The sequence below is a fragment of the Mytilus edulis genome, chromosome 8, assembly GCF_963676685.1.
Source record: "Mytilus edulis chromosome 8, xbMytEdul2.2, whole genome shotgun sequence".
NCBI classification, from domain to species: Eukaryota; Metazoa; Mollusca; class Bivalvia; order Mytilida; family Mytilidae; genus Mytilus; species Mytilus edulis.
Window position 1 is genome coordinate 11,097,477 of NC_092351.1, and position 1,153,433 is coordinate 12,250,909.

Consider the following 1,153,433-nt stretch of genomic DNA (forward strand, 5'->3'; position numbering starts at 1 on the left):
CAATGTAAACATCACATGTCAAATACTGGATTTGTTCACAATTGCGTATAATTTCGACCATAAGCAGATTAAATGCGGGAAGTTTCAGTTTTATCAATGCACTATTGTATTACAGGAAATGATCAACGATATCAATACTAAAAAGCATTGACAAGTGATATATAAATCAATAGAGATGTATTGCTAAAGGACTTCTATTGAGTTTATTTAAACTAACAGTCGTTTAAAAAAATTCAATCCGTCTACAATTTCAACATGGATGCAACAGTGTGTCTTATACTTGTTCTGTATTTTATTTGTTTCCAGTTTTCTGTTAAAGGACAAACTGTTTACTTTAATGTAACGGAAGAGCAGGGAAGTTCCTTTTACATCGGAAATATTGCTGAATCGGCAAAACTTCAAGTTGCGGACACTGATTTAAAATTTACATTGCTGTCTAACGGTTATCCTCTAGCTTCACAGTTCAGCCTCGATGAAACAACCAGCGATCTAGTGACGGTCGAGTCGTTAGACCGAGATATGTTATGTGCGTTTGATGTAGTTTGTACACTCCAACTGGCCGTGGTTGCGAAGTCTGAAAGCACAAACGATTTATTCAGTATAAAAGTGTTCATTAATTTGAAAGACATAAACGACAATTCACCACTTTTTGCGGAAGAATTCGTTCGTTTTGAACTTATTGAGGGAACTCCTGTTAATACATCACTTCCACTGGAAGGGGCCACTGATAGAGATTCTGGGATGTTTGGTGTTATGAAATATGGGATATTAGACGACGTACCCTTTCAAGCAGTAATGGACACCTTTGCGGATGGTAGGTCCATGTTGAAATTAGTAATTATAGGAAAACTAGATCGGGAACAAGTAGCCTCTTATCAGTTTCAAGTGTTAGCATACGACGGAGGTGAGCCTACACCAAATATTGGCACTGCCATGTTCAGTATAACGGTAACCGACATAAACGATAATTACCCAAAGTTTACACAAGATTCGTACAATAAAACGATCTACGATGACAGTCTTGTAAACATGGTTATAACGCGTGTGTTTGCTACAGATTTAGATGAAGGACTGAACGGATTAGTGAGGTACAGGTTAAGCTCCTTACAGACAGACGAGATCATATCAACGTTTTCTATAAACGAAACTTCCGGTGAGGTGTACCTGAAAGAATCGCTAATCACACGTTCAAAGGAATATTACAGAGTAATCGTTGAAGCAAGCGATAGTGCAAAACAACCTTTGATTGCTCAATCTTTGGTGTTTGTCAGAGTGTTCGATCATCATAACAACTTCCCTGAAATCAATATTAACCTTTTATCTAACAAACCACACGCTGAAATATCAGAACAAGCAAGTCAGGGTGCTACTGTTGCTCACCTGGCCGTAGCTGATCCAGATACTGGGGACAATGGCCTCGTAACATGCATGCTAACGGAGGGTATGTTCAGGTTACAAAAGTTTGACACAAATGAGTACAAGATTGTGGTGTTTACCTCCCTTGACAGAGAAACAGAACCTCGTTACAATGTAACTGTTGTTTGCGAAGACACAGGAAATCCTTCAAAAAAAACAAATAAAACATTCATTGTTGTTGTATTAGACGAAAATGATAATGAACCTGAATTTATCCCGGTAACGTATCGGACACATTTGTTAGAAAATAACAAGATAGGTGTTAGTCTTCTTCAAGTTTCTGCTGTTGACCTAGATTTAGACCAGAACGCCAAAATTGAATACACATTGCAAGATGGTGCGAATAGTAAGTTCTCTATTGATAACGAAACAGGGGAAATATTTGCGAATCAAATGCTTGATAGAGAAATACAGGAACAATACATCTTCCAAGTCTTTGCTTCCGATCATGGTAACCCGTCTATGACTGGAACCGGAAGTGTCTCCATTTTAGTTGATGATGTTAATGATAATGCACCTGAATTTCGTAAAGATCTTTATTCTTTTTCTATATTAGAAAATTCAGTTCGAAATATAATTATTGGAAAAGTAGAGGCTTTTGATGTGGACGACAAGGAAAACGGAGAAATTTCATATAGTATTTCCACAACAAAGGGAAATGAAGTCCCGTTCATTGTTATGCAGAATGGGAGTATTTTAGTAAGAATTGAACTCGACAGAGAAAAAAGTGAAAGTTACAATTTCCAGATCGTTGCCTCCGATCAAGGAAATTCTTCTCTAAATACATCTGTCGAAGTATTAATAAAAGTAGAGGACGAAAACGATAATAGTCCTGTTTTTGTATTTCCTAATAAAGATAACAATACAATTATCATACCGTACAAGACTCCGTCTAACTCTGTGGTGGGGACATTCCGAGCGTATGATAACGATTCGGAAATGAATTCACGACTATCATTTTACTTGAACAATGAAAACATAAGTGATTATCTCTTGCTCAATAGCTATAATGGCGAACTATTCCTCGTTAAAGATTTATCAGAGGCGGACATCAGAAGTATGACGTTTGAAGTAGTAGTTCAAGACCATGGAGAAATACCTTCCAAAGCGCGCCAAAATCTGACAATAAATATAACACATCAAGTATCAGCTTTAACCGACGGTCTAGAGAAAAACTTCGTAGTCGCCATTGCTATTTCAAGCATCACGGTATTCTTAGCACTGCTTATCATATTTATGATTTTTCTTCTTCGAAGACAAGACATCAAAAATCGTACTAAACTTCACGAGAGCCAGGAATCACAATCTCAGAAGACCAACGAAGGTGAAGAAGCTGGTTTTATACAAATGGTCTCCCCTGTATATTACCCACCTACCTATATACTACCTCTTCCTATGACGTACTCCCGACCTCCTCCTCCGTCGTACACTCCACCAGTGCTGCCAAAGTCATTACCACAATCTACCAAGTTCAATACAATCCAGAGGTCCATATCAGTACAGGTAAATATTATTATAAATGAATTATCATTATTTCTATTAAATTTATTATTATTAATAATATTCTGATTATTATTATTATGAAATTTATTATTATTAATATTATTATTGATTAAGATACAAAATTGAAAGTAGATATATTTTGAAATACAAAACAATATTTCATGAACAAGGTTTTCTAAACCTAGATACAACCTCAACAATGTATAGTATAAATACTTCAATAATTACAATTAAAAAAAAAAAATATTTATAACAAAAAATATGTAAAGAAAGGTGCAGCATTGGAATATTAATAAAAAAAAATTTTTATGACATAGACATGTGAGTTTTATTTATGATATTTACCACACGAATCATTTTAATAAAAACACAACTATCAGTAATATTGTCAGACTTGAAAACGCACAGACTAGGAAGACAATATTCCACATAAAATAGCTGACAATTTTTACAATATTAATATAAATCTGTTAATATTTATAGATTGTTTTATTGGCTCTCGTCGTATTTTTCTAATGTATATAAATTAAGTGTAAAAGTCATAAAATTATTTCTTATCAACCTAACTTATTTAAACAGTAAGGGAATTTAGCAATGTTTATAACCTAAATAAAGTCAAGAAGATTTAACGAGGCGGCGGAGAGACGAGAAAGGTATAAATTACAATGGCTACTGATCAATGTCAAAAGAAAATAATGAGTCGAAGACCATTTGAGAGGAGATTTTTATGAACATTAAACATTTTACTTGTTAAGGTAAATTATAGGACTATGTCAATAGGACAAACATGGAGATAAAATCAGAAATATTTCTGTGATTCACTGACACTGTATTATTGTCTACAGCAAAGTTTAACATCTAATAAAACTGATATGGTCTTCGACTGATATAATACATTTGTAAATCTTGAATCTTATACTTTTTTTTTTATCTTGTATCTTTTGTAGCAAAAAAGATTTTATTTTTTTCTCTCTCTCTGTTCTGTTAACTTGTTTACGAACGAACACTAAATTAAAAAAAATTGACAATTTCATGACAGTGAGTTTAAATTGTGTTACTGCGAATAAAGTTGGTAAGTCCTTGATATTTAGTTAGCGTTTTAGGGTTTTTACAAGATTTAAGATTTTAACCTTTCAAAAGTAACAGGAGTTCTCTTGGCGGAACAAAAACAAGATAGTGTCTCAGAGTAAGGAACACGTACATCAGATTATTTTCAGGAATATTATTATTTTTATAGGGCATATTCCAGAATCTAGGTTATTTTTTTGACCTGCTAAGAACTGTTTCTCCCACTCCCTTCCAATAAAGGCAGGATACATATTTTTTGTTTAACACAATAATGATCACTTCGCGCCCGCCAACCTGTATATCTGTCAAACGGTTATTTCCTGAACCTTAATTGTTTTGTATCTTTTAAAAAAATAAATAAGACAGTTTTCTCATACACTTTCACTGAAATAATAATGTCACCAAATTTAACCATGAAAAACTGCCAAAATATTAATCATACTACGTTTATAAAATATCTCAAAGTCAACCAAATACGACATTGCCAATGAATATTTAGTCCAGCGTTAAATAAACAAAACAACTTTACAATGTGTCCATGAAATTTGTTTAATGTTTTAACAGATAAGATTTTAATTGCTCGTTTGGTTTAATTATAAAAGTCGTTCAGAGTGTGACACTTTCATTACAAGGACCAAAAATATCGTTAGTAGGTCCAACATGGATGACTCGTTTGAACTTTCTAAGGACAGTTTTACTACCAAATCTTTTTGTACGCTTTTAATCAGATTGAGAAGTGACTTTGTAAACAAGAAACGCGTTTAATGCCTTTTCCATTTTTGATCATATCAATATAATTGGTTCGACCGATAACGATATTTTTTCTCTCATGTGTGATTTGTATATAAATTAGGATGAAAACTAGTGAAATAAAACCTTTGAATAATGACTTCCCTGACAGCAATTATTAAAACCTTATTATGAGATGGAGTTACAACATTAAGTTATTCTCTACATTTATGTCGTAATTTTCTACATTTAAATATGTTTTAAGTTGATTTAAATTTGTTAAAGACGCCACAAAAACTGAGAACCTTTTGCACTGAAGCAATAAAGATGTAACGTGTTATAAATAACCTTTAAAAAACTCAACCGGTTGCGTTCACATTTAATTAATATGATATCTATATAATTGCTTGGTTACAAAATTAATGAATCATCTGAAGTAAAAAAAAAAAGTGTCGGCATTACAAACTGTTGGCACAAGCAGTTTGACTGAATCAATCGAATTATAAAAATAACAACATGAATCCTATTAGATGATATATTTTAAGAGTTAGATAATTTTGTCCAACCTGACTATGTGGTATGGGCTTTACTTAATGTTGAAGGCTGTATCGTTACCTATGAACAAAGTTGAAACTAATTTTAATCTCCCGTTTTAAAACTCAAAACCTTTTACAAGATCTTAAATTTTCCATTTATAGCAAGAAGTGAAGACACACGATGCCAGCCTATTAGATACGAGTTCAACTTTTACATCTCGATCCTGGGACCCGCCACTTTGGGAGAATGGTGAAGTCGATGACGTGGAACGACAACGAAATAAGCTAATTTCCATCGAATACCAAAGATCTCTACTCCGAATACAACACTGTAAACGTTCCAATTCTGTTCTGGTGAGTTTTCTATATCTGACTGTTGTAACTAGTATGAACGAAACCGTTCTCATAAAGCCATATGACGATTTTCTTCTGTTTGTGGCATGAAATATGAAACAAATCCTCTGCTTTAAAACCAATATTCTTGGCTTACAATGTATAATGTACGATGCAAATATGCATAAGCAAAATAAATACAATCATTGACATACATAATTTCCTGCATGTTTTTAATTACAAAACACTTGTGATTACAATTAATTTCTATATACTCCACAAAAGTGACAAATAAACTCATCATAGATACCGGTACCAGGATTGAATTTTTGTATTTGCGCCAACGCCGCATTTCGTCTACAAAAGTCAAGTACAAAGTTGAAGAGTGTCGAGAAGTTTTGCCAAATACAGCTAAGGTAATCTATTCCTTGGGTAGAACAGCCTTAGTATTTCAAATAATTTAAAGTTTTGTAAACAGATAATTCATTATAGTTATAAAATTAAATTAAATTAATTTAATTTCAGTACAATTTTATTTTTCAGACTATTTAGAGTTTTAACAGAAGTAGTAGTTACTCCAGTGCTGTGGCTAACACCCATTATGTACTAACATGCCTTAAATCTTGCCTGATGTTCCCGTACCAAGAAGGCAGTGTAATATAGGCCATTATAGTCTGTGTTATCGTTGAAAGTTGGGACAGATTTTGTCACGTGATAGGTTGGTATAAAGCATAAACAGTTTTGATATCAGCAGCTTAAGACTCCTGGAACTCATTTTGTCCGATGATAGTATTTCCTTAAAACTTCATATATACGACAGACGCAACCTTAAAATTTGAGTACTAAAGAAGTCATATCATAAATTCATTGGATAACATGTATATAAACTAAAAATAAAATAAAATGCAGGAATGTACGTATTACATATTTCAATTAATTCATATGGGACTTTATAATATGGTAAACAAGAAACTGACAATTTAAAAATTGTGCTTCTATTAACTAAGTTTATGTAAAAGGCACCAAATAAACAAGGCTTACACTTTGTTATGCAAGACGCAATAGCATGAATTGTTCTATATAATAAGAATGTTCTTATCCCGGGCATAAAAACAATGCCGTATTTGGCGAAACCTTTTCAACTTTTGATCTCCAGTGCTGTACAACTTTGTACTTTTTTCACTTTCGATCTTTTATATCTGGGCGTCACTTGTAAGTCCTGTGTGGACAAGGCGCGTTTTTGGCGTATTGTATTTTAAACCTGATGCTTTTTGTTATCTATTAATCATGTTTTTCTTTGTCTAATATGTTCTCCTATTTATTTGTATTGTAGTCCTGTAATATTATGTTGTCATTTCAATGTTATATTTAACTTGGCCATTAAAGTGCGAGGTTTGGCATGCCACAAAACCAGGTTCAACCCACCACTTTTATTCCCCTTTAAAAGTGTCCTGTACCAAGTCAGGAAGATGGCCATTGTTATATTATTGTTCGTTTCTGTGTGTGTTGCTTTTTAACGTTGAGTCGTTTGTGTTTTCTCTTATTTTTGAGATATTGAGATAAGACGTGGCACGGTACTTGTCTATCCCAAATTCATGTATTTTGTTTTCATGTTATATTTGTTATTCTCGTGGTGTTTTGTCTGATGCTTGGTCCGTTTCTGTGTGTGTTACGTTTCGGTGTTATGTCGTTGTTCTCTTATATTTAATGCGTTTCTCTCGGTTTTAGTTTGTTACCCCGATTTTGTTTTTTGTCCATGGATTTATGAGTTTTGAACAGCGGTATACTACTGTTGCCTTTATTCATCTAGTGATACACATAGTGCATGCAAAACACATCAACAAGACAAAACTAAAACGAAAACATAGCAAAAATTCTGTAAACAGGACCAAATTGTGTATTTTATGGTTCTGGGTTCTAAAGCTATCAGTATATGGCTGATTACACAGGGTCAAAATGGAACGGTTGTCACATTTCACCGGATAAAAGAAGGTCCTACTTTTTGGGTGTTCTCTCTTCTTGAGATTAAAAATCGGAAGATTCTGATACTCGTTAAAAAAAATACCATGCTTTCCGACAATGTACGCGTTTTGCATTTTATAATAAAAGTCGTATATACAAATGAATAATATCACGCATATCTTTTATTTTATACAATAATTTGAACTTTAAGCTTTCATTGCGCAATTCACAATAACTATATTAACAATGTTCTATCTGTTTTGTAGGTCCTCTTTATATCACAGATGGTTTGTTACCAGCAGAGATATCACGCAGACAAGTGGAAACATCAAAATATTCTCATTTGTTTTGTTATGTTGTTATGTACTATTTGTTAATAATCATTAAAAACAATTTATTTTTACAAACAAATTTTGTTTACAGCCTTCGTTGTTTATCAAAGAACAGTAATGTCGTCTAGTGCCTACATTTTATTTTTCAAAGAACCTTGAAAAGTTTTCCACTCGTCAGTGCATGCCTCGCATGATTTCGATATTCAAGACTATAAGAAACGACTGCAACTTTTACGGGAGAGGGACTTGTAAACATGTCCTATTTTGATTTTTGAACAGGTTAGCGCTATTTTTTGTTTATCAGGTCATCTTCATTTTTCATAAACGCTTCCACTCATCAATACCCCGAAAGGGTTCCTCAATTATACCAAAGCGTAATTTATGTCTCTGTTATAATACCCGGTTGTAATAATCACCAGGGTGAACAGATGTCAAACCTAAAATGAGGCTCGCATTTCGCAATTATTAGCTGAAGTAAGATAGTCTGATACGTACTTCCTGATGACAATATGATAACTAATAATTCGTTCATGGCCATTATGTGTAAGAATATATGAATATTCGGGTAACAGGAAGATGACGAGCGATGCTCTCATGAAGCTTGATGATTTGATATGTAGGACAGAAGGTTAGATTGCAATGTAGCCCATTCGATACGCAGTGGGTTTAATGATCTCAAATTGGAGTCTATTTATTTTTTGGATGGGAACTTATTATTTTCGGGATAATGTCTTCCACTTTTTATCAGTCTTTCTTCAACTTGGATGAAAGTTTCTTCTCACCATAAAAGAAAAGAATCATGCCTAAAAGTAAACAGATAAAATATATTCCTCTTTGTGTAAATGAGAAGATAAACTCATAGACGCCAGACTCGCGTATAGTCTACAAAAGACTCATAAGATGCCCTCAAATATATTTGTTTTAGAAGTCCAGAGTATGTGAGCTTGATCATTGAAGTTTTTAAATCATGATGTATGCCCTTTTAATAACATAAAACATACAAAATACTTTTAAAATAATCTAACATTGAAGAGCATTACAACATAACTTTATAATATAAACTAGTACTATAATAATTATGCTAAATTTAGATTTAAACAGGGTAACATATGATTGAAGAAGAGATATGGTAAAGTCGGTTTGCCTTTTGTGATGTTGTGATGTGTAACTTTGACATTATAAACTTGTCAAAATGTACAAGTTTGATATATAAGATAGAGATTTTCATTTTTTAGCATATATTTAATTGATTTGTGCATGCATCCTCAAAACTCGCATAAGAAAAACTGTTTTATCATCAGAATAATGAAACATCTATGGGTATTAAAATGGCGCCTCTCCATTTTTTTTTTATTTATTTACATGCAAGAGTGAAGGCATGGTCCAAATAAATGTATAAAACAAAATTCGAAGATATTATGTCAGACGAATATATATATATTAAGTTTTGCCTGGACATGATGCAATGTCCGTAAAGGAGCGGGATGTTGGTATGTATCTCAAAAAGAACTTTTACTGGTCCTTTGCAGATGTGGATCTATGATTTTGAAAGGGGAAACGTTAGGAATTTAACATATATAAGTCTATGCATTAACCATATAACCATAAGGGACAGCCCCTGCCTCCCTAATCCGCATCTCTTTTGTCAATATTGGTATTTAAGTCGAAGAAAAAGGAAACCTGATCACAAAAGAGTTTGAGCGTTCCAGATGAAGATTAATCCAGAAAAATTCTAACATAAAAAATAAAATGCAGTTTTACATTCATTCAGGTTTCATAATTCACGTGATTTACTACACAATTGAATAAAAGTATGTATGATCAGGTGTCCGAAAACTCGTACAAAAAAACTGTAGTATTACAAAATAGTCTGATTAAAAATAATATCATTGTTCGGGGACCTGCTTATTTGGAAGTCATCTGGCACAGGAACAGTGTTATAATAATCGTTTAAATGGTTAATGTATCTAATTGATTGATATTATAATGAAACTGGAACCCTTCGTATTACATTATCATATTAACATGGCTGTTTATATAATTGCATCATTAATAATTAATTTCATGGGATAGAATTTTTAATGATTACCATAAAAAATCTATTGATATTAATTTCGGCTCATTCTAAATGAGACAAAATCGTAAATGAAATGTATGACCTTATGAATTAGAATTAACCTGTTTTAAGTCAGGTCTAAATTTGTCGTGACAAGAAAAACAACTGATAGCGATCATTAAGTTTGGAAAACGCCCAGACATCCTTGTATTCCTAACAGCGCAAAACAGCTATATACAAGTACCTTTGGTAACCAAACTCAAGGAATTCATTCATTTTACTGTTTAAGCATTAGTGATGCATTGCACCCTATCATCCATGATGATGTATCGTGTAGTACTACCCTGTGTGTTTGTTATCTAAGAACGACAACTCCTATATTATGTGGGCGGACATTGTATAAAATTGATTTTCTGAGTGATTAACAACACATTTGCACATATATTTTGCACTATGTGACATACTACTAATACCATATGCTGCATTGAGTAATCAAACCAATATCTTACTTTACTATACACGCAATATTTGTTATTGTAAAATAGATATTTGTCCTTTCACCATGTTTTCTAAACATGTTTATAAACTACAAAACTTTAAATAGGTTAACATCAAAAGAAGTCTGTTTTATATTTTTTTTAAAATTCAGGTTCGAAATTAATAATATGTTAACTTCTGGTACAGTTACAAACTGAAATAAATGGCAAATATAAAGAAATTAAGAGTCAAATGCCCTAGAGGAACAATACCAAATTCACAGCATGTAAGAAAAAAATGTGTTTTTTCTTCATAATTGGAATTGAATGTAAGCTGTAAAAGGTAGATTTTCTTATGATTGGGATAAAACAGAAATTAGCCACTATTTATAGTAGATTCAGATTCAATAGTTTATTAAAGTCTCACCACATACAATATTTTTAAAACAAGATACAATTATAAAATTAATTATACAGTAAACATAGTTAAAACAATTAAATACATACATATATATGCATGTGCCATTCTTAAAAGAATTATGAGAGACTATTAAAATACATATAATACTTATTCATTTTATAAAATACTACAAATACAGTAGTTAATGATATAAAATACTGTGTCTCCTTGTTAAAATGTTGTTGCAGGTTTTGGCAACAATATTACAAATATTGGTATTTTTAAACATATATATAATTTTTTCTTCATCAGACAAGTTTAAAAACATATCATTATGACACAATATATCAATAAAAAGAGTATGAAGAACCTGAAAATTTCAATAAAACGGATACATAAGAATTGATTATATCCAACCAGTTGTAATCATCCCTTCTTAAATGTTAAGGACGCCATGATGGCGTCACAAGTTGCATATATAACCTTTATGGAATATCTGTTTCACAGATGACAACAGAGATATGTTCCAATTGTCGTAACTATAATCTCGTCCCCTTTTCACCGAATGTGACCTATGCGCAACACGATAGGTGCTACATGTGGAGCAGGATCTGATTACCCTTCCGGAGCACCTGGGATCACCGCTAGGTGTTGATGGGGTTCGTGTTGCTCAATCTTTAGTTTTATATGCTGTTTTCTTATGGCTGTCTGTTAATTTCGACTTAGAATATCCCTTTGAGAAATTTCGCCTCTTTTTTGTATGTCAGTGCTCTTTTTGAATGTATACATACATAAGTTTCGTTTGGTAGATATTTTTTTCAATATATTTTAAGACTGCTAACACTAAAAATTAGCAAATTGTATTTTATTTTAATCAAACATGTATTAAGATTGTGTTTTTTTTTTTCTCTCATTTCGAAGCCTTTTAAAGTTTACTATGCGGTATGCGGTTTGCTTATTGTTGAAGGCCTTACTTTGACTTATAGTTGTGAATTTGCCATTTTTTTCTGGTGGCAAGTTGTCTCAATGGAAATTTCTCTGCCTCTTCTATTTTTTTTATATAATGACTAAATCTGCATTCCGATTTGTCATAACATTTACATCGATATCTGTACACCAAAACACAACATCTGTATAACCTATTTGTAAACATGTACATAATAAATAATTATCATTTGGTAGAATCGATATTGCTACAAAATAGAGACTTGAATAGAATAATTATATGCCTGTTAGCACGCAGTATTTTATTTGGCACTTCGTTTGTGTTTGTCTGTCATCACTAACCAGAACTAAATGCAAAACCATTTACAACTTCATCATAACATCACAGGAAGTGTTTACGCCAAAGAAAATAGTGCTGATCAATGATACGTAGTAACTAGTGTCAAATACCTAATGTTTAAAAAGAACATGCCCTTGCTGTTTATTAACCACATGTACCTTATGGTATTGTCGTTTATATAACGACCTTGCAAGTACATTGGTATTGCTGACTTTATTCCAATGTATAGATTAAACGAAAACATTCAATTAGGTATCTATTGATACAAAAAAATACACAGCAGTGTTCAATATAAAAACGCAATCTCTGATTATCTGATTCCTGGCCTGATACAATATCATATGAGAGGGTTGACTTTCCATCCATTTACTCCTATGCCATTTGTGAACATCACATACTATATGACAAACAGCTGACTAAAAAGGGAAATATGCTTGACATTTTTATAAGAAACTGGATTGAGATGATTAAAACTGTAGATATATGTACGTTTCGGCAATAAAGCTTATCGACGGGTTGTAGGTACTTCAAATTCTATGGACACAAGTTTCAACCTTTGAAATAGCGAAAAAATCCTGTTCCCCTATAAGTATATTTTATAATCCCTATGCATGCCTAAACTCCGCCTAAATAATTTAGAATTGAAGAGCACTTACTGCTACATAAGTTATAATTTTGAATTAGACAATAAAAAATATTAACTATGCTGCGGAATTTTACCATGAGGGACCATACTTTATATTTTTTGTATAGGAACGTCAATAATTGTCCAATATTTTGATACTTCAGATTCACACATGAAACCTTATGGGGCAATTGTATTGCAAAAAAAGACAATTTTCCATTTCTTTTAATTATTTTCCATTGTTGGACGATGATGTCCTTTTTTGGTTCTTTCTTACAGTGTGGATATAACCAAACTCGTTTGCTGTGCCCTTGCTTGTCCGTTTTAAAAGATTCCAATGATGTATTGATGATTGGTATCATAAAATTCACAGTCTCATTGCTTTTATATTCAACCAGGAATAGCCTTTGCATACAGAGCAAAGAGTTTTTGTTATTCAAAATGGAAGGACTAGTTCTGATCCCGATTTGTGGTGAGGTTTCAAATTGACTTCGTAATATTTTCTGTGTATTGTTTTCTTTACTTTTAGTTATGATGTATTCCTTCAACTCATAGCTTTGGACATTTGCTTCGACTTCGGGGAATATTTATTTCTCACAAAATGTGTTAGTTTATTATTTATTTTACCCAACTGCGTTTCCCTTTCTTAAATGCTAGTAATCATGAAAAATGTCACGATTCGGAATTCATTTCAGACTAGGATATATATTTTGCATGCTTCTTAACTATATATGTTTACAAAGTTTTGTATCAATACAGCACAAATAATAATAATCAAACTGCATCTGGTTACAAAATCGACGTACAAGCATTGCGTAGAAGTCTTTATTTTGTAAGTAAGTTTTTTTTTAATATTGATGTCTTATATCAATAGTATATTTTCTTTGATTTTTACAACCACTACATCTGTTGAACATGTAAAGTTGTTTGATTTTCTGTGATCAATATTTTAAAAAACAAAAAGAACAATGATGTATGCTTAACAGAAAAATAAGATGTAAAACGTTATAAAGAGAAAAATGAAATTAACAGGGCTCCGAAATTCTTGATGAAATGTAGACTAAACACAAACACGTGTAAAATAATGTCCTACAAATAGATCCCATTACTTTACACGTGTAGTACATGATTTATTACTTAGTTTGTGATAAGTGACCTGTAAAACCCTTAATTGATGACCATCGCATTCATTAACATGCTAATAAGACAAACAAGAGGGTGATAATAAGTTAATATAAATCCCTTGTTATCAATTTAATATTGAAGTTGTGTCGACGAGACGATATAATCCGTACCGTAATAAGCTTCCATTTCATATAACCATTACCACTGAAAAAGAAGAACAATTAAGATATTTTGCATGGCAATTCAAATTATTAAAATATCTCTTCTTGGAAATACTATAAACCTATATATACATACAACATTCAGAAGATGTGGTCTGCGTGCCAATGAGACAACTATTCGCCAGACCAAATGACCTAGAAGCTGACTACTAAAGGTCACCGTACGACCTTCAACAACGAGCAATCCCCTATACTGCATATTAATCAGCTATAAACTGAAAAATGTTAAACAGTTCATACGCAAATACTAAGGTAATGTACAAAAAAATGAACGAAAAACAAATATTTTGTACATCAATATACCACATTAAACAGATAAGAGTGCACAACATTTAGAATGTATCCCACTTTTTTTAGTAAAATATCAAAGTAGGACTTGACATCGTGCAGGAAATATTGTTTTCATCGTGGTATGAAAAACAAATACAAACATTTACGCCATGATCTCACCAAACAGCACGTTAAATTTATTGATTGATTGGTTGGTTGGTTAGTGCATAGATGTAATACCCATGGTTAGTGAGTTCGTAGTTGAAGACATTTAACTATGTTGACATCTCTTTAATCTTGTCTTATGTTTGTTTTGTTAAATTATTGCTACCTTATTGACGTATATCTCATGTAAGCTTTTATTCATAGTTTTATACATTAAAAGAACGGTATCTTCTTCTGTCTTCAATTACTAAGAGATATATACTCATATTCCTTTATAAACCAGTTAATCAGCATTGTTATTTACTTCCCGTTTCAAAGCCACAACACGTTTCAAAGCCACAACACGTTTCAAAGCCACAACACGTTTCAAAGCCACAACACGTTTCAAAGCCACAACACGGCATTGAAACTGTACAAAGACACTATACTAAAACGTTTATTTTCCTAGAATATTTTATAAATACAGTACTAAAACTTAGATTTCGGTTAGAACGTTTTGTAAGTGTTTAGTTTGTAGCGATTATTTTATTCTTAGCTTTATTTATTTGCATAGAAATTTTCAAGTGACACAAACACACACTTGGTATCATTGGTTTCACGTATATCACAGTTAAAGTAAAGCCCAAAAGTTCTGTTCTCGGCGAATAAATTTACTACAGCTAAAGTAAAAGTAAAAGAATTCGAAAGAAATAGCAGGTACCCTGATTTGGTCAGGTATCATATTATATAACATGTCATCTTCATTAATATTACACTAACAGCAAAATCAATGAGATCTTAGCCAGTGGAACATGTCATCTACAGAATGTACTGTTGGCTGATGAAAAAATATCATCTACAGAATGTACTGTTGGCTGATGAAAAATATCATCTACAGAATGTACTGTTGGCTGATGAAAAATATCATCTACAGAATGTACTGTTAGCTGATGAAAAATATCATCTACAGAATGTACTGTTGGCTGATGAAAAATATCATCTACATGATGTACTGTTGGCTGATGAAAAATATCATCTACAGAATGTACTGTTGGCTGATGAAAAATATCATCTACAGAATGTACTGTTGGCTGATGAAAAATATCATCTACAGAATGTACTGTTGGCTGATGAAAAATATCATCTACAGAATGTACTGTTAGCTGATGAAAAATATCATCTACAGAATGTACTGTTGGCTGATGAAAAATATCATCTACATGATGTACTGTTGGCTGATGAAAAATATCATCTACAGAATGTACTGTTGGCTGATGAAAAATATCATCTACAGAATGTACTGTTGGCTGATGAAAAATATCATCTACAGAATGTACTGTTGGCTGATGAAAAATATCATCTACAGAATGTACTGTTGACTGATGAAAAATATCATCTACAGAATGTACTGTTGGCTGATGAAAAATATCATCTACAGAATGTACTGTTGGCTGATGAAAAATATCATCTACAGAATGTACTGTTGGCTGATGAAAAATATCATCTACAGGATGTACTGTTGGCTGATGAAAAATATCATCTACAGAATGTACTGTTGGCTGATGAAAAATATCATCTACAGAAATGTCATGTTAACTGATGGAACATGCCATCTACAGAAATATCATGCTAACAAATGGAGCATATCATCTGCATAAGTATCATGTTAACTGATGAAACATGTCGAGTAAAACATAAGCAGGATAACTTATGGAACATACAATATATCATCTATAGAAATATCACAGAACATGTCATCCGAGAATAAAAATCACAATAACTAATGGACCATATTATCTTCTTAAATATCTTGTTCAATGAATGAACATATCATCTACATAAATATTATGCTGACTGACAGAGCATAAAATCAATAGAAATAATCATATTAGGTGACAGAACGTGCCATCTTCATTAAAAGCACACCAACAGCAATACCAGTGAGATGCTAATTGATGAAACGTGTCTTGTGAAGCAATATTTTATAACTAATGAAACATGCCATCTACAACAATATTCTGTTAACGGATGGGACATGTCATCTACAGCAATACCAGAAATATCATTTCAATGGATGCAATATATCGTCCTCAGTAATATCATTGAACATGTCATCTACAAAAGAAAATCATATTAACTAAAGGAACATATAATGTACATAAATATCCTGTTAACTGGATGAACATGTTATGTACATAAATATCATGTTGACTGACAGAATATGAAATATACAGAAATATCATATCAAATGATTAAACATGCCATGTACATTAATATTCCACCAACAGCAATACTTTTGAGAAGGTAATTGATGAAACGTGTCTTGTGTAGCTTTAATCTGTGCACGGAGGGAATATGTCATCTATATCAATATCATGTTAACGGATGGACCACCATGTTAACTGATGGAGATGATATGTACAGACATGTCATATAAACGGATAAAACATGACATCAACAGAAATATAATTATAATGGGCATAACATGTAATCTACAGAAATATCATAGAACATTTCTTCTACAGAAATGTCATGTTAACAGACTGAACATGTCATCTACAGTAATACGGAACATGTTATGTACAGAAATATCATATTAGCTGATTGAACATGTCATCTACAGAAATGTCATGTTAACAGATTGAACATGTCATCTACAGTAATACGGAACATGTTATTTACAGAAATATCATATTAGCTGATTGAACATGTCATCTACAGAAATGTCATGTTAACAGATTGAACATGTAATCTACAGTTATAACTTCAAACTTCAGTGACGGAACATATCATCAACAGAAATATTATGTTAACAGATTGAACATAACCATCTTAAGTGACGGAACATATCATTTATAGAAATATCATGTTAACTGATTGAGCAAGTCATCTACAGAAATACCATCTTAACTGATTGAACATGACACCTATAGAACTGATTGAATATGTCATCTACAGAAATATCACGTGAACAGATTGAACATGTCATCTACAGAAATATCATGTTAACAGATTGAACATGGCATCTATAGAATATCATGTTAACAGATTGAACATGTCATCTATAGAAAATCATGTTAACAGATTGAACATGTCATCTATAGAAATATCATGTTAACTGATTGAACAAGTCATCTACAGAAATACCATGTTAACTGATTGAACATGTCATCTATAGAAATATCATGTTAACTGATTGAACAAGTCATCTACAGAAATACCATCTTAACTGATTGAACATGTCATCTATAGTAATACCCTCTTAACTGATTGAACATGTCATCTATAGAAATATCATGTTAACAGATTGAACATGTCATCTATAGAAATATCATATTAACTGATTTAACATGGTATCTACAGAAATATAATGTTAACAGATTGAACATGTCATCTACAGTAAAACCATCTTAAGTGACGGAACATATCATCTACAGAAATATCATTTTATCTAAATTAAATGTAACATAATTTACATGCATATCATGTCGGCTGATGGAACATGTTGTCTACAGAAATATCTTATCAATTGATAGAACATGACATTACAGAAGTATTATTTTACATGACGGAAAAATAATTAAACCTTTGACCTAAACAGCAAACGCCTTTTTCCGATGCTGCTTTGGATTGTTAACAACAACTTACATGTATATTCCTTTGTTCTATACTGGATAATCAAATTTCACAAGTGTCTTTTCACACGTGTTATTGCTTATTGGATATTTGTTCCCCGGAACATTGGGTTTGCATATGCCATAACCGCAGCTATGTCCTATTCATAATTCTGCCCAGACAATAAGCCGGTTATATTTTTGTTTTTAAAAAAATCAGTAAAAGAATAGGTAGATAAATATCGGCCCTGGTGTTATCCTTTGACTTGTATGAGTCCTCAAATAGCGCCTTTGGTTGATAAGGGAGTCTTAGAATAATACAAGGTCCGATATGGAAAAGGACATGTTATAATCATTAACTATTTTTGTGAATACCTATTTTAGCAAATTTTTGTCAAAAAGTGTGTTAAACTAGCCACGCACAGTTTTCAACAATGTGAACATGTTATATACAGTTGAGGGGAGGGGGGGAGGGGTTTCTTCGCGCGGTTTGCTCTATAGATATGCTTGAAACAGAAAACAAACATGAAATATCAAAATATTAAGTGAGTTAATTATTCATATACATAAGATGGTCCCAGGTGCGTGTGAATTAAAATTGTTAACAATATGTTTATTATCATTTAAAACGTAATATTGGTGTCATCTTTTTGTAATAGATATATTATCAACAAAAGCTGTCAAACATCTTATAAGAAGTTTAAGCATAAATTTAAAAGGTGTCTGTAATATCAAATTACAGTTTTAAGACCACGGCATATAGGACTCTTACACCGGGGGATGACTTGGCATATTGGACAAGTCGGAACAGCATATTGCAATGGTAGATGTGAATAAAAGAGCTGTGGGTTACATATATGCCAAAGAGAAAGCAACCGATGAAACTTAAAAATATATGTTTTGGGGTAAAAATAGTACTGTCCTGAACTATAGAAATCATGTCTGTATTATATTTTACCTGTCCGTCATCAGGGTGTCTTGTTGTAGGTCATTCGGGAATTAAGTCATATTATATCGAAGTATGAACTAAAAATCTATTTAATGTATACATATATATCTTTGAGAAAAACCGGTATTCTCAGCACCATGCAATAGATCTCAGAATGACACTACGAGCCAAATACACCATCAAGCTATCCAATTCACAGGATTGACACAGTATTTTAAATCATTCAATTATAATTCTATACAATATTTATTAGTGATATCAAAGGATCAGTGTAAAAGGGAATCACACACACAAACAATATGTTCAAACGAGAGTTACAGTAGAAAGTAAAATCACAAAAATACTGAACTTGGTGGAAAATCAAATAATAAAACACATCAAACGAATGGACAACAACTATCATATTCCTGACTTGGTACAGGCATTTTCAAATGTAGAAAATGGTGGATTGAACCTGGTCCTATAGCGCCAAACCTCTCGTTTGTATGACAGTTGCATCAAATTCCACTGCATCTACAACGATACGCGAACAATACAGACACAGCAGGCAAAATTGTCAAAATATGGGTACAGCAGTCATCATCACTGTGTCAGAATCTCAAAGCAAACAAGCACCCAACAAAGAAACACAAAGAAGCATTTATCAAATTCAACAACCACATGCATGCATTGCTTCGCGATTTTGACGTCAGAAAATGTAAACATCACACAGGAAGAAATATAAAATTTTGTCGTTCTAAGTGTATTCAAAAATATATAATTTCACATGGGGAATGGTGGTATACAGGGTTAAACAATCAAAAATTTTGTTAGAACTAATTTCAGAAAAAGACCGCGATCTAAAATTATCCAGAAGTTCTTTAGAACTTTTAAGAATCCACATATGGTTAATACTACTACACGAGTAAAATAATTGTGTCGTTCAAAGTATTTTCAAAATTATAATAGAACATTAACATAATTGCAGAATCTTTAAAAGTGTCATGTGTACCAAAGAAGCACAAAAAGTCACACGTACAATACACACTAGCAAAAATGAAAGATAATACAAACACATTGACGAGATGTATAAGTACCGAGCCACGTCAATTGGATATCACAGAAAACAGACCAAACAGTAAAAGTGATATAAATAATAGAAAAGACAAATAAAAGAACAATATATATAACACGTTATTAAGATGACAAACAACGTTAGTAAGCAGAATCTATACATCAAGACCATCATGTATTATTTGTGAAGTTGATCCGGAATATTATCAACAATGTCTTGTTACCTTCCGATGAAATTTTTAGAAAAAGGACGAGACGTTCATACATCTTACAAACAAAACACGAGTCAATATCAAAATTATTGACCCCGATCGTGCACGTCTAGCCATATTGTATCATCCTTTTCAACGTGGTCAATCATACAGTTTGTACTTATGTCCTGCTATCCCAAACCAATCGCGTTGTCTTAGTATAGAAGTGCGCGATATATTACTTTTTTTCTTTTTTGGTGAAGTCAGGTTTTCCGATGACTTGTTTCATATCTTGTCAACCCGATGTCTTATGAAAATAAGATTATTTTTGTATGATTACCAATGAGACAGCATTCCACATGATCAAATGCCACACAACTTAACACTTTTAGGTCACCGTACGGGCATCATCAATGAGTAAAACCAAGACCACATAACCTGCAATAAAAGTTCCCAAAGTGAAAAATGATTCAAATGATAAAATTTTTAACGGCCTGATTCATGTACAAAATAATGAACAAAAACAAATATGACATTCAGCAACAAACGACAACCACTGAACTACAGGCTTTTGACTTAGGACTTTGGAGGGGTTAAATTTGTTTGAAGTCACGCACACCCCCCCCCCCCTAACCTGGGACTGTGGTGTCACAGTACAACATAAGACAACACTTAAAAAAAAACCAGTTGAAAAGGTCTAAACTCATTAGATCGATACAAAGCAGAAATTTATCTAGCAAAAGCACAGAGTGAACGTGAACGGGTACTTATACATCCTCACAATAAAAAGACACCGGAAGTACAGATCTAAGATTGCTCTCAGTTTCTGACAGCTAGTTCAGAACCAATAACAACCAATAAAAAAATCATGCATCTAATCTTACACTTAAATATTTATAGCTTACTACATGGTATGGGGTTTTGATTATACATGTATTTGAAAAATAAATCATGAAGGACAGACCAACACATATATTTAACAGTATACTGCGCATTGAGGAAATAAGAATACTGAGTCGTATGCAAATAAAACAATCAAACAAAAAACATAAATGTATATATAAGGCAAACAGCTCACGCCAAATGTGTTTCTGCGATAGCTGTCATCGGGTACGTTCGTGTTCTTGATATACCAATTGTAAAAAAAACATGCAGATGTTCGTGGTCTTGATATATACTAATTGTAAAAAAAAACCATGCAGATATTCGTGTTCTTGATATACCAATTGTAAAAAAAACATGCAGATACAAATGGCAGACCAAAAGAGATTTTATTTCCACGTAAATAACTACTAAACCTACTAACCGATTTGTTAATTGTATAACACTTTCTAAGGGTGTGTCATGTGGTCAATGAACAAACAAAAGTAAATGTTTTTGTATTGTTCCAAATGTAAAACTTATTCCCTTTAATGGACTTCATCATTTTATATCTCGAAATTAATCACAAAGTTCTCACTACACCATTCTATGATGAACAACGATATTTCACCGCTAAAATCTATGGTTCAAAAGATATTGGATCGAAATGTCGCACCTCAGTGGAAAAACTTTTTGTCCATATTTGTAATTGGAAATGATAAGATGTTCCGTTGGGACTTCTTTATGTGTGTTATTTAATCACGGATTCCGGTTCGTTTCTATCTCCGTCATTGTTTATCTTTATCAAGTTCAGAAATCATGTCGGGCTGCTTTTGTTCGACATTCTGTAGGAAGATGTCCATCATGGACATGATAATTAATCATACAGAAATATAAAATGAAACATCATTTGTTGTTGGTTTTAATAATTATTTAATTAACAAATCAAACAATAAATGTGAGTGCCGTTGCAAGTGGGATGCATGGGTTTGCATGGACTTGGAATAAAGTCCCGTTAGAATAAAGCAATTGCATGCATGTCAATTGCATTTCTTTCAATTTCAATTTATTTGACTATTTTCATATGCATTTTTGACGTATATAAAAGAATAAAGGTATAAAAATGAGAATGGAAATGGTGAATATGTCAAAGAGAAACCCAACCAAAGAGCATTACATTCCTATAAATGTTATCTATAGACAAACACATATTTATAATGAAGCACATAGAAATATATAGCAAATGGAATCAAAAGCTGCGCGCAAACATATTCATGTGACCGTGCAAATGTAATCAAAAGCTGCGAGGATATGTAAGGGTAATGCGCACAAATGTAATGCATTGAAAAATACTATAGCGACAACCAATCACACGATTCTAAACTGGACTTATTAAAAGACTTTGATAATTGAACCTACTAGATAAAAAAAAGATACTAAAGACACAAAATCTCAAATTCATACTGTAATATTCTTTACTTATAACTAATATTCAGCAGCCTTGATAAATTTATTTTCACGACAGAAATGCTATGCCCCCTTTTCCTTTTCGATAACGATGTTGAACTAATGTTTAACGTGCTGTGGCAAATATTACTTGCAAATTAAGGCGAGAACATGTAAATGCGATATGAATAAGAGCTTCATTTAGATAAACACTTTCAATCGGAATTTTAACGCGCTAGATCACAGGTTCGCAAGAAGACAAGTCATTCTTATATTGACCTTATTTTTAGTCACCCGGCCGAGTCAATGAGCCGTTGCTCTTACTGATAAGTGCTGCTTCCTTATAGCTAAGAAGCAGGAAATATAAAAATAAATTCTATTCTATAGTTGACTTTGATAATGTTCCATTTAATTCGACAAGGTTTGTTTTGCTTGGGTACGTCTAGTTTGAAAAGTAAACATCTATTATTGGTCTCAATTGTTAAATTGAAAGGTCTCGAGTTCCTAAAGCTTAAATTTGTAAAGGCCGAAATATGGCTTCTTAAAATGCGATTTTTTTTTAAAATTATAATAAATTATCTTATTAAAATGCCACATTTTGATTAACAATTAAGCAATATATACAATTAAACATAATTGTGCAGTATTTAAAATAATCAATACACAGTCAAACAAATTGACTTATGAGACACTTGAAATAAAGAGTAATGCTGGTAAAAGGTAACAGTCTATATCTTCACTCTGAGTCTTAATGTCTTTAGAGACCTATTATTCCGCCTGTAAACAAAATGACACGATACAACACAAGTGAAGGATTAATGCCAGACTTAATTATTACCACAAGTTATCAATTGTTTAATTACTAGTTACATTAATTTGTATAATTATAATACGTGTCAAATTTTGCAGTATTATTATGAAAGCATTATTACTTCACTCGTAATCAAATTATAACGCTTTCTACCTCCTATCGAGGAAATGTGTATCGCATGTCCAGTAAACACGCCTGCAATAGGATCCTGTGAGAAACAGTCTGGATGATTTGTAATAAAATATATAACTATAGTTGTATCATACATGGAGGTTAACTTGGTTAAGATATCTATATATAAGTATCATATTCATTCGTATTGATATTTGTGTGAAAAATCTTTGGTTCTTTTTTTCTTAACTGTTTGTACGAAAGAAAAAAAATGGTTTCGTAGAGACCAATTTGACAATAGACACCCTTCAACTTTTTTTCGAAATAATATGTATTATAATGTCATAGAAGTCCTTCTCATAATAATGTTTTATCAGGGTAGTAAAACTTTCCTCTTTCGGTATTGATAAGTTATATTCCTTGAGGGTTATTGCATTATTACTGAAAGAAATAAGCCTTTATTTCTTTATAAAATATTTATTTTTGAAAACATCATCTCGTATATACAACAAATATCTTTTCGTGGCTTGAAATGCTATATTCAACAACACTTTGTTCAGGCATTTAACACATTAAACATTTACAAAAAAATCAAATATTGAATATTTTAAAATATTTTAATGCTTTATCTTCTATTCTTTATACGCATTAAATTTTCATCTATAATCAGAAACTTCTCAAATAGCTCGATGATTATGTATAACTTATTCAACACTATATCAGAACTATATCAAACTTACTGTACCCTGTCTTTGTTCATACTCAGCTAGAAGTGACTAAATGGTAACACTAACTACCACACTTCATCAAACGTGTAAAGCAAAACGGACCCAAACTCATGATAAAATTTAAACATCTCCTATTTTGTTATGAGAAAATTTAAATAAAATTTAGTTACTGAAATATTCCAAATATAATACTTGAACACACATGTTGTTTTAGAATTTGCTAATTTGTTCACCTGAAACTTACGAATGGCATATAACCCATTTGCATGCAAATCTATTAGACTAGTTGAAAAGACATAAACGGTGCCAGTATCAATTAATATGTAATAAGGTATTATATACTAGCCTTCATTAAAAAAAAAACCACCCAGATAAGGTGGATTCATTACCAACTTAAGACGAGATTTAGCATGTACCGACTTATGAATAAGTACTATACTATTCTTGCTTCTATCGACTGTCCTGGGTAGGTACTATTATTATAAACTTTGTTACCTTAAGCTTTGCAGATCATCGGGGTATTGTGGGTATAGGGTAGGAAGTATTCTTAAGCTTTACAGTTCATCGGGGTATTGTGGGTATAGGGTAGGCAGTATTCTTAAGCTTTGCAGATCATCGGGGTATTGTGGGTATAGGGTAGGAAGTATTCTTAAGCTTTGCAGATCATCGGGGTATTGTGGGTATAGTGTAGGAAGTATTCTTAAGCTTTACAGTTCATCGGGGTATTGTGGGTATAGGGTAGGAAGTATTCTTAAGCTTTGCAGATCATCGGGGTATTGTGGGTATAGGGTAGGAAGTATTCTTAAGCTTTGCAGATCATCGGGGTATTGTGCGTATAGGGTAGGAAGTATTCTTAAGCTTTACAGTTCATCGGGGTATTGTGGGTATAGGGTAGGAAGTATTCTTAAGCTTTACAGTTCATCGGGGTATTGTGGGTATAGGGTAGGAAGTATTCTTAAGCTTTACAGTTCATCGGGGTATTGTGGGTATAGGGTAGGAAGTATTCTTAAGCTTTACAGTTCATCGGGGTATTGTGGGTATAGGGTAGGAAGTATTCTTAAGCTTTGCAGATCATCGGGGTATTGTGGGTATAGGGTAGGAAGTATTCTTAAGCTTTGCAGATCATCGGGGTATTGTGCGTATAGGGTAGGAAGTATTCTTAAGCTTTACAGTTCATCGGGGTATTGTGGGTATAGGGTAGGAAGTATTCTTAAGCTTTACAGTTCATCGGGGTATTGTGGGTATAGGGTAGGAAGTATTCTTAAGCTTTACAGTTCATCGGGGTATTGTGGGTATAGGGTAGGAAGTATTCTTAAGCTTTACAGTTCATCGGGGTATTGTGGGTATAGGGTAGGAAGTATTCTTAAGCTTTACAGTTCATCGGGGTATTGTGGGTATAGGGTAGGAAGTATTCTTAAGCTTTACAGATCATCGGGGTATTGTGGGTATAGGGTAGGAAGTATTCTTAAGCTTTACAGTTCATCGGGGTATTGTGGGTATAGGGTAGGAAGTATTCTTAAGCTTTACAGTTCATCGGGGTATTGTGCGTTGCTTGCTATAGCCTTAAACCGACGAATACTGAAAGAGATTCATTTTGAATAACAGAGCATTGCTAAATCAAAATGTTTCTCCATAAAATGCGGAAATAATTACCTTTAATAGAGGTTTATACGCGATCAGCAGCATAAATTTGTCCTTGATATTTGCCTAATCACCTATTTGTGATAAGGCTACATATCGGAAGATTGAAAATACTATCTGCTGTCTTCAAGAATCTGACTAATTGGAAACATGCAATGTAAGTCATGAAAATGCAGACCTTTATGACCAGTTCATTCGATTTTACGTCTTAACGGAGATTTCACACTTAATTTGCCATTAATCGTTGGATGAACAAAATGAGCATCTAAAGTCGCGTGCAGAAGTGCATTCCGAACGGATGCTTCAGGCGGATAAGACATGAAGTGTCCGTCATGAATTATTTATAACCAATAAATTATCACCTCAGTTTCCAACTTTTTTTCACTCATTCATTGTATATATATCAATTTTGCAGGAAGAGTGGACCGAACTATTGAACAAAACACAGTTTAAAATATATATATTCTTTTTCTAAATAAATAATTTATAAAGGCAATGTAAGAATAATAGGGGGAAATTGAATGAACCTAAGAAATATACAGAAAATATGAATAATATCTCATGTGATCTAAAATGTATATTTTATGATATGATATATAAAAATTTAAAATCAATTTCCATTTGTTTTACTCCTCAGAGATGATTTAACCAACTTGAAAACTTTTAAATTATGCAGATTGCTGACGAGTTTCATTTATTTTAAAATTTTTAAAACAATTTTTAAGATAAAACTGGAAATAATAAATAGTAAATAGAAGTTATCCTTCATAATGCACTTGGTTTGCCTATTTATGATTATTAAATACTCATTTCAGTTCGACAGAATACTTTTTAATTTCCATGTTGAATTGTGAGTGAATCAATAGAATATTGAACGCCCCAGTGAAGGCAAAATTTAAAATTACAACAATTAGAACGTTTTAGAAAATTATTCAATGCACGCAAACATTTAAACAAAAATACTGCGAAAATCATACAAATGAAAAAACGGGCCAATAAACTGATATTTATAGACAAGTATTATAAGCAAATAATTTTAGTATAATAACGTGGTGAATATAAAAGAAAATAAGTGTAGTCAGTAAAAAACATACAAAACGACATTTCCTTGCTATTATTACTATAATGCACCTTTTAATGAATAGTGAATCGATAAATCTGATTGGATACCGGATGTATGATGGGCGGGGCTTAGTGATATGCATTGATTTTGATTGTAAATACAGGTAGAACATTCAATAGAGGTAGTATCATGCATCAATACAGAGGACAACAAGCGAAGATTTGATGAATACTGAGTTTATTTATTTTTCTACCGACAGTACATCGAGTTATACTTTTAAAGGGACCTGTGTGATTTTAAAGTTGAAAGCCGTTCTATAAACAAGTCATTGTCGGTATCAAATTCTACTAGAAGAAATGTGGGGAAAATCCTCGGATTAAAAAGTAAAAAGGATTATCTAGTATATAATATGATTAGAACTTTGGATTATCCGACTGTTGATTATTGACAAAGTGTTTTATCTGAAAAGTAAATATAATTTACAGAGAAAATGAGAATTGTCAGTCCGTACCTGTGAAACACATAAGTGGCGAAACGATAACATGGTATCATCTGAGGAAGCGATCATGTAATTTAACGATGTCTTCCAAGTGTTTATCAGTATTACTAACTGTGTTAATGATATCAAACTGTAACGGAGTACCTGTCAACTACGCTATTGATGAGGAGAAGGGAACAGATTACTATTTAGGAAGAATTTCGGACGGCGCTAAACTGAGAAATTTCACTGGAATATCAAGCGATGCCGAATTTGAATCATTAAGGTATAATTTACTTAGTAGTGGCAATCCTGATGCTCAGTTCTTCACAGTAAATGAAAGAACAAGTGATTTATACACAACAAAGACAATAGACCGAGACGAATTATGTAGATATTCAGATACTTGTATATTACAGTTTGAGGTAGCTGCCGATACCTCTGCTAGCGATTTCTTTACAAAAATTAACATCATCGTTAATATTCTTGACATTAATGACAATGCGCCATCTTTTCCGTCAGAGGTAGTGAATCTAGCACTATCGGAAGCCACAGTATTAGGTACTTCCGCTTGGAAAGGAGGCGCTGATGATAGAGATCATGGAACATTTTCAGTTCAGCAGTACCAATTGTTACCCACCGACACGCCTTTTGCAATTGAAACAGAATTTTACGCAGACGGAAGAACCCAGGTAACTCTTAAAGTTAATCAAAATCTCGACAGAGAAATAAACAATTCATTTACATTGACAATCACGGCAGTAGATGGCGGTGTTCCGCCTAAAACAGGCTCAGTTACTATAAATGTTCAAATAAACGATATTAATGACAACGCACCAAAATTCGCAAAATCTATTTATAATATTACTATCAACGAGGATCTTCCCGTAAACACCGTTATTCTCAAAGTACATGCTAACGACCCGGATGAAGGTTCAAATGGCGAAGTTACATACAAGTTGAGTACTTTGCAATCAGCAGACATTTTTAAATTGTTCAAGATTGACTTACAAACGGGTGATATACGTATTACGCAATCATTGACTCAGGAAGAAAGCAAACAGTTTAAAATCATCGTGGAAGCAACCGACAAGGCATCATCGCCATTAACATCGCAGACTCAGGTCATAATACACGTTCTTGATACTCACAATACAGCACCGGAAGTGACGGTTACAACAATATCGTCGAAAATCAACGGTGAATATATTGAATATTCCGAAAATGCTAACATTGGAATTACCATGGCAATAGTTTTAGTTACTGATCATGATAGTGGTTACAATGGTGCTGTGACGTGTACTCTTAACGACGACCATTTCTATTTAAAATCTGAAGGAGACAACGAATACAATATAGTATTAGGGAATAGTTTGGATCGAGAAATCAATGAATGGCATGAAATTGTAACAACGTGCAGTGACGCTGGATCGCCGAGACTTAGTTCGTCTGCCAGTTTTCGTCTGCACGTGCTTGATGTTAATGATGTCCCACCTGTATTTACACAAGTTTTGTATAAGATCAACGTTGAAGAAAATGGACCAAAAAGTGTAAGTGTAGTTCAGGTTCATGCAAACGACAATGACGTCACAGCAGACCAGAACGTTCGGTACAGCTTAGAGCTTGCAGAGGATTACAAAGATATATTCAGTATAGATAGTACGAATGGACTTATTTACGTAGAGCAATCTTTAGACCGGGAAACTTATCCAACTATTACTTTTAAAGTACTTGCTACAGATAGTCAACCGCAACCTTTAACAGGAAGTGCTATGGTGGAAGTAACTGTACTTGATGCCAATGACTATGACCCGGTGTTTACGCCATCGGAATTCCAGTTTACGGTACCAGAAAATCGTCCACCAGATATTTCTGTTGGTCGTGTTGTGGCTGTTGATGCAGACAGTGGTATAAACGCAGAACTACAATACACTTTATTGCCCATGAGCAGTGAAGCCCCTCCCTTCAGAGTACTGATGAATGGTACAATATTAACAACGATGTATTTTGACCGGGAAATGACAGCCCAGTACACATTTTCTGTAATGGCATCTGACAAAGGCTCGCCATCACGTAGTAGCACAGCAACAGTAATTGTCAACGTTCAGGATGAAAATGACAATCCTCCTATATTCATTTTTCCAGGACAGGAAACAGATGAAATTAGAGTATCGTATCAGTCCTTACCCAATACTGTCATAGCAACGATTCAAGCATACGACCCCGATAGCAGCTTTAATTCTCATATTTCATATATTATGAATGGTTCTAACATTTTAGAAAATTTCGAATTAAATACTCATACTGGACAGTTTTCAGTGACATCACAACTTGACCAGTCAGACATTGGGACCTATGATCTCATTTTAACTGCGGTAGACAACGGCGAACAAGAGCATCAACGAAGTGTAAAATTAGTTATAATTGATAAAGCAACCGTGGCGGCCAGTCAATCAGAAAGCGAGATAAAATATTTTGCCATTGCAGTTGCGATATCTTGTATAACTATTGTTTTATCAGTTTTAATTGTTTTGGCGATTTGTTTGATCAAGCGAAAAGAACGTCAACATCATGAAAAGATAGCAGAGAGTGTAACAACTTGTTCGTCACTGGAGACGGACAGCGAAGGTTCCGATATTCGCTTCGGTGATGTGTGTACCCGAGGCATCCTGCACAAATCAAGTACCAACTCCCTGAAGAGAAATGACCAGTCCAGTAAACCTAATCCTATAAAGAAACCATTCACAACAGTGGTGAGGATTAACTTTTATTTTTATTTCAAGTTTATAATCTTTATTAGAACTTACGTTTTTGTACGAGTTGTAACGTATTTGTTGATACAACAATAATCCTATGGAGTAAACTTGATCAAATTTATTGTGGGCTAGGACTTAACAACTTGTCACTTTTTATAATTCAGATAAATATTTTGAAATGAAACATAAAATGTTTTGGGAAAAGATTTAAGTTTTTGAATAACATGTTTTTATAATGATTAATAGACCCAACTTATTGTCGTCTGAAATTGAAAAAAACTTCATTTACAATAAAATTGATAATAATCAGATAATACATGTATGATTCATTATAAACTGAGTAATAAATAAAGGATCAATAAGTCATTAAATTTAGAATCCGACTTAAAAATTGAGGATTTTCGGAAGAAAAAAAAATTATCGAATGAGTGTGGCGCTATTTATTGCAATGAATAATGAATGTAATAATCGATTTTCGTTTAGAACATCTATTTTATGTTTTTAAAGATAAGTGAAGAAGCTCCGAGGTTTATGACATTTCATGCACTATGAAATTTTATTGATTACGAAAGGTTGTGTTTCTGTCTGTTGCTATCATCACTGGTACTGATTTTTTTTAAATACAGAACGGGAAAAAATAAAGGCAGACACTCAAATCTGTTTTTTTTTTAATTTTGTACAATTTTAGTTCAGTTAAAAATACAAGCTTCAGTAAAAATTATCTAGTCCTTTTTATTAAATATCAAGCTAAAGAGGAATATAATGATGGAAAAAAATATCTGACACAGCCACTACGGAAAATAAGAAGGAAAAGCTCTTATTGATTTCAACTCCATATCCATGACAAAATGTAGAAAAGACACACAATTTATCTCGATTTTTAGTCGTTACTGCAGTAGAAAAAAAAAGCTCATAATAAAAATTAGAAGGGCGTCAGTGATGGTTTTTAAAAAAGAAATAAAAAATACAATTTATAGTTTAATAAAAAAAAGCTAAGTGTATATTTTCAGGGTTGTTAAATGATTCAAACCCATTTCTCATAATTATTTATTGAAAAGTTATTGAATGAATTAGGACTGTAACAAGAGAATATGTAATGGGATAGGTAAAATATACCCTAATTATTGAATTAAATCTTGCCTTGTCAGCTTCTGTCAAAATTACTTGTATTTTACATATAACAAAGTGTTCAATCCCCCAATTTCTGATCATTATTATGTATATTAATTACATATTGTCGCCATACAAAACATTTTCTTGTTACAAGATAACAGTTTGACAACTTGACAAAATGATTTTAGATAATTACATTATTTTGCCAATTTCAACACATTTTTACGATAAACACAACCTGTACCTATGGATTTCCCATGTTATTAGTCCAACAAAATGTTTCATTATAGTTCATATAATTTTCTTTCAAAATATAACACTGGTGCAAATATTATAGTAATGCCTCCTGAAGCTTAATATTCTCATGGTTAAAATTAAAATATGTAATCCCTCATCTACAAACCAGTTACAAGTTCCAAAATTTTCGCATTCAGTCGTTGTTTCACAACGGTATACATATACATATTAATAAAAGGATTTAAAACAAGAGACTGCCAATACATAACTTCCAAATTAAAACAAATGGCAACAAAAGTCAGTTTTACAAAACAATAAGACCATTTGAACGATTTCAAATGAAAAGAAATAGTACACTATGAGTCATTCTAGATGGTTGCAAACAATCTGATGTGAATTGATAAAGATATCAAAATCTTTCATCATTCATCATTCATTATCATTATGCCACACTTTCCTTAGCACCTTTATGGCTTTACCCATATATATTGTAAACACGGTCTGCTGTTGGCCATTCACGAGCCAAGATTCACGTTATGTGGTCTTTTCTGATTATCCTACCTGTTCAGAAAAACCTATGCATCTTTAAAATTTTAGTAGAAAAGAACAGACCAAATACATTAAAGACATTTTCATTTTGACTATGAAGAATTTTAAATCAACTTAGCATATATACAACTTTTAGGTTTTGTATATTATTGAGTAGAAAGTCTTAGTATTCCACCATTTCAACAGACTATATTACAATTAAATAACATTTTTAGGTATCTGTTGATGAAGTGATACCGGAAGTTATATCAGATTCTGTTGAAATCTGGGACTGGGCAGATAGTGAATACAGCAGGAACACAGGACAGTCGTTACCACGTGACCTAGAACCCTTTTCCACATTTTCCAGTACAACAAAACAGAAGAATAAAGTTCATTGGCAGGCTAGTCAGTGCTAAGGTATGTATAAAATATAAAATCAGTTCAGGTGTTGTAAAATAATCTAGACCGTTCGTCTGTCAGGACGAGAATTCACCACTACGTTGTACTAGAGCCGGAGCTGTGCCGGATTTAAAGATATGCCACCTTGCCAGGACACATTATTTTGTCTCCGAGCCAAACAGATTTGCTCTTACTCCCTAATGCCGCGTATTTAGCGGAGAGGCAACAAATACCAATGTCAAAGTCTTTGTGGTTTGACTTTTCTGGGGTAAGAACCCCGACCTTCTACAGTCGAGCCAACACGCTACCACAAAACCACTGAGGCGGTGAATTATTCGATACCTATTCTGTTTTAGGTCAAATAATGTCTAGAAAATTATGAAAAAAAGATTTGACGCTGTAATTCTCAACCGTGGACAGATGCTTATTTTTAACAAAAAGTTCGTGAAACGTCATCAGGTGTGTTCTGCCTACTTTATTTTTTTATTTAACGATCTATATTTGAACAGTTTAATGTTTGAACAATTCATCCGTTTAAAAACTATACAAAAATGTGATAGTCGATAACTATACAAAAAAGAAGTAGCAAAAAAACTAAAAGCGCAAACAATATACCCATTATTGTTATAAACAGGCATCTCTTGAAACACAATACTAAAAAGGATTTGCTAAAGCTATGAATATAATGTCTCCGGTTTGTAAGTTTACTTTGAAGTTCCTTAACTATTATGGTATAAAGAGAAATTCTGTTGATAAATACATGATCGACAAACAAACCCGGTATTAAGCGGCCATTAGGCGCATTGATTTCTACTCTAATGGCCACTGTTCCAGGATTTGTTGCAGGGATTTGTCTATTGACGAGAAAGGATGAGATTTGTTTACATTACCATTCAGATATTTATGTTACAGTGTTAGTATTTACTCACATTCAATCTATGCAATCAGTTTTCAAGATCGATTTTAAAATTCATATAAATAAATGCATAATGCAAATGAATCGTGATATACAATGTATCAGGGATTATATCAAACAAGCCTATATGTCACAGGCACTTGTCTCAGAATGTTTTTTTCTGATATTATACCTTAATGTGTGATATTAAGGTATAAAGGAAATTTTTGTCTGAGACAATTACCTGCGCTATATGTGCATAGCGTATATATACTGATTGTTTTTTGCAGAACAATATTAATTTTAAACGATTTAGATAGGAATAAAATATCAATATTTAAAAGGATAAATAAAAAGTAAAAGAACTACAAGGAAAATTCAAAAGGGAAAGATATTAATCGAATGGCAAAATCAAAAGCTCAAACACATCAAACGAATGAAATACAACTGTCATATTCCTGACTAGTCCCAAATATAGATGTGAGTTGAACGCCACCGAGTCAAAACCCATTTTTTGCATGTTATATTTTTGTTAACTAAACGATTTTATTGACGAATGTCTATGTGGCACTGCAAGCAGTTAGAACCATCACATCACCTAAAACATATCATCTGATAGATGTAGCTGTACATCACAATTGCGTTTTGGCTAATTTCCGCAATGAGCTGCGACGTAGTTTTATCTTTGTAACGCCCAATCTAAACTCATTTTTTTTTAAACACAGAGCAAAAGCAAAAATACTAGTTCGGTTTTGAGCAATTACATTTTTGTTTTGATGTGCTTACATACGGAAGAATGGATGATTGTTTTACAATTCTTTCTCCTTGGATTTTTTGTTGTTGTGTCGGTTGGAAAATATATTATTGATATACTTTTGTCAGTTATGTAACTATGTTGTCTGGTCTTTTGATCATGTTTTACAAACTGTTATCAAGTTTGTTTGTTTTCTATAGTCACACTAACGAACAAAATGAAAACGAGGCAATTAATGAGAAACATAGCAATAAGATGTACCGTTGTAACACAATTAATTCATTAGTTTGAATAGATATTGCATCATCGTTATCAAGTTATTTGATAAAATATAATAATATGATAAAGTTTACCACAAGTATATTCTAGAACACCTGTGAAATAACAATAGTGATTTTCTGTCATTCATTAACTTGTTGTAAATCTTGTTATTTTTATTTGTTTGTTATAAATCTATACACTATTTGATTATTGAACTAAAAAACACGGGTTTTTGTCCTTGAGAGTCATTGTTCATTTGGGCTTTTAGTAAATGTTATCATAACCTCCTAGAAATCTATATAAAATCAATTAGCCCACATAAAAAATGTATTCTGCTCGATACAATGTGAAGCAGATTAATGTGAAACAGATTATAAAACTCGTTCCCTACGCTCAGCCGATATGTACCAGTATCAATATGACAAAAAGCTGATGATAGGTAAACTTATAGGTCATTTTCGATTAGAAGGAGTTGTTTTCATGACGAGTTTTAGCCTCCTGTATCATAATCTGTTATATGATACTATCCTTTTTTAGCATCAAATTCAACTACGACTTCTTAAAACTTTTCGATGACTGTACGTATTCCCATGGAGATATTTGAAAAAATGGGTTTATCTTTTTTCCCTCTTTAATTTTGCATCTTCGATTGGAAATGTATATATATTTGCCTCCCCTGAACAGATTTCCTCATATATAGATGAAACACACAGAACCTTTAGAAGACGTATCACTTAATATTATATAAAATAATTTCTACAGATTGTCCGATATCAAACTTTATTTGTTCTAAACTGCCGAACATTTGGCATTTTGATAAGCGAACCAATTTTGTGATTTTATGCTTTATAAATTGAGTATCGACCGTCGTATTTATGGAAACTTGATGATAGTAAAGATCCTGAGACCCAAGTTTTACTACAATATGTCTAATGATTTTAACACTGGGAGTTGGATAAACAGGAACGACCAGAAATAGCAACCATTCACTTTTCGCATGAAAAGAAAATTTTAATGGCATGGGTTGAAGTGATAATAACGATGTTTCATAGTCAAATCGATCTTAACGAGGTTTTATTTTATATTAATGATGGATAAATTTATAGAAAATGCACCGATCCTCATCATCTACAAAATAATGTTTCTTTTTTATCCATTTATGAACGGTGTTTTATCATTGTGTTTGATCTTTAACTTTATCCCAAAAGTTATTAATTGGCATAAAGATGAAGATTTAATATTGATAAATATAAAAAATACTTTGACCGACGCCAGACCTCTTTAACGATAGTAGACTGTAGGGTCACTATAGATATGAAAGAAAATTTATTTTTATTTTAAGGAATTGTACTTCGAATAGAATAAGACAAAATTCTCCATTTTTTGTTATACAAATAATATACCGGATTTTTATTCAGGTTTACGAAGGACTTTGTAATTAATAATCAAATAATTTTTCATGATGTATTTATATTAGGGATATACTTGTGTAGTTTATTTTCTTAACAAATATGGGGAAAACATTGACCAATCCCAATTTGACGCCAATATTCAAATTAAAATCTCGAAGGACAGTAATTTTTCATTTTGAAGTTTATTGACGCTAAACGTCAAAAGTTAATTCTGTAAAATTTGGTTTTGAATGTCTACAGAATTAATATTGCCTTGATCTTAGAGGCTCTGTTTGAACCTTATCGACACGCTATCTTAATGAAAGTGACTTTTTCAAGTCTTTACTAAATTTTCCTTTTATGTTTATCAAGGCGAACGAACGTAATTACACATTTTGACAATATCACTTTTAAATTTTACACAAATCAATACAAACATATTTCATATTTAGTTTTTCATTTAATTCTATTTCAGGTGATGAATAAGAAGATAAAAGATGACTTTTGATAGACCTATATTTTTGTATATGATATACCAGGTTTTTTTTCTGTATTTTCTTCGTCATTGAACTTTATTTATCAATAATAACTTTATAATGATAACATCATCTTTACTGACGTATGGTGGAATTATCACATGTAAAGAAGAACTACGACAATCCACTCTACATGAGACTAGCGAGACCAGCGAGATTCACAACCAATTCAAAGTATCTGCCAAAATCATTTTCATAGATAACATCTATGCAACTATGAAAGATTGCTTATGGTATGTTTATATGTATTTAATGCACTAATAACACACAAACAGCGTTCTGTCTCCATGAAATATTTCCATTGGACACTAATAATCAATCAATATAGACAATATACGAAACACGTGAAATACACCCTTTTATTAAAAATTGACTCACGGAAGTATGTTGCATATAATCTAAATCGGTTATATATTAGAATTATAACTTCCAGCAAACATTGGCTTTTTTAACCTGTTTAATTCTAAGTACTCCTGTAAACTGGAGCGATACTGAAAACATATATTGTTGAAATTTGCATCTGGTGCAGAAAAACTGGTACCAATAGTATTTTAAATGTAGCCAATCTTTTGGTGAAATTTATTTTTTGCTTCTGTTTACTTCATATTCATATAATAATAATACTAATAAAGTATTGTTTATTAATATAGGAGCAGCTGGCAGCCACTTTACAATGCCGTATACAGATCAACAGACGAATTCCGGTAAGCTATTATATTCTTCTTGCTTCGACTTCATATAAGCATATTTAAAGGCATCTTCGTTATACTTCAAATATCAAGAATACGTGCATACTAATCGAAATAAGTTTCTGAAAACTAAGGAAAATGATCTACAACACGCACGACAAAATATCTGAATCATTCCATGTCATTATAACATTTGAAAGGATGGGTATTAAATTCACAAATAATCGATGAAACTGATCTAATCAATGTTGGTTTTAAGAAATAGACAGTAAAGTTATTATTTTATGGTTAAGTTTAGTAAATTATATATAATTTAAAATCCGACACATGTGTATTGCTATAATGGACTGTATCATCCCAGAAGTCGTTTAGATTTTTCGCTTCTCTGATTCTATTTATCAAGAAATGAATCAAGAGACCAGATTGTCTTAGACGTTCATCGCTACACGTGACATCAAAAGGACATACTAGTTGGTGATGCATAATCATGTGTTTGACAAAGTATATTATAAGGCGTGGTAATACACATCTGTTCAATGCTAAAAGTAATGCATTCATATAATGAAAATGGCAGATAACACTAGTATGATCTTGTCTATAATAGTAAATGTTCGAATAAATCACGAGTTAATAGTCCCCGAGAAGAAATGTAAAAAAAAATAAACGTTAATCACTGAAAGTATCTTAGCACTGAATTGAGGTGTTTTCATTCTTAGTAGATGTGTAGATATCATGGATAAACTATACAACTGAGAGTTCAGAGCATATTAAGAAAATTTGTAATGTTCGGTAGCGCTTTTAAAACTCCCTCGTTCGAATGGCAAAACATGAGTAAGCTAGGTCGAGCGTTTGAAAAAACGACGAAACGTAAGGGTCTCTTGAATCGTCTCTATTTTGTCATCTTGCATTTGACATTTATATACATTATATTTGTCATACAAAATGCTATACAAGTTAACTGCCTACTATTTAGAAACATCAAACAACATCAACATAAAAAACATAAACATACTTATATGCATTTGCATCTGAGATTTTTCAGATTATAATGATAAATCAATATCCCCATTAGCACCTTAATTGTTTCCTGGCTAATTAAACACATGTAGTTGGTATTAAATTCAAATAGTAAGAGAAAATACAGCATATAAAGTGGTGTTTACGAGTCGGGATCAATGGTTGACGGGCATTGATTTCAAATAAACATAAATTGAAACTGATCATGTGTAATGCAACCTCTTTCTTTTGTTTCTTCATCTTAGTTTTTTTCTTTTATTCTTTTAGGTGATACACTCTAAAGAGACAGCGGAACAAAAGTTTCCAGTTTGTGCAATATTGTATTTGTTATTGTTTTATTTTATTGTTTATTATTAAAATTTTATTACGTTTTTAAAATGCCTTACAAATCCAGTATGATTATTGTAGCTAAACATTGATATGTATATTATATAGAAATAAGAAGATGTGGTATAAATACCAATGAGACATCTCTCCATCAAAGTCACAAAATGTAAACAAATAAACAATTATATTGAGACTTTCAGCATTCAGCACGGAGCCTCGGCTCTCACCGACAAGTTATAAAGGCCCCAATATGACTAGTGTAAAACAATTTAACCATGCAGGAAAAGCAACGGTATAATCTCTATAAAAAATTAGAAACCAGAAACAATTATTGACTACATGAACAAACGACAACCACTGAATAACATGTTCCTGACTTGTAGAGGTGAAAACAAATGCGACGGGTTTAAACCATTTTTAAAAAGGCGTCAAACATCACTCTCGCCCGAAATAGTAGTGTAACGTTACAACATAAAAAAGGAAATACCGGTATAATAAGTAATGATTAAGATTTCTTAGTAAGTTTGGTACCTTGAGCTTACATTCAGTGACTGTGTACACTCATTATTACGGTACAATTTGTTTTTTAGTGCTTTTACGTAGAAAAACCCCACCAAATATGGTATGATTGCCAATGAAACAACTATTCACCAGAGTTTAAAAGTGGATGTAAGCAATTGCCATTTTTCCACAATGAGATGCCGTATAGCCGGCAATCGAAGGCTCCGAAGCGAATAATGTGGAGTTCAAACAAGAAAACTGACGGCTTAAATAAAACAAAACTATTCTACTAAAACAAATATGACAGACATGAAGCAAACGAGCACGTCGAAGTCCATTGACGAAAGAGGGACGAGATACCACAGGAACAGAAAAACTCATAAATCGAAAATAAACTGACAACGTCATGGCTAAAAATGAAAAAGACCGCTTGAAACAGAAAAATAATGGAACACAAGAAACAACATAGACAACTTAAGACTGAGCAACACGAACCCTACAAAAAACTAGGTGGGATCTCAGGTGCTCCGGGAGAGTAGGCAGATCCTGCTTCACATGCATCACCCGTCGTTTTCTCATAAAAAAAACCACCAAACCAAAAATATTACAAAAGCAATTATCGGTCGTTCAGAGTAAACTATTTTGACCTGTTTTTTTTAGACAGTCAAACTTAGCAGGAACTATATACAAAACTGTTATTGTGAAACGATCTGAGGATCAAGGCTTTCAAAATTACTTGACTCTGGTTCTATAGTATAATGTTTTGCAACACTTCTATAACTAGGTACATACATTAAAGTAGTAGTATATGTATTCCCATTTATTATTGATAGGATGGCAAAACTATTGCAGCAGCGGATCATACTCATCATCGAAGCTATTGAATTCAACTATACGGCCAGTTCACGTTGATATCATTTTATAGATTAAAATCATGGGAATCTTCTGCCCATTACACTGATACAATGCTTGCTCGAAGTCTATCATGGAAGACCTAGATGCTATCAAATTCTCATATACTTTTCAATTCTGTACCCTTTGCGCTTAAAGCAAAGTAATATATTCGAAGGCTTTTTTATGAAAAGTCGTCGGTTTCATTTTACATGGATGAAGAATATCTACTATAGGATTTCAATGGTAAGCTCAAAAACAAATCTAATATATATCAACTTAGATATAACAAAAATGACCAAAACAAATCCAATATATCAACTAAGATACAAAATGAGATCAAATACCAATTCAAACTTGTGTTTTATCGTTCAATTCTGGTTAGCGATGTAGGCCCCCTTTCAGCCTCTGAGTTTGTTTAGTGTATTTTGATGAACTGGTGGCTATAGAATCTTTGCTTTTTATCTGGACCGAATTCAAACAATATAAAGTGAGGAGAAATGGTTTGGTCGCCAATGAGATATGATCTATAATATCCACCAGAGACAAAATGAAGTAGATGTTAGTAATATTACAACGCCGAAAACATCAACAATGAGACCAGAATACATATATAGATGTAGCTAGATATAAAATATCGTGCCATAACAAAATGTAAGCAATTCAAATTAGAAATCGAACGGTCTGATTTATGTAAAAAAACAAAAAAAAACAAATATGGTGTACAGTAAATAAAGTAATAAACGACAACCTCTGATTTACAGGAGGAACAAGAAATATAAGATAGAGATTGAAACTTATATGACAAATGACAGGGCAAGTAAAATGAATGTCAAGGAATGTTAAAACGAGAAAAGACGAATTCAGGTGTACGTAATTTATGTATCTTTCTTAAAGATGGGTATTAAGTATAAATTGACCTCCAGTGTGAACTGAATCTTATCTAAATCTGACATGACTATAGTAACCATGCAGCGCAGGGTAAGGTTGACAGGGATAAAGCGTCAGGTGTGGGACTATAAAATAATAGTTTATAAACGTGCATTCATAAATGAATAAGGGTCGAATGTGTCTCTAGCCAGCCAATTGACTACGAATATACATAACGATAGGATTTTACAACAATATTATCTACCTTAGGACTATCTTTTTTGAGCTACGTTTTTTTGTTGTTGTAAAAATGAACCTTCATGTAAAAGCCACAATATTTGTTAACATCAAAGAAAAAAATCGGAAACCAGAATGAACATAATGACGTTATGAAAACAGTATAGTCAACAAATCGCTATAATTGAAGATACAGAAAACATAAGATTGATCAACACGTATACAAACACAACTTATAAATAAAGGTAACAGTAGTATACCGCTAATAACCTTTGGTTTCCCGGGAAGGTTAGCTGTCCCTGGATGTCCCACTAGTCTGTATTGTTCTATTCAATGTTATTGTATTTTGATTAATGATACTTTTTCTGTAAACATGAAAGCAAATGTAAATCAATCAGATATTTCTTTTTGTTATTGGCATATGTTTTTCTCCATCAGAAACATTATTATAAAATATTCCTCAGTTCGTATACTGAGCACACGGTGTACCTTTTCGGTTGCCTCATTCATCATTAGTATAAACATATTTATTTATAGTTGATTGGGAAACAAGTTTTGCAACTTGTATTCATCCCTTTCCGCTTTGCGGGTACGAGTGCTGCCTTGAAGCGGCATTAGCCTGCTCTTTTTCGAAATCTACAAGGTGTCTTTAACGTGCAAGAGATATGGCTCTCTCTTAACACGGGTCAGCCATTTGTCTTCTCCTTCCGACGGACTATCATCGTTTCCCATCAATTTTTCGAACATAAGGACTAGAACATTAAAGCATGTAATCATTTCAAGAAAGCCTATTAAAACAAAATTTTAATTTAAAAAAAATACAAATAACAAAATAAAATAAAACTAAACAAGCAAACAAGTCATTTCTTCTTTGACTGTCCATTACCCAAGTCAGGAGCCTGTTGCTTAGTTATTGTCGTTTGTTGTTCATAAGTGTTTCTCTTTTCCCATTTTCATATTGATTAGACCGTTGGTTTTTGTGTTTGAATTGCTATAAGCTGTTCATTATGGGACATTTCATAGCTGGCTATTCGGTGTGAATCTGTGTTGAAGGCCGTACTTCTTATTATTGTAAACTTTTTAAACATTTTTATTTGGACGGCGAGTTGTTTCATCGGCACTCATACCACATCTTTTAATTTCATACTTTTAGCGGCAAAAGACAAAAAAGTCCCTCATTTAGTATTATTATAAATGACATAATTCTCGTCCTTCTAAAGAGAATAATGACAAGCCTTACCTCCCACATATCATACCCGCAGCTGGCAAATATGTAATAATGCATGAACTCTTTTCAAGAGTTTTGGGAGGAAAATTATCCCATCTTTTAAACAGGCACGCAATCATGAAAGAAATTATACATTTTATTGAAGAACACTTTTTATTTTGAACAATTTAAAGATTTAATCGAGCGATAAATACTGTCTGATATATTCACTTTTAATGTGAACTTTTCATGCAAACCTTTGTGTAAACGAATAAATGAAGTTATAAGATATGTGTTACGTAATGGATACTATGATTCGTCAATGAAAAACACACAATTATGAAAAGTAATATCCGACATCATTAAAATGTTGTCAGTATAGAAATTAAACTTAAAGAGGGTCAAAACGATATCTACGAAACACACCTTTAGGTGTCGTTATATTTAGTTTTATTGTCTTATCGGGTTGCTTTTTCAGGGTTTTATATCATACTTCTCACTTTATCGGTACTTAAAAATAAACCAGTGGCCAATAAATTGGTTTAAACATGATAGCCGTACCTGACAACAAGTCGACATTGCAAGGACATAACAGGCGTTTAATCTGAAGACAGACAGTGCAGGACAACATCCAGAAGAAAAGTCCTGCATGTATAAACATTGCCTTAAATTTTATTATGGAAAGTCTTAACTCTGGAAATGCAAATCCTTATCGTCAAAATCAAACGGAGCTTACATGTATTCATCACCCTTACTTCTATTGGTAAAATTGATTGAACAATTCAAAAGCTAATGCGTGCCATGTGAAAAATTGACTTAAATCTGACAGTTAAATAGATATAGGAAGATGTGGTATGAGTACCAATGAAAACTAGTGTCAAACCATTCAAACGGGAAAACCAAAGTCCATAAACTCTCGATCGAAAAATCTTATTTTCAAAATGAAAGGAAGCTTATTTTAATCAGTCCCAAGGTCAACGTAAAGTCTCCCAGGTATTCTTCATATTTTTATTTACATTGATGCAATCGTTAGAGTGACTTTACTCTGGATCGACAAACGGCCAACACGTGAATTTACCAATCAATCAATCAATCATTCGATCTAATCGATCAATCAATCTATCGCAATCATAAATCGATTATTGAATTGAATAATGTAATTGAAAAAATAGAGGAAAAGGCTATCAAAAATTAAATTATGCAAGTGTACGTAAATGAAAATCGAATTAAAATCTGGAGCCTCATTAAAAAAGTAAACCTCAAGATACGAATGACAGTGCAGTTTACATACATTGTGTATCCTATTGGTGCAGGCTTGATGCACATGAGTTGGTGTCGTGTATCCTATAGTATCGTTGGTAACATAATATTGTATATTTCAAGTATTTATCAAATCTATTCAAACTTATAATAGTAATTAAATTCTTTTCTGAAATCAAAAACCATCCACATGCAGACGCAAACACTCCGTTGTGATTGAAGCATTTGATGAAAATATTCGCAAAAAGTAAGTTGTCTGTTTATTCATATTGTTCATTTTATGTTGAATTGAATAAGATAGGAAACTCAACTATTATAACATCTGCTTTTCAAATATGATATAAATGATGTGTTTCAAGTGCTTTTAGGCCAAAGCTTGAGTTTCATTTCATCCAGAGTTTGTAGGAGGTGGTATTAGAATTATATGGGTAAAACATAATACCATTGTGAGAATATATACATTGAGTATAAGTTGATTACCATAGTGAGTAGTTGGTTTTAACTGTCCTGTTGTGTAGTTGACAGTCGTTTTTGGCTGCCTTGTTGAGTGGTTGACTAACGGTTTTGATGATCTTATTGAGAAGTGGACATCCGGTTTTGTCTATCCTAGCTAGTTAGTAGTTGGCTTTCATTGTCCTGTTGAATAGTTGACAATCAGATTTGACCGTCTTGTTGCGTGGTTGACAAACGTTTTGGCGGTCTTATTGAGCAGTTGGTAAACGGTTTTCACGGTCTTGTTGAGTAATTGACAGACGGTTTTGACTGTCATGCTGAATATAAGAGCGACGGTTTTGATTGTCCTTTTAGTTAGTTGACAGCCGTTTTGACTGCCTTGTTGAGAGGTTGACAAACGGGTTTGCCAGTCTTATTGAGTAGTGGACAGACGGTTTTGACTATCATAATGAGTAGTTGATTTTGACTGTCCTGTTGAATAGTTGACAGACGATTTTGACGGTATGGATGAGTGAGACGGTTTTAACTGTCCTGTTGAGTAAGTGACGGGCGGTTTTGATTGTCCTGTTGAGCAGCCGAGATACGGCTTTGACTGTTCTGTTGAGTGGTTGAGATACGGTTTTAACTGTCGTGTTGAGAAGTTGCCATTCGGTTTTGACTGTCGTGTTGAGAAGTTGACATTCGGTTTTGACTGTCGTGTTGAGAAGTTGACATTCGGTTTTGACTATCGTGTTGAGAAGTTAACATTCGGTTTCGATCATTGTGTTGAGAAGTGACATTCGGTTTTGACTGTCGTGAAATAAGATGACATTCGGTTTTGACTATAGTGTTGAGTAGGTGACGGACGGTTTTGACTGCTCTGTTGAGTAGGTGACGGATGGTTCTGACTGCTCTGTTGAGTAGGTGACGGACGGTTTTGACTGCTCTGTTGAGTAGGTGACGGACGGTTTTGACTACTCTGTTGAGTAGGTGACGGACGGTTTTGACTGCTCTGTTGAGTAGCTGACGGACGGGTTTGACTGCTCTGTTGAGTAGCTGACGGACGGTTTTGACTGCTCTGTTGAGTAGCTGACGGACGGTTTTGACTGCTCTGTTGAGTAGCTGACGGACGGTTTTGACTGCTCTGTTGAGTAGCTGACGGACGGTTTTTACTGCTCTGTTGAGTAGCTGACGGACGGTTTTGACTGCTCTGTTGAGTAGCTGACATACATGTTGATTGTTTTGTTGTGTAGTTCTCATACGGTTTTGAATGTTCTGTTGAATAATAGACTGCTCTTGACTGTCATGATGAGTATTTGACAGACGATTTTGACTGTCCTGATGAATAGCTGACAGACGGTCCCGTTGGGTTTCCGTTTAGTCTTGAGGCTATTGAATGCATCTTTTGCTTAATTCCTGTCTGCAACAACACGATATTTCGTCGCAGTGAAAATAAACCGTATCAAAATAGTTTCCAAGCAGTGAATTTGCTGTATCCTCTAGCTAAGCAGTTTATAATTAAAGTATTGTTAAATATCGATCAAAAAGACAAAATTAAACGAAAAAATATAAACAACAAAACTTCATCTATAAATAAAACCAAATAGACGGTAAACAAATATCACTTAACTTGCTATTGCAACATCCAATAGTCACCAACAAATCAACGGAGTAAATCTTTTGAGCTGTATACAGTAATTTTCATGGACAATAAAGAGATACCTGTTATGTGGTCCATATCGGAAACGTTAGAGATTGTGAGGCAATCATCAATCAATCAATTAAAGCAGTCGTCCCAAACCCATTTTATCTTTGTATACCCATAATTCTATTTTAGAACATTATGAAGATAATTAAATCCTATAAAATATGGCCTATAAGCTTTTGATCTGATTACGTTAAACTTATTGATATTCTACAATAAACACTTGATAATTTACTATTAAATAAATTCCCTTCCCGCCGAGAATTCAGAGGGACTTTCACACGTTAACTCCTCGTGAATTGTGGGATTAGACAAAAGACAGTCACCCGATTATAAATCAAAACTGCTCATAATCCCTTTCGATTTAAATCCTAATTGGCTTAATCAAAAGTCGCGATTATTTTGACTAAATAAGCTCAACGTCCTGAAGGTCGGATTTGCTATATTGTATAAAGAAACTTTAGGACATAATTTGGTCTGCATTTATAGTAAAACGTAATACTGAAAGTTTTAATCCATTAAACGTGAAATGTGTTTGCACATTCAAATCAAATTGGAGTAACATGATAACAGACTGTACATGTAAAGGACGGCAGCAAATTTACACTTTATGCAATAGGCATGTTCTGCAAGGAATAGATCTACAGGAATGATTGGCATACACTTCCATCTTCTGTTAAATAAGATTGCATTGAAGCATCGTCCATTTTTGTCTAACTTCATCGCCTACTTCCATTGAATCATCGTCTATTATTGTCTGCAAACATTGTCTTCTTGCATTGAAGCATCGTCCATTGGTGTCTAACTTCATCGCCCTCTTCGATTGAAGCATCGTCCATAATGGTATAAGAACATCATCCTCTTCCATTGAAGCATCGTCCATTATTGTCTAACTGCATCCCCTCTTCTATTAAAGCATCGTCCATTATTGTCTAACTTCACCGCCCTCTTCCATTGAAGCATCATTCATTATTGTCTTACTTCATCGCCCTCTTCTATTGAAGCATCGTCCATTATTGTCTAACTTCATCGCCCTCTTCTATTGAAGCATCGTCCATTATTGTCTAACTTTGACATCGCCCTCTTCTATTGAAGTATCGTCCATTATTGTCTAACTTCATCGCCCTCTTCTATTGAAGCATCGTCCATTATTGTCTAACTGCATCCCCTCTTCTATTAAAGCATCGTCCATTATTGTCTAACTTCATCGCCCTCTTCCATTGAAGCATCATTCATTATTGTCTTACTTCATCGCCCTCTTCTATTGAAGCATCGTCCATTATTGTCTAACTTCATCGCCCTCTTCTATTGAAGCATCGTCCATTATTGTCTAACTTTGACATCGCCCTCTTCTATTGAAGTATCGTCTATTATTGTCTAACTTCATCGCCCTCTTCTATTGAAGCATCGTCCATTATTGTCTTACTTCATCGCCCTCTTCTATTAAAGCATCGTTCATAATTGTCTAACTTTGACATCGCCCTCTTCTATTGAAGTATCGTCTATTATTGTCTAACTTCATCGCCCTCTTCTATTGAAGTATCGTCTATTATTGTCTAACTTCATCGCCCTCTTCCATTGAAGCATCGTCCATTATTGTCTTACTTCATCGTCCTCTTCTATTAAAGCATCGTTCATAATTGTCTAACTTCATCGCCCTCTTCCATTGAAGCATCATTCATTATTGTCTTACTTCATCATCCTCTTCCATTGAAGCATCGTCCATTATTGTTTAACTTCATCGCCCTCTTCTATTGAAGCATCGTTCATTATTGTCTAACTTCGTCGCCTCTTTTATTGAAGCAGCGTTCATTGTTGTCTTACAGAATCGTGCTCTTGTATTGAAGCATCGTCCATTATTGTTTAACTTCATCGCCCTCTTCTATCGAAGCATCGTCCATTATTGTCTAACTTCATCGCCCTCTTTTATTGAAGCATCGTCCATTATTGTCTAACTTCATCGCTATTTTCCATTATGCATCGCCCCTTATTGTCTAACTTGATCGCCCTCTTCCATTGAAGCAATGTTTATTGTTGTCTAACTTCATCGCCCTCTTTAATTGAAGCAATGTTTATTGTTGTATAACTTCATCGCCCTCTTCCATTGAAGCATCGTTCATTGTTGTCTTACTTCATCATCCTCTTCCATTGAAGCATCGTCCATTATTGTTTAACTTCATCGCCCTCTTCTATTGAAGCATCGTTCATTATTGTCTAACTTCGTCGCCTCTTTTATTGAAGCAGCGTTCATTGTTGTCTTACAGAATCGTGCTCTTGTATTGAAGCATCGTCCATTATTGTTTAACTTCATCGCCCTCTTCTATCGAAGCATCGTCCATTATTGTCTAACTTCATCGCCCTCTTTTATTGAAGCATCGTCCATTATTGTCTATCTTCATCGCCCTCTTCCATTGAAGAATCGTTCATTATTGTCTTACTTCATCGCTCTCTTCTATTGAAGCATCGTTTATTGTTGTCTAACATAATCGTGCTCTTCGATTGAAGCATCGTCCATTATTGTTTAACTTCATCGCTATTTTCCATTATGCATCGCCCCTTATTGTCTAACTTGATCGCCCTCTTCCATTGAAGCAATGTTTATTGTTGTCTAACTTCATCGCCCTCTTTAATTGAAGCAATGTTTATTGTTGTATAACTTCATCGCCCTCTTCCATTGAAGCATCGTTCATTATTGCCTAACTTCATCGCCCTCTTCCATTAAAGCATCGTTCATTATTGTCAATCTTCATCGCCCTCTTCCATTAAATCATCGTCCATTATTGTCTAACTTCATCGCCCTCTTCCATTGAAGCATCATTCATTATTGTCTTACTTCATCGCCCTCTTCTATTGAAGCATCGTCCATTATTGTCTAACTTCATCGCCCTCTTCTATTGAAGCATCGTCCATTATTGTCTAACTTTGACATCGCTCTCTTCTATTGAAGTATCGTCCATTATTGTCTAACTTTGACATCGCCCTCTTCCATTGAAGCATCGTCCATTATTGTCTTACTTCATCGTCCTCTTCTATTAAAGCATCGTCCATAATTGTCTAACTTCATCGCCCTCTTCCATTGAAGCATCATTCATTATTGTCTTACTTCATCATCCTCTTCCATTGAAGCATCGTCCATTATTGTTTAACTTCATCGCCCTCTTCTATTGAAGCATCGTTCATTATTGTCTAACTTCGTCGCCTCTTTTATTGAAGCAGCGTTCATTGTTGTCTTACAGAATCGTGCTCTTGTATTGAAGCATCGTCCATTATTGTTTAACTTCATCGCCCTCTTCTATCGAAGCATCGTCCATTATTGTCTAACTTCATCGCCCTCTTTTATTGAAGCATCGTCCATTATTGTCTATCTTCATCGCCCTCTTCCATTGAAGAATCGTTCATTATTGTCTTACTTCATCGCTCTCTTCTATTGAAGCATCGTTTATTGTTGTCTAACATAATCGTGCTCTTCAATTGAAGCATCGTCCATTATTGTCTAACTTCATCGCTATTTTCCATTATGCATCGCCCCTTATTGTCTAACTTGATCGCCCTCTTCCATTGAAGCAATGTTTATTGTTGTCTAACTTCATCGCCCTCTTTAATTGAAGCAATGTTTATTGTTGTATAACTTCATCGCCCTCTTCCATTGAAGCATCGTTCATTGTTGTCTAACAGAATCGTGCTCTTCCATTGAAGCATCGTCCATTATTGTCTTACGTCATCGCCCTTTTCCATTAAAGCATCGTCCATTATTGCCTAACTTCATCGCCCTCTTCCATTAAAGCATCGTTCATTATTGTCAAACTTCATCGCCCTCTTCCATTAAATCATCGTTCATTATTGTCTCACTTCATCGCCCTCTTCTATTGAAGCGTCGTTTATTGTTGTCTGACAGAATCGTGCTCTTCCATTGAAGCATCGTCCATTATTGTGTAACTTCATCGCTCTCTTGTATTGAAGCATCGTTCATAGTAGTCTAACTTAATCGCCCTCTCCTTTTGATGCATCGTCAATTTTTGTCTAACTTCATCGCCCTCTTCCATTGAAGCATCGTTCAGTATTGTTTAACGTCATCGCCCTCTTCCATTGACGCATCGTCTATTATTGTCTAACTTCATCGCCCTCTTCCATTTAAGCATCGTTCATTATTGTCTAACATCATCGCCCTCTTTTATTGAAGCATCGTCCATTATTGTCTAACTTCATCGCCTTCTTCTATTGAAGCATCGTTCATTGTTTTCTAATATAATCGTGCTCTTCCATTGAAGCATCGTTCATTATTGTCTTACTTCATAGCCCTCTTCTATTGAAGCATCGTCCATTATTGTCTAACTTCATCGCCCTCTACTATTGAAGCGTCGGTCATTGTTTTCTAACAGAATCGTGCTCTTCCATTGAAGCATCGTCCATTATTGTCTAACTGCATCGCTCACTTCCATTAAATAAAATTGAAAATGGAAATGGGGAATGTGCCAAAGAGACAACAACCCGACCATAGAAAAAACAACAGCAGAAGGTCACCAACAGGTCTTCAATGTAGCGAGAATTCCCGCAGCCGGAGGCGTCCTTCAGCTGGCCCCTAAACAAATATATACTAGTTCAGTGATAATGGACGCCATACTAATTTCCAAATTGTACACAAGAAACTAAAATTAAAATAATACAAGACTAACAAAGGCCAGAGGCTCCTGACTTGGGACAGGCGAAAAAATGCGGCGGGGTTAAACATGTTTGGGAGATCTCAACCCTCCCCCTATACCTCTAGCCAATGTAGAAAAGTAAACGCATACCAATACGCACATTAAAATTTAGTTCAAAAGAAGTCCGAGTCTAATGTCAGAAGATGTAACCAAAGAAAATAAACAAAATGACAATAATACATAAATAACAACAGACTACTAGCAGTTAACTGACATGCCAGCTCCAGACTTCAATTAAACTGACTGAAAGATTATGATTTCATCATATGAACATCAGGCACAATCCTTGCCGTTAGGGGTTTAGTATCATACCATCATAACATATATGAGAAGAACATAACCCGTGTCATGCCAACAACTGGTTTTTGAATAAATGTATTTAGTTCCGATGCAAAGACCCTATAAGTCAATCAATATTAACGCCAAAATATGCAATCTTTAATGACCTGACAACATTATCGTAACTATATCCCTTCTTAATAAGTCTATTCAAAGGTTTTGTTTGTTTTTGAGGTGAATACTGACACCTTTGTGCTTTATAAAGAATATTTCCATAAAAAATTGGATGTGAAATACCTGAACGTATGAGAAGTCTGCATGTTGAGCTATATTTACGAATGATGTCCTTATACCGATGATAAAATATAGTAAATGTTTTGACTAGTTTGTGATATCGAAATCCCTGGTGTAATAATTTTTCAGTAATGCATACATTTCTCTCGTTAAAATCTAAAACATTGTTACATACACGAGCGAATCGTACAAGTTGGGATATATAAACACTGTAAGATGGTGACAAAGGAACGTCACCATCTAAAAATGGATAATTAACGATAGGAAATGAAAAATCGTCTCTTTTATTATAAATTTTAGTATTCAGCTTTCCGTTAGTGATATAGATATCAAGATCGAGGAAAGGGCAGTGGTCATTGTTAGTATTAGCTTTATTTAAAGTAAGTTCAACAGGATAAATTTCTTTAATATACATACTGAAGTCGTCATTATTGAGAGCCAAAATATCATCCAAATATCTAAAAGTATTATTAAATTTGTTTATCAGATGTTGTTTCCATTATTGTCTAACTTCATCGCCCTCTTCCATTGAAGCAAGTTTTATTGTTGTATAACTTCATCGCCCTCTTCCATTAAAGCATCGTTCATTATTGTCTAACTTCATCGCCCTCTTTTATTGAAGCATCGTTCATTGTTGTCTAACAGAATCGTGCTCTTGTATTCAAACATCATTCCTGATTGTCTAGCAACATTTATAGTCTGTATTGCCTAGAAACATCACCATTTCTTGCGACCAAAAATGTCCTGTTTGTTGTCTAGCAGCATCGTTTCTGGTTATCCAAAAGCTTCCTATCGCCTTGTTATATAAGCATAATAGTATCATCCCGGCATATTCTTTATTGAATTAAAGGGTCTTTCTTTATACTCTTAGGGTATTGTAACTACCTTCACTGTTGTTTGTATTCGTCTAACTTACGTGTCCTTTGTTGTATAACATCTTGGGAAAAATCATCTTTCTTTGTTGTGTAACAGCATTGTCCGTTGTCTGATAGCACTGTCGCCTTTTCTCTAACAGCACCATCCCTTGTCATCTAACAGCATCGTCCCCTGTTTTCTAACAGCATCGACCCTTGTTCTCTAACAGCATCGTCCCTTGTTCTCTAACAGCATCCTCCCTTGTTCTCTAATATCATCGTCCCTTGTTCTCTAACAGAATCGTCCCTTGTTGTCTAACAGCATCGTCCCTGGTTCTCTAACAGCATCGTCCCTTGTCATCTAACAGCATCGTCCCTTGTTCTCTAACATCATCGTTCCTTGTTGTCTAACAGCATCGTCCCTTGTTGTCTAACAGCATTTTCCCTTGTTTATAACAGCTCCCCCCTTATAGTCTAACTGCAACGTCCCTTGTTATGTAACATACATCGTGCATTGTTGTTTAACAGTATCGTCCCTTGTTCTCTAACAGCATCGTCCCTTGTTCTCTTACATCATCGTCCATTGTCATCTAACAGCATCGTCCCTTGTTCTCTAACAGCATCGTCCGTTGTTCTCTAACAGCATCGTCCCTTGTTCTCTAATAGCATCGTCCCTTGTAGTCTGACAGCATCGTCCCTTGTTCTCTAACAGCATCGTCCCTTGTCATCTAACAGCATTGTCCTTTGATGTCTAGCATTGTCTCTTATTCATTTACAACATCGTGCCTTGTTTTCTAACAGCATCGTCCCTTGTTATCTAGTAGCATCGTCCATTGTAATCTTAGAAATGATTTAAACTAACTAAACGAGTAATTAAATAGAAATCATTTAAACGACACAATAAAGGATAGAATTCGAAGAAATTAAATAAAAAGTTAGTTTAGTCTAACGACATTCAACGGGAGGTAACTCTAATTCAACTGGCGACTGTAACACTTACAAGTGTCATTTGATACAATTACAAAAATGTACTGATACGGTTATTTATTTATAAAATATAAATCTATTTTCAAGCCCGAATTTGAACAGATATTCTCTTTTTCCAATTGTGAAATTAACATGTTTTCACTTGTATAGTTTTAACCTTTTAGTTTGTGTAAAACACCCTTTTTAAATTAAGAAAGGATGCATTTACCATTAAGTTCTCCTAAATCTTTATCAACGACAGACAAAATTTTTATAATAATTGAAAGGAAAACATTTCTTCTTCATGTAATTGTAGATCATTTCCATTAATACATTTATTCCTTGATAAATTTGTGTACTTTATCATCAAAAAGTAAAATCACAAAGATACTGAACTCAGAGGAAAATCAAATCGGAAAGTCCCTAATCATGGCAAAAATCAAATGACAAAACACATCAAATGACATATTTTCAGCATTCTAACAATGTATATCTTTCTTGTAAAACGGTATCATGACTGTAAGAACTACTGTGTGACTAATTTTTGATATGCCTATGAAAGAGCTGCATACATTATGCCACTCATATTTATGACACACTACTCATTATAGTCAACTGTTGTGAAAATTAACACGCTAATGTTTCAGTTCCGTTTCAATATCCGTAAAATGGATGCATTATTAAAAAAGTCTAGTTCGATCCCCGCAAACCTCAAATCTTTGTATCGCAAACACATTTTATTTGTCAATGAATAAGAAAAATAACATTACAAGTACATTCAAATGAATATAAATTTTCCAAAATTTACAGAAGAAAATATTTCTCTATGATGAACTGCTATTGTTAATTGATTTGAAATGTTTAAGAAAAGCAAATAAATGTATTTACCCTCTCAATGTATAAAACTCTCTTTAATGAGACATATGATAAATGTTCATTTTCAAACTTAAAGGACGTTATTAGTTCATTTGAAAAAAATCGGAAATCCAATATAATTTATTCAAATTGAAAAAGATCGTATCATATAAAATAACACTTAATTTAAATTACATAAATCAAAATGATGGCACATCAAAACATAATCGAGTAGATGAAAAAAATGTTATACACGTGGGAGCTTATATGAAGACGGCATAACGGGTGTCATTATATGTTAACTTTCAATTATAAACTAGGATTTAAGCAATCTTAAACACTATTGAAATAACCAGTCAGTGGGTTAACAAAGGCATACCAATTTACAAGAAACTCAAAGTAGGGTAAACATAGATCTAATAACATTTATCATTTACACTTGGGATCACAAAACATTTGGATCAGAAGGTTATGAAATTCGAACAATCACACTTTAGTATGATGTAAATAAAATACATCTGCTATTGATCACTGGCGTTTTAGTCATATCTTTTTTTTCGTTAATTTATCTTTTTTTTCGTTAATTTAGCTTTTTTTTTTTAAATCATATCCTAACGGAGAAGTTTTAATAATTCAACTGATAATGTATTCCCCTTACAATTCGACTGATGACAGGGTGGGAGGTCACCAAATCATATATAGAAAAAAACTTTACAGTATATCATTGCATATGCAAAACTTAAATTTATAGATCGTTTAAACGTTATAGAATTTTCACCCATTTCTATAAATATAATTAAATTCTGTTCTGTATCGCCCTCTTTAAAACAACAAACAAGGTCTTATATTATTCCATATCCCTTTCTGGTGGATGTGTTTAAAGCAGTGTTAATATCCTTTTTTTAGGACGGTGATCTTAACCATTCCTTTGGATTCCGTCTTACGGTTTTTATATTCGTTATATGCACGTGTATGTAGTGACGTTTATGATTTAAATGAGTGTGATATATAGATTCTCACACTGCAACAAGTGTATTACGATATTTCTCCACTCGAGACAGTTAAATTTTTTATTTAAAGCGCGAGGCTTGCCGAGCCCTTTAAATAATAAAATTTAACTGTCGAGAGTGGAGAAATATCGTAATACACGAGTTATAGTGTCGGAATCTGTTTCTCTAATGCTTTTTATCGTTCTTTTTCAAAGATTTTCAGAAAATTGTGCTCTTTATATGCGACGTCATCAGGCAAGGTCGCCTTTTTTCATGACGTCACAATAGGAAAATTGAGAAGAAAACAAAACATTTTGACGTCATAATCAAATTTCGACTAATCATTTGCCGAGAACAGATTTTTCACTAGTGAGGAGAAATATTTTTCTCACACCGGTCAGGAAATGTGAAAATAGCACAAAAATTAGAGAACTATGTATTCATATTAGTAAATTATAATTTTATAAAATCATGGATTTCTTTACCACAAAAAAATAAAAACATTTACTAAATTATTCTATACTGTGACTACGAAGATTTGGTATGCAAGCTTAGCTGTACTAGTAGAAAACTTATTTCAAACGGAATAGCACATCCTAAATTTAACGGTGATGTTGTTAACCGAGCCCGGAAATTTAGATACGATTCTGTTTCTAAAAGTTTATCAATTCAACACACTAAATACAAATCTTTGATTATTGTGTGTATTGGTATTAATATTGATTTTATTATCCGTAAATTAAAACCTTATAGTTTTGTTATACACATATATGTTAGTTCATGGAACTACAATGTGTCGATACCATTATTTTGGCATTGCACAAGGTCATGGTTTTTTTTTAACTGTTAATGACGTTTTTAAACTAAATCCATGCTTGGATGTTGGATGTTTATTGATTGAAATTTAGTCTTAGATACCTGTCAATAATTGCGAGTACTCTCAGATCTGTACTTAGTGTCTTGTGTGTTGTAAAGGATGAGGGATGGATAAATACCCTGCCACTTTCGGTTCGGTCTGTGCTTTTATTTGATGGTTTTTCTGTTTGCATTGATTTGATAGGTAAAGCCACTTTCTTCAACTAATTTTATAGTTTGTTCTTATGTTGTACTAGCACACCACTGTTCCAGGTTAACGCGCTCATTTTTTTTTAACCCTGCCATTCTATATGTTCCTGTCCCATACCATAAGCATGTAGTAGTTGTCGTTGTTTTATGTCTGTCATATTTGTTTCTCATAATTTTTTTTTTGTTATAAATTAGACCGTTAGTTTTTTCAATTGAATTGTTTCATATTATTCATTTCGGGTCCTTTTATAGTCGACTTAAAACGGCATGGGTTCTTCTCAGTGTTGACGGTCGTACGGTTGCCTATACCTGATTACATTCACTTCATTTGAATTTTGGTGGATGGTTGTCTCATTGGCAATCATATACCAACCTCCTTATATTTATATTATGTAAACATAAGAAGGTATGGTCTAATTGCAAACGAGACATGTAAAGTTTCCAATGAGTCATCTCTCCAAATGAAATGGAAATAATCAAGGGAAAACGGTAGTATTTAATTTTCCCAGCATTAGGTTGGCCTTTTGTGTACCCAAGGCAGATGAAGGAAGTCAAATTAGGAGCGCTGTGATTGGACGTAAGGGTACAATATATTTTTTATTTATCTATGAATAACTGCAGTGTGTATATTTACAATATAAATTTTAAAACCTATTGAAATATTTTCTAGAGAATTATTCGAAAAGACTTGCAAAATTTCATAAATTTGGTGCAAAATGACGGTGGGCATGGATAACATAAACAAGCTCCGTTGGAAGTTGGTCATGATACTATTTGGCTTTAATTTTTAAAACAGAGTAATAAAGTACTAACACAACATATAACTGTTTTATCCAGGTTTTTATCTTAAAAAGTGGTAAATTTAGAAAATGTTAACATTGTCGCCTATGGCAGAATAAATAGTACCGTTTTCCCTCAAGTACGGCTTTTGACAATGAGCGTGCTTTAAAAAGTGCCGACTTGACAAATGTAAAACAATGCATGATATCTTTTCTGTAGCCATCATAGAACTATATTCTAATCCTTCATCTTTCGTTCCCCGTGCTGGTCCTTATAGTGACATCGTAGTGGGTTTATGTTAAATTAATTTTTTTATATTCAATTTTATACACACAAAAACGCACAATGTTTGCATAAATTATTACATAATCTAAAAGATTCTTTTTTATAATAATTACATGCGAAAGATTTAAAATCCCTCTGCAGTGTTAAATTGGTATAAATTATTCACACAAGGTGTAAATTCGACAGACGTTTAAACTTCAAGGTAGTTAGTTTACCTATATATTGAATAGATCTATCAAGTTTAGGGACTATGTTTGCGAAAAAAAAACTAGTCGAGAGAAGGTGGGGTTTCCTTAGCTGTCAGAGTGCGCAAATTCCGCAGAAATTCAACAGAAAAAACATACACTATTAAGTCCTTCAAACTTATACCACAAACGAAAGCTTTGTTCTATATATATATATATTCTTGTCTCCTATATTATCAGCGACGCACTTTCGCTTTCTTTATATGATATTGGTATCTCACATCTCAAACGAGAACCTGAAATCATGAAAGTGTTCATTCGATTCGATTGATAGAACGGATTGGACTCAAAGAAACTCTTCTTAATATTTGAAGGTCACGGGTTACGGCATAAGCTCAGCGTCTAAGATATTTGCGCAAAATGAAATAACCTAGTGACGCGCCATCTTGTTGAATGTTGAAAGTGAAAGAATGATTCGAAAAATTGAGGGCTAGTGAGAATTAAGTTTTTGTTTGTGCTAACGTAAGGTTTATATATATGTATATGTGAACAAAGATAATATACTTATTGAGGAGTTTGTATAATGAAGCCCACACTTGTAAAGAATGTGATAGCAATATATTCCATCGTTCCCGTTTTGCTTGTAATTGGTCCTTCAGCTCAAAAAACAACCCATATATAAGACAGACATCAACGGACGATACATGGTCCAGCTAGTCAGAAATAATTTTCCTCAAAACTACAATTCTGAATTTGCTTACATGTGAACATTTTTCTCACTTCTCACTCTGTATATATTTTTAATTCTTGCATGCTTCCTTTTTTATTCTGTCTCTCCTATCTTTGAAACTTCTGGATGCAGATGCATTATTTTCTTATTTTATTAAATTCTAAGAATGAACTCATCCGTGAATCAAACTGTCCATTTAATTGTGCCAATGGTGGTTAATTTATGACAGCTTATTTGTGTAATTGGTACTTGAACTTTACACCCTTCCTTCCGTCCTTAAATTCTGCATTTTCTTGATGCTAATTGAAGAAATGAGATTATATGATTGAGAGAAATGTCTCTCCTGGTGACAATGAAATTGTGATCAATTAAATCAAACAGTAATCAAATTTGATGGATATTTTGCGCGCTAGATGATAAAACTAGGTGCAATTAGGCTGAATATAGTGTCTGGGTTTAATCAAATAATCGTTTGTCCTTTGTTTCACGGTTTCTTTGTCTAGTAGATATGCTTCGAGCCGCTCTATCACATTTGATAAAATAGAGTGGGCTAGTATATACATGCATGGGACGTGCACGTATTTAATAAGCTGATACTGGGTAAGGTGAAAGGCAAATAACGAAACGGATCTTACTTTTTTGTGAGTTCGTTTAAGTTGCATGTTATATATTATGTACATTACATTGTATATATTCAGTTTGCACTCTAATTAGTTAATTTAATTCGTTCGTTCGTTCGTTCGTTCGTATTCATTCATTCATTCAAGCTATATATGAATGGTCGAGGCATTGTTGTATTATGTTGTCATAATAATAGTTTTGGTGTAGTCAAGTTTTATCTTGCATGATCTGAATCTTACGAACTTATAACATCGACTGAATGAAACCACTAGTAAATAAATTTAAGTCTGACACGGTTGTTCTGATTTTAAAATCATTTGAAAAGTCTTAACAATATGTGTTAAAGGCCGTACATTGACCTATAATGGTTTAATTACAGAGGATGACCTTGAGGTCACTCCGATGTATTGTTATCGCTTAAATTTCCGTCATTCATAAATTATAGTCAAATTAGTTTTGGGTTTTCAACACCAGTGAAAAAAGTGCATTTTCATACCTGCGATTTCTGTTCTCCGGTTGTACGATGTTTCAACAAAATAAGGAATCATTTCAGTTGTTGATTTAGTGGTGAAAATTTGACTGAATTATATCTGAATAAATACGATTTTATATGTTCAATTGGTGTTTCAGAAAGAGGCCAAGTGCTCTTGTTCATTCATAAACTTATCGTTCATTCATAAATTTATCGTAAAATAAAAATCACTACACAGGTTATACGTGTAGTGTAAATGACCACCTGTAATCTAAAAATATCGGTCTCACTAATAACGACAAGAAGAATTTTAGCGACAAGAAGCGTCAAGAACGGACAAGAAGAATAAATTAAGCGACAAGAAGACTATTTAGCGACATGAATATTAACTTCTCGTATCGCATGAGGATGACACATATCAAATGAACAATTATGTGTGGGACTAAGTAACACTATGAAAATATTTTTAGTAAGCTGAAATATATATTTATTTTTTACATGTTTATGTCTTGTAAGTTATTTTATTTCTGTCCCATTTTTCAACATTAGCGTCTCGAAAGGTGAAATGTTTTAACTGAATGGTTAATTTAAATTAATTATGAAAATTGTTAAAATTAAATAAATAAAAGTAATTATTGCCCAGTTACAAACACTACCAGGGGATAATCCATAATTACCCCCAACTTTAGCCTGGTAAACTTGTTGTCTCCTTGTGAAATATAAAACATATTAAAAATGATTTCCTGCTTAAGTCTTTTATTGATATAAAGTCAAAACCTTCTTGCTTTTCACTAGACAACCATGTCCTGTCAGGTTTATTCTTATATATGTAGATGAAAAATAAAAGTCCCCAAAACATTAACATGGCAGCAATTGCTTTTACAGCCTTTAAGGCTTTGATTTTTTTTACAGAAGAGTGTCCACCATGCACTTGCACTGCACTATAATAATAGTAGAATAGAATTATCATATACAAATAGATGAAAATTATATATACATGCAATCGTAATATTAATAATATATATAACAACAAACCAGTGTATTCTCTACGACTATTATTATATAAGTATAATAGTCCAAGGTATACTGATTTCTTGCACTACAATATAATAGTTATTACGGTGAGGTTGAATTTCCTGTCATTTATTCATCATCCAAGCACGAACTTCTATCAGAAAAAAAATATCTCTGTAAATTAACCCAAGTTTCAGGTATATATAGAGATGCATGTGATCTGTTTCTGTGACATGCGCTTTTGACCATCCACAAGAACCTGCGGTCATCCGATGTTCAGTACTTCAGTACTTTGATTTTTTAAGTTATTTGAATGGAGAGTTCTCTCATTGGCACTCACACCACATCTTCCTATATCTATATGTTATGTCCTGTCTTTCAGTCCATTTTCAAACATATATCAACTGCGGTCAATACAGTACTGTTCAGACAATTCCCGTGCTGTTAACTCAGTAATGTTCAGACAATTCCCTTGCTGTTAACTCAGTACTGTTCAAACAATTCCCTTCTTTTTTAACTCGGTACTGTTCAGACAATTCCCTTCTTTTTTTTAACTCAGAACTGTTCAGACAATTCCCTTGCTGTTAACTCAGTACTGTTCAGACAATTCCCTTCTTTTTTTAACTCAGTACTGTTCGGACCATTCCCTTTTTTTTTTTTTTAACTTTTTAACTCAGAACTGTTCAGACAATTCCCTTCTTTTTTAACTCAGAACTATTCAGACAATTCCCTTCTTTTTTAACTCAGTACTGTTCAGACAATTCCCTTCTTTTTTTAACTCAGTACTGTTCAGACAATTCCCTTCTTTCTTAACCCAGTACTGTTCAGACAATTCCCTTGCTGTTAACTCACCATTCCCTTGTTGTTAACTCTTGACTGTTCAGACCATTCCCTTGCTGTTAACTCAGAACTGTTCAGACCATTCCCTTGCTGTTAACTCAGTACTGTTTAGACAATTCCCTTGGTGTTATCTCAGTACTGTTTAGACAATTCCCTTGCTGTTAACTCAGTACTGTTTAGAAAATTCTCTTGCTGTTAACTCAAGACTGTTCAGACCATTCCCTTGCTGTTAACTCAGAACTGTTCAGACGATTCCCTTGCTGTTAACTCAGTACTGTTTAGACAATTCCCTTGTTGTTAACTCAGGACTGTTCAGACAATTCCCTTGCTGTTAACTCAGTACTGTTCAGACAATTCCCTTGCTGTTAACTCATGACTGTTCAGACCATTCCCTTGCTGTTAACTCAGAACTGTTCAGACGATTCCCTTGCTGTTAACTCATTACTGTTTAGAAAATTCTCTTGCTGTTAACTCAGTACTGTTCAGACAATTCCCTATCTGTTAACTCAGAACTGTTCAGACAATTCCCTTGCTGTTAACTCAGGACTGTTCAGACAATTCCCTTGCTGTTAACTCAGGACTGTTCAGACAATTCCCTTGCTGTTAACTCAGTAGTATTGTTCAGACAATTCCCTTGCTGTTAACTCAGTACCCTTCAGACAATTCTCTTGCTGTTAACTCAGTCCTGTTCAGACAATTTGCATGAGTCAATTCAGTACTGTTAAGTATCTTTTCACACAATTCAATACGTTGTTGATGTGTACAGGTAAAAAACAACTACGGAGAGCCGTGGTGTAGTGGTAAGTGCACCCGTCTATTAATACAAAGGTTCCTGGTCTGGACCCCGCTCTGAGAAAAAAAAATTCAGGGACTGCATTTTCAGCTCTCCCTTGACACCATTTGCGAGTATGGTCGTGAGGAAAGAGGGACGAAAGAGTCAAACTCATAAATCGAAAATAAACTGACAACGCCATGGCTAAAAATGAAAAAAAAAAACCAGACAAACAATAGTACAAGAGGAAACGATGATAGTCAGTCGGAAGTGGATGATAAATGGCTGACCCATGTTAAGAGAGAGCCATATCTCTTGCACGTAACAGATACTCTTGTTGATTTCGAAAAAAAGAGCAGGCTAATGCCGCTACAAGGCAGAACTCACAACCGCAAAATATATGTAAACTAAGCAACTACTGAAAATAGACAGATCAGATCAAAATGGCCGTTTCAGATCATATTTGTTTTCTAGTGCTTACCAAAGAACATTGAACGAAAACAAAGTCATAGAAAATACTCAGGTAAAAATAGAGAATACAAAGAAATTCAAAATAGGAAGAAGGGACTGACTAATCCGGTTACTCGATCATTTTCCTTTTACGATAACAAAAATGTTCATGACTTGGAAGTTAGGACTTACACGACTTAACATGTATGTGACGAGGTTCAACTAATCTAATAACTACTAGGTCCTGCTCCCTTTACAAACAAGATTCACGACTTGGTAGTTAGGACTTTTACAACCCTATATGTGACGGGGTTTTCTAATGATTATTCGGTTCTCCAACTTTTAATCCCAATCATAACAATAACGTATACAAACGTTTATCAAGAAAAGTAAAGACAAAGTTTTTTGGTAAGTCTGTAGAGTTGAAAATTACGGAAATATTTGAAAGGCATAGACTTGCTTTTTGTCCTGTCTCTAAAGCAAACATATATCATGTCTTCTTTAATGTTCAAAATATCCTGTGCAATTGAAGAATTTCACTTTAACGCTTAGTTCACATTCAAAAACGTTAACATTGATTTTACAAAAACCGGTATGGCTTAAAAAGCGGACATCGGGGGACACGGAAGTAGACTGTGACGGAAACAGAAGTATATTTATTAAACATTCCAGTTCGCTCAACATTTCAGCAAGATAATAGCAGTACAAGTACAAATAAGGTATACGTTTATTTGTATACCTGTTATTTGATAAAGGTTGACTTATTGCAGGACAAACAGATTTCATTCGTATTATGTTCTATTCTAGATAATAAAAATAAATGATGAAAGCTTTGTATCTCTTGATCCTTTGATGGAAACACCTTCCTCGTAATTCAAGTATATGAAATTTACTGATATAAATCGTTGAGTATGCATCACAAAAGTAAAATTTCAATTGTGTTTAATGTCGCTTCGTATTTAACGGTTATTCTATGGGTGAGTTTACACATAGACAAAATTAAGAAGATGTGACATTCAATTAAGAAATCTTTTCATCTTAGCAACGGTATCTCGTGTCTATAAACAAAATTATAATACATCATGAATAATGATTCAGCTATTACAGTTCTGCAGTAAATATCACATTGCAGAACATTGCTAAATCACAAACTGTTGCCATGAAACCTAATTTACATAATTTAAACTAAACAAGGTTTTCTTTAATATTTGAAAGTCGATATATAAAAACATATGTCACATGATCTAATCAATTTTTCATTATGAACGGTGACTGAGGGAGAAAGGGGGACATAATGTTAAAAAAGCCTTGAAATGAATATCCATAGATGTTTTCTGTAAATTAAGCTGGAACGTGAATACATATAACAGATGATTTGTAACAATTTATATACTAAAAATTTGCAAATTCGTAATAATTGGAAATAAAGTAGGAGAATTTTAAGCAAGAAGCAAAGTTCTCACTTTTTAAAGCCCATTAAAAATAATAGGGGGCCCCACTTGTAAGCTAGAAGATATCACATGTGTAATGTTACTGAATACGTGAAAGAGGACTATTGCATATATATCACTGTAGAGACGTTTATTTTACCTTCTCTGAGAGTACGCACGTACAGCATTGTAATTGTACCGGCAGTGTTACATTCCAAGATAGAAATTCAAATAAAATAGTTATAAAATAAACGTGCCATTAACTGTTATAGTGGTAATTTTACAAAATAGTTTGCATATTCATGTAATTCAAGCATTATGCTATATAAAAGTATACCTTAAATATTTTTATTTTCAATTGTCACCTTATCTTATAAGGTGTTATCTGTAAGCTGCGCTTGTTTTCTCAACATTTGAATTATAAATAGATGAATGCTGTTGAAGGTAAGGAAGTTCTTAATTATTGATGAAATTTTGCATCACACTTTCTTATGTATGTTTTCATGTGTCCTTTGTGTTTTGCCAGTTTGGTTATATGTTCTAATTTGTGATTTTGTTCATTCGCCTTCTTGGCACTTCGAATCAGCTCAAAAGCTTTCTGCTTTGTTGAGCCTCTTCCAAGTTTTCCGTGACATGTGGAGCAGGAGCACCCTTCTTGGGCACCTGAAATCACCCTAGTTTTGGTGGAGTTCTTGTTGATCAGTCGTTAGTTTTCTGTTTTGTTGTTATTTGTCTTTGCGTCGTTTGTCTTCTTTCTTTCCATGCATTGTCAGTGTATTGTCAGTATATTGTCAGTGTATTGTCAGTGTATTGTCGGTGTATTGTCAGTGTATTGTCGGTGTATTATCAGTGTATTGTCGGTGTATTGTCAGTGTATTGTCGGTGTATTGCCAGTGTATTGTCGGTGTATTGTCGGTGTATTGTCGGTGTATTGTCGGTGTATTGTCAGTGTATTGTCGGTGTATTGTCAGTGTATTGTCGGTGTATTGTCGGTGTATTGCCGGTGTATTGCCGGTGTATTGTCGGTGTATTGTCGGTGTATTGTCGGTGTATTGTCGGTGTATTGTTGGTGTATTGTCGGTGTATTGTCGGTGTATTGTCGGTGTATTGCCAGTGTATTGTCGGTGTATTGCCAGTGTATTGTCGGTGTATTGTCGGTGTATTGTCGGTGTATTGTCGGTGTATTGTCGGTGTATTGTCAGTGTATTGTCAGTGTATTGGCGGTGTATTGTCGGTGTATTGTCAGTGTATTGTCGGTGTATTGTCAGTGTATTGTCAGTATATTGTCGGTGTATTGTCGGTGTATTGTCAGTGTATTGTCAGTTTGTTTTTGACTTATTTGTTTGAAAGTCCCTAATTTGGTATCTTTCGACTCCTTCCCTGTATACCATGTATATAGGAATTTTTTTTTTCTGAGACGAGTGCCTGTGATAACATTGTGCAAATGTGCATTATGCCAATTCAGGTGCTATAGTGTTGTAAGAAGCAATAATAATTTTAATAATAGTTTTCGGTATTCATGTATTGTGTTTTGTTGTCGTTTGCCTTTTCTTCGTTTTCGTTGGTTTTTTTTACCATGCATTGTCAGTGTATTGTCAGTTTGTTTCGACTTATTTGTGTGAATAAAACTTTATTATCTTTCGCCTCAGTCTCTTTTACTCAATATATTAACGTTGAAGGGGAAAAATCGAACCATCGACTTTGTTTAATGGGTTTACTTTTATAAATTGTTACTTGGATGGAGAGTTGTCTTATTGGCACTCATACCACATCTTCTTATATCTATTTCCAGAATTCTTCATAACATTGTTCAAATGTGCATTATGCCAATGCAGATGCTATTGTGTTGTAAGAATCAATAATATTACTGCTGACATCCTGGCTATAGTTATATAAACATTATGCCTAATGATGAAGACATTGTAATAACAATACCAGTATCATACCCCTGAGATTAATTACAATGTTTATACTGTACCAAAAACAGATCACATGGTTAATCATGTTTCTAAATACGAACTGACAACATTGGCATAGTTAACCTGTTGTTCAGAGCTTCCTAGAACTAGAGGAATAATAAATATGCAATTTCTAAATGACTAAATTGTAACCATGTATATATAAATTCTGTCTTTACTTATGAATCTATACCGTTTTACGAGTTTACTCAAGAGATGAATATCAAATGATCTCGTTTATTAAGCTTAATTTATCAAATTTATTTTCTTGTCATGTCATTTACTTAATCGGTTTAATAAATAAAGTCTCTCCAATAAAAAGGATGAAATGATACGTAATTCAAATAATTTCAGATATATGAGGAATGTCAAAAAGAGATATTCCGAATGGATGAACGTTATACGATGTATCAGAAATTCTCTTTATCTTGCTTAATTATGTTTAATAAATGAGAATACATTGTGGAATAATTTGATTAACGAAGACTTTTATCCATTTATTTGTACTTTGTGCAATTTCCTGTCGCCTTTCTTGATTAAAGGATGAAAAATGACATTAGACGACGCTTCCCGTGTCCAATTTGACAGGGAGAATCTATCTAATAACCAACGACATCAATTTGCTTTTAAATGGTATCACGTACTTATCTAAATGTTCATACATAGTTAAATGAATATTATAATTATATTTGAAAAAGATTTAACATAATATAAAGTAAAAATGGCGTGCGTCCGGCCAATTATCCACGTTACCTTCAAATTGTGCGATAATAGCATTCTTTCGTTATCAGTTAATTATAAATTTAAAAATTCGCCGTATTTTTAAACTTTCCTTGCCTTCGTCATTATCAAACTTGTAAAATAGGACAATTTTCTAATTTGATAATTATAATATTGAGTTGTTTTTTCAACCTTGATGGCGTGATTTTTCAATAATTATCTTATTAGTGAAGGACAATATTATAATAGTTATGAAGAACTATAATTTCCAATCTGAAAGCATGTTGTTTTTCAGATCACTGACATGTGACTGTGACGTGAAACAAAACGAGAGGAAGGATTTAAGAACTTTATTTTAATTCAACAATTTGTCTAACAGTAGAATGGTGAGTTTGTTTATATTTTCCTAAAAAATTATCACATTTTAACAAATCATGATGGAAGTATTAAAATATACATTATAACATTTGGCTAGATACAATATTCTAGATATATAGAAATCAAACATTGAAACTAAAAACGTCTTTAATAAAAATAGATTTTTAAAGCATGATTAAAACCTTTTAAAAGTTAACTTAAATAAGTTGGTGTTTTAACAAACAGTGGCAAATATCACATTTATTAATATTCAACTCATTGCGCAGGGTACATTTTTGAACAACTATGACTAGAATAGGAAAATGAAAGCATATTTGGTCGGGTTATTAACCGATACAATATAGGCTCCTTTTTGAATAGGTTTATTTTTGCCGCCAGATTAATTTTTCATCGGAAGATTTTGTTTTCTGCGACAAGCGTTTAAAACGACTGTCGTTAGTCGTGCAAAGTGAGGGAACTATAATGTACTGTATAGTATACTTCAAGTAAACGAAGTTGTGTTGAGCAAAAACAGATCAGTGAGGGAAAAAGAAAGAAACGGTATACATGTAGCATGAAAATAACGTCACAAGATGGAGTGATATTTCTTATTAAGAATTGTTGAATGGCATAAGGATCGTATACATTTGTACATATTGTTCGTGTGAAACTTTTATTTCGTCATCACAATATAAAAAGTAGAGTTTTATTTCAAAGAAAATAAGGCGTTCATTCATAAATATAGAATTATTTCAAATAAAAATAAATCTTTTACTAGTAATTCAAAGTTCCAAGCATACAAGCACGGCTGCCTGTCTGGTATTTGCCCCTGTTAATTATTTTGAGAAAGAACATATCAGATAGGATACGAGCATTGAACTATATATATACATTTCCTTTGTTTGGCATACACCAGAAACTAATTTATTTTGCATCCTAGTATTGAGACTAATGTCAGTTATAATGAAATATAGAGTTTTGCAAATTCTGACATATATTTCACTGGATTACTGTTGACAGCCACGGGTTACTGGTTGTTGTTTCTGTTGATGTACTTCTTGTTTTATTACATTGTAAAATGTCGATATGGAACATACGGTTCTTTTCGAAATTTTACTTGAAATATTTATCAATTTATATAGCAATTACACAAATAACTCTACATATATATCAATGTAAGCAAACAATTTCCCCTTCAATTATTCCACTTAAAACTACCAATAAAGATGGACGTTCGATAACATTTATTTGCCTTATCAGTATTTGGGGATATCATGGCGGGCGTTGTTTGGTCATCGATAAAACATTTTTATGACCCTGTTGATTAGTGGTCGACCATGAAAAGGGACAAAGGCTTCGTCAATATTGAACTTTCACACAAACAGTGTCACGAATGAAATAAAACTGATTATACTGATTAACATCTTTGATTTCGCGGTATTTTAAACTAGAGCCTTTCACCTTCATAATCTGTATCGTAAATCTAACTGTCTCCAAAAGCCTCAGAAAAGCTTACTTTGTTGTTTCCCCGAGTACATCCCTAGAGCTAACAACAAACCCTCAGAAAATAGTGTAATACTCGTGGATATGTTCTATAAATATTTAAAAGTAATATTAAGTATAAGTTAGTTAAGTATAAACAGAAAATATATGTCAGTCATTAAAGTCTCAGATTTCAGTTCTAAATCAAGCCGAGTGAGAGTCGTGCTTCCTGATACCGACCCGATTGTAAGATTTGATAATCTTTTAGGACATATGAACATGAAAATTTATAAAAGTTCTACTGAAGCTGGTTCTATAAATGCATGTCATTAAGGAATGACTGTAATATGTGTTCTGTCTATGAAGTAATAACATCAAAAATGTGGTTCACACTGTACACGGGTTATTTTAAAGTCTGCACCACATTTTTTTTATGTTATTTCGAATAGACAGATAAAATATTAGTTATTTTTCATAATTTAATTCTTAATTACACCTTATGTAAGAATCCGGGGTTTTGATTGGTTAATAGCCAGTGTATTTTTCACCAATTTACTGTTATCAAATGAATATCGTTCATTTTTAACGCCGCCGGGGTATTTGCTAAAAGGATATGCCTTTTTTACCCTCTCTGCCGTGGTATTTGCCAAAAAATACTCTATCCGACTGGACGCTTGTAACGTCACGGTCATCAATACGTTTTAGTACATTAACATTCGGTGTAATTAAACAGATATATCATGTTATTGAGGGGTATTTGCGAAAAATACCAGTCTTGAGAATGAATTTCCCTCGTCTTACGGCTCGTGAAATTTAACATTCTCTCGACTGGTATTTTTCGCAAATACCCCTCCTTAACATGTTATATCTGTTCAAAATTCCATTTTAAACCGGAGTAAACCATGAAAAAACGTTGATGACGTCACGGTTACATGACTAAATTATGTCTATATGCTGATAAACTAAACAACGTCAGCCAATCAGAAGACGCGTTACATCCAAAATTAAATTATTAATAAATAAACTCATCATAAATATCAGGATTGTAAAATATACACTTGACGGTGTATGCTATACAGACATCATAATTAATTAAAGCATTGTAAATCATCAATGCAGTTTTAAATGTTTTGTAGCTGCTAACAATTTATACATCCCTGGTTTTTAAATGTCAAGGTTTGGTCGTTACTGGTGAAGATTGTTCCAAAAAGGCGCTTTGGAAGAATGGAGTTTGTTTTTTAAGAAAATCGGAAGAAAAAAGAAGCGTCGGGATGAAAATTAATAAGAATCTGCCAATTTAAAGTTATACATGTATACGACTTGATACGACCTTGCAGGATATTAATAACCAACATGGTCAACCTCTGTGTGGTCAGTTTTCATGATTAATCAGCTTGTCATTAATGCCACCTTACATATACCGCAAATAAACACTTTACGGAACATGTCAACAATAGTCGAGACTTAAATTAACTTCGATTCACAACAATATATATATAATATATGATACGTTCCATCAAATTTGAAAATGCGCGAATTTGTAAAATATCGTGATATTTTAAGAATGTTTTGAAGCGAAACGTACAGGTAATTTTCCGAGTATCTTTCGTTTCTATTTTAGTTCAATCTTGAAACTGTGTTAGACCTTTTCTATTTTGGTAAACAGTAGCATTAAAGCGTACAGTTATACATACAATGTGTAATTTATGCATAGTTTCATCTATTGTTGAGCATGACTGTTTTGGAACGGCAAACTTTTATGATGACCATGCATGACTTTGTATTGAAGTAGAATACTTAAAATAGTCATGTGTTTCAGTTTTGAGCAGACCGTTGTTTCAGTGAGTTTAATTTTACAATAATTATAGTGTTAATGCAGATGCACTTACAATTAACCATTCAAATATAGAAATAGCTATGTTAGCATCATATTATGCCCAGTGCCCCTAGTCAAGCTTCAGTGACTGCTGATTGTGTTTGATTTGTAGTTTATTTTATGAAAAATGATTCGTTTTTATGATAGCTTTAGTAAGAGCATCTTGATGTGACTATGAGTTGGAGTTTTTATCTATAAAAATTGATGAAGCACACATTGCAGTAAAATGGCATTGTATATCTTGACCTGTAGAATAAGACTTGTCACTGGGTTTTAACTTAACATGATCAGCACGACGGTTGCCACATGTGGATCAGGATCTAATTACCCTTACGGAGCACCTGATATCACTCCCAGTTTTTGGTGTTTTATGTTTGTCTGTTTGTCTTTTTCGTTTTTTTTAGTCATGGTGTTGTCAGTTCATTTTCGACCTATAAGTTTGCATGTCCGTTTGGTATCTTTCGCCTATCTTTTACACTATATAGTGTCCAAGACAAGGGGAAGTTTTGTTGCCAGAAAACATTCTTAACCCCGGCTCATTCATTCTGGGTCCTTTTTTAGCTTACTATGTGGTATGGGTTTTATTATTAAAGTGTTGAAGGCCGTATAGTGACATATACATGTAGTTGTTAAAGTATCACATTATTTGGTTTCTGCGTGTGAAGTGTTGTCTCGTTGGCTGCACTGAATCAATCAATCAATCCCAATCTACTTATTTTTTTTTTTTTTTATAAAAGTCAGTATTGATCTGTTAATTATCTTATGTTGAAATTATTTTAAAAAATCAAAACTGTTTTACTCTCTTTTAAAAATAAATATTACGAACGCAGCCACAAATTACTGGCCAATAAGTGCAAACTCAATTTCTTTAACGTTGAACAGTTGGGGGCTCAATTATTTCTTGATTTTTATTTTCCTGATTTATGCAGTCCGCAGCACCTTTGGCAGTCTGCTGCATCTTGCACTCGATACTCTCTGTGGTCATCTTTAACGAGACGTTAATTCATTAGCGCTAATGATATTTGCATAAATTACGTTTTGTTTACCTCTGGTGTATTATCTGATAAGAAATAATACCGGAGTCAGAGACGGATGACAGCACAAGCTGTGTCCGGATCAGGTATAAAAGTGTCAGCTATCTTTTTTTCTGTTGTTGTAAATGGATTATTTTACAAGTTAAATGACAACATCCATTTTTTTAGGATTGAACGTAACATCAATAATTCGCTGACCTATTTTCCTTTAGTTTTAGTTTGGTGTTCGTCTCATTTAAGATTTTGGGTGGAAAACCGTTGTCACATAATATATATTTGTTTTGAGTTTCATTATTTTTTTTCAATTTTATTTGGAGATACTTTTATGTTTCGTATTCGAAAATTCTATCTGTCAAGATCATACATAGGTACAGGAAGAAATTTAAGATAAGACGTGTGGAGTTAATGATATATCTTGTAATTAATTGAATTAACTGCAGACTGCATGGTCATTAGTGTTTATAACTGAAGAACATCCAATGGTCTGGAGTATTGACCAATGGACAGTTCGGTGAGATGGATATAACACAGAAAGAAAACAAAAAGAAAAACATATTTCAATAGATGGTTCGTTAATGTGATATGAAGCGGACTGATAGGAATAAAGATTCATTGAAAGGGTGATATCAGATGGAAAAATTATGAAAATTTGATTTTGTGTCATTATAAACTGTAATAGAAATATTTGAAAAGAAACAGCACATCAAAGAATGAATGAATGAACGACAAAAGGTAAATAGTTTATGCTTGTCAGATTTCTTATTTAATTAGTTGGATTGTCACCATGCAGTTAACTATATCGTGTAATGAACGGTATTTTATAGTTTATCCGAAGTTCATCACAAAAGTCAATTAAACATATAATTGTGTTGAGGGGTTGGGCTAGCACCATGTAACACAAACTTCAAATGATGTCGTATACACGCTGCACGCGATGTCGTAGACTACATCATTCTAAAAAGTCTTCCCTTTTGTGACCGAGAATGCGTGAAAAATATCCAATATGCACAAATTCTATTTTGTGAAGTAAATGACTTCTGAAAATAAAATAAAAGACTTCTAAGACATAAATATACGAGAAAGAATAACTGTATATATACAATGACATTTAAAAAATCAATCAGAGCCCTCCAAACAAACCAAACAAACAAACAAACAAACAAACAAATGATTTACTTCTAAAATGCGCCCAATACAGGCGCGGATCCAGAGGGGGGTTCCGGGGGTTGGAACCCCCCTTTTTTTGGACGATCAATGCATTTGAATGGGGACATGTAATTGGAACCCCCCCCCCTTTTGTCCTGGGTTAGGAACCCCCCTTTTTAAAATGGTTGGATCCGCCCCTGCAATACGTGTTTTCTTCTAAACATTTTTGGGTTTCAGAGATATCTACATTTGATTGAGTTGATAATTTCAGTTTTGCAGATTAATTATGTGTAATTAAAACGAACACAGAGCACACATAAACATTTACATTCGGTTAGTAGTGAACTGAATGTCTTGAATATGTTTTTCTATTTCGACACTACATTAGATCATTCAATGGGTAACGTATGACAAAGTTTGTATTCAAACTGACCATCCTGATATGAAAAATTTTAGTGATTGCCGTACCATTTGTTAAAATTTATGGGGTAATAATTCAGTCGTTAAAGTCAATATTTATTTCAGGTACAAATGTATGGACTCCCCTGTCAGTCGATACAATTAGGGGTTTATTGCACGGTAGTCATGGCCGTGATTAATGGCCGAAAATTGACAAATAAATTGTTTTATGTGCTGTATTTCTGATTTGTAAATATCAATTATTTTACAAACTTTTACTTGTCCATTCATAGGCATTCATTAGAGTGTGTTACAATGACACTGTTGATAGCTGACTACAAGACAGAATAAAACCTTAGAGATCTTTCTCTTTTCTCAAAATATCTCAGAAGTATAATATGATTACAAATATAAGTTTCATGACTGTTAGTTGTATTTTATTCAAAATTTTAAACGATATAGATATCCAAAATCTGATATATGGTGTGAAGCTCTGGTTTTTTTAAAATGAATATGCAGCAATAGTTAGTCCCGTTCGAAGAATCTATACTTTCAGTTGCCGACACCTTCTTACTGGCTGTTATATATATGGTCTTTTTCGTTTTATTGTATCAAATTAACAGAGTGTACTTGATATCTTCTAATTTTTTATTTTTTACATTTAGTTCAATGTTGAGCTATTATATATAGTTCGCAGGTTTACTGTTTATGTTTGATTGATATAAATCACAATTTGTAAAAGTAAACCATTATCATATAGCACAGGCACTTGTCTCAGAATTCCCCCCCCCCCTATATACCTTAATATAACAAGGTATATAGGAATTTTTTTTCTGAGACAAGTGCCTGTGCATTATAGGTCAAAGTACGGTCTTCAACACGGAGCCTTGGCTCACACCAAACAGCAAGCTTTGTCCCCTTTCACGGGTTTTCTATGTATGGACCTTTTAAACTTTCTTGTTTAAAAATGTGGAAATAAGAAAGTACTGACAATGAGAGAACCATTCAGCATGTAAAACCCAAAGGAAAAGGATGTCAACAACTACAGCCAACCGTATACGGCATTTTCTGACTATAACGGTACCAGTATATGTACTCTTGTGTTGCGTTACCAGTATGTAATATATAACAAGCCAATGATGATGGGAGTTTTTAATGACCTTGACTGGCTATACAGCCCTCGCACGGTTGGATAAGAGACCAATAGTTTACCGTAGACCTTTTATGTAGCTTATACTTTAAGGGTTGACCTTGGACTTTATATGCGAACAAAAGGGAGATTTGGGATATGCATGTTAATGAGACTTATGCAGAAGCCAAATTAATGAAATAACCAAATGTTTTACACCTAGAGGTATCTTATATAATTGTAGAATAATCTGTGTTCATTGTTGAAGGCCGTATGGTAACTTATATAGTTGTTTATTTCTGTGTCATTTGGTCTCTTGTGTAGAGTTGTCTCATTGGCAATCACTGGTCACATCTCTTCTTTTTTATATTTATGTCTTTTCCATCTCAAAGTAGAATAGTGACACCGAACCGTCTTCATAGGACCATACTTACAAAGAACCGTCTTCATAGGACCATATTTACAAAGAACCGTCTTCATAGGACCATATTTACAAAGAATAGATTTCGAACTACGGTGGTCAGTTCAAGCTTTATTTAATTACAGATCATTTTATGCTGAAATGAGCATTCACAATTATAATCAGTTTAATTTCAATTAGTTTGGTTGCCTGCTGAGATTGACCAAATCATCAATTTAATAAATTCTATAATTGAATAGGAGTTAAAAGCAGCATAAAGACATCTTCTTGACGCACTGCTGGTACAGGGTCAACAACCAATTGTTATCCATTTTCATTGTCAATTGTGGTCTTGTTGTCGTACACGTTGCATGTGGAGACAAACATAATGTTCATTCTTTACTTTTCGCCATCTTGTCACAAACACTTAAAGTCAAATGAGAACTTTGCATGGTTCCTGTTTATATCATAGCACTTTTAAATTTTAATTCAGTAAACGAATAATAAAACAACTTTAATACAAGCGTTTGAAGTTACGATCTGTCGACAGTATACGAGATTTGATTGTTGAATCTCCCGGCGTATATATCGTGGGAGAAGACCGCCCCAAACTGCGACTTTTAGTCCAAACATATAGATACTTTTGTTTATTCATTATTACTTCAATTATGATATACCATGTATTTTTATTCGGGGAGGGATTATATGTAACTGTTAAGTTTATGCAGTTGCATCAGCAACAAAACGATTTTTATAGTCAAATATTTTATAATTCTGACATAAAATCTAAATGGATGTATATATATGAAAGTTGATTGGTTGCATGTTGTTGTTTACCGTCTGTCATATTTGTTTTTCATAAATTGTTTTGTCATAAATTCGGCCGTTAGTTTTCTCAATTGATTTTTTTCCTATTTTTCATGTCGGGGCCTTTTATAGCCGACCATACCGTATGGGTTTTTCTCATTGGTTCGGTCTTACGATTACCTATAATAGCTAACATATACTTCATTTGGACTTTGGTGGATATATGTCTCATCGGCATTGCCTCATACCAATTGTCATCAGAAAGGTCTATATATATATAAATATTTTCTGTGTACACGTTTACTTAAATTTAACAGACTGTCTATGTTTCAATAATATCCTTGTTGTTGAATTAAGGAAAAAAACAACAAACAAACAAATAAAATATTGCTCTTTAGTCCAAAACATTCCTTCAATACACGGCTAGGTGACCAGAAGATTTATTACATGCCTGGTTCCTTGTTCAGATGATAAATGAACGACACGGTTTACGAGATCTATGTCGAAATACATTTAACTTTGATGTTTGATTGAGATAAAACAAAACAATGTTAACTTTGTACTGAAAGTTATTTTATACTTTGGGATTTCAAAAATATTATGTTATGTCCTAACAAATTGAAGAGTCTAAGGCTGAACATGTGTCGATTGACTGGGGGAAAAAACGGCCTTACAAACAATAGTTTTCAAAAATATTATTTGAATTTTAATGTGTATATTATATTGTCCACAATTACACAATTAAATTTTCATATTCAGATATTGATGATTTCAAAATCGTTAATTTTCAAAATTTGCCATATTGTCAATCCCATAATTATAACCATTATATTTTTGACACGGAATGAAGACAACAAAGGGGTCATGCAAACATTTTCCACCCGATAGAACAGAAATGTAATAAACGGTTTTAGAGAGTTCAGTCCAGTGAAAGTGTCATATTTATAATCTCTATACTTTGTGGTTCAATAATATGTGGTTTTTAGGGTTGTTATAGTTGTTATATGGCAAAGCAGAATAACTTGCAATATTTACGGATGTTTCTGTCTCCTGTTTTCTTCCTTTTGTTTATACAAAATACATACTAAATTCGACTGTCATTTATATTTTTACATAGTGGCACAGTGTTTCCACCACACCGGTAATTCGGTCTTTCGTCTTTCTTGTTGGCCATTTTCTGTGGGTTTTTTTAGCCAATGGAGAACATCCTAAAAGGCAGATTCTTCCTTTTGCGCCACAACCCTTTTCGCCAGTAATATGTTTATGCCATTCGTTTTAAAACTAATTAGTATGTATCATTCATCCCTTGCGCCAAAAGTTGAAATACGACTGCACAACATTAAGTTAAAAACTAATTTTAATAATGAAAATTATGCCTTCCTCATACTCTTTTTAAATGGATATCGTAAGTATAACCGTCAGATCACATCCATTTTAATATTACATTGACAGCTATCAACAATATAAAGGTTTGTTATTCCAACTTTGAGGAATAATGTAATAAAATAACAGTTTTTACACGCTTTGAACACTGTCTTGCTTGGAATAACCAGATGTCTCTTGCAAAACACATACCCTCCTTGTAAGGCTTTATAGTTATGCATCGTTAATTAATTTTAGTAATTTTGGCCCAAAACCTGATGATTTTTATCCTTGTACTACTAGAGTACTCAAGAACTTTATATATAAACTTCAATCGGTTAAAAACTTGTGTTGCTTTTGCTAAACCCATTACAAATGTGACCCTTATTTCATGGTCACGAAGGCATTTTTTCCTCTGAATTTGTTCAGTCCCAGTTTGAACTCATATTTCTACAATACCTTGCAAATGTCATACAAAAGGAAATTATTTAGCATCTTTTCAATTTTTCAAGATTCCAATACTTAAAAGCCAAATTATTCCAAGTGGATGGTTCTCAATTCTAATAGTTAAATTATAAACCCAACCTTCGACTGAATCATCGACCAATTTATACAATTATTGATATTTTCAATTTTGGACCAAGAAACCAAAAATATCCATTATCAATCAAAGAAGAAGGAATGCAAAGTTTTCCCTTTCACTGAACGGAAACTAATTTGATGTGAATAGTAAAAGAGTAAATAGCTTAATTAATACCTTGTCAAAGGTTTCCCGCGGTTTAGTGTATGGCGGATTTGCATTCACCATCCGTTATGAAGTGACATTTATATCGAGATGTCCTTTTAGAGCTATTTAATTCAGTACGTGTTAAAATCTCCTGCTGATCTATTAAAAATTTATTGTGTGAATATATTGCATTATAATGAAGTCAACTAAAGAGAGACAACTCTGTCACATCATTGCATAACTAGTCATAGTACTACTTTTGAGGTGGCACGGTAGTATTTCCTGGCCCATAGGGATAATGATAGCCTTTTTAGAATTTTCACCACTTTCTAACACTGCAAAAAAATCTACATTCACACTTAACTGAAGTACTTTCATTTTACTATTCAGAAATGAATTTGAATATGTATCATGACCGTTTACTTTTTTTGCTATTTTTAGAAACCTAAGGCCACTAGTAATTTTAGGTCTTTTATGGTGCAGTGAATACAAAATTTAAAAAAATTCTCAAAAATTCATTTTCATCTGTATGTAAAATTATTTCATATTTTTCTACACCTGATTCATCCCTCGGTTTGGGAAAGTATGTTCAGTTGATACTGTATTTTTTGTCCAATCACACTGTTTAGATACATTTACCTAAGTAGGGTACACAAAAGAGCAACCTAAATTCTGGAATGCAAATACTACCGTGCCACCTTAACCAAGACCTAACAAACTTGAAACCAGTCATGACACCTATGAGGCATAGACTTCTTACTTTGGAACATATTACAATAAAGAATACTAGTCTGCACTCATTTCTTATAAAAAAAAAATGAAACATTACATCCCTACCCCATCTGGCAGATTTTCACTTTTTTTCATCTTACCATTTTGACTTAAGAAGTGAACAAAACCCAAATATATGATGTTTCAAATCAACACAGAAGTCAAACATGGTGATTTAGGAGGAATTATTGGATTGCCAACTCTGTTTATGGTTAATCTGAGTAAAAGAAACAGTTTAATCACCAAATCATGAAAACTGATATTAAAGTCCATTCCACATTTTACAGCATGCCTTACATTACTTTAAACATTTTCAGATTATGAGGGCAATACAACAAGAGTGTTTAGATTGCAGTTAACTATTATTCCGTAACCTTTTTGACAATACATGTACTAGAATACATCTCTAAGTTGACTGATTGTCTATTTCTCATGTATGCATTAAGTTAAATTATGTCCCCTTACATAATCAATTTGCATTTATTGTGCTTTTCACTGTCAGAAAATCTTAACAACTAATGGTATTTGCATGGAAAATGAATAAACCATTTAATCTTGCTGATATAGCATCATAAATACATTCTTTGTCAAAAATAATGTCTATTCAATGTACAGAAACCCCTATTTCTATCTCTATTTCATACCAATATGAGAGCTAAATGAATAAGTAAGGACCCCTTAACCACTTACTGGTTCCCCAAAAGCTCCTACTGGTGTCATGTAACATCAGAACTACTAATTAAACCTTAAGAAAGCTAGTATAGCTGTACTTACGTTGAAAAAAAATAAGAAATTATGCAATTTATTTATTTCGGTGAAAATAATAGGATGAACATGCAACCGTAGAATGTCGCGTCTCAAATTTCAGTGGTTGCACATGTGTCAGACACTGCGAAAAGTTAAAGCGAGCATTTATAATTAAAAATGTATTGCAAGTTACATAAATATAATGAAGTTCTACTTTCTATGAAAATTTTTACATTATTACCTACAGATCAGGCAAAATTTGCTGAATCAGCAATTTTTACTCTCAGGGGTGGAATTTAAGGCTTGTTTTATCATAGTTGCACTTAATCAACTTTTTATTGATAAACTTACAAATTGCATAGGTAAAAAAAGTTCCTTCATTGATTTAGTGTAAAAATATATATCCCCCTTAAGGTGGCACGGTAGTATTTCCTGGCCCATAGGGATAATGATAGCCTTTTTAGAATTTTCACCACTTTCTAACACTGCAAAAAAATCTACATTCACACTTAACTGAAGTACTTTCATTTTACTATTCAGAAATGAATTTGAATATGTATCATGACCGTTTACTTTTTTTGCTATTTTTAGAAACCTAAGGCCACTAGTAATTTTAGGTCTTTTATGGTGCAGTGAATACAAAATTTAAAAAAATTCTCAAAAATTCATTTTCATCTGTATGTAAAATTATTTCATATTTTTCTACACCTGATTCATCCCTCGGTTTGGGAAAGTATGTTCAGTTGATACTGTATTTTTTGTCCAATCACACTGTTTAGATACATTTACCTAAGTAGGGTACACAAAAGAGCAACCTAAATTCTGGAATGCAAATACTACCGTGCCACCTTAACCAAGACCTAACAAACTTGAAACCAGTCATGACACCTATGAGGCATAGACTTCTTACTTTGGAACATATTACAATAAAGAATACTAGTCTGCACTCATTTCTTATAAAAAAAAAATGAAACATTACATCCCTACCCCATCTGGCAGATTTTCACTTTTTTTCATCTTACCATTTTGACTTAAGAAGTGAACAAAACCCAAATATATGATGTTTCAAATCAACACAGAAGTCAAACATGGTGATTTAGGAGGAATTATTGGATTGCCAACTCTGTTTATGGTTAATCTGAGTAAAAGAAACAGTTTAATCACCAAATCATGAAAACTGATATTAAAGTCCATTCCACATTTTACAGCATGCCTTACATTACTTTAAACATTTTCAGATTATGAGGGCAATACAACAAGAGTGTTTAGATTGCAGTTAACTATTATTCCGTAACCTTTTTGACAATACATGTACTAGAATACATCTCTAAGTTGACTGATTGTCTATTTCTCATGTATGCATTAAGTTAAATTATGTCCCCTTACATAATCAATTTGCATTTATTGTGCTTTTCACTGTCAGAAAATCTTAACAACTAATGGTATTTGCATGGAAAATGAATAAACCATTTAATCTTGCTGATATAGCATCATAAATACATTCTTTGTCAAAAATAATGTCTATTCAATGTACAGAAACCCCTATTTCTATCTCTATTTCATACCAATATGAGAGCTAAATGAATAAGTAAGGACCCCTTAACCACTTACTGGTTCCCCAAAAGCTCCTACTGGTGTCATGTAACATCAGAACTACTAATTAAACCTTAAGAAAGCTAGTATAGCTGTACTTACGTTGAAAAAAAATAAGAAATTATGCAATTTATTTATTTCGGTGAAAATAATAGGATGAACATGCAACCGTAGAATGTCGCGTCTCAAATTTCAGTGGTTGCACATGTGTCAGACACTGCGAAAAGTTAAAGCGAGCATTTATAATTAAAAATGTATTGCAAGTTACATAAATATAATGAAGTTCTACTTTCTATGAAAATTTTTACATTATTACCTACAGATCAGGCAAAATTTGCTGAATCAGCAATTTTTACTCTCAGGGGTGGAATTTAAGGCTTGTTTTATCATAGTTGCACTTAATCAACTTTTTATTGATAAACTTACAAATTGCATAGGTAAAAAAAGTTCCTTCATTGATTTAGTGTAAAAATATATATCCCCCTTAAGGTGGCACGGTAGTATTTCCTGGCCCATAGGGATAATGATAGCCTTTTTAGAATTTTCACCACTTTCTAACACTGCAAAAAAATCTACATTCACACTTAACTGAAGTACTTTCATTTTACTATTCAGAAATGAATTTGAATATGTATCATGACCGTTTACTTTTTTTGCTATTTTTAGAAACCTAAGGCCACTAGTAATTTTAGGTCTTTTATGGTGCAGTGAATACAAAATTTAAAAAAATTCTCAAAAATTCATTTTCATCTGTATGTAAAATTATTTCATATTTTTCTACACCTGATTCATCCCTCGGTTTGGGAAAGTATGTTCAGTTGATACTGTATTTTTTGTCCAATCACACTGTTTAGATACATTTACCTAAGTAGGGTACACAAAAGAGCAACCTAAATTCTGGAATGCAAATACTACCGTGCCACCTTAACCAAGACCTAACAAACTTGAAACCAGTCATGACACCTATGAGGCATAGACTTCTTACTTTGGAACATATTACAATAAAGAATACTAGTCTGCACTCATTTCTTATAAAAAAAAAATGAAACATTACATCCCTACCCCATCTGGCAGATTTTCACTTTTTTTCATCTTACCATTTTGACTTAAGAAGTGAACAAAACCCAAATATATGATGTTTCAAATCAACACAGAAGTCAAACATGGTGATTTAGGAGGAATTATTGGATTGCCAACTCTGTTTATGGTTAATCTGAGTAAAAGAAACAGTTTAATCACCAAATCATGAAAACTGATATTAAAGTCCATTCCACATTTTACAGCATGCCTTACATTACTTTAAACATTTTCAGATTATGAGGGCAATACAACAAGAGTGTTTAGATTGCAGTTAACTATTATTCCGTAACCTTTTTGACAATACATGTACTAGAATACATCTCTAAGTTGACTGATTGTCTATTTCTCATGTATGCATTAAGTTAAATTATGTCCCCTTACATAATCAATTTGCATTTATTGTGCTTTTCACTGTCAGAAAATCTTAACAACTAATGGTATTTGCATGGAAAATGAATAAACCATTTAATCTTGCTGATATAGCATCATAAATACATTCTTTGTCAAAAATAATGTCTATTCAATGTACAGAAACCCCTATTTCTATCTCTATTTCATACCAATATGAGAGCTAAATGAATAAGTAAGGACCCCTTAACCACTTACTGGTTCCCCAAAAGCTCCTACTGGTGTCATGTAACATCAGAACTACTAATTAAACCTTAAGAAAGCTAGTATAGCTGTACTTACGTTGAAAAAAAATAAGAAATTATGCAATTTATTTATTTCGGTGAAAATAATAGGATGAACATGCAACCGTAGAATGTCGCGTCTCAAATTTCAGTGGTTGCACATGTGTCAGACACTGCGAAAAGTTAAAGCGAGCATTTATAATTAAAAATGTATTGCAAGTTACATAAATATAATGAAGTTCTACTTTCTATGAAAATTTTTACATTATTACCTACAGATCAGGCAAAATTTGCTGAATCAGCAATTTTTACTCTCAGGGGTGGAATTTAAGGCTTGTTTTATCATAGTTGCACTTAATCAACTTTTTATTGATAAACTTACAAATTGCATAGGTAAAAAAAGTTCCTTCATTGATTTAGTGTAAAAATATATATCCCCCTTAACCAAGACCTAACAAACTTGAAACCAGTCATGACACCTATGAGGCATAGACTTCTTACTTTGGAACATATTACAATAAAGAATACTAGTCTGCACTCATTTCTTATAAAAAAAAAATGAAACATTACATCCCTACCCCATCTGGCAGATTTTCACTTTTTTTCATCTTACCATTTTGACTTAAGAAGTGAACAAAACCCAAATATATGATGTTTCAAATCAACACAGAAGTCAAACATGGTGATTTAGGAGGAATTATTGGATTGCCAACTCTGTTTATGGTTAATCTGAGTAAAAGAAACAGTTTAATCACCAAATCATGAAAACTGATATTAAAGTCCATTCCACATTTTACAGCATGCCTTACATTACTTTAAACATTTTCAGATTATGAGGGCAATACAACAAGAGTGTTTAGATTGCAGTTAACTATTATTCCGTAACCTTTTTGACAATACATGTACTAGAATACATCTCTAAGTTGACTGATTGTCTATTTCTCATGTATGCATTAAGTTAAATTATGTCCCCTTACATAATCAATTTGCATTTATTGTGCTTTTCACTGTCAGAAAATCTTAACAACTAATGGTATTTGCATGGAAAATGAATAAACCATTTAATCTTGCTGATATAGCATCATAAATACATTCTTTGTCAAAAATAATGTCTATTCAATGTACAGAAACCCCTATTTCTATCTCTATTTCATACCAATATGAGAGCTAAATGAATAAGTAAGGACCCCTTAACCACTTACTGGTTCCCCAAAAGCTCCTACTGGTGTCATGTAACATCAGAACTACTAATTAAACCTTAAGAAAGCTAGTATAGCTGTACTTACGTTGAAAAAAAATAAGAAATTATGCAATTTATTTATTTCGGTGAAAATAATAGGATGAACATGCAACCGTAGAATGTCGCGTCTCAAATTTCAGTGGTTGCACATGTGTCAGACACTGCGAAAAGTTAAAGCGAGCATTTATAATTAAAAATGTATTGCAAGTTACATAAATATAATGAAGTTCTACTTTCTATGAAAATTTTTACATTATTACCTACAGATCAGGCAAAATTTGCTGAATCAGCAATTTTTACTCTCAGGGGTGGAATTTAAGGCTTGTTTTATCATAGTTGCACTTAATCAACTTTTTATTGATAAACTTACAAATTGCATAGGTAAAAAAAGTTCCTTCATTGATTTAGTGTAAAAATATATATCCCCCTTAAGGTGGCACGGTAGTATTTCCTGGCCCATAGGGATAATGATAGCCTTTTTAGAATTTTCACCACTTTCTAACACTGCAAAAAAATCTACATTCACACTTAACTGAAGTACTTTCATTTTACTATTCAGAAATGAATTTGAATATGTATCATGACCGTTTACTTTTTTTGCTATTTTTAGAAACCTAAGGCCACTAGTAATTTTAGGTCTTTTATGGTGCAGTGAATACAAAATTTAAAAAAATTCTCAAAAATTCATTTTCATCTGTATGTAAAATTATTTCATATTTTTCTACACCTGATTCATCCCTCGGTTTGGGAAAGTATGTTCAGTTGATACTGTATTTTTTGTCCAATCACACTGTTTAGATACATTTACCTAAGTAGGGTACACAAAAGAGCAACCTAAATTCTGGAATGCAAATACTACCGTGCCACCTTAACCAAGACCTAACAAACTTGAAACCAGTCATGACACCTATGAGGCATAGACTTCTTACTTTGGAACATATTACAATAAAGAATACTAGTCTGCACTCATTTCTTATAAAAAAAAAATGAAACATTACATCCCTACCCCATCTGGCAGATTTTCACTTTTTTTCATCTTACCATTTTGACTTAAGAAGTGAACAAAACCCAAATATATGATGTTTCAAATCAACACAGAAGTCAAACATGGTGATTTAGGAGGAATTATTGGATTGCCAACTCTGTTTATGGTTAATCTGAGTAAAAGAAACAGTTTAATCACCAAATCATGAAAACTGATATTAAAGTCCATTCCACATTTTACAGCATGCCTTACATTACTTTAAACATTTTCAGATTATGAGGGCAATACAACAAGAGTGTTTAGATTGCAGTTAACTATTATTCCGTAACCTTTTTGACAATACATGTACTAGAATACATCTCTAAGTTGACTGATTGTCTATTTCTCATGTATGCATTAAGTTAAATTATGTCCCCTTACATAATCAATTTGCATTTATTGTGCTTTTCACTGTCAGAAAATCTTAACAACTAATGGTATTTGCATGGAAAATGAATAAACCATTTAATCTTGCTGATATAGCATCATAAATACATTCTTTGTCAAAAATAATGTCTATTCAATGTACAGAAACCCCTATTTCTATCTCTATTTCATACCAATATGAGAGCTAAATGAATAAGTAAGGACCCCTTAACCACTTACTGGTTCCCCAAAAGCTCCTACTGGTGTCATGTAACATCAGAACTACTAATTAAACCTTAAGAAAGCTAGTATAGCTGTACTTACGTTGAAAAAAAATAAGAAATTATGCAATTTATTTATTTCGGTGAAAATAATAGGATGAACATGCAACCGTAGAATGTCGCGTCTCAAATTTCAGTGGTTGCACATGTGTCAGACACTGCGAAAAGTTAAAGCGAGCATTTATAATTAAAAATGTATTGCAAGTTACATAAATATAATGAAGTTCTACTTTCTATGAAAATTTTTACATTATTACCTACAGATCAGGCAAAATTTGCTGAATCAGCAATTTTTACTCTCAGGGGTGGAATTTAAGGCTTGTTTTATCATAGTTGCACTTAATCAACTTTTTATTGATAAACTTACAAATTGCATAGGTAAAAAAAGTTCCTTCATTGATTTAGTGTAAAAATATATATCCCCCTTAAGGTGGCACGGTAGTATTTCCTGGCCCATAGGGATAATGATAGCCTTTTTAGAATTTTCACCACTTTCTAACACTGCAAAAAAATCTACATTCACACTTAACTGAAGTACTTTCATTTTACTATTCAGAAATGAATTTGAATATGTATCATGACCGTTTACTTTTTTTGCTATTTTTAGAAACCTAAGGCCACTAGTAATTTTAGGTCTTTTATGGTGCAGTGAATACAAAATTTAAAAAAATTCTCAAAAATTCATTTTCATCTGTATGTAAAATTATTTCATATTTTTCTACACCTGATTCATCCCTCGGTTTGGGAAAGTATGTTCAGTTGATACTGTATTTTTTGTCCAATCACACTGTTTAGATACATTTACCTAAGTAGGGTACACAAAAGAGCAACCTAAATTCTGGAATGCAAATACTACCGTGCCACCTTAACCAAGACCTAACAAACTTGAAACCAGTCATGACACCTATGAGGCATAGACTTCTTACTTTGGAACATATTACAATAAAGAATACTAGTCTGCACTCATTTCTTATAAAAAAAAAATGAAACATTACATCCCTACCCCATCTGGCAGATTTTCACTTTTTTTCATCTTACCATTTTGACTTAAGAAGTGAACAAAACCCAAATATATGATGTTTCAAATCAACACAGAAGTCAAACATGGTGATTTAGGAGGAATTATTGGATTGCCAACTCTGTTTATGGTTAATCTGAGTAAAAGAAACAGTTTAATCACCAAATCATGAAAACTGATATTAAAGTCCATTCCACATTTTACAGCATGCCTTACATTACTTTAAACATTTTCAGATTATGAGGGCAATACAACAAGAGTGTTTAGATTGCAGTTAACTATTATTCCGTAACCTTTTTGACAATACATGTACTAGAATACATCTCTAAGTTGACTGATTGTCTATTTCTCATGTATGCATTAAGTTAAATTATGTCCCCTTACATAATCAATTTGCATTTATTGTGCTTTTCACTGTCAGAAAATCTTAACAACTAATGGTATTTGCATGGAAAATGAATAAACCATTTAATCTTGCTGATATAGCATCATAAATACATTCTTTGTCAAAAATAATGTCTATTCAATGTACAGAAACCCCTATTTCTATCTCTATTTCATACCAATATGAGAGCTAAATGAATAAGTAAGGACCCCTTAACCACTTACTGGTTCCCCAAAAGCTCCTACTGGTGTCATGTAACATCAGAACTACTAATTAAACCTTAAGAAAGCTAGTATAGCTGTACTTACGTTGAAAAAAAATAAGAAATTATGCAATTTATTTATTTCGGTGAAAATAATAGGATGAACATGCAACCGTAGAATGTCGCGTCTCAAATTTCAGTGGTTGCACATGTGTCAGACACTGCGAAAAGTTAAAGCGAGCATTTATAATTAAAAATGTATTGCAAGTTACATAAATATAATGAAGTTCTACTTTCTATGAAAATTTTTACATTATTACCTACAGATCAGGCAAAATTTGCTGAATCAGCAATTTTTACTCTCAGGGGTGGAATTTAAGGCTTGTTTTATCATAGTTGCACTTAATCAACTTTTTATTGATAAACTTACAAATTGCATAGGTAAAAAAAGTTCCTTCATTGATTTAGTGTAAAAATATATATCCCCCTTAAGGTGGCACGGTAGTATTTCCTGGCCCATAGGGATAATGATAGCCTTTTTAGAATTTTCACCACTTTCTAACACTGCAAAAAAATCTACATTCACACTTAACTGAAGTACTTTCATTTTACTATTCAGAAATGAATTTGAATATGTATCATGACCGTTTACTTTTTTTGCTATTTTTAGAAACCTAAGGCCACTAGTAATTTTAGGTCTTTTATGGTGCAGTGAATACAAAATTTAAAAAAATTCTCAAAAATTCATTTTCATCTGTATGTAAAATTATTTCATATTTTTCTACACCTGATTCATCCCTCGGTTTGGGAAAGTATGTTCAGTTGATACTGTATTTTTTGTCCAATCACACTGTTTAGATACATTTACCTAAGTAGGGTACACAAAAGAGCAACCTAAATTCTGGAATGCAAATACTACCGTGCCACCTTAACCAAGACCTAACAAACTTGAAACCAGTCATGACACCTATGAGGCATAGACTTCTTACTTTGGAACATATTACAATAAAGAATACTAGTCTGCACTCATTTCTTATAAAAAAAAAATGAAACATTACACCCCTACCCCATCTGGCAGATTTTCACTTTTTTTCATCTTACCATTTTGACTTAAGAAGTGAACAAAACCCAAATATATGATGTTTCAAATCAACACAGAAGTCAAACATGGTGATTTAGGAGGAATTATTGGATTGCCAACTCTGTTTATGGTTAATCTGAGTAAAAGAAACAGTTTAATCACCAAATCATGAAAACTGATATTAAAGTCCATTCCACATTTTACAGCATGCCTTACATTACTTTAAACATTTTCAGATTATGAGGGCAATACAACAAGAGTGTTTAGATTGCAGTTAACTATTATTCCGTAACCTTTTTGACAATACATGTACTAGAATACATCTCTAAGTTGACTGATTGTCTATTTCTCATGTATGCATTAAGTTAAATTATGTCCCCTTACATAATCAATTTGCATTTATTGTGCTTTTCACTGTCAGAAAATCTTAACAACTAATGGTATTTGCATGGAAAATGAATAAACCATTTAATCTTGCTGATATAGCATCATAAATACATTCTTTGTCAAAAATAATGTCTATTCAATGTACAGAAACCCCTATTTCTATCTCTATTTCATACCAATATGAGAGCTAAATGAATAAGTAAGGACCCCTTAACCACTTACTGGTTCCCCAAAAGCTCCTACTGGTGTCATGTAACATCAGAACTACTAATTAAACCTTAAGAAAGCTAGTATAGCTGTACTTACGTTGAAAAAAAATAAGAAATTATGCAATTTATTTATTTCGGTGAAAATAATAGGATGAACATGCAACCGTAGAATGTCGCGTCTCAAATTTCAGTGGTTGCACATGTGTCAGACACTGCGAAAAGTTAAAGCGAGCATTTATAATTAAAAATGTATTGCAAGTTACATAAATATAATGAAGTTCTACTTTCTATGAAAATTTTTACATTATTACCTACAGATCAGGCAAAATTTGCTGAATCAGCAATTTTTACTCTCAGGGGTGGAATTTAAGGCTTGTTTTATCATAGTTGCACTTAATCAACTTTTTATTGATAAACTTACAAATTGCATAGGTAAAAAAAGTTCCTTCATTGATTTAGTGTAAAAATATATATCCCCCTTAAGGTGGCACGGTAGTATTTCCTGGCCCATAGGGATAATGATAGCCTTTTTAGAATTTTCACCACTTTCTAACACTGCAAAAAAATCTACATTCACACTTAACTGAAGTACTTTCATTTTACTATTCAGAAATGAATTTGAATATGTATCATGACCGTTTACTTTTTTTGCTATTTTTAGAAACCTAAGGCCACTAGTAATTTTAGGTCTTTTATGGTGCAGTGAATACAAAATTTAAAAAAATTCTCAAAAATTCATTTTCATCTGTATGTAAAATTATTTCATATTTTTCTACACCTGATTCATCCCTCGGTTTGGGAAAGTATGTTCAGTTGATACTGTATTTTTTGTCCAATCACACTGTTTAGATACATTTACCTAAGTAGGGTACACAAAAGAGCAACCTAAATTCTGGAATGCAAATACTACCGTGCCACCTTAACCAAGACCTAACAAACTTGAAACCAGTCATGACACCTATGAGGCATAGACTTCTTACTTTGGAACATATTACAATAAAGAATACTAGTCTGCACTCATTTCTTATAAAAAAAAAATGAAACATTACACCCCTACCCCATCTGGCAGATTTTCACTTTTTTTCATCTTACCATTTTGACTTAAGAAGTGAACAAAACCCAAATATATGATGTTTCAAATCAACACAGAAGTCAAACATGGTGATTTAGGAGGAATTATTGGATTGCCAACTCTGTTTATGGTTAATCTGAGTAAAAGAAACAGTTTAATCACCAAATCATGAAAACTGATATTAAAGTCCATTCCACATTTTACAGCATGCCTTACATTACTTTAAACATTTTCAGATTATGAGGGCAATACAACAAGAGTGTTTAGATTGCAGTTAACTATTATTCCGTAACCTTTTTGACAATACATGTACTAGAATACATCTCTAAGTTGACTGATTGTCTATTTCTCATGTATGCATTAAGTTAAATTATGTCCCCTTACATAATCAATTTGCATTTATTGTGCTTTTCACTGTCAGAAAATCTTAACAACTAATGGTATTTGCATGGAAAATGAATAAACCATTTAATCTTGCTGATATAGCATCATAAATACATTCTTTGTCAAAAATAATGTCTATTCAATGTACAGAAACCCCTATTTCTATCTCTATTTCATACCAATATGAGAGCTAAATGAATAAGTAAGGACCCCTTAACCACTTACTGGTTCCCCAAAAGCTCCTACTGGTGTCATGTAACATCAGAACTACTAATTAAACCTTAAGAAAGCTAGTATAGCTGTACTTACGTTGAAAAAAAATAAGAAATTATGCAATTTATTTATTTCGGTGAAAATAATAGGATGAACATGCAACCGTAGAATGTCGCGTCTCAAATTTCAGTGGTTGCACATGTGTCAGACACTGCGAAAAGTTAAAGCGAGCATTTATAATTAAAAATGTATTGCAAGTTACATAAATATAATGAAGTTCTACTTTCTATGAAAATTTTTACATTATTACCTACAGATCAGGCAAAATTTGCTGAATCAGCAATTTTTACTCTCAGGGGTGGAATTTAAGGCTTGTTTTATCATAGTTGCACTTAATCAACTTTTTATTGATAAACTTACAAATTGCATAGGTAAAAAAAGTTCCTTCATTGATTTAGTGTAAAAATATATATCCCCCTTAAGGTGGCACGGTAGTATTTCCTGGCCCATAGGGATAATGATAGCCTTTTTAGAATTTTCACCACTTTCTAACACTGCAAAAAAATCTACATTCACACTTAACTGAAGTACTTTCATTTTACTATTCAGAAATGAATTTGAATATGTATCATGACCGTTTACTTTTTTTGCTATTTTTAGAAACCTAAGGCCACTAGTAATTTTAGGTCTTTTATGGTGCAGTGAATACAAAATTTAAAAAAATTCTCAAAAATTCATTTTCATCTGTATGTAAAATTATTTCATATTTTTCTACACCTGATTCATCCCTCGGTTTGGGAAAGTATGTTCAGTTGATACTGTATTTTTTGTCCAATCACACTGTTTAGATACATTTACCTAAGTAGGGTACACAAAAGAGCAACCTAAATTCTGGAATGCAAATACTACCGTGCCACCTTAACCAAGACCTAACAAACTTGAAACCAGTCATGACACCTATGAGGCATAGACTTCTTACTTTGGAACATATTACAATAAAGAATACTAGTCTGCACTCATTTCTTATAAAAAAAAAATGAAACATTACACCCCTACCCCATCTGGCAGATTTTCACTTTTTTTCATCTTACCATTTTGACTTAAGAAGTGAACAAAACCCAAATATATGATGTTTCAAATCAACACAGAAGTCAAACATGGTGATTTAGGAGGAATTATTGGATTGCCAACTCTGTTTATGGTTAATCTGAGTAAAAGAAACAGTTTAATCACCAAATCATGAAAACTGATATTAAAGTCCATTCCACATTTTACAGCATGCCTTACATTACTTTAAACATTTTCAGATTATGAGGGCAATACAACAAGAGTGTTTAGATTGCAGTTAACTATTATTCCGTAACCTTTTTGACAATACATGTACTAGAATACATCTCTAAGTTGACTGATTGTCTATTTCTCATGTATGCATTAAGTTAAATTATGTCCCCTTACATAATCAATTTGCATTTATTGTGCTTTTCACTGTCAGAAAATCTTAACAACTAATGGTATTTGCATGGAAAATGAATAAACCATTTAATCTTGCTGATATAGCATCATAAATACATTCTTTGTCAAAAATAATGTCTATTCAATGTACAGAAACCCCTATTTCTATCTCTATTTCATACCAATATGAGAGCTAAATGAATAAGTAAGGACCCCTTAACCACTTACTGGTTCCCCAAAAGCTCCTACTGGTGTCATGTAACATCAGAACTACTAATTAAACCTTAAGAAAGCTAGTATAGCTGTACTTACGTTGAAAAAAAATAAGAAATTATGCAATTTATTTATTTCGGTGAAAATAATAGGATGAACATGCAACCGTAGAATGTCGCGTCTCAAATTTCAGTGGTTGCACATGTGTCAGACACTGCGAAAAGTTAAAGCGAGCATTTATAATTAAAAATGTATTGCAAGTTACATAAATATAATGAAGTTCTACTTTCTATGAAAATTTTTACATTATTACCTACAGATCAGGCAAAATTTGCTGAATCAGCAATTTTTACTCTCAGGGGTGGAATTTAAGGCTTGTTTTATCATAGTTGCACTTAATCAACTTTTTATTGATAAACTTACAAATTGCATAGGTAAAAAAAGTTCCTTCATTGATTTAGTGTAAAAATATATATCCCCCTTAAGGTGGCACGGTAGTATTTCCTGGCCCATAGGGATAATGATAGCCTTTTTAGAATTTTCACCACTTTCTAACACTGCAAAAAAATCTACATTCACACTTAACTGAAGTACTTTCATTTTACTATTCAGAAATGAATTTGAATATGTATCATGACCGTTTACTTTTTTTGCTATTTTTAGAAACCTAAGGCCACTAGTAATTTTAGGTCTTTTATGGTGCAGTGAATACAAAATTTAAAAAAATTCTCAAAAATTCATTTTCATCTGTATGTAAAATTATTTCATATTTTTCTACACCTGATTCATCCCTCGGTTTGGGAAAGTATGTTCAGTTGATACTGTATTTTTTGTCCAATCACACTGTTTAGATACATTTACCTAAGTAGGGTACACAAAAGAGCAACCTAAATTCTGGAATGCAAATACTACCGTGCCACCTTAACCAAGACCTAACAAACTTGAAACCAGTCATGACACCTATGAGGCATAGACTTCTTACTTTGGAACATATTACAATAAAGAATACTAGTCTGCACTCATTTCTTATAAAAAAAAAATGAAACATTACACCCCTACCCCATCTGGCAGATTTTCACTTTTTTTCATCTTACCATTTTGACTTAAGAAGTGAACAAAACCCAAATATATGATGTTTCAAATCAACACAGAAGTCAAACATGGTGATTTAGGAGGAATTATTGGATTGCCAACTCTGTTTATGGTTAATCTGAGTAAAAGAAACAGTTTAATCACCAAATCATGAAAACTGATATTAAAGTCCATTCCACATTTTACAGCATGCCTTACATTACTTTAAACATTTTCAGATTATGAGGGCAATACAACAAGAGTGTTTAGATTGCAGTTAACTATTATTCCGTAACCTTTTTGACAATACATGTACTAGAATACATCTCTAAGTTGACTGATTGTCTATTTCTCATGTATGCATTAAGTTAAATTATGTCCCCTTACATAATCAATTTGCATTTATTGTGCTTTTCACTGTCAGAAAATCTTAACAACTAATGGTATTTGCATGGAAAATGAATAAACCATTTAATCTTGCTGATATAGCATCATAAATACATTCTTTGTCAAAAATAATGTCTATTCAATGTACAGAAACCCCTATTTCTATCTCTATTTCATACCAATATGAGAGCTAAATGAATAAGTAAGGACCCCTTAACCACTTACTGGTTCCCCAAAAGCTCCTACTGGTGTCATGTAACATCAGAACTACTAATTAAACCTTAAGAAAGCTAGTATAGCTGTACTTACGTTGAAAAAAAATAAGAAATTATGCAATTTATTTATTTCGGTGAAAATAATAGGATGAACATGCAACCGTAGAATGTCGCGTCTCAAATTTCAGTGGTTGCACATGTGTCAGACACTGCGAAAAGTTAAAGCGAGCATTTATAATTAAAAATGTATTGCAAGTTACATAAATATAATGAAGTTCTACTTTCTATGAAAATTTTTACATTATTACCTACAGATCAGGCAAAATTTGCTGAATCAGCAATTTTTACTCTCAGGGGTGGAATTTAAGGCTTGTTTTATCATAGTTGCACTTAATCAACTTTTTATTGATAAACTTACAAATTGCATAGGTAAAAAAAGTTCCTTCATTGATTTAGTGTAAAAATATATATCCCCCTTAAGGTGGCACGGTAGTATTTCCTGGCCCATAGGGATAATGATAGCCTTTTTAGAATTTTCACCACTTTCTAACACTGCAAAAAAATCTACATTCACACTTAACTGAAGTACTTTCATTTTACTATTCAGAAATGAATTTGAATATGTATCATGACCGTTTACTTTTTTTGCTATTTTTAGAAACCTAAGGCCACTAGTAATTTTAGGTCTTTTATGGTGCAGTGAATACAAAATTTAAAAAAATTCTCAAAAATTCATTTTCATCTGTATGTAAAATTATTTCATATTTTTCTACACCTGATTCATCCCTCGGTTTGGGAAAGTATGTTCAGTTGATACTGTATTTTTTGTCCAATCACACTGTTTAGATACATTTACCTAAGTAGGGTACACAAAAGAGCAACCTAAATTCTGGAATGCAAATACTACCGTGCCACCTTAACCAAGACCTAACAAACTTGAAACCAGTCATGACACCTATGAGGCATAGACTTCTTACTTTGGAACATATTACAATAAAGAATACTAGTCTGCACTCATTTCTTATAAAAAAAAAATGAAACATTACACCCCTACCCCATCTGGCAGATTTTCACTTTTTTTCATCTTACCATTTTGACTTAAGAAGTGAACAAAACCCAAATATATGATGTTTCAAATCAACACAGAAGTCAAACATGGTGATTTAGGAGGAATTATTGGATTGCCAACTCTGTTTATGGTTAATCTGAGTAAAAGAAACAGTTTAATCACCAAATCATGAAAACTGATATTAAAGTCCATTCCACATTTTACAGCATGCCTTACATTACTTTAAACATTTTCAGATTATGAGGGCAATACAACAAGAGTGTTTAGATTGCAGTTAACTATTATTCCGTAACCTTTTTGACAATACATGTACTAGAATACATCTCTAAGTTGACTGATTGTCTATTTCTCATGTATGCATTAAGTTAAATTATGTCCCCTTACATAATCAATTTGCATTTATTGTGCTTTTCACTGTCAGAAAATCTTAACAACTAATGGTATTTGCATGGAAAATGAATAAACCATTTAATCTTGCTGATATAGCATCATAAATACATTCTTTGTCAAAAATAATGTCTATTCAATGTACAGAAACCCCTATTTCTATCTCTATTTCATACCAATATGAGAGCTAAATGAATAAGTAAGGACCCCTTAACCACTTACTGGTTCCCCAAAAGCTCCTACTGGTGTCATGTAACATCAGAACTACTAATTAAACCTTAAGAAAGCTAGTATAGCTGTACTTACGTTGAAAAAAAATAAGAAATTATGCAATTTATTTATTTCGGTGAAAATAATAGGATGAACATGCAACCGTAGAATGTCGCGTCTCAAATTTCAGTGGTTGCACATGTGTCAGACACTGCGAAAAGTTAAAGCGAGCATTTATAATTAAAAATGTATTGCAAGTTACATAAATATAATGAAGTTCTACTTTCTATGAAAATTTTTACATTATTACCTACAGATCAGGCAAAATTTGCTGAATCAGCAATTTTTACTCTCAGGGGTGGAATTTAAGGCTTGTTTTATCATAGTTGCACTTAATCAACTTTTTATTGATAAACTTACAAATTGCATAGGTAAAAAAAGTTCCTTCATTGATTTAGTGTAAAAATATATATCCCCCTTAAGGTGGCACGGTAGTATTTCCTGGCCCATAGGGATAATGATAGCCTTTTTAGAATTTTCACCACTTTCTAACACTGCAAAAAAATCTACATTCACACTTAACTGAAGTACTTTCATTTTACTATTCAGAAATGAATTTGAATATGTATCATGACCGTTTACTTTTTTTGCTATTTTTAGAAACCTAAGGCCACTAGTAATTTTAGGTCTTTTATGGTGCAGTGAATACAAAATTTAAAAAAATTCTCAAAAATTCATTTTCATCTGTATGTAAAATTATTTCATATTTTTCTACACCTGATTCATCCCTCGGTTTGGGAAAGTATGTTCAGTTGATACTGTATTTTTTGTCCAATCACACTGTTTAGATACATTTACCTAAGTAGGGTACACAAAAGAGCAACCTAAATTCTGGAATGCAAATACTACCGTGCCACCTTAACCAAGACCTAACAAACTTGAAACCAGTCATGACACCTATGAGGCATAGACTTCTTACTTTGGAACATATTACAATAAAGAATACTAGTCTGCACTCATTTCTTATAAAAAAAAAATGAAACATTACACCCCTACCCCATCTGGCAGATTTTCACTTTTTTTCATCTTACCATTTTGACTTAAGAAGTGAACAAAACCCAAATATATGATGTTTCAAATCAACACAGAAGTCAAACATGGTGATTTAGGAGGAATTATTGGATTGCCAACTCTGTTTATGGTTAATCTGAGTAAAAGAAACAGTTTAATCACCAAATCATGAAAACTGATATTAAAGTCCATTCCACATTTTACAGCATGCCTTACATTACTTTAAACATTTTCAGATTATGAGGGCAATACAACAAGAGTGTTTAGATTGCAGTTAACTATTATTCCGTAACCTTTTTGACAATACATGTACTAGAATACATCTCTAAGTTGACTGATTGTCTATTTCTCATGTATGCATTAAGTTAAATTATGTCCCCTTACATAATCAATTTGCATTTATTGTGCTTTTCACTGTCAGAAAATCTTAACAACTAATGGTATTTGCATGGAAAATGAATAAACCATTTAATCTTGCTGATATAGCATCATAAATACATTCTTTGTCAAAAATAATGTCTATTCAATGTACAGAAACCCCTATTTCTATCTCTATTTCATACCAATATGAGAGCTAAATGAATAAGTAAGGACCCCTTAACCACTTACTGGTTCCCCAAAAGCTCCTACTGGTGTCATGTAACATCAGAACTACTAATTAAACCTTAAGAAAGCTAGTATAGCTGTACTTACGTTGAAAAAAAATAAGAAATTATGCAATTTATTTATTTCGGTGAAAATAATAGGATGAACATGCAACCGTAGAATGTCGCGTCTCAAATTTCAGTGGTTGCACATGTGTCAGACACTGCGAAAAGTTAAAGCGAGCATTTATAATTAAAAATGTATTGCAAGTTACATAAATATAATGAAGTTCTACTTTCTATGAAAATTTTTACATTATTACCTACAGATCAGGCAAAATTTGCTGAATCAGCAATTTTTACTCTCAGGGGTGGAATTTAAGGCTTGTTTTATCATAGTTGCACTTAATCAACTTTTTATTGATAAACTTACAAATTGCATAGGTAAAAAAAGTTCCTTCATTGATTTAGTGTAAAAATATATATCCCCCTTAAGGTGGCACGGTAGTATTTCCTGGCCCATAGGGATAATGATAGCCTTTTTAGAATTTTCACCACTTTCTAACACTGCAAAAAAATCTACATTCACACTTAACTGAAGTACTTTCATTTTACTATTCAGAAATGAATTTGAATATGTATCATGACCGTTTACTTTTTTTGCTATTTTTAGAAACCTAAGGCCACTAGTAATTTTAGGTCTTTTATGGTGCAGTGAATACAAAATTTAAAAAAATTCTCAAAAATTCATTTTCATCTGTATGTAAAATTATTTCATATTTTTCTACACCTGATTCATCCCTCGGTTTGGGAAAGTATGTTCAGTTGATACTGTATTTTTTGTCCAATCACACTGTTTAGATACATTTACCTAAGTAGGGTACACAAAAGAGCAACCTAAATTCTGGAATGCAAATACTACCGTGCCACCTTAACCAAGACCTAACAAACTTGAAACCAGTCATGACACCTATGAGGCATAGACTTCTTACTTTGGAACATATTACAATAAAGAATACTAGTCTGCACTCATTTCTTATAAAAAAAAAATGAAACATTACACCCCTACCCCATCTGGCAGATTTTCACTTTTTTTCATCTTACCATTTTGACTTAAGAAGTGAACAAAACCCAAATATATGATGTTTCAAATCAACACAGAAGTCAAACATGGTGATTTAGGAGGAATTATTGGATTGCCAACTCTGTTTATGGTTAATCTGAGTAAAAGAAACAGTTTAATCACCAAATCATGAAAACTGATATTAAAGTCCATTCCACATTTTACAGCATGCCTTACATTACTTTAAACATTTTCAGATTATGAGGGCAATACAACAAGAGTGTTTAGATTGCAGTTAACTATTATTCCGTAACCTTTTTGACAATACATGTACTAGAATACATCTCTAAGTTGACTGATTGTCTATTTCTCATGTATGCATTAAGTTAAATTATGTCCCCTTACATAATCAATTTGCATTTATTGTGCTTTTCACTGTCAGAAAATCTTAACAACTAATGGTATTTGCATGGAAAATGAATAAACCATTTAATCTTGCTGATATAGCATCATAAATACATTCTTTGTCAAAAATAATGTCTATTCAATGTACAGAAACCCCTATTTCTATCTCTATTTCATACCAATATGAGAGCTAAATGAATAAGTAAGGACCCCTTAACCACTTACTGGTTCCCCAAAAGCTCCTACTGGTGTCATGTAACATCAGAACTACTAATTAAACCTTAAGAAAGCTAGTATAGCTGTACTTACGTTGAAAAAAAATAAGAAATTATGCAATTTATTTATTTCGGTGAAAATAATAGGATGAACATGCAACCGTAGAATGTCGCGTCTCAAATTTCAGTGGTTGCACATGTGTCAGACACTGCGAAAAGTTAAAGCGAGCATTTATAATTAAAAATGTATTGCAAGTTACATAAATATAATGAAGTTCTACTTTCTATGAAAATTTTTACATTATTACCTACAGATCAGGCAAAATTTGCTGAATCAGCAATTTTTACTCTCAGGGGTGGAATTTAAGGCTTGTTTTATCATAGTTGCACTTAATCAACTTTTTATTGATAAACTTACAAATTGCATAGGTAAAAAAAGTTCCTTCATTGATTTAGTGTAAAAATATATATCCCCCTTAAGGTGGCACGGTAGTATTTCCTGGCCCATAGGGATAATGATAGCCTTTTTAGAATTTTCACCACTTTCTAACACTGCAAAAAAATCTACATTCACACTTAACTGAAGTACTTTCATTTTACTATTCAGAAATGAATTTGAATATGTATCATGACCGTTTACTTTTTTTGCTATTTTTAGAAACCTAAGGCCACTAGTAATTTTAGGTCTTTTATGGTGCAGTGAATACAAAATTTAAAAAAATTCTCAAAAATTCATTTTCATCTGTATGTAAAATTATTTCATATTTTTCTACACCTGATTCATCCCTCGGTTTGGGAAAGTATGTTCAGTTGATACTGTATTTTTTGTCCAATCACACTGTTTAGATACATTTACCTAAGTAGGGTACACAAAAGAGCAACCTAAATTCTGGAATGCAAATACTACCGTGCCACCTTAACCAAGACCTAACAAACTTGAAACCAGTCATGACACCTATGAGGCATAGACTTCTTACTTTGGAACATATTACAATAAAGAATACTAGTCTGCACTCATTTCTTATAAAAAAAAAATGAAACATTACACCCCTACCCCATCTGGCAGATTTTCACTTTTTTTCATCTTACCATTTTGACTTAAGAAGTGAACAAAACCCAAATATATGATGTTTCAAATCAACACAGAAGTCAAACATGGTGATTTAGGAGGAATTATTGGATTGCCAACTCTGTTTATGGTTAATCTGAGTAAAAGAAACAGTTTAATCACCAAATCATGAAAACTGATATTAAAGTCCATTCCACATTTTACAGCATGCCTTACATTACTTTAAACATTTTCAGATTATGAGGGCAATACAACAAGAGTGTTTAGATTGCAGTTAACTATTATTCCGTAACCTTTTTGACAATACATGTACTAGAATACATCTCTAAGTTGACTGATTGTCTATTTCTCATGTATGCATTAAGTTAAATTATGTCCCCTTACATAATCAATTTGCATTTATTGTGCTTTTCACTGTCAGAAAATCTTAACAACTAATGGTATTTGCATGGAAAATGAATAAACCATTTAATCTTGCTGATATAGCATCATAAATACATTCTTTGTCAAAAATAATGTCTATTCAATGTACAGAAACCCCTATTTCTATCTCTATTTCATACCAATATGAGAGCTAAATGAATAAGTAAGGACCCCTTAACCACTTACTGGTTCCCCAAAAGCTCCTACTGGTGTCATGTAACATCAGAACTACTAATTAAACCTTAAGAAAGCTAGTATAGCTGTACTTACGTTGAAAAAAAATAAGAAATTATGCAATTTATTTATTTCGGTGAAAATAATAGGATGAACATGCAACCGTAGAATGTCGCGTCTCAAATTTCAGTGGTTGCACATGTGTCAGACACTGCGAAAAGTTAAAGCGAGCATTTATAATTAAAAATGTATTGCAAGTTACATAAATATAATGAAGTTCTACTTTCTATGAAAATTTTTACATTATTACCTACAGATCAGGCAAAATTTGCTGAATCAGCAATTTTTACTCTCAGGGGTGGAATTTAAGGCTTGTTTTATCATAGTTGCACTTAATCAACTTTTTATTGATAAACTTACAAATTGCATAGGTAAAAAAAGTTCCTTCATTGATTTAGTGTAAAAATATATATCCCCCTTAAGGTGGCACGGTAGTATTTCCTGGCCCATAGGGATAATGATAGCCTTTTTAGAATTTTCACCACTTTCTAACACTGCAAAAAAATCTACATTCACACTTAACTGAAGTACTTTCATTTTACTATTCAGAAATGAATTTGAATATGTATCATGACCGTTTACTTTTTTTGCTATTTTTAGAAACCTAAGGCCACTAGTAATTTTAGGTCTTTTATGGTGCAGTGAATACAAAATTTAAAAAAATTCTCAAAAATTCATTTTCATCTGTATGTAAAATTATTTCATATTTTTCTACACCTGATTCATCCCTCGGTTTGGGAAAGTATGTTCAGTTGATACTGTATTTTTTGTCCAATCACACTGTTTAGATACATTTACCTAAGTAGGGTACACAAAAGAGCAACCTAAATTCTGGAATGCAAATACTACCGTGCCACCTTAACCAAGACCTAACAAACTTGAAACCAGTCATGACACCTATGAGGCATAGACTTCTTACTTTGGAACATATTACAATAAAGAATACTAGTCTGCACTCATTTCTTATAAAAAAAAAATGAAACATTACACCCCTACCCCATCTGGCAGATTTTCACTTTTTTTCATCTTACCATTTTGACTTAAGAAGTGAACAAAACCCAAATATATGATGTTTCAAATCAACACAGAAGTCAAACATGGTGATTTAGGAGGAATTATTGGATTGCCAACTCTGTTTATGGTTAATCTGAGTAAAAGAAACAGTTTAATCACCAAATCATGAAAACTGATATTAAAGTCCATTCCACATTTTACAGCATGCCTTACATTACTTTAAACATTTTCAGATTATGAGGGCAATACAACAAGAGTGTTTAGATTGCAGTTAACTATTATTCCGTAACCTTTTTGACAATACATGTACTAGAATACATCTCTAAGTTGACTGATTGTCTATTTCTCATGTATGCATTAAGTTAAATTATGTCCCCTTACATAATCAATTTGCATTTATTGTGCTTTTCACTGTCAGAAAATCTTAACAACTAATGGTATTTGCATGGAAAATGAATAAACCATTTAATCTTGCTGATATAGCATCATAAATACATTCTTTGTCAAAAATAATGTCTATTCAATGTACAGAAACCCCTATTTCTATCTCTATTTCATACCAATATGAGAGCTAAATGAATAAGTAAGGACCCCTTAACCACTTACTGGTTCCCCAAAAGCTCCTACTGGTGTCATGTAACATCAGAACTACTAATTAAACCTTAAGAAAGCTAGTATAGCTGTACTTACGTTGAAAAAAAATAAGAAATTATGCAATTTATTTATTTCGGTGAAAATAATAGGATGAACATGCAACCGTAGAATGTCGCGTCTCAAATTTCAGTGGTTGCACATGTGTCAGACACTGCGAAAAGTTAAAGCGAGCATTTATAATTAAAAATGTATTGCAAGTTACATAAATATAATGAAGTTCTACTTTCTATGAAAATTTTTACATTATTACCTACAGATCAGGCAAAATTTGCTGAATCAGCAATTTTTACTCTCAGGGGTGGAATTTAAGGCTTGTTTTATCATAGTTGCACTTAATCAACTTTTTATTGATAAACTTACAAATTGCATAGGTAAAAAAAGTTCCTTCATTGATTTAGTGTAAAAATATATATCCCCCTTAAGGTGGCACGGTAGTATTTCCTGGCCCATAGGGATAATGATAGCCTTTTTAGAATTTTCACCACTTTCTAACACTGCAAAAAAATCTACATTCACACTTAACTGAAGTACTTTCATTTTACTATTCAGAAATGAATTTGAATATGTATCATGACCGTTTACTTTTTTTGCTATTTTTAGAAACCTAAGGCCACTAGTAATTTTAGGTCTTTTATGGTGCAGTGAATACAAAATTTAAAAAAATTCTCAAAAATTCATTTTCATCTGTATGTAAAATTATTTCATATTTTTCTACACCTGATTCATCCCTCGGTTTGGGAAAGTATGTTCAGTTGATACTGTATTTTTTGTCCAATCACACTGTTTAGATACATTTACCTAAGTAGGGTACACAAAAGAGCAACCTAAATTCTGGAATGCAAATACTACCGTGCCACCTTGAACAATAGACCACTTTCGAGTTCATCCGTCACCGGAAAAAACTCGTCAATTATACGCGCCTTTATCATCGTCATTTGTGCGTTTAGGGGCGTCGTCACTTCCTTCCAATGTTGAGCGAGTGGTTGGAAAACTATAATTCTATATTGTACGAATTATTCGACAAATTGAATTCTCAAAATTGACAATCAACACTGCTGTCATTAGGGAAATGTCAGTAAGTACCTACAGAGCAACCATTATTTCTAGTTTATCCTGCACAAAGACGATCACTAAGACGCTTGATGAACGTAAATAGTGCAGGGATACAGGCGAGCCCCTCTATCTGGTAAATGACGTCATAAAGACGTGTATAATTGACGAGTTTTTGCCGGTGACGGATGAACTCGAAAGTGGTCTATTGAAATTGGTTATATGAATTCATTTTATTTTTTAAGAAATGGTCAATCTGTGTTTTGGGTACAATTTAACAGATTCAATAGGTAAAATTACGTCTTTCAAAGATTAATTCCGACAATGACTTATTCTATAGAAAGGATAATATATAAATACCCGTATGTGGTCTTTTCTGAATTTCATGTTTTATGCATTGGCACTTGTCTTATAGAAATTTAGTAAGGAGGGAGTTATCGCTACACAATTAATCTAAAACATACATAAAGAATACAAGAGATTAAAATATAAAAAATATTTATCAAAATTTTGAAAATCTTTTCAAGTTGATAATCCAGTTAAGATCTAGGTGATTTATCCGTATAATCCGCATTAATCATATTACGCCATATTTTACAACCGTGGTGTTAATCAATTAGTGTTCATTTAATGTCAGACAATAGCATCACATACCAGAGTAGATCTTCTTCTTAAATATTCTAACGTAACATTTAAACAGAATAAAAATGTCATAATCAGCTATTCAATATTTAAATGAAAGCAAAAACATCTATTAGAAGAGTTTAATCTAATTAATCCAAAGCCTTAAATAGAAAAGAAGGATTATGATATTTTCTATCTTTTCCTTGTCTTGTGTAAAATGAATTGTTCTCCATGATAATATTTTCATGTAAGTTGAGACACGTGAATAAACATATAGATCTCCTACGTAATGAGTTTACACTCCTCTCTCTACAGGAGCCTTAACTTGACACTACAAATGAAAGAATAATATTTATTTTGTGCAGCGTTTCACTTTTCTTTATAGTCTATTCAACTGACTGAGAAAACAGTGGTGAAATACCATGGTAATTGGCGCTGCATAAATGAGGAAAACATCCGCTTTTCTTTTGATGGCGGCAGTCCGTTCGGAACATCCCTGAAGCTACAAAACATAATGTCATGTCGCTTTTTTCTATTCATTTTGTCTAAATAATTGCAGTTTATCTTATATCTTGTACAAACACCTTGATTACCGGAAAACTAGTGGGTATAGAAAAAAATTGTGATACATGTCAAACTAGGACAAAAGAGTTACAAAGTTAAGGTGACATCCTTCTGAAGATAACGATCATAAAAACGTTTTTTCCTTTGAAATTTAACAGGTAAGTCTAAGTTTAAATTTGACACCTATAATTAGGTATACGCATACTATTAGCAGAAGTAACAGATAGGCTTTAATGATAGCAATATTTAGTGATATTGATGTTGCATAGAGAGATCTCATTTCTTTGTTCCTTATAATTCGAAAAAAAAGAGTGTAATTCTTTTAAATGCGGTGGTAGTCGCACAAACGTTCAGACAACAAACTTTATATATAACAGAAACTTTTGAGGATTAAGAATCTTTACCTCTGAAAATAATATTTAACCAGAAACTGTTTAGGATTTAGAATCTTTACTTCTGAAAATAATGTTTACGAACTAACCAGAAACTTTTTAGGATTTAGAATCTTTACCTTCTGAAAATAATATTTACGAACTAACCAGAATTTTTTGAGGATATGGAATCTTTACCCTCTGAAAATAATATTTACGAACTAACCAGAAACTTTTGAAGATATGGAATCTTTACCCTCTGAAAATAATATTTACGAACTAACCAGAATTTTTTGAGGATATGGAATCTTTACCCTCTGAAAATAATATTTACGAACTAACCAGAAACTTTTGAGGATATGGAATCTTTATCTTCTGAAAATAATATTTACGAACTAACCAGAAACTTTTGAGGACATGGAATCTTTACCCTCTGAAAATAATATTTACGAACTAACCAGAAACTTTTGAGGATATGGAATCTTTACCCTCTGAAAATAATATTTACGAACTAACCAGAAACTTTTGAGGATATGGAATCTTTACCCTCTGAAAATAATATTTACGAACTAACCAGAATTTTTTGAGGATATGGAATCTTTACCCTCTGAAAATAATATTTACGAACTAACCAGAAACTTTTGAGGATATGGAATCTTTACCCTCTGAAAATAATATTTACGAACTAACCAGAAACTTTTGAGGATATTGAATCTTTACCTTCTGAAAATAATATTTACGAACTACTAGTAACCAGAAACGTTTGAGGATATGGAATCTTTCCATTCTGAATATAATATTTCGCCCTAAAGGGGTAAAAGGGAAATTACAAACCAAAAACTAAGCTTTCAGAATACTAACTGATTAGACCTAAGCAGTTATTCTTTTTTCTTCGTATTTTGTTAGTCTGCTTGTTAAACTTGTTAAAGACGTCACTCAGAATATCAAAATAATTCATGAATGCGCCTGCGAAAACTAATATCTGCTTTCCCTTTTTCTATTCACCGGCATGGCCAAGTGTCAAAGAATTTATTTGACCACACGTTTCGTTTCAAGAGTTTCGTTTATTAATTTTCAATTTATAACAATTCAAATCTATGTGACAGACAACTGCCGTAACTCTGAAACATTGGGAAGTGTGTTTAAGTGTGTTTCATCAATCTGTAATTAGTCCACACAGGACAAGAGATATGTTAGTCAGATTTGAGTAGGGGACGGAGATAAGGGTTGAAGGTGTTAAACCCATTAATCATTTTCTGTCTAAATATTAGTCCCACTTAAATCTTGGACTGCCACAACACCGATCAAATACTGATAATTCAATTACACCAATAAAATTCTAATTAGGTGACAGATTGTACTAATTTTGGAGGGTTTTGAGGCAATATGTTTGACATATTTAGTTTTACAAACATTTCTGATTTTGACATCAGGTGGAGTTTGCACAAAACAAACCGAACACTTCTCGTAAATACTTGGAGTCCATGTGCAATAACTAGAAAAATAGAGAGATTTTGTATAAAACCGGCATTGAGAACAATCATTCGTGAAGATAGGTGATAGGCATGCAACTCAAAAGTTTTATTTTTAGTTACATTTATTATACGTGTCTTCATAGTGATATAAATACAATCGTTCGGCACTACAAGATATTTTATATCTAACAAGAAAAACTGATTTTTTGAAAAAAAAGTGTGACTTCGTTATAATCATATAGGACAATTGGTTCGAACAGAGACAGATATATTTGTCCCTGAAGACTTCAAGCCTTACCAGCAGTGATTCAATCTAAAATGTACTTTTCACAGAAAATTCTCATGTATATAGTCTTCATTATAAATTGGGTTTAGAAATATTGTTTCTTCTTACTTAAAATAGTTTGTATTGTTCAATGAGTTAATCCTTATACATGAGACATATTGTCTGGTTATCCCAAATATATGTATACATGCTTTCATATACAATTGTTTAATACGTACATTTATTATGAGGTTATGAGAATAGGGTTTACATGGATCATTTATTCAAAAGAAATTTTACAAACTTGAAAGCATTAGAAAAACAAATGTGTGTCCATCGGTTCTGAACAACATTAGTCGCCACGCTTTCATGAAACCATGTTTTGTTTTTAAAAGACATGGACAGTTAATTGTATGTTGAGTAGAGGGTTTTGTTGGTGACATAATAGATAATGGGATAGATTAGTTGTAATGACCACATACATAACTTGTTGTTCCGTAAATCAACCATGTCCAATCCAATGTTGAATCATATTTATAACTACAGGTTATTGCAAATTGTGGACTTTATTTATGAGACCACTTTGTTTATTGGCCCATTAAATCTGCGGTGAATTTTGATTCTTTTTTTTTCTTCTTCTTCAAAACTTCTTCTGTCTGACCGCTGATGGCGATGACCGGATTTTAAATATAAAGGAACGAAATCGTGCTCGGTCTTTTTTGGGACGTTAAAGCTAAAGCAAGTGCATGCATGTTATAGAAGATTAACGTACTTTATGTGCGTGTCTCACTTTGAAAAACAGGTGCTTATGACATTTTTTTTTTCATGATTCAAGTTCAGACCTAAGCAATACGGTCCACTTTTCAGTTACTGTCCTGACTACGTATCTTTCAGTTTGTCCGCTGCATCTTCTTTCTAATCTTAACAGCTTGATTATATGTTTTAACAATCTCGTATCCCGAAAATATATTCCATTGCTCAGAGTCAGAGTACTGTTTAACTAACAAATAAACAAGTCATCAGTATATTAAAAGAAAGCGTATTCCGTTCAAAAAGTTTTGACAAAAATCCTGATAAATAACACATACATCTGGGAACAATATATCTATCATTATATACGTTCCTGAGCACACGTATGTATCTGTTGAAGATGAGATGATATGTCATCCTTTATAAAAGGTCTCCTTGTTATTTGGGGTGGGGGTCTTTTGGTTTTATGATAGACCGTGTGCTGTCCTTTGTCAGTGTCTTCTTGGTTTTATTGTTTCTTAGGGTTGTTGTCGAAAGTGATATCCTTAATGTATATATGGTTCCATTTTGTTTAAACGTTGCTGTCTATGTTTGTATATCGTATATAACCCTTAACGTTTCAAGACCATATATATGTTACTCTTTAAATGCGTCTTTCTGGTTCTATTGTGTGTCAGGGTTGCTGCCCTAGTTTGGAGACCGTGTATGCTATACTTACAGTGTCCCTGTTATTGTGTTTTAGGGTTGTTATTATTGTTGGAGACCATGATAATGTTAATTAAAAGACATTTTTTTGTAGAGACACTGTCTATTGTTATGGCTGTATGCTAACCATTATATGCGTCAATGTGTTTTGTTGTCTTTAGAGTGACTGTCTATAATGTGTTTTATCAATTATATATGTCTTTCTGGTTTTACTGGTTTAGTTTTTTTTATATACCTTATTTTTGATTGAGTTAAGTCTGCCAATTGCATGATATTTTATCGTATGTTTTTCTTTGTTGTGATGTTATGCTATTGTTTCAGAAAAAGGGAGAAGGTTTGAATCCATTAAAACGTTTAATCCCGCTGCAAATGTTTGCACCTGTCCTAAGTCAGGAATCTGATGTACAGTAGTTGTCGTTTGTTTATGTAATATATACGTGTTTCTCGTTTCTCGTTTTGTTTATATAGATTAGACCGTTGGTTTTTCCGTTTGAATGGTTTTACACTAGTAATTTTGGGGCCCTTTATAGCTTGTTGTTCGGTGTGAGCCAAGGCTCCGTGTTGAAGGCCGTACTTTAACCTATAATGGTTTACTTTTTAAATTGTTATTTGTATGGAGAGTTGTCTCATTGGCACTCACACCACATCTTCCTATATCTACTTATGTTATACTGTATATGTGTTTATAATTGGTTTTGTTGTATATAAAGGGTTAATGGCTGTCGAATGTTCTATACCATATATGTTATCCTCTGGAGGTGTCTTTCTAGTTTAATTGTGTTGTAGAGTTGCTGTCGAATTTTGTTAGACCGAATGTTACCCTTTTTATGTGCTTTATGGTCTTAATCTATATTGTGTTTCTGAATAGCTGTTGAATGTTTGAGACCAAATGCTACCCTTCCAGTATAGGCGTCTCTCTTTTGCTAGGGTTGCTGTCTACTTTTAAAAACCAGTTACTATGCTTTCCTTTATACTAGTAAATGACTTTCTGGCTCTAGTGTAAATCGAGGTTTATTTTGGAGACCGTATATTTTCTCACATAAACATATTTTTAGTGTAATTGTTTTTTAGGATTGTTGTCTATTGTTGGAGAGTGTGTCTTGGAACCCATCTACTTAACGCAGCTCCACGTAGTTTTTTTTAAGTTCTATTTATCATTGATATCAAAAATATTAAACAAACAAAGATTCAGTTCAAAACTGAAAGAAAATAACATACCAATCTGAAAATAACATGTGGATATTTCAGTATGTTCCATGTTTTATAAAAAAATATTCCCAAACTTTAGAAATGAATTGATATTAATCATATCTTTATTATTCTAGTTAACCTTTATCTAAAAATGGGTGTATAATTTACCCAAGATGTACTCGACTCACCCTTAAAGTTCTATATTGAATTAATGAAACGAGAACCATTTTAAATAAATCACAAAAAAAATTATTGATTTCACTGGTAAAAAGACTTTGAATAGATTTTGTTTTCATTGAGTAGAGTTTCCTAATGATACATAATAAAAGTGTATAATTGAATCTGGTGTGAATAGCGAACTCGTATAAAAGATTGGAGTTTCTTATATTGCATGTATTGTGACCTTTAGTTCTGGTATAGTGCTGAGACATTGTTATAAATACAAACAATATTGAGAACATGTAGAATGCAAATGAATGCACCTTTCCTTTTATTTGTAAATTTGTAAATAGTTTATGAACGAGAGTAAGGAGTTCCATGTTAACATGTCAATAATGAGTTTTGTTTCAGAAGGTCATTTGACGGTCGTGCACTGACGAAAACATTAACAATTTGAAGCCCTGTGTTTCTTTTTAATTCCTACATTTTCCCTGATCAACGACATATACGGCTTTACATTAAAACAATTCGTGTTTAAAATGACTTCAACAATACTTTTTTTTTGTTCTTTGTCGAAAGTTTTTAGCTTTACTTGCAATTACAAGGAAATATATAACAAAAGTTTTAAATCAATGTTTTTTGTTATATATCTGGAGTAACTATCCATTAATGCTTTGGTCGCGTTCTTGGATATTGTTAGGTTTCTAGGATAATGTAAATACTCTGTTTTCTTTTTCATCAGATTAGGTTGGTTCGACAAGCTCTTTGTTTATTTATCTATCTTGATAAATTACTGAACATATTTGAAGAAAATGCAACAACGTACAGAAATTTAGAGCAATAAAATTAAATAATCGAATTCTTTATATTTAGCAATGTTATCCCAAAGTAAAGAGCGGCAAACTAACAGTTCTCATATCTTCCTTTGTAAATTAGTCCCTGTGTTTGCTATCTGTATACACATCATAAAAAGATCAGATGGTTTACAAAGAGATGATATAATGCATATCCTAGTTACCGTTTTAAATTTGTGCATACGCATTAAAATTTTGTTTTACAACATTTCTGTAAATCCCTTTATATTGTCATTCAATTAAGGACGTGTTGAAACGTAAATATATCAATTGAATTCTTCTGAAATAAAAATTAAACTAATGATGAAAAGTTTGTAAAATCGTCTCCAAAATCAGACTAAATTACAATGAAAACTATCATGATATATGCTAGAACAATATCAATTTGTTGACACCCTTTTCAATGTGTCTGATATTGTTAATTGTGACAGGTAATTAACAAGGTTTTGTGATTTAATTAACAGGTAGCTGACAGCGTGAAGTATTTTCACACCTGTGTATCAAGGTGTACTTCACATCAGATGTTTCCAAAGGTGATAAAATATTATGTTGGTCTTTAAGTGTGAATATATTGGCATTTATTGGTTAATAATGAAAATATGATCACATGATACAATGATATGACAGTTATTGCATTGTTCATATATAGTTAACAAACTTTTATTGAGAAATGCTGCATTGTAAAAATTACATAACTGTCAGAATTCTATGTGATTTTTCTGATCGCTACATACCATGACATGTATAAATTTGCATGCGAAAGTTTCTACGTCAAGATAGAAATGTTATGAGATTGACATTTAGTAAATATCCTACAGGGAGCATGTAACTTTTATCATGGTTGTTTGCATATATATATATATATATATATAGTTTGAATCAACTTAGCAGATACTACCATAGCAAATTGAAATGTTATCCATAAATGCTCATCGTTAAAACACCTAGAAATGACAACTTTGCTAAAGAGAACCGTAAAAGTAAGATACATATCTAGAATATTTTGCTACCAATTTCAATTCTTGATTGTGTGTAAATGTAAATCGAACCGTAAAATTATCTTTCACTTGCCAAAGAACTTCGAAAGTAATCATCGTTTGGTGTAGAGTTAAGACTATTCGTTATCCCCCAATTACTGAAAACAAGAAAACGATAACAAATATAACGGTAATGTTAAAAAATCACCATCAATATAAATAAACCATGAAAGTTTCATCACAAACGATATTAGGGGTAAATAAATTAGCATATGTGAGAGCTTGTAAAATGTAGAAGTAATAGTTACTAGTCTAAAGAAAATACAAGAGTAATTATTTAACCACACAAGATATGTTCTGTGTGTGGTAGTACGTTCTGATGATACCGTAAGTAAATGTTCTGGTAATATTCTCAGGGAACGTTCTGATAATATCGTCAGGGAACGTTCTGATAATACCATCAGGGAACGTTCTTGTAATATTCTCGGGGAACGTTCTGATAATAACGTCAGGGAACGTTCTGATAATACCGTCAGGGAACGTTCTGATAATACAGGTTAGGAAACGTTCTGATAATACCTGCAGAGAACTAAATATGTGTGTGCAAGAAAGTCAGAAACAGTTGGATTTACATCCTTGTTGGTAAAGTTAATTTAAGTATTAGCCTGACTGGTATTATATATCTCATTAAGATATTAAGAATTATAATGCAATTTAAAGAATGTCTTTCAATAGTTGCAGGAGGGGGTCTTTCAGATATTTGCCTTTCTGTTATTGAAAAGTGCGATAAATACACGATATTCGATTACTTAAACGACTTCTTTATGTCAAGTAGAAAAATATTTACTGCATTAAAATAGATTGCTGAAATTAACAGCATAGAATGAAATTAATAACTTAAAAGTGTGTACTGTAAGATCTAGCTATAACGTGAAAACTATAGAAGAAATAAATTCTAAGCAATGCACGCTGTCTGGTCTAAAATATCTAATGTTATTTGGTATTTTCTATTTAAAGTCATCACCAAGACCATAAGTTTATAAATTTTCCTGGTGAAGTGCCAGGGTGATTATGTGCTTCAGAATTTAGAGAAAATAAATATACTGACCACTTACAGATAGGGTATAATAAAACTGGGGAATGTCAACTAAGGCATATGGTAAAGTCACATTGATCAAGGTTTTATAGAAGCTTGATTTATTTCATTCCGAGATACAAACAAACGGCAAGTTGCATTCGCGCAAAGAGGTATGTAGAGAATTCATATACTAGTAGTAATTGTTGTTTTTATGTGTTTTTTTGCAGCAACAAGCATGTTCGGAGATGTTTAAGTAATCATAATAGGTATTTAACCAAAATAGAAAATTACTTAGTTGTTGCTTGTCAATTATCTCCGCAACTGGCACATAAAGCATATCAACACTACAATCGTATTCGGTTTATCTAGACATTATGTTACTATAGGAAACTGGTTCACCGAGTCTGACTTTAATATATAGTAAAAAGGAAATAACATTTATTTTATAAATATAAATTCAACATGAGTATTTTAAGTTCGAAAATACATCGCAGAAATTAGAGTTTTGAAGAAATAGATTTCTATACATCAAAAACTATTAACATTTGTTCATTTTGAGAGGCAAATATTTTCTTCTACATTTTTTTTATCTATAACGCATCAGATTTTAATAGGTAAAATATTGCTAAGCACTTATGCTAACTTTAAAACCAGTATTGTCCTCAAATACGCATGAAATATTTGCCATTGGACGATACGCAACCAACAATAAATCAATTAGTTGCATCTCTGTTGTAAGTGTTCTGAGTTCAGTGTTAGATACTAGTATTTAAGTTTGTACGCATGTGTATAAATTGACAGATGCACAATCGACATAGATCATTGCATTTTGCAATCGGGCATGTATCTGTTTCAAGTGAATGAGTTACTTAACATCATTTGTCGAAGTCTCAATTTCAAATTATTACAAATTTTAATTAGATTGAAAAGTTGTGTAAGTTTCATTTTAGATTGATTGAGAATTTGCTTTTCATTTGAAGCTTTGAATTTTATTTACTTTTATTTGCTTAGTTCATAAGAGCATGAATGCTTTTTCAAATGACAAGAAATCTCAAATCAACCCTTGAATCGTATAATAAGTGTAAGTGTCTTCGGGGAGGGGGTGATTACGAAATGGACAAATAATTGATGGACGGAGGTCCTGTATTTAATAATTATGGCTTGTTAAACACGTTAAAAACTAGCGTAATTTTGTTCTTCAATGAATTAGTCTCTCCTAGGTCGAGCTGGATAATAATAGAGCGTAGCTACAACTATTGATGAGAAATTGTATGGATATACGTTTAACATTAAAGAAAAATGGTAAAATTATAGAGATCAAGTTTCAAGTTAACACGATTCTTGGTTATATAATTGATTTTTAAAATCACTTAAAATCATGCACTTTTATTCAATTCACGTTTTTTAATGGTTAAGTATATCCATGGAAGTAGACTATGTTTGTCCAGTGTATTTTTTACATTTGTATTTGTTCCTGGCTCAAATATTTTTTTTATTTTATAAATTATTGGTTTTTACATTAAAACAGCGTTAGTGCGTACAAGGGTGAACTATTTAAATTATTTTATCATGCATGGAAATATTAGATTATTCTCTAAACTATATCAAAGAAAATAAGATAATTAGTGATTTCTTCATTAAATCGTATCTTCATTATAAAGTTTATAAAGATCAGAATCTGTCCTATTAATAATTTGGTAACACTTTTTGGAAGTGAATGCGTTTCAACACAAACATAAAATGTGTCCCAGGGTGTTAAAATAATTAAATTCAATGTTCTGGCCTGTCATATAAATTCTTTTACAAAATAGGAAGAAATACTCAAAAATCAATTAAATATATAACTGTCAGTTATTGATTTTCACTTGAATATCTTAATAACGATTGGTCAATAGCGTTAATTAGGGGCGGGACTTTTAACACAGATAGTAATTCCAGGTAAAAATATGAAAATGAAAATGTATGCAAACGGTATAATTTTTACCTGTTAAGAAGGAGGGGATTAGTTGGTACCACACATTAACACTGTAAACAAAACGACAAGGTAAAGCAATACAAGTGAAAGTTTATTATATAGTGAGGATTAACATGTTTTATACAAGATCGTCAACTATGTTAAATTGCTAAGTTTACATCAATATTTGTATATCTTTATTATTTCAGGCCTACATGGAAAGTTTAGTCAGAAAACTTGGATTAATTTTATGACAAAATTTAGACAACTGATGTGGAACTAAAGATAAGGAGAACACAAGAAAATGCATATTTATGTGAAATAAGTGAGATTCCTGAGAACTAAATTGAAAAATGGAGAAATTTATAATTACGTATACTGTTGTGTGCTGTTTCGTTTCCCATGTTTTATCATTGGATCTAAGTTATACCATCCCAGAGGAAGGAAATATAAGTTCTTATATCGGAAATGTAGCGAACGATTCTTCTTTAAACCAAAGTTTAAATGTTTCTGAACGGAATAATATGAAATATACGATATTAGATGGTACGTATGCATCTTATTTTAATGTTAACGAGCGGACGAGTTCTCTTTATATCAGTAAGAGACTAGACAGAGAATCTCTACAGGAATGTGAATTCTCAACGTCATGTGATTTACCTATAGATATAGTGGCTCAATCTATAATTGGAACTTTCTTCAAGAAAATTAAAGTCAAAATAACTATAACTGACATAAACGATCATGAACCAAAGTTTCCTGAAAGTAGTATGTCTTTAGAACTATCAGAAGCGTTTGTTGTCGGGTCGTCGTCTCCAATTGTCGGGGCTGTCGACATGGACAGTGGAGATAACTCTGTTCAGAAATATTCACTAAAACCTGAAGATACTCCATTTACGCTAAATTTTGTGAAATACGTTGATGGCAGTTCTTCTGTCAGTTTAGTTGTAAGCAAGAAATTAGACCGGGAAACAGTAGATGGGTACCAGTTGCAAATACTTGCCGAAGACGGCGGCAACCCTAAATTTACAGGCACTCTTGATTTAACCGTCATTATAACGGACATTAATGATAATCCACCGTTATTTAACCAATCGACGTATAGCATAAGCGTCAGAGAAGATACAGCAGTTAGTAGTACTGTTTTTAATGTCAAGGCCACTGACCCTGACCTTAACGAGAACGGCATGGTTACGTACAAGCTTAGTCCTCATCAATCAGACAATATCAAACAGATATTTGCCGTCAATAGATCTACTGGTAGTATATTTACGTTAAAACCCTTAGTATACACTCCAGGAGAACCATACAAAATCATTGTAGAAGCAAATGATGGCGCCACCATCCCCCTGATGTCACAAGCTACCATCTTTGTTACAGTTCTCGATTCTGGTAATGACGCTCCTGTTATTAATGTCAACCTACTTTCCAACACAGACATGGCAAAAATATCAGAAAACGCAAGCGTCGGCGCCGCTGTTGCGCATATTGCTGTATCTGATGATGATACTGACAAAAATGGCGATGTAACCTGTTCAATTCAACATGATGTTTTCAGACTAGAAAAAATAACTGGAGAGGAAAACGAATACAAAGTTGTAGTTTCAAAAACGTTAGATCGTGAAAAAACTGAAATCTACCAAGTGATAATAGTATGTGCAGATGCTGGGTCACCATCTAAAAATAGTACAGCTGAATTTAATGTGAAGGTTCTGGATGAAAATGACCATCGTCCAACCTTCCAAAGTTACAAGTATGAAGTCGTAATTTCAGAAAATGATTTCGTTGGTGCCTCTATAGTCCAAGTGTCGGCCCTTGACCTCGATTTAGGGAAAAATGCTGAGATTGTTTACTCCGTTGAACCATCAACTCATGACTTTAGAATTGATCCAGAAACTGGAAATATTCATGCAAATTTTGTTTTAGATCGTGAGAAGGTCCCATATATGGAGTTTCGTGTTCTTTCAAAAGATAAGGGTTCGCCTTCATTAACTGGAACTGCTGTAGTTACCGTTAACCTGACAGACGTGAATGACAACCCGCCAAAATTTAACAAATCTGTTTATGTTATGCACGCCAAAGAAAATGAAGGACCAGGATTGTATTTAGGGGAGGTAATTGCTCATGACTTTGATAGTGGCAAAAATGCAGTAGTAAATTTCGTAGCTGAACCTGAAATTGAAGCAATTAAAGTGTTAACAGATGGATCAATTTTTACAAGACTAACACTTGACAGAGAGTCACGACCACATGGATATAGCTTCAATGTAATTGCATATGATGGAGGAAATCCATCATTGAATTCCACAGCTCACGTGACAGTTTTTGTCGTTGATGAAAACGACAACGACCCGGTTATTAAATTTCCAACTGCGGAAAATGGAACCGTTCAAATAGTTTACGAAAAACCGACAAACTCTGTGATCACATACGTAGTAGCATTTGATAATGATACAGACAAAAACGCCGTTTTGACATTCTCCATACTGCAACATGATCAGCGGAACATTTTTAGAATCAATCCAAAATCAGGGGAAATAACTCTTGCAAAGGCACTTACTGCAAACGACATGAAATCATATACCTTTACAGTCGAAGTAGAAGACGGTGGTACTCCGAAAAGAACAGATAGACAAAACTTAACAATTATCATTTCATCGAACAAACCACTGGTCTTACCACATAAAGAGGCAGAAAAAGATAATGCCTTGATAGTTGTTGTTATTGTATGTGTGACTGTTATTCTGTCCGGTGCTATTATTATGGGAATATTCCTAATTCGCAGAATGGACAAAAAGAAGAAAAATAAGAAAAGAAACGCAGCAACTCCAAAAAATGACAAATTATATGATTCTATACATAAAAATGGTACTTTTCATCGAGATGACGTTGATAACGAAAAGAAAGTCAGTTTTTCAACACATGCTACGTCCAATGGTATTAAAGATAAATCACAAATGCAGCTATCCAATGGTCACCGTCAGGAAGAAGTCACCCAGGTAAGAGTCGTACTAGCTTTTATCTGTTTATCTTTAATGCAAGTTAACTTTCCGTTTCTTTCTTTGGAAAACCAGAGAACTTGATACAATTTTGGTAATTTTTATCCAGATATCTCAGGCGAATTAAGTTGGCAAAGTGTTGATAACAAATATATATACCAACAGGAGTTGCAACTGTGGCACAATGCTAGTTACTTAGAATAAATACACATACAACCTTGTCGGTTATTAGAAGGTCACGCCCTTGTTGTGCTTATGTTTGACTTGTACTCGTTAATATCTTATTAAAAATCAGATCGTTTTTAAGATTGTAGTGGGAAAACGGTTTCTAGTCTTGATTTTAAAACTACTGTCACTTTCAGCGCAAAAAAGTTTATCAGAAACCAATCAGATTTGAGATAATTAGTCATTTGTCTGATAAGGAGGAACGATTGTTTTCATGTCAGTCGACCGAAATAAACAAAGGTCAACTTTTTAAAATAGAAAAAAAAAACCAAATCAAAACAATTACGTTTTGTTTGATAAGAATTAAAACTATATGTAAAATGCAGCATTCCTTGTTTTTTGGTATCTTGTTGTTTTCTGGATGACATATGACACATGTGTGCAGATACGACATGTGTCACACATGTACATTTGACTATTATCGTCCAGATAACAATCTCTTCTACACCTTCCGGCATTTACTAACAGTTTATCTGATTTTAATGCAGGAAATAAGTGATTATGAACATTTCTTTCCATTAGCAATTAGACACAATTTTAAAATGCTTAAGATGCAATGTTAATTAAATGCACAGTTTTTTTTTAGGAAAAAGATATTTTATTGTAATTATAAATTGGTAAAATTATATAAAAGAAGTATAAGATTTGAACACAACTAGTTTGAATAGCGGTTTAAAATTTTGACTGGGTGAGGATTTCTCGTAGTAAACTATTGGTATATACGTAGTAATTAGATAAAAAAATGTTTTAGCACACCTACATTTTTGGTTAAACATTCAAATATTTCTATCCAATAATTATTTACTGATTTACATAACTTAATAAATCATACCATACAGTTATAGCGACCGATACGATATGAATTAAAATATTTTTAGATAATTTTGTTAAACGGTTTCAACTAGACCTTCTTAAGAGTCTTCACTAATATTCATTGACCCATGAGTTCATAAAAGACATACTTGAAAACGTCTTTATTTCTCAAAAGAGCTGAATAATTATAAAGAAACTAATTTTCTCTTATTATAATTTTCTGGTCTACTTTTTATCCTTGAGTGTCTAGGGCTAATAGAGGCTATTATCACCAATTACTTTTGGTCAATTATACCACATTTAAAAATTCAAATTTAGAATTTGAAATTCTTAATTTCAAAGCTGGTTTCGTGCTGGCAAATTTTTTGTTTTCAGAACCGACAAATATTGTTGAAATTCAATATAAAATAAAGCCAGTTTATAGTTTTAGTTCAAAGTTATGTCATTCAGAATAAAAAACAAATTAAAAAAAATAATTTAAATGATTTACAAAAAGTCTTTTATCCCAAATGGTTAATTATTAAAATTTTGTTAAGAATAAAAAATTCTATTGATATTATTGAACAATGTTTAAGCTAAGTAAATGGTGTCTATGGTTGATAGATGAATAAGCAGTGTCTCTCTCACGACCCTGTTTGTTTGAGCAAAGCTTAAAATACATGATTATTTATTGACAGATTTCTCTGGCTGAACTAAAATTTTAAATATAATTTAAATTTTTTATTTGTACAATTCTTTTGTTCGATATTGTTTAACAACTTGGACTATATTTGAAATATCTTCTTATTCTTTACATAGTATTTACACTAGATTCTTTGGGGTTCTGTTCAATATTTAACATGTAAACAAGTATGGATCAACAAGATTCAAACAATTTTCATTTTCTAATTCATTATTCAGTAGATCGCTTCCTTGAATCGTTAAACTATAACAACAATGAAAATTAGCAAGAGAATGGTTTAATATGAGCTAGAATTAGAAACCAGAGGTCACACATATCTGTCATGTTAAAACGGATATAATCAGTTCTTTATTTCGGGTTTTACTTATGTAATTTCCTGTTTCTCCAATATCCAAACCATTTTTATTTTATAAAAAGAAACCGGATTTTGTTTTCGAAAGTTAATCATAATAAAACTCTTTTTTTACCCTTCCCATTAATGTTTCCAATTTCAGGTGTAAGACTTTTGCTGCTTGTGAGAGGTACGTAGTGGGAGTGTGGTGCTAATAATGCTTATAACCACATATACACATATAACCACTAATACCCTTCACAACCAGTTTATACAATCCTTCACCGAGCCCCTGTAACGGTTTCTACTAAGCGTTTTCTGGATCAAAAATCAAACCCACAATTTCGAAAAGTTAAGAATATACACATTATTTTTTATGAAATAGTCAGCGAGTTCACAAAATGGCCAAAAGCACATTACTCTAGAAATGTACATCAAGTTGCTTTAATCTGGAGTTGTCTCATTGACAATCATACAGCATCTTTTTTTTAAAATTCTATACGGTGTGTATTATTTAAGCAAAACTAAAAGAAGGTCAATAAACTTTTTGAATTGTATTGGTTTAAATGAAAATCAGACTCTCATATAAGGTTTGGTATATGTTAAATGTGACCAGTCGGTCTTCCACTTGCTTTGCTGACTAACATTGTAGTAACAATAAGCTTAAACAGAGGCAGTGTAAATAAAACGGAGTTAAAAAAAAACAACACCATTTTAAACATAGCTCTTTTCAGTTCTGATTTGTGAAAGCAATTAATTCCATTTTTCATCTATAAATCAGATGACATTACCGGTTTGGCTTCATTTATACATATCTAGTTTTGAAATAACAATGTAATATCATAATCGGCAGACAGGTTTTTAACTGAACATTTACAGGTTTTCGTTCTGTATTCTGTTTTATTGTTTGTTTTTATTGTGTTCCACAACATAGAGATCCAATTATCACGAAAGCGATGGTCTAGTTTCTGAACGCTGATGAGTAATGCCTGCTCATCGATGACGTACAAAGTGTAGTATTGTTTTTCTTGCCAGCCAATGTTATTTTATTAGATATTTTCTTTAGGTGACTTCACGAGAATCTTGTAAGTTTTGATAATGCAGTGCATATGTTCATTGTATGTTGCCCTGTGTTTTGAGTTGCTGTCTGGTTGACCTTGACTCCCGTATCACTATGGTAATGAGTTGTTTTATGGCTGACCTTGACTCCTGACTGACCTTTAATTCCATATCACTTTTATCCACCACCACGTTTATTTTACATTTCCCTGCATGCACTAGAAATGTTCCGAATTCGGGTGGCATGACAATTTTCTGTTGCATCATTGTTTGAACAAATCCTTTTTTATGTTTGATTGTAAACGTGAAAAACATATCTTATTTAATTTTTATATATTGGTTTTTGATCTGGATATAATGTTAATAAATGGTGAGACAATAAACCATACAACACTTCCAAAAATCGCCAAACACATTTGATAGCCTAATAGGGATACTTCTTTGAAAGACTAGAGTTTAATAGTATTTATTTCTGTTATAGTGCTTTTCTCTTCAAACTATCAAATGTTTCTAGTTAATGAACATAATATACAATGATATATTTTCGTTACGCCCAACTTTTGAAACCCGAAAACTAAATCAAAAATAAATTTTGTCCTACTTTTCACACAGCCCGGTCAGTATGCTGTAATTTGCTGGGACCTATTTTTTTTTATAGACTCTTTCAAACTGATATGAAGTGTTCATTTAGGAAATTTATACAGGAAATATGAACAAGTTTGAAGTGAAGGAAATTACCATAATGTGTTGAACCTTTAGTGTCTTGTCAACAAACCAAACAAATTATACCATAAAACATTAAATTTAAAGTACTATACGTCCTTACTGCTTTATTGTTATTCGATTGGGTTTTGTTTGCCATCATGTCAGTTTAGATTAGAACAAATCGATAAAAAAGAAATCCAAGCAAATGTATTCTTTTTCTTCTGAAATAAAATTGATGAAAAAATCAAAGAAAATCAGCAAGATGAATAATGAATAGACATAATGATCCTACATCAAAGCCTAACATGGCAATATTAACATATAATTAGCGCCAAGTGTTTTATTATTAGTTAGAGATATTAATTTTATACCGGATCTTTCCTTTCCGGACACGAACTGCTTTTCCTTTATGGATATTGTTTGACGAATTGATACATCTGAAAACAAAATAACGGGGTAATTTCCCTTGTGTATGTTTGAAGAATTAGCACACGAAACAAGAAGTAAAATTTCAAACAGAAAGTTTGTTATGTCATATATTGAAAATTAGTCACCACAAAATTTGAGTTAGGTATGAAAATATATGCATCATTATAAACAAAAAAGCAAAAAAACAACAAAAAACAAAATGAACAGTTATATACATACAACACAAAGTTCAAAGAGATCTGTTCAATATTGAAGTCTTCATGAACGGAATTTTGCACAGAAAATTTGTTAATATCTCATCAATTAGAAGTCAATGTGACCGCATGAGAGAACATGATTTGTTAACGTTTTCTTTGACATTAAAGTCACTATTTAGTTTAATATAAATGAAGCTTTATAAGTTTTATGACTTTGACACAAAAGAAACCTGGTTTACAAAGCATAATATATTACGACTTTTATGGATGAATGCAAATATTCTATGATGAAAAATGGCGTGTTAGTAGAAGATGAAGTGTTAACTATCCTCAAACAAATTTATATTAAATAGTTGCACTGTCATATGGGAAATGTGTGACATTCTTTGATTACTACACCGTTCTTTATTAAACTAACATTAATAATGGATAGAACTGACTCCGTCTATTACAAAAATACATAAAGTTAGTGGTATGAAACAAGTATTTTTTAGTGACCGTATGATTTATCTCATGTAAGCAGATACAATTTAATCAAGTAAGAATTGGTGTACGACATATAACGTCCATCATACAGCAATCTAACGACACCAAGTCAGTATATAATGGAAACTTCAATTACAGAAATGCAGTCACTGCAATTATTTCGAATGTTTGTTTCTTTTCTCTAAAATGTTTTTATTTCAAGTAAAATTGACTTTAATTTCTATTTTGATATTATGCAATGCTGTACTTGCCAGCCGTGTTATTCAGAGATGGGACGACATTAATTTGTCTAAATCGACATGAAAAAAAGATGCAAGATTAAAAGGGAAAGCTAGCATATAATCTGCAGACAATCTAAGAGTGTCACTGCTTGTGACGGTATTAACTGTGATCCAAGCTGTTACGTCCATGTTACAATGGGGAATTGACAAAGTTACATGTGTCTGACCCGAGGACAAGGAAGATCTCACCGACTTATCTCCCTTTAAAGAAAACAGTCTTATCCCCCATTGTTGTGACATCTTTACTTATAAAAATATCCCGGAGTGGATCAATTCCGTGTTTTCTCAGTTTACATAATTACTTAATCAATATATTTCTGGTTTAAAAAGTAATGAAATTTGAAGGCTCGAAACTCGAATTAAATTTTGCTAATTAAAAGTGAAGAAATTTGAGTCATTTTTGTTAGTGTCGTCACTTCTTTCATACATGGTTTTAGTGCTATAATTGCAATCGGTGTCTTGTAGATGTAAACGAAAAGTATACTAAAAAAAACCTATTAATTTGAATCGAGGGACGCATTGCCATTCAACTAAACACAGCTTTGAAAAAATGGCTTGAGCTTTGTAGACATCGGAAACCTATAAAATCAATATTGTGTTTGATTTTAACAATACTAGTAGTCGATCACAAAATATCGGCGGTGTTTTTCATTCGTAATTTAAATGTGAAAAAACTGCAAATCCATAATTGTACGGTGATATGTGATGGTGTGCTGATGACACATATCGCAAAATTGGCATTTTTCTTTCTGAGCATTAATTTTTATCATAGAGAAAAGTTCTAGCATAAACTAGCATGCAATGGATTACCATATTCTGTTTTAAGAGTACTTCAGTTCACTTTCGTACCCATTATCCCCAACTTGAGGTTATAAATCAACATTTTTCTCTTAATCCTTGTCAGGTTCTCAATTAAAGGATTTTACCTGTCGATATCTTAAAAGAAAATGACACGGATAAATTGTTTACTCAATAAGATAAAACAAATATTGAATACCACCATCAAAATCCCATAAAAAGACTGCTATTTTCTCATTATAATAAATCAAACTTAAGACAATTCTGTTTAGAAAGAGATAGTGACAGTTAATCTGAATGATAATTTGTTTCATCTTAAGATTTCACAATTCTAGATTTATTTTTGTCAATATTTGGACAGTAATTTTACAAAGAAACGTCGAATGTTATAAATATGCGTTCCCCTACAAAGATAAAGAATTGCCCATGCATGTAGAGGTTTCTTTCATCTAAGTTATGAGTATATTTTACAATTTGTCACCATTTTTTCAAGGTCACATTAAGTTCTTAATTTCATATAACCACGTTTTGGTAGATGAAATACTTATTTCAGTAATTTTATGGTTTTCAGACTGTTGACCGAATGATGGCGCCATCTCCTTCATCTTCAAAGTATGGTCGATCTGCTTATTCTGGAAAGAGTAAAAGCCAATCAAGTCAGTCGTTACAGAATATGCAAATGAACAGACTGCAACTTCATCAAAGTAACCTTCAGACTTTGTCAATTCCACAGGTAATGTGATTTCAGGATAACTTCCCTCATCTTAATTTCAGATGTGCTACAGTCAGTGCTCTTACTAATTTAACCATAAACAGAAGTTTTTGTCAATCCATGTAAATGATTATAATTAAGATCTATCGTTACTCGCTTTAATTATAATCTTTTTAAATATTTAAACCTTTCAAGTTTACCTGTAGCTTCTTTTCGTTGCAAAGATCCAGTCGATATTATAAATTATGTGGTCCCAGCATCTTCATATATGTTGCGCAGTGAAAATTAGAAGACGACTGTCTGTCAGAACTGTTCCTTAAACACTTTCATTTTTTTTTAGAATCGACAGATTTTATAACCTATTTTTTTTATATAGAATATGGGTAGGAAACATGAAGATAACCATAGTGAAACGTCAGGAGAAACAAACGATAGTGGAAGAGGAGGGAGTGAGAGCGACATACACAGTAGTGCATTTAACCATAGTGCCGAGTTAGGTAGGTCTAATTGATACAGGAAGTACAACAAATAAACTTCAGAAAAATTTGTTATTTAAAATATTATGCAATAACCATATCGTTAGCTTAAAGTTATAAAGTGACCCAAGTCTTCCATGTTAATGAATGAAAGAAGATGTCGGTATACGCCAATGGGATAGCAATTGAATGAGACTTTCTTTTTCGTGTGATCATTTCGAGACGGGGGACTAGTCTAGTTGAAGACAAAAGCAACACATCTACAATGTTCATTATAAACTTCTCAAAACTAAAGTTATTTAGATTTTTGGATTTTGGCCATTTAAGAGAAATCTTTCAACTTGCATGGCAGAGATGAATAAAAACTATGCTTGTGTCTGCTATTGGAGACTTGGGTTTTTCTTGTAAAACTAATCCAACGTACTTTTCAAACAAATATACCAATAGTTATCTGAGATGGTAATTTGGAGTGGCAAAGGTTGAGCCCATGTAACTTTTATTATTTCATAGTTGTCGATGCATATCGTGCACGGAAAGTCATAACTCAATATTATCGAATGGCATTGTAGATAATACATAAACTTAATCCTAAATCTTATTGTACTGTAATACAGATGAAAAGTTCAGGTTGTATAATTGTTTCCTTTCACTCCAAAAATCATAATGGTGTTGATATTGATGTTTTAATCTTTTTTGGAAATAAGTTCTTAAGCATAACAATTATCTATAGAGACTGGTTAAGTAAAAAGAAAAACTATTCCGCTACTTTACGGTGGAATGACAAAATTACACTACTTCTAGTTCACTTTTATCGATTTTCCATTGAAGAACATTAAAATTTACAAGATTATATATCGGTATTAATGTAAACCTTTCCATTAGAAAATGACCATAATTTTTGCTTGATTTGACTTTATTTTTCTTACAGTTTTCATTCTAGTAGTATTATCCATTTTGGAATTTATTAATAACTTTTAAATTTGTAAACAAAGGCATTGAAATGAGTGGGAAACGGCCTATGATAAAACAGTATAATATAAATATATGTCGTGTCTATATTTCTCATTAGTTATCTAAAATCCATATTAAACTATAACAAGACAACTTAATTTCAGTCGAATATATTAAAGTATCTAATTAACTTTAATGGAATCCATAACTGTTAAAACTGCCCATTCATGTTAAATTCACTTTCATCAATATTATTTCAGAATTCAATTTTATCAATACTTTTTCAGATTATATGAAGAACAGATATTCACCAGTGAATTCACCAGGTCGGCCTTTATTAACAAAAGAAAATATGAACAAATATATGCATCCAAAAGACCGATATAGATCTCAAAATCAACAATATCTAGTTCAAAATAATTGCCATAGACAATATACACACGGTGGCAGTAGTGGGCCGCCATACAAAAACAATGTGCATTGGAATCCTATAAGTAACGTTTTAAACGGAAGCATGGCAACCATCGATGACTATGATGATGACACAACTACTTCCGGAAGTTACGTAGTGGATGATCAAGAGCTAGATTTAGATTTTAATCCACCACAAGATTGTGTAGTATAACAAATGTGTCTACTTATTAGGTATGTATTAAGCTACTTAAAAATATAAAGACCTTAAGATCACCGAAGAGGCATCAATGCATTGCTGAAATGCGCATCTTGTGCTGACACAGTGTTTCTCTAAATGCTACTGCAGACGGGAATTCCAGTATAAGTGGAGTTAAAAAACAATGGTTGATACTTTTTCAAAAATGTTTAAACATTTGGTCCCTATATGTCCGTTATCCAAAGCTAGAAGCAATGCACAATTTATTTATATTTTTAAGAATGATACATTAAACTACAAAAAATACTATTAAGAGGATATGACTCAAAGATAGTAAGCGATATTAGCAGAATTTTAAGAAAAAGTAGATTTTATGATATGCATATATACAGAAATAAGAAACCGAACCACCGTCCTAGTTTTCATCCGAAGAGTAAGTTACAAAACAATTACCGTGCATCCTTTTTATAAAAATAAATTATCTGATTGATCTCTCATTATATCATATGCAACACGTTCATTTAAATCGTGAACATATTTATTTTAATGTAAATGTAATAAACATATGAAAAAAACTGCATCCCCGCAAAGTGACAAATTTAGCACATGGGACATTGTATGACGTATCCATTTGGCAATATCTATCATGGTAACTAATTTTAATTGCATCTCTGCCGCCAGTAATCATATGTTGTTTTATTTTTTATAAAAAAAATATTTTAATCCGGTGCAAAACACCTATTTTGTCATGATTTAGAGACCTCTGTACAGATTAAAAGGAAAAAGACTGTAGATTTATCTACTTTATTAGCAGATAACAGTCTCCAAATACGTTTACAACGTTTAAACCTCCGTTTTATCTGATTTAAATTTACTCACCTTTTATGTGAAATATAGAACTATTTAATATTTAAACATTTTAAAATCTGAGATAAACAAATTTAATCATAGAAAGTTAAAGTTTTCATTACAAATGTGATAAAAGATGTGTTCCACATTAACAGTTGTCTGATCAAAAGAAACCAGTGAATTTCTCTCCTTTTTATGATGACTGATCAATCGTCCTTACTGATCCTATCCATACTTTGTTAAGTTTCACGCCATTACCTCCCCTTATTTAACTCACCAGTGAAGGAGTCGTTTGGTTTGGAATGTTTATGAACTTTTATGATTTATTCTTTTAAGTTTACATATTAAATTTTAACCTCCAACTTTAATAATGACTAAGGAATATTTACAACATTGATTAGATATTTATAATTGTTAAATTTCATATTAAATGAAATTAAAGTAGTTTTTGATATAAAAGATGGGAGTTTACGGTTAATGTTATATGTTGCTTATATAAAAAAAATATATTGAAGTCCTTAGAAAATATATTGCTTCGTGTCGTGTGGTATCGAAAAGATAAACCATGCAACCGACAGTTATATATCATATAGTAGTACAACCTATCTTTTTATGAAAGCTGACACTTTCTATGGTGTTCTCAATATTTGTCTATAAATAATTCAAAGTTTCCTTAATATGTATATTTATTAGTTCTTCAAAGTATAAACAATACGTATGGTATAAGTCTTGTTGGGACATCAATTTTGATAACTCAAGCTTAATAAACTTATATGGTTTATTAACACCAGTCTTAATTTTTCAAGTGATGGTGTAACTAAATATGCATTCATACGATAAAACATTTAAAGAAATGAAAAATGTTTAATTCTGTGACTTCAAATTCAACCAATGCATTGCTAGAGTTTCTCGCTGCATTGAAGACCCATTGGTTGCCTTCGGCTGTTGTCTGCTCTTTGGTCGGGATGTTGTCTCTTTGACACATTCCCCATTTCCATTCACAATTTTATTATTTATGAAAACGTACATTCAACACAGCAGCATAAGTGCAGATTAAAATAGTCACCTATTTGGGTTTTTCCATTAGGCATATCCTACAACTGGCCATCGGTACGGTATTTGCATTAGGCTCAGTATGCATCTTAAAGCAATTAGTTTGGCTATAACCTATAGTGTACATCATACTTTTGTTTGTTTTTCTGATCGAGTCTGTCGTACCGATATCCTGTAAATGTAATAGGGTGTGCTTCGTAAAACGGAGTATTACCATGAACGCAGGCAAAAAAAAAAAAATGGATAATAAAACTACATCAGATATTATATACTGCTGAGAATGACCCAATATAAAAATGGTGTTGTTCAATATTCTTAAATACTTACGGTATGGGAGAGGGCAATTCAATGTCCTCTGTCCCGCCGTCGACTACGCGAAAGAATGTTTTGCCCATTCCAAGGAGTTTCAAATATCTATTGTAAAATTTTATATACTGTTTTCAGATGAAAATGTGTGGTCTTCCATGTAAGTTGGAACGTGTTCCTATTGTCTATATATATATATATATGATTGATCGACAGACGTTCTATTAATATTTAGCTCTATCTGGAATCTGCCGATAATATTTGAAATTTATATATAAGTCTATATGTTTTCTACTGTGAAAGCGAGGAGATATTAATAGTAATAGTTAAAAATTTCAATAGAACTTTTAGACGTAGCGTATAACTCTTTATAATTAAACAAAATGTCATGACAATGTTTTGATAAAATGGTTTAGAAAGTGTTTTAATCAATTCTTCTTTCCTTCTTTCGCAGGTAGATAAAATTATCCAGTGCCAAACTGTCTCAAGTTATATCTCAGGAAATCCTCACAGAAGATATCGTGCCATATCATCATGCCATGCAGGAAACTACATGATGGAATCCGGAAATATCATCCGAATGACTTTATTCCGACTATAAGTTGTGCCATAGTATGCATTTGTATTGCGCCTTTCAGAAATCTACATTTTATGCATGGAACTGTTGTCAGAAGCTGCATCGGATGTTATTGAATATTCATCGTGAAAAAAAATATGTATAATATGTCAATTATAAGGAGTAGAGTGATATTGGACAATAAGACAAAAGACTACACACCCGCTTGCATTGACATAATTATAAACCTATGTTTATGGTGAAACAATCATAACCTGAACCAAGTGCAATTAAATATTTATTTTTCCATTTTATAATTATATAAAATTTGTCATTTGAAGTCTTTCATCTTTATTGTATAGAACTATTGGGACACACATTAGTTTGAATATTTGTTAAAAATACCATAAAAGTGCATCAAATGTGATAAAATATTCATCTTTTCCATTACTTATCATCTTATCTATTTGATCCTGAAAATCCTACAACGATAGAATTACAAGCAAATTTCACAGATGTAATATCTAACTTATTATTCATGATTCATGTGAAAATTGTAAATTTTTATTTGTTTGTCCTGATGTAATAAGTTTTTGATAACAATTAGAGAACATTAAAACATATTCATGCTTTTTAAAGTATTATCAAATCATACTCAGTTTAAAAGAGCATGTATTAAATCTAACACTTTTTTGTTAGTTTACGGTTCATAAAGTTTTGATATTTTGTACAAGTAAACTGCATTGTCATGCACCTTTATAATTGTAAAATAATCTTTTCATGGATTGTTGCTTAGCCAACAATATTTGTTTAGACTAAAATAACCAAGTTTATGTCATATTAATTTTCTTAAGGTTGTTTACAAGTTTACCTAGAACTTCTATTTGTTGGTTAAAATTCCTACTCGGAACTTTCTTTTATTAATTCATATTTTCTTAAATTACAATACCAATCAAATAATACATTGATCAATGAAAAAAGGGAGGTGGCGTTAATCAGTTCTTTTTAGAAGACAGTGGCGGATCCAGAATTTTCATAAGTGGGGCCCATTGACTGCCTAAGAGGGGGCCCACTCCAGTCACGCTTCAGTGCAACCAAATTTTTTCCCAAAAAGGGGGGCCCGGGCCCCCTGCCGATGGCCCCCCTAAATCCGCCTCTGGAATACTCAAAACGAAAGGGACAGTTTCTAATGATTATAAGGAGACACGAACCCACCAACACAAAATAATCAAGATTACTCGGTCAAATGTATCAATAAAGTATTTGTTTTGTCTTGTCGTATTGTCTCCAGACGAGGGATACTTGTGCGAATAAACTTACCATATATACCAGGATACACACACATTAGATGTCTTTGCATTGCACCTTTACATCTGATAATGTCTCGAAAGTTTGTACTAAAAGGGGTCATCTTAAGGAATATTATATAATAACTGAAGATCATTAACCGAAAAACTGAATGATTCTATGTTAAAAAGTATACTTATTGGAAACTTGTTGGCAGAGGAATCTGTTTTATCATAAATAGATCATAACACTCAAAATACAAATTAATCTTTTTCACAAGCCAAAGATTTGTGTTAACAAAAAATCAACATTTCTTCATGGTGCGAAAATGCATTAATTGAAAAGAAATGTATTTTCTCCCATATGGTCTAAGTTACCTTTGATGTTTGTAATTTCTATTATTAATGGTTGCCATGGCCAATTGGTTTCCAATAAGGTTACAGTCATTCCTTTCTGAATTATTGACAACATTGTGATTAGAATTATCCTAAATGCTTTTTTTAATTATAGTTGTTGCTTCTGATACAATGCATTAAGTAGTTAAACTTAACTACATGGCGCCTAACCCACATTTCTTTGTTTTGATGTTATAATTATTAAAAAAAAAATTGAAGAAAATAAGAAAATAATAAATTAATGTTTTAAATGAAGCTAGATAAAATAACATTGAAATAACCTGATAGTAGATGTCTTTGAGCAAATGACTTATTAAACCTTTTAATATTTCAACTCCCACTTCAAGTTTACGCTGTTGTTATTAACACACATAATAATTTGAAACAAAATCAAAACTATTTTAAACAGGGGCTGGTACATTTTTTTCATCCTTTAAGTGCCATTATGTAGTTCGGAATTATAAATAATTTGCTTCTGTAATAAAGACCCTTTATATAGACAATATATCAGGGTCACCTATCGAGAATAGATCTTTGAAGTGACATACTGAGACAACTTGTGTACTCACTAACATATGTTTGTAATGTCCGAGGTTTAAAGCCACAGAAAGAAGGGGAGGGATAGTAACGCCTATCATCTTTAGTGATGGTTGAACTCCATACTTAAATCAGTCATTTACAGGGATTTAAGAACCATAATGAGCAATTCTGTGTTAAAATGAACAAATAAATCAACTTTAATAAGGGTATGTGTCATGAATCACAATTAATAACATTTTGATAATTATATGGCAGTAGCTGAACATATTTCTAAAATGATTTTAATTCGAAAATAAAATGTCAACCAGCAACCGTGTAAAATTAAAATATTTTATCCGCTAAAAGTGTGAGATTTTTCTATATGTAATAACGTTAACATGCATATTTTAAAAAGTGAAAGCTTACAAATGAAGATGTTTTTGTTTCATTTTAAATAGAAGATATAAAATTTATGCACACAGACTATGAAACTTTTAAAGACTCCATTTTGACATATAACACACATGAATGTGTTTCTATGCTTTCCAGTATTAATTTCTGGTCTATATTACAATGTATTCTACAGTATTAAATATTTAAGAAGATGTTTGTAAGGCAATATCCAATTTGTGTAAGACATGTTATTCTATCGCAGGTTTGCTATCAAATACTTTATTTTTGATGTCATTCTTTGAAATCATTATCAATAAATTATCAAACAGACTATGATATACAACAAACACTCAAACATTTTAATGTCAACCAAAACCTATTGAAAAGCGAAGAAATGGTTTTATTATTTTTATGTTTTTTTTATCATTTGATATAAGCTCATAGCGGAAATGACAATTCTGGACCCTTAAATTGGGTCGGATTCAGTATCTATCAGGGGGTGGACGTTTCGGATTTACCTATGTCATTAATAAGGGGAGATAGTTTAATATTTTTTTGTTTGATTGATTTTCTGTGTTTACTTATTTTGCTAACTTTGATTCATTTTGTATAATTGGATATTGTTAATTTATTGAAAAAAAAACATATCAGTATAATTTCCATCTGCTTATGCAGGTTTTGAGCTCGTTTGGATTCCTTTTCGTAAATGCCAGAACTGATGACTCTTATAATTTTGTTGGATCTTTAACACATTTTATTCCATTTTATACATATTAAAAACTGTTTTGTATTACACTTTCCGATACAAGGGACCAAGTCATGTTTTTCATATCGTAAACCATAGATGTAATACCCATTGGTATTACATCTATGCGTAAACTAATACATTATTGCTGTTTCATTATCATTATACTAGAAAAATTTCTAGATACATACCAGAACAAAGCATTTGTAGAAATATTGTTAGAATCATTTGAAAAGAAATTCTATAAGATAATGTTCGAGAATATCGATTCAAAAACCGTCCAGGTCTGTATAAGTAAAACATACCATTGTATATCATTACATAACAGGAAACATATTATATCACATCGCTTCAATTTATGCATCAAAAATTAAAATGTCTGGATGATATGAATGTAATTTGAGCAACAGAGAGTATGAATGTGTTATTTATATTGAAAGATGATTATGTAAATTAATATTAATTTGATTTTTACCAAAATAAATTGTTTTGATTTTTTAAAATGTTTTTATAACTGCATTCTTTTTGTGAGAAAACGCTTAGTTGTACAATATTCCTCATCGGTATGGGCCTCGGTGGCCAAGTGGTGTAAGAAGGTCAACTATTGTATCACTTGTCTGTCAACGCTGACGTTGTGCATTTGAGTCACGCACGTGTCAAATATTTACCATACATTCTCTCAGCACTATTGCCTCCTCCATCAACAAAAAACTGACCGCCACGAAATAATCAACAAGTTAAAATTGGTGTTAAACAAAAAACGAACAACCAACTAATCCTTCATCGGTTATACAAGTATGAAACAATTGGAAAATGTTCCCTCCGAGCCAATTCGGGGAGTGCAATACAATGATCTACAATGGATCTACTTGTAAATTGTGGAACACGGAAAATGTCAAACGCTATATATGATATAGATATAGGCTATTTATAGTACATTGTATTAAGTGGCAGAATATGAACAGAATATATACACATAAAACAAGTCGACCTAACAAAATATTCACTGGTTCGATTTAAAAAAAATCCCATCATTCCAACAAAATCACAAAGTCAAAATGGCAGTACATGACCGAAAACTGATGATAATCGACAACCCTTTCTATAGCGAAATTTAAACTGTTGGGGAAAAAAAAAAAGATTCGGAATCTCATTATGCTCCATTCGACTCCTAAACAGTGTACTGGTTATTGCAACTTTGACAATAGATACTATACTAGTATTTATGGAAGTTATCGGGCAAAAACTTTCCATGGAGTATCGCAAATTATGTAGTCTTTTAAAAGGAACAACAATCCATTAATGGTGCAAGTCCCACAACTCCGACAATAAAAATGAAAATAGCATGGCGGTACGTTCTGATCTCACAAACACACATCTACAGTGTATCAAAAGGTAATATTACACAGACCTATGGCTGTTGAGAAAACAAAAATAATTAGTTTTTAAATTACAGATTCTTTGGATACCTCAATCATGTCAATCTATCGTTTAGTTAAGGATTATAACCTCATCCCCACGTCAGACAGAATATGTCGCTGATATAATATATAATGACACAAAAAGATATTCTTGTAATTGAATAGAACTTTAAACAATCTATTTATGTTTTGTGAAAGCTGCCGTCTCCTCTAATAAAAGCTGTTCAACTACAGGATGGTGCAAGTCATGTGGTAATAAACGATGTCTGACTTGCCAACAAATACTGAATACTCAATTTACTTGCCACTCCACTGGGTCTGTGTACACACTATTTTGTAATGTAACTTGCAAAACCCAGAATGTTGTATACATTCTTTAGTGTCGATGTGGCATGCAGTATGTTGGCGAGACAGAACAGCCACTCCCCGTAAGTCGTCATTTAAGATCACACGGGCACGCCTAAGCTGATCTAAAAAAACTTACCATCACCATCATAGATCACAACGAGGAATGGCCAAAGACCGACAGACTTGCTCGGGAAAGTTTTTGGATAAGAAAGCTCAGGACAGTTTCCCCCAGAGGGCATTAATGAAAAAAACATAGAAGAGTCACTCATTTTCCCTACCATCCCTAATTTCCTGCCATCACTTTTATCCAGTAACTCCGGCTTCCGTACTGTACACTTTTCAGGAATTTTTGAATTATACTAGTTTTAATCACAGTTTTAATCACAGTTGGCAGGGATGTGTAAATACGCAGCCACGTTCTATTACTTAACCGTAGTAAAAAAAAATATTACTCATTTTTCTTATCATCAAATTACTATATTTGTGGGATGTTTAAATACTCTCTGTTGCAATTGCTCTACCGTTGTCATATTTTAATTATTATACCAGCTTAGATCGGTCAGGACTGTTTATTGGGACTATTTCCACGCAGTTGTTTTACATCTCAACTGTCAACACCTTTGGGAATTTAGAGTTGTGCCAGTTCACATCGTAAATAACTTTTTATTTTGGGCATATCTTTGTAGTCTTTGCGCCGTGTTTGGAAATTGTTCCAGCGTTCGCTTAAATTGTATTAATTTCAAGATTTTGATAGAGTCTTAATTTGAATTGACATGATTCATTTGTCATCGTGCAATTACCGAGGAAGGATATCTGTTATCCGAAAAATCTAACATATTGTTCGTTTTATTGTGTTTTTGATGATGTACCCTTTTAGACAGCTGATGAATTTGAAAGCAATAAACAGAGACAAATAACATATTTGAATCATTAAAAATACTGTCATCAAAAACAACTATTACCAGATCTGTTCCTCAACTCCCCTGATCCTATGATAGAGCATGAACCTATTTAACCCAACCGAAAGACAATATCCTCAATATTAGCAAGAATAAAAGGTTACTAGTATGTTGGATATTAACTAAAAAGGTCACTTTAGTATTTGCTGATACTCTGGAGCAGTTCATATACAAGTAGAAAACAAGAACCCCGCCCATCCAGTTATAGGGCGGAAAATTTCCGGCTTGAAGTCGTAATAGGTTCATTTTCAAGTATATAAATAATACATCATCCTATTTCTCATTTCTTTTAATCCATGAATATGTTACTTTTATTTAAGCACAGTATGTAAAATAATATGGCCAAAGTCCCATAACTCAGGCAAATTGAATGCTAATAAAAACTACGACAATATTAATTTCACACACTTTTTGGTGCTTTAACGCCACATGTAAGCACCGCTTTGGGCTATTTCGTGGCGGCCAGTTATTATTGGTGGAGGAAACCGGAGAGTCCGGAGAAACCACCAACCTTTGATAGGAAAGCTGACAATCCTAGTTAATTAATATTAGAGTAGAGTGCAGCCGCACGAGCGGGGTTCGAACTCACAACCTCAGTGTTGACTGACTAGTGATGACAGTAGTAACTACATAGACCACTCGGCCACCGAGGACCCGGATATACATGTATAAACATGGTTTGATGAAGAAAATCACGAAAACGGATCTATGATTAAAATACAAAATAAAAGATGCAATATACAATTTCATTGCTAAGTTTGTGATAAAATGTTAAAAAGTAAAGTAACAAAACCAAAAACTCCAAGGAAAAATTCAAAACTGATAGTCATTTATAGAATAGCAAAATCAAAAGCTAGTAGGTGGTTTTTGATCGTTGGTATTTGATTTGAGGATTTATTTGGTTTGAATGAAGCACCACCGAGTAGCCTTGCAAAGATGATCATGCATGAGTATCTGTGATTCTAAATCATAAGACTTATTTCTTTGATAAGAAGATGCAATATATTCATTACTTGCATGTACTTTGATAAGTTTGTAAGCTTATCAAACATAATTTGCACTCTTTTCCAACAAATAATAGTTCGAGTGAATGAACGTTTCGTCCCAGACGGTATCACCAGTCCAGTAGTCAGCACTTAGGTGTTGATATGAATATCAATTTATGGTCATTTTTATATATTTCCTGTTATAAAACGTTAAATTTTTCGGAAACTAAGGATTGTCTTATGCCAGGAATAGATAACCTTAGCCTGTATTTGGCACAACTTTTTGAAATTTTGGGTCCTCAATGCTCTTCAACTTTGTACTTGTTTGGCTATTTAACTATTTCGATCGGAGCGTCACTGATGAGTCTTATGTAGACAAAACGCGCGTCTGGCGTATTAAATCATAATCCTGGTACCATTGACAATTATTCCTTCATAAATAATTATTGCGATGACTTTATTTTGTTTTTTTTCTACTGTCATTGTTGTAACTATTCTGTTATTTTGATACAGCATTATTTTCGTTTCTGCATTAAATATTTATACATTATTTCAATAGTGTTCAATACAATACTTTTGGCTGCTGGATCCCAATTATTATCGTCACATTTACCTATTATATCGGTTTGGGTTGTACAACCAATATTGACAATGTATAAACAACTGCAATACAAGTAAGAGGCTTAGCTAGCTATAACACTAGGGCTTACACACTGTTTTCTTAGGTAACTACCGGTTCCTAGTCTTAAATGTGACAATAGTATTTCACTCATTGATAACGTTTGATTTTGTTATGGACTATCCCTTTTTGCATTTACCCTGGATTTCGTTAATTTTTTGTGACCTTTCATTGATAACAAATGCACCAAGCTAATGGAATGATTTAACGAATGGAATCTTGAGATCTCGAAAGTAAAGTTCAAATTTAAACAAGAAATGCTAATTTGTTTAATTTCATTTGACTATTTGTTATTTGAAAGTTGTACATTTGTAAAAAGGTTGTTGAGTTCTTTTTGATATATATATCTGTTCATCCAAAATTTGATATCAGGTACCGCGATGATCGTCCCGGAAAATGTTGACACTGACTCCCTCCTATTACATAAACTCAACAACACAAATAACTCACCACATCTTACCATATATATATACAAATGTATAGAAGTTTCATGTATTTGAAACAAATTTGTCGAAGTCTATAGTATTTTAAGCATGACCTTGAAATTAACGCAGTGTTTAATGATAAAATATTTGTGGTGACTGACAATGGAGATTTCATTAACAAAAGTTAAAATAAGAAGTCGGAGATGTGTCAATTGGTAACGAGACAAAAATTCGGCCCAGAACAAGAAAACTAAAGTCACGTGTGCTGTTTGTAGATGAAAAGACACACACGACTTTACTTTCCCATTTGTGGCTATACTATTGTATGTATGCTTTTTGAGATGCCAAACAGAAAAAAAATCAAGAACATTTGTATTTTCAAAGACTTTGATGTTCATGACTTAAAAACGTTGCGCCAAAAACTTAGACCTAATTTAATCATTAAAAAAAGTTATATGCAATAAAATCTTTACTCCAAAGAAGCTAATAGAAGTGGTGCTTTTCTTTCGTTTTTGAGTATATAGATCACATGAGTATACTAGAGTTTAATGCGGTCGATTTGTAGTTAAGGAGGAATTTGACATTAAATCTGGTAAGATATCTTGCAAGCTATTAAAATAAAGGAATAATATCTTAAAAAATAGTTAACTACATCATATCTGACGTCTTAAAAATATAAATTAGTTGTTGAAAATTGAAAACAATCACAAAACATGCTTCTTCTTTTTATATATTCTTCGACATGAATGTCGGTCAATCAGTCTTTGTGATTTACGAACACAATATATCTTAGCTTTTGCCGTATAGAAATGTTTCATACTATTCATGATAATTAATTCATAGTCCTGATCCTATTATATACAAACATTTTATAATAATACCATAAATAATTTGATCATAAGTGACTCATGTGTATACAAACAATTGTCCCACGTGATACGTAGCGTAAATGTATGAGAATGAATGAATTCTTTTATTAATTATTCAAAACAGAGTTACTTGAATTTTTTTCTCAAACTTCTTTAACTTAAAATGTACATGTTCAAATTTATGTACAGAAAGACTCTGTTAAATCATTATTGGTGACTGTGAACGTGTTTAATGGAAAATTACTGGAATGTTAGGTAAATCGATACTATTTATTTAGGTCTGTACTTACTAGAGCATAACGTCTACGTTTACTATCAAACAGAGGCTTGCTGAAAAAAGAAATAAATAAAACGTTGATTACAGTTATGTTTTGGAATATGTCTTTGTGAAAACGGTCCGAAATCGAAAAATATTCGATGGAATAGAATCTCACTATTTTTTTTTAAACTCCCTGGATTTTGAATTAAAAAAAAATATAGAGAAACGTTAATGAATGAATCAACAAAAACTCAAGGCAGAAACGGCGGGAAAATATGATCTACATTATACATGTGACTTGGATACACAATGCCACTGCTTATCAGTCTTCTATAGACACACCCTTTCGAAGAATGGAATCTAGTATTCTAAACTAATATAAAAAAGAAGATCAAATAAAAAAAGTGATTTCTCAAATTGCTTTACATTAACTTTTTCAGATGCACTGATTGGATTTTGAATGGTATATCTATATATACTAGCAGTGATAACTGAGTATATACTGCTTTTGGCAGTGCCCGCTTTTTCCAAGGAGGCAAACATTACACCTTTTGTAAAAAGTGTAGGTTTCCCCATATGTATAAAGGGCGAACAATACTTTGACGTTGACCAGAACAAGTGCAGACGATGTCCGCGTTGTAGAAAAGCTTCCAATTATTTGCAATTTGTAAGTTATATATTTAATATGGTTATTTGGCTTAGCAATTTTCTAATGAACACATTCTAGTTATTCTGACACTAGAAATAAGGTGTTAATGTCCTTAATTTGTCGATGGTTTTCAGTATAACAGTCAAATAAAATCATATCAGTTGCCATTTCATCATCAATAATTTAGTTTGCTACGATCAAATAATAACATATATGAATTATAATAGTAAACAATATTATTTTTAATACGACCAATAAGGGAGCAAAAATGGTAAAAGGGTCGTTTTGTGTTTATATAATGTGACCTTGAAAAATTATCAATAATATGGCAACAATGGCGGGATTTTCATTTTTTTTTATCTGATACACAACAATAGTTCCGTCTACATAAGATTCATCAGTGACGCTAATATCAAATTATTTATAAAGCTAAACAAGTTCAAAGTTGAAGAGCATTTAGGGTTCAAAATTTCCAAAGCGTTGTGCCAAATACGGCTAAAGTGTCGTAAACAGGAAATTTGTAAATTGACCACATTACTGATATGCATGTCAACACCGAAATGTGGACTACTGGGCTGGTGATACCCTCGGGGACGAAACGTCCACCAGCAGCGGCATCGACCCAGTGGTGTAAATAGTTATCAAAGGTACCAGGATTATAATTGAGTGCGACAGACGCGCGTATCGTCTACATAAAACTCATCAGTGACGCTCATCAACATATTTATCAAAACAGCTTATGATTTCTCGCGTGTAACACTTATAATCTTCCAGACGCCCACCAGGTAACACATGCTTTATAAAAGACTTAGATAATTTAACAAACTAAATAACTATAAAAGTATTAGATAAACAGTGCATGGCGTGTTGAACATTGTTACTTTTTCAACGATGTAAAAAACATTTTATGGATAAGAATTTCGGAATCCTGAGAAAGTAGATAATTAATATCATGCACACTCAATTGGTGTATTACATACTCATACTATAGACTGATCATTTTGTAAATGTGAATAACTCTCCTTTCAGAAAATAAGGATCAGTCAACAGTTTGGAGCTTTAGACTGCTATCCTTGTTACTGCAAACCAGGTGAAAAATTCTATGACGAATATTCAGGAAAATGTAGTATATGCCCTGGCTGTAATATGTATGGTTACATAGATACTAGTCAGGTAAGAAGTACCAAGTAAACCCCATTTTTTAACAACTATGTAGTATACGAAAAGATAGTTAAACTGCATTATTTGTCATCTGTATAAAATTCAAAGCAATTTATCACAATTATCCGAGAGTAGATTTGCGTTATGGATATCTAATAACTTAAAGATACGTCCAAACTTGAGTGACATAACGTAACGTATACACAGTGTCTATATCGCTGACGAGATGCAATAGATACCATTAGGTCTTTCATAAGTCGAACATAAACTGACCACCATATCTAAAAAACGAAAAGAAGCAAGAGTTAAAAAACAGTAACCAAACACAACTTGAGAAATTAATGACTGAGACTGACTATCAGACATCTAATGCAATTGTTTGATGTACAAAACATACGAGTTTAAAAAAATGTCCCTAACGTTTATCTAAAAGAGAATATAAATTACAAAATAACTAAAAAGGAAAAAAAAACCATTGCAAAATAAATTCAACAGTAGTATACCGGTGTCCAAAAGTCATAAACGATTAACAAAAGAGAAACCCGGGTTACAAACTAAAACTGAGGGAAACAAATCAACCATTAGAGGGAAACAAAGGAACAACATGAAGACTGAAGTTATTATTGAGTTCCAGTTAGGTCACATACATAAGTAAACTGAAGGCATATCACTTCTCTTGACATCTTAAAATATGTGCATAAGAATATAATACTGATTAGACACGATTTGTTACAACAGGAAATCCATATTGATGAGTTTTATGGAGCACTCAATTGTAGCCAATGTGTATGTGATCAAGGATACTTTGCCAATGTTTTGACTCATCACCAGTGTGCAGAGTGTTATGACTGTCATGGACAGAATAGAGAGTTTATAACTCCCTGTACACAAGACACAGATTCAGAATGTGGTGACTGTCTTGTAGGGTAAGTTAACGGACAGAATAGAGAGTTTATAAATGCCTGTACAGAAGACACAGCTTCAGAATGTGGTGACTGTCTTGTAGAGTAAGTCATAAATTAAATAACCATCATCTATACAGTCGTAACAGACAAAAACGTATCATATGAATTTACATTGCTTTAATTATGAAAATTAGAAGATCTGGTATGATTGGCAACCAACTGTCCACAATAGACCATAATTCCACTAAACAAAACCGCTATAGGTCACCGAAAGCCTTTAACAATGAGTAAAACCCATCTACAGATATTTTTATGCGATTAGTGAGTTGATGTTTTTATTTGTAAACATTGCTGCAGTAACAACTATTGTGAGTTAAATTTTTATGCTTGATATGTCATTCATTATGATTCTTTTTAAACATAGGTATGAGAATCTTGGGATAGACAATGCTGCATGTGGTAAGTTCAAAATTCTTTTTGTTGTTGTGAAAATAGTACTTGATAAATGTTAGGCACCCGAAGCGCTTTTTCTAGATTTACTTTCATCATGAATGCTTAAAGTATAAATGAATTTAAAGTCCAGGATTATAACATTAGAAACTAGTGAAGCGCTTCATTACTAAATAGGGTAATAGAATAATATTAAAATCTGTCTAAGGTCAAGTTTGCCTCAGGGAGTGTAATAATTTATAAATTTAACAAATATACAACTTTTCATCATAGCAATTCAGAGCAAATATAAATAAACACAAATGCTTGGTAAAATAGCAAAAAAAAAAGAAGCTTAGTATCGTCTCCATATTAACGAAAGGAAACATAGGTTTACTTTGTTTACGTTGAAAGTTTGATGATTTGTGTAGTGTTTCAAACATTATCAATTAAATAATCAAGATTTTAAATTTTAGTACAAATCCAAAAAACGGTAGCATCAGAGCTCGCCTCATCTACAACAACAACGATCTCAAACAGTGGTCACATCGGAGTAATAAGATCCCATACTATACTGATAGTTATATTGGTCATGGTAACATTCTCTGCCGCCTGTATCATCTGCATAGTTTATCGTATTATAAACCATCCAGCATGTTGTAATTTCACTAATGATGTGACACCCCCTGTATCTGCTACAACACTCATATCAACAACATCTGCGATGAAGAACAGTTATCGACAGGGAGAGTTGAATGTGGGATCCACTGCGGCTGCCATTCCTTTACGTAAGTTCTTCAACGTTTGCTTCCTTTCGCATTTTATTATGGTATATTCTGTCATTCCTATGATCTACGAAAGTATTGAATTGTTTCAATTTTCAGATTTCTCGTTGGGAGTGAGGTTGCGAATTTTAACATAGAATGTAAATGGTAGAGTGCCAATTTGTGAGATTTGCTTGCATCATCACTAGTGTTATCAGGAATTACTTCTAAGACACCTCGTCTAAAAAAAAGATAAAGTTATATCCCTTTTGGATCTATTTGAACCATTGTATAATTTGGAGATTTATATAAAAATTATGCTTCCTTATATTTTTTTCTGTTTACTATGGAAGACTGACCATCAAATACTTAGATCATGTTATCTAAAAAGGACCGGTATTTTTCTATATAGTTTCAGGAAACACAGATATAGAACAAAATGATGATGTCGAAGAACAACTTGACTCTGATGGTAAATACTTTTGTTCTATAGTGTAAAATAAATATTTGAAATTCTATATCAATAAAGAGGTCAACTTTATTTGTGATTTGGAAGTGTCTAACGCAAAAAGTAATATGCAAATCGTAAAGCACGTTACTTCTATCATCAGTATGAATGAAGCCCGCTTACGTGAAAGATGGGAAACTCTGAATTTTGAGAAGCTCTTGGACTGGTTTCCGAACGCCTGCGTAACTGCCGAGATGAAGTGATCTCTTACCTATCCGAAATGTTTGTTTTTTATTCTATTGATTTTCCCTTTTTACCGCTTGTTAGTATTTCATATTTGTCTTAGTGTATATATGTAACATATATGTATATTATTGATAATCAAAAACGTTTGCCATGGCAACCTATCAAAAATAATATAAATATAAGAAACACATGAAATAAAATAATGTTACTGACAAATATTTCGATTAAACTAATGGCCTTCGTCAGTGTTGTTTCTTTTTCAAAATGTAGTTAAACACTATGAGTTCCTTGTATGTTTTGAAAGTCCTTTGTCAAACAAAAGAATATGTTTTGTTTTATAATCTTGTACTTTACCATACAACAAAATTCGATATGAAATAGACGTGAATGCCATGTCTATACACCAAGAAATCACGAATGTTTATTGTTAACAAGCTTGTCAAGGAAGTACCGTTTTCTTGTGGTCAAAAGTCGGGGACAGTATACTGATCTATACAATGAAAGCGGTTTGATCTGACGATACTTAAAAAACAGAAAAACAAAACTTTCAATTTGATGATTGCATTTCAGATCAATAATGTTTTAAAAGAAATATTTATTAATACTAAGCTTATTTTTAGGTTTGCTAAGTAGTAACCAGATAGAGAATGTTATGGAAACCTCAGATGAAAGAAATGTTGTCGTCATATACCAGAAAGGGGATAGCTGTTCAGTTCACATTAACAATCCACAAGAGTCACCATCTTGATATTTCGAACTAAAATAGTTTATCGTTTTAACTGAATACTGTTTATAAAGTTCAATGGTTCACACTGGTAGTGTTTGCCTGAGAGTAATCGTAGTCTTTTGTATTTCGTGTTTTGTTAACTTTTTAAAACATCATACTAGTAGTATACTCCAGTGATATACGACTATCAAAATGCAAATTAAAAAAATGCAAAAAAATTAAAGCATTAAATTAAGCAAGAGATTGCATGTTTTAAATTGAAACTGCGAACAACTTTTTCGTATTCTGCTGTTTAAATTTTGCGTTTTTCAATAACATTTCAATAGATTTTAATGAGGCAATTTACCATTTAATTTTTTTTTACAGTAAATCTTTCTGTCATTATTGAATATTTTATTTGGTAATATCGAGATTATATTTTAGTAGTTATCTTCATGTATGCGATTAAACAACGTTTAAACGTAACCGCCATTTCATACAGCTAATAAATTAAAGTGCGTCGTGTTTGTTTTAGTATTACTCTCTTTCAATATATTATACGTAAAACACATGTCTAAAATGTATTACATTTAAACAAATTTGTTTTGAAATATAGTTTAGATTTATGCTTTGGAATAATAATGATCAATTTAAAAGTATATATACGTTGTATGTTTTTACATATAGGTTTGCCATGTACACATTTTGGAGTTATATATGTACACATTTAAATATATATGGTATCATTATCACATTGTTAAACATGATTGTATATCTAAGTGATTTGAATGTAATTTTTATATCTTTTAGAAAAAAGCATAGCTTCCGGAATTATGTGGCTGATATGCATTGATTGGATGTGAAAGATTTCACAATATATTGTTTTAACTATTTAGAAATACGGTCATTCTTCTGAGGCATACCTTTTCAAGTGCCTTTGTCGTTGACAACGGATAAATAGTTTATTTATGTAAATCATCAACAATTTATTTATTTAAACATATAGTTTGTCTTTTAACGTTTTCAGTCCGAATTTTTAACAAAATCGTACGTTTCAAACGTGTTAACGATGAAATAACATAAACATCCATGAAACACAATATTTATTTATTTCGTAGTCCTCTATTAGTTATATATTTTCTTAAAGATTTTAGGAATTTTATTCAAGTGGTCACTCATCAATATATTCAGTGATATGCTAATTATCTGTGATATTTCATGTAAAGGCTATATTGGTTTATGTAAGTGGTGAAATTATGTTTTTGTTAGTGGAGTTAAAACTTCTCATTGACTACCATGAAGTTTCCTGCAATTGGATAAACTGTATGGACGAATAAGTGTGTGTGTGCGTGTGTATGTCTACTCTATATGTATTTTAAGTGAAATCGTACGCTGCTACATTATATATGTGCCTGTTCTTAGTTCGGAACCTGTAGTTCAGTGGTTGTCGTTTGTTGATGTCTGTCGTATTTGCTTAGATAAAAGAATATGTTATGAAAGGTTTCATGTGAGATATTTAATTGCATAATTCAGAATTAGAAAAAGTAGCATATCCTACAGATTGATTCTTTAAGATACAGATATTTAGATTCAGCATTTACAAATGGGACAGCTACTAGTATTACAAATGTGATAGCATAACGTTTGAAAACATGTGTTTTATTTTCTAATGAGATAGATAAAACTACCGATGTTTCTTAATTGTGCATTTCCATACATGTGATAATTGCGGTGTCCAATTGAAGTGGCACACTTGTTGTAAATCTGTGATGAATTATAGCTTGTTCATCAAAACTATTATTGAAAAATTTAAAACTTGTGATGTATGAGAAATTAATAATATCAGTATTTCTGTGCCATGAAATAGGAGTAGTGTTTTTAGTTTAGTTCGTACAACAAAATATTGTCCAATCATATTTTTGTTCATTTAAAATGTATATAAAAAGATATTTATATCTGAAGAATATTCTGTGAATGCATAATTGTTATGGTTCCTACTTCTTTTATTTTTATAAGGTTACAGTTAACGAGAAAAAGAAAATTTGAATAAATATACTTTTGTTTTGGTCATTATGTAAATATTTTGTGGTATTCTTTACAGAATGGGAAACCGACCACTATCCGTATTTGCCCGCAACATTTAGTACGTATACATTAAATAATGATCATTTTGACCCGAAGAGCAGCAATAACAGTGCTTTACTTTTTATTCTTTGTAATGATTTTATTTGTATATTGTAAATCATAACAATACAGAAACAGGTCAGCAATAAAAGAGAGAAGAAAGATACCAGAGGGACAGTCAAATTCATAAATCGAAAATAAACTGACAACGCCTGGCTAAAAATGAAAAAGACAAACAGACAAACAATAGAACACGTGACACAACAAAGAAAACTAAAGAATAAGCAACACGAACCCCACCACAAACTAGGGGTGATTTCAGGTGCTCCGGAAGGGCAAGCAGATCCTGCTCCACATGTGGCACCAGTCGTGTTGCTTATGTTATAACAAATCCAGTAAATAGTCTAATTCGGTAGGTCAAATTCATGAAATGGAAGGGGATTGTAGTAACGACGTAAGGAACATATCTGATATCATTGGTGACACGGTTTTTCCATAACGGTCAACCAACTCGTGATAGCGTTCGTAATATTTACAAAAGACTGATTTCAACTTCACAATTTGGAACTCTTGTTTTAATAGCTTCCTTGTGAGCAGCAGCCCTCTATCAAGAAAATCATGATAGGAAATGCAAGCATGGGTATATCGTATCGATTGGGAGATATATACCCGTATGCAGGTGCTGCTGGAATGTTGCTACTTAGAAATGGAAAGTTCACAATTGGAACGCTGAAATCATCTCTTTTGTCGTAAAGTTTTGTTTTCAACCAAGCCTTAATTTCCAGATGTAAGTCAAGATGTGAGGCCGACTTAATTGTATATGTTGTATCCTTTATCTCTAGTTCGATGGGATAGATGCGTTCAACAAAGTCACCAAATTTTGAATTATTAAGTGAAAGAACGTCATCTATATAGCGGAAAGTAGAGTTAAAGGATATTGCTAACTTCTTATCTTTCTTCCTAAAAGGTTCCTGTATGAAGTCAGCTTCGTAATGATAAAGAAACAAGTCGACAAGAAGAGGGGCACATTTAGTGCCTATTGGAATGCCGACAGTCTGTTGAAAAACATGTCCCTCGAACGTAAAAAATAAAGCATCTTGATAATGTCAGTTTCAGAGAATTTTTTGTTTGAATCAGAGTGATCCTTTACAAAGTATGATTTATCCCTGCCTACGACAAAATGCTCTTCGTTGGCCATTCTTTTTAATGAAACAAAGCAATACCAACTCTTTCAATTTGTCTTTTAGTTTGGAATGCGGAATACTTGTGTAAAGTGAAGAAAAGTTAAATGTTTTAATACTATTGCAAGATGAAAGAGAGTTGGATGGTATGTACTCTAAAAGATCTTTGGAATTTTTAAGTATCCATATCTGATTCACGCCACCTCTAGAATAGGCAGTTTCACAATAACTTTGAAGCCCGTCTTTGATTGCTGATACAATAGATGTTAATAATTCAGAATGATGTTTCGTGGAGCACTTGGAAAACCCAGCAATATACCGTTGTTTGTAAGGACACTTATGTAGTTTAGGTTTCCAATACAGTGATGGAAGGTCCAGTTCTTTATCTTTGGTTGAAATTCCAAAGGAACATAGAACAGACCTATGATTATTAAGGATTCCCTCTTTGGTAAGTGTTGCGAGGGTATATGTTGAGTTTCCAAGTGAATTGTCAATACCGAATTCGTTTATCAGGCAGTTAATGTAATATTAATGAGTTTTACACACAAATTTTTTTTACACGATGTTGTTTGGGGCTTTATCTGCGGGGATAACAACATATTTGTCATGGAGGTAGGATAAGGGTTTTTCGATATTTGGGTCTTTAAAGATTGATGTAGCATGGGCATAATGCCATTGATAGACCCCTTCAGTTTCTTAATTCTGATTTGTATCAACGACCACACCGCCTTAATCCATTCGGAAAAAGTGTCTACGTCTTCCCTCTCGCGGTTAGCCCATTGCATGGCATAATCCTCGACTAAATCCATCAAAATTTTAAAGTTGCTTATCTAATTGATGGATGTTGGCTCACGATATTTCGGACCTTTCGATAACACATTTCGCAGGGAAGTGTTATTTACAATACCTAATATTAAAGTCCCCGGTAATAACGTGGCCAGCCGGATTATATGTGAATTGGGAACTAGTACAAGTGCAATCGGGAGGTTTCGACTTGAAGTCGTCAATATTGAGATCCTGCAAAACGTGTTTGTAATTGAAAATTTTAGTTGCAATAGGTTTGGTATAGGTATAAAAAATAATTGGTACAGACTGGTCTTTGAAATAAGGAGGTATTTTAGATTGAACCAATTTATGATGAAGGATATTGCCTAAATTGACGCCATCGAGAGTTGATTTATAATGACGATGATCATGACTGCGTCTTCGTCGAGGAGTAAAGTTGAAAATATTCATCATATTTACCGAGCTACACGAAGGACTAGATAGAATACCTATACCATCAATTTTGTCATTGCAACCATATGGTGTAACAGTTCCCAATTGTCTAATCTAGTAGTCCTCTTTTTAAAACTTAGTATGTGGCTTTAATAAAGAAATGTAATGACTTAACCTCAAATTTTCCGATAAAATGTGTTCAGATGGAATCGTAGAATTTGAGAAATAAATTGTCTAGAGGCATATCTATCAAGTGTGTATGAGATGTCTTGTGATTGGTCGTTTTTTATGGATCATATCATGGAAGTTTTATATTGACATATAATACTTCCATGATCATATTAATATCTGAAACTTAAGCTTATAAAGTGTCGAGTCCACTATATTTATGGTAGAAACAAGTAGTTCCGTGTTTACTGTTAGTCACATCAAGTTTATATTTTCTAAAATTTGTCTTACAATAGTAAAAATTACGTTTGTCGGGGTAATACAAAATTCAACATTGCCAACTGAAGCTTTTAACTCGTTTAACCGATTAAAAGTTTGTATTTTTTGTGCCAACATCCGTTTTCTTAAGAGCAACCCAAGATGTTTAATTTCTGAACCATAAATGTTTAAGGCACAAGAAGTCATTTGTTGTTTCTTAAACAAAGTTACATTCATATAAATTCATGGATTAGTTTAACATATCAAGGTAAAAATTGGCAACACATACATGTATTTTGTGTATTAGAAGTTTGACTTATATTAGAAATGCGAGTGTATATACATCAATGCTGGTAGTGTGATACCTTGATATCTTTTCAACGAAAACGACTTATAATTCACGTATACTTTTACTGAGCGTGTCCTGCACAATTAGAACTCGACGTTTACACGACTGCACGATCAGTTTAACTTGTTCCCTTTTTTGTTTCGAGTTGATCCCCAATCTGTTTGTTTCTATGTAGTGTTAACAGAGTATAATTGTTTTTCGATATGTCTTATTTTCCCTCTACTTTTATCTTTTTCATGATGGATTACTTTTATTTCTCCTTGGTATCTTTCTTATATCAATGTTCCGAGTTAAATATTTTAAAACATAACATTTGATTTTCATCACTTACTGTAATGTCTTGATCGTATATTATGTACAACAGAGGATAATTGTTCGACTAACGGTATGTCAACAGTGACCAAACATTGGATCACATGCATGATGAATAAATGTGGTCGATGTTTTTAATTCAGGGGATATTCTTCATTTTAACTGGTAAGTTGTCTACATTACTATGAGTGAAAAAGAAGAACTGTTTCAGAATAATTAGATGTATTATTTCTGACAATTTGTTCATGTAAGGGTGACGACAATTTCCAAAAATTGCAAATCAGGCAGCTGGATAAACGTCAGGAATGTAGGTCATACATATATAAAAATTTATTTAGTGGGTTTTCTTAAAACTTGAATTTGATGTCAAAATAAAGATACATAGGGTGACTGCTGTCTGTTAGGTCATCGTTCATATATATATATGTTAGTTTAAACTTAACAAAAATAATATACACTCGAAAAACAAAATCCATGCGTGTATCATAAGTGACATTAGTTTGTTTATAAACAAACTATCCATGTGACATGTGACGCGTTAGTTGTATTTATGAATGAATGACGGAATGCTAGTTCTATTTATAATTTTCAGAATGTTTATTTTCATTCTTGAAAATCTTGTAATCTAATGTAATACTACTTTGTCTTTATCAAAAATTTCAACTATTTGCTTGAAAATCCTTCTATAGGTACTATCAAAACTGTTCAAACTGTAACAGAAAATGTCTGTACCATGTCAGAAATATTACAGTTGTTATCCATTTGTTTGATGTACGTGTTTAAGCTTTTAATTCGGTTATTTGATTTTAAAAAAGGGATGTTATATCCAAATTTTCATAATAGTTCGATATTTTTGTTATTTTTCTTTATACAATATTGCCCAACCTAACTGATCAATAAATTAAAAAGAGTTAAAATACTAGTAATCTTATTAAATTTGTATACGAATTTTAAATTTTTCCATTGACAGGTTTTAATTTGTTCACTTGTTGAACTACCAGTAAATGGAAACTTACAATGCTTACCTTTGCATTTTCTCAAAAAGTATTAGAGATAAAATCGATTTGAAAACGGCAACATGTACAGGAACAGATTATTAACAATTTTCAGGACTTTCGAGATAGAATTGTTAAAAAAATCAGATAAAGGTACTTTCAACAATGTGGTTACTGTGTAACTTTTGAAACAGGCAGTTTATGCTTCTCAACTTGATAGCAATATGTTTTTGTTTTGGGGTCTCGTATCTTTTAAAACAAAAAATCTTTATTTGTGTCTGTTTCAAAATTTCGACATTTTAACTTTGTTTGGATACCTATAGCAGGTATGCATGCTTTAAAAGATAAAGACATTGTACTTAAAAAGTAAAAAAATAAAAATACCGAACTTAGGGGAAAATTCAAACCTGTAAGTTCCTGATCAAATGGCAATATTGAACTATTAGAAAAGAAAAACTTTGGATTCAGTGAGATTGACTTTAAAATCACCCCTGGTGAACTCCAAAAAGCCCTGAGGCAATTAAAATCTGGGAAAAGTCCAGGTCTAGACACTATTACAAATGAAATGTTAAAAGTTTCACAGAGTTGTATGCAAGATTGCTTACTAAAACTTTTTAATGCCATTCTTCTATCTGGCATTTATCCCAGTAATTGGTCTGAGAGCTACATTACTCCTATATTCAAATCTGATAACCCGCAGAACCCTGAAAATTACAGAGGTATTGCCATCAATAATAGTCTTGGCAAACTTTTCAATACCATTCTGTATAACAGACTTGATAAATTTTTATCTGATAATAATATCATAAACAAAACTCAAATTGGTTTTTCTAAGAAAGCTCGCACTTCGGATCACATTTTTGTACTAAAATGTCTCATAGAAAAATATGTTAAAAGAGGCAAAGGTAAATTGTATGTATGTTTTGTAGATTTTCGCAAGGCCTTTGACAAGGTTATTCATATTGGTATATTATATACGTGGGTCACGTGATCAAGTATGAAGGTGGTGTGTTTTCCAACAGGGACAGGAAAACTCGATGTAATGACATAGTCTGTATTTATTACTGAGTGTTTGTGGAGTTAAACATATTCATAAGTTCCAGTAACGTTTGTAACATCAGTATTTTACACGGAAAGTTGACATAACACTGTAGTAATGGTTAGTTGTTAATAGTAATAGTAATAATCATTCGAGTACATCCAACAACGACAGTACCTAGTTAGTTTGTTTACATTGTGTTTCATTTGAAATAACTTTACACAGTCTTGTTAAAGATAAATACGATAGAGTGCCATATTGAACATTAAATGATGACTAGGAGAAAGACGAAACCAAGCACAAAACGCAAGCTTATGGATTCGTCACAGAATACTGATTCTTCGTTCGATTTAACTTCCAAACAGCCATACAAGAAATCAAATAAAAAACAAAATAAACAACAAACTGCAAGTAATTCAGTCGATTATAGTGAACAAGGAAATATTTCTGCTCAGATGACACCTGAGAATTTCATACAAAACCAAAAACAGCAAAGCAGCACATCATATCCGTATCTGTACCCTCCCCCTTTTTCTGGACCCCAACCTGTGCATTTTAGCCAATATACACCGCTCGTTGCGGATAGTAGTATTCTCAGTCATATTATGCACAGCATCAGTTCTATTGATTCTAGATTGAGCAAACTTGAAAGTATGGATAAAAAACTGGATAAATTTGACAGTCTTTGTGAGGCAGTTGATAGTTTATTCACCAGGGTAAAAACATCCGAATCTGATGTTAAAAAACTCACTACTCAAGTATCTGAATTAAATAATACGTGTGACAGTTTTAATATCAAACTTGACCAATTAAATGCAGAAAAGGATAATTTGTGGATTGCACAGGCATCTGGGGGTTCTGGTAGTCCAGGAAAGGGGTCGAAATTAAAGAAAGAAATAGCTGAAATACATAAACAAAACAGCGAGTTAAAGTCAACCGTGTCTGATTTGCTATATGAGGCTACAAAAAAACAATCTAATATTCTACGGTATTGTGGACATGCCAGGTGAGGATGTCCAAAATCTGCTTAGTGGTTTCGCTCGCGATGAAATAGAGGTTAAAACAAATATCAATTTCCGCAGCGTTCGACGTATGAATAGCAAATACAAGCCATTGGCAAGGCCAATAATTGCAACTTTTGAAAATTTTAAACAGCGTGAGGTAGTGAAGTCATCTGCTTACAAATTAAAGGGCTCTCCGTTCGGTCTCAGTGTACAGTATACACCAGATGTGCTCGCTAAAAGAAAACAATTGCTCCCAATTCAAAGAAAAGCTCGTGCTCAACAAGCTAAAGCAGTGATGATCAGAGATAAACTGTATATAAATAATGAGCTTTTCGATCAGATTAAGCACAAACAATTCTTACCCAAACTGGAAACTCAGATACCGAATGAGAAGATCGATGTAGATATATGCACTGACAAGACAACTCATCAAACTGACGAGAAGCAGGCTACTACCAAAGAAGACTAGGATAGCGTTGGAGGTTTTGTGTCTCATTCAAAAAACTGTGACAATTTGAAAGTAATTTCTTGGAACGTGAATGGTGGTATTCAAAATAAACTTGATAACATTTCATTTTTGAATTTTATTTGCACATATGATATAGTTTTTCTTACAGAATGTTGGTTTAAAAATGATTTTAGTTTTTCTATTCCTGGTTATGATTGTTTTTTGTATGCTAGACGAAAGTCTAAATCTACTCAAGGAGGAGGTATTGTAATTTTAATTAAAGAGTGTTTTTCTAATAAAAGGAGTAGGGGCTTTAATGGCCTAAAATGGCCCCATATTTACAAGATAATAAAAATTCTAACAGAGCAGATTTTTCTCCATAAATTATTAGAATATGAGTAAAGGATTTAAAAAAAATGTTTTTACTTAACTAAAAAAGGTTCAATGACGTCACAATGGTAGGTGTAAATGACGTCATTATTGGGAAAATAAGCAAAAATACCGAATAGCCCCTAGTCCTTTCTGTTGAAACATGTATTCATGATACAATTATATGGTTGAAAATTGAAAAGAATATTGTTACAAGTGATAAAAACTTATTTATTGCCTGCGTTTATATACCCCCTGTCAGATCGAATTTTTATAAACTTTATAATTGTGATTTATTTGCTGATTTAGAAAATAGTATTGCACTTTACTCTTCACTTGGTAATGTTATACTTTTGGGTGATACAAATAGTCGAACTGGGGCAATAGATGATTTTGTGAGTAACGATAGTATTCATACTACTATAAGGAATAGACTTGATGATATTTTTGATTATTCTGCTGATATAGAACTCAATGTAAGAAAAAATCCTGACAACAATACAAACTGCTATGGCCCAAAACTTATCTCGCTATGTAAAGCCTCGGGTTTGAGAATATTAAATGGCCGGCATAACAATGGTTTTGCAAATGATTTTACATTTTGTGGTGCGAATGGAATGAGCGTTATAGACTACCTATTAGTCCCAGTGTCACTTTTCCCGATAGTGCGTCAACTTATTGTGTCTAATTTTACAACTTTTTCCGACCACGCATTTCTACATATACAACTTTCATTACTGTGTAACAAACAAAATTCAACACCGTTTCCGGGTGATGAAAACGGAGAGAAACTGTCTCAGGACAAATTTAAATGGAATGATGAATTAAAAGAACAATGTAGAGATTGTTTAATGAATAATATGGAAAAGATAAATTTGTGTCGTGAACGGATTGACTTTGATCGGCAGCAATTACTCGACAATTCGTTGGCCGAATTCACTATTACGTTAAATGACATTATGGCACCATTTTTTAAAAAGAGGACAAACAATTATAAATCTTGCAGATCTAACATTTGTGATGATAAACCTTGGTTCAACGCCCTGTGTAAAGACCTTCATCGCCGCTATATAAACTGTTTAAATATATTTAATAGACTGAAATCGCAACTAAACCATAGTAATTTAATCCGAGCGAAAAAGGACTATAAAACACTAGAACGTCGCTTGAAACGAGAGTATATGCGCACTGAAGGAAACATGCTAGACATAATGAGACTTACAAACCCTAAATTATTTTACAAGAAATTTAAAAGGAAAGCGTCCTCTAAACATGATGTACCATTAAAGTTGTTCCACGAACATTTTAAGTCATTGTGCTCATCAGACACAGATGCTGTACTTGACGACAGCCAATTTTATAATACTGATGGTGAATGCGTCTATGAGGAACTTGATAGAGAAATTACAGAAAATGACATTTTGAAAGCTATTCGTAACCTTAAACGTAATAAAAGTCATGGAGTTGATGGAATTCTTAACGAATATTTTATTGAATACAAAGATGTGTTTATGCCTGTATTACTGTACATTTTTAATGGAATTTTACAGTCCGGAATTTTCCCTACAGATTGGGCTAAAGCCATACTTATACCTATATTCAAGAAGGGTAGTGTGCTTGATCCGAACAACTACAGAGGGATTAGTTTAGTCAGTAATTTTGGAAAGTTATTTACGACCGTTCTTAATCAACGTTTGATAGACTGGTCGGAAACGTTTGATATTGTGACCGATGCCCAGTTCGGCTTTCGTCCCGGTCTTGGTACAGTAGATGCTATTTTTGCTCTTACATCATTAATTTTCAAATCCTTATCAGCCAAAAATCGTTTTTATTGTTGTTTTGTAGACTACACGAAAGCTTTTGACACTGTTCAAAGATATATGTTATGGTATAAACTATCAAAAATTGGTATACAAGGTAAATTTTTAATGGTTATCAAAGCAATGTATTCTAATGTCACTTCTTGTGTAAGTGTTGATGGGTTCAACTCTGATTATTTTACTATTGAAGTAGGTTTGATGCAAGGTGAAGTATTATCACCGATATTTTTTTCTATGTATGTCAATGATTGTGAAATGGCTTTTATAAATAGTGACTCTATTCCTTATGAGATGAAGGAATTAAATTTATTTTTACTAATGTACGCTGACGATATGGTTATTTTTTCAGAAACTGTGTCTGGATTACAAACATTACTTGATACTTTGTATGATTATACCTCCAAATGGTCACTTAGTGTGAATATAGCAAAAACGAAAATTGTTGTTTTTAGAAAGGGTGGAAAAATACATGACAATGAAAAATGGTATTATAATAACCAGGAAATAGAAGTTGTAGATAAGTTTAGTTATCTTGGTATTTTGTTAAATTTAAATGGTAAATATAATGTGTTACAGCAGAAACTCTCAGAACAGGGTAGAAAAGCTGTGTTTGCCTTAAGGAGAAATGAAAAAGATATATATTTGAATTTTGTAACTTTACTTTCGCTTTTTGATACTTATATAAACGGTGTACTTTGTTATGGTTGTGAAATTTGGGGTGCTCACAAGGCACCAGCTATAGAAAGGATACATCTGGGCTATTGTAAAAATATTATGAAAGTAAAAAGCTCTACTAGTAATGTCATGGTGTACTACGAGCTAGGTAGATTACCATTATTGCACACCAGAAAATGTCGAATTTTTAAATACTGGTTTAAGCTGTTATGTACTACAAACTGTATTTTGAAAAACTGTTACTGTTTTTTATATGACGATTTACAAAAATGTCCAAATAATAAGACAAATTGGTTGTATTTTATTAAAAATGAGTTGCTCAGTATAGGTTTAGGTGATATTTGGTATAATCAAGGTTTATTTTTAGATAGTAAGCTCTCCAGTAGTTTATACTTGATAATTAAACGACGCCTGTTTGATTGTCTGAAGCAAGATTTTGACAGCCAAAGGAATAATTTAGTGAAATGTAAAAGTTATAGATATATGGTTCAAAATTTTTGTTTACAAAATTATTCATGTAAACCAATACCAGTTATTTATAAGACATGTATTACCAAAATAAGACTTAGTAGTCATGATTTAGCTATAGAATGTGGTCGCTATTCTGCAATTCCAAGAAGTAATAGACTATGTAGTTTTTGTAAAAATGACATTGAAGATGAGATGCATTTTATTTTAAAATGTCCTACTTATCAAGGTCTTAGATCTTATTTTATAAAACCATATTATTGGAGAAAACCTTCTATGTATAAATATATACAATTAATGAGTTCTAATAATCCTAGAGAATTATGTAATTTGGGTAAATTTATATTTCGTGCACAAAAATTAAGATCTAACATGATGTAATATGTGTAACACATTACCTTCTGCTATCTATGTATACTTTGTGTAGTTTATATGTTGTATGCCTATAGTTGTTATGACTTTGGTAAATAAAGATATAATATTATATATACAAATTATTACAGCATACAAATAATGGTATTTTTATAACATTTTGAAATCTATGTATAGTAACGACAAAGTGTGTGTTAAAGTAGAAGACAAAATAACTGATTTTTTTAGATATAATGTTGGTGTACGACAAGGTGACGTTTTGAGTCCCACATTGTTTAAACTGTTTATTAATGATTTGCCAGATATATTATCTAACAATTATGATGATGTCAATTTAAATGATGAAAAGATACCATGTCTACTTTATGCTGATGATCTTGTATTAATATCTGACTCAAAAGAAGGGCTTCAGAAGAGACTTGATACTTTGTGCACATTCTGCAAAGATTGGTGTATGGAAATAAATGTGAAGAAAACCAAGATTATAATATTCAATAGGAGTGGTAGACTCCTTAATGAAAATTTCAATGTAGGAAATAATTCTATTGAATGTTTTAAACAATACAAATATCTTGGCATAGTCATCCAAAATACTGGAAACTTTAATGAAGCCAGGAAACAATTATTCCAAAAAGGTCAAAAGGCAAGTTTTAAACTTTATAAAGATTTGAAATCATCTGATCCTCCTATTAAAACTCTTTTGCATTTATTTGATCACTGTATACAGCCAATTGTAACTTATGGTTGTGAAAATTGGGGTGTTATTAACATTACTTCTAAAAGGAAAAAAATTGTCCCTTTATGACATATTTAAAGATTGGGAGTTTGAGAAGCTAAATTTTAAATTTTGTAAGTATATTATTGGTGTTACAAAGATGTGCACAAATGTAGCAGTCCTGTCTGAATTGGGTAGATATCCTCTTTATATAAATTTGCTAACACATATGTTTATGTATTAGCATAGACTAGAGAATTCTCCATCTGATTTATTGAAAAATGCTTATGCTGAGTTAAAAATGATAGAAAGTAAAGGTCAAACCAGTTCCAATAATTCATGGCTCTCTAATATCATTTTCTACAGTGAAAAATTGGGTATTGACCTAAATATATGTAAAAATCTAGGAAAAAATAAATTTAAAAACTTATTGAAAAAACAGCTGAAATTAAATTTTCAAAATGATTGGGAGAAAATGCGAGATTTTTATTTACAGAATCAAGGCAAATTGGACACTTATTTTTCATTCAAAAAGTCATTTGACTATGAAAATTATTTAGATTTAAAGCACCCACAAAAACATTTGTTAACAAAATACAGACTTAGCAATCACTGTTTAAGAATAGAAACTGGCAGACATGAACGAATTACCAATGTATGTGGTAAATATGAAATATTACCTCGACATGAGAGGATATGTTTTTATCTTACCTCCTATACATTTCCAGGAATATGATTGGTTAAAAGCGTCCGCGTGCAAACCGTGTATATTTGATATTAGGTTAGTAGGGAGGCGGGGTTTATCTCATACACGGTTAGTAGTGGAGCTACGTCCCTTTATATTCCTTATTAGGTAAGAAGGGGGCGGGGCTTATTTAATACACGGTTAGTAATGGTGTTATGTCCCTTTGTAAAAAACAAAACGGTACTGAGAAAAAATCTTAAAAGTTCCAACAGACGAAGAAATTGATGATTCAGATTGAAACAAATTCATAAAACACATTTAAACCTTACAAGTCGTTATTGTTGGCATCTGTTTTTGTAGGATTAATGGAAGTATTTTCTTAGCGCTAACAGTATTGGAGACTTGCTCGTTTTGAGAATCACTAGTCTTAATTTCACACGTTAAGATAGTCGGTAAGATAAATTCGTTACATAGTGTGCTAGTGACGTAATACGGTATATATGGGGAATTTACTGACCCCATATATACCGTATTAGGTCACTAGCACACTATGTAACTAATAATATTGTAATACAAATTGTATTGAAAATGAAATGCACTTTCTTCTGGAATGCCCTATTTACAATAACCTCAGAAGAGATATATCACTGATTATATAAAAAAATACCCCAGTTTAGATAGTTTAAATATAAATGATCTTTTTTCATGGATCATGATTTATGAAGATAGCAGATTTTTATCTATTTTATGTGCATACCTGGATAAAGGCCTGCAACTGAGAAAATCAGAAAATTAGTTAGATACTCTAAAATATATCAAAATTATCTCCCCTTGACCACTGATCCTTTCTTCATGCATTTGAATTTCAATTATTATTTTATGTTTCTTTAATCACTCTGTAATGTTTATGTCATGTTGTAATTAATGTTATGCTCTTAATGGGCCCTTTAATTTGGAAAATAAAAAAAAAAAAAAAAAAAAAAAAAAAATAAAGGTCAAACACATCAAACGAATGCATAAAAAGTGTCATACTCCTAACTTGGTACAGACATTTTCTGATCTAGAAAGAGGTCGATTGAACAAATAATTTCCAAGTTAACAACGGGGCTTGATCCGTTTTTGAGTTTATAAAGTCCCCCAAATTTATCAAGATCAGGAACAGAAAAGATTTATTTACTGGGGAAATAAAAGTAGATACTTGAATTAACAGAATAAACTTTATAGAAAAACAATAAACACTAGATAGTTATCAGTATAAACACATGGGCAGTTGATCTAAGAAGTAGATCGGTAAGGTGGTGAAATGGGATAGGAAATCTCATAAGTTTAGGACTCAGGTTTGTGTGCATTAACATGGACTAAGAATATATTTTATAATGGTAAGTTTGTAAACAAATACGGCAACCGCTTGTATACGTTGCATGATTAATGGAGAAGGGCAAATAAATTTGGTGAAAATAGACTGTAAAGAGACTATGGTACAATTAGGTTAACATCATAGGCAAGAACAGATAATAACAACATAGTTACAGCTCAATTTTGTATATTTTCCAAGTTTCAAGCTGCGACTTTTGTTTCAATTAGCTCCAGCAATTAGTAAATCGGCGAAGAGAGTTTAAAAATAGTTTTCAAATAATGTTTAATTGATAAATCATATGACAACTTCCATAAAACGGTACCAGGGTCATTAACAAGGGAAGACTGTTTACAATCGTAATTATTGGACCGTGTTCACGTGTTCGTCGATTGTAGTATTTCAACGTAGTTTCGTTTTGTTAAAACGACATGAAAATTAAAATAATACTTATCTTTTATTTCTTAATTATTACAAGAAGAGTAGAAACAACTTTAGCAAAGATGAATTAAAAAGTGCACACGAATAAACATATTCAATACTGTAAAACTATGGGATTTCCCACATTCCAATACTTCACAGAGAACAGTAGTTCAATAGGGAAAACGATTTCGCACGACAATCCAATGGACTATTGTCTTTTAAAACACAGATAATTTTCCGACGAAACTGAGGTAAAAAGAAGATAAATTTTCATTTTTTAAATTTAGAAGTAACTTTTAAATTCAGTAAATAATTTGCCAAAATATCTGTTTATGAGAGAAATTACCCAAATCATTCGATAAGGAATTAACTTCAAGTCATGTACAAGCAATACGTACGGTTTCCACGGATTATTGAGTCTGTATATCTTTTGTTTATTATATTTTATGCATTTTTAAATTTAGATAATAGTTTTAATAAAACCGTTTGTTATTTGTTTTTTGTTGTCCTTCTGTTCAGGCCAATTTAGGGTTATTGGTCTTCAAGCATTTATGTATTTAACTCAGAAAATCTCGGATACACATAACGAGTTTGACTGTCGTCCGTAAAAAAGTATGATCAAGTTTACTAATCTAAAAAAGATAATTAATTAAGTAATGGGGTATTTCTTTGGAACAGTAAACTAGTCCAAAAAAAAAATGTACGGAACAGAAAATCCTGTTTTTTTTTAAAATAAATTACGCATTTCTGCTTAAATATAAATAAATGTGCCGGCATGTCTGTTGACTCTAGCATCCAAACGTGTTTTTAGGCAATCTGATTAAAATAAAGATTTTGCACCAAAGCTTGACAACATTTGCATTTAAAAGCAAACCGTGCCCACGTGATCTGTATTTCAATCAAAATGGATTTCAAGTTTCGACAGTGAAATGAGGGACAGAATCACTACTATATTGGCCTCATCCAATCAGTAACGATCTTAGCGTACCTGTATCTTAAACAGACGACCACCGCACACATGCATTTACAGAATTAGTTCGACTAGGTGACTAGGTCTTTTCAGAGTAAGAAATATTGAACTTCTGTAGACAATTGAAGACCACAACTTTCTACAGATTAAAGATTTGCGCGACATTTTTCTTGTTACAGGACCAACCCAATATTGTCAGTTTGATTATTATTTAAATATTTAAATATTTAGCGGCTATATTAATGGACCTAAGTAAAGCCTTTGACTGTCTCCCACATGATTTACTTCTTTTGAAATTGGAAAAATATGGCCTTAGTCCATCTGCTCTGGAATTACTCAAAAGCTATCTGACTGCAAGAAAACAGTGTGTAAAAATAGGCCAGAGTATCAGTCAAATGCAAGATATATATAAAGGTGTTCCTCAGGGATCTATCATACTAGGCCCTGTATTATTTAATGTTTGTATAAATGATATTTTTCTTTTTGTCAAACACTGTGATTTATACAACTATGCTGATGATAACACCCTCTCAAAAACAGGTACTACTTTGGAATCAGTTATTAAACCATTAGAGGAAGATAGTAATTCCCTAATCTCATGGTTCTCTTTCAACAAAATGCAGGAAAACCCAGAACAATTCCAGGCAATTTCCATAGGTAAAAAAACACACACTCAAAATATTACTTTCAACCTAAATGGATTCAACATAAAATGTGACGACGAAGTGAAACTTCTCGGTGTAACAATAGACTTTAAACTGGATTTCAACACTCACATCTCAAATATTTGCAAAAAAGCTGCACGACAACTAAACGTTCTAAAAAGAATTGGCACTCATCTCACCAGACTTTCAAAACTTACAATATACCACTCATTTATCATGTCAAACCTCAGCTACTGTCCTCTTACATGGCACTTCTGCAGTGAACAAAACACAAAGAAAATAGAAAAAATACAAGAAAGAGCACTCAGATTTATTTACGACGACTACACAAATTCTTACAATACACTTCTTGAACAATCTAAGCTACCAGCACTAAAAATCAGAAGATTGAGAACCATGGCATTAGAGACATATAAAATAATAAATAAATCAAGTCCAGAATTCCTACATAATTTAGTAAATATTAAAGAAAATTCATATAACTTCAGGTACAAAGGCATAGCAGATATACCAAGGCCAAAAACAACAAGGTATGGTAAGAAAAGCTTTAGTTATAAGGCAGCAAAACTCTGGAACTCCTTGCCAAATGAGGCAAGGAGCTTATCAACTTTTGGCCAGTTCAAAAATTTTATCTCCACCTGGTGTTTTTCAGAAAAATGTACATGCAGTTCTTGTAAATAATGTACTTACTTGCTGCCCCATAACTTGATCTCGAAGCCTGCTGTTTTTTTTTTTTTTTTATGTTTTATCTTTTTGCAGTTATTTTTATTTTTTATTTAGCCATTTATTTCTTTTGCTTATGCATTACCTTTGCTATAGCTGCATGCAGTCTTTTGTTTGTGCTTAAAGTGTTTAAGTTTGCATGTGCTACTCTTATATAAATACTATGTGCTACTATATATGTGCTGATATTAGACATTTGTTTTAATATATCTTGCTTAGCTTTTATTCTGCATATGCTATCTATGTATTAATATATATATGTGATGTCTGTATGTTTGTGTTGTATGTGTATCTGATGTTATTACATGTATGTTTTGTTTATTAATATCAGTCGGTTAAAGAGCTCTTAAGAGCTCATGTTCTTTGTTATTATGTATATATGCAACCCGACTTTAAATAAAGATTACTTTACTTTACTTAATCCATCATAAGTCTTCAGTTGTTGTATAAAACGTGAATAAAGATATCGATGATACAGCTTAGTCTGTTAAGGGCATATGATACAGGTACAGGGGAGGTAATGACGTTGCTAATTAAGAAATAATTCATGGAAGCCATATATTGTTGGAAATTTACACATGGCCTGGGCCGTGATATTCGAATTTTATCCTGAGCGTTAGCGAGGGATAAAATTAACGAATATCACGGCCCAGGCCATGTGTAAATTTCCAACAATATATGGCTTCCATGAATTATTTCGATTCTAATAGGACAAATACGGTCATTAAAAAACTGAAGCGAGGGTGGGTATGCTGTGAATGTGGCTGTTCTTTTTTACTCCCTGCTAGATAAAGCTCAAATATCTTTATAAATATGTAGCTTGCGTAGGTTAGTTCGTAAATAACTGCTAGAAAAAAACTTTTTAATTTTTTAAATTCTCAAATCCAACATATGCCAGTTTAATTTACATGTTTTTCTCGTAAGCTTCCGTTAAATCCAAAGTTGACATTTTGTAACTAAGGAGCCGCCATGTTGACTTGCTGAAACGAGTAAATATGCGAATAATGCAATTGAATAGAAAATAAAACAAAACCTACCTCAAAAATCAGTTTTAATACAATATCATACGAATTCCGATGGTTCACGCAACAGAGAACTTTCAACTTTAGCGGTTTCATTTGTATGACGTCATCTTTTGAAATGACTTAAATGCGCCAAAAAGATTAATAGATTTTCGCGGAATTTTAATTAATTTTTATTTTGTTGATTTTTCCGAGCTCTTGTGCATTACTTCTTTTTATTATGCATAAGAATAAGAAAAAAAGTTATTTTTTCTTTTTTTAATTGCACTTTTTAAAACAATAAAATCGGCAGAGGGTCTGTAAATAGGTTCCAATACATGTAGATTTACGTGGGAAGTATATTGTAGCAGCCATTATTATGTATATCTCTGAGTCTGCGCTAAGTATATTTTATCGAGAATTTTATCACAGTGTTGTTTACAAGGCTAAAGAAGCACGTCATATTAGAATGTAAATTATTATTTTTGCAACGTCAAACTACGATTTATCGGAAAAAGATTAATTTTTCGACTGATTTTTATCATTCAAACTTATCATGCAGGGTGCCACCAGTGCAGCACGAACTGTGACTGCATATGTGAGCCAAAATTTGTTCCCAGAAAATATGTTCTAGAAGAACTTTTTTCACAGACAATTTCTATACAATTTGTTCCATCTCTCTGAAATCAGTTCCACACTTTCCCTGGTGAAATAAGTTCTGGGTTGGTGAAATGTGTTCCTTACCTAGTGAAATGTGTTCCTTACTGGCCTAGTGAAATAAGTTCCATGTTTGTGACATTTGTTTCTTACCTGGTGCAATAAGTTCTTAATTTGTGAAATTTGTTCCTCACCTGGTGAAATACGTTCCTTGTCTGTGAAATATGCTCACTGGTTAAACAAGTTATCTTATATACTGAGCAATTGTCATCTTTCAGTTTAAAGTCATTAAAAAACATGAATTATATTGATAATGTAATAAATAGAAAGTGTAAACATCCAATTTGGATCATGTGGAGTAAAGCAAAAGATAAAAACATACTCAATTAATAATACTAAAAATGACACTTATGAGCCAGGAAAGAGTAGAATAAGAAATAATAATAAAAGTAATTCCGAAAAAAAGTATTAATATAACATTTGTACTTTTTTTTAAAAGGACAAAGTGACTGATCAATTATATTAAAAGACACACTCTTTAAAAACTGTGCAATGACCATAGCTAAGTACATTTATGATAAGAACACCCATGACAGATCAACAGGAAACAAGGACGTCGAATACCACATAAACGATAAAAGATAGATACAAATTATGATACATTATAATCGCTTTTATTTCTTATCTTCATCCTACAGTCATGCCTTCAATTGAAAATTTACCCCATGCAAGCACAGAACTTATTTTCTGTGATATAGGTTCGAACAGAACATTTTCATTGATTTCTATAAAATACCTTCGTTCAAAACTAATATCACAGGAACTTATTTCACTTTCTTTTTTAAATATTAATATTGGAACAAAAATCATGGTGCTGTGATTTTTGTTCCGGAACTTATATCACACTTGGTTAAAAAATTAGTTCCGGAACAAATCTTATATTGCTGCAACATATTTTCTGTGACGTAAGTTCTGGTGGAACATATTCCCTATGAAATTTGTTCCGGCGGAACAAATGTAACGCCGGAATAAAATTTTTGTTACACATACCCGACGGAGGCACCTAAAGGGTTTCATATTGCTCAGCCTTCGCGTATCCGAGTATAATTTAAATTATAATCCTGGTACCTTTGATAAGTATTGTCTTTCGTATTTTTGCCTGTTGGCTATTGATCAAGTCGAGTTACAATATTTATTTTTTATTTCTGCTTGGTATCTTTCTTGTTTTTATGTTCAACGTAGATCTAAATAAACGGAAAAAAACCCCAACGTATGCCTTTTAACACATGTACATGCATCAAATTATTAATAATATATATTTTTCGGTTGCTCATTGTGTATAACAATGGATACTTGTACGATTCACATTGTGCCTACAGTGATCACAAAGCCCGAGATCACATGAGAAAAGTTCACTGTCAAGTTGAATCATGAGGGTTGTCGTCTGTTCAGGAGATATTCTTCATTATATTCGGTAAGATGTGGTAATTTCTATGTATAAAAATGAATTATTTTCTTCTTAAAAATTAAATGTTTTTATGCTGACGATTTTAACATGTAAGGGTTAACTATTATATCACAAACTCGCATAACAAACTACCAGAAAAATATTATTAAAATAGGTCATTCACGTACGTAGTACTACATCTTGATAAATATAATAAAGAGCTACATGTATAGTTATTATGATTACGGTCTTAAATTGTTTATACGATGGTCACTTTATATATCTTTATAACAATACATTTTCGATATAAATGAATAGTATAAAAATACATTTCATGTGTGGACCATTATTCTTTTGTTTACAAACAAACTACCCACGTGACATGAGGCCCTTCTCGAATTTATTAATGAAATACTGAATGTTTTCTTTATCTATTTTTGCCGATGTTTTGTTTATTTTTGAACAAACACATGTTTATCGTAGTTCCTTAAAATCTTTTTAGTTTACCTTGATTAAAATCTGACATTTGCTATTTTATTGATAACGGGTGTCATAGTCATTTCCATAACAACTGACCCAATTTGTCCCAGTGTCAACTGACCACATTGCCTTACGACAGTAACGTTTCTAATAAGTAAATAAATAAAAAAAAAAACATGTTTTTTAGCTATCTTACATATTATTTTTCATGTTGAATTTTTCCATCGACTGAACTTCAACAACGTACTAGAGTAAAATGGAAAATTAAAAGTCACGTGATGTTTATAAATCGATACTACTTTATTTATGTCTGTGTTTACTAGAGCATGACGTCTACACTGAATTGTTGATTTACAACCGAAAAAAATGCTGAAGACGTGTATCAAATTGTAAAATATAGAACTAAGTTACAATTACATAAGTCATATAAGCATTTTGTTTATATTTAAACAGCGGTGGTCGCAGTGGAAATGAGAACTTATTCCCCAGTAGAAATGTATTATAAATAAAAATGTATTATAAATAGAAATGTATTATAAAGTGTTTAACTTAAAAGATTCCAATTCCTAATATCTTAAAACATAATTCCAGTAAATAGTTGTGCTGCACTGCTGTACTGATGACAGATGCGTTTTTTTTTTTAATTCAAAGTGTATTCCGTCTCCCGTTTAGATAAGACACCATGTGCCAAAAGCGTTCGAATGAAAATAGAATTAAGAAAACAACCAGATCGATACATGTTCAAAGGGCGGTTTATGCATGCTTAGCTAAAACATCTAATGGGTCTTGCTGAAATTCGGAGTTAATGTGATTCTTTTGGGTTTTTTTTTTATGTTTCCTTGATTTGTATCTTCTGAATTTAATAGATTTTAACATCGGTAATTTACTGTTGTCTCTTATATTTGATTTATATATTATAACTCAATTCAACATAGCTAAATGTGATGAGTATACGGGAATAACAGGGATAGAAATAAACACAAACAATCTTATGAGGAAGTTACTTATACCTACCAGGTTTGTATTTGTCAATTATCAACTCCGCGGCTTCAACTGATGGACCGGATAACACGTACTTTTACGGAACAGAAGTTTTCATCCCTCGCGCGTTTTGGTGGCATTTGTGTTGTATCTTCTTTCTTTTTTTCTCTTGTGATCGTTTCTTCTTTCATTATAAATTGTTCGTTACACAGTGTGCAATGGTCCGTATACGGAAATTTATCGGGTCAATACAATTCATTTCGAGTTTTATTGACCCGATAAATTCCGTATTAGGACCATTTAACACTGTGTAACGAATGTATTATGATTGTGTTATCACACCACTTATTTTTTGTTTAAAAAATAATATTCAAACAGAATTTAAATTATTAATTAGTATTAAGGACAAAATCAGCCAAATGAAAAATGAAAAATATTAGGACTTCTTTTATATAGTAGTAAATTCAGTAAAACATCTCCCATTGACTTTAATGCTAACTTCTATGTTTCGAATTAAATTTATACCTAGCTAACCATTAGAAATTAAAAGCTCTCATAAAAGTACAAACGTAGCCCTATTTTTTGCAACAATAGAAACATAGGATCATGCGGCATATTTGGGTGTTCACATGAACTTTTTTGCAAACACTGTAGATTCGCACTTAATTCCTTTTCTGACCCTATTACTTTTTAACCCTGTAGTAAACATTATTAGTACATTGAACACCTATTTTTTTTTTTATCTTTTTTAAACTCTGGTTTGATCCATCTATCCAAAAATATTAATTACAAACATTATCTACCACTCAGAGGAGCACAGAACTTTATACAGAAAGCTCTCCCCAAATGAGCGGTACTTGATGACGTATATTTATTTACTGAATTTACCCCTATAAAATTAATTAAAGTCAATGGCAAAAGGGAGATAATTCGAATTGACTTAAAAAAATTGCACTGAAATATATTAGGACAATATAAGCCAATCATATTGCAAGAAATTACTTTAAATCAGGATAAATCCATTTCTCCTCTTAAGAGTGTAAAATTTTGAAAAAAAATAAAATTAATAATCAGTTTATAAATTTCATGCGTTCAAAGCAATAAAAATCATTTGGTTGAAATTCCCCTACCTGTATATACTTGAATGCTTTCTTTATCTCATCTTTCTGTTTACATGAGAAGTACTCAATTGAGTTATGGAAAAAAACGGAATGATTCAAATTAAAACAAAAGACAATAAACAGTTGCGCCATGAGTGCATGATACGACCGTATTCAAAGAATAAATTTCGATAACTTCTAAATGTCATACATGTCATATCAGAAATATATATTAAAAAAAACCCAAAAGGAGGGTATTATAATACCTATAAACCAGTCACCAAAGCTTCATGAAAACTGGTGAAAGCGCTTTACGGATATTATCCGAAAACTGAAAAATCACCCCTGGAAACGTAACATCAAAAATTTATAGAAATAGAAAGGGAGCTCTTGTCAACAGACGGACGGTCAACAATAGCATGACAAAATACGTCCCGTAAACGTGCGTATAAAAAGTAGAACAAAATCATTATCCATTCAAGGAGAGGAATAATACAAACTACTTTTTATTATCAATTTCAGATACACACGATACAGTTAGATGGTAGAATTATATTTACTACCAGTATTTACACTGCACATACTGCACCAGCTTGTTGCGCCAACGACTTCTACAGAGGTAAACAGTACACTTATCGTTAATAGTGTAGGTTCCCCTGGATGTGTCAAGGGCAAACAGTACTACGACTTCGATCAAGAAATATGTCGAAGATGTCCACGTTGTAGAAAGGCTAACAACTATTTGCAGTTTGTAAGTTGTATGTTCATGTAAAGTTATAAGTTATAGGGTCAACAGGGTAATACTTAAAAGAAATATAAAATAAGTTTATAGAAATAAAGAGCTACTACGATTTATCTTTATAAAAAAAAATAAAGGACTTAGTGCCATTTTTGTTAATTCAAAACTATATAGATATGAAATACAACAATGTAAAGTACCATACACATACCGTTTAAAAAACACACTACTTCTTCGAGCTAAATAAATCAAAGAAGTAAATTATCCATATTAATGTTTAACACATTAAATAACACGAATCTTAAATCGAGTCTTAATCATATATATATATATGATGAGTTTTGCTCGGTTTTAGTTTGTAGCCCGGATTTATTTTTTTCTCAATCGATTTATGAATTTCGAATAGCGGTACACTACAGTTGCCTTTATTTATCATACTTCTTTAACACTTTTAGAATATCAGAATCAGTCCAGAATTCGGTGTATTAGACTGTTATCCTTGTTACTGCAAGCTGGGTGTAAAGTTCAAAAACGAATATTCTGACAGATGTAGTGAGTGTCCCATCTGTAATACACATGGCCATATGAATAAAAGCAAGGTACGTAGCAACAAAATTGACCATGTATACATGAGTTAAATGTAATATATTTCTTATCCCTTTAAAATAGACGGAGAAATCAATTATTAATTAGTACATATGTTGCAGAAACTTGTACATTGAGCATAAATATATACTCATACAGTTAACGAATTAACATTGTATAACAACATATGCAAGTTGTTTAACTTTGAACTGACTTTAGTGCATACGGGTACTAAATTCGTGATAACAAAAATTATTATTACAGGAAATACCTACCGATGAATTTCATGGAGCATTTGATTGTTATCCATGTATATGTGATCCTGGATACTTTGGGAATGCCTTGACACATTACCAGTGTACAGAATGTCTTGACTGTCATGGACAGAATAAACAATTCAAAACAAACTGTACACAGAACACAGATTCAGAATGTGGTGACTGTCTGAAAGGGTAAGGTTGTTTTCTTACCTAAAATCCTCTGTCTTTCATTTAACTTCAGATTATGAATTGAATCAGTATATTTATATTCATACAGTTTAAACCCTAATGCTTTCAACTGCGTTCATTGCTGGTTTTACCTCTCCTTGTGTTGCCTTTACTTTTCTCTTTAGCATGTACAACAAAAATGTAAAAGTATTATTTGATATCTTCATCAGTTTTTACTATTTTTTCTTGAAACCATTTAATACTAATAATTTTTCAATAGTATGGTACTAGATATTTATTTTTCCACTTCAGGTACACAAAATCCTGGATGGAACATGCTGCATGTGGTAAGAGATATATTGTTGTTCAAAAAACATTTAAGTTAGACTTTTTTCTATGTAATGCTATTTTGATTCAAGGCACTAAATTCAAATTTTATGAATTTAGCAGTTATGTAAATTTCTAAGGCAACCAAGAGAAAAGAATAGGTAATGGAAACGGGAAATGTGCAAAAGAGACAACAACCTGACTAATAAATCGGTGACTAATAAGCAGAAATAGCTGAAATGCCGTAATAGGTGTTCAATGAATGGTGAAAATCCCGCATCTGGAGACAAGCTTCGTTTGGTCCCTGAACAATAATATAAACTAGTTGAGCAAAATAAACGCCACACATAATTCTATAATTTACTTACAAGCTAGAATGTCATTTGAAAATAACAATCATTGCTCAAAAGCAAAACGTTGAAACTATAAAGAACACCTTTTGTCATATGGAATGCTGAGAATATTTCTGATGATTTGATCTCCATTGCTTGCATTAAACACATGCTATTTATATTCTAGTGAAAATTGAAAAAACGACAGTCACCCCAAAGCTCAGTTCAACTCCAGGAGACACATATTTGCCGCCAATAGTTGGTAATGGTCATGCCAAGAAATCTCAAACCATACTAGTTGTCATATTGGTTATTTCAACTTTCTCTGCATTTTGTATTATATTCTTGGGGTACTATGTCATCAAACATTCATCATGTTGTAGTAAAGACTACTATAACGTAACAGCGTCCACTTCTGCTGCCACACTCGCCCAGTCTAAGTCATCAGTGAACAAGAATGATAATCAAACAACACAACTGAATGGAGGTTCTACACAAACTATTGTTAATGCTTTACGTAAGTTGTAAAGTCGACATGTCGCAAATTTTAACTTTTGCATAAGTGAAACGAGTTGTCGTTCGTCTTGTGAAATAAAGAATAAAGCTATTTGTGTTTGCATGTATTTAATAAAGTTATGTTATGTATATTTATTACATTACGCATGTGAGATAATAGGAATTATCTAATAAAACATGATGTACATGTTATGCATTACAAAAAAAGTCAAAAATACTTTTATACTTGGGACTTGTATTTTTTTTCTTATCATTTCCAAATTTAACAGTCAAATATCAATAACAGTAATTTATTTTTATTACAATTCTATTTTTTCAGTTCCAGAAAGTACAGACTTTGAGCAATGTGAGGACCCACAACTTGAATGTGACGGTAAGTGACAAATACGTAACAAAAAGTAAAATTACAAAAATACTGAACTCAGAGGAGAATCCAATCGGAAAGTCCCTAATCACATGGCAAAATCAAATGACAAACACATCAAAAACGAATAGACAAGAACTGTCATATTCCTGACTTGATACAGGCATTTTCAAATGTAGAAAAATGGTGGATTAAACCTTGTTTTAAAGCGCCAAACCTCTTACTTTGACGACAGTCTCATCAAATTCCGCTATATTAACAATGATACGTGAACTAAACGGACATAATAAATAAAATAGTCAAAATATGGGTACAGAAATCATCATCGTGTAACAATTTTAAAAGTAACAATTTAACAAAAAACCTATCTACAAACACATTCATTGATTTGCGTGTCTGACGTCAGAAAATGTTATATCGTTCAATGTATATACAAACAATTTAAAAATTGCACATGGGCAATGTTAGCATACAGGGTTAAAAATCAAAGTATGTAAGAAATATGCTGTAATGCAGAACAAAGTAAAAATGTGTTATCATGCACAACTCATTACAGTTTTCATCTCTTCAGAGATATATACACTGTTTTGCATAATTTATTATCAGACAATTCTTAATTAATTAATCAAATCAATTTGTTTTAAACTGCTTAACCACAAGCAGTTTAGGTTTTAATGATAATTTATTAATCAGTAGTTTGCAGATAGCGATTCCATTTGTTCGAATGAGTTGTAGGCAATAACTTTACTGTTTTACAAATATGGTCTCAAGTCAGAAAAGAGGGACGAAAGATACCAAAGGGACAGTCAAACTCATAAATCTAAAACAAACTGACAACGCCATGGCTAAAAATGAAAAAGACAAACAGAAAAACAATAGTACACATGACACAACATAGAAAACTAAAGAATAAACAACACGAACCCCACCAAAAACTAGGGGTGATCTCAGGTGCTCCGGAAGGGTAAGCAGATCCTGCTCCACATGTGGCACCGTCCTGTTGCTTATGTGATTACAAATCCGGTAAATAGTCTAATTCGGTAGGTCACATTCATGAAAGGGAAGGGGATTGTAGTTACGACGTATTTTAGGGATATCTTTTTTCTTTTCTAATTGTAGGTTTACTGACTGGAGATCAACCACAGAATGTGCGAAGAATGTCAGATGATAAAAATGTGTACATCTTTTACCAGAAAGGTGATTGTAATTCTGTCCATATTGACGCACTGCCAAGTTTACAGTCTTGATGATTATTACAAAATAGGTTATTTTTGACAGTTAATGTATCGTTTGATATTCAATATATAAATAGATCTCAGAAAAATCTCAAGGCTATATAGTGAACTCCTGAATGCAATATTTTACTTTGTATGTCAATATCATGTTATTTTGCTCATCATCTCATATAAATTAATAAATATCCACGGTGACTGAAATGGCATAATCAATTTAAAATGGACGTAAAATTGATTTCGAACCAGGACAAACTGCTCTTAGATGAAAACTGTATTATCATTCAGGAGGACATAATTATCAGCATAGTAACTAGTATTTCACCTTATAATTTTCAAGTACGTTCTCAAACCACAAATAATTTAAATGTACTCAAGATATATTCGTTTAGGCAAAGTTTAGCCATCAATGGTTTTTGCTGTTCTGTTTAGTTCAAGTTGATTTCAATGCACAAATAACTTTTTTTTATTGCATCTGTCCTCCAAACATTTTGTTCCAATGGGTATACAGATACATATATCAATTACAGCTCCAAATGCGTTATCAAAGTTGAAATTATATAGGTTTTTTTTATCAAAGAACTAATCTGTCTTGAAATGATTTTGTCTTTATATTGTTTTATTTTTGTTGCTTATGGAAAAATATTGTTGTCATAACACTATACATGTACTTTTACGTTTGATTTTGTTGCTAATGAAATTAGTAATTGTCATTACACTATAACTGTCTTTTCTTGTTTTATTTTGTTACTAATGGAATAAGTAATTTTGTCATTACAATATAATTCATTTTCATTAATAGTATGTTAAATATATGCACATTGATTGTTCACATGTAGATATCTTAATTTTTCCAGTATTATTGATTCAAATCAAACCTCTGCTTTCTGTGATGTTTTGTTATAATAATGTATTCTTAGCTATATAAATACACTATTATCACATCATAACCATTAAATGTAATGAATAAAACATTTTTTTTTATAGTAGCTGTAAAATCGTATCAAATATTTGACTATTTTGTTCATGTGATTTTCATTTTCCCCCAAATGTGTTTTACGATTTTATGTATAATAGACGTACTTTAAGACTTTAAAAACTGTTCCACGTTCCTCGTCATAAAGAATTTGTTTAGGTTGGAAAAATATATGAAAATCTGTAATATTCACAATAAAACGGGTCAGTAAATTGTTACCGTCACAAAAAAAGGAAATATTGGATACCTATAGTTTCATGTACATTGTAGATATTTTGAATGGCAATAGCCCACTAACAGTCTGTGTAAAAAGAAACTACTGATGCAGAAGTCCTTATAGTATACAGGGAAAAGCTCGGATTATACACCACTTTTAATACTGCACCTTGGAAACTCATCTTTTGTTTTCTTAACTTTCAGTATTAAAAAATGTTTAAAGTGAAAAATAAACCTTCGTTTTTTCTTAAAATATCTTTTAAATAAAGAGATTGCAGAACTAGCAAGTTCATTAATTGATCAACTCAAAACAATTACAGCTTTTTTCAAAATAAAAAAATAGGTAATTTATGTTAGCTATATGAACTAATTACTGGGCCGATACAATTCATTTCTGTGTCCATAATTTGACTTGGAATTGTTCATAATAAACACAAATTTGTCGAAAAATTATCCTAAGCTCATGCATATGTTTCGTGTCTACATTAATTGTATAAATTGATTTTGAGACCAGAATCTCAAGAATTCAAGCAAGATTTGTAAACTAACAGTTATCGCAGATTAAATTGTATATAATATACATGTACCCATTAGTGTAAACATTGGCCTTGCTTGGTAAAATTTGTTTCCTTTAATTAGTCCTCTACTGACGAAGTCGAAGGGGACTTTATTGTTTTTGTTGTCCATTACGTATCTTAAACAATTTAGTATTAATGTTTTTTTTTAAATTTGTTTTTGTTTTCTATATGTGGTTCTTTCTTACGCTTAGAATTTAGTACCTGTTTGTTATACTGCCACTAAAAATATGGGTGATAAAATGTTAATTGATAGTTGAGAAAAATGCTAGGAATTAACAAATTAAGTAATAAGTATAAATAACATTGTTCAAAGCGTTTGTTTCCTGAACTTACTGTATAAGCATTTGCATTAAGTGGATTGAAAAGTGAGGTGCTCCTCTTGAATAATGATACTGTGTTACATAATTGTTTTAAAAAGAAATGTGAAATTAGTTTAGACTTCAAGTGAGCATTAATAATTTGAATTGTTGATGTGAGAATGTAAATGGTTGCTATTGTTTGGCCTTGTTTGATATTTAAATAAGTAAATTGAGTCTACTTTTTATCATAGGGTTTACTATAGCCATTTAAAATATGTTGCAGATATTTTAACGATCCATTCGTATTTTTTAACAATGTAGCACGTCTATTGATTCAGAAATATCTCAATACAAACTATAAAAACAAAAGACAGTTATCAAATATTGGGCCATGAACCATCAGGCTAACCAAACCAAGCAGTATAATGGTCAAGAAGACAAACAATGAAAGAGACGAACATAAGTCACACATTAAAGAGCTATCAAATGTCAATTCTGTGAATACTGTTTTCTCTTTTTTTTTACTGTATGGAATTTTCATACACCGTTTTCAATTATTTATTAAAAGATATCAACAAAAGAAATTATGTTAAGGGAGACAACTAATAATTTTGATTAAAATTGTTTGGCTAGCGCAGGTTAAATTTAAGTTGAGAATATATTTAAAAAACAGACATATAGATTAGACCGTTGGTTTTCCCATTTGAATGGTTTTACACTAGTAATTTTAGGGCCCTTTATAGCTTGTTGTTCGGTGTGAGTCAAGGCTCCGTGTTGAAGGTTGTACATTGACCTATAACGGTTTACTTTTTTTTAATTGTTATTTGGATGGAGAGTTGTCTCGTTGGCACTCACACCACATCTTCCTGTATCTATGATTAGAAAACTTGAAATTGTTTTTATGTGTGCATAATCAAATATTCATATTGACAAAATGTTTGTTCAATATTTTGTTTTCAAATCATTTATTTAGATGGCTTTGTCTGTAATTCTTGCTTCTATTTCTGTCATAGATAGACCATTATTCCTTTAACATTTTAACATGTTTAATGTCATTTTTGTTTATGAGATAAACTGTCTGTTTAATCTTATATGTTATCCTGATGAAAATATGTTATGAAGACATAAAAACTTTGTTTCCTTATTTTATTTTTATAATCTTACACACGATGAACAATATTACCGTTTGTAATAAAATTTATTAAATATTTTGTCTAAGTCGTTGATAAATTATTGAGTATAAGAGTTGAGAGAAAAATTAGAACCTTATTCAATGAGTTATAACAACTAATGATTGAAACGGTATTCCATACCTTAAAATTGAGAATGGAAATGGGGAATGTATCAGAGACACAACAATCCGACCAAAGAGCACAAAAACAGCAGGGGCCACCAATGAGTTATCAGTACTTTTACCGCTAATTGGCTAGCACATACTGGACTTACACTGTAACCGGATACTCCGTGATTATTCATTGCACCATAAGATTTGGCTAGGTCGGATACAAATGGTTTAATAAACACTGAAACAAACTACAAAAAATAAAAAAAAACAAAGTTAGATGTTATCATTTTGTCTTTCTATATGAAAATAAAGTGACATCAGTTAAAGGAGTGTTATGTAATACCACTTTTTACTGCACCAGATGTTGAGTTCTACTACAATGGTCTCTTATTTCCGCGGTCAAATTATCTGAATGTCTAGACCTTATAAACATATGAAGGACCAAATAAAACAAGTTAACAATGTTGTTATAAATTTAATTGATATTACAACATTTAAAAAAAGTATCTGAATATAAACTTTGTATATAATCTTCGATCGATACACAATATCTGGGACAAATTATATTTTGGAACCGTGAAAATTGACATAGTTTGTTTTTGATTTCGGTCAATTAAAATAGTTGGTTCATTAGGCGTGACGTATGTGAGAGTAAGCAATGATCTGCTTACGTTTAGTGACTCTTGCAGTCTTAAACTCTTGCAGTCTAAATGTACACGTCATTAGTAGTGTTCAAAAAAATATTTGACTGTAAGGAAACATATCTAAAATGTCCCCATGCATAAAAAATGTTTGAGGAATCTATGTGTTAAAGAATATGAAAACATCATTCATATATAAGGCCCTTTCTAACTGATTCGTATACCATTCTACGAACTGTTATCCTCCTAATTTTCTGAAAATATTTGTAAGACTTACAGACAGTTAAAACTACTTATTGATTTTTTTTGGTATTTAATTCTTATTATTTACGATGATGACGTCGTCATGTTTGACATAGTTAATTTGTCTATTTATATAATCAAATTTAATGGCGCAGATAGCAGCAAGGGAATGTAATATTTGTGAAGAAAACGAAGGGAAATATGTCTGCTACGAATGTAGTCACTTTTTTTGTGAAGGCTGTAAATTGTTGCATGCTAAGTTTCCAGCTAATAGACACCATACTGTAACGGACTCTGTAACGATCGATCTTCAAACTTTCAGTTTCAAACATAAATGCGAAAAACATAACCATGAGTTTTTGCATTTCTGTAGTACTTGCAGTTGTCTGACTTGCAACGAATGTGTTACATCTGAACATAACAGTCACGTGTTTAGATCTGTTGAAGATGTTGCTACTGATGCACGTGAAATCATTAAGGAAAATATCATCAACGTAAAATCAAAAATTTCAATATTGACACATTTAGCGGAAGAAATCAAATTAACTACAATGGCACAAATTCAAAAGGATTACGAGCAATTCACTTGTGACGTTAACAACTTATCGGAAACTTTGAAAAATGTTTTACATGAAGTTACAGATAAGAAAATAAATCATGCGTCTGACTTCCTTGTATTGGAAAACGTACACTGGAACCATAATCTTGCAAAAGTTGAAACATTATTACAGGAACATACCTTCATGTGCACGAAGTTGGAAAATATTTTGAATGAATCTCATAATGTAACGTTTTATCTTAACCATTCTGAATTAATACAAGAATTTACCGCAGCTGATGAGATACCTGTTTTTGAAGAACCAACGAGAATGATTGGATTAAACGTAGGAGAATTTATAGAAAATGTGTTGGAAATGATCAAATCGAAATACAGTATCAGGTAATAATTTGAATAATGACATTTTTTTATATAGGTTAAGAGACTTCAGTAATTGTTGATGACCGTAATACATTCGGGTGTGTTTTATCAAGTTTAATGAAAGGGTGTTTTTTTATTTTCATACATACATAGATCATTTTAATTGCTTATGGCAAGTACATTCCTACTAATATAAATATTATCATCTAACTTGTATTAGTCAATCAAAATCAAAATCGGGCATTTTAACGTAAAGTATATATAATAATTGTATCTTATAATCTAAATCAGTTGCTGATTTTGGTTAATATATATCAGCATTTCAAAATTCATCTACTTTGAAATTTTAAGATACGGACAAAGTGTTTTTGAAAGAGGGACGAAGGATACCAAAGGGACAGTCAAACTCATAAATCTAAAACAGACTGACAACGCCATGGCTAAAAATGAAAAAAGACAAACAAACAACAGCACACATGACACAACATAGAAAACTAAAGAATAAACAACACGAACCCCACCAAACTAGGGGTGATCTCAGGTGCTCCGGAAGGGTAAGCAGATCCTGCTCCACATGTGGCACTCGTCGTATTGCTTATGTGATAACAAATCCGGTAAATAGTCTAATTCGGTAGGTCACAGTCATGAAAGGGAAGGGGATTGTAGTTACGACGTAAGGAACATATCCGATATCATTTGTGAAACGGTTATTTTATAACGGTCAACCAACTCGTGATGGCGTTGAATTAGAACCCTTTTAATATAAAATTTAGCAGCTGTTGAAGTCTTTGTTATTATATCAAAATTTGTATTGATAGAGAGAAAACGGTTTAACTGGTCAGCAAAATAAAATGTACAAATAAATCAAACTGTAAATTGTGGCCCTTGAAGAAAAGAATGTTTCCAAGTTTTCCCAAAATGTAAAACAATATTACCGATAGAATTAATCTTTGAATTGAAATATATGGTCAGCAAATAATAATTTGCCAAAAAATTCAAATTACCGAAATCGTCAATTGATCCCCTTCAAAAGGTATTAAGCTGTTTCAATACTAGTACAATGTACCATTTTTACCCCTTATTTTTACTATTGGTAGAAGCTATCGTAGATAGAGAGAATCTTTGCATAGTAAATACTATGAGGTAGAAGAGCCTTAGTATTTCAAATATTCAAAATGTTTTGTAAACAGTTAATTTGTAAATATGACCATATCAATGATAATTCATGTCAGCACAGAAGTGCTGACTACTGGACTGGTGATACCCTCGGGGATTTAAAATTTCACAGCAGCCACGAGTTTGTTGTAAAACGTTATATCTTTTACAAATATCAAATAATTTTGTCCAATATTTTAACACTATGACTCGATTTATTTCACTACGGTACCATGTCGTGTTGTCTAAGTTTGTTTCTGTTTGGACAGTTTTTCAATGTAGTCTTGATAGCCGTAAAAGTCGTCATCTAATGTTATAGTTCAATTAGATACACAATGCCTTCATTTGAAAAGAATCTTGCATAAGAAAATGCCCGTAACAAGTCAGAAATATGTAACTTGTTATCCATTCGTTAAGTGTGTTTGGGCTTTCCATTCCATTTGATTAGGGACTTTCCAATTTGAATTTTCCTCTTAGTTCAGTATATTTTGTGATTTTAACTTTTTTGATTGCAATCGATCGTATGTTTTTGTTAACATAATTATCGCCAATTAATGTAGTACAAGAATAAGAATAAAAGAGGATAATTATAATTCCTGGGAAACCTCAGATTTACACCTCAATATCTGGATGATCTTCATGTACGACTACAACTTGTTTCCAATCTCCCATGAAGTTAAAGACCAATATGTTGGTGTTCTTTAAAAAATAATAGTGGTCAAGTGTGTGTGTTTTAATATGCGAGACATAGTCGAAAGCTCTGTTATAATTCAGTGAAAAATAGTTTTTAGACATGATGTATAACGTCTATTCGATTGGTGTTACATCCAAATCTGTTCCCGAAAACCAAGCTGTAGTGGAGTAAATAACTATATCCCTAAAGCTAGGTTCACACTGCCGACCAGACCAACTCGATCAAGACCGATCAAGACAAATTAAGCTATCGGGAGATAGGTCTGATTCAAAACTATATTGCAAAACTATATTGTCCCTATTTATTTCTTAACTATACACAAAGTCCTCAATGTACAGTACGCGACTGTACTTTTGCAAGGAGGTGTAAATTTAAAAGGAGAATAGCGAAAAACAAAAGCAGTCATAGAAAACTAAAGACTTAGCAACCCGAAACCCAATAAAACCTTGGATGATCTCAGTTGTTCCGGAAGGGATGCATTTTGGCCCAGAGGATTTTTTCAAACCTGAAAGTAATTGTGCATTAAAATTCATTATCAGACAACTGATGACTTATTTAGCATTCAAAGTTAGTGTTTAAGAACATCCATATTATATTTTACCTGTTGAATAAGCTTTTTTTTGTTTGACTGTCCGTATTTTCCGTTTGTCCAGAAATTTTTGTAGTCTGAGAAAAGAAAATGTGGTATAATTGCCAATGAGAAAACCAGGAGACCAAAAGAGACAAAAATTAACAACTATGTCACCTTACGGTCGAATGTTTACCAACACTTTTTTTTATACGCGTTTTGACGCAATATTATATAAAAAAAATGAGACGAAAGACAAATGATTTTTATTTGAATCCGTGATATATATATGTAAACAGTTTTATGAAAGGTATCCGTCAGGGGATTGGAATTCTATTCTTGACCAATTTTATGCAAAACATGTGACATCTTTACCCTCTTTAGCAATATTATTAGTAAAAACAAGCAGGTTGTTGCCATGAATAAAAAAAAAAGATCTTGAACCATTCATCTACTGGGTATCATATCTTTGCACATATATGACACAAACAGTGACTGTAGGCTTAATTTGTAAGAAATCGAAAAAATGGGGATGGTAAAATTTATGTATATTGCGATCTAACATTAATACTTATCTAGTGAAATATCTCATTTTGTTGTGCCTTTTTCAAGAAAAGAGCACTAAACTCCCATAAGAAATCAGCGTCCTACTTACTTTACTGTCAGGAAGTTTTCATAACCATTGGGGTCCTCTTTAATAAGCTCCGGCAATTTTCTCATACTTTTAATTTTGCCATTTGATTAGGGACTTTCAGTTTTAAATTTTCCTCGGAATTCAGTATTTTTGTGATTACAAGTTATACTTCCCACACAGTGGTCGCAGTGTCAGCTAGATCCTAGGCATCCTTTGCTGTGTACCCATTTTTTCGTCTTCTACGCTCTCTTCAAGCTCCGTCACAGTTATTTAACTGTCTATCTGAGCTCTAACCACCTTGCCAAATATTCCAACTGCTTTATTTCCATGTAGATACTTTAAATGAATTCTGTGAACTACTGAATCTAACCAAATAAACGGAGAATGTGACCATATGAGACACAGATAAATCCCCAGCTTGCATATAACGCTATAAAGAGTCATAACCCAAGAACGATAAACGTAACGCCACCCAAATTTGCACTTGACTTAACTCGACCATTCACGACTCATTCATGACCCAATCACGACTCCAACCAGACCACTAATTGAACACATATTCGATGATTCCGAATAATTCACGATCTCTACACGATCTTTTCGCGATTAGCTAGACCAAATCAACTATAATCGGTCTCAGCCTGATCTAGCCCAGACAAGATCGACATGATTGTATAGGCGTGGTAGGGATATGTACAATTTCAGTATAAACGTCTGAATTTTTTGTATCATGCAGCGGAAGGGGTATTAAGTGTTAAGTACGTGTACGTACGTCCCAACAATTAGTTGCCGTTCTCTTATTTTATTATGTCTCAATCAAATTCTATGAAATGTATGCACAATGCTTAATACCATAAAACATAATTCCGACCAATTAATTATCTCTACACGATCTTTACTCGACTAGCTAGACCAAATCAACTATACCAGATCTCAGTTTGATCTCGATCAGACCAGATAGACCTCATCGTATAGGAGTTGTAGGGATAGTCGGGAATTAGTCGGGTATGTACAATTTCAGTATAAAAACTCTGCGTTTTTATATGACTCGCTGCAGCTAAGGGGACATTAAGTATTACCCTTGTCCGTCCGTAAATACATATACATACGTCCCAACAAAAAGTTTCCGTTCTCTAATTTTTTTTTGCCTAAACCCCATTTGAAGAAACGTATACACCATGCTAACATGTACTACCATCAAACAAATATCAAGTGCAAATTTGGATGGCGTCACATTTACCGTTCTTTGGTAATAAAATTGAGAATGGAAATAGGGAATGTGTCAAAGAGACAACAACCCGACCATAGAACAGACAGCAGCAGCAGCAGACAATCAAAAGGTCTCTCGCACCCGGAGGCGTCCTTCAGCTGGGTGAGATTGCGTCAAAAAGTTTATGTGAAAAGAGTGTTTGTAAACATTCGACCGTACCGCGACATATAGTTGTTAATATATGTGTCATTTGGCGTCCTGTGTGGAGTTGTCTTATTGCCAATGATACCACATCTTCGTATTCCTTTACTACAAAAATTTCTGGACAGTCAAATAAAAAATAGCCTATAACAGGTTAAATATAATCGTGATGTTCTTAAAAACTAACTTTGAAGACTAAATTAGTCATCAGCTGTCTAATAATGGATTTAATGTATATATCTCAACTTGTACGATTCGCTCGTGTATGTAACAATGTTTTAGATTTTAACGAGAGAAATTTATGTATTACTGAAAAATTATTACACCAGGGTTTTCGATATCACAAACTAGTCAAAACATTTACTAAATTTTATCATCGGTATAAAGACATCATTCGTAAATATAGCTCAACATGCAGACTTCTAATACGTTCAGGTATTTCACATCCAATTTTTTATGGAAACATTCTTTATAAAGCACAAAGGTGTCAGTATTCACCTCAGAAACTTACAAAACCTTTGAATAGACTTATTAAGAAGGGATATAATTACGATATTGTTGTCAAGTCATTAAAGATTGCATATTTTGGCGTTAATATTGAGTCACTGATAAGGTCTTTGCATCGGAACTAAACACATTTATTCTAAAAACAGTGGCATGACACGGGTTGTGTTCTTCTCATATATGTTATGATGGTATGATACTAAACCCCTAACGGGAAGGATTGTGCCTGATGTTCATATGATGAAATCATAATCTTTCAGTCAGTTTAATTGAAGTCTGGAGCTGGCATGTCAGTTAACTGCTAGTAGTCTGTTGTTATTTATGTATTAATGTCATTTTGTTTATTTTCTTTGGTTACATCTTCTGACATCAGACTCGGACTTCTCTTGAACTGAATTTTAATGTGCGTATTGTTATGCGTTTACTTTTCTTCATTGGTTAGAGGTATAGGGGGAGGGTTGAGATCTCACAAACATGTTTAACCCCGCCGCATTTTTGCGCCTGTCCCAAGTCAGGAGCCTCTGGCCTTTGTTAGTCTTGTATTATTTTAATTTTAGTTTCTTGTGTACAATTTGGAAATTAGTATGGCGTTCATTATCATTGGACTAGTATATGTTTGTTTAGGGGCCAGCTGGAGGACGCCTCCGGGTGCGGGAATTTCTCGCTACATTGAAGACCTGTTGGTGACCCTCTGCTGTTGTTTTTATTTGGTCGGGTTGTTGTCTCTTTGACACATTCCACATTTCCATTCTCAATTTTATTTAATGCACAGTTACTTTCAAATATGAAAAATACTCTGTGGCCAAAATGCGGCATCTACCTCTAATCCCAGGTGTGGTTGACTTTCATGTTGATAAGTTTTAAAATTTTCTATGTTGTGTTATGTGGACTGCTGTTGTCTTCTCGTCGGTTTTCGTTTTTCGCTATGCATGTGTCTGGTGGTTTTCGACCTTTGAGTTTGATTGTTCCTTTGATATCTTTTGTCTTTCTTTTTAAATGTCTCCCCTCATTCCTCGGAGTTCAGTTTTGTGATTTTACTTTTCCCCTCCTTACAAAAGTACAGGCACTTATTGTACATTTAGGAATGTGTGTACAGTTAAAATGAATAGTAATACTATTGTTTGCGGAAGAAAAATTCTGAATTTATCAGATCTGCAAACACTTTAAGGAAATCACGTAGCATTCATGTGTACTAGTGTATGTCCGAGTAGAGATCAAAGAGTGGTCGAATGTAGTCGCCGGGAGATCGAGTATCGGATAAGTCGGTCTGGGTTAAAAAAAACATGGAAGTCGAAGTGATCATGAAAGGATTGGGCATTGACCGAGTTAATCGGAAAATGATCAGATATTAGTCGAGCAAAGAACAAGATGATCGAGTACTGATCGGTAAAATTTGCATATTCGGACCATACTCGATTTCTACTCGATCTTTTCCCGATCAATTCGACCGCTGCTCGACGAATTTTCGATCTTTTCTCGAGTGACTTGTTTCTCGATCCGTACTCTAATATTTTTGACATGTTAAAGACTCTCGGGAAGAAAGTCAGATCGATGACGACCAAGGTCGACTATCCCGAACATTCTTGTCAAATGAGCCAGACCAGTCTCCAGAACGCTTAATCTGTCTTGATCGTGATTGGTCGACATGGTCTAATCGGCAGTATGAACCTAGCTTAAATTATACTTTAGATAATCGTATTACAAACACACATATTTAGTTATTTTGGAGATCATCTTCATAATATCAATAAATACATTTTTTTCTATTTTGGATAGATTTAGTATAGAGTTTTTTTGTTGCCAAAGTCCCTCTATTATGTTGTTTTTTCAAACAATGGTAATGCTATTGTTTGTCAAATATCCCTGAAGGCAAATTTCTACATTGAATTCTTACTAATATTGTTTTGCTATATTTGATCGCGAACATCTGGTGACAAAACATTAATCTTCTAAATAAATACATTATGTTAAAATGCAAAACAGTGTGCGTTTTTTTTATTTTTATAATCTTTATGAGCAATTTCCACTAAAAGAAGGAAAAGAAAAATAATTCCACATGAAACCAAGTAAACTTTTTCTTTATATTTATTTTAAAACAAAGTTACATGACTGAGGAACTGACAAGATATGAAGTTGAAACAAAGACGTTAAACGAGCAAATATCGAATGACAATGAACGTTATCAGAAAGAAATAGACCAATTAAAAGACATATTAACAAAAGAACAAGCATCTAGGGATGAACTTGCAAAAGCGTAAGTTCCTGTAACATATATTCAGATATTCATAACAGAAAAACAAGTTATAAACACGTTTGTCATAGATGTGATATCATATGTATAGAGTGTAAATGAGGCCTAAAGATATACAAAAATTTTGTGGAAATATTTATTGAATGGTGTTTCTTTGGGTCCATACACAGTTAGGTCGTATACACCAAATTTCTTGCAACTATAATGCTACCGAAAGTGTTGAACCGAAGCATTCATATATACTGAACGTAGTCAGCGCGATATTTACTTTTTATTACGAACTAAAAATAGCGTACACTCGACAAATTTTATCTTATTCACTGGTCATTTATAGCTATAGTTTGTGTTTGGAACCGAATGTTAACCGGATAGTGCGATTTATAAAAGCAACACAGATCACATGTAACACGTAAAAAAATATTTAATATAAAGTTGTGATAGTTTTTCCCCATATTTTACATGCGTTGCCGTTTGTTAATCTAACGTTTCATTAACAGTTGTTTAATAATTTGGTTATTTATTTTGTTCCTTAAGAATCAGTTATTGTTGTTTATCTTAGACTTCTAGAGTCTGTATAATTTTACATAAAAAAGAATTGTGCATTTGGTATTCAAATCAGTGACGCAGATGGACATTTTGTATTATTTAGTTTATCTACAGATGTCATTGTCACTGACAACCAGGGAAAATAACCGCACCAAATAAACTTTTCTGTTTCATTTCAAAGTTTGTCAAATGAAAGGGACCTGTATGAAAAGGGTAAAAAACAATACCAAAAAGAAAAGAACAACTTACATGACGCATTAACAGGAAAGCAAGCAGAAATTGACCTAATGAACGCATCGTAAGTTTATCCAAAAATTTATGAAATATACAAACTGATTTATTTTAGATTAATTAGATATTGTGTGATAGCCAATTAGACAGCTATTCAGTATAACTAAAAAAGAAAAAATAGTTAATGAATAAAAGCAAATTGTCCTTTCCACAGATCTTAAATGATTTAAAAAAAAAAACATGAATAATTTATAGTAGCTCCATGTTTATTCAAACAATTTCGTGGTTTAAGTTCGTTTCTTTTTTTAGATATATCTTTTGTGACTTGAAATACTTTTCATTTTTACCGTTTGCTGGTTATCCAACAAATCCATTATGAACTAGAACAGGAAATTAAAGATAGAATCTACAAAATGAAAATAGGGATCAAACTTTCAGGTCAATTGTAATTTGTGATTGAAATTATGCATTCAGATGGACATCTATGATTATTTAGATAATCAATAGGTTTTATTTTCACTAACTGACAGATACAATGAAACCTATCAAATACAGTTTTCTGTTTCATACTTAAGTTGGACAATTGAAAGAAGATTATTTGAGAGGGAAAAAGAACAGTTCAATAGGCAAATAAGGAAAGATAAAGAGAAATACCAGAAAGATACAGAAAAATTAAATGCCACATTAACAAGAAAGCAAGCAGAAATGGACGAAATGAACGCATTGTAAGTTGTTATAAAATTTAATTACATAAATAAATGTACTGATGTGTGGTGTCAATGATACTACCTATGAATTAAAACACACAGAACGAAACAATAAAAATCATATTGTTCAAAGATGAAATGATAGTCTTTCATTCTTATTGGAAATTCTCTTTTGAAAACACCTTTTGTCCAATAGAAGCTCCTTATTTAACAATACAGTACTCCTCCGTGTTAAAATCCTTCATTTTTTTTCAATTCGATGTAACCATAATGTCTTTGAAGTTATCGAGTATATATCACCGTGAAGACGGCATTAAAGATACTATCTGAAGACAAAAAACAGAAAATCGGTATATTGGATGAGTTTGGTGATCTCCGATCTATATTTAAAAAACAATGGTTGGCATCAATCATTATGTAAACTGGGTCAAATACAAATAAATAAATTACATGGTATTTTTAAGGAGTGTAACACAATCCTGTTCTCCGTTTTTTTCACTATAGGCTGTTCCTGCGTATCGAAACATCTGACGATCGGAAGTGGCATTTTCTGAAAATCAAACATATTACTAGTAACATTATTACACATTGTTGAAGGCCGTACGATGATGTATAGTTGTTCGTGTTCTAGTTTTTATTGCTGTTTATCTTTAATCAGTGATGCAAATGAACATCTCGGCATATTTATAAAATCTACATGTGCAAATTCCATTGACACAGTAGAACAGTTGACATTAGCAAATACGCTTTTTTGTTTCATAATCAAGTTACAGAATGGAAAAGGAATTATATGAGACGGAAAATAAAAAGGTATTTGAACAAATGAAGAGTGATCAAGAAAGATTTCAGGAAGAAACAGAAAACTTACACGACACTTTAGATAGAAAACAAACAGAATTTGACGAGTGGAACACAAAGTAAGTTGTTCTAATATATCAGGCAATATACAAATGTTGGGTGATTATCAATGTTATATTTATTTATGGTGGCAAAGTCTTTCAACTTATCCCATTTTATTAACATAAACTGAATTCGATAAATAGTACATCCTTGTTTAAAAGAATTATTAGTCGTAAGAAGATAACGGTTGAATAAAAATCAAAAGTAAATTGTTTTATTTGAACAAAGTCGGAGATTATAAGCTACTTCTGGTTGACTAAAAGTAACTCTCGTGTCAAATTTCAGTAAATTTTACATAAATCAATATATATGGTTTCTATATACTTCTAAACAAATAAGTGAGATAATTGATTGCTTCCTGTTAATAAATCATTTATCTGGTAAGATATGAGTGGTACCTCACAGTGGCCTCAAAAATATACGGTGCTTGTGACTTGTACATAAAATGAGTGCAACATATGCTTCTTTAAGATTATACCAGGACTCGTCCGGTTGACGCTGATCATAGTCCTATGTCCTCATAACTAAATAAAAAGAAATTATGGCTTGACTGTGTATTACTTATATTAAGTTACATTATTAATTCGTATATTTTTACTAATTTGATTCGTTCAGGCCTAATGATAGTCACATTTTAAACTATACTATCAAAGGTAGATAGAAAACGTCGGATAGGAAAAAGCATATTGCACGGTTATGTGTAGAATATCTAAAACACGATATACTTTGTGACGTAGTGTAATGAATTTCATGACATTCTTAAAAGTTTTGAAAAAAGAGTATATATTTATGATCGAATATTAAAAGAAACAAAATCAAATACATAAGATGTACCCCCCCCCCCCCCCAAAAAAACAAACCAATAAAACATTAAATGAAATAACAAATAAATTGTGTTATTGTCTATGGTACAACATGATAGCTATAGAATTCCAACAAAATCAAATGATCGAATATATTACACCTACGATTTTGATACAAAAATGGACGGAAATTAATAGTATAAAAAATATAATCTTTGTATGAGGTCAATTCAGGATATATCGACCCAAAGAAGAATATCGACCTTGGACTTTAAATTGCCAGTCAATATACTTCTTTCAGGTCCATATACCCTTGTATCGACCTCATACAAAGACTATAATAGACCTTTTTACAAACTCTCGACTACGACTAATGACTCCTACAGTTTACAGGTAAAATGGAGGGGTCGTCTTAAAGACAAAAACGTCTGATTATCATTACGATATATAAATTCGGTACCTCAGTATTGCAATTTTCATTGTTTTCAAATGCAATATTAGTATTTAGTACAAATATAATATTAAATCAATCCTAATTCTTTCTTATTTTTGACAGATAGTTTTATTCATTCAAAAGTGACGTCATTTTTCATTTTTGGTGTGCTGTTTTACAAATTCAAATGTGACGTCATTTTTTTACCTTTTTTACAGTTTCAAATGTGACGTCACTTTGCGTTGAGGCCTTGACTAATTCGTGTAATTCGGTTGTGTCCCTTTTTTGTTGTTGTGTTGGATTGTGTTGGATTTTGCCGGGTTATGTAATGTATCCGGTTGTTTTCTGTAATTAGTTAATACTTCAGTTTTATCATGTATATCTTTTTTATAGTCATTTTATAAAATTTACTGATTGCAAAAGTATAAATTATTCTAAATAATAGAGATGTTCTGGTACCTAACAGAAAACCCTGGCCGTTTTTGGCACAACTTTTTGGAACTTTTAGTCGTCAAAGCTGTTCAACTTTGTACTTGTTTTGGCTTTCAAACTTTTTTTTATCTGGGCGTCACTAGTAAGTCTTGTGTGGAAAAAATGCACTTCTGGCGTATTAAATTTTAAACCTGGTGCCTTTTGTTAGCTATTATTCGTGTGTTTCTTTGTCAATTCTGTTCTCCTATTTATTTGTATTGTAGTCCTGTAATGTTGTGTTGTCATTTTAATGTTATATTTAACATGGTCATACAAGAAGGGAGGTTTGGCATGTCACAAAACCAGGTTCAACCCACCATTTGTTTCTTTAAAAAATGTCCTGTACCAAGTCAGGAATATGGCCATTGTTGTATTATAGTTCGTTTCTGTGTATGTTACAGTCTAACGTTGTGTTTCTTTTGTGTCGTTTGTTTCCTCTTATATTTGAGTGTGAATTCACATTATTATAAGACGTGTCACGGTACTTTTCTATCCCAAATTCATGTATTTAGTTTTGATGTTATATTTGTTACTCATCGGATTTTGTCTAATGCTTAGTTCGTTTCTGTGTCTGTCACATTTTAATGTTGTGTCGTCATTCTCTTATATTCAATGCGTTTCCTTCGGTCTTGGTTTGTTACCCGAATTTTGTTTTTTTTTCTATCGATTTATGAGTTTTGAACATCGGTATACTACTGTTGTCTTTATCTATAATCCTTTATTTTTTTTCGTACTAATGATTCTTTTTAAATTTCGTCTATGACCATGCATAAGGGATTTTTTTTGTATCTAATTAGAGTAGTAAAACCCCGTCGCATGTTTTGTGCGCCTGAATCAAGTCCTGAAAATGTTGATACTGTGTACGGCCATCACACGATAGAAATTGTGTTTCGCCTTCATACTTGATACTTCATACTTGTTCTGTTGCTTTTCTCTAATCGTTCTCTAGCTGATGTGTTTCTCTCAGTTTTTGTTTGAAACCTGGATTTATCAAGAGTCTTTATTAGATACCAGAAAGTACGATAGTCTATTCATAATTTGAACGACAAGGACTGGTTGTAATGTCTTATATAATGCACTTTAACAAAACAATTCAATGTAGTTAGTTCGATTCAAAATAATTGCTATCGACCTCGCCATTTAAACATCGTTGATTTTAATTCGTAGCCTAAATACCTCATTTAAGTCACGACAATAACTTACAATTCTACACTTCCTTTCTTCTCTTTTTCTGAGCAATACAAAATAAGTAAGTAATAAAGTTTAAAATGAAAATAAAATGTATATCTGCCTTCACAAAAACGTTTTCATGAAAATTGGTACACATAATCTTCTTACGTAATTAAACCAAATGGCATTTTAACAAATAAGGGTCCATGAACTCGTTTTCAAGTTAAATCAGTTTGAATGATAAATATCAGTCGAAAACTGCATCTTTTCCCGATCAGTCAGCGTTTGATGTCGCGAAAACCATTTACGTTAGCAACATCATTACCTCCCCTGTAACTGTATCGTATACCCTTAAATATCACCTTATGACTTAAGGTTTTCAGTTATCAAATGTTGCAGCTAACAATCTAAAAAAACAGATGTCGACTTCTCATATAGTTTCGTTCATAACCTTGACTTTCTGTGAACTCCACATCTATTTTTAATGGAACTTATTACAAATTGTAAGTCTTAATCATTGATTTACACTGTATTGATCGATTTGATAAAATTATTTCTGACATCTTGAGGATATAACAAGCAATTTTGGAAAATGGTGTTATCAATGTCTCGTTGAAAAGGAGTTATAAGAAGAAGAACAGATTTAGAGAAGAAACATGTACTAAACAAACATATGTGTTCGATTAAATGACTTTAAAAACAAGATTTTACTGTTCGATATCATATATCAATTAACAAACCAACATCTGGCAAAAACAAAAATAAATCATTTGGAAAATAATGATATGAACAAAATTAAAAGATCTTTCCACTGGAAAAGTGAAAAGAACCAGTGACGGGTTTGAGAACGGCATTTAAAATTATCAAAACACAAACCTGGTATACAAGTAATTACCAATAAACGTCCAAGAGATGTCAACGTGTGACACGATTCAAAGAGAGTTGACTGATTAATACAACAGCAATATACGAAAAACAATTACGGCAGATTGCAACCAACAATGATATGATTGCAGATTGTGGATTTGGATAGGCACACACATTATTTAAAAAGTTTGATATATATAGGAAGATGTAGTATGAGTGCCATTAATATTGAGACAACTCTCTATCCACGTCACAATTTGTAAAAGTAAACCCTTATTGACCAAAGTACGGTCTGAAACACGGAGCATTGGCACAAACGGACAACAAGTTATAAAGAGTAATTATGTCGGTTATACTTTGATTAAGAAATAATTGATGTAAGTTATACTTTGTTGTAGTTTTAACATGGGTAGGCATTATATTCGTGACAATTTTTGCCCGAGCGATAGTGAGGGCTAAAATAACTCGAATATAATGCTTACCCAGGTTGCAACTAGAATCAAGTATATCTTGCATTAATTATTTTGATTCTTTTTAGAACAATTAAGGTAATTTATATGGTCGATTATAGTTATCAAAGGTACCAGGATTATAATTTAGTACGCCAGACGCGCGTTTCGTCTACATAAGACTCATCAGTGACGCTCATATCAAAATATTTATAAAGCCAAACAAGTACAAAGTTGAAGAGCATTGAGGATCAAAAATTCCAAAAAGTTGTGCCAAATACGGCTATGGTAATCTATGCCTGGGATAAAAAAATCCTAAGTTTTTCGTACAATTCAAAGTTTTGTAACAGGAAATTTATTAAAATGACCACATTATTGATATTCATGTCAACACCGAAGTGTTGACTACTGGGCTGGTGATACCCTCGGGGACGAAACGTCCACCAGCAGTGGCATCGACCCAGTGGTGTAAATAGTTATCAAAAGTACCAGGATTATAATTTAGTACGCCAGACGCGCGTTTCGTCTACATAAGACTCATCAGTGACGCTCATATCAAAATATTTATAAAGCCAAACAAGTACAAAGTTGAAGAGCATTGAGGATCCAAAATGCCAAAAAGTTGTGCCAAATACGGCTAAGGTAATCTATGCCTGGGATAAAAAATCCTAAGTTTTTCGTACAATTCAAAGTTTTGTAACAGGAAATTTATTAAAATGACCACATTATTGATATTCATGTCAACACCGAAGTGTTGACTACTGGGCTGGTGATACCCTCGATAAGTATAAGTGTGAAAGCGTTTGTGAAGGCTCTTCGATGAACTTCCCTTTTTTTGTTTGTAAAGAGGCAAACGGCTGGCACTGTGTTTTTTTAGAGGAGGAGTTTGAACTGCCAGCATGAACGGTTGTCGTATCTAGGTCAAATATGTCAATTTCGGAATGCAACACATTACAGTCATAATCAAATGAATTAGTAACATCAAAGGCTCCATTTAAGAGTTTGAAAGGGTTTTGAAGTTTCGGAAATATATTAAGTACATGATAATTTGATAAAATTCATTATTCTGAAGAAGTCAATATACGCATGTGCAAACAAATTTTATTGGATTTAGAGCATGAGTTTGTTCACAAAGCTGAAGAAAGCACGTCATATTAGAATAATACTCAATACATAACATGCATACGTTGTGTGAATCGTCGTATTATTAGGCTCCAATATAGGTACATTAAAAGTACTTTAAAGATTACACAGACGTTTTTGTAACAACGTTTAAGCCAAAAAGGGAGAAGCACAAAGTAAACTAGAAAAGAATAAATGAAGAGATTCATCAATTACACCAAATTCTCTTTTCTTTTTAACAGTTGCAGTGATAAACAAATGTAAAAGGTTTCCTTTTAATTAAAATCAACATGTAATCAATGTACATTTATTTTTGATAAATCACAAATTAAATAATTGCGAAAAATTCAGCATGTAATTTGTTCGCCTCACAAAAAATATATTTATATGACCAAATGTTCAAAATAAAAAGATCGACGCTGACACTTACTTTTTAAAGTTTTAAAGTTCAAAAAAATAACATTTCTTAAGAAATAAACAAAAACATGTTTTTCAAATAATTTTAGAACTTAAAAAATTGCAATAAATACGTTTAACCCTTTCTCGTGGTTATCAATTTGAATTCACTGCAAGAATTATTACATTAGTAAATTTGGCAGCGTATTGTTTACGTTGCATATAAAAAAAAAATATACGCATACTAGGCTTTTGTGCAAGATATTATGAATTGTGTCGTAGTGTCATGTCCTACCTTACTTCGAATATACTGAAATGGTTTTGCTCTTATCAAATTTCGAAACCCTATAGATTAAGATAAATATCTTCCTCATTCATATCACATTTACTCAAAAGTATAATATCGAAGTCCATGCAGCAACTCTGAATGTCTGTTTTTGGTATTGCATTTTTGCGATTTTATGCTTTATTCGTGCCTAAAGTTTGTAAAATATTCGTTTTTTTTTGTCGTAACTGTCAACGTCTTTTTATATGCTTTGTGAAACCAAAAACAATTAATATAACCAAAATATGAAATAGAACATGCATGAACAATTTTTAAATATTTTGTAATTTTCAAAAAGCTGGCACTGAATATAGAAGTAACTTCTAAAGTACATCAAATTGGCAAACTATAAAGTGTAAAGTGTACTTAATATAGAGGTATCCAATGACACAAATAGGAAACATTGTAAAGACATATGCCATCCTTGTCAATAGACATAACACGTGTTTTTTTCAAGTTTAACCAAGGATACTAGATTCACAACTTTTTAGAATACAAAATACAATATATTAAAATTCTCTCTTTTATTCAAACATTTTTAAAAATCACCAAATACTATGTAACAAAAACCAAGAAGACCCCCCACCACCCACCAAATAAAAAAAAAGAAAAAAAAAAAGAAACTATCGTTTTGGTTTATACATATGAAAAATTTATTTCTACTTTTAAGGTTACCACTTGCATATTTCTTGTAGAAAATTTCAACTGTAAGTGACGATAGTTATTAAACAGATCTAGTATATAGACAATAAAAACCTTTTTCTGTTATTCAGGATTTCATTTATGGTTGCTATGTTTAAACAAGTTGATAATGATATGTTTTACCATATGCAAGTTTTATTTTTTGAAAACAGGCATGGAGAGACTAGGATAAATGAAATGGAACAAACAATTGATAGATTAAAAGCAGAATTAAGGAATTGTCTTAATTCAACTGAACCTGATTTAGATAGTCAACTGTTGGAAGAGTATGTAAAATAACTATGATTGTATATGTAAATTTACATTATAATGTGTATGATCACTTTTATGTTATCCGAAAAAGGTTTATTGGCGTAATGAACATATGTTGTAATCTGAAATATAGATTCGTGAAGAGATCAATGGAATATAACTTATCAATTGGTAGTTAGTTGTTTAAGAGTAATGTGGTATATGTTTTTGTTTTATTTGCTACATCTTAAGCCGTGTACATAGAGTGAAAGATAAACTCAAGTAATCAGTCCGAAACAAATTGTAAAAGCCAAACAGTTTTTAATGATAATCATACCTCACAGTATGACAACCGGAAGCAACCGAGTTGGGCTTTTATTGTCAAATATCCTGTTTAATATACATGAAGTGAAGATGATAACAGACGTGCAATCAATGAGCATATGAAGTTTTTTACACAGCATTAAGTTTTCATTTTACAAATCCATAAACACAATGACAGTAAATTACATATGCATCGTGTTCAGTTAAGACAATATCAGAGAAAAGAATAAATATGTTTACCTTGAGTTTTCTCTCACATTGAATGTATTTGCTTTTAACCAATCACTTAATTCCTCTTTACTCATTTCGTAGGCAGCACATCCGTGCTGACATGACTTATCATTGATGGTCATATTTATAAATTAACTGTTTAAACAACTTCTGAATTCTTGAAAACACTAAGGCTTTTCTACCTCAGGAATAGATTACCTTAGCTGTGTTTGGCCAAACTTTCAGGAATTTTAGAACTTAATTCTCGTACTTAATTTGGCCTTTTAACATTTTTGGATTCGAATGTCACTCATGAGTCTTTTGTGGACGAAACGCGCGTCTGGCGTAAATACTAAATTTAATCCTGGTATCTATGATGAGTTTATTTCCATAGACTACAAGAAAGTGGTACTGAGAAAACTTAGTTATACTTCAATTATCCTCATTTTAATAAGCATTGTCTTGTATTACATTAACTCCATGTTACATAGTTTTACAGATGCCACGGACTGATGAAGACTTAAATAAAACCACAACGGTATTATCAGCATTTAATATGAAAATCAATGTGTTAAAATAATATAATATAACATTGCTCAATTTAAATGTTATTGTAATGCATTTGATTGGATTTGTAAATATATACATTAAATAATGTATATTCAAACTCGTTGACACTTCTATCAATTGAAACAACAATTGTTATAAGCGTGACATTCATATTAAGTTAGAATGGTGCTTTTGTCAATAGTCAGACCTCTTAAGATATTCTTATCTGTCTAAAATGCTGTACATTTTAATTTAGTTTTATTATTGGCTGTCACGACGCCTGATAGACATGTTGCTTCCGATTCATATGATGTCCTGTTTGAACTACACCGAATGATTGTCTCATTCGCAATCATATTACATCGATATTTTTTTTTATGTTTTCGTACATGTAACTCCCCAAAAAAAATGTTCAAGTATTTTTTTCAAATCAACATGAAACCATCTGCATTTATATCTTAATTATTTAAGTTGAAATTTTTCATATCATCTTTGATGTTATTCTGTGTTCAAATTGAAAGATGCTGAACAATAAGTTTCTTGAATCCTTTCAGGGATGAGGACACAAAAGAAATATCGACACAAGCAGAAAAACTATACAGATGTCGATACTGCAAGTGAGTTTTAACATTGAATGTTATATTTTCACCACACAAAATTGAATGATATTCATCATATTTGTTTTTGTAAGTATGTGTACTTAAAGACATCTCATGCCGTCAATTTCTACAATTTTACTTAGATAAAGCGATACTTGTGTTTTAATTTCCGGTCAATAAAAAACTTCTGGTTCTGCGGTTCTGCTGTTATGTTCATACTTTTAACCCTTAAAACTTGTACGCAAAATATTCGGTCGATAATGCTTTATACAGGTCATTTTCAGTCAGGATTTGATCTTAGTTTTTAATGTTCAATTTCAAGATAGCATGTCGAGGGTTTCAATTAACAATCACGCGCCCTTTTTTGTTTCACACCATTTCTATGATTAGCTATCTGCTATTAGGTTGATTGGATACTATCCTAAGTAGATAACTACCACTTAAACTAATACATTTTTTTTAGTTATCTTTACAAATGTTTATTCATTCATTAATAGCTAGTTAAGCATCGCAGAACCTTGATTTAGAACAATACCATAAAATGTTCTCTGACATTTGACTGTTCCGATTCGCCTTAAATTTACAGTCCATCTGCCCATGTTATTACAGAGGATCTTAACATAATCTAACGTGGACATCTCCGACATGTGATATCTCATTGTTATAAGTTTATATAACCCTAATACATCAACTGGAACCATAACTCAAAAACAAACTCTGGATTAAATTGAGACTATGCATGAGCATAGGCTTAACGGGAAGAGATAGTCAATTTAGCAGAATATTTGTTACAAAACTATCAAGTGATTGACAAAATGTCGAATCAATAAGTCCGTCTTCAGAGACAAAGAGGCTGTGCAATGTTTCTCATGTCATCACTATAAGTATGTTGTTGTTCCTACGATTAAAGCTGCAATTACTATTGTCTTTATGGAAATTGTACTATAATGAATGTCTTGTACAAGAATAAGAATACATGAGCACCTAGTTAAACCCACATAAAACACAACGAAGTAATTGTACATTTGATTAAAAACAATCTTTCCGCAGTGGAAGAAGATCGTCAGAAAAACGGTAAAACTTTCTAAACAACTCATGAGAACTTCTAAAAAATATCAAATCTCGATCTTTTACTGTCGCTAGTTTTTCAATCTTGTATACCACTATTCCACATGTAAAATTGAAAAATCTTCTAAGAGAAATAATTCACAATAATTTTCAACATTACAATGGTAGTATTTGCTATACATTTATTACTTTGGGATACAAAGCTTTAAGTTCTATTGTATTTGTACTGAAATTGTAATTTTACTAGTGTCTTGTACAAGAATTAGGAATAAATGAGCACCTAGATACACCCACATATAAAAACATATTAAGTCCCCCAAGGTTAATAAAAAAATCACATCAAACACCCAATTGGAGGACTTATTGTATTGGATACCCAAGCTTCATAAAATTTTGTTAAAACAACAGTACATTAGCTGGTCATCTGCACGTTCGACGAAGTAATTGTCCATTTGATTACTAACAAATCTTTCCAAATGGGAGAGGGTCTTCAGAAAAACCATGAAACTTTCTAAACATGAAACGTGTTGTTTTCATTTTTTTACATCACTGGGTCGATACCTCTGCTGGTGGACTATCATTCCCCGAGGGTATCAGCAGCTCATTAGTCAGTACAACATACATGTGCATCACCGCGGGCGCATCTAGACTCAAGTGTTACAATAGGAAATAATAACCAAACAGCTAATTAATTCTATTGAACTATTCGGATGCATTCAAGTAAAGTCAGTTAAGGCACAGATAAAATGTATCGGTCATATAATTCGTTCTAGAAAACAAGAGTACTTCGTGTCAATTGTAGGTATTTTTCCTAGTCTGATGGAAGATAAATATCAGAAGATGTGTTATGAGTGTCATTGAGACAACTCTCCATCCAAGTCATAATTTATAAAAATAAACCAGAACAGGTGAAAGTACGGTCTTAAAACGGAGCATTGGCTCACATTGAACAGCAAGCTATAAAGGACCCCAAACAATTACTAGACTAAAAATATTCAAATGGGAAAACCAAAGGTCTAATCTATATAAAAAGCGAGAAACGAGAAACACTAATGAACCATATCAACAAGGGACGACAACTACTGGATATCAGATTCCTGACAATAGACAGGTTTAAACAATTGCAGCGTATTTAAAAGTTTTAATATTACCAAACCTTAACCCTTATATGGCACAATAGTATAACATCACAATATAGAAATACACACTATATAACATCAATTGAAATGGCTTAACTCAATCAGAAGACATATAAACACAAGTGAATATACACTGAACGAATAAGGTTGATCAATGATACAATGTAAATACAAAATCAATAAAATAGAATAAAATAAGGGATGAATAATTAAAGTAACAGTATAATACCGCTGTAAAATGTTAAATGTTTTCAGAAAAAAACCACCACCTTGAAAAAAATTCATCCATTTACAATAATATTATACACAGTTATATACCTATATGGAGTTATTTTCTTTCAGAACGACGGGTCATTCTTTTTCAGAATCAACCCGGACGATACCATGTTTCAATGATATATGCTCCAAGGCATACAATAATGACCTGTGTGAGGTCATTGTTTTTCTTGATAAACATGCAATCTATGACTTATTTCAAAACTTTATTCGTCTTATAGTTTTTTGTTGCCGATTTGGAAATTTATTTTTAAAAGTTCAATCGATGATAGGTGTAAAAGAAACCGTCATTGTAGTCCCGCATTTTAATTTTAGAAACAAATAACGTGAAGTACGTGAAGTTTTGTTAATTTATCGCTACAATAAAGAAACATTATCATATATGTCAGATGAATTTTAATGTAGACTTTCATAAAATAAATCCAGATTTTACATATTCGTGTGATTTTGAAAATCTTATTGAGTCAAACTGAATAGGTTGATTGATTTTTGGTTGCTTGCTTAACGTCCAGTGGCAAATTTTTCATGCATGTTCAGAACGATACACACTGAATAGGAAATCATACTGTGACCTACATGTATTTATATTCGTCTTCGTGCCAGTTCTTAACTTTTTAAAATTTATGTATACCTTTTACTCTATCAAATGATCAACTGATAAGATAATCTTACATTCTATTGAATAACATTAACGTAACTCACGAAAGGGTCGGGTGCGGAGGGTATATAATTATATCCTGATTATCTTTTAATAAAATGTATTGCTATTCAAAAGACAATATTTCTGAATTTTTCATTCGATTCAAGTAAAATTGTTAAAAAAAATAACCACTTTTCCGCGATAGACATTACATAACAAATAGAAAAAAAACATACCCCTCCCCCTTTTCCTTAAGCTAAGTGGTACAATAAACTACTTACAATGTGTCTTGTATTTGTCATACACCGTTATCGGATGGTAACAATACATTTGTGTCTTACTTCATGCAGTTACAGTAATATTTTTATTGTGTATGGATAATAATTTTTAAAAGGTTTATATTTAAATTATTTAGTGAGTTTTATTTCACATTCTAAATGAGCCGCATGGCGTATTAAAACCTAAACGCATTAGAAAGGAATATCCCACTTAAGTTTTGTCGGTAAAATAGGTTACTAAATTTTACAAATCTTTATAAAATTAATATTTTTTGACGGTATATAAGTCATATAATGCATATTTTAAGGTTTTCTTGTCGTAGAACACACCTCGGGGTGTTCTACACCATGAAAAACCTTAAAATATGCATTATCTATAACGTAATTGAAAATATTTTTTGTTGTTAGGTATACAGTTGAAATGGAGAAAGGTAACATTTTAAAGTTGAATATTTGTTTTTATATTTTTAGAGAGGAAAAAGTGCTACCAAAAGGGTAAGATTTGATACATTACTTTTTGGTCATAATTTAAGAAGACATATATAACAAGTCAATACTGTTTTTTTTAAATTTTATTTGCGATGTGAACTGGCACAACTCTTAATTTCCAAAGGTTGTGACAGTTGAGATGTTATAACTGCATGGTGGGCAGTCCACAAACCTTCGACCAACCCTCGTTGTGGTTTATGATTGTGATGGTAAGGTCTTTGAGATCAACTTGGGCGTGCCCAGGTGATCTCAAATGACGACTTACGAGTAGGTCGGGCTTGCAAGTGTAGTCACTTCGAGGACCATTCATGCGTTTGTTGAATGGCTGCTCTGTCTCGCCAACATACTGCATGCCACATCGACACTGAAGGAGGTAAATAACATTCTGGGTTTTGCAAGTTACATTGCAAAATATAGTGTACACAGACCCAGTCGAGTTGCAAGTAAATGTTTGAATATTTAGTTTTTGTTCAGACATCGTCTGTTACCACATGACTTGCACCATCCTGGAATTGAACAGCTTTTATTTGAGGAGACGTCAGCTCTTACAAATAAGTCTTTCAGACTTGCTGGTCTCCGAAAAGCTAAGACAGGAGGATTGGGAAAGATTTTGGATAATTCAGGATGATTGGCAATAATTTGCCAATTGGCCCGGATCAAACGTGAAAGGTTAGTAAAGGTTGGATTGTATGTTAGAACAAACGGGACTATTTTGCTGCGCCTCTTCCATTTGTACTGTAACAGGTCATTGCGGCTGTTGTTGCGCAAACCCCTTATCTATGTCCAATTTCTTATAGCCTCGTTTTGTCAAAAATCCGCGACGTTCCTGTAGCCGTTTCGTGACAGCCTCCTCAGAGAAGCAAATCCGCTTTACTCTGAGAGCTTGGCTGTACGGGATACGTTTTGTACAGTGTTTAAGGTGACAGCTTTGGGGAGAAAGATACTGATGTTTATCTGTGGGCTTACAGTAGAGGTCTGTTGATATATATATATATAAGAAAATTATTAAAAGATAATAACGGTTTCAATGCATCACTTTTTTACTAGTACTTTCACTGCTTCCGCAGATCTTCAGGTAATGTGACTTGTATATAAATAAAACACTTGATTGACGTTAACAATAGTATGACGTTAACAAATACAAGGGAGACTATTAATGTCATTTTAAGACTTTAAAATGTTACGTTAAAATTAGAATATCATTTATCATTTAATCCAGGGTTGAGAATGTTTATGAATAATTCTTCTTTCTTCCTCCGGAGAAAATCATTTTGACGATTGACCATATACAATGGAAATATTTTAAATCGTCCATTAGAACAACGATAGAAATGGTCGTTTGCCCTGATGAGTGTTAAATCTTCATGGTTGGTTTGCTGTCTATGTAAAGTCATTCTAGTCCGCAGTTCATTTTTTGTCTCTCCAACATAGAATTCCTCACAATTTGAACATCTGATAGAATAGATGACGTTTGAACTTTTATAAGACATATTTTGCTTAACATAAACAAATACTCAACTGACTGAATCGACAGTTTCTGCGTATACTAAACTGTAATATTATCATATTCCTTTTCAGTTAAGGAAACAAATCTAAGTCTTGGAAGGATTAAAAGAATACACGATAACAATATTGAGTTTCAGATCAGGTTTTGATGTTCTTAGTCCTCGTGCTCCGGTAGAATTTCTTTTATATAAAATGAATCAAATATGTTCACTTGTTATTAAATCAGAATTAAGAAACTGAATGGGTCTATCAATACCAATGCTATTTCAATCTTTAAAGATCCAAATGTTGCAAAACATTTGTCCTACCTCCATGCAAAATATGTTGTTGTCCAAACAACATCGTTTTTGTGTGAAAATGTCATTACACATGTTACATAAAACTGATTGATAAATGGATAAGGTATTGACATTTACTTGAAAACTCAACATATACCCCCACGGAACTTATCAAAGAAAAAATTCTGGATAATCATAGGTCTAATCTATTCCTTTGAAATTTCAACCAATGATGACGAACTAAATTTTCCATCATTGTATTGGATACCTTATTATAAACTTCATAAGAGTCCTTATAAACAATGGTATACTGCTGGGTCTTTCCAGTGCTCCACGAAACCTCTTTCTTATTTATTAACATCAATTATATCAGCAATCAAAGCCGTGCTTCAAAGTAATTGTAAATCTCCTATTCTAGAGGTGACGTTAATCAGATGTGAATACTAAAAACTCCTTAGATCTTTTAGAGAACATACAATCTAAAACTATTTCATCTTGCAATAGTATTAAAGCATTTGACATTTCTACACTTCATACAAGTATTGCCCATTCCAACCTAAAAGACCAATTGAACAAGTTGGTATTGCCTTGTTTCATGAAAACGAATGGCCAACGTAGTCACAACTATCTTGTCTTAGACAATATTAGAGAGGGGTGCATCCTACTTTGTAAAGAAGCACTCTGATTCAAACAAATAAATCTATGAAACTGAAACTGACAATATCAAGATGCTTGATTGTTTTATCGACAACATATTTGTTGACTATATTGAACGTTTCTATCACATCGAACTACTAGATATGGTGGGTTCATGTTGCTAAGTTCTTAGTTTTCCATGTTATGTACATGTCTTGTGTATTATTATTTGTGTGTTTGTCTTTTTCATTTAAGCCATGCCATTGTCAGTCTGATTTCGATCTCTGAGTTAGAATGTCCCTCTGGTATCTTTCGCCCCTCTTATATTAAGCATTTATCATATAAATAATTGTTGATTGTACTGATATTTGTTTTGTTTCAGAATGTAAGTAAGATGAACAGTTCAGATAAGTATTATACATATATATTCCTTTCACGCAGAGTATAACACACTAAACATACATAGTAATTGTCATTTTAAACTCTAGTACTGTTAAGCGCCTTATCTTTCAGGGGAACATATAAACTACCTTCCACATTGTGTTTAAAACTAGATGATCAAATTGTATACAGTTAACAATACAAAGATCTTCAATATCACAAACAAACTTGTCAAATATATCAGGCTCATAATCATGTACGTCGGGGCGTTTTTATGTAAAAAAGACCCATTAGTGACTTTGGAACGATAAAAGTCCAAATAAAGTACGAAGTTGACCAGCATTGAGGACAAGACATTCCGAAAGGTTTTTCGAACACTCTTCGTGTAATGATTGTTTTGTTTACGATCAATTTATAAATATTACCGTTTCAATGATAATATATGAGAACATACAATTTCTGACTACTTGAAAGATGACACCTTTGAGAAGGAATCATCTCGACCAACAATGGAATCGACACATTGGTGGCAAATAAAACTGAACAAACATCATTCAGTTTTTTCATTTTCGTTTTGTTTATTATGTACACTTCTGATGAGCCATAAAACGCAATACAAAAGCACCTACGCATTTAACATGAATAAAACATAAAATAGTGTAAAAGATTACTTAGGCTTATTAAAAATTAAAACTGTCACATTTTAGATTTGATTTTCTCTTGAACACTCCTTACCTACGTAGTTACAAACTAAATACACTGGTACTGGTAGTATGCATCTTTTTGTGAGCCTTAAATGATAAATCAAAATTTCGTAACCGGTACCAAGGTACAAATTTGTTTCAATTGGAATTGCTATGTATCGGGAACGAGTTTTTGGTCTATATATTTCTTAACCATTAACTATAAATATTTCCTTTAAATGTTATGGTTTGCCAATGTCGGTATCTCCATAGGTTTTCACGGTCTCATGCTAGGAATACAAGTACAGACGAATTGACCTATAATATGACCAATTGTGTCATAATACCGAGTGTGACAGAGTTTGGATTCGCTTATTTGGTGTTGCAAGGTTTCACTCATTTAGCAGTTCATGTGGTCCCCTCAGAAAGTGTATGCTGGCTTATTTTTACTCTTCTTATCTTAGTTACAAGATAAGCACATCGCTTAAATGATGTCCCCTTAATTAAGTCAATTTTTCAAATCGACCTGCAATAATAAAAAAAAAATCAACCTTATATTCCTACATTTACTCCATACATATTATACGATCTTCATAATGATTCAACAAGTATATGGCATTGATACTATTACTAATGATGATGATGACGTGGAGGAGGAGGTTGTTGATCATTAGTTAACTGCAGATTGTTTTATTTGGTTGAATTATACTAATTGGAAAATTCTTTGTTTTTTTACTTGTAGTAGATTTATTTAATTTTATTTTGCAGCCCGTACGTAAACGTATGAAGATAAGAGAATGTTTATTTTTGTAGTAGATAAGTTTAAATTAAGCAAATGATAAATCAGTAATGTTATTAATTACAAACCAGTATATATTAAAGTTATATTCTGGATTTTCAAATAAAAAGATTTAAATCTAAGGCACAAGTACAATTTACGCACTAGAAAAAAACCAATAAGCGTAGGGACAGGTTTGTAACGGATATCACGTCCCATTTAAGCCGTCATAAAATTAGACACATCTCACAGCAAGTTTGAGATAGCACGTAAAATTTATCAAGCAAATGTTGAACGTGCGACACGAACCTCATTAAAAACCATTAATAAATTAGGTGCTCACTCCTTCTACAAGAGTAAGCAGTTTCTACACCACAAGTGGAAACCGTTTCTTTTTATACAAAAACAATCTGGAGATCTCAAAAAGTCTCACCAATTTTACCAGGCTTGTAATTTGGTGCTATAACTAAGAAAGGTTTAAGCGATCATCATTACTTATTCAGCATACCAATCAGTGTTAACTAGAGACATACAAGTTCACTATTTATCATGATTCAGAAGCACATTGCTCAAAAGTTAATTGAACTTTAATCTTACTCTTATTATTGAACCCTTTAATTGAAGAGAATCATTGTGCTGTTTATGTAGATTTCAAATGCATATACCATAGTTTTATCCGTGTATCTTGATATCCTAAATGTAAGAATTAACTGTGACATAGACAGTAGATTCTTTGGGTTTTATCTAGTCTTATATTCTTGTAAGTCTTTTCAGACTTGTGCATGCATGGCTGGGAAGTATGTGTTCTCTGTGGGAATATATTTATAGTAGCGTAAATGTATATATGTCGTATTGAAATTCTTATATGAGTAAATTCGTCTTTATAACATGCAGCGCGTTTTGATTATTCCTCAAAGGATCCTTATGTTACCTAATTTATGCTTTAATTTATCTATGATTTTTTTACACCGCTAAACCACTGTTGCTTTTATTTGACAAGGAAAATTCTTTTGTGTACTCACACAACAATGAATCTTTATTTTTTAATTTTGTTTTGATTTTAATCAAAAATTATATTTAATGTAATTAATAGAAGACACTTTGAAAGATAGATGGGTTAGTTTTATAGATAATGCAATATTCATCCATGACCCAAAACTCGGTATAAACACAGCAGACAATAAGCAAAGGAACAACGCAGTTATTGTAGTACTGTGTCACAAAGTCACAGTCACTCGTTGAACTGATCTCAAAATTTTTAGACCTAAAACAATTCAAAACATACAATATGTAATATAACTCCATATTCATCTTGTATACGTAGACCATACCGAATTCAAAACTGAACTGAAAGTGTTTTTTTTTAATTTTCAGCTGGTTAGTATTACTTCCGAAAGGCAGCAGATAAGTATATCTCTGGGTTTTTCTTAAAGTACAATCATGAATTTTAAAATTTTAAATAATCACCTTCATCTATAGATGACATTACCATACTTTATAAAGTTTAGTATAAAAATAAGAAGATATGGTATGATTGCCAATGCGCCCACTATTTACCAAAGTTCAGATCGTGTTGATGTAGACAATTATAGGCAACCGTACCATCTTCAGCAATGAGACAAATCTATACCGTATGGTCAGCTATGTACGCAATCATCCCATCGAACATTCTCACCATGCAAGTTATATTTTCAACTGATTGATAATATACCTGCATGTGCTTCCTTCATTTAAAAAATTTACAAACAATTTAGAGTTTCTGACATTTGTGTCCTATTAAAACCTGCGATATTTTCAATAAACATTTGGAATATCTTCTTAAACATAATTTTGCTCTACATTTGTTGAAACTTTTCTTCATTATTTTGGAAATAAAAATACCGGCATTTTTTGGCTGTATTTGTATATAATTTAAAAAAATCATCGGTAATTTGGTCATAAAAAATCGTTACTATAGACGTAATCAACCCAGACCTTTTCCTGTACATGTATCGTATGCCCTTAAGCTTTCTATTGTGACCTTTTTATTTCTATGTATGATAATGTAAGCCTGCATATGGAGTTAATATCCCCCAAATGATAAGATATCTTAGACTTGTGTTTCCTATCGTGGTTTTTTTCGATAGAGGGTTGCTGGTTACAACAAAGCTATTATTAAAGAGAGCCATGGTGTAGTGGTTAGTGCATTGGACTACTAACACAAAGGTCCCTGTTTCGATCCCTGTTCCGATGATAAAATTCCAGGGACTGAAATATCGAATCTCCCACACCATTCGCGAGTATTGTCATACAAAACGATGATAGTCCTACGGAAGGTTACGGGAACGATAAATGGCTGACCCGTCTAACACGTAAATGCACACTTGAAGAATTCGAAATTAAGCAGGCGTATCCCGCTACAAGACAGCACTCGCACGAGCAAAGTGGAAAGGGATTTATATAAGTTACAATAACTTGTTTCTCAATCCTCTATATAATTAAATATGTTTAGATAAAAAGGTTTTTCGTAGCTCAAAATGAAATCATTCATTCGAAACTTTACGAACGTCATCATAACTTTGATGACATTTATAGAATATCTGTGTCTAGTGAAAAAATAAAATAAAAAATAATTCTGAACTCTGAGGAAAATTCAAAATGGAAAGTCCTAAACAAATGGCAAAATCAAAAGCTGAAACACATCAATCAAATAGATAACTACTGTCATATTCCCGACCTAAAACAGGCATATTCTCAAGTAGAAAATGGTGTACTTAAGGTCTAAATCATTTATATAGGATTTCTGTATATTATTCTATAAATGAACTTTATCTTATAGTTAATAGAAAAATAAAATAAAAAAGTGGGGTCACCGTTCATTTGCGCTCACAATCTGCCTTCGAAAGAAACATACATTTTTGTAAAGGTGGTTGTTTTCTGTTGAAGTAATAGGAGAAATAAAGGTTATATATAGTTTATATGGAAATTATATTAAAAAAGATAGGTCACCGATGAGTTGAAAAAATATTTCAATTTTAGAGCCAACAAATGGCATTTCTCCACCAAAGGGAGATAATTTGGAACTTTTTCAATGATGTATACATTTTGAAAGTCATCTGGGGCCAGCACGAATTGATTGTTTTGAATGATTTTTGTACCATATGATAAAGTAACAACTACAAAAGGAAATAAATAAAATTTGTAATGAAAAACAAATGTTTGATTTTTTTCTGAAATTTTTATACCCCCGAGCCTCCTTAACCTGGTTGTTTAGCTAGCTAAAGGTCTGATGTGTATGATTCCATTATATTTACAACGATGTGTGATGAATTTGATGAATACGCATTTCTGATTTTTTTCGATTTATTTATCCAGAAATTCTGGCCCACTTACAATTCAAAGAGTTTGGTTTGAACATTGGTTTTATACTCTTAGAAAGCGAAAAAATGTTTGATTATCTAGGAAACCATTTTAAAAACGAAGATGTTCATTGCACATCTTGGATGGAATTGTAAAAAATATGTCCTGAAGCTTCCTATATGGTGATAGGAAACTCAGGCTTATCATAAGATAACTTATTATTTGGGATATATCAACTTCATATACAGGCTGTCATGATAATAAATGGCAATAGAAAGGTCACTATAGGAAGCGTAAGGTCATACTGAAGATTGACGACAGAACAGGAAATAACCAACCCCATCATTATAATTAAAAGAAAGGTCACAAAAATTAGCTTAAGGGCATAGTGCAGACTGTAGACAAGAAAGGGAAAAACTTACTTCATCTTGATTTTTGGTATTCCTGTGTATATGTTGCACCAATAAACCATAAAAGTGGAATAAAAAAAGGAACTTCAAGGAAAATACAAAACGGAAAGTCCTTGAAATAATGACAAAAGCAAATGCTTTAACACATTTTACGAAAAGAAAACAACTGATCTTGGTACAGGTATTTCTTATGTAGAAAATGGTGAAATGTGTAATTATGAAAAATGTCTTGGTGCGTTAATGAAGAGCCCATCATAAATTCGGTCACGAAGTTGAGAGCAAAACTCTCTCCAACATACAAGAAAAAAAAAGAAAGAAAGAACCCCACTTATGACAAAAAGTAGTTAGCTGTCACTGCAAAAACTTTAATTAGCTTTTCAAGACATCATAATTATTTGGGCTCATTTCGACGTAGTTATTCGAATGATATATGTTTCTTTTGAAATTTTAATTCATGATGTTAAACAAAGTTGTCTTTTCGTACCTTCTACCTTTATGCATATTTCCCAATCAACTGATTTATTTTATTTGTTTCAGCCGTTGTGATCACTGTCGTATGTAAGTAATAATTCCTTGTAAAGCCGTTAATGTCAGCGTCTAAGCCGATATATGAATATGCCTTGCTGTTTGTTTTTATGAATACTTATTATTATATTAAACACCTTTTGTTTTGGTTTTGTGCGGTGAAAGTTATTGATAAAGATCATAATCAATTTTTTAATTATTTAAAGAGAGAACATCATCTATATAGCGGAAAATAAAGTTAAATGATATCGCTAACTTCTTGCCTTCCTTCTCCAGAAGTTCCTGTATACAGACTCATAATAAAAAGGAATAGGTCGGCAAGAGAAGCGCAATTTGTTCCCATTGGAATGCCGACAGTCTTTTTTAAAAACACGTCCTTAAAACGTAACAAATATGTTGTCGATCATGAAATCAAGCATGTTCATAATGTCAGTTTCAGATGTTTTTTGTGTGAATCAGAGTGCTTCTATCCCTCCCTAAGACAAGATAAGTGTGTCTACGTTTGTAATTCTTTTTATGAATCAAAGTAATACCAACCCTTTTAGTTTGTCTTTTAGTTTGGAATGGGGAATAGTTGTGTAAAGTGTAAAAAAGTCTAATGATTTAATACTATTACAAGATGAAAGAGTCTTAGAGTGTATGTACTCTAAACGATCTTTGGAATTTGGTGGTATCCATATCTGATTCACGCCACCTCAATAATGGGCAGTTTTTTTACAACAATGTTGAAGTCCGGCTTTGATTGCTGATACAATAGATGTTAATAATTTAGAAAGAGGTTTCGTGGAGCGCTTGAAAGACCTAGCAATAAACCTTCGTTTGTAAGGACACTTATGTAGTTACCAATACAGTGATAGAAGATCAAGTTCTTCAACTTTGGTTACAATTCCAAAGGAACATGTCATTTAAGTCATAAAGATTTATTAAAATATAGGATTTTTTTTCATTATAATGATCGTTTTTCTTTTTTTTTTCAATGATGGCTTGATGATTGTGCAAACTAAGATATAAATGGCTCATGATTATCATAATTCAAATTTATAAAAAGTTCAAAAAATCTTCATAGATTCACACATTAACCACCAAACATTTATGAACCACCAAAACCATTTCTGAATTTGACAAATAAAGTTGACACTTTATAAGATTAGATTTACACGCATACAGGTTTAGATAGTTTCAAGGTTCCATTTAGATTTGTTTTGGCGTAAATGAATCACATGAAAAATGATAAAAGTGGGACGAAAGATACCAGAGGGACAGTCAGTCATAAATCGGAAATAAACTAACACGCCATGGCTTAAAAAATGAGGAAGACAAACAGACAAACTATAGTACATATGACACATCATCAAAAACTAAAGATTAAATAACACGAACCCCACCAAAAACTTGGTTAAACGTTTACAATGTACATTTAGGTTAAACGATTCAAGAATTCTCTGTATTACAAAATACTGAATAAAACAGTTTTTCTTTTTATTTGTTTGTGTTGAATTAATAACTAAGAAATATATTTACGTTTCAGGACCATGGATTATGTTATAGAGGTTGTTACCAGTTGAAGTCTTTTGAGGCCACAACATCATCTCACAGCAAAATATATTAATGATTAAATACACATTAAATATGTTCAAAAATAAGAATATAATTTAAAAGCCTTTGATTAAATTGTTCTTAACAAAGTCAACTGGAACACACTACCTCAGGCATAGTTCCCTTAACTGGATTTGGCAAAACTTTTATGAATTTTGGTCCTTAATGCTCTTTAACTTTGTATGAGTCTTTTGTAGACGAAACGCGCGTCTGGCGTACTATATACAAAATTTAGACCTTGTATCTATGATGAGTTTATTTATGTTATATACTTTTAAAGCAATCGTTGAATTAGATAGTTTTCTTCTTCATTTTTTTTATAAATAATGGTGATTTTGAACCTTCTAATAAAGGTTCAATACTGTACTTGATATCCTGAAAGTGTTTTTCAAATGATTTAATGTGTACTTCCTTTTAAAAAGTTCAAGAGGTCGACATGACAAACATGAACTGAATTTTTGAAGAGGTGGATAGAATATGTCTATTACTAAAAATGTAGCTACTGATGTAGGGCCTAAGGTTTGGTTATTGATATCCAACTTAAAATGTTTGATACTATGTTTTCTCCAATTCTTCCTTATGGTTGTGAAGTGTGTGTATTTATATGCAGATATAGGTAGATATCCAACGGACATACTTAAAGAGCAGAATGATAGGTATGAGGAAAAGGCTCATATTGTTTCAACCATTAATATGTTCATTTGCAATTTATTGTCTTCCTTTAAACTTATTTATATATGTTAATTTTTGTTTGTAATTTTTACTGCATTACTTTGTTATTTTGTTAGATTATGAATACTTATATTGTAGTTCACATACCACTGTTGGGGTCTTTGAGAAAGTAAAAGGTTGAACTTTAAACTTGAGAAAATGGGGAGTACATGTATATATCATGTGTAAACAGTTATCAATAAAAGAAAATGGTATTATATAAAATATATAAACACAGCATATCGATTAACGGGATATATAACGATCTGGGTTTCCACTTTGTTCTTAAATTGTAGTATTACGCCACTTTGCTATGTTATGCCTGCAGAGTTTGGAATGTGTTGGTCACATTCCAGAAACCTATCATCCAGGGGTTGTGGTTGATTGCTGTCTACGACAACCGTTCTGGTTTATTATTGTAGTCTTGTTGTTGTGTTTTTTTTCTCATTTTCAATTGTTTCTAATTCTATCAAGCCGGGTCAGTTTGTCTTTTATCATACTGTGGTTATATGATTCAAGCTGTAGATGTTCTACTTGTCACATCAACTATGTACTTTGTAGAACTAATCGACAGGCTGTATGTAATACTATGGACACACATCGTGAAATGTATAGGGTAGTTATAATGATAGTGGAATAAATGAACTTAGTAAATTATTGTAAATAAAGAAATCTGCTAGGGTTATAGTAGACGCTGACATAATGCCGTCATCCAGTTTTATTGTGTAATAACAATTTAATCTCAAAAGGCAATACTTGTATTTAAATCATAAAAGGATATAGTTCCTAACTTTTTACAAGGAAACTTTCAATTTATTGATCACTGATAATCAGAATAATAATTTACGTTTAGCTGATGAAAAACTATGTAATCTAAAATCCAAAAACATTTTGTTTAAGAAAACATTTACAGATTCTGGTTCTCAAAATGCTAAAAAAAAGTTTAGATTGTCAGCACATATTTATTTCTACTACTGAACAGAAACATTTCATGTTTGGTCAGCAGCTCAATTTTGATGAAATGAAAGAGTGTTTGGTATCAGAATATGTCAGACACCTACTCTACTTTGAAATATGGGTCGGCTTAGGTTAAGAACGACATAGCGTGCATTCTTATTTTTATATTACGGCTATTTTAGTTTCGCACAGTGATCTGTAGTTGTTAACATATTTGTTCTTCAATGACTTTATCATGACTCATGAGAAAATATATGTAAAGTATGATTATATGATTTAAATTATTGTTCATTATAAATAGATAAATGTAGCACAAATGTGTCAGTATTCACCTCAAAAACTAACAAAACCTTTGAATAGACTTATTAAGAAGGGATATAGTTACAATACTGTTGTCAGGTCATTAAAGATTGCATATTTTGGCGTTGATTCACTTATAGGGTCTTTGCATCGGAACTAAACACATTTATTCAAAAACCAGTTGTTGGCATGACACGGGTTATGTTCTTATCATATATGTTATGATGATATGATACTAAACCCCTAACGGGAAGGATTGTGCCTGATGTTCATATGATGAAATCATAATCTTTCAGTCAATTTAATTGAAGTCTGGAGCTGGCATGTCAGTTAACTGCTAGCAGACTGTTGTTATTTATGTATTACTGTCATTTTGTTTATTTTCTTTGGTTACATCTTCTGACATCAGACTCTGACTTTTTACACGTTATCTATAGTATGAATTTTAATGTGCGTATTGTTATGCGTTTACTTTTCTACATTGGCTAGAGGTATAGGGGGAGGGTTGAGATCTCACAAAGTTTGTTTAACCCCGCCGCATGTTTGTGCCTGTCCCAAGTCAGGAGCCTCTAGTCTTTGTTAGTCTTGTATTATTTTAATTTTAGTTTCTTGTGTACAATTTGGAAATTAGTATGGCGTTCATTATCACTGAACTAGTATATATTTTTTTAGGGGACAGCTGAAGGACGCCTCCGGGTGCGGGAATTTTTCGCTACTTTGAAGACCTGTTTGTGACCTTCTGCTTTTGTTTTTTTTTCTATGGTCGGGTTGTTGTCTCTTTGGCACATTCACCATTTCCATTCTCAATTTTACCTATAAACACAGTCGTGAAATATTTATGTGGAATCAAAAGCATAATGAAAGGTGCAACTTGCTTCACAAAAGATTAATCTTAACAGACAGAAAAAAAGCCAAAACGCCACAAATTATAACTGTGGATTGAGTGCACGTGACATCCATAACACCATTGCTGTACAAATAAAATCTGATGTTTCAATAACTAAACAAACTATGTTTTATAGGTTCTGTTTGCTTTAAAACAAACAGAACCTATAAACAGCTAGACGAGAAAAAAAGTTGTATACGATCAAAAACAGTAAAACCTTAAAATAGTTGTACATAATGTGGACAATGTAAATGAGGCATACACTAATTTTCATACGAAATTAACGAGAAAAGTTGACAATCACATCACAGTAGGAAAAAAAATTGTATAGAAATAAGCATCATTTTGGAATAACATATAAAACTGAAATCTACAAGAAACAAATGTTTCACTACTAATTTTTGCATATGAGATAAAAAAAAAAAAAAAAAAAAAAAAAAAACTAAGACGTCATTTCTGGTCAACAATTAAACCCATTTTAACAAACCGAGGTATTCATTTTGATAACAATATTGTATTGTAAAATGATCACGACATCATAAATGATCAATCTAATGTTGCAATAATGTTCAATTATTTTGCAAATGTTGTCAAAGACATTGGCAATGATAGTTGTGAGGTAGACGATAATCATGCAAGCATTAAAACCATAAATGATTATAAAGAATTGTAATGTTGAAGGCAGATTTATCGTTTGATGAAATTGATGTTGACTTTGTAGAAAAACAAATCAATAAGATAAATGTAAACAAAGTTACTGGCTCTAATTTGACTAGAACACACACGCGAAATCGCGGACATTTAGAGCTTGGTTAAAAGTATTAAAACTGTCATATTATACTTTTTGAAAAACAAATCATTACTGGAGAATTTCAGGAAAGGTATCAAAAGTCAAAGGTACTGGTGGCAGATCAATTTATTTTAGCCCTCCCCTTTATTTTCCAAATCCGTTATTATTAAAAAAATCTATTAATTTATCATATACTGTTAACACACATATATTATAATCTCTGTGTAATAGAAGAATAAAAAGAAGATATTTTATTTTCCAATAATGGGCGCTATAGGGCATAATCATTACAACCTCATAATTGTCATTACAATACAAACAAAACAAAAGGTATTAATGAGAACTATTTAAGTTCTTAAAGAATATGTAGATAAAGAATCTATAATATTTTTTTCTATAAATATCTTATGCATTTTATTGCAAAACTTTGTGTGGTTGATATAGATACCAAACAAACAGCCCAAAAAGAGAATATAGATATCTATATATTTAAAGTACACAATTAGTTGGATCTAATAAACATATCATAAGTACAATGTATCTAAAAAGAACGTAAAAGTTAAGCATGTAATATATGACCGCCGTTGATGGTAAACTTGGAATTGATAGTAAATAGTAAATACAATTTACACGTTATCTATAGTATGTATGTTCTTAGTATACAGATACAAATATGTCATGTCCCCAAAGCAACTATGAAAGAGAATAGTAATGCCCTTTAACGTTAATTAACGTCATTTTGGGGAGAAAAAAGATAAACGTGACTTTTCAAAATCAGTAAATGTTTTTATCGTTTAAAAAGAAGTGTTCAAGTGTACATTTTATCGTCATTCACGAAAAATTGCCAATTCAGGAAGAAAGTTTACCGTTATTCGTCATGAAGGTAATCCCATTACGACCCTCATAAAAACTATGTGTAAAAGTAAAAACGTCCTTAACTATTCTATTACTTAAAAGTCCAACCGATGACGGAAACAATATTCGGACGTCTTTATCATCGTTTTTCTCCCAAAATAACCAAAACGGAATAATCATAATCGAGGATGACAAATGCAACTATGCATGGTTCCTATAGGACACAAAGGCATGATGATTAATTTATTGTGGAAGGATGAGGTCTTCTCGTTTAATAGTATAGATGGTGTGTGATCAGCCAAACATTTTAAAATATCAAATACCAATAATTGTAAAATCTTTTACAAAATTGATTAATACGTCAATAAAAAGTTAGGAATTTCCATTCACTAATAATAATGGAAGCACAGAATGTTCCATTGTATAAGAAGAAAAGTCAGTGAGAGGCAGGAAACTACATACCTGTTAGCATACTACCGGTGGTGTCAAAGTTCTTTGAAAGGGTCATATACCAACATCTTATATAATATTTCAGTCATATTTCGATATACTCATATGTCAGCTTTTAGACCTGGCTATGGCTGTAATACGACACTTCTAAAAGTCATTGAGGACTGGAAAAGCGGTCGATCAAAACTTAAATGTTGCTTTTATGGACCTTTCGAAGGCCTTTGGTTGCCTACCCCATAACTTACTGTTATTACAGTTGAAGGCATATGACTTATCGAATGAGGCAATAAAACTTATTGAAAACTATATGTCGAACAGAAAACAATGTTTAAAAGTTGGTGCATATCTTAGTACCCGGCAAATTAGTAACAAAGTTGTATCACAGGGCTCAGTTTGGGTCCATGATATGTTAAATATTTCACTACATGACTCCACTCCAACACTCAAGCACTCCACTCCACCACTCCACTCCATTCCATCTTTTAGCACATGCCAATAATTAGAAGGGAACAGTGTTAGAGACTTTTTAGTAACTCTTGCTTGTCGATTTTTCAAATGTTTAAAATGCTAAATAAACTTTTAGATATTCGGCACTTATCTCTCTTCTACTACAGAACAGAATCTTGTAGTATATGGACAGCAGCTCAACAGTGATGAAATGTAGGTGTGTAAAAGTTTATATGGGGATATATTTTACACTACTAGTATACTCGTCTGCCTTTCTTTCGATTCTTTGGATTATGGGTCGGGTTATGTTAACTACGACAAAACGTGACATGAAGTTCGTTATCTCTTTGCTTATTTTTTAAAACTTTTTTTTGTCTTTATGAATAGTTGTCTCAATGGCAATCATGTCAAGGTAATAAGAGAGAAATTGCGACCCCAAACCTGTATGCTAAATAGATGGTGAGGGAATGCCCTATGCTGCATATAGGAAACTAATATTATAGTTACATAGTGTGCTAGTGACCTAATACGGTATGTCAGTAAATTCCATATGGGGTTGAGAGCGAAGCTCGAATCCCCATATGGAATTTACTGACCCCATATATGCCGTATTACGTCACTAGCACACTATGTAACGAATTTATCTTACCGACTTAACGTGTGAAATTTATACTAGTGACCTATCAAAATGAGAAAGTCTTCAATTCTGTTAGCATTAAGAAACTACTACCATTGATCCTACAAAAACAGATGCCAACAATAATAATTTGTTAGGTTTAAATGTGTTTTATGAATTTATTTCAATCTTAATCATCAATTTCTTCTTCTGTTGAAACCTTTAAGATTTTTTCTCGGTACCGTTTTGTGTTTACAAAGGGACGTAACACCACGTATAAGCGTGTATGAAATAAGCCCCGCCTCCCTTCTAACCTACTATGGAATATAAAGGGACGTAACACCACTACTAACCGTGTAAGAAATAACCCCCGCCTCCCTACAAACCTAATATGAAATATACACGGTCTCCACGCGGACGCTTTTAACCAATCATATTTCACATATAATAACAATATAAATTTGATAAATATTATGATACAAATGTTCATGTGTGTATCATGAGTGACATTCGTTTGTTTATAAACAAGCTATCCACGTGATATATGACGTGTTATTTGGATAAATGAATGCATGAAGGAATGGTAGTTCTTTTATAAATTTCAAAATTTTGAACAATTTGCTTGACAAACCTTCTATAGGTAAAACTGTATCTGCTTAACAATTTTCTACATATGAAAATGTTTATACCAAGTCAAAAATATTACAGTTTTCATCCAATCATTTGATGTGTTTAAGCTTTTGATTTTGCAATTTGATTAATATGGATTTCATATCTAAATTTCATCGGAGGTCGATATTTTTGTTATTTTAACAAAGTTACGTAACTAATTAGCAAATTGAGGAATTATGATATTAAATTTGTATCCATATGCATTTAAAACTTTTCCATTGACAGGTATTAATTTGAAGTTTACTATTTGAACTACCAGTAAATGAAAAATTACAATGCTTGTGATATTTAAAAATCGATACGATATCTCTGCGGTAACTAGAGCATGACGTCGACACAGAATTGTTGATTGAATATGGATTAGGAACAACAGAATTTGGACGCGATTTCTGTAACATTTATCAAATTAAAACAATTATACATGTAAAGAAATAAACTTTAAGTATACTGGTCTAAACATGCATAATCAATGGAAAGATAAACTCATACATCAGTAAATTGTAAAACGATTCCAATTATGATTATCTTAATATATAATTACAGTAAGTAGCAAATGGTTGTGCAGCTGTGGCGATACCCAATACATATTTCTCAGAACGGTCTACGCAGTACCTTATAATTAGCTAAGGAACCGTAGGTTCTTATGATATTTTTGTCCATATATATGTGGTTCGCAAATAATCAAAATAAAAATATCACAAGGACCTAAGAGCTACGGTTCTGCAGCTACCTTATAACATAATAAGTCAATGGTTTAAAGAAGAAACCATATACCAAAATCGTTTGTTGTAAATCGTTCAAATCGAAATAGAAAAAAACTAGATATATGAAGTCGATAGCGTGGTTTATGTATAAGTTTTCAAACAGGTAGTATCTGTTTCCCAAACCTATAGCCATATTATCTTTTAATACCAGAAAAAGTCGTTTGTGTTCTTTTCCAAATTATGAAATGCATACTCAGTTTGGTATGCATGCTAAAAAGAATAAGGTACAAAAAAAGTAAAGTAACAAAGATACCAAAGTTCGAGGAAAATTCAAAACTGGAAGTTCTTAATCATATGCCAAAATAAAAAGCAAAAACACATCAAACGAATTGATAACTATGTCGTAATCCTGATTTGGTTATGACATTTTCTGATGTAGAAAATGGTAAAGTGAACAGTGGGAATTGATTCGTTTTGGAGTTTATATAATCCCTCACGTTTATCTAGATAAAGAACAGAAATGTTTTATTCACTTGATTAATAAGAATAGAAACTTGAATTTAAATTAGAACCCAAAAGAAATATTATCAGTAAACAATAAATAGCCTAAACACATGGGTAATCGATATAAGAAGTGTGTGTGTGTGTGTGTGTGTGTGTGTGTGTGTAGATTGGTAACGTGACGAAAATGGATAGGAAATGTCATAAATTAAGGACTCATGTTGGTATGCCTTACGATAGTTCTACGATATATTTTATTATTGTAAGTTTGTCAAAACCTTTAGGAACTTTAGTCCTCAATGCTCTTCAACTTGTTTATTACTCTTTTTGGCCTTTATACCTTTTTTTAGATTCGAGCGTCACTGGCGAGTCTTTCGTAGACGAAACGCTTGTCTGGCGTAAATACAAATTTTAATCCTGGTATCTGTGATGAGTTTATTTGTAAACAAATAAGGCCACCGCTTATATATACTTTATTTAAGAAGAAGGGCAAATACATTTGGTGAAAATAGCTTGTTAAGGAACTATGATTATTTGATTGAGTTAAGCCTGCGAATTGATATTTTATCGTGTGTTTTTCTATCTTGTGATGTTATGCTTTTGTTTCAGAAAAAGGGAGAAGGGTTGGTATCATTACAACGTTTAATCCCGCTGCAAATGTTTGCACCTGTCCTAAGTCAGGAATCTGATGTACAGTAGTTGTCGTTTATTTATGTAATTTTTTATATAGATTAGACCGTTGGTTTTCCCGTTTGAATGGTTTTACACTAGTAATTTTGGGGCCCTTTATAGCTTGTTGTTCGGTGTGAGCCAAGGCTCCGTGTTGAAGGCCGTACATTGACCTATAATATTTTACTTTATACATTGTTATTTGGATGGAGAGTTGTCTCATTGGCACTCACACCACATCTTCCTATATCTATGGAACAAATGGCTTACAAACTTTAACAAAGTAGTTGAAGTTCAGTTTTGTATTTTTGTATTTTTTAATTTCCGATTTTTTTTTTTGGTTAGTTATAGTATGACATTTTCGTTGTCGTCGTCTTCATCTACGTTCTCTGAATAAATCTAATTTCCAGATAGTAACTTTAATATAAGTGTGTGATTTCATAGCCAAAAAAGATTGTATGGATCGATTTTGTTTCTTTTTGTTCTAACCTTCATGAATTATTGTCCAAATTGTTTTTTTCTTGTTTTGGGACAATAACTTGTGTGTTAGTGTATGGATCGCTATGAACTTGTACCACAATGTTCTATACAATAAAAGGATGGCCGAGATTGATTTTGGAGGTTATGGCCCTCATTCCATTTTTGAAAAGTAGCCATATGTTGCATGTTGTGTCTATATTTGCCAAACCTGTTCAGGGTTCGATCTCTGTGGTCGTTTCAAGCTTCGCCTTTTATTTAAAGAGAGTTCAAAGATAGTTTTCAAATAATGATGTACTACAAATGTATCTGAGACATGTCTTCAATCGGTCTCAATATTCTATTTTATTCCTAAAATATGTCTATGGACAAATCATAGAACTACTTCCATAAACAAGTACCAGGGAAACAGACACTGTCATTAAGGGAAGACTGTTTACAATCGTAATTATTAGACCATGTCCACGTCTCTTCGGATTTAGTACTTAGTTTACTTGGTTTTGATAAAACTACATGATAATGAAAATGATATTTATCTTTATATTTCGCAGTATTGTATAGAGTAGATAGTTATCAAAAGTACCAGGATTATAATTTTATACGCCAGAACAACTTTAGCCACGATGTATTAATGTACAAACAAATAAAAATATTCAATACTGTAAAACTATGGGAATTCCCACATTCCAACAGTTCACAGAGAACAATAGTACAATCTGGAAAATAATTTCGCTCTAAAATCGAGTTGACTATCGCAGAGTTGTCCGACGATACTGAAGTAAAAAGAAGTTAGATTTACATTTTTGAAAAATGAAGTAGCTTTTAAAATCAGTACATTATTTGAAAAAAAATCTGTTTATTAAAGAAAGTACCCAAAGCATTCATTTAAAAATGAATTTAACTTCATGTCAAATACAAGCAATACGCACGATTTCCAATCATTGAGTATTTCTTTTGTTCATATTTTATGCATTTTAAATTTAGATGTTATATTTGATAAACAAGGTGGTGTAATCGTTTGTTTCTTTTTCATTTATAAGTAAATGTATGATCATAGATGCCTTTTAAAACAATTAAAAAATAGTTACTAAATTATAAGACATTTCTTTGGAACAATAACATATTCCTATAATAGTTATCAAAGGTACCAGGATTATAATTTAGTACGCCAGACGCGCGTTTCGTCTACATAAGTCTTATCAGTGACGCTCATATAAAATGTACTACATGTATAGAAATCTTGAAAAAAAATAGCAATTCATCAAATGACGCATTCCTGCTCAGAATTTTATGTAAATGTGTCTGCCATTTTTTTTTTTGTCTGTTCGCTATATCATCCACAAGTCTTTTAAGGCAATCTGATTGAAATATAAATCTTGTTCCAAAGCTCGGACACAAGATTTGTATTTGCTAAGTGAGGACAGAGGATCTGTATTCCAATCAGAATGGATTTCAAACCTGTCACTACAACCAACGACCGCCGCATTCATTGGTTGAATAAAACGTAAATAAAGATTGAAAAGTTAAACGTTATAACAGTTGTGACAATAAGATCATTGTTTTGTTACATAGGAGAGACTATTGTGAAGTTTTCAATATTCATTTGCTTTAACCCATAAACACGTTTATATATCCTTGAATGACCAGTGCAGCATGAACTGTTACTGAATACCCTACCGATGCATCGTTAGAGTCTCGTATTAAACCTTTTCAACAATTGTCTACACCTACAGTTGAGCACGACTACGACAGGTAAGATGTGAGGGGTCGTCTCAAAAATAAAAATTGAAAATAATACTATTGATCACTATTGAACTTATTGCTTGAAATTTATTTGATTGGCAATGATACAACTTTCTACTAAAGTTCAAATGACATGGATTTTTGTTTAAATTCAGAATAAAGAAGAGGATTAACTTAACGGAGAAAAAAAGAAGAGACCCCCCCCCAAAAAAAAAAACACAGAAAAAAACACGATCTATGCATGCGATGATCGACTAAAAGGGAATCATATATGAAGATGAAGCATAATGTTAAAATATCCCACCATTAACTAAAATTTCTACTATGTGAAGACCGTATAAATTACCAACATTTTCAGGACTTTGTTCAGGCGCACAAAACATGCGACGGGGTTTTACTAGTAAAGAAAAGATTATAAAACCGGCAAAGCTTTGTCAAGGAAAAGATAAACAGAGAAACAATTTCTGACCCGTTGACAAAAAAATAAAATATAGCAATGACAGTGTAACATATAAAACCAACGAGACTTGATCAACACGGACCCCATTAAACTACAGAATGCATTGCTATGTGATATCCGCTTCTTGTAAGAAACCCTGAGATCATTTTCGAAAACTGTAAAATTGCTCTACGATAAACATGATAAAGGGAACACGGGCAATAATATGGGCCAATCAGTTCGGGAGGACGCTTATACATTTAAATGAGGGATTACTTAAGTCATTGGGATCCCAACCCCTGCTTATCACTGTCCAAAAAGAATTTGCAATGACAAAGCTCTATAGTAAGTAGCGTGTTGAATAAATTCAATAGGCAGGGATGCGTATGTACTGCTTAAATGTTGATACATTGGAACGAGAAGTCAATTAAATCCCCCCTATTCATGAAAGAAATACATCAACTTTAAGAAGGTATCTTGAAGCGGCGTAGTCTTTCGTTGATAAAAATGGCGATGTGATATTTTCCTTCCACTTTTGAAATCAATATGTTTTCACCTCTCCCGAAATTCAATATGTACATCGGGTAAGGATAAGCTCGTTTGTAAAACAAAAACAGACAGTCCATTAATTATGCTTCATAAATTCTCAGATATTTTACAGAATTTTACAGATACACATTTATCGTTTATTGCCATGCGGCATAACCATAAAATGAAGAGAAAGCTGATCATGCAGGATACGGAATGATTGCAGTAATTTTAAAATCTATTCTACGTGAAATGTCATGTAATATCAATATTATATGATAGAAAATTAAATTTATTTACTTTTTTTATATATATCTTCTGTAGATATATATAACCGCCAAATCGAATTTATATACGTAATGATAATCAGACGTTTTTGTATTTGAAACGACCCCATCATTTTACCTGTAAACTGTAGGTGTCATTAGTCGGTGTCGATAGTTGTTGAAAAGGTCTAATACTCAGCCTTCGAGTACCCGAATATATTTATTTTTTTCTGCCAATTTTAAGGAATTGTGCTGTCTGTTGATTCATTAGAGTAACAATATTTATTGTTATTCCGCTTCGTATCTTTCATGTTAATATGTTTCAAGTAAATGGATTAGACAAAAACGCATGTTATTCAACAAATATCTATACATAATCTTATTAATAATATCTAATGTTTCGCTTGTCGATTGTGTACAGCAGTGGACACTTGTACGATTCCCATTGTATCTACAGTGATCACAGACCTGAGATCACATGAGTAAACAAATGGTAAAGTTCAATGTCAATTTGAATGTTGTTGACTGTTTTAATGCAGGAGACATTCTTCATTGTATTTGGTAAGATATCTTAATTACTATGTATGGAAATGAATTACGTTTTTCTAAATAATTAAATGTATCATTACTGACGATTTTAACACGTTAGTGTTAACAATATTATCGCAAACTCGCATAACAAGCTGCAAGAGAAATGTTATGAAAATAGGTCATTCACGTACTGTAATTTAAGTTCAATTTAGTAAAGAGCTACGGAAACTATGATTGCGGTTTGAATTGGACATATGATGGTTACTTTATATATCTTGATAACAACACATATTCGGTATAAATGAATAGTATGATAGCATAATTCATGACTTTTTTTGTGTGGAACATAAGTGAAATACTTTTGTTTACAAACAACCTACCCACGTGACATTAGGCGCTTCTCGGATTCATGAATGAAATACTGAATGTCTGTTTTATTTATTTTTTCAGATGTTTTGTTTATTTTTGAACAAACACAAGTTTTTCGTAGTTTCTTAACAATCTTTAAAGTTTACCTTGATTTAAATTTGACACATTTGTTATTTCATTGATAATAATGTCAGTCATTTCCATAGCAACTGATCCAATTTGTCCCAGTGGCCACTGGCCACATTGCCTACAACAGTAACGTTACTAATTAGTAAATAAATGAAAATGTTTTTTAGCTATATTATACATATTTATATTTTCATGTTAAATTTTTCCATCGACTTGTATTTGTTTTGGAGTTTACTATTTAAACATTTTAAATGGAAAATTACAAGTCATGTGATGTTTATAAATCGATACTACTTTATTTATGTCTGTGCTTACTAGAGCATGACGTCTACACTGAATTGTTGATTTATGCACGATAAAGTGGTGATGACATTTCAGAGATGTACATGTATCAAATTGTAAAATATAGAACTAAGTACAATTTACAAATTAATAAGCCATATGTGCATTTTTGATTATACAGCGGTGATCGCAGTGGAAATGAGAACTTATTCCTCAGTAGAAATGAGAACTTATTCCCCAGTAGATTTGAGAACTTATTCCCCAGTAGAAATGTATTATAAAGTGGAAATGAGAACTTATTCCCCAATAGAAATGTATTATAAAGTGGAAATGAGAACTTATTCCCCAGTAGAAATGTATTATGAAGTGGAAATGAGAACTTATTCCCCAGTAGAAATGTATTATGAAGTGGAAATGAGAACTTATTCCCCAGTAGAAATGTATTATAAAGTGGAAATGAGAACTTATTCCCCAATAGAAATGTATTATAAAGTGGAAATGAGAACTTATTCCCCAGTAGAAATGTATTATGAAGTGGAAATGAGAACTTATTCCCCAGTAGAAATGTATTATGAAGTGGAAATGAGAACTTATTCCCCAGTAGAAATGTATTATGAAGTGGAAATGAGAACTTATTCCCCAGTAGAAATGTATTGTAAAGTGTAAAAAGATTCCAATTCTTAATATCTTAAAACATAATTCCGGTAAATAGTTGTGCTGCACTGCTGTACTGATGACAGATACGGTTTTTTTTAAATTCAAAGTGTATTCCGTCTCCCGTTTAGATAAGACACCATGTGCTAAAGGCGTTCGTATGAAAAAAGAAAAAAAACCAGATACATGTTCAAAGTTTGGATGCACATGGCGGGTTATGCATGCTTAGTTAAAACATCTTATTGGTCTTGCTGAAATTTGGAGTTCATATGATTTTATTTTATGTTACCTTGATTTGTATTTTCTGAATTTACTAGATTTCAACATCGGTAATTTACTGTTGCCTCTTATATTTGATTTAGATATCATAACTCAATTCAACATAGCTAAATTTGACGACTATAGGGGAATAACGGGCACAGGACGTTTGCGCTTTTTTACCTGTTAATCGATAGGACATTTGCGCTTTAAAATTTGATTCACCTGTATTAAATTGACCGGACATTTGCGCTTTTTACCTATAGTCGTTTACCTGTAATTTTAGTGAGACGTAAGCATTACGTAAATAAAATCAACTTATATTTGGCATTAGTTAGTTCACATTAACAAAGCCTTCGACATAGAGTTTAAAGTTATAGAGACTTTTAATTTATTAAAGGTAAAAAATGTATATATGTCATGATGGATTTTCATATCGTTTTGATCAAACTCTCAAAAGTGAAAACCTTTCATGGAATTGCACCGTGAAAAAGTGTAATGCTTGAATTAAAACGGACAATGGGAATACTAATATTTTAAGTCAGAAAAATGAACATATTCACTCACAAACGGACGGAACATTTAATTGTTGCCTAAATTTGTTATACCAGCTTTATACCAGACAGAGTCATGGATTTAAAAATGGGAACTATATTCCCCTTGTATTTATTGTGTTGACTGTGAAGTCTGAGGAAATAACAATCCTGCCGGACCTAACCCCGGAAAAGAGGAGGGAAGTCATAACAACCAAAAAATTCAAAAGCGCAAATGTCATATGTAAAAAGCGCAAAAGTCCTTTTAAAAAAAGCGCAAATGTCCTATGTTTTGAAGCGCAAGTGTCCAAATAAAAAAGTGCAAATGTCCTATGAAAAAGCGCAAACGTCCCGTGCCGGGAATAAAAGGGATAGAAATAAACGCAAATAATTTTATAAAGAAGCAACAGACGTTTTCATCCCTCGCGCTTTTTTTGTGGTATTTGTATTGTACAACCTAAGGACCCTCTTAATTGTTCGAAGTTTCGTTTTTTTTTGGTTTGATTTTCTCTTGTAATCGTTCCTTCGTCAATTATAAATTGTTCGTTACACAGTGTGCAATGCTCCGTATACGGGAATTTATCGTGTCAATACAATTTATATTGGTTAAGACGAAGCAAAACCTGATAAATAAATTTTATTGACCCGATATATTCCCTATTAGGACCATTTCACACTGTATAACGAATTTATTATGATTGTGTTATCACACCACTTATGTGTTGTTTAAAAAAATATTATTAAAATAGAATTTAAATTATTAACTATTATTAAGGACAATATCAACCAAATGCAAAATAAAAAAATATTAGGACTTCTTTTAAATGAAGTCAATAGTAAAAGGGAGATAATTCGAATTGACTTCATAAAAAATTGCACTGAAATATATTAGGACAATATCAGCCAATCATATTGCAAGAAATTACTCGAAATCAGGATAAATCCATTTCCAATCTTCGGAGTTTAAACATTCGAAAAAAAATATATGAAAAGATCCGTTTATAAATTTCGTACGTCCAAAGCAATAAAAATCATTTGGTTGAACTTCCCCAACCTGTATATACTTTCTATATCTCGTCTTTCTGATCACACGAGAAGTATTGTCAGTATTCAATTGAGGTATGAAAAAAACTGAAATATTCAAAACAAAAGATACCAAACAGTTGCGCCATGATACGACCGTTGCTTTTTCAAAGAATTATTAAATTAAATTTCAATAATTTCTTAATATCATACATGTCATATCAGAAATAAATATAAAAAAACTAAAAGGAGGGTATTATAGTACCTTTAAACCAGTCACCAAAATGTCAGGAAATCTGGTGAAAGCGCTTTAAGGATATTGTCCGAAAACTAAAATCCCCCCTTTTTATGAATTAAATCCTATAACTTGGAAACGTAAAATCAAAAATTTAAAGATATCGAAAAGGACCTCCTGTCAACAGACGGACGGTCAACAGTATCATGTCAAAAATACGTTCCGTAAACGTGCGTATAAAAAGTAAAAAAATATTATTATCTATTCAAGAAGAGGAATTAAACAAAATGTTTTTTATTACTAATTTCAGATCCACTGGATAAAGTTAGATGGTAGAATTATTTCTACTACCAATATTTACTCTGCATATACTGCACCAGCTGGTAGCCTCAACGACTTCGACAGAGGTAAACAGTACACTGATCGTTAATAGTGTAGGTTCCTCTGGATGTGTCAAGGGCAAACAATACTACGACTTCGATCAAGAAAAATGTCGAAGATGTCCACGTTGTAGAAAGGCTACCAATCATTTGCAGTTTGTAAGTTGTAAACTTAGTTGTGAAAGGGTGAAAAGTAAAAATACTTTAACAAATAAAAAATAAGTTTATAAAAATAAAGAGCTACTAAGGCCGTGTTCACATTGACCTAAACTCGGTGTTGTGTTAGTGTAACTCACACATAAACTAAACGTAATTACGTTCCCATTGATAAAACTCAATGTTTACACGTAGTTTAAATCATGTTTTGTCTACATGCAGTCGGTAGTCGATGTAGGCCTTGTGTAGGTTAAGTGTACACAAAACTGGGCATTCAGAACTTTAATTTTGATATTAAAATTGATACTTATAACACTTATTAATAAAGTTCAGAAATATTTGCCTAAATTTGATATATTTATTTGTTATAAAAACACTTTTACATAGCCTTATTAACCTCTTATCAAGACCCATCCATCATCATTGCCGAACACATAATTCATTTTTTTCCCGAATCGACTGAACGTACACACTGACAGAAATATTTGCCACTGGTCTTTACTCAAACATCGCAATTCCTTTTCTTCGTCTGTAAGCACGCTGATGCAGCCTACGTTTTTAATGCGTAATCGAGACATCTTTAAACTACTGCAAACCATTCAAAATGACTTTCTTAAAGGAGCAACCACTTTACTTTTTAAAAAAAAAGGGAGGGGGGGGGGGGTTGGTCTGAGTCAGAATTTGTTTCTCGTACGAAAGTTTATATTTAGGTTTTTTTTTATAAAAGTACCAATTAAAAGTTCAACACTATAATGTATGGGGAAACTTTGGATTCAGAATATTTGTTTATTCTCATCATCTGTATGACCCGATTTTTTTTTTAATCAAATTGTCCCCCCCTTTTTTTTAAAGTCAAATAGTCGTTCCTTAACTGCTAGAAAGGTTGTTTGAAAATTTGAATTCGGTTCTACGTAATGAACATTTAAATGACATATAGTTTACAAGTGTGAACAAATCTTATGTACAGGTAGCTAAACAAGGTGTATAGATGTGAACAAATTTAATGTGAAACTAGTGTAAATTACATTAAACCAAATGTAAACATGTTTACTGTACACGGCGTTTGGTGTGAACACGGCCTAAGATTTACCTGTATTAAAAACAAATCTTACGGTGCCTTTTTCATTTTATAGCTTACACAGATATAAAATACAACAATACATAGTACTATGTATATAAGGTTAAAAATAATATTCCTACCTTTTCAATCATACAAATTATCAATCATAATAAAGTTTCTCTAAATTGAGTAAAAATCTACATCAATATTTAACACAATAAGTTATACGAATTTTAATCGACCTCTATTCAAGCTTTCTTTAACACTTTTAGAATATCAGAATCAGTCCAGAATTCGGTGCATTAGATTGTTATCCTTGTTACTGCAAGCTGGGTGTGAAGTTCAATAACGGATATGCTGGCAGATGTAGTGAGTGTCCCATCTGTAATACACATGGCCATATAAATAAAAGCAAGGTTAGTAGCAACAAAATTGATCATTTATACATGAGTTAAATGTAATATATTTCTAATACCTTTAAAATAGACGGAGAAATTAATTATGAGTACATATTTTGCAGAAATGTATACACAAACAATTAACGAATTACCATTTAATTACAACATATGCAAGTTGTTTAACTTTGAACTGACTTTAATGCAAACGTGTACTAAATTCGTGATAACAAAATAATATTATTACAGGAAATACCAACCGATGAACTTCATGGAGCATTTGATTGTTATCCATGTATATGTGATCCTGGATACTTTGGTAATGCCTTGACACATCACCAGTGTACAGAGTGTCTTGACTGTCACGGACAAAATAAACAGTTCAAAACTAATTGTACACAGACCACAGATTCAGAATGTGGTGACTGTCTGATAGGGTAAGGTTGTTTTCTTAAAAGAGGGACGAAAGATACCAAAGGGACAGTCAAACTCATAAATCTAAAACAAACTGACAACGCCATGGCTAAAAATAAAAAAGACAAACAGAAAAACAATAGTACACACGACACAACATAGAAAACTAAAGAATAAACAACACGAACCCCACCAAAAACTAGGGGTGATCTCAGGTGCTCCGGAAGGGTAAGCAGATCCTGCTCCACATGTGGCACCCGTCGTGTTGCTTAAGTGATTACAAATCCGGTAAATAGTCTAATTCGGTAGGTCATATTCATGAAAGGGGATTGTAGTTACGACGTAAGGAACATATCCGATATCATTTGTGAAACGGTTATTCCATAACGGTCAACCAACTCGTGATGGCGTCCGTAAAATTTACTTAAATTAACTTAAATCCTCTGTTTTTCATTTAACTTCAGATTATGAATTGAATCAGTATATTCTTATTCATAGTTTAAGCCCTTATGCTTTCAACTGCATTCATTGCTGGTTTAACCTCTCATTTTGTCTTTACTTTTCTATTTAGCATGTAAAAGTATGATTTGATATCTTTATCGGTTTTTACCGTTTTTTTCTTGAAACCATTTAATACTAATAATTTTTCAATAGTATGGTAATGTATATGTATTTTTCTCACTTCAGGTACACAAAATCATGGATGGAACATGCTGCATGTGGTAAGAGATTTATTGATAAAAATAAAATTTAAGTCAAATTTTGTTTATGTAATGATATTAAGATTCAATGCATCAAATTCAACTTTTATGTATTTAGCAATTACAAGTAGGTAGATTTCTAAGGCAATCATGAGAAAGAATAGAGAATGGAAACGGGTAATGTGTCAAATGGATAATAACCTGACTAATAAGCAGAAATAGCTGAAAGGCCACAATAGTTGTTCAATGAATGATGAAAATTCCGCATCTGGAGACGAGCTTCACCTGGGCCCTAAACAATAATATAAACTAGTTAAGCAAAATGAACGACACACTAAATTCTAAAATTTACTTACAAAAGAGGGACGAAAGATACCAGAGGGACAGTAAAACTCATAGTTTGAAACAAACTGACAACGCTATGGCTAAAAATAAAAAGACGCACAAACAAATAATGGTACAGAAGACAAAACATGGAAATCTAAAAAAAAAATAAGTCACACGAACCCCACCAAAAACTGGAGGTGGTCTCAGGTGAATTTCATTTGGGGATGACAATCATTATTAAAAAGCAAAACACGAAATTTTAAAGAACACCTTTTGTCATATGGAATGCCTAACATATTTCTGACTTTTTATGGCCATTGCTTGCATTAAATACATGCTATTTTATATTCTAGTGAAAATTGAAACAACGATAGTCACCCCAAAACTCAGTTCAACTCCAGGAACAAGAAATCTGCCGGCAAAAGAAGATAATGGACATGCTAAGAAATCTCAAACCATACTAGTTGTCATATTGATGATTTCAACTTTCTCTGCATTTGGTGTTATCTTCTTGGTGTACTATGTCATCAAACATTCATCATGTTGTAGTAAAGCCTATTATAACGTAACAGCCTCAACCTCTGCTGCCACGCTCACCTCTAGGTCATCCATGAACAAGAATAATAATTCACCCGGACAAATGGGTAGTGGATCCTCAAACTCTGCTGGTAATGTTTTACGTAAGCTTTTGAATTCAGTCGACATATCGCAAATTATAACTGTTGTATAAGGGACACGGGTTGAATGTCTACTTAAGAAATATAGAATAATAGTCTAACGATGATTTTGCTTGCATCTATCTTAAAACGTTAGATAATGTACAATTACAACAATACGCAAGTGAGATAGCAAGAGTCCCCTTATAAATTATACATGATGTGAATATACTACATGTACTACCAAAAAATATATTTTGATATACTTTAATAACTAAGCCTTGTATCTTTTATCTTAACATTTCAAAACTTAACATATAGTCTAATATTAAGGAAAGTAAATTATTGTTATTACAATTGTATTTTAATACAGTTTCAGAAAAAACAGACTTCGAGCAGAGTGAGGACCCACACCTTGAATGTGACGGTAAGTGACAAATATGTAACAAATATGCTGTAATGCAGAACAAGGTGAAAATGTGCTATCATGCACCATTATCATGATTATTACAATTTTCATTTCTGCAGAAGACATCATACATTGTTTTGCATTATTTATTGTAATACCATGCTTATATTTGTTGCTCATTTTAATTTATTTTAGTTAGACTGCTCAACTATAAAAACTATACTTGAAACTTTAAATGATAAATTATTAATTATTAGTATGCAGATAGTGATTCAGTTTATTAAAATGAGTTGTTTGCAACAATTTTTCTATTTGCCAGATGTGTTCTCAAGCCAGAACATTATTTAGGGATATCTGTTTTTATTGTAGGCTTGCTGACTGAAAATCATCCACAGAATGTGCGAAGAACCTCTGATGATAAAAATATTTATTATATTATCCAGAAAGGTGATTGTAATGATGTTCATATTAACTCACTACCAAGTACACCATCTTGATGTTTATTCAAGTAAATACTCCTTTCTCGTTCAATTAGATGATGGATCTCAGAAAAAAACCTGAACTGCAATATTTCATTTTGTATGTCAATATAAAGTTACCTCGCTCATCATGTGATCTGAATTGATAAAAAAAAAAATTACAGTGACTGAAATGGCACAAAGATTATAAATGGACATAATATGAATTTACAAAAGTGAAAACTGTATTTACATAAACATAGCTGGGCAATCAATCCAGTAACCAGTACTTTTGTTATTTAAACTACGATTTCAATATTCAATTAATATTTCTGTACTCAATTTAAGCTTCTTGTTAAGCTAATATCGATGAAGCTTTTCTTTTCTGTTTCTGTTTCTTACTGTTTGAATGCTCCCAACTTCTATCCCGGAGTGTATAAAGGTAGTAATTCCAGGAACTTATATCAATTACCGTTTTAATTATTGAACTTTTGCTAAACAAAGAACTAATATGTCTGGAAATGTTTTGTTTTATTGTGTTGCTTATGAAATAAATATTTTTGTTATAATATTAATTAATTTCATAACTATTTTTTGAAACATAAAAATCAATTGCGGTCTTGTTGAGATCTTAATTTTCAGTTTTATTGCTCCAAATCAAATCTGTGATTCCTGTAACATTTCATTATATTAATTACATATGCTTATAGCTATATCATATATATCACCTTTCAACCATTCAATATTAAGAAACATTATACAGTGTACTTGCATTTCATTTCTATTTATTTGTCCATAATTAGACTGCACATTATTTATAATGTTAAAAACAATAGATTTTTTTTATACATACACATACACTTGCAAACGTTTATATTTATAACAGAATCTCAAAAATACGAGCAAGATAATATTTTAAAATTAATATTTCTTGCAGTTTCGATAGTAAATGATATTTATGTATACATGTATTGGTGTCTCTTTGACACCATTTCCTTTCTCAATTTTATTCATTTATGTAATTACCTACTTGGTAATAATGTGTTTCCTTTACTTAACTTCTTAGTTGTTCATTATGTAGAAATTTATCAAACGTGGTCTGTTGAATAAGAAAGTTAAAGTTTACGCAAAAGAAAGTGATCTACAATACGAACATGCAAAGATGAAATCATTCTATAGATGTACCTCTTTAGAGTTCCGGGTATTTGCAACTTTTACTTTCCTACATAGCTTTACACTGTAGAACAACATAATAAACATTTAATTATTTTTTTTTATATCCAAAGAATTATAATGATGATGTTTAACCATGAACAACTGTTGCTAAGTAAGCAAATAAATATGTATCTTCGTCTGTTTTCTAATAGTTGTATATCCTTTCCGAAACTTCATTTTTTTTTTAGAGAAAAATTATAATTATTTGATATGTTTTTAAGCTATAATTTTAGTATCTGTATTTTATACTGCTACAGTCCCCACTCCAAACATTTGTGATAAAATTTTAACTGTGATATTTCTTTTTAATACTAGAACGTTTGTGACTGTCAAACATATAAAGCAATTAATATACATGTACATCTAAGTATCTTTCTAAGTTGTATTTCCTGAACTTGGTGTATTAACTTTGTACTAAGTGGAAGGATAAGTGTTCCTCTTTAATAATGATACTGTGTATCTAATTTGTTTAAAAAAATGTAAGATGAGTATAGACTGTTAGTGGATTAAATATACTCTTTACCATAGGGTATACAAGTAGAAGAGGATATACTGTATGTATAATTTTACACATAATCAAGATTTCAATAACGTAGCATACATCTGTTTATTCGCAAATATCTTACTAAAACTATACAAATGGAAGAAAACTATTAAATATTTGGGAAGAAAACCAAAAGGCCAACGAAAACTATAGTAATTTCTTGTTATCATTAAGTTTTGCAAATTGAAATTTCGTCTCATAAGATGACAGCTGTTTTTACCTATTAAGATGTGTGAGGAAATCAGGTATTTGATAGGTGATTTGCTGTTGTTGTGGCACACATACAGTTTCATTTCCATGAACACAAATATCTTTTTTTTTTTTACTTTCTTAAATCTTTCCTTACAAACAAAGTTACTCATCCATTTTTTAAAGAATTCAACAACAATGAATATTTAAAAAAAACTAACTATGAAGATTTCAATGTACAGTTGATGATGTATTACTTAGGCTGGTATCATTACATTCTTAATACTTTGTTTACAACAGCGGTATGCTACTGTTGCCTTTATTTAACATAATTCGACCACTTTGAAATGCAACTTTTATGTGCGATTTATCAAATATTCATATTTAAATAATGTTTGTTCATATAACTTTTCAAAATATTTCAGATACATGGCTTGATCTGTAAAATTGCTTTTCTATTTGTGAACTGCCATATTATTTATCAATGCATTAGTTTGTTGTATATGTATTAAATGAAGTGTTTGTGTTATTGTTATGTCATCTTAATCAAGATGTGTTATGAAGACATGATCATTTTGTTTACTTATTTTATTTTTATATTTTTTTACATGAAGAAAACATTGACATGTTAATAAAATTGAAATATAAAGTGTCTTATTTTTTCACTAAATATGCATTTAGAAGACTTGAGCAACACAATCGAACATTATAATATGTGTAAAAAAAACAGCATGGGTATACCATAATGTGAATTCAATTCGTGTGTACAGAATTTGGAGTGGCTAAACATATTTGTAAGTACTCAACCCTCCCCTAAACATTGGACAGTGGTGTAACAGCACTGCATAAGAACAAACGATAAAGATCTGTTGCAATCGACTTAACTCATCAGATCGATACAAATTGAAAGCAGAAATACATCTAACAAAAACAAAGAGTGGACTTGACAGGGTACCTATACACCTCCATAACAACAGGACACTAAGTACAGATTTGAGAGAACTAGTAGTTATTGACAGCTAGAACAAAGCAGATAACAACATGATCATGTCTCTAAAGCCTAACTTTCAGTCAGTACACATCTAACATCCGATTGGTAACCTTCTTGAAAATGTTAATTTGAAGGGTCGATAAATTTTCGGGCTCGGTAAACAACACCTTCGTTAACACTAGGATGTGCTTTCCCATAAAAAATTAAGTTAATGACGTCCCTTTAATTTACCCGTAATGCATTCATTGAAATCCAAAATTACGTAAAAGACACGGGCATATCGAACTAGTTGTGATACATAAACACCGCAAGGTGGTGCCAAAGCAACACCACCGTTAAAAAAAAGGAACATTAACAATAAGGGAAGGTACACAGACCATTTTGTTTTAATTCTATTGTAGAGTTTCCCCGAGTTAATCTAAAATATCTAATTCGAGGAAAGGACAGTTTCATTGTTTATTTTTTTATTTGAAAATTAAGTTCCTTTGAATAAATTTTGGAAGTATAATTAGAAAAAATCTTGATTATTTAACTAAAAATATCCTCAAGATAACTATAAGTGTTAACAAGTCTGCTATTTCAGGGGCGCATTTGGTGCCCATATGAATCCACACTTTCTGACGATAAACTTTACTGCCGAAATTGACATTCATATTATATTATCAAGAACATGAACAGCTTCAATAATTATCGCAGCACACCGAGAGTTAGTTTACCCAACATGTTTCTTTTTTTTTCAATAGAGAAGAAGGCTGTGAATGAGTTGCAGCTAATACATTTGCTTTTCGGATTTACTAAACGACCATTTGATAAAAACAAGAACACCTAAAAATAACTTATGAAAAAAATAAGAGGATTGGAATTTTATATTAACGCCAGACGCGCGTTTCGTCTACAAAAGACTCACCAGTGACGCTCGAATCAAAAAATGTTAGAAAGGCCAAATAAAGTACGAAGTTGAAGAGCATTAAGGACCCCAAATTCCTAAAATATTTGACAAATACAGCTAAGATAATCTATGCCTAGGGTAGAAAAGCTTGAGTTTTTCAAAAATTCAAAGTTTTGTTAACAGTTAATTTATAATTATGAACATATAAATGAGAATTTATTACACTTAAAAGATAGCCAATTCCACTGTGTTCCTATGTTTTATACTTAAAGTTAATGGTAAGTTCTTTTATAGTAGTTTAGGAACCCGTTAAAATTATTGAAATATTAGTCGTAGAACACTCACTAGAGGCCGAAATAAAGTTTTTTTTGTGTAGCGTAGGTAAGCAACAAAGCTGTAAATATTCTATATATGTGTTTTATGTACTAATGTTTACCGACAGGCTGTAGGTGTGCCTATTTACACCAATCGTATATATTTTAAAACAGACTTTACATGTAAAGTTATGAATCACAGTTATGGCCAAACTGTGTAAGTGAAAAATCGTCTCAATTCCATCTTATTGATGACGTATCGTTACCTCGTTGGTTTTTATTTTGGATCATGAAGAATTTTCTGCTCATTCTCCGAGTGTGGAAGGTCATGGGTTCGAACACCTACCGGGACAAATCAAAGTCTTGAAGTCTGTATTCGTGGTTCTCTGCTGAGTATGTGGCATTAGGAAGTAAATAAAAATATCTTTCGGCTCGGAGTCGGTATAACGTGTCCAGGTAGGGGGTAAAGTCATTTGTGTACAATTTTGGCTCTAACATTGTTTCACTTATAGGGGTTTTGCATTGGGGAAAAAACCATTTATTCTAAAACCAGTTGTTGGCATGGTACGGGTTAATTAATATAGGAAGATGTGGCATGAGTGCCAATGCAACAACTTTCCGTATAAGTCACAATTAATAAATTAATAAAAATAAACCATAATAGATCAAGTTACGGTCTTCAACACGGAGCATAGGCTCACACAAAACAGCAAGCTATAAAGGGCTCCCCAAAAGTGAAGAATTGGTAAGTTTATTGCATTTAAAGCTTAAAGCCGGGTTCGAATCAATCTAAGACTCCTAAATAAAACCATAATTGATGTTATACGAATTAAAGATGAATTGGAAGCATTGAAAAATCACCGGATGTTCAGCAACTGGTACAAAAGAATTTGAACACCGTGTTTCGATTGTGTCATTTATTATATTGATGTTTATACTTCGGACTTCAGATCAAGCGTATTTCAAACCAAGAGAACAATCTTAAAGACTTTAGACAAACTACATATTCCTCTTTATTTCATAATGATTTGTGTATTTTTGTCACTTGATTTAGGATAGTGTACTGTATTCATGTACATAATTTACTTTCGAATAGTTATAATATATGCATGGATAAGTTAGATAAATAAAGGTAAATGTTTGATCATGGTATATACTTGCCATACTATGTTATCTAGTACGCATTATCCATATTATCAGTTATAATGAGATATGACTCTGCATACACTAAATTAAACTTGACAAAGTACTTTGTAAATAGTCCCTTACCTTTACTAAATATTCTCAACTGATATTTTGTAGTTCGGCAACAGGTACATGTACATATAAAGATAATGACATAAGTGTTTACAATCTTTTTTGTGGATTTTTATTCTTTCTCAGGTGAGTTTTACATGGTATATGATGTTGAAAGTTACTAAAATTTATCAAGTGTACCTGTATTCATAACAGAACATATATCGCTGACCAGTAGATAAATAATGGTCGGGGGTCCCAATGTAAGCGAAATGTTCAGACAACTTTCTCAGCACACATATGTATATTTGGAAATTTATCTAAGTACACACTGATACTACCAACAGAATACATACGGATTTTTGTTTAAATGTTTATGAACGAGTATATTGGGGATAAATAACCGAATTGGCTACCGAGTAGCCTAAAAGTTTCGATGCGTCAGACCAAATATTCTAACATTTTATACAACTTTCTGATTTATAGTTATTTCCCTTTTGTCATAGCTCGACACAGCCCTAGATTTTTCTTCGTAGGATAACAAGACCAAGTGAAAATGAAACTTAAGAATTAAGAATGAAGCTACGCATTTGGACGTGATTATGTACATGTACATACATACTTTTAAATTAAAGCTGTAACTCCCGGGGTAAAGAGGTTCTAGGTGGGAAAACGGGCGGGGGTGGCGGCTTAGTTTTACCATTGTTTGAATATTTGAAGAAAACAAAGTTGTGCTGAGAATGGTTAAAACAAATATGTTAGGGATTATTAATCTGCAGTATGAACACACTATGCCATTAGAGAAAAAAAACTCAAACGTATTTCTGCTTGTTTGGTGATATAAAAAAAAAACAACATTTGGTACGATTACCAATGAGACAAATATTCACAAGAGACCATTAACATCTATAGGTCATAGTACGACCTTTAACAATGAGCGAAGTCATGCCACAAAGTCAGCTATTAAAGGCCCCTCCATGACGAATGTAAACAATTCAAATGAGAAAACTTACGGCCTAATTTTTGTACAAAATAATCAACGAAAAGCAAATAAATAACCAAACGACAACCACTGAATTACAGGCTGATGACTTCAAGTCTTGAGACAGGCACATACATAAAATGACAGGGTTAAACATGTTAGTGGGCGCCCACCCTTCCCCTAATCCTAGGACAGTGGTGCAACAGAACAATGTTTTTGTCTTTATCCTTTTGACAGATTACTAATATCATATACATGTATATGAATAAAAAAAAAAAACACGCGTGGAATATGTTGATTTGGTACCAACCAAACCATACAAAAAAAGGCAAAAGACATGTAGACGATATCTAGTTATCTGTTATAGTCGTCTACAATAGCCACATGTCTATACATTATGTTAACATCTGAATCGTCAAAAATCGTGAAAAGTTTTGAATTAAAAAAAAATCTTCAATTGACACAGAATTCCCAAAATACTGAGCAAGAAGAACATACAAATATACAACATTAAACAAATACTTTACTTTAGAAAAAGCAAAGTTATTTGAGTATAAAACAATCAGTTTAAATTCATTCAAGATTTGGAAATATAATCCTAGTTGTATTGATGGCTTGAAAAGTCGGAGAATAACATGCGTGTTTTTATACTATTTTGTTATCTTTATGTCGTTTGATTTGATGCCAATATCATTCACTTTCTTTTTTTATTATTTCAGCACAACGATGTCATTCAGTTCCTACCAAAGTGTACTTGCAGTCTGTATAATAATTTGTATAAATGCCAATGATATCAAAGAACCCTACTTTAAACAAGTCACTTTAGAATGCCAGGACAATGCTGTAAATGCTACAAAAATCGATCCGTCTAACATTCATAAAAGACAGTGGATTTTCCCTTCAGGAAAAACTTACGACAATGACAACAACGCTTCAATATGTAGGCGGGAAAAATGTTGGGAAATGGATGCTTCGGGTTTTAACGTAACTATCAAACGTATCAATGATGAAGACTTCGGTGTCTATTATTGTGTCATCTTGATGAACGATAACTCCATAAACGTGATACGTAAAGGACTAAATGTCGACGGACCTTACTATGGCGATCTCTTGGCGAAATATACAGAGAATGCGAAAATAGGTGGAATTGCAGCAGCTGTCTTGTTCGTTTTGCTTGGCGGTTCGTGTTTCCTCTGGACTTGTCGATACAACAAGAGAAAGAACATTAAAAGCGATAGTAATGGTGATTTTTCAGATATCAACATGGTTCATGCATACGATAACAAAGCTACAGAAATGAATGAAAAGTTGTGAACTGTATAAAAAGAAAGTATATATTAGTAATCAATCAGATAACATTGTTTATTCCATATTGATAAAACTTTAGTAGGTTTTTCTATATGAATGGGATTTTGAAAAAATAAGCATATTCACCTGCGGAAAAAGGATATTCACCGCGCATAACGTCGCGTGCTTTTACCTGCTCTATTTTGGTAAAAAAAACGATTGATGTACAATTGGTTTTGGTTAATAATTGCCATTACATACATTTCTCTCGGAATATGGAATAAAACAATTACTGTCTTTTGTTTCGGTAAATATGTGGTTTAATTGACTTTTGAAAAACTGATATTCACTTCGGCCGTTGGCCTCAGTGAATATCAGTTTTTCAAAAGTCAATAAAACTACACATTTACCTCATCAAAAGACAGTAATTGTATAATATTACATGTATAAACAGTTTCACGTGTTCAAGTGTTCTCGTTAATTTAAACTAATTTAACATAGAAAATCCTTGTATCTCAAGGTAAAATTCAGAGTTGCACCATATTTACTCTTGACATCTCAAATTCTCAGTTATTATATTTATGTGAATTAGTCCAATTTTGAGATAACGAGAGCCGACTGTATGATTTTAACAATCGTTTAAATTAATTGCTAAATAATAATTAAACGTTTTGCTTTTCAAAATAAAGAATTTTATCAACAAGCAAGGACTGTACTTAAGTTTGTCATGTTATCAAATGTTATAGTAAGAAACCATACTGTTACATTGTAACTATGTATTTTTTAAAAAAAGAGTTACACGAGGTTGTCATAATCAAACCACATTCCTGTGAACTTTTCATTTGTATGTAGCAACATCCTAGCAGGGCCTGTATATGTAATTTTACACTTATTTGGTGTTTATAGAAGGATAATTTCTGGTAAGTTTATTTTACAAGGTGTAACACAACTAATTACTTTAAGGCCTGGCCAGAAAGCACATACCAGAAAGTAGTACATATTTAACACAGAATAGTTCCTACGCATGAGTGTAACTTTCAAAATATGTAGAATATTTAGGTATTTTTGGTTTCAAATGAAAGGTGAAGGACTGGTGATCATTCTAGAACACTTTTTGACCTTTAATTTTGAATATTTTGAACTGCACCAAATTTAAAAAAGAGGGTACATTTTGTCTGTATCTGAAGCACCTGTTTTGGTACATGCAAACTTCCGGGAACCAGTTTGTTCTTATATGCCATTAAAGGTATGTTGATTTTTTTCAGTACAAGTCAGCATAAACTGTTGCTTTGACATGCAATGATTTTCACTTTATTTGAACTTAAAACAAAAGAGGTGTGCCTGCTTGAAATAGAGGTATTTGACATAGAAAGCAATGGGACCATGAATTAGTGGTGTACTTTCACAACGTGTTAGTATTCTGTGCAACTTGGAGCTGGAAATATTGTTTCTGACACTCATCGATTGATCAAACCCATATGGTGACGTTAAGATGTAATTTATTTTGTATTGATTCGTTGCTGTCTCATGGACGTATACCCTACACCTCAGTTGGTTTTTATTTATAGCCATATTTGAAGTTGAAGTAAAAATCTTACATTGATCGCTAAGCGCTAGACGACGAAAAATTACCCATGGATCGATGAATAAAGTTAGTTAAAATAAACATAAATGATTAAAGATTGACTTTCTTTCCTTACTTTCCCTACTTTACGTCCATGTGAGCAATATCTGTATACCGTGCTGTGATAAAACGACAGCACGCAAGAAAATAACGACGACGTATTATACGAATACAAGTCAATAAAACACCGCTATTCAAAGAAAAACAAACTATACGAAAACAAGTCACTAAAACACCGTTATTCAAAGAAAAACAAAAAAACTGGCCAAAATAATAGTTATAAAAAAGTAAACCTTCTTGTAGCGTCACACAACAAACCGGGGGAGAACACATGTGCTCTGTAAGGTTTAGTAGCTCCACATGTACATCTTGCGATAGGAGGAGATATAATCATTGATGCTGTAATGGAAGGATTATTAGCTTTTTTATTATAATTTATAAGACATTCAAAATGAAAGAAACAATTAATACCTGAAAATTTATAGTCCTAAAAGATGAACAAATGTGAAATGAACAAGTATATTGAAAAATTAAATTCATTTGTATGACAAAATTCCCAGAAATCGAAAGCAAAAGCAAAATCAAGCACGAAACTAACTGCAAAAAACTTGGTGAACTCGGTTGGTGCTTTATAAGACACAGCAGTTCCAGTTCTATTAGTAACGCCCATCATGCAGCCCAAGACAAATTAAAGTCAAAGATGCAAATGGCGATTAAAGGATTCGTGGTCATCTTTGAGAAACATACATCAATGACGAAATGTCTCGTAAAAGAAGCAGCATATGAGATCAAAGTAATGTTTTCTTTGTTCTGCCTGCCAGTGAGAATGCACGGAGGTTTTGGAGGCTTTGGCTAATAGTTGGGAAAAAAACCACAAGGATATTTGAAATGTTTAAGATTCAGTAAACGTAATAAACACGTTCTGTCTTAGTTACAAATATTATACAAAAATTATTATGATGTTAACAAATTGAGTCAAATTGTATGACATGTTAAGATTTTAAAGCGCCTTTATTTTATGAATTCATTCATTTGTTCTTTTTTTCATCTTTGTTTGAGCAGTTGAGAAGTAATCTGATAAAGTAATAGAAAAGTAGACACGCAGAAATTAAATGTAACTCGTGATCAATAGCAAATTAATAAGTTTTTTTTCAAGATACATGTAGTCGCATACAGTTTATTGTTTTCGTGACTTGTTATATATAGTATAGATACAATTTTGCACGATATGGTAAAATCAAAAGAACAAAATCAGTTTCCATGTAAAGATAACTTTTCAACATTGGTTATATAAATGGAAGTTGAATGGAAAAAAAGCATACCGATTATTCGACAGTGTGAATAAAGGGAAGGGGAAAACATCATAAACATTGTCTAAATTTTTGTGCCGTGAAGCTGTAGAGTTTCGAGTAAGGTCCGACGTTATGTCATCTCAACAGGCGTCCATATTTAAATCATTCATGATTGAATGTTTTGTCTTATTTTAGCTCATTTCGATATTATTGAATTATTTTAGAATGTAATCGTCACATGTAGGTTTATTTTGTCACATTGTCGTATACGTATTTAAATTATCTCTTTTTTATTATATCTCATATATCATAAATAAAAGATCATAGATTTTAAATGGAATAATAAGTTAAAACGCTGGCTAACTGCGCATCACGTGTTATTCCGTAAGCAGTTGCATTGCTCAATACAACTTTTCATTCATGATAACACGTGGTCCAACAATAAAGTGCACAGGTGAATTAAAAAAAAAATATATGTTTTCATGATCATAACTAAAAAATGTAATTATAAAATTATAAGTATTGAATGCTTCTTTTTGTAACGTTATAGGGTTGTAAAAGCGTTGACCGTGCGCACATTTTTAGAATAAAGCGCTTCCGCGCTTCATACAAAATGTACTTCGGTCAACGCTTTTACACCCCAATAAATTTACAAAAAGAAGCATTCAATTCTTAAATTGAAAACACACACACGAACAGTTATTTGGAGAGATATCTGTAATATATCATAGTTGATAATCGATCACTCCCATTCACGAATACGTTAAAACAATAAGAAAACAATCACAAAACAACACACACATACAAATCATGCGTTTCATCTTAGTAAGTTTTACAGGTGATCCGTTGATAGTGTTAGGTAATTTGTGATCCTATTGCCGGTGCACCATATCATATACTGCATCTGTACGGCACCTATCTTTAACAGATAAACATCAGATAAGGTTAATTAAGGTTATGTAATATACATTTTCTTTCTTTGTGACTCACATAACCTGGTGAGAAATAAGTCAGCTTGTTCCATCTGTTCTTTGTAACATGCTACAGACGTCTATGTTGAGTGATAATGTTAATGTTCCATAAAACCACAATGCATGAAACATACAGACTATATCGCTATGTGTAACCTGTCTGTGGTTTTTATGAGTGTGAAGGTGACTCTCTGTTATAGTTCGATCCTACATTCCTCGACGCTTTGTTATAGTTCGGGTTTACATATTAATTTCATTTGTTTTAGTTTGATCCTACATTTCTCGTGTATGTGACGCTTTGTTTATGGTTCGGTTTAACATTTCTCATTTGGATAGCTACTTTTCTGCACTAATAGTTAATCGAGTAGACGCATAGATATCATTGCAAACGAATTACTTGAAACCTTTGATTTGAATTTGACATCAGCGCAAGAAAGGCCGACGTATACCAAAGTGATATGCATAATATGAAGAAAAGACCAACAACAGTCTGCAACACACAACATAGAAAACTAAAGACTGAACAAAAATACTTTTGAATGATTTGAATATATATTCTAGCTTAAACTAATCTTAACATGTAGAAAGAGTAAACTTTTACATAAGATAGAAAACAAAATATGTATGAAGATGTTGGAAGCGTGATTGTTTATTCTTGTTTAATGATACCTATATTCAAAATTTGATCCTGTTCTACGTCTAAGTTTTTATATATGCTATTTCTGTTCCAAAGGCATGGGTTAAGGTTTTACAAAAAATTTGATCAACAGAGAAAAATTTGAAAACGCCGTTCAAGATAAAACACCAATAAAAGGAGTTGTGGTGTATACATACATTTTAATGCGACAGCAAACTAACGACAACAATCACAAATGATATTATCCACAGAGCAACACGTAATATTTCACAAAGGATAGGTGACAATTAAATCTTAAATCGTCCCGAGTATATATACAAGCTGGAAATAAATCTATAAGAGGCAATACAAGATTAGCCATTAATCCAATTCTCTAAATATCGTTAATCATTAAGTCTTATGTATGCATGACAACTACCGAATATCGACGACTGTTTTTGTTTGCTTTTACTCAAGTCAGAATTATACATTTTGTACTCTCAAATTTTATTACAAAATAGTGGATAATTGGTGCTATGCTTTTGTCTTGTATACTTTTCTACTATTGGATTCTGCCTGTCACATTTACAAGTTTTTCTAAGGACATGGTTACATAAATAGTTAACCCCTTTGGTCCTAGGATACATACACTACCTCTTTTTCTGTGTCGTTGTATAAACTGTTGTTAGTGAAGTTTTCATCTTGACCTTTATCCGTTCAAAGATTGACAGATTTTCTTGAAATATTCAAAGCACTGTAACGTTTGCCAGCCAGGTAGACAGTTCTTAAAATTCTATCGAGTAGGATACAACAACTGAGAACGTTCTTGTGAGTCTACCTGTTAAGCTGACGTAGAACATTTCAAGAAATACAGACAGAATCATAGAAGTTCTTAATAAACTGCTTGCATTGCAATTAGTTTCATTTCCAATTTGGATTATGCTAAGAAAAGTCTTAATTTATTGGTAGAAAAGTACTAAATCGGAACTATTGTTTTTACTGATTTAACTTTGCAAAATCTTACAATAAAGTTTAGTTGGCTAAATGGCTTTCTATATCCCTACACACTTTTGAAAAATCTTACACCTTTTGTATCACACAGTAATTCGAGAATTTCGCAACAAAATAAAAAAAAACTACAGATAACCACAAGCTGTGGATCAGTTTGATTCTTGGTACTATAGTATTATTTTTTTTACCATTTTTCTAGCAAAAATAATTACTATCATTATATTGATAAAATAAGCCATAAATCAACCATGATATACATTTGCGCTCTAATAACCAATTTCATCATTTTCTTTTCTTTTGGTAAGATAAATATCTGATTTTAGAAAATTACATACAAAGGAATCTATCCATAGTTCTTAAAGTCTGAATATAAAACAGAACGAGATCTCTCTTTTATCTTCTGGTATGTTATTTACAGACATGCGTCAGACATTGTGATCCGTCCTGAATCCATCCTATTACAGAAAAAGTTACATTCATAGAATTTGGGAAAGAACTAGTTTATATTAGTTTTTCCACCAAAACAAGATTCATGTCTGTGAGGATTGTCAGGCAGAATTGATGCAACAGACACCATTCATGTATTGTATTCCTGCTATATTCCCGATTTCCATTCTCATTTTTTTTTATTTAGAAAAAAGGCTCTTAACAACACTCTGTATCGATGTCTTGGCAAAAATAACATTCATGCAGCTTAATTTTTATGATAAAAATTTTAAAAAAAATCATTGCTTTATACAATTTTGAATATATTTTTCAAATAAATAGGGTATTTCAGAGGTGTTTATTGCAGTTGAAGACAATTTTGTTCGTAGAAGCCTTAGTTGCATCTACATAGCTTATTTTGCATCTTTGTAGACCACACCACCATAAAGTTTCTTTATTTTCTGTACAAAATTCGTCCTCTTTAATATAAGCGTTAGTTTGAATTCTATGATTTGTCTTTTTCTTCGTTCTTTATTTCCATGGTCTGTTTTATATACAGTATATATTTACAAAATACATGATTTCTCTCTTAAAGAAGGGCAACACACGTTTTCCTGTTAGTTTTTAAGTGTACGGAGATTTAATTATCAGTGGTCATAGTATAAAGGCAGTGGCTATTCGTCCGGCTAGCCGGACAAATAGTCAAAAATGTCTATTCATCCGGCAAGCCGGACAAATAGAATTTTTACGGTTTTTCGCTATTTGTCCGGCCAAATATATAATGATGAAGATATAACATCGTGTTTTAAAGGTTTTGAATGAAGCACGGGTTGTTTTAAAATATGTTGTCTAACCTCGTTTTATGAAAAAAACCTCATTCTAATAAAAAAAATAAACTATACATTTGATTCAGATTTTTTTTTATTCTAATATTCTATAGGAGCTTGGGTATTGAATTTCCTTTAAGGTAAATAGTCGGGCCAATCATTATTGGCTTCATCTATGATTTCAAAAGATCCTGAATTTATAGTTTCAGTGAAGTTTGGTTAAAGCAAGGTCCTCATATGATTATGCACGATTCTTTATTTAAATTGTTCGGGATTTTAATTCATATGAAATTTGAGAAGGGCAGGCACGTGTAACCTGTCCTCAAAAATAGGATTGTGTTTTCAATAAGATTTTTTTAGAAAAAAAATATATATGAGATACTCCTCTGTACACGAACGTCATAGAAAAAGATTGACTATTTATTGCATTACGCCCAGTGGCAAATATTACAGAACAATCAAGGAGAAAGACATGAGCTTTGAGCAAATTTGAGGAGGGTATATCAAATTTCAATTTGTATTTTGACTTTTACTTAGAAGTATCCTAGTATGGATACCCTGGTGTAGATTGTCAACATGTCAACATGTATGCATCTATACGTATCACATATAATCTTCTTTGTTTAAACAGAAAAACACGTATGTTACTCCCTTAGCAGTAATCTTGGAAGTGAATTCGACATCTTTATTGTTGGTATTTATGAATTCATTTCTTTGAAATCAGTTGCATGTTGTCTGTTCCATTCTACGATATGGATTTTTTCTTCACCATACAGTAGATAGTTAGAAGTTAAACTATCAATATTAGGGTAGAAATTTTCGTCTATTCATTTTTATTCTAAATGCGTTATAATACTCGAAATGATTAAAAAGAAGATTATTTGAGTAAAAGTGTCTTTTTTTCTATTTTAATATGTTTTAGATGAGTAGACGTAGGTTGTGGCACATAATCTCAAAATGTAACACTCTCATAACCAAGAATCAGAAGAAAAAAAAAGTAGTCACTGTAAAACACAATAGCGAGATTAAATATGAAATTGTCTAATAAAGTTTAGGAAGGCAATATTTTACAGCCAATTGCATTGAGTTTGTAGTCAAAGGTAATATATTTGGTCAGCTTGCTTGCTAGCTGAACCGTGAAGTCATTATAAGGTTAGGTAACTACCCTCCTCTAAGGGTGGACTAGTCCGACAGATAACCAATTTATCTGTCAGTAGGACTAGGCTACTTCAAAAGAAGGATAGTATACCTTACCTAATATTGAATTCACGGTTCGGCTAGCAAGCAAGCTAACCAAATATATTACCTTTACCTACACACTCAGTGCAATCGGCTTTAACATATAGAAAAGTGTAGGTCAATTATCAGGTAAGGCCACACCAATTTAATTCCTTGTTCGACGGACCCCTTTTTTTTGTAAATATTATAAACAGATATTTGCACTTGTTTTTATATTAAAGATTTGAATAATTATAGTGTCATTAGACCAATTCGGGAACGTGTTAGAGACCTCCCCGACATAAATAAACAATCATATAAATAAATATCAATATTTAACTATATCTTACTGAAAAATATATTCTTCTAGTTTTTCATTATATCTTGAACAGATTACTTCACGCCCTAGATTGTATAATATGAGTAACACGTTTAATAATGTATAATGATTGAATTAGGAAATTGTATTTGTTCAGAACTGGAATTTTCACATAAGTTTTTTTTACCAGCCCCGAGAGACGTTCTATACTGATACGTGACCTATAAGACTATACGATACCAGATTAAGATACATGGATATGAGAATCCGTAAGTTCCTTAGCGACAGGTGAGACAAAAAGAAAAACCAAAAGGAAAAAGTACATAGCGTTAAACATTAAGCTCCTAAATTCAGTCCGATACCTATATGTTGGCACTGTACAAGTTCATATTTCCCCCTGATAGTTTTATTATGCCTGTACGTGCACTTCATCCATTTCCTGTATATTAATTTGTTTGTTAGACTTAGATACAGGATTTGTTTTAGTTGTTATTTGGTATAAACTAGCTTGCAGTAACTGCTAGTATTCTCAGATCTGTATTTTATGTCTTGTGTTTTTGTTTGTTGTTTTTGCGCCTTTTATGTATCTTATGAGTTTAGCTCTTTACCACTGATTTTTAGAGTTTATTCTGATGTTGTCTACCACACCACTGCCCCAGTATAGAATACTGTAATAAGGTCGTTGTCTTTTATTCTTCATACCATTTTAATTTGTTTATTGTTTTGCCCATACTTATCGTTTGCATTGTTTTACATTTGTCCTGTCAGGTCCTCGAATAGCTTACTACTTGATGTTGGTCCGATGACCTATAGTTGCTTATACGTCATTTTGGTCGCTGGTGGAAATTTATTTCTCTTATTGGTAATTTACCTCATCTACTTATTTTTCAATATAAATAAAACTTTTTTTTAATCTGGACAAAAATCGGATATATATCCCAAAGTAGATCATCGGGTCTCTTTAACACATTTATAATTTCCATTCTTATTTTTATCATATCAAGTTTTCAAAGATTTTTCAAACATACTATACTGAATCGATTCTATCTGCTGCTGTGAATAACCCATGTCGTGATTACCTCTTTTGCAATTCAGATACACATATTTAATCTACTTTTGTATTGGAAATCCCTTCCCAAATAGCATGATGTTAAACATTTGCCGTTAGCCAGACTGAAAGCATATACATAATCCACCTATGATGGAAATATGCAAGGTAAATTGTTTTTCGATCCCGTGTTTGCCTTACAGTCATTGTATAACTCGAGATAATCTTATGATGGTTAACCACTAACTGAATTATTCATCATGTTTTGTAATGAATATGTTAACTTACAATCTACAAATACAACTTGGAATGGATGAAACTTATATAATTACAGAATGATATGGATACAAAAATATTTCTTACACTTGCAAAACATATCACAATTGTTTCACAGACCCTGACCGTATATCATAAAGTTGTCTCCATTGACGTGATATTTTGACAAGATCTGGACGTCCCTGTATAGTCTATCACTGGCACAAGAATATTATGTTTATCATTCGGAATATCCAAACTAAATTGCTTTAGTACTGGTATTTTACTTGTTGTTTCACAATAGGGACAAGTGTCGTCCCGTCTATCTACACTTTGTGAGCTGCACATCTTAAGCTGTTTATTTTTATTCCAGTTATCAGCTGTGATACGAAGGATTTGAGGATCGTCCGAGGAACTGCTGCTTACGGAATCTCGGTCCTCCCTTTTGTCAATTGTAGTTCGTTGTGATTTATCGTAATTCTGAATTTTTATAATGGGTGTCAGATGCACTGGCTGTTTGATATGAGAATGAGGCATAGGCGATTTAGGTTCTGAAGACATACTTTGGTGCTTTGTATTTTTCAGTCGAGTTTTTTTCGAAGGCTTTACGTCACTTTCCGACGAACGAATTGAATCTTGAGTTTTCAATGTAGGTAGACTTTGGTTTAATGCATTTGAATATTTACAATTATGAATATACTGTCTGTGTGTCCTTGCGTGTGACAAACAATGCTGAGACCTAGCACCAGGAATATTTGACGTCGTGTGTACTTTGGACGGATTAATTTCTTTTCCCTGAGGACATATTGTATCGGACTTGACTTTTAGTATAAAAGTTCCTGGTTCCAAAAAGTTATGTTGCTGTTGTACCCAGTCAGCCGTAGCAGATTTCATATCCATAACAACGATTGGAAGTTGTTTATCGTCGTCAGAAATAGAAAATGTTGGCAATAAACGATAAGTTTTATCATGATGTGTTTTTTCCACTTCATCGTAGAACACTTCGTCATTACCTTCGGCGGTATCACCAGCGTCGTTGTCATTATTATCCACATTGTCACGAACCTCGATATCAACCAATGATGCTTCCTCACGTGGCATACCACGGTGACGAAACTCGTAAAATTGACGCTTAACAAATGCAAGAAGCGGTTTTCTAATTTTTGTTCTATAAATAACGTATAGAAGTAAAGCACTCAACATAACTCCTAGCACTAGTGCTGTATTAAATCCCACGTTAGGATCATAAGTCTTGTAAAATTCCTTTTCAAGTAGATATCTCTGATCTGTTATGTCAGAATCATGTAAGTTCGTATTAATACTTGATGTATTGTTTATAATCTCAAGACTATTCGATAAAATTATTGAAGATGGAACTGTGCTTTTAGGCACAACATCTCTTCTCATTTCGTCATGAGGCTGAAAATAAAAGAATTCAAGTTATAAAATACGTTTCCATAGTAATGTTGATATTCTAAGTTATAAAAGACATGATTCACATTAAGACATTTAAATACCCACCGGCGAGAAAAGAATGTCACGATTTTTCCCGCTTCTAGTTTCTCGACTATTCGCATAAAGCATTTTTTTAATGAGGATTCGAAGAGAAAAAAAAATCCTGTCATAACGCATGCCAATTGTTATGACGAATGTATGTACTGATATCGGAATAATTGGTTTGTCCGTCGGTACAGCAAAAATATCATATTCAAACAATATATATATAATATATATATATGACGTTACACAAATATAACGAATTAATCATTCCAAATATTTTTGGATTTGTAAATCACAAAATTCATTATTATATCAAGTAAAGAGAATCCTCATCTAAATGGTAAATAATCAAAACAAGACCTCACAATTTCTTACAGGAAGAAAGGCCTTAACTTTGGTCAATGTAATATGGAAATAATTGCATTACTTTAATTGATTAGAACAAAAACAAGAATTTGAAAGATTTGCTATCCAATAATTATAACTACTGGCGATGAGTATTGGAGGAACAATTGATTTTTAGAACCGAATGACGGAGGAAACATGTGGTGAATTCCGGAGTGATTTGATAAGACTTTAATAAATAAGGAAAAGCAATAATTGACATATTAAACCAGAAATTGGATTAAATACAGCAATTAATGTAACTTAACTCATACTAATCTAAAGCTTATCAGATGGCAGTTCCCGGATGACATATATATATATAGCAGATTGGTTGGCAAAATACAATGTAAGGGGATGTGGTATGCGTGACAATGAAATAGCTTTTCGCCAAAAAAAAAAAAGAATTTGATCTGAACTACTGCATGCCACTATACGGATGTCAACAATGAACAAAACGAATCATGTGCGGTAGACTTTAAAAGGGCCCTGGGATAACAAATGAGACACCAAATTCTGATGCAGGCTTTCCAAAACAAAATAAAACGAACGGCAACACACAACATTCGTGTTTTTAACATTAAATTTATTTGATTTTGGGACCATTTTCCTATTTACAATTTACCCAAATAACTACAATAACTACATTAACAATATTCTATTATATTTTTTTATGATAGTGCTATTGTTGCACAGTCCTTAAGTTTTATAATGTTTTGTTGATACTATCATATACTGATATGTGTTTTTAGTTGTTTATTGTGATACGTGTCTTAGATGAAAGACAATGGGCCTTGTCCCGTCACTTTTGGTCGTACTTAGTCTTAGGAGTGTTGTTTGTTATAATGGTAGCAATTGTGTTCATATCATATTTGCTATAGGACAGAAAAAAAATAAAGCCTTTTTTATAAATCTGTTTTGTTATAAATCGCTGCGATATACTACAGTACCAGAGACAAACTCATTCAATTTGAACTTTGCATGGGTTTCCTTTCTGCCATTTAAGAATGGTTGATGGAAACAGTATTCTTTTATAGCCATTAATCTGCTGTTTTATATCACGATTGTATAATAGGGAGAGCTATAAACTGAACAAATATTGGGTAATGTAGTATCAGACTTCACAATAAATCACATAAATGGAGTTAAATAAAAAGTGCAATGTACGTATACAGTATTGATTATTTTTTGTCATTTTTCTTTAGAATTCCTTCTTTATATATATATTTAGCTTTACTAAACACAATTACATGTAGGTGTTTATAATGTGTATTCAAACCCGATACCTTCTTTCCATAATGAGAAAATCGTCATTATCATCTTCGTTGTCTCGTCGTTGTCGTGACGTTGTCGTGACGTTGTCGCACTGGTTTTATACATTGTTGAAAATGATATGCGTTTCACACGTGAGTTATAATGATCGTAATAACAGATTTTAATAATAGAAAGAAAAAAAGAACACAGTTGTAGAATAATTCTACCACGTACTTTCATCGGAAAATGAATGTCATTAATTTGAAATTATGCCTTTCAGGCTAAGACATGTAATATTTCGTATGACTCGTGTAGATTCTGGAAACACCAGACATAGATGAAAGCTATATCACGAGGCAGATTAGACACATGTACTTGATGTGCAATACTATTAACGGTGCCTATATTTACAACAACAGGTGCGATTTCGACAAGGAATGTATCTCCTTTAAAGTCGAAGTATAAACATATATTTCTTAATCAAAGGCAGAGAGCTGGTAAAACCTGAAAGAACCAAAGGTTTAGCAATATAACAGTTTTTGTATAATTAATTCTACTTATTAAAGAAAAGTACCGAACACCTCCTACAAATAACAACATTTAACGTCGACAAACTTTAGACTACTTATTGATTAAAAATGAGAATTTACAAAGACGGCATCTGGTGATATAAGTTAAACACCATCATAAAATGTGACTAACATATATGTAATCACCTAATCAGAAGTATTAGAAATTCTGCTTTTCAAGATAAGCAGTATTCGTTAATATGCCGCAAAACGAGGAACTTGTAATCATATAGTTTATGACAATTAACAATTCACAGACACATCGAAACCTATCGTTTAAAAGTACAAACAGGTTGAACCAATCTGTAAATTACCATTCCACCGAGACTTAAAATTCATGTTACAACCGCAGATAGTTATCTATTTGAGATAAAAAGCAGAAGTACAAAAAAAAAATTAAATAAGGCAAATATATTTAAGGTATTTACATGACAGGCGATAAAATGACATGTCACTATTAGAGCAACTAGGATCATTGAAGTTCATCACTGGTTTTGTTGCCGATTTGTTTTATTATTATTTGCATATAAAATGGGGATATGAGTCTGATTATTAATCTAATACCTGTTCACTCGATGCTAAAATAATAATAATAAAAAGGCATGTTTGGCACTGTTTGACCTTCACAACAAACAGTACCCAAGTATCCATTTCAAACTTTTCTATTTTTCGCCATGAATTTCTACATATTTTTATGGTGTTCTTCGTTCATGATAAGTAAGAAATGCTTAATCAATGTTTTTCAAGTTTATTTCTTGAATATGTTTGCGCAACACACTGTCCTATTTGTACATTTAACAGTTCTTTTTAGAAGGAAGTCGTTTCAACATTCAATATAGAATTATGAATTATGGTCGAGATGATATCAAAGTTAGAACAACTCTTAACGTTTCGTGCAATACCGGGCACGTATGATGTTACTTTATCGAATACTTTTAAAATAAAAGCGATTATACCCTTTCCTCGCAAAAATAAGTTATATCGGGATCTAAGTTGACGTAATATTATTTAACCAGCTTGAATTCTTTTCCATAATTTATAATGAAACATGTTACACTTTTTTCATTTTAAAAAATCTCTCCATTTCAAACGATTGTATTATATATTATTTTAGAAGTGATAAAAATGACAATATCGCACCTGCTTCATGAACATACCTGTTCAACTGTATATTCACTAACAAAACTCACAACTCGTTAATAGTTTTCTATTTTTATGATAATCAGACAAGTGTGAAATCAATTTCGAGCAAGAAACGATCGTTCAATTTACGATCCCAACGAGTAACTTAAAGAACTACATGTACGCATGGTATAACTTCGAGTATACAATGACAATGTATAAAAACTGTAATTACAGCGACAGAAAATGATGTCACCAAGCCTTGTCAGATTTCAATGCTTGCAGCTAGTCCAAATCACAGAATTGATATACGGTTTTGCTGTACATTTTCCTATACTCAAAGTTTAACACAGACTAATTACAATATACAATACAAATTACTGCAAATCAAATTAACATACGTTCAACGTAAAGATTAAGGAAATATAACAAATATAATAAACATGAAATGTTTTGTAAACATTAAGAGGCTAATCTAGTATATAAGATTGAATTAAGTAGAATGCTACTAACCTTGTTCTACATATTTTCATTTCACATGTTTGCCTTGACAGGTGCGTATCTGAAACACAGATAAACAATATTCTTTATGATGATAAATATAATTAATGCATTGTAAATCTATTATACTATTACTCAGCAGGTATGATGCCATAACCAAACAAACTATTCGTTAACAGATAATTATAGTGTTATATTGGTACAGTAACTTGTTAATGGACCAAAGATCAGATATGAACAATTTATACTATTGCAGTTATTTGATTAACACATACGTTTGTTGAGAGTCCAAGAGAAATACTAACATTTTACTTATTAAGTTAATGATTAGTTTTCAGTTTTGACATTTGTAACAAATAAGAAGAACACACAGCAAATGCACATACCAATACAAATCTGAATTCTATGGACTTCTTATCATTAATGGCACACTAACTTTCGCGGATTTCGAAGGTAAACCATAAATACAAATTCAATTTTTGTATATTTTTTTCTATACAAACGTAAGAAAAAAGTAAAATCACAAAAATACTGAACTTAGAGGAAAATCAATTCGGAAAGTCCATAATCACATGAAAGTATACTCAGACATGTTTCCTAAAACAACAAATATTTGATAGAATCGGCCAAAATAATAATGATGAATCTAATGTCATTAGTCCTGTAGATGTAGTTTAAGTAAGAAAATAGATTTTGTATAAACGGGCCTAGTCATTTTAGGGGCCTTCTATAGCTAGTTGTTCGGTGTGAGCAATGCTGAACTTTGACCTATAATGGTTTTACAAATTGGGTCTCGGATAAAGAGTTGTCTAGGTTGCACTCATACCACATCTTCCCATATCTATCTACAATATTTTTTAGATTAAGAACACAGACTGCGTGCATACTCGCAAACGTCTGATTGTTAAATCCTCAAAATATCAGATTTTTTTCCGCTAAGGGAAACTTTGTTTAAACACGTTTTCCATACTGAGAATTGAGACCTCAAAGCTTGGATTTCTTTTATTCATGACTGGCAAATCAAATGTATTAGATGTACGTTGTTACAATAGACGTGGAAGACACCGAAGGGACAATCAAAATTCATAATTAATGAGGTGTTATAGTCCAATATATTAATGAATGAAAATAAACACATAGATTGAAGTCATATGGGTATCAATAGTCACTGACAGACATAGTCCAACTGTATCATATTTAAACCTTGCATGACACTTTGCAAGAGGAAAACATATCAATAAAAATGTTATCATATAATTAATACCTTCTGATTACATAGTGAAATTATCTCAATCTTTCAGTTAAACGACGATTTAACAATATCAGATACATACTATCTCATCTTGATACCACAAAAACAATTACCGTGACGTTAATTATGTTAAGTCATTCACGCTATTTAATGTCAATGGTGGTTCTATGGTATTCTTTGAAAGTTTATGCTAAAAATACCATAAAGGCGATTTGATCTCTTGTACTTCTGTTTTATAAATCTTATATTAACGGTACCATTTTAGTACACAAGATGTGCATTTCGACAATGGACCTCTACACAATAATTGTAGAGGCCAAAATATAAGAAAAAACGTAAACTGAACATAAATGATGAAGAGTTGATAAAAGTAAAAAGGACTAAACGTAAAGACACATTTGGAAAAGACATGCTTGAAAGTACTTTTATATGTTGTAGAACTGATAAAACTAAATGAACCCGAATCGATTCAAAGCCGATCATGGACAAGAAATCAGAACTATCAACAAAAGAGATCAAATCCATATGATGATTTCAAAATTTCATGACATCATTAAAAAATACAACAATATCAAAATTTTCATGCCAACTATATACCGATGTACTGGCTACTGGGTTGGTGCTATCTTAAGGGACTAACAGCCTACCATCAGAGGAAGAGTTTTCATTAACGATACAACTTCTGCACTAGATGTTCATCATAAGAACGATTAACCGATAAACTAGCTGGGAACGCTACACATCGGGTGCAAAAAGAAGTTAACATGTAAGATGTATCATATGCTTCGAATAACTTGAGCTATGACACTTTCTTTTGTTCTATACGTTCCTTAATTGACAACATTCTCACAAAACAAAATGACTTGTAAACAACAAGAAAGTGAATCAGTTCCTAAACCATGTTTGAAACAAAATATGTATAGTGTATCTGAAATATCGACTTTCAGTGTGGAATATATTTTAAAAGAAACTTAGTTTGTCTGAGTATCGATCTAGGTCATTCAATTTAATTACTATCCATGATGTGTCCATCATTTGTCAGACTCTAACAAGATGAAATATCGTAAATAAATATGAAAATATCAGTGCTGTCAGCTGATAATCATCTGTAAATAATGACTATCTTCAATTTTTAGTAGAAAACAAACAGTTTATAATAATCAGGATTACCGTTTATGGTTTCGTTATTGATAAGTTTATAACAATTTTAATAAATTGACCAAATTCTGAATACTCCTGAAATTATTGAAATAAAATTATATGACAAAGATATTTATATACTCTGAAATATACAATCACATTTTAACATACGAAAATGCCTGTACCAAGACCGGAATATTACAGTTGTAATCAATTCGTTTGATGTGTTTGAGCTTTAGATTTTGCCATTTGATAAAGTACTTTACGTTTTGAATTTTCCTCGGAGTTCAGTTTTTTTGTGATTTAACTTTTTCCTTCTGCGACATAACCTCGAACAGATCATTAAAAGTACCTATAAGACTCTTATTGTGAAATCATCTATTAGTATCAATTTGAATTTATGATTTTCTCAAATGGATAACAAATTTCTTTAATCCGAAATAAAGTGCACACTTGACCTTTTACCTCTAAGCTAAAATAAAATTATTTATCTTGTATTACATGGACACAATAATATTTAAATTTCCTGAAGTTGTACCAATATATCTTAACATCTACACAATAACATTCTTCTTGAGGTTGTACCAATATAGTTGTTACTTTTTCAATAGTATCGCTGAATATATCTTTTCTAATTTTGCACTCAAATCACAACAGTATGTAAACATTAAATCGAAATGTGTGGGTAGAATTGAGAACTAAATGCGAGGAGTGGGGGATGTTGATGTATGTTTTTTTTTATGCAAATGCTGGTTTCGTATTCGTAATCTAACATTATTTAGAATCTTTCAGCACTGACTACGTTGTGAACTCCTCTCTAAGTGCTAGTTGTAATATCAACCATCCTCACCTGATATAGAAACGTGACTTTCGACGATGGGATTACATTTATCGTTATTGAGCTTCTTCCTTACAAAACAGTTGATCCAATGACATTACATACACCACAAATAGCTTTTACGCCTTGAAATAGTGAAGGCTTCGTCAGACAAACTATGATCTTCATAATTACCTTACAGTGACAAAGAATGAATGCGATTTTTAAAAGATGATTGGTATTGGACTGGGAAAAAAACGCGAAATTTCAATCAAAAGAAATTGAAGGAAGTGCTCTTTTCTTAATTGTTGTATCCCAATCAGTCATGTTTCAGTTTAGTACATGATAAATAAAAGTAACCGTAGTATACCAGTGATCAAAAGTCATAAATCGATTTAGAGAAAAAAAAAAACAAATCCGGGTTACAAACCAAAACCAAGGAAAACACATCAAATATAAAAGGAAAACATAGGAACAAAACGAACACCAAAGTGTACCAAAATGCAACATACATAGTAACAAAATATTTGATACCAACTGCTATTGTCCTGACTTGATACAGGACATATACGAAAAATTGTTGAACCTGGTTTATTGACATGCCAAACTGGCTGATTGTTAACCTAATTTGCTAATCAGCTTTTCTGTTACCTCATGTCGTAATTTGTTTTTTTTTCTATTTTGCAATTGGATTTTGGTATCAGTCCAAACGCTATTGATTTAGACTAGGTCCTGGGTCTTTTAGTTAATAAGGTTACAATCGATGAACACCGTCTGTAACCTTTATATGTCTGTTAAGTTAACTTATGATGTTGTTTGGGTACTGTTACGATAACGTATACATAAGTTTTAAACGGATTCATTGTTTTAAAGGGAAGCGCAATATTTATTCGTCTTCACTTTATATTTTTTGGTTATAAGTACGTGTTTTATATTATAAGTTATTATTCATTCTATTACTGTCTATACAAATTTTCAAAATCTACATTATTCCGAATCTAAACCGAATAGCATATTTGCAATAAAACCTTAAAAGTATTGTACAAATAGTCTACATTGCATACAAAAGGTTTGAATTGAATTTGACAATTAAGATAACTCGTTTCAAAAAGTATTTTTTAAATAGCTAGTTTCTGTTTGGAATAATTACGTCAAAACATAGCAGAATTAATCAAGTTTACATAATAGATAAAATACCCGTCTTGAAAACATAAAAACTGATACATTTCACAATATTCCTGAGGTCTATCTATGCTGTCGACATATCTAAATTGTCTAGAGGATAAAGCTGTAGCTGGCAGAAAAGGGAAATCATGGTACTCAAATGAATATCACTTTATCACTCTGTCTACTTGTTGAAGACATTCGTCAATCAAGAAATAAAATTGGAAGTCTAACCATTACTTTTTCTTAATAGTGCGTGTGACAATTAATATTGTCTTAAGAGATAAGTTATAACGTCGCATACAATTAACAAAATAAACCGAAAAGAGTTTTTTTTACATTAAAAAGACAATACAAAGGTAACGGTTTATGTTTTGAAAGAAAGTGGAATTTAAAATTAAAATTACAGAATTGTCTCCGTTGACGTAAACAAACACGTATCTCACTAAAAACTTCAACATAAGATGCTTATTTGTCAAAATGTTGATCGGGCTGTATTCTTTTGTCTATTTTGTTTTTGCTTATTATAGTTTTCTTGGTTACAAATCATTTGTTTAAATAAATCTATATCTGTCACATTGCGTTTTACCAATTTATTTACAGAAAAGACATCACCATTATACGCTCAATCTTACAATAGATTTAATCATTGATTCTATTTACGTACCGTGTACGCCAGACATAATATGTCAATTTGATATACCAATAGTGATTACTGACTATAAATGTTAAAAGTTTTATATTTTCGTCCACAACTTAACAAGTTTTACCCACTTAATCAAATTGTTTTTTATAGCCATTTGCCGAGAAAAACAAACAACTAGGCCAGAAAAGATTTACGCAGTAAACAATCCCTCAATGAAGATATATAATTCTTGTTCCATGTTAAGAGACTGACACGAGACGCATTGTAGTAGAGATTTACAAATAAAATAAATAAAGTTAACACGACATCAACTTATCCGGTGACCGTATGTATCTTCTGGTTTGTAGAATACAACCAATGATATATAGATAAATAGTTGCTTTCCTCTCGTTATTTCGAAGATTCGTTATTATAAAGGGAACGAATGACAATATATACGGTTTCAACTGTACAATAGGGATTAACACTGACAAAATGTTGACATAACAGAAAGACTCACAAGTATCGAGACGGCCATAACAAAAACAACAAAAGATATAAATATAGTTCGTATTAGACATGTTACGAAAAGGTATATTCACGACGCTGAGGTTGACAAATTACACTTTAAATGTGGGGACTGTGTCAAAACACAATAGAGATTACCTGTGTTTACATTGAATATTATTTAAAAACTGCATTGATCCTTTTGGAGGCAATTCCGTATGGAACGACTATTCAATAACATTTGTACCATAAGACATATAAGAAATAGATATTAATAAATTCCATAATATTTTTAAGAAACTCTAATGCAAAAAAAAATATAGGGGGGACGGTCATGTAAATGCAGTAGATGTGCGGGGCAACGGAGACACGGGGTACATACGTATGTGAATTCTTCGGCGAGCCCTTAATAGACCATGCAAATGATCTTGGGTATTATAATCTGTTTTATACCTACTAGTGAATATATATGAAACGGTCATGTTTATAATTATAGTTATGAAAAGCAAACAAGGAAGTGTATGTATTTTTACCCAGTTGTTTGCCACCTAAATTTTAATCTAACGGGGTCTGTTTTAAAACACCTAAAACACGATTTTTATACAATTTCAACTTGAAATATGTTGCATTATAGTTTAAGAAAACTTACTCCCGGTCATATAGCTTCGAAGGCATGTATTTTCTTCCTTTAGTTCCTTCCAACTTTGTCGTAATTTAAACAGTTTCAGCTCAATTTGTATTTTCTTTATAAGGTGTTTGTGATTGATTGATTGTTGGTTGATTAAACTCCAGTGGCAAATATTTCATATATGTTCAGAACGATAAGAGGTTTGTGTAAAATATGAGTCACTATTGACCGGTTGAACAACCCATGAAGAGTTTCAAAAACATTGCATAATGACTTTGCATTTACACACCACCTTATGCAGATATTTTGTATTTTATTAATTCCTGAAACGTTTTGTTGAAATTGGATTAAATTTGAAAAAGGCAGGACACGAGTTTTGAGTTAAAAAAAAGGGCAGAATTAGCCAAAAAAAAAACCACAATTTATGTAAAAAAAAAGCAGGATAAATTCTTAAAAAAAAAGTCCGGACAGAATAGGGCGATAAAAAGGCAGAAAATATATTACAAACATGTTTAAGCCCGCAGTACATTTTTCAGTTGCCTGTCCTAAGTCAAGGGCCTGTAGTTCAGTGGTTGTCGTTGGCTACTGTCTGTCATATGTGTTCCTCGTAAAGGGTTTTGTTTTAAATTATTTCACTTTTTCGGGATCTTTTATAGTCGACTACTAGTATACGGTATAGGTTTTTCTCATTGTCAAAGACCTTATGATTTCTAATAGATAGATGGATATATGTTTCATTGTCACTGATACCACATCTTATTGTTTTTGTAAACTACGCGGGGAAAATATGAAACCACGCTTTTATTTACCTGCTTTCACTATCAGAAGAGTCCAGAGTCATTCCCAGGTCTTTAAGAACTTTCGGCATAGTTTTTCTAATAAGCTTGTAATGCAGCAATTGATTTTCTTAAGCAAGATCAAAAATTGTGCGTTATGCGCGTTTTCTCTTTTTATAAATAAATGCCTTGATTCCAATTCTTTGGGAAATATATGCCCCCAATATTTCTTGGCCAACCGTAGAAAATTGGCGCCAACTACGCGGTGGGTGGCATACATTACCCACAGCGTTAGCTGCAATCGACGGAACCTCTCATGCCATTTACAGACCACAGACTGAGCCTCAAGAGCAATCTGACTCCGAACACAGACACAGACATTGCATTCATACACAGGTGATTGAAGACAACATAAATCATATAAGATTCATTCGAAGTGGTTTCCTAGGACACCAAAATGATGTCCAACAGTATAATCTTTTGCTTTTAATTGGACCAGGTTTGGAGTTATTAGATTTCCCCTAGAATTTATCATCTTAGCGGATAAAATTTATCTATGTCGATCGCCCGTCGTTACCCATTGCAGACGCCATCAGCTAAGAGCTAAACCACGAGCAGAAAGAAGAAAATGTTAAAAAAAGGAATTTGAGTATATTAGAGTGTCGGGTATATGTCGAACACGCTATAAGGCGCTTAAAACTTTCAGAGTCATTGGAAGATTACGGAGACACCCGAGAGAAAAAATCAACCAGACTGTAGAGCCTTGTGTGGGATTAGCGGAGCGACAGATTGAACTTTTTCAGGAACTGTAATACAACAATAAAACTAATATCTAACTGGCTTACTGTGTATATATTATCAATATAGAATCGAATTACTTGTATAACTCTCAGCCCTCCTTTTTCTAGCCCACCCCGCACTCCTGCACGCGTACACCTTTCATGTCTTATGAGAGCCAGTAATGATATCACTAAAGCAATTGTCATGTAGGATGTTAAATGATGATGTTCTAAATAATGTGATTTGAATTAACCAAGATGCACAGGATTTAAATTTTACCTGTTTAAATCTATAATCAGTGTTTTGACACCGTCCCCAAATTTAAAGTCTAATTTGTCAACCTCAGCGTCGAGAATATACCTTTTCGTAACATGTCTATTAGGGATAGATATATCTTTCGTCCCTCTTTTGATACGTAATGCTCGTGTATGTTCACAATAATACGGATTTCATTACCAGAGTCGTGCTACTGACACAAAGCTGCTCCATCAGAGTTATATAGAAACATGTCTGAAATCAATATTATGGTTACAATCACGAATTCGATGACTAGCGACATGATTTCGATGTTCTTGGGTCTTTTGATACAGGAAGAATCATCTGATCTGTAAATGTACCAATTGTTTATATACGTAATGGGGACATTCTGTCTTAGTTTATATAGTTTTGCAAGGTCGGTGCATGTATACTAGGAGACGCTTATCTTAATAACCCAATCGGTCCCCTATTGGATTCTATGCAAGTCTGTTTTTTTCCCGCTTGATTTGTATTTATTATTGACTTAAGGTGGTACCCAACACTTTCACTAATATTAATTTTGCTCGTTTTATTTTCATAAAATTTTGTCAAAGTATTAACTTTGAGACTTTAATAAAAATATATAAATTTAAAAAAATTTTAACCAACCGTTTTGTCAGAAAAAATACACTGGTTATATAGCAATTTGACAAACACCAATTTTGATCACTGAGAAGCTTAATATTCCTTTTACTACAGAACGTAATTAAAACGTTTAGCTGACTTTACAGAGTTATCTCACTGTAGTGTTAGGTACCACCTTAAAGTGGTTTTAATATTAATAAGCAGCTGTTTCATATTACTCGAGGAGCACTAGCATTGTATTAAACTGAAGCTTTGTCTCTTTTTAACCAATCGTGCCATAAGTCGTGTCATAACTGAGGTTAGACAATGAACCGATGTGATGGCCAAATTAAAATCTAGAATCTATCAACAACGTTCCTGCTTCACTATAGAAATATGTCTTGCAGGAAATGACAAGCTGACCCTATTGTTTCCGTTGAGTTCACCCTATGTTTATGTTTGGTTCAGGTTATGCAGTCTTTCTCTGTGTGTATTGTGGAGTGCTGTGTATGTCTTGTTGTTTTCTTCTGACCATGCTGTGTATGTGTTTTTTGTGGACATTTGGTTTCGATTGGCTTTTTCGGATTTTTACTTTTGATTATTTACAACGACTGAAAAAAGATCATGAAAAAGTTTAACTTCAAATCATGTATGTTCATGGTCATGAGTAGCAATTGAAAGTAATCAAGCAATGTATTAAGCAGATTCTTCAGAAATATTAAAACACATATTTTTAACGGTTAACCAATTCTTAATGGCCTCCGTACAATTTTCGGAGGAATTACTTCAACTTTACAACCTGGAACCTTTGGTTTAATAGCTTTCTTGTAAGATTTTTATTAAATCCATTTTTCATAGTTTTTTTTTCTTTTTCAGATATAAAATAATTTCAAACGTTTTTGTATGTTATGAAAATAGCTTAAAAATTAGTTCAACTTCTGATTTTTCAATATCTATAAAATGCTTCAAATGGTTTTGGATTATCACCCCATAAAATCAGATTCATACTTCGGTACTACTATGAACATACGGATATTGTTCTATTTATATTTGATTTAGTCGTAATCTTTTTTAATTAAATATTATATCTCCCTCATAAATAGCTCTGATTTATTGTCATGGTTTTTTTTGTAAATCAGGCTTGAACGTTTACATATGGTGTTTGGTATTCATATATCACTGAGGATGTATGAATTATTGAAATTTGTCTCTAGTATTATCCAACTGACACAGAATAGGAAGCTGAATCACTTCTTCTTCAAATTCCTGTGAGGGTTGCTTCCCTTTCCTTGTGCAGAGATAACTGAAAAGTGAAATCAAGGTACAGGTAAAACTAATGAAAAAAGTATTATCACAAAAATACTGAAATCCGAGGAAAATTCTAAACGTAATTTCCCTACTCAAATGCCAAAAGCAAAAGCTCAAACACATCAAACAAATTGATACAATAGTTACATTTCACAATTCATGAGTAACAAAAGACACGTCTTACGTTTTTAAACTACTGCCATCTAAAGCAGTAAAATTGGTACAGTTAATTTTGTTATTACCACTATTTCAATTTCTCTAAAGATAGACTGTGAGTCCCCATATGTCAGTACGTTTGTACTGATATGAAAACAAACATATTTTTATATTTAAATTTGCGGTTATAAAATTTCGAAATCATTATAGGATTAAACACATTTTTTCTAGAGGTTATTGATGTGTAAACCGGGGCGATTAACTCACAAACTTTCGGAATTTTATGTAAAGTTTGTGAGTAAGAGCCCCGGTTTACACATCAATAACCTCTAGAAAAAATGTGTTTAATCCTTATAATTCTGAAGCCAAATAGTCTTATTTTTTATTAACATTTTCTGTGTGAAAGTTACTATAATTGCCATCACATGCACAACTGACAGGTCGTAACTAAGGAGTTGGCCACCATATTGACTTTCTAAAATCCATAAATGTTCGATAAATGCAAAGCAATCTAAAATAAAATTACACCTATCTTCAAAACTTCATTTTAATGAGATATTATTCGAATTTGAAGCACACACGTAACGAAATAATCTTTCCCTTAGACGTTTTTATTCGTATGATGTCGTGTTTTGCCATGACTTAAATTCGCCAAATCCTTTATGAAATTTCGCGGAATTTATTTAAATTTTATTTTATACACTTTCAAAGCTATAGTGCATTTTTTATTTTATTTGTATTTTTTGTTTTATATGCATTAGAATAGAAACAACTGTTATGCATTTGTTTTTTTATTATCGATTTGCTGAAAATCAAGTATCCCTGCAAGGAAGTGTATTGAATAGATTACGAAAGTAGTTTAGGAAACATGGTTTATCGAAATGTAAACCAAGAGAAAAATTATAATTTTACCAATCCAATTCAAGTATTTATAAATATGCAAATCATATAAGAATTATTTTAAAGTATTGAATGTATCTCTCTCATGGTTACTTTTAAAAGATTTTATAATCTTTGATTAAACATATAGTTTTACTAATATTTGCTTATATCAATACCTATACAATATTCTCCCGAAATAGATTGAATATCTTTATCTTTATAGTAGCTAATTAGGCTTTAAGCCATGGTACGTCCTGGAACACTAATTTGTCGTACCACTTATGGAGAACAAATGTATCTTATAATAGTTTGTATCTGTAATAAGCAGGATTATTAATCAATTAAAAGGTACTCAGTATCAATACTCACGCAATGTCGAAAGCTGTTAAATTCCCAAAATAAACCAATCGTTTATGCAAAAACAGTTAAACTAATAAAAATGGGTGATTTTATGCATGGACATTGAAACAAGAAACGTTTTATAGATTAAGACTGTTTATAATGAATAAGACTATGTCACGAAATAGGAAACTTCAAATGTCTTGGACAACATATGGAAGAATTTAATCAAATTAGAAAGACAAGTGCACGCAGTAACAATGTATGATATATATATATGCACTGAGAACACGAACAGGGCTTACAAACTGCTAGCAACAATTGATTGACCAAAATAGTATAAGTGATCAAGAACAAAAACATGTTTAAGGTAGTCAGTTGTTTGGGTAGGTATCACTTTCATACTTAATTGTTCAATGTAGATTTATAGAAGAGACCTGTACATCATATCAGATAATATAGATGCATCCAATCTCGTATAATCTTATGAAGTTATTATAAACAAATACAGCAATTATCAAAATATGTATTGTACTTTTTGACAAATCCATAGCCAAAGATATGACCTCTTACAACTATCCTCTGTTATGGATATAAAACATAAAATATTTGCAATGTGTGCAAATCGTATTTATTTTGAGAACAATAATGGAAGGGAGATAATTTACTGTATAAAATAAAACAACGAAATAAGCATTTAGTTACTAAGCACGAATAGAATATAAAAATCGGTGACTTATAAATTATGAATATATTAGAAGTATATTTGTCATTGATTGTTATTGCTCGAATGTCATTTGTGACGTTTTGGATATTTAATTGATTAATTTTTAAATGTCACTTGAAGTTCAACTTAACATTCCTCAGACTAGTACTATGGAAGCTTATAATATCAGCAGGTTGTATAACTACTCGGTCAAATATGTAACAGGTAATATTGTAAATTCAGAAATTAATAAATGCGACAAGGTCAAAATCGCAATAATTTAAAATTCGCAATTTTAAATTTTGAATATATGGATTAAACATTATTTTTCTCAATATTGCAAAAATTAAAATCGCATTTTAGTCTTAAACGACAAGATAGCAATTAATAAATGCCCGCAAAAATTTCTAAATTACAGTATCTAACGCTAAGAAGATGTAGAATGAATACATACAAAACAGTCACAATAATTAAGCATATACCTATTAGTTTTGTTCTGTAAACGCTACATTCACAGGAATATCGAACACATTAGGAAATATACAATACACAACGAAAAACGGGAGTCCATAATAAAAAAAATACCAAAAGGGAAAAGTTTTACTTAAGTTTGTCCTTTGCGGTGAAGGATGTAAACAAGAAAGGAACATGTATAACTGTTCATAGTATTGTTTGGGTAACATCCGAAGAAACTCTCCGTAGACAAAAAGAAGACTACTGGATTAGACAATTGGGAACTGCAACACAGTATGGCTGCAATGACAAAATTGATGGTATAGGTATTCTATCTAGTCCTTCGTGTAACTCGGTGAATGTGATGAATATTTTCAACTCGACTCCTCGACGTAGACGCAGTCATGGTCATCGTCATTATACATCACCTTCTCTGCATGATGTCTGTATTAATGACTTGCTGTCATCCATACAAAAGCCGTTAGGTATTCATCACATTCGCACGAAACTTTATTCATTACCCCTTTCAAAACTTCATTCTCTGTTCAATTTATGTTTGGAATCCACTGTTACAAACCCTCATTCATACCAATACAAACTTCAAGCTATAATTTCGGATATTGCAAGTCACAGACTTTTCAAGCCAGTTCGCATTGGAAAAGATGAAAAAGAGAAAAGATCTTTTCTAAATCTTTCCTTTGCCAACAAAGGTCTCGATGGCGTCAACCTAGGCAATATCCTTCATCATAAATTAGTTCAATCGAAAATACCTCCTTATTTCAAAGACCAGTCTGTACCAATAATTTCTTATACCTATACCAAACCTATTGCAACTAAAATTTTCAATTACAAACGCGTTTTGCAGAATCTCGATATTGACGACTTCAAGTCTAAACCTCCTGATTGCACTTGTGTTAGTTCCCAATTCACATATAATCCCGCTGACCACGTTATTACCGGTGACCTAATTAACATTGTTAATAACACTTCTCTACGAAATGCGTTATCAAAAGGTCCGAAATATCGTGAGCCTAAAACCATCAATTGGAAATACAACTTTAAAATTTTGATGGACTCAGTCGAGGATTATGCCAGGCAATGGGCTAAACGTGAAAAGGAAGACGTAGACACTCTATCCGAATGGATTAAGGTAGTGAGGTCGTTACTACAAATCAGAATTAAGAAACTGAATGGGTCCATCAATGCTCATGCTACGTCAATCTTTAAAGACCCAAATGTTGCTAAACACTTATCCGACCTCCATGATAAATATGTTGTTGTCCCCGCAGACAAAGCCCCAAATAACATCGTTTTTGTCTGTAAAAGTCACTACATTAATTGCTTGATAAACGAATTAGGTATAGACAATTCACTTGGAAACTCAACATATACTCTCACGACACTTACCAAAGAGGAAATCCTGGATAATCATAGGTCTGTTCTTTGTTCCTTTGGTATTTCAACCAAAGATGAAGAACTGGATCTTCCATCACTGTATTGGATACCTAAGCTACATAAGTGTCCTTACAAACAACGGTATATTGCTGGGTCTTCCAAGTGCTCCACGAAACCTCTTTCTAAATTATTAACATCTATTTTATCAGCAATCAAAGACGGGCTTCAAAGTTATTGCGAAACTGCCTATTCTAGAGGTGGCGTGAAACAGATGTGGATACTTAAAAATTCCAAAGATCTTTTAGAGTACATACAATCTAACTCTCTTTCATCTTGTAGCAGTATTAAAACATTTGACTTTTCTACTCTTTATACAAGTATTCCACATTCCAAACTAAAAGACAAATTGAAAGAGTTGGTATTACTTTGCTTCATAAAAAAGAATGGCCAACGTAGATACAAGTATCTTGTCTTAGGGAGGGATAAATCATACTTTGTAAAGAATCACTCTGATTCAAACAAAAAATTCTCTGAAACCGATATTATCAAGATGCTTGATTTCTTGATTGACAACATATTTGTAACGTCGGAGGACGGGTTTTTCAACAGACTGTCGGCATCCCAATGGGAACAAACTGTGCCCCTCTACTTGCCGACTTGTTTCTTTATTATTATGAGGCTGACTTCATGCAGGAACTTCTTAGGAAGAAATATAAGAAGTTAGCAATATCCGTTAACTCTACTTTCCGCTATATAGATGACGTTCTTTCACTAAACAATTCAAAATTTGGTGACTATGTGGAACGCATCTATCCCATCGAATTGGAGATTAAGGATACTACAGATACAGTTAAGTCGGCTTCATATCTTGACTTACATCTAGAAATTGACAATGAGGGTCGGTTGAAAACAAAACTTTACGACAAAAGAGATGATTTCAGCTTTCCAATTGTGAACTTTCCATTTCTAAGTAGCAACATTCCAGCAGCACCTGCATACGGGGTATATATCTCCCAATTGATACGATATTCCCGTGCTTGCATTTCCTATCATGATTTTCTTGATAGAGGGTTACTGCTCACAAGGAAGCTATTAAACCAAGAGTTCCAAATGGTGAAGTTGAAATCATCCCTTCGTAAAATTTACGGACGCCATCACGAGTTGGTTGACCGTTATGGAATAACCGTTTCACAAATGATATCGGATATGTTCCTTACGTCGTAACTACAATCCCCTTCCCTTTCATTTATGACCTACCGAATTAGACTATTTACCGGATTTGTAATCACATAAGCAACACGACGGGTGCCACATGTGGAGCAGGATCTGCTTACCCTTCCGGAGCACCTGAGATCACCCCTAGTTTTTGGTGGGGTTCGTGTTGTTTATTCTATAGTTTTCTATGTTGTGTCATGTGTACTATTGTTTTTCTGTTTGTCTTTTTCATTTTTAGCCATAGCGTTGTCAGTTTGTTTTCGATTTATGAGTTTGACTGTCCCTTTGCTATCTTTCGTCCCTCTTTTAAGTACGTCAAAATTGGAAATTGACGAATATAAAGTTTGTACTTCAAAACAACTTTAATGGTACACAACATTAATTTGTCCATTGGTTACAACAATTTTCCATAATACAGTTTTGTTCTACAAAAACACAATTAGATACACATTTAAATTTATGATGGTTGTTGCGTAACATTAAACTAGAATAGATTGATTACAAACTTTTAAGTCTTCAGTAAATTGATTCCTGTTTAACGGAGACATTGTAGATTCAAAGTCAACAAATTAATTACGAATGGCATAAGGAAGTTATCCCGTCATATTGCATGCTCCTTCTGATATTATTAAACTACTTTCTAGTGATGTCTGGCTTCATACCGAAGACTATCACATCTATTCTTATATTAATGATCAATTGTACCGGAGGCATTGAAAATGGAAAATTAATAACATATGAAATCTTCATTTTGTTCTTAAGGGAATCATTTCAAAAGTCTGACGAACTGCTATCAAAATATTATTGACGCTTGAAATTGTTTCATTAATTATGGTTATATTGTTATAACATGAAATGCGTCAAAATGCCCGGAAATATAAGTTTCATTTGTAACATTTTAATATAACACCATCACATCACAATAGCCTCTACCTTCCTAAATGTAATAAAGTTGACAGTATAAACTTTATCGCTCTTGCTAGAACAGCAGATTCAAAAGGGTATTCATCTTATACTTTTCAATGTCCTGTCAAATCTGGTTTTACATACGTAGAACATGTCGTTTCGGCGCCAGGACCATAACAATACCGCGCATAATGTCATGTCAACAAAAGAAGACAAAATTATCAACCGTCGGAACAAATCGGAAAGAGTGTCGTAAGTTGTTAAAGGTTTTTGTTATCCAACTTTAAACGGGTGTCAGATGGAGAAATCAGTTAACTTAAGGTTCACAGGCTGTGGATTCATTTATGTTCGTCGATACCAATTGTTGTGGAATAATAGGAAATTGTTCTTTATAATCTATCAGTCATTTTATGTCTGTTTATGTTTGTTCACACATGGACTTTTATGCGACAACATACAAAGGAGAGGTTTAGCTAGCTATAAAACCAGGTTTAAACTACCATTCCCTATGTAACAAAATGCCTGTTCCAAATCAGGATATGTCTGTTGTTTTACAGTTCGTACTTTATTTGACCGTTTTAACATGTTTGATTCGGGCGTCACTGATAAGTCATATGTAGACAAAATTTGCGACTGTCGCAAATATAATATTATCATTCTGGTATCTATGATAAGTTTATTCTTATCAATTCGTTTGATGTGTATGAGTTTTTGCCTTCTGATAATGGACTTTCCGTTTTGAATTTTCCTCTGAATTTAGTATTTTTTTTATTTTATTTTTTAACTTTTTCCTTACTTGACAGTAATTTATAAGTTTAACACGTATTAACATTGCAATAATGTGACCATTCCGTGATATACTGAATCAGCATTGATACGTAAGCGTGATCGGTTCAAAAACTCAAAATGGGAAAACGGAAAGCTGAATAGTTTTAATGCAGATCAGTATCTTAACAAATGAAAACAACACGTTATAAATTCCATGCGTTCAACGCGCTTGTTTGATTTATCATCACCAGGAATGCTCAATGCTACATATTTGAAAGCTAAGAATGTATAAGAAGACAAACAGTTGAAGAGCTATCCTATTGAATAGGACCTATAAAGTAGCAAAATACATCAATGACCAACTTTGTCTGAGGGAGTTGAAACCTTAGTTTTAAAGATGCACAGTATGAGACTATAGAAACTAGAGAAGCATTGATCCCGCTCTTTTTGAATTCATGCGATTAGCTCAGTTTTTTGTTTGGTACCTTGATTTGTTTGTTTCTAATCGATTTGCAACACTTGAACATCGAAAACTACTGTCGCCTTAATATGTCAAGCAACTAATCGAACCAAGTCTAGGCACGTGATGATTTAAAATAGTAAAGAAGTTCAATTAGCATTTCGAGTATCCAGCCTTCGACCACTGCTTATTATTTCTCAGTTTCCTTTCCAATTTGATAGGATTTCGGAAATCCTTATCAAATCAACTTCCTTGTTTCTTTCATTGTCTAATTTTATAATAAAAAGCCTTTCAAAGAATTTTACAGCAATTATTTATCAAAACATGCCTTTGGCAAACATCCCGGTTGTTAGTGGTTTATGTGTATAAGGAATTAAAACAAATAACTGATAATTCAAAAGACAGTATATGTTATCATTGTGTCTGCAACACAGCGCGGAAATCCCGCAATGGAAGGCGAGCTAAGCTGGCCTACCATTTAAAAAGTCTTAGTTCGACCTGAGTAAAATATGTGTAAGATTACAAATGTGCAAGTGATACACAAGATCTGTTAGTTATTATAGAAGTACTAAGGATGTTGTACCACAGGAATTGATTATCTGTACTGTTTTTTGGAAAAAAGTTTTGGATTTTGGGTTCTCAGGGTTCTTCAACTTCGTAGTGTTTTGGCTTTTACAAAGATACTTGTAATTTGAAAGACAATGGTGAGTTTTTTGTATACGACAAGTGTGTTTAGCGATCACAATATTAATTCTAGATCTATTAGTACGTTTGTTAGCGTCAATATTTGTGAACGACGAAATCTTTAAAATCACATAATAAAATTGCATTTGAGACACTCGAACACAACAAACAATGCTACAATATATATGAGTCATTCAACACATTCGTATCGTTCCGATACCTAATAAGAAAACTTGAAAAATGTGCTTGTAATGTAGCAATAAAATTCAAAAACTGGAAGTTAAATCATGGGTTTATTCATACATATCTCAAATATAAATCGGGATATTTTCTATTATTTAATGCTATTTATATTTGCCTCTGTGAAATGAAATTAATATTTAAGAAGAAAATCATGTTACTATACTCCGTTCTACCAATGCAATAAATACAGAATATTAAACTTCTAGCAAACTTGTAAAAAAAGTATTGATAATCACTTAAGTCGGCAATTAACGGAAGTTATTAGGTTAGAAGATCGGCACGTTTTTCGAAGACAATTAGACATACGATCATTGTACAGGGCATCGAAGCAAACATATTTCAATTATATTGTCAGTTTATGGTGATTAAAAGACAAGCTGACGCATATTAAATTTCATGAATTAAAACAAATTGGTTTGCTGTTCGACTTTTAAAGATATCGACAGAGGACATTTTTACCGTATTAAGTTACTAGCACACTATGTAACGAATTTATCTTACCGACTATCTTAACGTGTGAAATTAAGACTAGTGATTCCCAAAATGAGCAAGTATGCAATACTGTTAGCAGTAAGAAAATACTTCCATTGATCCTACAAAATCAGATGTCAACAATAACGACTTGTAAGGTTTAAATGTGTTTTATGAATTAATTTCAATCTTAATCATAAATTTCTGCTTTTTTTGGAACTTTGTAGTTTTTTTCTCAGTACCGTTTTGGTTTTTTTAAAGGGACATAACACTATTACTAACCGTGTATGAAATCAGCCCCGCCCCTTCTTACCTTATATGGAATATAAAGGGACGTAACTCCACTACTAACCGTGTATGAGATAAGCCCCGCCTCCCTACTAACCTAATATTAAATGTACACGGTTTGCACGCGGACGCTTTTAACCAATCATATTCCTGGAAATGTATAGGAGGTAAGATAAAATATTATACATGTATAATACACCTTGAGATGCACAATTAACGAAGCTGAGTAATTGTAATGTATATTGACAATCAGATAGGAAGCATTTACCCGAATCTATATGATTGAAACTTTACGATTGCTTTTATTTGAGTGGAATGGTCGGTCAGAACATCAAGCAAATATATCGCTCCCTTTTGTTTTGTTGTTTTATCTACGTTTTTACTGGTCTTTTCGATGTATTTAGGAGAAGATGAGGGCATGTTCAAGCTGATTATTCATTTAGTTTACAATAAATACGGTTCTTCTACGTAGTGTATTGTCTTTATGTTAACCAAACATCTTTTGACTGTAACGTTTATTATCCTTTGATTGTTCATGTACTTCTCCAAACTTTAATGAATCGAAACAAGAATGAAGTTTTATCATATGCATTATACGAACTGTACTTAGCTTATCAAATTATATCAATAGTAAACTAAAGTGTGTAATGAAATGTACTGTAAAATCACTATTTCCATTAGTTTCATTTGTCTCTGTACTTTTTCACAATTATTGTATACTTATAACAGTATAGTATTAGGCTTAGCTGTATTAATCTGACATTGTCTCTATCCATCATTTGTAATTAGTGTTGCAAGGTCTTGTCCTTTGTCTAGACATACTTTACATTGATATGGTTTGCTTATTATAAGCCTATTCGCGCACTCTTTAGTAAATCCTTTCAATTAGTTACTTACAGTAATACTATTATTCTATTATAAATGATATTCCAATTTGTTCGTTAACTCCATGAAGAGTTCGAGTTAAATGACAAAGCAGGTGTAAGTGAGGCGGTTTAATTATTTTATCAGAACGCATGCATTCCCCTTATAACATAATAAATGCTTCAAAAATGCATATTGTACCCGCTAAGCACTTCAGAAAAGACAATGTATACATCGGTATATATTGTATTTGAAGTTATAACAAAAAAATGTTTTGCTATCAATTGAATAATATAGCTGAGTTGAACATTACAGTCAAAACAAATTCTTCCAATATATTTTCTAATGATATTCGTGTGACAGTCCTTATTATAAACTACAACCTATATATGTAATAATGATACATTTATTGTCAACTATTTGTTGTACAAAAATTCTAGGACATGGTACACTGTTTTTCGCTTTTGTCAAATATATGATCAACCATAACGTTAAAATTAGACAAACATATAATATTCGGACGTCATTATGTGTTTGTCGAGGGGAATTTAATTGACGTAGCCGAAGTATGCTTGTATTAGGTTAAATGATATTCAACTTAAAGATCTATATCTATAGACTATAAGCATGGACTCCGATAATGTTTTAACGCAAAAGCATTTTATAAATTTACAAAAAAATAAAATTTGATAAAGGACGGTATGATTTCATATCATCAAGTTATGTACTTTGATTTTGCTTTCAGTGTCCTTGGGCAATATTTGTTATCATTGTATTTAGTTAAACATGTGCTTTTGTATTTTACCTCAGAAACCATTCAATGTGTATTTTTGTAATAATGTCGATTTTTTTTTATCCCTTTCGACTAAAAACATTTCGACACTAATTTGTTTTTGATTGTGGCCATAATAAGGTTTTAATCTTATAGTCAATAAACTAATTTTCTACGCGCTAGAACGGAAATGACACAGACAATCTAAACTATATCTGATCCTGTAATTACTAAATTAAACCATCTTTAAAAGACTGCTAGTTATATTGCATATGAATGAGACTGACAATACACGCACTTGCTTTGAGATAAATGGTTTCCTCCTGAAAAGGTTTACGGATGTGCAATTACATCAAATCATAACCAATAATAGACCTTTATAATAGCCGTAGACCATTCCATTGTGGTAAAATAACTAATTTTGTATTTGGACAATGTGGTATCATCAATATATATAGTAACACTCTAGAATTATCGTATTTGGTCAGAATTGAAAACATTTTAGACGTTTGCAATTAATATCCCTAATGTCCATTTGTTCTTCATAAAGAATATACTAAAGCAGAGTCAGGTCAAAAGGTCGCAAGCCCTCACACAAAAAAGATTTCTAACAGTTGAGTTGGAATATAGGGTAAGACCAGATATATTGCTTTATATAACTAAAGGCAATTCAGAAATAATATTAAAATGAACGGTATGGATCATGACAAAACAATGTCGTATAAAGCATAGTCTTCAAGTATAACAAATCATGTCATAAAGTATGAAGAAGAAAAAAAGAGAAAATAAAAATCGTAGCTAGAAGAAAAGCAAATGACCTTAGTAGGTTGTGAGTAAATGACATTGCATCTCGGTTAGAAGTTAAAACTTATTTAAAGGTTAACCCAATGAAAGAGCATCTGAGGTCGGCTTATTTGTTTGAATAAGTTTTTTTTAAGAAAATAGTTAATTTTGAGGATTAGGTTTTATGAGTATTTTGTTGCTTGTTAATGGATTTTTCTCTATGTGACTTCGGCGTGTATATAGTAAACAAACGATTTGCCCTCGCCAAACGTCAATTACTTTCCATTTGTGACACTAATTTTAAAAGTAACTGTTAATTGCAAAACAGGAATACTTATCAATTAACCAGAAGTTTGCCTCGGATCTACATAACTGTTAATCTTTCGTTTCTGATCTAATGATGTCATGTAAAAACTTCATTGTCAGTATTGTGGATACTTGTCAATATTAAAGCAATAACTTCCAGTTTATGTGTTTGAATATGCAATTAGTCCCAATAACTGCCAATTTATGCCATGGTAAACATTGAAAATAAGATAATCGTTGCAATATAAAATAAAGGATCGGCTCCATCATGATATCAATTGTTAAGATCGTTCTATGAATAAAGTCACGACTTGTAAACAAATCAAAATTCAAAAAATTTATAATGACAACTACTTTAATAAAATTCACAGTAAATTTCAGATTAGATTGATAAGAAAATTCCGGGAATACCGGATGTATTAGTTTTCAGAAGTGATTACATAATAACAAGATCAGGACACGTAAATTGAAAATAAAATATAAGAAAAAAATGTTTGAGACACATCCGCAAACGATAAAATGAAATCAACAGAAAGAAAAACAATTGAATGAATTTATTATCCTGAAATAGTTATTCTATGTAACTGCAGTTTAAACAGGCATAATGTATTTTATGGAGTGGAGTGTTGGTGTGGAGTATTGGAGTGGAGTGTTGGAGTGAGATTTTGGAGTGAGATTTTGGAGTGAAATTTTTGGAGTGAGATTTTGGAGTGATTTTTTTTTTTTGGTGAAATTTAGTATATAGTATATTATGAGTAGAATGTCAGGGGGTTAAATGTTTTGTTTAATTTTGAACAAGTATTCATTAAAAATAAAGAAAGAAAAATTACAGTGCTAAATATTGATTAAAATTTTGATCACAGATAATCATGAATAATTATTTGGTCATGTTCATTTAAAAATATGAAATATGCTCCTCTCATTAACTCACCTTGTGGGAGTGTCATTTGACTTGTGGTGACAAAGTGCACATTGAATTGCACAGAATTATGAATTTTGACCCAATTGTGTATAGAAGCATAAAAGACGACCTTCTGAAACTGGAGCGGACCAATCGTAACGGTGGGACCAATCATTGCCCTTGGAATCTCAACGATTTTGGTGGTACCTTTAGTATATAAAGGGCTTTTCACGAGATGTCTGCAAGATTGTGGGCCCGAGACAAGGGCATATGAACCTTTCTAACCCTAATATCAGATACTGAATGCAACCAGCCCCCATTGACTCAACACCTTACCTAAAGATATATTTAACTTTATTAAACAAACAAATGCACAGTTATACCCCAATGGGGTTGAAGGCATGACATACAAATTAACAATTACTAAAACAGTACATCATAAAAAAACAAAGAAGAACAAATTATATACATATGTACATATCATGCAGCTGTCGAGTCCACCCTCCTCAGTGACCATGACTTTTTAACAAATGGAGCAGCATACTGCATAATTAACGAACACGAAGGACATAAAATCAATTTATTAAAAATTCTCCATATTATCTATATAAGAATAAGTATTTTTAACTTTCTGTAAAAATTCAAGTCTCAATTTTTCATTTTTTTTACATACAAACAGAAAGTGTTCTTCATCGTCTATTTTATTTATAAAAAACAATGTTGACATAAACGTTCCTCTTTTTTTATATTTCTGTATCTGCCCCTTTCGATTTCCAAAATATGGTCACTTACCCTTAATTTAGTAAAACATTTCCTGATTTCAGAGTTATTTTTTATTAAATAAGGCTCAGTTTATTTAACGCATCCATGTAAAAATATCGGAAATTGATGAGACTGTCATTACAAAAGTGAGAGGGTTAGCGCTATAGAACCAGGTTTAATCCACCATTTTCTACATTTGAAAATGCCTGTACCAAGTCAGGAATATGACAGTTCTTGTCCATTCGTTTTTGATGCGTTTTGTTATTTGATTTTGCCATGTGATTATGGACTTTCCCAATTGATCTTCCTCTAAGTTCAGTATTTTTGTGATTTTACTTTTTTCATATTTCTTTTTAACTTTACTATATATAAATAATTTATTATTTTCTGTTAACGAATTCAATTTTTTTAAAAACAGTTTTTTATAATTTTCTTGCATAATTTCTTTTATCTGTATATTAATTTTCTTTTTTTCTTTTCACATATTTTTAAATTATTTTCTATATTGGTACAACCCGCAAATGATTTGCATAATATATTATTACCTGAAACCTGTGATAACCCAGTTCACACGCAAAGAAATACTGCAACCGTTTAAAGAACATTATAGTAAAATCTGCTGAAACTATATTCTTGTGTGTCAATTGATTCTAATGAATTGATAACTGTTTCTTCTAAGTTATCAATGTTCATAGTTGTGTACATCGACGTTACATCATAGGCAATAAGGATGCATTCTTTTGTGACCTCGTGTGACTTTATTTTATTCATGAAGTCTTTTGTATCTTGAATGTAAAAGTTATGCCTCTTCAATAATGGTTTTAAGATTAGACCCAGTAATCTTTCAATGCGTCTCGTGGGAGAGTTACACTTATTGATGATTGGTCGGTAAGGAATGTTTATGTTTCCAACTATTTGACCAGTTTGGAATGCCTCATTAATTATTTCTAGATTTATTTTATGAACTTTTGGAAGAAGGTACATGTGTCCGTGTTTTGATTAATTATTATTCCTCAAGAAATTATAAGTTTGTGAATCTATTTCTTTTTTCCTATATAGATTTTCAACAATATCTTTTATAGATTTGACAACAAGGTTCATTTATTTTCAACTTTTATTATATGCGGTTCCTTCAACCAACATACGTAATGAATCTCAAGACTTATATATTTTATTGAGACCATAATTATTATATGCCTTATAACTACAACTAAATAGTTTTGTAAATATTGAAATTTGACCAATCTCTCTTATCCACATATTGGAGATTTATCATATATATATATGATATTATATTACTATTGATGTATCTATACCAGTGCCTGTATTAAAAATTACCATATTACCTATGTTGTATATTTATATTTATAGCTCAGCCTGCTACGAAGGTTTAACCACACACCCCAGGTGTAACAATATTTTCTCAATGTAAATTTAGGAAATAACACTGTAATTGCAGTTCATCTTTTATTATTGTGTTCTATCTAGTTCTATGTGTTATAGTAATCTCAGGTTCTATTAATACCGAAATGATAACTAGGTAATACCATTAATAACTTATTTTTTCATAAATCCAAATTTCATCTAAATTAAATTCAGAAAATGAAAATACTTTCATCATTGTTGAAAACATTTAAACATTCTTTTTTATTTAAACAGAAGCTCAAGTCAATTGATTTGTAAATCATTTAAAAAACTAAAAACAACAGTGCAAAAACAATAAATATGATACTGTTAAACATGATAATGTGAAGATTTTTTGTTCATTTTACAAAATAATATAATATAATAAAGAATGGAAATGGGGACTAAACCTAATACACGAGCATGTAAAATTCTCCTAATGAGGATGCTGCCAGATTCTTAAGAGATTGTGATATCACAATGCTAAATAATTATATAACTCTTAGTTATGCATCAGTAGATCAGGAGAATTTGAAATTGTTTATAAAGGACTGTTGATATGAGGTCGTTCACATTATTATTCGAATACTTCACTGCATGCATTTTTTTATTTCTATTTCAGTATAGTTTATTTTTAAATTATTCACTACAAAATTGTTCATCAAATTTCACTCCAAAATCTCACTCCAAAAATTTCACTCCAAAATCTCACTCCAAAAGTTCACTCCAACACTCCACTCCAATACTCCACTCCAACACTCCACTCCATACAATACATTATGCCGTTTAAACATTAAGTATTGTTTGTAAATATAAACATGTAATGTGAACATTATGTACTTCTATAAACATTGTGAACGATATATTGTCTGGATACTGGAATGCAATTTAACCGCTTGTTTATCGCGATGGCAAAACAAGAATCGCTATCCAGAATATCATAAAAATTGTTATCGTAATGTTATTACTGATCCGAAATAAAATGGGATGTTGTGGTATATGTCGGCGAGACAGGAATCCAGTGACACAAATATAAAAATGTCATATAGAGGTCAATAAGTATTATATACTTATTTCTAGTTAGCAAAAAATACATATTGATATTTATGTTTGATCTGGCATGCGACAACATAACTGATTACATAACGTTTTATTACAATAGGAAACAGCAGGGCGATCGACTGACATTACGGGTCAGTTGTATTGCTTTGGCGATGTTTTAATTAATAGCTGTCATTGATTTTTGGTATTCATTAATATCGTATAATGCAAATTTCTATTAATTCTCAGGTTAAATTTCCGTTGTGTTAAGTGAACGATAATTCATTAGATTAAGATTATGTAGCATGAATGAACTGATCAAATTTTCTCTGCTGATTTGAACTTCTTTCACTTAGATAGTATGTAGCACAATCAAATGCATTAACCATTAACTATCAATGTGGCAACGGTGTCTAATCCTTGAATGTATAAATATAGATGGGATGAACGTATTTTACCTTCGAATTACTGCTGTTCATCAAATGCAAGTAACTGGAATGTTGTGTTCAGGTTTTGGAGTTTCTATAAAGAAGGTAAATCAAGAAAAGCGATTTGGACGCTAGTTAATAAAATGTTACTAATATTTACTAGCACTAGGTCTATACCGCTGATAGTACAATGTTAAGGTACTTTCAAAGTTATTATAACATCATTGATAAACAAATGCAGAGAAATCCCAAAAAGTACTGCAAACGCATGAAATTTGTGAAGTGTTGTTGTCATTGTTTATCCATTACTCTAATAATAAATATATTTCTGATTGAACACTTATTAGTTATGAAAGGTACCAGGCTTTAAATTTAATACGCCAGACGGGCGTTTCGTTTATATTATATTCATCAGTGACGTTTGGATCAAAATAGTTATACAGTCAAACAAGTACAAAGTTGAAGAGCATTGAAAACCCAAAATTGCAAACAGTTGTGCCAAATACGGCTTAGATAGTCGATGACTTGGATAAAAAAAAATCCTTAGAATTTCGTAAAATTCATTCTTTTGTAAACAGGAAATTTATAAAAATGATCATATAATTGATATTCATGTCAACACCAAAGTGCTTACTGATGGGCTGGTGATACCCTCGGGGACAAAACTTCCACCAGCAGTGGCATCAACTCAGTTATCAAAGGTACCAGGCGTATAATTTAATACGCCAGACGCGTAAGTACAAAGTTAAAGAGCATTTGGGACCGAAAATTTCAAAACGTTGTGCCAAACACGGCTAAGGTAATCTAAAGCTTGAGACAAATAACAGGAACTACCACATTTATATGACATCAATAACAGATAAATCATAATGAACATGATGAACAAAGAAAACCTAAACATTAAAAAATTTAGACATGGACTAGATATTTTAAGGACATATATTATATTTAAATCTAAAGATAGTTATTTGGATTTAAAATTTAAAATATCTTTTATTATGCAGTTGATTTGTTTAGTCCTTTTGATAATTATATTAATAACAACAACATAGCGCGATGCTACTTTCTATTTATTATTCTAGCGTTTATTTTATACCTCCTCGTTTAATTCCTGTAAACATGGTAAACATGGTAAACAAACACTGTTGATCAAACATATCATTGTGTTGAAAAAATGTAAAACAGCAAATAGGTAAAAGATTTTTGCTTTATTTATCGATTTATTTGAAATGAAGGTTAACAAGTCTGTTATAATACTATCGCTTTCCGAAAAATGTTATCTCGCATTGTCAGTTATTCATTAATTCCTTTATATGTTATATAAATACATGTAGACACAAAGTCATTTGGTACATAAGTTGTGAAGTATAGTTAGACGCAAATACATATATATATATTACACAAAAAAATCACAGTATGATCAAAGCTACATGAGAAATACCTTTGTTTGGTAGCTGTATATGTTTCAGGAAGTGGCAGACACAACAAGAGGGAAGTTCCTATTTAAATGTCCCTTATGAATCAAAGGCGATGTCAATACCAATTAGACATCACGCAATGATGTAGCATTACAAATTGTTGTTGCATTAGTGATCCTCGAAACAAAGTATTTGAAAATCAAAGACATTTTACATATTCTGAAGAGTTGATTAAAACAAATAAACGCTAGTGAATGTGTGTGTCATTTTGGTCTCTTGTGGACAGTTGTCTCATTGGCAATCATACCACATCTTCTTTTTTATAATTTAGGTATACTCAAGATAATTAGGCATTCAAAACAATGCGTATGATACAGTAACTGTTTTATAGTTTAATTTTGAGATATCATCATTGATATGCTGATATGAATCAATGCGCCCTTACCCAAACAATATCTAGCTACAGGTGCATATCTTATAAAAGGACGGTAATATTTGTAAAATATCGTTTTTGTGTATTGCCTCTGATCCAACACTTTTGTAAAATATTTAACCCAAAACTATGACTGTGTGAAATAAGTATTTTATGGTAAATATATGATGCAAATTATGAAAAGCATTTCTAGACTAACCTCCAAGGAAACTGTACTATATGACAGCAACGCTTAATGCGTAAATGCCGATTATAATGCAATCTCATCTACAATGGTTTTTTGAGTCCTTGATTTATATAATGTTCATTATAGAACAGATTCAGACAGTTCCGACAATGTTATGCAATGTGTCTGAATATTTGATAAACAAATACATGCTTTTTCATTAAGATTGCATAAATATACAGTAGTATTTATCCCAAAGTGAGTGAACAAGAATACTCATCCAAAAACAGTCATTATCACTGTACTATTATGCATATTTTAGGGGCCAGCTGAAGGACACCTACGGGTGCGGGAATTCTCGCTACTTTGACGACCCATTGGTTGCCTTCGGCTGTTGTTTGCTCTATGGTCGGGTGGTTGTCGCTTTGACATATTCACCATTTCCTTTCTCAATTTTATTAATCCAATTTTGAAAGTTAACCGTTATATAGTCCTGTAGAGATAGATAATTTAACTATGGTTATATTTGTGTTTCTAAGAAAAAACAACAAAAAACTAAATAAAATCTTATAAATTGCGAGCAATATGTGGTGACATTCATTTATTTTATATGATTTCAATATTCAATTGGATGTTATCCATTGTCCCCAGTGACATTATGACTGAAACCCAAACATACATTTCAAATATAACAACGATACATGATATTGTATGACACATTTTGAAATCAAAGGAAAACATATTATTGAGTCCACAAACTGTGACGGAGTTACAATAAACAATCAAGCATCTGCTTTTGTTGGTACCATTGGGAGACCATATTTTTGCTGCTTAGATCTGTGTTAATTTTTGCTGCTTAGATCTGTGTTATACATTATTAACTTCAAGTTATAATATGTAACATCACTGCCGAAACATGTTATTCATTACAAAAAGTCTTGATACAGCATGGGTCATACGACCATTGCTCATTTTATCTACCTTATGTTATTATCATAATAGCTTATACAGTTAATCTGATTTACATAGGAGAATACAGAACATTGAACGATCTAATTCATTTGTAGCTACATGGCAAATATTAGTATAAGAGATTTTCACATTGTGTCTTACGTAATACCTGTGTCCCAGGGGAATCGTCTCTATTAATATTTGATTGGTTAATTCATAATCAAAAGGCAATTTACATTTTGATAAACCGCTGACTCATTTACCAGTTAATATAACTCGTAGTAAAAGTAGTATAATGAGAATGATATCATAATAGTGTAATGGAAAAATATATAAATTGAAAAACACCGTGCAATTATCATTGCTTTGATAAAGCATGCGTTTCATTTGATTCTAACATTATGTCCTAAAGGTTACTATGCTTAGGTGTGATAGACATTTTTCTATGCTTTGATAAAATGTAATGAGTATTCTTATTTGCACTTCACCAATTATCCATAATATAAAAATGGTATTCACAATTGATGACACTCCTTTAATTAATCAATCAAGTGGACACGCTATACTGTCATGACTGTTTTTACAGTTTTATACGTTGTTACCGCTTAACCTGTTAGTTTTAAAATACAAGAATCAATTTATTTGCGAACAATTAAAATTCACAATCAATGATAGGAAATAAATAGCTGACTTTGTTATTCCAGCTGTACCAAAACGTTCGTTTGAATTAATTGCCGAAAAAACCATAGTCATTGGGAATTACGAACAAGCCTTGTACAAGTAGCGTTACATGTATCTTCTGTTACATAGCTTGTTATTTGGATTACCTCTGCTGTTTTAACGTCTCTAAGATAATTACACAATCCGGCTTGGGAAAATTGCTTTTTTCATATTGCTTTTTATTATGTGGTACACATATTAGGCCAGTACCACTGATGTTTAATGGCAAGTTATCCATATTTTAAAACGAACAAGCTGGATAACAATTGCATCCTTTCACTATTCATTCACAATTATTTTATAAATTCTAGGTCGGTGCAGTTGGTGGTTTGACGAAATTACACAAATCAGCAATGCAGACAGCGCTTGCTCTAAATATCTTGATTTTTGTGTAACTAACTATGAATCAATGTCTGTGATTTTAAATTCCAAGTCATGTAACATAGGTAGTCAGTGATTTTTTTTAAACACTATTTTACTATTTCAAAAGATCCAGCTGACAGTATGCTTCTAGATATCGCAGGTTCTAATGCCAATTGTGCTAAACCTTTATCTCGATACGATTTGTTTTGATTCACAGATTGGTGACACAGTTATTAAAGTCTATATATAAATACCATTTATAATTTAAAATTTAAAATTTAAATGACGTTTATCTTACTTTTATGTATGTCTAAAAAAGAGGGATTTTTGAATTTGGTCGGTAGATACTTAGTAATTTGTAAGTCATTGACAATAGATTTAGTACTATAAATTTGGATGTTATTTCTTTCCGCTCCAAGATTGGTCGACAAGTTTTTTGTTAATGGACTAGACTTCAAGCTTACATCTTATTTCATTTCAGATCAGCGGACTTTGTACTACGTGAGCCTATTCACGGTTTGAAACATATGCGTGATTAAAACATATCAACTTTGGACTCAAATAAACATTTCTCACAGTTTGTTTTTCGAAATGATATTACTTTAGATGCACAGATTCATAATGCAAATGTAATTGTTTAGCACCGGAAATATGTACATGAAATTGAAATTTAATCAAAATCGCATGAACGATGGACTGTAATATTAGCACGAAAAATGTATTACTATATTTTATTGTTTAATTTTATATGAAACAAGTTTAGCGTAGTTTAGATTGTGAACAATCGCGTAGTTTGAAGGTAACATATTTGCTTCAATACTTGTGAAAGAAATGAAATAGCAACTTTAAATGCCACAAGAAATCAATAACTTAGACAAATGGTTTGACACGCGATTAATGCTTTCAAAACAGAAATATAACATGTGAATTCAATGATACCATAATTAAACATTAAGCAGCTAGGGATTGAATTTCTATAAAATGAATAGAACTATTTCAAACAGTTTACGATAGCATGGGTACTGTTTTCTGTATAAATTAACAAAATCAACAGATACAATTATTGATGAACAATTTACCACATCCATGTTGAATCAAACAACAAATTTATCGCCCGAGCTGGATTTCGGTTTGATTTTCGGTTTTCGTTATGATTTCATTGAACAAGAATATCTTCGGAGGAATAACTTGGATATAGATGTATGTCGCTGTACAACTTTCGTCAATAAGTAAAACAAAAAAAATTAGGGGGGGGGCATATATCAATTCAATAGTTGAAAACAAACTGATCAAGGCAATGGCACCCATCATGTTGCTATTGTAAGAACAAACCCGGTAACATGTCTAAAATGTTATCAAAGGTACCAGGATTATAATTAAATACGCCAGACGCGCGTTTCGTCTACACAAGACTCATCAGTGACTCTCAGATCAAAGCCAAACAAGTACGAACATGAAGAGCATTGAGGACCCAAAATTCAAAAATTGTGCCAATTCGGAAGGTCACAATCGGGGAAAAGAGGACGTGATTGTGATTACAACCACTGGGATATATTAGGAAACAAAAGTACCGAACTCATAGAAAAACTCAAAACAGAAAGTTCCTTATCAAATGGCAAAATCAAGAGCCAAAACACTTCAAAACGAAAGAAAAAAAAACTGTCATATTTCCGACTTGGTACAGGGATTTTCTTATGTAGAGAATGGTAAATTAAACCTGGTTTTATAGCTAACAACCTCAAAGATTTTTTTAATTGACAGAGATCGTCTTTAAAGTAACAAGCAACAATTTTGTAAAAATAATAATTGTATCAATGAAAGAAATTAGAGCATAAATACATATTGTGTAGTGGTTATTTGTTTATTTGTTTTGTTTTGTTATGTCCTTCTTTTGTTCCTGAAAACAATAATATAACGGTGCTAAAACAGATATTTCAATACATAAGCCTTCATTTATCAAAATTAGTTTTAAGACTAGGTGGTTGGCCGACTAAAAGATTGTTTTGAATTTTAAAACGCACAATAGAAAAACTTATTTTAAATTATGTAATTTTCACAAATATTTAGGAATTTCCTATCCGACAGTTCAAATGGATCCGCTATTTACTAAAATCAAACCACTCACAGACATAGAACAGACGCTTGCAACAACAAAACAAGTTATGTGCCAGTAATATAAGAAAAAGAATAAAGTTTAAACTTTATACCAAAAGGGCAAAACTCTCTGTACTTGTTTTAGGGTCCTGAACATTTCAACAAGTTTCTTTGTTATTCTACAGTTGTTAATTGAGGGTCTTTAATATGCTGTGCTGTATAGGTTGCACTTTGATAATACAGCTGTTTCTCAAACCACGCCTCTTTTGGTGAGATCTTGAATATACATAGAGCATTAATTTTGTTTACATACTGGTTCCCAGTTATGCTCTCTGTGTTTAATATCACAGAGACATAACTTGGGAATGTTACCAGTAAATATACATGTGCATATTGTTTTATATTGAAACCTATGGTAACTCTTTATTTGAGGTAGGGGTAGTTAAGAAAATTAGTGTTAATTTAAACTCTGAGAAGTGCAGGGCATATAAACGTTGATAATATGACGCTCAGCCCTATATTTTGACCTTTGAAAAAAATTGTAGTGCATATGAACTTTCAATTCTAGGATAAGATTTTTTTTCAAAACTTCATAGTAAAAGTGGTACAGTTTTAGCCGTAAAAGAAGTTCCTATGTTAAATTGCATTGTCAATATTTACAGAAATGCAACCTTTTTCTCATTGACAAAGGCCGTACGATGGCCTTTGGTTATCTACTTCTACGTCATTTAGTCTCTGGTAAAGATTTGTCTTTTTTACAATATACCACATCTTCTTATCTTTATATTTATATGTATGTCAACACAATGTTATGCTATAAATATACTTTAACCCATCTGAAGAGCCATTCATGTTCGAAAACATACCATATACAGTCATGAAGATCATGTCAACATAAAAGACATTTTTTATAAGTCATTAGCAGCTTATCAAAAAGTAAATCTTTATTAGTAATCAATAGACTATCTTTCTAGTATTGATTTTTGTGACAAGAATTACCTGATGTGAAAAATACGTGTATTGATCTGGTTTTGCAATTTACATTAATCTCATTTTTTTAATGTTTCGCTCCTCATGGACCCAAGCTGTTGAATTAATGCAATAAATTTTTCAGCAATTCAATAAACGTTTTATTAAAATGTCAGTTTCCCTAACGGTGCACTACATATATAATATGTCTTTTAAAACAGTCCGCTATATTTCCGTGACACAATGGTATCAATATACATGCTAATATTGTTGTTGTAGATTTTGACCATGAATGAGTTGTTGCTATTCTTATATATACAATATTAATGGAAACTTCTCAATTGTTGAAAGATTTCATTATAAAGGCGAAAATCGACATATTTCCTGGACAGAAACGAATGTGTCATTTAAGACATCATTGATGTTGTAAAAATAGAACAAAACAATACTAATTTTTACCCAAAACTTTATCACACAAATAATAATAATGATAATAATAATAGTAATACTAATAGTAATAATAATAGTAATAATAATAATAGCAATGATAATAATAATAAAAATAAAATTGATTACTCTAATAATAATACAAATAATAATGATAGAATTGATAAGAGAAATGAAAAAAAAGAACAGTAATTACCTTGAAATGTTCCAACTTTTTTGTGATCCGGTGCTGATCCGTTTTTTTTTTAGCAAAGTAGTATCCCTCAAAGAAAACAATACTTTTAATAATCCTCCTTTGATGAATATAAACAAATAAAATTTTAAATTTTCCTCACAGAAAATGTCCAGTAACTGAATGCATCATAACTTCCGTATTGTTCAATATGAATTATAGTTGATTGTTTGCAGTGTTAACTAATTCCTAAAGCACAAATAAAAACACGCGGGAATGAAACAAGCACCTGCTGAGAAGTTGTCGTCTGCAAACGCATCACTGAGCCATGTGTTCCGATTAAATAACAGACCTGATCATGATGCCGCTGTGCTGAGAATTTGTACACCTAGGACTGTAATCTGATTATCCTGAAAAACCAATTGATTCATTATAACGTTAGATCTGATGTATTAAGACGGAAAATATTAATGAAAAAGAACTTATAATCGACGTTAAGTTGTTAAAGCAATCAATATTAAAAGAACCTTGCCTTATCGGTTGGTAGTATGACATTACTACAGTAGAATATAAATAAGGTAGATTTTCTCTGTGGAATCAATATTACTGGCATGTCGTGACGTTGTCACTCAGTCGATCCCACCTTTGTTCAAGACAACTCAAAATAATACAATATATTGGAAAATAACGCTTCAAAATTTATGACATACTATTACATTGAAAAAAGATGTGTGTTTCTTCTGATTTTTTACATTTTGTAAAGGCATTTTCACGTTTTTTAATCAATTAATTTTTTGTTAATTAGAAATTTTAATTAAAAAGAATATGCTATAAGATTGTCGATGTAAACACACGGAGTTGTTAGGTATGCATTAAAAAGAGATCAGACACAAACACCTAGAATGCAACATACAGTCTTTGAAAATAGACATGTGACTATACAATATAGTAAAGCATTAAACGTCTCGATATAACAATTTCGTACAGTTGACTCTTCGATACAGTAGCCTTGTCAATTTGGTCAAGCTTAAGTTGTAATGATTGAGTTCCATATACCATTGTGTTATTTAATGTTTTAAGAGGTTTTATGTACAAAATGGGTTAAAGGTTGACATTTCTGAGAATCAACACCAAAACTACACAAAACACCACAATCAACAGTAAGCAAAGAGATCTTACACAATTAAGAACAATGTGAAAGATCCGAATCAGAATCGATTCAGACAATTTGTGAATTAAAGTCAACGGATAGTCAAAAACATGACCTATTTGTCTGCAGACAATATAATTTAAAAGATACTGAAAACCAGGGTATGGAATCGCTCTATTTAAAGGTTAAACATTCTGCAAAATAAAGAAGTTTCTATACAACCGGTTTAATTGTGCTACCCATGAAAAGAGGCCAAGTTTATATTGAACAAAACCATTTTAAAATGCAGATTCTTGATTTCATACATATACATACATTAAAAAAAGCTTTATATAATTTCAACATGATATTTTATGATATTGTGAAATCCTTATGACTTTTCCTTAGCAATTCATTAAAACCATTTGCCTATAGTCTCCTAAATGTCTGTATAAATACTACTTAAATTTCTTATTGACATTTTTCAGAAATTCTATTGATGCGTTCTGATTTTTGCATACATTTTTGAATTAATCTCTTTGTCTTCATTACATATGAAAATATCACACATCCCTTTCCTTGGAAATTAAATAGTTTCAGATTTTAATATCTTGTTTGAAGGCAACATTTGTTCGAAACAAAAATAGAAATTAATTTTGTTTTGATACAGTTAAACACACATTAAACTTAGAAATTTAAGAAACAGCATAAAAATCACTATTACTAATAGAAATGTTTTCGGCAAAAACAAAATCGCCATTTTTAATTCTTTATAATCTAGAAAATAAATTTTGTAGGTACAAATTCTTAGGCGTCTTTTAATTCATAATTTGGTAACAATTTGTTTGTTCTTTTATATAAAAAAAAAACAAACCAAAAGAAAACAAAAAGCAAGAAACGAATATATATCACGATACATTCAATAAACTCATCATATACCAGGATTTAAATTCCATATTTACGCCAGACGCGCGTTTCGTCTACAAAAGACTCACCAGTGACGCTCGAATTAAAAAATGTTTAAAAGGTCAAATACAGTACGAAGTTAAAACCCGTTCAGTAAAAACAAATCAATACCACCTATACGCCAAAATAAAAATCGATTGTTTATGTCAAATAAAAATGAAGATAATGACTTTAAAATTTTCATTATTTTAATTTCAAAGTTGAGTTTATTTAATATTTTATCTTAAAAACTCATAATTTATAGACGCTAAAACTATGAAGAAAAATGTATACTGAAAAGTAGTCCCATTTCGGCATGCATATAATTATTGCTGCAACGTTTCATAGTACGTTTCATAATGCATTTTTTGTTCATAAGCATTAAGACGTCTTTGGGTTCCTTTAGATAATAGGTATGCGTGTGTCATTAATGAAAGCCATAACGAATAAGCTATGTCCTTTTATAATGAGGTTTATTTAACTTTGTTCTCGATCGCTAATTTGTTATACAACAATGTATTATTTGCAATTTGTCTTTTCTCCTGAAAAAAGTAAATACCAAGGGAATATATGATACTTAGAAGCCGAGGACAACGCAATTGCAAAATATAAAACCGGAAAACGACAAAAGAAGAACTACTAGTAATCCACTTCATTCTACAGAGAAAACTAATAATTGAGCAACGCGAACTCCATAAAAAAACGGCAGTGAACTCAGGTGTTCAAAATGGTAAGCATTTCTTGCTCCATATGTGACTCCTGTCATGTTGTTCATAAAAGTACAAATCAAGACTGAGTTAAAAGTATCGGTGATGTCATAAGTAAAAAAAAAACGTGCTGTTATTTAGCTTTGACATTTGCTCTGTACGTGTTGTTATTGTGATTTGCCTATGTACATTTACATTCTATTTGTCACTGAAGTGAAAAGTTGATTGTTCTAGGCATTTAAGAATGAATTGTTTTATGTCGTTCATCTGAGATTATTATCACCCTTTTTATTGATTACGAATATACTTGATTGCTTATTGAAAACTCTAATGGATTAAACATGCATGACAATTTATTTATCCGTCGCTCGAACTTAATTTGTTTTTATAAATAGAAACAAACAGACCAGAATATCTTAATAAGTTCAAAGTTATCAGTCAATGACGTCATAGAATAAAGGATGACTTATTCATCTGTAATAAGTTTTATGTAAATATTTCAACGTACCATTGACTCGTACACAGACCGAGAACTGATTAAAATTTTATTACAAGACGACATGCAAATCATACAATATCCATTTGATAATGAAGGTACAAACGTATGAACAATTTTTCCTTTATTTGTTTTACTCACAGTGTCGAACATTAAGAGTTTTTCAAATTCTCGTAGTCTTTTTTCAATATCTCAAGCTATATAATATTAAAATCTTAAAACAATTTGAAAGTTTGACATTATTCCTTAAAATTTTAAATGTTAACCAACATTGTATTTTGCCATCACATTCAAAGTTAGGCTTTATGGTCATCTAATAACCGAAAAAAAACGCACTTTTATTAAAACCTCAAAGTATAAACATACTGTGTGGTACTTTGAATTTTTTTAAATGTAAGAGCATGGCTCTTGTGTGATATAAAATAACTTCAGGAGAAATTGGTTGTTTATCTTTAGTCACCAATTTGTATAAAAAAAAGTCTAACCATATTCATAACCTTGCACGGTCTTCGTGTTATCGCAATCAGTTTTTTGGTAAAAGCATAGATCTTGACCGTCGGGTAAGTTCGATATGCTTGGCTTTCTGTAATGTTGGATGTCTATCCTGATCAAATATACTCTCATTTATCATGAAAAAAAATGCCACTGAACGTTAAGTAAAAAACAGTCAATCAATCTAAATATAAAAAACAAACTTTCCATTATTCTATTGACATTGTCACAGGAAAATTGCGTAATCTTTTTATCAAAATTGAGACATACAATTATATCCATTTTCCGTTTACAAGACACCAAATGGCGTTTTGGAATTACAGCTCGGCCAATGGACCTTTTATACTTCAGCAATGAGCAAAACCTGAACCTAATAGAACGCTACGAAATTCCTCGACATGACAAATACAAAATAATGGCAAGATTAATGCTCGATATAATAAAAAAAAAAACCAACCAAATATGATATATAGCAACAGATAATAACTACTGAGTTAATGTGCACATGATAATTTTGTGCCATGGATGGATAACCTGATATCCTTTCTTTTCTATCATAAGGATACGCATCAAAATCTGTTTCAAAGTAAGCAAATCCCAAGTCAGGAGCCTCTGGCCTTTGTTAGTCTTGTATGATTTTAAATTTTAGTTTCTTGTGTATAATTCGGAGTTTAGTATGACGTCCATTATCACTGTACTATTATGCATATTTTAGGGGCCAGCTGAAGGACACCTACGGGTGCGGGAATTCTCGCTACATTGAAGACCCATTGGTTGCCTTCGGCTGTTGTTTGCTCTATGGTCGGGTGGTTGTCGCTTTGACATATTCACCATTTCCTTTCTCAATTTTAAATAAAAAACTAGCAAAACGACTTGAGACACAAAGTACAGATCTGGGATCTGAGAGAACTCGCTGTCAATATAAGCGACATCGAGGTCAATAACGACTAATTATGAAACAGTCATGCATCCAAGACCAAAATATGAATGTGTTTCTATATCACCTTCGAATGTTCTGTGTTTGACTCATCAAATTCAAACGCGTTCTTATCAAGTTACAATGTATTTACATTATTTAACAAACTTTACACAAAAGCGTTTTTGCTTTTTATAGTTCATGTGAGTAAATACATTGTACCAAGCTGTGAATACATGCTTACAGAAATGCTAATTTAACTGCCTGCCCAATATTTTAGCATGGGTTTTCCTAATTCAGAATTCAGAAGTTGATTGACCTATTTTGAAATCGGACTCGGACTTCTTTTAAACTGAGTATTACTGTACGTATTATTGTGTGTTTGTTGTTTTACATTGGCTAGAGGTATATGAAGAGGGGTGAAATTTCACAAAAACATGTTTCATCCCGCCGCTCTTCACAAGTCACTGAACTAATACACGGGTGCGAGTTTTTCTCGTGTTGAAGACCCATTGGTGGCCTTTGGTTGTATTTTGCTCTTTGGTCGGGAAATTGTTGTTTCTTTGACATTTTTCCCATTTCCATTCGCTATTTTGTTACATAAGAATACCATGTTGAAAATTAAAAAACAATATACTTATACTACGTGCTTACGTCCCAAAATAATGTTGCGTTTTTCAGGGAATTTATTCGTTTGTGTTTTCCATAATTGAGGAGTCAACAAATAGTCTAATATAACAAAAATCAAATGAACTAAAACCAATCAAGATCTGCCTGTTCTAAAAGCCATGTCATCCTCATTCAATAGCTGCTCCTTAGTTACACAATGGTTTATTATCACCTCGATGAACTTCTCGTTTGAAATTACTGTTTTCTTTTCGGGAATGCTATTTTCATATTTGAAACGGGAAGCTTGTTGTAAATTATTCTCTAAAAAAAGATTGACTGAAGAGGAAACATAGCAATTGCACTCTCAAATCAATAGAAAATTTGTTTTCATTACTGAAAGATTGTTTTCTGAAGTGGTAATTTATAAGGTAGATCAAATATTGGTTTTCTTTGTTATCGAGAAAGTGTAATTTCCGGATTTCAAAGGATAAATGGATTAGACTGATAGGAAGCAGCTACCGGAACATTACTAGAGAGACAATGTATATTAAAAGTAGGACACATTGTATCTCACATTGTATATCGGATCTGGTTGTTACAAGTCAGTCGCCCATTAGTGAATATGAGATCCACGATATATTATATTTATTATACTTAATAAGTATATTTGAACTATCAACATACAAAGGCATAGCACCTGCATTTCAAACGTGAAAGCACATCCTAATAATTACGGTGATGCTGTTTACTGAGCACTGATATTTTGATACGATCTAGGTTTTATCGAGCGTTTAAATAAACTTATTCTAAAATGTTACCAATTCAACACCTTAAAAAGATGTTTGAATATTGCTTTTATTGGTATAAATATTGCTTTTGTTATCAGTAAATTGAAATCAAACTAAACATGATTCTTATATTCATATGCACATTCATTGCTCTACGATACCTTTTATTTTGGCATAGCACAAGTTCATGTTGTTGTTTTTTTATCTCACAGCAAATAACCTTTATACTAAGATGTTGGATGTGTACTGATTGAAATTTTTGTATATTAAGATACACGATCATTTTCAAGGCCTTTTATGACTGAGTATGTTTTGTGCATTGCAGAAGGACGTTTGGTGACTAATAGTTGTTAACTTCTATTTCATTGGGTCTCTGTCGGAGAGTTGTCTCATTTGAAATCACACCACATCTTTTTGTTTCTATTGTAATTACTGACGGACGTGACTATGTCAGAAAGAAAGATCAATTGAAAATATTAAGATATACAAGATAACAAATTTGAATAAAGTAAGACTAATTTATAATGATATATTTACAACTGGTTGACACGCAAGCAGCAATCGGTACTGTTAATTGTTCAGCTTGTCACCAGCTTCTTAAATACATCATAATGCAAATAATATCATCTTTTCCTATCTTATTATGAACTATGAACTATCAAATTTGTATTTTCTGACAATGTCCAGTTTTACACGCTCTTTATTTGTTCGAAGAAGAAAATTTCAAAACTCATTTTAGACAACAGGGCAAACACACAATATAGATCAAAAGTGCCAACATCGCATTTCTTCAGAACTTGATGTTTTAAATTTAAGTTTCATTGATGAGATCAATTATTTTATCAGCTGACGTATGTAGACATCGATTGACTTACAAAATAACGTCTCACTGATTTACTACAGTAATTGCTGTATTATCATAGCTTTGGTTCTCCTGAAGGACATCTCTAGTGTCGTTCAAAGATACCAGAATAACCATTTAATTTCTGGCTTAAGACGGCGATGGTCATTACATAACCTGGGGTCATTTATTATTTTATAATCAAATTTTTTAATCTGCACGTACATGTATGAATGCAAACAGCAAACTATTTTTGGTACTTAACTTGACCAAAACAGTTCTTAAACATATGAAGTATAAAGAAGGATATTTAAAGACGAAACTCAACTTACTTTTCGTTACCGTTAAAACTGTCACATTTCTATGCATAAATACCCCACACCCTAACCCGCCGAAAATATTGTACATAACATATTAAAAGATTAAGCCAGGCAATTTTCACATACCACAAGTGGATCCCGCAAATTCGACCCTTCAAGAGCAGATGTATTCACATCCGTTTTGTGTGGTTTGTGATACATACTATGGAGTGTTCTGTGTAATGTTAAGTGGACTGTTGTGTGTCACTTCATCGTTTTTATCTCTTTATCAGTGGCATTGTGTGTCACTTCATCGTTGTTATCTCTTTATCAATGGCATTGTGCGTCTATTATTCGTTTTTTGATGTTTCGTAACGGCGCTGTGTGTTGTTATACAATTTGTACCTTTTTTTGTCCAATGTATACAACGGTAGCCGAAAATGCTTTTTAATAGGCAAATATATCAAAAGTAATTTGTTTTCCTTTTTATCTGAATTATTTATCTTGTTTGTTTGTTTTTGGTCAAAACCGCGCATATATTTGTCTTGCTCTATAACCCCGATGTGTATATTTTCTGTAAAAAGGGTAAGAACCTTAAAAACTTTGTGAATATACACTATGTTTTTACAGTTTAAAAAAACATATGGCATGTTCATCAACTGAATAGTATTTTAGTGACTGTTTGTTCGTGTCACGTGTCGATGTGAGGTAGCCAGCCCTGTCCCACAAATTTTTCGAGTTTTGTGTATGTTGCATTGATATACAATTAATTATCCTTGACTTACAGGGGTTTGAAAGATCAGAAAAATGTTTAATTCCGTCAAATTCCTCGTCTCATGCCACAAGCTCTAAATTTGTGGTTGTCTTTTGTTGCTCTCTGTCACATTTGGTCTTCTTAATATTTTGTTTATTCATAAGGTCACTGTTTTTCCTTTTTTTTAACTTCTCATATTCTCAGCCGGGCCTTTCAAAGTTACTCACGGAATAGGTTTTGCTCATTGTGAAATGCCTTGCGTGGACTTATTAATTTAGTTGTTCATTTTGGTTTCTGTTGGATAGTTGTCTAATCGACAATTATACCACATCTACTTATAAGTATATTCAGTAACAAACATTTGTCATCCTACATATGGACAATGAACCAACCACGAAGATCTTCCTTTAATTTTCACATTGATTGTAAAATATCATAATAGAAACGCTATATATCCATTTATCATATTTATAAAGCGATTTGTAACTCCAATTTACAATTACGAAAAGACAGACATATGAAGTGGAACTAGCTGGATTGTCGTAACGTATGGAATATCAGATTACTTCAATTTCTCAAAGTGTAGTTTAAATATCGATGATATAATAGAATCATATAAAGGAAACAATTCTAAGGATTACAATTTATTCATCCGAAAAAATGAATGAACATTTTGTTATCTTGACAACTTAGACGAATATATATGAACCAATACAAAAATCATACAACAGTTAAGGCAAAGAATTCCTTCAGAATTCGTAAAAGATGTCCCCCAAGAATGGCACAGCAATGTTATTTCTTCACATTTTCGGAAGGAAATTGTGTATCCTTTACTCAAACGCCGGTTTTCGTGGTAACTCTGCAAATAGCATATCAAACAATCTATGTTACAGTCTACATTTTAAATTGTCTGTACATCCATGTTCAATTTTTCGGTTATCTCGACAAAGACAACGATAAATTTACTACCATTTTAAATCTTCCAACGACTATGTTCCTGATATGTTAACCAATAAATCAAACTAGCTCCACATATATAATATCATTTTATGAATATTAACACAGATGATTATATTTAAATACGTCTATCATTTTCCATCAACAAGCCCATATTCTAATGCTGATACTTTAGTTTATGATAATTGCAAAGCACATGAAACGGTCAAACGGGAACATCGTCTTTTATAATGTAGAAAACTCACGCAAAGTCATTAATAATCATATGCAATCTTCGTTACTGTACAATTCAAGCAAAAATAGTTCATTAACATGGAGAATGAAAATGGGGAATGTGTCAAAGAGACAACAACCGGACCAAAGAGCAGATTTTAACATTTTTTTATGAGACTTGACGTAATTTTCTTCCGTTAAAAAAAAAACTGAAATAGGATTTTCATGTTCTTCACCAAATCACCATGGTATAATTGATAAAGCTAGTAATGTGTTCTTTATTACTGTTAATGTATACAACAACACACCGTCGCTGAAACCAGAACCCTTATGCATCTCAATTTTAGTAATCACGAAACCGAAGCTACCTACGCACACATAGTCATGCTAATTGAAAGACATTCAATGATTTTCACATGAAACAAACCCCATTATCATGCTAATAAGACTGTAATTACCATTTTAATTGAACTTACAGGCTTCTTTGCTTTCTTTTTTTTAAAAACATTTTATCGATGTTGTTAAAATTCTGGCATAAGGTAGGGCTTTCAGGCTTAACTTCAGTGCAATGCCTGTATGTATCCTGAGAAAATTAAAAGATCATTTGGCAATAATGAATACATATGTATAAGTATAATTGAAATTCGTTTCGATGTGTTAAACAAAAAGAGTGTTGTTATTATTCAAAACGAGCATAATCATCTCGAACCACATTACAAGCTTGTGAAATTTCTTTTTGTGTGCATTTCTAGACTATTTTAAATAGCTATCATTCATAAGATAATTAGAATACCTTAAATGTAAAATCACAAAAATACTGAACTCAGAGGAAAATCGAATCGGAAAGTCCATAATCACATGGCAAAATCAAATGAAAAAACATTCATGTAAATCTATACTATTAAACGAGAAGACCTCATTTTGTGTGTCGCTTCTCTTCCTTCCACAATAAATCAATCATCATGCCTCTGTGTCCTATAGGTAACATGCATAGTCGCATTTGTCATCCATTCTTATGATTATTCAGATTGAGTTATTTTGGGAGAAAAACGACAAAAAAGGAGTCCGGATATGATTCCGTCATCGGACTGACTTTTAGTCATAGATAAGACTTCCGGTTTTAAAGATGCACAAATACATCCAATCGTATGATAGATAACAAAAATGAAAAATAAATAAGCCAATACGAGCGTTCTCCATATCATGGTGTTTAGATCGCTAGAACCACAACTATTATACCTCCTTATAGAGGACAATTATTTTTCGCGTTTATCTACATGTAAACTACGTTTATACTACTTTAATATATAGAGACTCTCTGTCTACTGTTTTCTTTGAAATGTTTAGTATTTAAGGGGTCATACCAGTTGTATATATATATTAAAATAAGTAAAACATTTGACACAAGTACAACCAATCGTATGATGGATAACAAAAATGGAAAAAAATAAGCCATTCAGAGCGTTCTCAATATCATGGTGTTTAGATCGCAAGAATCACAACTATTATATCTCCTTAGAGAGGACAATTTTGTTTCGCGTTTCATATCATGGTGTTTAGATCGCAAGAACCAAAACTATTATACCTCCTTAGAGAAGACAATTATTTTTTGCGTTTATCTACATGTAAACTACAATTATACTACTTTAATATATAGAGACTGTCTGTATTCTCTCAGGGACTTTCTATGTAAGTATGTTAGTATGTTAGTATAGAAAGTCGGCCCTGATTCTGTTTTCTTTGAAATTTTTACTATTTAAGGGGTCATACCACTTGCATATATATTAAAATAAGTTAAACATGCTCAACTTCATCTAAAACTACCTCGATCAAAAACTTTAACCTGAAGCGGGACACACACGGACGGACGAACAAACGAACGAACGGATGTACAGACTAGAAAACATAATGCCCATAAATGGGGCATAACAATTTACTGTTGAAAGGGAAAATAGTGATTTGGCAAAAATGAAAGTAAGGTAGAGATTAGAAGTAGGCATGACCTTTTTCAGGGCATCGGGATCGGGTGTTTTTAAGCTCGGGATTTGGGGATTGATCCTTACGGGATCCGGGAACATTTTTTTCGATTTCGGGATATGCATTTCTTTAAATTCTGCATCTCGGGATTTCATGGTTTTAAGCCCGGGATTTCGGGATCAGGACCCGTCCGACCACCCCTCAAATTAGCCTTAAATGTTAGTCATTTATACATGATTCATATCCTACCATTGGCATGCTATTAAGGCTCTCAAAAGAAAAAGAAAACACTGATGGATTGTCCTAGAAGAATATTTTATTAGACTAATAATGGTCTATATATAAGCAGTTACATTTATTTCATGTTTGAAACGGTGCAAATTGTTAATTTGATTTGACTTCTACCAAAAGAAGCATTGTAGCAAAGGTCTGAGGCCAGACACACGAACATAATTGAATTTAAAAGAAAGGAAACAAATATTGGACTTTAGAAAAAGGGAGAGGGCTTTTGATACCTTTTATGAAATTCTCCATACATAATATCTTTTACAAAAAATCATCCTACAACAGTCTACAAGCTGTATATGCCCGCGATTTCGCGGGTTTGTTCTAGTTTTTAAAAAAGAGGGACGAAAGATACCAGAGGGACAGTCAAACTCATAAATCAAAAATAAACTGACAACCCCATGGCTAAAAATTACAATGAAAAACAGACAAACTATAGTGCACATGACACAACATAGAAAACTAAAGATTAAGCAAAACGAACCCCACCAATAGACATAGTTTATATCCAGTTTCCTTAACGACAATATGTGTTTACATCAAATGATATACTTTGTTTGTTATTATGTTAATTTTTGTCTCGCTAACTTATATATCGCTCGAATATGATCATATGTATTATGCTCACTGTATCATTTTATCCCGGAGTTGGATAAGTTATAATTATTGTGATAAAATATATTGGCAAAAAAATTATAGCAACATCTGTTGTATATAAAAAAAAATGAAAATGAAATAAGTAAGATTTATCTAAACAAACATTTACGGACCAACACGGACGTATCAATAGTAAGTACTTTGACCAATACACACTGCATTACAATGCGTACTTATACCTGATACTCGGGAAGATTAAGCATATCCTACAAGTGCTCTATGTCGGAACATGTATATAAGCAGTGTAAGAGTATGTTTGCGATCAATCATAACATGTTTACCGTATTTAAAAAGCGACCACCTTTAGGCACCCGTAAACCGAAACGTTTGAAATTTGTATAGTCATTTAAGCTAAAAAGAAGCAAAGCTGAGCAAATTAGTGACATACATTTAATTTCTGTTTTGTTAAAGTTGAACCAGCTGTCATATGGTTATCGAAACAACCATGAAAAGACAGGATAATTACAAATGGTGATAACACTAACATTGCAATAACTCTTACGTAGTTACAACATAAAATATATTCGTGGTCATTTGCGACACAGATCTTTTATAAATGTCAACCTACTCGCCACGAATTTAATATAAAGTCAAAGAGAAAATTTCACTTTTACCAACTATAACCATGGTATTGTAGCATCTTCAGTAGCAACATCTATGATACATTCTAAACTGGGAGGTACATATACCTACCATATTTGAAGGTGTATCTTGCTTGTTGCATGAAAACGGAAATTTTACAATTGAAAAACAATGCCAAGGCTAACTCTCAGTAACACTAGGCTTCTAGCGTCACTGGTGTTTCAATGTGAAAGTCAAGATAGGAAGTAAAGCTGCTTGTTTCTATGCGTACTATATCTATGGCATCATTAGAATCAAGTCAAAAGGGATATGAGTGGCCACCATGTCCACACGACCTAGCATTCTTCATTCACAGGACTGGAATTCATGTGATCTGCTTTATAGAGCATTTAGAAAAACGTTTCGTAGTCATTTTTGTCGACCAAATACTAGTAAACCAATGCGATCGCTTATAAGATAATGATTATTCCATTTCATTAATTTCAAAACCAATGGTTAAACAGCAAATAAATAAAATGATCATCAATTAAAGGTATTCCACTTGGTTGAAAGTAATTTCGCGCGACAAGTAGACGGATATTTCAGAATTTGAATTCATCGAACACCAAATTAAATCTTTTCGATGGGAATTCAAATTTCAATTGAATTTGTATATATGTACAATTTGAATTTTAATCTTATCTAAAGATATCAATGACAATTTCATTCTTAATGGAATAGACAATCACATGTACACATTGTATAAAGAAGTCTGATAACAACTATGAATTTGATATGCACTTACAAGAAATGATTTGATACATTGGATAAAATGTATAGCAATCTGAAAAATGCGCTTCCTTTTAAAGAAAAAAACTCTAACAAAAATACTTCAAGCTGTTATCGTTTATTTAAACAATCATAAAGTGGTATGACTTTTATAAATAAAGGTAATAATACAGCTGTTCCAAAGTCATAAATCAATCGATTGAGAGAAAACAAATCTGCGTTACAAACTTAAACTGAGGGAAACACATCAATTTTAAGAGCAACAAACCAACAGAACACTGAAGTGCAACAAAAAACAAAAGACAACGCAACATACATAGAAATGAACTATTGGATAGCAACTGCAATATTCCTCACTTGGTAAATCAAAAATGTAATGGCCATTGGGAAATCCTCGAATGGTTTGATCTTGTAAATCAATTCAGAAAGTTCAACTTAAAAATTGTGGCTAGTCTCATGAATTCCAAACGGAGAGTGAAAGGATGGATCGACCGAGTAAACGTCTCCCGTGCAAGACAATCTTTTATTTCATAAAGGTTTTATAAAGCCCAATGGCGAGACCGATAAAAACATAAGAAAACCAAATTTTCAAATACATTTCGATTGTTTGGTTGGTTGGTATAAGCCCAGTGTTCAGTCGCAAAGGTGTCGTGCATTTCTAAAACTAGAACTCATCTAAAATATATTCACTAGTAGGTAACTTCTGTAAAATTGGTCAAGATGGATGAAGACAGAAAATTAACACACCAAAAATAATAGACGACATATAAAAAAGGAGCACAGATCTTTCCAATACAACAGTCCACCTAAATGTCTTTCAAAGTGTTCCAGCAAAGATTTTTTACATGCAGTAAGTCTGGCAATAAAAATCTACCTTCACGAAACATACCACGCGTCTAAATTGACGTCCTCTCTTTCATATAGGATACACTTCCAGACGTTATATGTCTAAGTGACTATATTGATATACCTATCCATATTTGGATGAAACATGTTTTGTTGATATGAATACAAATAAACTCAACAATTTAAACACGGAAAGGAGAACTAATGCTTTGTCGATTAATATATTGAGTAGTCGTATTATTTACAGAAAATAAAAATTTTAGGATTAAAATATTCGCTGATGAAACCATCATCTTCATATATAGGCTTCGCAATTCAAATATAACCAATAGCATATTGAACATTGACGTTTTTATGTTGTTAACAAATATAGGTATTACAAAAATGTAATTAGAATGCTTACAATACATTTGCAGTAAGAGCAGTTGTCATAAAAGGGAGGCATTTAATATTTTTTTTATTTAAGTATTTCATGATAGGGAGAAGTAATAAGCAAAAAAGGTTTGACAAATAAATGCAACAGTAGTAGACCGCTGTTCAAAATTCATTAATCGATAAAGAAAAAACAAATCCGGGTTACAAACTAAAACTGAGGGAAATTTATCAAATATAAGAGAACTACGACACAACACCGAAATGTAAAACACACAGAAACAAACTATAATGTAACAATGGCCATTTTCCTGACTTGGTACAGTTGGTGGATTGAACCTGGTTTTGTGGCATGCCAAACCTCCTGCTTTAATGGCAGTGTTAATTATAACATTAAAATGACAACATTACATGACAGGGCTACAATAAATAAATGGGAGAAAATATAGGACAGAGAAACAAACGAATAATATCCAGCAAAAGGTAACAGGTTAAAAATATTTTTATACGTCAGATGCTCGCTACACCCACACAAAACTATGATCTGATGAAAAAAAGTTTGAAAGCCATAACAACTACAAAGTTGAAGATCGCCGAGGACCAAAAGTTCCAAAAAGATGTGAGGCCAGGGTTATCCGCCTGGGACAAAAACATCAATATTATCAAGAATAATACATAGTTTTGCAAACAGTAAATTTTATACAAGAGGCTGTCACAACGACAGCAAACCGGATTTATTAATATTTATTTGTGTCCTGGCAATATTACAAGAACCATTACTGGTGAATGGTGAAAGTGAAAATCGTCAATATCAAATTTGACCTCCATTTTGTCATCAGTATCAACATATTAAAATTTGAAAAGCATAGATTGAATGGTTCATGAGTAAATGCAACAACGTGAATTTTACAATCTGTCAAGAACTATAACGCCTGAACGGTAAAAGTCAAAATCGTCATTATTGAACTTGACCTCTTTTTTGTCATCAGTAACAACATATAAAAATTTCAAAAGCTTTGGTTGAATTGTTCATGAGAAAATGCACGGATACGACTGGAAACACCATTTTTCAATCTTTCAAGAACCATAACTCCTGAACGGTGAAAGTCAAAATCGTCATTATTGAACTTGACCTATATTTTGTCATCAGTTACAACATATTAAATTTTGGGAAGCTTTGGTAGAACAGGTCATGCGTAAATGCACAGACCCAACTGGAAACTCCATTTTTCAATCTTTCAAGAACCATAACTCCTGAACGGTAAAGGTCAAAATCGTCATTATTGAACTTGACCTCCATTTTGTCATCAGTAACAACATATTAAAATTTGGGAAGCTTTTGTAGAACAGTTCATGCGTAAATGCACGGACACGACTGAAAACTCCATTTTTCAATCTTTCAACAACCATAACTCCTGAACGGTAAAAGTCAAAATCGCCATTATTGAACTTGACCTTCATTTAGTTGTCAGTAACAACATATTAAAATGTTAAAAGCTTTGGCTGAACAGTTCGTGAATTAATGCACGGACAACATTTGATTGCCGCCCGCCCGGCCGCCCGACCGCCCGACTGCCCGACTGCCCGGCTGAACGACCGCCCGGCCGCCCGCCGTACATCCCCAAATCAATAACCGACATTTTTGTCACAAAAATCCGGTTAAAAATGACTACATAATAGATATACATGATTAAACTGAAGTGGTGACTAGCTAAAGAATAAAAATGAATACATGACAATCACAGCCGTGTAAGCCATAGTCATTGCACCGCCCCAAGTGACGTGACGTGACAAACTAAATGTCATATTCACAACATTTCCTAATTAATAGCAGTAGTTGTCTGAATGTGACAAAACAATTCAGAACAAAAATCAAAGAGAATACAGAACTTTGACATCAAATAGACAGTATGGTTCGCGATGAAAGATGACACCAAGGAAATCCGGGACTTTGACATTGCCACGACAATGATAGGTCTTACGCGATGAGTTAATACTGTGTAAATTAAAGATTTTTTTTACCGCCAAAAAAGAATGTACTTTTAACGATTAGTGTCCTTTACTAGTTAATGTAATTGTAGTTTCGTTTATCATCTAGGTCTTTTAAGGTGGCATATTTTCATATTCTACCACTAGCGTGTGTTTTGGTTAGCCAGTTATGTATTATTCATGATTTTGGCTTTCATTGTGACTAAAAATGATGGATGATACATGTTTTCCAAGACACACTTATACCAAATCGCTGTATTACACATAGAAAGTCATAACTGTTATTACTGTATTTAAACGATAATCACCCAAAATAGGCTACGATAGAGTCGTGTTCTTGTTAACATATATACAACTTCTTTTTTTATTAAGTCAATGTACAAGTTTCTTTTCAGAAAGACAAAGAAAGCAGTTATTATGGTTTTAATGTGTACTAATTACACAAAAAACATGTCATATAACTACGTCATATCGATATATATATATACAAGATAACAAGATGATAAACCACAAATCACGTTCATTTAAAATCTATGAGAACTATTTCTAGCCTATATAGAAATATCCATAGAACTGTTTGATTTATATATCCAAAAAGACAATAAATAATATAAATGTTTAATGAATGTCGTCAAGGAACAATCAATCTACAACTATAGGTATGTTGAGTGCCAGAGGATATCATCAGCTCAGTAGTCAATACTTTGGTTCTGACGTCATATTGCTTTATTTTTTTTACAGGAGTTCAATATTTTAACATTTTCGTTAAATGCTGACACAGCAAAGGTGAATCGAGTAGGACTAACAAGGCAAGAAAATCCGCAACTGGGACAAACGCAAACATGCGGGATGAAATATGTTGTGTGAGCTCTCAACCATATCCTATACCTCTAGCCAATGTAAAATAAACAAACACACAGAAATACGCACCATAAAACTCAGTTTAAAAGAAGACCGAGTCCAATGTCAGAACAGGTAACAAAAAAAACTAAGTAGAATTACAATAATGCATACATTAGCAAAAGACTACATGCAGTTACTGACGTGCCAGCGGAAGACCTCAATTGAACTGATTGAAAGATTTTGACTTCATACCATCATTAAATATATGAGAAGAACATAACCCTTACACATGCATCATGCCAACAATTAGTTTTCAGGATAAATGTGTTTATTTCCAAACATACACTTAAAAATTTTAACGTATTTTCGGGCCCACAATGCTTATCAAATTCGTACTTGATTTGGACTTTTTATGGTTTATTTGTACGAGCGGAACTGGTGAGTCTTTTTTGTACGAAATTATAAACACAGTATCTTTGATGAGTTTCCTTTTGCAAACAGTACTATAATTGTTCTGGATTTATCATTTATTTAAAATATGAACAATTAATATACAAATAAGTAAATACTCTGACACGATGGTATGTGTCCGAGTTGTTTTATCCCATTTCAGTACGTTCAGTACAAAATATATTGTTTCTAGTTATTGTTTTTTTTTTATATTACGAACAATTATTTCACTGATGCCCATTGTTAACTGCAAGAGATATTAAGGTGTCAAATGTCATTGTCCTGGACACAAACTTGATACACTACAGTGAAACCATGCGATAATATAAAGATCAACTTGAAGTGTAATAAATTATAACCTGAATTTTACAAATCCAGTTTGACTTGGAATCAATAGATATTCCCATCGTGGCTGTATTGATTTTATATAACCTGACTTGGAGAAAAATATACAATGAAGATGTAATTGAATTATATTAATCTAATAATAAAAAATGAATTCCTTCCTCAACGAGGGAAATTATCCATTATATGTTAGCATCGATTTTCCACACATTAAAAGTATGCTATGAAGACTCTGAAGTGTAAATAAAGCTCACATATTCAAGTTAGTAGTTTAACTTCATATGATAACGAGCTGATCAACTCCTTTTAGGTTAGAAAGTGGTGTTAATGATTATTAAACGTTTGCAGTGTGTTCATTTAATCTGGAAATAGAATCAGCTTATAATGGCATTATTTCCTGTTTGCTTTGCATGTGCATATTGACATTCAGTGGGCACAAATCTTTGGGAACTTAAAATGGCCCGTCTTTGGTCCAAAAAGTCAAGTTATGTAAATAATCCATCATAGATACCAGGATTGATTTTTTTGGTATTTGCAACAGACGCGCATTTCGTCTACAAAGGACTCATCTGTGACGGTTGAATCCAAAAAGGTCAAAAAGACCATATTAAGAACAAAGTTGAAGAGTAAACTTACCTTAAGAACAATAGTTGGATGAAATAATTAGATTCCTTCTTTCTGAAAGATTGTAGTCACTAAATATGTTTTTAAGATAAAATCCAAATTATACTGTTTACAATAAATCTTACATAACAAAATCAAATAGGTTTCCTCTCCTTCAGCTCAGCTCATTTATTTTATCAAAAATGTCAACACCTTGCCTTTTATTTACATGTATCAATTACTTAGAAGTTATTGTGTGAAATGAACATGCATGGATTCATGGGTACTTTCACATGGATAAATTGTCTGAAGAGCTTGTTAATTTCAGCATCTAGTTAAATTCATTAGTTAATGTAAATCAAGAATAATGGTACATTGAAACGATAAATTCAAGCGGTTTACTGATCAATATTGTCATTTCACTTGTTAGTGTGACTTTGTTATTGAATATAAATAAGGCAAACATTGTATATGGGATCGATATTAAGTCTTTCATGATGTTGTCACTTAACATTATCTTGCGGACTGACAATATTTCTTTAACACAGGTAATATCAGCAAATATCGCTTCGGCATATTAGAGTTAGAGTAACACTTTCAACACCGTTGATACAGTTTGGAACTCCTTAGTTTAAAAAAACCTATGCCTTCTATAATGACCAAAGTGTAACACCAGCCCAGTAGTCAGCACTTCTGTATTAACAGTATTATCATTGGTATAGTCATAATTATAAAACTAAATCTTTACAAATTTTGAATTTTCAAAATACTAAGCTTTCTTTTTCAGACCTAAGAAAGCTATTAGGTATATTGGTCCCAAAGGGGGAACGAAAGATACCAGAGTGACAGTCAAATTCATAGATTGAAAATATACTGACAAATGTCCTTTCAAACTGTTTTTCGAGCAATAATGATTACAAACGAATAACATTAAAGTAATAAGTATGTGCTTAAAATGCATATTAATTATTGAACTCGATATTGGTTTCCACAAGAATCAGAAGTCTTGCCATATACACAATGTGACAGTTAGATGTATATATTATATATTTAAGTGTATAGAAGTTATTTTGTAGATCTTCTAAAGTGTTTATAAATGGCATACTTTTAGAGAAGTAAAATATATCTAGGAATGGAATGAGACCTGGATCGATACATTTTGTTGGTTTTCAACTAACTGAAATACTCTCCAAACACCATTATATCTCTTTGAATAAAATGTCATGAAATAAAAAAAGTTAATCACAAAAATACTTAACTCCGATGAAAGTTCAAAACGGAAAGTCACTGAATAACAAAATCAAAAGCACAATCACACCAAACGAATGTCAACAACAGTCATATTCCTGACTTGGTACATGCATTTTCTTATGTAGAAAATGGTGGGTTCAACCTGATTTTAAAGCTAGCTAAACCTCTCATTGGTATGACAGTCGCATCAAATTCATTATATTGACACGATGCGTGATTAACACAAACAGACATAAATGGTAAAATGTCAAAAATAGGAGTACATTAGTCAACATTGTGTTATAATCTAAATCAATAATAAAACAAAAATATATGTAACAAAGAAGCATTAAACGGCATATAGATCTAGCTTGTAAGCAACAACAAAAAAAGAAAAGAATACACAAATTCATCATAGTACAATATCATAATGCAAGATGTATAAGTACCGAGCCACGTCATATATACACATGGAAAAAAGTATTGCAACACCAAATTGAAATTGAAATTAAAAAAAACACTTTTTAGTTTTTTGTGATATAATTTGGTAAAATAGAACTACTTAAACATTATTTAAGTATCACCTGAGTTTAATCAATAAATATCGACTCGGTAAGTTTTTATCTGCACATGCAGCTACTGTACCCGTAAACAGCAAAACAGGTGTTTTCATCCTCATTGTTTTCAACACTTTAAATAACCAAAATTTTAAAGTTATGTGATTGACACCTTGTAATGGGTCATCGACAACTCTTAACTGCAGCAAGATGACAGATTATCAGCATGAGTGAAGCAGGAGGTCGCTGTAATAACTGCACGTATTGTTGGTCATCACCATTCCACTAGAAGTCGTTTTGAGAATTAAAAATGGCACTAAACGATGTTAAAGACCTTCCGAAATAAAGAAGACCCTCTATACCATTTGCTAGGGAAAATCAAGCATAAAACAGGTTGGTCAGAAGGAAACCCCTTGCATACAATACAATCCAAAAAAGAGAGTGTTTGGCATACAGGGACCTCTTAACAAGAACTGTTCGAGATTGACTCATCGCTACTGGTTATCGTGCGATAAGACCATTTCGGAGACCTTTGTTCACGAACAGACACACAGTTTTCCGTATCCAATGTAGTGCAGAGCTCGCTAAAATTGAAAATTAGCATCATGGAGGAAGATTCATTGTTCCAATGGAATTCGGGTCATCTTCCGTGGACGGATCTTAGCCCAGATTTGAACCATATCGAGCATATATGGGACACTATTGGGCGGAAAGTGCGCGAAAGGACACCCCAGTTCAAACACATCATGAAATAAACAATGCCCTTCATCAGAAATGGTTGCTGCTACCTTAGCAACAAATTAGTCGATTTTTGGCAGGAATCAGAAGACGTTAAGATGCGGTTATCCGTTTGAATGGAGGCTGCGCACAAAGTACTAATTCTTTGGCGTGTAACGATCAACCATGATGTGAACAGTCATCTGAAGATTAATTTTGAAATGTCTGACATTGTAAAGTTCGACTACAGTCAAAGTTGTAAAATGCATTTTTTTGTACAAAAAACGCTTCATTTTGTTATTAAAATTGTGGTTATATAAATCATTTTTTTTTTAAACATTTTTTGTTCGTTTCAATGCCAATGTTATCATAAACTATGTTTCAATAATATTATACAAATATCTTATTATATATCATCCAAAAAAAGAAGGCTGATTTTTCAATTTTTGAAAAATCAAGGTGTTGCAATACTTTTTTCCATGTGTATATGTATCAAAAAACATGAAAAGGCAGAATTGGTAACTGGTACAATTATATAAAAGATGTTATTGAGGTTACATTCATTTTGATTAGATATTTATGAAGACGTTGTTGTCCCAGTAAAACGAGAAGAAGAAAAAGACACCGAAATAGATCCTTAAATTCTTTAGTTGATGAGATCTTGACAACGACGTGGCAAAAAACGAAGACAAACAAAAGAAAAACAACCTTATAAAACAAAACATAGAAATTTGAAGATTGAGCAACAATAGCCCCATCAAAACCAAGGGTGATTACGGGCGCTCTGGAAAGGAATACAGAACGTGCTCTACATGTGGCACTCGTCGTGTTTAATCTATACACAAAAGTGCAGCAATTAGTTAAGGCCCTGAAGTTAAACTTTAAGATACGTTGAATCCTTAATCTGAATTCCCTGAACTTGTTTGTTCAAATACCACGTTTGTTATCCCGGTAGACCCATTTTGTTCAAATACATTTTTTCTTTAAGAATAATCTTGTTCATGTTTTGGATATGCAGGAACCATTTAACACTAGATGGAACGCAAACCCTCAATCAATTTCAAACTATTGAGGTTGACAAGTAAAGTGATAAGTCATTATTGTATCACTTTTAAAATGGGTTTAAGATAAATAACGACCATTATACGTTACGTAACTATTCTCTAATGACCAATGTACCACTTATGAGACGGTTGTGTTACATGGTTTTTATTAACGATGCCTGTGCTAGTTTTATCAAGTTGCATCCCTTCTGACCACAGAAGATTTAGATTTTTCACTTTGAAAATAGCTTAGCTTTGATAATCATTTGTCTTCAACCTTTAAAGAATGTTGGTTGTTCGCATATCTCTTTAAATTATTCCAGAAACGTGTGTTGTCCACTCTTATATTGTATATGTTTAATGCATTAAGGTTAATGAGTTGAGAGGATTTATCAGAAAAGTGTAATGCTTTTCTTCATTGCGTAAATATTTCGTGTTTGACTTCCATAAACATAATACTTTCACATCAAATTTATATCATTCATGACAACAAACTAAGAACCATATCCTTTCTTTGATTCATCTTTGTTTTTGAAAATGTCAATAAGTATTCAAAACAATAGTTTATGGTAAAAAGGGATGGACAGCTTAGAGCAGATACATGTATATATATTTCTAGACATATTTTTTGTTTTTTCAATGACATGATTTAAAAGTGCATTTGCAGTATCCAATTAGCAAGTCTTCTGAAGAAAAATCGATATAGGAAATAATTGCTTCTGGGTTTTATTTTGTTGGTATCTCTTGCTGACGGTATCATGTAACGTCTCATGAGGTGAGAATCAAATTCATCATAGTGACTTGGGGTAATATTGTGTTGTCAGATTGAACATCATATGTCCCTGATTAATACGAATTATTTAATTACATTCTCGATGCTATGGTACAACATGGAAGGTATTGTGGGCTGTCGATTTCTTTACTTTAGTTATATATCAAAAGTCTAATTTTAACAACCTATAGTAATGATCTGCTTTATTTTTACAAATGCAATGAGATTATCTGTTCTTCTTTTACCATTGCAATTTGTCATCTTAATATACGCTTATTTATCAGTTCAAATTTGGTATATCAATTTATATTTAATTAAAACATCATCAATATTTGACTGTTAAAATGCAACGCAGTCGAAAATAAACGAAAGCATAATAACTTCCAAAAATACAGCGAGTTACTTTTAATCAGGCAAGTCGGAATTTTAGGTTCAGATTCCGAATATAATTTGTCTTATTGTATATTGAGGAAGAAGTTCCCTATAAAACGGAAACGTTACAGAGCTAATAAATCAACATCTATAATTCTTTCTTTGATTTTCTTCGACTTCGCGTATTGGGTGTGAGTAAATGACAAGGATAGAAATCAAAAAACAAAAACAACCAGAATGTGCTAATATTAAAGAGTGAATCCACATCACTTCCAAAAACGGAAAAAACACGTCAAAAACAAGATATCAAAGTCATAATCAACATTAACGAAGCGAGAACGACTAAAACAAAAGCTTCTATCTAACAAAACAAAAGTTTCATTTATAGTGATATAAAAGATAAACGAAAGATACCAAGTTAAAAAAAACGAGCTGACAAAAATACGAAAAATACAATAAGACAAATACCTATATACAAAATAGAAGACGAAAATAAAGAGTGAGCTCGAGATAACATATGACATAGCTTTCTGGTGATCATTTATCTCTCTAATGCATAATTGTTTAATGAGACTTATGAATTGCAATTTTTGTTGTAGTTTCTGATAACTTTACAAGACACCATTTATAAGATGTGTTCGATGTATGCAGATATGAGCTCTATATACAATCTAGATTTATATCTGTGAAATATAATAGTATGTAAAAAGAAAGTTATTGAACTCATCTTACACGGAACATTCTCATCTTTAAAAAATCGTTTCCCTTAATGGACAATGATATAAATATCTATCATGGTTATCTTCAAGGTTTATGACAACCTTATTTATTCCTATTGGGAATTTCTATTTCCTGGATGGTGATTGTGTATTTGTCACCTCTAATGGAGTGTACATTTCTCGATTTGTTTAATATTCGAATGCTGACAAAAACAATTACAAAATATACAAGGCTTGTAATGTGTGCGCTAGAAGACTCATCGGTGACGATTGTATAAAAAATATTGTTTTTTTGGCAGAATGAAGTATAAAAACTCATGAAAGATATAACATGATTGAAATTTTATATATCCACCATACGCGCGTTTCGTCTACCAAAGACTCATCAGTGACGTTGGAATAATAAAATGTAAAAAAGGCCAAAAAAGTATGAAGTCGAGGACCAAAATTTCCTAAGAATATTTCAAAATACAGCTAAGATAATCTATTCCTGATGTAGAAAAGCCGAAGTATTACAAAAATTAAAAGTCTTGTTCACATATAAAATATATTTATGACTGTATCAATGATAATTCATGTCTTCACAAAAGTGCTGATTACTGGGCTAGTGAGGTTGATGAGCACTGAGGACCCATCATTCCTTAATTACAAGAAAAATTATAACTTACATATATATATAATATTTGTAAGTAGTAACAACTTTTGCATGTTTTGAGGACTGTAGCTTGTGTGTTCATATTTAGCTGTTGGGCATGGTTGAGACTGTTTTCTGATCGCGACGTATGGTTGTTGTATGTTCTCTTGATATCAGCAGAAATGATACAGAAATTCATTTGAAAATCGTGTATACCGTATGACTCCCGTTCCATTCTCTAATAAAAAGAGACAATTTGATTCAGAATGTTATTCATGTATATTCACACTCTAATCAAACTATCAATTTCTGGAATAGGCAACACTTGTTAAATAACGGATCCGACGATTATACTAGTATGCAAACATCTCAGAGATTGACAAAATGTCGTATCAAACAACCGAATCGTTATGGTGACCTATATATACAGATAATGAAATTTCAGTAAGGTCTTTCTACCTCATATCAGTGTTTTCAAATGATATCATTATGATTCATTTCAGTTGTATTAAAGGTTGCTTTCGGTATGAGATTTTATCAACTTATCAACTTAAATGGAGTGAGTGGGCTTTATAACCGCATTCGCAAACTTTCACTTACCTCATATTATTTATTCACATATCTAAGACAATGTACAAGTGAGAGGTTTATATAGTTATTAAGCCAGGTTAAATCCACTATTTTCTACATACACAAATTTGCCAAGTCAGGGATATGACAGTTAGCATCCATTCGTATGCTGTGCTTGAGCTCATGTATTTGCCATTAAATTGTAGACTTTTTGGTTTGAATTTTTCCTCGGAGTTCGATATTTTTATTATTTTCCTTTTACCGTGATAAAGTAATTCAACTTTGTTAAACTTAAAAGTATTCCATCAAGTACATTCATCTTATATCCCTAATTCTAATTAACGTCGTTCCTGGTATTATCTCATAAAACCTCTTGGGTCGTCCCTAGTGTACTAACGAATCAGAGCATAGAAATGGAGTGCGATATCTGTATTACGGTAATATTTGGTTTGTATTCTAATTTGATTTAATAAAGTTGATGTCATGGGAATAATGTGCAACTGTATCAAACTAATGACATTAAACAAATAATGATATAAAAGTTTAGTTTTATAACAATGATTTGGTAATCATTGCAAGACATCTGAAGACCGATTTTTGACTAAATTGTAGTGCAAATGAAAATGACTTCCATTGACATTTAGAAAGATGCGCCTTAATCAACATTTTCATAAATCATTAATCATTTTACTGAAATTGATTACATACAATATTCTACTAGCATTTCTACTTGAATTAATGGAAGTACGCTAAAATATTCGTTATCAAGTTTGAATAATTGTTTTTAATTAAGCAAAAAAGAAAAAGAAATTTTCGTTATCAATGCAAAATGCCATATCTAGATTTTGTTCAGCGTTACGGTTATACGCCTTTATCAATGAGTGTCAATTAAATCCATCTTCATCGTTGTTGAGTTTTTAATAGCTGTAGCGTGATCGGGAATACAATGTCAGTATATGAAACATTGATGGTCGGTACAGATATGTCAAAATATATGACACGGTGCTAATACTTCCTTATGTTGACTAAATACCACAGATAAATCTCTTATATAATCAGGTCAGTACAAAAATGTACAACATATCTGTTCAAAATTAAAAATTTCGGAATTTTCTACCAGCAAATGATTATTTCCTGAAAAATTATTCTTGCTTTTTGAAGTCACAGATCACGAAATAGCATAGATCTCTTACATAATCACATCAATACATACAAGAATGTGCTACATATCTTTTCAAAATTAATGTGAATAAAATTTCTGAATTTTTTACCGGCAAAAGATTTTTCCAGAAAATTTATCCTTGCTGCCTTCTGAAGTCAGGGATCATGCACTCTTCAAAAGATGTTTTCATATACAAGGGCTGAAAAAAGTTTGTATTTTCTATTCACAGATTTTCGGCAAAGCCACTTACGGAATTATTTGAGTGAAAGGTTATTTTGGTGTAAGTTCTTTTAACAAAATCGGACACAAAATCAGTTAATAAACATTTTTTTAAACAAATATAAAACTGAATTTAAATTATTATCTATACTATGTATAAACAAACGCATGACGATAATAATTACTTTAGTGTTGCTTTATCATAAAACACGCGGAATTGATTTTCAAACATTGTCGCCTCGAACATTTCTGTAGAGACATAGATAGTCGATATGGGCATCTGGTCTGGCGCATTGAAATTGATATCGTTACTTGTATCAATATGACTGTAAAACAAATCATTTCCCATATCAGTGACACTTAAAAACCGTAAAATGTGACTGCAAGCATGGTGACCGTTTTTTTCTTTTGGTATATATTTATTTCAGTTAGTTGTTTGTTCGATCGAGAAATGTTACACACTTTTCACAATCAAGGACCGTAACGTTTTTGACATTCATTCGTATATCTGTTATCAGTAACTCCGCGTGTTTTATGATATGCGTTTGTAAAATGACAGTCAAAATACATGTTGGTTATATCAAACTAAAACACGTTTTAAAATAAAGTCCTTGACAACGTTTTATTCATAAAATGGTCTTATTCTAGATCCCACATTGTTAACTTTTCATTTCCATGTATTATTATTCCAGCAGAGCCTAGATATGGAGTATACGTCTCCCAGTTGATGCGATGTTCCAGGTCTTGTATATCCTATCATGATTTCCTTGAAAGAGTGTTGATGCTCACAAGGAAGCGATTAAACCATGAACTCAAAGTAGTGAAGTTGAAATCATTCCTTCGTTAGTACTGAGGACGCCATGACGAGTTGGTTAACCAGTATGGAATTTCCGTTTCACAGGTGATATGTTCATTATGTCGTCCAGGACTACAATTACGAACCCTTGTCCCGAATGTGACTTACCAAAAACTTATAACCGGGGTTGTACTAAAACGGGAAACATTACGGGTGCCACGTACGGATTAAGATGCTTACCCTCCCGGAGCACCTGGGATCGTGTTGTTCAATCTTTCCTTGCGTGGTGTGTTACGTGTACTTTTGGTTGTCTGTTGTCTTTTTCTTTTTTAGTCAAATCACATGGTGCTGTCAGTTGGTTTTCGACTAATGAGTTTAAATGTCCCTCTTGTATCTCCCGCCTGTCTTGTATGTATACTTCAATATGGCAACGAGTATTTTGTTGAAACAAACAACAAATGAAATTCAGTGGTTGTTTTCTGTTACTGACTGGCATAAAATATGAAATCAATGATTCTTATTACAATTTTGATAATACTCGCTAGACGTTTATAATATTTAGGATTAATGTTTCAATAATGGGTTTTAGTCGAAGTTCAAGGCAACATAAATGTCAACCAAAATATGCTTTTCATTCAGTTGTGTCAATACATTGGAACTTTACACAATTGTTATACCAGTGGGAGTTTAAGCTAGCTATACAAACTATTCTATCCCACTACATATGTTGTTTACCTTTTATTTTGGATTTTTTTAATGAATTTTCGTTTATCAAATCAACATTGGAGTTCGATATTTTTGTTATATTCTTTTTATGTATATGTCTTTAAACATTTCATGTTTTATGGCAAGACTGATGTGTATACCAATGGGGATGACTTTTGTAAATTGTTGCTGAGCTGTTTATTACTACTTTTTTAATGGAAATGTCTAGAACTAGATTATGTTTTCGTTTTCTTTTACAAAATGTCTTCGTTATACAAGTCTTGAATTATATTAATAAAATGGTTAATTCCTCTGGTTTAATTTCTTCGCAACCAGATACGAAAGACATGTCATTCAACTTTAAAGACATATCAAACTTTAAAGACATTTAAAGAGTGTATTCTCTTTTATAAAGTTAAAATGCTAAGTTTAACTATAAAACTTTTATACGTGAAGTTTCTTGCACAGAAAATCATGTTTTATTATCAAAACCTTCATAAAGGTACCGATATTGAAATATTGTCTTCCTATATGCAGTTACCAAACTACTAGACCTCTCGTTAGAAATTCGGCAATCAAACAGTGCGAGGAGACAATCCCGATGAAAGAAATATACAGACGTGCACTAGAAGGTAAATAGTATTAGTAATTACTAATTCTAAAAAAAATCAATTACGCTGATCATTTAATAAGAATAAAAGAAAAAAAATTGAATAAACAAAAAAACAAATGTGCCTGTCCCAAGTCAGGAGCCTGTAAAACAGTGGTTCGTTTGTTTATAAGTTCTTTTTTTAAAACTAAGGCTGAAATTAATTCGTATGAATTGTTTTACATTGTCATTTCGGGGCCTTTTATAACTGACTATGCGGTATGGGCTTTGCTCATTGTTGAAGCCCGTACGGTGACCTATAGGTGTTAATTTCTGTGTCATTTTAGTCTCTTGTGGAGAGTTGTCTCATTGGCAATCATACCACACCTTCTTTTTTATAAATGTTGGTGGGGGCATGGAAATCTAAAGAAAAACATAGTTATCATGACTCTATCAATTATTATGCATGTGCTTTAAGTGTTCTGTTGATTGTTAATCTATGTCACGATCCGGTGACAATCGGCAACAAAGATAATCAGCTCTCGATCAACAATCACTAAATAAAATAGTATTTGTCGATAAAACGTTATAGATTCGTATTATATATAAACCGACACGTGTATATCGGAATTATATATGCATGCATTGGTAGTTTCGATATATTATAACTTAAAAAAATAGTTTCATATGATTTTAAGTCGTGAGTCCGTTGTTTATTTCGTCATGGTTCTTTTGTATCAAGCTCATCGACATATTCGCGTTAAGCAATAACTATTAACGCTATATTTTGTATTTCAATTCAACGTATTCATGTCAATTGTATACGAATAAAAGTGATTGTGATAATTTGATATTTTTTTAAAATAGAACTGTTCAATTCCCAGCTTAGTATTAAAATTATCGTCCATAAATATCCGAAACAAATATGATTTACTTATGCTTCTAAGTCTTACATTGTTTAGCAAACCAAATCATATTGTGATTACTGTTTGTCAGCCTTTACGTAAGCAATAGACGCACACATCTATTAGTATTTATTATTGATGGCCAGAGAGATATAAGTTAATTATACCATGGATAATATGACTTAAATGAGATGTTCAGTAAAGGTTAATTAGATATTCTCAATGACAAAAGTAACATGAAGACATCTAGAGAGGAACAAGCAGTTTTCAACTTTAGTCAAGTCTATTAATGTGTGAAACATGTGACAGAAACAACTACATAATAATAGATCTACCATATATGATCCCTTATGTATCCATAGAGTCTTTCTATTAATTGTAACATTCGTTCATTTGTTTAGTGGATATATATTTGTCCTTTTATGTTGAATAACATATCAGCTATCTAACAATTGTTATTTCAATATTGTTTGTTAAAAAAAATTAAAAAATAAAAATATCAGGCTCATTATTATGACTGCTTAAAAAGTGTTTCGTTTACACAACAGTTCCGCTGGACCCAAAACAGTTCATGATCAAAGTCAAAAGTAGATATAGACATGGAAATACGTTTTATTGGAAAACCAAAAATCCTTACATCAACAATAAAATTGCAGCAGAAAATGACCATATCGATGATATGTAATGCCAGAACATAGGTGCTAACGTCAACCATCAGTACAAGAGGTATTGACCCAGTGAGTTAAATAAGTCATGCTAAAAAAAGTAAAATCACAAAAATACTGAACTTAGAGGAAGATCAATTGGGAAAGTCCATAATCACATGGCAAAATCAAATAACAAAACGCATCAAAAACGAATGGACAAAAACTGTCATATTCCTGACTTGGTACAGGCATTTTCAAATGTAGAAAATGGTGGATTAAACCTGGTTCTATAGCGCTAACCCTCTCACTTTAATGACAGTCTCATCAATTTTCGATATTTTTACATTGATGCGTTAAATACACTAAGCTAATAATTTAGATACCTACATATTTGTCTCTTACTTACGACTCACCAATAGCGCATTCAAATGTTATAATATCTTTCAATAAGATTGGTTGGTATGTCGAAAAAGTATAAAAATTAATGATTAAAAATAGAGGGAAACCTATAATTTAATATTTCATCGCATATACAGTCTTCATTTCAAGTCCTGTAGATTTTTATGTATTTTTTTCACGATGGGTTCATAATGATATTATATCAACTCATATGTTGCGGTGCTTTAAAGTGGCGTTAAAACAACAAAATTCGAACTCATATTCATTGTCTTAACAAAGTTCGTTTCAGTTGTTCGCTGTCTGTTAAAAGTAGTCATATGAGGTTTAATTCATACAGAAGGTTCCCATGAGGAATGAAAACAAGTCAGAATTGTCCTTTTACTAAGGTTCCGCTATATAGATGCTGTTCTCTCAATAAATAATTCAAAGTTTGGTGACTACATCGACCGCATCTATACCATCACACATGATATACACGATACTACAGATCTCATATCTTGACTTAAATCTAGAAATTGACAATGAGGTTCGTTTGAAAAAAAAAAAATTCAATAAATAAAAAGATAATTTTAACTCACAATTGTGAACTTTCTATTTTTATGTATTTACATTCTAGCACCGCCTGCATATGGAGTATGTGTTTTCCAGTTGATACGATACAGCTTTTATTCAATATCATGATTTCCTTGACAGAGGGTTGTTGCTAAAAAAGAATTTATTAGACCAAGAGTTCCAAGTTTTGAAGTTAAAATCAGCACTCTGTTAATTTTATATGGACGCCATCACGAGTTGGTTGACCAATATAAAATATTTGTTCCACTGATGACGAAAGCGTTCTCTTTCCCCGAACGTGGCCTTCTTAGTAAGACTTATCGATGGGTTTGTAATTAAACGAGCAGCATGACGGGTTGTACAAGTGGAGCTTGATCTGCATATTCTAATTTAACACCTGTGATCCCTTATTTACTTTTAAGAAGTGTGTGATATTTTCAACAAGTTCAAACATATGTTGCAATAGATATTAGTTTCTTTTTTAATCTTGTTTTAAGTTAAAAAAAAACTTTTTTATTTACTAATCCATTCAAATTTAGTCCAAACTCTACGGTTAAAAAACAGTATTGCATGCCATGTAGAATCCGTTTGTGCTAAGAAATATACAGTTTACGTTTACAAATGCCACGTAACCTGAAAATTTCCACCACGAATTCGATTATGCCATTTCTTAATATATTTTATAGAACCTAGCCAAATTTCAATACTTTCGGAGCCATGAAAATTTGTTATGCATAATTCGTCATAAATAAGAAGATGTGGTATGAGTGCCAACGACACAATTATCCATTCAAGTCAAAATGTTTAATAATTTAACAATTACAGTTCAAAGTACAGCCTTTAACAAGGAGCCTTAGCTCACACAGAACAGCAAGCTATAAAGAGCCCATAAATGACCAGTGTAAAACAATACAAACAGGAAAACTAAACATATATGTAGGAAAGACTTTCAGCTGTATATTTTCAAAGGAAATAAGTAATTTGGTTTGGAATGCAGGAAATTATCACAGCACTGAAAGACATTTGATTTCGTTACACACGTATTACGGTTATATACATTGGTTTTTTTTTTATATTTTCAATTACCCAAATATAACACTCTGTAAATAATATGCTCGTGATGTAAATTCATAAAAACAAGTAGAAGACTCCATTTTGATCCTATATTGTATGGTTATAAAAAGTCGGCATTGCAATTATATAAATCATAAACATATGTGGTATACATTGCTCTATCAAAATATATGATCAGCGCATCCCAGATCAATGACGACAACAACACTATTACATGTGCTGTTTGTATCAGTTACCATATGTTCTAGGTCTATATAGTTTTCGCGATACATTCCAATATCAATGTGTGACATGTTCAACTTTGATAATAATTATAAATTTATAATCATTACATATGTCCAAATACGTACTGAAAGACATACCGTCGATCCAATCCTATAGTTTCTGTTGTTTACGAACCACAGCATGACTTTCGTATCGACTTCTTTGATATACATTATTTGATGCGACACACTTTTTTTTTATTTCAATCAACTCTTTTGTCATGTTTTTATAACCTTGGGTATTATATTCCAAGTATTGTTTCATAAATAGATTGATTCATTTCAAGTAAAACAATATCCTACTCAAATACCATATAAGGTATGAAATGTAGGCCTTACGTTGACCTGTAGTTGTTTATATCCTTGTCTTTCAATGGAAAATTGTTTCACCTGTAATAATCCCACATCTTTTTTTTTTAAATATAATCCAACAATCGATTATTTTGCAAATGCATATAGGAAGTAAGATGTTCTGTCATTTTCTTCACTCGGCTTAATAGTTAAACGATACAAGAGGGAGTGGGTCACATACTATGATAACATTGTTAATAGAAACGGGGAATGTAAACGAGACAAATACCCGTCCAACAACCAAAATAGAGCTCAGGAACACCCATGGGTCTTCAATACAATAGTTAAATCCCGCACACGGAAGTTGCTTCGAAATGTCCCTTTAGATTAATACCGTCATTGTTACCTTTAATGTTCAGGTTTCTTTTTTCTCAAAGATTTAGCGTTAGATTATCCTTCTGACAAATGATGGTAAATGTTTATCAATTAAATCTAAAGAATCGTGTTCAATTTTTCTGAAACTGATTTATGTATTTCTTATAATTAGTATTGTAATTATCACACACATTATGAGTGACATGATGTGCCAATAGAATAGCATGATATTTTTGTTAATGTTTCATGATTGTTCATGTTGTTGTGTGTTTTATATTGAATCAAAACTCATGCAGTTTATTATTATGTAAATGTCCGTTACACGACAGGTGCCCCTATTGGTGGGTAATCGGATTACCCTTACGAAGCACATGATATCACCCCATGTTTTGCCGGGATTCTTGTTGCTCAGTCTTTGAAAGTGTTCTATGTTGTGTTATGTATTCTGTTGTTTGTCCTTTTTTTTTCACCATGACGTTGTCAATTTATTTTCAAAGTTTGAGTTTAAATGATTTTTTGGTATCATTTCGCTTATTGTCTATCCTATGTTTTAAATAATAAATGTCAAAAGTTAGCAACACAGTCCGTCTATTTTACTAAAGGGAGATTCAGAAACATAAATTCTATGTCTTTAGTTAAGCTTAAGACGACCACCACAGTATAAAGCAGCATATTGTCAAAATCATACTCAGAATAATCAAGTTTCTGACATATAACTAGATACTCCTTCGTTTCCGTCGGTTTTAAGTTCAAATACCAAATGGGGAAATCAAAGTAAGTCCAACAAAGAAAGAACACAAAAACCAATCGACACAAAGCAGAAAAAATATTCATATTTACACTACCCAGAAAATCAAACGTTAAGCAGAAATATTTCTAGCAAAGTAATCGAATTATCGAATAATAGATCTTATCATTGTGATAGTCTGAAAAGTTGAACTGAAAAATAAAATGATTTATGAGCAGATCAATCAATTTTAATCCTTTGAAGAATTCAGATTTATTTTCTTAATGCACAACGTCTTGATACTGGATTTTCCCCATTCACGGTTTGTCAATATTTACTTGATTAACGACGATAAATGTGAGTAAACGCCAGTAGGATCATATTTGAAATACGTAGAGTTTGTGTACAGACCGCCTGTTCTTTTCTTTTATATAGTTCAAAGTTCTACTCGGTATTGCTCTTACAGACAAAGCTTTAAAAGGAAGATCATGGTACAATTTATAAATGGATTTTTATTTCAAAAATCTAATTAGTTTTGATCTTAAAAAAGATTTTATCTATTCCCTGGATTGATACATAAGTTGTTCTGCAACTGGTATATGCTCTAGAGCTTTATCGTGCGACCATTCCTCTCATCGTTGACGTCAATTTTATTTTTATATTATCAATAGTTCGTGGGAGATTATATATTTATCAAATCTGTAAAAAAACAGTTGTGAAATAGTAATCTGTTAAATAAGTGTTATCAGATAACTCGTTATAGCATGATTACCAGTAGTTTATTTTATCACAATTCCTATTCGTTTGTAACAAGTTTGTTTTTATTCAATTGATATGTTTAATCTTTTTTCAAGCATTTGTAATATTGGTTAATGAATTACATTATGAGGTAAATTGTTATTAACGTGCGTTTATTAAAAGACCAATAAAAAAAGAGAGATCCTATTATTTAGTTCATTGCATAACTCTGACAAAATCTTCAATATTAGAAAAGCCTTCCAAGACTTTGATGAATCTCTCTATAAAAATCATATGTGAACATCTATAATTAAAGATTAAATTGATTAAATTGATTTATTATGATAAATCAAACAAGATGGAATTCAAATAAAAGATAAAACAAAATAATTAGATTAAGTGTAGAAGTTAATATAGTGAAGACAGTCGTCAGAATAAATGCAAATTGTCCTTCGACAGAAACCAAAATAATACCTTCTATATTCTCATCATTCAAACGATAATTGAACAAGCCTATGTTATATATGCCAGGATTATATTGAGACTGATATGCATCAAAAATGACTATTGAAGCCTTATTTCATTTATCTGTTCCTCATTTCGGGTAATGATTTATGTTTGGTCCTCTTTGGTTATACAAGATCTTCAACATTTGTACTACGTTTCGGATTGTCGACTATTTTTGCCATGATCATTACTGGCTACACATCAGATGTCGAAATACGAATTTGGTGCATGACAATTGATATTGTTAGTGATATTGTCATTGCGGTAGTATATTGAAAGTTAGACTGGTCCTCTCCCTTGCAACATACGGGTATCACAGATACCTTTGTTGTCAAGTATATCTGTCAAAGCCAAACAGGTAAAGGACAGAGAACCAGTCTAATTGAAAGTAAATCGAGAATGTAAAATTAATATAGAAATTGTCTCCTTCAGGAATATATGATTTAAGCTGTATTTGGTAAGCCTTTGGAAATGTTTGGTGTTCAACGTTCTTCTACTTCATATTTAATTTGGTATTTTAAGTTGTTCTGATAGTTTCATTACTCCTATCAAATGTCTATTGTTTAGCCGAAACGCGCAGAAAGCGTCAACTATCATAAGCCTGGTATTTCTAATGAATATTCTTATTTAAATCGGTATCAAAAGATTCATTAGTATGTAACTGATTAACTGGGTGATCCGATTGACTGGGTTTAGGTCAGTATACGATAACTACACGTAAATAACTGTTGGAGCATCAGTGTGAAGAGACTGAATTTAAAAGCGATTAGATAGTGATAGCTGTATTATTGAGAATTTTAAGATGGCTGTCCTACAAATTATGCTTTGATATGAAATAGAAAAAAAAAGAAAAGGTATTCCAGGTGGAAACTAACTAACTGGATTTTTCTATTCACTTAGTGGTCAAAAGTATGCATATGATGCATTTAAACATGTCGTAGCAATACATACCAATGAATCATTCTGCATAATTTTTACATGCCTACGTATATAAAACTATCAATACACCAAATCCGCGTTTATAGAAGTTTATTCAGATTGTGTTAATCATTCCATGCATATACCTTGGTGTTTCAAATGTGATAATTTCTTCAATTGTAATCTAGTATATACATATTCTGCTTTCCAAACATTCTTCTCATACGTTCCTAATGAAGGTTTAGACAAAAACCGGTTCAATATCAAACCTATTAGTACTTTAAACTAAGATTGACTACCACCGGATCAGTTCTAGTGTTACTGGAATGTTATTCATTGCGATATAATCCAACAAGAATAACTGATTTAATGGGAAACAAAAGTCGAAAATCCAGATAACATGACGGATGCCAAAACAAAACAAGGAAGACATGCACATAATAAATATACTTATTATTCTTCTGTTTTTTGTTAATAAGTGAAATGTGTTATATATTAACAAAACAATAAATAATATCTCACTGTAATTGTTTAACAATGCTTTCTAGTTTGAAAGTGTTGTTTTTATATTTACAACACTGGGTTGACACCGCTGTGCAAGTAGACTATCAGTCCATGAGGGTATAATCATGTTAGTAGTCGGTAACTCGGTACTGACATATTTTAAAACAAACATTTATTAAATAGTCCGTTTATACAATATCAATATACTAAGGTTTTAACTCCCAAATACAACGTTGACCTTATATGGATTTGGCTATCTTTTTGAAGTCCTTTATGATCATAAGGCTCTTTAACTGTGTCAGTTCTTATACCTTCTTGGCTTTCAAACATTCAGCTTTGTGCGTCCCTAGTGAACGTAAATCCATCAACTCGGAAGTGACCTGAGGATATCATCAACTCGGAAGTGAGTACTTCAGTACCTACATAGTTTTCAACAAACATTTCTTTAATTGTCGGTTTACAAGTTTATAAATTATAAAGAAGCTACTATGCCTTGATGTTTTAAAGTAGAAAAATGTTGAGTCAGTCGAAATGGATACACCGAGTCAATATCAACATGTTCAATTTTGTTCATGTCGTTGTCTTCCTCCATTTCTCTACAAAAAAACCTTCAATTTATTATCGTTTACAATTGTCTTAGTTTGTAACAACTGTTGCTTATAAATACCAGGTAGACACGTTTTCGTAGTCAAAGCCTCGAGTGCAAGGGGTTGGGTAATCGTGATAAGAGAAGTATGATGTAGTATAGGGTTATTTAAACATTTAGGTTTCAAATGTTGTGCTTTTAAAGTCATAGGAAACGAGTGAGTGGGGAAAAATAATGTTTATCCAATTCTTGAACCAATGCATGTATATATCATAAACTTGGTCCTCTGTCCACGATTTTATCATTATTTTCGCAAATATATCATATAATCGTCAATTTTGTTTGTCTCTGTTTGTTATGATTTAACAAATATGGCTGTTCATTAAATGCCGTGTTTTGAAGCCGAGTTTTACCGATTGTTACCTTATAGTAAACAAATCACAAAAAGCATGGGTATTGAGCACGTGTTTAACATGTCTAATCAGATATTTGGTTATCTCAATGACAGATCCATGCGTATTGCGATCACCGGATTTTTACGAGGAGGGTTACGCTCGGGTCACTATGCATACGGACAATATGTCGGCGAATTGCTTCCTGGAAGCAAGCACTTAAAAATAAGTAAACTTCTTCTAAATGTGGACAAATTAAAGAATTTTCCTCAGAAAACAGTAAATGTACATAAGTTGTATAATGAAAACTATCCATTTAGTTATAAAAAAACATATGCATTTTTTTTTTAATTTGAGGTTTCTTATGACTTTAAGGGAGACGGGTTTATATTAGTTTCCGAATCCCTATTGTTTCTATATTGTATCATTATCTTTTGCACTTTTTAAAATAAAATATTGTATAAACTAAATGTTGTGCTTTTCCCATGTCTTTTTTGTCTCTATCAAATATATATCCAATTTATGAAACATACAAATATTATTTATCAATCATACTGATTTCGAATTATTTCATATAACAGCAATTCTCGAGTTGCTCTATAATCCACAAATATAATAGCATTAGAGTTTTATCACATTATTATTAACTTTAACATCGATATCGTGAGTAGTGGGTGGAATATACATTGACTAATCTGATTTAATTGGTAACATTATTGGAAGCCGACAACAATGAAACAAAAACAGTCTACTAAGCGATATCATTGAGAAATTAACAGCTGTATAAATCTCCGTTTGTCAGTTATTGAGGTCTCTGCTGTATAAGCATACCTTTGAATAAAAGGCTATCTTAGGTATGCACCAATGAGATAACAACACAAACATGCAATTGAACTCTTTATGCTGTATTTTAGTGCATAAGTTAAGTCCTCAACAGTTCCAACCTTACCAATTTGGATGGTTGGACATGGGAGTAAGGTTATGTTTATTGATTTGAGATTTTTGGGCACTTCACCAAATGGTAATGCGGTTCAGGGAAATAGTTATTGACAACAATTACTCCATGTCGCTAGTAAAATGACATCTACGACCAACAAATTCCTTCTAACGTTGGCAACTCTTCAAATACAGTAATTTTATACTTAAATAGTAAACACATTCAAGATATAAAGATCATATTCAAAGTACACACCCGTGTCTACACTATAAGTGACATTTATGATTATAAATTGGTGTGAGAGACGGATATGTGCATTTTATTTTAAGTCTCAGATGAAATATTTCTTTATATCTATATAAGCCACATCGAGCACAGGCAAGAATAAAATGTTAAGACCTTAAAAAATTATTTCCAGGCATTTTAAAGCAATTGTCTAAAGTTCCACTTCTGTCAGTGGCACCAATCGTGTTACTTATAACTATAAGTTACATCAGGTTAAATTCACCATTTTCTACATACAGAAACGCCTATACCAAGTCCAACATGTGACAATTTTTTATTTGTTTGATCTGTTTGAGATTTTGATGTTGCCATTTGATAAAGGACTTTCCGTTTTGAAGCTACATAGGAGTTTGGTATCTTTTTTTTTTACTTTTAAAACCTTGTTAAGTCGCAATTGTTTCATACTACATGTCCTAATTTTTGCATATTAATGACAAATATCTTGTCAATAATCGTTCTGATGGTTTACATGAGAAATTTTACCCACAGCATCTAGTTAATTAATCATGTCATACATCAATTTTATCTTCCAGTTTTCAAATTCAATTTAACTAATATGTTTGAAACCTCGATGTAACTGAGTTACGGATTGTTTGATATCTTACATAACATTTACTATAGGACATGCTTTCATTTCACTGAAATTTAAAAATGATTCCGAATATCGATGCGACAAACTAAAATTAAAATCAATGGCATGATTTAGTGAGATAGAAATCTTTATGACTAACAAGGAGTACAATTAACCCAATACTATAATATTGAGATATCGTTGTCTATCTTAAGCAGACGCCTTGAAACTACACTGGTAACATTGCGTGGTAAATTGTTCTTTGTCAGTTTATTTCATTCTGTAGATTTCTATTATATTGGACAGATTGATCAAAGTATAGACGTTCTGTTAAACGTATTCTAATCAAAATTAATCAAACGCTCATATTAAGTTGCATTGCTATAGCATTGTCATTTGTTTGCCGTCGTGTAATGTTTTTAATGTTGGTGCTTCGATTATCATGATTATGATGCAGTCTATACATGCGATGTCTTTAAAGTTATTGATCACATTACCGTTACTATCTGTAACAATGTTTACCCAAATGCATTCTGGGTAGTAACGACAGACATCACCCCCATCTTTATATACATTATCAAAGAGAAAAAATTGTAATACCTTAATCGACCGATTTCACAAGCGCTGAATTCAACGACCATTACGTCATTATACTTGTGATATTTCATGATTCATACATAGCATTTACATCGCAGTGAAAAATATTTCGTCCTTAGTACACTAGTTTCACATTGAGAGTATATTAAAGAAGAGGGACGAAAGATACCAGAGGGACAGTCAAACTCATAAATCGACAATAAACTGACAACGCCATGGCTAAAAATGAAAAGGACAAACAGAAAAACAATAGTACACATAACACAACATAGAAATCTAAAGAATAAATAACACGAACCCCACTAAAATCTATATAGTTACAATAAAGGCAACAGTAGTATACCACTGTTCGAAAGTAATAAATAGATTGAGAGAAAAAAAATCCGGGTTACAAACTCAAACTGAGGGAAACATATCAAATGTAAGAGGAAAAATAACAAAACAACACAAACACTAAAGTGCCACAAAAAAAAAAAAACCCCAAAGACATTGCAACACTTAGAAACGAACTATAAGATAACAATTGCCATTTTCCTGAATTGGTACAGGACATTTGAAGACAAATGGTGGATTTTACTTGGTTGTGTGTTAATTTATATCAGTGAATATGTATGACTAAACCTATGGTCAATGCATTATCGTTGTATAAACAAACAAACGAAAAAAAAAAAATTAATTGCACAAGGTCATGTTTTTTTCTGATTGTTTATGACGTCTTTTCACTAAATCCATGCTTTTTTACTTAGTTTTAGTGGCTTTGAACTAGCTGTCATTTAACTGCGAGTACTCTCAGATCTGTTCCTAAGAGTGTTTTTGTTGTTGGGATGTACAAGTACCCGGCCACGTCCACTTGTATTTTTGTCCACCTGATGAGTTGAGCCTTTTGCAACTGATTTTTATAGTTCGTTATTATGTTGTACTGTTTTACCACTGTCCAAATTAAGTGGAGGGTTGGGATCCCGCTTACATGTTTAACCCCACTACATTATGTATGTTTGTGTCTGTCCCAAGTCACGAGCCTTTAAAATTCAGTGGTTGTCGTTTGTATGTGTTAAAAAATTGTTTTTCGTTCATTTCTTTTGAATAAATAAGGCCGTTAGTTTTTCTCTTTTGAATTGTTTTACATTGTCATTTCGGGGCTTTTTATAGCTGACTATGCGGTATGGGCTTTGCTCATTGCTGAAGGCCGTACGGTGACCTATATTTGTTAATTTCTGTGTCATTTCGGTCTTTTGTGAGAGTTGTCTCATTGGCAATCATATCACATCTTCTTTTTTTTTATATATTAAACTACATTGCGCAATAAAGAAGTGTAAATCGGGCAGTTGAATTCCCCTATATTACAGTATTGCTCATTTGATCGACGTCCATGTTACATCATCTTAAACATATTAATCATATCTGGACATATTATAGTAATATTATATATAAGAACAGACATTTTTGTTTTCCATCATATATTTAATGAATCTTCTTTGCCTACGAAACTTAGTTTACGCAGAATATATATTGTATATGCATGCTGAGGTATTTCAATATAAAAGATGTTAAATTTTGGTCAAGAATACTAGAATATCAATTGCATGAATCGGACTGCCTTCCACGGAATATATCATTACTTTATGGTATTTTTGTTCTTGCAGACGTCACTTGTTTGTGTTCCTGTCTGAAATTTATGTTTGCGACAGCAACATTTAGGATTTATTAGAGAAAATTATAAAATACATGTTTTTAATTCCAGTCGGCAGGCCTGCCATGCAACTTCAATGAGTTAGTACATAAAATACACGATTTTGACTTCTCGTCCCGATTACACGACCATGATCGTGAAACAAAAACATGTTGTGCGTCTGGCGCACTTTTCATGTTTTACATTCATTAGAAGCACTTAAATTGAAAAAAATCATATATAAGACACCACCGTGAACAGCAATTTGACCACAAGAGATTGCAAAATTAAGCCAAATACATCAAAGATCAACTTTGCCTTATGAGTAAAATTAAGTGATAAGTTATGTAGGAAACTATGCCTTTTACCGGACAAGAACTATAGACATCTATATTCTTATTTATTTTAGTGGTGACTATACACGTCCTACCATTGTTGATGGTGCTTCAGATCTTCCTACTATTTTCCCTAAAATTAAGGTAGCACAATACAAAGATTTTTCATCCCCAATCAGACATCTTAAAACTGGTGTAATTCCACTCATCCTTCTTTAAATTTTATAAATAAGGTACCAAAAGAAAGAAGAATGATTAATCTTTCAAATTGTGATAATTTCATTATGACATAATTATTACATAATTCATTGTTATGTAATTAGTTGCTAAATTGTGATGTCCATACTTGAATGAATTTAGCTTCCTTGTTATTCATAGCATCCCAAAATATTTTATAGATTCTTGCACAACACAGTTTGACCTCCAAAACTGTGTCTCAGATTTTTCCTATTGTATTTCATTCTCTCATAAATCTTCAATGAAGTTTGCAACATCAATTCATAAGAGATCACTAAATTCAATGTGGTATAAAATTTGTTCTATTGATGTTTTGGGAAATCTGAGACACAGTTTTGGAGGTCAAGCTGTGTTGTACAAGAATCTATAAAATATTTTGGGATGCTATGAAGAACAAAGAAGCTAAATTCATTCAAGTGTGGACATCACAATATAGCAACTAATTACATAACAATTGATTATATAATAATTATGTCATTATGAAATTATAACAATTTGAAAGATTAATCTTTCTTCTTTCTTTTGGTACCTCATTTATAAAATATAAAGAAGAATGAAATGAATTACATCAGTTTAAAGTTGTCTGATTGGGAGTGAACAAATCTTTGTATTGTGCTACCTTAAGTCCTATATAGAACTTATTAAAAGTATAAATTTTCAGGATTGATCATTTGAATTTATTGATTTTTTCCCATATTCGTATAATTAATATTGACAATATGTGTCGATGCTAAAGTTCCAAGCTAGTATTGCTAACTCGACATTTGGGCATAAAATTTGTGCCACATGCTTTAATTCTTTCTTGCTTATCAGTTTTTCTGTCTATCCATTTTAATTTTTAAATTTGTATAAAGACTTAAAATCATACAATATCATCATTGTAAGGGCAATAACACCTGTAAGTAAAAATCGACAATTAAGTTGTAGAATGTACTTTGTTGAAACTTGTTGCTGCAGACAGTGTCTCCTCAAGTTTCATCAGAATAGGTTAAACACTAGGGTTGGGCGCCCGCTAAGAATGTTTGGGATGAAATGATGAATATGTTAATTGATGTTCGAAATAAAAAAGATTAGACTGCAGCCGACACCTCGACTTTTAAAAATGTCAGGGAAGACCGTTGAAATTAGGTTAGGTCGATTTACCGGAAACAAGTCACAAATCTTAGTCCAATTATTCATTCATTATCTAAGTATACACCTGGTCATCTACAAAATGCTCTGGCAAGTGTCCAGACTTTTGCTAAGGACATTCATTGTCTTCGCATCAAACTTCAAACTCCTTACTGATACATATATTCTCCAATGTAATAGGGCAACCTTAACCAAGTTGACTTCTACCCAACATGTCTCATTTGTATGACAGTCGCATAAAATCTTATTATAATGACAATGTGTGAACAAAACAGATAGGAAATGGGCAAAAATGTCAAAAATTTAAGTACAGCTGTCAGCATTGTGATATAATCTTGATCACCATAAAAAACAAACAACTATGTCAACAAAGAAAAACAAAATGACAACTGGGTGGTTGTCGTTTAGGTGTTCATCATTCATTTTGTATTTGTCTTTCTGAAATAAAACCGGCAAAATAGCAAAATTGACTGTGTTGACTTATTTGTAAATCTTTCTTAGCTGACCATTTTAAGTTTTAAGTTTCTCTTTTGTAAGGAGTGAAAAAATCAACAAAACATTAGTCAAATTCCAAAGAGGATAGATATTTATTGGTTGGAATTTTTATGGAATTTAAAATATGTTCAGGTGTTGCATTTCTACTGGCACTCATCAGACAAGTGAATAACAAAGCACTGGATTTTCTAAATCTGGCAAAAGACAAGGCATATCTTTCAATATTTGATAAATTTTATTATAAACATAATCAACAAGGTGATAAACATAGGCTGAACACATGATTAACAATAAAAGAACTGTATGACAAACTAACTAAAATTATTAAAATGAGAAAGCAAATGTCTTCCTTTAAAAAACTAATACAAAGTGCAAAATGTGAACAATCAGCTGTAATGCTTTTTGATTTTTAACAGTTGCAAAAATGATTGAATAATATCGTGTAGTCAAAATATATCCTGCAATTTATAATGGTATCAATGAATAATGTATTTAACGACAAATTTTTTTAATGAAAACAAACTCCACATATTACATTTGGAAATAGAAAAACTGCAACTACTTAAATCCTAATCTACGTAAGAAATGTATTAAATATATATACTGATATGTATATTCCTGAATCTTAAAATTTGGTTTTGTTTTGAACAATTGAAAATATAAAAACAAGGAAAATGCTTTCACCAAAACATTAAAACAAGCTTCATAAATGGATTTTGTTTAAATTTAATCTTTCATCAACATATTTTCTAAGTTAAATGATTTTATCTTCATGTTAATAAGTAATAGTTTTTTTTAAATGTCTTAAAATATGACTTCTATTGTAAAAAAAAATTTCCATGAACCTAATATACTCTAGTAAAACACTAAATGTAAAGAAATAGAAAGACGAGCTTGCACATATATGTATATGTGTATATAGAGAAACTACTGTCAATAGTACATACAAACTATAGGTTATGCTTACTGCATTATCTACATAGTTTTACTCATTAGTGAAGTCCCAACACCATCTAATTGAAATAAAATGAAAACAAAAATAAACATAAGAAACATTAATATTTCAATACAAATTGTAATATAAGCTAAACTATAATTGGTATTTTATTACAAAAAGAGAAGGTGCAATAAGAGCTCATGTTTGTCTTATTTTGCTTAAAATTCAAACTTTAATTCAAAATTTGCATTTATTTTTGTATTATAATTAAAACACAAAACTCAACACAAATATGTTAGGAGCTAACTCATGAACACTATCATGAAATTATAGACGATGTTTAAGGGATTTTATATGATGCTTAAATTTTAAATTTTGAGCTTTCTTATTTTTGGCATACATAAGGCAATGTTATTCAAGCATTACATGCTTCCCTCATGGAAATTAAATAATTTATATGTTTTTTTAATCAACTTTTAACATCTATACAGCAAAGTTGTAATAAAATTTTATTCTTCATTTTTTGACTTGGCTAATTAGTAAAGCCTTTTTGTTACTGCCCTACATGACAATGACATAAACTGCAGTACATATATTGTAAAAGAGGGGCAAAAGATACCATAGGGACAGTCAAGCAAGTAAGAAAGTCCTTAATGCACCTCCTCCATTCTCTAAACTAATTCTAAACTAAAATGCTAATATAACAACTAAATTTATCAACTAATCCAACTAGCATGCATGCATATGAAACAAAGCAAACAAAGAAAAGGACTAAGAAATTAATAGACTTGTCACATTGGTGGAATAGAAAGACATAGTTTTAATCCAATAACCAACCTTTAATAGCCATCATAAATTATTTCAACATTATAATAATAGATGATAAAAGATCTAATGTAAAACATCATCTAATATTAATGATGTAAAATAACGAAAAATTGCCTGTAAACCCTATTAACCTATGCTTCAAATAATTTATATATAAACTGTAAATTTACTAAGCCTAGGTAAAGAACAAGACTAACTATTTGCCTTGTATTCATATAACTTAACTCAACACTAACTTATTAATCCAAAAATATTTCAGATAAGACACCTTTGTTATGAGCCATAAAAGTTTAAAAGCACAATAAATTGCAAAATCTGAAATAACCTGAGTGACAACAATATTTAAAATATGAGTGATATAATTTGTTTTAAATGCACGTTTTTCTTTCTTACTTCACATCTTCATAGCTTCTCAAAAATAACCTTTAATATTGTACAATATGAAGAATGTACCTAATGTGTTCGTTTCTTTTGGGTTCCATTGGTTCGCAGAGAAAATTGCATTATCTAACATAACAAATGCCTATTTACTAACAATTCCCCCAAAAAATTATAAACAACTCAGATCATCATATCTTGAAAATATAAACAATTCAGCAAGTCCTGATTTTACATCATTCCTATAACAATAAAGTGTTAAGCAAACAATAAAAGCACCATTTCACAAGCATCCTCCTATATCAATAAAAACAATTAAGTGAGCCCTGATTTTACATCCTCCTACATCAACTGTTAATTGACCTATGAAAGCAAAATATATCCCCTCTAAAACAATAAACTATATACATGTATATGATAAAGTGAAAGCAATAAAGCACAAGAGTATGTAATACATCAATAAAATGTACATCACATTAAACATGATCATTTCTATAAAAGAAACAAAATGTAAAGATAAAACACTTTTCACAATAAAACTTTTAAATGTGATTGTAAAACATGAACCATTCTCATTGGCCTTCTATCCTTTAACATAATAATTCAAATAGCCATACAAATTTGAATTACAAGCGCAAATCTGTTTTCTGAATGCATCTTTCTGATACTAACACAAGCCGACTTTTTATCCCAACGTTTACACATCAAACTTTTAGGCTTTTTAATGTTTCAAATAACAACCCTGATTGTGCTTCTTTACAATACTTAGTCTAAATCTCAAAAACATGATTACATTGACATATTCAGTTACATTTAAGACAAACTATATATCAATTGCTTCAATAATATTCATATCAGTGAAAAATACTGGACACACTATGTTTAATTTACTCCCAAAACAATCAACTGGTCAAACAGGGAAAAGAATAACATTGCAAACAGACAAATAAAATGAAAAATTAAGCTTTAAAATTTCGTAAATGGGAGGTACCAGATATCTAAGGTATCAACAACACTCCCATCTACTTAGAAACAGTTTCTTACAGGCAAAAAAAGATTTCAATCCGTGATCTGAAGGATAAAATATTGTTGATGAAAGACATGTGTCGCCATTTGTCTCAAAATATACTAGTCAACAAAAGAAACGATACACCACTTTGAACAAAAATAATGTTTCACCGTTTACTAGAAAAACAATTAAAAATAGATAGAATATGTTATTTTAATGTTCTATGGGACAAAGTAAAACAAAAAACGTTCCAGACAGTTCCTGGACAGAATATGGACAGATAAAAGTCAGTATCAGGCATTTCAGTTTACGGAATGAAATAGCGAGTATGACCACCTCTCTCAGCTACCACAGCTTCACACCTAAGAGGCACAGATTCAACCAAAGTCTTAATGTTGGATTGAGGGATAATAACTCCTGTTTGAAAGCTTTTTATCATTTCCAGTGCATTTTGCTTTATTGAAAAGGTCTGCCAATTTGATCCCATAAATGTTCTATAGGAGAGAGATTGGGAGACAATGCTGGCCAAGGGAGAACTCAAAAACGGTTTTGCTCAAGATAGTCCAAACAGGTCCATGCCACTTGACATCTAGCATTATCTTGTTGGAAAACGTGGTTGAAACCACGTTGTTGAATGGCATTCCTATCTCTCAGATCGTTCAAGTTAACATCAACAATGTTTAACTATGTACACCCGTTGTGACATATTCTCACACATACCACCGAGCTTCAGTCCTCCAAAATGGTTGCAGAAGTGTAAAAGATGTGACGTTGCATGGGGTCCGCTGCTACAGGGTCTATAATTTGTTGAGCAGGATTGCCTAAGACAAATCATCAAGTCTTGATATTGGTATTCCTGCCCCATGAAAATGTTTTGCGATGTCAGTATACATCTGACCATAACAACAGCTTGTTCATGCTAATTTTGGAGTAACCGTGACATCAAATTCTCTATGTTTTTCACCATTTTTTCAGATGGCAAATTGTTAACTTGATGCAGTAGCCTTATTATTGTCATCAAACAATTTAAATGCTTCATTAATTCACGGTTAAATCAATTAAATACAAAAAATAACATTCTGGATGTTTGTCATATTCGTTTCGGAAAATGACTAAACAGATGCTTTTTGATGTTGAATACAGAAATAAATTTATACAGAAAATTTAAATTGAAAAATAAAGAATTAGTGATTTAACTTTGTATCGTTTCTTTTGTTGACTAGTATAATATAAGCAGAAACAGAAGAGTTCATGTTTTGATACAGGATATCATAAAAATCACAAAAATCACAAAAATTTCCATTATCCAAATAGAAAGTGCACAGCTTAATTTACTGAAGAGTCTATGCAAGTTTGATTGAAATCTGTTGAACAATTTTGATTAGTTGTGGATTAACAAACTGAATTAAATTGTGAAGGAAAACAATATAAGTGATCCTTATGTGTCATCCAGCAGGATGCTATCAACACCACAACAATGGTTAATGGCTTTAAAAACAGTGCATAACTTCACAAAAAGAATATTATCTAATTGCCCTAAACATTAGAAAAATATTGTAGATTTAAAATATGAATTAATAAAAAATAAAGTTAATTAACCTGATCAATTTTCTTTTCAAATTTTAGAAGCTTAAATGAATAATATGCTTTGTTGGGTTAAGCAAGAAACTGGTTATATATGTCACTGTATTTACATCAATATATTGTCTTATAAAAATACAAATTCTACATGATTTTTAGAACATACTACTTTGCAAATAACAAAATTCTCTTATTCACTTTTTCATTCTTCCCTATGAAATTGCACATATTCTTCAAGTATCATTACATGATGCATTTAATCAATGAAAATGAACTTCGATATGATATAACAATCTTAAATGTATATGGTTAACTAAAATAACAATGTCAAATCATGAACTAGACATTTACCACTCTTATCTGATAACTTTTTTTCATAGGAATGTGTTTTAATAACAAGCACCATAATGAAACAATAGAACAGACATGGAATACAAACAAGGAAACAATGCAAGAGATATCAACATTCTGTAAAAACAAAAACTAACTTAAAAAGTCATCCCTGTATAGTTTATCAAGCTCACAATAAGTTGTTGTCAATTGATGTAATTTAAGAAAAAGTAATTATGTTCACTTTTGTTCCCAAGATACCTTTTATTACAAATCAAAAGGCTATTTAAAAAAAAAGAAGTTTTTATAACAAAATCATATCATTAAAATCATATAGTAATACTTTTATTACAGCACCATGTAATCTTTTAGTAATACTTTTATTACTACATTATAGTAATCATGTAGTAATATTTTTATTACAACAGTATTGTAATTATATAGCCATATTTTATTACAACAGTATTGTTAGCATATAGTAATATTTTAATTACAACAGTATTGTAATCATATAGCTGTGAAACTGTTGTGTTTTTGCTCACATGGACATATTGCATTTATGACTCAACTGTTTAACAAAATTATGTGAAAATTCAGTTGATACAATATATACTAATGTATCAAAGAAAATATAATTTCCCCAATAAGAGGGTAAGAAAAGGAAAAGACATCTGTCAAGCATTGCAAAACAAAAAGACACTAATATGCTGCTATTGATTTGTAAAGAGATGACTTAGCAACAATTTGCTCTTAATTATAATGATGGTAGATACAATAAAATGAAGAGAAAATGTTGCAAAAGCAACAAGATCATTGCTAAAACAAAATGCAACAGCATTGATAAATAATTTAAAATTAGAAGTATGGCATGTTAAGATATCTTACTAAAATAAGATAATTAGTAATTTTTTAAAAGTCGAAAACATTCTTTTTTTCTGTTTATAGATTATTATAATGGTAAATTAATATCAATAGTAAACTAGTATCAACCTTTCTAAAATGGGTAGTTTGTCAAACTTTAAAAGAAAACTTTGTTATCAGGTCTATTGTGATATTTAAATAGAACATTATATAATAGTTAGGTAAAGTTACATTTAACTTAGTTCTTCAAAGAGTAAAATCAAACCATACATAATGAAACAGTAAAACAATGTTTTAATATATATATAACTTCAGTATAAACAAAACTAACATCTGCAAATTAATCACAGAAAAATGGAAAAGGGAGGCAACTTTACAATCGCTTTACTATTTTCAATTTCTATGAATCATACACTTACTTATAACTCCCTTTGTGGTGCCCCATTTTACAGATGTGTAAAAGGTAAAATGCCACACTTGTAAATATAATCACTCATCTATTTCTTTTTAAAAACATTGTGTACATCAATGTCATTATCATAATTAAAAAGTAAAGGGTTGTAACAAATTAAGTATAACCATTCCTTTCCTCACATATAAAGAAATGGGTATAATATGACCGTATGACTAACATTTGTAATATTTTATATAAATTCAACCTAAAGTGACTCAAAATATTATTCTCTTTCTTTAGTAATTTGAAAGTCTTGTTCACAATTTATTCTTTTCTTTTTTTTAATTACAACATATGGAATTTACTCTTTACAACAAAAGACATAGATTCCTTCTGAAACATTTGCAAAAATCCACACATCCAAATAAGAAATTGATTTTCTCCTTACATGTAGATCTATAGAAACCATGGTTTACACATTGGCGTTATTGCTATATTATTTTAAATAATTAGTGCTCAAATTACATAAGTTTATATATATATAAACATTTTCTCTGAAGGAAGCACATATTAAAAAATGTGACAATAGTGATATTCAAACTTTAGAACTCTTGGAAGGTAGTCATGTTCACTGCCCTCTTTCCATGTAATATGATTAAAGAGGGATAACTCTGGAGTGGTTATTATTGTAAAGTTAAAATTAAACACCCTCAGCACTAGTACTGTTGCAAAATAAGAAGGTTCTCTTTCAAAGAATGCTTCTGTTTGGTCTTTAAAGTATTTAAACAATTATGAGGAACAGAAGGCTACACAGCTCTAGAATCATAAATGTGGCAAAAGAGGAAAATCAAACAGGGAAGCATATATTGTTTGTATCAAATTAGTAAAAGTTGATTCCAGACAATTTGTTGTAATAAAAAAATCAATAAGGACTATTTTCATCAAATTCAAGGGGCATAATACTCAGTACGGTAACTGCAGTAGCAGTGAAAATTAAATTAAACCAGCGATAAGGTCGTAATTTTATCTTCTTTATCATCAGCAAACCTTTGTTACCCTTGTTTCAGAAAAATGTGTTAAGAGACAGATGGGAAGTTCATTGATAACATGATTTAAAGAGATCAATATGATTTGAACTTGTTTTACTGGTGGGTTGTTGTTAATGGAGGAGAGATGATAACTATGAAGTATATTATACTTTTTTGTGATGTTCTGTGTGTCATTGCAATGGAAATGACAATGATCAATCTTCCAATTTCAATGGCATATTTCAAAATGGAAAACTTAACTTAATCAAGAATAAAATGATTCTGAATGTCAGAAATCACTTCTATATCATTTCTACATCTAAAAATAGATCTTATAAAACATTTAAAAATGTAAAATGGACATCTAACTTCTGTCTTGTATTAATTATTGCTGTACTATATCATTCTGTGAATCTGTATTTATTTTGACTATTTTCTTTCTGTTCTTCAAACCATCTTTTCATCTGTTTATTTGTTTTCTATCCTTCTTTTAGCTGTACTCTTTCATTTTTTATAAATTCCAAACACACCTGCAAATAAATAATCCAAAACATCCAAAACAATCTATTTGAAACCTTGTCACACACTATTCAACATTTACAGGAAACTGAAAGTGTATAAAAGGACAGAATTCATGTCCCAATATCCCCAGTGTTACAGATATTTTTTCCTGTCATTAGCAGTAAATACATTTTTTTAAATTTCTTTTTGATATAAACATCTTAGACATGTCTGGAATTGAAAAAAATGAGAGCGCAATTTTGAAATTGTCCAAGACATTGCTGAAACAAACCTATAATATAAGCTTCATCACATCTGGATTTGAACAAATAATAGCCATAACAATGCAATTTATACATATAACTTATGTTTCCAAGTCATTAATCTTAAAAAAAAAAAGTTGATCAGCAAACTTGTGCGAGACAATACCGAAATAAACCTACGATATAACATGTATAACTTTTTTCTAAATCTGGCAAAAAATGTACAAAAGCCAGAGCTCATTGACAGATGCCTTGTATTTCTATTCCATTACCCCAAACATGTTCACCAGGGGCAAGATGGACCATTATAATTTCAGTAATTAGGCAACATGACTTCTAGTACCGTAGATACTCGCCTATTAGTCGATCGGACTATAAGTCAGATGCCCTTTTCAGCTTCAAATTCTGAGGATTTAGTCTTGACCCTCGTATAAGTCGGACAAAATTTGGACATTTTTTTTTGCAGCTGACAGTTACTGAACGCCGATAAAACCAATGCAAATCCACAACTATAAAGATATTTGATTGATTTTATTTTCAAATTTACAACTAAATCTGCTAATTTTTTTATTTTACTACTTAAACATGTTAAAAGAACAATAACTATACTAATTTAAAAACACTAAAACAATTTACTTGGTGTTTTTTAATTTGTTTTGAATATTACCTCTGCCTATCCCTCTTCCTACAGAAACCGGACTTGAGTATTCTTTTCTGCTCTCTTCTTTGTTTTTCCTTACATCAATTGGCTGGCCATTTTGTTCACCATTCTTTCCAATCTTCAAAGCTATGAAAATAGAAATAAGCAGATAATTACTGGCAATACAAATCAAACCATTACCAAATTAGACTGCTGTAAACTATCAAAATAGGAAAAACAATTAATATTTGCAACATTGTCAAAATGTGGTTTCTGATGTCTCTTGTGTTTTCTGTGTTGTTGGGTTGATCTCTTGCTTTCATTGTTTCTGAATCAAAGGAATATATAAGATTAGAATAACAGCAAACATGTCATCTGCATCTCTACTTGAAATGAGCTTTGTCGAATAGAAATTGACCTTATGCAAATGAATATCTGCCATTTTCAATGCATCTGTTAACTTATTTGAAAAAAGTATTTATGCTAAGTCTTTAACTCTTTGGATATCATTGAAATTGAGTTGATATAAGCATGATAAGAACCTTACTTAACAGACCAAAATTTATCTTTTATCATATTTAAATGTTCCAAATGTACATGAGTACATTTTCAATGCATCTGTTAACTTATTTGAAAAAAGTATTTATGCTAAGTCTTTAACTCTTTAGATATCATTGAAATTGAGTTGATATAAGCATGATAAGAACCTTACTTAACAGACCAAAATTTATCTTTTATCATATTTAAATGTTCCAAATGTACATGAGTACAGCATGTACAGGGACTTGCATATGATGAATTTCTGTCCAACGCAGCTCCAATTAAAGTAATAAATCATGCACATATACTGTTGGTTTGTACAAACTGATAACTTTAATATTTGTTTATGAAATTGACAATTTCTGTATGCCCTTGTGACCTGAAAACCTGTTACATGCAAAGCTTCATAAATAAAGGTAACTTCAAACATTAAGTAGATTTCCATATATACATTTTATATCTAGAAAAACAATCATATGAGGCAGGCATTAACTGTGAATGGGTTCGAAGTCTGTATGTTTTTTTTTAAAATCAAACATGTTACAAAGAGAAACAGATATAACGGTAACGTTTCCGGTTTTGGATCTGTTGTTAGGGATTTAATTGTGACGTTATTTAAGTTATGACGTCATATTCAGTGTAACCAAAGAAACGCTGTCATTGGATAACGTCTTTTTTATAACTAACAATTTTTAAAAATGAATTCTAATATGACGTTCTTCTTTAGCTTTGGGTACAAAGCCATGTTCTAATTCGAATAGAACATGGGCTGCACGTGAGTGACGTCACAATTGAAATTGCAACGTCAGATGAATTTTGAACAACACCAGATATCAAAATGGACATTTTTGTTGGTGTTGTTCGCTAGGAAATTAAAAAAAAACATTCTAAGTACAATGAAAAATTTGGGAAATTTTCCTAATTCTTTTTTTTAATTCTTTTTTTTATTGAATTTTCTACTGTAATAGGGGACTTCGTCCCCATATTAGCTTTCTGCAAAAATGAAAAATGCCTAAGTTATACAATTTATATATCTGTTAACCTTACCATTCTGCAAGAATGACTCTATGATTGAACAATCATCAATCTTCTCAGATCCTCTTGATGATACCATCTCACATGTATCTGTTGTATTCTTTGCCTGTGCAATGCAATGAGATTGTCTGTCAAAACAATCTAAACTAGCAGCCCCTTTTGATGGTACTATCTCACTTGGGTCTGTTGAGTTTGTCTCCTGTGTAATATAATGTGATTGTCTAACAAAACCTGATAATACCATCTCACTTGTACCTGGTGTGTTTGTATCTTCATTAGATGTCTGTGTAATACAATGAGTTTGTCCGTCAAAACCATCTGAACTAGAAGCCCCTTCTGATGCCTTATGTTTTCTTGCTGTCAATGCATCAGATTCAATTCCTGAATCTCTAGAAGGCCCTTCATAATCTGAATCAGAATTACTGGTATCCTCAACCTCTTCACTGTTACTACCTTGCAAGACAGGCTGTGACAGGGGAGCAGGAATGCAGTCACCACCCACATCTCTACTGTTTTGTAAGACTGGTACTATTTGTATTAATTTCCTTAAGTTCAAATCCTTTTGTTCGATGTTTAAATCTACACTGTGAATAGTTTTAACACTAGCCTTACTGGCACTGGTTCCTGGTTCAAACTGATGATTACCTGACTGCAGACATTCTCCCCTGTTTTTCATTAGATCTATTTGTACATTTGGTTCCATTGTGACCTCCTGAAGGAATGAATTAACTGTTCCAACAACCCTTTGTAATGCCTTGATAAAACTGGCTGTCTTACTGATATCTACATTGCTGCTCTTTCTATCACTGTGGAAGAGAGATCTATATTAATTTTAAAGTATGGACTTATCACCAAAAATAAAATGAAATGTAAAATAATGTGTATATTTTGTTCCATTAATTGATGTTTTTTTTTAATGCAGTCAGACATTCAACCAAAATGAACTTTTTTTTACATATAATTAAAACTATCTGAATCTGAGGTTTTTCCTCATGTTATCTTTTTTGCTGTTTGTCTGCTCCAAATGCTTGTTTTTCTTCTTTACCCTTATTCTAATATGGTTAAAACCTCTCTAGATATGCAAAATCTTTTCCTCAAAATACATGAAATAATTCAACAAAATATGTATTCAATCTTCATATGTTTTTTCAACTAATTGCCCTCATCCATGATCTTTCAGATCAGATTTATAAGGGAATTTAATATGAAGATCAAACGGATGATTCTTTGAAAGCTTCATGAAATTGTGGTCTTGTACATAAAGATGGTTTTCTTTGCATGTTTAACTTAGATATACTAGTACTATTACTGTGAATTCATTTAATTTTCATGGGTACAAACTACATGGCTGGAGAAAATACTGCATTATTGAAAATATTTAATTATTTGGTTTTGCAGAAGTCTGCATATATTTCTATAGAATAGATGTAATTCATTGAACATTCAAATTTGTGGTCACCCTGTACCAAGGAATTCCACAAAAATCATGAAAATAGTATCTAACAAATAAAACTAAATCCACAGTATAAAGATATATGTATTGTTTTTAGTCTATTCATGTCTGATTGTTTGCTGCATTACTTATGCAGACCTGTCGACCCACCATGATGTCTCTCAGTAGAATTGTCAGTAGCTTTGCAATGTTGTCAGTAATACTCTCGCTGAGTGCCGCAAAGCGGCACGAACCATCTAGGGGGGTTTGGAAAAATTAGATGCAATTTCCTGCATTCTGACAGTATCTGCAGTCTTAAACAGATATTTTTTGCAACAAAGATGATAACCTAAAATTTGCATGATTTGAAAAAAAATTGAGATTAAGTTTGCAGGTCTGGAATATTTCATTTCAAAACACTACAGTTCAGGACCTCCTTCTACCTCCCTCCCCCACAAAAACTAAGTCCAACCCTAAAAAAAATTTGGCAGCACCCCTCCTAGGATTTTAACATTTCATTACCCCTCCCTATATGCCCAGGCCAATAAAGTTGGGTTTTATAAGAAAGAAAATAAGAGACATGTGGGACAGATCCATTTATAAGATATGGATCATTCACATCTCCTGCCTACACATAGAAAATAGAATAAAAACTGACCTCCTGCGATTTTAGAATCGGGAAACATTAGTTTAAATGCTTTATTGAATGTATCGGCAGATGACAGGGGTAGGTTTAGTTCTGCTATCAACTCGCACATCATAACCTCTACTTTAGTGGTGGAACGTTGCCGGTTCAGTTCAATAGTGTACAAGTCTTTGTACTTTTGAAGGCATTTCCTTTTCTTACGCACTTGGTCTTATTCAAAACTTTCATTGACTTTTTTACGTTTTTGGGAAACGCCGGCATCCTGAGGCTGATCCATGCCGAACATGAAATAAACTTGATTGCTATCATTTTGCCCTTAAAAGAGCGGCGATTCCCAGTCAGAAAAGCGCCTTTTAGATACCGATCGCCGTAAACGGAAGCAATTATGACTTTTTTCCGGGTTGGTAGAAAATCCGTACTTTTTCATGACAAATCCGTATTGAGTAATTTTATGAAAAAATCCGTGTAAAATACGGACAATCCGTACAAGTAAACACCTCTGCTTATGCCAAAAAAGTTGGTTGTTTGTCATACCTTTCTGATAATCTCTCACATATTTTCTCTGGGGTTAAATCTTCATTGAATTCTCCTCTGGCTGTTTTTATTCTCTCCAGTGGTTGTACTGCCATTTTGTCTAATAGTTTGTCCACGTTCAATGATTTTGTATTTTCATCTATAAAGACTAATTTCTGATTAAACACGTTAACTTCATACATGAAAAGCACATTTTCAGTATTACATCTAAGGAGAAGGTTCAGTAAGACCCCTTTTTGGCCCCAAAATATAGCAGTTTTACAAAGTTGTGAAACTGTAATCTTTAAGCTATTTATTGGAAAGTAGAATGCTTCTGCTACATAAATATAGGCTGTTTTTGACGATACCATGTACATATATTGTGTACTAGCATCATAAAGTCGTGCTAAATTACTGAAATCTTCACAATTTTAGCATTTTAGTTAAATTTGAGACGGTTTTCGACTTAAATGAAAGTGGCCGCATTCGTGTTCATCCATAATATTTAAATGTAAGTTGTATTTGATGATAATACATAACATATATAAAGGTTGAGGATGAACACGGATGCGGCCACTTTCATTTTTGACAAAAACCATCTCAAAAGTGACGTTTTTTGGCATATTTGATAGATTTTTCATATTAAAGCTTGAATCGGAGCGTTTTTAATGACAAAACCAGTTAAAATCTTTCACAAAAACTAATCAAATCAATTAAAATAGACATTTAAGTGTTTAAAAAGCGTCCAAAAAGTTTCGTTAGATGAACCTGAAATTTGAGGCCAAAATCAGTCCTTACCGGACCGTTTCTCATTTTCATATAGTTTTTTTTAAGGAAAAATCCAGTTATTTAAATTCTTCAGAAAAGAAAGGATCGTGTTTTGGTTAAGAAATTACTAATATTTTTTTCTGTCTATGAAGAAATTACATAAAATATGTGCACCACCTTAAAGAGATTATTTCAATTATGCTTAAAAAAATATTAGTCAAAATGTTATAATTTAATTCCAAATTCCCTTTTTAAGGAGCAAATCATGAAGAAAGTCAACAGTGTGAAGGTTATATGACCAAATTATGTCTTTGAGCTGACAGACAAAAAACTTTGTGCAAATCAGAAGACATGTTACATCCACAATAAAATTATTCGTCAATAAAGTGGAAAATGATTTGTTATGTTGTTTCCATGCAATAACTGATGAAAATATTCTACAAATGCATTTCAAATTTTAATATGTTGTTACTGATGACAAAATGAAGGTCAAGTTTGATATTCAGACTTTCATGTTTGCCATACAGGAGTAATGGTCCTTGATAAGTTGGTTGACAGGCACATAAGGTGGGTAGGTCAAACAATCCTACGAGTGCCATAAAAAACCCCAGAAAACCCAGTTTTTTGTGACAAGTATAAATTTTATCAATTCATTAGTTATACTTTTCCTAGTTTGTAATTTCTTTTGTATAGCATGCTGTTTGTTAACCTTTGAACTTTCATACATTACCTCCTAGTAACCCACTGTTAACTTTATAATTGAGACTTGCACAAGTTTCTTTGAGACGGCTGAGATACATGATATCTTGTACCAAGGTATTAGAATCCATCTCCTTATGACATACTGGAGGGGGGCGGGGACCAGTACACTTCACCATTCTATCATTGTTCAGTTTCTTCTCTGTATTAAATTAAAAAGAAAAGACATGATGAATATGTTTCTGAAAGAATTATAGAAATTACAATGCCTAAATAATTTATATGCATATCTCTTAGGATAAATCTGACCATGTTTATGTAGTAGTTGAACACAAATTATGACAAAAGCACAGGTATAAGCTGACTGAAAGCCTATTTTTCCTCATGTGAAAATGGTAAACCCCATTTGGTGTCTGTTTCAGTTGTACATTCATGACATTGTATGAAACATTTTAAAAGATGTTTCTTTGGCATACATATCATATGCAGGGAATTTTTCTTTCAGTAAAAGTTATACTTTTAAGCAAATAAAACCAAAAAATCTAATATACTGTATATCATTAATAGTTTATGTATTGAATAAACCTTGACTAACAATTTGTGACCAAAATACCTTCTCTTATTCTTTGAGCTGTATCCTTGGCTATGTCAACAATCATATGAGTTCCATGTATAGGCCAATTGTTTAATTCTTGGACAGCCTTGAGAGCTGGTTCGCTAGTTATATACCTAACAAAGCTGTAAAAAAGTAAACATACAAAAGTTGATAAAATTATATGATTTCTACATTTATTTACCCTATGATATTAAGTGGTTTCAATATTTACATGTATACAATGGCTAGAGGTATAGGGGGAGGGTTGAGATCTAAAAAAAAATGTTTAACCCAGTAGCATTTTCGCACATGTCCTAAGTCAGGAGCCTCTGGCCTTTGTTAAGGCAAAAAAAAATATATGTCTGTTTACGGGTCCCGTGTTAAAAGTGAAGATAGTGTTGACTGATACATCCCAATGTTCATAATCATGAATATGATAGCTGTTTTAAGGAAATTCGCGACTTGTGTGTGATGAAATAAACATCTTGCCGCCATTTTTTCCAATCAATAACAAAGGGAAATAATCAAATCAATAAAATTACGGGTAAACTCTGCCCATGATCAACTCAGACCACGACAAGACGAAACCCGAACTCAAAATCCTGTCACAAAAAATAAAATAAAATGAAAATACCGACCTACATACCCTATATTTTTAAAGCATGTAACCTTAAACAGACATATATTTTTTTTTGGCCTAATCTTGTTTGATTTTGAATTCAAGTTCATTCATACATTTTAGATTAGTATGACAGCCATTATCACTGAACTAGTACACAGTGTTTACAAATGGTTTAAGGGTCAGCTGAAGCATGCCCTTGAGTACAAGATATTTTTTGATTCTGTGTTGAAAAGGCATTGTACAATGTTGTAGGTGGCCTTCAGCTGTTTTCTGCTCTTTTGTCAGGTTGTTGTCTCTTTGACAAATTCCCTGTTTCAATTCTCAATTGTAGGGGCCAGTTGATGGACGCCTCTGGGTGCAGGAATTTCTCGCTACATTGAAGACCTGTTGGTGACCTTCTACTGTTGTTTTTTTCTATGGTCGGGTTGTTGTCTCTTTGGCACATTCCCCATTTCCATTCTCAATTTTATTCTACATGTGTGCATACATGTATGTCTATATGTACCAAGTTAAAATAAAATATTATCTGTTACCCCAATCCCCACCCACCCAGCAAAAACGGTGCGACTCATAAAATTTCTTGTCAAAGCTAAGGTCAAATAAAAATATATGTGTGGTTCCAGTTACATACTTTTGAAAAATAGGGTCGGTAGGTCGACAAATTTTATTTATTTTTTTCTAAATTTTATTTAGGATTGTCAAAATATTTGTAGGATGACCATTGGTCAATTAACATACCCAGAGTTATAGGATGACCATTGGTCAATTAACATACCCATAGTTATAGGATGATTTATTGCTGTCCTCACATATAAAAAGATCCTGTATTTCTCCACACCCAACAAACAAGTTGTACAGCTCTTCCTGTTAATAAATATATAAGACTGAATTAAATTATGACCATGACATTAATAAGTGGATCCATATTAGACAAATGTTGGCCCATTCAGATGATTAAACAACAAGAGGCTGTCACAACGACAGCAAACCGATTACTGATGAATGGTGAAAGTGAAAAGCGTCAATATCAAATTTGACCTCCATTTTGTCATCAGTATCAACATATTAAAATTTGAAAAGCTTAGGTTGAAAGGTTCATGAGTAAATGCAACAACGTGAATAGAAACGCCATTTTACGATCTTTCAAGAACCATAACTCCTGAACGGTGAAAGTCAAAATCGTCATTATTGAACTTAACCTCTATTTTGTCATCAGTAACATCATATTAAAATTTCAAAAGCTTTGGTTGAATGGTTCATGAGAAAATGCACGGACACGACGGGAAACACCATTTTTTCAATCTTTCAAGAACCATAACTCCTGAACTGTAAAAGTCAAAATCGTCATTATTGAACTTGACCTCCATTTTGTCATCAGTAACAGCATATTAAAATTTTGGAAGCTTTGGTAGAACAGTTCATGCATAAATGCACGGACACGACTGGAAACTCCATTTTTCAATCTTTCAAGAACCATAACTCCTGAACGGTAAAAGTCAAAATCGTCATTATTGAACTTGACCTCCATTCTGTCATCAGTAACAACATATTAAAATTTGGGAAGCTTTGGTAGAACAGTTCATGCGTAAATGCACAAACACGACTGGAAATTCCATTTTTCAATCTTTCAAGAACCATAACTCCTGAACGGTAAAAGTCAAAATCGCCATTATTGAACTTGACCTTCGTATAGTTGTCAGTAATAACATATTAAAATTTTAAAAGCTTTGGTTGAACGGTTCATTTGATTGCCGCCCGCCCGCCCGGCCGCCCGCCGTACATCCCCAAATCAATAACCGACATTTTTGTCACAAAAATCCGGTTAAAAATTGAGAATGGAAATGGGGAATGTGCCAAAGAGACAATAGAAAAAAAAACAACAGCAGAATGTCACCACCAGGTCTTCAATGTAGCGAGAAATTCCCACACCCGGAGGCGTCCTTCAGCTGGCCCCTAAACAAATATATACTAGTTCAGTGATAATGAACACCATACTAATTTCCAAATTGTACACAAGAAACTAAAATTAAAATAATACAAGACTAACAAAGGCAAGAGGCTCCTGACTTGGGACAGGCGCAAAAATGCGGCAGGGTTAAACATGTTTGTGAGATCTCAACCCTCCCCCTATACCTCTAGCCAATGTAGAAAGTAAACGCATAACAATACGCACATTAAAATTTAGTTCAAGAGAAGTCTGAGTCTGATGTCAGAAGATGTAACCAAAGGAAATAAACAAAATGACAATAACACATAAATAACAACAGACTACTAGCAGTTAACTGACATGCCAGCTCCAGACTTCAATTAAACTGACTGAAAGATTATGATTTCATCATATGAACATCAGACACAATCCTTCCCCTTAGGGGTTTAGTATCATACCATCATAACATATTTGAGAAGAACATAACCCGTGTCATGCCAACAACTGGTTTTTGAATAAATGTGTTCAGTTCCAATGCAAAGACCCTATAAGTGAATCAATATTAACGCCAAAATATGCAATCTTAAATAACCTGACAACAGTATCGTAACTATTATATCCCTTCTTAATAAGTCTGTTTAAAGGTTTTGTTAAGTTTTGTTAGTTCAATAGGCTTTACATATACATACACATGCTACCATACCATCAAGCTGATGAAATTTACTATCGGAGGATATCAGTATTGTTGGTCACAATTAAGAACTTTTTATTTTATTTTTGAATACAAATCGCAAAATTAAGTGAAAAGATAAGAAATTGATTCAAACTTTTGTGAGCTCTTTGGTTAATTTATAAATTTACTTTTCACTTTAACTTTTTCACTGTGAAGCCATTGACAATTGAACTCAAATAATATTTTACTTGTTACAACATCCTTGAAACCCAAATAGTTTGAACAGCAGAAAATAACGAATATCATATATATTGCCGTAATTACTCACCTTGGTTACCTGGGAAGGAAGATGTCCGATAAAACAAGAGTAGACCATGGTACCTGTCCGTGACCACCTTACTGTTGTAAATGTAGTGACTCAGTTCATTTCTAAAAAAAACAAAATAAAGAGATTTTACAAACATTTGATATAATGACAACTGATAGCATGAATATGATCTTCCTGTTTTATCAAACTTTTTAGAAAAGCATGTTTCAAAACATTTGTGTGACTATTGGGAAAGATTAGATCTTTTACACCAAGCACAGTCTAGGTTTTGACAAGAACACTCTTGCCAAACTACCCTTATCAATATCATCGATAAATGGATACAGGATATGAATGATGGTAAGATCAACTTAGGAGTCCTGTTGGATTTTAAGAAAGGTTTTGATGTAGTACATTTAGATCATGATATTCTCTGTAAAAAACTTGAAATTTATGGATTTGATAATGCTGCTGTTTCTTTTTTTAAATAGTATTTGAATGAAAGAACTCAACAAGTAAAAATTGATATAATTAATGCTCATTCTGAAAAACTTTATACATTTTTGTATCAAGTATAGTGTCCCAAGGCTCCATATTAGGACCCCTTCTGTTTATATTATACATAAACGACCTTCCTATAGATATGAAAATTTTTTGCACTGACTTACATGTGTATATGCTGATCATTACAACTTTACATCTTTCTGGTAATTGTTATCAAAATGTTCGTGGATAGAACAAAATCGCCAAAATAAATTCCGCCAACTTAAAAGTGTTCATGCAAAGGTATCGATAAAGGTTTAAATCCTCCAAAATAATAACCACCAAAATATTTCGTATACCTTATTCAATGAAGATTATTTGGACTAAAATACAAATAGAAGGAAGTAAAAACCTCTATATTGGATCCTTTTACAGAAATCAAATTTGCACACTAGAAGACCTTGAAAACCTTGGTCATCCTTGTTTTTATCCTGCACCGTCCACAATTTTAAACTCGTATATATATTTATTTATTTTTTTGGTTTTATTGATAACAACTAGTACAGCACCTGCACTTGATGACACAGCATCAGCGTGATGGTATTTTTCCATTGCTGATTAACGAAAGATGAAGAAGACAGTACTTTAAAATACTCCATTCAACATGTTCAATGTATATATATATAAAAAAGAGACTTCATCAAAACATTACCATGATTACAAACATCATTTTTTCATACAGCTTTAAAACAACGGGGAAAAAAAATACCGATATATAGATGGCTCTTCATAGTGTATACTTATTGACTGGGTATGAGTGAAATAGTAAGTTTATTGTCAATGAGATGCAACTACTGCCCTGAGGCATAGCCCAGGGCAATAGTTGTATCCGAGGGGACAATAAACTTACTATTGCATAAATATCCAGTCAGTAAGTGTTTCATTATACCTAAAGAGACAACAGACAATAAATGTCTGGGCTAAATCAACTATCGTCATATAAAAAACAGAAACACAACCATACTGTTTCATGTTTATTTCATGGATGTACTGAATGGTAAGGGCTAAGGCTTCGTTCTGCACTGACGTCAACCCTAGATATAATAGGTAAAACACGACGTTGTAACTCAGGCTGCAATATTCTCAACATTAGCCAACCCCGTAGCTGCATTTTAAATTCCGCAAAATAAAATGACGCTTACAGTAAAATAGTTTCACCGAGGTCCAATAGTTGGAAACTATTGACCAGTCCAATAGTTCAATGCTTGCATTTAATTTTGAAAAAAATAGTGAAAATATTGTGTACTTATTTTATATAGAAAACAAGAATGTGTCCAAAGTCAAAGTACACAGATGCCCCACTCGCACTATCATACTATCATTTTCCATGTTCAATGGACCGTGAAATTGGGTAAAAAATATAATTAGGCATTAAAATTAGAAAGATCATATCATAGGGAACATTTGTACTAAGTTTCAAGTTGATTGGACTTCAACTTCATCAAAAACTACCTTGACCAAAAACTTTAACCTGAAACTCGCACTTTCATTTTTTATGTTCAGTGGACCGTGAAATTGGGGTCAAAAGTTTAATTTGTCTTTAAAATTAGAAAGATCATATCATAAGGAACATATGTACTAAGTTTCATGTTGATTGGACCTCAGCTTCATCAAAAACTACCTTGACCAAAAACTTTAACCTGAAGCGGGACAGACGGACGGACGAACGGACGGACGAACGGACAGACGGAGGGACGCACAGACCAGAAAACATAATGCCCCTCTACTATCGTAGGTGGGGCATAATGATAACTGAGGTAAATGATAATTATCGTTATGTTATTTATATAAATCAGCTTCAAAACTTTTATCAGACGTCACACATACTTTTCCATCTTAAATCATTTATTTTGTCAAAAGTCTTAATTCATACTTAGTCTGAATTGTTATTATAGACAGTTCCAGTTGTCTTATTGACAGTTCGAGTTGTCTTCACAGACGGTTGGAGTTGTCTTCATAGACGGTCTGGGTAGGTTTTTTTGAGAAGGTGGAGTTGTCCTCATAGACAGTCTGTATATTTTTCTTGGTTGGGATCACGCTTTATGTGCTTGTCCCAAGTCGGGAGCCTGTAATTCAGTGGTTGTCGTTTGTTTGTGTGTTTACATATTTGTTTTTTCGTTCATTTTTTTATATAAATAAGGCCGTTATAGTTTTCTCGTTTGAATAGACGTATTTACACTTGTATGCAAATTTGTCCGCCATTACGTAAAATCACACAGGTTCCCGTAAACTTTGACATCATAATTTAAAATATTTGACGTCACAATTTAAAAGTGATTGTTGCTTGACGTCAAAAGGTGATTCGGAGTAGATCTAAGGTCATTCGGAGGCAAGATTCAGCTAAATACCAAAAGTGTAAATACGTTTATTGTTTTACATTGTCATTTCGGGTTTTTTATAGCTGACTGTGCGGTATGGGCTGTGCTCATTGTTGAAGGCCTTACGGTGACCTATAGTTGTTAATTTTAGTGTCATTTGTGGACAGATGTCTCATTGGCAATCGTACCACATCTTCTTTTTTATATTGTCTTGCACCAAATAAAGCAGTCTACTTTATAGGACTCTAGTCCCAGATTACTCTGACATCCAACGGCTGTTTAACCAGACAGGCTGGGGCCGTGGGACGCCCCAGCTTGTCGGCACAGGCACTTGTTTCTATCCATGCATGTGCTTGTCGGGCAATACCGCCGTTGGACGTCAGAGTCAGAGCAATCTCGGACTACTTGACTCAGGTTTATGAAAAAAGCCCACAGCCAGAGTCATACATTTTGTATAGCAAATGCATAATTATTGTGAAATTTCTTAAATCATTCAACACAAAAGCATCTTGCAACGTGTTTACAAACAATGCAAAATAAACAACAAACCAGTGTAAAATAAACCACGAGATTTCCATCTATGCAAGTGTTCTTGCTACTCGGTATGTCCAACTACCGCAATCTTTTTTCTATGTAACTTCCTCCAATACTTGGAGTACCCTTTCTCCAATAGTTGGAATACACTAAGGGAGCTATCATTTGATTTTTATGGGGGGGGGGGGGGGGGGGGGGGGGGGGCTAGGATGAAAAATTTTGTCCTGCCTTTTTTTTTTAGCTGTTATCTCTGTCCTGCCTGTTTATTTTTCACTCTGTTCGGTCCTGCCTTTTTTTTTTTAGTTTATCCTGACTTTTTTTTACCTAAATTGTCGTCCTGACTTTTTTTTTGCAAGTGTCTTATCCTGCTTTTTTTTTACTCAAAACTCCTGTCCTGCCTATTTTTTTCAAATTTCACCCTAGCCCCCCCCCCCCCCCCCCATAAAAATCAAATGGTAGCTCCCTAAGCTTTAGCCAGTGAAGATTGCATAATCAGGGACGGATCCAGCAATTTAAAAAAGGGGGGGGGGTCTTCTTCTTCTTCTTTCCTCTATAACTTCCTCCAATAGTTGGAGTACACCAACCTTACTAAATTAAGGTTGGTTAAACCCTTATAATAATTAATTATTCAGTGAAAACATAACTATTTAAAAATAACATTTAAATAAAAATATATACAGTTAAATCCCTGCAAAAATAATAATAGTAACTTCTATGTACATTAAAAATATGTCACAATTTAAAGGTTATTAATAGAGTTTTAAGAAAGTTTTGAATATTATTTACAGGGCATAAATTATAGTAAAAAATCTTTACATTCACTAAAACAATGTTACTAAAAGGTAAGAAGAAAATACAAAAATAACTAGTTTTCAGATTTCTGCCTGCTGCAGCTACTACATCTGTCTATGTGTACTACTAGGCGATATAAAATCAATAAAATCATGCATATAAGCTTATATGTCCTTAGAAGCGATCTAATTATGCATAGCCATTATAACATGTATAACTATCTGTTATATATATATTTATATATATATGTGTGTGTAGCTACTGGGTTTTAAAGCTAAACATGCATATTTATTCCCTTTATAGGTATAGCGCGGCACAACCACACTGACCAGTTATTCTACTATTTCATGGATTTTCTCAGCATTTAATTTTACAAACAGGATTGATAGGTTTAGCGCGGAACACCCACACTGACCTAGTTGTTCTGTCCAAAATCCTTAGCGATGACTTTACATTAAAGATAAACGTTGTTTCATATTACGGAGTTTAAGACAGCAAATGAAGGCATAGCGCGGGACAGCCATATTAATCTAATGAAGATTTAAAATTCTGTGTATAAGATTGATGTAATAAAGGTTTAGCGCGGAACGAACAACCACACTGACCTAGTTGTACTGTCGAAAAATCATTAATGATTATTCTTTAGATTGTCCAGAGAATAAGCCATATTTCATTTCATGAAATCGAAGACAGCTGATTAAGGTATAGCGCGGTACAACCACACTGACCTTATGGGAACTAGATATTAAGAAAGGACACTCTCTTTAGATGGAGTCTATAACATAGGTTCCTGCTTAGTTCTTCTATTGAATTAAGGAAAAGGTCATCCTGAGGAAGAATATTGTTTAGAGCCAGTTGCTGACAATCCAAGATTAGTTGAGCAATACAAGTTCTCTCGTGAAAGTTAGAATTCCAGTTTCCTAGCCCAATTTTATGGATGGTAATTCTTTTGATAACACTGAGAGATTCTCTGCGTATACCTTCCAAAACGGGACAGCGAGTGAGAAAATGGATGATATCGTCTTCTTCCAGTTGACAAATTGGGCAAGTTGCATCAAGATTCATATTTGAGAAACGAGCTTTCTGCGATTGAAATATATATGTCCCTGTGCATAACCTTGCTTTTATTGTTGCTTTCCTGAGTTCGCCGATGTTTGGTGGTAGACTGTTCCAGATAGTATGAGGTTTTCCTATGTCTAAATTAGGGATGCAGAGACATTTCAGTGTTGTTTTGCTATTGGCGTCCCTTTGAAGATTCACTTTCAAGTAGTTGTTTATTGCTTCTCTTGCCTTGCATTTCCATGATAACTTTGATGGTAATTGATCTTTCAGATCAGTCCATGGAGGAAGATTATACATGCATAAAATATCTGCTACTCTGTTAAGGAAAGTTAATTCATGTGTTTGCAGAACATATTGCCTCTCTAGAGCCTTTTTTAGATTCTCATTGTTAGATGAAAAGATGGAGTGGAACAGGCTAAGAACTCTTTTGTGAATTTCTGCCTCTATGGGGAGAGCACCCACGAGTAAATATACTGCTGAAATTGCTGTCCGTGAAGGAAGAGCTTGTATTTGTCTCCAAAAATTCACATGGAAATCTCTTAGCAACTTAATGTCCCCATTATTGAGTGGCAGAACTTCCAGGCTGTAAAGTAGCCTTGGTAGAACGTATACTCTATATATCATATAGGAAGTTTTAGGGTTTAGTCCATTTGTACCATGTACTCCAACGTTCATAAGAGAGTAGGCTGTTCTTCTGGCTAAGCTTATTCTGTCCTGGATGTTTGTTTTATTTTGGTCCTTAATTGCTCTGATGATACCCAGATGTGTACCTTGGTTAGCTGATGGCATGTTTTTATCATCGAGTTTGAATTGAACTTCACTTTTCGTTGTTTTTGAGTTACTATATTTATTAATTGTAACGCTTTTGGTTGGATGGATCTTGTATCTATGTTTGTCTGAGTATCTTTTAGATGTATCTAGCATAGATTGCATTTCTTCTTCAGTTGATGACAGTAGTATAATGTCATCTGCACAGGTTGGACATCCCGTAAAGTTTGTGCCGATGTACTGGCCCATACCATTCTCTTCAAGTTCTGTAAGTAGGTCGTTAATGTACAGTTTGTACAAATGGGTGGATAGAATTCCACCTTGGCGGACTCCTTGCCGTACAGGGAAGCTGTTACTAAATCCGTTTTTCCATTTAACATGTTTAACTTCAGAGGTAAGGTTGTTGTACATATCAAAAATGATTTCCCAAATATCTGGATCAATATTTTGGTCAAATAACTTGTCGAGAAGAAGATCATGATGAACAACATCAAATGCCTTTTGTGAATCCAGAAGTCCGAAAATTAATTTAGATTTTTGGTTTTTTGATATAAGTTCCGATTCGGAGACTAGCAGTGCTGCCATTGCTTGTGAGAGGCCACTTGTGAAGCCAAATTGTAGCTCTGATTGTTTATCTAATTTCAAAAGCACTCTCTTAAGGATAACATGTTCAAAATTTTTTCCTATAATTGATGATACGGTGATGCCTCTGTAGTTATCAAGTATTTTGTCATCTTTATTTTTCTTACATACTGCATTAAGAATACCGGTTTTAAATTGGATTGGTACCTTTTTCTCAGCCAATATTTGATTAAATAGAGAAACGAGATACGGAACAACAACCTCTTCAGCAGATTTGAATTGTTCAGCAGATAGCCCATATTCATCGCATGCCTTTCCATTGTTCAGATTTGATATTGCCTCAGAAATTTCGGTGGGGTTGAATTTGTCTGAACTAAAATCAGACAAGCTACAGATTTCTTTTATAATTTCACAGCGGAATTGGCAGTTATTTAGAAATTTTTCATCAAAATCAGGATCGTCCTTGGGTGTTGCTAAATTTTGAAAATACTTTGCCATTGCCTCTCTTTGTTCTTCATGGATCAGTGAGTTCATGATCATCATATAGTATGGTTGTAGCAAGTTCTTTAGTGCTGTTTGTATTTCTGCGTATTAATCTGTAGAAATTTTTAGAGTTGGGTTCACTTTCCTGTTTTTTATAAAATTTTTTACATTCAGTTGCTCTTTCTTGCCGTAATCTTTTTCTTACGTTTCTTTTTGCTTCCTTCAGTTCCAAAAAACAAGCGTCCTCACCTCTCTTTCTTCCATGAAGGTCCCATATCCTGTGTTTCTGTTTACTAATCCTAAGTAACTTTTTTGCATGTTGTGAAACTTTTAGTCTTGGGCCGCGGATTTTCAAAGTTTTTGTCGGAATTGTTTTCCTTGCAGCTTGTTTAATTGCATCTATTAGATTATTTGTTTGGTCTTCTGTTGTTACTTTTCGATTTTTACTTTGGTCTAAAGATTTTTTTACTGCTTCACTGTAAATTGCTGGTACACACTTTTCCCATTCTGTTTTATGCAGTACTTCGTTGCTGAAATTTGATGATTTTTTTTGTTTTTGTTTGTCGGCTTGAAGTGTTAAAAGAGCCTTGACTGGTACATGGGCTGATAAATTTATTGCATCTTGCGAGAAAGTCTGAATAGAGTGGATAAGGTTGCTATTTGATGACAGGATGTAGTCTATTTTAGATGTAGATTTTCCATTATGATGAAAGAAAGAGTGTAGGTGATCATCAGCATCTAGTTGGTGTAGATTATAGTCTTTGACAAACTCTTTTAATATTCTATCATGTTGATTATGACTTGAATTGAGTAAGGTTCCGTTTAGGTCCCCACAGATTATGAAATCCATATAGCAATATTTTTGTATAAGAAATTTGATAATATCTAATTAAATGTTCCCTATATTTTATTACTGAGTTTGTATTTGAAGTTGGTAGGTATGAGTTGATAATACAAACTTGGCGATCCTTGGTTTGAACAGAGATATCAATGACTCTTTCGTTGCCTTCTGGCAATTTTCTTATTAAATCGTTCCACTTTTTGGGCCATAAGATAGCTATACCCGCTTGTCCCCTTGGTGCTTGGAAATTTACAATAGGATCGAATGTATCATGACATCTTATGTAATTATTAAAATTCTAACCATATGTTCCCATTCAAATGCATTGATCGTCCAAAAAATAATGGGAGGTTCCAACTCCCGCCCCCCCCTTTTGGATCCGCCACTGATAAGGAAGTTCGCTAATCTGTTACAAAATAATAGCTTTTAAAAAAACTGTTATAAATATAAAGAAAAACAAATAAATAAATGAACTAAAAAAGTAGGAAGAAATTTTTTGTTTTTGTTTTTGAAATATAAGCTATTGAAATTTGGCGGGAAACAATTATCTCTAGATCATAGTTTTCATGAATTTAACATTGGCATCTTTTCTCTTTTAAAAACTCTGATTTTATAAGATTTTCAAAGATGGAATTTAAAACTATATGTAATTGAGTTTGAAAAGAAAAGTAGGGGCAATTTTTTAATGGTGGAACTTGAAAAATCCCACAGTATTCCAAATATTTGGCAAAAATTCAAAAACCAGGCTGGGACTATATATACATAGACATAAATAATATAATTATATATATGTCTCTGCTTGGACCATCAAATATTATGTCACCTTATAAAATGCAGATATAGTGTGACATATATTGAATTGGAGAAATTGATTTGTTTAAAAGTCACAGTAATTACATGTATGTAGAGTCAACTTGGCCGGCATTACACAAGGTCATGTTTTTCTCTGACCGTTTATGACGTCTTTACACTAAATCCATTGGATGTTGGATGTGTACGGACTGATAATTTAGTCTTAGATGCATGATTTTTTTATTAGTTGTTGAAGCTTTGAACTACAAATGTAGCTGTCAGATAATTGCGAATACTCTCAAATCTGTTCCTAGTGTCTTTTTGTTGTCGGGATGTGCAAGAACCCGGCCACGTCCACTTGTATTTTTGTCCATCTGATGAGTTAAGCCCTTTTCAACTGATTTTTATAAATCGTTCTTATGTTGTACTGTTATACCACTGTCCCTAGTTTAGGGGGGGGTCCCACTAACATGTTTAACCCCGCCACATCATGTATGTATGTGCCTGTCCAAAGTCAGGAGCATGTAGTTCAGTGGTTGTCGTTTGTTTATCATGTGTTACATATATATTTGTTTTTCGTTCATTTTTTTTTATATAAATAAGGCCGTTTGGTTTATCGTTTGAATGGTTTTACATTGTCATTTCGGGGCCTTTTATAGCTGACTATACGGTATGGGCTTTGCTCATTGTTGAAGGCCGTACGGTGACCTATATTTGTTAATTTCTGTGTCATTTTGGTATCTTGTGGACGGTTGTCTCATTGGCAATCATACCACATCTTCTTTTTATATATTGACCACTGCGGGGACTCGATAAGCATATTACAATTTTGTATATCAATATTTTTCACATCTTTTTCGTATTTCCTGTTTATTTCTATTACTTAAACAACGTTTTAAACGTTGGCATCAATATTTTTGTTTGTTTTTTTAACAATGTGCAGTTCTAGTATCCATATCCGTATATTGAACAACCCTATAACATCTCATATATGTGTTTTTTAAATCTTTATAGCAAATCGCCTGTGGCATTCTGTCTTTCTTTTATAGTTACTTGTACCTTTTAAACGGCGATATGCTTGAAGAATTCTATTAATGACCACTTAAGATTGATAGTTTAGTCTTAGATGCATGATTTTTTATTAGTTGTTAGTGGCTTTGAACTAGCTGTCAGATAACTGCGAGTACCCTCAGATCTGTTCATTGTGTCTTTTTGTGTCGGGATGTATAAGTACCGGGCCACGTCCACTTGTATTTTTGTCCATTTGATGAGTTAAGCCTTTTTCAACTGATTTTTATAGTTCGTTCTTATGTTGTACTATTATACCACTGTCCCAGGTTATGAGGAGGGTTGGGATCCCGCTAACATGTTTAACCCCGCCACATTATTTATGTATGTGCCTGTCCCAAGTCAGGAGCCTGTAATTCAGTGGTTGTCGTTTGTTTATGTGTTACATATTTGTTTTTCGTTCATTTTTTAACATAAATAAGGCCGTTAGTTTTCTCGTTTGAATTGTTTTACATTGTCTTATCGGGGCCTTTTATTGCTGACTATGCGGTATGGGCTTTGCTCATTGTTGAAGGCCGTACGGTGACCCATAGTTGTTAATGTCTGTGTCATTTTGGTCTTTTGTAAATAGTTGTCGCATTGGCAATAATACCACATCTTCTTTTTTATACTTAAGATAAATATCTAATTGAGTAATTGGTTCACAGTACTTACTGTCTTTAAAAGACAATATTCTAAAACATTGGTTCTTTTTATTCCAAAGTTGTATCAAAATGATCTACTAGTATTCCGTTTTTTTATGATGAAACTTTAAATCTTTTATCTAATTGTGTATAAAAGAAAGAAAAGGTAGTCTTGAATCAGTCTAATTTTGCTATTTTATGTTCGTTCTTTGTTGTCGTGAGATGTATGCACAACTGAACTAAAACGAATAGCACTGAAGTGCGGAGAGCTAATTACACATCCCCACGTTATAAAAAGTGAATGGGGTATATTGAATGTTTTAGCTGTGTCTATCTGTCTGTCCTTCCCATGAATGTTTTTTCTTCGCATCTTCTCTGGACTTCATCATAAGGATTTCAGAAATTTGGTTTCAGGGTTTCAATAATATAAGTCAGTTTTGTATCGTGTGACGCGTTTTCAGATTCATCACTCAACAACCTCCTGGACGGGAGGAGTATCATCAGTAAACAGTTGCTCAGATGCAGTTTCACTTGTTTTAATTAGAATGGTCAAGGACGAATAATTACATATTGTAAAAGTTACTTTGTTACGCGTTTTCACGGCTGACAGATTTTGATAGTACTGCAAGCTGGATTATATTTTATCAATTTGATTTAAAAATAAAGTCTTTCATCATTAAATCATTCATTTGTGTAATCATTTTGTTTGTTTCTCATATTGCTAACACAAACAAACAAACCAGCATAACGGAGAAACGTGAAAGAATGATATGATTTTGCGTTCAGAAATTTTGTTGATGTCCTGTCACTCATAACCAATATGTCAGTGAGCATCTACCAGTGTACTTTTGATTATGGATGTTACGAAAAATTCCACACTGCATAGATTTGTAATGGCCACATTTGGTTGCGCGATACGATATATGTCTGCGTCTAAACTTAACATTAGCATGTTTAATTCGGTAGTCATGGATCTTTAGATATAAGAATAGTAATCTAGTCTATTTAGTTTTCTCGATTGTGTTCTGTTCCCGACTGTAACATTTTTAGTCGGTGGGGATTCGCATGACACATGATGCAGGCATAACTGGAAACGCTTACTTGCCCTTCCGGAGCACCTGAGATCACCCCATTTTTTTGTGGAATTCGTGTTGCTTAGTCTTTAGTTTTTCTATGTTGTGTCAAGATCGTATAAACTAGTATTTGTCTGTGTGTCTTTTTTAACCATGGCGTTGTCAGTTTTTTTTCGATCTATGAGTTTGAATGCCCCTCTGCTATCTTTCGCACCTCCTTTATAACCACTGGGTCGATGTCCCTGCTGGTGGACAGTTTTTCCCCAGTCATTATCCGCCGAGAAGCAATATTGCATAAATTTACAAAGATCTAAAAGAATAGTGCCGCGGACGTCGAATATTATAAAAAGGTCCGAAACATACGTCCAAATAGACACGGTGTCTTCTAATGGGCGTTTTTCAATAAAAACGTACTTTCTTGTCCCAGCCACTTTAAAAAAAATGTGTTTGATCTTTGTAGTAATTTTTTGTGCAGTCAGTACATTGAATTAGATATAACATTTTTAAGCAAAGAAACAGTTTATTTTTTAGAGGGATTGATAAGATATTGATTCCTGAATAGTCCAAAACAACCAAAATGGCATGTCCCTAGACCGCCTGTTCAACATTCATACTCTCAAATATCGTAAAAAAATGTAGAAATAAATATTAATTTTACTTAATATAAGTTCTTTAATAATTCAAAAGTATGTTTAGAGCCAACATATTTTAATAAACAGCTTTTAACATAGGATTTTTTATTTTAGAAGGTGCGTCCCTAACACAATGTCCACTACGAAACGAAGTCATTAAAACTTGCTTATAAACAGTTTTATAAAATCAATGTAATTTTTTGTTTGCAAGAGATATAAACATTAGGGTCTTACAAAAGAAGTGATGCTTTTATAACGGCAATTAAACTGTTGGTATGAAAAATTGAGCACATCAAATGGACCAGAGTGATGCCGTATTTTTGTAAATGTCCACTACGAAACGGGTCAAATTTCCTTCAGTAACTGGTTTTAAAATTATGAAAAAAATATCAGTGTACAGCTTAATAACGCTTTGATGAATACAGTCAGTCTTGTTTCTATTGCAATATTGGGGTTGTGAGAAAAACAAATAACATGTGAATACGTCCCCTACGAAACGGTCCCCTACGAAACAAGTTTGGGAGAATAACGTTTCGTACTGGACACTACCACTACCATGCAGTCTTTTTTACTCTTTTTTCAATTATATTCGTGCAAAGCAAATAGCAAAGGTTAGTTTCATATAAGTTTTATTATGTTTTTATTAACATAGAATAGGGTTGATGTCAACTACGAAACTTTTCGTCCACTACGAAACGGTTTTGTTAACTACGAAACGCATCAAAATGTCCACTACGTAACATGAGTTGTACCTTCATATGTGAAGTCCTGTCTAATCTTTATCGATCAAAAATGGTTCTCCAATTTAGAAAAAAATGAGATTTTTCTAGTATATAAAGTAAACAAACTGGAATGTCTATAGGAAACATTTAAAATTGCAAAAATATGTGTGTTTAGAAGCAGTTTCGTAGGGGACAAAAGCCCCTTACGAAACAGTACACAACTTATGAAAATAATATCATTTTAAAGAGTATTTACGATTGCACTTTTTGTTTACAAACAGGTCTATAATAGGGGTATTCAAAATAACTCTTGAAAATAAATTTTAGACTAGTTGATTTTCCATTTTTTTTTTAGGTCTGAAAGGAACGCTTTTATTGAAAAACGCCCTAATACGACAGGTGTCACCCCATTACCATGCAGACATGACAAATATCCCAAACATGACACATTCAGACCAGCATACTAGTGACAATAGCAATGGTACACATACACAGACATGTTTTATTAAGATGACTCTGAACAGCACTGTCTCATTTCGAAATATAAAGCCAATGGCCTCAAAACTTTTGGAATTTTAATAACAGATGCGCAATTCACTAGTTATTTAACTAAATGACTAAAAAAAATGGTGAAGAAAAAAATCATATGGTGGTGCATTTCTTTTTTTGCTGTACCAATCATTTCTTATACCTATACCAAAGCAATTGCAACTAGAACTTTTAATAACAAACATGTTTTTTCATGGACTTCAAGTTTGAACCTCCTGATTGCACCTGTCCTAGTTCTAAAATAATCCAACTGGCCACGTTAGTACCGGGGACCTCAATATTGTCAATAACACTTCCCTGCGAAATGAGAAATTCAAAGGTCCTAAATATCATGAGCCTAAACCCATCAATGGGAAACGAAACTTCAAAATACTGAGTGATACAATCGATGATTATACCAGGCAATGGGCTAACACGAGAAACTCTTTCCGACTGGAATAAGGCCGTAAGGTCGTTGCATAAATAAGAATTAGGAAACGGAATGGGCATTCAATACCCATGCTACGTCAATCTTTATAGACCCAAATGTTGCAAAACACTTTTCCTACCTCCATGACATACATGGTGTTGTCCCCGCCGATAAAGTACACAAACTGCTTGATAAATGCATCAGGTATTGACAATTCACTTGGAAACTCAACATATACCCCAACGCCACTTACCAAAGAGAAAATCCTCGATAACCCTAGGTCTGTGAAGATGAAGAACTGGATCTTCCATAACTGTATTGGATACATAAACTGCATAAGTGTCTTTAAAAACAACGGCATATTGCTAGGCCTTTTAAGTGCTAAACGAAAACCGCTTTCTAAATTATAAACATAAATTTGATCAGCAATCAAAGCCGGGTTTTAAAGTTATTGTGGAACTGCCTATTATAAAGGTGGCATGCATCAGATGTGGATAAATAAAAAAAAAAAACAAAGATCTTTTAGAATTCACACAATCTAAGACTCTTTCTCCTTTCAATAGTGTTAACATATCTGACTTTTCTGCACTTTTCACAAGTATTCCCCATTTCAAACTAAAAGACAAATTGGAGGAATTGTTTTTCAACAAACTATCGACATTCCCATGGGAACCCAGTGTGTTCCCCTGTTTGCCAACATGTTCCTTTATTCCTATGAGACTGACCTCATAAAGGAACTTCTTAGGAAGAAAGAAAAGAAGTTAACAATTATATCCTTTAAGTTTACTTGACTTTCAACTATATAGATAATGTTCTCTCACTTAATAATTCAAAATTTGGTGACTATTTTGAACGCATAGATCTATCCTATTAAACTAGAGATGAAGTATGCTATAGACACAGTTAAGTCTGCCTCATATCATAAATTGTATCTAGAATTTGACAATGATGATCAATTGAAAACAAAACTTTACGACAAAAGAGATGATTTATCTTCCCAATTATAAACCTTCCATTTCTATGTAGCAACATTAAAGCAACGCCTGCATACAAAGTATAAATCTCCCAATTAATACGATATTCCCGGGCTTGTTTTTCCTATCATGATTTCCTTAATAGAGGGTTGAAACTCACAATGATGCTATTCAACCAAGAGTTCCAAATGTATAAGTAACAGCATCCATTCGTAAATTTTACGGAGGCAATCACGATTTGGTTGACCGTTATGGAATAACCGTTTCACATATGATATCGGATATTTTCCTTATGTCGTAACTACAATCCATTCCTTTTTCACGAGTGTGACCTACCGAATTATACTATTTACCGGGTTTGTGATACTAGTAAAACTAAGTAACATAAGCAACACGACGGGTGCCACATTCGGAGCATATTCTGCTTACCCTTTCGGTACACCGGAGATTTCCCCAGTTTTTGGTGGGGTTCGTGTTGTTTAGTCTTTAGTTTTTATGTTGTGTCTTGTATACTAGTATTTGTCTGTTTGTCATGTTTATCCATTGCGTTGTCAGTTTATTTTCGATCAATTAGTTTGAATGTCCCATTGGTATATGTCCCCCTCTTTTTCTCCACTTTTCAACTTCGTACTTTATTTGTTTTTTAACATTTTTTGTGCGAGCGTCACTGATTAGTCTTTTAGACGAAACGCGCGTCTGGCGTAAATTTAAAAATTTCAATCCTAGTATATATGATGAGTTTATTTACAACCACTGGGTCGGGTCGATGCCACTGCTGGTAGAGTTTTATTCCCCGAGGGAACATATATCACCAGCCCAGTAGTCAGCACTTCTGTGTTGACTTGAGTTATCATTGGTATGTTCATAATTATAAATTTAGTGTTAACAACACTTTGAATTTTTGAAAAACCAAGGCTTTTCTACCTCAGGAATAGATTACATTAGCTGTATTTGGCAAAATTTTTAGGCATTTATGGTCCTCAATGATCTTCAACTTCGTACTTTATTTGTTTTTTTAACATTTTTTTTATCTGAGCGTCACTGATGAGTCTTTTGTTTCAAGATTTTATTCATAAGATTTCAAGATTTTATTCATAACCTCAGACACATACTTGTGTACAAGAGGACAATATATACAACATATTAAGATAATATACAGCGAGACAGGACAAACGAAACACAAATACATAAAATTGAGAAAGGAAATGGTGAATATGTCAAAGCGACAACCACCCGACCATAGAGCAAACAACAGCCGAAGGCAACCAATGGGTCTTCAATGTAGCGAGAATTCCCGCACCCGTAGGTGTCCTTCAGCTGGCCCCTAAAATATGCATAACAGTACAGTGATAATGGACGTCATACTAAACTCCGAATTATACACAAGAAACTAAAATTTAAAATCATACAAGACTAACAAAGGCCAGAGGCTCCTGACTTGGGACAGGCGCAAAATTGCGGCGGGGTTAAACATGTTTATGAGATCTCAACCCTCCCCCTATACCTCTAGCCAATGTAGAAAAGTAAAAGAATAACAATACGCACATTAAAATTCAGTTCAAGAGAAGTCCAAGTCTGATGTCAAAAGATGTAACAAAAGAAAATAAATAAAATGACAATAATACATAAATAACAACAGACTACTAGCAGTTAACTGACATGCCAGCTCCAGACCTCAATTAAACTGATTGAAAGATTATGTCTTCATCATATGAATATCAGGTACAATCCCTCCCGTTAGGGGTTTAGTATCATACTATCATAAAATATATGAGAAGAACATAACCCGTGTCATGCCAACAACTGTTTTTTTAGAAATAAATGTGTTTAGTTCCGATGCAAAGACCCTATCAGTGAATCAATGTTAAAGCCAAAATATGCAATCTTTAATGACCTGACAACAGTATCGTAACTATATCCCCTTTTAATAAGTCTATTTAAAGGTTTTGTTAGTTTCTGAGGAGAATACTGACATTTTTGTGCTTTATAAAGAATATTTCCATAAAATTACATAGTATATTTTAAAAGACAATTGGTATAATTAGATTAAGTATTTTATGATTTTCTTCACGAAAATTGATAATTTCCTTTGAACTTGTACGTTACATATAGACAACAAGCCAGTGAATTTGTTCTTTGTAGACGAAACGCGCATCTGGCGTGAATACCAAAAAATCAACCCTGGTATAAGTTCATGGGATTCGGATGTGTTTCGGATGTGTTTCCATGTTAAGCGACAACTCTTTTGAATTAGTTACTTGTTAACTCTACCATATATTTAGTCGGGATTGCCAGAAAAAAACGGCGAACTGTGATATTTATCTATATATTATTAGTTAATTGGTGTACATGTGTTAGTGACCTAATGCGATATATATGGAATTTACTGACCCCATATATATATATCGTATTAGGTCACTAGCACACCGTGTAACGAATCTATCTTACCGACTATCTTCTCATGTGGTATTTTTTAAAGGGTTGTGGCATCTTTTTTGTTTTGAAAGGGAAGTAACTCCTTATCAACCCCATATGGTAGTTAACCATGTATGGTAACTAACCCTATATTTTTAGGACACCCTATATCAAATATACATAGACACCACGTGTAGTCCTTCAACCAATCATATCTCTATAAATCTATAGGAGGTAAGATAATATTAGTTACATGGTGTGTTAGTGACCTAGTAATACGATACATTGTATATATGGGGTCAGTAAATTCCATAGAGGGTGAGAGCGAAGCTCGAATACGTTATATATGGGGTCAGTAAATTCCATATGGGGTGAGAGCGAAGCTGGAATCCCCATATGGAATTTACTGACCCAATATATACCGTATTAGGTCACTAGCACACCGTGTAACGAATTCTTATATCTTCACATGTGGTATTTTGACTAGTAGCCTATCAAAGTGATAAGTCCTCAATACTTAGTATTTAGATCCTACTTCCATTTGTCTATAGATACAATAAACAAATGCCAACAATAACAACTTTCAGCTTTAAATTTGTTTTATAAATTTATTTCAATCGTTCATTACATGTACATGGATTTTTTTGGAAAAAAGTTTGTTTCCAGTTTTTGGAGAAAAAAAAAATTGTTTTTGACCCTCAGTTTCACCCTCAGCTGCCACTATATGTAATGCTTAAATTAAAAGATAAATATTGTTTTCAACTTGTCGCCAAAAAAAAAGATTGTTTTTCGCCAGAGGCGAAAAACAAAGTTCATCGGAAGGTACCAAGACCTTGTTGATAAATATTCCGTACCAACTTCACAAAAAATACAATATGATCTTGAAGAACAAATTTTGCGTACTTACGCTGTTTATCATCCTTATAACGTTTTATGATAGTATTCTTTTATCTTTTTTTATTTTTTTTGCTGTGAAGTCTCTTTTTGTGATTTCCGTTTGACGTGACTCTGTACTTATGCATCGCCTTATACATTGAACATCACAATTATTTTATTTCAACATGTGTGACATCAAACGCGCAATTCTACGTCAAGACATTTATTCTGTTTGAAGTTGTCCTTATTTCTTTAGTTATAAAGATTTTATGAAGCGGAAACTAACCGTTGTTGTGCCGTCGTTTAATGTTAATCAAACCACGTGTCTGTCAGGGTAGATATCTGGTCACAGTACCTAAAATTTGTCAAGTTGTTAAAAATCTTATTTTGCTTTTACTGCTTGAAATACAATTGTATAATAAAAAAGCAAAATGAGGTTGTTAAATTTTGATGTATGCCTTTTTACTTTTACTGTTAAAACTTTTTTGTGATATCCATGTATCGTGACTCTGTACCTATGTCTCCCGTCAGACATCATTATTTTATTTCTACCTGTGTGACGTCAAACGCGCAATTCTACGTCAAAGTTAATGTTGATCTAACATTATGGATGGCAGGGTAAGGATTTGGCCCCAGTACATTCAATCTTTCAAACTTTTATAGGTAGATTTTACATATATAAATTAAATCGCATAATAAGGAAGCAAGATGAGGTTGTTAACTTTGATGTATGCATTTTTGTTCTTTTTTTCTCCATTTTTTTGTTTTTTACTGTGATAAAGCTGATAACACTATGTTGACCGTTGTATCCCTATTTTTGACATTTCTACCTTTTTTGTCTGTTTGTTTTTTTAACGCATCGTTGTCAATATAACGGAATTTAATGCAGCTGTCATACAAGTGAGAGGTTTAGCTAGCAATAAAACCAGGTTCAATCCACCATTTTCTACATTGGAAAATGCCTATACCTAGTCAGGAATATGACAGGTGTTCTCTATTCTTTTCATGTGTTTTGATTTAGAGATCTGATTAGGGACTTTCCTTTTTAAATTTTTCTCGGTGTATTTTTGTGATTTCAGTTTTTACTTGCAAGAGGATATTTCCTTAGAAAAACATGCAATTAGGAAACCTACATTGGTACTTGTACAGCAACAAATATCAAGATACATGCAGTATTAGACACGATTGCTTAAAAAAAATCAAAAAGAATTATTGAAAAACAAATGATTTACCTAAAAAAAGGCTTGAGTAGTGTTCTGCTGTTTCAAAGTCATAAATCGACTGAGAAAAAACAAAACCGGGTTAGAAACTAAAACCAAGGGAAACACATCAACTTCGAGAGGAATTACGTTAATCATACACAGTTTACACAAAGCCGATTAAAGATTCATGAAAGTTGATATGTTAAAGTTTGACGATGCTGGAAATTTTCTTGTTTTTAACAAGCTTTAACGTCCGATACAACATTACTATAAATCTTATATATTTATCATATCACTTTACATATTTAAAAATCTTTTTTGTTTGCTGGAAATGTAGACAACTAGCAGTTCATCGAGTAAATTAACATTTACTTTTGATCAAGTGCAAGATTGATCTTCGAAGTGCAATTAAGTGTTTTAAGATGAAAGTAAGGTATATAAAACATTCATCTGCGACGGATAGTGAACAATCATTATAATGTATTTGTATGTAGTTTATTATAGGGGAATACAAGACATTAGAAATTATTCTATATCAATAAATAATCCATCGTAACGTTGTTCAAGTTAGAACATTTGGCCAGAGTCGTCACCCTATGGTGTAGTAGTACATGTGGACACAAGGTTATACTGTCGTGGACTCGTGCGGCCTAGACAACATCCTAGATATATAGAAAAAAAATAACAATCGTGGTAGGTTTAAACAGTGCCTATATACTGACTTTGTAGATGGGCATGACCATGGTTCTGTCCTCTTACCGTTGTTTTTAGATAAAAAAAAAAAAAGAACACAAAGAGTTGCAATATGACTGCCAATGACACAACTTTACCCCAAAGACCAACCTACGTTGATCTAAGCAACTAGAGGTCGTCGTACGGCTTTCAATTATGATCCAAACCCATACATCAGAGCCTGCTAATTAAGATGTCAAACCATTATGATCAATGGCTTTCTTACATGCCGTTGGACATGTCGTAAAAAAATCAGTGTTTTTCTTCTTAAATACAATAATTATTTGTTTTAAATTCAAATGATATTCTTTTGATTGATAGGATACAACCTATAATTTCAAAGACATTTTAAATTTAAATTGGAGGCATCCATGTATATGAATATTTATTTCTGATTTGTATAGATGAATAAAACAAAATAACAACACCACAAATTAACTGGTATAAGTATAACGAAATGTGAGATCTATATCTTATTTAGATTGTAACAAAGAGTCGGCTATAACTTCAGTCAATCCAAGTTTCAAATGTTTTAATGAATATTTCAGAAAAAAACGCTCTAATTTACAATTTTAAATAATTGCATATAAAGGCAAATTACATTGCGTCAGGATTTTATATGACTTTAAATATGACAGAATTAATGTTAAAACTATAAGTCTACTATAGTTATTATCATTATTTTATGTCAAAAATAATCAACAATATTTCAATGATATCATGCCTTGCTTTCTCTGGTAAAAAATGCTTTTTTTTTTGCAGTTGCTTATATTTAGATTTCGAATGGCGCCACATTTTCACCGTAATCAGGTCAGCATGGAGTACAACATGGTTGTTAAATGAAATCTTAACTAGGCGTAAATAGTTCATTGAGACTGCGAAAATTGTTAATTAGTAAGTTTTGTGTTCATTCTATTTACACATCTACATCTGTAATTTGATCAACACTCCTTGATGATTTTTTGCTTTTTAATTCAACGGAAATTTTACAATCAGGAAAAATGGAAATCTATTTGTATAAACTGCCATTAATAAAATAAGAATTACATAAAGGCTAGTTTCTTCAAATATAAGAATGAGAAGATGTGGTATGATTGTCAATGCGATCTTCAAATATAAGAATGAGAAGATGTGGTATGATTGTCAATGCGACAGCTCTCCATCAAATGACATAGAAGTTAAAAAATATAGGGTACTGTACGGACTTCAACAATGAGCAAAACCCACATAGCATGGTCGACTATAAACAACTTAAACAAGTAAACTAACGGTCTTATTAATGTAAAAAAATAATAATAAACAAAATACAAATATGATATTCAACAACAAACGACAACTGGTTTATAAGCTACTGACTTAGACAGGCACATACAAAATGTGGCTTTGTGAAACATGTAAGCGGGATCGCAACCATTCACCTTACATGGGACGGCGTTGTAAAAGTACAACATATAACAAACTATAAAATTAATTTATAAGGGCCAAAGGAGTAGGTTCAGTAAGACCCCTTTTTGGCCCTAAGATATAGCAGTTTAAAAAAATTGTTAAAATGTAAACTTTTAGCTATTTATTAGAAGGTAGAACAATTCTGTTACATGAATATGGACTGTTTTGACCATAAAATACACATCTATCGAGTACTAGCATCATTTAGTCCTGCTAAATTACGGAAATCTTCACAATTTTAGCATTTAAGGTAATTTTTTGACGGTTTCGTCTTAAATGGAAGTGACCGCATTCGTGTTCATTGTTAATATTAAAATGTAAGTTGTATTTGATGATATAACACATAATATATATATACAGGATGAGGATAAACACGGATGCGGCTTCTTCCATTGTTGACAAAAACATCTAAAAAATGACATTCTATGGCGTTTTGATAGATTGCTGATATTTAAGCTTGAATTTGAGCGCTTTATAAACTAAATCAGTCCAAGTCTTTTACATAAACTAATTGAATGTACTAAACTAGACAGTTCAGTGTTTAAAAAGTGTCCAAAATCTTTCACCAGATGAACCTGATGTTTTGGGCAAAATTCGGCCCTTATCGGACCTCTTCCAGCAGATTACAACAATGAAACTGGACCGGGCAGGGTATTTATACAGAAGGAAAAATACACTACACTATAGGTTCACATCTGATAGTACTCGCAGTTACTGACAGCTATTTCGAGGCCAATTACTAGTAATACAAACATGTTTTTAAGACTAAAGTATTAATCAGCACACATACAATGTCTTTAGTGTAATGACGCCATTAACAGTCAGAGAAAAACATGGCATTGTGCAATGCCAAAATAAAGGTATCAACAGATTGAGTATCATGACTGTGTATACGTGTATGTAAATAGAAAAACTATTAGTTTGGATTTAATTTACTGAAATCAAAATCAATATATATACCAATAAAAACAATATTCAACCATTTAATTACAATGCTGAAATGGAAACCTTTTAGAATAGGTTTATTTAATGGATCGATCAGTTTACCCGGATCGTATTTAGATATCTGGGCCCGGTAAACAGCATTTTGTAAAACTTAGAATGTTCTATCCCGTTTTGAATATGTTTTATACAGGTACAGTCACACTTTCAAGCTTATCTTTGTATCTTTGGAAGAATAATTAAGGTTTAAGTCATTTGATATACTGAAATCCTTCACTTTTAAATTACCAGTAGTACATTGATTACGTTCATTGCGATCTATAACAACACCATAGACACGGGCATAACATGTTAAAACCGTTAGATAGTGCCAAAAGATTATCATTATGCTAAGACGGAAAACCAACAATTAGGCAAGAAAACAGTCCCTTTTGACGAAATTTTAGTGTAGAGTTCCCAGTGTAAAATCAATATCTAGATCTAAAAAAGGACAGTTATTTCCGTTCACATGAGATTTACTTTAGATTAGGTTCCTTCGGGTGAAAGTCGGCCAGTATAATGATTTTACGAAAAATATCATAAACATGACGATAAGTGATTTTGAATTCATCAATTAGATTATACTTCGTTATTGTAGAAGTATACATATGTTTATGTGTTTTTACCCAGAACTCAAAATTGCTTTAGTCTTTAAACGCAAAGTTTTGCATAAAGTTAATTTGCAATATTTTCCTAAAATATCTTAAGTCGCTGTGGTACTGAATAGAATTTTTATCTCATCAATAAGATGCAGGCATGTTAAGCCTTATACATTGTATCAAGTTTTTAAGACTGACATTTTCATTCGGAGGGTGGACTTTGCTTACTAGATCTGTCCACGTTTTAATGATATATTATGATGCCTTATTGGTTTTCTTTGAATCATAGTTCTATTGAAAAACAACTTGATGAAAATTTCTTGAATTTTAAACGCATAATCAAAAAGTGTCAATTTGAAGTCGTGATGTCGAATTTTCTGTCATGACATTTGATTAGTTCAAATACTTCAAACGTTATATAAAAGAGAAGTAACGCATATAATTCTGCCTACATCTTGAAATGATATAGCATGATATAAGTATGAATAAAACATAAATGCACGACCTAACGACTGAAAAGTGCTATGGAGGGAATAAACATGTGCATTGTAGCCATATTAGTACAATTGGATTCACTATTTATTCTGGGTAAGTGTAATATTAAATATACTAGCTATTAGTAATGAAAAGTGATGATGGCAGTTAATAACTCAACTAGTTAATGTAACGTAACATATGCATAGTGTCCGTGCGTCTGTTACACGGATCTGTGGATCTTATTTTTTTTAGAGCGTCCTTATACTTTGTTATTATTGAATAATAAGAGCGTATGGTACAGACCAGGGTCATATCATGCTTCCTAAAATATTGAAATCGTTACTATGATATTCAGGAAAACCAACGATCTAATTTGGTTTCTTTGATGTTGTACGAAGTATTTCTGAATAAATATTACACTTTGAATTTTGGTACATTTTGAGTCACCAGTGCAAATATGAATTGTACGATATAACTAACCAAAAACCAAAATTAAGTTAAACTATTTTTTGTTTCTCTGAAACACATTTGTTCTAGTGGCTATGTTTATCAAAACTACAACAAAACATGTGCAGTTTGCTCTGCATTATTAAAGTTACACTTAATATTTGTAATTTGCTATGTTAACCAAAACTGACTTTCGTCAACAATATTTAGCAAAATTTACAGTTTCGCATGGTTAGATATATAGTTCTCCAAATTTTGTTATTTTTAAAAGAAAATATTAAAAAAACACAAATGTCCTATGAATTGAGGCGCCAATGACCATTCAAAACAGCGCAAATGTCTATGTCTATGTCCATAGCCGGTTCGAGGAATAATTGTAACAAGTGCATGCTAATAAAAACAATCATACTAATTAAAAAGATAGGTAACTTACAGGTAGCTTTATCTAGTTCATGTTTGTCAAGTTGTTAAAAATCTTATTTTGCTTTTACTGCTTGAACGAATACGGATTTTCGTAAAATTAAACTTTGAATGGTGTTGCATCTCAAAGTCAAAATGTCGGGAATTCCATTCTTGTCCCTGAATGGTAGTTTTTCTAATTGTGTATGTCTTTAAAGGAGACGTGACCCAATTTAAATTTTTTTTTTTTAAATTAATTAATAAATATTGGCCAAAAAACATATTGTAATAAATTTTTCTTGTCAAAACCTCATTTAACGGCCTTTTAATGGTCAAAGAATCCAGCGCTTGTCGTAATCTTTGATTTTTAATGAGATACCGGTCACGTGATCGTGATGACGTCAGTGGATACAAGCCGAAAAAAATGTCTCAATAAGGACGAAGTCGATCATATTTCTGCATAATTAAACAATGAACAGTGTTGACAGCAGTTTTCAAGGCAACTCTCAAACTTTAGATATATACCGTATCAGTTTAAGCCGTTACTTGTTGAAAATAATCAAGTAGAAGATATAAATTCGCCATCCGACATTAACGATTTTTCAAGCAATGACGATATAATATATCAATACTATATCAATAATTAATTTCACCAAAAATAAAGATATATTTCTTCAAAATGTTTGAGTTTAACAGGATTGAATTACATTTAATAAGACAAAAAAAAAAACAGGTCATAAAGAATGTAGGACAGAAAGTCACAGGACAAAAAGTCACGGACAAAAAGTCACAGGACAAAAAGTCACATTTTATTTTCGAAATTATTTTGAAAAATACAAAATTCTTGATCTATTATACATGTATATGAAGTATTTAACTTTGTTAATAAAAATTTTTCAATAGATATCAATAATGATCAAATAATTGTTATAAAAACAACATGTCAAAGTGGCTTGGTATCTATAAAATGGCTTCGTTGTAGAATGAATTATATCAAGACAAGACAAGTTTATTAATACACTCAGGCACATTGTGTGCAACAAGAGCAACAAAATGTAGTATACAAAATAATACGTTGGTCAATAAATGTTACAAATAAAAAATAACGCAACCCTTTTATCGAAAAATAGACTTTCAGTTTTTGTGAAGTAAGTTCAGGATAGAACTAGCGTAGAGTTAAATTTTTAAGATAGATTATTAATAGAGTTCATGCACTTCGGATTGATTTAATATTGGCCAGGCTTTACGAATAAGGTTCGTCAGAATCAATTCTGTTCCGCTTCTGATTTTTCCGTTGTTCGGACGATTCCATGGGTAGAAATCACTAGGTTGCGTTGAATTATTGAATGGACTTTTATCTGCATCGATATTTTGAGTGTTTCTGTTCTTCGTTTCTTTGTTATCCGTGTGTATTAGTTCAGTGTCATCGCTTGGTTCGTATAATTCCCCTTCTATGAACAGCTTATCTCTTATCAATATAGCTTTCTTTCGGTCTTTCTTTGCCTGCTTTAATATAAGATATAGTTTTTTCCTTTTCTTTTCGATTTTTACCGGAAATTGTTCTCTGACAGAAATATGTGTCCCCTTTAATTTGTGACAGTTCCTCATAACTAATTGTTTATCTTTCAAAGATACAAATTTAGTCATTACTCTTTGAATATTTTGTCTTTATTTTCCAAATCGATGTACAGAAACGAAATTGACATTTTCCCCTATTCCCAGATTTTTGCGGATAAAATTTCTTACAATGTTTTCTGTATTCTCATTTGGCTCCTGTTTTATTCCGGATATTACGATATTGTTAGTCATTGATCTCCATTGTAACTCATCGACATCGCTTTCAATATTTATCAATCGCTCATTGACGCATTTCATATCGAATGTGTTTTCTTTAACATTTTCTGCTTCCTCTAACAATGATATTTTAGACATATTTTCTTTGCAGCGATCTATAATTTTATGCACAACCGTACCCATTTGTTCTCCCTTTTCTTCGATCATTTTATTTCGGTTAAACACAATTTCGCACTTCTGTTCTACGTTTTCTATTCGTGTTACCATTAGATCTAATTTCCGCTCAAGTTGCGATATCCTAGTAACTACGCGCTCAAGCTTTCCGCATTGTGTCTGGAGGTCTGCCACGACAACAAGTACAGAGTTCAATATAGATATAGTTTTGGTATCGAATTCTTTGTAGTCCGACATTATGATTCAAAATACATATGATAAAAATATTGTTTTGCAATTGAATGCTGAAAGAACAATGGAGAACAATCAATCGCCACTAACAACCCGACGACGTTAGCAATGTAAGCAATGCTCTTGTAGTGATAAAAATATTCTTCATTTATGTTGAGAAATCTGTAAAGTTGTAGAGATATAAATTTTACCGTTCAAATAAAATCCTTGGAATCTGCGACTTTAGTCCATTTGATAAGTTTACATGCTAGCCTAGATCCTGATAATTTGAGTTTTTGCAGGAGCAAAAAAAGCATGACTGCCAGCTAGTACATCCGGGCAAGGTAACTCCTTTGCATGATTAAAATTTATTATTTTTTTCATTAATCAAGCTTCATGAAAAATTTCCTAAACTTGCAAATGAATAAATGTAATAAAATAAAATATTTCAAGACCATTCTCTTATAATTTAAAAACAATTATCAACTACCGTCATGAATTACCTATCACCTTACCAAGTATGTTGGGTGTAAATTTTGAATTACTAAAGCTGCCCCCAATAAATGTGTAATAAGTATGACATAACCAGGAAAGGGGGGGGGGGGGTATTAAAAGTAAGATTTCTCCTCCATAATAATCCCATTGAAAATACTCAATTAGTACTGACTTATTTTTGAAAACTAAAACGAGAAATAAAGAAGGTTCACGTTACATAAGTTATCAGCAACAGCAAATCTTCCTAATGAATAACCCCGACTGAAATGGTCAGACGACTCCTTATACATATATGCATGTAATAGTAATTGTCTTGTATTATGTTCATTAACATTCTTTTTGCTTTTGTCATGAACTTAAAGTCGATATGTATAACAGATAAGAACACGTTAAATAACAACAGTGATAAGTAATCTAAGATGTACAGTTAAAAATCATCCGTCAACTCCTTACATGAATTATTTTTTCTTTCATGACGATTTTTGTACTAATTTTACATTTTTAGCAGAAACAATAGTAACTGGAGTGATAATTATATGCAATTAAAAGTAAAAACATGAGTAAACAAGACTGCAGTCATCATTGGATTCAGTATAAGAGTTATTTCGCATTTGTTTGTGATTTTATCTTATAACTTTAAGACTTTAACCCTCAACTTATTAATTTAACACAAATATTCCAGTTGCACTGAAACAGTTTGATAGCTGGAGCACACCTTCAGGTGCGGGAGTTTCTCACTGCATTGAAGACCCATTGGTAGCCTTCGGCTGTTGTCTAGTCTTTGGTCGGGTTGTTGTCTCTTTGACACATTCAGCATTTTCATTCTCAATTTTGTTTGGCTTTATAAATATGCGCGTCAGTGATGAGACTTACGAAGACGAAACGCGCGTATATCGTACTTAATTATAATCCTGGTACCTTTGATAACTATTAACACCACTTGGTCGATGCCACTGCTGGTGGACGTTTCGTCCCCGAGGGTATCACCGGCCCAGTAGTCAACACTTCGGTGTTGACATGAATATCAATAATGTGGTCATTTTTATAAATTTCCTGTTTACAAAATTTTTCGATAAACTAAGGATTTTCTTATCCTAGACATTGATTAGCCGTATTTGGCACAACTTTTTGGATATTCAATGCTCTTCAACTTTGTACTTGTTTGGCCTTATAAATATTTTGATAGATAAATAAAGGCAACAGTAGTATACCGCTGTTCAAAACTCATAAATCCATGGACAAAAAACAAAATTGATAGGAGCGTCACTGATGAGTCTTATGAAGACAAAACGCGCGTCTGGCGTACTAAATTATAATCCTGGTACCTTTGGTAACTATTATTATGCAAACATGGGAAGGTGAATAATACAGGAACATTGGAGCCTTATGGTTTATATTTCCACTAACTTACGGTTTTAGATTAAATGTTTTAACTAAAAGTAGTATGAACGAATTATTGACAAATACGAGTTTTCCCGAAGTACGTTCTCAGCTAAGTTGGTAGTATAAGAGTAAGACTCGGATCGATAACGGTCTACGAATATGGATATTTTCTAAACAAATTGGCGTTATCTGCCGTTCAAACACAAATTGACGAAGTACAAACCACTACATTTTCACGTCATATCTCAAACAGTTCCGACTTTATATGGTTCAGAGGAGTTTTCGACTGAATTAAATGGTCTCTTCTTTTAGTAGTATATATACTGAAGAAATCACTCATTTGAATTAACACTGGGTGTTTTTTTTCTATTTAAGGACAGACCAATTTAGCACTAAACAAAGAATGCAGACAGAGTTCTACGCTCAATAACAAAACTATATTTTCAGCCGCAGTCGTTGTTGATGGCAATACAATACAACAATTGCAGGTTGCATATTCCTGTAGTCATACAGATCACTATGAACCATTTAACTGGTGGACAGTTGACCTAGGACAACTGTTTACAGTAGATACAATCATTATATACAACCGGGAGGATTCATGTTGTGGTAATCTTTTACGTTTTACATAGTAATATAAATTCCAGATAATGATATATTTATCATTGATACTGTCAGGCCAGTATATATTTTTATTTTCACAGATTGACATAACATTGCAACTTATCTAATATCGAAATAAAACACGCCCACTAACCTATTCACAAGATGAAATTTAATACAGGGTATCCACGTGGTCGCTTTTTAATTATCCAACCATATTGCTAGATTTGTATAACCGGAAAGATTATTTAAATAAACCAAAGCTACAAAATATATCTATGCCAAACAAGTTCAAACTATACATATGTTTTTATCTAAATGAACAAAATAATTGGATACAAGTTAGAAAACTTCACATTGTCCTCTCCCAATTAATGCAATATAAAAAATTTAAGATTAAATCTGTCATATAATTAAGTACATTATGAAAAAAAATATATACGATAAAAATGTTAAGTTTGAATAGTAACAATTGAAGACAAATACATTTTAAGATACAGGAATATTAATAAAAGAATCGTTTATGTATGGCGTAGATAACTATGTATATTTCTGAAGAAAAAAAAATTGTGTTTGTTCAACATTCACTTCGTCTGTTCTAAATAAAATGTGTGCTTTGGAAATATTAACTAAGTATTGAATATCTTCAAAGAGATGATTTCTAAAGATAATTCAGAGTGAATAAATCGAATCTTCTAATGGACACCAAAAATACTTCTTTGAGTAAATGCGCTCCATACAGAACCAAAAGAGTTAGATTCAATCTACATATATTAGTACATGTATTGTTTGTAATTAGATAAGTCGATAAAAAACGGTAAACAGAATTTATAAATCAAAATCAAAAGTTCAAAAAAGATTAGACAATACGATTTACTATGAATATAGGTTGTCCACTATTACTGTTGTAAAGTTCGTACCAAAGCCGGGCAAGGAATCAGAGTTTAGCACGAGAGAGATACATTGATTAACTTAACAATTTCCAACATTTTGTAAAAGCAAATCTTAATATAACAAAATGAATTTTGTAATTAATTTGGAAGTGTTATATCAAGGTAAAAATCAAATACTGAGCACATTAAAAATTATGCAAGCCACATGCACAGGCATGGTAGGCGTCTGCAATGCATAATACATAATACAATAATGTATATAACTTGAACTAATACCTTACATACCATCCTGAATCACTTGTTTCACTTGATGCTAAAGTTCAATTCTTAAAGCGACTACCATTGATAAGAATTTGAATGATTTTATTATTAAACCAGAATTAAACATTATTCAATCTTAATGGCTTAACCTTGATTGAATATTATAGTTTACCGGCTCGCTGATTATGATGTACTAGTTTACAGTCCAGTTATTTCTACTTGGGAGGACTACAACAGAAGTACACCTGACCTTTGCTATCATCATGATGGAGTATCTCCACTGGTGATAAACATAACTTGTCCAACTGGTACTATAGGAAGATATGTACAGATTTATAAACCAAATGGTGTTGATTTTAACATAACGCGACAACCATTGTCGTTATGTGAAGTGGAAGTGTATGGTAGAAGTATCTTGACGGATCCAAATGACACTGTGATTGAAACAACAACCGGAAATAGCCTTAGTACGGATGATAGTAAGTAGAATCAGAGAAAACTTCGAATTATTTACCAAACTTAGAATATACAGTAGTCCTAGTAAAATCGTGGTGATCCTGGCTATAATAGCATAGTAAGGACATGCCATAGTCATGACTGTAGAGATCTACGAACAACTTTGAACATGCATACAACATTTGTAGTGCAATTGTGACCATTACTAGTCGCAATAAAAGCATACGAAGGATATAGTAAGGACGTAGTAAGATCGGGTTTGGCATAGAAGCATCGTTTTATCCAGATTCCCGCCTTTAATCTCATTATCATAAGATCACGTTTAAACACCTAATCCTTACCTAACTAACAATCGATTTGAGTTATCTGTAAACGTAGTTTTTAGAATTACGATGCTTCCTTACCAGCGATTATTAGATAATATTTTGTTTTAGGGGAATGCTATCGAAGTCCAAGTACAAAGGACATTTCAAGGCATTATTTTATACCCCTTAAAGTAAATAAATTTCTATTTTATCTTTTTTTTTATGTAAACAACTAAGATGGATACTCACCGAATTCATTTTAATGGTAATAAATCATGTAAGGTTAGTATCATTGAACAACATAATAAAATAAAATTTCATTGACAGATACCGATCGAGGATTTTGGAAAAAGGAAATAGGCATATGCTCTTTATTTGCCGCCTCATTGATCCATATTTTATATATTTTCTGAAATTTAGATATAGACTCCTCACGTAAAACGACATCTCCCTCTCGCGCACCTAACACCACCCGGTTAATTGTCAATTGCTTTCTTGTGATATAAGTTATTATGATTTCAAAAAATCGTCCAAAACCTGAATTTGTCTTTGTTTTTCAAATACAGTCAACCTAAAATAACTGTATAAAGTATGCTTTGTTTTGCAACTTATTATACAATAATGCAAATACGACTTTTATGTTTTGTCAAGGTATCTGTCAGTGCCCATGTGATAGTTCAACATTTGCCTGGTCTTCTAACTATACAAAAGAGGAGTTACAGATTATCATGTCAGAAAAGTTGGAGAATCTGAAAAGAGAATTAAGAGTACAGAGATCAGTTCTCACTTCATCACTGAGAAAGTTAAACAGCGCTGGTGATAACAGAACATCATCCAAAAGTATCGGGATAGCGGCGGCCATTTTCCTGATTATTGTAGTGTGCCTAATTGTATTACTCGACCTTATAAAACTTGAAAATATAAAGGTCAAACGGAAGAAGTCGAAAAAAGAAATTCCAAAATAAAAGTACTTGCAAACAAATGTATCAACAAGAAAGTAGTTAAAAAAATTTAAATACTTTTTCTTATCATATAATATCTCAACGTAATTAAAGATTCTATAGACGTGCATGCTAATGGGAATTTAAAAAAAGAAGATGTGGTAAGGATGGACTCGAACAATATGAAACATTACAAATATAAATAAAGGCAACTGTAGTGTACCGCTGTTCAAAAGTCATAAATCGATTGAGAGAAAACAACTACGGGTTACAAATTTAAACCGAGGGAAACACATAAACTATAAGGAAACCAACGAAACACCAGAATACTTAAAAAATAAACGAAAATGTAAAACAATTTAAAAAAGAAACCCAATGGCCTTATGTATGTACAAAATATTAAACGAAAAAAAAAAACCCTGAAAAAACAACAAACGACAACCACTAAACAAAATATGATTCTGTCTTGGGACGGGCACATAGTGAGTGTTCTGGGAATAAACATGTTTGGCCGTTGCCAAACCCTCTTCTAACCTGGGACAGTTTTGCAAATGAACAGCATACCATATGTACAAACTTTACAAAACAATAAACGAATATTGAATAAAATATAATTTACAGAAACAAAATTTGTTTTTGAATCAAAATTATTGATTCAAATGAAATTAAGACTAGTACTTAAAACTTTATTTAGAAGTCTTCATCAGATTTTAACCTTATCTGAAAGCGTCTCACTGAATTTTTGTACATAGTGATTCAAAACGATTAATATCATCATTAGGAAAGGAAGAAAAAACAGATCAATTGTTATCAAAATACCCGTCACAGTCAGTAATTGGCCATCACCATATGCATTTTCAGGTGTGAAGCTGAAATATTGTCATCTCCTATTTAAAAAAAACAACACATTTTTTATGCATTATTTTTTTCAGTTTAACCAACTTTACATGACAGTCCCAGGATTCTTTGCAAGCGGTCCAACCTGTTTTCGACCATTTCTGTTATGTATTCGTTTGCTTTTATGCTTAACAAGCACAGAAAACTTGTAAACTAATTGACAAATCCTCAACGCATTGTTTCTGGTACGTAGTCAAACATTTCTAACCTGTGAATACCTTCAACAAACATTAAGAATGGAGACTTTACATATAGACATCCCTGGTCTTCTCCCGTCAGGCTTTATACAACTCGTCTAAACATCAACCCAACAATGTTAGATCTGTAAATTTGCTTTCGCAAATTTTTGGTTCTTCCCTCGCCGGGATTCGAACCCATGCTACTGTGATATCGTGACACCAAATCGCCTGCACTGCAGCCGTCCCGCTAGACCACACGACCACCTGGGCTCTCAAAAAAAGAGCTTTCGCTGGCCGTGTGTTACCTTTCCTCGTCAGTTTTAATCTAGCGGCGTACTACAGTACATGATATATAAGGCATGAAGATGTTATTGTTACAGATCAGCTAAATTATCTATAGTAAAGGATCCTACAAATTAATGTAATATACAGTCACAGAAAATAATTATATTTATAAGTACGTCTGAGTCAGTGACAACTCTACAACAGATGTATCCATCGGATCGCCATCAATGATGGTATATATGATCGATTGCTTTCTCAAATGCCGTGGAACATGTCATAAAAAATCAGTGCTTTTTTCTTAAATACAATATACAGTATTCTTTTGGTCATTTAAAAATTAAAGTTGGAGACATCATTGTAAAAAGTGCATATGAATATTCATTTCTGATTTTTGTTGATGAAAAAAAAAAAAACAAAACACAGATTAACACATAAGGAGGTCAAAGAGTCAATCTAATAAGAACCATATACTAGTATGAGTATAACGTAATAAGAGATCTGTATGTTGATCAGATTGTAAAGTAATCGGCTATAACTTTAGTCAAACCAAGTTTTAAAGATTGGAATGAATATTTAGATAAAGAGAAAGCGCTCTAATTTACAATCAAGTTATATGTATAAAAGCAAATTACATTGTTCATGCTTGATAAGATATGACTTATATCAATGTTTTTATTATAAGGTTATAAGTCTACCATCAAAAATAATTATTTGATGCCAAACGAAAACAAGAAACTGTCAATCATATTATGCTCTGCTTTCTCTGGTATGAAATGCAATTTTGAACAGTTGCTTATATTTAGATTTCGAATGGCACCGCATTTGCACCGTAGAAAATAATTCAGCATTGAGTACAACACGGTTGTTAAATCCTTATTTCCTTGAAGTTGCAATACGTTTAATATAAACTGCCATTAATGAGTATATAGTACATAAAGGTCGTTAGTTTTCCCGTTAGAATTGTTTCACTTTTCTGTCATTTCGGAGCATTTTATAGCTGACTATATGGTATGGGCTTTTCTCATTGTTGAAGGCCGTACGTTGACCTATAGTTGTAATGTCTGTGTCATTTGGTTTCTTGTGGAGAGTTGACTTATTGGCAATCATTCCACATCTTTTTTTTATATGTAGTTTCTACAAATATTAAAATGAGAAGGTGTATTGTAATTGTCAATGCGACAACTCTCCATCAAAGACCAAATGAACTATAATTCACCGTACGGCCTTCAACATGGAGAAAAACCCACATTACATTGGCAACTATAAAATATGTAAGACAATTAAAACGAGTAAACTAAACGGTCGTATTAATGTGAAAAATATCAAACGAAATACAAATATGATATTCAACAACAAACGGCAACAACTGAATATTAAGCTACTGACTTAGACAGGCACATACGTAATGCGGCTGGGTTAAACATGTTAGCAGGATCACAACCATTCACCTAACAGCAAACAAACTGGGTGTGGCCGGGTATTTTTACACACTTACTTAAAAAAAAATACACTAGATTGTAGGTTCAGATTCGATAGTACTTGCAGTTACTGACAGCTATTTCGAGGCCAATAACTAGTGATAAAACATGTTTCTAAGACTAAAGTATCAATTAGCAGATATACAATGACTTTAGTGTAAAGACGCCATTAATCGTCAAATAAAAATATTTCCTAGTGCAATGCCAAAATACAGATATCGACAGACTGTAAAACAGTGACTGCATATTTGTATGTATATACCAATACTTAAGTTTGGTTTTAATTAATAACAACAATATCAATATTTATACCAATTAAAATAACATTCAATCATTTAATAACATTGTTGAAATTGGGAGCCTTTTAGAATAAGTTTATTTAAATTATAATTCAGTTAAACCGGATCGTATCTAAATATATAGGCTCGGTAAACAGCATTTCCCTAAAAAGAAGAATATTTTATCTCGTTTGATTTGATTTGATTTGAACCGTTGTGTTTTAACGTCACTTTTAAGCACCGCATTTACGCTATTTCGTGGCGGCCAGTTTTTATTGGTGGAGGAAGCCGGAGTGCCCAGAGAAACCACCGACCTTCGTTCTATCCCGTTTGAAATATGTTATCTACAGTTACAGCCACTTTTACAAACCTAATCTTTGTATCGATGAAAGAATTTTTAAAAGTGTTAAGTAATTTGTAATAATGAAACCCCTGACTTTTAAATTACCAGTAATACATTGAGTACGTTAATTTCGATCTATAACAACACCAAAGACACGGGCATAGCAAACCAGTTGTGCAAAGTTAACACCGTTAGATAGTGCCAAATGAACATTACTATCCCCAAAAGGAAAACCATCAATAAGGTAAAAAGATTCGCCCCCGTTGTCGTAAATTTTAGTGTATAGTTTCCCTTAAAAAATCAATATCTACATCTAAGAAAGGACAATTATTTCCGTTCATATAAAATTTATTGAAATTAAGTTCCTTCGGTTGACAGTCGGCAGTATACGTATTTAACGCAACAATTATCATCAAGATAACGATAAGAAATTTTGAATTTATGAATTAAACGTTTAAAACGAGTCTTTACGAAGTTTGGTCACAAGCTGTGTTTCGTAGACAGTACTAGAACAGAAAAGTTTGCTATCAAAAGTGTGATATTGGTGCCGATAGGAATACCTAAATCTTATCGATACACTTTATTGCCGAAATTATTGTGGAATGGTGTATATACATTTGTAATTCTTAATCAACACCATTGTCCTTCATAAGTTATATATAAAATGAATTCATTGATTTGTTGTTTTCAAGTCATTCCGACTAACAAATTAGACCTCGTCATTTTAGAAGTATACATATGTTTATTTTCGTTAAGAAATCAAAATTGTTTAAGTTTTCCAAAGCAAAGTTTTGCATAAAGTTAATTTCCAATTTTTTCCTAAAATGTATTCAGTCGCTATACATGCTATTTATGTGGTATATGCAGGCATTTAAATTCTATCAAGTTTTTTAGACTGACATTTTCATTCGGAGTGGGGATCTTGCTTAATAGATCTGTTCACTTTTAATGATATATTTGTTTTTTTTGTATCATAGTTCTATTGAAAAACAACTTGATGAAAATGTCCTGTATTTTAAATGCATAATCAAAAAGTATGATTTTAAAGTCGTGATATTGATTTTCCTGTCATGAGATTGGACAGGTTTACGTTCTTCCAACTTTATATAAAATAGAAGCAACGGCTTGAATGCTGCCTACATCTTAAAATGATATAGCATGATATATGCAAAAAACAACCAAACGACTGTAAAGGGCTATGGAGGGCATATTTATGTGCATTGTAGCTATATTTATACAATTGGATACGCTATTAACGCAGGGTAAGTATTTTATCTAATATACTAGTTAATGAAAAGTGAGAATGGTAACAAATTGCTCTACTGGATAACGTTCTGTCGTCCACAGTTGTCAATGCATTTCAGCAATTTTTTGCAAAATTTTACAAGTTCTCATGGTTATTTAGTTCTCGGAATTTTGGTGGCGAAGAATTGACAGTGGGGCTCGTCTATGTTGTGCTCTGTCTCTTGTATGGTTCTATTCTTATTTTGCAGTTGCGTTGTCAGCTTATTTTAGTCGTATTAGTTTAAATATATATTTAGCATTTTTTGCATCTCATTTTTAATCACTACGAAGAAAATGTCTTCTAGATAATACAATTCATGAATATTGTTTCTCAAAAAGATAAATATATGCATCGAACCTATACTCGTTACCAAAAAAAACCAAACACAATACCTGTATATGAAATAGATTATCTTACAATGTGGAGAAAAAAAAATTATGATAAAAAACACAAAAACATACTGTTTAACAACTTCATGTTGATAGCTAGACAACTTGAAGTATCCAACACAAAAACTAATTTTAAATATGCACGCACAGGCATATTATATAACCAACTTAAAAAAACAGCCCTAACTGTAGAAAAATTTGATTTTTTAAAAAGAAAAATGCTTTGTCGGATGGAAGGGTTTGAACATTGGCTGCACCGGTTTATTCACTGAATGCCAACATCCTTTGATCTACTGACAATATACCTGTAAATTGATGTTGGAGTTCGAGAGGGCACAGGTCTTATGCGCTTTTTTGTACCTGTATCACGATAGAACATTTCGCTCTAAATGCTATGGATATTTGCGTTTAAATTTTGATACACCTGTAGGAAATGAATCGCAAAATTGCGCATTTCAACTTTATTCGTCAACCTGTGCTTTCATGCAAAGAAATTCAACGTATATTTGTCGTTTGTTAGTTCACATTGCAACAGTTTTAAATTAAAGGAGTTATAAAAACAAAAGTTCAACACAATCATACCAATAAAACAGATAAGGAAACAGGACAGTTGTTATCAATTCGTTTGATGTGTTTGAGCGTTTGATTTTGCCATTAGATTAGGGATTTTCCGTTTTGAATGTTCCTAGGATTTCAGTATTTTTATGATTTTACTTTTTACATGTAGCTTAACCTAGTTCATGTTAAAAATCTTTTTTTGCTGTTACTGCTTGAATCAATACGGATTACCCTAAAATGAAACTTTGAAAGGAGTTGCATCACAAAGCCAACATGTCAGGATTTCCGTTTTTGCACAAATTATTTGATGTTTCTTTTCAATATTTCTATAGTTGTGTGTGCCATACTATCCCCCCATATTACTTGACGGAATTTCCTGTTAGAATACTATGACTTTTTGGCAGTTGTTCAGGATATTTTTCTTGGTTATAACCTCCATCACCATAAAACAAACAAGTATGTCAAAAAGAAAAGACCGAGATACTCTCACTGTTGTACGGAAGTGAAAGAATATTGTTTTTTGTAATGAAGAAACTTTGCATTTAAAAGAGATTGTTTTACACATTTTTAATCTTTGATAAGATATATTTTTGTTTATAATTATACCAAACGCGTCATCTTAATAAACTGAAAAACAAAATGCCTTAACTGTAAAACAATAGTCACTCAACTTCCCTTACCACGATCTAATTATTTGTCACATTATCCAAATGAAAATAATCCATTCATTAATCGAAATTATAAAGGTATTATATTTTTCTCATTCTTAATACTTAATTGTTTATACCTAACTTGAAATGCTTAACTAAAAATGAAACTCAATTTACAAGACGTTTCTTGAACAGGCATTATAAAGACAAACTTTGACCTCAGTTATACAAACTGAAACAACAAATTCATCACACCGATTATTCTGAAGAGGAGATTTATCATGTTTCTTTTGAATATGTTCTAATGATTATTTACATTCAAACTTAACGGAACAACGTTAGATCTACAAAGTTGCGTTTGAAAATTTTTGTTCCTCCAACAGTGGGATTGTGACACTGTGACACTGTGACAGCACTGCTTCTACCTTAGACAACTGGACCACATAGACTTCATATTTGCTTGTAATACACATTGTTTAACGTTTCTTTAGTATAGAAATGATCATGCGTAGATTTTTTCATATTTCTTTTCAACCAGAAAAAGTTCCGTAAGGTACAAAATTGCAAATTTCTTAATAAACTAGGCAAACTCTCAAAAGTATAATTTAAAACAATAACAGTAATGTTTTACATGGATTGTCCACAGGGCTGATTGTGAGCAAACACAAATTCATTTATACTTCATTTGAATATCATATTAATACGGTATTACTAAAGCCTGATATTAAATAAAAAAGGGATATATCACGCCTCCGGGTGTGGGAATTTCTCTCTGCATTGAAGACCTGTTGGTGACCTTCTGCTGTTGTCTGCTCTATGGTCGGGTTGTTGTCTCTTTGACACATTCCTCCATTTCAATTTTCAACTTTATATCAAACAGTCTGGACTAAGACTTTATGACCTTACTATCAGTACTATTTGCGACTTACCAATTATAAGTTTATGTAACCTTCTTTTGCTTATAACAACGTTTAAGTTAAAGACATATGAAACGAGTGGCCAGTGACAAATACTATTTATCCAATTCTTGAACCAATGCATATATATTTATCATGAACTTAGTCTTCTGTGCACGATTTTGTATGTTTTTACGCCTCCATGTCGTTTAATCGTTAAACAAATATTTGAATCGGTCAGTGTTGTTGTGAAAATATGGCAGCTAATCAATGATCGTGTTTTGAAATCGAAGTTTACTGATTGTCCCCTTCGTATACAATCAACAAAGATGCATCGATATTCAGGTAAGCACTTGTATACCATAAACAGTGAGATATAGTTTAAGATGACGGAGCGATGTTTACGTTTTGTTTTCCCTTTCGAACTTGCGTATTGCGATCACTGGATTTTTACGAGAAAGGTCACGCTGCATGCGGAAAACGTACCGGGGAAATTGTTTGCTGGAGCAACTTCTTTTAAATTTGGACAAATTAAAGAATTTTCTGCAGAAAGTTTATGTACATTAGTTTTATAACAAAAACTAGACATTTAGTTATAAAAATACATGCATCAATTTTATTTTATATAACTTTAACATATTAACCTCTTTGGCAGTATTGAAATCAATAATACAACTACATGATTTGTACGGTTAAAAGTACATAGAGTTTCTCAGTATATACAATATATTTAGTAGTGTTTTGCACTTCTGGCCAAACCATGGTCTATCAGTTTATTTCATTGACAACAATTGTTTTTTGTTGGTAGTGAACACGGTTAAATACCCCCAAGAAACACCTAAATAAACATTGCTCAGTATTAGAGACTTTATTTAACATAAACGCCACGTCTGGGAAGAGCTAAACATAGTTCAAATTCTGGTTTAATAAAGTTATTAAATATAAATTGTTTTTAGTGTTTTATTACACTGCATCTTCATTAAGGATGTCACATTACCAAATCAAAATACCTTTATAGTAAAAAAAGTAAAATCACAAAAAAATTGAACTTCGAGGAAAATTCAAAACGGAAAGACCCTTATCAAATGGCAAAATCAAAAGCCCAAACACATCAAACGAATGGATATCATAACAACTGTCATATTCCTGACTTCCATTTTTCACTGATCTCAAAATATTTGACCTTTACTTTAACTGCACATAAAACCATGTAACATAAAATATGCATGCCAATTTTCAACTAACATATACAGTATTACAGTAGTGACACATGTCATAAAAGTCCCCTTCTACACATGTACTTACAACAGCATGCTGGTATTCTTGAAATTCTATTAGCATACTGTTTAGAACACCTACCCTAATAATGTGATAAAAATCAATTCGATCAAAAGTTAAAATAAAAATAAACATGATTATATGTACAGTGGATACGTTAAAATGCTGAACATCTAGTAGGATAGAAAGGTTCAGAATGTCAATATCTACCTACTATCTATTTATACCAAAACTGCTCGACGACTTTTTTGAAGGAGTCTCACTGAATTATATTTTACCAATTATTTATGCTTTACCTTTTATTTCGAAAACTAAAACGAGAAAAAGAGAAAGAACAAATGACATGAATTATCAGCAACAACAGATCTTCAAAAAGAATAAACCCGACTGAAATGGTCAGACGACTCCTTATACATGTATTACTAATAGTCTTGTATAATATTTATTACCAAATAAAGTCGATAGTATAACAGATAAGAACACGTTAAAAAGCCACAGGGATCAGTTATCAAAAATTTACAGTTAAGTCAGTACGACAATAATCATCCGTCAACTACATGAATTCTTATTATGTTCTTATTAAATACTTCAAACGAACATAAACCATTTATAAAGTAAAACTCAACACCGTTATGTGGTTATCAGCTCGACCCGACAGCACAGAAAGCTTATTTTATTATAAACAATAAACAAAGGTCCAATTTACTGTCATCGACCGCTGCCATCACATATAAACACAATCTACAATAGAAAAATGTTCTATAAAGTTGAGGAAACAAATTTTTACAGTAATACATACATGTACCTTATAAACTATTTACTACATAACGTATTACTATTTACATTCCTATGAAGTCTTTAAAAAAGGTGGGTGGGTGGGAAACGAACCTTTACTGTCGGATAGGCGAACCTCGAATGACAATTCTAGACTTTCTTACTATAATTTTAGCACTTAAATTCTAGCATGAAGTTATCATGACTGATATAACTTAAACCGGTAATAACTTACTGATTGTCCAATAAAAATTAAACATGAACATGTTTTGATTTAAACACATGTGCTACAAGTAAACAAATACACGTGTTCCCGAGTAACTTTTATAAATAAATTGTCTTTTATGACAATTTGTGTACTAATTTTACGTTTTTAGCAGAAACAATAGTAATTGAAGTCGCAACTGAATGCAATCAACAGTTTAAAGTTAAGTAAAGAAGGATTTAGTCATCATTAGACTCCGTTATTACCCTTAGATGAAGATCACTTGTAAACAGTGAATTGTAAATAGTAAAACTAAATCCAGTTCAGCAAATGATCAGTAGGGCAAGACTTTTACCAAAAAACTAATCATTCAACACAAATATTCCTGTTGCTCTGAAACATTTTCAATGCAAACTTTGCAAGTTGAGCTATACAGGAATCTTGGAGCCTTAAAGTTTATATTTCCACTATTTACGGTTTTAGTTTTTAGATGACATTTTATAACTAACATTAGTATGAACCACATGTTGACAAAAACGAGTTTTCTCCAAGCACTTTAAAATTTAATTATAACACAAAACAGACACACATTTGAATTAACAGCTATCGGTGTTTTTTTCTTTTTTTAGGACAGATCAACTTAGCACTTAACAAAGAATGCAGACATAGTTCTTAGATTGGCCCTGCTATTAGATTTTTACCCGGATGCGCTGTTGATGGCAACAGGGAACAACATATAGCGCAAGGAGCTGCCTGTAGTCACACTGCACTCTTTGAACCCTTTAAGGTAACACGATACCGAATGACGTTACGCCATGAGTTATCGTTCCTGACGTTATCGAATAACGTTCACACATATCAGATATCAGCCAATGCAGCGGGTTTTGTGTGACATTTTTTAACGGTAACTTTCCATAGATGCAGATTGCCGAGAGTTTTGATGCAATATGTAGTGGTTATTTGACATAGATTGTTTTATCGTTTTCCGGCAATCATTCTGCTCATTGTTAATCTTTAAAAAGTATTACTTTACTTTTTAAATATTCTGTTTCTTTAATATTTAAGCATCTGCACGCTTTATCTATATATGTTCTTATGCATAACAGACACAGTTTTATCACTTTATTTTTTATTCTTGGTATAGATATAGGAAGATGTGGTGTGAGTGCCAATGAGACAATTCTCCATCCAAATAACAATTTATAAAAGTAAAACTTGGTTTATTTTTGCAATAAGTACTTATTCATGATTCACGCCGTATCCCCATGAAATTTTGTTTTGAAAGTAGAAATCTAATTTATAGAAGCTTAGGATGATGTGTGAAAAAACGGGGAATTTTACAACTATTAATTCGTTTTAAAATGGTCATCAAAAACACCACTCGGACAAAATTGAAATTTATTTGGATGAGAATACGGATATAATTAGGGGGAAAAGCACAATACAAGCAGACGTTGAAAATCACACAGAAAATAGTTTGTTTGTATGGAATGTAAAAAAGTGGTTATTTAGCCGAATAACTTTTCCTGTGTTCCATGTGTAAACAGTCTCTGGAATTCATTGGTCTGTACAGAGTAAATTCGATATAGTTTTGGAAATATTTTAAAATACAGTGCAAGCTTTGTAATCGTATAAACCAGGTCTACTCAGGACGGACAGCAACATCGGAATGAAGCATTAGAAAGTTAACGAAGGCTGAGAAATACATGGGCACTTGATTCGGCAGAAATAAAATAACAAAATTCAGGTTCCGTTACAGTCTGAATAAAACCAGCCCCGAGTATCCACTTGCGTCTACAAACGCAAATTGATAGTTGGGGCTGGCTGTAGTCAGACCGGTTCCGTGTTCCCTGATTCCGTTATATTTTTTTTTTCGAAATTTACATGCAAACGACTGACTTTTTATTATTCAAACGGCAAGAGACTGTAAACAAACTAGATCTTGAAATCATTTAGATTTTATATTCGTGTTAATTTACGCTTGCATGGGTATTCGGTGTTTTTTTAGTTTTGAGTTAGAAATAATGTACATGTACAAGTTGGGAGACAAAACGACTGAAAGAAAATTAACAAAGTTACCTTTTAGGGCTCTGAGGGTCATATTGCTCGCATACTAGGCGTCGGAAAAGGCCCGGAAAGTTTCTTTCTTAAAAATTAGTTTTTAGAACAAGTAAACAAGTATATATATACATGTATAGCGTCAGTTAAAATTTTCCCGACCATCATCGCGGATGCCCTGTCTCTATTGCAAAACCTACCTATTGTATTTATTGTTAACTTGTTCTCATCCTGATTATGTATGAAATATTTTCCACTGGACGTTAACCAACCAATAATCAAAGCAATCAATCCTACAATTTACACCCGTCACTTGGAACTTTAGTTGTTAAAATTTAAATCATTGCCTCTAATTTTTTCAAAATATTCGACAAAGTTTAAACGCAGATCGCGAGGAAGACCAAAATTGAACAGTTACGCAAAACTAAATATCTACGTTACCGCTTGCTCATTATGGAAGTGAGGTAAAATGAGACTTTATTTGTAAAAGTACAAGTACAAATAAAAAAAATTGTGTACATGTACATGTTATTTGTACAAAAGTTGGCTGATAGGATGATAAATGGAGATATGTGATATGCAATTTATAAGATAGCAACAGCTGGGCATTAGTTAAACGACATCAACACCTTGAAGACATCAAGAAAATCGTGACTAATGCTAATTGGAATAGTATCTTTACACTTCTTATTTGTAGTTTTAGTAAACGTTGGAAAATTTTGAGTATGTGTAGTATAATTGTCACAGTAACATTTCAGTCTCTTGGTAAATATTAGTTTATGTCTTAAAACTTTTGCTCTTCTCTAGAAAATTCAAACCATAATGAAATATAAGGAGATGCGGTAACATTTCCAATTAATCAACTTTCCACCAAAGACGAAATGACGGAAATGCTAGCTTTCTTACATTGCTACTACATTTCAGATCTCCAAATTACCATTCCATTATATGAACTGCATATTCAAAAATATGCATTGTCACTTATAGAGCACGTATCATCATATTGTTTAACATTTGTCTGTTCGACCGTTAATCCCGCACTTAGATATATATATAGGGTTAATTCGGCTAATTATTTAGGACTACAGTCGTTTTGCTTCAGCTTTAAAACTATGTACCTGGTGTTACTACTCATATTATAGGTGCGCATATCGTCTGGATTTTCTTTTTTGTTTTATGACAGGTTGCTAGATTAGGCATTTTGATAAAATACAAAGGCACACAGAGTACAGACTCCGGCTTACATCTGATACAGGTTGAATTTCAAGCTGGAACTTTTAAATTTCGCAGTTGTTTTACTTATATAAAGAATGCATATATGATCTCAAGATTTGTTATGTAAATAATTTTTCGCAAATGACAGAATGTTGAAATTTGTGAAATTTTGCACACAGTTTGCTAACCCGAATAATTCAGTCCCTCCCCGTAATCGATCTCTCCTACTTACTTAATGTAGTAAGCGGAATATAACGACTGAATTATTCGGGTTAACAGTTTGCAAGGTTTGTCCGACTTGCTGAGCAAACAAGTAACACATTTACACCACGCAGAGTACACTATACTACATGTATTGTATGTACAAAGTCAAGAATATGACAGCTGTTTATCATTCTTTTGATGTTTTTCAGCTTTTGATTTCGTCATTTGATAAAGGATTTTTTCGTTTTGAATTTTTCTTGGAGTTTTGTTATTCTATTTTTTGGAATGTGTATTTTATCAGGATCATTATTTTTCCTCATAATTTTCACAAATAACAGAATGTTTAATCTTTTTTGACTGGTGCATCAAATGTATCTTTTATCAACAACTGTTTTCAAAATTGAATTGTATCGTCCCGAACATGCATGAACTATTTGCCACTGAACGTTAAACAACCATCAAACCGAGCAATTAAAAAACTGTTAAATGAATCAATTTTTTTTTTTAAATACTATATTTCTGCATCACGGGATGCAGTGATGATACCACCATTGTCTAATATGATGGAGTTAAAACTCAGTAATTCGGATGAATCTCACGTGAAATGTTTCATTTAATTTTCACGTAAACTTGACAAAAATCTGAAGGTATTTTTTATGGTTTTAATCAAATTTTAGAAGAAAGATATTATTTAAATAATTTAATTTCAAATATTTACGTGAATTTAACGTGTACAAAATTCCGGTGATTTATGCATGAACTATTATCATAAAATTCACATGGAACCTGTTCACGCAAGTTTCAAGTATATGCTCGTTTGATGTGAAAATCAGACGATATTAATATTAATTCATATGAGTGAAATTCCATGTGCAGGACGAAATAAAATTATATCTGATTCAGTAGAATTTTATATTTCATTACTAGGAACTTTACGACAGTCGACAGGGGAAATGAAAATGAAATATACTCATTCAGATCCTGACACATATTTTTTTCTCCATTTCTCTGAGAAGGAATAACGTTATATTCCGTACACCATAACGTCACACGTTTTTGGTCAAATTCTAGGCCTATCGATCAACTTTGAAGCCATTTATTTCAAAAACAAGGATGGTGACATATGAGTTTCTATACGTGTATGGATTCACTATGCAATCCTGAATATTATGTTAGTTTTTTGTTTTTCTCCGTATATAAGAAAATAGCCATCCATTCGAAAATCTAATAAGGTAAGCCGAAAAAAAGGCATTTCCCCTATATACCTAAGTAAATTTGTCGCCAAAATTGACGTTTTCCTATGAAAATTACAAAAAAACAAAAATGGTGACCCCCATTTTTTATTACATATTCCGATGTAACTCGATTCAAAGTACACGTATGCCAAAAATTTCGGAAATCGGGAGATATGCCATTCGGTATCGTGTTACCTTAACTGGTGGACAGTTGACCTAGGACAACAGTATACAGTTGATACAATCACTATATACAAACGGGCGGATTCATGTTGTCGTAATGTTTTGCGTTTTACAAAATATTATTTCCAGATAATGATATACATATTTAATTGATACTATCAGGCCAGTGAATATTTTTTTCCAAATTACATTGCTACGAATCCAGCATTGAAATAAGACACGCCCACTAACCAATTGGTTAAATAAAAAAAATACAATGTCTCCATCTGGTAGCTTTTAATTAACTAATTATATTGCTAGCTTTGTATAAGCGTTAAGACCATTATTGATAAAACCCCAAGCTTTAGCTGTCTGGGCCACACAAGTTAACTTTAAAGATATGATATCAATATTGTATTAATAAACCATATGATTGGAAACACTTCAAATAATCCTCTCCCAATTTATACAATATACAAAATCCATGATGACAGCAATTATATATTAATAACGTACATTATGAAACGTATAATTACATAAATCTGTTAAGTTTAAACAGTAATAATTAAAGACGAGTGCATTCTAAGATACAGCAATAATAATCAAAGAATCGTTTTCCATCGCGTATACAGCTATGTATATTTCTGAAAAAGATTTTTAATTTCGTCTCTTCCAAACAAAATATGCTCCATGAAAAAGTCACTAAGTACTGATTATATTAAAAGAGATGATTTTTAAAATTCACGCAAAGTGAATTAAGGAATCGAATATTCTAATGGACACTATTTTTTAAAAGACAACAACAAATGCTTCTTTGAGTCGATAACAACGGTAAATTGAATTTATAAATCAAAATCAATCATTGGAAAAGACTAGATTTCACATCATATATTAATCCATGTCTGTTTAAATAACAGAGATTATGTGACTTTTGGAAAACAAAGGGCATTTAGTTTTATCTAGTGCGCATGTATTCAATGAAGCATGCATATGAGTGTAGTATGTTCCAGATTGTGATTTGTTTTCAGTCTCCATCTTCAGCATTTTATCATTTCTTTACATTATTGCCAACTTACTGCCAGGAAAACAATACAATATACTATTGAAATAGCTTGTCTACTTTTACAGTGATAAAAGTTTGTACAAACTGAATGTATGCAACATGAAAATAGTTATAAATCAGTAATCTACCGGCGTCCACATCTTGTAACATACACTGTATCAGTTTTTATGTACCAGATGCTCATTTCGACAATCAACATCTTGATGCTCGTGCAAAAGTATTTGAAAATACAAAGCAGATTAAAAAATGAAGACCTATAAACCAAAATGGAAAAATAAGTAACAACAAGACAAGACATAGTTTTACATGAAGAAGACACAATGATTAAAACAACAACCGGAAATAGTCTTCGTACGGATGCAGAAGTCACAATGATTAAAACAACAACCGGAAATATTCTTCGTACGGATGCAGAAACCACAGTGATTAAAACAACAACCGGACATTATATTAGTACGGATGTAGAAGACACAGTGATTAAAACAACAACCGGAAATAGTCTTCGTACGGATGCACAAGACACAGTGGTTAAAACAACAACCAGAAATAGTAGTAGTACGGATGCAGAAGACACAGTGATTGAAACAACAACCGGAAATAGTCTTAGTACGGGTGCAGAAGTCACAGTGATTAAAACAACAACCGGACATAGTCTTAGTACGGATGCAGAAGACACAGTGATTAAAACAACAACCGGAAATAGTCTTAGTACGGATGCAGAAGACATAGTGATTGAAACAACAACCGGAAATAGTCTTAGTACGGATGCAGAAGACACATTGATTAAAACAACAACCGGAAATAGTCTTAGTACGGATGCAGAAGACACAGTGATTAAAACAACAACCGGAAATAGTATTAGTACGGATGCAGAAGACACAGTGATTGAAACAGCAACCAGAAATAGTCTTAGTACGGATGCTCTTAAGTTGAATCAGAGTAAGTGTCAAATTTTAACAACCTTAGAATTTTTGAGTCATATAAGCAAATAAATGTTAAAAACGCCCATCACAAAATGACCCCGTTACGAGCTCAGAAACTATGGAAAATTTAGAGTCGTAGTAAGTTCGTGTTGGTCGTGGTAAGGAGTCTAGGCAAACGTAAAATCACCAAAATACTGAACTCAGAGGACAATTAAAAACTAAAGACCGCAATCAAATGGCGAAATCAAAAGCTAAGACAAAACATGGATAACAACTGTCATATTCCTGGCCTGGTACAAGCATTTTCTTATGTTGAAAATGGTGGATTAAACCTAGTTTTATAGCTAGCTAAACCTCTCAATTGTATGCTTGTCAAATCAAATTACTTTATATTTACAATGTGGTGAAGACAACAAACAGCAGTAATAAGTATAAATATAAAAAGAGGGTACAGCACTGAAAATTGTGCTAGAATCTTTATAACTGCAAAAACAAACAAATCTGTAACAAAAAAAAACAACATAAAAAGGCATATACAAACAAACAAATCAATAGCACAATAACATAATGACGATATGTTTAGTACAGAGCCACCACATATATATAAATGAAACACAAAAAGGCAGATAGACAAAGTACATTATCAGAAATGAAAGGCAAGAATTCTAAAACTATCATAGAACATTCTATATAAGATGTCAATAAAACAGGAGAACATTAGATTAAATATTAATGTGCTTTACCTTTCGCCTTTTTCTGTGCAGTTGAAGGGATGATAAATCTTAAATACTCTCGTGCAACAATTACTTGCAACGGTTGGTTGAAAGCATATTTATTATAATTTCAATTTCATGCATTCGTTTTGTATTTTATTATACAATAATGCAAATATAACTTTTGTTTTGTCAAGGTATCTGTCAGTGTCCTTGTAAAAGTTCAACATTCGCCTGGTCTTCTAATTATACAAAAGAGGAGTTACAGATTATCATGTCAGAGGAGTTGGAAATTCTGAAAAGAGAACTAAGAGTGCGGAGGTCAATTCTTACTTCATCACTGAGAAAGTTAAACAGCGCTGGTGATAACAGAACATCATCCAAAAGTATCGGGATAACGGCGGCCATTTTCTTGATTTGTGTAGTGTGCTTTATTATATTACTCGACCTTATAAAACTTAAAGAAAATATAAAGGTCAAACGAAAAAAGTTTAAAACGAAATTCCTAAACAAAAGCAGCCAGCAAACAAATTTATGATCAGGACACTAGTGAAACTACAGGCTCTAAAGAGCCTGTGTCGCTCACCTTGGTCTATGTGGATCTTAAACAAAGGACACAAATGGATTCATGACAAAATTGTGTTTTGGTGATGGTGATGTGTTTGTACATCTTACTTTACTGAACATTCTTGCTGCTAACAATTATTTCTATCTATATTGAACTTGGCCCAGTAGTTTCAGTGGAAAATGTTAGTAAACATTTACAAATTTTATGAAAATTGTTAAAAATTGACTATAAAGGGCAATACCTCCTAAAGGGGTCAACTGACCATTTCGGTCATGTTATCTTATTTGTAAATCTTACTATGCTGAACATTATTGCAGTTTACAGTTTATCTCTATCTATAATAATATTCAAGGTAATAACCAAAAACAGCAAAATTTTCCTAAAGTTACCAATTCAGAGGCAGTAGTACGGCGGCTACACGCATATTTCAGAGAGTTGACTTATTGGCAAACATTCCACATCTTTTTTGATGTGTAGTTTCTACAAATATTAAAATGAGAAGGTGTATTATAATTGTAAATGCGACAACTCTCCATCAAAGACTAAATGAACTATAATTCACCGTACGGCCTTCAACAAGGAGAAAAACCCACATTGCATGGTCAACTATAAAAAGTGTAAGACAATTAAAACGAGAAAACTAAACGGTCGTATTGATGTGAAAAATATTAAACGAAATACAAATATGATATTCAAGAACAAACAGCAACAACTGAATAATAAGCTACAGGTTTAGATAGGCACATACGTAATGTGGCTAGGTTAAACATGTTAGCAGGATCACAACCATTCACCTAACAGCAAACAAACTGGGCGTGGCCGGGTATTTATACATACTTACATAAAAAAAAAATACACTAGATTGTAGGTTCAGATCTGATAGTACTCGCAGTTAATGACAACTATTTCGAGGCCTATAACTAGTGAGAAAACATGTTTAAAACTAAAGTATCAATTAGCAGATATACAATGACTTAAGTGTAAAGACGCCATTAATAGTCAAGTAAAAACATTTCCTAGTGCAATGCCAAAATACAGATATCGACAGATCGTAAATCCATAACTGTGCATATTTGTATTTATATACCAATAAGTAAGTTTGGTTTTAATTTACTAATAGCAAAATCAATATTTAAACCAATAAAAACAATATAACAACACCACAGACACGGGCATAGCAAACCAGTTGTGCAATGTTAACTACGTTAGATAGTGCCAAAGGAACATCACTATCCTAAATAGGAAAAACCATCAATTAGGTAAACAAAATCGCCCCCAAAAAAATCAATATCTACAGCTAAAAAAGGACAATTATATTAGTGCATATGAAATTTATTTGAATCAAGTTCCTCCGGGTAAAAGTCGACAGTATACTTATTTAACGAAACAAATATCACCAAGATATATGATTTTGAATTTATCAATTAAACGCTTAATATAAGTTTTTACGAAGTTTAGTCATAAGCTGTGATTCATAAACAGTACAAGAACAGAAAAGTCTGCTATCAAAAGGTTGATATTGGGCCTAATAGGAATACATTAATCTTGTCGATACATTTTATTACCGAAATTATTGTGGAATGTTGTATATATATTTGTAATTTTGAATCAACACCATTGTCCTATATAAGTTATATATAAAATGAATTATTTGATTCGTTGTTTTTACGTCATGCCAACTAACAAATTAGACCTCTTTGTTATAGAAGTATACATATGTTTATTATTTTTAAGAAATCAAAACTGTTTTAGTCCTTCAAAGCAATGTTTTGCATAAATTAATTTCAATTTTTCCCCTAAAATGTCTTCAGTCGCTATGTATGTGGTACTGAATAAATCTCAACAATTACATGCAGGCATTTAAATTATATCACGTTTGTTAGGTCGTGTTCACACCAAACACCATGTACAGTAAACATGTTTATATTTAGTTTAGTGTAGTGTACACTTGTTTCACATAAAATTTGTTCACATCTATACACCTTGTTTGATTACCTGTACATAAAATGTGTTCACACTTGTAAACTGTATGTCATTTAAATGTTCATTACGTAGAACAGAATGCAAATTTGTAAGACAACTTTTCTAACAGTTAAGGAACGACCATTTGACTTAAAAAAAGGGGGGGTTGGATTTTTCTGTGAAAATATTTTGATCCCCAATTTGATAAAAAAAAAATATATATTCTGGTCATACAGATGATTAAAAAAATATTCTGAATCCAGAGCTTCTCCATACATTATAGTGTTAATTGCTAGCAACGAATAAAACTGAATAAAAATGTTAGCTCAAAAACAATCTGACTCAGAAACCCCCCTTTTATTAGTTAAGTGGTTGCTCCTTTATGAAAGCCATTTTGATGATTTGCAGTAGTTTAAAGATTCTAAAGATGACTCGATTACGCAATAGAAAACGTACGCTGCATCATTGTGTTTTTGGGCAAATATTTCTGTGTACGTCCAGTCGATTCGGGAAGACCTTTTCAAATGAATTATTTGTTCGGACATGATGATGCTTTGAGTCTTGATAAGGGGTTAATAAGGCTTCGTTAAGTGTTTTTCATAAAAAAATAAATATATGAAGTTAATACAAATATTTCTGTAAAGAACTTTATTTATAATTGTTATAAATATCAATTGTAGTCAAACATCGTTTCGTCTTTAAATATGCATGGTAAAATTAATGTTCTAAATGCATAGTTTTGTGTACACTTAACCTACACAAGTCCTACATTGCCTATCCACTTCATGTGGACAAAACATGATTTAAACTACATGAAAACATCGAGTTTTATCAATGGGAACGTAATTTTGTTTAATGTACGTGTGAGTTACACTAACACAACACCGAGTTTAGGTCAATGTGAACACGGCCTTAGACTGACATTTTCATTTGGAGGCGGATCTTGCTTAATAGATCTGTTCACTTTTAATGGTACATTATTATGACGTATAGGTATTTTTTGTATGATAGTTCTATTGAAAAACAACTATATGAAATTTTCTTGAATTTTTAGTATCATTTTAAAGTTATCGATTTTCTTATCATGATATTTGACTGGTTCACACACTTCCAACTTTATATAAAAGAGAAGCAACGCATATAATGCTGCTTACATCTTAAAATGATATAGCATGATATAAGTAAATGCATGATCGAACGAATGCAAAGTGCTATAGAGGGCATATTCATGTTCATTGTAGCCATATTAATACAATTGAATACGCTATTAGCGCAGGGTAAGTGTTATATTTAATATACTAGTTAATAGAAAGTGATAATGGCAGTTAATTACTCTGCTTGGTAATGTTCTGTCGTCCACAGTTGTCAATGCATTTCAGCAATATTTAGCAAAGTTTATAACTTCTCACGGTTATGTAGTTCTCCAAATTTTTGTTCGCGGAGAATCGACAGTGAGGTTCGGGTTTCTTCGTCTTTAATGTTTCTATGTAGTGTTTTGTCTCGTGCATGGTTCTTTTTTTTTTGCAGTTGCCTTTTCAGTTTGTTTTAGTCTTACTAGTTTCAATATGTATTTGCATTTTGTGCCTCTCATTTTTAATCACTACGAAGAAAACGTCTTCTAGATTATACAAGTCATGAATATTGTTTCTAAAAAAGATACAAATATGCATCGAATTTTATGTTTGTTGATAACAAGATAAATACAATAAACATTTTACGCTATTTGATGTAGTCAAAATATTTGATAAAAGAATTGAACATGTAGACATTTTGATTGTTTCAACTAGTTGTTGGCATGATACGGGCTATGTTCTTTTTGTATATATGTTATAATGGTATCATAATAAACTCCTAAAGTGAGGAATTGTAATTGTTTGTCATATGACGACACATAATATTTCATCAGTATAAATATGGTCTGGAGATGGCATGTCAGTAACTGATAGTACACAGGCAAATTTTGCTTAAGTGAACTTCACATTAATTTCACGTAAATTTCACGAGAAATTCACGTTAAAATTTCACGTTAATTTCACGTAAAGTGATTTCACGTGAATTCACATTAAATTTTCATGTGATTTTCACACGAGTTTGATGTTAAAAAATTCACATGAATTTCACCTGAAAAAATATAAGTGGTGTCTTAAGTTATAACAAATTATCTGATAATCAAACATTTTGTCAACATCTCATGCCTTGTATTATATGTATCATATATTCCCTGGGACTCTTAATTTAATTTGAGAAATTCTATTTCACGTGAAATTCACGTGAAAATATTCATGTTTTATTCACGTGAAAAATGTCCCAATAAATTCACGTGAATTTCACATAAAATCTCAATTCACGTGAATTTCACGTAAAATCTCAATTCAATTTTATGTGAGTTTCATGTAAAAGCTCGTTTGAGGTGAATCTTAGTTGAAATTTACGTGAACAAAATTTGCCTGTGATAGTCCCTTGTTTATGTATGTACCATCCTATTTAGTTTAAAGGTAAATAGTATAAATGTCTACACTGAGCCGCTTTACATGCATGTATTATATAATCCGAACATATCGCATTCATACCACGACTGCAACAATTTTTTAAAAAATGTTCAAATGATAAATACCGACGAACCTATACCCTTTACCAAACAAAACCTAACAATACCTGTATATGAAACAAATTATCTGACAAAGAAACACAAAAACATACTGTTTAACAGCTTCATGTGTCTAGCTAGACAACTTGAAGTAACAAACACAAAACTAATTTTCAATATGCACGCACATGCATATTAGATTACCAACTTAAAAGAAACAGGCCATACTGTAGAAAAATGTAAAAATTGTTTTGTCGGACGGAAGGGTTTAAAAACTGGCCGCACCGGAATCAAACTTTAAATGGCAGTATCTCAGTACCATACATCCGCTAAAACTACAAAGCACGACAAATTGAATCCTTTTCGATTAACAAATATCAACATTTATACATTCAATTCGTTTCTGAAACTAATATACACATTATGGATTTTTTTTTAGAAATATGCTAGTCTTCCAATGTGAAAAGTGATGTAAATAAAAATAAAGGAGAAAATACTAGAATCACGGGGAAAATGTTAGTCGGTCCTGCAAGGTCTGTTTAACATCAATGTCATTTTCTATCGATGTTTGTTAACAAACTGTTATTTACACCAAATATTGCGTCTACATATGCCATCGCCGACAAGCCATTTCATATGTTTACTGCATGTGTAACCGATATTATAAAATCATGAAAGAAGTATGCATGGAGCTCTTGGATATATATGAGAACTGCACTGTACGTCTATGTTATTAAAAAATATAACAACAATCTTAATATTAATTTATATTAAATTCATGCAGATGGTATAACAGCTAATTTGAAACAAAATATTCATAAATACAAAACTCCAAGGACAAATCAAAATGGAAAGTCCTCCATCAAATTTGCACATTTAAAAGCTCAAACACATATACGTTAGGAAAACAACTGTCGGTCTATTTTACATGTACACAAAGTCTGGGACAAGCCAAATAAAATCAGATTAAGTAAAGAATGTAAATATCAATTGTTGTTTTCCCCACTGCATCTCCATTGAAGTCGTCACATACCAATTCAAAATCCATTTATATTCAACAACTTTTTTCAATTTTCTCAGATCTCTAAATATTTTACCTTTGCTTTAACTGCATGAAAACCATATGCATGTGACCTGAATTTTGCATACTAATTTTTAACTAATGCATAAGGTCGTATGATGACGCATGATGTCTCAGAAGTTCCCTTTTATACAAGTACTCACAACAGCATGCTGGTATTCTTGAAAATTTTATTATCATACTATTAATCACACCTTCCCCAAAAGTGTGATGCAAATCAGTGCACAAGTTGATTAAACTAAAAATAATCAAAAGTTGCTTCATATAATAAAAGTTTTATTTATACAAAATCAATTTCTACTTTAAGTAACCATCAACTTACTCTCTCAGCACACATAATTATATGGACGTACGTTACTTTTAGAAACCATCAAATAACTATCTCAGCACACATGACTATATGGACAGTGGCTATTCTATGAAGCTTAACATCTCGTAGGACAGAAAGGTTCAGTATGTCAAAATCTACCCACTACATATATCTATTTCGACCAAAACTGCTAGACGACTTTTTTTCAAGGAGTGTCCTAGATGGTAGTTTTACCTATTGTATATGTCTTTATGAAAACTAAAACGAGAAAATATAGAAGGTTCAAGTTACTTATAAAATTATCAGCAACAGCAAATCTTCTAAATGAATAAACCCGACTAAAATGGTCTGATGACTCCTTATACATGTAATAGTAATTGTCTTATATTATGTTTATTACCATTCTTTGTGCTTTTGTTATGAACTTAAAGTCGATATATATATAACAGATAAGAACACTTTGAACAGCAACATAATCAGTAATCAAAGATTTACAGTCAGTTTGATAAAATCATCCGTAAACTCCTTAATTGAACTATTTTGTCTTTTATGACAATTTGTGTAATGATTTTACGTTTTTACGAGAAACAATAGTAATTGAAGTCGCAACGGTATGCAATTAAAAGTTTTGAGTTTGTTTTTTCACCCCTTAGATGAGATTTTCCGCATCTGTTTGTGATTTTGTCTAATCACACGTAAACAGTGAATTGTAAATAGAAAAAAAATACTGTTCAGAAAATGATCAGTAAGGCAAGACTTTTACCAACAAACTATCCATTCAACACACATATTCCTGTTGCACTTAAATTTTGCAAGGTGAGCAATACCGGAATCTTTGAGCCTTAAAGTTTATATTTCTAATAATTTACGGTTTTAATAATTAGATAACATTTTCTAACTAAAATTAGTATAAACGAAATATTGACAAATACGAGTTTTCTCGAACATATCGAAGTACTTTAATTATTACACAAAAAAAGAAATACATTTGAATTAACAGCTATCTGTGTGGTTTTTGTTATATTCTAGGACATATCAATTTAGCACTGAACAAAGACTGCAGACATAGTTTTAAGATCGGTCCCGCTATTAAGTATTTACCCTGAGTCGCTTTTGGTGGTGACAGACAACAATATATAGCGCAAGAAGCTTCATGTAGTCTTACGGCACTCTATGAACAATTTAATTGGTGGACAGTTGACCTAAGACAACAGTATACAGTTGATACAATCACTATATATAAACGAGCGTATTTATGTTGTGGTATTTTTTTTTTTACGTTTTACATGATAATATAAATTCCAGATAATGATATACATATTATTTATACTGTCTGGCAACTGAATATTTTTTCCAAAAGTCATTTTATTGCTTCGAACCAAGTATTGAATGAAAACACGCCCACTAACCCATTGGTTAAATAAAAAAAATATAGGGTCTCAACGCGGTCGCTTTTAATTAACAAATTATATTGCTAGATTTGTATGACCTTTAAGATTATTATTGGTAAAACCTCAAGCTTTAGCTATCTGGTCCACACAAGTTAACTTTAAACATATAAAATTGTATTAATTAACCATATGATTGGAAACACTTCATATAATTCTCTCCCAATTTATACAATAAACAAAATTCCAAGATGACAGCAATTATATTACGTACATTATGAAAAGGATATACAATAAATCTGTTAAGTTTAAACAGTAACATTTGAAGGCGAGTACATTTAAAGCAATATTAAAGAGACAAGAATACAAAAAATTGCAATAGCACAATGACGGTATGTTTAAGTACAGAGCCATGTCATATGTATAAATGAAACACAAAAAGGCAGATAGACATAGTACATTATCAGAAACGAAAGACAAGAATACTTAAATTATCATAGAACATTAATACAATGAAGGTATGTATAAGTACGTCAAATGGGTATCACCAAAAACAGACAGAACAAGAAAAGTAACATTCGTAAAGATAAATTAAAGAATACTATAATACGTTATTAAGATGATAAACAACCCAAAATCTATACTTTATCTTTTTTTCTGTGCAGTTAAAGGTGAAATAAATCGTAAATATAAACTTTCGTGCAATAATTACTTGCAACGGTTGGTTGAAAGCATAAACTAGTAAACCCAATATCATTTGTAATGAAGAGAAAAAATATTCAAATGAAATTAATGCTAATTGTATTGAAGAAGGATCATAACAAAGACGTGGTATAAACTTTGAAAATCATGCCGACCATACCACAATCTCTCTGCGATCATACTTTTTCATAGATAGTAGTGAAAACCTTTTGGTCATGATCTAGAGTGTCAGGGGCTTACGTTGTTAAGTTTCAATGACTTTTTTTTAACCATTGCTATGTTGGAATAAAGTACAATATAACGTCAGGATAAGAATCTAAACATAAAATATGGCGTTAATTAATTCGATTTTAAATACACATCGCAATAATTTCTTTTGCACAGAGAAATGTTGCTATATATTCATTATGCATTAATTTTATTGATTTGTCACTCGAAACTATTGACTGACGGATAGAAACCATAGAGTCGTTGCTTCGTTATATTTGGTATATATATGATAATAAAACAGATACAGTCCCCTTTTGAAATAAAAAAAAATATGTCAATAGCCACAAAATATCGGATTTAGAGGCTAAAACAAAGAAGACTAATGGCATATTAAAGTTGTCATGCAATACTCCCGGGAATAAAGTGCTTTAACATTTCGATAGGTTTGGATAGTACCATTGAGGACAAATGTATGTGGTATTGAATTGATTATGAAACTGTAATGTAGACAGCACTTGCTTGATTGATATTTTTTAATCCCCTCTCTCCCACCAAGGAATTGTATATTTAAAAGGAATGGAAACGCGGCTCGAGATCAATCGGGATACCCGCAGAGCTATAATCCATGTCTGGCTCAGGCGGAAGTATGATGAATAATATAAAAAATCATGACGGTGGTCCATTTCCTGTCATATAGATCGGTCTTTAAATTCACGGGGTCATCTTGCTTGAGACTATATAAATGAGAGATAAAGCCGAAATCAAGAATAAACTTTTATTCCTTGAAAACGGAAAGGCCTTAGGTATCATTTTAATGCCTCATTAAACATCGGTTTGTAATATTGTATCAGTAAATTCTCATTAGAATAGATCTCTGTCTTGAAACTTGAGAGAGTTTCATCCGGATTACAAAACAAAAAATACGGTGTTTTGATTGTTTTTTAAAAACTCGACAAATACGAAACGCAAAATAAAACAGTTGATATCATTATGAAGCTGAAATCTTATTCTATCGTTAAGCTCTTTTTCTTGTAACTTTTCGGAGTTTTCTACAATTTTTCGAAATATCTGTTTTGAGTTTCATTATTCTGTCAAAATATGTATATCAATCTGGGAGTGCACTACGATTTCTTTATAATATTGAAAAGTAGAAAAAAAGTGAGAAAATGAGATATCACTTTAAAGAAGAAATATTTTCTTACAGTTTGGTCTAAATTATGAATGCTAAATATAATTGGTACTATGTAAATTATTTTAATTCGAAACATGTTGAAAATTTGAAGTTGTGCGTCAACAAATACATCGACACTTTGTATTTTGGTATGAGTTAAATAACTGCTTGAAATAGATGTGACATTGACATACAATTTTAAAGCTTAATCTTTTTTCTATCAAAGGGTGTTGGTTTTATGAAAATGGTGATAAAAATGAATTTGCTATGATTTTTCAAAACTCCATGTTTATAGTTCACATTGACGCCATTTTGTTCAGTCAAGTTCGACACCGACGAAGTTGGAAATAACAGACAAGAAATATATACAAAGACTTACGATTGGGATTGATTGTGCCTTTTTATATACGACATGTACGATGTTATTCATTAATTTTTTTGGAAATACTTTTTTTATATACTAAATCGTTGTTTGGTAATGCAGTTTGCCATTATTAAGCGTTGTCGCAAATTACCATACGCAACAGCAAAACTGTTCCTTCTTTTTTTCTCGCAGAGCAGTAGTCTATAGGTCGCAAAAGTATTCCTTTGGTGTTAAAATACATAAAATGCGAATGTGGGAAAGTTTTAACTGTTTCTAATTAAAAAATGTATTGCATTTCAGCATAATTTAGCATTAATTAACAGGTGATTTCGGCGTTATTAATTTTTAACATCTTAAGTAAGTAAGACACAAATTAGCTTATCATTGATACATGAAATGTTATACCTGCAAATTGGAACATCCCGCATGCCATGGTTTATCATAACACCTGTAATCTAAGTTCTTTTATCTAGATAATATACTGCAGTTGTTTACTTTTTTCTTCCCTTCATAATGATTTATTAACTTCTTTCTTTATCAGTCATATTTCACAATTGAAGTCATTTAGCTACATTTTTAAAATTTCCTTTATTTTGCATGAAAACTATTTAAAACTCGTAAAATGTCCGATATCATTTGATTGTGACATACCTTCATGAAAGATCAAGATAAAATGAAAATAGAATAAAAAGTTTTCTTTATAAGTAACTTTGCATGTGGTTGTATTGTTATATTTTTTTCTTGGATTCATTTATTTTTGGTTTCATAATTTATCACCTACTATACAACGTTCGTACTGCACAACGCAACTACCACTTCTACAATAAAATATGTATTTCGAATTATCTTCTCAAAAAAACCATTTATGATTTATTTTACACCAAGCAAATTGAATGCCCCTCAGAAGGATTTTAGTTCATTATTTTTTATTACAGAAACATGCCTAAGAAAAAAAAATATCATTGTCAAGTTAGATAACTAGTGTCAGATTAAATGACCACGTTCTATAACTTCTACCAGATAAGTAATGAGCCAGTTAGAGCGATGGGGTGTAATTAACACCCGGTCAAAGCAAGAGATGCATCATAATATTTTCTTTGAAGTCGGCCGCGTTTCCATTCCTTTTAAATATACAATTCCTTGCTCCCACACAGAACGAGGTGAATAAATTTTATAAAAAATACACCAGAAAATATAAATAAACTATGTAATTTAACAATTATAATAAATGAAATGATTTTAAATAGAACATCTATAATAACATTCCATGTCTCTACTAAATGTATCTAGTAATTTTTCAGACTCCAAGGAATCTTGTTACTTGTATGTGCCGTCTCAAATGATTTCCGTTATTAATATAAAGACTTAACATGTAAAGCAATATCACCCTCTCGTGCACATACCACCGACTGTTTAAATCTTTTGATATAAGTTATTCAATTTCAATTTCATGAATTCGTATAAAGCCTAAATTTGTTTTCGCTTTATAACTTATACAATAATGCAAATATTACTTTTATTTCTTTGTCAAGGTATCTGTCAGTGCCCTTGTGATAGTTTAACATTCACCTTGTCTTCTAATTATTCAAAAGAGGAGTTACAGATTATCATGTCAGAAGAGTTCGAGGATATTAAAAGAGAACTTAGAGTGCGGAGGTCAATTCTCACTTCATCACTGAGAAAGTTAAACAGCGCTGGTGATAACAGAACATCACCCAAAAAAATCGGAATAGCGGCGGCCATTTTCCTGATTATTGTAGTGTGCCTAATTGTATTACTCGACCTTATAAAACTTGAAATATACAGGTCAAACGGAAAAAGTTCTTAAACGAAATTCGAAAAAAACAGCAAACAAGATCAACAGGAAACTAGTGAAACAATGAGAATACTTTTGATATTATATAACCTCAATATAAAAAATGAATTATAGACGTGCATGCTGTTGGGATTAAAAAAAAAGTGTGATATAAATGCCAATGAGACAAATCTTCACCGGGGGCCAAATGACACTGAAATTAATATCAATTTGTCGCACAGACTCCAAAACTGAGCAAGGCCCATTCCGCGTACTAAGCCATAAAAGGCTCCTAAATGAAAAAGGAAAAAAAAAAACCAATTTAAACAATAAAACTAATAGTCTAACTTATGAATCCAAAAATGAAAGAGAAGCAAACATGTAACAAACAACAAACGACTACCACTGAATAACAGACTCCTGACTTAAGACATGCATATACAAAATGCTGCGGGGTTACACGCGTTTACCGCCACCTTATATAGGACAGCTGTGCAACAGCACATCACACAAACAAACTGTACAAAAAAAAACAAATACTAAATATGAAATACAGAAACGAAGTTTGTTTTCCAATCACATCTGTTTTATACAAATGAAATTATGACTAGTACGTGTATCTAAATTTTGAAATCTTCGTTAGATATGAATCACAGCTTAATGCGTCGAGCTGCATTTTATACATAGGAATTACGAACAACTAATATCATTATTAGGACAAATGAAAAAACAAAACAAAAAACACAACAGATCAATTGTTATAAAATATCCGCCACAGTCGGTAATTGGCCATTATATTACCATTTGCAGAAGTATAATATACAATTAAATACCATACTCCGAGTGCTGGTTTTCAAATCACATGTAATCATATGAGATATAGACCTGTTTAGTTTCCTAATTGTAAAAACGTTTGAATGCATGATGTGGTTCATTTTCTTTACGATCTTGTATTGGTTTAAAGCAGAAATCCCTCTTCATTGGATCCACCATTCATAACGTTTTTGTCCTTTTTAAATGTTCGATTTTACCAACTTTACATTACAGTCTAAGACTATTTTATTCAATCTTGTATATAAAAAAGAAGTTGTGGTATGACTGCCAATGAGACAACTGTCCACAAGAGACCAAAATGACACAGACATTCACAATTATATGTCACCGTACGACCTTCAACAATGAGCAAAGCCCATACCGCATAGTCAGCTATTAAAGGCCCCGATATGACAATGTAAAACAATTCAAACGAGAAAATTAATGGCCTTATTTATATAAAAAAATGAACGAAAAACAAATATGTAACACATAAACAAACGACAACCCCTGAAGTACAGGCTCCTGACTTGCATTTGTTTGCCTTAGTGCTATACTAGCACGTAACACCATTTAACTAATTAACAAATCAACCACGCATTGTTTCTGGTAAGCAGTCAAACATTTCTAACTTTTTTTCACCTTTAATCAAAATGAAGAATTGAGAATATAAGTATGGTCATCCCTCAATGCGAACTTCAACCGTCCAATAGTAAACACCTTCCTAACGTTCAGCGTCCACTTGGCTGTCTGTAATGTGTAAATACGCAGCAGTGATAATTCAGAGATTGTATTTTAATTTTTTTAATGTTCATATGCGCTAATTAATGTTCCTTGTATGAAAAACCTCCCTTTAGTATTGTATCTTAAGATATGGAACATATAGAACGTGTTATCTTTAGTACGATAGTCGTATTTACAGTTTTCATATATTTACAAATAATATGTTATGTTTGTCACTCTAACACGTTTTTGTGACTAGGAAACTATCATATTTTTTTCATTTTTTTACATTTTCTGAAATAAAGTATATTAAACTTATTTTTCTCTAATTGTAGATTAACTATCTTAATAAAAGAAATGTTTGATTCGTTTAGAGGTTTTGAACGTTTGTGTGTATAGATACAAAAAAAAAGATGCGTACCCATTATTTAAGTAACGTAACGACAATATTTCATGTTAGTTTACTCCAAATTTATTAGGCATCATAACATGTTTCAAATTTTATTAAATTTTTCAATTAATTTTTAATCTGGAAAAAGTTCGATAACTCAATTTGAACTTTTTCTCAAAACGTATGGCGTCCTTTTTCTGTGTGCGATGTATGAACTCGTAGCCACGATTTCTTAGAGTTTACATATTTATTTCACAAATGTTCTCTAAATCCAATATACTTGGTTTTTTTCAAATCTATTTTTGAATGACATAAAAAAAAATGCAATCAAGTTCAATCGATATCAATTTTTCTACCTTTTGTTTTGAAAGTCATAAACATGAAATTTGTTAAAATTGTGCTGACGAAAATAAAAGGGTTATCTATACTTTGACGCAAGTTCGATAATTTGAACAAAGGCAGTTTGATAGCTTTTGTGCACCAAAATAAAGTTAATAAATAATATATTCTCCTCCATATCAGATAAACTTATCAAATATAAATGTACTAGGATTAAAACTAAACACCGGACGTGCGTTTACAAGATCACAAGATCACAAGTGAAGATCGAATGAACAAGTTGAAGCGAACAAAATTGCAGAGCACTGATAAAACTCATTTAACTTTTGGGAAAATACAGCTCAGCTAATTTATTTTTTGGATACTTTTATTTTATTTCGAATAATTTAAATGTTCAGATGTACTAACATGTATAACCATATTGCTATTAACATTACACGTAAATATATTACAATATCATGAGTAAAAACATAAGATCGGAAAGAATATTTTAACTGAAAATGTAGCGTTTTATGAACAAAACCAAATTATGGTTGCCCGATACGATATGTCTAAGTATAAATTATTTTGTTACATGTTTTAACAGTCTTAGATCTTTATATATCAGAATAGTCACCCAGTTTCGATTGTGATACCTTGTCTTAGGAGGTATTCATATAACTAAAATGCTTACTCCTCTTGGACTGTCCATTGTTGAGTGTCATACGAATACTGAATTAAAAAAATTGCACCAAAGGAGATGAAATTCTAATGTTAAAGATTGATAGTATTTTGCTGGAGGAGCAGTTATCTGCAAGAGGAAAAATTTACAATTTTTAAGATCGAGATTGATGCAACGAAGATTGTTTTATAGAAAGCATACACGTTTATACATAACAAAAATCTGTCAAAGCGGCAATTTTCACTCCAGCTTTCCTCCCTTAATATTTGTAAAACAAATTAATCATGGTTGAAAAAATATGTAAAATGACATTCTTACTGAGATTCTGTTAAAGAAAATGAAAGTTGCCACTTGGATATGAAATTGGAATAAAAATCTATGTTGTTAGATGTGCTGATGGTTTTAACATTTCAAGCTACCACAAGTAATAATCAGGATCGACAAAAAGAACCGGCAAAATATGTCACTTGTGGATAAAGCTTCAGATTTAGGTATTTCACGCTCTTTACCATGCGCGAAATCATGCGATGACAGTGTCGGGAATAACATTACAAAATTCGGAAGAGCAGCTTATAATTCTCTGGTCTATATGGCAATAATATTAATCTCAATATATTTATTTAAAACTTTGAAATTTCTGGTCGTCTTTATAAACATGCATGAAATAATTTCCACTGAGTGTTAAGCAATCATCAATCAATCAATCAATCATTTTCCGAATTTAGCATATATGCAATAGTAGTTAAACGTTCAGTGTCATCAAATTCAGATAAGCTGCATGGAAAAGTTAAAAGATGTATCCACAGGTTCCTTGTAGAAAAAAAAAAATAATATTCCTATTTTCTTTTTAGAAACATGAACACGAAAATTTCTATAGAGAAGAGAAGTGCAATTTAGAAATCTACTAATATAGAAATAGACATGCCGTGCCAGACAATGTTGGTGTACAAACATTTTTACGTATTATTGAACTAAAAGTAGTAGCCTAGTAACCTCTTCCATTTATGACATAATCACACGTGGAGCAGGATATGCTTACTATTCCGGAGCACCTGAGATCAACCTCGTTTTTTTTGCCAGGCTCGTGTTGCTTGGTTTTCATTTTCCTCAGTTGTTGTTAGTGCACTGTTGTTGGTCTGTTTGTCTTTTCTTTATCAGCCATGGCGTTTGCAGTATATTTTCGATTGTTTAGTTAAAATGTCCCACTGGTATCTTTAGCCCTTCTTGTTAAAGAAAGAACAATGGTAAGAGACTATTATTAAGTAATAAGTAATTATTATAGGAAGAAAATTATTGAATTAGCTACAACATTAACCGTTACCCAGATTTCAAATCAATATCATTTTGAAATATGTTTAAGTTTTCAGTTCTCATATTTTGTAATCCATTCGAAGATTAATTTAAGAATATATGTTGTGATTGGACGATGTTGGTAATTCTTAAAAAAAATATTTCTATTGATTTAGATTTTAACAATCGATACAACTCTAATGCAACTCTTATGTTTTTATAACACTAAATGTATGTATGCTGGAAATGTCGTCAAGGATACATCGATAACAGTTCTTCGTGTTAGAATAATTCCTTCAATTTTGATCTTTAAAGAGTCAATTGAGTGCTTAACATGCAAATTTTTCTCCACCAGTTCGTGAATGATTATATTATATTTTGTGTCTTAATTGATTGGATGACACAATTTTACAAATGTATCTGTATAAATAATGAATTCATATTTGTTCAAATTCGAGAATTGGGATGAATTCGTTCTCGAACACAAGGTTGATATATATCATCGTGAGATCGAGTATTGCCATATAACAGCCTCGATAGGTCAATTCAGTCTGCAATCGAAGCAGTTTATTTGTCTATATAGTGACGGTATAGACTTACATAATCATTGTTTTGACCTCTCGACGTTGATTGACATACTAAAACATACAGTGTTGTTGAATGAATAACAAGTTTACTCCAAAGTCAAAATTATGTAGATTTTAGCAATTAAAGATCGTCGTTCGAACTACAATATTGAGCTCATCCTAAATATCATAGCACACTGTCGTTGCAAATGAATTCAAACGGGAAAAACAAAGACGCAAAGATCGCATTCTCTTAATTTTCTTTAAAATAATATTCCTATGAGTGATCAGGCACAACCATTAATTTCTTTGATTCTTATAAATATAAGATTTCAACTGTAGACATTTGAGTAAAAGTAAAAGATTAACATGGATATTTGTTATCAAGGCAAATACCATTTCTTCAGGATTATATATAACCTCAATATGATCGAGCGTAAAACAGATTTTATCAAGAACTCATAAGCATAATATTAATAATCACTATTTCTTGCTAGAAAATCACTTTTAATTATAGGGTAAAACATAGTTTTTCAAGAGGTAATTGGTACGTAGACCGGAGCGATTAAATCACAAACTGAATAAAATTCCGAGAATGCAATTTACAGACCATTATCCTCTTGTTATTTCTCAAGAGGTGAAGCAAATTTTCCATAAATTATTTTAAGTAAAGTGAATGTAAAAATAAATGATAGCCTTAGGATGTTTGCTTGTCATGTTTTGGTATTTTTGTCAAATTTTCGGAATCCTCTAGTTTTATCCATTTGAATGCCTTAAACAAATTGTCCCCATTTTTCTTTTTATACATCTTTTATATGTATGATTATAAGCTATCTGTAAAAGTCTTATACCATCGTTGTTATTTTTTAAGTTTTTGAGAGCTTTAACTTGTCAATCATAAAGCTTTGAAAAGTCAAGAGAGAACATTTTCCTGCAAAAGTTCAAAGGCTAATATCTAAACAAAAAAGCAGATGGACCAATATATTTTGTTTCGCTATTTTGGTTCCTTTATTATACCCCTATCAATATATACTAGTGTTATGAAAAGCTGGTTATTTTGAAACTGAAGATTATGTAAATGTTGCACGCTTATGCATTCTGAGATGTAGGTAGCTAATGATTATCAATGCATTGGTTCTCTTTCAATACAACGACAATAAATCGAAACCATTCTTAACATGACACGTGGGTTGCAGCTGTGCATTAAAAATTATATGTTTTCTATATAAAATGGTCATTCAATAGAGCTATGATACGAATAAAACAAATTCATATGTTTTTGGTTTCCACGTCATCGCGTGTAACTGTCCACTAAACCTTATAACAAATACCTACAAAGAAAGGTAAATTAAGTTGTTGTTTTAGATCTTGGCTTAAGTTTGATAATAAGCAAAATCGAAGAAAATGAACATTCTTGATGCAAAGTTAATTCTTAATAAAGTATATGCGTATTTCTTTAATTAGAAATCCGTACTTTTGTCCTTCAATGCAAAGTTTGGAAAAAGTTAACTTGCAATATCTGAAAAAAATATGTCTTGATTTACAATATACTTTTGAATTGCATTCCCGCATGTTATGAAGAACCTTTAGTTTTCAAAGTCTTTATGAATAATTCGTTCATTTTAAAGAGGAATTTTTCATTTGAAGGGGTATTTTGTCATTACCTTTACTTACCCCGTTAACAATAAATGGTATATAATTATGACTTATTTGTTCTATTCGTATCATAGCTCTATTGAATGACCATTTTATATAGAAAACATATAATTTTTAATGCACAGCTGCAACCCACGTGTCATGTTAAGAATGGTTTCGATTTATTGTCGTTGTATTGAAAGAGAACCAATGCATTGATAATCATTAGCTACCTACATCTCAGAATGCATAAGCGTGCAACATTTACATAAATTAAAACTTGAAAAAATAGACGAAGGACTAACGAAGGACTGCAAAGTGCTATGGAGGGCAAATTTATGTTCTTTGTGGCTATATTAATACAATTTGATATAGTATTAACGCTAGGTAAGAAAAACTTAATATAGTTTATGGAAAGTTGTATCGATAAAAATTATTAACTAATCTACCAGATTATGTTTTTTGTAATATATATTTTTATTATTTTCATATCAATCTCAAGTCTCATCTACAAGTAAAGACGTACAAATAATAATTTTGTAATAACTCATAAATATATGGTTAACCATAATTGTTATAAATTATACAATACTAAGTCAATTATACAGTACAGAATACATCTTCATTGAGCTCTATTTCTTTATAATATTATCAATATTTGACCATTTTTCTTTTAATTTTTTTGCTTTATTGACAGAGTACAAATTCATAGAGACCATGTCAATCCTATATTAATATCTTAGCCATTATATTGCTTCAGCAACAGATGGGACTGTAAATCTTATTCTACATAAGTAAACATATCTCTTCAATATGAGAATACATGTATTAAGAATATCTTTAAATACATGATATTTTACACCCAAGATAATACTTGATAAGGTTGGGTGAAAACTTATTTTACACACTTCTTCCAACTTTTGAAAAAAATTAAGCCAGGATTTTCGAACATATCTACATTAAAAAAAGAAATGTATATATGTTTCTTTAGTTTCTGTACAAAAAGTACACAATTCTGTTTCACTATATTTACATTTCATAAGTAAAGTATTTGTTCCTCGAATTCTATGGAGTAATCTGTATTGAAATACCCTTAATGTGGGATCTTCGGTAATCATTAAAGAAAGACTAAAAAAGAAACTTCATTCTTCGTTCACGATATCTATTCCCAATTCCATTTTCCATTGCTCTTGTATACGAGGTGGGGTTTCCTTTATTTAATCTAGAAATTTTTTATAAACATGTTTCGATACTTTATCCACTGTTTTAATGGCGGTTACAATTTTGTGACCGACAGCAGTTAGTTTGAAGAAAAAAACTTTTGAATGAATAACATGTTTCCATTCCTTTGGAAGTGCAAAGGTTAGTCCATAGAACTGTAGGAAAGTTGTTTTTATATTATAATTTCTAATAAATTCATCATAATTGTCAAATTCCCCATTTTCCTTACTGAGATAATTTATGCAAAATATATTATTCTTTATCCAACTATTATAAAAAGCTGTTCTTCCATCAATCATAATATTTTCATTTAAAAACAATGGTTGAGACAAGATGCCACTTGGGGCTGTGGTCAGAGGTTCACACAGTGAGGCCCATGACAAAATTACATTTTGCCAAAAAGTGTAATTTTTAATCTTATTGAGTACTGATTTTGTTAAATGCCAAATATTTTCGCCGCTATTCATTACAAGATGATTGGCCAATAACTCCTTCCACAATGAATAGTTTATGGGGTTTGAAACTTTTTTAACCCAGGATAGCTTAAGTGATTTTATAAAGGATACAATATCAGGCATGTTTACACCACCATCCTCGTAATTTGAGATAAGTATATAAATAAACTCATCATAGATACGAAAACTAAATTTTGTATATACGCCAGACGCGCGTTTCGTCTTCAAAAAACTCATCAGTGACGCTCGAATCCAAAACAGTTAAAAAGGCCAAATAAAGTACGAAGTTGAAGAGCATTGAGGACCAAAATTCCTAAAAAATTTGCTAAATCCAGCTAAGGTATATTTCTTTTAATTTTGTCCCCTTTACCATCCCAAACAAATCTGTATAGCATAGCTTGTATCTGTTTTTATATATCTGGGGATGGATAAGGTAAAACAGTAAAACATTGAATTAGAATTGGGAGGGCAAGAGTTTTCACAACTACAATCTATATATAGTAATATTTCTAAATGACCAATCACTTCAGAGATTTTTAACTTTTTGAATTTTTTCTGACTAATTATCAACACATATGCCATCGTTTGACAAACAATATTGTTACCAGTTAATGTTAGGTTGTATTCAATTGAATCAGCTTTTTGTGTTTGCTGTACATACATTTACACGTCAAAAGCTAGAAATGCATTTTTCATAAAGAGCACTTGATATTAAAAGTGTTTACCTGGGTAACCTTGTTTTTGTGATTATTGAACAAAAGGTTGTAAGGAAGGGACATGTTACATATTATCTTCTATTTCAATTCAAATATGGGTCATTTTCAGGTTTCAAAAAGTATGGCAATTGTTGCTAGCAATTGCGGTTAATTTGTAGTTGATACTTGTATTTCTGAATACATAATTCACTTTTAATTGTGATAAATTAAAAACTTCACGGGAACATGTGCTAGTTTTTAAAAGCGTAAGAACAAGAGCAATGACCAGGGCCGAAATATGTTTCATTTTCATTAATGGAGAATTGTGTTAATGTCAGATGTTTGATATCCACATTAAATTTATTTAAAACTTTCGTGAACATGTGGTTAACTGGAGAAAATTAAGACCAATATCTCGTTTTATGTGTTGAATTTGTTATTTGATTTCCCTCCCGATTCATGTATGCCTTTACAGATGTTTGAAACTGTTGATTTATCATTTTACAATCAGTTATTAAGTGTTCATTGACGATACAATTTCTTATTGTTATATAGTTCGTCAGTTTTGTTCACGGAAAATCGACAGTAGAGTTCGGGTTGCTCCATCTTTAGTTTTTCTATGTTGAGTTTTGTCTTTTATATGGTTCTTTCCTTTTTTTGGCCATGTTGTTGTCAGTTTATTCTCATCTTATAAGTTTGATTGACCGTTTGGCCTTTTTTGTAATCTGTATGAAGAAAACATCTTCTAGATTATACAAGTTTAGAATATTATTTTCCAAAACAATGCATTGTATTTTATATGTCTTGGTGAGGAGAGAAATGCAATTAACATGTTACACTATACATGATATATCCTGTAGTAAAAATATTTGTTTATTCATTGAATTTTGTCTTTAACAATAACTTTCAATAATTTATCTTTAAGTAATCAAATTAAAAAAATCTTTATCATTGAACCTTACGGTTCATCAAAGTATTAACAAATGGGATATAACAGACAGGTGCAGGACATTTTAGCGAATTTATTTACTACATGGGGACATTTTAGCGAATTTATTTACTACATGGGGACATTTTACAACAGACATTTCAGCCCATTTAAGCGCAGAATTAATCCGTTCCCCTGTATTTACTATATCCAACTGTATACAAAACATCCCTGGTTGAATAAAACTCACCTTACCAAAAGCATGAACAGTATCATATCTGCTGGCTTAAAGAGCTACTAGCTGTCAAATTTGATCACAGATTTGACTCGAATTCTCTTATTTGATTAAAACTATTCAAATTATAAAAAGTCTGAAATAAACAGTTAACAAAGCATGTACTCAATAATATATATATATCAATGTTCGTGTGTATTTTTTAAAAGTCTAGACGCGATCTCATAAACTATCGATAGGGCGACGGTAAAATAACCCAATATGAACATCATCTAAAAAACAAATAGATTGCGACCTCGTGCAATTGGATCTTTATAGATCTGTTAGATTTCATAATAATTGTTCAACAAAAAGATGGTTATTTTTTTTTACCTGTATAGGAATGATTATTTTGTGGATCGTATGTCAACGAAATGGTTCATCTTTTTTTCACGATTAATGTTGACAATGACTGAACACGACTTGTGCATGCGTTAACAATCTGTAGCTAATGGGTAAAGTGAGATGTCACATGAATACAGATTTAATGGGGTTGAATTATTCACTTGCGAGTGAATAATTCATCAGCGATATTTGTGTTTATATTGTCAAATTGGCTGCTAAAAACAAATTAGTATTTCATAACTTCACCTTAACTAATGATTGAACAAAAAAATCATATTCTATTTATGTTATATCTCGTAACTAATGCGCCTTTAGTATCCAAGTTGATTACATGCTCCCTTTGGTTCATTTTGTAAATTAATTATTGTTGAAACGAATTGAGGGAAGAAAAGTGTATTGTTTGAACTCATATTCTTCACCATTTATTCCGTTAGAAACACATACTGTAATATTTAATCAAGTGGAAATAATATACCAGAATTTGTTTTCCAATTTGGAACAGATTCCATTTTGTACGTTCTCTTGAATATAAATTCAAGGTCAAAACGGACTTTTAACACCTGAATTAACATTTTACAATATTATTGGTGTATTTTAATGGACATGTTATTTTTGTATTGTGCTTTCTCTTGATTGCAAAATTGCAAATTGTTTATTATGTATTGTTTATTATAAAATGGGTTAAAAATACAGGGCTAAAGGTGACATTAATTTTCTCAAAATAGGGTAAAAAATCTAGGCTTATACTTATCATATTCAATGTAAATCCTAGTTGAAAAAAAAGACAAATATAATGGTCCATTCTCTTACCGGACTTGACCTCCTGTTTTCTTTTTTTTACTTTAATGTTTTCCTTTCTCGTCTCTTTAATGATTCAATTATGGAATATGTGTAACTATAAATTGATTAACGGATCAAACGAATAACAATAGGTGGACATCTCCTCTTATCAACAATATAAAATAGTTACCAAAAGGTACCAAGATTATAATTAAATACGCGCGTTTGTCTACATTAAACTCATCAGTGACGTTCATATCAAAACAGTTAAAAAGGCAAACACTTACAAAGTTGAAGAGCATTGAGGACCCAAAATTCCAAAAACATGTGCCAAATACGGCTAAGCTAATTTACTCCTGGGATAAGAAAATTCTTCATTTTTCGAAAAATTCAAAGTTTTGTAAACAGAAAATTATAAAAATTCTGATCAGGATCTGTTAAGTTCTTGCATATTGCATGTAATTTTTAAACGCTGACATGAAACAGAATATGAGGATAAGAGTTATCTTTTCTAAGGTGTTTTTTTACGTATTTGATAGTGATTTTGCGTTTTAACTTATTACATATCCGGTAAATAGTCTAATTCGGTAGGTCATGTTTCTTTAAAAGGAAAAGGTATTGTAGTTACGACATAAGGAACATATCCGATATCATCTGTGAAACGGTTTTTCATAACGGTCAACCAACTCGTGATTTCCGAAGGGATGTTTTCAATTTCACCCTTTGGAACTCTTGGTTTAATAGCTTCCTAGCTTGTGAGTAGCAATCCTCTATCAATGAAATCATGATAGGAAATACAAGCCCGGGAATATCGTATCAATTGGGAGATATATACTCCGTATGCAATAGCTGCTAAATGTTGTCAAATACGAGTATAATTGAAGTACGTTAAAATCAAATAATAACTGAAAAATGCCCGCGAAATCGTGGTACAATTAGACAACTGTTGAAAGCGATTATTTTAAAATTTCGCGGGTTGTACTTCGACTGAGTATGCGAGAAAACATATAAGAGTAAGAAATGAGTTGATAACCGTCTGCGAATTAGGATATTGCTGACAGTAGATTGCTACTAAGACAAAACTATGCAGTACAAACACTACAGTTTTACATCATATCACAAATAGTTCCCACTTCATGTAGTTTTAGAGTAGTTGCGGCTCAATCAAATCGGTCGTCTCCTTTAGTGATATTGATACTGAAGAACAAATGCATTTTGAATTTAGAATTATCGTTTTTTTCTATTTTAGGACAAACCAATTTAGCACTAAACAAAGAATGCAGACAGAGTTCTCAACTCTTTTCCAATAGTAAATATTCACCGGGAGTCGCTGTTGATGGTGACACACAACAAAAAATGATGCAAGAAGCTTCATGTAGTCACACAGAGCACTATGAACCATTTAACTGGTGGACAGTTGACTTAGGACAACAGTATACAGTAGATACAATCACTATATACAACCGTGCGGATCCATGTTGTGGTAAAGTTTTACGTTTTACAAAGTCATGTATATTCCAGAAAATGATATACATATCATTGATACTGTCCGGCCAGATTAAGGACGTAGCATTGCTCTTTTAAGAAAAGAAAATAAAACACATCTACTAACACATTAGTAAAATTAAAATAATACAGGGTCGCCACGCAGTCGATTTTAATTAACCGATTTGATTGCTAGCAGGAAGATAATAATTGATATCAACCCAAGCTGCATGAATCTGTGTCAAACAAGTTTAGTTTAAACATATGTTATCATATAGATAAACAATATGATAAGATAAAAGTAATAACACCAGACATAATTCTCTCCAAAATCATTCAATATACAAAATTTAAAGATGACAGCAATTATATACAAATTAAGCACATTATGAAAACTATATACAATAAATATAAGTTTAAACAGTAACAGTTGAGGACGGCTTCAATTTAAGATGCAGCAATATTAATCAAAGAATCGTTTTGTATGATGTATATAACTATGTATATTTCTGAAAAAGATTGTGTTTTCTTCAACATTAATTCCGTCTGTTCTAAATAAAAATATTAACTGAGTGTTTTCAAAGATATGATTTCTAAAGTTAATGCAGAGTGAATAAATCCAATCCTCTAAACGACACTAACCTTTAAAGGACCACAACAAATGCTTTGAGTACAGGCGCTCTAGTCATAACCAAACGGGTTAGATGAAATGTACATATATTAGCATTTATTCATTTTTAATGCGATAAGTCGATAAAAACGGTAAACAGAATTTATAATTCAAAATCAATAATTAAAATAGACAAATATTATTCCATGTCTGTTTAAAAATGCCATTTGAGCTTAAGTGCCTTTAAGAAAACTTTGGCGATTTAGTTTTATCTAGAGGACATAGCGCATGTATTCAATGAAACAATTGTGTAGTTTGTTTTTGATTGTGTTATGTCTTATAAGAGGGAAAAAAGATACCAAAGGGACAATCAAACTCATAAAACGAAAAACAACTGACAACGCCATGGCTAAAAATGAAAATGAAAAACAGTCAAACAATAGTTCACATGACACAACATAGAACACTAAAGCATAAACAACACGAACCCCTCCAACAAACTATGGGTGATCTCATGTGCCCCGGAAGGGGAAGCAGATCCTTCTCCACATGTGGCACCCGTCGTGTTGTTTATAAGATAACAAATCCGGTAAATAGTATAATTCGGTAGGTCTCATTCATGAAAGGGAAGAGGATTGTAGTTACAACGTAAGGAACATATCCGATATCAATTGGGAAACAGCTATCTTATAACGTTCAACCAACTCGTGATAGCGTCCGTAAAATTTACGAAGAAATGATTTCAACTTCACCATTTGGAACTCTCGATTTAATAGCTTCCTTGTGAGCAAAAAACCTCTATCAAGAAAATCATGATAGGAAATGCAAGCACGGAAATATCGTATCAATTGGGAGATGCAGATGCTACTGGAATGTTGCTACTCATAAATGGAAAGTTCACAATAAGAAAGCTGAACTCATCTTTTTTGTCGTAATGTTTTGTTTTCAATCGACCCTCATTGTCATTTTCTAGATGTAAGTCAATATGTGAGGCCGATATCTGAATTCTGTCGCTTCAGCATATTCTTCCCCTTCACATTAGCCACCTTACTGCCCTTTAAACAATACAATTTACTATGGAAATAAGTTGTGTACTATAACTATTGTTAGTTTCATACATTCCCTAATTTTAGATTGTATTCAACACTTTCTTACAGCAAATCTGTTTTTTGCAAATCATTTAGAAGTGACAAATAAAGGTACAAAACAAATACTGAGAAACCTCCTAATGATGCAAGATCACGTGCACAGACATGGTAGTCGTCTTCTGAAATACATACATAATCAAATAATGTATATAACTTGAACGTACACATTACAGAACATTCTTCACCCCTTTTTTTCTTTATGTTTTTCTATTTATTTCTTAAAGCGCCTATCATAACATAGAATGGGGTCATTATTTAACCCGGATTAGAGATAAATCAATTCTAATAGAGTTAGCTTGATTCAACATTACAGATGACCGGCTCGCTGATTATGATGTATTAGTTTACAATCCAGTTATTTCTACTTGGGAGGACTACAACAAAAGTACACCTGACATTTGCTATCATCATGATGGAATATCTCCACTCGTCATAAACATAACTTGTCCAACTGGTACTATAGGAAGATTTGTTCAGATTTACAAACAAAACGGTGTAGATTTCAATATTACGGAACAACCATTGACGTTGTGTGAAGTGGAAGTGTATGGTCCAAGGAACTTGACGGATCCAGCAGACACAGTGATTGAAACAACAACCGTAAATATCCTTAGTACGGATGAAAGTAAGTAGAATCAGAGTAAATGTTTTTTGAGGCAAAAATGGCACACTCCTACAAAAAATATATCAAAGTTACCCCCCTTCCCCCGCGTGGATAAACTTGACCCAAAACTTAGACTATACAGTAGTCATAGTAAAATTATGTTGGTCGTGGTTATAATAACGTAAAACGGACGTGCCATATTCAAATTTCAAACTATTTACTTACATTAGAATAATAATATCAGCAAACAAATACTTAATACACCAATCAAAATAGGACCATGTTTCCGTTACGACCTCAGTAAATAGGAAAAAATAGGATAAGGTTTAATCGTAAACGTAAATCGTACGATTGTTTGTGAAACGCTAGTCAGAATATTAACTGGTCATTGAAGTTATCATACAATACTCCCGGAAATGTAGAGGCATGACATGTCCATAGGTTGAGTTAAAAATATTCAGGAAAAATGCGTTAATAAAGAAGCTGAAATGTTTTGATTAATTAATACATGTACGGTTTAACACCCTCTTCCCCCAGAACATTCGAAGTTTGTACTAATATTTTAGACTCGAAAGAATCAGGGCTTTTTTTTTGATATGTGCTGTTAATTTGCCGTCTCATCGACTCATATCTCACATATCCTTTAATGCATATAAGAACTCAACACGTAAAGCAATATCAGCCCCTCACGCTCCTCCGCCAAATTGATATAAGAAGATGTGGTATGAGTGCCATTTAGACACCGCTTCATCCAAGTCACAATTTGTACATTTAAACCACTGTAGGTCAAATTACGGTCTTCAACAGGTAACCTTGGCTCACACCGAACAGCAAGCTATAAAAAGCTAAAAATGACTAATGAAAAAAACATTCAAATGGGAAAACCAACGATCTTAATTATATAAAACAAGAAACGAGAAACACGTATGAACCATATCAACAAACGACAACTACTGAACATCAGATTTCTGACTTAAAACAGGTGCAAACAAATGCAGCGGGTAAGAACGTTTAAACAGGTACCAACCTTCACCCGTATCTGTAACAATAGTGTAAACTTGAATTTCTTTTTTTCAAAAACCGTCAAAGTCAAATAAATTTACTGTACAAAGTATGCTTTAATTTGTAACTTATCATACAATAATGCAAATACAACTTTTTATGTTTTGTCAAGGTATCTGTCAGTGCCCTTGTGTTAGTTCGGCATTTGCCTGGTCTTCTAATTATACAAAAGAGGAGTTACAGAGTATCATGTCAGAAGAGTTGGAGGATCTTAAAAGAGAACTAAGAGTGCGGAGGTCAATTCTCACCTCATCACTGAGAAAGTTAAACAGCGCTGGCGATAACAGAACATCATCCAAAAGTATCGGGATAGCGGCGGCAATTTTTCTGATTATTGTAGTCTGCCTTATTATATTACTCGACCTTATAAGACTTAAAAGTATAAAGGTCAAACGCAAAACGTTTTAAAACGAAATTCCACAACATATAAACTAGCAAACAAATTAATCAACAGGAAACAGGTCAATAAATGAGAATACGTTTTGTTTTAATATAATCTCAGCATAATACAAGAAACTATAGATTTGCATGCCTTGGGATTATAAAAAAGACGGTGTGGTATTGATACAAATGAGACAACCTTCACAGTAGATCAAATGCCACTGAAATTAACAACAAAAGTTTATCCCATGGACTTCAACAATGAGCATGGCCCATTCTGCATACTAAGCTTCAAAAAGCCCCCAAATGAAAGATGTAAAACAATTTAGAATAGAATAATAACGGCCTTACTGAATAATTAACGAGAGGCAAATATGTAACGTACAACAATAGCCAACTACGGAATTACAGGATCCTGACTTGGGACAGGCATATGCAGAATGTTTCGGGGTAAACATGTTTTGGCCCCCGAACACAAGACCAAACTCTACAAAACAATAAGCGAATAATAAATATTATATACAATTTGTGTTCCAGTCACATTTCTTTGAAAATTTTCGACAGATTTAAATCAAATTTGAAACCGTCCTGCTGCATATTGGTACAGAGTATTCAACAAAATTAATATCACTATTTTGAAGACAAAAACAAATTAAAGATCAATTGTTATCAAAATACCTGCCACAGTCAGTAATTGGACATTACCATTTGCAGAAATATAACATACAATAAAATGTCAGTTTTCAAAACACATGTAATCATATGAGACGTTCAAGTTTAGCAAGAAATGTTTGAACTCCCGGTTTCTTTCATTTTCATGACGATCTTGAATGGCTGTTAAGCTGAAACTATTCTTCATTGGATTAATTATATTCCCTCTCCATATACATGGTCTTCGTCTTTATCTGTTTAAAATGACAATCCCAGATTATTCCATTTAAACGCTCTAATCTGTTTCGACGTGGGTTTTTTTTTTACGAATTCCTTTAATTTTGTACTTTACAACGATGGTTATATTTACAGTTTGCGGATGATTATAAATAATACGTAGTGTATATTACTCTATCCTGTTTTTGTTGATAGGATGTTTTGATGTTTGTTTTATTGTGTTATGTTATCTGAAGTAGAATATATTAAACTTATCTTTCTCTATTTTCATGCTCACTTTTTTAATAAAAGAGAAGTCTGATTAGTGTTTAGTGTTTATTTCATGTTTGTTTGCGTCACACGAAAAGAGATGCATAAAAATCATTTACTTAACGTCAATATGTGTATTCAGTATACATGTATTTTATATCAAGACTGTTCAGTTGGTTTTAGTATGATAAAAATAGGATAACTCAGTTTGAACTTTTAACCATTTTAATGGCAATATATATCAAAGTAGCATATGTTGATTTCAATGTATGTATTGCGACTATCCAGTGTATATTTGCTCCTATTTGACAATACACCCTATACCTAACGTGCTTCGTCTGTTTGGTTGTGTTGGATGTATGAATATGCAGCAACGATTGATCAGTGTGTGCATATTACTTTCATTACTGTTCAAATGCACTATTGACGTTTTAAATTTATTTCTGAATGAAATATAAAAAAAGAGGCTACTGTTTATTGGACTCAACATCTATGTAGAAATCATCCTGGTGCTGAAAACTTCATCGATAACATTTTTTTGTATTTTTTGTTTTGAAGTCATTATGCAATTGAAATTTGGTGAACTTGTGCTGATAAAAATAAAAAAGGTTTATCTACTTTGAAACATGGTCGCTAGTTTGAGGAAACTATGTTCAATAAGTTCTTAAATAAAGTATTCTCCGCCATATTGGATAAACTCATCATAGTTACAAGGATAAAAATTAACCGCCACACATGCGTTTCTTTTACAATACTCTCTAGTGACGGTCGAATCAAAATGTTAAAGAGACCAAATAAGAAATTGAACAGCAGTGATAGAATATGGACGATTTAGTTCCCGAACACAAGGTTAATATATGATCGAGAGATCGAGGGTCTAGATAACATCTTAAATAGGTCGATTAAATTTGCAATCAAGGCAGTTTCAATTATTGCCTATAAGTGACGTTATAGACTGACATAATCATTGTATTGAGAATCTCGACGTTGAAAGACATAATATAACATACAGATGTGTGATAAATGTCAGGTTTACTAAAAAAACCAAACGTATGTAGATGTAAGCAACTAAAAGGTCGTTGTACGACCTTCAATAATTAGCTAATCCCAAACAGCATAACACGATATCAATTGTAATTTAATTCAAATGAGAAAACCAAAATTCTTTGAAAAAATAATCCTTTGAGTGATTAAGTACAACCAATAATTTCATTGACATTTATAAATTTACGATTGTATCTGAAGACATCTAAGTATAAGTTGGGTATGAATATCAAAGAGTATACATAAAGACAAAATACCGTTGCTTCCGGATTAGATAGGACTTCAATTTTTTTTCAGAAACGTATAAGCATAATATCATCAATCACTATTTCATGCTAGAAAAATCAATTTTTATATCAGACTGCTGTGTTTTACCAGGTACAAAATGTATTTTCGTAGAGTGGCTTATTTAGATTTCGAATGGCGGTACAGTTGCATCGTTAACAATTTGAAAACAAATTAAATGAAGTACAGCATGGTTGATAAATCAAATCTTATCTGGGCTTCAATTCTTTATTTGTTTCAGGCTGATAATATTTCAAAATAAAAGTTCGTTTGTTAAGGTCGTTTGCGTCCATTAATTTAAATCTATATCTATATTTGATAAACAGGTCTTGACAATTTATGATATGTGTATTCTTCTACAATTCAGTGGCAAATATTAAAAGCACAAAAAACGGTAATGTGTTTTGTACGAACTGTTACACTTACAATAGACATTAGAGGTTTTACACAAAGGCTGTTGTTGCAACCATTTAAGGTGGCACGGTAGTATTTGCATTCCAGAATTTAGGTTGCTCTTTTGTGTACCCTACTTAGGTTAATGTATCTAAACAGTGTGATTGGACAAAATATACAGTATCAACTGAACATACTTTCCCAAACTGAGGGATAAATCAGGTGTAGAAAAATATGAAATAATTTTACATACAGATGAAAATGAATTTTTGAGAATTTTTTTTAATTTTTTATTCACTGCACCATAAAAGATTTAAAAGTACTAGTATCCTTAGGTTTTCAAAAATAGCAAAAAAGGTAAACGGTCATGATACATATTCAAATTCATTTCTGAATAGTAAAATGAAAGTACTTCAGTTAACTGTGAATGTAGAATTTTTTGCAGTGTTAGAAAGTGTTGAAAATTCTAAAAAGGCTGTCATTATCCCTATGGGCCAGGAAATAATACCGTGCCACCTTAAGGCGGATATACATTTTTACACTAAATCAATAAAGGAATTTATTTTACCTATGCAATTTGTAAGTTTATCAATAAAAAGTTGATTAAGAGCAACTATGATAAAAACAAGCCTTAAATTCCACCCCTGAGAGTAAAAATTGCTGATTCAGCAAATTTTGCCTGATCTGTGGGTAATAATGTTAAAATTTACCTAGAAAGTAGAACTTCATTATTTTTATGTAACTTGCAATACATTTTCAATTACAAGTGCTCGCTTTAACTTTTCGCATTGTCTGACACATGTGCAACCACTGAAATTTGAGACGCGACATTCTTCGGTTGCATGTACATCATACTATTTTCATCGAAATAAATAAATTGCATAATTTCTTATTTTTTTCAACACAAGTACAGCTATACTAGTTTTCTTCATGTTTAATTTGTAGTTGTGATGTAACATGACACCAGTTGCAGCTTTTGGGGAACCAGTAAGTGGTTAAGGGGTCCTTACTTATTCATTTAGCTCTCATATTTGTCTGAAATAGAGATAGAAATAGGGGTTTCTTTACATTGACTAGACATTATTTTTGACAAAGAATGTTTTTATGATGTTATATCAGCAAGATTAAATGGTTTATTCATTTTCCATGCAAATATCATTAATTGTTCAGATTTTCTGACAGTGAAAAACACAATAAAGGCATATTGATTATGTAAGGGGACATAATTTAACTTAATGCATACATGAGAAATAGACAAACAGTCAACTTAGAGACGTATTCTAGTACATGTATTGTGAAAAAGATTTTAGAATAATAGTTAAGTGCAATCTAAAGACTCTTGTTGTATAGCCCTCATAATCTGAAATGTTTAAAGTAGTATAAGGCTGTAAAATATGGAATGGACTTTAATCTCATTTTTCATGATTTGGTGCTTAAACTGTTTCAGAATCTTTCAGTCAGATTAACCATAAATAGAGTTGGCAATCCAATATTTCCTCCTGAATCACCATGTTTGACTTCTGTGTTGATTTGAAACATCATATATTTGGGTTTTGTTCACTCCTTAAGTAAAAATGGTAAGATGAAAAAAAAGTGAAAATCTGCCAGATGGGGTAGGGATGTAATGTTTCATTTTTTTTGGTAAGAAATAAGTGCAGACTAGTATTCTTTATTGTAATATGTCCCAAAGTAAGAAGTCTATGTATCATAGGTGTCATGACTGGTTTCAAGTTTGTTATGTCTTGGTTAAGGTGGCACGGTAGTATTTGCATTCCAGAATTTAGGTTGCTCTTTTGTGTACCCTACTTAGGTTAATGTATCTAAACAGTGTGATTGGACAAAATATACAGTATCAACTGAACATACTTTCCCAAACTGAGGGATGAATCAGGTGTAGAAAAATATGAAACAATTTTACATACAGATGAAAATGAATTTTGAGAATTTTTTTTAATTTTTTATTCACTGCACCATAAAAGACCTAAAAGTACTAGTGGCCTTAGGTTTTCAAAAATAGCAAAAAAGTAAACGGTCATGATACATATTCAAATTCATTTCTGAATAGTAAAATGAAAGTACTTCAGTTAACTGTGAATGTAGATTTTTTTGCAGTGTTAGAAAGTGTTGAAAATTCTAAAAAGGCTGTCATTATCCCTATGGGCCAGGAAATACTACCGTGCCACCTAAAAATGTATACAGAACATTCATTATATAACTATATGAATATACGCAGGTAAGGTATGATTGCCAGTAATACAACTAGCAATTTGCCTTCGTCAGTTTCGGATTTTCTTGGTGAAATGATTAAGTATATTCTCAATGTAATATATATATATTGTAGTGACGATGTCAAGGTCAATTCATTTGTTTACTTTTTACCACTTTTACCCCTTTATCATGATAGGCAAACCAAAACTGGACACAATAATTAATTAGAAATAATAATCATGTTTGACTATATCTATATGTTGATGTAAACATCTATACATCTACACATAATTAATTCAATGTGAAATTGAATATATAATGTTAGTAAAAAGGCTATTATCGTTTTTGAAGATGGCTTAGTTATCAACATATACCTGGTAGAATGCAATTTACAGACTAGTATCTACTTATTTATCTCAAGGTATCAATCGAAGTTTAGATAAAGCGATATACCTCAGGCATAGATTACCTTAGCTGTATTTGGCAAAACTTTTAGGAATTTTGGTCCTCAATGCTCTTCAACTTCGTACTTTATTTGTCCTTTTTAACTTTTTTTAGATTCGAGCGTCACTGATGAGTCTTTTGTAGACGAAACGCGCGTCTGGCGTATATATAAAATTAAGTCCTGGTTTCTATGATGAGTTTATATACAACAATGTCAGCTTTTACCAGAATTAAATATATCCTTTTTTATATGTAAATGTTGTGATTTGAACCACATCCAAGTGTGCATTTGAGCTTCCGACCTACACACCTTCTCATATCTTCTAAGATACACTCACGCATGTTAATAAGACCCTTCAATACTAAAATGTCAATAAGTGTTTACGTCTGAATTTTTCATAATCTGTTCACTTTAAATGGTATATATTTATGATTTATTGGTTTTCTTCGTATCAAAGGTCTACTGAAACACCAATTTTATGAAAGAACAAACATAATTCTTAATGCACAGCTGTAATCAACGTGTCATTTCAAACAATTATATGTTATTTCTTGCCGAGATATTTCACTGGTTCCTTTTACTCAGGCTTTGTATTTAAAGAGAAGTAATGCGTAGATTAACATAAACTATCGACATCTTGAAAGACAAAAGCGTGCAACATTTAAATAAATAAAAAGATGAATGCACTGACGAAGAAGGACTGAAAAGTAATATAGAAGGCACATGCATGTGCGACGTAGCTATGTCAATAAATTCGACACACTAATAATGATAGGTAAGCTAATATAGTTATGGAAAATGTGATGATTGACTACTCTAGCAGTTAATGTTCGGTTGTATACAATTGAATCAGCTCTTTTGGTGTGCATTCAAATACACGTCATAAGCAATACATGAATATGTATCTGTAATTTGGAGTCAGTGATTTTTAAAGCAGACAGATGACTTTTCCTGCCAATATTGCTGAGACTTACTTGGCACACCGGGTTTCTCCACTAATGTGAACCTAATGCGAAGTTATAGCCAATATTAATAAAAGACCTCAAACAAGTATCAACTATATCTTTAAACTAGGGTCAATATGTTCATTTTAACATATTAAACGTAATATCTGTGTAATGATTTTTTTGATAAATGGAAATTCTATTTTGTATTTAATTAAAAAAAAAGTGTGTGGTATAAATGACAATGAGACCAGAGCCTGCTGAAGTACTAGCAGAGGATATAAAATAAATGTCACCGTACGGCCTTTGACAATGATAAAAATCTTTACTACTAAATAAGTTAAGTATATTTGTCTTCCTCTTTATTCATCTCAATTTTTTCCCATGTGTTAATAAATTCTATGGCGTTGCATAACATTACATTTCCATTTCTCTACTGCAAAAAGTTCGTCCTAAAGGATGCTGTGCACATATATTTTGCATTAAGAAGTACGAAAATACTGAGGAAAAATAAAAAATCAAACAACGGCAACCAAACTATTGTTCTGTTATATTTCCATGGCAGACCAGTTAGGATCCTACACATTTGTAACAAAATAACATAAAACTTGTAAAATATATCTTTATTTTGTGTATGTTTGTGTGCGCTTAAAAAGTCAAAAACGAAGATTCTGATTTTAACCACGCTTTCCAAATAGCGAACTCTGTGACAACGAATCGTATTCGGCTGCCGACATACTATCAAAGCAGATACCACAGTTATGATCACATGGCGGCTTAGCTAAATATTGATAAAGAAACATGATTATTAACATAAAGGCTGAAGAGATAAATATGTTTTATCAAAATATGGGTTGTTGCTTTAAAAAAATAAGCAGTTATCATAGTTCTACAACAATTCATCATAATAACTGAGGTCTAATATTACAAATGTGTATAAAACAAGCAATATACTGGATTTACCTGAGTCTTTGTTCTTTTTTTTTTAATTTGTTATTGGAACTAGAAGATCTAAGATCTGTGCGTTTTATTATTTATATTAATAATGGGTTAATCTGTCTAAATAATAGAAAATGAACACGACGGATGGCGCAGAATCTGCGTACTCTCCCTAATAACCTGTCACAGTCTCGGATTTTAGGAAGATTCATGTTACACGGACCTGTCTATGTAGTGTTTTGTGGAAATTTTGCGATGTCTTTGATGTGATGCATTCGATACATTAGTGTCAATCATATATCGTTTGATTTGTTTTAGGTTATTTATATTTACCTGAGTCTGAGTTTTTATTTCTCTTACTATTTTTAAGTTATGTTAGATGCATTAAATAAACTTTATAATCACTGCAAAAGGATGCAATTTTCTCCCCTGCCGTGTCTTCAACTTTTTCGGAGGTAACCAAATCCTCGTCTATTTTGGCTATATAATTTAGAGTCAAGTTCGTTTCCCCCTAGAAGAAAATTGCATTTTTAGTAATAAGAAGATGTGGTATGAGTGTCAATGAGACTAATTACATCTGCAATAAATTGCTTTTTTTTTTTAAATATCATTTATAATAATACACAGTAATAGTAATCAATGTTATAACGAACCAAAAATTACTCCATATATAGAGATTCTTACATTGATGCCAGTGGATTATCGGATTTATCCAATCGAGATAGTTAAAATTTATAATTTTAATATCGAGATTGGATAAATCTGATAATCCACGAGTTACTATGTAAGAATCTGTTTCTTTAATGATTAAAAAATAAATTTTCTTTTTTTGTTTAACGAAACTACCCTTCAAGTGCCTTTCACATTCCACGAAGTTGTCAATTTCATTAACACCTGTTTGACTCATCCACCTGGCTATAAAGATTATTACCCTTAAAATCATCCAATGATCTTTTGAGATCACCGGCCAACCACACGTCGATTAAATTTTTTTATACAATGGGTTCGGAAAGGGATATATTTCCATAGAATTAGAGAAATAAATGTATCTGTGATTGACCAAATCATTTAACTCTAGAATTGCCGCTCAATATTCGACCTAACTAATAAAATAAAAATAAAGTTGCTATTAGCATGAAATGATTCTTGATGTTATTAACAAGTAAACATGAAAATTAATTTTGAACAGATAAACCTATATAAAGCATTATATGTTTTTGATGGCTATTTGTATTATCTCAAATCCATGTTACTGAACAAGAACAATTACAGCTTCATGTCATTATATGCAATAACGGAAACTTTAAGTGAAAAAGCACTGTTCCGATAACTAAAGACATGTTTTGATAAGGTCTAGACTACATATAAAAAATGCCCAAATTCTGTACTATTTAATGTTTTTCTAATTAGGGAAAACAGTCAACTTTTTATGACTTGATATCAGAAATTGTAAAATTAAATAACATTTTCTGTCAAGACAATAACAAAAGAATAATGAAGGAATTAAGTACCTTTCCTGTGTTTTTAGTGAAGTAATACCTTCGAAAAGAATATAAATTTCTTTGCTTGCCAGGTGAACGTGGGATACTTAGTTACATAGTGAGTCACTGACTACATATATATCGTATTAGGTCACTAGCACTCTTTGTATCGAATTAATCTTATCGATTATCTTTATTTGTTATATTTAGACTAGATTTGTCTCATTTGCAATCATACCACATCTTCTCATTTTTATATTAAAGTGTTCAAGTGGTTAATTTTAAGAACCTACTTCCATTGGTCTGCAAACAAAATAATAATGTCAAAAATGACAATTTAACAACCTTGATATAACAATATCATACTAAACTTTCAATACATTTAAATACATGTAATAGAATAGTGCCAAAGTCGTAACACCACTACTGACTGTATATTGAAATAAGCCCCGCCTCCCTACTAACCTAATATAGAATATACACGGTCTCCATGCGGACGCTTTTAACCAATCATATTCCCAGAAATGTAAGGAGGTAAGATAAAATCCGGTATGAATCATGTTTCATCGCCGATAACAAATGCATTTTCTTAATTTGTTGATTTGTTTGTTTTGTATCAGTCATCTTGTATGGAATTTCAGTCTTTGAGATTGCCTCGGAGTTCAGTATTTTGTTATACGTTTTTATTCAGTCTTGATTGTGAAATGTTCATGTCTCATTTTCTGACCTTATGTTATGTATTTATTACTTACCAATTCGTAGATAAATGGTGTAGCATATTGAATGGGTGATAAGGACAGTAAACATAATTGTCGATGTATGTTCTTGAAAACAACATAATCCTAAAATTAGTATAGACATAGGATTGAGAAAATGTTGTGCTATTTAGATAATTATTACATTTTATTTCATATTCCTTCTGAAACCATATGTGCAATAGATCACATTTTATCAGTCATTAGGCAAAAAATAAGGTCCCGAACAGTAGTTTCTGTTCACATTTGTATTAGGTTGGTCAGTTTTCTGTATCAACATGCACGAAGGAAACAACTACGAAATGACAACCATAATTGTAACACATCAACGTGTTAAACTGTGCCTTTTTTATGTAAGAATGTATTTCAAAATCGAAATGACACGAGCGATCGCAATACTTATGTATGAAGTACACTTGATGCTTCAGTTTTAAGAGCCAGTCTGTGATAAAACCATGCAAAATGGTCCAAATCCAAAATATTCCAATCAGACTGATATTTTGGATTTTAGATACCTCATATGTAATAACTATTTGTGCAAAATATTTTCAAAAAATATTCAACCATTATTTGTGTATGCCGAACATTCGATAATTGTCCATTTCTCTACTGACAAAAGGCCATTTTAAGCCTATTTTAGGGTGCTTTGACCTGATTTTTCATTGTTTAATAGAAAAATTACAGCTTAATGATGAAAAATATCTTAACAAACAACTTAAAATGAAACAAAATTATGATAATTCAAAAAGTTGTGAGATTTCTCAATACCCCTACTGACAGGTTGAAATTGCATGGTTTTGAAAAAGTGCCGATTCAGCAAAATTTGTATATTTTTAAAGGGTTGAATCTTGTAAGATCATGTTTTATTTTCAATAAAATGTAATATTACATGAAGCTTATATATTTATCTACAAAATGCAAGAAAATGGTGCTCGGCAAATGATACCTTCTTACGAAAAAATAATAATTAAAGATAGGCATGATGGCAATTTTGTCGAATTTTTTATTTGTTTTATCTGTTTCAATAGAAACTTATCAAAAGTATGTGATAGTCAAAATATCAGAAAAATAATGACTGAACTAATGTTTACTGGTTATCTTAATTGAATAAACAAAGTTTAACTTAGTTTAAATTAGAAAATATACTAAAGAGTAAACCCGGTAAGACCCCTTGTTTGCCCCTAAACTGAGCATTTTTACAATATGTTTAAAATATAAACTTATTCAAAAGAAAATTACTTTAGTAACTTAAAAATTGGCTGTTTTATTTACAATACTATGCACACTAATCAGGTAATATCATCATGAGTTCTTCACAATTTTAGCATTTTATAATATTCTACTTTTTAGACACTTTTTGTCTAAATTCAAAGTGGCCACAATTGAGTTCAGTCTTAAATTTTTAATACATGTTGTATTTGATCATGATTCATAAAACTGTTTAACATATAAAAGATAGAGACTCAACATGAATGCAACCCTTGCAATTAAGACAATTTATCGTACAAGTACTAAATATTTTTACTACTCGTCCATCTTGTCTCTGTTCATTGATACATGTGTTTTCTTAATAATTTGGCGATAAAAAAAAATTAAAAAAAGAGTTAAATTCCTCTTGTTCGATTCGGACAAGAGGTAAACGATTGTGTGGTGGTTTTTTAAATGCCCTCTCAATTTTAGTTTTATGCAATTTCTAATACTTTGACTGTTGCACCAGATTTACCCCGAGGTAATTATTTTGTAGATAGACATTTTGCAGAGTAAATGCTTTGTGGCTGAAAGTAGGGCTGTTGTTTTATAATAATGAATTCATCAAGATATTTGGGTTGATGTGCTATTTTTTTTCTTCTAGTTTTACTCATATGTCCATTTGATTGACCACGATTGTCTTTATTTACGCAGATATACTTTGGAATTACGACTGTCAAACAAAGACATATTGTCCGTTAATTGTCAAAATTGACAGTTGTAAATTCAATTTTAAAGGATAATTTTCTGGAGATTAGTTTTATATGTGTGTAATGTAGTATTTTTATTTCATTTTAATGTGTATATATGCTTTTAATGTGTATATATGCTCTCTAAAAATCGTAGATGTTGAAATCTTCAGAATTGTCTTTGATGATTAAAGATCGTATTCTGTTGTGTTTTATCAAAAATATTATATAAGACAATGCCATCTGGACAAAAAAACGTGTACTGACATGACCGCACTAGTTTGAAAATCAAAAATGCTAAATCTTTCAAAATATACTTAATTCTTGAATTAGCCAACAGGTTTGTGGAAAAGAAATCTAGATTGTCACTCTAATTATTAAATGTCAAAAGATTGGGAAACAAACAACAACCTTGATATAAGATACAATAATATCCATGTATATTGCTAATCAGGTTAGCGCTTACATAAAAACACAAATAAGGTTAACGCTTCTATAAAATTTTAATGAGGTAAAATTACAATTTTTTCTTTTCTTTTTATCTCATTTTCTTATAACTTGGTTCCCATTGTTGGTCCAGACAAATTGATGCTGACTATTATTGATATAAATCACATTTATTTATCTTTGGTTGAAAAAAAAATAAACTGTTTTTTCGACCAGTTTATTGGGAGAGTGAAAGTTGTAAAAAAAAGATAATTAAACAAAAACAAAACACGACAAAGCTTTATCAACTGCTGTATCAATTTGAAAAATGAAAAATCATAATAAAAATGACTCCATTTTCATATTTTTTGTATCATTTAGATATGAGTACCAATCTTGCCATAAATGATCAATAATTATATCTGTCCAAGCGTCTTATTCATATTAAACTTTATTATCTTTTAAATGGCCATTTTAAGTCAAACAAGTGAATTTTGAAATCTGTGACATAGGGCTATCACAATTGACATCAACGAACCAGAACTTCGGTGAAATACTTTTGTCTTAATGATAAGGTAACTGAAGAGTCCAAATTAACTTAATCAGAGGCACTCGCATATTTCTTAAGCTTGTCGTCAAGTGTATAATCAGCATTCAGTTGTTTTTGCTTCGGTACCGACATGATCTAAAACATACAATTAAAACAATTCGCCGTAGTCAAGTTGGAGAGGGGACATTCAAGATAATTTTGGAAAAGCTTTCGATTTTTGAAAGAGTAGGGTCACCTCAACTGTCTTTTTTTATCTGGATTTAATCTGAGATATAAATCAAAAACTTTTATGTGGCACATTATATATGCACATATAAACATTTTCCGTAGATAAAAAAAAAGGGCCACAGTTTTTTTAATTACGCTTTAATAGACACAACTTTCTAATCTAGACACTCAATGTGTGATTGCGCCTATAATTTGTTTCGTTCCAATCAAAGTTTCAAAGAGGAAGATATTTTGAAGTACAAGTACGTTCACAACTCTGTTTCATATAAGCTTTTTAAAAGACTGTCATCAATTGAAAGTATGTGAAAACCAGGTGCTCCGCAGGGCGCAGCTTTATACAACCGCAGTGGTTTGACCCTGAACAGTTGGGGCAAACTAAATTTGGTCACAATGTTCAAGCTTGATGCTGGAATTTGTATTGTGAATGAAGATTTGACAAAATAAAGGTTTTTGTTACAAAGTAAATGTGGTCAAAAATCAAACAAATCTATTGCACAATACTGTGCAATTAAAGATTTCTTCTTTCAACTTTTCAAAATTTGAAATTTGAAAAAAGTTGAAAAAAAAAAGAAATCCCTTAAAATAATTGTAAACAACCCCCCCCCCCCATTTATTGAAACCCCCTTTAAGCAATAACCCTTAAACTCTATCCAATCCTTTCCTTTGTAGTATAGAACCTTGTAGTACAATTACAGAGAAATCCCTACACTTAAACCCAAGTTATTGTTTAGAAACTGGAAACATGCTTCTTTTTGGCCCTTTTTTGGCCCCTAATTTCTACATATTTTGGGCAGTTAATCCAAAACTAAATCCCAACCTCCCCTTTGTTATATGGGGCATTGTGGTACAATTGTAGAGAAATCCATACAATTACACACAAGTTATTGTCTTGAAACTAGAAAAATGCTTGTTTTTGGCCCCTTTTTGGCCCTTAATTTCTAACTTTGAACCCATGACCCATTAAATGAATCCAAACCTTCTACTTGTGGTTTAAAACATTGTGGTACAATATCAGAGCAATTGAAATACATATACACAAGTTATTATCCTTAAACTATAAAATGCTTGTTTTGGACCCCTTTTGGGCCCTTAATTCCTAAACAGTTGGGACCATCATCCCCAAAATCGATCCCAACCTTCCTTTTGTGGTATTGAATCTTCTGAAAAAAAATTCATAAAGATCTATACACTTAAACTTATTGTCCTGAATATAAGTCTACTTTGATAAGTTTTAGTTAAAATATTAAGGGGTAACAACTATTACAATTGGTGCACTTTATAGATATTTTGGGAGCATTTTTTACTAACTTCCCATTATTTGCCAGGCTTAATTTTTTTTCTTGTCTAAGAACTGATATGCACCTTTAAAAAAATCCTAAAAGTTAAAAAAAATAAATATGATCTTGAGAGAAAACACCTACTAAGTACATGTACTACATGCAAGTTATCTAATACATCTGTTGCACGAACCTCCTTTGCAACCTTCCAAAAGGTAAAAAAATTCTCAAAATGCATTTTTTTTTTTTTATGATGTTCTTTGTAAAATATCACAAGATAATGTTATATTTAAGAGATATATCAACTATCCAGACCTTTAACAAGTACCTAAATATAGTAATTTTTTTTGCATTTTTTTTTAATAATTCACAAATATGCAAATAAAACTGTTAAATGGAAAATAGTGTGAATTAAGAAAAAAAAATTAACTCCTAAATACCCAAAGATTTTGGAAATATATATAATGTTGCCAAGTTGTAACTACCAATTTGGACGAAACTTGAGATTTTGCATGGTTTTATGGCAGACTGGCTCTTAATAAAGAAGTTGGGAACCACATTCTACATAAATGGTTTATCATTGGTGTGTTTCATTTGTCGCTTTGTTGGATGAAACCCCTAAACGAAATTAACGTCATCTAGTTTATTTACCATTTGACCTATACATGAAAGTCAAGCGAATATCATAATGGAGACGAATTACCAGTATCTGGTTTTGAATTTACAGTTATAAATGTACAGTCAAAACAATCTAATGGTTAATAAGACATACAACGGCATATATATATACCGTAAAAAAAAATTAAAGTATCGTTCCATAGTTTGTTTATCTCTTTCTTTATAAGCACTTGTAGTTTATATTTGTTTCGATTGAAACAGAAACAGCAGAACGTTTGTATCCATATACATTTCAGTTTTTTTTAAGAACATTAAACCTTGATACAGTATCACTATACTACAACATAATGTATCGAACATGTCTAGGGTAGTGCAATTTCAATTTGAATTGGAAGGCTTGCGGTGCGTTTGTACTTTTTATCTAAATTTAATTGACAGCGTGTTTTCGTTTTTAATTTAATGCATCCTTTTATAATTTGATTTATTTTCTCTTTTTGAGGAACTTTAACAAACAAATCATTCACTGCAAATTTATGTGTATAAATAATGTACACTATAATTACAGTATGATTAAAATTTCTCGTCGATTGTGCTTGAACTCATATTTTAGCAACGCAACAAAATGGCTTATAAGACATGTAATGAAACATATATATCAATTGCATATTTAACTATAGCATAGACAAATATTTACCGTATCAAAATCATGAAGGTTGACAGTTGCTATTTTACCATTGTAACATCTCCTACTGTTATGGTAACTGTGTTACCTTCTTCTATATCGTGGACTACATCCTGGTGTATCTTTTTGTCTCCCTCTATTTTGACCAAATGGTAAGTCTTTAAAAGATAGTTGAAAGATTTAATAGAACACCACATACCTCAAATCAAGTCCTTTGGATGAGGAAACCTAAAAAACAATTATCAGTTTTTTTTATGATTTATAGATAGTTTGTTAAGTGTCCGTAGTTCAATACCAATGTTGACCAACTGACCATAATATTTCATACACTTTTGGGGTTCGTCTATTCATAAAAACTGATTTTCACCTGACAAATTTCTTTTAAGCTAATTTATTATCATGTGTAAGCTTACAAAAAACCGTTTGAGGCTGATGATTTATACTGTAAGTTTACAAATCCCGACACAATGATTAGATACAGAGAAAAAACAACGTTTTGCAGATTTTCTGTTTCATATGAATACTATTCCCCCATAAGAGAATTGCTATTATAATAGGTTTCATAATGAATGTTAATTGAATGTAACATGTATCTGTGTTTTTCCAGATTGTATACTAGTGTATATATAATAGGTTGTTTTCTGTATTAATTTTTGTGATACATTTATGTCTTAACACTGTCTCATCACAGTCTATTATTGAAAATTCATGAAGACTCGATATAAAAAATGTATGTACATTCTTCAATTGAAGACCGTATGATGACATAAAAACAATTTTTAACCGTGGATCTGTTGCAGTCATTGTAGTTTTGCAATAATGGTATTCGGTGTTTTATAATCTAATATAATTACCTTTTAAGTACAGTTTACAGCTGATATAATCATCCACAGGACACACAAGGTCAGATATTTGGACATCTTTTAAGTTTAATCGACGACAGTTCTAGTTGGTAAATATAAATTAGATATTTCTATCAGTTGTGAATCGACATATACTAAATATACATTCGTAAAATAACATAACACAACCGGTACCAATGTTATCAGAAAAGAAAGACGAAAGATACCAGAGGGACAGTCAAACTCATAAATGGAAAATAAACTGGCTAAAAATGAAAAAGACAAACAGACAAACAATAGTTCACATGACACAACATAGAAAACTATAAAATAAACAACACGGACCTCACAAAACGCTAGGGGTGATATTAAGTGCTCCGGAAGGGTAATCCAATCCTGCTCCACATGTGGCACCCGATGTGTTATTTATGAGATGACAAATCCGATAAATAGTCTAATTCGGTAGGTCAAATTCATGAAAGGGAAGGGGATTGTAGTTACGACGTCAGGAACATATCCGATAACATTTGGGAAACGGTTATTCCATAACAGTCAACCAACTTGTGATGGCGTCCGTAAAATTTACGAAGAGATGATTTCAACATCACCATTTGAAACTCCTGATTTAATAGCTTCCTTGTGAGTAACTACCCTCTATAAAAAAAATTATGATAGGAAATGCAAGCACGGAAATATCGTATCAATTGGGAGATATATAAACCGTATGCAGGTGCTACTTGAATGTTGCTACTTAGAAATGGAGAGTTCACAATTGGAAAGCTGGAATCATATCTTTTGTCGTAAAGTTTTGTTTTCAATCGACCCTCATTGTCAATTTCTAGATGTGGGTCAAGATACGAGGCCGACTTAACTGTATCTGTTGCATCCTTTATCTCTAGTTTAATGGGATAGATGCATTGTTTGAATCAGAGTGATCCTTTACAAGTAGAATTATCCCAGAAGTTGATTTGAAATTTTGAAATTACTTTAAATGAAGGATTATATCTCCCTCCTTTCAAATATCTCATTTTGGAATTACTCTGGTTATACATGTTGTCCTTTTTGGTTTAATACAGTATTTGTGTTATTAAAACTGATAGCTGCATTTTTTGTTGTTTTTAGTTTATTAGTTTCCAATAGTTGTTTTGATAAGCTTCGGTTTTAAATATTCTAGCATCGATCATTATTGACAAGACATTCATTGTCGAAGTGTGCATCTGTTATAGAGAATTTGTACCGGTAATGTTATTGGACTTATAAAGAATGAGTAACCTGACAAGTACAATTCAATTCTGTCAAAAGCAGACGTCTTCAGTATGCGCTACAAGTTGAAAAGTAGTGAATCAAACATTAATGGAGTTACAAATGACAGAAGCTATAAACCATTTATGATGTTCGAGGCCAAACTATTTGAAAATCCAAAGCTTATAAAAATGAAGAATTTTTAAACTTAAAAAGACACAAAAGTGTAGCTATCAAAATGAATAACATGGTTAATTTCCACATATTGGTTGCTGACAAAACTGACATAACTGGCAATAAACAAACAAGTTCAATTATTGTTATGATGTCATTAACCTTACTATGTAATGACTATATATATTTATCGGTGTTCCCTTAATTTACCAATTGAAGTAGGATATTACATATATTTATAATTATAAATGCATGCACTAGAAAATCCTAGAAATATGAATTTAAGTATTTTGTCCTTCAAACGCTATTTAAATTTGTTAACTTTATACAACAGAATCGATCTAAATTCGGAAAAACCAAAACATTGCTCTAAAAGATTTATCAATTAATAAATCGTTCACATGTCATAGTAGGTGGTTTATGAGGGAAATTGATGTTTGGCTGTACCTATATTAAACTTATTTCAAACAGAAATATAGATTCATACACTGCAACAAGTGTATAACGACAATTCTCCGCTCGAGAAAGTTAAATTCTATTATTTAAAGCGTAAGGCTTGTCGAACTGTTAAAAAAATAAAAAAATAAATTTTGAGAGTGCAGAAATATCGCAATACACGCGTACGATTTATAGTGTCGAAGCTGTTTCTCTTCTGATTTTTATCTTTCGTTTTCAAAGATTTTCAGAAATTTGTGTTCTTTATATGCAACAACACCAGGCATGATCGTTTTTTTTTCATGACGTCACACTAGAAATTTTTTTTTAAAAATCCATGAAATTTCTACTAATCATATGCCGAGAACAGATTTTTCAATAGAGAGGAAAAATACTGTTCTCATACTGATCAAGAAATGTAAAAACAATAAGCACAAAAGTTAGAGAAAAGTTCATTTTAAATTGTACGGTGATGAAGTAAACCGAGCCCGGATATTAAGATACGGTCCAAATTTAAATTTATATAATTATCAATCCTTTTCTAAAAGTATTCTTAAAGTATTGACAAAATTTGTAAAACAAATGAAGAAAAAATACTTTCTTACCAGTGTAAAGTATTTGTTAAGAATGCACTTGTGAATTGTTTTCTTCTTTTTATACTAGATTTTCCCCAGGATCATTACTATATAAGGACATGTGATAAGGTATGGTGTTTGTTCTGCGTAAATTTGTTTATTTAAATCTGTCGAAATTCATTGTTGTTTTAATACATTACTATTAAGGTACTAATGTCAAAGTATGTAGTATATAATAGATAGTGCAGGTCACAGAGGGAACGAGTGATCAGTTGACAAATAAGCAGTTCATCAATATTCAAATCGTATCAAAAAAGAAGATGTGGTTATAACTGTAAAAACCTAAACAACTAAGTCTAAATAGAAATTGCAATTATGTTTACAATTTTAACAAGTTTAAGCAAAGTGACAAAGTGGAGGCAACTGGCACTTCAAATATTTTATAAACATTTGAACACTGTCCAGGTCTTTAACATTACCCGTTTTTTTCGGGGTTCGTGTTGCTTAGTCTTTGGTTTTTATGTTGTGTTTTGTGCATTATTGTTTTTCTGGTTGTCCTTTTTTTCTTTTTTAGTCATGGCTTTGACAGTTTATATTTTGAGTTTGAATGTCCCTCTGGTATCTTTCACCCCTCTTTTAAGATTAACATAATGTGAGTAGCAATATGCTGTATCATGAACATTTGATTTGTGTGTTTGGGCATGTTACATGAACTGTTTACTTACCATGTGTTAGTTTATTATTAGGTTAACAATATATAATATATCAAATACATGACAATGTTTGTATTAAGTATTAGAATTAAAGAATTTTTTCAAGCATCGTTTTGCGTTTTTACTGTGTATTGAAGTTAAAGGTTCATCAGGCCTCTATTTGGATACAATACATGCAGATAATGGTGGTAAGGAGCAAATTACAAGGCCTCCAAACATAGATAAAACAGATAATTTTGTTACCAATATTTGAATAGATGTGTTTTCCGTTGGTTTATCATTTAACCTTCAATATTCATGCATTGGTGTAAAGGGATACTATTTCGAATTTAACGGTCTGACCTTTGACATGCACAGCTTAAAATACATCATAGTAATACTTTGTAGTAAGTTCGGTTTATAAGTGTCTACATAATCCACACTTCATCTGAATACTTTGCTATTTTCTCCGAACAAACACCCTACATTGCGAAATTCTGGTGTAAGGATTACAAAAAATTATTACAAAAAACCCTAAAAATTGTAAAAATAAACATGTGCGTATATCTTAAATGTACAACGTTGTTATAACGAAAAAACTAATTGACCTTAACATAAGTCATAACAATAATAAAGTTTTGCTCTTGAACTCCTCTCAAAATCAAAGACGGGTGTACTAAATGTCAAAGCATGTTTGTGAGATAAGAAAACTGTACTCAAGGACAATAATGAATTGTAGAGCTGAATTGCGACGTTGTTTTTGTAGAGTGATATGTTTGTGATAACAGAACATAATAATCATATCCTTGGATAGTGCACACTCTAACCAAATAACTTTAACGTATTTGAAGGTGAAAGCTAAGGTGAGGAATGGTATCGTTTAAGTATTATTTCAGGGGCGAACTTTTGTAATTGCTCGTTGAAGCATTCATTATTTCACAGATGAAGATTACTTATAACAATCGCGATTGAAGATTCATTTTACCAGTGCAAATTTGTAAAAACAGTGAGTACATGTAGTTCTTATTTGGTTGAGACCTGAATACAATGTCGGATACGTATATTGTAAAACACAACTTAGTACAATTTTCAAACACCCAACATGTCGAATTTGACAATCAAAATAATATAAAATTACATTTAAAGTGTAACATTCAATGTTTTGCAGCATCATGCGTACACTGTATTTATCATTGATGTTGATTATTAGTCAAGTAGCATCGTAAGTATTTTTAAACTTTCATTTAGGACACATACTTAATCAATAGTTGAATAAATCATTTGAAATTTCCCTTTTAATTGTGACATTGCCAGAGTATATTTTTCGTCTTTTTTCATGTATTATTAATATTTACGATATTTTCAATAAAATTTGCTTTGTAGTTTTCAAGCCTTGCTTACAAGGGCACACATATATTATATGTACATACAATCATGTTTGGAACTTTTTAAACATTTTTGTATATATTATAATTCAGTATTTGTCCATAGTTTGTATACTGCAATGCCAGTATCAGATATCTACCGTAACGTCATTCTTTGTATATAGATAGTTTTTCCCTTTTGACCTAGATACAAATTGGCTGTATGACCAAATGTTATTTTCATTTCTAGCACTGGGTCGTTACTGATGATTGCTGGTATGCTATGATACTATTAGCTTTGAAGTTTGTCCTTCGATACTTATATCATTTATAACAAACGTTTTCAAAATAACCTGTTACAGAATTTAGAAATTGTTCCGAATTTGTTTTTTCAATCCTTCAAGCAAAGTCGCCTTGTTTTGCATGAATTCAGAGATTCTGTTTAGTTTTCTGTTTAAACATAGAGCTCCCAAAGTATTGGATATTTATATTTGATAAGGTTACGGTCGAATAAATAAAAGATTACTTACATGTAAATTCTTTGCTTACACACAGTAAACTGGGGTACGTGTTGATTAATCTTAATTGTTTTATGTTGTGCTTTGTGGTCTTTTGTTTGTTTGTTTGTTTGTCTTTTTCCTTTTTAGCCCTGGCGTTGTCAACTTATTTTTGACTTGAGTTTGAATGTTTCTCTGGTATCTTTCGCCACTCTTTTAAAAAAGGTTGTCCCTTTTAAAAAAAAATGATACATGTAGCTGTTGTACTGTTGTTTATATCTAATATTACAATTTTTGTAAGAAAAGTCAGATTTCGAGAAAGTCTAAACACATCCAGTTAACATATCTATATTTCAAGGTTAAAGATATAAAGATATAGATAGTGAAAGCTTTTTGTAACATCCCTCCCTATTTTCCTTATTGGACATTTACATAAACATTCGTTGATTTGAAAAAAAAAGAAAAGAAAAGGTTTAAGAGTATTTACACTGAATTTAAAATAGTTTGATATAATGAAGATTTTTTTCAGGTGATGGCATAGTGAACAGACAGGAATTTGACAAGTTTACGTCGATAGGATATGGGTGTCCTGATTTCGATGCACATGCATATAAATGTAACTAATTACCCGCTTAAATGATAAGTATATCTTACAAAAATCTATCAATTAGTATGTTCTAAGATTTATTACACTATGATAAAATTGAGAATGAAAATGAGGAATTTGTCAAAGAGACAACAATATCTTACAAAAATCTATCAATTAGTATGTTCTAAGATTTATTACACTATGATAAAATTGAGAATGAAAATGAGGAATTTGTCAAAGAGACAACAACCCGACTATACAACAGACAACACCAGAAGGTCGCCAATAGGTCTTTAATGCAGCGAGAAACTACCGATAGCATGTCGGAATGTAAAATAAAGTTCTATGTGCACTTGATATACTTGTAATCAATCATAAGCAAGTAGTTAAAATAAACTACGTTTTGATTGCAGAATCTATCCAGACGATTTATTCATCTAAATAATTAGTGTTCATATGCTAGTTAATTGTTCAACGAAATGATTGATAAATATGGATATGGACAGTTTATTCCGATGTACTAGGCAAAACAAAGTACATGTGTTCAATATTTTTCATGTTCTAAATCAATAAAATGATTAGAGATACAAGGTTACTAAAGATATAAGTAATACTGTAAAAAAACATCAATGTATTGTGTTGTGTTTGCCTTGGTGTTTTCTGATTTAACTGGCCTTATTATTTTTCATTGTCACATAGACGTCTTCACACAAATGTCTAAAAGCTGCGATTTGTCTTTGCAGATTTTTCTTATCTCGGACACGACATTTTGTTAAACGTACCATTTGGAACCGAACCGCGTTAATTCAAATCATATCATTACAAAATAAAAGTGTTTATATTTTTTTACTTACTACTTGATTTTCATATGAAGTACTCGTTGCGCAAAAGTTATAAAATTGTATGATACAAATAAACCAGAATAATTCAGTCGTTATATTCCGCTTTTCGTCGATTGTTATGTATACTTGTATGTATATAACAAGTAAATGGGTGAAATATTTTGACGAGCCTTCCTTTTAATGTGTCCCGGGTAGATATTTACAACCCGAATAGACCAAAAATAAAAAAAAATGTGACAATTTTCATATTCGCTGGTTTAATCCTTATTTTGGATAATAATATTAAATCGCAGGGTTAATCCAAATCAAATACGTACAAAAAATTGCTTACTCGTAAATCTTCAAAAGAAAACCTAGTTCCATTCTAGTCATATTTGTTCAGGTTTGATTTATCACGAAAATGGTCAATAAATCATCATTGCTTGAAATTGTAAAACTTGAGCCATATTTGAGCCTTATCGAATCTATGCTTTCTGTTTTGTCAGGGCATTATAAATATTGATACATGTATATGCAGAATTATTTTTGCTCAATTTTGTAGTCACGACGGTATCCATAGACACTTACATAAATGTCAGGTAGTTTCGGATAGTTCTTTCATTTAAAATAATACCAGATCTGTTTAGTTTATATAAAAACGCTAAAATTTGTTAGAAATCATCAGTTTTTGACGTCCACTCTAAGGAGTCGTAGGTTTCAATTGTTAATGAGTTTTGCTAGAAATTGTATTGCTGATAGTGTTTGCTATTTCTGTGTTTCTTATATCTATTAGTTCTTCATTATGAGTTATTACATTTTATCAATAGGACTAGTATAACATTTAATAACCAGTAATTTGTTCGGTGTACTGTAAATTATTATATTTTTTTTATATAAAATGTTGAAATATTCAAAATACTTTTTTTTAAAGTTATTTTAACACAATATTAAGATTACCTAAGACGTATCTGGCTCAACTTTTGAGAACTTTCGGCTTTATTGCTCTCCAAATTAGTATTTGATTTGGCATGTAACTGAGTTTTTTTGGTCGCCATTGATGAGTCTTGTAGGTAAAACGGGCGTGTGGCGTAACCCTGTTATCTTTTATGATGTTTTTGAAAATTCATTATATTTAAATTTTTGGTTCGGTCAAAATGTTGGTGCTGCTTGTGGTGACTTTTTGTTCTATTAGGTCATACAGCTCTGTCGCTGTTTCAGTTCTAAAATATCCTTGGCTTTCAAATATTCTGCTTTGGGCGTTCTTGATGTAGATAAATCCTGATAAGTGCGTCAGACGCATAAAAGTATAACGTGGCGTTTTCATTTTTACAGTATTGGGTTTATACATCTGCTTAGTGAACCATCAGTCGCCAAATGTGTCATTAGCTCAGTAGTCAGTACGTTAGTACTGGTATGATAAATAACAAACCTTTATAAAAATGTCCGTTGATACATTTTGAAATTATAGGAAACTAAGATTTCAACTTCCGGAGATAAAGTTGACATATGATTCCTTCGGCTATTTGTTTATGTCCTTTTAGGTCATATAGCTCTTCACACTTTTCGATTCTTTTTCAATATAAAGCGTTGTCTTTATTTCCTTGACATATAACGAAAATATTAAATCACGTTCTCAACAATTTTATTGGTTTTGTGTTGTATAATTATTTAATCATGTTTTAGTTACTTAACAAGAATGTGTCCTCAGTACACGAATGCCCCACTCACACTTTAATTTTCTATGTTCAGTGGACCGTGACATTGGGATGAAAACTCTAATTTGGCATTAAAATTAGAAAAATCATATCATAGGGAACATGTGTACTAAGTTTGAAGTTGATTGGACTTCAACTTCATCAAAAACAACCTTGACCAATAACTTAAACCTGAACGAACGAACGAACGGACAGACGGAAGGACGGAAGGACGGACGGACGGACGCACTATCGTAGGTGGGGCATAAAAATATAATCACAAAAATACTGAATTACCAGTAAAATTCAAAACGGAAAGTCCCTAATCAAATGGCAAAATCAAATGATAAAACACATCAAACGAATGTACAACAACTGTCATATTCCTGACTTGGTGCAGGCGTTTTCAAATGTAGAAAATGGTGAATTGAACCTGGTTTAATAGCGCTAAACCTCTCACTAATATAACATTTGCATCAAATGCCATTTTATTTACAACAATGTGTGAACAAAACAGACTTAATAGGTAAAATAGTCACAATATGTGTATAGCAGTCATCATAGTGTCACAATCTCAATACAAACAAATGTTTAACAAAAAAAAGCACTATTAACATCTATCAAATTTAAAAATCACATAGGGAGAAATATAAAATAATTTTGTCGTTCAATGTTTTTTCAAAAACAACTATAATTTCACATGGGGAATGGTGGTATACAGGGTTAAAAAATCAGAAGTATGTTAAAACTAATTTCAGAAACAGACCAAGATTTCAAATTACCCAGAAGTTCTTTAAAATTTTAAAGAATCCACATATGGTTAATCGCGAGTAAACAATTTTGGCGTTTAAAGTATTTTCAATTTATAATAGAACAATAACATAATTGATGAATCTTTAAAAGTACAGAGTCACGTCATATGAACCAAAGAAACACAAAAAGTCGCATGTACAAAACACGCAAGCAAAAATAAAAGTTAATACAAACACATTGACGGGATGAATAAGTACCGAGCCACGTCAAATGGATATCACAGAAAACAGAGAAAACAGTAAATGCAATATCAATTATAGAACAAAGACAGATAAAAGAACAATAGAACACGTTGTTAAGATGATAAGCAACGTCAATACGCAGAATATATATACATCAAGACCATCATGTATTAATTGTGAATATTTATCAACAAGGTCTTGGTACCTTCCGATGAACTTTTTTAGAAAAAGAACGAGACGTTCTTTGATATACCTCTGGTTCATCAACTTTCTGCTCAGACACTAGTCAATGTTACTTGACTTATTATATATGTAAATAAGTTGCACAAAACATAAGAATTTTAATAATTTTGTACTTCCAGAAAAGGTTTAAATATTGTAAAACGTATTAGTAAGATATTGATTGTAGCGTCTTTTCAATGTTTTTCTTTTCTGAGCTGTTTGTATCAGGGAAATCCATTGATGGTGTAAATTAATGTCTTCAATTAAAGATAGAAAACAGAGAAAAGACAGCATAGCTTAATTTTCAATTTCAAGTCGATTTTCAATATTTAGAAATTTCTTGTACGTCTTATATTGTGGTTTAAAGAACACAAGTTAAGGAATCCCAATTCTATTTTGAAGTTTGTACATCCAACAGATTTCAGATGTCATAACGTTTAACATCCTATTTTGAATACATGAGCAGCTTCAAAAAGCATACCTAAGCATTCATCAATAGTCTGCAGAATTTTTAGATCATAGATATAATTGTTCCGCAGACCAACTAACAATCGCTGTCGTTAAGATACATAATTGTGATGACATAATTGTGATGTGTATGCAAATACTGATAAAAATGTACTTGGCATTTTTGCTGCTGTACTTTTTTTTTTACTAAAACTGTTCATTAATAATAATTTCAATCAAACGGTCTTCAATTTTACGTCATTAAATTAAGTCAATAAAAAAAAGAAGATGTGGTATGATTGCCAATGAGACAACTATCCACAAAAGACCAAAATGACACAGACATTAACAACTATAGGTCATCATACGGCCTTCAACAATGAGCAAAGCCCATACCGCAGTCAGCTATAAAAGACCCCGATAAGACAATGTTAAACAATTCAAACGAGAAAACTAACGGCCTTATTTATGTAAAAAAAAAATAAAAAAAAAATATGTTAGACATAAACAAACGACAACCACTGAATTACAGGCTCCTGACTTGGGGCAGGCACATACATAAATAATGTGGCGGGGTTAAACATGTTAGTGGGATCCCAACCCTCCCCTAACCTGGGACAGTGGTATAACAGTACAACATAAGAACGAACTATAAAAATCAATGTTTATTATTATACTAGTCTGTCAATACTTTCTTTCTTTCCTGATTAAACAAATATCTCAGGCGCTGGTGGTATGATCTGCTCGCTAGGTATAGCAAAAGGTGACGGTAGGAAAGGTGACGGCACTGGACAACTTGTCTGGTCGGTTGGTATAAAATCAAATGCATTGATACCTGATGCCAATAACTTACTATACAATTGAATTCTTACGGCAGCTGGTAAACCTACCCTTGCTCTTGTCAGAATAAAAGCACTTTCTGGAGAAAAAAAGATAAATTTGAACATGTATTTTGTAAATATTTCAACTAATTAAGATTTTAAAAGAAATAACATCTACGTCTCCTTTTTTCATATTTTGACATTGTTTTATTTATTTGTAGGTATCTATTACATGTATGCAGGATGTGTTTCGTATCAACTGAATGGGTCTATTCAAAAACTTGTATCGTAAAATGTTGTACAACGTGTTTGTATTAAAAACAGTACCACAAATAGTCATTTCAGCACTTTTTCTTCGCTGTCAGTTGAATTCAGTGTTAAATAGTACGACTTTAACTTGTCTGATAGACCTGTATGCTATTTCTTCTAATATAATGGATTTGTATAAAAATCATATGAACATTTGATATGCATTCGTATTTTTCTGATGTGGTTCTCATTCCTGTAAACCTGGGGTTACATTTATTTATTGAGATGGGAACTACCAGCAATTATTTTTGCAGTTTTTATATAAGCAGAAGCACTCATTATTATACATGCAAATATATGCATGTATATGTTTTTATATGACGAAAGACAGGGACCTCGACTGATTTGTTTAAGAAGTTACTACAATTTGTGCCGTGTCTATATAAGAAGAAACACTCTTTATTATATGTTTTTTATCTGACGAAAGACAGGGACCTCAGTCGGCAAATGGTCTTAGAAGTTTCTATAGTTGTAATCACATAGATCTGTCAATTTGTTTTACTACTTCTCTGCTTGGATCATGGTATCCAAAGTAAAATCAAGATATAATAAAGGAATAGTTGTGTGCGTATTCAGAATATCATGTTATGGTAGGATGAGATATCTTCTTGAGGACAGTTACATTTCATAAATATGTACTAGCAAAACTCATTGTGTCGGTTTAGTAATACAGAGTGATCATATTCAGAATATCTTGTTTTGGTATGATGATATGTCATCCTTTGGACGGTTATACTGTCATTGTGTCGGTCTAGTATAACAGAGTGATCATATTCACAATACTTAACACATGACATGGGCAAAATCTCTTTGTTCTTACTGTACTATAATCAGGATAATGCACAGCACAGGTGTGCATTAACTACCTCAGATATACTGCACAGTTCAAATCTATTTTTACCTTTAGAGACGGTTCCTATATGTTGACAGGGGCGTTATTCTATCAAATTAAAAAAAATATATCACCGAGTGTAGCGAGACTAAAACAATATTGACGATTTTAAGGCAAAACACGATACTTTGTCCAATCCTAGGGTGAACGACATGTTCGTCCCCACCCCCGAATCCGACTTCTGCCTTGAAATTGCGACAAAATTTAACTTTGTACAAACATTGTAGTTTCAAAATAGGAAAAAAGAAAGGTTTCTCATTCCTTTTTTTCTTATTATATTTTGCGTACAACATCAATCTTAAATCAGTGTTTTAAAGTCAGAAAGAGAGTTAAAACAATGTTTGGTCATTTCCGCCAAAAAAGAAATGTATCTAAGAATATCCGAATAAAAGAAATCTGATTTGGATTAGTTTTAGACTCAATGGAATTTAATATAACGACTTTTTCAATATCTATTCCCCATATTTTTGGATCGAATTTAAAGAGGTCATATTTAAGTTTGTTTTAAAACAAGGAGATTAGCTGGAGATCAATCAGACTTCATTTAGATGGACGTGTCTTGAAAATTAATACAGTAGATACAAAGAAATCTGGGGGAAGGGGAGGAAAAGATTTGAAAGAGAAACGTATTTTCTGTTTATTCAACATTTAAAATTTAGGTAATATAACATTTTCCTCGGTTTATCTGTCTCTATTAAAGCACATCATTGATGGAAAGATATTCAAAAGCAATTAATCTAAACTCAATAACCCTTTCAGTTATGATTTTTTTTTCATACAACGATTTGAAGGTACTCAAATTGTCAAAGTCTTAATCGTCACTTATTAAATAAAAAAAATGGGAATAGATTAAACAGAAACATAAAGAAAAAATCTACCATTAAATCGCAATTTTACAAAAAAGTCTAAACCCAAAAAAAGTTGTTAATTTAAAACTCACCAATGAAAGTCGTATTTTCCCCTTTCTTAGGATCCGTGGATTGCGGAAAATCGTTCACATCTAAAACGTTCACGTAAATTAATGACGTCATGTGTTAAAACAGTTATTGGCCAATCAAATCGGTATATAGAATTTAATCTGCACGCGCTCAGGATGACCCTATAACCCGAACTCCTACGTCGTTCGGGTTAATAAGGGTCACCTGAGCTGTGCAGATTAAATTCTATATACCGACTTGCTTGGTCAACAACTATAACATAATTTGTCCTCGTCATGATATGCATGATTTATTTGCCGCTGGAAGTTAACTACAATCAACATAATCAGCTATTTAGAATTTCTGAACTAATTGACGATGCTTGTCATTGTGACTTGTTCTGTGTTTTCTGAATATATTTACCTATCTTTTGAAAGTCATCTTGTCTGCATGAGTATACCACGGAATAGCTTTCGTAATCAGTGTCAATACTGTCCTGGCGGTGTAACTGAATGTGAAATAGTTGAATACAATATATGCAATAGAAACATAGAGATGTGTAATGTCCATCTTCACTAAAGTAGTACACAATTTTATTAAGGGCCAGCTGAGGAACACCTCCGGGCGCCGGATTTTCTCGCTGCGTTGAAGACCCATTGGTATCCTTCGGCTATTGTCTGCTCCTTGGTCGGGTGGTTATCTTTGAAATAGTCCCCATTTCCATTCTCAATTTTATAAAATGGTACCATTCTCATTGTTCATTATGTAATGGATAACACTTGACAAAACAAACTAAAACCAGACACGTCAAATACTGTGGAATATTAATGTCCTTTTACATGAAATACTTCATAAAAATGAGAGCCTATATTCATCAAATACGTAATTATACTCCGTAACTTGAAAAAAGTTAAATCACAAAAATACTGAACTCCAAGGAAAATTAAAAAAAGGAAGGTCCCTAATACATCAAATGAGATTAACTCTTAAATATGAAAGCCCGTATACATCAAATTTGTATACATGCACTCCGTGATATGAAAGCCCGTATATATCAAGTGCGTTAACATCGTAACATGAAAGCCCTTATACATCAAATTAGTCTACTCCTTAACATGAAAGCCCATATACATCATATACGTTTACCACATGTGGAGCAGGATTTGCTTACCCTTCCGGAGCACCTGAGATCACCCCTTGTTTTTGGTGGGGTTCGTGTTGTTTATTTTTTAGTTTTCTATGTTGTGTCATGTGTGCTATTATTTTTCTGTTTGTCGTTTTCATTTTTAGCCATGGCGTTGTCGGTTTGTTTTAGATTTGTGAGTTTGACTGTCCCCTTTGGTATCTTTCGTCCCTCTTTTACCCCGTAACATGAAAGCCAATATATGTAAATTCGTATACATGAACTCCGTAACATGAAAGCCCGTACACATCAGATGCGTTTAACCATTAGACATGAAAGCCCGTATATATCAAAATTTTATACATGTTCTCCATAACATGAAAAACCGTTTATATCAAATGCGATTATCCTGTAACATGAAAGTCCGTATAAATCAAATTAGTATACTCCATAACATGAAAGCCCGTATACATCAAATACGGATACTCCGTAACATGAAAGCCCGTATACATCAAATAATTATACTCCTTAACATGAAACCCCGTATAGTATAACATCATATACGTTTACCCCATAAAATGAAAGCCCGTATACATTAAATTAGTATACTCCGTAACATGAAAGCCCGTATACATCATATACGTATACTCCGTAGCATGAAAACCCGTATACATCCTATACTGTGAAAGTACTTTTGTTTGTGGGGAACCAATTTTCGTGATTTTCGTGAATGACTCCATGCACGAATTAAAGTGTCCAACGAAATAAAACAACCGTTGTCAAAATTAAGACATAGAAATAACCCCATGTAGGGTAGTCCAAATAATTATGACGTCTTGAAAGGCTATTATATTTTTTTCTTTGACTCCTTACATCGACAAAGAAAAATAATATAACAGCCTTTCAAGACGTCATAATTATTTGGACTGCATGTAGGTTTGACTTCTGATATGACGAAAGAACATATTGAACATCGCTAAATCTGAGAATTCTATTATAGTTGTCACAGGGCAAATGCACTATGAACTACAACGGCAGGCAAGATTAGACCCATTTAATCTTTAAAACCTTAACTATACAATTTTTTATCTTTTTAAATCAAATAAACAGTATTTTGATCGATGACAGACAGATTTTCGGTATTGATATGCTATGATAAAGTGTTCATATATCCTCATAACTCTCGTACATACAGGGAATAATTATTTCATGCTGGGATGGCTTTTGATAAAAAATATTTTACATTTCAAGATACGTTTATAGCATTTGTTTATTTAATTGTTTTCTTTAGCTGACATGTTTATGACCTAATCAACTTTAATCTGTTGATCACTCAATCTCGGGTTAATTATTGTGCCGGGTCGTTTAGACAGGTTAATGTTACTTTGCATTTCTTTCAATCCAGACAATTTGTAACCTTCGTTTCTAATGGCTTAAATTTAAAAAAAAAATTTGATAGAAAACTTAACTCCACGATTTTAAAAATCCACGAACAAGTAAATGTTGCTCAAACCACGAAAATTGATGCCCACGAATTAAAGTACTTTCACAGTTCGTATACTCCGTGTCATAAAATCCCGTAAATATATATATATATATTTAGACGAGTTGTATACACATTATGTACACAGCCATGTATCACTATCATTGATGGCGATCCGATGGATACATCTGTTGTAGAGTTGTCACTGACTCAGACGTACTTATAAATATAATTATTTTCTGTGACTGTATATTACATTAATTTGTAGGATCCTTTACTATAGATAATTTAGCTGATCTGTAACAATAACATCTTCATGCCTTATATATCATGTACTGTAGTACGCCGCTAGATTAAAACTGACGAGGAAAGGTAACATATGGCCACCGAAAGCTCTTTTTTTGAGAGCCAAGGTGGTCGTGTGGTCTAGCGGGACGGCTGCAGTGCAGGCGATTTGGTGTCACGATATCACAGTAGCATGGGTTCGAATCCCGGCGAGGGAAGAACCAAAAATTTGCGAAAGCAAATTTACAGATCTAACATTGTTGGGTTGATGTTTAGACGAGTTGTATATACATTATGTACACAGCCATGTATCACTATCATTGATGGCGATCCGATGGATACATCTGTTGTAGAGTTGTCACTGACTCAGACGTACTTATATATATATATATATATATATATATATATATATATATATATATAATTTAAAAGTAAAAAACACAAAAAATCACATCATAAATCGAACATTGTTTCTGTTAGCGGACAAAAAGTGAAGTTGAACTAGATAAATTTCATTCAATGCTGAATGCCTTAAATGAATCAATACAATTCACTTACGATTCCAGCTCTTCAAAACTCCCATTCCTAGACATCAATATTATCAAGGAAGAAGAAGAAATAATAACGGACTTATACTGTAAACCCACTGATACCCATCAGTATTTGGATTTTAGGTCATGTCACCCGTCACATACCAAACGAAATATTCCTTTTAATTTAGCCCGACGTATATGCACAATAGTAATAAATTTGGAGTTACGTGATAAGAGACTACAGGAATTGAAAAATTATCTAAAAAGACAAAACTACCCAGTCAGATTAATTGAAAATGGAATTAAAAATGCATTGAAAATTCCAATCGCTGAACTAAGAAAAACAGTATCAAGGGAAGACAAAAAAGATAAACAACAATCAATTCCTTTTGTTATAACTCATAATCCACGTAATCACCAGATCTTAAATTCTGCTAAAGGGTTTTTACCTATTCTTCACAAATCAGAGAAAATGAAAGATCTTGTCGACAAATCACAGCTTATTGGGAGCCGTCGACAAGCACCAAATCTGAAGAAACTTCTCACACGAGCACAATTCAGTACACAGAAGGTAGCAGAAATACAAAAATGCGGGGATCCCAGATGTGGAACGTGCGAAATGCTAGAAGTGGGACAAAGTAAAACTCTGAAATCCGGCACAGTAATCAAACCGAATAAAAGCATGAACTGCAAATCGGAAAATGTCATTTATTGTGCAACCTGTCCCACTTGTAATAAAAACTACATAGGTCAAACAAATAGACTAATTGATAGAGTGAGAGTTCATAAACAGCAGATAAAAGACCCGTCAATTCGAAATTCTCCCTGTTCTGAACACTTTGACCGATGTGGAAAGGGAAAATTTAAAATATATCCCTTTTTTAGGATGTGGACCGAAGATAAAATTCCGCGTGAAGCCAAGGAACAATATTTTATTGAACTTTATAAGCCCACACTAAATAGGAAGTGAAATTCGGTCCGTTAATAAAATTCCGTAAGATATATACAACTACCGCATGACGTTACTATAACGTAACGTCACAAGTCGTTACTATAACGTAACGTCACAAGTCGTTACTATTAACGATAACAATTCTGTCTGATGAACCGCTGGAGATGCGGTGATAGCGCTAACAGAAACAATGTTCGATTTATGATGTGATTTTTTGTGTTTTTTACTTTTAAATTATATTTTCTGTACCAAGGACTTTTTATTTATCAAAATATATATATATATATATACAACTCGTCTAAACATTAACCCAACAATGTTAGATCTGTAAATTTGCTTTCGCAAACATTTTGTTCTTCCTTCGCCGGGATTCGAACCCATGCTACCGATATATCGTGACACCAAATCGCCTGCACTGTAACCAGCGCGCTAGACCACACGGCCACCTGGGCTTCATAAAAACGAAGCTTTCGGTGGCCGGGTGCTACCTTTCCACGTCAGTTTTAGTCTAGCGTCGTACTACAGTACATGATATATAAGGCATGGAGATATTATTTTTACAGATCAGCTAAATTATCTATAGTAAAGGATCCTACAAATTAATGTTAGATACAGTCACAGAAATAATTATATTTATAAGTACGTCTAAACCAGTGACAACTCTACAACAGATTTATCCATCGGATCACCTGCAGTGATGGTGATACATGGCTGTGTACATTCTATATATTCAACTCGTCTACACATCAACCCAACAATGTTAGATCTGTAAATTTTATTTGTTCTTCCCTCGGCGGGATTCGAACCCTTGCTACTGAGATATCGTGACACCAAATCGCCTGCACTGTAACCGGCGCGCTAGACCACACGACCACCTTGGCTTCATAAAAACGAAGCTTTCGGTGGTCGGGTGTTACCTTTCCACGTCAGTTTTAATCTAGCGTCGTACTACAGTACATGATATATAAGGCATGGAGATGTTATTTTTACAGATCAGCTAAATTACTATTTATAATACATGGAAAAAATCTGTTTCGCATACTGTATCACACGGGAAACCAATATCAGCCCCGAGGGCCGATGTAAAAGGACAATCACTCGATGTATGTATGCACATCATATAAGTATATATGTTCATCATATAAAGGTGTTTGCACAACATATAATGACAAGTGCACATCATATATTTAAAATGGTCATGAAACGTTAGTTTGGCGTTCCATACGATTGCTATGTTTTCTAGTTGGCTTTGTCTTGGGTACTTTAAAAAACAGTGTATGTTTTTAATTTGCCTGTGGTGGTACAGCTGTATACATATTCAAATATAGTTAAAGTCGTACCGCAAAGGATAAAAATGTTACTAGTCACACAAGCGTGATATATAATAAATGTGTACTTCATTGATGCATTAAATGTTCATTTGAAAAGGTATCTTACTAACATCATATATTTTCAACTGTTTGAAGAAACTAAAGTTATAAATCTTTCGTCTTTATTATTCATACTTACACGGAGTAAACGTAACAACTAGTCTTCCTGGTTCTATGGCACTGGTACTTATAGCTGTTCCAGTAACCGAACGTACCATTCCAGTTCTGCAAAAAAAGAAAAGAAAAACAGTTACTGAATTGTAAGTTTACTTTGATTGCTATAAACAACTGGTAGACTCAAAAGTGGATTCATGTTTGTGCCCTGGACCCCCTATTTTTGCGGGAAAAATTTGGTTGATTATATAGGGAACCTCTAAAGCATGACTGGAGCGGAACCTCCCTCAGATTAATTAGCACCCTCCCCCTTATAAAAAACTTCTGGATCCGCGACTGGGATCGAAACGTGCGAGGCAGTATTGCACTTGTTTTACTATAGTTCACAACAGTTTAGATATCTTTAAGATTATCCTTCAAAATAACATTGTAATGTTATAGTATTGTTTTATATAATTTTCTATTTCATATCAGATACTCATTTAAAAATTTCATTTGTGAAAAGTGAAAATGTGGCTTTTTTGTTTTTGTTTTTTTTATAATGCAAAGTTTACAATTTTTTGTAATATTATGTTATAGTTATTGACCACACAAGATGGTATATTGGATTTAACTGCACGGCTTCGGTGACCCTGATAAACCCGAACGACGTAAGAGTTCATGATAAAGGGTCACACGAGCCGTGCAGAATAAATCCAATATACCGATTTGATTGGCCAATAACTGTTTTAACACATGACGCCATCAATTTACGTGAACGTTTTAGAAATACCCAAACGATATTCCGCAATCCACGGTTCCTAGTTGAGTTTCTTGTAGAGTAAAGAAGGGGGAAAAGACGCCTTTATGTAGTAAGAGGCTGGTAAGTTTTACTGTCCCTTTGGTATCTTTCGTCCCTCTTTTAAATATTTTTTTTATATTAAGGCTTCTTCCTAAATTGTTACTTTATTTGCGATTTAATTGCTAATTTTTTCTATCGTTTCTGTTAAAATTCATCTTTTTTTTTTTGCAATCAGTGACGAATGATACTTTGACATATTGTACTTTCAAATCGGTGTTATTGAGTAAAGATAAATTGCTTTTCTTTCGTTAATGATATGCTTAGAGGAAGATGAACCGAGGAGGATGTTAGTACATAAATTCAAAATGTTGAATAAACAGAAACAACGATTCTCTTTCCAATCATTGAGTCTAAAACTTATTCAAATCAGATTTCATGTATTTGAATATTCTTCAAAACATGATAACTGACTTAAGAATTACAGTGTATACACAAAATAAAATAAAATATGTTATGTCCCAGTTTAGATAAAAAAAGAGGAGGGAGAAATCTTTCTTTCATCAGGGGCCTCGTTTTCCAAAAATAAGTAGTTCTTCTACTGTAATCACTAGACAGTCAACACTGAGGGTTTGAAGGCGTACTCCGCCAATATTAATTGATTAAAAACTATCAGTTTTCCTAGAAAAGGTGTGTAGTTGTCCTCGGGCACTCCAGCTCCCTCTTCCAATAAAGACTGAGCGTCACGAACTAGCCAAAATGTGATGCTTAAAGGTGACGTGAAAATACCAACAATCGATCTATCAAGTTTTATTTTCTTATTATATATAACACTACGATGTTTGTACAAGGTATTTCATTAATCACCTTTTTTGTTACTTTGAGTCAGATGGCCAATTCGTTTTTATTTTGGGAGGGGTGGGGTGGGGGGGGGCGAATAGAATGTTCATCCTTGCATTGGACAACGTAACATTTTTAGTCTCGCTACAATCGTTGATATTTTATAGAATACATAGTGACACCCCTTTCAGAATCCAGGAAACGCCCCTAAATGTAAGAATATATTTGAACTATGCAGTATATCTGAGGTAGTTAATGTACACCTTAGCTGTGCATAATTCAGATTATAGCACAGTAAGAACAAACATATTTTACCCATGTCATGTATATATATAAATACTTTTGGCTATGAGAGCGTCAATCCGATTAAATTCACTAAAACCGACATATATGAAAGCCAAAGCAGGCAGAAATATTGGACTGAGCTAGATGAAAACAAATCTTAATCTATTCTAAGTTTAATTTACGTTATGATAAATTAATTGTATTTATAATTCAAATTTTTGCAATATATTTGAATCTTGAAAACAATATTTTCTAAAAATATTTCTGGTAATTAATTTACGGTTATGCATGCAAGGTAGGTTTCCTAATTTATTTTTTAATACCATGCTTCAATTCTTATTTCTGTGATTAACATCATGAGTTGAATGGTAAATACAAAGAGTTATCTTTATGCCTAAATTTACAAATAGTTACCTTGCTTCTATGCCTGAATTTACAACACTCACAGCACCATTTCTGTTCAGAGTGTATAGTGCAGAGTTGCATCTCAGTCCAACTGCCGGAATGAAGAAAAACTTCTCACTTTCGTACCACTGTCCGAGATACTAAAACAATAAATATGTCTGTTGTTTATAAGTTCTTTACAATTGGTTGTGTATATAGACAAAGTTTAACTGAGCTGTTTAAGTTTTTGTTCTTTCGTCTTCACTAACTTATTATTTTAAATTCAACCCGATCTTCTTATTATAGGTGTATACTGTTTATACGATTGTTCTTTTACGAACTATAAATAATACTTATTGACAAAAAGTGTCACTAATAGAATTCTAGATGAAAAATTAGATATGAGAACTGTGAATATTGTTCTTTTAACGGTATAACAATTTATTTTGTTATGAATAAATTAAAACTCAACTAGATGTTATTTCATGCACATAAATACACCTTTTCGATTATTCATTTATTTGTTTTTTGTACAGGCCGTTTGGTTTCATGCACGTGTGAATTATTTTACATTTGTCATATTTAGCTTACAATGCGGTATTGGTATTGCTGTCTGTGAAATTATGTCATTGAATCTTGAGGGAGTGTTGTCCAATTTGTATTGATACCACCTCTTCTAATTTCTATACTAATACCACATATTTTTGTTATACATGTATTTAGCTATGCAAACAAGCCGAAGAGAAAATATATTTGAAAAATTGACTTACCCTGTTTAAATCAAAGCCAGGTTGTGTACGAACATTCGGGCATACTCCTGGGCGTGTTACCTGTCCAAATATAGGTACCAGGAAACATAGAAGGCATAATATTTTAAAAATGAAATTAAAATCGACCATCTTTGAAAGAACTGCTTTGTTCACGTTTTTTTATATGTTAATGCATTGGGTTAGAGTTTACGTGAACTACGTTTACAAATATAACTTATTTAACAGTAATAAAGTGATCATGTACCGTTGAATGATACAATAAACGTCAATCATGCTCTGTAAAAATAAACATTTACAAGATTCATTTATAGCTTTTGTTGGTTCGATTAGTTTGGACTCATCTGTCAAATCTTTCTTTTTTCCCATTCAATTTCACACATAGAACATACAGAAGTTAAAGTACTACATGTTAAAATGCAGTTATATAAACCTTGTTTTTTTAAATTAAATGTGATGGATATTTGTCACATTATATAAGCTAAATTGGTTATCAAAGGTACCAGGATTATAATTTAGTACGCCAGACGCGCGCGTTTTGTCTACATAAGACTCATCAGTGACGCTCATATCAAAATTTTAATAAAGACAAAGGTGAGCATTGAAGGATCCAAAATTCCAAAAAATTGTGCTAAATACGGCTAAGGTATTAAGGCTTAAGGCTGTCCTTGAATTAACGAATAAAAATACAAAGTGGCGAAAATTTTGTTATGTCAACCTGTAAATCAAATATATGTGTCGGAAATTCTCAACAATCCAAATCGGACATATTTATCAACAAAACCTGTGTTTGGAAGCCTTTTAACAAAATTAGCAGCAAGATACTGTGTATGAAATTCCAAAAATTATTTTATGAAGTTTCTACATTATTGATTGGTTTGTACTTGAATATGATCACGTTTTTCAAGGTCGCCAGAATGATGGACCTTTAACTGCCACTGGAAAATAAGTTATGTTTGATAAGGGCTGATATTCTGTTAGACCACAGAAAACCTCCATCAGAGAGGTTTCATTTGCTCCTTGAATTCTTCGTGTGTTTTATTGTGCTTTTTTTTGTCTGACACATTTTATTATTTATGCTTCAAACTTCATGCATGTACTGTAAAACTGGAAATTAAATGTTTGAAAACACTAGTGAAGTTTTGCAAAAATATTTTGCGGTAATATTTATAATAATATCTTGCAATACAATACCGTTTTGGGTAACGCACGGTGTCATCTATTTTATCCACAAACTATAGGTTAAATGAACATATTTATGACATTGATGTGATAAAGCAAATGACCATTCTGCAGTTAAGTGTTCATAATATATCAATCTGTACATGTAGTGTCCATTTGGCAATATAATTAACATAATTTAGAATGTCTTGATCGAATAAGTTTACCCTTTTTGCATATCAGGGGTCTCATTAATGCTTTCTTTTGTGAGGTACAAGCATTATCTTTACAATAAATACCGAAATAATACAAAGCGTTCTTTTATCATTGTTATCAACGCGTGGACATAGCTATGTGTTTACGCTTTAATAGACTAAAGACATACCTGTACATATCATATATGAAAGCTAAGACACATATAGTTCTCATTCTAACATGACGTCCTTCAAACGCTTTGATTACACACCCGTGGTAAAATATGAATATATTGGTTGGGCTGTTCTGATTGTACTCCCACGTCATATGATTGTTTATGGATGGAGTACACGACGTCATAGAATGATAACGTAATAGTTTAAGCATTTTGCAGGAAAATACACGCTTCTGATACCGAAAATCATCACCAGAATGAAACGTAAACAAACAATACTAAAATGTGGTATAAGCCCTTTTTTATATACATAGAAGATATATAAGTAAATTATCATTAAAATTCATCCAAATCTATCTAAATATATTATTTTAAATAGTTTGAGCATGTCACTAAATCTGTTTGCTCCGTTCTTTACCGCCAATCTTAAAGTGGGTTAATTTATGGGAACGGCAAATATTTGCCTCCATCTAGTGCGCTTTGAACCAAAACAATTGCTATATTTGTCTTATCAGAATCGAAATAATTCATGGGGGCTTGAATATATCTAAATTTTACCACGGGTTGTCCCTTTATGCCGATATTTTACCCCTCGCTATCGCTCAGGGTAAAATATTTGTCATAAAGGGCCAACCCGTGGTAAAATAACGATATATTCAAGCCCCCATGAATTATTTCTTAAATAACCATATAGTGGTTCTGATAATGACCTTGAAATATTCTTAATTGCAACTTTTTTTTCTAAACCTATATAAATTGTAGCAGTGACAGTGTTATTCAGCTTTTTTTGGCAGAGATATCTTTCCTATTTGCTTTGTCTTTATGTTGTATCAACTAAGTTAATATGACGTCATAGGAAGTAAACCTCAGTTTTCTTCTGATGTAGAAATGAGATGATTGGCAAATACAAGTCCTTATTTCACAGATTATAACTGACTAGGAATATTGCAGTTGAATTATGTACATTAACCTGAAATACTTATTTCGTATTTACACATTATGTAACACTGTTAGTAACTCATTTCCAATTAAAGGTATACAATGACGTTGCTAACGTAAAATGTTATTTTCGCAACGCCAAACTGTGCCATACCAGGGAAAGATGCATTTTTTGTACTATTTTTTATCATTTAATTTTTTTTTAAACTTGAAAATGAGTTCACGAACACACTTTAGAAAATGATTACGTATGAAGATTATTTGTACTAATTTTCATAAAAAAAGTCAACAATGCATTTTCGTTTTCTTAATTTGATAAATTCATATACAACAAGAAATGACGCTTTTTTTCTTAATTTATGAACGTTTGACAAATAAGAATTATTTCGTACACAAAATACATAAATTGGACATAAACATTAACTGCAACCAGAATCTAGGAGTGTGGGACAAAGAACTTAAAGTTCATATACTCCAATAAGAAACTAGAAGGGTTGGACGATAAATTGAAGGTTCGCATGTTGCAAAGGGGTGGATGCATGGAAAAGAAGGTGTTTTTAAACTATCACTGTATTTGAATAGGGACATATGGTGGGAACCAATACCCTCCCCGGTCTTCTCCTGGGTTGGGAACCATCTTTTAACACTGACTGGATCCCCCTTATAAGTGGATTGTCCCATGGAAAGAAAACAATCCCTGTGCAAATAACTCTAAACAACAACTCGAACTTTAATTTGAACTTTACCTCAACGGATAGCGATATACTCATCAAGAGTACATTACACAAACGTCATATATGGAAATTGGTTTAAAAATAGAATATATTGTTTTCCGAAATGTTCACTTGTTTTTACCTCATTAAGTAATGTGAAAACCACATCAAAGAATGACAAGACTACATCAAATACTGTTAACAACACATCATGTAATGTAAATCGTCACATTTAGAAACATCATTATGTAATGTTAATGCCGAATAAAGAATTGGTTTGATCAATACGAAACCAAATCATGTAATGAAATAACTACATTAATGTAATGTTAAGGTGGTATGGGTGTCTTCCTCCATCTTGGATTGTAAAAAACAGAGAACCAAAGGTCCAGATTTTCTATCAAGTAAGCAAAATTTGATACAGGACTGCAGATATTTAATGTAAATTTTCATTTAAAAGAACCAATTTATAAGAATATAACTTATAAATATTAATATTTTTGCTAATATTGATTATTTTTGGTTGTTTTTTTTTTTGTTTTTTTTTTTAAATTGACATTTAAGGGGAGGTAACTCTAAAACAGTGCATTTTCTGAAGGATTCTACATGGAATTTTCCTACTTTGTATTTTAGGCGGAAAAAACGTACGGTGAACCTACCTTTTCTTTTAATATTCTCAAAGCATTGTATAAAAGCTATCTTTTCCTCAAGTATTTAACAATTCTATCATTTTGTTTAGTTTTTGTTTCGTTATAATCCATACAAAATGTGTCATTTTGTCACGTCCTGTAGCTTGAGAAAATGCGTGGTGACATATCATTTTTATTATATTTTTCAACATACATCAATAGATACTATGTTTTGGCAAAGTATGAACAAATTTTATCATTTTTATTTTAGACTCCCATACCACCTTAAAACCACATTGAATAATGACACAACCACAGTTAATAATGGTGAATCCTAGCTGAGTAATGACAAAACTAGAATAAGTAATGGTAAAACTGTATCAAGTCAATATGAAACTATATCGTTTAACATCGACATATCATTAAGTTATGACTATTGCATAGTTAGTTATATCGAAACATGAATACGTAATGTCAAAACCATAAATATGTAAGGACAAAATATCATTTAGTAATAATAAACAACATTACGTTATATCACATAAGACAACTGTAATGGTTATGTTTGGCAATAATATACACATGTATATATAATTTAGAAATATTGCTAAATAAAACCTTCAGATAAATTTATTGTTCTGACTTAACATATAAGTAATGCCTTAACCAAAGGATTCAAAACACTTATTTTTCCAAAATAGTCCGTATATTGTGTACGATAATAAATAACTGATTAATCATTTAGAAATAATAGTTTTCACATTCGTACAAATAAGTAACCTACTAAAATATAAAATCTGCAAATGACATTGACCTGAGTCTATAAGTGAGCGCCTAAAGTAAGATATATATGTAGGTTCTGGTAAAAAAAGAAAAAAAGTTATAGGTACATTTTTTACCTCGCTTATGATTTTCCCCAATGCGATTTCATGATTCCAAATGACTGAAAGTATCATGTTTTTCGGTCATGCATCGTCATCAAAAATAATTGAACATAAAACATTGAATTTGAAGAGTAAATCCCCTATTGAAAATCATTGTATATTTCTTTAGGGGATATATGAAAATGTGTCATTTGTGCACTTAGCCTAGTTTCTCCTATTGTAATGTTCACATGGTAACCGGAACACATTTGGGGCTCGAGGAAAGTTTTGTCTACTACATTTCACTCAGTAATGGGCAGAAAACGGAGCAAGAAAGACAATCCAATCTATTTAGTTTAATAGCTTACTTGTAAGATTAAAAGAGACATTTCAGGAGAATCTAACGAATAAGAAGAACATAACTGCTAATATACAGGGTAAACAGTTTACATATAAGTATGGCAGAAAATAACTGCAAAGTACATGTAGTTGAGCATAGTTGAAAACAACACCTCAAATGTGACATTAATCAGAAATCCTCTGACAATTTGGTCGTTATTATATTAAATGAAACTGTAAGGATAAAAGGAAATAAAACTAATACTTCTAAACCCATTAACTTGCTTGACATTAAAAAAGCAAGGGACAAATGTGATATGGGACCGAAACAGAGAAGGTTATAATACGGCTATAAGATAAAATTCCCAGACATAACGTAAAAAAAGAGACAGAAATATGAACCACATAAATACATGTATCATATAATCTTTATAAAAGCTAAGTTTTTAATGGATGATCAAGAACTGCAGCATACAGGTGCTTATAAACATGAAATCAAATCAATGCACGTACACGTGATAGTTAATGTATTTGAAGGTGGTACCAACACTTAACTAAAATTTGTTTAATTCTCACAAAATTGTGAAAAAAATATTTATAATGATTCTATGACAAAAATATCAAAATTTCTGAAAAAGAGAATTGAGCCAAACACTTTATTGAAAAAATTGAGGTGTCCTAACATTTTAGTATAAAATTATCATACGCAAGCGGCTTTGCAAAAGCAAAGTATTACCTAGTTTTCTGCTGAACAACTAGCAGCGTCGTTCAGATACATAATTGTGATCTATATTCAAATACTGCAGAAAATTAGAAAAACAAATTGACATGTTTGATACTGTATTATTTTTTTACAAAAACTGTTTATAAATAATAATTTCAATCAGACGATGTTCAATTTTACGTCTCCTATACTTAGAATGAGTAAATGTTATACTAGTATATATTTTACCAAAGAAGATTTATATACTATCTGTCAATACTTTCTTTCTTTCCCCTGCTTAACAGAGTGATTAAACAAATATCTCAGCAGCTGGTGGTATGATCTGCACGCCAGGTATAGCAAGAGGTGGTGGTAGGAAAGGTGACGGTGCTGGACAACTTGTCTGGTCGGTTGGTATTAAATCAAATGCATTGATACCTGATGCCAATAACTTACTGTACAATTGAATTCTTATGGCAGCTGGTAAACCTGTCCTGGCTCTAGTTAGAATAAAAGCACTTTCTGGAAAAAAAGAGATAACTTTAAACCTGTATTTTGTAAAGATTTCAACTGATAACGATTTAAAAAATAATAACATCCACGTCTCCTTTATTCATATTTTGACATTGTTTGTTATCTATTATACAGGATGTGTTGCGTTTTAACTGAATGGGTCTTTTCTAAAGCCTGTATCGTAAAAGTGTGTACCACTTTTTTTGTATCAATACAGAACCACACATAGTCATTTCAGCACAATACTCTGCTTTCGCTGTCAGTTGAATTCAGTTTTAATTAGTACGACTTGTACTTGTCTGATACACCTGTATGTTATTTCTTCTAATATAATGGATTTGTATAAAAAATCACATCAGCATTTTATATTCATTCGTATTTTTCTGATGTCTTTTTCATTTTTGTAAACCTAGGGTCTATCAAATTTATTGAGATGTCAACTTTCAGCAATTTCGCAGTGTCTATATAAGCAATAACACTCATTATTATGCATAATTAATATTTGATGAAAGACGGGGAACTTGGTGGCCGATTGGTCAAAGAATTCACTATTTTTAAATTTTAGTTCCTTGTGTATATTACGGAGTTTATTATGACGTCTATTATCACTGAACTAGTATACATTATTGTTAAGGGACCAGATGAAGTACGCCTGCGGGAGTTTCTCGCTGTTTTGAAGACCCATTGGTGATGTTCGTCTGTTGTTTGTGCTTTGGCTTTGGAGGATTATATTTCATAAACAACCAAAGCTTATTTTGCCGGTCTAGTACAACATACTATTCGTATTTATATTACATTACTTTGTTCTGTCATGATTTACATGATTTTCTTGCCGCTGGAAGCTTACTCAAATCAATATATATCTATCTATTAAGAATTTTTTTAAATAATTGACTACGCTCATATGATTGTGACTTGTTCTGTTTTTTCTAAATATATTTACCTATCTTTTGAAAGCCTTCTTGTCTGCATGAGTATACCACGGAATAGCCTTCGTAATCTGTATCTAATACCCAATACGGTTCTGGTGGGGCAACTTAATGTAGAACACACATAAATTAAAATGGTCAAATTCTGACGGGAATCCCGTACACATCAATTGTCTATTGAAAAGTTATCTAAATATACAAAGTTATTTTTAAAGTTGTATTAGCTGGATGTCAATTAAAACCGTTGAGTCATATATATTTAATCACTTTGCCAAGAGTCAGATATAACTCGGTCAAATTACCATAAAATGCATACGTGTACAGATAGTGTAAGTCGATTGCTATGGTACCTAGTCGGCTTTATCTTTGGTTCTATAAATACAGTGTATGGTGTATATTGTAAATGGCATGGGATGGAATAGTTGTATACTTTTTTAACTATAGTTCAAATTGTACCGCAAATGATAGAAACACAACTTAACAGCTACAAAATGAAGTGTGATATTAATAATATATAGTTGTACCTTTTCGACGAATGTGTTCCTTTAGACAAACAAGGTCACAGTAATATGTATTATCATATTAACGCCATATGTTTTTAGTAATTGACTAAAAATCATTTGAAAGAAAACTTAGTTAATAAACTTGCGTCTCTATGTAAACTTACCAGGAGAAAACTGAAAAACAAATCTTCCAGGATCTATGGGACTAGCACTTATACCTGTTCCAGAAACCGAACGTACCATTCCAGTACTGCAAAGTAAGCAAAAAGGTTATTCTAATATGACGTGCTTCTTTCGCTTTGTGAACAAACCCATGCTTTAAATCCAATAAAATTTATTTGCACATGCGTATATTTCATGTATTGACTACTGAGAATGATGAATTTTATTAAATTAACATGCACTTAATATTTTTTTTTTTTAACTTTAATACACTTTCAAACTTTTAAATGGTGCACATGATGTTACTAATTCATTTATTATGACTGTAATGTGTTGCATTCCGAAATTGACATATTTGACTAAGATACGACAACCGTTCATGCTGGCAGTTCTCCTCCCTTTGAACATTGCCAGCCGTTTGCTTCTTTACAAACAAAAAAGAGAGGTTCATGGAAGAGCCTACACAAACGCTTTTACACTTATATTTATCGGACATAGAAATTACCTTAATTGTCCTATTCAGAATCGAAATAATTGATGAAAGCTATACTTTATTGTAGTTTGAACATAGGAAGGCATTATATTCGTGTTATTTTAGCCCTCACTTTCGCTTTGGCAAATATAATCACGAACATGCATAACCATGTTAAAACTGCAATAAAGTATATCTTGCATCAATTATTTCTTTATTGAAGGTTCTAACTGTAGAAAATTTCCAATTCAGTTTTCAGATTGTAAGTTTAATTTAATTGTTATTAACAACGGGAAGTCCATTGAGTGGATCTAAACGTATGAGACACAATTGCACTTGTAAACATTAAGGAAAACTAGGATTACCTAAAAAAATATTTCAGATTAATAATGATTATGACTTAAAATTACATTGTAATGGTAGGGTATTGCTTTTATTATTTTATCATTTCATATTAGAAAATAATTTATAAATTGTATTTATAAAAATACGATAACGTGCTGGTTAATATATATATATATATATATATATATATATATATATATATATATATATATATATATATATATATATATATATATATATGTTACAGCCATTTTCTTAATTTTAGGCATTTTGTAAAATGCCTGAAAACTTTAGGCATTTTCTAAAATGCCTGCAAGATTCAGTCATTATACATAATGACTGAATTTTCTAGACATTTTACAAAATGCCTGGAAAAATTGAAAGGCATTTTATAAAATGCCTGCAATTATTTTATAGAATTAAATGTTAAGAAAAACAATTGAAAGCTTTGAACACCAGAGCATTTTTATTTATGATAATTACTAAATTAAAAAAATAAGAGCTTAAATAATCATGAATAAATTTAAGACAATTATTCCAATCCACACAAGCTCAGACCTCAACATGTTTTTCTTCTTCAAATTACTCAAAATAATGTGTGGATGAAAGAACATACAATGTATCAAGCATAATGCATTATTAACAGTTTTGTATAAATCATCTTGGTCCAGATAGCGACATACTAAATAAATCAAATTATACACCTAAACTTTGAGAGCCAAAATGGCCAGAAAACTATACATAAACTAGATGAACTGAATAAAAAATCCAAATCTACCGTCAGTTCAGATATGGTAGAACCATTGTATTTACCATTTACAATTCGCAAATATATTTGAATCTGGAAACCTATAGTTTCTAAAAATATTTCCGTTAATTTATTTTTCCGTATGTATATGCTTGTTAAGTTGCCCTTAAATTTTTAATAACATGTTTCATTTTGGAGCGATACACATATTGTAAAGAATAGTTGTACAAATAGTTACCTTGTTTCTATGCCTGAAATTACGAGACTCACAGCCCCATTTCCGGTCAAGGTGTATAGTGCAGAGTTGCATCTCAGTCCAATTTCCGGAATGAAGAAAAATTTCTCACTTTCGTACCACTGTCCGAGAAACTAAAAAGATAAATATGTCCCTTATTGTTATAAGTAGTTAACAACTTGTTGTGGATAAAGACAAAATTAAACTGAACTGTTTGAACGTTCGTTCGTTCGTCTTAACTTACTTATTGTATCAGTTGGATTCAACCCGATCTTCTAATGTTTATAATGTTTAACCGGTTATTCTTTTACAAACTACAAATAATACTTATTGACAAATAGTGTTATTGATAGAAAAACTAGAAGAATTATATTGTAATTATGTACAAACGTACAGAGTTGTTTTGAAATATATTCTAAAAATCTAAAAAAAAGTATTGTCTGGAAAAATATGGCGAGATAGGTGGAGTCCTTCTTATTGTATGTGTACATCTGTGATTCTTTTACTCTTTCTTACTTACTACATCGCATTATTTGTGATGTAAAGGCTACATGTTAAAAATTCAACAGCACATTTTGGTAATATTGAAATATGCATTAAAATATGCACTCAAAGAAATTTTAAAAAAGCTCTAGAGTGTAAAATACAAAGGCGAAGTTTACGTATACATTTTCAATCCTTCGTCTTAAAGCTTGTTATGTTTCAAAGACAGTTGACAGTTCTGAAGGAATTAAAGTCTTATTAAACGAGTGACTTGTGAAAACTAACGTTTATCCAACCCTTGAAACAATGCATGTATATACCATAAAATTAGTAATCTGTACACGATTTTATAATTTGTAACGCAAACAAATCGTATACTCGTCAATTTGTTTTTCTCTCTGTGTCAGTTATGATGTGAAAATATGGCAACTTATTGATTTTCGTGCTTAGAAGCCGTAGTTTCCCGATGATTGCCTTATAGTAAACAATCAACAAAAAAGCATGGCTATTGAGCACGTGTATAACATGTACAATCAGATGATAGTTCATTTCAGGAACATATCCATGCGTATTGTGATCACCGGATGATTACAAAAATAGTCACGCTAAGGTCACCTACGTACGAAAAATGTGTCGGCAACTTGCTTCCTGGAAGCAAGCAATACAAATTTTCTTAATGTGGACAAACTCCAGAAAAAAAGTTTATGTATAGTGATGTTCCTTTGGCACTATTTTGAGACTATCTTTGAGTATTGATATATGCCAACTCGAGAACGTTCACTATGTCTGTTGCTGTAGTGGCTCTTTAGATTTTTGATACACGTTATATATATATATAGTACCTGCAAATAAGTTAGTCAACCACAAAATACTTACACAATATTACTACATTATGTCATAGATATACAAATTTGGTTTAGTAGCATGACTTAACCTGTAAAAAACGTATAATCAAACAGGACAGCACAGTCAACCAATTTTTTTAAAGTGATATTGTTCACCAAGCCCATGAATTACGTTGTGCATGTTGGGTAAACTCATCAATCCTTTAAATAAACTTTTTCTAAAATATTACCAATTCAACACTGTAATTATATCTCAGAATAGTTTTTTCATCGGTATGAAAATGTATTTTGTTATCAATAAATCAAAACCTACATGCAACTGTATATTATTTTATATATAAATGCACTTTTTGATTTTTCATCTTTTAGTATTTGTACAGGCCGTTTGTTTTTTCGTTTGCATTATTTAATATTTGTCATTTCGAGGCCTTTTCAAGCTTATAATGTGGTATTTTTTTTCCTGATTGTTGACGTTTTGTAATTGAGTCATGATAATGAGGGAGGGTTGTCTCATTTGCAATGCTACCACATCTTCTAATCTTTATACTCATACTTCATGGTTTATTTTTATAGATGTGTGGTATCAGTGCCAATGACACAACTCTCTATTGAAGTCAAATTTGTAAAACTAAACCATAATTATAGTTCAAAGTATGGTCTTCATCACGAAGCCTGAAAGTAAATGTATTTAGCTATGCAAACAAGCTGAATAGAAAATATATTTTTAAAAATTGACTTACCCTGTTCAAATCAAAGCCAGGTTGTGGACGGACATTCGGGCATACTCCTGGTCGTGTTACCTGTCCAAATATAGGTACCAGTACGCATAGAAGGCATACAAGTTTACAAATGAAATTAAAATCGACCATCTTAGTAAGAACTGCCTTGTAAACCTTTTCGTATATGTTAATTCATTTGGTAAAGGTTAACGTGAACAACGTTACCACATATAACCTATCTTAGTAATAAAAGGATCATGCACGGCATAAACTGTTTAATAATACAATAAACGTCAATCATGCTCGGAATAAAATAAAATGACCGGATTCTGTTTTAGCTTTGTTTGGTTCGTTTAGTTTTAAGTCATCTGTCAAATCGTTCATCTTTTTCACTAAAATAGACACAAGATTAAGTAATATAAATCCTTTACACAATTTAGAGGATAATCGTCACGTTATATAAGTCTGTCCTTGAAACAACGAATACAAATACAAATTGTGTTATGTCAACGTCTTATCAAATATTTGTGTCAGAAATTCTCAAAACACCAAAATTGTATATGTTAATCCACAACACCATAAATCTGACATGTAAATTCTCAAAAACCTCAAATCGGACATATAAATCCTCAATACCCTCAAATTTAATATGTTAATTTTCAAAACCTGTGTTGGGAAGCCTTCATTTAGAGGGAAAACATTTGAATGATTGAATTTTTTTTTACCTGATTATCATTACTTGTCAAATATTTCATGCATGTTAAAGACGAGTAGGCTTTTAAAGTAAGGTCACCAGAATATAGGGCTTTGGGCTGCCACTGGAAAATAATTATGTTTGATAGTGTTTCTTTTTATATGAATCCAGCGGTGACCCTATCTGATATTTTTAGCGGGATATTTTAATTTTACTACACTGAGAGCATGAAACACTTCCTATACAAGACAATTTCTCGTCACTATTCAAGCATGACTTGGCTATGAAATCATACATCCTAACAGCGAACGAGTTTGTTCTACACTGATCAAACTGGTCAATCCCCTTTTTCCACCCGTGAGAAGAAGAACCACTAATGATGGATAGATTTTTTATATTGTATGGCTTGTTTGTAGACGATGAGCAACTTTTACTGGTACAAGCATGCTGACAAAAATACTGAACTCCAAGGTAAATTCAAAACGGAAAGTCCCAAATCAAATGGCTTAATCAAATGATAAAACACATCAAACGAATGGATATCTGTCTTATTCCTGACTTCGTAAAGGCATTATCAAAGGTAGACAATGGTGTATTAAACCTGGTTTTAAAAGCGCTAAACCTCTCATTTGTATGACAGTCGCATCAATTTCCATTACACTGACAACGATGTGTGAACAAAACAAAGACACACTAGGTTAAAGTGACACAAGTATCAACAGCAACACGAACCCCACCAAAAACTGGGAGTGATTTCAGGTGCCCAGGAAGGGTAGGCAGATCCTGCTTAACACGCGGCTCCCGTCGCGTTGCTCATGTTATTACAAAGCCGGTAAATAGTCTAACTCGGTAGGTCACATTCGTGAAAAGTGAACGAGATTGTAGTTATGACATAAGGGACATATCCGATATCATCTGTGAAACAGATATTCCACAACGGTAAACCCATGATGGCGTCCATAAAATTTACAAAGGGATGATTTTAACTTTACCATTTTGAACTTTTCGTCTAAATATGAAAATTCACAATTGGGAAGCCAAAATCATCTCTTTTGTCGTTTAGACCCTCATATCTATATATAATAAATCGTAATCAAATGGCAAAAATAAAAAGCTCAAACACATCAAACGAATGGATATCTGTCATATATGTTGAAAATGGTGGATTGAACCTGGTTTTATAGCGCTACACCTCTCACTTATATGACAGTAGCATCAAATTTCGTTATATTAACATCGATGCGTGAACAAAAAGACATAATAGGTAAAATTGTCAAAATAGGGGTGCAGCAGTCATCACTGTGTCACAATCTCAATTAGAAAAAAAAGCATCTATCAAATTTAACAATCACATGCATTGCTTACTTATATATGTATTTCAAATCAACTCATAAAAGACTGAAATATTTGAAGTCCTGTGACTGCATTCACATCAACTCTAGTGTAGAGTCGAGTGTTTGAACGCAGAATGTAAACGTCACACAGAAAGTAATGTAATGTTAATGTTTACCTGTTAGAAGGAATTAAGGTTATAGTATCTGGTCACTTATTGGCAAGTAAATGGCAGTTCTATGCTATTCGGATATTCCATGATGACTTGAACTGCATTTTGTAATTAAAACTTTAAAATATTTCTCGTTTCTTTCATCATTGGGTAAAGCACAGGGTCATAATAATATCTTGAAACAGAATGTCGTTTTTGGTAAAGCACGGGGTCATCGACTTAATCCACAAACTATAATAGTTAAAATGATCATTTTGGACATTTTTATGACATTGATGTGATAAAGCAAATGACCACTCTGCTGTTAAGTGTTCATAATATATCAATCTGGTGTCCATTTGGCAATAAAATTATCATAGTTTAGAATGTCTTGTAAGAATATTTTTTTCATTTTTTGATATCAAGGTCAAATTAAGGCCTTCTTATGTGAGGTACAAGCATTATCTTTACAACAAATACCGAAATAATACAAAAAAGCGTTATTTTATCACTGTTGTCAACGCGTGGACATAGGATTTATGTGATTACGCTTTAATAAACTGGAGACATCCATGTACATAATTTATATGAAAGCTAAGAATCATATAGTTCTCAAAAACCATACATTGGTTCTGATACTGACCTTGAAATATTCTTTAATTTAACTTTTCTTCTAAAACTTTATGAATTTAAGCAGTGGCATGGTTTTTTTTTTTAATCTTTATTCTGCTTTTTTTTAATCAGTGACAGCTTTCTTGTTTGCTTTGTTTTACTGCTGTATTAATTAAGTTAATATGACGTCATAGGAAGTAAAACTCTCATTTGTGTGTGTTATGTAGAAATGAAATGATGCGATCGGCAAATACAAGTCCCTATTTCACTGATTAAAACTGACCAGGAATATTGCAGTGAAATTATGTACATTTAACTGGAATACTTATTTGATAAAGTTACAGGGATGGTAATGACGTTGCTAACGTAAAATGTTATTTTCGCGACGTCAAAGTGTGCCATGTCGGGTATAGATGCATTTTTCGACTGATTTGTATCATTTAGACTGATTTAACTTAAAAATTAGTTCATGAATAACCTTTGTAAAATAACATTTGGGAAGATTATTTATATTAATTTTCATGCAAAAGTCAACAATGCAATTTTTTTTAATTTGATAAATTTATATACAATACGAAATGGCGTGTTTTCTTCTTCTATATTTATGAACATTTGATTGATAAAAGTTATTTGTAAAAGAAAATACATAAATCTATAAGATACTTATATAAAACAGAAATTACAAATAATCTTATAAAAAACAGATTGTGTTTATCTTTTAAAACAAAAAGTCATGTGTTTTTGTCGTAGCATATGAAAAACTTTGCGGTACTAGAACTTTTTTAATTTGCATAGCAGCCTTTTTGACAACAGACATCGCAATAATGACTGGACCAAATGACAGGACAATGACATGACCAAAATGAAAAATGCTAATAACTTTTTTGATTTCTCCTAAGATTTACCTGAAGTTTGAAATAAATCATTTGATACATAGTTTTAGCCCAAAAAAATATAGATTTATTTTTCAAAAGCTTTTGAAAACGTGACCTGATCAACGTTGACAATGACAGGACCACAAGAAAATGCTAATAACTTCTTTATTTCTCATAAAATATTTACGTCAAATTTGACATGTTTGAAATGTGATAAGATTAGATCATTAGAAACATAAAAATAAGAAAAAAATTCAAGAAAAATAAAAACGAAAAATCAGAAAACGTCACCCAAACGACCAAACTCGACAATGACAGTCCAAATGAAATGCCAATAACTTTTTTTGTTATTAAAAATCTTTCTATCAAATATGAAATATAAAAAGATCTCATCTCTAAATACATAATTTAAGAAAAAATATTGAAATTTTATTTTCAAAAGCTGGATAAAACGTGACATAACCATCGCTGACAATGACACTGTAAGAACCATCCTCGACAATGACGGGGCCAAATGAAAATGCTAAAATAACTTTTTTTTCAAAATTTCTTTTTGACAATGACAGGACCTATTAAATCATTTAAAACATAAATATAAGAAAAGAATATCGAAAAAAAAACATGAAAAACCGAAACGTGACCATACGAACGCTGGCAATGACAGGACCAACCTCGATACTGACAAGACCAAAATGAAAATGCTAATTACTTTTTTTATTTCTCAAAATATCATTTAGAAATAATAAAACAACATATTCTAATATGACGTGTTTCTTTCGCTTTATGAATAAACACATGCTCTAAATCCTATAATTATTTTTTGCACATGCGAATATTGACTACTGCAGAATAATGAATTTATCAAATTGGCATGCATTTAATATATTTCATTTAAGAATTGAATGCTCTTTTTTGTAAATTTATTGGGGTGTAAAAGCGTTGACCGAAGTACATTTTGTATGAAGCGCTTTTACGACCCTATAAAGTTACATAAAAAGCATTCAATACTTATAATCACATTTTTTTCCTGTAGGATCATGAAAACACGCCTTTTATCAAGTTTTTATTTCATTTACCTGTGCACTTTATTGTGGGGCCTCGTGTCATCATGAATGAAAAGTTGCACTGTATAATGCAATTGATTAAGGAATATCACGAGATTGCTAGTTAGCAAATCAAATAACATATTATAATGAAATATACATCTAATGTTATTATTAACTTAAAACATTTCCAAACTCTTAAATGATGCACATGTTATTAATAATTCATTTATAATGACTGCAATGTGTAGCATTCCGAAATTGACATATTTGACCTAGATACATGTACGACAACCGTTCATGTTGGCTATTCAAAAATTCCTCCCTCTAAAAAATGACAGTGCCAGCTGTTTGCTTCTCCACAAACAAAAAAGGGAGGTTCATTGAAGAGCCTACACAATCGCTTTACCCGTATACACATCGGACATAGAAATTACCTTAATTGTCCTAATCAGAATCGAAACAATTGATGCAAGCTACTTTATTGTAGTTTTAACATAGTTTGGCATTATATTCGTGTTATGTTAGCCCTCACCATCGCTCGGGCAAAAATAATAACGAATATAATGCCTACCCATGTTAAAACTACAATAAAGTATAGCTTGCTTCAAGTATTTCTTAAACGTAATATCAGAGTTCCACTTAAGACAGCTGTGGCGTTCCATAGATAATGGTTATGTTGGGTAATTCTATACACATGTATATTTAATTTAGAAACATTGCTAAATAAAACCTTCAGATACAGTTATTGTTCTGACTGAACGTATAATTAATGTCTTAGCCAAAGGATGACCCATGAATGCAAAACACTTATTTCCAAAATAGGCCTTATATTGGCACTCACACCACATCTTCCTATATCTACTTATATTGTGATTGTGTATGATATTAACAAATTGATTTTTAAAATCATTAGGAATTTCAATTATATATCAATACATATAGTATCAACATTCATACAAATACGTAACCTAATAAAATATAAAAATTTGCACTGATATTGACCTAATCCTATAAGTGAGTACATAAAGTAAGATATATATGTAGGCCTGGTTCTTGTACATAAAAGTGATTAGTTACAGGCCCATTTTTTTACTTCACTCATCATTTTCTCAAATGCGATTTCACGATTCCAAATGACAGATCATATCATGTTTGTCGGTCCTGCATCTTGGTCCAAAGTAATTTAACAACTTTGATAAGCTAATCCCCTAATAAAATCATTGGATTTTTCTTTTTTGTGATAAACGAAGAGATGTCTTATATGCAGTTTGTCTGGTTTCTCCCATTGTAATGTATACATGGAACCCGGGAAGCATTTGGGGCTCGAGGATAGTTTTTATTGCGTTTTCATTCCTGATCAGTAATGGACAGAATACGGAGGACGAAAGACAATCCAAATCGTGATGGCGTCCGTAAAATTTAAAAAGGATGACTTCAAATGCACATGTACAATTGAGTACCCTTTGTTCTATAGCTTACTTGTAAGCTTTAAATTGACATTTCAGGAGAATCTAATGAATTTGCTATTTGCTGAATAACACAAACCTTTAAAAAAACACCATGCTGTGACATTAGAAGAACCTTACTGCTAATATAAAGGGTTAACACTACATATTAGTGTGGCAAAAATTAACTGAAAAGTACATGTGGTTGAGCATTTTCCTCTGAAGTTTCTCTGACATAAAAGTTTATCTCCCTTTGGCTTCATGATTATCTTGTGTCATATAAACCGATATACATGGCATTGATCAGAAGTCCTTCCATAACAATTTGGTCGTTATATTATTAAATGAAACTGTGAGAATAGAAGGAAATAACACCAATACAAAATGAACTTCTACACCCATTAACGTACTAGAGATACAAATGCAAGGGACATACAATTATGTTATAAGGGGACCTAATCAAAGAAGCTTATAATATAGCCATTACGTGAAATTTCCAGACATAAAATTTTAAAAAGTGACAAAAATATAAACCGCATAGCATTCTCTGATTATTGGATGGTTTAAAGCTACCTCCAACATCAGGAACAAATGTAATTCGGTGGTTTAGGTCTTTATCAATTGTTTTCTTTTAGTGTCTTATTATAAATCAGCTTTATTGGTTGAATTATTTCAAATTTTGTCATATTGGATTCACTTTATAGCTGACTATACGGTTTGAATTTTGCTAATTATAAAAGACATGACGACATGTAGTCGCTTACATCGACGACATTTAGACTCTGGTTGTTACATGTCTCATTATAGTTACATTTATCATATTAGCACATCTCCTTTATATTTTGGTAGTAAAATAAATACATTTAAAGTTCCTCTACAGTTTTATTTCTAACAGAATAAAACACACTACTAACATTTGGACATATGTATTGTGCAATGTAAGGAAGAGAGACACTTACTTACTAGGTATTTCATTTACCGAACATTTAACACGCCGGAATAAAAGACAGTACATTCTTCCCAAAGGAATATATATTTACATTGAAGATCTGTGATTTTTATCCACTTAATCAACATATTTAGTTCTACTCCTATATGTAACCAATATTATTCGTCCTATGCTGAATTGATAGTCATTCCGATCAGCCAGAGATAAACTGATTTACACGACTAGATTGAATATTTCCTTACGATATCAGATGTAATTACTCATTCTAATGTGATCATTTGACAGTAATTTGTGTTCATGTCTATGTTTGGATGACCCTATGTGTATACGTTGTGGCATTTTTATTTGTAAGAGTCACAGATTTTCCTATTAATTATGGTACTAATAATTGAATTTAAAGAAATACTATTGATTTGTTCTTAAGGATTCTCGGAAGTGCTCTTACATCTTATGTGAGAGAAATACATGTAGGATAACATTAAATTGAATTAAGCTATTTTCTATTAAGCGAACTAGTTCTGTCATTCTTAATCTGGTGAACATACATTTCATTTGAAAAACAGAAGACTGCACAATATTGGGTCAAACATAACATTATATGGTCAATAATTTGTCGTCTATGTTTCGTTATTTTATTTCAGAAACCATAATTAATTCAACTTACTAAAGTTTTATGAAAATCTTCCCGGGGGGAGGGGGGTAGTTTTGAACTTACAGACCGTTATTTTAATCTCCTACAGTGGATCAGTGGATCAACGAGTAATGGACAAACTGTATCGGAATCTACATGTAACGCCACACACGCAGTTACTAGTCAAAATTTTTAAAGACTCATTAGTGATGCTCGAATCAAAAAGTTAAAAATGACTTTATAAAGTATAAAAAACTTTGAGGACCCAAAAGATTTTGACAAATAATGCTTTTTTTTATCACATATATAGTTACCATTCATATTTCTGAAGTCAAAATAAACAGTAAAGATTACATATTATAGTAGATAAAACCAGTACAAATGCATTTTTATAACAAATCGAACTTTCATGCATGTTAATATGTAATGCCAACACAAACAAAATGTGACAACAAATAGAAGTTTGTATTTGCTCTCTGTAAATGTAACATTGTACTTGGATAAAAAAAAAAGTCAGAATTTGTCGAGATGTTATTAGATGCAAAAGTTGCTAGCCCATGTTAAAATCTCATGAATCCATTCGAATATAAAAATCAAAAACAAAACCCGAGAGAATCGCATAAACTTCAAACGGATATAGACCGGGGTGTCGATAGGGGAGGCGTCTTTTGCAATTCATGCATCATCTTCCATGTTAAAATATAACAGCAGGGAATAGGACAACATTAGTAATAAAATTAACGGTACCAATGTTCTTGCACCAGATGCGCATTTCGACAATACATGTCTCTTCAGTGATGCTCGTGGCCAAAATATTTAATTGACACATCATATAACATAGAAATGAAGTTTGAATATAAAAAGTCACGTGATGTTCTTAAATAAATTCACACTTGAGTAAGATGCAGAATTATTTGATTTTATTCTAAATGGGAATAATAAAACAGAATGTTGCATGGCATCATGTATTAAAATGAACGAAAGGTTGAATCTTTATGTCCATGATGCATGTTTTATAATATTCAACCGATTACAAATCGTGCATAATTTGAAAGTTTATTGTCTTCTTTGCAAACGTTTGTGTTAACCTTTTAAATGTTATTAACATTTTAATAGTTCACAAAAGCAAGCATGCTTGGTGAGATTATTTCTAAGTATCGTGATTTTATATTTTATTGTTATGGGGATGACCTTCAATCTTAATTAACTTCCACCCACGAAATCTATGAGCATTAAGATACTACGTAAAAGTGTAAATTATGGGTTGCTTAGTATAAACATTGCATATTATAGCGAGCCGTGGTGTAGTCGTTAGTGCATCGGACTACTAACAATAAGGTTCCTGGTTCGATCCGCTACAAGAAAGCACTCGCACCCACAAAATGGAAAGGAATTAATATATGTTGAAATAACTTGTTTCTATGTTGAAATAACTTGTTTCCCAATCCACTATATATAAAAAAAAACAAACAAAGACATGGATAACGTATTATATTTTTATTGTTTCAACTCTAAAAACTGTCCTCTCAGCACAATATTAATAGATGGAGGTGCTGGACATACTTGATGAGCCAGAAACCTAACAATACAAAACTATCAATGGTTTTTCAGAGTTTACACAAGCGTCCATGTTTCTTATCATAATAGAAGTACTTTACAAATATTGTGTTGTCTTATTGGCTTTCAAAATGCAAGATAACAAAACAAAATGATACATCATCAAAATAATAGATTTATGATTTTGTTCGTCAGACATGAGTTTCGTCTAAATGATACTCGTAAGTGGCTCTTAGATAAAACAGTTGAAAGGCAAATACGAGAATGTATACTAAATTACAATTATCACCGGATTTTTATGTATATGAGCAACGAGACGGATGACACATGGTGACCCTTTCGGAGCACCTGGGTTCAATATTTTCTGTGTAATGTATAATGATATGAATCTTCTTCTTTTCGCGTTGTCAGTTTCTTTTTCGACTAAGATTTCTGGATGTCCTCTTGGTATCTTCTGGTTCCCTTTTATAACACATAAAACTAATAACAGGTCTACGTCAAATCATTCTGACAGCCTTAAAGAAAGGTTAGAAATTATCTCAGCTGTAGTAGTTATAATTTTACTTACATAATCCAATATTTATAGAAAAACCATCCGTTTGCTGTGCAATTACATTTTGCTCCTGTACAGCGTGGCTTACTCGTTTACTGGGCATATGGACTACGAGATCAATTTCAGACTAACGGATTAGTTATTTAGGAAGTAAAATGTTATCGTCAACGTTGTGATCCAAAGTACATAGCTTTCCCTCAAACTTAAACATAATATATTAGACGATGTAACAGCCTTGCAAGAAAATAACTTTTTGAAGCCTTATTTTTTTAAATATATACTGATAGAATATAAATAGAATATATCCTAATTGATTTAGCAGAAAATTGAAATAACTATACTCTTCCTAAATAAACGTAACTCTTCTCTTTTGATCCACAGATTATTTTTTAATATTCTGAAAACTAAACGTAAACATAGTTACGACGTGAGATCATTACAGATTACTCGAGCTCTGCATGAGAACATGATCATTTAACGTGAGTATTATAGGATGTTTTCGAAACAGGGTGCCTGGGTTATGACGAATGTTACAGTAGGGATCTCCTATGGCAAATTTGACCATAGAAAGAGGTGAATTAAACATGTTTTTATAGCTAGCTAAATCTGTCATGGCAGTCGCATACAATTCCATTATATTGAAAACAATGTGTGAACAAAACAACCGACACAGAGTCATGCATCAGTCAACACCAGGGAATCTGGTATGGATAATTTTATCTTCAAGATTAAAATCATATTAGGTGCTAATTTGAAACAGAATCAATTGTTTTGAACGGTGTGGGATGGCTCACAAATCTCTATCCAGAATATCACAATAAACCAGATGAATCGAATTTAATGGGACAGTTATACAGACAATCCAATATGTACGAAGAATGAGCACACACAATATGACCTACCGAATTAAAATGTAATTGACATTCTAATGACATTCTCAATAAGACCCATTACCAGGTGTGTATTTACATGAGTAACAGTACGGGTGCAAAATGTGGAGCTCGTCCTTCATGGTCACCATTATATCACCCCCAGTTCTTGGTGAAGTACGTGTTGCTAAGATTTTAGTATTCTACGTTGTGTTTAGAGTGTGTATGTTGAACCTGTTATTTTTCTAACATTAACGTTGGCAATTGATTTAGACATATAAGTTTGTATGTTCATTTTGTATATTTAGCCTCTTCGAGAAACAGCCCTAACAAAATGGGATGTAATATATTAAACGCTTCAGATATTCAAATCCTTATTTGCGTTAGACAGACGACGTATTGTCTAGCTTACCGACTATGATCACCCGGTCTCACTCTGCATGGTGATAGTAAAATCATAGACCTTTTGGTAGGATATTGATACAGGTTCGTATACGGCGTTTTGCTTAGCAGCATATTTTGTTTTCTAGAGTCATTTTACATAATTTTTTCATGATTTCGACATATTTTGGTTTATGTAAAAAGTCTCCTTTGCAATCATACCACATCTTCTTTTTTATAAATATAGAATTATTGAAATTAACGTTATAGATACTCTGGTAAAACCACACAATCATCTCAATACACTAACATACATCAGGTAACTTATTTTATCGCACATTTGTTTAATTTTATTATATGAGCTGAGACTGTGTCCAGGAAGGTGAGTACATATTGTACTTTATACTAATTCTTTCGAAAGTAATGTACTAAAATGTGTTCGGATTTATAATAAAGTCAATAAAGACAGGGATTAGAAAATTCTGTGAACTCAATAAATACAGTGAAAGTATCATTAGGAAAATTGAAGTTTGCAATACAGTTGGTGAAAAGCTTTCAATCTCTGTTTTTAAATTCGTTTTACTGTTCGTGTTTTGGAATCAAAGGTATGTCTCTTTAGTGTTATAGATATTTGCCTTTAGATAATAAATGTAATGAAAACCATAAAACGTTATACAGTTGTTGTTCTGGTAAATATAAATTGCATTTTCTTCAGAAATATACATGACTAGAACACACCCGTGATATCACGGGTCCGTGACTGAATTAAAGTATATAACTTTGCGCAAGTCTTATTTTAGTATTAGTATTGTCATCTGATAAAGCAAGGATTTGTATAGTAAGACTTACTATACAAATCCTTGGATAAAGTCATGCCGATTATAAGATACAGTTTTTCTCTGCTTTCAAGTCGATCTGTTTGAACCCGTCGAACTGAAACAATAATATTAATTATTTGGAAAACAAAAGGTCCTGGAATGGATTTTTAATCAACAGCATTGTCCTATATAAGTTATAAATAAAGTTGAATTCTTTGCTTCGCTGTTTTACGTCATGCCCACTAACAAATTGAAAACTACCTATACGCCTTATTTTTAGTCCAGATTTTTAGTATTTGTATTGTTATCTTAGAAAGTCTTACTGATTAAAATACTACAATAGGTAACAATTTGACAATTTAGTAGTGTCAACCCTGTGGTTATGACCCGTGTATATAGCATATTAATCCTGAATACAACGTTTGGTGGTGCGCCTGTCAGATGCGGAACGTACAGATAAGGTAATAGGTAACAGGTGAATATACTATTGGTATCGGTAGCGGACTCGACCCGGAACTTCTTTAAAATTATTGTCAATATTAATTACGTGGAAAACAAAAGGGTCTGGAGTAGTGTAATTTTTAATCTACACCTTTGTACTATATTAGTTATATATAAAGTTGAATTCTGTGATTCGTCGTTTTTACGTGATGACGGCTGACAAATTGGACCTCGTAATTTTAGTATTATAGATGATATATATATCTTTATTCTACAAACCTTCTGCAATACAATGGTAGACATAAGTTACATGTAATAAATAGCAGTTATAAATTAGAGAAAACATAATATGTACACTATTTACAAAATTATACAAGTAAAGTTTAGCCAGAAGAACACACACATGAATTTAATATGCCTTATAAATGTACATAGCTTTTTTAAATATAACTGTTTTGTCGTATTCATTACTTCCTTAAATTTAATTATGTTTGGATAATCAATATACTTTTTAGCAATATACTTTTGTCTTTCTATAGCCATCAAATTACACTTCATAACATCGTGGAATTCATCTCCAAGATCTTTAAAGTCACATAGTTCGCATATTCTTTTATCTCTCTGATTTTTTTTCCATCTTCCACTTTCTTTAGGTAATCTGTGGTTAATGAGTCTAAATTGACATAAAGTATAATAAAAATGATGATAAATAAAAAATAAAAACAATGTAAAAGAATGTATTTTACAACAATTAGACCGCAACCCAACGAAACAACTAACAGAACTTCGTCTCCAGATCAATAATCAGTCTTCACCAAGTGTTAATGCAGAGTGTCAAACTGTTCATTGTCGTCACCAGTCTATTGACGTTATCTATAAACTACCAAATATTGGCTGAATACCATATTCTACAAATTAGAATATAACAAATATCTGTGACAATCATGACTGGAAAGCATATGGTACAGGAAAATGAACATGGAGGAGTGAAACTAGTTGTAAACAATCTCCCATGTCTATTTTGACACTGTAAACAACATTTAAAGATGGTAACTATTAAGAATGAGGCTAATATGCCGAATGCATTTCAAGTATCAAGATGCAAACAAGCAAGGCTGGAAAAAAATCTGTTGCATTGGAATTGCATCACTGTAGATGACATTAATACCATTTCATATATTTCATATATCGCTGAAGAAAATTTTAGACCACTTTAATGTCGGTCTAATAAATTCAAAGTAAATATTAAAATTCTAAAGAAATATTTGCATTTGCTTCTTTTTGAACTCCCTGAAAATCAGTCATAATATCAATAATGTGCAGTAGTAAAGTTATATGCAAAAGGCTGCAACGAGGATAACATTTCGGATTCCGAAATTATTTTAGCTTTTGTGAATTTCATCGCTGAGAATTAAAATTTGTTTTCCGAAATCCGTTTGTTTGCTGTACAGTATTGTAATGGGTGAGATGTATCCTTGGTGAGACCATTGTTAGTATATTGTATGTCATCTGGGAATCTCGTGTCTGTTGAAAACAGCGAAACCATCAATACAACCTTATATGTCAATACAAAAAGTATAACATCATGTGTCTTAGGAATTTCTGGCATTTTGCCGGATGTTTATGCGAATTACCTTTTTTCAAATAAATAAAATACCTGTTATAACAATAGTGCTTGTCTTTTTTTCTTCTGCTAAAGTGTATGATGAAAAAGTCATTACGTGTCATTTTTTGTATATCAGACCCTTTATCATTTTTATTGACCCTCTATCATGATATCATCCTTTGAACCTGTTGGCTCTGGGGCTAATATCATAACCTAGGGCCGATAAAAGGTCCGATATTAAAATTAACGTGTAATAATCTTCACGTAATGAATATTAATATAAAAATAAGAAGATGTGGTATGATTTCCAATGAAACAACTATCCACAACAAACCAAATGACACAAAAATTAAAGCTACAAGGTATAGGTTTCCGTACGGTTTTCAACAATGACCAAAGCCCATGCCGCATAGTTAGGCCCCGAAATGACAAATATAAAACGTGAAAACTAACGGCCTTATTTTCGTAAAAAATCTATTAACGAAAAACATATATGTTAAAAAACAACAAACGATAACAACTGAACTACAGGTTGCTTACTTAGAACAGGCACACACAGAATATAGCGGGGTTAAACTCGTTTGAAGGCGCTAACACTCCCTTTAATCTGGGACCATAGTGTAATAATATAACATTAGAACAAACTATAAAAATCAGTTGACAAAGGCTTAATTCATCAGATGATAGAAATTCATCTAACAAAACACAGTGTAGTTTTGGACGAGAACCTATGTATCCCCACAACGGTTAACATGTTAATTAAAAGTGATACACCGTCTCATGATTTACCACCCATGACGGACCCTGATCACAACTTTAAACTTGCGTATGAGGGAACCGAAAAGTTCGACATTTTAAATAAATATTTTTGTTCAATTTCTAATTTAGATGGCGTTAGTAAAGATTTGCCGGAATTTGACGACCGATGTCTTGAATTTATTTCACAAATTGTAGTTAGTGAACAAGATGTACTTGATATTCTTTCAACGCTCGATGTTAATAAAGCTGTTTGGCCAGATATCGTTAGCAACAGAATGTTACTTGCCGTTAGAAATGAAATTTCCAAAACATTATATCTACTTTTTAACAAATCTTTAAATTAATGATAAAATATTTCCAGACCAATGGAAGATTGCACATGTTATTCCCTTATTCAAAAGTGGTGACAAGTCATTGCCGTCTAACTACAGGCCAGTCTCCTTATTGTCATGTGTGAGTAAAGTCTTAGAAAAGATTGTTTTCAAAAATATTTTTAACCATTTACATGGAAATAAATTATTATACAAGTATCAATCCGGATTTATTCCAGGATACTCAACTTCGCATCAGTTGATAGAATTTTATAACAAAATTTTGAGTGCACTAAATGAAAAGCTTTTAACAAGCATTACATTTGCTGATATAAGCAAAGCATTTGATACTGTTTGGATTAAGGCTTTATTACTTAAACTTGAAAAATATGGTATAAAAGGAGACTTGCTATGTTGGTTGAAAAGTTACTTGTCTAGACGATCTCAGAGAGTTGTCATAAAAGATTCGTTATCAAACATTGGAAAACTTAACGCTGGTGTGCCTCAGGGGTCAGTATTAGGACCCTTGTTGTTTTTAATATACATAAATAATATAGCTGATGGTATGGCTGGATTCGGAAGGCTTTTTGCAGATGATACTTCAATAGGTCATACTGCACCTGATGAATCCACTTTGAAAAATTCAATCAGTACAGATCTTGATTATTTAAGTAAGTGGTCAGAAAAATGGCTAGTGAAGTTTAACCCTAATAAAACTGATATTATGATATTTAGTTTGAAAAATATATACAGTGATATTACTTTTGATTTTGGAGGTGCTACATTGAAACCAGTTAGTGCGCACAAACACCTAGGTGTCATATTCACTGGGGTAAAGCTGATGACCGTAACTGCATTCACGGTCATCCCAAGATGTCGGATGAAAAATTAGGTCAGTTTCTGTATTGTCTGTTAAAGTGTTTCTATATCATTTTCTTTACAAATCATACATTGAAACGATGTAAATTTATAAAAGAATCACTCGGAAATCACTAATTACTTCTGAGAAATGTGCATGAAACGGGAAATTCGATTTGAAAAAATCGCCAAGATGACCGTAAATCACAATCGAGATGACCGTAACAGAATCAGCGATTCATAACAAGGGTGACCGTAACTGCTTTTAAGATGACCGTAATTTGTAAATGATGACCGTAACTTTTAAAGGATGACACTCAATTCTAAGAAATATCCGTATTTATATAACTATCTTTTTGTATCAAATGATTAATCGTGTTAGTATACACATATTAATATGAGAGTTTTATCCTCTAGGTAGAAGAAAATAAGACGTGCTTCAAATGCAAAGATTACCATATGTATTTTTTTTACAGTAGAGGGTTTAATTTTTTAAATGAATTTGCCAAAAGACATGCAAATGAACAGGAAGGGAAAACATGCTACAAAAGCGCGATAAAATGACACCTTACAAGCATAATGAAAAAAATGCGGTGCACAGCCTTCAACTGCTCGACAAAAGATTTGTTTTTGTTTCTGGGATTCCTTTTAATGACATATAATAAATACACATTTTTAAAAATGCCAAAAAATTGCATGTACACCCATTGATATTATATCGTCTTTCATTTTGTCGTGCAAATAAAATAACAGAAATATTTTGAAAATATCATTCGAATAAACTAGTGAAGGTGAGCTCCAGCAAAGTAGATCCTTAAAATAGTATTGTACGAAAAGCGTATCACAAGGCGGAACGTTGTCAATTTGTATATATACAGAAATGTTATTCATACAGTCAGGATTCTACTTCTTCAAAATTATCTCCCCATTACGCCAGTTCATGCTCACAATCGTAGAAATGGAAGCCATTGTAGGGATGACGCTCTGCCAATTTTGCTCTTGAAAACTGATAAATTTATCCACATAGCACCATTACGATCGATCGTTATATGTCAGTTATATTTTAAAAGACAAATGTATCTACTAGCTTATGAACATTAGTTAATGATCTTGTCTGCATTGATTCAACATAAAAATATTGTCTGTTCGGATGTCAGATGGAATTTTTGAAAATTCTTAAGCATTTAAAAAAATTCTAATTAAATATTTCGTGGAAGGGCAGACTAAACATTTTCAGTGGTTGAAGATAATAAACCCTAGTTATCACACACAAGAAAATAATATTTTTTTCGAAGATATCCATTTTCATCATCCAAATTAAAAGACTCATCAAGTACTTTTAGAAAAAATAGCTATTCGAACACACCTACTCTGTTTTTGTGATTCATTAGATAGGTATCTCACTTGACCCATATATTTCATCTTTTCGTACTGTCATTTTTTTACGTTATAAAGTCAACCTGTAGCTTTGATATATAATAATGATAGAATCTGAAGCGAGATGCTATATAAAATACTCTTGCTTTGTACGTTTTAAAGACAAAATATACACCCCAAACATGCCCTAACATAAAAAGGTGCACTCGATTTTTCTCTTTTCGATACAATCGTTACCTGTTTTGGGGAATTTTTTCTTGATTCACATAATGGAAGGGCAGACACGAAAATTTCTGAACTAAAAGATTGATATATTCTCCGTCCGTGACAAAAAAAAATCGGAGGTTATGCATTTTCTACATCCAACTTATAGATACTATATATAAAAAAGAAGATGTGGCATTATTGCCAATGAGACAACTATCCAGAAAAGACCAAAATGACACAAACATTAACAACTATAGGTAACCGTAAGGCCTTCAAAAATGAGCAAAGCCCATACCGCATAGTCAGCTATAAAAGGCCCCGATAAGAACCATGTCGTCGACTTGATATCTTATTGTTTTGAATTACTATGTAATAGATACATTGAAAACTTATGCAAATGGTGTTTTTAAAATAAGAAAATTGTCGTTTTATTTGTTTCTAATTAACTTTTTTAAAATTTTGTTACTATATCAAACATTACAGTTAACATTTATCGCTTTCTCGATAAACCATAGCTTCGATTTTTTTTGTTCTATTTCAAAAGTGTTTCCGCCTGCATACATTTATATCAAGACAAATTAAGATTTTAATCTGCTTCCTCTGGAACCATACACATGGGCTCGATTACCAAATATTCGTATGTATTATTAATGTTTTTAATGCTCCATTTATTGGCATTATGTTTTTCTGGTCTGTGCGTACGTTCGTCCGTTCGTCTGTTTGTTTGTCCGTTTGTCCAGCTTCAAGTTAAATAAAATTGAAACTTAGTACACATTTTCTCTATGGTATGATCTTTTTAATTCTAATGCCAAATTACAGTTTTATCCCATTTTCATAGTCCACTAAACATAGAAAATGATAGTGTAGATGAGGCATCCGTGTACTAGGGACACATTCATGTTTCTTCAAATTTTCGTCGTATCGCTGTCAATTTGTGTTAAAATTTTAACGTCGATATCAATAAATATTTCATTGTTTACGAGAAATATGCAATTTACTATCATTGTTATAAATCCTAAATATGGCCAATTATATTATAGTTTAAAAAAAGAAATTTATGAAACATATTTATATCCGCTAACCGAGCCCCTATTGAGATCGAAAAACTCAACAAAAAAGCTTTGAATACAATACGGATATTTCTTAGAATTGATGGTCATCCTATAAAAGTTACGGTCGTCCTATATAAATTACAGTCAGTCTTTGCAAATTACGGTCATCCTTTACAAGTTACGGTCATCTTTTTACCAATCACGCACATCCTTGTTTTATGTTACGGTCATCTTGAAAATATTTTGATTATGATTTACGGTCATCTTAACGATTTTTTCAAATCGAATTTCCCGTTTCATGCACATTTCTCGGAAGAAATTAGTGATTTTCGAGTGATTCTTTTATAAATTTATATCGTTTCAATGTATGATTTGTAAAGAAAATGATATAGAAACACTTTAATAAACAATACAGAAACTGACCTAATTTTTCATCCGACATCTTGGGATGACCGTGAATGCAGTTACGGTCATCAGCTTTACCCCAGTGAAAGTCTTTATTTTTCGCACAACGTTCATGACAGAAATTATTTTACGTTCAACGTGAAATTATGTCTTATTTCACGTTTTTTCCGTGCAAGCACCCCCCTTTTACCATCCTCATCAAATAATCGACTATAAATTAAACTGTAGTAGGCATAGGAATTCGTATTTTAGAACGCTAATTTTACAATTAAAATCGGGATATATACTTTTAAAAACATGTATGTACACTCAAAACAATTCTAACACAAGCGTTGGTGAGCTTTTTAATCGACTGAATCATGAAAATCATGTAGTTTTATGCAATACAAAAGCAAACAAAAAAATCAACAGAGAATGTAAATATGAAAGTTAGGTGATATTCGAAAGACCAGTAATTCCTATAGCCACTAAACATTATAATGGAGTTATTAAGATCATGTATCGATCGTAAGTATGCTTATTTCTGTAGATGAATTATCTGTTCTGTAGAATGAAAAGTCTAATATATATATCTCAACTTATGGGTGAAAGGTTTTATAATAACAGAATTGTTAATTAAACTCTAGAGTAAAACAAACATTATGTAAAATGTAAATCCAACTACAAACTATACTACATTTTGTAATCCTCCTTAAAAAGCTATAAATGTGCACTTGAATATAACTATTATACTATTTAAAGACACAAGAACATTACTATAAATTAACAACCACGAAACCAGGCCAATGGAAAACCCATTAATACGTACAAGGAAGAAGTGGTAAGATATTGAAAGTGACAAGAAATTATATCGGTATCACATTCATAAATTAGTGTACGACTTTAATAAATCAGCACATATTTCTATCGTATATGAATTGAAACAATTCGAAAAACCAAAGTTTAAATAAATATTAATAAGAATAATTTGTTTCCAGATGCACGCTTTTTGTTTTGGCGCCTTCACTTTGACAGAATCGTTACAGTGTTGCTAAAAAAAGTGTTAACAATAGTTTTGAAAACTAAAACATACTTTTTGTAACATATAGTTAGATATACTAATTGTTTGTATATCCGTCCGTTTGGAGCCGGTGCGCGTTTATGTTAAAGCTTCCTCTGTTTGGGGTACACAATTGTTATTGCTTCCGTCACCACTAAGGAAATATAATGGACTTTTGATATTTAACAAGCCTTAGGAATTGTTCACTGTTTGTTTATGTTAAAATCATATGATATATCAAATAAAAAACATACTTGAAATGTTTTATAATTATACATAAATGGCTATTTTTACTATTGTAACACGTGTGCATGGGCATCCTTTTGAAAGAACATAATATCTGCATGTGTGCCTGTTTTCAAATGGTTGCCATTTTTTTGCTTTGTTTTTCGGTAATATTTTGCCAATAAAAAGGGCTGGATATATGTGTAAAGCGCTAAAAAGGTGTATCATTATAATTGTTACTTGAAAAAAAGTTACGAAAATTGGTCTACTTTTTTTGTAGCACAATTTCGTTTGTTTACTATAGATGCGAACTATAGACATCAAGTGACTTATAAAGTAATATAACTGTTTGCTATATTGCAATTTCTTTGCATGGTTTGACTTTCTAGGTAGACTATGCAATATTTCAGTTTTTTAAAGATTTTTGTCACTTACATTGTATAACGCTCAATTTGATGTATGAATTTATAACAAATACATTTAAAAGTAATGGCATCGACTATTCTGTCTTGACTTTGCCACTATAATTGTCTATCACAACACGCATCATGTGACAAATTTGGCAAAATCAACTGAAAAACTATTTCAAAATTCAACTTTTATTATTCTTGAAATAAAAAGAACCTTGATTAATTCTTTTGTCTAAATCGAAGATAATGCTCCTTTAAACCTTTCTTCTTTTACCCGATAAGAGGGTTTATAACATGTGTTATAGAAATCATGAGATGTGGTACATTTAATATGACTATGATTAAATGCATGTATTTTACTTACTTACTGTATTGTTTTATGTGTGCATGTCATGCTGCCCATCAAGGCCATTGATTGGAATAATAAACATTCTTATTCTTATTCTTATTCTAATATATTATTGCGAAAGAGACAAATCTCTTTAGTTAGGTGATTATTTAGCAAATTATAAATGATTTAAAGTAATAAAAAAAACCGCTATCAAACCTCGACCTACGCAAGTATTATGCCATCAAATACTATTTGTAAGTTTGGACAGCATTTATATAGGGTTGCTTTTTGAGAAATATTTCAATTAATTGAGTCTATTCATCAGTCTTCCATTGGAAATTCCATCAATCATTTTCACATCATTTTGACAGAAAGTAATAATTATGTCCACTAATGTCAGCATATTTGTATCTCGTGTGTCACAAATTACGTATAATTGGTAAATTAGCCAAATAATGATTGTTATCTTCCATAGAAATCATCTGCTATAATTTTTCAAATGAAATTAATTTGACATCTAGTAAACGACAAATGTCCTGGATCAAAAAGTAATAACTACCGAACTGAATTACGACAATTTACAGCCAGACAATACTCTGCAATACATAGTAAATTAAACGTGTCAATGTTTGTTCAGCATGTAGCTTTCAAATTATTTCGCAAATGTAATTTGTTCATCATCTGTTATGACTAACAGGCAGAATAACTAACTGATCTTAAAACTAGTTTTAATCTTTTAAAAAGAAACCTAAAAAATCATCAGAAAATGAAGAAATAAGACGAAATGTGTCTTTAAAGGAATAGCTATAACTTATAACACATACACATATTCAAATGAGTATACGTTTTGTATTATTCATTGGTCGGTACTGTTGTTAGTTAACTGGCAATCCCCAAATACCATTCACCCAGAAGACAGTGTTAAGTTCTGGTGTGAGTTTTTCAATCCTTAAGTTTGTAAAATTCTTCCCATATAATACATTATGTCGTTATTGTTAAAAGGAAGGTTTCTGTTCGCTCAGTCTAAGTTTATTTTAGTTCTTTTTAGGTTGAAAAGATTTTTTTTATAGTTTTGGCTTATTAACTGTTAGTCACGAGTTTAATCCGGAGACATTTGTCGTGCACAAGAAAGTTAGTCTCATACATTCCTTGCAATAATTCCTTAGAATAACTCTTTTTAAATGTAGTTCTTCAAAAGCTCTGTTTAGGTCACATTACAAGCGGGGGCAAGGATGCAAAGTTTTGTCCAGCATTTCTTTTTGGTTATAATCTCTGTCCTGCCTTTTTATTTTTCAATCTTTTCGGGCCTACCTTTTTTATAAGTTTATCCTGACTTTTTTTTTCATTTTTTACATAAATTGTCATTCTGCCTTCTTTGTTTTGCAAAGCTGCACATTCTGCCTTTTTTTTACTGAAAACTTATGACCTGACTGTTTTCAAATTTCATCCTAGCCCTCCATAAATATCAAGTAGCTCTCTAAGAGAAGTCAAATGAATTCGAAACAAAATGGAAAAAGGTCTTTTATATGGTCGATGTCACTGCTGGTGGAGATTTGATTCCCCGAGGGTATCACCAGCCCAGTAGTCAGAACTTCTGTGTTGACTTGATCATTGATACGTTCATAATTATTAATTTACTGTTAACAAAATTTAGAATTTTTTAAATACCAATTAGGCTATTTTACCTCAGGAATAGATTACCTTAGCTGTATTTGGCAAAACCTTTAGGATTTTTGGTCCTCAATGCTCTTCAACTTCGTACTTCATTTGGCCTTTTCAGATTGAAATAAACAATTAATTTCCCCATAGGCGACAATAGTAGCCTTTTTCGAGATACAGACTTTAGAAAGTTTATTTTCTTAACGAAACCTTGCTAGAATCAAAGAAAAGTTATAAGAACAGTATTTTTTGGTCCAAAAAATATAGGTTCGCGTTGCTTTTCTTAGCGTATTTTGTACTTATCTCCCATGCCTATCAATTTTGCCCTTAAAAATACGTGTCTTGTCCTAGCATTGAAAAGTCATTTCAGTGCCTTTAGGGCTACGGAATAATTTTTATTTTGCCTTTTGTATGAAGCAGAGTGCATGAAGTCTCTAATAATAAAAAATAACGGGCGCACATATCGACCAATCAGGATTAGCCATACTCTTAATTCTGAATACCATGTTATGCTCATAAAATGGCTGCGCTCATAAAATCTAATGGTGTATTGTAACCTTCAACATTTTTTGATTCGAGCGTCACTGACGAGTCTTTTGTAGACAAAACTCGCGTCTGGCGTAAATATGAAATTTTAATCCTGGTATCTATGATGAGTTTATTTATGACCACTGGGTCGATACCACTGCTGGTGGAGTTTGTATTTCCCCGAGGGTATTACCAGCCCAGTAGTCAGTACTTTTGTGTTGACTTGAGATATCATTGGTATGTTCATAATTATAAATTTCCTGTTAACAAAATTTTGAATTTTAGGAAATACTAAGGCTTTTCTACCTCAGGAATAGATTACCTTAGCTGTATTTGGCAAAACTTTTAGGAATTTTGGTCCTCAATACTCTTCCACCTCGTACTTTGTTTGGCCTTTTTAACATTTTTCTATTCGAGCGTTACTGACGAGTCTTTTGTAGACAAAACGCACGTCTGGCCTAAATATGATATTTCAATCCTTGTATCTATGATAAGTTTATTCATATCACTATTGTGTCCAAGGAAAGTGGTGTGATCATTTTTTTTTTTATCGTATTTAAATGATGTAACAATATATTTACTATAAGGTTACAGTTTTACAGTTAGTATCCCTCGAGCTAATGTACATTACAGTGAACATGGTGAAGAGAATCATTGTTTAATAAGATATAACCTTATTCGTTACGTTAGCGTATTACGAATAGTTAAATTTTTTTTTTTCAATAATAGATTAATCCCTGATATAATGCATTATTTTGTTCCTGAGTAAGTACATTTGTATTTCCATAGAAGCATTTGTACCTCAATTCATTGTTAAATCGTGACTTCGAACCAGTCGCTAACAGATGTGCAGCAGACGTACATTTAGATAATTTTTAGAATGACATATATCTGATGTCTGTAACTTTTACAAGAATCCATTTAGCAGTCTATCAAAGCAGTTTCATCATTTGTTACAGACAATCTTCATTTTACAAGTACTATATCATAATATTATTAACAGTGCGAGACAGGGAGGTATCAAAAAAGAAAGCTTATGCATTGTAATCAACTTTAGGCGTGTGTACGTTTTCTTTTTTTGTCTATTTTAAATGGTTCCTACCAACGAAATATAATGAAGACATAATTTTTCAATGAGTTTAATTGAGGTCTGGAGCTGGCATGTCAGTTAACTGCTAGTAGTCTGTTGGTATTTATGTATTATTGTCATTTTGTTTATTTTATTTTGTTACATCTTCTGACATCGGACTCTGACTTCTCTTGAACTGAATTTCAATGTGCGTAATGTTATGCATTTACTTTTCTACATTGGCTAAAAGTATAGGGGAGGGTTGAGATCTCATAAACATGTTTAACCCCGCCGCAATTTTGCGCCTGTCCCAAGTCAGGAGCCTCTGGCCTTTTTTAGTCTTGTATGATTTTTAATTTTAGTTTCTTGTGTATAATTCGGAGTTTAGTATGACGTCCATTATCACTGAACTAGTATACATATTTTCAAGGAGCCAGCTGAAGAACGCCTCCGGTTGTGGGAGTTTCTCGCTACATTGAAGACCCATTGGTGGCCTTCGGCTGTTGTTTGCTCTATGGGCGGATTGTTGTCGCTTTGACACATTCTCCATTTCCTTTCTCAATTTCATTAAGACTATTTCAGTTATTTGTTATATACCTGCATACGAGTTTTGCAATAACCTCTCATTGTTTAACGACAATAGTAGTTTCTTTGCCGAAACACATTAACAACACAAATTTATTGCTTGTTTGGTCAAACTTTATCTTAATTTTCGGTATTTATTCAACATCATTGAAGACATAAATGAGTATGACAACTACATTGTTTATTATGTAATTATAAAGTATTATCTATAAGACAATAACAATCAAAACCAAGGAGTAAACAAAGACTCACAAAACCAAAGGACATTTACATCAACAGATACAAATAATAATTAAGAAACAACACGAACTCCACTAAAAACCGGGAGTGAAATCAGGTGCTCCGGAAGGGTAAGCATTTCCTGCACCGTATACGGCACCCGTCGTGTTATTTCTTTGTTCTGATCGGTAATGGTGGAAGGTTATTACGACTGAGGAAAAATATCAGATATGATTTCTGACACACTTTTGTCATAATGGCCAATCAGCTCATGATGGCGACCGTAAAATTTATTGAGTAATGACCTTAATTTCATTGATTCATAGCCCTGTCTTAGCAACTTTCGAGAAAGCAGTATTCCTCGTTCAACAAAATCAACGTACTTTGAGCTAGCTCTAGAGTAACGTGTCAATTGAGACACATATACTCCATATGCTGGTGCCGCTGGGATGTTGCTACACAGAAATGGAAAGTTGACTATAGGAAAATTAAAATCATCGCGTTTGTCATAAATTTTGGTATTCAACCTACCATAAGTAGTCATTTCGAGAAAAAGGTCTAAATGTGAAGCAGATGTATCTGTGTCGGTAGTATCTTTAATTTCAAGTTCACTTGGATATATTAAATGTAAGTGATCACTGAATCTATTATTATTAAGAGACAGTACATCATCAATATACCGAAAGATGAATTAAAAGACTGGGCTAATTTCTTTTCTCCTTTCTTTACAAGCCCTTGGATAAATTCTGCTTCATAGGAATATAAAAGCAAATCAGCAAGTAGAGGAGCGCAATTGGTACCCATTGGGATTCCAATAGTCTGTTGGAAGACCAAATCTCTAAATTCAACAAATATATTGTCAATTAAAAAGTCCAGCATCACAGTGATATCCTCGTCGGTATATTTTTTCCTTGACTCTGTGTGATTTTTAACAAAGCAAGCTGAATTCCAGCCCAAAACTAGATATTTTAAACGTCTATAATGCCCTTTTAGTTAAAGAAACATAAGCTGACGAGTTCTTTCAGTCGAGCTTTAAGTTAAAGTGTGTGAAATAGTGAAATAAAGAGTTGAAAAATCAAATGTTTTAATGTTGGTACAATGTTTTAATGATTGAAATTATAAATTCACCAATAACTCTTTTGAATTTTTCAGTATCCACATCTAATTAACACCACTTCTTGAATATGTCGTTTCGGAATATTTCTGAAGTCCTTCTTTGACTGCAGTGAGTATGGCACTAAGAACTTTAGAAGGGGTTTAGTGGAACACTTGGAAGAACCCGCAATATACCTTCCCTTATAAGGATTCTTTTGAAGCTTAGGAATCCAATATAAGGATGGAAGATCCTGGTCTTCATCCTTTGGATTAACACAAAAGGAGATTAGAACCGATTTGTGGTTTTCCAGGATATCCTGCTTCGTAAGCGTACTTACACGTCCACTTGCATGTTTGTCCATCTGATGAGTTAAGCCTTTTTCAACTGATTTTTATAGTTCGTTCTTATGTTGTACTGTTATACCACTGTCCCAGGTTAGGGGGAGGGTTGGGATCCCGCTAACATGTTTAACCCCGCCACATTATTTATGTATGTGCCTGTCCCAAGTCAGGAGCCTGTAATTCAGTGGTTGTCGTTTGTTTATGTGTTAGATATTTGATTTTCGTTCATTTTTTTTACATAAATAAGGCCGTTAGTTTTCTCGTTTGAATTGTTATACATTGTCTTATCGGGGCCTTTATAACTGACTATGCGGTATGGGCTTTGCTCATTGTTGAAGGCCGTACGGTGACCTATCGTTGTTAATGTCTGTGTCATTTTGGTCTTTTGTGGATAGTTGTCTCATTGGCAATCATACCACATCTTCTTTTTTATATTAGTGTATATGTGGGATTTCCAAGTGTGTTATTTATCCCCAGTTCCTTAATCAGGCAGTCAATGTAGTGTTTCTTGCAAACAAAAACAATATTGTTTGCGGTTTTGTCAGCTGGAACGACAACATATGTGTTATGGAGGCAAGACAACTCTTCTATGACATGAGGGTCTTTAAAGATGGAAGGAGCTTTCGTGCTCATTGACCTTTTAAGCTTACTTACGCTTATCTGAATCAATGACCTCACTCATTTTACCTACTCCGAAAGAGTGTCAACCTCAACCTTTTCTCTTTTTGCCCAGTCTTTTGCATAACCCTATATCTTTAGCAGTAAGTGATATTAATTGACCTGTGTATTGCACAAGTTAAGGACTTTACACGACGTTGCTTCTAGAAACTAAAAAATACAACAACCGACATAACAGTGTAAGCATGTATGTTTTATTTTAAATCAGCTTGTTAAGCTGTTCGATTTTTCTGACTGGAGAGTGGCGTCTAGCTATGCTTGTTCAAAGTCAAAATCATCGTGATGGTCTGGTTTTGTTATATGTTGTTGTTTTATATCTTGCAGTTTATTATTTAATCGGTTTTAATTTATGCGGCAGAAGATCTGTGATAGTCGCATTTGAATGTTTACAGGTAGTGCACAGACTTATGACCAATCTAAAACTTGTTATTGGCAAATTGTGTTTAAAATATCAAACGTCGCGTGTCATCTTTTGTTACATATGTGTCATGGCGAAAACAAAACATTATATCTGTTTGTTTGGTTCGTGCATCGGTGTCAATATAATGGAATTAAATACGACTGTCGTACAAGAGAGAGGTTTAGCTAGCTATAAAACCAGGTTCAATCCACCATTTCCTACATATGAAAATGCCTGTACCAAGTCGTTTGATGTGTTTGAGCTTTTGATTATACCGTTTGATTAGAGACGTTCCGTTGTAAATTTTCCTCGGAGTTCAGTATTTTTGTTACATTGTATTGTTTTTTTCGTATATGATATAAGTTTATTTTCTGAGAAAAACACCACACCTTTACCCTTTAAAAGGATAGTAATTGTTCAAAATAACAAAAAACATGATACATAAACACATACATATACATAACAAATACATATGAAGGTCGTCTGGACTTACAGCAGTAGTTATTATACTTTACTTGCGTAACAGACATATATAGGACAATCATTTAAAGAATCGTAATTGAACATTTGAGATAATTGTTAAATATTATTTTCAGAGCCGCAATGGAGAGACACATGCATTTTTGAACTGGAAACTTCTTTTAGACAATGAAATAATGAAAACAAATTATGTTTATACTACCTCGTAAATTTTAATTTTCAAACATTAAAACATACATTCAAAAAAGTATTATATTAATCAGAAAATATAACTGTTACAGATATTATATAGAAAAACATTAGAAGAATAGTCGCATGCATATATTGATAAGCAAAACAATATTAACATAGCATGTACACTTCACTGATCATGTGATGTTACGTTATTATGATTGGCTAACATCAAACTCGCATCATTCTGAAATCAAACTTCATTTCAAAATGAAGTGTAATTTGCATGATGATACGCGTTTCCACAATACAGTGCACAGCTAAATAAGAGAACAACTTTATAGAAATTGTATTTTCATTGTCATATCAAAACAATGTTATAATAAGTATTGAATACCGTATGCTTCTTTCAGTAATTTTATAGGGTTGTGAAAGCGTTTACAGTGCGCACATATTTAGAATTCAGTAAACGTTTTTACACATCAATATATTTAAAACTACAAAACAGAGTATTACATTCTTAAATAATCACATTCAGCTGATTAATGACAAGGTAATGACCTCTATATTATGATATTATTCTGCATATAACTCAGTTTGCTCGCAAAAAAGCTTGTCTTGCAGATTCTTCATCTCCTACTAACTGAAAACTTATGCCTAGGATATTGTAACTGACAGCTTCTGAAGAATGAGTTTCTATGAAGTAGTTTTCTTCTATAGTTAATTGAAGATCCCCCAGTGCATCCCAGTAATGCCTGCTATTGTTAAGATGATAATGACATAGAAAACGAAGGAAATGGCCATATACTACTGGAGGTATTAAGAACATTTTGCCCGTTTCTAATTCCTTTGGAATTAACATAGAGTCTGGAGAAAACATGACCAATTCTAACCGAAAAATTTTCCACAACTGAACAATAGTCATTGGCTCATATAAATGTGAATTTAACAGGTCATAATGAATATCTGACAAATTCATGAATTGAATAAACTTTTCCGGTGAACATTTTAACAGAGAATGTTGGACAATGTAAAGTGTTGTTTTGTATTGTTTGCGCTTGTAGAAAAACGAAGCTAAAAGCAGCCATCCAGATACAGCATCATGACGAGTGCTTAATAGCAGAGTACTGATATAAGTTGTATATTGTTTATAAATTGATTTATTACCAGACATATCATCAAATGGTACTAATTGCCCACTTTGGATACAGCTCTTTGACATATTATGAATGTACAGGTATTTGACTTTCGAACTATTACAGGACAATACATTGTAAATCATTTTTTCCAAGTGCAAAGGGAAAGCCGTCCACAAAATGTCGGTTATAAACATAATTGGGGATAATAATTGTTGAATACTATTGAAATGTGAATAATTTGATTCCTGGATAATATCAAATGACAATGCATGGAAAATCGAGATTTGATCTGACGACAAGATACATTGCCAACCACAACTGTTTAGAATATTCAACCTTTTTAAAAGTGTTTCCTGGGAATGCCCTTGTATCTTATTCTCAAATAAATTATTCTCGGGAATGAAATAGTGCGGACAAACTGCATATTCAACACAATAAATAAGCCTCCTGAAACATCTCATGAAACAGTATATCAAGTTTGTAGGTTTCCATATTGATGAAGGTAATTCTTCACATATCCAAAACAAAACTGTTTTCATGAAATATGAACAAAGCAATTCTTTACAATCTATATCTAAATCTATAACATCTTTCAGAAGGATTTTCATAAGTGCATAACATAGTAATTGTGTATGTGTAAATGTACAAAAAAGAAGTTTTTCTCCAACAGAAAATTATATGCGCCATTCTAATTCTTCATTTGTCGATCCTTTTACACCTATAGGTACAAAAAGAACTCCATGTTTTACAATAGCCTGTTTCATGTCGTATGACGGCCATGCATTATTTGATCGTGTTACCCATTGTATTGCTGGTGTTATCCATAATTTACTTTTTAAACAGAATGCACAGTCACAGAATCCCTTTTTATCTGATACACATGGCCCATGTATAGTCGAAATCCTGCTATTCGTTATTTTGTGCTTAAATAAAAGGTTTGAAAAGTAGAAATCATTATATATCTTATTACAGACTTGAAAGATAGCTTGAGTACTGGTGCGCAGTAGACGTAACATAGCGAAACCTGGCTGTGTGTCGTTCATATCCATTATAAAATAAATGTTGTCAGCATTATGATACATGGGCGTGTCTTCACATACCTCAATATGATTAAAAACCGTCATAGTATCTAAATCACTACCTCGCATCTGTAGTCCCTCTCCGAAACTTCCACTGGTGATTGTTGTCATGTTCTTGTTATTCTGTGAATTGTCGCGGGCATTGTTCATCATTCTGACTGTTTTTACATGTTCTTCTGTTCCAACAATATTCTGACATAAATAATGATACAGATCTATTGATGACTTTTGTGCAACTTGATCTGTCAAAATGATAATGCAGTCGGTTTACATAGGGTATACACGAAACTAGGCCAATAATGTTGTTTTATTTTAGAATATGTCTGGCTAATTAGCTACCAACTTTGCATAGAAATAGGTGTGATGTAATCCGTAATGCAAACTAACTTTTGTGTGTCATATTAAATAATTAATTTTGCAGTTATGACTCCCTAATTATGCTTCAATAATTTGTGATCCAATTTTTTCATAACACTGTTTCAAGCATATATAATTTTGGCGGCTACCCCTGATTCAAAATAAATATTGTAATTTAAAACGTTTCTATGAATACAAGTATGTTAGTAGTGCTGGTATCAAATTATTTGTTTCGCAATGTTTACAGTATTGATTACAGAACATTTCGATTCGTAGATTCTATAATAGTGATGGTTACATAATATTATGGATCGTATTTTGAGACTAAAGTTTTCTTGACATTCGTGGCTCCGAAAAAGGAACATGATATTCAGACACCGTTTTGTGACAATAACTGCACTCCAAAATGTCGTAATGTTTGTAGTCTTTAATGTATCGTCTAAATTAGCATTTTTATACAAACTTGGAGTTTATATATTTTTTTTCGAAAATGAAAAAATTCAAAGCGATATTTTAGAAAATGAAACTGGTCCTTTTCCAAATAAATAAAATAAAGGTTAATATGAATTCAAATAAGTATGGCTAATAATGGACTTTTACCTCAAGCTCACTGTATTTCTGATTTATATTTGGTTAGTTCTCAGAAAGATCTGACGATATCGGAACTCTTAACACGCATGTTAACAATATGGAACCTGTATTAACTCCTTGCTGTTATATAACATTTTACTAACTGGTCCTTATAACTATGACGTTTTGAAAGGTTATTTTGTTGTATGTGACGCCTTCCTGTGACGTAAGACTCAAGAAGGTATCACCGGCAAATCATTTATGGTAAAGGAACAGTAAATGGGGCTATGTCGCAGATTTTGCTGAAATTTGGCAAACAACCTTGGCTCGTTGGACTACAACTAAAAATCGATAAATAATGCATTTGTCTCTTTTATCATCTGAAATATAACAGATTGATGTCTCTAGATATGGGGAATTTTTGTATAGAAAGCACATACAATCGACGAAAAACGTTCTAAAATTTGTCTTAAAATCAATTTATCTATAATTTCTACTCCATAGATTTTTTTCAAAAAATCTGTATGTTGTTGACACGTTTAATCTATTTTAATGATATATAATAACATTAGTAATATGTTTCTTTATAGTACGTTATTTTGATTGGCTACACTGCCGGCGATATTCCTTAATCAACTTTATTACACAATAAAATTTATCATTCATGATAACACGAGGTCCCTCAATAAAGTGCACAGGAACATCAAATAAACACTTGATAAAGATCGTGTTTTCATGATCCTATCTAAGATTGTCGAAGATTTATGTGCTTTCTATACAAATATTTACCTATTTTAAAGAATTCAATCTAACATTTCTAAGGATAAATGAGCAAAATGTACTTTTTTCCGTTTTTCAGTTGTAGTCAATCGAGTTAGGGTTGAATGCAAAATTTTACTGAAATCTGTGGCATTGCCCATTTATGTAACTTGACCTTAAATAGCCTTTCAAGACCGTCATAATCCTTTGGTGAAGTTAGGTACAAGCAAATTTCGTATTTAATTTTGTCCCTCCGATACTGTCTCACTCTTCATTCGGCTTGAATCTGTTTTATTACAACTATAACATTTATTTAAAAAGAGACCTAATTAATGTTTCCGGATGAGCAAACCAACATCAATTACTCCGCAATATCTGTTTTTGCTATGCTACACACATCGCAATTTATCTTATTGCAGAAAGGTTTAAGCTGAAGTTTGTTATATAATTAACAAAGAATCGCACGTGGAACACTGGTCCTGTACAAGGAATCAAAAGGAGGAAATGGGTTATTGAATAAGTATAATCTGCAATTTTGGTTGCAAATCCTGACTTGGTGACGGAATATCCCTTAGTGGAATGTCTGTTTTCGTTCCTAATCAAAGTTCGCCAGAAATTGTTATTTAAATTACCTTACAATAACCATGTTATCTTGATAAAGAAATTATATATACATGTATACATGAATTTGTTTGTACCTGTCATAAGTAAAGAATAAGAAATTCAGTAGTTCTCGTTTGTTGATGTGGTTCATAAGTGTTTCTCGTTTCACGTTCTTTTATAAGGATTAAACTGCTGTTTTTCCCGTTTGAATGATTTCACATTAGTCATTTTTGGGGCCCTTAATTTATACATTTTTAGTTTGATGTTCATTGCTCAGAGGCTTGGTGTGAGCTAAAGCACCGTGTTGAAGACCCAAATTTGACATATAATGATTTACTTTTACAAATTGTGACTTGGATGGAGGATTGTCTCATTGGCTCTCACATCTTCTTATATCTATGCAAAACCTTTAGTTCCAGTGCTGTAATATTATAGAAAAAATCAAAATCAATTACACTCTGAACATCGTCAAATGTTATATTGGAAAAAAAAATTAAATAAAAACTTTATGTGGTAACTGAGCAATGGATTAATGAGGAGAAAATGTGTAAACTTACCTTACAATGATACTTTGATCTTGATTATTGAGATGTATTTTTAGATTTATATCATGAACAGTGAATATTTGATAACTGAAAGATATGTTTACCTTTAAATTGTATACGGTGAATCTACAAAGTTATTTTATAAGTCCCTAAATATTCTTATATTTCATCTATGTTTATTAAATCTAAAAAAGAAATCAATTCTTTTTGGAAATTTTAGTGAATTACGATTTAAGTTTTAATAACGTGAAAAAGATCACACATTGAAATAGATGACAGACTTGAAACACTTCACAGAAGGTTTCATAATGATGACCAACGCCAGTCCAGTGTTGAACTTCTGCCCATTTAATTCGACTTTGTATGTTCTTGAGTGTTCCATTTACTGTGTTTGTGCCCTATTTGGTGTACCTTTCGGTGCTTTTATTCAATGTATGTAGTGTATCTCACATTTGGTGAAGCCTATGGCTTTATTGTAAAAAATAATTACTACAATTTTAAATATTTTTATATTCAAATTGATATTATTTACTTGCATATATTAAAGATTATTGCCTAAATGATTCCTATTGGTTGTGAATAACATTGTGTCTATAAATACATATGACGATTAAAATATGATCAATACAAAATCTGATATGAAATTATTAAAATAGATATTGTAATATCAACAATTCTTTTTCTTTTCTTTTCTGTATTTATTTACTTATTCAACAATTTATTTATTCATTTACAAGATTGACCGTTTATATAAATATACAGTGTTAATTTCCATTGTTTAACCCAAGCGTACATTTTAGATAAATAAATTGAATGAAAACTACGGTTCCTAATTTGTACATTGGGATTAAAAATTCGATATGTAACATTAGTTTCTTTAGTTTACAACTCTGTCTTGTATTTTTCTGGTCATACTATTTCAAATATTCAATTTCATGACTGTATCATGTGTTTCCATAAGTTCGCCTCATATGGATGATTATAGTAACCATTATATTGATGTGTTGTTATATACCTTTGCTCTGACTACAGTCTTCTTGGTAAGACCTGGATCACAATTGAATATCATAATTAGTTTGTATATCGAATAAATGTTTTTGAATATTTGGATTATCAAGATTTCAAGATTTTATTCATAACCTCAGACCCATACTTGCGTACAATAAACACTGTGCGGGACAAATTTGCCATTCCGGTATCGGCAAATCTGACTTTGTCGGTTTACAAGATATCAAAAAAAAATTTTGCCCAGTGATAGATTATTGAAAAATTAAAAAAATGCCATATGTCCCAACTTGTCACTGTTGTCACCCTTGTCACTGCAGCTGATTAAAAGTACATTTCCCATGGGAAATTTGATAATTCCCATGGGAATATTAGAATTTCCCATGGGAACATTGAAAGTTCCCATGGGAAAAATTACTTTTCCCATGGGAAGTTTAGAGTTCCCATAGGAACTTTAAAGTTCCCATGGGAACATAAGTAAATTGTTTGTTCCCATGGGAAGTTCTAAATTTCCCAAGGGAAACTTTAAATTTCCCAAGGGAATTTTTCTTCCCAAGGGAACTCCTTTTCTTCCCATGGGAAAATACTTTTCCCATGGGAACAATATTTTTTCCCATGGGAACAATAATTTTTCCCATGGGAACAATAATTTTTCCCTTGGGAACAATATGTTTTCCCATGGGAACAATAATTGTTCACATGGGAAGTGATATAACTAAAAAGAAAACATAAAAAATCCTCTCATTGCATGAGTGAAGCAATTTCACAAAACGGACTAAGTTATTTGGGTACAAATATTTCTTTGAATCTTAATTGTAGAAACATATAATTGTGTGTTCTACGATTTTTGTCTTGGCATGCTCAATTGAAAGTAAATCACTATGTGTCAAAAATTTAACTACTATAAATTCAGAAATTATTGCTGTTTTTATTATTGTGAAAATAGTGACAGGGTTATAATCACAATAATATACACTTGCATATTGAAATTTTTTATGAACTAAACAGGATTATTCTAAATTTTGCACACAAAAAAATGATGAAATTGAGAAAAATCGCACTTACAATTGCTAGCAATAATTTCTGAATTTTCAGTATATAGTTTTGCATATATAGCTTTCACACCATTGCACACAGTGTCTTATGTTTATCCATTTGAATGTTTTTGTATTTTTTTCATGCAGACATTTAAATGTTGATAGGTCTTGCTCATTGTTGACGGCTGTTCAGTCACTGGCTGAAAATACCTTTATCTCTGGTTTTTAGTTGTCTCATTGGCAATCACATACCATATCCTTACTTAATTTCAACACTTCTTAATTTGAGTTATGTACATTTGAGAATATCATTTTCAAAAAGACAAAACATTACAATTGGTATAACAAATAAGGCACTTGTGTTTTAATATTTCATCTTTCACTGAGATAACACCATCAAGTAAAATGTGTGAAACAAAAACAGAAAGTAAAACAAACAGCAATAAAATAACTTAAGCAAGTGTCAATAAACCTGCACAAATAACATGAATAATATATCTAAGGTCATAAGCAAGTGACAATAAACATACAGCAATAAATAAATATATCTAAGGTCATAAGCATAAACATGCAGCAATATTATACATTGTATATCTAAGGTCATAAGCAAAAGACAATCAACATACAGCAATAGTATATCTAAGGTCATAAGCATAAACATGCAGCAATAATATATCTTAGGTCATAAGCATAAACATGCAGCAATATTATACATTGTATATCTAAGGTCATAAGCAAAAGACAATCAACATACAGCAATAGTATATCTAAGTTCATAAGCATAAACATGCAGCAATAATATATCTAAGGTCATAAGCATAAACATGCAGCAATATTATACATTGTATATCTAAGGTCATAAGCAAAAGACAATCAACATACAGCAATAGTATATCTAAGGTCATAAGCATAAACATGCAGCAATAATATATCTAAGGTCATAAGCATAAACATGCAGCAATATTATACATTGTATATCTAAGGTCATAAGCAAAAGACAATCAACATACAGCAATAGTATATCTAAGGTCATAAGCATAAACATGCAGCAATAATATATCTAAGGTCATAAGCAAGTGACAATCAACAAACAGCAATAATATATCTAAGGTCATAAGCATTTAAAAAAAAACATGCAGCAATAATATATATATCTAAGGTCATAAGCAAGTGACAATCAGCATACAGCAATAATGTATCTAAGGTCAAAAGTATAAACATGCAGCAATAATATATCTAATTTCATAAGCATAAACATACAGCAATAATATCTAAGGTCATAAGCATAAACATACAGCATTAATAATATATCTAAGGTCATAAGCAAGAGAAAATAAACAGGTCTTGTATAAGAATATTAACAGTATCCAGGACAAGTTTGCTATTCCGCTGTCAGAGTGCAAAAGTTGTCACCTTAATTTTTGGAGTTTAAGTCAAAATGAAGTTGATAACTTCAATGATTGGTATTGGTTCTCTGATATTTGTCCTAAAAATGTTTGGCTTTAGCACCACTGTTGAAAAAGTTATGCCCCTTTTTTCAACAATTTCCTCAGAGGAAAAAGAGTTTTCCTCAAGGGAAAAAGATTTCCCTTAGGAAATTTGCTGCATAATTATTTCCTTTGAGGAAATTCTTTTTCTTTTGAGGAAATTTGCCGCTTCAAATTTTCCTTTGAGGAAATTTCCTCTAAGGAAATCATTGTTCTTCAAATTTCCTCTAAGGAAATTTCTGAACATCAAATTTCCCTTAAGGAAATGTTTTTCCTCTATAAAAATTTCATAACAGTACACAAACGACAGTACAAACATTGACAAACAGTATAAATATATTTTCTCCTAGACTGAATTATTGATCATGTTGATACAAAAGATTATATAAAATAAACACTTTTCATGTCAAATTAACTTGTCTTCTGTTTCAGCTGTTGTGTATATTTATTCTACCCCCTACATAACAGTTCAGTGCATAAATAATTCCATCCACAAGACATCTTCCTTCAATTGGTTGAATAAATTTTGGCAACTTGTTCTTCAAACATCTTCTCTGTATATTTGATATGATGGAGAGCCATGTACATAATATTATGTACATGAATGGATATTATGTACATGAATGGATAACGCATGTGTTTATTTCGACAACAAACATGACAAAGATACTTTTTTTTTTCTTAATTTCTCCATAATCCATCAGTGAATATGTAGGTTGTTACATTTTACACCATTGTGTTCTTGTGCATCTTTGATAGTACTCCATTTTGTTTATAGCAATTTTGTAGAATTTTTTCTATTAAACACACAATTGTGTTCATTTCACATTAATTAATCCAATTAGCACATTATGTAGAAAAGTATTAACAAATAAGTTTCCTCTTCAGTATAGACTTGCAGGACCTGACGATGATCATAAAAACCAAGATATCTGACCTATAAATACACAAAATAAAAAAAAAGTTATAAACATGATAAATGGAGAAAAAAACAGCAATATAAATAAGCTTATTTTATCATGTTTGAATTAAAGTCATAAGAAACCTCAAATAAAAAAAAAATATGTATAATAATTATGTTTTTTATAACTAAATGGATAGTTTTCATTATGCAACTTAAGTACATATACTTTTTTCTGAGGAAAATTCTTTAATCTGTCCACATTTAGAAGAAGTTTACTTATTTTTAATTGCTTGCTTCCAGGAAGCAATTCACCGATACATAATTTCGATATACATAGTGACCCGAGCGTAACCCTCCTTGTAAAAATCCGGTGACCACAATGCGCATGGATCTGTCATTGAAATAAACAAATAGCTGATTATACATGTTAAACACATGCTTTTTGTGATTTGTTTACTATAAGGTGACAATCGGTAAAACTCAGCTTCAAAACACGGCATTTAATTAGCAGCATTATTTGTTAAATCATAACAAACAGAGAGAAAAAAAAATTGACGATTTATATGATATACTTGTGAAAATAATGATAAAATCGTGCACAGAGGACTAAGTTTATGATGTATACATGCATTGGTTCAAAAGTTGGACAAACTTTATTTTTCATCACTCACTCGTTTCATATGACTTTAACATTTGAGAAACTTTCATTTGATATTCTTACTTGTCATGCTTTATATGAGTTCTCTAATTTCAGTGCTTTGTGTCCAAGATTTAATATTCGTTGTTTAGTGCCTTGCAGTGATATTTAAAGTTTAGCCACTTGCAAAAGTTGTTATAGAATGTTCATATGTTGTGTTATTTGAAACAAATGTCCTATATTATGGTCAGGTAAGAGGTTGAGTGCTCACTGACATGATATTTTTTTATTAATTGTTATTGTTTTTGAACATGTTGAACTAAATTGGATTGTTTAAATCTTTTCATGTTGGGATCTTTATTGGCTGACCTATAAAGGAAGTGTTGTCTCATTATTGAAGGCCAGCCCATCATTGGCCTTTAATTTCTTGCATCCACTTCTTTGAACTCTGGTGGATAAGTCACTCATTTACCATACCACATCTTCTTATTTTTATAAGAGTCATCATTCAAAGGCAATTACTTTTATCATGTTTATTACTGTAATTTAGAAATTATCCAGAGGTTTTTAGTAATGCGATTAATGTGACTGGGTGAGTATCGCAAAAATAAGAAATCATATTTTGATAACAGAAACATATATATATCATGTATATATAATTGATGCAGATTTTTTTTGTAATCAAAATAAGTTGTCCATTCCCTGAAAAATCACAATAATAAATGCAAGCAATAATTTCTGAATTTACAGTATATAGAAGTGGTCTTACCATTTAGGCCTTGTTGTATTCTGTTTATCTTGTTTTGTTGCTCATTTCTATTGAAACTGTTTATATTTTTCATTATTTTTCTATATTTCTTGTCCTATAAAACATAAAAAGGGTAAAAACTATTATTAAACATCAGTATTTTCTTTATATACAATAATATTTTATAAGAATGGAATATTTGTGCTATTTCATTTCACAAACTTTTTGTCAGTCATGACTTTCAAAGACTTTCACACTGGTCAATAGTTTAAAAAACAAACATTCCCATACTTTTTCTTGGTGTTCGTACTAATTTTTCATTGGACAACAAAAACATGATTCAACTATTCTTCTATGATTTGTTTTGCTTGACTACGTTAAACTCTGAAATATTGTTTACAGTATAATCTGTATGTGTCTCACTCGTCAAAATTTCAAATTAATATATAAATAACCAATACGAATGCTATGCATGGCTCAGCTTGATACAAACGTACACTTTAAACCCTGAACAGTTGGAGCAAGTATGGACACAACATTCAATTCAAACTTTTCTACATTGGTTAGAGGTAAAGGGGGAGGTTGAGATCTCACAAACATGTTTAACCCCGCCGCATTTTGCGCCTGTCCCAAGTCAGGAGCCTCTGGCCTTTGTTAGTCTTGTTTTATTTTAATTTTAGTTTCTTGTGTACACTTTGGAAATTAGTATGGCGTTCATTATCACTGAAATAGTATATATTTGTTTAGGGGCCAGCTGAAGGACGCTTCCGGGTGCAGGAATTTCTCGCTACATTGAAGACCTGTTGGTGACCTTCTGCTGTTGTTTTTTTATTTGGTCGGGTTGTTGTCTTTTGGACAAATTCCCCATTTCCATTCTCAATTTTATGGATACAACTCTGAATTGTAAATTTGGATTGTGATTCAATAGTTGATGCAGCATAGGTTTCTGACATTGAATGAATGTGGTCCAAGTACTTAAAAATTTTAAATTGACAATTAACCTCTAAAATGGTCCAATATTCAAAATCTTAATACATGGTTAGATGCAGCATATCAACATGATCAAAGAACCCAAATAATTCATTATTTGATGAAATCAAATAAAGTTCATTTTTGGACCCTTTAGATCTCAATGTGGACCAATTTGATAACGGGCCAAAATATCAAAAATCTAAATGAATGGTTAGATTCAGCATATCAAAGAACCCCATATATTTTTTTTTTTTAAATCAAACAAAGTAAAATATTAGACCCCAATTTGGACCAACTTGAAATTTGGGCCCATACTAAAAATCTAAGTAAATATTCAGATTCAGCATATTAACATGATTAAAGAACACCAAGAATTTAAATATTATTAAAATCAAAATAAGTTTAATTTTGGACCCTTTGAACCTTAAGATAGACCAATTTAAACAGGACCAAAAAACTAGGAATCTAAATACACAGTTAGATTTGGAATATATATATATATATCAAAGAACCCCAATAATTCAATTTTCTATAAAATCAAACAAAAGTTTAATATTGGCCCCTTTTGGCCCCTAATTCATGTAATTCCTAAACTCTGGACAAAAACTCTGGTCACAAACCCTGTGTTTGAGTTTCATAGATTTCTGTTAACTTATACTAAAAGTAATTATGGGAAAACCAAGTGTCTTTGGACTACGACGACTACATGATAAATTGAGAATGGGAATGGGGAATGTGTCAAAGACCCCCCTTTTTTGAACTATCAATGCATTTGAATGGGGACATGTAATTATCCCCCCCCCTTTTTGTCCTGGGTTAGGAAACCCCTTTTTAAAATGACTGGATCCGCCCCCGAAGGGTCTATAATTAAGTTTGACAACTTCAGACATACTACTTTCATGACTTTACCAAAAAAAATTAACACATTTCATCCAATTTAATTTCATCCTTTACTTGCTATTTCATCCATAATATTTTAAAGAAAGAAATTTGGAAGGAGTATGATTTTAATTTGCAAGTTATACACTATCCAAACTAGAGACCTAATAGAGTAGATATATACTTGACTATAAATTTAAATCAAACTTGGAGTGACTGGGGACAAAGATTTAAGGGAATAGATGACAGTTTACCTACAATGATCTAGCTTCATGGCAATGGCATACATTACAGACTACATCATGTACATGGTCATTCTTAATTGTGTTTAAACTTTGGGAGTTCATTTTTTTAATGTTTAAAGCTAACAATTTCAACTACATACATTTATCAAGATTTGATTCTACATTTATATATAATTGTGTATGTCACATGTATGTACATGATGTATTTTAATGTAAAGCATCTGAAAACTCATTAGCCGTTTCATATTTATTTCAGTTCTTCAAAAGGCAAATTTATATGAGCCTATGCCTGAAAACAGAGATTTCTTATTAAGGAGAAAGCCCCGCCCCCCTTTTTGGTGTGAAATATTTTTTTGATTATATAGGGAATCATTGAAGCATGACTGGAGCAAGCATCCCCCTCTGCCCCCCCCCCCCCCCCCCCCCCCCAATTTAAAAAAAAAAAAATGGAAATTTCTGGATCTGCCCATATCAACCTTTCACTCAGGTCATTGGTGAAGAGTTGTCACACAAAATAAATGATATCAAATGTTCATATGTATATGTTTTAGCTCGTGTAGGTGTAAGGAGGCAACCATTTGATTTGTAGGGCGAAAAGGGTGAATAATCTTGCCTTGTAAAACTTGTGCTATATTAATAAAAATTAATACATTTCAATTTAAAAATCCGTCAGCCCAATCTCATCCAGTGAAAAAGATTATTATCTGTTTTCGAAATTATATGGAAGTACTTAGTAGTCCAGACGCATTGCAAGGCATTTTTTCTAAGGAGACGTGTAGACTCATTTAATTGGGGGGAAAGGAACCAATAAATTGATAGGATCCGATATGATCTTCCCAGTACGGAGCACCTATTTTTTTTAGGTAATTATTATTAGTGTCGGTGATCTCACAAGTAAATCAGAGAAAATATTGCATGCAAATTAATAAGCAGAGAAGAGACAATTATCAACTTGTGTATTATTCATTTTCTCGCGGTTATTTACGGTAAATTAACTATATGTATATATATCCCAAAACAGGTGTTCGGTTCTAGTTCTATACAATTTAGTAAAACTGCTATATTTTGGGGCCGAAAAGGGGTCTTACTGAAACTACTCCTTTATAAATATTAAGTAGGCATGCGTGGGTTCCATTTCATGAGACCTACACGGATTTTTTATAAAATAAATTTAAAAATTATAAATATAGTTTTCAATTCTTTCCCGGCATAGATAAAAAAAAATATGAAAATAAATAATCTTTTGAGAAATAATACGATATGGTTTAATTATTTCACTTCATTATAATGATAAATCCTTTAGATCTGAAATGTTTAATTAAAACGAATTTATCATTTTGATCTACCGATAAACTTTAAATTGAAGTGACATGGTCAGCTAAGTAACCTGATTAGTTGCATGGCTGATTACCATCTTACAGGTGACCCAGTAATTTTCCATATGACACTAGCGTGTACCCTCGGGGTATGTATAACTAATTTCTTGGGGAACATCCTGTCCACGTGTAATACTTAGCATATATTCCAACATTTGACATTAAACAAATTTTCTTTGTAGCATCGGAGGCAATTTCATGTTCAACCACACAGAAAATTTCACAAAAAAAATGTGATAAAATCATAAGAAAAAGAATAAGAAATACTAACAAAAATATTTGGCATTAATAAAACGGGGATTCGTGTATTCAAGAGCTTATTTTCAGTGGACAACAACAAATGGAAGTTTTTAACGACCTTGACAGGCTATAATATATATATAGCACTTGCACGGTCGTTCCAGTGGACATATTTCATACCAGATTACTTATTCTTTTTATATATATGACAATTATTGTTCAATCTGATACACGTACCTATAATGTACAGTATTTTGAACAGCTTCAAATATATGGGGTCCGTAGTAATACCGCAAAGGACCTCCTTAGTGCACTAAGAACAAAATTGTGCACTAAGGACCTGATGGAATGATACAACTGTTACAAAGGACATGGCATATAAAAATAGACTTTGTAAAAATTCATAATTTTAAATTTTACAATTATACCTTTTTTAATTAGAAAGTTAATGTGTATTCGACACGTGCCTCAAAAAAGTGATTGTCACCTTTTAAAATAGTGTAATAGGTAGAAATTCACATTCGCTCAACCTTGACCCGTTCATAATCTGCTAGTATACTGTTTAAACATGTATATATGGTATTTCAAATTGTTCTCTATTTTTTTCCCATTGTTTGTTTCTGCCGTATTTATTCTGTCTGTTATAATTTTTACTTCTAAAGAAATAAAGTATTTTCAACTCTTTTCAGTTTGGGAATTTTTAATCCTTTTAATTTTAAAAAGACAAATAATTGTGAACACTTCACGGAAAAGTGAGAATTTATATTTGGTTGCTACAACGTCCAGTTGCCAATACTTCATTCATTTTTCTGATGTCAGAGACCATGCCCCACAGCAAGGTTTTATAAGGATAGAACATAGGCAAATGCAAATAGATTCTATTGACTATATCTTTGCTGCTTTGGTCTCTGCATGTATAATGATTCATGATGTTTTATGGGATATTTAACTTCTGTTCTACAAATTTTATATTAAAATATATTCTGATTTTTCATTTTTAATGAGATTTTAGTTTCTGTTAATAAGAGGCAGTACAAAAAACATGTTTTAATCATGTTTTATTGGTAGAAAAGGCGGGAAGACCAGACCAATATTAGCCAAATTCTCTTCATATGTACACCGTGAACTAGTGCGAAAAAACGCTAAAACATTGAAAAATTCGTCGTTTGGAATATCGGAACAGTTACCAACAGATGTTCAACAACGCAGGAAAGAACTACTACCACTCATGAAAGAACTCAGAGACCAAAATGTAAAAGCCTACTTTGTCAGGGACAAAATTCATGTTGGCGGCCAGGAATATAAACCTTAGCGGTTACCCAGAGAACATGCATACACTTTAAAATATTTATCATGGAACATTAATGGCTTAGAGTCTTGTTATGATGACAGTGATTTCTTGAACTTAATAAATAGTTATGATGTGTTATTTTTATGTGAAACATGGTTAAAAAAAGATGATTAGTGAATTTGCAATAAGCCGTTGGTCACGTGCCGAGTGGCACGCGTTGATTAAAAAGTCATTTAACTTCAAAATTACAATATCTATTGATACCTAACTTTACAGATATGAGGTATTTAATCATATATCCTCCTATATATCCATATTCTCTGTGATCTTAAAACATCGTTTTAGTGTCCTTATTAATATCAGTAGTCCTTTGCTTAATGTTGTCAAGAAAAAGTTGAGCGTTTGCTCTAGCTTCAGTATGACTTTTTTTGCATGATTTCTCATCATGGCCGAAATGCTAGTTAAGTCTTGTACTTGCATGTGCCATATCTGTTAATGGGTTGCATGATAATGTTCCCAAACTATCAACCTCAAACAGAGCACAGTATATGCAGTAAGCTCCTTCTTGTGAAGGTGAGTACACTAGCCCATCATAGCGATTTAGCCAATTCAGCTGAGACAGTTTGTTCTTTCCTGCATATTTTTTATAGGAAAGTTATATTTTATTCCAGGTTGGAAATGATTTCTTATTAAATTAAATTTCTCTTTGTTTGTTAATTTACGTGTTGATTGTTTTACAAAACCAATGTCGTTTGTACTTATATGTAAGTTGGAGGTTGTTTCTTTAATCTGATCACTTTTATTCGTATCAATGCTAGGTCCATTTCAAGTCGTCGGTACTTCAAAGGGGGCTGATTTGTGGCGTTTCCTGAAGGAAAGAGGGTATAAGTTACTAAAAAATTGGAATGAACGAAACTTTTAGACAAACAGATGATGGAACGGGGGTATTCATTCAATATAGAATATTTATGTGACTTTAAAATTATTTTTGAATTTTGGCATCATTGTAAAAAAAATATCATTGGTCGAGAAAAGTTATTATACACACTTTAAAAATTCAGATAAACGTAATGTAAAAAAAGTACCTGCTAAAAACATTTAAGATTGTGGACTGTTTTCATTTTTAAACATTAACATCAAAGAAATCGACCAAGTAACTAGCGATTGTTGATTACATGTTCATTGTATAAACATACCTGTCAAGGTACATGTATTTAACTTTATGACTGGTGATTACGATAAACAAATTGATTTGATCGACGAATTTATTTTTCAAAATGTTCAATGTGCACCATTTTTTGGTACATGGTGCACCATTTTTGCAAACCCAAGGGGTGGTCACCGGCACCGGGTGACCACCCCCTGGATCCGCCTCTGCTTAATGCAAAAACTTTCTTCTTAGTCAGCGCCATTAAGAATTCCTTTGCGGTATTTCTACACACCGAAATATATGGCCTTACTATTGGTAAAATACCACAGTACTTAGTGTCACTAATAGTCAAAATTTTGTGCCGTGAAAACTGGAAATGAAGTTTAGCGGGACATAGGAAATTACAAAAATATTAGAATTGTTTACTTACATAGTGTAAGCGGGATGCGGGAATCTAAAAAAAATAAATAGTAACTATAAAGCGAGATACGTGAACAGAACCCCCAAATGAGACCCCATTAGTTGTGGCTTATTTTTGGTCTTTTTAGCTAGTTTCCTTCCCCTACATTACTTGTAAGTTGATCGTTTTTGTAAAGCAGCATTCGAGGTCTGACAGTATATTACCAAGAAATGCACAAAATGTTGAAAAAGAAGGTTTAGAAAATTTAATAATGGTATGCACACACACTCCCCTGTCAGCACAGACAATTGTATTTTTGTAAACGCGCCAAACTCATTTCTTCCACAGTGAGACAAGCTTTACAATGTTGATGGTGGTGCAAATCTAGTCCAAATAATTATGACGTCTTGCAAGGCTATTTTATTTCTGGAACGCTTTCCTCTGACGAAGCCGAAATGTGAAACCAAATCAACAAGAAGTCTAATACTTATAATAGAACTGAATATAAAATCGAAATGTAAATGGGGAATGTATCAAAAGACCAAAGAGCAGATAACAGCCAAAGGGCACCAATGGGTCTTCAATGCAACGAGAAAATCCCACAACCCGAGGAGGTGTTCCTAACCAAAGACAAATGGGGGGGGGGGGGGTCCAACTACATGTACCCATTCAATACAATACAATACAATCTGCTTTATTTGAAAAACACTCCGTCACATTGACATGTGAAACAATTAAGAGGTAAATTACCAAATACAATCACATGCAATTAGAAAAATAAATAAAACAACTTAGAAATAAAATATATGGAAAATTACTTTATATTATAATATTTTAACATTATAATATTTTAGTTAACTTTGAAATGAATTATATATAGACACATTTTTAAGTAATAAGTTAATATTTGTCAATGACAGTTAGTCCTTTCATTTTTGCTTAATTCTGATATTTCACATAGTACTCTGGAATATGCTGATTTCTGATATTTTTTAACTAATAAAGAATTGCATTCAAATAAATAATGGAATTCATTGCCAATTGCAGTTAAACACAGATTGCATGTCCTTTTTTCTTTTGGAATGACTTATTACCATCTTCCCAGCTCTACTGGGATTTTACATTGCAGCATCTTAGTTTTGAAATATATTTACGTTCGAATGTTGTTAATTTTAAAATTCAAATGCATTGATCGTCCAATAAAGAACAATGAAGAAAGGGGGTTCCAACATGTCCAACCCTCAGACCCTCCTGGATCCCTGCCTGTGAGGCATGCTTTAGCTTGCCATTAAACAAAAATGTATACTCAGATACTAGTTGAGTGATAATGGACGTCATATTAAACTCTTCGATATAAAAAAAGAAACTAAAATAAAAATCATACAAAGGTCACAAAGGCCTCCTGAAATTACAATTATATAAATCATCTCACATCTTTGCGCATTTCTTGAAATTGGTCATATTAATAAATGCATGCAATATTTTCAGAAAATTTCAATATACAACAATGTATAGGCTTTTTTTTAAAAAGTCAATCCTGTGCATGATTTATCAATGATTATACTTGCACAATTAACGCATGTTGTTCTCAAAACTAAGAGGTGTCTATGCTATTTATGACAATTTTCATGGTTCAGTGGTTATAGTTAAGTTTTTGTGTTTTGGTCTGTTTTTCTCATACTTTATGCAATAGGTCTACTATATTTGTTGTATGAAATGATTGTATTTAGGTGTACATGTCTAGTGGGATGATGTCATCTGACCTTGACCTCATTTTCATGGTTCAGTGGTCAAAGTTAAGTTTTTGAGTTTTGGTCTTTATCTATTAAATACTATAAGCCATAGGTCAACTGTATTTGGTGTATAGAAATATTTTATGATCTATATGTCAGCATGGTCAGTGGCGCAGGTTTTATTTGACCTTGATCTCATTTTCACGGTTCATTGATCAGTGTTTTTGTGATTTGGTCTATTTTTCTTAAACTATAAGTAATAGGTCAACTATAATTGTTGCATTGAAGCATTGTTAGCTGTATATGTCTGCCTGGCATGGTTCATTAGTCTTTATCTTGGTTAATGTTAAGTTTATGTGACAGTTGTGATAAAGCTTTATACTTAGGACTATCAACATATTATCAATGATTAGTAAAAGAAGGCGAGACATTTCAGCGTGTGCACTCTTCTTATTAAACACACATTAATATACATCATGTACATTAAACAGCAAAAAAAAATATTGATGCAAGATGCCATTCAATAATAGCTTTTACTCTTTTATGTATAGGACAAGAACTATAGAAGATACAGAGAAATTATAAACAGCAGAAATGATAGGCAATTTAAAATTTGCAGAAGCAAACTAAACCTAAATGGTAAGGCCACTTTATTTTTTTTTTAAAGTTGTTGAACTTGAAAGATGATAATCATGATTACTATAAAAATTAAAAGATGTGGTATATTAAATATGAAAACTATCATGGCTTTAAGAAAGCAATTGTAGGCCTGTGACGACCTTCAATAATGAGAAAATCCATACCCTATAGTCAAAGTAGGCAGCTATAAAAGACCCAAAGATGAAAAATTGAAACAATCCAACATGTCCAAACTGTAAAACTAATTGCCTAGTTTATTACAAAATAAATTACAAAAAATAAATATAACCGGTATGAAACAACAACAACAACAACCACTAAATTTTAGTGTCAGACTAAACTTACAAAAACTACAGGCTCTGAACTTTGGACAGGCACAATAGGAATATGGCAACCTATGATGTAAATTTCCTGCAAACACAGACTGGACTAATGTAAATCAACTAATTTTTCGTGAATACTTTATTTTGCGTTTTATACTTTCTAGTCTACATCACAGCTAATTATTTTTCCCAAGGTTCAACTTTACTTAATGAATTTTAATAAAGAAAGATACATATGAAAAACATTTATTGCTGTTTCTCTCTCCATTTATAACATTTTATTTGTTTATTTTGTGTATTTATAGGTGATCAGACATCTTGGTTTTCATGATCAATAGGTCATTACTGAAGAGGAAACTTAAAGTTGAAATTTATTTACAAAGTGCATAATTGGATTAATTTGAACTGGAATGTGTGCTTTCCTGCAAAAAAGAAACAGGAAATTTCATCATTATCACATGATAATGCCCATAAACAAAATGGAGTTCTATCATAGATACACAAAAACACTATTGCATAAAAGCAACAACATATTATATATATTATTCGAAAGAAAGGAGAATGCAGAACAAATACTATTTTATGTTGAAAAAAGGAACACCAGTTTTATCCACTCATTTACATCGCTCCCTCATATCAAATATACGGAAGAAGATCATTGAAGAACAATTTGCAAAAATGTTTTCTCTTAGAATTGAAGGAAAATGTTAAGTGAATGGAATAATGTATTCACTGAATTCTTACGTAGTGGATTGAATAACTGTACACAAGCTGAAACAGAAGACAATTTTAATTTAAAATAACACGAAAAGTGTATATTTTATTATTTAATCTGCAAATATATAAACAAATTCTTTAGAACATCACAAATGGTATGACATTCAAATTGGTTGCTTATTAATGTATTGCATTGAAACAATTACAAAGAAAACAGAATCATTTGCTACAATTTTTTTTTATAAATCATAGTTAAATTTTATAAAAAGTATGAACAATACCTAGATCTAAACAGTCAGACTTTATCAATTTTCAATGTCATTAAAATGTTGAGTCAAACATTTATGAAAGTTTTGAATATTCAATATTTGCATCAACTATACAGTCTTGTAATAATTATATTCATACTGTTTGTATACATGGTATAGAGAAGAAATGTTTAACAAGAACAAATAAGGGAAATTTGATGTTCAGAAATTTCCTTAGAGGAAATTTGAAGAACAATGATTTCCTTAGAGGAAATTTGTTGTCTTGAAGGAAATCTTTTTCCCTTGAATAAACAATTTCCCTTGAGGAAAAAACAATTTCCCTTTGAGAAAAAATCTTTTTCCTTTAGGGAAATTTGATTTCCCTTGAGGAAAACAACTATTCCTCTAAGGAAATTGTTGAAAAAAGGGGCATAACTTTTTTAACAGTGGTGCTAGAGCCAAAAATTTTTAGGACAAATATCAGGGAACCAATACCAACCAAGTTATCAACTTCATTTTGACGTAACTCCAAAAATTAAGGTGAACAACTTTTGCACTCAGCGGAATTGCAAACTTGTCCCGGAGACAAATCTACTTTTCTGAGATGTTTTACAAGGTTCCAAAAATGTGTTATGCCCTACAGCTTTCCATCCAGCTAAGGCAGAAGTATATTCTCTTTTATTCTCATATATCCAGTATTTGCAACAAATTGTAATTTTTCTGAAGAAAAAAATTCAAATGGAAAATAATGTTTGTATTGTAATATATTGTAATATAGTATGTTCCCATGGGAAGAAAAATTGTTCCTATGTGAAAAAAAATTGTTCCCATGGGAAGAAAAATTGTTCCCATGGGAAGAAGATTTGTTCCCATGGGAAGAAATATTGTTCCCATGGGAAGAAAAATTGTTCCCATGGGAAGAAAATTTGTTCCCATGGGAAGAATTAATTCCCATGGGAACTTTTTGTATTCATCTTTTCCCATGGGAACTTTAAAGTTCCTATGGGAACTCTAAACTTCCCATGGGAAAAGTATTTTTTCCCATGGGAACTTCCAATGTTCCCATGGGAAATTCTAATATTCCCATGGGAATTATCAAATTTCCCATGGGAAATGTACTTTTAATCAGCTGCAGTGACAAGAGTGACAACAGTGACAAGTTGGGACATATGGCATTTTTTCAGTTTTTCAATAATCTATCACTGGGCAATTTTTTTTTTTGATATCTTGTAAACCGACAAAGTCAGATTTGCCGATACCGGAATGGCAAATTTGTCCCGCACAGTGTTAATATATACAAACATATTAATACATAGCAAAACAGAGCAAACGAAACACAAATACTTAGTATATTATAAAAGACAATTGGTATAATTAGATTAAGTAATCAATCTGGTTCAACAAACGTTAATTAATATTTGGACAAAGGATGAATATTTGTTTTAATCATTAGCATAGTCTTTCACATCTTTCGAATCTTATCTTTAAGAAACTTACCTTTCTACTATTTCTTCTACTTCTTCAATAGCCAATGAAATATTGAAGGACTGGTCTGGTATAACCTATAAAATGAACACAAATGAACATAAGACTATTGTTTTATTAAATTACACATTAATTTATTTTTTAGTTAATTAGATATTATTGAATTATCACCTTGATAGATGTGATTGAATCATTATATATATCAATAACTAATAAAACATACAACCCCACTTAATTTCACAATTTTAACACATTTAGGATTCATTATCAAATAATAATAATAATTAAATTATTTCCTTGCTACATGCGATTAAATAATATTACTAATAAAGATGTTAAAAAAAATTCTTTTCATGGAGAATAGTTTACTTAAATACAATATATATATTTTAGTAGTATTTTCTAACACAATTCTATTAACTTACAGCTTCTGGTTCATGTTCAGGTGCTGCTTCAGGTTCAGCTTCAGGTTCAGGTTCTGGTTCAGGAGCTACATCTGGCTCAGCTGGCATACACTCGATGCACCTGAAGATTACATCTATTTCTGCATTTACCATGCGTCTGTATTCCAGTTGAGATACTCCTATAAATGAAATAAAGGATAATAAAAATCTGTCTTTATAATGTAGAATGAAAATAATACAAATTCATGATGCAAAAATGTAACATAAATATTTCATGCAAACATATAATACAAATATATGATGTAAATATATAATTCAAATATTTGAACTAATTGAACTCTTTTTCTATTCAGCTTTTTACCATTTTACACATGAAAAACACGCAAATTAACATTCCGAAATTTGAAACAAAACTATATAGTATACTGTCTCATATATAAAAACTTATATGCAAAATTACAGTTTGATGATATTAAAGAAAAAAGGCAAATTAGAAACTTACCAGTATTGCATAGACGGTGTTGCCACTTTGAACATCCCTCACACTGAAGTGCATGCTGTCGAGGTCTAACATGTTGGAGACAAACCACACAAGGAAACGCCATTGTGATATTAAAAATAAAAGCATTCTGTCTTCTCTTTTATAGATAGGATTCGGCAAATCAAACAAAATTTCTCAATTTGAGAAATTTTAAGAACTTAAAAGAAAAACAAAGTTTGTATGTATCAGCTTGGGGATCGGCTTGTACCGTTGTGTATGTAACTATTTGTTATTACACAAGATGAAAGACTTGTTAGAATCAAAGTCAATTGAAAGAAATTGCTAATTACTGCTGATTAATGTTGATGTTTGAATTGTTTTAATTATAATTATACCCGATAATCTTGAAAACTTGTAATAAAAACATAATCAATCTAGTTGTTTTATACTCATCTGAAGATTTTTCTTTTTTACTGTAGTCTACAACTATTACATTATAATAAAAATCATAAACATTTATTAATAACATCATTTATATATCTTTATTTCTGTTCCCTATAAATATATTTTTTATTGGGGCCGGATCGACTTTACATATGGGCCGGATCGACGTGGGACGGATCGACTTGGGCCGGATCGACGTGGGGCCGGATCGACCCGAAAGCAGTTTACCATAGTACTATCATATGGTTAGGTTAAAAATTAATGGTAAACCCTTAGGCTAGTTTTTACTGTTTTATAGTCTAATCTTACCGTTTTAATTTCTTGACATAACTGCACGACTCGATTCTCAATTATATGTGTTAAGATGATCGTTGCAAAGAATCCTGCTCAAACTTTAGTAAAAGACGGGGTTAACTTTGCATTGTATAATAAATTGTTGCGAGAGTTTATATTCTTTGTTGAAGGCAATTGTAGTGACCTGCAATTCAAGTACCATTCAATTGAGTTTAGTTATATGTCTTGTGTTTCTGTCTCTGCGCTAGGTTTTCTATATTTTGCATGTGTAGTGAATCATGACATAAGACATTGTTACGTGTACCATGATGAGCTTTCGTGCAAGACTGTTCTGTGTATTTTTTACATGGAACATTTGATCAGACTTTGACTTTTTGACTCCTGACCTACATGTATGCATATACATGTGTGTCATCATGTTGCAGTGTGTTCCTCGGTATATTACCTTGACCTCAAACTATAATTTTCAATTGACCTTGCTTCTGAATATGTGGCATGTAGATGTATTGTCATAAGTTGATGAGTCTATTGGCACGAGAAACTTCATGTAAGCTTGACCTTTGCCCTCAATGTAAAACTTGTATATTTTGTTTGAATTAAATGGAGAATTAACTGTATGATTGGCACTCGTACCACATCTTCTAAGATATATTAGATACATAATATATATTGTTAGTTTTGTGTACCACCATGACCCTTTTATCAAAATCCGCTTTGTTTTTTTTACAAGGATCTCTAGACCAGACTATGACTCTTGACATTTGCATATTGGATGTGTCTCTTGGTATGATTACCTTGACGTCAAGTCAGGAGTCTCTGGTTTTTGTTAGTCTTGTATGTTTTTAATGGTAAGTTTATTTTATAATTTGGAGTTTGAACTGGTATACATTTTGTTAAGGGCCATCCGAAGCCCGCCTCTGGTCGAGGGATTTTCTCGCTTTGTTGAAGATATAAAAAAGAAGATGTGGTATGGATGCCAATGAAGTAACTATCCATAAAAGACCAAAATGACACAGACATTAACAACTATAGGTCACCGTACGGCCTTCAACAATGAGCAAAGTCCACACCGCATAGTCAGCTATGAGGACTCATAAGTGGCCTTTGACTGCTTTCTGCTCTTTTGACATTGTTACTGTCTCTTTTACACATTCCACATTTCCATTCTCAATTATTAAGAATGTTTGGTTTAGATGAAACTAAATCCTTTAATTTCCGTGAATATCAAGTAAGAAAATTTACTGCTTCAGTAGCATCGTGTGCTGCCAGTTGTGATAGATAATGCAAAATGTTTCAATCATTTTACCTTAGATTTCATTTCATGGACATGTAGGTGTGGAATGTCTGCTTTTACATCATAAAAATTCACACAGAAGGTATACGCATATCAATAAACTGAACTCAATGCTAAGAACCATTAAAGTACACTAAGACAGAGAGCTCAATCTAGTGAAACACTTTGTTAAGTTGGTCACATTTAACTTGAAATATCACTGTCTGTTACCAAACTGCACCGAGATCCTGAAAAAGAATGTGCAAGTTAAGTCTATTTAAAAAAGAATTCAATGGAAGTAGATAAGCTGATTACTGAAATAAATGTAGAATATATCTATTAATCACAGATGCCCCTGCTTGTGAAAAAAAATAGTAAACGTCCACATATAGATGCAGGATTCGCGTAGTTTTGACCGTACTAAAAATGTGACCATAAGCATTGCGAATAAGTTTCAAAACATTTGGCTGAGGCAAATTAAAGTTAAAGAACGGAAACACTAGATTAGCAGTTTTCCTATCTCAAGGCTCCGGGTTGACATTTGTATCATTGGTACTCGTACCACAACTTTTTACATCTAAAAAAATCATGAACAGTGACGCCATCGGGACCCAATATTGAGCTTCATAGATCTGTGTTATGGGGTAATGTGAATCGCGTATAAGGTTCCTTACATTTGATTGAGTCAGACTTTTTTAAGAGAAAGGAAACGAAAGAGTCAGCACTTCTTATATTTTTTAAAGGGACATGATAACTCTTGAACGGTAAAAGTGACACTTAAAAATTTCAAATTTGATTTTGTGTTGAGGTGGGGATCCCTCTTACATGTTCAACCCCTCCTTATTCGGTATGTATGTGCTTGTGGTAAGTCAAGAGCCTGTAATCCAATGAATATCGTTTTTTATGTGTTACATACTTGTTTTTCGTTCATTTTTTGTACATAAATTTGTTTGTTTATTTTCTCGTTTGATTATTGTTTTACAATGTCATTTCAGTGCCTTTTATTGCTGACTATATGCGTTATTGACTCTGCTCACTGTTGAAATCTGTATATCACCTATAGTTGTTAGTGTTTGTGTCATCTGGTATTTTGTGGAGAGTTCTCATTGGCACTCATGCCAAATAAGGGGGAGGGTTGGGATCCCTCTAACATTTTTAACCGCACCTCATTTTATATGCACGTGCCTATCTTGTTTTTCGTTTATTTTTTTGTACATGAATTAGACCGTTTGTTTTCTCGTTTGAATTGTTTTACATTGTCATGTCGGTGCATTAATGGCTGACCTTGCGGTATGAACCTTGCTCATTGTTGAAGACCGTGTGGTGACCTAGGCTACATTTTATAATTGTTAATTTCTGTGTCATTTAGTCTCTTGTGGAGAGTTCTTATTGGCACTCATGCACCAACTTCTTTTATATATTGTGTATAAGTTTTGTAGTATTTGGTTGAGGGAAACTAAAGTAAGAAGTGCGGAACCCGTTTGTATGGGACGTTCGGGACAGACGGACTAGTACGTGTAACTCTTCATATTCCTAAATCATGGCGCTAACACAGAAGTTCTTACTATTGTGCTGGTGATACACATCCCACTAGCACTGTCATTAACACATGTACATATAATTTTATTATAAAAATATTCAATCTTAATCTTGATTTCTTTTTTTTTGGTCGAATGATTATATGCATGCCCTTCACAACGACTGAATGAGTATCAAATTTGACAAATTTATTGTACATTATTATATATTTTATTATATTTTATGACTTTTCTTCCAACTAATGAAAGCTTACCAACTTATTGATCATAACTTTCCTTTATATGTCTTTTAACATTCTGTTTTGAACAAAAAGATTTCTTACATATACATCACATGTATTTCTTTCAAATCTGACATTATTAAAAAGCCATTAAAAAAAATTCAGTCGAACTTGATAATAAATGTGCAATCAAATATATATGCAAGTCGTCAACTGGTCAAGTGGCTAGATGCACATATCGTTAGCCATATAAACATCATGTCCTAATTGGGTGGTTTTAAAACTCCTAGCATAGGCGCCACCCCCCACCCCCCCCCCCCCCGCCTTTGTGGGAAAAATTTTGTTGATTATATAGGAATCATTGAAGCATGAATGGAGCGGGCCCTCCTTAGGAAAAGTTCTGGATCCGCCACTGTCTAGACATATTTACGTAAATAAGGGATTTTTAAAGGGAAAAAAAGAAAACAAAATGACTGAATTAAATAAAAGGATGTTCGATGTACTGTATACTTCGGTTTGTTTTAAAAATCTATACGATGCTGTATTTTTATCTAGTTTTCTTAAAATAATTAAATTGAGAAGATAAATACCTTATAGCTTCCTTTACCGTCGATGCTAAAATGTTTAATGTTATAAAATAATTTTAGCGTCTTTGACCTACTTTACCTTTTTATTCGGAGACTTGCGGTTATCTTCTGTTATTTTCAACAGGAACATTAGAATGATCTAGAATAGAACCCAGATGGAACCAAGAGGCGGATCCAGGGGGGGAGGTCTTTGTGGGAAAAATTTGGTTGATTATATAGGGAATCATTGAAGCATGACTGGAGCGGGTCCCCCTTCGGAAAAGTTCTGAATCCGCCACTGTCTAGACATATTTACGTAAATAAGGGATGAGTAAAGGAAAAAAAAATGACGGAATTAAATAAAAGGATGTTCGATGTACTGTACGTATTATACTTTGGTTTGTTTTAAAAATCTATACGATGCTTTATTTTTATCTAGATTCCTTATCAAAATAATTAAAATGAGAAGATAAATACCTTATATAACTTCCTTTACCGTCGATGCCAAAATGTTTAATGTTATAAAATAATTTTAGCGTCTTTGACCTACTTTACCTTTTTATTCGGAGACTTGCGGTTATCTTCTGTTATGTTCAACGGGAACATTAGAATATTCTAGAATAGAACCCAGATGGAACCAAGAAGTTGGGTTGCTTTAACCAAACAACCCGGATGTTGAACCAGTTACCATGGTTTCGAACCAAAGAACCAAGGTTCAGAACCAGAAAACCCAGATGGAACCAAGGTTTAGAACCAGAGTGCCCGGATATAACCTAATTGCATTCGGAATTCTCATGACTTTTTATACCTTCAATGTATTGTCCAAATCATTTATTTATTTAGTATACAAGATTGATCGTTTATATGAATATACAGTGTTAATTTCCATTGTTTAACCCAAGCGTACATTTTAGATAAATAAATTGAATGAAAACTACGGTTCCTAATTTGTGCATTGGAATTAAAAATTCGATATGCATCATTACTTTCTTTTGTTTACAACTCTGTCTTGTATTGTTCTGGTCGTACTATTTCAAATATTCAATTTCATGACTGTATCATGTGTATCCATAAGTTTACCATAGTACTATCATATGGTTGGGTTAAAAATTAATGGTAAACCCTTAGGCTAGCTTTTACTGTTTTAATGTTTAATCTTACCGTTTTAATTTCTTGACATAACTGCACGACTCGATTCTCAATTATATGTGTTAAGATAATCGTTGCAAAGAATCCTGCTCAAACTTTAGTGAAAGACGGGGTTAATCTTGCTTTGTTGCGAGAGTTTATATTCTTTGTTGAAGGCAATTGTAGTGACCTGCAATACAAGTTCCATTCAATTGAGTTTAGTTATTATATGTCTTGTGTTTCTGTCTCTGCCCTAGGTTTTCTATATGAGTCTATTGGCACGAGAAACGTCATGTGAGCTTGACCTTTGTCCTCAATGTAAAACTTGTATATTTTGTTTGAATTAAATGGAGAATTAACTGTATGATTGGCATTCGTACCACATCTTCTAAGATATATTAGATACATAAGATATATTGTTAGTTTAGTGTACCACAATGACCCTTTTATCAAAATCCTTTTTTTTTCACAAGAATCTTTTGACCAGACTATGACTTTTTGACTCTTGACCTTTGCATATTGGATGTGTCTCTTGGTATGATTACCTTGACGTCAAGTCAGGAGTCTCTGGTTTTTGTTAGTCTTGTATATTTTTAATTGTAAGTTGATTTTATAATTTGAAGTTTGAACTGGTACACATTTTGTTAAGGGCCATCTGAAGCCCGCCTCTTGAAGAGGGATTTTCTCGCTTTGTTGAAGATATAAAAAAAGAAGATGTGGTATGGTTGCCAATGAGACAACTATCCAAAAAAGACTAAAATGACACAGACTTTAACAACTATAGGTCCCCGTACGTCCTTCAACAATGAGCAAAGCCCATACCGCATAGTCAGCTATGAGGACTCATAAATGACCTTTGACTGCTTTCTGCTCTTTTGACATTGTTACTGTCTCTTTTACACATTCCACATTTCCATTCTCAATTTTTTAGAATGTTTGGTTCAAATGAAACTAAATCCTTTAATTTCCGTGAATATCAAGTAAGAAATTTTACTGCTTCAGTAGCATCATGTTCTGCCAGCTGTGATAGATAATGCAAAATGTTTCAATCATTTTACCTTAGATTTCATTTCATGGACATGTAGGTATGGATAGTCTGCTTTTACATCATAAAAATTCACACAGAAGGTATACGCATATCAATAAACTGAACTCAATGCTAAGAACCATTAAAGTACACTTAGACAGAGAGCTCAATCTAGTGAAACACTTTGTTAAGTTGGTCACATTTAACTTGATATCACTGTCTGTTACCAAACTGCACCGAGATCCTGAAAAAAAATGTGCAAGTTCAGTTTATTTAAAAAGAGAATTCAATGGAAGAAAATAAGCTGATTACTGAAATAAATGTAGAATATGTCTATTAATCACAGATGCCCCTGCTTGTGAAAAAAATGAGTAAACTTCCACATATAGATGCAGGATTCGCGTAATTTTGACCGTTTTGTGACCATAAGCATTGTGAATAAGTTTCAAAACATTTGGCTGAGGCAAATTAGAGTTAAAGAACGGAAACAATAGATTTAGCAGTTTTCCTATCTCAAGGCTCCGGGTTGACATTTGTATCATTGGTACTCGTACCACAACTTTTAACATCTAAAAAAACATGAACAGTGACGCCATCGTGACCCAATATTGAGCTTTACAGATCTGTGTTATGGGGTAATGTGAATCGCGTATAAGGTTCATAACATTTGATTGAGTCAGACTTATTTAAAACAAAGGAAACGAAAGAGTCAGCACTTTTTATATTTTTTTAAAGGGACATGATAACTCTTGAACGGTAAAAGTGATACTTAAAAAATTCAAATTTGATTTTGTGTTGAGGTAGGGATCCCGCTTACATGTTCAACCCGCCTTATTCGGTATGTATGTGCTTGTGGTAAGTCAGGACCCTGTAATTCAATGAATGTCGTTTTTTATGTGTTACATACTTGTTTTTCGTTCATTTTTTGTACATAAATTTGTTCGTTTATTTTCTCGTTTGGATATTGTTTTACAATGTCATTTCAGTGCCTTTTATTGCTGACTATATGCGGTATTGACTTTGCTCATTGTTGAAAGCTGCATATGACCCATAGTTGTTAGTGTTTGAGTGATCTGGTCTTTTGTGGAGAGTTCTTATTGGCACTCATGCCACATACGGGGGAGGGTTGAGATCCCGCTAACATTTTTAACCCCGCCTTATTTTATATGCACGTGCCTATCTTGTTTTTCGTTTATTTTTTGTACATAACTTATACCGTTTGTTTTCTCGTTTGAATTGTTTTACATTGTCATGTCGGTGCCTTTAAAAGCTGACTTTGCGGTATGAACCTTGCCCATTGTTGAAGACCGTGTTGGTGACCTAGGCTACATTGTATAACTGTTAATTTCTGTGTCATTTAGTCTCTTGTGGAGAGTTCTCATTGGCACTCATGCATCAGCTCCTTTTATATATTGTGTTTAGGTTTTGAAGTATTTGATTGAGGCAAACTAAAGTAAGAAGAGCAGAACCCGTTTTTATGGGAAATTCTGGACAGACGGAATAGTGTAACTCTTTATGTTCCTAAATCATGGCGCCAGCACAGAAGTTCTTACTATTGTGCTGGTGATACACATCCCACTAGCACTGTCATTAACACATGTACAATTAATTGTATTGTAAAAATAATATTCAATCTTAATCTTGATTTCTTTATTTTTGGCCGAATGATTATATACATGCCCTTCACAACGACTGAATGAGTATCAAATTTGACAAATTTATTGTACATAATTATACATTTTATTATATTTATAACTTTTTTTCCAACTAATTAAAGCTTACCAACTTATTGATCATAACTTTCCTTTATATGTCTTTTAATATTCGGTTTTGAACAAAAAGATTTCTAACATATACTTCACATGTATTTCTTTCAAATCTGACATTATTAAAAATCCAATAAATAAAATTCAGTCGAACTTGATAATAAATGTGCAATCAAATATATATGCAAGTCGTCAACTGGTCAAGTGGCTAGATGCACATATCGTTAGCCATATAAACAACATGTCCTAATTGGGTGGTTTTAAAACTTCTAGCATAGGTGGATCCAGGGGGCGTCCCCCAAACCCTTTGTGGGGGAAATGTGATTGATTATATAGGGAATCATTGAAGCATGAATGAAGCGGGCCCCCTTAGGAAAAGTTCTGGATCCGCCACTGTGTAGACATATTTACGTAAATAAGGGATGAGTAAAGGAAAAAAAAAAGAAAACAGCATGACTGAATTAAATAAAAAGATGTTCGATGTACCGTATACTTCGGTTTGTTTTAAAAATCTATACGATGCTTTATTTTTATCTAGTTTCCTTATCAAAATAATTAAAATGAGAAGATAAATACCTTATAGCTTCCTTTACCGTCGATGCTAAAATGTTTAATGTTATAAAATAATTTTAGCGTCTTTGACCTACTTTACCTTTTTATTCGGAGATTTGCGGTTATCTTCTGTTATGTTCAACGGGAACATTAGAATGATCTAGAATAGAACTAAGATGGAACCAAGAGCGGATCCAGGGGGGGGGGATGGAGGGGGGTCCTTCGTGGGAAAAATTTGGTTGATTATATAGGGAATCATTGAAGCATGAATGAAGCGGGCCCCCTTAGGAAAAGTTCTGGATCCGCCACTGTCTAGACATATTTACGTAAATAAGGGATGAGTAAAGGAAAAAAAAAAGAAAACAGCATGACTGAATTAAATAAAAAGATGTTCGATGTACTGTATACTTTGGTTTGTTTTAAAAATCTATACGATGCTTTATTTTTATCTAGTTTCCTTATCAAAATAATTAAAATGAGAAGATAAGTACCTTATAGCTTCCTTTACCGTCGATGCTAAAATGTTTAATGTTATAAACTAATTTTAGCGTCTTTGACCTACTTTACCTTTTTATTCGGAGACTTGCGGTTATCTTCTGTTATGTTCAACGGGAACATTAGAATGTTCTAGAATAGAACCCAGATGGAACCAAGAAGTGGGTTGCCTTAACCAAACAACCCGGATGTTGAACCAGTTACCATGGTTTCGAACCAAAGAACCAAGGTTCAGAACCAGAAAACCCAGATGGAACCAAGGTTTAGAACCAGAGTGCCCGGATATAACCTAATTTCATTCGGAATTCTCATGACTTTTTATACCTTCAATGTATTTTCCAAATCATTTATTTATTTAGTATATTTATATATAATTTATATATAATTTATTCAAATTTTTGGTCTATATTATTTTTCATACAATTTTATTTTATCATTCTAAATAATGTCAATTACCATATGGTAAACATCTAATTATTAATGCCCAACAAGGCACAAATCAGGGCCGACCGTGCAAGGGCTGTATTGCAAGTCAAGGTCGTTAAAAACTTCCATTTGTTTGTTGATTCACATCGATTAAGTAGTTTAGTGTTGTTACTACATAATCTTACATATTCCAATTGTCCAACATACAATTTAGTAGTCTGCCTATACATGTAAAATTCAAATGTAGGAATTACCAGAATAAACCAATGTATACATGTAACACTGTTCGTTCCAGTGATGTAATATCAAGAAAAAAATATAGATTTCACTCGAAAAATTGAAATGAAAAATTATTCAAAATACTTACGACATAGCTATAAAACTTTGTAAACACATATACACATATATATTTTACTTTTGAATTCTAGACATTCAATGGAAAACATAAAAATGGCATATTCGCTTACAATATAAAGTATAGTTACAAAACTGTAGACCATATGTCGTAGATTTAAGAAACTTTATCAATTTAACTGCTGATTTGCTTTAGTAATATAACTGCCACGGGAAAATAACCAGGGCACATTCATCTTCCATTATGCAAAACTCGGCCGATTCCGTATTTGGAGAGGAGCGGAGCCACCAGAAATCAACATCTTTCTTACTGATGATCAGTAAAACAGATTTAAAAAGTTAAAACCAGAATCAAAATTTTTAATCGACGTCAGAAAGGACGACGGGATGTCTGTGTTCTTAAATACGAAACTGAGTATTTTTTTCTCTGACCTGCCAGTACGACAAAATCATTATAATTTATCAGGACATACATGTACATCTATATACCTTAGCTGTATTTGGCAAAACGTTTAGGAAGTTTTGGTATCCAATGCTCTTCAACTTTTTACTTTATTTGGCCTTTTAAACATGGTTTGATTCGGGCGTCACTGATGAGTCGTTTGTAGACGAAACGCGTCTGGCGTAAATATAAAATTTTAATCCTTGTATTTATAATGAGTTTATCTACGGGATATTTCCCGATGTTATGCAGTATTAAACATTTTACAAGTGAAGATTAAATTAATCCTGCAATTGTGTTATCTGTATGCTGAAAACAATAATACAAAACTTTAAAGTTTGTATTGTGTTAAATATTTTTCGTAATTTCGATAAATGCTTCCTATGGATACCTACATTGAAATTCCGTTCCGTTTTGTTTTGTTCCGTAAAGTACCAATAGCCGACACAATTAATTTGTATGACGTGAAAGTTTTAAAAATGAAGTAGTTTCCATTGATTGTGCTTTATCTTCTATTCACTCTGTTAAGCAGTATTGACAGTCTGTATATGTCCATTTTCATTTAATACACAATGAAATTAAAGTTAAAAAGGAAAAAACATATCATTATTTAACTATTTAAATCAGAATGGAATATTTTTGTATTACTATACCGCATTAATAAGACAGGTTAATACTCATCGGGAAACTAACCCTTTTTGAATATTACTGAAAGCAAAATGTAAGTGTTTTCAGATCATTGATATTGGAGGAAGGGGCGAATTAAAGACTGTACACAAAAATATTGTGAAAAGGCAATTTAAATTCAAATTTATCAATAAGTTTTTGATACCTAAGTGCATCCTAAATATTAGAATTTGTTTAACAGATCATTCAAATAGCTACTATCCTAAAGAGAAAAGGTAACTTATTATTCCTATCGATATACATATGCTGTTCCATATCCTCCAATTACTTGCCAAACAAATCATTAAAATTAGCCGTGTGATTGCACGTTTACGAACCCGCTACCTTAATCAATTCGTCAAATGCGATATCAGACATATTCACGCCATAAAACTGAAATGCCAAAGAATCAACTGCAGATAATAAACCATTCAATCCCTAAAGTTTAAAGCATATATTTGCTAAAACATACTGTAGAGAGTGGAACAGTAAGGTACAAAATAGAACTCAAAACATGTCAAAAAGAACTGTTTGGCCTTTCTGACAATCATTTAGGTGTTTATTACAGGAAGATATTTCCTTTGACGGTGACACTTCCATGATAAGTGGGAAACCATGGTTTCAGTGCACACTACATGATTTGAACATTGAGCATATTGTTATGAAATAACTTTTGAAATACAAAAGTTTTTGAGACAATGCAGAAATTGAAGAAATTTATGTTTATATTTTAATTAGGTCTTTCCACTTTTCTGTGGAAAGTCCTATTGTTTTACTTCTGATTATTTTTTTTTCTTCCGCCTAATTTTGTTCTTGCAATAAATATTTGTTTTGCAATATGTCGCTTAGATATTTGGTATATGATATCGAACAGTTTATTGGCCTTTGAAATTTACCCTGCGTAACCGAATACTTTTCTTTGTCGGAGTTATCTCCCCAAACACTGTTTTCCTTGTGTCCACTACTCCTTCGCAACCGTAAAAGATTACTAAAAATTTATTTTATAAAATTGCTCAGTATATCCTTCGCATGATTTGTCCTATTTTGACCGAAGCAATATGAACGCTCCATGTGAGAGTTATTTCCCCTAATGCATTTGATATAAGTGATATGCATTTCTATCTTGTAAACCATAAGTGATAGAGACCTAGGATCCTTTGTTTTGAATGGAAATTAAATTAGGTCAAGGTACAAGGTCAAGGTCATATTCTAAATTTTGAATTTGGCTTATTTTTGCATTTTCTCAAACACTTTTAAAGATATATTTAAAAGAACAAGTGGAAAATGTATGCTTTATTGTAATCAAGATAATTTAAATTTGGTCTGAAACAATCCAATGGCTTCTTATAGGAGTTACTGTCCCTGAAATGTTCAATTATAAGGTTAATTGATTATTTCTTCAATTTGGTTCATGATAAGGCCATATGACCTTTTACAAAAGGTTGAATGACATATGAAATTGAAAAATGTCAACCGGAAGTGACCTTAAAAAAACCGGAAGTAGCTATTTTTGCACTTTTTCATGAAAAAGTACTCATAATTCATACATTTTGTTTTTTGAATTCATTAACTTATCACTCAGGACTCGAAATGACTTTTGATCAACCGAAAGTGGCCAATTATCTTCTGATTTTGAGGCAAAATGATAAAGAAACTATATATTTTTGGAATCAGTGTGCAAAAAGCTATCATATGAGACTGGAAGAAATTTACTTCACAACAAATAGCAAATTATCTCCCTTATTTCATTCAAAAGTATATCGAAACTACTTATGTGTCGCATCAGTATAAAGTAAATAGCTTCTTTTCAAAATTCCTATGATGTGGAAAGACCTTCAATTGTTCTCTGAACAATTGGTTTTTAATTTTATAAGAATTACGTATTTAAAAAGGAGAATAAAAATAACAATCAGGTGTATTTATAAAGTCTGTCAGTATATATACTTTATTTATCTGAAACATTTGTTAATTATCGACTCCCTCGTTCTTTTTACTTTTAAACATACAATAATTAAGTATATAATAATTTAAAAATACAAATGACACATAATGAAATTATATACTATATAGCTATATAAAGAGAAAATTAGACAGATATGCGTAGGCATACGTGAATATGCATAGCAATAATACAATCCAGATTATCAATCACAAAATATATATAATGCTATGTTATAAAAATTCTCTGTATATACTTTCAGCTTGCATAAAAGCTTGTTTAGCTGATTCTAGGTCTCCTACTAATTGAAAACTTATACCTAGGATGTTGTAACTGAATATATCCAACTCGCGATTTTCTATTAAATAGTTTTCCTCTATAGTTAACTGTAGATCCTCGAGGGAATTCAAGCATTGCCATCTATTGTTAAGATGATAATAACATAGAACACAAAGGAAATGGGCATACACTACTGGAGGTATTGCTAGTTTTATCATTTGCAATTCGTCCGGTTTTAATATAGCGCTTTTATGAAATATCACCAAATCCAATAGCAAAAATCTCCACAACTGAACACTAGTCATCTTCCTAAATACATGTAAACCTAACAGGTCATAATGAATATCTGAAAAATTGATGAATTGATAGAGTTTATCCGGTGAACATTTTAATAGAGAATATTGGACAATGTAAAGCGCTGTATAGTATTGTTTTCTTTTGTAGAAAAACGAAGCTAACATCAGCCACCCAGAAACAGCGTCATGATGTGTGTTAAGTAGAAGAATACTAATATATGTTTTGTTCAGTTTATAAATAGATTTATTACCGGAAATATCATCAAATGGTAATAGTTTCTCACTTTCTAAACTGTACTTTGACATATAGTATGTGTACATGTATTTGATTTTTGAACTATTACAGGAACATAACTTGTATATCACTTTTTCTAAAGGAATATCGAAAGGGTTCCACATAATGTCGGCCACAAACATGGTTGTGGTTAATAATTGTTGAAAAGAATTGACATGCAAAAAACTTGATTCCTTGCTAATATCAAATGCCAATGCATGGACATTCGAGATTTGATCTGACATCAAGATACATTGCCAACCATAACTGTTTAGAATGTTCAACCTTTCTAAAAGGGTTTTCTGGGAATGCCCTTGTATCTTATTCACAAATAAATTGTTCTCGGGAATGAAATAGTGAGGACAAAATGTATATTCAACACAATATATAAGCCTCCTGAAACATCTCATAAAACAGTATATCAAGTTTGCGGGTTTCCATATTGATGAAGGTAATTCCTCACATATCCAAAATAAAACTGTCTTCATAAAATATGAACAAAGCAATTCTTTACAATCTTTATCTAAAGCTATAACATCTTTCAAAAGGATTTTCATTAGTGCATAACATAGCAATTGTGTATGTGTAAATGTATAAATAAGAAGTTTTTCTCCAACGGAAAATGATATGCGCCATTCTAATTCTTCATTCGTCGATCCTTTTACACCTATAGGTACAAATAAAACCCCGTGTTTTACAATTGCTTGTTTAGCGTCGTATGGCGGCCATGCATTATTTGATCGTGTTACCCATCGTCTTGCTGGTGTTATCCATAATTGACTACGTAAACAGCCTGCAAAGTCACATAGTCCATGTTTGTCAGATACACATGGCCCATGTACAGTCGAAAACCTGCTACTAGCATTCGATAGTTTGTGCTTAAATAAAAGGTTTGAAATGTAGAACTCATTATCTATCTTATCACATACTTGAAAGATATATAGCTTCAATACCGGTGTGCAGTAGACGTAACATAGAGAAACCTGGTTGTGTATCCTTCATTTTCATTTTAAAATATGTTTTTGCAGCATTTAAATCAATGAGTGTATCTTCACAGACCTCGATATATTTCAAAACCGTCATCATATCTATATCGCTACCTCGCATCTGTAGTCCCTCTCCAAAACTTCCACTGACGATTATTGTGTTATGCTTGTTGTTTTGTAAATTATTTCTGACAGTGTTCATCATTCTGATTGATTTAACATGTTCTTCTGTTCCAACAATGTTCTGGCATAGATAATGATACAGATCTGTTGAGGTATTTTGTGTGGCTGAATCAGTAAAAATATTAAAGGAGTAAATGTACGTTTATTTAGGGTGAGAAATTCACGTAATAATGTTTAATTCTGGGTTTTTGTCTGGCCACAAAATCTAGAGACTTTGGATAAAAACTGGTGTAATGTAATCCGTAATACAAAGTAACATTTGTTTGGCATATCAAATGAATAATTTTGTTATCATAAGTTATGCATCCCCAGTTGTGGTCCAATTATTCATAATATAGTTTCAAGCATATACAATTGTAATCGCAACCACTGATTCTAAATAAATGTTGTTATTTAGAATGTTAGACTACAAGATTTTCTATATCTATGTGTGTAGTAATGGTAACATAATATTTTGATACGTAGTGTTAAACGTATTGCTTACATAACATTGATTCGTTGTGTTTTAATCGTGATGGTTACAGAATATTCTGTATCTTATTTTACTAGCATTTTAGTTTCAAATTGGTCTTACTATATTTTTGTTCATAGAAATAGAATTCAGAGAGATATTTTGGCAAAAAAGAACCTGGACCTTTACCAAGCAACAGTATAATTACTTGACAAGAATGTCATTAACTTTATTGTATATTATTATTGTGCTCCTCAAACTAACTGTATTTGTGATATATGTTTCGTCAGTTTTCAAAAATATCCAACGAAACACCAAACAAAAAAGCAATGATCTGGACCCTGTATCATTAACCCCTCGTTGATTGGTAAAGGACTTGCAAGTCTTTATTTTATCACCCCCTACATTTTTAATGTTACTCTTTTTTCGACCGATTTTCTTTTCATTTATTTTTTTTATATGCGGCATAAATAAGGTAAATGCCAAATTTGCTTCTTCAGCAATACGTTTGTTATGCTGATCATATCGCCAATTATTTTATTGAAAACAAGTTTGAGCTGAATTTATTTATACATTAATCGTATGTTGAGCAGTTTACAATGTAATTAAAGGTAGGGAAGTATTAACTGCCTTCTTATCTAAAAACAATGACTTGTGACGGGACTTCCCTTCCTGGAATGTCTATTTTCCATGTTAAGTTCCTGTGAAATTGTTATTTGAAAATAGAATTGCAATATTCATTATTTCTTGACTAAGTGATAGTATATACATGTAAAACCTTCGGTTCCAGTGCTGTGAAAATGTCTTAAAATCGATTGTACACACTTGTAACTTTTTTTCCAATAAAATAAAGGGTGATTATTTGTTTTATTGATAAAGGTTCAAGCTGAAGATTGATAAACAAGAATCGGATGTACAACACTAGTACTGTACAATAGAAAGAAGAGGAAAAATGTGTTATTGAATAAGTATTTACCTACCATTTTAGTTAAAAACGGTGACTGGAACTTCCCTTCATGTAAAATCTACTTTCGTTTCGATTTAAAGATCATGTGAAATAAAATTTAGAAATCAACGTACCGCACAATGAACATATGATCTGGGTTTAGATATAGTGTACTATATGTAAAACCGGTGTAGTAATATTAAAAAAAAAATAATCTTTTAAAAATTAAATGTATCCATCTGATGAGTTAAGCGTTTTTAAACTGACTTTTATAGTTCGTTCTTATGTTTTTTGTTACACCACTGTTCCATGTAATGAAAGGGTTTGGATCCCGCTAATATGTATCCCCGACACATTGTGTATGTTGGTGTCTGTGGCAAGTCAGGAACCTGTTATTTAGTGGTTGGCGTTTGTTGCTGTGCTACATATTTGTTTTTCGTTCATTTATTTGTTAATAATTTAATAACATTTGTCGTTTTATAGATGACTATGTGGTATGGGCTTTGTCCATTGTTGAAGTTAAACACATAGTTGATAATATGTGTTATTTGGTCTCTTGTGAAGAGTTGTCTCATAGGCAATCATATTTAATCGTTGTTTTGTTTTTGTATTTACTAACCAAATAGCTATGATCGGCTATACAGCTTTATTTACACACATACACACACATACATTACCCATATCAATTCTAGACATTCTAAGGAAAACTTAAAAAGGGTAAAATACATGCCACCGTTCAAAAGTAAGCTTTAAAAATAAGGATGGTCGTTATTTTTTGTATTGAGTTTTGCATGTGAAACTAAAATATCTAAATCTTGGAAATGAAAGTGATTATATAAGATGTTTCGAAATCAAGTTCTCTTGTGTAAATTATGGCAGTGTATTCAGGGAATCATGATAATCGGTTATATCAAAACTGTTACTTATAGAATGTATGAGGATGGTGAATTCAATATTCATTTATTAGTGGAATCTTGTATGTCAGTTAGAATTTGTAAAAAGTACATGTTTCAGGGAAATATATTTTTTGTAATGAAAAAATCTTTTCCATACAAAAAAAGACATGAAATGTACTGTGCAGCTGCATTGATACGAAGCAGTTTATATAAACTAGCCAGCTGCTTCTTTGACATATATGTGAATGTTACGTGCATGTATTTCAGATGTTATTTCGTATAATCATTATATATGCCTGGAGATATTTTCAGAGTCATGACTAGAGTGTTGCAACCTGCATATGCTAGAAAAAGTAATTATCCCCTTGGTTATTTATTTCAGAACAAATCTAAATATTCGTTAAATTCAAAATAAAATTTTACATATATCCACTTGAAGAAAGGCCAACTAATATCAACTAAGGTTGTAACTAAATTGTTGAAACCTAATTAACGTTAACTTAGTGTCCATTAAAATGTATATAGTTTGAAATTCCGGAAACTTTCTTTAATATGTACTGCAATATAGTAATTAATCTTGTAAGGCAATCAAAATGTACATTGTCTCTTTTAGTCTATTAGTCTGTCAGATGTTCAATTGTCAAATTCGTAATTGCTAAATGGATGATATATGTTAGATAGGAAAACTGTGTTATTCCCAAAGCATTCAGTATCTGGAATTGTGCAATGAAATATTATACAAGTCTTCAAATGTTAAGCAATGTTCCATATTTAAAATGATCAACCTAATAGTTAAAAACAATATAGCAGTATTAAGAAATTATGTTTTATCGTCTTCACTGTAGAAGACAAAACTGTACGGAAATGATGCATTATAACTCTAAGGTGTTGATATGGAGCTATCAAACTGCGGTAATAAGTCAATATATTTATAAATATTACACGGAGGACATTGTTTCCTGAAATATAACATGTTTGGCTAAAATTAAGAAATATTTTTTTTTTATGCCATGTTATTTCGTTATTGTATCGTGAGTAGGCGTTATATATTTGTCAAAGTTAATGAAAGAAATTGGCCAAATCTATTTTTAATACATTGAATAATATATTTAACATCTATCTGAATGTCTGAAAAGTAATTGGAACTGTCTCGTTGCTATACTGCTTTACTTTATTGTAAAGGTGACAAAAGGTTTTGATATGCATTGCTTAGTGACTGAGCAACCAAACTATGCGATTTCCATTACATATCCAGAGTTGTGGAAAGATTTTCTTTTTTTACCTTCAAGTGAACTCGAACACATTGGAAAAGCAGAATATTGTTTTAATTACACTGGAAAGCGTAATGAGCAAACTGTATACTCCGCAAAACCAATATAAATATTGCAAATACTCTAAAAATGTATGATACTCAGATGGGTTGTATATTGTGTCTTGGATTACAACATGTTTTGGCTTATCCGTACCACACACAATACAGTTTCTTGTTCAATTCTTACTTTAACAGTTGCTTTATGTCAACAGACAGTTTCATTGAAATTCGTTTAACCACAAATTCCCTCAAAATAATTATAAAAGAAAATTAACTTATCAAAACGGAGGCGGTGAAATGTCCTTATGGAATGTTGGCATATTTATAGAGACAGGTAGTTAAAAGTCAGATGAAATTTCCCAGTAATGCCTATCAGAATAGATAAGTCAATCACTGTGAGTTTGCAGCATCAGATCTCAAGTGTCTCGTAGACGTTATAATACAGATACTAGTTACCTAATTTACAAACTCTATCACAATAACTTATACAATTTTGTTATTAAATCTTAGAAAAAAAATAAGAATGGCGTCTTTGATTATGTGATGAAATTTTGATGTCAGTAATAAAACACAAAAACTTAATGAATCTATGCAGAATTTGTTTGAGAATATGCATAATTCATTTGTGTAATTAAGGTTAGTAGAACGAATATTTTGGAACACAATGTAATTAATATAAGTCTGAAATTGTATATCGCGGAAATGTAATAGTATATATCTGTAAATATATGATATGCGTTGCCTTATCAGAAATGTGGTTGACGTTAACCTGATCTAACATGATATATAAATGTTCTATCTGTTTGATAAATTTGATATAGTGCAATGATACATAAAATTTATATATGAATATTATCAAAAGCGTAATGGTATCAAATTTATAAGGGATGAAACGCTTTTCATATTTCAAACAACATTGAAACTTTTATTAGTCTAATATTAATACATAATTTTCGTAATGCAATAAAATAAACACGGATGCCTATTATTACGGAAATAATGAATTAATTTTCTATACTATAGAAGTTAATTCAAATTTTCAAAAATAAACATAAATGGCATTAGCCTTTAAGCTATACTAACTTTGAATGTTAAAATATGTATTATCTTATTTCCATATTGAATATACAAATTACATACAGTTGGAATCAGTTAAGACAACTTTCTAAGGAATCATATAACTATTCTTACCAACACGTGGAAGTTATGGTTGTCAAATCACAACCAAAAAATACCAATCTCGTTTAGAACAGAATATCTAATAATATAATTTTCCTGCTTCAGAATATATGTAAAGGTGATGATAATCTTTTACTGTAAACTATAGTTAACAATGCAGCTATTTAGAAATTATATTATGAGCCTCTGGGTGGAAAAGGAAGGGTCATTTCTTAACTTGTGCCGAAAATGTATTATAAACATTTTGCTTATACAGCTTAGGACGAGTTGTGTTTACAATTTCGGTAACTTAATCTGTTGTATGAGCTATATATAGTTTATTTTATAATGTAAAGAATATGACACTTTAGTAGTTACTAACAGTGTTTTCGATAAGCATTATTGTGGAGTCCGATCATCGACATTGCATTATGTTTTTAAAACAGTGAATTTCCAAGTGACAGGTGACCTAACTGTGGCAGTCATTGGTTCATAGGGAGCAATAAGCGTAATTGATTTTTCATATGCGGTAATGGTTACGTTTTGTTCTGTAGCGCAGACCATATCTTATACTTGTATATGCATGATTGCTCATTTCGAAGCTGATACATTTTCACATGTAGTTAATTTTTCTGGATACGTAGTGAAATTCATTTTCTGTAAATTAGCACACTCTGAAAGCCTTTCGAGATGCGGCTTCTGGTGTTTAAAAATCTCCTGTTTCACACAAAAAGTTCTCTGAAGAAAATTTTATACTTTGCGTACATTTAATCACTCTAATTATTAGTTCATAACTACATTATGGCCATATATATTTACCTTTTGGTTTTCAGGCATATTTGAACTACATTTTTGTAGAACACAATCAAGCATAGCTTAAAGGAATTGAACACATTCTACATTCACCAAAAGTGTTACAAAGTACTCAGCAAAATTATATGTCAAAAGACATAAAGATATACAAATAATGTTTCATACTCCAGTATATTGGACAAATAAGCATAAAATTCATAATTTTAGAAAATTATAAGCTTGTTTTGCTCATTGCATTTTGAAAGGATGTGTCTTAAATTTGTAAAATAGTTATCTTGCGTTCTTATATTCGGTTTGGTTGTTTTTTGTTTCGTTTAAATATTTGTATAAGTTTGTTTTTTTTAAATCTTAATTGTGAAAATTGTTGGTGAGTAAAGTGTCGCTCAATCTCATAGCTAGTTATGTTTGATCATAATGACATTGGTTAAAACTCAAAATTTACCTTAAGTTTCCTCTCTCTCTATGCTTCGATGACAATTGACAACCTCATGATAAAAAACGAATAACGACTAGAGGACAAATAACAGTATACAAAACACAACATAGAAAACTCAAAACTTACCAACACATACCCACTAAAGCAGGGGTTTATCTTCTATGATTTTGGAGAATAAACAGGTCATGCTTCTCATATGACACCCGTCCGTTGCTCAAATAAGTCTAACACGGTGCTGTCACATTCAAGGACGGATTTGTGGTTACAAATGTGGAATATGGCTCTCGTCATTTGTAAAACAAAGATACTATAACGGTCAACCAACTCGTGATTTTTCTAAGGAATTACTTCAACTCTTTGTATGTTTGCCAACATATCTGATGATTATTAACCTGTACACTATATGAAGCTTTTTATTAGTTCCTTGAGACTTGGTTCAATAGTTTTATTGTAAGCAGCAAGTATATATGAAGGAAATCATGATGAGCAATGTAAGGAGCTTAGAACCGTTTACTAAATTTGATAAATACTCATAGGTCTGACCCTACTGACATGTTATTACATAAAAAAGTGCACAATTGAAAAACTGAAATCACCTCTTTTGTCCGAATGGTGTGTTCCCAAACTACATTTATTGTCAAGTTATATATTTAAATATGTTTTTGAGATATATTCAACTGTATCTGTTGTGTTGGTAACGTGTTTATGTGTTCAAAATGGTCACTTACTAAAAGTTGCATTTTTGGGTAAGAGGATATTATCTAATAGCGGAACGTGCAATTGACGGATAATGGCCGCTTCTTTTTAATCTTCTCAAAAAGCTTCTTTTGATTTGTTTTAATCAGTATTCGTGAGTCTTAGTCACAAGTGAATAACATTTGCACATTTGTTAACGTTTATTTTTTTTATTTTGGCTTACGTGATTGAGTTTTTACGATTTAAAATATAACGCAAAAAAAGGAAAGCATAGTCTTAGTGATGTATTTACACGATTAACTGGTTCTGACAATGATGCCCTTATAGTAAATTCATGTTGAAATGTAGTTGTTTTAGTAGTCCATGATATCAGCACACATTATTTATGTTCAATCAAGCAGTTTATTACGGATTTTCCTTTTCTCAATTCATGACAAATAATACAAATGGACATGTTGCATGTTAAGGAAAAACACAATTCGAACTGTTAATAGTATCGCTTCTCTTAAGTCATTGTATTAAAAGAATTTAGAAGAAGAAATTTTACATTCCAGATTTCAATTTCTCCTGACGCTTAGCAGTAACACCCATCAGTTAAAATCTAAATTTGCAAAACGCTTTTAGTTTTATCATACATTTAAGATTTAGAAACGCACCAATGCAAAAAGTTCAAGAAAGTTGTATTTTGAATGAAATATACAAATCAGTATGATGACAGTCGGAAATTTCGTAACAAATACTAATTGTGTATTATTTTATGCAGTATTTATCACAGTCAAGTAAAACATGTATTATGTTTGGTCTTTAATCTGCTGAGGAAAAACATGAACAATTCTGGAAAAAAACAATTCATAGCGACATTTTCGTTTTTGTAATGGGGTTATAATCGGAAAACATAGTATAAACAAATTTCATAAAGAACAGAAATCGATAAAATGTATGTTAAATAAAAACATGGTGGTTATGATATGTGCACTTTGTCACTAAAATAACAACTTGATATATTCTTGATGCATGCACAACTAAATGATAACTATATTTTTCTAACATATTATGACTGTTTCCATTGTCATGTTTTCTTTGGTGATATATAATTGCATCATTTGATGTCTATTCTAGATAAATTACACTGACCTATTGGAATCATACAACATAGGACATAATGGTACGTCAAACTTAATGCCTTATAAGAGTTTATTGTCATCTGTTACTAATAAGCTTTCCTTAATATCAAGACAATATCTAATTAATCACGGTTAAGAAATAGTCTCCTCTGACATCTAGTAGTTTTAAAGACAATTAATGTGAGCTTATAATACTGAAGTGTCATAGTGTTCGTTATTTGTCATATAATGAAGATAGCGTTTGGTAAATATTATGTAACAGAACATTATCTCAATGTGCTTGTTCTTTTTGATATAATGTAATAAAGGTAAATATTGAACAACAGTGGTCTATCATTCTGGATTAAAATTTGAAATTAAAAATCATTTTAATGTAAATTGCAAAGAAAAGGTAACAGTAAAAGAAAATCAAACATCGAGAGAAATCTAACTCGTTGTTTTAAACTCCATGCGGTATCAACAGATGAAACAGAGACACTACATCCTATATTTAAAGTAGTTACCGTATCTATACATTACTAAGACTTGTACAGGGTTTAAGCAATTATATAGTCCAGTCGATTTGTGCAGATTTTTGACAAAATTGCTCAGATTGTGGTAAAAGCATGAAATTTGGAATAGTGGTAGTATATGTCATGGACAACATTTTAAGCTATGGACCCACTCTGAAAGTCGAAATTTGCGGAAGAGGCGGCCATTTTAAAATGGCGGCCGTTTGATCTCTATAGATTAATAAAAAAAAATTCTGAAAATAATATGAGAGAAGATATTGACATGAAACCTGGGTAATAGAATAACAGTGCTGATTCCAATTGTCTTGTTGAACAAAGTTTTTTGAAATATTACCCATATTGAATGGCGGCCATTTTGAAAATCTTTGTTTTTTTAAGCCAAAAAAGGTAGTCATTATTCGATGAAAATTAAAAAAAAAACCAATGTCGAAGATATACAAAAGATATGTTCAAAAGTAATCGACATAGTTAAAACGCGACCACGAAGAAGATCATAAAATGAACTGTTACTCTAAAAGCAATATTCGTGCCACCGCTTGTTCAACATAGAATAACAGGAGAATTTTATTTTACAAGTATAAATAAAGCAAGAAAATATTTTTATACCTGTCATTTATAATAGTTGGCTGATTACAGGACAATTCGCTTTGTTGATATTGTTCATTTGAAACAACTTTCAAAATCCTTGATTGCAGACATAATGAATTTCATATCATACAAGTAATTAATGTTATAGGAACATCAACTGCTCAAATGTTCTCAATTGACGTTAACAGTATCTAACAAAAATTAAATGTACATGATTTGTCAAACCTCACTCTGTCTATCATGTTCTATCACATTGTCCTCCACATTTACATAGAGTAGTACAACTTAATACTGCCTTTACACATTTGCATTTCCTTAGTAACCGTGTTCACTTTGACTTATCAGTTAAGCGGTTGCTGCAGGAAGTTATTATAAAGTCATATGGTATATTCATAACAGATGACAAGGACTGTCATCTGAGGACTTCATATGTATTGATGTTTTGGTAGCCATTTTGAATGATGGCTATTTTGAAAACATGAATTTCCAATATAACATTATTCGCTAATCTTATTTATTCACACTGTTTGCATTCACACTTTTTTTACTAATATGCATTAAATATTTATAAAATGGTCAGATAAGGAAGGCATGCACATGTTTACAAAATAAAGATATCAGTATACACGTTTGCCTAAGTAACTTTTTAAAACAGAAATTACGTATATATATATATATATGTGATATAATTTATGACCGAACGTTGTTGTTGGAAAAGATCAAAATTGTAGATTTCTAAAACACTGGAGCTAGATATCAGAAGAACATAATAGGCGTTTAGACTAGAAGGAATGTGTGAAACGGCAAGAGGACATGTGAGGGTTTGCATGCAATGTCAAGCAGATCCAAACAGAACAGACATACACATTTGAGCTGGCAATCACTCTTTTTGATGCAGGCATACAACGATGTTGGGTCTTGAATTGGTTTTCCTTTAGCTCAATTTGAAACAGTTGAACAAGGGTTATGGAACTGCAGAAGCACTCCAGACCGCACAAATCCTGTCAAACAAATTTTCAGACCTCAAAATATTTCATCAGTAAAAGGGAAAACATACTTTTGATGTTGAAGATAAATTGCCAGTTGAAAGAAAACAAGAAGTAACTAGACACTGTTAAGTAATACTGAATCAACACAAACAATGACTGCAATGTATTTTTTTCTGTGGTGATGTATCTGAAGATCTCCATGATACTTCGAAATTTAAAAATCGACAAAAATGGGACATGACTGTGCGCCTGTACTACAAGACATATTTCCTTAGCCAAAGTTAGAGCTGGAGATGTCAAATTACCAGTATCCTGCTTGATGATTGATAAAACTTGACAACATAGCAAATAGGCAGAATAAAAGACACAGAAAGAAAGCCAAGAATCTTTTATCCAAAATAATAAAATAGATTGACGGCACACGGTCTGGCAGAGGTATTGTACCAATCTCCAAGCTTGCAGATCATGCTGAATTGTACAATAAACGCCTGGAACAACTTGTAGTTATCATGAAAGGAAGGACTGATACAACGCATCTAACAAAATAGGAATGTAGCTAACAAAGGATATCTGCAAGCATACAAGCAAGATAAATTGGTTCTCTTGATTTTCAACAAAGGTATTCTTGAAGCTCTGAAACAGACCTGATAATTAAAGGGTATCACCATAGCCATAGCAGGCAAACTATATATGCTTGATACTTAGAAAAGCTTTACAGGGACACTCAACAACAGCAATTAACACGAATCAGTTCACCAGACATAAGTTTTCTTAGTATGAATGATACAGGATGGCCAAACATCGAGACACAATCCAGTAATATCGGTGAGTGGAAGACAACACTCACCATTTCTTAGCTATAATAGTTCAATTATGCAACTCCTCCGATAGAGAGTAAGATGTCTCAAAGATTGTGGAACGGAGTCATTTTGAAAGCCTACAATGAATGTCCCTGTAAACCTTTCTATAGTAGCAAGCCGAACTCTTCAAACTATTCTAGTGACTTTGACTATGAAGAGGCCTTCCCCATCACGACGTTAACAATTTGTAAAAGACATGGCCTGTTCAGAACTTCCCTAACATAGTCATTGAGAATTCAGAGAAAGACGCAACCTTTCATGTGTGCTTGCATATCATCTATGATAGCTATTATTTAATTTTCATAAATGTTGTATTAATCATTCCTTCCATGACAACTAATTCACTAAGGACGTTTACTGTACCATTTTTCCATATCATCAATTTCAAATATTAAAACAATATCTGTTCCAGACTGTGAGCCGTCACAGTTTTCTATTATTTTGGCAAGCCCCATTGCAATGGATAACAGATTCTTGATTTTCTTTCTGTGTCTCGAATTCTGTCTAATTGCCTTGTCGGGCACTTTTAACAATCATTTAGCATGAGATCGGCTCCTGAAATATTGTAGATCTTGTAATCTTCAGCACTGAGTCTGGCTAAAAGAACAATGGTTAATAGTTCAAGTGACAGTCAAATACTCTATTGTCGATCACAATTGTTGATGCTTCATGATGATAGTCAGATACCTCATCACAAAGAAAAAAAGAAATATCTGCAATCATTGTTCTTGTTGATTCATCACAAGTGTGGCTGGTTATTCTACTGTTGTTTTTTTTTCAATCCGTGACTCATTTTGTTTTTCCTGACTATATATATTAAGATTTGCTTTGACAGGATTAGTACCTTTTGTCTTGTGATTCTCCCATTGCATGGCCTTCATCAACGTGGAACAGTTGTATGCTTACAAAAATTACTGATTACCAGCTCAAATGTCTATGTCTGTTCTTTTTGTATTTGCTTGGCATTGTAAATCATCACGTGTCCTCTCTTCTCGTTACGGAATTCTTTCCAGTCTATCTATTTATTAGATTTTTTCAGCTCTAGTGATTTTGATACCTACGTATTTTTCCTGTTCAACATACAGTGCTCATATTGTATACACACATTTTTTAAATGGTAAAAAAGTACCTAAACCCTACATGCTAAACTGCAATTAAAAGAATTTACGTATTTTTTTAAATGCATTTATTTGTTAACATATGCATACCTTATTTGAGCACTTGGTGAATATATCTTATAAGAAGCAACAGTCATAAATAAATGATTGGCAAAACTATTTGTAAATGCATATAAAACTTAGTATTAATTAAAAAAAAACAATTTAGGATAGCGAATAATAATATATTGCAAATTTACGTTTCCAAAATGGCCACCATTCAAGATGGCCACTAAATACTTCAATAGTCCTCAGTTTATAGTCTTTGTCATAAGAAATACGAAAGTTTATCAAAATTAGTTTAGTAACATATTTTTCATATTTTTTCTAAAAAAAAATATTGATTTTTTGGACATGATTTCAAAATGGCCGCCCAGAACCGCCATTTTGATTTTCTGAATTGGGTCCATAGCTATAAATGTTAGTTATGACCTCAACTAACACTCTGCAAAGTTTGATGCTTTTACCACAATCTGAGCAATTGTTTCACATTTCGACTGGACTAATACAACTATAATATCATTTAAGACTTTAGAATAAAAGGTTAAATATACGTACTAGCAAAAAATCTTAATGACTTAGATTCCATGTCATATGAATTATAATATCCACAAAAACATGAGAGTTTAGAAATGTTAAACGTATTTAGCAATTACAAAATGTTATTTACCATGAGTGATTCGGGCCAAAGAAAGTTTTTAAGTCTTTAATTCAATGTCATAGAACTGAAAGTAGTAAGCACGGGTAAGCTCATTTCATTACTCATTCCATATATGAAACTCATATTACAGAAGGTATCTGCAGTCACAATAGTTGTATGAAGAAGAGAGAGTATTTGTAAAATAGTATTAAGCTTTGAGGAAAGACAAATTATTAAGCACGTATGATTTTATTTATGTGATGGCAACGAAAACTTTTGACTAAAACTTTAAGTGAAGTTCTCATAGACCACATCACATTAGTTTTGATAATTAATTCCACGTATTGTTTCAAAGAGCTTCTTTTTTTTTAATTTCGATTTCCTATTATGTGAATTTGTTTCAGTAGTATTGATTTATTTTAAATAGAACTTTCAAATTTGTCTGCTTTTCTACAACACCCTAGAAGATACTATAGCATGAGATATGCAGCATTTACGGTAAAAGAACCATTGAAAACTGTTTTAGTTGAGACTTATCAATCTAAAGTTGACCAATAAAATTGAAAATCTAAAATTTTAGAAAGTAATAAAATTGAGAATGTAAATGGCTTTACCAATGGAAACTAGGTAAACATTAAATAACAGTTTTGCCAATCAATCGCACATAACATATAGACATTTGACAATTCATCTCGCAAATATCGTTAGGCACTGGTGGCCAATAATTGCAACATTTTACCGCATCAATGTGTGATTATTGAACACTAAGTTGTTGGTATATCTTATCGTCGAATGCATTTGAAAAGGAGGCGATTTCCAAAATTATTTTATCAAGAAACTACAATTTCTAAAATTTTCATTATTCTAACAAGACAAATATATGATATAGACAACACTACATGAACGTGAATGTATATTTGCCACAGTCTCATCTTCAGCATCAAGCACATGATGTCACTTTAATTAATCTTTCACATTTATGCAACGTTTTGTGGATAAATTTGTGCTTTCGTCGTTTATTGCTTTATGCTATGGCATTGCCAATTTTTTTATTTCGAATCATGAGATTTGAATGTCCCTTGGTTTCTTCCGACTTGTTATAAAGGTATGCAGAATGTTGCCTCGATAGATTAATGTGATTTGGAAAAATACAATTGGGCTCATAATCAAATGTATTGTAAAACTAGAAATGTTTTTCATTGTCAATATTTTTGGATTCTACATCTTTCATGAAAGAGTTCTATTCTTCGGCTTCACACTTTTACGTTAAAATGTTCTTAAGACATACTGAAACAGTTACTGTAGCACCATTTGAAATTTGTCAAAACATAATGACTGTTGCACTAATACAGTTTTCAGTATGAAGTACTAACCTCACACAATTCTTATGTTCATAAAGACAGCTATTATCTACTTGCATACGAACACATGTGCATATATTATAGGCGACTCTTTATTCTTAATTTTACTATTTCAGTAAAATTTAGCAAATTAACCTTTTTGACTACGTCATTTTATTAATGTCTTTAAGTAACACTGTGTGTTGATATTTCATGGGTGTCTTTCTTTTTTTTTACAATAACAAATATTTTATCCAATCATTTCCTGATATATGAATACCTAAGTAGCCTAGGTCGCATACTTAGGGACCCCTGTATTTTTAACAGCCTCACTTGACCAGGGAAAAACTCTTCAACCCCCCCCCCCTCTAAAAAAAAACCAACAAGAACAGCCAATCAAAGATGAGATAACACTATAACTTACAAGTAAAAGACGAAACGCGTATCTACTGTATAACATTATAAATCTAGTATATCTCATATCTGATGATTTCTTGTGCACTTCATCGCTTTGCCAGTTATATATAGCAGAGAAGTTAAAAGTTCATATGGACCCTAGTTATTAATTCTGATGGGTGAAGTCGTACAAAGCAAGTATGATATATAATGATACGTCAAAATCAATGGTTAATAAGTAGATAGTATTGATATTTGCTACTGGTATGCTTTCGAGGTATTGACATATTTTGTGGGTAATTAAAACAATAGGATAATTTACAATATAATTGTGTATAAACCAACTACCAATGTGAATATGGTGTTCACTATGTTATATGGAAATAAATTTCAAGGAAAATTCAAATAAGGGAAGTCAATAACTGACATAAGTAAACTATACGGAACAGGCGAAAACAACTGCCATATTCCCAATGAAATTGGTTGGTTAGACCTAGTTTAATACCTAGCTAATCCTCCCATTTGTATGACAGTTGTTATGAACATGTACAAAATACCACCCAAAAAACTTTTTGCACCAAACATGATAAAAGAATCCCGGATATTATTCAATTTTGAATGTCCAATTTTGTTCTCATTTGGTAAACTAACAAAAACCATGCCTATCCAATAATATGTCTGTATGTGTTCAGGTGCAGTAATCAATGGCCATATTGTCAAACAATATAGAGCGATACGTGATATACTGTCTCTTCAGTGTAATGGATTTTTTTTATTAATAGACTGTATTTACTGCTAAGAGCAAAATAAAATTCATTAAATTGATGGAACACCTGAGTTTACTAATTATTTATTTAATTAATACACCTAGAGAAGGCTTTGCAGATGACAACAAAAATCCCAAAGCTTTTTTTCTATCTGATGCTTCCATTTTATTAAAACTTATCCACAGGCTATAGCTATTGATTTCATATTTGTAGTTCTGCATTCCTCACACCTTTTGTTATGTTCAATGATGTTTTTTCAAAAAACATATATATAGCTGAATTGTAGCATTGAACAAAAAATGTTTGACTTGCATGAACCAACAAAATGTCCTACGCTTTGTTAAATTCAGTTTGGAACTACACATATCACATAAATTAGCAGGTAAAAATAATAAAATAAGCTCAACTGAAGAACAAAACAGCCTACACACACAAAATAAAGTGATCAATCGATCATAATCTTAGCAATAAAACATTATCAAATAAATATATAAAAAACAGCTTATTTCTAAAAGTAGGATATTTAATCTAATATTGAGAAGGGACAGTGTTTATTATATTCCTATTCCTAATTCTAGGTTTCATAATCATTAAACGCCTATGATTAAAGGAAAACGAAATACAATACTGTTGACAAAACAATATGGTCATTAGATTTGAGAAGAACGCTATAATAACTTTTAATTACATTGTCTACGATGGTAATTAATCGAAAGGTCAGAACCGACTTCAAATATCAAGGCTTAATAATTGTTTCCATTATGTTCTATTATTTGAAATGTGACACTTGTATGGAATATTGGTTAAATAGAAATAGATTATTGGAATTGCTATGTTGTATATTGCCATATATTTATACATGTTATATGAGAAAACGAAATGAAAAGTTGAAGAACATGATGATGTTTTAATATTTGACAATGTTGAGTAAGAAAATAATAACCATGTGTACAAATTGAATACGACAAGAAATGCAATTGATGTACTGGAGATAAAATATACACAATACTAAAAATAAATGAAAATATGTATACAGAACAGCGTTCTTTCCCTATTATCCATCTTTACAATAGTTATCAAAGGTACCAGAATTATAATTTAATACGCCAGACGCGCGTTTCGTCTACATGAGACTTATCAGTGACAATACAAACTGAAAGTAAAGTAATCAATTAATCGGTTCATCTTTACAATTTGCTGTTTTAGAATCTAATGCATTCTGGTTAATAATTTTAAAAGCTTACAACAAAACGTTGGGGTTGGTCCCAAACATTGGAAATTTTATCAATGACGTAACCTTATTCGTTCTAAACTGAAATGACTCATAATCTGTCAGATGTTCAAACGGTAAATTACTAAACTGGATTGAAAGTATACTAACCACAAAATAAAATGTATAAAGAACCAAACTTTGAAGAGTTACCATTTAATATATATAGCTCACGGTACATTTACGATGCACAACAGAGAATAAATTAATAATAAGATAATACAACGATCTATTTTTAAAAGCGTGCATATAATACTACATTACAGTTGAGTATCATAACTCATTGTTGAAATAAAGACGATTAATATTTAGTCGAATAATAATAAATAGATTTACAGTGTACCTAGCATACGATGATGGTTTCATGCAAACACATTAGAAGTATACACATCATTACAGTATGGAATTTACTTGGAATTAAAACTTAATAAAGTTGAGGATTGAAATGGGAAATATATCAACGAGACAACAACCCGAACAAAGAGCAGATAACAGCCGAAAACCACCAATGGGTCTAAATGCGGAGTGAAAATCCAACAGGTTGGTCTTAGCTGGTCTCTAAATAAATATGTGTACTAGTTCAGATAAAATGGACGTCAAAAGCAACTCCAAAACATATAAATGAACTAAAATACAAGACTATCAAAGGCCATACGCCGCAGACTTGGGACAGGCGGAATAAGGCGGCGGGGTTAAACATATTTTGTGATATCGCAACCCTCCCCTTATACCTCTAGCCAAAGAAGAATAACGAAACACTCAGTACTACGATTTTTTATGAATTTTTATATACATATATGTGTTTTTGTCTATAGGTCATGAGTTTACATGTTGTCTGTTTCTATTGTACGTTCTTTATATAGCTGTAGTTAAATCATTGATCATTCTTGGGGATTGCGGGCTTAGCCAAGTATGATAATCTCGTCACATTTTCATTTGCATCTTCAAAAGGATATTCTTTTTTAGGTGTTGTCTACAGTTATATTTTACATACACAATGTATCTGTCCTTTTTACGATTATGAGGGTAAAAGATTTCTGGTAGACTATGTTTAATGTATTCACTATTTCGCTTTACTCTAAATATTAAAGTTTAAGACTACGAGTTAAATTGATGATACATCTTTGCTTTCTGAGTCGTGAATGGTATCTCTTGGCGTTAAACTCCAGCCCACGTCTTGTTCCATTTATTGATAATGCTATACAGGATTTAAATTCAATTACGTTTTTGCATGTGAAATTTGTATATTTATCATCCAAGAATTCAACTGCGTTTAATGCCTACTTGGATTTTAGGAACATGCATTATCATTCAAATTATTCTTGAATACTAGTATGTATTTTCAGTTAGAGTTTGAATAATATAATATGTATTTCACACATGTTTCAATAGTAAGGACTTAAAAATGTTGAATAACATTAAACGATAGTATTATATAAAAAAAACTTTAGTAAGGTATTTTGAATACACCAGAATGATATATTTCAAAAGATATCAGATACATATTTCTAGTATATAATATTTGACACTGCAGATAAATAATATCTGTACCAATTCATTGACGTTATGCATTTATACTACCTTTCAAACCTACAAACTGTCTTTTATTTTTCATTCTATGTCACGTTTTACTCATAATGGTATAATGGTTATAAATATTATTGTGACAATATATCAAAACAAGTTTTAAAAAAAGAAGAGGATCTATTTGTTTACTATTTGTAATGTTTTTCGTTATTTGCAAATTTGGTCGAATTACAAGATAAAGGCTATCGTATAATTCTATTAATGACCACATTTTTCTAAATTCATAAAGGAACAAAACATGATTGATAAACACTTTGTTTGAAAAGACACTGTGCATGGCAAACAATTAATTTGATGATACAGAAAATGAATGGCTATGGACGATGTATAAACAGAAGCAATAAATGTCCCATTCTAATATTACGCCGAGTCATCACCACAAAGCTTTTAATCAGTCAAAGATTCTGTAGAATTATGAAAACAAACTCGTATATCTTTTTCTAATATTTGTTGTCGCCAGTAAAATGTATATTGTTCAGATTACTTTATCATGAAATGTACAGCTGTCAAATTCTGAAATTGTAAAATGAAGGATGGAATGATGTTTGTCTGATACGAATGATTTTTCACTAAATCAAAGAGTCCATTGCAATTCATCTAATCACAACTAGGTTCAGTGGGAAAGTTTCGATATGAGATCATATTAACAAGGAATTGAATAATTCTACAGCTTGACAGTGTGCTAATCATTTTTATATATTTAGAAGAATGAAATGAGACCTTTTTGTTATATAAGTGGGGCTTATTATTACTAAATTTAAACAAATTGACTTGAAATAAACTTTTTAAGTTAATGATTTGTTCATATAATTCCATTATTCACCACCAGTTATTGTTTTTTCTTTTTCTTTTTTATTTGGTCACGATTATTCGCATGGGGGTAACTATACATGAGTTAACTTCAATTTCCGATGGTTTCATGTGACTAAATATATAATTGACAATGTAGGGTTTTGTGTTTTTGTGGAATATTGCATGACCATTTGTTGTTTTTTTTGTTGGTCTCTGACACAGTGTTCTACAAGTTATGCCTTGTTAAAGCCGAAGTGGTGTCATCTCATCTTATCACATGTAAAGTGTTCAATTCAGTTCGTATATATTGTAGTCTTGGCTTTTCAATCTGTCCTGAAGACTCTTTCTCATAAAATATCCTGTTGGATTTTGCGGAATATAGAAATACAGATCCCCGTTTGCTTGGTAACTTTAGTGCCTAGTGTTAGGGGATTAACACGCTCCCTGTACGGAAAATGAAATAGTGAAACAGCTCGTCAAATGTTCTACTCATTGCATGTTCAGGAAAAGCGCTTTGAAATTCCTATATTGTAAAGTTATTTGATGAGCTTTGTTGTATTTTTTATTCGTTTTTCACGATAAAATATTTTTAAGTATTCAATAGGCACTCAACTATGGGTCTAAAATTTGTAAAATATAAGTTTGAAAACAAAATATACTTGCAGTTACTGGAAGCTACTTTGGAATACTATATTACGTTGATAAATTTCAGGGTATTTTGCCTTTCACGCTCTTATATCGATTTATAAGCTCTGCTTATTTTCTTTCATGTTTTGTTCAATAACATTTGATTTAGATTTAAGTGCTAAGAAACATATCAATTAATATTTATAATTTAGAATAACAATTTGTTTACAATTTTTTTTTATTTGTCTTTGTTCCCTTGTGAAAAATATTATGTATTACAAACGTGTGTGTGTTAAGTAGTTATTATTCTTTTATTCTGATGAATTTACTTTTGTGTATATTTCCAACGACTTTTACATAGTTTTTAATATGTATATCTGATACAGTATCGAGATGAAAAACCAAAGAAAAATAACCAGATATAATTGAAAGTTTAGAACAATTTAAGTTTGACCGATTTGAAATCAGAAAATGAATACAAGAATATAAACTAAGATTAAAAGAAAATGCAATTGAGATCATTAAAACAATATGCTATACACAAAAAAGATTTTCATTTTCTATATAAAAAAAATAAGAATGTTTACCCTTTTTTATATAAAAACTAAGGTTTATCCAACGTTTAAGATAAAATAAATATTGACATAATGTGGAACAATAAACAAATTTATAATACGTTGTTTATCATCTTGTTAACGTGTTATAGTATTCTTTTATTTGTCTTTATGAATGCCACTTTCACTGTTTAATCTGTTTTTGGTGATATTCATTTGACATGACTCTGTTCTTGTACATCTCGTCAATGTGTTATTGTTTTATGATAACTCTTGAATTCTTGATGGCATCATACGAGTAATAACTTGTATGAATTTTTTTGTACAAGTAATAACCGGTACAAAATAATAAAATGTACACGACATATATATGTATTCGAGATCTAGAAGATCATCTGACCAGATTTTCGGTTTTAACAAAATTAATCGAAACCAAAAACTGTCATATTCTTATCAATGTTTTTTGTTAATATTATTACTAAGAAGTTAAAACTGTAGGCTTCACTAACATGAAAAATTATTAATGAGACCAATTTCTGTTCATAACATAACAAAACATTTGACAAAATTGTTGTCTCACTAGATATAGACGTCCATAGCTTAATGTGGCATAATTGCATTTTATTTGTTTTTGTTCGAGTGCTCCTCGTCTTCTTTAAACTGTTTTGTTTTGGACGAAAGTGTTGTTTTGTGTGTACATTACACACCCATCAGGCATATTAAATATTAAACCTGGTCTCTTAAAAAAGATGTTTCCATCAGTTTCTGAAGGATTCTTTTTTTTTGTAATCATTAGAACTCCTTGTATTGTATTGTTTTGTTTATTATAGTCGACATTGTTTTTAAACATTTGATTTTCATATGAGACTTTTTGGCTTCTTTTATTCTTTCAAAATAAGCTCTAATGTTTGCTATTTCTATAAGTATTATATATAGATATTTTCTTAAAAGTTGGTTAAATTATGTTTTACGTATTTAATAGTATGTGTATTAAGATCATGACAAATGGAGAGCGAATTATCTCAGACGTTTAAAATGTACATAATGTAATAATTCTAATTTTTGTTGTTTGGTAAAAAGATATCCTCATCATAGATACCAGAAATAACATGATAATGGTATACGGTATACGAGTGTTTGGACAAAAGACTCTTTCTTGACTGTCGATAAAGAGAAGATATATATTAGTTTCGTTATCTGAAAAAAAATGAAACATACATATTAAAGAAAATTTCATGTTTAAGATAGGTAAAATCACAAATACTTAACTCCAAATAAAACTCAAAACGGAAAGTCCCTAATCAAATGGCAAAATCAAAAGTTCAAACAAATCAAACGAATGGCAAATCATCATCATATTTTTAGACTCGATACAGGCATTTTCGTTGCAGAAAATTGTGGATTAAACCTGGTTTTATAGAAAGCTGAAACTCTCACTTGAATTACAGTCGAACAATTTCATTACACTGACAACGCAATGTGAAGAAAACAAGCAGACAACATTCCCACAAAATTCCTAATTTAGGGTTTATACAGGAAGACGGTTTTGAAAAATATATAATACCATACGTATATTCATAACTGATATTTTAATCCCTATGAGCAAAATGTGAGGTACCACTTATTGAACTTTAGCTGCCTATTATTGTATAATACTTACCGTTTTGTGGGGTACTAGTATGTGACGTTCAGTTATCAGTTTTGTAGTCGGTTATATCTCCATCTGTTTTGACAATATTAATGGTGATGTAGCAGACTTGTAAGTTTTTAATTTAGTTTGGTATTATCTGATCCTTTGGTTTTATTGAATAGGAACTAATACGACATTATACATGTTATAAGTCGACGTATTTTTTTAGTTTTTCTTATTCCGTCAGTGTTTGATTTTTACTTTGATTTGCATCTTCTTAATGTATTTATGAGGTTTCAACAATAATGTACTACTCTTACTAATATTTTATCTGAATGGCTTGTTTTTAATTTCGATAGTTTGTGATTGATTTCCTCTGCACAAGGATCAGTCATAAGACCCAAAGCAGAAAACATACAAATCAACTACAAAACACTTATTTGCATATTCTTTTATTCAAACTAGAAGGCCGTACGATGACATATAGTTATTAATTTCTATGTCAAGTTGGTCTCTTGTGAAGAGTTGTCTCGTTGGTAATCATACCACATCTTCTTTTTTATAGGTTGGTGTATATTTTTTGTACAGTATAACAAAATGAAATGGAATGGAATAATAGTGTTCTGAAATTTAATATCATGTTATACTAGTGCGTACTTTATCAATAAGCTAATGCATTTTATCGTACCTTCGGGCATATTCTGCAAATATTAACAATTTCTTTGAAAAATGGTTAAATATCTACTTTTATGCTTTTTACACGAAAAATCTAAATTCAATGCGTGTTTTGTTATCACTAATCCCTCCCAATGCAACTGGACGAGTTACGGATTGGAATATTTAACCACACAAAACTTTCCATATAAGGAACTATTGATTTACTAAACGATATAAATCTACAGAAACAGATTAATGGTTTTACACTGGGATTCCAGCTGGTAAAATAGCAGTGTTAAGAAATTATCTAAATTAATATATGAATTAATCTAATATCCAATATAGTGTGAATGTTCAAACTACATATTTTTCTACGTTATAACTAATTGTATAAGTATATTTAAAATGGATTCATGGCGATTATTGGAAATAGCAGTTCTATCATTAATTATAGATACCCAATTAGACACAGGTAGGGCAATTATATTACACTTTCCTATAGATGTTTAACGTTTTAGTATAAACGAATACAATGTATGTATTTTAGTTACGTATTGTTTTGCTTGTTTAATTGTTCTGATTATTATATTTTTTATTTTGAATTATTCCTCGAATTTGTAATCGACAACTGAACAATCTGTAAAATACTCATACAGGCTCTCTATGTGTATTTAACTTCATTTTTCTTGCTTTCGCGCAGTTTGTTTGTTGCATTGTTGTGGCATCTTTTTGACCTTATCATACTGATTTGTTTGCCAAATTATCTTAATATATGTATTGTTGGGCACATTTCTCTATTTTATAGTTAGATTGATGATCAATTTATTACATATTTTTTTAATTTCTTTGACAGGTATTATTTTTTATTAAATTATTTAACATGTACTTGATTCTGGGAATTATAGCACCCCACCGACATAACTCAAAGAAAAACCCAATCGGTCTATTACGAGGTCTTCGTTAGTCTTGTTTTGAATTGTTTTTATGGGTCTTTTATAATAGCTGACTATGCGGTATGGTTTAACTCGTAAATGTAAATTTCTGTGTTAGTTTTGTCTCTTGTGGATAGTTGTCTTATTGTCAAGCATACCACATTTTCTATATTCAACAATAGTTAAGTATCTACATGTTAGGCCACACTCCGTTTACAGGACATCTCTTTTAAATCTGCAGGTTATGTTGTACGTTTTCTCTCAATAATGAAGGTTTTCTCTGCTACCGTATAACTAACTATTTTGGTTCATTTGTTTATTGTCATTTACACGAATGTATTATAGAGGGAGTACATTTTAACCTGGTTGTATTCCTCTTTGTGTTTGCTATCCTACTGATGGATGACAAGAAATACACATATGTGTTCATGTTACATGTTTATTTAAATGCAATTACCTAATGTCAAACCTAGACATATGGCATCAACATTAATCTTTTGTTGAATGTTTGCTGCGACACAGTTGTCGAATTTTATGCGTTTTTCGAAGATTGTTTTAATCTCGTTGACGTTTACATTTTTTTATTCCTTGCAATACGTCAATTTGGAACAGGGAAACATTAAAACCGCTGTGATTTGACTATTGGTCTAATGGTACCTAGAAGTCGTAAAAAAGTATTAAACATCTATCACAGATCATCATGTAGATGTTCATAAGATTATCAAAATTTGGTTAAAGCGATACCCATCTGTTTAGGAAAGGCGTCGACAACAATTACAAGCAATTAACATTCAAATATGTAATGTTCCACTTGTTATGATATCAAGTCAGCGATCAAGTACTTTCTCTAACTAATTAAAGTAACTACATTTTGAAAAGCTTGAAGAATTTCCAGGGCCTAATAGTGGCTCTTATCCTTGTTTTTCCTGTGAAAACGATTCAAATAAAATTTAAAAAAATTACTGTGAACCTAGCTACAGATACCCTTTAAATTTATTTGAATGACAACTATGATAAAACAATCACAACATAATATAAACAGATTTTACTCAACAAGTTGTTTGAACATTTCATTATCAGTTTTACAGTCAATGAGCATATCATCATCTTTATGCTGAGAAAACTCATTAAAAGGTTACAAATCAGTGAGTTATTGACATTTTATGATAGTTATATAATACGTTACAGAACATTATTGAGTTGATTGCTACAGGACATCGGGTCTGGTAATTGTTTTATTTTCGCTTTGGGATTAACAAAATATTCATTCAGACTTTGACGGGAAATGACATTGCAGAACTATTATTTAATTCTTTGGTTTTAAGAAGTTATTTTCAATATGCAAACGTGACATATATACCTGATTACATTAAGTGTTTGTGGAAGTTTTCAACTAATCTTAACATTTTAATTGTCCAAGGATAGGGTTCGGTTGATCTGTTTTAAGGTCTCGTCAATGTTTTAAAAGTACCCGTAATAAGCCAAAGAAAATTAGTCACGTCTTCATTGACGTTTTTTTCTGTTGTAAGTTTTATGCAATAATCATCACGGTAAATTCATTAATTTATTTGTGTACAAATTAAGATATCTGATTTTTTTTTATTTGTTAAACTAAATCAAATTGTTATTTTTTGTGGTTTATTTTTGATAATAAGTAGACCTAATATATGGACCAAAATACATAGTTCTGGTAGTCTCTAAGTTCCAGGTTTGCTTTGATTATATTGACCAGTTCTCAAAACAAAACTTAAATGTCTATTTGTCTCATCTTCTATAAGCACTTACATTATACTTCCTAACCGGAAATGCTCCTCTCAGGATTTGACAATCTCCAAGCAATTGTGTCAAGTGATTATCTGTCAATGTCTTCGTTCAAACGACAATTTGAATTAGTTAATCTTTTTTATGAATCATCAGACCATAAACGTACTAATCAAGGTTAGCTCATTAAATTATGACAATATATGAACAATTCATTAATCTAGTAAATTTGAAAAGCACAATATATTATTTTTCAAATTCAATACTGTTTTCGATATTTTTACAGCTCAATTCTCCTATACTATATTATCCTTAAAGAAACATAATTGAATTGCTTCTACAACAAAACATGCAAAAATCATCTAACAAGTCATTACTTCCAATTAAGTATCCATCATCCAGGCCTATATATATCCTCTAATCTATTCATATGACATTTAGATTTATTAATGATATTGTCAATGCTATCTACTTTCACAGACTTCTATAAAGTGTACTAAACAACTGCGTGGATCAAACGTATTTGAAGAATATAAAGATATGTTTCCAGCTTGAAAAGAAGATTATATATTTATTTTTTAAATTAAAAAATCTTTCAATAAAAAATAATTTGAAATAAAAGAAATATATAACTTTCGTATGTACAACATTTGTTCCTGGAATAATCTGCATTAGGTGCGCTCAATGGCTAACATAATTTATCGTAACAAAAATTTTAAAAGATTGAAATCTATCCAAATATAATATAAAACAAAAAGAGAAATGTGTCTTTCATTATCGTTTTGAATTTGACACTGCATGTTTTGATTGATACGTTCAAATCTATGATTGCGTTGGATAAAAACCGCAATTCATATATATACAACTCGTCTAAACATCAACCGAACAATGTTAGATTTGTAAATTTGCTTTCGCAAATTGTTTGTTCTTCTCTCGCCGGGATTCGAACCCATGCTACTGAGATATCGTGACATCAAATCGCCTGCACTGTAACCGGCGCGCTAGACCACACGACCACCTAGGCTTCATAAAAATGAAGCTTTCGGTGGCTGGGTGTTACCTTTCCATGTCAGTTTTAATCTAGCGTCGTATTACAGTACATGATATATAAGGCATGACGATGTTATTTATTACAGATAAGCTAAATTATCTATAGTAAAGGATCATACAAATTAATGTAAGATACAGTCACAGAAATAATTTTATTTATAAGAACGTCTGAACCAGTGACAACTCTACAACAGATGTATCCATCGGATCACCAGCAGTAATGGTGATAGATGGATGTGTACATTCTGTATTTACAACTGTCTAAACATCAACCCAACAATGTTAGATCTGTAAATTTGCTTTTGCAAATTTTGTGTTCTTCACTCGCCGTGATTCGAACCCATGCTGAGATATCGTGACACCAAATCGCCCTTACTGTAACCGGCGCGCTAGACTACACGACCACATGGGCTTCATAAAAATGAAGCTTTCGGTGGCCGGGTGTTACCTTTTCACGTCCGTTTTAATCTAGCTTCGTACTACAGTACATGATATATATGGCATGAAGATGTTATTTTTACAGTCCATCTAAATTATCTATAGTAAAACATATATAGATAATTTAGCTGATCTGTACAAATACAATATCTCAGTAGCATGGGTTCGAATCCTGGCGAGGGAAGAACAAAAAAATTTGCGAAAGCAAATTTACAGATCTAACATTGTTGGATTGGTGTTTAGACGAGTTATATATATCATACATATATATATATATATATATTTGAAATCAGTACTGTTAGTTGAAATGAATTCAATATAAAAATATATTTAACAAACCGTTTTTTATACTTTTTATTCATTAAAAGAACGACGTTACATTATATACCGTTTTTAGTTAGGTTACTCGATCTTTTGTTATCCATGAGTTGTTTTATGAAAAATATTTTTTCTTGTTGCTATGTAGTTTTTCTTCCTTTTTTCTTTGTTAGTAGCTGTCATGGTGACATCTTAGTATATTTTTACTTTCTATTTAAAGGCTTTAATTACTGATAATGTGCTGCCGACTTTTGACCTTATTTTTTATGTCTGTTTGAAGTTGATACATGTTTCCACATTTTTGACTTAGTATTAGCCTTTTCAAAAAGGGAGCGTCGAACCAGGTTGAACTTCTCCGCTCAAATACATGGTAGTCTTTATAATTTTGCAATTCCTTTAGCTACATGTTTTTTTGCTCATTCTAGTTTTTCTGTTTATTTATAAAAAACAAGTTTGATCTTAATTTGGCATAAGCCTTTTCATCATGATGAACATGTGAACTACGTGTTGAAGTCACCCGGGGTAAATTTAATCAAAGAAAACTTTAACTTGGTCAGTGAACTATAAAATTTGAGTAAAAACCCTAATAGGTCATATATTTTTAGAACGTTTACATCATCATGAAAATGTTTTCTACATCTCAAAACACACATTCAATCCAACAAACTGTTAATCTAGAGTCAAGTCTGATTCGAGACGGACTAACAGACTGCAGAACTAACAGAAAGAAAATAAAGTTTACCCGCCTATGTACTGTTGTATGTGATTCATAAAAATCTACATACTAGTAATAGTATTACTTTTACCATTGACTGATATGATTTCTTTAATATGTATGGTTTAATATTTGTCTGGAAAAAAAAGAAAAAAAGATTTGTCTGAAAACTGCAATTAGAAAACAAATGAACTATCAGGTCTTCATTGTAAGTTGTACTAAATATGCATGACATATTTTCCACTTGACTTATATCAACTAACAATCAATCAATCATCTTAATTGTAACTCATTTCACTGTAATATATTTGGTCACCTCCTGGTGAATAGATTACAATGTTTCCTAAATAGAACGTTTACTTTCGAGGAACATGGATGTGTGGGAAGTATGTATCGAAAGTCTTATCTCACCATGTTTGAAAACACCGTTGAAATTATGCATTTCCTTTTCATCTATATGCAGGGATTCTATGTCATGAAATTATGATTCTTTAATTTTCCCTTAATGAGATTTCTAAGAATGAGTGGCCGTCATTACACCAAGTGATGTGTATTATTCTTTACTCATATACCAGTTTACAACGTTATTTCTATATGTAGTGTACCATAGAATATATCATGTTGGACATACTATCACAATAAGATTATAGTCTTCCCATTATTAAGTATCTTGTGTGTAATTCTTCAATGGAGTTATGCCGTAGTGTGGTACCCATTACTAGTTTTACCATCAAGTATGGTAAATCCAACTTTAACTTGAATTGTATAAAACGTGAGTATATTTCATCTCCGTATAATACAGTCTGATTAAAACCAATTCCCACTATCCATTTACATTTGTAATGCGTTCAGCAGTATACACTATGGATACTGAAGTCATGCATGTGTGCAATTCATTGCAAGAGAATTTTGAGAAGCACAGAAAACCATTCTAGCATGATAGCTGAATGTTTTAAATAAGAAAATATATCTAAATCTGCCAGGAATGTGTCAAAGGATTGACAACTTAGCGACAGAGCTGATATTCTGATCTTAGCTAAACATAACTGGACAGATATTGTGTTACCTTGTTAAGACTCCTGGGAGTTTGTATATAATTCTGCTCCTTATTAACTCTGACAGAACAGAAACAAAGACTAGTTCCCTCGTTAAACGAGACGACCAAATCAATAAAACAATTTTATCTTAGACGTTACGCTAACAAACTCTGATTTGCCCATCACGTTTTGTAATTTCTAACTTCAAAGTTGATATTTCTCATTTACGTTTATAAAATGAGAATTGCTATCTGACGCTGTTATTAGAAGAAATATTCAAACAAATTGGTAACGCGACTTCTACATAAAACAAATTATACGAAGAAAGACAAACAAAATTAGAAATTAGAAAAAGTGTAACAATAAAACTGTCGAGACATCCATTCGTCTTATCAGTATTTATACATTGATGCATACAATTTACTATATATTGTTATTGCAATTCCAAAAACAAATTATTTCCGGAAAAAGATGGACAATGATAGTATTAAACTTGAAATAAGATGAATCACTTTGTCAAATGAATAAAGATATGTGTGGTATACATACATGAATAAAGATATGTGTGGTATACATAAATAAATAAAGATATGTGTGGTATACATACATGAATAAAGATATGTGTGGTATACATAAATGAGACAGAAAACTCACGATAAAATTACACAAAAGGCAACCAGAAAAGAACATACATTGTTCAGTCTTCAGCTAGAGGTTAAAATATACAATGTGCGAAGCTATAAATAAGTATAATACTTTATGAATAAGAAGATATAATATGATGAGTGGCAATTAGACAACTCTCTATTCAATTTACGACGCATAAAAAGTTAATAATTATAGGATAAACGGCCCCCAAATTACTCTCTACAGTTGATGCGTTTTAAGCGTTTTATGATTAACCTTCATATGGAAAGCTCAAATGAAGAAAAAAAAGTCAATTGGCATAAAAGTACTACTACTTGATTACAGAATTCCTGAATAACCGCACGAAATATAAAAATAATAGCATGATCTATCTGAGGTCAACTTTGTCTGAGCTAATTGCAATCTTAGTTTTCAAACAATTTTAAGATTACTAAGCTGATACTACCCGTGTGGTCGTTATCTGCAATTTCTGACGAGTATCATAGATTTAAACAGACACTTGTTAATCAACCGTGCATTATGGAGAAAAGAACGCTCAGAACCTGCTAAAATAAAATAAAAAAGAGAGAGATAAAACATGAAACTACAAATTTAATATGAATAATTCAAACGTTTCACAATTTTCCTTTCACGACATTAAAAGGGTACAAACTCAGAACAAGTTTAAAATATCAGGAATTAACCATGCACCATTGAATAGTACTTTAGATGTATTTTCCTATTTTTCAGTATGTGGAACACTTTGGTCAGAATGGTGGACGTATAGTGGTGTATCAGGTATATAAGTTTTGTTATAGTAATTAATATAGCATATTATGGGAGTCTTCTTAGAACAATGAAATCATGGATCGAATGCTTTATTTATTAGTCAGAGATCAATACAAGATAGTAGGCTTCACTTACCTTTAACCATTCTCTGTTAAATAGACCCCTCTGACTTAATTGCCTTGTACTTTTACCTAATTATTTTAATCGATGTTAACAAAAGTATAGAAAACAATTAAACGGAAATGTTGAAAAACATTTATACAAGTTATACACATGTATATGAATCTAGAATCAACGATCATCACTTCATTAGAATCTTATAATGATAAATAGAACACAACCTTGTTCTATTTAAGCAAATAAGGCGGTAATATTGAAGGAAGAGTATGAATTCTTTCTATCAATTTACTTAAAGTAATTTGGCCCTTAAATTTGCGTCTTATATTTTACGGGTTTACGCTGTTTTCTATATATATTCTCCTAAAACTTTGTACATAATAATGCCTAATTATATAGGTATGAAGCTTATTTTTACAACGAAACAGACTTATAAAAGAAACGTATGATGTCTGTGAAATTGAAAATGGAATCGGAAAATTTTTCGAAGAGACAACAACCCGACCAAACAGCAGAAATAGGTCTTAAATACAGCGAGAAAATCCTGACCTAGCATGTTAAAATTCAATGTTAGGCTTAAAGAGAGCCATATATCGCCTGTCACACTAGACAGGTGTCTTAAGTTAAAAATACCTTAAATCCTACACTGCTTGGAGTGTTCAAAATTAGTACTAGTATTCCTATTAGTACAAGTTGCGCGGAGTTAGAAGGAAGTATAAAGAACATAATGGAGTATATTATATGGCAAGGTGATGTTTCTGACTACAACGAAATCAAAGTAAATGTAAAATAAAAAAAAACAGGACGCAATGCCTGCTGGCATATTGATAAAAAGAAAAGACCGTCAAAAGTGCGTCTACATATAAAGGCTTACACTCGTTATGTTTTACCATTGTACATTTACCACTGCTTTTTTCATCCTTCTTTGAAATAAGTTAAAAAAAAAAATATCCAAAAATCTGAATATGTTTGAAAATGTAAAACATTACAAATTTCGCATGATCATTCGTCGGGAATGTATTCTAATTTTTTCAGTAATGTTATACGCAGATTAGAAAACAATGATGATTTTACATCTGAATATACCCAAAGTTATGCTAAGCTAATGTTTTTTACAAACACTATTGATAAAACGTGTGTCGGTATTCATAAATAGAACAACACTTCTTACACTATGACATGTGTATGAGAATGGACAGTTCAAAATTATCAGAACGAATTTTTATAGTTATTTATGCTACAAATTGAATGTAAAATATGTTTAAATATTTGTTTTATCTTTATGTGTTGCAGGTGCCGAGTATTGGGGAAAGGCAAATAAAGCGTGGATTATCTGTAGCAAAGGGAAGTACCAGTCCCCTATCAACATCGACCCTAAAAGCTTGGTTCATGATCCAAACTTAAAACGATTGAATGTAAGCCAGAATAAGGTAACTATATCAGCAATACATTTATTTCAAACCACGATTAAGTTTAACTATAAGTAAGTTAAAAAAAACACAGGAAAATCTCCCACTGCATTTTTGAACTTAATATCAGAGATGCAAAGATAGACAAGCAAGTTTGGTCAAAATTAAGTCACTGTATTAAACAGGTACATTACTGTAGAATCTAGTCTACACACACGATACTATTACAAACTATGGTAGACAGTAACTCATAGATATATTTAATATGAAGTTGCAAGACTACTTATGACGTCGACGTCTTTGCCTTGAATGCAATGAAAAGGTATTGGTATTTACGTCGTTACTGCGCGTGTCTTCAATACCAAAACAGATAATTTTACATTTTGACAGAGTTCTGATGTGTTTTTTTTCCCCGTTGTTATGCTATTACACTACTGCCCTAGATTGAGAAGAGAGGGTGTGCTCAAAAACATTTACTAAGACATATTTGGCATATAACAGTTCCAAGCCGAAACTCTGTAGATGTACCTAGAAGTAGATTTTGCTATTCTTTGTATAAACCTTTTGGTCAAATAGGTTCAAACGTATTTAAATGCTTATACATTTTTTGGTTCCAAATATCTTAATTTTAGCTTTCATGACGATAACGTAAAACAATTATTTAACACAACATCAGATCAGTAGTCAGTGCTCCTGTACTTACATGATACTTGAACTTCCTTTTTTTAAATAAAAATAAAATCGAAAACAAATCTTTATGCTATGAATAAAAAACAATTAGTTATCAAAGGTACCAGGAGTATAATGTAGTACGCCAGACGCGCGTTTCGTCTACATATAAGACTCATCAGTGACGTTCAAATCAAAATATTAATTAAGCCAAACAAGTATAAAGTTGAAAAGCATTCAAACTCGATCGCGTTCTTAGTCAACAGTGGCCATAGATAAACATCTAATTTAAAAAAAATTATAAATCGCTTTTGGCGTCCGGTTTATTGTCAATGCAGAAATGCAATCGTTGGTTCTGCTCATTTTAATTGCTGAATTCATTTGTTCACATCGATTTTTGTTAATTTACTCGCTGAGTAGGACCTCATGTGGATATTAGTTTTCCATTTTGTCTACTGGTTTTAGGTGCACACGTTCCTCATGTGCATGTAGATTGTAGTTTGATAAAAACAAAACAGTTAAATATGCACTGCTCCATACTTTTATGTATACACGTTGATTGAAAACTAGAAGGTTATTTCAGATAACTGCAGATATAAAATTCCTATCGACATCAACACCAATAGCTGGTTATAGCCATAGCCCATCTTCGCTATCCAAGGGTAACTATCGAGTCCCCTCCTCTCTACCCTTGGCAGATTACGATAAAATTTCGGATCAATGAAATAATGATATATATTGGTCGTAGCTGCAATTTGTTGCATTCAGTCAAAAACAACCTTGAAGATGATTATGTGTAAACGTAGACAATGAAATAAACAATGGCCAAGTGCTGATTGTGCAACAAATCCCCAAAACATAGGACGATGTTGAGTGACAATTTTAATGTTCTTAATCAACTTATTTGATTCCCTGGGTATGTCTATAGCGCAAATGTTGGAATATCAGTGTATATTTATGGTGTTTGCTTCATAACTTTTTTAAACACTAGACACAATTATTTTTTTTGCTCAACACTGAAAAGATTTCGAGTGCAGTCATTGGCCTAAATTGATATAGTTGGAATGGGCGTGACTTTGATTCACAGTTTGATGACGCAATATATAAATCACAAATGTTGGCTTTATCTACAAAGGTTGGAGAGGAGGGGATTGAATCGTTACCCTTGGTTAGCGAAAATGCTATAACCAAGCTCGTGGTCAAAAGGGAAAATCCACATGTATTGTGCAAATTTATATACGGATTTTTAACATCATAAACAGGGAATTGTTTCGAGAGTTGCTGATAGCTACTGAAGCATGCTAAGTTAAGGTCGGGAATAGGATAAAAACAAACACAAGGACGTACGAAAGAAACAACGTTTGTGACCACAAAATTAAAGCAATCATGTTTGTACCGAAGGAAATATAGAAAATTTCCGCATCAATTCTCCAGCAAATATATCTTCTTTTAAGGAATTCTTTAAAAGAAATAAATGTTTTTAGGCAATTCGTTTACGTATTTCAGATTAAAGGCATTTTATTGAATACAGGCAGAGATCTAAAACTTGTAGTGAAAGACACAGATGAGAAGCCATTCATCTTTACAGGTGGACCCTTGTCTTATGAATATACTTTATTTGAAATAAAAATACATTTCGGCGATAATAACACCAGAGGATCTGAGCATAGTATTGGGGGTAAAATGTTCCCTTTAGAGGTAAATTGTACTATTCGAGTATGTTTGCAATATGTCTGTCGTTGAAGATCAATACATACGCGAAAATTATTCAATTCTTACAAATCTGACATATTTTGGAATTATAATCAAATATGTTTATAAATTACCGTATTAACTCCGAATTTGGTTTTCAGAAAATAATATTATGATATAAATTAACTCACCATAGGTACCAGGAATAAATTTTGTATTTACGCAAGACGCGCTTTTCGTCTACAAACAACTCATCAGTTACGCTCGAATTAAAAAAAAATTAGAGAGGTCAAATAAAATACGATTTTGAAGAGCATTGAAAACCATAATTCCTAAAGGTTTTGCAAAATACAGCTAATGTAATCTACAATATACAATAACTTTGTCTGTCTTAAATAAATAACTATTCTGTTCTAGAAATAAAATAAGTTTATCACTTCCTTTTTAGATCCAGTTGTATGGTTTTAATGCAGAAATTCACAAAAACAGTACTCAAGCATTAAACTCGCCAAATGGTATTGCTGCTATTTCTATTTTAGCACTGGTTTGTAAAAAAAATTTATTTTCTTTCTTGCTAATGTAAACGAATATGTAATGTAAGAAAATGTAAAACATTGAATTCCAAAATTGCATTAAATAAAATACATGCATTGAACGATTGTAGATTATAGAGTGTTCAAAATATGTTTTTAAAAGAACTCTACAGAGTGGAATTGCTCTTGTAGATTGTCCGGAATGCAAACGTTCTAAAACAATTTCCAAGCACATAGATTCGTACACAATGCTATTTGAAATCGAGACACCAAGATTTAACAATTAACCAGGAACACTTGTCATACAAAGGATACTAAAGATTATAACAATCAAAATACTTAAAATACATTTTTATTAAATGTTCTATCACTATAATATTAATTTACTAATCTTTTTGTATATACTTGTACCAAACCAGTAGTAATGAACATCATAAGATTGTAGGAATATTAATATCAAATAGATAAATAATTACAGGTCAGTGAAGAGGACAACATTAATTTCGATGCTCTGATACAACCCATCGACAAAGTTCATTTCAAAGGTCAGCATATTTCATTTGGAAGTATTGTTAGTTAATAAAAAAAAATAGCATAAACATTGAGAGTAATTCTATTTGTGTAGACTAACATAAAACTGACAAATATCTTAAGATGCGAAAGTAGTTAACCAATGATTGAATCTCTTTAATCAATTTAAAAAATCATATAAATCAACGTTAAGAAAAACTGAACGGTAAGAGCGAAGTGGGTGTGCCGAAAAGAAAAGCGTGTCATGATATTTCACCCTTACGAAGTAAGAAATGTAAGATGTATCGAAATGCATACAAGATATGAAAACAGCTGCAAGAAAATTATAGCTCCAAATTTTTAACATGTTTAAATGTAATTCTATCAGCGGAATATATGTCTTTTATACACTTTTGATTTGAAAAATCATTGATCTGAACAAGCAAGCTTTGCAACAAGTATTTAGGTTTCTTCATTGCCTACTTTTCATTACAAGAAATGAAACCATAACTTCAGAATATCGACATTCAATATTATATACGACAAGGCATAGTTTAGTACAGGGAATTCGTTATTTGCTCTTTCTATTGTTAGTGTTTGTATATTATATTTATCATATTGCTTTTTCTTTTTCTTCAACCTGAATTTCATCAACGTTAACATTTATCAATTTATATATGAGTGTTTAGCACAAAATAATAAATTTTGTAACATTTCTACAGGATCATCAATCGCCATAGATGGATTTTCTGTGAATGCTATTTTACCACCCCTTGATTATTTTGTTACATACGAGGGTTCGTTGACACAACCAGGATGTATGGAAACCGTTACTTGGATTATACTGAACAAACCACTGCATATATCATTTTCACAGGTAATTAATTATTAGAGGTGATATTTTTCAATTGGTTTTGGTTTGTTTCCCCGTCATTTGCACAATGGTTTGTTCAAGTATAAAAGTACTAAGGAAAGCTGATTCCACATGTGTTTGTTATTTGTTATCTTGCTTTGGACTGCTACAGACTGGCTAAAGTTAAAACAAAAACTATGATTTATCAATTAACTGACATGTTGAAAGCTAAGATAATGAAACCCTATAACATAACATTTATGAACATGTTTCTGTGATGTTTTAAACCCTTCTCTGAATATCGAAACATACTTTACAACATTATTTTGGGTATTCTACGAACTACAGCATGGGCATACACTTATCATTTAATGATGTGAATACTTTGTATGTTAGTTTAATGCCAGTTGCTTTTTATCTATGGCGAAAACAACATTCATCCTAAAATGTTTTAATCAAAACTTTCAATTTACATCTTATATTCAATTGCTTGATATTTGTCGACCTTACAACAAAAATATTTACGAAGTGATTAGGAATCTCTTTGCTTATATTGAATTGCACTGATAAGAAAATGAGAAGAGTTTGTATTCTTACTAATGACACAACTATCCACCAGACTATTACAGTAGTATACCTATCTTTAAATCTCATAAATCGATAGTGAACAAATATGCCGATATGGTGTGATTACCAGTGACAAAACTATAATTCACCGTACATGTTTCAGCAATGAACCAAAATCACTTCCATTTCTTATAGTACACTTTAAGTTAAGGCCATGACTCGTTTTAAAACATTTTCGATTCCTTTTTCATTTTTCTTTAAGTGTGTATAATGATCATTTATTTTTATTTTCAAATGTCTAAATTGTTTTGAGCGTTTTCATTTTCTTTCATGTAGTTTTAAATTACTGAGACGGTTTTTATTGTCTTTGACTAATTTCTTCAGCTGCGATCTCTACGGATTCTAAATACTTCAAATGGTAGTCAACACCCACTATCAACAAACAACTTCAGAAGCATAACATCCGGTCACGGTCGATTGATAAGAACAAACATCAAATCGAAAGTAAAGGTACGTATTATCAGATATCCTATACTTGTATTGATATTGCGTCACTTATTTTTTGAAGTTACTTTGTATCGTTTAATCATGTTAATAGATAAACTGATTAAAATATCGATAGGAATTAGAACATTAATTAAACATTTAAAACATTTAGACCCCCATCAATAAATAATCGTCAAAGAGAGACCTGTAATTGTTACAGCTGTAATAAAGCAAGCTTTGTTGCACTGGAGTACGTTTGTGAACAAATGTAATTTAAATGGTGTTTACGTGTTTCTTACAGGATGATGATTGTTATACCATGAAATTGACATCGTACGAAGGTGAGAGGATTAAGTATATTATTATGGTAAAGTACCTACTCAACTCTTTAAGTTGATTGAATTCTCCTATTGTGGTTTTGGTTCCAATATGAAGTTTCAATCATATTGCATTTGTATCGATGCTTGACATTCTGCATGTTCTGTTTACGCATGCTAAACATTACAACACAAATGTGCATGTTCTGTCAACTGTTATTTATCTGCACTATAAAAAAATGCAAAATTCATTATATATTTTGTTATTGTAAGAACTTCCTGTCTTGAATTAAATTAAAAATGCACGTTACTGCTTCCATTGAAATAGGTTTTATATACGTTATTTTTCACGGTTGTAATGGCGGACCGGTCACGTGAGAGGTTAATGGATGCGCTCATGTTTTCTAGGTCAGTTATAGATAAACCCGTCTACATAACATCCTATAAATTGGAATAATAGTGTGATTGTGTTATATTTTACAGTAAATAAACAGTTTAAACAAGATAGTCCAAAGTGAGGAGAATTGTAAGTATTTTGAGAAATCGCATAATTCTATCATGCAGTAAGCGTTAGTTTTTATAGGACAAAATAAATAGAACACATGTAATCGACATTTATGATACGTCTTGCACATCTACATGAGTCATGCAATTGTCCGTACATATCTAATATGTATATACATTAAACACGTCTGTCTTACAATTGTCCAAATTCGCGCAACAAGTAATAAGCCAGACACATCAATGATGCAATAAAAAATGCACATTTATCATGCAAAAAAATTAAACAAGTCTATCAGACAATAATTGATACACATTTATCATGCAATAAACTAATCGCAAATATCTTGACATTATTTATACGAAAATATCATGAAATACACTATACACATCTATCATCTGAAAAGACCGACATAGTGAAACAAAAACTGTAATGAAGTATGTATCCGGTGTCTGTCTTTGTTGCAGAAATACAACCCCGCGTGCGATTATAAAGATTCGTTGTTGCTAACTTCACGTCCAGCGGAAAATATATGAAACATTATCAAAACTAATGTCCATTTGATATTAAGTAGGTAAATATAATTCTACGTGAAATGCTCAAACACATCAAACGAATGGATAACAACTGTCATATTCCTGATTTAGTACAGATATTTTCCTATGTAGAAATGGTGGATTAGACCTGGTTGTATAGCTAGCTTAACCTCTCACTTGTCAGTCGCATCAAATTCCATTATAAAAGAAAAAAGTTAAGACCTTATAAGGCGAGGGAACAAGGAAAAGTTGGGGATGAATATAATGTTCTTTATGGCATAAATTTGTACATGTTTATGTTAAGACTTTTAATGTGTTGACACATTAAGAAATAATTCCTTCATGTCATGCTCTATGCTCATTTTAACATGGGTAGGCATTATATTTGTCGATATTTTACACTGAGTGTTAGCGAGGTGTAAAATGTGGTCAAATATAATGCCTACCCATGTTAAAATGAGCATAGAGCATGACATGAAGGAATTATTTCGATTCTAATAAGACAAATACAGTATTTTTATAGGTCAAAGCGTACGAAATTACCGTAAAGATGTTTGGCTGTTCCCGTTTCCTCCTCGAGGAGTCTGTGCATTGCATTTCATATTTGACAAGTTTAAAAACTACGAGCAGGACAAATATATGTTGTTTCATAAATATATATTATAAAAGTTTATGTTAGCTGCCTAAATGTATATATTTGAGAGGATAACGATGGGAATAACGTTAAATTAAACAGTAAGTTTGTGCGCATGTGTCAAACATATTTTGTGCTCATTAGAACACGGCTTTGTTTACAAAGCGTAAAAAGGACGTCATATTAGAATTGTTTTTATTCCTTTTTATTGTTAACGCCTTCGTGTGCTATGGGTTTAACTTGTTTTTATCATAGCGTCTTCTGCATTTTTCTCCATTAGAATTGTCATTGTTGGAAGATCAAGTGATAAGTGTATGACGATTTACTTTGAAAATAGATAAAATTATTTGTTTTTGAAAGCATGATTTGTTTACTTTCAGAGTAAGAAGAGCAGTCTTCCAAAGATAAACCCGTGTCTTCCAGATTATTTATTAAGTCATTGAAGTGCCTATATTATTTCCCAGTGCTTTATTTCTTGATTTGCATTGCTACTTATTAGGATTATTGGTGGATACCCTTTAGCTAATAAATTGATATTTATTATATCATATGGTATACTGTACAACACGTATGAGTTTTAACAATACATATCCATAAACAATACTCAACATGTGCATACATATAGTCGATAGATTATTGTCGTTCTACTTTCATTCCAGAGTACTATATTGTAATATAAAACTGCTTGGGACAGATTTAACACCACATAAAAATTACAGCTGATGTTATTGTTATGTATGTAATCAATATATTACACTGATCAGCAAACACAAGCTGTATATGATGTATGTCTATTTTAAAATTATAGTGGTTGATATTAATTTGAAATGATTTGCAGTTAGCCTTCATTTTTTATACAGAATGTAAGGTGATCTATGGAAGTTTACGATTGTTATGATTAAGATGCTTACCATAGACATTGACAATGATTGTTATTTAAAAAATAATATTTCCTCCTCCAGAGACCTATAAAGTCACATTATTCCTAACATTTTGCTAGTTTCATTGTGCTGTGTTATATCATTTTCAGACAAATGTCCTATAACGCGAGGAAATGCATTATCGTTCCACAATAAATGTCATGATATACAACAGTTTGGAATTGATTATCTCAAATAATAACAGTTATTCAAGGGATTGAATATATCAAGGAGTCTCTCTGTCATTTGTCAACCAATATGTAAAATATAATAATACAATGTAACAAAGTTCATCCATAATCAAATAGAAAATGTCTACCGCTCAAACTGCCGTAATGTTTTATATTGTTTCGTTTTAGTGATGAGATTATCTTGCAGAAGCAATTTTGTGCCATAAATTGTATTACCAATTTTAGTCTTATGATTAATACAGGTATGGAATTTATAGTATCAACTTTGACTTTGCATTGCAACAGTAATGTCATGAAAAGATCTGTTGTCTTTAATTTATCTCATTATATTTATATCTCCTTGGCTGCATTTCTTAAGTTTACATCAATATATATATATACCAATACCCTAAATAAATCAGACTCAAAAGTTTCAATATTATGTATATCAAACTTTTTTTAAATGAATATTTCCTCTCTATAGGTAATAGTCCTTAAATCGGCAAATTCACTTAACAGGTATTTGAAAATAATCGTTAACTATTAAAGTTTCAGGGGCATCGGTAACCGACTGGTCTAAAAGAGGGACGAAAGATACCAGAGGGACAGTCAAAATCATTAATCGAAAATAAACTGACAACACCATTGCTAAAAATGAAAAAGACAAACAGACAAACAATAGTCCACATGACACATTAAAGAAAAATAAAGAATAAGCAACACGAACCCCACCAAAAACTAGGGGTGATCTCAGGTGCTCCGGAAGGGTAAGCAGATCCTGCTCCACATGTGGCACCCGTCGTAATGCTTATGTAATAACAAATCCGGTAAATAGTCTAATTCGGTAGGTCACATTCATGAAAGGGAAGGGTATTGTAGTTACGACGTAAGGAATATATCCGATATCATTTGTGAAACGGTTATTCCATAACGGTCAACCAAATCGTGGTGGCGTCCGTAAATTTACGAAGGGATGCTTTCAACTTCACCATTTGGAACTCTTGGTTTAATAGCTTCCCTGTGAGCAGCAACCCTCTATCAAGAAAATCATGATAGGACTAAGTAGTTAAGTTTGTATTCACTTGTCGGTCAACACTCATGTTGTGAGTACGAACCCCGCTCGTGTGGATGCAATCGACTCCAATCTTAATTGACTAGTATCATCAGTATTCCTACCGAAGACCGGAAATTTTCTCCGGGCACTCTGGCTTCCTTACCAATAAAAACTGGCTGCCACGAAATATCCCAAAAGCGGTGCTTAAAAGTGGCGTTAAAACACACACAAAAAAAAGAAATTCACCAAAGTGCTTGAAGGAGGATTTCTGAGATAGATCTGCATACAGATAATCAGTCTTTTAAACATTTTTTTTTAATTTTAGCACTCTTAGTTATAATCGTGCCTGTTAGTTTATTTTCATGGAGGAGGCCGATTTACCCGGAGAGAATCTTAGACTTTTGACAAGAAAACTTGCAATCATGGTCATTTGATATCGAAGTCGGTCGCTCTTTCACGAGCAGTTTTCGAACTCGCAGTATCAGTGTTGACAGCCTAGTAATTACTGTGGATGAATAACATAGATTCCAAGTTTACCTATGTCCCCAATATTCCATATACATGTACCATATATTTGTAAATCTTCGCTAGCCAAGGGTTACGATCCTTTTCCCTCCTCCTTTGAGAGGAGGGAAGTGGATCGTAACCCTTGGCTATCGGATATGGTATTTGTACAACTTGCCGTGATAAAAATGCGTATATTCAGTACATTTGTACATCATATTGAGTGACGATTTCAGTTTATGTAATAATTTCTTCAAAATTTCAAATTTTACAATTTTTGATCCGGTTGATATACTTCACATTTAAAATTACTAAGTTCCTCATTCAAATATGCAAACTCATTTATAAAAAAATTGTATTTAAACTACTTAAAAAACTTTTGAGAAATATAAATATTGTAAATCAGTCAAATTGTTTAGTTCTATATTTCATTATAAATGTAGGGATACATTGTGGATGAATCAGTCCACATAATAACAACCTGGATTGATTGATTGGTTGTTGTTTGCTTAACGTCCAATGAATATTAAGCTGGATATCATAACTGTTATTATGCTATAAAAGTTATACTCATAGAACGTTCACGTCTATATTTTAAATCGATGCATTTAAACTGTTCTTGGAAATAGTTTTTGGTTTGTCCAATGATTTGTATAGTGACGTGTCACTATACAAATCCTTGTTTTTTCTTATAGAGAGAAGATAACTCCTATAAGAATAAGTGTTCGGCCACACAGGGTGAGTTTTGAAAACCCCATTTCTGTACAACATCATTGGCTAAAAATCTATTCGATATGTGGTAAGACAACAAAGCATCTAAGACGGCAGAAGAAAAAAAAAGAAAAAAATAATCAGAAGAAAAACAAATTCTTTCCACGAAAAGTGGAAAGACCTAAATATAAAAACATCAAAAATACTTCTTTTTTTTTACAAACAACTGGCATTTTTTCAGAAGATTTCCCGTATGTAATGAAAATAAATTTCCTGTTTTTTAACTATGATACATGATTAAGATTTGTGATAATAGTATTTCTACAAAATGACCTTGTTCCGACCTTGTCGACCGGAACCAACATGTTGTCGCTATAATATACGTTTGCCTTTTAGCATGCATATATAAAAAGTCAATCCTTTCAGTTATAGTAAAATCTAGTTTGATATTGATTCAAAATCTACAACCAAAATGAGCAATGTTACTGTACTGAACGCAGAATTAACAATAGATGATTTCAACCATCGGGTGTCAGACAAACTTATAGCACCTCTAGTGTTTATTATACTTATGCTAATTATCGGAATTCCTGGGAATTCTGTCGTCTTGATAATTTATTGGAGAAAGTATACAAAAAGTGTTTATAGAACAATTGTTTGGAATCTTGCCGTTGTGGACTTTTCGTTTTGTATGATAGGTATACCATTCAATATCAACCGAGTGACGCAGTACTATTCATTTCCAGCAGAATGGATATGTGTTATGTTTATCGTCGTGACTATGACTTTCCTCGCGTACTCGTCAAATCTAATTCTGCTTTTGTCCGTCTGCAGATTCCGGAAGATTTGTATGCCGCTTAAATCTCAATTCACTAACAAGAACATAAAGTATTGGGTGTTAGTTTGTTTTGTTATCGGATTTGGATGCGCAGCACCGCAAATATTTATACCAAAATTTGAGGCAATCAATCTCGGACATAACTTGACGGGACACACGTGTGCAATATCCTTAAGAAATCCATCGATATATTCTGTTGCTTATACGTATTGCGCCGTCACTTTGTTTTCGTCATACACACTAGCTCTAATACTTCTGTATTCACTCATTGGATGGAAAGTATACCGCCAGAGTCGTAAACAAATGGGAGAAAGCACTTCATCACACAATGCTATATCTAGTAAGGCCACTAAAGTAGCATTAACCATATCTATAGTGTTTGCAATAAGCTATCTACCGGTTTGGTCTATTGAATCAGTGGGGAAACATTTACATGAAGAAAAACTTGATATTGCTACGTTTTCTTTCCTGAAAATTGTGGAGCGGCTTTTCATCGTAAATCATGTAGCTAATCCATTTATTTATGCAATATTTGACTATCGGTTTAGACAACATTTCAAAAGACTCGTCTCGTTTAAATGGAAACCATCTGAAAGTAGTGGAGGAGAAACATCAGGAGCCTCACTCCCTATGGATAGTGTTTGTAGAACTACTAAAGGATCCATCGATACGCTAGACTCAATGAGTACGCTAGATGATCTTAGAAATAATTCAGATTTAAATGAAAGTAATGATAAAAATGTGGAACCATCTGAAGAATCGACAAAAGAACCGATGAATACAGAAGACCAGGATGAGACAAAACCTGAGATGATTGAAATGAAACAGCTATGAAATAAATAAAATGTTTCACTTGACAACATTTTCCTCAGATAGAATAAAAATATTTTAATTGAAAGACATGTGTAAAATCTGTTTGCTTATGATGTCATATTTTGTCATTTTCCTAACAAATACACTATAGTTTATACTTATTTTTAATATCAGAAGTCCAAGAACAGCCAGAGCAATTATGATTACTCTCGGATGAAATTAAAATCGAATGGGCCCGGTTCATCCATTAGCTATACTAACATCAACCATTTTTGTTTTATTACAAAAAAGTTACGTTGATATTCTTTTTATCTAAATCTGTATACAAAAGTAAAATCCTATCTTAAGTATAAATAAAATAATTTTCCCAGCCCATCACTTTTATATATGATTTATGTTAGTACACGTCAAGTGTCTGAACCATCATTTGATCATGTTCGTGTTGAAGGTCGTACCTTGACCTATAAAGGTTTACTTTTATAATTTGTTACTTGGATGGAGAGTTGTCTCATTGGAATTTATATCACATTTCCTATATCTATAAAGATGTACAAAGCAAATGAAACAACTTTATTTTCAACACTAAAAAAAAATGTAATAGGTTTACATGTTTATAAGTAAAATGATGGAACAGACACTTAAAGTGTGCATACATATTGTAATATCATTGTAATATTCATTTTCTGTGAATTTAGTTTATTTTATTTTTTATGTTAAATTATTCGAACCACTGCTGTTTTTCTACCCCTGGAATAGATAGCATTTGCCGTATTTGGCATAACTTTTAGAAATTTTCTTTTTACAGTGCTATCTAACTTCGTATCCGATTTGACTTTTCAAATGCCACTAGTGAAAACACCATCTAGCTTTAAGAACATAACCATATTATTTTTGAAGAGATTTTACGACCACCATGTTTATGCTGGGAAACAGTTTTGCCTTGATAATTTTTTTTTCAAAACGGTCATCAATGCTACAATTAATATTTTTGCTTTTAATTTGTTAAGCCGGAAAATGGGTATAATTTCTTATTAGTTCCCTTTTCTCTATGATGCCAAAACCATTTATAGAATTGTCCCACGAAACTACAATACATTATATATACTCAGGTTTTTAACCGTAGAAATCATATTTCCTTATTTCAGTTCATCAGAAAATTAACAATTCACATCATATTTCTGAAATATGCGAAGTCTGTGTGTTGAAAAGTTATAATAAATAGTTATGTACCATTAAGATGAAACGGAAATCTCGAAAAGAAGACTAGTTTCAGATTATTATTGTTGTAGAATTTTCTTGAATTGGCACAACTAATATAAATGTAACTACGAATTATGAATGTAGATACAAAGGAAAAAAATGATGTCTTCGAAAAACTGATTTGTCGTTATAACAATCGTCTATACATCTAGAAATAATAAATGGTTTGTTTTCATGTTGTTTATTGTTATGCTTTTTATATATAATTATTGTAAGATGGTTAACTTCCGTCATTTTAATTGCATTTCTTTATTTTTACATTTGTTAATTCTTCCGGTAAAGCAATGATACATTACTGAGTTAATCAAGTCCTTTGTTTGAGAGATCAGTGTATGTTGTTATTTGGTAAATGCACGCAACAATGTCATGAGACAAGTCAATCTTGAAATACTATCCATTTACTTAGAGTGTTGTTACCAGAACACAGGAAAACAAATATGGTATTACAGCAAATATTAGTTGTTTAATATTTATATAGTCCCGAGATTTGCGGTTTTATTTGATTTAAGCAGTATCTAAATTCTCTTGAATAAATATCCCATCAATAACATTAATGACAGTAAGCTATCATTCTTAATCCATTTGTAACATGAGTGCTACGTGGTATAGCCATCTCAACGTTAACCCTTAACAATATTAACATTTGTACTACATGTAGTAGTTCTGGTTATGTGCTATTCAAAGTCAAATAAATGTTAGGCCTTTTTTTCTTCAAAAGGGTAATATCAGAACCTTCAACGAAATTTTCAAGACTTAAGAGTGACGGGAGAATAATGACAGGACGTTAAAAGTTTGAAGCCACAAAGGATTGAATATGTATACATGTAGTATTGAACGGTACGATTTTGTATATTTGCAATTTGCAATACACAAGATTAACTATATCTGCATTCCAGCATAAACATTCTATTAAAAATAGTTCGGACCTGCTGCATGAAAATAACTATTCACCACTCTTGTTGCACGTAAACTAGTTAAGAATGATAACTGTTCTACTATAATATACGCTCTTAGGACTATGGTTGTAATTGTTAATGTTTAACAGGAACGGGTACGTACCGGTAGTTTGAACAGACTAAGATATACAAGATATACGTTCCCTTGTCACCATCTTACGGTGTTTATATATCGCAACTTGTACGATTCGCTCGTGTATGTAACAATGTTTTAGATTTTAACGAGAGAAATTTATGTATTACTGAAAAATTATTACACCAGGGTTTTCGATATCACAAACTAGTCAAAACATTTACTAAATTTTATCATCGGTATAAAGACATCATTCGTAAATATAGCTCAACATGCAGACTTCTAATACGTTCAGGTATTTCACATCCAATTTTTTATGGAAATATTCTTTATAAAGCACAAAGGTGTCAGTATTCACCTCAGAAACTTACAAAACCTTTGAATAGACTTATTAAGAAGGGATATAATTACGATACTGTTGTCAAGTCATTAAAGATTGCATATTTTGGCGTTAATATTGAGTCACTGATAAGGTCTTTGCATCGGAACTTAACACATTTATTCTAAAAACAGTTGTTGGCATGACACGGGTTATGTTCTTCTCATATATGTTATGATGGTATGATACTAAACCCCTAACGGGAAGGAGTGTGCCTGATGATTTTCATATGATGAAATCATAATCTTTCAGTCAGTTTAATTGAAGTCTGGAGCTGGCATGTCAGTTAACTGCTAGTAGTCTGTTGTTATTTATGTATTATTGTCATTTTGTTTATTTTCTTTGGTTACATCTTCTGACATCAGACTCGGACTTCTCTTGTACTGAATTTTAATGTGCGTATTGTTATGCGTTTACTTTTCTACATTGGTTAGAGGTATAGGGGGAGGGTTGAGATCTCACAAACATGTTTAACCCCGCCGCATTTTTGCGCCTGTCCCAAGTCAGGAGCCTCTGGCCTTTGTTAGTCTTGTATTATTTTAATTTTAGTTTCTTGTGTACAATTCGGAAATTAGTATGGCGTTCATTATCACTGGACTAGTATATATTTGTTTAGGGGCCAGCTGAAGGACGCCTCCGGGTGCGGGAATTTCTCGCTACATTGAAGACCTGTTGGTGACCCTCTGCTGTTGTTTTTTATTTGGCCGGGTTGTTGTCTCTTTGACACATTCCCCATTTCCATTCTCAATTTTAAGATATCATTTTGCAGCGCCGTTCCTTTCAATGAATCTATTATATGAATATAAGAGATGGACGGTATACACAATAACAAAAATAAATACAAATGTAGTCAAAGCCATAAACAAATTGTTGCAATATTGTTGTAATGAAAAGATGCGCTTTGATTGCCACTGAAAAAACTATTCACCTCAGACCAAATGACAAAAATGTAAGCCTATGGGTCGACATTCAATAATGTGTAAAACCAATATCGTCCAATATTAAAAAGAGCTCAGGTACAACAAAATGTGAAACAATTTAAAGATTAAAAAAAAACTAACAATTTGAAACCACCAATGAATTTCAGATAAACTGACTTACATAAATGTACGATAAACATGTAGACGTTAGAGGGGTTTAACATATCAGCAACTTTCCAGACTATGGACAGTGGTAAAACAAAAACAAATGTTAGAACAAACATAAGTTGAAAAGGCTTGTGATTGCAAGGAACTTACATGTAATATAGATTTTAGACTCAATGTACCGATCTAAAAGAACTCGCAGTTCAAAGCTAAGTAAATCTTATGAATAAATCGTGTTAACCAAAGTAAAATATACCAGTACACATTTAATAGATTTAGTGAAAATACTCTTAACATTGTTATGCATTTTATACAATGATTTGACAGTTGCCTTTAAATTTTAGTCTGTAATTTGTCGATATGACATTCAATTGCTCAAGACTAAGATGAACGTTTTCCGACCGTATCGCCAAGATTCTGTATGACAGTGATCCATTTTAACATGCCGTGAGTAGCCAGAAGTTTTTGATTGAAGGCTTTACTCTGAATCTGAGATAAAGAACAGCTAAATACGGATATTCCTATGTTGTTTTTTTTCTTTTCAGTTTTATGTAGGGTTTTGTGTCTTGATTTAAATACACTGTGACAGTATCCTTACTTTTCAAATTAATATAAACAAGCGAATTGGTGTTAATTCCTAAAACAACAGAACCTTTTAAATAAATCTATTTAGCCGAAATGAAAGCTTTTAATTACAAATCAGAAAGTATACTTGACAACTTTAATTTATAAATCATAATCCGATGAAGTACATGTACCACATTCAAATAACTTACACAAATTTACACAAATTCATACTCTTTCTGTAAAAGTTTTGTAATTGGACTAAGTAAGAATAAATTGACTTGTGAAATTTGACTTACTCAGATTGATGTCCAATAAATGAATTTAATTTGACTACGCGTTTATTAAAAAAAACAGAATTGTTAAAGAGATAATAATTTATCTGCATATATAATCATTGATTGATTGTTAGTTGCTTTACGCCGCATTAGCACAAAAAGGCTATATCGCGGCGTTCATATATAATCAAAATATATCTATAAAGTGAAGTTCCGTTAGAGGTGCATACACTGTATAAGGACAAGAATACACGTCACTTGATCCAAGGAATACATGATCTAAGCTGTATGTAGCAGACCTCTTCGGAATCTTTGGTCTTGAATGCTTACAAACGGTGTATGTTTGGCCTAGTAGCAGAACTCTTCGGAATCTTTGGTCTTGAATGCTCACAAACGGTGTATGTTTGGCCTATTCTCTTTTTTATTAGAGCGTCACAGATGAGTCATTTGTAGTCGACGAAACGTGCGTCTGGTGTAGCGGCGGCGTATCTGACAGTGTCTTGAGTTCAATAAGTGAAAATCTGTCTTCCAGAACCAATATTAATAGTATCAAGTAAATATAATATTTGTTTGCATTATTTCTTTGTATGTTTAATGAGTTTATTTTTGTAAGATTTATTTTACCCTATAGTATTATAATATTTATGTGTCCGATGATAAACATAAATGTCTTCAATCATGCATAACGAGAACTTTTATCAAGTTTGTATACATCTTATATTTTTCTAATGCAACGCAATATTTCTAGAATAACTGTCATTAAAAGGGCACGTAGACCTAGACCTATGGTTCGAAGTTGCATTTATCACCAGATTTCTGTGTTGCCATGAGTTATCATTGATATGGTCATAATAATAAAATAATAATTCATTAACTGTTTCCCAAACTCTTTTTTTCAATCACTAAGGCTTTTTTTACCCAAGAATTAGATTATCTTTACTGTATTTGGCAAAATATTAAGTAACTGTTGGCCCTCAACGCTCTTAAACATCGTACTTAATTTGGCCTTTGTTTTTACTTTTTTTTATACGAGCGTCACTGGTGAGTTTTTTGTAGACGGAACGCTCGCCTGGCGCAATGCAAATTGTCATTCCTGGTATCTATGATGAGGTAATTTACAGAGACGCACTGTCTGATGAGGTTTGATGTTCAGTAATAGATGAAGAAACAATGTGAGAATTTTTAAATTACAATGTTATAGTTTGAATGACAACAGCTAATTTTGGTTTCAGATCGTCCATTGCACAAAAAGAGTTCATCAGCATCAGTACTTCTTGCAGTTAATAATTAACGATTTACTCCTGATTGTTGATGGTAGTATCTAACCATAAAAGAAATCCTTTAGCAACGTAAGATTACAATTCTTGTGTTCCAGATCAATACATGTAATTTGTGGTCTATCATCCATGGTCATATAGCTGTCAACGTTCTAATCGTAGCTCATTTTAGACTTCAAAGCACTTCATTAAAACTCCAGACAGCTTCTCAGGCTCTATAATTACACAGAATAAAAAATGTCCGTGTGTTAATATTAGTGCTACTATTATCTTTAAATGATGGACAATGGTGGTATAGAAAATATATGTGCAATTTCATCAGTTGCCCCAAAAAAAGATTTCATTTTCATAAGAATCCAATGCAATGTGAAGTGTATATACATTGTGAAAACATAAAAATTATAATAACTTTTAAAAAGAATCTGCACTAAAATAGCTCAAAATTATAGACATAATTCATAAATCAAATCGATCAATATACTAGCAATAAGCAATACATATATGGAAAATGCAACTACAGTTTAAGACTTCAGGAAAGTACATTTTTGATTTTATCGTCCCTTTCTCCAAATCAGCGGTAAAATATGTATACACACGACATCATAATACATCATAGTAAATGAGATCCGCTATTGTATAGAATGAAAAACACAGCGCAATGAAAAGTATTGTTACATTATAAAGTTTGTGTCTAACGGCGAAATGGTAACACTATAACAGATGTCTGAATCCTAGAACATTGATATATTCACCAAGGCCGCAGTCAAAGGTTGATGAAATTTTTTTGCATGAGTTAATGAACTTTTATTTTGTATCTTTAAAACAACATGGATATATGTAGATGTAAACATTTTTTCCCCTTTTTTTTTGCACTTAGTTGTAAAAGTACACAATATTGTGGGTTTTTTTCCCCAGATGTTTGCAAAGGATTTGTACATTTTATAAGCATATGTTGTGGTAGACATACAAGTAGCATTTTATCAGAGAATAATTCTAGAGACGCGAGCCAATATCCAGCATAAAGAGTCACATAAATGGCAGCTTGAGTTTTAAAAAAATTAAAGAAAACATTTAAACGCTGTATGTTGATATGTCTGGCCGAAGCGGAAACCTCTTTTGTATTTTTTTCCTTCTGAATGTTTTATTTCTGATTCTATGTAGCTGATTTTTCAATTGACCCATTACAATCATTTACAACATGTATAAAACTACAATTGGCAAATGACCGGGAGATTTGTCAAAGAGACAACCCACAAAAAGAGCAGAAACCAGTCGGAGACCACTAATGGGTGTTCGGTACAGCGAAAATATCTCGCATCCGGAGGCGTGCATCTGAACAGATGATGATTTATTAATCCCAACATAAGGCATGTCATACTTATTTAGCTGTATTTGAGTACTGTACCAATACGATTATTCTTTGTTAACTATGTGTGTGTATGTATGTGCATGTACGTGTGTGTAGTGTAGTTGAAATGACAGATGAGACGACTTTAAGCGTACTTATATTCAAAAGTTTTCAGAATAAGTGTCTCCAGCTATGCATGCTAAATCCGCCATTGGAATCTACACTCAGTCAAAATTTCACAATCAGGTATAGGACACAATCGGATTATAGGTATATTCAGGACTAAGACGAAGATTCCAAGCTATCAGTTTTCTCTGTTTCACACTTTTCCGAGTACTATACGGAACTTTTCATTACTGAGTTTAAATACCAACACATCCTATTGGTCAAACGATTCGTGATGGTGACAGTAAAACTTTTGTCGATTACTGTTGATTTTTCTCATTACTCTGGTGTAACAGTTTTGCAGGAATTTATATTTATATATATATTAAGTTATATTTATCAAGTGTATTTCGTTTTACCTTTATAGGAAATGAAATGGGTAGTTATGTCGACACTTTGAATAAAAAGAATTAGGGTTAAGGCTTTTTGTTGAGAATGTACGAACTATGTTGTTCATACATATGAAATAAATGTTTCTGTAAATCAGCACCGTTCCATTTAAGTTTTACAGTTTGTTTTAATACTGTGTTGATATAGAACTGTTCCTAATAAGGGTGTCAGCGCTCACAAATAAGTTAACAGTTTTTACATTCTTTATTTACTCATCCCAAAAAGAATGTTATTCAGAGGTTGTCTTCTATCATAGCTGTTTTCGTTTCATATTATTTAAGTAAATTAGACAGTTAGTTTTTACTGTCGTTTTGTTTCACATTCTATCGTTGTCTACAATCTGCTAAATTCCCTTTGGTCTTATTCTAGGTTGTTGAAACACTGACAATCATACACTATTACTTGGCCGCCTTATTTGTATAGTTATTTTGGAACATATTTAATGCAAGCATATGAAGAGATATATGTTTAAAAAGAACAAGGTGCAAAATATTGTATTAAAATAACTACCTATTTATAATAATCTTTATTGTCATGTAAACAAATTCAAAATACATATTTTTGACAAACTAAAAAAAAAGTGTAAGTGTGAGTTTCGACATCAATATTATATTATTAGAAAATGAGTTATCTTTCTTTCCACGTAATATACGAAAGCAGCTCAGATGAGTTATTTATGAAACAAGTTGTGTACAAATGTAAAGGAATGATGGATTTGTGGGTCTTTTTTCCTGTAGACTCATGAAATATTAGTAGCTAGTATGCTGATGCCTAGGAATTGTAATAGTTTTTCAATTAATAATAAAACTAAATACAAAGACGTGCAACACTCAATTACCCTACAATATATGTTCCTGTATGCTTGAAAGCACATTTTCAAAAAATTCAATCATCTATTTAACATTTAATACCAAATACAAACTATCTCAAACGAGTTGAAACAATGTTTCAAATGTTATTATATGGAATTATGTGTCAATACTATTTTTTATTTCAAAAATAAGTTTAATTTACTAAATTAGTTCTTATTAACAAAATTGGCAATATATCGAGGGAAAAGAAGGACAACTCTAGTATAAACCAGTAGATCATCAGTAGTACAAATATGTATTCTGTATTCTGAACAAAATGAGTTTCTTTTGTCGGCAAAATATACATAATTATATTAAAAAAATCATGGTTAAAGTTTGACATGAGTACATATAATAAAGTTTTTATTTTTATTTTATCTAAACACGTTATAGGCAAAGCAGCTTTTAGTTATCCAAAAAGATATCATGCCATAGGTTGTCAAAAAAAAATATTGGTACCAAACTTACCTGGTAAATCAAAATTTTATGCAAGCATTTACATTTTATTATTTATCATCAACACATCTGTTTTCAGTTTGTAATAAATTAACAGAGAAAGGTACGAAAACACCAAAGAGTAATTAAAATAACCATCAAATGAAATTATAGTTATCATATTATTTTGCCAATATCAAATTTTGAATATACATCCTCAGGGAAACAAACTGAAATAAAGTTATAATATGTGGAATAGACTGCATAATTGACTTCATTTTATTTTATATAATTTGATCTTCTGACTCAACTTCTTATCACATTGAATGTTCTTCCTCTGTCAACCTAATTCAAATCTTAAGATAGACTGAAATTCAATTACTTTGTAGAGAATACTCCATTGTTATAAATGACAGTCAATGGTGAAAAAATGGCAGAACTTCATATTGTATACGGGAGTTATAACACATAACGAATGCTTTATTGACAATTTAAGATCAAGATGATATACGAAAAGAAATCGATAGAAGCTGCAGAAATTGCAAAAGGTTAATAGAGATATGGGGTTTTGTTTATGATTAAAAACAACGCATTGATCATTTTAGCATTTTTAATCATGACAAGAACAATACATGCGACATCTATGTTAACAAAACATGAGAATTCCAAGAAGACAGTAGTAAACGCTTGCATTCACGTTATGCGGTGTCTAGTGGATAGTCTTCACATTGGCAAATGACATCATGGTGCGCTTTTTCTATACTTTGGTCACCATATCAATGATACACTAATAGCAGTCCACATAATTTCAATTGATCTTAAAGAACCATTCGACAAAAGCATAAATTACAATCGTATTGTGGCAAACATTTATCAAAGCGGACAATAGAAAAAAATATAGTTCGCTATTAGAAGTCAATTTAGTTCTATTTTTGAAAACATCACTTGTATATTGTTGTTGTGCACATCAATAATTCAACCAATTATAATCAATACTCCTTTAGTTTGACCTTAATGTGCATGTGTTAAGCATATGGTGGTCAGCATGTATCACGTTTATACATTTGAAATAAAGTATCTCAACATCGAAAAGTAAAACAAGGGAGACACTTCAACTTACTATTTCGTTGGTGATCCGACACAAAAAGAAATAATTATAATGCAGGGTAAACCATGATTAATATATATTATAACATGTATACATGTATTAGGAATGAAACAGACCTAGAAACAACCAGATTGCACTTGCTGACTATCTATTTTTATCAATATTTCTGTTTACAGTGGATTATATGATAATTGTCGGCAGTCTTTGAAGGTCATTGCGATTGATATTTAGATGGCGTCTGGTCTAGAAATGCACACGAAGTGTTTATACGTCTTAACTACAAAGCAATGCATTTAGCCGTACAGACTAACAGAGCCGGCGTTTAATGTATATTTTATGTTATAAATCATGATATATATGAAATACAAATACATTTCAAATGAGGTACACAGAAAGAATAAACATCTGAAACAAGTTTACTCTGAATCAATAAGAGCCCATATCTGTATTCATGTGTGCACATGTATGTTTATATCCGTCTTTAAGGTAACCTCGCCGCCCAGGAAAAACCATAAAAAACTTTACTAAAGAAAATTGATATGGAAACCTGTGTTCGGAGCAAGTGCAAGGCACGCCTCGGGACATTGATGCCAAACTCCATCACAAGAAAAAACAGTAAAAATAATATACAATACCAAATATTATGAAATATAGAAGTTTAGTGTTGAACGTCTGCGGCTAGAATGATTTTCAAACACCCGCTTCCACCTCATTAACATAAGAATACCTATTGACACAATCCGAATGATTGGTCCACGTAACCACTTGTACAACTACACATAACAAAACCCGCCAAAAACATACCGTTCTTATAAAAAAACGTTCCTTTTAGACAACATTTTCCCGCTTCACTCCGAAACGCGGGAAAATACATATTATATATAGCAAACTCATGAATTGTTAGTTGTTTAATAAAATTTTTTTTTAACTTTTTGTAATGTGGATGAACGTTTTATAGTATGTTATAAATAAACTAACATTGAAGAACATACAAGTAGACAAAAATACAGCTAACAGACTTCAGTTTTTTGCTGTGGTGTCTTTCTATATTCATGTACTTTTAAAGGATTTTTAGCTTTAAATCGACTCTGACTTGTTTTTACATACAACTTTGAGCATGATATTTCTGGTCACCTTTTCAAATGACTAAATGTGAAGACCATCAATTGAAAATTTTGAAACCATTATTTAAGTTCATACATGTATATATTATAACAAATAAGTCATTTCTTTTAAAGTCAATGCATTTTCATGAATTTTGAAGGCACATACACATTCTTAAAGGCTGCTGCGAGTGTTAGGTATTAACAGAACGGCCGCCTGGAGTTGCATACATATATTCTTTAAGGCTTTCGTAAGTGGCAGGTATATGCAGAACTGTTGCCTGGAGTATCATGCATATTCTTAAAGGCTGTCTTGAGTGGCAGGTATATTCAAAACGGCCGCCTGGAGCAACATACATATTCTTTAAGGCTGTCGTGAGTGGCAGGTATATTCAGAACGGCCGCCTGGAGCAACATACATATTCGTTAAGGCTGATGTGAGTGGCAGGTATATTCAGAACGGCCGCCTGGAGCAACATACATATTCTTTAAGGCTTTTGTGAGTGGCAGGTATATTCAGAACGGCCGCCTGGAGCAACATACATATTCGTTAAGGCTGTTGTGAGTGGCAGGTATATTCAGAACGGCCGCCTGGAGCAACATACATATTCTTTAAGGCTTTTGTGAGTGGCAGGTATATTCAGAACGGCCGCCTGGATCAAGATACATATTCTTAACAAGTACCTTGTGTGGCAAGTATATTCAGAACGGCTACCTTTAGTGACAGGTTTAAACAGTACGGCTGCTTCGAGTACAGGTATATATAAGCGGCTGCATAAAGTGAGAGGCATATTTAAAAAAAAAACATTATTGTTCAACACCAACCACTCTTATCAATTATACTTCATATTTCTAATTCTTCATCAAATAAGATTATGAACCATTTTTTATGTTTTACATGCCCCGCGGGTTATTAGGTGTTCCCTAACCGTACCGACATGGCGATATAAGATCATATAACAACACCTACATGAGGAATCTGATTGATATTTCTGTTAATTTAATCATTACAACTGTCATGTGTGTACCTGCAAGAGTAGCTGCAAGGTGACTTCCTTTTATACACCCTCGCATTTGTGCATGTGTGGTGACATTTATAACGTACAAGTGTATTAACGTCACGTAATAATACACCTACGGCCACTTTTAGAAACACATCACACTTTAATATTCTATCTTGATAGAAGCTAACAATTTAATGTTATTTGCAAATACATCAATTGCAAATGTTTATGGTCAGACCAGAAAAAGTTATTTTCACAATACAGATGAATAATTTACATTAATTCAGTCAAGGCTATTGAAATTGCTACGTTTTGTATGAATAAAAAAGAGATGTTATTTATGCATATACGTCAATGATACATGTACTGTCCTCCAACCAAACCACACATGTAACCAACAGATGTTTTATGAACATATAAATATGTATGTCTGCCTTCACACAATGTCAATAATATCAAACTTCCCATCTATAGTAGCACATATGTTGTCTCCCAGATCACACCTTTAGAATAATCATTTTTAAGGAAGGCAGTAGATACTAAAGGGATATATTCAAACATAAGTCGCTTGCAAACTAGCGGCGCCATGGCAACAAAAATGACAAGAAGAAAAACAATGGTTTACTTTAGCCCTAAAATATCAAGAAGCATCTGTTTAGGAAAAGGAAATCAGATCCGATATCATTAATTAATAAGACTAGTAATACCATCAATAATTTCAAAACATGACTTCAGGATATACTGTGTTGTGCAATAGAATAAACATCTTGTTATTGTTAGAGAAATAAAGTCATAAGTGATCCTCAATAAAATTTCCAATGCTACACTATACAAAAGTCGGTTTCTGTACACGTCCATCACATGTTTTCAGTATCAATATTTAGCATTCTAACAAAAAGATGGCCTAATGTATGTGATAGGTCCTGTTTTCAATAAAATATACCTAAACGTTGTAAATAAAATCCAAAACAATAGAATTTAACCAATGACGACGTGACTTTATATACATATTTGGGTACGAACAATGAGAATTACTCATATTCATTTAGATTCTGAAAAAATGAATAAAAACGATATTTTTATGAATTAAAATACTTTTCACAACGTTTTATCATATTAAGCAATGAATTTACTTTAAAATAAAAAGACATGGTTTGATTTCGAATAAGACAAAATTCCACCAGAGGCAAAACGACGTACTTTTAAGACACTTAATGTCACCTTCAACAGTGCAAAAAAAACATTACGAAAAGTAACTTTTAAAAGTACTGACAAAACAAACCAAAAAACAACAGTCTGATGCTTGTACAATACAATAAACGAATACCTAAGTATGATATACATGCAGTATCTACCAACAACCACTGAGTAAGACAGTTCAACAAAATGCCGTAACCCTAAAAATGACGCTTACTTCAAACCGTAGGAAAACGTGATATATGTTATGTTTGTAAACAATTATAGTACAATTAGTTGGATATCCAGCAACTCATTGTATTGGCGAGATTTTGAATATATTTCTACACAGTTATTAGGTCTTTCCACTTTTCGTGGAAAGACCTTTTGTTTTTCTTCTGTTTATTAGGTCTTTCCACTTTCCTGTGGAAAGACCTATTGTATTTCTTCTGATTATTATCTTTTTTTCCGCCACATTCTGAAATTTTTGTTTGGCAATATGTCGCTTAGATATTTCTGGTATGGTATCGTATAGTTCATGCGCTTTTAAATTTCACCCTGCTAAGACGAACAATTTTCTTTGTACGAGTTATCTCCCCGAACACCGTTTTCCTTGTGCCTACATCTCCACCGTAACCGTAAAAGAAAGGGACAAATTTATTTTATAAAATTGCTGGTTATATCCTTCGCATGATTTGTCCTATTTTGACCGAAGCAATATGAACGCTCCATATGAGAGTTATTTCCCCTTATGCATTTAACATAAGTTATCTTATAAACCATAGGTGATAGAGACCTAGGATCTTTTGATTTGAGATCCTTGGTACAAAAAAAAAGTAATAGGGCAAGGTCAAAGGTCAAGATCATATTCCAAATTTGAATTTGGCTTATTTTCACTTATTTCCAAAAACCGTATAAGACATCAACAAATTACTAAATTGTTAGTTACGATATGTCGTAACATTTAAATTTTGATTGTAAGGGTATGCTGAACGTAAAAGGGAATTTTCTCCCTTCTTGTATTTAAAGATACACGTATGGTGATATAACTCATTAACCAAATATAGTTAAGACCTACGATCTTTTGATTTAAGGTCCTTGGTTTATGACCTTCAAATTGATCTCAAGGTCATAGCTTAATGTTTTTACCTTTGCTTTTACCTCATATGTATACATGATAAAGACATGAGACTTTTGGCAGTAGGTATCAAACCATTTAACCTTGAAAAAATAACCGGAAGTGACCTTGTGTAAACCGGAAGTAGCTATGTTTTGTACTTTATTGGTATAAAAGTATATAGTTCTATATTTTTGGAATCAGTGTCAAGTAAATATAATCTGAGTAAACATTTTTAAACCGAAAGTAACAAATTATCCTCCATATTTAAAAATATTGTATAGAAACCATATATTTTTGGAATCAGCCTACAATAAGCTATCATTCGACGGTTGAAATGACATTTTAAACTTAATTTTACTACTTTCATATGAAAATACATTGTTTTGTGTGGAAAGACCTTCAATTGTTCTCTGAACAATTGGTTTAATTAATTTTTTTTTCTTCTGCCGTCTGAGATACTTTTTTGTCTTACAACATATCGAATGGATTTTTGGCCAATGATGTTGTACAGTAATGGAGGTTTCAAAACTCACCCTGTGTGACCGTACACTTATTCTTATAGGAGTTATCTCTCCACGCCCTCTTTTTCTTGTTATCGCTATATCTTTAAAACCGTAAAAGATTTTAGCAAACTGTTTTCACCAAATTGTTCATCTACTCTTAAGAATGATTTGTTTATTTTGACAGGAGTGATCGGAAGACATCTTATGGGAGTTATTTCCCTTTGAAAATTTAAGATAGGCGATTTGTTGGATAAATTCATACGTTATAAGTCGTACAGGCCTACAGTCTTTTGATATAAGGTCCTTGGTCCATTTGAAGAAAACTGACGTCAAGGTCAAAGGTCAAGGTCATGTAATAAATTCTGAATTTTGCTTGTTATCATTATTCCAAAGAAACTGTGACAGTAAATGGTATGATGTGTTTGCCAAATAACTGTTTACAAAAAGGCGCAACTTCAACATGTTTAAGTCGAAGAGTTTTGGTTAACCCTTATAGCAGTTTTCTCCCCTTTTGTATTTGAAATCAGTATTTCTCCACAACCATACAAGTGATTGACCTGGGGTCTTTTGATTTGAAATCACTGACCGATGACCTCAAAATTGAGGTCAAGGTCAAAGGTCAATTTTACGTTCTAGATTTTGACCTTTGCTAAAAATTCTTTCTGGTTCATTATAAAACAATTAAGTCTTCTGCATAAACCTATTAATCTTATTTTTTTTTTTATATCAGTTTGATTTACCATATTAAATCAACATGGAGTGAAATTTCCTAACATCGTTTTTGTCGAGCCTGCAACTTTTGTTGCAGAAAGCTCGACATAGGGATAGTGATCCGGCGGCGACGGCTACGGCAGCGGCGTTAGCTAACTTCTTAAAAGCTTTATATTTTAGAAGTTAGAAGACCTGTATGCTTCATACTTTGTATATAGATGCCTCATGTTACGAACTTTCCGTCAGTCACATGTCCAATGTCCTTGACCTCATTTTCATGGTTCAGTGACTACTTGAAAAAAAAGTTCAGATTTTTAGTAATGTTAATTTCTCTCTTATTATAAATAATTGGATAACTATATTTGGTATGTGCGTACCTTGCAAGGTCCTCATGCCTGTCAGACAGTTTTCACTTGACCCCGACCTCATTTCATGGATCAGTGAACAAGGTTAAGTTTTGGTGGTCAAGTCCATATCTCAGATACTATAAGCAATAGGGCTAGTATATTTGGTGTATGGAAGGACTGTAAGGTGTACATGTCCAACTGGCAGGTGTTATATGACCTTGACCTCATTTTCATGGTTCAGTGGTTATAGTTAAGTTTTTGTGTTTTGGTCTGTTTTTCTTATACTTTATGCAATAGGTCTTCTATTATAATATTTGGTGTATCGAATGATTGTAAGGTGTACATGTCTAACTGACAGGTGTCATCTGACCTTGACCTCATTTTCATGGTTTAGTGGTCAAAGTTAAGTTTTTGAGTTTTGGTCTATTTTTCAAATACTTTATGCATTAGGTCAACTATATTTGGTGTATGGAAATATTTTATGATCTATATGTCTGTTACGCAGGTTTTATTTGACCTTGACCTCATTTTCACGGTCCATTGCTAAGTGTTAAGTGTTTGTGTTTTGGTCTGTTTTTCTTAATTTATAAGCAATAAGTCAACTTTATTTGTTGTATTGAAGAATTGTTAGCTGTACATGTCTGCCTGGCATGGTTCATCTGACCTTGACCTCATTTTCATGGTTCATTGATCAATGTTTTGTTTTCTTGGTTAATGTTGAGTTTATGTTACAGTTGTAATAAAGCTTTATATTTAGGTCTATCAACATAATATCAATGATTAGTAAAGAAGGCGAGACATTTCAGCGTGTGCACTTTTGTTTAAATTTCATTCTTATTATCGAGGTGGAAAGACCTTCAATTGTTCTCTGAAAATACTTTCCATAAATGTTGGACTTAAGCACAAGTGTATACACTATTACGTGTCTGTACAGTTTATCATTGCAAAATATTGCTGTTATTTCGAACTCGGAAGGGCACATCAATAATCATACATCACAAAACAACAGGCTTCAAAGCATTTACATACTACATATATACATGTACTGAAACATGTATTTTCTATCTTAACTGTCATATTATATATGAAAGATAAAAGAAGATGCTGTGTGAGTGCTAATAATACAACTCTCAATCCTAGTCACAATTTGTAAAAGTAAACCATCATAGGTCTTCAACATTAAGCCCTGGCTCACACAGAACAACAAGCTATAAAAGGCTCAAACAATGACTAGTGTTAAACCATTCAAAATGGTAAACCAACGGCCTAATTTATCAAAACCACGAGAAACGAGAAACACTTACTGTACATGTATGAACCACATCAACAAACGACAACTACCGAACATCAGATTCCTGACTTAGTACATTTGCAAACAAATGCAGCGGGTTTAAACGTTTTAATAGGTACCAACCTGTACCCTTATTTGAAACAATAGCGTAACATCGCAACAAAGAAAGACACACTATTAAGTTAGTAACGTCTTCTATTTCATCTCTTCGGTATTGGCATTTACATAGAATCAATTATTAACAAAGGCATACATAAATTGTGCTGATACAATATTTATCTAATACTCATCAATTATGAGTAAATTATGCACTGCAGGTGACAAACCATCGACTAATGTCTACCTTCGTGGGATCGAATGCTTTGAATCATTATACAATTAATTTTATGTTGTGAAAGTCAACATATAAATTGTGGTATCCAGTAAAGTTATAGAAAACACTGATTTAAGTTATTACTCAACTGGGATTCAATTTCTAATTATTCTTTTAATTATTATAGTTTATCAAACGCGATGGATAAACAAATATTAATAATTTTGATAAATGTTACACATATTGATAACTATACTGCATTTTTTGTTTCAGCTTTGACCGCTTCCCGAAAAGGTATACAATTACGTTAGTTCAAGTTCAAATAAATAACCAAGTAACAAAAATACCAACGTTGGCAATTCGAAACCATAATTCGAAGCAAGCCTGACAACACCTTCACAAAAAGAAGGGGATAAACGTCAAATAGACTTTAGAATGTGGAAATCTGCCGCGGTATCTAATCGATGCCCGTTCCTTAAATACCACATACTGAAATATACATTTAAAACAAGTAATACTGGTAAAGTTTATTTAGAAATGTTTATCATACCGAAAAAATTAAATATAAAATCCTGAGACTGCTACAGACCAGTAGCCTATTTCACAAACAAATCTTGAGTGTAAAATTAATCTTACGATAACAAATATTTAGTTGAATTGTTAAGGAATATTTTAGACTTACGAGAAATTTTACACTTAAGATGTTTTGTGAAAAGAGCTACAGATACATGTGTAAGGCAGCTACATATTGACTCACACTATGCGCTCCTTGACTAATGTCTACTTTTCAGTCTTCGTTTTTTCATTTTGAACGTTTCCATGTCACAAAAATAACCTTTGTCTTCATGCAAATTGTTTTACGGGTAATACAGATACTAGTAAGTCATCAAGATTTTAAAAACAACTAAGGATGTTTTATCATATTTTAAATTCGGTGAAAATTTCTGAACACAATATTTATGTGTATTTCAATAGATATAGAATGACAGTTATCATTATTCTATTATCTCATTGCATACGTATACCTTTGAGATATGAACAATGAAACTATCGATAATACAGACAGCATAAAGCTTTAAGTGGAAGTTCTTGTACAATTAAAAACGTTAAATTAACACAACAGACAATGTAAGATAGCAGATCTAGAGCTGGGAATTTCACAAGTCTCTGATGCCAACGATGATGTTAAAATGAATTAAACGTGACAGAAAAATCAAGCATTTAAGAAGTTTAAAATATCTTAAGTTGTCTTCCGTAGAAATATTTTCAAGAGATAGGTACATTTAATATTTCATCATATAACTTTTGTCAATGATATGTAAATGTAAATATTAAAAAGTAAATTACTAAAATACCAAAGACACTCAAATGCTCAAACACATCAAACGAATAGAAAACAACTGTCATATTCAGACTTGATTCTGGCATTTTCTCATGTAGGTAATGGTGGATTGAAACAGTTTAAAAGGTTGTAAAACTTTTCAGTTAAGTGAATATCAGGAAAGTGTAAATACAACTGGGGTTTTATGAACATGTATACATTTCATAAGTGCAAATGAAATAATTAATTGTTATTATAAATTTTCTTACATTTTGTCAGTCCAAGGGTTACAGAAGTATTGTTATGTGGCTTGGTATTCGCCAAGTCGAACATCAAACACTTACCCCAAAAAAAAGTGAAATCACAAAAATACTGAACTCCCCAAGTCCCTAATCAAATAGGAAAATCAAAGGATAAAACACATCAAACGAATGAACAACAACTGTCATATTCCTGACAAAGCAAGGATACCGTTTGACTGGTGTGGGATGTATGAATCACAACTACTTTCTGGAAGAAGAGGGACGTTACATCTGATCGTCTATCTATGGTGATTTCCATGTTCCCTGCACGTTAAACAACTTGCGAAACAAATTATTGACGTTTTTTTTATATACTGTTGCATGTTTGTCCCTATCCGATCTATCCCACAGTTTCCAATTCTTGTTTTATATTCTTAAACCTAATGCAGGTTTGCCTGTCTTGCAAAATATACTTTATTACATGCATTATAAATTAGTTTTCTTCTTTAGTATGCGTAATATTTTCCCCTGTACGGTAAGTTATCAATATCAATGAATTATTAGCGATAGATTTAAACACTTGGTCGTAAAGATGACATTCTTGAATCATTTTATAAATTGTGCCAATTTCTACGAGTTGCAGCTTGAAAACAAGCTCTGCAACCTATACATTTATTACATCATAGAATATGAACTACAATTTGTCAAAGCCTGAAACAGATCTGTAATGATTAATGTTTACCTCTGCATAAATAGATAATGCACATTAAAGTTAGAATATGAAAAACCTAAAAATGGTTAGACAGAATTAAGAAAAACTGGAAAATAACGAATTATAATTATTGAAAGCAAATTCAAAAGATTTCAATTTTCGTTATAAATTGACAATAATAAATTAATTCCTTCTGAAGTCAGCCCGTTTATTTCTAAATAGATACACATATGAAGTGCTAGCACAATACATTTACATGTACAAACAAATGAGTATGCACGACACGAGTTTCTTTTGTAGCATTTTTATAAAAGCGGAAGACGGAACCATATTACATTCAAATTGATAAAAAATTTCATAGCACCACCAGTTAAAAGTGCCTTACAGCCAAACGTATTAAGAGATTCGTAATTTCGGTATGACCTATTGATATCCGCCATAACGTTGTGTATTGTACGAAGTCGATCGATTGTTGACGATTGTTTTTGACAATGCTCACTTCAATGACAAAATTAGTTTTAAGCGTTATATGTCGATGAATGCCTTTTTCCGATGAACTATAGATATTCAGGAATTGAATGAAAAATTGTTTCATTGATGTTATGACATGTTTGTATTATATTAACATGATATGAAGATAATTCAACACTCATGTAGATCATAATGATAACACGACAGCATATTAATCATTTTCTATTAAAACTTTGATGAAGCAATTTATAATTTTGGACAAATACAACATATACGCATTATTTTGATATTCAATTATTTCTTTATTTTTTTTAATTTCTACTGTATCTCTTCATCGGTTTCTTTTGTGAGCATGCAGTTTGGATTAATCCCTGGTGAATCGACATTGAAATAGCAACTTAAGAGAAGGCTTTCCAACTATTACTTCATAATATTTAAAATTTATAACACTGTGGTTTCATCACAGTTATCAGGTTGCAGTTGTAACAGACGTCATATCAATGCAGATGCTTATGATAACACAACATTGATGTTTATTTTCAATTGTAATTTGATAAAGCAATCTTTATTAATTTAGTTTGTTTTTACAAATTCACTATATATGCATTTTACATATTCAATTCAACTCTCCTCTCCTCTTCTTATTAATTATAGTTTTAATAATTTTGTTTTATTGTAAGCATGCAATTAAGATTCTTTCCTGATTTTATAACATGCAAATATTTTGTATTACAATTAATACTTATTAAATTTATATAACGTTAAACAATGGTCGCATTACAAATCACCAGTCGACGGGTTCTTTCTTAGCTTTGATATGCATTTAAATGGTCAAGAGTTTAAATTAAAAAAAAAAATACCATTGCAATGATTAGTCTATCGTTAAACAAATACTCTAATTATGGTCAGATACAGTGTGTAGATTGACATCTGATACTTTTTAAGGGATATAAGTTAGCTTTGAGGGTTTTCCAATTAATAAAACCGTGGTTTCATTAAATGTTACAAGTCTGCAGTTAACAAATAAGAACATGGCAATAAATAGTCTAACTTATGTCCAAATACCCTAACATGTATAGACAGTTTGATGTGCACCGTAAAGATACGTTTGATGCTGTATCAATTTATTGTTGGGTATAAGTAGTCCTTCATTAATTGTAAAGACTATTTATACAATGATAACGCATGCACAATTAATTAAAATAATTGAAAATCAATTAGATCATTACTTCACTTTTTAATAATGCATTTGATATGTCACGTTGCCTGATGAAAAAAAAATGTTAATTATGAACTGAAATTGCCCCAAAAAATAGAATACCCGACATCATAATTTTCATTCTACCAAGTCAAGAAAGTCGCTACACGAGTTAGCTAAGTTTTTTTCAACAAGTTTAGTTTCAATGACAAAACGACTTTTAAGCATTCTATGTCAATGATTGCTTTTTCAAATGAACAACAGTTATTCATGAATAGAATGGAAAATTGTTCTATGGACGTTTTGTCATGATTATATTATATAAACATGATATAAAGATAATTCAACATTCATGTAGATCGTAACGATAACTCGACATCATATTAATCATTTTCTTTTAAACTTTTGATGAAGTAATTTATAATTGTGGAGAAATACAACAAATATGCATTACTTTCCTATTAATGTATTTTTTTTTATATTAAATGTTTATTGTATGTGTTCATCGTTTTCTTTGTTTTGCTTGCATTTTTCCCTGGTGTATTAACATTGAAATATTAAAAAAAGGATGCTTTGCAATTAGAATCATATTCATAACAGTGTGGCTGTGGCCATTGATTGACGACCTAAATTATCCCATTGACTGGGGCAGATTATGTGAACGTTTGTCTGTAACGACCACTGCACACTTTGTATTTGTTAAAGACATTTTAACTATGAGGTCACCAAAGGTTCTCAACACCTAAATAAAGTAATTCGAAAAACTAATCAGGAATAATACGATGTTTTGATTTATGTCAATAATAGAAATCAAAACAGAAAGGTTATTCCTGATTAGTTTTTCGAATTATTTAATAATTAAAGGCGTTAAGAACCTTTGGTAACCCCACAATTTAAATTCTATAATAAGTAAGAAGTGAGCAGTGGTCGTTACAGACAAACGTTCACCTAATCTGTCCTAGTCAATGAGATAATTTAGGTCGTCAATCAATGGCTACAACCAAACTGTTTTGAATATGATTCTATTTCTTTTTATTTAATAAATTAAACGGTGGTTCCATTAAATTTCAACAGTCCGAATTAAGACTAGATTATGCCCGAATACATTTATATGAATCAACAGCTTAACATGAATTGTACAGATACGTTCAGTGCAATATATATTAGTTGTGGGATAGTCCCTCATAAATCTTTAAGTTATACACAATGATAAAAATATTTAAAGATCAATTAGATCACAATTTGTCATTTGTGCAAATAATAATGCAACTTAGACCGAGGTAGGTTTGACCTCAGTATTAGAAACAAATTAAGGAACTGAAAATACTTGTCTTAAGGTTTAAACAGCTTAGTAGTCGTGATGCGGTTCTGACATGATTTTTCCTATATTGCCTGTTCATTAATCGTTGATCTTATGAAGAGATGAAGATTTCAAAACTCTCTGTCCTATACTCTGGCAAATTTGATCTAAGATGCATTGGTTATGTGTAGATTCTTTTTCGTTAGATAGCTATTCAACTATTTCGGCTCTTATACGTTCTTGGCTTTCAAGCATTCTCCATGAAGAAAATAAAAGGAACGCGCTTCGGACACCTGACATTGAGAACATGTTGTTATCATTTCTTTACACCATCCAAAGTTTCCATTTTCACTGCATGTTTTTGTCAACAATGCGAATTTCCATAGCAAAGTTCTGAGCGCTTCTGTTTCAATGGTTGTCGTTGTTAATGAGCTATAATAGATTTTCATGAATTGAATAAAACATTGTCTCATTGACGTTTTGTCATGTATTTATTTTACAAAAACATGATAAAATAATTTAAGACTTGTGTAGATACAGTTTGATAACACAGCAACATATTTATTATTTTCTATTAAAAGTTTGACGAAGCAATTTAGATTCTGACAAATAGACCAAGTATTTTTTTTTTTTTTTCAATTAAACTATTTTTTATTTCTTCTATATCAGTTGATAGTTTTATGTTATGTGTATTCAGTTTTAACATATTTTCCCCTTGTATAGGAGAGCTTAATTTACAATTATAACCGATTCATATTAATGAAACGATGAATCCGAGATATATTATCAGTCTGCACGGTCTTTCGTTGCTTTGATATGCATCTAAATAGTCAACAAGTCAGACAGATTCCGGAATATTAAAAATAAAGGCCAATGAATCATTATGCATAAAACACTTATATAGTTAGATACATTGCATAGCTTGACATCGAACAGATACTACTTATCTGGATCAATACTCTATGTCCCAGGTTTTATGGGATATACATTAGTTGTTGAGCATTCCCTAAATTATCGTAAAGATTATATACAGTGTCATAACGCCTGCACAATTAATTAAAATAATTAAAAATTAGCTAAAAACAACTTCATTTATCTATAAATACATCGGAGGGAATTGCAGCCTTACACGTGGTACAATAAAATGTATACGACTAGAATTTTGAATAGAATACAGTATTCAAAACCAATATATTGTGTATTTTTTTTATTTAAAACATTATTTTGAAAAGGGGCACCACATTTTTGGCGTTTTTCGAATCGATAATATTACAGTCATTCCTTATAATTTAATTCTAATAATATTTTAAAGTTGAAAATCATGGAAAAAAGTTGATGACGTCACGGTCGCATTTCGAAGTTATTAATCAGTATACATACAAATCGATAGCGGACAGAATTGTGTAGTAGAAACACGTGTAAGTACACAATGTTGGTTTACGTTTTAAATTCTTACAGGGTCGAGTTATATGCATATATGATAAAAGTATGCAACAATCACAGGCACTTGTTTCCAAAATAAAAATGTCCTATATACCTTAATATAACACAAGGTACTTAACTAAATTATTTGAAAAATGACCCCCAGTCCCGAATTCCCGTTATTTTTTGATTTCTCGGTTGTCAAACCTACTGAAACTTATTATGCCGTAAATCTAAATTGATTTATCTACACAATGGTATATGACACGACTATCATTGTTGTCGGGATCATTAGTAGCAGGCCTCATAAGTCGGTCCACGGGATTTGTCTCAAGGTTTGGCAACACCTAGTCCGCATGTAATTTTATACTGGTTTCTCATTTGTCAATCGTCTGGCTAAAAATAAATGTGGGAAATTTTGGTCAAATTATAACTCAACATTAGTGTCGTTGTGTACACCTGGGTTTTATAACAAAATGAATGTCAAACAGCTTATAGCATTGAATGAGGTAAAAAATGGTCATAACCTTTTGCTTCTGGGGCAAAGTGGAACGGGGAAGAGCCATTTGGTCTGTACTATAGAACAAGAACTAAAAAAGGGGGGAAAACGGTCGCAGTCACAGGAACAACGGGAGTGGCTTCCTTGAATATAGGTGAGATTACTGTCCATTCCTGGTCCGATATAGCAGATGGTAATTTTTCGAACGATAAACTATTACAAAAATTGACTATTGATGAACATTTTCAAAAATACAAATTGAACATCAGGCAAACAGATGTTTTGATTCTAGATGAAATATCAATGCTTTCTGCTAAAATATTTAATCAGATTGAATTTATATGTAGAAAAATCAGAGAGAGTGATCTTTATTTTGGAGGTATACAAATAATTGGGTCAGGAGATTTTTAAACCTTTTGGAGTTATCTCAATATCTAATGTAAAGTCCAGAGCGAGTCTGAATGATGTCAATGAAATGGGAAAATCTGAGTTCTAAAATTAGAAACTCCTAACACATTTGCCCGTAAATTGACAGACCTAAAAAAAACACTTATTTGGGTTTGTATCACATAATCTTTAAAGAATTTACAATAAAGATAATAATTTGTATGCAGAGGAAGCTGACAGTTTTTATTTTAATAATTTTTATAATAATTCAATCACTGCGGGCTGGGTGTTGCCAAACCTTGAGACGTATGCAAAAACAAATTCCGTTGGCCGACTTCTGAGGCCTGCTACTAATGATCCCTACAACAATGATAGTCGTGTCATATACCATTGTGTAGATAAATTAATTTAAATTTACGGCATAATAAGTTTCAGTAGGTTTGACAACCGAGAAATCGAAAAATAACGGGAATTCGGGACTGGGGGTCATTTTTCAAAAAATTTAGTTAAGTACCTTGTGTTATATTAAGGTATATAGGACTTTTTTTTTTTAGACAAGTGCCTGTGACAGCAATGCTGCATCTTTGGACTTTTGTTAAAAATCATTACTGCATTTAAAATGTCCTTTGTAGGATTAAAGTTTTATCGAAACTTCATAGTGAACATGGCACCATTTCATCCATAAACGGAGTTGCGAAAAGATTACTTAAGAAACGTTTTACAATTTAAAATTAACGGTTCAATTGATACGAACCTTTTAATGAGCAATCGTTTCACGAAAATAATATTAGGAGAAAAGTAAAATCACAAAAATACTGAACTCCGAGGAAAATTCAAAACAGAAAGTCCCCAATAAAATTGCAAAAATCAAACAGTTCATACACATCAAAATGATGGATTGAACCTGCTTTTATTGTTAGCTCAAACTCTCACTTGTATGCAATCTCTGGAATCGTGAATGAATAGCCATATACACCATGTAACTTCCTCATATATTTCAATATGAGAAAAGTGAAATAATCTCATTTGCCATAAAGTTTTCTATCGACAAACATTCAATGTTAAGTTGAAGGTCAAGGTTAGAACTTTCTTAATTTTTGTCTTTTGTTCTACTTCATTTGTTGAAGTTCAATTAGAATTAGAATAAAATTTATGAGTTTGACTGTCCCTTTGGTATCTTTCTTCCCTCTTTTAGACAGATGGGATACCGACAGATAACTTATTTTGAATTATTTAATGACAAACATTTACTATAAGATGGAACGTGAAGTAACATATTTACTAAGTTTTTTAATTTAAAACGAAGTGTTGCTAATAAGAAAAAACAAGAAAAGTTCGGCGAAAAGCGAAGCGAAGCAACACTGGTTTTAGTAAGAATGCTGTTGTCGATTGATTGAATGTTAGTTCACGAGGATAAACACCTGATGATTTGTTGTGGAAAAACAAGTCACACAAAAGAAACAAATACATGCATGATTGCAATAAAACATTAAGCATTAAATAAATCTTTTTTTATCCTCTCTACCCAGGAGAAAAATGTGTCTTAAGCTATCATTATAGGCAGCATGTTAAATATCAGTGAGCGCCTGCAAGTACAATAGGCAACTGTCAAAGTTTTGCAAGAAACTCAGTAATAACAAATTGCTCCAGTCGCCCGTGTTACAAGATTGAAATGAAAAGGGCAATCATATAAATCTTTTTTTTTTCTATTATAATTACTTTTTGTATAACAACAACACCAAAACAACTACTTTTATTCGTCAATCGCCCCGTGGAGCAGTACAATTACAGTTTGAATTCAATGGTACAAATAATTGTGATGATTTTATTTGTAAAATATCAATGGCATAGAGAATACTTTTATTCTGTGTTCTAAAGTGTTTATAAACCTCTAAGCATTTTCTTTTTTTTTTTTGTCTTTTTTATATTAATTCGTTAGGTAATTTTTGAGCACTGTAAATGTTAAAAAATTTTTTTTTATATAATGTTGAAATGATGCATACTGCTTATCTGTGTAATACAAGATGTAGATTAATTTTCTAGATACGACTGAAAATATCATATCTGATTAGCGAATGAATTCACATGTCTAGTTTCTTTATGATCCTAAAGCGTCATTTTATTATATTAGTATATATTTCTTTATAGAAATAATCGCTGGTGTTTTTAACTTACCACACGAAACACATAAATGAAAACATTAAAATTTCGATCTGTTTCTATTATAGCAGTTATCATTTTATCCATATAATGGTATCATTGCGTATGATCTACTAAATAATGAGTGTTTTAGAGATTTTATTCTTTTTTAAAAGAATATATCGTGTTTGCGACATACATCGTTATACTTATACGCGAAAATATAGAAATTATCTTTGGAGAATAAATAGCCCGATTACTTTTGTATCATGTCGTAAAATATTAGACACTGTTGCATATTTATATTTAATACTTTTATAGTACACGATAACAGACTCCGTAAATAATTGAGTACGAAACGAAATATCACATAATTCAAACAACTGCAGATTTTATTCATTGATATGATAACATATACAAGTGAAGAAGTAGTTATGAACACTATGTTTCTATTCCGGACCAAATGAGTCTTGTCTGAATCATAGTATATATATATATTATGCCTTCCCTTTGCTGTCTAGACTCAACTTCAAGTTCGTTTATTTTGTCGCCAGTTTCGTCCGTATCTAAAATGATGTTAGGGGCTTCAATATTAGTTTTAATTTTCTTCAATATTTTTCTAATTTTCACTTATTTTATTACATGATGATGGCAATGTTTAACGACCTTGACTGGCTATAAAGCCCTTGAACGTTTATTAAATGTTGTTTTCCAACTTTTATTTATAAATCTTATATTAACACTGTTTTAAACTTCCTATATAAGAATAGAGAGGCAGCATGCATAAGCTTCTTTTATTATAAATCGTAAAAAGAAGAACATAAACAAATAACTAAATATAATTTAAGAAGTCATAATTTAAGAAAAACCAATCAAAACACCAAAATAAACATGATCAAGAAACATTAGTGTTCAATGATCCGATTGCTTATGTGTGAACAGTTGACGTTTTGCTCTAAAGTTCATTAAGTTTTTTTCACAGTTGACTTATTGCGTATTTCGTTAAGACACTGACCTTACAATAATGTTTTAACTTTAACTTTAACTTCTGGCTGAGTACACAAATCATTTATTTCACTTATCACGTTTTAATATATGATTACTAAATTATTATCTTAGTCAACATTTCGTTTTGAGAAACTCTAAATTTACGACACCTTGGAGGGTTATGCCTCACGCACTTTTCAAAATTCATAGAATTAAACACCCGGACCTTACGCGTATGGTCAGACCATATGAGTATATACGCATATGGTCATGCGTATGGTCCAAATACTCACATGGTCGGTAACAACTCTTCATGTGATAAATTTAAAAAAAACTATTAAGAGGAATTGCGCTTTTTTTTATCAATTTCGTTCATATAACTCCAAACATATCTACGTGTTTATACATTACTGGCTTTTAATATTTTGGGTATGAGTGTTCCTTATTCAGATGAGTCCGGAATATCGCTATATGCACCGAATGTAAAATGTGTTACTTTCATCTATTCATAAAAAAAACCGGTAAGAAGTTCTCAAAAATTAAAAATCTCAACGTTGAAAAGCCTTTAAAACATTATTTTTCAAATTTCATTTTTATTTTCCCTTTGGAAATGTTGCAACCAGACAACACCTTGCAAATTATAAATCACAGTGAATAGCCATTTTAAACAACAGAAAAATGTTCCTTAAAGCTAATGTTATAATTTGAACGAATTTAAAATGGTCATAAAACATGACACATTCTCAGCTGTCTCTTTGTCTGATGAACCAAGACATCTAAGAAAGTAACTGATTGACAGGTTAAGTCTTTCTTAATCACTTACAATGTTCTGTAATGCTAATGTAAAAGTATCGATATGTTCCGAAGTAATGACAAATAATTGGAATAACGTGTACAATTATTTCCGTTATAGTCCTCAGATGTTGTAGTGACGAGGAAAGTTCATTAAGTTTAGGAGTACAAATTATAAGATGCAATTATGAAATTCTTTAGCTTGATGTTCAAAGCTGAGTTAATACAGATGATTCATCTTTGCCTTAACTTGACTTCCTTAGTGAGACTGCAATTACGCACTGACAAAATTGTCTTGGTACATTTACAAATTTGAGAAACTTCAAGGTGAAATGTGTCTTCCTACAAAACGTTCTTCTTTCTAAAGTAGAAATTCTTGGAAGAAATTGACTTGACAGCTATCCAATACTTTTAACTATATATTCGTGTTTCGGTCAAACATAGATTTTTTTGTTTATAGGTGGTTACTTTTCTTTTCTTAAATCTGGCAAATAGTTGTTGTTTTTTTCTGTCGCCGTGGCGGATCCAGATATTTTCATAAGTGGCCAAGAGTGGTCCCGCTCCGGTCATGCTTCAGTGATTCCCTATATAATCAACAAACATTTTCCCAGAAAAAGGTTGGGGCGAGCCCCCTGCTCCTTCTCAATCGCCTCTGTTTCGTTCTAATACAGTAGCATACATCAGTTGTAAATCATGTTCAAAAAAATAATTACCGCCTCTAATATCTTTCAACAATGAACTATTTATTACATATTACTTATTTAAATATGAAATACTGAACAATACGATTATGTTCATCCGTCTTTCATTAAAGGTTAGCAAAGAATATTTTAACAGAACAAATTAAGCCGTTTTTGCTAATTGCTTATTATACTAAACTTAACCAAATTATGATGGTTTGACAACCACAAGGACAGACAAGAGACTTATATGTAGACACAGAAGGTGTAATGGAGGCTTACGTATGGTGCTCATGTCGCACTGTTATCGTCATAATCTGGCCAAATAAAATAATCATATAAATCTATCACAAAATATATCACATCTAAAATTATGCAATAAATCACTAACTTTGTAATGCACATGAACATAACTGGTATTAAATGTGAGAGAATGAACTCATTTGCGCATTATATTAGGCGGAAATGCAAATGCATTTACAGAGGAAAAAATATTAACTTCATTCTAATGGTATTAATGGGATTTGATATTTCCCTAAATTTGAAGTGATAAATGTCTTTAATAATTTGATTCCTATGCAGATTTGAAATTGACAATCCCATGTGTGTACTTTCAGCAATTTGTTACGTAAAATGCCGTTAAAGGTGACATCAGCAAAAAATTATTACACAATTACTGAACTCGTATCTAGATTCTAAAAAAGCGACGTCCATAATACCTGACAAAATCAAATTTCAGACGATGACCATAAGTACATGTACGATTTTACTTTCTGTAAGACAAAAATCATATGAGGCTCATATTTGCGAACGTTTAACACATATTTTGTCTACGTAAGATTCACCAATATCGCACTGTAATAGACCAGTTGGAATACCAGAGAAATATTACTTTTAGTAGTGCTAGAATTACTGTTAAAAGTCCGTCATTGCCTTATTGGAAGAAAACGACACGTTATAAAAAGAGACGTGGGGCATTCAATTTTTAAATCTAATAGATTATAGCAAATTGACGATACCAACAAACCACAGTTACTTTTTATTTTATTCAAGACCCTGTGGTATATAGTTATGAATTTTATTCTTCATGAACATTTGCCCTGATACAACAGTAGTGTATAAATATCACTCATTACTGTCAACTATTTTTCTATAAAGAGGTGAATTTGTAAAACAGTGTCAGAAAGGATTGTTTGTCAAAAAGAAATTGAGAAGTTTTAGACTGTGATAATGAAAGACAATTATTTACTTCCGTTTGTTATGTAATGGGTTAATTTGATGATATAGAAGATATTCTCCAGTCTAGTTCCAGGTTTTAGTTATGCATGTATGAACTATTTAAAGGAGAAAAACACTTTGTTTACATCTTACGGAAATGAATCATATATGATTACTTAAAGAACAATATCATTAAATACAAGTAGTACACTATTTAAAGTAACCAATGCAATAGGGAATTAATGTACATGGACGTCTTGAATGAAGTTGCTGGTTTTCTATTTTGAGGTACAACATATCTCATCATTAATAATAGATTGGATTTTTATAGTTGGGTACAAATCGATAAATACACCGAACAACGACACAGGCAACGAAACAAAAACATATAATATTTACCAAATAACTGATTCATTGAACAGGGAAATGAAATTTTCGTAATAAAACAAGTTAAAAGAATTGTTTTCACTTCACTCGATAATTATCCATTTCTTTCGACATTCCTTGCGTCTGTTTGCTATAGCAAAATACGCCTTTTTTAATTTGATATATATATATATATAAATACTGAGTTTTCGTATATCGCTAATATGAAGTGATAATCAAACGAAAAGGGGCGGTTAATAAAAAAACATGTTAATATTGGGACTGTGTTCACGGAAAAAAGATTGTGGTCAATTATCATATCCGTTTTCGTTACAAGAGGTTTAGCTAGCCCTCTAATCAAGTTCAACCTTCCATTTTTCTTAGAATGGCGTTTGTTTTTGTTGCAGTTAAGTCTTTCTATCTTACCGTTTTCCCCCTCTTATGGTTGATGTGTTTTTCCTCTGAATTGATTAATAACTTTTTAACAGCGATATATTACTCCGGTTGCCTTTATTTATTTCTCAAACACCAATTATCTTAAACCTTCTATTATTTTTTATAATGTAAATAAACTCATCATAGATACCAGGACTAAATTTAGTATATACGCCAGACGCGCGTTTCGTAAACTGGTTCCAATACAGATTTTTGCAAGAAAAAGCTTTATCCGACGTCGACGGTTTAAAGCTGTGGAAATAAGGGCTCCTAGAAGTAATTTAGAACGTATAGTGAGATATAAAATAGTTTGATAAAGTCCCCAAAATGACAAATGTAAAACAATTTAAATGAAAAGTCTAACTTTTTGGTCAAATACGTGAAAGATTGTAACATTGAAAATCTCCATTTTTAGATATTTCGTTTTTCGGACATACATGGCTGTTTTTCAAAATAAACATATGTAATTAAAATATATGATAAAATTGCTTTGTAATGTTCTACTCGACTTTAAATATCAGAACCACATCATTCGTTATGTTTTAAGCATTTGAAAAAATAAATCCAGCGGTAACAATTACGAGGCGATCTATGATATTTTACCAAGCATTCTATAAAATGAAGATTTTTTTTAATTTCTATTCAAATGTAGTTCGATTATGCTCTTCAACAATCCATAATATACGGTTAATCAGGTGCAGTTGCGAATTTATTATACAGCTGACATGAACATAAAGGTAGTTCTGTCAACACTGTTAACAAGAAACAATACTGGTATTAGCTTTAAATTACAAGACAAGTAAATATAATTTTTTAAATCTTGTACTGCTTTTCAATTTTCATCCCTTTTAAGATTTTAATCTAGGATCACTATCAACGTAAAAAGTTCCATCTTACAATATGACTTTATTTCTGTTTTATAATGAATCTTAATCTTGATCACACGTAATAATGTACATTTAGAGATTCGGTTACTAAGTACATATGTCAAAAGAAAATATTGTCGTAATCATAGATGATTCTTATTAAGCAGATTTCAATTCAATATAATTAAAAAGGGAGTCCTAGATAAAAGTATTATACAAATTTAACAAAGACAAAAAAAATATCTACTCTTATTTAAAACGGAAATTTCCTAATGAAATTGCAAAATCGAAAGCTAAAACACATCAAACGATTAAAAGACACAACTGTCATATCCCTTACTTGGTACATTTGTTAAGCCTATTGATAGTATCACTGTCGCATATTGCGCAAGTGTGTGTAAATATATTTTCAACTGTTCAAAATAAATCATACAATGTACTCGGACTTTTTTCAAATAAAAATTATTATAAAAAATGACAAAACGTTCATCTAAATTGTTTAAGTATAAACAGATTTGAATGTCTTCATGAAATTAAATGATCCCACAGCCATTCCGATATAGAGATAACATATCAAGCGACTTACATAGGGGTCCTACCTTGATTAAAAAAGTAAAATAGACAAAAACAAATCTAAGGAAAATTCAAAACGGAAATTTCACCATCAAATTGCAAATTTAAAAACTAAAACACATTAAACGAATGGACAAAAACCTATGCGGTATGAGCTTTGCTCGTTGTTGAAGGTCATACAGTGATCTATAGCTGTTAATTTAAAAAATATATTTGGTCTCTTGTGGAGAGTTGTCACATTGGCAATAATACGTCGAATTTGACACGTGGTTGAACCTGATTTTGTAGCTCCTTAATCTCTCACTTGTATGACAGTCGCATATAATTTCATTATATTAGTATAATAACAACAATGTTTGGGAAAACACACAGACATAATAGGTAACATTTTCAACAACTAGGGTAAAGCAGTCAACATGTAGAAACTTAAATTTTACGGACACCATCACGAGTTGGTTGACCTTTATGGAATTATCGTTTCACAGATGATATTGGATATGTTCCTTATGTTGAAACTATAATACCCTTCCTGTTAGAATGTGACCTACCAAATTAGACTATATATCTATATACCGGATTTGTAATAACAGAAGGAACATAACGGGTGCCAAATGTTGGGCAGAATCTGCTAACCCTTCCGGAGCACCTGTGATCCCTCCCAATTTTTGGTGGGGTTCTCATTGCTTAGTCTTTAGTTTTCTATGTTGAGTCTTGTGTACTATTATGTGTCTGTTTGTCTTTTTATTTTTTAGCCATGGGGTTGTCAGTTTATTTTCAATCTATGAGTTTGACAGCCCCTCTTATATGTTTTGTCCCTCTTCTCTGCATGCATGAATTGTTAGACACTCTTGATCTGTGGTTTTTGTGTGTTTCTTTATTTGTTTCTAATTGTATTTGATGAGATTTTACACCCTGAAGACTAGTTGCTTCTAATCTTAGAATCGTAACAATTTAGAGCTTGACATGTTCGTATATCCAAGTTTCTATTAACGAAGACAGCATGTTACAAATTTACTTTGATAATTTTTTGTTTTATGAGTCGTTGCCGTAGTGTTCTCTTGTACATAAAGAATATCCGTTTTGCATATTATTTCAGATATGCGTTTTATAAAAATACCCGTGAACCTATATAACTGACTAGTCATAATCAAACAGTTTATGAACAAATTACTGTTGTACCATACTTCGACAGACGGTGAATATATAACTAACGTATCACACTTCGAGATTTAATGAATATACTACTGGATATCATAATCTTACAGTTGATGAATATACTACTGATTATCATATTCTTACAGTTGATGAATATACTACTGGATATCATAATCTTACGGTTGATGAATATACTACTGGATATTATAATCTTACAGTTGATGAATATACTACTGGATATTATAATCTTACAGTTGATGAATATACTACTGGATATTATAATCTTACAGTTGATGAATATACTACTGGATATCATAATCTTACAGTTGATGAATATACTACTGGATATTATAATATTACAGTTGATGAATATACTACTGGATATCATAATCTTACAGTTGATGAATATACTACTAGATATCATAATATTACAGTTGATGAATATACTACTGGATATTATAATCTTACAGTTGATGAATATACTACTGGATATCATAATCTTACAGTTGATGAATATACTACTCGATATCATAATCTTACAGTTGATGAATATTCTACTGGATATTATAATCTTACAGTTGATGAATATACTACTGGATATTATAATATTACAGTTGATGACTATACTACTGGATATCATAATCTTACAGTTGATGACTATACTACTGGATATTATAATCTTACAGTTGATGAATATACTACTGGATATCATAATATTACAGTTGATGAATATACTACTGGATATCATAATCTTACAGTTGATGAATATACTACTGGATATCATAATCTTACAGTTGATGAATATACTACTGGATATCATAATCTTACAGTTGATGAATATACTACTGGATATCATAATCTTACAGTTGATGAATATACTACTAGATATCATAATATTACAGTTGATGAATATACTACTGGATATTATAATATTACAGTTGATGAATATACTACTGGATTTTATAATCTTACAGTTGATGAATATACTACTGGATATTATAATCTTACAGTTGATGAATATACTACTGGATATCATAATATTACAGTTGATGAATATACTACTGGATATTATAATCTTACAGTTGATGAATATACTACTGGATATTATAATCTTACAGTTGATGAATATACTACTGGATATTATAATCTTACAGTTGATGAATATACTACTGGATATCATAATATTACAGTTGATGAATATACTACTGGATATTATAATCTTACAGTTGATGAATACATACTGACGTGTCGTAATCCGACAGTTGATAATTATATTACTGACATATCATAATCCGACAGTTGATGAATATACTACTAACGATTCATAAAACGACAGTTGATCAATATACTACTGATGTATCATTATCCGACAGCGAATACATATACTACTGATATGTCAATATCGGACAGCGAATACATATACTATTGATGTATCATTATCCGACAGCGAATACATATACTATTGTTGTATCGTTATCCGACAGCGAATAAATATACCATTGATGTATCATTAACCGACAGCGAATAAATACACTCTTGATGTATCATTATCCGACAGCGAATAAATATACTATTGATGTATCATTATTCGACATCGAATAGATATACTATTGATGTATCATTATCCGACAGCGAATAAAAATACCATTGATGTATCATTATCCGACAGCGAAAAAATACACTAGTGATGTATCATTATCCCACAGCAAATAATATACTATTGATGTATCATTATTCGACATCGAATAGATATACTATTGATGTATCATTATCCGACAGCGAATAAAAATACCATTGATGTATCATTATCCGACAACGAATAAATATACTATTGATGTATCATTATCCAACAGCGAATAATTATACTATTGATGTATCATTATCCGACAGCGAATAAATGTACTATTGATGTATCATAATTCGACAGTTTATAAATATACTATTGATGTATCATTCTCCGACAGTTGATGAATATACTATTGACGTATAATTCTCCAACAGTTGATGAATATGATATTGACGTATCATAATCCGACAGTTGATTAATATACTATTGACGTATCATAATCCGACAGTTGATTAATATACTACTGATGTATCATAACTCGATAGTTGCTCAATCGTATTGTACTCTGAATTGAGTCTGTATTATACATGTTTACTGTAAGAAGGTATTCCTTAATGATTTAAACACATAAGATCGCAGTAAACTGTGTACCTATAGATTATTTAAACAAGAATATAATAAAGAATACTATTTAGGTGTTCATATGCCAGAAAAGTATAAAAGCGCCTTTGCTAATAAAATCAACGGTATCAATTTTCTTGCACCAGATGCGCATTTCGACAATACATGTCTCTTCAGTGATGCTCGTGGCCAAAATATTTCAAATCCAAAGCTTATATAAAAGATGAAGAGCTATAATCCAAAAGGTCCAAAAAGTATAGCCAAATCCGTGAAAGGAATCAGAGCTTTGCATGAGGGAGATACATTCCTTAATTTATATTAATTTCTATCATTTTGTAACAGCAAATTTTAATAACACTAAAAAAAATCCGTATTTTCATGCCAGTACCGAAGTACTGGCTACTGGGCTGGTGATACCCTCGACTAATAGTCCACCAGCAGAGGCATCGACCCAGTGATAGTAATAAAATCAACGGTATCAATTTTCTTGCACCAGATGCGCATTTCGACAATACATGTCTCTTCAGTGATGCTCGTGGCCAAAATATTTCAAATCCAAAGCTTATATAAAAGATGAAGAGCTATAATCCAAAAGGTCCAAAAAGTATAGCCAAATCCGTGAAAGGAATCAGAGCTTTGCATGAGGGAGATACATTCCTTAATTTATATTAATTTCTATCATTTTGTAACAGCAAATTTTAATAACACTAAAAAAAATCCGTATTTTCATGCCAGTACCGAAGTACTGGCTACTGGGCTGGTGATACCCTCGGGGACTAATAGTCCACCAGCAGAGGCATCGACCCAGTGATAGTAATAAAATCAACGGTATCAATTTTCTTGCACCAGATGCGCATTTCGACAATACAATTTCGATGTGGTGTGGCGCTGATTAGAATTGAAGCAGGCAGAGATGAAGGGGTTTACTGTATTAATAGATTTTGTTTTAATGATACATGTATGCAAAAGAAACTCATTGAAGATGAGACACATGGTTTACTCCAATGCCCTTTATATGCACAATAAGTACATTGTTTTTGGGGTTTTTTTCTTGCTTCGAGTTTATTTTTCTGTTGTTTTATCATACTTTTTAACAAAAAAAATTAAATCACTTCTCATGACTATTTTGATAAATTATTGTAAACTTGATAAAACATAAAGACAAGCGAGGTTTTTATGATTTGGATTTGAGTGCAAAGACATCATTATACAAAATAAGATAAATGTATCAAAACGGACATATCGTTCTGTAAAAAGTAAAATCACAAAAATACTGAACTCCGAGGAAAATTCAATCAGAAAGTCCCTAATCAAATGACACAACAAATCAAACGAATTGACAACAACTTTTAAAAAAAAATTAACGATTCCGGGGTAAAATATTTTTTTCTATTCGGGCCCACCTTTCCTTCATTTTTGTTTTATTCTGAAACAGAAATGTGAAAAAAAAAACAAAACGTTGGCTGTCGGATTACGTATACAGAAAGTAATTGACAAACCATAGTATTTATAACAGGCACTTATTTTATTCATTCTACTAATGTCCAGTTCTCAGAGGGAAATGTCGATATTACGTTCCAAATCTTGTTATATTTAATCAATATGATCCGACCTACGCCAATTATAAAACCAGTATTGAATAAAATACAAATAAAATTGTGTCATAATGCAATTCCAAGTGATAGAATACATACTGCAGTTTTCAATATTATATGTTAAAGTATCATTTGTAATAAACGGACTTTTGGTAAATTATTTATTATGTCTAAAACAGAAGTTTTTTTTTAAATCGCTCATAAATGTTTTATCGGAATAGTGTATTAAATGTTACAAAACTGCCAATATTCGTTCTAGAAGAATAGTTAAGTCGTTTATTACAAAAGTTGCCAATATATGTGTTTTGTTAAATGAAAACATCCAAAGTTCTTTAGGCAAACTTCATTTTTGTTTTACGGATAAGGATTTTTTTTGTATTTTAATATGAATGGCAGTAGTTGTCTGTAAAAGTTTGATTTGATTCTATTTTCAAAATTCACTATCTTTGTAAATACCAAATCTTTTTGTTTTTGTTTCACGACCTCTAAAATATTATAATAAACTTCCCAAAAAAACGAGGTGATACATACACATGTTTGTCTTATTCATTCTTTCCCTTCTTAAACAGGCATACAAATATGGATAAATAGCTACTTGTTTGATATGATAATTGTAAGTAAACAAAATAAGAAATATTAAAACGTAGCCAAAATCACGGCGGTCATAGACTGACCTTACATCTAGCTATTGGAAGTTCAACGTGCTTAAACGGATCATAAAGATAAAATCAAATTATATAAATGCCCTATTGTGCATGCTTTAAAACATTAGTATGTTATCATGCATACCATTACAGCATTCATTTGTACTCAGTTTTACAATCATTCCGTAGAATTTCTCCTCGTGCATTAGATACATGCACTTTTTTTCATTGAAATCACATCCAATAATGTCTTGTTTCTGGTAATGTCACAAATCTTTCCTCAATGATTTGACATGATGTCGTGACAAGGTCTAATTAAATTATCAGTCATCGGTAATGCAGTATAGATTTCAAATGCTGTGACATTTTAAACGTCAACTACAATAATTACTGGTTTCGTGTGAGGTTGAACTATTCCAACCTTCAAGGAAGCTTACTTCCTCTTACAAATTGAAGTAATTTAAGTCGTTATAGTATTTCATCCCATTTGTTCTTGATGGAAGACTATGGAATCTAGGGTAAATATCAATGCAAGGAAATGTGCTTTTATTAAATTTTGAGATGGAATAATACTATATTCCATAGACCAATTACAATGTTTGAAAATGAATCAACATAACTTTTACAAAATAGTTGTGAAAGCAGGAGCCTGCATTTTTATACCAGTTCTTGGTCTTAACGTGTGTCTGGAAATGTATGTCTTTTAACAGATATCCTAAACGTACAAAATATAAAAATAATTACAAACCAAAACTCTAAATAGATTTAAAGTTAATATGAACTGTGTTTGACTCAATTACAACTATGCTTGAACAAGTTAATTAAGTCGTAACTTGTACTTTATGGTTCGTCATAATCTGTGATTTAGTTAGTAAAAATGTAACAGAAAGAGAAACTGTAGTGTTTTAGAACAAACTTTCACTATAAAATAAAATTTGTCTCTTAGAGTGTTTCATACGTGCCCATTCTTTGGTTATTGGAAAAAGTGAAAATGGTCTTCTGATTGTTTTGTTTACAAAGAAGTAGGAAGAAAGTAAATAGATAATAAGTGTTTACTGCTTTGGGTATCCTGTCACTAACACATAACATAAAATAGTTTACACGTTATCAAAACCCGTTAAACCATTTGAATGAACCAACCAAGATAAAATGTATAAGAAAATTGCACGAACAACATAAGGCGCGCTACCGAGTTCGCGACAGTGTAACCGACTGCTGATTTGCATGAATCAACTTCCATGCAAATTCAAACAAAGGGGTCACGATAAGCAAATAGACACAATAGACAGATTAAACGTAACACGACCATTAATGAGATCTAAGATAACAAAAAACATCTTCCACTTACCTAGGACAGATGTGTAACAACATAACATAAGAAAAAGGGAAAAGAAATCATTCGGAAAAGGCTTGACCCTTCTGTTCGGCACAATGCGCATACCAATTTCCAGTAGGATTACGCAATACAAAGAGTTCCGATAAAGAAAAAATATTCGTAGTTGCTGACAAGTTCAACGCAATTCCATCTGATAAATAAACCATGCTCTCCTTCCAAAATTATATCTAAAGTTGTAAACAGTACGCATACAATGAATTTAGTGTTAAGGCGTCATACGCGTCACAAAATTATGAACATGCTTATTATATATTAACACACAAAAAAACATCAATAGGGTACTGAAACTGAACATATTTGACGGGACACATCAAAATACCGTCACCAACAAGAAGATTTTTAGAGGATAATACACAAGCTGTATATCATTCTTAAATGTCTACAAAATAAATTTTCGCATTTTGTGGCCTTATATATATTTCGAGGGAACACAAAATAAGTTATCAAAATATTAGACTCAATATAACTGTACGTTTTAGTACGCCCTATAGTATGCACAATATTAAATACTGCCATAACTCAAAATATCCCTCCACTAGATTATCTTTTAATTAATTTTGACACCTAAGATACACAATGTTTCTACTATGTTCACACTTTCCATATACAGAAGATGGGCCACGATATAATATATTGTCATTTATTTGGTTATAAAGAATTAGATTTTGATATATCTGTAAAAATAAACGCATTATTCATGTTGCACTTAAGAATTTTGACAGCTAATTATCTAAATGTAAATTAATCCTACAAATGTAATTTACCCAAGAGAGGAGTAGACGTTAGAAATGATATATGATTACAAACGATTCTTTATTCAGGATTTTTATAGGAGAATACTATCACTAGTATTAAATACTTTCAATGGGACAACGCACTAAGATAAATCATGCCTGCTTCAGATAAATGTCTATATCACTTCAGAATACGTACCAAACCCTAACAGAACACCGACAGTCTATTTGTATAAACTATATCATTTTGTACTGCAATGTAACATAACTGGCCTTTTGCTTTTAGTTGTTAATTTTTTTTTTGTCCTGATAGTGATGTCCACTTGTGAATTGCCTTTGCTGGGCATGGTGTTTATTTTCAATCAAGATCCATTTTGTCGGTCTGTAAAAAAAAATTATACTAAATAAAGGCAACAGTAGTATACCGCTGTTCGAAATTCATAAATCAATTGAGAAAAAAACAAATCCGGGTTACAAACTAAAACTCAGGGAAACGCATCAAATATAAAAGGAGAATTACGACAAAACTTAAACACAACATTAAAATGTAGCATACACAGAACCGAACTATAATTTTGTGGCATGCCAAACCTCCCGGTTTTATAGCAATGTTAAATAAAATATTAAAATGACAACATTACATGACAGGACTACAATACAAATAAATGTGAGAACATATAGGACAGAGAAACACACGAATAATAGGTAACAAAAGGTACCAGATTTAAAATTTAATACGTCAGACGTGCGTTTCGTCCACACAAGACAAACCAGTGACGCTCATTTAAAAAAAGTTCGAAAAAGAACAAAGTTGAAGAGCACAGAGTACCAAAGGTTCCAAAACGTTCCGACCAATACGGCTAGGGTTTGCTGCCTGTTTAAAAGTTAAAAAACACTATTAACTTATCGATTTTTTAGATTATTACAGTGACAATGAATAGTTGTACTAACATCAAACTAATGAACGGCAATATCCGATTATGGCTCGCTGAGGAGTTGATTATTCAAAATTGTCAACCCGAGTTATGATTATTCCACGAGGGCTTCAGCCTGAGGGGAATAACTTTTACTTGGGTAGACAATTTTTTAAACCCCGACTCAATGGGCCATAATTGTTTTATTATATACCAAGCGAACAATTTCAATGAAAAGTAAAGTGTTGTAATAGATTGTCAAAACATTTACGTTAGAAATCTATTTTGTGTCTATTGACATTTCGCATATGTACAACAAAGTTAGACTCTTTCTGTAATATATAGACTTTTACAAGATATATCGTCGACACTAGATGAATTCCCAACACTTGCCTGGTCTTGTTTCTTGTTCACTTAATGAGCTTTCTGCAACATAAACGTTGCCATTTTGTTTATTTACGTTTGTGGCGTCATTTTCATTGGAGATAACTCGTGTAGAAATCAAGAAACTCAAAGGGTCATTCGCCGGTGAACTATCGAAGACAAATATAGAGAAATATATATACATTATATAATGGTTCATTTCCGCATGTAAATCAGCATAACAAACGAATAACTATAATCAATTGAGGACAGTACACAAAAATAGCTCAACAGAATTATGAACTGTATGTCTGTCAGACGAATGAATCAACGCAACAAAAAAAAACGTCGCAGGCAAATTTCTAAAAAATGGATATAAATCATGATAAGGTTCCTAATTATGATATTTGATATATTTTATAACATTTACAAGAATATAGATATAGAATTGTGTTAGTAGTGCAACTAACTATGTCGGCCTTTCTTTCAAATCAAATTGTGTAAAACAAATGCATCCAGAGCACATAGTTGCTTTAAACTAAAAGCATATAAATAAACTGGGTGATTAATAATCTTATTTTTTAATACGAAAGTGTTATATACAAACGGTAAGACACAAAACATTATATGATCAGAATTACAAATAAAACTTTTGTAACTAAATATATGAACACTGGATAAAAAAATACCGAGACACGTCTTATAACAATGTGAATTCACACACAGTCATATTCGGGAATATGTTACGTTCGATATGAAAATCATATACCTGTACTTAAGTTTTAATTTTAGATTTCAGGAAACCAAGGAAGATATCTGAACTTGGACATTCAAAGCGCAAATTAATTGTTTCGAAATATGTTCTATGTTTATTATGTCATTGCTATTTTGATATTCCTCAAGATATTTCTACTGTTAGTTCATCTGTTTCATGTCATGGTAATTAAAGGAACTAGTAATGTGCTGCAAAAAATTACAATTTCAATAATATGATCATTAAATGGCGTCAAGAAGTGCTTTGTTTTCTTTATAAACTGACAGTTGATTATATTCATTACTAATAAACATCAAACTTATCTTTTCTTTAACATAATTACAATGTTTAACGAAAGCAGGCAATAATTTTTGAAAGTGTCTATGTTTTGTATTATACATGAATAATACTACTTTAACTTCGAAATAAACATTGAGATACAAGTAACCCTACGACATTATTACAAATTGCGATTGAATATCAGTGTAAGCAAAGCATTACTGTTTATTTTCTTAAATAAAAATCAAAAACCTAGTCAATTTCCACCCCTCTTTTTAAAGATACGAGTTACTTCTTTTTTTCTATGTTTGAATAACAAAAAAGCAAAAAAAAAAATAAGTATAGGGATATTGAAGAATTGAGTCGATGAAGTAGTTAACCAACGACAAAAAAACACAGAAGATATCAATTTTTGTTAGCGCACAAAACCGTCTTTCACAACATATATCTGTTTATCCAATATACAAGCTCTATATTTTTAACACTTATAATTTCAATAGCATAATTATATACGTTATTATGGATATTACCACATCAAGAGCAAGATCTGGTTATCCTTCTGGAGTATCTGTGGGTTTCTTATTGCTCAGTCTTTAGTTTTCTATTTTGTGTTTTGCGTACTATTGGCTATTTTTGTTTGGTCTTTTTCTTTTTCAGTCATGACATTATTTAGTTAATTTTCGATTTATGAGTTTGAATGTTCCTTTGTTATTTTTCTACTCTCTTTGAAAGACGAGTGATCATCAATATTAGTTTTATAACGATTACATAATTTTATGAATTAGAAATCGAAGACAGTTCAGCAAAACTGAACATCCAATTGACATTATACCTAAAACAACTCACTGTAAGTGCACTCATGGGAATTTCAATTTCAAATGTGAATGGGAATCAAATTTTAAAAGACATTTATCTCCGCATACTGGGGAAAATATCAAACTATATTAATACCGTTGTAAGAAACACGTTACTATGCCTTGCCCACAAACACATTAACATTGGAATCCATAATTATGCACACCTATATTTTCATTCCATTAATATTTAATGACAATTTATTTTGCGAAGATAATGCTTAAAGGTGTAAGTGATTATCTAGATTTGTAGTCTTTTTTAAATATTTATATAATGATTTAATTTAACCACGTCATGGATTATTCATGACGTATTGTAGTATAACGTGAGCGCTATAATAAGACGTCGCTTACACCTCCCTGCTCTTCATATATATCATTCGTCTATTCTTGTGATTGTCGACTTCTGATATATTGACATGTATTACGCAGAGAGTAAACCGATCATATTTCACTCAATTAAGAGATCTATTGTTAACTTACCTAAAATAACATACAGATGAATATTAACTTATCATGTCTTAGACATGTCTCTTCCTTTTAAGACGATTCAAAGTAATATGTATATGTTACGTGGTGCATGCGTGCCTCTAAAAATATAACTATTTGTACCAAAACCAATAAACTTTCAATACTATTTGCAATATAACACATAATTCACCATCTAGTTGGAAATTGGATTCGATGATAGGGACGTTTTCCTAACCTTTACATTTTCCCTTGTAATATTGCCCTCGCGGGCCTAGCCTCATAAATATATATATATATATATATTACATTAATTTGTAGGATCCTTTACTATAGATAATTTAGCTGATCTGTAACAATAACATCTTCATGCCTTATATATCATGTACTGTAGTACGCCGCTAGATTAAAACTGACGAGGAAAGGTAACACACGGCCAGCGAAAGCTCTTTTTTTGAGAGCCCAGGTGGTCGTGTGGTCTAGCGGGACGGCTACATTGCAGGCGATTTGGTGTCACGATATCACAGTAGCATGGGTTCGAATCCCGGCGAGGGAAGAACCAAAAATTTGCGAAAGCAAATTTGCAGATCTAACATTGTTGGGTTGATGTTTAGACGAGTTGTATATATATATATATATATATATATACAACCCGTCTAAACATCATTTGCGAAAGCAAATTTACAGATCTAACATTGTTGGGTTGATGTTTAGACGGGTTGTATATACATTATGTACACAGCCATGTATCACCATCATTGATGGCGATCCGATGGATATATCTGTTGTAGGGTTGTCACTGACTCAGACGTATATATATATATATATATATATGAGTCTGAAAGATTGTGTAACAATACCGATAAATAGATGGAAAACAAAACACTAAAAAGTGTTGAATATCATTGCACAAAGATGGAAAAGATGTGTGTAATCATGGTATTAATACAAAGAGGTGTTACGTATTCCAGTGGTTGTTTGATCAGATAATTCAAAAATGTACTCTAAGTGACAGATGACGCGCTAGCCAGAAACGAACAAAAGCGAGAACAAGAGCCAAAAAGATACATACAATATCGTTAAATTTAAACTGATTTCCAATTATAAATAGTTGCAGCATTCTTTGAATTTTAACAAGCGATGAAATTTCAAGATTTCAGAATAAGAGGTAGTCACATAGTTATTTTATGAATATATACGAAATCATAAAAACGTAATGTCATAAACCCCATAGTCGAGAAAATATCAAACTCATAATCAAAATCAATTTCAAAAGATATTTTTATATATCTTCAAAAATATGGATATATTCAAGTGTAGAAAACAGTTATTATAAAAACCTATTTATTCCTTCAGGTTCATACAACAATGCCATAGATCATGTAATCATCGAGACTCTTACAAGAAGTACCGCTTAAGACTAAACAGTCCCCTATGACTTGAGAATTAAGTTACTCTGAACCTTTCGTTATCAACTGCGTGGATGATAAGGTAATTAAGTATAGATATAAAAAAATGACATCATAATATCGTGATATAATGACTTTAGTACGCCAGACATTGTAATGGGTACTTCTGTAGAAAAATGTTGCGTGTCGTCTGTTACATAGTGGTAAAGACGTGAAAAAGTCACTTTGGTTCATTTTTACTGCGCTTTTACCGCGTAATGGTTTAATTAACATTTATGAATATAAAAAGATCAAACTTTTTTGACGTTTATCTTTGTTTGATCACATTAGATAGTTTCTAATGAATACAAGTCTAATTATACAACATATATGACACAATATGCCTTTTAAAATTAACTTTTTATAGAAAGTAAAAAGATTTTAGTTCAAGATGAACCATTACACAAATATACATTTTATTACTATTAATTTGAACCCCTAAGGTTTTTAATATCTGGTTAAGATTGTCACAGTCGTTTTGGCATCACGTTTCGGAATTTACGATTATTTTAAGCTCTTCAACACTCGTTTTGATTTTGCTTTTCGCGTTATATCTTTTTCATTCGAGCGCCACTGATGAGTCCGATGAAGACGAAACACGCGTCTGAAGTATTATTTTATAAACTTAGTTTATTTGATGACGACACATGATGCGGTGGTGCATCGTTTAATTAACCTACGTGAGTATCAAAAAAGAGGGACGAAAGATACCAAAGGGACAGTCAAACTCATAAACGAAAATAAACTGACAACGCCATGGCTAAAAATGAAAAAGACAAACAGACAAACAATAGTACACCTGACACAACATAGAAAACTAAAGAGTAAACAACACGAACCCCACCAAAAACTAGGGGTGATCTCAGGTGCTCCGGAAGGGTAAGCAGATCCTGCTCCACATGTAGCACCCGTCGTGTTGCTTATGTGATAACAAATCCGGTAAATAGTCTAATTCGGTGAGTCACATTCATGAAAGGGAAGGGGATTGTAGTTACGACGTAATAAACATATCCGATATCATTTGTGAAACGGTTATTCCATAACGGTCAACCAACTCGTGATGGCGTCCGTAAAATTTACGAAGGGATGATTTCAACTTCACCATTTGGAACTCTTGGTTTAATAGAATCCTTGTGAGCAGCAAACTTCTATCAAGAAAATCAGGATAGGAAATGCAAGCACGGGAATAATCTTACTGAACTAGATTTGTATTTCAAGACTTTATTATATGACTAATAAAAGTGCAAGCGCATCCTTAAGAAGATATAAAGTTTATATCTTCTTAAGGATGCGCTTGCACTTTTATTAGTCATATTATTTATAAATGTACCGACATTCAATTATTGACTTTCCAGACATTAATTCGCCAAAAATTTCCCGTACGCAGTGACCTTACCTACGAAATATCTCGTCATAACTTCGGCCACCTAATAGCGCAAGTGTGAGGGGAAAACCGTGGTAATAGAATGTAAACAAACTCACTCTGGAAGTTAGATAACCATAACAGGTTCTATAAAAAAAAAACCAATCTAAACGGTAATTATTTAACAACTGTTAAGTAAAGGTTTAATAAACAAATTGGAACACATGAAAATATATAAAACAACGAAAATCATGGCTCTTTAAGTATCTTATATGTAACGTTTTGCCGGAACACTGTTGTCATTGTTTATAAATGTCATTTGGTAAACTTGGGCGGTCAACAATCACTGAATACAATAAACATGTAGTTTGTCGCATATTTATTCATCTCAGGGTTTCAAATTTAACATGATAAAGATATATCCAGAAAATTAAAGTGTTACGGACGAACGACATTTATTTAGTGTTATTTTCATGTAATGTTATACTAGTATTGTTTATACAGGTGGTTTGTTTCTATGTATTTTAACGGGTTTTTGTTCTTTTCACTTCACTCTTCCTTTCGATCGTTTGTTTTCCTACCATAATGGACGTGTTTCTTTCAGTGAAGTTTAGTCCCCGGATTTGTTTTCTCTCAACCGATTTATGAACTGTGCACAACGGGTAACAACTGTTGCCTTATTTATAATTGTTTTTCTAATAGACCTTTTCAACATCTCTCGACACCGACTAATGACACCTACAGTTTATAGGTAAAATGGATGGGTCGTGTCAAAGACAAAAACCATCATGATTATCAATACGTAACATATTGGATTGGCAGTTATATACTGTCTTGACTATATAGCTTCAGAATATATATCAACCAAATAAATAAAAAATTAAATGTCTCTGTCATATAATATTCTTATTTTGTATGTATTTACACGACATTTTATGTTGAATTGATTAAAACAAATACAGCAACCATTCGGCATCCTGATCCGCTTTCTCTTCAATTTTATGATTAAGCGAGTCTTTTACCAAATATTTGCCGCATGTAAATAACGATTCATTTGTTGGTGTAAAAGCTTTTATGAAATTCTCCATTTATGAAACATACTTACTGGACTGTCTGTACGTCCGTATCACACTTGTGAACACGACCAAATTGGTATTTTTCAACCGATCTTCGTCTTAGTTGATGTACATATTCAATTTCTAGAGGGATAATAACATATTGATTTTGAAGGTCTTAGGAAAATATCACATCTATTATTATTTTTTTATCAACGGCGGACTTCTCTAGAGTTGATGTTTTTCATGATGAATTTTGAAAAAAAATATAATTGACTTCTCGTTTTAATGTTACAACATCTAAGCAGTGCATTTTTTCTACATAACTGCGTATGGAATTTATATTTCAAGTTGTTAGTTATTACTATAGAGCTTGTTGACATTGCAAAATCAAAATGGACATTGCTAATCAGTGGTTTGGAGACTAACGTCTGATGTCCCGAAAATAACATACCTTCTCCCTTCGTCATTGTGTCCTTGAAAATGACCTTTAGGTTTCTTACAAGAAGTTAATTAAAGTTCGTTGATTTTATTTATACACTGTCGTTTCTATATTTTGTTTTGTTTTCACCGGGTCAGAATTTGTTTCTCTAAATCCAATTTCCGGAAAAAAGATTTGTACCTTTTTCAATTTTTTTCGTAGTTTAAATTTTTGTTATCTCATCTATGAACATACATACGGGAGATTTTTTTATCAAAATAGGGAGAAATGATCCGCTGCATGTCCAGTTCTCCTTAGAGACAAAGTTTATACAAATCGTCATCCTTTAGTTACACCATTTACAATACCTCAAATTAATGGTAAAGCATAACATTTGAGAGAAAGAGCAGAAAATTTAATAGCAAGATTGTTGAATACAGAATTCAAGTGGAACACCAAATTGGTGAATTGAAAATATACAAAGTATTCAGTACATTATGGAGGCACCCAAAGCCAAAACTAACAGACATTGTGGAAACATGTGCCGCTCTTGTCAACAGACATATTTATGATAAAACATTGATTAATTAAATATCAACTACAATTAAACATGCTTTGTTCTTTTCATTTCCCAAAGTCCACCAGGAACGTCTAAAAAGATGAAATGTGACTTAAAATTTAAAAAATCCATGTTATTTGGACTCATCATTGTCAATGAAAGCAATAAAATCAATAATGATTTCAATTTTTTAAAGTTTTGAGACGACCCCTCACATTTTACCTGTCGTAGTCGTTCTCAACTGTAGTTGTCGAGAGATGTTGAAAAGGTCTAATAATAGTCATATCCGATTTATCCTTTTCTTTCTGCTGATTTTTTGTTATATAATCAACTAGTGGTGTGTTTGATCTCAGTTCGGAATTACTTAAAATTCAAAATTCAATAATGACATCACATTTTCTCTCTGTCGTTCGAAATTCCGATTTTGATTTATCAAACAGGCGACCATGGTTGATGACGTCACATCAAAAGAACAAATCTTTTTTGGAGATTATTCGAAAAGAAGGATTATTATCTTCTTCCTATCTTCTAAACATCATTAGAGAAACAGATTGCACCACTACATCTCAGGCAAAACAATAGTTAGGTACCCTCTAGAAGTGGTGGCAGGAACTATATTTACACAATTACCTTCCAATCATTTTATCCCCGATACATTTATAATATCAAATTGTTGAGGTTGATAACGTGTTTTGTTGATACGATATGTTCTTCAAAAACATATATATATAAAAAGATAAACGAATACCCAAAAGCTTCCTCATTAGTATGAGGACGAAATGTTCTTAATAACTATATGGTCAATTTGACTATTATAGCATAAAAACACTGGACGATAAAGTGACTTTGTGACCCACAACAAAATATCCAAACCCTTAAGATCAACTGTATCAAACATTTAAGAATACAACTGCAATCAAAAACAGATTTGTTTTGTTGTTTGTATTAGTTTTCTCTCAAATGATTCTTGAAATATCCTAGCAGATGGAGACTACTACATGTATGATATTATAACTAGTGGTGTATTTGTTCTTAAAACAATAGTTGAACATTGATTTGATTTAAGGATGTAGTCTTGTTAGATGTAGGTATATTTTTCAGATGTTCAGTCTTCTTTGGTTTTTTTTTGTTATGATACAGGGCAAACATTTTGCCCAATATCACTCACTTTTGGAAAAGATTACTTCAATAGCTCATAAAATGTAATGTGTTATATATTTGATATGGTAAATTTTGCCAAAAAGGTTGGTAATGCTGAATAAAAAAGATTTGGTAGTAGTTTTTATTTGAACGCGAGAAAAACTATATAATAATCTGTTCAAATCTAGCGCAGGACATTGTGCATCCATCCGTCACAGTTGAGTCGCAGAAGTCAATAAAGGTAACCTGAGTATTCGAGGATTTTAAAAGCAACAAAAGTTTGCCTTAACATTGCAAACAACCTATCACTATTTCACATTACAACAGTTTTAAATGTATCAAATTGTTTTCCATCGTAAACAGTAGATTGATGTCTGCCGTTTAGCTTACCATTGCAATTCAATGGAGATTGTTTTAATGAAGCAGTTTTAGATGTATGTTAACTTTTACATCTGATGTATCCATAGCCAATCGCATTAAAGTGTATTTGTAGCAATCATTTGGAAGCTTAATTTCGTTGATCCTTTCATAGCAGTTTCTGTTTAGTTTCTTCTTAGTACAGTAATACCGAATGTATTTAGTAAAGCTAGGTTTTCAATGTTGATTTGCGTATTATTATAATCCCTCCCCTTCATCATTGATTAAACAAAGAAGCCATATAAGGATTTATTGATTAACAATATCATATAAATCTACTCTGCATGATTAATTTTTCTCACACTACAAATCGTAACTTGTTAACATAACATTTATTTTCCTCAATTCTGTAAATTGACTGTTTGGATATATTAAAATGAAGGTGTAACAGTATCATGGAACAGTTTTGGATTTTTCTTACTTTTCTTTCAGTTGTTGGTCTTCAGAGAGTCACAGGTAAGACTCGTATGTTATAGAACTTTAAGTCCTGGAATTTTAAACATTTGATATCAAGTATTTAACTGGTACAAAGCTTTTTCGTCACGGAAGTAAAACCAAAAAAATAATCAGTGTCTTAATTACTTTTCTCTAACAAGTGTAATCCTATTTACTATCGAATACACATTAATAGTATTAGACTTAGGAGTCATATGAACTGAAGAATTGACTAACAATAATGTTTGAAGGAAGTGCTTGTTTTTTCAGTTATGTTTTCGAATATATCACTAAAAGGGATAAATTAAATATTTTCAGTGAAATAAATGCTACTTTTTGGGAACATATAAATCTACTTTAATTACATAGATACCGATGAACTAACTAGATATCGAAAGATATTGATCATCTAAAATTGTTGAGTTCAAAGATAAGAAGTAGAGGTAGTACCACAAACGATAGTCATTCAGTAACATTTAATGTTATTATAAAATAAATAAAAAAAAGATGCTACATTTATATCTATAATCTCAGTTTTTCCTACTGTATACAGTAAACATCGTATTACAAATGTTTGGACAGTTAAATTCAATTTCTCATAATGTTAACTCTATAAAAGTCTGATAAACTACAGAAAGTTAATCATGGAGACTGTTATGTTATCTATTTTATCACAGCTGCATTCTATAGTGACTCATAGTTGATCTTATTTTATTTACAGAGGTCATCGCAATATCTGGTCAATTTACCGTGATTGACTTTGTATTTAGTAGTGTCATAATAATGTTTGGAATACCTAATATCAAGTAATAGATTGTAGATTTCATTTTGTCAAAGGCTATTTAACACAGCTGAAATTGGAAAATCTATTTTGCTTGAAAAGATGAGATTAAAAAAAGTAAAATTAATATATAACAATTTTATGATATGGAACTAGGGAGTGAGGACTGAATCAGCCAAAAAGGGATACATACATGACGTTCAAATGTTTCCCGTCACCTCTTTTGAAAACATTAAATTTCCGATCGCACATATTCCCAGTTTACTGTTTTATTAAGCCACATATTTACAGATTGTGTTTACAATATTTTAGAGGTTTATTATATTATGCGTTACCCTTTGCAGATCATTTCTCAGATTTGAATGAAGAATAAATGCTTGACATGTGGTTTAAGGTGTCTGTTTAAGGGTGTAAATGGCATCATAAAAACATTCTCTACCCACTACTTTAAAACAGCCTGTAGTTAGTCACAACTGTACCTATTAATTGCCAATTATTCCGGTGATGATCATCTTGTAGGAAATTTGACACCTACACCAATTCTAATTAAATATAGACATTGTTCTTTTGAACTTTGAGTTTAGTACATTTATTTTTGTTTCCCATTTTACGTCTTGTGCCAAAGATGTAAAAGAGTTTATAATTCCAAATTCTAAATGGTTACCATTTTAATAATAATCGATTTAATCATAATTTTTTAGATTAGAAGTTTGGTAAATTTTACAATTGAACCTTATTTCAAGTTTTCAAAGTCTTGAGAATAATGTGTGTGTTACTCTCATATTGGCACTCGTTGCATTACATGTAATCGACAGTCATGTTTTCGTTTGCTTTTACTCGTTTTGTGCAGCTAGCTTGAAATCAAGTTAGAGGTGTCAGACTCTAGTATTCTTTCCTTCATATATCGTATTTGCAAAGGGATTGTCAATTCCTAATTATGTATTGCATTGGGTTTTATTAGAGGCGAACTTACAATTAGGGAAACAATAGGCTCTAACAAATATTTTTCAAAAATGTTAGATCTGTGGTCAATGAACACTTACCTGCCGCTCTTGCTGAAGTAGACGACTTGATTTAATTGAATTTTGTGAAGAAACCTCATCTTATAATGAATGGTTCATTTATTAAGAATTAATGCAACATTTTACGTGTCATTAAAGAAACCCTTCGACTGCTTTGTTATGTTACTTGAACTGAACTTTCCAGGTGTTATTCTAGTGTTTGATATTTATTTTCACAAATGATACATCATTATTAATGCAAACAAATAAATGATGAATACATGTAGATAAGTCCATGCCTTTAAATACTCAGCCCTGTCACTATGCTTCGATCGACTATATGCCCTTTGGTGTAAAGATCTCGGGATTTTAACAAGGCTAATATGGAAATAGTCATGTATTATTCAATAATTATTTTGATAACTTAATATGGCAAAACAAGTTCGAAAGTTCACCGTCCATATGAAATTTATAAAAACATTTCCAGTTGTTGTTCCATTATAGTACAAGTTTATACCATACCGTGACAAACACAGTCAAATTGAACTTAACTAAAATAGAAAGTAAGAAGAACATGTAAAGCTATTTACATAACATACAAAGTCATTTCCAAAAAAAGATATCTTAGTCGAAAGCAAAGAAAATAATCAGAACTTCACAACATGCTGAGGGATAATCGAATTTATCATGGGTCAATATTTATGTATCTTAAAAATTTATTATAGCTTCATACGTCTTATTTTAAGTGTTGCAACTTTTAAAATTTTCCATTTTTTTCTACCATGATCATGGTTATTTGTGGTTTTACAGCTGTATATTAGCCATTCGGATTATTAAAGGAACTTACATGTAACTATTGCTCATTATCATCGTCATGATCGTAGGATACCAATTTTAAAAAAACTTTGGAAATCGAAATCTACAAACCGAAATCATTCAATGAAAGCAACCTATAAAATATTTACTTACACCTGCAAAAAAATTTGGAATGTGGTAAAATTTACGAGACACCATAGAACAAACTGGTATTGTTATACATGCTTTAGACATTGAAGAGTTTCAAAGTGGTTTATTTTATCTATAAATTGATTTAAAATTAATACCATTTACGAAGATTACTGATTGTGTAGTTTTTTTTAATATTTACATTCTGTTTAACGTTCAATTGACTACTTTCATCATGATTGATAATTTTGTATTTTGTTTGAAAACTAAAATCACATTGTTTGCTCGATACCATCACTAGTTTACGTTTAAATATGAAAAATATATGATAGATTTGAAATTTGACACGAACATGTTTTCGAAATCAAGACCTTTCCGTGACAATTGCAAACCCAATTCGATTTCTAATAAGAAATACAAAAACAAAAACACCAGGCTGATTTATTGAAATCGTTTTAATTGCTATATTCGCTAATCGGAAGTTCGTTTCAATGAACAGCAAGTGAGTTCCCCATTTATCACGAAACAGACAATTATTGCTGTAATATTAAAGAACGTCAAGTCTTTGAAAACAACACCAAGTCATTAAGAACTGTTACGGATATTTAGGTAGAACACGTTACATTGTATCGACATTGCAGCGAGAGTTAAGATAATAAGGAAATGATAACTCAATTAAAGAACAAAAATATAGTAAGGTACATAAATAACTTATGAAGAACACTATATATAGCTGTATAATCGCTTTTATCAAAGTACTTATTGACTATATTGCTTGTGTCATGTTAATGAGTGGTCCTTCTTTGCATTTACAAAGTATATCCATAAAATAGATCAAATTGCTAAGTACATCTGTATGATAGAAGTACTTAATCAACGTGTAGTAATGTGCATAATTTAATTTAAGAAAAGATTCGTTTTTATACTCCCGCTTTGAAAAAAGGGGGGTATACTGTTTTACCTCTGTCTGTCCTTCCGTCAGTCCATCAGTCCATCAGTCCGTCAGTCCGTCAGTCTGTCAGTCAGTCCGTCCGTCCCATGAATATTTTTCGTCACATTTTTCTCAAGAACTACCCTACCAGGATTTCTGAAATTTGGTTTCAGGCTTGATATAATCAGCTATACTGTGTGATGCGTTTTCAGATTCATCACTCGACAACTTCCTGTTTACCGAACACTTGTATCATTTTTACACCTGATAGCCAACTTGAAAATATTTTCGTCACATTTTTCTCAGGAACTGCACTACCAGGATTTCTGATATTTGGTTTCAGACTTGATATAAGTCAGCTATACCGTGTGATGCGTTTTCAGATTCATCAATCGACAACTTCCTGTTTACCGAACACTTGTATTATTTTACACATGATAACCAAGTTGAAAATTTTTGTCACATTTTTCTCAGGAACTACAATACAAGGATTTCTGAAATTTGGTTTCAGGGTTTATATAAGTCTGCAATACTGTGTGATGCGTTTTCAGATTCATCATTCGAAAACTTCCTGTTTACCGAACACTTGTATGATTTTACATATGATAGCCAAGTAGAACATTTTCGTCACATTTTTCTCAGGAATTACTATACAAGGATTTCTGAAATTTGGTTTCAGGATTTATACAAGTCAGCTATACCGTGTAATGCGTTTTCAGATTCATCACTCAACAACTTCCTGTTTACCGAACACTTGCATTTTTTTACACTATTAAAATTATCCACTTGCGGCGGGGGTATCATCAGTGAGCAGTAGGTCGCAGTTTCACTTGTTTTTTCAACATTTACTACATTTTCTGTGTGGTCTACGGACGCTTCAAAAACCTAAGTATCATAATATCTAAACAATTATTCTATTTAAGGAGATTATCTTCGTGTTCCTTATTGCTAATCCCGTATTAAAGAGAAAAAAACACTGTTCTCATGTCCTTATTATTTAGAAGATTCAGAGTTCTTTGTTGATTTAGTCTCACATTTTACACGACACATCCATATATAAATTTATAAAACTTGTTTAGAATTAAAATGTTTTCACGATGTGGTGTCTTTTGTGCGTTTTTTTTTTTCTTCTCTCGAATGTTCCTTTAATTCTTCAAATTGAATAGAAATAGATAATTTATGGTATTTGCTGTATCGCAACTGTTTTCCATCCATTTCATACTCAAACTATTTTAATCCTAGGGTATAATTGATGACCATTGCTATTAACATTCTGTTGAAATCTGAAATATATGGTGAATTGGTTTTACGCTGTTAACTATTCACTCCATGTATTCTTTAGTTCTAGTATATTTCATTGATGTGTTGTATCATAGTTGTCTGCCTCATATCCTAATCATATCAAAGACTTTTGTGTGTTATTTTAGAAATACACGAAAAAAATTATAACTTTCCAGAGAAGTTTTCAAATAAAAAGTACCATGCATATATAGCGGGAAGAATTAAAACAAACTACCATTTAAGATTCCCATCAATCTTTTTTTATTCAATTTGAAAGTAAATTGCTTTATTTATTATATCACCTATTGTTTTTCATCTAAACGACATAGTCAAACTGGTAAGATTCCGTTGGATTTTATCTAATCATTAAAAGTCGCTTTGCGAGAACCAAAAGAATTTGGAAACGAAGGGTACGAACTTTGGACAGCAAGTACTAATCCCTAGGGCAGAAATCAAGGTTGAGTCGGATTTATTTTGGTCAATCGTTTATGTTGTGTGCAAGCGTTGCGGTTTTTTGTCATGTAATAATGTATCTTTGACATTGCTATTATACTATCTTAAATGTATTGTATTTTGTTTGTTTTAGGGGATTGATGTTAGTAGGGTTGTATTCGGAATAAATTTACTTTATTTGTGTTTATATAGGAAACAATATGCCGTAATTGTTATGCCGACATAACAGATAGAATTATTGATTTAAATAGATGAAATTCAATTCACATACCGGAAACAGTCGTCACCATTACATACTGACAATGTAAATTAATGCGTGTGTTCGAATATGCAGAGATGAAGCGCAGATTGTGTCGATAGAAATAATAAAGCGTACAAACGAGTGACAAGACAATGTATTATTATATTTTTCTTTTGTACTGATGTGGTACATGTCCAAAAATATTCTGTTATCCTAAGCCTTAAATACATTATCATAGTCCGGTCAACAATTTACAAAAATCAGCAAAATCCTTTTCAGTAGAGACTCTGTATGTGCTTAAATTTATTTTAAATTGGTCAACGTAATATCCAATGATTTTCAAGGTAAATTTTAAACAAGATATAGATCACATCATTTGGCAGTCATTTTAGAGTTAATTAGATATATCTGTTGTCTGTAAAGAACCTCGTGAAGGTCTACAGGGATAAGATCAGTCGTTGTAATTCAATATTGCTATCTTATATGAACACTAAATATGTTATCTAAAATTGTAATACTTTTCATGAAGGACACATCTTCTATGGATCTGCTGTCTTGAAACGGTGAACAAATATAATGGTACATGTCGCACATATAAAAAAAATGGTTGAGCTACAACAATTAACTTTAATTTTACATTTTCAGTAAGTCCTACATGTACAGTATACTAGATTTAAGAAATAATTCATGGGGGCTTGAATACATTGTGATTTTACCACGGGTTGGCCCTTTATGATAAATATTCGACTCAAAAAATACATTCGTCCGGATACAAATGTTGAATACCATTTATTGATCAGGATAAACAACATAAAACGATGATATCGACGAAGGAATTACTATTCAAGGGTTTTGGGTTCTTTCACCTGCTTGCCTTTAATGTAAAACACTGTTGTACAAACAATTTCTGAAAAAATTGAAAGCAGATTACTGTCTTATGGACGCTCTTGTCTACAATTGTAACAGATGTCTGCCCACTTGACGATCCTGTTTAGAATGAGCGACCCTGCCCCTGTTGACACCTCCGGCTTATTCTGTTTGGTGTTCATTCGATTTCGATTGGTTGATTCGTGTGATCGTTTGCTTATGAAGTGCTAGAGTAAACGATAAATATAAGGCGGACATTGGTTAACTACTATCATACATTGTTTTACTATATATATATACTATTCAAATTGACTTATTTAACCAAGTATAAAAATCTCTTTTCATCATTCATTTTTGTCTTCTTTTCTTTTTATGTACATTTTAACTTATAATGTTACTCTTTTTTCACAGCCTTCGGTACACTTTGGACAGAGTGGTGGACATACAGTGGTGTATCAGGTAACTATTGCTTTATCTATATTTATTATGAAATTGAAATAAATCGGGAAAAACATGTTAACATTTACATGGTTTTAAACTAAATGCTAGTTTGTTACTTTCCTATACATAACATATAAAAAGGACAAATATGTATCTGCAATTGATTTGTGCTTTCAAGTGTATCGAGCTGATGACCCAAGCCGATCTCAAATGATTTTACTTTTTGTACTTATTCTGTGCTATTATACCACTTATCAAACGGGGTGCAAATTAAACATGCTAAATCCCGTCACATTCTGCTGAAGTGAGTTGTCGGGGTTTTTTTTATTGTGAATTGCGTTTGTATCATTGTCCGATGGTTAAGCCCCTTAATATGCTTGACCCTGCTTCATTATGATGTGCTTATACAAACTCTCTTGGTTTTCTTGTTTGAACTGTTTAACAGTTTGCTATGTCGGGCCTTTTATGACTTGCTTTACGACTTTGCTCATTTAATTGATGCCGTACGGTAAATCAGAGTTGCTAGCATTTACATCATTAGGTAAATGGGAGATAAGTGTCCCTTTTGAAACCATTCAACATTTTTTTCTTTCATTTTATTGTTTTATATACGTCAATACATTAATACATTGTGTAATTGTTTCCTTATTCCATCAAATAGTGGGGACTCACTATGCAATTTTATGTTTTATACTATACCGATGCATACTTTATCATTTCGAAGAAATACTCACTCGGTTTATGCATCATACATGGTCCTATTTGAAACTCGGGGGAACACACATAGATGCTATCTTCACCCATACTTTTTAATGATGAAACTAATAGCAAATGTTGATTGCGAAAGGTCAACATCACAGATTTAATTAGTGGATAAAGATATAAAACATAATTTTCATAGTTATTGAACGTGACAATGATATGATTTTAAATTCATGTATTTCATTTAAACTATTGTATGTGTTCCAAAAACAAATCTCATAAAATAACGACCAATATAACTATCAATCAATCAATATATCAGTGTCTAAAGAATGAATTATTTCACTGACTCCAATGTACCTTTCAAGTGCTCCAATGTGTAATTAAATCTTGTTTCCTTTTACAAATGTCAATATGAACGTGCCACAGACCAATTTGATGAGTAATCTTATTGAAATATTTAATTTCAAATACAATAGTATTCTTCTTCAAAGTAATTATTTGTTATTGCCTGACACAAACTCAAAAACAAAAAGGTTTTTAGTACGTAATTGCAATAAATTAGTGTTCAAAATAAATAGAATTATATATGTGCTGTTGGTGGTACCCGACGGAGGTTATTGATGGAACACTTGTTGTGTGTACGGCAATCGATTCATTATGTGGTCTTTTTTGTCTAGTCAACGGAAACACCAATGCATGTTCGTGGTAAAAAAAAAACCTGTCACGCAAATTTACAATTAATTCAGATAACGTGTTCGTTGTAGCAGCAGTTGCATGGAAATTGTTAACCCGTATGTCATAGGACAAACATGAAGTATAAATTACAATAACAATATACAAAAATCTTTCCATATTGTCCAACATTAAAGTTAAAGGTTTTGAGAACACTTTACCTTATAATTGCATCCATTGTTTTTTCAGACCATTTCTTGATATTTTTCTAACAATTTTTTATTAAATAATCGTGTATAATACCACATCAGACATCTGCCTAGCACACGAATTTGGTTTAAATCTAATATACCATTTCATCTTGTAAAGTGGTCCATTCATTTCTTGTCAGTTTCCTTTGTGGGTCCTCTATACTTTATTTAAATATAATTTGAAGATTAGAAACGTCTGTCTGTCTTTTCGTTGACCACTGTAGCTGTCACACTTGGGCAATCATACTGATAAAACCTATTTGTTATTCAAATATTTCCTGATTTTATAAAATTAAGAATGGAAATGGGGAATGTGTCAAAGAGACAACAACCAGACCATAGAACAGATAACAGCAGAAGGTCACCAATAGGTCTTAAATGTGTGCTTAGTATATAATATTCAGGTCGGGTTTTTTTTATGGTCCTCATCATTTCTTGTGTACATATATAAATCTATCAAAAAATGCATTGTCCTTCCATCAGCTTCCATATGCTTCTTTAACGTCGGGACAACTCAACCTGTAATGTTTTTAGCGCCATAAACTAATCGGAAAACTAGCTATGAACTATTTACTCCGTTACTTTAGTGGTTCAATTCCTAAATGACAAAACAACAATATATCATTGAATGCCTAAAACCCAAGACGAAGTAGACGAGAAAAAAGTAGCTCCACTCAGAAAGGTATATATATATATATATCGTATAAGTCTTATTGACCTCACAACTAATATCAAATGACAAAACAGAGTGGTACTAGGCTATATACCAGAAAGATGTACGACATATTTTAAACTACTTTTGCGATTAATTATTTGTTCATTTTACTCGTCTTGGTATATCATTACTCAGATTTCTGTTTGGAAATGTTTGATATATGCGTTTGTTTGAGTAGTATGCTTCAAATTGGTTTTACTTCGTGAAACTTCAAACGTTATTTCTTTGAACTTATCCTATTGGATGATAGAGTTTACGTTATGCTGAAATTAATGTTTTTGAACCTTGTTGGCTTTGTGCATGAAATAACATCATATTTTAATATGTTTAATTGACAAATATTAAATATAACACTATTCTGATATTTACATAGTCAAATATAATTTGTATTACTGTAATTGAGTATATCATATCCCTGCTGATATGATTACATAAGGACATACTTCCCTTGGCGTTAAGTTTATTCAGTAGAAATGATTAATTGATTTATGTAGCGGTAAGACTATAAAATAACAATGTCAACAATTAATTTACTATTAATGGTAGCATTCAATTAATACGGATAGCATAATTATTGATTTCCTATAAAGAAACGCAATAAACAAACTAGGTTGAAACGATTTACACGATTGGCGCTGTAATGTCAAAACCATACAGGACAATACAATGACCTATCAGAAATGACAGAGAAAGGAATAATATTATGCACATCAAATAGAAACAATAGCAAGTTACAATGTTTTACAATATGCGTCATAATTCTTCTGAACATGAAAAACAGACACTGGTAATTGTTGACCAATTTTAAGTTTTATTGGTTGTTTGTCTTTTGTCTTTTATTATATCAATGGTATTGCATGTCTGTCTTTGATTGCTCCTATTAACAACTCTTTATCATGTTATACGGCATTACCAAATTTATGAACACTTGATACAGGTGAATTATCTTTTCTTTGATAATGATTGACTATTTAAAATTCAATATTAATTCAACTCACGAACTATACTGCACCAAAGCTATCAAATTTATATCAAGTACTCACACTCACACAAATATTTGATAGTGTAGCTTGCTGTCAATTTAAAGATAACTTTGAGGTATCTATATCTTCGTTTAGTTTTCTTATTGTAACACATGTTTTCGATACATTATTTTCAGTATTTGAATATGTACTGCTCTAAAGAAAATTTCAAATTATCATTTTATTAAGTATTTGGTTTTTCAGGTCCACGATATTGGGGAATTCATAATCCTGATTGGAGTATATGTAATAAAGGGAGATATCAATCACCAATTAACATTGATCCTAAAATATTAGTACACGATCCACATATGAAACATCTCAACATTAGTCAATACCAAGTAAGTAAAATTATATTTCAGTTTTCAAGAAACGACATATCTCTAACAATAAAATGGTCCATGTGAACATTCACATATAATCAATTTTTGATGTAACGCATCTTCTAATTAGCTGACAGCGTTTTGTCTATCATCTCATAGACTTAGTTTTGTCATTTGATCGTGACGTCTTAAACGTTTTTCTATGATTTTCTCGGTCTTAAAATGGAGTTTAAGATTAAATCATATGAAATTACTGTAATATTTTTTTCTGTCTTGCCGAAATAACATCAAAAATGTGGTATACACTTAAATAAAACTAGCTACGCAGATTATCCAATCTGAATCAATTTTTTTTATGTTATTTCTTCATAGACAGAAAAAAGTATTACAGTCATTCCTTAATTATTTCCTTGATTTAAATATGTTATCAATCAGGGATACCTGCAGTTGGATAACTTTCACTTTATTTGAACTTTTGTTGAATGTTATCTCATTTGCAACATAATAAAGAAGATGTGATATGACTGGCATTGAGACAACTCTCTACAAAAGACCAAATTAAAGAGGTGAAGAACTATGGGTTACCACACGGCGTTCACCAATGAGCAAATTCTATACCACATTTCCATATAATCATCTTTATATATAACAACAGTTTCGTTTAGTTTATTACAAAAGTTGCTTATGATTCAAAGTAATGATGTATTAACTACACTATTATTGATTAAGACTAATGTCAATTATGATAATAAGTGATATCTTTGTAAAATGATACTTTCAAAACCTGCCCGACTTTTTTATTTGGTTATTTATAACCTATTACAACTTTTATTAATAATATTCTTTTTTCTAATTTCAGATTGATGGCCTTTTTAAAAACAATGGACATGATGTATCCTTGTTAATCAATAATACCAATTCAAAACCATTTTATATAACTGGTGGACCTCTATCTTATAAATATACATTGTACGAGATAAAAATTCATTTTGGAGATCACGACAGCATAGGATCAGAACACAGTATAGGTGGAAAGAAATTCCCATTAGAAGTAAGTAATCAAAGTTTATCTAATAAGTTTGGTTGTTTTATGAAATACATACAAAGTTGAAAGACATTGCATTCTGTCGATACTTGAGTTTTTGATGTGCATAATTCCTAGAGTTATCATGCAAACTGCGCATTACACCTGATGAATGAACAGACTTATATGTAAGACTGGGAAAACATTGTGATTGACAACATGTTACTGATTATTTAAAACAATGTTTTGATGAGCTTTAAGTACATGATTGTACATTTGTAGTATTCGATAGTTAGTTTGTGTCTTTTTGTTTTGTTGTTTACCGTCGATGTCGAAACGTCCTCCAGCAGTGGCATCAACCCAGTGATGTTATAACTTCTGAAAGATACCAGGCTAATATATGTGTACGTCATACGGTCTTTTCGTCTCGGTAAATCCATCTGTATTCTTCGATAGGTACTGTGTGTGTTGTCTTTATGTAAGTAGTAGAAAAACCATTATGCTTTAAATAAATCATTTGATAAACAGTAAGTTTACCCCAAAAATGTATATATCAGTGATCATGTTTTGTCAACACACAGGTGAGAAACGAGACGTTAACGTTCAACAGTGACAGCAATTCATTTGTCTAAACAACCCAGCAAAGATTCGATGTTTATAAAGTACGCTAAACGCGTTTTGTCTATAAAAGACTCATAAGAGACGTGTTTACATATGTATCTAATCAGTCTACATATTATTTGCAGCAGAATTTTATCAATGTTCGAATTCAAATTTTTCGTAAAACGATTAGGACTTATGAAGGTACCAAACAATCTGAGGGGACTACCCGAACTGCAAAAGATGCGTTTACACAATAGGCTTTTGCAACAAAGTTCTTTTTTTCAGTTACAACATGTTTTAGACAAATAGTAACGCTATTACAAAGTTGTTTGTTTTATATAGGCTACCGTATAACTATTTCTAGATGTTATTTAATAATCCTGAAATGGGTTATGACGCACTGTAATAGGTAAAGGTGTCGTGTAAAAAGCACATTACTCTTTTATGTCGCTTAAAATGATTGAACGCCTTCATACTTGAATAGCTAATAGGTATCGGAGACAGACTGTACAAAAGTATTACACGATAAACATAAAAAGGAAGGTCTTTATGACCTTCCCAATAAATAAGGTAAATTCAATCAATAATGTCTAATTATTGATTGACAATGAAGGTACTATACTTCAGAAAGCTAAATTCGGTCAACTGAATTTTAACTTTACACCACATTTCTAGAAAAAAAACTATAAAAAGCGTCCCTTAATATGTGAGAATCGGGATAATCATAAATAAAGGAATGCATTAAAGATAAAAATTATGAATATGACATGATGCAAGTACTTGCCAGGCTACATGAAATTTGAAAACTATAAAGTAATAGCAAGTTATTAAACTCCTTGTCAGATATTGTTTGTACGATCAATTCAATAATGAGACCTGGCTTTCCTGGAATTGTGTCTAGAAAATATCAAGAATTGTAAGAGGTTTAGTTATTTTCTACGTTATTTTGGACAAGTCATTGCAATTAACGACCCTGAATATTTATATTGCAACTATCGAAATCTTCTTATTACGGCTGCGACATGGGGAACATGGTAGACTTACTCTTATGATTCATCTATAGATCACCAATGGTTATTAGTGATGTTTGGGATGCTCTGGTTTAAGTTTTCTAGGTTATGTTTTGTTTACTTTTGTTTGTCTATTTGGTGGTTTTCTCTTTTTTGCGAAGGCATTGTCACTTTTATTTCGACTGATGAGTTTGAAATCCCTTGTCATCCTTCGACTTACCTTGACTGGTGAGATTATCTTTTAACTGATATAAGAAAGGAAGGTTTATTCAAAATAATCCTTTTTCCAAATTAAAGACCATGTTTGGATGAACGTAATGGGATATATGTATCTAAGAGGATCTCGGATACTTTCAGCTTTTTGTACGGTAACCACTCCTTTACTTATCGTTGATATTTTACTAGCCAAGACACGCATGGTGAGTGGCACTTGTGAAACAGAAACTCTATGTATTGATCCGCAAGATTTAGAAGTTGTTCAAGTCGCTCCAATCTTAGTTTTAGGTGAAGTGCTTTTTAAAGTTGTCATTTGACATATTTTATTTTATCACCATGTTTTGGTGTTTTTCTTCGAATATCTCTTGGAATATTTATACATTGAATTATGTTCTCTAAAATAACGTAAAACATCCAGTGATAAAGTTATGCGTTCAGAGCGCTCTTCTGGGTTTACCTTCATCAGGAACGCTCGAATCGGAATATTTGCAACACAAGGATGTATAAGAACCGAACAAAATTGAAGAGTAAGAGTACTATGAAAGACACAAATAAAAGGTCAAATTCATCTAAGGTCATATTTTCTTGAGGGGGATGAAACCTTATTTTCATATAAATTTAGTAATGGACAACTTTTAAACGGTTTCTTACTAATGATGTCATTTAATTAATTTGCTCGTCTTACTTCTAATTATTTCGTCGTTTTAGATTATTTTTATTGTTAAAAGGTTAAAGTATTGTTGAAGTCCCTTTCGAAATTATCGCTTTGCATAGGTGAAAATTAGTAATTCACGATCTTGCAAATTTTTCAACAAAATAATGTCCTTGTTAAAAAAAGATCCATAACTTAACAGTGTAAGTCTATTATACAATTATTTATTTATACTGTTGTCAATATTTAGAACTAAGAGATTTAATTGAAACTTTCAAAATAATTGTTTATGTTACAACTTATTAGTCTTAAGACTCGTTTTTAGTTCAACTTTTTCTGTTATTCGATATACACGTAAGTGTTATTACGACGGATTATGCCACAGGTGGAACATGATCTATGAATTTAACTGTCCCTCTGGTATCTTTCGTCCCTCTTTTATTAAACATCTGTCACAACCTTATTTTCAAAACATCATTTCAGATCCAGCTGTATGGATATAATGCTGATATTAATAAAAACATTTCACAAGCATTAAATGCCCCTCATGGAATAGCGGCACTATCAATATTGGCGCAGGTATTTATTGAATGTATTACTATTCATTTCAGTATGCGTATTACACTATATACATGTATACCACAATATACACAAAATAAATCTTAAGCTTTCTGAGAGCGTTATATACCTGAAAAAACGTTCCCGCGGGAACTGTGTACCATTATGTCCATTCGTTTGATGTGTTTTGTCATTTTATTTTGTCACTTGATTTAGGACTTAACGATTAAATTTTGCTCGGAGATCAGTATTTTTGTTGTTTTACTTTTTACACTTTTAATTCAAATACATTCGACTGTGGTGCATTTCGGAGGATTCTTCAATATCTGGCTCTCCATCGTTATATATTGGAACACTCGAACTTGAAACAAAGCTTGAGTACTTAACACATAATTTTAAAGATTGGTATGTAGTGTTGAGGAATGCTTTAATTCTAAAAGGTTTAGAAAATGAATTTACTCATTTGTTCAACATTTTGATTAACTCATATATCTATAAATGAAAACATACCAAACGAGCACTTATCAAGTCAGGCTAGAAATCAGAATTAGTTGACATCTTCAGCTAATTTATCCGTTTAATTATATTGATGCACTTTGGCAATTCAACTGTCAGAATCATATTTTTTACAGGTAACAGATCATGATAACGATTATTTAGATATTTTAATACGAGCTGCAATAAAAGTTCGATCAAAAGGTAATACTATTGTTAACACATTAAAACATATGCTATATTTTTCTAATATATTATTAATTTACGTTACTCTACTGAAAATCTTGTTCACTATCATTTCGCTAACTCCAGTAAAAGTTTCATATTTAACACATGGTAAATACATTGTCTATATAAATTTTTCTAAAATATTAGAAACTTTTTTTTTTCGTCTTTTATTTCAAAATGGATTGTATGTGTGCAGTATGTCAGTACTGTCGTGTTGCAACTGGTATAAGTTTAGAGTTGACTCTGGAAGCGCCTGCATACGGAATATATTTTAATCCCAGTTGATACGATTTATATAGCTTTTATTTCTTATCATAATTTCCCTAATAAAGAGTTGATGCACGAAACGAAGCTATAAACCTAAGATTTCCAAGAGATAAAGTTGAAATAATTCCTTGGTAAATGTTATGGACGCCATCACAAGTTGGTTGACCGTTGTGGAATGTCTGTTTCACAAATGATAGCGGATACGTTCTAAATGTCGAAACAACAATCCTGTCCCTTTTTCTCGCATGTGACAAACCGAACATGACTCATTAACGGAATTGTTACCAGGTTTGTACTAACATGAGCAACACGTTTGGTGCCACATTTTGTGCAGGATCTGTACATCCATTAAAGCATAGGAAATCACTACCAGATTTTGGTCAAATTCATGTTGCCAGTCTTTATTTTAATATGTTGTATTTTGTGTGAATTGTTTGTGTAAAGTTCTTTTGTTTTTGCTATGGAGTCGTCGTTTTGTTGTCGACTTGTGAATTTAAACGTCTCTCTGGTACCTTTCGCCTCTCTTTTTCTCAAAATGTCTTAATCATTGTTAATATTTATATTTGTAAGCATGTCTTTTAAATACACTTTGTGTTTATATACACTATAAACCGGTACCACAACTCTGTTAAAGGACTTTCTACATGTTCTAGGGATATACATTCTTGCAATAGATATCTTTTATTCGATAGTAATATTATTTCAGTAATTTTTGTACAAAACCAGTTTATTTTACATTTCCATATTCTACATTTTGATTCAATTCTAGCTCTTATGTCTAAATAAGTAATCATTCTATATATGTTTACAAAAGTACTTATATACCATCTTCTGGACTGGTAAAAATAAAGATATATGAAGTACACTGCGTTTTGCAACTCATATATTGTATGTTATACTTTATATCAGAATAATAACTAATGAATTGATGCTGTAAATGATCTACTATAAACAATGTTTCTGTTTTATAATTCAGGAATGACAACACCCGTTTTAAATTTCTTCCCAAAGGAATTCCTTCCTGTTACTCCTTCATTTGTAACATATGAAGGGTCACTTACAAGACCCGGATGTATGGAGACAGTAACCTGGGTTATATTAAATAAACCAATACATGTATCTCATAGTCAAGTAAGTAATGCTTACCTTTATATTCATTTTTCATACAATTTCTGAGGTGAAAAGACGTCTAGTTTGTAAATGATCACAAAGCGTGTTTCTGTCAGTTCGGTCAGACTAATAAGATCAAACACACTTATAATTTTGATCACTTCACATCTAAACAAATATAATTTGGAAATTCCAATAACTATCCACCTACGAAAGTGTAAGATCGCATTGGTCATTTGGGAAAATAAAGTTTGAGATAGGCGTGAGGATTTTGTATGAAGTGTGTGAATTTCAATCATGCAGTTGTTTTGTAGATGGAACAATACAAAGGGTTATAATTAAAAATACATTTACATAAATTTTCATTACGATATCAAATGAAATCTACAAGTCTGTTGCAAATCAATGGGGTATTCTCAGAGGTAAACCATTGCATGATAGCAATCTAACTTTGAAGTTAATACTTGAAAGAGTTCTTAGTCTCTGACAGTTATTAGTAGATATCATATAGAAAAACACTTTCTGTTAATTTTCTCATTACAATTAATATCCGTCTCTTGATGATATTCATTTATACTTTTCTTGTTTGCAGCTAGAGTCATTACGATCTCTTACTAATCATGATAATAGTGGACAATCCTTAATGGAAAATAATTTTAGAATAACTATGCCAAGTCATGGTCGACTGATTAGAACCAACATCAAATCTAAAGTTAAAGTAGGTATGCCATTAATTGTAATCCTTATTCATAGACCTGTTGTAAAAGAAAATGTACTTTCATTTATGATTTATCAGATGATATTACAAGTGTAAAAGAATGGATTCTTTCAAAATCTGTTAATTGAGATATAAGGTTGAGATAATGAAATTCTACGATATTCAGACTTTCACAACAACTCTTTAACGAAATCATCTTAAATGAAAAATCATGTAGACAATATTATGGCGATTGAAAGATATTACTCTGATCAGGTTTATTTAGGAGCAAAAAAAGGTAACCGATATATATAAAATACTCAAGACCATTAATACAAATAGGAAAAACATAATAGCAAAGATCATTTGAAAGCAAGTTTAAATGCAATAGCAAATTAAGAGCAAAGATATTTTACGGATTACAACAACTAACAAGTAAAATATATAATTTGACTCAACTTGTTTCTAAACTTTCAGTTGCTAAATGAAAACAAAAAGTAATTGATTATCAAAGATTAGCTTTTATTACAGGTTGATGATTGCTACAGCATGAAATTGACATCATACGAAGGTAAATACATTTTTTGAAATTCGATATGGAATAAAAGTGTATTAAATCCTAATCATAACAACCGACTAATTGTAACGCATAAACTAAATTAGCAAAAGATGGTTTTTGCATATGTAGTAGCTTGTTTAAACTCAATTTTTCATTTGTTAATAATATTTGTTGGCTAACAGATATGGTAAGATTTTGATGATGTAGCCTTTACATTTTTTAACGAAATGAGCTGCGTCGGATAGAATCGAACAAAAATTGAACTGATACAAAGGAACGTATAAATGTAAATGTATAAAAATTGTCTGAATTTGGAAAATATAGAAATAAATTTTCAAGCCAAAATAGGTAAGCAAATATATTGATATGCATTTGCATAAAGTAGATTTTCATCATGCACAGCTCATATGCTTGTGGCAAGTACATTATATGACACTCAGTGCATAAGATATGATGTTGTTGTACGCTGCAATATAATTTTGATCTTTGAACTTTGCTGTCAAATATTAATAACATGTCTAACTTGCAAAATATAATATATCGAAGGTCATTTAGAAAAAAACTCCAGTCGAGGAAAAACAGTTAATATCATTGTTATTGAAAACGATCAACATGCTAGGGTACAAAAGATAGACAAATTATAACAAAGGTACTAACAAACACATAAGTTGAAATAAACTGACAATGTAATAGCTAAAAATAAAAAGAACCAAAAGCCATTAAATAGTACACAAAACACAACATAGAAAGCTGAAGACTAAGCAACACGAATCCCATCAAACACTGGGGTTATCACAGGTGCTCAAATTCAGCTGCTCGTGTGGAACCCATCGTGTTGCAAATGTAAGTTTAAACCTGTTGTTAAATCTTTTCCGCTAGGCCACATTCGGGAAAAACGGACGTGTTTGTAGTTCCGATTTGAACATATATACCAGTCATCATCTTTGAAAGAGATACTGCAACGCAGTTAACCAGCTCGTGCTGGCGTACGTAAAATACACGACAGGATGACTTCAACTTATTTATTTGGAACTTGTTATGTATTAGTTAACTTGTGAGTAGCACCGAATCACGGAAATTCAAATAATGAAGATCGTAGCAATTAGAACAAACATATACTCCGTATGAAGGTGCTGCTGAACTATTTCTACATAGAAACGGAACGTTCACAATTGCAAATGTGCTCAACTGTAATAATCAGTAGTATTGCTCATATTATGTAAAATATTTGGTGGTTTTCGAACTCGACATAGTCAAAATTGACCCAGAGCGACGAAAATGTGTCTTCAAAGTAACACATTTATATATGGTCGGACCAAACGCCTTTCTACATAAGTATCGTTCAAACCCAAAACTTTTAAAGCAACACGATATATATGTGATCGTTTACGTTATGAGAATGTGAACAAAATAGACATAAACAGAAAACCAAAAATGAACACATCTCGTCATCTATGACATAGATATTCCAAGGCTGAAATTCGAATCATGGTGGGGTAAAACACTGTCGAAGATAAGAAATCAACTTCACCATTGCAGTTTTTGTCGCTTGTATAAAATAATATGTATAAAATATATATATTATATTTTTTATTTTTTCAGTAAATAGTAAGTTCAAGGAGGATCATTAACCTTGATTGAATGACCTAAAAACAAATATCTGCATATGTAAATAGCTAATTAATGTAAAACGGTTAAAAATATATTTTCATGGTGACAATATTCTCAAATATGCAATACTTAAAGCAACTGTGATATTAGATGGAAACACCATTCAACGATGAAGAGAACATTATACATCTACTCCTTCATATCTCATAGATTCAACGCTTCAAAACGGTGCTGTCAGGAGGATAAAACCTGAAAGTAGGTATACGTTAATTAAACCGATAAAATAACACAAAAATAATGAATAATAAAAAAGAGTCAAACTCATCCTGTTAACATGTTTCAATTATAAGAATAGATACAGATACAGATTTTTATATGTTAGAGCAAAAAAGTATTTGAAGGGTTGATTTTTATTTTTATTTCTCTAAATTCAACTGCCTTGAATGAGCTGCACACAATAAATGATTTGATTACTCAGGAAACTGCAAAATTTCAAAATGCATTTTGCAAGAAGTTATGCGGAATTAATGAGGAATTGGAATATGTGCCCTAATTATCATCTGATGACATACGTGATAGAATTGATGAAACATGTACGTAGCAGATATCCCTTGTTATTTTATCATCATATTAAGAGTATTTTACCTTAAATGAAGAATAATTTAATAAAAAAAAACTAACCTGGTTGATGACGATTTAAAAATGCTATTATTATTACATTCATTCTAAAACAAACAAAATGACAGACAATCGATGTATTTAGATATACAATATACGTTTATTGGGAAATTATTATACATTTATTCTAACTTTATTTTAAATTGCAGGATCAGGAATTGATGGTTCAACAACATTATTGAAACGTGTTATAACATTGTCTTCCAAGGAATGGTATATGATAGTTAACCATTCACTATTACCGCATTGTGTGCCAAATTGATAAATAAAGACATATTTGTCGTACTCATATTTATATCTTGATGATTACAATCAATCATATGAATTGATGTTTCTTCTCCGTCCTCTAGATACTGCTGCAAACAAATATTCTATGAAATATTACTTATAACACATCGTCATTTATTTAATCGTATTTACAAATACAGAATATTAACTATGCAAACGTATGCACTGCTTTATATCAATAATTGATTATTCAAAGGTCAATATTATTACGTGATAATTGGTAAATAAGACAAAAACAGATTAAATAGGTATCTGAAATAACACTTATTTATTTATGGCACAACATTTATCTACGACAAAATATAAAGCAACGGGTATATGATGATATGAATATTAATGAGGCAGCAATTCATTAGAGAATTGTTGAACAATGAACTTTCTGTTGAAAGTAAACATATGCCTTAGACCAGTCTATACAGCTGTATACATATAGAGTAAACAGTCGAACACCGATATTCAAATCTTATAATTATATTAGGAAAATACAAATTATGGAAAAAATGCACTGTAGGAACGCTTAATTGATAAAATATGAAGACAACACATAATAAATTGAATGCTTTCAATACACCTTTCTGTATTTACCTTAAGGTAGATCACAAGTATATCTTTTTTGTGACAGAAATTTTTTTATAATTTGCCAAAATGAAGATTTTACTATGCTCTTTTCAGAAATTTAATAAAAAGTATGGGTCACCGTACTATTTTTCAAGATATGAGCAGTTCAAAAATTGCCAAAATTTGGTTAGTGAAAAAACACATAAGTATGCATAAAAAAAATTCTATGAGATCGAATTTAAAATTAAATTGTGAGAAGAAAGGCTTCATAACATGTTTTAAGAAAGTAAAAAAAAGAAAACATGGTGTCACCGCACTTGTTTTCTTGATAGAAGTAAAAATTTAAAAAAATCCCTATTAGCCCAGTATAACTTTTGTACTAACAGAATTATCTCCCCTTAAATGGCTCATTTGAAAAAATGATTTTAAAACCAAAAAAATTGACATTTGTTAAAATATTTTGAATAATACCATTAAGTAACAAGTTTTCTTTAAAAGGGAAAAAACAGTCTAACCATTGAACTTCAAATCTGTCTTCACATTTGCAGATTTAGGCAAATAACTAGACCGATTTTGTACTGTGATTGTACAATCAAAGATGGCGGTATACCTTGAATCTACATTAACCAGGATGGAAAAAAGCTAAAAATTTAAAGCTAAGGATTTGTAATAGGCGAAATAGTAGCTATATAACCTAAAAGGGCCGTAACAAAAATTTTAATCTATCCAGGATTAACTTTGCCAGAGGGAATTTAAACCTTTCTTTTTATAATCTACATTTAGATAATGAAGATCATCAGAAGAGTTTAGCCAAATCAAGCATCAATTTACATCTTTCACAAGCTATCAATCATTACTTGAAAATGTGCTATGATTAAATGTTATTACCGTTGGCCTTGGCTTCGTTAAAAAATCTTTACGTATTTAAATTTGAACAAAAATGTAGTATTCCGATAGTTGCTGATTGAACATCTGTACTTGCAGACTTGTTTACGCATTCAATAGAAACAGAATCCATAAAAAATACCCAAAGACAAAACATTTTCAAATTAACAATTAGATACAGTGAAACCTTGCTTAACCGAATCCTGTATAAAACGAAAACCTGTATAAACCAAACATGTTCTTATGCACCGTCATATCAAAGTGTATGCGTTATGAACCTGATAATACCGAACATCGCCAAAACCGAATAAAATTTTAAGTACCGGAGAGGTTCAGTTTAAACAGGTATTACTGTATATTGATACTATTATGTCACTCACCTAAAACAAAATCAGGAAATGTGATATGATAACCAATGAAATTACTAACTGTTAAACAGCAAATGACAAAGATATAAACAATATGATTGACGACGTCCAACTAGTATCTTTGACAAAAATGGCGTTTTTAATTTCAACACTGCTCAGTTCTTTTAAAACAACATACACTTTACCTTATCGAAACGCGATAACCTATCCTATACATACTTTATATATTACTGCTTTAATCAAAACCACAGTTTGTACGGTCTACCATAAGAACTTGTTCGTTGCTGTTTATGTTTTTCAACTCGGGAGTAAACGTCAAAGTTGTGTTAGATCTAAGAACCCCACAAACGTCCTTTGATCGGTAATTGTGATGTATCCTCTATCATGATAGTTATGATTATGTCAGGGTTAGATTACCACCTAATGATTGCATATCTACCGACGGTTGACTAATGTGTCGAAATGTCCTTGTTCTCATCCCTTACATTTCATGCGATTTCCTGAGTGTTTCCGTTTAGTAGAGGCAGATGCACGTTTTTGTTATTATAAATTTTAGTCATCGCTTTTTTTTTAATTCTAAAGAAAAAGAGGTGAAGGACAAAACAGTGTTGAATTGGCAGTGAATATCGTGACCTAAATGAGATATTTAAGCTACGAATTAGAATAAACGATGTTAAAATTACGAGGCCGATAGCAATTACTTTGAATCGAACTAACCACATTGAATTGTTTTGTTAAAGTGTATTATATAAGACAATACAACCAGTCCTTGTCGTCCAAATTATGAATAGACTATCATACTTTTAAAAGAAGATCGGGCTAAATTTTGCTATGTCTGGTATTTAATAAAGACTCTTGATGTAGACTTATTTGTCAAAGTGTTTCAATCATATTTAGGGCCTTTTTGATTAGAGTTAAATCAAAATGAAGGCGATGATTTTTTCTAAATTCAACTTATAAAACTGAACTTCAGATTTTGTTGGTTAAACTTCGACTAGACGGAAACTAAACAGCAGAAAAAAACTAGATCCCTAAAGATTGATAATTATTTGACAAAACCGATTTTTGTAAATAAAATGTATATCAAACTCTGAATTGCCCTGAATTAAGAATATGGTGATTGTATTATATAAAGGCAACAGGAGTAGTCACTGCTGTTCTATAGTCATAAATCGATTAAGCGAAAACAATCCAGGTCTGAAACCAGAACCGAGGGAAACACATCAATTAGAGAACAATTACAGAAAAGCAAAAGAACAATCGAAACAATAACCTGCTACAAAAAAACTGCTCACATACATAGATACGGACTATTTGATAACAACTAATTTTAACGAGACTATAAAAGATTTTTCTCAGCACTTATTAACTCCCTACACAAACAGCACTAAATTCTTCACACGAACACACCATTTAGACATAACCAAAGTCAAACAATGACGAGTTACTTGCTCGGGACTAACACATTGACTAATGGCGAAGTTGTTGTTTTCTTTATATATCAAACAAGCCATTGTTAATCTCGGTCAGTGGCATGAAGTAAAGTTGGTTAAAAACAAACCACAAACAATTATAAATTATACTTAAATGATATCAAATTAATTAAGACTTGAATACAAAAACAATCAACACCAATTACATCAAGTGATTGCTTCATTAATAAGTCGATTATGTCAATACGAAAGATTAATTTAAACGTTAACGTCTACTCGTAAACATGTTCTAAACATAATTTTGCCGTACGAAGCTGAGCGTGACATAATTCTATTTATCAATTTCGAAAATGTACTTCAATTAAAGATTCCTTATGATATACAATACAATCCAGAAAAACGTTTACCTATTGCTTATGATTAAAGCTTTACTGTAAACGTTTCCCTGATAAATATTGAAGATTTAAAACAGAGACTTCAATGCAATCTTGCACGTCTGAAATGTACATAAAATCATCAGGAACCATAGAAGGGAGGCCTGAAAAGAATATCCCCATTTTTATTCACAATTTTATTCCTCCAAAGATCTTCCGATTTTGTTATGAATATCTAAAATGGATAAGTTGTCTTCAAATTAGGCAACTCACTTTTATGCATAACTTCATTTTACACATAAAAAACTGAATTAGAAGAGAACGGAAGGCAAACATCTGACTATTTACTTTGTCTACATAAAGAGCAGAATTATTTTCAAGCAATAAACTATTGACTGCGTATATATTTTTTTATGAAAAATAACTAAAATAAGGATTTTAACGACAACAGCAAGATGTACATCAGATTATTTAAACATTTGCAAACCATTCTATTAGTTAAAACTATGTTATTAATTCTTTTGGGTTTTGAATGATTCGTTTTAAGTCTCGTGTAGACATTTATCTTATTTACTAATACCTTACATCGAGCAAGTGGTTCTGGGCATCATTGGCGAGAATAAACGGCATAAATAAATTTGTATGATGGAAATGGCGAAAGTAATCAAATATATTGCAGTTCTATAGGTTTAATTGGTACTTTTAGAACATATTCTACTAATACTACTGAAGTACTGTAAATGATTGTGGCATCAATGTGACTAATGAATAACGTACAACATTGTGTTACTATAGCGGTATCTTTATTTATTGCTTAAGTCAATAGGGTACTCCTAAACACATTGTTATGAACAAATTAAGACTACGTAAATCTCATTGCAAATTAGCATTCGGTTCTAACGGATGGCTGAAACATGTTGCTTCTATGCATATGAAAATGTTTATGTAACGCTTACCAACTTTGGAATTTTGATTTAGCGTTTGTAATTTCTTCTTTGTTTTGTTATGATTCAATTTCATCTTTTTTATATTTGCTTTTTATGACGTACTAGCTGCAATTGATGCCTGTTGAACGATCATTAAACAGACGAGAACTAATTGTTGATAGAATATAATCAAGTATTCCCTCTCTTATAGAATTTCATATGTTTTATTAAAATTATTATCCAAGGTACCATCGGTTTTATATAACATTGCATGATGTATCATGTCATTTGTAAGTAATGCACATCTCTATATGCCAGCAGTACTTTAAGCTGTATGTTTACTAACTGATATTACCACGTCATTCGATGTTCAACATGGAATCGTATCTTTAACGTCCAATAACAATTAATAGTTATATATACCGATATTAGTACACATGATAATTTTTTATTGTCAAATTATATGTAATTACCTAAACCATTCACACCTGATGTTTGTTGATAACAAAATAAATGTAAAATTAATTCGACTGTGCATGACACACCATTTACCATTTACCCAATAGTCAAAGACGTAATTCCAAAAACTATCTTTTATATTGCTTTAAAAAAAAATATAACAACATGTTAAAGTACATTATTCAATTTAAATACGAATTATTCATAATTGTAGAAACTAGATTCTGTATAGATTTGAAGCTGTAAATCTAAAATAAAATAGCAAACCAACATACTTAAATGGTACACGTTTGATAATTAAGATTTTTAAAAACATAATTACATAAAACCGAAAAAGTCTTACAGATATAACGTTGCAAACTCAATAGTGGAACAACAATCATGCTAAAAATTGATTATTACAAATTTATAAGTATATTAGATTAAGAATATGCTCTGATTCTATTTGTTATGTATTTCCATACAGTTTTAATATTATTATTCAAATTCATTTTTAAATGGTACTTTGCTTACAGAAATTATGGTACATATAAATTGTATTAGGAATTTAAACGACATTAGAAAATATTTAAGGCACTTACAAAACGTCGTTCATAAAGAAAAACAACAGGGCTGATAGATTCTTAGAGCTTATATAATTAATAAAACTACAGGCTAAAAAATCGCTTATTCAAATGTTTAATTCGTAATTTCACTTGTAATCTAATATGGTGAAATTTACGCATGTGATCAAAATGTAAAATGTAGTCTTAGTCTTTGAGCGGTTGGGTATAGGCCGAGGTATACGGCAATTTGTAATTGACAGAATTATAAAATGCCCTTTGTAGCGAGTTATCTTTTTGGTTAAAACGTTGGCTCATTTTTCATTTTTCAAAGGTTAATGAATAGTTGATGACCTTGTCCGACTAATGATTTTATAACACCTAAAGAATGTGATTTCGTACATTTATAATACTTTTGTATTTCGAATTTACACAATGGTTGTTAATGGACGTCCAGTAAGCATCAATTCAACAAGAAAGATGTCAAACATTTCCTAGTCATACTTTCTCCCTTTGTAAGTGGCTATCCGTTTTGGTTTCAGTACAGATTTCATCTGCATGCACTCGATAATGACCAATATCGAAATAATTATTAAAATTTCTTTGCATCCAAATAGTTATTTGTAGACGTGCTTTGGGTGTTTTAATCGAAAGTTCTATATAATAGTATATTCTTAGCTTTTTGTACACTGTGGTGCTCATCTGATATTGTATAACATTTTCTCGTTTATATAACTCCAAGACAGTGTGTTTTCTCGTGGCTCTGTTTTTACTCTATGCAAATTGAAATATGCGTGTATTAGTTCTTGACAAAGTACAAATATTCGTTTGAATAAAGAAAAACAAGATAGAGAAAAGGCGCTTTCATTACGTTTTTTACATCGCAACGTCACGATGAGGTTTCTCAACTGACTTTCCTTAGCTTTTATTTCTTCAGAATTATTTGCAAGTAGTTCATAACGCTAGAACTGTATCTGTATATTACAGAACAAAGCTGCGGGGTATAACCAACACATTATAATTTGTTTATGTACTTTCCTTATCCACTTCAATCATTATGACGACTTCCTAGTGTTTCCGTTTTTCCACAAGACACTGAAAAGTCAACACGTTGGCGTTATATCTATCTGTCCTTGATATATGTCTATACAAAGTTTATAAAGCCACCAAATGTAAACCTATCTGGTCATTCAGGGATAACTACAAACAAAATGTCATTTAATAATGAGAGCAATAACTGTTAATCTCCACGCATTTGTAATGTCTCATCCTATTTAGATTCCATTAAGAATGACTTCTGGGAAATGTTGATAGATGACACAAAGATATGATAGGTTTTGCGATGGCGGATTTAATTTAAAGTATTGTTATCGTGGATGGTCTATTTTTAATAAACCGTCATTAAAAATACATTGAGAACCATACCATCAAGACCTTAATTACGTCTATGTGTCTGGAAGAGTTGAACAAGGTAATCCTAATTACCAGGAATTTAATAATAGCTTTGGCTTTCTAAAAGTAACCAACGACTATTGAACGTTAAAAACCGATTAAAACAGTACCGAAAACTTTCAGGCATTAAAGGCATTAAAGAGCATGCTATTTTAACAAATTTGTGAAAGATATCTATCGGACAATCAAAAGCCGAGGAGCAACTTGTAACACTATGGAAAAGTACGAAAACCGACGAGTAAACAAACAACAGTCACAAAACACCTCTTAAAAAGTTACAGAGTGAACACCCTGAACAATTTTGGTGATTTCATAAATCCAGACTAGAGGAAGGTTTTGTTGCTGCGACATTAGCAACATATTGTGGTTTCTGACACAGATATTTCAATAGTCAACCAACTTACGATGCCGTCCTTCTTAACATTATCAATATGATGACTCTTACGTAACACTTTGGAACTTTTGATTTCATAGGTTTTTTTAACCATCAAACAAGAAAATCCTGATAGGAATTCCAAGCTCAATAATGTCGTATCAAATGTGAAATGTATACTCCATTCACAGCTAAAATGATGCTGCATAGAAATTGAATGTTCACAATTGGAAAGCAATACTTATCTGTTTGTTCATGAGATTTGTCTTCAACCGACCAATTCATAGATGTAAGACAAATTATTATGCAGACTAAAATGTGCATCATGGGTTTACTTGTTTTAAGATATACATCCTGTCATTGAGTTATTGTTTATGATCAATTGTGTATATTTCATTTTTGCTTATACTTTTTTTCAGTATGCCTCTTATCACCTATTATGTCTGTTTGTTTTGTTAATGTTCCAGACCATATGAGTATTTGGACCGTACGCGTACGGTCCGGACCGTATACGTATACTCGTACGGTCCGACCATACGCGTACGGTCGGACCGTACGAGTATACGCGTATGGTCCAGTACGAGCTGACCATACATGTTATTAGATCATATGGGTTAAATTTCAAAAAATTAACATTAATCACAATCTTTATTTTCAGATTTACTAATTTAATATTATTACAATTACACGGATAAAATGAACAAATGAACAATTGAAATAAAATATTTGTTTAATTGTATATCTTAATCCTAATTTTGGTACTCTCAACCAATGTTACACTTGCTACCACAAGTAACGTACTAATATTTTTTCATTTACATTTTTGCAGTTCTGTATGTTCCTTAGCAAAAATATTTTTTGGTAAAGTTGCTAAATATTCTAAAACAATTGTCCTCCCACATTATATTTACTTCCGATATTTTCAATTTTAGTGATCATAATTCAATTATTTTACTGAGTGATCGACATGTTTTAAAATACAAGAGATTAACAGATTCACTTAGCGTGAATTTTTTAAATCATTAAAATATATAGTTTGTTTTTTTTTCAATTATAAAATTAAACTTTTTTTATATCTATTTGAGAGTTAAGTTATATTGATCAGTTATATGGATCTAATTAACTTTGACAACTTCTTAATATTAGTCAGACCGTACGCGTACGGTCCGACCGTATGAGTATTTTGAAAAAGTACGCATACGGTCCAGACCGTACGCGTACGGCCCAAATACTCATACGGTCTGGAACATTAACACATCGTTGTCAATATAATGGAATTTTGTGCGACAGTCATACAAGTAAGAGGTTTAGCTAGCTATAGCTTAACCAACTTCAATATACCATTGTTTACTAAAGAAAATGCCTGTACCAAGTCAGGAATATGACATTTGTTGTCCTTTCGTTTGAGATGTTTGAGCTTTTGATTTTGCCATTTGATTAAGGACTTTCTGTTTTAAACTTTCCTCCTATTGAAAAATGAACTTTTGGATTTACTTTTGAAAATATAGATAAGTATCCTTGTATAATAAATCAACTATTATTTGCACAGTTCTGCATACGTTCCTCCTTACCTGTCAGTTTAATATGAAGAGTGTTGGCATGCAGCATGCTGTGTACATATAAATGGAACATAGATACCGTTAGCTCAAGCATAGTTTATAGTGTGATAGCTAAGCAAAAAATTGACAATAAACTCAACTGATCTACTGCATTTTTAGTTACGAGATACATTCATTGTCCCATTTATCCCTTCATCGCTACGTGTCTTTTGAATTAAGCGGACTTCATCATAAGCCCTATTTTAAAATACTTCCTACCGATATTGATGCATGCTCAAATTCAATCAAACTGAATCAAAGGTAAAACACTATACTAGAGTATTACTACTAACATTCTAACACTCTATATTGCAATTATGAATTGTTGATGAATAAGTGTCATCAACATTTTTTTTTAAATCAATAAAAGGGGTGTCAAAAGACGCATTCAAATTTTAAACTATATTTCACTGAAGAACAAATAACAGTCCAAAATAACAACCCGAATTATATTCTGTTTATGTTTGAGAGTAATCTCAAACAATGTTTTGCTTGCCAATTTCTATAATATGTATAAATTACTTAACATATTTAAATCATATATGATGAGAAATGATTAAAACCAATGTGGTCGAAAATTAATGATAAGCAATTCAATAAGTATATATACGTTTTGATTTTTCGTGATAAATGATATGTATGTGACACATACTAAAATGTTTTTTTCATAAAATGTATGCAAATATTATCAAATACTACATAGTTTACCATTGCATAACAATATTAGTTTAGTCAACGTTACTTCACGTTAGATACATCCTTCAAATATGAAAATAATTCCTTATAACTGCATGTCAATAATATCGTAGACATATAATGATATTTTTCATCTGTTTATATCTATTAATACCAACGTTATACCCATAATATCTTTATTATTAATCATAGGTCAAATAAGTCTAAAACAATTTATGCGATCCTATGCCATGCTGTATCTTTTTATCTTCAACGTCTGTTTTTTTTATAACCCTTTGTCACCTTGTTACTGTCTCCTTTTTTCAAATGTATATCATTACCACGGAAATATGCTTTTCACTTGTTTGAGAATGTCTCGGTAATGAAAAAAAAATAACACGCATATCAAATATACCAGTAAGCTCTCATAGGTGTAATAAAAGTGTAAAATAACGTATATTAGAAATAAAATATACAACGCATGATTGAGTTGCCATTAAAATAACTTTATCATTGACTACAAGCAGAGTTTCTACTCTCTATCAGCGTGCTTTGATCCATCTTGTTCTATGCAAATCGCTTTCATGTGTTCGGGAACAAATAAATGAAACAATTAAGTGGGTAGAATTTGTTATATCTCGGGTGTCAGGAAGCCATTAAACTTTTAGATGCAGAGATAGTATCATCCCAATTCATATTATTCCTAGACCTTGAACGTCTGTTTCAGTTTTCATGTCTTGAAATTGTCATTATAACAGTATTAGTTACTGATTAAGTTGATGTGACTGAATTGTGTCAATTGATACTTTAATATCAAAAGTTTCAACGGTTACACCAGTTACTTGTATTTTTTTATATTTACCTGATAAGCTATAAACATTGATGCATATATATCGAATATTGGCATAGTTGCTTTAGGAAGATACTTTATTAGCAAGAACAGCAAGCAAACTGACAATGGGAGCTGATACTTAAGCTAATGAATTGCGTATCAAAAAGTAAAATGCAAAGTTTAGTTATTGACACGGTAACAGTTTTCATTGCAACATGTTTTCTATTTTAGAGTATGAAAACAAAAATGAAATTGTTAGTAAGACAGCTAGTTTGAGCGTACAAAACGTTGAGAGGTTGTTCTATTGTACGAATGACGTCGCGTGCAATATTTACAAATAGACGCGTATAAACATTAAAATGTTTGACGTTGATCCACTGTTATGTGACGTCCCTGTCTAATATTTTCTAGTATCAGGTCGTGTCGATGATTAAAAATGCAACTGCTGATAAACTGTTGCTCCTCGATGGTATCATAAGGTCATGTCGGTGATGATTTGATTAATGCACGCGTCACACTGTCCCGATTTTTATATACGATGGACACCCGAATGCGAAAATTGTAAGTTCGTACGAAGTAGGTCCCGATCTCGTTAAAATACCAAAAAGTGACCGAAGCAAGTACGATGAATAACGAAGTCTATACGATGGTGCCGAAATTATATACGACAGCAAAAGATGGACATACGAAGGTTAACCGAAGACGGGTATTAAAGCTTCATATCTCAGCCGAAGCCTACACGATGGATCACGAAGGCTACACGATGGATTACGAAGGCTACACGATGGATTACGATGAAGGCGCGATGGTCATACGATGTCTTAAAGACGTCGTGTACAGCTTACGATGCATTTAAATTATATGCCGAAGGCATCACGCGTTTTAAATTGTTTGACCAATATTGAATATACATTATATTGTACATTTCATTTCTGGTTTAATCATAAGACGGACGACCTTTGAACTTTTTTATGATACGAATAGAATTTCGACAACATATCGTTTCTGTACAAGTCTGCCATGCATGGCGGGAAATCGATCTTTTTGTCGAATTCTTATAAAACTTAGTTTATTATCCCCTCGCCTACTACATGTAAGTTGTGTGTAGATAAAATTGTTCTGGACAATCTAGAACCAAAATGCTCAAAAGTTGGTATGGTGTTACTCGTTAAGAATATCTTAAGTGCTATTGACTTTAAAGTTCAAAGGTCAAGGTCACAGTGGCAGTTGTAATACAAGGCAATATCACCCTTGTGGACATTCTAAAACCAATATGCTTCAAAAGATTTTAACCACATTTGGTATATTGTTCCTCTTTGTAATGATCTTACATTTTTTACGTTCAAGGCCAAAGGTCAAGGTCATGCAGATGAACTTGTGTTTTCTCCTTGAAATAGCATAATACACAGAAAATTGGTTGTTCATTTTTTTTATTGTCCCCAATATGTTACATACGAGGGGATGCCAAGCTCGGCATTACCTTGTTTGAACTGTAAAATGTGTGCACTAGTCTGAATAATCACCCATAATTATGCCCATGTTTACTGATCTATCTTAAAGTTAAGGTAATGGGTTCGTTGATTCCTTTTATTCAAAAAGAGCTCTTTCCAGGAGAATATCATAATAATATAGACAAAAGGAAGGATGTGGGGAAAGCAACAAATGCGGCAAAATATGACAAATAGAAAACAAAATGGTTATGGAGTAAACATTCGTGTGACAACAACTCAGACGATACATAAAACATCAGAATAATGAGGGAAAAGTTGGTTTCCCTATAGACGTGTACCTGCAGTGTTGGTGTACGTGGCGCGTTTATGATTTTCATTATGTTACTTGATATGAAAAATTGACAAAAAAATAATATTTTACTTGTAAAAGTAAATCCTGAGCCTGTAATAGCTGCTCTTCTTGTTCCGTTTGAATCAATAGAAACAACGCTGTCGCCTTTCTTGTTCTCATAGAATCATATGATATGAGCTCCATGTTTTGTGAACGTCTTTCTTAACTGTCGTATTAGACTGACCAGTGCATATCGCGCATTGTACTTTAAATGTATTTTAGCGCGAAAATTAACTTACATTTAGCTGGATTTTTTGCCGTCGTAGTTCCATCTTGTCGCTTTCGTACTTTTATTCTATGGCAACACGACGGGATTACGAGGTCTTCACGAAGTCGTGTTGCCATCGTAAGACCTTCGGGTAGCTTCGTGATTCATTCGTGTAAACATCGTAATGTGAATACTGCCCGATGGAAACGGCGGAAACACGAATGCAATACGATGTTCAAAGATGCAATCCCGGTGACATTACGATGGTGAGTATGGTGATACGAACTCAATACGAACCCTCAACATCGGACGCACCTTCGGGGATTTTTTAACATATTGAAAAATTTAGAACCCTTCCCGAAGTTGTTCCCGAAGGCTAGAAAAAGTAACCGATGGTTCTACGATGGTTAAAGATGGCACTATGAATAGCCCGATCTGGATACGATCAGTCCCGATTTTGAAAATTTCCATAATCGTGTTGCCATCGGCGTAAAAATCGGGACAGTGTGACCTGGGCATAATGCTAATAAAATTGAGAATGGAAATGGGGAATGTGTCAAAGAGACAACAACCCGACCATAGAAAAAACAACAGCAGAAGGTCACTAACAGGTCTTATGCTTTGTATGTCAGTATGCTAACTTACTTTGTTTTCAAATTACATTTTGATGAATTCAGAAATTATTAGAAAAGTAAGGTTGATTTTTTAGTACAACTATATTTGAATTCTATTAAAACACATATTGATTATTGATATCAACCGTAAGAATTACTGATTTTGACAAACAAAAATCTATTTTTAATAATTATAACTTACAATTATTACATTTGTAATGGGCCTCACTTGAATTTAAATAGTCCAATTGTAATGTCGTAAAGGACGAATGAATGACAGTGGAACCATTTAGAATATAATCAGGTCTTTCTTATCTAATAAAACATAGAAATGACCTTATTTGGCAACAATGACATCCAATTATATATTTTGGCTCAACCGTACCGTATGACGGTGAAGTGAGAAGCACATGGTATGCGAATAAAATTCAAGCCAACCGCTTTTATAAAGCAATTAGCCTCTAAAATAATTCATTTCAGAAAGTAGAAAAAACAGGTTTCTAATAAAACAACAATGTCTGTTAATAACTATATAATAATTACACATCATCCGATACCACACAGTCATCAAAAAAACGCTATCAAATTAGTAAACAGGCGATGAACCGGATGTCAACTAACATTATAAACATTATTCTGTTAATATGAAGGGCAGACAAAAACATCTAATGTATGTAGGCTTATCAAAATGATTGATCAAATGTTGTTTTGTTTCTGAATCTGATTACTATGTAAGTTTTGTACTTCGTTAATGCATTATTTATGTTTTCTAATAGAGTTGAATTTAAAATCTTGTGTGGATGTGCAACGCAGTAGATCTAATCAAAATTATGCAGTGACATTTTAAATGAAATAGATGTATCTTGCACTGTTCTGCCAACTTCAAAGTGTGGGTTGTTAAATACTTTTCAGTAAAGGTGAGTTTCGTGATAAATGATTTCTGAATTCTTATCTAGAACAAATATGAAATGATGTTAAAACTAATTATTCAGATTGACCACTTATATATCTATTCATCTCTATATCGATCTGTCAGTCTGTCGATCTTTCATTCAATCGATGGATTTGTTCCTTACAGTCTTGTATGAGTGTCGTGTTCATAAAAAGAAAAAAGAAACTTTTAATGGAGACAATTGTTTTGAAACTATAATTATTTGTACAAATATTTCGTGTGTCAGAAATTATTTTCCCCTGATTGATTGTCCGGTGGTAAAATTCAATTGTTTTACATGTTGTGTAATACGAATTATCAGCAGAATAGCTCGGACTGAGTATTCTAGACAAACCTTTTATTTGTTTTTAATTTCCGGTTAACTATACCATTTATACTTAAATGACAACATAACAACGACAAAACCTCCTTGGGATATTATCAAATTAGATGCTAACGATTTTATGTTTCGTTTTAGCAACCAGCTTGTGTACCTAAGCGTTGCATCCTATGTAATTGCTTCATATATGATGTATTGATACCGCAATAACATGCATCGAATCCATGTAACTTTCAGAGTCATATAATTTAATGCTTAGTAAGCATGGCAAAGATAAAAATATAGTCCTATAAAATCAAAACACTAAAACAATCAGAAGATTTTAATAGGTGTCTGGTCATGTATAACGGTGTGAAATCATTTCGAAAGAGCATGCAACTATAACATAAAAATTGGTACAATTGGGTGACAAATAATCTAATATACTTTGTTTTTAAGAAAGTTCAGTGAGATCAACAGGGATTCATAACCTGATGATTGAAGTTGAAATTCAATGTCCAATGTAGCCAATCAGTAAAATAATGTTCAACAGTAAAGACTGATAAGGACAATGTAAAGTGTTACTCTATATACAGAGTTATGACCTATTCAATTGGGTAGCACAAATACGCATCTGTATATTTTCCGAGGCTTTTGGGTCTCCTTGCTCAAACTCAAAGTTATTGTAGGACGGAAAAAAATAAGAAAGATTAGATTAACCTGTACAAGAAGCAATCAAAGTCGAATATTTGAACGTCAAGGATGTAGAAATATCAAAAAGATTGAATAGCTATATGACCAAATAGGATCTAGAACAAAAGCCGAATCTGTGTAGGGTAAATTTTCCTGAAGGAGTTAAAATCTTTGTTCAAGAAATGTTTTGGTAATGATCGAAACAGTACTGATGAATTCATAGTAGGATTGCAAATTTTGAATGCTTCACTATTGTTTGTTTTCAGTTGAGAATTTAGGACGTATCTTATTGATTGACTATATATTATTGACCCTTATAGTTTCAACTTAAAATCCTCGTAAATATTTGACAGCTAAGGATATAACATTTCGGATCTTGATTTTTCTTTGGTATTGAATTTCTAATAGCAGATTTCAAATTTAGATTCAAAATAAAGAATTTCGAGATTCGAAGTTCATGTTTCAGACAATAAATCTCTAATTTTTAATCATAATGACACTTGAATGATTATTGGTGAGCTTCTTGCTTGATCTACATTAATAACAGGGTCAAACATTTGCCTGTATGCTGTTTCATATATAGATCACTTCATGAATGTTTTTTTTAAGTTTGGATAAAATGAGAATTTATTTGAAAACAAAACCATCCTTCTACCTCAGAAACAGATCACCTTAGCTGTAGTTGGCAAGACTTTTAGGAATTTTTGGTCCTCAATGCTCTACAACTTCGTACTTTATTTGGCCTTTTTATGATGTTTTTTATTCGAGCGTCACTGATGAGTCGTAGACGAAACGTGCGTCTGGCGTAAATAGAAAATTTTAATCCTAGTATCATGATGAGTTAATCTGCAATTTGTCGTTTATTTCAGCTCTTCTGTGTTCTCTGTTCTGTCCTATCTCATGAACAAACATTCACTTGATACTGTTAATTGTCCCATCTCATCGAACCAGTAAATAATAAAAATAAACAATGATGATAAAGGATCCCTGACGTGTAGTACACCATCGTGTTTCATTCTATTAATTGTTAATACGTTAAAGGCATAATCTATTACGATTTGTGTCTTAGAAATCATATACATGTATTTATTCGATATGCTGAATATTTTTATATGATATGTGCTTATCATCTGATCATCAAAATATCAATGTTTAGTGAAGTGATGTCTTATATAAGATGTTGATATAAAAAACGAAGATGTGGTATGATTGCCAATGAGACAAATCTGCACAGGAGATCAAAATGACACAGAAATTATAGGTCACCGTTCGGCCTTCAACAATAAGCAAAGCCCATACCACATAGTCAGCTATAAAAGGCCCAGAAATGACAATGTAAAACAATTCAAACGAGAAAACTAACGGCCTTATTTATTTTAAAAAATGAACGAAATACAAATATGTAACATAAACCAACGACAACCACTGAATTACAGGCTCCTGGCTTGGGACAGGCACATACATATATAATGTGGCGGGGTGAAACATGTTAGCGGGATAGTTTGTATTATTGGCATCGAATTGAAAGAACCGTGTATGCTAACGTAGCACATTCAATAACCACGAAGGTCTGCAGGTGGTTTTTGAATTTGTTTCATTCCTTTTTAACCAATTTACTTGTATCTATATTTAGGAAAAATCATAACTGTTATTATGTCTTGAAGTATGCTTCTTTTTCAAATAATCGATTTTAATATGACAAGCAGGAGTTGAAGTGATACTGGTTTTAATCTAAACTGTCACTGCTGAATCAATGTTTTTTTTTTTTTTTAATTTTTATATATTTTTGTTCAAGCATTATTGATTAGTTTAAATGTAAACATCGACTTACTGATATGTTTATGTTTAGACATAACATATTAATTCATTTCAAATTTATTTATCATTGATGATATTCAAAACGTCTAGCTCATTTTAGAGATACGATAAAAGAAAACAAGTCGTAGTTATATAAAATGTTTCCCATGGTGTATCAATATTTGTTATACACTCCATATCATAAAACATCGATCTATGCGAGGTCATTTACACTTTTTCAGAAAAAGGAAACTAAACACTTAGGTGAAATTAATTTGTTTCATTATTAATTTGAAATTCCAGGAAGTTACGCAGCCTGGCCGTTAAGATTGCTGGTTTTATTAACTTTGGCGTGACTGATGATCTTTGGTTGCCTTGACACAATGAGGTTTGTATTTAATTAAAATTCCGTAATTATTGCTGCAAACCCCTAGAGAGTTATTAAGCTAACCGACTCTATCCATATCTTAATTTCAAGGTTATTTGGTTCATTCTTTATATAAACAGCTTTAAAATGATTATAAAAACAAAATATGTAAATTTAAAGTGATGCATGTGTTACAGAAAGCGATAATAAATTGACATTTTTAGATGTCTTCGATCTGAGCAAAACGTTGCATAAAAAATTGTGTTCCTGTTATGTGATTTTATTTCTTGTAAGTAGTTATTTTGACTCTAGCGAATATTTTATCTCATTGGTCACTTCAATTTTCACATTTTGGAGTACTCGTCAATTGGTTACTTATGTCTCTTGTCTACTTGCCTTTTGCCTTTTGCTGGTTCTGTGTATGTGCTTAATACCTATAATGATTAGTCGAGTCTTTGGACACTCATTGTTATATTGTGTTTGTATGTGGGACTGTTATTCATATACTTAATTGAGATTATTAAATTCATTTTTATATGATTTATAGCATATTCATTGTGTTAATTATCAAAATCATTGAAATAAATTACTTTGCTCATCGAGGGCCCTTTGATTGTAATCATAACTTATGATGAAAACTTTTTATTAGAGACAAATTGTGTTTAAGCTATATATTTTTGTACAAATATTTGTATGTCAGAAACTATTTTTTAGGTTGAGTGTCCGCTGGTAATTTGGTTTATATGAGAAAGGTCTTGTTAATCTCGTCCAATTCAAACAAAAAAACGTTTTGTCATAGATAACTTATTTTAAGAGACCACAGTATACCACTTCAAACCTTAATAGGCGTGAATGAAATTTGAATACGTCAGACACATGAACAAACATCTATAAATAGATCAGGCCATATTAGATTAATTACATGAAGCAAACAAAGTGGACATTGAAGAAAATTAGTTACATTTCAGTGATTAATAAACATAATTAGTGATTCCGGAAACCGATGCCTCTGTAATGAATACAATGTACGCTAACGTGTCAGCAGTGATCTTGAAACTAATTCATGCAATGATAGATATGTGTTTACTCTAACCTATTTAGTAAGATCAGTTAAGGTTAATATATATGTTTCCAAAACGATAATAAAAAACTCACGTGCACAGGATTCATTTGAATTATTTTTAAAATTCATCAAGTTATTAACACTGTACGTTTCGATTACAGATTTTACTACTTTTATGCGACCTACATTATATCGGGGGTTTTTTCTACATCAAACTTGTGTTTGTTGGATTTATAGTTGTTTTTATCTCCCATGAACATTCTATTTGAAATGTTCCTAACCAGGATTTGTGAGTTCTGCTTGCAATATTTTAAGTAAACCAGACTCTCATAACTATTTTCGTGATGTAGTGATGAAAAGTTACATTTACGCTATCATAATTTAATTGTAACAAGTCTGAAATATTATACTTTATTCTGAACAAGGTTGAATGTTCCAGGTACTTCTTTCATCAATCAAAATGTAATACAGTTTACTTCATTCATCAACCTATTGTTGAAAAAATGCCTTCGACTGTTGTCTGTTCTATGGTCCGGTTGTGGTCTCTTTGACACATTCCCCATTTCCCTTTTCCAGTTTACTTCTTAACCGAATTAATTATATTATCAGATGCCTTTATTAATTTGATCGTCAATGTAAACGGATCAGTTACCTCTTCCCTCCACTCATGTGTACATTGATACCATCAATGTATCAACCTGAGTCTTGTTACCCTCAATACACAAGTAAGTATCATAAATGATGTTCTAATCAAATCTAGAATCGTATTTAGTTTTTAAATGATACGCCAGAGTGATTATTATATGCCTAGTGTCTATGGTGAGTTTTCAGTTCTGAATGGCTTAGAATGGTAAATGCTGAAAATAATCTTCACATTATATTTGACCTAACTAAATATATGAATTGTCGCTTATATCAATTATAAAGATATAAGATGATGTGGAATGATTTTCATTGAGACAACTTTACATCCAAGTCACATTTTGTGAAATTTAACCATAGTAGGTCAGGGTCTTGTATATAAAAAGATGCTCGGAGAAGAAGATGGGAATGTATGACAGTGTCTCTTTGGATAGCAGCTATGTGTAAACACTTAACGAATATAATGGGACATTTTTAGGTCAGAGTGTCTTGTTTTATTTTCAGTCTCGTATGAGGATTATAGTAGTTACATGGTAAATGATTTAGGTAACGTCGTGGGGATAGACAGATGATATTTACCTATCAGATATTTGGTGATGCTTTATTCCATTGTATATTTAGTCGTTTTTGCCATGGTATTGTTTGTCTCTCTCTTAAATTAACATTGTTTGCCTTCTTTGTTTCCATCAACTGATTTAATGTATACCAAACTATATAATAAGAGTAACGAGTAATGTAAAACAATATTTCATAAATGAACGTAATACTATGCTCTCAAATTATTGGATAATTATGAGAAACTATAATTGGTCCAAAATAAAACATATTATTTCAGTTATACGTATTTGCTTTTGTTCTTGTCCCTGCCACCTCGAGCTTGTCTTATTGTTAGATTGACCATTATTATGCTGTTCATGCCGATATGATGAGCCTTTTGCAATTGTATCTTTTTTCTTTTCTTTTGTTGTACTGTCACTTATATCACTAGTGTTTACGTGGACTTTATTTCAATATCAAAGATCATGTAAAAACGATAACGTCAGACCTTATGAAGGGAAGTGCCTCCAAGGTACCAGTTCGAACCTAATTAACCATACATGTAAATTGAATCAATCAAACAAATAAATAAACAAACAGTTTTAGATGAATAAGTCCTATTTAAATTTCATAACATGAAGCAAAACAAAATGGACATATGAATAAAATTAGTTCCATTCCAGAAATGAATAAGCAGAACGATGTTTCGGGAAAGCGATGTCTCTGTTTATATCCAGTGTAACCTGCAGCAATTGTTGTAAATCGAATTCATATAATGATACATATATATGTACCCATTGGGTTAAATTAAGTTAATATTAAGATAATTGTAAAACGACAATAAAGTACTCATATATAGCAAGTGCGTGAAATTCATTTGCATTATTTCAAAACTTCATCAGGTAATTAACCCTGTACGTTTCAATTACAGATTTTACTAATTTTTCGTGACCTACATCATATATATTTACTTACAACCGTGTTAGTTTTATTTTATCAATGAAATTTATAGTCGACGTTTTTCAATCCCTAGATTATTCAAATCGCAACATTCCTAACCATGATGTGTGAGTTCTGTTCACAATATCTTAATTAAACGAATCTCTCATCATCCTTAACATGCTGTATTGGCGAAAAGTTACATTTTTGCTATCATAGATTAATTTTAACTAAGTTGACATTTTAAGATACGGTATGGGTTATTTCTTCCATCAAATTAAGTGTTATTGTGTTTTTCTTTTCGTCAGTAGAAATATTGATGAATAATGTCTTCTTAACCAAATTAGTTATAGCATAATGTTGCTTTATTCATTTGGTCTTCAATGTCAACGGAGCAGTAACCTCTTAATAACATCCATGTTTACATTTATTAAATGATGTATATACCGTAGTATCTGTAACTCTGAATGCACAAGTAAGTTTAGTAAATGATGCTCCAAACGATTCAAAATGGCATGTGATTATCATAAGCCGGATATCTTTTGTGAGTTTTTAGTTCTGGCTACCTGCTTTTAATTTTGAGAAGGAATGGTATCTGATTTTATTATATAAGAAATAAATAAATCAATAATTTGTCGATTTTAGACATATATAAATTTGTGTTTTCTCTTAGAAGAAGATGAAATTTAGTTACTATAAAAATGTCTCTGCAGTAAATGGGCATAAAGATTTGACAAAATGTATATAAAGGGACATTTTCAGGAAGAGTATTTACATGGTTTATGATTCAGGTAATGTCTGTATGGGTAGACAGCAGACATTTGCCAATCCGCTATTGTGTGATGCCGCATGTTTCATCTAATTTCGCCATCATGAATATTTCTGACTTTCTCACAAACAGATATTTATATTGTCTCCTTGGTATCCAGTTTCTTTTTTTAAAGTACGTCAAACTATATTATTAGAGTTTTGAAAACTTTTCTAGTCAGTATATTGAAAATATTTAATGTATCAACTATAGCTAGCTATATATAGTTGTCTTACCCCGGCTTTGTATATTTCTAGGATTAACCCATAGCCCCTGAATGTTGCTAACCTATATCCCCGGACGTTGTTACACATTACATCGGGGAAATTCACGCGGGTTTTCCTTAGTTCCATGGTTGTTCCTTGTGAAATATCGAATTCTGTAGAGTATCCATGATGTCTGTATAATTAGATACATAATGCACTTACGATTTTATCTTATTATGTCGATTATTTGCACTCATTTTAGTTAATGCATCACTATTCTGCCACATTGTCAATGAATAGGACTACTGACCAAGCTATGCAAATGACCCACGTTGACGTCACACCGTCTATGATGTAAGTCTCACAACTTTGAGTGCCAAATTCGAACCATTTCACTTTCTCTGTCTTTAGATTAATAACGTCTTATATTTGGTAGTACCCTACACCGCCGTAAAAAATGTGTCAAAATCCCAAATTTCAATAAAAGATATTTAAAAAATGAAAAAAAACCCATTACTTTCACGTTAAACTTGGTGGTTGAATTTCTCTAAAAATCGCCACATTTAGACTAAGACCGGGGATAAATTCGTTATCTACGTTCATATCCGTAGATATGGATATTTTAACACCCTTCAGTACCCTGTACACCCTTCGACTGCGCCTCAGGGTGTTAAAATATCTATATCTACGGATATGAACGTAAATAACTTATAATATACTTTATTGACAACTCGAGTGGAAATTATTTTAAGATTACAGCTGGCAACTGAAAACTCTTTTTTGATAATTTCTGTAGTAAACATAAACGTCAGAATATGTTCTGGCAATGAATATGTATGAAATATGTCCCCCTGAACGTTAAGCAAGCCAAACTCGGTTAATGAATACATGATATTTTCCAGTGTAGTTTCCCTAAGGCTGTAATTTGAATAGAAGATCTGTATTGTGTGTTATTGTTGAGTAAGGGATAGTATTCTTGTCCTCTCACCGCAAAGATTGTTTATACCTATATATTTATAAATTAACGTACTTAAGAATAATAATTAATACTATTTATCCCATCAATTGTTTATTCCAAATGGTCATAGGAGAAATTTTTATTACAAGATAAATTTACATTTTTGTACATAAAGTATTCTAGAGATGGATTGCGCGCATTCAGATTTTATTATTTTATTTTACTTTTGAACGGAGTGTTGACTGTATTCGTGAGATACCAATATATCAGATGCAAGTATAAAATGATAAGACACTTCATGACTTAACACAGCATAACAACCAAACATGACAACAATCTTGTGAAAAAACTGATTCATCACAAATATTTGTATTAACTGCACGTCTTCCGCTCTAGTCCTTTCCGGTTCTATCTTCTGACATCTTAAAATTGCAAAAAGGCATTTTCTGTATAATCATCTAAAAGATTTAGAGGCACTTGACACAAATAAAATAAATGAAACGTCAATCCATTAAACAAGTTTAAAATGGAAGTGGACAGAATCGATTTTTACTGAAATTGAATGTGCTTAGAATGTATTCGCATTTGATTAATTTATAACCTAATAAAAATCGGGGTAAAACAAAATTCTAAAAAACTCGTAATAACATTCAGGAGTAATTCACCATCAATCATGAAGGGCGTTTAGACAGCTTCATTTATAATTTATTACTGGGGATTACAGAAATAGAACAAATCTTATACAAATATAGTTTGTTTAAGTCATATTTGGGCGATGACAAGATCTATTAATCGTACAATATTTTGAACCGGATACTGTATCCTAGTCAAAGTTCACAGTCAGTTTATTCGCCTTCTTTATTTGAGAACTAGCTTTCAGTAACTGCGAGTACTCTCAAATCGTACTTTCGGGTTAATTTTACCTTTAGGTACAATTTGTAATGCCTTTTTCAACTCTTCAACTTCGTACTTTATTTGGCCTTATTAACTTTTTTTAGATTTGATCAACACTGACGAGTCTTATGTAAACGAAATGCGCGTCTGGCGTTAATATAAAATGTAATCCTGGTATCTATGATGACTTTATTTGCTATTTACTGTTGACTTATTTATATATCATGTTTCACTCTTGTACTTGTCCTATAACCAAATATGTATTTCAGTACTCTACAAAATTGAGAATGGAACCACATTAGTATACCTTACTACAAAATCATGTGTATCAATTTATGTACGTTTATTTCTTTGGCGGTATATTGTCCAAGGTTATAGTTGTCTATCTGATATCATTTTACTTCTAACGCCCTTGTTTTAATAATTTTGTATTAACATTGTGTCATAGATCAAATTTGTCCGTATATTTCAATTGATAATTCATAGTGTGTCTTTTTATCTTGTGATTTTACACTCATGTTTTAGGTTTGGTGAAGGCTGGCTCCTATTAAAACGTTGAAACCTTTCCCATTTCTTTGCAACTTACTCATTTTACTTCAGTTATGAACCTAAGGTTCTGTGGTAGCCGTTTGTTGATGTGGTACATAATAGTTTTTCGTTCCTCGTTTTTTAAATAGATTAGACCGTTGGTTTTTCTCTTTGAATGTATCATTTGGGGCCCTTTATAGCTTGCTGTTCCTTGTGATCGAATGCTTTGTGTTGAAGGCCGTACTTAAAATGGTTTACTTTGACAAATTCGATACGGATGCCGGTTCAAACGACAGGTGACATAGATCTACTATTCCTAGTAATTTTTGCCAAGGACATGCTCTATACTCGGAGTTAAGTGTTGCGATTTTGAAAGTAACCGATAATGCAATTCTTATCTTTTCTCCCTTTCATTTAAAAACAATGTTGTTTTTCTAGGACGATATGTTGTTTCGGTTGTCATCATCACTTTTAACTCAAAGCATAACTGATGATTTATCAAATTGTTCTATTATATAATAGTATAAAGTAAAGTTAGATAAGAAAGTAAAAAAATAAAATTGCATTCTTTTGAAGTTAAGAAACCGATGTCATCTATTTTATGTTTTCATGATATTTGTTTGGTCTCTTGGCAACTTTATATCAAAATGTATGTTTAGATCATAATAATGTCTATACTAATGTCATGTCTCTACTGTTAAAGGCTCTCAGGAGAAATGATAAGACCCCTACAAAACAGTTGTATTAACTTCAGTGAAATGTGAGATGAATATACTGCCTTGTAATACTGCTGTATTGTTTGGACTTGTGATTCTTCAGAGTTGTCTTTTGATTTCTGAGTCATGTTTTTAGACAGTTAATTGGGTTTTTTAATGGCAATTGTGTTGTCTGTTGTTCTAATAACTTTTTGATCATGATGCTGACCTTTATCTTCTGATGGTTTTCATTATCTCCGTTTCATCGGCTTCTCGTTTTCGATAATCTATACCAGAGAAAACTTATTTCGATGTGTGTATGTTTTTGACGACAGGTTATATGTGAATGTAGGAATTACAAAAACGTAAAAAAAGAACAGGAATTAAAGTACTATAACAATTTGTTTGATGACTACACATATTTCTGTGATATTTTGTTCACAATCAATCAAAGTATTATACAGTTAATCGTTTTATTTGTTATTCAGTTCTGCATCTTCTTCTTTTTGCCCGACGCATTTTCTATAGAATTTAAGTTTCTTGAAATGTTGTCTAAAGCGACTGTCAAAAACAGCATATATAAAAGGGTTAGCAACATGGTTTACTATGTACAGTCTCTCCGTGATTCTTATCGTCGAGAACTCAAGTGAATTTAAATCTTGTTCATTTATCATTTTATCAATAATCTGGAGAATGAACACTGGTATATAACTGATCGCAAAAACGAGTGATATAGTAAAGGCTACCTTTGTTGTCTTCAGAGAAACTATTTTCATACTACGATCTTCTGTTTTTGTATATGGCAGTGCTGATTTGCGTTGAACATACACTTTCCTTCCAATCATGGAATAAATAACTGCTAAAATAATAGTATACGTCGAGTAAAGAATAAGACATCCGTATGTGTAAATGGTTGAATATATAGACGGATGTGACAAAGATATAGCACATGTATGTCCAGTTATGTTGTTTCCTAGGTCCGTATCTTCGAGTTTAGGTATAGCAAACTGTGGCGCAGACAATACAATAGACAAACAGACACAGACAATAATCCAATATTTGACATTTTCATACTTCATGTAATGTTTTGAGGACAAACAGATCTGTCGAAATCGATAGATTGATAGAAGCATTAACAAGTGCGTTGAATATAGAATTAAAAACATCAGTAGCACAATAAAATTCACACAAATCCAAAGTTCATTAAAATTGTAATATCGGACCACGCGGAGTATATTAAATGGTATTCCTATCATACAAAACATAAGGTCCACTAAGGCAAGATTCCAAATTATAGATTTGTAAACACTCTTGTCGTATTTCTGCTTGTAGATAATAAGAACTGTAAGATTTCCGGGTATGCCAACTAATAGCATAATAACTAGAAAAACGATAGGTGCAAGGAGTTTCCATATATGTTCTTCGTTCCATTTTTCTATGGTTAGTTCATCTGACAATTGGCTCATCTTGAACAATACGCATCCGGATAATTAAGACTCCTTACTGAAAGCGTTTTTGTAACTTGGGGAATTCCGCTAACAGACCTCGAAATTATCTAGGTGGACCCCCGGTTTACCATCAATAATAAAAACACTTCATACTTTAAATGTAGGAAGAAAATACCCTATCGTTTTATTGACATTATCATTCAATAACTTCTGAATATTTGCCACACCGTCTGTGTACAAATAAATAATAAGACTAAACAAACATTCGAAAATGATTGCTAGGAGATTACTATGTTCACTAATAACTCGGTTTATCTTTGAAATACACAGCAGTTGCACCAGGAGATACTGTACTACGTCTAGGGAATGCTGGTAGGATTTTATGTATACGGAAAAAACAAAACAACTTATGTCGTCTTTTCCTGGTTCGTTTGAAGTTTGTTTTCTTAATTAAGTTTGCGTCAATAAATGTTATCAAAGTATGTGACAAATAAGCAATTACATTGTGGAAAATAAAATTTGATGTGAATAAATGTGCTATAGCTCATATGGAGTTGTCTTCAAGTCTTTGTTAAAGCCGGTATAGTCATTTCTAAAAAGAAAAATACATGTGTTCCCATATTATCCATGTAAGTGTAACGTTGTATATTGACATTATATTTACGGATCATATAACCATATAGGGGTACACTAGAGTTTTCTTTCTTTTATGCACGAACAAAGAGATTTTCGGACAATTTATTTGACCTGTAAATGAGTTAATATGCCTTTCTTTATAATTCATAATGTTTAAAAATAAACAATGAAAAAACTTATTTATTTTTTCTAACTTTATATACAAGTACAACTGGGTGATTCGTTCCATATTCGGCATGAACTGGTTATATAATTCTTAACGAGATTAATTGTGCTTTTTGAGAACAATATCAGTCTTCACCTTAAAAATACTGATATATAACGTGTATGCAATACTAAGGATATAAAAGTAATAACATAAGATTTTGCATTGTACGTCGTATATCAATGTATTCCTCTTTTCGTTCAATTATATTCTTTTCGTTCGACTGGATTATAAAAACATCAGTATTGATACCATGTTGGCTATTTTACATTGTATGAATAAATCCATATTGACGAATGTAAGCTTATATTAGGTATGGAATTTCAGTCGTCTATGTTCCTATTATTTATTATAATTCAAATATAACTGAGTTAATATCAATTATCTAGGTCAGTTGGACTATAAGCTGTTAACATATTTAGCTTATGCTAAGTTAATTTTGGTCCGTGATGCTTTTATTCGGATTTAATGTGACGTCGATGCAACTAAACATACACAAATAGTCATGTACATTTTTTCGTATCTAAGCACACTGACTGTGTTATTAAAACGTATATATTGGTGATGGGTGCACTAAAGTACATTATTAATAAAGATTCTCTCCTCTATTTGATATTGAATGGCGTAGCGTTATAACTTACAACTGACATAATTACATGTTAATTCTTAGATAAAGAAGCTTATGCTAAGTTATTTCGGTTCGTGATGCTTTTATTCAGATTTATTTTGACGTCGATGCAACTAAACATATCCAAATAATCATGTACATGTTTCCCTTTATTTCTCTTCATCCCTTTTTTCCCATAAAATTTTCGTTTTAGTGATTTTCTTTTGACTTGTATTGTGGACAAGGAGAGGAATGCTGGTATTTGTTTGAAGATAGCTACACAATGTGCAGACGTGTGGGTATGATTTGTTTAGAATACAGTACTTATTAGATACATTATTCCTGTTGGAAAGAATATAATCAATCTGTGAGGATCCATGGTGGGCATGATAAAAGAAGGTAGTTTGGCCATTGTCTGGGCCATAGGATTGATACCCCAGCTTGTCCTACAAGACAAACATACATCTGCAACGTTAAAAAAATCAATAGATACATTTTTACATGATAAATCTAGATACAAACCATCCGGCTGCTGAGAGCTTTCATGACTGTATATCAATACTTTTACTAAAATAAAGGCAGCATCGAATTACCAATATACTTGTACCTCTGATTTATAGCGTTTAATTTTGTCAATTCTTATGGATTTGCCCTTTAGAATTTGCCTTGAAGTTTGATATTTTGCATTTCGTTTTTTAATAACTTATATGATTAAGATTAAAAAAAAACCAAAAAAAAACGATATATTGCGATTTTATCAGCATATATTTATCAGATACACAATGGTACAACATAAGAATATACTTTAATTGTGATTTTAAAATTAAAAGTATATTCCATGAATTAGGAATCAAATTAAGAAAATTTACAATTCAACAATTGAAAAGGTTGAATTTTTACTAGTTATACACCCAGCACGCGTTACGGTAGCTGTCCTTCAGAAATCCATTAGATCAAACGTTCCAGACAAAACAATGACAGCTATTACAATTAAAGTATCAAGTATGGTGACGTATCGTTATATGTTGAACTTTTACTGATCAAAGTTTATTTAGACATGTCTTTCATCTGAAAAATTTTCAAAAATTGATGTAAAAATACAAGGAATTCTGACAGCCCATGCCTTCAAATCATGTAAGTCTGCAATGTCCCTCAAATTTTCTGGATAACAGCTCGTCTTGGCACTTTAATTTAATTAATACATGTTTTTCCTTTTGCATTTATTGTCAGAAACCTTCACAATAATATTCTTTTCATCATTAATCAAACCTTGTAACTTCTAACTTGTGGCTTATTTACAAACTTGTCGTTCAAAATATCATCCATCATTTAGTGTAATAAAACATTTTATATATCACCCATGTAGCATGGTATTAATATATTATGAAAGATCATACAAATATATATGTCAATCTTAATCAGAACAATCAAGGCGCGAGTGGGCGTAAGGTTCGTCAAGGTTTGGTTTTAATTATTATTATGAGTGCATATCGTCTCATTTTGTTAAAGTCGCTAAATATAAGTTCTCAAAAACTATTCTGCTGTTTGGATTCTCTTACGTATATCATATATCACAAATACACAAACTTAATATACATATACTGGTTAACTTTAAACAATTATGACTTAGATTGACAGTTATCTCACATATCATTTTATCTTATATCTATAAAAGACTACTTGAACTGATGTTTTTGTTTATTTTTTATTCCATGGCTTTCTTCTACTGAACAGTATTACTTAAAAGGATACTAAAGACGTATAATGTAGGTTGATTGCCTACATGTATCAAGGATTCATAATACTATTACACATAAAAAAAAAAGTTGATAAAGAAGATTTGAAATTGTGTAAGTAAGATCATTGTAATAAACAAAAGATATAATTCGAAAAAAATGAAACTAGACCTGTATGCCTTAAGCTATCTAAGATTTTCGTTATTAAAGACGTTACTAGTTTTTTAGTAGAGTTTAAGAAACACTAGACTCACTAGAGTTAATGTATGTTAGGCCCTGCTTACCAGTATTAATAAATATGCTGAATATCTTTTAGTTTTAGTACTTAGAAATTAAAGTTATATTTACCAATGTATAAACAATTATAGTTATGTTTACTTTTAGAACTACAAAGATTTTTATAAATAAATTCATTTGTGTTTTCTTATCACTGACATTTACTAGTACTTACACATTGTAATAAATGTTACATTTTCTTCATTTAGGCATTAAATAAAAATGTAGTCAAGTTCAAACAGTGAATTCGAATATGATGTGCTTCTTTCGCTTAGTGAATAAACCCATGCTCTAAATCCAATACAATTTGTTTTCAAATGCCTATATTGACTACTGCATAATAATGAGTTTTATCAAATTGGCATGCATTTTATATATGTCATTAACTTAAAACACGTCCAAACTCTTAAATGATGCACATGTTGTTACTAATTCATGTAGTTTAACTGTTATATGCTGCAATTCGAAATTGACATATTTGACCTAGATACGACAACCGTTATCAAAAATTCCGTTATCAAAAAGTCGTTAGTAAATAGTCCGTAATCAAAAAGTCGTTAGTAAAAAGTCCGTTATCAAAAAGCAAAATCAAAAGCTCATACACCTCAAACGAACGAATAACAACATATTCCTGACTTGGGAAGGCATTTTCGTATGTAGAATGCAGGATTAAACCTGGTTTTATAGCTAGCTAAACCTCTCGCTTGTATGACAGTCCCATATAATTTCATTATATTGACAACGATGTGTGAACAGAATAAATAGACATAATACTAGTAGGTAAAATCGTAAAAATAATTATACAGCAGTCAACATTGTGAAATAATCGTTATCACTATAAAAACAAAATGAAACAAAGAAATACAAAGCACATTAGCAAAAATAAAAGAATGAATGGGGGCATTAAATGTCATGCCTCGTGTAGGGGGTGTACCACACTCTCTACATATTCAAAACTTGTAGAACGATCTTTCAGTGCCCTGTTGGAAGGTAACATTTCTGTCCCTATTACATACATTTATTTCAAGCAACAGTCGATATTTCTGTTCTTTATCCCAGTCAAGCAGCAGAACTCAATAATTGTTTTTCATATTACTGACTTTTGTTTTGAATGTCGTTTATCAACGCAAAGAAAAAAACAACCACAAAACAAATATAACGGGATAGCATGCAATCTACAATGTGTTATACTGCACAATATAAATTTGGTGTTAACCTTTTTTTAATTATTCATATAATAATTAACTGGATCTAAATAGAGTTATTCTTTATTGAGTCAGTTTATTATGTCTTGTGAATATTTTATATGTTTTGTTTACACCTGTTGTCAATGTATATATAACCTTGATCCTATAATATTGTATCACATGCATTACTCTAGGTCCCTATCCATATGTGTATGACGTTTTTAACATAAAATATTGATTTTATTTATTTGGCCTAATTTCGATGATTTAGAAAATTATGTTGCATCCAATAAGTCGTACATTCTAATATTTTAACCCATAAACTTTTAGATTTGTCGTCTTAGCAAGTTCTGTTGACTTTTTTTCTGTTTTGATCGATTGTCATACATTCCTAAATCTGCTAGAATGAACAGTGTTATAGGTTGCATTCCGGGTTTTGGCTTTACTTGCGTCCCTATTTGATGTTATTAGCTTTTAATGATTGGAGAATATTTGAACTGGAGCATTTTAGCTGCTTCATTTGTTACAATCATCGGCAATTTTGAAAATTCCAAAGAACGTAGTACATATGATGCTCCTTTCCAATGAGGTTTCTACGGAGTTCATTTGATGAATTATTGAAATGGATACTAAAATTTGATTTCACTTTATGTTAAATGTTGAATGATTCTTCACTGTGTTTTATGTCAACAACGGTCATTTTAATATTTTAAATACTGTGTATGGACATCTACATATGACAGACTGCATTCTCATGAAGTTGCATTCAGTTAGATCTAATGATAATTATTAATCCATCAAATTCCGAAAACCAAGCTACACCAAAAGTACGAAATTATATTAATAATATAAAATAATCTAACAATATCAGTATGTCACCCGACATTCGGTTTGGGATGGCATATTGATAGAGGAATAACATGCATGTCAAGATGTTATCTGCTGTTTTAAATAGAATCATTATTTCTTGTTTTGATGTCTGCAATTTACCTTTATTTGATGATGCGATGTTGGCCTATCTTACAATCTTGTCTTTACACTTCAAAGACAATTAGTACACAGAAGTTAATAAAGTTTGTGCACTGTTAAAGATATGACGTGTATGATGACGTAAGTCCACGTACAACCATGACAGATTTTAACACCATAGTATTAAACATAACTTTCCATTAGGAATTATAGTTCAGGTATGTACAATATCATGTTGTCAGACAGGAAGCAATTTATTTTTTGATATTTCAATGGCAGTCTAATAATCCAATAAACCACCAAAGCATGTACGTAGTCTAACTTAGCTGCATGTTCAAAATGGTTCTGTCATAAATCATCTATAAAGATAAGATATTGAAAAGCCTGAGCATGCAAAACAAACTTGCCAATCATCAAACCATCAATCATTGAAAACACATTTGAACATAAAAATTAAATTACGTTATAGAGCTGGAGGGATACATTTGATTTAGCATACTATGAGTGAACACCACTGGTTTCTCCTAAGTACACACAATCCTTTAATAGGTTGTATCAGCCGGAATAAAAAATATAGTCATCTTTGTCAACACTGATTGTCATTCTCTTTCTCTGACACATTCAATTGTATAATTCACTTTTTAGTGCACTCATCTGTGCGAATTAAATATAATACTATAATTGTTTGTTTTGTTTGTATACGGTTCATTCTAAAAATCATCTGTTTAGTCATTGTAGTGTCAATGGATACTGTTGGGAAGAAAGTGAATATTTTAAATATTGTCCAGCGATTGAAAATATTCATGTTACTTGAGTAAAAGAAAAGATTGAAAAATACACAACTACCGTGGATCACGTTTGACGAGGCAAACGAAATACTGTACTTTGAAAAGTAAAATCATAAAAATATTGAATTCCGAGGAATTTTCAAAACGGAAAGTCCCTCGTAAATGACTAAATCAAAAGCTCAAACACATCAAACGAATGGATAACAACTGTCGTATGTCTGACTTGGTACAGGCATTTTGTTATGTAGAAAATAGTGGATTAAACCTGGTTTTATAGCTAGCTTATTTACCTCTCGCTTGTAAGCACGAAAGGCATATAAAACAACGATCATAAGCCAAATTTAAATACAAGAATACAAAAATTTACTAGAGCACAATAACACAATGACGAGAGCCACGTCATATGTACCAAAGAAACACAAAAAGTAACATAGACAAAGCACATTACCAAAAACTAAAAACAAGAGTTCAAATTTTTTACAATAGCACATTACCACAATCATTAAAGCATTGATATTTGTAACAGACCACCATAACCGCATGGTAATTCATTTCACTACAATGTTTACATGGATGTTATAAATATATTGAAAGTAGTTAGCATAATGTTAATTGTAGCGATTATGTATTTTCATCTTGAAAAAAATACATTCTATCTACAAAAGCATGGAACCGCCTGTTTCTGCGAATTAGGAAGCCGGAAGTTAAACCACGATTACCTAGCTTTTGTCAAGATTAAAAACAAAATCGTAAATCGGGTTTTTTCTAAAACCAAGATTTTAAACGAATTATTTAAGTTCGGTAACTTGACACCGTAGATAAGACAATTTTGCTAGTTGTTCAGTTTCAAGCATTCAAATGATTAAAGTATTCGCATTTTATGTAAGCAACCTTTATGACACTGGAATGTTTATCAAATTTGACATTTATATTTTATCTTGCATGCATGATACACCCGTTTAACCGTAAAAAGGAGATTTACGTCAAGTGGTGGTTTAGTATTCTGATCTTATTATTGTAGTCTCATTGTTCCTTACGGAAATAAGAATATGAAGTATACTTCAAGCTTAAATCTGTTGGCTTTTGTGAATAAGAAAGTTTTTGTTATAATGCAAAGTTAGTTGTATGTCTTACAGTAAATTTGGCTACACGTTTAATCGAGATTGAAATATTGATCAAGTGGAAAACCATCACAATCGCATTAAGACTTCTACTTCACTGGGGATTAAAACAAAACAGTTGTGGCTTCTGTGGTGACAATTTGGCATCATATCAAATCATAAAACAAAAACAAAAGTGAATATAGATAAATAGATAGGAAATTAGATGTGAAAACATTATTACATACAATAATATATACTTCTATTCCTTATAATAAGGCTCAATTTTCATAGGGAAGCAATCATAAAATTCCGTTTTAGAAATTCGACATCGAAAATTAAAGAAGAATTAAAAATAAAATTGCAGATATCAAGCCAAGCAAGACATTAGGAGAAAACACAGAGCCTTATATTGCAAAAGTAAGTAGTCCTATATCAAAGGACCAAGAATGTATTTAGGACAATAGAAACCATTTCAACAGCCGTAACTTTTGACACATTTAAACTTTACTCGTATCTCTATCTGTTAGTATAACATTGTCTTTTGAGTTGTGCAATTTCTTCCACTTCTAATAAGTTTGTTGTATTAACATATATTTAAACTGCGGTATAGATATTTTTTTATAGCAAAATCACAAAAATACTGAACTCCGAGAAAAATTCAAAAAGAAAAGTTCCTAATCAAATGGCAAAATCAAAAGCTCAAACACTTCAAACGAATGGATAACAACTGGCATATTCCTGACTTTGTACAGACATTTTCATACGTAAAAAATGGTGATCTAAACCTGGTTTTAAAGCTAGCTAAACCTCTCACTTGTATGACAGTCACATAAAATTTCATTGTATTGACAACGATGTGTGAACAAAACAAACAGACATAATGAGTTAAGACGATTGTACTTATCGATGTTCAAATCTATAAATCGATTACGATGAGACTAATCAAGGTAACTAGCAAAATCTACAGAAATTGCTGGAACTCCTAAAGTAACGACACTTGGCTCATCGACGGGAAGAGTGTTTCCTGCCATGCACAAACGTCAAGTGAACTCACATTCGGTTCAATGACATTGTCACAATTGGGAACAGGACACAATCGATTCAATGCAGATCAGACAACTTGTAAAACTGGTATTAAAAGATGGATCTAAGACCACGAAAACATGTTGCTTGTCAAATACAACACCGCCACGTAGAATTGTTCAATTTACATGTTATTGATATAACTACAATTTTACAGATAGTAAATTAAAAGATGGTATTGATGTCGCATCAAGGTATAATCTTCAAATATTTATGAATTTCAACCAGATTGTTTAATTAATAGCATATGTCAGTAAAATACACCCGATACCAAATTACAACGATGTGAGAAAAAGTTGAAATCCCGCTTGAATACTTAATTTGGTTTGGCGTTTGGTATTGACACTTGAATTAAACTCAGCAAAGATACCAGGATTCAGATGTTGTACGCAAGGCACGCCTTTCGTCTACTAATTGATAATGTTTAAAAAGTCAATTAAATAAGTAAATAAAGCTTACTATGCTGTATGGGTTTAGCACATTGTTAAAGATCGTACGGTGGAATATGGTTGTTTTCTTTTACGTTAATTTGTCTACTTTTTTAGTGTTTAATTATAAAGGTAGAAACTGTTCCAGTCTACAGAACAAATATTTTGTTTTTGGTGTTCTTTTAACAATATTCACCTGGTCTGTGTTTTAGCTAGTTGTATTCACTTTATATGTTATATCATAATTATAACTAATTTGCTCGTTGGATATTTATTCTTATTTTACTAACCACAAATGTTTTATCAAGTGTAAAGTACATATAGATCAAACTTCTTTACTCCCACTTCATGTCGATAAAATATTATCTAACGTAGGTTCCATGATCAGATTATATATGTATTTAAAGAAATGGTCATGCTTTTTTATTCTTGTCGTGGGATCGAAAATTTGATTATATGTTTGCAAAAATAATTATTTAACGTTGCCAAGTCTTTTTGAATAGGTACCGGATGAATTATTAACAAGAGTGGTTTAGAAAAACAGATGACTGCGTCAAGTACTGAGTCTCTCTAGCTTGAATCACACTTTGGCTAATTGTTCTACTGATGTAAGATACAGTTAAGAACTATTTTATATTTAAAGATAATGATTGCCCAACGTTCTTTTTATTGGAGTTTTATACTTATGGGTTTTCGTACTACTTATATTTACAAAAAAGAGATCTGGAGTAGTAATTTTTACCATTTTTTGTTATTAGTGTAGATTTGTATATGCATTCAAAGCAATTGCTTGTAATTCATCGTAAAAGTTATTAGTTATAACATGGACTTCAAGGGTTAAAAAAATTGCCTGTTGATGACTACTGTGAAATAGAGAAATAAAGCAATCTATATTGTATTTTTTTTATCAGATTTGCAAACCATGATAGCGGGAAGTGTTTGAAGAGCTAAAGGAAACACAACTCGAAACGGTACATTTTCTTCTATGAAATTGTGCTAGTCCACTCGGCGCGACTAAATAGTATAGAGTTATGATCGTCAAAAAAAATCTGTAGCATGGTACCTTCGATGTATAAAAATATTAGTGTTAATAACACCTTATGTAAGAACCCTGGGTTTTGATTGGTTGATAGCCAGTGTATTTTTCACCAATTCACTGTTATCAAATGAATATCGTTAATTTTTTAACGCCACCGGGTTATTTGCTAAAAGGATATGCCTTTTTTACACTCTCTGTCGTAGTATTTGCCAAAAAAAAACTCTATCCGACTGGACGCTTGTAACGTCACGATCATCAATGCGTTTTTGAACATTAACATTCGGTGTAATTAAACAGATATATTATGTTCTTGAGGGATATTTGCCTTACGGCTCGTGAAATTTAATATTCTCTCGACTGGTATTTTTCGCAAATACCCCTCCTTAACATGATATATCTATTTAAAGACATAAGTTATTCCTCAATCTGAAACTTAATTTGACTTAACATGTGCCTTCGGTTTCTCTTTCTTAGTATTTATTAGAAAATAATTTGATAGACGCCGTGGATAGTTTGGAAATGTGTTTAAAATGTGGTCTACATCAATCTACACGTATATATTTCCGTTTTGTATACTACACAATTGTACGATATATGTGAATATGAACATGTACGCAAGTTTCGTCTCTTTAATACTGCAAACATACACAAATCGGGAAAAAGAAGAAAGGTTGCCGCCAAAATGCCAGACGGTAAAAAAAAAGTTAACCACACAAACAACATCTGACTTCTCTGAAACAGAGAGACATACTTACTAGGAAGACATCTATAAATTTGCAAATTTACCATGCATATTCAAAACGAACACAAAACAACAATCAATGCAATGCGTAAGTAGATCAGGATGAAGGGCATGCGAGAACTAAAAAATACTAATTACAAGATAGAGAAGAAATCATGACTTTCTCTAGCCAAATATCTGGTATTCTTGAAGAATAATCAGTACAACTAATGATCATAGTACTTTTATTGTTGTTCATCAAAAAAGGAAGAACATTTTTCATATAGTTTTACTTCGTTGTGATGATAATTTTAAATCCTTGTAAGTTTAATCTTCTTTGTTATGATATAATTAACAGTGAGCCCTATTATGATTCTCATCTGGTGTTAACTGTCTACAGTTATTTGTCTTAATGAATCTTAAATACATTACTTTATCACGGAAGTGTCAGCAGAATTCATTGACAGACTTTAAATTTTATCGCATTTAAGAATCAAATTAAAAATTTGTTTATTCTTTAACTTTTGTTGTAAGATCGAAATACGAAAAATGTCCTTGAACGAGTTAAATAGCTTGGGATTACATAAAGTATACAACAAAATGGTATTTCTATTAAATATTTTTCATGTTTTTTGTGTTTTTGTATTTGATTCGTTAATTTGGTGTTTTATCCGTCTAGATTTTCTAAAGTAGACTTGATAATGGGGTTTTTTATATAAAATTTTGTTAAAATTGTTATATCCCTTTTCATTTTAAAAGAAGATATATATCAAAAAGATTTCAAACTTGTTAACTGGTTTTTTTTTTCATGCAATATATTCTTTAATATAGCACAATATAAAACTATTATAACACCTTTAAGTTGCGGCAGTAAACGCAAGCAACATAGCTATAAAAAAGACCTAGAGTTTTCATGAAAATACAGGAGTGTTCGGGATTAGGTTTAAACCGAGTCTGTATGTATAAAAAAAAAGTTCGGTATGATTGCCAATGAGACAACTCTCCACATGAAAAAGAAAATAATAACGATAGGTCACCGTACGGCCTTCAACAATGAGCAAAGCCCATACAGCATAGTCAGCTATAAAAGGCCCCGAAATAACAATGTAAAACAATTCAAACGAGGAAACTAACGGTCTATTGTATGTAAAAAAAAAAGAACGAAAAACAAATAAGTTACACATAAACAAACGACTACCACTGAATTACAGGCTTCTGACCTGGGACAGGCACATGTCTTGCAGATGCATTTTGTTTTATTCTGTCTTACTACCAACGTAATATTTCGGTGACATAAGCTAATATTTACAAAAGCTTGCCATAAACAAATTGAAGAAAACATAGTATGACTAAGTTGTGAGAAGAGAAACACCAACAAAACAGTAAAGGATAAGGATGTTAAAAACAAATGGCCAGCGGTCGAACGGTTCTAAATAATGAGCAAAACTTATCTGTATACTATAAAGCAAAATTACTCTTTACACAGGTCAAGTTAGAATAACTATAATATAAGGTTTCTTTCAATTTGACAGGTCTACGGACTAAGCGTCCCCTACTATGCTTGTATCATTCGTCATATGATTCCAAATTTGGAAGATTAACTCAGAAGGGAGAGACGCATCATTTTGGCATCAATATCAGAACGAGGCAACACAGAAGAAAACGTATATTCTTTAAATTAAACGTTCCTCTGACAAATATATCATGCGAATGAAGAACTTAAGAATGTTGTTACCGAATTATTTCGTGCATTGGTACACGTACATGTATACAAAATTGCTATAATAATAGTTCATAATACAAACAAAATGTTCATGAAACCAAAGCGCTAAAACCACACTTTGCATTATCTGATAGTAATTAAACTTAGTTTTTATATTAAAAAATAGAAAAAAGCAATCCAACATGCAAGTATTACTACCTTAATTTACCTATTACTTATTATCTATTGATGACCGTAAGTTTTGGTCCAGTATTTGTATAGACATGTCATTAGTGTCACCAGTGTCAAGACTATACCGTCACGATATCCAGTGTTCATATAAATTCATCATCAATTCATAAGATATTCAAAGACGCAAGATCATGACCATGCATATGATACATGTGTATGCTTTGGTTTCTTTTCTGCCACTAGCACTTTGTGTGATAAAAGGTATATCGTTAAGGGGTGCTTTTTGGGGGATGGGGTGATGTTGTGTGGGTCTTTTCTGTTTTGTTTTATTTTAACTTTTATTTCTAACTATTTAATTTTATTATAATTTTTTGGGGGAGGCATTGATGAGTTTTATAGTGTTTCTGTTAATATTATAAACCCAATTTTCTTTCTTTAACAGGAAATCCTATTATTGATTATCATTGCATATCGACATTTCATAATGTTTTACACTTTCAGATGTTGTTTACATTGTTGACAGATCAGGAAGTATACAAGAACGGCACTTTGACGAAGCAGTAGAATTCATATACAACGTCACAGAGTTCCTAACCATTGATGAGCAAAATCTTAAAGTATCTGTAATGACGTTCTCCTCTGATAACAGACTTGACATTGCTTTCGACTCATACACAAATAAAACAGAACTTCTACAAAAAATTAACAACTTGAAAGGAACTATAACAAATGGGAATACACAGACAGGAATGGCTATCAATTATACCCAATCCACAATTCTTACAACAGGCAAGGGTGCTCGGTCCGGAGCTGAAGTTGCAGTTATCGTCATGACTGACGGACAGTCTTCCGGATATCCTAAACCTGAAACCGAAGGTGATAATCTACGAGCAGATGGCGCTGATGTGTTTTCCTTGGGAATAGGTTCTGCTCTCTCTGCAAGTAATGCTGAACTGAAGGGGATAGCAAGTGATCCTGATTCGTACTATCTGTTGTACGTTTCAAGCTTTGTATATCTGTGCAATCTAGTTCCAGACCTAGTACCAAAGTTAGGTAAGTTTGTGTTTTGTCAAGGAGACATATAACCAAAAGATATCTAGAGGTTAGAATTACTATGTTGATGAATGCTATAATGTGAATTGGATTATAAGTACGTTATTTTTTGTCTCTTTTATCACATATAGTATATAGTCAATTATCAGAAATGTATGTTGACCTTGATATTCCTTATGATTTTTGCAGTCATTGCGCTAATTTTGTTTTGGCGAAAATAAAATTTCAGTCTAATTTTAGCAGTTTGTTCTCATGGTGTGCTTATACATCCCTCTCCATGAAAGAGATGAGAGCTTTATGAAAACCTTGTAACTTCCTATATGTTCCTTTTTCCAAGCTAGGGCCTGTAATCGCATGGTTTTGGGTTTATTTTTAATCAAATCCTTGTTGTTTATGGTTTTTGACATAAATCAGAACGTTGGTTACTTTTTTTATGTTGTCATCCTGGGTCTTTTATAACTGATTCTATAGTTAATGTTTAGGGAGCTACCATTTGATTTTTATGGGGGGGGGGGGGGGGGGGGGGGGGCTAGGATGAAATTTGAAAAAAATAGGCAGGACAGGAGTTTTGAGTAAAAAAAAAAGGCAGGATGAGAAACTTGTTAAAAAAAAGGCAGGATGACAATTTGTGTAAAAAAAGTCAGGATAAACTAGTAAAAAAAAAGGCAGGACCGAATAGAGTAAAAAATAAAAAGGCAGGACAGAGATTACAACTAAAAAAACAAGCAGGACAAAATTTTTCATCCTAGCCCCATAGTCGCATTTGTCATCCATTCATATGAATATTCAGATTGAGTTATTTTAGGAGAAAAACGAGAAAAAAGGCATCCGGATATTGTCCCGTCATTGGACGAAATTTTAAATCAGATTAGACTTCCGGTTTGTGTTTTTTCTGTATTCTTTGAACATACATATACTACGAATAAAGTGTATTTTCAGAATTTTATCTGCCATCATTTTCAAGCAAGTTTACTATCCACGGCAGTCACAGAGTCTATTAAATAGAGATGGTCTATATAATATATCAATGATCACCATGGATCGATTAGTAAACTTAGGATTGAAAGTAAATAGGCTTTATTTATATAATAATGAATGTTCATGATGTACAGATAAGAGCTAAAATTATTCATGGGATACTTTTGATACCTTTTCTGAAATTCTCCAGTCATTAAATCTTTTACAAAATTTATTTTCAAAAAAAAGAAGATGTGGTATGATTGCCATGATGAGACAACTCTCCACAAGAGACCAAAATGACACAGAAATTAACATCATTTTCAAGCAAGTTTACTATCCACGGCAGTCACAGAGTCTATTAAATAGAGATGGTCTATATAATATATCAATGATCACCATGGATCGATTAGTAAACTTAGGATTGAAAGTAAATACGCTTTATTTATATAATAATGAATGTTCATGATGTACAGATAAGAGCTAAAATTATTCATGGGATACTTTTGATACCTTTTCTGAAATTCTCCAGTCATTAAATCTTTTACAAAATTCATTTTCAAAAAAAAAGAAGATGTGGTATGATTGCCATGATGAGACAACTCTCCACAAGAGACCAAAATGACACAGAAATTAACAACTATAGGTCACCGTACGGCCTTCAACAAAGAGCAAAGCCCAAACCGCATACTCAGCGTCAAAGGCCCCGAAATGACAATGTAATATAATGCGAACGAGAAAACTAGCGGCCTTATTTATGTACAAAAAAATGAACGAAATACAAATATGTAACACATAAATTAAACAAACGACAACCACTGAATTACAGGCTCCTTACTTAAATGTTTATAATATACTACATGTATGTTCATATTGAAATTGAAAGAAACCAAGAAATTGGGAACTTTGGAAATAAAGGTGGAGGGTAAAAACAAAACAACATTTTCCTGTCCCCAACACGGGTGGTCCCCAATATAGCCTATGGCTTATGATACTTTTGCTGAAATTCTCCAGTCATTCTGTATTTTACAAAATTCTTCCAACAACACTTTACATACTTTAAACTACGCTCTGAATGCCCGCGATTTCGCGGGTGTCTTCTAGTTAGATATAAATTTCGTTGAAACTTATTTTGAGAAACAATATTAAAAGATCAATTAGGTCTGTTCTATATGCAAAAGATGTTTTATTCTTAATTCGATTCATTCTATTCTGTCCATGAATTGCCACCTTTACACATGAAGAATGGCCTGTTACTTATATTGTTAAATTTTGAAGAAAAAAAATCTGAATGACCGCGTTTAAAAACTAAATAAGAATAGTTCTGACTAAGAAAACAAAATACCCCCTTTGAATTAAAATGGTTGCTCTTTAAGAAATATACGTGTCCACTTACGTGTTATCACAAATGTCGACACACGTTCTGTTGTTTATCTTGTGTATGGTATAAATACATTATACGATTAAAAACTGTTTATTTTTTAGAAAGCAATATTGCTGCCACCTTACTTTCCGACTGCCCGGAAGATCCTGTAGTTGCTGAGATGGACTACACCTCGACCCATCAAGAGTTGTCTACAGCAGAAGCAACAAGGCATCCAGAGCAACAAACAACAGACGCAGTAACAGAAATGGTCCAAAACACAAGTCTTGTGTTAGCTCCAGTGGATCCCAACTTTGGTTCTTCTGCTGTTATTTGGGGTAAATTTATGGAAATTTGTTGTATTAAATACATTTTGCTTTGTATTAAATGTATAACTCTAAAAAATTCAAGAATTGTCTGTTGTGGGTTTAACCTTAAAGTCTATGATAACAGGGTGATTGACTCTCAAAATTAAATGTTTCAGTAAATTCGTAATGTCTGATAGGGATTTATCGGAAGACCAAAATACCTTTCCAAAAAAAATTCCAATTTCTCTTTGATATTTCACGAAATATGATTTAATGAATTATTTTTCATTCCAACTTTAAGTCATAAATCAAAGGACTGACACCATGAAGGCTAAAAGACTAGTAGAAAAACGAAGAGGATAAACTTCAAATTATGAATAATAATGACGGTATAACACAAGCTTCTCTCAATTACTGTAACTATTATCTTTACATTTTACTACGTATATATGCATGTTTTTAAAGAATGTTACCGTTTATTGTCAGGTTTCACGTCATTTGGTTTCTGATTGAAATTTTTCTCATTGTCAATGATACTATATACCTCCTTATTTATATGATAAAAAAAACATGAATGTCTGGATAAAACAAATAACATAACATAAACTCAAGATGCGTGCTGCAATGATTTTATAAAAGATTTTAATTATCTCTTTTTCAGATCAAAGTATCGCCGCCTTCATAACAACAACAGCTCTTCTTTTTCTGAAGAATATATTTAATTAGAACAGTGTGCAGAAATCTAAAAGTTCTTTTGTACCTTCCTTTTACATAATTTTGTTTTTTCGTCAAATGTTTTATCCTTAATTATCATTTTGTACATATTTTCCTGTCAAACATAGATATTCTAAACATCATTTTCATCATACATAAAAGGAAATATCTAAAAGGCAGTGAAAAACCATAAGTCCCAGAAAGACATACATACCTATGACGTTTAAAGACGAACAAACAATAAAACAAAACATTCGGTAGATTGAACGACACGAACTAAAACCCGTAGGTGAACACAGTGCAGTGAAGTCAGTAAACATTGCTCCACTTGTGACACGTGTCTTACGCGTGGTGCTCATGTTACAACCCACTGTGTTGTTAATGGTTGGGCTCGATACCGTAGCAATATGTCTCTTTTGTTCTCCTTACACATTGTCAAATCCTGATGTATCGGTTTTAAAAAACTTACTCTTAAACATATCCGGATTTTAACATTGGAAATGAATATTCGATTGGCTTTTTTTTTCTTTTTTTTTTCCTTTTTTTTGTATTAGGCCAGCGGTTTGAAAGGATTATGAAAAACTAAGAAACGATAACATGGGGGTAATTCAAAACACTTTGAAATGATAGAAATACAGACAACCCCATGTATAAAAGAAAGAGACGAACAGACAAACGACCACCCATCTGGTGATGAAAATTTGTTATTTCGATTATTTGATATACTTGTAGTTCTAGTATTTAAAATCTGTCATATTTGTATTGAAAAAAGGCAATGTAAGACATTATCATTTCTTATATAAAGTGAACATATATTTGTAAAGGTCTAGAATTTCAATGATTTTATCAGTAAAATGTTTAAACTTACTTTTAAAATCATATACATGTATGTACTAACCAACATATTGCAAATCTCTATTTATTTTTAAACGTTGACCGTTTTGAAAATATTAAGTGTGTGTGTAGGGTTGTTTAGCCAAATAAAAAAGGAAAATATAACGACTAGCATTTCCTGAACTGCGGATATCTTTATACACATCTACATTTTAAACGGCTAATGTATTATACATTCATATACTGTCCATTAAAACCTTGGGATATGTGCACCTACTAAAAACATGTATATGCAAGTCAGACAAATATATTTATAAATAAAGATGATGTCATTTGTAAATGAAAATCTGGTCTTTATCACCGATTATAATAGATTGAGCATTTGTATAAAAACAAATCGTCGGAAATTCCAAATTGACAGGCAGTTTAGCTATCAACCAGGAATGTCTTCCATCGGGACTAAATGCATGGACATTGCTAGAACCTGCACTTACAACTAATGTGTTTCCTTTGCTGTCGGTTGTGATTCCATATGGAAACAGTATTCGTGGTGCATGTGCTGTATATTGTACAGCTCCATGTCTGTTTATACATATAAGGTCATTTTTACCACGCGCAGTGCATAAAACATCCCCCGTCTCTGACACGTGGTAATAGATAGGGTAAAAATTAGGAGGCGTAATTGTGTCTTTCAAAACACCATTCATAGCAATAACATTAATCTTTTCATTAATTTGAACAAACATTTCACCGTCATGGTAGGAAACATTGCGACAACCTGTAACAATATGTTTCTTGATATCATTACGCCTTATATCAACCTGCATGACTTCATTTCGCTCCGGCAGAGAAACAATGACATCACTGTAGTCTACTACATCCAATCGGAAAGGTCTCCATCCATTGGTTACTCCGATTCTACGGAGTTGTTCCCCTTTTTTGTCACACACAACTAGAGAAGAACGTTGAAAATCAGCTATCACAATCGTACCATCTTCCATTACTTTGATGTCGCTTATGTCCGTGCTGGGTAAAATGAATGTTGTCTCCAGTTTATAAACTTTATCTAAACGCTCGTCAGTGTCATCGTAGGTGGTGAGTTCGGATAATTCCGGAGTATTTCTTGGTAAATCGTCCTTCCGAATATCAAAAACATCAGTGTTTAGCCCATACTTGTAGGGCTCAGTCATGTTGTTAGGCTGAAAATAATTAATTTAAGATTATGCACTCGTAAAAAATACGTTCTTAGTGAATGCATTATGAAGGTTTTTCATTTGTTGTTTTTTTTAGCCTAAAAACTGCAGGGGATAAAGGTTTGTATATTTTGGTATTTTTTCTCAGGACTACGGATTTCTGTAAAGTTCTGTGATTCTTCTCCGTGTACTCCGCCTATCACTGCATTATATTCTGACCTAGCTGACCAACTTCGGAAGCAAGGTTGTCGGCTCTTCGAACTTTCCCGAAGTCCTGCGTTTTGATTGCCGAGTTAGTGATCGAGCTTCGGTCCTTGCTGGGACGTCAACTACCTATATGTTATATATTTTATTATGGAAGTGTGTTCCACATGCCCGAGATGGCATACGGGATTTTTGTTTTTTGAGATATGTAAAACTTATAAAAGATACCAATAGTTATTGATAATGAATTAAAAAAGTGCGTTTTCTGTAATAAAAAAAAGGAATGTAGTATGTAAGTCCCTTCGGTACAAATAGACAGGAACCTATAAAATATATTCTTCTTTGATTAGCCCGAGTGTTGGGCTTCCAGTTTCTATTCATATTAAATCAAATGTATGAAAGTTAACTTACTGTTTTGAATATGATATATACTTTCAAAGTTTTTTTGTCAAAGTGTCGTTAATTTGTTACATTCAAACATTAAACGGATGTCAAGCGGAAGAGAGAATGTCTTGCGCATTTACATTTTTTGTCAAAAACCATTTAAGTATAATACATAGTTTTGTCGTTTTCTATTTTTGTTGGTGTTGCAAAATTGTAAATGCCTATGATATGATCACATGTTTTTGTACTAACTTCAACACGAACGCTCCTGTTCAAAATGGACAGCAAAAATCATGACGTGTCCGATGGAAAACTATTTTTTTTTAAAAACCACCAGAACAGCCAATAGCGTTTAAAGGTTAATACGACTTTCGGGAGTTGTGCATTAATTTTTAAATTACCATAATTTCTAATATAAAAAAAAGAAATTTATATTAAATATGCATTGTGGGCATGTTTATGTATGTCCGCTATAGTTTAAGAAATATCATATATCAGTAACCACTCAAAAGCATTTTTTTTTTCTAAATGTATTATTATGATGATAGTAATTTGGTTAACAGCAATGAGTATAAATATTTACATATTTTGACAAATTTATAAAATAAAAACACAGAAATATATAAAATACAATCGATAAGTGTCAACCACGTAATTAGAACTTATCTTGCAAAGTAAAGCATTCCATATACATGTTCATATACAACAAAGCGAGTTGAAATATTGCAAAGTAAAGCATTCCATATACGCAGGTAACCCACAAAGCGAGTTGAAATCTTATTAAAAATCTAGTTCTTTCTTGTAAACAAAAACTCTGTCTTTATCTCCAATTATTATTGACTTGGAATCAGAGTGAAAACATATTGTAGGTGATTTTAGTTTTGACGGCAGACATATAATTCTCTTAAAGGGTATGCCTCTATTGTGAAATAAATGCACATTCTGAGATTTTGCGCTGACGACGTATATAAATCCTTGATCGTCGAATGTAATGCCGTGTGGTGACATCATCAATGGTGCCGTTATTCCGTATCGTGTCACTCCCATACTATCCATACAAATCAATTCATTTCTGTCTCTCACAGTGCAGTAAAGTAATGCTCCATTGTCTGTAGCACTTAAATAAAGTGGTCGAAAATCAAACGGAGTTATTGTTCCTAGCGCCTGGCCACCTTTCCGTGTCTTATAAATAATATCATCACTTTGAGTATATATATCGCCATATCGGTAGACTATATTGGTACCCGAACCACCCATATATCCTGTTATCACTCCACGCTTCACGTCAACAAACATAATATCCCCTTTATTTGGAAGGGAAACGACGACATTATCATCATCCATCACGTCTAGTCCAAATGGCCTGCCACCACTCGGTTCTTCTATTCGCCTCATATTCTTTCCTTTTATGTCACACGTGACCACCGCAGCATGCTGCCAATGATAATCAGCTATAACAATAAGGCCATTTTTCATAACTTTGATGTCATTGATGTCTGTATTGGGTAGTGTAAATGTCGTCGTCGAGTCAAAATGGATCCTTACATCGTCGTTACGGTCGTTATCTTCGTTTGACTCCAACAAACCAGTATTTGGATCTTTATCTTTAGAACAAACGTCAGAACCTGTGAGTTTTCCATGACTTAATCCTGAAAGTAAGGCCATTCGGTAAATTGATAATGTATAATTGTTTCTAACTCTACCACGTTAAGATAAATTAAAATTTTTAGATGCTGGATAAAATAAAACCTCAATACGTCTTCTTTTTTTCTGTCTTCTGGTTGCTATTATGGACGTATACCCTTGTTTGTTTCTAATCATATGCAATATTTTGAGCTTATTCGGTCAATTGTACAAGACTTGCCAGACCTAAAAGTGTAACAGTATACTGCGGTTTCGGTTTGGGCATTCTGATATATCTGTCAACAAACTAACTGCCGTTTAGAAACAAAGGTTGAATATCTTTAGAACCACACAAAGTGAAAAGGTACATGTGGTTAGAGCGTTTTATTTTAAGCTTTGTGTGAAAAAATGAAAATCACAAAAATACTGAACCAATAGGAAAATCTAATTGGAAAGTACCTAAGGCCACAATTAAAAATATTTTGGTTTGCCCAAACCCTACCCAAGGTTGAGACAGTGGGTAGGTAGGTAGGCATTTTCTTTTCTTTTTTTTTAAAGAAATTTACGTATCAGATGTTTATTAGTCTTCATGCCTATCTGATTAAAAAAAAAACCAATCAAATCAGGACAATAAAAGAATTTGAGTAGGCAGCTTTTTTCTGGGTAGGTAGGGTTTGGGCAAACAAACCTCTTCTTTTTTATGGCCTAATCACATGGAAAAATCAAATAACAAAACACATCAAAAACGAATGGACAACAATTGTCATATTCCTGACTTGATACAGGCATTTTCAAATGCAGAAAATGGTGGATTAAACCTGGTTTTATAGCGCGAAACCTCTCACATTGTATGACAGTCTCATCAAATTCCGTTATATTTACAATGATGCGTGACTACACAGACATAATAAATAAAATAGTCAAAATATGGGTACAGCAGTCATCATCGTGTTACAATTTTAAAAGAACCATTCTTAATTAAGTCTGTACGCAAAAACTTGTGACGAACATGCATAAGTCTGTGAATTAAGTAAAACAACTTAATCTATACTTACTTATTTAGCTAATTCAACAACATGATGTTATCCGGATATATATGGTGTGGCGGAAGGATGAGAGCTCGTTTTGTACAAAATATATATATGTTTGATATCGTGAATAACATCGTAAAATTGACAATGAGGGTCGGTTGTAAGTTGAGAAATAAACTTTACTGAAAAACGGATTAATACAAAGTCTCCATTGTGAACATTTCAGCAGCACTTCCACTTGTTGTGTTATAGTCCCTATTTGAAACAATATTCCAGAACTTGCGTTTCCCATCATGAAATAAGATAAAATAGAGAATGGCAATTTACTTGAGAGAGGCGTTTGAAGTAAGCTTCTATAGCAAGATCTAGGGGAAGAACATTCATATTACCCAGAACAAGTGTTTGTTTAGTTCATTCCATTGAATTTGAGAAACGAGCTTCATAACCAAGACTTAACTATCTCTGACATCTCCTCATTGAGAAATACCTTAAAACTTTACCTAAAGTTAGTCTACAAAAGGGAGGCACTAGCTGGAAAAACTGGGAATTGTGCAAGTTATGTACCTTTGAATCTGGACCGCTTTCACATTAACCAAAACCGATTCTACTAGTACTTGATTTTCAGCGTTGAAATGAAAGATGTAAGCACGTTTAGTCGTGATGTGAAGTAGTTCATGCTTTTGGGTTCAATTGTTTTGACTCATTATCGGTTACTATAAAATCTCCATTTATTTTAGGATGACTGAATTTATCATTGTTGTCTGTTTAAGTTATCCTTTGTGTGCGCTTTTGTCGTTTTTTAAAGTTATAATTTTCTATTCATTGAAACAATCTTTGAACAAATTGATTTTAAGTTGGCATGAATAGCTTTAAAAAACTGTAAGCATTATTATTTTTCTTTTTAAAAGCTTACCATAGCTTTATAAAAGTTATCATACATTGCTAGATGTTGCTTATAATTTGTAGAACATACCGTCCTTAGCTTACTTTTAAGCTCCAAGACCTTTCCAAAAAACATACAATCCAGAATCTCGTTAGAGGATAATTGAATCAATTAACTTTATCTTGATTCCCCATCAAATCACTCCGCCTCACTTTGAAGTTAGATTTGAAATAATCTTGAGACATTAGCGACTGTAATTCGTCTTAATACTGACAGTAATTTGTTGTTTCATGGAACTTGTTATGGCCTTAAGGTAGTTTGGATGACAAAATCCTGCATTAATTTCACATTGGTGATAAATGAATTCATCAACAAAGTAAAAGAAATCTGACAGAGAAGTCCAAATTAACGATTGATTTTTGTCCGTCTTTTCAAACAATTCTAATCAATGTTTTATATCGGATAATCAGGCTCAGGATGGAGCAACATGTTGTTGACATTTACGTCTTATTGTGCCTACAGAACTATCCTTATTCTGCAAGGAAACAGTTTCTGCATTATGCCATTATCTTTTTTAGCTATGCAAACCAAGTTCTACTTTAGAAAGATAATGTGTGTACTTCTTTATCATTTGGTCTGTGGGGGAGGGGATAGTTGTCTCTTTCTCAACCATACCACATCATCTTATTTTTATATCAAGCAAAATTAATTCCTCTAAGATCACCAATACATATGTTAGTCAGTAGACGTGTTATATAGTTATTCCGTCATCAAAAGTCTAGACAGTATGAAACATTATGAAGCCTGCCTCCGAGTGGATTTTTTTCACTGCGTAGAAGACTCATTGGTATCCGGTGGCTGTCTTCTAGTCTTTGGTCAGGTTGTTTTCTCTTTGAATCATTCCGTTATTCCAATTTCAATTTCAATTATATATACATTTTGTACCTCAAAAAGAAGCGATTAACCTTTAAACAGTACAAAGAATGACACAATCTTTCGATTATTGATTCCTGACAATGTCATATAGAACAGGAGATTGCTTAACAATATGGCTTTGCATGTATACAGGTTGTGAACAAGTACATGTACAGCTAAAAAAAAATTATTGCGGAAAATCTGTTTTGAAGAGATATTTGAAATTCTTCTCTTATGTTTGGTATTTTCAGCTTCCCAACGTTAAACTTTTTTCTTTTGACAACTGTTTTTTTTAGGCCAAAAGTTTCATCTTTATTGAGCCTTTAACTATATGATAGTTTGATGCTGCATCTGCTTCTCTTTTTGCCATTACATCTTGCAGTGAAAATCTTCTATCGCATGAAGACCGATTTCACTCTCCCAGATATTCTGATGCAACCTAGGCATTTAGGTCACCCATGAGTACCAATAGGTCTCTTTTTGGCACTTTATCTATGGTCTTCCTTTTCACTGTCTTCTGTATCATTGGTTGGGGCGTATACTTGTATCAGAGTGGTTGTTTGGAAGCGTCAGTTACAGCGTGCTGTGATAACTCTTGGTGAGATGGGATTCCACGCCAGCAGAGCTGTTTTAGATCTTTTTGTTATTAGAAATCCAACTCCCTTTTCATGTAGACCATTTTGTTTGGTGTTTCCGGAATATATAAATGTATTTACATTTGTCATGCCTGATGATGTGTCCAACTAACTTCGCTTAGTCCTAGAATTCTAATCTTGTATCTATACATCTCGTTTGCTACTTGTGCACATTTACCACTTCGGTATAGTGTTCTCACGTTCTATGTGCCTATTTTGGTTGTTAGTTTGTTTGAAAACAGCTCAATCGGTCTTCGCTTCATCTGCTGTTTTCTGTTAATAACATGTTCTTCCTTCAGTCTGTGACGAGAAAGAGTAGTGGCTATTGTAGTCTTTTCAGTAATTAATATTTTTATCCAAGACAGGGTGATTAACCCTACGTTTAATCATCTGGGCCCGGAGGACCGGCAGCTTTTCTGTAGGGGTTTCCATCCCTTAGACGATTGCTGTTGCTATCGAGTTCCATCTATTCGGATTTTCTGGCAACTTCCATAGCCTTTGATTCAAAAATCCAATCACAATTCAGTGATGAGTGCTGGGGCATGTCCACACGCCGATTGGCCTACACACTGCTTCTCCGAGATTCTCTACAGATGACACCTCAGATAATATAACCTAGTTAACCGTGTGTTGTTGCGAGGAGGCACTGTAGAAGTCTAGGAAAGTGCAGAGTCTTTTAACTGGCAGAGAAGATTTACACACTCGAGTTTCTTTACACCCACAAGAGAGTTAGCCAGCGGCAGTGATATAACATTAACTTCCCCCACGGAACTTGACGCATGCACAACTCCTGTGGCAAAACCACCAGCACACGCTGCAATTTAATGTAGTTTTGTCTTTGGGTCCACTCGATTAATTAACAAAAGGGTTAATTAAAATAAAACTCATTTTTCACATACAAATTAAGATTGCACCGTTTCGTTCAACTATTTCTCATGATGATCAAATTGAGAATGGAAATGGGGAATCTGTCAAACAGACAACAACACGACCACAGAGCAGAAAACAGTTGACGGTCACGAAGGGTCTTCAATACAGCGAGAAAATCCAGCACCTGGAGGCGTGGTTCAGCTGTGACTTTAACAAATCTGTGTATGAGTTCAGTGATAATAGACGTCATACTTAACTTAGAAATATATATATGAACTAAAATAAAAAATCATACAAGACAAACACAGCCATATATTGTTATATAGAAAAGCGATTCACCAAATGACTCCGCAATATCTTAATTTATTTAGATATGTGTATCAAGTAAGTTCTTGCACACACATACAAAGTTCTTGTTATATGCTAATTATTCCAAAAATCTCAAACTGAATACTGAACGCTTTTTGTTGAAATCTGGAAGAATTTTAAAGATCAAATTTGTCTACAATAGTTGAAAATAATGTCACACAATTGAATCTTTAACAAATATTGAAAAATATTTTCTAACATAAAAGATTTAATTAATATAATTCTTTTAACATTATAATTATAGTTTAAAATTGTATTACTATTTTTATTAGTGAGTTTGTGCCATATTTGTTGCTTTTATTACGTTTTAGGACATCGTAAGTTTTAGGATTTTTCTAAAACACCTATTTATACATCATTACTTAAGGACCAAATTTATGATATATCTTATTTTAGGAGACTTTCGTTAACCTGACCTAAGACCATCATAAGACATGTCCTAGTCCTAGGACAGCTTCGTTGACACGGCCCCGGGCTATAAAAACCTTTGAATTCTATAGTTCAATTTTCTATAAGGAGCTTTTTATGGTAGTCGAAGGTAAATCTTTTGTGTCTTAAACGTAATGCTCTGACACCTGTGCTAATCAAGAACAAGGCAGATTAGGTCACCTGTAATTCTATAAACTTCTTGTTAAGACTAAATTAAATTATATAAACAAATTTACAAAACTTAAGCAGTATTCTAATACAAAACGATGTGGTATGATTATCAATGAGAAGATCGTGAGTAAGTGTGACTATCCCCCGAGACCAAATGACGTAGATTGGACAACTATAGGTTGCAATTCTGTAAATATAGACAATGCAATTTCCCATAGGACCTCCCTTTGCGGCTAAAACTGTGCCAATTGTACTAATATGAAGTTTTATGAGAAATTATGTCCCAGAGCGGAAAATTAATATGGAGTGTCTATTCGTTCGGCTAGATAAAAGTCTCTATTTGTCCGGCCATCCGTTTGCGGTTGCGCAAATCTTTCATATCAATAAAAGTGTCATGTGGCGCGGAAAGTATCCCGGATGAGGTGTCCGATAACAAACGCGCGTATGTAATGGACGTTTTGAGAATTGGAGATCATGTATTATATTAAGAAAACTAAAGAGATTGTGCTTGCATAAAAACGAATTTCTATAGGTGTCTCCAGAACATTATAGCGTATACATGTTAACTGAGAGGAATAAGCCTGAAATCAAACTAAAATTGCTGATTTTCCTCCGGTTTAACCCATGGAGACAAAACGCATTCGGGAAAATTACTAATTCAAATATGCTTGGATGAAGTATTTCTAAGTTCTACTACAACGGAGATCTATGAAAATACACTGATATGCCTGGACTTGGAATAGGATACCAGGGTTGGAGTAACCCCTATTTTATTCTGTTTTATCTAATAAACATTTTTTTTCTTTTTCTTTTATCGTAAACACGATCTTACTTTGGAATCAGGTTACACGTGCCTCCATTTTTCTCTCATATCCTATGAAGTAAACATCACCGAACTATTTAAATAAAAAGTCGTGCAAAATAATTTGACAACCTGATTTGACCCAAGGATTTGTTTACTAAACAAATTCTTGTTTGAACCAAACTTCAAGGAAACAATAAATTCATGATCTTCTTTTAGAATCATAGATGTCTACTGAAACAAATAATAAGTGGCCTGACTCTTTTTCTTACAGAAAATGCATATATGTAGGTAGAACAAATCACACACACACACACCCAAAAAAAATAATGTTTTTGGGGTTAAATTATACTTTAACAAAGAAGATGTGCATGGTATGATTGCCAATGAAAAAATCTCCACAAGAGACTGAAAGACATAGAAATTAACTACTACAGGTCACCGTACGACCTTCAACAAAGAGCATAGCCAGCTCTAAATATATATATGAACACGAACTAGACCTTCGAGTTGAATAATAATATAAAAGTCCGATCGGTGACCTTAAAACACGGTGTTATATCTTCATTATTATATTTTTGGCCGGACAAATAGCAAGCAAAATGCCGTAAAAATACTTTTTGTCCAGCCTGCCGGACTAATAGACATTTTTGACTATTTGTCCGGCTAGTCGGTCGAATAGCCACTGCCAAATTAATATGCACTACTATGTTATTCAAAGGTCAAAATATAGGGCTGTGCGGCATATTTTCATCGTGTATATGTCCTGAACTTCCATAGGCGGATCCTGGGGGCCTGCCTCCCCCCCTGGGAAAAATTTGGTTGATTATATAGGGAATCATTGGAGCATGACTGGAGCCGTCCCCCCTTAGGTCAGTCAGCGCCCCCCCCCCCCCCCCCCCCCCTTGGGAAAAGTTCTGGATCCGCCACTGACTTCTAAACGTATACTTAAATTCTATACTACCTAAGAATTATATTCTAGACGCTACCATGTTTTTCTATACTTGTAACATTCGCAAGATATTTCTCTATGAGATGAAACACAGAGATCATATCTGGCAACCAGTACGTTAACTGGTGAATATTATGTATATATCCCCAGCAGAGGCGTGGTTTGAAAATCAGCTGTATTTACAAAGTGCAACCTATAGACAATTATGTTTTGATATGAAAGTACAAATTGCATACAATTCTTTCTATATTTTAGTCAGAAAGCGAAATTGATAAAAAAAAATACCACACCTACATCACATTAGAAATTATGATGCGATATTCGGTTTGAATATAAATGTATGTACATGTATGCAGATACAGCAATATTTTCAAACCGAATCTTCTTATCTACCAATGAATAAAATAAAGGTTTTAAAAAGTTTGAGGAAATGAATCCCTGACAGTATAATTAATCACTTATACGTGCACATTATTGACGTTATTGGAATAAGAATATCTCATTAAACGCACGGACATGGCGAACGAGTTCGGAATTATACACTTCGTCAGAAATGGACAAAGGACCATCACCATCAAAAATAGGAAATTTTACAATAGAAAACAAAAATCATGTTTGCCGTAAATATCTGTATAGAATTTGAAGTGTGAAACTGAAATATTCAACCAAGATAAAGACAATATCTGCAGCTGCTGTGCATTATTAGATTTGCATGAGGTCCGTCTTCTTATCTCATATTGACAAACTGTTTAACGAAAATCTCATTTTTTCGCAATTTTTTTTGTATAATTGTTCTTTACTTAAAATAGCCATTGGTCTCCTTTACTAAATAGCTGTTTCACATCCTTTACTAAGGAAGGTATAAATATTGAGTGAATGAATAGACCATTCAAAAATGTGTACAGTGTGTGGCCGACCGACTTTTCTTCGTATAATATTTTGATATCCTCGGAGTCGAGTGGAGTTGTCATAATTGTTTTAGTTTATTGTTTTGTACATAAATCAGGCCGTTGATTTGATCGTATGATTTGTCTTGCGCTTGTCATTTCGAATTCTTGTAAAGCTGACTATACTGTACGGGTTTTGCTCATTGTTGAAGGTTGTACGGTGACGACTACCTTAAGTTGTAAACTTTTATGTCAATTTGAATTTGGCCTCGTGCATGTGTGTGGAGAGTTCCTCATTACTAGTCTTATCACATCTTATTTCATATGTTCATTTCTTATTTCTATATTATAAATATCTCTTGACATACTATTTATGTCTTATCCTGAGTATTCATATAGTTAAAGATTTATAACTTTATTTTTGCATTGGACCACAACTAACGATAAAAAGCTTTTTTTTTAGAAAATGAGATACCAAACGGCATCTAAAGTGAAAAAAATAGTCCCAGTTTTTATCTTTAAATTTTGAAGAAATATAACCATTATCGTGTCCGAAATATAAAATCAAAATAGTTGTTCACTTCGAATTAAATTAAACACTTCAAAACATTGATTATGTTTTAAATTTGACATTTACAAAAGATCTATGTAAGCCGATTAAAAACAAACGCAATTAGAACAAAATTACATAATTATCAATAAATTGTATTCCATAACATTCGCTAATTGAAAGACATGTTTAAACAGTACAATATCTACTTTCTTTAGATTCATTTTAATATATTTTTTTTTAACTTTTTATTTGGATGTATGGACATTTCTATGAAAAGGTAAGGCGATAATTATTTTAATTATTTTCAATCTCTAAAACGATCAGGCAATGAATCCACAGCATGATTGATCAGAAATAATATGCATCTAATTTTTCCATAACCTTCCTAAGCTGTCAATTTTAAATTAAATGAACATTTTGATAACATATACAATTTTGCTGCTGTTTTATTAATAAGCGTACATTTGATTAATTCAACACATTTTATTAATGAAGATATCTGTTTAGCTTAAACATATTTTATTTGTTCAAATACAAATAGAATAAGACACAAGTCAAACAGACTTATTAAGATATCAGCTCTGTGCTAAAGGCGAAATAACTCCATCATTTTATTCAAAATTTATGATCCTGCAACAAAAAATAAAAATTGATCTACATGTCCAAAAGGCCATGTTTCCTATACAGATGCTCGCTGAAATGTTTTTAAAATACATGAATGACTTTGAAATCATTTTGTTTATATTGCGTTTAAGGAATGTTAAGGGGGGGGGGGGGGTTAAATCGTTCTAAATATTAACCTTTGTCTTTATATTTTAAGTGTCATTTAAACCAAAATGCGTTGTTTATAAACGGTATAAGCCAATAAAGAAGATTAAAAGTAAATAAAACTTTTAAAACCCATTCATGTTTGAAATGGATATATTGAATGAGAGGCTAAAAAGGAAGAACTTAATAGTAAATGTGCTTGTAGAATTATATCTTTCTCCTATGTTCATTTTATCTTTCCTTAAATCAAACTAAACAAAGCGGTTTAAATGGGTTTGTGGGTTGCCGTCTGTTTTCGATAGTATCCTTTAATTCCATTTGTTCATGGATAATGGTTTGTTTAAGTTATTATATTTATAACATTGTAACGGTCAGTTTATTAATTTCCCCTAAGAACCCTAACATAACAGTCTATCCTCTAATTAAATTTTGTACTATTATTTATGCTTTATGATTATCCTGATAAATGACATATCTTTGAATTGCTACTTTGGAGTTTAATAATTTTTAGTGTTGTGAATTTTTTATATGACAGATTTGAATGATGACATCAGTAATGACTTTGACCACGGATCCTGTAAAGAAGTTACGACATAGTGCCCAGGGATCTAGAACTTTTGCAGAAAGTAAACAAGTACGCATAGAACGGGCCAAATCTGTAGAGCCTAATTCAAAATACAATATACAGGATGGTGATGACAATTACACAGAATCACCAGATATTGCTGTTATTACGAGTAGGAATGATGAAAATGTGGAACCCGAGAAAAAGATGAGAGAAGCGACAATGTTCCTAACTGCTGCACGACGGATATCTACACCAAAAGTAAACCGTGCCTGTACACCCATTGAGGTGGAGGACCTGACGGAAGAAGAACTAGATGCATATTACTTTGATGGTTTGTATATTTTAATTTTGAGTTATTTTCATTGCTTTATATTGGACTTTCTGATAAATTTTAACACTTATGAAGACCAGCTTTATTAAAGAATAATAAGGGTTGGAATGACCTTTTGGGGGGAATTCGAATTGACGTCACCCTCCTCAACACTTTCGCATATTATGTGTGTTCCTTTTTCACAGGGTAAAATTAGTATATGTAGTTGATAATGTATAATTTGCATTTAGTATAAGTGCACGTCATGTGTTCCAGATGTATAAACAAAGGTTTAAATAAGCATTATTTCTATCTTGAAAAAAAACCCTAATACATTGTTTTTTAAATATTTTTAATGTTGACCGTCAATATATATATCAAAGAATAAAAACATAGAGTCCATATATTTAAATACATATTGCGTCACTTGATCGTAATAATAACCATGTTACACAATATATAATATTGAACAACATATATGTTATTCGGGTCTCAGACTGGCTTATGGTTTGTATTCCCTGAACCGAGGTATACGGGAATATAAACATTCTGCCGGAAATGTCACAATATAGGTGATGTCTGAACACACATATTACGGATTACCATGCATAAAAATGTATTTTCCAGTACCAGGTATTTGTTGAACATCCACACTGTAGTATAAACATGTTTCTGTTTATCGTATTTACATTTTTTTTCATCAAAATAGTATTTTTGCAAAAAAGTATTAACTCTTTATTTAAATTTTTGTAGGTTAATAATTTGTAAAGGATTTAGACCACCATTGTCCAGATTTATTGCTTACCACATTTTAGTATAGTTTTCATCATAACGTGAATTCGAACCATTATTCAATTTGCAGTAAAAATAATTGTCTCGCGTATGCGATATTTTATAATAAAACTTTCGGTCATAATTTTGTATTTTAAGTGTGTTAGACAGCCGGATTTCAAATTGACAAAACGTACCATTGAACTCATTATATTTCATTTTAAGTGAGTCTCTTTCGTTTTTAAAATGATACGCATTTTAAGACCACACAGAATATGGGTTGCTAAGTTCACCATCGAAAATTAATTTCATCAAATAGGAATTTTTGTAAGTAAAAGAAATCTTCATTTTTTTGTACGGCAATGGAAATTAATGTTTAAAATCGCCATGCTTTACTGTTGCTATTGTCGACTTCTCTTTGAAAAAAGAAAGGAGTAAAATCAAACGGGGAAAATCTCCAAAGCATGACAAAAACAAAATTTAGTCTGTAATCAACGGAACGAAGGGGTTTATCTGTTGGCAATGTCAACATGTTTAACTTTAGGTACAGTTTTTCGTCCTTTTTAGACGTCGATAATATCGTCCTATTCAGCTGTCGATAATATAGTTCTATTTAGCAGACGATAGCATCGTCCAATTGAGCTATCTATAATATCGTCCTATTAAGCTGTCGATAATATTTATCGTCCTATTAAGCTGTCAATAACATCGCCATATTTACTGCTAGTAATCGGCCTGTTTAGTTGTCTGTTATATTGTCATATCAGTTTTAAACAAGTTGGTAATAGTGCCACTTAAATTACATTCAAATTAGAATATACACGATCTTACGGTTTTATTTTTGTTACGTTACTCAAGTAATAATATGATTCTCTAATTGACCCTCGTCTTGTCATTTACTTGTAAAGTATACGAATATGTTTTTTAAAAACATTTTACATTATTTTCTTTTCTCTAGAACCCGAAGCAGAGCCAAACTTTTCAAAGTTCGATGTGAAAAAATATTATGCCTCAATGTGCGAAAAGGACGACCTTTTACCATCTACAACGTTCCTACGTCAGATCGAAAAACCTACATGTGATCTGTCTTGTCTATTGATGAACGAAATGGACGTCAGACCAATAGCTACAACACTAGTCGTAAGTATATATCCTCTAAGTAAAATATCCTCTGTTAGGGGCGCAGCACCAATAGCTACAGCATAAGTCGTAACTTTATCTTCTGTTAGGGACACCACACCAATAGCTACAACATTAGACGTAAGTATATATCCTCTTATAAGTAAAAAACTCCTCGATGATGGGCACTGCAACAATATAGCTAAAACAGTAGTTGAAAAGGACAACACAGCAATAGATAAAACATAATTTGTAAGTATAGATCGTGTCTTAAGAGACACCACACAAATAAGTATAATATCAGTTACAGTGTTTTTATACTATTTTAGAGACTATCTGTGTTATGATCCACAAGCGCCAATAAAGTAGTTTGAATTTAAATGCCTTAACATGAAAAGTCAAACAGCAGCCCCAAACGATGTTTGCCTCTGATAATACATAAGCATAACTCAGTTCATATGAACAAGTATTATAAAATGAAAGAAATACTAGGTATAATACCAGTTTCAGCGTTTTTATAGTTCTTAGATATATCACTGATATGATTAAAAAATACAGATGAAACTTTAGAATTTTTTTTTTGAAAAACAAAGCTATGGCTGATTATTCCCAAAACAGAGATATTATAGACTACAATTATATCGGCCCCTACACATTTCTCTGTATCCAATAACATCTGAGACAACAAATAATGAAGTAACGACCCGTATCACTCCATTATTATCGAGACATGGGCACATCTCTAGTACAAACAGCAATGGAAACCCGTATCACTCCATTATTATCGAGACATGGGCACGTCTCCAGTACAAACAGCAATGGAAACACAATATAATGTTTCTTATCATGTTTGAATCAGATAGAACAAGAGTAAGTTTTTGGTTCGATGTATAAATAAAACATAATTATTTGTTTTTCGCTTTTTCAGAACAATTCCAAAATAACAGAGTTGGACTTGTCAGAGAATGACCTTGGCAGTAAGGGGATGCATCATATAGCAGAGGCGCTGAGAGAAAATGTATTTATAACACACGTAGTAAGTTTTCTTCAGTATAATATATATACATAAATGTACAGTGGCTTATTTATTATTTCTTGAACATTGCGTTTTGCTTTTTTTTTTTTAAACTGTAATCGATATTTTACAGCAAGAAAACTGTCCTGGTTTCATTTGAAAATCTATGGACTAAACATCGTACAGATACACGTAGTTAGGGAGCCTGTACACCAGCTTCATCTCAGCGACGTCATACTATACAATAAATTCCATGTTACGAATTTAACCCAAAAAAAAGAAATACGTAACATGTACAATTTATTTCAATGTTGTCTCTGTTTGATACAACGATCAACTGCAAAACAATTAAATGGTTGAAATTGGACTTTATAAATCAAATATACATATATTTGAAAATAAAGTGTCTGGATTTTAAAATAATCGAAAATTTGTAATTATCACAATTACATCTTTTATCAATTGTTTTAAAACAAAAAAACTGCCAAACTACAGAAAACCCGGCCGCTTATTGGACGGACGTGCTACTCATAACTAATGACAGAAATTACGGACCACAAATTAAATTTCAGTACAATACAATTCTAAATTGTACTTAAATATTCTTTACATCTTGTATTTCAGAAATTATCCCGTGTTGGAATGGACCCTACCGGAGTGAGGTACTTACAGGAATGCCTAAAATGTAACAAAACATTAACACACCTTGACTTATCAAGTAAGTTAACAATGTACCTTTTTAACATGAAAAATATACTTATTATTGTGCTTGTACTTAATGTTTTAGCTACTTCTCATTAGTTTTATAATAAAGAATAATCCAATTCAAATGAATAAATAAGGGAGACGAAGTATAGATTATCACGTACGCAAAACATATAATATTTTATGCCATCATGGGTTTCTGTCTCTGGAAAATATTCCTGCACCTTGTATACATATTTTATACATTTGTAACAGAATAATTTTAAGAAATAAAATTTTACTGTAAACTACTGAGTCAGTGTGTCAATGTAATATCAAAGTAAAAAATAAGATTTTACTGTAAACTACTGAATCAGGGTGTCAATATAATATCAAAGTAAGAAATAAAATTTTACTGTAAACTACTGAGTCAGTGTGTCAATATTATATCAAAGTAAGAAATAAGGTGTTACTGTAAAATACTGAATTCGTGTGTCAATATAATATCAAAGTAAGAAATAAGATTTTACTGTAAACTACTGAGTCAGTGTGTCAATGTAATATCAAAGTAAAAAATAAGATTTTACTGTAAACTACTGAATCAGGGTGTCAATATAATATCAAAGTAAGAAATAAGATTTTACTGTAAACTACTGAGTCAGTGTGTCAATATTATATCAAAGTAAGAAATAAGATTTTACTGTAAAATACTGAATCAGTGTGTCAATATAATATCAAAATAAGAAATAAGGTGTTACTGTAAACTACCGAATCAGTGTGTCGATATAATATCAAAGTAAGAAAATCAGTGTGTCAATATAATATCAAAGTAAGAAATAAGGTGTTACTGTACTGTAAACTACTGAATCAGTATGTCAATATAACATCAAAGTAAGAAATAAGGTGTTACTGTAACTTGACTACTGAATCAGTGTGTCAATATTATATCAAAGTAAGAAAATCTGTGTGTTAATATAATATCAAAGTAAGAAATAAGGTGTTACTGTAAACTACTGAATCAGTGTGTCAATATAATATCAAAGTAAGAAATAAGGTGTTACTGTAAACTACTGAATCAGTGTGTCAATATAATATCCAAAAAAGAAGTAAGAAATAAGATTTTCTGTAAACTACTGAATCTGTGTGTCAATATAATATCAAAGTAAGAAATAAAATTTTAATGACCATCACTCGATCAGTGTGTCAATATAACGTCAAAGTAAGAAATAAGATTTTAGTGAAGATCACTCGATCAGTGTGTCATTATAACGTCACAGACGAAGGGAAATAAGTTTGAATGTGATGTTAGTATACTCTTCAAATACATCATCACTGTACTTCTTCTTTCAGCCAATCATCTGAACGCAAAGTCAGCCGTATATATTGCCAAATTGATTCAGGTGAGACATTTTATTTTTATTTCGCAAACATTATACTAGTAAGTAAACAGATGTGGTAATATGCCAATGAGACAACTCCCCTTCCAAGTTACAATTTATAAATGTAAACGATTATAGGTCAAAGTATTGCCTTCAACACGGAGCCTTGTCTCACTTCGAACGGCAAGCTATAAAAGGCCCCAAAATTACTAGGGTAAAACAATTCAAACAGAAATAGTGTTCTAATCTCTATATATAATAATAATATTTAAAAAACACATACGAACCACACCAACAAACGACAACAACTGAACCACTAGCCTCGAGCTCTGGCTAATGATGGATATATAAACACGCAGCGGGTTTTAATAGGCGCCAATCTTCACCCTAACCTCAGAAAGTCGTGTAAAATTACTACATGAAAATATATACTATAAAATATCAAATGAAATGGCTTTACTCTTTCAATAAGAAATTTTAGCAACAAAAACAAGTAAACAAAAAATGAACCAACATTGTTTTCATATCTGACGTTTGTTTAATTTGAAAATATTATATAATTGTTGTACTCTGAAAAGGATTTTAGAAATGGTTCAGTAAACCAATTTACTTAAGGATGGGTTTTGGCTTTTAACATGTGCTTTTTTGTTTGGCATTCAATTGTTATTTTCTTGTGACTTATTGTGTTTGATTTTCACCAGGAGAACGATTTCATCGTAGAGTTAGTCCTCCGAGAGAACGATCTGGATGATGAAGCAGGATGTAAAATGGCAAAATCTATATGTAAGTTTGTGTATTCATCTAAATGTGATATTTATATTAGAAGGTACACTTTAAAAAAGATGAAATACACAACTATCTCCAAGTTACTTGATGGAGACATGGTTTATATAATAACAAAGTTTGTTGTATAAAAAGTGGCAGACGTTTTTAAAGTGGCAATATTAAAAGTAAAAAATATCACAATCAGACAGAGTCATATTCTTGCAAAAACGAAATCTTACAACACTACACAGAAAACTAAAAATATTACAAGTGCATGAATTTAGATGGAAGAACAATTAAAATTGACAAAGTGCACTTAAAATCATTAACAAGTCTACTTTTATTTATTGAGACTTGGATGGAGAGTTGTCTCATTGGCACTCATACCACATCTTCCTACATCTATCTACTAATTTTTAATCATTCTTTTTTCAGCCTCTAACCTAACACTTAGGCGTTTAGATTTAAGTTGGAATCATATTAGAGGACGTGGTGCATCTGAAGTTGTAAAAGCTATTTGTGTGAGTATTTGACACTATGCATTCATTGTCAAAAGCACTTCTTGTTCGGTATAACATTGTATATTATAAGAACAAAAAGTCCTTTATATCGATAAAATTCGATATTTTTTTTTTTGTTATTCAGGGAAATTCATTTATTTTCATTGGGTAAGTAAAGTATGAAGATTCATTCAGTGTAAAAACTATATACTATCCTGAGGTCATCGCACGACGGAAATATGCTACACTTATCATGTTGAATCAATTTTCCTACATCCATAAGCAAACTTAAGGAAAACATGTTTTAATCCACTTTTGGATCACAAAAGTATTAACCAACTTGCAAAAACAATTACGTATCAGTTGCTTTTTATAACTAAACACAAAATAACGATTTCCGATCAAAAGATAATTTTGCATCAAATCACTTTTTTTCTATTTTGGTTTTTACGCCTGAAATAATTTTTCGCTATTTGAATACTTTCAATCGTTGTGTACTTACATTAACTTGAACCGCGCGTTACTTTCAATCGTTGTGTACTTACATTAACCGCGCGTTACTTTCAACGAGATAGTCCGAATGTTCAGAGCAAAATGTGTTATGGGAAATGCCTCGTGTCATTGTCGCAACCAATAATTATTGATATCCCCATTTTTATGTACATACAGTGAAATACAATCTTACTTTTTTGAAAAATCAAAAAAATTACAATATTAAACAAATAATGTATAAAAAAATTTGTATATTTCATAATATTTTTGGGGTTTGTTTTTGTTTTAGGAGAACGTAGAATTAGTAGACGCCAATTTATCATGGAATGGACTTGGTGAAGAAGGTTCCATCGCCTTCGGGAAATATTTCATGAAAAATCACACTCTACGCAAACTAGATTTAACAAACACTAGGATCAATTTCACACACCTTGGTCACATTCTAAAGGGGTTAAAACTGAATGATACACTGGAAACTGTTAAGGTAATACATTACAATAATTATATAATAGAATCCTTTAGTGTCATTTAGATTTCAGAAGCTTTGTTAATCGTCGTCTATATGCTGCAGTAACCCTTAGTTGTTTTCTTCATTCTTAAACGGTCATAGAAAACACGCGAACGATACCAAACTTGTAAGTTGACAATAAACTGATAACATTAAAAACAGAAAAATACAAAAAAAAGAAAAGACTCAAAACAGTACACAAAACATATTAAATAAAGGCAACAGTAGTATACCGCTGTTCAAAGCTCGTAAACCTATGGACATAGAAAGCTAAATCTTGAGCCACAGAAATCCCAACAAAACCAGAGTATTGCATCCGTTGTGTTGCTCGTGTAAGTAATAAACACGGTGATCAGTCGAACTCGATAGGTTATAGTCGGTTAAAAAAGGACGGAATTGTAGGTACGACAATTGGAGCATATCTGTCTTCATATGCGAAACAGACTAATCCATTGCTGATGGCTTCCGAAAAGTTCACTACTTGGTGATTTCAGCGTCACCACATAGAACTCTTGGTTGAACAGCTTTCTTGTGAGGAGCAGCCCTCTTTCATGGAAATCAATCCAGCTATCACTGATATAATTTTCTAATAATGCAATTCACTGTTTCAGTATTTATCTATTAGAACAAATCAGTAACTCCACAGCTTACTTTGAGTTCTTTTACAACTGAGTGAAATGATGTTTATCTACTATTGCAGCTGACCAGTAACCCTTTTACAACGGATGGTGCCATTGCTATACTTAAATGCCTTGAACTTTCGTCGACATCTGTATTAAAGAATTTACACTTAGAGGTAAATATAATGTAGAAATTATTAATAGAAATCATCATGTGTGTCTGTTTATGAATGTTAATGTTTGTAGATCTGGTGTTTTAATCAAATTTAAATTGGAAAAGGGGAGGGGGCACATTTTATGTCCAATTTTGTTAAACTTTTTATTTTATAATGAAGTATTAAGTAAGCATGTATTTCAAGACATTAACAAAACAACCTTTACCAGTCTGTGAATGTTATCTAAGGCTTTATATCTACATGACAAATATTCACATTAATTAATATGAACCCACTGAAGTGCTTTTATTGCTACTCCCAATCTTGACTGTTGCTTGAAGGTTTCAGCAATGACCAACCATAAATGCAGTAATCCATAATCCAAAATAAATATCAGAATGCCAAATATCTTGTATCTTGAGAGGTGGTAATTTGGCAGATCTGCCATGCTATTTTTTCTCAAATTTAAGGGGCGGGCCTATTTGGCCTTATCATAGAAAACTTCATGTTTGAATATAGAATATTTATTATAAGTTTACATGCTACATTTGTTTTGTTTACAGGATACTCCTGTCGACGACGAATTTTTAGACGCATACGAAGAACTTCAAAGCATTCGAGATATACATGTATACCACAAAGAACCGAATAAAAAGAAAATTACATCAATACTGAGAGAAAAGAAACTAGAGAACTATGACCCGATGTTGTTGTTGTTTGAACTCATGAGACAGGAGAATATGCGATTAATTGATTTGTTCCGTCAATTTGATAAAGACGGAGATAGCAATATTACAAAACAGGAACTTAAAGATGGATTTTTGGTATGTACATGTACAAGCTGAAATTTCTTTTCTCATAATTTATTTATTTGTCGTTTGTGGTTTTAACTGTAAAGTTCGGAGTCTAATCGATGAGATCAGAAGGTTCATTATAAAACAGATTTGTTGAAAGCCGTAAGGTTGCCTATAATTGCTTAAATCCACTTCATTTTGAAGATTGTTTTCTCATTGGAAACCTCTTAAAGCTTTACTTTGATATATAGCGTCACAACAGAACACTTATTTGTTTTTCAATCTTCACTAAGACAAGCACATGACTATTCATAGTCTAAATTTGTGAATAATTGGCCCGGGGGGGGGGGATGAATTAAAGCACATATTTCACGTGTATACGAGAATATATAACTACAATATTTTACTTTTGAATCAAGATACTACTTGATAATATATTGGTTGCTATCAAATACGGTATTTTTTCATTCAGAATAAAACTGACAATTTCACATGTGAAACAAATCATTGAATATTTTTAACGATGTAAATTCAGTTTTAGAATTAATTTCTCTGTAGCGAATATATATAAATTCAGAGAACGATCTAAAATATAAAAGGCTATGGAGAAACAAAAACAGTGCCAATTTAAAATTTGCATTAATGTTTACCTACTAAAGACTTGTTACAAGCACCTTACATTATCATATTATTTACAAATATGCCTCAATCTAATGAATGAACATTCACATTAATTGACATTCACATTACTTGACAGAAATTTTCCTTGGAGCTATCGGAAGAAAAGCTCGAATCCCTGATGAACAAATTGGATCTGGACGAAAATCACAATATTGATCTTCAGTGAGTATTCTATCAATTTCATTCCTATCTCTCTTTCTCTCACTTTCTTGAACGACTGGACAGTCCTTATTGTCCTAAAACTATGCTCAATACTCGAAGAACACCATTTGTGCTCAAAATATCCAATCCAGTAGCACCTTTTCACAAAAAATCTTTAGAGTAAAATTTATCTTAAGTGTAGAATATTCCTTAACTGTTCAACTAAATATTTTTATCGTAAGATTAATTTTAAGATTTTTTTGGTGAAAAGGGCTACATTATTTTGATGTTTTGAGTACTGTAATGGTGCACATCGGTTGATGATCGCAAAGACTGATTATAATGTATAGAGTTTAAGCGGTGTGATTGCCCTATCCGCTTCCCTTTGCTTCAGTAAATGGACTCAGGAACTTGAATATAAATGGATACGGGAAGAGTGTGCGGATAAACAGTATTCTCCTTAACACATTTGTTTTCAGGGGGTACAACCAAAACAATATACTGAAAATATTTTTTTAAAATTTTTATGTTTGATAGATTTTGATATATATCAAATTTCAATGAAAGTTGTATTCAAAACAAAAAAGTAAAATATACTGTAAAGAATTTTAAGACTACTATAATTCTTTTGTAGACAACATATATCTTAATTTCTTTCTTTTACAGTGAAATGGTATACGGCAGACGACAAGCAGCCCATGTCAGACATCTTGCAAGTAACGATACGGTCGGACGATTATCAGAATCTATGAAACATTTACAGACATTGGTAGAAAAATCAAGGAAACAAAAATATGACGCATTGATTCAAAATATAGAAACTAAACAAGAAACGAAGAAAAAACCTATGTATCGTCGTGAAAGCGCGGCTTCTTTGTCGTTTGAAATAACAGGCGAAGGACGAAAAACATTAGAATCTATTGCACCAATAAATATAGAATCTTAAATTGTAATGCGTTTTTTCTTTTTTTCTATTTTTCGAAAATTAGGTTGTCTAAATTTTAACTTAACGTTGACCAGTAAGTACATACCTACAAAATACAAATATAGCCACTGCTCACATTGTTTATTTGCTTTACATGTAACTGTTTGACGATAAAATTCAAAGTCAGGTGAGAAATTGATCGATCAACTGGTGTTTTGATGTATAAATGTAGATATGTTTGCCTACTTTTGTATGTATTTATCAAAAGGATGTTTCTCGTTTACTGTTTTTTTAATCATATAATTTAGACCTTTGGTTTTTATGTTAGAATAGTTTTACGTCAGTCATTTTGGGGGCCCTTTACAGCGTTCTGTTCGATGTGAACAAAGGCTCCGTGTTGAAGGCCGTACTTTTGCTTAGCGAGATTTACTTTTACAAATTTTTACTCGGATGATGAGTTGTCTCATTGGCACTTATACAAAATCTACCTCGTGAATGAATTAAAGGGAGATCTTTATTATTCTATTCAATATTTTAAGAAGATGAGATTCAAGCTAGAGGCAATTAGCCAAAACGATAAATGTGCCACATAACTATACAAAGTCTATTAGTTTTGGACTGGCAAATATTTTTAAATTTTTCTTATATATCTGCTTGATAAATGACTCCTTTATATGATATAAAGCATTATACAAATTATAATTTTATTAAATTAGATCTTCAAATTCGTCGTGAAAAGACTGGAAACAGATTTACATAAGAAAATAAAAAGACCAAAAAGAGTGTAATATATGAAATTCTAAAATTTGAACATGCTCCATTTTTAACTACCGGTATAATATCACTACCCGGTCTTTCTGATATTGTCTCATCAGCAGGCATCAAAAACGACGTGCAATGTTTCCCGCCATAATGTGGGTTACAGATACAAATATAATGAGTTATGTAGCTCTTACACGTTCCTCCATTGTCACATATTATATACTGACATGGATCTAAACGATTTTCACAAAAGGCGCCATTGTACCCAACTGGACAAATACATTGAAAGCCAAGTCCAGAACTAACGCTTCTACACTGAGCGCCATTTTGACATTCAACATCGGTACACGGATTTATCACAATTTCACATCTATGTCCTGTGTAACCCTGACTACAAAGGCAACTTCCGGAAAAACCACTACTTGACGCAACGCATGTGCCATTATGAAAACACGTGGTACCCATACAAGGATCCATGATAATGTCACAGTTATTCCCGGTATATCCGTCTCTGCAATCGCAAATGTAACCATCCACACCATCTTTACAGATTCCACCTAAAATAAACAGTGTGAAACCCTTAAATAAATTTTAATTCTCGTGCTGGAGGTCCGATATTTAATCGGTCTTAATACACGTGTGATTCTTTCTGGAATAGCAATGGTTTACTCGGAACTTTGAATATAATTGGAGTAGCAGTAAAAGGTCTTACATTTATTAGATGCATAAGCCATAATATGGTTAAAATATGAAATTTGCTTGTATTTTTATAGTATAAACAATGATTCAAAACCATGGTAGTAGATGAACGACTGTTTTGTGTCATATTCGTAATTCGGATATTATCCAGTGTGGTGTTTTTATTGCCGAACTGATAAGACATGCATTGTGTATAGTAACAACTATATTTACAATAATTACCATATTTACAAGGACTGGAATTGCATTCATCTATTTCTGATTTGCAGTTCTCTCCGGTAAAACCTTTTGTACAGTTACACATAGTTCCTGTTAGAGTAGGTATACAAGTACCACCATTCATACAATCTGTTTCATCACACGTCAACTTCCGAAACTCACAATGAGGTCCATAATATTTCTCAGGACATTCACAACCAATTGAAGATACCTGATTAAAAACACAATATCCTAGATAAGATTCATGATTTTTAATTATATTTTGTATAACGTTAAATTTCACTAGAGATCAGACAGCATTATGTATTTGTAAAAATGCATTATTTGATTTAAAACGGAGATTTAAGTTAAAAATGAGATGTTTAATATATTCTATTTAACATTTTGCATATATTTTAAACTGCATTTGTACGTCATGTGTAAAGATTATCATTTTTTATAATAATAACAGGAAATGCCTGTAGCAAGTCAGGAATATAACAGTTGTTTCCATTCGTTTGATCCATTGCGTTTGACATTTGACATGGGCCTTTCCGTTTTGAATTTTACTTGGAGTTCGGTAATTTTGTTTTTTTTTCTTTTTCATCATAGTCAGAAATAAATATGGTCATCTAATAAATTTGCATTATATAAATGCATCATCTACATTGACACAAATTCAAAAGCGAAATAAACCACCGTTTGTGAACAAATAACTTACAGAACAATTTCCACCATTTTGGCAATGCCTGTCTTCACATATCACAGACTCACAGGACGTACCAGTATAACCAGTGACACATTCACACGTGAAATTCTTTTGATTGTCTGGTAAACAAGTACCCGAATGCTCACAGGGATCATACTTATTGCAATAGTTTATATCTACAACATAGAAGTAAGACACAATGTATTCAATGTTCTTGATATACGTAGCACATTAAAAGAATGTTTTACAGATTACTTTTAATATACAATGTATACGAAATAGGACTGAAATTTGTATTATACGTTAATATTCTTACCACTATACGTCAGTAAGACTGTTTGTTGTACACCCGTGTTTGAGGGTATATTTCGCCGGATGTCAGTGCTACGAATATTTGGCATGATTTAAGGTTTGACTACCCATAAAACCAGGTTAAACCCATAATTTTGTCTTAAAATGTCCTGTACAAATTCAGGTATATTTCAGTTGTTATCATAAAGTCGGTTTCTATGTATGTTAACGTTTGGATTTTTTTAGGCATTTATGTATTTCTGTTCCGTTGTTTCCTCTATAGTCGATGTGTTACCATTGGTTTTAGTTTTTAATCCGGATTTTGTTTTCTCTCAATCATTTAATGACTTTTGAACAGCGGTATTCTACTGTCGCCTTTATTTAAATGATATACTTTTATTGATTCGCCTTTTTTAATCCGTTCTACTTACCAATATTGCAGTCTTTGCCTGTCCAATCACCATTACAAATGCACTGCCATGGTTCATGACAATAACCGTTTATACAACCAGGATTTCTGATACACTGATCACATGATTCACCTTCCCAACCAATGAAACAACTAAACAAATTATTGAAAGAAAAAAAGAAACATGGTGACAATTTCAAAATAGTATCAACAACTTAGTAATAGAAAAGAAGTGTATGTAATTACCTAATATAATAATAATGACTGGAAATGTGATGTTGCGAATTTGAGAAAGAGGAGAAATGCCAACGATACATTCACTAATATGTCGACGAAAAACTTGTATTGTTATGGCAAATAACGAAAATACGTCTAAAAGAACGAACAGGTCCACAAAAAACTAATTGAATATCAATATTGAGCAACACGAACCCTACAAAAACCGGAAAATAGGACCCAAACTGCTACCATAGCAATCCTTCCTTGGATGCATATTAAGTACCTGAGGTCACCCCTAGGTTTTGGTGGGTTTGTGTTGCTTAGTCTTAAGTTTTCTATGTTGTGTTTTAAGTACTATTGTTTGTCTGTTTGTATTTTCTTTTTCTTTTTCAGCCACGGCTTTGTCAGTTTATTTTTAATTTATGAGTTTGCATGTCCCTCTGGTATCTCTCGTGCCTCTTTTGCAACCCCTACCAAACATACAATAACTGTCATATGCGAATATGCATAAAGTAAAGTAATTACACTTCCAGGATGCTTTCAACTTTTAGCACTTATCCCGATTCAAAGTAGTTTTTTTGAAGAATTTTAGGAAACATATTTCATTATCATCTTTTCAGATGACAACTTTGAAGTACAGTATGAATGAATAAAAATCAACTATATTATGTGGATGGTTGACTCATAGGCAATCATACCACCTCGTCTTTTTTCATACTATAACACTTCAAAAAGGTCTCTTAAACTATGATTACAAGATAAAACGTCTGCTTTAAGTAGCCTTTTTTATTAGCTGATTTCTTGTTTTTCTACATTTGTAGATGTTAAATATAATTTGTTACTACATTTCAGAAAGAATGAATTCGTTTTCATTTTAAAATTAAAATAACAAGTACAGCTATATGTGTAATTTTGATAAATGCTCTTTTTATTGTTGAAAGATTCAATGTTTTATGCAATCATGTATTATCTGTAAGATATCAACAAACCTGCATTGAAATGGTTCATAACAGAACCCGTGTGACATATTACATCTATCCCAACACATTGCTGTAAAAATAATAAACACATTTACAACGTTTGTCTTTCATCTTTCTTGGCTTCAATGAAATTGAACAGTCTTAATTCTAACACAAACATTGACAAATGTATATAAAACGAACACCATTCAAAATGTTAACTTTCAATACCAGGACGAAAAACTTCCTCAGATTAAGTTGACATAAGATGATTTTTAGTTGCTCTGTTCATGCCTAATTGGTATATATGCTTTTATACATTTCATACATTTATCAATCCAAACTTTTATCATCGAGTGACCTGGTAGAGTAGAGGCACAATATATCAATGGAAAATATATATGGATGTGCATAGTCGAGGCGATTCTATCGTGTGCAAGGAAATAGTCATCATACATACATGTAGTTATGATAAACATTGTTATTGTAAAAGCAGGCTGTGGTAAAGCACACATTATTTCAGACAGAATCGAGGAAGACCTCCCAAGTGTCTATGCACTGGCAATATCTATGCAAATTGTTCTTGTTTTAGGATATCATGTCTAACATTCTACGAACAATATCGAATATAAAATTGGAATGAAATACTAGTACTTATATTCGTCAAAATAATTTGACTTTTTAGACTCTTTTTAAGTTATTTCGCATGAAGTACATAACTCAAGAAAAAAAGATTATTAGTTTTCTATATTTGATAACAAACGTAGCAAATGATAAAACAGGTTACATAACAATAGCCATAGCGTTGTCGGTTTGTTTTCGATTTGTAAGTTTGACTGTCCCTCTGGTATCTTTCGTACCTCTTTTGCTCCAGAGTTCTCCATCTGCCTTTGTAGGCGTCGCCATAATTAATTTGTGAATTTTAAAGCCTTCCTTTGAAGCTATTTTCAGTCAGATTACACCTTTCAGCGTACACGAAGATTCATAATCAATAACTTGGAAGTAAACAGTGCCCAAAGACAATACCACATTTATAAATAATCGATATATTTTTATTACTAGTAATCAACTATTATTCATGACCGAATGTTAAGGTTTGAAATGAAGACAGTTTTTCATGACAAAAATTAGACAAGGTCATTAAATATATAGTATAGATTCGTGCAATAAAAAATAGAATATCACACCATTAAAGCATAATTAACGCGAATCAATGTGAAAATACTCTTTTAGGGTTAGCGGTTCCTGCTCCAACAACGACAATTGTCGTTATCTTCATATCATGGTTATCATCCGTTGATAAGTAGCATTCGTTGACAGTCATATGTGAGGAAAAGAGGACAACAGAAATGTGGTCTCAACAACTTGAACAGATCACTATCTGTGACATGTATCATAATAACGTCCGTTAAATTTGAGAAGAAATGATTTCAACAAAACAATTGAAGCAGCAACCTATACTATTCAATGTCTTTTGAAATTTTGTTCACAAGCCTTGAAATACCGTACCAACTGAAAAGTAACTCCATTTGCAGGAACTGTGTGAATGTGTCTGCCATTTTTACTTTTATGCTGTGTATAAAAGCATAAATATAGATTTCACAACATGTCGATTTCAAATTATGTACCTGTTTGACAGAATTCGCCATCCCATCCCGGAAGACACAGTTTAGTACCATCTTGGTCACATACATAATGTCCAAAGCTATCATTCCTTGATCTACAGAACACTTCACATCCTGCTCCGTAGTAATTGTCATCACATATTACTCTGTAAGTGTATTGTATTGATTTGTTTTCTCCTAATGTTGTCTGGGTGTACCAATACGATGGCGGATATATAGTCTCACTCACAATACTACGTATGATAAGTTGAGATGAATCTAAAATGTGGGTGAAACAGATAGAATAAATGTTTAAAAATAGATATCTTCTTGGTGGGACTTAATGACAAACGACAAATTGAGAACTGAATGGGAAAAGATTGTCTGGAAAAAATTGATAAAAATGCCAAAATCTAAGGTCAATTATAAAAGGGAAATTTCCGTAAAAACTGACATAATAAAAGGTTAGTCTATATCAACTAATGGAAAGAATATAAAACAACTGTCATATTTCTGATTTGATACAGGTATCTGCTGAAGAAATGACAATTTCAATATTATTTTGTTTGGTGAATCACCGAATACGTTTGAGAAGAAATGAATTAAATTAATTCGTTGCACTGTTGTAACCTGTTCCAGGAAGTACCGTCTGACAAGTAGACGATAATACGAAAGAAATACAACAATGGTGTATTTTTTTTATAATTTATGAAATTGTAAATCGTTCAAATGTATAAAAGATGTCACGATAACTTTAATCGATTATGCAAGGATAGTCGTAATGTAAATAAAGTAGTGATACAAATGAATTCCCCTTACCATTTTGTGATAGGTGATTATCATTATCATGTCTGACATCTACTACCAATGTAAACACAGCCTGAAAAACAACACAACTGATTATAAAAACAATTTATAAGTCATTTCACAGGCCCTTGTAGAACTACATAACCAGATAGCCAGACTTGGGGGTAAATCTTTTATAGATAATTGTTTAATATGATCCTACGTAACCTTGTTTATATCTTCAATACAAGCTATTGATGTAAGGTACAAGAATTTGTATGTAAGTTTATAATTATAATAAATAAGTCAAGTATGCGTTGATTGCTATATAATTGGAAAACAAGATTACAACAAGAAGCTTACTATTCTTTGTTGGTACATTAACAGCCAAACCTTTGTTGGGTAATATCCTTCTTCATTTCAGTTGATACTTAAGAGCCAAGCCTGTGTTTGGGATTCTTCATATGTATTTCAATTGATACATTATGAGCCAAACCTATGTTGGGGATTCCCCTTATGCATTTCAGTTGAAACATTATGAGCCAACCCTATGTTGGGGGTTCCCTTATTCATAGCAGTTGATACATTATGAGCCAAACCTATGTTGGGGATTCCCCTTATTCATTACAGTTGATACATTATGAGCCAAGCCTATGATGGGGATTCCCCGTAATTCATTGCAGTTGATACATTAATACATTATGAGCCAAACCTATGTTGGGGATTCCGCTTATTCATTGCAGTTGATACATTATAAGCCAAACCTATGATGGGGATTCCCCGTAATTCATTGCAGTTGATACATTGTGAGAAAAGCCTATGTTTGGGATTAAGAGGATTCCCTTTATTCATTACAGTTGATAAATTATGAGCCAAACCTATGATGGGGATTCCCCGTAATTCATTGCAGTTGATACATTATGAGCCAAACCTACATTGGGGATTCCCCTTATTCATTGCAGTTGATACATTGTGAGCCAAATCTATGATGGGGATTCCCCTTATTCAATGCAGTTGATACATTATGAGCCAAACCCATGATGGGGATTCCCAGTAATTCATTGCAGTTGATACATTGTGAGCAAAGCCTATGATGGGGATTGAGGGGATTCCCCTTATTCATTGCAGTTGATACATTGTGAGCAAAGCCTATGTTGGGGATTAAGGGAATTCCCCATATTTATTGCAGTTGATACATTATGAGCAAAGCTTATGTTGGGGATTACGGGGATTCCCCTTATTCATTGCAGTTGATACATTATGAGCCAAGCTTATGTTTGGGGTTCTCCTTATTTTTTATGTTAAAACATAAGCAGCAAAGCTAGATAGCGAGAACACGGATAACAGTTGTATCTCATGAGGTAAAATTTATATAAACAAGAATGTGTCCTAGTACACGGATTCCCCAAACGCACTATCATTTTCTATGTTCAATGGACCGTGTAATTAGGGTTAAAACTATAATTAGGCATTAAAATTAGAAAGATCATATCATAGGGAACATGACTTTTTTTTATTGTGTACTAAGTTTCAAGTTTATTGGACTTCAACTTCATCAAAAACTACCTTGACCAAAAACTTTAACCTGAAGCGGGAAAACGGACGGACGAACAGACGAACGAAAAGACGGATGAACGAACGAACGAACCCACAGACCAGAAAACATAATGCCCCTCATAAAAATATTATAAGGAGAGGATAGCTAGTGGTAAGGTTGCCAATGAGACAAATATGCATCATATCCCATACGATTTAGATATATATACAGGTCACTGTATGGTCTTCAACAAGGAACAAAACCCATACCGTAAAGTAAGCATTAACAGAATCCGACAAAAAAAAATGGGAAACAATTCAAACGAGAACACCAACGTCTTATGTATGCTAATAGCGATAAAACAAATTACGGCAAGCATCAAACAACGACAATCATTACTACATTTCCGTCTACTTACTTTGGACAGGCATATACATCTATATACAATGATTGTGAGATTAAACATGTTTGTAAGCACTCTGATGAAATGGCAAAACATAAGAATAAATTGTAAAAATCGGTTTTCCAGAGTTTTCGTAGACACTGAAAAATAATTCACCAATAAATAAACCAGGTTTCCCAGACATAAATATCAATCAGTTTTAATCCAACATATTTGTGTAATAGCCATTTTATACAATCCGAAAAAAAAGTACGAACTGAAGCAATGCCAAATAAACATGGTCGACAGTACCAGGAGTATTCAAAAAGGTCAAACAATACATATGTATTTCGGTTTTGAATTATTGAAAACAAAATCATTATAAGTACCGATTAAGACAATATTTAAAGATGTTATAACAGTTGCTCTTTGATTTGACGAATTGAAATGTTTCTTTCGGGATCGATTACATGTGCGTTCGTTACCTCTTCTGTTATCTTTTTTCAAGCTGTCGGCAAATACGAGTAAGGAAAGACAATAATTCAATAGCAATGTATTCTGAAGACTTGAGTTTGTAACCCGGATTTGTTTTCTCTTTTTTTAAAAGTGTCTATGTACAAGTATTTTATAGTATTACTCAGCACCGCATACGCAATTGTTTTGTGATTTTGAGGTTTTTGTTCTTTATCCTGATACTGAGACGACTCTCATCACAGCCAATGGCGAACATGTTTTTATACTATCAAATTTTGCTAACATTTATCAGAACTTATCTTTAAAAATCCGGCAAATAAAAGAAATTGTCACAAGTATCGTATATGTGATAATAAAAGTATCCTGTTGTTTTGATTGCCATTTGAATGCCGTTACTCTATTTTATTTTAATTGGAAAACATGGATTTGTATTTCAATATTTTTCAGCATAACTTAATATAATATGCACTAATTTTATAATCTAAAATGACGTATATTTGACATGCTATGACTATAAATTTATTATCCACATCGCTTTCTCAGTCGCTGTCCAAGGGGTTTTTAATTTAAGAGCGGACTTAATAGGTTACGCAAATGTTTTAATCTCTTTTAATCTAGAACAAGTGTACATTGAAAATTTGATATGAATAATTATTAGATCATCTAATCTCCCTTTGATTAATATCAACGCAATGTCTCGTCTGGTCTTTTCATCAGTCGATTATAAAGCAATAATTGCATAATTTACTTCCGTGTAAATAAAATAAAATATTCAATATATCATTATATTTGACTACAGGCACGTACGATATTCACTGAACTAAACAACCTTCATCTTGAAGCATTTTTAAATAGAGATACACATGATGCCCTTCTGATGAATCTATAGACGATAGATACTTTATCTTACAATATATTTATATTTAACATGACATTCACGAAAGTCATCTTCAAGTGGGGAGGGTAAAATTTAGTAATTAACTATTACTTAATGGTTAAAAGTTCATGAAGTTCGATAAACTAAATTCTGTCAATTCAACAGCAACTCAAGAGGTTTATTTGTAAAAAGCAACTGTATGCTGATAAAATAATGTATACATTTTGTGTCGTCGATAACTCAAATAGCTGTACAATGTAGAGGAAACATCATACAAAGCAGGTGCTTTAAAATAGGCTGGTTAATAACATGAACATGAAAAGAAACTCTTTGTTTCTCTAATTGCTTACAAGAACTTCCAATATTTATAGCCTATTAGAAATAATATCAACAAAAACTTTCGCTACATATATATAAATCTGATGAAATGTTGTCCCTTTCCAAATTTAACCTAAAAAAATGCTTATGGGAAAGATTTTACATCAACTAAAAATACACCATAACTTTGGTAAACAAAATGTATACTTACAGGCCACGAAAACTGGAATCTTATCAATAAAGTTGACAATTCAAAATCATTTAGTGTTTGTGACAGTATAACATTGCCACCTAAGACAGCAGTACTGGAATTTCCAAAGATGCACTCGGGTAATTCAGGCACATTTGTCGTGTGTTGCAGGAGGCAGGCGCTTACAAACGTTCGACACTGATCGTTACAATATTCCTTTGTACCGACACAACACTCACCATCAGAACGACGTCCATTTCCGTTGTATATTGATAAAATCGCCATTTCAAATATACCCGATGAAAAGACCTAAAAGTAAACAAAGTAAATAATTAAAATTGCGTCGTGTTTTTTTTTGTTTTTTTTTGTCAAAGTAAAAATAATGATGATCAGTCAATAATATGAGAGAACAATTCTTACGTTGAATTTACTAAACAAAACAGAAGGTATGATATATTGACATTCACGTGGACCATTGAAAAATAAGAAAATTATTGTAAAGTATTCTCAGGAATTACACCCATTAAAAATTTTTTACGACAATACTCTGTCCTTTTTTATTTTTTCAATTTAAATGGATGTTTTGCCTTGGGTTTTGCATTTAACAAATTTCGGGGGGTGGGGGAGGGTGGTGGGTTCCAGAAAAGTTTTGCTATTTTATGATATAAGCATCAAGGTTAACCATAAAAAAAAACGATATAACAAGAGATGACATAACTTCTGCTGATCTTAAATCTAACAATAACCTAGATAAAACACGTTCAGTGAGATGAATTAAATAATATTCAACATAAATTGTAACATATGTATGTTGTCACAGTGTTGTTATATTCGACTTGTCTACAACAAATTATCTATGTCAATAAGTTTCTACATTTTCTTTTCAATACGTGGAACTGTATGCCTTCTTTGCTTGCTATAAGGTTTTACTGAATGAAAGCAAAGAAAATATGATAAGATTTATGAATGAACTTTCATGTATGAATTAGAGACAACAGAAGTTTACTAATGTTCACATCTCATAAATCCATTCAGAAGATACAAATCTGGAAAATATGAATAAATATTTATTTCAAGACAGATCTGATACCAGAAATTTACACACGCATTGGTATAATAGTGTTTTACAGTACTTTTTAATTTGCATTTCTTATAGATATATACATATACATATATAAATTCAGATGTGTTTTCTTAATTACTCATTGTCCTCAAAATTATACAGGGCAATAATTGATCATTCCTGGTTTTCATTTGGTTGTTTTTTCGTCTTGACTTTGGCGTGTCCTTCTTAGAAAATACTAATTAAAAAAGGATGAATTTCATGCGTCAAAGGCTCTCTTCTATATTTATCTTCTTCGTCTGGAATGCTCAAAGCGGAACGATGTATCAGAACCGACACAATTGAAAAGAAACATGAACAAAAATGAAATAAGACAACAGCAAAATCCATATAAATTAGGGTGAAAAAACTCAACAAAAATACCGAATACAAGACCAATTAAATAGGGGAGGTACACATAAACTAAAAAAAAACCAACGACTATCAACCAACGTAGCAAATCAACTGTCTAATTCCTACTTGGTACAAACATACAAGGAAATGGTGGGTTAACCCTGTTTTTATAGCTAACAAAATCGCCCACTTTTATACCAGTCGTTTATAGTTTCGTTGTATTGACCAAATTGGGTCAGCATTCCCAACAGACATATTAATATGGTAACATGACAATAAGAGAAATCAAGCAGCCAAAACTGTGTAAGTATACATAAAAGTAAAATCACAAAAATACTGAACTCCGAGGAAAATTCAAAACAGAAAGTCTCTAATCAAATGACAAAATCAAATGATAAAACACATCATATGGACAACAACTGTCATATTCCTGACTTGGTACAGGCATTTTCGACTTTTTGCGCCTGTCCCAAGTCAGGAGCCTCTGGCCTTTGTTAGTCTTGTATTATTTTAATTTTAGTTTCTTGTGTACAATTTGGAAATTAGTATGGCGTTCATTATCACTGGACTAGTATATATTTGTTTAGGGGACAGCTGAAGGACGCCTCCGGGTGCGGGAATTTCTCGCTTCATTGAAGACCTGTTGGTGACCGTCTGCTGTTGTTTTTTATTTGGTCGGGTTGTTGTCTCTTTGACACATTCCCCATTTCCATTCTCAATTTTATACAACACAACTGACTAAACAAATAATGCTTTTATGTCAAACTTAATATAATTCGAGGTATAATTCATGGCAAAATGATGGCGTAAACGTTGATAAGTCTATGCAAAACAGCCGATATATATAGATAAAGTGGTCCAACATTTTTTTATGAATTCTTGACTTCAGTGTTTACTTTTAAAATAATTGAGAACTAACTTGTGAGTGCGTGGTGTTCTTTTTCTTCCAATTTACGAATCCTTGGCCAACCATTTGCGGATACTTTATTTCGGGTTTACCCCTTTTTAGCGCAATATGATCGACTTAATTTCGCGATTTTACATGTACCTTATGTAGTTAGACAAGGGAAGATCAAACTTCGACGAAAATCGCGAAAATAAGTTGGTTTACAGTATAGCATCATGTAGGAATATATACAAACTATCATCATTAACAATTAGGACTGGTGTGACTTAATAATATGATGATACTATGTCTTTTCCAATTGTATTCATCATTTTTGCACATTCCTGACAAGGTCTTATGATGTTTCCCCAAGAATACATGTAACATGAATGACATGCATGCAACAATAGTATGATAATATTGTTGGTTCGCACTTCTCGTTTTACATAACTGATTTAAAGTCATTTAGTCTTTAACCAGTTTGACAGAAACAGTGGCGGATCCAGAAATTTTCATAAGTGGGGGCCCACTGACTGACCTAAGAGGAGGCACGCTCCAGTCACGCTTCAGTGATTCCCTATATAAGAAACCAAATTTTTTCTTGAATAACTTTACCGGGTACCTTCAAAATAAAAAGTTAAGGAAACAGAATACTTAGGTAGCATTTAAATGATATGAAAATTATCATAGTTCATGTATTGACAAGGCATTTTCAGTGGGAACAATACGCATGAAATTTTTACAAAGACCGTAAAATAAGAAAATAGACAATCAATCGCTTGATATCTAGTAAATGATAAAACACACAAATATGAAAACTATAGACGAATAAATGTTACAAACATCCATTTCTTTTTTTCAGGAATTTAACAGTATGGGTTTTTCTAGAAGTCAGTAATTCTTGAAGAATATTCAAAAAGTATGAAAAATATTTATACTCAGTTCCTTCTAGATAAACCAATCAAACGAACCAGAGTTAAACGTATGTACAGAGGACGTGGATTTAGTCTACAAAAGATTCAGTAAAGTTCGAATCAAAAAAAGTAAAAAGGCCAAATTCAGTAAAGTTGAAGAGCACTGAGAACCCAAATGCCGAAAGGTTTAAACAGCTAAGGTAATATATTCCTGGTGTGGAAAATCATTAGTATTATGCTTCAAAGTTTTGTAAACAGTGAATTCATAATAATGATCATATTAATAATTCATGTCAATATTTCAGTGTTGACTTTTAGGCTGGTAAAGCAATTTAAGAAGAAACCTTAATAGAGAGTGGCATCGATCCAGGTGGTTGTAAATATGATTGGTGAAGTTCCGTCCTCTTATAATCTTATGGTGATTAAGCATGTGTCTTTCATTTTACTGTTATTGAACTCCACAAAACTTCTACATTCCTCCCCGCCACTTTTTTCCGTAATTGTTGAAATCGTCGTTGCCTTATACCCATCAAATAAAAAATATTGATACATCTTCAATAAAATTCTGCTTTAGTGACGTTTTCAACTGGGATTGAAGCGTAATCTTACGCAATGCAAACTGTGTGAATGTTTTTTTTTTTATCTCGGTTACATGTTATCCAAATAATCATAATGTTTTTTATCTTTAACATGATCGGCTTAACTTTAACTTATTTTGAGTGACACGTATTTTTATAATATCAACTCATTATGGACCACCAAGAACTTTTAAATGTGTTACTGTTACAATTTTGATATTCTGAGAAGTTTTTAAATCTGAAATTGTAAATATATCATATCAAAATAATCAAAGTTTGTTTCTTTTCAATACGAACTTAATATATGTATTTCCATTATTGGACATCGTGTATGTAAACATAGTCCCTCAAAAGTAAAATAACAAAAATACCGAACTCAGAGGAAAATTTTAAACGTAAGCCCCTAAACAAATTGCAATATCAAAATATCAGACGCATCAAACGAATGGATAACAGCTTTCATATTCCAGAAATCGTACAGGAATTTTCTGGTTTTATAGCTAGTTTAACCTCCCACTTACATGACATTCTCTTAAAATTCCATCATTGTGACAACAATGTTTGAACAAAACAGACAGGTTTTCAATAGATAGTTGAAAAATAAAAAATAATAAATAAAAAGAAATGAACACGTTGTCCAGGGATTCTTCGAACTTGAATTTAACTGTGAGTGAATTTGACCAGTTAACATACCGAGAAAGTCTTGATTAATTTCATCGCCTTAAAAATAAAAACAGATTCCATGTACGCGCAATTAAAATACTTGAATACAAAACCATCTTCACAATTAATTAAAAAAAAAAACAGAAACACAACTGAAACTAGGCGTATAATCCTAAACATTACACGTTGAAACTTGTAATTGTGAAAATGGTAAAACTAAATTAATTGCATTGCAATTGCTTCACTCTTTAGGTAAAATTCATAAAGATGAATACATACATTTATATATAAGAAAAAAGGTTTAAAAATCAATATAACATACTGCAAACTTTCTTAACAATTTCACAGATACCTATTGTAAAAAGTAAAATCACAAAAATATTTAGTACATTTTGTTATAAAACATCAATTTGGTCAATGATTATTAGAGAGAATGGTCCACTATATATAGTAGTCACAAAAAACGATACCGTATTTGAACTCCATTCATCTACAAATCAAATACATATGATTGAAAGAATCTGACCAAATTTGAAAGTTAGAAATACCGAGTTATTGAACACAGGTGTCATATTAATTTTGCGGAAAATGTTGCCAAAATGTCTTAAATATAAAAAAAGTATTCAACAATATGCAAAGGCATTCAAAATTTTAAGCAAACCATCTTTGTTAAAACAAAATATGTTCCTATCGGTTTTTTTATTTTGGGGTAAAAAATGCGATTTTGAGATAACAAAAATTCCCATAAAACAGTTTCGCGTTTTTGCCTTAAATCATTGATTTTGATAAGAATACCACTACGTAAAAATTAGACCAATTGGGCAATTATTTACCTTGGTACAGTGTATCCAATTTCATAATATATGGAAAATACATTGCTTTGTATCGTTTCGTTTGGTGATTTTTATATCTGCAAGTATTTTACAAAATTATTTATAGCCACTGATTTTAATTAGCGTTTATTACCTTCTATAGTACTTTAGGATTTAGAAACGAAGAAACGAATCTGAAATATAATTTCCAAAACCTATTTATTTAAGTTTCGGATTTTTCTATTTGTTTTGTCATCAATTTTTTATTTGATTTTGGCCTTCCAACTGCCTAAATTCAAAAACCTCTGACGGATTATAATCTAAACGAAAAACATGTCATGCGCATCAAGTTGTTATCATAGTATCTTTGAAGAGATTTTGTTTATATTCAATAATGAAGGCTGTCTTATTTAATCTGTATTTTTCCAAACAAGCTAAAACATAAATTTGTCTACATTCGTTTTTAGATTTGTTGCACTTCAGTGCTTCTGTTTTCCTCTTATAGTTGATGTGTTTCTCTCGGTTTTATTATGAACTTGGATTTGTTTTATTGCAATCGATGTATGACTTTTGAACCGTAATATACTACTGTTGCTTTTATTTATATATTGAAGCAAACTACACACTTTTCAATCATATCGATTTTGACAATTATTCAACATTGCAACAAACTAGTACTCGATAAGGACATATTTTTGTAAACGGCTAAGGCAATCAATGTCTTGGGGTAGAATACTCTTAGCGATTCCAATAATTTGACATCTTTTAATAAGCAGTGCATTTTCAGTATATTTACATATGTCAATGATAGTTCATGTCAACTCAAATGTATTGACTTTTGAACCGGTAAAGCCTTCGGGAATGAAACGTCCCCCAGCAGTGGCATCAACCATGTATAACCTCATTTAAAATACAAAGCTATTGCTATTATCACAAAGACGCGCCTTTCGTATGTATAACATTTAATAGTGGAATCAAGATAGGTTATATGTTTATAAACAGGGAATAATTACACCTTTTTGTGAGGAAAATGCAAATTAAAGTTTATCTTTTTGGTCTGATATAAGTTGGGATAAATTTTAATTCACTCATTTATAGATTCCACTCAATATCATTGAATACGATGACGGTACTGATTGAAGTTTGTATCGTGGCTTCGCTCTATTGTGCTGTATCGCCTTAATTCTACCTAAAGTTAAAACCTCAATTCGGCAATATCGTTAACGTAATTGTTAATTGTATAACCTATACTGACTTAGTTGACAAATAAAAGCAACACAATCCGCATGCACATGAAATACTTAATAGAAGGCACGGTGTATCTTGAAAAATAATATTTCCATTCTGTTCAATCAAATCTAATAATAAAACTGCTATAAATAGATATTTGAGACAATAACTGTTTGTTAATCATCATTATGTGCTGGCGCTTTTATGCATCAGTTTATACTGGTGTTGATTTTATCGAACAATGCTAAGTTTCACAGAAACCTGCTGTTAAGGACATGCTTGTTAATGATATGAACCATGTTCGATTTCGCAAATACATAGTACGTTTTACGTCTATTTTAATCATATATCTCCTCCTTTTTTTGTGTGATGGTTCGTCTTTAGTGTTACTTTATGCACTGGTATATGTACAGATGATAAATGAAGGATTACTTATAACAAAATGTATAAGTATATGTAGTGTCTTGCGTAAAGTTTTGAAATACGATACTTCTTAATTTTTTACAGCATTACAAGTTAAGCGCTTATAAACGGGTTGTGTTCGATTCTTCTTATAATATAATGTTTTTATTTTGCAGATGCAAATGAATACTTTTGGAATACAGTCGTCGGTCGACAAAATGATAAGAGATATACATCGATTAACTTTCGGTCTTTCTTATTTTTATATATATAGATATCTCATTATATATATTTTTAAGAATGACACTTAAAACTATGGTCTAATGATGGAATTTTAAACTTCTTAACTGTTGTGTTAGTTTATATAACATAACAACAGTACAACGTTCATTGCACCGTTAACTCAATTAATATCTCTTCACTGATGCTCGAAGCCAAGTAGGTGACTGAGGTAGGTGATGATTAACCACGATATTACATAGTTAGTAGGTGTCGTGTATATGACTTATTTTAAAATATGCTAGGTGGGCTTCAGTGGCAGCCATGGGGGCATACTGTAAAACATGGTATGGTACGATGGTATGGTATGTGTTATGGTATGATGGTATGGTACGTATACCATCATACCATGGTATGCATGAATGGTACCATGGTATGGTATGATGGTATGGTACAAATTCCTATACCATGGTACAAATTATTATACCATGGTATAACTTGATGGTATGAAGCATGGTATGTTTTTTTGAAGTAGGAAATCCTAAAAAAATAATTTAGGTAATATGAATATGTTTTTTTTTTTTAATTTGTCTTTTTTAATTATGAAAATAATATTTTACATTGTATTTAAATAGCCCATCCGAGCTCACCCATGAGCATGAATGTTAGGCCCGGTGTTTCTGCCGTGTTTGGGAAAAAGATCCCTGAGTCCGGCTTCATCAGTGGTCGACTCAATAAGTTGTATATTGGCGTATTATTTATGTTTTTTGTTTTATTTCGTATATTATATTGGACCATATTCAGATTTTCTTATATTGTGCTCCAGTCTATCAAGAACTAATCTGAAATGATTAAACCCAGTCATTAAAAAAAGGTTTTTTTTCAAAATATTAAAAAAAAAACAGTTTGGGTCTTTACAACTATTTAAAGCTACTGTCTAACATATTAACAACGTAAGGAAAACAATATGCTAATTAAATAAATGTTAATTTCCATTTAGACATTGGAGAATGGTTATACTACAAGACTGCATGAATCAAATAATAAAATTAACAATTGTGGCATCATCCTGTTACTAGCTGCAGAACTGTAGCTCATAGGTCCTTATGTTATTTTTTGACTATTTGCGGACCATTTTTGAGAGAAATAAGTGTGACCTGAACCTGGGTCACAATTCCCAACATTTTGAAACAGGAAAAATCCGTAGCTCTATGGTCCGCAAATACAAAAGGGCCTATGAGCTATGGTTCCGCAGGTATCCTGTTACATAAATTAGCTTAAATTTAAAACTTGCAGATATAACTCGAGAGATAAAAGTGTGCAAAAATTACACAAATATTGATTTCAAAGATTAATGAAATTTTGTATAAAAGATATTAAACAATTCTCACAATACAATCACTTTAAATATAACCAAATAAAATATAATTTTAATCAGATAACATAATATAGGGATACAACTTACCTTTTCTCAATATTCTTTTCACTTTCTTTCTGTTTTCCAAAATCCATGCTGATCTCTATATAGTTTCAAGTTTTCATAGTACACCTTTCATGCTATATCTTTTTTATATAGCCTTGCTCAATTTAGTTTAAGGGAATTAAGGTTTTTATTTTATTTTATTTTTTTCATAGTTTTCATTTAGTACTACCGGTTATTTTTGTTTGTTATATGGAACATCTCCCCTATGTCTAAAATGGTTTTGTCTTTGTAACAAAACCCCTAGAATGATTTTCTTGACATTTTCAAAAGTGACACTATTTGCTGGCAAAAAAAAAAGCAATAAAAAAGTCCTTTAATTGAACAAAAGTTGCAGTCACAGCAGATTATATTCTTACTAACTACAACTAATCACCAACCACACTTTGGCTGTTTTTCTTCAGCATGATAGTTTTACTAGGTGGCAAGGAAAGTACAAGAATAAATCAAGATTTTATCAATTTTAATTTTTGTTAACAACTTCATGAAACTCTTAACTTGCTTAATAATGTATGTCTATATCCTAACTAAAGAACTGACTCAGCTTTTAAATGTGTGTGGGCAATTCTTTTCTAAATTAATTGTTTTCATTCTGAATGTCTTGGACAAATTGAACCAATGAATATTTTGTTTACATTGTTTTTCAACAAAATATTCTTGTCCCTATTACTCTTTGAAAAAAAAGTTTGTTTTTGAATAGGTTTGGAATAGGTCAAAAAAGAAAGAAAAAAAAACCAGATAATTAATAAAATCCTATTTAAGAATTATAGGTTTATTAACTTTTCAAAATTTCCTCTTTTGAAAAACCATACCATGCTTCATACCATGGTATAATAATTTGTACCATGGTATAGTAATTTGTACCATACCATCATACCATACCATGGTACCATTCATGCATACCATGGTATGGTGGCATTCGTACCATACCATCATACCATAACACATACCATACCATCGTACCATACCATGTTTTACAGTATGCCATTTATGGGAAGTCTTCCTTGAAGAAAAATGTTGAATAACAAAAATACCGAAATCCGAGGAAAATGCCAAACGGAGAGTCCTTAATCAAATGTAACAAAATCAAAAGCTCAAACACACCAAAAGAATGGATAATAGCTTTTAGAACTTTCTATAACATGGTCCATATATACTATTATAACAATATGGGGTAATTTCAAATGACGGGATTCGCCTCGATTAAATGTTGCTCTCTTCTGAATATTCATACTGTATGATAGGACTACAGACTAAGTTATTCTTATTGATAAATTTAAAGGAGTGTTCTCACAACATTTAATTGTTTTGTCGAAATATATATTTTATGACTGTAAAAAGTAGACGATATAATTGTGATATAATTAAACTGAAGTATTACACTGGCGTTTTTATGTATCATTGCAGTAATAGAAATGACAGTTTTGATAATGGTATAATGATTGTGCTGTTGTAAAACTATGTTATATCATGGTTTATGTTATACTAGTATATGAAGAGGAAGAAATTACTACAGTCATTCCATCAATCCTGTTTCAGGCACAAAAGCATTGATAGATTCCTTAAATTCATGAAAGTATATGTCATGATTACCTAGAATTAGAGGAAGGGCAGATTCTCTGTATTTTTTGTTTATCACATTGCTATTTTCAACAAGTAACAGTATTATATATCCACAAGTCATATTTCCGATTATTGCTTGAATTAAACATACATATGAACATATCAAAACTTCATTTATGGACTTTCCATGTACTGTTATTACCAGTGTTAATTCCCTAATCATCAATTCCGTAGCCAGTGTTTTCAGTACAGACATGATTTAACATGGGTTTTTTTATATTCTACATTGGTAAATTCGAAATTATAAAAAAAAAGTTTGCTTATTATTAATGTCCCATTGGTTATGTACTAGTATTTCCTCAAGCCTTCAGGTATCCATATATCTATCGGTATTAGAATTTGGTTTGAGGGTTTCTGTCTAAGATGAATCAGAAAATGCGATTGCACTTATAATATTTTCTAGAACTCTATCGATACCGCTCCTGTTGGACTGTCAGTTCCCGAGGGTAACATCGGCTTTGTCGATACCGCTTATGTTGGACTGTCAGTCCTCGAGGGTAACATCGGCTCTTTCGATACCGCTCCTATTCCTATTGGACTGTCCGTCCCCTAGGGCAACATCGGTTTTGTTGATACCGCTTCTGTTTGACTGTCAGTTCCCGAGGGTAACATAAATTTGTCGATACACCTCCTATTGGACTGTCAGTTCCAGAGGATAACATCGGCTCTGTCGATACCGCTCCTGTTGGACTGTCAGTTCCCGAGGATAACATCGGCTCTGTCGATATCGATCCTGTTGGACTGTTAGTTCCCGATGGTAACATCGGCTCTGTCGATACCGCTCCTGTTGGACTGTCAGTCCCCGAAGGTGACACAGGCCAGGAAGTGCGTCGATACTGACAAGATTTATAGGAAATCTGATTCAGATTATCTGTTGATCAATTGTAAAAGTATTTAGAAAATAAAGTTTGAATTCCCTCGGGATTTGACAATTCTATTTGGTCCCGTTTGTTCATAAAGCTCCTAAATTGTTCAAGTATTTATACATTCCCGGCTTTTAAAGTGTTCTTTGTGAAGGTAAATCCAGCTTGAAAAGCAAATCGATGATACAAAATTCATCAATCTTATTTCGCTTTTATGGATTGTGGGAAAAATAGATTACGTTTCCTAAAGAACTTTAAAAGGGAGACGAAAACCGAACTTCTGTTGGAACTTTTATATACAACTGAGAATACGAGAAAATTATTTCATCGTATTTGGCACAACGTCGATGAATTTTCGATTTTTAATATCTCTCCAAATTCGTATTTGATTTGGCTCATGAAATGTTTTAATTCGAGCGCCACTGGTGAGTCTATGTTAATAATCATCAGCCTAGCATCTTAGATGAGTTTTTAGATATTGCTAACGTGATTGAAACTTTACAGGGGGAAAGTGGCTATACACTTTAATAAAATAGACAGCCGTTGATGTAGCAAAAGTGTTTGGATCAGTTTTGTTCATTATAGGTATAGACACACTGTTGTTATGAATCAGTTTTGAATATATAATGAATTGTTCATTATAGGTATAGACACAATGTTGTTATGGATCAGTTTTAACATTAAATCTGTTGTTATAAATCAGCTTAGACTATTAAATCAAAAGTGGTTCCGTCGTCATACACACATGTTGTTATGAATCGAAAGAGTTACCTACTTACTTCGCCCATTGGTAATATTATGTATTTTTATACAAGAGTCAATTGTCTTCATAAAGTTGCAATTTTTTGTTTTTCTTTTTCGGATGGCATATTTTTAATGAATACTTACAAGTTAGATATCTGGTAATGTGAATAAAAGATAAAAGGCAATAGTAGTTTAACGATGTTCAAAACTTGTAAATCCGTTTGGACAATACTAACATAAAATATAAAACTCCGACGAATTCGAATGAATTCTAAAGGAAGATAAATCGGATGTTTTATGAGGTTACACTTTTCCTGCTTAAATTAACAATTAAACTAATCCAGATTATGTCGTAAAAGTCACAATAGCTGATAGAAATTTAAAGCTAACTTTTACCATCAGAAGACTAAACTGGTGTCTTCAGATTTAAAACAGAAATAATATGTCTTTCGTGAGTTCGGACACTTAACGACTTTAACACATGTGCTTCTTCCTCATACCTGATGCAAGAGCTTGTGGAAAGTATAACAAAAATACAGAACTCCAAGGTTGTATTCATAATATGAAATTCGGCGGAATGTATGTCACGCATTTCATGTCCGTTCTCTAATTATCAGATTTTTTAAACCATACGCAAGAAATATTATGTACGATTCATTTTTTTTAATTGTAAATAAAACTGCTGATAGAAAAGATGAGTCTATCTTCCAATATAGCACGAGGAAAAACACTGTAGAGAGTTTAGTAGATCTTTCAGTTGATGGGCACAGCTTGACTATATGTTTGTGTTGGGACGGAAAACAAGAGCGATCTAGGAAGTATGGATTTTAAGCTTGAATATACTGGTTTCTAAAACGTTTTCATAATTTAAAGTATTTGATCCCGTCCAGGTACAATAAGTCGAAGATGCCATCGGGAACTTGTTTCCGTGTATTTTCAGTAGGATATACTGCAGCTAAATCTTTGCTAAAGTGAGGCATTTGTTTGACTGTGTGAGGTACAAAAATACACAGTCACGTCCGTTCGAAATTTGAACACGAAACGACTCGAGTAGACAGCGTGCTCTCTGTACGTTAAAGAACCACTGTAACAATTCTCTGATGGGTCCGTATATCATATGTTGCAAAGCAAAATTTCTGTTCATCTCATTTTCCAGTGACGGTCAAAATTTCCAATACTTTGTCATAGTAGATCCCTATCTTGGCGATTTTTTCGATTGTATTCTTTCTTAATGTGTTCGTGTTACAAACGAATATGAGGTGTTTGATATTGGACGTTATGGAAACAGAAATCAATCAATTATTTTAATATCAAGTGCCTTAATAATTTGTGATTGTTATAACTTTTTCACAGAATTATATGGAAACTTTTTATAGATCTAAACAAAAGCATTACTTTTGTCTGTGCCACCGTGTTGTTAATGATTTTGAATAAACATGCAAGATTCCGTTGTTCCTAACTAAACACTAACAGAATTTTTTGAAATGGTAATTAAAAAAAAACCTTCGTAGTATAGTAATTGTACAATATGCCTGAAAATTGGTATTTAGACATGCTGAATACACTAGTAATGATAAATCAATGTAAAAGGTTGACGGTTAACTAAGTTTGACATATACATGTTGTATAAGTATATCGATATCTCTGGCAGAATTGCGATGTTTAAGATAGTTAAATAAACCTTCATACAAAGAAATAGTTAACAGCTAGTCTATATCACACTTTTTAAAAAGTACAATATAAGTTCCTTTTCGCCAAGATGAGTGGCGGATATCTAGGGGGCGAAGAGGGCATACGCCTACACATTTTTGATCGCCAAGTTTTTTAAAGATCATAATGTTCACGAGATCTAAAAGGGTTAAGTATAAGCTGTGCTTTGTTTACATATGCCTTTTTGTTTCTATAATACATATATGACGTTGTTCTCTACTTATACATCCTGTCATTGTGTTATTGTACTATGGTAAATTTGTGTATTCTAGTCTTTAACTTTTACTAATACGCTTGGTCTATATGTCATTTTGTGCTTCTTTGTAGCATATTTGTTTGTTTTTGTAGTGATTAAGATTATAACACAAAGCTGAATGCTGTATTCCTATTTTTGACACATTTACATATCATGTATGTATGTGTTGTTCACACATCGTTGTCAATATAACAGAATTTGATGCGACTGTCATACAAAAGTGACAGGTTAAGCTAGCTTTACAACCAGGTTTAATCGACAAATTTCTACATAAGAAAATGACTGTGCCAATTCAGGAGTATGATAGTTGTTATCACTTCGTTTGATGTGTTTGAGCTTTTGATTTTGCCATTTGTTTAGGGAGTTCAGTGTTTCTATGAATATACTTTTTAGCGTAAAAGCGTATAATTTCTCCCCAAGCTATACAGGTCTTTTTTATTACTATAGATAGATTATATGCAAGGTAGAAACACAATTATCTGAAATGGGGGTGGGTGGGGAGGTGGCAACTAGATGATAAAATTTCACAATAGAGTTTGAGGAGATATTTCGTTTTTCAATACTTTCTAAATCTTTTGGGTCACCCAACTTGTTTTCTCGCTACATGTCTTACGTTGTAAATTCACAGTACAATGTTTTGTAAATTTAAGGAAACACGCATTACCTCCCATATAAATCCTTTTCATTTATTTTTCAAATAAAAAGCCTCTCCATATTTGTTAATAAAATTTCTTTCATAAGACAATACAATATACATGTTTTCTTGTAAAGGAAGCAGAGCCTGCAGCTAAATCAAATTTAAATATTTAGATTTGCAAGTTTGAGTAAAAATGTATACTAATCATTTGAGTTTCGTAATGACCGCCTGGGACTAACTCAGGAGGATCGAAAGCAACTCAATGAATGAGAGCGAGAAAAAAACTATCTTACCACAAAAACAAATATGCTATTGCATTTCAATCAGAACTCTTGTTGCACCATTTAGCCCTAATTGACATAGCATTCCACACTTTACATTTATTTACATTTGAAGGTGTAGATGTATTTAATAATGTTATCATTTTGGCATATATAGTAGTTTGTAACTTTGACGCTATATATATATGCATTTAAATAAATTGAGATCGATGACAAGTTAATAAACGCTCCGTGTTTAGGAAATCATTATATATATTAGAGTTCTACGTACATGTGGTTGGAATTTGACTGATAATATTTTGAAATGTTTGACTTCACCATAACCAAGTCGGTTTGGGGGTTTTTATGTTGATTTTTGTTGCGTCGTTTAAGGATTACTAATATACATGATTGCTTATGTATAAAATTGTAATAAAATCACATACAGGATTAATATTTTGTATATATAAAATATTATTGTTTAATTTTACAGTGACGTTTTTTTATTTGTTTTATTTGCGTTGATCTAGAACTAAAAATATAATTCCAATTTCAAGAACAAAAAGTTTCATTTCTTATGTTTGAAATTGCATTAAAATCACAAACAAACGGGTCAACGGTATCAATGGCCTGTATTTTTATAAATAATTTATATTTCAATATTACTGTGACGGCGACTAACTACATTATAATTACACTGCAAAAAAAAACGGTATAACAAAAACTTTGCCTACCTGTATAATTAATGAAATATATATAAGTCCTCTAGTTATCACGCCATCCATAATCTGTTCACTCTATAGTCATAATTGATATATTATTTTCAAATTAATAAATCGTGAGGATCTGAAATGATAAGATCAAACTGATGTAAACACAAGTCAACACTCATCTCTTATCTACGGATACTAACTACTAATTATCGCTTAATTCGCTGATATAATCATCTTGACGAACATTTAATCAACTACTCCTTAATGTCAGCATTGTCTTTAAACTCATATTCTCTTAAAAATGAAGCAAACTTCGTTTACCATTAGTTTCAATATGTTTCTCCTACGTTTGAATTTGTTTCCCATGCATTTGACTTCTTTATACTGGTTTGTTTAGGGTACGGCACATGTTTAATCTGTAATCCATTACTGTTTGCAAATCATACTTATAGTTTATTAATAAATATGACTCCACCGCTTCCTACATCGTAAGTCAATTTCGGACATAACAAAGACAAAAAAATGCGTTTTCATTATATTTTGAAATTTATTGTTACGGATTAAGTAAATATCTGTATCGATATTTGTCAAGTATGAAATCGTTACAAAAAAGTTTTCGAATTCGTCTTCAGAATTCTTACTAACGATATCATATAATCTGATTACTAAACTCTGCAATTTCTTATTTTTCATAGCAGATAAAACATTGCTTAATTTGTTGCTACAGGTTTTTTATTTAAAAAAAAAACAATTGGTTAATTCACATTTTCTAAAATGTTGTACAATGTTTTAAATTACACATAACAGATTTCTTAAAAAATTTCAATAATTGGCAATAATATGAAAATCATACAAAATAATGTTTATGTTATCTAGAAATTTTGCAAATGAATATTGCAATTTGTTTTACAGATTTTATTTGATATAATAATTGTTGATGAGCTATTACAAATAAAAAGGAATCATTATTCTGATATCTGAGTATTCGCTCCAATGACATTCGCTTAATATCAATAAAGCATTTTCAACAATTTGTTCAGGTATTTAACCGATGTGTTCTCTCGAAATAAACCAGAAATTTCTACATATACCATGATGAAATCCAAATAATTATTAAAAGGCATTTGTAAAATGTATACAGTAAAAAGTAGAATCACAAAAATACTGAACTCCGAGGAAAATTCAAAACGAAAAGTCCCTCATCAAATTGCAAAATCTCAAAGCTTAAAACATCACACGAATGTTCAACAACTGTCAAATTCCTGATTTGGTACAGGCATTTTCAAATGTAGAAAATGGTTGATTGAACCTGCAATTGGTTTTATAGCGCTAAACCTCTTACTTTTATGACAGTCGCATCAAATTCCGTTATTTTTACAACGATGTGTGAACAAAACAGACATGATCGGTAAAATAGTCAAAATATGGTTACAGCAGTCATCACTGTTACAATCTCAAGTCAAACAAACATATACAAAAAACACAAAAAGTATCTATCAAATTAAAAAAAACACATTCCTTGTTTCACGTGTCAGAAAATGCAAACGTCACAAAAAAAGAAATTTTGTCGTTCAATGTCTATATTCAAAACAATTATAATTTCACATGGAGAATGGTGGTATGCAGGGTTATAAAATCAAAATTTATGTTAGAATCAATTACAGATCTGAAACAGACCGAGATTAAAAATTATCCAGTAGTTCTTTCGAATTTTTAAGAATCCATATATGGTTAATACTACTACGCGAATGAAATAATTGTGTCGTTTGTCGTTCAAAGTATTATCAAATTTATAATAGAACAATAACTTAATCACATAAAATAGAACAATAACATAATGCAGGGATCTTTAAAAGTAAAAAGTCACGTTATAAGTAACAAGGAAACACAAAAAGTCGCATATACAAAACACACCAGCAAAAATGAAAGATAATACAAACACATTGATGGGATGTATAAGTACCGAAGCTTGTCAAATGGATATCACATATTAGAAAATTATAAATTTATGTAATGTGCTATATAAATATAATGTATAGACCAAACAGTAAAAGTAATATTAATAATTGAACAAAGACAAATAAAAGAACTATATAACATGGAGTTAAGATTATAAACAACGCCACCATTCGTCCAGTATTTGAAGGATTGATATATGTCTAGTTCTATACATCAAGACCATCATGTATTATTTGTGAAGTTGATACGGAATATTTATCAACAAGGTCTTGGTACCTTCCAATGCACTTTTTTAGAGAAGGGACGAGACGTTCTTTTACATACCCCTGGTTCATCAACTTCAGCGTCATATATCGCATTTCGGCGTAACCATCTCTGTTCGAATCCTACATATATATTCGACCATAAGTATTAAACACATGGTGTATTTTGGCTTGCAGAAGACATTACTGTGTTGCTAAACTTGTGTTTGATTCGTTTGTCTCTTCTCAATTCAATAAGTGTTACCGTTTATAGCATTCTCTTGTACAGGTTTATCACTTGTAATTTTGTTCAAACTGATATAACAATATGCAATCACTTGGTTTCTTTTCTTTGAAGATAGTTCCTGTTTATCATGCATTATAAGTCACATCAGATTTTGTTAAGCAGAACGATTGCGAGATTTGTTTTAGATACTCGCTGATGTTGAAGACATTACAATGTCTTTACTTTTTGTCTGAAATCTTTTTTTGTTTTTTGTTTTTGTTTTTCCGGTTGCTGTCTCATTGAAGTTTTACATACATTTTATTTTATCATTACATAATCAGCAGAAGTTGTGTTTTTGTCGTTTAAATTATAATAAACACTTCCACAGAGACAAGCGTGATACAATATGCAGGTTTTGACGATTAAACTATAATAAAGACATGATTTACTGAGTGGTTATTCTTTCGTATAAAATGAAACGTGATACAATAACAGTCGGGAGGGCAATAAAATTAAAACAGGGAAAATATGTTAAAGCTAATTTATTTAACGCGCTTTAAAATGGAAATTTGTAAAACTCTGAATGTAATCGACGATTGAAATAATGACCAAAGAAATGTTTGTGTTCTACGTTTGAACTCATATGTTGACATGCTTCTTATAAACTGTATAAAATAATGATTTTTGAAAAAAGGTCTATGTTTGTGTCATATGATATCATATGATAAGACAGTCCAGATCTATTGTAGTTTCTTTTCTGTGTCAAATATTCATTTCTTAAAGATTAATTCTCTCTTTGTTTATTTGTTTCTTTCTTCTCTTTAACACTCATATTTGCTTGCACTGGCATATACCTTACTAATTTCAATTTTAAATCTTAACAAACAATCTAAAACCGTAGGGGTTGAAAACGTTAGTCTGGAAAATGATAAATGGTTCTTACATAATCCTAAGAAATTTTATGTACATGTATTTTATATTATATGTCATAAGAACGGGTTTGCTTCTAATTTGATGGTTACACTCTAGTTTTAATGGTCTACTCATATGTCACAAGTCACAGCCTAGAATGTAGTGCCTATTCAGATGTTAGAATTAAGGGTCTACTCAGATGTCAAAGATCAGTTAAGAATTAGAGGTATACTCAGACGTCACATGTCATACTCGAAAACTTAGATTCTACTCAGATCACAGTTTTTAAATTATAAAGGCCTACTGAGTCAGATTGTTATAGATCACAGTCTACAATTAAAGGTCTTCACAGATTTCCCAGCTAAGTCTGGAATTAAGGGTCTTTTCAGATGTCACAAGTTACAATTGTCTAGAGTTAAAGGTGTATATACCAGGTCACAGTCTATTATGTAGGGTCACTCAGATGTTATATATATCAAGGTCTAGAATTTGGGGGCCACCCAGATGTATCACGTCACATATTAGAGGTAGGGTACTCACAGGTAACGATCTAGATTGTAGGGTCTACTCGGATGTCACAGGTCACGGTCTATTATTAAAGTTAGATGCTTGCATCATGCAAGACTTCCATTACAGAGTCTATAGAATACAAAAAGGTACAATATGTTTATACTGTATTGGTTAAAAGTATATCCTGACGGCTTAATGAAAATATTTTTTTTAAACATTCTTTGCGTTTTTCCCCTCATAAACCTATTTTGTTAGAATTGTTATTTCAATTGGATATTTCTGGAAAAGTCCTCAGCAGATTACACCAAAAAAATACACGGATTCCATGGTGGACTAGCCGACTAAAAAATAAAGTCCAGTTCTGCTAGTAGAGCAGGCACTGCTTACCATTCCGAAGCTTTAGATTTCTGCTCCTATTCTGGAAGTGTTATTGCCACTCGATCCTCAAATGTTCTATTGTATTAAATTCATCATTTTTTATTAAAAAACAATAATATAAAGGACATAAGATCATTGATAATTTGTTAAATGAAATAAAAACTCAAATATAATACAATGATGTAAACAGCTTTATCGTTGCATTCACCATTCTGTCAACTGTCAACGTCATTTTCTGTATGATAAAAACGAGCATAAAACGTGTGAATAAACTAAGCTAGATCTAGATGATCCAGGGTGCTGACAAAATCACAAATCAAAACTCGTCAATGATGTAAGATATAATGCCCACGGAAGTCATAGAATATTACATGTTTTATAAGACAACTGCGCTTGTATATTGAGGTCGTAATATTTTGCACGTATTCAATTTACATTGCAGTACATGAGATACGTATATAATTTCTGTCGCCAGTCATGACATGTTTAAAGCAGAATAAAACTTACACTTTCTATAAATGTTTTATTCAAAAACGATTATCATTAAAAAAAAAAAAAAAAAAAAAAAAAAAAAAAAAAAAAAAAACCTATCTATCGCATTCAGAAAACGTTTAATCTTTATCCGGATTTTTAATGATACATTAGTTAAAAGAATTGACGACTGACAAACAGTTGACGACTCTAAATGTTGAGGATAATATTATGCGCTTTTTCTTAAAAAAAAATTAAAAATATACTGCACGGTGAGTAATTAGATGTATATATATGTTTAGATGGGTTTTTTCAGAGATAATGTGTCGTTCACACAGTGTCGATTATTGTTCCCGTTTGAGATTAGACAGACACGACAAGTCGGATTACTATCAATGATCTGGAATGACCTTTCATTGTCTAAACGCATTCGTATACGTTCTTAACATATTCCGAGAGATCGACGAATCACCCCGACAGTTAGGTTCGTTCTGTAACAATCGGAAAAACTTTTTTTGTCTAGTCGGGATTACAATTGTGACTATAATTCTGCTGTATCGAATCAAAATTGTAACAAAATTCTGTGTTTTCTGGATGTTGTCCTGTGAAACGGGCACGATCTGGAGAAATTTTACGTTGTTTTTATTTTTTGCCGGTCCAGATTGCATCCACTTGTCACTGAATGCGGTCTTTTATCCGGAACAGTTCCTTTATTTTACAAAATACGGCACAAATACCCACGTCGTTACAAAACACGATAAGATGGAGTCCAGACAAAGCCGTTGCCATGCGGTACAACATGCTATGATAGGATGTTTGTTCACTGTCTGGTGTCTGTCGGATCGCATATGGTAGAATCGGGATGCTTTCGGGACATGTTCGATCATTTTTTACCATGTGAAAGATACAAATCGAATTAGAATAGGTTTCTGCCCGTGTTACACTGTCCCGATTTTTACGCCGATGGCAACACGATTATGGAAATTTTCAAAATCGGGACTGATCGTTTCCAGATCGGGCTATTCGTAGTGCCATCTTTAACCATCGTAGGACCATCGGCCACTTTTTCTAGCCTTTGGGGACAACTTCGGGAAGAGTTCTAAATTTTTTAACATGTTAAAAAATCCCCGAAGATGCGTCCGATGTGGAGGGTTCGTATTGAGTTCGTATCACCATCCTCACCATCGTAATGTCACCGGGAATTCATCTTGGAACATCGTATTGCATTCGTGTTTCCATCGTTTCCATCGGGCAGTTTTGACATTTCGATGTCTACACGATTGAATCACGAAGCTACCCGAAGGTCTTACGATGGCAACACGACTTCGTAAAGACTTCGTAATCCCGTCGTGTTGCCATCGAATAAAAGTACGAAGGCGACAAGATGGAACTACGACGGCAATAAATCCAGCTAAATGTAATTAATTTTCGCGCTAAAATACATTTAAAGTGCCATGCGCGATATGCACTGGTCAGTCTAATACGACAGTTAAGAAAGACGTTCACAAAACATGGAGCTCATATCATATGATTCTATGAGAACAGGAAAGGCGACAGCGTTGTTTCTATTAATGCAAATGGAACAAGAAGAGCAGCTATTACAGGCTCAAGTAAAATATTATTTTTTGTCAATTTTTCATATCAAGTAACATAATGAAAATCATAAACGCGCCTCGTACACCAACATTGTAGGAACACGTATATAGGGAAACCAACTTTTTCTTCATTATTCTGATTTTTTATGTATCGTCTGAGTTGTTGTCACACGAATGTTTACTCCATAACCATTTTGTTTTCTATATGTCATATTTTGCCTCATTTGTTGCTTTCCCCTTATCCTTCCTTTTGTATATATATAATAGATATTCTCCTGGAAAGAACTCTTTTTGAAAAAAAGGGATCAACGAACCCATTACCTTACCTTTAAGATAGATCAGTAAACATGGGCATAATTATGGGTGATTATTCAGACTAGTGCACACATTTTACAGTTCAAACAAGGCAATGCCGAGCGTGGCATCCCCTCGTATGTAACATATTGGGGACAAATATGGACACTATATTTGTATATGACACATGCAGAAAATGGTAAATTGAATATGCATATTTGATACATAAACTATTTTTTTTAGAAATCAACCAAAACATTTTAAAGCGTTAAATTGAAAATGGAAAAACAATCTACAACTTTAACTCTAACTTACACGCAGTATTATAAAATAAATTTCATGAAATTATATCATACTGTAGATGGTTATCGCATATATATATAAATTAAATGTACAATATACTATATATTCAATATTGATCAAACAATTTAAAACGCGTGATGCCTTCGACATATAATTTAAATGCATCGTAAGCTGTACACGACGTCTTTTAGGCATCGTATGGCCATCGCACCATCATCGTAATCCATCGTGTAGCCTTCGTAATCCATCGTGTAGCCTTCGTGGTCCATCGTGTAGGCTTCGGCTGAGATAAGAAGCTTAAATACCCGTCCTCGGTTAACCTTCGTATGTACATCTTTTGCTATCGTATATAATTTCGGCACCATCGTATAGACTTCGTTATTCATCGTACTTGCTTCGGTCACTTTTTGGTATTTTAACGAGATCGGGACCAACTTCGTACGAACTTACAATTTTCGCATTCGGGTGTCCATCGTATATAAAAATCGGGACAGTGTGACGCGGGCATATAGAACGGGATGATCGGGACGGCTGAATTTGAACGCTTCTTGAACAATATCTGATTATTGTCGTACTATAGTTTAGAGAGACAGAGTTAGAGAACTGCATATTGGTTTTAGGAGGACTTATTGTTTCACATTTTTCATGTCGGAGCCTTTTATAGCCGACTATACGGTATGGATGTTTCTCATTGTTGAAGGCCATATATTTGCCTATAACTGCTTAAAATCACTACATTTGAACTTTGGTGAACAGTTGTATCAATACTATCCACATATCCTTATTATTATATTATAATATTAGTCCGGTCAGGAGGTTAGTGTAAAGTTGATTGAAAAGTGTCTAAAACATTTGAGAGTATTCTGTTTCTAAAAGTTGGTTAAGACATGTCTATTTAAACTATATGACATTGATTTATGTAACATCAACGGATTCTGACAAATTTAACAGAAGTAATAACATAAAGTACTGGAGAAGTCATTCTCTATCATATCTTAAGAAATGTATGATAAATCAATCAAAATTTGTTTTCTTTGGTGAATTATGAAATCGAATAAACAAACGCAGATATACTTATCTCTCTGTGTGTTTGTTTACCGTGTGAAATACAAGTCATTATAGACATTGGTAAAAAGTTCTAGGATTTCAAAACTCTAATTTAAAGAGTATAACTAGTAAAAAATAGTTACACAGAGACAATTGTTTTTTAAATTCTTATTCGCTTTATGCTTATAACTTCGACGAGTAAGCGACAATAGAATCAAATTTTAAGTGGATTTAAGGTATCACTACTATAGTTCATCTTCAGGTGGTTGGGTTTTTGGAAAGACTTAAAGAGAAATACAACATTTACTTGACTTTGATATTGACATAATTATTTTCAACGAGTTTCGATTTAGAGTATTCGTTTGTTGTTTTTTAGACTTCAAGAATCCAGAATCATTTATCTGTCACACAATGCAATTTTTCCATGAACGACTTTGTCTGCCTATGTATAGTTCGTTTGGTTTTAATTTAGGCTTAAAAAACATTAAATAAAAACATCAACGCTGTCTTCTATTATTAAAATACGTATGTTCCTTTGGATATCAGTTTCGTTTTTGGTGTTGTTTTTGACTCGTTGACGTTTTCCAAGATATTTCTCTCGGAATCTGCAAGGATGAGAAATATGTCATTTCAATTGCTTTTTAAGTCCAATAGTATATGATTCAGTCAGAAGTAGGTTAACCTGGACAGGTGTAGTCACCGACTAACATTATGATATGTACAAGTTAAATATTTACAGAGATAGTGTTGAACACTTACCACCTGTTTGTCTTTTCTCTACGTTCTACTTATAACGGCCTAGTCGGTTAGTGTGCTGTGACGACAAAACACAAACAATATAACATATTCGTTTTAAACTAGAAAACTAAAAGAGCAATGGTTTAATCTACAGTCAAGCTTCTTTTGTTTTACCTAATAAAAGTGTTATCATTTTTCATCAAAAATTTGAAATTGTTGCAAGTAAATTTAAACAAGACAAGATAGTACAGCGATTGATATATTCATATTGCAACATTGCCATACAAAAGCAGTGAAAAGATGTTAAAATAATGAACGATTTCATTCTAGATCCATTTACTACCAAAGATTTTCTAAAAGTCTGAAAATTTTAGATCAATGACACTTTTTCATGTTTCATCAAAACTAATTGGTCATTTTAGAACAAGAGAAAATTTATAAAATATTACTTCGATGTAAATCAGATGTTATAAGTTATATTAGACTTACATTTGATAGATATAAAGAGATGTGGTATGAGTGCCAATGAAATAACTCTCATTCCAAGTCATAATTGAAAAATGTACTAATTACTACTTTAATACTTGTTTACCTCATTTTCCAATCCCATTGGCTTTGCATAACAAAAACTTATTAAAGTTTACATAGTTTTTAATTTGCTTTGAATTCTGGACATGTTTATGAGGTTTGATCCTCGATAAACTACTATTTCAACTATTTTACATAGAACATACATGTAAATTTACGCTTTGAAAGCCCATCAACGAAACTTTACCCGTCTGGAAATATTAATATAAAGTGTTGAATGACTTGCTTTATTAATATAGAAAGGAAAGTTAATTAATATAATCGTTTTAATTTTTGCGTTATTTTTTTCTTCTATATTTGTTGCATTAAGAAGCTGTTATTTCTGGCGCCAGTGTTTTTTTTCTTCTTTTTTAAGCATTGCATTGTTTTAAATATTGAAGTTTTAAGATAGCATCTGTTGCCATTTGAGTGTTGGCAGGGTCTGTGATAAATAATTTAGACAATTTGAGGTTGTTATGGTAAATAAACAATCTGCTTTTAACTTTAAGTACGCGTTAGGCCAGTACCATCTATATTTCATTTTAAAAGGAAGTTTTTCTTGACACGTAATTTAATGTAAGTCGATAAAACATTTTTGTTGTCAAAATGTATTAGTCCTAGAGCTAAAATAGAATGCATCTATCCAGTCGGTCCGTTATTTTATATCCTACAGCGTTTGGTTTTGCCTGGTTTCATTGAAACTCTACCTTGTAGGCCTTACTTTAGAGTTTATGATTTACCTTGGGGTTTAGGATTTACCCTTAGAGCAGTGGCGGATCCAGAACTTTTTGTAAGGGGGCCCACTGACTGACCTAAGAGGGGGCCCGCTCCAGTCACGCTTCAGTGATTCCCTATATAACCAACCAAATCTTTCCCCTGAAAAGGAAGGGGCAGCCCGCAGCCCCTCCTCCCCCTGGGTCCGCCTATGTAGAGTTCGTAATAAATGGTAAATACTCAGATAATTCCATGCTCAGCATGAAAGCATCGGTTTTAGTTTTTTTCAAACAGATGCGTCATTCGGTAGGAATGCGGACGATATACATATATGCTAATTCCGATAAGGGTAGAGTGACGCGCTCTGCGAACATCAAAGAACTTTGCGACTACTCTTTATAGACGGCTAACTCACTTTGCCGAACCTTCCTATTAGATTCATTTTATATTTCTTATTGTCTTGAATACTAATGAAGTATTTCTCACTGGACGTTAAGCAACACAGACCATTAGTTTTTTTATCATGTCAACACAAAGTGATTTATTCCTGGCACGAAAGGAATGTAAGTATTGAAGCTCTTTTAACATTTGAAAACCTCTATGTACATTTAGTTATCATAATAGGCTTGGAGGTGGAGGAACCATTCTTTTTCTTTCCTTTTAAAATTCACTCAAAAATAATTACTAAATTATGTGTAAAATAACGCATAAAACATTTAGTTATACATTTTTTGCAAACTTTAGTGTTCTCCAAAAAGAGTATATGCAAACCTTTCACAATTGCAAGAAATAACACCTAAAAAAGAGCAGTTCCAAAAATTCAAAAAATTGAACATTCTTAGGTAAAAACTCACCATATTATATATAATCTAATATGTTTGCCTATAGTGGATCGCAGAAACGCCTTGTATTTTTTAAACGGAGTTCGATACTGGTCACTGAATGTAGCGTAATCTATATGACCAACGTACACGCGACCACAAAATCTAAATATCTCACGAAAATGTCAAAATTTAAATTCTCTATGACATTAAATCATGATTAAACACCATTATTAGAATTGTAAATAATTCTGAAAGAAGCATTTAAACATAAAATTGTAAAGCAAAACTACTGGCAAAATTATTGAAATGTGTCAAATAAGATAAATGTGTCTTAATCGCAAATCTAATCGATGATTCAAACAGAACGATTAATTAAGAACACATGTACTTGTATAAATTGTTTATAAAGACGTCTTCCTTTTTGGGTTTAGTCTAAAGCTAGAAATTAATTAGTATATGCATTGTTTACATATGAACATGCAGTCTTAATTGATCAGGTGATCATGGTGATGTCTTGTTTATGTAGGCCTAAAAATATCAACGATTTAGACTTTTGAAATGTCAAGAAATTGGTTTTCCCTCGATTTTTTCTTATTTTACACTAGTTTTTGCAAATTCTTACCCGATGATATAATAAACGATTCCTGGCTAATTGTTCCCTTTCACAAGACACAAACCATTGATGTAAATTTGGATTTATTTGTCAAAAATAAACCACTCAAGTCAACACACGTGCACCCACTTCATTATCAGTGTATGATGTCATGAATCAAAATCCCATTTCCATTTCCATAATCGATGGAAGGACGTTTTTTGAAATAAGACTTGATGTTACTATCCGTGTAAATGGAGGACAACTGCTCGGTCGTATGCCACACAATTAGAGGACGCTTATCAACGACCATCATTTAAATTAAAATGATATTTAAAGCTTATTTACTCTTTTATCTTTTTTGTCCCTTGTCTCTGAGAAAATCTCTCTGTAAAGTATGACACGACCAAAAACAAAGATGAATCAAAGAAACATGATATTTCTAAATACTTTATTTTTATTTATTTAATAGAATATGAACCAAGATATAAAAGATGGGTGAGATATCAGTTAATTACAGAGATTTGAAGATTCAAGATTAATGTTTAGAAATAGTGTGCATGTATATAATTCTGACATTTTATATTGTCGTCAGAAAACAAATTATTACAATGTACACGTGTAAATTGTTTATAACACGAGACAAAAAAAATCTAACCATAGTTTAAAGCATGAATTCAGTATTTAAATCGTGTTCTGAAATTAAAACTAAATATGCGTAAATATTGTCAATACATATAAGGTTGCATCATATATCAAAATTTTGTTGTTCTGTGTACATATTATTTTTCCACTGATCGAGATCACGAGACCACGACATTTTTTCATCATTTTTGAAAATCCTGTGACGTTACGCGCGATGTTCGTACCTCAGTATTGAATAAATTGACGTGTTCGGCAAGACACAGGTCTCATAATTGCAATTTTGTTATTTAATATAAATTTTTGTTGTACGCATTTTAAAAGATAATTAAAGGTTTTTCAAAACAAAAACGAAGAAAGTAATAAATTGTATAAACTATGTTTTAAGTTATATGCGACAAGCTTCATTTTATAAAACGGGATTTTTTAGGGTGTCCCGCGTTACATGTTTCGTTTATTGTAACAACTAAATCATGATTTTTATCTTAACCATTAAATATTTAAAAAAACAGATTTTTCTATTGTCTAGCAGAAATGTTTCTTCAGTCATTTACGCAATATTTTATGATGTTATTAAAATTCCATAGAAAAAATGTGTTCCATACAACTAAGGCATTTCTGTACGGTTTTGAGAGTTCAAAAAAAAAAATCTAAAATTGAAAAAGTTAGAATTTTCATTTCTACGTCAATGTTAATTTGCTTAATTTTTAAAATTTATATACAAATATCCTGAAAAATATAAAATGATGATTTATGGGCGAATTTTCAAAGGCTTACAATGTTGTCGCACTTCCATTTTCTGGCATAAAAACGAACTGACCTCAAATTTACGGCAATTTTTGGCTTATCCGTGCTCTGATAAAATCGAATTTCATGATTTTTCGAAATGTTATTTTTCTCAATTTTACAAAAATCTAAAATACCTCAATTTCCTATAAGTAATTTAAAATCACCGTCGATTTTTCGGAGTCTTACTAGAATATCGCACTTGCGTAAAAACGACGTTTCGGACTCAATTTTGACGTGAACGTTACAAACCATTTTTCTGATTATTCAAGATTTTGAAAACGGTTACAATATATATGACTTTTTTTATATTCTACCACACGCCGTTGAATTTTGTATTTAAAATATACTGTTTTGACCGAAACCCTGGCACATTTTAACCTAAACGATACGAAGTCTCATTATTGAAGGAAGCGAATATTCAGGTTTGTAGACACAACAAATCTTGATTCGGTTCAAAATTTTAAACCTACTCGTGGATACAAACTTCACATTAAGTTTTTACTCACAACCGGAAAAGCTAATATATATTTTATGTTATTCATGCGACGAATTTATAATTAAGAATTAAGACATGTGTACCAGTTAACAACACAATCGCATGGTAGCAATGAGTTCGTGCCTTTATATATTGATATTTGACCTGATGAAAAATATACAGATGAAGACGACAAAACTGACACTGAATATGCAATGACTGACTTTATAATTGCAGAGATAACTCTACTGTCCCTATTTATAAACAGATGAAGAAAATGCAAAGTGCTATTTATTTTGCGCATTTACTTGCCCTGAAACTCTAAGAAAAATTAAAGATGACGATTTCGCGGGGCGTTTCTTTTACAGAAAAAAAATCATTCATGGACAATACTTCGAAGCATATTTGAATTGATCCAAATACAATTGTCGTTTTAATTGATTAGACAAAAACCTAACAGCACGATACTACAAGAAATAGTCGTTATCATGTTATGACAGCAGGTCTGAGACCACAATTATTTCGTAGTGCATTTCTTTTAGAAGATAAATATATCAAAATATGGACAATTTTATGTTTAGGGCGTCTTGAAATCTTTTGACAGCTTCCGAAGTGCTAATTTTCAACCTTTTTTAGCTGGACCAAATCACTACTTTCCTTTAAAATTCTGAACCCAATTTTTTCTACACTGTAATTTCACCCCCTAACGCTAGGTATTAAGATATTAACAAACATAATGCCTACCCATGTTAAAATGAGCATAGAGCATGGCATGAATGAATTATTTCTTAATTAATCATTTGTCACGGCAACAACATAAACGTTAGTAAAGTTTAACTTTTTTAAAGATAAGCTTGTTTACTAAAAAGTCGCGACGTCGTGTAACACTTGTATGTACGAACATCGCGCGTAACGTCTGTATCATTTGATCCACCGTTGTTATTCCTTGTGTAATCTTTAATATCAAAATAATTTGAGTTATTTTTCTACGGAAGCGTATTAGGGACATAGAAAAAATAAAAGTAGTAGTGAGCTTTTTTTCCAAAGTCGAAATTTTAACTTTTCTTATCTTGAAATTTTGACTTTCTAAAATCTTGAAATTTCGACTTTTCAAAGAGTTGAAATTTTGACTTTTTTAGAATTCGAAATTTTGCCTTTATAAAAAGTCGAAATTTCGACTTAAACTCAAAATTTCGACTTTTTTAAAACTGGAAATTTCGGTTTTTTCTAAACTCGAAATTTCGACTTCTTTTTAACTCAAAATTTCGACTTGTTTTAAACTCAAAATTTCGAATTTTCCTAAGTATTTATACGTTTGCGATTACCACATTCACAGTCATTTATATCAGCAAGCGGAGAGCTATATACATCATAAACTTAATAAGCACATTTTAATAAACTAAACAATTTTAAAGAGGTTATTTTAGATAGAAAATCTTGTTCTTGCCGAAGAATAAATAAAATATGTTTCACGTTCAAATACATATTTCAAGTCTGGACTTCAGATATGTGTATCAAGACAACCCCGTTATTCCGATACACCCATATGCATGTTACGACATACTTTTATTCAACAGTTTGATATATAAAGACAAGGGTTAATAGTTGTGTCATAAGAATGTCAGCTTGTAGAGTTTAATCAATATTCCAAAAAAAAAGAACCATTTATTCATTTCAAAATTCCAAAACTAGAAAACCGAGCAGCTCATTTGTCGTCCTGAATATGCATGGCATTTTTGGCTACTTGATTTACCATTGTTTAAACAAGGCAAAGTCAGTGACTTGCTATTGGGAAACCAAACAGGCCTTTGAAACTGCGATGCTATATGTTCTCAGATATGAAGATTCTATGACAGTGTCGTGGGAACTAAAACATGGAACAAAACCTATTTCAAAATATAAATTGCCAAAATGTGTTGATGACGCTTTAATAATTTGCGTCCATGGCTACTCCTTCTAAAATTGTAATAACTGTGTTTGAATACTAACATCAAAGTTTTAAAAGAGATCAAAGTCGAAATTTCGATTGTAAAAAAAATTCGAAATTTTGAGTTTAAAAAAAGTCGAAATTTTGAATTTAAAATAAGTTGAAATTTCGAGTTTAAAATAAGTCGAAATTTTGAGTTTTATAAATGTCGAAATTTTGAGTTTAAAAAAGTCGAAATTTCGAGTTTAAGTGAAAATTTCGACTTTTTGTAAGTCGAAATTTCGAGTTTCAAAAAAGGCAATATTTCGACTTTTCAAAAAGTCGAAATTTCACGATTTTTGAAAGTCAAAATTTCAAGTTTATGTCAAAATTTCGGGATTTGAAAAATTTCGGGATTTGAAAAGTCAAAATTTCAAGTTAAAGTCAAAATTTCGAGATTTGAAAAGTCAAAATTTCGACTTTGAAAAAAAAGTTCACTGCCAAATTTTATTTTTTCTATGTCCCTAATACGCTTCCGTATTTTTCACCCTTTTCGATAAACCAAGACCAAATTTGCACCGCATACTAAATATCGTATACTGAAAACAAATTTGTTAGGAATTGTTTTGTTTACATAAATATCTTTTAAAAAAGCAATCTGGAGACAAAGCTGGTTCCAAACTTGTATTGCCACACATCAGGTCTTTGATAATTATGACTACATGTAGACCTGTTTGCACTTTCTAATTTTCACAACTTTAAGTAAATCTTTATCTTTATAAGATGTTTTTTTTTAAATTTACATGTATCTCTCCTAGCTAACAATTTAAAAGATCATAGATTAAGGATAGACATGCAGATGTTTTATGAATAAATTTCCAGGTTTGTAAAATTATTCTTGTTATCCTGATAATCTGTTTAAATTCTCGTGGTTTAAAATGAATAAGCCGTTTGTGGTATGCATGCACGTGTGGTGGGTAAAACAATTATTTAGTCATCTGGCCAAAGTCAAAGGTGAGCTATCACTTCTAGGTGTCCGTTGTTCGTAGACTTTTCAAAGGCCTTCCCGCCTTAAAGCCCAAGTCCCACTAGACCACGATCGCACCACGCTCACCGCGATCTAAGTTAAATTCAGATCGTGGTGAGGTCGTGGTATTTGCGGCATGAAAATGTAAATTTTCGTTGCTTTCACGATGCTACTACGTCCTCATTACGCTTCTACGACGATCCCGCTACGATTATAACACGTTCTCATCGCGCTTATTCTGCGACCTCACTACGCTTATCAAGATCTTTCTACGCTCATCACGTTCTCACTACGACCATACCACGAGTTATCCGATTGCAACACGATCTTACCACGATTCTACTGCGATTATAGCACGTTCTTACCACGATTACGCTACGTTCAAACCGCGGTCTTACTACGCTCTCAGCAATAACGTCAACATCGTGTTCTATATCAATACAGTATCATTCCTTCAGTTCTATTTCCGATTGATAGTCATACGTAGATTTAAAATACAGTCATGCCACCAAAATCTACTAGAACACGTGGGCGTGGTGTTAGGGTTGATGTAGAGGCAAATGGAGCTCAGCTGATAGTAACGAATCTTGATCAAGTAGAGATGTCGGACCGACCAATCCGACCTAATTTCAACCTATTGCTGGTCCATAAAGCTGAAATGACGATATTTTAGTGAACGATAGCAGATATGAAACAGATGTGTCAATAGATACAGGAAGATGTGGTATGAGTGCCAAAGAGACAACTCTCAATCCAAGTAATAATTTTTAAAAGTAACAGTTATAGGCCAAGATATGGCCTTCAACACGGAGCCTTGGCTTACACCGAACAGCAAGATATAAAAGGCCCCAAAAATTACTAGTGTAAAACCATTCAAACGGAAAAACCAACGGTCTAATCTATATGAAAAAAAGAAGCATGGTTGAGTCGTTAGAGAAAATGGACAAGAAGTCCCAGTTACATACAGACAAACAAAACCTGGAGAGAATTAATATATTTTATGGGAAAATGACAATGAGAATAATGGTCGTAGTATGAACGTAGTCAGGTCGTAAGAAGAGCGTGATGAGGACGGCAAGGGCGTGCTAGAATCGTACTATAGTCGTAGTGGAAGCGTAGTTTGGTCGCTGTGAGAACGTGATGATCGTAGTGAAGTCGTAATAACGTCGCATTGAGATCGTAGCGCAGTTTCTCCGAATAGAATCACGCTTTCGCTACGCTCTCACTACGATGGTACAGCGACCTTTGCGATCTTACTACGATCTTAGTGCGCTCTCACTACGCTTCTACTACGACCTGATTTCGCCACGATCGCACCACGATTGTTTTGAACATGTTCAAAGTTTGCCACGCTCATCACGATCTTGAAGACCTCACCCCAACCGTGATACGACCTTACTGCGATCTACACGATCGTACTACGATCATTAAAATTTGCATTTTTTTCACAGATCGTAGTGCGATCGTGGCCTAGTGGGACTGGGGTATTAGTGGTGACGATCAATACTGTCTTATCTGTTATGTGCGTCCGTTCGCCTGTTAGTCCGTCCAGTTAAATTTGTCATGGTTTAAGGCAGTTTACAATGAATTTGTGGCTGCATCATCTTGAGACTTAGTACACAAATATTCATTTTAAAATTTTACACACTTTATCGCGAGGTTATTGATGTGTTTTAAACCGAGTCGCTCATTCGCAAGACAGACTTGAAACTTAAAATGCAAAAATATGGGATGTGGTATATGATGTCAAGTCGACTTAATAATGAAAATATCAGTTTAAATTATCTTGCTATCTTGACAAGTCGATGTCACGTACATGCCACATCAAAACATCAAAAACAAATATATGGTTCTTCCAAACTACACCAAGACTTAAAATCTACTTTCAAGTGCCAAAAGACTGGTTTATCCCATTCTGGCCATCCAGGCAACTGGTCATCATTAAAATCACAAAAGAAGAGAAACTAGTCAAGCATGAAGTTTATTCGTTGCCGTTGATTCACATGATTCATGCCCTAGATGAAATGTCTATCATATTTGTTTTTCTTTTAATTTTTGTTATAAATTTACCCGTTAGTTTTCTCAGCAATCTAATTAAAATTAAATCTCTCACTCGCTCATTTTTTAATGCTTGGTCGCTGCGGGGGTTCTTTGATATGATGAATCTAGCCATGTATTTAGATTTTGGATATTGGAATACCACAAAGGGATGGTAAGAATTGTCTTTGGGAGTTATGGCTCAACCCGTTAAGGAATAAGGTACAAAAGAGGTGCAAAAAGGGTTTCCAGGTTAATGGACAAATACTTAAGTACAAAACATAATTTAAAAGCAGTGTAAGGTTGGTAATTGAAATTCATTTTAATAGCTCACCTAAACTGCTCTTAAATTATGTATATTGGAAATTTGCCAAAAAATTTGTTATTAATAAATTCCATTGGAAATTTGCCAAAACCTCTAGTTTAATGAACTTCATTGGAAATTTGCCAATATAAAATTTTGCATTGGAGTTATCTTTCTTTGTCCAGAATAGTAGTCAAATCAACTTAAATCATGACTGTGTGACATTTTATATTTATGATGTATTTATTGTTGAAAACTCCATTAGAAATTTGAATTGAGATCATTTTTGGAATAAGGGAAAGGGGGAGGCGAAAAAAAATTGGTGGGGTTCAATTTTTTTTATTTCAGTTTTCAGAAATGAAAAATAAAATTTCTTCAAATATCAAAGGATTAATATTCAACAGCATAGTGAATTACTCAAAAGGAAAAAAAAAAAAACATTTTAAGTTCATTAGACCACATGCATTCTGTGTCAGAAACCTATGCTGTGTCAACTATTTAATCACAATCCAAATTCAGAGCTGTATCCAGTTTGAATGTTGCGTCTATGCGGAGCATCTGGTTTTTATATGGAATCGTGAACTACCGTAGTCCACACTACAAACTGAGACCCATATACACTAGACTCGTGGTATTCATGTCATAAAAGTACATATAACTTAGCAGTCAAAGTTGAATTGGAATATATTTGAGGGAGAAAAAACGGATATAAATCGTATCCAGTCCGGATTCATGGGAGATAACTCTATTTAGAAATCTAGCAACACCTGTCAAATTTTCATTTGTACGTTATCATCTATCCATTTGAAACTGATGTACAGGAGAACCCTGATATTATCTCAATGGGGGATCCTGGTATCACTACTTTTATGAAAAATGTTCTTAGTAACTACTCGTCCATTAGAGGTAAATATAATGTTGTCTGTTATGAATGAAAGAACAGGTTGATTTAGTCCAAATAAATATGCCTCGCCAGACGTCATAATTATTTGGACTAAGGTTGATTATGATACTTGAGCGTTATTTGCTCTCAATAAACTTTAAGGCAGGTTCATCATAACAACGGACACATAAGGTTGTATTTACATGCCAAAAACTACTCTCTGAGTACAGACTTACCTCTCCAGTTGGAAAAGTTTTAATGCTTGGCATCCTTTTGTTAGAAAGAACCTTAAAGTTAAACTTTTGGTCCTTTATGTTTGTTTTTTCTGCACCAGGTAGGACAAGGTAACTGGTTTGAGCTCTCAAGTTCACAATCCCAAAGCATTGTCCCTTTGTACTCAGTGTGCATGTGGACTCCTCCCCTTTCCCCATAATATTTGAATTGTAGAATAGCTTTCATGGCTTCACATCAAGCAAAGGCTGTGAAATCCCCGGACAAATAGCGATAAGGTGTATACAACCCCATGATGGAGAGTGTTTCTATCTCTGATGGTTTCTGGTAATTACAATGTACTTGTCTACTTGATGATATATTGGAATTTGGAATAAAATCAAATCTCTGCATTACCAACACAACACTACAATGTATCTATACAAAATACAGTTCATATAAATGGAAAGTTTATGAACTACTTAAAACATTATAATACCAAATAAACATGGAATTTATAAAAAAAAAAAAAAAAAGAAAAGAAAAAGAAATTTTGTAAATTCCATAATAAAAAAAAATTCCAAGTTCAAATAATAGCCTGTTTTCTTCTCATGCACATAGATCTTGTACCTATATATATATGTAAACAAATTTGCTTATCGAATATCCAATCTGACACAAGACAAGACAACATTCACAGAATCATTCTTACAGACCTATATAGACCTCTAAACATGAAAGATTCATATATATATCAGTGGCGAATCCAGAACTTTTTGGCCGCACATAAACACATTTTTTTTTGTATCTGTAAATAATCAGTTCCAAACATGACCTTGCATTCCTGGAATCTAATATATCTGTTCTAAAGATATGAAAGATGTCATTATTAAAGTCTTTAAACATTGGAGTTATCTCTCTTTGTTCAGAATTTTAGCTGAATCAACTACAACCAATGTATAATGGACACTGCACTTTCAACTGATAAATTTAAGCAATCTTTACTCTTCAGTGCTTACAAGCACTTTGATTCATTATTATAAGGTTATCTTTAATAGCCAGTGTAAATATTTAGTGTAAAACCAAAATGTTTAGTTAAAAAACAGACATGACAGAAGAAAAAAGGACGTTACCTTGAAATTCTATTTGTATACAGCTGTACATTTTTTATGTATATATATATATGTTTGACTGTAAACAGAAATTATATCTTGCACATGCAGGGCATATATTAACATCAAATAAAAACTCAAATGGTTATAGTATACTTTATAAAATTTGTCTAATATATGTACATGTACAATCATGACAATTTATAATAATTTGTTTGCCATTGCTTTCTTGTATGCATGTCCTCATAAATTAAGTTATAAATTTAAGTTTTTTAGATGAAGCTTTTGGTCTTTTGGATGTTTGGTGAGTGGGATGTGTATTAACTTTTGAATTTAAAACAGTAGTCATGGTACAATGTAGTACAAAATGTAGTATACATGGTACATGGTGTATGTTTATGCAAATCCTTGATATGATTAAACATATGAAAAGATTAACAAGTATTATGTTTGACAGGAAAAGATAAAGACAGTGGCCATGCAAAATTTTGGGATGTGGTTGTCATAACAACAGCAGATGAAGATCAGAAAGAAATATTTGATGCTCAGCTGAAAGACAAACTAGACAGAAAGGAAGTGCCATTAAATCTACCTATTCATATCATATCAGATCCACCGGGGACTAAACTTGGTAATTAATTCAGATCATTATTAGTGCCACGCTCTTCACACGCTAAGAACACTGGCAACAACTCTTTGAGGGGTCTGTAGGTGACTTGTTGCAAGGCAAAATTTCTGTCCTTATCCAATAAACCCTCGTTTTCGAGTGGCAGTCAAACTTCTCTGACCATCATTCTGGATGGCTTCTTATTACAAGACCTACCTATTCTATTTATTGCTGACTTTTCTCGTCCTGAACATGCATGAAATATTTGTTATATATATATGTTAAGCAACCAACAATCAATCAATCAGATCATTATTCATTATAACAAGGTCAATACCATGTCTCGACCTATGTCACTACATGCAATTGATTGAGGAAGATCTTCTAAATATTCCCTTTCATTGAATTCAAGAAAATTCTTTGTACGAGTAAATTTCAAAATATCGACTAAAAGGTAGTGACCAATAATAACTGGCTGGCAGGTATTAAAATTGCTAAGGCAGCAAACATTGTATTTTATGGGGGGGGCTATGGTTGCGAAAAAAATAGATTGTTTTTCGCCGCAGGCGAAAAAAAAAGTTTGTCCAGAAAAAAAATCCATAGATCCCCCAGAAAATCAAATGGTTGCTGCCTTATAACATGCCACAACTCAACATTATCAAACTGTAAGTAAAACATTAAATCAATCTCATGCATAAATGGCAAGAAAAGCTTGACAAAACATTTCTACAAATATCTGTGGGACCTGCCTTTGGCTGTTGCCTGCTATTCATGCTTTTTGATTGGGTTATTGTCTCTTTGACATATTACTCATTTCCATTCTCAATTTTATTTGGGAAATTTGTCTTTTGTTTTTGAATATAATATAAAGTAAACCGTGCAGAAGTTTTTGTTTACAGACTTAGCCTAATTGAATAAGGAATCAGAATCAAGACTTGTAACAGTCAATAAAACTGTCATAGTTATTGTATGTTCATGTTGTAATACATATCTATCATTATAACATTTACAGGGGCGGATCCAGCCATTTTAAAAAGGGGGGTTCCTAACCCAGGACAAAGGGGGGGTTCCAATTACATGTCCCCATTCAAATGCATTGATCGTCCAAAAAAAGGGGGGTTCCAACCCCCGGAACCCCCCCTCTGGATCCGCGCCTGATTTACTACATGCATGACATGCCACATTAGACTTCTAATTAATTGTTACTGTGACATTGAATTGCTTTTGTTATATATTTTAAAATTGTAAACCCCTCAGTTATGTCTGTCAAAGAGAGACTAGATATATACCAATGGGATATATATTCAAACTCATATGTCAAAAACAAACAATGACATGACAAAAAACGATTTAAGACATTGGACAGACAAGAAAAGAGTAAATTAAAAAAACTTTAGACTGAGCAACAGGAACCCCTGGCACCAAAAACCAAAGGTGATCTTCAGTGCTCAGGATTGGTAATCAGTTCCTGCTCCAGATATGGCACCCATCCTGTAATTGTGAATGGAATCTTGACGTTTCGTCCCTGAGGGTATCACCAGCCCAGTAGTGTAGTCAACACTTCGGTGTTGACTATCAATATCAATGCATATCAATAACGTAGTCATTTTTATAAATTTCCTGTTTACAAAATTTGAATTTTTTCGAAAACACTAAAGATTTCTTATTCCAGGCATATATAACCTTAGTCATATTTGGCACAACTTTTTGGAATTTTGGATCCTCAATGCTCTTCAACTTTGTTCTTGTTTGGCTGTATAAATATTTTGATATGAGCGTCACTGATGAGTCTTGTGTTGACAAACGCACATTTAGCGTACTAAATTATAATCCTGGTACCTTTGATAACTATTGCTACAATTGTTGTGTTATTTTTTAATTTCCAGTTTAATTTTAGGAAATGGTGGTTCTACTTTGACTGCTTTGGACTTTCTACACACGGAATATGGTGATGGTTTGTATGACTATAGGGTGTTACTATTACATGCTGGAGGACAGAGTAAAAGGATGCCTAGTGCTAGCATTCTGGGTAAAATATTTTCTGCAATACCCACTGGGAACCCTTTATACCAGATGTTAGACTTCAAACTAGCTATGTATTGGCCATTTTTACCTAGGATGCCCGCTGGAGTATTTCTGTCATGTGCAGATGATTTTTTGGTTTATAACCTTGGTGATGAAACATTGCCATGGAAATTTGAAGAAACTGGGTTTACAGCTTTAGCTCACCCCTCATCTATTCAGATTGGTACTCAGCATGGTGTGTATGTTTTGGAGAACCCTGAAAATATCGACACATCCAAACATATCTTGAACCAGAAATGTATAGAAGTATTACAGAAGCCATCTGAGACTGTTATGTACAAAAAAGATGCTGTCATAAAAGATAAAACCTTAAAATTCCCAGGTGACATAAAAGTTAAAGGGCATGTTGCTTACACGGACAGTTCATTTTTCTTTGGAATGGATGTCTCTAAGAAACTAATTGGGTTTTACCAAGAAAATTCTCCAATTACTTGCGAAATTGATGCCTATGGTGATTTCCTTCAGGCTCTTGGACCAAATGCTACCATTGATTACACGTCCCATATCCCTAATGTCAGCAATCCAACAAAAAGTCTGATACCAACCAGAGAAAAAATCTTCAACTTACTCAAAGGGACTAACATCTCACTTCTATTGATGAACTCCTCTAGGTTTATACATATTGGAACTACTCAAGAATTTTCTCAACATTTTTGTTTCGACAAACAGTTCCAAGAAGAAGTAGGCTTAGAAATGGATGTCTTCAATAATTGGGTAGAAAATAGAGAGAGTAAAGATTGCTCAAAGAAGATGAAATTTTCTGATGTCAACCAAGGTTGTGTAATGCATTCTTGTTTAACCTCAGATTCAACTGTATCACCTGGTACGGTTGTTGAATATTTCCATGCCGATATACCTGTTAACATTGGTCAAAATTCTATAATTAGTAACTGTGCCTTATTGACTTCTGAGGTGAGTGAGAGCCTAAATCATTGTGATATCCCTCACGATGTATTTTTACACACTGTGCCTGTATTTCACAATGGTTCCACAATGTATGTCACAATCTTCTTCCATGTAAAAGATAATCTCAAAAAGCAAGCACCTGCTAAGGATCTGATCTTTCTACAGAGGACTCTTGATGATGTTTTATCTATATGTAAACTGGACATACAAAAATTAGCAAACAAAGGCAGCGGCGATGAAGATAATTCAGGAAAATTAAGTCTTTGGACAGCCCCAATATATCCTCTTGAGAATTCAATGTCAAAATCTTTTGTATTATCAATGAAAACCATTACGAAAATAAGAACTGAGAATAAGTCTGATCTGAATCTCAATAATTATCCATTAGTTTCCATTGCTGAAATATTGAAAATAAAAGATTTCAAAACTATGTTAAGTTTCAGAAGCAAATTGAATAAAACTATATGTGAAAACCAAAAAGGTTTTTAATTGTGTAACTGTAAGGGGAAACAACTTTTTATTATTATTAAATTATTAAATTATTATATATTCAGAGGTACTTTTTAATAAATTTGGTGCTACATAGAATTGTCTGTATTATTGAATCTCATTTTGAAAGGAAACAGTTTTGTTTTAATTAATTTCATTATTTACTGGTGTAGTTTCCAATAGGCTTTAGGATGCAGATTGTATTCATGAAGTACCAATGGAATTTTGCTAATACAAATATTTTTGAACATTTTAGTTGTTCCAAAGAGTACAATGTATCTACATGTATTTTATATTTTGTTATAGAAAGCTTAAGAAATCATAAAAAGTACTGTTATTTCAGAAATTATTTGAGAAGGGACAAATAATGCCAGGTTTATCATTGCAAGTTCAACGAATAATGCAACCAAAGTAATGATATAAATAGCAATTTTTTTTTTGCAATACCTATTCTGTCAAAATTTTTGTAATACTAAAACCATTACAAAAGTTTTTGAATTTTTAGTATGTCACCATGACATGTATGTAGCCCTTCTGGTCTTCTTTGGCCCATTTAATTGTGCAAACACTTATAACTTCAACTTGATACATGTAGGTAAAATGTATCCCCTCCATGAAATTCAAGATATAGAGATTGCTTTTTCAGTGATAGTTTCAACAATTGTTGTGTTTTCTGCTTAAGTTTGTTTGATAGGAACTGTTTGTGATAGATCATTGATATTTTGTATGAAGATGCATTACTATCAGTACATGTCAGTTTGATAACAATCTTGAGGCCCTACCTCTTAGGCCATGGTCACAAGACTAAATAATTTTTAAATGTTTTTAAGTTTTCTGCTTTCTAAGACAACTTTCCCTCAGAGATCAAATAATCAAGAAATTAACTAACAAAGTTCACCATACAGCCTCCAACAATGAGTGAAACCCATACAGCATAGTAAGCCATAACGGGCTCTCAATTGACAAATCGAGGGAAAAATCAAATGAGAAAACAAACGGCCTGATTTATTGTATTATAAAACCATGAACAAAACACAAATATCATATACTATAATAAACGACAACCACTGTCTCTAAACTAAAGTATCAATCAGTACACATCCAACATCCAATGGGTTTAGTGTAAAGACCTCATTTACAGTCAAAGAAAAACTGACTGTGTGTGAATGCAAAAATACAGGTACATGTATTAAATATTAGTTAGTTTATACTAATTATTGGCTACTTGTATGAACTTTTAGTGCTTTTGCATATTATTGCAAATATAAAAATATGTATAGGTGGAACAGTATTGCCGTCACTTACTGTCACATTCCAAATGTAGGCCTAAGTTTAGAATGATAATGTATGTATTCTAAGAAGATTTATTTTAATTCAGTGTGTACAATACAAATAGTCATAAACATCAGCTCTTCTCGGCAGTTGAACGACATACTAATGTAGATGAGCATGAAATAAGTTAATAAAAGCAAGTATGACGCGCTATAATTGTATAGGATGTCGTTGTAAGCAAATGTTATAACAAACGCAATACAAATTGATGACGTCGCTAGTTATATTGATTGATTGTTGGTTGTTAATGTCCAGTGGCAAATATGTCCTGCATGTTCAGAACGATTCAGCTATATATAATATGGTAACTACTGTGAATATAAACTAAGCATGATTTAAACCTGATAAATTAACATGATGTTAAACGTTAGCCCTATGACGGGTACGGTATAAGAGGGGGGAAAGGGGGTCCCAATAACAGCAAGGCAGCAAATTGATTTGGCTCATAACAGATAACAAGGAATTAAAATGGACAAAAACAGATAACAGTAAATGAAATATTAAAATAATTCGGTCTTTGACAAATCAGTATTTCTTATTACGGATTTAATCCTTTGTAATTCATTCCATTTTTTATGACTATGTTTTTAGTATTAATTTATGTATCTAGAATGTGTTTAAATTACTACTCAATATATTATAATATTTTTATACGCTCGTTTACGGAACGTATTATGGTATACTGTTGTCCGTCTGTTGTCAACATGTCGGACATTAACTCAAAAACTCTTTAACCATTTGCATTAAACTTTGGGAAATTGTTTATATCTATTGACGTGAGCTCCCTTTTTGGGTTTTTTTTTTTATAAATTTTAGATTTTAAGTTTCTGGGTAATGGGTTTTTATTCAATAAAATTGGTGTTTTTTTTCAGTTTTCTGATAATATCTCAAAAATGCTTTCACAAAGCAAGGAAATTTGGTGATTGTTTATATCTATTAACATGAAATCACTTTCAATTTTTTATAAATTTTAGATTTTACGTTTTCGAGTTAACGGGTTTTATTAATTAAAAAGGGGTGATTTTCCAGTTTTCAGACATTAACACAAAAATGTTTTCAGCAGTTCTCATGAAACGTTGGTGTATTGTTTATATATATTGACTGAAGCTCCCTTTGTTGCTAATAAAAAAAGTGACCTAAAAGAGTTTGAATATTCTGACTTTTTCTAAATGACCATTTAATGAGGTGAGTGAATTTTTCTTAATAAGACTATGAGGCAAAGTGGTATAGGGTAGACAAATCAAAAGCACCAATTATAAGCATGCAATTTATCAAGTACTTCGAACGAATTTTGACACTCTAAAAGCAATTTATTCCACTATTATCAAAGGCCTTATTTGAACATTTATCAGCTGAGGTTTTTGATTGAACCAAGTGTACTAGCAAGTAGAATACATAGTTTGGAAACAATGGCTTGAAACGAAATAAATCTTTGTTTGTAATGAGTTATGTGCAGCTTCGGACCCAAGTACATGGTTGGAACTTTCATTGTACAATGCATTTGGTTCTGCTTTGAAAAGAATCTTAGAGCTGAGTCTATGTACCATATTATATAAAAGGTTAAGTGGTTGTTAGGACCTAGTCCTTAATTGAGATCCTTGTCAGATATTCCTGGCCATATGTTTTCCTTTTTGTCATATTAAGAATTGTTTTAATTTAATATTTTCGTACGGAAAACAAGGAACATTATTCTCATACAAAATATTAAGATAATTCTAAATACACATTCATAAAAAAATGGAATTTATTACAAAGGATAATCATAAGATTTACTTGAATGGTCCTGGACCTCACTTCTGTGATGGGTATATGTTAATGGAATCCTTCTCTGAATACGGGACAAACATATTAGTAGTGGTAGACCCCAATGCCCAATGATCTTCAATTTATTCCGAATATTGACTGTCAAAAAAAATGCTAACATTCCAATTTTCAATAACAGTTAACAGCAAATACATTATCACGATAACAGATAACAAAAAAACTAAAAGCCCAATAACAGCTAACAAAGAATAAGACAATAACAGCTAACAGCAAATATATTTACATAACAAAGAATTAAATTGCCCCATAACAGCATAACAGTTAAACCCCTTGCCCCCTCGTATAACCTAGACTGGTAAAAAAAAGTCTGAAGAAGAATCTGAGCCAACTTTGTATTGGCCGTCAGTTCAGTCACATATCTTTAAAGTATTTTTAAATTACTGTTATATTTTTTCTGTCTAAAATCATCAGGTATAAATCTTTCTATAGATTTAAGACTTAAATCATCAGGTAGATCTTTCTATATAGTTAAGACAGCAGCTACATGTATTTTTAAAATGTATAAACTAGCTGCTTATGCAGCCTCTTTATAGATCACAGAAGTTACAAAGATAGTACTTGAACTTTGAAACAATACGAAATAATTCTTTTAATCTGTGTTACTTTTACAAGAGATGTAGAAAGAGCTTGTTCTGTGGTCTATGTACTTGTCTTTTCGTCTTCTTCTTCTGATATACAGTTACAGCTTCATTATTATTGAAGATTACGAACTGTTGCATGCGCGGAGTATATGATTAAAAAATATGAACAAAAATTTATCTTTAACTTAGTAGAATACTTGGTGATATTTACATGAAAGAAAACAACAAGTGATTAAAAAATATGTACATTGTTATTTATAGAATTAAATTATGTTGTGGAGAACAGTTGGTGTCAACTGATCTCTGTAAATTTCAATGGATTGACTTGCTACCACAACTTGTGGCAACATGTTCCATTGAATGATTGTTTGCGGAAAGAATGACCATTTGTAGCTGTCTTTAGAGGTGGATATTTGCCGAAAGGTTTGAGTATGTAATTTTCTTCTTCTAGTATCTGATGGTATGAGGACTAGTGATGGGATTGCAATGAGTCCATGGATGACCTTGTAGAACATGATAAGTCTGGTTTTGAGGCGGCGCTCACTGAGTGAGGGCCATTGTAGTTCGTTTAACATGGATGTAACGCTACTGGTGTTGTGGTAATTGTTACATACATATCGGTCCGCACGCCTCTGTACCATTTCTAGCTTATTTTTATAATCTGCTGTGTGTGGATCCCATAGACTACAGGCATATTCGAGTTTTGGTCTCACTATTGATTGGTAAGCACGGGATTTGATACTGGAGTTAGAAAATTTTAAGTTTCGCCTAAGAAAGCTAAGAGATTGATTTGCATTTGATACGATGTTGTTGTAGTGAATGTTCCATTTTAAGTTAGACTGTAGGGTTACGCCAAGATATTTTGCAGATGTTACTAGTTCTAAAGTATGGTTATGAAGGATGTAATCGTGTTAAATGGTTGTTTTTTTTGTGTGATGGTTAAGATAGTGCATTTTCCAGGATGGAAGGCCATGAGCCAATCAGCCTCCCATTTCGCTGCTGCGTTAAGATCTTTTTGTAAATTTGTGCAGTCTTGTTGACATGTTATTTCTCGGTATATAATACTGTCATCAGCGAAGAGTCGTAGTTTGCTGTGTTCCAGGTATTCTGGAAAATCATTAATGTATATTAAAAAGAGTATAGGCCCAAGGACAGTTCCTTGGGGGACACCTGATGTTACTGGTGCTGTATTTGATGTTATTCCATCTATTACCACTGTTTGCGTACGGTCTGATAGGAAAGCCTGAATCCATTTTAGAGTGCTACCTCGAATGCCATAGTATTTTAGTTTATAGAGTAGACGTTTGTGGGGAACCTTATCAAAGGCCTTGGCAAAATCCATAATAATGAGGTCTGTTTGTATATTTTTGCTGTTGTTGTTATGAAGTTCTTGTATAAATTGAATTAGTTGTGATTCGCATGATCTGGATTTTCGGAAACCATGTTGGAGGTCGTAAAGAATGTTATTTGCCTCTAAATAGTTCATGATGTTACTTGTCACTATATGTTCCATCAACTTACAACAAATACAAGTGAGTGAAATTGGTCTATAATTTTCAGCCTTGTATCGTTCACCCTTTTTAAATGCTGGTGCAACAATTGCATGTTTCCAGTCTTTTGGTGTTTTTCCCGATTCCAGAGATTTGGTAAATATGGTGGTAAGTATGGGTGCTATTTGTGCTTTTAGTTCTTTTAATACACGTCCACTGATGTTATCTGGACCACTTGCTTTGTGTGGATTTAGTTTATGTAGCAATTTTTCGATACCTGTTGTAGTGATGTTTATATCTGGCATTTTTGTGTATGGGCTTGGACCCTTATCAGGAATATTAGATGGTGGTTCCTTAGTAAATACTGACTGAAATTGTTGGTTAAGAATGTCTGCTTTTTCAGTAGTGTCTGTAACAAGTACACCTTCTTTTTTCAGAGGTGCAATTCCTGTATTATCATTTCTAGTGCTTTTGATGAACTGAAATAGCTTTTTTGGTTTTGTGTTTGTGGACTGATGTTGGTCCGGTTCATTGATTGGTAAATCACAAATAATTTGTTCTATGTAGTTCCAGTATGCCTTCCTTTGTTCTTTTTGAACTGTTTGTTTTAGTTTCTTGTATTTGGAAGGATTTTTATTTCTGTTTTTATAACACTTATTTTTCTTGTTAATGAGTTTCCTAAGGTTGTTGTTTATCCATGGTAGTCTATGCTTGTATGTGAGCATTTTTTTAGGTACATTTGACTCTATTGATTTGAGAAGATCGTTTTTGAAGGTGTTCCATAGTGTATCTGCATCACTCGAGTCATATATATTATTGATGGTATTAAGTGTTGTAGTAAGATCATTTTTTATGTTGTTCCAGTTTGCCTCTTTATATTTAAGTATTTTTCTTGGTGTTTCTCTTACTCTTTTAAGCCAGGTGTCCATTTCTACATAAACTATATCGTGATCCGCTGAGCCAATAGGTGGTAAAGTGTTGAGTTTGTTTATGCTAGTTGGATTGTTTACAAGAATGAGATCTAATATTCTGTCTTTACGTGTTGGTTTGTCTGTGGCTTGGTGCAAGTTATGATTTGATATTATGTCTAGTAACAGCTGATGTTGTTTAGCATCTGGTTTGCCTAAGGTGAATGCTGGTATTGACCAGTCTATTTGTCCAAGATTAAAGTCCCCTCCTAACCATATATTTGTGGTTGTTGTATTATCTAGTCTATTTAAGGAGATGTTGAGTTGTTCCAGAGATGTACCTTTATCTGATGGGGGTCTATAGTAACTACCAACACAGATCTTTTTTGTGCCAGAGATGTTTATTTCTGCCCATACTATTTCACAATCTGTTTTTAGTTCTACAATTTCAGAACTAATAAACTCTTTGGTGATAGCTATTAGAACACCACCATGGCTTTGATTTTTGTTGTTTGTTGGTCTATCATTTCTGTATACATTGTACAAGTTGCTAGGAAAAAAGTCAGTTGATGGTATTGACTTGTCTAGCCATGTCTCTGTATCAATGATAATGTCTGGTTTACATGAATTGATTATTTCAAGTAGATCAGGTTTTTTATTGCAAAGTGATTGGAAATTTACATTGATTACTCGTATTGGTTTTCTTATTTTGGATTTTTGCTTTTTCTGTTGTGAACCCTTGTTGTTTTTATGTACCGGTAATTCTATAGGTGATGATGTTGCATTTGGTACACCTGGGCTGCTCAAGTCTGAGCATTTACTAAGATCAGAATACTGATTTTCTGTATCTATTGAGTATGTGGAGTTGAATAATGATGTTGAAAAATTTGGCATACCACATTGTAAGCACTCCCACGAGATGTTGCTTGCATCCATAAATTTGTAAATATTTGAGTGTATACCTTGACAGTTAATATGGAACCAGGTATCACAGCTGTCACAACATACAGCTTTGTGCTTCCAGGTAACTGCTTTGTTACAAGTACCACATCGTGATGACCATATGGTGCTTCCTTATATATGAAGAAAAACAATGGGTGGTGCATTAAAATATGAAAAGGTTTTATGAACAAAGTGGCTACACATTTATCATTTAGATGTATGTGTCTTTGAAGTTGTTTATTTTTGTGTTTGTATAATTCAAATTTCGGTCTTTAATACCAGAAGTGGATAAGACAAGTCTGACATTAGTAAACTGTTCGTCTTCGGTCTTGACAAGTTGGTTTTTGTAGTGTACACCCAGGGACGGGACAGAAAATATCCAATGGCACACCCAACAACTACAGAAACAATAATCCAGGAATTCATTGTCATCACACATAGCATTAATGTGTATCCTAATATAACACGGATCACGTGAATGGCAGATCTCTTACAAATAAGTGAATATGATACTTTCTTTACTCTTTCTTCATTATCCGACCTAAAAAGTACAAATTGAATAAATTAAGTTTACATTAAACAGGTCGAGAACTCTAGATTTTCTGACGTCAGAATATATTTGCATAGTAATTTCCAAAACACAAGGCCAATATGGCCTTGAAAAACTGACCAATCGACTCAATGAACTACAATGCATTGTGGGCTACTACAAGTAAACTACTACTTAAAACACGTGGAATTAGTGGGGAAACAGTCAATTAATATATTGTCTGGGACTCTCATTACCAAAGTTTTTATTCTGCAAATATATTTAATGTAAAATATATAACGTAATCTTCAATTTGCATGCTCAGATTAAAAAAATATTGTTTATTGGCTTCACGATTCGACTTTCTTTTTCGCCTTGCAAAATAGTTAAACCGGTTTTGTGCATTGTAGTCCAGCAGCTAAGTCCAATATTTTGGGAAAATTGATCACTTAATGGTAAAAGCATGAAACTTTGCACAGTGTTAGTTATGATGCTTCTAAAAATTTTTGGATATGGAGCCATCAAAAAAAATTCCACAATGGCCGCCAATTTCAAAATGGCTGCCAACAGTGATGAAGCTGAGTCCAAAAATATAGTATTATTTATCAATTGAAAATAAAAGCACACCACAACGCATATTGCTAGTAATGATGGTACTTAATATTTTCTGAATATGGAAAAATAAAAAATTATTCTTTAATGGCCGCCAATTCAAAATGGCCGCCCACAGTCATGAGACGGAGTCAAAAAATAAGGTACAATTTATCAATTGAAAATAAAAGCACACCACAATGCATATTGCTAGTAATGATGCTTATTAATCTTTAACGAATATTGAACAATCAAAACTAATCACAAAATGGCCGACAAATTCAAAATGGCGGCCAACAGTCATTAGGCAGAATAAAAAAAAATTAGTTAAATTGAACATTGAAAATAAAATCACAAAACATTGTATATTGCTAAATATGATGCTAATTCATCTTTTCTGAATATGGAAAACAATTCGATAATGGCCGACAAATTCAAAATGGCCGCCAAAAGTCTTATTTTTAAACATTATATCGTGTTTATCTGGAAAGCCATTAACAATTAACAAATAGTTGAGTTTTGCGAAAATTTCAAGATTTCAGGTCATCATCTTGAATTACATACATTTTGTTTGTCTTTTTGACTTTTGTGATTCAAGCGTCACTGATACGTCATTTGTAGACGAAACACGCGTCTGGCATACAGAAGTTATCCACAAGGAATATTTAAACAAATTTACGATCATAGTTCTTACAACATGGCTACTGAAAAGACATTCAGGGTATCAAGTGTAGAATATGACAAACCAACTAAATCAAATAATATTGATTGGGCAAATTGCATCCTATGCCAAGAAATTATAGATGAAAAACTGATATGCCCATTTGATTCTAAACGTCTCAATGTTGGGGCTGGTTATCAATCTTTAGCTGACAATATTAAGAAGTTTCATGCATTGCGATTAATGCCTGAAGGCATTAATGTGTGCGTTGAAAACTTAGATGAGGGATCTGGAATAGCTCAGTCTTTTATTGATCACAAGGCATGTTGGCATAAATCTTGCAACTTAAAACTAAACAGGACAAAGTTGAATAGAGCAGAAAAACGAACATTACGTGAGAGTATAGATGAAGCCACCACATCTAAAAAAAAGACTAGACATAGCTTTTCCGTTCAGTCTATCAGTAACCCGTCTGTGTGCTTTTTCTGTAATGAAAATGGCCAAGAAGCCCTTCATGAGTCCTCAACATTTGGACAAGATACACGTGTGAGAGAATGTGCAGTGAAATTGAACGACACATTGTTGCTTGCAAAGTTAAGTGCTGGTGATCTAATTGCACAGGAGGCAAAGTACCACTCTAAATGTTTAGTTTCCCTATATAATCGTGCATCTCGAATTGAAATGAAAAATGATAATGTCGAATCTAAGAAAGAAAGGCAAATCCATGGCATTGCATTTTCAGAACTTGTCTCTTATATAAATGAGACAAGGTCGTGCGATGAGACCATAAGTGTTTACAAATTGTCAGATCTATGTAAACTGTATACGGAAAGAATCACATGTCTAGGTGCAGATGTTTCATCTAGAGTTAATAGTTCACGACTAAAAGACAGAATCGTATCTAATTTCCCAGACTTAGATGCTTACAAACAAGGCCGTGAAAACATTCTTGCTTTCAAAGATGACATTGGTCCTGCACTGAAGAGAGTCTGCTTAGAAGACTTTGATAATGAGTTTGTCAACATATCTAAAGCAGCTACGTTTGTTCGTAAAGATATTTTCTCATTAAATTCAGAATTCAAAGGAACCTTCCCAAAGGGATGTCAGGAAGCTTCTGTACCCCAGTCATTGCTTTCTTTAATCAGTATGATTCAGTTTGGACCCAACATTCAGGACCGTTCCTATTCTCAGTCGACATTAACAATAGCACAGCTTCTGATGTATAGTTGTACAAAGAAACAATCAAACCGTCACATGAAACATCATGAACCTCCAGTTTGTGTTTATTTGGGAGTCATGATCCACTGTAAGACTAGAAAACGTGATCTAGTAGATACTTTCTTCAAACTTGGACTGTCTGTCTCCTACGATCGAGTGTTAGAAATTTCTACTTCAATGGCCAATGATGCTTGTCGTCGTTATGTTCAAGAAGGTATTGTTTGCCCTACCAATCTATTGCAAAATGTATTCACTTCATCTGCTGTAGACAACATTGATCACAATCCAAGCAGTATATCGTCAAAAGACTCATTCCATGGTACAGGTATATCTTTATTCCAACATATTTCAGAGGATGCTCAAGGCGTTGTTCAAGCATTGGACCAATCTGAAACTATGTTGAAATGTCAGTCAAAGAGAGTTTCTCTTTTACCAGAGAGTTATTCAAACCTTCCACCAGCTGTACTAAGATTCAACGAACCAGATATTCCATTAGTTGAAGGAGAACTTTCAATTGATATGTTCTCATTCCCAGCTGCATTAAAAGGGGAATTCAAATGGCTGAAACATGTTGCAGAAAATTCAAGTGTTAGTGCTACAGTGGGTACAAATATTTCATGGTCCGCCTATCATGCTGCAGTCCTGCCAGATGGGAATAAATTACCAGCAGTGTCTGCCCTTTTACCTCTGTTTCATGAGCAAGCAAAATCTGTTGCAATGATACGACACTCATTGAACATTATTCGTAGCGCTGTTAGAAAGCTAAATCCTGGCCAAACGCCAGTTGTTGCTTTTGACCAACCCCTTTTCACTGTAGCAAAACTAATACAGTGGAACTGGCCTCAGATGTATGGTGAGGATCACTTTGTTATGATGTTCGGTGGCCTACACATAGAGATGGCTGCGTTCAAAGCACTTGGTAGTTGGCTTGAAGATAGTGGATGGACTAGTGTTTTAGTAAATGCACAGGTTACATCACCAGGTACAGCTGATTCATTTCTAAAGGCTTCTCATGTTACAAAAACACGTAGAGCACACCAAGTTACAGCATGCACACTTTACCGTCTATTATCAAATGCTTACTGTCAATACAAAGATATTTTGAGGGATGATGAGGTTACCTTAGAATTTGAAGAGTGGTGTTTGGAACGATCTAAAGAATCTCCTCATTTTAAATTTTGGTATATAACTCTCCGATTTGAATTGACAGTATTAATATTTATAAGGTCTATACGTGAGGCTAACTTTTCATTATATATTGAAGCTCTCTCAAAGATCATTCCTTGGTTTTTTGCCTTGGATCACACCAATTATTCACGATGGCTACCAATTCATCTGCGTGATATGGTTCAGTTACCAAAAACGAACCCAGAAACTCATAGAGCATTCCTTGACGGCAACTTTGTTGTCAACAAGACAGAGAAGAAATTTTCCTGTATGGCTATTGATCAAGCCCACGAACAAAATAATGCTTGTGTTAAAGCAGATGGTGGTGCTGTTGGGTTGACGGAAAATCCAGGGGCGCTTCGTAGATGGATGGTTGCAGGGCCTGAAATGGCTAGGTTGGTAAATGAATTTGAAAATGTCACTGAATGCTTTGTGAACACTAACGCATCTAATAAACTTCATCATGAACAAACATTATCCTTTCAAGAATCTTTCCGAAATGACATTGTGTCTTTGTATGATGTAATTGATGATCTTGGAAATCCATTTTTAGAGACAAGTAAGGATTTGCTTGTATTAGATTCGAAGAACATTGTTGACATATCAGTTGTTAAAACTGTTAACACAATAGAATCATTGGGACAAGAACAGTTTGAAAAGTATACGAAAGAACGCCTTGTTGATCGAACAACGTCTGTCTTTAATACTATCAAGAGGAATAAGTTACCACTTTTTCAAACACCACCTCCTGCAAAGAAAACGTCTACGACAGATCACAAGCTAATGGCTTTGAAAAGTAATTGTTCTTTATTTTCAAGATTGTATATTGCTTGTCAATCAAGAGATGGAAACCTTGACGATTTCTTCAGACATGAGAATCATGCTTTCCCTCCATCGCTTAGTCAAAATGGTACTATACGTCTAGGAACAAAAGCTGACCTTCTTTCAAAATGTCTGGAGAGATTAACCCCTCCAACAGATGTTCAACCTGTAGTGTCTTCTGTTATTCTTGATGGATCTGCAGTTGTTAATATGCTCAAGCCTGTCAATGTCAAATCATTTAATGAATACGCTTTAAAAGTGTTTGTACCGTATATTCAGAATATTGGAAAAAATGTACAAAGAATTGACATTGTATTTGACACATACATTGACAATAGCTTAAAGGCGTCTACTCGAGGAAAACGTGGGAAAGGTATTCGAAGACGAGTTCAAGATGAAACGAATGTACCAGGAAATTGGCAGGAATTCTTGCGTCTAGATGAAAATAAAATTGAGTTGTTTCATTTTCTCGCTGATAAAATAACCAGTGTTGGTATCGACAATGAGATCGTAGTAACTGACAAGATCAACGCCCTTGGAAATACTGCAGGACACAGCTATGAATTGTTAAGCCCATGTTCACACGAGGAAGCTGATACTAGAATGTTGTTGCATGCCTTAGATGCTTCCCTGAAAGGCCATAACAGAATACTGATCAGAACAGTTGACACAGATGTTGTTGTCTTGTCTGTCTCTTGTTTCAACAGACTGCAAATTGAACAGCTGTGGATAGGTTTTGGTACTGGAAAGAACTTCCGATATATTTCAGTTCATGAATTGTGCCTTGCTCTAGGACCATTGAAATCGAAAGTCTTTCCACTGTTCCATGCCTTTACCGGTTGTGACACAGTCTCAGCTTTTTCTGGGAAAGGTAAGAAATCAGCTTGGGACACATGGTCCGTATATGAGGAGTTGTCAGATGCATTTCTGCAGATTATTGAGAATCCAAATGAAGTTGAAATTTTAAAAGTGTTGAAAGTAATAGAACGGTATGTTGTTCTTTTGTATGATCGGTCTAGTACAGCTAATACGGTGAATGAGTTAAGAAAACAGTTATTCACACAAAAGACAAGAACAATAGACAATATTCCTCCAACAAGAGATGCACTTCTTCAACATACGAAACGTGCAGTTTACCAAGGAAGTGTTATTTGGGGAAATTGTTTAGTTTCAAATCCAGGTATGCCATCGCCAGATTTATTTGGTTGGCAAAAACTTGATGGTACTTGGGTACCATTCTGGTCTGTGCTTGCTGAAGCTTCAATGTCATGCCAAGAGCTCATCCACTGTGGCTGTAAGAAAGGATGTCGAGGTGCATGTAAATGCTTAAAAGCAGCATTAAAATGCACAGCATTATGCAAATGCTCACCGGACTGTGAAAGAGAAACCGATTGAGACTGTGCTTTATTTTGATTACCCTGCATTTGGATCCATTATTTTTTAATCATTTTATATCATATTCAAAAACAAACGTCAAATTTTTACATGTTAAACGGCGCCATTTTGAATATTGCCGCCATTTTGAAAATATTATCTTCGTACCCAGGTAAAAGTGATACATTGTAACCCTTTGTCGATATCAAAAAGATCAGTTTTACTGCTTTGATAACTTTCTATCACATAATAATGGTGTATACATTCGAATATGGTAAAACTTAGACATTTTGACGCGCCATTTTGAATTTGGACGCCATTTTCTATGATTTCTGTACCATAAGGTTTAACAACATAATAAATGTCATATCTGAATTGTATTTCCTTAAGTTTCTGACATCTTTGGAACTCATTAGAATTGAAATACTTCATCAAGTGAAAAATGTTATACTTATGGCGGCCATCTTGAATTTGGCGGCCATATTGGATTTTTTTTACGTGGCTCCATATCTGAATTTTGTTTATACCCTTTAATCTTTCATTTTGCCAAGTTTCATGCTTTTACCATAAAGTGATCAATTATTCTGATATCCGCTGGACTATTGTTTTGAATTGAACCTGCATTAATTTCACGACATGACACAGTGAAATATCCAATGAAGTGACCACAGTCCAGTAAGAAAATCATTTGAGCTCTTTTAAACCTGTATAATGTCATTGCAAAATCATTTCTGCCTAGAAAAACACGAAACTTTCATTGAAACACTTCTTTCTGTACTGAATGTGTATTTTTTTTATCAAGACCAGAACTAATAGTAAGAACATCATAATATTCAGTATGCTAAAAAGAAGTGTTATGAAAGCGGCAGGGGCGGGTCCAGCCATTTTAAAAAGGGGGTCCTAACCCTGGACAAAAGGGGAGGGGGTTCCAACTACATGTCCCCATCCAAATGCACAGATCGTCCAAAAAAAGGGGGTCCATCCCCCGGAACCCCCGCCCCCCTGGATTCTCCGCTGAGCGGGTACGGTATATAGCTCAATACATTTGTTATAGATTCATCCATCGATAATATCCGTTTGTTGCTAATTTTATCAAAAAATATACCTCAGAGGTTTTTTTATCGTTCGGCTGCTGTCCTGTTGACATATGTAAAATATCTCCAATATTCAAAGTCTCTGGATCATAGTGAGTGCCATATTGCTTATTATTTTTTTTCTAAAACGTGCTTTGTATATAGAAATAAGAAGATGAGGTATGAGTGCCAATTGAGACATCTTTCCAACAAAGACATAATTTAGTAAGGTAAGCAGTCATAGGTCCAATGCTGAAAAGTAAGCTATTAATGACCCAAAAATTACTTGTGTAAAACAATCCAAACACAAAAAACACAAAAAACAAAAAAAAACGGCCCAATTAAATATATAAAAGGACAAGAAATCTATCCCATCAAAAAAAAATACATTGTATAGGAGCCTGTATTTCAGTGGTTGTCGTTTGTTTATGTGTTACATATTTGTTTTTCGTTCATTTTTTTTTTATATAATTAAGGCCGTTAGTTTTCTCGTTTGAACTGTTTTACATTGTCATATCGGGGACTTTTATAGCTGACTATGTGGTATGGGCTTTGCTCATTGTTGAAGGCCGTACGGTGATCTATAAATGTTCATTTCTGTGTCAGTTTGGTCTCTTGTGGACAGCTGTCTCATTGGCAATCATACCACATTTTCTTTTTTATTATAGATCCAACGCTGCAATTTTCACAAAATATATCAAATTTTCCACCTTGTCGCACATACATATAGATAAAACCATTACAGCTTATTTACTAATGCATGTGGAGCAAAACTTTGGTTAGCTTGCTTGCTTTGTTTGTATATTGTACAAAATATAAAATATACAAGTTAAACTATGCCTATATATATATATTGTATAAAGATGTCAAACTAATTTTCAAAGCTTGCATAAACAACTATACAAACAAAGCAAGCAAGCCAACCAAAGTTTTACTTTGCAGGTTTAAGAAATCAGCTGTAATGATTTTATTCAGTTTGGCAAATGTCTGAGCCCGTTAAAAAAAGAACAAACTGAAACTACAGTTGCTGACTTCACTACCTTAAAAAAAAAAGGGAACAGTTTGGAAGTCCCATATACTGAAATGTGACCAACAAAAATACTTATAGATTTTGTTAACACTGCCATGTATGTAAATATTGCTTCGCCTTTTTTATGAACACAAAATTCCAGGATCCCACATTTGCCTTTAATTATCTATACGGACATTGCTGTACTCTTGAATATCAGCACCGGCTGTTATCGACGGTTTACTTTACACCAGTAAGTTTGTCTCATGGGTAATTGTGTTCTTTCGCTGTTATTTCGTTGCTTCTGGTGGACAAACACATGAAATCTCTGTGACATCATCAAACATGTTAATGGCTATATATCGGGTAATTCAAACCATTTTTTCTTCGCATAGAAACAACTCTTCGTTAATCTGAGCATGGAAGTAATACTTTATATCACGAACTATAAATGAGGATACACAAAATGAAAAACTAAGCGAAATTGTGAATCCCGCATTGCACGAAAAAATGTGTTGTATTTCAGTAAATAACACGTGTTCTTGGTTGATTGTAAACACGTAGTAGTCCATCATGCATTGTGACTCATTTAGTGGATTGGTCAAAAACCTAGGTCAAAATAAATTGCGTCACATGTAAATAAACAATTACATGTGCGAGAACATAAGTATGCTAATTTATGCATTTCCATATAAGGTAGTGGTCCCGACCTGTTAAAACGTAAGTTAATATGTATTGCTATATTAAATATATTGTATAGAATATAAATGGTCATACATCTTTCCGATACAAATATATTGGAGTTGCACGAGCTCATGCTTTTCTCAAACTGTTTATGGAAATATATAATTTTAATCTGGAAAAGGAAAAAACTTAGATTTAGTTGTTAGAATTGCCTCTTTTAATGTATACATGTTCAAGTCAGGAGCCTGTTGTTCTGTTCTTGTCGTTGGCTATTGTTTGTCATATTGGTGTTTCGTAAAATCATTTTTTCTTAAGAGACGGCTACCTATAATTGCTTACATTCAACTGTATGCGACTGAACACTGGATTGTATAATTATCTTCAAAGATCCGACAGGTTCTGATAGTGGAGTAGAACCCTTCCAGAGTAATTGCATTCATCTCAAGTTCTCCATAAGGTTTTATTTTATTTAATATTCTCAGTTTTGATTTGCTTTTATCCGATAGCTTTTCATTCTTGAGTTTGAATAAAGAAGATTTGATGTCTTTGTCATTGGTTTGTTATTCAACTATATATTGACCATGAGGCTAGCTTGCCTACCCTTAATCGGAAGCGCTTCATACTAAAAATGTGCGCACAGTCAACGCTTTTACAACCCTATAAAGTTACAAAAAAGGCATTTAATACTTATAATTACATTTTTACTTATAGGATTATGAAAACACAGCATAGTGAATTGCTCAAAGGCAAAAAAAAATTTATAAGTTCATAACACCACATTTATTCTGTGTCCGAAACCTATGCTGTGTCAACTATTTAATCACAACTTGCCCCAACCGTTCAGTGTTCAACCTCTGCGGTCGTATAAAGCTGAGCACTGCGGAGCATTTGGTTGATCATGCTGATGGGTTTTTCCTTCTGTCTGTGATTTTTAATTGCACCCACCTTTGGTAACTTACCTCTTCATACACAATATACATTTTAAATAAATATATTGGCTACATTGAAGACCTGTTGGTGACCCTCTGCTGTTGTTTTTTATTTGGTCGGGTTGTTGTCTCTTTGACACATTCCCCAGTTCCATTCTCAATTTTATATGAAAAAGATGGAAACAAAAACTTACCTATCTGAAGGCAATTTAAATTCAATTACATTTACACTTTCAAATAAAATACTCAACAATACAGTTGCAATCATCTCTAAAACTAAACCTGAAAATAATAATAAAAAAAATATACTGTTACAGATTATCTGGCTTGTATAGATAATGCACATTGTAAGACGTAAAAACATTCTGTTGTTACAACTTTGATTTTTGAAAAGAAGTCATTCTTATGCAATGAAAATGCACGTAATTCCACTCTATTAATCTTATATATTCAGTACACCTTATGGTAATAAAGAACTTCTGACATTTCCGCAGCAATGTGAATTCGCCCTCAGTTTTTAAGGTTGGAGTCCAATTACTCAATCTTTAGTTTTCTTTGTGGATTTTTTTTTATAGAAGCAAATTTTTCTTAAGCCAACGGTTTCAATATAACTGTGTTGATCTGTAAACAATATCATTTGTATTATGATGCTGTTCCCTTTTCTTTTCTTTTTTTTAAGTTAAAGAATCTCGCATATTTTTTTTATCTTCCATCAAAGTATAATTATTCCAAAGTTTCCAAACAATATCCTAGTATACACTTAATATCCAGATTTGTTTTCTATACAATGTTGCTGCAATCATTAGTATATACACTTGTTGCATAGTCAAGATAGATAATTGTATGTATGATAAACTCATAATTGAAAGAAAGGTAAGCTATTGGCTCTATAAGTCTACGTTACTTACTGAACAGAGAAAGAAAGCTAAGCTATTGGCTCTATAAGTCTACGTTACTTACTGAACAGAGAAAGAAAGCTAATATATTGGCTCTATAAGTCTACGGTACTTACTGAACAGAGAAAGAAAGCTAAGCTATTGGCTCTATAAGTCTACGTTACTTACTGAACAGAGAAAGAAAGCTAAGCTATTGGCTCTATAAGTCTATGATACTTACTGAACAGATCGTCTGTTTGCCATTTCGAGAACAAAAAATATGATGTCGTGTTTGTTGCTATGAACTTTTGCTAAAACAGAAATCTTTAATTTTATCTACATTACTTTTTTGTAATTAGAAAACACATTAAATACCGTAGTTCAATATTTCTGTAATGAGACACGCTTAGCGTAATTGCAACAAAAGTTGCTTGGCAATGGAAGCGAGTCGTTCGAGAAAGGAAGGGATAAAAATAAAAAGTCAATCTTCTAGGTAGATAAATAGTGTTCGAATCTACATTGGAAGTTTCTACCGAGGCAGACTTTGGAGAGGGCTCAAAAGTAAACACTGTACTGTCTTATCATAAAAAATGAGAAAATCGGTCCTACTGGCTAAACCACATTATCATGTTGTTGTTTTTTGTTTTGCTTTTTGGGTTCTGTTTCATTTTTTAACTGATACTACACTACTCTCCTCTATACTATGTAGTATTTGTGTGTCATTTTTGCATGTCATCCTATGTTGTATTGTATTGTATTGTATTGTATTGTAATTGTATTTGTATTGTATTGTATTGTATTGTATTGTATTGTATTGTATTGTATTGTATTGTATTTGAATAGTAGTATTGCATTGTATTTGTATTGTATATATGTAACATTGAAAGGAACTTCTTTTGTTGAGTGTAACTGTATTGTATTGTATTGTATTGTATTGCATTGTATTGTATTGTATTGTATTGTATTGTATTGTATTGTATTGTATTGTATTGTAGTGTAGTGTAGTGTAATGTATTGTATTGTTTTGTATTGTAGTGTAGTGTATTGTATTGTATTGTTTTGTATTGTAGTGTATTGTATTGTATTGTATTGTATTGTTTTGTATTGTAGTGAAGTGTAGTGTTTTGTATTGTATTGTAGTGTACTATATTGTATTGTATTGCATGTATGTTACATTGAAAGGAACTTCTTTTGTTGAGTGTAACTGTTTTGTATTGTATTGTATTGTATTGTATTGTATTGTATTGTATTGTATTGTATTGTATTGTATTGTATTGTATTGTGTATTGTATTGTATTGTATTGTATTGTATTGTATTGTTTTGTATTGTATTGCATTGTATTGTTGTATGTATGTATGTATGTATGTATGTAATATTGAAGGGAACTTCTTTTGCCGAGTGTAACTGTTTTATAGATATTACGATAACCGTATATCATCCCCCCTTTTTTAAACTAACAAACAGACCATACTAATATTACAAATGAAAAGAACTAAAGCTTATATAAAGAACATAATAATAGAACTCACCATAACTATGTTGACAGCTGTAAAAGGTATACAAAATATTAAAACATATAGACATACAGGGACACTTAAAAACAAATATGCCAGACCATGTATTGCTATGCAAACTTTAAAAACAGACATTTGCCTTCTTGTGGGGCATTACGTTCCAATCATCATTTGCGCATACAAATGTGTCTGAATTAAAAAGCTGATTGATGAAAATGTCACAGAACATAAAATTACAACAAAGCGATATAGAATAGCAAGCGACAAAACTTTAGAGTTCAAAATATGACCTGAAAAAGTAACCTTGTGTCTTAACTATATGTCAAGTAAGAGAACTAAAGCCATTTTTGTATATTTTTGTTTTCGAGCACCATTTTGCTATCATTGAAACGATCAAAAACTCTTACCATAATTACAACATATTTAAAAGCATTACTAACAAATCTTCCCTCAAGTTTATGACGCTCTCCTATTTGATATTAAGTTCATAGTGATTTTAAGTTTTTTGTATGTTGTATGATCTTGTATATGTACGAACACGTTTTGATCAAGTGATACAAACGTTGAGTTATATAAAGTACTATTCTAAATTGGCTTTTATCATCTGAATAAAATTTAAAACTCATCACTTTTGAAACCGTTGAACAAATGAACTAATTATTAATTGTTAAAATCGTATTTCTTTGGTCTTTATTGATGTTAAATTTATGAACGTGTTATTTTGGGTCAATAGTAAGGGCTTCGGCAGTGGAATCATAAATACCATTTTGGTTTGAGCATCACTGAACAGAAAATAATTGTCGTACTGCGCATCTGGTGAAATAAAATTAGTGCCGCTATTGTTATTGAGACAAACATACAACATCTCCTTATTTGTATAATGATAAGTTGTTGGACAGAAACATAGTTGTTTAACCCCATGCCCCCACCCGGCTACTACACCCTGTTTTTAATATTATGGATTACGGATGCGATGGCATTTGATAAATGAAAAGAAACTTGAATAGTAAATAAACTATGTTGAAAAAATCGAACGCGAACAAATATTTAGACGGTGACCATACATGCTGAATGCTTTTGTTCCATTCTTTTTTTTAAGTACAATTCATGCAAGAACAATCCGACATATAAGTGTTAAATGTCTTTCTGTTTCGTATATATACGGGAGATAGTATCTGGCACTAGTATACTATGTTAGCTGAATAGTCCCATATAGTATGTGCAAGATAACTATACTCATAATCTTCAATTTTAATGCTCGCCGCGATATAGCCTTTTTGTGCTAATGCGGCGTAAAGCAACCAACAATCAATCAATCAATCAATTATAATGCAGTCACCTGTGAATTCAGTACACTGTATTTATTTTTCTTCTAAATGTACGTTAAAATGCATTATATAAAAAAAAATCGTTACCTTTTTCGGGGCTCTGTCATCCGTTTGACTCGCTTGCATGAATTAATTTTTGATAATGTTAATTTCTTTATTGGGACTAAATCAGTTAAATAAATACCGTTCAGGATTTCTGTAAACAAACAAAAAAAGAACTAAATCCTGTATCAAAATACAATAAATCAATATACTTTGGCAATACGGAAGATGCCTTGACCTTCTTAAAAGAAAGAGATTTGAATTCGCGGTTGGCACTACATTTCCATGATATCAGACTGTTTTTATTATGTTTGTGCTATATTTATAGATTTTTTATGATGTTTTCAAATAGCTAACCGATATCTAAAGTGTCATTTTAAAATTCAATGTCAAACAATATTACCATATATATTCGTTAGCTGAATATTGATGTATATGTTACCCAACACCCATCGTTGTTTGCTCAGGGCCCGAAACTCTTAAAACAATAAGACAAGAGTTTATAGAAAGAGGTAAGAGAATTCCTTCATTATAAAACTGAGTACGATTGCCAATGAGACAACCATATAATAGAACTAAAATGTAAAAATAAATGCTGGTTCCAGTACGGCCTTCGACAATGAGCAAAAAACATTACGCAGAAAGTGTTATTTTCTCCATATTGCATAAATGTAACGTTCGTTTAAAAAAGTGTATAAAATGTTAAAAAATAAAAGATGTGGTATAATTGCGAATGAGAAAACTCTCCACAAGAGACTTAACTGACACATATATTAACAACTATAGGTCCCCTCACGATCTTCAACAATAAGCAAAGCCAATTGCGCATAGTCAGCTATAAAAGTCCCCGAAATGACAATTGTAAAACAATTCAAACGAGAAAACTATAACGGCCTCATTCGTGTACAAAAAAATAACGAAAAACAAATATGTAACACAGAAACAAACGAAAACCACTAAAGTCTCCTGACTTGGGACAGGCACATACATACAGAATGTGGCGGGGTTAAATATGTTAGCAGCATCCCAACCCTCCCCTAATAAAGGACAGTTGTGTAACATTACAACATAAGAACGAACTAGAAAAATCAGTTGAAATAAGGTTTAACTCATCAGATGGATACAAATAGAAATGCTTCACAGAGTGAACGTAGCCGAGTACTTGTATATCTACCATAGTTTCTTTTGATATCAAAGTATAAGACAAATTAAATGTTGCAAATTAATGAAGATGCATTTAAAACTGTATTTCTTACCATCAATATTCTGTGTATTTCCCTACAGTCCATGAGGGGAAATGATAATAAGGATAAACAAATGGCAATACTTTATTCTAGAGCAGGTGTCTCCATTCTCCATTGTATAATTTATCAACAAGGATAACTTGTTCTAAACCACGGACAAGGTCAAGCTACAGTAGGTCGATTTCAAGGTTTTCTACACAATTTAGGATGTGCATTAAAAATACCTTAATTCTCCCAACAATATAAGGGGGGGAGGGGGGGGGGGGCTCATATAATTGGGATTTATATCAGAATTTTAAAAAGTTAATTTAAATCATTTAAAAATTTCTCTGCTACTGGTATAGATGTTTTTAAATGATTTGTAACTGAAATGATAATGATAATAATAAAAAAAAAATCGAACAAAAAATCTTTGGAATGAAATAAAACTGAATATATTAGGGTCACATAAAAACGCTTTTGATGTATGAAATATCATCATATCGGTTTTAGTTTCAAAGCAGATGATTAAAAAGCACAGTTGTGTTAAAACATAATTTTATGTTCATAGTTCTATAAAGAGTTACGATTTTTCGTAAAAATACAAATGAATTGGTCTTACGTAGAAGGTGGTGATTGTTTGATTACTAATATCCAGTGGCAAATAGTACATATAAATAAAAGAGATAAAGGATATATTACGTTAACTAAAGCTTCACAACGGCACAAAACCCTACAAGTATACACATTTAGAGGTAAGAAATTGTTATGTAAATGAATATATTTGGCAAGAACATATTAGTTAAGCATTCTACCGATACACTTAGATGTTTAACTTGCTAGTTAGTTTATTGTTCCTTGGCTACCTTCACCGTGTAAAAGATGGCTAGGCTCTCAAACCTTAAACTAAATCACTGTTTAAAAGCTTCGCCTTGTAATAGATGTTAGCGTCTCGAACCTTGAAATAGATGCCCAGGCGCTTTAACCTTAAACTAAATCACTGTTAGCTTCGCCTTGTAATAGATGTTAGCTTCTCGAACCTTGTAATAGATGCCCAGGCGCTTTAACCTTAAACTAAATCACTCAAACTTAGTCACTATTAACTTCATTTTGTACCTGGTAATAGATGGTCAGTCCCACCAACCTCAAACTAAGTCACTGTTACCTTTATCTTATAATAAATGCATTGTCAGTCTATCTAACATCAGACTAAGTTTATCACATATAGTAGAATGCAAGTTTTTATTATCGAAATACTGAATTAACAGTACCTTGTTTATAACAGTTCTTATATACACATGGAAAAAAGTACTGCAACACTTCGATTGAAATCAATGTTGAATGACATAGCTGTAGAATGTGTATAGTTTGAGTTTTACCAAAAACTTTTAATCCACTTATGGTTTAAAATTGATTTTATGTTATTAACTTGCAATTCAGGCAAAATTAAGACTAAATAGATAAATCATTAAAGCTGCACTGAAAAAGTTATTCAAGCTTTGTCTTGTCTTCTATACCGATTTTTAAAAAAAATAGTTTTTACAGCAAACTAAACATCTGACACAGAAAATGTGTGTTACACTAGGCATTTCAAATATTTCTGAATGAGTTAAATGCATAAAAAATTGTATTTATTGCAGAACTAATGTTTTGGGAAAATTAGTCCTGCAAAATTTGCATTTTTTGTGAAAAACATGAAAAAACTATTTCCGTGCAGCTGTTATGACCTATCTATGTAGCATTGATATTGGATGAAAAGTAACTTTATACCATGAATTCAATTTTAAACCATATTAGTGGATTAAAAGTATTTGGTAAAAACCCAAATTATACACATTCTACAATCATGTCATTTTACACTGTTTTCAATGGAGGTGTTGCAATACTTTTTTCAATGTGTATATTTTGGTAGCTCAAATGTGTGTGTTTTACTTTTATGTAATATATCCACACTGGCTAGAGTTATATCTCACAAAACATGTTTAAACCTGACCTATTTTTGCTTGTATACCAAGTCAGGTAATCTCTAGCCTTTGTTAGTCTTGTGTGTTTTTCCAAATTTGGTTCATTATTATGTTTTAGAGTTTGAAAATGGTGTCCACTTTGCATATCTAATATACATTATTGTTTATGTGGCCATTTGAAGGATTTTTTTGCTGCATTGAAGACCCATTGGTGGTCTTGAGCTGTTTTCTGCTTGTTTGTTAGTATATTTAATCAAAGGTGCTAGGTGTTTGAGGTTTGTATTACAACAGTTTCTACAAGCTGTTTTATCTCCTTTTTCAATTTTTAACATGTTTTACGGTTTCCTATAATGATTGTTATGATATGTTTGTGATTAATCATATGCATTTTGAGAGCTTTACTCTCACAGATCATCTAGATTTTCATATAATAGCACATGCAGATCTATAAAACTTAAAAAGTTGTATTTTTAACACAGGTGTGTAAAGATGGGCATTTGATTTGATGTAATTATGCCTGTGCTGTTGCTATGCAGTTTGAAATAATAATTGTTGGTTATATATCTTATCGGCATGTTCTGTGTTTTTATGAAATGTTTGTATTATGTGCACCGAATAAAAGTAAAATGTTCATATTGGATTCAGGATATATGGTCTATCAAAAAAGTTTTTTTTCCTTAAATTTCAGACAAGGAATATAAATGTGGTTAGATATATAAGCTTTGTTGGTTTTCTGTTACAAACTGTTTCAAATCATGTCTCTTGGAGGATTTTGTTTATAGCTTACAATATGGTATGGGTTTTGATGATAGGTCATTGTAGAAGGCCTTACAGTTATTACATATTTGTTTTGTGGTCTCTGGTGTATATCCCATTGGCATTCATACCACATCTCCTTATTGTTATATACAATACGAGGTAAATCAATAACTCAATCTCCTAAAACTTGTAAGGGGACAACATGTGCTGTTTGTATTGATGGTTATGGAGGGAATTTTAATGTTTCAAGTTAGTGTTAGTTATAGATTATTGTTGATCATCTCAATCAGATTTTCCTGCTTGAGCCGGTATGTCGAAAGTGAGAAAAGCAATGGAGCTGAGATGACCAATGATAATCTGTTTATCGCTATTTTACCTATGACGACATTGTCAATTTCAATGTCAATTTCATTGAAAACACCACATGTACCCTTAGTTTCTAGCGATAATTTTTCATATCACTCTACTTTGCTGAGAAAGGAAATTATCAGTCAGTAAAATCAAAGGAAAATTTTGTTAAATAGCAATAAATATAGATTATCGTTGATCGTACCGGCTCAAGCGAGAAAAGCAATCAAGTTGAGATGACCATTGATAATCTGTTTATCGCTATTTTACCTATGACTACGATGTCAATTTCATGTCAATTTCATTAGCAATGCCACATGTCCCCTTAGTTTCTAGCAATAATGTTCATCTCAAGCGAGTAGCATGATATAAAAAATTATCTAAAAAAAGATCAATGGAAAAATGCACAAAATAGCGTTAATATGGATTACAATTAAATAAACATACAAACTTGTACATTTTTAATATAAAATGGATGTATAAAACATAATGACTTCTAAAGTTTAACAAGAATGTGTCCAAAGTACACGGATGCCCCACTCGCACTATCATTTTCCATGTTCAATGGACCGTGAAAATGGGTAAAAAATATAATTAGGCATTCATATTAAAAAGATCATATCATAGGGAACATTTGTACTAAGTTTCAAGTTGATTGGACTTTAACTTCATCAAAAACTACCTTGACCAAAAACTTTAACCTGAAACTCGCACTTTCATTTTCTATGTTCAGTGGACCGTGAAATAGGGGTCAAAAGTTTAATTTGTCTCTAAAATTAGAAAGATCATATCATAAGGAACATATGTACTAAGTTTCAAGTTGATTGGACTTCAGCTTCATCAAAAAACTACCTTGACCAAAAACTTTAACCTGAAGCTGGACAGACGGACGAACGAACGGACGGACAGACGAACGAACAGACAGATGGACGAATGGACGAACAGACGCACAGACCAGAAAACATAATGCCCTCTACTATCGTAGGTGGGGCATAAAAATACAATACAAGGAAAGTATCATTAAAATCTTTTCAAATTACATTGTATATAGCAATTAAATGATCAAACTGATGTATTGTCAATATATTAATAAAATGTTCAACAGTTGTTGGAAAAACTACACCAAATTTATAGACCATTTGTAATATTAACTATACTAATTTTAAAACAAGATTTCCATCGCGCTAGAATCTGTTCTTGTTTCTTTCACTCCAGACCTTTTAACACACAAGAGCTGCCATGTAACTCATATCTTCTATATGTGAGTCTTCACTTGCAATATCTATCTGCTTTCATCTTCTCTCGTCTAATAAAAGTATAAAACATTCTTTACTCAGTATTTTGATTTATATATAAGAACACATTACATGCTATTCAAATAGCTGAAAGCATTGACCTGAATATAAATCTAAGATGAAACAAGGAACAATCATATAGTTTAGGATTGAAAATGTATTATCAAAATTTGGAGGTGGTTTTTGTTCTTGGCATGGACATTTTTATTGGGGTGTTTTCTGTCTAGAGCCAATTAAAGCTTTTATTTTAATTAGTGTTGTCAATCATTGTCAATGGTTAACCGGTTAACCGGTTAATCGGTCGAACAACCGAATATTGAATACTAAAAACGCTAACCAGTTAACCGGGCTTTTTTTTCAATTCTGATAGATTTGATCTAAATTTGTATCAAAATCATTAACTAGTTGTTTTATTTAAAAAATTTCGTCGTTGTAATCAATTTGACAGATCAATTGTCCAATCCATTGATTGTTATTGTTAATCCAAAAAACATTAAAATAATCAGAACTTGTCCCTCAGCTCGGGGCAATATCTTAAGGAAACATAATTAGTATACATGTTTTTTCAACAGTTACAATGTACTTTAAATCAGAAATGCGATTAAATTTTACAATTTTTTTCATTATTTCATTATTGATCTAATATTGTGTAGACCTACATCTAAATGTGTAACCTCCGTCGTGCTAGGCTTATTCATACTTTGAACATAATTCTAACTAAAAAATTGTGAAATGCAAACCAATGTGAATGTACTCGATGTATACATGATATATAGTAAAAGTAACATGCTTAATCATTTCAAATTGAAACACTCCACTTTCAATCTGAAGTTGGTACAAACGCCATAGTTGACATCGTGTATTTGATTATTAAAAGTCAAACTTCGCAAGACATCCTTCACAAGGAAGCCAAAGGACAAACTTCAATTCAAAAAGCGTAATGGAAGCGGATGGAAGGTTGTCACATTGACAATGATACCACAGCTTATATCTAAGTGTAGGGTTATAAAGACAAGACTTTCAAACACCAACTTAAATTACCTGTTAACCGGTTAATCGGTCGAACGATTATTCGAGTAACCGGTTAGGCAAAAGTGTACGATTTGACAACACTAATTTTAGTACCTAAAGCAAAAGGTTTCTGCAGTTTTTTATGTAGATTATTTTTCAGTTTTCCTATAAAGGCTAAGCTTCCTAGTTGAATGACTTTGTTTTCTCTCTGGAATACTGAGGATTCCATGTTTTTTTTTTTTGGGGGGGGGGGTATCGATTTTCATGGATTGAGGAATATTTGCATTCTCATGGATATTTGGTTTCGTGGTTTTGCCATTCTGTTCATACAAAGCCTAATGAGGATTTGTAGTTTGTTGACCATTTGAATTCATGGTTCACCTGTTTCCACAAAACCCACCAAAATGTGTTATACAACAAATAATACTGAACATTTCTGAAGCCACAGTAATGAATCTATAACAATAAAGTCCATACCTGTCAAGCATACATTCATGAAGAACGCCACCTTTCTTGGCTTTCTTTAAACTGCTCACATCTTCTGCACTTATTTTTAATTTTCTGTCTTGATAGCTTTGAAATTTCTTCCTGCAAAACCAAGTTTAAAAAATGCTTATTCATATTTCAAAATAAGTTAATATATATGTTTATTATCCTCCTTAAGTAGAGTATGAATATACATGAACACAAATACAAAATATGGTATAATACAGAGCTACCGTGTTAATAATGAGAATGTAAATAACGATTTGAATAAAATAAAAGAACATTTACAACAGATTATTTACTTTACCTGAAAACAGACTTATGGTGATTTGAAGCTTGAGGAAAATAATTATATGACGACTTAAATATTTTTGTTTCAAAAGAAAACATGATGATAATAGAATAACTTTGATGTATTAATCATTTTAAAGATTATTGAAGGATCCAAATAAATTTAGCCAGGTTAAAAAATATTTATCATTTTGAAATTTTCACCCAATATGACATAATTTTTTCTGATAGCAACAAAATGATGCCGTGAAAGTGTAATTCAACAAATAAAGAAAAGGTCATCTACCATGGTGTTTGAACATGTTTTAATACAAAACATCACTGACTCAGACTTCTAAGCGACTTCTATTTAAACCATTGAACTAATAAAATTGAGAATGGAAATGGGGAATGTGTCAAAGAGACAACAACCCAACCAAATAAAAAACAACAACAGAGGGTCACCAACAGGTCTTCAATGTAGCGAGAAATTCCCGCACCCGGAGGTGTCCTTCAGCTGGCCCCTAAACAAATATATACTAGTCCAGTGATAATGAACGCCATACTAATTTCCAAATTGTACACAAGAAACTAAAATTAAAATAATACAAGACTAACAAAGGCCAGAGGCTCCTGACTTGGGACAGGCGCAAAAATGCGGCGGGGTTAAACATGTTTGTGAGATCTCAACCCTCCCCCTATACCTCTAACCAATGTAGAAAAGTAAACGTATAACAATAGGCACATTAAAATTCAGTTCAAGAGAAGTCCGAGTCTGATGTCAGAAGATGTAACCAAAGAAAATAAACAAAATGACAATAATACATAAATAACAACAGACTACTAGCAGTTAACTGACATGCCAGCTCCAGACTTTAATTAAACTGACTGAAAGATTATGATTTCATCATATGAACATCAGGCACAATCCTTCCCGTTAGGGGTTTAGTATCATACCATCATAACATATATGAGAAGAACATAACCCGTGTCATGCCATAATAACTACATTGACTTAAAAGCATAAGTGATACATTTGTGGTCCCTTAACTTTCACTGCAGATGAGACAATAGATTTATACTAATTTATCAATATTGAACAATTTAAAATGTAGCACATTAACAGTATATGGACAAGAGACATAAAAAGTGACACAATATGACACTTTTTGTGCATTGAGTAGGTTACGATATTCTTTAAACCTGATAGGTTGTGTGTAAATGAGTTGTCTTCTGTCATCATGGTCACACAAAGTTTTTACAGTAAATTCCTATTGTACAGCTTTCAATCTATTAATAAGGACCTTTTAAAATGTAATAAATGTACTGACTATTCTATCTGATAAACTAATGTAATAAATGTACTGACTATTCTATCTGATAAACTAATGTAATAAATGTACTGACTATTCTATCTGATAAACTAATGTAATAAATGTACTGACTATTCTATCTGATAAACTAATGTAATAAATGTACTGACTATTCTATCTGATAAACTAATGTAATAAATGTACTGACTATTCTATCTGATAAACTAATGTAATAAATGTACTGACTATTCTATCTGATAAACTAATGTAATAAATGTACTGACTATTCTATCTGATAAACTAATGTAATAAATGTACTGACTATTCTATCTGATAAACTAATGTAATAAATGTACTGACTATTCTATCTGATAAACTAATGTAATAAATGTACTGACTATTCTATCTGATAAACTAATGTAATAAATGTACTGACTATTCTATCTGATAAACTAATGTAATAAATGTACTGACTATTCTATCTGATAAACTAATGTAATAAATGTACTGACTATTCTATCTGATAAACTAATGTAATAAATGTACTGACTATTCTATCTGATAAACTAATGTAATAAATGTACTGACTATTCTATCTGATAAACTAATGTAATAAATGTACTGACTATTCTATCTGATAAACTAATGTAATAAATGTACTGACTATTCTATCTGATAAACTTACACATAATTAATGTACTGACTATTCTATCTGATAAACTTACACATAATTTATTTCTGCATCTTTTATTTTGCCTCTCTCTTCAACAGGTATGTTTGCAAATGGGTCTGTTTCTATGTTTGCATTTAGTCTGATCTACAATCAAGTTTGTTTTCATTAATTTTAAATAAAAATGTGAATTATCTCCCCTAGACTACAATAAAATCATTTTATCAATAATTCAAATACTTAATTTCTAGACATATATATTATATACAGACATGACAGAAATTATTCAAAACCTATAATATAATATAAAATTCATAATTATTTTTTCATTTGATTACTTTATTGTGAAGTTTTTATATTTTTTAAAACAACTACCACTTAATATTAGTTCCAGGCTAGTTTCTACATAGCAAGTTAATCAGTGTTTTATTATTCAGAACTGGTACATACATACATTGTATTTTGAGACATTGTATGACTTAACATTATTCTCTTTTTATTGCAAGTTTCACAATGGCTTCAAATGAAGTATCTTGGGTAAACCACCAAATTTGAATGGGAGTATGTAAAATTTGCCAGAACCTTTATATTCTGTATTGATACAATGTATCATAAATAAAACTATACAGAGACACATTGTTTACGTCATAATCATGGCCGTCAATGACGGTTCATCATAAATGAATGTAGGTCAATATGATTTGACTGAGCAAATATATAACACAGTTGCAGAATAACCAATAATTCAGAAGTTAAGGAGAGGAGTCAATTCAAATGATATAGAAAATATGGGAAAAGGATTCCTCATACCCAGTAACAAGTTGTTGAAACTATCAACCAGTATATAGTCTTTTTACAGGAAAATTTTAGCATCCAGTAAATGGTTCATAGAAATTAAACAGTAGCACTATTAATCTATTATTACATGAGCAACACGATGGGTGCCACATGTGGAGCAGGATCTGCTTACCCATCCGGAGCACCAAAGATCACCCCTAGTTTTGGGCGGGGTTCATGTTACTTATTCTTTACTTTTCTATGTTGTGTCATGTGTTCTATTGTTTGTCTGTTTGTCCTTTTCATTTTTGGCCATGGCGTTGTCAGTTTATTTTCGATTAATGAGTTTGACTCTCCCTCCGGTATCTTTCGTCCCTCTTTTAACTTGAAATAGTTGGTTTTAGACAATTTCATAAATCAAATAAATTTATTTGTCAAAGATTTTACAAAGAAATTACAAACTGAGGAACATGTATAACATGTATAATAACTGTTACTAACTTACTTTAAGCATTTCACTTTCACCAGCTTTCTTACTGTTGCAAACAATATCTCCATCATCATCATATGATAAAAAACAATTATTACTGCCATTCAATGCCATCCTACCCTGAAATTAGAGAATTCAAGTATCAATAATTGTTATATGATCTGCATATTATGGAATACGTTGATATGATTGGTTGGGAGGACTTTTTGCAGTTGATCTTGAGGTTTGTTATTTTCGATAGATGACATTGACCGAAATTCTTTTCGTAACCAATGTAAACAAGATGTCGGCGATAATAACACTGACGTTAACAAAATTTATTTTTCGCTGCACATTAATCTTTAAATGAAATAATACACAAAATCATTCGTTTGGATTATAGTTTTTGCAGTTTACTTTTTATCAGATAGCAAATTTCATTGAGGACATTTTTTTGTGTTAACCAACAAATACATTCATCATGTGCCAGGCCAATTCAATGACATAAATATACAATTGATGTGTGGAAAAACTTATTCCCTATCTCCAATTTTAAAGAATTATAAGGATTAAACACCTTTTTAAAGGAATTAATTGGTGTATAAACTGGACCAAGTCACTCACAAACATATCATAAAAGTCCTTCAGACTTTTATTTTTTTGTGAGTGAATTGGTTGAGTTTATACACGAATAAATTCCTTTTAAAAGGTATTTAATCCTATAATATCTAGTTTTAATATAATAAATTTTAAACTGAGCAGACTTTATCAGAAACATGACAATATGACAGTAGATCTTATCAAGCTTGCGATTGTTAGGAAAACCAAGTAGTAAAACAATCTAGGGGGAAACCAGGAATGGCACAATGAACATAAGGAACAGCTTATTTGGTTGACGGTGTACAAATAAAGGTAAAGTATCAGCAGATAGACACAATGTGAAGCATTCTAGCAGGGTTTACTAAGCAAATAAGGTTGACATTGTGGCTATAGAAAATCAATGTGCAGCAAACCTAACAGTCATATCTATTATGTGGAGAACAGTCTTACAAAGTTTTTTACAATGATAAGGATGATAAGATGCCCTTTTTGTTCCCAGGTACTTCACATTCTAAGGTAGCATATTCTTAATTCTTTTGTATTTTGAAATTTGAAAGCTGTATTTCATCTGTATATTATAATTTTGGTTGTGAAGTACAAATTCTGACTAACCTCTTGAAAAACTGGTTCCCACTGTTCCCTTGCTCCTATAGCTTCAGATCTTCCAATTACACCATCATCTGGGTCAATACTAAGGTATTTACCATAACCAGATTTCAATGCTATTTTTGTCTCATTAACTTTTACAGCTGTCAGTATTTCTATTGGATCTGGTTCCTCTCCTGCAATGATAAAGTCAAAATGTTTGGGGGAACCAGAAGAAGGATACTCATTATTTTTATTAAATTTTTATTTTTTCGCTCATGTATTTTTGACATCTATGTCAGGTAGTATGAAGCAGGCTTTCATGAATTTCCAGAAACTGATCACAAAATTTGTCTTTTCATCAAAAATATCTTCTGTCAACCATTCACTATAAATTTAAAAGTGTAGTTGTTGATAGAGCTTTCTTGTAAAGATATCATGACAATATTTAAATGGTTTACAGTTACAAAAATATATCTTGATATTGAAGGGTAAGAAACCTCCCCATTGTTACAGCAAGATTGCAATAAAGATATTGTTACGTTAAAAAAAAAAAAAAAAGAAACCTCCCCATAACATTTTTTGGGGCACCGCAGTAAATTTTCATATATCAAACATGTCGAATGGACATACAATCCAAGTACTTTCAGATCTGTGCTTTGTGTGCCTTTTTTGTAGTTGGGATGTACAAGTAGTACATCACCACGTCCACTTTGTGTTTTTTTAAGATGTATTTCTATTTGTATTCATCTGATGAGATTAAGCCTTTTTCAACTGATCTTATAGTTTGTTCTTATGTTGTACTGTTACACCACTGTCCCAGGTTAGTAGAGGGATGGGATCCCGCCTATATGTTTAACCCAGTCACATTCTCTATGTGCCTGTCCCTAGTCAGGAGCCTGGAATTCAGTGATTTACATTTATGGCTGTGTTAAATATTTGTTATTCGTTCATTTTTTGGTTCATTAATTAGGCCGATAGCTTTCTCATTTGAATTGTTTTACATTTGTGATTTTGAGGACTGTTATAGCTGGCTATGAGGTATGGGATTTGCTCATTGTTGAAGGCTGTACAGTAACCTATAGCTGTTATAATCGGTGTTATTCGGTCTCTTGTGAAGATTTGTCTCATTGGCAATCATGCCACATCTCCTTTTTCTATACATAAATTTCTAGAAACTAATTAGAAAATTTGTCTTTTTTTTAATTGTAACTAGAGCTATCCTCTCAAGATATCAGATCAAAGGTAATACCACAATATCTAAATTGTTTACAGTAACATCTGGATATTGAAGAGTAAGAAGGGAATTCTCAAAGCTTTATTTTTTGTAAATTTGCATGTATCAAATGTATCAAATGGACATACAATAAATTACAAACATGATCAAAATTTTTTTTTTAAATGTGTCCTCTCTTCAACATCTATTTTTATGGAATAACCATTGATAACCTTGAATGAAAATACATTGTCATAAAATTTTGATTGTGTATGATATACATGATGTATATGCTTAAAAACATTTAGATAAAGAAGATGCCTCAATTTTATTGCATAATAGATATTTTCATGTGCTGTCAAGAGTGATTGCAGTGTGCAAAATATAAATTTAACTCTTGTACACATTCTAGTGCTTTGCAAGCAAACTTCAAAATAATGTTTAATCCACTAAGAGCTATATTACATTTCTAAAAAAAAAACCATCTGATCATACTGGAATAAAATGTTTAATAAATTTTTGATTACACTGAATATTCTTAATGGGTATCTTGTCTCATTGGCACTCATACCACATCTTCTTATATCTATCTATCATGTCTAGTTCTAAACTGTGTTATAGTGAAGTCAAATGTTGAAGTGTTGGTCAATTTGATTGCCATGGTGTAGGTACCAACCTTCATCCCTAGGTGGTCCCAGTTTAAATCTGCCATTATCTTGAGCAGACAGATATCTCATGTCATCCATCTCTATAGCTGTGTTACCAGATATGTCATCAAACTTCTTAGCTAACCACCATCCACCTGAACAAAATATATCAAATTCTAAGATCATCCCCTCTTTTAAGTTTCCTATCAAATAGTATTCTGTGTAATGTTTGTTTTTAATCTGTCCTTTAGGTGTAAGTCTTTTTTAAATTTTTTATTTTGTTCATAACATCATCATTTTTTTTATCATAGGGTTGCCTGTCCTTTGATTTCATGTAAGAATAAGAAGAAAATTATTTTTTCATTTATTTAATGCAAATTTTATCACACATTCCCATGATATGTGTTTACAATCAAATCATATTTTTGGTAATTTTCTTCTTATTCTAAAATGAAGTTTCCTACTCCTGCAGGTCAAAGTTGATCATTGCAATTATTTTTTTGATCTGTTAATTCAGTGATTTTTAAAGTCCTGTTTTTTTGCTTATCATGCCTATTTTCAAAGACACTTTGTGTTTTTGTTGTTGTTTAAGACATTTGGGTTTTTTTTTTTATGCCAGGAAGGGGGGAATAGATTTATTTTACCATGTTTTTCACTATCTCCTTTCTCTGGTTTTGGTGTATCTGTGTCAATTTCATCATGTTTCCTTTTCTTGTGCTTCTTGTGTCTGCAAAAACAAAAAATATCATGATTTAAATATTCAAACATACAAATATGGGTAAATGAAGATAAATACACATTAAAAAGCTTCAACAATGTTCACATTAGTGCAGTATTAATATCAAATGTGTTTTAACACAAACATGCTTATAGCTTGCTGTTCGTTGTGAGCCAAGGCTCTGTGTTGAAGTCCCTACTTTGACCTAAAATGGTTTATTTACTTTTATAAATTGAGACTTGGATGGAGAGTTGTCTCATTGGTACTCATACCACATGTACTTATATCTATGTACATGATGGACTACAATTATAAATGTACATGATGTACTACAATTATAAATGTACATGATGTACTACAATTATAAATGTACATGATGTACTACCATTATAAATGTACATGATGTACTACCATTATAAATGTAGTACATGATGTACTACCATTATAAATGTAGTACATGATGTACTACCATTATAAATGTACATGATGTACTACCATTATAAATGTACATGATGTACTACAATTATAAATGTACATGATGTACTACAATTATAAATGTACATGATGTACTACAATTATAAATGTACATTGTACATGATGATGTACTACAATCATAATTAAAAAGCCCAAAGTGTTATATCCATTACTTTGTAATAAACCATTCAGTCAGGGGTAATACTGATAAATACAAATGTACATGTACTTTATTACTAGTACAATTCAACTATCATGATTATTTAAAGTCAGTTTGGCAGGAAATATTAATGATTAAATCTCTTATATACAAATTAAAGTCATCATTATTGAGTGCCATCAAGTGTTATCAATTTTTTAATCAAGATGTTGTTTGATGGGTATTTGCTGATTTTAGTCATAAATTGTAACTCATAACATCAGAAACAGGTACGCAATATCATGAATAAGTGGTGCACAGTTAGTCCCCATGGGAATCTCAATAACTTGGCGATATATAATACAGAATCTCCCTGGCAAACAAAAAATGTATCTACTAAAAAAATTCAAGGGCAGTCATTGTATCAAGGCAGGTCAAATTGACATGGTTCTCTTATTTGTTGTTACTAATAAATGACCTATTCAAAAGAGTTTGAACATACATATTTGCATTCAAACTTTAAACGCCCATTTAAGAATGTATAATGAGTAGTATGATTTTTTTCTTAATAAGATTATTAGGTCAAAGTGGTATATAGGATAGAAAATCAAAAATATGAATGGATTTGAAATCACGAATATACATTTGTAAGCATGCAATTTATCAAGTACTTCCAACTAATTTTTAACATTCAAAAGTATGAAAAGTAATTCCACTATCATGACTAATTTCAAATCCTTATTTGAACAATTTATTACTATGAATACCAGATTTTTAACTGTACCAAGTGTAACTTAGAATATATATATATAGATAGTTTAGTAATGAACAAGGGCTTGAAGGTGAAATAAATCTATAATTGAGATTTGTGCAATTTAAATTTTGGAAGAAGCATATATACAAATGAAATGTATATGTATAGTTGGAACTTTCAGTGTATTTGGTTCTACTTGAAAAGAGTTTGTTTGTTACAGATGTAATTTTCCAAAAATAAAGTCAGTTAGAATGTTGATGAATTGGTGATTTTCTTTTGAACAACCTCAATGTAAAATTTATGTCAAACAATAATGATATTGGTGGGAGTATTTTTCCTCTAAAATTTGAGGTTCATCTTACAGATACCGTATTTGGGCATGTATAGTCCGCACTTTTTTCCTTAAATATGTAGTTTGTACAAGGAGTGCGGACTATACACACCTATAGACGGTTTTCGAAATTTATAAAAAAAAAAAAAAAAAAATTTTTTTTTTTTAATTTCGTTTTTTTCTGCACTAATAATGTATATTGGAGACGTTAATTATATTTATTTCAATTAATTCTTATTCTTTTTAAACTTTTCTCTTCAAAATTGATTAGTCAAAGTAAAGGTGTGACATCCTGTATAGGTAATCAAGAGGGGTAATTAAGGATTAAGTATGGGTGTGTAGCAATTAAATAATGATGTCAAGTTTTGACAGATGTTAAATATTATAATCCCCAGGCAATATAACAACATGATCAATGAAAAGATTATATAAGATTAAATAGTTTAAAAATTTTGATTACTGCTAATTAATTTAGATAAATGTTTGATCTCTTTTTTATTTTGTTCCATAATATTCAAATTATTTCTGTTATATTATTCATCAGCTTGGACATACTTAGACAAATGTTGATTTTAAAAGGGATATTTTGATTAATAATTACTTTTATAAAATTATCAAATATTAATTACCTGATGAAAAGCTCTACCATTTCATTATTTTTCATGAAATAAATAAAACAAAATTTATTATTTTTATAAAAAACATGGAGAATAGATCACTTTCAGTGGATTTTAACAGTGAACTAGACTTTGTAAAAAAAAAAATTAAAAAAATTAAAAATATTTTTTTTTTTTTTTTTTTTACAAAACTTTTTTTCTCGATTTTAAGGGGATGAAAAGGGGGTGCGGACTATACATAACTGCGTACTATACACGGCCGAATACGGTATTGTAATAAAACTTTACTGTTCACGGAAAAAATTTCACTGACTTTTGTGGTGTAAATAAAATAATAATACACAATGTACTTATATGACTTGATGAAAATATTGGTATGATACTTAAACTAGTGATTTTCATGTCATTATCCCTGATTCAGTACAAGGTCATCACCTGACATGATCAGTCGACGTCATCCTATATATGTATATGTAAGGACAGATATTTGTTTTAGCAACCTAAATTAGTCCCTGGATCATTGGTATTGTATATTTAAAGCTACATGTACTATAAAATTTAATCAGTCTAGATAGATAGTCATGATAGTGATTTATTTGTACATGTAATACTTAAATAGGGGATTTTTAAAGAAATATAACTCTTACTTCCAACATATGTCCAACATTTCTGGACAAAATGTTACTTGAATCTGTGATTTGGAAATCATTCATTTTAGTAATCATGGTAATTCACCAAGCTGCTTGTATAACAGTTATTGTAAAACTGTTTTGTTTTCTTTTATGTTCTCAATTTATGTCTAATTGTACAAATGTATGCAAATAATTGACAAATGTGATAAAAGGTCTTTCTAAGGACCTTTAACTGGAAATAAAATAATATTCTTATTCTTATAAATTGTACATCTTGAACATGTAAACAGAAAATGAAACAAAAAAACTCAATTTTAACTACAATGATCAATGATGATTAAATTTGTTTTGTCCTAGCTCTTCTGTGGATTAAACAACAATGAACAACAACTTGGGTAAAGGCACCGTTGCTTTATTCAAGTTTTTTAAATTATAAATGACCAAACACTATCAGAAAATAGTAAACACAATAATCAGGCTATTGTTTCAAATAGATAATACAAGAGCTCAACATGGTGACATCACTCAGTGCTCATCACTTCATTGGCAGAATGTTGTTGGAGTGTTGATATGACATGTGTATATATGCAGGGATTTTCCTACCCTCATTTTGGGTCCAAATTTCCCCCAATTTCCAGTTCAAAAATTGCCAATCCCATATATGCATACAGCAATGTATAGACATGGCAGCAAGATTTTTTGCTGTTGTATCATTGTTTTTTTTGTTTACAAATCTCTTCAATCTTGTTTGCAAAATCATGCAATTCATGCAGTTATTCTTTCTCAGAATGTAGAATTTTGTACCTATTTTTTCTAAATTATTTTGGGGGTGGGGGCCATGTCTCCGAACCCCCATAGCCAGTGCCCTCTTATGAAAAGGCTTTTATATTTTCCCCAAAGCCATCCTGTCACACATAACATTCCAAATTGTATGGGCCCTGGGCCATTTCCCCATAGCACTAGGAAAATCACTGATCAATGTACATGTGTCTCCGAGTTGACCATTGAACCAGGTGTCGATTTAACTTTTCCTCTGCATGGCTATAGAGGGGGGTCAAAGGTGTCCTGATCCTGAATGCCGGACTTAAAAACATGAAATTTGAGGTCCCGAATTTATAAGAAAAATAAATCCTGACATCCTGAAACTCGAAAAAAGAAATCACAGATCCCGAAAAGGTCCTGCCCACCTTGCTATACATTGAACATTGCTATACCACAGGAGTTTGAAATCCAAGCAATACCGCCTTAACGGAGTTATTGTTAGGATTTCAAACTCCTGTGGCTATACATGCTATAGCCTATAGACTAGTACAGGCAATGATAGGTGCAGAATAATTCAATTTAACCAGGTGCTGATTTTATCTTTTCTAAGGGTGCAGGCTTGACCAGGTGCTGATTTTAATTTTCTATAGGTGACGATTTGACTTTTTCTATAGGTGTCAAATTGACCATTTATATATAACGATAACAAAATTTATTTTTGATAGTAATAGTAATACCAGAAAAAAATGTAACATGGTAAATAAAAGCAACTTTAAACTGTTAATACGTTATACTTCTTATCTTTGTGTCCCTTTAACTTCAGTTTCCCGCCTTTTACAAACGAATAAGAATCTGCCATTCTCTGGTAGAGTAGTTTAATTCTCACTAAAAGCTCTCTGCTCACAATTCAAAAAAACAAAAACATCCCAAATCGTCTGAAATGAGAGTAAAATTAAAACAATTTCCGGATACGACCCAAAACGGAATTATATTCAACTAAAAGAATGTGCAATAATTTCTTTAAAATAGCTTTCGATATACCAATTAGTGTATTGAAGATTATCATATGAATAAGCAACCCTAAGAGATACTCAGTGTTTCTCTTTTAATGAAATTATATGTCTTCGGAATAATTGCTTCATCAAATACGTTCCTGACTTCGAAGCTTATTCTGAAGAATTCACTTCCTGTTGACGGGGAAAAAATTATTTGTGCCAAATATTTGTAGAGATAAAACAGATCATTTAAAGACATTTTTATAGAAAACTGAATCAGGTATACAATAGTAAGAAGTTTTTATATTGACCAACTGACCAAGTCAATCGTCATCCAATAGACATAAACTTACCGAAAATTGTAAAGTTTACCAAATTTTTATATAAAACCTATAAAAAATATTTTTTATGGAGAAAAAAGGACCAGTAAAAGAAATTTTCTTCTTAGAAAACTGAATCAGGTAAACAATAGTTTATGAGTTATTGCATTCAACAGCTGACAATGTAGATCTTCATCCAATAGACATTAAACATTACCATGATTACAGTATCAGAGTATATTGTGATCATTAATAATATGAGGAAGGCGCTACCTTGAATGCCAGCTTTATACCAAGACAATGTCCTATATATATTGATTGGTTGTTGGTTGCTTAACGTCCAGTGGCAAATATTTCATGCATGTTCAGGGCGAATGTCCTAGGCTACATTAACATATAGTTTTTGTCTAAATAAAATAAAATAAAAAGTTCAGCAATGTTCAGATGGAAAATGTTTAGGGAATGATAAATGTTTCAATGTTTCATTGAACTTCAAAAGGCAGGAGGGGGTATGGTTTTTTTTTTTATAAAAAAAATATTCAATTCCCAAATTGATGAAAAAAATCTGTTCAAGCAGAGGACAAAAAAAATATTTTGAATCCGTCTCTCCTCAAAAACAATTTTATCTTTCAGATATGCAAAATAAATTTAACTTTTATATATACGGTTAGCTGTCTGTCTGTCTGTCTGTCTCAGGGGTTAAAAAATCCACTAGCCCGACGTCCGGGACTAGATCATTTACGCCTCGGGCAATTAAAATGTGTAATCCGATATGCCCGACGGACTATAAATAACAAAAAAGTCTTGACGTTACCAAAATGGAAAGTGAAAAATCCCTTTATCACTATTCTATGTTAGCCGTTTCAATTCAATTAAGTCATCAGGGATTCCAAGAATTTGAACTGGTTTGTACAGGTCCTGTTGTACATATTTTAAAAATAGAACAAATAACTCTGACATGTCTGGGTGGCCTGGTATCATGTGTTGATTTCAATTCTCGTACTTTAAATATCGATTTCTCATACCATGGCTTGGGGTATTGTACATTGCTTATCGTGCCAAGATTTCCAATTAACGCTATTTGGGGGTATGACAGGGTTTCCCCTGGGTCAATTATTTTTTTCGCCAACTCTTTCGCCAAAACAATATATTTTTCGCCACTTTATTATTTTTTTCGCCAAGTAAAATAAATATATTTTTCGTTTAAAATTTACCTTTTTTTCTAACCACCCTCACTTAAATAAGATGATTTTGCCCCATTGTGTCTATGATTATTCTCAAACTTATTATAGAGTCTACGTTTTAATGAATAAACACTAAACATTTACTTTAAAACAACAGAATTTTTTAATCTTAAAAGGTATTTTAAACAACTTTTCTAAATGAGGGGGCCACTATACTTTTATTATTAAAGAAGATATAAGTCCTGTAATATAACAAATTAATGGACATGTTTTATCATATAATACCAGTATAGTTCGTAGGGAAAGTTTCTTTAAAAGAAAAATACTGATGTGCCTTTTTGTTCTGAGAAGTGGTTTTTACAACAAAACAAAAGCTTTTATCACATGAAATTGATCCCTCATTTCATGTGTAGTCATTACATTAAAGGGTTACTCTCATTCGAGGTGTTGTTCCCAACCTTTTTGATAGATTTCTTCATAACGACAGTTATCTCTTTCTTGACCATCGTAAGTGAAAAAGTTGAGACGTAAAACTATGCTTGAAACACGTGTGTCACTCAAACGACTTTAAATTAGTATTAAAGTCAAAGGATAATTAAAGTTTAAAATCGGAGATTTTTTTTGCTTGTGAACATTTGTCGTCACAACAACAGCTTTCTTTTCTAAACTATCTTTAAAAGGAGAGGAGACATCAAAAGTTTGCTTCAAACACGTGCGTCACAATGTGGTAAATAAATTCTGTATGTGACATTTAGCGGAAGCCATTTAACCATATCATTTTGTCAAACAATTCAATCAACACCTTTATTAATTAGTCCTTAATTGTTGTCGATATCTATAAAATGCAATCAGCTGATTATTGATTTTCTGTCCAAATCTTAAAATGAGGTCATGGTGAATTCCGAGTATTGTCTGATCGGGTAAAGTCCGAGAAACTCGAAAAAAAAAGTAAATAAACAAGATGGAGGAAAATAAATCGTTGTATATATTTCTTTCTCCAAATTCTTTCGCAAATGACGAATTTTTATCGCCACAATTATTATTTTTTCGCAAATTGCGAAAATGGTGACCGCCAGCGGAAACCCTGGGGTATGATGTATTGATTGGTATTGACCTGTCTTGTTGCACAGCTCTTGAGCATGAAAACATACAACAAAATATTTCTTGATATTTTAGTACAGGAACCCCAGGAACTTCGTCAGTTTCAACGAAAAACGGTAGATGAAGGGAGTAACGAGGCTGAAAATTCATCCCCCAAAAATGCTAAATACGACAGGAAAAGACACGAAAAAAAATAATAGTGTCCAGGACAGCAGGTCTGTCAAGTCTTTAGCGCGAGACTCACACATGTTCATGCTTATTTGGCGGCATTTTCCTTTGATTTATTGTTTTTTCTCTTTGATCTTTACAATTTAGCAAAAAAATCAAGCATTCACTTCCTGAAAAGTTGGCAGAACTGGGACACAATGATTCCCCTGGCAAGGTTGGCTGTTGCTGATGAAAAAAACAGACAATGCTCTGTGAATATTGCCGTTAGTTGCCCCAAGCACGCCAAAAAAAAGTCTGCTTTGAATGCTGGAACAACTAAGTTAGGTTAAGCACCAAAAGAATAAATAACAGATCAACAAAAATTATCAAATACAGTGTATAATGTCTCCTCCAAAACAAAGGACACCCACTTTGTATTATGCAGCAAACTCTTGATTTTTAAGGCAAACTAGGGCTAGCAGGTCAGTTTTGATGGACTAGCAGTTCTTCCAACAGGGCTAGTAAAGTCCTGCTGCCAATAAGTTCTGGGCTAGTTAGCTGTAACAAATTTTTTTAACCCCTGCTGTCTGTCTGTCTGTCTGTCTGTCCGTCCGTCCGTCCATCCGTCCGTCTGTCTGTCTGTCTGTCTGTCTGTCTGTCTGTCTGTCTGTCTGTCTGTCTGTCTGTCTGTCTGTCTGTCTGTCTGTCTGTCTGTCTGTCTGTCTGTCTGTCTGTCTGTCTGTCTGTCTGTCTGTCTGTCTGTCTGTCTGTCTGTCTGTAATATGACATAAAAAAATCATATAAAAATGTTTTGATTTGAAATTTGATATGTAGTTTTATCATGACAAGTTACAGATTAAGCTTAAATTTTGTTCCTGTCTGATGATTTTGTGCAGAGTTGTGGTCCTTTGACATAGACAATTCACTTAAATAGTCAGTTTTAAACACTTTTTTTCTTCATTATTGAAGAAATTGACTTGATATGTGTTATATAGTTTACACCATCATGACCATGACAAATTATAGATCAAGTTTAAATGTTGTTCCATTACAATGAATTTTTAACTTGTAGGACTGTAGGGGACTATGTATTGCCATGCATTGCAATACTCATAGAATGCTTGATGAGAACAAGCATTCTTTCTTATTAATTGGACTTATAAATTAGTTGTGTTTTGCTGTTAATTTTAAAAATCTGATTAAATTATTAAAGTACATGTAAAACTGGTAGTCTAAAAGAATGCAAGTTTAATTACAACTATGAAAATAGCTGTAATACCACCTTCACAATGTATATACATGTACATGTACTTAAATTATATTTCAAACTTTTTTTGTAGATGTATCAAATTTAATATGACTATTTATTGATTTAATTGTTAGCATACAATGAGTTAATGACCAGAATATGTAAATGTAAGCATAGTACATGTACTTATAGATTGTGTTTTTCAGTTTGTGAATTCGTTAAAAATGACAGACAAAATTATAGGTGAGACTTTTTCAGCTGCATATTTTTTTTCTTTTCTTTGGGATTTTGTCTTTTACTACTTTGTGGGTTTTACTGAATGTGTACACACTTAATTTTTGGATTTAAAAAATAAAGTATAATGAATTAACGTTTGACATTAGAAGTATTTGCATGGTGTTGAGAAAATATCAGTTTATATTACTGAAACTAGTGTGCTGGTTACAAGTTCAATCATGTCTATATCGGTATATGGAAAACAATAAAAGAAAAACACTAAAATACTTCAATACGAAATTTTTAATATTTGAATCAAAATTAAGATGTACACATTAGTATCTTTGCAAGTATTTTTCTCTCTCCTTTGTCATGTTTGTTTTTGGTTGAAGATATTTTATGCAAGTATTTTTCACTCTTTTTTTTTTTTTGGTTGGAGATATTTTAGTTTATTCATATCAAATTAGTGGAACCTTAATCAATTTCATTACATTAACAACATTGTTAAATGCCGACCCGCATAAAGAGGGTAGGTGAGGTGAACTAATTAAGCTATAAATTTAAAAGACCAAGAAAAGAAAGTTTACATCAATCTGTTATAAATCATATGATTGTCAAAACTGCATTAAATACAGCCATTTCCTCAGAATGTGTTTATATCTTGACAGTTTTAACATATTTATATCTCTAATAAGAAATTTTAAATATATATTAATATTGTGTGTCTTATAGTTTCTTATCACTGTTTATCACCATACACATTATTTTTGTTTTTCCGTTATTGATTTTTAGATTTTGGGTCATTTTAATCAGATCAGATTTAATATATATGGGAAGAGGACTGGTAAGGCAAGTCAAATTTTTAGTACTTTGTTGACTTTTCTTTAAACTTTTTAATTTGTGAAGCTACAGTCATGTCTAACATGTCTACAGTTATCATTTCAATTTTCCAAGTTCTTAAAAAGTATAAAACTCAGAAAATACTTATACCAGTAACATGATGGTTACTTTTAAATGAGTATAACAAATTTATTGACAGTACATTAAAGTGACAGAATTAAATGTTTATTGAAGCAAGACATGCATAGGAATACATTTGTGTGTAATTTGATAGAGGTTCATAATAAATAGATTCATACATAAACCCACAATGGATTCAGGTAAGGAACCTAAGTTGTCTCAGACTTCACAGGGATGGGGGCTCATAGTTTTTACTGTGTGTACAAAATGTATTACAATGTATTTAGATTATTGTGTCACTACTGACATTTACCCCGGGGCACCCACATCTTTTTCTGGTCATATAAATGTTTACGTCCAGTACAAATGAATATTGAACGAGGATACAATTTTACCTGTTTGATTCAGAATCAAATATTAAGTCCTGGATGTTTCATGTGTTTTATTTGTTCCTTTTATTATTTGTGCACATGTACATTGAAGACAGTAATTGTTTACCAAATTTTTTTGCGTATATTGTGAAAACAGACCAATATATATATACATATTTATGTATATATGAATGAGTTTACATATTAAAGATAAACAAATATATTTAAATCTAGAAGACAGGTAGAAGGAACAAATATTATTATTTTCAGGCTTACATTAAGTGGTTTGTATACAATATTTTAGATTAATAAACCTATCATTGGCTATCATACCACATCTCCTTAGAAATATATGGAATATCATTTTTGTCAGGTAAATATTTTCAACTGAGATTTTGTCTGACTTAAAATCTGTAAGAAAAATAAATGAAGTTTTTTTTCCATTGATTATCAAAACTCTACCATCATGACCATTCAAAATTAAAGGTTTTAATTTAGCATGTTCAGTTTGTTTATTTTTACCTGAGGATATACTACTGTAGGTAATATTTATTAAAAAAAGAGTATTTTAACAGAAACCAGACACACAACTTAAACCAGGATGTGATGATGTTACAAAATTTGAAAGAGAACAATTACATCACAGATTGAGAATAGAATATTCTGGATGCGCATATATTATACATAAGTGTTGTCTATATATTACAGAGATTTAGTTGATTTATTGTTCAGAGTAAAAGAAGGTAAAATGTTTTGGTCATAATTATGTTAGATTGTAATTTTACTGAAAATGTTGTTTGATAGAGATCTATTAACAAGAGTGTGTTCTAATATATATATGGAGTAATAAATGAAGATGACTTGCACGCAAGAGTTAATTAGGTAGGCCTAGGGTTTTTCCATGGCTTAGATTAAAGACATTTAAAACCTCTTAGAATTGAAAGTTCTTGACTCTGAAATCTCAGTCAACTTGAGTATATTCTAAAGCAATTTGATTTATGCCAGCTCACACTTAAAATGTATAAGACTATTTAGAGTGACTGATTTTGAAGTTCTCTTAAACAAAATATAAACCATAATCAGAGTAAATTTATTGTTAATTGATCACTGCTAGTAACATCGCAAAGTTCTTGAAAAATGTTAGTCCAGATCATTCAACTGATCAAAATTCGAATGGAGTAGGTCCAGTAAGACCCTTTTTTGGCCCCAAAATATAGCAGTTTTACAAAATTGTTAAAATGTAAACTTTTAGTTATTTATTGGATAGTAGAATGGTTCTGCTACATAAATATGGGCTGTTTTTGACAATACAAGGCACATTTATTGGGTACTAGCACCATTAAATCATGCTAAATTACTGAAATCTTCCAAATTCCAGCATTTTAATTAAATTTTAGACAGTTTCCATGTGAAACGAAAGTGGCCGCATTCGTGTTCATCCAAAATATTGAAATGGAAGTTGTGTTTGATAATAATACATAACATATATAACGATTGAGGATGAACATGGATACGGCCACTTTCGTTTTTGACAAAAATCATATGAAAAGTGACATTTTTTCGCATATTTGGTAGATTTTTCATATTTGAGCTTGAATCGGATCGTTTTTAATGACTAAATAAGTTAAAATCTTTCACTTAAATTAATTGAATCATTTGAAATAGACACTTAAGTGTTTAAAAAGTGGTCAAAATCTTTCATCAGATGAAACTGCAATTTGAGGCCAAAATCGGTCCTTACCGGACCTACTCCTTTCTGACATTCTTTCAATTTTAGTCCAAATGACTAACAAATTGGTTGACCTTTTTAGAATCAATACATTAATAGCTGGAGTTGACTGGAATTTCATACTCCCTTTGCTAGAGTTGAGGGTACCATGTTGAAGTTTTTCTTGTGTGAGATTTGGCTGAAATTTGCAGTTATAGATTGTTCATGTTGAAAATAATATTGTACATCTATGTTAATTTAGTTGACTAAGTTGAGCCTTACTGAAATATATTCTGAATTGATGGAAACTAAAAATAGGAAAAAATGACATCATTTGTTCTATGGATACCTGTTATTGAAATAGAACTTAGAGAGTTTCTCAATTGTGTTACATTACAATTGAGAAAGTTCTTCTTCTGATTCTTGACAGTTCTGATGAGAACATTGTTTATCTGGCCTTTATATGAGCATGCAGACTTTAAATTTAGTCTTGAAATGGTCCCTCTTTTGAAATTGTTTTGAAGACCTTCTCGGAAGTATTAGTATTATGTTAAATTGATACAGTTTGACTTACATAAGTACAGTTCTGCCAACTTTTCATGAAGCAAATGTGTGAGATTTGGCTAAAATTGTAAAGATTAAAAGGAAAAAAAACAATAGATCAAAGGAAAATGCCATCAAATAAAATAAGCATGAACAAATGTGAGTGGCAGCCCTGTAAATATGCTGTAGATAAGTTTAATATTTATTTCATTTTGCATATTTTAGGTAATAAAACTTACCATTTTGCATATTTTAGGTAATTCTTTAAAACTAATTATCATTTTGCATATTTTAGGTAATTCTTTAATACTTATCAATTTGCATATTTTAAGTAAAGCTTTAATACTTATATCATTTTGCATATTTCAGATACAGATGAAATGGAAAAGACAGCAGTGTTAGAGATAGATGGAATGACATGTCAGAGTTGTGTGAAAAATATAAAAGCTGGTCTGGCAGAAGAGAAAGGAATTTATAGTTTAGAGGTAGGTTATTTTTGAGGGTTTAAAATCTATACACACTATAAGAGAAAGGAATTTACAGTTTAGAAATATCTATAGGTATATCATCAAAGCTGGCCTGGCTGAAGAGAAAGGAATTTATAGTTTAGAGGTAGGATATCTCGGAGGGTTTGAAATATATAGTTGACAACAGAAAGACTCATTCAGATTACAGTACGCACATTTAAGATTTTGGTGAAAAGTAGATTTTTTTTATAGCAACTTTTAATGGGCCAAAAACATTAAATTGATTGAATGCAATTAAGTCCAGGTAAATTATAATCACTCATACTATCTACCATTGCAAAACAATATTTATATAAAAATTGATTTTCAAATTCAAAGTTGGGCATTATCATTTATTTTATTGTCTAAATACCCATCTATCTTATTCATGGGAGATAACTCTGTAATATTTGGGATATATGATAGAGTTACCTCCCATTACATATTTAAACACATATATGTTTCCTTCAAGTAGTACTACATTTACGTAGTTTTATTAGTAGTCAAAGATGTTGTGATGTTTTATGCAACTATTTTTCCTTTGGATTTAAATTTAAAGTTATTTTCTTAATTTATTTTGTTTCTATTGCTTTTAGCAACTAGAGGTTTAAAATTTGCTTTTAATAAAAATCATCAAATTTTTTATGCTTCGGTGAAATTTAATTTTTTCATACTGTTACAAAGTATTATAAAGATTTTGTTTGGGTTAGCCTTTTTTGATATTTGATAGGAATGACAATCTTTTTTCTATTAACATTCTTAATTAAAAATTAATGCTTATTTTGAACTAGCATTAAATTTCAAATTTGAATTTATGTGGTACAGACAAAACAAGATTCCTGTTGATTGAAAAACAGTAAAAACACATCTAATCCTTTTAAAATCTCAGTGCATTCTTCCTATATCTTTTGTACAAGTTTTAGATCCTTGTTGTTGACTTACATAACTAGAAGGAATGCACCTGTAATCAATGTTTACCTGTACAAAGTGTAACAGGTAAAAGATAAGACTTAAGTTTAAATTTTACAGATAAGTTCGCCCCTGTATCAAATGTTAGATAACAAGGCCTTGTTCAGAAATGTGAAATTAAAAATGTTAACAGTAAAAACAAACATATAATATATTTTAACAAGTACAGATAGTCCAGTGAACAATCCCTTTAAAACAAATACACGTAAAGAAGAAAACTTTAAAAAAAAGAGTTAATGTGAAAAGGATGAAAATACTATATTTCCAATTAGCTAAGTCATCCTGATTGACAATTGAACACATAACAATAAAGAAGGCACATGTTGTATGTTGCAAGTTCTATAATTAATGATGCCCAATATAACATGTATAAAGAAAAAATTCCCTTTGGGGTGTCCAACCAAGGACTCTTTAATAAATCTAAAAGGTTAAATTTATTATGAGAATTTTTGCAGTCCCTTAGTGTTTGTAATATTGATATTGAGAAAAAACCAGAAGGTTTATCCAAGTCAAACAGGTTCTATAGGGTAAATATAGAGAAGATTTAGTACCTGCATCTTAAGGATTAATTTGTATACATTATACATCTTATGAAATTCAAGTGCAGATCCATGACTTAAGGTAAAGGACACACACATTTCCTGTAAAAACATTGCTTTAAGAAATATGCCAGATTTTTCACTGAATATTAACTCTCAAATTATTTTGTGACACAGTAACTTGTAAAAGTTTAGTAGGTGAAAATATAATTTCTGTAAAATAAAGGGTTATAATAATCCAATAATCCATAAATCTTTACTTTAACCCTGTCACCACCTGTTTTGTTTAGGAAAATATGGTATTTTTGATGTGTTATTAACTGGATATTAATTTCTCACATATAAGGTTGTTATCATCAGTTATACCTGACGTCAGGTGATGTTATGCTATATTTAATGTTTAACATTCATATAATGTACATTTTACCATGTTAAACCTGGTGGTAAATTTACAGGATGTTTTCAGGAAATAAGAAATGTTATATAACATATATTAAACATGTCAAATTGTGAATATTAAGATTTTTTTTTATTTGAAAAATTAATAAGCATGTTTCACAGTTTCACTGACACTTTTTTGGTTAATAGAAATTATGCTAATTAGTCAGAAAATCCTTTACAAGTGTTGATTTTATTTGTGAAACTTTTAGTTTGATTTGAAATGTGCATGAAATGTGCACCTAAGAAATCTGTTGAAATATATTAGAGTAAAAGGAATAAGTAATTAAAGTATTTACTGAGAACTAAATATTAAGAGGATATATAAGAGAACATCAACAGCTGTCTTATCAAAACATATTTAACATGAAAAATAATATGTCACTTAATATCCTGGATTAAGTAATTCTAAGAAACACCTTACCTTCAAAGACATCTAACAGTAAACAGTGTTATTAATGGTGTAATACAAAGTTTTACATGTAAAATGACGTAGCTAAACGTTATCTAAGGGCAGATAAGATTTGTTTATAGGACTTTACACACTTGATAAAATACTTCTCTTTATAAGGACATATTGTTCAAAAATGTCAAAGATTGGATTTATCATTACCGTAATTTATTGACATTTCGAGTTTTCTTATATTTCACATTTCTGTGAGGATGTTTTGAAAGTAAAATTAAAAGATATAAAGTGTAACATACCTTGGCAAGATAAAAGTGAAAATTACAGTTAAAAAGTTGAGAATTAAGTGATCAGTTATGTACGGGAGTATTTATCTGTAATACATGTGATTAGTATGGACAGATACATCATTTCCTGACATTATGTGTAATCATCACTTATAACCACTGATCTTTGTTTTTACCTATCAGACAGTGGATATCTGGATTTCTTTGAGAAAGGTGGATTAATATCAACAACATGGCATTTAAAAATAAATTGGGATATAGTAAACTTCCGGTAAATTCTACTTTATATTTTTCATGTTTTAAAAAAAATGATTTGTTAATGACAGTTATTTTTAGTATCAACAGTCCTACTACAGGCTCATTAAATTTAAATTATTATTTGACTTGAATTGATCAGTTATTCTATTCTTTAGACATGATTATGATGATAGATATGTACGTATAGATATAAGAAGATGTGGTAAGAGTGCCAATGAGACCACTCTCCGTTCATGTCATAATTTGTTTAACTAAACCTTTATAGGTCTGTTTATTTATACATATATTTTTGTAAATTTTTACATGTATTTTTGTACATTTTTACATACATGTATTATTGCCTTTTTTTAGCACTGCATGTCAACAGAAAAATTCCTGCAGAACAAAAATATTTGTCCATGCTAATCATTAATCACTGAGCACCTTGCATTAAACCTCATAGTGTTTTATACATGGCTATTTAACTTGTAAATTGCCATATTTTCACAAATGCTTCTGATCATGCTAATACAGTACTGAAAATCAATAGGAACCTTTCTCACAGATTATATTATTATTATGTATGGATGAAATAAAGATTTTATTGTTTATATTTTGTGTACCTGGTAAAGCTATTTCCAATATCACTGGGACATTTATTGTTGTGGCTATGTTTATTGTACATCTGTCAGTTAACCCATCAAACAGTTGTCAAATGCTATCAGAAACTTCATATCATAATTTTGGATAATGTATTCTAAAGATCCACCAAGCCAATTATAAGTAAGACCAAACTTTGCCACAATAATTTTTATGGTACTCATAGGTGGATCCAGGGGGGGGGGGGGGGGGGGGCTTTTGTGGAAAAAATTTGGTTGATTATATATGGAATCATTGCAGCATGACTGGAGTGGGCCCCCCTTAGGAAAAGTTCTGGATCCACCACAGGTACTGTCACTACTGTGGAATATTTATTTTCATCTGTACCAATTTTTGTGTGTTAGAAATGGATATTTGATTTCCTGGATTTGTCAAAGTCTGTGTGCAAGCCTTTATTTAGTATATATGATGATATATTACTTATTGAACATTCAAATTTGTGGTTTAACTATAAGAATAAGAATTTTATTAATCTAATCAAGAACCCATAAAGGGCATCATTTTACAACACAATATGATTGGAAAAGGCAAAACAGAAAACTATATATTCCAATGTAATCCAATAACATTTGTACCCTTTGAAACCACAAAAAAATATTACCCCATGAAACCACTGGAAAATTGGTATGCCATTTATCCAGGAAAATTGGTTACTTTATTGGTACCCCATAAAAAATGATGAATCCCCAGTAAGAAGTGAGTGTGACCAGGGTTTAGAAGTTTCATTTTATTGTTTGATATAGTATAAAATTCTTTTTTTTCCCTGTCACAACAGTTCTAATAGAATGTAAGTTTTCCAGCGACCAACCATTTAAGTTTCAATATAACAGTATTTTCTACGCATAAACTTAATTAATTCAGTCAATTATTCTGAAGCTAGAGCACTTCCTATTGGCCTTGTCTACAAAATATAGTAAACAAAGTGTTGTTATAAGACTCTCTACAAAGTGGTATTAAGTGCAATGTCTATTTCATGTAACATTACTGTAACTTTTCTAAACAATCTGGGGCTTGGTTTAGGGATAGAAAATACGTTTTATATTTGTGAAACTATAACTGCCATTTTTAGCTGGTCAATGTCTAATAAATATGAACTTTTTTGTTTTTGGCACTGAATTGTTGTAGGACTCAGTAAATCTGTCAGTCCTCCACTTTCTAAGCCATATACAAAAACGTTAATGTTTTCTTCTAAAATTGATCTCATGTGGTCTATGGGTAAAGCAATTAAAATGGTAATTTTTGTGGTTATCCATATTTTGGTATGTAGATTGTCTGTAGATCCTATTTCTGAAGTTTATTAAAACAGAACTGATGTTTTCTTGTACTGTATGTTATACTGTATTGTGTCATGTGTGACTTAAATGATTTCGTGTCTACATTTGTACCTGTGAGAGGATGACCTTTTCTGTTTTATAAACAAACTGAAACAGGATTTACCAATTTGTGTCAATTCTCTCATTGTTAAAAAAGGGTGAAACATATTATTACATACTTCTTATAATCTCCGTGAGGGAAAGTGGACCCAATGCATCAGATCTCTACATATATATATGTCATAATTGATTGAATCATAATTTGTACTATGTTTTTCAATGAGACTACAAATGTGCTGAATCGTCATTTTAACTCTTATCAATGTCAGATTTGATGTATTCAGTTTATGCAATTGGAAGAGTCAGATTATATTGACAGTTACCTTAATGTAAGAAATCCACCTTAAATTTGAAAATTTAGCTTCTCAGCCTCTGTGTTAAGGTAGAAACTGTCATTTAAATATTGACAGGTCACATATTTAGGTGGAGGTGTGGGGGACTGTCAACCCTCCTTTATGGTTAATGTGTAGAATTTTTCCAAGTCTCTGACTCCCATCTTTGCATTTCATCTGTTTTAACTTCTGGGCTTTTTTCATAATAGAGAAAAGCCAAAGTACAAATGTACCTGAGGAATAATGTTACTTTTGATAATCATTTATACAAATATATTTCCTGTAGAAATCTAATAAAACATTGTTTTGATATTTTCAGTAGATAACATAGAAACAGAAAATGTATAGAGAAACTTGATAGGTCTATGGGCTGTGATTACTTAAAAAAAAATTGTGAGGAAAGAATGCTTATTATTTTTTTGCACATTGCACATGTTGCAAGGAAAGAATTTAATATTAAATAGAAATGTAAAGGTCTCTAGACAATTTGGTTCAATATATTACCTAGGAAAAGGTCATTAGTTATATTCTGAACATCAAACATTCTAAATTGATTTTGTTTTACCTTTAATTAAGACTTGAGTGAATTTTGAAAATGTCAACATTTTAAGGATAATTAAAATGTTTTTGCATCTGACATGGAAATGATTCTGATCTTAAATAAAATGTTAAAGCACAGTGCTTGGTAGCTATAAGGGTCTGTTCTGACAGGAACAATCAATGGATAGACTCAGGAATCCAAACCATAGGCACTTGGGAACAGGACAATTTTGTTTTGCCCTCCCCCTTTTTTTCCAAACTCTGTTATTTTTTCGTGACCGCTGTGGATAGCCAACTTGGAATTGATAGTAACTAACAAGTAAAAGTTATTTGTTGCATATTCAAGTTCTTATGATACAGAAACACCCCAAAAAAAATTGATGTTAAAAGAAAACGAAAAAATAACGAATTTTGGAAAAAAAGGGGAGGGCAAAAAAAATGTCCTGTCCCCAAGTACCTATAAACTAAACTACTATTGCCTTTCATTAAGACCCATGCTAAAGGGTTTATGTACAGTAAGATTATGTCAGATGTACAAATATGAGGCAAACTCTAGCTAGAATGCAGACTTTAAATATGATGCCACATGTTGAGAGATAACAATAATCTATTAAAATACAAAAAGTCTTGAAATACAGTAAAACACTCTTTGGAAAGTCTGAAGATGAACTGTTGCATGATACAATTTGATTTGTTGATTTGATGTTAAATTGTCATGGAAAAGTCCACTATAACCAGTGAATATAAAGTACATCTAATTATAGTTTTAAAACATTGATGTTAAAAGTAAAGTCTTTACCTTAGATGAATGAAAGAATGCATTGCATAGTACATGTATTTATTGACTTATATGTTGCATTAAAAATAGGACATCAAAGTTTATTAAAAACAAATTTCCTTTCCTTTGAATGTTTTTGTCTTTAAGATCTGACCCATTAGATATGACATATATTAGATTGACAAAACATAGAAAATGCCTGGGGCACAAACTCTGACTAGGTTCCTACCTGTAAAACATCATGTTTTCTTTACTTCTATCAAATTTACATATAGATTGACATTTGTCATCACTTTATTTCTTCCCAAATAAATTTCCCATGAATCTGGTGGTTTTCTTATTTTATTTTTTTGAAAGGACAAATATGATACAAGTTTTTTAATATTTTTGGAAGGATTTCATTTAAAAACCATGAAAATGAAGGTAGTATATTTAATATTTTTTTTAATATTCTAATATTATGTAATAATATGTTCATTCATAAAGTATCAGTTGTTTTTTAGTATGACAAAAAAACTGGGCATGTCAAATGACGCCATTGACATTGTGATATATTTATAGATAACTTGATTTTTTTTTATTTTTCATTTTATTAGTTGAAAAAATCAAAGATCCATTTATATACAAACATTATGTAGAGGTAATTCTTAGCTGTTTTGTTTTGTTGAAAGTAAAATAAAACATGTGAAAGTCTAATAACAAAATTTGATTAGTTGATATCCATCTAATTAAAGAATCCTTTTCCTATATTTGCAGGTTATATTAGAGAAAAAAGAAGCTGTCATCAAGTACAGTCCTACAGAAATATCCCCTCCCATTATTGCTGAAAAGATAGATGAAATGGGTTTCCCAGCCAGAGTGAAAACTGTCCATCCAGCTACTACAGATATCAGGGTAGACAACTCTGAAAATAGTGTGGAGATTAGTGTAAAAGGGATGACCTGCATGTCATGTGTCAGGAATATAGAAAGTAGTATTTCCAGAGTAAATGGAGTAAATCAGATCTCTGTTTCATTAGAAAATGAAAAAGCTACAGTCATGTATGATACAGTGAAAATATCGCCAAATCAGATTGCAGAAGCAATCGACGATATGGGATTTGAAGCTAATGTTATAAAACAGCAGAAATCTTTAATAACAAGAATAACTGTTGAAGGAATGACCTGTCAGTCTTGTGTTAGAAACATTGAGTCAAACATTAAAACCAAAGCTGGCGTTGATGAGATTAGAGTTTCTCTTGCTGACAAAGAAGCCTTTATTATTTATAACCCAGACCATACAAACCCTGAGGTACTGAGAGAGGCTATTGATGATATGGGTTTCGATGCTTCTTTACCCAGACAGTCTTCTGTTGATAAAGAATTTGACCGTCTTGCAGAGAGAAGTTCAACACGATCTGGAGGCCCGGAATCTGAATGTGAAATTTCTATTAAAGGCATGACGTGTAAATCATGTGTAAGAAATATTGAAAGTAATATAAAGGATAAATCTGGGATTATTTCAATCAGTGTCAGTCTAGAAAAAGAAAATGGAATGGTCAAGTACAACAAGCTAGTTACAACACCAGAGAGGATAGCAGACATGATTGATGATATGGGGTTTGATGCCAAAGTTGCAGGGGATACTGGATCAGATACAGAGACTGTCACAGTTGACATCAAAGGGATGACATGTCATTCATGTGTCAATAATATAGAGGGAAATATCTCAAAGAATCCTGGTGTAAAGTCTATCAAAGTGTCGCTGGCCGATCAAAATGGTGTGATAGAATATCTGAAGAACAGAGTCACCCCTCAGATGTTATGTGATGCTATAGATGATATGGGCTTTGAAGCCTCACTACCAGGTAAAACTTAAAAATTTGAAAAATGTGTAGATGTTGATTGATGCTATGAACTTTTTATATTATAGTTACAAAATTATTCATGGAGTGTTATATGGGAAAGGAGACTCACATTTTGTATGCCTGTAATTTCATGACACTTTATGAATGTTTCCCATCTTTTGTCTATATAATGTCAGGTGGTTTAATTCTTGTGTTTAGAAGGATGTTCGGCCATGATTTTCTATGCTTGGCATGTTAAGCCTCATTATTTAAAAATTGGAAGATTTGGAATCATTGCAAATGGTCCAACTCTTCAACAGAGGCCAAATGATGTAGAATGTAAAACTATAGGTCACCTTAAAGCCTTCAGCCATGAGCAAAATTCATATTGCGTAGCAAGCTTTTAAAGACCCTGAAATGACAACAGTAAAACAAATTTAAACTAGAAAACTACAACAACTTCGCTTTTTCAATTTTACAGATGTTGTATTTCATAACACTTTTATTCATTGTTAATAGGCGGAGTATCTAGGAAAAAAGTTTTTATAGTTTTTCAAGTAGCTTAGAAGCATTAAAGCTTAATTAAGCTTGTCCCAAACCATTCCAGCTATATACTTGCATGCTGTTCTAGTGCACTTTGATTGATAAACAATTCCTTGTACAGGCAGTTCTCTTAAGTCGTTTTTCTGGTAACACTCAAATTCAGTAGGAAGTTTGGTATTTAAAATTGATTTGAATCACCATTTAACAATATTATTTAATATTATTTTAATGTTAAATGTAAACCTAATTAATTACTTTATATTTACATAGAGGGAAAGTTTTTAAAATTACCAAACAGAAAATGTGTTCCTAAAGTTATCTTGTATTTATGTAGACATACGTAAGGTATGTTATATCCAAGATAACACATTGTCTGCCCCACATACCACATCAAAGTATTTACATTGTTATAGAGACATACCAGTAGGTATGCTTGTATAAAAACAGATGTAAAATTTAATGGATCACAATTTAAAACTTTGTCTGTCTTGTAAACAGTTCAGTTACTACAGATAAATTGTAGATTAGTTATCAAAGAATGAATTAAATTGAAATTAACAGTTAAAAATCTTACAGCGAGATTAAGGTCTTAAAAATATTAGAGGAAATCTCGCTAATAATTGAGGATAATAACGAGTTGACCAAGCATATATATGTTTATAGTATAACTAATCGCCGTATTTGAATATCAAAAATAAGACAACGCGTGACCGAACGACGCATGGATTAAATGAGTGTGCAGCACGAGTTTAATCCATAGCGGCATTCGGTCACAAGTTGTCTTATTTTTGATATTCAAATATGGCGATTAGTTATTCTTTTTAATAAATTGGCAAATGGCCTTTTTTTTTTATGATAATGTAGAAAATGTAAGGAACTATATCTTTTTCCTACGCATTGACAATTTGTTTTGATCCGACGTTATCGACGTCTTGACAACGCCTATTGTTGTATGACGTCAGAGAGTGAAATAACCACGTTTATTTCACATGTGAAATTATTGGTTTTTATCTAACTGGGAAATCAATGTAATCCATTGCAACCAATGTAATAATTGGCTTTAATGACTGAGGCGTGACTGCAAGGTTGTCAATAAACTGTCAATGCTAGTACTGACCAGACCTAGTAAATACAAGTAAATATTGGTCAATTTAGAATTTGAAAAGAAATTACTATAATTTATAAACCTAGGCCTAGTCCTAACCTGATCATTAAGTAAATGTGGAAATACACAAAGTCACTCTTGTGGAGAGTTGTTTCATTGGCAATCATACCACATCTTCGTTTTTTTTTAATATTTTTATCATGTTTATGAAAAATAAGTCATCTTTTAACAATAAATGTGGAGGAGACAATTCGAGATATCAATTCATCCAATTTGACAAATAAGAAAAAATCATATTTGACTACTTTTGAAGTAAAGATTATTAAATCCTAAGTGCAATACATATTTAATTACTTGTTCAACATGTTCAATGGCAATGAATATGAAAATGATATACATATATAAGTTATTAGACATATGCATGATAGAAACAAAAGGAATAGAGGGGTCACAATATTTTGAATATCGCTGTTTGCTCCCTATATTAGCAAGATAACAGAAGGCAATATATATACAACTTGTACATGTTGTATAAAAATTAGAATAACACATAAAAACATTCAATTTAGATAATAAAATTGTCATTTGCAGGAGAAATAATTTCACAGATTTCACTTTTATTTCCAGTTTTCTTTTATAAGATGCATATTTTTTTTGCAGTAATACACAATGACTTAGAAGTACCTACAGTAACTATTACTAGATCAGCTAGTCAGGCGTCTAAACTCAGCGGTACTGGTAGTCTGAAGGTTGATGTTTTAAAGGGATCTGTGCAGTTTAAAAAGGGTGTAAAAGACGAGGATGATGATGAAGACTTGGAGAAATGTTTTCTACATATTACAGGGATGACATGTTCATCATGTGTCAGTTCTATAGAGAAAAATCTCAAGAAAGTCGAAGGTGAGAAGGGTTAAATACATACAAATATACAATTTTCTGTAAAATATTTCAATTTCGGATATCCAATGCAAAACCTGTTCAATGATTCAACCATTTGCCTTCCCTATACACATGATACATGTTTCAATTACTATTTGTTTGTGAAAAGTGTCGCACCAAAGACTACTAAAAAAGTGAGCATGACAAAAATAGATAACTAGCAACTGAAGATATGCAATTTATCAGCACAGAGTGAATGCTTATAAATTGAGTTAAAAAACAGAGAATATTATATATAAAAAAAGAGATATGATATGATTGCCAAAAACTATCTACCAGAGATTTATGGACAGAGCTATCTTTACACATTACTCTTAAATGAAAAAGAAGTGCAAATATTTAAGTATTGTATTGTTACAAAATAAAAGCTATAATAAGAGATGAATTAAGATTAAGTATTATTATATTCACAGGTATAAAACATGTACTGGTAGCACTAATGGCACAGAAAGCTGAAATAAAATATGATCCAGAATACATATTATCCAATCAGATAGCTAACAGGGTCAATGACCTTGGCTTCCATGCTACTGTTATGGAATCAGAATCCCTTGGAAAAGGCACAGTAGAGTTACTTGTAAGTAAACATTATATATGAATATAAGGAGATGTGGTTTGATTGCCAATCAAACAAATATCAACCTAAGTTCAAATTAAATTGATGTAAGCAATAATAGACAACAGAACAGCCTTCAACAATGAGAAAACCCATACTGTATAGTTTGCTTTAAAAGTCCATTCATTTTGTACATGAAAATATGAAATTTTTCAATTGAGAAAAGTAACAGCCTAAAAAAATTAGATATCGCAGACATGAACCAATAACAACTACTGAACTTAAGGCTCGCTGGGATATGCATATAAAGAATGGGCTGGGAATAAACATGTGAGTGAGGGCTCAATCCTTCCCTAACCTGGGAGAGTGGTTTTACAGCACAACATCAAAACAAACCATCAGATCTATGGATACAATGCAGAAAACATCTAACAAAAGCACAGACCAGATTTTGCAGAGTATTTTTAAAACACTTACACAAAGTACAGATGTCAGAGTACTCACAGTTAATGACAGCTAGTTCAAAGACATCACAACTAATAAATAAGTATTGTTTAAACAGACAACTAACAGTAACAATGACCGTCGGTTTCCATGTCATTGTTAGAATTTCTTAGCAAAGTACAAAAAAATTACTTTCAAGCTATTACAGATTTAAAATGTCTTTTGACTTGTTTTATTTGCATTTTCATTTTGAATTTTATTGTCTTGTAAAATTTTATTGGTCTGTAGTTGCCATTTATTGGAAATAAAATTTTCATTTTTCTTCTGACTAAATATACATGATATGTACCCATACAGATACAGATACAGATGTTTTGTACAATCTGTGATAGGTTTTTAAAAGTTATCTCAAATTCCATGTCTTTGTGGTAAGAGCTTGCATTAACTTTATAGAATGACTTTTAAATGTTCATGTAACTACAATACAATAGCATGCTCATTAACATTGATTAAATCATGTAAACAGTAAAAGGCTCAGAAAAGTTAATCTAAAGTTCACTGAGAATATTTGTTGCCTTTTACAAAATATCATGTTTATTTATACTGCAGCTGTAGCATTAAAATTGAATTGATTGTATAATTCTTTTTATTACATACTTAATAGTTATTACAAGTAGATTTAGTATGACGTCCATTTTCACTGAACTAGTACACATTTTTATTTAGGGGCCAGATGAGGCCCACCTTCAGATGCAGGATTTTCTGGCTGCATTGAAGACCCATTAGAGGCCTTTGGCTGTTATCTGCTCTTTGGTCAGGTTGTTGTCTCTTTGGCATATTCTCCATTTCCATTCTCAATTTAATGGGTAATACAATAAATAGTAATCTTGCTGTATCAGCAATCCATGATGATATCGAAATCAGCCATGATTTCAATGGCTTTATCAAACTCCCAATCTGTATTATGTATAACAGCTATTTTACGAAATTTCCCTTTGATCTTGCTGACTGATAGTTTCCTTTCTAAGCAGAGTCTAGTGAAAGTTATCAGTAGAAACTAAGAGGACATGTGGCATCGCTAATGAAATTGACATGAAAATGACAACATGGTCATAGGTAAATGATCAATTAGCTTCACAATTCACCTGTTTCTGATTCTTATACTTATTAATTGTATTATTCCAAATTAATGTTAAATAAATAACTTTATACATGTAAGATTGTTTCAGGGTTACCAAAAGTAAAACTATTAGGATATTTCTATTTAACAGATAACTGGCATGACATGTTCGTCATGTGTACACATGATAGAATCTACACTAGTAAAGGAAAAAGGAGTTTTAACGGCTTCTGTTGCCTTGGCGACCAATAAAGGAAGGTTTACCTTTGATACAGAGATCACAGGACCAAGAGACATAATAGACAAAATTAAGGTACTGGGTGTTTTAGTTTGTACTGCATACATTAATTTAGGGGGCATCTATGGGAGAGTGGTCAAAATAGTTCCCATCTTCTGTATCACGATCTTGTCTACTCTGTTGATGGGAGTTCCGTCTCCACTGTTGTATTCAAAATTGACTAGGATTGTTAGTTTTCTTCATGTTCCTGTTGAAGATCGTTGGTTCTCTCTTGGCAATTCAACTTCCTCTACAAATGAAAACCAGCTGCCATGATATAGACAATAGTAATGACAGTGGTGTAAAAGGCTAACAATCTATCAAGCAATAAATCTTCATGACTTTAAAATATATATGAATTGGCTAAAAATAAGAACACAAAAGGAAAATATAAAGGGCAAATAATAGAAATTTTAATACAAGAAAAACATAAGGAATATTCAGGGAAATCTCTTGAAGCATTAAGGGTCATGTGCCTTCAATATTAAAGTCTATTGTGAAGGGAAATTATAAAGATAAATATCTTGATACAAAAAGTAAGACAGCAAAACTACCTTATTTTAAAGGACTATTAAAATATTAAACGAAAGATAAAGAAAAAAGTGTATTCCATTGAAGAAAATGTTTCTATTATATAATTGATGGGATTTGTGTATATCGTGCACTTTATTGCACACTTGCTATTTTATCAAAATTGATAAGCAAACAAGGAAAAACATAGAACTGTTTATGTCCAAACCTACAAGTAATTGTTTTATAAAATTAGTATAATTGTGATGTCAATTAGAAGAAGGCACTGTATACATGTTTTCAATATTTTTACTTTCATATCATATTACTTTAGGGATTGGGATTCAATGCAGATTTGTTTACTGATGATGATAAAAATGCTTCCAGATATGACCACAGACATGCTATAAGGAGGTATGTATATACTTATATTTATTTGGTAGGTTGGGAATAAAAACAATTACTGTGTATCATAGATTTACATAATATTCTTCTCATACTGATACTCTTGACAAGGAAATATATATAAAATTGAATGGTCTTTTTAGCTAGACCTGTACAGATTTTTCAGCCTATTAACCACATGGAAGCCTCATTAGATTCAATTGCATATAAATAGGCAAGGTATTAATGATACTTAATTGAGTAGGAAGCTGAGATACACCCTCTTGTTTGAAAAACATCAATAATATATATTTTGTCAAGTTTTGCAATTGTAAAGGTGGATTCACACAGTACTATTTTTATGCACCAGCACCTAATAATATTGGGGGGGGGGCATATTATTTAACCCATATCTGTCTGTCTGTCTGTCTGTCTGTCTGTCTGTCTGTCTGTCTGTTCTGTTCTGTTCTGTTCTGTCTGTCTGTCTGTCTGTCTGCTGTTCTGTCTGTCTGTCTGTCTGTCTGTCTGTCTGTCTGTCTGTCTGTCTGTCTGTCTGTCTGTCTGTCTGTCTGTCTGTCTGTCTGTCTGTCTGTCTGTCTGTCTGTCTGTCTGTCTGTCTGTCTGTCTGTCTGTCTGTCCCATTATGGATATATATAGTTATTCCCCATAACTTCTCTGACAGTTTGAATCCTAGGAAGTTTCACTTTGCAGGCTGTTTGTACATATATTGAAGGTGTGTATGCATGGTATGTGGTCAGGGTTTTTGATTTTTATTGATATTTGCTATTTTGGGAGATAGTTGAAATTTGACATTTTTTTTAGTATTAAATGCATACTGGAAAGCGTGCTCCCATGCTCAACTTTGTGTATTTACATAATAGTTCTTGAAAAACTGGTCATTATGGTGATATATGGACTGCCCTAAGGACACTGGTATTGACTAAGAGAATGATAATGACTGAGCCGAAGGCGAGGTCATTATCACTGTCACAGTCAATACCACTGTCCTACAGGCAGTCCATGTATCACGATAATGACCAGTTCTTCAATAACTATTATGTTTCTTTCATAGAGGAACCATGTTTTTGAAAATTCTCATAAATTCAGAATGTTCAAAGCAAACTCGAGTAGTTGTGCCATTTTCTATGGCAAAGAGTGAAGACCAGTCGTAGTAATACTGCCATTCATTTTAGTGCAATTTTTCAGTTACTAGTAGGAATAAGTTCTCTATAATTTTATAACTTATGTTAACATGTATGGTAAACAATTCAACAACTATATATATATAACGATATAATATTATCAACAGGAAAATGTTTAATTAAAGGGAAATCTCTCTAAACAGATAAACCACGCCCCAACGGTCATTAACAGATAAACCACACCCCAACGGTCATTAACAGACGGAAACCTTGCCCCATGGGTCATTAACAGACGTAAACCACGCCCCACCGGTCATTGTCATGTAAAGGTCTGTTAGCGACCGGTTTTCTGGTCCGTTTTGTTCTATTAATGACCGATGGAATTTATTACTGAAGAATAATGAATATCATGTGGCCCCTTTTTATCCAATAAGAGAAGCTTATTGTCAACCGATATGAAATAATTTAAAACAACACTTTGCATCTGGGGGAGGAGGGGGCATCAGACACAATAATATCTCAAAGAAAGTCCTACATTGACTTTGTTATAGTACAGATACTTCAGAGTGGAGTGCAGGGGCATCACTTTGTCTAGTTCATTTTGTGATGTCATCTCAATATAATTGCACTGTTTGAACACTCAAATCAGACATTGTTTGGTTAATAGAATGGAAAATTGTATCATGTAAACAGAACTCTGTACCATTTACCTGTAATACTATCAAATGCGCTTTTAAGCAGTCAGAAATTCCCAAAATAAACCATTAATAGTTTTTTATTATGGTATTTTTAGATGGAGGAACTCTTTCTTATGGTCATTGATATTTGGTGTTCCAGCCATGTCTATAATGATGTACTTTATGTTTGTGGAACCCCCTGACGATGACCATGCAGACCATAGCAATATAACGGGGAACATGACAACAGCTAAACCTAAATATAATGGTCACATGTACCAAATAATGTTGACACCTGGCCTGTCGTTAGATAACTTACTGATGTTCTTATTGGCAACACCTGTTCAGGTAAATATAATGGTCACATGTACCAAATAATGTTGACACCTGGCCTGTCGTTAGATAACTTACTGATGTTCTTATTGGCAACACCTGTTCAGGTAAATATAATGGTCACATGTACCAAATAATGTTGACACCTGGCCTGTCGTTAGATAACTTACTGATGTTCTTATTGGCAACACCTGTTCAGGTAAATCAGACAATTAAAAGTATTGACCTAGATATTAATTAGGTTTTCTGTATGATTCCCTGGATATTGGTTTTACATTCCATATCTAAAGTTATGCTGCTTTAGAGGTCATTCAGGAAACTTATTTTTCCACATCAAGTTATTAATAAAACAAGTTTTTTTTTTAAAGATTTTATTTTTTATATACTATTATTATTTGACACTACTGCTTCCTCCAGCAATAAAAACTTACCCCACAAAATAGCACAATAGCCAAAAGTGAGATTTACACCAATCAATCAAAGTTTTAATCTGTTTTTGCCCATTATCATTTGTGAACACATTTTTCTTTTTCTCCCCATTTTGCATATGTAATCTTGTTATCCCCTTAACTTTTAGAAAAAATCTTTGGTTCTGAAACTTCTTTTCCAACTAGAACAAAACTAGACCACAATCATATTTAGGGTATCTAAAATAAAATGGTAATTCATTATTAAATTATGTTCACAATTGATCCTTATATGAAATTCCAGGCCAGGCCATATGTATAAAAATGTTTTGAATTATGCTATTCAGATGATTTTGGTAATTGATAAGTCTGCATTGTTAAAAATAGCAGTGAGAAATTGAGATGCATTCTTTAATATCCAGAAGAAAACTTGAGAAATACAGTGGAAAATTGAAATATTGATACTAATAAAAATGTTATTGAATTTGTCTATTTTAGTTTCTTGGAGGTAAATATTTCTATATACAAGCATGGAAGGCAGTCAAACATAAGGCTGCTAACATGGATGTTTTGGTTGTCTTGGCAACATCAATATCTTACGCTTACTCAGTGATTGTTGTCATTGTTGCTATGATACTCCGGGAACCAATGAGTCCTGTTACATTTTTTGAGACGACTCCAATGTTGATGGTTTTCATTTCACTTGGAAGATGGTTAGAACACGTCGCAAAGGTATACATTCTATTTTATGCAAAACACAATGGCCATTTAAATACTTATTCTTAATGGCCTTGCAACATAATAAGTTATCACTATTTAAAACTTATCATAATCATCAAAGTTTTTATTATAGGTTGCATTTCTGTAAATATTGACAATGCAATTTCCCATAGGAACTCTTTTTACGGCTAAAACTGTACCACTTTTACTATGAAGTTTTGAATAAAATCTTATCCTAGAATTGAAAGTTCATATGCACTACAATTTTTTTCAAAGGTCAAAATATAGGTCAACGTTTATATGCCCAAAACTTCTCACAGTTTAAACTAACACTAACTTTCTTAACTACCCCTACCTCGAATAAAAGGTTACCACAGATTTCAATATGAACAATATGCACATGTATATTTACTGGTAACATTCCCAAGTTATGTCTCTATGAGATGGAACACAGAGATCATAACTGGGAACCAGTATGTAAACAAAATTAATTTTCTATGAATATTCTCCAAAAGAGGCGTGGTTTGAGAAACAGCTGTATTTACAAAGTGCAACCTATAGGAATAGTTATGATGATAAAAAAAACTATGCTTTATATACCACTGGATGTCATTATCTGTCTACAAACAGGAGTATGAAACTGCAACCTAAATGATCAGTTATTTGCAATTATTTATTCTGAACTATTATTGACTGTTTATTTCTGTATCAAATTGTGATTTACTTTTTCAAAAAACTGTTAACCAACTTATTTACGAGATGCTAACAAAATTTATATTTTAACAATTTCTTACGATGTTGTTGTTGATGTATTTATATATTCGACAAGTTCATAGTTTGACATATACAAAGAAAATTTATTTTTCCTGTTATTTTTCTTATTATGTTTGGGGGTGATAATAAGGGGTTGCAATAATTAAGTTTGTTTATGGTAGTTAACTGGACTGTTTTACACCTATACTAGCAAAGCACAATTCTTGACAGTTTAAAAGAAAGAATTTGACAATAACTGGAAACTATTTGAGATTATTTTCATGTTTAGAAAGACCAAGTGTACTTAATTTTGAACTTTGATATTGAGGAGGAATACTTGTGAGTTATATACAGTAACAAAAAAATTATTTTATTGTGTAATTAAATGAGGAGATATATTTATAACTAGCACTTTTACAATTTTTTTTTGTTTTTGCATTAATAGGGTAAGACATCAGAAGCTCTAGCCAAATTGATGTCATTACAAGCTTCAGAAGCTGTATTATGTGAGGTAGACAAAGAGAACAACATCTTGAAGGAATCTACAATCAGTGTAGATCTGGTCCAGAGAGGAGATGTTTTAAAGGTATATATAAACTATGTTTTCTCTAAATTTTGACCTGGTCAATAATGGAGATGCATTATGTATATTATACCAGGCTTATATCTATTAAAGAGATGGGAAGCATTAATCTATAACTAAGATTGACAGTAGGCACATATCTGCATCAGAGAGACAATTTATCTGTCTTCAGGATAAATCACTTAAAAGAAGATATGATTTCAAATAGTGAAAGGTATTTGATAAGGGAGTTCAGCTCCTAGTGTAGATTTAGTCTAGAGAGGTCAAGTAGGAATACAACTTTGTGATATATAGAACATTTTTTGAAAGCAATATTAATCTTCATAGGACAGAATTGATAGATGAATCATTTGTGAATTATGGAATAAGGGAGACAACCTCTAAATACATGTGAAAAAAGTTAGAAATTATACTATTTGGTCCACAGACATATTTGGTTTGCTTAGTGCTGGATATATCAAAAACTAAGATAAAAATCTTAACTTGAATTGAATTCAGTATTCAGAAAACCTGATGATGATGGTGCTTACAATGTTGTATTGATTTCCAATTTTTTTTATAATTTTGATTTCTTTCTGTTTGAAGGTTGTACCTGGTGAGAAGATCCCGGTAGATGCCAGAGTTATAGAAGGAACATCTACATGTGATGAATCTCTGATCACTGGAGAAGCCATGCCTGTTGTTAAAACTACAGGTAACTGCTGTTCCTTACTTTACATTTTTGTCTTAGTTGAATATTGAATTGCAGACAAGAATAGAATCCATTTCAATAGATAATTAACCTATCATGTGTATTAACTACGTTAGACAGTGTTGTAAATTAATAGATGATTCAGTACTGTCAAACTTTCAGCCATTTATTGAGTGAAATTGCAAAAGGTTAATTTTCATTAATGTAAAGATTTTTATGCCCCACCTACGATAGTAGAGGGGCATTATGTTTTCTGGTCTGTGCCTTCGTTCGTCTGTGCGTCTGTCCGTTCGCTTCAGGTTAAAGTTTTTGGTCAAGGTAGTTGTTGAAGAAGTTGAAGTCCAATCAACTTGAAACTTAGTACACATGTTCCCCATGATATGATCTTTCTAATTTTAATGCCAAATTATAGTTTTGACCCCAATTTCATGGTCCACTGAACATAGAAAATGATAGTGGGAAGTTCAGGTTAAAGTTTTTGGTCAAGGTAGTTTTTGATGAAGTTAAAGTTACATCAACTTGAAACTTAGTACACATGTTCCCTATGATATGATCTTTCTAATTATAATTCCAAATTATAATTTTGACCCCAATTTCACGGTCCACTGAACATAGAAAATGATAGTGCGAGTGGGGCATCCATGTACTATGGACACATTCTTGTTTATTTTCAAAAAGCTCTCAAAAGATAAATAAGTAACCATTAAAAATTTTGAAATATGAACTTTCTTCAAGCATGTTGTAACCAATCAAATCATCAAAATAAGTTACTACAAACAATATAATGTCAACAAAACTCAAGAACTAGTTTTCTCACCAAGATTTGTTAAAAATTACATGAAATATTTACGTTTCACAGGTATTGAAATAAGGAGATTTAAACTTTTACATATAATGTAGCAACTGACATAATAAAAAATCAGCATGGTGTCCTATGTATGTCTTGTAGTAACTACTGTCCTTTAACACCATATCTTATATTATTCACATTTAATTAATCATTATAAATAATTCTGTTTTACCAGGCAGTGATGTGATAATTTAATTAACTATTATAAATCTTTCTGTTTTTACCAGGCAGTGATGTGATAGGAGGATCTATAAACCAGAATGGTATGTTATTAGTACAGGCCACACATGTAGGATCAGAAACCACTCTCTCACAGATTGTCAAACTTGTAGAGGAGGCCCAGACATCTAAAGCTCCAATACAACAATTGGCAGACACCATAGCTGGATACTTTGTACCTATTGTCTGCTCTTTGTCAACATTGACCTTGATAGCATGGGTGATTGTGGGATATGATAGTATTTACAACATTGATCCACAGTTTGATGTAAGTCTATCAGAAACTACAATGTTATTATTAATTATATAATTGTTATTAAAAATTCTATTACTATATGAAATAATGATATACCTTCAAGTATAGCATTAAATGTAATGACTTTCTAATCCTGTAAATTTGTTTCTCTAATTCTTACTCGATTTATCCTATTCCTGACCTGTTGATTATTTTTATTTCATCAACATTTGGTTCGTTTGATCTCAGTTGTGCATTGATCAAAACTCGATTATGACGTCAAATTTTCTTGCTTTCCTCTGAAATTCCTATTGTGACGTAATGAAAAAAGGCCACCATGCCTGATGACATCGCATAGAAAGAACACATCTTTTGTGGGCTGTTCCAAAAGAAGGATTTACATTGTCTGCATACTGTCTAAAAATCATTAGAGAAACAAATTTATACACCAAATCTCGTGCAATACGATATTTATCCACTCTCGACAGTTAAATTTTAAATATTTAAAACGCTCTGCAAGCCTCGCATTTTAAATATGAAAATTTAACTGTCTCAAGTGGATAAATATCGTATTGCACTCGATGCAGTGGTAGAATCTATATTTTTTGTCCTTCGCTTTGCCTATATCACTGTGCTCACTCGCCAAAAAGTGGCTCACGGCTGATATTTTATGATATCAATTTGTAGAAAACCGGATGATCTATACTTATTTGGTAAATCTGTTCATTTTGTGGACAAAACTTTAAATGAATTGACTTTCCATATGAATGAATAAACCTGCTAGCACTGTATGGTATTTAAAAATAATAAAGATATCAATCAACAACATGTAGACTTTGATTCCAGAATATTTGACTCAGGCAGAAGCATCAATTCAATGATGAAAATATTTGTTAGCTGCATTGAGATATAACAGTTTTGAACAGAAATATCAATCACAATAGTCATAGAACACATAACATTATCTTTACTTTCAGGAGAATGAGGGTATCACAAGACATGAACTGATTTTCCAAAAAGCTTTCCAGTTTGCTATTACTGTACTGAGTATAGCCTGCCCGTGTGCCCTGGGACTGGCCACACCCACAGCTGTCATGGTAGGCACAGGGGTAGGAGCTACAAATGGAATATTAATTAAGGGTGGAGAACCACTAGAGACAACACACAAGGTAAGGAATGTAATCAAGTGTGCAAATGGAAATAAGTTGTTTGTACATTGATGAGAGATTTAAGCTATATCTTTTCATTTCATAAACTTCACAAGGAATTCTGTGAGTTCATTTATTTCTGCAATACTTTATATCATGTTTTTCCCTTTCTAATCCACTTTGCAGCTATTCAATTTTACTATTTTCTAATTAAACTGATGTAGTTGATGAATAAGAAAAGATCCAAGTTTTAAATATATCTGTGACGATTTATTTTGCATTATTTTTCTACTCACAAAAAATAATTACTCACACAAATAAGTTGGTTTACAGTATGAAATAGTACAATCAAGTTTTAATCAAGGAAAAACATAGCCCTCTTTTAGTTTTCCTCATAATTCTTTTAATAAATTTACATTTACAACATCTTTCATGTTTATTACACAGGTAGAATCATATAACTAGAGCTTTTGGATACATTTTTGATGAGACAGCAATTAACAAAATTGAAAGCAAACAATAGTGAAGAGGTCAACAATAGTCTTTACTGAATGTCTAAATCAGCCAATTACTACTTTGTAATTCATTTTTATGTTCTTCTATGCAAGCCAATGTACCAAGTGCCATCAGTTCATGTATAACAAATAAATAAAAACACAAATTTTTAAAGTATTTCATAAAAATGTATTTCCTAATAGAAATATGAAATCATAATATCTTATCTACACATTTCTTTTTATTTGACCTCAGATAAAGAGTATTGTTTTTGACAAGACTGGAACAGTGACACATGGTGTACCAAAAGTATCACGAGTTGCCAAATTTGTTGATGACCAAGTTTGTTCATTAATGAAGTTGTTAGCCATCGCAGGAACAGCTGAGGCCAGCAGTGAACATCCAATAGCATCAGCTATTGTCAAATATACAAAACAGGTGCGGTATACAGTACATTATACAATACATCCAGCTTTCTGAGCTTGTCTCATCAGCTTATTATAACAAATCCTCAACAGACTTACACAATCTTGAATTAGAAAACAATCTAGATGCATCTTAATCTTAGTTTTGATGATAATCAAGCCTATTCATTCCTGAGTGATGGGACTATTATGTTTTTACATGAAGAACTTTTTTACTTTTCTCATGATCTATAGCTCAGATTAATTTCATGAATGCTAATGTTTATTTATTTTATGTAATGCCTAGTTGTATATAGACTAGCTGTAACTTTGTAGCTATTACAGGAATAAACTGTGCAATAGATTCATTTCACATATTAAATGTGATTTCAGACTTTAAATGCAGATAACCTGGGTAAAGTCAGTGATTTCCAAGCAGTTCCTGGATGTGGCCTGAAATGTACTGTATCTCAGATAGAACCTTTACTTACCAACTTGGATCTAGAGCAAATCAACAATCGTAAAAATGAAGTCGGGAGCCTCCGTATCAAAACTGAAAATGTTTTAAATGATGGCAATACTGCTATACATATAGAGGGTAGGTTAAATAAAATCAAATGTGATAAACCCTATAGATATTATTGAAGTTGCGTTTAATAAAATCAATTGTGATAAAATCTATAGATAAAAAAGCTCACAGTAAAAGCTTAAAATTGCTTTCAACAATCAGTATGTACTGGAGAACTTTGTTTAAAACTGTAAAAAGTCAGCAGTTCATTGCTCAGTAACCTTTGGAAGTTTTTAGCTTTGTCTTACTTGCTTAAATGGGGTGTGTGTAATGTATCTGCATTCACATCTCATCATGAGTTACAATTTTATTATGACACTAGTTCAACATGCTTAGAAGGCCTTCATGATTGTTCAAGTATTTTCTTCTGTTCTGAAGAGAGTAAAAAATAATTTTACAAATGACCATGCAATTTAAGGTGTGGAAACAGTACTTTTACTTTCTCATAACAATTTATAATCCAATATTTCTACATCAACAGATATAGAACTAATGGGAGCCTCAGCACCTCAGCCATATCAGGTGTTGATTGGTAATAGAGAATGGATGCAGCGCAATGGACTGATTGTCACAGATCTAATGGACAAGACCATGTCAGAACATGAAGATCAGGGTCACACAGCTGTTTTATGTGCAATAGATGGTAATTTATTTTAAAAACTTTTGTAGAGCATGATTATTTTATTTTTTCTATATTAAGAACTAATATAATTGGTTTATAATTCATTGACTTGCTATTAAGATGAGGAAGCCTACTGTTTCAAGCCAACATTGAATTACAAAAAAGGTATTAAAGAAAGTACATTGTGGGGTGTGTTTTTAAGGACATGTTTGTTGTAATTTACTCTGGAAAATGTATATATGGGAGGTATATAAGAATATTTTATATTAAATTTAATTACTCTTTGTGAAATAGATCATAAAGTTAGATATGAGAAAAATGCATGTTAAATGAAAGTGCAACTTGTTACTCATTCTCCTAGAGAATATATATAGAGTGACTTCTGAAGACCAATAGTTACATATCATTCAGAAAATGACTTGATTTATTTACTAGGTATTTTGGTAGCCATGTTAGCTGTAGCAGATACTGTGAAGTCAGAGGCCCATCTTGCCATCACTACACTTAGAGAAATGGGATTACAAGTTATCTTACTGACTGGAGACAATCAGAAAACAGCAAGGGCTATTGCCAGACAGGTATGGTTACCTTAATTCATTACTGAAGTCTTAAAATCAACCATATACACAAAAACTCCATTTTAGGTCTGTACGTCTAGAAATTGGTTTCCTTTTTCTAACTTTGATTGCCTCAACCACATGTTATGAAACTGATTATGCTTAACAATACTAGTTAACACAACACACAGATCAAGTTTGAATTTGGATGGCCTCACTTTTACCCTACTTTTACCCCTTTACAAATGGAAAAATTGCTGAATTTTTTTCATTTCCTTTCTCTGACTTAAGTTTGCCTCGACTAAAATGTTATGAATCATATACAAAATGCGTATTACATGTACCACAAAACTCAGATCAAGTACAAATTTGGGTAGTGTCACTTTGACTGTTCTTGAATTATGTTCCTTTATAAAGTTATATGCAAGCAGGGGTATAATCTGTTTCCCATAGACACTTTCCCCATTTATTGGGAAAGTATTTGGTAACATGGCAGATGCTTAATTGAAGAATATGCAATATGTAAAATATTCTTAACACTGAATGTATTTGATTAACATTTCTTCATCAAACATAGAGATACAAGGTGTTAACATTGATACTTATTCTCCAAGATGATAAGTATGTGTAGTTTTAGTTTAGTATAAACATCACATCTCTATTTTATTAATTGCTTCAGTGGCCTAACAGTTACATTATTATACCCCCGCTTTAAAAAAGGGGGGGTATACTGTTTTACCTCTGTCTGTCAGTCCGTCCGTCAGTCAGTCCGTCCCATGAAACTTTCGTCACATTTTTCTCAGGAACTACACATCCACCCTTAAAAAAGGGGGGGTATACTGTTTTACCTCTGTCTGTCAGTCCGTCCGTCCATCAGTCCGTCCGTCCATCAGTCCGTCCGTCAGTCAGTCCGTCCCATGAAACTTTCGTCACATTTTTCTCAGGAACTACACATCCACCCTTTCTGTAATTTGGTATCATCATTTATATATGTCAGCCACACCGTGTGATGCGTTTTCAGATTCATCACTTGACAACTTCCTGTTTACCGAACACTTGTCTGATTATACACATGATAGCCAAGTTGAAAATTTTCGTCACATTTTTCTCAGGAACTACAATACAAGGATTTCTGAAATTTGGTTTCAGGATTTATATAAGTCAGCTATACCGTGTGATGCGTTTTCAGATTCATCACTCGACAACTTTCTGTTTACCAAACACTTGTATGATTTTACACATGATAGCCAAGTTGAAAATTTTCGTCACATTTTTCTCAGGAACTACAATACAAGGATTTCTGAAATTTGGTTTCAGGATTTATATAAGTCAGCTATACCGTGTGATGCGTTTTCAGATTCATCACTAGACTACTTCCTGTTTACCGAACACTTGTATGATTTTACACATGATAACCAAGTTAAAAATTTTCGTCACATTTTTCTCAGGAACTACAATACAAGGATTTCTGAAATTTGGTTTCAGGATTTTTATAAGTCAGCTATACCGTGTGATGCGTTTCAGATTCATCACTCGACAACTTCCTGTTTACCGAACACTTGCATATTTTTACACTATTAATATTATCCACTTGCGGTGGGGGTATCATCATTGAGCAGTAGCTCGCAGTTTCACTTGTTGCCTTAAGTTACTTAGTTTGGGAGGTTGTGGGTTTTTAATCCCTGGCTTGGTCATGTCAAAGGCTTCTCTGCTAAACTTGCAATATTTAGGAGAAAGAGCAAATGACTGGTCAGCGTCAGAATAATTTATAAGTGTATGATGATTTATCTTACTACAAAGTGATACTTTGTAATTTGTAAACATGCAAGTTAAAAATCAGGCTCAGTGTGTTGGTCTCATAAAACATAAAAAAAGAAGATGTGGTATGATTGCCAGATATTCTCAATTTTCGACATCAAAACCCCCAGTTTACGTAGACCAAGATTCAGATACAATATATTTATCTCTATTCTACAGCAAAATAAACAAATCAGTCCATTTCAATTTATTTTTCTATGTAAAATTTCATAAAAACTAAAATGCCGCGAAATGATGTTATTGTCTTGGCATGACAACTATTAAAACAAGTATGTTTACGCAAACAAAAAATCAAATGTAAATACCAGGCGTTTTAAAGCTTTTTGTATGGCCTCAGAAAGAATAAAGCTACCTTGGAAGAAAATATAAAAGTTAAATTGAATTGTATAATATTACTAATATTATTGAAATTTGGTAAAACAGAACAGCCCAAACAGTATCATATGTATAAGGCTTTCACAGTTATCAAAATTATCGAATATGTCTTATTAGAATCGAAATAATTCATGGCAGCTGTAGATTTGTTTTAATTTAACCATGGGTTGGGCATTTATATTGGTTTTTTTTGCTCAGGGTAAAATAATTGCATATAAATGCCCAACCCATGGTTAAATGAAAACAAATCTACGGCTGCCATGAATTATTTCTTAAGTAATGCATTCGAATGTGCCTAAAGAATGTGTGATAATAGGTTAATATGTTGTCATTTATTTCCAGGTGGGAATACAGAAAGTTTTTGCTGAGGTTTTACCATCACACAAAGTGAAGAAAATAAAACAGTTACAGAGTAGTGGTCAGAAAGTAGCAATGGTTGGTGATGGAGTGAACGACTCGCCAGCGCTAGCCCAGGCTGATGTTGGTATAGCTATTGGTACAGGCACAGATGTAGCAGTTGAAGCAGCTGATATTGTTCTTATTAAGGTATGTATAACGACTCGCCAGCGCTAGCCCAGGCTGATGTTGGTATAGCTATTGGTACAGGCACAGATGTAGCAGTTGAAGCAGCTGATATTGTTCTTATTAAGGTATGTATAATGACTCGCCAGCGCTAGCCCAGGCTGATGTTGGTATAGCTATTGGTACAGGCACAGATGTAGCAGTTGAAGCAGCTGATATTGTTCTTATTAAGGTATGTATAACGACTCGCCAGCGCTAGCCCAGGCTGATGTTGGTATAGCTATAGGTACAGGCACAGATGTAGCAGTTGAAACAGCAGATATTGTTCTTATCAAGGTATGTATAATGACTTGCCAGCGCTAGCCCAGGCTAATGTTGATATAGCTATAGGTACAGGCACCATTGTAGATGTTGAAGCAGCAGATATTGTTCTTATCAAGGTATTTATAATGACTCGCCAGCGCTAGCCCAGGCTGATGTTGGTATAGCTATAGGTACAGGCACAGATGTAGCAGTTGAAGCAGCAGATATTGTTTTTATCAAGGTATTTATAATGACTCGCCAGCCCTAGCCCAGGCTGATGTTGGTATAGCTATAGGTAAAGGCACAGATGTAATACGTTTTCTGTTTAATGGAAATCATTTTAAATATGTAGGTGGTACATGAAAACTTTTTAGTTCAATCTGATCTGTATTTGCTATTTATATTTCAGAATGATTTACTTGATGTAGTGGCTGCCATTAAATTATCCAAGATGACAGTAAGGAGAATCAGAATCAATTTTGTAGCTGCTTCTGTCTACAACCTGATAGGGATACCTATTGCTGCAGGTACAGTTCAGATCTCATCAAAAATTTTATCTCATGGTCAAATTTATTTTAAATTCTCTTGGCCTTAAAGGTCATGTGAGTTTTATATTTCTCCTGAATGATTATTTTTGCATGTTTATTAAAAACTGTTGGAGAAATTTAAAGGCTTTAATGATCAACAAAATAAGATAGTAGTGAGTTAACATGGCTACTTGTCATAGTTTTTGCCATTAAACTGTTTGCAAAAAAGAAAAAAGAAAAAAAAAACAAAATGGCATAATTTTTACTGGGTGAGCAATTTTAAAGACTCTTTGGAACGTCTTGTTATTTAAGCGAGCTTGTTAAAGTAGGAGACTTATCTTTTGATGTAGAATAATGATATATTGGATGTAGGGTTAATAACCATAAAGCTACTTGTTGCCTGCTGTTATAACCCTCTTTTGAACTTGAATTTTCATCTGAAAAACAGAATACAAACTGTTGTGGCAACTACTGGTTAGCTTTTCTTAACCTGCTCTTTATCTTTTATTACATAGATTTATGATATCTGCTGGTACATGTTTAGTCTTATAATACTTGATTATATCTTTGTTTACAGGTGTGTTCTCACCACTTGGTTTGACCTTGAAACCTTGGATGGCCTCTGCTGCAATGGCAATGTCCTCTGTCTCTGTTGTGACATCATCACTGCTTCTTAAATTGTAAGTTTAAACCATTACTTCTAATTGGTATAGCTAAAATATTTATAGAACAACAAAGTACACATGTTCAGTAATACTGCGTTAGAAATGAATTTAATCGCTGGGTTGTAATTTTTAAAATATGAAGTATAAGACTTCAAATTCAATTTTTAATGACTGTCTAGCAACATATAATTATTTTTGCCAAACTTGTGCTTTTAGGTCTCATTTGAATCACAACAAGTTACTATATTCATTTATGTTATCCCCCATGTCATTACTTTTTATTTTTAAAAATGGTTTATTTCCAGATATATATAAATATATACATATTATATAAAAGTGCAACTATCTATTTATTATTACTTTTTGTCTATAGGTTTAAGAAGCCAAAAAAAGAGAAATTGCTGACACAGGAATATCATATGCAATTTGTCAAGGACCAGTCACTTGAGATATCAGTACAGCGAGGTATAGGCTATGAGGGAACTAGTAGAGAAGGAAGTACACAAGGGAGCTTACTCTCTCGACTCAGTGGAAAACGTAAACCACAATCTGTAGATCACACTAGTCTGTTGGAAAACAATGAAGATGAGGAAGACTCAGATCAAAACACAAAGTTGTAAACATTTCTTGAATAAATAAAGGGACAACTATTTACATGTGCAGAACTAGTGCTAATTAAAGATATGTTATATTTATTTATATTTATATTATTTTCATTCTAAATCAATAAACAAAAATAATGTGAACTTTTACTGAAACTAAAGATTGAGTAAACCTGTAGATTTATTGTATTAAGATTATTTTCACATATGTTTGTTTCTGGTGCTGATTTGTTATTTTTATGTATTTGAAATCAGCAGTTCACTAAATCCAGTTTAGTTTAATTTCAAAAAGTTGTTAGCCTTAAATCATACTTCTAACTATCTAATTAAATACAGAATTGTATGTCTTTGTTTATTACTACAGCAATATTGATAACTAAAACTTGGCTGTTCACTTCCTTTTATGTTGGATGTTTAATCCAGATATCTACACTATGAAAGGGACCACATTTTCTTAACCTTACAAAAATATATTTGTTTAATATTATAGTATGATCACTTTCATTACCATTTGATAAAAAATCTTGTATGTATATACATTTTTAACCATTTGATATGTTTCATATAATCATGAGTACCATTTAGTAATTACTACACATTATTATAATTTCCTTTGAACCAATCAGGATTACTTATCTTTGGTATAGTATATATCAAATAACACAGAGTTAACAATCTGAATAGGCATATAGATGTCTTTTAGTTATTTATATCATTGATTGTCTATCTTATTGACATCACAACTGTTGACATTGAAGTTCCAAAAGTCAAAGTTTCTACAAGTTAAAAAAGTAAATGATATAAAAAGGAAAAAGGAAGAAACAATCACTGATGGGATTTCAAGGTCACTAAACATCTCCATAGTAGTATAAGAAACGTAGAATATGGATTAATCTAGAGAGTTAAACACTTTTATTATATTGTATCTTAATGTCATGAAAAATGTTATTCATTGCAATGAAAATTAAAACAGGGACCAAAATAGCCCAATTATATCATTTTGATTTCTGAATTTCATTGAAAAGAGTAGAGTATATCACTGCAATCAAATTTCTACGTTTTCATACATTGTTAAAGATTTTATAAAAACATTAATTATGTGTCACAAATTACAACATAAACATATCTTGTGAATTATGTATATATATACTGTTATGATATATTTTTGTATCGTTTTATTATCATGAGTGTATTTATAATTGTTTTCTCCTGAAATGTCAATCCCTACAAAGATACATATAGATCATGGTGTTATATCTAGAGGGGTTTTCAGGTGTTTGAAACCCTGTCAACTAACATCCCAACAACCTTCTTTGGATTTGGGATACAGTCTATGATATTAGATTTTACAATTACATATACTGATAACTGAACACTTTGATCATACAGTATTTTGATCTGATTATAAATGTAATGCTATTGACTTTTGAAGATCTTATTTGGAATAAATAATCATGAGTAATGTATTTTCTGCAAATAGAAAAATAATTTAAAATGTAAAACTTTGATCTTTCCTTATTTGACTTCATCCAATTACAATGGATTTATTTATTTTTGTGGGATTCAATTTTTGTTGATCACTGAAAACTTGTATGTTCGTGGATATTTGATTTTGTGGTTTTGCAAATCTCTATACAAAGCCTTTTGAAAAAGTTATATTCGTTGAACATTTGAATTCGTTTTCCCCCTGTACCCACAAAACCCACAGAAATGGGTATCCAATGAGTATTAATGAATCCACAGTAATTCAATCACTGGGAAGTTGGCAAGAATAGGCTTTATGGCAAAATTTATACATTTATATATCAGCTTTTGTTTTAATTACAGTATCAGGGGTAGATCTAGCCATTTTTAAAAGGGGGTACCCAAACCAGGATAAAGGGGGTCAGGAAAGGGTGTTTTCCAACTATATGTTCCAATTCAAATTTATTGATCGTCCATAAAAAAACAAGGGCCCCAACCCCCAGACCCCCTCCCCCCTCTTTCTACGTCTGCCACTGTGTATTTGTCCAGTTGTCTATTTATAGATGGTTTGAAATTTGATAATTTTGTTTCATCATCTTCAGTCTGATTTTTTTATATAATACAGGATAAACAATATAATAATTGTGTGTATAAACTACCAAAATTACATTTCAAAGGTTGAACACTTTTATCTGATTGACTCAGACTACTGATATTTGTGATATACACTGTGATAAATGTTACCAGTCTTTTATGTATATTTGTCTTCATTCAAAGATATTCTAAAGTATACAGATATTGTAATAAAATCGAAACTCAGAAAAAATAGCTTTTTTTTTATTTCTCATCTTGTCCAAATGGCTGTTAACTTTAAAAAGAATCTTCTCTGAATCTATTGGATCAATCAGATTTACAAAAAATAATCATTTGTGTATCTTGTGTGTGTAATAAATGTGTCTGATGATTATGCCCAACAACATGGTTTAAGAAAGAAATAATGGTCAAATTCAATTTTTGTCTATTATCTTGAAAACTGCTATAGATGGAGAAAATCTTACAATGTAGAAATATTCATAATGTTGAGATCTACATACTGTCTGTTTACATTTACTATGTCCGACTACTCCTTGAAGGAGTTTATTAAACTTAAATGACAAATACCTTTTTTCCATTTTTGTCTCTTATCTTAAAAATATGACAAATAGCGAGAAATTTTTTTTTCAGTATAATGGAAAAACATACAAATTATAGGCAATTCAAGTTTACTTAAAATAAAAGAAATGTTTATTATGACTTATGTATTCTAGTTTACAATGTTTTAGAGCATCTATTGTTGGAGGACCTTCAAATCATACAAACCATACCATAATTAATTGCCTCATTGCTTGTCTATAAAGATAAATCTCATCTTAATTCCAAGACTAACCATTACCAAGAATTTTGATCAGTTTGATGTTTATCTCGATTTTTGTTTTCATATTCCTTTTATGCATATTGATATAACAGTCATAAAGAGCAAAAGAGAAACACAATTGTTTTAAAATGTTTGCTCAAATGTACATTATGGATCAGGTTTCTGAGTTTTAAAAACAAATCTTTACCCCTTAACACCTTGAATCTAGAATACGACCACATTTGTTTTATGTAAACTTTATTGACAATACATTCATGTCACCAACTGATCACAGGTAAGAAACCTTGTCCTTTGCTCTCTTTATTTTATAAGGTTGATCAAGAATTCGGTGTTTAAAAAAAATAATGATTGTCAGTGTCGGATGCCTGTACAATTTACTAGACTTGAAGATGGCTGGCTTTACAGTGGACATATTCAGTCATTGCTGATCATATTATCTTATGATTTCTTATTTAATTAAATAGTTTACATGTACTAGAATATAAAAAAAAACCAGTGTGACATGTCATATTGAAATCCCGACAGCATAATGCATGTTACATGTTTTGGTTAACTTTTGTATCGAGACATAGAAAAATACACATCCAACTAAAATGAATTAATTTGTATCCGAGAGACAACAAAAATTTTACTCTCTAAACTTTGGTTTAGGTAAAAAAATCAAAACAGCATGTTATAAAAGTATAAATTTGCTAGCCGCCAAGAAAACTATTTTATTGAAAATTACAGACTTTCGAACAAAATAAGTTTTAAAAGGTTAAAATAGAACATTGGCTAGATCTGAGTTATGCCACTTTGTTCGATGAATATCATTTAAAACCACTATAACTGACGACAAATTCAAAATCTCTCAAGTTTTTAATTTTGTCGCCTCAACCCTCACCAATGATGATGATGACGAATGGCTGCTTAACATCCAGCGGCAAATTGATATGCATATTCAGTAGCAGAACCTATTAATGTTATACGAATATTAACCCTTCTTTGTACTAGACCTACACAATGAGCCGGAACTTTAACGTACATGCTCACAAGATGGTAGATATTCATCAAGTAGGTTTCTGTAGAGTCATTGTGACGACATAAAACCAACCAAATGATGTTTAGATATATGACTTCAAGACGTGAACTTTGTCTAAGCGAACGCTAATTATCGGATCATATTTTAGCAGGAGTAATGAGGTAGTTGTCAATAATGAACCAGCTTTTCATACTACCAGGTTCAAGCTTTCCGCATTATAAAAGGAAAACAGAACCAAATTAAAAAGTCAATTGTTCATGAACAATTGAAAGGTCTTTCCCTTTTTCTTTTATTAATTGCCTTCTTAGTTAAAAATTTATGGTTTCTAAGGACTTTTATGTTCATAACAAGTGGTTGCTCAGGACAAAAATCAATCCTTAGGATAAAAATATTACTAACAGTATTAAAAATGTCATATGTACTATTCATAGTATTTAAAGTTAAAAAAATGAGTGATTGCTAAGGACTTTTATGTCGTTGCTAGGGACAAAAATGTCATTTCCAGTATTAAACATTTCATAATTATAATATTCATAGCCTTCTCAGTTCAAAAATATATGGTTGCTAAGGTGTTTTATGTCGTTGCTAGGGACTTGACCTCTGACCTTGACCTAACTTTGTAGATCTTATTATGCTTAACATTTTTGCTATACAAAGTTTCTTTCTACCTCTAACCACTTTTGAGTTATAAGCAAACAATCATCATTTCAGACCCCAAAAACAGTGTTGGTGCCCTAGTGCCATAACAGTTGGTCCAATAATTTTGAACCCGACATAACAAATGTAGATCTCGACAAGACACACATTTTCTCCGTTACATTTTATCAGCCATCTTTTACGGTTATTGAGTTAATCCGATAACAAGCTAAGGTCAAAACCTAGGTCATGACCTTGAACTTTGACCTAAGGTCAATTTTCAGGGTCACGTGAGTTGATGATCATTGCTGATGATCCTAGTTGGCTACAACTTACTTATTTTTAGTTTTAGTGGCCAACCGACATTGGTTAATTTTCAAAGGGGCATAACACTACCAATGAGTCGTTAATTCTTTTCAATCCAAATGTAACGAAGAACCAGGTTCTGTTCCTGAACAAATTCCACCCTTTGTTTTTTTCTACCTATTATGGTTATGGAGTTACAATGATAACAAGGTTTTCGGTGTTAGGGGAGATAACCGCTATAAAGGAAATGTTACGGGGTCGTGCCCTCACCACAAGATAGCTTTTTGTCAACCGATACTAGATACCTACTATCATTTCAACATGTCGTACTTTTTTTGGGAAATTTCGTTAAAGTTTGGCGGAAAGAATAATAATAATCAGAAGAAATACAGTAAGGTATTTCCTTATAGAAAAAGGAAAGACCTTAATAAACATTAAGACATTTTCTTGCTTAGGGCCACCCAACATATGTGATTTTCTACACAAAGAAATGCATGTACCAAGCCAGAAATATAAAAGGTTTGAGATTTATTTTTTGACATTTGGCATAATGTTTGATAAGGCACATTCTGTTCGAAATTTTCCTCTGAGTTCGGTATTTTTGTTGTTCAACTTCATATATGGAACAAGGTTAAAGAAGTGTCCAGATGGGGCATACAGAATACATAGAAATTAGCAAAATCTGCAGGACAATGGACCAAAAATAAAATAAAATAAAATACAGAAATAAAGGACAAAAAATAAAGAAAAAGAGAATATTGGAGTGCCACAGCAAAACAATTTACAGTAAAATAGACTCTCTGCTACGATGTTGTAGTTTAAATATGTTTTTTATATTGTGTTTTGCTACGATGTTGTAGTGCAGTGTAGTGTCTGGTGCCTATTGTTTGGTCTTTTAAAAACAACGCCCCACGTAAAGAATATATTTAAATAATAAAATTAATATCATATAGAGAGGTTTTTTGTTAGACAGTATAATAGACAGTACAGTGTTGTGTACAAAAAAGGAAAAGCATCCATGACACGAAATTAACGCAAGCAGTTGAAACGGGCATTAACAATTTCTCCAGTGGATTTCACAATGGCCTCAACGGCAATATCGGGCCCTCCAAATCTCATCCCTACCACTACTTCCCGTTCGCAGCCTCCCTGAATGTCCGACATATCCACCTCAAGATCACCGAGGTATGTACAGTCTTCTTCATCGACATACTGGGGATCTAGTGATAGTGAAACATAAATAGGAAGTATAATTCGGTTCTGGTCAGCTCTTAGAGGGTTGTATGTTTGTTGTTCGCTAACTTCCCCTTGTTCAATTGATTGACCTCTCTCAACATGTTTGCCAAATCTTTTGCGGCAATACATTATACCATTGACGATTTGCTTTTTGTCCTCCGGGTCTGTATGGGGACGGAAGCGTTTGTTTGTACTTACTCCATATGTAAATCGACCGATGCGAGGACTGATTACTTGTGGATTGAATCCGAACTGAACAGCACCTTTTAGTACCGCCACACCAGCTTCGTTTGGTATTATCACAGTCATATTTGGAAATGCTGTCTTTATTGCCTCCTGAAGCATTGGAGATTCTGAGAAATCTCCGACCATCACTATAGCTTCCGTACCTACGACTGCTGATTCTTCAAAGATACCACTTATATGGTCAATTATTTGTCTGGAAGCCTCAGTAAAGAAGGATTTAGCAGTTTCCGCATCGAGGCGTAATTTATCACCAACCCATACTATCGATTTGTTAGAACTTGATACTTCTTTCAAGGACATTCCTTTGACTTCCTGCAGCCTCTCGATTAAACAAACTGGTACACGTATTGTACACTTTGCTTTGCTGTCTGGACGAATATCACGCTTTTTCATTTCAAATTCCCTGCAAAGGCTCAAGTATTCTAATTTATCTTCCTCACGGAACACTTCCATTGTCTCCATTCCTACAATATCCGTTAAGAATTCTTCGAATGCTTGGTCGACTTTGACTCCACCCCAATCACCTCCATTGGCCATATAAATCTGTTTAATATTACCGTCTGGTTTTATTTCTTGTACCGTGATGTCAATCGTACCACCTGTCAACAAAATAAAATACTAGTTAGAACTCAATTGTTAGTTTGTCTTTGTCGAAACATTTTGAAACAAGTATGAGACAAGAGCTAATCACAATATGTGAACCAAATGATTATGTACGAACCATTGTGTCTTTGAAACATTCGTATAACAACGATACAAACAACAGACTCAAGATGAAACAAACCAGGGAGTACTTTTTGCATCGAGAAGGTTTATAATTTAGTAAGATGAATATATTCGGAAATAATATCAAAGTAATCGGGCTTGTGCTACAAACAAAACTAAAAGGATACAACCGTTAACATCAACAGGGCACTTGAATTCTTTTTTTTATTGTTATTCCAATAGCATTTAAAAACTCTAATCTAGATATTTGTGATCGATGGATTACCTTTTATCAAGAATATAAACAGAACCACAATCGTGTCCGCATACATCATGCAACACGACGGGTGCCACATGTGCTTACCCTTCCGGAGCACCTGAGATCACCCTCAGTTTTTGGTGAGGTTCGTGTTGCTTAGTCTTTAGTTTGATATCATGTGTACTATTGTTTGTTTGTTTGGCTGTCTCTCTGGTATCTTTAGTCCCTCTTTTATATTGTAAAAATTGCGTACACAGCTACTTTTGCATTGGTACTATTTCTGTACTGAAAATCTGTAGTACTGGAAATCTACTTTTAATATTTCGTACAATTTCTCTACCTTAGAATTATTGTAATATTTAGGTACTTGCATTTTCCAGTACTTGATCTGTACTTAAAATATTGGTACAGAAAAAAATCTCAAAAATGATCACAGTATTCCATGTTTGAACATCATAACTTTAAGAGAATTGAAATAGAAAAACTTTCAAAATGCTGAAAATGTAACCGTGCAACCAAAAATCTGTAGTACTTAACGTACAAATCAAGTAATGTAAAATACAGGTAACTAAATATTACAATAATTCTTAAGTAACAAAATAGTACTAAATATTAAAAGTAGATTTCCAGTACTACATATTTTTGGTACAGAAATAGTACCTATGCAAAAGTAGCTGTGTAGTATTTTACAACGAATAAAACGTACCACATGATTAGAGTTTTCCATGAACAGTCGATCGGTACCAAATGTAAACATGGTAAAGCAGGTTCTGCTTACCCTTCCGGGCCACCCGGTATCCACCCGTCTTATGAAGGGTTCGAGACGCTCAGTATTGTTTTTTTTACAACTGTAAGTTGTTTGTAAACTTGTTGTTTTCGTAGTAGTGTTTTTTTCGCTTTTTCGCCAGGGTGAATTAAAAAGTATTTGTTTAACATTACCTCCCGCGTCCAGTATAAGATACTTGGTACCAGGTGAAAAAACTTCAAGAACAGATTTGCGCTCAGAATATACTGTTCTATCTACAGGTAAGTTCTTACAGTAGACGGAAGCAGCCTCTGGTTCTAACGCCAGTATAAGGCGGCTGTTGGGTATACCTGCCTGTAGAATGTAATAATATATACAAATGAACAAAATATGACCAGTAACTATCTCCGATATATTTATCTAAAAGTATAATGAAAAATACTGAACTCCAAAGGGAAAGTCCGTAAAGACCGATAAAATCAAACATCATTATGCAATCAATGAAACAAACCAATGGTTCAATAATAGTTTGACTCTAAATCTGTGATAGGAGTTCCAGATTAAAGCGTATCTATCACTGTAAATGTTAATCTTTCCATATGTGTTAAAACAAATATATAATACCGGTTTTTAGGGTCATTGGCATGTTTCTGGGACAGCTTTCATTGACCACAATTTTAGGCCGACTAGCATGAAAAATAAACAAACATATTGAAAAAAATCAAAATTTCATATTTTTTCTTCATATTATGAAGTTGGAATTTTTGTCAAGTAGACAACCGTAAAAACACGACTATTTCCCGAGTTCTTTTTAACAGTAATATACAATTTGTACTTGTCGTCGAAAAATAGCATCTAAAAGCTTTCAATAAACATACAAATGCTGATAGTTTATCTCGTTGCAATTACTTTTAAATTATCGCCCCTCGCCCTCTTCCCCCAATGGTAGTCATTAAATTCAAATAAAAGACGATTGAACAAGCAAAATAACTTACAATATTAGCAGCCTCTCTCATAAACTGCTTTGCAGGATCTGTCCAAATAGCTGGGATCGTTAGCACCCATTCTATCTCCTGTGGTTTAATACACACTGTTTTACTGTTGATATGATTCTCTAAGTGTGTTTTAAGATACTTAATACTCTCTGAGAAGACCTTCATTGCTGGTATAAGACAACCCTTCTCACTTACCAACATAAAATCCCTGGATATTTCCTGTAAATGTAAAACACAAATGTTCGAATTTCGTCTACTTTGTTCCATTAAAAATTATGTATATATTAAACATTTATTTGTAGTGTCTTTTGCACAGGTTGATTATGATTTGATTATTGACCGACACGCTGAGTCGAATTTATTTCAATTAAAAGAAATAAACCAACAGTGTTTTGGCTAATTATTCATCCAGAATCTGGCCAGTGACTTTAGGAAGCAATGTGCAGTGTTGAGTTTTCTTCCTAAGTTGTATAGGTACTACTTGTGACAGGTCAATGGCAATTTCAAAACAGTTGCATTACTGCCGCTAAATATAGTCTGACGACTATTTTTATGACTTGACCGTTAGGTCATGGTCTAGTGACATTCAATTTATAAGAACCTTTCAATGTTAATTTTTCTGCATAAGTTAGTTTAATAGGAACTACTTATGATATATATTAATGAAATTTTCTATAAAATTACCTTATTACAATTTCATATCAGTTTGAAGACTATATTGAGCATCAATTTTCATTCCCATATTTCTATATTAATACATCCATAAACTGAGATCCTTTCTCTTCCATTATCTTCGATTCAATTTTTTCTTAATAAGAATAGACCTACCTCATGTTCTATGTGATCAAGTTTAAATTGATAACATAAAAGCAAAGGTAAACTGTTTTCCTACAAATCCTGATTCGTAAAGTTTACATGAAAGACTAACCTGTTTGTCATATAGCTGCATTTTGAACCTTCTAAAGAAGGACCAGTGTATGTGGTCTTCCTCCTGTGCTAGCTCTGTGTATTTATCTTCTGCTTCAGCACCAAAGGCAAAGAAATTTTGAACTTTGTCAAACAGAATGCAAGTGGGTGTTTTGAGTGACAGTCCTGGTTGTGAGCCAGTAGACCATGCATAAGAGGATATTTTTGTGGGATCATCTTTAAATTCACCTCTGGTGGCGAAAGCGTAACTTGAGAATGTTGTTCCTAAATCAATCGCTGCGACCATAAGCGGCTCTGTAATAGTCTCTCCACATGCCATCAAGGGCGAGTATCACTTCTGTAAATTATTGAAAATTAGGTTTATCATAGGATATGGATGATACATATTACCTTATTGGCTAACCGGGTCTAAAATGGCCCCATGTGAACTTACGCCATCACTTAGCGTCCGTCGTCGTCTGTCGTCGTAAACTTTTAAAAAAAATTCTCCTCTAAAACTACTAGGCCAAATACCTTTCAACTTTAACTGAATGTACTTTATGGTATCTTATTTATAAAACTTCTCCAAAGTTTTGATCCATCAAAAGACATGGCCGTCATAGACAAAAATAGAACATAGCGGTCAAATGCAGTTTTTGACTTATATCTCAAAAACTAAAGCTTTAAGATCAAATCTGACAAAGGGTAAACGTGTCCAATTTGATTATGATCTCTCAGTCCTGAACTTTTTAGACGAATCGAACAACCTGTTGTTGGGTTGCTGCTAACACAATGTCCCTTAGCAAATGGTAAAATACAAAAAATCAAATACATTAAACGAATGGGAAAACAACTATTATATTCCTGCCTTGGTACAGGACAGACGAAGACAAAGTCTGGACAAAGGTGCGGGTAAGCTTAAGACTACCTTAACAATCAAAAATTTGTAAACGAAAACTTTTTTTAAACTGATTTGTATTTTTTAGTTGAACAATATAAAATGTGTCCGGTGCATTACGTTTGTGCGCATCATCATTACATTTGCGCGCATTGAATTGACAAGTAAACGCAGGTAAATAAGGTTATAAAAGTTATTTTTTTTATTAGTTTATTCAATCATTTTTAAGTAACGTTTATCTGAGAACAAAAAGAAAAATGCCTGCAAATTTAACCAAAAGCTGCGCGCAAACGAAAAAATATTTAATTCCCACGTTCGCACAAACGTAATGCCCCCGATGTGTCACTGTGTGAACACAATGGTACATAATCCGTAAAAACATAATATGCAAATCATAGTAGTATTATTTTATATATTGTATATAATATTTCACTAAACTGTTTTACAACACAATTTGAGAAAATTATGAATTGTATGTTTAAACAAAAATATAGTAAAATTTATTTCCTCTCAGAAGTCCTTAAACAAGAGGAAAGTAAACATTTACTTAATCCCTAGCTAAGAGAATTTTACTTTTCTAATATTGTCAATTTATATTTATGAAAACCTATTTTAGAGACAATATAAGGGAGAGTAAAACGTGATATCATAAGACCAGTGGTCGTTTAATGTTGATTCAAACTGCTAGTATTTGAAATGCACTACAGAGGGATCATTAATTAATGGTCTTATTACTCAGGTTTTTGTTTAAAACATGTGGTCTTTTTCAGCAGGTGTGATTGCAACAGTTATATATGTTATATTATGAGGAATGAGCAGCCCAATTCAACATTTCATCTTTATGTGATACAGTGACTTTGTCTAAGATAGGGAACAAAAAAGAAATGGATTAAAATCCAAGAAATTAGAAAAACAGTTCATGCACTTTCATGTTAATAGTACTAGAACAACAGTAAAATGTCATTTATATGATAGATTTTGCATGTCATCAGTCATATCATGGCACTGCATCTATTAGACTGAGCACCAAGCTCGATTTGGACCAAAAGGATTTAGGTTTGTTTTAATTATATTTGGAAACTTGCAAATCATGATAGTACATAGTAATAGTTCATACAATTTTTCATTGTTTAACATGTTTATTGTATGTCAAAATTCTGTCATTATGATTTCTTGTTGTATAATACATAAAAACTAACAGGAATTACGAAAACAAACCTTAATGTTTGAAAATAATAGTGCAACGGATCAAACAAGTTACCATCATTCATCTCCGCCGATAACATAGTCAGGAATATGACAGTTGTTTTCCATTCGTTTGATGTGTTTTAGTTTTTGATTTTGCCTTTAATTAGAGACTTTTCGTTTTGAATTTTCCTCGGAGTTCGTTATTTTTGTGATTTTACTTTACTAATCAGGTTGGGAACAAACCCTCTACATGGTGTTTATGCCTTAACACTTTGCCACGCATTTATTTTTTGATGTTTTTTACTTACCAGGCAACAGTAACGTCACGTTACAGTCGTTTTCCCACAAAGCATAAATACGCGACGTTGTTCACTTGGAAATGCACTAGCACGTATGTAAATGTGTGTGTATGGGCCGAAACTGACAATTAAAGCTTTGCTTAAATATTGATTTGTTAATTTGAAACTGTACCTTTTCATATTATAATGATGCTGTCCACCCATCAAAGGATTTAATCGTGTATTTTTGTTTAATCAAATATTAATTGCACCAAAGTTGATGTGAATTGTTTCATTGACAAATCAATATTGCGTATCCCCTAACTGATTTAAGCCGTAGAAGTATGTATGGAAGTCCTGCTTTCTTTCTTGTGAATACATTCCTCCACTGTCTGGAGCACCTTTTGCTTATAATATAATCAACAAACGGAAATGGCGATTAATGCATGGAATCAGACAACTTATAAATTTAAAGGAATTTTGGAAAAAAAAGAATTCTCACTTAAAAAATGCTGTTATTTCATCTAAAATCGATTTTTTTTTCAAAAAATATTGTGAAGTAACTACATGATCGATTTTTATGAAACAAACACCACAAGATGTAGAAATGTTTAAACTTTTATTGTTTATTTGGAATCGGCCATATGATATAATTCAGGCTTATTTTTTGTTTTTGATAGTTGAACACAAAGAAAAATATTTCTTGAAAATTTTGCTATGCATTTTAATCAAAATTAAATCGTAAATATTTTTGATTGTGTTTACCTCATCAAAAAAGGAAAAGGATCCTCACGAAAATTAAGGCCAAATGAACAGAACCAAATTAAACATTTCTTCATCTTATGGTTTTTATTTGGTAAATATCGGTTGTGTGGTTACTACGCAATATTGTTATGAAAAATATCAATAGGACATTTTTTTTTCAAGTCAAATTTGAGTTTTGTAAGTAATAAGTACCATTTTTTTCCAGTCAAAATTGAATTTTGTAAATAATAAGTATCATATGTAGTGAAGTTTAATAGTCATATAAATAAAGTACAGAATCAATCATCACGGAGTGACAATCACAGAGGTACAGAGGGTGGCCTAGTTACCGGGCATTTATAAAGTATGTATTTTGTTTTCTTTTTCAGCCTGTATTTAAGATGATCAACTGTACATTCATTATAGTGTACTGATAGCTATCAAGATCAAATGGTTCTCTTGTAGAATGGAGCTAATGCACTGTCTTATAAAGAAGAAGATGATTAATTTATAATAACTTTGAATCAAATAAAAATTACGGGAGCCAAAACTTAACAGACGAACGACGACAAAGTCATATATACCAAAATACGATAGCATTGATTATTAAACACCATGCATGTCAGGTCTGAACACAGAGTAGAGAAGAAAGATTACTCATTACATATTTATTGACACAATTTGGCAGCACCAAATTAAGCCCATGTATTCTGTCTTTTTTCTGAATTCTACAAGATGGTATATACTGTTTGGCTACCGATCTTCCTTTATAAGCCACCATAGCTTCATCAATGGCTTGGTTTTATTTGGGTTGTATCGTGTTGCGAATTTTTGGAGAGATGAATCAATAAGAGGGCGTATCTTGTGGAGCTTATCGTGCCCAGGTTGGTCTACAGGGACATCAGTTTCTATATCATTACAATGGATATATTGGTTGAGCTTTTCATACCGTTTTACTGACATGACTTCTTTAAACCCCTGATTCCCTAAATACTTATTATTGGACCAGTAAAAGGAATAATCAGGAAGCTGGTTTATTCCCATTAATATCTGCATCCCTGAAAAAATATACGTGAAATACTAATTCCAGTTTCAACATAAATTACCAAATAAAGTACATGTTGCGTATTAAAATAATACAGCATTTACTTATCTTTTCAGAATTTTTCAGATTTTTATTTACCGTGACAACAATGTACAACAATGTACAGTTAAAACAAAATGCGCACTATGAGGGGGAGGACAGGGGGTACTCTTCTCCCTTCTCCCACCCCTCTTCTCCTTTCTCCTACCCCCGTTCTCCTTTCTCCCATTAGAATAAAACATCTCCTTTTGAGATATTTTTTTCTTGAAATATTAGAAAAAAATTTAAAAGGAGAGATATTTTATTTTTTCTCCTTTCTCTAACTTTTTCTCCTTTCTCCCAGCCTTCCTCTCCTTTCTCCTTTCTTCCACCCCCTTTCTCCTACCCCCTTTCTCCCTGTCTCCCTTACCCCTGTCCTCCCCCTCCACTATGTGACCTTTCTTATTTTAGGAATTTTGTTTTGGTATTGACAGGTGCCCGTCATGTGACACACATTTTTTTGACGTCATTTTACGTCCTTGACATTTTTTTTTTGTTTTTCTAACGTGTACATGTTGACGTTGTTTTAGTGTAATTGCATTAAAAACCGCATGTAAATGATTTTTATATTTCGCTAGTTTATTATCTTTGGAATGTATATATTCTTCTTTAATTATGGTAAGTCTATTCAACTTTGCAAAGGTTTATGATGGCAAATTGAAGTGAATTTGGAATTTTTGCCTGTGTTTTTATGTACATAGTATGTGCAAATATTTAACCAGATATATATCTGGCAAACAGGATTTTCTGGTAAATTTTAACTCTGAAAGGTGTGGAATATAGTTTTAAATATTTTGAATAATATTAACTTATGAAAAAAGCACCTATAAAAGCCGAAATCTCATCCCGGGTGGTATCACTCCAGAGTGGGTCGGGGCCATTTTGAGCTGCATATTGATTTGTTTGGCTCACAATTTTCTCAAGCATATTATCGTCGAAGAAAAGCTTGAAATACTCAAGCTCACTGGCATTAGGGTTCAGATTGTGTGATGGACCAGTGATCTGAATAAAGGGGTATATGTCAAGTTCTTCGTATGTTTCTCTCCAAACAAGTTCTGCTTTCGGGAGCTGCATCGTCCTCGTCATTGGCCTCTTCATCTGATACCACGGGTGTATTGTCAGGGGAACCATGATCGACTTCAGCATTACAATTCTCCAGCCATTCATTCCCACTTGATAATTCATTGTCGTCACTGCCCTCATCAGAGTATAAGCTGTTTTGCTCAGACATGTCAGCGTCAGTGAAAAACGGCGGACATTTTGTTTCCGAAATATCTGCTACAGCTGTCGTCTGCTCCAAAAATATCGTACACTGAACGTTTTTCGATCATAAAATTTTATTAAAAACAAAGGGGAAGTTTTCAGCAACTCGTTTCTTTTTACAATTTCATTATTTTCGCCTTTAAATTAGAGTAAAACCGATTTTACTGTGATGTGTAGAAATGTGTAATTGCGGGGCAAAGGGGTATGTGTAAAAATGTGTAATCGCGTGGGAAAGGGGTATGTGTAAAATGTGTAGTTGCGTGGCAAGGTATTAATAGATGGCTAATCCTTATATGGAGGGATACACTTATCCCTCTATAGAGGGGTATTTTTGTTTAGACTGGATTTAAAGCAAAATAGGGCAGATTGGCATTTTCTAGTTATATTAGCTATAATCTATAGCATCATATGCATCAATAATTTGCACTTAACTAAAAATTGGGATGCCCAGTTTTCTGCTAAAGTGACAGAACTAATGAATTCTATTGTATACCTGATCAACAACAAAAGGGACAGCTGACCTTTAAATTTAATGTTAAATCTAACAATAGAAATTCTGTTCAGTGAGGCATAACTGAGTAGAATTTACCTGATCATCACAGCTTTCAATCATGGTGAACAATAAATTGTATATTCAGTCAGTTTATCAGTAAACTGGGCATGTGCATATTAAACTAAGTACATCAACTGATGAATTTGATGCATCAAATGTTGCAGGTTACTGCCATAATAAGAAAAGAATGCCAATATGCCATATTTTGCTTTAAATCCAGTCTAAACAAAATATTTCTCTATAAAGGTATGATCACCATATAGAGGTTTTTTTCCCAACCTGTTTATAGGCATACAAAACAAACAACTACGAACAAAATCCAGGTAGATTGACCTAATTAATGAGATATTTTTTTAATACAGGGACTTCAAAGTCCATCACCTGATCTGTAATATCGTGGAATTGGTTCTTCAAATGATCCTGCGTTAGAAATTAATACCGGGGAAAGTTGCCATGTCTTTTTTATGGCGATTAACATATCCGGTATAAATATATAATACACAATATACGATATATATGATTCATTTAAATGTTGAAAATTGTTAAAGGAAATCTGTACCTGTGCTGTACTTTGAAATTCCACAGTGATTAATTTTCTTCCTGGACGACGCTATAAATAATGATATATAAGTTCAGGTGGTTAATTTCAACATTTGTTAAATGGAATATGGGGGAACTGGGTAGATATACTTTTGACATTGATATCGAATTAAATTAGTATCTGCTATAGAGACTAAGCTATCTTCTATCGCATATACAACATTAAAACAGTATTTACTCTGAATAATGTATGTAAAAAAAAATTATATTATATATAGCTAAGGATACGAATTTTTTTAATGAATGTGGTTTTTCAAATATTTGAATTTCTAAATGTTTTGGTAACGTATATGGTTAAAAATGCACTTACGTTGTGATTACAAGATCAATTCAAACAGTTATGGAATTCACAATTACAAGAGTCTACGAAATCAGGTAATTATGAGGCTGACTTCATACAAGAACTTTTTAGGAAAAAAGATAAGAAGTTAGCAACATCCTTTAACTCTACTCTGCTATAAAGATGATGTTCTCTCACTAAATAATTCAAAATTTGGTGACTATGTTGAACGCGTCTATCCCATCGAAATAAAGATAAAGGATACAACAGATACATTTAAATCGGCCTCATATCTTGACTTACATCTAGAAATTGACAATGAGGGTCGTTGAAAACAAAACTTTACGACAAAATAGATGGTTCAGCTTTGCAATTGTGAACTTTCCATTTCTAACTAACAACATTCCAGCAGAACCTGCATACGGGGTATATATCTCCAAATTGATACAACATTACCGTGCTTGTATTTCATGATTTACTTGATAGATGGTTGCTGCTCAAAAGGAAGCTATTAAACAAAGAGTTCCAAACGGTAAATTTTACGGACGCCATCACGAGTTGGTTGACCGTTATGAAATAACCGTTTCACAGATGATATCGGATATGTTCCTTACGTACAATCCCCTTCACTTTCATGAATGTGACCTACCGCATTATACTATTTACCGGATTTCTTACAACATGAGCAACACGACGGGTGCCACATGTGGAGCAGGATCTGCTTACCCTTCCGGAGCACCTGAGATCACCCCTAGTTTTTTTGTTGCTTATTCTTTAGTTTTCTATGTTGTGTCATGTGTACTATTGTTTGTCTGTTTGTCTTCTTCATTTTTAGCCATTTTTTCGGTAGCATCGGAGACTAATTGCATTTTATGTTCGAAGGTTCATTTTTTAACGACAACAGAAAATTATACCTAAAGAAATTCTATTTGGCTCGTGTCAATACACTAAAGTTAAGAAAATGATGAGCTAATCAAACAAAAATATCAGAGCTAAAATGATTATGTAATTTCATAAATTATGGGTTCTCCTGGCTAAAATATATATTATTTTGAAACCAACTGTATTGTATACATATTTTTTGTAAATAGATGCATATTCATGTACATATTTTGCACTATCACTGTACCAATGTATTTAGTCAATTGCGCCGATTTTGTTTTTCTTTCACCCGCGTCGATTCTGTATTTCATTTGCGCCGATTGTTTACAGATAACTTAAAGTTGAAAACTATATTATTTTATTTATCATTATACTAAAACCTATTCTACTAGCCATATATACATATGTTATGACTGATCAATTAAACATGCATATAATTCCCATGCCACAAACGGGGAGGTAAAAGTAGGATTTCGAGCAAAACAAGTCAATTTTAAGGTTAAAGGCACTATGTTTACATCCACTTTAAATAACTGAGTATAGCAATAAAATATCAAGTGAAATACAAATATATATATATACAGGACAATAAAACCTCTTTACGCCATTGATTGCAAATATCAACATACCCAGGACTACAGAAAAACCTATACACGACATGTTATCATGAGAAATTAATGTTTTTTAAAACGTTTGAATGAAATATGAGAATTATGTTAAACTAGGTACTAAATTATAATCAGGGTACCTTTGATAACTATTTACACCACTGGGTCGATGCCACTGATGGTGGATGTTTCGTTCCCGAGGGTATCACCGGCCCAGTAGTCAGCACTACGATGCTGACATTAATATCAATTATATGATCACTTTTATAAATTTCCTGCTACAAAACTTTGATTTTTTTTGTGAAAAACTAAGGATTTTCTAATCCCAGGAGCAGATTACCTTAGCCATATTTGGCACAACTTTTTGAAATTTGGGTCCTCAATGCTATTCAACTTTGTACTTGTTTGCTTTATAACTTTTTTGATCTGAGCATCATTGAGGAGTCCTATGTAGATGAAATGCGCGTCTGGTGTACTAAATTATAATCCTGGTACCTTTGATAACTTATTAAACATTTGGTTATATTTATCGCTCAAGACGGATTATGTTTACTGCAATAACAAAAATAGCTATATGACATATAGCTCTTCAACGATTTCGGTACTTATACATGTTCGGATTTCAAATGTTTGGCTTTGAGCGTTCCTGATGAAGGTAAATCCAGAAAAGCGCTTCGGACGCAAGAAATTATTAAACGTGTTGTTTTAAATATTTTACACAAGTCTATTTAAATTTAAATATATATATATTGTCGGAAATTGTAATATGCTTTGACCTAGATCCGGATAACTGAGAACTCTTTTAAATCGATGCTTTGTGTGTTTTGTCTTAATGATATAGAAGTTTATCTTATGTGCCTAGCAATTTTCAACTGATTTTTTTCAATTTGTTCTAAATATGCTGTACTATTACACCGCTGTCCCATGTCAGGGGAGAAGTTGAGTGCTACAAAACATGTTTAAGGCGACCTGACATTGTTTCTTAAACCCGCTTCATTTTAACACTGTTGAATAATTGTTTGGTTTATTTTTTTGTTCCTGTTTAACCACCTGGTTTGATTTCATGCACAGTGATTTTCAATTGTTACACTAAAGTAAAACATGTTTAGCGGTGACCTTACATTGTGTCATAAATCCACTTCATTTGAACGCTGTTGAATAGGTTTTATTTTATTTCACAATCTGGCTTGATTTCACGTACAGTGATTTCAATAACTTTGTACCACTTATGTATAAACCTCATTGTAAAATTGTTATCTTAGACAATACCATTAGCATATGTGGTTGTTTTGCGAGTTGGCTATAAGGAAAAATGATATTTGAACGGAATTGTGTGAACCTATTCTATAAGTAAATATATAAATTTTAGTATATAAAGATGAAACAATGTAAAACTAGAAGGAGTCTGACGTTAATTTTTTTGGATATATATCAAGCGAGTAGCGTGATATGAAAAATTATCACAAAAAAAACAAAGGAAAAGCAAATGCGAAATAGCGATAATCCATAATCCGAAAACAATGCTTTATAATAAGTATGTAGAAATAAGACAAGACTAGTTTATTGTTAGTTCGGGGAATCGTTTATTTCATAAATCTAGCTAGATTCATCGACAAGCGAAACCTTTAATTTTAAAATATTTTAAACACTTTATCGTTACACAATTAACAGAGCAAAATTCCCAATTTTATAAACATTTAAACTAATAGAATCGTAATAAGATTATTATGGAACCAATCATAATCTTATGCAAATTGAACTCATGCCTGGAGTACAAAATGCCTGGTATCTTTGACGAGTATTCCAACCATGCACCGAGTCGATGCCACTTATGGAGGGTGTGTGGCACCGTTAAAGTCCACAATTCCTCTAAAGTCCACAATACCGCTTAAGTCCACAACAAATTTCCTCTAAAGTCCACAATGCCGTTAAGGTCCACAAACTTTCCGCTAAAGTCCACAAAAAAACACCGTTAAAGTCTACAATAACAAGTTCCGCTAAAGTCCACAAAAAAGCACCGTTAAAGTCCACACAATGTTTTTTTTATGATCATAAATCAATTCGTTTGTTCTTTACTCCGCCGATAGTATATATATCTAATAAAAAGCATGCAATTTTGTTCTTGGAAAGTATTTCTTATAAGATTGAATTATATTTTTGATAAATGAAAAGATTATAGTATCTTATTTTGATCTCAATAAAACTTGATCTTTGTATTGCGATTTTCTATTAATGAAACAGACAACATTTCTGAAAAGTTATCTGGCTATCATGGTGCTCTTTTTATTCTCTAGTAAACATTTGTACATACACAAGAAACTCCAACATAGCGTTCTCTTTATGTATATGCTGGAGACACTGACATATCTTGGAGCCTATATTTGACTATGACATTTCCTTTGCAAATATCTATAAAACATAAGAAAAAAATTCATTCAGTATCTGTTAGGCTCCACAGAGGCCAAAACGGTCCGTAAATCTCAAAAATAGACTTTTAGCTTTTAATGATAACGAATTCAACACAAGTATATTGTGGTGGTAAGCAGATTTCCATCACTCATTGGTTTGCATTTTTGTTTTGTTTTCAAAAAGGAAAATGTTTTTGTTTCAAAATGTGTCGAAGATGAATTGAATAAATTATACGCGGCATCGGTGCTGTATTGTGTCTCACCCATGACGAGGACAACAATGCGACATGTATATGTTCCAGACCATATGCGTATTTGGACCGTATGCGTACGGTTCAGACCGTATAAGTATACTTGAACGGTCCGACCATACGCGTACGGTCTTACCGTATAAGTATACTCTTGTACGAGCTCGGCCATACACGTGTATTTGGACCATATGGGTTGAAATGAATTATTTATTTTCTTTTTGGCACTTTCGCCGACAAGAAACATAAGATTTTTTTACATTTACATGTATTGTTCATGCACATTCATTTCCAGTTGCATTTTTTTAATCAAGTTCCTAAATATTCAAAAAAACCTTTCTTTCCACATTATGTTTACTGAAAATAAATAAACTTTTTTCCACATTATGGTTACTAACAATAAATTAAATTTCAGAGAGCACTTTTAAATTTCACGTAGTACTGCCATCACGGGTGTCATTCGATCATCTAGAGAAATGATCGTGAAGAATACCTTAAGGTGGTCAAGCATTGCGATCGGATCGTAAATGTAATTACTTAGTAAATGAATATTTACATCAAAATCTTTGAAAAATCTCTTGTATTTTTAAAACGCGGAACAAATGCGATTTTTTTTTATGTTTGTCAAAATGATTCAACTTTCTCAATAATACTGTGCAGTTAGATAAATAAAAATGCAGTACTTTAGGAGAAAACACAAAAGGCGCAACACAAGTCTATGGGATATATTAAAAAGAGAACAAGTTTTTTTTACCTATAATGACTACATTCCAATATATAATGATACATTTGAAACTAAATCTTTGGTGTGACCGCTATTACAATGAAATACAAGTTTTTTCCCCCTTGAAACCGTTTATTTTGTTTTTGAATTATTCGTGAAAGATCGAGCAACGCATTATTGCGATCGTGAAAGACAATGCATTTTTTTCACCTGTAACACTAAAGGACATTTGCGCTTTTAACTTTGAACAAAACTGACAAGAAATATTCGCTTTTTACCCTATAATAGTATAGTTGTATACCTGTAATCTTCAAAAATTTTACACAAAAATAAGAAACATTTGAATCATTAAAATGGAATGACATTTTTCAAAGAAAAATTGTTTAGTCATTCGAATTATGAAAAAAACTTGTTAGTTTACATATTTAATGTCATTGAAATGTCGAGGAACAATCTGCCTTTTGTAGATTTGTAAGAACGGTTTACTTTTAAACCTTGATTTTTTTCTCAGATACTGAACATAATGTTGAACCATCCTGACAGACAGTTTAATTTTTTTATAATTTGTCCGTACAATATATTGCATACGTCTTCTCGATAAGATTGAATTCACGATCCTATACTAGAGCTTTAACAATCCAGTCGTAATACTTGACCACTGTTAGGTATTCTTTCAAGATTTTTTTTCTCGATAAACCGAATGACACCCATGGACATGATAAATACAGGAGATTTACATATTAAATGAACGTGACTTCTTTAATAGTAAAAACTTAGATTTTTTAAAACTTTTTATTTCAATTGCAATTGATATTTTTGTATTAATCTATGTTGATCTGTAATGTACATTTGTATCTCTTCCAGACCATATGAGTACTTGGACCGTACGCATACGGTCCGCACCGCATGCGTATACTCGTACGGTCGGAGAGTTCGAGTATTCTCCAATGGGCTAGTACGAGCTGGACCATACATGTATTTGGACCATAAGGGTTTACTTTAGACAAACATTTCTCAAAACACTTGTATTGAGTTTTACAAATTAATAGCATTACAATTAGATTAACAAGAAAACAGCTGGATCGACGGTTTTTCTAGTAAAATTAATAAATATTCTAAAAACATTTTTTCCTACATTATGTTTTGTTCCGATAACTTTAATTCAGTGAGCAATATTCAATCTAATACACTTGACCAACTTCTTAAAATTAGGCAGATCGTACGCGTACTGTCCAAATAGTGAAAGAATCATATGGTCTAGAACATATATGTTGTAGGTCACTGTAAAACAATTTGAAGATGGAAATTTGATCAAAACTCTCCTAAATAAAATTGGCTGAATTTGCATAAAGTAGGTTTCAGATTTAGATGAGAAAAGCATCAGACTCTAATACCATGAATTTGCAGAGTACTTTTAAAAAAAGAAAAAAAAATTTCAACACCCACTTTAATTCCGGTTAATGAGTTAATAGGTCGAACGATGATCCAAACAACCTGGTAGGCAAACATTTTCAATTGATAACATTAAAATAAACATATGACTCTGATTCCAGTTTGTCTAAACAAATCAAAGTGGCTGCTCTTGTCTGCTTCCTCATTTTGTAAAACTCAACATAACTTCATTTGAACTTTATAATGTAAAAGGTTATTTTACATTTTCATAGTAGTTTACCTAGTAAGTATATCAATATTTTAATCACTTTCTATATACGGATATTCCAGACCATATCCGCATTTTGACCATACGCGTATATGGTCCAGACCTTAGACGTACTTATTCAAAATACGTATAACAGTCGGATCTCTACATTGTAACTTTATCAGTTAATCTCCTGTATTAGTATGAAATTGAGTTCAAATGTTCACTGAAATTAAAGTTATTGAAAGTACATATAATGTTGGAAGATAAGTTTTTATAATATTTAGGAACTTTACTACAAAAACCGTCAAGCCAGCTATTTACTTGTGAGAAGACTGATAGAATTAAACTGAAATGCTTGATATAAGTTTTTACAGTTTCTCAGATTTTATAAGTAATATTAATGTCATGTATTAACATGCTCTTCAACTTCGTACTTTATTTGGCCTTTTTAACTTTTTTGGATTCGAGCGTCACTGATGAGTCTTTTGTAGACGAAACGCGCGTCTGGCATTTATACTAAATTTAGTCCTTGTATCTATGATGGGTTTATTTATAAACTTTCAAGGAATAAGAAAAAAACAAATGATAATTTGTCTTTAATTTTTATCAAACAAAGGATCTTTGAATTATTAATAATCCCTAAAACCATTTCAGGAAGTTTGTAGAATAAATATGAAAATGTTCAGTGATTATGTAAAATCACTGGTAATTATCAGGGATTATATATAATCACTAATGATTTTAGTGATTCTACATAATCCCTGAAAAATTAGGGATTCTACATAATCCCTGATTATACAAATTCACTGTAACATATATAAGTTACGTCAAAAAGTGATTATATACAAAAAATAAGAAGTAAACAAAATAGTGCTTTTAGAAAGCAGTAATTTTGTAATAACTAACGTATTTACTATGACTAGATAATTTTTTACAAATGATGTCCAAATTGGCTTGTTTGGTTCACTGATCGGATCACCAGAATACAAAGATCCAATAAATGGAACAAAATTTTCTACAGACACTGTACTTTTTTTTTAATTTATCAAACTGACAAAAGACATAACTACCAAGCTTTGTATTGTACTAAAGGGATAAAAAAAAAAATGTGTGGAATTTAACGGTGTATTTTTATGTACTTTAGCGAAACTTGTTATTGTGGACTTTAACGGCGTTTTCTTGTGGACTTTAGCGGAGGTTATTTTGTGGACTTAAGCGGTGTTGTGGACTTTAGAGGAATTGTGGACTTTAACGGTGCCACAAGGGTGTAACCAGCTGAGTATTGAGCACTTTAGTGTTGACATGAAATATCATTGTTATGTTCATTTTGGTTAATTGACTGTATATAAAATGTTGAATTATTCAAACAATAAGATGTTTTACCCCACGTTTAGATTGTCTTTGCCGTATTTACCAGAACTTTTCAAAATTTTAACAATTTTACAATATCGTATTCGTGATAAATAACTCATCAAAGATACCAGGATTGAAATATAAGTTTCCTATGAAAAGTCTGCAGCATATCAGAAAAAAAAGCCTGCTCATTAACTATCGTAAGCGAGGAATATTAGCATTACGTTGCATTTAGTGTTGAAACTCCAGCATCCAATATAAGATACTTTGTTCAAGCCTCAAAAACATCCAGTGTAGATCTGCTCCCAGAACTAATTGTTCTATTGACAGGTAAGTTTTTACAGTAGATAGATGCAGCTTCTGGTTCTAACGCCAAGATGAGACGTCTGCTAGGAATTCCTCCCTGAAAAAAAGTATTAATTTTGTAAGATAATGACATAATCGTTGAACAATAGGAACACGATTAATGCAAAATTCTTATATACAAAATCAATCAGGAAAATGCATCAAATATTAGTTACGAAAACAACAGCAGTAAACAACTATAAAAAATTGTATAACCTAATGACATTGTTAAACCTTTTTAAATAATTCTTCTAATCTGTCAAAATTGCCGGGAACGACGTTACGTTTATAAAAAGGTACTGTCGCGATATTTAACGTTCACAACACTGCCCTCCGTCAAAATAGAATTTCGTCTCGAAATTTAAATAACTACGAAAGATTAAATATTTATATACAATCAAACAAAATTTAAACAAGCACCTGCTGTCTCAATAGAATATTCAAATTAAGAAATATATTTTTTTCCCAGTCAATTTTGACTCGATCACGAATAACCTGTTATCACGATTCATGACACGTGTAATGGTAAAATTGTACCAACGGCATACAAAACAATATACATATAAATAATTTCAACAAATTTCTGAATTTGTGTCTTTTCAGTATTATGAAATGTTTTTAAAATTTTCAACGTCTTCTTTTGCCAACAGCTTCACTGTATTATTGGTTCGTCTCTTTTGGTCTGTCTGTGTATCTTGTGTTCTTTCTCCTTCTGTATCCTCTACTGCTCTTTTCTTCCTTTTTCTCCAATCTTTTTGTGTGTCTTGAGTTACATGTTTTTCATTCTCAAGTTCTTTCTTAGTTTGGTTTAAATTTGTATTTCGGAAACTATCTTTCAGTTGACTAATTTTTTCCTTATGACAGAACAGGTTTCCGTCTTCTTCTGTAACAGGAACATTTTCATCTGTAACACTTAAATTATCTTCTGTAATATGTTGCAAAGGGTCAGGCAACATTTGGACATCGACCTTGTCCGTGACCTGATGACGCTTATAACTTGCACTTGTAATTATTCCTATATATTCACACATGTCCTGCATACTTGCTACCATGGGTTCTCTGTCATCTGCCATTACCGGCTCTTCCATTGAATCTCTGGTTGACAGGAACTCACTTCTGTCCGCTTCTTTGTAAATGATAAGCCCAGAATTGGTGTCCTTTTCTCCGACTCTGGCTACTTTCATTTCATCAATTAGGTCACATCCTAATAACATGTTCTCTTAATGGGCGCTATATAAACTGGCCATTTGAATGTTTCACTCCTCAGATTAACTTTCACCTCTGTAATCCCTCATGTTGTCAAGTTCTTTCCGGCCTCAGCAACTTCCACAGTTCTTGCTGCTCTCCTTAGTTTTGGCCGTTTACTTTCAGGAATCTGATCATACAACTTCTCACTTAGAAGAGGGGGGCAAGGGGTTTAACTGTTATGCTGTTATGGAGTAATTTAATTCTTTGTTATCTGTTATTCTGAAAATATATTTACTGTTAGCTGTTATTGTCTTATTCCTTGTTATCTGTTATAGGGCTACTACTTTTATTGTTATTTGTTATTGTGAGATTGTTTTGCTGTTAACTGTTATTAAAAATTGGAATGTTAGCATTTTGACAGCCAATCTTAAGTAGAAATTGAAGAAAATTGAACATTGTGATTTGGATGGAGAGTTGTTTCATTGGCACTCATACCACATCTTTTTATTATCACTATTGGGGTCTTTCCATTGGTGATATGGAGGTCACGTATTTGCAGAAGAATTCCAGTAACAAACATCGCATAAACATATTTAAAATCAGTGGGGTCCAGGACCATTCCCATATACATTATTATTACTCTTAGTAATAAATTCCATTGTCTGTGAACATGTTTTTAGATGTAAAATCTTGTACATATAATAATTTGTACAAAAAATAGGTACGACTTATAGTTGTTTTTTTTTACTTTGTACACATTTTTCTTATAAATTATAATTTGTATTTTGACTTTGTACACATTTTTTGTACAAATTATAATTTGTGAAAATGACCATTTGTATAAAATTTGACTAAAAATCACTTTTAAAAATGTATAACTTTTACAATAACTTATCATATGGATTTTTTTTATAAAAACAAAAGCCTTGATACACCGTATATAATTTTAATTCAATGACCAAATAATAAACGTTATGTTGTACTGTTACAACACTGTCCAAGGTTAGGCACCAACTAACATGTTTAACCCTGCCACATTCTGTATGTGCCTGTCCGAAGTCAGGAGCCTGCAATTCAGTGGTTGTTTTCGTTGATTATTTTTTAGATAAATCAAGCTGTTAAATTTCTCGTTTGATTGTTTTTCGTTTGTCATTTTAAGGCCTTTTATATCTGACTATGCAGTATTGGTTTGTTGCTCATAGTCGAAGGTGTTATGATGAGCTATAGTTGTAAATGTCTGTGTCTTTTTGTCTCTTTTGGAGAGTTGTCTTATTGGCAATCATACCACATCTCCTTTTATACTTATTTACAAAATACAACAAGAATGTGTCCCCAGTAAACGAATGCCCCACTCGCACTATCATTTTCTATGTTCAGTGGACCGTGCATTTGGGGAAAATTCTCTAATTTGGCATTAAAATTTAAAAGATCATATCATAGGGAACATGTATACTATGTTTCAAGTCGATTGGACTTCAACTTCATCAAAAACTACCTCGACCAAAAACTTTAACCTGAAGCGGGACAGACGGACGAACGAACAGACGGACGAACGGACGCACAGACCAGAAAACATAATTCCCCTCTACTATCGTAGGTGGGGCATAAAAATAGTATATATGTATATCATATGTTTGAGCATATGAGTGAAATGTAGCCTTTGGGAATTACACGTCATCTTTTTCTTTAGCATTCACACTTAAAAGTGCTACTCCTCCTATTTGTATTTACATGAAAGAGAATCCTGACTATCAATATTTCGATAGCTTAACTGGTTCACATAATGAAAAGTGAAGCTTAGAAACTGTTGCTGCAAATAAAGATGTGTCTTTAACAGCTTCAAATATTCAATTTCTCGACATTATATCCTTCAAATAAGTGAATATATATGTCTCTGTTAAGGCCTAGCAATCCATATAATAAGATGTACTGACTGTACTGTATTGGTCCTTGTTGGACTGATTTTAAAATTTCATTTACTGCTATCTTTTATTGTCCCTTTTCAATTCCTTGTTATCTGTTTTAAGCCAAATCAATTTACTGTTTTGCTGTTATTGGAACCCCCCTTGTCTCCCCTTTTAAAACAGTCAACTCCGATCCAGTGTCAATAACTGTATTCGTCAACAATCTTGTTAATGACCACTGGAACTGCAATGCTAGCTGCTGTCACCCGATCAATGATAATATTCTCTTCTATCCTGCTGATCGTTTCTGCACTACCCATTAACTCCTTTGGTGTGTTCTCTGGTGTGTTCTGTTGTATCTCCTTAGACTCCTCAAACAACATCTCAAGGCTAAAATCTAGGTCCTGTATATCTAGGCTATCTTCTTCAAATAATCTCTTTATAAAAACTGTACCCACTGATGTTTTCGGTTCAACCAAATGCTCTTTCATTTGGCAAGGTTTCTCTTCATTTTTTAAATTAGTCTCTTTAACTATTTTTTTATCATGTTGAGGGGCTGACACTTGGTCGATAGTCTCAACCCTTAGCAGTTTAAAGACTCTTCAGTTTGGTTTTGACTCCTTTCATCATTCCTTATAAAATCACTTCTGTTTTCCTTATGAAAGGGGCTTCTCTTTTCTTTTGGACAATCTCTTATGTAATGGCCATCCTCATTGCAGTTAAAACATCTGAGATTCCTCATCTTGTTCGTACGGTCTCCATACACGTGCTTATTTTGCCATGAACTACTGTCATAATCTTGTTGTGTATAATACTTTGCCGTTTCTGTTTGAATGACTTTCTCTAGTGACTGGTTGATAGACTGGGTGATGGAGTCTTTGATGGAGTATTTCATTCCTCTTTCCAATTGTGAAAACCTCTCCTCCGTTACATATCTTTTCCCACCAACTTTCCTTATTTCAATATCATCTTCTCTTGTCTCTACATCAACAGTTTCTTGCATACTAAGCTGACGGATGTTTCTGTCTCTATTCCCTCTCTTATACGTTTCATATAACGTCACCTGGTGAATAGCTTCAGTCATACTGGTAATCCTCTTTGTCAGTAATTCTATGGCAATGCTCTGGTCAGGTAATCCTCTTAGCATGTACTCTACACTCAATGTACTGTGAGTGGCTGTGTCAATTGTAGGAAATGACCGTATGACTAGCATTTCTACTTTGGATGCATATTCATGAATGTTTTCTTTGCCCTGTTTTCTTAATGTGTGCAACTCTTGTCTATATGTCTCTGGATATCCATGGTCACCAAATCTATTTGACATAGCTGCACATAGCCCAAAGAAAGATCTTTTGGTCTCTGGTGAGAGGTAGGAAGCATAAACCATTGCCTCATCTTTAAGTGCTGTTACTAATTCAATGGCTTTAGTATCAGTATCCCATCTGTTGATCTCTGCAATAAGCTCGAATTGCATACAATAGGCATTCCAAGGATCTCTGCCGTTGTAAAATGGCACTCTGTTTCTTCTCCCATTATCTATCTTTGAATTGTCATAATTATAATGCTGTTGCTGTGGTCTGCCATACTTTTGTCTAGGTAACCAGTTTGGATACTGCTGGTAGTCTGGACGTTGCTGGATTTCAGGCATGATTGTACTCGTACACGAATAGTTTGGACGATGCTGGATCTCAGGTAGTGTCGTATTAGCATAGGCATATGATGGTTGTTGATGGGTCTCTGACAATGTTGTATCCATGTATGTATGTGTAGAACGTTGCTGGGTGTCTGGCAATGTGGTGTTAGTAGGTTGGACGTTGCTAGGTCTCTTGCTGGGTCTCTGGCAATGTTATACTATTGTAGGAGTTTTTGGAACGTTGCTGGGTCTCTGGCAAGCTTATATTATTGCAGGAGTTTGTTGAACGTTGCTGGGTCTCTGCATAACTATTTTGACTACTGATAACAGGGTCAGACTTAATCTGAGTGAAATGTTGCGTATTATTCTTCATCTGAAGGTTTTCATTTCTTAATGCCTCTAACTCTTGTCTCATCTTTACAATTTCTTCACTCTCATAGGATTTCTTAAGATTTTTATTTCTTAATGCCTCTAATTCTTGTCTCATCTTTATTACTTCATCACTCTCACATGATTTTTCTCTTGGTATAGTCGCTATAGCACTATTACTCTTACTTTGAGTTGGGAAAAGAAATGGGTTTGTGCTTACTTCCCTTTGAATATTACTTGCAGTACTACTAAATAGCCTGGGGCTTGTATTTATTTCTCCCTGGTTTAAACTAATAGCCTGGTTTGAGGCTAAATAATTATGACAAGTGACATCCTCAAATGAGCAGGTATCAATATTTGTAGATGCAACAGACCAAGTGGGAATGATTGGACTAGCTAGTGTGGTAATTCCCCTACTAAGTGAATTGGACCCCTGTGGTATACGAGATCTGTCTCTTAAATTATACATTTTACTTTTAATTGCTAAATGGATTCAAGAGTTTCAATTTACTAATCAACTTGGATTAAACTTTATCCTTTAAATCTTGTACTTTTTCAGATTTATTCTACTTAGATTATTTTTTATCCTTGTTGAAAGTGAAAAGGAATTTCCTATGTCTTCTTTAAAAACACTTTTTAAATTATGAATCTATCCTTACTTTGTGAAATAGACTATATAAATAACAAATTTAAAATAGACTATAAATTTTTCAACTTTGACCTTATCCAAATATTATTATATCTACAACTTAGATTTATATTTATCCTTGTTGTATAACAGAAACTTTTGAAATAGACTTTAATTTACAACTTTGAAATAGACTATAGTTTTAACAACTGGACCCTTTTGAAAGATTATAGTCTTAATACTTAACTTGGATTCAGATTTATCCTTGTTAAAAATAGACTCCTAAATTAAAACTCAACTTGGATTAAAATTTATCCAGGTTGAATATGTCACTTACTTTTATTATAATGAAACTTTCAACTTAGATTAAAATTCATCTTTGTTGAATTGTATCCTTAACTATTTTCAACTTGGATGTATATTTATCCTTGTTGATATATATTCTAACTAACTATATTATTACTTTTCAACTTGGATTAGAATTTATCCTTGTTTAATTTTAAATTATAACCTTTTCAACTTGGATTAGAATTTATCCTTGTTGATATATATTCTGACTAACTAATATATTTTTCCTTTTCAACTTGTATTAGAATGTATCCTTGTTGATATAGAATTGAACTAACTATATAATTACTTTTCAACTTGGATTAAAATTTATCCTTGTTGATATCTTTTAAACTCAATAACTATTTTATTTCAACTTGGATTATAATTTATCCTTGTTGAATTTAAATTACTTAAATATATACTATACAGTCACTCCCAAAAAATGGGTACAATTCGAATGTAGTCACTGTTAAAAAATAAATTTCAACTGAGCAGAGAGAGAGTGTTGTTTTCTTCTGTGTCTATATCTAGTCTGTCATTTATTAAATTTTACTTACACCATTTTAGTTGTTTTCTAGTTTTAGCATTTTTTGTAAGACAAGGTAAGTATGAACGTATCGGAGGTTAGTGTTGTATAAAGTCCTCTTACAAATTGCATTAGAGAAAAACACAAGATTTAAATCCAGGCTCATGTGAAATGGGTTACATTTACCACCATAGCAAACTGATTTATACGTATTATTCTGTATATATTGAAAGCAAATACCAATTTTAAGGTCTGAATTAATATAGTGTTTAAAAAATAATTCAAATAAGTAGTTTTCACAACTTATTTAGTAATAAATTTAAACTAATAAAATGTTATGCTGTATAATATTTTAGTTTCATAATACAGCTTTCCAGGAAAAACCCTATTATTTATGTTTTGAATCACTTGTATGTATTTTTTATGCTTGTATTAATCCACACCCCATTTTTGTTACGGAGGTTGATATCAAACCAGTATCTGAATGCTGATACAAAGTAACACTTAACTCTTTAATGCTAGCTTTTCTAAACAATTTATTGACATTACAAACTAAAAAACTGTTTTCTATCAAGTTATATGTTTCTTTTAGTCAAATGGACTTGTTCTTGTCAAAATCTCCGTAACGATTCATGAACTTTCACTCAAAAATATGTTTTACCAAAACGAATACTGTTCAACTTAATTTTATTAGCTCTATACAGATAATGTCATCTTCCTTCACACCATAATGTATGTATTATACTCAACTATGAAGTTTTGGAGTCATTCGAAAATTTCTATCCTCCGTAACGACATTTAAAACCTCCATAACGGACAATGCCAGTTCTTACCAACAGTAAACATATAAATGAATGTAAATATTGGAATTAAATGACAAACAAGACAACAGAATTAAACATTTTTCTTAGTAAATCGTTATCTAAAAAGAGTAAAGTCCTGTTAGAGAAAAAAAACTTTTTTTCCTTAAATTTCTATCCTCCGTAACGTAAATCAATGATATCGTCTATGATTGACATCTCCTTTTGATTTTTATTAGTGATAATTGATGAACTGATTTGGTATCTATAACAATATACAAGAATTTCAATTGGTATGATCGTGTTTACATGCATCTTTAGATTTTTTTTTTATTTGCATAACCTCCGTTACATTGATGAGTCCTAAATAATCTTGAAAATGTTTGCCATAAACCGCTGTTAAAGTTATGATTGTCGTCGTAATTACACAAGTTGTGTTGTAGACTATTTTAAATCTAAGAAAATGGCTGATATAACGTTTATTAAACGTTATAATGTTGCTCACATAATAGGGAAAAAACAAGTTAACCTACCTTTCTTAAAAAAACATTTTTTTTCTCAAAATCTGTATTTTGTTTGTCTTTATAATAAATGATGTCTGCTACAAAAATGACTTTCGGCAGTGTCGGCGGCCGCTGATACTGATAAAAAAAGTCTGACAACTTAACTGTAAATAACTGCGTCACGGAGGTCAGTTAAACGGAGGTTAGTTTTATTTACATTATACATGGAAATATGTAACAATATTGTTGAGTTGCTTTCTCAAAACTGATTATTGAGAAGCTTTATGGGTGCTTTCAATGAAATAATCATCATTTTGATTTGTTCTTGGTTAGTGCGTTCCAAAATACGCGTTACGTAGGTTGGATTCTTATATGCGACAATCGAAAAAAAGAGAAAGAGAAGATTTTTTTTTATTTTTCGTTTCATTGCAATAAAAGTTAAAGGCAGGATTTCAAAATTTGATGGATCAACTTTGCTTAAAGTCACTTTGGGCATGATTTCCAATCATATAAATATGTTTTGACTGTACCTAAAGATACGTTACGGTAGGTAATACGTTTATCGGCGACATTGGTTTAATGGGTAAATCAAAGTGTATATATTATAACTTTTGATTCTAAAATATTTTTGTGGATAAAAATCAATATAGTGTCAAATAAAAAAAGCAAATCTAATCATGATTTAGATGAAATAAAGTATTTTAATTTACACCGATATTTGGAGTTTTTCTTGGCGACATTCAGAATTCGTGTGATTTCCGTATATTGAATAGAAAATCACACAAATATATTTACGATATACATCACAAAAGAATATAATTTTATTTTAGTATACATATTAATTACTTAGAACACGAAAAAGATTATCTGTGACATATGTTAAGCTTGCATTTTGTGGTTATTTGCCGGCGACACTGAAATTTTGTAATTGTACCCATTTTTTGGGAATGACTGTATAATCTAATTTATATTCACCAACTGTACTATCTATTTCTTTCAGCTTTCGTTGAAGTTTCTTTTTTTTATGTTCAGTTTTTTTTTTATGTGTAACCAAATATCATAAAATATGGACAGAAACAATGTATATACTTGACAATTGCGTGCCTCATAAAAATATTCACGTAAGTTCTAAAAAAATTCTTAAAAAAGAAAACTAAATTCGCTGCCACCAGTGTACAGATTGTTCCCAATCTTTAATTTAAAAACAATATCTTTGGTTTCTGGATATTAAGGGGGTAGACCTTGGTTCAGAGAGATAACTCTTTAAATCAGTTAAGCGTTTGTAAAAGTCAAGTTCATCAATGTATTTTAAGCATTTACATGAAACAGATTGAAAATAATCTATGTAACCTAGAAGCTTAAAATATATTTTTGAAAATGGTTGACACAAACGTACGGATGATTTTAAGAGTTATTTCCCTTAACCTAGGTCTACCTCCTTAAATAATGACTAAACAACTTTTAAAAGTATCAGAGATTATTATTATGAATAATAATAAATACAGGTAAATCTTAAATAAAATAGCACCTACCTCAAAAACTTCATTTTAATTAAATTTTATCCGAATTTGAAGCGTACACGTAACGAAATAATCTTTACCTTGAAAATTTCCATTCGTATGACGTCGTTTTTTGCCATGACGTAAATTCGCCAAATCCTTCATGAAATTTCGCGGAATTTTATTAAATTTAATTTTGGTACATTTTCGAAGCTTTAGTGCAATAAATTTATTTCTTTTTTTTGTTATATATGCACTAGAATAGTCACAACTGTTATGCAATTGTTTTCTAATCTCAATTTGCTGAAAATCACGGGATCACTGCAAGCTTGTGTATCGCGCATGAATAGATTACAAAAGTAGTTTCGGAAACATGGTTTATCGAACTGTAAACTTAGAGAAAAATTCTAATTGACCAATCCAATTCAAGTATTTATAGATATGCAAATCATATAAGAATTATAATATGTTAAAACGTTTGAATGTGTTTTTCGTGTATGTGCTATTACCTCTAGGATTCTTTCCAGATCAGTTCAAATTCGTTTCGTTATAAGAAAAGTCCGTTTTTTATAGTTCTTAGCACGCCTTATCCTTGCGTGTAAGAATATAGTCCGTTGCCGGTCAAGGTTTATCATGTGAATAACTGTCAGTACGTACATAAATATGAATTATAAAGAAAACAAGCATGATTTCGTACGTCTCGACACCGATTTAACAATATAAAGCATGTAAATACAAGTTACTAAAGAAATGTAGGATTCATAACAAGCTAGAAAACAAAGATGTTATTCGAACGCCACATGTTGGCGGAATTTCGTAACGTTAAATCGGCAACTGTCAAATTTGCCGGGAACGACGTTACGTTTATAAAAAGGTACTGTCGCGATATTTAACGTTCACAACAAACACCAACCATTGGATTACCGAATTTAGATACAGCAAATACGTCACATATATTTGAATATTTGTCCAGAGTAGTTAATATACACTATTTCATTTTTAAAATCAAAGATGGTAAACGTTTTGGTTGTTCGCCATAAGTTCTGCATTTTTGTCTTCTGCTTCAACACCAAAGGCACAAAAGTTTTGAACTGGAACATATTTGCACGTGGCTGTAACATTGCGATAAAAACAGCAGCTTATTCCATTATTCCATATTGTGTTGTACACTGACTACAGTTTGTTATGTTAAAAGTATATAAAGAAAGATCTTAGGATCAAGATAATAAGAACATGTGTCCATAGAACATCTTTGTCCCTACTTGGACAGTCAAATTGCCATGTTCAGTGCAATACGAAATTATTTCTTTCATTTGTGCCGATTGCTTTACAGGTAAATTAAAGGTGAAAACTATCTTCTTTTTTTACCATTATAAACCTCTTCCGCTTTATATAGATAGCAGGTTATAAATATGTTATGGATTATCAATTTAAACATGCATATAACTCCCGTGCCCACAATGGGAAGGTGGTAGTAGGATTTCGAGCAAAACAAGTCAATTTTAAATTTAAAAGAACTCTTGTTTACATCCACTTTCATAATTTTATTTAAGTATAGCAATAAAATATCAAGTGAAATACAAGTCTATTTACAGCCTTTAAAATATTGAAGGACAATGCAACCTGTTTACGATAAGAAAAAAAGCACTAAAATGCAAAAAAAGAGCAAATGGAACTTGAAATTTTTGAATCGAGTAAATGAAGCAACCAAAACGACGCAAATACAAGATGAAGATTTATAAAATCGGCGCATATACAAGATTGAAAATTTATAAAATCGGCGCAAATGTAATATGCCCTTCATGGACAACAAAATTTCTATTGCCCTGATAACCGGTCAATATATACAGTCCGCCAAAAGTTAAGCACCACCTACTTTTATTGCATCGATTTTTTTTCAAATTTAAAAAATCAATTGTTCCTCGAAAAATAGAAAACAATCATATAGCAATTTTGCTAATGTATACCATAAACAAACCACAAATATAATTTTGGTCACTTATGAAGGTTCTATGCATATAGGTTTTTCGTTCATAGAAATAGTGTAAATTACACAATTAAGAAATGGAGTTTAAGTTTCACTGTGATTTTATTTTTTTACAACAATTAATCACCCAATACCATTAAAATTTTCTACACATAATCTTTGGTATGTTTGGCAAATTTAATGTCAATATTTGAGTCAATAGCATGTGTAACAACCTCATTTCCGGTACAGTTTCATAACACGACCTATCTTTCTCGGTACAAGCCTTCAAATCTTTATTTGAGGAAATCTGTTGCATTAAACGACAAATGCCACTTTTAAATCGACAAACTTTGGTAAAGGTGAATCTCTGCGATTGAGATTTCCGACAATGGCATCTCAGACATGTTTGATAGGGTTCATGCATGGAGTCAAGGAAGGCCAAAAATTAGTGTAAATGGCTGGTTGCTCTTTGGACTCGGTTAAAATTCTTGCCCTGCGTGGTATAGCGTTGTCATTCAGGTACAAGTGTCTTGACAATGTTGACGCAAGTGGGGGATTACTAAAATGACGGACTACAATATGTTAAGGCACCAAATCTCTGTATGTCTGTCCCTTTATGTTACCCTGCAGAATATGCATACCCAGCTTATAACGGTATAAGAAGCAACCCCGTACTGGAACACAACCAGCAATGCATGCAGTCCTTGTGCAAATATTGTTTTTGGTCATAGGCCGTTTTTTTCCCCTGCGAAATTCGTATTATGGCGTCTTCTGGCAGTAAAGGAAACTGACTCCCATCTGACCAATGAGTGTTTTGTCAGGTTCTTATGTTCAAGCATAGATGTTCATTATACCATTTAAACCTGACGGTAGAGTGCCTGCCTGAAGGTACAGGTCTCCATACACCACGACGTGCTCTTCGTTTGCCTCTATAAAGTCGACGGACCAATGTACGAACACTTACACGACCACCTGGAGAAACAGTGTATTTATAAACGCACATATGACCTTTGATAAAAGGTTGGTTGACTGCTTTATCGGAGTGCAATCTTTTTGGTCGTAATGAATTTTTTTAGTGTATGTTAAAGGTAATTCATAACACCAAACATTAATATTTTTTTTGCAATAGTTAAACAAATATTGCCAGTTATATTTCGGTGGTGCTTAACTTTTGGCGGACTGTATATGTATACTTAAAACTTGAAATAAATTCTTTAAAACGACTGAAAAGGCGTCTTAAAAGCTTACCGTTATGGTGCCTCGGCCATACCCCTTGCTTCACACACCAGTATAATGACATATGTTACAAGGGAAAATTCTATTGATTGCAAACATCAACTTACTCAGGACTACAGAAAAACCTATACACGACATGTCATCATGGGAAATTGATTTTTTTTAAACGTTTGATGAAATATGAGAATTATGTTAAATATTTGGTCATATTTATTGCTGAAGACGAATTATGTTTACTGCACTAACAAAAAAAAGCTTACACAAGTCTTTTTAAATCTAAATATGTATATTATCTGTGATCATGATTTTTATTAAAGTTGTAATTTGCTTTGAACTAGATCCGGATAACTGAAAGCTCTTTTAAATCGGTACTTTGTGTGTTTTGTCTTAATGGTAGTAGATTTATCTGATGTGCCAATCCATTGTAAACTGATTTTTCCACATTCTTATGCTGTACTATTACACCACTGTCCCATGTCAGGGGAGGAGTTGCATGCTAACAAATATGATTACGGTGACCTTATATTGTTCCTTATAAAATCTGCTTCATTTGAACGCTGTTGAATAGTTTCGTTTGTTGTTTTTTTTCCCTTCACGATCTTCATGTACAGTGATGTCAATTGTACCACTTACGTAAAATAACATCATTGCAAAATCGCTATCTAAATCAATGATATTAGCAAAGGTGGATGTTTAACGAGCTAACTAAGGAAAAAGTATATTTGAATGGAATTGTGCGGGTAAACCTATTTTAAAAGTAAGTCTATAAATGTTAGTATATAAATAAAAAACAATGTAAAACTTAAATGATTTTGACGATATTTGTTTTTATATCAAGCGAGTAGAGTGATACATAAATAAGAACAATGTAAAACTTAAATGATCTTGACGAGGATTTGTTTAATATCAAGCGAGTAGCATGATATGAAAATTTATCACAAAAACGATTACAGGAAAAGTAAATTTGCGAAATAACGATAATCCATAATCCGAAAACAATCCTTTACAATAAGTATGTAGAAATAAGACAATATTTAGTTGGTTCGGGGAATATTTTATTTCCTTAATCTAGCTAGATTTATCGACATGCAACCTTTAATTCCAAAACATTACATATCGTTACATAAAGAACAGAGCAAAGTTCCCAATTTATAAACATTTACACTAATAAAATCGTAGCAACACCATTATGCAACCAATCACAGATTAGTCTTATCCAAAACTGAGCTCGCGTCTGGTGTGCAAAATTTAAAGCCTTGTAACTTTGACGAGTATTGCAACCATGCACCGAGTCGATGCCGCTTATGGAGGGTATAACAAGCTAAGAACTGAGCACTTTAGGTTTGACATGAAATATCGATATTATGTTATCTTTTGATAAATTTTACTATCACTTAAAAGAGGGACGAAAGATACCAAAGGGACAGTCAAACTCATAAATCTAAAACAAACTGACAACGCCATGGCTAAAAATGAAAAAGACAAACAGAAAAACAATAGTACACATGACACAACATAGAAAACTAAAGAATAAACAACACGAACCCCACCAAAAACTAGGGGTGATCTCAGGTGCTCCGGAAGGGTAAGCAGATCCTGCTCCACATGCGGCACCCGTCGTGTTGCTTATGTGATTAAATGTGGAATTATTCAAACAATAAAGTGTTTTACCTCAGGTATAGATTGATTTTGCCGTATTTACTAGAACTTTTCGGAATTTTCATTTTTTTTTTAAATCAACAACATCGTATTCGTGATTCGTCCTTGAAACTGTTTCAATTTGAGTTACACTGATAAGTTTAAGTCGACACGCGCGTCTTATCTGGCATATGAACTTATAATCTTGATATATGTGATGAGTTTTACATCTTAATCGATGGCACTGCTGGTGGACTTTTCGTCTAATGTGTCACTGACCAGAAGTCAGAACTTGACATGAAGTATCATTCATAAATCATTTTCTCTAATCATTCTGTATATAATATTAAGAATTATTAACTATTTTTTCAATAAAATATGTTTACACTAATTAATGACAACACTGACGTTTTCTGTATCAAACTGTTTTGTTGATAAAAGATAGCATTGACATGTTCAACTTCTGTAATTTATACCAAATTTTGAATTAAAACACTAAGGTTTATCTCCGGTATAGATGATCATAGATTGCTTTAGTTTTCGTTTCTACATAATATAGACAATTGATTCAGCAACCCAAACAGCCATAATAAGTTAATGCGACAATTCTTGTAAGCCAGCAGCCTAAACTGTGTAAATATACATCACAGACATACAATGCAATTGCCCCAAAAATCCAACAAACAAAACTAAATCTAACAAAATCTGATAAGAAATTCAAACAAGGATGTTATATAATATTTGGAAATTGACCAATCATTCCTAGCTTTTCTTTTTTATAAGGTTGAATTAGATCACATTTAAATATGAGTTTTGACTTGACCCCTATGGGACTAATCACAAGTGTCTGAAACAAAAAAAAAAACATGTTGTAAGACCAAGCCATAATTTGTAAAAGTAAACCATTATAGATTAATGTACGGCCTTCAACACGCTATAAAGGGCCACGAAATTACTTGTGTAAAACCATCCAAACAGGACAACCAACGGTCTAATCTACTAGTATTTATAAAAAACGAGAAACGAGAAACACTTATGAACTACACCAACAAACGACAACCACTGAACATCAGGTGCTTTGAAAGGTCAATTTTAAACTAATATTACAAAAGGGACCAAACAGGGCTTGCATTATGTCACATTTCTTTATAGGCACTCAGCATGTTTTATTTAAATTATTGAGTAAAGGTAAGTTGGGCACATTTTAACACTTACCTGGCTCATGGTTCTGACTCCATTGGTATCACTCGACCTTTACACTAGTTCCACATGAAACAGGGGACCAATACCTGTATAAGACCCCCCCCCCCCCCACCACCACCCCCCGTAAAATTGTCCACTATGATATAATTTGGTTAATATGTGTAACGATATAATCTCATGTTGCCCCTTTAATTTTGAATAAAGTATATTTCATTATATTCTATTCATTAGATGGCAATGAGACAACTCAATACATGTATAGTACTCTAAAATGATATTAGGGACCAATACCTGCCGAATAGTCCCAGATAATATAAGGGACTATAACACCTGTATAACAGTCACAGATAACATACATTTGTAAGGAACTACTACCTTTATAATGGTCCCAAATAATGAAGGCTGATATGTCTATAAAATAGATGACCTATATATGTACAATAGTCCACCACGATAGCAACAGGAAAAAATTGCAGTTGTTTTTTTCCGACGTAGTCGGTATAGTTTCGGTTTGTGCCCTTTGAACTTAAGGACGCTTAACTATGGCAACAGAATACGCATGCTCGAAAATCCTTTCTGTGATTGGACAAAATGCTGTCATGGTTGGTGATTTGGTTGTGTTTGAAAAAACGTCTCGTTAATTATATCGTGATGGAAAGCAAGTGAAAAACTATAAATATTTCAACTAGATCTTACAAAGATTTATATTTTTATCAAAATAATGATTTCTTCAATAGCTCTTTGCATCCGTGACAGCTGTTTATTCGGGACAATTATATAATTTTTAATGTAAACTTTGTTGTACTAACGTACATGACTTTTAGAACGCACCTACGCATCTGAGATTTCCGCGGGGTTTTGGTGAATGTAAACAGAAAGATACGAGGACCGAGAATATTGAACACAAACAGAGAAAACGTTATTTAAATGGTATCTTTGTGCTTCTGAAGGTTATCGAAATGATAGTTTTAAACATATACTCAAATTTAAATACGTCGGATATCTTTTTTAAAGATAGTTCTTGTTTATCAACAATTTCCTGAGATTAGAAAGATTTCAGGTGTTAAAATTAAATATTCTTTAATCATTTGTATCTTTTTCATTTCTAAAAGCTGATAGACTTAGTACCATGATTTTACCACAGCTAATTGCCAGACCATGTTAATTTAGGAGAGACAGATGCAGTTTGGTGTCTCTGGCAGTCCGTAAATGAGTAGGTCCGGTAAGGACCGATCTTGGCCTCAAATTTCAAGTTCATCTTACGAAAGATGTTGACCACTTTTTAAACACTTAAGTGTCTATTTAATTTGATTCAATTAATTTATGTGAAAGTTTTTAACTAGTTTAGTCATTAGAAACGCTCCGATTCAAGCTCAAATATGAAAAATCTACCAAATATGCTGAAAAATGTCACTTTTAAGATGGTTTTTGTCAAAAATGAAAGTGGCCGCATCCGTGTTCATCCTCAACCTTTATATATGTTATGTATTATCATCAAATACAACTTACATTTAACTATTTTGGATGATTACGAATGCGGCCACTTTCGTTTTACACGGAAACCGTCTAAAATTTAACCAAAATGCTAGAATTGTGAAGATTTCAGTAATTTAGCATGACTTAATGGTGCTAGTACTCAATAAATGTACATCGTATTCTAAAAAACAGCCCATATTTATGTAGCAGAAGCATTCTACTGTCAAATAAATAACTAAAAGTATACATTTTAACAATTTTGTAAAATTGCTATATTTTGGGGCCAAAAAGGGGTCTTACTGAACCTACTCCTTTGTTGTAAAACTTTGTTTTTGTAAGAAAAAAAGAAGGTATGAAAGTCAGTATACATTGGAGCAATTTAAATAAAGTTGAATTAGTATGCATACTGTACACAGAGACATATACATGTAATACAGTATGCAAATTACTGAACTTAATTATCTAAAATTCTTCAAAATCGCTGATTTGCATATACCTTCTTTATTCATCTGAAAAAGATTGTATTAGTTACAATCAACATAACAATCTTGTTCGAGTCACACAATACTGAAGATGAAGACAATTACAAGAGAGAGTTTAATTTGGACATGTAATTTATATTATTATCAAATCACCTGTACTAATTAACAAGAATGCCTCATAAAAATACTACGTGCACTAATCGCCTCGTGAATTGTTTTCAGCATTTTACAATGATTAATAGCTATACATTAAAATCAGATATAATTCGAAATTACATGAAAAAGCACATTGGTATGAAAACTTAAACGTGTTGACTATGTAAATCATGTACACAGAAATAGTTTATTGGTTATTAATTATTATCCTTAATAGATTAGAAATTATAAGCAGTAGTGTCAAATATATGGCTGTTAACGCAGAAAGTTAAAACGTGCATCCACCTTTTCACCAGTGGATTTCACCACAGCTTCAACAGCAATATCGGTTCCTCCGAACCTCATCCCTACTACGACTTCTCGTTCACATCCTCCCCGAATGTCGGATACATCAACCTCAAGATCGCCGAGGTAGGAACATTCCGTCTCATCTATATATTCTGGATCCACTGCACGAGATGCATAAATAGGAAGGCGTATTCTACGCTGGTCACCTTTTAATGGATTATAAGTTCTCTGATCGTTGACCTCCCCTACCTCTATTGGCTGACCTCTTTCGACATGCTTGCCGAATCTATCACGACAATACATGATATCATTAACGATTTGTTTCTTGTCCTCTGGGTCTGTATGGGGACGGAAACGTTTGTTTGTACTTATGCCATACGTGAATCTGCTAATTCGGGGATTTATTACTTTAGGGTTGAATCCAAATTGAACGGCTCCCTTCAACACGGCAAGTCCGGCTTCCTCGGGAATAATCACAGTTTTGTTTTGGTATGCAGACTTAATTGCTTCCTGAAGCATTTGCGATTCTGAGAAGCCACCCACCATCAAAATTATTTCAGTGTCAACAACTGCTGGTTCTTGGAATATACCATTCAGGTGGTGCGTAATTTGGCGACAAGTTTCACTATAGAAATCTTTAGCAGTGTCAGGATCAACGCGTAATTTGTCACCTATCCACGACATTGATTTGTTTGATTTAAAAGAATCTTTCAAGGAAACACCTTTTACCTCCTGAAATTTTTCACTTAAAATTAACGGAATTCGAAGCGTAATTTTTGCTGTACTGTCTGGACGAATGCCGCGCTTTTTTACCTCGAACTCCCTACATAGGCTCAAATATTCGGCCTTGTCCTCATTCCGGAATTTGTCCATCGTTTCCATTCCGACAATATCTAACATAAATTCGTCAAAGGCTTGGTCGACTTTTACTCCACCCCAATCGCCACCATTCGCCATATAAATCTGTTTAATATTACCATCTGGTTTAATTTCTTGTACCGTGATGTCAATTGTACCACCTGTGTAAAACATTTTAGCGAAATAATTATTTAAACAATATCATTAGCAAAGTGCACGTGGTTATTTTGCGTGCTGACTTACGAAAATAATATTTCTGGAACGTGAATGTGTATAGATATAGGAAGATGTGGTGTGAGTGCCAATGAGACAACTCTCAATCCAAATTACAATTTGTAAAAGTAAACCATTATAGATCACATTTTCCATAAGTTAATACATAAACTTGAAACAATGGTAAACTAACGCTAATCATTACCACCCGTAAGTTGAATGTTTTGTCATTATCTTTCCATTAATTGTGAAAAAACATGTACCATAACAGAGAAATGCTGATAGTCAACTATTGCATTTAGACATAATTACTGTGAAGTGTATATGTTACTATAGATTTACCTCCAGCATCCAAAATAAGATATTTTGTTCCAGCCGCAAAAGCATCCAGTGTAGATCTGCCCCCAGAACTAATTGTTCTGTCTACAGGTAGGTTTTTACAGTAGATAGATGCAGCTTCTGGTTCTAACGCCAAGATCAGGCGACTGTTTGGAATTCCTCCCTGAAAATAGTATTAGTCAGTTTGTAAGACAATAACATGATCGATGACCAATAGGAACATACGATTAATGCTTAATTCTTAAACAAGCATCGTGTATAAGTTTCATAACATTTAACACAACAGGCAAACTAAAGTAAGAAAACGGAAATGAAAAATCCAGCAATTTTCCATTTCAAAAGGTGCACAACTCTAGAACGGTAAAAGTGACGCTACCAAAATTCAAAGTTGATCTGTGTTTTAATTTGTGGTAATGATCATTGTGTATAAGTTAATATTTGGTTAAGGCTAACTAAATGAGAGAACGGACACCAATTTTGATGCTTATGTAAGGACAGACGTACAGACTGACGAAGGAAAAACTTAATGCTCTTTCGGATTCCGCTACGGCAGGGATAGTAAAAATATATTATCCGAAAACTGGCCTTGTAAAGCTTTTTGAATAATTCTTTGAATGTGTACTAACAATAGCAGTTTCATTATTGAGTTATGAGAATCTTAGAGATTTTATGATTTATTTCTATATAAATCGGACATACATTATTAGCAGCCTCTCTCATAAATTGTTTGGCTGGATCTGACCAGATAGCTGGTACCGTTAGAACCCAGTCTATTTCCTGTGGCTTAATACCGTCTGTTTTACTTCTAATGTGTTCCTCTAGATGCATCCGGAGAAATTTAATGCTCTCTGTGAAGACTCTCATCGCTGGCATCAGACAACCATTCTCACCTTCTAACATAAAATCCCTCGATATTTCCTGTTGGTATTAAATGTAGTTACACAAAATTAAAATCAAACATTGTAAATGTTACAGTGAATCGCAATGAAAAAATAGAAAAACAGTCTGGTTAATGATATCTCCCCGTGAAATTCAATTTAAATTGTCCAAAATGATGCTTTTTATCTTGACTATAACATATTAAGGACATGTGGTTTGGTCGCCAATGATCCCACATGGTCCAACGGAAACATAATTTGAATGAGGTTATGTGTAGGTATGTGTAGGTATCCATGAAACCTTTCCCTGGTACATTTAAGCAACCAGTCATCTAAATAAAAAAAAAAACTTTCTTTCCAGCAATTCAGAACCTGGTGTGTATTACATTCTAATACAATTTTACAAACCTTTTTGTCATACAGTTGCATTTTAAATCTTTTAAAGAAGAACCAGTCCATATGTTCTTCCTCTTGTGCTAGCTCAGTATATTTATCTTCTGCTTCCCCGCCGAACGACTCAAAAACTTGATTTTGATTAAACAAAATACATGTAGGTGTTTTGAGGGAAAGACCTGGCTGTGACCCTGTATGCCAATGGCTACCAGACACTCTTGTAGGATCAACTTTGTAGTCATTTCTTATAGCAAATGCATATCCCGAAAAGGTTGTACCAAAATCAATAGCTGCCACCAGTAATGATTCTGAAATTGTCTCACCACACGCCATTCTTAACCAGTGGTTTCTTTACAGATGCTTGAGCTGAAAGTAATATAATTAATATAAAGTTAAAGAGACATAGGAGGAATGCCAGTGAGAACATTATCCATAACGACCAATAGACAAAGATGTAAACAACAACAGCCCATCGTACAGTCTTCGTCATTGTAAAACCCCATTCTGTACAGTAAGTTATAAGAGCATGACAAAACGAGAAGAGAATTAAAAAAATCCGGTTAAAAACAAAACCACAGGTCTGATTTATACTTAAATAATCAGCACGAAAAAACACACACAAAGTACGGCAGACAGCCACCAAAGACACCAACTACCACTTGATTACATGTTACCAATTTTGGGACAAGCACACAAAGAATGCCGCGAGGTATAAAATGTTGGCAGTGTCTGCGCGTACCCGCATGTGGGTACGAATAGTCAAATTGACATTCGTAGGCTACGCGTACCCACATCCGGTTTTATAATAAAATGCAATCAAATCGGGAATTAAACGTGAAATATATACAGAAATTATCGATAATATGGGGATTTCGAGTAGAACGAGTGACGGGTATGACAAATAATATTTTCGAATTGTATTTATAAGTTAATAATATCAGAGACGTCTCTGATAATATATAATTAAATGCACATGTACTGATTGAAAATGAAATATACAGTCCCTGTAAACTATAGTCCTATAATAACTCAGAAATCATTAACAAAATCAGACAAATTGATGTCCTTGATACTGACCCAGAGAATACCTCGGACCATGTACCTGTTATCTTGACACTGAATAGTCAACTGAAAAAAGTCAGGGAAAAAGCAACAACTATCATAGCAAAACCTAAATGGACTGACTGCGACCATCAAATTTATAAGGAAGTCATCAATAAAGATCTACCAAAACTCATGCAAAAATCAAAAGGAATCATTGAGCAAGATATAAGAAATCTAGAAAAATTGCTACATAAAGCCGGAGAAGCAGCAATCCCAAAGTATAGAAGAAAAATCAAAATCAAATCAAAGGGAAAGGCGATATGGAACGAACAAATAGATAAGGCATCAAAGCAATCAAAAAATGCATATAAAGTATGGAGGCAACATGGAGCACCTCAAGAAAGAAGTAATGAGCTCAAAATCAAAATGACAGCTGCAAAGAGAATACTTCGAAAACCACAAAGACAAGCCTATGCCTCGCAGAGAGAATCAACAGCGGGAAAAATTATGAAAGCTTCAAGTGCAGATACAAAACTTTTTTACAAGCTTATCAACATGCAAAGAAAAACACCACTTACTAATACCAAGATACTGAAACTAAATGAAAAGACTGCAGAAGATGGACCAAGCATAATGAACATCTGGCAAGAACACTTCCAACAACTAGCTACACCAACAATAGGGGAAAATTTTGACACTGACAAATTAGAGCTAGTAGAAATACAAAACAATATAATAGAATCCATAGAAAGGGAAAAAGGTCAAGGCATAGAACTTGTTAATGTAAAGGAAGTAAATAAAGCTATAGAAAAACTTAAAGCAGGAAAAGCACCCGATGAAGATGGAATTTCGGCAGAACACTACAAACATGGGATGGAAGAGTTAACTCCCTTTATAGTACATCTGCTAAATTTAATCTTAACATATTTGGATGTACCAATCTTCCTAAAGACAGGGATTCTAACACCAATCCTAAAGAAAGAAAAAGACAAAACATTACCATCTAGCTACAGAGGAATAACTGTAACTAAAACCTTTGCAAAAATATTACAAAGTATATTGAAGGATAGAGTTGACTCTGTATTTAACAACATACAAAACTCCCTGCAAAGAGGCTTTACAGAAGGAGTATCATCACTATGTGCAGCATTCCTCACATCAGAAGCAATCGAAGAAAGTAAGAAATTAAAGATACTGCTGATCTTAATAACTCTTGATGCAGAAAAGGCATTTGACAAGCTAAACCATGAAATACTATTCAACAAACTGTACCATTATGGAATAAAAGGAAAACTCTGGATATTACTGAGAAACTTGTATAAAGGAATGAGCATTAAGGTTAAATGGGAAGGGCAATGTACAGAAGATGTAATGGTGCTACAAGGAATTCAACAAGGTGCAAAACTATCTACAACGCTATATAAATGCTACAACAACGTCATACTAGATAGCATATTAAAAAGTGGACTTGGAGCATGTATTGGTGATATACAAGTCCCTGCGCCAACATGTGCCGATGACATTGCTGTTCTGGCAAATAGTACTACAGATGCGCAAGGAATATTAGACATAGTGCAACACCATACAAGCAGAGATCTAGTCAAAATCAATCCAACTAAATCTGAAGCTGTTCTATACAATGCAAAAGGCTCAAACATATCAACATTGCAATTTGAAGACAATGACATCAATATAACCAATGAAACCAAACATCTAGGTATCAAAAGAAACGAGCAAAACCGTGCAAATATCTCAGAAAGAATAAGAACCGGTAGGGCAACAATATACAGCCTTCTTGGAGCTGGGTTACATGTCAGAAGGGGATTCTCACCAATGGTCGCATACAAGCTATGGAGAACATATGCAGTACCAAGAAGCATATACGGACTTGAGGTGATGAACCTACTTGCAAAAGAAAATGATATGCTAGAACTGGCAGAGAGAAAAATCCTCCGACAAATTCAAGGGCTTCCAAATAATACAGCAAATATGGCTGTCTATACCCTGGTAGGAGCAGAACCTATTGCCATCACATTAGACAAAAATGTACTTACCTTCTTCATGAATATTGTTCGAAATTCAGGAACCATAGAATGTGAAATTCTGCGCCGACAAAAAGCATTTTCAGACCAAAGAGGAAAAGACTTTATCAACAGAGTAGAAAAAACTCTATCAAAATACAATTTGAAATCTAGCAGCTACTACATAGAAAATCCACTGAATAAAATCGAATGGAAAAGACTAGAAGGAATAAAGATCAAGGAATACTGGAAAAATGAATGTCATAATGAAAAAATGGAAAAAACATCACTTAAATACATAGAGATACAGAACAATCCATTAAATGAAGCTCACAATATATGGAAAAGTGTAAAAAGCAATAGTAAAGATGTAAAGGCAGGAGAAATAAAAGCAAGAATAAGTACTCAAACGTACATATTCCAAGCCAAAAGAGCTAAGTTCGATCCGAAAGTTAACCCGATGTGTACAATCTGTGAACAGGGAAATGAAGATCTAGAACATTTTATTCTACACTGCAAAGAATTAGAGCAAATAAGATCTAAATACTGCTCAAAAATTGAACTGACAATGGATGAAATTGATACCTCAACATACAAGAAGATCATACAACAAGGGAATTTACTGCAGCTCATAATGGACTGTACTAGCAAAGACATAAACTGTTACTCAACTGTGTATGAAAGCATTGAAACTCTGGCTAGAAATATGTGTTATGAGATGCACTTGCTGCGCACAAAAAGGATAAAAAACTTGATCACAAGTACAGTATAAGCAAACTTTTTAAAATAAAACAGTTCATTACTAATAATATCATCTTACTATTTTATGACTTATAAGTACATGTATTTAAAATAAATCTTCTCTTTTTAAAATTGTAAGATATCAGTTATAATTTAAAGAATAATGACAAGATCCCCATATAGTAAAATAAACTGTGAAGAAAATTTATGTATATATATTAGCTCAATTTTTCCAAACCCCTACCACTTTACATAAGTCTTATAAAATATAATTTTCATTATAGTTCCTGATGTATTTATAGCACTCTTAACTAATAATTATAAGTAATTTTAATTTGAGACCATTTTAATTCTTATTTGTAAATATATGCAGTTGTCTCTTAAAATTTTTCTTACAACCCAGCACATATGAATTATTATATATCTTTTAAAACTTTATGATGACAATCCATTGAATTAATTATGATATTTATCATTTAGTGATTATTATAACCAAATTCAGTCATCTGTATATAATTATTTGTTTCCTTATGTTTTAAGGTGTACATAGTTGCTAAAACTATACCCTTTGGGTAGTGCTCCACAATTAATGGAGGAATATACAAGAAACTGAACTGAACTGAACCTATAATCTGATAATATATAATTTCCGAATTTTAAGTTGCTTCCACGCCTCAGAGGCACAATATTTTTTGATGCGCTGAAGGTTTAAATTACATTTTCGTCAAACATTTTGTTATCTATTAACGAAGCTTTCATAGAAGATTATTGGCATCGGCCTTTGTTTTTCCAGAAATAATGTATTAGGCCTTAATTTTTCCTGTCGAACTTGTTTACCTTACCTCTGTATCTTTACCCCCTTCAAAGGAGAACCACACAGTTTCTGTGTGTTGAACGGGTGCTTTGGGTGGCGGTGCTCATTATTTACATTGGTGCTGTGTCTGTGGGTCCCATCACCATAATTTATCCATGAATTTTTTGGATCATCCTTCCACCATTATGTACATTATTTACATATATGAATATCACTAAAGATAATGTTTGCAATCCGCAACGACACCTCCCGACATTTTAAAATTCATGTATGTTATAATAAAAGTTCATGGCGATTTTTATCAATGTTAAAACAAGTCTATCCACACGGGGTTTTGTGTTAATATATAAAACGGCTTCTTATTAATCGCTTATAATCTAAAATCTAGAATGTCCTCACATACGGAATATATATATAGAGAGCGACTTTGCCTGGTTAAAATACGTATTTAAAGCTCCATGTTTAAAAAATGTTTGCTCTTAAAAATCTAAAAGTTCAGTGTTCATACGAAATTACTGCATTGTGATAAAAGTATATGTACGGTAAAATCTAAAAGTATGTCCACTATGAATCTGTGGGCAATCGGGTGCTTTAGGACCCAGAGTCAATGGTATCCCTACCTTTGTTTAGAATTTTTTGCCTCCGTGAATGACAGGAAAAAAATATTCTGTAAAACTTGGTTTCCTCTTTATTTTTTGTTTTTCCAGTTCATCTTTTCTCTGCAGCTGCAATTGACTCCGAGTTTGTTTTTATATACAATTGTATAAAATCAATCGACTGATACTTTTGAACACATTGTTCCAATTCATGATAACTTTGAAATGTTTGCCCCACATGTATATCACTCTTTTCCCATTTTAAGAATATTTATTAACCGGGAAAAACTGTTGATCACTTACATATATATAAATGTTTACAAAACTTCTTAAGTAGTTGATCAATTTTATTCACTAATTGCGATAATTTCTGTATATATTTTACGTTTAATTCCCGATCCGATGGCAATTTATTATAAAACCAGATGTGGGTACGCGTGGTATCGGGATCGTTCGCCCTGATTACATGTTCGCCCTAGGTTCGTTCACACTGAGTTTGTTCGCCCTGATAGTCCGTTCGCCCTGGGTTCGTTCGCCCTATATTCATTAATGATATGTATAAATTACATTAATGAACGAAATATATATATATATGTATATTGAAATTTATCATATGTATATCTATTAAAAGTTCAATACAGAATATTTGCCAAAATTTTGATTGCTGATAAGGTATCATTTGAAATCTTTGATATCACTGATTGTTATATATGAATTGTCTTTGATGGATTAATAATGAAAATAACATTTTACTCAAATAAAATAGTCAGCTTGGATGGGTAAAAACACTGATGACAAGTGATCAATGTACAGCAGTGTGACTGTGTTTTTGGTATTTGTTTCACTAAATTATAATAAATAGTAATTCTAATTTAGTGCTTTTAAATATTCGTTTAGGAAATAAAGGTGTGCGAAGTACAGTTCGGAATTGATCTTAATTGTTATAACTGTTACTGAATATTTTTATATTGTTAACATATATCAATAAAGTTAAATATAGAATTAGTCCGGCTTTAGTTGTTTTATGTCAAATACTTTGTAGTCTTTGATTCACAGAAACTTATCCTCGTAGCAGCAAGACAACAACTTAGTCTTCAGTTGTTTCACATTTTAAAATACAATCACGGTAGTGCTGAAATTCCGAGAACCTTATTTTCTAATAGCAGTACCACAGAATATACATCATAAATAAATATTCGGTGAATGTAAACTTCAACATATTCAATTACATACAAATAATTTAGTCTTCAGTTGTTTTACATTTAAAAATACAATGTAGTGCTGAAATTCACAGAAACTTAAATTTCCTAGTAATGTAATAACATACAGATACAAACTTAGTCCTCAAGGCAATACCTTAAAGCCACAATATCTTGTAGTCCTGAAATGTACAAAAACTTATAACCTAGTCCTAGTAGTAGCTAGCTATAAACAACATGATACATCGTAAATATTCGGCCAAATTGAAGACTGACTTCAACACATTCAATTATATACACACAACACTATACTAAAAAATAAAATCATGGCGAACGGACTCGAGGCGAACAGGTATTAGGGCGAACAGAAACTAGGGCGAACCAGAATCAGGGCGGACGGACCCGGATTCGGTACGCGTAGCCTACAAACGGCAATTTTGCTATTCGTACCCGCATGCGGGTACGCGCAGACACTGCCTAAAATGTTTGGTACAACTAAAAAAGTTTACATTACCTCTAATTTGGGATAGCGGTGATTCAACACGGAGTTGAAGAACATTAAGAACAAGCGAAAAATCGGTCGGAAAGGACTAAACTCATTAAAATAGTTACTAAAAAGCACATGATAATAAAAACAACAAATATAAGCAGGCTTTATATATGAAAAAAAAAGAGTGCTTCTTCTTCTTCTTCCGAATACGGGAGTAGACTCCTAGGTGCTTATATATCTAGAGAGAGTTATCGTTGATTCACGTCGGTCATATTTGTTTTCGTAATTGTAATTGTATACTAAATATGGTTTTCTTTTTTAAATTTGTTTTTCACGATTTTCCTGTCAGGGCCTTTTATAGCTAAATATACAATATGGATTTTTCTCGTTGTTGAAAATCATGCGATGGCCCATAATTGTTTATTTACGAACGCATTTCTTTATCATTTGATTTAATAAGTTGACCATATTTATATGCCCTAGCGTACCCTTTTGGTTTTGTTATTTTGAAGGAGAAGTAGAATGGTCGAGGGACCATCGATTTAGAAAAAAGGGACCGGATCGCAATGGCATATATAATTTTGTAAGTCTAATCCGTTTCATCAATATATACTCGAGTGTTCGTTGTTGCTTGTTGTTATATAAATTAATCTTTTAAATTAATGTAAACTGTAATTGTTCTGCTCCACGGGCGTCTGTGATTGACAAATACAAAGTTGTTACTGTTGTCATTTAGGAAGGAGTATGTACCCTTTTGTTGGTTTTAAAAATGCTAATCAGTTTGTAGTCAAACTACAGTCTTTCTCCTTGTACACTAATATTTGATTCATAGATAGAGAAATAGTCCATTTAGTGCTAGACAATGATTTCCTTAAAACACGTCTTTAAATAAAGATACGAGTTAAAACATTCACAAATATGAACTATCCAATTACACCTTCTGGGGTGATGGTTACTTTAAGAGACTCAGCACGAGTATTGTTGGATTGTAAAGGGGGCTGTTTGAGATTTTTTGTAAACAATAAACGGTTTTTTTAGATGTTAAAACGAGAATCACTGTAAAAACGTAAGTGGATTTTCTGTAAAAATCTTGGCTTGATTTGCCAAAAGGAATCTATTTCCTTTTAAATATATTAACAACATAATAAAAAGTATTGTTGTGAACACCTCACTTTCGCAAAAAAATGACCGGCCACTTTGTTCTAAATTTTTTGCACTTTGAAAATTAAATTTCATAGTAAATTCTTAGTGTAAAATTGAGAATGGAAATGGGGAATGTGTCAAAGAGACAACAACCCGACCATAGAACAGACAACAGCAGAAGGTCACCAACAGGCATGACAGGTGTGCCTATTTGAATGAAAATAAATCATCTTCCTCTTCATCTATTTAATCAAAACTCCATGAGTGAAATCGTCGTAACAATAATGCTGGTGCATCTACTTTGGTTTTAAAGAATATTGGTATTCTACCATTTTTCTAATACCGAGCACCTTTTTATCAAAACTTGATCGTGAATTCATTTGTATCATGTGTTTAAATTTGTTATCAAATGTACAAAATTAAATATGGTAGAAACATATCAAATATAAACTAAAGAATCTTTAAGAACATATAACTATGCATTTTTGGTAACATTTTGTTCTTTAATGGCAATCCAGATTTTGAATATCCAAACAAATAAAACTTTTGCATAAACATGATAAACAGTGGCGGATCCAAATGTTTCCATAGCCTACTACCTGGTTTCATGAGAGGGGGCCTGATCAAATCATGCTTCAGTGATTCCCTAAATAATCAACCATTTTTTCCCCTTCAATTTAGAGGGGGGTACACTATCTCCCTCTCCTAAAACTGCCTCTCAGTGGTAAATACATTATTATATAATACATGATATATGCATGTACAATATCGTGACAAGACATACGAGTTTTTTTTCCGTAAATTTCATAGTTGTTTGATCATATGTGGTGACTTATGTTCATGTACACACATCTTTCTATCATAATTGACTTTATAATGCGTAAAAGGTACGTCCTAGTCGTGGAACGAGGGTAAGCAAATAGCTCGAACAGTTGAAAAATGTACTGTAACAGCAGATCATTAACATTGGTCAAGTAAGTTCTGGTGAACTTAGACAAATGTAAAACTATCTTGGGTACATCTATCGATGACCAATATGTGTTTTAAATCAACTTTAAGTTTTACATACCTGTCGTAATGAATAATACTGTGTATTGGATTGTGATAGCAACCCGGAAGATAAAAACACATATACACCACGTGATCAATGTTTGTTATTTCACAATTGTGTGTGTTAAAGTGTTTATTTAAAGTCTATGGTATGTGATCAAGGTGAATCGATTCAAAATATTGACAGTTATAAACATCTTTACGAGAATGTAATTTGTAAGTATTTATTAGTCAGCACTTATCATCTGGAAACATTTGAAAATTTACTTGAAATCAAAACATCTGATAATGTGAAGATCGTGTCATGGCCATTGTAACAATTTCATTGTGTCACTCTCAGGTGTCACTTAGGGGCCTATGTATTTTCAGTTCTGTAATTTACTATATATATGTTATGATCAATCCGTCAAGGTAATATTTACCTTATATTTTTCTTCTTTAACGGTTCATGTTGACATTAACGGTCATGCATTGGGTCATTGGCTTCAAGGGAAAGGAAAGGAAACCGAAAGTAAATAGTTATTCAAATAGGGGTCCGATATTCCGTGACTGTTGACTGTTTACTAGTATCCAATAAATACAATAAGCAATATAAAAGATAGCACATTAGAGAATTGGTAGAGAATCACTATAGTACACATGCTAAAATTAAATAGGAACTTTGTAATGGTATTGGTATAACATTTTGTCGAAAAATGGTTTGACGTCATAGCTGATCAGGTATGGGCCCTTCAAGTGTCCGTAACCTTAATAGTTACGGATATAAAACTAATCAAAGTATCATATATCTTGAATGTTACTTTCATCTTTCATCTGAGGTTGCAGACAGAGAAAACGGTAAACATTTAAAAATAAAAACATGACACATTATCATATATATCAATATATTATGAATGTTACTTAAATAGTTTCATCCCCAGAAAAAGGCAGATTGCAGACGCAGAAAATGTTAAACATTTAAAAAACAAAAATTGGGAATTTGTCCATGGGACACAGATGATGCCCACACTGTCATATCACTGAATAAAATCATAAAAGGTCATAAAAGGATATAACTGAAGAACGGATAAAAGTGACGCTATCTAAATTTGTAACATAAATTGGATTTTTTCCTTTGATGTTTTAATGAAATTATTTGCTTAAAAAGAGTGTTGAGAGAAAACCATGGTATATTATATGCAAATTAATTTTGAACCATACTTTGCTAATTAAATATGCAACTCAACTAGAATCCAAAGGAAAGAAGGCGGAGCTTAGCTATGGTACAACATATTCATTTTTGGAAAATGACGCTTAAGCGCCATTGTTCCGATACCATTGACCAGAACAACAGGAAGTCGATTATTGCCTCCGCCTACCGCACTCGGTTTCATATTTACTATTTTACAAACTAACTGGTATCTGCTTGTATTCCGCTACACTCGAACAAAGTGTTGTAGTCGGAAGGGAACCAGTTTACATACTTTATTTTATTTACAACAAAAATGTTGACCTGTCCATAGAAAGGCTTGTAAAGTCCGCAGTTTTATTCTCCAAAATTGGACCTTCAAGAGGGGGTGTGGACTATAGAGTACAATAAGCAAGAAATAAGAGAACAAGTTCAATTTCGCGGCGAGGTGGTTGTTTACGTTCCGCCATCATTGATATTGTAGAGGGCGCTCTCATCATTTTTCAAACTAATAATTTTAACTCATCCATATTAATAAGTTATTTCTATTTAATATCAAATTAAAACTGATTAATATAAAAACTAAACCTTTCATTACAAATTTTTCGTTTCTTTTCAATGCATTTGAAATAAACTGGTATCTGCTAGATTGAAACGATCCAAACATAGTAAAAAAGACAACCGTAAACCAGCTTAGAATATGTAAACTACAAAACGTAATCGGTTATTGTTCATTCCGTTTTGGTGTTTCATACCGACTTATATGGTTTGTATAAGCTTAAGACCCTTCAAACATTAATGTGATAGGTATAATAAAGACTGTTTTACAAGAGGATGGAACTGTTTTACTTTCAAAGTCGTATTATAGTGATAATTGTCATGTATGGATTTCGACTCTCACCGGTTAATTTCTTCTTTGACACGTGCTTTTTAAACATCGGGCCCAAGACCACAATTAATGACCCCGCTTTTCATTGTCCACGAATATAGTTCCTTTTAATTAGAGTGTATTTTTCCTTAATTTTTTTTCTTTCCCTTCCTCACTCATTTCTTAGATTTTTTGGGGTGGAAATGAAAGAAGAGAGGTGAAATAAATTTTTTTATGCTGTATTTAAACTGATTTTGATATGGAATGAGTGATTAGGCCAAGTGCAAAAAGGTCATATTTACAGTTTTAAGAACACCTCTTGACTTGTCAATAGGGGTATGGATGTGTATTGGCTAAATTTGTAAAAGTGATTGGTTCAATCTATCTGAATTTTGGATATATATTTGGACTAGCTAGGACTATACATTACACACACAAGAAATTTGACAAAAGTGCATGATGCAACTTTTTAATGATACAAAACGTTATAAAGAACTGATAGAGGAATTAATTGTGGTCTGTGGCCATCGTAAGTTTTAAAATTGTTTTTTTAAGTGAATTAAACTTATTTTAACAATCATGAAGCGTTCTAGAATCATTTTAAAGCAGTTTCTACTTCTGTTTGATGATGGAAAACAGGTTTTCTCATGAAAATACCGCAAACGATCGCAGAGGATTTGAAATGTACAAGTCAAATCGGCACCTATTTGAAGTCAATTCGGCATGCAATAATATTTGTTATAATATTTTCTATTCAATTGATTAATAAATTTTGCCAAGTACCTAGTTAATATGCTGTTGTGTATAAAGGTAAACAACGAAGCCCTTACCCAAGCTGTTGTTTTAACAATGAGACAATTAGAAAAATAAAATGGAAAACTATGAGTCTCTTTCAATAAATCAAACTTTCATGCCAAATAATTAGCAAATTTAAGGTGTTTTTTTTCAGGAAAGTTTATACAGCATTAAACCAACAATCCTGTAAAATGCTCAACTGGTTAAAAAATGCATAAAGAATATCCAATATTTCATATATATGATTAAAAATACACCATGTACACATTTAGTTGAGAAAAATAAATAGATACAAAATGTACATGAACCCCCAAAAATGTGAAAGTTAATATTTTTGGACAATCCCTTCCTTAGGTATTTAACTCTTTTTGCTTAAATACTGAACAAAATTCTGGCAACCCCTTTCTTATTTTTACTATTTTTGCTTAAAATACTGTTAAAAATATAATATTTAACATGGGTGACGAATTGACTTTATCAGGTGTCGATTTAACCAGGTGCCGATTTGACTATACCGGGTGCCAATTTAACCAGGTGCCGGTTTGACCAGAATTCTTTGAAATTTCCTGAGTTTCATTAGACCTTTGATAACAGTCACAAAAAGATTATTTACCTAAAATTTTGTGGGGAGAAGGGGGTTCGGACTATGTACCAGTGAGAAATATACAAGCCTTTCTACGGTATTTATTTGTACAATTCAGGTAGTCTTAACCTATTCATTTGTCTTAAAAAAAACCAGCCAGTTGTCATCTTCACTTCACACACACACATATACGAATATCAATTATATGCTTACGAGACATGTTGCATTGTTAAACTAATTACGGTATGTGAAAATCAAGACTTGCATAAAAAATATCCCAATATTAGAGTCAGTGGCGTCATTTTTGGGATACGATTGCTTTCAAGCAATCTGTAGACTTATACTGGTGGCTCAGAGCATTGCCCTCACGTCAATCGTTTTATTCTAAACATTAAGGAACATCTCAGATTCTTATGATTGTCTTGCTTTAAAGGTAAAAACAAACAAAGGGATTGAACTTTAACAACTTTCCTATAATGTTCTTTTCATAATCTTCATGTTTGATAATTCCCTTTACTTATATGCGTGTTTTTAACAACACGGAAAATCAGAATTACGCAGTATTTATATTTAGTGTTTTTCTAAATTTAGAAACACGTTAGAGGGAATTCCCAGTTTGATAAAATGCGAGAGTTCTCTGAATTCCGATAAATCTATTTCTGTCATATAAGAACTGAAGTGGAGTTTTTCTTATATTTTACCTTTATGAAACTGATATTTGAGATTGTACTTCCATAAAGAAATAGAGAACTATCTAGGTCGTTTAATAAACATTTAATATACGTTCTTGCTCCAGGTTTTTTTTGGAAATTATGCGCATGCGTATAGTTTTCTTGACTTTGAGGGGTTTTCGATTGAATGGTTGCTCTGGATTCCCCACTCAATTAATTAATTTTAAACTCATGGGATCTTTTCTATGTATGTCTGCTATTGAAGGTTATTATTGTTGCATAATTTTAAATCATATGCATCATTTAAATGAAAATAAATATAGTCCACATCGTAGAACACCCCTTCAGGCAAAATGGAGTCTTCCATATTATTGTTTCCAATTGTCTCCCTTCTGGAAGTAACTTCCGTGAATTCTGAATTAAAACAATACGTCGAGTATTAGCTCGTTCTGTCAATAAAGTGTATTATATTAAAAATGATCGAAATTTAAACCGATAAATGTGTACGGAAAGGAGTCATGATCACTGACCGAAAGGAAATTAAATATTTAAAGAGTTAGGAATGGGGTTCCTCCTAGAATTAACGTAGGAAAATAGGTGATAAGATACGAAGTGAAATACCTTCTCTCACTCTGAGTCTCAGTGACTGCTGTGGAAAGTAAACTTGGAATTGATAGTACAAAAATAAAACACAATAGGCCTAATCGCATTGTTCATACACTTTTATCCGGGATTGGCTATTTTGTAACTATTTTACATGTGCAGTTGAATTAGTTTTGAAAATAATATTATCCAGCTACATGTATACATGTACATGTGTCAACGAAACAACGGCAATCGTATCCGTCAGAGCAATCTGCTCTTTGATTCCTCAGAGCTTTCAGCTCTTTGATCATGTTATTCCATGGCCGAAGCTCCACTCTTTTTTTATACGACCCCAAAAACAATTTGGGATCGTATAATGGTATGATGTCGTCGTCTGCGTCGTCTGCGTCGTCTACGTCGTCTGCGTCGTCGTCGTCCGAAGACACATTGGTTTCCGGATAATAACTTTAGTTTAAGTGAATAGATCTGCATAAAATGTTTTCAGAAGGTTCAATACCACAAAAGGAAGGTTGGGATTGATTTTGCAGTCAGGATCCTACTTCGTCAAAATTATCTCCCCATTACGCCAGTTCATTTTCACAATCGTAAAAATGGAAGCCATTGTAGCGAAGACGCGCTACCAATTTTGCTCTTGGAAATCGATAAATTTATCCACATTGCACCAATACGATCCTTATATGTCAGTTATATTTTAAAAGACAAATGTATCAACTAGCTAATGAGCATCAGTTAATGATCTTGTCTGCATTGATTCAACTTAAAACTATTGTCTGATCGGTTGTTAGGTGGAATTTTCGAAAAATCATAAACATTTAAAAAAAATCTAATTAAATATTTCGTGGAAGGGCAGACTAGATTTTTTTAGTGGTTGAAGACTATAAACCCTAGTTATCACACACAAAAAATTAGAATTTTTCGAAGATATGCATTTTCATCATCCAACTTGTAAGACTGTCGTCAAGTACTTTCAGTAAAAAAATAGCTATTCGAACACACCTTCCCTGTTTGTGTGACTCATTAGATAGGTATTTCACTTGACCCATATATTTCATCTTTTAGTACTGTTATTTTTTTGTGTTATAAAGTCAACCTGTAGCTTTAATTTATAAAAATGATAGAATCTGAAGCGAGACGATGTATGAAATATTCTTACTTTGAACGATATCAAGACAAAATACTCAACTCAAACACGCCCTAACATAAAAAGGTGCACTCGATTTTCTCTTTTCGATACAATTGTTACCTATTTTCTGGAATTTTTTCTTCAGTCACATAATGGAAGGGCAGACACGAAAATTACTGAACTAATAGATTGATATCTTTTCCGTCCGTGGTAATTTTTTCAAAAAAATCGGAGGTTATGCATTTTTGTCATCCAACTTGAAAGATACCCATGTCGTCGACTTGATATCTAATTGTTCTGCTTAACTATGTACTAGATAAATTGAAACTTATGCAAATGGTGTTTTTGAAATAAAACACCTCGTAATTGAGAAGAAAATTGCAGTTTTGTTTGTTTCTATAAACTTTTTAAAAATTTGTCACTATAGTAAACAATACAGAGTAAACATTTATCGCCTTCTCTAATAGAGAGCTTCGATTCTTTTGTTCTATTTCAACCTGGTTTCCGACTGTTTGGAGATGATGGTCCCAACCGATTAGGAATTAGGGGCCCAAAAGGGGCCCAAAAGAAACATTTACCAGTTTCAGGATAATAACTTGTGTAGAAGTATTTCAATTGATCTGAAATCATACCGCAATGTTTAAAACCACAAGTAGAAGGTTTGGATTCATTTTAGGGGTTATTGGGCCAAAGTTTAGAAATTAAGGGCCAAAAAGGGTCAAAACAAGCATTTATCTAGTTTCAAGACAATAACTTATGTGTAATTGTATGGATCTCTTTGAAATTGTACCACAATGTACCATATAACAAAGGGGAGGCTGGGATTAAGTTTTGGGTTAATTGCCCAAAATATGTAGGAATTAGGGACCAAAAAAGGGCCAAAAAGAAGCATGTTTCTAGTTTCCAAACAATCATGACAATAACTTGTGTTTAAGTGTATGGATTTAAGTGAAATTGTACTACAAGGTTCAATACTGCAATGGAAAGCATGGGATTGAGTTTAAGGGTTATTGCTTCAAGGGGGTTTCAAAAAGTTGGGGGGGGGGGGGGATTGTGCAATCGATTTGTAAGATCTTTGACCACATTAATTTTGTGACAAAAACCTATATTATGTCAAAAATTGGATTACAATCCAAATTCAGACAGAATCAAGCTTGAATATTGTGACCAAATTTGCCCCAACTGTTCAGGGTTCAACCACTGGGGTCGTATAAAGCTGCACCCTGCGGAGCACCTGGTTTTTTTAAAGGTATCCGCCTCTGAAATATTTAGGAAACTGAAAAACGGAAAAGGTCAAGATTTTCATTTGTTTTCATTTTATAACAAAAAGCAATAAATCATCTGTACCACATCTTAAGAAACCTTTTTCAAACTATATTGGATTGTTACGAGTTTCCTTAATTTTGGAAAAAAATACTAAGTTTCTTCTTTCAGTTCTAAAAAAAAATGTTATACTACAATGTAGTCCCGATTTCTTTGCGAAAATTCAATTAAATTTCGATTAAAAAGGGGGTATTATAGAAAAAGGAATAAATATCGGATACAAAAATTTGTGAAAAAAACATGATTCTTTTTGCGATCAAATAGGGGGACGTACACTATCTACGCCCCCTGGATCCGCCACTGTGTAGTATTTTATCGAATTAATAAAACCTCGAGAATAAAACAACGGAAGGAAAGCAGTTTGTACGAAAACTTTAAATGTATAAATATGCATTTTTCAATGACATGAACAACCAGTAAAATATGATTAATTTGTATGATACCTTGAAAACCAACAAAAAAAACAAAACAAATCTTACCGTCATTAGAATAATTATGTAATCCCTGTCGCTTGAATCAGACATTTTTGTTCACTTTCTGATGACAAAATGAAATTACCTGCGCATACGATCATACACGGGTCGCAAAACTAAAAAATCGGGAAAATCCGACATGTTCTTTACTTTCCGAAAATATCAGGGCTCTATTAAATGAAATACACCACAGAAGATCATACATGTACACTAGGCGCTAAAGTGACTTGCGCGAGCTTCCATTTCATTGGATAAAACTGTAACGTGATCAATTTCCAATTATTTAGTCTTCAAGCTGTCAATCATTTTATTTATATTACAAATTGTATATACCATGTGTCTTACTCATTAACATATTTAAACAAACTCATCCTTCGGTTCATAGAAATCAAATCCTTCATTTATATCAATTCAGACCCCATTGATGCTTGCTAGGTAATAACACAATTGTTGTGGAATTTGGCTCATTACTAATGTAAATCATAACATTTTTCCCCTTGGAAATAGTTCAAGCGACCCTCCTCCCCAATCATACACAAACAAGCTATATATTGTTCCACTCAAAATGTAAAATATTTACCCTTTAAACCCTGGTATATCATATGTATAGGAATTGGCATGACATAAGTGATTATTTCACCTAAATTTGATCAACATGGGGCGTAAAAATCATAAATAATTAAAAAAAAAAACAACTGAAAATTGACGATTTTGATGGTGCTGCCACCTACAACAGCGAAATATTTCCGAACTTTTTTTTGTTTCGATTTATTCTATAGGGCTTCTATTAAAAGGAAATATATAATAAAAGTGTGTAGACTGTTGCTGTTTCTGAAAAAATCAAATGAAATTAGATGACATTTGCATTTTTCTAAAATTCATTTTGATCACATTTCCATGGTTACGGTTGCTATATATAGGGGAGAAAATATTTGAAATCAATTCTCTATCTGTTTCCATATCACTATACATATGAACTCTATATAAAGTATATGCTAGCAACAAAAAATATATTATTAAAGCAAGATAAATTACTTTAAAAACATGCCTTTTTGTAGTTTTCCTTGCTCATTTTTAGGGGCCATCAAGGGGAAATTTGAAAATGAATATTTTTAACAAAAAAATTATTTTTTTTAAAAAAGAATTTCATATACAAGTTCTTATAAGGTAAATCCATATCTAGAATATGAAATTTGATCAATTTACCAACATGTACTTATCACTGTTTGCCTGATTCTTACATGGACCTGTACTTAACTCGTAAGAACCATGGTATATATCGTACTTGTACTTGATCTGAGTTTTTTGGAAATAAGTATTGTAATTTGTATACATATAATATCATTACATTTGGTTGTCTGAGGTATTAAACTTTAATTGGAGAACAGAAATGAAAAATTCAGCATTTTTTACATTAATTTTGTAAAGCTATTTACCCTACCTCTAGCTCAGTGTGAACTTAACATGAACATGTTAAAGGTTCCGTGTTGAAGACCTACAATGGCTTTTCTTTTAATACAGTGTTTAATGTCTATCGTTTTGTAATTAATATTGATATAGATCTGTCTATCTGTTTCTTTATTTTAGTTTTGTTTTGTATTTGTTTGTTTATTTAGTAACAATCCTATTGTTTGGATTTTAAACTAAAAAAAATAATCTTATTCTTATTTACAAATCATGCTGTGACTTGGGTGTAGAGTTGTCATATTGGCACTCATACCATATCTTCGTGTATCTAATAACTCTAGAGTAAAAGTTACAATACAAAAATTCAATATTGATTTTTATTTTGTGGTAATAAGTATTGTGTAGAGTATTGCGTACAATTTTTTTTTATAAAATTTGGTTGAGGCTAACTTAAGTTAGAGAACGGAAACTATTGAGTAATTTTCCAAATTGGAAAGGGGCATAACTCTAGAACGGTTTGAGTGATGCAACTCCAACGTCAAACTAAATCTGCATTTGTGGTAATAAGCTTTGTGTATTATAAGTTTCATAATATTTGGCTCAGGAAACTTAAGTTAGAGAACGGAAACAAAAAAGTCAATTTGTAAAGGGGCATAACTCTATAACTGTTAAAGTTACATCACCAAAATTCAAACTCGATCTGTGTTTTGTGGTAATAAGCATTTGTTTAGGTTTAATAACATTTGGTTAAGATAAACTAAAGTCAGAGAACGGATACTAACTTTGGGACGTACGTTCCTGTTGACGTACATTCGGACGTACAGACGGACACGGGAAAACTTAATTCCCCCTCTGTTCAGCGGGGGCCTAAACATATACTGGTGTTTTAGTAACGCAAGACAACGATCTGCGTCTCTTTCATTCGGTTAACAACTAGGTGTCTGCTAAACTTACCTTGATAATTCGGATCAGTCTATAAAGACGTTCGGTTTTAAACGAAGTTGTTAAAATTAAAAAAACAATAGCACTTAAAAAAAAACATTTAAACATATTGGAAAAAGCTAGATTTTTTGCCAACTGTCTGTTACTTCCATGCATCCATGTATTGAGGAAATTTTATCGTATACATATATAAGTTTGATTAACTTGTGTCTCATCCGTTTTACATACGTAAACAAACAAAATATGTTTAAACTATCCTTTGGTATACTCTTGGTAATTTTCCTTACTTTGAAATAGACAAATACCAGTACCGACTACACACATAAATAGCTTTGAATTAAGAATATGCATCTTTTTGTGGTTAAATGAATTTAAAAAACTTACTTGCCATATGCTTTTATTTTTCATTTATCTTAATACATATATTACATAAATTATTTTTTTCTCACAGTAAACTGGACGCAGTGTATTAAGAGTACGTGAGAACAGTGACAGGCATGGCTTGTGCGGAAACGGTGTCAGATCCGCTTTTAGTGGCCGCTATTGATTTTGGTACAACCTTTTCTGGATATGCTTTTGCCTTTAAGGGTGATTTCAAAGAAGATCCATTAAAGATATCTGGATACACATGGACATTGGGATCAACGGCAGGACTTTCACTGAAGACGCCAACCTGTGTCCTGTTTGATCACAATGGAGATTTTCATTCCTTTGGAGCCGAAGCTGAAGAAAAGTACACAACTTTGGCAGAAGATGAAGCTCATGAAAACTGGTACTTCTTCCGCAGATTTAAAATGCAATTGTACAGAAATCATGTATGTGAAAGTCATATTTTTTAAATTTAAAGGTGTATTTTGTTATGTACTTTTAAAATCCCCCCTTTTAAAAAAAATATTTACAATCGTTTTTTCATGTTTAATATCCAAAGATCCCTTAAACATGTTCAAACGAATTCGTATATATCTGAAGTTTATTCTGCAGAAAACATTTATCAGTTAAAAAAAAATCAAAGCAGCATGGCACTCTGACATATCTTGACGTATGGAAAATTGTGTAATAATTTTTACTATACTTTCAATCATAGACTTTGTATTTATAATATATTAATATGTACAGATTTGTATATTCATCATGTTCATACAAAACACATTTTTTTTGCGATTTGTTATTTTTTTTCTGTCTGCTGCTTTTACTATCATTCAATGCATGTGCCGCGCAATCAAAATATATTAAAAGCATAATAGCGTTCAATGGAAACAGAATGCGCATTCATATATTATTGAATTATAATTTAAAAGTCCTCCATATATGAGTACTATCATTCTTTTTACATATGATTTAACAGAAAATGAATACTTATATATAATATTGATTAAGTTTGTGATTTCCGATTGTTCCAGGAAATACCACGTGACCTAACAATTGAGGATGATAAGGGTAAACACTTGCCTGCTGGGAAGGTAATTTCAGCATGTATAAATTACCTGAGAGACCATTTGATGAAACAGATTGCAAAAAAAGACCTGCCCGTGAAGAAGACTGAGATCACATGGGTTCTTACAGTACCAGCCATATGGTCGGATCCGGCCAAACAGTTCATGAGAGAAGCTGCTGTAACGGTATGTTTAAAAAAACATTTAGTGTTAGAAGCTATTTATGTCTTGGGTCAGTTCCGATATTTGGACACCCCATTATATGTTATTCAGGTCTCAGACAGGGTATATACTGTGACATTCCCGGCTTAGAGCCGAAGGCGAAGGGGATATAAACCCTAAGCCGGGAATGTCACAGTATATACCCTTTCTGAGACCTGAATTACACATATATTACGGATTACCCCTGACGTAATGTTATTTTCCAGTGCAGGTATTTGTTGACAACACATATATATATTGAAAAACCCAACCTGATATGTTCGGCATACGTGAATGATTTTCTAATTTGCTGTGAACATAATTTTATCGTGTATGTAATAATTTATAATAACACTTTTAACATTAAATTTAAGTTATAAAAGTGTAAAATGCGTGATTTTGTATCAAAAATGTATTATTGACTGAAGCACGTCATTATTTTCCCTCTGTGAGCCTCTGACAGTCTGATAGCTTTTGACTACGTCACATAGTAACCGGTGTTATGATGACGTTTTTGAGGTTCCAATTGGGGATAAAAACGTCGTATATACCCCGGCAGTTTCCTGAATATATACTGACATCTCTGTGTTGTTATCCAATCACAAACCTCGACACATTTGTAATCCGTAATATATGTTAATATCTTTGGCCAGTCAAAATATTTCGACACCTGAATGGTCAATATGTAAGGTCGGCCCAGCTTTTTAGACCGCATTGATCAATTCTTCAAACTCGTCGTGTGAGATTTTTCAGATTTGTCGAAACCTATTCCAATATTTGGAAAAATGCTTATTATCGAATTCTTGTTTATTTTTATACGACCGCACGCAAAAATTGAATTTTTTCGGTCGTATATTGGTATCACGTTGGCGTCGTCATCATGGTCGTCGTCCGTCGTCGTCGTCGTCGTCGTCCGAAGACATTTGGTTTTCACTCTAACTTTAGACAGTAAAAGTAAATAGAAATCTATGAAATTGAAACACAAGGTTTATGACCATCAAAAGAAGGTTGGGATTGAGTTTGGGTGTTTTGGTCCCAACAGTTTAGGAAATAGGGGCCAAAAAGGGCCCAAATAAGCATTTTCTTGGTTTTCGCACAATGACTTTAGTTTAAGTGAACAGAAATCTATGAAATTTTAACATAAGGTCTATGACCATAAAAAGAAGGTTGGGATTGCGTTTGGGTGTTTTGGTCCCAACAGTTTAGGAAATAGGGGCCAAAAAGGGCCCAAATAAGCATTTTCTTGGTTTTCGCACAATAACTTTAGTTTAAGTGAACAGAAATCTATGAAATTTTAACATAAGGTCTATGACCACAAAAGAAAGGTTGGGATTGATTTTGGGAGTTTTAGCCTTAACAGTTTAGGAATTAGGGGCCAAAACATGTCCCAAATATGCATTTTACTTGGTTTTTGCACAATAACTTTAGTATAAGTTAATAGAAATCTATGAAATTTTAACACAAGGTTTATGACCACAAATGGAAAGTTTGGATTGATTTATGGAGTTTTGGTCCCAACAAATTAGGGGCCAAAAGGGTCCAAAATTAAACTTTGTTTGATTTCATCAAAAAATGAATTATTGGGGTTCTTTGAAATGCCAAATCTAACTGTGTATTCAGATTCTTAATTTTTGGTCCTGTTTTCAAATTGGTCTACATTAAGGTCCAAAGGGTCCAAAATTAAACTTAGCTTGATTTTAACAAAAATTGAATTCTTGGGGTTCTTTGATATGCTGAATCTAAACATGACAGTGTACTTAGATTTTTGATTATGGGCCCAGTTTTCAAGTTGGTCCAAATCGTGGTCCAAAATTATTATATTAAGTATTGTGCAATAGCAAAAAAATTTCAATTGCACAGTATTGTGCAATAGCAAGAAATTTTCAATTGCACAGTATTGCACAATAGCAAAAAATCTTCAATTGCACAGTATTGTGCAATAAGCAAGAATTCTTCAATTGCACAGTATTGCGCAATAGTAAGAAATATCTAATTGCATAATATTGCGCAATAGCAAGAATTTTTTTATGAAATATTCTTTGAAAATTGGAGTTATCTCTCTTTGTCCAGAATAGTAGTTGAATCAACTTAAATCATTGTTTTATACAATATACAATGTATATTCACTTTTACTACCAACTAATAAATTAAAACAATCTTTACCATTCAGTGATTACAAGCACTTTTTTTTTTACATTTTAATATTTTATGATGTATTTAAATGAGTAGTTATTGTTGCAAACTCCATTAGAAATTTGAATTGAGATCAGTTTTGGAATAAGGGAAAGGGGGGTGTGAAAAAAAAAGGGGGCAATTTTTCTCATTTCAGATTTCATAAATAAAAAGAAAATTTCTTTAAACATTTTTTTTGAGAGGATTAATATCCAACAGCATAGTGAATTGCTCAAAGGCAAAAAAAAGTTTTTAAAATCATAAGAAACCTCTGACAAATTAAAAAAAATATGCATATGTTTTTTTTTTTATAACTAAATGGATAGTTTTCATTATACAACTTATGTACGTATATTTTTTTCTGAGAAAAATTCTTTAATTTGTCCACATTTAGAAGGAGTTTACTTATTTGTAAAAGCTTCCTTCCAGGAAGCAATTCGCCGACATATTTTCCGTATGCATAGTGACCTGAGCGTAACCCTCTTCGTTAAAATCCGGTGATCGCAATACGCATGGATCTGTCATTAAAATAAACAATTATCTGATTATACATGTTAAACACGTGCTCAATACCCGTGCTTTTTGTTATTTGTTTTATACAGTTACTATAAGGTGACAATCGGTAAACTTCGGCTTCAAAACACGGCATTTAATGAGCAGCCATATTTGTTAAATCATAACAGACAGAGAGAGAAAAAAAATTGACGATTATACGATTTATTTGCGTAAAAAATGAGAAAATCGTGCTCAGAGGACTAAGTTTATGATATATACATGCATTGGTTCAAGAATTGGATAAACATTATTTTTCACCACTCACTCGTTACATATGACTTTAAGGTTTATGACCCCTTCTGTAGCCATTTTTGTACGAATTTTTCAAACTTCAATTGTATCAAAACTACAGATATAATGAATAATAGAGATAGGCCATTTTGTACATACACCAAGGGGAAACTTGATGCAAAGCATTATTATTTACTGTTTCATTTCATTTAATATAAAAAGAGTACTTTGTGACAAATAAACCAAGATTTTTATAGAAAATCCACAGCCTTTAATACAGAGATTTGTGTTATAAAATTTGAAACATAGATTACTCACTTGCTTTTCTATGATGTGCTAGTGTTTAATTTTTACAAAAAGTTCAAACCAACCTGTAAATTCCAAAATACTTCGTGTTGAGTCACTAAAGTCGAGCGCAACCTAAAAGGTGTACTTGATTTGGTCCATGATATTTTTATTTGTTTTAACCAATAACTACATTGATAAACTTGTTTTAAGGAAATTAATGCTAGCACTACATGCAATAATCCTATATCTATCAGTCATCAAATTGTCAAATATGAGAGTGCTAGGATAAAGGCTGTGGATTTTCTATAAAATTTCCATATGTTTAGCATTGAATCAACACAAGGGTACATAATCCTTAAGTTCATTAGACCACATTCATTCTGTGTCAAAAACCTATGCTGTGTCAACTGCTTAATCACAATCCAAATTTAGAGCTGAATCCAGCTTGAATGTTGTGTCCATACTTGGGCCAACCGTTCCGAGTTCAACCTCTTCGGTCGTATAAAGCTGCGCCCTGTGGAGCATCTGGTTATTTTTATTCTATTATTTATTTTTCCATTTAATGCTTACAGGGGGGAATTCCCAACAGTCAGTTGATGTTGGCATTGGAACCAGAAGCTGCTTCTATCTATTGCAAACATCTTCCCGTAGAACGGTTAGCAGCTGGAGCAAAGTCTGCCCTGGGAGCGTTCTCTCCAGGGACCAAATACCTTATATTGGATGCTGGAGGTAAATTGACAATATTTAGTGGCAAACATCTGTGATATAACGGTCATGGTCAATGCTTAAAGTTTGTATTGTTTTCTGTCTATCGTTAATTACTTATATGTTTGTTTGTTTGTTTGTATCGTTTATTACTTATATGATTGTTTGTTTGTTTATTGAGTAACAATCCAATTGTATGATTTAAGACTAATAAAAATCGTATACTTATTCTTGGCTGTATTATTTAAAATGAAGTTTTAAAGATTCTAAAAGATCTAAAGATAATTCAAAGATAATAGTACATGTAATGAAACTATACCATCGTGACGATCGACAAGGTCAACCAAGTCTACATTGAAAATGTATATATTTATTTAAATGCCTTTTAACTTTCGTTTACAGGTGGAACAGTTGATATCACAGTACAGGAGGTACAAACTGATGGGACCATTAAACAACTTTATATGGCCAATGGTGGTGACTGGGGTGGAACTAAGGTTGACCAGGCGTTTGAAGAATATTTGATGGAGCTTGCAGGACCGGAGACGGTTTACAAGTTCCGTGATGAAGATAAAGCTGGCCATCTAGACTTGTGTAGAGAAATTGAAATCAAGAAGCGTCAAATTAAACCAGATCAGACATCAAAAGTTACATTTAAAGTGCCGATTACTTTAAGTGAAATATTTGAGAGAGAAAAGGGAACTGATTTTCGAGAATCGTTGGCGTCGTCAAAGAAAGTACGATGGGTTGGAGATAAACTACGGGTTGATCCAGATGTGGCCCGAGGTTTCTTTGATAACGCGTGTCAGCATATAATCCAACATTTAAATGGTATATTCGACGAGGCGAAAGTTAGAGGTACAAACACGATCCTAATGGTTGGTGGATTCTCAGAATCGCCGATGTTGAGGGATGCAGTTGAAAAGGGATTTCCTGGGAAAACTATTATCATTCCTCAGGAGTCGGGTTTAGCCGTCTTAAAAGGGGCAGTACAGTATGGATACGAACCAAGAATTATATCCACGCGTATTTGTAAAGTAACCTATGGCGTGCAAACAAATAGAAACTTTAAAAAAGGTGATCCAGAAAGTAAGAAATTCGATGCAGAAGGAACTATTAAATGTCGAGATTGTTTTAGCAAGCATGTTGAGATAGGACAGGCTGTCGATATAAACGAAGCTTTCGAAGAACACGTGTATTACCCATTATATTCCGACCAAACGGGGATGTCTGTCCCAATTTACACCTCGACAGAGAAAGATCCACGTTACACAGATGATCCGTCCTGTAGATATCTAGGGGAACTCACTGTCAATATGCCAGATACGCGAGGAGGGAAAAACCGAAAAGTATCGGTCCAACTTACCTTCGGTGGGACAGAAGTAGAAGTTAAAGCCACTAATAAGGGCACTGGAGAAGAAACAATAGCTAAACTTAATTTCCTACGCTAAATGCTTAACAACTGGTGCATTTGCAGCATAAAATGCCTTTTCAAACATTGTACATAGAACACTGTAATTATTCCTTGATTTTATTTGAAAACTTTTGATAGTTCTACTTGATGTAATTGCAAGAATAAAGGTTTTAGCTTTACATATAAGGAAATACATGTATTCCTATATTTGTATTCAACGTGTATAGTAAGTCACTCTAAATTTGAAATTCGCGTCCTTCTTTTGACCGATTAAATCCCACCTGCGAAATTCAAACGAGCAACACGATTTTGTATATTTCAAGTCCTGAGATAAAAATGGATAACTATGTCAAGATGATGATCATTTTACATATAGCCTGCAATTCTGCTCTACAGTAGAACCAAAGAAATTTTGGGTTTTCTCAGGTTTCTATGCTATAGCTTTACACACACTCACACACACACACATATTTCATTGTAAGTCGAATCTCTAGAGACGAAATAAACATCTGGCTGCTACATGTAGTTGCCTAACATAGAGGTATTAATAGTTATCAAAGATACCAGGTTTATAATTTGATACGCTAGACGCACGTTTCGTCTACACAAGACTCACCAGTGACGCTCAGATAAAAATAACTAGAAAGCCAAAAAACTTATAAAGTTAAAGAGCATTGAGGACACACAATTTCAAAAGGTTGTGCCAAATACAAATACGGTTATCTATCCCTTGGGAAAACATTCCAAGTTTTTCGAATAATTTATACTTTTGCAAATATTGAATTTGTAAAAATTACCATATAATTGATATTGTTACATGTTTTTGTTTTACTTTACAACACCACCCTTTGTTGTTGTGCTGATCAGATTATATAGTATAGCTATGTATAAATGAATATATATATTCTAATGTGAAGTACGGCGGGTAATACAGAAGCCAAACGTAGAAACCATTACTTGTATCAGTGTTTATAGTTGATGCATTGACTTTGTATGTGGCTATGGTTTCGTCATGTTCAGTCGCGACATTATACAATTTAAAGATGTCTCTTACTGTTTAACTGTACATTCTCCTTAGTATGCATTTTGTGATCATTCAGATAAAATCAAGGATAGTTGGGTGGTAATCCGGTAACAAATACATTTTACTATTCCAAGTAAATAACACCTTGCAGTTTCATAGAAGTTGACAAAATAGGAAATGCAAACAACTAAAATCAATATGCATATATTTACTATTAAGACATTACTTCAGTTAAATGATTACAATGTACATCCGAGTTCTTTGTCATAGTTTAAAATGTACAACACAACTTAAATATTCATAAACATCACAGTAATTTGCCTACCGCAGGAAATTAAGACGGGCTTTAGTTTCTTCTCCAGTTCCTGTATTCGTGGCTTTCACTTCTATTTCTGTACCTCCAAAAGTTAGCTGAACTGATACCTCACGGTCCTTTCCTTTACGAGTGTCTGGCATATGTACAGTGAGTTCTCCCAGATAGGCACATGAGGGGTCATCTGTGTACCGTGGCTTCTTATCTGTTGAGGTATAAATGGATATCAGCATACTTGTCTGTTTAGAATGCAACGGATAATACATCTTTTCTTCCGTTGCTTCATTGATATGTACAGCTTGTCCAATTTCTACATGTCTACTGAAAGAATCGTTACACCTTGCGGTTCCTTCTACCATTTTTCTTTTGCTTTCAGGATCAATACCTTCCTTGAACCTGGACATTGTCCGAACTCCATATGTGAACTTACAAACCCGCGTAGATATAATTCTTGGTTCATAACCGTATTGAACCGCTCCTTTCAATACCGCTAAACCAGCCTCGTGTGGTATAATTATATTTTTATCTGGAAAGCTTACTTCAACAGCTTTTCGAAGCATTGGAGAATCGGAAAACCCACCAACCATTAGTATTGTATTTGTTCCTCTTACTTTTTCTTCTTTAAATATGCCTTTCAAATGCTGAACAATATGTTGACAGGTTGAATCGAAAAATCCTTGCGCCAAAGCTGCATCAACACGCAGTTTGTCACCCACCCATGTTACTCGCTTAGATGAAGACACGGACTGTTTAAAATCTGTACCTTCTTCCCTTTTGAATATTTCGCTTAAAGTGCTAGGAACTCTGAATGTTACTTTCGACGTTTGGTCTGGTTGGATGTTACGCTTCTTGATTTCAAATTCTCTGCAAAGGTCCAAGTGCCCAGCTTTATCTTCATCCCGAAATTTGTAAACAGTCGCAGGTCCTGCCAGCTCCATCATGTATTCATCAAACGCCTGGTCCACTTTAGTTCCTCCCCAGTCACCCCCATTGGCCATATACAGTTGTTTAATGGATCCATCCGTTTGAACTTCCTGGACAGTAATATCAACCGTACCACCTGCGAAGAAAAACATCAATGTAGGTTTAAAAACTGGTAAATTCATAATTGAGATGCATTTCAAGCTTGGCGGACTGACAAAAAAAAATTAGTATAGCTAATCAATTCAGACCGGGTCATCTGATCATATTTTTTTTTCTAAAATTTATATTATCCGGCTAGCATAGGATATTTTCTATTTTTAAATTATCGTATCCGGCTAGCCACTTTTTACTTGGACCTGCACATTGTCAATAACACTTCTATGTGAAATGTGTTATCGAAAGGCACCAGAAGTCGTGAGTCTAAATTCGTCCATTAGAAACTCACCTGTAAAATACTGATGGATTCATCCGAGGATTATACCAGTCAATTCACTAAACGCGGAGAAGAAGACTTGATATTCTTTCCGAATTGGTTTAGGCAGTGTGTGTGGTTTTTTTTTTTTTTTTTTTATAGAAATTAAAACTTAAAACTGAATACCAATGGGTCTATGATTACACATATCATGATGCATTGACTTATAAAGATCCAAATGTTGCCAAGCACCTGTCTTACCAAAACGGAACAAATGTTGTTGACCGGACGGAGCCACAAACAACACCATGTGTTTGTGTAAATCACATCTCATTAATTGCTTGATAATGGATTTTATTATTTAAGGAATTATGTATTGAAAATTCACTTGGAAACACAACATATTTACCACCGTGACACTTCCAAAAGAGAAAACCAGAATGGTCATTGATCTATCCTATGTTTCTTTAGAATCAACCCAAAATGAGGGGCCGGGTCTACATTCATCCTTACAAGCTACGTTATATTTCCGGGTCTTCTAAGTGCTCCCATAAACCTCTTTCTCACCTATATACATCAACAATTAATGGTTTCATTGTTATTGCGAACTTTATCTACTCTAGAGGCGGTTTGAACCGGATATGGACTCAAACTATTAAAGGTCTGTTAGAGTTCATACATGTCTCTTTCCATCAAAAATAGCATAAAAGCATTGGACTTTTCAATAATGTACACAAGTATACTCAATTCCGAGCTTAAAACGTAGATCCATATGTCTTGTTTTAGGGAGATAGAAATCATACTTTGTGAAAACTACTGATTCAAGCAAAGAATACTCTAAAACAGATATAATCAAATCGCATTATTGCTTGATTTAAACTTTAAAATTTAACACATTACAGCTTGCTGTTCAGTGTATGCCAAGGCTCCTGGTTGAAAACCGTACTTTGACCTATAATGGTTTACATTTATAAATTATGACTTTGATAGAGAGTAGTCTAATTGGTACTCATACCACATATTCTTCTTATATATATGCTAATCTTCTTTTCGAATTGTTTATTTTGTTTATATGAGGTATACTTCATACAGGAGCTTAAAAATAACAAAAAGAAGCTAGTGTTATCCTTTAACTTCGCGTGTCACATCACAGACCATATCCTCTTAATTAATAATTATGACTATGTTGTAACCATCTTCATCCCATGGAACTTGTAATAGCCAATAATAAAGGATACAAAAATTACAAAATAGTCTACTTCGTATATTGACATTATCTAGAAATTGTCAATGGGGATCGTTTGACAACAAACCTTAAAAAAAGATGATTTCAGCTTTGCAATTGTGAACTGTTTTTATTTAGCAACTGCATATAGATTATATATCTCCCAGCTGATAAGATATTCAAGAACTTGTGTTACATATTATGATTCCTCTATGGAAAGTTGCTGCTTACAGGAAAACTATTAAATCAAGTGTTTCAAGTGGTGAAGTTGGAAGTAATCCTTTCAAATCGCGACCAAAATCTCCTCTTTTCTTCGAATGTAACATTCTTCATGAAGTGTGTATTTACACGAGTAAAACGACGGGGCCATATGTAGGACAGGATACGCGTAGTATGGTACCCTTCTTGGTCACTTGATATTACAACCAGGTTTTAGAGGGGCTCGTGTTGCTCAATCTAGTTTCTTGTACTTTTGTATTTTAGTCGTTTTTAATGTTTGTTTTTGTCATGGAGATGTCAGTTTATGATATTGAGTGTCCTTTAGATATATTTCGCCTCTTTTATCTTTCTTTAAACTCTAAACTTCAATATATAGGAACAAATATTATAACCATTGTTTATAACAGTTTTCAAATAGACTTCAATTAGGGGAAACTCATTCGGATATAGATGTTTTAAAACGTTCATCTTTCAAAAAGTCCATAAATAATATTAGCTGCATTTAAAAAAATCTATGTAAATTATAAGGGTGGAGAGGGTACATGTATAGTATCGTTTTTTGACGATGTTTAACTCAGTTAAAATACACTTTTTGACACGATACCTCTAGATTCCCATATTTGAGATACGCTTCATAATAAACTTTAAAGTTAACATACCCCCAGCATCAAGTATAAGATATTTTGTGCCTGGTGAGAACGCTCCCAGTGCTGATTTCCCACCAGAATCTAAACGTTCAGTAGGAAGATGTTTGCAATAGATAGAAGCAGCTTCTGGTTCCAAGGCTAACATCAACTGACTGTTGGGAATTCCTCCCTGTAAATAAAGAATATCTCAACGATTAAACTAATGATTTTGAAGAGCTTCCACCACATTGAACATGTGGATTAAACGTTATCAACTATTTAAACACACTGTACTATTATATATGTATTGTAAAGTAATGCTAGTATAATGTTACATTTTTTGAAAATAATCAATTATCCAGAAACCTCTCGCCCAATAAAAAAACACATAAAACAAACAAATGACCTTTAACAAAACCAAACTAGTATCATGGTCAATTTAGAAGAATTCTATACATTACTAGCAGTGTATATATATACATCTAACATTGTTGGGTTGATGTTTAGACGAGTTGTATATACATTATGTACACAGCCATGTATCACCATCATTGATGGCGATCCGATGGATACATCTGTTGTAGAGTTGTCACTGACTCAGACGTACTTATAAATATAATTATTTTCTGTGACTGTATATTACATTAATTTGTAGGATCCTTTACTATAGATAATTTAGCTGATCTGTAACAATAACATCTTCATGCCTTATATATCATGTACTGCAGTACGCCGCTAGATTAAAACTGACGTGGAAAGGTAACACACGGCCAGCGAAAGCTCTTTTTTTGAGAGCCCAGGTGGTCGTGTGGTCTAGCGGGACGGCTGCAGTGCAGGCGATTTGGTGTCACGATATCACAGTAGCATGGGTTCGAATCCCGGCGAGGGAAGAACCAAAAATTTGCGTAGAGTAGAGTTGTCACTGACTAGACTATATAAATATATATACAACTCGTCTAAACATCAACCCAACAATGATAGATCAGTAAATTTGCTTTCGCAAATTTTTGGTTCTTCCCTCGCCGGGATTCGAACCCATGCTACTGTGAAAAAATGCAAAAGTAGCTGATATATATATATAAACAAGTCTAAATTGAAAACTACGTTCAAACCTATGATTGCGTTGGATAAAAACCGCTATTTTTTTACGTGTGCATGTAAAACAAATTTCGTTGTAGAAGGGTCTAAATACAGCACAAACAACATTTTCCAGAAGACCAAAAAAAGTGAAAAGGTATATTTAAACAAAACGCATTTGACTAACAGGTCGAACAAGTGATGTTCTTTAACCCTGCTGACTGTAAAATAGAGTTTATAGAATCTATGAAGGCATGTTTTGATAAAATACACTCGTTATAGAACTTGAACACAATCCTAAACATGTAAGGGAGCTAAAATTGGAATTTAAAGGGGGCTTGGATGAAAAATGTTGTCCTGCATTTTAAAATTGCAATCTTTTTTTTTTATTTTTTCACTCTATTCGGTCCTGCCTCTTTTTTTTTATTAGTTTATCCTGACATTTTTTTTACATAAATTGTCATCCTGCCTTTTTATTATTCAATCAGTAATTGTGTCACCTATTATAGTTCATCTTCTTATTATATATATGATCATTCTTATAATATCGATAACCTGGAAAAGTTACCTGTTCCTGCAGCTCACACCTTACCACTCATTACATAGTTAGAACCCCTACCCCACCCAAGTCTTTGCAACTACTTATTGACAAATGGTATATTATGACAACGTATAAATTAATGACCTCCACAGCAGCTTCCCTCATGAACTGTTTGGCTGGATCTGACCAGATAGCAGGCACGGTTAGAACCCATGTGATCTCCGTCTTTTTAATCTGGATATCTCTCTTGACTATTTGTTCCATTAAATGTCCCCGTAGATAGTTGATACTTTTTGAAATGACTTTTATAGCTTCCAGATGTTTTCCTTGGTCATCTTCTATTGTAAGATTACGTGGTATCTCCTTCAAGGAAAAACAGGTATATTTTGTACTTATATTAATTGTTAAGGTGTTATACTAATCTAAATTCACTAGGTTGAAAATCTGCACGTTTTTTTTTCCATTTTGATATTGGTTTAAGGCTTTCTTATATGGTCATACTGTTTACAAAATATGAAAAACACACAATAATCTAAAAAAAGAACGATTTGAAAAAAATATTGTGGCATCTTCTCATAAGTTAAAAGGTAAAAAATAAAAAGGAAATGCAATGAAATGTGAAAAAGAAGGCAAACCAGCATCAACGTATGACTTATTATAATAAGGGTTTTAGTTTATGCGTTTTGGTCCTAGTTGGTTGACCCCTTACAGTATACATAGTTTACGTACATGATTTTTGTACAACTGCATTTTAAACCTGCTGAAAAAGTACCAACTGTGATGATCCTCACTTTCTGCAAGTGCTGTATACTTTTCCTCAGCCTCTGCTCCAAACGAATCAAAATCACCTCTGGCATTAAACAATACACATGTTGGAGTCTTCAGAGAAAGTCCTGCCTGAGAACCTAATGTCCATGTAAACCCGGATATTTTCAGAGGATCTTCTTTATAGTCACTCTTAAAGGCAAATGCATACCCAGAAAAGGTCGTACCAAAATCAATGGCCGCCACCAACAAAGAATCAGATATAGTTTCATAACTATTAGCCATCTCTTTTTTAGTTTTCAGTTTCAATTATCATCTTATGTTTTATGTCGATCCTATAAAATTGAAGGATAATATATATAAACAACAACAGATGCATCGTACTAGATATAATAGTTTGGCAAACAACGATTAATAATATTTAAATCTCTCTAATCACCAGATTTATACTTGCCATAAAACACTACGAATGCCACTTTTTGACAAAATAAGCTTATACGTTCGGAACGCTTGATTACATCCCTTAATTTTGGGGTTCATTCAGCATTTGTTTTCAATATATCTAGCTGTGGGGTTGTCTAGTCGTAACAGGGTTGTCTTATTAATACTATCTCTGTTCTGAAACAAATACAACAGCAACAACAAACAGCATATTACTTTGGGTTTTTTTTCTCATTCGTTTTTTGATGTAGGGAATCTGCATTTATACATGGATAGGTTGTGAGTTTGTCCTGGTGAAAGCTAGACAAGAAACATGTTCCGATTTGTTGTTAACGGTGTCAGTTGATTGATATTGTTGGTTGCTTAACGTCCAGTGGCAAATATTTCATGCATGTTCAGGACGAATTAACGATGTCAGACCACTGTATATATAATTCATAACTGTATCTTATAAGGATCACAACGAGGATAGTCAATATAGGTGCAAGAATTTTCTATATTATCAAACCTCTGAAGCATCCGTAATAACCCCGGTTCGTGTTGCTTATCTCTGTATTCTTACATGACGTCCTAATCATCACAAAATATGTTAAATACATGCACACAAACTTACTGTTTACATTCTCGTAATTATTTTCATTTTTATTCTGATAAAATATATATTTTTTAGGTGCTTGCATGTATTTTGTACGCTTCGACCTATAACGATACTGTATAAAATAGACTAACGTTAACGCTCAGTGTAAAATATGTAGATATTAAATGCCTAACATGTTAAAATGAGAATACACTAGCGGATCTATAGAAATATTCATAAGTGGGGGCCCACTTGAGTGCCTAAGAGGGAGCCCGCTCCAATCACGCTTCAGTGATTCCCTATATAAGCAACTAAATTTGTTCCCAAAAAGAGTGCCCCCCCCCCTAAATCCGCCTCTGGAATAGAACATGCCATGAAGGATTTTGTTCTTACAATTTATTTGTAGTGTTTTTTTGACTTTTTTCTTATGGTCATTGTGTTGATTAATTTTCTGCGACTTATGGGGTTTTACTGTCCCCTGTTATTTTATACCTATTTTTGTCTTGAATGTCGTTTTGATATCTTTATCAAAAATTAGTCCTCGACTGCTGTTGACATGGGCGGATCCTACCATTTAAAAAAAGGGAGGTTCCCAACCCAGGACAAAAAAAAGGGGGGGTCCAACTATATGTCCCAATTCAAATGCATTGATCGGCCAAAAAAAAAGGGGGGGTTCCAACCCCTGGACCCCCCCCCCCCCCCCCCAACCGGATCCCCCAATGGTTGATGATGATGAAATACAATTCAGGCTTTTGGAAATGACATTTCTTACCTACCTACCGTTTTCATCTTTAAAAAAAAGGTAATTTGATTATTTTACTTAGATGTAGGAAGATGTGGTGTGAGTGCCAATGAGACAACTCTCCATCCAAATAACAATTTTTAAAAAGTAAACCATTATAGGTCAATGTACGGCCTTTAACATGTTTAACACGGAGCCTTGGCTCACACCAATTTTAAACAACAAGCTATAAAGGGCCCCAAAATTACTAGTGTAAAACCATTCATTAATTGTTGAAAGTTTTCATAAACTACTATATTACAAACAAGTAATGATGCATAATGTCCCTGTGAAGTTTTTTTTGGCAAGGTGCGAGGGAGGAATTTTCCAGAGTAAGTTGTATAAATATGTCAAATATGATCAAATATGACTTTCTGGGAAGTGTCTACTTTCAGTTTCAGTTTCAACTTCATTATAAATCTATTATTACATATGCATTTAACATGGTTAAACAACTGCATTTTTTTTACATTCAATAAAAATATGTGTCACTACGAAATGATGTGTAGAAATTTTATCATAGTGATGACATTATAGTCACATACATATAAAACCATCATGGGTTAACATTACCTTTGATTATATTATTTTGTTTTTAATCAGCAGCTCTTCAAATATATTCAGATATATTCGATATTGAAAACCAATGTATTCAGAAATTATGTTCAGAAATGAGATATCTTAAAATACCTTACCGTTTTATTTTACGGAGCAGATTCAATGCGTCAATACACACTATATAACTCTCTATTGTATTTCTGATAAGACACCAGTATTTTTTTTAGATCAATGACGTTTGTATCACGTGAACAATTAGCTTCCTTGTTGTTGATTTGGTGACAACCCAAAAATACACAAGATTCCAGCCCCCTGAAATACAGGTATATACTGATTGATATAGTTTGAAATCTACATAATTCAAATAGTCGCTAAAATGTGTTTAAACACATGTAATAATATGACAAAGCAACTTTTTTTTTAATATCGAAAGTTATAAATGTATGCGTCATTCATTCCAATAAAAAGAAGGTTAAACTGTCTGTATTTACAAATTTTCACAGGTTCATCATTTTTGCAGTCAGGAGAGTTTTACTTATGCATTTTTGTTTACAAACGAATACAAGTCGATTATTAGAAACCAAATAATTATAAGACTTTTTTTGTGATTTGAAAGAAGTAAGCGCTTTTAGATAATCCATTTCCCATGTTTCCATAGTAAACAACACTTCAATCCGAATGTATTGTTTTTAATATAACTAGTCATATTAGGTTTTTTAACGGCGAAGTCTAGACTGAATTTTCTAAATATTTCTGAATATGCATTGCAATATCCTTTCTTTTGTTATATGTATTTCCAAGGATCTTAACTGGTATTACACCAGAAATGACAATTATTTATTTCACACACATACATGTATATATATATACAAAGTATATAGTAATGCAAGAGACTTCTTTGCAGTTTACTTACATCCAGGGATTGAAAGTCTGCCCTATATATAGGAGTTTTCTTTTTGTTCTAAAAAAATAATAAATAAAGTATTAGATGATTATTCATTGTTTTAATTTAGTTTATTTTATTGAAAATGATTTTTAAATCGCTTTTAATAAAGAAAAATAAACCAAAAAAATTTACGTTTTTTTGATTGAGTTAATAAAGCCTTTCAATTGATATTTTATCGTGTGGTTTTCTATGTTGTGATGTTATGCTATTGTTTCAGAAAAAGGAAGGAGGTTTGGTACCATTAAAACGTTTAATCCCGCTGCAAATGTTTGCACCTGTCCTAAGTCAGGAATCTGATGTACAGTAGTTGTCTTTGTTTATGTTATTTATACGTGTTTCTCGTTTCTCGTTTTTTATATAGATAGGTTTTCCCGTTTGAATGGTTTTACACTAGTAATTCTGGGGCCCTTTATAGTTTTTTGTTCGGTGTGAGACAAGGCTCCGTATTGAAGGCCGTACATTGACCTATAATGGTTTACTTTTATAAATTGTTATTTGGATGGAGAGTTGTCTCATTGGCACTATCACCACATCTTCCGATATCTAAAAATAAAAAAAATAAAAAAAAGAAACTTTAAAATTCATAATATAATGTTCAAGGAAAATTATAAAACAGTAAAAATCACTTAAGTACTCAAACGACTGTGGCGTTTGTATTAACGTAATATTGCTGACTATTATCTTGAAAATAAAATTCGAATTATAACAATTAATGCATTATACAGAAAATTGAAACAACATATTTAATTCGTCATTTTATTTGTTAAGACAATATCACAATTTTAATTTGAATAATTTCATCTAATGTTAACGCATGCATAATGCAATATGGATATGTTTAGAATTTCAACAAAAAATATTTTCTAGCATTTCTAAATAACTTCGATTGAATCATCGTACAAAATTCTTCATTTTTTTATTTTTTTTTTAACATTTCTCAATATGTATGACTTTTAAAAGTCATCTTTTATTGTATAATGCTGGATAGAAGCCATGAAATTAAAATATTTGATTGATATTATTGCATGTGTCGTTTGTGTGGATATTTTATGAACTTTGTGATTTGTGTTGATTCATGCTCTTTATGGGCCCTTAAATTATGAATAAAGCTTTTTGATATGGTTTGATTTCATTTGATTGTAGACGTAGCAGTACACTGGTATGGCCGCTGGTGAAACAATCTCGGAGTCTCTGTTCGTAGCAGCTATAGACTTCGGTACAACGTTTTCTGGGTATGCTTTTGGAAATAGAAATGATTACAAAGATGATCCCTCCAAAGTAGCCGGTTGTCACTGGAGTATGGGTTCACAACCGGGGCTCTCCCTCAAGACACCGTCATGTATTTTGTTTGACCCTGAACAAAACTTTGATTCCTTCGGTGGAGAAGCAGAAGATAAATACACAGAACTAGCACAAGAGGAAGAACATGGTGACTGGTATTTTTTCAGAAGATTCAAAATGCAGCTTTATGGCAAAGAGGTATTTTGTACTTATGTATACACAAATGTAGTAGCTTATTCTGCTACATGGAGACATATTTTAACTGAAGGCGGATGTAATTATGTTTTTTGTTATTTTGTTCTTGAAACATACAGGTTAAATGATTCAGTTAAATAAACTTGAAACATACAGTTCAATTAAATAAATGCCGAATAAAAAATAGAAATTGTTCAACTAATCCGAATTGTGTTTGTTATATACTAGTACATGCAATAATACTGATCTGTCTATCCTCTGTCCTCAGCAGTAATGAAAGTTCCATGTTTCATATGCAAATATTTACAATGATAGCATACAACGTGTAGGTTGACAAACTGCAGATGGTAACACTTAAAGTGCGTCGTACTTCATTATTTAACAGATACTACTGTTTGTAAGTAAAATTTCAATTGAAATGTTAATTAATCGAAACAGCAATTATACAGAATATCTTATTATGTATGCAGGAATTATCAAAAGACTTCATGTTGGAAGGAGAAAATGGTTTACAAATGCCAGCCATAAAAGTGTTTGCAGAAAGCATCAAATTCCTGCGAACACACTTTGAGGACCATATAAAGAATAAAGTCGATGCAATCAAACCACGTGATGTAGAATGGGTGTTGACCGTACCAGCCATCTGGCCAGATCCAGCTAAAAAGTTCATGAAGGAAGCTGCTAATGCTGTATGTATTCGGTTCTATTTTATAAGATAAATTGGTTTTTTTTTCAAACTGTTCGATATAAACATGTCAGATATAAAGCTAAAGATTAATGTCAACCACAATGAGGTCTTTGATTTTTAAACTATAAATATGATATTATGATGAGGTTCAAGGTCCGACTTTCAAAAATTATAAAGACATGACTGTCCATGTGTACATAGGTCTTTCATGTCTTTATTTTCAGTTTCCTTGTTGCAAGGTAAACTGATTTTAAGTGAAACTTTGATTGAATTGCATAGTGTAAGAATGTACACCAAAAGCAACAATGACGGTCTGTTTTACGTTGATACGATTTTTCAGAGTGAAATGAGCGTTTTCTACGATATCAATGTCCGTCTCATTCATTGCTGTCGTAACTCATCATCAAACGTTGTACTTGTCATAGGCAACATGATGGTGTTTAAACGTTGTACTTGTCACAAACAAAACGAATAGGTGTTTAAAAGTTTAACTTGTATAGGAAACACGATGGGTGTTCAAACGTTTAACTTGGTATAGGCAACACGATGGGTGTTCAAACGTTTAACTTGTCTATAAACGTTGTAATTGTCAAAGGCAACTCGATAGGTATTTAAACGTTGTACTTGTCACAGGCAATACAATTGGTGTTTAAAAGTTTAACTTGGTATATGCAACACGATGGCTGTTTAAACGTTTGACTTGGTATAAGCAACACGATGGGTGTTCAAACGTTTAACTTGGTATTTGCAACACGATGGCTGTTTAAACGTTTGACTTGGTATAAGCAACACGATGGGTGTTTAAACGTTTAACTTGATATAGGCAACACAATGGGTGTTTGAACGTTTAACTTGGTATTTGCAACACAATGGGTGTTTGAACGTTTAACTTGGTATAAGCAACACGATGGGTGTTTAAACTTTTAACTTGGTATTTGCAACACAATGGGTGTTTGAACGTTTAACTTGGTATAAGCAACACAATGGGTGTTTGAACGTTTAACTTGGTATTTGCAACACAATGGGTGTTTGAACGTTTGACTTGGTATATGCAACACAATGGGTGTTCAAACGTTTGACTTGGTATAGGCAACACAATGGGTGTTTAAAAGTTTGACTTGGTATAGGCTACACGATGGGTGTTTAAAAGTTTAACTTGGTATATGCAACACGATGGCTGTTTAAATGTTTAACTTGTTATAGGCAACACGATGGGTGTTCAAACGTTTGACTTGATATAAGCAACACGATGGGTGTTCAAACGTTTAACTTGGTATAAGCAATACGATGGGTGTTTAAACGTTTGACTTGGTATAGGCAACACAATGGGTGTTTGAACGTTTAACTTGGTATTTGCAACACAATGGGTGTTTGAACGTTTAACTTGGTATAGGCAACACGATGGGTGTTCAAACGTTTAACTTGGTATAAGCAACACGATGGGTGTTTAAACTTTTAAAACTTGGTATAGGCAACGCGATGGGTGTTCAAACGTTTGACTTGGTATAAGCAACACGATGGGTGTTTAAAAGTTTGACTTGGTATAGGCAATACGATGGGTGTTTAAACGTTTGACTTGGTATAGGCAACACAATGGGTGTTTGAACGTTTAACTTGGTATAGGCAACATGATAAAAAAAAAACAATATTCTAATACAGTAATATAACACCTCTATTGGTTCTGTTGGAATAATGAATTTACCATGAATTGAATTGTGAACGTGTGTTTATTTGAATTTTTCCCATAATCTTGAAATAAGTAGATCATTTTTTTTGTCAGGGAGGTATACCCAACAGTCGTCTAATCTTGGCGTTAGAACCAGAAGCTGCATCCATCTACTGTAAAAACCTACCTGTCGACAGAACACTTTCTAGTGGTGGAAGATCTACCCTAGATGCGTTTGCTCCGGGGACACAGTATCTTATACTGGATGCAGGAGGTAAATGAATGTATCTAACGAACTGTTAACAACATATACATATCGAATTAGACTATTAACAACATGTGTCTAACCAACCACTAAAAAAGTATCTACCGAAACATTAATACTTCATCTTCCGATTACAGGAAAGACTCCGTTGTCGTAGTGTGGAATATCCCTTTATGTTTATGAAAATGGAAGTCGAAAATTGTAGTATAAAATATGATAATTGCCAATGACAATTAAAATAGAATTAGTTGTAGCTTAATGTTAAACATATTCAAATAATATACAATGGCTAATATACAATAGTTAATTAGCCAGATAGTATACGTCAAATGTTATGGTAGATATACCACCTTTAAAGTATTCTAGGGAGGGTGACATACAAATTGCCTCCGGGATATCATTCCAAGCTGCAATAGTGCGTGGAAAAAGATGACTTATAATAGTCCTTACTTATATTATATATATAATGTTTATGACGAAAATTATGTTGTCACCATTCACAACATGTATCTATCGAACCATTACCAACATATACAAATATTAAATCACATACGTTTTACATAAATTATTTTTTTGGGCCAATTTCTCTGATTAACTAACATACTCCGGAGAGTATATAGTCTTCCAGATACAAATTGAATCATTTATGGTCAAAGATGTCCTTGATTTCAAACATTTTTAAATTGTTGCAGAAATGCTTATACTGTCAAACCTGCTTAAGAGATCACCTGTATTAAGCTAACACCTGTGTTATGAGTCGAGACCATTGAATTTATGTCCCTCTGTAGTGCATTTCATATAGATTGAATCTGTATTAAAAGACCGCCTGTCTTATAAGACCACCTTTTTGCTCTCCACTGAGTTGTCCCTTAAAATATGTTTCAACTTTTGAACATTTTTTGAAACTTTGCAAATATAGATACTTCATGAAACGGTTCCAATTTTAGTGTCATACATGTATACCTGTTTTGACAATTAATGTCTTTTTAGAGATATTCGAGACCAAACAAACTTTAAACAAATGATACAAACCGAAAAGGGCAAAACGTACTTTAATACCCAATCACAGACGATGAATCAGAAGCACAAGGGGGATACAATTCTTAATTCTGAATAATATCCTAAACTTTAAAACCAGAATTTTTTTTTTTTATGTTAGTCCCGAAGTAATGACTCGCATTCCACCTGTAGATGTATCTTATTGGGGATACTAACATATAAAATGGACCAATTTTACTGTACCCGATTTTCAATTATGATCGAGACCAAAACCAAATGTATACAAAAAGAACTGATATTACCGAACAGACAATTACATTTAGGCCGTTAGTTTCTCGTTTGTATTGTTTTACATTTGTCATTCTGTGGCCTCTTATAGCTGACTATGCGGTATTGGTTATGTTCATTGTTGAAAGGCCGTACGATGACCTATAGTTGTGACTTTCTGGGTCATTTTGGTCTTTTGTGGTGAGTGGCCTCCTCTGCAATCATCCACATCTTCTTGGTTTTTTATATTATATTATAAAAACTATTATAGCCAAACTCAGAGAAGGTATCCGTGCTTTATAAAATTGCAGAAATAAATTTTATTCATAATGTTTTATCAACTTTTCATTTGCCCTTCTGATCAGTGAGTAAAATAAATGCATTGGAAATGTGCCACATGTTTTTTTCTTTGTCAAAACTAACGTAGTAACAGAAAACCGCGATTCTTACAAATCACACACAATAATCAAATAATGTTCATTACTGTTTAATTTTAGGTGGCACGGTTGATATTACTGTACAGGAAATAAAAGACGATGGCGACATCAAACAGATCTACATGGCCAATGGTGGAGATTGGGGCGGAACTAAAGTCGATGAAGCATTTGACGAATTCCTGACGGAGATTGTTGGATCAGATACGGTGGACAAATTCCGGAAGGATGATAAAGTCGATTATCTAGGCTTGTGTAGGGAATTTGAAGTGAAAAAGCGAAGCATTCGCCCAGACAGCACAGCTAAATTAACAATTCGAATGCCGTTAAGTTTAAGTGAAAGATTTCAAGAAGTGAAAGGAGTTTCGCTGAAAAGTTCCTTCAAATCAAACAAATCAATGTCATGGGTGGGTGATAAATTACGTGTCGATCCCGACACTGCTAACAAATTCTTTGAAGAACCATGCCAACGAATTGTTGACCATCTGAAGGATTTATTCCAGAAAGGAGCAGTTGTGGACACAGACATTATTTTAATGGTTGGTGGTTTTTCTGAATCACCAGTACTGCAGGCAGCAATAAAATCGGCATTTCAAAGTAAAACTGTGATAATACCAGAAGATGCAGGTCTTGCTGTGCTCAAAGGTGCAGTTCAGTTCGGATTTAATCCAAAGGTTATCAGTCCTAGAATCATTCGATACACTTTTGGATTCGGTACAAATATGCAGTTCCGTCCACATACTGACCCAGAAGATAAGAAACATTTTACTAATAATAAGATGTATTGCCGGGATAGATTTGGAAAGCATGTTGCGAGAGGAGAACCGATGGAATCAGAGGAGGTAACCAATAAGAAAACATACAATCCTTTAAAAGAAACCCAAAATAAAATAGAACTTCCTATCTATTCGTCTCGTTCTGAAGATCCACAATACGTGGATGAAGAAGACTGTATGTATATCGGGAAATTTGAGGTAGATTTGTCGGATGTACGTGGTTCTGATCGGGAAGTCGAGATCGGGATGAGATTTGGTGGAACTGATCTTGCTGTTGAAGCAATTGTCAAATCAACAGGACAAAAAATTGAAGCAAATTTCAGCTTCTAGTATTAATGACTGATTAAATCTAAGTGAAGTTTTGTTTGTATCTAAGTTATATCAAAGATCATTGGCCAGCTTATAAAGTGCCATATTCATTGTAAAGATCGTTTTTGAGACAGTTTCATTGTACAGAATATAGTAGAGTATGTTATACTTGTTACATGTCACTACGCGTGAATTTAATAAAAAAACATTATAACTATAGTTTTAGATTCATTACTGTTCAAAGGGCTTTTACATTTTTTCTAGCTGTTTTATTGACTTCAACAAACTTTTTTTAGGCATAAATAGTTGGTCATTGGTTGTCCTTTTTTTATGTTTCTACCTCTTCGAGACTTGTTCTACTTGGTACTTTAAAGTTATACACCAAAGGTTCACGTGTCCTTTGCTGGTTTCAAATATTTCCTGCCTCAGTATAAACACGTGTTCCTTGGTTCATACCAGGTACAGATGTTCTATGTTGGTTTTTGAGCCGATGTTTCACTAACCTATAGGTGTTCTTTTGTAGGGTTTAAAGCCCTTGCGTGCATATCTTTGTAAGTGAGTAGTTCGATAAGCATACCTGCAAAACAAGCAGCAGTAAAAGTATATTTCTTATTCATTTGAACACAATTAAGCTAATAAGAAACAAATAAGTAAACGTGTATATAACCATTTGAAGTTGCTTGTGAAATACCAATTGTATATTAAAATCATGCAGTAATTTTAACGATTGTTTTGTTAAAATATTGATCTGTAGTAAACAAGATTATTGGTAATTTTACATTCCTAAGTTGTAAAATGGTATAGAATTGTTAACCTCTTAAATATTTTTTAATTGCATTTAACCGGAACCAATGCCAACAATTATAAGGTACTCTTTAGCCTTCAACTATGAGAAAAATTCCATACCGTATAGCAAGCCATAAAAGGCATAAGCATAACAAACAATTCAAAGGGGAGATAAACCAACGGTCTAAATTATGCTGAAATAACGAAGTGATACAATAAGGTTTGTCCACTTTTGAAGGTTATTTTGTGACTTATAGCTGCTTACGTGTATGGCCTGTGGTCTCTGGTGGATAGTTATCTCTCCATCTCCTTATTTGTCGTTCGCTGCAACTTAAGTTAAGAGGTATAATTCGTTAGCAGGTATGAGGTAACAGGAGCGGATCCAGAAATTTAAAAAAGGGGGTCCTAACCCAGGATAAAGGGGAAGGGGTCCAACTATATGTCCCCATTCAAATGCATTGATCGTCCCCCCCCCCCAAAAAAAAGTGGGGGTTCAACCCCCCTTTTTTTATCCGCCACTAGGTAAACACGACCAATCAAATAATTCAATTATATATGTTGTGTACAAGATGTAAGTTTGTACAGTCTTTTTGTACAAGTTATAAGTTTTTGACACCTACCTTCTTGCAACGTGTTATAGAAGTTTATCCTCTCAAATGTATCAGTTTAATGTCTTTAATTCAAACTCATATACTTCAATTTAACATTAAGTGCTATTCTCATTGTCCTGAACCTGGAAATTAGGATACCTGAATGGTTTAAATTCTTATTTTCTTTTTCTCCGTATACCAAAAACATATCAATAAAAATCCGTTTGTGTCCTTGTAAAGTCTTTTGTATCAATGTTCAATATTAGAGTGTATTATAATAGTTGTGGAAATAAGACAGAAACATGCGAAATAAAAGACTGTGTGATTGCATCATTCAATTATGTTAAGCGGTTCATAAAAACACTGATAACTTGTATATAAGAAAAATAACATTACAACTTGTACACAACAATCCTGGTCCTTTTGTATTCCACATATAACATACAATAACCATTAATGTCACCTGTTACCTAATCTGTAAGTTCCGTCTCTTTCAGGTGCACCACCAAATGGTGTATTTGGGACTATATATGTGTCATATTCAAAACAGAACTTTGGATTCAAACTACTTAATTCAATCATTGTCACCTGTAGTATCCAGTTGTAGTAAGAAAACCATGCAGGACGGGTTCAAAATTTTTAATTTTAAATTTTTAAAGAAGAAAGCCTCAAATCCCTTTGAGGTACAACTTAAGAGAGATCCATATACTTTCATAAAAGTTATTTTCCGGAAACTACAAAAAGGCTTGTTTTGGCCCCCTTTTTGGTCCCCAATTCCTCAACTGTTGGTACCACAATCCCAAAAATCAATTCCAACTTTCCTTTTGTGGTAATGAACCTTCTTGTAAAATTGCAAGGAGATCCATTCACTTTTAACTAAACTCATAGCATTATACGAACCCCAAAAAAATGTTGCGGTCGTATAAAAATCCAGGTTATAAGTAAGGTGTACTAGGTAAAAGTAGTAGTAGTAAATATAACGACAAACACCGCCTGAAAGGAGATAATATATTATAGCACATGATTTGCTTAAAGATGTACTTAGGTGATCTAAGGTAAAATTAAATAAATCAAGAAATCAAAATTAATACTTTAAGCTGGAAGAGTATTAGTTAAGTCTTAGAAACAAAATAAGCTAAAAATATTGATAAGTCATGGAGCTCCTTTTCGAGATATTTTATCTTATATTTGCAATGGTTTTACTTGGGTCTCAAGTTAAAGGAAAGAAAATCAAGAATCTGTTTAAATTTTGTGAAATGAGCTTTAATGAGCTATTAAGCCTTATGTTAAGAGATAAATAGGTGTTATGGAGCAAATTATTTTACCTTGTATCGTATGGAAAAACACATAGGAGTCCGAACATTTGACACTTATTCCAAAACCTCACCTAAGTACTTAGTTAAGCTTTTTAAATAAGTGTCAAATGACCTAGATACGACAACTGTTCAAACTCCTCCCTCTGAAAATCACGTTACCAGTTGTTTGCTGATTTACAAACAAAAACAAAAGGAGGTTCACAGACGACACAAAGGTGAACAACCAGATAAAATTTCTAATTTTTTTTATGATACCTATCAATTAATAATGTACATCTCATTAGGGACTTTCATTTGCTTTTTTTCATTTTCCTATTACACGTATCTTCTGTTATGTGTTTTTTGGCATTTTTTGGGTGTTTTTTTTCGTCTCTCTATATGTATATATTTCTTAGTAACTCAGTCAACCATGTTCGTCAAAGTTTCATATAATTACTCGCCAAAACGTAATACTAAAAATAAATTAAGGACTGAAAGTATATATACATAATATTTATGTTATATGAATTTAAGGCGCAATTACAGCATAAGCAAGCCGCCTACCAACACCAAGAACAACAAAATTTACACTTATACACATCGGACATAGAAATAACCTTAACTAATCAGAATCGAAGTAATTGATGCAAGCTATATTTCATTGTAGTTTTAAAATGGGTAGGCATTATATTCGTGTTATTTTAACCCTCACTATCGCTCGGATAAAATACTTACCAATATAATGCCTACCCATGTTAAAACTACACTAAAGTATAGCTTGCATATGATCAATTATTTCTTAGGTGTTTTCCCGGACTAGAATATTGATCGAGACACATCCATCTGATTTAGTATAACGACTTCTTAAGCAATCAATCAATCAGTAACAGTCGTGAGAAGAAACAATGAATATAGAAGTTTCCAGTACCAATGTAATACAACGAGTTGTGCTCTTTGTTGCAGAAAGTGGATAGATTTATGTAGATACATTAATGGTGTGCATATGGTCAGGATTTAGATTTTTATTGATATAATTTTGCTCTTTTGTGATATAGGTGAACTTTGTCATTTTTTTGTAGTTTATACTTGTATATATAAGGGGTTCATAGCGTTTCCGGATAAGTCCTCATACAGCGAACAATAGACCAATGTGCTCTCATGTCCAACTTTGTGTATTTTAAATCATCACTTTGCATCAGCGGGGGCATCATTTGTGTCTCCCGGACACAATAATGTCTCAAAGAAAGTCATACATTGAATTTGTTGTAATAGATTTTCAGAGTGGCGTGCGAGGGGCATCACATACTCTAGTTTTTATGAATTCTTCTGCCGATTCAGGAACTGGAATTCGATTAAGAGTTTAGATAGAAATGTTTGATTTTAATTTTATACAGTGTGCTAATGTGATACATTTGATCGGTATAATTTAAGTAGAATGAAATTTAGTGAAAATATCTAATAAATTTGAATGTAAGATTTACTTCTTTAATAGCAATAATTCTACAATTGTGTTTCTACCAAAACGATAAATGTAAATATAATCCGTTCAAATGTTTAATGCAATTCATCGCAAAAAGTCAAACTCTGCCTTTGTTTCTTCTCCTGTTGTTTTGTTTACAGCGCGCACCTGTAGCTCGGTTCTCCCAAAAATCATTTTAACGCCTACTTTACGGTTCTTTCCCCCTGTGGTGTCGGGCATTTGGACATTCAATTCACCATGATACATACAACCAGGGTCAGTGGTATATCTTGGATTTTTATGTAATGATGTCCAAATTTCTACTCTCATCGCTGTTTGGTTTGAACGGCAGGGTACGTAAACTTGTTCCCCAAACTCTTCATCTAATCCAGCGGGTTGTCCGATTTCTACGTGCCTATCAAAACGATCAGAACATAAGACGTCGCCTTCTTCTATCACTTTCTTATCTTCTGGGTCTACTCCTTCTTTGAATGGCGAATTAGTCTTAACTCCATACGTTGCTTTACATATTCTAGAAGAAATGATCCTCGGTTCGAAACCGAACTGGACTGCTCCCTTCAGAACCGCCAATCCAGCTTCATCTGGAATGATAATGATTTTTCCCGGGAACGCGCTCTCAACTGCATCACGTAACATGGGAGATTCGGAAAATCCTCCCACCATTAATATAATATTTGTTCCTCTTACTTTCGGGTCACCAAATATTTCTTCCAAATGTGTTGTAATGTGGTCACATGGTGTTTTAAAAAGTTCTCTTGCCGAGTCTGCTTCCATTCGAAGCTTGTCACCAACCCATGTAACACGTTTCGTTGACCTTGACATAGATTCCTTTAAATCTTGACCAGTTTCTTTTTCGTGTGCTTCTTTTAAGGATATTGGTACTTTGAATGTAACCTTTGATGACGAGTCTGGTCTGATACTTCGCTTTTTAATTTCAAATTCTCTGAGGAGATCAAGATGTCCAGCTTTGTCGTCTTCTCGAAAGCGGGAAATGGCTGGTGCTCCTAATAAATCTACCAAGAATTCCTCGAAAGCTTCGTCCACTTTGGTTCCACCCCAATCACCCCCATTGGCCATGTACAGTTGTTTGATAGTGCCGTCAGTTTGTACTTCCTGTACTGTGATATCTATTGTACCTCCTGTTAATAATATTTTACAATGTATGTTTATTATGTGAAGAGACTAACAGTAATATTATAATTTTAGAAACATTGAGCAATTGACGGATAATCATTTTATTCAAAGGAGTACTAGGTCCGGTAAGGGCCGGTTTTGGCCTCAAATTTCAAGTTCATCTTACGAAAGACTTTGGACACTTTTTAAGCACTTAAATGTCTATTTCAATTGATTCAATTATTTTTTGTGAAAGGTTTTAACTGATTTACACATTAAAAACGCTCCAATTCTAGCTTAAATGTGAAAAATCTATCAAATATGCCAAAAACTGTCACTTTTCATGTGGTTTTTGTCAAAATTGAAAGTGGCCGCATCCGTGTTCATCCTCGACCTTTATATATGTTATGTATTATCATTAAACACAACTTACATTTCAATATCAAGAATGAACACGAATGCGGCCACTTTCATTTAAGACGGAAACCGTCTTAAATTTAACTAAAATGCTGAAATTGTGAAGATTTCAGTAATTTAGCATGATTTAATGATGCAAGTACTCGATATATGTGCATTGTTATGCCAAAAACAGCCCATATTTATGTAGCAGAGGCATTATACCTTCCAAAAAATAACTAAAAGTTTACATTTAAACAATTTTGTTAAACTGCTATATTTTGGGGCCAAAAAGGGGTCTTACTGAACCTACTTGTTTCACAATACGGATACTTAGAGTTATCACCAAGGACAGAGTTTACTTCTAGGTAATTTAACTCTTTCCTTTTTTGTAATTTTTCGTTTCTTCTTATTTGGTTTCAGGTTTTTTTTCTTTCCTATTTTACTTAAACTATTCTAACTTTCTGAACATTCATTTTTCTTCACTTAAATGTACATGTAAATATCAGAAAGTTGGAAACAGTCCGTTATATGTTTGTTCTTAATAACAACTGAATAAACCAACCTCCAGCATCCAGAATAAGGTATTTAGTTCCGGGAGAAAAGGCATCTAGAGTTGATTTCCCGCCACAAACCATTCTCTCACTAGGGATATGTTTGCAGTAGATAGAAGCTGATTCAGGTTCAAGAGCCAGCATTAACTGACTGTTAGGTATACCGCCCTAAAATTGCAAGCACAATACAACTTTGAATTAAAAATAGACATTTTCTATCAATATACGATGTATCCGGTTAATTAAGCAGTTTTTTGTTTCGAATATAAATTTGTGAAGATCGTATCTAATTCAATCTCATCACACCAGTTATACAATGTATCAAAAGAATCTCATCAGATGAAATTATTTTGCTGCGTACTCGATTTTATATAAAAAAAGATTTATTTGTCAAATATACATCTCATATAAATAATTCGGTTGTATAATCATCAAATGACTATAGTTTCTAATGATAAAATATTGAATTAGTTTAAACATATTTATTTATAGTGGATTGGGAAACAAGTTATTGTAACTTATAGTAATCCCTTTCCACTTTGCGGGTGCGAGTGATGCCTTGTAGCGGCATTAGCCTACATTTTTCCGAAATCTACAAGGATGTCTTTTACGTGCAATAGATATGACTCTCTCTTAACACGGGTCAGCCGTTTATCGTCCCCTTCCGACGGACTATCATCGTTTCCTCAAGACCATACTCGCAAATGGTGTCACGGGAGAGCCGAAAATTCAGTCCCTGAAATTTTTATCTCGGAACGGGAAACGAACCAGGAACCTTTGTGTTAGTAGTCCGATGCACTAACCACTACACCACGGCTCTCTGTTATATTGAATTACAAGATGCATCTTAGCTTTGTTAAACATTTAAAGGACATGACATGTTTTGACAAAAATATTGGTACCATTGACATAAAGCTAGGTTCACACTGCCGATCAGATCAACTCGATGATCCCGATTGTCCAAATTTCCACGACCAAGCGAAACCAAATTCTTGATCGGGACTGTTTACGACTTCTAACCGACTGCTATCCGACTGTACACGAACTTAACTAGACCATTCACGACTCCTTGAAGACTCCATCACGACTCCAACCCGACCACTAATTGAATACATATACGATGATTCCGACCAATTCACGATCTTTACTAGACTAGCTAGACCAAATCAACTATACTCGATCTCAGCCGGAACTCGGCCAGACCAGATCGACTTGATCGTGAAGAGGTCGTAGGGAAAGTCGGGCATTGGTCGGGTATGTACAATTTTAGTATAAAACGTCTGAATTTTTAATATCACCCGCTGCAGCGGAGATAGCATTGAGTGTTACCCTTGTCCGTCCGTAAGTACGTTTGCCTCAATAAAATTCTATGAAACGTTTGAGCAATGCTTAATACCATAAAACACAGATCAAGTGCGAATTTGGGTGGCGTCACTTTTATCATTCTTTGGTAATGACTCTTTATAGCGTTATATACAAGCTGGGGCATTATCTGTGTCCCATATAGACACATTCTCTGTTTATTTGGTTAGATTCAGTAGTTCACAGAATGTCTGAGAAAAATTATACATTTAAAGTATCTACATGGAAATAAAGCATTTTGGATTATTTGTCAAGGTGGTTAGAGCTCAGATAGACAAATTAATAGCTGTGACGGAACTTGCAGAGAAAATAGAAGACAAACAAAAAGGGGTAGACTGCTGTTTGTCTTCTCGTCGGCTTTTGTTTTTCGCTATGGCTGTGTCGGTTTGTTTTCGACAATTGAGTTTGATTGTTCCTTTAGTATCTTTTATCTCTCTTTTAAAATTTTACACCTCCTTGCAAAAGTACAGACGCGTACTGTACATGGAGGAATTTGTGTATAGTTAAGAAATAAATAGAGACAATATAGTTTTGTAGAAGCAAAGTTACGGGAGTTAATCAGAGCTGCACACATATTTCGAGAATCGTGTATGGCCGAGTAGAGATCGAAGAGTGGTCGAATGTTGTCGCGTAGAGATCGGTTATTGGTCGAGTTGGTCTGGGATGAAAAAATATAGAATTCGCAGTGATTATGAAGTGATCGGGCATCTGGACCACATATCGAACAAATTGGCGTTGATCGGGAAATGATCGGAAATAAGTCGAGCAAAGATCGAAATGATCGAGTACTGATCGGTAAACAATTTGTATTCCGACCAAACTCGACCTCTACATGATACTTTCCAGATCAATTCGACCACTACTCTACAAATTCTCGATCTCTTCTCGAGTGACTAGCTTCTCGATTCTTACTCGAATGTTTTTGACATGTCAAAAACTCTCGGATAGAAAGACAGATCGATGACGACCCTAGGTAGACTACCCCGAACATTCTTGACGATTGAGTCAGACCAGTTTCCTGATCGCTCATTTTGTCTTGATCGGGATTGATCGAGTTGGTCTGATCGGCAGTGTGAGCTTTAAAACACCAGTTGGCAGTACCAAACTTCTTCGAAAAGCCGACCTACTTAGACAAACAAAATGGTCCAAATTACCTGACGGCCATTGCATTCATGCTGATAAAACTATACAACCCAGATGAGAAAAATGAAAGACAAAAGAAAAAATATTTTCATGTATATACCTTAACAGCTGCCTCTCTCATAAATTGTTTAGCAGCGTCACTCCATATGGCAGGGACAGTTAAGACCCAGTTAATCTCGGTAGGTCTTATCACATCCTGTCCTTTCTTACTAAGTGTCCTCATTAAATGTTCCCTCATAAACTTTATACTTTCCGATATCACCTTCATTGCTGGGAGAAGTTTACCTTTGTCATCTTCTAACATTAAGTCACGTGGAATTTCCTAGATACGAAATTAAATAAAAAAATCTTACTTAACAATAAATTCATGCATAATAAGGCAAGCATAATAAAGATAGTTTCTACCTTTGACTCTTTTTTTATATAGTTCTAAACTCATAATTCAATCATATATGTAAAATTGTATTTGTTTTTAAATTTCCTACTTATAGAAAATCTTCTGTACGGTATATTACCTGGCTTTTGTATAAGTTCATTTTAAATCGACGGAAGTAGTACCAGTTTGCGTGGTCCTCTTCTTGTGCCAGTTCTGTGTATTTGTCTTCAGCCTCGATTCCAAACGAATAAAAATTTTGAGCGGGATCAAACAAAACACATGTTGGAGTTTTCAGTGACAGTCCAGCATTTGACCCAGTGGTCCAGCTGAATCCATGAATCCTCAGTGGGTCCTCCTTGAAGTCTGCTCGAGTCTGGAAGGCGTATCCAGAAAAGGTGGTACCGAAATCAATGGCGGCCACTAACAAAGGTTCTGACACAACTTCTGCACAAGCCATTATTATTGTATGTAAACAAACAGCAGAAACCAGTATAAATACAATCCTGTCCAAGAGTTTTATTACATCTGAAAGAAAGAGAAGGCCCATTTTCTTTTTGTTTCTAATTACATTTTTTATTAATATACAGGACAGTACCAACAAGAAGACTAATACAACCGCCTATTCTGGCACACAAATTGATTAATTCAGATATTTTTTTCATGATGAGCAAAAGATACATTTCTAATACATTGCTTTAAAATGTATCCATTATCATTTTTTTGGATACAAAGATCTTATGATCATCCAACCTCCAATTAAAAATAATTTATTCTTAATATTAATTAACATAATATTAATCCAAATTATATTACTTTCGATTGAGTAACAAAAACTAAAGATGTCAACCAAAAAAAAATATACTAGTATATGGACCATTGTTCTCCCCCCCCCCCCCCCCCCCCCTGATACTTTTTCCGGGAGTAAGAACTGGATCGATCCAGTCTCCCCCCTCGGAAAAAAAATTACATGATCCCACTTTCCCTACTCGGTGTGACGAGGAACCAGGGTCAGGCCTACCCCCTGCCGAGTAATACGAAAAGCTCATTTCACCCTTGTACGTAGTAACATCGGCAACGTCCGTTGGAAATCAATTATCCATAGTAACCTTCTTTAACGTTACCAAGCAAGTATCGTGGACACATATACAAACCAGTTATCATAATAACAGACTGTCGGACCCATAGACATACATGTTGACAGGCTATTAAAAACATATATATATACCAGTGTATGACCATGTCCAATGACTGGTATGGAGGAGACACACAGACTGGTGAACATGAAGACAGACTTGAAGGCATATCGACAGACTGGTTGGTAAAAACACAATGTGGAGAACATGTAAACGGATTTGGGGACACATACACAGATTGAAAGCTATGTTTTTAGACTACTGAACATAAAGTAAGACTGATTGACATTTAGACAGGCGAGTGGAAATGCAGAAATGAACTCAGATAAGGGGAAATGTGATGAAATCACTATACTGTCTGACATGCTCAAGCTAAAGTACACAGATGGCTGCACATACTTTAAGGTAAATGTTTAACGTAGGATAACTTCTTTAAATAAGTTCTATACCAATGTCTGTTTTTCAGGATGTTAAATATATTGATAAATAGAAAGTTTCAGTCTATCGTATATCAATGGATGGCAATTTTGTTTAACAAATTATTAACATCGGAATAATTTTTTTCGAATGCAAACGGCAAAATAAAGATCCCCACCCAAACTCCCCGAACCCTGATCTTTCTTGTAACAAGCGTGTCATCTAATGTAACACAATTTGTACTAAAAATTTCGTATATGCAACAGACATGACAGACAGACAGACATGATATAGTTGACTGTAAAAAAGTACAGACAAACAGACAGACAGACAAACAGACAGTAGTACTGTCTGTTTACTTTTATACATATGAATATCTATATAATCAAATTTTATTTTCCATGATCATCTGCAATTTATTTGCCTTAAATGACATACATGTATATTGAAGCATTAACAGTAAGTCTAAAAATACTATAAATTGACCAATTTATTCATCCATCGAAAGTGGAAGTTAAAAGGAGGAGGTACCAGATCTGTTGCTATGTAAACCATCTTCACATTTAATCCAAGGAACATGCAATCACCCTTCTGAACGTATGAAGTTGATGTCTTATTGCATTCAAAGTGAGTCATTTGAGGGTTATGCACTACAGCTAGCCTATCATTCATATTGTTTTGCTTTACAGTTATCACTGAAAACTAATGGAAATCGAAAGTAGAAATATGAATAGAATAATAATCCTTATCTTTTACATTTTTCTTAATTTCAGAGCTTAAAAAGAATCAAAATATTAAAACCTACCTTGCCTGTTGTCCAAGAGATTAAAGATGATCTCTCATTGTTGTTTTATTACTGTGTAATCTCGAACGGATCAGGTACGTTAACACGGAAGGTAAATTCAGTCAGGTGTGTTAATATTGATTTCACTGTTACAGTAAATCCTGGCTTTAACGAAGTTTAAATTGTAACGATACACAAGTTTTTGCTTTGATTTATTTATATAATAAAATATAACAAATAAGAAAAACTGTGAAATTATCCAATGAAAACATTCATTTACAAAGCAAATGCATATGATTAAACTAATCTGCCCAAATTGGAAAGTGAGAAAATATCGTAGTGGTAAAATAATGACAAAAGTCGACAGTCAGTAGCGTATCTAGAAATTTTTGTAAGAGGGGGCACGCTGACTGCCTTGGAATGGGCCTGCTGCAGTTATGCTTCAGTGATTCCATATAAAATCAACCATTTCTTTCCGAAAAAAGGGGGGACTCGGGCCCCCTCCCCCCTAAATCCGCCTCTGGTAGTTAACTTCGTAAATGAGAATACAATATTCAAATATCTACAAAGGCATTCATGATTTTAAGCAGACCATGTTTCAGTGTAAAGTTTTAAGTTCTAATATCGATTTTCGTTGACAAGTATATTAAAATTAGTTAACATAACTTATAAATACTACACATGCCTCATTCCCTTCAACGGTTGATTGAATTTTGATTGCTGATAATTTGAAATCTTTGATATCACTGATTGTTATATGAATTGTCTTTGATGGATTAATAATGAAAATAACATTTTTCTCAAATAAAATTTTTACAAAGTTATTGCCAAACTGTACAAGCCGTCCGACAACCCACTAGACAACGTTCAGCCGCTGCAGTAAAGAATTTTAGATCAAGTAACACTTTGAACTTTGAACACTTTCTTATGTATAACTTTAGTGCTCCTAATGTATCATTTTTATTGATCAAATCATGTGTGGAAATGTAAAGTAAAAGGACGTGTGATAGTGATTTCCTAGTAACGTAATTACATACAGATACTAACTTAGTTCTCAATAGTTCGTAAATATTCGGCGAAATTGTAGACTGACTTCAACATATTCAATTAAATACACACAACACAACACTATAATAAAAAATAAAAATCAGGGCGAACGGTCTCAGGGCGAAACGGAACTAGGGCGAACAGTAACTAGGGCGAACCGAAATCAGGGCGGACGGACCCGGATTCCCCTTCAACGAAGTAATTCAGAAACAGAGAAAAATAAAATATTGTTTTTTGAATGATGAGTAGTAGAGAGAGAGATGTTTTATGCAACCGCAAAACGCAGGGCGCTAGGGCGCTGACGTCATATGCCCAATGCCCCGCCCCCAATATTATATATGGGCATAAATATACTAGTTCTTATGACGTCAGCGGAAGTAAGGAAGGTCATGACTAGGTGCGACCATGAGTCATCAGGATGCAAGATCGGGGCATGACTCACTACATGAGTTATCAGGATGCAATATCAGGGCATGACTCACTAAATGACAATACCATGACTCATCGTCGAAAGAACCACATATGACCATATAAGGAAATAACCCATAGTATGATATGACCATATAAGGAAAACATGTCCAAATAAGGTCAACACTTTATTTTCACTCAGAAACCGAGATGAACGCATATGACCATATAAGGAAATAACTCAGAGTATCAAATGACCATATTAGGAAAATATGTCCAAATAAGGTCAACACTTTATTTTCACTCGAAAATCGAAATAAACACACATGTCCATATATGGAAGTATGATATGACCATATAAGGAAAATATGTTCAGACAATGTATGTCATTCAAAAATCAACCTCTTGAAAGCGATGGAGAGGGGAGGCAACTCGGGAAATGGGAGATAACTCTAGACGAACCGACATTGGTCTAGTATATCATTCTGTTTAATCATATATAATAGGAAGGAGTGATGTATGGCGTCCACAATAACGACGTGTCTAGTTTTAAACGCTTATTTATTCACAAACAAATTCATTGTGTCTGTATTTGACGAAATGTATGCAGTACAATCCACAACTGTCGCCGTCTTCGGGCTGCACTCGCACCCGACTGAACTTTTATCGGGGTCCGTTGGCGACCAACACGTCTCTGAAGCGAGATCGATACTTTTCTGGCGCTCGACCGAACGAATCGAAAAATTCGACGGGTCCCTCTCGCAGGAAGTGGAACGCCACCCAGTGAATGCCCTTGCCGTCGCAGTCGTCCGTGTTGACGACGAAACTGCGGGGTCTGTTCGAGACTTCATCCGGCAGTTCATCGGTACAACACACGGTCGCCGGCAGGTCTTCGAGATAACACTCCAGTTCGTATCCGTAGGTTCCCTCCACGCCGTCGTCTTCCGTTCTGCATCGTTTGGCGGATGGTTCGTCGATCGCCACTGTCCCTCTCTTGATGGATCTCGAGTCCCCGGGCGTGCGCAAATACCAGTTCGCATGCGCGGCAAGCCATCAGGTCCGATTAGCTTCCGACGTCTTCTTCCCCGAATTCCATGGTGTTTGATTCGCTTCCGGTGGAATCGTCGTTTTCGTCCTCGGCTTCGGCGTCGTCCTCGCCTCCGCCCAAGACGTCGCTTCGTAATCTCAAGTGTTCGGATGTAGCGGCCTTCAGATCCACCAGAAGGTATCCGAAGGGTCTCCTCGTGGCCTCTCGGAACGTTTGCATCAAGAGGTGTCTCTGACTCAGATACATCTGTCTACCTAGCGTGGCGACGGGCTGGCGATCAACTGGATTGTCGAAGAGGACCAGATAGTCACAGTTTCTGATTCACAGCCACCACCGACAGGTATCGATGATGCGATCCATCCGTGAACAAGTCGTTGATGCGACGGTCTTTGGCCGAGGTCGACATCGGGTCGTCCAGCACGAGTAAGTTTCTGGTCCGTGCATCGAAGAAGTGATCGGCTTCCAACTCGGTCGGGATACCGCGAACGAATTCCACGGTGGGCACCACCGTCTTTCGAATCTCGTCGTAGAGGGGTTGCCATCGTCGGTACAGCCAGACGATCTTCTCCGGCACCGGGTTGCACGTGGATCTTCGCAATGCTTCCTTCACGAAAAACGTCTTGCCGCAGGAGGTCGGACCGGAGACGATCATGGTGAACGGGTGTTGAAAACGAAAACTTTCTTGCGTCGCATTTTGGGAATGAGGCATGTGTAGTATTTATAACTTATGTTAACTAATTTTGATATACTTGTCAACGAAAATCGATATTAGAACTTAAAACTTTACACTGAAACATGGTCTGCTTAAAATCATGAATGCCTTTGTAGATATTTGAATATTGTATTCTCATTTACGAAGTTAACTACCAGAGGCGGATTTAGGGGGGAGGGGCCCGAGTCCCCCCTTTTTTTGGAAAGAAATGGTTGATTTTATATGGAATCACTGAAGCGGCATGACTGCAGCAGGCCCATTCCAAGGCAGTCAGCGTGCCCCCTCTTACAAAAATTTCTAGATCCGCCACTGACTGTCGACTTTTGTCATTATTTTACCATGATATTCAAGTTTTCAAAATCTGCATTTTGATTGGCTATATATTCATTTTTTTTAATTGCTTTCAATGACTTTTTATTCCTTTTTCCTCCTCATCATGTACCGAAAATCAGCAAATGTTACAAATGAGAGAACTTTTGTATGATGATATTTTAGTGTGGTAAATTTACTGTTTCATTCGGGTGAAGAAATGAAAATGGGGATATAAAGGATGTAAAAGAACATTATGGGATTAAAATTCCATAGAAGCTTCAACATTTGTCGTGCTGTTCATCGGAGGCAGTCAGACTAGAGAGCAAAGGACGAAGCTTAAAACATATAAAATTGTAATATATTAAATTGTGTTACTCAATAAACCGTTGAAGTTGTTATTATGAACGTGTGGATTAATTTTGCATTTCATTTGTTTGGTTAAAATTATTCTATGTGATTTGCAGCGTTGTTATATGGCAGTGTCTGCTCGTTCCCGCATGCAAGTACGAATAGCCAAATTGGCCTTCGTGGACTACGCGTACCCGCCTCCGGTTTTATAATTTAATGTCATCAGATCGGGAATAAAATGTGAAAAAAACGGAAATTATTGCAATATTAAAGTGAAAAACAAAATGATTACTCACAGAGATTTTAAGATTTGAAATGTCAAAATTTCGACTATAAAAAAAAGGTTAATGCCGATTATTGATTATTGGAATGATGTAATAATGGAATATACGATATTTATTTAGATGAGAATCAAATTAAAAAGGCATTACAAACAAATGAGAACAACAGAAACAAAATAAGAACATTTTAAGTTATATTAAAGCATTTAATGATCATAAATAAAATCAGTAAATAACCGATAATTTTCGTGTATCTTTTACGTTTCATTCTCGATTTATCATATGACAGTTTATTATGAAATCGGTTGCGGGTACGCGTAGCCTACGAAGGCCAAATTGCCTACGCGTAGACTCTTTATTATATTTTAAACATGCAAGAAAATCATTCCTTTTAGTCCAATTATCTCCTGATGTGATGGACCCTTTAATTGCTCACGTACTGATGTGTGACATATTAATTAGAGCAGGAGCTACAAATGTATTGAAAAATTGACTTGTTATTCACATGGTATGGGTAAAATCTCTTTGTTCTTACTGTGCTATAATCTGGATAATGCACAGCAAAGGTGTGCATTAACTACCTCAGATATACTGCACAGTTCAAATCTATTTTTACCTTTATACAATACAATACAATACAATACAATACAATATTTTTATTTTCCAAATTAAAGGGCCCATTAAGAGCATAACATTAATTACAACATGACATAAACATTACAGAGTGATTAAAGAAACATAAAATAATAATTGAAATTCAAATGCATGAAGAAAGGATCAGTGGTCAAGGGGAGATAATTTTGATATATTTTAGAGTATCTAACTAATTTTCTGATTTTCTTAGTTGCAGGCCTTTATCCAGGTATGCACATAAAATAGATAGAAATCTGCTATCTTCATTAATCATGATCCATGAAAAAAGATCATTTATATTTAAACTATCTAAACTGGGGTATTTTTTTATATAATCAGTGATATCTCTTCTGAGGTTATTGTAAATAGGGCATTCCAGAAGAAAGTGCATTTCATTTTCAATACAATTTGTATTACAATATAAACATATCCTCTCATGTCGAGGTAATATTTCATATTTACCACATACATTGGTAATTCGTTCATGTCTGCCAGTTTCTATTCTTAAACAGTGATTGCTAAGTCTGTATTTTGTTAATAAATGTTTTTGTGGGTGCTTTAAATCTAAATAATTTTCATAGTCAAATGACTTTTTGAATGAAAAATAAGTGTCCAATTTGCCTTGATTCTGTAAATAAAAATCTCGCATTTTCTCCCAATCATTTTGAAAATTTGATTTGAGCTGTTTTTTCAATAAGTTTTTAAATTTATTTTTTCCTAGATTTTTACATATATTTAGGTCAATACCCAATTTTTCACTGTAGAAAATGATATTAGAGAGCCATGAATTATTGGAACTGGTTTGACCTTTACTTTCTATCATTTTTAACTCAGCATAAGCATTTTTCAATAAATCAGATGGAGAATTCTCTAGTCTATGCCAATACATAAACATATGTGTTAGCAAATTTATATAAAGAGGATATCTACCCAATTCAGACAGGACTGCTACATTTGTGCACATCTTTGTAACATCAATAATATACTTACAAAATTTTAAATTTAGCTTCTCAAACTCCCAATCTTTAAATATGTCATAAAGGGACAAATTTTTCCTTTTAGAAGTAATGTTAATAACACCCCAATTTTCACAACCATAAGTTACAATTGGCTGTATACAGTGATCAAATAAATGCAAAAGAGTTTTAATAGGAGGATTAGATGATTTCAAATCTTTATAAAGTTTAAAACTGGCCTTTTGACCTTTTTGGAATAATTGTTTCCTGGCTTCATTAAAGTTTCCAGTATTTTGGATGACTATGCCAAGATATTTGTATTGTTTAACACATTCAATAGAATTATTTCCTACATTAAAATTTTCATTAAGGAGTCTACCACTCCTATTGAATATTATAATCTTGGTTTTCTTCACATTTATTTCCATACACCAATCTTTGCAGAATGTGCACAAAGTATCAAGTCTCTTCTGAAGCCCTTCTTTTGAGTCAGATATTAATACAAGATCATCAGCATAAAGTAGACATGGTATCTTTTCATCATTTAAATTGACATCATCATAATTGTTAGATAATATATCTGGCAAATCATTAATAAACAGTTTAAACAATGTGGGACTCAAAACGTCACCTTGTCGTACACCAACATTATATCTAAAAAAATCAGTTATTTTGTCTTCTACTTTAACACACACTTTGTCGTTACTATACATAGATTTCAAAATGTTATAAAAAATACCATTATTTGTATGCTGTAATAATTTGTATAATATACCAATATGAATAACCTTGTCAAAGGCCTTGCGAAAATCTACAAAACATACATACAATTTACCTTTGCCTCTTTTAACATATTTTTCTATGAGACATTTTAGTACAAAAATGTGATCCGAAGTGCGAGCTTTCTTAGAAAAACCAATTTGAGTTTTGTTTATGATATTATTATCAGATAAAAATTTATCAAGTCTGTTATACAGAATGGTATTGAAAAGTTTGCCAAGACTATTATTGATGGCAATACCTCTGTAATTTTCAGGGTTCTGCGGGTTATCAGATTTGAATATAGGAGTAATGTAGCTCTCAGACCAATTACTGGGATAAATGCCAGATAGAAGAATGGCATTAAAAAGTTTTAGTAAGCAATCTTGCATATAACTCTGTGAAACTTTTAACATTTCATTTGTAATAGTGTCTAGACCTGGACTTTTCCCAGATTTTAATTGCCTCAGGGCTTTTTGGAGTTCACCAGGGGTGATTTTAAAGTCAATCTCACTGAATCCAAAGTTTTTCTTTTCTAATAGTTCAAGTTTACTCTTTATCTCTTTTATCTTGGACTTTATGTGTTCATTTTCAGGAATGGATAACAAGTCAGAGAAATATTTATACCAAATGTCACCATCTATGTTGTTTTTAGTTTCTGAATTATTTTCAAGACGGAGTTGATTGACAAGGTTCCAATAATCCTTTGGATTTTCTGATTCTAGATTGCTTAAACGGTCCAAAATATTTTCTCTAAATTCTCTTTTCTTTTTCCTCCTTAGTTTGGCAAATTGTTTATTAAGTTTAAAAAAAGAGCCACGCACTATCGGATCTTTCGGAAATTTTGACATTAATATAGCTTTATCATTAACATGTTTTTTCAAACTTTTTAAATCTTGGTCAAACCATTTTTTATGATTACATGTTTTTACCCTTTTCTTCTTCTTTTTTAGTGATACTTTGCACACTTTTTCGTATATTGAATGAATACTATATGTGGCATCATTCACATTCTTTTTGTCTAAGATAATTTTGTTATTTAAAAAATATTTTAGCTCATTTTGTATGACAGGATGTGTAAATGATTCCTGGAAATTTTGAATACTTTCTGTGTCCCATTTATACCTCAAAGGAAAGTCTTTCATATGACTTTTATTTTTCTCCAATTGGAAAGATGCTAAAATCTTAAAAGTGATTTTGCAATGGCAATCAGAAAAATTTGCCTTAAAATCTGATACATTAAAATATAAAATTTGCTGGAGTAGGCTTTGAGAAACTAAAGCATAATCAACTACACTGCATCCATTAGGTTTGAAACATGTAAATTTACCCGTGCTATCACCACACATACGCCCATTCAAGATACGTAACTGATTACCTATACAAAATTCTAGCAAGTTTTTCCCTCTGGAATCAGTTATTATTTTATCTTTACTGACCCTTTCCTCTGTGAAACAGTCTACATCATAATTTTCATCAAATAAAGGAACATGGGAGGTGCTGTCACCATCAATATAGTCTTTTTCTGACCCAGTTCTGGCATTAAGATCCCCTACTAACAGGATGTCCCCCATAGACCCATAACTATCAGTTATATCCTTTTCTATTATCTCCAGTAGGTCTGTTTGGCTTTTGGGAGCATAGTATATCAAGCACAAATATATATCTTTGTTTAAATTGAAAAATTCTCTCTTCAATTTTAGCCATTGGTATTCTGAGGTCCCGTTATTCAAAAAATTTACACCTTTACGAATTTCTTTACGTATGAGAATCCCTAGACCACCAAAATATCTGTTATTTTTAGATTTTGGTCTGCAGAATGGATAGTACAAAAAGTTATCAAATTTCAAATGATTTTCATAACCAACATGGGTCTCAGTTAATAAAACTAAATCATTTTGTGCTAATTCTGATAAAAAATTCTTATCATTTGACTTATCATGATGTTCTGACAGCAACCCCCCAACATTCCAGCTGCATATATTTAGATTAGTTTTCATATTGTATCTTATAATAACGTATATATGTATATGTATATTTATGTGTACACACTACACTAGCCTTTTTTTTTTTTTAAATCTCTTATATCTGTATTTGGTTATACAATATATTTGAATATCTATTACGTTGTATATCTAGATCTATTTTTAGTTGTACACAAAAAATTGAATTTACTCGATGTGTTATATAAAAAAAAAATAGTACTAAAAAATGTTTATTGAAATAATCTCTCTACCTGAGGATTATTTAGCTGATATAATATTCAAAATAACAACACAGCTCAGTACAATTTGTTTAAAAAGAAGATATCAATGAGGTTTATACTATAGGTAATTTTAACAGTCTATCGGTATCCTCTACGGCCACGTCCATAGCCACGTCTGCCGCCTCTGCCTCCTCTACCTCTATAGGGTCGTCCTCTTCCATATCCAGTTCTTCCCTGTGTACTGCGTGGAGGCAAATTAAGGGCTTTATCGATACAGTCACGGATATTTGCAGCTAGTACAGCAGTTTCATCAGGAGTAAGATGAAATTGGTCCTGAGCTATATATCTATTCATCACTTGTCCTTTGTATGCCAAGTTGCTATTGTCGCATAGGATAACAGAGTCATCTCCCCTGAACTTGGTTTTCATTAGAATTGTTATAAGTTGTCCATCTGAGTTATAATCTTCAGAATCGCTCCTCGGTGTTGGCAAGGAGATCACGATCTTGATATTATTGAAACGTGAACGTATATCATCGCATATCCTAGTCATTCTGTCAACACAGTCATTTGGAGTTTTGTTCATTAACTCGTTCGTTAAGGAGTGTAACACAATAACGTTTGGTTCACTCTCAAGCTTTTGGAGTTCTTTTTCTGTTTCGTCAAGGGTATATGCTGTAACTTTGTGCACATTGTAGTCTGGTGAGATTCTAGGGTCTATGTTTTCAGTATTTGAGGTGCCCATGAGAATAACTGATGGTTTTGATGGTCTAGATATTGGCACAGTTTGGAATTCTCCGTCGCCACTACTGGCATGTATTTTTAAACTAAGAATCTCTTTTTCTTTGTCTTCAATGTCTTTGCGAAAAGCAGTAAATGATGATTCTAATGATTCTATTTTGTTTTTCCTTACCTGCATCTCCTTGTTAATTTCACCAAGTTCCAGGTCTTGTTTATTAATTTTGTCACTTTGTAATTTATTTTTCTGTGTAAGCATCTCACATTTAGTTTCCATTTTGGTTTTCAGTAGTTCTTTTTCAAGTGTAGTTTCATGATTTATATGCTGAATTTTGCATTTTAGTTCTCCATTTTCTCTTTCTAAATTAGCCTTTTTGTTAATCACAGATTCTACTTTGTCCATCATTAAAGTAAACCTTTCTTCATTTTGTTGAATGGTATGTTTATATGCAATGTCCATTGAAGTCATTTTCGAAACCAGCATGTCAGTTTGTTGTTGACATATTTTATCAAGAGCGTTGGTAAAATGTTTTTCCATACATGTCATAAATTTTTCCATGTTATTATTTTGATCCACTGTCTGAGACACTACATTTTTTTCGTGTTGTTCCATTGTTTGGTTCTCATTGTTTTTGTTGGATATTTCTTTAGTGCCTGATGGGCTCTTTACGAAGGTGTTATGGTTAATATCTAAGGTAGCCGTATCCGTGATATCTGATTGTAATGTTTGTTTGGCATTTTTAATCTTTGTTGAGTCTTTGTCTTCACTAGTTGACAAATTATGGGCAACAACTTTCTCAACAATTTGGAGTAAGACGGGGAATTCAATTGTAACAAATGTATCTTTGTGATTTCCTTGTATTTGAATCAGGCCAGTGTTTATGTGTAGCTGTATTTTATACAGTAATGGATTTGGCTGATCTGTCTTTGTTGATAGTTCAATACAGACTGTTTTATTTCCTGTTTTCTCTGACCAGTTGTCAGGTTCATCAAACCAGCTCACTGCATACTGGGTCGATTTACCATAGTGTTCATAATATACGAGATGTAACGCTTTGATCCAAGGGTACAGTTTATCATGGGGAATGCGAAAGGCGACCATGTGAGCAGCTTCCGCGTATAGATTTTGGTCTATGGTTTCAATTAATGTTTGTTTCCCCTTATCAGTTGTTGGCAATTTAAATTTATTTGGCATATGTTCATAAGGATAATCATCATAGATACTTGTCAGGTCTAATGAATGTTCTCTGATAATATTGTCTGTGTTCAAAAATTTTCCGCTGTCCGCCATTTTGTTTATTTTAGTTTTACACGTGGAGTGAAATCACTGCAATTTAATGTATCTGCTGCATTTTTTTAGGCGTGATGTTTCTGTTTTGATAGAAAATCATTATTTCATAATCTGTAACATGTTTAAGAATGATCGGCTGGCAATAACCACAGCTATGGATGTGTTTTCTTCTCTTACATAGACGCTGCCATCTTAATCAAAGGGAGGTAATTATAGTTCGGGGCGGTTCCTAGATTTTTTATTAGGGGCGCTATTCTATCAAATTAAAAAAGTATATCACCGAGCGTAGCGAGACTAAAAACAATATTGACGATTTTAAAGCAAAACACGATAATTAGTCCAATCCTAGGGTGAACGACATGTTCGTCCCCACCCCCGAATCCACCATCTGCCTTGAAATTACGACAAAACTGAACTTTGTACAAACATCGTAGTTTAATTCATTCCTTTTTTTCATCTTAGCTTGAACATAAAATGTTTCAGTATTATATTTTGCGTACAACATAAATCTTAAATCAGTGTTTTAAAGTCAGAAAGAAAGTTAAAACAATTTTTGGTAACTTCCGCCAAAAAAGAAATGTAACTAAGAATATCCGAATAAAAGAAATCTGATTTGGACTAGTTTTCAATTCAATGGAATTTATAACGACTTCTTGAATATATTTTTGGATCGAATTTAAAGGGGGTCATATTTAAGTTTGTTTTAAAACAGAGAGATTAGCTAGAGATCAATCACACTTCATTTAGATGGACGTGTCTGTAGATACAAAGAAATTTGGGGGAGGGGGAGTAAAAGATTGGAAAGAGAAACGTATTTTCTGTTTATTCAACATTTAAAATATTAAATATAACATCTAATTCTTCCTCGGTTTATCTTTCTCTATTAAACATAATTTTTATCATTGGTGAAAAGAAATTCAAAAGCAATTAATCTAAACTCAATAACCCTTTCAGTTATGATTTTTTTTATACAACGATTTGAAAGTACTCAATTTGTCAAAGTCTTAATCGTCAATATTAAAAAAAAAAATGGGAATAGATTTAATAGAAACATTAAAAAAAAAAATTACCATTAAATTGCAATTTTACTATAAGTCTAAACCTAAAAAAAAGTTATCAATTGAAAACTTACCAATGAAAGTCGTATTTCCCCTTTTCTTTACCCTACAATAAACTTTCCTAGGATCCGTGGATTGCGGAATATCGTCCACATCCAAAATGTTCACGTAAATTAATGACGTCATGTGTTAAAACAGTTATTGGCCAATCAAATCGGTATATAGAATTTAATCTGCACGCGCTCAGGATGACCCTTTAACCCGAACTCCTACGTCGTTCGGGTTAATAAGGGTCACCTGAGCTGTGCAGATTAAATTCTATATACCGACTTGCTTGGTCAATAACTATAACATTGTGTGGCTCATTGTAAGACTAAAAGTTGTGCTCCTAGATATTTTATATACGATTTCGTGTTCTTGTGGCAAACAAAAAAAGTACGAACAAGTTCTTATAAATTTATTATTTCACACCTTTTTGCTGGAGTAAACCCGTCATTCATCTTGCTTACATTTCAAATTCAGCTCTGGCAAAATATTGGGAAATTCTTATTAATTCTTGTGGTTGTCGCTTTGACATATTCACCATTTCCTTTCTCAATTTTATTATTTACACTTCATATAAAAAGAAAGTCAAATCCAGCGATATCTTTTCCTTAATAAAGGCATCTTTTTTAAAAGCTTGTTTCTATAAAACAAGAACATAAAAACACATGAATTTATCTTGTTTTATAATTTCAGCTTCAAACAAAAATGACAGTTGCATATAATATAATCAGTAGTGTTTATATTTGAATTGGAGTTCTATACATTGTTTATATAATTATATACTGGAGTCCAGGGTAAAAGGAGGTGCGATGTAGGCACATTTGATACTAAGCTCGAACTGTTTGAAATGCTAATATGAAATCATGCTACCATTCTTTATATTGTTAGGGCTGTTCTTCGTTTAACATTTCACACATACCAATATGCACAGAAAGGATGACATAATATCATGCAAATCTAAACAAAACTAATATTATGATATTTAATAAATCAGGTCCTAAACAATTATAACTTTAAATTAAATGAACACACAGATGATTAGACCAATGAATATAAATATTTGGGTATTTTATTTAAGCCCTCGGGAATTTTCACTTTTGCTGTTAATCATCTGTGCAAAAAAGTTTCAAAGGCAATGTTTTGCATCAGAAAACTCTTATTCTGAAATAAAATTAATATTTATCCACATTTAAAATGGTTGAAAGATGTTTAAAACCTATACTACTTTATTGCAGTGAAATATGGGCACTTAATATGTTAGTTAAAGACAATTCAAGTCTTGGATGTAGACATTTGTCTTGTTTACCATCAAAATTTCAAATAAAATTTGCTAAATATGTTGTGGGTGTAAATAAATCTGCAGTAAACACAGCAGTTTAGCAGAAATAGGTATGTTACCTATTACTATTGATGCTGTAAAGGCTTCTGTTGGCTATTGGTGCCATTTGATGAATACAAAAATATGATAGTCATGCTTCAAATGCCTATAAATGTAGTTAAAATTTAAATAATGGTTTTGTGGTCTAATTAAAAATACTCTTTCAAAAATAGGGTTCAATCATGTATGGGAAAATCAAAATACTTTCTCCAAAAATGCACTAATAATGCTGTAGGTAACAAAATAGCTGAAAGGTAAACAGATTTTTGGAAAGACAGTCTTTTTAACGACCAAAATAACCCTAATGGTAACAAAATAAGATCATACAAAAAATTATAAAAAGATTTCTTTTTTTATTAATAGATTTAGATCGATACATGGTATCAAATTTTATAAAAATAAGAATAAGTAATAGTTATCTAAATATTGAACAGGGTAGACACCGTAAAGATTATGTCATCTCTGTAAAAAGGAGGTAGAAGATGAATATCATTTTGCTTTAAAATGTCAAATTTTAGAAGAATATAGGCAAAAGCTTTTTCAGGAACTAGGGAGTATTATAGTTCCAAATTTCACCAAAATGTACGTCTGATGAGGAAAAACTTGCATTTATGTTTACATTTAATGAGTATGACATAACTAAAATTATTGTCAAGAGAGTTAATGGATCTTAATGATTTACTATGTTTTAAGAAATAGCCTAGCTGATAAGAAAAACTAGTCGATGTAACAAAGTTATGACTATTTTATATTTTTCTTGTAGTATTTGTTATGATATATTTTATAACAATTGCATTATAAATTTTTGTACTTGTACTATCAAATTTGCAAAAGTATCACATCCTCCAAATCATCTAATATAGTCTTATAGAATTTGAATGTTGTTTCAATTTCAATATTGCATGTTTGTAATGAGTGTCATGTTTGTCTTGGAAACAATCCAATATTTGGATTTTACACCAATAAAATGATTTGATTTGATTTGAATTGATTTGCAATTACAAACACAAACTGTCAAGGAAGCAAGTATCACGAATGCATATACAAAGAAGGAAAGTTGTTTATCTGCTCATTTTAACGAAATCATATGTTAGTAAAGTAATTTGTCATCGGCATTTTGCTGGTCTGTAAGGGAACGACCCATTTAACTTATAAAAAAGGGGGTGGGTTATGTTTTTTTCCTTAAAAACAAACTTCTGACACAAATCTAACTCTGACATTACCTTCACCTTTAATCATTCATGGATCTAAAATTTTGATCTCAGATTTAAGTATAATAGATATAAGAAGATGTGGTCTAAGTGCCAATGAGTAAACTATCCATCCAAGTCACAATTTTTCACGATATTATTGAAAGTATTGTAAATAACTATAGTGACAAAGGTATTGTTTTGGTATGTGGAGATTGAAATAGCTGCATGGGTGAATTAAATGAGTTTTTACTCAATGATGATCTAGATAATTATGTTCAAAGTGTTGAGCACGTTGTAAACCCCATTATTTCTATCAAAAATTAACTCTGACATTACCTTCACCTTTAATCATTCATGGATCTAAAATGTTGATCTCAGATTTTAGTATAATAGATATAAGAAGATGTGGTATAAGTGCCAATGAGTAAACTATCCATCTAAGTCACAATTTATAAAAGTAAACCGTTATAGGTCACTTAAAGAACGGCCTTCAACACGAACACCGAACAGCACGCTATACAGGTCCCCAAAATATTACTATTGTAAAACCATTCAAACGGGAAAACCAACGGTCTAATCTATATAAAAAATGAAATACGAGAAACGCGTATGAACCACATAAACAAACGACAAATACTTAACATCACATTCCTGACTTAGGACAGGTGCAAATTAAACAATTGCAGACAAACCGTAACACTACAAATAATGAACTTCCTTCTGAAAAGTTTTAAAATATGATTATGAAAAATAGTCTTGGTGTTCTTGGCAAGGATTCCTTCCAACCTTGATACATAACTGGAGATTTATCAATTATATTGTATATCCTATAAATATGGTGTTCTTGGCAAGGATTCCTTCCAACCTTAATACATAACTGGAGATTTATCAATTATATTGTATATCCTATAAATAAATGTTTGAATAACTGCTAGTCATACTAACTGATATTAAAGTTGGTAACGACAAAAAAAATGAAATATAAAGATGATCTGCTATCATAGAATTGAGAATGGACATGGGGAATGTGTCAAAGAGACAACAACCCGACCATAGAGCAGACAACAGCCGAAGGCCACCAATTAGTCTTCAATGCAGCGAGAAACTCCCGCACCCGGAGGCGTTCTTTAGCTGGCCCTAATCAAATATGTATACTAGTTCAGTGATAATGGACGTCATACTAAACTCCGAATTATACACAAGAAACTAAAATTAAAAATCATACAAGACTAACAAAGGCCAGAGGCTCCTGACATTGGACAGGCGCTAAATTCCGGCGGGGTTAAACATGTTGTTGAGATCTCAACCCTCCCCCTTTACATCTAGCCAATGTAGAAAAACCAAACTCACAACAATACGCATGTTGAATTAACAAATTTACTTATCAGATGCATGAAATTATTTCTGTGACTGCATCTTACGATTCTTTGCGACAGATAATTTTATACTAAGTGAATCTACCTGTGTTCGAAATCTTGGAGTTTTTCTCGATCAAACCCTCAGCATGCAGCAACAGACAAATGCAATTACAAAATCCTGTTTCCATCAGATTCGTAACATAGGATGGATTCGATCATATATAACGGAGGACGCTTGCAAAACTCTTGTATGCTCTCTTGTTACGTCGCGACTTGATTACGGTAATGCTTTGATGTATGGTGTGAATGCCTCGAGTCTATCCAAACTTCAACGTGTTCAGAACACAGCTGCCAGACTAGTGACCCGCAAAAAAGAAGTTTGAACGTATAACTCCAACACTTATGACTCTTCATTGGCTACCATTTAAATTCCGATGCCATTACAAACTGTTGCTTTACGCATTCAAAGCCTTGCATGGACTTGCACCTTCGTATCTTAGTGAACTATATATATATATATATAATACATTTTTTATAAACCAGCACGATCGTTACGATTTGAAAATGCTTCTTTAATTGAGATGCCAAAAAATGCGCGGACCAAAATGTATGGTGAACAGAGGTTCGATGTGGCGGCCAGGACTCTGTGGAATAGCCTTCCAACAAATCTGCGAAATGAACAATCGCTAGAACTATTGAAGAAAGGACGAAAGACGCGTCTATTCAAAGTTGCATTTGTGGATTTCTCATAGTTAAGACCTGGAACTGTGATTGTTTGTATTTAACTGTGGTTGATTTTTAATATTTTGTACATTTTTTTTTTTTATATTTATTTTATTTTATCAAAACACAATACATGATCATGATAATATACAAAAGTATATAAATTATTCTTTACAATGCAGGTAATACAATTATAGATAAGTATAATTAAGTTAATTTTAATAATTCTTACAATTACTAATTCTAAAGAACAGTTTGAGTTTTCTGCTGCAAACTAATTTGTCTATGTTTTGTTTTATTTTCTATAGTAAAATTTTGAAGAAGAAAAAAAATGGATAGAGAAAAATAAAAGAAAAAAAATCAAAAGTTTGTCAAAAAAGTAACAAAAAAATATCTAACAAAAGAACAAATACAAGTTTGAAATTTTTAGAAAAAAAAAGAAAAAAAAAGAAGAATTGGTCATCTGTGGTTTGCTCTATATATTACTGCCCTTATATGGTTTCTGATTCAAGAAAGGTGGAAAGTAAAGAGCCAGATTTATAGGTTTTCATTAGCAAATTTAAAAATAAAAGTCTCATGTATTTGTGTGATTGTTCTCAGTATAAACACAGAAAGTGCCAGCTATTCCATTCTTTCTCAAACTGTTCTTGGTTTTGTTTGTAAATAGCTACATTTTTTTCAGTACAATACAGATCATTTAACTTATGCTTGAGTGCCTGAAGTGATAGAACTTTTTTCAAACATCGACTTGAATAAATATAATACTTAATACAGAGCAATATCTTATTTTGTACAATACAGTTTCTAACATCAAAAATACCAAATACAAAAGTCTTACAATTATAGTTAAGTGTTACGTGTGCTGTAGATGAAGTCCATGTATCAAAATTTTCTAACAAAATTTGCACTTCTTCACATTCCCACAATAAGTGTATAATGGTTTCTGGTTGTATATTACAAAAAGTACAAAGAGGGCTTTGTACAAGTTTTATTTTTTCCAGAAAATAATTAGTAGTCAAAACTAAGTGGTTTATCCTGTATTGAAACCACTGTGCTCTACTATTTGTAGTAGTTTTAAATGGAAGTGTATAAATGAGTTTCATTTCATCATTAGTGACACCAAACTTTTCCATAATTTTCATTTTATTTGTTGGTTCCGTAAGATTTTTTCTCAATATGAGGTACATATCTTTGGAACCTTTTTTATGTTTAAAAAAAATCTTGATATTATTAGGAATGCTTGGGTAACAATTCTTAATTGGCGATGTAGCATTTTTAACAAACTGTTGTGAATACTGTTTAACACAATTTATTAAGCCATAATATTTCAGAAAATCTGTACGTATTTGATACACCTTCTGGAATTCAGTCAGAGAAAAAAATTCTCCGGCTTCATCTAATAAATCATTTACAATGTGTACACCTTTGTCATACCAGTCTTTGTAGAAAACAACATCATTTTCTATTTCAATTTTCTCATTAAACCATAAAGGCATATTCAAAAAATATTCCCATGTATATTCAATATTTAATGAAACAATTTCTTTCCAGGCACTCAAAACATCTTTCCAAAATGGATTTGTGCATACATTCATACTTTTTTCTATGTTTTTGACACCTGTATTTTCTAATAAGTCAGAATCAATCCCATAGAAAGCAAGAGTGTCCTGTAATTTTTTATTATTGATCAATCTTCTAACCCATGTACATTTTTGTGATTTTATGAAAGGTTTCAAACAAATCATTTTTAGACCCCCTTCAAAATAATCTTTAACTAATGTTTCTCTCTTAACTTTACCAACTGGTTTTTGCCAAACAAAACTATAAAACAAGTTATCAAGTTTTTTAATAAATCTAGAGTCTGGATTTGGCAATGATGAAAACAGATGGATTAGCTTTGGTAATGCCAATGTTTTAACCACTGTAATACGCCCAATTGGAGTTAAGTTTCTCTTGCTCCATTGCTTTAAAAGAGATTCAATCTCCAATATTTTTTTATCATAATTTAATCGTATCATCTTTGATAAATCTACATCAAAGTCTATTCCAAGGTACGAAAAATTATGTTTACCCCATGATAAGTTTAAGCTAGTACAAAGTTCATTCTGACTGTATTTCATACTGCCAATCCATACAACCTGGGTTTTACTGTAGTTAATTTTTAAACCTGAGATTTCCCAAAAATAATTAAGGTCTTTCATGCTTTCCATTAGAGATTCTTCAGATCCATCCAAAATAATAGCAGTATCATCAGCAAATTGAGACAATTTATTTTCAATACTAACAGATTTTAACCCTTTTATTTTCTTATTATTGCGAAGCTTAATAGCTAGTATTTCAGCACACAATATAAACAAATAAGGAGAAAGCGGATCGCCTTGTCTACAACCCCGTTCAATGTTAAAAAAATCTGATAAATTACCCCCTTGGTTTACAGCTGAATTAATATTAGAGTAGAAAATTCTCACCCAATTACAAATAGATTGTCCAAAATTGAAAAATTTTAATACTTCTTGTAGAAAATCCCATGATAATGAGTCGAACGCTTTTTCGAAGTCGACAAATAGGAGAAGTCCTGGTAGGTTTTTTTCTTCTGCAATTTGCATCAAGTCATATAACAATCTTGTGTTTTCTCCTATAAATCGACCTAGTACAAAGCCAGTTTGATCAGGATCAATCAAACTTCCCAATACTTTTTTAAATCTATTAGCAATAACCCCTGATGCAATTTTGTAAGAAGTATTTAGGAGCGTAATTGGTCTCCAGTTTTTAAGAAACTGTCGTGGTTTGTCTCCTTTAGGTATACATGTAATTATACCTTGTCTCATTTTTTTTTTGTACATTTTAGTCTCATTTCATGTGTTTCTTTATATTTTGATATACCATTTTTATTTTTATTTTTTTTTACAAGCTGGAGTATTTTAGTAACTTATTTTTAAAAACAAAATTCAGCAATTTTAGAAATATTTAGTTAAGATAACAAGTTTTCAAATTTTTACTTATTCATTAATAATTCTTTTCAGTAATTTTTAACCAAGTTGCTGGAGTCTTAAGCTTTTTATAGTTGATTTGATGCTGTATGCTTTTAAACATATTTTGGTATATTTTTAACTTTGTAATATCGTGTATGTACTTTGTTTTAACATGTACAGCGCTTAGAGTAATTGTAGTTTTATATTATACGCTATAAAAATGCCTTGTAATAATAATAATAATAATAATTTTGATAGCTAATCTGCAATCAATTCCATCTTCATGCCTTACATATCGTGTACTGTGTTACAACTCATCTACTCTACTAACGCGGGAAGGTAAAACTAGGCCACCGAAAAACTGAATTTTAAGTTCCATCTATAGGTTGTCGAGTGCATGGTCTAGAACGCTGTGCACAGTTCGGTTGGTGTTATCTCGACATCCCTATAGCACGAGTTCGGATCCCGGCTAGACAAGAAAAATCAAATTTGAAGATTTTCAATTGCGTTGTGCTGATATTTTAAGCATCATTTAATTTACATTATTTGTAATGTTTTATATGTCATGTATGGTGTACATTATTTGTCATGTTTTATATGTCATGTATGGTGTACATTATTTGTCATGTTTTATATGTCATGTATGGTGTACATTATTTGTCATGTTTTATATGTCATGTATGGTGTACACTTGGATTACACAATTTAACATATGTATTTTATCCAATAAAATATTTGAATTTGAATTTGAAAATACTTGCTATAATGCAAGGAAATCTTATTTCTGAAAAGGCTAGATTCTGTGATACTTTTCGGGAGGGATATAACTTGACGTGAAATGTATACCTTCAATAAGTAATAGCATGTGTCAATAAGATGATATTTTGTTTTTCCCTTTTGAATATGTATTTCTTCTCCATCAGTTGTATTCGGGACTCAGGAAAAATACAGTTAACATCTAACCTGGACCAATACAGAAATAGGCACTTTGTGTCTCTAAAGTCAGTTAATCGCGATAGCTCGGCAATAAAGACTGACTGTACTCGATTCTCAATACATGTGCAAAATTTTGCTCGAAACATTAAATCCGGTGTTTTGCGTCTTGTTTTTAGATTAGTTGATTTGTGCCACGTATTGTTCTTTTGACTTAAACCAATTTCATTGCTTTTTACGGTTTGTTCTTATGTTGAGCTGTTACACCCAGGTTAGATGAGTGTTGCGTGCTCACAAACATGTTTAACTCTACGTTGTTATATACGGTATGGGGGTTTCGTGTTGTAGAAGGTCATACGGTTGCCTATAATTGCTTACATACACTTCATTTAAACTTTTATGGAAAATTGTCTCATTGGCAATCATACCACTTCATTTTGATTTTTTTTATGCTCGAAATTTTTATGTCCGTAATCCCTGCATGTTACACAAAACAACACATTGGAAACTTAATTTTTTATTTGACATTGTTCCAATTATGTATGTTCATCCGATAACATACCTTTTTCTTAATTTAATTGTTGTGCGTTTAGAAAATAAGTTTTATATTCGATTAGCCCTTGAATGTATAGGAGGCTGTCCTCCAGTTTTTAAAATTGCAAAGAAGTAAATTGAAATTAAAGAAGATAATTTATTTCAACAAAACACATATATTCTACAAAATTATAATTAGTTTAAAGAAACAAAACAAAATCATTTCCACGGTAGTTTAAACCATAGTTTGTGTTGTACATTAAAAAAAATTAGCGTAGGAAGTCAAATTTGGCAGCAGTGCTTTTCCCTGTATGCTTAACAATGGCTTTCACTTCTAGTTCCGTCTTACCAAAAATCATTTTAACACCAACATCCCGACAAACGCCTAGTTTTGAATCAGGAAGTTCGACAGAAATCTTACCGTGAAGACTACAACCCCTTTCATCTGTGTATCTCGGATTTTTGTTTGTAGACGTCCACACATCAACTGCCATTGATGTCTGATCGGAAGAAACCGGTGAATAGATTTGTTCTTTAATCTCCTCATCGATTCTCACAGATTGTCTGATTTCTACGTGCTTACTAAATCGACCTCTGCACAAGACATCACCATCCTCATCAATAAACTTTTTATCTTCCGGGTCTTTCCCTTCATCAAAAGGACTGCTACTTTCTATGCCGTATGTCACTTTACACACCCTGGTTGAGATAACCGTTTGATCAAAACCAAACTGGACTGCTCCCTTAAGTACAGCTAGACCTGCATCTGGTGGGATGATAATGGTTTTGGATGGAAATGCTTTTTTGACTTCATGTTGTAGTAAAGGTGATTCAGAAAATCCCCCCACCATAAGAATGGTGTCGGTTCCTTTTACTTTTGGGTCATCAAAAATCTTCTGAAGATGTGATACAATGTATGCACATGGTTCTGCAAACAGGTCAGTGGCCGTGTCTGGTGCCAGACGAAGTTTATCTTTCTCTAATTTTGCTACATGTGTACTCTGCAGTTCTTTACCAGAAACAGCCGCGTAAGCATCCTTTAAGGACACAGGCACTCGTATTGTAGTCTTACTGGTCTGATCAGATTTAATTGTTCTTTTCTTTAATTCAAATTCACGTTGTAAATCTAATTGACCAGATTTATTTTCTTGTCGAAATTTATGTAAAGCAGGCTTTCCTACAAATTCCTCCAAACGTTTTTCGAAGGCCAGGTCGACTTTCGTACCACCCCAGTCGCCACCATTAGCCATGTACAGTTGTTTAATAGATTCGTCCTCTTGAACCTCTTGTACTGTAATATCTATGGTACCGCCTGATATAAACAATATTGAAATATGTACATAACACTACAAAATGAATAATAAAATTCTTTTACATTACAATGTATAATGATAATAAAATTCTTTTACATTACAATGTATAATGATAATAAAATTCTTTTACATTACAATGTATAATGATCATAAAATTCTTTTACATTACAATGTATAATGATAATAAAATTACCATGTATAATTATATTCATAGTATTTAATATAAAATCAAATCAATCATAGTATTAAGAAACTATACGATTGGCTGTATTTTTTCTACACCCTTTTCGTTAATTAAAATGTATTGAATAATATCCATTCTCAGTTTATTTAAAAAAACGAAATTTCCAGTTAGTCATTTTTTATAATATAGTCGCCAAAACAATCAAAATAAGTATACTAGTCTGTCTTTACTTTTTAGTTTCTTGAACTCTGCATTACTGGTAACCAGAAGAAAATATGACTAGAAGAAGCATAAGTGAATGATCTTCATTAAGAGAAAATCAAAGATACTATACACATGTGCCAGTCACTTAGGATTATTTGATGCAGGATCTGTTTACCCTTCCTGACCATCTGGGATCACCCCTTTTTTAGTGGGGTTCGTGTAGCTCATTCTTTAGTTTTCTATGTTGTGTTTTGGGTACTATTGTTTGTTTTAATTTTTTTTTAGCTATGATGTTGTCAGTTTATTTCCTTATGAGTTTGAATGTCCATCTTTCTTCTTTCTCTATCAAAGATTCATAGCTTCATTTTTAGTTTTAGTTTGCGCTATATAGAATACTCACCTCCTGCATCCAGGATAAGGTATTTTGTCCCTGGTGACAGTGCATCTATTGTGGTTTGACCATCTGTAACTGTTAGTTCGTTAGGTATATGTTTACAGTATATAGAAGCTGCTTCGGGTTCCAATGCTAAAATCAACTGAGTGTTGCGTATACCTCCCTGAAATTATTATTTATTAAAATGAAAACTCTGTCAAATCATAAACGTCAGAAACATAAAAAAAAATGTCAATAATGATTTGTGCAAATTTGCAATGGGTACCATTTTGAAATTTTGCACAGTTATTCGTGATAAAATACATAAATACTCGAATATTAACATTTTAGATTTGTATTTATTAACACTTAACATGATTTATTAACCCTGAATGTTTTATGATTCCTTCATCATACAAAAAGTTAGCGTCGATAACGATTGTATTAAAACACACCACAACCACATTCAATGGACCCTTGTTATTTTACTAACCGATTGTTGATTCACATGTCTGCTCAAACTGCAACTGATAATGTGTATTTAACTTCCTTATTCGTTCTAAAAGTAAAACTAGATTCCAATTATACTACAATTAGTAAACAATGTACTAAACAATATACTACCTTTATAGCAGACTCTCGCATGAATTGTTTAGCCGCATCACTCCAAATAGCGGGAACGGTTAAAACCCATTGGATCTCATCTGGTTTAAATGCTGTTTTCAGATCTCTCTTGGCCCATTCACCCATCATATGATTTTTAAGGAACTTTATACTCTCTGCAAACACTTTCATGGCTGACATTTGCCTGCCTTGGTCGTCTTTAATTTTAAGATCCCTTGGCATTTCCTGCAGTTATACATTTATTTTGGGAGCTTATTGATCAATCAAATCGTCTGGCTCCATCACAAACTATATTTAGTCGTAATGACTTGAGGTGGTTAGTTGAATTTGTACGTAAAAGACAAAGTTTATTCTATTTTAAATGTTTCTTTACTTAGTCCATACAATACTAATCAGTGTTTACTGATATTTTGCCTGTCGTGTGTGGGAATTTAACTCGTGGTATCATGAAATGAGTATGTCCATTTATAAACTTCTTTGTTTCCACGAAGAACAACAGTGAATTTAGTCTTCGTGTTTGTGTAGTTGAATTTCAAACAAATGTGTCTCAGGAATTATAAAGAAAATATATGTATATAAATTCTTTTAACCCTATTCAATTTGTTTTCTTGCAGCAGTTTGCCAACAAATTGTTAAATCCGAGAGATAACCATTTTCTGTACACCGCTCTTATGGCAATCCATTGCTCGTTATTTAGTTTTCTATGTAATGTGTTTTGTACAATTAATTTTCTTTTGGCATTATTTTTGTCATGGCGTTTTCAGTTGTTTTCTATAATGAGTTTGTAAGACTCTTTGATATCTTTCACTTCTCTTTTTTCGAGTATTGAACCAAGTCTTTGATAATAGTAACTGGAATTTACCTGCGGCCCGGTTTTATACAAATCCATTTTAAATCTTCGAAAGTAGTGCCATCCTTTATGGTTGTTTTCGTTTGCAAGCTCAGTATATATGTCTTCTGCATCTTTTCCGAATGCGACAAAATTTTCATCAGAATCAAACAGAATACATGTTGGAGTTTTCAGGGACATTCCAGTTTGAGACCCTGTTGCCCAAGTGTGAGTTGATATTAATAATGGATTAGTTTTGTAGTCATCCAATGTAGCAAACGCATAACCAGAAAATGTAGTACCGAAGTCCATAGCTACCACTAGCAAGGGAGGTTTCTCCTCCTCGGAAGCAGCCATGTTCATATTTTACTATAATCTGAAATTAATATATAAAACACTTGAAGGATGTTATAATTACACCCTGTCTTTACATTTCAATCAAAAGGTTATCTATTTGAAAAATAATACAAGAATACTTAGATCCTAATAGCATAGCTAAACATATTAAATGATACCAAAGTTGTTCATAAACATAAAAGCAGCCTTACTTTTCTGAACGTGGTCTGTGTATTTTATAAGTCTTATATGTTTGCAAGTCTTTGCAGACAAAGCCATGGTTAGAATTATGTTTTTCAAATAATCACGTGTGTTATGTTACAATGAAATACCCTCGAGTCTTTTTTGTCATTCGTAGTTTGCGATCATTGATATTTTAATCATTGATTAGAATACGTATTACATTTTTTAACATTTATTATCGTCACCGAAAAAAACTTTGTCCTACCCATGCAGTCGTACTCGAAATATTAATCTATACTTCGTAAGTCAATTTGTTTTCTCTCAGTCAGTTTCACGGCCGACACTCGGCTAACCGAGAGATTGGTCGGTTAATCTATATTGAGTATGCGGCTATATCGGAGGTTGGTCTGTTAATCGGGTTGGCTAAAGTCTGTTAATCAGGAGTTATCGAGAAAATCATTGCAAGTTCAGCATGTTTCATTGTATAACTTTTTAAATATATTTTTATCATAAAAATTAGTCATGTCTAACAAAACAATTCAATGTACTGAATCCAGTGGTGTAATTAATTTTTTTCTAGCTTCGATGTACGATCTATAAAATGAAAAGGCGGGTTACTCATCAATAAATTTATACACATTTTACACACACAAAATGTACACAAAATGACACGTTGGTTGAATTTACTTGCATGCAATATTTTGAATATCGAAAAAAGACGGGCATTATGTTTGTCAGCCATATTGATATCATCGTGTGAAAAATCTACACGAAAATCTGTATTTGGTGACACTAATTAATCTTTATTTAAAACCTGGTCTGTTAATGGGTCGGATATATAAAACCCGGTCTGTTAATTGGTCTGTTAAGAGTTATGAATGGCAACACAAGTATAATTTTATTGCTATATGGGGTGACTGTTATCGGATCAAATGGGTAGGCTCAAGGCCAGCAACTAAAATATACGATAACAACACATGAATAATGAAACATAAAATATACGGAATTCTTATATGACGTGTTTCTTTCGCTTTGTGAACAAACACATGCACTAAATCCAATAAAAATTGTTTGCACATGCGTATATTGACTTCTTCAGAATAATGAATTTTATCAAATTATCATTCTTTAACTTTTAAACACTTTAAACTCTTAAATGGTGCACATAATGGTACCAATTTAATTATGATGACTGTAATGTGTTGCATTCCGAAATTGACATATTTGACCTAGATACGACAACCGTTCATGCTGGCTGTTCAAACTCCTTCCTCTGAAAAATCACAGCGCCAGCCGTTAGCTTCTTTACAAGTAAAAAAGTTAGGTTCATGGAAGAGCCTACACAAACGCTTTTACACTTAATACTTATCGGACATAGAAATTACCTTAATTGTCCTATTCAGAATCGAAATAATGGATGCAAGCTATACTTTATTGTAGTTTTAACATCGGTAGGCATTATATTCGTGTTATTTTAGGCCTCACTATCGCTCGGTCAAAAATAATCACGAATATAATGCCTACCAATGTTAAAACTACAATTAAGTATTATAGCTTGCATCAATTATTTCTTAAACAACACGTGAACAATGACCAATTTAGACAATGGAAATTGAAAATTGATAAAAATGGTTTCAAAAAGTTTAATATTATAGTAATATTAATTTTATCCAAGAATGGTCGCATACTAGTATATCATGTGGATTCTGTTTACTGTTTAATTGTCATGAATGATGCCAATTTGTCATCTACATTGGTAACCAGTATATAAATCAGAGATACACGTCGTAATGTAACTAAACATCAGTAAGTAAAATCGCAAAGAATAATGAGTAAGATAAATAAAATGTAGAGAAAAATGGCATAACAATTTTAAGAATACAGAAATAAACAATACCCCTAATCCGGACCCTACACGAGAATCTGGATGGAGACGCAGAATATAGAATAATAGATAAGGAGAGTAGAGAGTGATGCATTGTTCAAAAAGAGAGAAAAAATAATAATTGTTTAAGAATACAGACATAAAACGGCCCTGTGCGATGTACTCATATTGGTGACAAATGCTAGAAGTTTACATACGGACAACTGCAGTTCTCCTCTGCACTAATGTAGAAAGGAACTAAACGGAACAAAATGAATGAAAACTCAATAACCAAACCAAATGTAGCTGCATTCTCCCGTTTCCATTTACTTCTTTAGAATGATTTGTAAACAACATATGATTAAGTAATAGAAGAAAAGAACCAATTGGATAATGCTGACGAATAAGGGTTTAACGTCCAGTGACAAATATCAAGTGCATATGAGAGCGACAACAGGTTATATGTACCCTGTGTTGTATTAGAGGGACACTTTCAGTCGGATTTGAGAACAAGCTACTTTGAACAGACAGACAAATTAAGGCTGATTGAAAACGTTAATAATAAATTCTTGCATATTCAAGCGGCCAATCCATATCACGCTATGTTGAAGTGACACACCCTTCAATTAAATGAAAAGAAAGTAAAAATAAAAATACTGTTATTAGAAGGATACTGTATTGTCATTTTTTTTCTCTCTCGAGAACATCTCATTATTAACTTTTTCAATGGGAAAATATAAAGGTGGCTAAATAACTCTTAACTGACACAATTTCAATTGTCCAACCCATTAACAGACCTTATTCCCATAATTTTCACTAAAACGTGGTATTATTCACGTTATATTACAATTATGAAATATTTAATCATTTCAATTTGTTTTTTAGAACCAAAGTACTATTTTGTGTACTTTAAATGATATCTAGAATTGTTTGTTTCGCCTTTTATTAAAAAAATTGCTATGCGTATATATACGTATAAGCATAAATACTACATACTTGCGCGACGCCTTTTTGTTTTACTGAAAACTGCGCAGACTATGAAATATTTTTACAGGTTGAAAATGTTCTATGATAGATATATTTAACATTAAATTGTGCGTTTTACTCTTAACAGACGTATAACCAACCCGATTAACAGACCAATCGCCCATATAGCCGCATACTCAATATAGATTAACCGGCCAATCTCTCGGTTAGCCGAGTGTCGGTCTTTATTTAGATGTTATAGGTCAAACATTGCATGATCTCTTAGATTTTTCTTGTCCAATAGGTCTCTCATTTACTGAGCTATTTTGAGATTAAAAAAAACTAATTGTATTTCAAAATGTTAAACTGCATACCTATTATTTTTCCTCCTTTTGGAATTTTCCTCGGATGTTTTTGTTGTTTTGTTTTTTTCTTTGGACATATCCATTTGACGTGGCTCGGTACTTGTAAATCCCGTCATTGTGTCATTGTGCTGTGGTTAAGTTTGTATTCTTGTCTTTGTCTAAATGCCTTTTTGTGTTTCTTTGTTGACATATTCGTTTGGTTTTTTACTAGGAATATAAAACGGTGTTGACTGCTGTAAACCTAGTTTTGAAATATTTGCCTATTGTTTGTGGGTTTTTGTTCGCACATCGTTATCGATTTAATAGAATTCTGTGCGACTGTGAGAGGTTTAGCTAGCTATAAAACCATCTTCCACATAAGAAAATGCCTGTACAAAATCATGAATATGGCAGTTGTTATCCATTCGTTTCTTGTGTTTGAGCTTTTGATTTTGCCATTTGATAACGGACTTTCCGTTTTGAATTTTCCTCAGAGTTCATTATTTTGTTATTTCACCTTTTTTTTTACAGGAAAAAAACCTGAACATGACCCTTTTTTTTAATTAAGTAAAGGTTTGCAACTGTTAAGTTTGCATTTTGGTGCATACTCCGTTCCTCACAATATGTCAATAAAAAGCAAATTATGTCTCTAAATTGATGTGCTCTGTAAATTATTTATTCGATTACACTGAAAGTGTCATAATGACTTTATAAAGAGAGATGTTGTATTTTCAGGTTAACATAACGAAAATTAAAGCGAATTACAAAAATAAGTTTACTCGTCAACAAAAGTAACGATACACAATTTTGAACTCCAATTTGTCATAAAATATAAGAAATAAGAAAAACTGTTTTCTCAATGAAAAATTATTGAACACGGGGGTTAATTTTATTTTGGGGAAATTGATGACAAAAGTCGGCACTTAATTTCGAAGATGAGAATTAAGTATTCAAATATCTGCAAAGACCGTCAAAGTTTAAAGCAGACCATATTTAAGTTTAAAACTTTTAGTTCCAACATCGATTTTTAAATTTTGGAGTAAAAATACGGTTTTTGAAGAAAAAAAAATCAAAAAAAATCGTGTATTTGTAACTTGGTGCTGGTAAACGACTTTTCCATGAAAACACTGTTAAAAAACTTGCATGATACGAATGGTTTTGATATGAAAATAACACTCTTTTAATATTTACCTTGGTACTTTTGTATGTAATTTCATTTGATATGGAAAATACATTGCCTTGTACCGTTACTTTCTTTTGTTGACTAATATACTTACAAACAGGTCCTTATTTTAATACGTATCCAATACCTAAAATGTACAGTCTGATGTTCTCTGCTTTTGTATTGTTTTTGGTTCTGTCTCATTGACGTATAACCCCATGCACAATGGAATTGTCAATCAAATATTAATGTTTACTACGGCTTCATAAACCACATACACCTGCATTTGAGTTGGATAAAAGGCCTGTGAGTATACAATAATGTAAATATATCTTATTGTAGAAATACATTTCAAACCACGATCCAGATAATTTAACAGTAATAAAGAAAGAAAAAACCACATAGGAAAGATTTTATGTATTATAAATTTATGTTTACCTAATTCTTCAAACTTGAAACCTGATTTGACACGAGGAAGGAAATTAAAAATATGCTCGTTTAATTAGATTTTACTATAGACTACTACAGTATTTGTTGTTTTACATTTATTTTATCAATCAATAAGCGATAAACATAGACTTTAAACTATCTTATTCTATGTGTTAACAAATCTGTTTATATGAAAAATAGTCGTGAGAAACAATAGACAACATTATTTTATGAATTTTTTTTCACCATTTTGAACAAAGTTTTAACCGTATATTTGATTAAAGTTTGAGATCGCAAACCACTGTATTGATTTTAACAGGTACATCATGGGTTGGAAATAATCGTCTCCCACTCGTGTCGCCGCGAGTTATACAATTATTCTCCGTCTGTCCGGAACATAGCAATACTCAGAGACCGTTTAGAACATACATTTCATACTTAAGGGACGACCATTTGATATTCGGGGGGGGGGGGGGGGAGGACAGGTTATCTATTTTTTGCACTATTGAAGCAAGATTTTTCATTTGTATTAGAGCAAGGGACTGATTTTTTTATTATTTACCATATTTGAAATATTCGAAAACATACAATTTTTAAATTATTTGTTTATTATAAATAATACATAGATAGTCAAGCCATTATGTTCCATTTAATCAGAATTAATCATCATCCTCTGCAGAAATGAATCTTCTATATTCCGAACTGCATATACATGTATTGCGTACATACACAGTATTAAAGTATGTTTGTATATTTTTTTTGAAGGGTTTTGGCGCCACTGAAGACCCAAGAAGCTATAGAACAAATGATGCAAAATCATGCTTTCTAGGTGTTCCCAGACCCTTTCTTAATCTGAAAATGCAAGTTCTGTTTTAATAAATTTTTGACAATATTTTGGTCTCAAAGCAAAATGTATACATTTTGTAGATACAGTGTAAGACTTAAGTTGATAGGGACAACACAAAAAGACCAATTATGCATGATAAAGCAAAAATGATATTCACATATTTAAGTCTGTGGCTTCTGTTTTTTTTTTAAACTCATGATCAAGTTAATAACAAAATTACTTAATTACAAAAGGAATGCAACACTAACAGAATAAAGAAGGGCAATCAATGAACAAAAGACAAATAAATAAGAAACATTGATCCCGAAAAATCAGGGGCTACGTCTGAGGAAGAACAGAACTTGCTTCTTCCAAGGCACTCGCCGTGAGCACAATTTGATATGGAGACAAGTGTTTGGTTTTTTAATTTCCTACATGAAGCATTTGCCTCAATGTAGTTGCGGCCCTGTAATGAAATAGAGGTAAGTGTTCCTGAGAAAATATACCTCATGTTAAATGAAACTAATTTTCAGACATTTCAAGTATATCTAAATAATATTTATACTTTTATCATTAAAAGATTTAAAATTGGGAAGTGTTTCACGATTTTTTTTTGGAAAAATAGATGAATTTATGAAGAATATGGTGCCATCTCATACTTTTGATTAGACCTGCTGAGTTATTTATTTTCAATCTATTGCAAGTCAGGTAATTTATTTTTAAACTACCACAGAACAAACCATTTATTTTTGTGATTATCAAGGCAGAGTTATTTATTTTCAAAATCCATCTCCCCCCCCCCCCAACCACCACCAGAATATCAAATGGTCGTCCCTTATTATGATGTTGTGTCGTCGTATTCTCTTGGCCAGGCTATATTTATATTGTCTATTTCTTTTGACTACTTTTGACTACTTTTACGATTTATTGTTTTAATTATAATAGTCAACGGCACCTTGTGAATGGAAATTCTCTGAGTTCGTTATGATAAAAACTCTCAGACCTGGTAGGATTGTTTGCCATCATGAGTAACTGACCATATCTTTTCGCCATTGTGATTCGACCATTTTTCAGGAAATTATTGGACTTTGGATATTTATTCTAGTATTGTGACAATAACGTCCTGTAAACTCAACTCCGCTGAGCCAGTTTTACAGAAAGCTCTCATACTTTGTAAAATTGTTTGACATCATGTGTACATTATGTAGTTGAATATTATACTGCCAATTTGATGTGAACATATTTACGGGAGTTATGGGACTTTGACAAACGACAATTATAACAAAATACACACTGATTTCATTGTGATGGACTTTTTCAAAGCATCTGCAAAAGAATATTATAAAAATTTTGATTATTAAGGGAGTATTGCAAGAATATCAATTCATGAACTCGAATCCTTGAAAACCGTTTTACAGAAAGCTACCATATTTGGTAGGATTGTTTGCCATCATAAGTAGAGGACCATATTGTATCAACTTTTAATTCGATCAATTTTGTATTATTGTGCCACTAACATCCAAGACTTGTTAATGTGAATTATATGAGACTGTTTGACAGAAAGCTCTTTTATTCAGTACTAGTGTGTGCCTTAATTTATGTGTGAGTAGTTGACCATGTTGTACCACCATATGATATGAGATTTCACCATCTATAGAACATTGTTCTGATAACACCTTATGAACACAAATTCTCAATCCGTTCACATGAAACTCTAATAAGCCTAATAATTTTTTTAGATTATTGTTAAACGAGTTTTTTCATTTCTAATAATGACCTAAACTTTAGCAAAATCATTCTGTAGAGCTGCTAAACCTTGTCTTTATTCATTTTAGGTATAGAAATGCTGATTTAGGCAAATTACTATTGATTATAATTATCAAATTGGATTGTCAGTCATGTCCAGCCCTGTGATTGGGATACAACCTTTAAAAATTACACTTAAGGATGTTTGCTTGTCATGTTTTTGGAATTTTAGTCAGATTTTTGAAATCCTCTGGTTTTATCCATTTGAATGCCTTAAAATATTTTGCCCATTGACCCCCAATTTTCTTTTTATAAATCTAATACATGTATAATTATAAACTATTTGTAAAAGTCTTATCAAATCTTTTTATCTTTTAAAAGTTTTTGAGAACTTTAATTGGTCAATGACAAAACTAAGAAAATTCTAGACAGAACATTTTCCCGCCAAAATTCCAATGGCTAATATCTCGAAAACAAGTACATTGACCCCTATATTTTTTTTGCTTTTTTGCTTCCTTAATTAATCCCCTATCAATATATAATAGTTTTATGGAAAGCTGTTTATTTTGAAACTAAGCAGCGAACTTCCTTAAATAAACTTCGTTCGTCCGAAGTCTCAAACTACATCATTTAAAAAAAAAACCAAGAATGAATGAAAAAGTTGTATTGTTAGGAGTTTTATGATCCATAAATGGACCTCAAATGATAGCAAAATTCATTTTAGATGTCGGAGATATTTGACATCTTAGTTTCGTCGTAATACAGGCATTGTAGAAAAACAATTGATATTTTACAATATGATTCTGAACTCTAGAATGACTCGATACAGAAAAAATAAGACAGTGGAAAGAGACCTGACAGTGAATGAAGACTCTAGACAATTGCATCTTCCTCGTGACATCATTCCTCTTATAACATGAATACTATATGATGTTCGGAAACCTTGGACCTGTAGCATGTTTTAAAAAAATAATATTTTACTTTTTTCCTTACATAACGGGTAACCAGCCGGTGCCGTTTGTGAGGTTATACAAAACAGATTTTGTTTGCCTGTTATTCGTGAATTTTTAAGAAATGGGGTAAAGCAAATGTAGTAAATTGGAGTTAATTTAAATTGATATTTTGCACAATTGGTCATTTAAATGCTTCTTGTTTAAGATTAGAATATAGAAGAAGAGGAAGAAGAATATTTATTATTCCAATCAAGTGCCCTTGATGGGCAGCATAGCATGTACACATAACACGATACATCATGATTTGTAACAGAAAAACATTTTATGTTCTAAAATGAAACAATAAAAAGTTCAGACACAGATGTTATTATCTTCTTTCTATATAAGTGCAATGAGTGCAAATATATAAGCGAACCATGTGTGTAATCTGAATTTAAAAAATTTAAACCAAGAGATATTTTTAGAAAGTTGGTCAACCATTGTAGAATATTAAAGACGCCATATGATCTGTATATATAGGGTATAAACGGCATTTCAAGAAAATCCTTTAGTTCTCAAATTCTTTATTGTTTACAAAATCTCTCCAACTATAAATAACTATGAACCCCTTTTGCTAAGGTATTAAAGGTGTTGCAAATTAAGAATTATTCATTGTATTTGGTACATTAACATTTGTAAGCATATTTGTGAGTTTTGATTTTGTTCGAGTAAAGAGTAATTCAAATTTCGAGAAATGTACTAATAGAACAATTTCGTGTTGTCATTATACACATTGTTATATGATCAGAGGGGAGGGGTTTCCTGGAACGTGTGGTTTTGTGTTTCTATAAGGGATTTCAATGTTTTATAAGGGTCTTAAAGGGTGTTCTTCATTTCCACATTCCTTACTTTTGAATGGTCATATTTCTTTATCTTTAAAAATAACGCTTTCTCTGTAAAATTCTCATGACAATTGAACTTCTTAATTTATACATAATTATATGATTTATTCATTCTGTACGTCTTACATTTCTGTACCAGACTATTCATAATCAGTATTTCATAATCTAATTAGTTATTTTCCATTGTAATTACACCTTATGTAAGAATCCGGGGTTTTGATTGGTTAATAGCCAGTGTATTTTTCACCAATTTACTGTTATCAAATGAATATCGTTCATTTTTAACGCCGCCAGGGTATTTGCTAAAAGGATATGCCTTTTTTACCCTCTCTGCCATGGTATTTGCCAAAAAATACTCTATCCGACTGGACGCTTGTAACGTCACGATCATCAATGCGTTTTAGTACATTAACATTCGGTGTAATTAAACAGATATATCATGTTATTGAGGGGTATTTGCGAAAAATACCAGTCTTGAGAATGAATTTCCCTCGCCTTACGGCTCGTGAAATTTAACATTCTCTCGACTGGTATTTTTCGCAAATACCCCTCCTTAACATGATATATCTGTTCATTATTCTTTACACTTTTGCATTTCATTATCCTCTATCATTTATTTACTCCCGCCGCACGGCAAAAGGGGCATTAAGTGTGTCCCTTAACCGTCCATCCTTCCGCCTGTCGTACCGTCCGTCAATCTGTTTGTTTGTCTCATGACACATATAAGCAAGCTTGAGTGGGGGCATTCGTGTCATCTGACAAATTCTCAGACTTTCTTAAATTTTCTGTATTGTACGTTATATTTTATAATTGTTTTGCTATCTTTCTCTATTATGCAACCTCGATTAAGACCTTAGCTCACCTATACCAAACCAAGTATCTTATTTCCATTTAGAGATGTATATTTTTACAGTATATACTGAAAGTAATCATATGACTTTTAAAAGCTTTAAACAAAACATAATGTCTATAAAATACTTACAAGAATTAACTTCTTATACAGGAAGAAATATGTTCATTATGTATACATATACATATATATTCATTCATGTTAGATCTTACCTTTAACATAAAATTTTTAGAACGTGACTACCTTTATAAATTCCCAAAATGATCATTTCGGGGTATTTCGAATCAATATACCTTCCATAAAATCACAATTTAGCAATATAAGTTTGACTATTTTTATATTACCGCCCAACAATAGTTTAAAGGGTATGTAAAGACTATCTTTCCGATCTATATATTTGCAAAAGGCTAATTGACATTTCAGAATGATATACATAACCTTAAACATTGTAAAATTTTATAAAAAAAAACCCCATTCTTTCACATATCGCTCAATAGCTGTAATAAAATGCGAACACAAGGTTGGAGAGGTAATCTTGAAACATGTAATGTATAGAAAATAGTACGTTGTTAAGCCTATTATTCGACCAATGAGTCTGCGATCTTTAGGTGACCTCTATGTTTTTCTATACGCTGGCTGTCATACGACATAAGGCATCCCTATTTGACGTACACAAATACAGCCAACTATAACGTAAGTAATTTCGGTCATTACTTTATTAAAACTAGGGAAAGTTTGAGAAAAGGTATAACCATATTAAGATCCATTTTGGTACAAATTACTATTTATATACAGTGTCAAGCAATGATTATTTTAATTGTTCAATAATTTAGGATTGAACAAACATTTCAGCAATGACATAACTGCACGTGTAAACTTTCTGGACAGCAAAATAACATTTGTATGGATGTATTATTTGTATGATTTTTTAAAATATATTTAATTACATATTAATATATAGTACTAAGATATATAAACAACTGTTCTAGTTTCTCCTGCAATTTTAAAAAATAAAAGGCGACAGGACTGCTTCCGGTTCCGGTTTACAGCAAGTTGAAATTTTTTCTAGTGAAATTTTGTTTGGTAAATCTGTGTCAATCATTCAAATTTGTGTCCATCCAAGCCAATTTATACATCAAATCACATCATTACATCATATTATCCATATATACCACATTATTTAAACCTTTGAACGTAATACCTGTGAATGGGGACGAAGTCTGTATTATTTATTTTTTTAATTCAAACATGTTGATAAAAGAAACGGAAATACCGTAACGTTTCCGATATTGGTTCTGTTGTTAGGGATTTAGTTGTGACGTTATTTTAGTTATGACGTCATATTTAATGTAAACAAATAAAAACGCTGTTATCCAGGTAACGTCTTTTTCATATCAAACAATTATTAAAATGATTGAGTGTTAAATTCCTTCCTATATTTGTTGATATGTTGATAAATATACATTTTATTCAAAGTCTCATGCAAACAAGAAACAAAGAATACCGGAAACGGAAGTAGATCTGAAAAAAAAGTAGATCTGAAAAAAAAGTTAACGATTTTGAGTTCATTTGTAGAATGAAAAATTCGGGAAATTTTCCCGATTTTTTTTTTTTTTTTTATTGATTTTTCTACCGTAATTGGGGACTTCGTCCCCATATAACATCAGAAATATGTAGCGAAAAAAAAGTCACCCACCACGTTTTTTCTCCTTGTCCGACATAGGGAGCCCTATACGGAACAAATCTACTGTTGAAAATAAAACAATTACTGTTTAAACTTTTCCATATTGCCACAAGTTGACTTAATACAGTTTATATAATACATATATGTCGGTGACAAAAATATTGAAAGAAAGGAAGAAGTTTTACTCAAAAATAAGAGGTGCGGCGCTAAACCGAGAAACATACCTTTTCACCGATAGTAAAGGAGTTGGATTACAAGAATTCACACCAAATTCCGTTAAAGGAAATTTCAACGTGATATACAAAAGAGGGGCAACCATAGAAAATAAACATCATATTGGAGACCTACTTCAAAAACTAAAATCGTCATCATCAGATAACCCAATAGTTTACATATGGTTAGGCACTTGTGAAATTACAAGGAAAGTATATAGAACAATAGAAACAAGAAAATACCCATACCAAAGCACGTCCTTCAGCTGGCCCTAAACAAATATGTATAATAGTTCAGTGATAATGGACGTCATACTAAACTCCGAATTATACACAAGAAACTAAAATTAAAAAACATACAAGAATAACAAAGGTCAGAGGCTCCTAACTTGGGTCATGCGCAAAATTCCAGCGGGGTTTAACTTGTTTTTGAGATCTCAACCCTCCCCATTTACATCTAGCCAATGTAGAAAAACCAAACTCACAACAATACGCATGTTGAATTAACAAATTTACTTATCAGATACATGAAATTATTTCTGTGACTGCATCTTACGTCTAGTGTGCTGTGTTTTGTGTCTGTGTGCTTGTCAACTCTAGTTTTCAGCACCGCTGGCTTACAGAAATGTGAAAAAGAGCAGTTTGTCAGTCTCATCCTGCCAGTACATAGCCTCTCCACATCAAGTCCTTGTGGTACCTCCCCGTGGTAACAGATGGATACTGAGCACCGAAAGGCCTCAGGCATAACTACAAGGGCGACGGGAAGATGGGTCTCGTGAGCCTATGAAGGCAGACTGTCTAGGAGAAGGAAAACTCTGATTTCTAATCCCGGTTTGTGGTACCCGTTAGTCCTTTCAAGACAACCACTCCAGCTATTGGACAAATAGTGGGGAGATCACTGCCCCGGCGGAAGATTGCTGCTAATCGACAACGGCAAAGGGCGTATGAGGACAAACAATGCCCCACCGGCCAGTGACCCGTATGGGGAAGGCTACATTCCAGATGCCTTTACAAAACCACCTGGAACCTTTAGGTAGGCCAATCCCCCGCTTAGAGGTTAAAACGGATTACAGAAACACGAAACGAAAATTTACAAACCTTGGATGAAAGAGAAAGAAGACCTTTACATAGAAGGAGAATGACGTTGGATGGCCAAAACCGAAAGGAAGCTACACAACTGAGACTTCTGAACTCTAAATCCGCAACAAAGATAGAAACATGGAATGTGAGATCTATGTACATTTCAGGAAAAGTGCAAGCAATCGCCAATGAAATGAAGGCATATGAAATAGGCATACTAGGAATAGCGGAAGCAAGATGGAATGATGCAGGACAATCAAAACTAACATCAGGAGAAATGATTATATACTCTTCACATATGGAGGAGAACGGTCAACATTCTGAAGGAGTTGCCATTATGCTGTCAAAAGAAGCTCAGAAAACATTAATTGGATGGGAGCCAATAAGTGCAAGAATCATCATGGCAAAATTCAAGACCACAAATAAAAGGATATCATTAAACATCATCCAATGCTATGCCCCTACAAATGGCGCAGAGGACAATATCAAGGAAGAATTCTATCAATTGCTGGTAGAAATCACAAGGAAATGTAGCTCCAAAGACATCACAATCTTAATGGGAGACCTAAATGCTAAAGTAGGAAGCGACAACACCGGTTATGAACAAGTAATAGGAAGACATGGGCTAGGAGAAATGAATGAGAATGGAGAGCTCTTTGCCAACCACTGTGCAAATCACAATCTGGTCATCGGTGGAACAGTTTTCTCACACAAAAAATGTCATCTAGCAACATGGGTATCTCCAGACATGAACACTGAAAACCAAATAGATCATGTCTGCATCTCCAAGAAGTTTAGGAGAAGTTTACAAGATGTCCGAGTTAAAAGAGGAGCTGACGCTGCCACTGACCACCACCTTATTGTAGCTAAAGCCAAATTGAAGCTGAAGAAACACCAAATTATTGAATCAACAGGAAAACGATTTTACATATCAATGTTGGAAAACAAAACAAAGAAATCAGAATTCCCGATAGAGCCAAAAATCGCTTGTCAACATTTCAGAATGCAGCAGAGGAAGTAATTTCAATAGAAGATCACTGGCAAGAGATTAAAAAGCTTTCACGACGTTTGCGAAACATCAGTTGGTTTAAAACATAGGAAACATCAGGAATGGATAACGCCAGAAACACTTGTAAAAGTAGAAAAAAGGAAAAATATAAAAAAATATCCTGAACAACAGCAAAACAAGATCAGCAAAACAATCAGCCTGAAGAGAGTATACTATAGCTAACAATGATGTCAGGAACAGTGCAAGGAGAGATAAGAAGGCATTTGTAGACAAACTGACAGCAGAAGCAGAAGAAGCAGCCAGAGCAAACAATATCAAAGGTCTGTATGACAACATAAAACTGCTAATTGGTAAATACCAGAAAGGTAGACCAGTCAAAAGCAAAGAAGGGAAAACACTTAACACTCATGAAGACCAAACGAAAAGATGGGTTGAGCATTTCAAGGGTGTGCTAAACCAGGACCCACCTGTAAGAAAAGCTGACATCTCACCCTCGGAAGAGCTTTTGGCAGTGGAGTGTAAAAGACCATTAACAGGAGAAATAAAGAAAGCCATAAAAATGATAAAGAACAACAAAGCTCCAGGTCCTGACAACATACCTGCAGAGGCACTGAAAGCAGACATTGAAACATCAACTCAAATGCTATATGAGCTGTTTGGAAAGATCTGGGAAGAAGAAGAGGTCCCGCTAGAATGGAAAGAAGGACACATGGTAAAGCTTTCAAAGAAGGGCAATTTAAGCATTTGTGACAACTATAGAGGAATAATGCTACTATCAGTTCAAGGGAAAGTTTTAAATAGTTATGTTAAACCGACTCAAAAATGCAATAGATGAAAAGCTTTGTGACAACCAATCTGGATTTAGACAAAACCGATCATGTGCAGACCAAATAGCAACCTTACGTATCATCCTCGAACAATCACAAGAGTTCAATTCATCACTCTATTCCGTTTTTGTCGACTTTGCCAAAGATTTTGACAGCTTAGATAGAGATGTGTTGTGGCAGTTAATAAGACACTATGGCATTCCTGAAAAAAATTATTACCATCATCAGAAACACCTATACAGGAATGCCGAGTAAGATTATAGATGAAGGTCAATTAACAGAGGCCTTTGATATAACAACTGGGGTAAGACAAGGCTGTCTCCTTTCACCTGTGCTATTCGTCCTGTCAGTTGGCAGATGGCAGACAAAATGGCATCCAATGGACCATGTTCACTCAGCTGGATGACCTAGACTTTGCCGATGACATTGCATTGCTATCCCACAACCACCAACAAATGCAGGACAAACTAGAGCAGGTTGAAAAGAGAGCAGCAGAAACGGGCCTTTCCATCAATCATAACAAGACCAAAGTGTTAAAGCCAAACACAAAGTCCCAAGCAAGTCTGATGGTTAACACCCAAGCATTAGAAGAAGTGGAATCCTTTACATACCTTGGAAGCGTAGTGGATAATCTTGGCGGCTCAGATAAAGATGGAAAGATCAGAATTGGCAAAGCCAGAACTGCATTTAACATGATGGGGTCAATCTGGAAAGCACGAAATATCACGCTTAAGACCAAAATACGCTTGTTTAATTCAAACGTAAAAACCATACTCTTATATGGAACTGAGACTTGGAAAACAACAAAAAACCTGCTTAATAAACTTTATGTCTTCATTAACAACTGCCTCAGGCGCATCCTTAATATCAGATGGCCTGAGAAGATATCAAACAAGATCTTTGGGAAAAGACCAACCAATTCCCAGTTGATGAAGAGTTAAAAAAGAGAAAATGACGATGGATAGGACACACACTGAGGAAGCCAAAAACTAACATTACAAGGCAAGCCTTACAGTGGAACCCACAAGGAAAGCGTAGCAGGGGCAGACCAAGATACACCTGGAGAAGGAATGTTGCAGCCGAGATGGAGAAAGAAGGTTACAAGCTGCACGATCTGGAGAGGCTAGAAAAGAACAGAACAAGGTGGAGAAATATCGTTAGTGGCCTATGCTCCACCAAGAGGCAACATAATTAAGTAAGCAAGCATCTCACCATTCTTTGCGACAGATAATTTTATACTAAGTGAATCTACCTGTGTTCGAAATCTTGGAGTTTTTCTCGATCAAACCCTCAGCATGCAGCAACAGACAAATGCAATTACCAAATCCTGTTTCCATCAGATTCATAACATAGGACGGATTTGATCATATATAACGGAGGACCCTTGCAAAACTCTTATATGCTCTCTTGTAACGTCGCGACTAGATTACGGTAATGCTTTGATGTATGGTGTGAATGCCTTGAGTCTATCCAAACTTCAACGTGTTCAGAACACAGCTGCCAGACTAGTGACCCGCAAAAAAGAAGTTTGAACATATAACTCCAACACTTATGACTCTTCATTGGCTACCATTTAAATTCCGATGCCAGTACAAACTGTTGCGTTAAGCATTGAGAGCCTTGCATGGACTTGCACCTTCGTATCTGAGTGAACTAATACATTTTTACAAACCAGCACGATCGTTACGATCTGAAAATGCTTCTTTAATTGAGATGCCAAAAAATGAACGGACCAAAATGTATGGTGAACGGAGGTTCGATGTGGCGGCCGGGATTCTGTGGAATAGCCTTCCAACAAATCTTCGAAATGAACAATCGCTAGAACTATTGAAGAAAGGACTAAAGACGCGTATATTCAAAGTTGCATTTGTGGATCGCTCATAAGTTAAGACCTGGAACTCTGATTGGTTGTATTTGAATGATGTTGATTTCTAATATTTTGTACATTTTAGTCTGATTTTATGTGTTTCTGTATATTTTGATTTAACATTTTTATTTTTATTTTTTTTTACAAGCTGGAGTATTTAAGTTTTCAAGTTTTTTACTTATTCATTAATAATTCTTTTAAGTCATTTTTAATCAAGTTGCTGGAGTCTAAAGCTTTTTATAGTTGATTTGATGCTGTATGCTTTTAAACATATATATTTTGGTATATTTTTAACTTTGAAATTTCGTGTATGTACGAACTTGTGTACGTTTTTTTTAACATATAAAGCGCTTAGAGTAATTGTAGTTTTACGCGTCTGGCGTACAAAATTATAATCCTGGTACCTTTGATAACTATTTACACCACTAGGTCGATGCCACTGCTGGTGGACGTTTCGTCCCCGAGGGTATCACCAGCCCAGTAGTCAACATTTCGGTGTTGACATGAATATCAATAGTGTGGTAATTTTTTTTATAAATTTCCTGTTTACAAAACTTTGAATTTTACGAAAAACTAAGGATTTTCTTATCCCAGGCATAGATTACCTTAGCCGTATTTGGCACCACTTTATGGAATTTTGGATCCTTAATGCTCTTCAACTTTGCACTTGTTTGGCTTTATAATTATTTTGATATGAGCGTCACTGATGAGTCTTATGTAGACGAAACGCGCGTCTGACGTACACAATTATAATCCTGGTACCTTTGATAACTATTATTGCGCTATAAAAATGCCTTGTAATAATAATAATAATAATAATTTAAATAGCTAATCTGGAATAAATTCCACTTCATGCCTTACATATCGTGTACTGTGTTACAACTCATATGTTCTACTAACGCGGGAAGGTACAACTAGGCCACCGAAAAACTGAATTTTAAGTTCCATCTAGGTTGTCGAGTGCATGGTCTAGAACGCTGTGCACAGTTCGGGCGGTGTTATCTCTACATCCCTATAGCACGAGTTCGAATCCCGGCTAGGCAAGAAAAATAAAATTTGCAGATTAGGTGTTTTATCTAAAAAAAAATGTTTGAATTTGAATTTGAAAATACTTGCTAATGCAAGGAAATCTTATATCTGAAAAGGCTAGATTCTGTGATACTTTTCGGGAGGGATATAACATGACGTGAAAAATATACCTTCAATATTGTAAAAGCAAATTGCTTGTTTCTGAATCCTTAAAATTATTTCATTGTATAATATGTTTAATGTTGATTTATCTGAATAAATATTGTTTAAACTAATAAGTAATAGCATGTGTCAATAAGATGATATTTTGTTATTCCCTTTTGGATATGTATTTCTTCTCCATCAGTTGTATTCGGGACTCAGGAAAAGTACAGTTAACATCTAACATTTACCTGGACCAATACAGAAATAGGCACTTTGTTACTCCAACGTCAGTTTATCGCGAAAGCTCGGCAATAAAAACTGTACTCGATTCGCAATACATGTGCAAAATTTTGCGCAAAACATTAAATCCGATGTTTTACGTCTTGTTTTTAGATTAGCTGATTTGTGCCACGTATCGTTTTTTTTTACTTAAACCAATTTCATTGCTTTTTACGGTTTGCTGTTACACCCAGGTTAGAGGAGTGTGCGTGCTCACAAACATGTTAACTCTATGTTGTTATATGCGGTATGGGTTTTTCGCTTTGTAGAAGGTCATACGGTTGCCTATAATTGCTTACATATACTTCATTTAAACTTTTATGGCAAGTTGTCTCATTGGCAATCATACCACTTCATTTTGATTTTTTTATGCTAATAATTTTTATGTCCGTAAGCCCTGCATGTTACACAAAACAACACATTGGAAACTTAAATTTTTATTTGATATTGTTCCAATTATGCATCTTTATCCGATAACATACCTTTTTATTAATTTAATTGTTATGCGTTTAGAAAATAAGTTTTATATTCGATTAGCACTTGAATGTATAGGAGGCTGTCCTCCAGTTTTTAAAATTGCAAAGAAGTAAATTGAAATTAAAGAAGACAATTTATTTCAACAAAACACATATATTCTACAAAATTATACTTATTTTAAAGAAACAAAAAAAAAACATTGCCACGGTAGTTTAAACCATAGTTTGTGTTGTACATTAAATGAATTAGCGTAGGAAGTCAAATTTGGCAGCAGTGCTTTTCCCTGTATGCTTAACAATGGCTTTCACTTCTAGTTCCGTCTTACCAAAAATCATTTTAACACCAACATCCCGACAAACGCCTAGTTTTGAATCAGGAAGTTCGACAGAAATTTTACCGTGAAGACTACAACCCCTTTCATCTGTGTATCTCGGATTTTTGTTTGTAGACGTCCATACATCAACTGCCATTGATGTCTGATCGGAAGAAACCGGTGAATAGATTTGTTCTTTAATCTCCTCATCGATTCTCACAGATTGTCTGATTTCTACGTGCTTACTAAATCGACCTCTGCACAAGACATCACCATCCTCATCAATAAACTTTTTATCTTCCGGGTCTTTCCCTTCATCAAAAGGACTGCTACTTGCTATGCCGTATGTCACTTTACACACCCTGGTTGAGATAACCGTTTGGTCAAAACCAAACTGGACTGCTCCCTTAAGTACAGCTAGACCTGCATCTGGTGGGATGATAATGGTTTTGGATGGAAATGCTTTCTTGACTGCATGTTGTAGTAAAGGTGATTCAGAAAATCCCCCCACCATAAGAATGGTGTCGGTTCCTTTTACTTTTGGGTCATCAAAAATCTTCTGAAGATGTGATACAATGTAGGCACATGGTTCTGCAAACAGGTCAGTGGCCGTGTCTGGTGCCAGACGCAGTTTATCTCTCTCTAGTTTTGCTACATTTGTACTCTGCAGTTCCTTACCGGAAACAGCCGTGTAAGCATCCTTTAAGGACACAGGCACTCTTATTGTAGTCTTACTGGTCTGACCAGATTTAATTGTTCTTTTCTTTATTTCAAATTCACGTTGTAAATCTAAGTGACCAGATTTATTTTCTTGTCGAAATTTCTGTAAAGCAGGCTTTCCTGCAAATTCCTCCAAAAGTTTTTCGAAGGCCAGGTCGACTTTCGTACCACCCCAGTCGCCACCATTGGCCATGTACAGTTGTTTAATAGATTCACCCTCTTGAACCTCTTGTACTGTAATATCTATGGTCCCACCTGATATAAACAAATATTGAAATATGTACACACAAACACAAAAAGAATAATAAAGTACTTTTACATTACAATGAATTGTGATAATAAAATTACTAAGTATTGTATCATATTCATAGTATTTCGAATCCATACGACTGGCTGTATAGTATTTTCCACACCCTTTCCGTAAATCAAAATTTATTGAATAATATCCAATTCTTAGTTTATTTAAAAAAAAATTATATCCAGTTAGTTATTTTTTTATCAATATAGTCGCCAAAACAATCAAAATAAGTATATGTTTCTGTCTTTACTTTTAGCTTCTTGAACTCTGTATTACTGGTAACCAGAAGAACATATGACTAGAAGAAGCATAACTAAACGATCTAAATAAAGAGAACGATACTATACACATGTGCCTATCACTGTGAGGATTTTTTTTATGCAGAAAGCTATGTATTTACAACATTTTGTTATTTCCTTTTTTAGCTTCAATGGTTATCAACGAGTGCCACATGTAGAGCAGGATCTGTTTACCCTTCCGGAGCATCTGATATCACCCCTTTTTTCGCGAGGTTCGTGTAGCTCATTCTTTAATTTTCTATGTTGTGTTTTGTGTTCTATTGTTTGTTTTTATTTTAATTTTGTTTTCGTTATGATGTTGTCAGTTTTTTTTCAACTTATGAGTTTGAATGTCCATCTGGCATCTTTCGCCTTTCTCTATCAAAGACTCATAGCTTCATTTTTAGTTTGCGTTATAAAGGAAACTCACCCCCTGCATCCAGTATAAGGTATTTTGTCCCTGGTGACAGTGCATCTATTGTAGTTTGTCCATCTGTAACTGTTAGTTCGTTAGGTATATATTTGCAGTATATAGAAGCAGCTTCGGGTTCCAATGCTAAAATTAACTGAGTATTGCGTATACCTCCCTGAAATTATTATTTATTAAAATGAAAACTCTGTCAAATCATAAATGTCAGAAACATAAAAAATAATGATTTTTGCAAATGTGCAACGTGTACCTTTTTGAAATTTTGCACAGTTGTTCGTGATAAAATACATGTACATAAATACTCACATATTAACATTTTAGATTTGTATTTATTAACACTGAACATGAGTTATTAACCCTGTGTGTCTTATGATTCCTTCATCATACAAAAAGTTAGCGTCGATAAGGATTGTATTAAAACACACCACAACCACATTCAATGGACCCTTGTTATTTTACTAACCGATTGTTGATTCACATGTCTGCTCAAACTGCAACTGATATACAACATAAAAATCACTTTATGAATACTCTGCGAAACAACAGAAGTGAGACATTAACCGACAACATCGATTGAAATACGCGTACGATTAAATTTTGAGTATGTATATTTTTCCTGGTACCTATGATGAGTTTAATTACTGGTGTAGACTGACCACTGGCAAAACTTAACATGGCAATGGTCAATTTCGGTTTGCAACATGCATATTAGGAAAATTTTCATATAATATTTGATTAACGTAATTTGTTGAATAAAAATAAGTGCAATATTTTCCCTCTGAAGAAGTGAACATATATGTGTATTTTAATTCCTTATTCGTTCTAAAAGTAAAACTAGATTCCAATTCTACTACGATTAGTATTCAATGTACTAGACAATGCACTACCTTTATAGCAGACTCTCGCATGAATTGTTTAGCTGCATCACTCCAAATAGCGGGAACTGTTAAAACCCATTGGATCTCATCTGTTTTAAATACTTTTTGCATATCTCTCTTGGCCCATACACCCATCATATGATTTCTAAGGAACTTTATACTCTCTGCAAACACTATCATGGCTGACATAGACCTGCCTTGATCGTCTTTAATTTTAAGATCCCTTGGCATTTCCTGCAGTTATACAATTATTTTGGGAGTTTATTGATGAATCAACTTATCTGGCTCACTAACAAACTATGTTTAGTCGTAATGACTTGAGTTGGTTAGTTGAACTTGTACGCAAAAGACAAAGTTTTTTCTATTTTAAATGTTTCTTAAATTATTAATTGGCCATACAATAATAATCCGCGCTTACTGAACTATTTCGCCTGTCGTGTATGGGAATTTAACTCGTGATGTCATGAAATGAGTATGTCCATTTATAAACTTCTTTGTTTCCACGATGACCAACCGTGAATATGGTCTTGGTGTTTGTGTAGTTGAATGTCAACCATATGTGTCTCAGGAAATATGAAAAAAATATATGTATATAAATTCTTTTAACCCTATTCAATTTGTTTTCTTGAAGCAACTTGCAAACAAATTCTTAAATCCGAGAGATAGCCCTTTTCTGTACACTGCTCCAATGGCAATCCGTTGCTCGTTATTTAGTTTTCTATGTAATGTGTTTTGTACAATTAATTTTCTTTTGGCCATTTTTTGTCATGGCGTTTTTAGTTGTTTTCGATAATGAGTTTGTAAAACTCTTTGGTATCTTTCGCTTCTCTTTTTCGAGAATTGAACCAAGTGTTTGATACTTTTAACTAAAAATTACCTGCGGCCCAGTTTTATACAAATCCATTTTAAATCTTCGAAAGTAGTGCCATCCTTTATGGTTGTTTTCGTGTGCAAGCTCAGTATACTTGTCCTCGGCATCTTTTCCGAATGCGACAAAATTTTCATCAGAATCAAACAGAATACAGGTTGGAGTTTTCAGGGACATTCCAGTTTGAGATCCAGTAGCCCAAGTATAAGTTGATATTGATAATGGATTAGTTTTGTAGTCATCCAGTGTAGCAAACGCATAACCAGAAAATGTAGTACCGAAGTCCATAGCTACCACTAGCAAGGGAGGTTTCTCCTCCTCGGCAGCAGCCATGTTGATATTTTACTATAATCTGAAATTAATTTATAAAACACTTGAAAGATGTTACAATCACACCCTGTCTTCACATTTCAATTAAAGTTTATCAATTTGAAAAATAATGCTAGTATACATAGATCCTAACAACATAGCTAAACAGATTAAATGATATCAAAGTTCTTCATAAACAGAAAAGCAGCCTTACTGTTCTGAACGTGGTCTGTGTATATTATAAGTCTAATATGTTTGCAAGTCTTTGCAGACAAATCCATGGTTAGAATTATTTTTTTCTAATAATCACGTTAGTGATGTTACACTGAAATACCCTCGAGACTATTCTGTCATTCGTAGTATGCGATCATTGATATTTTAATCATTGTTTAGAAAACGTATTACATTTTGTAACCTTTATTATCGTCACCGAAAAAAAACTTTGTCATACCCATGCAGTCGTACTCGAAATATTAATCTATACTTCTTTAGTCAATTTATTTTCTCTCAGTCGGTTTATGACTTATGAGCATCGATTTACTGTTGTTGTCTTTATTTAGATGTTATAGGTCAAACATTGCTTGATCTCTTAGATTTTTCTTGTCCAAAAGGTCTCTCATTTACTGAGCTATTTTGATAAATAAAACTAATGGTTTTTCAAAATGTTAAACTGCATACCTATTATTTTTCATCCTTTTGGAATTTTCCTCGGAGTTCGATGTTTTTGTTGTTTTTGTTTTTTTCTTTGGACATATCCCTTTGACATGGCTCGGTACTTGTACATCCCGTCATTGTTTAATTGTGCTGTGGTTAAGTTTGTATTCTTGTCTTTGTCTAAATGCCTTTTTGTGTTTCTTTGTTGACATATTCGTTTGTTTTTATAGTTACTAGGAATATGAAACGGTGTTGACTGCTGTAAACCTCGTTTTGAAATGTTTGCTTATTGTGTGCACGTGTGTTTTTTGTTTTGTTCGCACATCGTTATCGATTGAATAAAATTATATGCGACTGTTGTACAGGTGAGAAGTTTAGCTAGCTATAAAACCATTTTCCACATAAAAAAAAATGCCTGTACAAAATCATGAATATGACAGTTGTTATCCATTCGTTTCATGTGTTTGTGCTTTTGATTATGCCATTTGATAACGGACTTTCCGTTTCAAATTTTCCTCAGAGTTTATTATTTTGTTACTTCACTTTTATCTTTACAGGAAAAAACCTGAACATGACCTTTTTTTTATATAAAGAAAAGTATGAAGTTTGCATTTTGGTGCATACTCCGTCCCTCACAATATGTAAAAAAAAGAAGCAAATTATGTCTCTAAATTGCTGTGCTTTGTAAATTATTTAATCGATTACACTGAGAGTGTCATAATGACTTTATAAAGAGAGATGTTGTATTTTCAGGTTTACATAAAGAAAATTAATGACAAAAATAAGTTTAATCGTCAACAAAAGTAACGATACATAATTTTGAACTCCAATTTGTCATAAAATATAAGAAATAAGAAAAACTGTTTGTCCAATGAAAATTAATTGAACACGGAGGTCATTTTTTTTTGCGGAAATTGATGACAAAAGTCGGTACTTAATTTCGAAGATGAGAATTAAGTATTCAAATATCTGCAAAGGCCTTCAAAGTTTTAGTCAGACCATATTTAAGTTTACAGTTTTTATAGTTCCAACACAGATTTTTAAATTTATGAGTGAAAATATGGTTTTTGAGAGAGAGAAAAAAGACAAAAAAATCGTGTATTTGAAACTCGGTGCTGGTAAACGACTTTTCCATGAAAATACTGTTAACAAAACTCGCATGATACGAATGGTTTTGATATGAAAATAACACTTTTAATATTAACCTTGGTACTTTGTATGTAACTTCATCTGATATGGAAAATACATTGCCTTGTATCGTTACTTTCTTTTGTTGACTAGGTATAAAACAGAAGATGTGGTATGATTGCCAATGAGACAACTATCCACAAAAGACCAAAATGACACACACATTAACAACTATAGGTCACCGTACGGCCTTCAACAATGAACAAAGCCCATACCGCATAGTCAGCTATAATAGGCCCCGATAAAACAATGTAAAACAATTCAAACGAAAAAACTAACGGCCTTATTTATGTAAAAAAATGAACGAAAAACAAAAATGTAACACATAAACAAACGACAACCACTGAATTACAGGCTCCTGACTTGGGACAGGCACATACATAAATAATGTGGCGGGGTTAAACATGTTAGCGGGATCCCAACCCTCCCCTATCCTGGGACAGTGGTATAACAGTACAACATAAGAACGAACTATAAAAATCAGTTGAAAAAGGCTTAACTCATCAGATGGAGAAAAATACAAGTAGTATACTTACAAACAGGTCCTCATCATTTCAATACGTACCCCAATCCCTATTATGTACAGTCTGATGCTTTTGTATTGTTTTTGGTTCTGTCTCATTGACGTATAACCCCATGCACAATGAAATTGTCAATCAAATATTAACGTTTACTACGGCTTGATCTGCATTTGAATTTGCTAGAAGGCATGTGAGTATATAATATATCTTATTATAGGAATAAATTTCAAACCACGACCCTAATTTAACATTAATAAAGAAAGACAAACCTCATAAGCAAGATTTTATGAATATTCTTATGCTTACCCAAATCTTCAAACTTGAAACCCGATTTTGACACAAGGAAGGAAATTAAAAATATGGTCGTTAAATTAGATTTTACTGTAGACTACTATTTGTTGTTTACATTATCAATCAATAAGCGATAAACATAGCCTTTAAATTATCTTATTCTATGTTTACAAATCTAATTATATGAAAAATAGTCATGAGAAACAATAGATAACATTATTTTATGATTTTTTTCACCATTTTGAACAAAGTTTTAACCGTATATTTGCTTAAAGTTTGAGATTGGAAACCATTGTATTGTTTATACAGATACATTATGGGTTGGAAATTATTGTTTCCCACTCGTGTTGACGCGAGTTATACAATTATTCTCCGTCTGGCCGAAACATAGCAATACTCAGAGACCGTTTGAACATAAATGTCATACTTCTTTAGGTTAACAATGGATAATGTGTCGTCGTATTCTTCTGACCATGCTATGTTATCTATTTCTTTTGACAACTTTTACGATATATTGGAATTTGACCATTTGTTTTAATTACTGTGAACGACACCATGTAAATGGAAATTATCTGAGTCGTTAAGTCAAAAACTCTCTGACCGGGTAGGATTGTTTGCTACCATGAATTACTGACCATATTGTATCGCCATTTTTATTCTAGAATTGTGACAATAACGTCTTGTGATCTCAACTCCATGTAGCCAGTTTTTAGAGAAAGCTCTAATACTTGGTAAGATTGTTTGACATCATGTGTAGTTGAATATTATAATGCCAATTTGATCTAAAAATATTTACGGGAGTTATGGGACTTTGACAAAATACAATTATAACAAAATACAAACTGGTTTCATTGTGATGGACTTTGTCAAAGCATAAACAAAAGAATACTGTTAAAATTTGATTATTAATGGAGTATTGCAAGAATAACAATTCATGAACTCGAATCCTTGAAAACCGTTTACAGAAAGCTACCATATTTGGTAGGATTGTTTGCCATCATAAGTAGAGGACCATACTGTATCACCATTTAATTCGATCAATTTTGTATTATTGTGCCAGTAACATTCAAGACTTGTTGATGTGAATTCTTTGAGACCGTTGGAAAGAAGGCTGTTTAGTACTTGGGTGTGGCTAAATTTATGTGTAGTTGACCATGTTGTACCACCATATGATATACAATTCTCATGACAATTATTTAATTTCTGAAATTATCCATAATTATATGATTTATTCCTTCTGTATATCGTACATTTCTGTACCAGACTATCCGTTATCAATATTGCATAATCTAATTATTTCATTTTAGTTATTCCTTATACGTTTTCATCCCATTATCCTTTATCCTTTATTTTTGTAACCCCATCGCACCGCAAATAGGGCATTAAGTGTTACGCTTCACCGCCTTCCGTCCGCCTGTCCAAACGTCCGCCCATCCGTCTGTCTTTATCCGTCTCATTACACTTATTATCAGTAAGCTTGAGCGGGGGCATTTGTCTTCTCAGACAAAAACTTTCTTTATTTTAACTAACTTTTCTCTTTAAAACGTTAAATTTTATTAATTGTTTTCCTATCTTTCTTTATTATGTAAACTCGATTAAGACCTTAGCTCATCTATACGAAACCAAATATCACACACTCACTACTAGTATATGAATTTGTCAATAAATAAGTGTTTATATGTACTGTTATTTTTACTTATGCTAGATTTTTTAAATAGGTTATATATTATAATTATATGTGCCAGACTTTTAATCAATCTAATTAAAATATAGATCTCTGATTTCAGAGATCTATATTTTAATTAGATTGACTTTTCAGTTCAGACCTATTTATAACAAAATGTCTGTACCAGACATGTTTTTTCATATTGTTTGATCCATAATACGTTTACGTCTGGTTTCTTTGAATTCAAACATTCACACACTGAGCCTTTGTAATGGTGCAGTGCAGAGATGTATTTTTTGACAGTATATACTGAAAATAATCATATGACTTGCAAAAGCTATAAACAAAACATAATGGCCATTTTATACTTACAAGAGTTAACTTCTTGTACAAGGAAGAAATATATTAATTATGTACATATATAAGTACATTCATATTAGATCTTACCTTTAAAATAGAATTTGCACGTGACAGATTGTTTAGAATACCTTTGAAAATTCCCAAATGATAATTTCTGGGAATTTCGAATTAATATGCCTTCCATAAAATCACAATTCAGCAATTTAAGTTTCACTATTCTTAGCTTACCCAGTCTATGGAAGAAGCGAACTGATTAAAACGTTTCTTATATCACATAGCGATATTGGTTAATATCAATTGTAAATATGCAGACATTCCTTGCGGCAAATGTTGTTTTCGGCAACGGAAAATTAAGAAAATACGAACTTTAAAACTTAATTCTCAAATATAAACAACAATTGCGTCTAAATATGCATTCACAAGTTAGTTAAAAGCAAAAGTTTATGTCCGTGTAAAATCTAATGTGCTGTATTTTTCTTATATACATAAATAAACAAATGCTATTATTCTAATATCAATGCGATACTTTTAAAATATCATAGCAGTGTTTTTGTTATATCAATATTAGTACTTATTAGTATTATTATTAGACTGCTGTACCAATTTTCTTTTTTACAATTTTACCTTTTATGTTTGTTTTGTTCACGCATCGTTGTAAATAGAACATAATTTGATGAAACTGTCATACACGGGAGAGGCTTAGCGCTATACAACCAGGTTCAATCCACCATTTTCGAAATTTGAAATGCCAGTACCAAGTCAGAAATATGACAGTTATTGTCATTCGTTTGGTGTGTTTTATCATTTGATTCTGCCATTTGATAAGGGACTTTCTGTTTTGAATTTTCCTCGGAGTTCAATATTTTTGTGATTTTACTTCTCAGTAGTATTGTATGTAAATAATCAGTTTTTAGACCAATACTCAAATTCAAATTGGTTTTGATAACATCTTTCAAATTTCTCAATTGGTTTTGGAAGCAAAACTAATCAAATAAGGGTTTTATAAATAATGTCGTCGTAAAATGGCTAAAAATCAAAATTATTGTTCACATATATAACATCTAGCAAATTTTGTAATGAACGTATCGAAATAATATATATCCGATATTATCCAAACGCACGCATGGAAAACTTTTTTTTTTTGGTAACAATGAAACTAACTTGTTCCAAAGATGAATCATACTGTCCTCGTTCAGATTGATTCGACAAAATCTGACCTGTACTTTTGAATCTCGTTTTTTTATACAAATTAGACGGTTGGTTTTCCTGTTTGAATGGTTTAGTTTAACACTAGTAATTTTTTGGGTTCTATATATCGTGGTGTTAGCTTTGAGTTAAGGCTCCGTACTTTAATCTATAATGGTTTACTTTAAACAAATTATTACTTTGATGAAAAGTTGTCTCATTCGAACTCATACACCATTTTGTTTTATTTATAAATCTTTAAAATTTCCTCTCATAAATAATTGCTTTCCAGTCCTCCAAAAACGTCATTTGAGTGCTGAATCTTTAAATTTAGAAGTGATTTGGTCCAGTCAAAAAAGGACAAATTTTATTACGTATGAAGCTGTCAAACTGAATTTTACACCCCCTTAACACAGAATTGTTTCTATAATTTTGATATAATTTGTTCCACCAGTAGTACACTACACTATAAAAATCTTTTTGAGAGAGCATGTGCGATTTCTTTTAATTTGAATTTATTGTTTGAAAGAAATGCACTACGAAATAACTGTGTTCTCGGGCCAAAAGGAAGAAGTTTATTTGCAAGGCCTCTGAAAATTGAATAAAGTTAAGAATGGAAAAATAGTACTAGAATACTGAACACCGGATGACCGTAAGTTATTGTGGATGGTCACAACCACTTGTCTTAGAAAATAATAAGGTTTATCACTTATAAGATAAACCAATTTAATGAAAGAGATTTGATTAATATATTTATTTTCCTTAAATGACATAGTTTATCATTCGGATCCGCATCTCGCTTCCGGCTTATAAACATCACGTGACTTCAGCCTCACAGTTGAACTAGCCACTCTGGATAAGAGAAAGTTTCAAAACCCACCCACCTCCCCTCACACTCTACCAACAATTACTTGTGTCTGCTGCTGTTTTATTCATTTTTCAGGCTGTTCAGAGAGAAGCCTGATACTTAATACGTTGTTGGAAAAAATAAAGATGACTAGACTAAGCCGATGGAATTGCTTGCTGAACAAACTTTTGAGAACTATCGTATTCTAAATATTCGAGTGAGTGTTGTACAGTTTTACCAGGACAATCAGCCACCAGGTCCAAGACCACAATTGTCGTCCCTTGATTTTCGTTGTCACGAATATAGTCCCTAGTGTTGACAGTGGGTTACTTGCCATTAATTTTTATACCCCTTCCAAATTTATTTCTCCATGTTTAATGCCTCAAATTACAAGGAGGGGGAAGAAATTACACTGTAAAAAAATTTGGGTCCAGAGTTTTAAAGGAAAGTAGTGATTTGGTCCAGCTGAAAAAGGTTAAAAAATAGCACTTCGGAAGCTGTCAAAAGATTTCAAGACGCCCTAAACATAAAATTGTCCATATTTTGAGTTAGAGCCGATGAAGTTTTCTATAATTTTGATATAATTTGTCCCAAAAGTAGTACAACACACTGTAAAAATTTGTTTGAGAAAGCGCAGGTGGGATTTTTTTTATTTTCATTTATATTCTAAAAGAAATGCACTACGAAATAATTGTGGTCTCGGACCACCAGCAAATGTGATTGGAACAATCAGTATGATTTTAGTTTATCCACCTGGAACACATATATATATATAGAACTTTAAATTTTTGTTATGAACTTTCAGAGTTTATATATCCAATAATACTATAATTGTTTTCATTATATGGTATTAAAATATTACAGTAAAAGGTTGTTTGGCGGGGTCTGGTAAGATTAAGGGGTCATGATCCGTTCCTGTATTGTACGTTGGATCTTATTAGTTTTTTACTTTCCTGCGTTACCGCAGGAAGTTCTGTTGAAACCATCTCATGTCTACCCTGAGTGGCCGGTTCTGAATTGGTACCAGTTCGAGCTTAACTGTTTTATGATCTAGAAATTGTTAAATTGTTAATCTTTACTCCCCTGAAACCAGGGGGTGATGCGAATAAGACCCGACGTATTTGGGGATCATGGCCCTCGTTCTCTTTAGGATTTAACCTGGAGGAACTATAGCATCCATTGCTACCAATGGTGCACAGATTTGTCAGTTAAATCAATCATGTCGGCATTCTGTTATCTTGTCAGACCTCGTCATTCAAAGTGAACTGTGGCCGTTAATTCCACATAAATTGCTTGTTTGTTATGCTTTGCCTTAAACTTGATTCTTTAATTAACCTGATATTACCTGAAAGTGAGGTCAATGTACCGAGATATATTTTTGCTGAGTGTAAATGGTAAATAAATGACAGGCAATTCAACATCGTTGTAATAACTATTACATTGTATAGTGATACAAATCAGAATACTCTGGTTTGTTGTTATATGTTAATTTATATAATTTTACATTTTCGAAATAATAAGTTCATGTAAGAGTCAATTTTGTTACAGGTACTAAATTCTGGCGATATTGATCCTCAAACATTAAACCGGTCATGATCTAAGTTGGTGAATTATATTTGCGGTTTTCTTGACATGCATTGTGACGTGTTATCGTATTCATTTTATATTAGAAAACTATAGCAGTTATATTAGAAAAGTATCGCATTCATAAATTTTTGATATTTAAAACACATCGCTATTATATAAGACAAACATCGCATTGAAATAATTAAATATAGAAGTATCTTTGACTTATATGTGATTTTGGCTTAGCAAACAATTGAATTCATCTCAATTTCATTCCACTGGATTTGCTACATGATATTTATTGAATGTGAACATCTACAAATGATAAATCGTACATTTATGTTTCATTTATTCAACAATTCAATTTTCTTGTACAAATACACCTTGTCTGTTATAATATAAAATAATTCATGGAAATTATACAGCAAACGTATGTCGTGTTAAATATCACCCTGTTTTAAGAAAAGAGTCATTACTTTATACCGAGAAATATGCCTTTCTTCAACAAATGCTAACATTCGTCTGAAATTTCCCACAATGCAACTCGTTGATATGAGACAATATCACTCGTTGATATAAGAAACGTTTATATCGATTCACTTCTTCCATAGACTGTTACCAAAGAAAATAGTTTCATAGATATTTTATAAATTTCCTGTTTACAAAACTCTGAATTTTTCGAAAAACTAAGGATTTTCTTATCCCAGGAGTAGATTACCTTAGCCGTATTTGACACAATTTTTTGGAATTTTGGGTCCTTAATGCTCTTCTACTTTGTACTTGTTTGGCCTTTTAAGCTGTTTTGAAATGAGCGTCACTGTTGAGTCTTATGTAGACGAAACGCGCGTCTGGCTTATTAAATTATAATCCTGGTAACTTTGATAACTAGTTAATAGGTACGTAAAGACTATATATATTAGCAAAAGGCTAACGAACATTTCAGAATGATATTCATAACCTTAAAGGAGCAGGAAACCCAAATTTTATAAAACAAATATTCTTGCACATATCTCTAAATGACTTTTATAACAACAAGCGAACACAAGGTTGGAGAGTTAATCTTAAAACACATAATGTATAAAAAATAGTACATTGTTAAGCATATTTTTCGACACATGAGTCTGTGATCTTTAAATGACCTCTATGTGTTTCTATACGCTGGCTGTCATACGACAAACGGCATCCCTACTTGACGTACACAAATATTATTTTACAGCAAATTTTAACGTAAGTAATTTCGGTCATTACTTTATTAAAACTAGGGAAAGTTTGAGAAAAGGTATAACCATATTAGGGTCCACTTTTAGTACAAATGGAGAACTTCGTACTATTTATATACAGTGTCAAGCAATGATGATGTTAATTATTCAATAATTTAGGATTGAACAAACATTTCAGCATTGCCATGACTGCATGTCTAAACTTGCTGGACAGCAAAATAACATTTGTATGGATGTATTAATTGTATGATTTTTAAAAAGATTTAATACATAATAATAGCACTACAATATATAAACAACTGTTCTAGTTTCTCCTGCAATTTAAAAAAAAAAAGGCGACAGATCGATACCAAAGGGTCATCGAAACTTATAAATCAAGTCAAGAGAAACTGACAATATCTTGACAAAAAAAAAGGAATGACGGAATGTGACACAATCGTATCGATTGAATATGATCGTGCAAGGTTTGAAAAATTGATATAGAGTTGACTGTGTTGAATATATTATTCAACCGTGGCACAATCGTAACGATTGCATACGATCGAAACGATCGTTTAAGGTTTGAAATAAGAAAATACAATTGATTGAGTTGATTACATTGATCAACTGTGGCACAATCGTATCGATTGAATACGATCGATACGATCGTGCTTCGAATGCAATATAAATTAACATTTTACAGAATTGACTATAATAATAGCAAAGTTGACTGAGTTGATATATCCTGACATGAATGAAGTATGTTAATTTGGTACAACAATTGATTGAATCGACCAACTGATACGATCGAGTACAGTTGACAAGATAATTATACTACAAAATAGAATGTGTCGAATGAATCGATTGTCGAATATTGTACCATACCTTTTTTATAACAGAGCATTGGCTCACACCGAGCAACAAGCTATAAAGGTCCCCCCAAAATGACTAGTGTAAAACCATTCAAACGGGAAGACCAACCAACCGTCTTATCTGTATAAAAACTACTGAACATCAGATTCCTAGTACGATATTACTCTATTTATTTTGTTAATCATGTAAACTCTGTATAAATCTATAATTAAAATAATAACAATTACTTTGATTTCATGTTGAAATAATTCTTCAAAAAATTTAAACCGTTTAAATGAATGGATAGAGACGACTAACTTTTTCAAATAGTAATATAACTCATATACAAAAATACAGGTCGGGTATTTCTTTTTCTAGAAATAATTACCTAGTATATTGTGCATTTATAATGTCACTTTTACTTTACAAACATTAATAGAAAAAGCCAATTAAAAATGTAGTAAATACCGCAAGTAATATTGCAGTAACGTTTAATAATTTTCGATTAAATGGCTTCTCATCAAGTGACGTCATTTATTTACGCAATTGTTGCTGTTCTTCCTGTGTGAAGTATTTTTTAGAATCTTCAACTGTTCCACAAACCCAGTCCTTGCAGGCTTTGTGTAGTCACGATCCCATGCCACCATCTGTGGAAAGAAAATGGAGTTATGAGATAAGATTTTTTTTATCAAATGTGTACAAGTATATTTACTATATCTGTTGATTTTTAAGAAAATTTATTTGTTTATGACTTACTAAAATGTGCCACCTCTATAAGACAGACATCCCACAACATATATACCAAAAATACATCTTTATTGTAATAGGCCTCGGTGGCCGGTCTGTATCACTAGCGTGTGGTTGTGCATACAAATCCCACACCTTCAGTGAACATGACTACACTCTTAACTGACCAGGTTGTCATTTGTCCTGCCAAAGGTTGGTTCACATCGGACACCCGGCTTCGTCCATCGGTACAGACGGACCTCCAGGAAATAGCAAATATTTTATAATGTAGCGAACACCAATCAATCAATCAATCTTTATATGAGCATTTAGTCCTTGCGTCGTAACTACAATCCCCTTCCCTTTCATGAATGTGACCTCCCGAATTAGACTATATATCACATAAGCCACACGACGGGTGCCACATGTGGAGCAGGATCTGCTTACCCTTCCAAAGCACCTGAGATCACCCCTAGTTTTTTGTGGGGTTCGAGTTGCTTATTCTTTAGTTTTCTATGTTGTGTCATGTGCACTATTGTTTGTCTGTTTGTCTTTTTCATTTTTAGCCATGGCGTTGTCAGTTTATTTTCGATTTATGAGTTTTACTGTACCTCTAGTATCTTTCGTTCCTCTTTTAGTGGAAACTACACTATCTGTCAATATCTGGATCGCTCCAAGTCTCAAAACAGCTGTATGTTAATAACACAGAAACTATCATTGATCTGCTGTCAATTATGACTTTTAAAAATAACTTAAGCAAAACAAAAAACTATCAAATCAATCAAAAGATAAAACATGACATCAGGCACCCACTCAAAAAATTCCATTAAACCTATTGGTAAGATATTTTAACATTCTCTAAATCATGGTTTTTCAGAAGAAAACTATGAACCGTTACTATAAACGTGTTAATGAGCAATATTTTTTGTATTGCCATTGTATCGATGGTAATAATTTAAAAGTGATTTTACTAAATGATGTTTAAACCATTTTCCTAAAATACAAATTTTCCTAAAATAATTAATAAGCCTATTAAAATATAAACATACTTTCGGTATTGTCATCGTTTTCTCTATTTTCCGTTCTTTATCTCTCTCGTCTTCTTCATCATCCTCTGACGAAAGGTCTGGTTCTTCCTGGTCATTTGTTGTCCAAAAGGTAACATTTCTTAACTGAAGCATTTGAGTGTACATTCTGTATATGAATTACACACAGCAAAAAGATTTATTTCATGACAGAGGAATGTGATGGGTTCATCACCGAGGGCCCGCTCCATGCAAATGAGTAAATTGTAATCAAGTTCTTAACTTTGCCAACACAATTTATCAAATCGAAGCAACATTAAGGAACTACGCAATCTTACAAGAAATGAGATCTTTTTGACAAATGATACAAGAAGATTTCCGTTTACAAGGCTCATTGTTAAACGATACCCCTTCGTCCCCAAAACAGTCAAAGACCTTAGCTCGCATGTGAAAGATCTAATAAAGACGACTATTCGATATATTGTCAACACCATATTTTAGAAAAACATCCTACGAAGTATACGATTTTTGTTAAATGAGTTATAAGAGGAGAGTTGCGTTCAAAAGGGTGCGAGCACATGACGGATTGACAAGTGAGAGCCTAAGTATGGTTATTAAAATTGGTTTTATTAGCAACTCATCATGGATTTGTTCCATTCACAATGTTCCTTCCATTGTTTATAGTTGTCGTAGAGTTGCACAACATGAGCAAGTGATTAGGTGTAACTAATAGAACCGGAACTGTTTATTATTCTAAAGCAAATGAGATCACAGCCAGACTTTATTTGTTCGTTTTATTCTCAAACTTTTAATTTTCTTTTGTGGTTTTTGTTATTGTTCTGTGGGCTGTTTTTTAGTTATTTTTCTCGTATTGCATTTTTAGTTTTCGGGTAGTATTTTGTTGATTGTTTTGCATGTGTCCGTTTTTTAACTTAAGACAATGGAGTTGTTGGTTTGTGGTTTGTAACCTTGATATCTTTATACTTCTACATCTATTTATTTCTATTGGAAAATATATCTTTAGTGGAAACACTATTTCTATATTAACAGTATTAAACTAAACTGTGTTATAAATTCTTTATAAATAATGAAGTGCAAAGACTACTGTTTTATGCGATGAAATAATACTGTATAATAGTGCAACTAAACATACTATTTTTAGTTTAAGTATGAAATGTTTACAGGGACCAGAATAGACAAGTACCTGTTATTTCTACACTTGAATAGGTACGTTTACCTGTCCATAAATATATTATATTCTTTTACAAGTAAATACGAACGTGTCCTTGAATATTTGAATTTTAATTCATATGGACAATCCATCATTAACTGACCAATTCGTCTCAGTAACACGATACTATAAACGACACTGGTGTTATATTCTAAAGTTTCTGAAGCGTACAACAAATAAAGGAGGACGATTCAACATCAAAACTGATGAGTTTAAAATGACATTTACAGAGGTAACAAAACGGTGAAAATAGGATTGTATTGTACATTATACTTGTAAACATGGTGGAAACACTTCATACAGAGGACTATGTTACTATTGCTATATACTTTGTGGTAGTCTTAGCAGTAGGACTGTGGGTGAGTAGAACTAACAAGGATCATGGCATACTTTAATTCTGCATCAGTTTTATAGATGTAACTTACATGTAGATTAAATATATCGGTTGTTTCGTAAATCCTTGCCTTATATTAAATTCATCTGTGGCCGTGCAATTATATTTTTATATTGACCCTTCTACCCAAGCGAATATCTGTTTTATTGGCAAATAAAAGCAAATACAATTGATTGTTAATTATAACAAATTTTGAAAATTTCCTGCATTTGAAGCGCATTACTGGATTGTGCTTTATCAAGACGCTCAAGCAGAAACATTTGAAAACCGGGAATGTATTATTTAAAACCTAATTAACGTGGGGAGGTTAAAAAATATATGACTATACTAGCTGGACCTTCTAGCTATAGTAATGTAATCTGATATATATTGTCGACAACCATTGACTTTATTCAGTTTCTTCATTCATCCATACAGCAATGTTGTATGTCTAGCTTTTAAGTACCTACTTAATGGGTATCTAAGGTTATAAGTTTATATCGATGAAACTTGTTTACCTGTTTGTGTAACTGCGTAAAAAATAGTGTTCCTTTCTTAACAATGATATACATGGATGTAAAAACTTCATAAATTCATATTGTTATCTTTATGTAATGATCATAAATGTTGATTTAACCTTTTAGCAAACAAACACAAATATAACGTTATATATGAAACGTTTACAAATTAAAACATATTTTCCGTTTTCTACATGCATTTTTCCTTAAATCAACACCTAAATTAATTACGTAATACAATCTAGATTTATAATAGATATACAAAATTGTATGTATAGAATAGTTAACAATTTAGTTCTGAGATAGTGTCATTGTGAGTCTCAGTTTTTCTTTGAAACTCATACTAGTGGTTCAATATTAACGATTTACACTTGTCAAGTATTTTGTTATGCTGTTTTAAAAATCAGTACAAAAACTAGAAGCTAAGACTAATTTAACTTAACATTTTCAGTCTACCTTTCGACCAAACAGAGGAAATGCAACCGGATATTTTTTGGCGGGAAAAACGATGCACTGGATACCCGTAAGTCGAAAATATGTATTGTGGTAGATCGCCCTAGCTTTACAAAGGGTATGTGGAATAATTTAAATGTAATTCATTAACCTTGATCAATTTAAATGTATGCATTATCAGATTTTGTACATATAAACTCGAACAATAGCATAGGAAATATGTAAGACAATTTTTCTTTAAATTAGAAAAAAAGTCGGCCAAACACTTCTTGTGTTCTGAGAACAGATATACCATCGATCAGTCTTTAATTCGAAAGATTTTAAATAATCAACCCCAATATAACACAGATGCCATTAGTCGAGTTTTACAGGCTCTGCCTTTAAGAAGTACAATTATGCACAGCAGTGTGGCCTAAGGATAGTATGAATTATTTCGTTATGCATAGAGTACGTATAAAAACAACACGTAAAATAATTCCATGTGTCCAAACCTATGGATAAATGCTGTCGTCTTGTGTGTCGTTGTCCGCATTGTTCATGTCACCATTTATTTGTTAAGGGAGTTCGCTTCTCGGTTTCAAACTTTTCAAAACACTAGTTTATATTGATAGGGGATTAATAAAGGAATCCAAAGAGCAAAAAAAATATATAGGTCACTGTGCTCGTTTTCAATATATTAGCCATTGGAATTTTGGCGGGAAAATGTTCTCTCTTAACTTTCCATAGCTTTATCATTAACAAGTTAAAGACTTTAACAGACAGCTTATCATTATACATGTAAAATAATTATCAAAAGAAAAATGGGGGTCACCGGGCAAAATTTTTTTATGCATTCAAATGGATAAAACCAGAGGATTCCGAAAATCTGACAAAAATCCCCAAACATGACAAGTCAGCTTCCTTAATCTGCATCAATTTTAAACGGCTCGACAGGTTTCCACAAATAGAGATGTTCTCATTTTCAAGTTAATGCTTGAAATATTTTCCACTGAACGTTAAAATCAACATAAACGTATTATATCTCTGCAAACAACATAACCAAATAAATATGTCAGTCATATTTAACAATTCCTTTAATGTCCGACCTCTTACGTTTATTGCTTGCCTGTTGACAATTTTATGTACAGTCGCTGTTTAAGTTTATCAGTAAACTACTACAGTACTATATTTGGCTCTTATATATTGTAGGTCGGTGCATCAATCTATGCCAGTAATATAGGAGCTCCAATGTTTATTGGTTTAGCTGGAACAGCTGCTGCATCAGGATTGGCTGTTACTATATATGAATGGCATGTTAGTTTACAATAAGTTGTCATATATTATATGAATTTTTATTGACTTTTTATCTAAGAGTTCCAAATGGTGAAGTTGAAATTATCCCTTCGTAAATTTTACGGACGCCTTCACGAGTTGGTTCAACGCTATGGAATAACTGTTTCACATATGATATCGGATATGTTCCTTACGTCGTAGCTACAATCCCTTCCCCGTTCATGAATGTGACCTACCGTATTAGACAATTTACCAGATTTGTATTACATGAGCAACACGACGGATGCCACATGTGGAGCAGGATTTGCTTACCCTTCCGGAGCTCCTGAGATCACCCCTAGTTTTTGGTTGAGTTCGTGTTGCTTATTCTTTAGTTTTCTATGTTGTGGCATGTGTACCTTTGTTTGTCTGTTTGTCTTTTTCATTTTTAGCCATGGCGTTGTCAGTTTATTTTCGATTTATGACTGAATGTCCCTCTGGTATCTTTCGTCCCTCTTTTAATTTCGTATGTTTTATATTTGTTAACTACATGTACATTTGGTGTTGATATAATCTGTTTTGACTAAAATTAAAGGCCAGCTTATTGCATCAGTTGTATCTTGTCTGGATATGAATTATGGGGTCTTCCCAATCTTTAAAAAGTAAAATCACAAAAATACTGAACTTAGAGGAAAATCAATTCGAAAAGTCCATCACATGGCAAAATCAAATAACAAAACGTATCAAAAACGAATGGACAAGAACTGTCATATTCCTGACTTGGTACAGGCATTTTCAAATGTAGAGAATGGTGGATTAAACCTGGTTCTATAGCGCTAACCCTCTCACTTTAATGACAGTCTCATCAAATTCAGTTATATTTACATTGATGCGTTAAATAAACAGACACAGTAAATAAAATAGTCAAAATATGGGTACATAACTTATCGTTTTATCGTTTTAAAATCCATGTGACCCCGACGTTTTGGCTTAGTAAATTATGATTTTCATTGCAAGCTGTGATTTTTTCTGAATGCCTTTGGATATATATTTGTGCCTGTTTGTATATCATGTCATCTCTTAAGCGTTGCTTAGTAAATTATGATTTTCATTGCAAGCTGTAATTTTTTCTGAATGCCTTTGGATATATATTTGTGCCTGTTTGTATATCATGTCATCTCTTAAGCGTTGCTTAGTAAATTATGATTTTCATTGCAAGCTGTGATTTTTTCTGAATGCCTTTGGATATATATTTGTGCCTGTTTGTATATCATGTCATCTCTTAAGCGTTGCTTAGTAAATTATGATTTTCATTGCAAGCTGTGATTTTTTTCTGAATACCTTTGGATATATATTTGTGCCTGTTTGTATATCATTTCATCTCTTAAGCGTTGCTTAGTAAATTATGATTTTCATTGCAAGCTGTGATTTTTTCTGAATGCCTTTGGATATATATTTGTGCCTGTTTGTATATCATGTCATCTCTTTATAAGCGTTGTTTAGTAAATTATGATTTTCATTGCAAGCTGTGATTTTTTCTGAATGCCTTTGGATATATATTTGTGCCTGTTTGTATATCATGTCATCTCTTAAGAGTTGCTTAGTAAATTATGATTTTCTTTACAGTCTGTGGTTTTTTTTAGATTGCCTTAGAAAGTATATGTCTGCCTGTTTATATATCATGTACTTCCAAAGGTTTTCTTAGTAAATTATGATTTTCATTGCAGGCTGTGTTTTTTCTGATTGCCTTAGGATGGATATTTGTGCCTGTTTATATATCATGTGGGGTAAGATATGAAATAAAGAACACAACTATTGAAAAAGCTTGAAAACAAAGTATGTATCGTACGACATAATCATTATAAAATATGCTATTAATTATATTTGTACGTCTTCTGATACATGTAGTTCGTTAGTTTAATTTGTGATTATTTACATACATAATGTGTCGTGTTCGGTAATCTTTCAATTGAACAGTTTGTTATACAGCATAATAATTTAAATTAATTGACATGACATCTACTAGTATACAAGTCATTATGTGAAAAACAACTTTATGTATTTGTTTCTTATTAATTTAAATAAAGAAAAAGTGTCATCGTATTTGTAAAAACAAATAGAATAATACATGTTAAAGCGAAAACGGAAAACACGAAGAAAAACCACAAAACCGGAAGTACAAAAACTAAGTTGATAAATGGTTTTAAAACGAAAAGTATTTTTTGACTATGATGGGAGAAATGTTTTGTATGTATACCAGAATTAGCGTTTTCTAGCCTCGAAACGATTTATACAAAATTGATGTATTGTCATGACACCCTGCTGTTGTTGTAGACTGCATGTCGGCCATTGATGTGTTTCGTTGACTGTGTTTGTTTTTCTTCGGTTGCTGTCTCATTGACGTACAATGTATTCCATGCCACATCTTCTTTTATTTGTATTCGATAAACTGTATACACTCATCTCTTTCTTTTTAGGCTTTCACTATGCCAGAGTATCTCAGAAAGAGGTTTGGCGGGAAAAGAATCCGAATGTACTCCTCGTTCTTTGCACTCATTGGATATGTCTTATTTAATATAACGGTAATTCAATGTACTTATACTTATTACATGTTCATAAGAAGTTTTATGGGATTTGATAATAAATGAATTATTGTATAAGTTATTATATTTCTTTTTTAATATATGTTATATTTGTTATTCTCGTGGGATTTTGTCTATATGTGTTACATTTTAGTGTTATGTCGTTGTTCTCCTCTTATATTTAATGCGTTTCCCTCGGTTTTAGTTATCCCGATTTAGTTTTTTGTCCATGGATTTATGAGTTTTGAACAGCGGTATACTACTGTTGCCTTTATTTAATACTTTTTTTCCCTCCCCTCATTGCAAGTTTATAATGGCTCTAGCACCGGTTTTAGCTCAATTCTTTGCAAATCGAGGAAATTTAAAACAGAAAGTCCTTAATCAAAAGGCCTAAATCTCAAACACATCAATATATATAACAAAAAATCTGGTAAAAAAATTAAATACTTACCGTCATGATTTAGCCCAACAATCACATATTTTTCTAAATTTTTTTTTTAGATCGAGATTTATTCCGGTGCAATATTTCTCAAACACATACTTGATTGGAATATGTATTTGAGTGTTGTGGTGATCCTAGCCGTAACGGCTGTTTATACTGTTGTAGGTAAGAAATATGTACCATTGAAAAATAGAGTGAAGGGCATTCAAAGCTTTAAGTCGATTGAAAACAGACAAGAACATAAGTATCTTCAACAGTTCTACTCGAAATAATAAAAAAAAAAATCAACGGTAGTACCAAGTCTACAAATGCAAATTATTTCCAATGATCTTACAAGGGTGGTAAAATGCAACACGTTATTAATGAATTTATTCAATGTTTGTTATGATTGTATAAAAATGTGTATGCTTTTTAAAAACCAAATCGTTGTATGAAAGAAATGAAGTAAAAGTTTTATTTATCTTTTTTTTAATTTGTTATACAAAAAAGGTTTAACTGTGCCTTATAACTATATGATCGGCAAGGAGGTAATTGTATGCCTGTTTTGTTTGTAGGAGGACTTGCATCTGTCATCTATACAGACACATTACAATCAGTTATACTGGTTGTGAGTGCAACAGTTCTCTTTATTTTAAGTGAGTAATTTATATTATTACAAAAAAATGTTATTTCTTTTTAACTGTGACAAAGATTTAAAAAAAACTAACAATACATTATTTGCTTACCACAATGAAATAATTCGTATGAAAGTATTTGACAGTAAACCGCAATTTTGGAGAAAAAATGGCGACATTATTATTTGTGAAGTGTTGAATTCAAAGCTTTATCATAGTGCAAATACAACAGATAACAAAGAATATTAGTATGGTTAATACCCAAAATAAACGAAACATTTTAAAGTGTTATAAAATGTGTTAAAACTAGAAATCTGTTTTACATTTGCTTCAATACAAGACAAATTGTTGTCATACAAAAAGCATACTTCTTTCTATTTAGGTATGATAGAGGTAGGGGGTTGGAGTGCTATGACGGAAAAGTATATGAACAGTGCTGCTAACTACACATTACTTAATCAATCATTTTACTCTTGTGGTATGCCAAGAGAAGACGCTTTACACATCTTTAGAAGCCCAAAGACGGGGGATATTCCCTGGACAGGTGCTCTGACAGGATTATCGTTCCTGGGATTGTATGTTTGGTGCCAGGACCAGGTATTTCTTGGTTGATAGACAACGTTTAATATGAACATTAACTAGGTTCAAACTGCAATAATCAGGAATGAAGACGAAGTAATGATTTATTCAATGTTAAACGTAAACAATTGTTCTTTAATGAAATACTAACTTCTAGATCTTAATAGAATATGTATTAGAAAGCTATCAATTTAAATATTTTTTTCGGTCTATAATGTCTTCATTAAAAATAGCATTAATAGCAGATTGTGGAAATATTTTGTAAATAATTGAACCAAAAAAAATCTACTTGTACCATTACGTTGAATAGTAGTACTTAAAAGAGGGGCGAAAGATATCAGAGCGACAGTCAAACTCATAGATTGAAAATAAACTGACAACGCCATGTTTATGAAAATAAAAAGACAAAGACACAAATAATAGTACAGAAGACACAACATAGAAAACTAAAGAATAAGTAAATAGTTATCAAAGGCACCAGGATTATAAGTAACACGAACCCTACCAAAAGCTGGGGTGATCTCAGTTGCTCCGGGGGGTAAGCATATCCTGCTCCACGTGTGGCACCCGTCGTGTTGCTTATCCTATTACAAATCAGGTAAATAGTTTAATTTGGTAGGTAACATTCGTTAAAAGGGAAGGGTATTAAAGTTTGCTTTAAAAATGTTGTGTAAGGCTTCAATGTCTGTTATAGTTGATTGTACAAAGGACATTGTCGGCAAAGAATATGGTTCATGCTAAAGCTGGTTCATTGTTTGGTGCTTTACTGAAGATTACAGGACTTCTTTTGTTTGTAGTTCCTGGAATGATCAGCAGAATATTATATCCAGGTAGAGAATTTATAACAAAATGTTATTCCCCTATTTCGTACTCCACCGAAGTACGTTTGTATAACTGATTACTTTAAATTTGAATATATATTCTTGCTTTGTCTTTGTTTAGAACCATACTCATTTCAAATTTATTGTTCAGAAAATGTTAAGACTTTTTTGAAAAGTGAAACGTCTGTTCATTGCAACATTACATTGTTATACACACTTTTTTTTAATACTAGCTGTCCATTTGATAAGACCAAATATATATAGATGTTAATACTGTTTTCCTGCAATCCAATTAACAATGTATAATTTACATATTTAAACGAACCATTTGCGTGTGTTCCACAGAGGAAATAGCATGTGCAGATCCACAAAAATGCGGAGAGTTCTGTAGTAATGAGGCAGGATGTAGTAACTTTGCCTATCCATTACTTGTACTGCGACTTTTGCCAAGAGGTAAGTGACATAGATGAATTCCATGATGTTAAAATGTTAAAATTATGAATTTATTTTTCTATTTTATGGTGTTAAGCTTTTATCTAGAGCTATATGAAGAAAGATTTCAACAACACGGAAATAATTTTGCGAGGTTCCCATACAAATATGTCAATGTGTCTTTCCCCTTTAGCTCTTCGTAAACACTACTACAATACAATGTCTATGCTTTATAAAAAACGTGTCTTGGTATAAGTAGTAACTAGGTTTGAAACAACGATAACGGATATTTTAGATTTTAAGAATTATATTTTTTTACTGTATCGGCCGCTTTGTATTGATTTGCTTGATGTTATTTTTAGGTTTGAAAGGACTAATGTTAGCCGCACTATTAGCAGCTCTTATGAGCTCACTAACATCCATTTTAAACAGTGCAAGCGCAATAATGACCATGGACATATGGCGTCAGTTCCGGAAACAGGCTTCTCAGGCCGAACTCATGATTGTAGGGAGGGTGACAGTTCTGATACTAGTTGGTATCAGTATAATCTGGTTACCTATCTTAGAAGCTGTAGAGGGAGGAATGTTTTGGTTTTATATGCAGGCTATCCGGTCATATTTGATTCCACCCATGTGCGTTTTATTTCTTCTTGCATTTTTCTGGAAAAGATTAACGGAACAGGCAAGTATGATGTTTCTTATGTTTTCAAATGGCAAGTAAACAAGAACTCAAGCGTAATAAGCACCTCAAAGAGTAGAATCAAATGTATTTGCGTCCGTCGATTAACATAACACAAACGCATTTGTATGATGTAAAAAGTCAAATAAAAAAAAATATCGAACTCCAAGAAATATTTAAATCGGAAGTCTTTTATGAAATGACAAAATTGAATGCTCCAACACATCAAACGAATGGAAAACAACTGTCATATTCTTTACTTGGCACAGACATTAACTTGTGTAGAAAATGTTTGATTGAAGCTGGTTTTATTGCTAGCTAAACCTCTACCTTGTATGACAGTCGCATAAAATTTCATCATATTGACAACAATGTGTGAACAAACTAAACTGACAAAATAGGTAAAAAAATGTCAAAATTTTTGATACAGCAGTTAACTTTGGTTATAATTTCTCAATCACTTAATAAAAAATGTCAACAAAACATTGTCACATCATCATGCAATCTCTGAACTCTTTGTTCATTTCATTTCCAGGGAGCCTTTTGGGGTTTGATGTTAAGTTTAGTAGTTGGCATCGTGAGAATGGCGTTAGACTTCACCTATGTAGCGCCAGTGTGCGGTAGTGGTGAACCAGATAATAGACCAGCTATCGTCAAGGATATAGACTTTCTTCACTTTGCCGCCATCTTGGCCATATTTAGTTTTATTGCTATGTTTGTAATCAGCATGTTCACACAGCCAAGACCGGAAAGAAAAGTAGGTTTATAAAGTATCACAGTTTGCTTATTTGTAATAGTTTACACAAACGAGAAAACAAAGTTTTATTTAATTAACGAACATAAAAATGTATTCTGATAGCCTAAAGATGTACACCGTTCAAACTGTTTGTACTTTTGACAGTGATCAACCAATCTCATCATTTCATATAAATAACAAAATTACGTTTAAAGTCTTATCTGTCAGTTGAAATATTATATTTCGCCTTAGCAAATGCATTAGCATTAACCTGATTAATAACAAAGTAAGAGGGTATCGAGTAGCAATCAAAACCAGAAGTCAACCAACTCTTTTGCTAATGTTAAGTCCAAACAATACCACTTAGAAATCTAAAAAAAATAAGCAATACGAAACCAATAGAAACAGACAAACAGTCGACAAAACACTGAAACTGGCATGGGGGCACACTCAAAATCCGCGGAATGCGAAGCAGTTCATATTCTACAACTGACACCTGTCCTGTATCTCATGTAAAAAATACCAGAAAATCAAAAATTATAATATCCGACAAAAGCTTTCTCTCTTGTCTAATACAGATTCAGATGTAATATGTACTATGCAATATTTCAGTTAAGGCGTGTTACATTTTGGACTAAAAATGATAAAGAAGAACCAGAACTTTCGTCAGAGGACGACGAAGAAGACGAGAGAGAAAAAGAAAGGAAGAATAAAGAAAACGATAACGGTACCGAAGGTAAATTGATATTTCAATATATATAGGCTGTATGAAGATATTTAGCAAGTTTGTACTTCACAAAAAAACCTTTTTACTTATATATAGGATATCATTAGATAAAGTCTCAGCAATATCCCTTTTGAATGCACAACACTTATTAAACTGATAATATGAATTAGTCAATGTGCGCTCAAAAGGTACTTAAAAACTCATACAATGCACGAAAAAACTACTACTGCTGGGACGAGTTTTAAAATAGAGTATCTTATCTTCAGCCTTTTTCAAGTTAAATACACAGTAGCTAAAGTGTCCACTTTGATACAATATCCCAAACCTTCATTTAAAAGTGTTTTGCTTGATAAGATCTACAACGTTCAAAATCAATCCTGCAAATCTCAAGGAAACATTGACAGTCATATCGTCAAGGGTTGCCAACCCTCGTGTCATATCATTTTAAGTTTTGTTTTTTTTTACATTTAGAGAAATTAATGTTGATGACAATTTCTGTTTCTGCTAATTTCTCATTGTTTGAAAAATAAAACTCTGGTTGGCTTGCTTGCTTTGTTTGTATTAACGTTAGCTTATACATTGTAATTAAGATTGCCATCTGCAAACAATGAAAGTAGGCAGAGAAAGACCTGTATACCGCAAATTGTATTATTTGATAATGTCCAATTACACTTATTATTAATATAATGTATACAGGCTTGAGCTCTTGGAACAATTTCATATATCTAGATAATAGCATGTTGAATGCACACCTATCTATTGTGTACTATCAAGGATTGATTTTGTATAGTACGTATATATACATACAAATCCTTGGAATTTTGAGAATGTATCATGTTACCCTTTATATATCTTTTGTTTGTTTGTGTCGTATGGCAGCTGTCTTATAGATGTAGAAAAAATCCTTTGTTGTCACAGCTTTCTAAAAAAAAGTAGTTTACAATTAAAACTAAATTGTTTTAAAAAAAATAGTTGTATCAGACGTCTATTTCTAGACTCTAGTAATCATGTAATGGACAGTTGTTGTATTCATATCATAATATTACGTATTTATTCAAACCTAAATCAATACACCATTTTGTTCATACAGATGATGGCATGGGATCAAGACTAAGAAAAAGCTGCAAGGACTGGGTTTGTGGAACAGTCGAAGATTCTAAAAAATACTTGACGCAAGAAGAGCAGCAACAATTGCGTACAAAAATGACGTCACTAGAAGAAAAGCCTCTTTATCGAAAGTTATTAAACATTGCTGCAATAATAGTTGCGATATTTACTACATTTTTAATTGGCTTTTTCTATTAGTGTTTTAGTTTTTAAAAGTGATATAGTTAATGCACAAAATAGATTATTATTTTTGGAAATAAAATATATCCGACCTGTATTTAACATTATTCATATGTGTTACACCATTTTTTTTCTTAAAATGTCCTGTACCAAGTCAGAAATTTGCCATTGTTATATTATATTTCGTTTCTGTGTGTGTTACATTTTAGTGTTGTGTTTCTGTTGTGTCGTAGTTGTCCTCTTACATTCGATGTGTTTCCCTCAGTTTTAGTTTGTTACCCGGATTTTTTTTTTTCAATCGATTTATGAATTTTGAACAGCGGTATACTACTGTTGCCTTTATCACTGTGTCTAAACCACACCGGCAAAATTTGCTCGGACTCGATGCTATCTAACATCCGGAACAATGACGGAACACCAATAGACAAAAGAAAGGTAGGTTTCTCCTTATTTTTTTATTCTTTTTATGATATCGAAGAATAAATATACATATACAACTATTTTCTATTGTGAGATGCAATATTTTCTACAACCGTTCTCTATTAACGGAGAAATAAGTCAAAATGCATGTCAAAATGACGAATTGAGTGAACCTTGCCTCGAAATTGTTTAATTTCTCGTTGAATTGTTCACATTGTACGGAAAGAAAGGTACGGGAAGATAGATATTGACACGGAGATTGCAAATTTAGTTATTATGAGCATCTCAATAATTGTAACTTTGTGTATGGAACGAAAGAAATGGGTCATGTCAAAATCGAACTGGCCGGTTTCGTCAATGTATACATCCCGGTTTCGTCATAGATTTCAAAATACATAACCCGGTTTGGTCAAATAAACAAAATCATAATCGCATTACATTATAATAGATTATTTAACTTCAGCGTTCAAAAGGAATTTTGTGGGTCGTTCGAAAACAAGTTCGTTCACCGGACAGCGGCTTATTATTTATATGAGTCTCAGATTCAAATAAATAATACGCAAATTCATACTCTTATAGAACACAAATATTTTAATTTTACTTTGCATTCCGAAATTTTTTAACAGCATATTGAGATTAAAGCTCTCTAAATATGCTTTTTCTATATGAGTTATGGGAAAATATGTTGAACATTTTTAAACTTGAAATTAAAGTTTATGGTCTTAAAAATCGAAACACACAATTGATATGTGATTTTCTCGCACAAAAGAATGGACACCTTTATAAGTAATCTAATCATTCCATGTATGTAATCTTTTCTACCATCGTTAAAAATAAATCTTCTTAAGGATAAACGTCGATAATAAGACAAATGTATATGCATGCATAATCGACATAGAAAATGAATGTAGGATTACAACTACCATGCATTAAAATAAAATTTATTTATCACTATACTGCTATGTACAAATAAGTATAATAGTCTCAGGTCATCGATAAAATTCAATAATAAATATTTTGTTGACATTATTAAAAAAACCAGTCTGCACTGTCGCCATTGTGATATGATGATCGTACACTGATGTTGGACAATATATTTTGACAATATATACGGACAGACGGATTCAGTTTATTTCAAAGTGGGCGTATTTCGAACAACTTTTACATACCGCCGAGCGTAGCGAGTCGAACAATATTTTGATTATTTTTTGCTTTACAAAATCTTTAAGTACAGGAATCAATAAAGTTTTGGCAACCAAAGGTGGGGTCGGGGCGTGCAACATATACGTCATCTAGATTCATCACTTATCTTATAAAGTGTATACCGAATTAAAATATTTTAAGAAATGAGAAAACAGGGACACCCGGGCAATCGGATTATGTCAGTTGGATTATGTTTCTCATAATAAATGCCGAATATCAAGTTCTTTTTATCGATTTCTATACATTTTTTTTCAAATATATGTAAAAGTTATATAGGAAAATGATAAGGCAGACAAATATACAAATAAATCGACTTGGCCGATATCCTAATAAAACTTATTGACCTTAATTACGATTTTTTTTTCATTTCTTTGCGTTTTTACACGCCCATCCCAATTTTGACAGGCCGTATTATTGTATACACCCCCTCCTTCCATCCGTCCGTTCCTCCGTCTATCAGTCATTCTGTCCGTCCGTCCGTCTATCTATCCGTCTGTCCACTATAAACATGTCGCACCGTAACTTCAGGACAGCTTATCTCATTTTCTTAAAATTTAACATAGTTATTTCTTATAATGGCCAAACGATCTGTAAACCTTTTAGTGAAAATCAAATTAAATCTTTTTGAGTTACAGAAAATGTAAGTGAAACAGGAATGTGTTTTTTTTTAACATGTCGCGCCATATCTCAAAAACGAAGTATTATAACTGCATCAAACTTTATACACTTCTTAGTTATATAAGAAAACATATATGGTAAAACAAAAACAAAAAAGGGGGAGATTTAAACATGAAAAGTTCATACAAATTCCAAGCGACAACAACCCGACCATAGAGCAGAAAACAGCCGAAGGCCTCAATGGGTCTTCAATGAAGCGAGAAACTCCCGCATCCAGTGGTGTCCTTTAGCTGGCCCCTTAATAAATATGTATACTAGTTCAGTGATAGTGGATTTCATAGTAAACTGCGAATACATGTATATTTATCATATTTAATGGATAATTTTAACTATGATACAAGTTTTGACACAAATCGCGAATTTACTATACAGGCTCTGTCAAAGGACGAGTTAAGGTTTATTCATCATTTTTTATTATTTGTACTTTTGTTGTACTGTTTGTGTCAGCGACAACACTTTGACTCAGTCCATTTCCCGAGTCACAGGCTTGTAATTCCATGGTTGTCTTTGATTGCTTTATACCATATGCGTTTTGAACATAAAATAGGCAGGTAGTTTTCTTGTTTGAATTGTTTTACATTTATAATTTAGGACCCTGTTATAGCTTGCTTTCATGCGGTTTGTGTGTTTTTCTCCTTGTTTAAGGCATACGGTGACCTAAACTTGATTAATTCAACATCATTTTTGTGTCTAAAAGAAAGTTGTCTCATTGTCAATGTATATGGGATAAGTGGTTACCGTCACTTCTTCTAAATAAGACCTAGATATAAATGACGGTGATGTTTTGCAAACCAACTTTTATTCACATTGAAAATACAAAACTGTCAGATACATGTATTGTTTTCGAAAGTTATCTTGAAGTTTCAATTGAATTCGAACTGTAAAAAAGATGAATTTGAACTGTAAAAAAAATGAATTTGAACTGTAAATATAATGTGAAAAACATGCCTAGGAAAATAAATGTGCTTACCAGAAACGGGTAGAAAGTTACAAATCTCACTGCTATGTTATGGATGCTTAAGTGTGAAAACTTGATTTAGTGCGCAAGGAACACAGTATATGGCAGGACTGCATGCATGATAAACTTGTGCAAAACAGTATAGACTATAGTCGGTTTGGGACTGTTCGTCAATGATTGAATGCATAGTGTATATAATATAGTATAGTAAATTAAAATTATGGCACAATCAAAACACATACTTTTATTTTTTATCTTTCCATTCTACTATTATAAACAAAGAAAATATAATAATGTTACAAAATAATTAGATACCAGTGTTTGCTATTGATTATTTATATTCCATTTAAAATTAGTTTGAAGTTAAGTGAAATAAGGGATACGCCTTTCTTTAGGAAAATGTGTATTATCATAATTAACTATGTCCAAAAGTGCCTGTTTAAATTAGATTTTAACACGTCAAGTTTACCTTACAAAAAATATATATTTAAATTCTCGAAAGACACTGTTCAGATCCGTGCCAAAGTTGCTTTTCATAAATTGTTTGTTAAAAAAAAACGAAAAAAAACCGGGTGATATATATATAGACGAAACCGGGTGATTGTGTAGTAACAACATTGACGAAACCGGTTTATTTTAATTTGACATGAACCTTTTCTTTCGTTCCATACACAGAGATAAAATTATTGAGATGCTCATAATAACTAAATTTGCAATCTCCGTGTCAATATCTATCTTCCCGTACCTTTCTTTTCGTACAATGTGAACAATTTAACGAGAAATTAAACAATTTCGAGGCAAGGTTCACTCAATTCGTCATTTTGACATACATTTTGACTTATTTCTCCGTTAATAGAGAACGGTTGTAGAAAATATTGCATCTCACAATAGAAAATAGTTGTATATGTATATATATTCTTCGATATCATAAAAGAAATTAAAAAATAAGGAGAAACCTACCTTTCTTTTGTCTATTGGTGTTCCGTCATTGTGCCGGATGTTAGATAGCATCGAGTCCGAGCAAATTTTGTCGGTGTGGTTTAGACACAGTGTTTATATTTGCGTTTCGAAAAAGAAAGTCTCTTTGCATTCATCTAGACTGTTTAACCTTGCGTACCCTTGAAATCAAAGTAAATGACAGATAGGTTTCTAACGGTTTGTCATTTTTATCAAACAAAACAGACTGTAATGCAACATTTAAAAACATTTGCCTGAAATCTACAGCATATCGAACGTCAAAAATAAAGTTTACACAATGCATGAAAACCTCCTAACTGTAAAAAAATGCAAATGTGTCAAACTGAATTGAGAACATATTGCCAGGTGACCTACAAGATGAAACCGATAAAAAAAATGTTTGTAAAAAGAAAAAATTACAACTAAGCAAAAACACAAATTCAAATATAGAGTAATGTTATAAAGAAATACACAACGTAAGGTAGAAACTTATGGTATATATACCAATCGTATTGAGGTTAATAACTATACAATAGCCTGTCTTTCTGCAATTATATTATTGGCTTGAATTATATTGCTAGCAGACATATCACTTAATTAAAGAGGGACGAAAGATACCAGAGGGACAGCTAAACTTATAAATCGAAAATAAGCTGACAAACGTCACGACCTTATTCCGTTATAAGAGTCAATGATATTTGGATACGGGTAATTTGATGATGTCCAAGATTATTTATGTAAACCAATACCAGTTATTTATAAGACATGTATTACCAAAATAAGACTTAGTAGTCATGATTTAGCTATAGAATGTGGTCGCTATTCTGCAATTCCAAGAAGTAATAGACTATGTAGTTTCTGTAAAAATGACATTGAAGATGAGATGCATTTTATTTTAAAATGTCCTACTTATCAAGGTCTTAGATCTTATTTTATAAAACCATATTATTGGAAAAAACCTTCTATGTATAAATATATACAATTAATGAGTTCTAATAATCTTAGAGAATTATGTAATTTGGGTAAATTTATATTTCGTGCACAAAAATTAAGATCTAACATGATGTAATATGTTTAACACATTACCTTCTGCTATCTATGTATACCTTGTGTAGTTTATATGTTGTATGCCTATAGTTGATATGACTTTGGTAAATAAAGATATAAGATATTTAAAAAAAAAAGATACCACTGGTATCTCTTGTACGACAGAAGACTTGTCGAACGTTGAAATAACCTCTGTGTCATACCAATTTACTGTTTTCATCATACATATAAAAAAGAAGATGTGGTATGATTGCCAATGAGACAACTGTCCACAAGAGACCAAAATGACACAGACATTAACAACTATAGGTACGGCCTTCAAAAATGAGCAAAGCCCATACCGCATAGTCAGCTATATTTTTTTATAATCCCCAGAGGAATGGATTGACTTATATCCTACATCTCTTGTTATTCATTGAGTGAAACTCTTGTTATTCCGAATTAAACCAGTTGATGGAACAGTTTAAATATCGCGTACGAAGGTTATCATTTTGATTATCGAATATTAAACTGTTACTTACCTGTGACACTACTTTTATGATATACATGGCATTATTTGTCTAGACCTATAGTTCCTTATCACAATCTATATATATAGAAATGCCCCACTTAAAACGATCCAAATATGGTGGACACGTTAGCAACGGAAGACTATGTCACCATTGCCGTGTATTTTGGAATTGTCTTGGCAGTTGGTCTATGGGTAAACAAACATAATCCATATTTTTTTGTGAAAATAATGTTGCTTTGTTTTGTAAACGTCTTATATGCAAACATTTAAAGTACACCAATAATGCTTAGTAAAGCAATTTTCTCATAAAATGACTGAACGGAGCATATTTGTTTTTCTTTCATTTTTTTTTTTTTTTTTTACATAAATAAGGCCGTTAGGTTTCTCGTTTGAATTCTTTTACATTGTCTTATCGGGGCCTTTTATAGCTGACTATGCGGTATGGGCTTTGCTCATTGTTGAAGGCCGTACGGTGACCTATAGTTGTTAATGTCTGTGTCATTTTGGTCTTTTGTGGATAGTTGTCTCATTGGCAATCATACCACATCTTCTTTTTTATATGCATCTGAAATGAGAGATTCAAAATTGCAATCGTAGCTATTTTTCAGTTGCTACTTTCCGCACAAAAAGTTGTATTACTTCACAATTATGGAATAAGTACAGAAATGACTTTGAGAATAGAAACGGAGATTGTGCCAAACAGACAACAACCCTACCAAAAAGCAGAAAACAGACGAATAACACCGACGAGTCTTCAACACAGCAAGTAAATCCCGCACCCGGAGTCGGGTTGGCCCCTAAACAAAAATGTGCACTAGTTCAGCGAAAATATTCGAAAACGTCAAATTAAAATGTTACAATACTTATTATATGTATAATAAAAAAATGTAGATTAGCAATGAAAGAGAAAAAAAGAGAAATAAGCGAAAAACAGTTCAAACTCCCAAAGACAAAGATGACCTTACTTGCATGAAGATGTGTTTGGCTATCCGCCATTTATTTTATAATTTATTCAATTTAGTATTTACACACCCTTTGCTTTCAATTTTTTGTTTGAAGAGTTCCTAATGAACTTACAATTATTACAGTGGTTCGACACACCAAATTTATAAAATATATGTAGTTACTTGTAAGTGTTATTCCATTTTATAGTCCACATTTCGTCCAAATCGTGGAAATGTTACTGGTTACTTCTTGGCGGGAAAATCGATGCACTGGATACCAGTAAGTATTTTAGACGAGCAAAATTAGTATATTTAGAATTCTTTCCCTTTCGACCGTTTTAAAGCTACATAAACATTGAATTATAACTGATCGATGAAAATGTAAATTTAACATTTTTTGTTCTGTAAGGTTTACTATAAATATTGCTATAAATAAGCAATTGGTCTATTATAGTATACATTGTGTTTCGTTTGATGTTAAAGGAAACCATAAATAGCTAATAACTTATTAAGTCTAATAAAAAAGGGGTAAATAAATATTTATATTTACTAAAATTTTTACACGTTTAAGGTTACTGGTGAATCACTATGGTGATGTAATTTGGTTTTTCAAACCATCTCAGATAAAAAGAATCCCATTTGTTGTTGTTCATTTGCATTTGTTCAATTTTTCACATAAGGACTGACTGGTTATAACAATATGGTCACTTAGATCTTCTTTTGACCGGTAGTAAAACCTTTGTGGGATGTAAAAGTACACAGCCACGTCTAGTCTGTATTCGTGTAAAGAGAATGTGACGCTTAGAACCCTTGCGACATCTTTGTTGGGTTCATAGGTGGCCTGTCGCACGGCTTTATTTCTGTTCTTATATGATATACCATCATCTTCCACTGGCAGTCCAAATGTTACGGACATTCATCTTGGACACCCTCTTTACAGGGTTTGTATTTTATTTATTGTTTTAAAAAATCGTCCTAAACATCTTTGACATATCAACCACTGGACATTAGTTAAGCAACCACAAATTAATCAATCAATACTCTTAGTAACTGTTTATTCGATGTATTAGTATTTGGTATTTGGTATTTAATATTGAGCTTGGAATACCAATGTTTAATGTAGTAAGGTAAATGTAATACTTTTAACAAATCTCTAAAAATAATAAGGACAAATATATTAGAATAATGTGTAGTGAAGTAGAAATTACGATATTGTATAACTTGTATACTATGTGTCAGGGTTTCATTTTATTGTTTGAAATATTGGCTCATTGTAAAAATGAACGCGTAATTGTCACACATAAATTTAACCCCACCTGAATGTCATATTTGTTTTTTGTTCATTATTTTGTACATAAATCAGGCGTAGGTTTTACATTTGTCATTTCGGGGGAATTTTATAGCTGATTATTTAGTATGAATTTTGCTCATTGTTGAAGGCCGTACGGTGACCTTTAATAGTTGTTAATTTATGTCATTTGGTCTCTGGTGAAGCGTTGTGTCATCGGCAATCATATCGCATCTTATGAACAGACCTTCAGTAATTTCGTGTAAATTGTACCGTTTATCGTACTTTGTTTATACCGCTGCATCAGTGTAAATGTGCAAGTGTAATAAACATTATATATACATTATCACCTAGTTTCAAAATATTTCAGAATCTAATGCATTCTGGGTAATATTTTCGAAACCAAAACGTTGTGATTGGTTTTGAACGTTCTAAACAATAGAAATTAAATAAATGACGTAACGTTATTTTCATTTTGGTGTACAAACAATTAGATTACCAATAGTCCTTTAGATTCTGAAATGACAAATTAAAAGCTTTAATGTTTGTGTGTGAATTGCCTATTTCAGGTCGGTGCATCAATTTATGCTAGTAATATTGGAGCTCCAATGTTCATTGGTTTAGCTGGAACAGCTGCTGCTTCAGGGTTGGCTGTGACTATATATGAATGGCATGTAAGAATTGATTTTGAATGAAAGTACATTTCATATGAATGAACATATGGAAAATACGTGCATTTGGAGAACAACAATGTTTATTGATGAATTTAGAATTGTCCAAAAGTAAACGGGAAATCCTCAAAATATTGGTTTGTCGTTTAAACTATCAACAAAGTATACATTGTGGTAAATGGGTAATAAGTGGCATCCTTTGTCGTGGAGAAAAAAACAGAAAGATTTTCTTCCTGTATCTGTATGTAAATACAAGATGTCTTGGAGACAAGTTTATGTAGTATTTTCTATACTCTCAAAGAATTTGGCTCGTATAGCCTTGGTTGCGTTTGAACAGATACGTCAGTATTTTTTATCTCCATTTTTGAAATATCAGACTTTTTGTTAACAAAAACCGTTATTTGATTGAGTATCGTTCTCCGGTACGCCGTCTGAATTTAACGACTTTTTTTCTTGATAATAAATAGAACATTCTTGTTCAGAGAAAAAAATACATTGAAGTTCTCCTTTAGCCACTGCAACACTGAAGCACAACAAAAATGTTGGGTTTTTTGTTTGTTTGTTTAGCTTTTATTGTGTCATAAAATCAATATATAATTATTTTTTATTACGTTTTCTCTACATCCAGGCAGTGTTTATACTGATAGCTCTGGGTTGGATCTTTGTACCGGTGTATGTATCAAGTGGAGTAAGTAGGTTCTTTTCGAGTTCAGTTCAAAATCAATGAATAATTGTTGTTTTCGTGAAAGTATACTTCAAAATGTAAGAAATAAATATATAATAAAACATTAAAAAGAGAGAAAGCCTGACAAGGTCGACACATTTTATATACCGAAAAAAAACCCTCAAAAAATATAAATTGCATAGAGTGTTAAGACAAATATTCTTTGTACTCGTTTGGCTTTCTTTACTGTTTTGGTCTAAGCGTCACTGGTTAGTCTTATGTGGACGAAACGCACGTATGGTGTATTGATTATAAATCTGATACCTTTGATAACTATTAGTATGTCAAAATGTACTATTGTAATGTGTATTTGTGTATTTCTCTGTCCTCAATGTTCTTGCGACTATGTTTATGATAATATATATATATATATATAAAAAAAACAACAACAACAAAACAATAATTTTAGTTGACATGGATATATGTAAATTATTATCTTACTTTGAAATTCGTTACTCAAATGTCCTCAGTTTCCTTTTAAAAAGAAAAGTAGTAACGAAATCATAAACCTGGTAAGTGACAATGTGGAGAGTTGTATGACTGGTAAGTGACAATGTGGAGAGTTGTATGACTGGTAAGTGACAATGTGGAGAGTTGTACGACTGGTAAGTGACAATGTGGAGAGTTGTACGACTGGTAAGTGACAATGTGGAGAGTTGTATGACTGGTAAATGACAATGTGGAGAGTTGTATGAATTGTAATAGACAATGTGGAGAGTTGTATGACTGGTAAGTGACAATGTGGAGAGTTGTATGACTGGTAAGTGACAATGTGGAGAGTATTTATATTTATGCCGAACCAGGCATAGAAAGATATCGTTTTGGTCCACTGTTAATGTTTAAGATCCTCACACAAAGATTGATTGTTTTTGTTAAATTATGACAATTGAATTACAGGCGTTTACTATGCCAGAATACCTCAGGAAGAGATTTGGTGGAACACGTATTCGAATGTACAGCTCATTCTTTGCTCTTATTGGATATATATTTTTCAACATTTCTGTAGGTATAAGTAATTTCTACTGATGAAGGGAAATCAAGAAAAACACGTTTGACGTAAGAAATTTATAACGTGTCGTTGGTTTATATTTTTTTTCTATGATGAATGGAACTATCTTACACATCATACATGTATCCTACACATCATACATGTATCCGAGTCTATGATGAATGAAACTATCTTTCACATCATACATGTATCCGAGCCTATGATGAATGGAACTATCTTACACATCATATGAAAACATAAAATTACATTTGTTTTAACTTTAAACAAATATTTAAATGCATGAACTTCTAGGATTGGATGGAGACAAATCTCAGGCTATGAACATCCATTGAAATATTTGTAGTTTAGAGTAGCTATCAATCAATCACCTTAATATTGAAATGGATTAATAAAAAAGATGACTATGAAAGCTTAAACTTAAAATAGAATAGAATATAGAATTATTTTTTTTCAAATTATGGAGCCCATCAGATTCAATGATTGAAGTAATTGGGTTAACAAAAAAGACATTACAATATTATATAATATGCATCGCTGTAATCCTCAGTCAGAATCAGAGCCAAATTAAAATCAAAACAAAGAATACATTGATGGAATACAAAAATAATGTCTAGCATGCCTTGAAACGTGACGATATTTTGGACAAACAGAAAATAATAAAAAAAAGTAAAATTAGTATTTCTTTTAATTGCTACAGGCAGAGATATACTCAGGAGCAATATTTCTCCGACATATACTAAAATGGAACATGTATCTTTGTGTTGTTGTCATACTAGCTGTCACAGCTGTTTTTACTATTGTTGGTAAGATACATTGCATTTTTCGACTGATATAAGTAATTTATTATTCTGAAGGGAAATTTCCCGGTTAATTGTGCAATTTGATAAGTTTCCCAAACAGGGGTGTGATCCATATCCTTAGAGAAGACAATCAAAGATGAAAGTGGCAACTAGAAATAGTATTGAATTCGGGATATTCAAGTATAATATAATTGACATTCAGGCTGCACAAATAAGGGTATTGGAGCAAAATTTCCTGTTAGTGTCTTATACCCCTTTCGCCTGACGCCCAGGAGATATGACGAAATGATGACAGGGACTACGAGCCAAAATCCCCTGTGATTAATACATTTATTCAGTAGATTTAAGTCCAAAAGTACACCTAGTGCCTGAGTGGTGACACATTTAAACGTCTATCAATCAAGCATATATCTAGTAGGAAGCGTGATTTTTTTTCCGGCATATATATTAAAAAGTCTATCATACTGAATATGGGAATTGTGCTACATTTGTTTATGTTTCAATTATTTAATTCTGGATGTAACCCGTCTTCTGATTGTCTGACGTTTTGTCTATCAACTCATAGACATAATTTTGTCACGTTTTTTTTTTATAGTTACTCCGGTTTGAAAAGGGCTTTAGATTTAAATTATAAGAAATGACTGTAATATGTTTTCTGTCTATTCGAAATAACATAAAAAAAAAAATGTGATTCATACTTCTGTCTATGAAATAATGACATAAAAAATTTGATGCACACTAAAAAACCCACTTAGCATGTTATTTTAAAGTGTGCATCACATGTTTTATGTTATTTCTTCATAGACAGAATAATATATTAGTCATTCCTTAAATGTTTTCAGTATTGAACAAGATATAAATTTTTTTTTTATTAAATTAAATATGTTACCGTTTGGTTATTTGTTAAATGATGTCTGATGCTCGTTTGTTAAATGATGTCTGATGCTCGTTTTTTGTTTTCCAAGAAATGGCCAAGTGAATTATTGCCTAGCAATCTGTTTGTGTATTATGTAAATCATAGTACTGTCAAAACTATAGTTTTTTTTAACAATGCATACATCGTTATTGCCTAGCAACACATATGAATATTATTTTGCATATCTTTCTTCCAATTCATTACATATGGAAATAAATAAGATCTTATATTTCTTTATCGTCGAAAAGTCAAGATCTTTAAATGTTTGCCTGAGAAACAAAATAATAATAAAAACAAAAAAAAAACAAAAAAAAAAACCAAAAAAAAAACGAAAGGTGGATTATATCAATTTTTTGAAATAATTTTAATTTTGTTTTTAAATTAGGTACGAAGTATTAATTTACCAAATTAGGCATTGAAAGTTTTTTGTCGATTTACTTGTAGGTGGTCTTACAACTGTAATTTACACAGATACTCTACAATCAGTTGTTCTAATAATTAGCTCCATTATATTATTTGTAATTGGTATGTACCTTAAAATATTTGTCAATTATGGATATTAGAATATATATTATGTAAATGTATAAAATGTGCCTGTCCCAAATCAGGAACCTATAGTTCAGTGGTTGTCGTTGGTTCGTGTCATTCATATTTGCTTTGTTATAATAATAAAAAAGGCCATTAATTTTCTTGAATTGTTTCACATTTTGCCTGTCTGGACCTTTTATAGCTTCGGTGGATCATCCATCAGCATTGCTATTACGGATGTAAACCAGGTCACTTACTTACTTTTAAAAAGACAAAAGATAATGCATGTGTATGTGGTAAAGGTCAAGCAGCAAAACAACTCCGTACCTATAAAAACCAAATAACGACTGAATGTCTGTCGTTCAAAGAAAACATTTTTCTCTAAGATGTTGTCACTACAGCTTCCAATCAAGTGATGAGTATAAGGCACCTTTATTTTCAGAAAATCATCATAAATACTTTATACTATTTAACTTGAAGGTATAATACAGGTCGGCGGTTGGAACGAAATGACGGAAAAGTATATGCACAGTGCTGCAAACTATACACTTATGAACCAGTCTTTATACTCATGTGGAATGCCTCGGGAAGACTCTTTACATATATTCCGAAGTGCTACTACTGGTGATATTCCATGGACAGGGGCTTTGACAGGACTGTCCATCATGGGACTTTATGTTTGGTGTCAAGATCAGGTTTTCAACTTATTCAGAATCCGACAAAGATTTGTTGCATTTTTCTTTTTTTTTTGCTTTTAGAAAGCAATAGTTCTAAAATTAAACCCTTTTCAATAGATAATTCGTAACAAATTGAAATTATGGAAACTGAAGGTATGTTTCATCAACATTTCATACACAGGGAAATCTTAAAGATTTATAACTAGTAGTCAGTGCTATTTTTTTTATTTACGAATATGTTGAATGGACGTCTTATTTCATTTATACAGAGGATTAATTGTGGAAAATCTGTGCTAAGAAACACGATAGTTTAAACAAAGCATTATCGGGAAACTATTTATAATAATAATATAACAGACGGACATTTATATTGCGAACTGAAAAAGACCACACACTAAAAAACAACAAAAGACCCAGAATGTACGTATTACTACTTCCTAAAACTACATAATTAGAGGATAGTCTTGAGCATACAGAACCAAACAAATGAAAACATTCACAACGACAAACGTATACTTAATAGGATTTCATATGTTTTCAGATTTTTTTTCAAGTTGACTTTGTTGAGTCGACATAATTTGTGAGCCGTTTCTTTTGATAGCTTATAGTACAGAGAACACTATCAGCCCGAGACATGGCCCATGCTAAGGCCGGTACACTACTAGGTGGCGCTTTAAAGCTATTGGGGTTATTTACATTTATTGTTCCTGGTATGATTAGTCGTATATTATATCCAGGTGAGCAAAATTAAATAAAACCTATAAATTCTTGGTTTGACTAATCCTGATGTTTTGCCTTCAGTTTTTTGTTCATGGTCTTTGTTTATCAGCATGGCAAATGTTGTATTTTTTTTCTTACAGCGCCATTGCTTTTATTTTTTCCACTATGTATTTGTTTTGCTTATGTAGCAAGCCCCTTTACTTTGCTCATTGTGTTTTATCCCAATTGTGCCTGCTTCAATAATTTGAATTAAAATTCAATTTATTTGTAAATTTGTTTTTAGCACGAAGGTTTAAATTTGGCGCGCTCCCGCTTGGTCTTGCAGACCCCAAATACCCAGCCTCGTTTCAGTTTGAACCATGCTTTCTCAGTAACTTGCTCATGGCTGCACGCTTTCTTTTTTTCTAGCTTTGTGTGTGTGTATGTTTGTGACTTTCTTGTACTAACTATGTCTTTTCTCTTGTTAATTAAATTATTTGAAAACAGTAAAAGAAAATTACTGTGTTGGAATTTTATGTTCACGGTTTCGATGCGTTCCTTTGAATTTTTGTCATTACTATATGAGTTTGTTTTCTTGAGGTGACATTGACGACTGGAACTAAAAGAAAATTCTGATGACGTAACATACTGATTCCTTCTTGGTAATTGAAATACTAATTTGAAATTAGTGACTTGATTTTATATTTGAATATGAGTTTTATCAAATATTTATCAGTAAACAAAAACTAAAAGCTTCATAGCCGAACACGACTACGAAATTGTTACAAATAACATACTCTTTATAGGAGACTTTACTCCCAATCTCAAACTTTTAATTGTTTAAGAAAAGTACTCGTTGTACATGTATCTTACCCCAATTGATAACCTATATTGTAAAGACTAGTGGTTAAATTACAGTTCGATAAGGACTAGTTTGGCAAAATTGTTTTGCAGATGAAATTGCCTGCGCCGACCCAGACAAATGTGAAGCGTTCTGTCACAATAAAGCTGGTTGCAGCAATTTCGCCTACCCTGTTCTTGTTCTGCGGTTGATGCCAAAGGGTATGTCAAATCAAAATCCTAAATCATATAACAATTTTGTTCTTGTAAAATGCGCTACAATACAGAGACATCAATTAGTAAGGTTGTCAAAATCACAGTTTTTAAATACAGAGTGGTACCTCAAAGGCATGTATCTTTGTTTGATTGAATACATTGTCAGGAACGGGGTTTATATAGAAAGAAGCGAAAGATCGAAACAATAGAACAACATTGTTATTAACAAGTGATCTAAATTAAAAACTAGAAAACCCTGACTGAACACCAATCTTGTCACTTGTATTTTTCTCTAGTTCTAAAAGCTTTTCAAATTAATAACCAGAAATATGAAACGAAGTAACCCTACCGTACTCTATATATCTTTTTTTAGCCCAATTATTTTTTGGGTTGTTGACGTATACATGTACACTGCATATCATACAATTTGCGCAGCCTTACTATTTATTCTATTGCTTTACTGATAGGTCTGCGAGGACTGATGCTGGCTGCACTATTGGCAGCTCTTATGAGCTCACTGACATCTATTCTTAACAGCGCAAGCGCTATAGCCACCATGGATATTTGGAAACAGTTCCGGAAGAAGGCAACTCAAGCAGAACTAATGGTTGTTGGCAGGGTAACCGTGATGATTCTAGTTGTTATAAGTATAGTGTGGCTACCAATCATGGACGCAGCTCAAGGTGGAATGTTCTGGTTTTACTTTATAGGAATAAGGTCGTACTTCTTACCGCAGATGTGTATCCTGTTTGTTCTGGGGTTGTTTTGGAAAAGATTGACAGAACAGGTAAAATGTAGATGAATAGTTTTAAAATTGAAAAGAAATGATGGAATAAAATTTATTCAAGCAATGATGAAAGTAACATTTTATAAACTTTGTGCGTTTGGCGCCATTTAGGAAATTTTATCCTCATTCGAAAATTTAAGCTGCAAACACAGAAAGATCAGATTGAATAGAAAATTAAATAATTAAAAACCTACATGAACAAAATTGACACCAAAAAAAATATATCGATTTTGTTGGATCGATTTTGCCTAAGGGAGTTGAAAATTTGATTTAAAAAAAATTTTAAAATATTTGTGAACGGAGAATTTTAAATTTTATAATATAATAAATAATTTGGTGATTATAGAAAATTCAATTTAATTTTTGACAATTGTATATTTTTGTTCTGAATAGGTATGACTATCAGCTTGTCGGGTTTAAACAAATCATAAATCCATTAGCAAATTCGGAATGACTTCTTTGAAAGAAAAAAGGGTAAAAAAGGAATAAAATGTAATATCACATTTCATCTACAACTATTTAGATCTTAAATAAAAAGCAGCTGTTTAGAAACATTATAAGGATTAAAGATACAGTTTGTCTTCAATAAATTCATAACGAACTTACAAAAATTGAAATATTTTCTATTGAAACTTGAACGATTGATTGGTCGTTGATTGTTTAACTCCAATTGTAAACGTCTCAATAAACATAAGAAGATGTGGTTTAAATATTGATACTATACTTATCATTATTTAGGGTGCATTTTGGGGTCTTATGATCAGTTTGGTTATCGGCATGATCCGAATGGTTCTGGATTTTACATTTATAAAGCCATCTTGTGGAAGTGGAGATGAAGACACCAGACCTTCAATCATCAGCAAAGTTGATTTCACACATTTTGCCGCCATTTTAGCAGTTTTATGTTGTATTTCTATGGTAGTTATCAGTCTTTTTACGAGACCGAGGCCGCCAAGAAAAGTGAGTAAATTTTATCAGTCTTTTTAACAAGACCAAGGCCGCCAAGAAAAGTGAGTAAATTTGTTCAGTCTTTTTACAAGACCGAGGCCGCCAAGAAAAGTGAGTAAATTTTATCAGTCTTTTTACAAGACCAAGGCCGCCAAGAAAAGTGAGTAAATTTGTTCAGTCTTTTTACAAGACCGAGGCCGCCAATTTTATCAGTCTTTTACGAGACCGAGACCGCCAAGAAAAGTGTCTTAATTTTATCAGTCGTTTTACAAGACCAAGGCCGCCAAGAAAAGTGAGTAAATTCTATCAGTCTTTTACAAGACCAAGGCCGCTAAGAAAAGTGAGTAAATTTTATAAGTCTTTTTACAAGATCAAGGTCGCCAAGAAAAGTGAGTAAATTTTATAAGTCTTTTTACAAGATCAAGGCCGCCAAGAAGAATGATGCCTAGCGTATGACGATCAACTCTAAGAATAGAGAGTTAGCTCTAATGGTTAATATATTAACTTTGATAATTTATTTAGGTTACTCTAGACAAGAAACATAAATAATAATATTAATAATGCCTATGATATGACTTTAAACTTATTTGAACATGGTTCATGCTGTGGTTGTTATCATGTAGGAGGAACTACAGTAACTAACCCTTCTAGGGGAACTGAGTTTATCTCCTTTTTTGATGGGGTTTGTGTTTCTTAATCTCTCTGTGGAAGATTGAAATAATTTTTGAAAAGGCCCGGGTGTGATATTAATTCAGGGGAAATTGACCCTCCCTCATTTAACAAAATAATGCATAGGATAATCCAGGGGTGCCTGGGGGCCCGGGTCCCTCTTTCGTGGGAAAAATATGGTTGATTACATAGGGAATCACTGAAGTATGACTGGAGCAGCACTCCCCGTATAAAAAGTTCTTGAACCGCCACTGGGATGTAAAAGTTGCAATATTGTTGCATTGCATTGCATTATTATCCATAGCACATGTGGTATTGTGACAAACTTTTCAATTGTATCAATGACATATAGATTGCAACAGGTTTCACGTTATTATCTTTCAAAGGAAACAAGATTAATAAAAGGATTATTTAAGGAAATTGAGCATATCAGTTTAATTTAATAACAAAACTACAACCAATTAAGGGTCCCTCACTATCAGTCTTTAATCGTTAAAAAGAATGTTCTAATTCTTGGGGGTTTAACTGGAAGAGGGAATTGTAAACTCATGGTTTTTAGTGTTCATGATTTCCTAAACATATGGTATTGATGAGCTTATCTAACTTTGAGATTTGTGATGCTTGTTCCAGAAACAATATTCAAGTGCACTTAAGTCAGTGAGTATTTAATGTGAATAGTTAATTATAGTGTAACCGTTATAATCAGGGTATCAATTTATCTTTAAGTTTAAATCAAACCGGAATGAAATGCTTTATATTTCCGTGAAGCTATTGCAGTACATTGTAATCTTCTTAAAACCTCCATTGTGGACCAACATACGGATGTATTCTATTAAGTGTATTAAGTTGAACAGACTTTAATTCAGTTAGCCAAAGATGGATTTTGCATATCATTAATACATATCCCTACATTTATTAATTTTTAGAAAAATGTTTCTATATGGAGAAGGTCATTAGAACAATCATAACAGAAATATTATATCACAAATTTTTAAAAATGATATCACTTTTAAATTATAATGCTAAGTTTGGTAATCCTCAGAAACCACGCGTTGATTAATATTGTCTCGTGTAATGATCTGTAATTCACTGCCATATCCATTCAGAATATTTCATACATCAATAGCAGCCCTTATTCTACAACTTTATCCTGTGACTACAATATTTAGGTGAAAGAAACAGTTATTTCATATTGAATCTGCAAACCCTCATTGATTTGTGATTCAATTGTTATTAGAATCAATCAAAGCAAATTTAGCAATAATATTTGGTCGGCGTTTTGCATTTGCGACGATCTGCATTTCATTTGCGCCGATTTTTTTACAGGTAAATTACTGATTTTTTTTTTCATTTATCATTGTTAATCTCTTCCGTTAGCCAGTTGTACAAATGATATATGCATTGTCAACCATAACATGTATATGACTGTTGACGGGGTTGAGGTGGAAGTAGGGTGTCGTGCAGGATAAGTCAATTTAAACACACTATATTCATCTATTTGGTGTTTCCTGGTAATTACATTGTACGATATGTGGGCGGTTCTTTCAATATAATACATTTCGGTATCCTTCCAGCAACAAAACTTGAAAAATCATTTTAAAAAAAGGCAAAAATCTTAGATAAATAAAGGAAAGAATAGACAATACAATTCAAAGACGAAATGTAAATGAATTAAAAAAAAACACCTTTTTATCAACTTTGCTATCCATAAGCCCGTTATTTTTATATCGCGATGATATTGAGATCATTCCGATGTATTGCTATCGCCTAGATTTCCATTATGTAAATTAGTTTTAGGTTTGTAACCGATTTATAAAAACGCGCACATAAACTAGTGCAAAATTACATTCCTTATCGTTTGATATTAATACATCTCTTCAATGAATACTGATAAAATATTTTTGTTAACAACAAACATTAATAATATGAAAATAATTTGTAGTACAAAAGTAAAAAATCATTGATAATATCAATGCGCACGTTGTGTTAAAGCATGCGGAAGAACATCTCAAAGAACATTTTGCGACAATACCGGCAAGGACCGTTAACTCTGTAATTGCTTTTGCTTGAAAATATGAATGCCTTCTCGTATCCAATTAAAAAAAAAATCGAATTTTACAGAAAAGTGTCCACCATGCACTTGCATTGCACTAATATGAGGAAGGCGCTACCTTAAATGCCAGCTTTATACCAAGCCAATGTCCTATATATTGATTGGTTGTTGGTTACTTAACGTCCAGTGGCAAATATTTCATGTATGTTTAGGACGAATGTCCTAGGCTACATTAACATATATAGTTTTTGTCTAAAATAAAATTATAAGTTCAGATGGAAAAATTTTAGGGAACGATCATTGAACTTCAAAAGGCCGGAGGGGGTATAGTATTTTTCTTCTTTATACAATAATATTCAATTCCCAAATCGATGAAAAAAAATCTGTTCAAGCAGAGGACAAAAAAAATATTTTGAATCCAGATCTTCACCAAAAATGATTTTTTTATCTTTCAGAGATGCAAAATAAATTTAACTTTTATAAATCTAAAAACATTTAAAACTTCCCAAACCGCACAGGAAAGGTAGCACTCCACAGTTAGAAAATAAAATTAAAAATGAACCACAAAATGTTTTATTATTTCCTATTCCTGGATTTCTAATACATTAACCTAACTGTTTGTGTTGTACATGTGCATATGTATGTAATCAGTATCTTCCATAGATTTGATTTAATCTATCTTGATATAATTCCTTTTATGTGTATCTATGGCAACATTCTGCATTTATTTACCATAAAATATTGCAAAAAGGGTGGTTAAAATGTCACATATCATCCCAAAATTTGGATTAAACTAGAATTTCAATGCCTTTGAGTGATACCTTTTTAAAACTGTTGACATTAATCTTCCTAATGATGAAAAAAATGGGTGTCTTTCGCCTCATTTTTTCGTAAACGTTTAATCACAAAGTTCATGCGACAAAAAAGTTGGAAAAAAACATTACAATAATTGCCGGACCAATGTATGGTATGGATAGGCAAATACAGACTGTCATACAGAAAACAGCCTATATTAGAGACATTACATAATCTTGATGTTCATATAAACCCAATATGAAGGCCATTTTAATCCTCAGCTATCCAAAAATCAAGTTTTTAGGTAAAATACGGCCGTATTTGCCAATTTGTTATGATGAACCTTAATACAAGTGTTAAATTTTGAGTAAATAATTTTAATTGATAGCGCTGAAGGGCTTCGGTGAAAAAAAATCTGGCTCGACGTCAGTATCATAATAAAGAAAATGTACTTGGTAAGTATAATCACAATTGTACGGAGGCGTATTAGGGACATAGAAAAAATAAAATTGGCAGTAAACTTTTTTTTCCAAAGTCGAAATTTGGACATTTCAAATCTTAAAATTTCGACTTTAACTCAAAATTTTTACTTATCTTATCTTGAAATTTTGACTTTCTAAAATCTTGAAATTTCGACTTTTTTAAAACTCGAAATTCTGACTTTTTCTTAACTCGAAATTTCGACTTCTTTTAAACTCAAAATTTCCACTTTTTTTAAACTCAAAGTTTCGACTTTTCCTCAGTATTTATACGTTTGCGATTACCACATTCACAATCATTTATATCAGAAAGCGGAGAGCCATATACATCATAAACTTGATAAGCATATTTAATAAACTAAACCCTTTTAAAGAGGTTATTTTAGATAGACAAATATTGTTCTTGCCGAAGAATAAATAAAATATTTTTCACGTTCAAATACATATTTCAAGTCTGGACTTCAGATATGTGTATCAAGACAACCCCGTTATTCCGACACACCTAATATTACGACATACTTTTATTCAACAGTCTAATATATAAAGACAAGGGTTAATAGTTGTGTTATAAGAATGCCAACTTGTAGAGAATGTTTCAGAAAAAAGAACCAACATTTCAAAATTCCAAAACTAAAAACTGAGCAGCTCATTGGTCGTCCTGAATATATGCATGGCAATTTTTTGGCTACTTGATTAACCATTGTTTAAACAAGGCAAAGTCAGTGACTTGCTATTGGGAAACCAAACAGGCATTTGAAACTGTGATGCTAAATGTCCTCAGATCTGACGATCCTATGACAGTGTCGTGGAAACTAAAACATGGAATATGGGGGGAAAATTTTTTCAGTCAACATGGATGTTTCTTTCCGAATGAAACTCTTCAATATCAAATGCTAATCCATATCTTAATTTAAGAACAAAACCAATTTCTGAATATAAATTGCCAAAATGCGTGGATGACGCTTTATAGTTTGCGTCCATGTCTACTCCTTCTAAAATTGTAATAACTGTGTTTGAATACTAACATCAAAGTTTTAAAAGTACTTAAAAAAGTAAAAATTTCGAGATTTCAACAGTCGAAATTTCGATTTTAAAAAAGTCGAAATTTTGAGTTAAAATAAGTTGAAATTTCGAGTTTTAAATAAGTCGAAATTTCGAGTTTTAAAAAAGTCTAAATTTCAAGTTTAAAGTGGAAATTTCGACTTTTTATAAGTCGAAATTTCGAGTTTCAAAAAAGTCGAAATTTCAAGATTTTAGAAAGTCAAAATTTTAAGTTTAAGTCAAAATTTCGGGATTTGAAAAGTCAAAATTTCAAGTTAAGTCAAAATTTCGAGATCTGAAAAGTCAAAATTTTTACTTTGAAAAAAAAGTTCACTGCCAATTTTATTTTTTCTATGTCCTTAAAACGCTTCCGTACAATTGACATGCGCCAGTGTGCAGCAAAAGGATCTTCTTTCCCTTTAATTCCCAAAATTGCATATGAATTTTTTTCTCACAGAAACACATGAGTTGATTGGTAAATAGAACACGTGTCATTGTTTGAGACTTTCAGTAATACAAATTTAGTTAAGCCTTTTTGAATGTTTCACTGATTAAAATTTTAACAGAAAAAGTACAAAACACTCGACAAATTGCATTATCTGCAGAATTATTGATATTAACTTTCCTCACTATAGAAATATATATATATATATATATATATATAGCTATATATTCACAAGGACAAAAGTCATGCTATTCTGATCTGAGTTTTTATTCACACATATACTGGCATGGCTGGTGCTGTTCCAAGTTGTCTTCTTTTTCTGTTTCTTGAGAAGTATTTGTTTAAAAGAGGGACGAAAGATACCAGAGGGACAGTCAAGCTCATAAATCGAAAATAAACTGACAACGCCATGGCTAAAAATGAAAAGGACACTCAGTCACTATAAAGTGTTACAATTCTTATTTAGACGAAACACATAAATAGTGACCAAAAAGGTACCAGTCCGCTTTCACACGAGAGAAGCTAGAAAAAAAATTAAATGAACACATTTTCAGTATTTTTGTAGGACTATAAATATATCATGAAAAATTAAGGAGATATGTAGTAAGAGACTGCTGCTGAATAGAAATGTTTGGGTTCGCCCGATACCTGTTTTCAAATTAGTCTATTATATTGAAGTTCGAAGGGTCCAAAATCAAAATATGTTTGAATTCAACTGACATAAAAAAAAATGGGCTTTTGTGGTCGTATCAGGCTGTGCTTGGCAAAGCATTTTATTGCGTTTTTTGAAAGACGACTTGTAAGATTTCCACAGCTTTCTGTTTTTTGTTTGTTGAATAGGTGCAATTTGGTTACTGAACTGAGTGCAATTTTGGTACTGTGATGTTATATAACCATAAGTGTGTATTGCTAAATAGGTTGAAATGTGAACCTGATATAGTGATAAAGTACTTGAAAGAGTGAAAATGTTTTTGATCAGGTTTAAACTGACGCATAAAATATAAAGGCGACTGCTGCAGCTTGAATTTTAAAGGATACTAGAACACACCCGTGATATCGCGGGATCGTGACTGAATTAAAGTATAGAACTATTTGTGTTATCTGATAAAGTCATGTCGATTATAAGATGCACAGTTTTATCTGCTTTAAAAAGCTTTCTGTTTGAACCCGTCGACCTTGAACTTATCAATTATTGGTAATATTAATTATTTGGAAAACAAAAGTGCCTGGAATGGAGTATTTTTTAATCAACAGCATTGTCCTATATTAGTTATAAATAAAGTTGAACTCTTTGATTCGCTGTTTTACGTCATGCCGGCTAACAAATTGAAAACTGTACCTATACGCCTTAATTTAAGTCAAAATTTTTAGTATTCGTATTGTCATCTTAGAAAGTCGGGTTTAAAATACTGGTTATATAATGATTAAAATACTACAATAGGGAACAATGTGACAATGGTTGAATTTAGTAGTGTCAACCCTGTGATTATGAACTGTGTATATAGCAAAATCCTAAATACACCGTATGGTGGTGCGCCTGTTAGATGCGGAACGTACAGATAAGGTGATGGGTAACAAGTGAATATACTATTGGTATCGGTATCGGATTCGACCCGGAACTTGTTATTTATTGGCAATATTAATTATGCGGACTGCAAAAGGGTCTGGAGTGGTGTAATTTTTAATCAACACTAATGTCCTATATTAGCTATATATAAAGTTGAATTCTTTGATTTGCCGTTTTTACCTGATGACGGCTGACAAATTGGACCTCGTCATTTTAGTATTATAGATAGCCCACATACTTCCAAGTAACACGCCCTGTATATAGCTATCAAAATCATGGTATTATTAAATGGGTTAAGATATAACTCCGGTCCATCTTCCCTTAAAATCCAATTTTGGACAATATGGGGGCATATATATAGTCTGTACTTAAATGTAGTACTCAAACTCGAGTCTCCTTTTATGATTAAACTAATATAGAGAGTTAACAAAACAGTTTCCATCTCCTGGTACATGTATAAGGTAGATAGATATCTGATATGTGGCATAATCAGTTAAAAGATTTAATTGTTTAGAGTTTGCCAAAGGAAGTACAGAATTAGAAGATTGTGATTTATTTGTATATTTTTGTTGTTGTTTTAAACTCTTGTTAAGTTTTAAATTAGTCTGTGGGCTATATGAATAACCGTGGTATAACAAACGTCATTATCACTGTTCCTTGATATGGGGAATTATGTGGCAGATGAACATAAGTACGTTTGTGTAGTCATGGTTAACCAGTGTACCGGGGTTTACCCCGCATGCTGCATGGCCATTATAAAAAAAAATAATCCCGAAATGTATTGCTTGCAGAGGTTTTTTTCTGTGTTTCAATGGCTAGACGGAACTTTTACGCTAAATATGTTATCATTAATTATGATTTTGTGACTTTTAAATGAAGTACCTGACGTGTGATTATTTAGGAAATTTGTTTTGACCTCAGATGAAGCAGACGAAACATGGCGTGAGATGTTGTTGTCCAAACTTCGGTAATTTCCGTGGTACAATAAAATTAAATAAACTGCACAAGTTACCAAAATTTCTGAATTCTTGTTTTTGTAAACAAATAAAAATTCATGTCGTATTTAACATCGAAATTATTCCGATCTGTTCCGTTTTTTCAAGTTAGCGTTGAAACGTTAAATTCGGCAGCCATTAAGTAAAAAAAATCATAAGCGTAAGAGATTTAACGAAAGTGACGAAACTTTTCAGATGGGTCGTGTAGAGAGAGTTATCGTTCTTTATTCCAAAACGATGCTTCTACCATAAGTGCCAGCTAAAGCTGGCATATTATTAGAATAGTAGAATAGAATGATATACAAACGGATGGAAATCATATATACAGAACATGCATATGTAACTGTTATTCTAATATAATATATAACAACATAGTTATAATTATGGAAAAGTTAAATTTCCTGTCATTTATTCATGATCCACGCACGAACGTGTCTCAGAAAAAAATATATCTTTGTAAATTAACCTTAATTTCAGGTAAAGAGATATGTGATTGTTTTCTTCTTAGACAAGTGCATTTGACCATCCAAAAGAACTTGTGGTTATCTGATGTTCAGTAGTTCAGTACTTTGGTTCTAAATTGAATTGTTTCATAGTTTTGTTGTCGAGGCCTCTTATCGCCGACTATACGGTATGGGTTTTACTCTTTGTCGAATGCCGTACGGTTGACTATAATAATTTACATCCACTTCATTTGAACTTTGATGGATAGTTGTCTCATTGGCAATCATACCAGATCTCCTGATTGTTATACTGTCATATCCCTGACAAGAACAGGAACATTCCCCAAAATAATAATGGGTCAAACCTGGTTTTATAGATAACTAAATCCCGGCCCCAACTTGTATGACAATCGTGTACAGTTTATTGTTTAAAACATGTGAAAGAAGCAACACCAGTCTGATTAAAAACAAAATGTTCATGATTACCGACGAGTTTCCTTTCATGATAATTAAAAGTTATTATGTATTTCCTAATTATACAAACTATATCAACAGCTTAGAAGGGTGACTTGGTGGACGAAAGACGACGACGAAGACCCTGAATTATCTTCAGAGGATGACGAAGAGGTAGACGAACAGAGAATAAACAAAGCTGAAATAATTGAAGACAACGGAACAGGTACTCTTGTTGTATATCCACTAATTGAAATTAGTTGTTGCATTGGATCCTTGAATCAGACTTTTGTGCTACACAATAGCCGATTCTGTACCAGAGTAATGATAAAAAATAGAATACGAAAAATACCAAACTCCGAAGAAAATTCTTAACGGAAAGTCCGTAACCAATTGGCAAAACAAACAGATCAAACAAATTGACGGCAACTGTTAGATTCCTGACTTGGTGCAGTCATTCCTTGTGTAGATATTAAGTCATTTTAAAATCTTAACATATTTAAGACTGGAAATTTTCAATTTTTTACGGTCCGTCTTATTTCATTGGGGAGCATCGAGGCAACAAGAAATTCACACTAGTATTTTAAAACACGTCAAATGAAGCCAAGTGTATTAAATTCTTCTCTGGAATGGAAATCGGGAATGTGTCAAAGAAAAAAAAACAACTAAAGAGCAGACAATAGCCTAAGGCCACCAATGGACCTTAAATTTTCCCTCGCCCTGCTCGTCCGAATTTAAAGTATTTCTACTCTAAATTCAATCAGTGTCAATAGGCTTTAAACAAACCACACATAAATAGGGTTAGTTGCTCGCAGTAACATTATTATCTTCTCTTGAGATACAAATTTTATTAAACTTTATAATACATGTTTCTTCAAAACAAACAACAAAATATAGATACATGTAATAAACATAGCAGCCCTTGTATATATACCGATGTGACTAACTTCGTGACGATTCGACGTAACTGCGAGCACCTTTAATACTAATACATTTAAATGACATCAAACTTTATAAATAGTGCATACTCTTGAAGAACCAGTTCCAGAACTAGTTACACTAGTTCCCATTCATCTATATTACTACAAATACCAAACGGGGAAACCCCAATTGTAAACGAAATGAAACATATTTCAACACAGCAAGAAAAACCAGCACCCGTGGGCGGGCTTCAGACTAAAAGTGTACTACTTCAGCTTCAGTTTTGGTCTGGACAAAGTAAAAAGAATAATTTTTTTGGTGTATCAGATTTCACTTTCATTTCTCATGAGTTTAAACTGTCGTTATTTTTTTCATTTAGCTCTTCCTGTATCGTTTGGACAACGCTTTTGTAAAGCATTCAAAGACTGGGTTTGTGGAACAACAGATGAAGTACACAAACATCAATATTTGACACAACGGGAGATAATCCACCTGAGAAAGAAAATGAAATCAATTGATGAAACTGCTCTGTATCGTAAAGTGTTAAATGGTGCTGCCATAATTATGTCTTTACTAACAGCATTTCTTATCGGCAAATTCAGTTAGACATAAGTAGATGTCACAATTCGCATGTATGTGATTTTGTGAAAATGCGTACAATTGCAGACTGATAGAGACTTTTATGAACATGTTACCTTTTACACGAGTCCAATATGTTTTTATGACCCATTTATGGGCATTATGTTTTATGTCTGTGCGTCCGTCCGTCCGTCCGGCCGTCCGTTGGTTCGTCCCACTTCAGGTTAAAGTTTTTGGTCGAGGTAGTTTTTGATGAAGTTGAAGTCCAATCAACTTGACACTTAGTAAACATGTTCCCTATGATATAATCTTTCTAATTTCAATGCCAAATTAGAAATTTTATCTCATTTTCACGGTCCATTGAACATAGAAAATGATGGTGCGGATGGGGAATCTGTGTACTTGGGATACATACTTTTATTTTCAACATATATGATATATGAAGTTTCGTCTAGTTGTTATTGTTAAATTCTTTCGTCAAAGTATTATGTGAAAGCAGCCTTCCGATTCATGTTGTCAAACATATTTTTCTTTTATTTTAAACTTATTATAATGTCATGCGACTTGGTTTTTAACGGAATTTGATGAGACTGTTGTAAAAGTGAGAGGTTTAGCGCTATAAAACCAGGTTCAATCCACCATTTTCTACATAGGAAATGCCTGTACCAAGTCAGGAATAAGACAGTTGTTGTCCCTTTGTTTGGTTTGATGTGTCTGAGCACTTGATTTTGCCACTTGGTTAGGATTTATGTCTATAAATTGACTATGAGGGTCGGTTGAAAACAAAACTTTACGACGAAAGAGATGATTTCGGCTTCCCAATAGTAACGTTTTGGGAAACTGAAATCATCACTTCGTAAATTGTACGCCATCACAAGTTGGTTCACCGTTATGGAATATCTGTTATATAGACGATATCGGATATGTTCCTTATGTCGTAACTACAATCCCGTTTACTTTTCACGAATGTAACCTACCGAATTAGACTGTTTACCTTTATATGTGACATTTTTACCGATTGTGTCTGTTTGTTTTGTTTACGCATCATTATCAATATTATTAGATTTGACACGACTGTCGTACACGTGAGAGGTCCATTGATAACTATTTACACCACTGGGTCGATGCCACTGCTGGAGGATGTTTCGTCCCCGAGGGTATCACCAGCCCAGTAGTCAGCACTTCGGTGTTGACATGAATGTCAATTATATGGTGATTTTTTTTTTTATTTTTTTTTAGAAATACTAATGATTTTCTTATCACATGCATAGATTACCTTAGCCGTATTTTGGCACAGCTTTTTGGAATTTTGGGTCCTCAATGCTCTTCAGTTTTGTACTTGTTTGGCTTTATACCGTTTCTGGTCTGAACGTCACTGGTGAGTCTTATGTAGACGAAAAGCCCGTCTGGCGTATCAAATTATAAGCATGGTACCTTTGATAAGTATTTTACCTGTTGTTAACGTAGATTCGTCATGGATGTTGTAAAACACAGGATAATCACCAACACACATGCAGTCACAAACATTTGCTTATCTACAGTTTACAAGCCTGGTATCGTTGATAAGCGTTTTTAGTCTTGGGGTATCATTTTCATAATTCAACATGATTACTACAACAAGAAATACTTATGAACAAACATTAAACATCATATTCCTTGCATATTATGACATTACCTGTATAGAAACAGTATACGTAAGGATATAGACAATAACATAAGTTATGCCAAGTACAAGTGTTGCTAACTGAACACAACTGGTTAGTATTGTCATTTAAACACAAGCACAACATATGTAATTGAACAAAATGAATAATGCCTACAGTATGAAATATCTATGGATTTCAGAGTACACATTTCTATTATTTATAATTAAATTAAGGCAATAGTAGTTAACCATTGTTCAAATCTCGTAATTGAACAGATAGAGACAAATCAAGTTTCAATTAAAAACCGAGTCGAATGAACTCCAAAAGAGCGAAACTGGGTGCAAGGGTTATACTTCTTCTGTTTAGCATACACAACCCGCCATTCGAAATCAAACTCTGTAAACAGTTAACAATCAGGAATAGGACCAAATCAATTAACCATTGATAACCTTTCCTCCCTCCTTGATTAAAGTTATAACAAAAAGAAGGTTCAAACTTCCAAAGGGAAAATCGACCGGAGATAAATTTAGCCTTACTTTTAAGTCTCGTTTGATCATATAACGCTGTATGTTCACGTTTATTTTAACATACTTGACTTATTATTGTTTTTTAGATTTGAGCGATGCGTATGACACATCAGACAATATAACAAATACAAATCAACATGTTATATTGTATCTATTAAAACATTTACAAAATGATACCTATCACAATAATTTACATTATTCAAATATTCAAAATATGAGCATGTGGATTATAAATCTGAAGTTAGGCAGTGAAAAATCAACTACGTCTAAATATAAAACTAAAATCAACTCAGTCAAGATTAACACGTTATTCTTCTGGAAATGATTAAGTTTAAAACATGATGCCAATACACATACAGGCAACAAGACCCAGCTATCCTATTTGGTTTATACAATTGGGAGGGGAGAATACTATTTGTACAGTCAAAGTAGACACTGTTATTCCATATACCGGTATTACATTTTGTTTTCAAATATTTATATTAAAATATAAGTTCAGATTGCTTAGATGGAAACTAATTCACTTTATTATGCCAGTAGAAACGCACCTTTGCACATGGAATGTAAAGGTCTAATTTGAGATCTATGCATATGTGTTAAGTAGTGGAAACCTAATACCACTATTTCAAAGGGTGTACATCCGTCAATGGAAGGATACATCCTGATTAGAAGCTGAAATTAGTTATATAAATCGTTTTCCTTAAAGAACCTAGTATTGAGATTGTATATAGAGATATAACTTAAACATACTTTCATATAAATAACTTCTTAGCAATAATCCTATTTACTTTTTATAATAATAATGTACTTTCTAATAATAATGAAAAAGGGAGAACGATGTCCGTAGTTTGTCTAATAAACATCATAGATACCAGGATTACATTTTGTATTTACGCTAGACCCGCGTTTCGTCTACAAAAGACTCATCAGAGACACTCGAATAAAAATCCGTTATAAAGCCAAGAAAATACAAAGTTGAAGAGCATTGAGGACCAAACATTCCTAAAAGTTTAGAATTTTTGAAATACTAATGCTTTTCTACCTCAGGAATAGATTACTACAGCTGAAGTAATCTATTCCTGAGGTAGAAAAGCCTTAGTATTTCAAAAATTCAAACGTTTTGTAAAGTTAATTTATGAATATGACCATATCAATGACAATTCATGTCAGCACAGTGCTGACAAATGGGCTGGTGATACCCTCGGGGAATTAAAACTTAACCAGCAGTGGCATCGATCCAGTGGAAGTAAATATGAATTGCCATATTAATAAAATTAAAAAATTAAAAAAGCAGTTTATGGAAAAATCAGTTTTATGAATATATTTTCAACCTATTATTTTTCTTTACTAGTGCTTTCCACTTGTGAATACTATTAAATACAATTAAACAAGAAAAAATAGAATTACCACCTGCAAGCTAAAAGCAATTAATTGACCGTCATGTGTATAATAGTCTGTATCATGAACATATCAATTAATAGTGTAGTTTCTTTGTGGTGGTTTAAGGTAGCACAATATAAAGATTTATAATAGGAACATCCCCAATCAGACCTCTTTAAACTGATGTAATTCCACTCATCCTTCTTTAAACTTTATAAATGAGGTACCAACAGAAAAAAGAATGATTAATCTTTCAAATTGTGATAATTTCATAAAAAAAACATAATTATTACATAATTAATTGTTATGTAATTAGTTGCTATATTGTGATGCCCATATTTGAATGAATTTAGCTTCTTCGTTATTCATAGCATCCCAAAATATTTTATAGATTCTTGCACAGCACAGTTTGTCCTCCAAAACCGTGTCTCAGATTTTTCCTATTATATTTCATTCTCTCATAAATCTTTAATGAAGTTTGCAACATCAATTTATAAGAGATCACTAAATTCAATTGGGTATAAAATTTGTTCTATTGATGTTTTTGGAAATCTGAGACATTGTTTTGGAGGTCAAGCTGTGTTGTACAAGAATCTATAAAATATTTTTGGATGCTATGAAAACAAAGACGCTTAATTCATTCAAGTACGGACATCACAATATAGCAACTAATTACATAACAATTGATTATGTAAGAATTATGTCATAATGAAATTATCACAATTTGAAAGATTAATCTTTCTTCTTTCTTTTGGTATCTCATTTATAAAATATAAAGAAGGATGAAATGAATTACATCAGTTTAAAGTTGTCTGATTGGGAGTGAAAAACTCTTTGTATTGTGCTACCTTAAATGAGAATGTCTGTTAGTTTTATTTTAAAAAAAAATCTTGTTATAGTAGACGATACCACTGACATTTATGGGCTGATATGTTAAGAAAAGAGGAAATCCTTCATTTATCGAGATCTGTCAAAACTATTCTTTATTTCAAAACAAATATTTCCGATATAAATACAAGATACATAAGCATCCGTATATTACACGTACATGTGTGATCAAATGTTTGATACATTTACAGCAATTCTCGTCATTGACTGCTTTAAATAGTGTAGTTATTGTCAGTGAAACAATAATTTTCTTTATTTTGTTCTTGTAAGTGCCACACTAACTGCTATAAATACTGTAGTTATTTTTTTCAGTGCCACACTCACTGCTATAAATACTGTAGTTATTTTTTTCAGTGTCACACTGCTATAAATACTGTAGTTATGTTTTCAGTGCCACACTGCTTTAAATACTGTAGTTATGTTTTCAGTGCCACACTGCTTTAAATACTGAAGTTATTTTTTCAGTGCCACACTGCTATAAATACTGTAGTTATTTTTTTCAGTGCAACAGTGCTATAAATACTGTAGTTCTTGTCAGTGAAACACTGTTATCAATACTTTACAGCATGTCAGTGAAACTGCCATAAATACTGGAGTCTTTTCAGTGAAACACTGCTATGAGTACTGTTGTTCCTATTATAATTAATACTGCAGCGCAGTTAAGTATTCGTCTGTTCCTTGTTTTCTCCGATAGGGAGGTCATCTTTTTTCTCAGTAAACCTTTTTCCTCAGGAGATAACTTAGATTTTGGTTTCTTTATAGTTCCACATATCCAATCTTTGCATTTCTGTAGCATTTGACATTTTTCATCTGTTTTAAGAAAACGAATATTAATGCTTTCATAAAATATATATTACATAACGATACTCGTAAACAGATTTTTACTTCCTCGTATACTTTGTATACTTTATAAATTCAAAAGTGACGTCACTTTAGAATTTCAAATGTGACGTCACTGCGTTGATGGCTTTGGCTAACTCGGCTGTGTATGTTCATGTGCTAGGTTGTGTTATGTAATGTATCCGTTTTTATTCTGTAGTTAGTCAACACTTCGAGTGTATCTATTATATAGTAATTTTATAAAATTTACTGTTTGCAAAAGTATGAATTATTCTAAATAATTATGTTCTTAACTCAGACAGAAAACCCTAACCGTATTGGTCGCAATGTTTTGGAACTTTTGGTCCTCTGTGCTCTTCTACTTTGTACTTTTCGAGAGAGAAAAAATCATCTGAGTGTCACTGGTTAATCTTGTGTGGACGAAACGCACGTCTGGTGTATTAAATTTCAAATCTGATACCTTTTCGTGTGTTTCTCTGTACTATATGTTCTCCCATTTATTTGTATTGTAGTCCTGTCATGCTATGTTGTCATTTTAATGTTATATTTAACATTGCCATAAATGCGGGAGGTGTGGCATGCCGCAAAACCAGGTTCAAGCAACGATTTTATTTCTTCAAATGTCCTGTACCAAGTCAGGAAAAATGGCTATTGTTATATCATAGTTCGTTTCTGTGTGTGCTACATTTTGATGTTGTGTTTCTGTTGTGTTGTAGTTTTCCTTTTATATTTGATGCGTTTACCTCAGTTTTAGTATGTAACCCGGATTTGTTTTTTCTCAATCGATTAATGAATTATCACAAAAAAAGGTACAAAAAAGAACAAACACATCTGTTAGTTCTCGTTGTTATTGACAGTTTAAAGCCGTTGACATTAAACGTGGACGAATACACTTTGAAGAGTTCTCCTGCTTACGGCTTGTAACTTTTTATCCCCTTTGGGTTATTTCAGGTCGTCAACGTTTGCATATGATTTTGGATTTGCAGTATTAAATTTAAAAACATTTAAACGTCTCCAATGTTACATTTTTCCAAAGACTCATACTTACTATCCAATGTTTCAACGTGATGTCTTTGTTCGTTTTCAGAATCAAACCCGAAATCCTCTTCCTCATCAGAAGATAACTCAGGTTCGTCCTCATCGTTTCTGGTCCACCATGTTACCCTTTTCAACTATAAAAAAGAAAAAACTGATTAGATGAACTAAAGTTTAACATTATTGAATATTTATTGGGAAAGACCCTTTAACGTTAATAATGTAAATATTCAAAAAAAAGTACCAGTAAATTTCAACATAGAACAGCAATTAAAGATTCTCATTCTTTGTGATCTTGTATTGGAAGCCTGTCATTTGCCGCTTGAAAATCTTTTGCAGTTGGATTTTAGTTTAGTATATATTTAATCTTTTTATTTTAAATATTTTAAATATTTAAAAATCATTTTTATTCCGAAAAATAAATATCTAACATTTGGCCACCGTTGCTTTTCTCGATTATAAACAACAACTATCCAATCACATATTGACATTGATAAAAACGATAGACTGCATGATTTCAAGTTAGGAATATGATTTAATTAAGGCGAAGTGTACGTAATTGCACGCCTCTAGCGGAATACGGGATTAAAAACGTTCGTCGTTAGTTACGCAAGTTATCTCCCTTACTCCAAGAAAGGACACACGAAAGAGAAACTACTTTCTGCGGTCTATAATGAATCCAACAAGCACGCCTGTGCTGTCTTAAACCTCATAGAAATTATCTAAATAACTCCAACTAGAAATCACAGCATTCTGTACGTTGTTCTGTGTGCAGTCTGACTTAAAAACACTGGTTTTTTTTTTGTTTTAGACGCGTAGAAGGCATTTCGTGTTTATGATATCATCAGAAAGAAAAAACGCCTCACAACAAAATTATAAACAAATAAACATGTAACATTTTTTCTTCTATTGATATCAAATTAATTAAAATAAAACCTGAATTGACCCAACAATATCGATTTAAAAAGCCGTAGTCTTGAACGAAAAACACAGTACTCAACGTAAAGTTTTAAAATAGGTTACAAATAATTAATGAAAGACGTGTGAATTTAATTGTTTAATTAAAAAGACGTTGAAATGTTCGTATTTTGTGCAATTGAAAATTTAAGGACATGATCTATATTCATATAAGATATCAGACAATACCAAGAGAATAATTTGACCACTAGTGCAACACTTACAAGTAGGAAGAACAAAGACGGAAAACAAACAAAAAATAAACAAATTATGCCCCAAAAATTACTCACTAACTTAAAAATTGTCTCACTCTAACATTTATCTTAAAATAAGTAAAAATTATTTCATTCAACTCCCAGTTTTCAACTTTTTCTACATGTGCAGAAAATAAACAGGGTGTCTTCTATTCCGTCCGCAATTTATGGGAAAACTAAATCTAAATTTAGAACCATATTGAAATTGAAAGTACACATGTAAGATAAAATATAACATGTTATTTCTTCTTTCACAAATTCCAATTTCGAAGAGATATATAGCGATATCTGTTTTCTTTTATTGTGCCTGTGTGCAGCATTCAAAATTAGAGAATGTAATTTTGAAGTATCAAGTCTCAATTCAAGATTATGAATGAATAGAATATAGAATTACGGGGGGAGAGGGGAGGGTAGGACCTTTATCGGAACTCCGGGATCGAGTGTTTTTAAGCTCGGGATTTCGGAATTGACCCTTTCGGGATTTATTTTTTTTTTCAAATTCGGGACCTCGAGATTTCGTGTTTTTAAGCCCGGGGTTTCGGGATCTGGATCCCTCCTTCCCTCTTCCCTCTATTATGGTTAATGAAAAGAGGTCAGGGAAGTTTTGTGATACTTGTAACTGCAATTTAATATTTAGTGAAATGAGAGGTGAAATGTGTTCAGACTATTACATTTAGATTTTTTTAACTTTTACTGCAAGGGGTGTTTAACGACCTCGATGATTATCCATGAGGATCTCGCACTCGGTTAGCTCTAGGTATTCACCTAGTTCATGATCATACAAGAATTGAGAAGACTGTGGTTTACTAGTCTTATAATATGAGACTTTGGAGTTCATATAATTTACATTCAACGTTTTTATCGAATACATGTATTTCAAAGCTTTTTGACTATCAATGTTGACCCCCCCCCCCCCTCCAATTGATTGGATAAAATAAACTGAGGTCCTATAAACTGACTGGTATTCGAATTTGTTAAAAGAAATAATTGGTATCTCTGACTCATATTGATTCAATACCGTGATGCGAAAAACAATCATTTGTTTCCGCGAATTCCGAACAGTTAGAAATATATTCCCGAGAAATATATTCCCGAGTTTCAATTTGAGTAACTCGAATAATTCAAGCCCTTTCCGTGTCCGATTTTCTCCCACACGAGAAATGTAGCATTCGTACATCAGCTGAATAATACGCCTGAATTACATTGTATTTGGGTTACAATTTGTGTAAATCCCGAATGCACATAAAAGTAAAGGTCCAGCCCGACTTTCGGAAAAGGACTGTTGTAGATTTCAGATTGATTTCCAGAAATAAAAATCATACAAAAATGTTTCACGCAAATATTCGTCTTCAGACGTGTAAAGTTATACAACGATTACTAGCCGGTCTGGGTTGTGATAAAAAGAAGATCATGCAATGCATAAAATGTATAATGTCGTGGCTCAGGGATGTGTTGAATTATAGAGATGATTATGCGGCACAAAGATAAGATTAATTTACCCAAATGTACTAAGAATTACCACACAACTTAATTTACTTAAATATTGATTTGTTATCCTGTGCCAGACAGATGGCTGATATTCTGAGAAGAGACCTTGATGAAATGAAGTTTTATGGGAACAAAGATTTTGAAAACACGTCGCAGTGTTTAGATTTTAACAAAAATAAGGCACCAAGGTCGAAATAGTTCTAGTTCATAATGAAGAAAATGTCAACCGTTTTCTAGCTTGGCGATCTCCGCATGCACCCGAATATAATAGACAAATACAATACAATAGACTAAGTACACAAAACGTAACATAAAGAACTAAAGACCGAGCAACATGAACTCCAACAAAACGGTATATATTTCATACAAGTATAGAACTACATGAAGCGTCGTAACTGTTGCAGCGACGTCAATAACGTTGTCGTTGTTTTTTGTTTTTTTACACGCAAAATTCAACTTTAACAGGGTATAGCTTGAAAAGTAGCACGGTTGCTAAGGACTTTCTTTGCACCAATCGATTCCTCAAACATTTTAGAATCGTCTCATTAATTTAAAAAAAAATCGATTGTCTAATATAATAGAAAATCTTGGAAATGTAACAATTCCTGCCGAATTTCACGATTTTCCCTATATATCCTTTGTAATTTTGGTGTATGATGCTGTTAACTTCAACAGCTCGTATCTCAAAAACGAAAACGGTTACCCCCTTTTTTTATTTTATTTTCCGATTTAATTTTACAAGTAGAATCTACATGTAAAATTTCAAAAAAATCCATTGTGTAGTTTAATTACGTACACTTCGCCTTAAAGTAACATCTGACTATCATAGAGTTTTTTTTTTTTACACAAATTAAGTTTCTATGTTTCTATAACAAAGGTCTGTGTTACTACCTTTCTATCTGGTCTTGGTTCAGTAAACATGCTAATCAGAATCATTGCTCCTGTTGTGACTAGACCTAATATTGCTGCAAAATGTAGAAAATCTACTTTGCTAACTATTGCTGGGCGGGTGTCTGGATCTCCACTACCACAGAGAGGTGCACGGAAGGAAAAATCTAAGACCATCCTTATAATTCCAACAATAAGGCCAAGAATAAGTCCCCAGAAGGCTCCCTGGAATAAATAATACAATGATTTATGTTTATATATTGTGCAAACATATCAGTTATACACATTACATGGTCTTTTGGTGTTAAATGTAAATATTATGGAAAAACCTCGATTCGTTGGTTCATTATTCTCACATCGATCATCAATAAGATATAACTTCATACATCTTGAACTATATGGTTCTTTGCAAGAGTGTCTAAACGGCTTCGTGTATATAACTCCATAATTATTTGGCACATAAAATATCAAACCAATGACGGCCAAATTATATGCATAGGTAACGTGATAGCTTACTTTATATTCAATTTTGTTTTGATTTTGATGATCAATCTTATTTTTAGTAAATGATTATTAATTACCAGGAGCAAATTACCTGTTCTGTTAGTCTCTTCCAGAACAAACCCAAGACAAACAGGACACACATCGGTGGTATCAGGTAAGATCTGATCGCTTGCATGTAAAACCAAATGATTCCTGCCTCCGCCGACTTTAATATCGGTAGCCATAACACGCTTAGAACAACAAGTACAAGAACTGTTAGTCTTCCTACAATCATCAGTTCGGATTGGGGTGCTTGTTTTCGGAATTGTCTCCAAATGTCCATGGTCATAATAGAACTACCACTATTCAATATAGATGTCATCGAACTCATTAACGCTGCTAACAGTGCTGCCAACATTAGTCCTCGAAGTCCTTCAAAACACAGCAAATACATGTACAACAAGAAATGCTCAGAATGAAAAATACCGAAATCCAAGGAATTTATAAAAAAAAGTCCCTTATTAAATGGCAAAACCAGAAGCTCAAACACAACAAACGAAATCCATGTTAAACAATTGTCATATTCATGACTTGGTACAGCCATTTCCTTATGTAGAAAATTTTGGATTCATTTTATAATTACCTTAACCTCACGCTTTGATGACAGTTGCATAAAATTACTTTGAACTTTGAAATATAAAAGCTAATATATCTCGCTGTCTATATGAAACCTTCTGTCTCGTGCAAATAAACGTTTTGATGTCTTTAAGTTCAGATTAAAATCGTAAGGTCTATACATGGCTGACGATATTCCCACAGAATTGATCATATTATGTAAAAGGTGTACCGTAAAAAGGGTATGGATAAACACCGTAACTTTTAATTTTTCGAAAAATTTGTTACATGCCTTGGTTACAACAATTTAGATACAGGAACGTTAACATTTCTACAGCAAATGCGCTCACTACCTTTTCGTTAGGTTTCTGTTGGTCGATCTTTATTTTTTCCTCTTTTTGTAATATTTTGCAAAATTGTATTTTCCATTAGCTGCTATATCTCTTCCTTTTATTACTTTAGTCTGATTGAATTCCATGTTTAACATGATTAACATTTTTGTTAATCATAATAATAATAAATACATTACCTTTTGGCAGTAGTCTGATAACCAACACTGGATATGCAAAGTTACTACATCCAGCTTTGTTATTACAAAATTCCTCACATGATTTAGGATCAGCACAGGCTATGTCATCTAAATAATAAGCCTATACTTATACGTGTACTATACAAATTCGTGTGTACAATTTGGAAATTAGTATGGCGTTCATTATCACTGAACTAGTATATATTTGTTTAGGGGCCAGTTGAAGGACGCCTCCGGGTGCGGGAATTTCTCGCTACATTGAAGACCTGTTGATGACCTTCTGCTGTTGTTTTTTTTCTATGGTCGGGTTGTTGTCTCTTTGGCACATTCCCCATTTCCATTATCAATTTTACCTAAATAAAATATTATGCAGAAAAAAAGTCCATTCGCAGAGATTTTAGGTTTAAGTTTAATGTTGAAGATTTGTAGATACTAATAATAACAGCAATACACACTGTTACATAAAATATTTACTTTGCCTTGACTCTTGACATTTAAACTTTACGACAAAAGAGATGATTTCAGCTTTCCAATTGTGAACTTTCCATTTCTAAGTAGCAACATTCCAGCAGCACCTGCATACGGGGTATATATCTCCCAATTGATACGATATTCCCGTGCTTGCGTTTCCTATCATGATTTTCTTGATAGAGGGTTACTGCTCACAAGGAAGCTATTAAACCAAGAGTTCCAAATGGTGAAGTTGAAATCATCCCTTCGTAAATTTTACGGACGCCATCACGAGTTGGTTGACCGTTATGGAATAACCGTTTCACAAATGATATCGGATATGTTCCTTACGTCGTAACTACAATCCCCTTCCCTTTCATGAATGTGACCTACCGAATTAGACTATTTACCGGATTTGTAATCACGTAAGCAACACGACGGGTGCCACATGTGGAGCAGGATCTGCTTACCCTTCCGGAGCACCTGAGATCACCCCTAGTTTTTGGTGGGGTTCGTGTTACTTATTCTTTAGTTTTCTATGTTGTGTCATGTGTACTATTGTTTTTCTGTTTGTCTTTTTCATTTTCAGCCATGGCGTTGTCAGTTTGTTTTAGATTTATGAGTTTGACTGTCCCTTTGGTATCTTTCGTCCCTCTTTTATTGTCTTGTATATTCATCCTTTTGTTTTCTTTTGCTATCAGTGCCTTTTGAAAGTTTTCATTCTTAAGTTTAATATTTTTCGTAAATTTAACCAATGTGCATAACGAATTGATCACTGTCTGAACAATATCAAATTGACATGCATTTTCCTTATCTGGATTTGAATATACTGTTTGTTCTTTTTGGGTTTTGCAAACTATTTGTTAAACTATCATCAAATATATGTTTCAAAAATCATATGATAAAAACACAAGTTAACATAGTATCAAGGAATATATTTTTTGTTCAGAATACATGTATATACAGTGTATAAGTGCGTTCTTATATAGTATTTTTACTCATAGTAATATTATTAATGGGATTATCATTGATATAAATCAATTACCTTCCTTTGTATTCATATGTATAATAATGTTTTGAGATCTACTTACTTTATCTGTAGATTCATATATATCTTATTTTATTTTCGAGTTCGTCTATCTACAAACCTGTGTATAGTATTCTACTGATCATTCCAGGTATTATAAATAATAATAATCCGGTCAATTTTAATACGGATGCAAACAATGTTGCTGCTTTAGCATGCACCATATTCTTTGCCGAAAGAGTTCTTTGTACAATCAACTGAAATGATACAAGACATTAGATGAGGCGTTTTGTGCGATATCATACTACAGCTAATATAAATCTAAAAGAGGGGCGAAATATACCAAAGGGACTATCAACTCATTAGTCAAAACTAAACTGACAACGCCACATCTATAAAGAAAACCACAAACAGATTAAACAACAGTATACAAAACATAGAAACATAGACCAATAAACACTGAACAAAACGAAACCACTAAAATAGGGGGGATGATACATGGTGCTCCGGATGGGTAATCATATACTGCTCAACCACAATAAACACTAAGCAAAACGAAACCACTAAAATAGGGGGGATGATACATGGTGCTCCGGATGGGTAATCATATACTGCTCAACAACAATAACGAAACCACTAAAATAGGGGGGATGATACATGGTGCTCCGGATGGGTAATCATATACTGCTCAACAACAATAAACACTGAGCAAAACGAAACCCCTAAAGTAGGGGGGATGATACATGGTGCTCCGGATGGGTAATCATATACTGCTCAACAACAATAAACACTAAGCAAAACGAAACCACTAAAATAGGGGGATGATATATGGTGCTCCGGATCATATACTGCTCAACAAATGGAAATATGTGTACACACCTGGTGAAGTTTAGTAATGTTTAACATGGAATTCAATGAAACTAAAGTAATAAAAGGAAGAGATATAGCAGCATGATGGAAAATACAATTTTGCAAAATATTACAAAAAGAGGAACAAAAAAGATCGACCATCAGAAACCTAACGAACAGGTAATGAAGGTATGTTATTTGGGAACGGTGTTATAGTGACGACCATTTGAACACATTTTTCGTCATTTGAAACAGATATCCCATAACAGTCAACCAACTGATGGCGTTCGTAATATGGATGATGGGATGGTTTCAACTCAACCACTTGGAACTCTTGATTAAGTTGCTACCTTGTGAGCAGCAACCCTCTATTAAGGAAATCACGATATGAAATATAAGAGTATCGTATCAACTGGGAAATTTATACATGTACTCCGTATGCAGGCGCTGCTTTAATCTTGCTACATAAAAATGGACAGTTCACAATTTAGAAGATGAATTTATCTTTTTTGTCTTAAAGTTTTGCTTTCAATCGACCCTCATAGTCAATTATAGATATTAGTCAAGATATGTATATTCAAAATAGATGAAGGATACCACGAACTTCTTTTCGTTCTTCCTAAGAAGCTCGCATATGAAGTGAGTCTTATAAGAACAAAGGAACAAGACGACAAGAAGCTCAGTTGGTTCCCATTGGTATACTGATTGTTTGAAGAAATACAAGTCCTTCAAAGTTTATAAATATGTTGTCAATCAAGAAATTAAGTATCTTGAGGATGTCAAATTCGGAAAATTTTATGTTTTAATCAGAGTGATGTTTTACAAAGTACGCTATATCCCTCCCTAAGACAAGATACTTGTAACTACGTTGACCTTTTTTTAAGAAAGAAAGCAAGACCAACAAATTTAAATTAGGTTTGGGATGGTGAATATAAGTTTAAAGTATAGAAAAGTCAGATATGTATTTATATTGTATGATGTAAGAGTCCTTGTTTTGACAAAATTGATATTAATAATTTAGAAAGAGATTTTGTGGAACACTTGGAACTGTTTTCAAGGAAATTTATGCAGTTTATGTATCCAATGCAGTGAAGGTGGACCCAGTTCTTTACCAATTATTGAAATTCTCAAGGAAAATAGAACAGAACTATGAATATTCAGGATAATCTCCTTTGATTAGTGTCCTGGGGTATATGTTGAGTTTCCTAGTGAATTGTCAATACCTAATACATTTGTCAAGTAGTTTATAATGTAATTTATTTACATACTACCTAAGTTTGAGACAGGACCTCATGGCTATACGCTTGCAAGCATGACTAACCTCATCACATTGTGTATGTTCCTATCCTAAAACAGGAGCCTGTTGTTCAGTGGTTGTCTGTCATGTTTGTTTTCATCATTTTGTCATATGTCGCGTCATTGTTTTATTTATTTTCATTATATCACAAATCCTGACTCTTACTTGAATGGTTGTTTTATTGGCAATATAACCACAATAGCACATCTTCTTCTCATTAGTTTTATTATGTAGTTAATTAAGTATACAATACTAAAACTGTCTGGACTTAAAAAAGACTAACAAAATTATTACCTGATCCTGGCTCCATACATATAGTCCCAAAAACGATAACCCTGAAAATGCACCAGTCCATGGAATATCGCCGGAAACTGGACTTCTAAGAATGTGAAACGAATCCTCACGTGGTTTACCACATTCCTGATAAGATTGGTTGTTGAAAGTTTGATTAGCGATACTTGTCATGTACTTGGCTGTCATACCACTCCATCCACCAACCTCGTTTAGTCCTGTTAAAAATGTCACTTATCAAATTATGGTGATGTTTTTTTCGGTAAAATGTGTTACACTAACAAGTTCAACTTAAATTTTTCAGCTCTTTCTACTAATGTTAAAATGAGTTTGAACTCTGATCATCTTTAAATAGAAATAGACGTTTGGTCTTCCAATTGTAACCATGCTTGTTTGTGTGTTGTTAAGGAATGGCTAGAGTTCTCAATTTACTGTAAATGAAGGCATGTCTATGTTTTGTCTCAAGTATGTTATTGTTCATATCAAATTGCTGACAAGATTAAGCCTCTTATTGAATTGTTTTGTTTGTTAACTGCATATTATTGTTGAAAGCAATCTTTCAAATATGTTTTTTCAGTAAAAATCACCGAAATACTGTGATATAATTATATTCTGTCAATTTTGTATCGAGACATGCACAAGAAACACGTGTGATTAGATTGTTCTTTTCACTTATATGTATACAATATACGAGTTTTACCAGCTACAAAATAGAGATGTTCAATCGTCAAATGATTGTCCATTATTTGGCATGTATGCGGTCATGTCGACACATATTATTATTAACATTAAATTGCTGACATTTTGTTCTCTTTCATTTTATTTTGTCATTTTGTTTTATGACATAATTACTGCTGAACGCGATCCCATTAGCTAACGAGTTAGACTAGTCCAGGCAGAGGAAGTACAAACACTCACTATGTGCTACATGACATGGGCACACGATACAGTTACAGGAGAGGTAATGACGTTGTTAACATAAATTGTTATTTTCGCGACGTCAAACTATGACTTATCGGGAAAAGATTCAGTTTTCGACTGATTTTTATCATTCAAACTTATTTAACTTGAAAACGAGTTCATGGACCCCTCTTTTTTAAAAAGCCATTTGGTTTGATTACGCGACAAAATTATTTGTGCCAATTTTCATGAAAACGTAAATAATGCAATTTTTTATAAATTGGATAAATATACAGCAAAAAACTTGTTTTTTTTCTACATTCATGAACATTTGATAAATATTAGTTACTTCTGAATAAAAAATGTTTTAAATTTTTAGGATACTTATAAAATACAGAAATTACAAATTATTTCACAAAAAACAATTTGTGTTTATCTTTCAAAACAAAAAAGTTATGTATTTCTTTCGAAAGGGAAAATACGGCCACAAATCCGAATTTGGAGCAAATATACAAAATTTCTACCTTATTTTACTCAAAAAGTAGCACATGAAGGTATATTTTTTATAACATATTTGATTTTATCAGGTAAAAACTAGTCTATATGGACATTTTTATCAAAATGTAAATATGGGATCAAAACTGTATCGTATGCCCTTAACATGAAGGGGAAAGGCTTGACGTATACCATGTTAATCTGTTTCCAATATTGTCCTTGATCTGGCTACACTAATGAAACACTTGCAAAAGTAAATCATATTTTTGGCATCTTTGAATTTTCTTACCCATGACTGCTAATATTGTAGCACTGATGAGAAGTACTGCTGATTGTAAGGTGTCTGTGTAAATAACGGACGCTAAACCACCTGAGGAGATAATTTACAATTACTTATATGAAAGCTGATGAACACATGTCGTAAGCATAATTAATGTAATCAACTGCAACGATCTGATTACCTTTCCTGTTTCCTTTTTAGAAAACTTTCATTTTGTTTTGGATTTTCTACGAAAAATTTATTTTAATGATTAAGAATGTTTTATCCTGTCTTCTCTTTATTTTCATTATTCACAATTGTATACGCCATGGCAATTAAATAGTAGAAATTGAAAAGAAAAAACATATTAAGCAAACTCTTTTACAAATGTTTTAAGTCTTTAATAAATGATTTTTGTACTGGTACGTGCGAAAGGACACTTGTTATACATACATGTATATCCTTCAAGATATAATCAATCTTTATGAAAAATAGAAATGTTTAATTATACACTTGAGAGCAATAATCATAATGTTTTTGTTACGCAATTTTATTTTTATATCATGAGTATTATAATTACCTATAACTGTAAATAAAGCTGTTACGATCAATATCAGGACAACGCATAAATACATATTCCATTTCAAAATCTGTTGCAGAAAAATGGCGCCTGAGTATATTTCTATCTAAATAAAATGTGCATGTTTTATCAAAATATTTTTTTTTTTTTTTTAACAACATTATATATTTATTCACCAAATATGCTTGTTACATTTTTACACCAAGAAACCAAGCTTTTCTTGGTGCATCCTGTTATATTCCACTGATCACCTGGGTTAGTAATCAGCTGCTGGTATATATGTATATATTATAATAATATGTATAAATTTCTTGAAATACAATTGTACAACATTTTAATACATTATGTTTTATTCTTTCAATCGTATAAACTTCTTATTAATGACTTCAGTAATGAATTAAGTTTCATTGTAAATTGTAAATAATATGTATATATAATAATTATATTCTGAATTATCTAGTTATCCAATACACGAAAAGTTCGAGTAAAATATGTGCATGCCTAGCAAAAAGCATTTAAATCGACGACAAGAGAGGGGAGGTAGATACCAGAGGGACATTCAAACTCATAAATCGAAAATGAACTGGCAACGCCATGGCTAAAAAGGAAAAAAAAAAAACTAGTAGTACACAAAACAGAAAACGAAGGACTAAGCAACACGAACCCTACCAAAACTGGGGGTGATCTCAAATAAGTATGTTATTAATTTCTTTTGTGTTTTTCTTCCATGTTTTTGTGTAATTTGTTCAATGGTTTTTGTTATAATTATTAATTAGTGATTTTTCGCAGAGACGCTGGCTGCACATGCTCAAACCGATGACCTCTAAAATCCAACATTCGAGTTGGATCTCTAAAGTAAGAAGCCACACACTTGGGAGTATTTTATAACATGTTCTTACCGAGATATTAAAAAGAATAAATCCTATTAATGCAAAGAACGACGAAAACATCCTTATTCTCTTTCCACCAAATCGTTTCCGCAAATATTCTGGCATCGTAAAAACCTTAAAAACAAAATCAAACCGCAATAGAAATATATGTCAGATATCAATGAAAGTAAAGAAAAAATGATCATAAGATAGACATATATACATTGTATATATACATAATAAGTAAGTGAACGAGCAATGCAAAATGTTTGCTCGATTAGTGGTAGCCAAAGTCCCGTTCGCCTTTTCCCGTATATAATAAAACAAGATGCAACTTATCATCGAGTTTGTATTTGTCATGAGGAATATAATGGGTGTCGCTTTAGGACTAGGAATTGAGAATCCTTTTAGAACAACTAAGCTAGTCCCGTTTTTGTAGATTAAGTAAATGAAAACAACACGTTGTAAATTTTATGCGTTGGAGGTGCTTTTCTGGATTTATCGGCATAAGGAACGCTCAATACCAAATATTTAAAACCAAGGATGAATAAGAACCGGAACAGCTAAGGAGCTATACTACCAAAAAGGACATAAAAACAAAACAAATCCACCCAACATAAATAAAGATTTGTGCGTTTCTTAGTGATAAGCGTTCTTGTGTGTATTTGTGCTGTATTTCTGGCACGTAGTGTTGTCATTTTATCAATATTTTGTACATTTCCATATTAGCGGGAGGTTTGGCTAGCCACAAATCCAGGTTCAACCCACCATTTTTTCTTAAACATTTACTGTACAGGAATATGGCAGTTGTTTTTAATTAGTTCGTTTCTATGTATGTTGGCATTTGTTTTGTTACACTTCAGTGTTCCCATTGTTCCTTTGTTTTCCACTCAAAGTTGTTTATGTGTTTCCTTTGGTTTAAGTTTGCAACCCGGATTGTTTTCTTTCAATCGATTTATGACCTTTGAACATTGCTTTATATAAGGTCAACTAAATCTGAGGCAAACCCCAGTTTCTAAATACTATATATGTTGCATAACCTTTAACATTGTGTGTAGTGTTTTACGATCGGTCGTTTGGCCTTTAGTTTCGTATAATTGATTATAAACAAACTAGTTTTAGCCATGGTGGTCTTTCTTCGGGCTTTGATTATCGGTTGTCTTTTTTGCATCTTTTTATTTTAGTTCTATAGAATGGTCGTTTGTTTCTTTTGTTAACATGTAATAAGTGTTACAAATTTTTGAAACTTTAATGTTGCTGCAAAACGCAATTTGATTCAATAAAGGATGGAAATTTCTTATATTGGAGTTTTCAATGTAAGCTACAATGTACATGTATACATATGAAAACTGGAATTTCCTTTTGAGTGCAAAACGATAGATATTGAAATTCTTACACCAATGTGCCATATTAAAGTAATGCGCACTAAACATTATTGCTTTATCGTTATAAAAAAACACATTAAAAATTGAAATGAACTATATCTAAGGTATTTTTAAAATTTCCTGTTTTTGTTGGCATATCTATAATACTAAAATTACGAGGTCCAATTTGTCAGCGGTCATCACGTAAAAACGACGAATCAAAGAATTCAACTTTATATATAACTTATATAGTACAAAGGTGTAGATTAAAAATTACACCACTCCAGGCCCTTTTGTTTTCCACGTAATTAATATTGCCAATAATGAAGAAGTTCCGGGTCGAGTCCGATACCGATACCAATAGTATATTCACCTGTTACCGATTACCTTATCTGTACGTTCCGCATCTGACAGGCGCACCACCAAACGGTGTATTCAGGATTAATATGCTATATAGTATTACACGAGTCATAATCACAGGGTTGACACTACTTTATTGTAAAATTGTTACCTATTGTAGTATTTTAATCAGTTAAACTTTCTAAGATAACAATACGAATCTATAATACTAAAATTACGAGGTCCAATTTGTCAGCCGTCATCACGTAAAAACGACGAATCAAAAAATTCATATTTATATATAACAAATATAATACAAAGGTGTAGATTAAAAATTACAACACTCCAGGCCCTTTTCTTTTCCACGTAATTAATATTGCCAATAATTAAGAAGTTCCGGGTCGAGTCCGATACCGATACCAATAGTATATTCCCTGTTACCGATTACCTTATCTGTACGTTCCGCATCTGACAGGCGCACCACCAAACGGTGTATTCAGGATTAATATGCTATATAGTATTACACGGGTCATAATCACAGGGTTGACACTACTTAATTGTCAAATTGTTACCTATTGTAGTATTTTAATCAGTTAGACTTTCTAAGATAACAATACGAATACTAAAAATCTGGACTAAAATAAGGCGTATAGGTACAGTTTTCAATTTTTTAGCGGGCATGACGTAAAACAGCGAATCAAAGAATTCAACTTTATTTATAACTAATATAGGACAATGCTGTTGATTAAAAAATACTCCATTCCAGGACCTTTTGTTTTCCAAATAATTAATATTATCAATAATTGGTAAGTTCTTGTTCGACGGGTTCAAACAGAAAGATTTGAAAGCAGAGAAAACTGTGTATCTTATAATCGGCATTACTTTATCAGATGACAATATACTAATACTAAAATAAGGCTTGCGCATATTTATATACTTTAATTCAGTCACGGACCAGCGATATCACGGGTGTGTTCTAGTAAGTATATAAGATAGCTTACCCCAGACGAAATATAAACCGGTAGAAACACCCATCCAAGTGCTACCAAGAAATATACCGCCTAAAATAAGATTCAATAAACTATCATTAATAACAATAAATATAATATAAATGATACAAAAAAAAAAAAAACGATTACATTATTGAAGTGTAGGAAACAACTTTAAGCCATATATGATTTTACACTGAAATTGAACTAGTAATATGGGTTTAAAAATGTTGCATATTTCAATAACTATAGTCTCTAACATTAGGAGCATTTCTTGTAAAATCCACCTGCATAGACATTTATGATTTTAAAACGTCATACTTACTATCCATTCATAAATAGTGACAGCCAATCCCGAAGCAGCAGCTGTGCCAGCTAAACCAATGAACATTGGAGCTCCTATGTTACTGGCGTAGATTGATGCACCGACCTAATTGTAAAAATCGTGTTCAATTAAACTTAAGAACTCCATGTAATACAATAACAAAATATACAAGGACAATTTTCGATAGAAAAACAAGTACAAAATGTATTAAAACAGAAGCATAGAACCCCTTCAACATTCATTTTACATTTTAGAATGATCTGATTAACATCCACTCCGGATTTTTCAAAACAAGGGAGTTACCAGTTCTATTTCAAATAGGTGTTTAATGGGAAGGGGGGGGGGGGTCTAATCATATATGTCCCAATTCAAACGCATTGATCGTAAAAAAAAAGGGGGGTCAACCAATGGAAATACCCTAGCTAAGAGGCGCATGATTACTTCACGGATTAATGTATTGGTAAATATCTATACTATTAAACGAGAAGACCTCATTTTGGGTGTCGCTTCTCTTCTTTCCACAATAAATTAATCAACACGGCTCTGTGTCCTATAGGTACAGTGCATAGTCGCATTTGTCATCCATTCATATGAATATTCAGATTGAGTCATTTTGGGAGATAAACGAGAAAAAGGTATCCGGATATTGTCCCGTCATTGGACGAAATTTTAAGTCAGATTAGACTTCCGGTTTGCGTTTTTCTGTATACTTTGAACATACATATACAAAGAATAAAGTGTATTTTCAGAATTCTAGCTCATTTTCAAGTTTACTATCTACGGCGGTCGCAGAGTTTATTAAATAGAGAGAGTCTGTATACTATATCAATGACCACCATGGATCGATCAGTAAACTTAGAATTTACTATCTACGGTGGTCACAGAGTTTATTGAATAGAGAGAGTCTGTATACTATATCAATGACCACCATGAATCGATTATTAAACTTAGAATTGAAAGTAAATACACTATATTTATATAGTTACTGTAATGAATGTTCATAATATACAGATAAGCGCTAAAAAATATGCATGTGAACTTTTGATACCTTTTCTGAAATTCTCCAGTCATTAAATCTTTTACAAAATTCATTGATTACAAAAAAAAGAAGATGTGGTATGATTGCCATGTTGAGACAACTCTCCACAAGAGACCAATATGACACAGAAATTAACAACTATAGGTCACCGTACGACCTTCAACAACGAGCAAAGCCCATACCGCATACTCAGCTTTAAAAGGCCCCGAACTGACAATTTAAAACAATTCAAACCAGAAAACTAGCGGCCTTATTAATGTACAAAAAATGAACGAAAAACAAATATGTAACACATAAACAAACCACAACCACTGAATAACAGGCTCCTTACTTAAATGTTCATAACATACTAAATGTATGTTCATATTGGAATTGATAGAAAACCAAAAATTGGGAATTTTGGAAATAAAGGAGAAGGGATAAAAATAAAAAAACATTTTCCTGTCCCCAATAACCTATGACTCCAGTCATTCAATATTTTACAAAATTCTTTCAACAACACTTTACATACTTTAAACTACGCTCTGAATGCCCGCGATTTCGCGGGTGTGTTCTAGTTACAATTAAAGTACGACTTCAGTTTTATATATTTGTATTCTGATTTATTTAGAGGTTGCACTTTGTAAATACAGCTGTTTCTCAAACCTCGCCTCTTTTGGGGAGATTTAGAATATTAATAGAAAATTAATTTTGTTTACATACTGATTCCCAGTTATGCTCTCTGTGTTCCATCTCATAGAGACATAACTTGGGAATGTTACCAGTAAGTATACATGTGCATATTGTTTACATTGAAATCTGTGGTAACCCTTCATTCGAGGTAGGGGTAGTTAAGAAAATTAGTGTTAGTTTAAACTCTGAAAAGTTCAGGGCATATAAACGTTGAAAATATGCCGCACAGCCCTATATTTTGACCTTTGAAAACAATTGTAGTGCATATGAACTTACAATTCTAGGATAATCATAAGATTTTTCAAAACTTCATAGAAAAAGTGGAACAGTTTTAGCCGTAAAAGGAGTTCCTATGGGAAATTGCATTGTCAATATTTACAGAAATGCAACCTAGAGACACCATCGTTTATACATGGCTATAATCCTTGACTTCAAAACAACTTATACGTCCCATTTCCATTTCGTTCAAATTTGATCATTATATTTCTCCAACTTTGTACTCACAGGTATCCAGTGCATTGATTTTCCAGCTAAAAAGTATCCTGTTGTGTTGCCTCTGTTTGGACGACATGTTGACTAAAATCATACAATCATAAAATATGCATAAAAAATCTATGAATATATGTATAAAATAAATATCACCTTTGAACTTATCAGGTTTTATACAATATAATTATTTGTTTACATTGTACGAATTGTTCAAATATTTGTTGCTGCATAGTTGAATTGACTAGATGGCAAAATTTATGATTTACATAATTTCGAATCATTGTAGCATGTATTGTATTTTGGGGGGAGAAATTGTGATTCACCTTTTTTGCAGTTTGAGCTTATATTTTTAGATACGACTAAGATGTTTCATTTGAAATTTGAATTTCTCTCTTGCGGCACAATTATGTTTTCCGCAAAGTTCTTGATGCTAATGTTTAGAAAAGGGTTGGAAAATACAAATAGTCAAAGTATAGTAATATATGAAAGTGTAAGAAAGCATATTTGATTATCAGCTGCATAGTAGTTACTAAAAGCTTGCTTTTAGTATTTTCTTTTGTATGGTACAAGTATTATTCAGTGGTATTTACTTGTACTTTTTATTTTCTTATTTCATCGTCTTGTGTTGTAAGGGTGAATAAAATAGAGAAAGGAAATGGGGAATGTGTCAAAGCGACAACAACCCGACCATAGATCAGACAACATCCGAAGGCCACCAATGGGTCATCAATGTAGCGAGAAACTCCCGTACCCGTAGGCGTCCTTTAGCTGGCCCCTTAAAAATATGTATACTAGTACAGTGATAATGGACGTCATACTAAACTCCGAATTATAATACACAAGAAACTAAAATTAAAAATCATACAAGACTAACAAAGACCAGAGGCTCCTGACTTGGGACAGACGCAAAATTGCGGCGGGGTTAAACATGTTTATGAGATCTCAACCCTCCCCCTATACCTCTAGCCAATGTAGAAAAGTAAACGCATAACAATACGCACATTAAAATTCAATTCAAGAGAAGTCCGAGCCCGATGTCAGAAGATGAAACAAAAGAAAATAAATAAAATGACATTAATACATAAATTACTACAGACTACTAGCAGTTAACTGACATGCCAGCTCCAGACCTCAATTAAACTGATTAAAAGATTATGTCTTTATCACATGAATATCAGGCACAATCCCTCCCGTTAGGGGTTTAGTATCATACTATCATAAAATATATGAGAAGAACAGAACTCGCATTCTCAGGACCCGTTCTCAGGACCCGTTTTTATTGTGTGCTCTTTAATGAATATATGGATACAACGTCCGTTTTCTACCTACAGTAATAAAGAGGGGTAGTAGAACTATTTTAACTAAGCTATATGTTATAAATCCTGTCCAAAGGGATGAACTTTGTCAGTGATTGCCTTGTGACTTTGATGTTATAATAGACGTTTTAGTAGTATCAGCAAATTTTATTCGCAACTAGTCTATAATACATGTATTAAGGACATTAGAGTTTCCTATATGACTCATGTGTATACATTTTTACATAGTTAAAGACCCTAAAGTGTACTCATCAATAACTGTCTTTCTGTTTTGTAGCATCAATACGTCATTGTCATATCCCTACATCACCTTACATTCATATCAAAATCTTTGTTTAGGTCAGAAATCTTAGGTACGACAAATATGGCACAAGAGGTTAATATCTTTATCTATCGATTCGTTATTGTCAACAGTACTTCTCAAATATAAAAACAAACGTAAAGTACATGTTATTTTCAGGGACGAAATTTCACTTACCCAAATTCCGACACATAAAACTGCAATAAAATAGATCCCTATAACAACATAGTCAATGGTATCTAGACTGTCTGCCATTGTTCAAGGTTTCTCAGTATACATTTAGTCTGATAAGATGAACATTGAGGATTAAATTGATTAGATAGAGCTGGGAGATCTTGTGAGAATATGTACAGTGGTTTAAATATAGTAACTTATTTAGGAAATAATAAAAACATTTTAAAAGTAGGTTCTAAATCTTCAAGGTTGAATCGAGGTATATGGCACTGTCCTACTGTCTTTAACCTTTCTAGCTAATGCTTGTATTTGTATTTTAACATAGACTGATAAATGATAATTATGATTACTAATATTTATGTTACCTTGATGAGTGCACTTTTATCGGGACCAGTCGCCAAATTAGATTGGAATTATATACTGGTATACAAATTTGTATGGTTTTGGACTATTGGAAATCTAAAGTAACGATCGATTGGTCTTAAATTTGCTACAAACACACACAATTTAAACATATTCTAAGAATATCATCTTGTCAGACTGATTGACCCAAAGATTTTTTGTACAAATATACGAAAAGAACGACAATAATTAAAATCTGAATTTCGAAACCGCTACAGGTAAAATCATTGATACCATATTCTTTTTTCACTGAATATTTTATAACATAGACTAGATTAAACTTATTTTTGAAAAACACAATTACATGATGTACGACTTGATAACTTTGTACAACCGAAAACACCGAAAACCGATCAAAAGAATATAACCTCTCTCGAAACTGACCAGCATGCTCTCAAACTCTTTACAAAAAGGTAATATGTGAAAAAAAAACATACAGATGATCCAAAATTAAATTTAAAAAAAATTGTGTTGGCATATTATCAGGTTAAAATGCTTCATTCATAGTATAAAATGTTAATTTATGAGCATTATTCAATCAATGTAGTTTGTATGCTCGGCCAAAAGTGTAATACACCAATGTATGCTCGGCCAATAGTGTAATACAACCTGTGTATGCTCGGCTTATAGTGTAATACATCCTTTGTATGCTCGGCTTATAGTGGAATACAACCTGTGTATGCTCGGCTTAAAGTGTAATACATCCTGTGTATGCTCGGCCAATAGTGTAATACAGCCTTCGTATGATCGGTTTATAGTGAAATACAACCTGTGTATGATCGGCCAATAGTGTGATACATCCTGTGTATGCTCGGCCAATAGTGTAATACAACCTGTGTATGATCGACCAATAGTGTAATACAACCTGTGTATGATCGGCCAATAGTGTAATACACCCTGTGTATGCTCGGCCAATAGTGTAATACAACCTTTGTATGATCGGCTAATAGTGTAATACAGCCTGTGTGTTATCAGCTTATAGTGTAATACAACCTGTGTATGCTCGGCTAATAGTGTAATACAACCTGTGTATGATCGGCCAATAGTGTAATACACCCTGTGTATGCTCGGCCAATAGTGTAATACAACCTTTGTATGATCGGCTAATAGTGTAATACAGCCTGTGTATTCTCAGCTTATAGTGTAATACAACCTGTGTATGCTCGGCTTATAGTGTAATACAGCCTGTGTATGCTCGGCTTATTGTGTAATGCAACCTGTGTATGATCGGCCAATAGTGTAATACACCCTGGGTATGCTCGGCCTATAGTGTAATACAACCTTTGTATGATCGGCCAATAGTGTAATACAGCCTGTGTATTCTCGGCTTATAGTGTAATACAACCTGTGTATGCTCGGCTTATAGTGTAATACAGCCTGTGTATGCTCGGCCAATAGTGTAATACAGCCTGTGTATGCTCGGCCAATAGTGTAATACAACCTTTGTATCATCGGCCAATAGTGTAATACAGCCTGTGTATTCTCGGCTTATAGTGTAATACAACCTGTGTATGCTCGGCCAATAGTGTAATACACCAATGTATGCTCGGCCAATAGTGTAAATTAAATACAACCTGTGTATGCTCGGCCAATAGTGTAATACAACCTTTGTATGATCGGTCAATAGTGTAATACAGCCTGTGTATTCTCGGCTTATAGTGTAATACAACCTGTGTATGCTCGGCCAATAGTGTAATACACCAATGTATGCTCGGCCAATAGTGTAATACAACCTGTGTATGCTCGGCTTATAGTGCAATACTATGCTCGGCTTATAGTGCAATACTGGTCCTCGGCCAGCTGTAATGGCTGTGTATGCTCGGCTTATAGTGAAATGCAACCTGTGTATGCTCGGCTGATAGTGTAATACAATCTTTGTATGATCGGCTCATATTGAAATACATCCTGTGTATGCTCGGCCAATAGTGTAATACAACCTGTGTATGATCGGCCAATAGCGTAATACAACCTGTGTATGATCGGCCAATAGTGTAATACAGCCTGTGTATGCTCGGCCAATAGTGTAATACAACCTGTGTATGATCGACCAATAGTGTAATACAACCTGTGTATGATCGGCCAATAGTGTAATACACCCTGTGTGTGCTCGGCCAATAGTGTAATACAACCTTTGTATGATCGGCTAATAGTGTAATACAGCCTGTGTATTCTCAGCTTATAGTGTTATACAACCTGTGTATGCTCGGCTTATAGTGTAATACAGCCTGTGTATGCTCGGCTTATAGTGTAATACAACCTGTGTATGATCGGCCAATAGTGTAATACACCCTGAGTATGCTCGGCCAATAGTGTAATACAACCTTTGTATGATCGGCCAATAGTGTAATACAGCCTGTGTATTCTCGGCTTATAGTGTAATACAACCTGTGTATGCTCGGCTTATAGTGTAATACAACCTGTGTATGTTCGGTCAATAGTGTAATACAACCTGTGTTTGATCGGCTTATATTGAAATACAATCTGTTAATGATCGGCTTATAATGAAATGCAACGTGTGTATGATCGGCTTATAGTGGAATACATACTGCGTATGCTCGACTTATAGTGTAATACAACCTTTGTATGTTCGGCTTATAGTGTAATACAACCTGTGTATTAGCGGCCAATAGTGTAACACAACCTGGGTATGATCGGCCATTAGTGTAATACATCCTGTGTATGCTCGGTCAATAGTGTAATACAACCTGTGTATGCTCGGCTTATAGTGTAATACAACCTGTGTATGCTCGGCTTATAGTGTAATACAGCCTGTGTATGCTCGGCTTATAGTGTAATACAATGTATGCTCGGCCATTAGTGTAATACAACCTTTGTATGATCAACTTATAGTGTAATACAGCCTTTGTATGCTCGGCTTATAGTGTAATACATCCTGTGTATGCTCGGCGTATAGTGTTATACAGCATTTGTATGCTCGGCGTATAGTGTAATACAGCCTTTGTATGCTTGGCGTATAGTGTAATACAGCCTTTGTATGCTCGGCTTATAGTGTAATACAACCTATGTATGCTCAACTTATAGTGTAATACAGCCTGTGTATGTTTGGTTTATATTGTAATACAAACTGTATATGCTCGGCTTATAGTGGAATACAACCTGTGTTTGCTCGGCTTATAGTGAAATACAACCTGTGTTTGCTCGGCTTATAGTGTAATACAACCTTTGTATGCTCGGCTTATAGTGTAATACATCCTGTGTACGCTCGGCTTATAGTGTAATGCAACCTGTGTATGCTCGGCTTATATTGTAACACATCCTTTGTATGCTCAGTTTATAGTGTAATACAACCTATGTATGCTCGGCTTATAGTGTAATACAGCCTTTGTATGCTCGGCTTATAGTGTAATACATCCTTTGTATGCTCGGCGTATAGTGTAATACAGCCTTTGTATGATCGACTTATAGTGTAATACAGCCTTTGTATGCTCGGCTTATAGTGTAATACATCCTGTGTATGCTCGGCTTATAGTGTTATACAGCCTTTGAATGCTCGGCGTATAGTGTAATACAGCCTTTGTATGCTCGGCGTATAGTGTAATACAGCCTTTGAATGCTCGGCTTATAGTGTAATACAACCTATGTATGCTCGGCTTATAGTGTAATACAGCCTATGTATGTTTGGTTTATATTGTAATACAAACTGTATATGCTCGGCTTATAGTGGAATACAACCTGTGTATTTTCGGCTTATAGTGAAATACAACATGTGTTTGCTCGGCTTATAACGAAATACAACATGTGTTTGCTCGGCTTAAAACGAAATACAACCTTTGTATGCTCGGCTTATAGTGTAATACAACCTGTGTGTGCTCGGCTTATAGTGTAATACAACCAGTGAATGATCGGCCAATAGACTAATACAATTTCTGATAGAAATCATGTGAAAGGGTATGGCTATTATATCTGATTATTCAAAAGTGTATTCTGCAAATAATATACACTAGATCAAATCCGCAAAATCGCGGGAATTTTTATTTAAGTTGGTTCGCCTAAGATAGAGTTGGGCCGGTAACTGAAAACACACATGTCTATATGCGTAATTGATGTATAAAGTTCATATTATATAGAATTAAACATTGTTTTTTATTCAGTTTGTGAGCAGACAGTCCAATTAAAAAAAAATCCAGACCATTTAATCCTTATAATTCTATCTCTAGGAATATTGCGAGACTTTCTTGTGGAAATGTTTGTAATTACACAGAATAAGTCACAATAGTTATATGAATTTTGTGTAAGGAAGCTACTATCACTTTAGCCTGACCTTTCTTTACACCAATTGTCATCCTTCCTTTTTTTGGCCAAGTTGATCATCCTGCCTTTTATTTTGCCAAGTTGCTCATCATGCCTTTTTGCCAAGTTGCTCATCATGCCTTTTTTTGCCAAGTTGCTCATCATGCCTTTTATTTGCCAAGTTGCTCATCTTGATATTTTTTTTGCCAAGTTGCTCATCATGCCTTTTTTTGCCAAGTTGATCATCATGCCTTTTTTTGCCAAGTTGCTCATCATGCCTTTTTTTCTGCCAAGTTGCTCATCATGCCTTTTTTTGCCAAGTTGCTCATCATGTCTTTTTTTTTTGCCAAGTTGCTCATCCTGCCTTTTTTGGGGGGCCAAGTTGCTCATCATGCCTTTTTTTTGCCAAGTTGCTCATCCTGCCTTTTTTTACTGAAAACTGCTATTCTGTATATTTGATTCAAGTTTCATCCTATATCAAATATCACAGTGAGATACGCTGTAGCCTTCGTGTGTTACTCCTAATCACTTGAACTAAACCAATAGACTGAAGATTGAAGAATCAAATAAGATATCCCACTCTTTGCAAAGCAAAAAAAAAAATTAGAGGCAAGAATATAATGATGATAATTACAATCATATTTGTATAAAAATTTCTCTATACTTTGTTAAAAACTTTGACAAGTTGTAACATCGAACGTCATGTCAATGGTGATGCAGGGTGATCTAAATCTGCATGAATAGGTAAGATATAAACCGTGACAAACCTAGGGTTTCTCAGTGTAGCTAGAAGCATCCCAATCATGCTTCTTAAAACAAGAAGTGCAAAACATCATTGATCGAAAGAGGGAAGTGGCGTTAATTTTATTTAAATGTATCTTAATATGCATTTACTTTTCGATTATTTTACATGCATTTTATGATATTAAAGCTTTGTTTTCAATTACCATAAGTACATGTATACTATATACTATACACGTTTTAAAGTACCTATCACTTAAAATCGATAATTTATTATATATGAACAGGGGTGAACTTTATTTCACATAACGAAAAAGAGGGTAAATTGACATAAGATTTTCTTATCAAATTAATTAAACTTCCCGAATACTATAAAAGGGAAATATTATCTAATTTAAGGCGAAAGAAGCATCGGTCAATAAGACAATACAATGGCACAATTTATGGAAACAAACTTGCTTATTTTGAAGACGACTATATTATTATTTTTGGTGGAATCGCATGGTCATATTTTATTACAAGGTATGAATTATCAATTTGTGGAGACCGCAATGATATGTTTTACCAATTGACCATAAACATAGAAAATGATACTGAGCATAGATTTTGTAGAAAATGAGAAATCTTAAATAAATCACAATATTATTTTGTATTTTTAAAGAAAAAAAAAGAATGCAAAAGCAAGTTTTATTAAATATACAAGAAAGTAGATGTGGTTTATTAGTAAATGGGACAGTAAAGCAATCTACAACATCACTTTTTTTTTAAAAAGAAATACACTTGTATTGAAAGCACGAAGCACTGCAAAAACATTTACAGTCCTTCCAGCTGAAGGACGCCTCCGGGTGCGGGAATTTCTCGCTACATTGAAGACCTGTTAGTGACCCTCTGCTGTTGTTTTTTATTTGGTAGGGTTGTTGTCTCTTTGACACATTCCCCATTTCCATTCTCAATTTTATTTACAGTGTAAAGATGCCGAAAACCGATTTATAAAAAACGAAAACAATCTATAAGAACACTGTCGACATGATTACTTTCATAGTGATAAAGATTATACCACAATGTTGACTATTGTACCCCTTTTCTATACATTTGTTTCTATTATGTATGTTTGTTTTGTTCAAACATCGTTGTCAATATGATAGAATTTTATGCGACTCTCATACCAGCAAGAGAGCCTGCTTTCAAAGTCTTTCAAACCGCGTTTAATTCACCATTTTCTACATAAGAAAATGCCTGTACCAAGTCAGGAATATGACAGTTGTTATCCATTGGTTTGATGTGTTTGAGCTTTTGATTTTTCAACTGTCCGTTTTGAGTTTTCCTCGGAATTCTGTATTTTTGTAATTATATTTTTTGCTAATTTTCGCTTCTTTGAATTCAATTTGTATTCAATGGAATAAACTTCTGTATAGAATATTAAGATAAAGGGTAATTCTTTTTTTACCCTGTTTTTTTTTAATCAATATGTTCTTACTTTAATAATTCTGAAACAGTTCTAATGATCAGTAAGCCATTTAGGGATTTTTCAGCCAATAAGCTGAAAAGATATTTACTGTCAATCATACGAGATCGAACATATAGATTGTATGTTTTGAAACGGATATTGTGCTACTGTTATATGTGAAGTCAATATTTCTACACATCACATTAGATGTTGTTTTACAAATGTACTCCATGACCTAATGCTGATTCATTGTTCGGTTCCGACGATAGTCTTTTGCAAAGAAATATTCTTATTAAACTAAATCATATTTTCACAAATCAGTACAACATTTCTTAACCTAAAAGTTTTTAGGTCCACACGCCCTCAGTTTTCTGGTTCAACTTGTTTTCTATATCGTCATGCCCCGGTCTTTTTTAGCCAATTACATGGTTTTGGTTTTTTTCTCATTGTTGAAGGTTGTCAAGTGTGTGGATATAGGTTACGTACACCCATTTAATTTTATTCTGACGTATTTTTGTTTGCATTCTAACATATTTGTTTCAGACTACAAGGAACATCCGTGCATTAGACCATGTAAGACAGATCATCCAATGACATGTGAATATAACTTTACAGTTGAATACTATTATACTCTTACAAAGTCTTGTTATGAATGTCCTTACAATACAACTGATTGTGGACGACCTCATTGTGTTCCAGCGGATGGGAATCAAAGGGGAATAATCACAGTGAACAGGATGTTACCGGGCCCTGGTATACATGTAAGATATAAATTTATCCAATTAGTCTGTTTTAAAATCAAAACAAACCTCTGTACAAACAACGATTGTTAGCTTAATTTTTGTCCACTCTTAGGGGAGCTTGACATTTATTTGGGGGGAAATTATCACAAAAATCGACACCTACTTTCGAAGATGAGAATTAAGTATTCAAATGTCTGCAAAAACATTCAAAATTTTACGTAGACCATGTTTAAGATTGAAGTTATAAGTTTAAATATCGATTTTTGAATTTTTGGGGTGAAACCCGATTTTTTAAATAACAAAAAAATCGTGTTTTTGCCTTAAGAAAATATCACTCTGTAAATATAGACCAATTGGGCAATTATCTATCTTGGAACAGTGTATCCAATTTCATTATGTATGGAAATTACATTTCATTGTATCGTTTCTTTTGCTGACTAGTATATTAACAGACATGTCGTGTGTCAGTTCTCTATACTCTATTACTTTGTACAACTTCACGCACATCTAGCTTTATTACGAAGATTAAAATTTCTATTTTGTCAGGAATCAAAATTATTCAAACCTAATTTCAAACATTAAGACAACATTTTAAATATATGATGCGATCATTTATTTACACTGATTTTTCAGAGAGTTATATGTTTTACAATGGGCACCAGTTGTACACAGTTTCTCCTGATTTAATTTCTTTTTCAAGTTTATATAATGTATAATCTATCCAAACATGAACTGTAAAATACACCAACATTGAAATACAAGACATTACTATTTAGGTTTGAAAATAATATGAGGTCAGCATAGTACCCTCATCACGTTAAACTCAGCCTTTAAAGTTTCAAACTATTTTTTAAAATGTTTTCATCATAAGGATATTACAAAATGAAATAAAACTTCTTTTAATCGATCTAAAGGAAATTTTAACCTCTTATGTAATATCTGTAATGCAATTCATGTGTCGCAAGGACAAATAACCAGGTACACGTATATCAAGGACTCATTTTACCAAGAGAGCATGTGTCCCTAAAATCAGATAAATTGATAAAACGAAACAAAGTACAAAGTGTAACCGTTATTTTTTTAGTAAGTTAAAACACCTTACGTAATCATTAAAATGACAATAAATGTCCAATCAATACTTTAACGAATGTGTCATCCGAACAATTGTGTATGCGTTCGGTTGCACGTAATTCCGTTATTGAGTGATTGGTTTGCAAATACAATTCAACAAATCTAAAAGGAAGCAGTTAAGATAAGCAAACAAGGCAGTAAATACCGACTGGTTTTCATAAGGAAATCGGAAAAATAGACTTGAAAACTGTTGCTGAACAACAGATTATACAGATGCCTTATTAACATTTCTGATTGGTCTTTCTCATCATACAGATCCCTTATTAACATTTCTGATTGGTCTTCCTCATCATACAGATCCCTTATTAACACTTCTGATTGGTCTTCCTCATCATACAGATGCCTTATTAACATTTCTGATTGGTCTTCCTCATCATACAGATGCCTTATTAACACTTCTGATTGGTCTTCCTCCATATAAAGATTCCTTATTAACACTTCTGATTGGTCTTCCTCCATATAAAGATCCCTTATTAACATTTCTGATTGGTCTTCCTCCATATAAAGATCCCTTATTAACACTTCTGATTGGTCTTCCTCATCATACAGATGCCTTATTAACATTTCTAATTGGTCTTCCTCCATATAAAGATCCCTTATTAACATTTCTGATTGGTCTTCCTCCATATAAAGATCCCTTATTAACACTTCTGATTGGTCTTCCTCATCGTACAGATGCCTTATTAACATTTCTTATTGGTCTTCCTCCATATATAAAGATCCCTTATTAACAATTCTGATTGGTATTCCTCATCATACAGATTCCTTATTAACATTTCTGATTGGTCTTCCTCATCATACAGATGCCTTATTAACATTTCTGATTGGTCTTCCTCATCATAAAGATCCCTTATTAACACTTCTGATTGGTCTTCCTCATCATAAAGATCCCTTATTAACATTTCTTATTGGTCTTCCTCCATATAAAGATTCCTTATTAACACTTCTGATTGGTCTTCCTCATCATACAGATGCCTTATTAACACTTCTGAGTGGTCTTCCTCATCATACAGATGCCTTATTAACACTTCTGATTGGTCTTCCTCATCATACAGATGCCTTATTAACATTTCTGATTGGTCTTCCTCATCATACAGATGCCTTATTAACATTTCTGATTGGTCTTCCTCATCATACAGATGCCTTATTAACACTTCTGATTGGTCTTCCTCATCATACAGATGCCTTATTAACACTTCTGATTGGTCTTCCTCCATATAAAGATCCCTTATCAACACTTCTGATTGGTTTTCCTCATCATACAGATGCCTTATTAACATTTCTGATTGGTCTTCCTCATCATAAAGATCCCTTATTAACACTTCTGATTGGTTTTCCTCATCATACAGATGCCTTATTAACAATTCTGATTGGTCTTCCTCATCATAAAGATCCCTTATTAACACTTCTGATTGGTCTTCCTTATCATACAGATGCCTTATTAACACTTCTGATTGGTCTTCCTCCATATAAAGATCCCTTATTAACACTTCTGATTGGTCTTCCTCATCATACAGATGCCTTATTAACACTTCTGATTGGTCTTCCTCATCATAAAGATCCCTTATTAACACTTCTGATTGGTCTTCCTCATCATACAGATGCCTTATTAACACTTCTGATTGGTCTTCCTCATCATACAGATGCCTTATTAACACTTCTGATTGGTCTTCCTCATCATACAGATGCCTTATTAACACTTCTGATTGGTCTTCCTCCATATAAAGATCTCTTACATTTCTGATTTGTCTTCCTCATCATACAGATGCCTTATTAACACTTCTGATTGGTCTTCCTCCATATAAAGATCCCTTATTAACACTTCTGATTGGTTTTCCTCATCATACAGATGCCTTATTAACACTTCTGATTGGTCTTCCTCATCATACAGATGCCTTATTAACACTTCTGATTGGTCTTCCTCATCATACAGATGCCTTATTAACACTTCTGATTGGTCTTCCTCATCATACAGATGCCTTATTAACACTTCTGATTGGTCTTCCTCATCATACAGATGCCTTATTAACACTTCTGATTGGTCTTCCTCCATATAAAGATCCCTTATTAACACTTCTGATTGGTCTTCCTCATCATACAGATGCCTTATTAACATTTCTGATTGGTCTTCCTTCATATAAAGATCTCTTACATTTCTGATTGGTCTTCCTCATCATACAGATGCCTTCTTAACATTTCTGATTGGTTTTCCTCATCATACAGATGCCTTATTAACACTTCTGATTGGTCTTCCTCCATATAAAGATGCCTTATTAACATTTCTGATTGGTCTTCCTCCATATAAAGATCTCTTACATTTCATATTGGTCTTCCTCATCATACAGATGCCTTATTAACATTTCTGATTGGTTTTCCTCATCATACAGATGCCTTATTAACACTTCTGATTGGTTTTCCTCATCATACAGATGCCTTATTAACATTTCTTATTGGTCTTCCTCCATATAAAGATCCCTTATTAACACTTCTGATTGGTCTTCCTCATCATACAGATGCCTTATTAACACTTCTGATTGGTCTTCCTCCATATAAAGATCCCTTATTAACACTTCTGATTGGTCTTCCTCATCATAAAGATCCCTTATTAACACTTCTGATTGGTCTTCCTCATCATACAGATGCCTTATTAACATTTCTGATTGGTCTTCCTCCATATAAAGATCCCTTATTAACACTTCTGATTGGTCTTCCTCATCATACAGATGCCTTATTAACACTTCTGATTGGTCTTCTTCCATATAAAGATCCCTTATTAACACTTCTGATTGGTCTTCCTCATCATAAAGATCCCTAATTAACACTTCTGATTGGTCTTCCTCATCATACAGATGCCTTATTAACACTTCTGATTGGTCTTCCTCCATATAAAGATCCCTTATTAACACTTCTGATTGGTCTTCCTCATCATAAAGATCCCTTATTAACACTTCTGATTGGTCTTCCTCATCATACAGATGCCTTATTAACACTTCTGATTGGTCTTCCTCATCATACAGATGCCTTATTAACACTTCTGAGTGGTCTTCCTCATCATAAAGATCCCTTATTAACACTTCTGATTGGTCTTCCTCCATTTAAAGATCCCTTATTAACACTTCTGATTGGTCTTCCTCATCATAAAGATCCCTTATTAACACTTCTGATTGGTCTTCCTCCATATAAAGATCCCTTATTAACACTTCTGATTGGTCTTCCTCATCGTACAGATGCCTTATTAACATTTCTGATTGGTCTTCCTCCATATAAAGATCCCTTATTAACACTTCTGATTGGTCTTCCTCCATATAAAGATCCCTTATTAACACTTCTGATTGGTTTTCCTCATCATAAAGATCCCTTATTAACACTTCTGATTGGTCTTCCTCCATATAAAGATCCCTTATTAACACTTCTGATTGGTCTTCCTCATCATAAAGATCCCTTATTAACACTTCTGATTGGTCTTCCTCATCATACAGATGCCTTATTAACACTTCTGATTGGTCTTCCTCATCATACAGATGCCTTATTAACACTTCTGAGTGGTCTTCCTCATCATAAAGATCCCTTATTAACACTTCTGATTGGTCTTCCTCATCATACAGATGCCTTATTAACACTTCTGATTGGTCTTCCTCCATATAAAGATCCCTTATTAACACTTCTGATTGGTTTTCCTCATCATACAGATGCCTTATTAACATTTCTGATTGGTCTTCCTCCATATAAAGATCTCTTACATTTCTGATTGGTCTTCCTCATCATACAGATGCCTTATTAACATTTCTGATTGGTTTTCCTCATCATACAGATGCCTTATTAACACTTCTGATTGGTTTTCCTCATCATACAGATGCCTTATTAACATTTCTTATTGGTCTTCCTCCATATAAAGATCCCTTATTAACACTTCTGATTGGTCTTCCTCATCATACAGATGCCTTATTAACATTTCTGATTGGTCTTCCTCATCATAAAGATCCCTTATTAACACTTCTGATTGGTCTTCCTCCATATAAAGATCCCTTATTAACACTTCTGATTGGTTTTCCTCATCATAAAGATCCCTTATTAACACTTCTGATTGGTCTTCCTCCATATAAAGATCCCTTATTAACACTTCTGATTGGTCTTCCTCATCATACAGATGCCTTATTAACATTTCTGATTGGTCTTCCTCATGATACAGATGCCTTATTAACATTTCTGATTGGTCTTCCTCATCATAAAGATCCCTTATTAACACTTCTGATTGGTCTTCCTCATCATACAGATGCCTTATTAACACTTCTGATTGGTCTTCCTCATGATACAGATGCCTTATTAACATTTCTTATTGGTCTTCCTCCATATAAAGATCCCTTATTAACATTTCTGATTGGTCTTCCTCCATATAAAGATCTCTTACATTTCTGATTGGTCTTCCTCATCATACAGATGCCTTATTAACATTTCTGATTGGTCTTCCTCATCATACAGATGCCTTGTTAACACTTCTGATTGGTCTTCCTCCATATAAAGATCCCTTATTAACACTTCTGATTTGTCTTCCTCCATATAAAGATCTCTTACATTTCTGATTGGTCTTCCTCATCATACAGATGCCTTATTAACACTTCTGATTGGTCTTCCTCATCATACAGATGCCCTATTAACATTTCTGATTGGTCTTCCCCCTTTGATTGATATACTCTATTTCAAATATTTTTTTCGGTCTTAAACTTTTGCTCTTATTTTCATTATTGTCTCTTCATATGTTTTTATTTGTACGATAACATCAGTATTCTACATGTGTTTCAAACAACAATTAAACCATGTGTATGTTTTCAGGTATGTTACAATGATACTATAGTTGTAAATGTTCATAATAAGCTGGAGGGTAGCGAAGGAACATCTGTACACTGGCATGGTATACACCAGAGAGAGTCACAATTCATGGATGGTGTAGCCATGGTGACACAGTGTCCAATACTACCATACACTTCATTCCAGTACAAGTAAGTTTAAAACAGTGTGAAAAAAACTAGTATTGTTAACATTATGGAGGATTTTAAAAACAAACTCAGAGATAAACAAGTACGTTAAAAACAGTGTGAAAAACTAGTATTATTTACATTATGGGGGATTTTAAAAACAAACTCAGAGATAAACGCAGTTTTAAAGAAATGAACCAATACATAGTTCACTACAGTAATTTAGCAGTAATGTTTATCTGACTTTATCTGATCTTCAATAATGCAAACAAAATTAATGCTTGAAGATATAAGACATTGAATATCCAGCATACTCGTATTTATTTTTAGACATTTATTTATTTCGACTAAGTATTGTAGCAAGGTCAGTGTAATAACCCATGTATCCAACTTGTAATCACTTTGCCACACATTATATCAAGGCTAACCAAATAAAGATCGGACAGATAAATCCAAATACAAAGTCTAACGTTGTATCTCTAGATTTAAGGCATCGACATCAGGAACACACTTTTGGCATGCTCACTCAGGATTACAGAGATCTGATGGTTTCTTTGGACCGTTAGTCATACGGCAAACCCCAGAACAAGATCCACAGTACAGCATGTACGACATTGACACACCAGAGTATACAGTAATCATCAACGATTGGTTGACAGAGCTGTCAATCAACAAATTTGCTCATCATTATCTTGCAGACGGTGACAATAAACCAGCATCAATGCTTATAAACGGTAATTGTTGGCATATTTTTTACACGAGACATCTAAATAGAGTGAAAAACTACAATACAATAACAGAAAAACACAATAAAACTAAACATGTGTTTTTCAACTGTAGACAGGCACTTGTCTCCGATTTTTATTTTAATATACCTTAATTTTCTTATAATACAACAGTGTTATTTTAAGATATAAAGGAACTTATTTTTTGAGACAAGTGCTTGTGGACATTTCTCATAACATATTAGACTTTGGTCAATCTAATTAAAAACCGATCTCTCATCGCTCCCGTTTTCTGATATGTCGCGTGGAGATCTAACGAAACCGGCTTTGAGGTCACATGTGAGTGAACTAAAAGTAATGAATTTATAATGATATGCAAATGAATTGACGACCTATTAATAAGCCAATCAAAAAAGTTTATGAATTATTTTGACTGACGATTTCGTCGTAAATAAAATGAGTTACGCCCCTTTACCTTACGTTAAACTTTCAAGATCGTGGAAGACTCAATTTCATTGGTCGAAAAAGACACACCTACGAGGTCACTCACATGTGACTTCAAAGCGGGTTTCGTTAGATTTCCCACGCGACATTTCAGAAACAGGAGCGATGAGAGATCAGTTTTTAATTAGATTGGACTTTGGTACAATTTGGAATTACTGGATCTTTAGAAAATGAGTTGTAAACTCATCTAGATACAGCTATTTTAGGAATCCACAAAAAAAAAGTCTTCAAAATTTACGAGTAGGGTTTTCATAATGATGTTTTACTTGAGCAATGGTTAGGTTATTTGATGAATGTAAAACCTTGTCTAATATCTAGATTTTTCCTTATTTTTTTCTAGGACTGCGTGGGAATTTTAACAATTATAGTGCAAATGTGATGTTTTGGCAATTCCTCACAAACAAAGAACTTTTCCATTTTTTTTCCTTTCTTAAAAGGGGAACGAGTTCTCTCTAATGCATATCTCGTCTTTAATAAAGACAGTTTTTAAATGCTCTTTCTAGAATAGAGTTGATTTTAGTTACACACACGTATGTTCAATGTTCAGTAACTTCTTATTTTTGGTTCTACCATACTCATTCATATCTCTCTTATATTTTCGTGTATAGCAGATAAAGTTACGCTCGTCTAGAAATTTGAAAGATTACCATTATCGATTTCAAATATGTCTCCCTAATCTCTTCTTTCGGTACAGACTGGCTTCATCTTCTACTTATATTTCATATAATATTTTGATACACTTATATATTATCATCAGTTAAGTTAATATATTTCTTTTGTTTCTATTCAGTATTTTATGTTTTAGGAAAGGGAGCGTTTCAAAAGTTTACGACGCGTACAGGAGGTGAAGTGTACACGCCATTTGAAGTTTTTACAATCGACTCTGGTCGCCGATACCGCTTTCGACTGATCAGTAACGGTCTGCTTTTTTGTCCAAAACACATTTCTATTGATGACCACAACTTTACAGTTATAGCTACGGACGGAACTCCAATCGAACCAATAGAAGTGGAAAGTCTGATAATGTACAACGGAGAGCGCTATGACATCATCATAAACGGTGATCAGCCGGTTGACAATTACTGGATGAGAGTAGTAGGACTTGCAGACTGCGAAGTTAAAAATGCTTCACAGCTGGCTATAATAAGATATCGAGGAGCCAATGAGACTGACCCCTCAGAATCAAGATTTTATGACGATGTAAACAGAGATGGAAAGGTATATAGAATTCCCTATTTTGGTGGTATAAGTTCTAAGTTCCGACCGTAGGAGTCGTTGATTAAAGTTAAATGCAGGGTTTATATATATGAAAAAAGGCAACAGTAGTATACCACTGCTCAAAACTCATAAATCTATGGACAAAAAACAAAATCGGGGTAACAAACCAAAACTGAGGGAAACGCATTAAATATTAGAGGAGAACAACGACACAACCTTAAAATGTAACACACACAGCAACGGACTAAGCATTAGACAAAATCCGATGAGAATAACCAATATAACATCAAAACCAAATACAAGAATTTGGGATAGAAAAGTACCGTGACACGTCTTATAGTAATGTGAATTCACACTCAAATATAGGAGAAAACAAACGACACAACGGAAACACAACGTAAAAATGTTACACACACAGAAACAAACTATGATATAACAATGGCCATTTTCCTGACTTGGTACAGGACATTTTTATTGAAAAAAATGGTGGGTTGAACCTGGTTTTTGGCATGCCAAACCTCGCACTTTGATGGCATTGTTAAATATAACATTAAAATGACAACATAATAATATAGGACTACAATACAAATAAATAGGAGAACGTATTCGGCAAAGAAACACATGAATAATAGATAACAAAAGGCATCAGCTTTAAAATTCAATATGTCAAAAACGCGCCTCGTCCACACAAGACTTACCAGTGACGCCCAGATATAAAAATTCGAAAGTAAAAAAAAAGGGGGGACAAAGTTGTTCAGCTCTGAGGATCAAAAGTTGAAAAAGGTTGTGCCAAATACGGCTAGGGTTTTCTGCTTTTGATAAGAACATCCTTATTATTACAATTTATGCTATTGCAAACAGTAAATTTTATCAAATGAATATAAAAGATTTACATGATAAAACTGACGTCTTAACTAATTACAGAAAACAAAACCCGAATACATAATACATTGAAGACCAACAAAGAAAATAGACAAACCCAACTGAGCGCAAATAGTCATAACAATGACGTCACATTCGAAGTGGTGAAAAGGCACAATATTACGTCACGCAGACATTTGAATTTCTGAAACAGCACAAAAATGACGTTATATTTGAAAAATTATATCTAAAAAATAAGATAGAAATAGGATTGATTTAAGTTTTAATAGAACTAAATACTGATATTACATTTAAACAGAATGCACATTGCAATACTAATCCATAGCAATTAACTATATTATATATATGTCCGGTTTGTTTTGAATCTAAGACCCCGTTCACACTAGGACATTTTTATCGATTTAAACTAGACCGGTTCACTTTAGATCGGTTTAAGGGCTAATGTGAACGCATTGAATCGATCTTCAATCGGTCTAAACTAAAACACCAAAAGAGGTAGTTTAGTTTGAATCGATCTAAAGGAAACCGATCTTACTTTAGATGTGAACGCAGAGATCGGTTTAAACTAGAACGATTGAATCGAAAATAACGTATGCGCATGTATAGCGGCAAAACTATCTCAGAGGTTCGTTGTTTAACCCATATTTCTCTGTTAAAAGACCTTTAAAACAAACTGTAAACATGTTGTCTTCGCCATAGCATAGATTTGCGAAGTCTGTGTCTTCTTTTCTTATGTTGATTTTGTTTCTTTGTAGGAACCGCAGTATTTCCGACGTCGTGTTGTTACTTCGTTGCTATGTAGTTATTTTTTTTCAAAATTAAAGAAAACTGCAATAACACCAGTATCAAAATTTTAAATTGTGATTCAAGAGAAACAATAACTTTATCCAATTTTTTTTCCAAGTGTGTGTATCAGTGTATCAGCACATGAATTTGATAAATCAGTTCTATTTATACACAGTGTTTACAGTTTTACGGGCAAAAAGGTTAGATCATGGAAGTAATATTGGAAGGAATAACATCGTCGTCACTTCAAAGGTTTCATCTGCGTTACCGCCCATCTTTCAATAACTCGTTAATTGGTTCAATATCTGGCATGGAAGTTTATTCTCCGCATGTGATCGATCAAATCACTGACACTTATCGGTCATTTTCGTGTTCACGGAGAACTACGAACAGACAAGTTTTTGTCGAATATACATGCGAAGTAACCCGACTAGTCCATTCGTTACATTCCGTTGATGTACGCTGCCGAAAAGAGTCATTCGTTCAATTTTTATTTTAGTCCAATTTTTCCCTATTTTTGTTTAGTTTGAACTTAATAGTTAAAACCGACAGCTATCACATACGAAATTGGAGAACAAAGTTGTGTCATTTCAATTTTAAAATTTACAGACAATTAAAAAACCATTTCCGTATAAAGTTAAGAAGATGACTGTACAATAAATACGTTTGGACACCCTTTATTAAATACGAAAAATCTAAATCTCTCGTGTATTTATAGTCAATTAAATTATTAACAATTCTAAACGGTTCTATCCTTCAATTTAAGTTCTTGATACATAAACTAATTTGTGTAAAAAAGAATTTACCGTAAGACAGATAGATGCAAGCCCATTTCGTCGGTTTGTTATATTTTTTGCTGTATAGCTTATTATATTAATACAAGCATTCCACAATAAACACTTTTTAAATATATATTTACGAAAATATTATCCCCGTTTTAGTTGTCCAGTTTCAATAATGCAATCAATGACATTTATGACATATACATAAATTTAGAATACTTGAAAGTAAATATTATTTCATTCAATCTCGATAAACTTTGCACATTTCAACAGTAAAAAAATCTATGCCTACATTTGCCTACATTATTTTGTTAAACATCATGTGAAACCTGATCGATTCATCGGTATTTAACTGTTTAACTCGGGATCCGCTTTTAACCGGAAAATACTTTTAGAACAGTTTAAAACAAACGGTAAAAAGCAAAAATATGCTAAATTAAATACAATTTTCCATGTTAAACTGCTGTAGTTTGAACAATTCTCGTCCGTTTTTCAAGTTTTTTTCACCATTCGATTTCTTTCTAAAGGTAGATATTCTATGTGATACAGCGCTACCTTGTTATTAATAAACTAGGGATTTCCCACAGGTGCGCTATAATTACCGGACTCGATAAAACCACGTGACTGATAAGAAATTCCAGATGCCTTTTACAACCGCGGTAACGCAGATAGTAACCAAAGGCGTCTTACCGCTGAGACTATAATTGGATGAAATCGTATGACTTTAGTACAGAGCTCAGCATGCTATAAATACATGCTAATTAGTCGTTGTTATTCCTTCTAAATATTACTTCCATGGTTAGATCGATTACGTTTTTAATTGTAGTGTGAACGCAGTGGTTCATATTAGACCGATCATGGAAGTAATATTTAGAAGGAATAACAACGACTAATTAGCATGTATTTATAGCATGCTGAGCTCTGTACTAAAGTCATACGATTTCATCCAATTATAGTCTCAGCGGTAAGACGCCTTTGGTTACTATCTGCGTTACCGCGGTTGTAAAAGGCATCTGGAATTTCTTATCAGTCACGTGGTTTTATCGAGTCCGGTAATTATAGCGCACCTGTGGGAAATCCCTAGTTTATTAATAACAAGGTAGCGCTGTATCACATAGAATATCTACCTTTAGAAAGAAATCGAATGGTGAAAAAAACTTGAAAAACGGACGAGAATTGTTCAAACTACAGCAGTTTAACATGGAAAATTGTATTTAATTTAGCATATTTTTGCTTTTTACCGTTTGTTTTAAACTGTTCTAAAAGTATTTTCCGGTTAAAAGCGGATCCCGAGTTAAACAGTTAAATACCGATGAATCGATCAGGTTTCACATGATGTTTAACAAAATAATGTAGGCAAATGTAGGCATAGATTTTTTTACTGTTGAAATGTGCAAAGTTTATCGAGATTGAATGAAATAATATTTACTTTCAAGTATTCTAAATTTATGTATATGTCATAAATGTCATTGATTGCATTATTGAAACTGGACAACTAAAACGGGGATAATATTTTCGTAAATATATATTTAAAAAGTGTTTATTGTGGAATGCTTGTATTAATATAATAAGCTATACAGCAAAAAATATAACAAACCGACGAAATGGGCTTGCATCTATCTGTCTTACGGTAAATTCTTTTTTACACAAATTAGTTTATGTATCAAGAACTTAAATTGAAGGATAGAACCGTTTAGAATTGTTAATAATTTAATTGACTATAAATACACGAGAGATTTAGATTTTTCGTATTTAATAAAGGGTGTCCAAACGTATTTATTGTACAGTCATCTTCTTAACTTTATACGGAAATGGTTTTTTAATTGTCTGTAAATTTTAAAATTGAAATGACACAACTTTGTTCTCCAATTTCGTATGTGATAGCTGTCGGTTTTAACTATTAAGTTCAAACTAAACAAAAATAGGGAAAAATTGGACTAAAATAAAAATTGAACGAATGACTCTTTTCGGCAGCGTACATCAACGGAATGTAACGAATGGACTAGTCGGGTTACTTCGCATGTATATTCGACAAAAACTTGTCTGTTCGTAGTTCTCCGTGAACACGAAAATGACCGATAAGTGTCAGTGATTTGATCGATCACATGCGGAGAATAAACTTCCATGCCAGATATTGAACCAATTAACGAGTTATTGAAAGATGGGCGGTAACGCAGATGAAACCTTTGAAGTGACGACGATGTTATTCCTTCCAATATTACTTCCATGGACCGATAGAGATCGATATGATTAAAGATAATGTGAACGCTAACTGGTTTTATTTAGATCGATTCAAATTAGATCGATAAAAAAAAATGCTAGTGTGAACAGGGTCTAACTTCAAACATAAAAATCGTACAGATTACGTTGAACAAAATCAAAACTAATAAATGAAGGCGGTGATTAATCTTCTTCACCATAACACATGAATTTAATAAAAAAAGATGTCAACCAATTTGACAAAATCCGATGAAAATTACAAATATAACATCAAACCAAATACATGAATTTGGAATAGATAAGTACCGTAACACGTAAAAAAAATGAACGAAAAACAAATATGTAACACATAAGCAAACGACAACCAGTGAATTACAGGCTCCTTACTTGGGACAGGCACATACATAAATATTGTGGCGGGATTATCACTTTAAGACCAATGTATGGCAATTACTTGTTTACGAATTTTAAGAAGTAAGCTTTAAATGGCATAGAGACATGCCATGATCGCTGAAACAATATATCATAGACACAACAAATGTTTGCCCGATTTACATAGCAACGTCACATCAAAACACATCCAAATATCCTTGAAGAACGACGAAAACCCTCGTTAAAAGCAAACATTTGGAGAGTAAAAAAAAACACTTAAAAACTACAATACGACGTCAATTGAATAAGATGAATAAGCTGAGTATCTGAAACGATAGACTAACATTTATCTCTAAAGAATACTTTGGAAGAATGCTCGTTAGACAAAAAACAAATTGTGTTATGGTTGCAGAATGTTAATAAGTTTGTATTTCGATATTGGCGTTATTTATACATAAAAGTTATTACAATTCGTTTAAACATGTATTTCAATACAGTACTATTATATTTTCTACCATCGTTTTAATACAGATACTGAACCCATTGAATGCCAAAGAGACAGAGAAACTTATACCAGTTTCCAGTTTGGTATCAAAACTTGACGATGATGCATCACTGAAAGATGTTCCGGACAAACGGTTTTATCTGGCAATGGATTTCTACAATATTAGTAACTACCGATTAAATGATATGTACCAAATACATGACCACGATCATATCCATTATACACCACAGATTAACCACATCTCTAACATATTACCACCATCACCAGTGTTATCACAGTTTAATGACATCCCGAAGGTAAGTCGAAAGAAAACTGATAGTTCGTTCTTATATTGAGCTGTTACACCACTGTCCCAGGTGTATGTGTCTGTACCAAGTCAGGAGCCTGCAATTCATTGGGGCATGTCGTTTGTTGCTATTTATTTGTGTTTCGTTTAATTTTTTGTACATAAATTAGATCAATAGTTTTGTCTCGTTTTAATGATTTTACATTTGTCATTGCGTGACCTTTCATGTCTGACTATGCAGTATGGCCATGGGTTATGCTCATTAGTGAAGGCCGTACGGAAACACATAACTGTTAAAGTAACTTCTGTGTTATCTGGTATGTTGTGGAGAGGTGTCTCATTGGCAATCACACCACATCTTCTTTTTGTATAATTAAAACAGTAAAGAATACGACATACTATTTCAAGGATTGCAAACCTTCTTGTCGGTCCACTGGAAGATGCTCTCTATATAAAACTATAAAAGTCTTTAAAGGCGCATGCATCGTATGTGTTTCGTGTTAAATGTACGCAATATAGAAAAAAACGAAGAAAAGAGTCTTGATAATGTGGTCTGTCTATTGGATGACAGTATATATAGTTCCAGCATTTATAGTTGAAACATCACAACATTACTCTTTGAACATCCATCCAACACGTTACAGTGATATAATTTTATACAATTATTTTTATGTATTAGTAATATTGTAATGAGCTAATGGGTATATGATAATGATGCAGTTACTCGATCATTAGCACAGACAACCAACATGACCAACAGACATCTTAGATCTTGTGGATTTTATTTCTAGAAAGACTATTACTAGAATTACTTTTGTCAGAATATCAAATAAACTTTTGTTTAAGTGTATATTTTTTCGGTTTAAATTGATTAAATGAAATGATTCTAAGTTGTCATTAATGTTTGTGCACTATATAACCGATATTAAACACTAGGAGTCTTCGATCTTATCAGTTATCGCGATACAGTTGTTAAACCCTACCGCATGTGCCTGTCCTAAGTCATGTAGTAACCTCTTCAGTGGTTGTGTTACGTCATTGGAAAAGGTATAGCTGCAACAAAAAAACAACCTAATAGATGAAAAGTTAAGACTTACATTGTACAAGAAAAAAACTGATCACAAGGACAAGTTTGAAAACGCATGTGTGCGAATGTATCAAAAAGGCACAGGTGCATTCTATAACTTAATTAATCAATTATTTCGTTTGTTGCAGGAATTACTGTGTAATCCAGAGACACTGAATAAAACAACTGACTGTACCAAGGAGTACTGTGAGTGTGTACATGTACAGAAAGTATCACTAGGAGATACAGTAGAACTGGTGCTCATTGATGAAGGACATACATATGATGCAAACCATCCTATGCATTTACATGGAAATTATTTCCGAGTTGTCGGTATGGATAGGGTAGGTAGAATTGTACCTTTTGTTGTGTTGTTATAGATCGCTAAGTAATAACACTAAAACTTTTGAAAATTAACAAGAGGCCAATTTCTGTGATTGATTTCCGTGATGTATGAGGTATAATATTTCATTTAAATTTAAATCGACACGTAAAGCAATTTTGAAGGACACTAACAAATAAAAAATAACAAAAACGATTAACAATCCCTGGCTGAGAAATTGAAGCTACATGTATGCATATGCATAGTTAAGAGATTCTCTCTTTTTTTTCACTTGAAAGTTTGTCACACTAAAGGAGAGGGTATGATAAGAGCTTTATTATTCGACATTAACTTACAAAAACAGTCAAAATTCTGCGGTTTATAGAAAATCATGGGCTAGTACATATGTATCAGTGAATAAAATCTGAAAATTTGAAACTGAAATATCAGACAGTTGTATTTTTCACAATGAAGTCATAAACATTTTAAAATTTATGAGCCTGTAATTCAAATGTTGTCGTTTGATGCTGTATATCATATTTGTTTTCCGTTCATTATTTTGTACAGAAATCATGCCGTTAGTTTTCTCGTTTGAATTGCATAAAAATTCGTTGTTAATCTATGTGTCATTTAGTCTCTTGTGGATAGTTGTTTCATTTGCAGTCATACCATATCTTCCTATTTTTATAAATCACCGTTTTGCCTGTAGTTTTTACAAAATTGGGTATGAGTGAATCCCTTACTCAAAGAGATATAATTTGCAATTACATATTTCTTACAGCTTGGATCCACTACAACTTTAGAGGAAGTAAAAAAACTCGACGACCTTGGATTATTGCAAAGAAATCTTACAAAACGGGCAGCTAAAGATACTGTTACTGTACCAGATGGCGGATACACGATTGTTAGGTTCCATGCTACTAATCCAGGTAAATATGTTCGACCATTCCGTACTTTGACCTATAATGGTTTACTTGTATCCACAAGAGACTAAATGACACATAAATTAACAACGATTTTTTATGCAATTCATACGAGGAAACTAACGGCATGATTTATGTACAAAATAATACAAAATTGTGACTTGGGTGGTTTTTAGACGAATGCAAGAAATTTAAAGGAAGGAAAACATATTATATGTATTATCCTATCTCAAAATCAATAATTGTTTTGACTTTTTTAGGATTTTGGTTTTTTCACTGTCACATAGAATTTCACGCAGAGGTAGGTATGGGCCTAGTTTTCCAAGTTGGTGAGATCCATGAACATCCAAAATCACCGCTAAATTTTCCAAAGTGTGGATCGTGGTATTAAGTGGAGGGATCATTCACTGGAAGAATTGTTTAAACTTCTCCAGTAGACAATTGAGACGCTTTAATTATGCAGACTATTCATATTGTTTTGAAATATTTAATAAATTACATATGCATTTCTATTAATATTTAATAAATTACTTATGCATTTCTATGATTTCATTATGCTATTTATACTTATAACAACATAAACGGTACAAATGTATCTGCACCAGATGCGTATTTCGACAATCAATGTCTTTTCAGTGACGCTCATGGTAAAATATTTTACCATCCAAACCTTATAACAAAGATCAATGTCTTTTCAGTGACGCTCATGGTAAAATATTTTACCATCCAAACCTTATAACAAAGATGAAGGCTTTCACTGAAGTAGTACATGTACACCATTTTATTTAGGGACAAGCTGAGGACAACTCTGGGTGCGGGATTTTCTAGCTGCGTGGGAGAACCATTGGTGGCATTCGCCTGTTGTCTGCTCTTTAGTTGGGTTGTTGTCTCTTTGACATATTCCTTATTTCCATTCTTAATTTTTATTATAAACCAAAAAGGACAAAAAAGTATATCCAAAGCTGGGAAAGGAACAAGAGCTTTACATAATCAGGATGATATATTCCTTGATTTCAAACAATTAACATAATTTTGTATCAGCAAATTGCAATAACACAAATTTCGTAATGTCATATTAGTACCGAAGTACTGGCTACTGGGATGGTATTTAAAATTGAAAATTGAAATGGGGAATGTGGCAAAGAGACAACAACCCGACCAAAGAACAGACAACAGCAGTCTTTGAATTGAATAACACGATAAATGTAAGAAAAAAATAAATCGGAAGATTGTGTAAGCTTATAATTGGTACAGATATGCTATATAAATTGTCTTAAAACTCATAAGGCATAACTACGTTAGCATTCATTTGAATAAACGTGTTCGCTGGTTTTTGTAGCGGAGAGTATTTTGGACGACGCCTTAAAGTGAAGCAACTATGAATAGGTCAAAATAATACAGATAAAATAAATTACTGGTGAAATCAAACTACATATAAATGGTTGATTGAGTGTTGGTTGGGCAATGTTAAGTGGAATATATGTCATATATGTTATGGACGGCTACATAAAAGAGAAATATCTAAATTGAAAAAAGACATATACAGGCCTGAAATACTCTCAACTTTCGTTCTAGGTGCTGAGACATATAATAATAATAATAACATCCACGACATCGATAGGCATTTATATCTTAAATTGGAGGAAACCTTGAAATAATATTACAGAAAAATGTTGATTATTGTAGAGCCCGTAGACGGTGCATTACGTTTGCGCGCATTACCATCACATTTACGCGCAAAAAAACATTACGTTTGCCCGCAGCTTTTGATTACAATTGCGAGCATTTATTTGACAGGTAAACTCAGGTAAGCTCAGGTTATAATACTTATTTATTTATAAATTTGTTCAATTATTTTTAAGTAAAAGTACCTTTCCGTTAGGCTAAGTCACCTACTCACCCACGAGGAGGTTGAAGTGGGATTCAAGCAGGATAAGTCGGTTGCATTATATTCTATTAATACGAAAAGTTTTATATTCATCATGTACTAATGATTTTCTTCCCGATTTGTTATAAAAAAAAACAAACGTCAACTGTTCGTGCCTTGACCAAACTTTTCAAACTAACTTAAATTATTTACGAATTTAAAAGAGATCACTACTCGGGGTACTTGTTCACCCTGACAAATTCGTAATGAAGTTACATGTTTGCTCTAAGTTATGACTGAATTTATTAGGAACACTTTATATTTTGTCTTATAGTTCGATATAAACAATATATAATTAAAAACTATTTTCAAACTTAATGATTTTAAGTCATATCTAATATGAAAATTATAGTTATTTATATTTTGATATTATTTATATCTTATTATATTCCTTTTTTTTACCTGAGTTTACCTGTAAGATAAATGCGCACAAATGTAATCAAAAGCTGCGCGCAAACGTAAAACATTTTAATCCCCTAATGCGCGCAAATGTAATGCGCCCATTGTAGAAGCCTGATTGAACCTGAGGGACAAAACAGTGGTATTTCACAACAACCATTAATGAGCATAACGAACGACATGTTAGCTTTAGGATAACGAGTTATACTGTTTATATTCAATCTAGCAGTTGCAGAAACGACAAAGCGACATAAACAGGTCTCCTCATGATTTAGCTAAATTTGAAAGAAACTGTGTCTTTTACTCGGTGAAAGTCAAATACATACATCTATTGTATACATATATTGTAAATATTGTCAGCTGTAAACGAGGGACGAAAGATACCAGAGGGATAGTCAAACTCATAGATTGATAAAATAAACTGACAACGCCATGGCTAAAAATAATTGACAAACATACAAATAATAGTACAGAGGACAAAACGAGCATCTTCAACAATATTGTCAGCTGTAAAAGAGGGACGAAAGATATCAGAGGGACAGTCAAACTCATAGATTGAAAATAAACTGACAACGCAATGGCTAAAAATAATTGACAAACATACAAATAATAGTACAGAGAACAAAACGAGCATCTTCAAAATTATTGTCCGCTGTAAAAGAGGGACGAAAGATACCAGCGGGACAGTCAAACTCATAGATTGAAAATAAACTGACAACGCCATGGCTAAAAATAAATAGACAAACATACAAATAATAGTACAGAGCACAAAACGAACATCTTCAAAAATATTGTCAGCTGTAAAAGAGGGACGAAAGATACCAGAGGGACAATCAAACTCGTAGATTGAAAATAAACTGACAACGCCATGGCTAAAAATAAATAGACAAACATACAAATAATAGTACAGAGGACAAAACGAGCATCTTCAAAAAAATTGTCAGCTGTAAAAGAGGGACGAAAGATACCAGAGAACAGTCAAACTCGTAGATTGAAAATAAACTGACAACGCCATGGCTAAAAATAAATAGACAAACATACAAATAATAGTACAGAGGACAAAACGAGCATCTTCAAAAATATTGTCCGCTGTAAAAGAGGGACGAAAGATACCAGAGGGACAGTCAAACTCATAGATTGAAAATAAACACACAACGCCATGGCTAAAAATAAATAGACAAACATACAAATAATAGTACAGAGGACAAAACGAGCATCTTCAAAAATATTGTCCGCTGTAAAAGAAGGACGAAAGATACCAGCGGGACCGTCAAACTCATAGATTGAAAATAAACTGACAACGCCATGGCTAAAAATAAATAGACAAACATACAAATAATAGTACAGAGGACAAAACGAGCATCTTCAAAATATTGTCAGCTGTAAAAGAGGGACGAAAGATACCAGCGGGAAAGTCAAACTCATAGATTGAAAATAAACTGACAACGCCATGGCTAAAAATAAATAGACAAACATACAAATAATAGAACAGAGGACAAAACGAGCATCTTCAAAATATTGTCAGCTGTAAAAGAGGGACGAAAGATACCAGCGGGAAAGTCAAACTCATAGATTGAAAATAAACTGACAACGCCATGGCTAAAAATAAATAGACAAACACAAATAATAGTACAGAAGACAAAACATAGAAGACTAAACAACTCGAACCTCACCACAAACTGATGGTGGTCACAGGTGCTCCGGATGAAACTGTGCACACATTTATTTAAAAAAAATGCATCTGATGTAAACTTATAAAGGAAAGGTATAGGTCAAAAGATTAACATCAATGTTATGTTGTTAAAAGCCAAATTTTTCGCCGTACAAAACTCGATTTACTACATTTAATTTATACCATTTTCCTTATTAAAGAAAATTACTTGACATATGTGGTTTAATGACGAAAGAAGAAATTTAGCAGCAGCCTTTCTGTGGATATGTTGTTTTTTTTTTGTCTAAACGTTGTTTTGGGTTATTTTTTGGCCAAGGGTTTGTCAATTTCTCTTCTACTTATATTTTTGTGTGTCTCTATGGCTCTATTAATGGCTCCTCCTACTGGTATACTTTTACAGTTCAATTTAAACGTATATTTACTAAATTACCAGTATTAATCTCCAGGTTATCTTATTTTAAAACAATTACTCAATTATTCTAAGAACATTATAGTGTTAAGGATGCATGGTTTAAAAATTTAAGAAATATAACTCTTATTCGGATATAGTATTAAAGGATGTGCATAACCAAAATCAGGAAGAGGCTTTAATTACTTGCCAGAAATTTCTCTATATATGTCTAGGTTTTCAGATGTCCTAAGTATTATAGATCTTCAGAGGGTAAGTACATTATACATATAGAGTTACAATTTAAAAGAAATGATAAAAAGACAAAAAAAAAAAAAAAAAAAAAAAAAAAGGCAACAGATATTGTAATTTCAATCAAATCTTTTAGATGTCTTGGTTTGTGTATGATCATCTTTTAAGTTATATAAATATACTGTCGTAGACGAATTTCAAAATGCATACAAAGAATCCTGTACAATTCATGATTTATACCGCCGATCGACATTATAAAAATGAAGGTGAACACATCTTTGTTATTTTAAATCTATAAACTTAAAATGATTTCATATAAGTGTTGAATTTTAAAATGTTTTATCTTTATATATTTACAGGTTTTGAAGACATAATTTGAGGACAGTTTATTATCTTCTTTAACACATAATTCAATCATGCAGGTATGTCGTATGTTAATCATTCTCCATGAAAAAACAATTTGGCATTTTATGTGATCGGTCGTCTTATGCAGAGACAAAAATCATGGCCGAGTCTATCAAACATGTACACTTGTGTTGTGTTTTTTTTTTTTTTTGGGGGGGGGGTCTTTGGTGGCTTACTGTTCAGTGTGAGCCGGTGCTCTGTGTTGAAGATCGTACCATGACCTATAAGGGTTTTGCTTTTGTAAGTTGTGACTTGGTTGAAGAGTTATCTCGTTGGCACTCAACCACATCTTCCTATGTCTATGCATATATATTGTGTTCGCAACTAGCAACTATGCATTATAGTAGTTTACAAAAGTAGAACAAAAATGGTCATCAATCGCTTTAAAAGCAGTTTTAAATAATATTATGTAGTCATTACCACATAACAACGTGTATTCTCCCGACTGAAGAAGCCTAGAGACTTTACAGAATTGATGAACCTCTAAGACTTTCAATTTTTACCAATGAGCCAAAACATAGAGATAAACAATAGACCAACTATGATCTTTTTCACATTCTCTTTATTGAGTGTTTCTCGCTCCCATTGTATTGCATTCTATTACCTAAGTCACATTCTCTTTATTGAGTGTTTCTCGCTCCCATTGTATTGCATTCTATTACCTAAGTCACATTCTCTTTATTGAGTGTTTCTCGCTCCCATTGTATTGCATTCTATTACCTAAGTCACATTCTCTTTATTGAGTGTTTCTCGCTCCCATTGTATTGCATTCTATTACCTAAGTCACATTCTCTTTATTGAGTGTTTCTCGCTCCCATTGTATTGCATTCTATTACCTAAGTCACATTCTCTTTATTGAGTGTTTCTCGCTCCCATTGTATTGCATTCTATTACCTAAGTCACATTCTCTTTATTGAGTGTTTCTCGCTCCCATTGTATTGCATTCTATTACCTAAGTCACATTCTCTTTATTGAGTGTTTCTCGCTCCCATTGTATTGCATTCTATTACCTAAGTCACATTCTCTTTATTGAGTGTTTCTCGCTCCCATTGTATTGCATTCTATTACCCAAGTCACATTCTCTTTATTGAGTGTTTCTCGCTCCCATTGTATTGCATTCTATTACCTAAGTCACATTCTCTTTATTGAGTGTTTCTCGCTCCCATTGTATTGCATTCTATTACCTAAGTCACATTCTCTTTATTGAGTGTTTCTCGCTCCCATTGTATTGCATTCTATTACCTAAGTCACATTCTCTTTATTGAGTGTTTCTCGCTCCCATTGTATTGCATTCTATTACCTAAGTCACATTCTCTTTATTGAGTGTTTCTCGCTCCCATTGTATTGCATTCTATTACCTAAGTCACATTCTCTTTATTGAGAGTTTCTCGCTCCCATTGTATTGCATTCTATTACCCAAGTCACATTCTCTTTATTGAGTGTTTCTCGCTCCCATTGTATTGCATTCTATTACCTAAGTCACATTCTCTTTATTGAGTGTTTCTCGCTCCCATTGTATTGCATTCTATTACCTAAGTCACATTCTCTTTATTGAGTGTTTCTCGCTCCCATTGTATTGCATTCTATTACCTAAGTCACATTATCTTTATTTAGTGTTTCTCGCTCCCATTGTATTGCATTCTATTACCTAAGTCACATTCTCTTTATTGAGTGTTTCTCGCTCCCATTGTATTGCATTCTATTACCCAAGTCACATTCTCTTTATTGAGTGTTTCTCGCTCCCATTGTATTGCATTCTATTACCTAAGTCACATTCTCTTTATTGAGTGTTTCTCGCTCCCATTGTATTGCATTCTATTACCTAAGTCACATTCTCTTTATTTAGTGTTTCTCGCTCCCATTGTATTGCATTCTATTACCCAAGTCACATTCTCTTTATTGAGTGTTTCTCGCTCCCATTGTATTGCATTCTATTACCCAAGTCACATTCTCTTTATTGAGTGTTTCTCGCTCCCATTGTATTGCATTCTATTACCTAAGTCACATTCTCTTTATTGAGTGTTTCTCGCTCCCATTGTATTGCATTCTATTACCTAAGTCACATTCTCTTTATTGAGTGTTTCTCGCTCCCATTGTATTGCATTCTATTACCTAAGTCACATTCTCTTTATTGAGTGTTTCTCGCTCCCATTGTATTGCATTCTATTACCTAAGTCACATTCTCTTTATTTAGTGTTTCTCGCTCCCATTGTATTGCATTCTATTACCTAAGTCACATTCTCTTTATTGAGTGTTTCTCGCTCCCATTGTATTGCATTCTATTACCCAAGTCACATTCTCTTTATTGAGTGTTTCTCGCTCCCATTGTATTGCATTCTATTACCTAAGCCACATTCTCTTTATTGAGTGTTTCTCGCTCCCATTGTATTGCATTCTATTACCTAAGTCACATTCTCTTTATTTAGTGTTTCTCGCTCCCATTGTATTGCATTCTATTACCCAAGTCACATTCTCTTTATTGAGTGTTTCTCGCTCCCATTGTATTGCATTCTATTACCTAAGTCACATTTTGATTGTATTGATTATGACATCAAAATTGTTGTTTTAAGGGTTTCGAACATCGCTTCAGTCTAGTGTTTCCTCTTGCTGTTTATACTGATTAAACAATAACATATATTTTACATTAAAAATGTGTATTGCTGTCACTGTGTGCTATTGACAGGGATTAAACAATAAAATCTTTTTCCAGATGAAATTTGTTTTGCTGGCACTGTGTGCTGTTTTAATGTATGCCAATACTGTACAAGGTCTTAAAACTGGACTTTGGGGGCGAAGACACAGACTGTCAAATGTGTATCAATGTTACAACCAGTGTAACTACGGCTTGAACAAGTGCCTCCGTTACCAATGCAGACCAATTTACTATAACAGAGGATATTACTACTACAATCAGTGTTGCCAGAATTGCCAATACATCAAACAGAAGTGTAACTACTTCTGTAATCAACATGGATACTATCCAGGATATAACCATAAATTCTGAACCTAACAGATATTACATCTCGTCAACCTAACAGATATTACATCTCGTCAACCTAACAGATATTACATCTCGTCAACTTGACCATCTTTCTTTTATGTTCAGTTGATTTTTCAATTTTCTTTATGAATCATTTAATAAAACATTACAAATGAATGTATTCTTATATATTTATGCGTTTTTCCTGTTACTTTCCGTTCACTAAAAATTGAAAAGTTTGAATGTACATGCATGTTAATTACATTTATCCACACAAACTCGACATAAAGAACACTACACATCTATCCCAAATAAACTCGAAATAACCACTAATCTATCCCTATACACTCAGAATAGACAACGCCAAACATCTATCCCAAAACACTACGAATAGACAACACCAAACATCTATCCGACAACACCACACATCAATCTCAATTACCTTAGAGTAGACAACAACAAACATATATCCTAATACATTCGGAATAGACAACGTCAAACATCTATCCCAATACACTCGGATTAAACAAGACAACTCATCTATCTTAATACACTCTGAAAAGACAACACCACACATCTATCCCAATACATTCGGAATAGACAACGTCAAACATCTATCCCAAATCCACTCGGAATAGACAACACCAAACATCTATCTTAATACACTCTGAAAAGACAAAACCACACATCTATCCCAATATCCTCAGAGAAGACAACACCAAACATCTATAGACAATACCAATCATCTATTTCAATACACTATGAATAGACAAGATCACTCATCTATCCCAATACACTTGGAACAGAAAACAAACCAACCATCTACCCTGATACACTCGGAATAGACAATACCACTCATCCAACTTAAAACACTCGGAAAAGACAACACCACATATATATCCCAATATACTTTGAATAGACAACACCACTTATATATCTTAATACACTCGGAATAGACAACACCAAACATCTATCCCAATACATTCGGAATAGACAAGACCACTCATATATTTTATTACACTCTGAATAGACAACATCACACATCTATCAGTATATCATTAGAGTACACTTAACATAGACAACACTAAACATAAATTATTATACCACAATACACTCGGAAAAGACAACACCAAACATGTATCCAAATACACTGGAAAAAGACAACAACTCTCATCTATCCCAATACACTTGGAAAACACAACACCAAACATCTACCACAATACAAACGGAATAGACAAGACCACTCATCTATCTCAATACACTCGGAATAGACAACCCCACAATACACTAGGGAAAAAAACACCTAAAATTTACTCCCATACACTCGGAATAGACAACTTCAAACATCTATCCCAATAAACTCGGAATAGACAACGGCAAACATCTATTTGAATACACTCGGAATAAACAACGCCAAACATCTATCCATATACACTCGGAATATGCAAAACCACACATCTATCCCAATAAACTAGGAAAAGACAACACCAGTCATCTATCCCCATACACTCGGATTAGACAACGACAAACATATATCCCAATACACTTGGAATAGACAACACCACTCATCTATCCCAATACATTCAGAATAGACAAAGATTTGTCTGTCACACTTATGTCTCGGGTTTTTAAATTATTTGAAATCTATTCGTCAGAAAATTATTTTAAAGAACTTGATTTGTCCGAGTAATTTTCGAAAATATATAAATTCACTTAAATTGGAAGGTCAGATTACTTTTATAAGAAAATTGATACATAGAAACTTGTAAATAAATCGATCATGTCGACGTCTGTCTTAAAGATACTGATTTGCTATATATGACCCACCATATATATGACTAAAATGAGATAAAAGGAACAAACCGATAAGACCGTGACCACCTCACGATCAACATTTTAACCTAGGATCTATTCGTCATAAAGTTATCAGAGGTCGGGCTTAATGCAGTTTTTTTTTATATCAATTTCCCATGAACTATAAGGATTAGTCCCTCAAACTTCTTTTAGTTTACAAGTTAGCTCATTTGTTTTGTAGAAAATCTATGATACAAGTAATAACCCATGTATTGAATGTACGATTTCAATGTAGAAACAATTTGAGGTTTTTTAATTTACAGTTTAGAAAAAAAATGTTATTGACTGTAACAGTTGATCAACAGGGAATTCTACAAAAAAAATTACATGGTTTATTTTATTTTAAAAATAACACATTATACATTTTGATGGTCAAAACAAAAAAGAAGATGTGGTATGATTGACTATGAGACAACTCTCCACAAGAGATAAAATGACACAAAAATTAACAGTTATAGGTGATCGAACAGCCTTCAAAAAAGAGCAAAGCCAATACCGCATTATCAGCTATAAAAGGCCACGAAATGACAAATGTAAAACAATTAAAACGTGAAAACTAACAGCCAAATTTATGTACAAAAAACGAACAATTTTCTGTTCGTTTGCAAAATTTTGGGAAACAGTTATAACCATGAAATCTTCGAAAGGCTTTAATTATTGTTGTAAGATGTTCTACAAGTTAAATCATCAACTCCGTCTTTTTTTATGTATGCTAAATTTTGAAGATTTCCTCTCAAAATACAAATATAGTTGTATCCTTCTTGACAAAACTTTTGAAGGTAAAGTTCAAACTGACATCTATAATGATTTTTATATGATTTATCAGTTCGTTCAATGTTGACTATAAAGTGTCATGTCTATGAGTATCTAGAAGGTTTATTGGTTCAGCATAAATATGTAACACATACACTTTTAATATAGCAAGTGATGGTGGTGTAAATATAGTAGATCAAAGTGATATAAATGGGCTACACCCGGGCCAAGCCTAGTACATGGCTAAGAACAGAGAGAAGTGGAGGCAGTTTTTTGTGGCCTTTTGTCCCATTGGGGATGAAGAGGATAAGTAAGTAAAGTAATATAAATCAATTTGAACAAAATTTGCAAAGCGAAATGGAAACCTTTTTTAGGGGTCAGCCAGTCAAAACTCAGTTGGACACCTGTCTAGCTAGAAAAGGGCCAAGTGCCGGTCTGACGTCTGTCGCATAGATGCTGATTTGTCGAATATGCGTTTTTTTTCTCTCAGGACAATCATCTAGAAATAAAGATATGCATTAGTCTGTATATTTAATCGCATTTAAAACAATTATGAAATTATTTTAAGAACTTATCAGGATGCGTGGTGTTAAAATTAAAAGAAAATTAAACTTTGATGAATGGATATATATGACATAAAGATAAGCTTTACCACACTTAATAACAGGAAGAGACTTAACACGGGTATGAACATCTCAGTCTATATAAATATGGTTTCTTAGATGTCTGGAGTATTATAAAAGTTCATGTCTTAGGGGTAAGTACATTATAATTTACACATATATTATTCGATTTGATGTATAGTTCAATCGTAAAACGCAAAAGATTTTATTTCTTATGTTTTTTTAATTTAGGTAGAATAAAAAGAAAGCGTTTGACTATCCACGTTTTATTGAAATACCATCCCTTATATATCAAAGCTTACTTTTCAGATTTGTTCCAATACAAATCAAATGTTAAGAAACTGTTATACTTTACTTAACTGAGTATTTTCCGGTTTTAAGATTGTCCATTTAAGCAATATAAATAAAATGTATATTATAAATTTGAAATTAATATCTACAATTTATCGTGGTATCATTTACTATATAAACACCCAGATTTAATCTACAACAATAAGATCCGGATGCAGGCTGTTTTACAGTACATAAATATATATATATATATATGTATATATACGAGTCTAAATTGAAAACTACGTTCAAACCTATGATTGCGTTGGATAAAAACCGCAATTTTTATACGTGTGCATGTAAATCAAATTTCGTTGTAGAAGGGTCTAAAAACAGCACAAACAACATTTTCCAAAAAAGTGAAAAAGTATATTTAAACAAAACGCATTTGACTAACAGGTCGAACAACTGATGTTCTTTAACCCTGCTGACTGCCATTGGCGATTGACAAATAAAATTGATCACAAGATGTAACAAAATTGATTTTAATATAAATTTAATACTAAACACAAACAAAAAATTAACTTGTGGCCACGATGTTATGCCACAAACATACGGTGTAAATATTTTTTTAGTACACCAGATCCGGATTTCGACAATAAATGTCTCTTCAGTGATGTTAGGGATCGAAACAGTATTTAGAAGGCCATATAAAAAGTACCCTCATTTTTAGATAGACTCTTGAATTTTAATATATATACAAAAACATATTTTGTCTCAAAATTAGCCGATCAATGTTAGATGTGCATGTATATATTTGCCAGTCTTAAAGACGTGTATGATGATTCACCCATAACAACATCAAATTATAAAAGAACTATTAGAATTACTATAGCAATTACAATACTATACTGGTATTACATAGGTATTATATTCATGTGCAGTCGTGCATGTATTGGGTAAAGGTTAACTGTATTGGCCTGGGTCTTAGCAGCTGATTGAGACCCACTGCGAATGTTCGAGGAGAAAACAGAATAAATATGAAAACACCAATTTTAAGTTTAGCTCTTCAATACCACCTTTCAACAAACAACGATGACAATTCCTATTATGTTCCGGTAACTTGTTCCGTGATGCAATAGACAGATGGATAAAAACTATACATCTTACAAAGTACTTATAATAATAAGGCGTGTACGGTCCTTACTTTTTTAAGTATGGTTTTTTCATGACACTCCGGCTTCCCCCACCAATAAAAAGCGGCGTTTATAAGTGCGTAAAAACACCAAAATTCCGAAAGGTTTAAAATATATATGGGACCATACTAATAATCATATATACAATGCATTTGGTTATACCGCTTGCTAAAATAATCTTTATGCTATAAATCTAAGTGAGAAAAACATGTTTGTTATCAATGATTATCTTTTAAACTTAAAATGATGCAATTTTATTAACATTTTATATTTCTATTTTATATATTTTCAGGAATTGAAGACAAATTAATTGAGGATTGTTTATAAATAAGTATAACACAAAGTTTCATTATGCAGGTAAGGTGTTTATTTAATTTCTAGACGAGAAAAACACAACTATCTTTCTGGTTGTTTTCCATCTAAATGAGACAAAGATTAAAGCTGCGGTAACACAGTTTAAAGCTGCGGTAACACAGTTTTAAGCGCTGCGGTAACACAGTTTAAAGCTGCGGTAACACAGTTTAAAGCTGCGGTAACACAGTTTAAAGCGCTGCGGTAACACAGTTTAAAGCTGCGGTAACACAGTTTAAAGGGCTGCGGTAACACAGTTTAAAGCTGCGGTAACACAGTTTAAAGCTACGGTAACACAGTTTAAAGCTGCGGTAACACAGTTTAAAGCTGCGGTAACACAGTTTAAAGCGCTGCGGTAACACAGTTTAAAGCGCTGCGGTAACACAGTTTAAAGCTGCGGTAACACAGTTTAAAGCTGCGGTAACACAGTTTAAAGCTACGGTAACACAGTTTAAAGCTACGGTAACACAGTTTAAAGCTGCGGTAACACAGTTTAAAGCTGCGGTAACACAGTTTAAAGCGCTGCGGTAACACAGTTTAAAGCGCTGCGGTAACACAGTTTAAAGCTGCGGTAACACAGTTTAAAGCTGCGGTAACACAGTTTAAAGCTGCGGTAACACAGTTTAAAGCTGCGGTAACACAGTTTAAAGGGCTGCGGTAACACAGTTTAAAGCGCTGCGGTAACACAGTTTAAAGCGCTGCGGTAACACAGTTTAAAGCGCTGCGGTAACACAGTTTAAAGTATTTTATACATTTACACTTACTGTTTCCAAGTGATTCACATAGAAATCTGGATTACATAAGAATTTGAAGTTCCACGAGAGGTTCAAATAGTTAGTGAAGTTTTTTTTATGTACGTATATTTATTTATAATGGATTGACTTTGAAGTCTACAAAATAAAGTAAATCTTGACAGAAAATGAAATATAATACATAAAATTGTTTTCGTCGTTTTTCTATCCATGAGACTAATTAATCTATTTTTTGTTCAAAGTACTTACCTATTACTGATATGTTTCAGCTCAAGTTTATGTTGCTGGCAGTCTGTGCTGTTTTACTCTGTATCAACTTTGTAAAAGGAAGTTCCAGTGATAGTGGCGACAGGAACGATGGTGGGAGATTCGGAGGGAGGCAAAACGTTGGTGGCAGGTTCGTAGGGAGGCAAAACAAGGGTAGCAGCGATAGCAGCGACAGCAGTAATGGTGGTAAAAGCGGGAAACGACCAAACCACTGTTATTACCAGTGTGACTACGCCCTGCACAAGTGTAAAAGTTATCAATGCAGACCCCTTTATCACAGCCAGGGATATTATTACTTCAAGCAATGTATCAATGATTGTCTATTTGTCAAAGAAAAATGTTATTTCTTTTGTAATGAGTACGGATTCTATCCAGGGGATAACCATCAATTCTAAGTCATTTCATAATCCAGCGATTTATAGTTAATATTCTCTTGGTTTTTTTTAATAAATTATTTAATAAAAACATATCAAACAGTGTATTCACTTTTACATGTGTTACTTTGGTAACATTGAACATTTTTATGCGGTACATGTACATTGCCGATTTTTTTATTTGTTAACTTTTGAGTTGAAAATACTCTTTCATAAGAACTAATATGAAACATACACCCTACATTAAAAGACGCAATAAGCAAACAAATAAAGATCTACTGTTAGATCGACATCTCATCGTATATGTTCCTCTTATTTGAATGAATGAAAACATTTTGGTAATATGTTAATGATGTAGACTTTACCAAGTGAAAGTCATCGTACGGCCTCCAACAACGAACATGATCCATACCACACAAAAAGGCATTAAACGTTCCGACATGATAAAAACGAGATAACCAACTTTTTTACAAAGTAATAAACGAAAAGTCATTATGAATTATTGCAAGAAACGACAACATTTGATTTACAGGCCTCTGTCGTGACTTTAAGGTTCATGTGGACCCTATGGCTAAAATGGCCTTATTTTCACCTCAAAATCTACACTGAATACAGACAAACCTGTTCATCTGGAAAGTTTTACTAAATAAACAATAATTTATTATTGTACATTTAATATTAATTTTATAAAAGTATAAAATAAAATGGGTTTCAAATCATTAGATTAATACTTCATCAGATCATTTTTGAATAAATAAATAGGATATTTATATGAAATGTATCTACAATGTTCCGTTATTCATAAAACAAATGTCAATACCTAAATTTTGACTACTTTTCTCTGGAAAGATTTTATATAAATATAGAAATAATGCATGCAATTTATAAAAAAAAAGTTTAAACTCATTTGCATACTACACTACACAAACTTGTTGATGGAGAGATGTCTTTGCAATTTTACTAGGGAAGTCCGAGGACATAAATACAACATTCTCTGCATTACTAAAGACTGCTAACACCTAATGGTAGATTCAACTGAAACCAACAACTTTATTTGTTGATATCCATGGCTGCTGTCTAGCATTTTGCCTGATAAGCACATTTAAAGTTGTTTTTTTCAAATACTATTCTCGTTTTTTTTCAAATTTTATAAGTTACATTGATTAGTAACCTTTAATTAACTGCAGTTTAAAAACAAATTAATCACTATTAAAACAATTTCCATTTGTCCCATATTTAAACTTAATTGTCCCACAAACATATTCCCGATTGTCCCACAAAATTTCATTACCTTTGTACCTGTCAATTCAAAAAGTGGGACAATCGGGAAGACACCAAATTATCGATGACCATTTTAGCGCAATATGTTTAACCCCATTTTATAATAAGTAAAGATTTTTAATAAAACCAAAAAAGCACAATATAAAAAAATATCATGTCCATTAATGAGCACTAGAATTATAAAAGGTAAATTCAAATGTTAAAAAACTTTAAAAGTTGATCACTTCTAGCATGGAATTTTTATCCTAGAGAACGTCCGTGATGGGCCCTGGATATTTTCTTTCTCTTTATCTTGTCTAAACTCTGGTGCACATTCGTATATAATAATTTGTATTTCTACAAATGTTGTTGTTTGCAATTTGATGATAGAATCAAGAAAAACATAAATAAACGGGACCATTATCAAACTGTTCTTTATTATGTATGGAACGCCATAGCTGTCTTATGTGTCTTTTTTATTGCTTTTTTATTATAAGATGGTGGTTTTCTATTATAAGATGGTGGTTTTCCATTATAAGATGGTGGTTTTCTATTATACGAAGGTGCTTTTCTATTATAAGATGGTGCTTTTCTATTATAAGATGGTGCTTTTCTATTATACGAAGGTGCTTTTCTATTATAAGATGGTGGTTTTCTATTATAAGATGGTGGTTTTCTATTATAAGATGGTGGTTTTCTATTATACGAAGGTGCTTTTCTATTATAAGATGGTGCTTTTCTATTATAAGATGGTGGTTTTCTATTATACGAAGGTGCTTTTCTATTATAAGATGGTGGTTTTCTATTATAAGATTGTGGTTTTCTATTATAAGATGGTTTTCTATTATACGAAGGTGCTTTTCTATTATAAGATGGTGCTTTTCTATTATAAGATGGTGGTTTTCTATTATAAGGTGCTTTTTTATTATACGATGGTGCTTTTCTATTATACGATGGTGGTTCCCGTGATTAACCGGAAGTGTGGAGTTTATTTGAAAAAAGGGACGGACCAATTGCTATAAATGAAATATGAAAAAAAAAATCAAGAAAATCAATTAAGTCTTTAAAAGTTTTTAGGGATTATTATATTTGAAATAAAGAAAATAATTAAACATAAATGATTTATATTAGTGAATTTATCAATATACCGGATCTGTACGTTGTTCGTGTACTACCTCTACACAAATTGATACAGTTATATATAACCAATAAACCACTTTAAAGCTTAAAGTTGTTGAAAGTCGTGGGGTTTTATAAGATTAAGTATATAAAGAAGTGATGCAGTTATCCATTTACGTTCAAGATATGAAGGCAATTTAGTAAATTACAAATAAGTTTGAATAACCAGTTTAGTTATTTCTTTCAATGACTTCCAAACATTCAAGATAATAATCTATTCTAAAGTTAGTATTGCTTCTTATCAATTGTTGAGTTAAATCCAGCCTGCATTGATCACTTATCATGTGTGCAAGGGGTCCAAATATTGATCTCTCGCCCTCTTCTACATCATTTTGATCCACATAGCCTTCAATCCCATAGTCTTGCAAATTCGCTTCTCCTTCGGTAATTCCTACGGCATTTTGAAGTTGACCTGAAGTCCACAAGCTCAATTGAGATGAATTAACAGTGCGTAGTCTATGACCAGCCCATGCCTCTGCCCAAAATTGCAGCTTCCTGTTTATTTCGTCCATGAAAACAAAGTGGAGAGCAGCTAAGTTTGTCAGTTTTAGTGGGTCTAGATAACCTTCATCTTCCATGAAATAAAATAAGTTGTAAAAGTAACTAAGCACACCTTCATACACATCTCTCCATAGTCTTTCAATCCGTTGATTATGAGTGCTTGTTCCCGTTACCATACTGTTTGGGCCTTTTTGAATCAACATGTAGTTTGCCACAGAAACATTTTCCATTCCTTTGTCAGACCTAACTTTATTGGGTATCCCATACTTTGCAACACCGGAGAAGAAACAATCCAAAACTGTTCTTGATGTGTTGTTGTCGGTACATTTTAAAAATGTTATCAATCGACTAAACCCGTCAGTGCCACCTACAATTACAAATCTCCACCGGACAAGTTTATGGTTTGTATCTATGTGCCAGAGGTGATTTGGACCCATTACATTGTAAACACGCCTATGAAGCCTACCGGCACGTCTCGCCTGTACACCGGCGGTATCTAATCGATGCATGCACTCCCTCAGTCTCCATCTCTGTACTCTTATGCCTTTTAATAGAAGCATCTGTTGCAATAGTGTTTCGCCACACAATGGAAACTCTTTTATTATTTGTCCAAGTGTCAAGTCTAAATCACTGGACCATCAATTTGTGTAAAATTCATTTTGCTTAATCCGAACTGTGACATTCTTCGGTAAATGGTGCTTTCAGACACGGACAACAATTTAGAAATGTCGGATATTTTAAATCAATTTTCCAGAACACTTTTTAGAACAGACTTTGGAATATCAAATTTCGGAGGGCCGCATTCAGAGTTTATTTTATTAAGGGCGGACGTTCCATATTTTACACATTCAGTTCTTAACTTCATCATATCTGTCCTACTAGATACACCTAATATTTCCATTTCATGTGTCGAAAGCCTACATACAATGTCTGGAGTGATTTTCTCTCTCTCTCAAAGTTTGGAAATGCTTGCAAGTTTAATTTCTGTAAAACATTTAACATTTTAGTATTCACAGCCATGGCCGCCATGTTGGTTCGGTGAGATTCAAATACACGCCACGCTTCCGGTTAATGGGAACCACCATCGTATAATAGCAAAGCACCATCGTATAATAAAAAAGCACCTTATAATAAAAAAGCACCTTATAATAGAAAACCACTATCTTATAATAGAAAAGCACCATTTTATAATAGAAAAGCACCTTCGTATAATAGAAAACCACCATCTTATAATAGAAAACCACCATCTTATAATAGAAAACCACCTTCGTATAATAGAAAACCACCATCTTATAATAGAAAAGCACCATCTTATAATAGAAAAGCACCTTCGTATAATAGAAAACCACCATCTTATAATAGAAAACCACCATCTTATAATAGAAAACCACCATCTTATAATAAAAAAGCAATAAAAAAGACACATAAGACAGCTATGGCGTTCCATAGAATTACATTGATCTGTTCATGGCTTTAGTAAGGTTAATACTATTCAACCAAGTAAGTTTTCGCTACATTGGGCTATCGAAAATACAGGTAACCGGACTTATCCTGCGCTAAAATGGGCTCTAATGTCTGCGCTTAAATGTCCACTATTAGTTTAAAATTTTCCCTTAAAATGTCCTGCGCTTGTCAGTTGTTGTAATTTTTACCTGCTCTCATTAAAGGTTTATTATTGTCGAGTTGCAATTAAAAAAGTCGAGTTTCGATTGAAAAAAGTCGAGTTGCGAGTGAAGAAAGTTAAATAAGTCGAGATGCGTGTTATAAGTGTAAAATTGCGAGTTAAGAAAGTCTTAATTATTTCAAAGAATGAAGTATATCACTTGTAAATAAGAGCACGGCAATATAATTTCTCATATTGCAGTTTTCTTTTGAAAATTGAATTAATCGATTTTAACACCACTTTCAACACTACGCTGCATAATTGCAGCCCGGTTTTATATTAAATTAAGTATAAATGATTAAATGGCTATACTCTACGGAAGCGTATTAGGGACATAGTAAAAATAAAATTGGCATACTAGATGGCCAGGTGTTTGAAAATAATAAAATAGAATATTTTGTCTATATAATACTGACATAAAAAAATAAAATGGATATGTTTGCGGCTTTGAACTTTATGATAAAGTCGTACATGTAGCTTATTTAGAACTTTGTTTTTAACCAAGATGAGTTAATTTGTCTTAGTCCTACGGGAAAACGCAAATGTGCTACATGTAAAATGAGGTTAGTTTTTGGGGGTCTTTGTGATAATGTAACAAAACCTTACGATGATAATTGTTCACAAATTATCAAACATTTTGTACATTAGAAAAAAACAAATTCATGTAGCAACTGGGTCTTGAATTAAATTCAATTAACGGATGTCATATTCAAGAAAACTTCAAGCATTAATTTTGTGAAAATACCATTCAAAAGAAGGAAATAGATATTTTTTTTATTGCAAGTATTCCTCCTGCTAATGTGTGAACATGATATACATTTTATGTAGTTGTTTAATTACAACAAATTTTCATAGGTATTTTAAGTTAAACATTGTTTTAATTCCATTATTCTGATAGTAGAAACAATTGTATTTATGTTAGTGTACAAATGATGCGACGTCTCGGCGAGGTGAATATAAAAAGAAGATGTGATTTCTTTTTATTCAATGGAAGGTGTCCGTTATAAATACACATACGTATTTTATTTTGTCATCAAACATTTATGGATCAATGTATTAAAGTGGCATCTGCTGCATTAAGTCCGTAACGTTGTATGTTACTATTTATATATAAGGTGTTCTCTTTGTTAAAATTATACCGCTAGTCGTTTTGGGTTAGTGAATACAGAGTGTTGACTGTTACAAAATCGAACAAACTACAAAGTTCATTTTCAAAATTAGGATCTTGAATTGTCTTTCTAATCAATCGCTATTTGTTCCCGCGTAGATCATTTCTAAAGATTGTCAAAAACCAATGCAATATACTGTAACAAGATATAAATTTTCACAAGGGTCTGAATGGGAGGGGGTACTTCATTTCTTAATTATGTCAGAGCATTCATCTAGTTTTTGTATTCACCTTGCCCATTTTCTCGATTCTTTATTTTTTAGCACCCCCATTATTACCTGTTTTTTTTTTATTTATGGGCTTTGTTACTGTTTTCTTTGTCTTTACTGCCCATTATTCTGCACAATTTGCCTATCATTCTCTCTTTTTATAAACTCCTATCCAGACTGTCAAATATAACTTGATGTTAAGTAAATTTGTTTCCCATGCTGTTTTAAGAATTTAAATCATAGATATAAGAAAGTGTGGTACCAGTGTCAATAATACAACTCTCTCATCCAAGTCACAATTTGAAAAGGTAACCCATTAAAGGCCAAAATACGGTCTTCAACACAGAGCCTTCAGTTAACTCACACCGAACAGCAAGCCAAGAAGGGCCCTAATATTAAAGACATGTGTAAAACCATTCAAACGGGAAAACCAACAGTCTAATCTATTATACAAAGAAAAAACGAGAAACGAGAAACCCTTATGAACCACATCAACAAACGACATCTACTGAACATCAGATTCCTGACTTAAAAGGGGGCAAACAAATTCAGCGGGATTAAACGTTTTGATAGGTACCAACCTTCAGCCTTATCTGAAACAACATTGTAACATCACATACCTTCTTTATACAAAAAGTATTTCATTATTTTCTTTTGTGACAATAATAGTTTTTTTTTCCAATGACAGAAAATAGGCAATGCTATTGGGAAATCCTGTTATCTGTTTGACCTGTTTGACTTTCCCAAAATCCGGGTTCTTCAGCTTCATTCGGATAAACACTTGCATGAGGGTTACATGTAGCTCGAGTAAAAATATCTGAAATTTCCAAAATCCGGGTTCTTAAGCTTCATTCGGATAAAAATTTGCATAAGGGTTACTTATTAAAAATATCCTACCGAATCAGGATATAGACTGGGTTCCTTATATACTAAGTCTTAATATAATTTTTATTATACAAGACTTTCTATTCTATTACCGGTTTCTGTAACTTTTTCGGATACAAATTTAAATAGTCGTTATGAATTTCTTGTATAAATATCGTGCGCAAGGCGGAATGTATATAGACTCCAACTTGACGTCGAATTGTAAGTTTTGATCAGTTACGACTATAATTATATCTCATTGTCGTTTACATTTAAATCAAACCATGTTTTAAGTTCTAATATCGGTTTGTGAATTTAAGATGAAAACTTTCGCTCTATTGCCTTAAATATATGTATGTTTTTAAGAGGTATTTACAAAATAATTTTCTAGAGAACATTGTTGCTTATATGTTTAGCATTTTCAAAATTTAGCTTAATTCTACAGGTTGCACTTTGTAAATACAGCTGTTTCTCAAAACACGCCTCTTTTGGGGAGTAATTAAATATTCATAGAAAAATAATTTTGTTTACATACTGGTTCCCAGTTATGCTCTCTGTGTTCCATATCGCAGAGACAGAAATTGGGAATGTTACCAGTAAATAAACACGTGCATATTGTTTACATTGAAATCTGTGGTAACCTTTCATTCGAGGTAGGGGTAGTTAAGAAAATTAGTGTAAGTTTAAACTCTGAGAAGTTCAGGGCATATAAACGTTGAAAATATGCCGCACAGCCCTATATTTTGACCTTTGAAAAAAATTGTGGTGCATATGAACTTTCAATTCTAGGATAAGATTTTTTTCAAACTTCATAGTAAAAGTGGTACAGTTTTAGCCTTAAAAGGAGTTCCTATGGGAAATTGCATTGTCAATATTTACAGAAATGCAACCTACAAGAATGACGAGGTACATTGTTGTATACTAGAATTTGTCTTGATGTAAATCTATGAACTTACAACCATGAATCTATCTATATATATAGTAGCATGGGTTCGAATCCCGACGAGGGAAAAATAAAAAAATTGCGAAAGCTTTACAGATCTAACATTTTTGAGTTGGTATTTAGACGAGCTATATATATATGTATATATATATATGAGTTTATTATATGTATCGTATTTCTTATAACCCTACTAATAAAAAGCTTAAGAATAAAGTCAGACTTACACTTTTGATACCATTGCCTATTTAACATAACAGTGGTGTACTTATCCCTTCAACATGTATATGCGGTTTTGGAACTTTCAAATATTTTTGCCTCGAGCATCACTGAAGATTGATTTTTAAAAATGTACATCTAGTGTATCGAAATTGGAACCGTGCATCTTTATAGAGTTTTAAAAGCATCAAACTTAACTTGTATGCTTATGTCTTAAAGTTTTTATGTCCAGAGTATAATATCCTCATTCCAATGTTGTAAATGTATTTCTGAAGTTGTACAATATTTTCTTTTTTTCAGATTATATCTAATCTAACTGCTGCAGTATTTTGATTAACAGTCAAACAAACGTTAAAAATGAATGTAAGTATTTTATCATGATGTTTAATTAACAGATTTTGATTCTATGCAGTCGATACAATATAAATAAACTAAGGTGGATCATACTCATAAATAGATATGAGTTATCATGCAGATTTATATACTCAATGTTTTAAATTCATTTTTTTTTATATAAATTAGGCCGTTAGTTTTCTCGTTTGAATTGTTTTACATTGTCATTACGGGGTCTTTTGTAGCTGACTGTGTGGTATGGGCCTTACTGTGACCTATAGTTGTTAATTTCTGTGTCATTTTGGTCTCTTGTGGAGAGTTGCCTTATTGGCAATCATTCCACATCTTCTTTTTTATATGCAAATAAAAAAAAAACACCAACGTATCAGAAAAAAATTTCATATCTTTAAACTAGTTTAGAAAAATTGCAATCGTTAATTCTCAAAGATTTATATTTTTTCGTGTCATTAATAAAATCCCAGAGTAAAAAAGTTTCATAAGTTAAGTTAAGTTATTGACAAACGATACGTAGTCTATATAGAGCTGAGGTAAGAAATTTAACAAAAGACTTAAAAAAATAAAGTATGATTAAAACAAAGACGTAACTATCAACAACTTTATATATGTACTCATGGATAGATCTTGTTTTAACAAATCACTAATTTCCCATTTTTGAGCCCGAATATAAACCTTGAAACAGATCAAAAGTTTCTCTGGCATGCGGCAACTATGGGTTAATATAAAAAAGATAAAGGCCTCAAATATTTTGGAAAAAAGGAGAAAAACCAAATTTATTTATATTTTTTACACTTTCGTTTATTGGTCTTAACATTTATTTCTTGTCTTTGAAAATCAGAATAAAATCTAAACCAAAACACCTGAAAAGAATGGACATATTGAATTATCAACGCAAACTTTCAAACAGATGATTTTATTTTTTACATGTTTTTTCTTGTAATGACACAAATTCTATCAAACAGATTCTATCAAATGAAATCTGCCTTTTATCGGAAAGATTAGCAAGCCTGGAAATTATCCCTGTTTCTAAGTAGCTTACATCTATTTCTGGGATAATGCATGATAAATCAAATAAAACTGTACTATATTTGTGAAGGCAAAAAATTTTCAGTGGAATTCTTTTTATGTTTTTTTATTTATGTTTTCAGAAAAATCTACTTATGGTGCTAGGCGTTTTTTTCACTGTCTTGTTGTTTACCGGTTCAGGCGTAGAGGGTACTAAACCTCTAAACTATAACTTTAACAGATACAGGAGAGGCCATGGTGGTAACTACGGTGGCTATCGACGATATCGCTACGGCTATAATCGTGGTTATGGTGGTTTCCGTCGTTACCGTTATGGAAGAAGATATTTTCATGGATAGATTGACATGAGAAAATTTCTTGAAAGATTGACTTATTCATAAAAACAATATGTATAGCAAAAACATTTTTTTTCTTCATAAAGCTTCACTGTAAACAATATATTTATTAAAAAAAGTGTGAAGTGTTGTCACTTCCAAACTTGAAGCACACTGAAAACCTTTGTTGTGTCGTTATTTTCCTTACGTTTATACCTCGTGTATTGATGCTTAGATTATGCATAAACATTGAAAAACCTTACAAGTTAAATCATTTGTACTGTTCGATTTCTAGATCTGTTTAAACATAAGTTATATAAATTGTTATTTATGCTATGGAACATCCTAGAGAATCTTTAATGATAATAAAACAAACATGACACACTGTTGTTATTTATACTGTAATTGAACGATGGAAAAAAAAAGTTAGATAACATGGACAAAAATAAATGTCTACATGACCTAATTCGGCACGCAGTACTGAATTTTCATGTTATTTAAAAATGACCTTGATTGAGTTCTGAGAATGTGGGTATCAGTGACAAAATACGCTATTCCGACATAAACCAAAACTGAAGCCCAACACAGTATTCAACTATATAGGTCATAATATGGTCTTCAACTGAAGAGGTCAACATAATTATGGTCTTCAACTATGGTGGTCAACATAATTATGATCTTCAACTATAGTGGTCAATATATGGTCTTCAACAATAGTGGTCAACATATGGTCTTCAACTAAAGAGGTCAACATATAGTCTTCAACTATAGTGGTCAACATAATTATGATCTTAAACTATATTGGTCAACATAAAAAATTATGGTCTTCAACTATAGAGGTCAACATAACTATGATCTTCCATTATAGAGGTCAACATAATTATGGTCTTCAACTGTAGTGGTCAACATATGGTCTTCAACTATAGTGGTAAACATATGGTCTTCAACTGTAGAGGTCAACATATGGTCTTCAACTAAAGAGGTCAACATATGGTCCTCAACTAAAGTGGTTAACATAATTATGGTCTTCCACTGTAGAGGTCAACATAATTTTTGTCTTCAACTATAGTGGTCAACATAATTATGGTCTTCAACTAAAGTGGTCAACATATGGTCATCAACTATAGTGGTCAACATATGACACACTGTTGTTATTTATACTGTAATTGAATGATGGAAAAAAAAAGTTAGATAACATGGACAAAAATAAATGTCTACATGACCTAATTCGGCACGCAGTACTGAATTTTCATGTTATTTAAAAATGACCTTGATTGAGTTCTGAGAATGTGGAATCAGCGACAAAATACGCTCAACATAATTATGGTCTTCAACTGTAGAGGTCAACATAACTATGATCTTCAACTGTAGAGGTCAACATAATTATGGTCTTCAACTGTAGAGGTCAACATTATTATGGTCTTCAACTGTAGAGGCTAACAAAATCATGATCTTCAACTATAGTGGTCAACATAATTATGGTCTTCAACTATAGTGGTCAAGATATGGTCATCAACTATAGTGGTCAACATAATTATGGTCTTTAACTATAGTGGTCATTATATGGTCATCAACTATAGTGGTCAACATAATTATGGTCTTCAACTGTAGAGGCTAACAAAATCATGATCTTCAACTATAGTGGTCAACATGATTGTGGTCTTCAACTGTAGTGGTCATCATATGGACACCAACTATAGTGGTCAACATAATTATGGTCTTCAACTGTAGAGGCCAACAAAATCATGATGTTCAACTATAGTGGTAAACATAATTATGGTCTTCAACTATAGTGGTCAACATATGGTTATCAACTATAGTGGTCAACATAATTATGGTCCTCAACTGTAGAGGCTAACAAAATCATGATCTTCAACTATAGTGGTCAACATAATTATGGTCTTCAACTGTAGAGGCTAACAAAATCATGATCTTCAACTATAGTGGTCAACAGAATTATGGTCTTCAACTGTAGATATCAACATGATAATGATCCTCAACTGTAGAGGTCAACATGATTATAATCTTCAACTATAGTGGCCAACATCATTATGGTCTTCAACTATAGATGTCAACATGATAACGATCCTCAACTGTAGAGGTCAACATGATTATAATCTTCAACTATAGTGGTCAACATCATTATGGTCTTCAACTATAGATGTCAACATATGGTTTTCAACAACAGACAAGCAAGTTTCAATAACGTGTCAGTTGAACGGCAAACGCCTGAATCTGTCAGATAAAGGTCAACAACTTGTCGACACAAAAAGGACCCGTATGTAAAATGTTTACGCCCTCAAACAGCGCCACCTACAATTTTTTTCTACGGCATCTTTCAGAACGATGTCCCGGTCTGTAGTAAATTAAAACATTAAATTAACTTAAACATAGAAAAGTAAGTGTAAAAAACAAATTGAAAGATATATTTGCATATGACTAAATATGCATGATACGCTAGTAATTTGCACAAGGTCCTTTATCCAGGATTGAAAATTAGTTTGTTTTCTACGTCAAAATGGCGGATTTCAATGTTTACATTTTTTCACCTATTCATAAGCTGACACATTTTCGTATCCAATCATTTATTAGCAATTTTATTATTGATCTTATCAAACTACAAAGTTCATTTTCAAAATCAGGATCTTGAATTGTCTTTCTAATCAATCGCTATTTGTTCCCGCGTAGATCATTTCTAAAGATTGTCAAAAACCAATGAAATATACTGTAACAAGATATAAACTTTCACAAAATGAGGGTCTGAATGGGAGGGGTACTTCATTTCTTTATTATGTCAGAGCATTCATCTCGTTTCTGTATTCACCTTGCCCATTTCTCGATTCTTTATTTTTTAGCAGCCCCATTATTACCTGTTTTTTTTATTTATGGGCTGTGTTACTGTTTTCTTTGTCTTTACTGCCCATTATTCTGCACAATTTGCCTATCATTCTCTCTTTTTATAAACCCCTATCCAGACTGTCAAATATAACTTGATGTTAAGTAAATTTGTTTCCCATGCTGTTTTAAGAATTTAAATCATAGATATAAGAAAGTTTGGTACCAGTGCCAATAATACAACTCTCTCATCCAAGTCACAATTTGAAAAGGTAACCCATTAAAGGCCAAAATACGGTCTTCAAAACAGAGCCTTCGGTTAGCTCACACCGAACAGCAAACCATGAAGGGCCCCAATATTAAAGACATGTGTAAAACCATTCAAACGGGAAAACCAACAGTCTAATCTATTATACAAAAAAATACGAGAAACGAGAAACCCTTATGAACCACATCAACAAGCGACATCACTGAACATCAGATTCCTGACTTAAAAGGGGGCAAACAAATTCAGCGGGATTAAACGTTTTGATAGGTACCAACCTTCGGCCTTATCTGAAACAACATTGTAACATCACATACCTTCTTTATCCAAAAAGTATTTCATTATTTTCTTCTGTGACAATAATAAATCTTCCATTGGTAACGATAACAGATTGCACATGCAGACTCTACACAACCAGGTAATATTTCATGTGCCAAATTTTAAAACCAAATGAATACTTGGTCTGAAAATGTATCGCAAAACGACATGTTTTTTTTCAATGACAGAAAATAGGCAATGCTATTGGGAAATCCTGTTATCTGTTTGACCTGTTTGACTTTTCCAAAATCCGGGTTCTTAAGCTTCATTCGGATAAACACTTGCATGAGGGTTACATGTAGCTCGAGTAAAAATATCTGACATTTCCAAAATCCGGGTTTGTGAGCTTCATTCGGATAAAAATTTGCATAAGGGTTACTTGTAGCTCAATTAAAAATATCCTACCAAATCAGGATATAGACTGGGTTCCCTATATACTAAGTCTTAATATATTTTTTATTATACAAGACTTTCTATTCTATTACCGGTTTCTGTAACTTTTTCGGATACAAATTTAAATAGTCGTTATGAATTTCTTGTATAAATATCGTGCGCAAGGCGGAATGTATATAGACTCCAACTTGACGTCGAATTGTAAGTTTTGATCAGTTACGACTATAATCATATCTCATTGTCGTTTACATTTAAATCAAACCATGTTTTAAGTTCTAATATCGGTTTGTGAATTTACGATGAAAACTTTCGCTCTATTGCCTTAAACAGAAGTATTTACAAAATAATTTTCTAGAGAACATTGTTGCTTATATGTTTAGCATTTTCAAAATTTAGCTTAATTCTACAATGAATTAATCTATCTATATATATAGTAGCATGGGTTCGAATCCCGACGGGGGAAGAATAAAAAATTGCGAAAGCAAATTTACAGATCTAACATTGTTGGGTTGATATTTAGACGAGTTATATATATATATATATATGAGTTTATTACATGTATTGTATTTTTTATAACCCTACTAATAAAAAGCTTAAGAATAAAGCCAGACTTACACTTTTGATACCATTGCCTATTTAACATAACAATGGTGTACTCATCCCTTCAACATGTATATGTGGTTTTGGAACTTTCAAATATTTTGGCCTCGAGCATCACTGAAGATTGATTTTTAAAAATGTACATCTAGTGTATCGAAATTAGAACCGTGCATTTTTATAGAGTTTTAAAAGCATCAATCTTAACTTGTATGCTTATGTCGTAAAGTTTTTATGTCCAAAGTATAATATCCTCATTCCAATGTTGTAAATGTATTTCTGAAGTTGTACAATATTTTCTTTTTCAGATTATATCCAATTTAACTGGTGCAGTATTTTGATTAACAGTCAAACAAACGTTGAAAATGAATGTAAGTATTTTATCATGATGTTTAATTAATAGATTTTGATTCTATGCAGTCGATACAATATAACCAGATCAAACTGAGGTGGATCTTACTCATAAATAGATATGAGTTATCATGCAGATTTATATACTCAATGTTTTTCATTCGTTTTTTTTTATATAAATTAGGCCGTTAGTTTTCTCGTTTGAATTGTTTTACATTGTCATTTCGGGGCCTTTTATAGCTGACTATGTGGTATGGGCCTTGCTCATTGTTGAAGGCCGTACTGTGACCTATAGTTGTTAATTTCTGTGTCATGTTGGTCTCTTGTGGAGAGTTGTCTCATTGGCAATCATTCCACATCTTCTTTATATGCTTATGAAAAAAACACCAACGTATCAGAAAAAAATCATATCTTTAAACTATTTTAGAAAAATTGCAATTGTTCATTCTCAAAGATTTATATTTTTTCGTGTCATTAATAAAAACTCAGAGTAAAAAAGTTTCATAAGTTAAGTTAAGTTAAGTTATTGATAAACGATACGTAGTCTGAGGTAAGAAATTTAACAAAAGACTTGGCCTTATTATATCAAAATAAAGTATAATTAAAACAAAGACGTTACTATCAACAAGATATATGTACTCATGGAAAGATCTTGTTTTAACAAAATCAATCACTAATTTCCCAATTTTGAGGACCTAATGTAAGACCTAGAAACAGATCAAAAGTTTCTCTGGCATGTGGCAACTATGGGTTAATATAAAAACGATAAAGGCCTCAAATATTTTGGAAAAAATAAAAGAACCAAACTTATTTATATTTTTTACTCTTTCGTTAATTAGTCTTAACATTAATTTCTTGTCTTTGAAAATCAGAATAAAGTCTAAACCAAAACACCCCAAAAAGAATGGACACATTGAAAACAAATCAAATTTGAATTCTCAACGCAAATTTTCAAACACATGATTTTGTTTTTTACATGCTTTTCTTATAATGGAACAGATTTTATCAAATATAATAGACCTTTAATTTGTCGGAAAGGTTAGCCAGCCTGAAAATTATTCCTGTTTCTAAGTAGAGTACATCAGATCTTGATTATATTTTCGTTTTGGGAATATCATGTTTGATAAATCACATATAACTGTACTGCATTTTCAAACAGATGATTTTATTTTTCACATGTTTTTTCTTGTAATGAAACAGATTCTATCAAACAGATTCTATCAAATGAAATCTGCCTTTTATCGGAAAGATTAGCAAGCCTGGAAATTATCCCTGTTTCTAAGTAGCGTATATCTAGTTCTGGGATAATGCATGATAAATCAAATAAAACCGTAATATATTTGTGAAGGCAAAAAATGTTCAGTGGAATTCTTTTTATGTTTCTTTATTTATGTTTTCAGAAAAATCTACTTATGGTGCTAGGCGTTATTTTCACTGTATTGTTGTTTACCGGTTCAGGCGTAGAGGGTACTAAACCTCTAAACTATAACTTTAACAGATACAGGAGAGGCCATGGTGGTAACTACGGTGGCTATCGACGATATCGCTACGGCTATAATCGTGGTTATAATCGTTTCAATCGTGACCGCCGTTATAGAAGAAAATATTTTTATGGGTAGATTGACATGAGAAAATTTCTGGAATAATTGTTAATAAAAATTGATGTATAGCAAAAACATTTTGTTTTTCATTACGCTTCACTGTAAACAATATATATATTAAAACAAGTGTGAAGTGTTGTCACTTCCAAACTTGAAGCACACTGTAGACCTTTGTTGTGTCGTTATTTTGCTTACGTTTACCTCGTGTATTGATGTATGTGATGCTTAGATTATGCAGAAGCATTGAAAAGTCTTACAAGTTAAATCATTTGTAGTGTTCAATTTCTAGATCTGTACCTAATATAAACAAAAGTTATATAAAGTGTTATTCATTCTATGGATCGCAATCTTTAATGATAATAAAACAAAATTGACACAGTTATTATTTATACTGTTATTCAACGATGCAAGAAAACTTAAAGTTAGATAACATATACAAAAAATAAATGTCTACATAGCCCAATTCGGCATGTATTTCTTAATTTTCCTATTACCTAAAAATGACCTTGATTGAGTTCTGATAATGTAGGTATCAGTGACAAAATACGCTATTCCGACACAAACCAAAAACTGAAGCTCAACATAGTATTCAACTATAGAGGTCACCATATAATCTTCAACTGTAGAGGTCACCATATGGTCTTCAACTATAGTGGTCACTATATATGGTCTTCAACTGTAGAGGTCACCATATGGTCTTCAACTATAGTGGTCAACATATAATCTTCAACTGTAGTGGTCAACATATGGTCTTCAACTGTAGTGGTTACCATATTATCTTCAACTGTAAAGGTCAACATATGATCTTCAACTATAGTGGTCACCATATGGTCTTCAACTGTAGTGGTCAACAAAATTATGGTCTTCAACTCTAGTGGTCACCATATAATCTTCAACTGTAGTGGTCAACATATGGTCTTCAACTGTAGAGGTCAACATATGATCTTCAACTATAGTTGTCACCATATATGGTCTTCAACTATAGTGGTCACCATATGGTCTTCAACTGTAGTGGTCAACAACATTATGGTCTTCAACTCTAGTGGTCACCATATAATCTTCAACTGTAGTGGTCAACATATGGTCTTCAACTATAGTGGTCACCATATGGTCTTCAACTGAAGGTGAACAAAATTATGGTCTTCAACTCTAGTGGTCCCCATATAATCTTCAACTGTAGTGGTCAACATATGGTCTTCAACTATAGTGGTCACCATATGGTCTTCAACTGTAGAGGTCAACATATGATCTTCAACTATAGTGGTCACCATATGGTCTTCAACTGTAGAGGTCAACAAAATTATGGTCTTCAACTCTAGTGGTCACCATATAATCTTCAACTGTAGTGGTCAACATATGGTCTTCAACTATAGTGGTCACCATATGGTCTTCAACTGTAGAGGTCAACAAAATTATGGTCTTCAACTCTAGTGGTCACCATATAATCTTCAACTGTAGTGGTCACCATATGGTCTTCAACTATAGTGGTCACCATATGGTCTTCAACTATAGTGGTCACCATATGGTCTTCAACTATAGTGGTCACCATATGGTCTTCAACTCTAGTGGTCACCATATGGTCTTCAACTATAGTGGTCACCATATAATCTTCAACTGTAGAGGTCAACATATGGTCTTCAACTGTAGAGGTCAACAAAATTATGGTCTTCAACTCTAGTGGTCACCATATAATCTTCAACTGTAGTGGTCAACATATGTTCTTCAACTATAGTGGTCACCATATGGTCTTCAACTGTAGAGGTCAACATATGATCTTCAACTATAGTGGTCACCATATGGTCTTCAACTGTAGTGGTCAACAAAATTATGGTCTTCAACTCTAGTGGTCACCATATAATCTTCAACTGTAGTGGTCAACATATGGTCTTCAACTGTAGAGGTCAACATATGATCTTCAACTATAGTTGTCACCATATATGGTCTTCAACTATAGTGGTCAACAAAATTATGGTCTTCAACTCTAGTGGTCACCATATAATCTTCAACTGTAGTGGTCAACATATGGTCTTCAACTATAGTGGTCACCATATGGTCTTCAACTGTAGAGGTCAACAAAATTATGGTCTTCAACTCTAGTGGTCACCATATAATCTTCAACTGTAGTGGTCAACATATGGTCTTCAACTATAGTGGTCACCATATGGTCTTCAACTGTAGAGGTCAACATATGATCTTCAACTATAGTGGTCACCATATGGTCTTCAAATGTAGTGGTCACCATATGGTCTCCAACTATAGTGGTCACCATATGGTCTTCAACTGTAGTGGTCACCATATGGTCTTCAACTATAGTGGTCACCATATAATCTTCAACTGTAGAGGTCAACATATGGTCTTCAACTGTAGAGGTCAACATATGGTCTTCAACTATAGTGGTCACCATATGGTCTTCAACTGTAGTGGTCACCATACGGTCTTCAACTATAGTGGTCACCATATAATCTTCAACTGTAGAGGTCAACATATGGTTTTCAACAACAGACAAGCAAATTTCAATACCGTATGTCACACCCTTAATTTTCTATAAGCAGGTCATGGAAACAGTTTAATGAATATCATATGCTTGCACCGACACCATATTTCGTTGAAAGCAGAAAAGCATAAAATATTATTCATTAATATACCTATACAAACAAAGACAAGGTTTCAGACAAGAGACCGGTAAATTACCGGGCTCATGAAGGCCAATACGTTTAAGAAAACAAATTATTCGGAAAAAATACGTAAAGGTCAAGCAAAGTAAATACTAGATCCTTTGAAGGAAACAATTGATGGATAGAAAATCAAAAAATATATAACAAAATAATGATAGCATATTGTAGGTTGTTAGTTTTCTCAGTTTTTGGTGTTTGTTTTTTGGTTGCTGTCTTATTTACGTATACCAACATTTTACATTTATATTTATGACGGTTTATGAATTTGCCATAAAAAATTTAGATTGCATTAATTCATACTGATATTCTTAAAAATGGATCCATGTATGCAAAATAAAATGGGATCAACATTACTGTAACAGTATCCTTTATAAGAACAATTCAATATTTTATTTGTCCTCAAACATTTATAAAACAATATCAATTAACAAAATGTTTTTGGTTAATACGTTTTTTTTGAAATCACAAATCTCGAATAAGTTGAATTTTGAATTTAGGATTTCCTGCTATTCGATTTAAAAAAAACCACAAGGTTCGTATGTATATAAAGATTTTGTTAGAGAATATCCGTTGATTTTTAAAGATTTTATCTAAATACCTTCTTAATACAAAAGTATTTTATTATTTTCCGCCAGGAATTTCGTTTTCATACCATACGCCATGTATCAAAACTAATATTGTGTGTTTATACGCCATGTATGAAAACTAATAGTGTGTGTTTATACGCCGTGTATCTTAACTAATATTGTGTGTTTATACGCCATGTATCAAAACTAATATTGTGTGTTTATACGCCATGTATCAAATCTAATATTGTGTGTTTATACATGTACGCCATGAATGAAAACTAATATTGTGTGTGTATACGCCATGTATCTAAACTAATATTGTGTGTTTATACGCCATGTATGAAAACTAATATTGTGTGTTTATACCTCATGTATGAAAACTAATATTGTGTGTTTATACGCCATGTATGAAAACTAATATTGTGTGTTTATACGCCATGTATCTAAACTAATATTGTGTGTTTATGCGCCATGTATCAAAACTAATATTGTGTGTTTAAACGCCATGTATCAAAGCTTATATTGTGTGTTTATACGTCATGTATCAAAACTAATATTGTGTGTTTATACGCTATGTATTGTGTGTTTATACGCCATGTATCAAAACTAATATTGTGTGTTTATACACTATGTATTGTGTGTTTATACGACATGTATTGTGTGTTTATACGACATGTATTGTGTGTTTATACGCCATGAATCAAAACTAATATTGTGTGTTTATACGTCATGTATCAAAAATAATATTGTGTGTTAAAATGTACCGCAAACATTTTTTTTTAAAATTGCAAATGAAGTAAGGGTTGTTCGCATGTCGCTAGCTATGATAATTTCCTATTATCTCTTCGGTTCGTTAGCTTCATTCGTATAAAAACATCCGTGAAATGTTATTCCGAGTTAAATATGTCCTACCAATGCAGGTAATATTATCCTGATTCCTGACGTAAAGTTAACTTTAGTATTCATTTATAATATAGCACTTTCTAGCCTATTACCTGTTTATTTAACTGAATTTTGGATGAACTTTTACAAGGTCATAACTATTGCTTGCTTGACGTAGAAATATTGCGTGAAAGGGATGTCGATATCCTTCAGCTTTACGTCGAACAGTGACGCCATGTCTGTATTTATATCTGAAATTCATTCAACATTTTAATTAGACCGTTTTAACCGTCTGATTTCACTGTAAATTTTACGGACGCCACTTGATTGACCGTTATGGAATAATCGTTTCACAGATAGGGTCGTCGAATTGGTTACTTATGTCGTAACTACAACCCCTTCCCTTTTCACGAATGTGACCTACTGCCGGGTTTGTAAACAAAATGAGTAACACGACGAGTGCCACATTTGGAGCAGGATCTACTTACCCTTCCGGAGCACCTGAGATCACCCAATTTTTAGAGTTGGTAGTGTTGCTAAGTCTTTAAACTTGTTTTATAAGTTGTGTCTTGTGTACTTTTATTTGTTTGTTTGTCTTTTTCGTTTTTAGCCATGGCGAAAATTGTCAGTTTATTTTCGATCTATGAGTTTGACTGTCCCTCCTCTGTTTCCAGTTTTAAACGAACTCTTTATCAGATTTAAACTGTTGAAGCTAATAAACCTCTAAACTATAACTTGAGCAATATGTTTGGCATAATAGTAGCAGCTAATTATCTTCTAGTCACCCTTACCTCAATCACTTGTTAGCTGTTCCAGGATATAGTTAACAGCAGCATTATGACACATTTCAATCAACAAAATATACTCTGTGAAAACCAACATGGTTTCAGGAAACACAGATCATGTGAAAGCCAGCTTATTATCACCATTGATCAGATAACCAAAAGCATTTCAAATGGAAAACAGATTGACATCATACTCCTGGACTTGGAAAAGTCTTTTGACAAGGTTCTTCATTCGAGACTTCTGTACAAACTTCAATTTTATGGAGTAAAGGGCCGGATAAACCCCTGGATCAGTCTATTCCTAACAAACAGGAAACCACAGGTAGTAATATAAGGTACTTGATCTTAACAAGATGATGTTCAGTCAGGAGTGCCACAGGGCACAGTGCTAGGTCCTTTATCGTTCCTAACATACATTAATAACATGCCCGGTTATACCCAATCTGACGTCCGCCTCTTTGATGATGACAGTCTATTGTACGAGAAAACAAGTAAGGCCAAAGATACAGACCAACTGCAGAAAGACCTTGAAGCGTCAGAAAATTGGGAAGAGACATGGATGATGAGATTAACCCAACACAATGCAACGTTATCTACATACCACCGAAGATTAAAGAACTTTTACAATACCAATACAGATTAGATGGACACACACTCGAACCAGTAGATAGTACCAAGTACTTGGGAGTTCAATATCTAACAATCTCTCATGGAACAAACATATACAGAACTTCACAGCAAAGGGTAGCCGAACACTTTGGTTTGTTAAACGAAACCTAAAAGATTTTTTTAAATAAAAAATAGATCTTTTATTGCACATTTCGCAGTGTTTTACAACTTACCCGACTCACAGAATTCAGTCTGGTATCCTTGTAAATTAGTTACTGTCTGACCAGTGAGATTATGCAGTAAAATTTATAGCTAATAAATATGGATAGTTATACAATAAATTAATTTTGACAATTTGTTTTTTTATATTACATTACGTAATTAGGAATGTACAAGGAAAGTAAAGGCTGCTTGCTATGCAACTCTCGTACGATCTGTCATAGAGTACGCTTCTGCTATATTGGACCCAACCAGCAAACATTAACACACTAGAACTTATTCAGAGGATTGATGCTATAATTGTCTTTAATGACTACACATCACGTACACCAGGGTGTGTCACTACAGTGTTAGATGAGCTAAAATAGGACACACTACAGACAAGACGCAGTGATAGCAGGCTATATATGCATGCTATGCATGCTCTATCGTATTGAGAATGGACTGATAGATATCAACAAGATTACTTACATCAAAGGTAGCGACAGTTAAACTAGTGGTCAAAGAATCATCAGTGATGTTCAGAGGCGGATTTAGGGGGATTCAGAAAAAAATTTGTTCGGTTATATAGGGAATCACTGAAGCGTGACGGAATCGCCCGCCCCCTTTTAGGCAGACAGTCAGACAGTTGGCCCCCTCTTATGAAAATTTGTAGATCCGCCACTGATGTGTATAGGAACTCTTTCTTTCCAAGAACAGTCATGAATTCGAACACATTACCTGCCAAGGTTGCTGAAGCCGGATGCTACAGACAACACATTAATACAGTCACAACAATTGTACATAATTTTAACCGTATCCATCGGATTTTTTTTTAATTACTGTATATAGCCTTCGAGGAGTACATTTGTAATGCCACCATGCGTAGTCTTGTAGAATTTAAGTGTTTCATAATTATAATGGAGCCAAACTCTTATATGGAAAAAAAGGAAGAAGAAGAAGATCTGATATGTTTTTGCTGAAATGGGCTATCAAAACTACAGGTGAACAGAACGCTAAAAGAGGCCATAATGTCTCCTGGTAATTAAAATATCTTCGCTAAAATGTCTTTAGTCCCGAACATACGCGGTCTTTACGTGGTTGCTTTTAAACAATCATATTCTGTGAAGTGTATAACAGATGAATATTTATATCTTTAAAAAAATGTACGAGGTTTCTGACTGGATACAGTCATATGGTTTGGCTTAACTAGTTTTGAAGTTATCAACCTCTCCCCATTATATTTTAAATCAATGGAATAACAAATGGCACATTAACGAACATTTGATGTAAAGTTACACTTAAACCTTTCGAAAGACAAATTGAACCACAAAATAAAACCATATCTCAGCAAAGGCTTTAAAACAGTTTAAACCCTTATCATGGCTTATGATAAGCAATTCGTTCACTAACATTTTTAACACGTGACAATAAGACAAATCTCCTTCCAAATCACAATTTATAAAAGTTAACAATTAGGGTACGGTCTCAACACGGAGTATTGGCTCACACAGAACAGCAAGCTACAAAGGGCTATTTATACAGGAAAACCGACGGTCTAATCTATATAAAAAACGAGAAACGAGAAATTTTTATATTTATATATCATATATATGTATATTTACCTGATACAGATAAAAAATTAAAAATAAACATAGTTTGTCACACAAAAGATATTACAGGTTTTTTTTTAAAACCATTGACGGTTACTATTACTCCGTACTTCCCTAATGTTTCTCACAAACCAATCTCCTAAAACATGTTATATTATTATTGCCTCAAACGTATATAAATTAAGTCGTTTGTTAATAATATAAACACTTGCGTAGATACAAAAATGTTTAAAAAATATATACAATTTTTTTAAATTAAAAAAAAAACACTGATGTTTAAGTCACTGAAACTGGACTATAATAACCTTTGGGTGTTTCCAAGTAGGAAATCTCAGTAACACAATTTTATTTTTGAAACCGAGAATATTCTCAGTGGTTACAACAAACACGGTACAGAGATAAACGTTTAAAACGTAAAATCAAATAAATACTGAACTCCGAGGGAAATTAAAAACGGGAAGTCCCTAATCAAATAGCTAGCTAAACCTCTCAGGTACGACAGTCGCATCAAATTCCATTATATTGACAACGATGCGTTGTTGTGAACTAATGATTTGAATGTTGAAGTTACAGATTCCAGTACCGATTTATTCAAACTTCATATTAATTTGTAGTATTTATCAATTTTTCAATTAGATAAGTAATCAAGCTGAATATATACAATTACGCGTCAATCAACATACAGACTTTAACGGTTTGAAGTAGCATTTTTATTTTGACCTTTAATTGGTGACTAGTGATAGCTTTGTTTTTTTGCTACAGACTATGGTAAAGGAATCGTTAAGGGTAAGGTAATTTATATTTTGATATTGATATCAGGTGAGAATTTAACATAAGAAATGTATTTAAAACTACATTTTATGAAGTATTTTAACTTCTTTAAAGAACAAAAAGGCTTGAATTAATCCTTTTACTAAAATAACAGCGAGTTTCTTGGTTGACTTTCTCTCCACACCTTTAATTAGTTTGATTCTCCTCTTTTTATATTGGAGCGCGTCTGAATGAGTTTTGAATATTCCTAACGCGCCTTAACGATTTAAAAAGTAGGCCTGATATCTATGAATATTTATTTTTAATTCGACATGTCATTAGAGTGTTTAAATCCTCATAAAACTGGTGTTGAACATAGCTTTCTAAATCAACATCTTCAGTATGAATAGTACTGTAATGACAAAGAAAGCAATTAAGTACAGTCGGAAACAAAAAATGTCGAGCATTTTTGAAATATTTTGCCAAGACAATTCCTCATCGTTGTCAACCCCATGACAGTCAATTTCTTTATCACCCTTTAACTCAGATATATCCATTACACTGTTTCCGTTCTTTGATCGCTTATAACTACAACCAGATTTACATTTCCAACATATTAGTCTGGATATTATCTTCTCCATAAAAAATCTGAGACATTTTGGTATCTCAGTGCTGCCATCTGTGTGGTGACAATCCAGAATCATAACAGTTAATATGACTGAAAATATTTCCATGCCCAGAAGAGAGATAAGATAGGTGGCTGAAATAACAATACAACTCAATGAGGAAATTATAGACTAGAGAACTAGTGACTGCACAATATGCGCATTGTGACAATTACATCTTTTCAGTTATTCTCGAGGTCAAAACAGTCGAAAATCCAAAACTCTGATAACACCAAAATGTAAAACTAAAACTAAAGTTTGCGTATTTTGATATCGGTTAAAAAAAACGCGACCATTGCATTGTCAATATTTTTCATGTAATTTGTCTTATAAATACCGATTTTGGAGTGATTTGATTGCTTTTGTTGTATGGTGTAAGTTTTATTCAGGTCGTTAGTATTTGAAATATTTTGAAATATTTGTCATCTCAACCCACGGTAAGGCCTACTATTTGGTTTGGGTTTTTGCTTATTGTTGAAGACCTTACTATGACTTGTTTAGTGTTTGCGTTCTTGATGATTGATCTTCGGTAGCCTATACTTTTTGCAATTGCAATTTTACATCTTCTCCTTACTTTAATATACAACTTTGCTCCTTTAATCAGTTTGTTTTGTATTTTAATTTACACAGTATTAAATGAAAATGTATAGTAGGGTTCTTGTTGAAGGCTTTCCTTTTCCAATTGTCGATTACAGTGGTCGTATATTTTACCATTGTGAACTTTTTTAGAATGTACATAACTGTTCAACTGGTAGTTTAGACTTGGTGTAATACTTACTTAGATACGGTGTTGTCAATGAAGTTGTTGGTATGCTATCGGAGACCAGAGTCAAATATACAGCAGACGTCAGTAAGATAGTGAGACTAAATCCAACCTTTTCTCCTGCATCCGCCGAAAGTTTGAAAACAAAACAAGCAAGCAGTGAAATACAAACCATTGGCGCAATGCTGTTCATTATATGAAACTCAGATCGTCGTTCGAAAGTGAGGCTGTAAATTATTTGAAAAAACTGTACAGATTCGCGCTGTTCTACCCCATTGGTAACAGTATAGCCTATGTATTTCCATTCGCCATTCTCCTGATAATTTGACACTCCTAAAGGAACATAACTATCAACTTGAAATTTCATTTCAGCTTTAGTATATCCCCATGACGTCACAATAATATCACATGTTTGGGTATCAAATGGATAGTAAGTGACGTCAGTAACACAACTAGTGGTGAAAATATCTGCAGGAGACCATGTGACCTGTCCATTGGCAGCCACACGTATTCGGACAGTGTTATCACTAATAACACCGACGCTGTCTACCCTAAACACAGAAAGAAAAACATTCGGTTTTTTATCTCTCTTTCTGTTTTGTGCTTCAACACTCGCATACACATACATACTAATAAGTAAAATATGAAACAGCAAATTCTCACTGAATAATTCCTTATTCAAAAAGTATTAAGTGCAATGATAATAGGGCGGACTTACAACATGTGTTTTCCAGATTAGGGAATACGGAAAAAATCATACAAACTTTTTAGTCAATTTTCATGGATTTTTTTATGTGACGTAATTTAAAAGTTTCTGTTTCCTTAGTGTAGGTGTAGCTTATTTGATTGATTATTTGATTAAATAAAAAGGTCCAAAAAAAACTTACGTCTATGAAATGATGATGAGTTATTAAAATTCAAGAGATTAGCTGATGGTGGCATAAAAATTATACTCGATAACGAACCGTTACAACAACTCTCGGAAAGGTCCGTAAGTGCAATGTGGTGCAGCTAAACTAACAATCTATTATATTTTTGCTATGTTTGTGCAATTATAGGTAATGTTAGAAACTTAAAAATACTAATGCAACATCGTTTTTAACGTTCATTTTGATTGGGAAACGTCACTAATTTTTAAGGAATCAATTAACGTGTCGCCATTAAACTGTATTTGTTAGCAAGCCCCAAATTGATGGCATCAGAGATTAATATACAATTATTTTATCTCTAAAGAACTTACGAGTTTTCAATCATCAAAGGTGGTACCCATATTTCATTTTCCGTACAAAATATGTTTTCGATGTCGCTGCTATATGTCGGATTAGTACTCCATTTTAACCTGCTAGTCTCATCCCATCTCTGTAAAAGAGAGGCGGAAAATATTCATCTTGTATGTCGAAAATAAACTGATTATGACAACCCATGACACAAAACAGCATAGGACACTAAAAACTGAGCAATACGAGCCTCACCAAGGCATAAAGATAATATTAGGCTTCCCGGAGGGTAAACAGACCCTGCTCCTCACGTGTCATATTTTATAAGGCAATGTGAGTAAAATGAAGGTAGATAGTGTAAAGATTGTGATCTGATGTTTGAATTTCTCTTCATAAAAGTGTCCTGTCAAAACTTTGAATCATTTTCCATGTAATTCGTACTCAATATTAAAAATAAAGAAGAAACAACACGAATCAGAAAACACCAAATTAACCTTCTCTGGCAATTCCCGTTAGTATTTAATTTTTATCTCTTTTTGTATGATGGATATTATAAAAATAAAAAAAAAAAAGAATTCCATAATAAAAAGGTCAATAATATTTTTATCTTTATATATTTGAAATCAAGACAAATTATAAATGAAATGTTATGATTCTTCTATCAAAAATACAGAAATATAGTTCTATGTCGTTCGTAGTCTCGATAAAAATTTCGGAAGAGATAAGTTCTCTAAACAATATGAGAAAAATATCTTATGCGGGAATCACCCGTCTAGTAAAAAAATAACCGATTCGGTAGTATCCGAATGAAAATGTGGACGAAAACTCGAGGGTCAACTAAACTGCCTGCATTAGTTATACATAAACTTACCATGACAAAGTATCCTACCACAGTCAGGTATTGGTCACGGATATTCTGTAAATGAGAAAGATAGAACAACCTCAGCAATAAGATTAACGTACTGTTCTTGGGTAAATTCATTGCCAGAAATCCTCTTTCATGTTGTGGTCGTTCTTATGGAAAGAATCTTGGATCTAGTTTTAATTGATCGATAATGTAGGACCAGTCTGCACTTAATTTGGTTTTGATTTGTGTTGATTCAAACGTCACTGATGACTCTTATGTAGACGAAACGCACGTCTGGGGGTAAACAATTGTGCACATGTATGTTTAATGAATTTCTACAGCCTTCCCTTTATTTATTCAATTATTTTATCTGCTTAATAGCTTTTGTTCATGTGTAATTATAGATAAAAGACCTAAATTATGATTCTTGTTAATGGTTCAAAAGTTACAATAATGTTAATATTTTACTCAGACATCATCAAATCATTTAATTGAGATCGATATTCATCTTTTGTGTTTTAAACGATTCCGAACCATGTTTATATAAGAAGCGAGATTTCGTACAGGTAATTTTTTAGAATTTTTAAATAAAATTATATAACTCAAAATCTAGGCAATTATGAATAAATAGAAAAGTTGCCACTCAGCAACGTACCAAGCAACAAAAACAACGTTATCATCTGGATGGCAAATGATGGTTTACACTTATTCTGTGTTGTCCCTGGGATGTATATGTTGTAAATAAAGCAGAAGGTCCGGCGAAACCTCTTTTTAGCAAAAAAATATATATTTGGCAAAATTTTGATAAAATATAAAACTTTCAGCTATTTATTGGAAAGAAGAATTATTTTGCTACATAATTGTAGCAGCTAGTGTCATATTTTCCACTGAATATAAAGCAGAAAATAATCAGCATCATACATAGGAAAGCTGAAACATACTAACCAGTTCCTTTAGAGTCAGCAGATTCAGTTGCATAGCTATTGTCACACTCGTTTCAGGTCTTGCTAGCTTATTATAGCTGTTGGTTACAAACAGTTCATTCCGCAAGGCTGCTTCTTTTGTAAAGGAATACACACCCATCGCGGCAGGAAGGCCTGAATAAAGAACAACATATTTAAAAGGTAATGAGAAAGAAGGATATATTTTGTAATCGGTCAGGATGCAATATTATTTTCGACAATTGTGTGTTTTCGTCTTACTCTTCGTATTCAAAAGGGACAAATAATAAATGTTATGAATGTATCAGCTCAGATCGATCATGCATTGCAAAGCTCGCGCGAGCCATTCAATCACGTTGAGAAAACTAAGAATGTCTAAATGTAATAAACATGATAAACTGATGATGTTACGGAATTTGTTCATTTAAAAGAGTAATAGGATGCACATCTCCTATGAATATAATAACCTTGTGATTATTATCTACATAGGATTATGAATTTTATGAAAATGAAGTCAAAAGTAAAATAACAAAAATACCGAGCTCTGAACTGTAAAATATTTTTACACATATATCTAATAAAGCAATACATTTTACGGAATGATTGCATGCATTTTATAATCTTTATATGTGCAGAAATCCATGAGTATTCATCGCTGGTGCACACAATAATGCACGTAATTTTATATAGGGAATTAATCACTTAGAAAAAAATTACAAAACTTTCCTAGAAGATGCCCACTTTCATTCATGTATATGACCTGACAACATACTATGATCATCATATATGGTAATTTGTATTTAACCAAAATAACAATCAGTTTACTCAATATGAAGATTTTGTACGTATGCATTGGCTAAAAGATGTAATAGCCTTTGTAAGTATGCATTGGCTTAAAGATGTAATAGCCTTATTTCATTTAAACGTGTTTTTCCATCTGATATTTCTACAAGATTACTAGACTTTAAGAAAACTACTGTAACAAAAATATACACTTCATCTTTGGATCCGTCAAATTTTATATACACTTCATCTTTGGATCCGTCTAATTTTATATACACTTCATCTTTGGATCCGTCTAATTTTATATACACTTCATCTTTGGATCCGTCTAATTTTATATACACTTCATCTTTGGATCCGTCTAATTTTATAGACACTTCATCTTTGGATCCGTCTAATTTTATTTTGATGACAAACACATGTATCATTTGACATATGTTGTAATTTTGTTGTTGAGCAACAGTGTCAAAAATGTTGTCTGAATCATCTAAACCTCCATCAGTATTGATCCTTCTACTTATAAAAAAACGTACATTTATTGTTCTAATATGAATTTTGTAATAATGTCAGGATTAAAATGAAGCAGAAATATTGTCTTGATTCATTTGAATGACTTAATTTCCTTCATGACAAATACAATTATCTTGATTTAGAGTATTTTCTCGCAATTTTTTGGCGGATTATGTCCTAATAAGTTTCAGAACAATTTTTTATTACGTCAACTGGAATTATCTACCTTATACCATTGACCTAATACAATTTTAAAACTTTTTGAGTTTCTTTAAAGTCCTAATATTTTCATGTTTTACAGTTTTAGATTATATATTTGGTTGATATAGTTCTAATAATTGAATTTAAATATATTAATTTGTAATATAACAAAATCAGGATATTTCACAGTTGTAAATGATGTGTTACACCTTAGCCTTTTCTCAAACATAAACACATACTAGATACACATAGCCATTTCTTTATTCTATAAACTTTCAAAGGAGTAGGTTCAGTAAGACCCCTTTTTGGCCCCAACATATAGCAGTTTTACAAAATTGTCAAAATGTAAACCTTTAGTAATTTATTGGACAGTAGAATGCTTCTGCTACATAAATATGGGCTGTTTTTGACAATACAATGCACATATATCCGGTACTAGCACCATTAAGTCAGGCTAAATTACTGAAATCCTCATAATTCTAGCATTTTAGTTACATTTTAGACGGTTTTGGTGTAAAACGAAAGTGGCCGCATTCGTTTTCATCCTTAATATTGAAATGTAAGTTGTATTTTATGATAATACATAACATATATAAAGGTTGATGATGAACACGGATGCGGCCACTTTCATTTTTACCAAAAATCATCTGAAAAGTGACATTTTTCGGCATATTAGGTAGATTTTTTTCATATTTGAGCTTGAATCGGATCGTTTTTAATGACTAAATCTGTTAAAATCTTTCACATAAACTAATTAATTCAAATAAAATAGACACTTAAGTGTTTAAAAAGTGGTCAAAATCTTTCGTCAGACGAACCTGAAATTTGAGGCCAAAATCGGTCCTTACCGGACCTACTCCTTTGTGTCAAATGCTAAATTAGTAATAAATTATATTTGAAACCTACATAAAGCATTTGAGCTTTTTATAAAATGCCTATTATGAAACCCGAATTATTTTATCTCCCCATTATGAGAAAATATTTGAAAAATTAACAACAATGATTTTTCATTTTTCACAATTAAGTGACTAGTAAACAATTTCAATTGAAGCTAAAGATACGTTGAAACAATTGTAATGTCTGTACATAACAAGAATATTATTGATTCAATTGATGTGTTAGAGCTTGTATTTTAAATTTTGTCATTTGCTTAGGGACTAACCGTTTTTAATTTTTTATCTGAGTTCGGTATTTTTGTAATTTTACTTTTTCCACAAAAAAGTAATGTTACTTGTGTTATTGTTTTAAAATGATTTCTGTATTCTTGTCATTTTTGCTAATGTGTTTGTCTAAATTGCTTTTTTGTGTTTCTTCGTTACATATGACGTGGCTCTGTACTTATACATTCCGTCATTCTGTTTGTTAAATATTTTTTTTTGTTTTTATCGTGATTAAGATTATAGCACAATGTTGATAACTGTACACTTTTTTTGACATTTTTACCTATTACTATTTTTATTATTTTGGTTCACACATCGTTGTCAATATAATTGAATTTGATGCAACTGTCATACAAGTGAAAGGTTTAGCTAGCTATAAAAGCAGATTATATCCATATTTCTACATATGAAAATGTCTGTACCAAGTCAGAAATATGGCAGTTGTTATCCATTCGTTTGATGTGTTAAAGCTTTTATTTTATCATTGGATTAGGGACTTTCTGATTTTGAATTTTCCTAGGAGTTCAGAATTTTTGTGGATTTACGTTTTACTTATTCCAATTACAAGGACCTAGTTAGCCAAATCGACGAATGTTAATTGACATTATGATTGTTTATGACAATAGATATGCTGCATCATATTTTTCTTTATTTGTATATTATTTTGAAGTTTTGAATCAGAAAACAAGAGCGTATGAATAGACGCTTGTCTTCGAATCGGTCACATATCGAACGAACATTAAAGAAAGTTTGTCTATGTCAAACTCTTTACCTACCAAACAATAACACGCATTTAATATTGATACAATCTTCAAATATTCGTTATATAATAATATTTGTTGTGACTTTTTGGTAAATTTCAATACCAAATGTCATAAAAGACAAGTATATGTTAAAACAATATTTAGATGTGTATTTCAATCCCAACAATCATTAAACACAACATGTTAAATTGTTTAAATGTAAAGCAAAGTTAGCCGTGGTTTTTAAACACCTGTGGTCAATTATTTTGTCCTGTAAAATGTGTATGTTATAAAACAATAATTTTGTTTATTGTAATGACAATATAAATATATCTATCCGTATAAATAAATATAGTTTCCCAGTATCAACCATATCCTATATTATAAACAATTTTAAACTAAAAGGTTTACAAATTATATACCAGAAAGCGATTATAATATAATCCTCTTTAAAATCAGTTCCTCAATTTAACTTTTAACTGTGTTAAGAAAGGGTTATCCTGATTCTAGTTCAATGTTATTTTTACTTTTAAAATAGTAACTCGGGCGGTGTCAAATCAAATTTGTTCGTACAGTGTATGTTCACTTGTGTTAATATGTCTTTTGATTAAGCTAAGCCATGTCAATTAATGTTTTATAGTGTGTCTTTCTATGTTGTGATGTTACACAATTGTTTCAGATTAGGATGAAGATTTGGTACCATTGAAAGGTTTAACCCGCTGCAATTGTTTGCACCTGTCCTAAGTCAGGAATCTGCTGTTCAGTAGTTGTCGTTTGTTGATGTGGTTTATAAGTGTTTCTCGTTTATTATATGGTTACACCTTTGTTTTTTCCGATTAAATGGTTTTACAATAGTAATGTTTGGGGACCTTTATAGCTTTCTGTGTGATGTGAACCAAGGCTCCGTGTTGAAGACCGCACTTTGACCTTTAATGGTTTACTTTTATAAATTGTGACTTGGATGGAGAATTGTCTCATTGGTTCTCATACCACATCTTTTTATATCTATATATCGTGTATGCATTTCCCTATAAGGACTCGAAGAAAAAGTCCATTTATCTCTTGTTTATCTTTTATCTCAAAACCTAATATAATAGTATAACGATTTGAAAAAAAATGACAAATAGGAGAACATTTACTCAACAGTTTTTATTTAGATATTTTTCCTGAGTAATGCCTTTTTCCTACTTTTACATTTTTGTTGTCATATTTAAACCTGTCGGAGCTAGGTAATAAGTGTGAAATGCATTTAAAATTATTTATTAATAGGAAAGTGTGACCAACAAGAGAGCAACTGAAGCATAGACTGTTACAAAATAAAAAAAACAAAAAGGGAACGAGAAGATCCCAAAACGATGTTTACTGGAAAGGCGATCCCACATATCTTATCTATGGCAATTCTTTTTTCAAATAACAAAAAAAGAACAATCAACAAGACAACATCTATTTACTTGCAAAATTGACAACCCGTGTTTGGAGATTTCATCTCTAAATTTTTATTGTCCATTTTTTTTAACATTAGGATTGTTTTGAATTAGTGAATATTTTCAACAAACATCTGTTCATGTTGATATTGATGAAAATAGTCGATGTTGTTATATATGAGTTTATTTCCTTCTGCCATATTGGAAGGTTGTCATTTGACGTAGGGTTTTAAATAAGTTAGGCCGTCTATAGCTATTGACTACAACTATTTCAACCAATATATTATTTGCTGAGCAGCCAACATACAGAAAACAAACAATAAATAATCAGACTCATTTGATAGTGGTATAATAAACAGTTTGACAACTAATCCTGCAATTTGTCTTTCATGAAAAACATCATTGAACAGCAAACTGTCAACTAGTTCAAAATTAAATAAATCAAATGTAATGTTGATAAACCATGAATGTTCGGTAGAAAAAACCGCAAATAGCCTGTAGAAAAAACGTTTTTTTAAAGCGCATATGTCCCCTTAAAAAGTCAAATGTTCAATTCAAAAGCACAAACGTCCAACGATAATATTTGTTTACTAGAAGTTGATGTCCTTTATAATACATTGCATTCAACAACTTCCTAAACATAACACAAATACACGGTGGTCTTTGACAATACCAAAAACTAACTGTAAATTCACTGAATGACCAAAGATATCAGTATTAAATTTGTTTTAAAATATAAAACAGTTCATTTGTGAATTTTTTTTAAAATTAAACAAATAAACGGTATAGATATTGTAAAGAGAGCAATTTGTGAGCTATTACTGGTTTGTGAGTTTCATAAAGAAATTAAATCATTAACCGTAATAAACATTTTGTTAGCTTTTAAATATTATAGAAAGCGTTGAGACAAGAATACCACATTTGAACAAGTTTTCTTGGTAAAATAATACTTACAAAATAATTTTCAATGATTGATTTTATAAGGTAAAAACAAATATTTCATTGTACGTATCTATATTCTTTAAATATGATAGGACACATAAGTGATAACTTACAATAGTTGAAGGATCTCAAACGAATAATTGTATTCGACTCATTATCTGTATAAAATAATATGAATAAAGGCCACAGTATGATACCACTGTTCGAAAGTCATGGCGTGTATGAAAGTGTAATATTGGCATTCATATTTGTCTTTTATGATTAAATAAAAAATACAAGTGATCGTTTCTGTACTGAAAACAATTTTTTATTTCCATTATGGCGATTACGGAAATCAAATTTAATGATAAAAATTGAGCCAGACAAAAGATGATTGATTGAATGAATAAGAGATTAATGTTTCAGTTAATGAGAAGAATATTTATGCAAACAAAATCCGAACAAATAAAATAAAATTTGACACGAAAACTGTTACAATACGTAAATATTTTAAGTATAAATACAAAAATATCAAAGAAAAAAGAGCGCGCATATAAATTTCATATTTACCTATAAATAGAAGAAAAAGTGTCAACAACACAGCCATATCTAACAGCTAAAGACAGTTCAGTTAAGTTTTAACATTTAAATATCTTCATATTATTAATAAGTTATTTATATTAAATTGTATTTCCCGTGCAATAATAGCCCTAGAGACAGTCAAATATTTAGACCCACTATCCCATCAGCGATTTAAATAGCAAATAAGGCATTATAACAAAAATTAAAACATTGTCATAATAAAATTGAAAGGTCCATTAATAATTATCATTAGGCAAATATAAAGATTAAAAGT

The 1,153,433-nt window shown here is 32.3% G+C and overlaps 38 protein-coding genes, 7 long non-coding RNA genes and 1 pseudogene across 76 annotated transcripts in view; 27 read left to right on the forward strand and 19 right to left on the reverse strand.

Moving 5' to 3' along the window:
• LOC139484783 (protocadherin beta-11-like) overlaps nt 1-7,958 on the forward strand; it is an 8,149-nt gene extending 191 nt beyond the window's left edge. Inside the window, exons 1-4 of the mRNA XM_071268748.1 lie at nt 1-2,919; nt 5,415-5,606; nt 6,129-6,303; nt 7,814-7,958. The exon at nt 1-2,919 is cut by the window's left edge and continues 191 nt beyond it. Of these exons, the coding sequence (XP_071124849.1) occupies nt 256-2,919; nt 5,415-5,606; nt 6,129-6,137 (2,865 nt within the window). The 5' untranslated portion in view covers nt 1-255 and the 3' untranslated portion in view covers nt 6,138-6,303; nt 7,814-7,958. The remainder of the gene's footprint in view (nt 2,920-5,414; nt 5,607-6,128; nt 6,304-7,813) is intronic.
• Nucleotides 7,959-15,307: 7,349 nt separating this feature from the next.
• Nucleotides 15,308-16,081, forward strand: LOC139483945 (uncharacterized). The gene has a single exon (XM_071267669.1). It carries the CDS (start codon nt 15,308-15,310, stop codon nt 16,079-16,081), a length of 774 nt encoding a protein of 257 aa, XP_071123770.1.
• An 11,008-nt stretch (nt 16,082-27,089) lies between these two features.
• Nucleotides 27,090-38,384, forward strand: LOC139484785 (protocadherin beta-3-like). The gene is made up of 5 exons (XM_071268749.1): nt 27,090-30,180; nt 32,298-32,481; nt 36,240-36,533; nt 36,951-37,004; nt 38,274-38,384. The coding sequence occupies exons 1-2, from the start codon at nt 27,529-27,531 to the stop codon at nt 32,478-32,480; spliced, it is 2,835 nt and encodes a 944-aa protein (XP_071124850.1). The 5' UTR covers nt 27,090-27,528; the 3' UTR covers nt 32,481; nt 36,240-36,533; nt 36,951-37,004; nt 38,274-38,384.
• A 5,026-nt stretch (nt 38,385-43,410) lies between these two features.
• Nucleotides 43,411-128,902, forward strand: LOC139484782 (protocadherin-9-like). Of its 4 annotated transcripts, XM_071268744.1 has the most exons (7): nt 43,411-43,546; nt 65,991-66,081; nt 113,062-115,851; nt 122,429-122,590; nt 122,946-123,066; nt 124,284-124,641; nt 127,269-128,902. In XM_071268744.1, exons 3-6 carry the CDS (start codon nt 113,206-113,208, stop codon nt 124,619-124,621), a joined length of 3,267 nt encoding a protein of 1,088 aa, XP_071124845.1. In that variant the 5' UTR covers nt 43,411-43,546; nt 65,991-66,081; nt 113,062-113,205; the 3' UTR covers nt 124,622-124,641; nt 127,269-128,902. The 4 variants fall into 4 exon arrangements, with proteins under 4 accessions (XP_071124845.1, XP_071124848.1, XP_071124847.1 ...); XM_071268746.1 differs by lacking the exons at nt 43,411-43,546; nt 65,991-66,081 and adding an exon at nt 70,563-71,176; XM_071268745.1 differs by lacking the exons at nt 43,411-43,546; nt 65,991-66,081 and adding an exon at nt 112,817-112,942.
• A 7,133-nt stretch (nt 128,903-136,035) lies between these two features.
• LOC139484786 (uncharacterized) lies at nt 136,036-144,042 on the forward strand. Its single transcript, XM_071268750.1, has 8 exons — nt 136,036-136,119; nt 137,096-137,322; nt 138,334-138,477; nt 139,204-139,391; nt 139,795-139,829; nt 140,276-140,587; nt 140,976-141,035; nt 141,878-144,042. The coding sequence occupies exons 2-8, from the start codon at nt 137,116-137,118 to the stop codon at nt 142,003-142,005; spliced, it is 1,074 nt and encodes a 357-aa protein (XP_071124851.1). The 5' UTR covers nt 136,036-136,119; nt 137,096-137,115; the 3' UTR covers nt 142,006-144,042.
• Nucleotides 144,043-147,680: 3,638 nt separating this feature from the next.
• Nucleotides 147,681-173,768, forward strand: LOC139484787 (uncharacterized). Its single transcript, XM_071268751.1, has 8 exons — nt 147,681-147,738; nt 166,487-166,715; nt 167,159-167,302; nt 167,553-167,740; nt 168,029-168,063; nt 168,563-168,892; nt 169,211-169,264; nt 170,375-173,768. The coding sequence occupies exons 2-8, from the start codon at nt 166,506-166,508 to the stop codon at nt 170,500-170,502; spliced, it is 1,089 nt and encodes a 362-aa protein (XP_071124852.1). The 5' UTR covers nt 147,681-147,738; nt 166,487-166,505; the 3' UTR covers nt 170,503-173,768.
• Nucleotides 163,360-231,496, forward strand: LOC139484788 (tumor necrosis factor receptor superfamily member 27-like). Of its 4 annotated transcripts, XM_071268756.1 has the most exons (9): nt 163,360-163,430; nt 224,254-224,482; nt 225,812-225,955; nt 226,184-226,371; nt 227,036-227,070; nt 227,730-228,056; nt 228,406-228,459; nt 228,811-228,888; nt 229,981-231,496. In XM_071268756.1, exons 2-9 carry the CDS (start codon nt 224,273-224,275, stop codon nt 230,007-230,009), a joined length of 1,065 nt encoding a protein of 354 aa, XP_071124857.1. In that variant the 5' UTR covers nt 163,360-163,430; nt 224,254-224,272; the 3' UTR covers nt 230,010-231,496. The 4 variants fall into 4 exon arrangements, with proteins under 4 accessions (XP_071124857.1, XP_071124854.1, XP_071124856.1 ...); XM_071268753.1 differs by having other exon boundaries at nt 228,811-231,496; XM_071268755.1 differs by having other exon boundaries at nt 227,730-228,044; nt 228,811-231,496.
• Nucleotides 174,882-198,414, forward strand: LOC139483946 (chromosome partition protein Smc-like). Its single transcript, XM_071267670.1, has 9 exons — nt 174,882-175,665; nt 182,712-182,864; nt 183,589-183,705; nt 184,214-184,363; nt 185,113-185,262; nt 192,136-192,249; nt 193,852-193,914; nt 197,769-197,792; nt 198,261-198,414. Exons 1-9 carry the CDS (start codon nt 175,277-175,279, stop codon nt 198,412-198,414), a joined length of 1,314 nt encoding a protein of 437 aa, XP_071123771.1. The 5' UTR covers nt 174,882-175,276.
• A 14,458-nt stretch (nt 231,497-245,954) lies between the features above and the next one.
• Nucleotides 245,955-285,860, reverse strand: LOC139484789 (uncharacterized). Its single transcript, XM_071268757.1, has 3 exons — nt 285,326-285,860; nt 251,496-251,544; nt 245,955-247,572 (listed from the first exon to the last, which is right to left on the reverse strand). Exon 3 carries the CDS (start codon nt 247,558-247,560, stop codon nt 246,307-246,309), a length of 1,254 nt encoding a protein of 417 aa, XP_071124858.1. The 5' UTR covers nt 247,561-247,572; nt 251,496-251,544; nt 285,326-285,860; the 3' UTR covers nt 245,955-246,306.
• A 51,358-nt stretch (nt 285,861-337,218) lies between these two features.
• Nucleotides 337,219-351,381, reverse strand: LOC139484817 (uncharacterized). Its single transcript, XM_071268805.1, has 9 exons — nt 351,302-351,381; nt 347,913-348,013; nt 345,760-345,848; nt 344,381-344,505; nt 343,799-343,969; nt 342,322-342,460; nt 339,722-340,515; nt 338,162-338,281; nt 337,219-337,260 (listed from the first exon to the last, which is right to left on the reverse strand). The coding sequence occupies exons 2-9, from the start codon at nt 347,958-347,960 to the stop codon at nt 337,235-337,237; spliced, it is 1,512 nt and encodes a 503-aa protein (XP_071124906.1). The 5' UTR covers nt 347,961-348,013; nt 351,302-351,381; the 3' UTR covers nt 337,219-337,234.
• Nucleotides 350,127-802,388, forward strand: LOC139484823 (uncharacterized). Its single transcript, XR_011655158.1, has 2 exons — nt 350,127-350,169; nt 802,272-802,388. It is a non-coding gene; the product is annotated as an uncharacterized lncRNA (long non-coding RNA).
• LOC139486628 (uncharacterized) lies at nt 395,498-425,905 on the forward strand. The gene is made up of 5 exons (XM_071271556.1): nt 395,498-396,116; nt 397,011-397,199; nt 421,317-421,550; nt 423,624-423,935; nt 425,089-425,905. Exons 1-5 carry the CDS (start codon nt 395,498-395,500, stop codon nt 425,382-425,384), a joined length of 1,650 nt encoding a protein of 549 aa, XP_071127657.1. The 3' UTR covers nt 425,385-425,905.
• Nucleotides 445,575-452,462, forward strand: LOC139484821 (uncharacterized). Its single transcript, XR_011655157.1, has 4 exons — nt 445,575-445,672; nt 445,835-445,888; nt 447,057-447,143; nt 452,338-452,462. It is a non-coding gene; the product is annotated as an uncharacterized lncRNA (long non-coding RNA).
• LOC139486895 (apolipoprotein D-like) lies at nt 468,969-474,996 on the reverse strand. Its single transcript, XM_071271953.1, has 5 exons — nt 474,841-474,996; nt 472,776-472,906; nt 470,975-471,060; nt 470,322-470,414; nt 468,969-469,387 (listed from the first exon to the last, which is right to left on the reverse strand). The coding sequence occupies exons 1-5, from the start codon at nt 474,967-474,969 to the stop codon at nt 469,176-469,178; spliced, it is 651 nt and encodes a 216-aa protein (XP_071128054.1). The 5' UTR covers nt 474,970-474,996; the 3' UTR covers nt 468,969-469,175.
• Nucleotides 503,180-505,439, reverse strand: LOC139484790 (uncharacterized). The gene has a single exon (XM_071268758.1). The coding sequence runs from the start codon at nt 504,724-504,726 to the stop codon at nt 503,572-503,574; it is 1,155 nt and encodes a 384-aa protein (XP_071124859.1). The 5' UTR covers nt 504,727-505,439; the 3' UTR covers nt 503,180-503,571.
• On the forward strand, nt 522,655-523,610 carry LOC139484791 (uncharacterized). Its single transcript, XR_011655154.1, has 2 exons — nt 522,655-522,774; nt 523,403-523,610. It is a non-coding gene; the product is annotated as an uncharacterized lncRNA (long non-coding RNA).
• Nucleotides 525,459-526,702, reverse strand: LOC139484820 (uncharacterized). Its single transcript, XM_071268809.1, has 3 exons — nt 526,454-526,702; nt 525,973-526,130; nt 525,459-525,624 (listed from the first exon to the last, which is right to left on the reverse strand). Exons 1-3 carry the CDS (start codon nt 526,554-526,556, stop codon nt 525,556-525,558), a joined length of 330 nt encoding a protein of 109 aa, XP_071124910.1. The 5' UTR covers nt 526,557-526,702; the 3' UTR covers nt 525,459-525,555.
• Nucleotides 539,713-541,690, reverse strand: LOC139484792 (uncharacterized; annotated as a pseudogene).
• On the forward strand, nt 564,029-580,782 carry LOC139484818 (carbonic anhydrase-related protein 10-like). The gene is made up of 11 exons (XM_071268806.1): nt 564,029-564,251; nt 571,408-571,455; nt 572,857-572,993; nt 575,148-575,339; nt 575,782-575,877; nt 576,345-576,411; nt 577,099-577,253; nt 578,181-578,306; nt 578,584-578,623; nt 579,083-579,125; nt 580,652-580,782. Exons 1-10 carry the CDS (start codon nt 564,185-564,187, stop codon nt 579,115-579,117), a joined length of 963 nt encoding a protein of 320 aa, XP_071124907.1. The 5' UTR covers nt 564,029-564,184; the 3' UTR covers nt 579,118-579,125; nt 580,652-580,782.
• LOC139484793 (putative carbonic anhydrase-like protein 2) lies at nt 636,674-657,430 on the forward strand. Of its 3 annotated transcripts, none has more exons than XR_011655155.1 (11): nt 636,674-636,829; nt 643,720-643,767; nt 647,319-647,455; nt 648,297-648,488; nt 651,426-651,521; nt 652,133-652,199; nt 653,467-653,621; nt 654,193-654,318; nt 654,829-654,868; nt 656,459-656,722; nt 657,295-657,430. XR_011655155.1 is itself a non-coding variant. In XM_071268759.1 (11 exons), the coding sequence occupies exons 1-11, from the start codon at nt 636,769-636,771 to the stop codon at nt 657,405-657,407; spliced, it is 1,080 nt and encodes a 359-aa protein (XP_071124860.1). In that variant the 5' UTR covers nt 636,690-636,768; the 3' UTR covers nt 657,408-657,430. The 3 variants fall into 3 exon arrangements, 2 of the variants coding, with proteins under 2 accessions (XP_071124860.1, XP_071124861.1); XM_071268759.1 differs by having other exon boundaries at nt 636,690-636,829; nt 656,678-656,722; XM_071268760.1 differs by lacking the exon at nt 657,295-657,430 and having other exon boundaries at nt 636,690-636,829; nt 654,193-654,322; nt 656,459-656,529.
• LOC139484795 (collagen alpha-1(XII) chain-like) lies at nt 696,244-701,457 on the forward strand. The gene is made up of 4 exons (XM_071268761.1): nt 696,244-696,330; nt 696,571-697,122; nt 699,565-699,780; nt 700,412-701,457. Exons 1-4 carry the CDS (start codon nt 696,261-696,263, stop codon nt 700,474-700,476), a joined length of 903 nt encoding a protein of 300 aa, XP_071124862.1. The 5' UTR covers nt 696,244-696,260; the 3' UTR covers nt 700,477-701,457.
• On the reverse strand, nt 701,473-703,192 carry LOC139484796 (uncharacterized). Its single transcript, XM_071268762.1, has 2 exons — nt 703,107-703,192; nt 701,473-702,497 (listed from the first exon to the last, which is right to left on the reverse strand). Exon 2 carries the CDS (start codon nt 702,486-702,488, stop codon nt 701,628-701,630), a length of 861 nt encoding a protein of 286 aa, XP_071124863.1. The 5' UTR covers nt 702,489-702,497; nt 703,107-703,192; the 3' UTR covers nt 701,473-701,627.
• On the forward strand, nt 714,477-725,416 carry LOC139484797 (leucine-rich repeat-containing protein 74B-like). Of its 2 annotated transcripts, none has more exons than XM_071268764.1 (12): nt 714,477-714,866; nt 716,575-716,756; nt 717,664-717,771; nt 718,375-718,468; nt 719,785-719,834; nt 720,515-720,596; nt 721,014-721,099; nt 721,860-722,054; nt 722,779-722,874; nt 723,417-723,677; nt 724,405-724,490; nt 725,136-725,416. In XM_071268764.1, the coding sequence occupies exons 1-12, from the start codon at nt 714,509-714,511 to the stop codon at nt 725,413-725,415; spliced, it is 1,878 nt and encodes a 625-aa protein (XP_071124865.1). In that variant the 5' UTR covers nt 714,477-714,508; the 3' UTR covers nt 725,416. The 2 variants fall into 2 exon arrangements, with proteins under 2 accessions (XP_071124865.1, XP_071124866.1); XM_071268765.1 differs by lacking the exon at nt 714,477-714,866 and adding an exon at nt 715,383-715,478.
• Nucleotides 726,064-762,905, reverse strand: LOC139484798 (protein jagged-1a-like). 3 transcript variants are annotated; one of them, XM_071268766.1, is made up of 10 exons: nt 762,657-762,905; nt 751,276-751,387; nt 735,830-736,117; nt 732,064-732,124; nt 731,269-731,523; nt 729,671-729,731; nt 728,485-728,615; nt 727,775-727,938; nt 727,078-727,285; nt 726,064-726,713 (listed from the first exon to the last, which is right to left on the reverse strand). In XM_071268766.1, the coding sequence occupies exons 2-10, from the start codon at nt 751,324-751,326 to the stop codon at nt 726,115-726,117; spliced, it is 1,818 nt and encodes a 605-aa protein (XP_071124867.1). In that variant the 5' UTR covers nt 751,327-751,387; nt 762,657-762,905; the 3' UTR covers nt 726,064-726,114. The 3 variants fall into 3 exon arrangements, with proteins under 3 accessions (XP_071124867.1, XP_071124869.1, XP_071124868.1); XM_071268768.1 differs by lacking the exon at nt 762,657-762,905 and adding an exon at nt 751,576-751,691; XM_071268767.1 differs by lacking the exon at nt 762,657-762,905 and having other exon boundaries at nt 751,276-751,460.
• On the forward strand, nt 770,539-776,192 carry LOC139484799 (fucose-1-phosphate guanylyltransferase-like). Of its 2 annotated transcripts, none has more exons than XM_071268769.1 (3): nt 770,539-770,712; nt 772,469-772,642; nt 774,516-776,192. In XM_071268769.1, exons 1-3 carry the CDS (start codon nt 770,649-770,651, stop codon nt 776,096-776,098), a joined length of 1,821 nt encoding a protein of 606 aa, XP_071124870.1. In that variant the 5' UTR covers nt 770,539-770,648; the 3' UTR covers nt 776,099-776,192. The 2 variants fall into 2 exon arrangements, with proteins under 2 accessions (XP_071124870.1, XP_071124871.1); XM_071268770.1 differs by having other exon boundaries at nt 770,564-770,590.
• LOC139484800 (uncharacterized) lies at nt 783,290-798,368 on the reverse strand. The gene is made up of 6 exons (XR_011655156.1): nt 798,249-798,368; nt 797,038-797,146; nt 795,638-795,654; nt 794,349-794,418; nt 793,427-793,514; nt 783,290-783,716 (listed from the first exon to the last, which is right to left on the reverse strand). It is a non-coding gene; the product is annotated as an uncharacterized lncRNA (long non-coding RNA).
• Nucleotides 801,735-827,077, reverse strand: LOC139484819 (protein FRG1-like). Of its 2 annotated transcripts, none has more exons than XM_071268808.1 (9): nt 827,004-827,077; nt 815,847-815,987; nt 811,270-811,352; nt 810,655-810,780; nt 808,790-808,959; nt 807,614-807,718; nt 806,387-806,478; nt 804,070-804,180; nt 801,735-802,592 (listed from the first exon to the last, which is right to left on the reverse strand). In XM_071268808.1, exons 2-9 carry the CDS (start codon nt 815,909-815,911, stop codon nt 802,556-802,558), a joined length of 789 nt encoding a protein of 262 aa, XP_071124909.1. In that variant the 5' UTR covers nt 815,912-815,987; nt 827,004-827,077; the 3' UTR covers nt 801,735-802,555. The 2 variants fall into 2 exon arrangements, with proteins under 2 accessions (XP_071124909.1, XP_071124908.1); XM_071268807.1 differs by lacking the exon at nt 827,004-827,077 and adding an exon at nt 826,723-826,776.
• Nucleotides 816,219-856,120, forward strand: LOC139484807 (copper-transporting ATPase 1-like). 8 transcript variants are annotated; one of them, XM_071268781.1, is made up of 23 exons: nt 816,235-816,327; nt 820,255-820,291; nt 824,216-824,331; nt 831,668-832,757; nt 835,045-835,284; nt 835,737-835,900; nt 837,595-837,756; nt 838,565-838,644; nt 840,550-840,781; nt 841,672-841,905; nt 843,092-843,232; nt 843,815-843,923; nt 844,998-845,257; nt 846,202-846,393; nt 847,123-847,305; nt 847,665-847,869; nt 848,321-848,482; nt 848,897-849,039; nt 851,554-851,757; nt 852,446-852,563; nt 853,141-853,243; nt 853,602-855,638; nt 855,712-856,120. In XM_071268781.1, the coding sequence occupies exons 2-22, from the start codon at nt 820,273-820,275 to the stop codon at nt 853,846-853,848; spliced, it is 4,404 nt and encodes a 1,467-aa protein (XP_071124882.1). In that variant the 5' UTR covers nt 816,235-816,327; nt 820,255-820,272; the 3' UTR covers nt 853,849-855,638; nt 855,712-856,120. The 8 variants fall into 8 exon arrangements, with proteins under 8 accessions (XP_071124885.1, XP_071124882.1, XP_071124883.1 ...); XM_071268784.1 differs by lacking the exon at nt 820,255-820,291 and having other exon boundaries at nt 816,219-816,327; XM_071268782.1 differs by lacking the exons at nt 816,235-816,327; nt 820,255-820,291 and adding an exon at nt 821,332-821,424.
• Nucleotides 856,121-859,580: 3,460 nt separating this feature from the next.
• LOC139484814 (heat shock 70 kDa protein 12B-like) lies at nt 859,581-870,446 on the reverse strand. Its single transcript, XM_071268798.1, has 5 exons — nt 870,370-870,446; nt 863,786-864,121; nt 862,858-863,076; nt 862,057-862,216; nt 859,581-860,752 (listed from the first exon to the last, which is right to left on the reverse strand). The coding sequence occupies exons 2-5, from the start codon at nt 864,101-864,103 to the stop codon at nt 859,701-859,703; spliced, it is 1,749 nt and encodes a 582-aa protein (XP_071124899.1). The 5' UTR covers nt 864,104-864,121; nt 870,370-870,446; the 3' UTR covers nt 859,581-859,700.
• A 25,952-nt stretch (nt 870,447-896,398) lies between these two features.
• On the reverse strand, nt 896,399-909,350 carry LOC139484811 (heat shock 70 kDa protein 12B-like). Of its 2 annotated transcripts, none has more exons than XM_071268795.1 (5): nt 908,930-909,350; nt 899,425-899,775; nt 898,838-899,056; nt 898,142-898,301; nt 896,399-897,747 (listed from the first exon to the last, which is right to left on the reverse strand). In XM_071268795.1, the coding sequence occupies exons 2-5, from the start codon at nt 899,740-899,742 to the stop codon at nt 896,696-896,698; spliced, it is 1,749 nt and encodes a 582-aa protein (XP_071124896.1). In that variant the 5' UTR covers nt 899,743-899,775; nt 908,930-909,350; the 3' UTR covers nt 896,399-896,695. The 2 variants fall into 2 exon arrangements, with proteins under 2 accessions (XP_071124896.1, XP_071124895.1); XM_071268794.1 differs by lacking the exon at nt 908,930-909,350 and adding an exon at nt 908,527-908,642.
• On the forward strand, nt 908,264-925,656 carry LOC139484815 (heat shock 70 kDa protein 12B-like). Of its 4 annotated transcripts, none has more exons than XM_071268799.1 (5): nt 908,264-908,723; nt 918,918-919,281; nt 919,867-920,085; nt 923,919-924,075; nt 924,454-925,656. In XM_071268799.1, the coding sequence occupies exons 2-5, from the start codon at nt 918,964-918,966 to the stop codon at nt 925,500-925,502; spliced, it is 1,743 nt and encodes a 580-aa protein (XP_071124900.1). In that variant the 5' UTR covers nt 908,264-908,723; nt 918,918-918,963; the 3' UTR covers nt 925,503-925,656. The 4 variants fall into 4 exon arrangements, with proteins under 4 accessions (XP_071124900.1, XP_071124904.1, XP_071124901.1 ...); XM_071268803.1 differs by having other exon boundaries at nt 908,363-908,431; XM_071268800.1 differs by having other exon boundaries at nt 908,587-908,727; nt 918,941-919,281.
• A 1,021-nt stretch (nt 925,657-926,677) lies between these two features.
• On the reverse strand, nt 926,678-935,204 carry LOC139484812 (heat shock 70 kDa protein 12B-like). 2 transcript variants are annotated; one of them, XM_071268796.1, is made up of 5 exons: nt 935,086-935,204; nt 932,556-932,926; nt 931,971-932,189; nt 930,242-930,398; nt 926,678-927,862 (listed from the first exon to the last, which is right to left on the reverse strand). In XM_071268796.1, exons 2-5 carry the CDS (start codon nt 932,874-932,876, stop codon nt 926,811-926,813), a joined length of 1,749 nt encoding a protein of 582 aa, XP_071124897.1. In that variant the 5' UTR covers nt 932,877-932,926; nt 935,086-935,204; the 3' UTR covers nt 926,678-926,810. The 2 variants fall into 2 exon arrangements, with proteins under 2 accessions (XP_071124897.1, XP_071124898.1); XM_071268797.1 differs by lacking the exon at nt 935,086-935,204 and adding an exon at nt 933,711-933,742 and having other exon boundaries at nt 932,556-932,974.
• On the forward strand, nt 935,142-942,993 carry LOC139484816 (heat shock 70 kDa protein 12A-like). Its single transcript, XM_071268804.1, has 5 exons — nt 935,142-935,271; nt 937,038-937,373; nt 937,841-938,059; nt 939,839-939,998; nt 941,753-942,993. Exons 2-5 carry the CDS (start codon nt 937,056-937,058, stop codon nt 942,793-942,795), a joined length of 1,740 nt encoding a protein of 579 aa, XP_071124905.1. The 5' UTR covers nt 935,142-935,271; nt 937,038-937,055; the 3' UTR covers nt 942,796-942,993.
• Nucleotides 942,994-946,916: 3,923 nt separating this feature from the next.
• LOC139484810 (heat shock 70 kDa protein 12B-like) lies at nt 946,917-954,364 on the reverse strand. The gene is made up of 5 exons (XM_071268793.1): nt 954,225-954,364; nt 952,009-952,394; nt 951,594-951,815; nt 949,000-949,156; nt 946,917-948,064 (listed from the first exon to the last, which is right to left on the reverse strand). The coding sequence occupies exons 2-5, from the start codon at nt 952,324-952,326 to the stop codon at nt 947,010-947,012; spliced, it is 1,752 nt and encodes a 583-aa protein (XP_071124894.1). The 5' UTR covers nt 952,327-952,394; nt 954,225-954,364; the 3' UTR covers nt 946,917-947,009.
• A 21,039-nt stretch (nt 954,365-975,403) lies between these two features.
• LOC139484809 (heat shock 70 kDa protein 12A-like) lies at nt 975,404-989,557 on the reverse strand. 3 transcript variants are annotated; one of them, XM_071268792.1, is made up of 5 exons: nt 989,415-989,557; nt 978,696-979,038; nt 977,834-978,058; nt 977,237-977,393; nt 975,404-976,447 (listed from the first exon to the last, which is right to left on the reverse strand). In XM_071268792.1, exons 2-5 carry the CDS (start codon nt 979,023-979,025, stop codon nt 975,405-975,407), a joined length of 1,755 nt encoding a protein of 584 aa, XP_071124893.1. In that variant the 5' UTR covers nt 979,026-979,038; nt 989,415-989,557; the 3' UTR covers nt 975,404. The 3 variants fall into 3 exon arrangements, with proteins under 3 accessions (XP_071124893.1, XP_071124891.1, XP_071124892.1); XM_071268790.1 differs by having other exon boundaries at nt 989,335-989,441; XM_071268791.1 differs by lacking the exon at nt 989,415-989,557 and adding an exon at nt 983,956-984,061.
• A 2,679-nt stretch (nt 989,558-992,236) lies between these two features.
• On the forward strand, nt 992,237-995,209 carry LOC139483947 (uncharacterized). Its single transcript, XM_071267671.1, has 4 exons — nt 992,237-993,195; nt 993,428-993,899; nt 994,365-994,714; nt 995,017-995,209. The coding sequence occupies exons 1-4, from the start codon at nt 992,237-992,239 to the stop codon at nt 995,207-995,209; spliced, it is 1,974 nt and encodes a 657-aa protein (XP_071123772.1).
• A 2,845-nt stretch (nt 995,210-998,054) lies between these two features.
• LOC139484802 (heat shock 70 kDa protein 12A-like) lies at nt 998,055-1,006,675 on the reverse strand. Of its 2 annotated transcripts, none has more exons than XM_071268771.1 (5): nt 1,006,583-1,006,675; nt 1,001,605-1,001,947; nt 1,000,737-1,000,961; nt 999,850-1,000,006; nt 998,055-999,098 (listed from the first exon to the last, which is right to left on the reverse strand). In XM_071268771.1, exons 2-5 carry the CDS (start codon nt 1,001,926-1,001,928, stop codon nt 998,056-998,058), a joined length of 1,749 nt encoding a protein of 582 aa, XP_071124872.1. In that variant the 5' UTR covers nt 1,001,929-1,001,947; nt 1,006,583-1,006,675; the 3' UTR covers nt 998,055. The 2 variants fall into 2 exon arrangements, with proteins under 2 accessions (XP_071124872.1, XP_071124873.1); XM_071268772.1 differs by lacking the exon at nt 1,006,583-1,006,675 and adding an exon at nt 1,004,574-1,004,638.
• A 6,170-nt stretch (nt 1,006,676-1,012,845) lies between these two features.
• On the forward strand, nt 1,012,846-1,026,806 carry LOC139484804 (sodium/glucose cotransporter 4-like). Of its 4 annotated transcripts, none has more exons than XM_071268778.1 (14): nt 1,012,846-1,012,935; nt 1,016,558-1,016,629; nt 1,017,748-1,017,852; nt 1,019,538-1,019,597; nt 1,020,288-1,020,392; nt 1,020,894-1,020,999; nt 1,021,389-1,021,469; nt 1,021,831-1,022,045; nt 1,022,722-1,022,857; nt 1,023,194-1,023,301; nt 1,023,643-1,023,966; nt 1,024,499-1,024,716; nt 1,025,308-1,025,431; nt 1,026,513-1,026,806. In XM_071268778.1, exons 2-14 carry the CDS (start codon nt 1,016,615-1,016,617, stop codon nt 1,026,725-1,026,727), a joined length of 1,812 nt encoding a protein of 603 aa, XP_071124879.1. In that variant the 5' UTR covers nt 1,012,846-1,012,935; nt 1,016,558-1,016,614; the 3' UTR covers nt 1,026,728-1,026,806. The 4 variants fall into 4 exon arrangements, with proteins under 4 accessions (XP_071124879.1, XP_071124878.1, XP_071124875.1 ...); XM_071268777.1 differs by lacking the exon at nt 1,012,846-1,012,935 and adding an exon at nt 1,015,160-1,015,211; XM_071268774.1 differs by lacking the exon at nt 1,012,846-1,012,935 and adding an exon at nt 1,015,194-1,015,574.
• Nucleotides 1,026,807-1,032,546: 5,740 nt separating this feature from the next.
• Nucleotides 1,032,547-1,054,418, forward strand: LOC139484803 (sodium/glucose cotransporter 4-like). Its single transcript, XM_071268773.1, has 14 exons — nt 1,032,547-1,032,675; nt 1,033,636-1,033,707; nt 1,035,285-1,035,389; nt 1,036,015-1,036,074; nt 1,037,008-1,037,112; nt 1,037,817-1,037,922; nt 1,039,280-1,039,360; nt 1,039,844-1,040,058; nt 1,040,642-1,040,777; nt 1,041,694-1,041,801; nt 1,042,263-1,042,582; nt 1,043,321-1,043,542; nt 1,052,573-1,052,696; nt 1,053,771-1,054,418. Exons 1-14 carry the CDS (start codon nt 1,032,598-1,032,600, stop codon nt 1,053,995-1,053,997), a joined length of 1,959 nt encoding a protein of 652 aa, XP_071124874.1. The 5' UTR covers nt 1,032,547-1,032,597; the 3' UTR covers nt 1,053,998-1,054,418.
• Nucleotides 1,054,419-1,058,489: 4,071 nt separating this feature from the next.
• On the reverse strand, nt 1,058,490-1,079,624 carry LOC139484805 (sodium/glucose cotransporter 4-like). The gene is made up of 14 exons (XM_071268779.1): nt 1,079,529-1,079,624; nt 1,077,750-1,077,821; nt 1,075,535-1,075,639; nt 1,075,222-1,075,281; nt 1,072,548-1,072,652; nt 1,071,649-1,071,754; nt 1,071,099-1,071,179; nt 1,069,418-1,069,632; nt 1,067,099-1,067,234; nt 1,065,501-1,065,608; nt 1,064,469-1,064,788; nt 1,063,877-1,064,098; nt 1,060,300-1,060,423; nt 1,058,490-1,059,221 (listed from the first exon to the last, which is right to left on the reverse strand). Exons 1-14 carry the CDS (start codon nt 1,079,604-1,079,606, stop codon nt 1,059,013-1,059,015), a joined length of 1,941 nt encoding a protein of 646 aa, XP_071124880.1. The 5' UTR covers nt 1,079,607-1,079,624; the 3' UTR covers nt 1,058,490-1,059,012.
• A 5,673-nt stretch (nt 1,079,625-1,085,297) lies between these two features.
• On the forward strand, nt 1,085,298-1,104,320 carry LOC139484806 (uncharacterized). Its single transcript, XM_071268780.1, has 9 exons — nt 1,085,298-1,085,441; nt 1,086,910-1,087,127; nt 1,093,071-1,093,237; nt 1,093,697-1,093,947; nt 1,095,248-1,095,660; nt 1,101,234-1,101,503; nt 1,102,709-1,102,903; nt 1,103,663-1,103,810; nt 1,104,065-1,104,320. Exons 1-9 carry the CDS (start codon nt 1,085,351-1,085,353, stop codon nt 1,104,193-1,104,195), a joined length of 1,884 nt encoding a protein of 627 aa, XP_071124881.1. The 5' UTR covers nt 1,085,298-1,085,350; the 3' UTR covers nt 1,104,196-1,104,320.
• Nucleotides 1,104,321-1,108,692: 4,372 nt separating this feature from the next.
• On the forward strand, nt 1,108,693-1,112,004 carry LOC139486896 (uncharacterized). The gene is made up of 2 exons (XR_011655669.1): nt 1,108,693-1,108,864; nt 1,111,558-1,112,004. It is a non-coding gene; the product is annotated as an uncharacterized lncRNA (long non-coding RNA).
• A 4,810-nt stretch (nt 1,112,005-1,116,814) lies between these two features.
• On the forward strand, nt 1,116,815-1,118,372 carry LOC139486897 (uncharacterized). The gene is made up of 2 exons (XR_011655670.1): nt 1,116,815-1,116,880; nt 1,117,896-1,118,372. It is a non-coding gene; the product is annotated as an uncharacterized lncRNA (long non-coding RNA).
• An 8,109-nt stretch (nt 1,118,373-1,126,481) lies between these two features.
• Nucleotides 1,126,482-1,128,350, forward strand: LOC139486898 (uncharacterized). Its single transcript, XR_011655671.1, has 2 exons — nt 1,126,482-1,126,633; nt 1,127,770-1,128,350. It is a non-coding gene; the product is annotated as an uncharacterized lncRNA (long non-coding RNA).
• An 8,027-nt stretch (nt 1,128,351-1,136,377) lies between these two features.
• LOC139483948 (uncharacterized) lies at nt 1,136,378-1,136,806 on the reverse strand. Its single transcript, XM_071267672.1, has one exon. It carries the CDS (start codon nt 1,136,804-1,136,806, stop codon nt 1,136,378-1,136,380), a length of 429 nt encoding a protein of 142 aa, XP_071123773.1.
• A 5,243-nt stretch (nt 1,136,807-1,142,049) lies between these two features.
• LOC139486899 (acetylcholine receptor subunit beta-like) lies at nt 1,142,050-1,146,983 on the reverse strand. Its single transcript, XM_071271954.1, has 5 exons — nt 1,146,840-1,146,983; nt 1,145,919-1,145,963; nt 1,145,071-1,145,189; nt 1,143,846-1,144,381; nt 1,142,050-1,143,162 (listed from the first exon to the last, which is right to left on the reverse strand). Exons 1-5 carry the CDS (start codon nt 1,146,975-1,146,977, stop codon nt 1,142,786-1,142,788), a joined length of 1,215 nt encoding a protein of 404 aa, XP_071128055.1. The 5' UTR covers nt 1,146,978-1,146,983; the 3' UTR covers nt 1,142,050-1,142,785.
• Between the last annotated feature and the right edge of the window lie 6,450 nt (nt 1,146,984-1,153,433).

Bases quoted from the DNA above. Each gene is read 5' to 3' on its own strand.
- LOC139484811 (XM_071268795.1), bottom strand. From the start codon at position 899,742: ATGGCGTGTGGTGAGACAATTTCAGAATCATTACTGGTGGCAGCTATT. The intron at 899,057-899,424 runs GTTTGTAAAATT...TAATACCAACAG, and splicing joins TGCAACTGTATGACAAAAAG to GAAATATCGAGGGATTTTAT. The intron at 897,748-898,141 runs GTAAATCTATAG...TGTTTTACACAG, and splicing joins TCTTATTTTGGATGCTGGAG to GTGGTACAATTGACATCACG.
- LOC139484818 (XM_071268806.1), top strand. From the start codon at position 564,185: ATGGATTCATGGCGATTATTGGAAATAGCAGTTCTATCATTAATTATA. The intron at 572,994-575,147 runs GTAACTATATCA...TACGTATTTCAG, and splicing joins TGAATGTAAGCCAGAATAAG to ATTAAAGGCATTTTATTGAA. The intron at 577,254-578,180 runs GTAATTAATTAT...TAATTTCTTCAG, and splicing joins TGCATATATCATTTTCACAG to CTGCGATCTCTACGGATTCT.
- LOC139484796 (XM_071268762.1), bottom strand. From the start codon at position 702,488: ATGACTGAGCCCTACAAGTATGGGCTAAACACTGATGTTTTTGATATT.
- LOC139484820 (XM_071268809.1), bottom strand. From the start codon at position 526,556: ATGGCGTTTCCTTGTGTGGTTTGTCTCCAACATGTTAGACCTCGACAG. The intron at 526,131-526,453 runs GTAAGTTTCTAA...TTTCATTTATAG, and splicing joins ACACCGTCTATGCAATACTG to GAGTATCTCAACTGGAATAC. The intron at 525,625-525,972 runs GTAAGTTAATAG...TTCATTTTATAG, and splicing joins CTGAACATGAACCAGAAGCT to GTTATACCAGACCAGTCCTT.
- LOC139486628 (XM_071271556.1), top strand. From the start codon at position 395,498: ATGATTAAAACAACAACCGGAAATAGTCTTCGTACGGATGCAGAAGTC. The intron at 421,551-423,623 runs GTAAAGTTTTAC...TCAACATTACAG, and splicing joins CCGTGCGGATCCATGTTGTG to ATGACCGGCTCGCTGATTAT. The intron at 423,936-425,088 runs GTAAGTAGAATC...TGTTTTGTCAAG, and splicing joins TATCCTTAGTACGGATGAAA to GTATCTGTCAGTGCCCTTGT.
- LOC139483946 (XM_071267670.1), top strand. From the start codon at position 175,277: ATGGCACAAATTCAAAAGGATTACGAGCAATTCACTTGTGACGTTAAC. The intron at 192,250-193,851 runs GTATGTAAAATA...GAATCCTTTCAG, and splicing joins GATAGTCAACTGTTGGAAGA to GGATGAGGACACAAAAGAAA. The intron at 193,915-197,768 runs GTGAGTTTTAAC...TTATATTTTTAG, and splicing joins TACAGATGTCGATACTGCAA to AGAGGAAAAAGTGCTACCAA.
- LOC139484788 (XM_071268753.1), top strand. From the start codon at position 224,273: ATGGTAGAATTATTTCTACTACCAATATTTACTCTGCATATACTGCAC. The intron at 224,483-225,811 runs GTAAGTTGTAAA...TAACACTTTTAG, and splicing joins CTACCAATCATTTGCAGTTT to AATATCAGAATCAGTCCAGA. The intron at 225,956-226,183 runs GTTAGTAGCAAC...ATATTATTACAG, and splicing joins GCCATATAAATAAAAGCAAG to GAAATACCAACCGATGAACT.
- LOC139483948 (XM_071267672.1), bottom strand. From the start codon at position 1,136,806: ATGTTGACCTCTACAGTTGAAGATTATATGGTGACCACTATAGTTGAA.
- LOC139484787 (XM_071268751.1), top strand. From the start codon at position 166,506: ATGGTAGAATTATATTTACTACCAGTATTTACACTGCACATACTGCAC. The intron at 167,741-168,028 runs GTAAGGTTGTTT...TTTCCACTTCAG, and splicing joins TGTGGTGACTGTCTGAAAGG to GTACACAAAATCCTGGATGG. The intron at 169,265-170,374 runs GTAAGTGACAAA...TTCTAATTGTAG, and splicing joins CCCACAACTTGAATGTGACG to GTTTACTGACTGGAGATCAA.
- LOC139484802 (XM_071268771.1), bottom strand. From the start codon at position 1,001,928: ATGGCTGCTGCCGAGGAGGAGAAACCTCCCTTGCTAGTGGTAGCTATG. The intron at 1,000,962-1,001,604 runs GTAATTTTTAGT...GTATAACTGCAG, and splicing joins TGTATAAAACTGGGCCGCAG to GAAATGCCAAGGGATCTTAA. The intron at 1,000,007-1,000,736 runs GTAGTGCATTGT...TAATAATTTCAG, and splicing joins TGCGAGAGTCTGCTATAAAG to GGAGGTATACGCAATACTCA.
- LOC139484789 (XM_071268757.1), bottom strand. From the start codon at position 247,560: ATGAGAAGAGATGTTGTGCCTAAAAGCACAGTTCCATCTTCAATAATT.
- LOC139484806 (XM_071268780.1), top strand. From the start codon at position 1,085,351: ATGGCACAATTTATGGAAACAAACTTGCTTATTTTGAAGACGACTATA. The intron at 1,087,128-1,093,070 runs GTAAGATATAAA...GTATGTTTTCAG, and splicing joins TACCGGGCCCTGGTATACAT to GTATGTTACAATGATACTAT. The intron at 1,102,904-1,103,662 runs GTAGGTAGAATT...TATTTCTTACAG, and splicing joins GAGTTGTCGGTATGGATAGG to CTTGGATCCACTACAACTTT.
- LOC139484786 (XM_071268750.1), top strand. From the start codon at position 137,116: ATGGTATATCTATATATACTAGCAGTGATAACTGAGTATATACTGCTT. The intron at 137,323-138,333 runs GTAAGTTATATA...CTCTCCTTTCAG, and splicing joins CTTCCAATTATTTGCAATTT to AAAATAAGGATCAGTCAACA. The intron at 139,830-140,275 runs GTAAGTTCAAAA...TTTAAATTTTAG, and splicing joins GATAGACAATGCTGCATGTG to TACAAATCCAAAAAACGGTA.
- LOC139486899 (XM_071271954.1), bottom strand. From the start codon at position 1,146,977: ATGGGTGTGTATTCCTTTACAAAAGAAGCAGCCTTGCGGAATGAACTG. The intron at 1,144,382-1,145,070 runs GTAAGTTCTTTA...TTCTGTGTTTAG, and splicing joins CCTTTGATGATTGAAAACTC to GGTAGACAGCGTCGGTGTTA. The intron at 1,143,163-1,143,845 runs GTAAGTATTACA...TTGTTATTTCAG, and splicing joins ATTGACAACACCGTATCTAA to CCACCTATCTTATCTCTCTT.
- LOC139484810 (XM_071268793.1), bottom strand. From the start codon at position 952,326: ATGGCTTGTGCAGAAGTTGTGTCAGAACCTTTGTTAGTGGCCGCCATT. The intron at 951,816-952,008 runs GTAATATACCGT...TTTCGTATCTAG, and splicing joins TGAACTTATACAAAAGCCAG to GAAATTCCACGTGACTTAAT. The intron at 948,065-948,999 runs GTTGGTTTATTC...TATTATTAACAG, and splicing joins CCTTATTCTGGATGCTGGAG to GAGGTACAATAGATATCACA.
- LOC139484817 (XM_071268805.1), bottom strand. From the start codon at position 347,960: ATGGTCTACTCTTGTTTTATCGGACATCTTCCTTCCCAGGTAACCAAG. The intron at 342,461-343,798 runs GTAATGTATGAA...TAGTCTTTATAG, and splicing joins TAACAGTGGGTTACTAGGAG to ATGAAAATACAAAATCATTG. The intron at 337,261-338,161 runs GTAATATTCAAA...ATTTATTTGCAG, and splicing joins AGGAAGAGGGATAGGCAGAG to GTGTGTTTGGAATTTATAAA.
- LOC139484814 (XM_071268798.1), bottom strand. From the start codon at position 864,103: ATGGCATGTGGAGAGACTATTACAGAGCCGCTTATGGTCGCAGCGATT. The intron at 863,077-863,785 runs GTTAGTCTTTCA...TTACATTTACAG, and splicing joins TGCAGCTATATGACAAACAG to GAAATATCCAGGGATTTTAT. The intron at 860,753-862,056 runs GTAATGTTAAAC...TTTTGTTGACAG, and splicing joins TCTTATACTGGACGCGGGAG to GTGGTACGATTGACATCACG.
- LOC139484785 (XM_071268749.1), top strand. From the start codon at position 27,529: ATGTCTTCCAAGTGTTTATCAGTATTACTAACTGTGTTAATGATATCA. The intron at 30,181-32,297 runs GTGAGGATTAAC...TAACATTTTTAG, and splicing joins AGAAACCATTCACAACAGTG to GTATCTGTTGATGAAGTGAT.
- LOC139484798 (XM_071268766.1), bottom strand. From the start codon at position 751,326: ATGGATGGCGTGATAACTAGAGGACTTATATATATTTCATTAATTATA. The intron at 736,118-751,275 runs GTAGGCAAAGTT...GTTTACTTTTAG, and splicing joins ATATTTCATTAATTATACAG to GTCTTTTCATCGGGTATATT. The intron at 728,616-729,670 runs GTTTGTTGATAT...TAATTTGTTTAG, and splicing joins TATGAACCATTTCAATGCAG to TTGTTTCATTGGTTGGGAAG.
- LOC139484815 (XM_071268799.1), top strand. From the start codon at position 918,964: ATGGCTTGTGCGGAAACGGTGTCAGATCCGCTTTTAGTGGCCGCTATT. The intron at 920,086-923,918 runs GTATGTTTAAAA...TAATGCTTACAG, and splicing joins TGAGAGAAGCTGCTGTAACG to GGGGGAATTCCCAACAGTCA. The intron at 924,076-924,453 runs GTAAATTGACAA...TTTCGTTTACAG, and splicing joins CCTTATATTGGATGCTGGAG to GTGGAACAGTTGATATCACA.
- LOC139484812 (XM_071268796.1), bottom strand. From the start codon at position 932,876: ATGGCTAATAGTTATGAAACTATATCTGATTCTTTGTTGGTGGCGGCC. The intron at 932,190-932,555 runs GTACGTAAACTA...TTTTCCTTGAAG, and splicing joins TGCAGTTGTACAAAAATCAT to GAGATACCACGTAATCTTAC. The intron at 927,863-930,241 runs GTATGTTAACTT...TTTTCTTCGCAG, and splicing joins TCTTATACTTGATGCTGGGG to GTGGTACGGTTGATATTACT.
- LOC139484819 (XM_071268808.1), bottom strand. From the start codon at position 815,911: ATGGCAGATTCTTATTCGTTTGTAAAAGGCGGGAAACTGAAGTTAAAG. The intron at 807,719-808,789 runs GTTAGTCAGAAT...CTCTAATTTCAG, and splicing joins GGGAACCAGTTTTTCAAGAG to GGTAGGATGGCATTGAATGG. The intron at 804,181-806,386 runs GTAAGTTTATCA...TTGGTTTTGCAG, and splicing joins GATGCAGAAATAAATTATGT to GAAGAAATTTCAAAGCTATC.
- LOC139484807 (XM_071268781.1), top strand. The intron at 838,645-840,549 runs GTATGTATATAC...TGGTATTTTTAG, and splicing joins CACAGACATGCTATAAGGAG to ATGGAGGAACTCTTTCTTAT. The intron at 853,244-853,601 runs GTAAGTTTAAAC...TTTTGTCTATAG, and splicing joins TCATCACTGCTTCTTAAATT to GTTTAAGAAGCCAAAAAAAG.
- LOC139486895 (XM_071271953.1), bottom strand. From the start codon at position 474,969: ATGGTCGATTTTAATTTCATTTGTAAACTTGTATGCCTTCTATGCGTA. The intron at 471,061-472,775 runs GTAACTATTTGT...CTTACTTTGCAG, and splicing joins ATTTCAGGCATAGAAACAAG to TACTGGAATGGTACGTTCGG. The intron at 470,415-470,974 runs GTAAGTTTACAT...TTCTACATTAAG, and splicing joins TGTTTTTCAGTTTTCTCCTG to TTGCCCCACCAGAACCGTAT.
- LOC139484797 (XM_071268764.1), top strand. From the start codon at position 714,509: ATGATGACATCAGTAATGACTTTGACCACGGATCCTGTAAAGAAGTTA. The intron at 714,867-716,574 runs GTTTGTATATTT...TCTTTTCTCTAG, and splicing joins AGATGCATATTACTTTGATG to AACCCGAAGCAGAGCCAAAC. The intron at 724,491-725,135 runs GTGAGTATTCTA...TTTCTTTTACAG, and splicing joins AATCACAATATTGATCTTCA to TGAAATGGTATACGGCAGAC.
- LOC139484793 (XM_071268759.1), top strand. From the start codon at position 636,769: ATGGAACAGTTTTGGATTTTTCTTACTTTTCTTTCAGTTGTTGGTCTT. The intron at 651,522-652,132 runs GTATTTATTGAA...TATTTTTTACAG, and splicing joins CACTATCAATATTGGCGCAG to GTAACAGATCATGATAACGA. The intron at 652,200-653,466 runs GTAATACTATTG...TTTATAATTCAG, and splicing joins AATAAAAGTTCGATCAAAAG to GAATGACAACACCCGTTTTA.
- LOC139484790 (XM_071268758.1), bottom strand. From the start codon at position 504,726: ATGAAAATCCTTCTGAAAGATGTTATAGATTTAGATATAGATTGTAAA.
- LOC139483945 (XM_071267669.1), top strand. From the start codon at position 15,308: ATGTACTGTTGGCTGATGAAAAAATATCATCTACAGAATGTACTGTTG.
- LOC139484795 (XM_071268761.1), top strand. From the start codon at position 696,261: ATGACCATGCATATGATACATGTGTATGCTTTGGTTTCTTTTCTGCCA. The intron at 696,331-696,570 runs GTATATCGTTAA...TTACACTTTCAG, and splicing joins AGCACTTTGTGTGATAAAAG to ATGTTGTTTACATTGTTGAC. The intron at 699,781-700,411 runs GTAAATTTATGG...TCTCTTTTTCAG, and splicing joins TTCTTCTGCTGTTATTTGGG to ATCAAAGTATCGCCGCCTTC.
- LOC139484804 (XM_071268774.1), top strand. From the start codon at position 1,015,497: ATGGTGGAAACACTTCATACAGAGGACTATGTTACTATTGCTATATAC. The intron at 1,020,393-1,020,893 runs GTAATTCAATGT...TTTTTTTTTTAG, and splicing joins ATGTCTTATTTAATATAACG to ATCGAGATTTATTCCGGTGC. The intron at 1,021,470-1,021,830 runs GTGAGTAATTTA...CTTTCTATTTAG, and splicing joins AACAGTTCTCTTTATTTTAA to GTATGATAGAGGTAGGGGGT.
- LOC139484799 (XM_071268769.1), top strand. From the start codon at position 770,649: ATGGGGGATCCTGGTATCACTACTTTTATGAAAAATGTTCTTAGTAAC. The intron at 770,713-772,468 runs GTAAATATAATG...TATGTTTGACAG, and splicing joins TAACTACTCGTCCATTAGAG to GAAAAGATAAAGACAGTGGC. The intron at 772,643-774,515 runs GTAATTAATTCA...GTTTAATTTTAG, and splicing joins TCCACCGGGGACTAAACTTG to GAAATGGTGGTTCTACTTTG.
- LOC139484809 (XM_071268792.1), bottom strand. From the start codon at position 979,025: ATGAACATGGCTGCTTCCGAGGAGGAGAAACCTCCCTTGCTAGTGGTA. The intron at 977,394-977,833 runs GTAGTATATTGT...TAATAATTTCAG, and splicing joins TGCGAGAGTCTGCTATAAAG to GGAGGTATACGCAACACTCA. The intron at 976,448-977,236 runs GTGAGTATTCTA...TGTTTATATCAG, and splicing joins CCTTATCCTGGATGCAGGAG to GCGGTACCATAGATATTACA.
- LOC139483947 (XM_071267671.1), top strand. From the start codon at position 992,237: ATGACGTTGGATGGCCAAAACCGAAAGGAAGCTACACAACTGAGACTT. The intron at 993,196-993,427 runs GTAATTTCAATA...TGTCAGGAACAG, and splicing joins TTCAGAATGCAGCAGAGGAA to TGCAAGGAGAGATAAGAAGG. The intron at 994,715-995,016 runs GTCAATCTGGAA...TAACATTACAAG, and splicing joins ACTGCATTTAACATGATGGG to GCAAGCCTTACAGTGGAACC.
- LOC139484805 (XM_071268779.1), bottom strand. From the start codon at position 1,079,606: ATGGCAGACAGTCTAGATACCATTGACTATGTTGTTATAGGGATCTAT. The intron at 1,077,822-1,079,528 runs GTAAGTGAAATT...GTATGATTTTAG, and splicing joins TTTTATGTGTCGGAATTTGG to TCAACATGTCGTCCAAACAG. The intron at 1,075,640-1,077,749 runs GTGAGTACAAAG...TTTTACAATTAG, and splicing joins AATCAATGCACTGGATACCT to GTCGGTGCATCAATCTACGC.
- LOC139484816 (XM_071268804.1), top strand. From the start codon at position 937,056: ATGGCCGCTGGTGAAACAATCTCGGAGTCTCTGTTCGTAGCAGCTATA. The intron at 937,374-937,840 runs GTATTTTGTACT...TTATGTATGCAG, and splicing joins TGCAGCTTTATGGCAAAGAG to GAATTATCAAAAGACTTCAT. The intron at 939,999-941,752 runs GTAAATGAATGT...GTTTAATTTTAG, and splicing joins TCTTATACTGGATGCAGGAG to GTGGCACGGTTGATATTACT.
- LOC139484803 (XM_071268773.1), top strand. From the start codon at position 1,032,598: ATGGTGGACACGTTAGCAACGGAAGACTATGTCACCATTGCCGTGTAT. The intron at 1,033,708-1,035,284 runs GTAAGTATTTTA...TGCCTATTTCAG, and splicing joins AATCGATGCACTGGATACCA to GTCGGTGCATCAATTTATGC. The intron at 1,035,390-1,036,014 runs GTAAGAATTGAT...CTCTACATCCAG, and splicing joins TGACTATATATGAATGGCAT to GCAGTGTTTATACTGATAGC.
- LOC139484782 (XM_071268744.1), top strand. From the start codon at position 113,206: ATGGAGAAATTTATAATTACGTATACTGTTGTGTGCTGTTTCGTTTCC. The intron at 115,852-122,428 runs GTAAGAGTCGTA...TATGGTTTTCAG, and splicing joins GTCAGGAAGAAGTCACCCAG to ACTGTTGACCGAATGATGGC. The intron at 122,591-122,945 runs GTAATGTGATTT...TTTTTTATATAG, and splicing joins AGACTTTGTCAATTCCACAG to AATATGGGTAGGAAACATGA.